General features: G+C 43.8%; 2 protein-coding genes across 2 annotated transcripts; one reads left to right on the top strand and one right to left on the bottom strand.

Annotated features, from left to right (window-relative positions):
• Positions 1-116,175: 116,175 nt before the first annotated feature.
• On the bottom strand, positions 116,176-918,322 carry MED13L (mediator complex subunit 13L). The gene is made up of 31 exons (XM_033955209.1): positions 917,695-918,322; positions 851,298-851,535; positions 494,055-494,139; positions 452,819-452,902; positions 286,962-287,107; positions 277,777-277,971; positions 275,555-275,746; positions 225,998-226,160; positions 219,327-219,422; positions 218,124-218,855; positions 215,936-216,164; positions 208,785-208,890; positions 207,442-207,566; positions 205,326-205,425; positions 203,828-204,048; positions 200,786-200,991; positions 189,427-190,373; positions 186,677-186,856; positions 185,093-185,316; positions 169,979-170,171; positions 167,929-168,367; positions 154,807-155,026; positions 153,813-154,001; positions 151,588-151,811; positions 150,348-150,490; positions 149,179-149,337; positions 147,416-147,592; positions 137,352-137,506; positions 129,631-129,792; positions 128,895-129,007; positions 116,176-120,788 (listed from the first exon to the last, which is right to left on the bottom strand). The coding sequence occupies exons 1-31, from the start codon at positions 917,764-917,766 to the stop codon at positions 120,656-120,658; spliced, it is 6,648 nt and encodes a 2,215-aa protein (XP_033811100.1). The 5' UTR covers positions 917,767-918,322; the 3' UTR covers positions 116,176-120,655.
• On the top strand, positions 729,324-730,751 carry LOC117365171 (actin, alpha cardiac muscle 1). Its single transcript, XM_033955210.1, has one exon. The coding sequence runs from the start codon at positions 729,417-729,419 to the stop codon at positions 730,548-730,550; it is 1,134 nt and encodes a 377-aa protein (XP_033811101.1). The 5' UTR covers positions 729,324-729,416; the 3' UTR covers positions 730,551-730,751.
• Positions 918,323-1,153,433: the final 235,111 nt, after the last annotated feature.

The raw sequence follows: 1,153,433 nt of genomic DNA on the forward strand, positions 1-1,153,433 counted from the left end.
TCTCACAATGACACTTTTGCACTTCCTGCGAAAACGAAAACTCTGTGGAGATGGTGATGTTCAAGATGTGGGCTTTATTTAAAAATATACAAATTCATAATCCACATAAAATATATCTAGGACCCAAACCATTGGGGAATATGGACCCAACACGGTCCGTGTTTCAACAATATTGTCTTCCTCAGGGGTCCCTAAAAGGTATCCTCATCCGCGCAGAGTTTCCAGTTTTTAATGCTGCAGGAGTGTAGTGACTGTTCTAAATGAAAGAGTTCATGCAACACAAGTAGGTATAGTATTTTGTATTAAAGTTTTTGGGTTGTGGAACAAATCGGAATTCGCTTTGATATACGAGTACTTTGGATTACAAGCCTTCTTCCGGAACGAATTATGCTCGCAAACCAAGGTTTTAGTGAATATATTTCTTTCTTTCTTCACTCAGGCCCAGTTGTCCCTTCCTATTCCCTCCCTCTCTCCTTCCTATGTTCCTCCTTTCTATGTCCTCCCTCACTGCCTATCAGCCTTTGACCCACCTCCTTCCTCCCTCCCCCGAAGCTGCGGCGAAGCCTGCCTGCCCCCCAAGCTGACCCGCTGCTGATTCCTCTTGCCACCTTCCACACACCCACTCCAGTAATTACCTCCCGCTGCTGCCTCAACTCCAGGAAGGACAAGGCACATGCAGTTTGCCTGCCGCCGACCAATAAGCCTTCTCCCTGAACTCAATTCTGACGTCAGAGAGAAGGTCTGGACCAGCCAAGCAACTGTGATTCAGGTTATTCTTCCCAACGTGCATCACTTTGCATTTGTCCACAGTAAATTTCATCTGCCATTTGGACGCCCAGTCTTCCAATTTCCAAAGGTCCGCCTGCAATTTTTCACATTCCGCCTACGTTTCAACAACTTTGAACCGTTTATTATTTATTTATTTAGAATTTTATCCCGTCCTCCCAGTAGCTCAGAACGGTTTACAAGTAAACATTCACAATGTTTAGTGTTATCTGCAAATTGAATCACCTCACTCGTCATTCCAATTTATAATAAGTTAAATAGCACCTCAGATATCATCACAACTGCTATTTTTTCACTTTGTAGTTCCCAGAGATGTCCTCTGTGTCCCATAAGAATATAAGAGCATAGAATAGCCTTACTGGGTCAGACCAATGTTCCATCAAGCCCAGTAGCCCCTTCTCATGGTGACCAATCCAGGTCCCTAGTACCTGGCCAAAACCCAAAGAGTAGCAACATTCCAGCATCTCAAAGAATAGCAAGATTCCGGAACCCCAATGAGAGCAACATTCCATGCTACCGATCCAGGGCAAGCAGTGGCTTCCCCCATGTCTTAAAAACAGACTATGGACTTTTCCTCCAGGAACTTGTCCAAACCTTTCTTATAACCAGCTACGCTATCTGCTCTTACCACAAACTCTGGCAACGCGTTCCAGAGTTTAACTATTCGCTGAGTGAAAAAATATTTCCTCCTATTGGTTTTAAAAGTAATTCCCTGCAACTTCTTTTTTTTATAATTCTTTATTCATTTTGAAACTTAAAATAATGCATACATGAATACATTACACAATATTTTAAAAAGTAGCACTTACAACTTTCAATAAAATATATAAATAACATTTTCACCCCCTCCTATTTCCATATAATCAAGAAAACAATCCCAATATAATATCTCCCTCCCTCCCCCCTCCCTGAATGTGTAAGTTCTAATCAGGAGTAAAGGGAAACATCATTCAAGTAGTATCAATAAAGTTAGTCAATGGACCCCATACCCGTTTATTACCTCCTTGCATAAATATCATTTTTTCGTATCTATAAACTAAACATAATGAGTGCCACCAAAAAGTAAAATTCAGACGAATAAAATTTTTCCAATTTTTTGTGACCATTTGGATGGCTACCCCAGTCATAATACCCAACAGTCTGTTTTTATGTTTATCTTTTGGTGGCTTAAGGGATAATAATGCCCCACAGATTACCATTTCATAAGATAATGGAATCACAGTCTCTAAAAATCAAGTTAATATGTCTCCAAATAGATTTTCAGAAGGTAAGTATTAACGGACAATAGAATAGTGGGTGATCCAGTGTCCCTATGTCCAGAGGACAGTGCCAACATCTATTGGATTTTGAACTATCTAATTTCTGTAAACGAACAGGGGTCCAAAAGCTTCTATGTAAGAAGAAAAACCAAGTTTGTCTCATTGATGCTGACACTGTACATCTCATCCTCCAAGACCAAATTAATGGCCATTGAGTAGCAGAAATCTGTTGCTTAATCTCAATGCTCCAAATATCCCGAAGGCTCATTTTTGGTTTCTTATTTATATAACCAGATATTAATTTATACCACTGGGCAGCCTGATGCCCTAGGAAATCTGTCTGGAAGCATAGGACTGGCAAGCTATACTGATTTTTTTAGATTTCGCCAATCAGGAAACCCCCTTCTGAATGGTTTGCTTCAACTGCAACCATTTATAAACCTGAGACTTTGCTATGCCAAATGATTGTTGCAGTCGTGAAAAATCAAGCATTTTCCCATCTGATAAAACATCATCTAGTGAACGTATTCCTGCCTAAATGCTTCCAGAAGATCTTAGACTTGCCAATTTGAATCTTGGAGTTTAGCCATAAGTATTGACATATAGGCTTCTCTACTGGAACATCTGTTAAGTTGTTAATAAATTTCAAAGTTTTCCAGGTGTCAAATAAAATACTATTATCCTTAACATATCTGGGTAACTTGACACAATCGCATTGGAGATAGGAGTTGTCATTCTAAGTAAAGCCAATCAGGGAGATGTTCCATGAGCTCAGGGAGAATCCAATACATACCCTGACGCAGTATATAGGCCTGATGGTGCCTATAAAAATTGGGAAAATTTACCCCACCCGCCGCAATCGGTTTTTGTAAAGATACTAAAACAATTCGAGCAGTTTTACCCAGCCAAATAAATTTGGTAAGAATACTATTTTATTTCTTATATAAGGACCCCTGAAAATAAATTGGCAGCATAACCATTTGGTAGCAAACTACAGGTAAAATCATCATCTTAACTGTTTGGACTCTCCCCCACCAAGATAGATGTAGGGGGTTCCATTGTTCACACATTTCTGAGACCTTTAGCAATAAAGATTTTCTCATTTACTTTCATCGTGTCTTCCAATGTTTTTTGAATCCAAATACCTAAATATTTTATATCCTCTTCTTTCCAAAGAAAAGGAAAGTGTCAAATAATCCTTTTGGACAATGTGCATTTAGCGGAAGAACCTCCAATTTACTCCAATTTATTTTATATCTAAAAAATTTCCCAAATCTGTCAATCAAATGTGGCATGTTAGTTTCCAGATTCCTCAAATGAAGCAAAATATCATCTGCATAAGTAGAGACCTTATATTCCCGACTTGCATAAGGAATACCCTGAATCTCCTTTGCCTTTTGAATAGCCAATAGCAAGGGTTCCAAAACAATATCAAAAAGCAAAGGGGATAATGGACACCCTTGTCTAACTCCCCTCTCTAGACGGAAACGTTCTGAAAAAGTATTATTGACATATAATCTGGCAGAAGGGGAACTATACAAGGTTTGAATCATTTGTATAAATCCAGAACCAATACCAAACCAATCCATTGCTTGATACATAAAGGTCTATTCTACAGGATCAAAGGCCTTCTCTGCATCCAAGGACACAGAGAAGGCCTGATTTTCCATGGCTTTTGTTAAATTTAACATATGAAAAGTCAATCTAGTGTTGTTTGAAGAATGTCTTTGAGCAACAAAGCCCGTTTGATGCATACAGATAATATAAAGGAGAGTTTTCCATCTACATTAATCAAAGAAATAGGCCTGTAATTTGAAACCAACATGGGATCTTTATTTGGCTTAGGCAAAACAATAGTTAAAGATTCTGCCATAGTACCTGAAATGCAACCTTTAGTTAATTGTGATTGAAATAAATTTAAAAGATGAGGTAATAATATAATTTGGAATGATTTATAAAATTCCACCATGAATTCATCACCACGTGGAGCGGATCCAACTCTAAGGGACTTCAACGCTGCCTGAAGTTCTTTAAGTGATATAGGCGCCTCAAGAGTTCCTTTTATATGCTCGGGAGTTTTGGGCCCCTTGATTAACTTTAAAAACTCTAAACCCTACTGAATCGTGAAAGTCTGAAACCCACTTCCTGGAGAGATTCAAACTAGAGAATGACACGGTGACAAAATTCATCACCGTTCCCGTCCCCGCGGATACCCGCGGGAAATAAACCCATGTCATTTTCTAGTATCTATTTCATCCTCTGTCCTTCTACACCAGCATTCTTCAAAGCAAAGCTTGCGGGTCAGTGGTTGTGCCCAATTATACTCTGATTCTTTCCTGTTTCCTTAAAGAATGACATGAAGATGTTTTCCCGCGGGGACGGGAACGGTGATGAATTTTGTCACCATGTCATTCTCTAATTCAAACCACTGACCAGTATGTCTTGTATCGCAAACATTTAAAAACACAACTCTATCAATAGTTTAGACTGAACCTTGATGCTGCACTATACGATGTAGATCCCAGTCTAAGATCAAATCTATGTAAGAATTGACTAAGTATTTGTAATAGAAACTAAACCTACCTGTAACCCTACCTTGTATGTATATTTACTGTAGTGACATGTTATCTGTAACCTTACATTGTATGTAAAGTTTTTGTAATGGCAAAGCCAACCGTAACCGTCCTCAAATTCCGTTGCACGAGGATTTGGTAGGCTATAAGACTACATAATAATAATTAATCACCTTTTCATGAAGGTTTACAATACATTGAATAGTAAACCGTAAGTATTTAATCTTTAACTGTCCTTCTTAGATCCTCACAACAAAACCATCTTGTCATTCCATCTTTTCGTGATATTTTCTTAGATACTACACATAGCTCTATTTTTTCAGCACATGGTCCTGAACTCTGGAATATGCTCTCGCCTCATCTCAGGCTCCAGACATGTTTGGGGAAAAATTAAAGTTGGACTCAAAACATTGCTTATCCATAACTCCCCCCTTTCCCTCTCTCAGCCGTGACTGCGGTCGAATGAGTCGCCTGAATACAGAATCCATCATTTTGGTTCTCGCCACCCCCACTATCCTTTCAAATTTTGTAGTTCTACCCTTTTCCTTCACTGTCTTTGTCTATATCATGTGCACATTACCCCCTTGAATAACTAGTCTGTAAGCCATCTCGACATTTTAACGATGAGTGGTGATATGAATTTTTTGGTGTTTTTTCTTATGTGTGATTCTGACATTGTATATCTTTGAATGTTTTGTTTTTTTGGTACCAGAGACTTTTTGACTGTGAATGAACTCTTTTTTATTGTTGAAGTGTTTCTGCTGTTACATGTGCTGCTAATATTGGTGCTATTTCTTCTTTTTCCTTTTCAGTGGTGTTGTGGATTTGAATTTTTCATTGTTTCAGTGATTCCTTTTCTTTTTCATTTTGGAGTCACTTATTAGGCCTTATCAGTTTTTCTTAGTATGATATTATACGATATTGTATGAATTGTTAGTAAGTATTTGCACTCGCACTTTCACATTCAGATCTGTTTTATATAGTCTTTGGCTATCAGTATTATTTATGAACTACTAGTGAGCTAATGCACTTTGTATTTAACCTTCCAGCTTTATATTGAATTTGCTCTTTTTCAGAATTGCACTTTAGAATTAGTTATTTTTATTGTTATTTATTCATCGTGCACTTTGTATATTTTGTATTGTATTGTATGGTATTGTGTTATTTATTAGGTAGTTTTTTAGGGAGTGTATGTATTATTGTGCCTTTTTCATCCTTTTCCCTTGGTGTACAAGTCTGAATTTTTTCATTGGGAGTGTATTTTTATTCACCGGCTTATTAATTGTTCTATGGACTATATGATGTATGAGGCAATTCTCATCTAGACCTGTGTCTGGTGCTGGTCACCTTTGAGATTTTGCCTGAGCCAGAGGTTCTCGTTGATTTATTAAAGGCTCATACTGATGTCCATTACTTCAAAGCCCCTTTTTTTTGTCCCATTGATTTATTTTTTCTCTGACTTCTCATCCAAGGGACTAGGTGTTTTAGCCAATTCCCCAGGGGTGTTATTTTTTGGGATATTAAGTCCCAGAATAAACTTGGAAACTTAGGTAGATTTGGGGAGACTGAAAGCAAAAGGGGGAAATTTATGCCCACAGGAAATGGGACTCAAAATTCTAGTCCAATTAAGGCCCTTGTTTACAAAGCCAATTACCATGGTGGCCTGCAGTAATTGCGCCGAAGCCCATTGGGAATTAATGAGCTTTGCTGCCGTTGCCAAATTCCATTGAGAATGGTACAAGACTAAAAGTTTGCCTAAGGCACCCAGTGTTTATGGACCAGTCTTGGGTTCAGTACTGGCGTTTCAGTGGGAGATTGTATTCTTCTAAAAGCACACAGGAAAAAGGGGGTGGGGGGGGGTTAAAAAAGTGATATTTCAGTTTAACCTCACAGCTTCTGTAACATTTACATGATTGGGAGGAAGACATCAATATGAGTCCACAAGGAAATATGGTTGGAAAAGGCAGCTATATAGATTCATAGAGGGGAAGAATGTTAATAGACACCAGGGTGTTTGGGGAAGATCAAACAGTTATCGGCTGTAATAATGTTTTGTGGTGACTCATATTTATGATTATGATTATTGAGAGCTTCTATACCGCTACCAATGACTGGGGAGTCAATTCAGAGTGGTCTAAATGAGCCTCCGCAAAGGCACTACAATACATGAGCTTCTGTAAAGGTGTTACAATACATGGCTCCATACTGAAATACCCAGAGCTCTATGATAGTGTTAGAGTTATTAATACTGGCATGGTTATACCAATAATTCATCATCCTACTTATATGCACATGTTTATACCAAATCAGTTGTCCTATGTATGTGTAGGTTTACTATTGCCGCTAAATACTCTATACACATTTACATACCTCTTAAGGAGGTTGGCCATTTCAACTAACTATAATCTATTTCCATGCATCCCTGAAAGCTCTAGTTCCCTCTCTCTGTCCGCTTCATCATTTCAGTTGAAATAGTTTGAGAAAAGGATAGTCTTTATCCCTTTCTTGAATTTTCCGGAGTTCTTAGTTTCACAAACATTGTGGGAAGCCATGTTGCCTTGACTGATAATTCAAGCTCTTATAATAAGGATTCTCATGGAAGTAGACCTTTTCAGTTCACCTCCCTGCCAGGGATCTTGCTTGTTCCATCCAGCAAGTTTTGAGCAACGTGTGGTTTGAATTTTATGGCAAACTTAAACCCCTAAGGAGAGATAAAAGTTCTTTATACCAGTTATAGGAAGGACCTTATATCGATTTCCATCGCTACAGAAGGAAAATCTATGGCTGAGAGTGACAACATGAAATGTAAGCAAGGTGACCTGTTCATTGGGAATGGCTAGTTCAATCCAGACGGATGTCAGTGAGGGACATTGGGGCACACTGGAGCATGATATGCTCTGACAGATTTCAGGCCCCTTTATTGCAGGCTGACCTCATTTTTTTGGAATGCTCATAACTGAGTTCTTCGCAACCCTGGACTCCTCCATCACGCTCTGCTCAGGTTTTACGGCTTTCCTTCTACCCCCTGCTTTATATTAGAGTGTGTTTTTCAGGGACAAACAATAAAAGAGAGGGATTTATAGCCGACCAAGCTAAGCTCTGTGTCTGCTCACCCACCTCCTTTTTCTCCTTGCCAAGATAAGTCTGGGAAATCCAGGAGCCAAAATCCCGACAGCTGTAGCCACAGCCTTCTGGAAAAAAGGGGAGGGGGAGACGGTTGAAGACCAGCTGGTGATTTGTGTGTTCCACTTTGCCTCTGTAGGAGAAGAAACCCAAATCATCACAGTGGTGGACTACACACTAGCTTCAATTCACAGAAGTGGTGGGGCAGTGGCTGACGCCGGGTGGACTTCTACGGCCGTGTGCGGCAATATGGATCAGTAGCAAGAAAGCACATTTTTACCACATTTTATACATTAAACAAGATTGGCGACAGCGGAGAGCCCTGTGGCACCCCATAGCTGGATTTCCAAGTGGAGGAAGTCTCACCCTCCAAATATATCTCATAAGATCGCAATGAGAGGAATTTACTAAACCAATTCAGTACAACTTGGTTTAAACCAACATCTGATAACATACGAATCAGGATGTCGTGATGAACGACATCAAACGCAGCTGACAGATCAAACTGCAATAATACCGCACATTTATTTTGTATCTGTAAATTTTGAATCTTTGAGATTAACGATAATAGGAGAGTCTCCGTTTGGTCTAAACCCATGTTGAAATGGTAACAAAACAGAAAATGTCTCCTATCCCCCCAGACGATGGCAGAGTTATTCTACATCAAGATTCACAAGATCCACCTTGAATTCTCAACCATGTCGCCTTCCCCACCACCCTTGCCACTCTGCCAGCCTCCCTTCAACAACCCCTACCAGCTTTTCCTCCTTTTTCTGAAGTCACAGAAGAGGGAATTTCTCACCTTCTCTTCTCCACCTGTTCCTCTGATCTGATTCCTACCTGCCTACTCGGAGCCATCGCTCCCACTGTCATCCCTCCCATCTGTCACATCCTCAACCTTTTACTCTCCAACGAAAGTTCCTGATGTCTTCAAGCATGTTGTAATTACATCTTGTGTGTCTAAGTGCTTTGAAAATATGCCCCATAGTAACATAGTAGATGACGGCCGATAAAAGACCTGTGTGGTCCATCCCGCCTGCCCAAAAGTCACATTAATTTTTGAGGCTATCGAGTAATTATTCGTTTTACTTGCTAAGTTCCATTATAAGACGTTTATCCCCTCTCCCCTGCGATAGGCAAGACCTGGACTCCGACTATGTCTACCACCATTTTGTAAGGAAAGTAAGTAAAAGTAAGAGGAAAAGAAGGCCACTTTGGTTCTCAGAAGTCGTAGCTAAGAAGGTAAGGAATAAGAGGTTAGCTTTCATAAACAACAAAAGATCACAGAAAGAGGAAGACAGGCAAAAATATCTGGAAAAGTTACGAAAGCCTGGTTGAGTAGCCAGGAAAGCAAAGATGCAAATGGAAGAAAAAAATAGATGAAACAGTAAAACGAGGCGACAAGACATTTTTTTTTTTTTTTTTTTACCTATGCAGACGATATTTTCATTTTTAAGTTGATCCTGATCTTATCAACCTGGTCCCTAGTACAGACTGCTATATTTCTAAACTTCCACTGTGGGCTTTGTCTATTCAAATGAAAATGAATGCTGCCAAAACCAAATTGCTTTGGATTGGGCCAAAATTAGAAAACCTCCCTTTCTCTGTTACATTAAAAACAGGTATCGTATTACATATAGATTTTTCATCTAGAGTCCTGGGTGTCGTCTTGGACTCATCACTTACATTTCATGAACAGATAAATTCCTTGACAAGAAAGTGTTTTTTTAGTCTGTACATGTTGAGGAAGGTCAGATCACTATTCCATCAAGAGCATTTCTCAGTACTGGTACAATCCACTGGGCTTTCTCAGCTAGATTATTGTAATTCAGTTTAGCTGGGCATTAAACAGAGCAGTCTAAAACGACTTCAGTTAATACAGAATACTGCAGCTAAGCTCATTTGTTGATAAAGCTTCACTGGCTCCCAGTTCGCTTTAGGATCCAGTTTAAATGCGCATGCATAATCTTCAAGCTTCTCTATGGAATATTTGATCCTTATGTTGGAATACCCTTAGACGTTGCCATTTGAGAAACACACAAAGATATAAGTTAGCCTTCCCTTCCTTTAAAAGAATTAAATCTGCTGGGAAGCTCAGTCGATCTTTTATGTTCAACTTTGTAGAGATCTGGAATGAACTTCCCGACTCCATTAGGCTTTTAGGCCAGCTGCAATTATTTCGTAAATTCCTGAAAACTTTGTTGTTCTCGCAATTTTTAAATGGTTTAATTCAGGGGTAGGGAACTCCGGTCCTTGAGAGCCATATTCCAGTCGGGTTTTCAGGATTTCCCCAATGAATGTGCATGAGATCTATTCAATGCATATTCATTGGGGAAATCCTGTAAAACCCGACTGGAATATGGCTCTCGAGGACCGGAGTTCCCTACCCCTGGTTTAACTACAGCCTCAACGAAATGATAATATTATAGTTATTTTTCTTATGCTTTTCTTATGTACTTTAGTTTTTAATTAGTTCTTCCTTCTCTTATGTATTCTAGTCTTAATTATATGTGAACCGAGTTGAGCTCCACTGGGAGATGACCTGGTGTATAAACCAAAAATTACATTACATTACATTAGAGCTTTGAATGTGGCAAAAAGATGGCAAGGGTTGGCACTTAAGAGAGTTAGCTAAATTCAAGGGATGGGAATATACCCATTAAAGAAATCAAACACTCCTAATGTAAATTAAATCTGTGAAGTCGACAATATTGAGGATGAAATGACCAGAAAGGAGGTTAGAAAAGAAAAAATAAATTTTAAAAAATCTTAAGAACATAAGAATTGCCGCTGCTGGGTCAGACCAGTGGTCCATCGTGCCCAGCAATCTGCTCACGTGGCAGCCCCCAGGTCAAAGACCAGTGCTCTAAATGAGTCTAGCCTTACCTGCGTACGTCCTTGTTCAGCAGGAACTTGTCTAACTTTGCCTTGAATCCCTGGAGGGTGTTTTCCCCTATAACAGCCTCCGGAAGAGCGTTCCAGATTTCTACCACTCTCTGGGTGAAGAAGAACTTCCTTATGTTTGTACGGAATCTATCCACTCTCGTTCTCTGAACAACCTCTGTTTATCTACTAAGTCTATTCCCTTCATTATCTTGAATGTTTCGATCATGTCCCCTCTCAGTCTCATTTTTTCAAGGGAGAAGAGGCCTAGTTTCTCTAACCTCTCGCAGTACGGCAACTTCTCCAGCCCCTTAACCATCTTAGTCGCTCTTCTCTGGACCCTTTCGAGTAGTACCGTGTCCATCTTCAGGTGATAGCGTACCATGGCCCGGTACTGCGGCATGATAACCTTCTCCGACCTGTTCGTGATCCCCTTCTTTATCATTACTAGAATTCTGTTCACCCTTTTCACTGCCGCCGCACATTGTGCGGACGGCTTCATCGACTTGTCTATCAGAACTCCCAATTCTCTTTCCTGGGAGGTCTCTCCAAGTACCACCCCGCCTCTTCACTCGTATGTTGCAAAGACAGCTATAATTTGTTTAACCAAAATTTCTTAGCAGCCAAAAAGGTAACCAAATGTGCTGAGTCTGAAAAAGGGTATTTAGTTGACCGATAATGAATTATGCATTTGCATGGATATTTAAGGGAAAGGGAATCTCCCAAATTTGAAACAATGTCCTAGATCTTAATCTGATCTAGTTAGATAGGATCTAATTCTTTGTCAAACCGTTGAGCATCCTGTCATCATGGAAGAAGCTCAAGGTGAATAATTGAATCCTAGTGATATATCCAGAAAAAAGATCACAAAACCTGTCCCTCTTTTTCATCCAAGACCTTGCAATAGTTTATTGAACAATTAAGTCATTAATATTTCTATACCATCTGCCCAATATCCAACACTACTTAACCAGTCAGGAATGGCTCCTGGACAGTTTCAATAATGGTTAGCCAGCTAACCATCATAAGAAAAGCTTTACTGGGTCAGACCAATGGTCCATCAAGTCCAGTAGCCCGTTCTCACGGTGGCCAATCCAGGTCCCTAGTATCTGGCCAAAACCCAAGGAATAGCAACATTCCATGCTACCGATCCAGGACAAGAAGTGGCTTCCCCCATGTCTTTCTCAATAACAGACTATGGACTTTGCCTCCAGGGACTTGTCCAAACCTTTCTTAAAACCAGCTACTCTATCCACTCTTACCACATTCTCTGTGCAACAAATTTTAACTTTTTTTCTGGAGCAAGAAGAAAATGAGGTTTGGTTTATAGAATTTGACCTCCTGGGTATGAAAATAGCCTCAGTTTTCTCCTATCACCTATAGCTTTTTTGCGAAATTGTAAACTTTGCTTCCCTCCATATTATCTTTATTCCTATTGTATTTATTCTTTTTAATTTTCTGTAAACTGTGCCAAGCTCTGTCTTTATAGAGAAGATGCGGTATATAAGCCTGAGGTTTAGTTTTTGAGTAAATCGCAAATATTTATAGCATGAGAAGTCATAATTTAACACATGGCACTGATTTAAGAGTTCCTATAAATATTATTTTCTAGAATCGCTTTGCTGTTGAAGTGCATTTATAAACGAGATTAGGAGCATCTCTAATTAATGTCCAACAATCGTCAGCCAGCGTTGATGAATTCCATGTGCCCCAATATCGTTTCTCCGTCGTAGCAATGTCTTGGTGAAATCTTTCCCCATGCTCATCACTAACACTACCAACATTATCGGGGGAAAAAATCTACTTTGAGGCAAACTGTTCTAATATTTCAGAGATTGTTATAACATTTACTCCAAGCATTAGAAAATATAGCGAAAATGATAATTTTTGCTTTATAATGCTCTTTTGCCAAAAATCAGAGGGTTATACCGAAGAATTAAGGTCAGTTTTGAATTCAGCGACCCCAAATCACTATAGAGCACCCACTACAATTCGTGCCCCAAAACATCTGGAGATAGCCAGCTGTCTTTGCTGAATATTCGCAGTTAACAACTAAAACTTAGCTAGCTATATCGTGCGATAACCGCCAATATTGCCGGTTAAGTTATAGCTGCTAAAAAAACCCTGCATATTCAAATACCAGTCACCGGAAATGACCCAGCATTGAATATCTGGGCTCAGCGCCGACTGTGACATTTAGCCGGCCTGCCTCCAGTGGTCTGAATATCAGCCCCTGTGAGTTTTTGCAAAACCACGCTGCTGCACATCCTGAGAAGGTCGTATGTCTTCAAAGCTCTGTAATTGGACCAGCACAGATCTCACCGTTTCGTTAGAAAGGGCAGACTCAATATTGGTTGATAGGGGCTAGGCAAGGATGGGTCTAACGATGCCCAAGATAAACACTTTCTCTTTCTAATTCGCATGGCACTGTGCCCTGCAATACAGAGAGCTGTTCTATCTAGTGGAGCTCAATTATGTCAGCTTGGACAGCCTTAATCCAGCTGTTGGGGCATGGGTCCAGTGAGGGAGTAATTATTCCAAATACGCTTGTCCCTACCTATGGGATGAAACTCTTCCCACTGGGCGCATTGTAGGCACAAACACCCTTGTGTTCTTACACAGCTTACTCTCAAAAGTGTTAGTTCTGTGGGCAGAGCTCAGACGGAGCTGGTACCTAGTCAGTGTGCCAACTAGTTAAGAAACTGGATAAAAGGAAGATGAGCAAAAAGGCTGCCCTAACTTTATCAGCTAAGCTAATTGTGCTTTGGTCTGAATATTGGCCAACGAACACTTGCCTACTTTCCAGATAGTCACGGTTGGTTCCTGGACTTGGCCCGGCATTGAATATCCAGGCTCACCTACTTGTGGAAGACACTGATTGCCACAGGCTGAGTATTGCACCCTAAAAGGTTAAGAACATAAGAACTGATGCTGCTGGGTCAGACCAGAGGGCCATCGTGCACAGCAGTCCGCTCCCGCGGAGGCCCCTAGGTCAAGGACCTGAGTCCTAACTGAGTCTAGCCTTACCTGTGTACGTTCTAGTCTAACAGAAACTGGTCTAACTTTGTCTTGAATCCCTGGAGGGTGTATTCCCCTATGACAGCCTCTGGAAGAGCGTTCTAGTTTTCTACCACTCTCTGGGTGAAGAAGAACTTCCTTACGTTTGTACGGAATCTATCCCCTTTTAACTCGTTCTCTCCACCTTGGAGAGGGTGAACAACCTGTCTTTATCTACTAAGTCTATTCCCTTCATTATCTTGAACGTTTCAATCATGTCCTCTCTCAGTCTCCTCTTTTCAAGGGAGAAGAGGAGAGTTAAATTTTTTTTTTTTTTGTGGGGGGGAATGGGGACACAATCAAACAGAACAGTGTTATTTGTCGGTGTATAACCATATACTACGAAGGCACACATTGTACCAGAGAAAATACATTTTGAAAAAATGTATGAGCTGGGAACATGAGTCTACTCTAAACATCTCTCCTTATAGCCTTTAAATATAGATCACGTCTTCATTCTCATGGAGGCTTATAAGTGCTACTGCTGTGTTAGACTTTGTTGACAGTGTTGGGTTGCTTTGACCTCCCTTGATCACGTCATTCAATCATGACCAATTTTGGCTCATTATTTATGTCTAAAATTCATTTTCGGTGTATAAGAGGTTATTAGATTGAGTGAGCAGCTGGGATCAGGGACTACGAGCAGACTGAAGACAGTTCTTCCAGGATCTAAATGAGTTTCAAAAGTAAGAGCACACGAACAGCAGCTTTTTTTGTGTGTGTAAGTTCATGAATGAATCCATGCTGGGTCTCCAACCTTCAGCTAACGCTGGTCTTAGACCCCGTCTCTCTCCAGTTATCCTGCTGGTTGTGTCCACATGGAAGTCATTATGGCAGCATTTTATCAGCCAGGGAGCATGAGATTATCCAGAGCAATGATGTTCAATTTACAGCACTCAGCAAGAACGAATGAAAGAATGAGAAAAAAAGGGAAAGGTTGTGAAAGCAGAGCTGGGTAGGCAAAAGCCAGTCATCAAAGATGAATTCAGACAGCAGAAGGAAGAAATGACCGATTGAAAGTCGGATTGCTGCAGATGGGTTCCCTTCGTTAGCTCCTGTTTCGTCTTTTAGTTAACGCAAAGCCTGGACAAATTTGACATGAGTGATGATGCAGGCAAAGGAATCAATGAAAAACTCTAAGACATTAAACATTTGTATAAAAATTTGCTGTACAGCTCAGTTTATGGATCTTTTCAACACTAATTCATGAGCAAAAGATGTTTGCAATATACTGTAGGTCTATATAGCCTTCAATCTTAGTAAAAAAAATAAATAAATTGTGACCACAGCACTACAGGGGTAGAGATTCAGGGGGATTTAACCGGAAAACTCTGCTCCCTCCAAGCTGAGCCTGAGTCCTCCACCTGCCAATGGGGATGCTGTTTCCCTGTCACATTTTCAACAATGAGGGGCACGCAAGCGCTACAGGAGCTCCAGGGAAGATGCCTGTCCCTAGTCATTGGAAGCACCATATTGAAGCACCGCCCCCTACTGGCAACAGTGGAGTTGGAGGACTATCACTCAGCTTAGTGGGAAGAGCACAAGATGGTGCTCCTGAATATCAGCTGGTTGGTGCCAAGATGGTCCAGGGGCAGACTAGTACTAAGTGGGGCAGCAGAAACTTCCCGTTCACTTACCCATTAAGTGCCCAGATCAATACAAGTCAGCCAAAAGGCTGTCCTAACTTTATCCAGGTCATTTTCAGAGCAGTCCAAATATTGGCTGGCACCCAGATATTCAGTGCTCCATGGTGAGACCTCACCTTGAGTAGAGTGTGCAGTTCTGGTCATTACATCCCAAAAAAGGATATAATGGAACTGGAAATGGTATAGACCAGTGGTTTCAAACTCATGGCCCGGGGACCACATGCAGCCCACCAGGTACTATTGTGAGGCCCTCGGTATGTTACCATTGTTCTGGAATGTTGACCGCCTCACTGTTGTAACCTCACGCAATCTTTATGTATGTTGCACTGCTTTCATCTATGTATAGCTGAAATTATCAGAAGCAATTAAGGAAAGATTTATAAACTACTATAACGATTTTTACCTCATGCAAAGTTGTCATTTCTTTAATAAGACATTAACTATTTTTTCTGCAGGCCTCCAAGTACCTACAAATCCAAAATGTGGCCCTGCAAAGGGTTTGAGTTTGAGACCGCTGGTATAGACGGAACATAGTAAATGACAGCAGATAAAGACCTGAATGGTCCATCCACGCATTACAAATCCATGATTATGCTCAGTTGTCTTTGTTCATTGATATTTCTGGGTTATAGTAGAAGGTTCCAACTATTGGAGTTGCCATCAAAGCCCGTCCCTGTTTCTAGATCATTTATAAATACATTGAACAGCAGCGGTCCGAGTACCGACCCCTGTGGAACACCACTCGTGACCCTCCTCCAGTCCGAGTAGTGGCCCTTCACTCCTACCCTTTGCTTTCTACCCGCCAACCAATTTTTGATCCATCTGTGTATGTCTCCTTCCACCCCATGGTTCTTCAGTTTCCGTAGTAGGTGTTCATGGGGTACCTTGTCAAAAGCTTTTTGGAAATCTAAGTATAAGATGTCTATGGGGTCCCCTTTGTCCGTCCGTTTGTTAATTCCTTCGAAGAAGTGCAATAAGTTCATTAGGCACGATCTTCCCTTGCAGAAGCCATGTTGGCTTGTTTTCACAAGTTTATTCCTTTCTAGATGCTCATCGATGCTATCTTTTATCAGCGCTTCCGCCATTTTCCCCGGAACCGAAGTCAAACTTATCAGTCTGTAGTTCCCCGGGTCACCTCTCGATCCTTTTTTAAAGATGGGCGTAACATTAGCTATCTTCCAATCCTCCAAGATCACGCCTGTTTTCAGGGATAGATTACAAATCTGCTGTAGTAGTTCCGCTATTTCCTCCTTTAGTTCTTTCAATACCCTAGGGTGGATTCCATCCGGGCCCGGAGATTTGTCAGTTTTTAATCTAGCTATCTGCTTGTGTACGTCTTCAAGGCTAACCTCCATGGATGTTAATTTTTCTGCTTGATCTTCTGTGAAGATTTTTTCAGGTTCCGGCACGTCGGATGTGTCCTCTTTTGTAAATACTGACGAGAAGAACATGTTTAGTCTATCTGCCACTTCTTTTTCCTCCTTCACCACTCCTTTCCTATCTCTGTTATCCAGCGGTCCCACCTCCTCCCTTGCCGGCTGCTTCCCTTTAATATATCTGAAGAACAGTTTGAAATTACGTGCTTCCTTGGCTAACCTCTCTTCATATCCTCTTTTTGCTCTTCTAACCACGAGGTGACATTCCTTTTGATGCTTTCTGTGCTCTTTCCAGTTCTCCTCAGTTTTGTCCTTTTTCCATTTCCGGAATGAATTCTTCTTATCTCCTATCGCTTTCATTACTTCTTTAGTTATCCATGCCGGGTCTTTTGTTCGGCTCTTTTTGCATTCTTTTCTAAATCTGGGGATATACAGATTTTGCGCCTCGCTCACCGTGTCCTTGAATAAAGACCAGGCTTGCTCACAGTACACCTGTTGGGAGGGGGGGGGGGGTTCTGTACTGGTATCTGTTGACGCCCAGAAGTTGTGATTTCTAATACCACCCCGGGACTATTGCAGTGCATTGTATTGTTGATGGCTGTCATTGCTGTACGCCTTAGATTGTTTTATGTTCGCTGTTTTCTGTATTGGCTGCTTTACTAATAAAAATTACCCCCCCCCCCAAAAAAAAAAAAAGATACCTAGTCATAAATTCATTGCTTTGATTTACCTGCATAAAAATGAGATCTGATTGCTACACTGCTGTGTACGCAAAAGAATGCATGCTGGGAAAAGTGGGTGAAATTAGCTTGGGGGAGGGAAGTTACACATGGAATGGGGGGGGGGGGGGAGTTTCCATTCCATCACCGACTACTTTGTGCCCATATGGTGGCTGGCACTGTGATTTTAAAAAGTTTGCAGCTCTGAAGGGTACCTCATCGCTGCCCATGCCATCAGTGCCACACTTTGTCATATTTTCCAGAGCTTTGCTTATTCCGTCTCGTTCTCATGCTCTTTCCACAATTCCTTTGGCTCTCTATTTGCCCTAAAACTTGGGAGGTAAAAGAAAACACATTTTCTTCAAGGCATCGAGCTTTCCTTAGGAGTAAGAGAACAGGTTAGGCAGTTCTACCTTTTCGTGTTTTCAAGTAGAAAAGCACATCTGGAAAACACACAGCTGCTATTTTTTCGGATTAGGCTTCCACCTGTTCATTGTTAGTTCAAGGTGACTTACATTTAGATAGAGCAGGTATTTCCCCTGTCCCCGGTAGGACTAAATTTATTTAACTACATTAATGCAATTTAACGAGTGTTAACAGAAGCTCCTGTTGATTAAAACCTAGCATTACTTTGCATTCAATGCAAATTTACATGTTAATGCAGGTTTGTAGATTTAAGCCGAAGTTTAGAGCGAAGCTAATAGTGAAGTGATTTGGTTCACGGTCTGAAGGGCCATCAGCAGGATTTGAATCATTCCGAGGATGCTAATGCTCCCCCCCCTCCACCCCGTTTCCGATGAATGATCCAAATCCCAAATGCCCTACAACATTTCCCCCACCTGCCGTGTTAGATTTCACTTTTGAACCGTTCACCTTTGCTCAATAGGTTCACAGTACAGAAGAAGTCAGCTTTAGTTCCCTCTCCTGTTCTTTTTAAAGCAGCTTTCTTAAAAGAACACTGAATCTTCTGTTCGATGCAACCCATCAATTCAGTACTGATGCTAAAGGTGATCATTCATGTATGAAAGAATTCCTTCCTGTCCTGTGGTAGATTGAGAAGTGGACATCATGGCATCTCCAGACAGAATTTTTTTTAGGAGGGGAAGGAAAGCAGAACTGAGGCAAGCTAGGTATTGAAAGGGTTAAGCCAAAGCGATATTTCCACATAGCATGCCCTCCCACCCCCACCTTTAAATTAACTATATAAAAGTTCCAAAGCCCGTCTATGTAACAAACCATCCAGTAAAACCACCATGAAAATTATTGATTAAACTAATTCCTCAGTCCCGTACCACATGCTCTGTATCGAGAGAGAAAAGTAGAACTAGGACGTTTCCCATTACGGCTCACCATTCAAAAAAGAAATATGCACAAATTCAACATCACGGCCAAATACTTTGCAAAGTGACAAAAATAATAAAAAAATCCCAGATGCTCCAAATAATAAATCTACCAAACCAGCACCAGTTGCCAGGACAAAGATGCAAATATAATTACATTTCCTGGAATCCCAAAACAGCTTGGAAAAGAGACGGCTGAGGGGAGATATGATTGAAATCTACAAAATCCTGAGTGGAGTAGAACGGGTACAAGTGGATCGATTTCTCACTCTGTCAAAAATTACAAAGACTAGGGGACACTCGATGAAGTTACAGGGAAATACTTTTAAAACCAATAGGAGGCATTTTTTTTTTTCACTCAGAGAATAGTTAAGCTCTGGAACACATTGCCAGAGGTTGTGGTAAGAGTGGATAGCGTAGCTGGTTTTAAGAAAGGTTTGGACAAATTCCTGGAGGAAAAGTCCATAGTCTGTTATTGAGAAAGACATGGGGGAAGTCACTGCTTGCCCTGGATTGGTAGCATGGAATATTGCTACTCCTTGGGTTTTTGGCCAGGTACTAGTGACCTGGATTGGCCACCCTGAGAATGGGCTACTGGGCTTGATGGATCATTAGTATGACCCAGTAAAGATATTCTTATGTTCTCGTGGGGAAAGAAAATTAACCAGACAGCTAAACAATTACCTTACCTAGTACTGAATGACTATAAATGCAGAGCACAAATTTAACCTCGCCTAATAATAAATACTAAAGAAGAGCCCCTGCATGAGAAGGAATGCCCCCCCCCAAAAAAAAAAAAAAAAGACTCTACGCTACTACAGCCATGAGAAACAAAAATGCATTTTTCTCCTACTCTGAGCAAAATACAAAGATATAAGAAATGCATATGAGCAAGCAAATCACTAACAGATGAAAATAAACTCTTCCATTCTTCACCCTTTTTGTAAGGACATTTTCAAGTTTCTAATAATCTTTACATGACCCATCCACAGCATCCACTATTTCCTCCACTCCCTAAGAGATCTCATGTGTCTGTCCCACGCTTTCTTGAATTCTTTGTCTCCACCACCTCTACCGGGAGAATATCCCACACATATTTGTCCTGGTGCCTCTTTTCAGCTTTTTTCTTGTTGGCCTTTTCTTAAATTCTTTTCAATCTAGGCACCCAGTTATAATATTAGCCCACTTCCTCCCTTAAACTCTGGGTAATTTCATACGATAACAAGCTTTGAAAATTAGCCTTAAAGTGTGACTTTCAAAATAATGTAGGTACCTGTGAAGTCCAGAGGTGCTTCTAGCCGTGGACTTTGCACGTTCTGAAAGTGAATGTGTGCCTGGCCTTGTCCCTTTGACAACTGCCAAGACTTCTGAACGGTTGCTTAGAAAAGTAGGATAAATTGTGTCGCAAGGAATGAGATCACATTTTCTTACATTGCCTGTGATGCACATTTTGACATCTGATTCAAGTCCAGTGTGGCCCCCACCAGTTCCAGAGAGCCCAAAGTAATTTGGAATGCTTTTGCTAACACAGAGTTGCCATTTTTGACATGAGTTATGTAGCTGCATTGCAGCTTTTAAATCAGAAAAAAAAGCCAGCAAACAAACAGGGTATAATGGCTGGATAGGAGTAGCATACGAGTTAGTGCCGTGGCCTGGGGAACTGGGTTCAATAGCCACTGCAGCTCCTGGTGACTCTGGGCAAGTCACTTAACCCAAGATGACAGAAGACAACAGAGGGGTTGACATACACAAAGGAGGAGGAAGCTTGTTTGACGAAAAGCCACTGCTGCCTATTATTATAGTAAATGACGGCAGATAAGACCTGACTGGTCCATCCAGCCTGCCCATTAGTTATACCCATTAAAAATACACGATTAAATTAACATGTCTCTTCTTTGATATTTCTTGGCCATAGACTAAAGTCCACCTGGTATTGTCCTAGGTTCCAATTGCTGAAGTTCTCATCTAATCAAGCTTTTGTGACATCACTGATGAGGTTGGCTCTTAGGCATTGGTGGAATGAGGAATTATGACATCACAATCTCAGCTCTGGAATGTTGCTACTCTTTGGGTTTCTGCCAGGTAACATACAGGAGATAAAGACCTGAACGGTTCATCCAGTCTGCCCATGTTATACTCATTTAAAAAATACATGATTAGATTAACTTGTCTCTTCTAGGCCGTAGACTATAAAGCATGGTATTGTCCAATCCTGGGCATTCACAATGCATATGAAACTAAACGAGTCCAAAACAAAACTCCTTTGGCTCGGCCAAAAATTAGACCATCTACCTTCCTCCATCCTATTGTCCACCGGCCCCCCATTACAGCTCAAGTTCTCAAGCAAAGTTCTGGGTGTCACCTTAGACTCTTCTCTATCCTTCAACGAACATCTCCAATCCCTGGTGAAGAAATGCTTCTTCAGCCTTCACATGCTAAGGAAAGTCAGACCCTATTTTCACCAAAAACACTTTGCAGTCCTAGTACAATCCATCATCCTCTCCAGATTGGATTATTGCAATTCTATCTACCTCAGCCTAACCAAGAAAAGCCTCCACAGACTTCAGCGGATTCAGAACGCCGCAGCTAAGCTTGTTTTCGCGAAAAGCAAATTTGATCACGTCTCACCACTCCTGTCTAAGCTCCATTGGCTCCCAGTAATCCCCAGGATCCACTTCAAATGTGCGTGTCTGGCCTACAAGATCCTACATGGCATCCTTCCTGCCGTTATCCCTCTATCCTGGAACTCCCCAACCCCTACTTCCTCCAGATCCTCCCAAATTTTTAAACTATCCTTCCCTTCCATAAAAGGTATTTCCCATGTAGGCAAACTTGGGTCATCCCTCCCCTTTAGAATCACTGAGATCTGGAATAACCTCACCTCCCCTCTCCGAACCTCAAGCTCCCTCCAACTCTTCCGCAAACACCTAAAAACCTGGCTATTCTCAAAACTTCCCCCCTCTTAGGCCTCTCACCTTCCCCCTTTACACATAACTCTTTAATCTCTCCACTGTAGTTCCTCTCTCATCTTTCTTCCTGTAAACCGTGCCGAGCTCTGCATTCGTGGAGATGGTGCGGTATATAAACCCAAGGTTTAGTTTAGTTTAGTCCTAGGTTCCAAATGCTACAGTTGCCGTACAAGCTCACTCCAGCCTATCCAACCAACATAATAATAAAAATCTTTTTGGATATCATAAATATAAAAAAAATTATTAAAAATCTGCTGGATCGGTGAAGATTTGGGAGTTACATTGCTGAGATCACGAGAGAAATATAAGTTTAATTTTAAGTAGAGTATTTGGCCTGAGAGTATGCAATTTACCATGGCATTAAAAAGTGCATACGGATGTTTTCTGCATCATGAGAAAGATGTTTCCCTTCCTGTTAGTATTTCCTGGTTCATGCACTGACAGGAAGGTAGACATTTATATTAAAAAAATACAGGCCTGCTCGATTCACCATCCCCATCTCTATCCATTACTCCTACTTTGCAAAATCTCCCTAGTGACCCATTGGGCCCCGGACCCTCCTTTCCCCCAACACACCCAATCCCATCCCCAATGCTCCCGATCCCTCCTAGACTCTCTCTATCTGCTCCCCCACCCACCCTCAGCAACATGGGATCAGGAGGTCAAACTCACCGCTAGAAGCTCTCTGATCAAGGGCCTCCCTGGCCCCAGGCACCCTGAGTCAGTGTAGCTTTAGCCCAGACACCCCTAATCAGGGTGCTCTTCAACCATATAGTTCCCCCACACATATAGCCATCCACCCACTACCTCTAAGTTGGGAGACAGGGGTGAACCCCACTCACTCCTGCCTCTGGTGCCATTATCCTTGGATACTCTGTAGGCCAGTCCTTGCCATGCTTTCCCATTTTCTACAACTTCTTTCAATTGTTTGATGTTAATTCCCATCTCATTCTTGATGGTATCCAGCCAACGGGCCTTTGGTCTTCCCTGCTTCCTTTTACCACTGACCATTCCGAGAAGCACCTCCTTTTCTAGTGAATTCGCCTTCATCACATGTCCAAAATAGTTCAGTTTCTGCCTGGTAATCTTGCCTTCCAGGGACAACTATAGGTTTATACGATCAAGAGCGCCTTTGTTGGTGTTCCTAGCTGCCCATGGGATTCGTAGAAGTCTTCTCCTGCACCACAGCTCGAAGGCGTTGATTTTTCTTCTATCTGCTTTCATGAGTGTCCACATCTCACAGCCATTTATGTATTTAAAAAATGTATAACCTGCATATCCAACAATTCTATGCGGCTCACATCAGAACATATATAATGAAATTATAACAAGAACATACACATACCATTAACAAAATAAAACAATAAAAATAACTCAATAAATCTTGTCTCTGATTAAAACACTAAAATCATTAAAGCAAATACCAGCAAAAATGCAGCTTACTATATTGCACTGAAACCCCTAAAAATCAGCTCTTCTACAGATACTGGCATCAAAAAAGTGTGTGTAAACAGTACAGTTTTTAACCCCTTCCTAAACTGTAACACATATGTCACGATTGGGAGCATATGTGATCAGTGTTTGTTTGATGGTAACTGAATCATCCTTGCACTTCCACACATAACCACATCCCAGATGTTAGATTACACTTTATCAGACGTTTAAACCCCCCCCCCCCCCCATGCTAAAGCACACACAGATAATCCTCATATTTCTGAATTATGTTTTATTGAGTAAATATAACATAAGTACTCATAGTAGAAGAATTTCTCAGATGACAGATGAATAGATCCCCTCTGGGATGGCTTCCTTGTTCTATTATGATGCAGAGGTAGTGAGGTTTGGAGAGCGGGGGAGAGAGGCAGAGGCAGATAATGAAAAATCCAGGTGCCAGAGAGGATAGCAGGATAATTTTTGCGTGGGGTCAGATGGTTAAGGGTGAAAACGATGGTCCTCTAATCAGGGTGGTCTGAGCAGCCGTGTGGCCATAGACCATGCAGCCGGACCATGTGGCCAGGAGTGTCCTTTAACAGAGCTCCAGCATGACTGCAAAGGAAGTAGAGGAAACCCACCCAGGTAAGGGGAGGGGTGCAACAGAGAGACTGATGCATCTTGATGACCTATCAGGCAAAGGTAAAGAAATGGCCAGGATGCACAGCAAAGGAACAAAAGATCCACGTTTAGTTGAGAGAGAAAAAAGACCAATCAAAATGGAGTTTATACAGGCTGGGGTAGCTATAACATCTCTCAGACTACATTGCCCATAATGCTTATCTGCATGGCTGCACACCCCAGTGCTAATTGATGCTTGATCTCTGCTGTACTGTAGATCCGCCACTATGATCACTGAGGAACCCAGTATATTCCTATATTCTCAGTCCTATTTAAAATGTAGCCTCTTAGAAGCTAATGTTATAACAGGGGTTCTGGTTTAGGAGGGTAAGTGGACTCCTACTTAGGTCTTATTTTATCAACACAAGTAGAAGTCCATTTGTCTTGAGAAGTACTAGTGTAAGTGGCAGAAATTGTGGCTACTCTGAAGCAGGTGTATTTTATAAGCTACACCCATCCTCGCAAATTCTGTCTTTGCTCTGCCCAACTCCTCAAGCCTCCCTGCAAATGAGGTGCCCATATTGTATTAGTTAGCATTCCATTAGGGGCATTTCATAGTACCTTCCTCAGTGCCCTTGTGGAACCATTAGCAGGCACCAGCAGCCAAGAAAATGCTCAGGATCAGGATGAACTCCTGTGCCCATCCTGTCCTTGACATTCCTATTCTTCCTTCCCCTTGACCTTCCGAATGGAGCTCTACTCTCCTTTGAAGGATGTACTGCCAAATTGTTACCAAATCATGCTAGGCTGCCCATGTACATCTGGATCAGACCATCTGGATTCTTCGCCAACAGCAGACCCCCCCATGGCAAGGTTACAACTGTCTACAACCTTTTCACCTTTCTCTCAATGATCTTTATTGGGAGCCTGTCTTACACCATCAAAGGCAGTCAGCCCATGATTTTCTCCTAGATCAGCTCTATAAAATTCATAATTGCCTATTAACCCTCTGCCTGCACAAGAAAACCGTCTTCCTGTTTCTCCTGACAATAAGATTATGTGACAACTCAATTCCATCTATAGCTTATAAACTTAAAACAGAAACACGTCACCCTTCTCCCCCCTTAGGGCCAGTGCTAGACATGATGGGGCCCAGGACAGATGCTAGGTGGCCAAAGGAAAGATGCATCTTGATGACCTATCAGGCAAAGGTAAAGAAATGGCCAGGACACACAGCAAAGGAACCAAAGATTAGTTGAGAGGCTGTCTCTTTCAATTTCAGGTAGGTTTAGGATCCCGAGTGATATGGGGGCCCAGGGCAATTGCCCTGTTTGCCCACCTCCAGCGCCAGCCTTGCTCCCCCTACCCCTAAGCAATCTGTAGAGCAGGGATCTCCAAACATTTCACCACGAAGTTCACATTGGGTACTTCAGCACTTTTCAGAGGGCCGTAGTTTAAAAAAAAAAAAAAAGATTAATAACTGTAGATACCGTGTTTCCCCAAAAATAAGACAGTGTCATATTAATTTTGGGTCCAGAAAACACATTAGGGCTTATTTTCGGTGGTGTCTTCTCTCCCTTCCTCTCCACCCCAATTCGTTCTCTTTCCTTTCTTCTCCCTCCCCCCCCCCCCTCATGTGCAGCATCATTCCTCCCCTCTCACCATCCCCTTGTGCAGAAGAATCCCACTGACCCTCCCCACTGTGAGTCTGACATACCTCCACTCTGAGGCCTCCATAAACAGCAGCAACGGCAGCTGTTTTTGGAGGACTCAGAGCAGAGGTATGTCAGGTCTCACCGGGGTGGGGATTGCTGAATTGATAAGTCCGATTTTTTCAGTAAATCAGGCAGCACTGGTGTCAGGGATGGAGTCAGGGAGTGTCGGGGACATTCGGGGGGAAAGGCTTTGGGGGTTGATCTTAACTAGGGTTTATTTTTGGGGAAGGGCTTATATTAGGAGCATCTTTAAAAAATCATGCTAGGGCTTATTTTTGGGGAAACAGGGTATATGAGTTTTATTGAAAGCAGAAAATTTTACAGAGTATGTGAGATTAAATTATCGTATATTAATGAAGACAAATTCTACCCTCAAATTCTCATATTTTCATCACAAATTGTAATAAAAACATTAATGTGGGATCTCCACGAAGGAAGTTAGGGGGTGGGTCATTAGTGTGGGCAGACTAGATGGGCCGTGGCCCTTTTCTGCCGTCAGTTTCTATGTTTCTAATGTGAATGATGGAACTGTTTTTGTGGTTTTTAAATTTGATTAAACTGAGGTTGAAAATTTGAAACACTAAATACAAGTAGCGACTTCAAATATGAATAAGTGAATATACACCTTTAAATATAATTTTATGTAATTACAAATTGAGTTTTGCACTGCATCACTGCAAGTATTCTTATGAACAATTAACCGTAACAACTAATAACGAACTTCCAGATTCAATTTAAAGATTTCATCACAGCATCTGAGTTACCTACAATGCCATGAATTGACACAGTTGATTGAGGCCAAACAAGTACGAAGAAATACCGCAAAGTATACAATTACGATTCAGTATTAAATAAAGTTGTGAATAATATTAACACAATATGGAATATCAATATATTTTGAACACAATTTTAATTAATGCATTTGAAATCTATCAACACCCCACGTTTTGTTTTTTGCAGATTCTCATTGGAAAATTAGTCTAATTGGCGCATTTCCGTTCAGTTCTTTTGCGGGCCAGATAAAATCATATTGCGGGCCAGATGAGGCCCATGGACTGTACTTTGGAGACCCCTGAGCCAGGTCTGAGGCCTTTGAGAGAGAAGAATCGGACCCGCCCATAGGAGGGGCCCTAGGTGCCTGGGCCAATCAGGCCTTAGCTCCTCTGGGATGGGCCAGAAAAGGGCAGGCCTATCTCATTTCGACAGAGGCGGGCCAGCCGGATGGTTGAAAGACTTGGCTGGCCAACTTTCAAGGTTAGTGGGGGGAGAGGTCCAGGGAGGGGGGGTGTTGGGGGGCAGGTCCGGGTCCGGGTTCCACAATCTTCATAGGGGTTGCCCGGCAGGAGGGATTGGGCACCCTCCTGCTGGCAGTCTTCGGGGAAGGGTGAAGAGGGTTCCGGGGGTGTTCTGGGAAGGAGGGATTGGGCATCCCTCTTGCCACGTTCATTCGGGGGGAGGGGACTGGCAGCTGCAGCCATGGCCACTATACTTATAGCGGCAGGGAGATCTCTTGACGTGAAAAGCTTAGTGGCTGCGTCTACAGTAACCCGATTCTCTAACTGGCATTTGTGACATGGACGGTTACAGAATCGGGTTTATTTTAGGTGGCCTTAGGCCCGATTGTTTATAAGTTGCCCGCCAGCTTCTGAGTTTGGGAATCCTATACAGAATTGTGGCCGAAGCGTCCAGTTGGCAGCAATGAAAACTGAAAGACAACAGTGGATGCAATAAAACGGGAAACAAAACCAAAGAGAACATTTCTCAAACTATGGCAAATCTTATAAATGTGCAGGGAGACAAAATAATTCTAAAAACTTCATAATGACCCTATCTTAAAAGTCATAATTGGAAAATAAGTTAAAAAAAATAAAGAAGAAAATGCGTGACCTTAGAAGCAAACCCCTTAAAGTACCATCAAGGCTTAGGGTTCCCCTATGGCTCCAGAAAAAGGAGGGCGGATTGTGACATCCAGGTTTTACTTCTACTAAAAGCACTGGAAATGAAAACCGGATGTCTCAATTCACCCTCCTGTTTCTGGAGCCATAGGGGAACCCTATAAAGCAGGGGTGTCCAATGTCGGTCCTCGAGGGCCGCAATCCAGTCGGGTTTTCAGGATTTCCCCAATGAATATGCATGAGATCTATTAGCATACAATGAAAGCAGTGCATGCAAATAGACCTCATGTATATTCATTGGGGAAATCCTGAAAATCCGACTGGACTGCGGCCCTCGAGGACCGACATTGGACACCCCTGCTCTAAAGGCTTTCAGTGTGCCTTAGAATAACACAGTATCCCAAATGAACACACTGAATCTATCTGCAAAAGCCTTTCCAGCTTGTCTGGCGTTCTCCGGAAAATGGTTCTTTTCACTATCACTGGATGACATTCCTCACGTATGTACGTAAACTGTTTATCCTACTGATGCCAGAGAACAAGTGTTTTAAATAAGTAGTTTTGCTTTACTGACAATCACCAATTAGGAGAAGATTCAGAGGGTGATGGTTTAAAGCTAATGACTTCAGGGTTGCCAGACGAAGAAGAAGAAACTGAGGCTGCATTTGGAAATGTATATAATGCATGTGCATGTGGTGTTTGACTATACGTTCACTTGCTACAGGCCCTGAAACTTAGACCAGTTCCTCATATCTAGTCTAACAAAGCATTGGAGCCAGCTCCGTGGGTGCTTGAACTCCCCCAATATTTAACAAATACCTTGACTGTGTCCAAGGAGAGGTAATTTCCATTGGCTTGAGTTTACCACCCATCTATTTATCTCACTTGACTTTGCGCTACCCATCTTGTCCCCGTCTACATACGAGAGGGTCCTGAAAAGTTTCCAGCCCAACCAACTTCCTAAATTCTAAACATTATTTTGTCACTGGAACTGAAAAGAGTGTTATTTTATTTTGCAAAGTGCCAATTTGCAGAATTGTAATGCTATGTTTTGACATTGTTCCAGATCATTGACTGAACCACGTCAACAAAAGGTTTGGAATTTTCAAGTGTGGAACTTCAAATCGTCATGAAGTTTCTATTCCTGCAGAAAAAAACTCCAAAGGAAATCCATGAATGTATGATAAATGCCCATCATGTTCCACAGTGAAGAAGTGATGTGCAAACTTTCAACATGGAGATTTTGAGACTGAAGATGCAGCAAGGTCTGGAATGCCTCAAACAGTGGCCACTCCTAGAGCCGTTGACCATGTCAATGACCTGATCTTCACAGATCGGCAAACAATTATCCAGGGACTGGGTCAGATCAGTTGTCCATCATGCCCAGCAATCTGCTCACGCGGCGGCCCTTTGGTCAAAGACCAGCGCCCTAACTGAGACTAGCCCTACCTGCGTACGTTCCAGTTCAGCAGGAACTTGTCTAACTTTGTCTTAAATCCCTGAAGGGTGTTTTCCCCTATGACAGCCTCCGGAAGAGCGTTCCAGTTTTCCACCACTCTCTGGGTGAAGAAGAACTTCCGTACATTTGTATGGAATCTATCCCCTTTTAACTTTAGAGAGTGCCCTCTCGTCTCCCTACCTTAGAGAGAGTGAACAACCTGTCCTTATCTACTGAGTCTATCCCCTTCAGTACCTTGAATGTTTCGATCATGTCCCCTCTCAATCTCCTCTGTTCGAGGAAGAAGATGCCCAGTTTCTCTAATCTTTCGCTGTACGGCAGCTCCTCCAACCCCTTAACCATCTTAGTTGCTCTTCTCTGGACCCTTTCGAGTAGTACCATATCCTTCTTCATGTACACAGACCAGTGTTGGACGCAGTACTCCAGGTGAGGGCACACCATGGCCCGTTACAGCGGCATGATAACCTTCTCCGATCTGTTCGTGATCCCCTTCTTTATCATTCCTAGCATTCTGTTCGCCCTTTTTGCTGATGCCGCACATTGCGTGGAAGACTTCATCGACTTGTCGATCAGAACTCCCAAGTCCCTTTCCTGGGAGGTCTCTCCAAGTACCGCCCCGGACATCCTGTATTCGTGCATGAGATTTTTGTTACCTACTTGCATCACTTTACACTTATCCACGTTGAACCTCATCTGCCATAGCGTTGCCCATTCCTCGAGCCTGATTATGTCACATTGCAGATCTTCGCAATCCCCCTGCATCTTCACTACTCTGAATAACTTTGTATCGTCCGCAAATTTAATCACCTCACTCGTCGTACCTATGTCCAGATCATTTATAAAGATGTTGAAGAGCACGGGTCTCGTTAGGTATCTATCTACGACAAAATGTTAAAGAAAAGCCTCCACATAGAGTTGAGTTTTTAACATTTTTTTAAACTTTAACCGGTCCAAACAGGTCCTCAGGATGCCAGGAAGGAGATTGCATAATTTTATTCCTGCCACGGACATCATTGCCGTTCTAGATTTAACATACTGAACAGTATTCTCCTTCATAGAGGTCAATCTCATCGTACCATCAGAGCTCAGATTCCTCCTCCCTCAAGGTTTGAAAATTCAATGGAACAGATCCATACAGACTCTGCTGTACCACTGCGGCTGTTTTAACACCGGGGTAATATGCTCACTGCGTGGGCTACCTAAGATCAACCTGGCAGCAGAGTTCATCAGTTGCTGTAACGCTTTCATTTGCAGGTTTCAAGATTGCAGATTTGCAGATTCATTTGCAGTTTTCAGGTATTCCACATTGATTGTATTTTTGTTTATATTGGGTCATTTTATTATTGTTAACAAGTTTTTCAAGTTTTATATACCGCTTATCCAGATTATCTAAGTGGTTTTACAATCAGGTACTCAAGCATTTTCCCTCTCTGTCCCGGTGGGCTCACAATCTATCTAATGTACCTGAGGCTATGGAGGATTAAGTGACTTGCCCAGGGTCACAAGGAGCAGTGCGGGGTTTGAACCCACAACCCCTGGGTGCTGAGGCTGTAGCTCCAACCACCGCACCACACACTCCTCCAAAATTATAAGTTGTAACAAAATTGTACGTTTTTTCTTGACTGCACTTGTTGTGCACCCCCGTTGGGTGAATCTCTTCAAAAAGGCACTTAATACATTCCAATAAACAAATCAATGTACTAACCCATTCACAAAGACACTGTCCACAGTACCGTGATGCCTCCCGATGACCTGTCATTGATTTCTGGTGCCCAGTTTGTGTGCTGAAGTCTCCCACCAAGTGGTGACCCTGCTAAAAATCCTGAGATAGTCTGAATTATGACGATTGATTGGCTGATTCTTAATCTGTGCAAGGCACGGTAATTCCAATGGCTAGAGATGAGCTCCCGGCACTAAGAGCACACAGTGATATTGTTCATTTGCCTTTCTGTCCTATTCACTAGTGCAAACTGGGCAAAGTTTCCTTTGATCTGAACTTGCTTACCTGGGGCTAGTCCGAGCCAATAAAATTCATTTCACTTCTAAGTGATCGAGATCAGGTTACGACAATCTCAGTCCATTAACTCAACGTATGACTTCACTTCTTTCCATCCTTCATTGCTTCTGTCTCATCAGCTTGACCTAGACGTGACTGGAACCCTCAGCGTTAGAAGAAAAGTACAAGCCCCACGCCACATGCCTCCCGCCATGTCCACTCAATGACACCATCAAGGCAGGATGCTTGGCACCAAGATTTTATAGATATGTTACATAATTCTTCATTGATGTATTTATACTGTTCTCCCATGGGAACTCAGAATGGTTTACATGAATTTATTCAGGTCCTCAAAGCATTTTTCACTGTCTGTCCCAGTGAACTCACAATCTATCTAATGTACCTGGGGCACTGGGGGGGATTAAGTGACTTTCCCAGGGTCATAAGGAGCAGCGTGAGTTTAAACCACAACCTCAGAGGGCCGAGGTTGTAACTTTAACCACTGCACCACACTCTCCCCTCATCATGGCCTCACCCTCACTCTCTGACCCCAATCTCTGCCCTGAAGTAAGGTTTGCCTTCGGAATTCACCTGCCTTCCGAAGCCTGTACAGTATCACATCTGACTGCTTTTATGTCAGTGATAAACAACCAGCTTTGTCGGAACAACAAAACGTGTCACATGCTGAGGGGTGAAAGAGACGCTTTGAGGGAGGTAAGAGCAGTGAAAGATTCATGGAGCAGAGGAGAAGCAGTCACACTCAGTCCACGACCCTACCTGTAGACAACTTTGGCCACATGGGAACATGCACCAGTTTTTGGGATGGTCACAGCCCCAGGTCACTAGGTCTATACTGATTCAATCGGGTCTTTTAAAGGGTTGTCATGTCATAAGGCATTCTAAAATTGCTGGTGTTGATTCAGGGTCTTCAGAGTTTCTGAAGCCAAAGTTAGGCCTATCCCATTATATCAAATTCTGATATCATTGTTAATCTTTGTTAGAGATGTTAAAATAATACATTATAAAGTGTAATGGATCAAAAGTCTTATTTGAGAAACACACAAAGATATAAGTTAGCCTTCCCTTCCTTTAAAAGAATTAAATCTGCTGGGAAGCTCAGTCGATCTTTTATGTTCAACTTTGTAGAGATCTGGAATGAACTTCCCGACTCCATTAGGCTTTTAGGCCAGCTGCAATTATTTCGTAAATTCCTGAAAACTTTGTTGTTCTCGCAATTTTTAAATGGTTTAATTCAGGGGTAGGGAACTCCGGTCCTCGAGAGCCATATTCCAGTCGGGTTTTCAGGATTTCCCCAATGAATGTGCATGAGATCTATTTAATGCATATTCATTGGAGAAATCCTGTAAAACCCGACTGGAATATGGCTCTCGAGGACCGGAGTTCCCTACCCCTGGTTTAACTACAGCCTCAACAAAATGATAATATTATAGTTATTTTTCTTATGCTTTTCTTATGTACTTTAGTTTTTAATTAGTTCTTCCTTCACCTATGTTTTCTGCTATGTATTCTAGTCTTAATTATATATGAACCGAGTTGAGCTCCACTGGGAGATGACCCGGTCTATAAACCAAAGATTAGATTAGATTATTCTGCCTGACCCAAGACCATCTGGAAACCCTGCTTAGAAACTTTCCTCTTACTAGAGAATATAGAGCACACAGGCCAACAAAGCTTTGGGGGAAAAAAACCCCTGAAAAATAAAATACACAGGAGCAGCTTTTCATTACTAACATACATTTTGATAAGGGCTCTTTAACCCAGCAACCAGGTAAGGTTACATCTGGGTTCACATTATAAATTTTCTAATGCCTGAGATAATATGTGCGCATTTTATGGGTAAGTCAACAGCACCCTCTAGTGACCAGAAAAGATAATCACCTTTTCCCTTTTTTTTTTAAGTTCAATCAGTTTTATTAGCATTTTGTCATATAAATACAAACATAGACCTCATATTCAAAATAGTATTGAAAATCCCCCCTCTTCCCACATTATAAGAAAGTCTGTGGCTGGAACCTTGTGCTTTTTTAATATTCCAGCTTTGTCCAAATGATGGAAGGGCTTACCGCTGACCCCTCACTCTTACTACTGGCCAAGATACCAGTGTCTCAGAATTCCAGACCCTTCCATGTGAGCAGCTTGAAATTAGGAGGATGTTTGAGATAACTGTTACTCTGTTATTAGGGCAATAACTGCTCGTTATAAATGGCAAATTGGATGTTTTCTGTCTAAATTCTGCAAGCAAGGGGTTAGAACAGAGATACATGTGAAAAACATGAGTGACCGGGACATAAGAACGGAAGCTGTCAAAGCGCTTCAGACCAAAAGTTCATCAAGTCCAGATCCTGTTTTTGAACAGTAGCCAATCCAGATCACTAGTACCTGGCAGAATCCCAAAAGGTAGATGGGTTCCATGCTATGTATCCCCGGAATAAGCAATGGCTTTTCCCAAATCCTCCTTAATAATGGTTTATGGACTTTTCCTCCATGAACTTGACCAAACCTTTTTTTTTTAAACCAGTCAGGGCCGGTGGAATAGAGGTAGCCATGTAAACATTCAGGAGAGCACCAACATGGGAGGTGTGCCACGCTTACCTGGCTTATTGCAGTGCCAGGCTTGTTTTCCAGTGCTGCATGTACCACCCCTCCCAACCAGAAGTTATCAGGGGGTAGGACTCAGCAGTGCTTTAGTGTGGGCATATGGAGGTTGGCCTTGGTCAGTGGACCTGCAAGAAGGGGGGCAATGGTGACAGTGGCAGCAATGGCAGAGGGCTTGGGAACGAGAGGGTGCTGCCTCAGGGCTGAAGGGGAACACTGGCAACCTTGGCTCCCCATCCCTGAATCCAGCTTCACTAAGATCTGAATCAGTTCTGTTTACCTTTGGTAGGAAGCGATTGGCCTGGACTGGAGCTCTTTGAAGATCTGACATTGCAACCACTGACTGATTCTGGTAGTGTCCAGTACCAACCAAAGTGAGCATCTGTGGCTGCTGGATCTTCTAGAATTGAGCATGTTAATGTAATGTGGGATAGCATTCTGACAGCTTTAACAGGAACGCCATCCCCAAAGCACTTGTACCACCTCCATTCCAGATGCATACTAGAGGGTTCATAATCAAAACTGAAATACATCTAAAAAGTTGTTTCAATTATTGGCACTTGGACGATCTAAAAGACAGGTTGTCCAAGTGCCAATAATTGAGACAACTTTTTAGACGTATCCAGGAACATTTTAGGCCTCTGAATGCTGCTGTGCACCCAGAGCTAAAAGGGGCATATTTGGAGGAGTGGTAGAGTGGGATATGGGTAGGATATGGGCTGACCTAAACTTAGTCATCCTGCAGGGATAATCAAATATTTGACGAGACTGCCAAGATGAAACTTATACCTTGTTAGACAATGTAAAGACAGGTATAAGTGCCCAAAAGATATCCAAAGTCACCAGATAACCACTGCAGAAACAAAGTAAAGACACCCCCTCCCCCCACCACCACCATGTTCACTGACCCCCGTTGCACCCCCACAAAGCTCAGAATAGAAATGTAGATACCTGCCTCTGGAACATCAGCACCTGGCATAGGAAAGCTTTAGTAACTGACCCACCATTCACTGTGTTCCATCATGACAAGGTGGTTCTTCGTACTCATCCTAAATTCCTACTCTGTATTGAAAATGCAGATTCCCCACCTGAAATCTGAGGTATTGACGGGAGGCCGGATGAATGGGAATATGAGTGTAGGCCTCCTTGAGATCCAGAGAGCATAACCAGTCATTCTGCTCAAGAAGGGGATAAAGAGATGCCAGGGACAACATTCAAAACTTTTCTTTGATTAAAAATTTGTTGAAAGCCCTGAGATCCAGAATGGGCCGCAGATCGCCTTTCTTCTTCGGAACAAGGAAGTAACGGGAGTAAAACCCCCTGTTCTGCTGTTTCAAGGGAACTGGTTCGATGGCAAGGAGACGAAGCAGAGCTTAAGCTTCCTGAAGAAGGGCGGTCTGGGATGGATTGGAAGGATACTGTCTTGGAGGAAGCTCTGGTGGAACCTGAGTGAAATGAAGAGAGTATCCTTCCCTGATGATGGTAAGCACCCAGAAGTCGGATGTAATTATTGTCCATCGGTTGTAAAAATGATGGAGACGACCTCCTATAAGGGGTAAAGGAGACAGAGACAGAACGGTGGAGGTTATGCTCTGTTGTAAACAGTCAAAAAGGCTGAGAAGCCTTAGGTGCAGCAGAAGGTTGGGGTTTCTGTTGCTTCTGAGGTTGCTGTTTTTTTCAGAGGAGAGCGAGTATAAAAAGCCAGCTTTGGAGCAAAACACCTTTGATAGATAAGAGCAGGGCATGCAGGCTTGGCAGGAGCTGGCTTTGGTTTAGGTCTGACTATAGAAGTAAATGATTTTTCATGGTCATATAATTTCATGGTGGCTGCCTCGATGGATTCATCAAAGAGGTTGTTGCCCTTACAAGGAATGTTAGCTAAGTGGTCTTGAAGGTTAGAGTCCATGTCAATGGTATGAAGCCAGGCAAGACGACGCATAGCTACAGAGCAAACAGCCACTCGGACAGACAACTCAAAGGCATCATAAGATGATTGGAGGAGATGCAGACGTAATTGAGAGAAAGAAGCAATGACTTCCTGAAACTCAAAATGCATTTGGTTATCCAAATAAGCCAAAAACTTTGGTAGAAGAGAAAGAAGAAATTCAAAGTAAGTGATGAAATAAAAATTATAATTGAGGACTTTAGAGGACATCATAGCATTCTGGTAGATGCGACGTCCAAATTTGTCCATAGTTTTCCCCTCCCTTCCAGGAGGAATTGTGGCATAGACCTTGGAAGGATGTTTCAAGGAGGATTCAACAAACAGGGATTGAAGAGATAACTGTGAGTTGTCAAACCCTTTGTGATGCACAATTTTATACCTAGAGTCCAATTTTCCTGGAACAGCTGGTATTGAAAAAGGTGTTTCCATGCATCGACCAAAAGTCTGATTCAAAAGCTTATGAAATGTAAGCTTAAGAGACTCTGCCGGAGGTTGAGGAAGATGCATGACTTCTAGATACTCCTTAGAATACTTGGAGCCAGTATCCAATTGAATATCCAAGTCTACAGCCATCTGTCGCAGGAAAGACGAGAAAGATAGCTGATATGCCAATGCTGTGCCTCGAGAAGGACTCGAAGATGTCGAGGCAGCCTTTGTCGAAGAAGAAGCTTCGGCATGGAAAAAGGCATCAAAGGAATCTGGTGACTTGGATGAGGCAATCGAGATTGGAACATCCTCGAGGTCCGGCATCAGAGACCTCGAACGAGGAGTCGGTGGTCTGGTCAAGGTTGGAGTAGATCGAGGCTTCGAGGAAGATGGTCTGTCATGAGAAGAAGAACGATGCCTGGAAGGATGCCTCAATGAAGGCCTCGCATATCGGTGAGAACTGTGTCTGGAACCAGATCTCGAGGATCGAGGAGATTTCACCTCGGAGACGTAGGCAGCCAATGCCAATGTATGAATAGGACTAGAGGCTGTAGATCGAAGCTCCAGAGGCTTGGTGGAGGAACCTCGATGCATTCTCAAAGACTCTGCTCCTTGTTTAGAGTGTGAGGATTCTCTTCGAGGCACTCACAAAGAATCTGCTCCTTGATTTTCATGCTTGGATGGCAGACCAGACACTCACAGAGACTCTGCTCCCTGCAAAGAATGTGTAAGTTCAGACTGGGGCAAAGGAAGCGGCTCAACCTCGCAGGAGTCTGCTCAATGCCCAGGCTGGATAAGAGGAAGCAGTTTAGGTCCCATGTTATTAAGGAACTGAATAAACTGCTTCTCTAACATGGTCTGGAAAGAAGCCGGCAAGGATGGATCCGCGTCTGAAACCGGACCACCTGCTTTGGCTGGAGGTTCCTTCAAGGTAGTGTGAGTGTGTTTCGACTTAGGAGTCTTGGACACTTTAATCATCACTGGCGGAACCGACTGCTGAGCTATCTGACCTGAAGAAACAGGGGAAGATACAGCAGATGACGTTGAAGCAAGAGCCTCTGCAAACGACGAAGGTCTGATGAGGCTCGAGGTGGAAGCAGTAGGCACAGAAGGAGCTTCAATGGAAGTCGAGGCCGAAGACGCCTTCGAAGTCGAGGGATCAGTAGGAGACTCCATCTCAAAAAGCTTGTCCACCAGAATGCAACGACGCTTGAAAGCACGAGGCTGAAGTGTTTGGCAAGGCATGCACGATCTAGGATGATGTTTCGGCCCAAGGCACTTGAGGCAGAGTCCGTGAGGGTCCGTAAGAGAGATCATAGAAACATAGAAACATAGAAAGATGACGGCAGATAAGGGCCATAGCCCATCAAGTCTGCCCACACCATTTACCCACCCTCTTAAGTCTACTGACCCCTAAAGTACAATAATTGTACTGTCATTCTACTGACCCGCCAATTCAAGTCCTAGTGACCCTATCCCTTGGCATGACCTCGTAGGGATCCCACATAGGTATCCCATTTGTTCTTGAAGTCTGGGATGCTGCGTGCCTCGACCACCTGTACTGGAAGCTTGTTCCAATGCTCAATCACTCTCTCCGTGAAGAAGTACTTCCTGGCGTCTCCACGAAACTTCCCTCCCTTGAGTTTGAGCGCGCGCTGACATTTGCTAGACCTCTTAAAGCCTGTAGCAGGCCGGGACATAGATGGAAAAATAGCCACCGCAAAGTCGAAGCCTTCGGGCTGCGGCCGAGTGGCCTGTCCCAGAAAACGAACGGAAGAAGAAAAATTATTATTATTTTTTTTTTTAACTAAAATAAAAGAAATAAAATAAAACAGCGATTCGTGAAGAAAAAAACACAAACCGCAGTTGAGAGAAGGCACAAAGTGAACGAAGTTAAACGCAGAGAGTCATAGACGGACTTCTCGGCTCCGTGGAAAACTGAGAACTGAGAAGATGCGCCCTGTGCTAGGCGGGAATGCACTCGCGCATGCGCGGTGCGGGCGACTCGAAACTTCGAGTTTCTTCAAGCAAGTGTGCTTGCGAGGCGTCTGCATCCGGGCTCCACCGATGATGTCACCCATATGTGAGAATACCTGCCTGCTTGTCCTGGGATAATGGATATTTTGCCCCTGCCATCTATGGGTGAACTAGCACTCTACATCCAAATCAGACTTAGACATTTCTTTTGGATTATGTCCCTTGGAAGAGGTACAAAACCCAAGAAATCCTCAAGCTGTCACAGACATACAAACACTGGAAAAGTGGGGAGCTGTACAGTGCAAGAATTTCCTCAGCCCTGAGTAAAGAAAGGGGCATGCATTCCTGGGAAAGCTCTATCGTCGGCTCACTGCTAGCGTTCAAACCCTTGCACGACATGGCACCGACTACATGACAACCAAGCTTTCTCCGTATATGCCAAACAGGTCTCTCCGCTCCCAGGATGAAATATGCCTCAAAACGCTCCCTGGTGGTACCCTTCAACTGCAAACCGCCAAATGACGTTCCTACTCCCACTTCATACCGAGCCACTAGAATCAACTGCCCCCACAGATCAGATCCCATGAAGGACTCCTCAACTTTAGGAAAGCAATAAAAACCTACCTCTTCACCTAACCCCCCATCCCACGACCGATAGATTACAAAGAAATGTATATTGGTACTAAATCCTCGGTATGTGTTGCATTAGGATAAAAACTTGTATTGAAAAAAACTTGCACTGTAACTATAACAAATCTAACCTGTAAACTGTATATTACATTACATTAGTGATTTCTATTCCGCCATTACTTTGCGGTTCAAGGTGGATTACATAAGAGTTGTCAAGAGGTTACAAGATAATTAGGTGGATTACATAAGAATTGTTGAGAACTTAAGGTGATACATGTTGGGTAATTAGAAACATTTTTGATTTGATAGGGGTAGAAAGTGTGGTAGGTGGAGTTTGGGAAGGAACTGGTCATTTTAAATAGGTTTTATGTATTTTTTGAAGAGTAGGGTTTTAGTTTCTTTTTTTAAGGTTTTGTAGTCTGTGATCGAAGACAGTAGATTGGTGATTTGTCTGTCTAGTTTTGCTGCTTTGGTAGCCATTAGGTTATCATATAGTTTTCTTCGTTTGATGTTTTTGGTTGGTGGGTGTGTGAATAGTGAGTGGGTTCTCCTGTGTCTGGTTGAGGTGGATTGAGTTAGTCGGTTGTTCCAGTAGGATGGGCTTTCTCCATTAATCGCTTTGAATAGTAGGTAGTAGAATTTGAAGTGTACTCTTGCTTGAATTGGGAGCCAGTGTGAGTCGTGGTATGCTTCTGTGATGTGGTCATATTTTTTCAATGAATAGATGAGTCTTAGGGCTGTATTTTGTATTGTTTGTAGTTGCTTTATCATGGTCGCTGGGCAGGGGAGGTATAGTATGTTGCAGTAGTCTATTAGTCCAAGGATAAGAGATTGTACCAAAAGTTGGAATTGTTTCCCGTCGAAGAATTTTCGGATTTGTCTTAGGTTTCTCATAGTCCCAAATGATGCTTTTATTACTTTGTTGATTTGTGGTTGCATGGTACAACCTTTGTCAATCAGTACTCCAAGAAGTTTTAGTGTGGGTTGAATGGGGTATGAGATCGAGCTTATTACTAGGTTTGTTAAGGTTGGAGTTTTGCTGTTTTCTAGGAGGATGAAGTCTGTTTTGTCAGAGTTAAGTTTTAGTTTGTGTTCTGTCATCCATGTTGCTACTGTTTCGAGAGTTCTGTGTATTATGCCTGTCATGGTGGGCTCTGGATGGTCGAAGGGGAGGAGAATGGTGATGTCATCTGCATAGCTGAATGATGTTATGCCATGTTCGTCTAGGCATTTGCTGAGGGAGGCTATGTATAGGTTGAATACTGTGGGAGATAGAGGTGATCCCTGGGGAACTCCGCAGGGGTTGGACCATGGTTTTGATTTTTCTTTATTTGTTTTAACTCTGTAGGTTCTGGATTGTAGGAAGCCTTTAAACCATGAGAGTACCTTGCCTGAGATTCCTATGGAGTCTAGTGTTTGTAGGAGGATGTCATGGTCTACCAGGTCGAAGGCTGCAGAGGTCTAGTTGTATGAGGAAGATTTTCTAGCCTGTACAGAGATGTTGTCTAGCTGTGTCCATTAGTGTTCCTAGTAGGGTCTCAGTGCTATAGTTGGTTCTGAAGCCAGACTGTGGGGCATGGAGTAAGTTGTGGTTTTCTAGGTATGAGGTTAAGGTTTTAGCTACGAGGCCTTCCATCAGCTTGACGTACAGTGGGATTGAGGCTATGGGTCTGTAATTGGATGGTTGGTCTGTTGTTCCTTTGGGGGCTTTTAGTATTGGAGTTATGATGATTTCGCTGAGGTCTTGTGGGAAATGTCCATCTGTGTGTAAGGATTGGTATTAGATCTCTATCACAAAACAATTAAAGAAGAAGCTTAACTTAGCATAAATAGTTTCATTATCACTACATTTATCCAGAATTAATCCACTCTCTAGTCCCAATAATAAAACTTCATTTCTGAGAGCTACCCACAGCTCTCTAGAAAACCTGGAACCTGTTGGCAGCCCAATATTCTAGTTGTTCAAATGCGTTTCATATGTTCTTGATTTGAATTGTACTCCTTGAATCCACATCAAGTAGAAAATATATTAAAGCAATGCTGAAATTTAGCTTTCAAATGTGTCGTCCAAACTGTACCAGCCAGCCCAACACAGAGCACTGCGCATCGCACATTGGCGTCGTCAGGAGCTGAAGCCGCATCAGGTTTTCAAATCCAAAATACCTAGTATCCTTTCATTTTGTGATGGAGCTGCTTATGCAGGGGCTCAAAAATCCTTTGCACCCGCTCGAAAGGATCAACCAATGTCCCCAGTATGATTTGAGTTAGGATACAAACTTGTACTGCAACTATGGCAAATTGTAGCCTGTTTAACCTGTAACCAACCCCTTCTGAGGTCTTTGGGGGAGAATGGGATAGAAAACGAATTATATACATAAATAAAGCAGGCTTTCTGTGCTTGTTTTGTACTTCAAAATGAAAAACAAAAATTCAACAAAATGTACATCCTGGTTTGTTTTTAGCACTCGTCATCAACATCATTTTGTTATTCTGGTTCAGGCTATAATTTTAGCACATTAAGGTAAGCTAACTCTCTCTACATAGGGTTGAGTAAATATAATCTGAAGAGACTACAGCAGGGGTGCCCACACTTTTTTGACTCGCGAGCTACTTTTAAAATGACCAAGTCAAAATGATCTACCAACAATAAAATAAAAAACAAAAACAACGCACACTGTACGCATAGAATTGTTAATTATCATTCCTATTCCAGGGTTTTTTCAAAGAGGTCAAAGCAGATGACTCTATGCACTGTCACCTCAGTAACAATCATACAAAAATAGACAAATATCCACCCCCCTCCCTTTTTACTAAACCACAATAGCAGCGCTGCTCTCGACGCTCATAGACCCCCTGCGCTAAAAACCACTATTGCGGTTTGGTAAAAGGGGACCATATTGTAAAATATAGACAGCAGATATAAATTCAGACACATTTTGATCACTAAATTTAAAATAAAATAATTTTTCCTACCTTGTCTGGTGATTTCATGAGTCTCTTGTTGCACTTTCTTCTTCTGACTGTGCATCCAATCTTTCTTCCCTTCTATCAGCCTGTATGCTTTCTCTCCTCCACACCTCATTCCCTCCCCCAACTTTTTCTTCCTCTCTCCCTGACCTTTCTTTCTTTCTCTCTTCATGCCCCCTTTCTTTTTTTCTGTTTCTCTTCTTTCCTTCTGTCTCCTTGCCTGCCCCCTTTCTTTCTTTCTCCCTGCCCTTCCCCAAGCCACTGCCACTGCTATCGGGGAACAGGACCCAAACCGCCACCAATGGATAACAGGCCCCAAAGTCAACGCCGCCTCATGCTCTCCCCTGCTTCGGGCCGACCAGCATGCCTCTCCCCGACGTCAATTCGGCCCGAACTTCCTCTCCGACGGCAGAATTGACGTTGGGGAGAGGAAGACTGATCGGCCTGATAGATCGCCAAAGCAAAGTGAGTCCTGGGTGATCGACTCACTTTGCCTTGGTGAGCTACCCATCGATCGCGATTGACCTATTGGGCACCGCTGGGCTACAGTTTATTCAGAATACGGCTGCCAAGATTTTCAGAAAAAAATAAATATGATCATGTGACCTCATTGGCTTCCGAAATATTGGAGAGTTCCATTTAAGGGCTCCTTTTACAAAGGTGCGTTAGGGCCTTAACATGCAGAATAGCATGCGCTAAAATGCCGCATATGCTAGCCGCTACCGCCTCCTCTTGAGCAGGCGGTAGTTTTTCAGGTAGCGCTATAGCACGTGCTAATCTGGAGCGTGCACTAAAAACGCTAGCGCCCCTTTGTAAAAGAAGCCCTAAGTGTGCCAGTGTTGTCCGTTACTTATTTTTTCTTGTAATTCTTATTGCCTCCAGTCTACTAGGAATATACATAAATTCAAATTAATATTACCTTCTGTAAGAGGGATTAAAACTTTCTCATTCTCTGACATTCACTATGGTAAAACTTTGGAATGATCTTCCTTCAATTATCAGAACTTCTCGTTCTTTGACATATTTTAGAAAAACTCTGAAAACGTATTTATTTCAGAAATTTTTAACTGATAGTTGAAGGGAAACACTTTTAAAGTATTTTTTTGTGAAAGACGGAATGTGAATTTACTCTCTTTTTAATTTTATTACTGTTCCGTTAATGAATTTTATCTTAAGTTTTGTTAACCGGTTCGTGTCCCTTATGGGAATGATCCGGTATATAGATTAGATTATTTGCTCATGGCGCATGCTAAAACCTACAGCAAAATGAAATTGCCATGAAAAATAATGGGGTCCATTGACAAAGCCATGTTAGGCTTTTTTTAATCACTGGCCGAAGCAGTATTAGCTCCTAAGCTCATAGAGCGTTGGAGCTAATACTGGCTGGCGATAGAAAAAAGCTTAACGTGGCTTTTCAAACAGAAAAAAAAGAACAAAAAACCTCAGGGCACAGACCCATGAAAGGAGGGGAATCATGGAGTGGGAGGGATGCTGGTGATATTCTTCCATGTTCCTTAGCTGGAGGCTGTCACCCATTCAGTCTTATCTGAGAGGAAGATCTCGCCATGAGTCATAATTTACTATCAGACTTTAGTGCTGTTCCCTGTCACAGACGGTGCTTAAAAAGGTTTGTTCTGCACCTAATAGCAGTCTTTTGTATTTCAAATATTTGTTCTACGAGCCCTGCACTCACCGCCTTCACCTGACAGCAAAACTGCACCTCAGGGTGAAATGTTCTCATGCTTTACAGCAGCTATTTCTGCAAAAAGTGAGATGCCATCAGAATAACTTTTTCCAGTAAATCTGTCATCGTTATATTTCTCATCTTTATTCTGATGTCAAACTATTTTTAGAAAGGTCAGTCCCCTAATCTTATTACAGGACTTGTACTCCCAGGGTTCTTTGAGATGGATAGCTTGGTCTGAGGTGCACACACACACACTTCATTCTCATCTAATCCTGGTTTTACCTCATGCCTTGCAAAGGTTCTTATCTCTGGCATCCTCACTGATTTCCAAAAGAAAAGCAAGAGGAAATGTGCAAAACCAGGCCTGGGTAAACCTGTCTTGAAAATCTGGAGCTAGTAGGCCACCCTAAAATGTATGACTTTCTCTGCTGCAAAGGTGGAAAATTCCATTCAGTACTGGGAAGTAGTTGGTTTATAGGACCAAATGAAACAAGAAGAAAAAATATAATAAATTTGAAGCACTTTCAGGGGAGAGGCAGAATGGAAATGCTGAGGGCTGCGAGCTGCAGGGAGATCAGAGAGATGGCAGACAGTCTGCAGCAGGAAGCTGGGGGGGGGGGGGAGCAGCACATATTAGCAGTTCTATCATTATTAGCCAGAGGACCCTTACTGTGAGCTAGAGGAGAGCAGAGAGTTTAAGGCAGTATAAGTTATTGGTGAAGAAATGGTTTGTAGCTGCTGGGTGAGGGCTTCTATGTCAGCTCTGGAGTTCATGTGTATGTATGTGGAAGGAGTGCATATTTTTGAAATAATATTTTCTATAAATGTTGAATTTCATGAGAAATTTTCACAATTGCAACATAAATTTAGATGGTTGCAACTGAAGCATGCCATTCAGGCGGGGTTCCCTGATTGGAAAAACCTTAATAATCATTATAGTATGGAGTTTCTGTGTTTTCAGATAGACTTCTTGGGTCACCAGGCCGCCCAGTGGTACAAATTGTTATGTGGATTTAATAAAAAGAAATTAAAAACTGGTTTAAAAGATATTTGGAGCATTGAGATTAAGCATGAAATTACTGCATCTCAAAGGCCACGAATTTGGTCTTGAAGGATGAAATGTACGTTGTCAGCATCTATGAGACAAACTTGGTTTTTTCTGTTGCATAGAGCGTTGTGGACCCCTGTTAGGTTACAAAAATTAGATAGTTCTTTGTCTAATAGATGTTGGCATTGTCATCTAGAAGTAGGAACTTTAGATCATTTGTTCTTTCATTGCCCATGTATTATGAATTTTTGGAAATCAATTTGGGACCAAATTAATAATTTATTAGATAACCCAGTGGCATTATCCTATGATACTGTGATATTTGGTATGGAAATGAGAGCAAAAAGTCAGATTTCTGTGAATAACAATAAATTACTACTTATAATGACTGGTGTTGCCATTCAGAAAATTACATATAATTGGAAGGATTGGAGGAGATTAAATTACAACTTCTGGTGGAATTCTTTATGCCATATCTATAAAATGGAAAGGTTTATTGCATTACAACGGGGATATTTCAAGAAGTTTCAGGATGTGTGGAAACCATTGACAAAGTATTGTAAAGATTAATTTGAATTTGTTTCCCTTATATTTATCAACTTAAGGTATAGGGAGGGAGGGAAGTTTATTATTATATGTTTTATATGATAATGGAATATATGGGAGGGAGGGATGTGAAAGGGGAAGGGATAAGAATTTATGAAATATATCAATGATTGTTTGTAAGTGATGCATTTATTGTTAATATGAATGAATATATTTAACACTTAATGTATTTTTGAAAATGAATAAAGAATTAATAAAATAAACAAAAAAAAGAGAAATGCTGCAAATTAAAACTGCTTATGGGCTGTTGAGCTGAGGTGTGTAATAAGAAATCTATGAAGGAGATTTCTAAATTAAGTTTGGAGTTATATTTCAAAGGAAAATTGATAACTTTTTTTTTAAATTCTTTATTCATTTTTACAACTTACAAGTGTAAACAGAAATAACATTTAAACTTACAATTTACATTTAAACTTCAGAATTTAAACTGGATTTTTGTGACTCCTGTTGTTAAAAGAAGAATTAAGTACTGGGGAAATAGAGAACGGCACTGGGATGAAGCAGGAAACTACAGGCCGGTGAGCCTCACTTCAGTTGTTGGAAAAATAATGGAAGTGTTGCTGAAAGAAAGGATAGTGTATTTCCTTGAATCTAATGGGTTACAGGATCCGAGGCAACATGGCTTTACAAAAGGTAAATCGTGCCAAACGAACCTGATTGAATTTTTTGATTGGGTAACCAGAGAGCTGGATCGAGGACATATGCTAGATGTAATTTACTTGGATTTCAGCAAAGCCTTTGATACAGTTCCTCATAGGAGGCTGTTGAACAAACTTGAAGGGCTGAAGTTAGGACCCAAAGTGGTGAACTGGGTCAGAAACTGGCTGTCGGACAGACGCCAGAGGGTGGTGGTTAATGGAAGTCGCTCGAAGGAAGGAAAGGTGACTAGTGGAGTCCCTCAGGGTTCGGTGCTGGGGCCAATCCTGTTCAATATGTATGTAAGTGACATTGCTGAAGGGTTAGAAGGAAAAGTGTGCCTTTTTGCAGATGATACCAAGATTTGTAACAGAGTAGACACCGAGGAGGGAGTGGAAAACATGAAAAGGATCTGCAAAAGTTAGAGGAATGGTCTAATATCTGGCAATTACAATTCAATGCAAAGAAATGCAGAGTAATCTGATGTCAGAGAAGGGGCAGGACCGTGGCAGAGAGAAGATGCTCCGAACCCATTCAGCAGCTTGCAAAGATCGCTAGCGCCAGCGATCTTATTGCAGGCTGCTGAAGTTAAGAAGATTGATTCGGGAGGCCAGTGGGGAAGAAGCGAGGAGGTGTAGTCCTTTGGGGGGGGGGGTGCTGCCTGCTGGGGGGGTGCGGCCTTCCAGGGGAGGGAGGGTACATGCCTTCAGAGGAGATAGGCAGGCAGGCCTTCGGGGGGGGGGATGCAGGCCTTCAAAGGGGGGGACAGGCAGGCAGGCCTTCGGGGGGCTGCAGGCCTTCAAGGAGGGGGACAGACATGCAAGCCTTCGGTGGGGATGCAGACCTTCAAAGGGGGAGACAGGCCTTCGGGGGGATGCAGCTCTTCAAAGGGGGGGACAGGCCTTCAGGGGGAGACAGGCAGGCCTTCAGGGGGGATGCAGGCCTTCAAAGGGGGGACAGGCAGATAGGCAGGTCTTCGGAGGGATGTAGACCTTCGAGGGGGGAACAGACCAGGGGAGGGGGGCCCTGATGTAGAAGTACACGGGAGGAGGGAGGGAGGAAAGGGGGTTCAAAGAGACGTGCATATGCCGGACTTTGGGGGGAAGAAATAATGGGTCTGAAAATAGAGGAGAGGAAGAGAGATGATGGACAATGGGAATTAGGGAGGGAAGGAACAGAAAGGGAGAGAAGTTGGACACAAGGGATGGTGGGGGGGATAGAGATACTGGATAGGAGGGTAGTTGGGAAACGAAAGGGAGAGATGGTGAACCCTGGGGTGGTGGGGAAGGAGAGAGAGATGCTGGATGAAAGGATAGTTAAGAAAAGATGGATCTGTGGATGGAGACGAAAAAAAAGAAAGATGCCAGACCTCCAGGGGAGGGAAGGGAAACTGAAGGGGAGCACAGAGATGGCAGATGGAACAGAGAAAGAAGAAAGAAGGAGACCGTGGCAAGCAAGTTATCAGAAGACAACCAAAGCCTGGGACCAAGATTTGAATGACCAGACAACAAAAGGTAAAAAACTAATTATATTTTTCCTTTTGTGATTACAATATGTCAGATTTGAAACGTGTATCCTGCCAGAGCTGGTGTTAGACCGCAAATGTGAGCTAGGATTTAAGAGAGAGAGGAAAAGTCTTTTTTGTTTGTTTATTTTGTTTACATCACAGCGCCAGTGTGGTTAGGAGAAGGCAAAGGAGGTGAAGAGGCTATAAAAGGGGTGAAAAGGCTATAAAATAAACCCACCAGGATGTTTGAAAAAAACACCCAATTGGGCAGGAAAATCGAATCGAATCGAAATTTTTTTTCCTGAATCGGGCAGCACTAGTGTCTAAGTCCCTCCTCAAGGGCCGCAATCCAGTCGGATTTTCAGAATTTCCCCAATGAATATGCATGAGATCTATTTGTATGCTAATAGATCTCATGCAAATTAATTGTGGAAATCCTGAAAACCCGACTGGATTGCGGCCCTCAAGGAGGGACTTTGATACCCCTGCCCTACAGGAAAGGAGGGACAAGGGAGATATAATTCAGACGTTCAAGTACTTAGAACATAAGAACTTCCATCTCCGGATCAGACCTTCGGTCCATCAAGTCCGGCGATCCGCACATGCAGAGGCCCAGCCAGGTGTACACCTGGTGTAATTTTAGTCACCCATATCCCTCTATGCCTCAAGAGAAAGAAAAATGGTAAAACCAGAGGACATAATTTGAGGTTGAGGGGTGGGAGACAAGAGAAATGTAAGGAAATTCTTCTTTACGGAGAGGGTGGTAGATGCCTGGAATGCGCTCCCAAGAGAGGTGGTGGAGAGGATAACGGTGACAGAGTTCAAAAAAGCATGGGATGAGCACAGAGGATCTAGAATCAGAAAATAATAGTATATATTGAAGAACTAAGGCGAGTACTGGGCAGACTTGCACGGTCTGTGTCTGTATATGGTCGTTTGGGGGAGGATGGGCTGGGGAGGGCTTCGATGGCTGGGAGGTATAGATGGACTAGAGTGAGCTTTGATGGAGACTTCAGTAGTTGTAACCTAAGAACAGTAGCGGGCAGAGCTTTAGATTCTTGCCCAGAAATAGCTAAGGAGAAGAAGGAAAAAAAACTCAACAACAAAATTTTAGATTGAATCAGGTTGGGCAGACTAGATGGATCATTCGGGTCTTTATCTGCCGTCATCTACTATGTTACTATGTCCCCACTGGAACTCATTTATAGAGAGTTTTAATCCCTTCACTGTGTAAGACCCCTGATTCAACTCAGATTGTCTAATATTATTGGTGTTTAAGGCAAATGTTTTGTATTTAATCTGAAGACTGAAGGTCTAAAACTTTAAGAGTAGTTTGCTGTTTCCAGTTATTATTCCTGTTATACTGGCAGGCTGTGTGGGACTGTGAGATAATTACTGAGGAGCTTCATTATTTCTGAATCAAAGATACTTGGATATTCAGATAAAGCTGAGGTGGCTCAGATATTGTGTGAATGTGTGTATTGAAACTCTATGAGCTGATTTCATATTAGAAGCATATTTTTTTTGGGGGGGGAGGTTCTAGGAGGGGTCAGCTTAGGGATAAAAGAATTATCTGTTATTTTGCACATGTAGTTAGCTTAAGAAGACACTGATTTTAGCCTGCATTCATTCAGGGAGGTTAGGAGTTTGCTTCCTTTCATTTGTATACAGATAGGATAGTAGCAAATATCTACATCTTCAGAGGAACAGCTGGTTCCAGACAGATGGCAGAACAACAACTCAGTGGTACCCAGTGCAAGTTTTGTTTTGTTTTTTAATACATTGGTTTGTGTGTGCACACAGATATACATTTTATGAATTTTATTAAACTTTGGGATAGAGAAACACTCTCTGGTTTTAAAAGAGTCACCTAATCAAATACTTACCTGTGGTTCTGGATATCCTGGAACAAAGTTGGTATGTAAGTTGAAAGACATGACATTAATATTATCACTAACTATAATGTGGTTATCAAGGTATTCATTTATATTTCATTTATATTTCAATTTCATTTACCTTGTTTATACAACTTCTGATAACAACAATTGTTGGACATACTTATTTAGTCTTCTCTCACCCTCAATTGTTATTGTTTTTTTAGTTGCAACAAATAAATGCAAATATTTAAATGTTTAACCTCTATGTTGATGTAAATTGAAGGGGAAAGCTATTGAAACATCTGACCATGATTATAACATCTCATATATTTAATTGTAATAAATTGTAATGTAATTGCATCACATCATCAACGGGGGGAAAGGGGGGGAGGGGTTATACTGCATATTGTATAAGGCTCTTAAATTGGGAGGCAGCTATTAGAAAGACAGATGCTTCCTGCTTCTTGGGCATTTGAATATAGGGGCTCTTTTTATAGTCATTTTCCTACATATGCACAGGGCTGGTTTAACCGTTTGACCAGGTGAGGATCTGGCCCAGGATGCCAAAATACCCTTCCTCTGATCTTACCTGGTCTACAGGACAAACCTTTTCTTCCCCTCCCCGAGTCCAGTTTCTCCCTCTCTCTCTCCCCTCTACTGTTGTGGTCCTATAAAGTTGACGTCGGTCATCAGCAGCAGCAACAGGCCAATCTGCCTTCAGCCAGCCCCTGGGACCTCCTTCTGCTGCTTCCCATCTGATGCAATTTCCTGTCGGATGGGATGCAGCAGAGGGAACATCCAGCAGCTGGCCAGAGATAGATTGTCACATGGAGCTGCTGTCACCAGCGGTGACCAATGTAAACTTTACAGGGCCATGGTAGAGAAAGCGAGATGAGGGAGTAGTGTCAGTCCCATGGGGACGGGCATAGGCAGTAGAACGCTTTTCTGTTTGGGTAGGAGTGGGGGCAAAAGTTCCACCCCAGACCCTGCCCCCATAACGATAGTACTAATTGTAATGCCATTTCTTCCATTCATTTTTCATATACACACAATATAATCTTATTAACAGCACATAATGGTAAGCACATAATTAAACTACACAAAGCACACTTTATGCAGAAAAAATTTTAACCAACTATCATTTATATTCTGCTTTTTTCAGAGAGGTCAAGGCAGATGCAATATCACCTCAGTAACTGCTTCAATGCCAAAAAAGTAATACAAAACCCTGCAAAGAGCATAAGAATAGCAATACTGGGTCAGACCATCTAGCACAGTGGTCTCAAACACGCGGCCCACGGGCCGCATGTGGCTCTCCAGATTTTATTTGCGGCCCGCAGTCTGGACTGGATCATTATCTTCCTTTTGGAGCAGCAGCGTGTCTGGCCGGCTCATCCCGTTCAAAGCCGCGGGTTGGCGGCTCCTTGCGCTATCCATGGAAGAGCCGGCCAGATACACTGCTGCTCCAGTGGCGCACCAAGGGGGGGGGGCGGTCCACTGTTCTCCCTAGAGTGCGGCTCGTCTAGAGCAGTGGTGCCCAACCTGCTTCCCTTCCCTTCTCAGGCCGGCACCGTGTTATTTGATCTCCCTGCTTCTCTTCGGGGCCGACCAACTCTCGCCGCCCGACGTCAATTCTGACGTCGAGAGGATGTTCTGGCTAGCCAATCGTCCTTTCCGACGTTAGAATTGCATCGGGCGGCGAGAGTTGGTTGGCCCCGTGGAGAAGAGAAAGAGGGAGATCTCGGCCTGTTCCCGATGGCGGCAGTGGCATCAGCCTATTCCCCGGAGGCGGTGGCGTGGGGGAGGGCAGGAAGGAAGGAAGAAAGAAAGAAAGAAGGGGGGGACAGGGAGCCAGAAACAAAGCAAAAAATGGGACACGGAATCAAAGAAAGACAGACATAGAGAAAGAAAGAAAAAGTTGGGGGAGGGAATGAGGTCTGGAGGAGAGGAAGCATACAGGAGGCTGAAAGAAGAGAAGAAATATTGGATGCATAGTCAGAGACTGATGAAATTACCAAACAAAGGAAGGAAAAATATTTTATTTTCAATTTAGTGATTGAAATGTGCCAGTTTTGAGAAAGAAAAGATATTAAACTTTAAATGTGAGGGCTGCAGAAAAAATAGAGCACTTGGAGGGCTGCAGAAAAAATAGTTAATGTCTTATTAAAGAAATGACAATTTTGCATGAGGTAAAACTCTTTATAGTTTAGTAGTCTTTAAGCCCATTACATTAATGGGTGCTAGAATAGATGTGTCTGTATGTATGTCTGTGTTTCTTTATCTCTCTCTCCTTGGCCGCTGTCTGTATCCTTATGTCTCCCCCCCCCCCCTGAGCATAGCTGTCTGCCCCCAGGACACACCTCCCCCCAAAGCAGCCCCCTTTCCCTCTCTCTAACTGTCTCTCCATGGCCCTCTTCTGTCTTCCCCCCCCCCGAGCAAAGCTGTCTGTCCCCGGCACACCTCTCCCTATCTCTCCATGTCCCCTTCTGTCTCCCCCAGCACACCCCTCCCCCCCAAAGCAGCCCCCTTTCCCTCTCCCTGTCTCTCCATGGCCCCTTCTGTCTTCCCCCAGAGCAAAGCTGTCTGTCCCCAGCACACCTCCTCCCCAAAGTAGCCCCCTTTCCCTCTCCCTATCTCTCCATGGCCCCTTCTGTCTCCTCCCAGAGCAAAGCTGGCCCCAGCACACCTGCCCCCAAAGCAGCCCCCTTTCCCTCTCCCTCTCCATGGCCCCTTCTGTCTTCCCCAGCACACCCCTCCCCCCAAAGCAGCCCCCTTTCCCTTTCCCTCTCCCCCTGGCTCCCGGTATTGATCCCCTTCTTACCCTCCCCTCCATCTCGGCGTCTTCTGGCCTGCTCCTCTTCAAAGCAGCCTGCGATCTTGGTGGCCGGCTTTAGCGAACCTAGCAGGCCGCTCTCCAACTCGGTAGCATGTATCCTCTGACGCGATCCCGTGCGTCAGAGGGAGCATGCTATTGAGGTTGGAGAGCGGCCTGCGAGGTTCTTTAAAGCTGGCCATGATCGCAGGCTGCTCTGAAGAGGAGGATTAGCGGCGGCGGCGAGTGAGGTGACACGGCGAGGACGTGGGCAGGCAGCGAGTGAGAGGCAGCGGCGAGTGAGGGCAGGCGGTGACGCGCCGAGGACATGGAGAAAGCGCCTTCAGCTCCCGCATGCGCCGTGAGGTTAGAATGCTGCCACAGAAGCACACCTCACGGCGCCACACCTCACAAATTTTCGAGAGCGCATGCGCGCTCTAGCGTTTTATTATTATTGATATATCTTTCCTTTTAACTGTTAAAGGAAAGTTTTATAAACTATAAAGAGTTTAACCTCATGCAAAATTGTCATTTCTTTAATAAGACATTAACTATTTTTTCTGCGGCCCTCCAAGTACCTACAAATCCAAAATGTGGCCCCGCAAAGGGTTTGAGTTTGAGACCACTGATCTAGCAGTATCCATTTTAATAAACGCCACCTTGAACTGCAAGGTATAGGCGGAATAGAAGTCACTAATGTAATGTAATTTAACTCTCAACACAAATCACTGCAAAAATATTTCACTAATATTTAAGCTGGGGCTGTTTCGAGTCCAAAAAAGCTTAAGGAGAGCCGACAAATATCTTCCTATTTGGGACCACGACACCAACCAAAGTTTCTGGACTTCCATCCCCATCAGAACACCTAGCCTCAGTCACACATGCAAAAAACAGAAAAAAAATCCTTTTCAAATACAAACCCCCAAACTGAAAGTAGACCCAGGAGAGAGAAGTGTGGGAGCCTGCTTCGCCCTCTCCTGACCAGCGGGGGACCCGACATCTAAACTCGGAAGCGCCAACGGCGCGCGGCCATAGACCCAGGAGAGAGAAGCGTGGGAGCCCTGCTCCACCCTCTCCCTGACCAGCAGGGAACCTGACATCTAAACTCGGAAGTGCCAACGGCGTGCAGCCATAGACCCAGGAGAGAGAAGTGTGGGAGCCCTGCTCCGCCCTCTCCTGACCAGCGGGGGACCCAACATCTAAACTCGGAAGTGCCAACGGCGCATGGCCATAGACCCAGGAGAGAGAAGCGTGAGAGCCCTGCTCCGCCCTCTCCCTGACCAGCGGGAGACCCGACATCTAAACTCGGAAGCGCCAATGGTGTGCGGCCATAGACCCAGGAGAGAGAAGTGTGGGAGCCCTTCTCCGCCCTCTCCCTGACCAGCGGGGGATGCGACATCTAAACTCGGAAGCATCAACGGTGCGCGGCCGTTCAGCGCGCCGACAAAGGCGTGTGCGCCTTAGTGTGTGCCTTCGCGAAGTGACTGCAGGGAAGCCTCCAGGGAAACCAACCAACCTCCCACAACCTGAAATAAGAACTTGGGGTGACACTCTGTATCAGTGAGGTGAGTGTGCAAGCCACATCTCCCGAGCCTGAGACATCTCTTAAGAACCTGCCCAAACGACTCACAACCGTTCGGGGCATAGGCCAAGGTCACTACCAAAAGACAGAAAACGCTGACCAAGAAAACAAATCACAGCTCCAGCATCCATCATTCAGACACACACAGATCCCTCAAGAGAGCATAGATACAGCCACAGCACTAACAAAGAATAGAAGCAAGATACACAAAATCCGTATAAAACTCCAGTGCTACATTACCACAGCTCCAGTAAAGCAAGGACCAGAGATAAAGAATCTCCCCTCACTCAAACGCCTCTTACTCAAACATAATGGCAACCCGTACATCTAAACTCATACTCATCCTCCTATTGCTCTTCCTATTCATATCCAACTGGAAAACAGCAGGATTCCACATATCCCCAATCCCAATTTTGACAGCAACCTACAGACAAGTCCAACCATCTTGAAAACTCCTCAACCCCAGAACTCTGATTTCCTTCCCATTAGCCAACCACGAAAACATCACCACCATCTGGGGAAAAATACATCCGCCAAAATCCAAGACAACAACTCAAAAACATCTGACAACACCACGAAACCTCCTCTATCCAAATTGTATCACCAATCCTCACACAAAACACACCTCGATAGCCTGTGCGTACATGAACATAAGATCAATCAGCCCAAAGGCAGAACTAATCAAGGATTGGCTGATTAAAGAACAACTAGGCTGCCTCTTCTTAGCCAAAAGCTGGCTAACATCCGACTCAGACCCAAGCATAACCGAATTCTGCCCCAAAGGATACAAACTAGAGTTAGTCTGTCGAGAAAACAAACCAGGGGGAGGATTAGCTATTCTAGTAAAAACAACCTCAATCTAAAAGTCCTTGACAAACACTCAACCCCCCATTTAGACCTTCTAGTCTGCCAAATATCCGACGACACACTCAAAGGCACCTTGACATGCCTTCTCTGCTACATCACTCCAGGAAAATGGACCGCCTCAAAACATGAACTCGAAGATTTCATCATCCAGAACTCTCTAAACTCTACACATAATCTGCTCCTTGGAGACATAAATCTTCACTTAGAAGACCACACCTCCAAGAAAGTAGAAGGCTTACTTTCATATCTCGATGCCCTTTCCTACCAGATTCTTAACCTCAACCCACACACGAAAAAGGCCATCAACTTGATATTGCTGCAAACACGTCCCTAAACTCTCACACACCAGATATCCACATCTCCAATGGAACCTGGCATCCCTCCCTTTGGTCAGACCATTACATATATACCTTCACCATCTACTGGGCTTACAACAACAACAAACTCGAACCCCACAAAAAGTCCTTCAAGACTCACCAGAAAATCGAACCCACCACATTCTGGGACAAAGTAGACCCCGCACTCAATTCCATCGACCCTAAAGAATTCGTAAACCACTGGCAAACTCTAAGCGAAACAACCTTAAATAATAATAATAATAATAATTTAATAATAATTTATTTCTTATATACCGCTATACCGTGAAGTTCGAAGCGGTTTACAATAAAGATACATTTGACAGTACATGGGATAGAAATGATTTACAATAAAGATATGTTTAGTCAGTACATGGGATGCAAGTGGGTTACAATACAAGTGGTTTACTATCAAGGTGCATTTTGTCAGTGTAAGAGATACAGGTGGGTTACCATAAAGATACATTTAGTCAGTACATGGGTTACAATAAAGATACGTTTTGTCAGTACATGGGGTGCAGGTGGGTTACAATAAAGATACATTATGTCAGTACATAAGATTCAAGGTGGAAAGTATAATTAGTTTTGGGCCTTGGAATTAGGGGGCGAGGTGGAATGGTCATGGCGAGGAAGAATTGGGTATGGGAATTTAGAATTTGTTAAACAGTCGAGTTTTCAGGGATTTTCTAAAGTTTGCGTATTGTAACCAGACAGACTTCGTGCCTGCCCTGGTTCCAGATAGGGTGCCTATTAAGACTCCCGGTAAAACCCGGAAAGGAGTGTCTAAAGGTTGTCCTAGGAAGAATCTGGCTGATCCTCAGCCTGACCACCAGAGGGAGTTGGAATCTCCTGAAAGTTTCCTAGACCAGCAATATTCAGGTCACCAAAGGAGGAGCTCTAGAGCTGCCTTGAGGACTGCTGAATCAGCCAGGTTAGGGCGTAGCCCAATCAGTATAAAACCAGCAGCTGTGTACAAGCAAGGAAGCAGGTTAGGGAGAAGGTTGGGACCTTTCCTCCCTGAGAGTCTCCTTGGGCCAGGCAAGAGCGAACCAGTTACACCCATGGAGGTGCAAGAGGCTGGAGATATCCTGGAAGAATCTGTAGCTGAGCTGGAACTTCCAATGGAGACTAACAACCTGCCAGAAGAAATGAGCTTGGCTGAGGAAGCCATGGAAGTTGGTTTGTCCACCAGCTGTACCTGCTAACCATTGAAGAAACAGTGAGTGCATTTTTGTTCAGCTTTCTTTGTTTGAGAGACTGTTTGAATGAAGCTGAACCTGGGAGGACTTTCTTTTTTACTGTTTTGCATTTTTGGTTGAAGCTGATAGTGCCTGAACTGAGGGAGAGGTTTGCTATAATCTGGGAGGGAAATTTGAAGCTATTATATGCTGAAAAATAAAGCAAACCTGAGGCACTCTCCTTTTCCTGGCAGTGCAATGCTTGGCTGCCAGAGGCTTCCTTTTGGAGCACTAACAATAGAACATAAGAACATAAGAAATGCCTCTACTGGGTCAGACCTGAGGTCCATCGTGCCCAGCAGTCCGCTCACGCGGTGGCCCAACAGGTATAGGACCTGTGCAGTAATCCTCTATCTATACCCCTCTATTCCCTTTTCCAGGAGAAAGTTGTCCAATTCCCTCTTGAACCCCAGTACCGTACTCTGCCCTATCACGCCCTCTGGAAGCGCATTCCAGGTGTCCACCACACGCTGGGTAAAGAAGAACTTCCTAGCATTCAATCTGAATCTGCCTTTTGCCCTATTGAGTTTTTGTGTTTGAATTTATGTTTCGTCTGTTTATTTTTCTGCTGTTTTGAATTTGAACTGAAGACATTCTACTTACCTGTTGTTGGTAGGACTTCTAATAATCCTGACTTTATTAACTTAAAGAAAATAAATCCTGAGTTTTGATTTACTTATTTTTTTCTGAGCAAATTGTGGTTTATTTTGTTGTTTTACTCTTGGTGTCAGTCCATGCCTACAGGGTGACTCCAGTCCGGGTCACACGCAGGTGTTCTCGTTTGTGTAGCCACTGTGTGGCGCTGTGGAGTCTTGCTCAGACCACAGGCCCGGTTACACATATTTGGTATCAGGAGTGGGATATTGCACCTCCTGCAGGCGACACCAAGGTACTGCAATTTTGAAAAAAAAAAAAAATAGTTTTCTTTTGGTGCCATTTTGAACCTGTGCTGGAAAGGCATATTTGACTATCCTTTATTTTTGTAATTGGACTATTGAACTATTTACCAATTGTTTGTTGGAGTACTTTATCTGAAGAAGAAACAAGTTCCTGTTACCTACTCGGAGGAGGAGTTTCTCACCGGAAGGCGGAAGCCGGAATAAAGATTGCAGCATATCCTGTGGAGGAGTGCAGCGAGGAGCTCAGTTGGAGTTCGGAGGTGGAAAGAACCGGACCAGAGTTCCAGAACCGAGTTCCAGGATTTTCAGAGGGGCAAGCCGTGCGGAGAACGACTGGAGGCCAAGGAGGCCTAAACACCAAAGGCGCAGACTCACCAGTGCTATCGGTAAGAGTACCTAGACTGGGGGGTCTGGTAAAGGGGAGGAACAAAACTTTCCAAGCGGCCACACTTGGGTTCTCTTCTCTTGTTGTTTGTTTTAGGTGATCGGGATGGAGCAGGCCCAGATCCTAGCCACACTTGCCGGCGAGCGGCAGCGCCAGTGTGATGATTTGAAATCCATCCTGAAGTCAAGCGAGGAACGCTGGCAGGCGAATCAGGAAGCAATGATGCGGCAACATGGGGAACTGATTTCCACAATGCAGGACCAGGCCAAAGCATTTTCACAAATTCTTCAAAAGACTGCTACACATCCTGCAGGACAGACATTACCAGCTGTATCTGTTCCAGCGCCGGTAGGACCTAATCTTTTATCGCATTTAAACTTATGCAAGATAGCACCTGGGGATGCACCGGACGATTTTCTTAATTCTTTTGAAAGAATTGCTGTGGCTGCTGGATGGCCTCCAGAGCAATGGGTGTACCGGTTGTTGCCCTGCCTGGCCGGGGAGACTCTAGCGGCATTCCAGACCCTAGGGCCCGAGCTTGCCAATAGCTACCCTGTAGTAAAAGCCCATATATTGGATTTCTTAGGTTTCACCACAGAACACTACAGACAAAAGTTCAGGGCAACCACAATGCTTCATACAGAACGGCCTAAAGCTTTGCTTCAGCGTGTCACCAAACTGGCTGAAAAATGGCTGCAGCCAGTTCTGAATGATGCCAGGGCTTTATTCACTGAAATAGTGAGGGAACAACTATTAGAAGCTGTCCCAAAGAACATCAGGTCCTGGATTAAGAGACAGAACTGCAAGACTTTAGGACAAGTTCTGGAAGTGGCTGAAGCATTTATAGATGCCCAAGAACCTTCAGGAGAGAATACGAGTCCCTTAGCTGACCACACACCTAGATCGAACCCACGGGAGTTAGGCAAAGGTTGGGGTAAGAAGCCGCAGGTTAAGGATCCCTGTGGTCCAAGTCCTAAACCTAACACTCAGGGTGGGGACAGAAGGTGTTACAGGTGTGGAAAGCAGGGACACACACAACAGTTTTGTAGGGTCTCTTACCCCGAAGTTAAAACCAGGGTTCCAAATAAGCAGGCCCAAGTTTACAAGGAGAAAGAACCAACGGCCCATCAGAGCATGTTAGGTTCAAAGGCTCCAGGAAACGGGGGTGAGGTTAAATACCTCGTCAATGTATCAGTAGGGGGCCAGGTGGTGAAGGCGTTGGTGGATACAGGGGCAGATCAGTCCATGATGGCTGTTCCATTCTGGAAAAGGATCTTCCCTGGGGAAAAAGAGTCATTTGGGGCCGGCAAAGTGGTGATCAAATGTATCCACGGAGACAGTGCTCACTATACTCTTAGGCCAACTACTCTCCTGCATAAGGACCGTGTATACAAGGTTCCGATGGCCTTGATTCCCGGGGTCCCCTATGAAATAGTGTTGGGTCAGGATTGGGCCGGGTTAGAGGACTGTCTGCAAACTAAGCAGGGGTTGGTTAACACCCGTTCTCAAGGAAGGCCTAGCCTGGAGCCTGAGACCCCGTTGGGAAAAGTTTTTCCCTTTAAAAAAGGAGTGATTAGACCGGCGGCGCAGACACAGGCTAGGGCCTCCAGAGCACAAAAAAGAAGACAGCAACAGCAGAGGGCACAGAATCTTAGACAAACTGAGCGAAGGAAAGAATTTCCCAGTCTTCCTCAGGAAATTAGCAATACCTTCCCCACGTTTGCCCAAGAACAGAAGGCTGATCCTTCATTGAGGGAACTGTGGCTTCAGGCTACAGGACCCCAATCTGCTGGATCAGGCTTGAGAGTTATACGTGGCCTCCTGTATAAAGAAAGAGCTGGCACTTCAGACCAGGACGGAGGAGGGGAACAGTTAGTGGTTCCCAAGGGATTTAGGAAGGCCATCTTACAAACTGCCCATGACTCACCCCTCGCAGGACATAAAGGGATTCAGGCCACGCAGGTACAGGTACAGCGAAGGTTCTACTGGCCTGGGTGGAGGCAAGAAATTGAGGATTTTTGTAAATCCTGTCCCACCTGCCAAAGGCTGGCTTTGAGCAAACCCGCACGGGCGCCTCTTGTCCCTATACCTGTGGTGGAAGAACCTCTCTCGCGGTTAGCCATGGACATTGTAGGACCATTGGAAAAGACCCCTAGGGGGTACCAATTCATTTTTGTGGTGATGGATGTGGCCACCAGATTTCCTTGGGCTTTTCCTTTGCGGAAGACCACCTCGGGGGTATTAATGAAGGAACTTATGGGGTTATTCTCTACTATAGGTTTTCCGAGGGAAGTCCTTTCGGATCGGGGAAGCAATTTCTTGTCCAGGGAGATGGAGGAATTCTGGAAAGGACTCGGGGTGAGGCATATCCGAACCTCTGCCTATCACCCTCAGGCCAATGGCTTAGTCGAGAGGTTTAATCAATCTCTAAAGCATATGTTAAAGAAGGGATTAGAAGACAATTTGAGAGATTGGGACCTGTTCATTCCCTTTGTGTTATTTGCTGCTAGGGAGAAAGTACAGGACTCTCTGGGGGTTAGTCCCTTTGAATTATTATATGGGCGATCTCCCAGGGGCCTTCTAGATGTGATTAAGGAGGGTTGGGACCCCCCCGAAGAGACAGGAACAAATATTATTTCTTACCTGTCTCAGTTAAAGAAAAGGCTGGCGCAAGTGTCCAAATTGGGACGGGAAAACCTCGAGTGGGCTCAGAAGAAGCAAAAAGTCTATTATGACCGGGGAGCTAAAGAACGCCAATTCGCGGTAGGGGACAGGGTATTAATATTGGTGCCCTCAGACCCTCATAAATTTCTAGCCCATTGGAAAGGTCCCGCCACGATCATGGGGAAAGCAGGTCCAGTGAGTTATAGAGTTAAGGAGGAGCAGGGCCGGGTACAAACGTATCACGTCAACCTTCTAAAGGCCTGGAAGGATAGGGAAGCCTTAGCTCTTATAGCTCAGCGCTGCCAAGAGGACGATCTAGGACCCCAGATAGCGGACTTGGCGCAGACTGAAAAGGTGAATGTAGGGAAAGAGTTGTCTGAATCACAGTCTCGTCAAGTACAGACACTCGTTGGCCAATTCTCTGATGTATTTTCATCGGTCCCGGGACGTACTAAGGGGGTTACACATGACATCATTACCAGTCCTGGTAAAATAGTCCGAGTGAGGCCTTATCGCCTCTCGGAGGAGAAGAAGAAGTTGGTCTGCGAACTAGTCCAAGAAATGCTCTCCCTAGGGGTTATTGAGCCTTCACAAAGCCCCTGGTGCAGCCCCATAGTGATCGTTCCAAAGGCAGATGGATCTCCTAGGTTTTGCATCGACTTTAGACAGGTCAACGAGGTGTCACAATTCGATGCTTTTCCCATGCCAAGAGTAGACGAATTACTTGATAAATTAGGTCAGGCACAGTATCTTTCTACTATCGACCTGACTAAAGGGTATTGGCAGATTCCGTTGACCCATAGTGCTAAACCCAAAACTGCCTTTAGCACCCCGTATGGGTTATACCAATTCACCCGCATGCCGTTCGGACTGCATGGTGCAGCTGCGACTTGTCAGCGGGCAGTAAATGAAGTCTTAAGGGGTCACCATGCTTACGCTGAGGCTTACCTGGATGATGTGGTAATATACTCATCTTCGTGGCAATCTCATGTAGAGCATGTTGGAGCAGTGTTGGAAGCTTTAAGGAAGGCAGGCTTCACTGTTAACCCGAAAAAGTGTTTTCTGGGCCAGCGAGAGGTCAGGTACTTGGGATACACAGTGGGCCGCGGACAGGTAAAACCTTTGATAGATAAGGTAAAGTGTATCCAGGAGTATCCTCGTCCTGGCACAAAAAAACAATTGCGAGGGTTTTTAGGCCTATTAGGGTATTATAGGAGATTTATACCTAGCTTTGCCACTAGGGCCACCCCTCTTACCAATATGTTAAGAAAAGACGTTCCGGATGCGTTGCACTGGGAGGAGGAAGGGGTGAAAGCATTTATGGATTTGAGGGATAGTCTGTGTAAACAGCCGGTGTTGGCAGCTATTGATTTCAGCAAGCCCCTTGTCCTTCAGACAGACGCATCTGGATGTGGATTGGGAGCGGTACTCAGCCAGGAGAGTCAGGGCATAGAGCACCCTGTCCTATATCTGAGCCGTAAGTTACATCCCAACGAGAGAAATTATGCAGTGGTAGAACTAGAGTGCTTAGCTGCAAAGTGGGCCATGCAGACACTTGAACACTATCTAGGAGAAAAGCACTTTACGTTAGTAACTGACCATGCAGCTCTTAAATGGTTAGGTACCATGCGGAACAACAACGCTCGCCTTACTCGCTGGTACTTAACCTTACAAACTTTCAGATTCTCTGTGGTTCATCGCCCAGGGAGTCTGAATACTAATGTTGATGCTCTGTCACGCATCCCTGAAAATTCGAGTAGACCCCATGCTTATAGGGATAAGCATCATTTAAGGGAGGGGGTATGTAACCAGACAGACTTCGTGCCTGCCCTGGTTCCAGATAGGGTGCCTATTAAGACTCCCGGTAAAACCCGGAAAGGAGTGTCTAAAGGTTGTCCTAGGAAGAATCTGGCTGATCCTCAGCCTGACCACCAGAGGGAGTTGGAATCTCCTGAAAGTTTCCTAGACCAGCAATATTCAGGTCACCAAAGGAGGAGCTCTAGAGCTGCCTTGAGGACTGCTGAATCAGCCAGGTTAGGGCGTAGCCCAATCAGTATAAAACCAGCAGCTGTGTACAAGCAAGGAAGCAGGTTAGGGAGAAGGTTGGGACCTTTCCTCCCTGAGAGTCTCCTTGGGCCAGGCAAGAGCGAACCAGTTACACCCATGGAGGTGCAAGAGGCTGGAGATATCCTGGAAGAATCTGTAGCTGAGCTGGAACTTCCAATGGAGACTAACAACCTGCCAGAAGAAATGAGCTTGGCTGAGGAAGCCATGGAAGTTGGTTTGTCCACCAGCTGTACCTGCTAACCATTGAAGAAACAGTGAGTGCATTTTTGTTCAGCTTTCTTTGTTTGAGAGACTGTTTGAATGAAGCTGAACCTGGGAGGACTTTCTTTTTTACTGTTTTGCATTTTTGGTTGAAGCTGATAGTGCCTGAACTGAGGGAGAGGTTTGCTATAATCTGGGAGGGAAATTTGAAGCTATTATATGCTGAAAAATAAAGCAAACCTGAGGCACTCTCCTTTTCCTGGCAGTGCAATGCTTGGCTGCCAGAGGCTTCCTTTTGGAGCACTAACAATAGGGTACCCAGTGCCTTTTGCCCTATTGAGTTTTTGTGTTTGAATTTATGTTTCGTCTGTTTATTTTTCTGCTGTTTTGAATTTGAACTGAAGACATTCTACTTACCTGTTGTTGGTAGGACTTCTAATAATCCTGACTTTATTAACTTAAAGAAAATAAATCCTGAGTTTTGATTTACTTATTTTTTTCTGAGCAAATTGTGGTTTATTTTGTTGTTTTACTCTTGGTGTCAGTCCATGCCTACAGGGTGACTCCAGTCCGGGTCACACGCAGGTGTTCTCGTTTGTGTAGCCACTGTGTGGCGCTGTGGAGTCTTGCTCAGACCACAGGCCCGGTTACAGTATGTAGTGGCCTCAAGTATGGGCTTTCCAAGCCATGTGTTCAGTCTAGCTGCCTGGAATGATAACATTCTATCTAGAAACTTTTTGTATTGGTAAGATTTCAAGGAGGGGTAATTAAATAGGTTTGTTCTGCGAGTGCTCTAAATGAGCTAGCTCCAGCAAAATCAAAACACAGAATCTGAAGACCTTCTGACAAATGGTTCGACTCTGAACTTCTCCAACTAAAAAGGCACTGTAGACAACTCGAAAGAGTCTGGAAAAAACAGAACCAGGAACAAACCAAAATAGCATGGAGAAACCTAATCAAACAATATAAGATCAAACTCAAGGAAAAACGAAAAGCCTACTACTCCAAACTAATTGGCACTAACACCCCAGACACTAAAACACTCTTCAATCTAGTAAGAAACCTCACAGATACCACACCATTTCTAGCCACTCAAGGAAACCACCCACCAACAGCCTCCCAACTAGCAGACCACTTCAAATACAAAATCAGCACAATCAGAACCACTTTTAATAACTCACAATCCAACCTCGATGAGATACTAACAAACCCCACAATGGAAGAAGCCATAACAGCTGACAGAACCTGGACCAACTTCCCAACAGTACAATGGACTGACCTGGACCGACTCTACAAAAAATACAGCCAAGCCTCATGCGATTTGAATAACTGCCCATCATATCTACTAACGAATGCTACCCCTAAATTCAATGCCAGCCTCATGCAATGGATACAAATCACACTCAGAGAAGGCCAGTTCCCACTAGAACTAGGCGAGATCATAATCACCCTCTATTGAAAGATCTTAAAGGCCCAATAGACACTCCCTCCAACTACAGACCCATTGCCTCAATTTCATTATACGTTAAACTAATAGAAGATCTTGTTGCGCAATATCTCACAAATTACCTGGAAACCCTAAACTTACTCCATCCCTCACAATCAGGATTCAGAACAAACCATAGCACAGAGACATAACTAGCAACACTACTGGACACAGCCTGACAATACCTCAGTAAAGGAAGTAGGATACTAATTATCCAACTAGATCTTTCAGCTGCATTCGACCTAATAGATCACACCATACTACTTCAGATAATAGACGCCATAGGGATCTCAGGTGGGGTATACAACTGGTTCCAAGGATTCCTTAAAACAAGAACATATAGAGTAAAGTCAAACGATCTCAAATCAGCCCCATGGTGTAACCCCTGTGGAGTTCCACAAGGGTCACCACTATCGCCCATCCTCTTCAATCTCTTCATATCCTCCCTTGGTACCACTCTAGATACCCTAAATGTAATATCATTCAGTTACGCAGACGACATAACCATACTTCTCCCCTTCGATACCCAAGACCCCACCTCAACAGGACAACTGGAAACAACTCTGAAAGCAGTGGAAAAATGGATGACAAACCACAAATGGAAGCTAAACTCAGATAAAACAAAATTCTTACTCCTTGAAAAGGACAAAAACCCTTCCATAACAGAATTAGAAATAAATGTAACCAAATACCCAATACAGACATCTCTTAAAATCCTTGGAGTATTGATAAATAGATGCTGCATAGTGCAGACTCAAATCAACAAAACTATCCAAAAAGCATTCTTCACCATGCGTAACCTATGAAAAATAAGAAAATTCTTCAACAAAGAACAATACAGGATCATAGTCCAATCCCTTGTACTAGGACTATTATTATTATTATTATTATTATGTTCTTATATCCCGCCATACCCAAAGAGTTCTAGGCGGTTTACATCCATTACATTAGGATCCGGTCTGAACCCGGATTTACAAAAATTTTGTCGGAATTGCAGGTAGCGTGGAAGGAAGCAAAGTAGTTTTAGCACAGGTTTATCATAGTTGGGTTAGAAGATAAAATGGAGGGTGTGGGAAACCAGAGGAGGGGGGGGGAGAGGGAGGTGGGGGTATTACTGCAATATCCTCTACCTACCATGTCCAACAAACTTAATTAAACAACTACAGTCCGTTCAGAACACAGCTCTCAGTCTAATCTATTCACTCAGAAAATTTGACCACAACACCAATGCCTACCTAGACTCACACTGGCTACCTATACGAGCCAGAATCCAATTCAAATTATATTGACTACTATACAAAGTAATAAACGGAACTGCACCCACTTACCTAAACAATCGCCTAAATCAAAACCTTTCACCCAGAATTAGGAGAACCTAGACCTCATTCTCCTACCCACCACTCAAAGGTACTCAACGCAAAAAACTGTACGATAGCCTCCTAGCGACGAAAGCAGCGAAACTTGACCCCTCCGTATCCAACTTATTGACCACAACAACAGACTTTAAAGCATTCCGAAAAGAAATAAAAACACTACTATTCAAAAAACATATTCAGTTAACCTAACCTCCCCCTCCTCCTATACCCTCTGCAAATTTCTACCCACCCATCTGGTAACTTCCTCTCTAGATCACTAAATACAACTTGAAACCCATCCCGCTGGTAACTTCTTCTCTATGTCACAAAATATAACCAGAAACCTCACTATGTAACTTGAAACCAACTATCTTCCAATGTAATGTAACCTCCTAGAAATGTCCAGCTATCTTCCAATGTAATGTAATAAGTAACTTCCTGGAAATGTCCAGTTATCTTCCAATGTAATTCGCTTAGAACCGTAAGGTACAGGCGGAATAGAAGTCACTAATGTAATGTAATGTAAAGTACCATTGTACACAAACAAAACCCTAATATGCCAGACTCTGCACACAGTACACCACAAGAGAAATAAAAAGAAATGCATTTCTTCCTGAACAGTCCAAAATATAAAAAAAAACAAAATTGACATAAGTCAATCACTAAATTGAAAATAAAAACATGTTTTCTACCTTTGTTATCTGGCCATTTTTTTCTGTTCATCTTGTTCCCTATGTTCTCTTAATTCTGTTTCCACGGCCTCCTTGTCCATTTCTGTTTCTTTCCTCTCCTTCTTCACCTTTTGCATTACATCCATCCTTGGCACTGATTTTCTTATTCAGTTTTCTTCCATTTTTCTGCCCCCATCTCAAATCTATCTTTCCATCTTTTCTCCTCCATCCATGTGCACCATCTCTTCCCTCTTCTTCCACTTCCCTCCATCCATGTGCACCATCTCTTCCCTCTTCTTCCACTTCCCTCCATCCATGTGCGCCATCTCTTTCCTCTTTTTCCACTTCCCTCCATCCATGTGCGCCATCTCTTCCCTCTTCTTCCACTTCACTCCATCCATGTGCACCATCTCTTTCCTCTCTTCCACTTCACTCTATCCATGTGCACCATCTCTTTCCTCTCTTCCACTTCACTCCATCCATGTGCACTATTTCTTCCCTCTTCTTCCACTTCACTCCATCCATGTGCACCATCTCTTCCCTCTTCTTCCACTTCACTCCATCCATGTGCACCATCTCTTCCCTCTTCTTCCACTTCACTCCATCTATGTGCACCATCTCTTTCCTCTCTTCCACTTCACTCTATCCATGTGCACCATCTCTTCCCTCTTCTTCAGTGGTGTACCTAGCATATGTGACACCCGGGGCCCATCATTTTTGACACCCCCCCCCCATCTATATGAAAAATATGATTTTTAGTAACAATCCACATATCGCACAACAAGAGTGTACCTAGGAAAAGACAGCAAATAAACACTGCAGTGAGCACTAGGACATCAACACATACATTGTAAAAGTAAACAAGCCAGATCCCGCAGTCAATGCCAACTGAAAACTATGTCCTTTTCATACACACAGAACAGAGATACACCCTCGCCCAATATGGAGTAATCACAAACTAAAAATAGAAATATGTCGACATAAGTTAAACTGATCCGCCAAGAAACCAGACTCTGCATACAATGCAATACCACAACACCACAAAAACAGTGACACATGTCCCCTAATACTGTGCAAAATATAAAGACAGTAGATGTAAATTTGAAAAAACTGATACATAACAATCACCACTTTACAAATTAAACAAATAAAAATAAAACAAATGAGAACCCAAGGAGATCGTAGATGGAGATCAGGATGATAAGCTGGTCCAACTAGAGGTAAACCAAGAGGATGTCCTCAGGCAGATAGATAGGCCAAAGAGCGACAAATCGCCAGGTCCGGACGGCATTCACCCAAGGGTACTCAAGGAACTAAGGAACGAAATAGCAGAGCCACTTCAACAAATATGCAACCTATCCTTAAAAACTGGACAGATCCCGAGGACAGGAAAATAGCAAATGTCACGCCCATCTTCAAGAAGGGTTCAAGGGGTGACCCAGGAAACTACAGGCCGGTGAGTTTGACCTCGGTCCCGGGAAAGATGATGGAAGCACTGATCAAGGACAGCATCTGTGAACACATCGAAAACAATGGACAGCTAAAGTCGAGTCAGCATGGCTTCTGCAAGGGTAGGTCATGCCTCACAAACTTATTGTACTTCTTTGAGGGGGTAAACAGCCAGGTGGATAAAGGGGAATCCATAGACATCATTTACCTTGACTTCCAAAAACCCTTCAACAAGGTACCACACGAACGACTGCTAAAGAAGCTATGGAACCACGGGGTGCAAGGGGAGGTCCACCGATGGATCAAAAACTGGCTGGCAGACAGGAAACAGAGGGTTGGAGTAAAGGGCCATTACTCGGACTGGCAATGGGTCACGAGCGGCGTTCCGCAGGGGTTGGTGCTGGGACCGCTCCTGTTCAATATATTTATTAAAAAACAGCAAGGGAATATATTTATCCAAGGTGATGCTTATAAATCACTGTTGTACTAATCACCTTTGTTTTACTTCAAGCACTAATTTCAACACAAGACTGATGTGGTTAAGTGAACACTCAGACCCACAGCTGAGGTCCGGTGAAACAAGTTCACGGGGCAGCTGTTAAGGAGACCATCATAGTTGTTCACAGTCTCCTCCACCAAACAAAGACTAAATAACAGAAAATAAAACTTAAATAAAAATAAAATCATAAATTTCACAACAACTTAACTTTGAATGGTGTAGATGGTACACATAACTGCTCCGGGCTCCTCCGTTTATTCACAATACCGACCCCCCACCCGCTGGCTTCTTCAGGAGGGGTACTACAATTACAAGATAACTCAAATCAACACTGCACCACACAGCTTGCTAACTAATAAACACTACATTTGAAATACTCAATGTACACACTCTCTCTACAACTTACCGGCACAAACACTCCATTCTGCTCACACACGCACTACTGACAAGAAGAACTTCCCAGCAGGCCACGCTTTAAATACACTCCCCTTTTACTACCTACTACATCATCACTTCTGACATCATGATTGATTATAATTGAAACCATTCAATATCATTGTTTAATCCTGTGGGGGCCAAGGTATGCCATTGGAATATAAACTTCTGCTCCAAAATAAAGAAGATGTTGAGTGATATTTCCAGATTCTTTATAAGCACACATAAGAACAGTATATTGTAATTCCTCAATAGAGTGTTGTTGCTCAATCCAATGGCTCACCAGGGGGGCAGTTACACGTTTGCATCTTATATTGCTCAAGTGTTCGGCAATGCGGATTTTAATAGCACGCCAGGTATGTCCTATGTAATACAGCCTACAAGGGCAAATAATGCAATATATTACTGCAGATGACAAACAATTAGTGCCTGTTCTTAAATAAAATTTCTTACCCCCTGTTTGAGGAATTACCACTTGGTCAGTGTTGAGGACATGAGAGCAATACACACACTGATGACAACGTACGTGAGGACCCTCTCTGTTCTGTTGGACAGGGTCACGATGTTTCAAAATCTGACCTAAATTCCGGCCCCTAGTATGGGCAAATAAAGGGCTGTCGTTCAAGCTCTCATGTACCTGCAGCACTGGCCAGTGTTTCAAAATGATTTTTCTAATTTGTTGACTTCGATTGGAATAAGGCAATACACATACCACGGCTCCACTATTCTCCCTTTGTTGGAGATGAAATTTATTAACAATCTGGAGGCAGGAACAAAATGTGAGGTCATTAAATTTGCGGATGACACCAAACTATACAGCAGGGTCAAAACCATGGAAGACTACGAAGATCTCCAAAGGGACCTAACGACACTGGAAGAGTGGGCCAAAAATTGGCAAATGAGCTTCAACATAGGGAAATGCAAGGTCATGCATGTAGGGAAAAAGAACCCGATGTTCACTTACAAAATGGGGGGATCACTGCTAGGGGTAAGTAACCTTGAAAGAGACCTGGGAGTGATGGTAGACACAACATTGAAGGCGTCGGCACAGTGCGCCACAGCCTCAAGAAAAGCAAACAAAATGTTGGGTATCATTAAGAAGGGTATCACGACCAGGACGAAGGAAATCATCCTGCCACTGTATCGTGCAATGGTGCGCACACATCTGGAGTACTGTGTCCAGTACTGGTCGCCGTACCTCAAAAAGGACATGGCAGTACTTGAGGGAGTCCAGAGAAGAGCAAATAAACTGATAAAGGGTATGGAAAACCTCTCATATACTGACAGACTGAAAAAGCTGGGGCTGTTCTCCCTGGAAAAGCGGAGACTTAGAGGAGACATGATAGAAACCTTCAAGATCCTGAAGGGCATAGAAAAGGTAGACAGGGACAGATTTTTCAGATTATGGGGAACCACAAGTACATGGGGGCACTCGGAGAAATTAAAAGGGGACAGGTTTAGAACAAACGCTAGGAAGTTCTTTTTCACCCAGAGGGTGGTGGATACATGGAACGCGCTTCCGGAGGCTGTGATAGGCAGGAGCACGTTACAGGGCTTCAAAGAAGGTTTGGATAGGTTCCTAGAGGACAAAGGGATTGAGGGGTACAGATAGAAGTAGAGGTAAGTTATAGGGATAGGAGTAGAGGTAGGTTATAGAAATAGTCAGGGACCACTGCCCAGGCAATAGGCCTGATGGGCCGCTGTGGGAGCGGACCGCTGGGCGAGATGGACCTCTGGTCTGCCTCAGCGGAGGCAACTTCTTATGTTCTTATGAGAAATAAGAAAATACCATTTTATTGGGCTAATCCATTTTTCAATTAGCTTTCAGAGGCCAAATCTTTCTTCAGAACAGTACAGTATACTGCTGTTATGGTATTCTGTCCAAAAAATTTAGTCCAAAAAATTGCCTTATTTCCATTTCCTATTATAAACTTTTATCAATACAGTTACAATACTACTTGATTCTAAGTAAAGCAACAAAAAAATCTTTCTACCTTTTGTCGTTTCTTCATTAATCATCTTCTCTTTGCTCTCTTCTTTCTATACAGCGTTTGTCCTCTCTCCCTTCCATGCAACATTTGCCCTTTCTTTGCCCCTTCCACCCAGCTTCTGCTGTCTCTCTCTACCCCTTCCAGTGGCGTACCAAGGGGGGGGGTGGTCCACCCCGGGTGCAGCCTTAGGGGGGTTGCACAGCCGGACAGGTCTGGAAAATTCCTGGGCTGCGACGGCACTGAGCGGCGTCGGTGCCCCCCCCTCCGCGACGGCACTCAGCGGTATCGGTGCCCCTCCTGCCCCACGACAGCACTCAAGGTTGGCCTCCTTCTCCCAGCATCAGCAGAACTTCAGATCGGCAAAGGTGCTCAGTCAAAAGCTTCCCCCGACTGAACTGCCTGGGCAGAAACAGGAAGCTGAGACAGGGGAAGGGGCAGATGATGGAAGTGAAGAGAAGAGGGCAGATGATGGAAGTGGGGGGAAAAGAGAGAGAAGGGCATATGATGGAAGTGGAGAAAAGGGGGAGAGAGAAGAGGGCAGATGATGGAAGTGGGGAGAAGGGGCAGATGATGGAAGAGGGCAGATGATGGAAGTGGAGAGAAGGGGGAGAGAGAAGAGGGCAGATGATGGAAGGAGGGGATAAATAAAAAGAGGGCACATGATGGGGGAAAAGGATTGAGTTAGGGAAATACTGGAGGGGGTGAGGGAAAGAGGTGGCGAGCTGTAGGTAGACAGTAAAAAAAAGGAAATTGATGAGAGGGTAGTAAGAACGTAATCTAGATGGATGCAGAAAATAAATTGAAAAGGAAAATGAGGAAAGAAAGGGATTGCAGAAGATAGGTGTGGGAGAGGGAAGGAGAGGAGAGAGATGCCAGACCAATGGGGGTGAAAGGAGAGATGGAAGGGGAAGGTATACAGTTTATGAAAGGGGTATAGGAGAGAAGATGCCATATAGGGGCAGAGAGATGGCAGACAGTAGATGGAAGGAAGAGAGTAACAAGAAGATGAGGAAAGCAGAAACCAGAGAAGACAAAGGTAGAACAAAAATTTTCTATTTATTTATTGCTTTAGGAGACATGAATAGAACTACAACGACAGCACTCAACTTCAAAAAAGGGAACTATGATGCCATGAGGAAAATGGTGGGAAAGAAACTCAACAACACCGCAAGGAAGATGGAGTCTGTAGAAAAAGCCTGGACCCTACTTAAGGACACGGTGCACGAAGCACAGACCCTGTGCGTCCCCAAGTTCAGGAAAGAGTGCAAGAAGAATAGAACTAAAAACCCAGTGTGGATAACAAATGCAGTGAAAAAGGCGATAAATGACAAGAAGGCATCTTTCAAAAAATGGAAAAAGGATCAATCAGAGGACAACCAAAAGGAACATAAAAAACACCAAAAGGAGTGTCACCGAGTGGTTAGGAAAGCAAAAAGAGAATATGAAGAGAGACTGGCGGGGGAAGCAACAAACTTCAAATCATTCTTCAGGTACGTCAAGGGGAAGCAACCGGCAAGGGAGGAAGTGGGACCCTTGGATGATGGAGACAGAAAGGAAGTGGTAAAAGAGGAAAAGGAGATAGCTGACAGGTTAAACAAGTTCTTCACGTCAGTCTTCACGAGAGAGGACACAACCAACATTCCGGAACCTGAGGAGATTGTAAAAGGAGATCAGGATGAAAATCTGGTCCAACTAGAGGTGAGCAAAGTGGATGTCCTTAGACAGATAGACAGGCTAAAGAGCGACAAATCGCCAGGTCCAGATGACATTCACCCAAGGGTACTCAAGGAACTAAGGAACGAAATAGCTGAGCCACTTCGACAAATATGCAATCTATCCTTAAAAAACTGGAGAGATTCCGGAAGACTGGAAAATAGCAAATGTCACACCCATCTTCAAGAAAGGCTCAAGGGGAGACCCAGGAAACTACAGGCCGGTGAGCTTGACCTCGGTCCCGGGAAAGATGATGGAAGCGCTGATTAAAGACTGCATCTGGGAACACATCGAAAACACTGGGCAGCTAAAGCCGAGCCAGCATGGCTTCTGCAAGGGCAGGTCATGCCTCACTAACTTATTATACTTCTTTGAGGGGGTAAGCAGCCAGGTAGATAAAAGGGAATCTATAGACATCATTTACCTTGACTTCCAAAAAGCCTTCGACAAGGTACCACATGAAAGACTGCTAAGGAAACTATGGAACCACGTGGTGCAAGGGGAGGTCCACCGATGGATCAAAAACTGGCTGGCGGACAGGAAACAGAGGGTTGGAATAAAAGGCCATTACTCACACTAGCAATGGGTCACGAACGGAGTTCCGCAGGGGTCAGTGCTGGGACCGCTCCTGTTCAATATATTTATCAACGACCTGGAGGCAGGAACAAAATGTGAGGTTATTAAATTTGCGGATGACACTAAACTATACAGCAGGGTCAAAACCATGGAGGACTGCGAAAACCTCCAAAAAGATCTGACAATGCTGGAAGAGTGGGCCAAAAAGTGGCAAATGAGCTTCAACATAGGAAAATGCAAGGTCATGCATGTAGGGAAAAAGAACCCGATGTTCACTTACAAAATGGGGGGATCACCGCTAGGGGTGAGTAACCTTGAAAGAGACCTGGGAGTGATGGTAGACACATCATTGAAGGCGTCAGCGCAGTGCGCCACAGCCTCAAGGAAGGCGAACAGAATGTTGGACGTCATTAAGAAGGGTATCACGACCAGGACGAAGGAAGTAATCCTGCCACTGTATCGTGCAATGGTGCGCCCGCACCTGGAGTACTGTGTCCAGTACTGGTCGCCGTACCTCAAGAAGGACATGGCGGTTCTTGAGAGAGTCCAGAGAAGAGCAACTAAGCTAATAAAGGGTATGGAAGACCTCTCATATACTGACAGACTGAAGAAGTTGGGGCTTTTCTCCCTGGAAAAGCGGAGACTTAGAGGAGACATGATAGAAACCTTCAAGATCATGAAGGGCATAGAAAGAGTGGACAGGGACAGATTTTTCAAATTACGGGGAACCACAAGCACAAGGGGGCACTCAGAGAAATTGAAAGGGGAAAGGTTTAGAACAAACGCCATGAAGTTCTTTTTCACTCAGAGGGTGGTGGATACATGAAACGTGCTACCGGAGGATGTGATAAGCAGCAGCACACTACAGGGCTTCAAAGAGGGTCTGGACAGGTACCTGGAGGACAAAGGGATTGAGGGGTACAGATAGGAGTAGAGGTAGTTAATAGGGATAAAATTAGAGGATTAGAGGCAGTTACAAAATTAGTCATGGACACTGTTCAGGCAATTAGGCCTGATGGGCCGCCGCGGGAGCGGACCGCTGGGCAGGATGGACCTCTGGTCTGACTCAGCGGAGGCAACTTCTAATGTTCTTATGTTTTTATGTGTCACTGTTTCTGTGGTGTTGCATTGTATGCAGAGTCCAGCTTCTTGCTGGTTCAATTTAACCTTTGTCTATGTATTTCTATTTTATCCCCCCTTTTACAAAACTGTGGAGTGTTTTTTAGCGCCAGCCGTGGTGGTAGCAGCTCTGATGCTCAGAATTCTATGAGCGTCAGGGCTGTTACCACTGTGGCTAAAATCCACACTACAGTTTTGTAAAAGGGGGAGGATTTAGTTTGTGATGACATATTCCATACTAGGCGAAGGTGTTTTCTGTGTTCTATGTGTTCGAAAGACATGGTTTTCTGTTAGGATTGACGGTGTAGGATTAATCTGTACTAGTCTGGCTTGTTTAGTTTTACAATGGATGTATTGATGTTGTACTGCTCACTGCATAGGTACTCATGTGTGACGTGTGGCTTGTTACTAAAAATCATGTTTTTTGTACAGATGGGAGGGGTGCCAAAATATGATGGGCCCCGGGTGTCACATATGCTAGGTACATGTGCTTTGAGCTAATGGTTTGAAAAACTTTATGTGAAGCACAGTTCTTGCTCATGTGTTTTAGTGCTCATTTTTGAACGAATGAAGGTTTTGCCTGTGAGGTTACCGCTCAACCACCTATTATATCCACCTTTGTAGTGGTGGGAGGGCCCGTTCTGAGGCTTTTTCCTTCCTTTTGAGCGAACACTGAGCTTTACTGGTTCTTCACTATTTCTGCACAACTGCAATATCATCTTACCACAACAGTCTCCAATTGAAAGTGTACATTTTACATATGCTAGGTACGCCACTGACCCCTTCCATATACTGCCCACACTCTCTCTGCCCCTTCCATCTACTGTCCACCCTCTATCTCTTCCATATGGCATCTTCCCTTTTCTATGTCCCTTCAATAAACTGTATATCCTGTGTCCCTTTTCTCCTTTGCACATGATTCATTTCAGCTTCACCCCCCTCTACATTTTTCTGTCTCTACCCCCTCCCCTATGCTTTGGCATCTCTCTCTTTCTCTTCTCCTTTCCTTCCTTCCTTCCCACTCCACACCATGGTCTGGTATCTCTATCTCCTTCCCTTCCCTGCCCCCATGCCATGGCATCTCTTCCTCCCCCTCCATGGTCTGGTATCTCCTTTCCTTTTTTCCTTTCTCTCCCTTCCATGGACTTGGCATCTCTGGTTCCTCTCCCTTTTCTTCCTTCTCCCTCCTTCTCTCTCTCTCCCTAATTGGGTGCTGCAGCAGCAGCATTTCTCTCCCCCCTCTTCCCTGTGCAGCAGCATTTCTCCCCCCTTGCCTGTGCAGCATTTCTCCCCCCCTTACCTGTGCAGCATTTCTACCCCCCCTTGCCTGTGCAGAAGCAGCATGTCTCCCCCCTGCCTGTGCAACATTTCTACACACACACCCTTTCCTGTTCAGCAGCAACATTTCTATGCCTCCCCCCCCCCCACACACACACACTTCCCTGAGCAGCAACAACAGTTCTTTTCCCTACCCAGCATTTCTGGCCAGTTCCCCTGCTCAAAGTCAGGCATCTACACCTCACGCGATCCACGGCGGAAGCCTTCTCTCTGACGTTGTGACGTCAGAGAGAACGCTTCCAACACAGCCACAGATCGCGCGAGGAGCCAATGCCCGCGGCTTTGAGCAGGGGAGCCGGCTAGAAGCTGAACAATGCCGGAGTAACCACCCGCGGACACCCCTGTTTACTGCTGCTGCTGCTGGTTAAGGAAAGCAGCAGTGGCAGAATAGGGAGGGTGGCCGGCTATGCATCCCCTTGGGGCATGCACCCGGGGCAGACCGCCCCCCCCTTGGTACTCCACTGCTCTTCTTCCACTTCACTCCATCCATGTGCACCATCTCTTCCCTCTTCTTCCACTTCACTCCATCCATGTGTACCATCTCTTCCCTTTGCTCTCCATCTATGTGTACCATCTCTTTCCTCTCTTCCCCACACCTCCATCCATGTGCACCATCTCTTCCCCACCCCTAAATCCATGTGCACCATCTCTTTTTTCTCCTTCCCCCTCCACCCATGTGCACCATCCTTTCCCTCCCCTAAATCCATGTGCACCATCTCTTTTTCCCCCTTCCCCTCCATCCATATGCACCATCCTTTCCCTCTCTTCTCTTTGCCATCCCTCCATCCATGTGTACCATCTCCTCCCCTCCATCTATGTGCACCACCTTTTCTCTTTCCCACCACTACATCCATGTGCACCATCTCTTCCCTCTATACATGTGCACCATGTCTTTCTTCCTCTTCCACATCCCTCTATCCATATGCACAATCTCCTTTCCCTCCCCTCTTGCCTTTCCTTCCCCCATTACCCCTCCCATTCAGCACCTCTCTCTTCTTCCTCCCTCCCCACCCTCTCCAATTCCACTAAATGACCTCCCTATCCTTTTCCAAAGCCCCCCTTATCTCAAAAAGTATAAGGCAAGAATATTATTTAAGCTTGGCTGTATCTGTTATAAGACATTGTAGGGTCTTGTACCTATCTATCTCGATCACTTTAAATTTGCCGACAGAAACCTCCTCTCTCATCATTTAAGATTATTTGCATTTCCTACTGATAAAGGCTGTATGAATAAATACTTTTTCCATAGAATTTTATCTTATCAGGTGGGATAAGAGTTTTTGCAATTTGTTAACAAACTCTAGTTCTTACCAAGCTTTTAGAAAATTGTTAAAGACTTGACACATTTTTTAATGAAATTATAATTCACTGTGAATGTAGTCTTTTATTCTTTTGTTAATTGCATTGAACTGAGAGGTAATTGCGGTGTATAAGTGTATGTTATGTTACAAAGAGGTCACTGGAATGGCAGCGATTGTCTAGCACTGCCCGCAGCCTCCTGTGCACAATTCCTTTGCCAGAATCTGCCCAACCAGAAACAGGAAGTTGCTTCACAAGGGGGGGTCCACTGCAGTCATATGTGGCAATCTTATTTAGGATGGTCTGGAGAGGGTTTTCACAGCAACTCCAGTAGTTGAAGGGTATGGAAGATGCTAAAGGTAATGAAAGACCAGGATTAAGTAAGTTTTATATGGCATTAATTGTTGGTTTAATCATGAATTGATAATGAATGAGGCTGTTGGACAGACTGGATGGACCGTTCAGGTCTTTGTCTGCCATCATCTACTATGTCACTATGGGACTCATTATTGAAAAAGAAAAATGCCCAAAAAGTGGCATAAGGGGCAGATGGATGTTTTCTCACCAAACCCTTCCAAATCGCTATTTTTGAAAATCCATTTTCTAGACGAATTTCTACGGTCGTTGTCTGAAGTGTGTCTAAATCATAAGGGAGCGTATCAGAGGCATGGTTTGGGTAGGACTAGGCGCACTTATGGTTTGGATATTTATCTGCAATAACTGAATATTTTAGAAAACATCCAGGGCACAATTTGAATGTTTGGGGCTAGACCTGTTATAACAACAGTGCCAAAAAGGTGCCCAAACCGAGCAATTGACCACACTCCCCCAGTACATACCTGCCTGTATGATAGCTTACGATGTTATGACCAGTCCTGGTAAAGTAGCAAGCGGGCTCCTAGAGTAGCCTAGTGGGTGGTGTCGTGAACCTGAGAGATGGGACTCAGGCCCATATTCCACTCTATTACACTTATGGTGAATTCCCACTGGACCTCATATAGGTGACACCTGCAGGCATAACAGCTTTGGTGTGGTGTACAGTTGGGTCCAGTGGGTTTTGGAGGACTCACCATACAACATATAGGGCATGGGCGGATCTAGGATACGATCAAACTTGACTGAGTTCTAATTGCGCTCAAGACCTCAAACACCCAAGACACTACTTGGGACATTTTTCATGCTTTAAGTGCTCTTCATTATAAGAATTTTCCCCCACAATTAAGCATACATAAAAATATTTAGTTTGTTAACTAAAAATCTTGCACAAGACTGATGATGAACACTTCACCCCAGTAAGGACACAAAAAATATCCCAAGTAGTGTCATGGGTATATGAGGTCTTGAGCACAATTAGAACTCAGTCAAGTTGTGAATTAATCAATTGGCTGGATCTAGGGTAGGTGACACCAGGGGCTGATCATTGTTTAACACCCCCCCCTCATACAAAAAATAATTTTTGTAATTTCATTTATTTTTATATCCTGTCCTCCCCAGAGAACTCAGAACAAGTTACAGTTTAACATTCACAGTGTTACAATATAACATTACATAGGGTTACAACCTCTCCAAACCCATACCCATGCTATGGTGTAAACAAAATAAACAAAAAAGACTCTTCCTCTCTCTGTTAGGTCCTAGTTCATGCTCACTGTCTAACATCAGCTTTGGGAGGATACACATTTCAAATCTGACATATTGTAATCACAAAATAGAAAATAAAATTGTTTTTACTACCTTTTGTTGTCTGGTGATTTTATTATTCAAATCGTGTTGATCCCAAGCTCTGGTTTCTGTTTATCATCTGTTAACTCGCTCAGCAGGGTCTCCTGCCCATTTGATGTTTTCTTCTTTCTCTACCATCACCACCCATCTTCCATCTCTGCACCTGCCCTTCCACTGTCATATCCAATATTTCTGTTTCTTTCCCACTGTCTACTATCTCCCTCTCTCCCTTCCTTGTGCCCTAGGTCAAACCACTCTATTCCCCTCCATGCAGCATCTCTCCCTTCCTCCCCTCCATTATCAAGTGCAACATTTCTTTCTCTTACCCCCATGCATCATCTCTCCCTGCCCTCCATCCTATGTCCAACATTTCTCCTTCTCCATGCATGCCCCCCACCCCTCCACCATATGGAGGATTTCTCCCTCTCACCCTTTTCTACCTCTTTGTTGCATCTCCTATCCTTTTCTCCAACCCATGTCCAACAATTCTTCCTCTCTCTTTTCTCTCCCATATGCAGCAGCTTTCTATCCCTCCCTCCTATCTCCCTGTGCAGCACCTCCGGACCTACCACCCCCTGCCCATCCCACCATGAGATTTTTTTGCAGCCTGCTCCACCAGGGCTTCTCTCTGCTGTGTCATCAATGACATCATCAGTGATGCAGCAAAGGCAAGGTACCAGCAGGCTGTAAGAAGCCTGTTCATAGTGTTCTCTCATTGTCGGCTGCCTTAACTCACTGCTCTGCCGGTGGCTGGCCTTCCGCGAAGGCAGGACCCTGCAGAAAGGAAGGCCCGATGACAGCAGAATAGTGAAGTTCCCGGACCATGACACCGACCCAGGAGCACCCCCTCCCCCCCTTGGTATGCCATTGATATATGGGTCATGGTGAGATTTGTACCTGATATATTTTATGTGAAGTTCATTGTTGTCCTCTCTAAGGTGCCCCACTGCTCTGATGAGATGTTTGTGGCCAGTCTACTAAAAATGCTGGTCCCTCCATCCCAATAGCTGGTTTTGTTTGTTTTTCTTTTGGACGTGTTTTTTTTTTTTTTTTAAATTAATGGTTTAAATAGATGCACTGAGGACAAGCACATCTGAGAAATGGCCATTTTGGAAACAAATAGGAGACATTTTCCTGTTTCGAAGATGGTCACGTTCACTACTAGGTTTTGTGAGTGTACCGCAAAAAGTGGACATCATATCGAAAATGCTCCTCTGTACAGGTATCGGTTTTTTAAATAATGATTCATGAGTTCTATTCCAGAGAGAGAAAACTTGCAACATCTTCTACTCAAGGTCAGAGAATGAGGGTGAAAGAGGGTAGGTAATAATATTCATTATATACCATTTGTTCATTTCTTGTGGCTAAAAAGAAAAAGAAATGAAGACAGAGCACATTTATGTTGAGAATAACAGATCCGTAGCTCTTATACTGTGAATGAAAAAAAATGAATCGGGCAAAAGAGCCCCAAATGAGGGCAGTGGAGCAGAGCTGGCTTCTTAGAATCTCCTGTACATGGTAGTCAACAGCTGAGCAACATTTTGAAAAGCTCTTGTGGCAAATGAGATGAGATTAGAAGAATTCATTTCTCATCAGGGCCCAGGAATAAATGAAGCGAGTGCCTGCGGTGCACCTGAGGCCACAGGAACTGCATGAGTCATGTTTCTTTTGCTGCCAATGTCTGTGATCAGAAACTGTAAAGGGCTAATTTACTCCCATTCTCTGTTGATGGTAACAAGGTTGAGTGGGGTCAGGGTGGAAAGCAGGAAGCAAGGAGGTGGGGGCTGCTGCAATTGTGCCATGGGATGCCAAGGGTGGCCCAAACCAAAGAGCTGAGACTTTCCAGGCTGTGGGGTTATATATACCACTTATATCCTAAGTGGTTTTACATTCAGGTACTTTATCATGTTTCCCTATCTGTCCCAGTGGGCTCAAACTCTATCTAGTGTACTTGGGGCAATGAGGGGATTTGAACCCACAACCTCAGGGTGCACTGCACTATTCTTGAAATCAAAGTGTAGTAAAAGTGAGTGTATGTTTTGAAAAAGGACATCGGACATCAATACCTGATAAGGATACTGACCCGGGATATTGTAAGGGAGGACTTGGGACTGAGTGTGTATGTTTTGAAAAAGGACCTAAGGACGCATTGCAGGGACCGAGGGCACAAATGGAACTCGTAAGAGGCACCAACATGGAACAACAGGAGCCAGAGGAGCAAGGACCTTGTGAAATAGAGACCAGAACTGAGAGAAAATTACAAGAACAAGTGGTGCAAGGGAAACAGGCTGAGGACGTCACAGACACACAGCAGCAGGAGGAGGATGAAACTCGGGGGCTGGCAAACCATGAGGAGGACTGCAGGAGTACCAAAACACGAGGAGAACAAAAAGAGAGGGCAAAAAACTGGGTCTTAAACTGCCTGTACACAAATGCTAGGAGCCTGAGGGCCAAAATGGGAGAACTAGAAATCACTGCTAGCAAAAAGGACCTAGACATAATTGGAGTCACAGAAACATGGTGGACTGAGGAAAATCAATGGGATGTGGCCATACCAGGGTACAAACTATACAGGAGAGACAGGGCACATAAAAAGGGTGGAGGAATAGCGCTGTACGTAAAAGACTCCATACCCTCAACCAGGATGGAAACAACAGTTCAGGCGGATGGCTTGGAATCACTATGGGTTAAGCTACAGGTAGGAACTGGGGCAGACATTAAAATGGGTCTGTACTACCGCCCACCAGGACAACCTGAAGAAATCGACCAGGACCTGGAGGCAGAACTGAGGCAGGTATGCAGAAGCGGAAAGGTGATGGTGATGGGGGACTTCAACTATCCAGGGATAGACTGGAGTATTGGGCACTCAAACTGCGCAAGGGAGACCAAATTCCTAGAGGTCATGAGGGACTGCTTCATGGAGCAACTGGTCAAGGAACCAACACGGGGTGACGCCACTCTTGACCTAATCTTCAACGGACTAGAGGGGCCAGCAAAGGAGGTGACAGTATTAGCCCCGCTAGGTAACAGTGATCACAACACGATCCAGTGCAGGCTAGAAATTGGATCATCAAAGGGGAAAAGAACCACAACGACAGCACTCAACTTCAAAAAAGGAAATTATGATGCCATGAGGGAAATGGTGGGAAAAAAACTCAAAGGTAACATAGGGAAGATGGATTCCGTAGAAAAAGCCTGGACCTTACTCAAGGGAACTGTGCACGAAGCGCAAAACCTGTGCATCCCCAAGTTCAGGAAAGGGTGCAAAAAAAACAGAACAAAAAACCCAGTGTGGATAACAAATGCAGTGAAGAAGGCGATAAGCGACAAGAAAGCATCGTTCAGAAAATGGAAAAAAGACAAAACAGAGGAGAACCAAAAAGTGCACAAAGAACACCAGAAAGAGTGTCACCGAGCGGTTAGAAAAGCAAAAAGAGAATATGAAGAGAGACTGGCAGAGGAAGCAACAAACTTCAAGTCGTTCTTCAGATACGTCAAGGGGAAGCAACCGGCAAGAGAAGAAGTGGGACCATTGGATGATGGAGACAGGAAGGGAGTGGTAAAGGAAGAGAAAGAAATAGCTGACAGGTTAAATGAGTTCTTCACGTCAGTTTTCACGAGGGAAGATATAACCAACATCCCAGAACCTGAAGAGAGCGGAAAAGGAGACCAAGATGTAAAACTGGTCAATTTAGAGGTAAGCCAAGAAGATGTACTCAAGCAGATAGACAGACTAAAGAGCGACAAATCTCCAGGTCCGGACGGCATTCACCCAAGGGTACTCAAGGAACTAAAAAACGAAATAGCGGAGCCACTTCGACAAATATACAGCCTATCCTTAAAAACCGGAGAGATCCCGAAGGACTGGAAAATAGCAAATGTCACGCCCATCTTCAAGAAGGGCTCAAGGGGAGACCCAGGAAACTACAGGCCAGTGAGCCTGACCTCAGTCCCAGGAAAGATGATGGAGGCACTGATTAAGGACATCATCTGTGAACACATCGAAAAAAATGAGCAGCTAAAACCGAGTCAGCATGGCTTCTGCAAGGGTAGGTCATGCCTCACAAACTTATTGCACTTCTTCGAGGGGGTAAACAGCCAGGTGGATAAAGGGGAATCTATAGATATCATTTACCTTGACTTCCAAAAAGCCTTCGACAAGGTACCACACGAAAGGCTGCTTAAGAAGATATGGAACCACGGGGTACAAGGGGTGATCCACCGATGGATCAAAAACTGGCTGGCGAACAGGGAACAGAGGGTTGGCGTAAAGGGCCATTACTCAGACTGGAAAGGGGTCACGAGCGGAGTTCCGCAGGGGTCGGTGCTGGGACCGCTCCTGTTCAATATCTACATAAACGACCTAGAGGCGGGAACCAAGTGTGAGGTTATTAAATTTGCAGATGACACCAAACTATACAGCAGGGCTCAAACCAGGGGAGACTGCGAAAATCTCCAAAAGGATCTAACGCAGCTGGAAAAGTGGGCCGAAAAATGGCAAATGAGCTTCAACATAGGGAAATGCAAGGTCATGCACGTGGGGAAAAAGAACCCGATGTTCACATACAGAATGGGGGGAACACCGCTAGGGGTCAGTAACCTGGAGAGAGACCTGGGAGTGATGGTAGACGCAACACTGAAGGCATCGGCGCAGTGCGCTACAGCCTCAAAGAAAGCTAACAGAATGTTGGGTATCATTAAGAAGGGTATTACGACCAGGACGAAGGAAGTCATCATGCCGCTGTATCGTGCAATGGTGCGGCCGCATCTGGAGTACTGTGTCCAGTACTGGTCGCCGTACCTCAAGAAGGACATGGCAGTACTTGAGGGAGTACAGAGAAGAGCAACTAAACTGATAAAGGGAATGGAAAATCTCCCATATACCGACAGGTTGAAGCAGTTGGGACTTTTCTCACTGGAAAAGCGGAGACTTAGAGGAGACATGATAGAAACCTTCAAGATCCTGAAGGGCATAGAGAAAGTAGACAGGGATAGATTTTTCAAATTAAGGACCACCACAAGTACAAGGGGGCACTCGGAGAAATTGAAAGGGGACAGGTTTAGAACAAACGCTAGGAAGTTCTTTTTCACTCAGAGGGTGGTGGATACATGGAACGTGCTTCCAGAGGCTGTTGTAAACAAGAAAACATTAAATGGTTTCAAAGAAAGTTTGGATAGATTCCTAGAAGAAAAAGGGATTGAAGGGTATAGATAGATATAGACCACTACTCAGGCGATGGGCCTGATGGGCCGCCGCGGGAGCGGACCGCTGGGCAGGATGGACCTATGGTCTGCCTCAGCGGAGGCAACTTCTTATGTTCTTATGTTCTTAAGTATAGGACAATCACTGATGAGATTGGCTCTTATTAGTGGAAGGAGGCATTATGACATCACAATCTCAGCTCTGGAATGTTGCTACTCTTTGGGTTTCTGCCAGGTAACATACAGGAGATAAAGACCTGAACAGTCCATCCATTCTGCCCATTAGTTATATCCATTAAAAATACATGATTAAATTAACTTGTCTCTTCCGTGATATTTCTGGGTCATGGACTGTAAAGTCCACCTGGTCTTATACTAGGTTGGCTGATTTTTTGGCCGACTCTGGAACAGCGATTGATGCACCAACAAACCTCCATGCAAATGATTTTCATGGAGGTTCATGGTAATCCCAGGCCAATCAGTCGCTGTGAGAGAGACTGACACATGTGCAGAGCTGGTTAGGGGAATCCCTAACAGCTGAAGCAGGGGAAGCTCCTCAACGTGGAGCTTTTTTCTTTTAATGGCACAGATGTTGTGCATGTATTACACATGCACATCTGCCCCATTAAAAAAATGCTATGTCCCCCCCCTCCCCACACACACTGATGACGGTCCTCCCCAAAGAACCCACCCCCCCGAATCAGAACAAGGAGACCCCCCCATAGCAATGAAAATTGGCAGGAGGAATGTCTACCCACAGCAGCAAAAATAGCAGGGCAGCTGCCCTATCCCTCCTGCCAATGGAGACCCTCTTGCGCTAGGTGCCCCCCCTCCCACAAATCGTCCCCTACCCTCCCCCCTTCCCCCCCCAAAAAATGCAGGAGGGATGCCCTCTCCCCTCCTGCCACTGAATGCTCCCCCTGAAACTCCCCCACCCCCCATATCTTTGTGAGAAGTTGAGAGCAGGAGGGATGCACGGTCCCTACTGCTCCAAGGCCCGCCAGTCCAAAATGGCAAGCTTTTACCAATCAGTAAGATCTTTGAAACCAGCAGAGGTAGTGTTACTGAAAGTACCTTACATTTAAGTCAGTACAACTGGAAGAATACTCAGGTCCTAAAGTATGGAATATGTTACCTTTATCAATGAGGATGGAGCTGGATGTTAAAACCTTGAAAAAGAATTTGAAAACTCTGCCATTCCTTAAGGCCTAGTCATAGAAACATAGAAATAGACGGCAGATAAGGGCCACGGCCCAACTAGTCTGCCCACCCCAATGACCCTCCCCTACCTTTCTCTGTGAATAGATCCCACGTGTCTATCCCATTTGGCCTTAAAATCAGGCACGCTGCTGGCCTCAATAACCTGAAGTGGAAGACTATTCCAGCGATCAACCACCCTTTCAGTGAAAAAGAATTTCCTGGTGTCCTCGTGCAGTTTCCCGCCCCTGATTTTCCACGGATGCCCCCTTGTTGCCGTGGGACCCTTGAAAAAGAAGATATCTTCTTCAACCTCGATGCTGCCCGTGTCTCGATCATGTCACCCCTCTCTCTGCGTTCCTCGAGTGAATACAGCTGCAACTTATCCAGCTGTTCCTCGTACGGGAGATCCTTGAGTCCCGAGACCATCCGGGTGGCCATTCTCTGGATCGACTCCAGTCTCAGCACATCCTTACAGTAATGCGGCCTCCAGAATTGCACACAGTATTCCAGGTGGGGCCTCACCATGGATCTATACAATGGCATAATGACTTCAGGCTTACGGCTGACGAAACTCCTGCGTATGCAACCTATGATTTGCCTTGCCTTGGATGAAGCTTGCTCCACTTGATTGGCAGTCTTCATGTTCTCATTGACAATCACCCCTAAGTCTTGTTCTGCTTCAGTTCTTGTTACCATCTCATTAAGGGTGTAAGTCTTGCATGGATTTTGGCTGCCCAGGTGCATGACTTTGCATTTTTTGGCATTGAAGCTGAGTTGCCAGGACCTAGACCAGCGCTCCAGTAGGAGTAGGTCGTGCATCATGTTGTCGGACATTGAATTTATGTCTGTTGTGCTTTTACCCACTATATTGCTTAGTTTGGCATCATCAGCGAATAATGTTATTTTACCTTGCAGCCCTTCTGCCAAGTCTCTTATAAAGATGTTGAATAGGATCGGGCCCAGGACCGAGCCCTGCGGCACTCCACTGATTACCTCTGTCATTTCGGAGGGGGTGCCGTTCACCACTACCCTCTGAAGACTACCTCCAAGCCAGTTCCCAACCCATTTCGTCAATGTGTCGCCCAATCCTATAGAACTCATCTTGCTCAGCAACCTGCGGTGTGGTACGCTATCGAATGCTTTACTGAAGTCCAGGTATACGATGTCCAGGGACTCCCCAACATCCAGCTTCCTCGTCACCCAGTCAAAGAAGCTGACCAGATTGGATTGGCAGGATCTCTCCTTAGTAAATCCATGTTGACGGGAATCCCGTAGATTCTCCTCGTTCAGGATCGTATCCAATTGGCATTTGATTAGAGTTTCCATTAGTTTGCACACAATTGATGTGAGACTCACCGGTCTGTAGTTTGCTGTCTCCATCCTGGAGCCTTTCTTGTGGAGTGGAATGACGTTAGCCGTCTTCCAGTCCAACGGGGCGTTACCCGTACTAAGGGAGAGATTGAAGAGCGCGGATAGCGGTTCCGCCAAGACATCACACAACTCCCTGAGCACTCTGGGGTGTAGGTTGTCAAGCCCCATTGCCTTGTTAACCTTAAGCTTTGACATCTCGCAGTAGACACTGCTGGGTGTAAACTCGAAATTACTAAACGGGTCATCTGCGTCAACCCTTGTCTGTAGCTGAGGGCCGAGTCCTGACGCCTCGCGGGTGAAGACTGAGCAGAAGTATTCATTTAACAGTTGGGCTTTTTCCGTGTCCACTTCTAAATAATCTCCATCTGGTTTCCTAAGACATACTATCCCGCCTGGGTTCTTATTTCTGTCACTGATATACCTGAAGAAGGATTTATCTCCTTTCTGGATATTCTTCGCTAGAGACTCCTCCATGCGGAATTTGGCCTCCCTAACTGCTGTTTTGACGGCTTTTGACTTGGCCAGATAGACTTCCCTAGAGTCAAGTTTCAAGTTTTATTTAAATTTGATGAGTTGCTTATTACATATTAAGCGAGAAACAGTAAAGTGTAAAATAGATCTAGAGTTCATTGTACAGCATTAAAAGGGGTTAAAAACAGACCTGTTTCCCTGATTGTTTGTAAGAGATAAGAACATAAGAACATAAGAAGTTGCCTCCGCTGAAGCAGACCAGAGGTCCATCTCGCCCAGCGGTTCGCTCCTGCGGCGGCCCATCCTGCCCATTTCCTGAGCAGTGGTCCCTGACTATCCCTATGACCTACCTCTACTCCTATCTGTACCCCTCAATTCCTTTATCCTCTAGGAACCTATCCAAACCTTCTTTGAAGCCTTGTAACGTGCTCCGGCCTATCACAGCCTCCAGAAGCGCATTCCATGTATCCACCACCCTCTGGGTGAAAAAAAACTTCCTGGCGTTTGTTCTAAACCTGTCCCCTTTTAATTTCTCTGAGTGCCCCCTTGTACTTGTGGTTCCCCATAATCTGAAAAATCTGTCCCTGTCTACCTTTTCTATACCCTTCAGGATCTTGAAGGTTTCTATCATGTCTCCTCTAAGTCTCCGCTTTTCCAGGGAGAACAGCCCCAGCTTTTTCAGTCTGTCAGTATATGAGAGGTTTTCCATACCCTTTATCAGTTTAGTTGCTCTTCTCTGGACTCCCTCAAGTACTGCCATGTTGAGGTATGGCGACCAGTACTGGACACTGTATTCCAGATGCGGGCACACCATTGCACAATACAGTGGCAGGATGACTTCCTTCGTCCTGGTCATGATACCCTTCTTAATGATACCCAACATTTTGTTTGCTTTTCTTAAGGCTGTGGCGCACTGTGCCGACGCCTTCAAAGTTGTGTCTACCATCACTCCCATGTCTCTTTCAAGGTTACTTACCCCTAGCAGTGATCCCCCCCCATTTTGTAGCTGAACATCGGGTTCTTTTTCCCTACATGCAGCATTTCCCTACGTTAAAGATCATTTACCACTCTTTGGCCCATTCTTCTAGTGTCGTTAGGTCCCTTTGCAGATCTTCGCAGTCTTCTGTGGTTTCAACCCTGCTGTAGAGTTTGGTGTCATCCGCAAATTTAATAACCTCACATTTTGTTCTCGCCTCCAGGTCATTAATAAATATATTGAACAGGAGCGGTCCCAGCACCGACCCCTGCGGAACTATGCTCGTGACCCATTGCCAGTCTGAGTAATGGCCCTTTACTCCAACCCTCTGTTTCCTGCCTGCCAGCCAGTTCTTGATCCATCGGTGGACCTCCCCTTGCACCCCGTGTTTCCACAGCTTTTTAAGCAGTCGCTCATGCGGTACCTTGTCGAAGGCTTTTTGGAAGTCAAGGTAAATGATGTCAATGGATTCCCCTTTATCCACCTGGCTGTTTACCCCCTCTAAGAAGTACAATAAGTTTGTGAGGCATGACCTACCCTTGCAGAAGCCGTGCTGACTCGACTTTACCTGTCCATTGTTTTCTATGTGTTCACAGATGCTGTCCTTAATCAGTGCTTCCATCAACTTTCCCGGGACCGAGGTCAAGCTCACCGGCCTGTAGTTTCCCGGGTCACCCCTTGAACCCTTCTTGAAGATGGGTGTGACATTTGCTATTTTCCAGTCCTCCGGGATCTCTCCAGTTTTTAAGGATAGGTTACATATTTGACGAAGTGGCTCTGCTTTTTTCTTCTCGATGAGGTCCGAAATCTCCGCAGAGAACCACTGTGGCTTATTGTTCCTTCGCCGTTTACTTACTGATTTAACATAGCGGTTTGTTGCTTCTTGTATGGTAGCTTTCAAAGTCGACCACATTTCTTCCACGTTATCGGTTTCTGCTTGGCTTTGTAGCGCCTGGTGAATGAAGTCTCCCATTTCTTTGAAGTTTGTGTCCTTGAATTTGAGGACCTTGGTCAGTGTGGTAGATTTAATGAAACCTTTCCTGAGATTGAACCATACCATGTTGTGGTCACTGGAGGCCAATGTGTCGCCCACTGAGACCTCAGTGACACTTTCTCCATTGGTAAGTATCAGGTCCAGTATTGCCTGATCCCTTGTTGGTTCCAACACCAGTTGCCCGAGTCTTGCTCCCTTCATAGAGTTTAATAGCCTCCTGTATGACTAGGAAGCTCTGATCCTGGGGAGTTTTAGTTTGTATTTGTAATGCTTTTAATTATGTACATAATCTCTGTAAACTGCTGTGAATTTTAGAGCAGTGGTATATAGTGTTTAGAGCTATAGCCTCTGCACCCTGAGGTTGTGGGTTCAAATCCTTGGACAGTTCACTTAATCCTCCATTGGCTCAGGTACATTAGACAGACTGTGAATCCCCCAGGACAGACATGGAAAAATGCTCTAGTGCAGAGAGAGGGGAGACATGATTGAGACGTTCAAATATGTCACAGCCCGTATCGAGGTGGAAGAAGATCTCTTTTTTCTTAAAGGACCCATGGCAACAAGAGGGCATCCGTTGAAAATCAGGGGTGGGAAATTTTATGGCGACACCAGAAAATATTTCTTCACCGAAAGGGTGGTTGACCGCTGGAATAATCTTCCGCAACAGGTAATTGAGGCCAGCAGCGTGCCAGATTTTAAGAAAAGATGGGATTGGCATGTGGGATCTTTTCATGGAGGTAGTTAGGGGGTGGGTCATTAGTGGGAAGACTAGATGGGCCGTGGTCCTTTTCTGCCGTCATTTTCTATGTTTCTATATAAAAACAGCTAACAATTTATGAGACTATGGATGTAGGTCCTCTGGTACATTTTCTGAATGTGTGGACAGGACTTCCTGAAGCTGTTTGATCGGGTCATTATTACCTTATGAGAATCTAAATATACAAATGTGTGTGAGAGAGAGATGATATGACCAACTGGTTCATATGCTTGAAAGTTATAAATAATGAAGATAAATTTTAACTCAGTACTTATCAGATTACATATCAGAGACATGAAGGCTGATCTCTCCGCCTCACCCACCAATCATTGCAGTGTTCGATGTAAATTCACTCCAGGTTGCGTGCTTGTTAAGTTTCAAGTTTAATAAAGATTTGATTAATCGCTTAATCAGAATTCTAAGCGATGTACATATCACTAAAAATTACAAAATTTAGGGAACCATACAGCAAATGAGAAAAACTAAAGACTAACATGACAAACCCATTCAACACAAGGGAAAGTAGGGAAGGAAATACAAATTATTTGATAGTGAGTAAGACGTTCAAGGGAAAAACGAAAGGAAAAATCATTGAGAAATCAATACACTTCAATGAAGCTATGCAGTAAAGTTAAAAGTTAAAATCTGGCTTACTAATTATCAAATGCATCCTTAAAAAGAAAGCTTTTTAATTTGCTCTTAAATTTATCCAAGTTGTGTTCTTCTCTTAAATAAATAGGGAGTGAGTTCCATGTTTGAGGGGCCGTGATAGAAAAAATAAATTGCCGTCTTGTATTAATAATTGTCAGCAAATGTTGTTCATTCGATCTCAATGTTCTATTTGAAGGGTATGGAATCAATAGTTTAAAAATAAAGGCAGGCGTTTTATAAAGTAAAGATTTGAATGTAAGCAAACTTAATTTATATGTTATCCGGTGAGCTACCGGAAGCCAATGGGCTTTCCTAAGGAGATGTGTCACGTGATCAAACTTCCTGGCTTTGGAAATAAGTTTAATAGAAGCATTTTGAATAATCTGTAAACGTTTAATTTCATTTTGAGCTATTCCCTTAAATAGGGCATTGCAGTAATCAATTTTAGAAATCACTAAAGAATGAATTAAAATGTTAAGTGATTTTGAACAGAGAAATTGAGAAACTCAACGAATTTGACGAAGTCTGAAAAAGGTTGATTTAACAATGCTACTGATGTGGTCATGATAGGTTAATTTATAATCAAAAGTAACACCTAGAATCTTGATGCTACTTATTGACTGTAAGGTGGTACCCATAATAGAAATGGGAAAATTAAGTTTGAGGCTATTTTCCAAGGAAACAGCATCACCTTTGATTTGTTAACATTAAGCACTAATCTATTAGTGTCCAACCACTGGTTTATTTGTTCAAGTTTCTTATTAATTGCACTAAAACTTTTTTGATAGAAGCTTTAGCATAGCTGTAATAGCTGTAATAGCTAGCAACAGAATAATTAACAAGTGAATTTACAACCTGGAGTGAATTTACATTGAACACTGCAATGATTGGTGTGTGAGGCGGAGAGATCAGCCTTCATGTCTCTGAGCAGAGTTCTATTGGATATGTAATCTGATAAGTATTGAGTTAAAATTTATCTTCATTATTTTTTATGGAGTGATTTTCTTCAATAGCTACAGTTAATTCTTTAGTCACTCAACAACACAATAGTTGAGTTAATTACCCCTTCAGTGATTTTTGAAAGTTATAAATAGCTTACAAGACATACGTAATTGTTTTCTGAAGGCATGAAAGTTCCAGAAAAAGGTGTTATGGCATGAAAGGATGAAGATTTAGATGTGTTATGAGAAGTAGTCTTCTAGGGAAGACCAGAAGCTTAAAAGTTGTAATAGAATTGAAGAAACCACTGGTTGCAGGGATACAAAGGTAGAGCCGGAGATTGGGTGATTGAAACATAGAAACATGATAGCAGATAAAGACCAAATGGCCCATCCAGTCTGCCCATCTGCAGTAACCATTATCTCTTTCACTCTCTGAGAGATTCCACATGCCTATTCCAGGCCCTTTTCAATTCAGACAAAGTCTCTGTCTCCACCAACTCTACCGGGAGACTGTTCCATGCATCTACCACCCTTTCTATAAAAAAGTATTTCCTTAGATTACTTCTGAGCCTATCACCTCTTAACTTCATCCTATGCCCTCATTCCAGAGCTTCCTTTCAAATGAAAGAGACTCGACTCATATACATTTACACCACGTAGGTATTTAAAAGTCTCTATCATATCTCCCCTCTCCCACCTTTCCTCCAAAGTATACAGATTGCGATCTTTAAGTCTGTCCCCATACGCCTTATCATGAAAACCACACACCATTTTAGTAGCCTTCCTCTGGACCGACTCCTTCCTTTTTATATCTTTTTGAAGGTGTGGCCTCCAGATTGTACACAATATTCTAAATGAGGTCTCTCCAAAGTCTTATATAGAGGCATCAATACCTCCTTTTTCCTACTGGCCATACCTCTCCCTATGCACCCTAACATCCTTCTACCTTTCGCCATTACCTTTCCAACTTGTTTGGTCACTTAAGATCATCACATACAATCACACCCAATTCCTGCTCTTCCTTCATGCATATAAGTTCTTCATCCCCTAAACTGTACCGTTCCCTCTGGTTTTTGCATTTCTTAGCATTAAATTTTAGCTGCAAAATTTCAGACCTTCAAGCTTTGCCAAGTCTTTCTTCATGTTATTCACACCATCCGGCGTGTCTACTCTATTGCAGATTTTGGTATCATGTGCAAAGAGGCAAATCTTACCTGACAACAATATCATTTATAAAAATGTTTAAAAAAACAGGCCCAAGAACTGAACCTTGAGGCAGAGCAATCTCCATTGACCACTACCCTCTGTTGCCTTCCACTCAATTGGTTCCTGGCCCAGCCCGTCACTTTAGGACCCATCCCAAGGGCACTCAGTTTATTTATTAGATATCTGTTTGGAACCCTGTCAAAGGCTTTGCTAAAATCTAAATACACCACACCTACCGCACATCCTCTATCCAATTCTCTGGTCACCCAGTCAAAGAAATTGATCAGATTGTCTGACAAGACCTACCTCTAGTGAATCCATGTTGCCTCCGGTCCTGTAAACTACAGGATTCCAGAAACTTTACCATTCTCTGTTTTAAAAGCGTTTCCATTAATTTGCTTACCACAAAAGTCAGACTTACTGGCCTGTAATTCCCTACTTCTTCCTTACTTCCACTTTTGTGGAGAGGGACCACATCTGCCCTTCTCCAGTCTAGAGACTCATTGAAAAGGTCAGTCAGAGCTACCAGAATTTCCCTAAGTTCCTTCAGCACCCTCGGATGTACACCATCCGGACCCATTGCTTTGTCTACCTGATGGTAATGGAGCAATAGACACTTTCTTTTATGAACCTTTAATATGTGTATTTAAAAAACTATGATGTTTTAAAAGATTCATAAAAGAGGTAACAAATGCAGAATGCAACTTTACCCTGGAGTCAGGCAGCTAGGAACGGGACTCGTTCCTTTCCATACAGTGAAGCCTGATTGCTTTAATCGATGCCCCCTGCCCCCGGCATCTGCTCCCCCTCAGCAGGTGTGCCCTTCACCCACCTCTGGAGAGAGATTTACTGTAATTAATCTGCCTGGGCTGCAGTGTTTGATCCAAAGCACTTTTGTTGGAATACATAGTGAAAGCTTTGTTGTATGTCTTTTTTTTTTATTATTATTTTTATCCTATGCCTCTCAGCTTTGCATTTATGGAGCTGTACAAAGAATCATGTGGATTACTGGGGTACTAGCTCATTGGATACATTCTGTGCTTTCGTGGAGAGCTCCTGGACTAATGATCCCATAATCCCCCAGAAGCCGATAGCATCTCTTGTGGATTGTGTCCAGGTGCTGTGTATGGAGAGCAGCAGCAGGTAAACAGAGATGGCAAGAGATTCTCGTCTGGGTGCCGTGGAGTGGAAGGTGGAATGAAAGGGAGAAGTCAGCAGCAGACCTAACGTTGCTGGCACAAGCAAAGAAAAGGTTCCTTTCATTCCTGGATTTCCAGGGCAAGAATTTGCCAGTTTCTATTCTGCTTCTGCCTATTTTGATAGAGTGGAATATGGTGCCCTATTTTTATTTTTGCTGTTTGCGTGGCCCCTTTTTAAATGGTTTGCCTATCCCAAAAGCTATATGTACGGTAGAATTGATCACATGAGGATTGTGGCTATCATTTTAGAAAGGTGGGTGTGTACATCAGACTGATATTTCCCCTCCCCTGGGAAAACAAGTGTAGGTGACCTGCTGTATATGCAGATTAAGGTACTATTAACAATTAAGGGAAGGATCAATTTGACAAACCTACATGCAGAAAAATACAACTACTACTATTTATCACTTCTATAGCACTGAAAGGCGTATGCAGCACTGTACATTTTGACATTTAATAGATGGCCCCTGCTCAGAAGAAACAGACATGACATATAGGGTTAAGAATACAGAACCCAAGGTGAGAGGCATTAGGAGTTGAAAGTAGACTCGAAGAGGTGAGCTTTTAACTTGAACACTACCAGAGATGGAGCCCACAGTAGGGATTTGGGCAGTTTGTTCCAGACATACGGCGCAGTATGAGGGAAGGAAAGTACTAAGTCTTTTTCCATTATATGGAAGGTAGTTGTACCACGAGACAACCACTAGGGGTCATGAGTGCCATTTTTTTCCCCAAGTTGAATGGGGCAAGCGTGGAGGGGATTGCTACCAATTCTTACCCTTAGACTATCAAAGTCCCTTCCAGTCCAGCCCAAGGGTTGAGTAGAGGGTAAGGATTAGGACTGCAAGGAGGAGCTTTGCATGGCGGTGGTGTTGGGTCTCTGTTCTCTTTTTTTTTTCCTCCTCATTCTGCCAATAACACACAAAATTAACCCATAGGATTGTCCCCAGGAAAATTACCACAGATATTACCCCAGGAAATATTGTAATACAGGATTCAAAATATTTTTAAAGTTCTCAAAATTATTTTGAACTTACCCAACATCAATGTCATCAACATAAGGGTTGCATCTCTGCATCCTTTCTTGAATTCAGAGAAGCTTTACACCATCATGTCAACATAATAATCCACCTTCCTGGCTGCTGTAGGTGACAATTGGCATATGGAGAAAATTATCTAGTTAATTTTGTCTGTATAACTAACAGAATATTCAGTTGCTGATACTTAGATGTGGAAATGCCAGCAAAACCTTGTGCATTCTTGCATATCCATATATTGTATATAGTTTACAAAAAGCTTCTTGTTCACTAGAGCCCTTTGTAAAATACTGCAGGATGACACCAAACTTTTCCTGACCTGAACATCTGAATTCTGATGTCAACATTCTGTGTAAAATATGGCTTTAAATCAGATATATTCATAGAACCATATAAACTTATCCAGATAACTTCAGATCAGCTATTTGTGCAGCCTGACTTACCTGGCTGAGTTTAGCTGAACACCACCAAATATTACTGCTGCTTGACCAGATTAAAACCACACACACAGAATGCATGAAGCATCAGCTCTAGATAACTGGATATATATTGCATAGCCAGCAACATTAGAACATAAGAAGTTGCCTCCGCTGATGCAGACCAGAGGTCCATCTCGCCCAGCAGTCCGCTCCTGCGGCGACCCATCAGGCCCATTGCCTGAGCAGTGGTCCCTGACTATCCCTATGACCTACCTCAACTCCTATCTGTACCCCTCAATTCCTTTATCCTCTAGGAACCTATCCAAACCTTCTTTGAAGCCCTGTAACATGCTCCGGCCTATCACAGCCTCCGGAAGCGCGCTCCATGTATCCACCACCCTCTGGGTGAAAAAGAACTTCCTGGCGTTTGTTCTAAACCTGTCCCCTTTTAATTTCTCCGAGTGCCCCCTTGTACTTGTGGTTCCCCATAATCTGAAAATTCTGTCCCTGTCTACCTTTTCTATGCCCTTCAGGATCTTGAAGGTTTCTATCATGTCTCCTCTAAATCTCCGCATTTCCAGGGAGAACAGCCCCAGCTTTTTCAGTCTGTCAGTATATGAGAGGTTTTCCATACCCTTTATCAGTTTAGTTGCTCTTCTCTGGACTCCCTCAAGTACCGCCAGGTCCTTCTTGAGGTACGGCGACCAGTACTGGACACAGTATTCCAGATGCGGGCGCACCATTGCACGATACAGTGGCAGGATGACTTCCTTCGTCCTGGTCGTGATACCCTTCTTAATGATACCCAATATTATGTTTGCTTTTCTTGAGGCTGTGGCGCACTGTGCTGACGCCTTCAAAGTTGTGTCTATCATCACTCCCTTACTGGATAAGACCAATGGTCCATCTAGCCCAGTTTCTTATTTCCAACAGTGGCCAAGTACTGGGTAGAATATACACAAAGGAAGATTGTTGGCGATAGAATGATAAAATCAACTTTACTGATTATACGTGATCAATCTAATAAGAAGGGTCACTATCCATGTGAAAAGGTATGAATTTTGTAATCAAACATTGGGTTTCTGCCAGATACTTGTGACCTCAATTGGCCACTGTGGAAACAGGACATTGAGCTAGACAGACCATTGATCTGACCCGGTATGGCTAGTCTTATGTTATTACGTGTGAATGAAAACCAGCATACTAGTGATCGAAGATAGCTTAGTGTAGTGTATTGATTTATATTTCATCTATATCTAGGTGGATCACATTTGATCATTTAAACTTAAGGAATTGACCACATGTAAATTGGGATTTCTAGTTTATTGATGTCTGCGTCCTCTTTTATACTGTATGTTGAGAAGACGAATAAAGCTTTAAAATCAAGGTCTGGAATCATCCATTTTAAGAACATAAGAATTGCCGCTGCTGGGTCAGACCAGTGGTCCATCCTGCCCAGCAGATCACTCACGTGGCAGCCCCTAGGTCAAGACCAGTGCTCCAAATGGGTCCAGTCTCACCAGTTTAGCATGAACTTGTCCAACTTTGTCTTGAAACCCTGGAGGGTATTTTCCCCTATAACAGACTCCAGAAGAGCGTTCCAGTTTTCCACCACTCTCTGGGTGAAGAAGAATTTCCTTACGTTTGTACGGAATCTATCCCCTTTCAACTTTAGAGAGTGTCCTCTCGTTCTCCCTACCTTGGAGAGGGTGAACAACCTGTCTTTCTCTACTAAGTCTATTCCCTTAAGTATTTTGAATGTTTCGATCATGTCCCCTCTTGGTCTCCTCTTTTCAAGGGAGGTGAGGCCCAGCTTCTCCAATCTCTCACTGTACGTCAACTCCTCCATCCCCTTAACCATTTTAGTCGCTCTTTTCTGGACCCTTTTGAGTAGTACCGTGTCCTTCTTCATGTACGGTGACTAGTGCTGGACGCAGTACTCCAGGTGAGTGTGCACCATGGCCCGGTACAGCGGCATGATAACCTTCTCTGATCTGTTTGTGATCCCATTCTTAATCATTCCTAACATTCTGTTCACCCTTTTTGCCGCCGCAGCACATTGTGCAGATGGCTTCATGAACTTGATGATCAGAACTCCCAAGTCCCTTTCCTGGGAGGTCTCTCCAAGTACCGTCCCGGACATCCTGTATTCGTGCACGAGATTTTTGTTCCCAACATGCATAACTTTGCACTTATCCACGTTGAACCTCATTTGCCATGTCGATGCCCATTTCTGAAGCTTGATTATATCACGTTGCAGATTTTCACAATCCCCCTGTGTCTTCACTACTCTTGAATAACTTCATATCGTCCGCAAATTTAATCACCTCACTCGTCGTACCAATGTCCAGATCGTTTATAAAAATGTTGAAGAGCATGGTTCCAAGCACCGAGCCCTGCAGCACCCCGCTGGTGACGCTCTTCCAGTCTGAGAATTGTCCATTTACCCCCACTCTGTTTCCTATGCTACATCTGAATACTAGTTTTTTAAAACTCTGCATGAATTTGAAGGTTTGTGATGGTGTATAATTGAACAAGTGCCAGTATGTTCATGAGGAGGGAATTGAAACATAGAAACATGATGGCAGATAAAGGCCAAATGGCCCATCCGCAGTAACCATTATCTCTTTCTCTCTCCGAGAGATCCCACGTGCCTATCCCAGGCCCTTTTTAATTCAGACACAGTTAATTAAACCTGAGAGAGTAATGTTGGATTTCTACTTAAGGCACTCTTGGCTCCATGAGGGATCTGAATGGGAGTCATTGATTCAACAAATGAATAAAAACATCGGATTGGTTTAATGCATCTGATTGTCTGTTGGATATTGAAGAAACAGTTTAGGAAATCTAGAGTCATCAGTCAGTTCAGGAAGGGATCACAGACCAATGAAAATACATCTCTGAGACAGAAGTGATTTTAAAATGTTAGGCTGTGTCAGACATCTTGCAGACAACTAAGTGTTGAAGAAACATTTATGATGAGAATTTAATGTCTGAATGTGGGATAAGGTATAACAAATTAAAGTTTATGATGGTGATTGAACTGAGAATTTGGTTGCATGTTTTAGAGACGAGCCTTTAAAAATAGTTACTTTTATTTAAATGGGACAGAAATAAAGTCTGCGCGAGGCAAACATATGCTTTTGGTCCCACGCATGTTAGTAGGAGATTATTATGGCCTGTTAGTTTTAGGCCATCAGTAGAGGAAAGAGGACACAGACAGACACTGATAAATTAGAAATCTTTCCAGAAATAAAAACCCACCTTGTACTACTGAATAGGCTTTATCTTCTTAAGTCACCTCCTGTGTGACACAAGCTACCAGGTACATTAGATAGACTGAGCCCACCGGCACAAACAGAGAAAATGCTTGAATATTTTTATTTTATTTCTTCCATTTGTGCGTGGCACATACCTATACAAGCTCTTGGCAACATTACAGAGGAAGGGGTTAGAAGAGGGTAGGGAGGACAATGGAGGGCAGGAAGATACAGGAGAAGAGGATACAAGTGATTAGGTGGTAAATAGATGAGTTTTCAGTTTCTTCCGAAATTTGGTGTGGTTAGGTTCCGTCCTGGTCATTTCAGTAAGGGCATTCCAAATTTTTACACCTAGAAAGGTGAGCATGAGTGGAAAACACGTTTGTATTGCAGATTTTTTTGTGGAAGGGGGATTTAGAAGTATTCTGTTGAGGGTTCTGCGGGAAGTAGACCATGCCTTGGAGAAGAGCTGGATGAGAGGAGCCGCGAAGTTTCTGTAAAGTATACGGTGAATGATGCATGAAGTTTTGAAGGTTAATATGAATACCTGATTGTAGACTGCTTAGATTACCTACTAGGCAGTATATAAATACCTAATAATTTGTCATGTTATATAACACAGACGACAGTGATTGTCATACATTTTGAAAGGTGTACTATTTCTTTAGAAGTGCAGACTTCAGTTGTCCTTTTGTTATAATCCATCTATTTCTTCTGAGTTGATGCATGATTATGTTTTTGTTTATTACAAATGTGCCTCCATCTTGACCCATGGCGATTTGGTGGCTTATAAGCTTTGAAAATACATTTTTCTCAGTGTTGGTTTCAGAAGAGACTCATCATGGTCTGTGGACTCTCCTCTTCCACTCCAAAGCAGCAATAAGAGAAACAAGAAAGGTACCGAAAAGAGGAAATCCATCTCGCAAGCTGGCCTCCCCCTCACTGAGGGGCTTTTCTCCAGTGAAGCTGCAAGTCAGTAGCCCCTAGCCTCACTTCATAAGAGGCCAGTCACCATGGAACAGATGGAATGGTGTTCAGTAGATGGCCACATGGGCTTAGGTTCTCTATACGACACTGGAGGAGGTGGAGGGTCCAGGACGTGATCTCCCGACAGTGGCAGCATGGATTTTTAGAAGGCCCATCAGCGCCAATTAGAGAGAGGAAGAGATAATGGTTGCTGCGGATGGGGAGACTGGATGGGCCATTTGGCCTTTATGTAATGTCGCTGTCTGTATACAGTCTCTTCCCTTGTAAAACCGCTTAGAACTGTTTATGGTATGCGGTATATAAAAATAAAGTTATTATTATTATCTGCCATCATGTTTCTATCTGGCTAAATCCCTAAGGCCAGCTCTGCCACTGTTATTTAGTGGCACTAACCAGTCCCAACTTTATCTGGCATTTATCCATACCCAGGTATTATGAACTGGAATCTGGGTAATGTCTAGCACTGAAATATGTGGATATAAAAAGTTCTCCTGACTCAAAAGTCTCCTCAGTTTTAAGAAGTTGGATAGTACCAATTTGGGAAATGCGCACCTCTTCGGTTTTTGTATTTTGAAATGTTTCACCGTTTCTCTTTTCCTAGTATGGTATGGTTTATAATCTGGTTTCTTGATGTTTCTATTTCAGCTTTTCTCCTATTATTTTTCTTTGCAACCCAAAAAAGTCAAGAATGTCCATCTGTTTCCTCAAAATTGAATGGGATGGGCTGAACTCACCATGAGGAAAAATTGGTAAAAAGACACACATTCAAAAATAGGCAGAGGCATTAAAAGGGTTCCAGAGAAATTAGTACCCCAGAAAATGGCCCAATGCATTCCTATAGGAGGAGGAGTTCTAGCTTCTGTAGCATTGAAACATTAACTGAAAGGGATAAAACTTGGCCTATGGGGGAAAAAACCCAGCAAAAGGACACACTGAGTGTGAAAATAGGCCAAATTGGACTGTAGAATTCCAGAGAAAACCAAAAAAGCTCTGTGGAGTGACGATGTTCCAAAATGGACTTTATTTGAAATGTCAAAGTTCCAAAGATACACTGAAATCATCCGCATAAAATAAATTCATCCACATAAAAGCCTTAAAGGACCTAGTCCGCTAGGGATACAGTACTCATCATGGTCCGCGTTTCGACAAAAAGTCTTCTTCAGGGGTCCCTGGGGGTCCTATAAAGGTGAAGACTTTTTGTCGAAACATGGACCGTGTTGGTCCTGTATCCCTAGCGGACTAGGTCCTTTAAGGCTTTTATGTGGATAACCTATTTTTATGTGGATTAATTTATTTTATGTGGATGATTTCAGTGTACCTTTGGAACTTTGACACTTTCAAATAAAGTCCATTTTGGAACATCGTCACTCCACAGAGCTTTTTTGATTTTCTTTGGATTTTCTTCTCTGTGGATATTTCGGGGTCAATTCCTTTTGTTTTTTGCCTGCGGAGTTCGAGAGAAATAAGCCCCCTCCAAAAAATAAACCAGCCCAATGCATTTCTATGGGAAAAGGAATTGCAGGTCCTACAGCATCGAAAGATAGACACTTCCAGATCCCTCAAACTATTCCCACTCCCCCAAATCCCCCCCTTCCTCACAACCGATTAGCCCAATTTGCCCCACAGCCCTAAAACTATCTACCTGCAACTGCTCTACTATTTAGCATATGCCCTCACACCCAAATACCCCCCCCCCCATAACTGCCACACCACCTCACAAACTCTTAGCTCCTAAAGCTGATCAGATTACTTGGTTAGCTGCTCAGTGTTCTTCAATCGAACTACCATCTGGTTTTTGTGACCTTCTGGTTTACTATGATCACAAGCAGATCCAATTTCTGTGGTCTCCATGAAATTTATATGCCCATATAGCTCCTAGATCTGTTCTGCTGATGGCCAGACCTTGAGGATCACAGTCTGATGTCCCTGTGCACAGTGGGTGAAGGCCTGAAGTGAATTGATTTGCCCAAACCCAACCAAATCTGAGCCATGAAAAATTCCTTCCTATGCCCTCAGGACTAGAGAACTTAAGAGAACTAAAACCAAACTGAACTTGGTTTTTCATTAAAGTAATTGCTAAACTATTACTGAGGAAAAAATAAAAAGGCCAGCCTTTCATTCTGAAACACCTTCCTCCTAACACTTTAACGCATCATTAATCTACTGTGATTATTAACAGCTTTGGCACACACACTCCCCTTCTGCTCCCTGACTATCCCCAGGCACTAAGCAAGATGACCTAGTGCCCGAACCAATGGTGAGGCTTTGTAGTTCACCTTTGATTAGGGAGGTGGGCAAGAGAGAGCAAGCATCAACATAAAGCAATGTCTTTCACTTTTTAGGAAAGGGTTGAGAAGGGGCAGCACCACCAAAATTCTGAAAGCGGGTTTTATAATTTGCTTATACCTGGACATGTCTTCTACAAACGGACATTGAGTCCTTCTTCAGTCTTCATTGTGTACTGGTTTCTTAACAGATGTTTTGGGGGCAACATAAGAATATAAACAATGCCTCCGCTGGGTCAGACCTGAGGTCCATCGTGCCCAGCAGTCCGCGCATGCGGTGGCCCAACAGGTCCTGGACCTGTGCAGTAATCCTCTATCTATACCCCTCTATTCCCTTTTCCAGCAGGAAGTTGTCCAATCCTTTCTTAAACCCCATTACCGTGCTCTGCCCTATTACGTCCTCTGGAAGCACATTCCAGGTGTCCACCACACGTTGGGTAAAGAAGAACTTCCTGGCATTTGTTTTGAATCTGTCCCCTTTCAACTTTTCTGAATGCCCTCTTGTTCTTTTATTCTTTGAAAGTTTGAAGAATCGGTCCTTCTCTACTCTCTCTATGCCCTTCATGATCTTGTAAGTTTCTATCATATCCCCTCTAAGTCTCCTCTTCTCCAGGGAAAAAAGACCCAGATTCTCCAATCTCTCAGCGTATGAAAGGTTTTCCATCCCTTTTATCAGACGCGTCGCTCTCCTCTGAACCATTTTGAGTAACGCCATATCCTTCTAAAGGTACGGTGACCAATATTGGACGCAGTACTCCAGATGCGGACGCACCAATGCACGATACAACGGCAGGATAACTTCTTTCGTTCTGGTTGTAATACCCTTCTTGATTATGCCTAGCATTCTATTTGCCTTCTTAGCAGCCGCTGCGCACTGTGCCATCGGCTTCATTGTCATGTCCACCATTACCCCCAAGTACCTTTCTGGGTACTCTCATTCAATAACATCCCTCCCATCGTATAGTTGTATCTCGGGTTTCTGCTTCCCACATGTAATACTGTACATTTTTCAACGTTGAACTTCATCTGCCATCTCGTCACCCATTCCCCTAGTTTGTTCAAGTCCCTCTGCAATTCTTCGAAGTCCTCCTTAGTCCGAGCTCCACTAAATAGTTTGGTGTCGTCCGTGAATTTTATTATCTCACACTTGGTCCCTGTTTCTAGATCATTTATGAATATATTAAATAGCAGCGGCCCGAGCACCGAGCCCTGCGGAACACCACTCGTGACCGTCCTCCAGTCCGAGTAGTGGCCCTTCACCCCTACCCTCTATTTCCTACCCGCCAACCAGTTTCTGATCCATCTATATACGTCTCCGTCCACTCCATGGTTCTTCAGTTTCCGGAGTAGATGTTCATGAGGCACCTTGTCAAAGGCTTTTGGAAATCCTGGTATATGATGTCTATGGGGTCTCCTCTGTCCATCCGTTTGTTAATTCCTTCAAAAAAGTGCAATAAGTTAGTTAGGCACGATCTCCCCTTGCAGAAACCATGTTGGCTGGTTATCAGAAGTTCGTTTCTTTCAAAATGTTCATTGATGCTTTCTTTTATCAGTGCTTCCGCCATTTTCCACGGAACTGAGGTCAGACTCACTGGTCTGTAGTTTCCCGGATCACATCTTGATCCCTTTTTAAAAATGGGCGTAAAAATGGCTATCTTCCAATCCTCCGGGATCACGCCTGTTTTCAGGGATAGGTGCAAATTTGCCGCAGTAGCTCTGCTATCTCCTCCTTTAATTCTTTCAGAACCCTTGGATGGATTCCATCCGGACCCGGGGATTTGTCAGTTTTTAGTTTTTCTATCTGCCTGCGCACATCTTCAAGGCTCACTTCCATGGATGTTAATTTTTCTGCTTGATCACCATTGAAGAATTTCTCAGGTTCCGGTATGCTGGTTGTGTCTTCGTTTGTAAATACAGACGAAAAGAACATGTTTAGTCTTTCCGCAACTTCTTTCTCCTCCTTCACCACTCCCTTCCTTTCTCCATCGTCCAGCGGCCCTACCTCCTCCCGAGCCGGCTGCTTCCCTTTAACATATCTAAAGAATGGTTTGAAATTTTGAGCTTCCCTGGCTAGTCTCTCTTCATACTCTCTTTTGGCTTTTCGAACCACAAGGTGACATTCTTTTTGATACTTCCTTTGCTCATTCCAGTTCCCCTCAGTTTTGTCCTTTTTCCATTTTCTGAATGAATTTTTCTTATTGCCTATCGCTTTCTTCACTATTTTAGTTATCCATGCCGGGTCTTTTGTTCGACTCTTTTTGCACCCCTTTCTGAATCTGGGGATATACAGATTTTGCGCCTCGCTCACCGTGTCCTTGAAAAAAGACCAGGCATGTTCTACCATTTGCCAATTTTTGGAAGTTTTCCTAAGTTTCTTCCTTACCATATCCCTCATTGCTTCGTAGTTTCCTTTCCTGAAGTTAAAAGTTGTCGCTATGGTTCTCTTCCCTTTCGGTATTCCTACCTCAACCTTGAACTTGATCATGTTATGATTGCTGTTTCCCAACGGTCCCACTACTTCTACTTCATTTGCAGGTCCCTCTAACCCATTTAGGATTAGATCTAGAGTGGCATTTCCTCTCGTCGGTTCCCTAACAAGCTGCTCCAAGAAGCAATCTTGTATAGCCTCCAGGAATTCTGTCTCCCTACTCCATTTTGATCTTCCAAGACTCCAGTCTATCCCGGGGTAATTGAAGTCTCCCATAATAACCATGTTACCTCTTTTGCATTCTCGCTTCATCTCGGCTTCCATTTCTTCATCGATATCTCCGGTTTGCCCGGGTAGCCGATAGTATAGGCCCATCTTTATTTCAGGCCCTTGCCTTCCCGATATTTTAATCCATAGTGATTCCAGCCTATTTGTCGTCTCTGCTGTGTCCATTCTTGTTGATTGTATGCTTTCTTTTATGTATAGGGCTATTCCACCTCCTTTTTGCCCTGACCTATCCTGACGATAGAGCTTGTACCCCGGCAGCGCTGTATCCCATTTGCTTTCCTCATTCCACCATGTTTCAGAGATTCCAATGATGTCAATGTCCTCTGCATTGGCCATGGCTTCTAATTCCCCCATTTTATTTCTTAGGCTTCTTGCATTAGTATATATGCAATTTAGATCCTGGTATTTTGTTTTCATTTCCTTTCCCTGTGCTGCGGTCTTTAGTGTCTTCTCCTTTACTACAATCTTTCTAACCTCTTCTTCTGGGCTAGTTGACTCCTGTTTCCCCTCAGTATCTTCATGGGATACTTTCTTCCGAATTGTCGACGCTTGGTCGACTGTCGGCTTTCCCCTTCCTCTCAGTTTAAAGCCTGTTCTAGTCCTCTCTTGACGTTATTTGCTAGAAGTCTAGTTCCCGCCGCGCTCAGGTGTAGTCCATCTCTCCTGTAGAGCTTGCTCTTGCCCCAGAACGCTCTCCAGTTCCTCACGAAGTGGAATCCTTTTTCCTCACACCATTTCCTCATCCACGCATTTATTGATTGTAGTTCCTCTTGCCTTTTCACATCTGCCCTCGGTACCGGTAGGATCTCTGAGAACACTATCTTCTGGGTCCTCATCTTCAGCTTTCTTCCCAGAATCTTGAATTGTTCTATCAGTGTGCTTCTTCTGTAGTCTCTCCTGCTGACATCATTTGTCCCGATGTGGATCATTACTATGGTCTCTTCCGTCTCTGCTCCTTCCAGGATCCTTCCAATGTTGTCCACGATGTCCTTTGTTCTCGCTCCCGGGAGGCAGGTCACCAGTCGATCCTCTCAACCCCTGCTATGTGGCTGTCTACATGCCTCAGGATCGAGTCTCCCACTAGGATCGCTGACTTTACCTTCTTCAAATTTCGTTTCGGTCTCAAGTCAATGTCCTCGGTGTTCCTCGCTCTTTCTTCTTCTGGGTATCGACAAGCCAATTTCTCCCTCTCGTGTGGTATTCCTCTGTGGGTGGCTTCTTTCAGGTCAACTGCTTGTTGTTCTCCCTTCCATGTTGGTGTTGGTGTAACTTCATCTTCCATCTGGAGTTCAGTCTCTTCCACCCTCTTCCTGTATGCTTCAATGAATTTCTCGAGTTCCCTGACTTCCTCCTCGATGTGTCTCTCACTCATGATGTCCTCAGCTGTCCTGATTGGGTCCTCTGTGGTGTAAAGTCCTTCTAGTTCCTGTATCTTGTCTAGTCGCTTGACTTCCTTTTTCAAGCTTTTCAGCTCCTGACACCGACCGCATACATATGACTGTCTCCCCGAGGGGAGGTAGTCATACATATGACAGTCTGTGCAGAACACCGGAAAGCTCTTCTGGTTTCCCTCTGCTTCCATTGTCGTTCCTACTTTAAGATAACAGTTAAGGTTACACGTTCCTTCAGTGCCTGCTTTCTTCTGCGCCTGCTGCTTATCTTGCTACCTTCTTCCGGTGTGTGCTGCCTATGCTCTACCTTACCTTACTTTTGCTAGTGTTTGTCCCTTCTGCGCCTGCGTCTTACCTTGCTTCCTTCTTCTTGTGTGTGCCTTCGCTCTACCTTACCTTACTGTTGCTGTGTGTTTTCGTTCTTTCTGTGCCTGCTTCTTTCTTTCCTTCCATGCTCCTGTGCTTCCGCTTCCTTACCTTTCAGTCCTTCCCTGGTGCTCCTGTGTGCAGTGACTTGGCCCTTCTTGAGGCCCTTCGCAAAGGCGCTCTCGCTAAGGCGAGCGCCTTTGCCGTGCACCTTCGCTGCACACCGAACGGCTGTGCACTGTTGGCTCCTCCCCCTTTTAAGGGGGAGTTCGGCTCAGACCGAGTGTGTCAAAAATCCTTCCATAAATTTAGGGTGGAATGAGAGAACAACTAGCTATGATTTTACATCAAGAAATAATACAATTAAAAATTTATATGTAAACCATTTTAAACAGGGTAGCACAGTGATTAGAGAGTCAGAGTAAGCCATAGACCCAAAAAGGTAAAAACTGCAAGAAAGTAGATTTGAAACTTTCATTGAATCAGACCCTACATAGACCTGGTTTCAGCACTTTTGCCTGTGCCAGCAGTCTGTATTATACAGAAACAGAAATATCAAACTTAAACACACATAAATAAGAATAGGCATAAATGCATGAAGCTTGTAAAAAGCTTCCACACTGGGAACCAAAAGAGCAACAAACATGATGGGTGCCAGTGTGTACAAACAATACATTACAAAAATTCAACTAAGAAATAAACACAGTTCTTCATTGAACATGTAGTTAAACTCTGGTCTGGAATTCATTGCTAGACAATATGTTGAAAGCAGTTAACTTAGCAGGGTTTAAAAAAAAAATTTGAATAGTTTCCTAAAAGAAAAGCCTATAAGCCTTTATTAAGATGGACTAGAGGAAATCTACTGTTTATTCCTAGAATAAGCAGTATACAGTCTGTTTTACTTTTTGGGGATCTTGCCAGGTACTTGGGATCTGGGGTGGTCACTGTTAGAAACACAATACTTGGCTTCAATACTTCAGCCAGTCCCAGTACATCAAATCTTATGTTCTTATGTGAGCCAAGTATAGGACAATTGAGCCATTGTGACATCACTGATGAGGTGACTCTTAGGCAATGGTGGAATGAGGCATTATGACATCACAATCTCAGCTCTGAATGTTGCTACTCTTTGGGTTTCTGCCAGGTACTTGGGACCTGGGTTGGCCACGGTTGGAAACAGGATACTGGGCTTGATGGACCTTCAGTCTGTCCCAGTATGGCAACTCTTAAGTACCAGAGCTTGATAACTCCCCCCATTTTATGAGTCAAGGTTAAAAGGATAATTCATCTCAGGTTATTGTCAGAGATGTGCAGGTTAGGAAGGATTTGCTCCCCTGGACCTATGTTGGCCCACTTGTCAACAAAATTTGGTGAAATGCCACTGCGAGATAGTAGAGGATGAATAGCACCACCCTACCTCAATAATATTGATAAGTTATACCAGTACAAATTTTTTGCTACATCTTTTAATAAATAGAAGTTAAATAAAAGGAAGAATTTATTTGTTTATCTGGATTTATTTACCACCTTTTTGAAGGAATTCACTTAAGGCAGTATACATTCTGAAAAAGACAAGCATTGGCAATAGACTACAGTACAATGTCAACACAATACGTAACAAAACATTTTAATAGACAGCAAAGATGGAACATTTAGATAGATAAAATGGAGTAACAGAAGTTAGAAAATGAGGGGACTCATTTGGTGAAAGTGGCGCACTCTTAGCTCTAGGAAGTTTATCTGTTGAAATTCCTGAGTAGACAATACGAGAACTGACAATTAAGTTCATGAACTTGCCATCATGCGCTTACAATGGCAGCAGTGTACAAACAGCCCGGTACAGTTTCATAATCTTGGTATATCAATGGCTCACAGCTGTGTTCATGTCGACGTGTGGCGGTCTTGCTGATTGGTGTTCATTACTGTTGTTGCATGTTTTTGTTTGCCATCGTGAAAATGTTGGAGCTTGAATTAGAGCAATGAACATTAAATTTTTTGTTAAACTTGCAAGAGTGGAAGTGAAATCAGGGACACGTTAGTCCAAGTTTATGGGGATAATGCCATGAAGAAAACAGCAGGGTACAAATGGATTAATTGGGAGAGAAAGTGTCACTGATGAAGAGAGGCCTGGGCAGTCAGTAACGAGCAGAACTGAATTCATTGAATTCTGTGTCAAAATCGTCAGCTGACTGTGGGAAGCATAGCAGACCAAATAAACACCAATAAACAGGAAAATCTTTGCATGCAAAATCAGTCCCTCATGGCTCTTGCATCACAATGCACCAGCTCACACAGCACTGTCTGTGAGGGAGTTTTTAGGGTGTTCCAATAAATGTATTGGACCACCTTCCCTACTCACCTGATCTGGCCCCCAATGACTTTTTTCTTTACCCAAAAATAAATATTGAAAGGAAGACATTTTGATGAGATTCAGGGCATCAAGGATAATACAACGACAGCTCAAAAATTGCTTTGAAAGATGGACTAAGCGCTGGAGTCGGTGCATAGTTTCCCAAGTGGAGTACTTCGAAGGTGACCGTAGTGATATTCAGCAATGAGGTACGTAGCACTTTTTCTAGGATGAGTTCATGAATTGTCAGATCTCATATATGCTGGAAGTGGAACCCATCGAGATGAGCTCCATCTAACACTAGAGTTGCTTGAATTTGAGAAATTTAGAAATAATTCCTTTCACCAGACTGGAATGGTTTGTCCACCAGGATAAGTCCCATTGAGGACTAGTGAGAATTATAACATCTTGGAACTTTGCTGTAGACTGAATGCACTGGATGGATAAAGTTTATTGAGCTTGTCTCAAACAGAGGTATGCCACTGGAATGTACGCAGGTGAGACTGGACTCATTTAGAGCACTGGTTTTTGACCTGGAGGCCACCGCATGAGCGGACTGTTGGACATGATGAAACATAGAAACATAGAAATAGACAGCAGATAAGGGCTACGGCCCATCCAGTCTGCCCACCCCAATAATCCTCCCCTACCTTTCTCTGTGAATCGATCCCACGTGTCAATCCCATTTGGCCTTAAAATCAGGCACGCTGCTGGCCTCAATGACCTGAAGTGGAAGACTATTCCAGCGATCAACCACCCTTTCAGTGAAAAAGAATTTCCTGGTGTCCCCGTGCAGTTTCCCGCCCCTGATTTTCCACGGATGCCCCCTTGTTGCCGCAGGACCCTTGAAAAAGAAGATATCTTCCTCCACCTCGATGCGGCCCGTGAGATACTTGAATGTCTCGATCATATCTCCCCTCTCTGCGTTCCTCGAGTGAGTAGAGCTGTAACTTCCCTAACCGCTCCTCGTATGGGAGATCCTTGAGTTCCGAGAACATCAGGGTGGCCATTCTCTGGACTGATTCCAGTCTCAGCACATCCTTACGGTAATGCGGCCTCCAGAATTGCACACAGTACTCCAGGTGTAGTCTCACCATGGATCTATACAGTGGCATAATGACTTCAGGTTTACGGCTGACGAAACTCCTGCGCATGCAACCTATGATTTGCCTTGCTTTGGATGAAGCTTGCTCCGCTTGATTTGCAGTCTTCATGTCTTCACTGACAATCACCTCTAAGTCTCTTTCTGCTTCAGTTCTTGTCAGGATCTCACCATTTAGGGTGTAAGTCTTGCATGGATTTTGGCTTCCCAGGTGCATGACTTTGCATTTTTTGGCATTGAAACTGAGTTGCCAGGACCTAGACCAGCGCTCCAGAAGAAGTAGGTCATGCATCATGTCGTCTGACATTGAATTTTTGTCTGTTGTGCTTTTGCTCACTACATTGCTTAGTTTGGCATCATCGGCAAATATTATTTTACCTCGGAGCCCTTCTGCCAAGTCTCTTATATAAATGTTGAACAGGATCGGGCCCAGGACGGAGCCCTGTGGCACTCCACTTATCACCTCCGACATTTCGGAGGGGGTGCCGTTCATCACTACCCTCTGAAGCCTACCTCCAAGCCAGTTCACAATCCATTTGGTCAATGTGTCGCCCAATCCTAAAGAACTCATCTTGCTCAGCAACCTGCGGTATGGTACGCTATCAAATGCTTTGCTGAAGTCCAGGTAAACGATGTCCAGGGACTCCCCAACATCCAGCTTCCTTGTCACCCAGTCAAAGAAGCTGATCAGGTTGGATTGGCAGGATCTCCCCTTAGTAAATCCATGTTGGCGGGGATCCTGCAGATTCTCCTCGTTCATGATCCTATCCAATTGGCGTTTGATTAGAGTTTCCATTAGTTTGCTCACTATTGATGTGAGACTCACTGGTCTGTAGTTTCCCATCTCCATCCTGGAGCCTTTCTTGTGGAGTGGAATGACATTAGCCATCTTCCAGTCCATCGGGACGTTACCTGTACTAAGGGAGAGATTGAAGAGCGCGGATAGCGGTTCCGCCAAGACATCACACAACTCCCTGAGCACCCTGGGGTGGTTTGTCGGGCCCCATTGCCTTGTTAACCTTGATTTTTGACAGCTCGCAGTAGACGCTGCTGGGTGTAAACTTGAATTTACTAAACGGGTCAACTGATTCAACCCTTGTCTGTAGCTGAGGGCCGATTCCCGGCGCCTCGCGGGTAAAGACTGAGCAGAAGTATTCATTTAACAGTTGGGCTTTTTCCGAGTCCGTCTCTACATAGTCTCCATCTGGTTTTCTGAGACGTACTATCCCGCCCGAGTTCTTATTTCTGTCACTGATATACCTGAAGAAAGATTTATCTCCTTTCTGGATGTTCTTCGCTAGAGACTCCTCCATGCGGAATTTGGCCTCCCTAACTGCTGCTTTGATGGCTTTTGACTTGGCCAGATATTCTACTCTAGAGTCCTGTTTCCATGATTGTTTGTAAGAGATGAATGCTTTTTTCTTCTTTTTGATGAGGTCTGAGATCTCCGTAGAGAACCACTGAGGCTTGTTGTTCCTACTCCGTTTACTTCCTGTATGGTGGCTTTCAAAGTTGACCATATTTCTTCCACGCTGTCAGTTTCTGCTTGGCTTTGTAGCACCTGGTGAATGAAGTCTCCCATGTCTTGGAAGTTTGTGTCCTTGAATTTGAGGACCTTGGTCAGCGTGGTAAATTTCGTGAAACCTTTCCTGAGATTGAACCATATCATATTGTGGTCACTGGAGGCCAATGTGTCACCCATCGAGACCTCTGTGACACTTTCTCCATTGGTAAGTATCAGGTCCAGTTTTGCCTGATCCCTTGTTGGTTTCAATACCAGTTGCCTGAGTCTTGCTCCATTCAAGGAGTTTAATAGCTTCCTGCTGCTGGAAGCAGAGGAAAGTGTGACCCAATCCACATCAGGCATGTTGATGTCACCTACCAATACTGTGTCCCCCCGCAAGGTGATATTCTCTATATCTCCGATTAATTCCATATCTAGGTCTGACCCAGCAGTGGCAATTCTTATGTTCTTACTGGAAGAATGCTATATGGCTCAGCATCTTCAATAACTGACCAATTGATACTTGCTGACTTTCCTGAATTTCCTCCACAACAAAAATTAACCCCCCTTTTACAAAAGCGTAACGTGGTTTTTACTGCCGGCTGTGGCAGTAACAGCTCCGATGCTCATAGAATTCCTGAGCGTCAGAGCTGTTACCACCGCGGCCAGTGCTACAAACTGTGCTATGCTTTTGTAAAAAGTTAGAAATCCTTTGCCATGGAACAAAGTAGTTGCTTAAGTTATATTTAGCAGGTGAATGGTTTATGACCACTTTTTTTGTCTTTACTTTACTTCCATCTCCAACATTAATTTTCCACTAAATATCCAAAAAATGTAGGATCTTCATATTATATCTTTTGAAAATTTTTAAAAACTCATTATTTTAATTGATTTATTGTAAATTTGCTGGTTAAAAAATGTTTTTTTCACTTTATGGAAACTTCGTATCATTAAACACTATTTTGACTTTAGACTATTGCAATTTTGACTTTAGACTATTGCAATTATATAATATTGCAATATTATATAATTGGGATCTGTTAAGAAAACCATCAAACGACTGAGAATCATTCAGAACACTGCAGTCCATCTCATCTACAGTCTCAAGAATCGGATCATGAAAGCCCATATTACAAAAAACTACACTAGCTGCTCATGGAAGGGTTATTTTAAAGTTTGCTTGCCTTTGCTTCAAACCCAATTTACCTGTCTTATCATTTCGACTTTCCAGGTACAACTTGTACACGTAGCGCTTACTTACATAGTAACATAGTAGATTTCGGCAGATAAAGACCCGAATGGTCCATCCAGTCTGCCCAACCTGATTCAATTTAAATTTTTTTTTTTTAATTTTTTCTTCTTAGCTATTTCTGGGCAAGAATCCAAAGCTTTACCCGGTACTGTGCTTGGGTTCCAACTGCCAAAATCTCTGTTAAGACTTACTCCAGCCCATCTACACCCTCCCAGCCATTGAAGCCCTCCCATGCCCATCCTCCACCAAACGGCCATACACAGACACAGACCGTGCAAGTCTGCCCAGTAACTGACCTAGTTCAATATTTAATATTATTTTCTGATTCTAAATCTTCTGTGTTCATCCCACGCTTCTTTGAACTCAGTCACAGTTTTACTCTCCACCACCTCTCTCGGGAGCGCATTCCAGGCATCCACTACCCTCTCCGTAAAGTAGAATTTCCTAACATTGCCCCTGAATCTACCACCCCTCAACCTCAAATTATGTCCTCTGGTTTTACCATTTTCCTTTCTCTGGAAAATATTTTGTTCTACGTTAATACCCTTCAAGTATTTGAACGTCTGAATCATATCTCCCCTGTCTCTCCTTTCCTCTAGGGTATACATATTCAGGGCTTCCAGTCTCTCCTCATACGTCTTCTGGCGCAAGCCTCCTATCATTTTCGTCGCCCTCCTCTGGACCGCCTCAAGTCTTCTTACGTCTTTCGCCAGATATGGTCTCCAAAACTGAACACAATACTCCAAGTGGAGCCTCACCAATGACCTGTACAGGGGCATCAACACCTTCTTCCTTCTACTGACTACGCCTCTCTTTGTACAGCACAGCATCCTTCTGGCAGCAGCCACTGCCTTGTCACACAGTTTCGCCTTTAGATCTTTGGACACTATAACCCCAAGGTCCCTCTCCCCATCCGTGCATATCAGCTTCTCTCCTCCCAGCATATACGGTTCCTTCCTATTATTAATCCCCAAATGCATTACTCTGCATTTCTTTGCATTGAATTTTAGTTGCCAGGCATTAGACCATTCCTCTAACTTTTGCAGACCCTTTTTCATATTTTCCACTCCCTCTTCGGTGTCTACTCTGTTACAAATCTTGGTATCATCTGCAAAAAGGCACACTTTTCCTTCTAACCCTTCAGCAATGTCACTCACAAACATATTGAACAGGATTGGCCCCAGCATCGCTTTCCCATCCTTGAAGGGCTGTATCTACCAGAGATTCCTCGATAGAACATTATCGTTCCAAGCAGGCAAATGGAATAAATGTTTAACCAACTTTATCTCAAACCCTCTTACTAAACTTTTAGGAAGTCAATCAAAATTTATCTGACAAATTTCTCTGACTCCATTTCTGCCATGATGTACTTCTAAAACACTTCCAGGAAAAATTTGATTAATCTTACCATGTTAATGTAATTTTGAAAGTTTTTTGTAATATCGCTGTCTGTATACAGTCTCTCTATCTATAAACCCCTCTGAACTGTTTGTGGTATTGCAGTATATATAATAAAATTATTATTATTATTAAATATTATTTGTCTATATATGTTTTTTTAAAACATTATCTGCCTAGAATCTGACTGGAGATCGGAGCGAGCTAAAAACGTTATATAGAATAGAATATAATCAATGAAGCTTTATCACAGATTTAGTTAGATAGGGTTGTCTTTTTTTCCTCCGTTGATAAGGTGAACCAAAAAAGTTATAACTCTACATAGAAAGGAAAAAAAAATCCGTACAATCAGTTGTTGCATCAAACATTGGGGCTTGTTACTGAGCTTTGTTAGGTGCTCGTATGCGCCTAATGCGACTTAAAATGGCAGACTGAGCACTACAAACAGAATGCTAGGAATGATTAAGGGCTCCTTTTACAAAGCCGCGCTAAACCGCCGGCCGCGCTAGCTGCTACCGCCTCCTCTTAAGCAGGCAGTAGTTTTTCGGCCAGTGCAGGGGTTAGCGCGTGATGAAAAGTCCCGCGCGTCAAACCCGCTAGTGCGGCTTTGTAAAAGGAGCCCTAAGAAGGGGATCACAAACAGATCTGAGAAGGTTATCATGCCGTTGTACCGGGCCATGGTATGCCCCCATCTGGAAAACTGCGTCCAACACTGGTCACCATACATGAAAAAAAGACATAGTACTACTCAAAAGGGTCCAGAGAAGAGCAACAAAAATGGTTAAGGGACTGGAAGAGTTGCCGTACAATGAGAGGCTACAGAAACTGGGCCTCTTCTCCCCTGAAAAGAGGAGACAGAGGGGACATGATCGAAACATTTAAGATATTGAAGGGAATTGACTTAGTAGAGAAAGAGAGATTGTTCACCCTCTCCAAGGTGAAGAGAACGAGAGGGCACTCTCTGAAGTTGAAAGGGGACAGATTCCATACAAACGTAAGGAAGTTCTTCTTCACCCAGAGAGTGGTACAAATCTGGAACGCTCTTCCGGAGGTTGTTATAAGGGAAAACACCCTCCAGAGATTCAAGACAAAGTTGGATAAGTCCCTACTGGAACAGAACATACGCAGGTAAGGCTAGTCTCAAATAGGCCGCTGAGTGAGCGGACTGCTGGGTACGATGGACCACTGGTCTGACCAAGCAGCGGCAAATCTTATGATCTCATGTTCTTACATTTTTTGTTCAATGTTAAGAAGCCAATTTTATATCTTTAGGGTTCTTAGCATTTAGCTCACCTTAATCAAAGGAACCCTTAGAGCAAAGGAAAAGCATGGGAGTCCTTAGGCAAGGAGTTAACAGAATCACAGCTACTGCTGGCTCAGTAACATAAGCCAGGGTTTTCAAGGCCTACATTTCCAGTGCCTAATTTGGGGGGAGGGGGGAGGAATTGCACCTAGTGGCAACTATTGACATCTAAGGTTATCTCCGCTCCTAAACATGTCTACTTTTACCTTAGGTGCAATTCTGGCGCCTACATTTTTAAAATGTTTTTAATTGGTTTAAATAGTGCATTCAATTACAGTGCCAATTAAAGCCAATTAAGTTAGGTGCTGGTAGGCGCAATCGAGGCAACTACCGGTACTTAACTTCGCATGCACTGCTTTTCATGAGGCAGCTTCTCATTTATGAAATTCATTACCAGGGGAGGTCAAGAATAAGTCCAATTATTTAACTTTTCAGAAATATTTTGCCTTCTTGCGTGCAGAAATACTGGAAGGGGAAGGGAACAGAGGGTTGTGAGAATAATTAGGGTGGTTGAAAGAACTGTAGAATTCTTGTAATTTTAAATTCTTTTGTGGAGCTGATTCTATAAATAGACATCCTACCACTATCTGGCAGCCAATCGGAATGTAGGTTTAAAAAAAAAAAAGCTACCCAAGGCAGGCTGCCTACACTGAAGGCATTTGTCACGGGTCTAGGGAAACGCGTAGGGACACCTAAGCTCGCTCAAGGCTGGGCTTGCCTGGAAATGGCCTTGGGCAAATTTAACCATTCGTACGTGTCTCCTTAGAGCCCCAACAGACACCTAAACAGTAGACGCAGCCCAGCTCAGCTCATTGCAGCATGGGAATCCCCGATCAGCTGAGTTGGCTGTAGCAGGGGCATCCCAGTACCCACTTCCTGCTACCGGCCCACGATCCCCCGACACCCTCCTGAAGTAGCCCAACAGGAGGGATGCCCACTCCCTTCTGCTGACACCTCCCAAACCTCAACACACACACCTGACATCTCGAAGCCCACCCTGACATACCCCACACCTTTTTTGAAGAAAGGCTGGCCAGAGGGATGCTTAATTCCTGCCTCTTCAAAATGGAGGTCCTTCCACTTTGCCTCCTTTCTGGTGCATCCTGAGATGAAATGGGCTTGGACTAAGACTCTGATTGGTTGAAGTTTGGAGGGTGTCAGGAGAGTTTACGGTTTAGGGGCTATCAGTAGGAGGAAGTGGGCATCCCTCCTGCTGGGCTATTTTGGAGGAAGTGTCAGGGGTTCAGGGGGGTGCTAGGCTACTTCGGGGGGGGGGGGGGGGTCAGGGTATCATGGACTGGCAGCAGGAGGGAGTGGGCATCCTTCCTGCTGATGGAGCTTCATGGGGGTTCTCGGGTTGGTAGCAGGAGGGAATAGGCATCCCACCTGCCGATTTCAGGGGTGGGTGCTGGGGATCCCTGCCGCAGCCGGCTCAGCTGATCGGGGATTCCCGTGTTGCAATGAGCTGAGCTGGCTGCGTTATGAAATGTAGCCAGCATTTTGCTGGCCTACATTTCAGGTGTCTGTTGGGGCTCTAAGGAGACACGTACGAATGGTTAAATTTGCCCAAGGCCATTTCCAGGCAAGCCCAGCCTTGAGCGGCAGGGGTATTTCTCCATCAACTGAGCTGGCAGAACTCCCCAAAGCCGTTGCTTCAGGGAGGCCTGCCTGCTTAGCTTATCAGAGATTCCATTGCTATGATCAGATGATAGCAAGAGATTCGTCAATCAGGCAGGCACAATTCTGTAACTGGCACCGGCAACATGGATGCCGGTTAGAGAATCGGGGGTGATGGCATCTGTTTTTTAAGACAGACGCGATTCTGTATAGGACACCGGTGTACGACTCTCAGCCGCTTCTTACGCGGCTACTCAGACTGGCGTTCTAAGAACATAAGAATAGCCTTACTGGGACACACCAAAGGTCCAACAAGCCCAGTAGCTTATTCTCACGGTGGCCAATCCAGGTCCCTAGTACCTGGCCAAGGAGTGGCAACATTGCATGCTACCAATCCAGGGCAAGCTGTGGCTTGCCCCATATCTTTCTTAATAACAAACTATGGACTTTTCCTCCAGGAACTTGTCCAAACCTTTCTTAAAGCCAGCTACACTAATCGCTCTTACCACAACCTCTGACAACGCGTTCCAGAGCTTAACTATTCTTTGAGTGAAAAAAGATTTCCTCCTATTGGTTTTAAAAGTATTTCCCTGTAACTTCATGCTTGATGCTACTGGTAGGAAGTGGTATATTAATTTAATACATGAAATGAAATAATTTACCCTTTTTAAAACTAAACAGGGAACAAGTTTTCCGCAAGAAAGAATGAATATGTTACACCAAGTCTTCAGTTTCAATAATTCAATAATTTATTTAGCTAAAAAAGTGTGTAAAAGTATATAGCTCTCATTCACACAGTATTTGTGAATGACATTTAAAATGGACACCATTTATTTTAATGAGTCTCTTTCTTCCTTATCATCAAAGTCTCTTTTAGTGTAATGTACCACTGATACAGAATTAAAATGTAAATTTTGTTTTCTTTCCCAATTCTCTGCAATTATTGATAGTATACATATATATGTGTGTGTATATATATATATTTATTTATGTGCATGTCTACATAAATATGTAGACATGTAATATATATATACATACACACACACACACGTAGAGAAACAACTCAAGAAGAAAATGCTTGGGAGGAAAAAGAAACAGGAGAAAAATCGGGACTTATTCCAAAATGTACAACTTTTACTTTTTTTTATCAATTTTTTTTAAAAAAGGTTCTGAAATATACATAAAAGCATGCTGGGGTGTCCCAAACCCCACCCACCCCATCCTCTGTTTCCTCTCCTCCAAACAGAAATACATTTGTTTTCCAATGATTTCAAAAATTAGACATTAAAAAAAAGATAAATGAAAAGTCAACTCTGTAACAAATCCAGGATTAGTAGGTTTCAGGTTTGTTTCTTAAAAAAAAAATATCACAAGTAAAATGCATATTTTAAAGGGAAATATTAAATTTTTATCACACGAGTAGATAAGATAGCATATTTTTGTTTCTGTTAAATCTATTCATTTCTTTTTTTATTTTTGTTTTTGCTCCAAAAAGCTATAAATATGTCACCAGATATTTATTTTTTAAATAAAAAAAAGTTAAATTAAAAAGAGTCCCATTTTTCTGTCACCTTTCAAATAAAGACTAGCCCCTTTTGAATAGAAATGCCCCCTCCCCACCGAAAACCAAGCAAAAAATGAAAACCTCAAAACGTGTTGATGATGTTTGGGGCATCAAAACCCCCAGAGTGGTAAAAGATTACAAATAGTTTATTTTACAATTTTTTTTTCACCATTATGTTAAATTTTTATACAAGTTTTACACTCTTAATTTTTTTTATTCTCTTCAAAAGGCCGTGAGAGTTCTTTTTCTGATTAAGAAAAAATAGTAATGCAATCATCTTTTTTAAAGTCCACTTTACACTGTACATATTACAAACAAAAGCTTTTCATATAATCTGATTTATACTGTACCTATACATTGCAAACAGTTCACCAACACAGGTGGATTGTAAAATGCAACATTTACAAAGCTGTCTTCCAACTCCTGCCACTGAATTCATTATTTTTAGCACACATTTTTTTCCTTTTATTCTATAATTTTTCTAAAACTTTGGGATTTGATCAAAAATACTTTCATTTCATATGTAGGCCATGCCAGAAATTCATTTTCTTTTTTTCTTGCTTGAAAGAGTTGTAAGTTGAGAGCAACTTTCTCCTCTTGACCACTTTGCTGCTCAGCACCATGAACAGTTCAAAATGTAGGGCTACGATTTCACAGGTTAACACTTCATCAACTGCGTTTGGCTTTGTGAATTTGAGAACTGCGTTTGGGGGTATGTTTGGAAAGGACAGATGTAGCAGGCATGCAACTGTGTTGAGTGTAGCTGTGTGATACCTCGTCTTTGAAACCATCGTCGTCTGAATTGTACATTGCCTTTAGGTGCCGGACTGAAAATGTGGCAAAGTCTCTATTTGTCCATGTTAAGAAACAGAATGCTAACCCCCATGGGGACAGTAAGCGTTTCAGTATGTCATTTTCTTTGCTTTCATTTATGGGATGGATTTGATAGCTTTGTAGACGATCTTGCCACTGCCCCAGCACCTGTTATCTAACAGCGCTCACTTCTTGAAATTATTCTTCTAACTAATTCAGACCAGAAATGGTGTGCTGAAAAATTGCCCCAATCTCCCATCTGCTGGTTACAAAAGTTTACAAAACATGGGGACTGCAGGGGCCCAGGGCAAAAACTACTGAGGGAGATCCCAAAACGTTTCCTTCAGCTGGAGGCAAGTAGCCACATAAACGGAGTTTGAAAGTTACTACTCTTAAGAAATAATGCCCTGGCTTTGGACTGTCTCGGGAGTTTAGAAAGGCAGAGAGAGACCATCGTCTTCACTCTTTTAGGATATGCATGCACAAAGCACCCACAATGTCACATTAACAGGTCATTTCTATTCAGTAAAAGGAACTTTAGACTATGCTCCTGCTTCCCATCACTAAATGTCAATCAGTCAAAAGCCTAAATAATGCTCACTGCCAGTATTTCTGTGTTGATGAGCTTTTTAAACTGTGCTGTGGTGCAAAGACATGATTACTGTGACACCTCAGGCCTTCTCATCCTGTACAGCATGTTCTTATATTAGCCTACACGAGCGTATTCTTTGCAGATCACTAGGCCCAGTTAGAAATATGCATTCCTTTTATTCCAGTAGTGGGGTGATACAATCAGAAGCCACCGTCACCAAATTAATGTGAGCAGATCCTGGCCCTGATACAGAAAAGGTTTCCTTGCAAGTAAGACTGGTTTGAACTAGTCTTACTTGCAAGGAAACTCTCCTGCTAATGACCCTCCTAGCAGCCACCGAGAATCCAATGCTAATGCATTACAAGGACCTCATTAGTATTCTAATGAGCCCTCCTTGTGATGCACAACCTTATTTTTCTGTCAGAACATGAGTGAAAAAAATAAGGCAACAGCAGACCCTGCAGTTAAAGGCAGGCCCCGATGCCCCATGAAAAAAATACCCCCAAACAAAAAAGAAGTCTGCTGGGACCTCCCTCCTGCTCAAAATTTGCATGCTATTATGTTCCTCATCACCAGTAAACAAACAAACAAAAATTGCTCCCACCATGCTCCTTTTTTAATGTGCATCCTGCTCCCTGTATATTGCATTGCTTTTACCATGGAAATGTGACATTTGTAGGTGCTTTGCAGCCCTTCCTATTCCCCAGGTTGAAGTGATACCCTCTGCAGATCCTGTTATCCTGGAGAGGAGAGAAATACTGCTGAACAAAGCTTAGAATAAACCACAGGGTCACCACTGCTTGTCTGCAAATGCATATAATATATGGATTTCATATACATACAATGGGACTAACTTCCGAAGGTTTCTTTCCCATTCGGTGTCTAAGTTATATCAATCTGCTTCATCTCCTAGTCACAATCGAAACAGAAACATTTCTATTTCTCTGTAAAGAAACAGTGTGTGGAAGGGTGAATTTAACGAGAAAACGAAACCGATAATTTGGTTTTGGGTTTTTTTCGGATTCCTTTGTCAGTAGTAGCTAAAGGTGAGTTACTCTCGGGTAGAGTAGGCATTTTTCGGGCCCTGGAGGGCTTACAGTCTAAGTTTGTATCTGAGGTGATGGAGGGTTAAGTGACTTGAACAACTACGGGGGGATCTAAAGCAGGCTTCCCTGGTTCTAACAGAGGCTAATCCTTCACTCCAGCCTAAAGATTTGCCATTGCAAAGGATGCTTTGAGTTTTGTAGGAGTGTTAGTGCAAAAGCACATGTTATGCTTTTGTACACTACATATTCTGACCAAATAGCAAGGTAAAAGTGTGTGTGTGTGGGGGGGGGGGGTGCTGGGGGGTCTCAGAACTTTTTAGTAGGACTAGTTGAGGCCTGCCTCTAGCTGTCTGCTACTTTCAAACATAAGATACCCAATGTTTTCTAGCATGAGGCTGACTAGAAAACATACTGTGGCCTCTTGTTAATCTATTTCCCTCAGAACTTTGTTCTGTATGATAGTGTTGAACTTGTCAGTGTTTTCACAAGGCTAGGCTAGATGTCAAGGTTTTGCATCTACTGTAAATCCACTCAATTCCCTTAACGTACAGAGAGACATCCAAGCACACTTGACTTAGTTTGCTGTGTTGCGATTTCTCAGCTTCTTCCAAAGCTGTCTATTATCATCTAACCCTAATGTGGAGGGCAGCTGGGTTTTCACAGACCAAAGTGTAGTTTTAAATGAAAAAATAAATAATATTCCCTCCCACTCAATAAAAATCAGATCAACTTAAAAGTCTGGAGATTTAGCATGAGCAAGGTAATGATTTCTCTTTCCATTCAAGTCTCTCTTGCTGTTTCTGATCAGATAAGTGCATGCCCCATTCCTCAGCTGACTTTTCTTACTCACGGGGACTGAAGGGCTGCTTTGAAACCTATAACTGCTAGGTTCCACATATGACCTGGACATTTGCTTTCTCTGATGTATTGGCCTCTTTCACCCTCATTCATGCTTTTATTCCAGAAGGAAAAGCATTACTGGGCTAGAAAGCCAACAGTAGTCTGCAAGGTCGCTCATTGCTTCTGTGTGTTCTCAGCATCTGTAGCAGAAGACAGACATTGTGGCAAAAAATCCTTCAAGTGTCTTTAAGAGAGATGCGATACCACTGAAAAACTCTGGGTTACTTCGTGGTCTCAAAGCAAGTGCAATTGCCACCTTCCTCAGACGAAGACGTTTCTCCAACTGAGGCATTACAAAATGTTCATGATTGCGTTGTACATCTGGCTGAGCACCATGAAGTGGATGGGGAGGCAGGAATTGCGATCTTGGGTGGCAGGGTTACAAGTAAGCCAGGATAGGGCGTTGTACTGCTCCAAGACAAACCTGAGGAAGAAAGTAAAGAAGTCTCGTTAGTGCAGTCCGATTATGAGGAATTGGGTTTTTTAGTCTCCAGCTGAAACCGTTTAAATATACCAAAATTAAAGTGGGAGGGGTCCCTCTTTTTTATTAGACGTATCTAAAGATCGAGCATACTCTGAAGTTCTGTTTCCTTAACTTTGGGCTGATATTACTATGTAACATGATTTTTGTTCCTGGGCAGTAAGTATAATTTCCTAATTGCTCAAGCCTAAAAAGTATAGAAAATGTCTGTTATTTCCATAAAACTTTGCTTTTGTGACAAGGATAGGCAAATTTTGCAATTTAGCTATTTAAAACGTGAATTTCCATCTTTTCATTCTTCTAAAGTCATAAAAAGCAACATAAGAATACTGTGCTCACTCTCTCTTGTCACTATTAGATGTCTTTACGCTAACGCCACCAGAAAACACTACCCGATTTTCTCATCGCCAACTTTTATTATGTATATAAACTTGTAACATGTTTTGGGCTCTTCTGGGAAGACGGGCTACAAAAATCGACTAAATCAATAATTATGAATCACAATTAACATGCATTTGTATTGAAGTTATACAAAGATGATCACAGAAGATTTAGAAGGGAGTAGTTTTTCCAAAATTTGTGATTACATTGTAAGTTACTCTCACAAATCAGCCCCTAGAGGTAGTCTCCCATCATGCTCTTATTGTACTGTGATTGGTAGTGGAATTCGAAGTCTAGTACATCCTGGTGGAAGCACTCACCTTGCTCCTCTGACTATGCTCCCATGTCCTTCTTGAACGTCTTAAGATGAGCATCAAGGACATGGACAAAGCGATGGGACCAGACGGGATCCATCCCAGGATACTAAGGGAGCTCAGAGAGATTCTGGCGAGTCCTATTAAAGACTTGTTCAACAAATCTCTGGAGACGGGAGTGATTCCCGGGGATTGGAGGAGAGCAGATGTGGTCCCTATTCATAAAAGTGGTCACAGGGATGAAGCAGGAAACTACAGGCCGGTGAGCCTCACTTCAGTTGTTGGAAAAATAATGGAAGTGTTGCTGAAAGAAAGGATAGTGTACTTCCTTGAATCTAATGGGTTACAGGATTCGAGGCAACATGGCTTTACAAAAGGTAAATCGTGCCAAACGAACCTGATTGAATTTTTTGATTGGGTGACCAGAGAGCTGGATCGAGGACATATGCTAGATGTAATTTACTTGGATTTCAGCAAAGCCTTTGATACAGATCCTCATAGGAGGCTGTTGAACAAACTTGAAGGGCTGAAGTTAGGACCCAAAGTGGTGAACTGGGTCAGAAACTAGCTGTCGGACAGACGCCAGAGGGTGGTAGTTAATGGAAGTTGCTCGGAGGAAGGAAAAGTGAGTAGTGAAGTCCCTCAGGGTTCGGTGCTGGGGCCAATCCTGTTCAATATGTTTGTGAGTGACATTGCTGAAGGGTTAGAAGGAAAAGTGTACCTTTTTGCAGATGATACCAAGATTTGTAACAGAGTAGACACCGAAGAGGGAGTGGAAAATATGAAAAAGGATCTGCAAAAGTTAGAGGAATGGTCTAATGCCTGGCAACTAAAATTCAATGCAAAGAAATGCAGAGTAATGCATTTGGGGATTAATAATAGGAAGGAACCGTATATGTTGGGAGGAGAGAAGCTGATATGCACGTACGGGGAGAGGGACCTTGGGGTGATAGTGTCCGAAGATCTAAAGGCAAAAAAACAGTGTAACAAAGCAGTGGCTGCTGCCAGAAGGATGCTGAGCTGTATAAAGAGAGGCATAGTCAGTAGAAGGAAGAAGGTGCTGATGCCCCTATAAAGGGTCATTGGTAAGGCCCCACTTGGAGTATTGTGTTCAGTTTTGGAGACTGTATCTGGCGAAGGACGCAAGAAGACTTGAGGCGGTCCAGAGGAGGGCGACGAAAATGATAGGAGGCTTGCGCCAGAAGACGTATGAGGAGAGACTGGAAGCCCTGAATATGTATACCCTAGAGGAAAGGAGAGACAGGGGAGATATGATTCAGACGTTCAAATACTTAAAGGGTATTAACGTAGAACAAAATCTTTTCCAGAGAAAGGAAAATGGTAAAACCAGAGGACATAATTTGAGGTTGAGGGGTGGTAGATTCAGGGGCAATGTTAGGAAATTCTACTTTACGGAGAGGGTAGTGGATGCCTGGAATGCGCTCCTGAGAGAGGTGGTGGAGAGTAAAACTGTGACTGAGTTCAAAGAAGCGTGGGATGAACACAAAGGATTTAGAATCAGAAAATAGTATTAAATATTGAACTAAGGCCAGTACTGGGCAGACTTGCATGGTCTGTGTCTATATATGGCTGTTTGGTAGAGGATGGGCTGGGGAGGGCTTCAATGGCTGGGAGGGTGTAGATGGGCTGGAGTAAGTCTTAACAGAGATTTTGGCAGTTGGAACCCAAGCACAGTACCGGGTAAAACTTTGGATTCTTGCCCAGAAATAGCTAAGAAGAAAAAATTTAAAAATTTAAATTGAATCAGGTTGGGCAGACTGGATGGACCATTCGGGTCTTTATCTGCCGTCATCTACTATGTTACTATGTGACACATCCTTTAGCCCATTTTACTGTAATTCTTCCCCAGATTCTCAACCAACTCCACGTAGTTTTCAATCTTGTGAATGCTCATCAAGCCCTGAACCAGTGCGATAAAGCTGTTCCAAGCTGCTTTCTCCTTCCTAGATAGCTTCTTGGGAAATTTATCTGTGGTCCAGCAAACACACCAGCTTTGACTTTGCCTCAGACAGATTAGGGAAGATGTCTTGAAGGTACTTGAAGGATGCTGACTCCTTATCTAGAGCTCTGACAATTTTTTTTATTTGGCCCAATTTGATGTGCAGTGGTGACATCGACACCTTATTGTTTATTTAGATTTATATCCCATCCTTCCAGAAGAACTCAGAACAGGTTACAGTTTATATTCACAGTATTACAATATAGGGTTAACATACAGTGTGTTGCAATATATCTTCATACAGGATTACTTACTAATGCTGGTGAAGGGTTGAGGAAGGTTTTTATAGCTTTTCGAAAGTTAAGAAGTCCTTTAAGGGTAGGCTGTTCCAGAGGTTTGATAAGAAATGGGAATAGGATTGTTTCCAGGCTGTCTGGAGTGGGAGGGAGTGTCCTGATTGTGTATGTAGGCCTGTTTCATTTTGGGAGCATAGAGAGGAAGTTTGTCTGAGAAGAATTTGGGTGTCATGTTGTAGAGGGTTTATATGCCAACACTAGGCCTTTGAAAATGCAGCGTTTAGTTATGGGCAGCCAGTGGGATAATATCAGTGCTGGAGAGACTGGGTTTGTAGGTTTTTTAATAATAATAATAATAACTTTATTTTTTCTATACCACCATAATCTTGCGACTTCTAGGTGGTTTACAGTGAAGAGAGCTGTACAATCAGCTAATTACAGGGTAAGAATAGGTAGGATGTCACTGAGTAGTCAGTGATTACAAGGTACAAATAGGTTACAGTATAATCTTAACATGTTACATCGAAAGGGCTGGATGGTTAGCGAATTACAGAATACAAATGGTGAGGAAGACACTGAACAGTCGAATGAAGAGCAGAATACCATTAGTGAAGAAGCGTAATATCAGCATGAAGAGAAAAGCTTTAAAAAAAAAAAAGAGGGGGGGGGGGCGTTGTCTGGCTAGGAAATAAATCTATTGAATAGAGCGGTCTTGATTTCTTTCTGAAAGGCGCCAAAGGTCTGCCTGGCTTTGTCAGTGAAATTGCCTAGCCAGGTTTGCTGTCTGCCAGCTTGAAACTTAAAAGTTCTATCCAGAAAGATTCTGTATTTGCAACCTATGATCTTCGGGTAGGCAAAGAGGTTGCGAGTTATTTGGTGTTTTTTGCTTTAAGACCATTGAATAAAGCATTTCAATAATCCTGGTGTGTAAGGACAAAGACATAGAGTAGTTGAGTGAAGTCTTGTTCTGTGAAGTAGTTTCTTATCTTTCGGAGCTGGCAGAGGTAGTAGAAGGATGAACAGACTACTTGTGAGATGGGCTTGGAGAGTGATAGGTTTGAGTCGAAGGTAATTCTTAGGCTCTGCACATCATCTTTTGCCATCAAGGCAGTTGATTTCCAGGTTAAGGAAGGGCAGGTGTAGAAGCATTTTTCTTTCCTAATCTATAGTAGTTGAAGTTTGTTCAGGGTCATCCAATGTTTAATTTTGGATAGGCAGTTTTGTGGTCTGGGTGTCACGATTTACTCCTAGTGGTAGGTATAGTTGAATATCGTCAGCAAAGGAGTGGATTTTGATTTGGTACTTTAGGGCTATATCAAGTTCTGGTTTGATGTAGAGATTAAAAAGAGGAGGGAATAAAAGGGCCTCCTGTGATACTCCATATTTGATTTGTTTCGGTTTGGATAGATTAGTACTAGTGTTTGGATGCTACGGATACTTCTGGAAAAGTTCGAGGTTGGTTTCAGGGCTTTTTGATAAAAGATCGTATCAAGGTTTCAGCAATTGTCAATATTCCAATTCTTGGAGCAACCCTTTATTCTGATAACATCACGATACTGATACCAGTCATCTCTTGTACTACGGAAATAAAAAAAATCAGATCACCTTTATCCTAAATCGGATTGAACAATGGACTATTGAATTTAAGTTGAAATTAAATACTGAAAAAAACTAGATTTTTTCTTGCTGGTCCTAATGATAAAATCTTGAATAAAACTCTTTATGTAAGAGGACAAGAATATCCAATAATGTCATCTTTTAAAATTCTGGGAATTACACTAGATCGTCATTTAACTCTGGTGGAACATACTGATATGCTTGTTAAGAAATGTTTTTTTGCATTATGGAAATAGCGTACCATTAAAAAAATATTTTGACCCTATTTCTTTCAGAATATTAGTTCAGGCATTGAGCTTGTCTATTCTCGATTACTGCAATATAATCTATTTGGGATCCTATAAAACAATCCTGGGAAGATTAAAGCTAATTCAAAATGCAGCTGTCCGTTTAATCTTCAGTCACTTCTCTCTAAAACACTAACTATTCTCTGTACTCTTTTTAAATCTCTAATCTTATTAAGCTATATGGTGCCTGTTTACATATTGCGGCTCCATATACACTGTAAAGAGATTATTGGTCTAATACTAACATACACTTCATTATATATGTTTATGTATATATATATATATATTAATTCTTTGTTTTTCATTTTTTCATTTGTATGGACCTTCGGATATCAACTGGACCATCAATAATGCCCAGCAATCTCTTGTCTTCATCAGTCCACTTTATTGTTTATTTACTCAAAACTCTAAAATTCATTTAATTTCATAACTCCATAACTATTTCTTCATTGTATTTCATTTTAGTTTATTTCATTTCCTTACTTAATGTCTTTTTCTTCTAATTTAATCTTATTAATTAGTTACTTAGTTTCGAGGTTAGCTCTCAAACGTTCATCAATGCCACCTCTCCCGACATGCATGTTTCAAACAATATTTCTCTTCAGAACATGTCAGCCCTTATTACCATCAACTGCACTGGTTGCCAATAGAAGCTAGAATACTTTTCAAATTTGCTGAAGGAGAAGAGGATTGAAGGGTACAGATAGAGGGTAACTATACAGGATAGTAAATGAATAGGGAATAAACGATTTAGGTGAAGGATCACTTGCAGGTCATGGACCTGGGGGACCGCCGCGGGAGCCCCTGGTCTGACCCGGCAGAGGCAATGCTTATGTTCTTATGTTTGCAATGGTTATAGATTGCTAACTGGATTATCTCCATCTTACCTTTTTTCACATTTTGAATTATATAGTCCGATTAAGTCTAGTGGGCGCTCTGGTTTATTTACTTTTCCTAATCCCAAAAACTGTCGTTATAAAAAAGTTTTTTGATAGAACCTTGGCCTGTCAAGCAGGGAAAGTTCAAGTCTGGTTAGATGATATGATTCGACAGACTGCACTTATTGCACTTTCAGGAAATTAGTTAAGACTTATTTGTTTAAAATTTTTTTTACCTGATTGATGATTAAATTACAGTATTCATACTATAGTTTTATAAAACGGTATATTGTACTGTGCTTCTTATGTGTTCTGTTTCACCACTGAATTGTTCAGTCCTCTTACTTTGTGAACTGCCTAGAACTCTTTGGGATCTTTGGCTCAGAAAGGATTGTAACCAGTGTAGTGCTGTATCACGGATATCGATTTCAGCGAGGTGGGCAATGATAGAGTGATCATAGTAACATAGTAGATGACGGCAGATAAAGACCCAAATGGTCCATCCAGTCTGCCCAACCTGATTCAATTAAAATTTTTTTTTTTTTTTTCTTCTTAGCTATTTCTGGGCGAGAATCCAAAGCTTTACCCAGTACTGTGCTTGGGTTCCAACTGCCGAAATCTCTGTTAAGACTTATTCCAGCCCATCTACACCCTCCCAGCCATTGAAGCCCTCCCCTGCCCATCCTCCACCAAACGGCCATACACAGACACAGACCGTACAAGTCTGCCCAGTAACTGGCCTAGTTCAATCTTTAATATTATTTTCTGATTCTAAATCTTCTGTGTTCATCCCACGCTTCTTTGAACTCAGTCACAGTTTTACTCAATGGCATCAAAAGCTGCACTCAGGTCAAGCAGGATGAAATTTCCCTTATCCAGCAGTCATCTGTGATGTCAAGTAAGACAGTTTCAGGATTGTGATATTTTCTGAAGCCTGATTGGAATGTGGAAAGGGCCTCCCATTTGTCGATGAATGTTTGTAGCTGGGCTAGTGTTAACTTTTCCAGTATCTTAGATATGTAGGACAGATTGGAGACAGCCTGAAGTTGGTTGAGGGATTTTTTTTTAAGATTGGCCATATGATTGCCGATTTTCAACTTTCAGGCATTTGTCCTATTTACAGTGAGGTGTTCATGAGTGGAAGGATAGAGTTTTATAAAGGAGTCTTTGACTGACATTAGGAGATGCGATAGGTAGGGGTCCAAGATGGAGTTTGAGGGCTGGATTTGTCTGCAATTCTGCTAAGTTCTTTGTGGGAGATGGTATCGAAGATGGTTGGAATTTCTGTTATTGCTGGTGGGGAGGAGGTCGATATAAGGTTGAGGAGTGTGTTGGATGGAGGAGTTGAGGTTGGAGCGTGATTTATCGCTAGCCATGATTCTGTAAATGGCAGCTAGCGGTTGATTGAGAACCACGTCGACCGGTGCCTACAAGATAAGTGACGGTAGGTGCCGTTTACAGAATCAGGCCCAAAATGCTCAGAAAAAACAAACTAAGAGGCAAACCATTTCACCCCCACCTAAGCAAACTACATCTATGTAGCAAGGTTGAGTGGCCTACAAAGTCAAAAGCAGAAGAAACAGAGAAACAGCAACCCTTATCTAGAGGAAGTAAAAATTCATCTTGGTCAGTATGAAAAACATTCATCTGCCCCAAATCTTCCAAAAAGCAAGACAACTGAAAACTGACAACACGCTCAACAGGTTGAGATTTGCAACTGGACAAAAGCCAACACAGAGGTATCGAGGTCAGGTATCTGCAACAGTTGATTGATTGGGAAAAGACGGCAGAACCTCCTCTAAAGCTTCAACAAGCAGATGTGAGTTCAATAAGCAAAATGCAGGGTTATTTACAAAAAAGAAGGAAGTTAGGATCAAAATTAAAAGAGCAAGGATTCGATGAATGGCAGTTGTTATTACTTCTAAATCTTTCTAAACTGGAGAAATTTAAGGATGACCCAGTGAATCAGTTTGGATCTGAGCACGTATGGTCAGGCTTGCCAGTCTCCAAAGACAACCCGATTTGGTTAATGATTTCTGTTCTGGCTACAACAGGAATGGTCTAGATTTCAATACTAGCTTGATGTCAGAAGGATCATTTTAGACAATGAAAAATCTTTCTTTCAACACCTTACCAGGCAATCTTAATGCAGCAGTCAGCTTGCAGTACCCTTAGCAAACTGCATTAAACTGGGCAAATCAGAATCTGTTCTTAAACATTGAAAAAGAAAATCCCCACTCAGTTACGAGGTATAGCTGCTTTGGAAAGCCAAACAAAGGTTAGAGCAAGACCTGTAGCATCACGCTAAATGGTTACCTTAAAACATCTGACGTGGTTTTTGAGTCGAGAGGGTGTGGAACCCGTTGGGAGTTCCTGACAGAGAGAAACTCATCAGTCTGCGCTACTGAAATATGGTGATGTAGTGAAGCCTGAGGAAAGAGGAAACGTATCACTATATCAGACCAAAGAAATCCAGTCCAAAGAAAACACTTGTATTCCCTTTCATTCTTCGACCTATTGCAATAAAACAGACTTATACAAGAGCAGGAGTTGTAGCCAAGGGCGGGCCTGGTGGACTGTCAACCCAACCCAGTCAGGAGGTGGTGTCAACATCCATGCTACCTACTGCTCGTCCTTATTAAATCTCAAGCCCCACCCAACAAAACCCAGTCCTTGCTATGCTACTTTTTAGAAATATGCTATTACCATTTTAAGGCCCAAAGCTCCTTCTTGTACCTTTGAGAACCAGCCCATAATGGACTACAAGGGCCACAGGCCTTCATGCATCATTATCCAGGGTATTCCATTATTTATAATCCATCATGGCAGCACAAACCATAGTTCTCTTTAGAACCCAGAGACACCTAAACTGGACTCTGAAAGTTTACTACATCTGGGCCCCTAAATTTAAGTTCAACATTTCAATGAACCTCCTAAATTTAGAAGCCTAAAATGTGGGTGAAAAAATGGGCCCCTTTAATGTGAGGATAAAACTTAAGAGCTTCTCTCTTCATCTTTCCAGTAGCCACAGCACACAAAATCATTGATGTACCTTCAGGAAAAGAGGACACTGGTTTTGTGCCTGTGGACAAGACGACCAAAACCACTGTGGAAGATTCTCAGCTTTAGCAGTGGAAACATAGTAGCCAAGAGCAAGAGGCTGCTGCTTCAGTTCCTCAGGAGCTTCTCGGGAGAGCAGGCGTTCCCCCTGGCTCTGAAAGAAAAGAAAAACACAGAAATCAATAGGGATTTGTACAAGATCTCTGATTCCATACTAGAGAGTAATAACTGGGCCAGGGCATTTTACTATGTGCGAAGCTGACTTCTCCTATGTCAACTTCTTAAAGATGCCACTTTTTTAGGCACACATGCAAGAACAAGTGGGGAAAGCAAGCAGAGCAGGACTCGTGGAATTCTTTCAAATCTTTCTGCATGCAGGTGGCTGTGGCTGTATATGTATGGGGGAGGGGGAGGGAGTGGGTTGATGGGTGGCATAGGAGCTAACTTTTCAAAATGACTGGGGGTGCTCGACTCACCACAAATTACCAAGTCTATATAAAGGAAATTAAAACATGGTGGGTAGTGAAGACAACTGGCCAGGCTGTCCTTAATTGAAAAGCCCAGCAGGTGGTGCCACAGAGGGAGGACTTCTGGGTAAAAGAAATGCTAGGGGTAACACCTTCCACATTGATTCTTACTGTAGCTCTTTCAATTGATAAAGTATGGTTATTGAGGCTTTTCTTTAAAAATAAACAAAAAGATGTTCCCTGATTGCTCAAGAGAGACGCAAAAACGTCACCGAGAATTTCTTCTTCTGAAACCAGGGGTCATTTCATTGGGGGCTACATTCTATTTAAGGAATCCTTGTAAGTGTATTGGTTGCCATCAACCCCAACAATTAACTGCTTTTTTGGCCTTGTCTCGACTGGATGGGGAATAAGTGCTCCGTAGGCTAACATGTTACTCTTACCTCAGTTCTATAGTCTATAACATATCTTAAATGTGTAGATTTATATTTTCTTTTGTCTCGCTTATTTGAAGTCTTGGATCTTAATATAGAGGACTTGAGCTGAGCTAGTCAAAAATTTATATTCATTTTGTTTTCAGGGCAATTAAAGTGTAATATGTTTTATACTTTAACAAATGCAATATCTTGACTAACCAGCTTTTCTGTACAAGTGTATACTTGGTATTTAATTTAAAATTAATCAATAAATAACAATTATTTAAGTATTTATATAGCACTTATTGCCTAAGCGGTTTACAATCAGGTACTCAAGCATTTTCCCGCTCTGTCCTGGTGAGCTCACAATCTATCTAACATTTACCATCAACAACACACTTCTGCTATGCCATCCAGTCCACCCTGATTCAGCTATATGACCCATGTTCCCCCCTCCCAGCTAGGCCTCAATAGTCCCTCTTCCCTACCAAATCTCTTAGCCCAGTGTTTCCCAACTTCTTCAAGTCAAGTACCCCTTAAGTCTAACAAATATCAACCGCCCAAGCTCCACCTCAAGGGGGCAGAGAAGGGAGGAGAATCGTAGGGTTGGGAGGGAGATTTAAAGGGTTAAGGCCTTGACAATGGTGTGTGTTGAGAACCTCTGTCTTAGACCATCTCTACTTCTTCCTCGGTCTTCTTCCTCCTCTCATCATCTTATTCTGTTTTCCCTCACTTCAATGCAGTTTGACTTTTGTTTTGGGATAGGATGCTTAATATCAAACCTCCCCTGTGCCTATTCCAGTCCCTGATTCTATACTTCTCTGCGCTTTACTTTCTCATGACTTGACCTGCCTTAACCCCTACTAATTTCTTTCTCCATTGGGTTCCCTCTCCCTCTACCTTGGTCAGTGCCTCTCCCCTGCAGACTAGGAGCATCCATCCCTCATACATCCTAAGCAAGGATCATATTCCTACTCCCCCTTCCCAGAGCCCCTGACACCATTCATATCTAGAACTCAGACTGAAATACAATCCAGAAAGGCCCTACAACTGCACGAAGCTCAGCAATCAAGTTGCTCCACAGACCTTAGGGCCGGCCACATTTGCTTGTGGTACTTCCTGTTCTCAAACTGAAAATCCCAAAGATCACATGCATCAGTGAACTTAAAAGGTGTGCATTTACATCAACCCACTGGTGTGCTTGCTCAGTGGGGAGTTGTTAGCACTGACTCTCTAATGCCTTCTGTAAAAATGTGTGTTTTGTCGCTGTCTATCCCTGCCCCATTCCTGCAAGCTCTGCCTTAACCGCATAAGCCTCAAACACTTATGATTAATTTAGAGTGTTGGAGGTTTGTTCAGATGAGGACAGAGCTTCCAGATATGATGCCAGGACAGGATGGGAAAAAATTTGTCCTTGTGCCATTCTCTAATTGGTAGTAACAACTTTGGCACAATACCCCCTCCAACATGTACCTTTCAAATTTTTACGCTTAGTATTATTAGGTCCTTCTCCTTTTTCTCTTCCTTCCCCCTTCCCTCCCCTCTATGCCCAAGATACCCTTTTCCCACTGCAAGCCACCTTGAGCCTGTTTAGGTTTGCGTGATGCACAATATTAGATTAGTGGCGACTCCAGCCCAACATCCTTCTTACTCTCTCCTTTTACCAAATACCCCTTTCTTTCTCCTCCATTCTCTGACTGCCCCCCCTTCTCTTCCTGGCCTACATTATGTGGCACATCACTATAGCAGGACTCCCTCACTCATGATACCCTGTACAGCCACAAAGGTTGCAGACCTCAAAAGCTAGCCTGTAGCAGAGCTGTGCCGACAAGTCAGAATGGAAAGCCAGGGCTTAGGAGCTGAGCCAAGAGGAAAACCAAACCGAGAACCTCTTGCCCCCTTCCAAATTTACCCATCTCTGCTGTAACCAGCTGCTGCCATGCTGTTCTTTTGGAACTATAATAAGCCCACTTAGTCTCACACCTCTGTCTCCCATAAGATGTAGTATTTTATTTTTGTGAAAAAAAGGAGATGGTGTTACTCTCTATTCCTGTTCAATCTGAAGCTCAATCATAGGTCTCTGTATTTCAGAGCTGTTAAAAAGAAACAATTTTAAAGATATTTTTCAGACTATGGCATCAAATACTAGCATAGTCCCTTCCTCCTTCCCTGTAAAATAACAAATTAATTCTGGTGACTACAGGGCTGGAGGAGAAGGGCAAAATATAGCTATTGCCTACCCCTGATCCAGCCCAGCTGACACAGAAATCTTCACTACAAGCATCAACAAATTTTCAACCCTTGGATTTCTCTCTGTCCTCAAGTTCTTTTCCTCCATGTCTCATCTCACTTGTCCTTCCACTTCATGTCTGTTCTCTCCAACATGACCCATCCCCTTCTCGCCGGCTGATTCTTTCCCCAGTTCTAGTCTATTTGTATACTTTATATTCTGCCCTGTACAGTCCTCTAAAAGTGGACACATCCGGGTTTTCTGGATGTCTGGTAACCCTAGGTCAAATTGTCATGCCAATAACAGTGCCCGGCTCTTTTTCTGTTCTTTTGTACTTACGGGGTTCGGCTCATCTTGTTGCCTAAATCTTGCATTTGGTTTTTTCGCATTTCTGCTGTTGAGTTTGTATTCTGCCTGGTTGTGACCTTTTTCACTTTCAATAAAAATATATTAAAAAAAAAAAAAAAGATCTGACTGTCAGTTCTTTTGTGAATGTCAGTCTGCTGCACTTGCCTTCCTCATTGGCAGCTGCTAGGCTACAGCAATTCCCTCCTCCCTGTATTCCATTGGACAGGTTGCAGGGGAGGCAGGTGCAGTAGCTAAGACACAGAAGCACTTCCTTCCTGTGTTTTGCTGTCGCTCTGCAGCATGGAGTTTGCTTCCTCCCATCTGCAGACTTACCCACAGCGCTGGGGCCTATGCTGGGCGCTTGTCTAGATGCTTTTGTGTGTTTGTAATCAGGAGAGAAGAATTTCTTTATCAGTGAAGCCTGTGGTTTTAACTTTATACACCACCACTATGTTTTGTTTTTGGACCCCCCATCTTGGTTTTCACTTCCAAATGGGGGGGGGGGAGGTGCCCATAAACTGTACTTTATCTAAAAGAGGTACTTTTAGAGCCACAGAAGGAAAGTTTTGACGTTAATGCCCTACTCTTGCTGTTGATGCTAGTGCAATTGCTGACAAATTGTTGTACCAAGAGAATAAATGAGCAGTAAATAACATATAACAGACCAGCATTTAGTAGCTGAAAGGAAGGGAAGGGTCTCGGGCTTCCAACAGAGGTCATAAGGGCAAAAGAAATGGAGATAGGGGATGAATGCAGAGAGACCTTCACATCTGGAAACCACACAGTCTCTTTTGTATTGGGATATGTAGGGGAAGAGTAGAATGACCCACATCTGATACTCTGTGATCTTCTTGGTTTCTACATCATATCACTACAGTTATTAATTACTGGTAGCCTTTCTATAGCTATTTATAGTGAAACAAAATGCCACTTTATGAATATTTTACATGTGTATTGCAAAGAATAAGGTTTAGAATCCTAGAAATTAAAATGGTTGAAGAGTAAATTTGGTTTTAAAATTAACTTATTCAAGTTCAAAAAGGGTCAGATTCTTTACATAAAATCAGTGTTGAACAATGACTCAAATGGTTTTCCAGAATCCTGCCAAATGATAGCTATGGCAAGCTTCTATAGGTCAGACTTCAACAGTATGTGCCTGAAAATTTAAAGAGAGATAAAGATCATTGGAGTGGAAGACATCCTAAACTTGAATTTAGTGAGTAAAATATTGTTAGCTAACACCACTGTTGAATTGTTGGCTTAATCACAAATTGCTATTGAATGTGACTGCCATCATCTACTATGTTTCTGAGAAAATTGTGCCATCCTAACCCTTAAATATGGTAGTTTTATTCATCTCTTCCGAGTTCTTCATTTTTTCCTGACATGGCGATCTAGAAATGTTTAAAACTTGCTCTTCTCCACTTCCCCAGAACGAGCTAGAAATTGTACCTACGCTACACTCCTTGCAATGCAGAAAAAACGTTCTGTTTTAATTCTTTCTACGCTAGTCTGATCATGAAAGAGAGCAGCCCTCGAGCATCTCTCCCATCTCCTTCTCAAGAAACCATAATTGGATATCAAAGAATGTTTAATGGCCCATAGAGAGAGATTTCTGGCGAGACTCACCTGGTTATTTCAAATCCCCCTTCCTCACAGCCAAAAAAGAACTAAGAGCGCAGCTAGCTAGGCGTAACAATCAATTACATTCTTACATGAAAAGTGATTTGACCTTCAATGACCTGGGACGTAATGATCACACGCTACTGCTTTTTTAACCACAAAAATTACACCTCAATTATCAGGACCTACGTTACTGATTAATCGGAATTACTTAGACACGTTTGTCCCAGAAAAGGAGCAAGGGCAGGCCTTCAAGCTCATTGGTCTGCTCTAGATGTTTTCAAGCAAGTCTTTACTGTTTATATTCTTCAGGAAATCACTAATGGAAAAGCAATAAGAGCAATGGACACCTTCTAGTGAAGAATGTAAAGAAAATAAAACTCATTCCAAGTCCTCTGGAGGGAAGACTGCTGATCTAAGTTAAGTGCTCCCGAGTGACACACTCACATATTCAGTGGGGTGGCTTGCGATTTCAGGGGCGGTTTGACTCCTGTGCTGCCGGGACGCCTCTTCTCACCCCCCGACCAGCAAACGCAGCAGCCATGGGGCATTTGCTAGGCCGGCCCACTTCGATAATGTGAGGTGGGCCGGCTTAGCAAAAGCCCCGAGGCTGCAGGGGCTAGCGGATAGACTTCCAAGAGAGTTTCCTTATATTTTCACATAAATCCTCCAAAGATAAGCCAATGTAGATATGCAAAAAAAAATCATTGGTCAAAGAATATTCTTGCTTCAGGTCTAGAAATGGTTTAATTTTATCCTCATCAGTTACTACATGATACAAATATTGAATGTCCTGTTGTTTCCATCTTTAAAGTTAGCTGAATCCATGCCAGGGAGAAAACTACCGTGTTTCCCCCCAAATAAGCCCTAGTCCCGGGATTCACTGGCAACTCTTCAACCCGTCCCCCCCCCACCTTGTAGCCGAACCTCTGCTGACCTTCCATTCTTCCCTTCCCGCCAACCATGAGTGAGCCTTACCTTCATCCATCAGCGTCGGGCCGGCAGCACTTTGAAACAGGCTGCTTCGGCCTTATCCATCAGGGATTTCACTCTGCCGCGTTACTGATGATGCCAGCAGAGACTTATATAGGGGCATCAATACCTCCTTTTTCCTACTGGCCATACCTCTCCCTAGGCATCCTTCTAGCTTTCGCCGTCATCTTTTCCACCCCTTTGGCCACCTTAGGATCATCACAAACTATCACACCCAAGTCCTGCTCCTCTTTCATGCGCAAAAGTTCTTTACCCTCTAAACCAGTGCATTGCAAACTGTGTGCCTCCTGAGATTTCAGGTGTGTCATGGCACACTGGGGAGGAGGAGAGGCGCTGGCTGACTGCCTATAGGACATGCCTCTCACGGCAAGAGGTACATTCTGTAGGCGATCAGCGGGCACCAGTGCCTCTCCTCTCCGGCCCTCTTCCCTGCTGGCACCCCCCCACTGGCATCTCAGGGGCCGTCTGCGTGGACATCAATGTGATGATATCATCCATACACTTCCAGATGCCTTGAGCCGTGACACTACATTTAGTAGTAAAATTATTTTCTGATCAAGCACAATCAAATTCATGGGAAAAACTTCAATTTGCAGTTTTTCCAACTTTAGGTATTTCTGGCCATTCCTAAAAGTTCATATGATGACTATATGTCTCTCTTCACTGGGAACCAAAGCTACACCTGTCTACCCTTGGCAATTACATTAACGGCCTAGCTCATAGTGCTATTTTGGGCCATATGCTTTGGCACTGTCCCAAGATTCTGAGCTTTGAACAGAACCATTGAAGTCTGTGTCTTGGTTTTGGACTGGTACAATCTTTTAGATCCCCAAATCTTGTTTGGGGTATATACAATAGTCTCTCCAGTGCCCCTTGGTTTGAAACATTTCTACAAAATAACAATATTATTTGCTCTTTTGACTCTCTGGACATTCAAATGAAAATGGAAAGAATTTTGGTCAGGACTTACAATCTTCTAAAAAATCCGTAGTCATTTTGAAATTTTTTAAGTGTTTAGTACAAAGTTGTCTGTCTGCTATTAACCATGATTGGGGGGCAGAATTGGGGGATTTATCTATTTGATAAAGTGATTCATGATTTGTTGGACTTCAATATTTTGCACTGCACAGGAACTGTTAATGCAGTGCTTTGAATAAAGCAAGATTTGAACATAAAGAGACATGTCCATTTCAAAATTTCTTTTGCTTGATGTATGGTCTTGCATAGAATTTTGCAACTTATTGTTCTAAGCATGTTACCCGAACTGAGAGAAGATAGCAAACTGTGCAGGGATTACTACAGTGAATTGGACTACATTGTGTAATTTACTTTTGATTTTTGGCACCTATATGCACTGTGAGAAGCCCTTAGGTGTTTTCGTGATCTTAAGCCTCATTGGGAGGTTATAAAGAAGAGATCCGCATCAGAGAGGTTCATTTCTTTGCAAGGTTACAGAAAACTGAGGGCTTCCACTCACTTTACACACATTTTTAATTCATTTTTAGAATCATCACAGCAATTATTACAATTATATTGCAAGGGATTATATTTTACTCTCTCTCTCTCTCTGTCAAGAGAGAGTCTGTTACCCAGATGTATGGCCTCAAAGCAATGCCAACTCTTAATTGCTTCTTACCCTGCTATGCTGGAAGTGGGATCCCACCCCAATGCCAGATGGAGAACCCGGAGAAGGAACAGGAGACGAATTTGGAGAGGAATGAAGATTCCCAGTGATTAAAATTCCTATGTCGTTATCCATGTCATCCGGAAAAGGAAGGTCAAACATATCATCTAAAAAGAAGAGTGAAAACGTGTGTCAAAACCATCCAATTATTGTCCATAAAATATTTTATGACAACTCCCCAACAAGAAAGATCAGCAAATACTGTACAATCTGCAATGTCACAATTCATTGCTCATAAGTGCCCTAAGCCACCTGCATCATCACTGGTTTGTAAAAAAAAAGGAGTCAGTTCCACCTTTGTTGCTCTTTGGAGAGAATGAAACATTAGATGAATCCCCTGAAGTAGCCAATAGGAGCAAAACAGAAGGACTTTTCTGTCGGGATAAGAAGTCAGATATGAGAAGAAGAAGAGAGGTTTTTCCATTCATGTACCCTCAGATGAGTAACTTCTTTTACATCTGATATGACTGTTTTGGATTCCACGTTTGTTGAAACCGCTTGAAATCTTTGAAGCTGAGTTGTTGCCCTCGCTAAGATTTTAGATAGTTTGGGATTTCTTTCACCTTTTTGACACATTTTATGTTAAAAGAATAAAAGATAAAAAATTATAAATTCAGTTGCATATGAATGAAAGTTAAGCACATATATTTGTACGGAGTTTTTTTTACAAGCCAGTGATGATGCAGGTGGCTTTGTGTAGTCCCGGCCACTTGCAATTGAGGTTTGTTTTTCTCCATTTTCTGTATCTTTCATTTTATACACAATTTGTGTCATGTTAGCAGTTCTATTTATGTGGTATGAATGAAACCCTCCTACTAAATATTATTTACAATACGTCCTTAGTTATTATTTTCTGTTATATACGATTGTATCCCTTGATACATTTAGTTGTACTACAATTCATTGCTCAACAGAAGCCATTCAAATCAGAATCTGCACCCTTCTGACTCTAGCTGGGGGACTCCATCATGAAACTGTTGAGCCAGTGGGAGACTTTTTCCTACTTTAGTTTGCTCACTCATATCCTGCCATATCTCTAACATTGTTTTAAAATCTTATTTTGAGGATTAAAATAATAAAACTAGACAACTCAATACACACAGGGGGATCAGTATAGCAATTATTTGCATGCTGTATATTAAAATGAATGATAAGGAGGAGGATTTTAAAAGGCCCACAACCTGAGAAATTCATTGTCAGGTCCAAGGTATGTCAAGAGGATTTAATGCCAAGACCGAACAGGAAGCAGCAGCTTTGTACTTATGTCTAAAGAGGGGAAAGTACCAGCACACATCTGCGCATGAACTGGGATATTAGCCAGATAAAACTTGTATGTGCAAGAAAGTTTGTCAGGCTATTTCCAAACTGGCACTTTCATTCTCTTTAGACTTGTGCAGAGTGACGCCACTCTCACCACAGGACTTTGTACATATGCAGCATTTGCATCCCTTTGAAATACTGTTCTCGTTAATAGTACCATAGAAGCTGCACGCATATGTCTTTGGGCATCAGCCCCATGGTGAGATAATCAGCTGGTGGAACACAGGTAGTGCATCTTGTCATTCTGCTTCCCCAAACCTTTCAGCCACCTTCTGGGATTAACTGGAAAATAGGCCTTCTCTTTACCAATGACATCATTTGTCTGGGATTTTGCCCTCCAAGTATTTTAAAGGTGGATGATAGAGTTGCACAGATTGAAACCATGGAAATTAGGCAATTATTGCAAATGAGGATGAATCTAACCCAAGAGTTCATCCCAAATCAGTAGTTAATGTTGGATGATGTCTTTATTCATGGCTGTCCAGCCTAAGAACACACATACAGACTTGAGAAAAGCTATAAATCCACCTCTAAAATCCTTTGCATTCTTTTGCTGAAGGAGAAGCAGTGATTAACCTAATGGGTCAGCTCTCTGTTAAATCTTATTTCCTCTTCCTGCATTTTTGTTTAAAATACTGTGTTTTAGGTGGTATAGAGCCTATATTTCTGGTGCCTGTGGCTCAGGGTGACTAAAGTAGGGAATATCCTGTTATAAATCCTGTGTTTTAGGGTAGCACTGATAGAACCTGCATTTTTGTTTAAAATACTGTGTTTTAGGTGGTATAGAGCCTATATTTCTGGTGCCTGTGGCTCAGGGTGACTAAAGTAGGGAATATCCTGTTATAAATCCTGTGTTTTAGGGTAGCACTGATAGAACCTGCATTTTTGTTTAAAATACTGTGTTTTAGGTGGTATAGAGCCTATATTTCTGGTGCCTGTGGCTCAGGGTGACTAAAGTAGGGAATATCCTGTTATAAATCCTGTGTTTTAGGGTAGCACTGATAGAACCTGCATTTTTGTTTAAAATACTGTGTTTTAGGTGGTATAGAGCCTATATTTCTGGTGCCTGTGGCTCAGGGTGACTAAAGTAGGGAAAATCTGTTATAAATCCTGTGTTTTAGGGTAGCACTGATAGAACCTGCATTTTTGTTTAAAATACTGTGTTTTAGGTGGTATAGAGCCTATATTTCTGGTCACTTCACAACCAATCAAGTCACTTCACAACCAATCAAGATGACCTTTATTCTATGCAATCACTGTGGTGCTTTAATTCCAAGACATACTATTTGGAGGCTTAAGGCTTGCCCCATCTGTCTTCAACTTGCCAGTATTAAGGAGGAGCTCTGCAAACTTAAACAGGAATTGAATACAATTAAAGCAGCTTCCATCACTCCACAAAATCATACCAACTTACCACCTCTACCTCAAAGAATAAAACAGCCCAGGAATAAATGGGTCACAGTAGGCTCAGGAAGACTGCGACATGTAACACAGAAACATCCACCTTCACTAATATTACCTCTACAGAATTCCTTCGCTCCACTAGTGCACTGCGATACTCAGGAAAACAGAAGGGAGGTGGGACTGGAACCAATGAAGGAAACTCAAGAGAACAAGAGCACCCTAAGTACAAATAAAAAAGCCAAAAACAGAAAACTATTACTGTTGGGGGATTCCATCATCAGAGGCATTAACCTTGGAACACAGGGCGAGGAGACCAAAATAGTGAAATGTCTTCCAGGATCCTCAGCTACCAGGAGTTCCAGGCAAATACTGACTATAATTAAGGAAGAAACTAAGGATTTTAACACTGATGTTGTTATCCATCTGGGAACAAATGACCTGGCCAACAACTCCACACTTGCAGCACAGAAAGCTTTTCGGGAGCTTGGTGAGGGCGTGAAACCTTTTGTAAAGACTTTAGCTTTTTCTGAAATACTGCCTGCATATGGAAAAGGAGAGCAAAGAGTGAAAAACACAGAGGACTTTAATAGATGGCTCAGAGCCTGGTGTCATCAAGAAGGCTTCAGGTACATAGGAGGATGGGGAAATACATGGAAGGACAAGAAGCTATATTGCACTGATGGGCTACATATTACTACAGCAGGAAAAAGAAACCTTGCAGAGAAATTTAGACAATATTTTTCTAGGCATTTAAACTAGAAGGTGGGGGTGGTGTATGTACGAAGGACAATTATAGAGACCACCCCCGGCAAAAGAAAAGATGTGATAGTAGTAAAGGCTGCAACATAAGCAATATCAGCAACTCATTTCTTAGTATTGCAACGGAAAGTGAAACGACACAAAAATCCATACGAAAAAGGAGATTATCGCTGAAAAATAGCTGGAAAGCGATGACCACAAATGCTCGCAGTCTAAGCAACAAAGTTCATGATCTGCAAGCCCTGATATTAGAGGCAGATCTAGATATTGTTGCTATCACAGAGACATGGTTCAGTGAATCACATGGATGGGATGCAAACATACCGGGATATAATCTTTTTAGGAAGGACAGAGATGGTCATAAAGGTGGAGGAGTAGCTCTCTATGTAAAGATCAATATCCAAGCGACTGAAATGCAAGGGACCTGGGGAGAGGAAGAAGCGATATGGATTGCTCTGAAAAGAGAAGATGGAACTTCTATCTACGTGGGTGTAGACTACAGACCTCCGACTCAATCGCAGCAAATTGATAAGGATCTGATTGTGGATATCCAAAAGTTTGGAAGGAAAGAGGAGGTTCTGCTGTTGGGAGATTTCAACCTGCCGGATGCGGACTGGAATGTTCCGTCTGCGGAATCGGAAAGAAGTAGGGAGATTGTGGATGCCTTTCAAGAGGCTCTGCTCAGACAAATGGTGACGGAACCCACAAGGGAAAAAGCGATATTGGATCTGGTCCTCACAAATGGAGAGAGTATCTCTAATGTTCGAGTGGGTGCTCACCTGGGTAGTAGCGATCATCAAACGGTTTGGTTTGATATAACGGCTAAAGTGGAGAGCGGCCGCACGATACTTAAAGTCCTAGATTTCAAATTTACGGACTTTAATGCAATGGGAAAGTACCTGAAGAAAGAGCTGTTAGGATGGGAGGACATAAGAGAAGTGGAAAGACAGTGGTCTAAGCTGAAAGGAGCGATAAAAATGGCTACGGACCTTTATGTGAAGAAAATCAATAAAAACAAGAGAAAAAGGAAGCCGATATGGTTCTCCAACCTAGTGGCTGAGAAAATAAAGGCGAAAGAGTTGGCGTTCATGAAATATAAAAAAACCCAAGAAGAGGAGAGCAGAAAGGACTACAGGGTGAAACTGAAAGAAGCCAAGAGAGAGATACGTTTGGCGAAGGCACAGGCTGAAGAACAAATGGCTAAAAATGTAAAAATGGGAGATAAAAATTTTTTCAGATATATTAGTGAAAGGAGGAAGATAAAAAATGGAATTGCTAGGCTAAAAGATGCTGGGAACAAATATGTGGAGAGTGATGAGGAGAAAGCAAATGTGCTAAACAAATACTTCTGTTCTGTGTTCACAGAAGAAAATCCTGGAGAAGGACCGAGATTGTCTGGCAAAGTTACACGAGAAAATGGAGTAGATTCTGCGCCGTTCACGGAGGAGGGTGTTTATGAGCAACTTGAAAAACTGAAGGTGGACAAAGCGATGGGACCAGACGGGATCCATCCCAGGATACTAAGGGAGCTCAGAGAGGTCCTAGCGAGTCCTATTAAAGACTTGTTCAACAAATCTCTGGAGACGGGAGTGATTCCTGGGGATTGGAGGAGAGCGGATGTGGTCCCTATTCATAAAAGTGATCACAGGGATGAAGCAGGAACTACAGGCCGGTGAGCCTCACTTCAGTTGTTGGAAAAATAATGGAAGTGTTGCTGAAAGAAAGGATAGTGTACTTCCTTGAATCTAATGGGTTACAGGATCCGAGGCAACATGGCTTTACAAAAGGTAAATCGTGCCAAACGAACCTGATTGAATTTTTTGATTGGGTGACCAGAGAGCTGGATCGAGGACATATGCTAGATGTAATTTACTTGGATTTCAGCAAAGCCTTTGATACAGTTCCTCATAGGAGGCTGTTGAACAAACTTGAAGGGCTGAAGTTAGGACCCAAAGTGGTGAACTGGGTCAGAAACTGGCTGTCGGACAGACGCCAGAGGATTGTGGTTAATGGAAGTCGCTCGAAGGAAGGAAAGGTGACTAGTGGAGTCCCTCAGGGTTCGGTGCTGGGGCCAATCCTGTTCAATATGTATGTAAGTGACATTGCTGAAGGGTTAGAAGGAAAAGTGTGCCTTTTTGCAGATGATACCAAGATTTGTAACAGAGTAGACACCGAAGAGGGAGTGGAAAATATGAAAAAGGATCTGCAAAAGTTAGAGGAATGGTCTAATGCCTGGCAACTAAAATTCAATGCAAAGAAATGCAGAGTAATGCATTTGGGGATTAATAATAGGAAGGAACCGTATATGCTGGGAGGAGAGAAGCTGATATGCACGTACGGGGAGAGGGACCTTGGGGTGATAGTGTCCGAAGATCTAAAGGCGAAAAAACAGTGTGACAAGGCAGTGGCTGCTGCCAGAAGGATGCCAGGCTGTATAAAGAGAGGCGTAGTCAGTAGAAGGAAGAAGGTGTTGATGCCCCTGTATAGGTCATTGGTGAGGCCCCACTTGGAGTATTGTGTTCAGTTTTGGAGACCGTATCTGGCGAAAGACGTAAGAAGACTTGAAGCGGTCCAGAGGAGGGCGACGAAAATGATAGGAGGCTTGCGCCAGAAGACGTATGAGGAGAGACTGGAAACTCTGAATATGTATACCCTAGAGGAAAGGAGAGACAGGGGAGATATGATTCAGACGTTCAAATACTTAAAGGGTATTAACGTAGAACAAAATCTTTTCCAGAGAAAGGAAAATGGTAAAACCAGAGGACATAATTTGAGGTTGAGGGGTGGTAGATTCAGGGGCAATGTTAGGAAATTCTACTTTACGGAGAGGGTGGTGGATGCCTGGAATGCGCTCCCGAGAGAGGTGGTGGAGAGTAAAACTGTGACTGAGTTCAAAGAAGCGTGGGATGAACACAGAAGATTTAGAATCAAAAAATAATATTAAAGATTGAACTAGGCCAGTTACTGGGCAGACTTGCATGGTCTGTGTCTGTGTATGGCCGTTTGGTGGAGGATGGGCAGGGGAGGGCTTCAATGGCTGGGAGGGTGTAGATGGGCTGGAGTAAGTCTTAACAGAGATTTCGGCAGTTGGAACCCAAGCATAGTACCGGGTAAAGTTTTGGATTCTCGCCCAGAAATAGCTAAGAAGAAAAAAAAAAAATTTAAATTGAATCAGGTTGGGCAGACTGGATGGACCATTCGGGTCTTTATCTGCCGTCATCTACTATGTTACTAATTCTGAGGAGAAGCCTCCTACATGTTAACAGCAACAGACTGCGAACCAAGGAAGCAAGGTTTTAAATCCCACTCACACCCCTCGTAATGTTGGGCAAGTCATTTAACTTTCTACTGGCTTATCTAGAAACTTAGGCTGCAAAACCCTTAGGGACAGGGAAATACCTGAATGTAACGTGCCTTGAGCTACAACTGGGAAAAAAAGGCTAAATCCATATCCCCTACCATCTCTAATCTCCCCTTCATTTAAAAATACAATTTTATGCTTGGCTAGGCCTCTGAAGGAACAAACGAGGAGGTGGGTTAATTATTAAACATGTAATGAGGTTAGGAAAATTTAATTTAACACCATTTGAGTAAAGGGCTGGTGTGTGGGCATGATTCTAATTACATGAGAAATACTAAGAGCTGGGTTAATTAATGCTAGTTATGGATTCGTACTTTCTTCATAATAAAAGGGGCAGGGGACAGATAGTGTAACTACAGAAGCATTCCAAACCCACTGTGATTGCAGCACCACATCCGAGAATAAATGGCGTAGAGCAACCAACTCAGAGTTCAAATCCCACCGCAACTCTCCATCGACTCAGGGATAAACTTAGGTTGTGACCTCTTTGGGGACAGGGAAATCCCTAGTGTACCTGAATATCATTTTCTAATCATCAAAAGAACTTGATGTCAAAATAAATTCTAAAAGTCAGCACATTTTCACCAACTCTGACTCCAACAACCCAAATATTATTTATAACTCTGACTCCACAGCCCTGCTTCCTTCTGAATTTTAATTAGCTATAGTCATCACAACTTTGCTAAAGAGGTAAAAACTCATAGTAACACTTTTTTTCATGTACATTAGAAGCAGAACACCTGTGCAAGCAGAAGCAGGGAATGTGTGGAACCGTTGGATGATCAAGGAGCAAAAGGGGCACTCAGGAAGGATAAGGCCATAGCGAAGAGACTAAATGAATTTTTTGCTTTGGTCTTTACGCAAGACGATGTAAGAGATCTGCCGGAACTGAAAATGCTTTTCAAGGGTGATGATGCAGAGGAACTGAAAGAAATCTTGGGATGGATTGGATGGCTACATGTATTGGTCAATGTCATGGTCTCATGTAGGAAGATATATTTTGGCTCTCTTCCAGCCCTTCTGGAAGTTGGGTGGGGGAGAGAGAGGGTATAGACACTGATGGAAATGATTTGGGGCAGGGAGAGAGAGAGGGCAGATTTTGTATAAAAGGAGAGAGACAGAAGACTGGATGGGAGAGAGAGTAGACAGGAGGAGGAAGATGGAAGAGGGGGCAGACTATATGGAAGAGGGAGATACTGGTGAAAGAGGGAAATACAGTGTGGAGACGCTGGGTGGAAAGGGGGAGAGAGGAGGCAGATGCTGGATGGAAGAGGGGAGAGAAATGAATACCTATTTAGAGGGAGAGACAGGAAGGAGGGGTATGATGGAAGGGGAAAGAAAGGGCAGATATAGGGGGAAACACTGTAGAGAAGGGGGAGAGAAAGAGGGCAGAATTAGTGAAAGACTGGGAATAAGAAGAAATAAAATAGGAGAACCAGGGAGAGGGAAAGATGGAAAGCTGCCAGTAGACCGTAAAAAAAAAAGAGGGAACTTGAAGTCTAGAAAGTAAGAACGAGTTAAATCTGAACATAGAGGTAGAAAAATAAACTGAAGAAAGCCGAAAGGAAAAGGAGGAAAGAAGAATCCTGGAAAGAGACTTAAGACAGAGGAAAGCAGAAACCAGCGAAGTAAACGGCCAGAAAACAAAGGTAGAAAAATAATTTTATTTTTCATTCAGGATAAAGTTGTATGATACCCATGTTTAAAAAGGTTAATAAATATAAATAAAAAATAGAATTAAGATGATGTCTTTTCATTGGACTAATTTTAATACATTTTTGACCAACTGTCAGAGACCAAAACTTCTTTCTCAAGTCAGGACAGCCTTTACTGTCTGACGTGTTGGCCTCTGAGAGCTAAAATATTTTAAGCTTATTTTCATTTTTTAAATTTGTATTTGTAATTCTTGATAAGTTTTTTTTTAATTTAATAAATCTTTATTCGTTTTCAAAAATTACAACAAGTGTACAATAATCCATCCGAAATATATTAATTAATCACTTGACAATCTTATTTGTAATCTTCCAATACATAAATATAAAAGAATCCCATCCCTCCCTCCCATATACTAATATAATATGGGGGTGGGAGAATTCTTGATAAGTAATGTACAGTGCGTACAATACAGATAATTTTTGCTCACATAAACTCAGTCCTTTGCTCACAAAAAAAAGCTATGTCATACGAGTAGAAAGCAAATTGAATTGTATTGAATCGAAAAATCAAATTGAACGGAACAGCAATACTGGAAAGTCTCATGAAAAGAAAATTTCTCCTTATTATGCTGTGATCTCCTGAGGAAATTCTCTAAAAGCGGGATTATTTTACTCTGAATTATGGCCTGAGAGTGTCATTGGGTAAAGTGAGGGATTTAATGCGTTTGATTATTTTTTGATCATAGACTAAATATGGACATGTTTATTCTGTTAGTGTAGATTTGACTAGATCCCAATATTACTTGATCTAAGGAGAGCACTGTGACCAGCCCGCTAAACTGGAGGCAATTCCAAAGCAGTTGAGTCCTTCCTTCACCACAAACATTTCTTCTTTCTTATTGTCTTGAAGCCTGATTATTTAAATCCAAGCACATGCACATGCATATCCCTCTTGATGTTAATTGCCATGGCTGCTCTGAAGAACTGTCAAAAGGTATCAGAGCAGAGTGGAGACGCAGCCTAAAAGTCAGTGCGGTGGGCTCATTGTCATTGCCACTCTTAGTCACTTAACCCTCCACTGGCCCAGGTACAGAACTTAGATTGGGCCCACTAGGCACAGAAAAAAAGTACCTGCATACAGTATATGTAAACCCACAGAAAGCTGGTCTAGCAAAGCCATACCCTACCTCCTTTTGTAAGCTTTTAAGTTTAGCATATGTCACACTCCCCTCCTCCCTGCACCAAGCATGCTTTGCAAAAATAAGCCTAGAATACAGAAGTGTGTGCTGTAACTACTACCAGTCATCCAGGTATTTCCTATGTGTATTCCTCAAGGTAGGAAAATTGGCCCAGGCACAGAAGAGGGGGGGGGGGACTTGACCGTGGGGATCAGCAAGCTTGGTCAATGTTAGTCAAGATTCCTGAAACACTCTGTCTGGTTCTTTCCTAGAATACATTACATTACAAGAACTAACTAATTCGTTCATCAAAAATCAAGTTGAGTAGAATTTGCTCACCATTATTGGGGCTGAAACCATCTTCATTGGGATAATTGGATGGTGCCACCTGGATTGTTGCGGAGGTGGGAAACACTAGGATGTGTGTGCAGGAAGCATCCTGGGGCGTGTTCAGCTGAGACGTCTGCAGGTTCAAAACAGTACTGCGCCCAAAGACAGAGCCCATGGTAACCGCATCTGCCAGAACAGAGATGAGAAAAACATCAACCCTAAGTGGCTGTGTAGCATCAGCAACCTTTTAAACCACAACAGTGATTAGGACCAAATTAATCGGTTCAAGATCTTTATGGGAAATAAATCTTCTGCTGTCTCTTCTATGTTTTGATGTAGAGTGCTATAGAAATGAAGCTTGCTGAGGTAAAAGCCCAATATGCACTCACAAACCACAACAAACACCTCTATTTCTCTGGGGCAAATAGTGGCAATTAACGCAGCTGCCTTAACACATATTAACTGATTAGCACATGACCGTTAATTGAGAAAATCAACTATTTGGGGGCTGCGGTAGAAATGGCTTTTGCATGCAGGAAATACCACTTTTGACCCCAGCTACACATGATGCCGGCAGATCCCTTGGCAAAACCTTTTCGAAACTATTACTGGATTTTGACACATCCAGACCTGGATTCTCAATTCTGATTGCAAAATTCTATCTACAATGGGGCTGTAATTGCTTTTCTTTTTCTTATTTAGGTTTCAGTAACCTACCTTTTTGTTTTCATTTCTCTTTTCTAAGAAGTCTGCCTATAATAGCTTATTTTTTCTTATATAGTTTTGCCATTACTTTAACCATCTTACTTTTTAATTTTGATTTTATAGTCAATATTTTTCTCACATTAACTTACATATAGTGATCATTTATTCTCCATTTTACATCTATATTTGAATTCATATATCTTTTTTCCAACCTACTGGCCTAGTAGTTAGAGCAGCTGCCTGAGCACCCTGAGGTTGTAGGTTCAATCCCAGCACCACTCCTTGTCACCTTGGGCAAGTCACCCAACCCTTCATTAGCCCAGGAACCATAGTTAGAATGTGAGCCCACCGGGACACAAACCATTCAATGTAAACTGCTTAGGATCCCCCTTGGGATATATAAGCACTTTCAAAAAGATATAAACAGGATGGAGTTGGTCCAGAGGAAGGCAACTAAAATATTTTATAGTCTACATCATAAGGCGTACAGGGGAAACAGGCATATACTATGGAGGAAAGATGGCAGAGAGATGTTTAAATACCTGTATGGCATAAATATGCAGGCGAGTCTCTTTCATTTGCAAGGAAACTCCAGAATGAGAGGGTATAGGACAAAGTTGATAGGTGACAGGCTCAAAAGTAATCTAAGGAATAAGGGTGGCAGATGCATGGATGGTAGAGACAAGGACTGTGTCTGAATTCAAGAAAGCGTGGAACAGGCACGCAGGATCTCTTAGGGAGAAGAGGAGATAATGGATGTTGCAAATGGGTAGACTGGATGGCCATTTGTCTATATATATTTTTAAATTATTTATAGAAATATGACAGCAGATAATTGTGATGTTTTTAGATAAAACTATATTGTATTTATTTTGATATGTGCTAAGGCTTTGCAGTGATCTCATCTCTTCCTGTTGCCAAGGAAAAGGGCCACTAAAGAATCTATAAATGCACACCCTACAGAGCCAGGCCCATACCTCAGGAGAAATGATGAAAGAAGATGGCCCAAGTGGCAGAGATCATGGGAGGAAAGGAAGAGGCAGGAGGGGAAGACCCCAGGTACATACCCGGCATGACAACAAACGAGCCCTGAGGTTCCATGGCGACCAGACAAGCACTGAGGACAGACGGCGAGTCAGCAGAGGAAATCCCACACATGCGGCATGCCTCTTTCAGCTGCTTGCTAATGGTTTGAAGAGAACATTCTCCAAGAAGGATACTCCAGTCTGAAAGAGGTGAATACATTATTTTTTTTTTTTTATAATTCTTTATTCATTTTAAAACTGACAAACAAGTGATAAACATTATAACAATACAATACAAATAAGATATACAACACTTGATATTCTTATACATATAATCCCTTAATGTCAAAATTATAACCCCTCCCACCCACCCACCAGTCTTTTAAAGAATATAACCTTAGAGACATTTGGAGTATTGAGATAAAGCAGCAAATTTCTGCATCTCAATGGCCATGAATTTGGTCTTGGAGAATGAAATGTACAAAGTCTGCATCTATGAGACAAACTTGGTTCTTTTTGTTGCATAGAGCTTTTTGGACCCCTGTTCGTTTACAAAACTTAGATTGCTCTAAGTCTAATAGATGCTGGCATTGTAATTTGGAAGTAGGGACATTTGATCATTTACTTTTTTTACTGTCCCTGTATTAAAATATTTTGGAATTCAATTTGGACGCAGGTCAACCGCTTACTTGTTGCTTTGTCTTATGATACTATTCTGTTCGGTATGGCTATGAGGAAAAAATCTCAAATTTCATCCTACAGTAATAAGCTTCTATTGTTAATGACGGCAATTGTGGCAATTCAGCAAATTACTAGTAATTGGAAAAATTATACCAATCTTAATTATTCATTTTGGTGGAATTCACTTTGTCATATTTTTAAAATGGAAAGAGCAATTGCTATACAGAAAGGTAACTATAATAACTTCATAAAGATCTGGGGGCCATTAGAAAATTATTGTAATGAATGAACACTGTTTTTCTATTTAGTTGGGGGGAGGGGGGAAAATTGGATGCTTAAGATTTTAAAATAATGATTTGATTTGGGTTTATTATGGTTATATTCTTTGACGTGAATACAGAAAGGAAGCATCTTCACATACCATTAAGCAGGTAGGTCATGACAACTAAGAAGCAGCATGCTCTTTCCTGGTCATTCCTATACTGTCCTCATCATGGCCATCTCTCTCATGCTGTTAGCTTGCTTCTCACCTTTTAGCTCTCCATGGCCCACTCGTCCAAGACGCCCAATTACTAATCTCCAGGGCAGTGATGTCATCTGCACAATTCCTATGCACCAGTCCCACAGCTTCTGCAAGCCAATCTTCCTTGCTGATACTTTGCTCCTTCGGGACCTACATAAAGCGGAAAAATGGTAAGTCAAATCATAGAGAAAGATTCAATGTCAGCAAAATGGAGAATATCTGGGCCTCATTTCCTGAGAAAATGTAGATATTAATCTGGAAAAGAACTCCCATCTTGGGGGAGAGTGTGGCACAGTGGTTAAAGCTACAGCCTCAGCACCCTGACATTGTGGGTGCTCCTTGTGATCCTGGGCAAGTCCCATTGCCCCAGGTCTATGTGAGCCTACCAGGACAGACAGGGAAAAATTCATGTAAACTGTTCTGAGCTCCCCTGGGAGAAATAAATACATAAAGAATAAAATATGCAAAGTGGAGATCAGGGTTGTTCTCGAGGGCCGCAATCCAGTCGGGTTTTCAGGATTTCCCAAATGAATTTGCATGCACCGATTCCACTGTATGCAAATAAATCTCATGCATATTCAAATTTGGAAATCGTGAAAACCAACCTGGCGAGGGCCGAGGTTGGACGCCCCTGGTATAGATTCATTTTTGTCAAAGGACAAATCTCAAACCACAAGATCATCCTGAGATGTACCCAGAAGAGCGTCGGGCCAGCAGCCCTCACAGGTTGCTTCGCAGCCTTCTCGCTGGGGCCTTCTGTGAGTGCTGCTGGCCCGATGCTCCTCTGCCGGAAAGGTAGTTATGGTTGCGGTCGACGGAGATCGGTTGGGAGGGAAGGATGGAGGATCAGCGGGGGTTCGGCGATTCAGCTGCACGATGGGGGCAGCGGTGGTTGCTCAAGGGTTCTGCTGCATGAGGGATGGGAGGGAGGGAAGGATGGAAGCTGGGCAAAGGGTTCCGCTGCACGGGGGGATAGGAGGGATAGAAAAATGCTGCAGAGGGAAGGCACAAGGGGATGGGTGAGAGGGGAGGAAAAATGTTGCACATGTGGGGGAAAGGAAAGAAGAAGAATTGGGGTGAAGGAGAGGAAGGAGGAGATGATCATGTACATGAAATAATAAGCCCTACCTGAAAATAAGACCTAGTGCCTTTTTTTGAATATAAGACACTGTCTTATTTTCGGGGAAACACGGTATTACAAATATGATGCACTAATCTCCTAAGGATTTGAACGTTGTAGTTTCTACCTGTTAGGCAGGTCTATGTTCACAATGCAGGTTTCCAGCAGCTCTCCGTGGAGGTCTGTGCAGGAGGCCAGGAGCCAGCGCTGGTCATGAGATAAACAATACCCCACAAAGAGGACATTATACTTCTGACTGGCCTCTCCAAATGTCTCCCCCAGCTCTGTCTGCTTGTCTTTGATCGGTGCCAGTATGAATGGAGGGCTGTAGAGCTGGATTGGACATGGTCTCTGCAAGCAAAAAGCATCAGAATCGGCATCAATTCGGAGAACATGATATGTTAGCATTTACTCTCAAACTGCTTCCAGCAGTGGCATAGCTAGGGAGGTTGGCAGCCGGCATTGCCGCCCTGTGCTCCCCCCGGCCTGCTCCCTTCTGCCATCATTTCCTGGTCCTGCAACCAAGGCTGGCATGAGCAGCAGGTGGAAGAAGGGGAAAGAAGGAGAGACGCCGGCACATTTATTTCCATTATTTCTGAACTACATTCTTATTCTGAGACACCCAATAACATCACAAATTAGAAAATATTTATGCAAAAGAAAGCCTTCAATTTCAGTATTCTTGTTCCAATCGTAATTCCTCACCTCTCTCTAAATGAGGGAGTCTGGACAAGCTGATGCTGACTCAATCTTAAATTTCACTTAGGTTTATACCACCCAATTTTTCTCCAGATAACTGTGCAAACATTCCATTTTAAGTAGAAGGGATTTTTGCTACTCTTCTTATATGCAAGTCCCGTAACAAATGTATAGTTGGTACCCACCTGGGAGCAACATGAATCATCTTTGCTACAACATTTTGGATCACCTGCAATCTATGGGTGTGTCTTTGAGGCAGCCCCCCTCCCTCCATCATACGCCACTGTTCTAAAAGATTTTGAGGGCAATTTGATAAGAGATCGCCGAGCATGAAGTTGCCTTTTTCCAACCTAGTTCTCTCTCTCTATAATATACTGGTCTAAACCACAGATTGCCTATTTGGGAGCAAGTGAAAATATGAAATGCATGAAAACTGCATTACAGCATACCTTTGCCCACACGCAGGTCGACCCTGCTTGGTAATGTCAGTAACCCCTGGGATAATTTTAGAAAGGCACTCTTATCATGGAAAACAGTAAGAGAAAACATTTATAAAACCACCCCGTTCAGAAGTTATTTTACAAAGTCATTTTCATGTGTCCATGGCTTCTAAAATACCAGCTGGAATAAAAGTACTTGGCATAACATAATAGCATGTTCTATGCAACTAGGAGTTTGCAAGTACACATGTACATAATAATAATAATAATAATTTATTTCTTATATACCGCTATACCGTGAAGTTCGAAGCGGTTTACAATAAAGATATGTTTAGTCAGTACATGGGATGCAAGTGGTTTACATTAAAGATTCATAAAGATGATAAAATATGCTAAAGCTAATTAGCATAGTAGATGATGGCAGATAAAGACCTGCATGGTCCATCCAGTCTGCCCAACCAGACCAATTCCTAGCATAATGCCATATAGCACACCATGTCCTTACCATTTTCAGATGTAAATGTCTGCACTGGCAAGGTAGGCTAGTGTTTTCTTTTTAAAATGGAGCCTCAGTGGCTACCCTCTTTATGTCCAAGCAAGCGCACAAGCTCCTGACTAATCTAAACCTGTAAACACAGACTGAGAAACAGGGTCATTTAAGTCTCAATTCTTCATCATGGCAGACAGTTTGTTCATTACCTGTCAAATCTCAGGCATTTCAATTCCTTGGGTCCCTCCCAAAAGCATCTCTGTTTTCTCTATATTCAGGCCTGATACATTTTGGGGGGGATCCAATGAAGATCACCTCCTTTGAAGACCCCTCTAAAGGAATAATTCATTCTACATATGTCCTCTTAATTCTCAAACTCATAGAAAGGCACAAAGAGGACCCTTACAGTACTCTGAGTCCTGCATTCTGCAATACAAATCTGAAAGCAACGCGATTTCCTGTATTTGCAACAGGTTGCTATGTCAAGCACTGTATGGATTTCCCTATCCCCACACCTTTTTTTCCTGGGATTCCAGGTTTCTCAGACACCAGTAAGACAGTGAAACCTCTTATACATATCCTTCCATCTTCACTCGAGTTTAACACATTAAATCTGTCACTAAGATGGGGTGATATTTTAGTAGACACCTCCCTTCTCTCTCCCCCTGTTCATTCTGAGAGACTGTAGACTGGGCCAAGAGGTTCTTCCAAACCAGCACTAACCTCTGGGCTTTTCAGCGTGACTTCAATGCTGGCAGCAGGTCCAAAGCCAGTGAGAGACTTAATGTGGATCTGGGTGGGCAGGGGCCGCCTAGACTGGCAGTATACCGAGAATGCCAAGGACTTCAGGTGCTGGATGTAGAAGACCTGCTCATCCTTCATGGTCTGCAGCATATACTGGCAAGGCACGATCTGTAAGAGAAGATTTCAACAGAGATATGAAATGAGAGAGGGCTTTCAACATGCCGACACATCTTCTAAAGGAAAGAAAGTACATCTGTACTTGCTGAACATCACCATTCAATACCATCTTGTCAGAGAAGGACTCCGTAGCCTATCTGGTGCGGGAACTATTCAACAACATTTATCTGGGTAAACTGATATGAGCCCTAATCTACTGCACCTTTGTGGAGGGTCTTTCGTAATGTGTGTTGCACCCATTACAAAAAGGGCAAAATGCAGCAGTCTGCTTGGTCTGAGATGGGGGAACCACAATTGTTGAACCTATAGATTCAACAATTCTATCATTTCAATAGTGCTAGTAAGAGATAGGACAGCCTAGACTGCATCTGATAGGTTAGGCTCTTCTATGCTTACTCTTCTTAGTTCCTAAGGAATGATTGTAACATAACATCGTGCTTCGAAACCGTGTAACCATAAGTTCAATGCAGTATTTTGAGAAGAGATAAGTTTTCAACATTTAGCTAAAAATGCCAACCTCTACTCTGTGCCAGTTTCATCTATCTCTGGTAAGTGCATGCCACAGGGAAGGAGGACGCGAAAGGGTGTTGTATTTGTTATGGCACATCACAGAAAAGCAGGAACCATCCCTACGTTCGACTGCTAGACAGAAGCTAGGATAAAGTATTTAGGATCTGAACTACATCACTTATTATTTCTACTGGATTGGCATTCACAGTATTGAAAATTCTAGGAAGTAGAAGAAATTAAGGAATGAGAGGAGAAAGCAAGACGGAAGAGGACTATTAAGGCCTACCTGCAGAACGAAGCAATTCCTCATGTGCTCAGGTAAATTCTCCAGCATATCTGTGTAGCATCGCATCAAGCTCAATAGCCAGAAGTTGGCCGAAGGCGAGTCCTCCTCTGCAGTATAAGTGAACGGATCCACCACATAGATCACAACAGCTGGAGGGTAGGCATTGCTGTCTGCAGACTCGGGCTCTGTAGGGGTCCCAATTTTTTCTCTCTCTGTTGCACTAAAAGTATGAATGATTGTTATTAGCAGCAGAAACAATAGCAAAATCAAATATATTTGTGAAAGGGTGAACAATTTCACCTCGTCACATATTTGAAACAAACATTTGCTGGTTTAACTTTATTAATAAGCTTGTTTACAACACTGGAAGATTCATGAGAGAATGGGGGGGGGGGGAGGAAAAAGGAGAAAAGCAGGGATCTGTGAAGTCCTAGAGAAGGAATCGCATTTGCATCTGTAATTATTTTGGCCTTGCACAAAGAACCTCACTAGATGGTAGCTCCAAATTCAGCTGAAAGTCATGCCTCTAACCCACTGACCATCTTCATGGCTCTTCTCTAAAATCTCTCTGGCTGTTGTATTGCTTTATTTAATGTGGGATTAGGTCAATACAAAATAAGCAGCGTAGTGAGTTTCTAGGTTTTATTTTTAAAACATTTCTGGGGAATTTTCGGTGCTTTATTTTCAAAGTTGACCAGGAAGCATTCACAGCCCCTGGCAGGGGATGGTTTTCACTAGCATCATTTGCTTTCTTTGGGGGGAGAATCAGATCAGTGGTAAGGGGTTAAGATGAACTCCCCCCTTCCCGACAAACTCTCACATACACACTAGCACTCTCTCAACTCCACATCTCCTTCCTAGTCTTACCACAACCTTCTTACCTGCATGAAAGTGAGACAATAAAACATTTTCTTCCGGTTTCTCTTGTATTTGTTTATTTTCATGTATGGCCTTTATCTGCCATCATGTTTCTTATTCACTCAGTTTTCATTTTTCTACATTTCTCCCCTCTGATCTCCATTTCCTTCTTTCATCATAGATTCTCTACCTTGTCATCATCTTCTTTTTCTGCTTCTGATCCAGGGCAAGCAGTGGCTTTCTCCTTGTCTGTCGCAATAGCAGACCGTGGACTTTTCCTTCAGGAATTTGTCCAAACCTTTAAAACCAGCTACGTTAACTGTTCATACTTCATCCTCTCCTCGGAGAGAAAGAATATGTCCTCCTTATTTCCCTGTAACTTCATCGAGTGTCCCCTACTCTTCAAAATCATATTTCCCATCAGCTGTCTCTTTTCCAAGCTGAAGAGCCCTAACCTCTTTCCTCTTTCCTTTTGCTGGCTCTTTGAACCTTTTTTGAGATAAGGTGACCAGAACTGAATGCAGTACTCAAGGTGAGGTCGCACTATGGAGTGATCCTTAGTCTTGTTACCATCTCTTTTTAAAAATAATTCCTAGCATCTTGTTTGTTTTTTTGGCTGTCTTTGCACATTGGACAGAAGGTTTCAGCGTATTGTCTACAATGACCCCCAAGGTGAACCCTAGTATCTGGTAACTATGATTTGGATGATTCTTCTCAATGTGCATCGCTTTGCATTTATCTGCATTCAATTTCATCTGCCATTTGGATGCCAGTCTTTCAATTTCCTAAGGTCTTCCTGCAATTTTTCACAGTCTGCATGTGTTTTAACAACTTTGAACAGTTTAATGTCATCTGCAAATTTAATCACCTCACTTGTCACCCCAATTTCCAGATCATTTATAAATAAGTTAAACAGCACCAGTCCCAGTTCTCCATTGAGAAAAATGACCATTTAACTCTACCCCCTGTTTTCTGTCCGATAACCAGTTCCTAATCCACAACTGAACTTTGCCACCTATCCTATGACTCTTTTTTTTAAATTCTTTATTCATTTTCACTTCAATTAACAAGTATACAATATGATATCTTATACTATACAAAATCACTTGTACATTCTTAACCATAAATCTTAAATACTTTAAATTACCCCCCAGCCCTCCCTATATCAATAAAATTCATTCATATATGTATTATATCCCTTCTTATTATAAAATTTCAAGTATTTAAAGGTGTCTAATCATTTGAATATTCAATCAATGGCCCCCATATCTTTCTAAACCTATCATAATTCCCATTCTGTAAAGCAAGAACTCTTTCCATCTTATACATATAACGTACTGAACTCCACCAAAAGGTATAATTGAATCTTGTAAAGTCTTTCCAATTCCTAGTGATGTGTTGAATGGCAACTCCTGTCAATATTAATAGTAATTTATTGTTAGACATTGAAATTTGACTTTTAAATCTCATTGAAGTACCAAATAAAATATCCTATGACTCGTTAATTTACTCAGAAGCCTCTCGTGAGGAACTTTGTCAAAAGCTTTCTGAAAATCTAGCCTTTATCCACATGTTTATTCACACCTTCAAAGAAGTCAAGCAAATTGGTGAGGCAAGATCTCCCATGCTGACTCTTTCTCATTAAATCATGTTTGTCTACGTGTTCCACAATTTTATTTTTTATAATTGCTTCTACCAACATCTATCTACTGGTACATCATCTAAAGTTTCCCTGCCGGATATTAAATCATCATGGCTCGCAGTAGTAAAAGATGCCCTAATGATTTTGATTTTATTATCAAAGAACTTTGCAAGTTCATCTGCAGATGGTCCACTTTTTTTTTTTTTTAATTCTTTATTCATTTTTATATCTTACAAGTGTTTCAATAAATGACAATTGAAATTGAATACATCACTTGAATCTCTGTTCCTATTTAATATTAAATCTCGAAACTGGCATTCTGGAAACAAATTTGCTGTTCTGTTACAATTCGACCTCTCTGCTGCTTTTGATGTCGTCCACCACGACATACTACTTTATCAACTTTCCGAGATAGGAATTGATTCCACCGTTCTTAATTGGTTTTCAAACTTCCTTCGCTCTCGCTCCTACACTGTCAACTCTAATGGCACCATTTCCACTCCTTGGTCTCCTTCTTGCGGTGTCCCTCAGGGATCACCCCTTTCCCCTATCCTTTTTAATATCTATATGTCCTCATTGAAGCTCTTCCAGCTTTCCCCCCTTGAAACAATCTACACATACGCTGACGATATCCTTGTCCTTCTTGAAACAGACCAGAACCTCACCAACCTCCACGATAACATAACATCCTGCATAATGAGACTCCACTCCTGGTCCCTCTCGGTACAGATGAAACTAAATGAATCAAAAACAAAATTACTCTGGCTCGGCCCAAAGTTAGAACACCTGCCCACCCTCTTCGCACTGCCCTCAGGCACTGCCTTACACCTTGAGTTCTCAAGCAAGGTCCTTGGCATTATTATCGATTCCTCTCTCTCTCTCAACAACCACCTCAACTCCTTGACAAAATCATGCTTTTTCAGCCTCCACATGCTAAGGAAAGCAAGACCCTTCTTCCGCCAAAAACATTTCGCTGTCCTTGTCCAATCCATCATCCTCTCCAAACTTGACTATTGTAATGCCATTTACCTATGCTTAACAAAAAAAAGCCTCCAAAGACTCCAGCTTATTCAGAACACGGCAGCCAAGCTGATTTTTGTAAAACGCAAATCTGACCACGTCTCCCCACTCCTGGCCAATCTTCATTGGCTCCCAGTGATTTCCAGAGTCCAATTCAAATGCTCTTGCCTGGCTTTTAAGATTATTCACGGCATCCTTCTTTCCCTAATCCCACTTTCCTTCAACTCCTCGTGCCCTGACTCCACCAGGACCGCCCATAAATTAAAACTATCCTTCCCCTCCCTACATGGTATTCTCCACGAAGGTAAACTGGGAAAATCACTTCTTTTCAAAATCACAGGTCTCTGGAATGACCTTACTATCCCGCTGCGGAACCTGAGCTCCCTCTATTTATTCCGCAAGCAACTAAAAACCTGGCTCTTCTCTAACATGTAATTTCTTTTCCCTTACTTTTCCACTCGATTTATAAACTTATGTAAACCTTTTCCTACCCTTTCTCATTTTTAAGTTCTTGTAAACCGTGCCGAGCTCTACTTCCGTGGAGATGAAGCGGTATATAAACTTAAGGTTTAGTTTAGTTAGTAAATCATAAAATTTACCCCCTCCCCTCCCTACCATAACCTATGCAATCACATTTATCCTATACAATTTTCTTTTTTTTAATTGATCTAGTAAAATTCTAAAATCCCTCCCTCCCCCACAATTTACATTGTACTTATAATGGAAAAATGGTATCTATTCATTACAATAATTTGTCAATGGCCCCCAAATCTCTTTAAATTTTTTATAATTCCCTTTTTGTATGGCTATTATTCTTTCCATTTTATAAATGTGCAGATGGTCCACTAATCTTGAGAATGGACTTAGTTGTGCTAGTAAGGGCCTTCCAAAGTTTAAATAAAACCTTGCTCTGATCATTGGAACTATTTATTTTATTTCCATAATATGTTTTCCGAGCTCTGTTTAGTTCCTGATTATATACTCTGTGATTTTTCTTCTCCAAATTAATTTATCAGCCTCTACCTTACTTTTTTCCCCATTTACATTCTGGTCTTCTACAATCTCGTTTAAGGTCACGGTGGAAATGTGGAATACCAGGCAGCTTTACGGGTGTAGGAAACTGTCTTAGAGGTTAAAGGTGCCATGAAGTCTATATTCAGCATCCAAGCTATACAATTTTTTAATTACTATTTTCCCATCCTTTCCCATAGAAAGGAAGGCAGTAGAAGTAGAGGATGTGAATTGAGGTTGCATGGCAGCTGACTCAGAAAAAATGTCAGGAAGTACTTTTTCACGGAGAGGGTGATAGATACATGGAATTCCCTCCGGCAGGAATTGGTGGAGATGATAACAGCAATGGCATTTAAAAATGTGTGGGACATACACAAAGGAATCCTGTACGGAAGGAATGGAGCCAAACAAGCTAAGCCAAGTCTGTGCCCTGGCTGAACAGATTTTGATGGGCTGCAGTGGAGCTTTGATGCCAACTTCAGTAGCTGGAGAACAAGGCTAGTGCCGGGCAGACTTTTAAGGCACAAACAAATCCAAATCAAGTCTGCATATCTAGTATCACAGCATACCTTATACAGTAGACTCTCAGTTAACCAGTAAACATGGGGATTGATAGATGCCGGATAAATGTAGTTTCTGGTTGCTTGAGAATAGGCCTAATACTATACCCCATACTATGCTACACCATAAACTGTTCCAGACAAACTACTGGACATGTGGTAGGCAAAGCGTGGGCATGCCAAGTTTACACTTAAATTTCCATCCAAAATTGATTTTATTTTCTGGTTGCTTGAGAGTTCCGGTTAACAGAGAGTCTCCTGTACTATGAGTAGACTGGATGGACTGTACAGGTGTTTATCTGCCGTCATCTTAAGTTGGATTCAAAATAGTGCAAATCTATCTAAATTTACAGGGAACATGTTATCAGAGCAAAAGCATCCCTTAGACCCCTAGAGAGAGGTCAGAGCAATGGGACAACACCACTTAAGCATTTTAAGGTACAAGGGGCGTACTGCAGATCTCTCCTTCACACAGACAAGGGGGGGAGTGGCTGCGGCAGACAAAGAATTTAATGTTTAGTCTTGCATTATTATTGTCTGCTCAAAGGTTTTAGTTTCAGAGAAGCCAGTGACAGTTATCCTGAATAAATGTCACCTAGGGATTTGTGCTGCCGGAGACATTTTTATTACTTCTTCAAGTGAAAAACAGCGACAAGGCACTAAACAGGTAGGATTAATAGAAAAGGAAACAGCATTTAGAGTAAAGCTGCATGTAATTTGTGTCTCTGACTGCTAAATTGCCCACAAATCTGTGCTGATGATCCCAGATGGGGGTGTGGGGAGCAACGAAGCGCCTCCGGGCTCACCTAAGGCTCTCTCTAGTCTGCTTAGAGAAGAGTTCCAACTAGCATTAGTAACTGAAATTATAGCTGGGCTGGAGTTAGCTAAGTAAATGACAGGGAAGAGTCTGAACTCTAATGCCAACACACATATCTAAATAAAGAGGGCAAAATGTACTATTTAAAAGTATGAGGTCCGATTCTTACAGAATTCCTAAGAGAGGAGGGAAAACAAGGTGGGGTGAGGAGGAAGGGAGAGTGTAAGGCTGAACATGTGTCTACAATTCCTAATACTTGAATCCATCCAGTTACAGAGAGATACTTTTAAAACCAATAGGAGGAAATATTTTTCACTCAGAGAATAGTAAAGCTATGGAACACATTGCCAGAGGATGTGGTAAGAGCGGATAACGTAGCTGCTTTTAAACAGGTTTGGACAAGTTCCTGGAGGAAAAGTCCTTAGTCTGCTATTAAGAAAGAAATGGAGGAAGAAACTGCATGCCCTGGATCGGTAGCATGGAACGTTCTATTTGGGTCATGGCCAGGTACTTGTGATCTGTATTGGCCACCATGAAGATGGGATACTGGACCCAAGCCCAGTAGCCCATTCTCAAGGTGGCCAATGCAGGTCACTAGTATCTGGCCAAAACCCAAGGAGTAGCAATATTCCATGCTACCGATCCAGGGCTAGGAGTGGCTTCCCTCATGTCTTTCTCAATAACAGACTATGGACTTTTCCTCCAGGAACTTGTCCAAACCTTCCTTAAAACCAGCTACGCTATTCGCTCTTACCACATCCCCTGGCAACGCGTGCCAGAGTATTTCCCTGTAATTTCGAGTGTCCCCTATTCTTTGTAATTTTTGATGGAGTGAAAAATCGATCCACTTGTATTCGTTAAACTCTGGAATTCATTGCCAGAAAATGTGGTGAAATCAGTTAGCTTAGCAGGGTTTAAAAAGGGTTTGGATAATTTCCTAAGAGAGAGGTCCATAGGCCATAATTGAGATGACTTGGGGAAATCCACTGCTTAGTCCTAGAATAAGCACCATAAAATTGGTTTTACTACTTGGGATTTAGCTAGGCACTTGGGACCTGGGTTGGCCACTGTTGAAACAGGATACTGGGTTTGATGGACCAGTATGGCAATTCCTATGCTCTTATGCTAAGTCAACTGCTGCATGTGTTCACAAAGGTTAGAAAGAGTTGTTCAGACAATTCTGAAATCAAAGATCAATAAGCCAAACCCCCTGTTTGAAGCAGTTCAGGGGAGAAATGTTTCCTCATGTTCAGAAGAGGAGGAAATGCTCATGGAAATAGGATGGACTGGAGCCCAGAGACAGCGAGTGAGACTGAAGAAAGCAGGTGTGAATGAAATCTTGTGTGGAAGTTTATGCAAGCTTAGTAAATGCCTGAAGGTGATCTATAAACTTATAGGAAAGTACTAGGCTTTGATGTCAGACACCGTAAAGTCAAGATCCCTTTAGTGCTGGGGAAGCCCGTTGAAAAGGGGATGGGCTAAGATTAGTTATCATGCAGAGGGAAAGGAACCTTTATGGCAGATTCAGAGCCCTGACAGTCTAAATCACCTGGAAGAAGGAACCGGGGAAGGATACAGACCATCCATATCAAAAGGGAGGTTAAGGTTCCTCATTCCCCTGCCCAGTGTTAAAGATCAGGGAGTCAGGTGGTAAAACTTCCTGAAAGGCCTTAAATTGAAGCACAGCTGTGATTCAAGCCAAAGAAAAGAAAGGAGCCAGAGCAGGATGGTGTCCAGGGGGGAGCCAAGACAAAGTGGCAACTGGACTTTGGGGAATGTAAAAGCTTGTTTGGGAAAAGTTTTGTTTTGGGTTTTGCTTTCAACTTGGAAGAAAAGTTGGTTTAAAATGAACTGTGGATTTGGTACTGAGTAACGCCAAATCAGGGTTGTTTCTTTTCCTTTTTCCTCTGATGCCAGTATTGTGGGTTGCCTCAAGGAGCGCTTGGTCAGCTGGGTCACTGGTGCGCTAGGCAGACCCCCAGCCCTCTCACATACACTGTATATGTACATTTTCTAATACGATACCTTTAGTATGAAACTAACAAACATTTTAGTGCCTAATGGTGGATATTCATGGTTAACAGGTATATTGCACAACAAAATCACTGTAGTAAAGTGTGTTTATTCAATGTCAAACCAGCTACGTTTAGGCCACAAAGATAGACGGCGTGTCGCCGGTTAGTACTGCCATGGCCAAAGTCAGGCACTGGATTAAATGCCAGTGGCAGGCAGTCCAAATATCGGGCCTCATCCTCAGGGCAAAACCCAGAACTCAAAAAAGCATGTGCATGTCGCTGCTATGATTATGATTTCTGCGGAAGTGATGAGGATTTGTTCTACTGCTTACAAGTTTGTAACGTGTGTTTGTTCAAGCCCTTTCTGATCTTAGCAATTGCAGCAGCTCCTGACTCTTTCCCCTCATCCAATCTTCTTTATAGGTAGTCGGAGCTTTGAACGCAAATGCAACCTGGAATTTACTTCTCTGGTCACTCTGCACCCCCTGATGGCCAAATTAAGCAATAGCAAGCATCACAGGCAGAGCTCAGTAGGATTGCAGGTGCAGGGAGTCAAGTTTTGGCTTCGACTGTGCCAAATATCTGCTTAGAACTATTTTAATTTGTCTAAAACGTTACAAGACCAGAACATGTTCCAGTTGTTAAAATGTATTCCAATAATCGCCAATTAAAATCTACTCAGATTTTAAAAAGTTAAAACAGTTTTTCAGGAGAAGATCTTGGACATTGGGATTTATGATGTGGACTTGGTACTGCAGAAAGAATTTAGACATCAAGAAACACAAGTTTTAGAACATGGTAACAGAAACCAGCAGGGCCGGTCTACAAACCCCTCGACCGAGAGATCTCCTCTGCTCGTCCCAAGCTTTCTTCAATTCTGATACTGTAAAGAAATATTTTCTTCAACTACTCCTGAGTCTGCCCTCTCTCACCTTTCTGCTGCATTTATACACTGGAGGGTTTAATGCCTCTGTCATTCTTTATTTACTGACTTTTTAAATGTCACTTCTCCTGCCTTCTCTCTAGTACAACTCCACATACGAGCTCTTGAAATGCTGAGAGGAACAATTAACTTTGCCAGCAAGAGAACAAGGAATAGGAATGGACCAGGACAAGAAAGTTTACTGCTCTAACATGCTGTCAGTACACCTTGAATATCTCAGTAACAGTGTCATGTAATTGAGAAGAAGCCAAAAAGCCTCAATTCTAGAACTTATCAGCGTTCTTTGCCTCCAGTATATGGTTGCAAGCTGCTCCGATTCAGCAGAATTCTCGCATATAGAAACATGACGGCAGATAAAGGCCAAATGGCCCATCCAGTCTGCCCATCTGCAGTAACCATTATCTCTTCCTCTCTCCGAGAGATCCCGCGTGCCTATCTCAGGCCCTCTTGAATTCAGACACAGTTTCTGTTTCCACCACCTCTTCCGGGAAACTGTTCCATGCATCTACCACCTTTTCCGTAAAAAAGTATTTCCTTAGATTACTCCTGAGCCTATCACCTCTTAACTTCATCCTATGCCCTCTCATTGCAGAGTTTCCTTTCAAATTGAAGAGACTTGACTCATGCGCATTTACATTATGTAGGTATTTAAACATCTCTATCATATCTCCCCTCTCCCACCTTTCCTCCAAAGTATACAGATTGAGATCTTCAAGTCTGTTCCCTTACGCCTTATGATGAAGGCCACATACCATTTTAGTAGCCTTCCTCTGGACCGACTCCATCTTTTTTATATCTTTTTGAAGGTGCGGCATCCAAAATTGTTCTAAATGAGGTCTCACCAGAGTCTTACACAGGAGCATCAATACCTCCTTTTTCCTTCTGGCCACACCTCTCCCTATGCAACCTAGCATCCTTCTAGCTTTCACCGTCACCTTTTCAACCTGTTTGGCCACCTTAAGATCATCACATACAATCACACCCCAGTCCCGCTGTTCCGTCGTGCACATAAGCTCTTCATTCCTTAATCTGTACCATTTCCTCGGGTTTTTGCAGCCCAAATGCATGACCTTGCATTTCTTAGCATTCAATTTTAACTGCCAAATTTCAGACCATTCTTCAAGCTTCGCCAGGTCTTTCTTCATGTTATTCACACCATCCGGGGTGTCTACTCTATTGCCGATTTTGGTATCATCCACAAAGAGGCAAATCTTACCCGACAACCCTTCAGCAATATCATTTATAAAAATGTTAAAAAGAACAGAACCTTGAGGCACACAACTGGTAACATCCCTTTCCTCAGAGCGATTTCCATTGACCACTGCCCTCTGTCATCTTCCACTCAACCAGTTCCTGACCCAGCCCAAGGGCTTTGCTAAAATCTAAATACATCACATCTAGCGCTCTCCCTCTATCCAATTCTCTGGTCACCCAGTCAAAGAAATTGGATTCCAGAAACTGCACTATTCTTTATTTTAAAAGCATTTCTATGGATTTACTTACTTCAGAAGACAGGCTTACTGACCTACAGTTCCCTACATATACTTTTGTGGAGAGGGACTACATCCGCACTTCTCCAATCCTCCGGTACCACTCCTGACTCTAGAAAAGCCGTTGAAAATATCAGCCAGCGAAACTGCAAGACCTTCCCTCAGTTCTCTTGGATGTCCACCATCCGGCCCCATCGTTTTATGCACTCCTTCAGTTTCACAAACTCCCTACAAACACAATCCTCTGAAAACAGATGCTTTTGTTTTCTGCGGTCAGCAATTCAGCAATGAGCTTCTACATATTCCTCTCCTTCACCAGAATGCCACTTTGCACTTCCTGCTATCACTAATATATCTAAAAAAAAAAATGTCTTGTTCTCCCCGTTTTTCCATGTTTGCTTATTAATGGCCAAGCCAGGGCAAAATCCCAGAAAGAAGCAAGAGTCCACGCTCCCAATAATGGCTTATGGACTTTACCTGCAGAAATGTGTCCTTTTATAAAGCCAGCTATGCTAACATTCTCCAGAGCTTAATTGTGTGTTGAGTGGAAAAGTACTTCCTCCTATCTTCTGTAATGTATATTGTGCATATGTATTGGCTGATCTACACCATATGTTTTGTTTTGATAAAACTTAATAGAACATTTTTGAACTGTAAAAGTATTATTATATAACTTCTTTGTGCTTTTTAAAGAGAGTAAACAATCATTTCGCATTTACCCATTCTGCTCCCCCCCCCCCCCGCCTTCTGTTTTCCCAGCTGAAGAGCCCTAATCTCTTAAGCCTTTCCTTGTACGAGAAGAGTTTCTTCCCCTAAATCATTTTGGTCGTCCTTATCTGCACCTTTTCTAATTCCATCTTATTTGAGATGTGTTGACCAAAATTGCACAGAATACTCAAGGTTGCACCATGGAGTGATGCAGAGATATTATGGTATTTTTTTTTCTCTTTTTTTCCTAATAATTGTTTTGTTTTGGCCTCCGCCACACACAAATTTCAACACATGGTCCGTAACACCACTTGGACCTTTTTCTGGGTTAATGACTACTAACAATTTTGAATAGTTTTGTGTTGACATGCTAAAGAGCACCGATCCCAGGACAGATTCCTGTGGCCATTTAACCTTACCTCGTCACCTATTGGAACAAGAATCTCTGTATAGGTTAGTTAAGATAAAGACATTGGACATATGGCAAAATGTATCTTATCCTGTAACCCGCTGGGGAAAACGTTTCCTATCTCTTAACCAGTTCCTAATCCAATGCCGCTTTGTAGCGATCGCAGGTTTCTCCTTCTCTAAACACACGACATCATCCACACGCAGAGTAACCTGGTGAGGTCAGATGTCCCTTAGCTGAATCCATGCCATATTCCCCTTTTCTTTTTTTTTGCTAAATGTAACGATGTATTCCCCTTCCCTCTTCCTATTGGCTTCATGTTGGTTATATACTGTCTGTGAACCCCCTTTAATTTTTTACAAAAAAAGGCTTTATTTTTAGATATGTTTAATTGATGGTATATCAAGAAACTAATACACTTGAAATTAACTTTGTTCTTTATAAGAGTTTCTACCATGAACGTTTACCCAAAACATACCCAGCCTGTATATACTCAAATATAAACTGAGGTAACCTTTTCCCCCTCCCCCCCCCAAAAAAAGGGGAAAAAGGTCGACTCAAATATAAACCAAACTCCTGTCAGTCTGACAAGGTTACTGTGGAAGTGAGTAATCTAGTGGTTAGGGCTGCTGTCTCAGCACGCTGAGGTTCTGAGTTTAATCCCTTTGTGACTCTGGCCAAGTCACTTAATCTCTACCACAGTTAAGAGTACCCGCTTTAGGTGAATCTCTTCATGAAAAGCAACCGTTGTGGGAATTCATGTCATCCATTTTGAGTAGTGAGACTGCGCGGGGCAAGAGCATAGGAGCCCTGGCTCACTACTGGACCAATAAGAGAAACTATATACTCATATATGCACTGTCTTATTCAATGCTCATGCATTATAGGGATTTTCAGACGTCCACCTCAGTATTATAACTTGTGGTGGTAGAGATCCTCATTACTCCCAACCTGGCGTTTTCTCTTTTTAACTTTTTTTTTCAACCTGTACTTAACTTAAGAAATATATAAATATTTCATAATATTTTCCAGCAACATTAGTTAATATGGAGCAGAACTTAGCTTACAATTTGTAGTTCTGATCCCCTTATCCACTACTGGACCGGCAGGGCTTAAGGTAGGTCTGAGAGGAGAAAGACTTGAATATAAACCAAGACCCCCCATGTTTGAGCCATATATTTTACCCCAAAATCTAGGTTTATATTCGAGAATATATGGTACTTGACTATAAAGTCATCTGAATATAAACTGAGATAACATTGTTCCCCTAAAGAGAGGAGAGGGGAACACCAGGACAGGACGCCTTGGGGAAGGGAGGAAACAGCAGGAATGCCACAGGGACAGAAATAAAGTACTTGTCATCGGGTACGAACTTGAATGTAAACCAAGATCCTCATTTTTGTGGCCCAAAATTCTCAGTTTATATTTGAGTATATATGGTAAGCGCATGTCGATGGATGCATGTCTATAAAACCATGCAATTTTTAAAAAGGCCTTTTCTGCATGTAAAACAGCTCTCAAAAGTGTTGTAGGTATGTGCAGCAACTTTCCCAGCACAATGCAATTAAAGCACCTACAACAAATTTGTGAGTCCATATTAATGAAATAATACTATAACTTCCTTATGCTTCTCACACTCAGTAACTTACCCTTCTTGTCCTTCTTGTTGCTGTTGTGATATATTCTGTCCAACCTCAGCATCTGCTCCTGAGGCTGGGGTGCTCCCTTGCAGTCTATCCCCTGAGTTGCCAGATGTGACAGAGTTCTGACCTGGACCCATGCTCCCACTGAACCCTGTGGTTGAGCTGTTGCACATCTGGTTCAGGATGGGTGTGGAGGATGAAGATGATGGTGGTACGGAGGTTCCAGAGCTGTTGCTGGTTGCAAGGTTGGTACTTCCACTGTTGGGTGTGGAATTAAAGGCATTGCTGTTTGGTGGTGCCCCAGGACCCAGAAGGCATCCTGAACTGGAAGGTATGAGACCACTGCTTCCCACTAAGGTCTGTCCCTGGCTTGGTGGTGCTGGAGTCTGGTATTTTGGTGGAACCAATAAGCTGTTGTCAAGTTGCAGAGTGGCCAAGTAAGGTGCTGTATATGAAAACAAATGATAGCACATGAGATGTTTCATTTACAAAAATGTTCATAGGCCTCCAGAAGCAAATATGTAATAATTTCAATTCTGAGGCATCCTTGGGAAGCTTTTTTGTGCCACAGATGTTGAATCAGTGAAGATAAAAAGGCCTCTTTATTGAGGAAATGACATACAAAGTTTGACTATGCCCCTGATAAACTCCATAGGATTTGGAAAACCAAATGAAAATTGTAAAATGCAGTGCTGGAGTTCCTGAATAACCATGAAGCACATGGACACATCTGTGCTCAGTTTAGAGCTTTACATTGTACAAAATTGTTTGTATTCAATTGCTTCAGACCCATTGGGGGGGAAAAAAAAGTGCCCAAAAATTGGGAGATCTGGTGAACACTGATGGAATAAGAAGTGCCACAGTATATAACCTGACTTTACAGTGGCAGCATGCGGTCTTTGAAAATGATTGGAAAAAGAGCTGCTGTGATGGATGATGTACAGAAGAACGCCAATTATCCGGACTAACCTCAGCAGAGAGCAATCCAGACAATCAAAAATCCGGATAATCGGACATTAAATAACTGTTTAAAAAATATCATCACCCCCTCCCCGAACAGACACCACACCAATCCCCTCCCAGACCCAGTGGAAATATTCCAGGCCTACCTTATTTCCCTGGTGGTCTAGCGACTTGGGAATCGCTCCTGCCCCGGCACACCGCTAGACCACCAGGGAAACAAGGTTGGCCTGGGGTCCTTCCTCTGGGTCCAGGAGGGGGATTGATGGTGTCTGTTCTAGGAAGGAGGGGGAACGCTCTCTTCTCGTAGGGGGCGTGCTGACAGTGGGGGAAGGTCTCCCAGTTTGGCTGGGCTGATGGCAGAGGCGGCAGAAACAGAGAAGAAACACTAGTGGGAGGGAGGGCAATAGGAATGGTACTTTGGGGGAACTCAAAAATAAACTGAGACCCCCAAAGCAATTTGTATAATTGGACATCCGGATAATCAGTGTTCGGATAATCGGCATTCTACTGTACTTTAGAAAAAGCAGTCAATAACATTTTTTCAAGGTTGTAATCTTCATTTTTAGCCTGACATCTCCCTTATGACCCAAAAGACCAGGAGTTGATTTCTATACTTGAGACCTAGATAAACCTATTTCTTTATGAAGCTTCTAATTGAGTATTATGGAAGGATTATATTTTTTCTAACCTATCACATCTAAAAACACCGGTTCAGAGTCAAGAACCACTGGCTGCCAATCATAATAATATATCAGTAACGTCTCAACCCTCTAATAAATCTGCTCTCCTTTCATAATTTTTGACTGGTTAGAGCTATTTATTTGGATTATTTTTCCATTCTTGGTAATATAAATATGGTTGACTATTTTATTTTTTTGACTCAATTATGTTGCATTACTTGTTTGACTTGCTAAAATATAACCCAAAGAAACTGGAAAAGAAAAGGGGCAACTCTCTCCTCCCTCAGATTGGCAGCTTCTGAGATCTTAAAAGCATGTCTTTAAAAGCATTTACAAATGAAATTTGTACTTTTCCACAAGCAACCCTTTCCTGAAATATCACATAACTGTATTCTCTGCAATAATCTACATACCTAGGTGATGGCGGCAAACTTGAGCATAGAGCTTTAGTCGGGAATGATTGTCGGTGTCCTCATTATTCCACGGCTGGTTAAACCACTCATTCACTGGTTCCTCACTCAGTTTCTGTGCAATGGTCTTGCCAATGCGCATGATTCCATCCCGAAGCACTTTGCAGATGGGCTTGTGCTGGCCAAGCCTGCACATCTGGCACGAGAATGATGAACAGTCAGTTACAACAGATACACTGCACATAGTCAGAGAAGCATGCATTATCAACCAGACTCCCCTTCCCTAACCATAAAGACACTGAAAAAAGGAACAGGTAGGAAGGGATGAATATGTGTGCATGAGGTGGGGATTGTGAGGGGTAGTAGAAATAATGGCAGTCTATGGTACCACATTCCCTTCCCTTGCATGTTCACTGACTTATAGTCAAACTATAAAGGGCAATATTGCACCAACTGCACCTCCCTCCCAGTTCCCCCTACTTGACCCTGCAACATTCTACCATACATACCGGATGGGATGCATTACCATATACAAAGTATTAACGTATTGAGAGACTGGGCATTATTCTAGCAAATAGCATCAGATGTCAACCGAGAACAAAGATGAGCAAAGTCTGATAAATTGAACCTTGTTAGATGCAGCATAATACATCTTAGGAAAGTGCCACCCAATACAAATTATTCTCTCTGTTTTCACACCACAGGTGAGCCCATTTCACTCTGCTGAGGCTGCTTTTACATATGCCCTATATGGAGGTTTTCAAAATCAAACAACATACATGACCATAAAATTCAGAATGGAGATGAATTTACCAGTAATACTGGCTTAGCCCTTTCACAGCAATTTCCATCAAGAGGGTAATTTTTAGCAACATTTGCCAAGGAGTAAAAAGAGATTAGGTTCTTACCTTACTAATAGCTTTTCTAGTAGATAGGTGTGTCATTCTGAACAATAGGGTATTCTCCCCATGCACGCAAGACATGCAGAAGGAATCCTCTCTAGATTTTCAACTCCTCCTCTTTCTATCGAGGGCTCTGCTGTCCCCTTGAGTTTGTACCAAAGCAGACGATAGCCTTATATAGGGACAGATAAAAAGGAAGGGTATGGCGAGACTCCCTAATATTCCATGCTATTCTGCTCTGAAAGTATAACAAACATTTTAAACATTGCAATGTAACAATCCAAACTTTGAACTAACCATACCAACTAGAAACATTTGTGGAATTCAAACATTCCCCAATGTGCTATAGCAATATATTATTCTTCATAACCTTGTAGGCTGACTAACATCAAAATCTCAGCTATGACTTGTCTGATTGAGACAGTAGGCAGGCGGAGAAATAACTGACAGGCGGGTCTCCAGAATGACACACCTATCTATTAGAAAAGATATTAGCAAGGTAAGAGCGTAATCTCTTTTTCTAGTGCAATAGGCGTGCTATTCTGGACCGAAGGGATGTACAAATCAGTCCTTAACACAGTATCCTCCCATGCTGCCACATTCATTCTATAGAACTTGGAAAAATTGCCCAAGCTTCTGTCCACAAAGAAACCACACTTCTTGTTGAATGCCCTTCCAAGGAGACTAGCGATTGCTTGCCATAGGAAATATATGATGATAAGATGGCCATGCGAATCCATCTTGAAATGGTAGCCATGGAAGCCAGTCTACCACGTCTAGCCTGACTGGTGAGCACAAACAGATGGTCAGACAGTCAGAACTCTTTAGTAATCTCTAGATACCGTAAGAGGACTCTCCTCATACTCAGCTTTCTCAGAGTCTGATCCTGTTCCTTTGATCCTGTGGTCTGGAACGCTGGTAATCTTACTTCCTAACCTACATGAAATGCCGAAATGACCTTTAGCAAAAAGGACAGAACCATGTGTAGGGAAACTCCCACCTTCGTGATCTTGAGGAATGGCTACCTGCATGACAGCGCCTGCAGCTCCAAGACTCTTCTCGCTGACATAATGGTCACAAGGAAAATGGTCTTGACAGTGAGGTCCATCATGGATGCCTCTTAAATAGGCTCGCACGAAGCCTGACTGAGGTCGTGCAGAAACACGTTTAGGTTGCACAATGGAAATGGTGAGCCTTAGAGTCCCTTTTAGGATGAAAAACCAGGGGAGCTTTGCGTTCTCTGGCTCTGAAACAAGAGAGGCCTGCCACTTGGACCCGGACCTGCTTGGAGGAAAGCCAGCATTACCAAGATGGAGCACTAAACAGGTCCACCTGTTCTGTTGTGCACCAGTGCTGAAAGTCTCCCATGCCTTTGCGCAAATGGAGACCATTGTAGGCTTCTTGGCTCTGAGGAGAGTAGTAATGATTACCTCTGAGTATCCTTCGCGCTTTAATACAGTGTTCTCAAGAACTATGCTGTAAGGCCAAAGCAATCCGGATCATCTATGACCACTGGTCCCTAAGAAATAAGATCAGGCTGAACCTGCAGTCTCTCTGAAGACGTACTAGATCCACATACCACAGACTGCACGGCCAATCTGGACCCACAAAGACCACTCTGCCTGGGTGGTTTGCTATTCTGTGGAGTATTTGTCCTAACATGGGCCATAGATCTAATTTATTGAAAATTTTTCTATTACCTTCATTATTGTTTTATATTATTTTCTTTTAAATGTTTATTAACCGGCTCGAGTCCTTGCTGGAATGATCTGGTATATAAAATGGAAATTAGATTAGATTAGAGGAAACACATACAAGAGCTTGTTCTTTGGCCAAGGCTTGACTAGGATGTTGGGCAGCCCCAGCGAAGAACGATGGATTGGAATGCTGCTGCAGACATCATCCATTCTTCTGGGTCTAAGGTGTACTTGATGAGGTAATCAGCCTGGACATTGCCCATTCCTGCTACATGTACAGTGAAAATCACTTGTATGTGTATCTCTGCCCAAAGGAACAATAAGTGGGCCTCCAAATTCAGCTGTACACTCTATATGCCCCATTGGTGACTGACACCGTAACATTGTCCGAGAAGACTCAGACGGCCTGTACTTCTCCAGCTTCCGAAATGCCATCCAAATGGCCCAAAGCTCCAGTCTGTTGATGGAGTACTTCCTCTGGGAGGCCAACCACTTCCCCTGGACTGGGTGACCTCCTCAGCCGAACAGGCTGGCATTCATTGTGAAAATTACCCACAAAGCTATTATGAGGGGCATATCCTGTAATAATAACTGTGGATGAAGCTCACACTGTTGTGGGAATCCAGAGTCCAAGGGAGTGTCATTTGGAGGGAGTTCAATTGTGAGGACCACCGAGACAGCAGTGAGCTCTGGAGAGGATGCATGTGAGCCTTCACCCAAGGAACCACATCTATAATTATGGTTGCCTTGGAGTCTAGCACTTGGAGGTAGTGCCATGCCATGATGGCTTTGGCCATCATATCCGAAATCTGAGTGTAAAACTTCTGTCTGCGTGCCTCTGGAAGATAGACATTGAGTTTGATTTAACTAAAAGCAAAAAAAACCAAAAACCCCTAAACAAAACAGAAAACAGGATTTTTGAGGTGGGGGACCCTATAGAAGTGGCGAAAACCTTTAAAAACAGGATTTTCAGACTCCTTCTCCAATTTGTCCATAGGCTGTTATAGCCTTACTCACTGTGCAATGTACTTTGAGGGTGCTGCAGCCTGCCTCACCCTAAGCCAGTGGTCTCAAACACACGGCCCGGGGGCCACATGCGGTCTGTCAGGTACTATTTTGAGGCCCTCGGTATGTTTATCATAATCACAAAAGTAAAATAAAACAATTTCTTGATCATATGTCTCTTTAGTTATAAATTACAATATTATTATTAAGATTTAGCCAAAAGGAAAGATTTATAAACTAAGAACATAAGCAGTGCCTCCGCCGGATCAGACCACGGGTCCATCCTGCCCAGTAGTCCGCTCCCGCGGCGGCCCAACAGGTCACGACCTGTCTGAATCACCAGAAGGGGCCCCTTGCCACCTTGGTTTCTCATTTGAAGTCCTATTATCCCATCGAAGTCCTAACCCCCCGGTCTTGCACATGCACGACCTGGTTGGCTTTCTATACTTATTACCTGGTTAGCCTTCTATACTTGTATTACATCCCAGCACCTCTCTCAGTAACTAGAAAGAGTTTTACCTCATGCAAAATTGTCATTTCTTTAATAAGACATTAACTATTTTTTCTGAGGCCCTCCAAGTACCTACAAATCCAAAATGTGGCCCTGCACTGGGTTTGAGTTGGAGGCCACTGCCCTAAGCAGTAGCTGGATCTGGGAGAAGAATCCCTGCCTCAATGAGCCAGTCCTCAAATACTGAGATGTTAGGGCTGCCAGTTAGACTGAGGTTGGAGTGATCCTCAACCCCTCTGAAACTGCGCACTCGAAGGGGGGGAGGTGAAATTGCAGCCAGCACCCTGAAGAGCCCTGCTGAGCTAGATGCCTAAAAAGCGTGCACTCAAGCCCCTGTGATTCAGTAGGCAAACTAAGCTAAGCTAATAGGGATATGGACTCAGCTGCACAAAAATTTCCACAGGCTGGTCAAACAAATCCCCAAGGGATTAACCTGCTGGCTGCAGACCCAAGTCTGCTTCTTCTCCACATAGGCAGAGTTTTCCCCTGCACTGGGGAGCTCTAGTGCATGGATAGCCATAAAAGATGCAAAAAAATACCGCAGATCAGAAAGACACTTTCCGGCTTGGGTACAGAAGGAAAAACTGAAGGGGGCAGCAGAGCCCTCGGTAGTGGATTCCTTCTGTATGGCTCATGAGCATGGGGAGAATATCCTACTGTCCAGAATGACACACCTATTCCACTAGAAGAAGCAGTATGTCATAAACCTGCACACATGGCATGTATATGCAGTTATATGTTTATTTAAAATCTTTTTGACAAAACCTATTTTTCCGACAGGCTGGAAAAACTGGATGCTTGCAGGACTAAGTGTAGAACCCTCAATGGAGACTATGTTGAGAAATATATGGCAAGGTTTCAGAACGCATTAATATGAAGAAAAAAGAGTGGGGCGCACTTCCTGCAAGAAGAAGCCAGAAGGGAGGCAAAGAACAAACAGGAAAGGGGATTGTGTAAGAGTTGGCCAGAGAATGAGTGCTAGAAAACTGAGCTAGTACAAGATTACTTCAGCTAGTTGGAGAGAGTTTGCATGGCTAGCAGAACACCTTTTGGGTTGGAGAGGCCAAAAAAACTACTGTTATTATTACAGCACTGTACACTAAACAATCTACTCGACAGAGCTAGTCAAGACAGACAAACAGAATAAATGTGGTGGGAATGATTAAAAGAAACCTGGGTACTAAAACACCATCTCTATCCCCATGCCAAAGCTCTCTAGTTGCCGATACTGTATTGGGGAAAACATGGCTAGATCCGAGGCACAGTCCATTCTGCCACCTTTCTGCTGTTTGGCAGCAGAACTTTACTAGAGCTAGTTTTTTCCAAATAAATAATGCTGACCCCTGGCACTAGAACATAATTACTGTACAAAATTGCTACTATTATGAGGTTCAAAACTGTAATAATAATAATAATAACTTTATTCTTGTATACCGCATTACCATGGAAGTTCTATGCGGTTTATAGATGAAGAGACTGTACATTTACAGCGAAGTTACATTTTGGCGATGTTACATTTACGGTGAAGTTATTTTACAGCTAGGTTACATTTGCAGAGAAGTTACATTTGCTGTAAGTTACATAGAGCGGTGTTACATACAGCAGAGTTACCTATGGCGTAGATACATACTGCGGAGTTCGATAAGGCAGAGCAGAGGCATTTACATTAAATTACATTAGGGATTTCTATTCCGCCATTACCTTGCGGTTCAAGGCGGCTTACAAAAGATTTATAAACAGGGTTACAATGGGAGAACAATAGATTTGCTAGAGTGGTAGAGAGTAGATCTATTGACATTTCTTTGGTAGTTAAGAACAGGGAGGCTTAACAGAAGATTTATAAACTACAATTGCCTTGCTATGATAGTAAATGGTAGATCCTTTGTCTATTTTAGTGTTGTTGAGAGTACGTGAGGTTAGGACTGTTTTAGGAATTTCTTGAAAAGTATAGTTTTTAGTTCTTTTCTGAATGTCTTGTAGTCTGGGGTGGACATCAGAAGGTTGGAGATCTGGTTGTCCAGTCTTGCTGCTTGAGTGGCTAGGAGACCGCTGTGTAGTTTTGATCGTTTTACTTCTTTGATTGGGGGGGGGGGGGGAATGAATGGGGAGTGTGTTTTTCTGTGTCTGGTTGTGGATACTGGGATGAGGCGGTTGTTCAGGTAGGACGGGCTGTCTCCGTTAAGAGTTTTAAATAACATGCAGTAGAATTTGAATTGTATTCTTTCTTGGATTGGTAGCCAATGTGAGTTGATGTAGGCTTCAGTGATATGGTCATGTTTTCTCAATGAGTAGATGAGTCTTAAAGCTGTATTTTGGATTGTTTGTAGTTGTTTGGTCATAAAGGTTGGGCATGGGAGGTAGAGGATGTTGCAATAGTCCAGTAGTCCTAGGATTAGGGATTGTACTATAAGCTGGAATTGTGTTCTTTCAAAGAATTTCCGAATTTGTCTGAGATTTCTCATGATAGCGAAGGATTTCTGTATTGAAACATAGAAACATAGAAATAGACGGCAGATAAGGGCCCACGGCCCATCTAGTCTGCCCACCTTAATGTCCCTCCCCTACCTTTGCCCTGTGAATAGATCCCATGTGCCGATTCCATTTGGCCTTAAAATCAGGCACGCTGCTGGCCTCAATCACCTGTAGTGGAAGACTATTCCAGCGATCAACCACTCTTTCAGTGAAAAAGAATTTCCTGGTGTCACCTCGTAGTTTCCCGCCCCTGATTTTCAACGGATGTCCTCTTGTTGTCGTGGGACCCTTGAAAAAGAAGATATCTTCCTCCGCCTCGATGCGGCCCGTAAGATACTTGAACGTCTCGATCATGTCCCCCCTCTCTCTGCGCTCCTCGAGCGAGTATAGCTGTAATTTGTCAAGCCGTTTTTCGTATGGTAGATCCTTGAGTCCCGAGACCATCCGGGTGGCCATTCTTTGCACCGACTCCAGTCTCAGCACATCCTTGCGATAATGCGGCCTCCAGAATTGCACACAGTATTCCAGGTGGGGCCTCACTATGGATCTATACAATGGCATAATGACTTCCGCCTTACGACTGACGAAACCCCTTCGTATGCAGCCCATGATTTGTCTTGCCTTGGACGAAGCCTGCTCCACTTGATTGGCAGACTTCATGTCCTCACTGACGATTACCCCCAATTTGTTTATTTGCAGTTGCATGGTACAGCATCTATCTATAGTTATTCCTAGTAGTTTTATGGTAGTTTGGATGGGGTAGTTGATTGAATTGAGTTCTAGGTTGGCTATGGTTTGGATTTTGTCATTTTCGAAGAGAATGAATTTGGTTTTGTCTGGGTTGAGTTTAAGTTTGTGATCTTTCATCCAGGTCGTAATGGAGTCTAGTGTTCGTTGTAGTGTTTTAGTCATGGAGGACGTTGATTGATCATAGGGTAAGAGAATGATAATGTCATCCGCGTAACTGTAGGTGGTTATGCCTAGATTGTCTAGATGTGTTCCGAGAGAGGCAGTGTATAGGTTGAAGAGGGTAGGGGATAGTGGGGAGTAACGAAGACAGGGTAATTAGTTGGATAGAGTGATCCATTTTTGTAAGGTAAAGTCAGAAGAAAATAGCTCCAATTTATAGAATGAATTTTGTATAATAGAAATCATTAAAGCACAAAGACCACGTCATTCTTATGGGGATGGGGTAAATGCGCTAACATTTATTTGCATATACATGGGCAGGGTGCACATACTTATGCCAGCTCTATGGTTGACAGAAATACTGATGCCTATGTGCATATGGACAGTATATCTACAATCGTATTCTATGAAAGAAAGTAGGCTCCTCCTTTTCTTTTTTTTTCTTTTTTTAATATCTTTATTCCTTTTTACATTATACAAACAAGTGTACAATAAATCAAGTCATACTATACATTCTTCACTTGAAACTTTATAATCATCTTATACCATAAATTACCTCCCCTCCCTCCCTTTCCAAATATTTTTGTAACTACTCATCCTAATGTCATAAAACCCACCCATCCACCCTCCCATCCTATACATACTAAATGGGGATAAATTCATTTATTTATTATAGTAATCAATTAATGGTCCCCACACATCTTTAAATTTCTTATAATATCCTCTCTTAATCGCCAATGTTTTTTCCATTTCATACACATGACACACCGAACTCCACCAGAAACAGTAATTCAACCCCCTGTAGTCTTTCCAATTGTATGTTATTTGTTGGATGGCAACTCCTGTTAAAATCATTAACAGCTTATTATTATTCGAGGAGATTTGACTTTTGGCCCTCATAGACATCCCAAACAAAACTGTGTCATATGATAGGGCCACATGATTCTCTAACATACAATTTATTTGTCCCCAGATCAATTTCCAAAAATTATTAATAAGAGGACAATAAAATAATAAATGATCTAGGGTTCCAGCCTCAAGATGACAATGCCAACATCTATTAGACTTAGAGCAATCCAATTTTTGTAAACGAACAGGGGTCCAGAGTGCTCTATGCAACAGGAAAAACCATGTTTGCCTCATAGACGCAGACAATGTACATCTTATCCTCCAAGACCAAATACGTGGCCATTGAGATGCATTAATTTTATGCTTAATCTCAATGCTCCAAATATCTCTAAGTACAGTCCTTGGTTTTTTATTTAAATAGCCAGATAATGTTTTATACCACTGCGCGGCCTGGTGACCCAGAAAATCCGTCTGGAAGCATAAGAATTCTAGAGTAAAATGATTATTTAAAGACTTCCATTCAGGGAACCCTGCCTGAATGGCCTGCTTCAATTGCAACCATTTATAACTTTGTTTTTTATCAAGAACAAAATTTATGTTGCAATTGTGAAAACTCCAGCAGCTTACCATCATTAATAACATCATTTAAAGTACGTATTCCTGCCTCAATCCAATCCTTCCAGACAATCATAAAACCGCCTATTCGTATCTTGGAGTTCATGTTTTGACAAGTAGATTTTTGAATAGTAATAGGAGTTAAATTGTTAACATATTTTAATGTTGTTCATGTGTCCATTAATATCCTATTGGTTTTCCTTATTCTAGGCATTTTAATGCTAAGCAGATGACGAAGCCTGATAGGAGACATGAGTTGCCACTCCAACCATAACCAATCTGGAAGCTTCTCCATGAGTTCTGGGAGGACCCAATACATACCTTGGCGCAAGATATAGGATTGATGAAACCTATAAAAATTTGGAAAATTTACCCCTCCCTCCTCAATTGGTTTTTGTAAAGTCACTAGAGCAATTCTTACAGCTTTACCCAGCCAAATAAATTTACTAAGAATATTGTTTAATTTTTTATAAAAAGACCCCTGGAAAAAAACTGGTATCATTCCCATTTGATAGCAAACCACAGGCAATATCATCATTTTGACAGTTTGAACTCTTCCCCACCAAGATAATTGTAAAGGATTCCATTGCTCACATAACTCTGTTACTTTTTGCAATAAGCTTTTTTCATTCATTATAATTGTCTCATCAAGTGTGTTTTTTATCCATATACCTAAGTATTTTATTCCTTCTTCTTTCCATATAAAAGGGAATGAATCAAATAATCCTTTTGTGCAATGCACATTTACATTACATTACATTAGTGATTTCTATTCCGCCATTACCTTGCGGTTCAAGGCGGATTACATTCCAACTAAAAAACAGGAATTACATACAAATTAAAAGGAATAGAATAAGCGATGACATAGAATTTTTTTAGGTAATAAACATTGGATAAAGAGTTACCAAAGGGAAGTGGAGGTCTTTAGGAGGTAAGAATATGGTGAAATTATGGGTTTTAGATAGCATTTGATAGGTAAATGTGTTGTTAAGAGTAAGAGGTTTTAAGAGTGGGTGTGGTTAGGACTGTTTCAGGGCTTTCTTGAAGAGTATAGTTTTTATTTGTTTTCTGAAAATCTTGTAGTCTGGGGTGGTTAACAGTAGGTTGGAGATTTGGTTATCCATTCTTGCAGCTTGAGTGGCTAGGAGGCCGTCGTATTGTTTTGACCGTTTTACTTCCTTGATCGGGGGAGGTGTGAAAGGGGAGTGCGTTTTTCTATATCTGGTTGAGGTTGCTTGGATGAGGCGATTGTTTAGGTAGGCTGGGCTGTATCCATTTAGGGTTTTGAATATCATGCAGTAGAATTTAAATAATATTCTTTCTTGGATTGGTAGAACTTCTGATTTAGTCCAATTTATTTTATATCCTGAAAACTTTCCAAATTTTTCTATCAAATCCAATAAATTTGGAATGGTTGTTTTAGGATTCCTCAAATGAAGTAATATATCATCCGCATATGCAGAAACTTTATATTCTTTATCCTTATGCGGTATACCCTGTATCTCCTCTTCCTGTTGAATAGCTAGTAATAAGGGTTCAAGCACTATATCAAAAAGTAAAGGAGACAGAGGACATCCCTGTCTAACTCCCCTTTGCAATTTAAAACAATCAGAAAAATTATTATTGATATATAATCTAGCAACAGGAGAGCTATACAGTGTTTTAATCATTTGTATAAATCCCGAACCAATACCAAACCATTCCATGGCCTGATACATAAATGTCCATTCCATCCGATCAAAAGCTTTCTCTGCATCTAGAGACACAGAAAAAGCAGGATCTCCAATTTCTTTTGTTAAATATAACATTTGCAATGCCAATCTGGTATTATTAGAAGAGTGTCTCTGAGCAACAAACCCTGTTTGATGCATACCAATTATGTGAGGAAGAGCTTTTGCCAAACGTATAGCCAAAAGTTTGGCTAATAATTTACCATCCACATTTATCAAAGAAATAGGCCTGTAATTTGAAACCAGCATGGGATCTTTATTTGGCTTCGGCAAAACAATAGTTAATGATTCTGCCATAGTGCCTGTTATACAACCTTTCTTTAGTTGATTCTGATATAAATTTAATAAATGGGGTAAAAGAGTATTTTGAAATGCTTTATAAAACTCTACCGTAAAACCATCACCACCTGGAGCGGTCCCCACTCTAAGAGACTTCAATGCTGTTTGTAATTCTTGTAAAGATATTGGATTTTCCAAACTTCTTTTTATATGATCAGGAATCTTCGGACCTTCAATATTATTTAAAAACTCTACACCATCTTTTTCTTTACTTAAATAAGACTCAGAAGAATACAGGTTTTTATAATAATTTAAAAATTGTTTTAAAATAGGACCAATCTGAGAATGAATATCACCTTTTTCATCTTTTATTGCATTCATTTTCATCTTTCTTTTTTCACTTTAAGATAATTAGCCAATAATCTTCCCGCCTTATTTGAACTACCATAATACAAAGCTTGCTGACATAGAATATTTTTTTTAGCCAATTTAGAAGAAATCTCATTGTATTTATATTTTGCTTTTAATAAAGCTTGTAACGTAGAATTCTCCCACTTATTAATCAATTTCGATTCTAAGTCTTTTATTTCTTGTTCCACTTCAATAAATTGCTTATTTAGTTGTTTTTTAGAATAGGCTGAAAATGATATAATTTGCCCTCTCATCGTTGCCTTAAAAGCATCCCATATTATTTCTAAAGACACTTCCTCTGTAATATTATTTTGAAAATATTCATCAATTTTTGATTGAAATTCTTCACAAAATTTTGGATATGCAAGCAATGCATTATTAAATCTCCAGACAGGCCTAACATTATCTGGATCATTAAAATTTAAAGAAATCCACACTCCACCATGATCTGATAAAATTATTGGTTCTATAGAGGCTTGAGTAACATCTTGTATTAGCCCATCAGAAACAAAAATATAATCCATTCTGGAAAAAGATTTATGAACATGTGAATAAAATGAAAAATCTCGATCATTAAAATGAAGAATTCTCCAAATATCCTTTAAATTACAAGAATTTATAAAAATTTTCCAACCCTAAAGATTTTAAAATTTTACTAGGTTTTTTATCCAATAAAGGGTCCATAACAGCATTAAAATCTCCTGCCACTATGCAGCCAGTGGTAAAATTATTGGTTGTAGAGTTTTAAAATATTCAATTTGATTCAAATTAGGGACATACACATTAAATAACGCCACGGTATTATTGCCCATACTCATGTTCACATGTACACACCTTCCTAATTTATCTGCAGCCACCATACTAATCCTGTTGAACATTTTTTATTTATTAAAATAGCTACCCCAGCTTTTTTCCCTACCGCCGGTGCAAAAAAACAATCCTTCACCCAATTACCAATTAATTTTTTTGATTCATCTCCATTAAGGTGAGTCTCTTGTATGAAATAGACATCCGCATTCAGTTTTTTTAAATATAGCAATGTTTTTTTTCTTTTTATCGGATGGTTGAGACCATTAATATTTAGTGAAAAAATCTTTAGTCATTATGTCAAATCAAACCAATAAACCAAAATATTCCCAACATCAATATTATATCCTCTTTTCCCCTTTTTAAAATTATTATTAGACCCCATCCCCTCCCCTGTACCCCTCCCCATACCCTTAATCCCCACCCCCTCCCTTCCCTCCCTTAAATTACATGCCAGCTCTGAAACGCACACCTTGACTAGGCAATAGATAAACTCCCCACAAGCTATATTTATAATTTCTAATCCATTAGCCAGATCATTATAATATTAAATGAAAATCACTTTATCAAACAAGACTTCTTTATCAAGGATTACCTCCTCTTTTTTTTTTTTTTTTCCTTTCTCTCATAAACCATCTTTTCCCTACTCACTCATTACAAATAAGATATCTTTGTAATAAATAAATAATCAAATAAACTTTTAAAATTACAATCATCCAAACCATATCCACCTTTTAGAGCAGATTACACCCCATACCCTCAAGTCAATTAACACCTTTAAATATTATTTAATATATATTAGAAATCATCCTTCCTAACTTTTTCTTTTCAAAAAGTAAAGTCAGACCAACTTTTAGCAAAACCTACAGTATTATAACCACTGTTACATTAACAGATTTGCAAATGCAAAACCTTAGTCCATACATAATATCAAACTTCCTCTTCTTGAAATGAGGTGCTGTATGCCACATAAAGTCACATTCCAAATCTCCTCTTGCTTGCAGATCCATACCAACTAGTGTCCTCTCCCTTTCTGCTTATACATTCTCATTCACATCCTTTGGTCCATATAAAATCTCCTCTTCAAACTATTTTTCATAAAGATTTGCAGTGGCCACGATTTCAGACTTATGGTGTCAATCAAAAATCCTTCACCTCATACATATATAATCCCTGTTTCTTTATTATTGACCACCACAATATCTGTCATTTTTATTTTAATGCCAGGCCAACTATATATCAAAACCATCTTTAATAAATCCTCTGCTGCATTAATGGATTTTCCATTACAATGTCATTATTCCATATATCACAGCAGACTTCCCTTTTTTTTTTTTCAATTAAAAATCATAAGGCATACAAAGTCACATTCCAACACACATCTTGCTTGCAGATCCATTCTAATTAATGTCCTCTTGCTTGTAGAATATACTTTCTCATTCTCAGTATCATATATAACTTATCTCCTTCAAACTGTTTTCCACAATCCTCCAACATTTCCTCAGTCTGTCTTTCCAATCAGCAAGTCAATTCCGTCCATCTATTCAACCACTGTCCTTTAAAAAGTCTGTAATATTGCATCTCATAGACTCTTACAGGCTACTTTCCATTTGCCTCCTGACAAGATGGAATGTGGAATGTTTTTGAATCCAACTGCAGTCCTTCCTTCAGAATCCCATTAACTTTTCTAAACATATGAATTTCTCAAACAAAAATAAACATTACAACCAAGAAAGTAAATACTTTCATCCAGATCTTCTCTTAAGTAGCCATTGGTGATTCACACTGCTCCAGAAACTCCTTAAGTTTTGCTGCAGATTCAAAATTCAAAGTTTTATTCTTATAAGTGACCCGCATAATTGCCGGGTATATGAGACCATATCTAGCTCCCAGACTTCTCAGCTGTGGTCTCAGGTCCAATAACTGCTTCCTCTTTTGTGCCGTTGCTCTAGCAAAGTCAGGAACGATGTAAATCTTAAGAGTCCTGACATTTAAAATTTTTATTATCTTTGGCCAATTTAATTATTTCAGCTACCTGCTGATATCTCAGTAGCTTAAAAATCAGTGGACGTGGTCCTTTCTGGCTGCTTGTCAATCTCGTTGGGACCCTGTGCGCGCGTTCGATTTCCAACGGAAATTTATTTTTTATCGGGAGCACCTTTGGCAAAAAATTGAGCAAAAATCCAATCGGATCTGACTGTTCAATTCCTTCCGGGACCCCAAGCACCCTTAAATTGCTCCTTCATTCCCTATTAGATAAATCTTCCAGCTCCCTTTTCAGCGCTTCAATTTCTTTACTGTGTTCCTTATGCTGTACACTTTCCTCCTCACACTTTTCCACTCTTTTCTCTATTTGGTCCACTTTCAATTCCATCACTTGCAGTTTATTTGACAAACACACCATCTCTTCCTTTACTTCTTTTATACTTTTAGCACATTCTAAAACTATTTCTTTAACCGCCTGGATTTCCTTCATTATGTCTTTATTTTCTACATCCTCCGGCGGCAACGGAACTGACAGCGGGGAAGCCGTATCAAGTTTTGACCGCTTCACACTTCCTGAGCTGCTTCCCGCTGTCAAATTTTTATTTTGCTTACCCGAAGCCATAATCAATCTCCAATTCACTTTTCAGAGCGAAATTTGAAATTTTTCCTGACTATATTATCTGTCAGTTAGCTTGCCTTCACAGAGCTACTCCATTACCCAGCCATCTTCGTCCGCTCCAAAGCCACGCCCCCTCCTTTTCTTTATAGACTATGAGCCAATGAGGCACTCTCCAGAGGTGTGAGCCTCTTGGCCTTTCACCTTCTACCTGCTGGGTACCCAACATAAGAAAATAAGACAAAGTCAATCATTTCCTGGCAGACCTTAGTGTGATTTTACGAGCAGAATTAATCAAAAACTGACACGGACCGATTTGACCACTCACCTCATACACAGCACTCAAATCCCTGAAGAAAGTTTTTGCTCCATCAAGCAAGGCCTCGTTTTCTGGACATACCACAATGTAAGCAACATCACGGTGGCCCCCGTAGGGATCTAGCAGCAGCCGCTCCCAGAATGGTAAGGAGAATGGCGAGATAGTCAAGAAATCCTTGTCATAGCCCACAAGCAGAGTGGGAATAGGGAGGGGTTCAGGAGATTCTTCAGAGCCTGGATGAGTAAAAAGACAAGCAAAAGGTAAAGGCAGTTTCTTCATTTTCATGAATGCATTTATTTAGATTTAGTTCACAATTTTTCAAAGGTAGGTCAGAGTCAGTTAAATGCCCCCAGATAGCACAGACTCTTAGGTCTGCAACACAAGATAATGGAAGGTGATGATCACTTAACCAAGACCAAACAAGTACACTTCTCCCTCGGTATTCACGGGGGATAGGGGCAGAGCTGGACCGCGAATTGAGCAAAAACGCGAATATCTTCTCGTCCGGCTCTGACCCACCCCCGTCTCCCTCCCAGCATCCTGGCCTTACCTGGTGGTCTAGCAGGCTTTCGGGGCAGGAGCGATCTTCCTACGCTCCTGCCCCGTGCAGATCGCCAACAGTAAATGACTGCCTTGAGTTCCCGTAGTCTCTCGAAACTATGACGGGAGCTCACGGCAGCTATTTCCTATTGGCGATCTACATGGGGCAGCAGTGTTGGAAGATCTGTCCTGCCCCGAAAGCTTGCTAGACCACCAGGTAAGGCCAGGATGCCGGGGGGGGGAGAGGGAAGGCTGGAGACAGGATGGAATGTGCTAAACTATGGGGAGGGGGGGTTGTTCCCCCTCCCCCCCAAATCACAAATATGTGAAATTGTGAGTGTTGAAACCGCAAATGGGGAGGGGGAAGTGTATTAGTGGCTTCCCTTGTTCTTAGCCTGATGCTCTAACATTACTCCCCCAATCCCATAAAACATGCATGACGGCAAGAAGCCTACTAGCCAAAAGCAATCTCAGCAAAGCCATAATGAGAAATCTAAGAGACAGACAGGCATTTATGCTGCCCAGTACTCCATTCAGGAAGAGTCAGCCATATAAGCAGTGCATCACCGCTAACTGGGGGTGTTGAGGCTGATACTGGATTCTAGGGATTATGCCTGGGTCAGAACACTCTTGATGGCAACAGCTATCTCGCTCACTTTACTCCTTTGCCATTCATCCTGCCAGAAGCATACAATGGTGTCTTAGGCACAGTCTGGTTCTATGCCATGTCTACTACGTTTAGCCAAGCTTCCTGGGTTCAAGCATAGACTCTAAGCTCTTAAGGACAGCCTGATCAGGTGAAGCAGATGTCTCTTTTACAGCACTATGATTGAAGAATGAGCATAAATCAAAAGAAGGTAGACGATCGAATTGCCCTATTCTTTCTAGCCAGTTGAGATTCTTCCACTTGTAAATAATAGTAGTTTACAGAACAAACAAATATTTTAATTCAGATGTTAGATCCATAATGAACCTAAACCTAATTTTACTCTGAAAATGAACAAAAACAAGAAAGAGGAACACTGGTTAATGCCGATAGATTGAAGAACATACCATAGGATCCTCGTCCTGCCATTTTGTGGAACTGCTGCCAGGTGAGAGGTCCCTGGACATGTTGAATATTCTCCCAGGTCCTGCCTGTCCGTTTTTTCTGGATAGCATCCTGCAGAAAGGGCTGCAAGGATAGTAACATGCGCACTACGTCCTGAGATGACAACATGCTGATATCCAGCACTGAAGAGAGACCAAGAAAGGAAAACGTGTTCAGAGAACAGCGTGCATGAAAAATGTATCCCTAGAATAGCTCAGCAATCAAACTCCTGGACTGTGCAAGGCATTCAGCGCATGTTACATAAATACAGGGAGCGGGGTTATTTACTTCTGACCACAATGAAAGCCATCAACATCACTCAATGCTGCAGATCAGATCAGCTGCATACATCAATCACCACTTCATATAACCATTGAAAACAAACATTTTAATATTTAAAGAAAGAACACCTTTGATTAGACTGTTTTTTTAAATTAAAATATGTTTATGCTGCTTGCTTTTGAAATCTGGACGGAAAGAAGTCAATTCTTTCTAGTTTGGGATACTTGCATCTGTCCCAGTGGTACCATGAGCTTTATATTTCTTTTAGATGGGACCCTTTTTCTAAATTAGATTAGGTGCTCACCCCCCCCCCAACGCAGCAAAAGTGGCCTAACATATGTTCTGCATTAATTTTGCCATGTGTGCATGCTAACTGCATATTACTATTGATTATTTCTATAGCGCTGAAAAGTGTATGCAATAGACAGTCCCTGCTCAGAAGAGCTTACAATCTAATTTAGACAGGACATTTCAGGGTTGGGGACAGCAGTTTGTTCTTTTTTGGAGTGGAGAGTGGTTAACAAACTGATCATGTGAGAGCCCTTACCGCCTACGTGCTATCATGGTCATTTTTAAAAATAGCACCACAAAATCAATATACTATTCTAGTATCTTTTTTAATATTGAAATGTTAGAATGGTATTTTGATTTTGTGGCACTGTCATTCAGTGGATAATGAAAGTGGTTTTAGTAGGTCTAAGTAGTTTAATCAACTGTTTGTGAATTGAATATAGTTTGCTGTGTGCTAAAAGAACCGTATAAGTTTGGAATTCCAAGACGTAGAAACTTCCATTTTGCAATTGTGAGCTTTATCTATACGATACTTATAGCGATCATTCAGGGTTTATTTGATACTGAAGAAGGTGCCAAACCAAAACATGGCTATGTAAGGTCATTTTTAAAAGTTCATTCATTTTGAATTGGCTATTTTAGAAAATTATCATGAAATATATGTTCCAGTTTTTCATTTCTTTCCGTAATAAACCACCTCCCACTCTTTTGTGGGCTGATCTTAGTTTATCCAAAAGCCCTTCTGTAATATTGCTTAGGAAAATGGACCAAAGACACTGGTAACAAACACCCTTTTCCTTACACTATTTTTCTGGACTTCTTTTCCCTCTTATTTCCTTAATTGCTTTGCACCCCTTTTCCTCCTCCCTATTTCTCTCTTGCTATGCAAGGTATCTTGTTCTTCTTATCCACCTTTCTTTTTTGCTTTCTTTTCTCCTGCTCTTTCCTTCCGCCCTTCTTTCTCTTGCTCCTCTTGGCCCCAGCCTTTCTCCATTTCATGAGTCTCAGGAGACTAGAGAAGTGGAAATATGGTAGCCAGAAATGTGATTTGCATAGCCACATTTCTCATGGAACACATATGAGAGCCACGACAATAAAAGGCCCTGGGAAGTTCTCTTGTTGCAATCCTGCTGAGATGCATTACTGTGCCTCTGATGGAAGGAAGCATAAGTACCTTAGCCTACTGTTCGAAGGCAAGTTTGCTGCTTCTACTAAACCAGCAATCTCTATTTGGCAATAGCCTGATCCTGAAAATTTCAGTCATTCTTGATGTTTCCAGAATGTAAAGATTATTCATGACAGAGTTATACATACAGTGGTACCTCGGTTTACGAGTGCACCGGTTTGCGAGTGTTTTGCAAGACGAGCAAAACATTTGCAAAATCGGTGCCTCGGAAACCGAGCATGGCTCGATTTACGAGCACCCCCCGCAATCCGGCATCCCCCCCTGCGATCCGGTACCCCCCCTGCCTCGAACCGGCACCCCCCCCCCCGCCACGATCCGACCCACCCGCCACGATTGGGCACCCCCCCCCGCCACGATCCGACCCCCCCGACACGATTGGGCACCCCCCCACCACGATCCGATCCCCCCCGACACAATTGGGCACCCCCTGCCGCTTCTTACCCTCATCTGGGCACTCTTGAAAATCGGCTTCCTCCTCTGCTGGGCCTTGAACATCTGAGCATGCTCAAGGCCTGCGAGTTCACGTTCTGATTGTGGCGGGGGGGGGGTGCCTATGGGGAAACTCGCTTTGATAAACGAGCATTTTGGATTATGAGCATGCTCCTGGAACGGATTATGCTCGTAATCCAAGGTACTACTGTACTTAAACTGTGTCATAAGCTATGATGTGCAAGTGAAACTTCAAACATGCTGCATGACACCATATCAGCAAGTTGTCATGTAGGATTACAACCCATAAATGTTCGTATGATTGTGCATTCAAGCCCTCATTCAGTATCAGAAGCAACTCCAGCACTTGTTCCGTTTGCCTATTAACATGCAAGAAGCAACCTAATACAGTACTTTAAAATCATTTTGGAACACCAAATTTCTTGAACCTGAAATATGTATCTTATTATAATCAAATTTACGCAGAGATTTCAGAGCAAAAACAAGAGAGATTGGGATTCCTACCATTAGTGTGAGGCCAAAGGTGGACAGTTGCACTTCTTACAAGAGCTTCATCTACTTTGCCTCCTGTGGGATTATCCACATAATGCCGGCCCTGTTCCAGGGCATTAAAACACTCAATCCAGGAGTCGCTGCTCTCTGCCTGCACCTTGTCATAACTCCAGCTGACAGAGGGAAAAGTGTCTCTGTTGCCCGAGGAGATATAATCCAAGCAGCTCAGTGAGGTGAAGGGTTGGGCACACTGGTTCTGGATCAAAAGTAAGAGATTGGTGGCTGGTTCTTGGTCTCTTTTGGCACCTTCCCCAACCTGAGGAAGTAATGAGGTCTGGCACATCATTAGTCGCCTCTCAGCTGCCTGGCCAATGTCAGATGTCTTTCCAAAAATATCCAGTTCATCCTCGATGAAGAGGCCAGAATTGTAGCCCAGCTTGCGGTTCACGATGGCACTAAACCCACAGGTGCAGCGGTACTGGTCTTCATTAGAAGAGTCGGGGATATATAGCCCTACATCTGCCCCTTTAATGTTCATGTTACAGGCACAGATACAGCAGCTGTCAAAGTTGCGATCTTTAAAGATGTTGAGCACAGAATCAGAAAGGATCAAAGTGACGTAAAGACTGTGAGCTTCAGGGATTGACTGGATGGTGGCTGGCTCCACAGAATTCAGTGGTCGAGTGGTGGAAGGCGTAGAAGCTGGTGAGCACAGATCTGTGCTATCATATTTGACAGATCCTTGACCACTAGCTGTGCCCCCACCCCTGGGAGTCCTTGGTGTCCTGGGAGTGCGGGGAGTAGGGACAGAAAAACGAGGGGTTGCTGGAGATGGCAAGACTCCAGCCCCACTATTGCTGGCTGGGGCAGTGCTGTTTGTCGCCACTGGTGTGTTCATCTGGGGAGTGTTCATCTGAATATAATCTTGATCGGTTAGGCTGCCAACACTGGGTACATTACTGCAAAAAAAACCAACATAAAATATAAATAAGAACATTTAAAGTAGGTGGTACTATGTACAGCACTGTGTATACCTTTCAGTGCTATAGAAATAATAAATAGCAGTAACAGTAATACTTTATGCAATAATGATTATTTATTTATTTTTGAGTAGACCATTACAGTGATCAAATCAGTTCTCTAAGCCCATACTATAAAAGTTTTTGCCCACAGTCAAATTACCTTTTTATGATTCCTTACACATGTCTGCTCTGGGTTTTACTGCAGGGCCAAATCTTTACTCCTAGAATGGCTGGGAATGCCTTTGGGGGAAGAGAGTCCCAGTCCTTACGCAACAGTGACACCTAGTGGCTGACATGAGGGCTCCTGACTGCAGAATTCTGATGGAATGATAAACACTGACCATACAATGACTGGCCTAAATGAATTGGAAGAGAATGGAAGATAAGGGAGACATCTCTGGGTAGCAGTGAATGAAGGCTGTTGTTCCTGGATCTCCCAACTACCAGGCTGCAGTGCTAGACTTTAGAATGGGTCACTGATCAACTACCGAGACTTTAGATTTTGCCTTTGCCTGCTGTTTCTCGCAATGTGGACAAAGTGATGCACATTGGGAAGGATAACAGTTACCGGATGCTAGGGTTCACCTTGGGGGATTAGCACCCAAGAAAAGGATCTGGGTATCATCGTAGACAATACGATGAAACCTTCTGCCCAATGTGCAGCGGCAGCTAAAAAAGCAAACAGGATGCTGGGCATTATTTTAAAAAAGGGATGGTCAACAAGACTAAGAATGTCATAATGCTCCTGTGTTGTTGCTCCATGGTGTGACCTCATTTGGAGTATTGCGTTCAATTATGGTCTCCTTATCTCAAGAAAGATATAGTGGCACTAGAAAAGGTTCAAAGAATAGCGATCAAGATGATAAAGGCGATGGAACTCCTTGCGTATGAGGAAAGACTAAAATGGTTAGGGCTCTTCAGCTTGGAAAAGAGACAGCTGAGGGGAGATAGGATTGAAGTCTACAAAATCCTGAGTGGAGTGGAACGGGTACAAGTGGATCAATTTTTCACTCCATCAAAAATGAGAAAGATTAGGGGACAAAATGACAAAGACTAGGGGACACTTGATGAAGTTACAGGGAAATACTTTTAAAACCAATAGGAGGAGATTTGTTTTCACTCAGAGAATAGTTAAGCTCTGGAATGTGGAAAAAATCTAAATCTCCCTCTGATAGACAGACCTGGAGGGACAGTATTAAGCTTTACAATTCAACTCTAAAAAAAGCCAGGAAGAACTTCTTCGGAGACAAGATCTCTAAATCCAACAACCAGATCAGCGCACTGTTTAACATCTGGCGCTCCCTAACTACAAAAAAAGACCCACCCTTGCTCCCACCGTCCATATCAGCTGATGCCCTTGCAATCTTCTTTAATGAAAAGGTTACCACCCTAAGACGCTCCTTCCCACCCACAGTCTCCTACAACTCCCTGGTCTCTACTGACCCCAACTCTACCTTACCTGTCTCCACCCCCATTCCAGCCGACAGATCCTGGACCGTCTTCGAACTCGTTTCCGAATTGCAAGTCTCCAAACTTTGAGCAAACAAACCAAAACTGCAGACTTGTACACGGTGCAGGCAAATTTTATTTTGACAAATAAATCTTAACTAAAAACCTTTTACCAGACGGGGGACCCACACTCCCTTGGATTTCTAAGCCCAAATTACTACCTTTCATAATAATTACTTTAAAATGCAATAAAGAGATGAGTTATTACCTAAAGATAAAACACTTAAGGTTTTTTTATGTGGAATTCCTCCACTCCCTACCTCAAGCTCCCCCTCCTTCACTCTGATCCCTTCTTCATGTTGAGTACTCCCGCTCAACCTCTTACTCTCCCTCTCCCACCCCCCGGCTTCCTCCTCACCTAAATATTTTGCTCCACTTCTTTTTGTCTCCCTCTCTAACTCCTCCTCTTCTCCACCAGACCTACCTCCCAACCTGCTCTCTTGTCTGCTTCCACAGGTTTGACCTTCCTTTCTCCATAGCAAGACCCTTAAGTCTTTCTCTATCCCTCCCTTCCAGCTAGACCACCTATTCTCCCTCCTTCCCTCCCCACTGCTGACTCTCAGCTCATTCTCCTCACCTCTACTTTGTTTTCTAGTTCTTTCTCAGAACCCCAGTTTGCTTTCAAGCACTCTCTTTCCTCATGCTCTACCACCACAAATGCTTCTTAGCTTGCATAGGCAATTTTGCAGTCTCTACTATGTCAGGGCACATGAGCCAATGCTCTTCCTGCTATTGTGCCCTCCTAGCTTGTTGATACCTATTTCCAGACAATGCAGCCACATGTTATGATCTATGCCTCTAGGTCTCTGAGCCAAATCCTAAACTGGAGAGAAATCTTGTGCAAATTCTGCATTGTGTAGAACTACTCTCCAAAGTACAAGTCCCAGAATTCAGTGTGTAAAATCTAAAGCTGCCCCTTCTGACTTGCCCTTGTATAGTTTACCCCGGTGTGAGGATCATCCTCTTTTGTCACGAGTCTCTATTCTATTCACTCTCAATAAATACAAAACTATGCTGCATATTTCCACAAGAGCTGATTTTTTCTATAGAAAAGCAGATGATATGAAATGACATAACAAAGGGTGAGATAGAAATCCTGATTAGCAATCATAGCTGCAGTGGTAATAAGCGAGCAGTGATGATCCTTAGCTCTAATTGGATTACATTGATGAATCAAAGGTTCTTTCTTCTGTGAATACCTGGGAATTAATAAAGATCACAAACTCCAAACTGCTGCCGCAGTCCTTACAGCAGATGTGCTAGGAATGGGCTGTTATCTCTTGTTGCTCCTGCTCATCTTTTTTTTTTTTTTTTAATAAATTTAAATGGATTTATATTCAGAATACAAATTCAAGAAAATGACAAGAAAAATACAACGTAAGAGAGAGAGACAGAAAAAAAAACAAAACAAGCCAGTACTCTATAGTAACTAGTCCACATCATGGAGAGAAAATTCCACCCCACAGTATGGGAGATATCAAGCAACATCAACTATTTTTCAGAAAGAAAGTTCTTTAACTGAATAGGATCCAGGAAAACACATATTCCATTAGTCCTTTACGCTATTCCAGATCAGTGGGACAATTAAGTTCATTGACCAGCAGGTAGAGATAGACACAACAGCTGAATGATATAGGACGTATCCTATCCACATAGCTCTTCAGTATTATTGTAGACAAGCAGAGTGAAACCACTCTATATTCTGTCTCTTTTCTTCATATTTCCTTTTTTTTTATGTCGTCTTATTTTTGGTCATGAGATCCTGATGAGAAAGCAGACAGGTCTAAAAGTCCATAGTGCCAGCCAACCCCCACCCCAGGCAAAGGAGAAACAAACTGCAACTCCTGCCTGCAGGAACCAGAATAGGAAGGGACTCTGGAATAACGTGAAGGTTAAATGAAAAGAAAATTATTAGGTAAGACTTAATTTCTCCTTCCATAGGGTCCTTCCCATTATTCCAGACCAGTGGGATGTTCAAAAGCAGAACACATCAAGGGAGGAAACCTGGAGCTGTTGCCTGCAAAACTGACACCCGCAAACCTAGCGTCCGAGCGTGCTGCCACATCCACATGGTAAGGCTTGACAAAGGATTAGAGTGCTGACCAAGTGGTCAACCTGCAGATCTCCGCCGGCAACAACAGAGCTGTGTCTCAACCTTGACCAATCAAAGGGCAGGCTGTAAGACAAAAGGGGAAGGGATCCTCCATCAATTCCAACCCTTGGCAGAGCAACCCCTTGTCTGGAGGGAGGGGAAGAGGTTGACCAACCAGCAACTGGACCAGGTCCGCGTACCATGGCCTTCAAGGCCAATCCAGAGCCACTATGATGACCCAACTAGGATGAAAAACCACCCTTCTTTGCACATGGCCCACCACTGGCCACAGTGGGAACACATACAAAAGGGAGTTGGTTGGCTGAAACACAGCATCTATGCCCTGACTGCCCAGCTCCTTCTGGTGTCTGAAGGAGGAGGCCACTTTGGCACTGCTCAGGGTAGCTATCAGATCAAGATTTGGAGAACCCCAGCGCTGAATTTTCATCTGGAAAGCATCCTCCAACTGCTCCTATTCCCCATCATCCAGGGAGTTTTGACTGAGAAAGTCTGCCTGCACATTCAAAGAACCTGCAATGTGGGTCGCTGACAAGCAGGACAGATGCCTCTATGCCCAAACCATAAGGAGAGTTGCCTTGTCCGCCAGATGCTAGCTGTCACTCTGACCGGAGACTGCTCCAGAAATAGAACAAACTCCTGAAGGGCCATGGAACTGTTCTGAGTTACAAGGACAGGCTGCCTCTGACAGGTACAATACACCCTGGACAAGATGAGAAAGATAGTGAGCCCCTCAGCCAGACAGACTGGCATCTATCATTACTTCCTCCCATTGCTGCACTGGAAAGGGAACACCCTTCAACAGGTTGTATTCGGACAACCACCAACGCAAGCTCTTCTTGGCGATGGCAGACCAAGGAAGGTGAATGCCATAGTTGTGGGATACCAGGGACCACCTACTGAGAAGAGACCACTGTAGTGGACGCATGTGAACCCACACCCACGAACAGACTCCATTGCTGCTGACATTGAGCCCAACATTTGGACATAATCCCATGAATGGGGATGAGCCACCACAAAGGCCAGAGCATGCACAATCTTCCTGTCTTGCAGTTCTCTGAGGGCTATAGCACCTTAAAAACATAAGAATTACAGCTGCTGGGTCAGACCAGTGGTCCATCGTGCCCAGCAGTCCGCTCATGCGGCAGCCCCCAGGTCAAAGACCAGTGCTCTAAAATGAGTCCAGCCTCACCTGTGTACATCCCAGTTTATTAGGAACTTGTCCAGCTTAGTCTTGAAACCCTGGAGGGTGTTTTCTCCTACAACAGACTCCGGAAGAGCGTTCCAGTTTTCCACCACTCTCTGGGTGAAGAAGAACTTCCTTATGTTTATACGGAATCTATCTCCTTTCAACATCAGAAGAGTAGTTTTCTTTGTCACAGAAGACAGCAGAGAGTCAACCTTCAGCATTTGGAATTTTTCCTTTTCTTCCAGCAGCAGGGGGTACAGCCAAGCCATAATGGATGCTGCAGATAGGCAGGCTGGATGGGCCATTTGGTCTTTATCTGCCATCATGTTTCTATATTTCTATTGTGGGATCTCTTAGGGAGAGAAGGAGATAGTGGATGCTGTGGATGGGATGGGCTATTTGGCCTTTATCTGCTATCATGTTTCTATGTTTCATATCCAGATTCTGCCACTCTGCGGAAATCAGGTCTTTAATGTCTGAACAGGAGGGATCTTCAATAGAGAGCACTGCCAATGCCTCTATAATGAGAGAACTCAGTTCCTCCTTACAAAACAGTGTCATGATCTTAGGGTCATCACCCTCCTCAGTAGGGAGCTCCCCATTTACAGAGGACTCCTGAATAAAGGCTTCCTCAGAAAAAAATGGAGGTTGCATTTGAGAGGGGGGGGGGTAAAGGGGTTTATTTCCCCTGTGCCATCATCTGGGACAGACAAACGGGAGCCCTTGGGGAGTTGAGAAAATGACTGGACAACTGGAGAAGCCACTGAAGACCCAGGAGCCCCTGCCTGGGCCTGCTTCAGGAGAAAAGCCTGGTGTAAAACCAGGACAAATTCAGGAGGAAGCATCAATGCCTAGAGCTGCCTAGAGAGTTAGGTCTAGGTCAGGGATGGATATTAGGTTGTAGTGTGACCAGAATTCTACTGGGTTTAGTTGACCTCTTGCCCATATCGTTTTCTCTTTGTGGATGGTTTGTGGTTGCCTTTTGATTTGTTTTTTGAGCCAATGTAATTTAAAATTGCATCGAAGGTGATCTGACCAGGGGGTGATGATCCAGGTTTCATCTTTAAGACTTATGCTTTGGGGATAGTAGGGGTATTGGAAAGGAATGTGATCAAGTCTAAGTGGTGTCCTTTAGTGTGGGTTTTAGTCGGAGGTGGTTTGGAAAAACCTAGGGATGTGAGGAAGGAAAGAAGATCTGCAACGTTGGAATTCTCTTCCTGCTCGAGGTGCAGATTGACATCGCCGGCGAGAAGATTGTGGGCACCAGCTACAGAGTTTGTGAGGAGGAATTCATAGAGATCTTCTTTTGCTAGGTTCCATTTGTTAGGGGGTATGTAGAATACTGTAACGATCAGATTATCTTTACAGTCTGCTTTGGATATTTTGCAGGTGAGGATTTCCAGGTCATTAGTCAGTTTAGAGTCGAGAGTTTGGAACTGGAAGTGGTCTCAGAGGATTATAGCTAAACCACCTCCTCTCCTAGAGTTTCTTGATAGAGGAATGATTTTGTAGTTTATAGGAAGCAGGTCTCCAATGATGGTGTCCTGATTGGAAATTAGCCATGTTTCAGTTAAGAGTAGGATGTCTAGGTGGGTTTCTTCTAGCAAGTCTTTGATCAATTGGGCTTTGTTCCTAATGAGCGAATGTTCAGATAGGCACCAGAGATAGTGTGATGTTCCAAGGGAGTAATGGACTCTGTACATGGTAGGTTTTTTAGGAGTCATTTTCTTTTGTGCGTTGGTCTAGAGAAGTGTCGGGTAGTATTAACCACAGAGATTGGGAAGGGACCTGATTCCATGTAGTCATGTGGTTTTTCAGGTCTAGTGATTCTGTTCCAAGTGAAGTAGGTAGGGATGGGTTCGAAAGCTAAGGCTCTAGTGATCCAGTTTCTCCCGATTCTCCCTCACTCTCCAAACTGGGAACTCTCACTGGTACTAAAGAGTAAAAAGCCATCGGGCTGACTCAGCACAATCATACACGACCCAGAGAAGAGCCAGGAACCCGCAGCCTGACTCCTACCTCTGCCTGCATGGTTCCTTGGCTGTATCCTTCCTTTTTTAAAAATAAATTTAAAGGGCGAGAAGAAAACCAACAGCCAAAGAAAGCCTCTGTTTCTCCTTGCTGATCTTAAAGGGCCAAATTAATCAAATTCCATTTTTTTAAGTTATGGAAAGGCTGCAAAGTCCTGCATTCATCCAGAGGGAAAGAGTAGGTGGGAGGGGGGCATGGAGACAGAGCCTGGCGCCACCAAGCATGCACTCCAAAAGGCCAATACCCGGAGAGTTCAACTGGGAGCCAGTTGATCAACTGGACCAGGAGCAGCCTATCAGAACCCAGAGCTGATCGTTATGACCATTTACCTGCTTGGGTAGGATACATCCTATATCATGCAGCTCTTCTTGTGTGTTCTATCTCCACCTGCTCATCGAAGGACATAGCTATCCCACTGGTCTGGGATAGTGGGGAGGATGCTATAGAACAGTTAGACTAGACACTTACAAGAAAAAGGTAAATGAGGCACCCAGAGCTAAAATTCGAGGTCTCAGCTCTAATGCCTTCTGGTGCAAACGAGTTGCCTCCGTCAGATTTATGAGACTGTTCATTTTCTGGCCACAAAAAAGAAAGATCTCTTACAAAAAATAAAAATCAGCTACACAGGGGTATTTAAGAAAATTTCAAGATGTTTGGGAGCCTTTAATTATTGTAATGAGTAAATACAGTTTTTCCCTTAAATAATACATGTCCAAGATTGGGGTGGGGGGAGGGGTAGATTATGGTTTTTATATAATTGTAAGGAATGTTAGAAAATAATTTTTTATATGTTCTATGTGTTTTGAATTTGTTATGGAAGGAAAGGGAGGGAGGAGATAAGTTTTAAAATGGATTATTGCAGAATATTAAGGGCCTGATTCTCCAAAGTGTGTCCCGATTTTAGGCAGCTGTAGGCATCCTACAGCTGTCTAATCAGCCAATCGGAATGCACGTTTTTTAAAAAAAATGCTCCCCAGGCAGGCCTGAAGGCGCCTCCGGGAGCCTAGGGAGACCCGCAAGACGCCTAAGCCCCGCCCTACGCGTCTCCCTAGTAGAGGAAGAAACGCTTAAAATGTAGGCCAGCAAAATGCTGGTCTACATTGTAAGTAGACGCTATAAGTATAGACGCTATAAGTATAGCGGGCCGCGGCCTGTCCGATCGCTGGCAGGAGGGTGCCCAAACCCTCCTGCCAGAAGATGCCCCCCCCGACAATATCGATCGCTGGCAGGAGGGTGCCCAATCACTCCTGCCCGAAAACGCACCCTCCCCCCCAACAATATCGATCGCTGGCAGGAGGGTGCCCCATCCCTCCTGCCCGAAGACACACCCTCCCCCCCCCCCCCCGGCGCTAACAACCTCCAAACCTCCACCTCACCAAACTAACCTTTTCTTAAGGACAGACGGTTCTTGCCCGTCCAGCTGGCAGGCCTGCCTCGTCGAAATGAGGCGGGCGCGCCCCTTCCCATCCCGCCGAAGCCTAAGGCCTGATTGGTCCAGGCTCTAGAAGCCTGGACCAATCAGGCCTTAGGCATAGCGGGTCCGCCCATCCCCACTAAGTCTAAGGTCTGATTGGCCAATCAGGCCTTAGATTAAGAGCTGGAATATCATCTAAAAAAATTTGACAACTCCAACCTACCCCCCAGAGGAAGGTGATGAAAATGGTAACCAAAAGAAGTATGAGTCCGGCACTGACCTGATGAGAGCCAGTCAACATGACTTTAGGAAAGGGAAATCATGTTTGACAAATTTACTTCAATTTTTTGAGACCGTGAACAAACAAATTGATAGTGGAGAACCGGTGGACATAATATACTTGGACTTCCAGAAAGCGTTCGACAAGGTTCCACATGAAAGACTTCTTAGGAAACTACAAAGCCATGCAATAGAGGGAGATATACCAAGATGGATAGGCAAATGGCTGGAGAACAGAAAGCAGAGTGGGCATAAATAGGAAGTTCTCAGACTGGGAGAAAGTAACTAGCGGTGTACCCCAGGGCTTGGTACTTGGGCCCATCTTATTTAATATTTTCATCAATGACCTAGAAGGAACATCCAGTGAGATCATCAAGTTTGCAGATGACAGAAAGCTATGCCGGGAAATCAGATCGCAGAAGGATAGCGAGGAACTCCAGAGTGACTTGTGTCAGATAGAGAAATGGGCAGAGAAATGGCAGATGAAGTTTATGTGGAAAAGTGCAAAGTAATGCATTTGGGCAGAAAGAACAAGGAACACGAGTATAGAATGTCAGGAGCAACTCTGGGTAAGAGCGAACAAAAGAAAAGGACCTGGGTGTACTGATAGATAGGACCCTGAAACCGTCGGCACAATGCGCGGCAGCGGCAAAGAAAGCAAATAGAATGTTAGGTATGATAAATAAAGGAATCACGAGTAGATCGGAGAAAGTTATAATGCCGCTTTATAGGACAATGGTCAGACCACACTTGGAATACTGTGTCCAACATTGGTCTCCCAACCTAAAGAAGGATATGAAAATGCTGGAGAGGGTGCAGAGACGAGCAGCGAAGCTAATAAAAGGTATTGAGAACTTAGAATACGAGGAACGACTTTAGAGACTGGGATTGTTCTCCCTTGAGAAAAGGAGACTGCGAGGGGATATGATCGAGACTTTCAAAATACTGAAAGGAATCAACAAAATAGAGCAGGAAAAAAAATTATTTATAATGTCCAATGTGACACGGACAAGAGGACATGGACTGAAGCTAAGAGGGATCAAGTCCGCGGATCGCTGGACCGAAGGTCTGATCCGGAGATGACAGTTCTTATGTTCTTATGAGAAGAGACTGAAAGACCTAAATATGTATACTCTGGAAGAGAGGAGGGACACGGGAGATATGATAGACATTTAAATACTTGAAAGGTATTAATATAGAACTAAATCTTTTCCAGAGAAGAGAAAATGATAAAACTAGAGGGTATAATTTGAAACCTCAAATTATGCCCTCTAGTTTTACCATTTTCTCTTCTCTGGGTGGAAGACAGGAGCAGTGTTAGGAAATTCTTTTTTACGGAGAGGGTGGTAGATGTCTGGAATGCCCTCCCGAGGAAAGTGGTGGAGAGGAAAACGGTGCTGGAATTCAAAAAAGCGTGGGATAAACAGAGGATCTAGAAGTGTGTCTTCAGGGCAGTGCTCTCAGGTAAGACAACTTCTCCCAATCTCATGCTCCTCTACCCTGTCCTCTAGCAGTACCTCAGAGGGTGCAACCAGTTCAACGGGTCAAAGGCCTAATTACCCAATATTCCCTTGATGTAACAATTTTCAGTCCCTTGTGTAACTAAAGTACTGATGCAACCTCGGATGATTCTGTCCCCCCACTTTGGCTACGAAATGCCTATACTATACCCTTACAAAAAGCAGGAAAGAGAGCCAGAGCTAAATCTGAGATCACTGGCCTGCTTCTTCCTAAAAGCATCACCATTGGTTGGTTGCTTATTTACATATGGCATTTATTTTAGCATAGCTTTTCGTCAGTGCAATTCCTAGACTTACATATAACCATCTCGGATGAAGGGGGGAGCAGGTGGCATGGAGAGTTGCTCTATCTTTGGAGGAACAGCCCATGAAGGCCTGTAGATGCAGGTCTCCGGTATCTTCACAGGCAGCATACACTGGCTTGGAAGCATCTTCAATGGAGCAAACATAGAGCAACCCACAACTGGCTGCAGCATAGATACTCTGTGCACGTATGAAAAGTCCTGTGAAGCCAAAAAAGAGCTCATCAAATAAAAATGTTCTTATGGCATGCAATGCACAAAGCTTCCACTAGACTCCATATCATGCAATTCCCAAGTAGAACTGTTCAATACTTAAGCAAACTACACGAGTACAGCAGTTGCTTCTCTGTTAATGGGGGATCTCTGAACACAGAAGTTAACCAGTCACCCAGGAAGGTCACGACTTCAATCTGTGCCAAATGGACATTACGAGACTTTGGGCTCTTGACTTCAAAAGACGGAAAAGAAGGTTTAAGGGACTGGTGAACTCCTACCTTTAGAGATCACCACTACAGATAAGCAACATAGCTTTCTCAGAAGAAACCAATTCAGATTCAAAAAACAAGTTGGGAAGGACAGCAAACGGATTCTCCAGAATTCTTTCTATAACTCAATGCATGGCATGTTGTGCCCAATGCTGGAACCATGGGAGTTGAAGTGTATTGCCCGGACAGCTTGCCATTATTTCCATAAAGATCTCTTCTTTGCCAGCCCATATGGGTACATTCATTCTACAATTCTCACCAGGCACTGTATGGGAGCATCTAGTCAATGATTAGCTGAATTCCCTGCCACCTAGATCAATTATGTGGACATGCTTTTCTAATCATGACCATCATCTGCCATACCAAGTCCATTGCAACACCATTATGCAGCAGGTCTTGGACTAACAGACAGACAAATGGAGGAGGCTAGGTCATAAGGCATTTGGGATTTTTTCTGTTTGAAAAAGAATGCTTATAAAGAAAAAACCAACACAAGACTGCCAATGTCTGGCAAAAAGATGTTTTTGTTGGGAAGAAACTGGTATAATAGAAAGAATTATAAAAGAAATCAATGTCCAGAGGCACAATAAGTCTTCAAAACGAGACAGAAATTCCCCAAATTGTACAGGCAGAAAGAAAATGTAAGAAATATTGGGCTAGTCAACATTTCAGAGAATTGAGCCTCAAAACAATATACCTGAATGCATATATCTCTCTACTGGTTTTCTCTGGGAAAAAGTGTTCAACTGTTACAATGTCTCCTACCATGTTTCCCCGAAAATAAGACAGTGTCTTATATTAATATTGGGCCCAAAAAACGCACTAGGTCTTATTTTTTCATGTACAATGATCATCTTTCCCTTCCTCTCCTTCACCCCAATTCTTCCTCTTTCCTTTCTCTCCCCCACATTTGCAGCATCTTTCCTCTCCTCTCAACCATCCTCTTGTGCCTTCCCTCTGCAGCATCTTTCCATCTCTCCCTCCCATCCCTCATGCAGAACCCTTGCCCAGCTTCTATCCCTCCCTTCCGTGTAGCTGCAGCAGAATCCTTAAGCAGCATCCCCCCCTGCCGTGCAGCTGAACCTCCGCTGACTCTCCTATCTTTCCATCTCTTCCTCCCGTCTGAACCCTGCCGACTCTCCAACCGCGAGACCTACTACCTCCCTCCACAGAGCAGTGTCGGCAGCACTCTAAACAGGCTGCTTTGCGGCCTTCTCCCGCCAGGGCATTCCCTCTGCTGCATCACTGATGATGTCATTAGCAACACGGCACATGGAAGGCCCCAATGGGAAAAGGCCGCGAAGCAGCTTGTTTAGAGTGCTGCCGACATTGCTCTGTGGAGGGAGGTAGTTGGTCTTGCAGCCGGAGAGTCGGCAGGGTTCGGACGGGAGGGAGAGATGGAAAGATAGGAGAGTCAGCAGGGGTTCGGCTGCATGGCAGGGAGGGGGCGGGGGAAGCACTGCTGCTGGCGAATCCAAGGACTAGGGTTTATTTTTGGGGTAGGTCTTATTTTCAGGGAAACATGGTACTACTGCCTCTAACTTAGCACTCTGATATATAGCAACACAGGTGGACAAAGACAGGAAAAACAACTAACAAAGCTGAAGAAGGATGGCACCAATGAACACCTGCCAAAATACCTCCCCCTCCCAGCTCCAAGATCTCACATACGAGCGCACAAATCTATGCACTTATCCATACACATTCTGATACTCACCCCCCATACCCTATATAGAAGCACATAACCTACAGACTCCTACACTTTCCCCCTATACACACATTTCCACATGCACCCCAAGTCCCATCATTATACTTCCACAGAAACCCACAATTCACATTCTTTCTCAAGGGACCCTCGGCCACAAGAGGGCACCCGCTCAAACTCAGGGGCGAAAAATTTCATGGCGACACCAGAAAGTATTTCTTCACAGAGAGAGTGGTTGATCATTGGAACAAGCTTCCAGTGCAGGTGATCGAGGCAGACAGCGTGCCAGACTTCAAGAATAAATGGGATACCCATGTGGGATCCCTACGAGGGTCAAGATAAGGAAATTGGGTCATTAGGGCATAGACAGGGGGTGGGTAAGCAGAGTGGGCAGACTTGATGGGCTGGAGCCCTTTTCTGCCCTCATCTTCTATGTTCTATACCCCCACAGTCAGACGTAAATATCTATTCCTCCATGCACATATATAAATTTCCACAGTCACAGTTCCTCATGAGAGATTCCTTGGGATTGACGCCACTGGCTTTAAGGTTTGCAGTAATATAAAGCTGCTATCCCCACACCTTTGGGGTTTAAATTTAGGACAGCCTTTCTGCATGCACCTGAATAGCACTTACTGTCCATACAGTTAGGTGGAATATCAATGCTCAGTCCAGAACCTACCCAGATCATGCCAGGGCAGTCTGTAAGAATTTTCAGAAACACTGCTGCAAATTCACAGATAGGACACTTAACCTAAACAGCTGCTATCACTATGCAAACAAATGCTTTTCAATACAGGGTCAAATGTTAACTATTCTCCTTTTGTGCCATGGTGATCTTTCTTACTTTGATCTCCTCTGGTTTGGGACTGCACAATCCTTCTTCCACCTCCATTTTAAACTCCATAATTTGAGTGCTGGCCACAGTGATCATGGGACTCTCCATCATACCAAGAGTGGTCACTGTCTCGGAACCGATTCCATCCTTGTAACTCATCACAGGGGAGAAGGCTGGGTGCTGCTCCAAAGACGGAGGTGTGGGAAACATTCTTTGCAGGTCTGCCACAGCTGCAGATATCAGGAGGGAACAAGAAAACTCTTAGGGCCAAATTCTATAAATGGCATCCCGATTTTAATGGTGGTAGGCGTCCTACAGCTAATTGGGATGCACTGTAGGCGTCTGTCACGGATGAGGGAGACACGTAGTGACGCTTAAGCTCGCCAAAGGCTGGGCATGGCTTCGCCCGGAAGTGCCCTTGGGTAAGCTTAAGCGGCCCTGGGCGTCTCCCTAGGGCAGCGACAGGTGCCTGAAATGTAGACCAACAAAAGCTTTTCTACATTTCAAATAGATGCGGCCACTATGCTGGTTGCGGCAAAAAAATCTCACTGCCGCGATCAGCTGAGTGGCCGCAGCAGGGAACTCTCACCCCCCCCCCCCCCGAAGTCAGCCAGCAGAAGGGATGCCCATTCCCTCCCACTGCCATCCCCAAACCACCACTGTCTGTGGCAGGAGGGATGTCTAACCCCTGACACTATCCAAACCCCGACACTGTCCATTCCCTCCTGCTGCTAACTCTGGCAATCCCCTGACACTCCCGACACCCCCCCATCCAATTAGGAGAGAGAGACCCACTCCCTCCTGCCGCCAGCTCCATCAATCCCCTGAACCCCAGACACTCCCAGCACCCACCCAACATTCTCCATTTCCCAATAAACCCCCGACACTCACCCGACATTCCCCAACACTCACCCGACATTCTCTGGCATTTCCCAACACCCACTCGACACACTCCAACACCTCCCCGACACTCACCCAACAATTCCCAACACTCCCTTACACCCCAACATCCCCCCCTAGCATCCCCTTCCTTACACCCAAATATCCCCAAGGACAGCAACCGACCCCCCCTATGATGGCTGGCAAGAGAGGTGCCCCTCCTGCTGGCAGGCCTGCCTCTTCCAAAATTTTGGGCCTTCCCCTTCCTGGTGAATTCTGGGATGCACTGGGGAGAGGTCTAAGGCTCTGATTGGCCCAGGATCCTAAGACCCCTCCCATAGGTCAACCTAAGGCCCACCTGGGCCAACTGGAGTCATAAGTCTCCTTCTGGGAGTGGCCTAAGACTCCGATTGGTCAGATACCAAAGGCCATAGGTTTTATCACCTTTATTTACTGTATTCCACCCTCCAGAGAAGCCGAGCATGCAAGATCCCTTTTTTTAGTTTTCATATGGTGGCTCTACCCCCCCCCCCCCAACACCCACTATAGTATGAAACAGTACAAAGAGGTGGGGCAAAATAATGTTAGATTTTTATTCTGGAAAGACATGATAATCCCCATTACTTACTTGGAGGATAAGGTACAGCTGTCCTTCCATCTTTACTCAGAGAGCGGTCCTCAGTTCCCAGTGCAGGTACCTTTGAGGATCGTACTGCTGGCGACCCAGCCTAGTAAGACAGACGCACATTGTTATAAAATGCCTCTCAATAATCCAATCGGTCAACATGAGCAGCAGGGAACTCACCCCCTCCCCCCTTCAATTGATGCCTCACTAACACTACTGAGCTGCTATACTGACCCAGTTAACATGAGAAAATACAGCATGTCAGATATAGCTGGCTAGATAACTGCCTGTCTCCACAAGAACTTCTAGTCAATTCTGTACTTGCAGCCTGCCAGCCACATCCAACTACTTAATTCTTATATGCTCTTTCTTTTTTTGTATATTTATATTCATTTTTTTATGCAATATTTAATATTGGTAGCACAAGGCAAGTTATATTCCTTTACAAATAAATCAGGATGTTATAGAAGTTTCCCTGTAGCCACATTTAGAAATTAATCATTTATAATCAAAAGATTAGTATCATTTGTATTCTTAAGGATTTTGAAGGGGGAAGGGAGAGACAAAACCTCTGCCTCCTTGACCCTTTCTCCAAAAAGCAAGCTCAGCATTACCTCCTGGGGGAGAAAAGAGAGGATTCAAGTTGACTGCTGATAGGATAGGGAAGAGGGATAAATTCTGTTCTTAGTTCGACTTCAATTTTATTGGCATGCCACCTATAAATTAGGTTATCTAAGCATTTTACCAAATCATGAAATAATGAGGGACAGAACCAAGTCAAAGCAATATCTAGGTCATATGGAAATTCACATAATATCCAGGACATACAGAGCAGACTTGATAACATAAGGAACGAATGAGAGGAAAGGATAATTTTATATATGGAAAATAAAAATAGAGGCAGCTATGTCCAGATTGCAACTTAGGCTCAGAAAGAGTTGGAAAAGGCCAAAGAAAAACTTGGATTTGTCAAGGGATGGTTCTGATCTAATGTATGTGAAACGTCTATTTCAAAGAGTTGGTGCAGAGACACTACAACCAGAATGCAAGTGATATCCCTTAGAGAAGGGTGGATGCTTTGTTCAGAAAAAGAAAGGGTTCATATAGAATATGGATGCTGGGCAGTGGATTGGTAAGAGGAGGAAAGGCGTACAAAATGGTATGAGGGGGAGGAAGGTCTAATGCTGGGGAGCCTTAGAACTCTGTAACCATTTGGAGGTGCCCTGAACCCAGGCAGAGTTGATCCAGGACTACTGGGGAGCTCTAAAGCACCCAAAGCTTAAAAGAAACTGATTAATACCCCAAAATAATAAATATTAAGCAGAGCAGATGAAAAAGACACCTCCTCACTTGTAGAAGAAAAAGAGGAGAGAGGGCAATGACTAGTGATGTAGGGATGTGGAATTGGTGTTTGAAAAAACACTGATTGCGGTGGCTCAATATCAGGCTGAATATTTTTATGGAAGAAGGGGATGGGGAGGGACAGAAGCAGGGGGGGGGCAGTGAGCGGAATGTGCTGTATTGTTCACTGAAGATCTCCCTCATTAATTATATTCTACTGAGGCTAATGGCCCTACACATTAAAAAAAAAGGTTATTTGATGAACTTAACCAGTGCACAATTGTGTTTTTCATCCTCCTTATGTTTTAAGTTACCGAGCAGAATAAAGACTGCCTGTTATTCAGCCACGGTGGTCAGCACTGGATTTAACTCTAGCCACTGCAATATTCCGGTATAGCAGTAAGGTTTTGGTTTTTTCTGCTGTCCTATCTTTATTGGGTACGTAGACTGAATATTGCCACTAAACTGATAACCTGGGGCTCTACCCAGACTCTGCCCTACACCACCTCTGCACTATTTCTATAGTGTCGGTGTGGTCGGTAATGATATTCATTTATCTGGGTATAGCACCACTGGTAGCAGGCCTAGCTGTCAGTGTACCGTTTGACCAATTTGTACAAGATACATATGGCTTTACAACTTTTCTGTGTAAAATTAAGTTATGAACGAGTCTTGAAAATGATCAAGACAGTATTAATGACAGCTTTACTTTCTTACTCTATGAAGGTATATGACAAAGGAGAGAGCAGGCTGTGAAAGGATACCACTCTGAACTCACCCCCAGCTCATCATCATCAGAATTATCAAAGATGTTGTCCAAGTCATGCAATGATGGGGCTAAGTCTTTCACCTGCGTGAGGCTGCCTGTGCCAGCTCGTCCCGCAGTGTTGTCCTGCCGTGCATCTACGAGAAACATTTCAAGCAGAAAGAAATGAGGTGGCTGCAAATCACTACAAATGCCTAGATTCAAGAATGGACTCAGGTACTGCACTCAAACAGGCTTATTACTCGGTCATTAAAGTCTGACTTCTGAGGTTTTATTTAAATAAAAAAATCTAAACCCTTTTTGATAATTCTGAACTTTTTTTAAAGCAATTAATTTTACTTTGGCCTGCTTGATCGCAACTGCCCCATTTGATAATACAAACAGGCACTTTATCATTCATACCGAAACATTCTTATCACCAGCAGAGACAGAGGAATCATTTCATCTTTGAAGGCTAATTCCTTACTCCTGCTATAAAGTAATTAGTACTGCCATGTAGACCTGCTGGGTGACATCTTCAGTGTCTATGTATCAGAGGCGTTTGAGGCTTTAAAACCAGAAAGTCGAATCGGACCTGTCTCAACTGCTACTCTTTAAATCCTACTATGTTTTGTCAAGCAGAGAAGTAAAATTGTAATTTTGTGCTTTGCAGCTTGTGGCATTTTTTCTTGAAAGTACTTTGTTCATTCTAACCAAGATTGGCAGTAACAAAGTGAATATCACCCACTAACTTTTTTGTGTTATTTCTTATTTATTAGGTTGAAGACTCAGCTCTTTGTAACTGCATTCATGTGAGTGATATAGTGGGGATATCGAAAAGCATTTTGCATCTGCAGAGACAGCTTTCTGTATTTTGTATTTTAATGCTTCGCTTGTAGTATGTATTATGTATATTATTCTAGAAACTGCCTAGGTTTTAGGCAGTGTATAAATTTTAAAGGTAAATACATAAATTGTGTTATAAACTTATTATAATGTCCTAGCCTTAATGGGATTCCCCAATATTGTTTTGATGACAAGTGTCATAGACCAATTCCCTGAGTTAACTTAAAGTGCGTGTTCCAAATTAATCTAACACCCATCCCGATGGCGTACATGTAAAATCCAAATGTCACCACTGCCCCTGCAAAGAAAATATGCAGCTTTGCAGCACCTTTTCAAAAATTAGCAATAAACATGAGGCAAAACAAATTCTTTCCTCCTCTTGGAGCCCATACATGACATGTTGCCATATCGAGATTTCTAGCAAACCTCTCTAAAATCTGTTCTCTGCAGGGATTTGAGGCAGCTGAATCCACACAGCATACAGAAACTGGCTGGAAGTGCTCAGCTCACACAGGCCATAGGCTACTTACCTGCTTTAGCAGTAGGGCTGAAGATAGACATGGCATCCTTGCCATCAGGCACTGATGGCACATGCGTCGTTGGAGAGATTTCCTTGGCACCATATCCATCCTCCAACTGCAAGAATTCAACAAAGCACATCAGCATAATACAAACGTCACCTGCTGAAACAAGAATCCTCTACATCAGTGGTTCCCAACCCTGTCCTGGACGACCAACCATCCAGTCAGGTTTTCAGGATAGCCCTAATGAATATGCATGGAGCATAGGCAAATCTCTCATACATATTCATTAGGGCTATCCCCAAAATATGACTGACTGGTGGTCCTCCAGGACAGGTTTGGGAACCACTGCTCTAGATTATGGTTTACTAAATGGTATGACGGAGTGTAGGTATCACGAGCAGTGCTCTCCCTAGGCGTTTTAGGTGAGCGCCTGGCTGTCAACATTTTAAAAAACCCTACTAATACTAATACTAACAGGAGTCGCCATGCAACAAATTACTCAAAATTGGAAAGATTACACCAAATTAAATTATACGTTCTGGTGGAATTCTGTTTGTCATATTTATAAAATGGAAAAAATAATAGCGTTACAACAGGGAAATCATCTTAAATTTAACAAAATTTGGCAACCATTGACAAAATATTCTAATGATTAGTTCTTAGCACAATGATAAATAATTATATATGAATGGGGTGGGATTTGACTAATTAATGGAAATATACTATATAAAAAGGGGATGGGAATTATATTTTATATGCTAATGTATAATCTTTATCATATTATATTTTAAATACGATGTATTATTAATGATAATATTTTAAATATGTAAAAAAACTTTATTGTATATTATATTACTCAAATATTGTAAGAATGGAAAACTTATAAATAAAAATTTAAAAAAAAAAAAAAAAAAAAACCCTAGAGCATGAGTTCAATTCGCTACAGGCTAAGGTGGGAGATAGGACAGTGAGTAGAAGGAAGGGAGGGAGGGAAGCAAGCTTACGCGTGTGGTGACTTGTGCCTAAGGAGGGAGGTGGAGGAGGCGGGGTGGGCTGGTAGGACAGTTGGTTTTCGGTTTGCCTCTGGACAGACGGGGGGGTTGGCGTCTGCTCTTAGTTTTCCTGACTTGGGGAGTTAGTGGCAAACCCTCAATTTTGCAAGTGTTTACAAATGAAATAGTTATAGCCATAGGAGACGAGAGAGAGATGGAAATGAAATGATTAGATCCTCAGTCAGCATCGGTTCTTTCTCATATTTCCATTTAGTTTGCCTCCCTCCTTTTTAATTAATTGCAGTACTCGGACCCTGTTAGATTTACAACTTCCACTTCCTCACTGTTGTGTACAGTATTAAAAAATTTCAAGCAGCTGAGTCGCACCTGCAGAAAATGGAAAATTTTGTGAGCTGAAACCACATCAGTCCCTTCTCAAAACCTCCAGTACAATAAAACTCATGCGGCTGGTATCCCTTTTATAGTAGTTTTTCATGGGGGGGAGGGGGGAGCCCTACCTTGAGTTTGCTTGACTCAGCGTCTTAGCCAGAACATTGTGACTGTTTTCGTGACCTTGAAGAAATTTCAGTCTGGCACAGCACCAGGACAACTGCTATGTTGGTCCAAGAACTTAAAAAGGGTCTTTTAGCTTATCACATCTATGGATCCTTTGTTCTCTTAGGGTTTTTTTTTGTCAAATGCAACATAACTTGCTGTAATGAAGCAGTATTAGTTTATTGTAGCTAGAGAACAGATTGATTTTCTGTGTGGGAAACATCCGATTTGCTTGCTTATGATAAGAAGAATATCTGCAGTAGGATGGAGATTTCGAGTCTTTTGATCACTTTGCCCTTCTCTAGTCTGCAGTTCTGGTGGTTTGCTCTGTTCTTTTGCAGAGATTTATTTATGAAGAGCTTCACCCAAGGCGGTGTACAGCAAGTACAATTCAACATGAAACTTACAATTTTAGTAACAGAGACTTATATTTAAACCCAAAATCAGCGAATTAATAATAATAGGACTACCATGAACCAGTTTAAAAATATACTTAGCAGCACTGAAATCCAAATAGTGGAGATTTTGATGCATATAAGAATAGCCTTACTGGGTCAGACCAAAGCTCAATCAAGCCCAGTAGCCCATTCTCACAGTAGCCAATCCAGGTTACTTGTACCTGGCCAAAACCCAAATAGTAGCAACATTCCATGCTATCGATCCAGGGCAAGCAGAGGCTCCACCCATGTCTTTCTCAATAACAGACTATGGACTTTTCCTCCAAGAATTTGTCCAAACCTCTTTTAAAATCAGCTATGCCAGGGGTGCCCAAAAGGTCGATCATGATCAACCAGTAGATCGCAAAGGCAATACGAGTCGATTGCAGAGCCCATCCCGGGCTCAGTGATAGACTCACGTTGCCTTTGCATTCTACCTGCTTCCCGATGCCATAAAGAGGACGCAGAAGTGCCGGGCCAACCAGCCTTCCTCACCCAACATCAATCGCTGCCTGGCTGGCCTGGAACTTCCTTTCTGACATTAGAATTGACATTGGGTGAGGAAGGCTGGTTGGCCCGGCGCTTCTGCGTCCTATTTACAGCGTCAGGAAGTAGGGAGACCTCAGAACCTGGCGGTGGCCTGTTCCCCAATTGCGGCGGCGGTCTGTTACCTGATTGCGGCGGCGGTGGCTTGGGGGAGGGCAGGGAGGGAGAAAAAAAGGAGGCAGGGAGACAGAAACAAAAGGGGGGACAGAAAGAAAGGAAGGGGCATGGAGAGAGAAAGACAGACAGAAAGAAAAAAAGGGGGATCAGGGAGACAGAAAGAAAGATGGACAGAAAGAAAGAAGGGGGCAGGGAGAAAGAAAGAAAGGGGAGAAGAGCAGGGAGAGAGGAAGAAAAAGTTGGCGGAGGGAATGAGATCTGGAAGCATACAGCAGGCTGAAAGAAGAGAAGAAATATTGGATGCACAGTCAGAAGAAGAAAGTGCAACCAGAGACTCATGAAATCACCAGACATCAAAGGTAGGAAAAATGATTTTATATTCAATTTAGTGATCAAAATGTATCTGTTTTGAGAATTTATATCTGCTCTCTATGTTTTGCACTATGGCCCCCTTTTACTAAACCGCAAAAGCGGTTTTTAGCACAAGGAGCCTATGAGCGTCGAGAGCAGGGCAGGGCATTCAGCTCCCTGCGCTATCGTGGTTTAGTAAAAAGGGAGTGGGTATATTTGTCTATTTTTGTATGGTTGTTACTGAGGTGACATTGCACAAAGTCATCTGCCTTGACCTCTTTGAAAACCCCTGGAATATAAATGATAATTTACATTTTCTCTGTGTATAGTGTGCTTTGTGGTTTGTTTTTTTTAATTTTACTGTTGATCATTTTGATTTGGTCATTTTAAAAGTAGCTCGCAAGCCCAAAAAGGGTGGGCACCCCTTAGCTACGCTATCCGCTGCAGTGTTCTCCCTAGTGCGTTTTATCCGGGCAGAGCGCAACTTATTTAGCAAATAAAATATTTTAATTACATTGCTAATTATTACCTGTATCTTTACCTAAACTGTTTTGCCCTAGCTCTCACTATGATCTTTATCGGCTACTTTTTTATTTTTCTATAGTGCAATCACATGTCTCCTTCAAGGCTCAGTAACACCTCCATAAATTATGTGGAAGAGGTCTGGAAGTGGAGATCACATCTATTTCCTATAGTTAGTGAGAACTCAGGAAGGAACCTAGTGATCAAAATATTGTTAGAGGTGTTGTAGAGCAGTTTCTTGTATGACTGGATGAGCTATATTTATCTTTTTTTTTTTAAATTGTTTAAATTCATGCAGAAATAAATGTCTAGATTGAACCTAATGACTTCATTAATGCATTTCCCTTTTTTAAACCCTCTATAATTATTTTGTGGACCGGCAGTTGAAGAACACTGGGCTAAGTCGTGGGCCAGACCCCGCCCCCATAATAGTACTAATTCATTTTTCATGTATATTCACACACAATATAATTGTATTAACAACACATAATGGTTAACCACAAAATTAAGCTACACAAAGCACACTGTATGCTTCTCAATATTCATTCCTACCAGAACACAGATAACCCCATGCAAATACAGGACCAAAAATTAAAAGTACTAATATTTACAAACAAACCCTAAGGTCTAAGACTCTGCATGCAGTAAAACGCCCACTCTCCACCACCAGAACCACCCTGGTGAAAAAAAGACATTTTATATTTTAAATGCTTGAGTACCTGAATATAAACCACTTAGACAATAAGTGGTATATAAATACTTAAAATGCTTAATGTGTGAGTAGCATGTCCTGATCACAAAATTAGCATGGGATGCCTGATTGCACTTCACGCTATGGCATTTTTGGCTGTGGTATGCATGCGTTGGTGCTTACCCCAGCTTAGTAAAAGGACCTCTATATATTTGTTCTTATGTTTGTGTTTCATGAAGTTGTGCGCTGAAATCATGGTTTATCAGCTTAACTTCCTTCCTGCGTGTTTGTGTGTTGAAATCTTTCTCAGTGTGTTGTAAGCCTCATTCTGGTGCTCCAATAGCCTTTCAAACCTCACTCTGGCACTCAGTCTTTTTTCAGTGCGTTCCAAGCCTCAGTCTGAAGTTGCTCAAAATGGCTTTTCAAATTCCCAAAAGGGCGTTTTAAAAAGTTTAATGATGTTTGAGAGCCATTAACAAAATGTTGTATGGATTGATTATAACTAATTATTTATTTTTCCCCTTTTGTTTATTAAAGTACAGGGTGGGGGGGGGGAGCGGGGGTTTATTTCAATGATATCTTGAGCTAAAGTGTTATTGATATTTATAAAGGAGGGAGGGAATTTGTCATGAATTAGTCTTTGCTGGATTAGTAAGTGATATTAAAGTATACATGATTGTATTTTGCTGCACTTGTTGAAAGCTTAAAAATGAATAAAGAATTTATAAAAAAAAGAGAGATAAACAAATCTCAAAGCATATCACCACTGAATGACAGCTGACACATTATCATTCAACTGTATTAATATACCTCAAGAATTCATAAAAATTAACCTGGGAATATTACAGAACATTTCAAACTTGCTAAAGATCGCCCAAGGAACATTCCTAACCATGAAACACCACCTTCTCTGGTGTAATCTCCACACAAGACCAGGTCTACTTCAAGAGGCAGGTGAAAGAAAACACCAGCTAGCCAGTCAGTGACACACAAGGACAAATAGCAGCTGTAGCAGGACTTGCTTATCCACTCCTACCTGGCTGAGATGCACCTTCCCCGACTCCACTTGCAATTTTTCCTTAAATTAGGCACCATTTTCTGTCTAATTCCTGTCATTCTGGTTATCTGCCAATATGTTCCACCTCCGCTTATACGCTGCGCTGGCTGTTAATATATCCTAATAGATATCATGTAATATAGCATACTATACCACAATCCCACAAATTCTATAAATGGTACTTTGCGTTGCATGGGCAAATTGGGTGCATGCCTAATTTGTGTACGCAACTCAGATCCTACTTTTCTCTCTCTTGGAAACCTTCTCTGATCTAACGTTGTAACCCTTCTTCCATAACTCTTTTTGTAATCCGCTTTGAACCGAAAGGTAATGGCGGAATAGAAATCTGTAATGTAATGTAATTTTCAAATCTAGGCTAAAAGCCCACTTTTTTGAGGCTGCTTTTAAACCCTGACTCCCAATCGCTTATAACCTCACATCTGTTTTCATCAGTCGCTCTCTGTGAAACTCCCTAACCCCCTACCTGTCCTGTTTGCCTGTTTTAATTTGACTGTCAGCTCTACTGAGCAGGGACTGTCTTTTGAATGTTTTAATGTACAGTGCATCCAAAAAACAGCATATAATATTCTTTGAAGCTTATCTTATATGTAAATTTGTTTAAAGTCTTCAGATCTTGCCAACCACCAGTCAATTTATTCTCAGGTTTAGGCTTAATTTTTTATTGACGTATGTCTTATCATCAGACTTGAATTATAATTTTAAAGTGCTCTGTGCAAGTCATGTGCATAATTCATGTGTGAAAATCACTCCCTCAATTTAGACTAAAGAGATTTTGTCGGGATGCAATGGAGCAAAACAAAAGGGGGGACTTGTTCTTGAGAAAGCCTTCAGGCAAAACATGTTGAACTGATTGGTCCTACCCGATGTTTAAAGACTTAGCAGAAAAAACTACGACTGAAGCTAAGTAAAAAATAAAAAAAATAATAAGTTTTTTTAATTGAGGGAGTGATTTTCACACATGAATTATGCACATGAATTGCACAGAGCACTTAAAAATTATAATTCAAGTCTGATGACGAGACATACGCCAATAAAAAAATAAGCCTAAACCTGAGAATAAATTGGCTGGTGGTTGGCAAGATCTGAATTCAAAGAATATTATATGCTGTTTTTTGGATTTTCAGAATTAGTGACAGCGTTTACATTTTATTTATTCATTTATTTCTATACTACTTATATCCTAAGTGGTTTACATTCAGGTACTTTATCCTATGTCCCTATTTGGGCTCAAACTCTATCAAGTGTACCTGGGGATTAAGTGACTTGCCCAGGGTCACAAGGAGCAGTGAACGACTATAATGCTATAGAAATGATAAGTAGTAGTGGTGATAATTGGTTTCTTAATAAGCAATTAGCATTAATTGGTTTTAATTTTAAATTATGCGTATTAATTTAGGAACGGAATCCATGTCTAAAATTTCTGTGTGGTAGCAAAAAGGGGAGGGGAGGCACAGAAATGGGAGGGTCATGGGCAGATCGGGCATTCCTCATACTTGCACGTGCAATTATACAGTATAATGAAAGGCATTTGGTTTTGCATTACGTCGTGCCCAAAGTTAGGCATGGCTCCCAGGCGTAAGTGCCATTTTATTCTAACTTTAGGCACCGTTTATAGAATAGTGCTTGTGTATGTGTGTGTGGTGGGGGGGGGGGTGGAGTGCGCAGATTTTTTAAGGTGCAATATTTGCACATTTTTTTTTACTACTGTAATTGTCGATTCACTGTTGCCTATGTCTGCCTTATTTTTGCTGTACAATGACTTGAGTGAACTTCTTCAAAAAGCCAGTAAATAAATCTTAATAAAATAAAATACAAATCAATCAATCAAACCCAGTGGCACTGTGGGGATATCACCCAAGGGCACTTACCTTTATCTTTTTCAGCAGATCTCTTTCAGCTCCAAGTTTACATTTCTTGCTGCCCGTGAAGCTGTACTTTATGTCCCCATCTTCGAAGGTGTATGGATCACTGGCATCACCCAAACCCTCCCCAGGCTGCTGCAGCACAGGTAAGGAATCAGAGAAGTTTAGGGACTCCAACTGGGCCTGTCGCTTCTCTTCCAGTATCTTAAACCTTTTATTAGGTTGTGCTAAAAGTCTGAAAAATACAAAAAGGAAGCAGATCAATTCACAAACGCTCCAAGAACTAATGTTTCTTCACACGCTCAGGACCAGCCTTACCAATCAAACTGTCCTAATTAACTTATGCAAATGATGCTCACAAAGAATCTCTTTGAACAAAGGGCTAGATTCACTAAGCAAACCAATTGTGTACCGATCGGTTTGTGACCCCTTAGCGAGCAGATTTCCCTCCGGCCCGATTCACAAACCTCTCCTGCAATCCGCTTCAAATCCATGCATGCAAATGAGGGGAAACGCATGGCAAAGTAGGCAGGGACGAGATTCACCAAACTAATTTGGCACACCGATTGGGTTGGCCGATCAAGAAATTTTCCCATCCTACGGTATGATGATCCATACAGTTGATAACTGATAAATCAAGTATGGAAAAAGAACAAATCTAATCAGCTGCAACAACTCTGTAGAATTTTGGAAGTGGTCATTGGGGCGTTTACTGCTTGTTATACAAAATACATAACCATATGGCCAACATTTCTGAAAATGCCAAGTACTGTATCTCATGCCTTTCTTCTAGTAATTAGTAGGACTGGTACATGAATATATGGCATTGGGCTGCCCATCCGCAATAACCATTATCTCTTTCTCTCTCTAAGAGATCCCACGTGCCTAGCCCAGGACCTCTTGAATTCAGACACAGTCTCTGTCTCCATCACCTCTTCCGGGAGACTGTTCCATGCATCTACCACCCTTTCTGTAAAAAAGTATTTCCTCAGATTCCTCCGGAGCCTATCACCTCTCATTGCAGAGCTTCCTTTCAAATTAAAGAGACTCGACTCATGCGTATTTACCTCACATAGGTATTTAAACATCTCTATCATATCTCCCCTCTACCTGCCTTTCTTCTAAAGTCTACAGATTGAGATCTTTAAGTCTGTCCCAATACACCTCAAGATGAAGACCACGCAACATTTTAGTAGCCTTCCTCTGGACCAACTCCATTCTTTTTACATCTTTCTGAAATACTATACTACATTCATCATGCCAGCTAGTGTGTGTGTGTTCCTTCTTCCCATCCCTAAAGAGTGCATCTTCTATGTACTGTATATACTCTCATAAAAGTCACACCTGAACTTTGATCAATAACTGTTGCCCCTATCATGTGACTCACATAAAGATGACATTGCCTGCATCTGTCCTTCTTCTCCCTATCTCCATCAGGGTCCAGCATCTTATCTCTCAGGCAGTCCCACAGACCTGTGGTAGCAGCCACTAGAAGATTCTCTTCCCTTCCTTTCCCATGTGGTCATTTGCCTCTTCCCAAGACTTTCAAAGTTTTTTCTACCATCAGTGTGGGCTTTTTCTGTACAGGCCCATGCTGTGGGATCCCATCCTATGTCCAAAAGGAAATGCATCATTGCAACCCCATTTCCTGTCAGGCAAAGGGCAAGATGCAGATACATCTGAGTTCAGACCTTTGTACGTTGGGAAAGGCAATGAAGACAAATGGAAGGAAGGGAAAATAATCTGCTGGTGACCACAGGAGAACCCAGGAGATAAGATGTTGGATCCTGAGGGGGTTAGAGTGAAAAGCAAAGGGACACCCTCTCCCCCAACTTTTGAACATTAAAAAGGTCACAAATTTTGCTATGAGGGAGTATATATGGTAAATTCAACAAAGTATTAATTCATTTCTCATTTTAATAATCAAAATACGGCAAATGTAATTCTGTTTCCTCATGAATGTATAGGAGACAGATCAGAGCTCTAATAATAATAATAATTTTATTTTCTTGTATACTGCCCCACCAGCAATTCTAGGCGGTTCACAACAGAAGAACTGAAACATTTCAGTTAAAAAAATACAATTTCAAAAAACCCATAATATAATCACAAATATATAGATTCTACGTTTGTAGAGTCTGCATATGAAGTGTCACTTCTGCTCAACATAGCCAACTTACTAAGCAACTATTACCTTTTCAGTGCAGTACTCTCAGATGCAAGTTCCAACTTGGTGTCATACCAGTCACTTTGGATCTCTGGCAGTCTAAGCTCTAGGTCCTCAATTGTTAGAAGATTGTAGCTTTGCCACTTGTCTGGTGACTCGTGGCTCTGTGGCAAGATCCCAGAATACAAGGCTGTCTCACTGACTTCTGACAGCAGGGGAAGCCGCTGACTCACAAGAAGAGTCCTGTCATCAAGATTTGGCAATGGCTGTAGCTCCAGTCCATTAGCAAAGAGTGCTGGGTTCACAGGCATGGATGCTGGGTCTATGCTTTCTGTTTCCTGCCCTCTGGGTTGTGGACTGAGTGTAGGAGGGAGAGGGGAAATTGGGGAGTGAGGAGAATCCATAGGATTCAGATTCAGTGGCTTGCTCTGGCTTGTACATGTTATGGACAGCTGTTTGCCATACTTTCTGCTACTCGGTACTTCCAAAGATGAGTCCATCCCCACCAATCCCAACTTCTGCCCTGATAAGTCTTGCTCTAAGCACAGTTCTTCACTAACAGAAGGCCTATGGTGAAAAGGTGTCATTGGCCTCTTCTGAAGCTTTTCCCCTTTTTCCTGTCGTTCGGTGGTTTTGTGCTTTGAAGGAGCAGGAGGTGGTAGGGAGGAAGAAGATGACGAACCCACATTGAAGCCAGGCTGCGAGATAGATGGTGGCCGATTGGCACCAACAGCACAGCGTGGTTTGGAAAGCTTGTGTCTGAAACAAATAGAAAAAAATTAGTCACCAAATGGATTCTATAGCAAAGATGTTGCATCCTGCACAAAGCGCGTTCCAGGATTTTTAGCCCCTGCATAGACTTTAACGGGCATGCTGGTACACTAAGCACCCAACAAAGCAGTAGATTTCTGCTACAATGTCAGATAAAAGAAACAGGGCCCCATGTGGTAACCCTTCAAAGCTGATAAAGCATTAAATTGGGCTTCAAAGGGAGTAGCCTAATGGTTAGAGCAGCAGGCTGAAACACATCGAAGCCAGGGTTCAAATTGTACCATAGACCTTGGGTAAATCATTTAACCCTCCACTGCTTCCAGCACAAACTTAGATTGCAAACCCTATGGGAACAAGGAAAACATCTGCTGTACCTGGATATAAGTCTCTTTGGGCTACATCTAAAATCCCTTCCTTTCTACTTGAAAAGGCATCTGCCAAACGCTTTTATGTGCCTACCTGGAACAGGAACAGCTGACTCTTTGGATAGGATTCACAAAATCCCAAGATACAGTGCTAATTGGGCTTTCCTCTTCAAGACTTGGCGTATTCATCCTTCAGAAATGAAAGAAGAAGAAAATAAAACAGGACACGTAGTAATGGCGATTGCGCTACTAAACTTGCACTTCATTAAAATGAAATGAGAAGCAGAATCAGCTGTCTTCGACATCCATGAAAATGTCCTTAACACATGAACCACATGAACACCCCAAGAGAAAACAGCTCCATCACATTCTCTCTCAATGGGAGGTGAACTTGGTTTTCTGAGGCACAATCTTGAGCTACCAATGCAGTAGTTCATACATGAGAATTATATACCTGCTTGTGGTACAGCTGATACCATCTATTTTTGAGATTCCTTCAGCTGGCAGGGGTTAAGGATCCTTGCCAGCTGAGGTATTATTGCCTCTTTTTTGACTACACTACTGGTGGAAATACTCTATAATTTGATTATAGCTTCTTGTTATACTGCTTTTCTGCAAAAAGAAAAACTTAAATGTCTTTCAAACTTCAAAAAAGCCATAGGGGTAACCTGCATTGAATGATAATGACAACCCTAAAGAAAATAGAAAAGGAGATTAACTTGAACAGTTACAAACCAGGGTGGATAAAAATCAGTGATTTAAAACCAAATTGGATTTTTTTTTTTTTTTAATTTAAACTGGATTTTTAAAAAATAAAATGCTTTTTTGATGAAAAATCTATCTATTTAAGATACATTATAGTCCAAAAGTTATTCATCATGAAATAAGGATTGGTTTTTAATTATTTAGCATGAGGTTGTATATTCATGCAATGTTTACATTTTTTGGTAAATGAATTCCATTAATCCATTTATCATGTCAGGGGCAATTTTTCTATCTAGAAGATATTATCACAGAAGCTTGATTTTGCATTTCTCAAAACTGTGAATTTATATCTGCAAAGATAACATGCTTCTTCTTCACAGCAAAAACATTTTAAAATATATAGAGTTGAGAAAAAGTCCTTGGTCCCATTGTTCCTTTGCAAATCGATGTACAAAGAAGTTTATATACCTGCACAAGGAGCTAAGTGTAAGGAGGGAAGGCAAGCAAATATTCCTTTTTTTGTACAGTACTGAATGTCAGTGAATACAAGCAGAAAACCATGATTTAAATCAAATCTACCCTGTTACACTTCTAGTCAACTTTTTGAACCCAAATAGGCCGATATCTTATCATAGCATCTCTATCTTGGTTGCACAAATTGATTCCTATTTGGACCTTTCATGAGAAGTAACAGTAAATGTTTACAACACTAGCCATTGACACACATATACCTATGTACTAGCACAGGGGTGCCCAACACGTCAATTGCGATCGACCAGTAGCTCAGGAAGGCAAAGCGAGTCGATCGCGGAGCCCATCCCGGGCTCCGTGATAGACTCGTGTTGCCATCCTTATCTACCGGGCCGATCAGCCTTCCTCTCCAGTGTTCTCTCTAGGGCCTTTTAGATGGGCGGTTCGCCCAACTGTCATCTGCTGCTGCCACCGCTGCTGAACATTAAAAAAAACAAAAAAAAAACCGGCTTGGAGATTTCAGCCCGTAGCAAACTTATGCTCCGTGGCTCTAACGTGTGCGTGCCGGCTTCCCTTCTCTTCCCTCCAAAACCGGAAGTAATGTCCGGGGGGGGGGGAGGGGGCAGAAGGGAAGCCGGCACGCACATGTTGAGAGCCCTGAAGCAAGCGTTCGCTATGGGCTAAGGTGGGAGCCAGGTTAGTGAAGCATTTGCTCTTCTTGCTGCTGGGTCCTGCCTACTTTCTGTTTCCGCGAAGGCAGGACCCGGCAGCATTTCCCCCAATAGGTCGATCGCGATCTTGGGCCAATCAGCCTTCCTCTCCCCGACGGCAGAATTGACGTCGGGGAGAGGAATGCTGGTCGGCCGAAGCAGGGAGAGCTTGGGGCGGCGTCGGCTTTCGGGCCTGTTATTGGTGGCGGTTTGGGTCCTGGTTCCCGATGGCAGTGGCTTGGGGAAGGGCAGGGAGAAAGAAAGAAAAAGGGCAGGCAGGGAGACAGAAGGAAAGAAGAGAAACAGAAAAAAAGAAAGGGAGGCAGAGAGAAAGGAAGGAAAAGTTGGGGGAGGGAACGAGGTCTGGAGGAGAGGAAGCATACAGGCTAAAAGAAGGGAAGAAAGATTGGATGCACAGTCAGAAGAAGAAAGTGCAACCAGAGACTCATGAAATCACCAGACAAGGTAGGAAAAATGATTTTATTTTAAATTTAGTGATCAAAATGTGTCTGAATTTATATCTGCTGTCTATATTTTACACTAAGGTCCCCTTTTACTAAACCGCAATAGAGTTTTTTAGCGCAGGGAGCCTATGAGCGTTGAGAGCAGCGCTGGGCATTCAGTGCAGCTCCCTGCGCTCTAAAAACTGCTATCGTGGTTTAGTAAAAAGGGAGGGAGGTATATTTGTCTATTTTTGTATGGTTGTTACTGAGGTGATAGTGCCTAGAGTCATCTGCTTTGACCTCTTTGAAAAACCCTGGAATAGGAATGATAATTAACATTTTCTCTGCGTACAGTGTGCGTTGTGTTTTTTTTTAAATTTTATTGTTGGTAGATCATTTTGACTTGGTCATTTTAAAAGTAGCTCGCAAGCCCAAAAAGTGTGGGCACCCCTGTAGTAGCAGAATACTCAAGTGCTATTCTGCAAATATCCACGTAAGTAACCTAGGGGGGGGGGGGGTGGAGGGCATACCGAAGTGAAAAAGACTAGATATGGCATCTCAATGTTAGATGTGCTAATACCCAGTTACACTAGCAGGCAGCATCGGAATGCCTAACAATTCTTTATTCCTCCAATTTGGACAAATCCTCTCTTAACCTAACCATGTCTCCCCCACCAGTACAGTAGTGCAGGAAAAAAAACTAAGCTTGGTTATTTCTTTAGTCTTGTGCTTCTTTCTCCTGTACTAGATTATGTTTTAAGATTGACAATTTTAGTCCCAATCAGTTTGTTTATATTCATCAAAAAGGATGCAGGTTCTTGCTTTCTGATCTGAGTCATTTGGGCCCTTTTACCAAAGCGTAGCTAGCGTTCATGGTAAATGCTGCACATCTTATTTTATATCTATGGACTACTAAGTTTTTGTCTACTTTTGCCTGTCATTAGGGCAAAATATTTTCATTTTCTTTCAATACTAACAAATATTAAGTAGGAAATAATATGTTACAATATAAACAGATAAGGAAGCCTTTCACTTGTCTTCTATGAACATTGTTTTTAACAAAATACACTTTTAGTCCTTTACTATTCATATATATTATTGTCAAGCCCTTCTCCAAACTCCTAAGTTCATATGCACATCATGTTTCTCTTTTCTTGGATTTATCAGGAGTTTGTTATAATTATTACCCAGAGAACTCAGAGAAGATGGGTTCTTTAGATAAAGATGATAAAGAATTCCTATGAAATCTGAGAACGTGGACGCATTATAAAATAGAACTGTGAAGCTCCCTGTTCATTTTCTTTTCTTTCCCCTGGATATATTTATGGATATTGACATAAATATTAAGCAATGTACAATAAAAAAACTAAATTCATAGTGATCATAAGGAAAATGGATCCCTATGATTACAAAGTACAAATATACAATGCAAAAAATAAAACACCTAGCAGAACTTATTCTCATTCCTTACACTTCCACACATCCCCTCTGCTCTTCTCAAAATAACCTTTTCTGCCATCTCTCACACTCTTTCCTAAATCCACCTTTAGCTATCTTGGTCCAGAGCTCTACAACTCCCTTCTACCTCATCTCTTACTAAACTCATCTCTTCAGGGAGACCTTCAATTCCCCTATTCATTAGTCCTCTTCTCTTATTCTTCACCTCCCTCATTCTTTATAAGAACATGCCTTATTGGGTCAGACCAATAAATCTGGCCCAGTATCCCATCTTCACGGAGGCCAATCCAAGTCACAAGAACCTGGCAAAAACCTCAGATAGTAGCAGCATTCAATGCTACTGTCCCATGAAATTCATACATCCAACGGAACATGGTCCAGATCCATCTGGTCAGACCACTACACTTACACCTTCAACATCAACTGGACCAAAAACAAAAAACAAAAAAACCATAACAAAACTCAATAAAGTAACATACACCTCACACAAACACATCGAACCCTCCAAATTCTGGACTAAAATAGATGAAACAATTCAAGAAATCAACCACGAGGACTTCATCTCACAATGGGAAAGATTATGCATCAACACCCTTGATGAACTAGCCCCATTGCAAACCAAAACCAGAACCAGAAGAAGATCAGATCACTGGTTCAACTCTGAACTGCTACAACTCAAAAGACAATGTAGACGAATCGAACTCGGATCATACAAAATCCACCTGGAAAAAAAATCAACAAACAATACAAATCACAATTAAAGGACAAGAGAAAAGCACACTACACAATCTAATAGGTACTGAAACCCAAGACACCAAAAAACTATTCCAAATTCTAAAAAACCTGACACCAAACCTTACCTGACTATTAACAATACCACTCCCCCCTCAGCCACTCTATTAGCAGAACACTTCCAAAATAAAATTAAAAATGCAAGAACTACCCTCAATGACAACCCTACCCCTCTTATTGAACTCTCAATTCCCCCCATAGATAGAGATTCAACCGTAGCAGACAGAATATGGTCTCAATTCCCCAACATTCAATGGCCCAAATTCAACAAATACTACAAAAAATACAGCCATGCATCCTGTGACCTCAACAACTGTCCACCATATCTCCTAAAAACATCCAGCACAAAATTCTGTGCTTCTCTTCTAAAATGGATACAAATCACACTCATAAGCGCCCACTACCCAACTAACCTCAGCGAAATCATCATCACCCCGATCCTCAAAGACCCTAAAGGACCAATAGACCAAACATCCAACTACAGACCCATTGCCTCTATTCCACTCTTTGTCAAAATAATAGAAGGACTAGTTGCCAAATTCCTCACCAATTACCTAGAAAACCAAAACATACTCCATCCCACACAATCCGGCTTCAGAACCAACTTTAGCACAGAAACACTACTAGGATCTCTCTTAGACACAGCCAGACAACATCTTAGCACAGGAAAAAAATGATGCTCATACAACTAGACCTGACCGCTGCATTCGACCTGTTGGACCATAGCATCTTACTACAAATCCTAGATACAATAGATATCACAGATAAAGTATACTCGTGGTTTGAAGGATTCCTAACATCAAGAACCTATAGAGTTAAATCAGACAAAGAAAAATCTGAACCTTGGTCAAACCCCTGCGGAGTTCCCCAAGGATCCCCTCTATCTCCTACACTCTTCAACCTCTATACAGCCTCCCTCAGCTCCCACCTGGACAAACAAGGCATAATCTCATACAGCTATGCAGATGACATCACCATTCTCGTACCCTTCGATCAACCAAAACCCTCCATGACACACACAATACACCAAACACTAAAATCAGTAGTGATCTGGATGAAAGATCACAAGCTGAAATTGAACCCAGACAAAACTAAATTCATCCTCCTCGAAAACAACAAAATACTAACTATAACCAACATTGAAATCAATGCAATCAACTACTCCATACAACCCACTCTAAAATTACTAGGAATAACAATCGACAGATGCTGCACCATGCAACCGCAAATCAATAAAACAATACAAAAATCATTCTCAATCATGAGAAACTTAAGACAAGTGCGGAAATTCTTCGAAAAATCACAATTCCAGCTTATAGTACAGTCCCTAATACTAAGCCTACTAGACTACTGTAATATCCTCTACCTCCCCTGCCCTGCAACAATAACAAAGCAACTACAAACAATCCAAAACACAGCACTAAGACTCATCTACTCATTGAAGAAACATGACCACATTACAGAAGTATATCTCAAATTGGACTGGCTTCCAATCCCAGCAAGAATACAATTCAAATTCTACTGTCTACTATTTAAGATTTCATACGGAGATAGTCTAAGCTACCTGAACAACTGCCTCATCCACAACACTTCAACCAGACATAGGAAAACTCACACCCCATTCTCATACCCCCTAATTAAGGAGATCAAACGGAAAAAAACTATATGATATTCTACTAGCCACTCAAGCAGCCCAACTAGACAACCAAATCGCCAATCTACTGACGGCATCCCTCGACTACAAGACTTTTAGAAAAGAAATAAAGACCATACTCTTCAAGAAAGCCCTGAAAAAAGAAATAACACCGCAAGTTTCAAACACCACCTCTCACTAAAGCCAACTACCCCAAACAAATAACCATACTCATTTCTTACTCTCTTTTAAAATGTCCAAAATTATTTTCTTTTTTTCTTTTTTTAAGTTCTTGTTGTAATACTTCCTTGATAATTCTTTTGTAAACCGCCTTGAACTGCAAGGTAATGGCGGAATAGAAATCCCTAATGTAATGTCTGTCTCAACAGCAGATTATGGACTTTTCCTCCCCTGCCTGCTACATGTCTCTCTCGTTTTAAAATGTTTTCTGTATGTCAATCTTGTTTAACTTTTAATTTTTATTGTAAACCATTTAGATGCCACGTAATAAGTACAAATAAATGAACCACTGCCATCTGTGGGAATCCCTTACTTGGACTGGGTTCTGTTGAGGATGCATTCTTTCCAAACTCCATGAACCATACGATTGTGGAGCTTTTGGGAGTTCTTCTCCGATCTCTTTGGACTGTGCATGGTGACCATCCCTTCCTGAACAGTTAAATGGTTCATAACTATTGGAGTACTTCCACTGTCAACTGCAATAAAAAATTAGCACTGGATTAGATGATATTAATGTGACACTTTTTAACATCCATTTCTTTATAGTGAATCTGAAATACACAGCTTATATTTTGTATTAGAAGAGTCCTTAAACCATCTTGTGTACTCTTTGGCTATCCAAATTTTATATCAATGGTGATAAGATTGGATGTACCAGTTTGTAGTTAAGGAAAAATTATGTTCTTACCTGTTAATTTTCTTTCCCTTAGACGCAGCAGATGAATCCAGAGACCAATGGGATAGCTCACATCTACCAGCAGGCGGAGATAGAGAAACTGATTAACAGGTGGTCCTATTGGCTGGCACTCCTCCTGTTTATCTAGTATAGCTCCTTGCCCAAGCATCCGTAACCATCAATAGGCATAGCATGTAAAAAACTTCTTTCCCATAACAAATCTCAAAATGCAATAATACAGAAAACAACCTGCCATAATAACAAACTGCGAAAGTTGCAAAAGAAAAAACCGAGAGACAATATCCAGAAAGGGTGGGGCTCTGGATTCATCTGCTGCGTCTAAGGGAAAGAAAATTAACAGATAAGAACATAATTTTTCCTTCCCTAGCAACAGCAGCAGATGAATCCAGAGACCAATGGGATGTAGCAAAGCAATCCTCAATCTGGGTGGGAAGCAAACGCCGCCTCCGCAACAACCGAAGCACAAAATGCCCCTACCGCATGCGCCCCGACATCCAAGCAGAAATGCGGAGAGAAAGCACTCTCGGAAGACCAATTAGCCGCGAGACAAATCTCCTCCAAGGAAAAAAACCTCTGGGCCGAGTCCAAGAAGTAGCCATCGCTCCGGGGGAATGGTCATGAAGTTCTTTCGCCACCCGCTTCCCTGCCAGCAAGCAAGCATAAAGAATGTCCTCCTGGACCCATTGAGCGATGGAGGCTTCGGACGCCGCCATACGTTTGAGGCGTCCCTTGAAGAATACAAAAAGGAGATATAAACAACTAAAAGTCGTTAGAAACCGAGCTCGCGGAGAACGCTACATACGTATCAAAAAATGCAGTGAATAAAAGCACTGCTCCCAATTTCTCCTCCCAGGAAGAAGGAAGGAAAAGCGAGCATGACATAAAAGAAAGGATGACACCCCCCTAGAAAGAAATAGTGGTACCATCCGAACTGATATCCCATATTTCGGAAATCAGAAATAGGAATCCCCGTTGCACAAGGCCTGCAACATAGAAAACTGCAGAGCTGAAGCCATGGCCACAAGAAACCCCATGTTCAACGGCACAGCCCTTTAGAGTCCCAAAAGACAAGGATGAAATGAAGCCTTCAGTAAACTTAGAAGTACGTGAAGATTGTACTCCAAACTGGGCTTTCTAAGAGGCGCATGAATATACCGCACTCTGTTTAGGAACTGAACTACATGAAGCTGAGAAGTAAGCGAAGAGCAATATACCTAGCCCTTGTAACAAGCCAAGAATGGCACCAGAAGCTGAAGGGAATTGAACGCTAAGCCCTCAGCAATACACTTGTGCCAAAAAGGAACTCTGGAGTGGTTCAAACGTTAAGAAGCACCCAAGAAAGGAAAAACCTTCAAAAGGAAGCAGAAGCCACAGGAGAAGACGTCCGTAGCACCTGGATAAGAGAAGAAACAACCTGCTTCGCATAACCCTTACACGTCAGCCAAGATTTTTCAAAAAACTAGGTCGTAATACTAAAGTAGTACAAATATCCATGTTGATCGGACCCTAGGCGAGCAAAGCCGGAGATACCCGGAAAATTCTTAGTCCGGCTGTCGAAAGACTCATCAAATCCGCATAGTAAGGATGGCGCCGCCAATTCAGAGATTCTACAAATACTGTGCCCAGAAAGCAAGCTCGAGATGGCAAATTCAAGCCATCATCAGCCAGCGGAAAACACTGAAAAAGAGAAGGCAGAAGCGAGAAAGAAGCCATGCAGCTACCCCCTATAACTCCCACTCCCTGGGCCCGCCGAAGAAGCTAGGAAACTTAGAATTGAGAGACGAGACCATGAGGTCTAGGTCAAGGAGATCTCACGTTCATAAAAGGAGCTAGAACGCCTGAGCCACAAATCTCAATATCCAGAATGCAGAAGATTACACTATTACTAACATGCACACTTTCCAGAGCGTACACAGCGCTGTACACTGTAACATACAAGAAATGGGCCATGCTCAGATTCCGCCGAGAGAGTCTATCCAAACTCTTATCCTGATCCATAAAAGGATCTGCCAACAGAAGACGAAGATGAGAGTCCACCCATTGAAGCAGACCAACTTCACCTGCCAACTGAGTACAACACCTACTGCCCAAGCTGTAGAGAAATACCCCCATCCTAATACTGACCAAAAGGACCCTCAGCGGCAATCCGGAAGAATGATTTGAAGCTCCAGAAAGGTAGCCTGACCCTGCTCAAGAGTAGAAGAATGAACAAGTACTGAGTCGCCTCTGAAGACCAGAATCCTGGAGCTGAGGATGGAAGCCACCGAGCCCCCCAACCCGACAGCCCGGGATGGTCGGTGGTCATGAGCTAGTCCAGCAAAGACCGAGGCATGCCTTGAAAAGAGAAATCGCACTGAGCCACCAAATCATACAGAGTGATGCAGGAGGAGCATACCAAATAATTGGAGCCCTGAGATACCGGGAACCACCAGAACAAAAGCGACTGCTGTAGCGTAAGAAGGGGAAAGCAAGCCAAAGTTTCCAGTGGAGTCAGCAATATGGATCCCAGAAACTGTACAGAATCCCATACTCTTGGTCATGGTAAGCGAAGAAGAATACCAATCTGAGACCGAGACCCCACGCCCCCGTCTCCGGAAAGAAACACATGTCTCTCCTATATGAATAAAAACATTACCTCATTATACCTATAAATAGTACAGGAGAAAAGAGCGCTGTGCAAATTCGAAGATGCACATGTAAAGAACTGAGGAAAAGATACCACCCTTTTCGTGTCAGTCAAATGGCCCAACTGGAAGTCATCCGAATCAAGCAGGCAGTCAAGAAGAAATTAGATGAATTGCCTGGTAGCGCCAAAACGGTACCACCGCCCACATCACCTAAAACGTTCGTGAAGCCTTGGGTAGACGAAATGGCATGTGCCAAAACCGAAAGCGCTGCTCCAAGAGAGGCAAGCAAACCAAGTGCCGATTCGGAGTCCATAGAGAAAATGTAAATATACTCCCAGGTTGTCTGCAGAAATGTGTAACCCCGAGAAACTAATTCAGCAGAATGGGATCCAGCCTTCCCAATGCCCCCGTCTCGGGCACCATGCAGTAAGTGGAACAACGTCCCTTAGTTCCCGAAGAACTACAAGAACTGTCCTGAGGACCAGTAACACTGAAAAGGGAAACACAAAACATGGAGACTCCAAGAACGAACTGGAAAACCTGAGGAGAATGCAAAGATGCAAGCATCCTGAAAAATCTTCACAGCCCTCTGACCTGACATTATAGTGTCTTCTCCCTCATGAGAAAGCCTGAAGAGTCATTGGAAGAAGTCAAGATCCCCTCAGAATGAAGTGCAGAAGGTCAGGGAATGGCAGAATGAGACTGTAGGATCTGCAAGAAGATTCTCCTAGGAAAAATCAAGGTTCACAATGTAAAGAGGAATATACTGGAACCATGAAAACAGTACTAACCCCATGCAACATGAGCGAAATACGTATGTCCTTTAAAGTGAATACGTACTAGACTCAATCAAGATGCTGCATCTACCGTCCCGTGGAAAACAACAGCATCCTTACAGGTATCAGACAAAGCTCACATCGTTAATGAGAGCTTCAGGGATGAGGCTAACAGCCACATAGTGCGTGATCTTCCGCGGGTTTGATAGAATAGGTAACTGGCTCCTGGTTAAAAGGAGCTGTACAGCCCTTTCTGTCTGGTCGGGGGGCCCGTCTAGCATGTGCCATGAGAAAATGGTGACAGGAGAAACCAGTGTGATAAGCATGGAAATCTGAAGTCCAGGCCCCCTCAGAAATAGAGAAAGAGAGCCCTGGCCGCAGGAATATGCGCAGTGTCATTATGCCCATAGAGACAGCCCAAACTTGGAAACTGCTTGTACTACCTTTAGGCATAAATATCCTGTGCCACTACTAGACACATGCAGCTCAGCACAGAGGTCCAAATAAGGACAGTTACCAATAGACAAAGGCTCAATCTGCAGGGACCCCAAGAGAGACAATGAGATACCTGTGTGAAATACAGGGCACTATCTTACTGCTGATCTCACTGTGCCGTGAGTTGCTGTATGTCGCCCCAGTCTGGAGACAAACCGAGACTGGGTGACCTAGCACAGGTCAGAGTCTCTCTGGTAAACCCCTTGAGTGCTAACCCCAGAGTCCGATTAAACAAGCAGCTTCCTTCAAGGGAGTACCGCAGGAACACAGACATAGACATATAAAGCTGCCCAAGCTTGTCCCAAAGCTGGTGAAACACATACAACTTGTCTGAACCGGAAAGAAGAGAAGCCCCGGCATACCCTGACCAAAGTCAGCTGGAAACAAACTACCGGAACGCTACAGCTCTCCCGCCATCGCCGGAGACCCATGCGCACGCCTGATTCTCGCTGCATCAACGCTCCTAGAAACATGGTCGGATTTGAGCCCCGCAAAATTTACCCTGCCGCGGCTTGCATAGAAAGAAAATCAGACTCGGGGAATAACCAGAACGGCCCACAGCGCCGGAAAAATTGGAGCACATAGAGGTAAGTAAGGAGGATGTCCTCAAACAGATAGACAGGTTAAAATGCGGTAAATCACCGGGCCCGGACGGGATCCACCCAAGGGTTCTGAAGGAACTAAGACAAGAAATAGCGGGCACAATCCAGCATGTTTGCAACCTATCCTTGAAAACTGGTGAGGTACCAGAGGACTGGAAATTGGCGAATGTCACACCTATCTTCAAGAAGGGATCAAGGGGTGACCCCGGGAACTACAGGCCGGTGAGCCTGACTTCAATTATAGGGAAGATGGTGGAAGCTATGATCAAGGACGGCATTTGCGAGCACATCGAGAGGAATGGCCTACTGAGAACAAGCCAGCACGGATTCTGTAAGGGAAGGTCGTGCCTAACGAACCTTCTGTATTTCTTTGAGGGAATAAGCAGTCGGGTGGACAATGGGGAACCCATAGTCATCATTTACCTCGATTTTCAAAAGGCTTTCGACAAGGTGCCACATGAAAGGCTGCTTAGGAAGCTGTGGAACCACAGGGTGGGAGGGGATGTGCACAGATGGATCAAGCACTGGTTGTCGGGTAGACTGCAGAGGGTCGGAGTGAACGGCCAATATTCTGACTGGCGGGGAGTCACAAGCGGTGTGCCACAGGGATCGGTGCTGGAGCCGTTACTCTTCAACATATTTATCAATGACCTGGAAAAGGAGGCAAAGTGCGAGGTTATAAAATTTGCAGACGATACCAAACTGTGCGGCAGAGTTAGGTCCAGGGAGGAGTGTGAGGACCTGCAAAGGGACCTACACAAGCTGGAAGACTGGGCAAACAAATGGCAAATGCGCTTTAACGTGGAAAAATGCAAGGTCATGCATATAGGGAAAAAGAACCCGTTGTTCAACTACAAATTGGGGGGGGCATTGTTGGGAGACAGCAGATTTGAGAGAGACTTGGGTGTGCTGGTGGATGCATCACTGAAGCCATCTGCACAGTGCGCAGCAGCCTCGAAAAAAGCCAACAGGATGCTGGGCATCATAAAGAGGGGCATAACAACCCGGACGCGGGAAGTCATCATGCCATTGTATTGAGCGATGGTGCGTCCACATCTGGAATACTGCGTTAAGTATTGGTCGCCGCACCTCAAGAAGGACATGGCGGTACTTGAGAGAGTCCAAAGGAGAGCAACGAAGCTGGTAAAAGGGCTGGAACACTGCCCATATGCCGAGAGGTTGGATAGGCTGGGGTTCTTCTCTCTGGAAAAAAGGAGGCTCAGGGGAGATATGATAGAGACCTTCAAGATCATGAGGGGCATAGAGAGGGTGGATAGGGACAGATTCTTCAGACTGAAGGGGACAACAAGTACGAGGGGGCATTCGGAGAAACTGAAGGGAGATAGGTTCAAAACAAATGCAAGGAAGTTTTTTTTCACCCAAAGGGTCGTGGACACTTGGAATGCGCTACCGGAGGAAGTGATCAGGCAGAGTACGGTACAGGGATTCAAACAGGGATTGGACGGATTCCTGAGGGATAAAGGGATCGTGGGATACTGAGGGAGGAGCTGGGATGTAACACAAGTATAGAAAGCTAACCAGGTAATAAGTATAGAAACCCAACAGGTCGTGCATGTGCAAGACTGGAGGGTTAGGACTTCGATGGGAAGATAGGACTTCAATGAGAAACCAAGGTGGCAAGGGAGCCCCTTCTGGTGATTCAGACAGGTCGTGACCTGTTTGGGCCACCGCGGGAGCGGACTGCCGGGCAGGATGGACCTATGGTCTGACCCGGCGGAGGCACTGCTTATGTTCTTATGTTCTTATTAAAGAAATGACAATTTTGCATGAGGTAAAACTCTTTATGGTTTATAATTCTTTTCTTTTGGCTAAGTCTTAATAATAATATTGTCATTTATAGCTAAAGAGACATATGATCAAGAAACTGTTTAATTTACTTTTGTGATTATCATAAACATACCGAGGGCCTCAAACTAGTGCCTGGCGGGCCGCATGTGGCCCCCGGGCTGCAAGTTTGAGACCACTGATGTAAACCCTTTGTGGATTGGTTTAAGTTATTTGGATGCTTATTAAACTACAAACTGGTATATCCGATTTGCTCTTCCACAACTGTTTTGTTGTTTTGCTGCTTCATTTCCTTTGTGGAACCTTTTGGTGCTATTTGGATTCTGTTGTTTTGATTGCTTTTGGCTAACAGACTCCATGACAGCACTCATTTGCACTCTGTACATGGATATTAATAAACAACTAAAAAATTGTAATTAGTACAGCAATATAGTACTTGGAAATGAAATAAATATGCAGGTAAAAGTATATGGGGAACAGCTGGAATTCTTCAAAATGCAGAGTGGTTTGTTCAAATAACTCGGGATGTTAATTTGGATGAGAATAAATGGAAGAATAAAGAGGAGTGTCAATCTTTCAGAAGTAGCCACATGCTTGCTAAAATAAACGGTGTAAGTAAGAGAGAACGGAAAGTTCGTAATCCCCATTTGTCTACTGGTGCCTTTTAAGAGTCAAAGTGAGGGCTGATTCAGGGAGCTAGCACAGACAGAAGCGCTCAGTCAGGATGATGTCTACGTTCAACTTTCTGGGTGCCCAAAGCAGAAAAGGGTTTTGCGTAGAATAAAAAACCTTGTGTTAAAGACACCAACGCACAGCATATTCTACCCTGAAACTTTAAAAATATCTTAACCAAAGATTTCCCTAAGCAAATTTTTTTTGTGTATAGAATCGTGACTGAGACGAGCTACGAATCACAACTGATCACTAATATGATTTATATAAGAGAAGGTATCAGTAAATAATGCTGCTTTCCCAGATCTGAGCCGTTAATCGGCTTCACTGTCACTGAAAATTCATATCATGTCGCTCTTCCGTTACAAGAGCCCAATTGCATGAATTTTTGATACGAACGTTAGATGCAATAAATCCCTGAAGAAGAATCCAAAACAGGGACCTCATTGGATGCATCAGCAATTTCACAGAAAATCAACTTACCTCCTCTTATATAAATCATATTAGTGATCAATTGTGATTCATAGCTCCTCTCAGTCACAATTCTATACACAAAAGAAATTTGCTTGGGGAGTTGTTTTGGTTGCAGTATTTGAAGAGTTTCTTCTTCTCTATTTCCAGATATTGTTTGGATTATTTGAAGGATACTTTAAGGCAGCCACAATACAGGAAGCTGAACACTATGGCCCTGATTCTACAAAATGCGTCCCGATTTTAGGCAGCTGTAGGTGTCCTACAGCTGTCTAATCAGCCAATCGGGATGCACGTTTTAAAAAAAATGCTCCCCAGGCAGGCCGCCTATATTGAAGGCGCCTCCGGGAGCCTAGGGAGGCCTGCAAGACGCCTAAGCTCGTCTAAGGGCTTTAGGCGGGCCTTAGGCAAACCTAGGCGGCCCTACGCGTCATCCTAGTAGAGGAAGAGACGCTTACAATGTAGGCCAACAAAATGCTGGTCTACATTGTAAGTAGACGCGGTCGCTATACTTATTGTGGCAAGGGATCTCTCTGCCACTATAAGTATAGCGGGCCGCGGCCGCCTGTCCAATTGCTGGCAGGAGGGTGCCCAAACCCTCCTGCCAGAAGATGCCTCCCACACACTCTAGGCGCCTGGGCCAATCAGGCCTTAGACTTAGTGGGGATGGGCGGACCCGCTATGCCTAAGGCCTGATTGGTCCAGGCTTCTAGAGCCTGGGCCAATCAGGCCTTAGGCTTCGGAAGGATGGGCCGGGAAGGGGCGGGCCCGCCTCATTTCAACGAGACGGGCCTGCCGGCTGGACGTGCAAGTCCCGTCTGGCCAACAAGGAAAGGTTAGTTTGGTGGGGAGGAGGTTTGAGGGCTGTTAGCGCGGGAGTGGGGGGGATGGGGAGGGGGTGCGTCTTCCGGCAGGAGGGATTGGGCACCCTCCTGCCAGCGATCGGTAGTGTTGGGGGGGAGGGGGGCGGTCGGCAGTGTCGGGGGGGGGGGCATCTTCTGGCAGGAGGGTTTGGGCACCCTCCTGCCAGCAATTGGACAGGCGGCCGCGGCCCGCTATACTTATAGCGGCAGAGAGATCCCTTGCTGCGATAAGTGTAGTGGGCCGTGTCTAATCTAACCCGATTCTCTAACCAGCGTCTGTACCATGGACGCCGGTTACAGAATCGGGGTTTAGTGTAGGCCCGATTCTGAATAGGACACCTCTCCCGGGCGTCCTATACAGAATCAGGGCCTATGTGTGAGGTGGCATAGAAGGGTTGGCTTGTTTTCTGAAGGAAAAGGCTAACAACCTCCTGGGCCCCTCTTGGAGTCCCTGATTTACCACTCCAAAAAGGTCCTTGATGTCCTCATCTCATAGAGATGTCCTCTCATTTCCAACCCCCCCCCCAATACTACCCAAAAATTTCAAGTGGTTTCGTGGACTCCCCAACCCCAAAAATAAATTGTTAGTACTCTCCAGACTACCAAATAGGGATGCACTGTGTGGGATTAGGCCCCACAAGTTTGCAAGCCATTGATAAAGAGGCAGGAGTGGGCATGGTTCCTGTCTCTCTTTAAAGGGGAGGGGGCCTTGGGGGTCGTCTAGACTACTAGGCATATTTTTGGAGTGTCAGCGGGTATTGGGGAATGAGGGTCCCAGTGACTATACAGTACTACCAGAGAGCTTTTAGGTAGTGCTAGAGGGGATGGGGGATCAGGGCTTTTTTTTTCTTTTACAGAGAAGAAAGGATGGAGGCAACCCCTCAGACAACAGCTTTATTAAAAAATGTCTTCCTTCCTGTCAAGTTTATCAGCTGGTTATTGTTCATGCACTAACAGGAAGGGAGACAATTTTGCACTATTCTGCAGCAAAAGCCGCATACTATTGTTGTTTATCTGACAATGTGTACTTTTTAAAGCAGTGGTTATTTGCATACCAGGAGCAAAAATTGTGTGTGTGTGTTTGTGTTAGAATCTGTGCACTATGATGTCTGCAAACAGCTTTAATGCAAGTTTTCTGCATCGGCCCCTTGAAACTGAAATTACGGGAGCAAATATTATGATTAGCTCATTGAGCATTAGAAGGCTATCATATTCAGCAGAAAGGAAACATCCTCCAGTATCTTAAGAATAATTCTCACCTGGTACTCTTATCTGTCTCGATTTGAACATGAAAAGCTGACGTTCCAGGACTGATTTTATAAAAATGTATTAAACAATCTTATAACTTATTCCATTGGGTCCTTTTCAAAGCACTCCCCTCCCTACGTATACTGAACACTTTTCCCAATGCCGTTTCCACTTCTGGAAACAGTCCTTAAATGCATCTTCAGGAATCTCCAAAAGTTGCTGCATCAAATCTTGCTTTATGTTTTCAATGGTGTCAAATTGCTTTCTTTTCAGCATGGATTTAAGTTTAAGAAAAAGTCAGCAGGGGCCAAGTCAGAAGAGTAAGGTGGCTGGGGAAGAACTATCATAGTATTTTTTGCACAAAATTCATGAATTTTGATGGCAGTGTGAGCGGGCGCATTGTTGTAATGCAGGAACGACTGCTTCCCCCAAAGTTTGGGCCGCTTCCTCCCGATTCTCACATGGAAGCGTTTCAACACTTTCAGATAGTAATTTTGGTTGACAGTTTGTCCTTGTGGCAGAAATTCATAGTGAACAATGCCGCAACTCTTATCACTACTTTGATATTCGACTGAATTTGTCAAGTTTTCAGTCTTGGTGAAGTTTTGGTTCTCCATTGAGACGATTGAGCTTTGGTTTCTACGTCATAACCATAGACCCACATCTCAACATCTCATCACCAGTTATCACTTTATCAAGAAATGTTTTGTCTTCATTTAACTGTTCAAGGAAGATTCTGACAGATCATGATGTGGTTGTTGTTCTTGTCGTCAGTCATCAACTGTGGAACATTAACTTTGCAGCAATACGAGACATCCACAACTTCTCTTATAATGTTGTGGCATGAACCAATGGAGATGTTGCATTCCTCTGCCAATTCTCTAACTGTTAATCATCGAATAGAACACACAAGAACCCTCACTTGATCAACATGATCATCATCAGTTGACACTGATGGTCTTCCAGTTTGCGAATCGTCTTCCACTGATTCACGACCACTCTTGAAGCATAAATACCAAAACACCTTCCATGACTCATGACATGTTCCCCATAAGCCATTTTCAACATTTCATAAGTTTCTGTAGGGTCTTACCCAATTTAAAACAGAACTTCATGCTGTAGCACTGCTCATTGAGGTCGCACATGAAGAAAAATAGCTGATCACGAAAACACACTTTTACAAAAACTGCTGTAGCTTGGAAACAAAAACAGATATCAACAAATGGAAAAGAAGAAGGTTGTTCGTGAGGTTTCAAGCTACTCAATGCTACCTGGCGCTTCTCAAAACAAATTGCTGTTGGCGTGCAATTCAAACTGTCCAGGAACTTTGTGAATAGACCTCATATATGGCCCCCAATGATGAACATTACACTGTTACAATTTGAAGAGACTATCAAAGATAATGAGAGAGAATTAGAAATCTACCTGAATTCTTAGTAAGGCAGATCCAACTCATTAAAGCTCAAAATCAAAGGATTCCTAGCAGATTAACTTTATTTAATTAAAAGATTTCTTACCTGCTTACACTTAAGCGGCATACAAAGTGCAATCATGATATTAAGACATACTGTACATACAACAACATACAAGAGTGTAAGTCTCCATAAAAATTGTCTTCATGCACTGTAATACCTCCACATACAATAATGTTAACGTCTCCATAAAGTATTAATATTCATTCATTTAAACACCTCTACAAATAAATTAGTTTTCAATACTTTCTTGAACTTTTGTAAATCCGATAGTGCTTCCAATAGTTCTGCCAATTTGTTCTATAATGACACCCCTGCAATTGAGATTGCAGATACCCTTGTGTTTTCATAGTATACTCATGAAAACGCTTTTAGTGACAATTGTATTGCCCCTTCCGATCTTAGAGATCTAGAAGGCAGAGTGTCATTACTTGTGTTAGATACCAGGGAACGTTATATGTCAGTCACTTACAGGGAATCAATTCAGAAGAAGAGAGAAAAAACTGGGAGGATAATCCAAAGGTATTATGGACAAGGAGATAGAATTGGCAATTTTGTGGCCAAAGCTGCTAGGAAAAAAGTATTGAGCATTTTCAAATAAAAGGTCTGAAACAAGGAAGGCAAATATCTTAATGAACTGACAAATGGAAAACCTATGACGTTCCAATTTTCAGAAATCTATAACCTTAACAGTGATAGAAATAGAAAAATGAAGGCAGATAAAGGCCATCTTGCGTATCCACTCTGCCCATTCAGTCCATTTTCTACACCCTTAGAGATCCTATATACTTGGCCCAAGTTTTCTTGAATTCAGATCCAGTCTTCATCTCCACCACTTCCATAGGAGAGCTATTCCACAAATTCATCTCCCTTTCCATGAAGAATTATTTCCTCATCTTATTTTTGAGTCTATCACCTTCATTCTATGCCCCTCATTCCAGCTTCCTTTCAACTGAAAAAGATGGGGGGGGGGGGGGTTATATTCAAGTGCCCTGCCTTGCACCCAGCCCTCCTTTCCTCCCTACTTCCAACACCACCCCCAATGCCCACTACAGGCCTGCCTGAAGCCCTGATTGTCCAGTGGTGAGCAGGGAAAGATGTGATCCTTCCCACATCCTGTCCCAGCTGACTTTAAACTATCTTGCCTCCCTGACCCCTGCAGACCGATGGTCTAGCCCAGGGGTAGGCAATTTTGGTCCTTGAGAGCCACAGGCAGGACAGGTTTTCAGGATATCCACAATAAATATGCATGAGATAGATTTGCATCTCAAAGAGGCAGTGCATGAGAATCCATCTCATACATATTCATTGTGGATATCTGGAAAACCTGACCTGCCTGTGGCTCTCGAGGACCGAAATTGCCTACCCCTAGTCTAGCCTATGTCATTGGATCACCTCTAGAACCTTCCAGTCTTCCAGTACTATGCTGGATTTTAAAAATAAATTACTAATTACTAACAACAGCTTTGCAAGTTAATTTCTTCCAAGTATACATATTGAGATCTTTAAGTCTGTCCTCATATGCTTAATAATAAAGACCACTGACCATTTTAGTTGCTGCCCTCTAGACCAATTTCACCCTCTTTATATTTTTTAGAAGGTGCAGTCTCCATAATTGTACACAATGCTCTGAATGTGGCTTCACCAAAAACTTATACGGAGGCATTATCACCTCCTTTTCCCTAATGGTCATCCTCCTAGATTTTGTTGTTGCCTTTTCTACCTGTTTGGCTACCTATAAGTCAGTGATCTCAAAGTTCCTCCTTGAGGGCCACAATCCAGTTGGGTTTTCAGGATTTCCCCAATGAATATGCATTGAAAGCAGTGCATGCACATAGATCTCGTGCATATTCATTGGGGAAATCCTGAAAACCCGACTGGATTAGCGCCCCCAAGGAGGGACTTTGAGACCCCTGCTATAGGTCATCATTTACAATTACACATAAGTCCTGTTCTTCTTTTATGGACAAAGCACTTCACCATTCCCTCAGTTTTTTTTGCAACTCAAATGCATGACCCTTAGCTTCCAAATTCTGGAATATTCTTCAAGCCTTGCTAAGTCCCTCCTCATGTTATTCACACCATCAGATTTTGGTATCACCTTACCAGACGCCCTTCGGCAATATCGCTTATAAAAATGTTAGAAATGCTCAGAAAGGCAAAGCAAAAAAGAACTGAGAACTGCAGTGAAGATATGAAGCAAAGAGCCAAAACCAAACTGCAGAAAAATGTACAAGGTGCAGGAATTTATTCAATAAAAGTCATTAAAACATATATAACATACATAAACCAAATGTATCCAAAAACTGGTCCTTGTTCTTGTGTGTACTGGACCCGACACGTGTTTTGAAAAACACTTCTTTTCCTCAGGGGTTCCAGAGTACGTAGAGTTTCATAAAACCAAATTGGATGAAAATAAACCAAATCTCAAATGGAACAATCGTGAAAAATTCCTTTCTAAGAAACACTGAGTGCTGGAAGACTCAGCCCAAAAACTGAACCTTGTTGCACACCACTGACAACATCCGGTTTCCTCAGAATGTGCTCCATTCAACCAGTTCTGAACCCAGTTAGTCACTTTAGGGCCCATACCAAGGGCACTCAGTTTATTTTTAAGTCATCTATGTGGAACCATGTCAAAGGCATTGTTAAAATCTAAGTATATCGTACTCAGCTTGATCCAACTCTCTTATCACCCAGTGAAAGAAATTAATCAGGTTTGTCTGAAGACACAGTGAATCTTCTCACATTTCAGAGGTTTGCAGCTTCCTTTTTTAATGCTGGAGATGCAGAAAGCTATTGGCAGTCTGCCCTTTGGAAAGAGTTCATGCCCAGATGGATATCATCTGGACTTTTAATTTATTTATGTATTGGGATTTATTAATCGTCTTTATGAAGAGATTTACCCAAGGCAGTGAGAAGAGATTTTTATGAGACATGTATGACTGAATCTGTTTCATTATTTCAGGAAGTCTTATTTGCTACTACAATCCTTATTCACATAAGATGACATCTTACAGTGGCAGTTGGAGAATCCGACCTACTTTATAAAGATCAGTCAGGGTTGATCATGGGACAAATTCTCAGTCAATACCGTCTGTGTACTTTCCAAAATCCGACCTGTAGCCTAGCGTTAATGCTTTTATTGGATACTAGTGTTTAAGCCCGTTAGATTAACGGGTGCTAGATGACCGCCTCTCCTGCTTTTGAACCTGGGCAGAGGCAGAGCCGGGGCGGGAGGGAGTGACGGTGGGAGAGCAATTTCAAAGCCTCGGAAGCGGCGGCTCCTTGACCAATCCGTGCTTACAACGTCCCCACACTCGCGGTCTGGCTGGCTCCCCCACCAAAGCCCTTCGCAGTGGCAGCTCCTCCCGCATCCGTCCCCGCATCCCAAGCCTCTCCGAAGGCCGGCTCCCATGAAAATGGTACCCTTCTGTCCAAAGCCGCGGCGGCAGCCTCCCTCAAAACACATTTCAAATCTGACATATTGTAATCACAAAACAGAAAATAAAATTATTTTTCTTACCTTTTGTTGTCTGGTCATTATTCATACCATGTAGGGGTCCCAGGCTATGGTTGGCTTTTGATAACTCGCTTGCCAGGGCCCCTTCTTTCTTCTTCCCTCCCTCCATCCCTGCAGCTGAAGACAGGCACCTCCCTCCAGTGGTCTGAGACAGGAGGGAGCAGTTAGGAGAGGGTCTGAGGGCAAAGAGGGGCTCAACAGCGCCCAACCACCTTTCCTTCCCTCCCTCCATCAGGTGCAGTGAATCCACCAATGTTAAAAGGAGCCGCGTTGAAATCAGAGGCCTGCCACTGCCGTAGCACGTTCCCCTCTGCCTTGGTCCCGCCCCTTCTCTGACATATGGGACCGCGGCAGAGGGAACGTGTTACGGTGGCGGCAGGGCTCCAATTTCAAAGCAGCTCCTTTTAACATAGGCGGAGCTGAACTGTACCTGATGAAGGAAGGGAAGGAACGGTGGGGCAAATTTCGGCAACGGCAGGAATTGTTTGGCGGGCCAAGCACCGGTTTCTTTAGGCAGCCCCGGTTGTTTACTTGGATTCAATGTGAGCCGGGTGAGGAAGGCTGCCGCAGCCTCGCCGCTAGGTAGGGGGACAACAATGGCACTTATGCTCAAGCCCCCGCCGCAGCTCCTCTCTCGATCCTGGTGCGGTTCGAGAGAGGAGTCGTGGCGGCGGCTTCAGCATAAGCACGATTGTTGTCCCCCTACCTAGCGGCGAGGCTGCGGCGGCCTTCCTCACCCAGCTCTCACGGCTGGCGTCCGGCGAACCCTAATGCTGACATTGAATCCAAGTAAAAAACCGGGGCTGCCTAAAGAAACATGGTAATCATATTCTGTTCTGAAAGCCCCCGCCGCAGCTCGTAGGCGGTTGAGGGGGGAAGGTTGTGGTCGGAGTTGCTAGGCTGCAGCGGATGTGTGAGTTGCGAGTGCGGGGCCTGTAGCGGTGCGAGGTGGAGAGCAGGCTGTGGTGACGTAGTAGGCGTGCATGCGCACTCGTGTTTCCGCGACGGGATCAGGGAACACGATTTTTTTAGTGCGCATGCGCGTCCTACCATTTTATTATATTAGATGAACAAGGCATTTCATAGACTACAATGATCTTTTATTCCGCACTGCTAGAAAAATGTGCATTCCCTAGTGGGAATATAAAATGATTACTCTGAACCTGGCTTTTTACATTCTCAGTGGTATAAGGCGGGGGGGGGGGGGCCCTCTTTTCCCTCTGCTAACTGACAATGCTACAGAACTAGTGGTACAGGTTTGACTTACAGTCTGAATGAAGATCAAGGGGATCAGGGTTGATGGGTGCTTCTATTAAAATAATAACTTTTGGAAGATTCTATTTTTTTTTTAAATACAGTTATCAGTCTATCCTTTCCTTTCCTTTGATGCTGATGCTTGCTGTATTAGATAATGGCATAATATCTGGCTATCAAGTAATTTTTCTGGGCAATTCACTTGACCCTTCATTGTTCCAGGTACAAAAAATGTGTTAGATTGTGAGCGCAATAGGAATAGAGAAAGTAGATGCATAAAATGTGTGCAACGCTACATTATGTCTGGAAGAGCCATAGAAATGATCAGCAGTACATTAAATTACATTGAATATTTATATATTGCATATACCCTGACATAGTTTTTTTAGGATTTACAAAGAAGTGGAGTCTTAAATTCTACAGTCCAATCAGTTAGATTTCAACACAGATTTAGAAAAAAGATACGCTTTCAAAGCCTTCCTATAGATCTAAAAGATGTAATAGGACTCTGTAAATCTTTCCAAATATTTGCTGCTTGATAAGTAAGAGTTGAAGTGAAAATCCAATATATTTCTTCCCTCTTAAATTCAGGAACTAAAAAGGGAATTTACTCTGAAACAAAATGAACCAGAGCTTCTCCAGGAAGAATTTTAAATAGAAAACAATAAAACTTAGCAGATCCTAGACTTGATTGGCAGCCAATAAAGCCTAAATAGATGAGGAGAAATTCTAATTTCTTTAAAGAAAAAACTAAGGTTCCCTTTTATCAAGCTGCGTTAGGGTTTTTATCGCCAGCCGCTGCAGTAAAACTCTCTCAACTCTCCAACGCTCATAGGAATTCGATTGGCAATAAAAAAAAAACCCTAATGAAGCTCGATAAAAGGGGGCCTAAATAAATTGCCATATTATATAATGTTAACAATTTACGTAACATAGACTTAAACCTATAAGAGATAAAAATAGTGCTGAGTTGAAAATAGTAGTCAGGAAAACTTTCTTTTTTCTCCCCCTATTTTTACTATTTTTTGTCTGATAACCAAGGCCTCGAGTGAAAATCTGTAGCAAACTCCCCCTACTGTGCTCTTTTTTAAACCTATGCAGCACCAACCCACGACAGTGTCTGTATAACTCATAGGCAGGCTTTTGATGATCTTTAATAACAGTTTATGTCAGACTGGCATAGTGAAAGAGGTCATTTCCAAAAACCAATCCAATCTACAATTTGCGAGTCGCTCTATGCCTAAGCAGGTTCAATTTGAGAGAAGGAGAGGAAGAGGGGAGGGAGAGGAAGAAGAAGAAGAAGGAGGAGGAGAGGGGGGAGAATAGTCTTCTGAAAGGAGGATTCACCCCGAGTTATACCAAGTTACTGATTGCCAATACAGTATATTGCTTCGAAGAGAAGATTTTTCCAGAATTTGAGAAAGCAGGGTGATAAGCGTGCTGAACAGGGCAGTGTTTCACAAACTGTGTGCCTCCTGAGATTTCACTGGGGAGGAGCAGAGGTGCCAGCGCCTCTCCTTCTCTCTGGCCCTCTTTCCTGCTGGCACCCCCCACTGGCGTCTGAAGGGCCTTCGTGCATGCGCGTGACATCATCACAGTGACGTCCGGGTGCCTTAAGCTGTGGCCTCTACCTTTAGTGTGCCACAGCTCAAGAAAGTTTGTGGGACACTGCTTTAGGGGATGGGAGGATAAGAAGGAGTTGGATAAAGAATTGGTGAAAAGGTTCATGAGAGGTGCCGCAGAGCTTGCATACAAGATGTGGTACATTATGCAGGATATTTTGAATTTAATGCGTGCAGTGATTGGCAGCCAGTGGAGTTTGTTGAAGTAGGGCGAGATGCAGTTATATTTTTTCAGTTTGGAGATTAGTCGCATAGCTGTGTTTTGAATCAATTGAAGTTTACAGATGAGGGCGGTGTTTATACCTGCATACAGTGAATTACAATAGTCCAGGGTACACAGAACTAACATCTGTGTCAGTAACGCAAAGTGATGGCTGTGGAAGAAGGGTCTGATCAGTCGGAGTGGTCTCATGCTGTAGAAAGCTTTTCTTAATATGCTGGAGATCAGGGGTTCATAGGAGAGAGTTGAATCCAGTATGATCCCGAGCATCTTGGCGGTTTTGTTGATTTCTAGTTTGGTCCCTGAGGGCAGGGTGACTGTTTGTGCTTTTGTTTTAGTTGTGTTCAATTTGAGCTTTTTTAGTGTGGTCCATCTTTGTTTCTTTTCTATGTTGTTGTCAATTCTCTGAGGGATGACTTTGGAGCTGTGTTCTATTGGGATGAGGAGTATATCATCAGCGTATGATGATGGGCTTTCTTTGTTGTTGAAGGTAATGATGCCTAGGGAACTCATGAATAGGTTGTATAGGAAAGGGGGGATCCTTGGGAGACACCCCAAGGATCCATAATATGAGATTCCAAAGATTATCATAGAAACATGATTGATTGATTGGGACTTGTATACCGCCTTTTTGTAGTTTTATACAATTACACACAAAGCGGTTTACATACAGGTACTTCAAGCATTTTCACTATCTGTTCCAGTGGCCTCAAAATCTGTCTCATGTACTTGGGACACTGAAGGATTAAGTGACTTGCCCAGGGTCACATGGAGCAGCACAGGGTTTGAACCCTCAACCTCATGGTGTTGAGGCTGTAGCGGCTACAGCTCTTCAGCTTGGAGAAGAGATGGCTCAGGGGTGATATAAGAACATAAGAAGTTGCCCCCACTGAGTCAGACCACAGGTCCATCTTGCTCAGCGGTCCGCTCCCGCGGCGGCCCATCAGGCCTAGTGCCTGAACAGTGGTCCCTGATTAATTTTGTAACTTACCTCTAATCCCATCCCTATAATCTACCTTTACTCTTATCTGTACCCCTCAATCTCTTTGTCTTCCAAGTACCTATCCAAAGCTTCTTTGAACCCCTGTAGCGTGCTCCTGTTTATCACATCCTCTGGTAGCGCATTCCATGTATCCACCACCCTCTGTGTGAAAAAGAACTTCCTGGCGTTTGTTCTAAACCTCTCCCCTTTCAATTTCTCTGAGTGCCCCCTTGTACTTATTGATCCCCTTAATTTGAAAAATCTGTCCCTGTCTATTTTTTCTATGCCCTTCATGATCTTGAAGGTTTCTATCATGTCTCCTCTAAGTCTCCGCTTTTCCAGGGAGAAAAGCCCTAGCTTTTTCAGTCTGTCAGTATATGAGAGGTCCTCCATACCCTTTATTAGCTTAGTTGCTCTTCTCTGGACCTTCTCAAGTATCTCCATGTCCTTCTTGAGGTACGGCGACCAGAACTGAACACAGTACTCCAGGTGCGGGCGCACCATAGCACGATACAGTGGCAGGATGACTTCCTTTGTCCTGGTCGTGATACCCTTCTTAATAGAAACATAGAAACATAGAAATTGACGGCAGAAAAGGGCTATAGCCCATCGAGTCTGCCCATACCAATGACCCACTCCCTGATTCTTACTCTCCTAGAGATCCCACATGAATATCCCATTTTCTCTTGAAATCTAACACGCTGCTGGCCTCAATCACCCTCTGAGGCAGCTCGTTCCAATGATCTACCACCCTTTCAGTGAAGAAGTACTTCCTCGCATCACCCTGAAATTTCCCTCCCCTGATTTTCAGCGAGTGTCCTCTGGTTACTGAGGGCCCTGTAAGACTGAAGATATCATCTTTCACCTCTATACGCCCAGTAATATACTTAAAGGTCTCAATCATGTCCCCTCTCTCTCTTCGCTCCTCAAGTGAGTACATCCGCAGTTTTTTTAACCTTTCTTCATACGTGAGTTCCCTGAGCCCCAAAACCATCCCAACATTCTGTTTGCTTTCCTTGAGGCCGTGGCACACTGCGCCGATTCCTTCAATGTTGTGTCTACCATCACTCCCAGGTCTCTTTCAAGGTCGTTCACCCCTAGCGCTGATCCCCCCATTTTGTAAGTGAACATCGGGGTTTTTTTTCCCTATATGCATGACCTTGCATTTCCCTATGTTGAAACTCATTTGCCACTTTTTGGCCCATTTTTCCAGTGTTGTCAGATCTTTTTGGAGATCTTCGCAGTCCTCCATGTTATTGACCTTGCGATATAGTTTGGTGTCATCCGCAAATTTAATAACCTCACATTTTGTTCCTGCTTCCAGGTCGTTAATGAATATATTGAATAGGAGCGGTGAATCACTTGTTTACTCTTTCCAAAAATACTATAACTAGGGGGCTGGCAATGAAGCTACTAAGTAGCAGACTTAAAATACACTGGAGAAAATATTTTTCATTCAATGTGGAATTTGTTGCCAGAGAATTTGGTGAAGGCAGTTAGCTTAGCGGGGTTTTAAAAAGGTTTGGCTAACTTCTTTAAAACAAAAGTTCATTAGCCATCATTGAGATGGACTTGGGAAAATCCACTGCTTATTCCTGGGATAAGCAGCACAAAATCTGTTTTACTACTTGGGTTCTTTCCATGTACTGGTTAAAGAGATTATGTACTTACCCTGGCTCTTTTCCAGAAGATAGATGAGACTTTCTAGACAGATGGGTTGTGTCCCCATGGCCGCGCACCCATCCAGTCTGCTCATCCACAGCATCCACTATCTCCTCCTCTCCCTAAGAAATATCGCATACCTGTCCCATGCTTTCTTGAATTCAGACACTGTCTTTATCTCCACTACCTCTACTGAGAGACTATTCTATGCATCTATTACCCTTACTGTAAATAGTATTTCCTTAGATTACTCCTGAATCAATTTATCCCCTCTTAACTTCATCCTATGCTCTCTCATTCTGGAGCTTCCTTTCAAATGAAAGAGATTTACCTCATGTACATTTATGCCACATAGGTATTTAAATATCTCTATCATATCTCCCCTCTCTCGCCTTTCCTCCAAAGTATACATATTGAGATCTTTAAGTCTGTCCCCATTCACCTTATGACGAAGACCACACACCATTTTTGTAGCCTTTCTCTGGACCGACTCCATCCTTTTTATATCTTTTTGAAGATGCAGCCTCCAGAATTGTACATTACATTCTACATGAGGTCTCACCAGAATCTTATACAGGGGCATCAATACCTCCTTTTTCCTACTGGCCATACCTCTCCCTATGCACCTTAGAAACCTTCTAGCTTTCACTGTCGCCTTTTCAACCTGTTTGGCTACCTTTAGATCATCAATTACTATCACACCCAAGTCCCGCTCCTCTTTAATGCACAAAAGTTTTTTTACCCCTAAACTGTACAGTTCCTTTGGGTTTTTGTAGCCCAAATGCATGACCTTGTATTTCTTTTTTTTTTTTTTTTAGTTCAATTTATTTATTGGATAATGAAGAAAAGGAAAAAATATACATCATGTAACAAAAAACAGAGTACAGAAATTGGCAGAGAACATCATAATAGTACGGGGTATATAACTTCTGAGAGTACTTGTACAAAAAATATGATAATCTCATAATTAAAGAGATTGTAAGTATTCGTCAATGGGAGTCCAAATATCACTTAGTGAAAATAACAGATTACCGTATTTTCTCGCATATAACGCGTGCGTTATACGTGGTTTTTACGTACCGCGCATACCCTTGCACGCTATACGCATGAGCGCGTTGTACAAAATTTTTTTTACATAGTTCCCCCCCCGACGTCCGATTCACCCCCCCCCCCCCGCAGGACCGCTCGCACCCCCATCCCGAAGGACCACTCGCACGCACCCGCACCCGCACCCCCACCTCGAAGGACCGCTTGCACGCACTCCCACCCGCACCCCCACCCTGAAGGACCGCTCGCACCCCCACAGCCTCCCGACCCCCCCCCATCATGTAGAAGCTCCTACCGGTGTCCTGCTGCTTCCTCTTGGCGGTCCCGACACCCGACACGATCGGGGCAAGAGGGAGCTCAAGCCCTCTTGCCCCAGCCAACCGCGGCACCCCCGACACGATCGGGGCAAGAGGGAGCTCAAGCCCTCTTGCCCCAGCTAACCGCAGCACCCCCGACACGATCGGGGCAAGAGGGAGCTCAAGCCCTCTTGCCCCCCCCCGACTCCCCGACACGATCGGGGCAAAAGGGAGCCCAAGCCCTCTTGCCCCGCCGACTCCCCAACTCCCCGACAATATCGGGCCAGGAGGGAGCCCAAGTCCTCCTGGCCCTGGCCCTGGCCACCCCCCCCCGATAGTTGTTTGTGCCAGGAGGGAGCCCAAACCCTCCTGGCCACGGCGACCCCCTACCCCCACCCCGCACTACATTACGGGCAGGAGGGATCCCAGGCCCTCCTGCCCTCGACGCAAACCCCCCTCCCCCCAACGACCGCCCCCCTCCCCAAGAACCTCCGACCGCCCCCCCAGCTGACCCACGACCCCCCTGGCTGACCCCCGCTACACCCCCACCCCCCTTCCCCGTACCTTTGTGTAGTTGGCCGGACAGACGGGAGCCAAACCCGCCTGTCCGGCAGGCAGCCAACGACGGAATGAGGCCGGATTGGCCCATCCGTCCCAAAGCTCCGCCTACTGGTGGGGCCTAAGGCGCCTGGGCCAATCAGAATAGGCCCGGGAGCCTTAGGTCCCACCTGGGGGCGGGGCCTGAGGCACATGGCCCCAACCCGACCAGGTGCCCAAGGCCCCGCCCCCAGGAGGGACCTAAGGCTCCCGGGCCTATTCTGATTGGTGGGAGTGCGTGCGAGCGGTCCTTCGGGGTGTTGGTGCGAGCGGTCCTGCGGGGGGGGGGGGGGGGTTTGATTCGGATGTTCGTATTTTTTATATAGGCATATAGAGTTCCACCAAAAAGTGAAATTCAACAGAGAATTGGATTTCCAATTTTGCAAAATATGCTGTATACCCACAGATATCAATATATCAATCAATTTTGGATCACAGGTACAGGTCTTAAAGCAAGGATGGAGAGATCTCATAATAATGATGTCAAAGGATAAGTCAGCAGTACAATTGGTTACAGATCTAATTAAGGACCAAATTTGCGTCCAAAAAGATAAAATCTTAGGACAGTTATACAGCATATGAGCCAGGGTACCTGGACTTTGTTGACAATGCCAACAGAGATCATCATTTTTTAAATGTGCTAGTTTCATTCTATGTGGTGTCCATACCACTCTTCTCATAAGGAAATACAGGGATTGTGTCATGTTTGCTGAGAGAAGAGGTCTATTTACTTTTGTCCAAAATCTAATCCATTCTCTGTCCGAGAGTTGTACATTAAGATCTTGTGACCATTTACGCTGAATGTCTATATTAGATGAGGGTTGTCCCCCTTGTAGTATTTTGTAGAAGTATGATATTGCTTTTCCTTGTGTCTCAAGTAGTGAACTCCATTTATTAATAAATGAATTAGCTGAGTAGTGTATGGAAGAGAGTGTGGAGGTTAGCAACATCCATTGAGCTTGTTTGTCAGAAAGGGATGGGTAAGATGCAATAAGATCTGCAAAAGAATACAAAGTGTTATTGTGATAGAGCTGTTGGACCTGCCATATACCCAATTTACTCCAGGATGTCCAATTAAAAACCCTTTTATTGTGTTTAATAACTGGGTTATTCCAGAGGGCCATATCCCTCTGAGCAAAAATCAAGTGAGCAGCTTTATGGTCTAGCGTACGGAGTGCGTTGATTGTGGCTGGGAACAGAGAGGAGGATTTTAGTCTGGAGGGAATAGACATAGTAGGAACGATATTAATGGGTACTGGGTTGCATATTGAAATTTCAAGCTCCAGCCAGGTGGGTAGGATGGAAGCAGGTTGGGAGCGAGTATATATGATCCATTGTGATCCGTATTTAGCAAGTGATGCAATTTGATAATTACGAAAATCAGGAATATTTACTCCTCCATACATCCTGGGTGCCTTTAGTAAATTTAAAGCTATCCTAGGTTTTTTGTTGCCCCATATGAATTCCGAAATTCATTTATCCAGCCATTTATAGAGAGATGGTTTACTTACATAGGGAAGCATAGTTAAGATGTAGGTAATCTGTGGTGCTAAAGTCATCTTGAGGGAGGATACGCATCTCCACCAGGAAAAATAAAGAGGTTTCCATTTAGAAGTGAATGTTATAACAAGATCTTTTAATTTGGTAACATTAGTGTTCATTATAATGTCACGATCTTTGTGTATATGGATATATATATTTGATTGGAGAGGAGGACCATGCAAATGGAAATGAAGATAATTCCATTTGAGATATCTGATCATTGAGAGGCAATATAACAGATTTTTCCCAGTTAACTCTGTACCCAGAGTATGTGGAGTAAGTATCTGTAAGTTGTATAAAGGAGGGGAGGGAAGTCGAGGGATTCCTAACAAAGAGCATAATATCGTCAGCGTATGCTGCAACTTTAAGTTCTCTTGTAGCTAAGGGGATTCCCTGCATTGAAGAAGTTTCCTTTATTGCTAAGAGGAGCGGTTCCAGGGATATATTGAAAAGGAGCGGGGAGAGAGGGCAACCCTGTCTAGTGCCGCTTCCTAGAGTAATTGGTGAGGAAAGAGATCCGTTAATGAGAATCTTGGAGAGTGGTTTCCAGTAAAGGGCCCGAATCCATGAGATAAAAGACTCCCCCAAATTAAACCATCTCAGAACCTGCAACAAGAACCTCCATTCCACCCGATCAAAGGCTTTTTCCTCATCAATAGCGAGTCCTATTGCAGGCTCCGAGATGGTCTTGGCGTAGTCATTAACAGTATGAAAAATGCGTAGGTTGTCTCCAATATATCTGTGTTTAATAAATCCCACTTGTTCGGGGGAAATTATATAGTCTATAACGTTATTTAACCTGGTGGATAGAATTTTCGTTAGTATTTTATAGTCGGAGTTAAGCAATGATATAGGTCTATAGTTTTTGGGTTGCGTGCTATCTCTGCCTGGTTTAGCAAAGATTACAATATGGGCTTCCGAAAAATTTCTTTGAAGATCAGGATGAGTTTGAATAAAATTAAAATAGGTGAGTAAATAAGGAGAGAGAGTTAAGGAAAATATCTTATAGAATTCATTAGTTATGCCATCTGGGCCTGGGGATTTATTAGAGGCAAGTGTTTTGATAATAGTTTGGATTTCTGTACTTGTCAGAGGTTCGTTTAAGATAGTTTTGAGATTGGAGGATAGTTCCGGATGGCTGATGGAGTCAAGATACTTTGAAAGGTCATCAGTTGTAAAGGAAGTTTCAGATTGAAACAACTTAAGATAGAAATTTTCAAATTCAGTTTCTATAGTTCGTTTATCTGTAGTTAGGGTGCCATTTGGGGTCATGACAGAGGTAATATGAGATCGTTTTTTGTTTTTCCCTTTGAGGTATTGAGCCAAAGATCGTCCCATTTTGTTGCCTCCTATATAATGTCCAGATTTCAGAAGGAAAATATCGTGATTAGCTAGTTTGGACGCAGAAGAGTTATATTCATATTTAAGTTTTATAAGTTGTGAGCGTATGATAGAATTGGATAAGTCAGAGGAATATTGTGATTCCAGTAATTTGATGTCAGCTTCTAATGTAGTGAGATGTTGATTCATTTGTTTTTTCTTTCAAGCCATTAAACTAATAATTTGCCTTCTCAATGTAGCTTTATAGGCTTCCCATAACATAGTCGGGGAAATATCTGGTGAGGAATTATGTAGGAAAAAATCTTCGGTGAAAGTGTGAAGTTTGCGAATCACATCCGCATCGGCTAAGATGGCGTTGTTCAATCTCCAGCTGGGTGAGGATCTGCTGGGACCTTTTAGAGTGATAGAAATAGATACTGGTGCATAGTCCGATATGAGAATGGGGTGTATAGTAGCCTGTGTTATATCTGAAACTAAGGAAGAGAGTAAGAAATAGTCCAGTCTAGAGTAGGAATTATGAGGAGCTGAGAAATGTGTGTAGTCTCTTTGTGTGGGATTTAAGAGTCTCCAGGGGTCTATTAAGGTATAGTTAAGAATGAGAGAGTTAATTTCTACTTGAGTTTTGGATTTGGTAGGTCTGCATGTGGAGGTTCTATCTAAAATAGTCAAGCGGTTGGTTGTGATCACCTCCAATAATGAGTGGATATTGTGAGAAAGGGAGAAGAATCGATTGTAGAGAGCGGTAAAAATCAGGGGAGTCAGACACCAGGGCGTAAACATTCAGCTATGTGAAACGAGAGTCATAAAGTGAGACATGTAGTAAACACCATCTCCCTTCCAGATCTGTAGTTTGAGAATGTATAACTAGAGGTAAAGAGGATCTAATATAAATGGAGACTCCATTTTTTTTTCTGTGCAGGAGAGAAAATAGGAGCATTATATCCCTGCAGGGTGGTTTTTAGATTATCAGCATGGGAAAGATGGGTTTCTTGAATGAAGATAATATCAGGATTCAATGATCTTATATAATTCAACACTTTTTTCCGCTTAATACAATGGTTAAGTCCATTGACATTAAAAGTTAGTATATGCAAATTAGTCATAAGAGAGAAACATTACCTTTGTTATGATGATCTTGGAAAAAAGATCGTGTATGTATATTAGCAAACATTAACTTGGATAGTTTCAAGGAGAAAAAAACCAATTCTGAACCTGTAGATAACAACAAAATGTCATACCAAGAAAAGGCAAACAGTGCCAGAGGAATGACAAGTTAAAGAAGAAAGAAAAGAACGGGTGGGCTTGAAACCTCATGAGCAGCCAGCAGCAGAACAACTGCCTCTCCCCCACAGTGCATGTGTGAAAAAAAAAAGCTATCATTAGCACACTAGGACTGTGAAATAACAATACATCTGAATTTTAGAACATATTATGAAATAATAAGGAAACATAACAGGATCAGTGCATCTTAATAGATTCAATATATAACTGAAGATCAGCTGGATCCATGTTCGTTACAGTTTTGTTGTTGTGAGTTACAAGCATTTTCGCCGGGTAGAGCAAGCCAAAGCGGGCTCCGATGTCCTTTAGATCTTGTCGCAATTGCAGAAATAGCTTCCTCTTGGCCACAGTGGTTTTTGCCAGATCTGGAACGAAAAGAATTTTCTTGCTCAGGTGTAGAATCTGTTTCTTTTCTTTAGCTGAAGTCAGGATCTTCAAGGCATGTTGGTAGCGCAGCTGCTTGGCTACAATAGGCCGAGACGCCTTCTGATTCGGAGTAGGCCTGGATGGAACCCTGTGTGCGCGCTCCTAGCAGAGATGGAATTAAGGTTTGTAGAAAAGTGATGGTGTCCGATCCTTCGGACGACTCGGGGATTCCCAAAATGCGTACGTTGCATCGGCGGCTTCTATTCGCCAGATCTTCCAGGTCCGAGTGCAATGCGGTGATGACTTTACTGTGCTGCGGTATGAGGGAAACATTCGCCTCGTGTTGTTGTTTGAAATCTTCCAGAGCATCGATTCTATGGCGCGCATCAGTAAACTGTGCATTCAAAGCCTCTATTTCTGTTTTAATAAGCTGAGATTCTTCCACTTGTTTGGACATGAGATTTTTTAATGCCCGCATCTCAGTTAGGATAAGTTCAAGTTGTGATTCCACTGAATTTGGCGGCAGCTTTACGGGTGAGGCAACCTCGTGCTTAGGCCTCTTACCACTAGTAGGTCCCATGCCGGATTGCTCCGTCTTAGTTGTTTTATTTGAAGACATGGCATACAGCTATAGTTATAGAGTATGCTCGGGATAGGTGCTATAGCGTTTCAGCTCACAAAATGCGCTAGATATTTCTTAATTGATCGCACCGTAGTGAGGAGAGCTCAGTCGGCACGTCCAGCAGCCATGATCGTCAGGCCACGCCCCCGACCTTGTATTTCTTAGTATCAAATCTTAGCTGCCAAATTTCAGACCATTATTCAAGCTTTGCTAGGTCCTTCCTTATGCTATTCACATCATCATGGGTGTCTACTCTATTACAGCTTTTGGTAACATCTGCAAAGAGGCAAATCTTACCCGACAGTCCTTCAGCAATATCAGAACCTTTTATAGAAAACAAAGTAGTCTGAATTGAAGTTCTCAGTGGGTCAATTAGTAAGAATTTCATTTTTTTTCTTTATATAATTTCAATCAATTGAAAACTCAACATCCATTTCTCTATGATACAACAGCATCTTCTAAATAAGTTACTATAGGTATCAAAACTGTTATATCATCCGTATAAATAAATATTTGGTAGTTAGCTTTGGATACAGAATTATATTAAATAAAATCGGTGACAGTGGGAAGCCTGGAGGCACCCAAGTTAATTTCCAACTTTCTGAAATAGAAGATTACATTTTAACCTTATAAATTCTAGCCAGAAAACTCCTAAACCAAGCCGTTACCTCTCATAAAATTCCTAGATGATCCAATAATTCAGGGGTGTCCAATGTCGGTCCTCGAGGGCCGCAATCCAGTCGGGTTTTCAGGATTTCCCCAATGAATATGCATGAGATCTATTTGCATGCACTGCTTTCATTGTATGCTAATAGATCTCATACATATTCATTGGGGAAATCCTGAAAACCCGACTGGATTGCGGCCCTCGAGGACCGACATTGGACACCCCTGCAATAATTGCATTAAAATATTATAGTCGACCAAATCAAATGCATTGGAGAGGTCAAACTGCAAGATCAGCATTCTTTTTCCCTTAGACTCTGTAAATTTAATTCTATCCAACATTTTCCCAAGTACTTTCTCAGTACTACTACGAAGTAAATGAAATCCAGATGGAGAGGAATGTAGAATATCAAACTTATTTAAAAATAATGTATGCTTTTTGGCTACCAATCCTCCATAATAGTCACCAAAAATGGAAAGGATACCATTGGTCTATAATTAGAAGGCTGGATCCTTTAAAAAGTGGAGTTAAATCAATCCCGTTCAATAATCTAGGGAAGTTTCTTGATTGCAGCACTTCATCTATTCAATTAAAAATTAGAAATGTAAATTCTAACGGTGCTTTTTTCTTTAGATATGATGGAAACTGTACTCAAATATGAAAAAACAGGACCGACAAGCATATTTCTTCACGGTTTTTTCATATTTGAATAGAGTATTCCAGCAATATTGAAAGTGTTACTGGGGGATGGAGTTTTTTTTCTGCCAATGATTGTAAAGCACTGGGGTCCTACCGGTGCGTAAGTTGAGTTAGGTGCGATTCTACAAACAGCTTACTTAGAGATGAGGGTTTTTTCTCCATATTATCCCTTAGGTGTATATTTCATGTGTTATTGAGCTCTGGCAACTTCCAGAGTGTATGTCTGATATTATCAAGAGTTAATTTTATTCCTCTGGATTGTAACATGTCATAGATAGGCAGACTGGATACAGTGGATGGTCTTTAATGGTTCCCACCTTTTGTTTCTATTGCCACGAAATGAGCACCATATAATATTATGGCAATAAGGGTACACTGGCAGCAGTAGTGGTTAGATACAGCCTTGGCATCCTGAGGTTGTGGGTTCAAATCTTGCACTGCTCCTTGTGACCCTGGGCAAGTCACTCAATCCTCAATTGCCCCAGGTACGTTAGAAAGATTGTAAGCCCACCAGGACAGACAGGGGAAAATGCTTAAGTCCCAGATTAGATAACTTTGATAGGAGGTGCATAAATACCTTTAAAAAAAAAAAAACCCAAAACATGCCCCCGCATGCTGGATTCTGGTCCATATAACATACTGCAGTCACTTAGCAAGCCAGTGAACATCGCCTGTGCTGTATTCTCAGCCTCAGTCCCTCCACACAACAGAGCATATCACTGGCCCACGTGGTAGCTCTCTGACTGCACACTGTTTCAGAGGCTGAACTGAGGTTTACTCAGGGGGAATATGGGCAATAGATGGTTGAAAGGAAAAGACGAAGCCAGAGAGCATCAGAAGGAAAAAGTCACGTCGGGTGAGGCACTGGCTCAGGAAGCCAAAGCCTTCTTTACTGATTTGTGCTTCACATCAATGAGAGCAAGGTTTGCTCTTGCCACTGGCATCACCCACTCCTTGTGGCAATGCTGACTCATGCAGGGAAGAGCACAGTGGTGAGAGCAAAACAACATACCCTCAATGCTGTTTAAAGGGCTGGTGCTTTTATTTATCTATGTATTTATTTCAAAATCAATATCAAAGCGGTATACAAAATCTGTTTTAAATCAGTGGTTCCCAACCCTGTCCTGGAGGACCACCAGCCAGTCAGGTTTTCAGGATAGCCCTAATGAATATGCATGGAGCAGATTTGCATGCCTGTTACCTCCATTATATGCAAATCTCTCTCATGCATATTCATTAGGGTTATCCCACAAACCCGACTGGCTGGGGGTCCTCCAGGACAAAAGTTGGAACCATTGTTTTAAATGACTGAAATATACAAAACATTATCTGTACAAATAAACAAGGACTAGATAGAAAAGGAAGGGAATGCATTACAGAAGTTATTGACAGACTGCATGAGGACCAGGGTGAAGATTGGGCTTGCAGAGAGAGAGGGGACTGGATGATGGATGCTCGGGACTGGCTAAGAGAGAGTTGGGGAATGAGTTTGGGGCAAGTGCATGATGGGTTCAAGGAGAGAGTAAGTTTGAGAAAATTAGACTTCATTTTCTAGTAGTTAAGGGGATAGAAATTGAATCAATGGTTGGGGATATCTGATAGCAGAGAGACATAACTTTTGCAGAGAGAGTGAAGAAATTTAGTTTGGAATGCAGCCTGTTCCAGCTCCCTAGTGAAAGTGAAGGGAGGGATTTATATTGTTGTTTATATTTAAAATTATTGTAGTTTTTACATTTTATGAGTTGTTTCATATTGTTTACAATATTGGGTCCACTGTGACATATTCTCCCAGATGCACGCACAGATTTGGGTGAACCTGAAGAGGTGCTGAGTGAGGATCTGCTAAGGCAGGGGTCAGGAACCTAGGGCTCACGAACCAGATGTGGCTCTTTTGATGGCTGCATCTGGTTCGCTGCCAACGTGACACTCTGACTTCCGGGGGCGGAGCCAAGGAGAGCGGCCGCACACACTACGAGCTCCTCTGCTGTAGCGGAGAAAAATCTTCTCCAAGACGTGCACTGCAGCAGAGAACACCCGAGCAGACCTACCCAGACCATCGGGGACATTCTGCTGGTCACCTGGAAGCGGGAGCCGCCGACACAGAGCCAGATTGGATCTGAGCCAGGACAGGGACAGCGGCAGCGGCGGCCATCTTCCGACGCTCTGCACAGTGTGGCACCTCCCCCAGCTGCAGATTCTAACCTGGACCGCAGCAAGCTATACCAGTGAAGGGGACAAGTTGTGAGTGTGCCTACTTCATTTGTTATTGCTCCAGAACTCCCCCTAATCTCCCCAGTGTCCCTCTGTGATTATATCAAGATCCTTGGTTGGGGCTTGTTGATGCACGCTGGGAAAGAAGAACACGTCTTCTTTCCGCCGAGCGCAGGCCACACCCTCCTCTGCATCGCATCCGGCATCCTTGGGACCCACCCTACCTTGCCCTGCAAAATCTGCGGCCGAACGGGCCTGAAGCTGCATCGTCCTTCACAGGCAGCCCCAAATCGAGGCCCCGGCTTCCCATCCCACCAGCTACACCTACCCGCAATTGGCTACCCTGCCTTCATTACCTCTGCCCTGCCCCACAGACCACTAGCTGGAGTGGTATCCTCCTCACCTCAGTCAGCTAGCTAATTGCAGAAACTCTTTTATTGAAGAAGATGGCGAAAAGAAAAAAAGATGAGGAGTATCGTACTTTTCATCAGCAATGGACAGAGGAGAGAGCAGGTTCTGCAGTGTGTCTAATATGCAATGATAAAATTGCATCGATGAAACGGTCATATATAAAGTGGCACTTCGACACACGCCATAGTACATTTGCATCAAAATATCCTGCGGGGGACAGCAGGAAGAAAGCATATCAAGAGCTACTGTGCAGAGTGCAAGCTAGTCAGCAGCAACTCCGTGTTTGGACCCAACAAGGTGACTAGCTTTAGCAATTGTGAGAAACAGAAAGCCATTCACAGATGGGGAGTATGCCAAAACATTCATGCTTGATGTTGCCAATGAACTTTTTGACGACTTTTCAGATAATGACAAGATAATCAAACAAATAAAAGACATGCCTCTGTCGGCAAGAACTGTTCACGATCGTAAGAACATAAGAAGTTGCCTCCACTGGGTCAGACCAGAGGTCCATCACGCCCAGTGGTCCGCTCCCGCGGTGGCCCATCAGGTCCATGACCTGTGAAGTGGTTCCTGACTATTTCTATAACCTACCTCTGCTTCTATCTGTACCCCTCAATCCCTTTATCCTTTAGGAACCTATCTAAACCTTCCTTGAACCCCTGTACTGTGCTCTGGCCTATCACTACCTCTGGAAACGCGTTCCATGTGTCCACCACCCTCTGGATAAAAAAGAACTTCCTAGCATTTATTCTAAACCTGTCCCCTTTCAATTTCACCGAGTGACCCCTAGTGCTAGTGGTTCCCCACAGTTTGAAGAATCTGTCCTTATCTACTTTTTCTATGCCCTTCAGGATTTTGAAGGTTTCTATCATGTCTCCTCCAAGTCTCCTCTTCTCCAGGGAGAACAGCCCCAGCATTTTCAATCTGTCAGCGTATGAGAAATTTTCCATACCTCTTAGCAGTTTAGTCGCTCTTCTCTGGACCCCCTCGAGTACTGCCATGTCCTTCTTGAGGTACGGCGAACAGTACTGGACACAGTACTCCAGGTGCGGGCGCACCTTTGCACGATACAGTGGCATGATGACTTCCTTTGTCCTGGTTGTGATACCCTTTTTAATGATGCCCAACATTCTGTTTGATTTCTTTGAGGCTGTAGCACACTGTGCTGATGGTTTCAATGTTGTGTCTACCATCACCCCTAGGTCTCTTTCAAGGTTGCTGTCTCTTTTACAAGTAACCCCACAACCATTCACACATCATGATGGCAAATCAAATTGAGGCAACACAAGTGAAGGACATAAATGCAGCTCCATTCTTTTCTCTCGCTTTGGATGAGTCAACAGACGTAAGCCATTTATCCCAGTTCAGCGTGATTGCAAGGTATGCTGTTGGTGACACACTACGTGAGGAAAGTCTTGCTGTTTTGCCTATGAAAGGGACAAGAGGGGAGGATTTATTCAAGTCTTTCACTGAACTTGCTAAAGAACAAAATCTACCGATGGATAAACTTATTTCGGTGTGTATTGATGGTGCTCCGTGCATGGTGGGGGAAAAACAGAGGATTCGTAACGCTTCTTCGTGAACATGAAAAGAGACCCGTCCTAAGTTTTCACTGCATCCTACATCGGGAGGCGCTTTGTGCTCAGATGTGTGGCGAGCAGCTTGGTGAGGTGATGTCGCTGGTCAATCAGGTGGTCAACTTTATTGTTGCCTGAGCTTTAAATAATCGCCAATTTAAAACACTGCTGGATTAAGTTGGGAATAATTATCCTGGTCTGCTTCTGCACAGCAATGTGCGTTGGTTGTCAAGAGGGAAGGTGCTCAGCTGTTTCGCGGTTTGTCTGAGCGAAATCCAGACTTTTCTTGAAATGAAAAACGTCGAGCATCCTGAGTTAGCTAACACTGAGTGGCTCTTAAAGTTCTACTATCTCGTGGACATGACTGAACATCTGAACCAACTCAATGTGAACATGCAAGGCATTGGAAATACAGTCTTATCCCTTCAACAAGCAGTGTTTGCATTTGAAAACAAGCTAGAACTCTTCATCGCCGACATTGAAACAGGTCGTTTACTACACATTGAAAAACTCAGGGAGTTTAAAAATGCATGCACAGCAAGTGACCCTGCTCAACATCTTGATCTTCAGCAGCTAGCGGGCTTCACATCTAATCTCCTGCAGTCATTCAAAGCTCGCTTTGGAGAATTTTGTGAGCGCGCTCATCATTTTAAGTTCATCACCCATCCACACGAGTGTGCAGTGGATAGTGCCAACCTGAGTTACATCCCCGGTGTCTCCATCAAGAGATTTTGAGCTCCAAGCTGCTGACCTGAAGGCCTCAGACATGTGGGTGAATAAGTTCAAGTCATTGAATGAAGATTTGGAAAGACTTGCACGACAGCAAGCAAAGTTGGCAAGCAAACACAAGTGGGGAGAAATGAAAAAAACTTCAACCCGCAGACCAGCTGATTGTCAAAACTTGGAACGCGTTTCCCGTCACATACCACACACTGCAGCATGAGTATTGCTGTACTGACAATGTTTGGCTCTACATATGCATGTGAGCAGTCTTTCTCACATCTAAAGAACATTAAGACCAACCTCCGATCACGTTTAATGGATGGAAGTCTCAACGCCTGCATGAAACTTAAACTCACCACATATCAACCAGACTACAAAGCCATCAGCAAAACCATGCAGCACCAGAAGTCGTATTAATGGTAAGAACTACTTTATTCATCATTGGTTAGCAACAGCATAACAACGTTATTAAAAATAATTCAGAGACTTATTGTACTTTAAAAGTGTTGGTTTTACATAAAATGCACACATTTGCTTGTATTTAGTTTTAAACATATTGTATGGCTCTCACGGAATTACATTTTAAAATATGTTGTGTTTATGGCTCTCTCAGCCAAAAGCCCCTGGTATAGGAGGTAATATCCTATAATAGATTAAGAACTGGTTAAAAGATAGAAAACAGAGAGTAGGGTTAAATGTTCAATATTCTCAATGGAGAAGTGTAATAATGGGGTTAGCCAGGTATCTGTGCTGTGACCGCTGTCTTTTAACATAATCTAATATAATAAAACGCTAGGCCGCGCATGCTGAGGTTGGTCAGCTGTCTAGGCCTACCCCGAGATAGAGACCTCACACTCTATATACTGGTATCAATCAATAAGTATATTTATTAACAAATCAGTAACAGCTTACAAGAATAAATCATTCAGCATATAGAATAACAGAATGTGACCTTCAGGCCTGAGGATCCTTTGATGTCTGTTCTGCTTACTTCCTCTTAAAGGCCTATTTTTATACATTTCTTGGTGGCCAGAACCACGTTGGTCTAAATCACATGATAAATCTTTATTGGTTATTTCTTACATGACATTACATCTGTTAATTCATTAATTGGTTCATAATATCTGTGTCATACCATATGCATGTCCTGTTTACCAGAAAATCTATCTTTTCCCGCATATGCCCCTTTAATCTACCACATCAGCAACTTCAAGCCATCGTCCAGTAAAAGCCTGCCCATCACAGGATATTCTTGCCTGCGTCGGACTTCAAGTCTGCTTGACTTGAAGCATTTATTTCTCGATAACAATGTTCTCAGCTTTTTTGAAGTTCACAAATGTAACTATTGAAGACTGTTTGGTGAGGGGGGGGGGAGGAAGGAAGGGAGGCCTACTGCTGAACAGGGGGAACAGGAAAATGTGCTGATGGACAGGGGGGGAGGTAAAACAAAGGGAGAAGGGCTGCTGCTGGATAAGGGGAGCAGTGAAGGGGTGGTGGTGGACACAGGGGAGATAAAAGGAAGGGAGAACGGACAGGGGGAGCATGCAAGGGGTGGTGGTGGACAGCCAAAAGAAAGACAAAAAGAAAGAAATACAGAAAGTGGCTAAGGAGACAGAGAGAGAAATAAATAAAGACAGACATACATATATATTCTAGCACCCGTTATTGTAACTGCCTATTCAGTGAGGGTCTGGGCAGGGAGAGCGACAGAAAGAAAAAAAGATAGAAAGAAAGAAATAAAGCGAGTGGGAGAAAGAAAGATAGAAGGAGAGAGACAGAAAGAAAAAAGATAAACGGGGCAGGGAGAGAGACAGAAAGAAAGGAAGAAAGAGACAGGGGGGCAGGAGAAAGACAGACAGACATCTATTCTAGCACCCGTTAATGTAACAATAATCTAGAGTTGGATATAACTAGTGAAATAATTAAATTTGCTGTAAAATTGCAAGAGGATTGTAAAAAATTGAAAGAGAACCTTCAAAACTGGGAGGCTGGTCATCAAAACAGCAGATGATGTTTAATGTGAGAAAGTGCAAAGTGATGCAGGTGGGAAAGAGGAACCCAAACTATAGCTACTCAATACAGGGTTCCATGTTAGGAATCGCCACCCAGGAAAAGTGGTGGCTAAGAAAGCAAAGATAATGTTAGCAAAGGAATGGAAAACAAAGATGAAAATGTTATAATGCCCTTCTATCGCTCTATGGTACAGCCACACCTCAAATACTGTGTGCAGTTCTGGTCGCCATATCTCAAAAAATTAGAAAAGGTACAGAGAAGGGTGACAAAAATGATAAAAGAGATGGATCGACTTCCCTATGAGGGATGGCTAAAGCGGCTAGGGCTCTTCAGCTTGAAGAAGAAACAGCTCAGGAGTGATATGATAGAAGTCTATAAAATAATAACTGGATGTGAATCGCTTGTTTACTCTTTCCAAAAATACTAAGTCTAGGGGGAATGCAATGAAGCTACTAAGTAGTAGATTTAAAACAACCTGGAGAAAACATTTCTTTACACAATGTGGTAAAAGCAGTTAGCTTAGCATGGTTTAAAAAGGCTTGGATAGTTTCCTAAATGAGACGTCCATAGACCATTATTGAGATGGAATTGGGGAAATCTACTGTTTATTCCTAGGATAAACAGAATCAAATATGTTTTACTCCTTGGGATCTTGCTAGATACTTGTGACCTAGGTTGACCACTGCTGGAAACAGGATACTGGGCTGATGGGCCTGTGAGGCAGCTTAAGTAACAATCATGTTTATAACAGGAGGAAGGAAAAGGATAACTAAATTCTAAGGTACAGTAGGAAGGGACGAGGAGTAAAGGGGGATACTGACAAACTTCTGTCCTCGGTCAAGCCTACTACATGCTCCTCAGACCTTATTCCCACCATCTCCCATATCCTCAACCTATCCATTTACATTGCAACGGTCCTTGATGTCTTTAAACATGTGGTGGTTAAGTTGCTTCTCAAAATACCCTCCCTGGATCCCACCTGCCAGTCCAACTATCGCCCTGTTTCCCTTCCTATCCAAGCTACCAGAGCTCCGTCGCTGCCTTGACTTCCTTTTATCTCAACAGCCTTTTGTTCCTCTACAGTCAGGCTTTCGTCCCCTACATTCCAAAGAGACTGCCCTCATGAAAGTCTGCAGTGACCTGTTCCTGGCCAGTTCTAAAGGCCTTTACTCGATTCTCATCATTCTTGACCTGTCTTCTGCCTTTGATACTGTTAATAACTGCTTACACTTTGATACGCTGTCTTCGCTTGGATTCCGTGAATCTGTCCTTTCCTGGTTTGCCTCCTACCTCTCCCATTGCACCTTTAGTGTATGTGTTGGTGGATCGTCCTCTGCTGCTATCCCGCTAGTGGTTGGCTTATCCCAGGGCTCTGTCTTAGAACCTCTTCTTTTCTCTCTCAACACCTCTTCCCTCGGTGCCTTGATCCCCTCCCGTGGCTTCCAGTATCACCTATACACTGCTGACTCTCAAATCTACCTCTCTATACTCGAAATTTCACTCAAAGTCAAAGAAAAAGTCTCAGCCTGTTTGGATGACATTGTTGCCTTTTGAGTACGGACTGTCTCCGTCATGACTCTGTACAGTGCCGAGTACATCCGGTAGCATTATAGAAATAATTAGTAGTAGTAAATTGCTTTAAAGGAGTAACTAGAGCAGGGATGGGAAATGAGGGCCGCAATCTAGTTTTTTAGGTTTTTAGGGTTTCCCTAATGAATATGCATGAGATCCATTTGCATAAATGGAGGCAGTGCATGCAAATAGATCTCATGCATATTCATTGGGGAAATCCTGAAAACTTGACTGGATTGCAGCCCTCGTTGCTCACCCTTAAATTAGAGGCACAAACTCAATCATAACTTAACTTTCTGAGAAGAAATCTGGAGGGGGAGAGTTTCACACTGCAGAAGCAATAATGCAGAATGTGATTGAATATGTAGATGAGTATGGATAATGAAAAACTGTTGAAATGAGTGAAGGACACAGATAGAATCTATTCCAGAAGGTAGGAAGACTGGTATGGAAAATCTGATAGATAAGATTTTAAACATTGCATAGTAAGAGATAGGAAGCCAGTGTTCATTTATGAGAAGTGGTGATACATTACTACCATATTTCCCATTTCCCTATAAGTCCTGCTGCAAATTCTGTTCTTCAACCACCGGTCCATGGACCAGTGCTGGTCCACAGAAATTTCCTGCCGGTCCACAGGGCCAGCACGTGCATCAGGCCCAAAACAGTGTTTTCAACCGCCGGTCCACGGTGTGATCGATGCGGCGTTTTCTTCGAGCCAGCTCCCTCTTCCTAACTGATTCAGTGCACAAAGCCACGGGCAGTGGCTCCTACGGGCATCCTGCGCCTGAACTGGAAGCCTTCTCTCTGATGTTGCAAGATGAGGCACGGGACGTGCAAGGTGCAATTAGTACTATTATGGGGGCGGGGTCTGGGGTGGAGATTGGGTAGAGATGGGCAGGGTCTGGCCCACGACTTATCCCAGTGTTCTTCAACCACCGGTCCACAGACCGATGCCGGTCCATAGAATAATTCTTTTATTTCTGCCGATCCATAGGTGTAAAAAGGTTGAAAAACATTGGACTAGATCACTAGATTCCCCCATTTATAGATTTTCATGATATCTGCAGTAACATAACATAAAAGTTTATCTATATACTACAAAACCTTGCAGTTTGATGTGGTTAACAATAAAAAGGAACTGTACAAACACAGTGATATACAAAATTAAACCATCAAAAATGTTTTAAACAAACATCTTAAGCAATTTCCTAAAATCTTGATAAGAAATAGATTCTAGGCCAGAGTTGTCTATCCCGTAACACCCATCAGATATAATCTTTGAACATTTCTCCCAAACAAAAGAAAAATGAATTGTTTTCTCTTCAGGAAATGCAACTAGAATGAAACCTACATTAATGTGGCGAGTGGAACAGCAGAGGGCGCTCTCTGCTCATTTAGCAGAATGGTGACGTAAGACTGTGTACTTAGGCTGGGAAAACACTGCAGACTTAGAAGCTGTAACAAGGTCATCATTTCTGTATATCGAACTACTCATCCTCCTCCATCTCTGCCGCTATTCAGAGGAGCCAGAGGACTAAAATACTTAAAGATACATCACTTTCAAAGCTTAGCTGGGTTGTTCTGCTGTTTTTCAAACAACATAAGAACAGCTGAGGGAGATCAGATCAAGGTCCATCAAGTGCTGTCTCTCTAACAGTGGCCAGTTTGGGTCACATTACCCAGGTTTCAGCTCATTTTAACATAGTAGATGACGGCAGATAAAGACCTGAATGGTCCATCCAGTCTGCCCAACCTGATTCAATTTAAATTTTTTCTTCTTAGCTATTTCTGGGCAAGAATCCAAATGGACCTCCTGATTCTACCAGGCTAATTTGTAATTGACTTTTCATCCAGAAACTTGTCCAAACCTCTTTAAAATACCAGTTTGTTAGTTGCCTTGACTATATGCTCCTGAAAGACAGCTCCACAGCTTAATTATGTCCTGTGTGAAAATATACTTTCCATGATTTATTTTTAGTCTGCTGGTCATTAGTTTCATGGAATGTGCTCTTGTTTTTATGTTGTTTGAAAGGTTAAATACCGTTCCTTATTTAACCATCCCATCTCACTCATGATTTTATAAACTTCCATTATACATTCGCTTAATAACGGGTTTATCTTCTTTATTGTTTCTGTTGTCCTTCTCTGAACCTTTTCTAATCCTTTTATATTCTTTATAAGATAAGATGCAGTGATCAAAACTGCACACAGTTCTCCAGGAACCAAGACAGGTATCTGATGATATTTTCAGGTCTGTTCTCCATTCTTTTTGTATAATCTAACATTTTGTAACATAGTAACATAGTAGATGACGGCAGATAAAGACCCGAATGATCCATCCAGTCTGCCCAACCTGATTCAATTTAAATTTTTTTGTTTTTTTTTCTTCTTAGCTATTTCTGGGCGAGAATCCAAAGCTTTACCCGGTACTGTGCTTGGGTTCCAACTGCCGAAATCTCTGTTAAGACTTACTCCAGCCCATCTACACCCTCCCCTGCCCATCCTCCTCCAAACGGCCATACACAGACCATACAAGTCTGCCCAGTAACTGGCCTAGTTCAATCTTTAATATTATTTTCTGATTCTAAATCTTCTGTGTTCATCCCACGCTTCTTTGAACTCAGTCACAGTTTTACTCTCCACCACCTCTCTCGGGAGCACATTCCAGGCATCCACCACCCTCTCCGTAAAGTAGAATTTCCTAACATTGCCCCTGAATCTACCACCCCTCAACCTCAAATTATGTCCTCTGGTTTTACCATTTTCCTTTCTCTGGGAAAAGATTTTGTTCTACGTTAATTAATACCCTTTAAGTATTTGAACGTCTGAATCATATCTCCCCTGTCTCTCCTTTCCTCTAGGGTATACATATTCAGGGCTTCCAGTCTCTCCTCATACGTCTTCTGGCGCAAGCCTCCTATCATTTTCGTCGCCCTCCTCTGGACCGCCTCAAGTCTTCTTACGTCTTTCGCCAGATATGGTCTCCAAAACTGAACACAATACTCCAAGTGGGGCCTCACCAATGACCTGTACAGGGGCATCAACACCTTCTTCCTTCTACTGACTACGCCTCTCTTTATACAGCCCAGAATCCTTCTGGCAGCAGCCACTGCCTTGTCACACTGTTTTTTCGCCTTTAGATCTTCGGACACTATCACCCCAAAGTCCCTCTCCCTGTCCGTGCATATCAGCTTCTCTCCTCCCAGCATATACGGTTCCTTCCTATTATTAATCCCCAAATGCATTACTCTGCATTGAATTTTAGTTGCCAGGCATTAGACCATTCCTCTAACTTTTGCAGATCCTTTTTCATATTTTCCACTCCCTCTTCGGTGTCTACTCTGTTACAAATCTTGGTATCATCTGCAAAAAGGCACACTTTTCCTTCTAACCCTTCAGCAATGTCACTTACATACATATTGAACAGGATTGGCCCCAGCACCGAACCCTGAGAGACTCCACTAGTCACCTTTCCTTCCTTCGAGCGACTTCCATTAACCACAACCCTCTGGCGTCTGTCCGACAGTCAGTTTCTGACCCAGTTCACCACTTTGGGTCCTAACTTCAGCCCTTCAAGTTTGTTCAACAGCCTCCTATGAGGAACTGTATCAAAGGCTTTGCTGAAATCCAAGTAAATTACATCTAGCATATGTCCTCGATCCAGCTCTCTGGTCACCCAATCAAAAAATTCAATCAGGTTCATTTGGCACGATTTACCTTTTGTAAAGCCATGTTGCCTCGGATCCTGTAACCCATTAGATTCAATTAAATACACTATCCTTTCTTTCAGCAACACTTCCATTATTTTTCCAACAATTGAAGTGAGGCTCACCGGCCTGTAGTTTCCTGCTTCATCCCTGTGACCACTTTTATGAATAGGGACCACATCCGCTCTCCTCCAATCCCCAGGAATCACTCCCGTCTCCAGAGATTTGTTGAACAAGTCTTTAATAGGACTCGCCAGAACCTCTCTGAGCTCCCTTAGTATCCTGGGATGGATCCCGTCTGGTCCCATCGCTTTGTCCACCTTCAGTTTTTCAAGTTGCTCATAAACACCCTCCTCCGTGAACGGCGCAGAATCTACTCCATTTTCTCGTGTAACTTTGCCAGACAATCTCGGTCCTTCTCCAGGATTTTCTTCTGTGAACACAGAACAGAAGTATTTGTTTAGCACATTTGCTTTCTCCTCATCACTCTCCACATATTTGTTCCCAGCATCTTTTAGCCTAGCAATTCCATTTTTTATCTTCCTCCTTTCACTAATATATCTGAAAAAATTTTTATCTCCCTTTTTTACATTTTTAGCCATTTGTTCTTCCGAATGTGCCTTCGCCAAACGTATCTCTCTCTTGGCTTCTTTCAGTTTCACCCTGTAGTCCTTTCTGCTCTCCTCTTCTTGGGTTTTTTTATATTTCATGAACGCCAACTCTTTCGCCTTTATTTTCTCAGCCACTAGGTTGGAGAACCATATCGGCTTCCTTTTTCTCTTGTTTTTATTGATTTTCTTCACATAAAGGTCCGTAGCCATTTTTATCGCTCCTTTCAGCTTAGACCACTGTCTTTCCACTTCTCTTATGTCCTCCCATCCTAACAGCTCTTTCTTCAGGTACTTTCCCATTGCATTAAAGTCCGTACGTTTGAAATCTAGGACTTTAAGTATCGTGCGGCCGCTCTCCACTTTAGCCGTTATATCAAACCAAACCGTTTGATGATCGCTACTACCCAGGTGAGCACCCACTCGAACATTAGAGATACTCTCTCCATTTGTGAGGACCAGATCCAATATTGCTTTTTCCCTTGTGGGTTCCGTCACCATTTGTCTGAGCAGAGCCTCTTGAAAGGCATCCACAATCTCCCTACTTCTTTCCGATTCCGCAGACGGAACATTCCAGTCCGCATCCGGCAGGTTGAAATCTCCCAACAGCAGAACTACCTCTTTCCTTCCAAACTTTTGGATATCCACAATCAGATCCTTATCAATTTGCTGCGATTGAGTCGGAGGTCTGTAGACTACACCCACGTAGATAGAAGTTCCATCTTCTCTTTTCAGAGCAATCCATATCGCTTCTTCCTCTCCCCAGGTCCCTAGCATTTCGGTCGCTTGGATATTGATCTTTACATATTGATCTTTGGTGGCTCTTTTGACAGCCGTGGCACCTCCAATTTCAGTGTAATGTCCACAATGTCAGGTACCCTGCATTATGTTAGTTAGAATTATTTTCCCTATGTGTTATCATCCTGCATTTGAGGCTCAACAAATACTGTAGGTCAAGTGGTTCTTAAACCTGTCCTAGAGGACCCTCAGCCAGTCGAGTTTTCAAGATATCCCTAATGAATATGCATGAGGCAGATTTGCATGCCTGTCACTTCTATTATATGCAAATCTGCCTGGTGTATTTTCATTAGGGATATCTTGAAAACCCGACTGGTTGGGAGTCCCCCAGGACAGGTTTAAGAACCACTGCGTAGGTGATACTTTTTTATTGGACTAGTTCAGGGTTTCTTTGACAAGCCTTTACAAGTTATCCTCTCTTCATCATGTTAATTAAGAATCAGTTATACTAGGTTTAAACGCTGCAAACTCATCTAGGTCTTACGCTGTTTGAATTTCGGTGAGACATTATAGCATTAACATAACACTTTATTTTTATTCCACAAAACTTCCAGTTCTAAGCGGATAACAAAATTAAAGCAAAGACAATGAACTCTTGTAAACACAACCGTTGAGTGAGGGAAATGTAAAAAAGACCAAATTATACTGTGGTGGTACGGAAGTAGAAAACATAAAATGATCCATTAGATAATTTGGTAACAAACCATTCAACATTTTGTAACAAAAACGACCACGTTTCCATTGGGATTCAGTGTATTATTTATTTAAAAAATGTATATACTGCCTAGGATCTAAGCAGTTTCCAATAACAAACATTCATAAAATAAAATACCACCACCTAGACATGATCTAACTGTTCTACCTATAAGCATTCAGGATATAATGTTTGAATATCTAATACAGCATCAAATTTTACCTGTCACATATTACATATAGGCATCTACAAACAGCTGTGTTTTCAATAGTTTCTTGAACGTGGCACAGCATTAAATGTTCAATTCTGCCCAGATTAAAAATTGGGTGAACAGCTGGGTTCTAAATCAAATGGAGCCTTCTAAAATGCTTCTTACAACCTGCAAGATAGGCTATATTACAATAGTCAAGTGCAAATAGTACAAAGGACTGCACCAAACATTGAAAAACTGATCTTTCAAAACAAGTTCCATAGAGCATAAAAACATTTACAAACCAAGTTTTCACTTGATTTTGCATTGTTAGATTTCGATCTAAAAATACCTCCAAAAGTTTTAACACAGGTTCTACAGATTATACCATACCATTCAAATGAAGGAAATCTTGGGTAAGTTTAGATGGAACTGGAAAGAAAACTAAAACTTAGTTTTATAAACCGGGTCATCAGGCAATTTGTAAATCGACTCAGTTAACATAAAGAAAAGGAAATATACAAAAGAACTAGACGAGAAAAGAACTAAAGCAGGAGAGGTAGAAGTAGTTAATTTCCAAAGTGCTTGGCGAACAGAATTGTCCTCAAAGCCTTCCTGAATGACAGGAATGACAGGAAAAAAAAGTCAGCACCCAAGATTTGTCCAATTATCGCCCCATAGCACACATACCATTCATGGGTAAACTTATAGAAAAAATAGTCTTCCAGCAACTTTCTGATTTTGTCGAGAAAACCAACGTACTTCATCCCAATCAAACCGGCTTCCGTCATTGCCATTCTACGGAACTTTCTCTGCTAGGACTTACCACTAAAATATTATACCATCTCGACAACTATCAATCTGTACTGCTTATTTCTTTAGACTTTTCTTCCGCATTCAATACTATTGATCACAGCCTACTTCTAACTCGACTCCAGGAAATTGGTATATCAGACCAGGTCATGGACTGGTTTATATCTTACTTTACAGATAGATCCTCTAAAGTTATTTTCAATGGCAACTCATCTGAATCTTTTTCCTCCAAATATGGTATACCGCAGGGTTCTATACTATCGCCACTGCTTTTTAATATTTTCCTATCACCTCTCTTGACAGTTTCTCAATCTATAGGTTTCTCCACATTCGCTTACGCGGACGATATTCAACTGCTTCACCTCATCGATCTCAATAATAAGGAAGAAGTGGTCTCCATTAATCATAAATTAGAAAAAATCAAATCTTGGTTAGATTCAAATAAACTGTCTCTCAATATCAACAAATCTAAACTCATGACCATTCTGTTTAAAGAAGGAATATCACTTCAAGCCCCTCTGACAATCGAATCATTACCTATCAAAACTGTTCCTACCTTAAAACTATTGGGAGTTACTTTTGACAATAAATTCTCTTATCATTTTCACATTAGTACAGTCGTTCAGAAATGTTTCTACTGACTAAGAATGATACGTTCCCTTGCTAAGCTACTCGAACCAGCTTCACTAAACACTTTAATTCACTCTTTGGTAATTTCATGCATAGACTATTGCAACGCTCTGTATAAGGGTATTACAAAAAAGGAGATTAGACGACTACAGATCGTGCAGAACACTGCCATTAAGATTATTAGTGGGGAAAAAAAATACGATCATGTTTCCCCCCTTTTGATTAACGCTCACTGGTTACCAGTCGAGCACAGAATTAGCTATAAAATTCTACTTTTAACATTCATAACTAAACTGAATAATCAACCAGATTTCATTAACAGACTTCTAATTCCATATAGCACATCAAAATCTCTTCGCTCAACTTCCCAGAATCTTTTAGTTATACCTTTTTTAAAATCAATTAATACAATGCGTTCTAACAACTTTGCTGTTACTGCCCCTACTCTATGGAACTCGTTACCTCTCCATTTGCGTTACGAATCCGATCTAAAACAATTTAAAGCAAAATTAAAAACATTTCTATTCCAAGATGCTTTTGGACAACAATTGTCCTTTTAAGGTCAGAATTTAAAAATTAATATGTAAACTATTGTTATTTTTTACCCAACCTATCGTGTTATCCTTTTTTTGTTTCACCTTTCCTATAACAACTGTAGTTCTTCCCTACTATCCCATTGTGAGTAGTCGGTATGTCTAATAAAATCGTTTGTTACGATTGGATGCTAGTTAGTATCCCTTGTTCTTATACGTTTTTAAGCAATTTTATAATTTGTTTTTATGTAATTTTATATTGTTAACCGCTTAGAAACCTTTATAAGCGATCAAAAAAATATTTTAATAAACTTGAACTCAAAAGACTACCCAATATTCGATTGTCAATATCACTGAAGCAATCTGGTTGATATTATTTGCTGGTACGAAATCTAATGACAAGACAGCTGTGATGTCATCTACATAACTGTATAATTGCAGACAATTTTGTTCCCAAGGAGGATACATAAATATTAAAGAGCAATAGGGAGAGCGGTGAACCCTGAGATATTCTTGGAGTAATCTCTGCAATGTAAGAAAGGACCTAGAATACAAAAAATCTTGAAACCATTGCTAGACTTGCCCAGAGATTCCTACAGAATCAAGACAACCAAGCAATATATTATGATCTATGAGGTCGAATGCGCTACTAAGATCAAATTGTAAAAGCACTGAAGAGACCACGTAAGTGATGAAAGAGATTTGCCTGCAGTGGAGACAGTATATACAAATCAATCTCATACATATTTATTGTGGATATCCTGAAAACCTGACTGGCAAAAGGGTAATTTACCTCCAGACCTAACTTGGGAAATATAACATATATCTTATGTCAACCGTCTCTTTTCTAAGCTGAAGAGTCCATCCCCTTTACCATTTTGGTCACTTTTCTTTGAACCTTTTCTAATTTCACAATATCTTTTTTGAGATATGGCAACCAGAACTGTGCACAATACTCAAGGTGAGGACACATAATGAAGTGATACAGAGGCATAAAATATTCTCAGTCTTATTTGCCATCTCTTTCCTAATAATTCCTAGCATCCTGTTTGCTATTTTTTGCCACAGAAGATTTTAGTGTAGTGTCTACAATGATACCCAGATCTTTTTCTTGGGTGCTGACTCCTAAGGTGGACTCTAGCATAAGATAACTATGATTTAGATTATTCTTTCTCAAATCTGGATGACATCACCAATGGAACATTCAGAAGATTCTGGAAGCTTTTGGCAGGTCTGATTGCGCATGTCTTCCCACCTACCCAATAAAAAAGTATAAAAGAGACTAAACTCTGAGGACGTTCTTAGAGATCAGACTCCATAGGTGACTCTTGAGGTTAATTCCCTCTCACTTCACCCAAGGTGGAGCTTTTTTGGTTCTTCAGACAACCAAGAACAGGGTTTTGCTTTGTTAGGATTTTTCTGCTCTTTCTTTTTTCTTCCAGGTGTAAGTACTTCTGCAACCACAGTTTGGCTGGGAAACATCGTGTCACCAAACCTGTTGCTCAGGTTACAGCTTCTGTCTCTGTGCAGACAGAAAATGTTACCCAGGCAGAGGGAGTGGCTCCATCTGCAAACTGTCTTCAGCTTGAATCCCTCATGAAGGAAGTAAAGGAACTGAGAAAGGAGGTGGCAAGACTGAGAAGCATCCATGAGAATGAGAGGTACATTGATGAAATGATTCAAGAAGCATCAAAGATTTACAGCAGTGGAGAAGAAGAGGTTGTGCTGAGGTACGATAGTTGGACTCAGATTACGGAACCCTGTAAGACTGATATTGTGATTTCACCTGCCCTTGAACAGAAGAACTGGTAAGATGCCCTGGAAGTGGAGGAGATGAGAGCATCCCAGGGAGATGAAGGACCAAAGCTTGAAATCTCCAAAATTGCTGTTTCCATGATCACTAGGAGGCCTAAAGTAGTGGTAGTTGGTGAGTCCCTTCTGAGGGGTACAGAAGCATCCATCTGCAGGCTAGACATGATATCCCAGGAGGTATGCTGTCTGCCTGGTGCCAAAATCCAAGATATTATGGAAATCCAATAGATGTTACAGAAAGATTGCAAAGACTCATCAAGCCTGATGACTATTATCTGATGCTACTCATCCATGTTGGCACTAATGATACTGCCAGGTATCCTGCAAACATATCAAAAGAGATTTTGTGGCTCTGAGAGAGAAGATGAAGCAGTCAGGTGCGCAGGTGGAATTCTTGTCCATCCTCCCTGTCGAGGGTTAAGGGCCAGGTTAGAGAAGCACACATCCCGGAGATGAATGTGTGGCTACATGGATGATGTCGTTTGAGTGTGTTTTGGCTTCCTGGACTATGGGATGATTTTCCAAGGGCTGCTGAGCAGCGATGGTTTTCTTTTAACATTTTATAAACGATATTGCTAAAGGGCTGTTGGGTAAGATTTGCCTCTTTGCGGATGATATCAAAATTTGCAATAGAGTAGATACCCAGGATGGTGTGAATAACATGAAGAAACACCTGATGAAGCTTGAAGAATGGTCTGAAATTTGGCAGCTAAAATTTAATATTAAGAAACTCATTTGGGCTGCAAAAACCTGAGGGCACAATACAGTTTAGAGCAGTGATTCTCAACCCTGTCCTAGGGACCCCCCAGCCAGTCGGGTTTTCAAGATATCCGTAATGAATATGCATGAGAGCTATTTGCATATAATGGAAATGACAGGTGAATGACTGGGTTAGAAACTAGTGGAGTGGGAAGTGACAAAGTATAGTAGCAAAGGGAGTTCACTCTGAGGAAGAATACTTAATAATTATTATACCTCATGAAAATATCAAAATCCATGGACTCCTCTTTTTTATTCTAGCAACTCAATTATCTGTAGAGCTTTTAGAAGATGATCTCGTAAAAGATTTATCTAGGTTCCTGAGATATTAACTAGAAGAATTTGTTGAATATTGGTCTACTACTATTAATTATTTCTATAGCGCCACCAGACACACGCAGCGCTGTACTCCAAATATCTTGTGGTTAACTAGGTGACTATTTTACATAAAGTATTTTGGGATTCTGTCCTTGAGTTTTAGGGGAACTCTACAGTTTTTTCCTGGTTGTTTTGCCTTTTAGCTTAATTTTGAACCATTATCTACTGGAGGCACAATTCTCTGAGCTTTCCTTCATAAATACCTAGCATCTGGCCTCTTTCCTTCTCCCAAGAATATTCAATGCTTTGATAATAATTCTTGTCTCTTTTCCTCTGGACTCCACCTTGGATGTAGTCTAAATCTCACCACCAGATATTTGTTCTTCAGCAATGGCAGAGATTCTTCTCTTTACTTCTGAGCACTGCAACAGGGCAAAGAGTAGAACCACGCTTGGGAAATGAAACCAGATCTCCGACATGGCCATGCATTGTGCTATAACTGACTGACTAATATTGTTCACAATGTTTCATCATTCACCCATATTACAGTCGCTGACATACATTCCGGAACAATCAGACCAAAAAGTGTACATTCCTGATACTGCTCAGTGTAGAAGCACCATTTCGGCTCCATCACTGTAAAATATTTGTAATGGGTGGTTTTGTACCTTGGGAATGAAGTATTACATGATTTGCCAGGAGTCCCAAGGAGCTGCAGTAGGAGCGGTGAAACTTTTTGGTCACCTATTAGAACTAGGTGTCATGATAAATAAACATATTCAAACGCCACACAATGTTGATCCAGTGAACGTGGTGAGAAGATATTAAAGCAGGTAAAATGTGCTTAATTGGAAGCATCTTTGAATTAACCCAGCTGGTAGGGCAGATGTATTCTCTTGAGTTGCTGCATTTTAGACTTCAGTTAGCCCCGTTTTTTCAGTATAAAAACTCGAGAATTCTACTAGCAAGATTTACATAGTGCCATCATTATATGCAGTACTGGGCTCTTTTCAAGTAAGGGGTCAGTAGAAATAGCAACACTTACCTATCATAGTCTGCTCTGGAGATGTGGGTGGTGTGAGCAGCATCCCACAGCTGCTGGGATCCTTCAGACTGCCAAGCCCTTGCTGTCCTGAGCCAGCGTTAGTTCCCCCAGCATTGGTAGCACTTGGAGATACAGGTATATCACTTTGAGTGATAAGAACAAAGGCTGAAGGATAGACCATCCGAACGCCACCTACAAGGAAGGAGTCAGGAGACCTAATTAAGGTTTGGTCATTTCTAAGCCCTACTTACTTTCACATTATCATTTAGTCACTGGGACATAAACAAATGAGAATTTGAAACAGTTCAGAATTATTCTCTCAAGTATAATGTATGTGTTAGAGAGTTGCGCGGGGACAGAAATCACACCCATCCCCGCCAGGATCCTCTCCGTCCCCACCCGTCCCCGCCAGGATCCTCTCCGTCCTCACCCATCCCCACAAGGAATTACCTCCATCCCCGCCCGTCCCCATAAAAAGCAGCAATTACTTCTGATAGGATCATCAATTCCCGTGCAGACCTCTAGTATGTGTCCCAATTTCCTCCTGATTTTTGGACAACTGCGGTTACGAAGCCATGGAACTTTCATCTGCAAACAGGGATTCCCCCACCACTTTTCATACCTTGGATTCCAGTTCAGTTTTTTCTGTAACACAACTGTTAGTGGACGCCTTTTTCTAACTCTGTGGTTATTGTTGGTTTTAGATTTGAATAATTCTGTATTAAGGAAATTTTGTGGGGGAGACTGATTTATTTGTGTATTGTATTTTACAATGTTTGTTTGTGTTTGAAATTATGGATGTCAATGTTTTTGTACATCACTTAGGTTTAAGCGATTCATAATTTTTAAAAAATAAACAATCAAGGATAAGAGGCTGTAGCCCAAAAGATTTCACTGTGGGATGATGGCAATTACCAAGGGCGATGATTTTATGAAATCAATGCAAATTGCCTCCCTAGTCCTAGTACAATTCAGCTCAAATCAGGCACAGTAGATGTTTTCCTCTAAGGCAATAAAGGGTTAAATGACTAGCCAAAGGTCACTAGGAGCAGCAATGGATTTGAACCCTGGTATCCCTAGTTCATAACCCACTATTCTAATCCAATTTTACAGCACTATAAAGTAAACCAAGACCTAGGACCAAAGAATACATAAAAAAGAAATCTCTAGCTGGGTGTAAGGCAGACAAGTTCCAACAGGCCCAGTTATGGAAATATGCACTACTTTTTACTGCTCCAGTGGCCACGAGCGAGTGTCCAGCACAAGCAGCCTCTGCAAAAGCATGGGCTATATCATTAAAATCAAACAATCCACTTACCCCTAGTTTAAACCCTCCTGCTACTTCAATCCCTTTTTTCATCACTTCAAGCCTCCTCTTTTGCTCATGGCCTATTCCCTCCTCTTCCAGTCTTCACAGGCTGTATTCTCTTTGCCTTTTCCCACAGCCCCACTATCAGTCTTTCCTTCCATCCTTACCAGTTGCTTCCTCTTCTCTCCTCCCAGCAGGATTGCTTCTTTCAGTTCCTCTCCATAACCTATTTCGCAGCCTCCCTTTTCTCTCAGCTTCTCTGCTGCTAAGATCAAGATAGTACTAGAACTGGAATGTGTGACAACTACGAATTCAGAAACTCTGACAGAGCACCAAGGACTTCACTCCCTAGGCCTGACCATTCTCAATGATCAGAGTAGTGCTCTATCAGACCAGGAACACATTTAGGGCCTGATTCTGGAAGGCATCCTGCGTCCCGATTGGTCTTTTAGATGGCAGTAGGACACCTACAATTGGGATGCCATTTTTAGAATCAGGCCTCTAGAGACAAAGATAGGAAGTTTCTTTTCTCTCTGACCTCAAAGCGGATTTCATCATTTAAAAAAAAAAAAAAAAGACAGGGATTTTTGGCTCTTTTCTTTCTGATGAAATACCATTTTCCTTTAACTTGGCTCTTTTTCTACAGGAGCTGGTCTGGTACATAGCAAATTAATTCTTGTAACAAGTTACCCTATAGTTTTGCTGTACCAGCTTGCTCCCCATAATGACTTCATATTCTGCTAATAGCATGTGGGATTCTGAGACTACAAATGCTTCAGGGTAGAAAACCATTTACCCTCAAAATGCAGCACAAAACAAAATGAAAGACTGTTTAGCATGAAATATAATTAGTATTTACATTTTAAACCAGGTCAGAGAAATGCTCCAAAAGAAAAAAAAAGAGAACTCTCACCAACAATGACTTCAACAGCCACAGGAAAATCATCATCATATCCCAGATCCTCTTCCTCCTTCAGCCCCTCTTTCTTCTTCAGTACCATGGGATAAAAGTACTGCCATTCTTCGATCAATTTTCGAGTGGCTGGGTCAGACAGTTTGTAGGCCTGTCCTGTCAGTGTGCCGCTCAAGCCATAAGGACTCACCAGAACTGCAGAAAGCAACATAGGTTACATTTGGGAAACAAAAGGATGGGCCCATTATACAAAGAACATACTGAAGTTGTCCAGTGATATTGTACCTCAAGAACTGGGTATATATTTGCCTGCATATACAAGAGCACCCACACTGAAAAAAAATGACCACCACAAACCTGGCAGTTTCCACAAGTGGTTACCCCACTTCACAAACCTATACATGCAAGTGTCGCCAATTTAGTAATGAAGCTGTAATTTTAATTTGGTTCCATTTTGGATATCACAATAACTAGATGTTTTTTTAAAACTTACGCATTCCTTTCAGCTAGCGTAAAACCCGATGAGGAAAATTTTACCCATATATGTGTAATCCATTTGTAAAATTGGATATAAAGGTGAGAGGGGCCTTAGGCACCTGGACCAATCAGAGCCTTAGGCCCCTCCCAGTGCATCCCAGGATGCACCAGGAAGGGGAAGGTCTGCCATTTTTAAGAGGAGGGCCTGCCGATGGGAGGGAATGGGCATCGCTCCTGCTGGATTGTTATTGAAGGTGGGGGGGTGTTATTGAAGGGGGGGTGTTGGGGTGGGGCACCAGGGGATTGGGGGATGCCACAGTAGGGTGCCATGGGTTCAGGGGGTGCTGGGGTGCCACGGTTTGGGGTGAGGTGTTGGGTTCGATGAGGCCTGGCAGCAGGAGGGAGTGGGCATCCCTCCTGCCGATTTTGGTACTAAATATACAGGGTGCTGAGGGGGTGTGTCGATGATGTTGGAGGAAAGGGGCTTTCTGTGAAAGGGGCTAGATAGGTGCCTATGAGGGAGGGAGAAATCTCCCTGCCAGTTCAGCTGATCCTGGCAGAGGGAATCTCTATCAGCTGATAGCAAGCCTACTGGTTTGTTTGTTTTCACTCCATGGGTGGTGGGAGGGGGGAGAAAGGGGGATCATACCTTAAACCCTCCAGTGGTCATCTTGTCAGTTTGGTCACCTTTGGAACACTTAGAAGCATGTAAAACAGGTCTAAGTAACTTCTGACTTTGGTGTGCTGGGAAAGCTTTCATTATTGCTGCAGGATGTCCAGGTTTAAGCCCACCCATAACACACCTCCCACCATGCCCCTTTAGGATCTAAATGTTCAGCGACTTGGAAGTCATGCTGGACGCCATCCAATTGGGATTCCAAACATTTCAAAAATTGTGTTGTGTCCAAAAGAAAAGAAGGAATTATGGACATATTTGCACACTTTTTCCAAAAGAGAACCCCAAGCTGACACAATAGGACATCCAGGGGGATTATTCATGTCCTTATGAACTTTTGGAAGAAAATATATAACTGGAAATTTAAACTGTTGAAAAGTAAGAAACTTATATTCAGCATTAGTCACATATCCAATTGATTTTCCATGGTTCAAGATGCAAAGTAATTCAGCAAAAATGTCATCAGACGGATCTCCGTCTAGCTTAAAATATACCGTTGCATCATTTAACTGAAGATAAGCCTCCTGTTAATACTAGATTTTGTCCCAAATCACTATGTCCCCTCCCTTAATTGTCTTCCGTATCACTATGGAAGAATCTTCCTGTAAGCTCTGCAATGTTCTCTTTTCAGAGGGAGTTAAATTATTTTGCATAGGATAATGGGAAGATTCCAACAATGTTAATTCTTTCTATACCAGGGCTTTAAACCCAGCTAACAGAGTCCATATTTCCCGGAAGAACCCATGTACTTTTGTCTTTAATCCTTGAACGATCAAATTTTGTCTCAACTTCCGAAAAGAAGAATTTCAACTTCAAGTTCTGAAAAAAATTCTCCAAATCAGCCTTTATTTAATATTGATAGCTCTTTATCAGATAGTTGCCTTGATGAGAGGTTAATCACTCCATTCTTATACTCTGATTTAACCGAGTGGTCGAACCCCCTTGGTAGGTTTGCTTCCAGTTGCCTATCCATGCTTGACCTCTTCTCCCTAAAAAAGGCTTAGAGCTAATTTTATTGCTAGTCTCATCGCTGCTCCCAGAGGACTCTGTGGTGGTCATACCTTTATTTGGTCTAGTCCCTGTATCATTTGGGCGCATCCATTTATACACAAATCCTTCCGTGTAATCCTTCTCGTCTCTCTGATATTTTTTATATTTCTTAAGATTCAACTACTTTTCCAAATTTGTCCTCAAAATGCTCTCTTTTCACCCTTCCAACTTTGCATGAAATACAAAGATGTCTCAACTCACTTAATATAAAAGGGACTAGCACAAGTTAGTTCTCCTTTTCTCTTAAAACGATTCTAGTCTATCATCGGGTTTCTTACCCAAAATCTGGAAACAATCAATTATTTATCCAATCATTAAGGACCAAAAAACTAGTACTCAAGACATGTCTAATTATCGACCTAGAGCTAACATACCATTTATGGCTAAACTTACTGAAAAAATTGTCTTCCATAAAATTTCTGATTTTATTGAGAAAACAAATGTTCTGTATCCCAACCAAACAGGTTTTCGTCATCACCATTCTACCGAACTCTCTTTGTTAGGACTAACCACACAAATACTTTACCATCATCAGTCAGTACTGCTCTTCTCCTTAGATCTTTCCTCTGCTTTTGACACCATTGATCATAATTTGTTATTAACACGTCTTCACGAAATTGGCATAACAGGTCAAGTCATGGACTGGTTTACCTCTTATTTCTCAGATAGATCATCTAAGGTCATTTTCAACGGTACATCATCTGAGCCTTCTTCTACTAAGAATGGAATTCCGCAAGGCTCCATTCTATCGCCGTTACTTTTTAACATCTTTATGTCCCCCCCTTCTGACTGTGGGCCAATCTATTGGCTTTACCACATTTCTGTATGCTGACGATGTGCAGTTAATCCATCCCATTGATCTTAATAATATAGAAGATGTTGCATCCATCAACCACAAACTAGAAAAAATTAAATTGTGGTTAGATTCAAATAGGTTGTCCCTTAACATCGATAAATCAAAACTAATGATCTTTCCCTTTAAAGATGTAATAACTCTTCAGGCCCCTGTCGATCTAACCCATTATTTTAAATTTTAAACGATATGTTTAAATACATGCTTTTTTAAAAAAATCTTATTAATGTTGTATCTCGCTTAGTAAAATTAAATAAGCGATTCATCAAACTAAAATAAAACTTGAATCTCTCCCAATCAAAGTTGTACCCACTTTAAAGCTGTTAGGAGTCACTTTTGACAGTAAATTTTCCTATCAATCATATTGTACAGTTGTCCAGAAATGCTTTCATCGTCTTAGAATGATACATTCCCTCTCTAAACTACTAGACACAGCTTCCTTGAATGCACTGATCCATTCTCTGGTAATTTCTTGTATAGATTATTGTAACGCCCTTTACAGGGTCATTACAAAAAAGGAAATAGGACGCCTTCAGATAGTGCAGAATATAACTATCAAGATGATTTATGGCGCTAAGAAATATGATCATGTTTCACTTCTCCTGTTTAATGCACACTGGCTACCCGTTGAACATCGAATTAGTTATAAAATCTTATTTTTAACTTTTACAACACATTCAAACAATCAACCAGAGTTCATTGATAGACTCTTAATTCCTTACAGTCCTTCTAAATCGCTTCGTTCAATGTCACAGAATCTCCTTGTCATACCATCACTAAAATCGATCAACATGCTGAGATCCAACAATTTTGCTGTCACTGCACCTTCTCTTTGGAATTCGCTGCCTAATCATTTACGCATCGAATCAGTATTAAATCTATTTAAAGCAAAATTAAAAACGTTCCAAGATGCTTTTGGACAATAACTGTCCTTTTAAGGACTAAAACAAGCTTTATAGCTTTTTACCCTTACCTATTGTTTTTTCCCCTTTAACTGTGCTCTTTTCCTCAAATTTGAACTTCTTGCCCTTCTTTCCTAACTGTGTGAAGTTAGTACATATGTTTTAGTACGTGTTTATTAACCTATCCTGGTTTTGTTTAGTACTTTTAACTTTAATTTGTTTTTATGAAACTTTTTTTATTCTGTACACTGCCTAGAAATTTTATTAAGTGGTATAAAAATTTTTTTTAATATTCTTGAAACTTGAAGATGTAATTCCTCTTTAAACTTATCTACCGTATTTTTTGTTCCATAAGACGCACCCTAGATCTAGAGCAGGAAAGCAAGAAAAAAACCATTTTGAACCAAACTGTGTAGTATATACCAGACTCTGCACCCAGCCCCCCTCACTCCCTGAAGGCTCTGCACCCTGCAATTATTTGCAATTCAGTTTACAATATAAAAAACATAAATTTAAAAAAGTTTTTATAGATATATTTTTTTAAGTCATATTTTTTCACCATTCTTTACAACTACATCCTATAAATCTTCTAAGAGTTGTAATTCAATATGATATGTTGTACTTAAAGTGTTCATGAAGGTAAATCAATTTTTCTGATACACTTGTAATATGAAAAAATGAATAAAGAAATTATATATAAAAAAATCTTCTAAGAGTTCAAATTCACAGAGAACATTATCCTCATGTGTTTAACAGCACAACAGGAATAATATTCTTCATACTGACGTTATCCTCACCACAACCTCACAGAACTTTCTTCTAAGGAATCTTCTTGAGGTCTCATCCGATTAAACATGTAATAGTACATAGCCACACTGAAATCTTGGTGAGCTTAACTGTGTTGGATGAACTGACTTACTGGATCTTAAAACAGACAGTGGCAACCATAATGCCCTACTTGATGACATACCATGACTGCTCTCCTCTATGTCTGCAGCTTTGTCATAATTTAGTACATCCCAATGCAGCAAAGCTTGCAGGTCCATGACCCTCTTTCACTGATCCACTTTAAAAGACATACCGGTAGTTGATGTGTGTAGTGTACTGATTCCATCACACCGGCAAGGATTGAGTAATTCACCCTGCTCGGCTCCCTGGCAACAGATCTTGCAGATGGGGGTCGGGCTGTTGTTGTCGCTGCAGTAGACCGAGCCAGAGTCGGTTTGGGGGCTCTGGTGTTGGTGTGCTGCTTTGGCTGGGGGACGCTGCTGCCCCCTTCTCTGGCTCCATAGGCTGCAGGTGCCGGCGGCCCTTTATCCTCAGGTTCTGCGTCTTGGGTCCCAGTCCGCTAACCCAGAAGTTTTTGGTAGAGGCCTGCGGTTGCGGCGGTGCCCACATTTTTCTCCAAGCTCATCACAGATGGAGGGTGAGGTCAGCAGTGAAGGCTCAGCGACACCATCCCATCCACCATCCGGGCCTCCTCACTCATTCTCATACAGAGCTGCGGTGCATGGGGGCAGGGACCAGGGAGGGTATAATTCTCTCTAGGGCTGGGTATATTCGCTCCATAAGACACCCTTATTTCCATTAACTTATGGAGCGAAAAATACAGAACTTTTACCTGCAACTCTTTAAATTGCTGTAGAAAATCCGATTCTTTTATTTGACTTTCAATCTGCTGAGCTTCCAATGTGATCTTTTCCTGAGATGTTTGAATTATTAACAACATTAAATCTAAAGAGAACTGATTTAATATGCTGTTCCAACGTTCATATGTAAGCCTCTTGGAATAATTTCTTTCTTGCAATAGTCTGCCATGGCAGCACTATGCACTTTTCTGAGATACATTTTTCACTCTATCCAAAAGTTCAGACCTTTTAGGATTGTGACTCACATTGCTCAAGGCTCATGCTAAAGATGGAGCTTGCAAAATCTCCAGAGAATATGAAGCCACTATTCCACACCTGTGCCATTTTGGTTATAGAGTATTATCGCACATGTACTTAAAATTAATAACACTATTCAATTCAAATTAGTAAATGCGCATGAGTCGAGTCTCTTTCATTTGAAAGGAAACTCTGCAATGAGGGATGAAGATAAGAGGTGATAGGCTCAGGAAATGCTTTTTTATAGAAGATGTGTGGAACAGTCTTCTGGAAGAGGTGGCGGAGACAGAGACTGTGTCTGAATTCAAAAGGGCCTTGGCTAGCACGTGGGATCTCTCAGAGAGAGGAAGAGATAATGGTTACTGCCGATGGGCAGACTGGATGGGCCATTTGGCCTTTATCTGCCATCATGTTTCTATGTTTTTATAAAAGAGGCTAAAAATAGGCACATGTGTTATAAAATTCTGCTCCATATGGAGAAGGCAGCAAGAAGACATGTCCTCTGAAATTTGATTAGCAGGATTTGGCATTATGAACACAGACTGCAGGAGAGGTTTCCTAGACAAAACTGCATTGCCCTTAACTTTCATTCCCTTGAGCTGAAGGGAAGTAAAGAAATGATGCCTTTTTCCAGTTCATTCTAACCATTCTGAATTCCCTGAGGTTACTGGTATTTGATGGGCTTCGATACGTTTGCTTTTGCCAGAACCAGAAAAAGTTCTTGAAGGCTTTGAAGAATACTGTTCCTCTTAAACAGGGGTTTTCCCCTCACTAAGATTGCAGTTATATACCTGGGCAGCAAGGGGCAATAGGCAAATTGGGGAAAACTTCATACCCCAGAATGCCCTGAGCTTTGCAGCTCAGTGCTGAGATCCATTAGGGAAGGAATCCAGCCCTACTGGGTCAGTGGGGTGGAACTCAGGCAGGGAGGAATCCTTCTGCTCCAGACTGGAATCATTCAGGGGTCCCAGAGAGAGGGGGGGTTGTCCTGACCTCTCTTTGCATTTGAAAATTGTGCTCATGGAGTTATGTTGCCAGTAAAACCTAAGTAATGCTGCTGAACATCACCAGGCAATGTTTTCAATGCATCATAGCCAAAAACAATACCTGCTTGGCATCATTCCTGGGTTCCCTTGAGAAAACACCACTCAGTCCAAAATATCATCGAGGTGCGCTTGGGTTACTCCCTTTCTAACTGCCTGGTCATGTGTTTCGCATCACTGGATTTGAAGAAGGAGCATTAATTCAGACAGCTCCCTGCCCTGAACAGGTACATGGTTTGCTTGTGTGGGTGTGAACATTTTGAGGGCTGCTTTTGCTTTGCCCTTGCAAGTCCCAGTGCAGAATCTGAACTCAACACAAACCCTTCTTTCCTTAAAAATCAAATGTTTCCTGAACGTGTTTACTTTGTTCACACACCTATTAGCTTGACATTTGACTTTGGCCCTGGGGGTGAAGAACCTATTCGCCATCAGTGGGCCAGGGCAGGGCTTCACACTTCTGATCAAGTGTGGAGGGATTTCTGCATGCTCTCTTTTGATATTCTACAGGAAGAATATGGCCTTTTAAATCAAGACGCTTTTGCATATACACAACTGCATACCGTTTTACATAGCAGAGCATTCTGGGATCTTTGCATAAGGGGGGGGGAGAGACACTCTTGGAAAAAGCACTAGGCAAGGGAGAGTGTCTCTTCTGTACTTAACTTTGCTGCAGAGGGAGGCCCCATATGATTATTACCAAGCTTACTGGACAGAGAATTGGGCTGGTGGGGTCGAGATCAAATGTGGAGGTGGGTATAAAGAAGCCTTTTTATGCAGCCCATCTTTTGTAATTTGATTGACAATGGTTATAAACTATATTATCGCTGATATCTGACTCCACCCCCACCCCTTTCAACAGTTTTGGCTGTTTGGCATCCATGAAGATCTGTAATGGCGGCTCTGTGGCCAGCAGGGTGATTTCTGCCATATTTGGTGGGATTGTCCGTTGGTGCAGATGGTGGGACAGCTGTTAATTAACATTACACAAAAGCATTGTCTACTTAAAGCTGCATTTCCTGGTTATATTGTACCTGGCAGTATTTTTGTTTACAGTTGCTCTCCAAAAATCCCTGTGTGTTAAAGTTTGTTAAATATGTTGGACCAAGTACAGCTGATGTGTAAATTAACTGCACTTCGACGTCAGTCTTTGCCTTCCTATCTCGGAGTGTGGAACAGTTATAACCCTTGGAAAACTGGTAAATGATGCCACACCTGTGGTTCTTGGTATCCCAGCAGTTGGGATGATAATGTTGTGTTGTTCTTTTGGCTTGGTTTTGTTTTAAAAGTCACTCCAATTGAGGTCATTGCTATATAGATGAATGGTTTATACAGAATGTGTGTAGATGGCTGGGTCACACAAATTTCAAAGGGAAGTGGTTTGGGCATGGTTTGAACAGGCTTAACCCCCCCCCCCAAAAAAAAAAAAAAAAATCCACACATATAGTTTCCATTTCATAGCGTTTTAAACATGTCCCCGCTTACACTAGCTTTGAGGCAAACAGGAGTTCAATTTTAACTTCTTACTTGATGCCAGCCCTACTTGTGTATTTCCAAAATGGGGTCCTTTTTGTGTACTTGCTGGCACTTATATGTGAAGGTATGAATATTCACATATAATCTCTGTGGAAGATGCTGATTGATGCTGCTTATTTGGGCATATGTAAATTTGTGAAATGGGTGCTTCTACTGGGTGTCAGGTCAAAAGCGCGCCGCGACAAAGGCGTGCCCAGACAATTGAGCGCAGCGCGGAGGCGCGCGCTGCTCTAAATTACTGGTTTTAGGGCTCCGACGGGGGGGCGTGGAGGGGGAACCCCCCATTTTACTTAATAGACATTGCGCCGCGTTGTGGGGGTGTTGTGGGGGGTGTGGGGGGTTGTAACCCCCCACATTTTACTGAAAACTGAACTTTTTCCCTGTTTTTAGGGAAAAAGTTCAGTTTACAGTAAAATGTGGAGGGTTATAACCCCCCATAACGCCGGCATGATGTCCATTAAGTAAACTGGGGGGGTTCCCCAACAAAACCCCCCATCGGAGCCCCTAAAAACTGTAATTTGTGTGGCACGCACCTCCACGCTGTGTTCAATTGTCGGCGCGCACTTTTGTCTTTCGCGCCGTTGTCTATGAACCCTTCTACTGCACGTGTCAGTAAATGTGCATAGCCTCTCGTACGTACGCATTTTATATAAGGCTTTGCGTTCAACAGAGAATTCTGTACTGTGGACACTGCAATTCCTAACTTTGGCACGCTGTGCAAAATGTGGTTTTCGCATTTCCTGGTTACTGGCATCACTTGCTTACCTTGGAATGGTGTGGGTGAGGACTGGGCCATGTGGAGATGCTCTTCATTGATGAGATAAATTGGTTGGTGCTGGGCAATCTCCACACTTGTACAAACATTACTTTCACCATGAAGGAAGAACGTAAAGGAACAAGACAGGTGCTCACTGCAAAAGAACAAAATCTTCCGTTACTCTGATGACATTGAACTGTGAAAGTTCTCCATGAGGGACACATCCCTGACCACAAACTCTCAACACCCAGGAGAACTACAATGAATGGCTATACTGCAGATTTACATTGGCTGCCAATAGAAGCTAGAATTCCCTAAGATTTGGGTAACAATAGTTAACATACTATATAGAAAAGGACCACACTAGCTGTGTGATTTCTTCCAATTACGCTCTAATGAATATCAATTTAAAGAGACAATGTTATTATGTTTTCCAAGCCCACAAAGACTGAGATATAAATCTAATTTTGCTTCATGTTTTTTATATATCAAGTGCCTCTGATCTGGAATTCTCTTCCTCTTAATAATAAAAGATCAATACAAAGTTTCTCCTTATTCAGACAGTCTTGTTCTCTGGAATTTAGAATAAGCTTTCACTCTTGCTGTAACTACACAGTAACTGCCAAGGTACTTGCAAAATAAAAGCCTAATGTCCCAAGTTGAGAATCCCTGCTCTAAAAACAATTAGAAAGCTTTCTGGTTACTATTGTACTTATATTTTTAAAAAGTTGACCACTTTTTTCTCTCTCACAAGTACTTATTCTCATGACTGTTCTAGTCATCAGATCCATTGTAAACAGTTACATAAAGAACAGGCGACCCATGCTACAAAATCATTAAACAGCTTTGAAAATGTCAGCTCTTGCAAGTCTGGTTTTAAGGCAAATTCTCCATGAAACAAGCATGAGATATCTGCATGCATTTTGTGTACAAGGTGAATTTGTAGATTTTGTCTATCTTAAAAACTAGACCTGTGATGAGAGGGACTATAGAGAGTAATTCTGAGGGCGACAGGGGTGAATGACAGGAATTTTTCTTTGGATGTTTATTTTGTTTATTGTTATATGTCATGTTGTTTTTAAGTTTTTTATTCATTTTTCATATAACAACAAGTGTATCACTTAAATTTATACAATTTCATTACGTACACACTTGATATTCCTTCATACATTACTATATATATAACGTATCATTATATAATCTTTTACTATAATCTTGAAACAGTATATAATATTTAATAAGTATACCAACTATTTCTCAATTATAAACTCATCCCCTCCCCTTCCTTTGGCAACTGCATATAATACAAGAAGATATATTGATAAATTATTTATATTATAAGATGAATAAAATAAACCCTCCCCCTCCCGCCTCTTATCAATATCTTATTATGGGAAAATTGTATCATTCATTGCAAAAATCTATTAATGGTCCCCAAATCTTCTTAAACTTATCTATATAACCTTTTTGTGTTGCAAATGTACGTTCCATTTTACACATATGGCATACTGAATTCCACCAAAAGTTATAATTTAACCTGTCATAACTTTTCCAATTGTATGTTATTTGTTGAACTGCTATTCTGGTTAATATAAATAAAAGTTTGTTGTTATTTGAAGAAATTTGACTATGTGCTTTCATTGCTGTGCCAAATACAATCGTATCCTATGTCAAGGCTACCGGATTCTCCAACATTCTATTTATCTGAGGCCAAATTTATTTCCAAAATAATAATATGAATGGACAATAGAATAAAAGATGACAATGCCAGCATTTATTAGACTTAGGGCTATCAAGTTTTTGTAAACAAACAGGGGTCCAAAAAGCTCTATGCAGAAGAAAAAACCATGTTTGTCTCATAGATGCTGACACTGTACATCTTAACCTCCAAGACCAAAGTCGTGGCCATTGAGATGTAGTAATCTGATGCTTTATCTCAATGCTCCAAATGTCTCTAAGACAGGGGTGTCAAAGTCCCTCCTCGAGGGCCGGAATCCAGTCGGGTTTTCTGGATTTCCCCAATGAATATGCATTGAAAGCAGTGCATGCAAATAGATCTCATGCAGATTCATTGGGGAAATCCTGAAAACCCGACTGGATTCTGGCCCTCGAGGACCGACTTTGACACCTGTGCTCTAAGACTATGTTTTTGTTTTTTATTTACAAATCCAGATATTCATTTATACAACACTGCAGCCTGGTGACCCATAGAATCCATCTGAAAACATAAGAATTCCAGGCTATGATAATTATTAAGATTTTTCCATTCAGGGAACCCCGCCTGAATAGCCTGCTTCAATTGCAACCACCTAAAATATTGCGATTTATTTAAACCAAATTTATGTTGCAATTGTGAAAACTCAAGCAGTGTACCTTTGTTTATCACATCCTCTAAAGTACGAATTCCAGCCATCATCCAATGTTTCCAGATGATTTTAAAACCGCCAACCTTGATCTTGGGGTTTAGCCAAATTGTTTGAGTTGTTGATTTATTTATTGGAATAGGAGTTAGACTACTTATATACCTTAAAGTTTTCCAGGTATCAACAAATATTTTATGTTCTTTATATAACCTTGGCATTTGAATACTAATAACATGACTAAGACGTAAAGGAAACATGAGCCTCCATTCTAACCAGAACCAATCTGGAATATTGTCAATGGGCTCTGGGACGATCCAATACATACCTTGACGCAGAATATAGGCCTGATGGTACTTATAAAAATTTGGAAAATTTACCCCACCCTCCGTAATTGGTCTTTGCAAAGACATTAAAGCAATTCTAGGAATTTTACCTAGCCAAATAAATTTTGTTAGAACCCTATTCAATAAGTATTTTAAACCATCTTCCTTCCAAATAAAAGAAAATGGATCAAATAATCCTTTCGTATAATGTATATTTAGTGGAAGAACTTCAGATTTATTCCAATTTATTTTATAACCTGAAAATTTTCCAAATTTCTCAATCAATTCAAGCAAGCATGGAATGGTTGTTTCCGGATTTCTCAAATAAAGCAATATATCATCCGCATATGCCGATACTTTATATTCTCTATCTGACCGCGGAACACCCTGTATCTCCTTCACCTGTTGTATAGCTAACAATAAGGGTTCCAAAACAATATCAAAAAGCAAAGGAGACAAGGGACAACCTTGTCTAACCCCCCTCTGCAAAATAAACCGTTCTGAAAAAGTATTATTAATATACAATCTAGCAGCAGGGGAGCTATACAACGCTTTTATTATTTGTATAAATCCTGAACCTATACCAAACCAATCCATCACCTGATACATGAAGGTCCATTCCACTCGATCAAAGGCCTTCTCTGCATCCAATGAAACAGAAAAGGCCGGATCATTTATGGCATTTGTCAAATACAACATATGAAATGCCAATCTAGTATTATGAGATGAGTGTCTTTGAGCAACGAATCCCGTTTGATGCATACCTATAATGAAAAGGAGAGCTTTAGCCAATCTTAGAGCTAATGTCTTAGCTAAAATTTTCCCATCTACATTTATTAAAGAAATAGGCCTATAATTTGAAACCAAAGTGGGATCTTTATTTGGCTTAGGCAAAACTATAGTTAATGATTCTGCCATAGTGCCTGTAATACAATCCTTATTTAGTTGAAACTGATATAAATTTAATAAATAGGGCATTATGATGTTTTGAAATGATTTATAAAACTCTACTGTGTAACCATCTCCACCTGGAGTGGACCCAACTCTAAGGGGCTTCAAAGCTGTTCCTAATTCTTTTAAGAATATTGGCTCTTCCAAACTTCGTTTTATATGTTCAGGAACCTTTGGTCCCTCTAATAACTTCAAAAATTCTAAACCATCCTTTTCCTTATCTAAATAATTCTCAGAAGAATACAAAGCTTTATAAAATTTTTAAAAATTGTTTCATAATAGGTTCAATTTGAGTCAGAGTTTCACCATTCTCATTTTTAATGGCAACTATTTTTGTTTTCCTTTTTTTCGCTTTAAGATAATTTGCCAGCATTCTTCCCGCCTTATTTGAGCTTCCATAATACAAAGCTTGCTGTGAAAACAAATCTTTCCTTATCAATTTAGAAGAAATTTCATTATATTTACCTTTAACTTTTAAAAGTTCCTGTTGTGTCGAATACTCCCATTTTTCTATTAATTTTGATTCCAAAGTTTTAATTAACTTTTCTAAATCAGAAAATTGTTTTTGAACCTGTTTTCTAAGAGAAGCTGAATAGGAAATAATTTGTCCTCTCATGTAAGCTTTAAAAGCATCCCACAAAACTTCTATTGAGACTTCTTCTGTATCATTAATTTGAAAGTAATCATTCATTTTTAGTAGAAGAGTTTCACAAAACCTCAGATCAACAAGCAATGAATTATCAAATCTCAATATAGGTCTGTTCATATTTTGATCTATTATTTTAATTTCAATCCACACCCCACCATGATCAGATAAAATAATTGGATCAATGACAGCCTGTGTGACTTGATGTACTAATTGATTTGAAACAAAAATGTAATCTATTCTAGAAAAAGAATTATGAACATGGGAACAAAACGAAAATTTCCGACCATCAAAATGAAGTGTACGCCAAATATCTTTTAAGTCACAAGATTGTACAAAATTATCCAACCCTAATGATTTTATAAATCTCCTTGGATTCTTATCTATCAATGGATCCATAACAGCATTGAAGTCCCCAGCTACCACTAAATTAGAAGCAGCCAGTGGAAGAATCAGTTGTTGCAGAGTCCTAAAAAATTCATTTTGGTTCGAATTAGGGGCATATACATTAAAAAGCATCATGGTAGTACTTCCCATGCTCATTTCCACATGTACCCACCTTCCAAGAGGGTCCGCTGCCTTAAATCTAAATGAAGCAGAACATTTTTTGTTCACTAATATAGCAACACCTGCTTTTTTCCCTACTACTGAAGAGAAAAAGCAATGTTTGACCCAATCACCTTTCAGTTTTTTAGACTCATTAGTCGACAGATGAGTCTCTTGTATATAGCAAATATCCGCATTCTGTCTTTTCAAGAATAACAATGCTTTTTTCCTTTTTATCGGATAATTAAGACCATTAACATTCAGAGACAATATCTTAAGATCCATTAGACATTATCATAGCATGTAATCACAAAAATCAAACCCTGAATGCATTGTAAGATATCAATTTCCCCATAAATAAGATATACCAAAAAGTTCCATCCCCTACCCAAACCCTCAAAACCTAATTCCCTCCCAATCCCTCCCTCCCCACCCCATACATATACGAACACTTGGAAACGCAGAATAAGATCAGGTGTAAATCAACTCCTCACAAGCTAAAAATTCATTTATATCACAGTTACTCCACAATTTTAAAATTATAAATGAATTCAGTATAAGCCAAATTATCCACATACCCCTCCCTTCCAATTAATAGTGAATAAAATACCATTATATGCAATAACAGAAAAGAAGAAGAAAAAAAAAAGGACCCATATCAATTAGAAACCAAATTGATTATATATATCCGCATACTTGAACATATAATAATAGTAGAACCAATTTTTATAATCGGTATAAATTATAACAACCTATTATCCAGAATTTGATATAGCCAAACAAATCAAATTGATATTAAATAGCTTGAGCTATAATATAGAAAGTATATTTCAAGGTAATATTTCGTAGATCATATAAGCAAACATATCACTTTCAATAAATCAAATCTTTCAATAACTAGATATATAACTAGGTTCAATTAAATGACATTTTAACTTAAATATCTATATACTGCATCGGGAGCCAGCCCAGATAGAGGCACGCGTGCACCGCGCCGCCCCTCCCCCGAACCTGCGGGGTAACTTGTTAAGATCGCCGCCAGGGCCCAGCCTCTACATCGGGAGCCAGCCCAGAGAGAGGCACGCGTGCACCGCGCCGCCCCTCCCCCGAACCTGCGGGGTAGCTTGTTGGGATCGCCGCCAGGGCCCAGCCACTGCATCGGGAGCCAGCCCAGAGAGCGGCACGCGTGCACCGCGCCGCCCCTCCCCCGAACCTGCGGGGTAACTTGTTAAGATCGCCGCCAGGGCCCAGCCTCTACATCGGGAGCCAGCCCAGAGAGAGGCACGCGTGCACCGCGCCGCCCCTCCCCCGAACCTGCGGGGTAGCTTGTTGGGATCGCCGCCAGGGCCCAGCCACTGCATCGGGAGCCAGCCCAGAGAGAGGCACGCGTGCACCGCGCCGCCCCTCCCCCGAACCTGCGGGGTAACTTGTTAAGATCGCCGCCAGGGCCCAGCCTCTACATCGGGAGCCAGCCCAGAGAGAGGCACGCGTGCACCGCGCCGCCCCTCCCCCGAACCTGCGGGGTAGCTTGTTGGGATCGCCGCCAGAGCCCAGCCACTTCGTCGGGAGCCATCTGTTACTACACGACCTGGCACTAGCTGCACAACCAGCCCAACTATCTTATTCCATATACTCAACTTGTTAGCACTAGGCTACCGTACGACTATCCTTCTTCCCCAGAGATAAGCTTCCTCCACTTTATACCGTAAGTTCTCCCCTTACTTAAACCTCTCTCTCAATTCAACTCAGTTCCTTACTGCCAACTCTCTCTGTCTCCTCAACCAATTTCTCTACCTCTACCCATTTCCATTGCTCGCTGACTGCCACACCCAGTCAGGCAACAGTCCCTACTTCTCCCAATCCAAACCGCACACCTTTTCACACAACATGGCAATCTGCAATAAACAGCAACTACTCTTAGGGATACTATACCTATTATGCTCTACATGCTGGGGCAATGAAGACAACCCCCCCCAACCCATGCACACCTACCCCATCTCCTGGTGCAGACCAGTCGAGCTAACTAAGCCTTCCAACCCTCTCCAACCCCTACAAAACCAGCCACAACAAGACCTCCATCAAATCAAAGTACTAAACACCACCCGCAAACACCGTAAACCTCACAGAAACAAGACCTGTAACAGAAACTTAAGAAAGATAACATACTCTGAAATCCCCACAGCTAACAGTTACGAAAACATTAAGGGATACTACCTAAATACCCGTTCAGTGAGAAACAAAGCACAAATAATAAATGATTGGATACTACAAACAAAACCTGATCTCCTATTTTTGACAGAAACATGGATGATCTCTGACAATGACACTATCATGAAAGAAATCCTTCCCCAGGGATACAAAATCATCCCACTATCAAGAAACTGGAAAAAAGGAGGAGGACTAGCGATCATCCTAAAAGACCACTTCAACTACATCAAGACAGACTCCAAATCATCTGAAAACCTTGAAATACTAACCTGCAAAATTACCAACGCACAGTTAGAAGAATCTCTAATTACAACTTTATTCTATATCCCACCCAAAAAATGGGCAAACGCTAAAGAGGAATTCGCCGAATTCCTTACCTTATCCACCCTAAAAGGATCATACAACCTGCTTCTGGGAGACATAAACACACATCTAGAACAACAGACAAAACCGGAAATATCCGAAATCGCCAACTTCCTAACATCACTAGACTTTCCAAACCCTGACACAGAAATAACCCACGAAAAAGGACACAAACTAGACTTAATCACCTTCTCCCACAAAGAAACAAAAGATCCCAAAATACAATACTACCCGGGACCCTGGGAAAAATGCGTCTGGTCAGACCACTTCATTGACAAGTTCAATCTACACTGGCTAAAACAGAACACACAACAAAAACGCAAAAACGTCAATACGAACACAATAACCAGCCGGGGCATTATTAACCCAACAGAATTCTGGACCCACTATGAATTACATCCCATAACTAATGATAATCAGGATTTCCCTACAAGATGGGAAACTTACAGCAAAGAACTCCTAGACCAAATAGCACCATATAAAACATACAAAAAGAAAAATAGACCACCAAACGAATGGTTTGACTGTGAACTATTAACCACCAAACAGGAACTAAGAAAATTGGAGAGAATCTGGCAAAAAACAAACAATGAGTTAGACAAGACAAACTGGAAACAAAAAATGAAAACATACAAAAATCTGATCAAAGAAAAACACACTAAGCATTATGCAAAAAAAATTGGTACTTCAAAAATAAACAGCAAGGAATTGTTCAAACTAGTAAAAACAATAACCGATACAACACAAATACTGAAAAAGGACAATGAACCCACTCCATCGGCACAAACCCTAGCCAACTTCTTTCAAAATAAAACCGCTAACTTAAGAGCAACTCTACCCACTACCATAACAAATGCTCTTCAATACCTCGAACCTCACGACCAAGACACCAGAGTAGACATGATATGGGACCACCTCGAATATCCAAATTGGCATCAATTCCTAAATCTCTTCAACAAATACACCAAATCTAACTGTCTACTTGATGCATGTCCCCCTAAAATCATGACAGTTGCCCCTCTAGAATTTAAAAAGGAACTATTTGAATGGCTAACATCCGCCTTCACAAGCGGAACACTAAACAAAAAATTGGGACACATACTAATCACTCCAATCCCCAAAGATCAGAAAACCTCTTCTGCTCTGACATCCAATTTCAGACCCATAGCAAACATTCCCCTTTTCACAAAGTTACAAGAAGGATTGGTCAACCTTCAACTAGTAAACTACCTGGACAAATTTAACATCCTTAGTGAACACCAATCAGGATTCAGGAAAGGATACAACACAGAAACTGTCTTAGCCTCCCTACTAAACCACCTTTATGATCTCTTTAGCAAAGGCAAAAGCGCACTAATTCTACAATTAGACCTCAGCAGCGCGTTCGACCTGGTAGACCATGAAATCATGCTACTGTGCCTTGAAATAATGGGAATTTCTGGAAAGGCAAAGAAATGGTTCCAAGAATTTCTATCAAACAGATCCTACCGAGTAATCAGCAATGGAAATTATTCCAAACCATGGAAAAACCCATCAGGCGTGCCTCAAGGTTCCCCCCTATCGCCCACACTTTTCAACATCTATATCGCCTCCTTAGGCCACCTCCTACAAAAACTAAACTTAATACACTACATTTACGCAGACGACATATCCATCCTAATCCCCTTAAATGACATCACAAAAGAAATTGTAGACAATCTCTCAAATGTAATGACCGAAATCGATAAATGGACCACCAATTTCAAACTAAAATTAAACGCAGAAAAAACAAAAGTGTTTCTGGCTAGTCCTAATGACAAAATTACGAGAACATCGATAAAAATAAACAATCACGAATACCCAATTTCTAATAACATAAAAATACTTGGTATCACCCTAGACACACACCTAACTATGACTGACCACACAAACTCACTAGTGAAAAAATGTTTTTACACGCTATGGAAACTAAGGACCATAAAAAAATACTTTGACCCAACATCATTCAGGTTACTGGTACAGGCACTGATCTTATCCATTCTTGACTACTGCAACATCATCTACCTGGGCATCCCACAAAAAACAATAAAAAAACTGAGATTAATACAAAACACCGCCGTTCGACTAATCTTCGGACTAAGAAAAAACGACCACATCAGCCCCTACTATAAAAAGCTGCACTGGCTTCCAATTGAAGCGCGAATACTATTCAAATTTGCTTGCACCTGTTTCAAGCAAGTCTGGGGACTAGCACCTTCATACCTACAAACTCACTTCATCCTACACAACCCCACACGAGCGACCAGAAACAAAAACATATTTGCATACCCAAAGATTACGGGCTGCAGATACAAATCATTCCTGGATAGAACCTTTAAGTTCCAAGCGAACAGACAGCAAGTTTGGCTGAAAAACTACATAAACGAACCCAACCTGTCTTACAGTGCATTCCGCAAATCGATCAAAACCGCCCTATTCGAAAAATTCACGGACTAAAATCGTCCCCTCCCGCACTAGGACTCCCCTCCCTTTAAACGCCTTTCTTTCTTTCTCAAGATGCCCCTCATGTACTCAGATATTCGCTATCCATAGTACTCCAATTCAAATGGAAGTTCTAAAGAAATACTCAGTTACTCATTACCCATTGAACCCCAATCTGTAACTTTCCCCTCTTCACTATTGTATTATATTTAGACTCATTGTACGATACTGTATTAGACTTATGTATGGTGTTGTCTTTAGACTTATTGTATTGTATTATATTTAGACTCGTTGTATTATATTGTACTGTGTTGTATACACTCATTGTATTGTATTGTATTGTTTTGTCTTGTATTGTATGTTGACTTATTGTATTGTATTGTGACCTTGTTATTCGCTGAATGTCCAGCCTTCTTACAGTGTGAACCGCCTAGAAGTCACCTGACTATGGCGGTATAGAAAAATAAAGTTATTATTATTATTATTATTATTCCCATTAATTACAAGTAATTCACATATTTCTGAAAATATATTGATTCATAACGATATTCAAAAATAATTATTCAATCAGTTTTAAGGATCCAACAAATTGATAACTCCACCTAGTTTACTTAATAAATCATTATTTTCCCTCCATCTTTATAGTCCTTCCCCTTATTTTAGAATATTATTCCTGATCAGGTTTTGCCTATGATGCATAAATTATCGATCTTCCTATTTATTAAATCAAATACCTTCTATATATTTGCTATTATACTTAAAATCAGAAAAATTATCACATTGGATCACTATCTAATATTTTAACCAACTATGACAATTTCTAATTCAGCATGCACAGCTCAAACAGTACCTCACTCAAACCATTCTCCCAGAAAGCGTTCGACAAAGTACCTCATGCGAGACTTCTCAAAAAACTACAAAGTCATGGAATAGAAGGGGATATACTAAGATGGATAGGAAAATGGCTGGAAAACAGAAGACAGAGAGTGGGCATAAATGGGAAGTACTCAGACTTGAAGAAAGTAACTAGCGGTGTGCCTCAGGGCTCGGTTCTTGGGCCTATCTTATTCAATAACTTCATAAATGACCTGGAAGAAGAAACGACCAGTGTTATTGTCAAGTTTGCAGATGACACAAAGCTATGCCGGACAATCAGGTCACAAAAAGACAGCGAGGAACTCCAGAGAGATTTGAAGCAACTTGAGAGATGGGCAGAAAATTGGCAGATGAGTTTTAATGTGGAAAAATGCAAAGTGATGCACCTGGGCAGAAAAAACAAGGAGCATGAGTATAAACTGTTAGGTATAACATTGGGGAAGAGCGAACAAGAAAAAGACCTAGGGGTACTGATAGACAGGACCCTGAAGCCGTCGGCAGCGGCGGCAAAGAAAGCTAACAGGATGTTAGGCATGATAAAGAAGGGAATCACGAGTAGATCAAGGGAGGTCATAATGCCGCTTTATAGAGCAATGGTCAGACCACACTTGGAATACAACACCTGAAGAAGGATATAACACTGCTGGAGAGGGTGCAGAGGCGAGCGACGAAGCTAGTAAAAGGTATGGAGAACTTGAGTTACAAAGATCGCCTCAGAAAACTGGGATTATTCACCCTTGAGAAGAGAAGACTGAGAGGGGATCTGATAGAGACTTTTAAATTGCTAAAAGGAATCAACAAAATGGAGCAAGCTCACTCACCAGCAGGGGGAAAGGATGGAGAGCAAGAAACAGCTTTATTCACATTGGCGAATGTGACCCAGACTCGGACCAGAGGTCATGGCCTGAAGCTGAGAGGGGATACGGCCAGGACAAATGTCAGAAAGTTCTGCTTCACACAGCGAGTGGTGAACGCCTGGAACTCTCTCCCGAAAGAGATGGTGGAGGAAACTACCATTCTAGGATTTAAGGGAAAATTGGACGCACATCTTCTTGCAGGACACATTGAGGGATACGAGTGACTAATGTATGCACCAGGGTACGCCTGGCTGAGCCTCCGCATGTGCGGATCACCAGACTGGATGGACCCCAGGTCTGATCCGGTGCAGGCATTTCTTTTGTTCTTATGTCATTCTCTAGGTGCCACTTTCACTAAAATAGATATCATAAAATATATTACATTTTGTAATCAACGAACTTGATATCCAAATATATTCTAAAATTAAAATTTATCCTGAAACAAATGTGCTTATCAAATTATTTATTTATTTATTTATTTAATTCGATTTCTATCCTGTCCGCAGAACGTGTTACAAGCAAACATTCACAGTGGAATACATTTGGACACTACAAAGACTATACAGCAACGTATGTACAGGTTAAGAATGGAGAAGAGAGTGCAGAAAGGAAGGGGGGATTTAAGGGGTTGATTAAAATAAGAAATTTAAGCATTATAATATTTACATGACATACAATTTAATTCTATTAAGAGTTGGAGTTGGAATTGGCACATTATCACCGACTCCACAGCCCTGCCTGGATAGGCGTTTCAAGCCTCTAGCTCCGCTGTGCTGCCACCTTTTGTGCTACATGAGATTTTATCAAAATTAAAGTTTGTGGGGTTTATTTACATTTTTAGTAACAAAAAAAATGGCAAGGGCATATTATTTTCCAACTGTTAGTTCTGGAACCAGACTAGACATTTTTTCCTTCGCATATTATGAACATTACCTAACAATATGGGAAAATAGTCATTTTATTCCAAGCAAGACAGTAAGTGTGCGCTGTGAGTAATTGAAGTGGTTTACAGGAAGAAAAGGAAGGCTAATCGCAGCTGATCACTCTGCCCGAACTGACCCAACAGACAAGGTCATCATGGCCTTAATCGAAAGGTTAGCGTTTCATTCCCTTACACAATCTCACCGTTGCATATGTATTGCGCTTCGTTTGTTTTCTGAAAGGACACATTCCTTTGGCCACTGTGCTTGGCCATAAATGCCAATTCCTGTGCCAGATTTTGTGTACCACAAAATACAATGCCAGCTCATCAACTCTAGCCAAGTTTTCGTAAAACCGCCTCAAGAAATTAATAGAATTTAAAGTGACTTTGATCTAAACAAGATCATAACAGAATAAAGTATTTATTTAATTCCCACAGGTTAAACATACATCATTTCAGTGCAAGATTTTACAATGTAAGTTTTCCTTATGTGACACATACTGGTTCTGGTACCAATATACATTTCTTTGTAGTTCAGGGTCAAGGGCAGAGGGTTGCTTTTCTAAAGTTGAGGAGTCCTTCAAGAGATTTGGTATGAAGTGGGAGTCGTAAATGACGGCAGACAAAGGTCCATCCACTAAACCCTTTCTCTCTCTCTACTCTATACATGCAACCACTTTTATGCTGAAATGACCTGAATCCTAGATTATATGAAATATTTGTTAGGATTCGGCCACATGTGAATATTCTGTGAATTAATCTCTCTAGTCTTGGGATGAAAGCAAGAATTACAAATAAGAGTCTTCCCCTCCAGCACAGCACACAGTATAGCTTTCATGACCCAAACTACTGCAGATCAAGGCTGAGAGAGTCTAACCACCCTATGGCTCCCACCAGCTTTTAGCAGACTGCCTATAAAATATTTATGTCAGTAACGAGCAACATTAGTGCTATTTTAAGGGCTGTGATCATTCTGTGTCTCAGACACATAAGCAAAGCCTGACACATACTAGAATTCCTGCCTTTAAAATGTCTGTAAAATAAGCGATACAAGCACATTATACTTACATTTGCAAAGTGCAGATCATACAAAGAAAGGGACACAGGACCCACCCACTTCATTTCTCCCACTGTAGTTTTCCTTGTAAGCTTATCTATTGGATGAAACCCTGGGCATGCTCCAACGTCCAGCCCCTCCTGGATGCCAATAATCAGTGGTTTGGCCACAGAGGCACAATTGTGAAGGGAAATGATCCTCTCTGATTTTCAACAGGCCAGTCTAGAGGACTTAGGGCAGGATGCACAAAGCTCTGACAACCCGGAGGAAAACACCAGGTTAGGAGCAATGTTATTTTGCCAGGCTATGCTCAGCAAAAACAGCATGCAAATTCTATGCACGCTATTTGTGCTGAGTACCGCGGTAAAAAGGGGAGGAACGGTGCCTGGCACCTACGCACAAGGGATAAGCAGTAGCCACAGCTCCTGTGCGCAGGCCCACTGCAGTTCCTGTGATTGCTGGGGCTCTTGAGCAAGTTTATTTTGGGGCTTTCTTTTAAGTTTCATATGTGATTTGGACACAGCCGTGGTGCTTGTTTTTATGTGCGTGTGTGTCCCATGCCTTTGGCCAGAATGCAGCTGTTAGGTTTGGGACACACATACACATAAAACAAGCAGAAACAGTTACCAGCAGTTCCAGACCTAAAGGAAAATTTTGCAAGGTAAGAGGTAGGCAATCCCTGCTGTGCAAGGACTTCAGGGACCAGACGGACCCCATCTGACAAGTAGAGGTAAGAACGTCTTCGGACACCGCTTAGCCCCCTGCTTCGTAGGGCTTTAAACTAGGTAAGTTGGGGGAGGGTACCCATTCACATACCAGTGCAGTAAGTAACTATCCAGATGAGGTGAGACGAAACTCCACTCCTGAGTCTGAGGTAAGTACCCACATTACAAACAACTTTCTAGGGGGCACACTAACTCAGGTGGGAAACTCCCCACAGGGACTTATCAAACACAAGGTATGGAGGGCTATGTATGTTAATGCACACAGTTTAGGCAATACAATTCTGGAATTGGAGACCGAGATAATGAATGCCGACCTAGACGTAGTGGCGATATCCGAAACTTGGTTCACGGACTCTCATGGGTGGGATATGGCTATACCGGTTTACAACTTACTTCGTCAAGACAGAGAGGGCAAGTTAGGAGGAGGGGTAGCACTATACATTAAAGAAGACATCAAAACCACCAGAATCACAGATGTCAAGTACACCGGGGAATCCCTCTGGGTAAACCTGGCCAGAGGCAGAGGAAAATGCCTGTATCTTGGTGTAGTATACAGACCTCCAAGACAACTGGAAGACAAGGACACAGAATTAATTGAAGACATAGAGAATATCACCCTACGGGGCGATGCTGTACTGCTAGGTGACTTCAATATGCCTGATGTAGACTGGAACACATTTTCAGCAACGACCAGCGGCAGCAGGAGGCTATTAACCTCCATAAAGGGAGCACGACTCAAACAAATGGTATTGGAGCCCACTAGGGCCCAGGCGACCCTGGACCTGGTACTCACCAACGGGGAAAGTGTCTCAGAGGTCTCGGTAGGAGATAAGCTAGCCTCCAGCGACCACAACATGGTATGGTTCAACCTCAGGAAAGGTTTCCCTAGATCGAGGGTCGGCAACCCGCGGCTCCAGAGCCGCATGCGGCTCTTTTCCACCTTTGCTGCGGCTCCGGTAGTGTGTCACGCAGGCATGCAGCTTACAAGTCCGGCGTCGCGGCGGGAAATAGCCATGCTGAGCAGTGAGCTCAGCACATACACAGATGAAAGCCTTGCTTGCTGATTGGTCCGGCGGCCCCGCCCCGCCGTGCCGCCGGACCAATCAGCAAGCAAGGCTTTCATCTGTGTAGTGCTGAGCTCACTGCTCAGCATGGCTATTTCCCGCCGCGACGCTGGACTTGTAAGGTGCACGCCTGAAAAAGAAATCATCCTGGCCGGGGTCGGTGTCATGCTCCGGAGATCTACAGCCTTCCTATCTCCCTCTTCCTTCTACCTGCTTCCGGCCACATCCCCTGCTCCGCGGCTCTCTTCGGCAACTCAGCAGCAGCGATCGACACAAGCTTCTGACGTCGGGGCCTACCCTCTGCGAGTCCCGCTTGTTTCAACTTCCTTTTTCCACAAAGGCAGGACTCGTAGAGGGAAGGCCTCGATGTCGGCAGCTTGTCTTGATCACTGCTGCTGACGAGTTGCTGAAGAGAGCCGCAGAGCAGGGGGGTGTTGCCAGGTGCAGGTAGAAGGGAGAGGGCCAGATGCAGGACTCGTGGGTGAGGGAGGAGAAGAGAGAGAGAAAGAGAGAGGGGAGGGAAACAAAAGGAAATATTTCATACTGGGCTGGGCCGGAGTGGAGGGAGGGTGGAAAGATTCTAGCTACAGGGTGCAGTAACAAAGGAAAAGGGGGGAAAGCTGAAAATGGAGATAGTGACACAAAGAAGAGAAAGGGTAAGCAGGACCTACTGAATAAGGATAGAGATACAGAGGGGACATGAAGAGGAGGTGAAATAGAGACATAGAAGTAATGCTGAAAAAGTGGGGGGGGGGGGAGATAAAGACATTGAAAGGGCAAATGGTGAACATGGGGTAAAGACAAGGACAGAGACAAATGAAGATTCTGAAAAAGTGGTGAGATAGGGATATAGGTGAGATGGACACAAAGAAGGGTGATGCTGGAAAATAGGTGGAATGGTAATTCTGACAGACACAGAAGGGAAATGCTGGATCAAGGAGAGATGGGGCTCAGGCTGGATGGAATGAGGAGAAATGCCTTGTTGGCCCGGAACTTCCTCTCCTACGTCAGAATTGACGTCAGGGAGTGGAATGCTGGTCAGCTCTGTATTTTTCTTCTTTCCAGTAAATAAAATAAAAAAAAACAAGTTCTGAGCCTGCCTATGCTGTGCTGTACCTTTTGGTCAGCTTTCAGTACAATTACCAGCCATAACCTTACTTGCTTGCTGTGGTGTGATTAGGAAGTTTGTTTGGGTGAGTAAGAACTTTGGTTTTCTGGGGTTTTAGTGCGTGTTTGTTGGAGGGCTGCGTCGGCGATTTTGGCGGGCTTTCTCCGTTTAAAAAAAAAAAATGGCGGCAGAGGCTGTTAAACGGTGTTCGCGCTGTGGGAAACGCAGGACACCGTCGGGACTGTGCTCTGCCGGGTGCGCAGATACACCGGCAGAGGATTCATTCCTGCCGCCGTGCGACTTAGCAATTTCCCGCGCTGGGGAGGCACGATCGAGCTCCTCTTCCCTCGCGGTCGAGTCTGCCTTGATTGAGGGTGCGCCGGCGTCTGAGGGGATTTCGGCGGCTGTAGCTGCGTCGGGAGCGCTGGGGGAAGCCGCGGTTCCGCTAAACTACTGCACAGGACAAACAGGGGCGGCGGGATTCGGGCTAGGCTCGTTTTCCCCAGAGTTTGTAATGTTAATGCACCGTGCCTTTGTTTTACAGAGCTCTCAGCCTGTTCAACCGGTGCCTTTGAATTTTCCTGTGCTGCCTGTTCCCTCTACTTCCACTACTACTACTACTAATAGTTTTACTGGTACTGCTGCTGTTAATGCTGTTTCCCCTCCGGTGAAGTCTCAGGTAGCGAAGAGGCGCAGGCTTACGGCGGTGGACGAAGGGGACCCTGACCCTGTCTCCCCTTTATCTCTTATTTTCCTGAGTCGCTGGAGGAAGGTGAGGTGCTGGACTTGGAAGCGGAGGAACCCCCGGGTAGGGACGTGGATGATCCTTCCGCTTTCCGACTTTTTCACAGGGAAGAACTTTCTTCTTTAATTTCTAAGGTGTTGCAGGGATTAAACATCTCGCAGGAGGATACTCAAGTTTCTGGGTCCGCAAACCCCCTTATGGCGGGGACGCGTAAGCCGACTAGGTCCTTTCCAGTGCATGAAGCCATGCAAGAGCTTATTGCGACGCAATGGGAAACTCCGGAAGCTAGTCTACGGGTGTCGAAAGCCATGCGGCTCTTGTATCCTGTTGCACCGCAAGAACTCGAGAGATTTAAGTTACCCAGGGTCGACGCGCTGGTGGCCGCAGTTACCAAAAAGACTACCTTGCCGGTTGAAGGAGGTGTTGCGCTGAAGGATGTCCAGGATAGAAAGATTGAATCTTCACTGAAAATGTCCTTTGAAGTGGCTGGAGTCACCTTACAAGCTGCGATTTGCAGTTCGTATGCGGCGCGGGCTTGTCTGCAATGGTCTCAGCTGATGGCGGATAATTTGATGGAGTCCGGGGGCTCTGTTCCCTCGGAACTGGCTGATTTGGAGTCTGGTCTAGCGTATTTGGCGGACGCCTTATATGATATTATTCGCGCTTCTGCAAAGCAGATGTCTCTTTCGGTGGTTTCTCGCAGATCTTTATGGCTCCATAATTGGGCGGCGGATGCGGCCTCCAAACTTCGGCTAGTGAAACTCCCTTTTTAAGGGCGTTTGTTGTTTGGGGAAGATTTGGATAAATTGGTGAAGGATTTTGGTGATACCAAAACACAGCGCTTACCGGAAGACAGGCCTAGGCCCCCTTTAAAATCCTTGGCGGCCAGACCACGTTTCCGGGATGTTAAGAGATATAGACCTGGAAAGCCCTCCTTTCAGCCCGCTTATGGTTCCTTCACTTCCTCGAGTCCTAGGTTTCCGCAAAAGAGTTACTTTCGTACGGCAAAACCCCCATCAGCTCAGCCAGCCCGTGCTCCAGCAAGTCGCACCCCACAATGACGGGGTCTCGGCTCCCTCCGCCATTCCCTTGGGGGGGGCGGCTGTCTGCCTTTCTGGCGGAGTGGGCCAAGATCACGTCGGATCAGTGGGTTTTGGATATTATTCAAGAAGGTTACAAGTTAGAATTCGCCTCTCCCGTCGCCGATTCTTTCTTGGTGTCCCCGTGCAATGGGGCGGCCAAGGGAGACTCGGTCCGCCTGACTCTTCAAGTGCTTCTGGATCTGGGGGCGGTGGTGCCGGTGCCTCCGGAGGAGGTGGGTCTCGGCAGATATTCCATTTACTTCATTGTGCCCAAAAAAGGGGGGTCATTCAGACCTGTGCTGGATCTCAAAAGGGTCAACAAATTTCTCAGGGTTCGCCATTTCCGTATGGAGACAGTGCGCTCAGTGATTGCAGTGGTGAAACCTGGGGAGTTCCTCACGTCCCTCGATCTCAAGGAGGCGTACCTCCACATTCCGATCTGGCCTCCGCATCAACGATTTCTTCTGTTTGCAATCCTAGGCCAGCATTATCAATTTCGGGCGATGCCCTTTGGTCTTGCAACGGCTCCCCACACCTTTTCAAAGGTGATGGTGGTGGTGGCAGCATTTCTGCGCAAAGAAGGAATTCGTGTGCACCCTTACTTGGACGACTGGTTAATCTGTGCCTCTTCCAGGCGGGAGAGTTTGTCGGTGACTCAGAGAGTGATCTCTCTCCTTCAGTCTTTGGGGTGGATCATCAACTTTCCCAAGAGCTCTCTGTCCCCGTCCCAGTCGTTGGAGCATCTGGGAGTGAGGTTCGACACTTGTCTGGGGAAGGTGTTTCTACCCCGGGACCGGGGAGAGAAGTTACAGTCTCAGGTTCGTCTGCTTCTCTGTTCGCCCAGGCCTCGGGTTTGGGATTATGTACAGGTTCTGGGCTCGATGGTGGCGGCTCTGGAGGTGGTCCCCTGGGCCCGGTTCCACATGAGGCCGTTGCAGAAGTCTCTACTTTCCCGGTGGTCCCCGGTGTCGCAGGACTACGATCAGCGTCTACAGTGGAGTCCTCAGGCAGCCCACAGCATGCGGTGGTGGCTCAGCGAATTCAATCTATTCCGGGGCATGCCGCTGGCGACTCCGGATTGGGTCTTGATTACGACAGATGCCAGTCTTCTGGGCTGGGGAGCACAGTGCCTGCAGGCGTCGGCGCAGGGTGTTTGGTCCTCGGAGGAGGCCCAGTGGTCGATCAATATGCTGGAGTTGAGGGCAATCAGGCTTGCGCTTCTGGCGTTTCAGTCCATGATTCAGGACCGTCCGACCAGGGTTTTTTCGGACAGCGTCACAGCGATGGCGTATATCAATCGCCAGGGGGGTACCCGGAGTCCTCAGTTGGCCGAAGAGGCAATGGTTCTGTTTCGATGGGTGGAGGTGCATGTTCCTCTTCTCTCAGCGGCACACATTGCGGGTCACGAAAACGTTCAGGCGGATTTTCTCAGCAGAAATCTTCTCGATCCAGGCGAATGGGAGCTGTCCGCTCGGGCGTTCGATCTGCTGGTCCTACGGTGGGGTCTTCCGGAGATGGATCTCATGGCCTCGTCCCGCAATGCGAAGCTTCCTCGGTACTTCAGCAGACGCAAGGAACAGGAGTCGGAGGGGGTGGATGCGTTAGCCCTCCCATGGCCTCCGGGTTGCCTTCTGTATGTATTTCCTCCTTGGCCGATGATAGGTCGGGTGTTGCACCGCATCTCTCGCTTTCAGGGCAGGGTGATCCTGGTGGCTCCGGATTGGCCGCGTCGGCCGTGGTACGCAGATCTGATACAGCTGTCGGCGAGCGATCGTCTGACGTTCCCAGTGACTCCGGACTTACTAATTCAGGGTCCAATATCCATGGAAAATCCGTCCCACTTTGGTCTTACGGCCTGGCTCTTGAACGGTCACAGCTGAGACGTAGGGGCTATTCGGAACAGATTATTTCAACTCTTCTTCAAGCTAAAAAGATTTCTACCTCTGCCTCCTATGCTAGAGTCTGGAGAGTTTTTGAGTCCTGGTGTAAGGGGCAGGGTATTTCGCCCTTCCAGGCGTCTCTGTCGGCTTTTCTTTCCTTTCTACAGGAGGGCGTTGCTAAAGGGTTGGCCTATAATTCTCTGAAGGTTCAGGTGGCAGCCATTGCTTGTTACAGGGGTCGGGTCTCTGGTTCTGCGCTCGCGTCGCAGCCCGACGTGGTTCGATTCCTCAAGGGAGTTTCACCATATCCGGCCTCCTGTGAAACGTACCTGTCCCGCGTGGAGTCTTAAACTTGTCCTTGGGGGATTGCGGGTGGCACCTTTTGAGCCTTTATCTACTGCTACTCTGAAAGATGTCACGTTGAAGACGGTGTTTTTGGTGGCTATGGCTTCAGCTCGACGGGTGTCGGAGTTGCAGGCGCTATCTTGCAGAGATCCCTTTTTGCGCATTTCGGATGCTGGGGTGTCTGTTCGGACGGTGCCGTCCTTTCTGCCTAAGGTGGTTTCTTCCTTTCATGTGAACCAGTGTTTGTTCCTCCCGGCTTTTCGGCGGGAGGATTGGGGGGAGCGCTTCTCGTCTTTGCGTTTCCTAGATGTCCGCCGGATTGTTCTGCATTATTTGGGGGTGACTAACGACTTTCGTCAGTCGGATCACCTGTTCGTGTTGTTCGCGGGCAAGAACAAGGGTATGGCTGCATCTAAGGCTTCCATTGCTCGTTGGGTCAAAGAAACGATTGCTTCGACTTATTTGATAGCGGGGAAACGGTTGCCGTAGAAGCTGTGTGCTCATTCGACTCGAGCGTTGGCCACGTCTTGGGCGGAGTCCGGGGGCCTTTCCTTGGAGGAGATTTGCCGCGCGGCTACTTGGTCTTCTGGGAATACCTTTTCGAAGCATTACCGATTGGATGTGGCGGCCCGTGAGGAGGCTAGTTTTGGCGCTTCAGTTATTGCGGAGGCGGCATTGGCTTCCCACCCGGTTTGAGTTTTGCTTTGCTACATCCCACTTGTCTCTGGATTCATCTGCTGCTATGCTAAGAAAGGTAAAATTATGTACTTACCTGTTAATTTTCTTTCCTTTAGAAGCAGATGAATCTAGAGCCCCACCCTTTTTGTGTACGATATGCCTGTGGTTTGTGTGCCAGTTTCAGTTGGGTTATTGTTGGTAGTTGTGTTCTTTAGTTTGATGTTTGAATTTCGCTACTGGAAAGAAGTTTTTTGGATGCTCATTCTCCTATATCTGGATGCTTAGGCAAGGAGCATAACTGAATGGACAGGAGGAATACCAGTATATAAGACCACCTGTTAATCAGTTTCTCTATCTCCACCTGCTGGTCGATGTGAGCTATCCCACTTGTCTCTGGATTCATCTGCTGCTTCTAAAGGAAAGAAAATTAACAGGTAAGTACATAATTTTTCCATATTAGTTGTGTTGATAAAAATTTATAAACAAAGCCCTGCCAGCTGAACATCTCTTTCTCTAGTTCAGCAGCCAGAACTTTGATTTATAAGAAAGGAATAAGCTAAATATTGCAGTACTGAGGCTTGTATGGATGTTGTGGGGACGGTGACGGGGCAGTGAATGGGATGGCAGTGGCGGTGACGGGGCGGTGAAAGGGATGGCGGTGACGGTGACGGGGCGGTGAAGGGAATGGTGGTGACAGGGCGGTGCAGAGGATGGTGGGCCGGGGACGGTGCGGTGACGGGGACAGATTTTTTCCCCGTGTCATTCTCTAGTAAGCACTTTAGCCTTTCTGTTGACAAGTAGGATATAATCATGCATAAAGCTGGGTGATTCCCAAGCTTAGAACAAGTCCACTCTGTAGAAAATCTTTCTATTGTGGGCAGAAGCCAAATAAGATGATGGAGAGTTGCACAATTCAACTCAAAAGACCAGAGTGCGTTGTCTAAAATGCCATGAAGTGTCCGATACACTGAAGAGCTTTCAAAATGCTAATGAAACAGGCATGCCCCTTTTGCAATCTGGCTTCCTCTGCCGTTGGTATCTCTGTTGCACTGACCCCCTCTTGGCCCAATATATCTTCATTATAAAATCTAGCAAAAGAAACCCCCCAAGTCTAGATTAAGGCCCCTCTGCGCTTCCCCTCAAATTGACTTTTCGTTTAATATCAAGAGTCCTTTCTTTGGGACTGTGCTGGACAGATATTACTAGTCCCTAGGGGTTACAGAGTTTTGCTTCCCCTCTCCATAGCTCTGGTATCTACTGTCCCTTTTTAACTCCTTAGCCATCCCTGCCCTAGGGAATCAAATTATCTTTGACAGAGCAAGCTCTCCATCTATTCCTGGGCTGCAAAATGGAGAGAAACAAGGAAAGGTGATGTACTGTCATGCTGCAGAGGAAGTGGCCTATCTGAAATGTATGACTGCCTAGTCCCCTCCCCTCCTTCTTTGCAGTTTCCTCGAAACAAACATTCCAGTAACATCCCCTGGTGCAACGAGAGCAGGTAACTGCTGTGTGGTCACCATGATGTCACTCTAACTAAAGCTGAGCAGAGATGCTGCACCAACCCAACTGCAACTGGCAATGTGAAAGCAGAAGGGTTTGGGTTTTGTTTTTCTTAAATCCTATCACTGTCCCTATGACCCAGTGCTCCAGAGGCACTCCAGGCCCCCAGGAGGGAGAATCCTGCTTTAAAGTTCCCATGGGGTCTACAACAGCACTAAAAATGCTTGCTCATTTCTCCAAATATGGCTTATCGTTGCAAGAATTGTTATGCTATCATTTATCCAGATTTGTCTCCGAGTTTAACAGTGAAAATACTGAGATAGAGTATCGATAAGTACTTCTTAAGCAGCTATAGGAGGAGAGTACGGTGTAGTGGTTACACCCTGAGATTGTGGGTTCAAACCCCGAGCTGCTCCTTGTGACACTTAATCCTCCACTACCCCAGGTACATTAGATAGATTGTGAGCTCGTCAAGACAGATAGGAAAAATGCTTGAGACCCTGATTTGTAACCCATTCTGAGTTCCTTTGGGAGGGTGGGCCCTTAGGGCTCATACCCAAAGCAATGGCTCAGCACATCTTTCAGGTTCAAAGAATCATAGTCTTTTCCACCCAATGAATACAAGGCAGATGATTCTCCTACACTATACCATCGTGCTTTGCATCTGCAAATTTACACTTACAAACCACTGCAATGTGGTTCTGTCATATATTCACTAAATAGAATATTTGTCCCCTTCACTACTATTTAGTTAAAAAAAGCTTTATCCACTGCACATAATAAGCAATAGTAGTACATAAAACCTTAATGAGCTATAACGGAAGACAAGGATTAAAATTCTGAAAATGTATTAATGTATTCAAAGGCATGCATTTGTGATTCTTCCACTTTCAGTAAAACATCACATGCACTTTAACAACCTGGTTCAGAGACCAATTAATTCTTTTTATATTCAAATCAATCACCGAATAATTTACCTTCTACACACTAATTTCCATTTGATACCCCATCATTAAACCATGTGGCATATTATTCATGCTTTCTGAACCAAATAAAACCTAAATATCTTAGATATCAAACATTTTTAATATTATCTTTTTAAGTTAATGTGATCCTTAGAAACAGACCACTAGATAAAAAAAAAAGCTTGGAAGGAAAACCATAGCCAAAGCCATAGGGGGCATTTGAAAGGACATCTGAGTTTGGATGCTTTGGGAAAATTGTCCAGAAATCCAGCAAATAAAATGTCCATTTTCAAAACAGCAATACATCTTTTTTTTTAAATGACCTATCTAGACATTTTTGGTCCTTAGTATGTCTCTTTTTTGGCCATTTTCAAATACAAAAAAGTCTAAATGAAAAATGCACAAAAAAAAAAAAAATAATCAAATCACTAGGCTGACACCAATCAAAAATCTCCAGTCTTGCTTAACTGAAATAAAGACTTGGATGACCGGGAACAAGTTACAGTTAAATGAGTCCAAGACAGAACTTCTCTGGATCCACAAAGATCTTTGCGTATACCCCTGTCCGTTCTATTCCTGGGGCACAAACACCCTTACACCCAAGGATAACGTCCGCAGCCTAGGAGTAACTCTTGACTCAAACTTATCAATGACCGATCACATATCCAAACTAGCATCTTCCTCCGCCAGCTAAAATCCATACGTGCATACTTCTCAGAATCTGAATTCGCCCAACTACTGTACGCTTTTGTACTATCTCACTTAGACTACTGCAACACACTACTAGTGGGCCTGCCTACCAAAACTCTCTCCCGCCTCCAAAGGGTGCAAGCCTAGGCATCCTCGACCACGTTACCCTCGCATTAGCTTCCATGCACTGGCTGCCCATTCAAAAGCGCTGCGCCTTCAAGGCCCTGGTCCTCGCTTTCAAAACCTTCCATGAAATGATTCCGCACTACATGAAAACTAAACTACAAATCTACTTCCCAAAATACCCACTGACGTCCCAAGAAGAAAAATGACTGACCATACCTCCTGGCCGCTCTCTCAAAACTGAAACAGCCCGCAAACGCTCCTACTCACATTTCATACCCAGGCTATGGCTCACCATCCCCCCATCTGTCAGATCACTAGATGGACTCTGGAACTTCAGGAAGACTGTGAAAACCTTCCTCTTTACAAACCCAATGCCTTAAAGTCATTCACCCAGAAATGCCACTCAGTCAACGCACCTACACCACCTAATCTCACCAGATGCTACTTAATGCATGTGTTTTATTGTCATGTCTATATTGTAAATTATTTAATCTTTGTCATGTCTCAATTATATTGTAGATGTACTTTGCAACCCGTTCTGGGCTCCTTTGGGCAGACGGGTTAAATAATTGAGCAAATAAATTTTAAAAAGCGCTACTGGGACGTCCAAGCAGCTCACAGACATCTGAGCAGAGCAGAGGGGCACTCTAGGGGGTTATTGCTATGAGTGTCACATTTAAAAGACCCAAGAACATGTCACTATAACCTGCTTATATTGTATAAAGAGCCCTGCGAAACTTATTGTACCCACCTGATCCTTATGACTTCAGGTTATTATCTTTATGTAGGTACAGTAGGTTTTGGAGGGCTCATCAAACAATATAAGCAGGTTATAGTATCATGTGTACTTGGGACTTTTAAATGTGACATTCACTGTAGTAACCCCTCAAGTGCCTCTCTGCTCAGCTGTCTGTGTGACCATCTGAGGACGTAAAACAGGCTGGAATGTACTGGGGGGTGGGGTTCACATCTTTGGGTGGTAGGAGGGGGGTCAGTTTGGGCACCTTTGTTTTTAAAACAGGTCTAGCTCCAAATGTGTAAATGACACCCTGGATGTTTTGTTAAAAGTTTTATTATCCCTGCAGAACACCCAAGTCCTAAGCCCGCCCAAAACACACCTCTAACATGTCCCCTTAAGATTTAGATGCACTGGAGACAAAAGAACCAGAAAGATGCCTGGAAAATCAGTTGTGAAAATGCCCACTTGGACGTTTTGACTAGTAAGACGTCCAAGTGCCAGTTCATGCTGTCTTTTGGATGTCTATCTTTTTTGAAAATGAGCCCCATAGTCACTTTGCTTTGCTGCGATAAAAAATACTCATCTTTTTTACCACTGTCCTTGTTCCTCATCTTATACAGTATTGGCTAGGTGCTTCTTTTATGCCTATCAAATGCTGTTAGTTTTGAAGATTTTGGTCCAATTCTATTTTTATCTCCCAATAAGCTGAGCTCCTGAATTTACAAACCTATTGTAAGTTGGATGCTTAAATATGGTTCCTAAAAGTTAATGCTCTTTCATTTTGGTCTGTCATTCATTTGCCTACATTTGGGAGCCTAATGCTGAGAACCAACTTGTAGGTTGATGATCAGAACTCCTTGGGAATTGCATAGGAGCAGCTCAGAATAGCTCCCAATGCTCAACACGCTAAGGGGGCTCTCGGGACATGCAGCAGGCAAACCCGGAAGTGAGGCATACTTTGGCACCATTCCTTTCAACATAATCCTTTCAAGTTTTTTTCACCCAAGGCTTATAGTTTAATGCAGAAAGCAGGCGCCAACATGTGCTTTCATTTTTGGCTTTGCTTGGACTCACAAAGGTGTGTTTCTCACTTTCAGTGCTTAGAGGCCTTCCAAGATCTTCCAAATTCAATTAAACTTAATGATTAGTGCAGCAGACTGAGATCCTGGGGACCCAACTGCAGCTCCTTATGATCTGGGCAAGTCACTTAACCTTCTACTGCTCCAGGATCAGAGAAAGTACTGCATGCACATTGTGGGTACAGTGATGCATGTGTCTAGTAGTAGTAATGTTGTTCTGTTTTCAAACCTAGACTTATCCCTCCTCAAAAACAATTAAAAAAACCCCCCAAACAAGCTCTCTGTCTCCCTTTCTAGCTAACTCTGATAATAGAGGGGATAGACTTTTCAAACCGACTCTTGTGCTTTATGCTGCTAATTTTTCTGTTGGCTTTTGCACGCACCTGGCCACTCCTTAAAGGAAGCTTTGCTCCCACCCCTGGCACATGATCCTCAGACTTACACAGCAACAGCAATACTCGCTCAGTCACCCCCATCCCCACACGTTCCAGACACAGAGTACAGCAGCTGTGAGTGAGAGACAAGAATCAGGTAGGAGGAGTGGAAGAAGGGGGTGCTGGGGTCTGGTAGGTATGGGCTGTTTGGTGGGGAACTTGGCTGACTCATTATAACTTATTCCTCTCACTCTACACACATCCCACCCACTCAGGGTTTCCTACACATATATAGACAACCCAATAATCAAGAATACTCCTCAGTCAATATTCATTCCAACCAATCAAGATGACTTTTATTCAGTGTAATCACAGTGGTGCTTTAGTTCCAAGGCTTGCCCCACCTGTCTTCAGCATGCTAGTATTAAACAGGAGCTCAAGAAACTTAAGCAGGAATTGGATGTAATTAAAGCAGCTTCCATCACTCCACAGAATTATACCAATTTACCAACATTGCCTCAAAGATTTTTTAAAAACCAAGGAATAGATAGGACGCAGTTGGCTCAGGTAGACTAAGATGTGAGACACAAAAACACCCACCCTCACAATTGCTGTCCCTACAGAATTCCTTTGCTCCATTAATGCATTATGATGTTCCAGAAGGTTCAAGTTTATCTAGTCTTGATATACCGCTTTAAATGAACCGAGGTGGAAAAAAGAATTGAGTTGAAACTAGAACCAGTGAAGATAGCTGAAGAAGTAAAGCATCCCTACAGCACAAATAAAAAAGCTCAAGCTTAATCAGGAAAATTATTGCTGCTAGGGAATTCCATCATCAGGAGGATTGACCTTGAAATGCAATTCAAGGAGACCAAGATAGTGAAATGGCTTCCAGGAACTTCAGCTACTAAGAGTACCCAGCATAATACTGACGATAATTAAAGAAGAAACTAAGGATTCTAACACTGATATTGTTATCCACCTGGGAACAAATGACCTAGCCAACAATACCCTGCTTGCAGCATAGAAAGCTTTTCAGGAGCTAAGGGAGGGGTTAAAACCTTTTATAATGACTGCCTATTTATGGAAAGAGACAAGAAAGATTATAAAATACTGAGAACTTCAATAGGTGGCTCAGAGCCTGATGTCATCAAGAAAGGCTTTAAGTATATAGGAGGATAGTACAAACACATGCAAAAATGAAAGCCTATATTGTAATGATGAGCTGCATCTTACTATGGTAGGAAAAAATCATTTTTGCTAAGGAAATTCAGGTAATATGTTTCTAGGCATATGGGGGTGGCATATGGATGCAGGTCACTGTAGTAAAGATGTCTGTCCTGTTTCTCTGTTTAGATTGTAAGCTCTTTCGAGCAGGGACTGTCTTCTTTACAACTCTGTATAGTGCTACGTACCTCTATTAGAGCTATAGAAATAATTAATAGTGGTAGTAGTAGTAAAGATGTCACAGTAGTAAAGGTAGCAATGTAAACAACAATCTTAGCAATTCACTTCTCAGCAATTGAGTAGAAGTGAGACTGAAAGCAATGACCACAAATGCTCACACTCTAAGCAACAATGTTCATGATCTGACTTAGATCTTGTTGCTATCACAGAGACATGGTTCAGTGATTCCATACCTGGCTATAATCTTTTTAAGAAGGACAGAGATGGCCGGAAAGAAGGAGGAGTAGCTCTCTATGTGAAGAAGAATTTCCAAATGACTGAAATGCAAGGATAGCGTTGAAAAGAGAAGATAGAACTTATATCTATGAGAGGGAGTTATCCACAGACCTCTGACATAATTGGAGCAACTTGATAAAGATCTGGTTGCAGATATCCAGAAGTTGGGAAAAAAGGGAAGGTGCTACAAACTGCTATGTGGAGAATAATGAAGAAAAAGCTAATTTGCTAAACAAATACTTCTGCTCTGTGTTCAAAGAAGAAAATCTTGGACTAGGACCGCAATTGGCTGTCAAAGTTATACATGAGAATGGAGTGGCTACTGCACATTTATGCAAGAAAGTGTTTATGAACCACTTGAAAAATTGAAGGTGGACAAAGCCATTGGACTGGATGGCATCTATCCCATTTGTTAAATAACTCCTTGGAGAAAGGAGAGATAACATGGGATTGGAGAAGAGTGAATGTGGTTCCTCGTCACAAAAGTGGTTGCAGAGATGAAGTGGGAAACTACAGGTCGATAAGCCTCACTTTGCTGGTTGAAAAAATAATGAAAGTGTTGCTGAAGGAAAGGATAGTGAATTTTCTAGAATCAAATGGGACACAAGATCCAGGGTAACATGGCTTTACTAAAGGCAAATCGTGGCAAATAAATCTGACTGAATTCTTTGACTGGGCAACAAGAAAATTGGATCGAGAATCCAATAAAAGCTCATTAAAAACTTACACATTTCTACCTAGAACTTAACCCAAATCAAAACAATCAAGAACAAAAACACCTCACAGCTCGCAAAGGTGCACGCTATGGCGTGCCGTCCAATGCAATGCAATGGAATAGTGCTAGATATGGGGGAATAATATAGAAGGGAGATGATGAACTTGGGATGCATAGGGGCACACGGGAGGGGTTAGGGGCATAGAATAGTGATGATAAACATAGACAGATGGACACAGGGGTGATGCTGGACAGGGAAGTATAAGGGTCACAGAGAAGAGAAAGATAGGTTCACAGAAGTGAAAAATGAATGGTGAGCATGGAGAAAGAAGAAATGTCAAATGAGCAGGAGACCCTGGTGAGTGAATTAAGAGAAGACAAGAGGGAAACAGAAACCAGAGCGTGGAACCAACATGACTTCAAAAATAAAATGACCAGACAACAAAAGGTAGAAAAAAAAATTTATTTTCTATTTTATGATTAAAATATATCAGAATTGAAATGTTTATTCTGCCGGGACTAATGTTAGTCATGGACAGAAATTTGATAGGGGACCCCAAAGCCCACTATCAGGTCGTGCAACCTTCAGCTTCAAACAGACTTAGGTCTTTCTTTGGCCAGGGGCAGTTGCCCTAGTTGCACTCCCCTAATACCATCCCTGGCCTGTGTGATATTTATATTTTAGAAAGAAATTATTTTATTTTAAAAATTTATATACGTTTAAACCTAAACAGTTTACATATCATTACATATATAATTCAGTAAGACAAATAAAATCAAACATTAACATGCAATCATTGGGAAATCATGTAAAGTGCCCATCAAAAGATCAATCGTAACAAATAACCCTTGTCCTAACATTTTCATAATTGACCGACAAGTAAGTTCCACACAGCAAAGACCAATTTACTGGTCTCGGCATATTTTGGTCTAGCATTTGTTTTTAATAATGCTGAATTCTCAGAACGCAGAGACCTAGATGGTAAATAGTTTGACATCTTACTTTTAAACAATTTAGGTATGGTTCTGATGGCAAATCATTATTGCTTTATATCGAGATCTAAAAATAACAGGCAGCCAGTGCAATTGTTGGAGATAGGGCGAGATGTGATCATATTTAGATATGCCTGTTATTAATCTTGCTGCTGCGTTCTGCACAACTTGCAATGCCCTGCATCTCGTCTTAGTTATTTCAAGATACAGGACATTGCAATAGTCAAGTCTAGATAATACCATTGCCTGAACTACTGTGCGGAGATCGTAAGAAGACAACATTGGCTTTACACGATGCAATAAGTGTATTTGTGCAAAACATGCTTGCACAGTTTTTGCAACTTGTAAATTCACTGAGAGGCCACAATCCAACTTTACACCTAGAACTGTCATTGACTCAATCACTGGAAGAACATCATCAATAACTTTTAATTCCTTGGGCCATTTAGGATCAGGTTCCCCCACAAACATAATCTCAGTCTTTTCCACATTCAGTTTCAGACCCTGTTCTTCCATTCACTCATAGAATTACTCAGTAACCTTTCTAGATCCTTTCCCCACCCACACAGCGAAAAGAAGAAAATAATATCATCTGCATAAATTCGATATTCAATTCCCAAGAAACTCCAGTCTTTACTAAATTATCTTTCTTTGATGTTGTACTACATGGAAGGTGTGACTTCTTAGGATATTGGTTTAATTTATGTTTATCATTTTTGAACAGCTATTATGTATTTGGCATTTGTGTGACTGAGATATTCTGTTAGAATGAGTTTTCCATGTAGCATTCTGAAGTAAATTGGCTTGTTCAGTTTTCCCGATAGTGGAGGGGATATTTATGAGGGGAGACGGGTTTTTTTGATCCTTGTTCTGTATTTTTGTGATTTATCTAATCTAATCTGAGATTTATGAGTCGCACTTTGCCTAAAGAGGTTCAAGGTGACTTACATACAACTTAAAGAGATACAATTTAGTACAAGGATGCTACAGGAGATACATTACAAAACAGTTTGAGAGGTGGTACAATACAAAAAGTGCAGGCCGGCGGGACGGCCTGCACCTGAGCACAGCGGGAACTAGACTACTGGCAGCCAATGTGAGGAAGGAGATCGAGAGGGCTTTAAACTGAGGAGAGGGGGAAAGCCGACAGCTGATCTGATGTTGACGCTTCGGACAACAGTATCCAGAACAGATGCTGAACGGGCTGACTGCAGGGAGGAAGCAGAGGGACCGGAGGATCTTATGATCAGACAGCGAGGGAAACATCAGGTAAAGGGAGCTTGCTGGGAGAAGACTAACGGGCATGGAGACACAGGGGGCTGGGTGGCACGAGGGCGAAAGCTGAGGACAATATAGAGGTACCACAAGGCGAGGGGGATCAAACAGAGGCTCAAGGGATGATAGCCCAGGAGGGGGCCGGTAGGGCTAGAAAACCCAGAGGAAAAGCGGGGAAGTGGGGTGGTGGGAATGTGGGGAAGCTGAAAGCTAAGAGGGTAAAGGCTGAGGGCAAAGCAGAAGCACAGGGAACGGGAGAACTGCCCGAAATCCAAGGGCAGGCGGCCCAGGTAAATGCAGAGGTGGAGGAAAAACGACGGGACCTACGGGACCTGCGGTGCTTATACGCAAATGCAAGAAGCCTCATGGCCAAGATGGGTGAACTAGAAGTCGTGGCCAAGGGGGAGGACCTAGATATAATTGGAATTGCAGAAACCTGGTGGACAGAGGAAAATCAATGGGATGTGGCGCTGCCGGTGTACAAGCTCTACAGGAGGGACAGGACCCACAAGAAGGGGGGAGGCATAGCACTATATATAAAGGACTCTATCCACTCGGTCGGGATGGATATGGCAACGAAGGCAGAGGGGCTGGAATCGCTATGGGTCAAATTGCCGGGAAACAAGGGTGCAGGCATAAAACTGGGGCTGTACTATCGCCCACCTGGTACGCCAGAAGGAGTCGGACACGACTTGGAAGCGGAATTGAGACAGGAATGCAGGACTGGAAGTGTAACAGTGATGGGGGACTTCAACTACCCGGGAATAGACTGGAGTACAGGTCACTCCAACTGCACTAGGGAAACAGGATTTGTAGAAGCTGTGAGGGACTACTTCATGGAGCAACTAGTCAAAGAACCGACGCGAGGGGGTGCTACTCTTGACCTCATCCTAAACGGATTAGGGGGGCCTGCAAGAGGGGTAGAAGTGGGAGGACCACTAGGCAACAGTGATCACAACGCGATCAGATTCACATTAGAAAGGGGGACACCCAAAGTAAGGAGGACCGCAACAACTGCGCTCAACTTCAAGAAAGGGAACTATGTTGCTATGAGGGAAATGTTGGGGAGGAAGCTCAGAAACATCTTTAGGATGGAGACTGTGGGAAGCGCCTGGACCCTATTCAGGGACACCCTGCAGGAAGCACAAAGAATGTACGTCCCCAGTTTCAGGAAAGGCTGCAAGAACAAGCGATCAAAGGACCCAGTTTGGATGTCAACTGAAGTAAAGAGGGCAATAAATGACAAAAAAGTATCCTTCTGGAGATGGAAAAAGGACCCAACGGAGGAAAATCACCAGGCGCACAGGAAATGCCAAAAGGAATGCCACCAAGAGGTTAGAAAAGCGAAAGGGGAATACGAAGAGGGGCTGGCCAGGGAGGCTAAAAACTTCAAGGCATTCTTCAGTTACGTAAAGAGGAAGCGACCAGCGAGAGAGGAGGTGGGGCCGTTGGACGATGGGGATAGGAAGGGATGATTAAGGAGGATAAAGAGGTAGCTGAGAGGTTGAACACGCTCTTCTCGTCGGTTTTCACGAGCAAAGACACATCTAATATACCGGACTCAGAGGAGCTCATGAGTGGGGAACAGGCCGAAAAATTGGAGCACATGGAGGTAAGTAAGGAGGATGTCCTCAAACAGATAGACAGGTTAAAATGCGGTAAATCACCGGGCCCGGACGGGATCCAACCAAGGGTTCTGAAGGAACTAGGACAAGAAATAGCGGGCACAATCCAGCATGTTTGCAACCTATCCTTGAAAACTGGTGAGGTACCAGAGGACTGGAAATTGGCGAATGTCACACCTATCTTCAAGAAGGGATCAAGGGGTGACCCCGGGAACTACAGGCCGGTGAGCCTGACTTCAATTATAGGGAAGATGGTGGAAGCTATGATCAAGGACGGCATTTGCGAGCACATCGAGAGGAATGGTCTACTGAGAACAAGCCAGCACGGATTCTGTAAGGGAAGGTCGTGCCTAACGAACCTTCTGTACTTCTTTGAGGGAATAAGCAGTCGGGTGGACAATGGGGAACCCATAGACATCATTTACCTCGATTTTCAAAAGGCTTTCGACAAGGTGCCACATGAAAGGCTGCTTAGGAAGCTGTGGAACCACAGGGTTGGAGGGGATGTGCACAGATGGATCAAGCACTGGTTGTCGGGTAGACTGCAGAGGGTCGGAGTGAAGGGCCAATATTCTGACTGGCGGGGAGTCACGAGCGGTGTGCCACAGGGATCGGTGCTGGGGCCGTTACTCTTCAACATATTTATCAATGACCTGGAAAAGGAGGCAAAGTGCGAGGTTATAAAATTTGCAGACGATACCAAACTGTGCGGTAGAGTTAGGTCCAGGGAGGAGTGTGAGGACCTGCAAAGGGACCTGGACAAGCTGGAAGACTGGGCAAACAAATGGCAAATGCGCTTTAACGTGGAAAAATGCAAGGTCATGCATATAGGGAAAAAGAACCCGTTGTTCAACTACAAATTGGGGGGGGGGGCATTGTTGGGAGACAGCAGACTTGAGAGAGACTTGGGTGTGCTGGTGGATGCATCACTGAAGCCATCTGCACAGTGCGCAGCAGCCTCGAAAAAAGCCAACAGGATGCTGGGCATCATAAAGAGGGGCATAACAACCAGGACGCGGGAAGTCATCATGCCATTGTATCGAGCGATGGTGCATCCACATCTGGAATACTGCGTTCAGTATTGGTCGCCACACCTCAAGAAGGACATGGCGGGTACTTGAGAGAGTCCAAAGGAGAGCAACGAAACTGGTAAAAGGGCTGGAACACTGCCCATACGCCGAGAGGTTGGATAGGCTGGGGCTCTTCTCTCTGGAAAAAAGGAGGCTCAGGGGAGATATGATAGAGACCTTCAAGATCATGAGGGGCATAGAGAGGGTGGATAGGGACAGATTCTTCAGACTGAAGGGGACAACAAGTACGAGGGGGCATTCGGAGAAACTGAAGGGAGATAGGTTCAAAACAAATGCAAGGAAGTTTTTTTTCACCCAAAGGGTCGTGGACACTTGGAATGCGCTACCGGAGGAAGTGATCAGGCAGAGTACGGTACAGGGATTCAAACAGGGATTGGACGGATTCCTGAGGGATAAAGGGATCGTTGGATACTGAGAGAGGTGCTGGGATGTAACACAAGTATAGAAAGCTAACCAGGTAATAAGTATAGAAACCCAACAGGTCGTGCATGTGCAAGACCGGAGGGTTAGGACTACGATGGGAAGATAGGACTTCAATGAGAAACCAAGGTGGCAAGGGAGCCCCTTCTGGTGATTCAGACAGGTCGTGACCTGTATGGGCTGCCGCAGGAGTGGACTGCCGGGCAGGATGGACCTATGGTCTGACCCGGCGGAGGCACTGCTTATGTTCTTATGTTATGTTCTTATTCCTCCTGAAATTCCAAGTGTGTCACGGCACACTGAGAAGGGAGAGAGGCGCCTGCCAGCTGAATTCCCTATGCGCTGCATGTTTCACCCTTCTCTCTAGCATCCTCCCCTGGCCTCCCGGTCTCACCTTTAAAGCTAATTACAGCAGCCTGTAAAGGATTGCCGGTAGGTAAAATGATTTTATTTTCAATATAGTGATTGAAATGTGTCAGTTTTGAGAATTAATATGTGCTGTGTATATTGTGTGTACAGTGAAACCTTGGTTTACAAGCATAATTCATTCCAGAAGCATGCTCGTAAACCAAATTACTCGTATATCAAAGCGAGTTTCCTCATAGGAAGTAAGGAAAACTCGCTTGAGTTCTGAGAACTCGCTTCAGCAGTTCGATTGATTTTTGGGCTAAAGAAATGGGAACACATTAGTCCCTATTATCAAAAACTTCATTGGCTGCCCCTGGAAGCAAGAGTTCTGTTTAAATTTTTCTGCCTTTGTTACAAATCAATATTTGGTCTGGCCCCCACGTATCTGGTTTCCCAATTTAATCTGGATAGTTCTATTAGGCTCACACGTAGAATTCATCTGTTCACCTCTCCGACAATTAAGGCCTGCCACTACAAAAGATTCCTAGACAGAACGCTCGCTTTCCAGGCAGGCAAATGGAACGATTGGCTGGGTAAAATTATCACGCATTCCTCATCCTACCTCAATTTTAGAAAATCTGTAAAAATGAATCTGTTTAATCGAATTGCAACCTAAGAATGTTCATAAACTTTCCTTTTCTTCCTTTCTGTAAACTTGTATGCAATGTCTTTGTATTGTGACCATTTCGCTGTTTGTTCAGTTCCTTTCATTGTAAACTGCCTCGAATCTTCATGGCTTATACTTGATAACAATGTAGTGAAAACACTTCGCTGATTGTCCAGCACTTCTTGTTGTAAACCGCCTCGAACTTTCATGGCTTTGGCGGTATATAAGAATAAAATTATTATTACTGATTGGTTCCCCCCCCCCCCCGAGGCCACCGGCACTGCTCCACCTTCCCCTACCACATCCCAAAAAGACCCCACCCCCACTGTCATACTTCCACCTCCCCCCTGAGAACCAGCATCGCTCCCCCGCCCACAAACACCCCACCAGAACCTGCATTCGCAGGCGGGCAGAGGGCGATGCCGGTTCTTGGGGTGGGGGACGCTCACAAATTGAGTCAACACTCGATTTGCGAGGCACAATTGTTCGAATGTTTTGCTCGTCTTGCAAAATACTTACAAACCATGTTACTCGCAAACCGAGGTTGGGCTGTATATGAAAAATGAATAGAAAATATTGCATTACAATTAGTAAAGGGGATGGGATCTGGGGCAGAGCTTGGGTGGGCCTAGGGAGGTCTGTGATTGGGGTAGGATATAGGGGGGTACTTAGCTTAAAGTAGTTGAGAAACACTGCTGTAGGCAATCAGCTGGCGCTAGTGCCTTTCCTTTTCTCCGGCCCTCTTCCCTGCTGGCATCCCCTACTGGTGTCTCAGTTCCCACTGGCTTAAAGAGTGGTACTACGAGGTAGAAGATAGAGGTAACTTATAGTCCAATGTCATGCGATTGTGTACATAATGTCATAGTGTAAGGCAGGGGTGCCCAACACGTCAATTGCGATCGACAGGTCGCTCGCTCAGGCGACCCTAGTCGATCGCAGAGCAGGTTCTCTTCTTCCCTTCTCTTTTTTCCCCTCCTGACTGGCCTGCTCCTGAATTCTGCTGCTGCCTCCGCTGCTCAACATTAAAAAAAAAAAAAAAAAAAAACAACAAAAAACGGCTTGGAGAATTTATGCTCCGGGGGCTAACGTGTGCTTGTACCGGCTTCCCTTCTCTTCCCTCTGAAACCGGAAGTTATGTCCGGGGTGGAGGGAGAGAAGGGAAGCCAGCACGCACATGTTAGAGCCCCATTCGCGGGCTAAAGCGGGAGACAGGTCAGTGAAGCTTGCAATTTGCTCTTCTTGCTGCCAGGTCCTGCCTACTTTCTGTTTCCTCAAAGGCAGGACCCGGCAGCATTTCTCCCAATAGATCGATCTTGGGCCGATCAGCCTTCCTCTCCCCGACATCAATTCTGCCGTCAGAGAGGAAGTTCTGGCCAGCGGAACTTCCTCTCCGACGGCAAAATTGACGTCGGGGAGAGGAATGCTGGTGGGCCCGAAGCAAGGAGAGCTTGGCCGGCGGCGGGCGGCTTTGGGGGCTTGTTATCCGATGGCAGCGGCAGTGGCAATGGCTTGGGGGAGGGCAGGGAGGGAGAAAGAGGGCAGGCAGGGAGACAGAAGGAAAGAAGAGAAACAGAAAAAAAGAAAGGGGGCATGAAGAGAGAAAGAAAGAAAGGGCAGGGAGAGAAGAAGAAAACGTTGGGGGGGGGGGGGAGAATGAGGTCAGGAGGAGAGGAAGCATACAGGCTAAAAGAAGGGAAGAAAGATTGGATGCACAGTCAGAAGAAGAAAATGCAACCAGAGACTCATGAAATCACCAGACAAGGTAGGAAAAATGATTTTATTTTAAATTTAGTGATCAAAATGTGTCTGAATTTATATCTGCTCTCTATATTTTACAATATGGTCTCCTTTTACTAAACCGCAATAGAGGTTTTTAGCGCAGGAAGCCTATGAGCGTCGCTGGGCATTCAGCGCAGCTCCCTGCACTAAAAACTGCTATCGTGGTTTAGTAAAAAGGGAAAAAGGGAGGGGGTGGGTATTTGTCTATTTTTGTATGGTTTACTGAGGTGACAGTGCATAGAGTCATCTGCTTTGACCTCTTTGAAAAAACCCCGGAATAGGAATGATAATTAACAATTCTATGAGTACAGTATGCGTTGTGTTTTTTAAAAATTTTATTGTTGGTAGATCATTTTGACTTGGTCATTTTAAAAGTAGCTCGCAGCCCAAAAAGTGTGGGCACCCCTGGTGTGAGGTGTTTTGTAGGCTCAAGGGTCAGTTTTCTGTGGTGGATATGGTGCTGAAGAGATAAGTCTTTAGTTTCTTTCAGAATGTGAGGTAGTTTGGTTCAGATCTGATGGTTGTTGGGAGGATGTTCCATGTCTTTGTGCCGATATACATAAACATAGTGTTGAAGTACGTTTGTATCTGAGGCCTTTTGTTAAGGGATAGCTCAACAGAAGCTTACTGAGATTTCTGGTTGAGGTGGACCATGAGGAAGTGAATAAGTTTATGACTGGCATGGCGGAATTTCCATGTAGGATGTGGAAGATTATACAGGAGATCTTGAAGTTTATTTGAGTAGTGCAACTGTTTAGAGATAGGTAGAGACTGGGTCATACATTTTCAGTTTGAAGATAAGCCTAGTTGCTGTGTTTTGGATTAGTTGTAGTTTGCGGGTTAGTGCTGTGTTGATACCTGCATAGATGGAGCTGCTACTGCAAGCTGCAACAAAATTAGCATTTGTACAAGTATGGCAAAGTGCCATTCATGGAAGTAGGATCTTATGAGTCAGCTGTCTCAAGGAAAAAAAGGTTTTCTTCCAGAGATTTGTGGCTTAAAGGATAGTGTGGAGTCCAGTATAACACCAAGTACTTTGGAGGATTCTTCTATGCCTATTTTGGCTCCACATGGCAGGACAATGCTCTTGGGAGCTGTTTGTTGGGGGGGGGGGGGATGGAATCAGAGGATTTTGGTGTTTGTTGATTTTGGCCCACAATTGTATCTTCTCAATGTTAACAGCGATTTTTGGGGAGGTTACATCTAGTCAGTTGTCTGTAATTGGAATGAGGAGGTGAATGTTTTCCACGTATGATAGGCATTCATTGCTGACAAATGTGATGCTACTGAGAGAGCTCATGAATAGGCTGAACAGTATTGGGGAGAGGGGAGAACCTTGGGGTACTCCACAGAAGGATTTACAGCTGTTAGAAAAGACTTCATTTTTCTGGACTAGGTATTCTATCTTTTTGAAGAAGTCATTAAACCAATTAAGTGTGGTCCCTGTGATTCCAATTTCATAAGTTTTGTTAGAAGAAGGTGGTGGTTTACATTATGTATGTGGGGTCCCATCCCCACCCAAACAAAAAAGTGTTCTGCTGTCTATGCTGATTACTATCAGAAACACTGAAGCTGCTGGCCAAACAAAGCCCAGTATCCCTTCTTCCTTGCTTGGTTCACATGCTTGAAGACTAGCAGAAGGACTCAAAAAGGGCAACAAGTGCAATATCCTGCTTGCTTACTCCTTGTTAGAAAATCACAAGTGACCTGAAATTAAAAATGGAAGTTGGCTTGGTATCCTATTTCTTCTTTATCAATGTTCTGATAAATGTGTTGTCTAAGATCCACTTGGTGGCATTCATACCTCTTCAAATTTTAGAACATAAGAATTGCCATCTCCGGATCAAACCCTGGGTCCATCAAGTCCGGTGATCCACACACGCGGAGGCCCCACCAGGTGTACCCTGGCCTAGTTTTAGTCCCCATATCACCGTATGCTTCTCAAGGGAGATGTGCATCTAATTTACCCTTACCTGTATCATTCTATGCCACTCTTAAGGAGATGTGCATCTAGTTTACCCTTAAATCCTAGAACGGTGGATTCTGCAATTACTTCCTCTGGGAGAGCATTCCAGGTGTCCACCACTTGCTGCGTGAAATAGAATTTCCTGATATTCGTCCTGGACCTGTCCCCCCTCAGCTTCAGTTTATGTCCTCTTGTCTGTGTTACATCGGACATTGTAAATAACTGCTTCCCCTGCTCTATTTTGTCGAATCCTTTCAGTTTTTTGAAAGTCTCTATCAGGTCTCCTCTTCTCAAGGGAGAACAAACCCAGTCTCCTAAGTCGTTCCTCGTAGTCCAGGTTCTCCATACTTTTCACTAGCTTCGTTGCTCGTCTCTGCACCCTCTCTAGCAGTTTTATATCCTTCTTTAGGTATGGAGACCAATGCTGGACGCAGTATTCCAGGTGCGGTCTGATCATGGCTTTGTAGAGTGGTATTATAACTTTCTCTGATCTACTCGTAATTCCCTTCTTTATTATGCCTAGCATTCTATTTGCTTTCTTCGCCGCCGCTGCACATTACGCCGACGGCTTCAGGGTCCTATCTATCAGTACACCCAGGTCCTTTTCCTGTTCAGTCTTTCCCAGAGTTACAACTGACATGCTATACTTGTGTTCTTTATTTTTCCTGCCTAAATTGAAATCCCCCAAGCTTATGACATTATCTGTTTTACATTCTTGTTTAATTTCCTCTATCATTTCCAAGTCTGTCTCCTCCCTCTGTCCTGGCGGTTAGTAGTAAAGGCCAATCTTTATGTCAGCATCATTGTGTCTGGGAATCCTGATCCAGAGGGATTTCAGCTTCTCTTTCTCTTCCGCCATAGTCTATCTCACGGATTCTATTCCTTCCCAAACATATAGGGCAATACCTCTACCTTTCTGCCCCACTCTATCTCTTCTGTACAGTTTGTATCCCTGTAGTACTGTGTCCCATTTGTTTTCGTCATTCCACCATGTTTCTGTTATACCAATGATTTCCAGTTCGTCGTTTTTTGCTATTGTTTCTAACTCCCATTTTGTTTCCCAAACTTCTAGCATTCATATATATACCTTTGAGTTCCCTATGCGTTACCTTCTTGGACTTTCTAAGCTTAGCAGTATCTACCGTTTCTTCCATGGAACCCTTTTTTGCTGCTGTGTTGTCTCCCTCCACGGTACCCTTTTCTGCTGCTTTGTTGTTTCCCTCATTTGCTTTGTGGTCGACCCCTCCTGTGTCTGAGTAGTTGTCCATAGTTCCTTCTTTGGGACATCCCGAGTTCCTTCTTCGGGACATCCTGTCGCCCGGGCCATCGACTGACTGATGGTCGCTTGTCGGCTTTCCCCTGTCCTTTAGTTTAAAGCCTTCTCGATGGCCCTCTTCATGTTGCCTGCCAGTACTCTTGCTCCTTCCTTGTTGAGGTGCAGTCCGTCCTTTCTGTAGTACTTGCTTTTCCCCTAGAATGCCGTCCAGTTGCGCACAAAGTCAAAGCCTTCCTCTTCGCACCATTGTCTCATCCAGGCGTTGATTGCTTGCAGTTCCCCTTATCTCTTTGCATCCGCTCTTGGTACCGGGAGGATCTCGGAGACCACCTTCACCTCCCTGATCTTCAATTTTCTTCCAAATGAGCGGAGCTGTCCTTTCATCTCTTCCTTGTCATACTTCCGTCCGCTCACATCGTTGGTTCCCACGAGGATAAGCACAGCAGTGTCCTCTCCCCCAGCGCTGTCTATGATCCTGGAGATCCTGTTGGCCACATCCTTCACTCTTGCTCCAGGCAGGCAGGTGACGATTCTATCCTCTCCCCCTCCTGCAGTGTAGCTGTCTCCCACGATGATCCCCATCTTCTTTATTTGGGGGTTCCTTGGGGGTCGCAGGTCGACATCCATGGTAAAGGACCAATCTTCTCCCTCCTGTGGTACTCCTGAGGTTGATTTCTGCTCTTCAGGTGGGGGGACGTCCCCATTCAGTCTCCCTCTTACTCCTGGTGTGCGATCACCCCTTATCTCTGCTTCCGTCTCTCCAGAATTTGCAGGGGTGTCTTCTCTTCTCTCGTCCAGGCCTTCTTCCTGGGTTGTTCGGGTACAGTCCTCCACATGCTGTTGGTGAGCTTCCTCGATGTATCTCTCTAGCTCTTTAACGTCATCGTTTGGACTATACTCCACTAGAAGCTTCTCCTGTTCGCGGACTTCTTCTTCAAAGGTGAGGAGTTCTTTTAGTCCCAGCACTGTCTCCTCTAGCAGCTGGACCTTCCTTTTCAAGCTATCCAGCTCCATGCAACGACTGCAAATGTATGCCTGAATCCCCGAAGGGAGGTAGTCATACATGTTGCAGCCGGTGCAGAAGACTGGGAAGCTCATCTTCTGGCTTCCTTGAGCGTCCATCTCTTGCTCCCCTCCTGAGTTGTCTGAGCGAATCAGTTGTGAACCTTCTGTCACTGTCAGCTGGACGTTTTCTGGCTTCCTGTTGTGAGTCTGCTAGTGTTACTGTGTTAGTGCTAGTGAGTGCTAGTGTTACTGTTAGTAACACTAGTGAGTGTTCGTTTCCCCTCTGAGTGTGTGGTATGTGAGGGAGTGTGCTCTGTTGCGTAGCTAGCTAAAGACTAGGGCTTGTAGCTGCCTTCCTGCTTGGTGTGGGTTTGCTGGTGTTACTGGTTATTCCGAGTCCGTTGGTGTTACTTGTGTTACTGTGTCTGCTGGTGCTACTGTTTGTTCTGAAGTCTGCTTGTGTTACTGTGTTAGTGCTAGTTTCTCCTCTAGGTGTTGCTGCTTGTGTTACTGTGTTAGTGCTAGTTTCCCCTCTAGGTGTGTGATATGTGATGGAGTATGCCCTGTTGGCTAGCTAGCTAAAGACTAGGGCTTGTAGCTGCCTTCCTGCTTGGCGTGAGTTTGCTGGTGTTGCTCTTTACTGGTAGCAAGCAGGATCCCACCCATTACTTGCGCCGGCCTCATCTCTTCCTCAGATATCACTTTCTGTTCATGGGACAAGAAGTGATATCAGAGGAAAGGCTCAGCTGGCAGGAGACCCTGCTTGTTGTCTGTGATATTTGAAGAGGTACAGGAGCGCATGGTGCAGCAATGCCAGGTGCCTCCACCATGGGTGCAAACTTCCCTCACTGTACTACTCTATCCCCTCAGTGGTTTTCAAACCAGTCCTCAGGGACCATCTAGCCCAGGGGTCTCAAAGTCCCTCCTTGAGGGCCGCAATCCAGTCGGGTTTTCAGGATTTCCCCAATGAATATGCATGAGATCTATGTGCATGCACTGCTTTCAATGCATATTCACTGGGGAAATCCTGAAAACCCGACTGGATTGCAGCCCTCAAGGAGGGACTTTGAGATCCCTGATCTAGCCAATCGGATTTTCAGGATATTCACAACAAATATGCCTGAAAGAGATTTACATACCGATAAAGCAGTGCATGCAAATCTCTGGTCTAGGTCAGGGCTTCTCAATTCCAGCCCTAAGGGCTGCTGGCAGGTCTTGTTTTCAGGCTAACCAAATCATACAGATTAGCCTTATTCCTAAACCATTTGTAAGCAAATATGTCCAATAAATATTCATTGTAGATAGTCTGAAAAATATTTGTGGATTTCTGGTGTGCAACTTCCATATTTTTCTTTCTTGCTGCCAATTCACAGAAATAGAGATCTTCTGAGGCCAAGAGGTTTAGGGTACTTCCAAAACAGCCCTGTGGCCCACCACCTTGCTGCTAAGAGTTGTGCATGTCCCCGCTTGCCCTAGAGGCAATTTAAGTGATTGTTTGGCTGGATTCCTAACAAAAAGTCTAAGAGGCAGGTTTAAATATCAAACCTAAATCTCACGTGGCAAATGTGGAGAGCTAACCATTGCACCATTAATGTCATCAGCAGAAAAATACAAATTCTAGCCCAGTGAAAGTATTTTTATGGTGCAATAACAGAGCATGAAAAAATTATTTTTAACTAATAAATTAAACATATGTAATCTGGCTTCCTTTCTGCAAAATGAAATATCAGGGGAAGGAAATTCTAAGAATATGTGATGGTGTGAGGCATGAACATAAACCGTGGAAACGAAGAAACACTGAATTCTGTAGCAAGGAAATACCAGAAATTTCTATTAACATAATCCTTATAAACAAAAAATTCTTTTTTGTTGAGCACACTGTGTATCAGGCAAGGTGCCATCAAGAAGAAAATTTTCTTCCAGGAAGTATGAAATGTGATAATACTGGTTTATAAAAGCACCAAGGAGATTTTGCTCAGCAGAAAAACATTTAGGTCTGAGAGATAATTCCCAGAGCCTTGAACAGTTAGGGAAAGAGTGTTACTATATGCAGACCCCAAAAATAAATCATAGAGTTAAAAAAGGATTATGTTTAATGCTTTTGCACCCTTTAGTTATCCAACTAGTATAACAATGAATTCCAATACAGAGAGGGTAACTTTCTGAAACTTTTTTAACATGCCCCCCCAAAATGTTTTGCATACAGAAAATGGCTCCTATGAAATTACACATAGGTGTACATAGGTACAATGCAAGACTGCATGGACATTTATGCAATTCTCATGGATATGGTTTGGATGATGTTGAGATTTTGTGAACATGCATAACGTGTATATACACAAAGGTGGGTTTTGGATCTTGCCTCCCACCCACCTGGACCTTGGGGTGAGTTGGATACCACTGTCTAGGCCCCTATGCTACTAGTGGGGGAAGATCTAACTGCAGCCTGGATCTTGAGGGCCCCATAAAAGGGCCAGACAAGTCAGAGGACAAGGCTCTCTTACAAGATTGAAGGCAACTGCAATCTTTTAGACTTCCCTTGTTCCCCTCCCAGTAAAGCACGCCCAGTCCTCACGAAGTCTCTAAGGTCTGTCTCATCCAAATCTTCAACAAACTTTTCAGGTCCTCACCAGAAAGTAGTTTACCCCAAAAGGAAAACTTATTAAGTCATGCTTTGGAAGCCAAATCAGCTGACCAAGAGCAAAGCCGCAGCTATTTCTGCATCAGCACTACACAAAAACCACCAATCTGGTGCTGATCCACACCATGTCATAGAAGGGGTCACCCAACAAGCTATCACTGACTCAAAGTAGGCTGTCTCTGAGCTCTGAGAGCTACTGTGTCCAGAACAGTGCACAAGCATTGTAGTTCCTGCATATTACTTCTTCCACCCCTAACTTGCAAGAATGCAAAAGCCTGTTTTAGCAGGACCTTAGCCTTCTTTCCACCAGGATGGAGGTCTTAGTTCCTGCTGTTATCAGGGAATCTACTCTGGGAAGACTGAATGCCTGTTCCAGATCCTCCAACAGCCATAGACAGCTCCTTTCTATGATCCAGCACTCTTTGGCACTGCTTCCAGTCTCTCGCTCTGCCTTGTGGAGAGAAAAGAACTTAGGAAGCTTATGAAAGCTGTCCAGGACAGAGTCCCTGCCTGACATCTCTTCGGCTGCAGAAGAGAAAACCTGAAAATAAGAGCTGATATTTCTCCCCAGCAAAAAAGATAGATAATAGAGGATTTATCACCTTCTGAGCCCACTATGAACAGAAAAAGTACCTGTATATAATATATAAACAGCTTAGATTGTACAACAGAAAGATGGGAAAAAGGCTCTCAAGGGAAGAAATGCCACATGGTGCTCAGCCAGGCCTTGGTCTTCTTCCAAGGGTAAAGCTGGAACAAGACTCTTGTCTGCCTGGGATGCTTAGGACTTCTGAATTCCAAGCAGGAGGGCTTCCACTCACGCCTACCCTAGTCCTCTGACCTGCAAACATGAGAAAAAGCCACCTGCCCATCCATCTGAAAGGAAGCTAAAACCTGCAAAATATTTTTGAAACAAAATGGTAACAAGCTAAATGTATGAATTTCTCAGTCAAATCCTTGGTGGACAAGTGTGTGCTACATGAACCCTGGCCTGGCTACATTAAAGTACAGGCTAATGTTATTTTCCTAATGCTACTGTGTAATAATTTGGCTCTGAAATTTGGGCAGTCTCTTTTTTTCTTGTTTTGTCACAGCTACAGATTAATCACAGGTAGTGAAGCTGACAGATGGTGTCTTAGAAGTGAGTGGAATGCATGAGAAGTGATCTATATAAATTAGAATTAAGCTTTGATATGCATTTAGGGTGCAGAAATCCAAAGGACCTGCGTGCTAGAGGAGTTAAGAAGCTGATAAGCATGGACTATGAAAGAGCACTTTGGGTGGCAAAATAATGTGATGGCTGCACCGAGAGAGGCATAATCAGAAGAGAAGAGGAACTTCTCTAAGTTGCTCTCTCTGCTCAAATCACATATAAACTATTAACCTTAGTTTTCCTGCCACGTCTTCCTTCCGCTCCTTCATAATTTAGCAGGCAAAATGGAAGGATTGATACATACCCAATTGATGGAATACCTTGATCAGTTTTCTCTCTTACATGAAACTCAATCTGGTTTTAGATCTTTGTTCAATACTGAGACAGTAATTGCAGCTATCTTAGATAATCTGCGTCTCTTGTTCAGTAAGGGCCTTAATGCCCTGATCATGCAATTTGATATGAGCTCTGCCTTTGACTTAGTGGACCATGGGCAACTGCTACAATGCTTAGATGTAATTGGCATCAGGGAAGAGGTGTTAAGACTGGTTTCCAGGCTTCCTTATGTCCCGTACCTATCAAGTACGTCTCAATTACGATCTCTCCGATACCGGAGCAATTCATCTGGCGTACCGCAGGGGTCATCACTATCCCCATTGCTTTTCAAAGTCTACATGGCTTCACTAGGTGCGTAATTGACCCAGCTAGGGATAAAATTATTTAGTTACGCAGATGACTTTACGATCATCATACCATTTGCTAACTCTCTCTCAGAAGTTATTCCCAAGGCAACAGAAGTACTAAATTTGATGGAGCAATGGATGACTGAATTCAGACAAACTTAATTCAGAAAAAACAAAGTTTTTCATAGCTTCGCCACACCCACTTGACACCAAAACACCACTATGTATCAACAAGCTTAGTTATCCTATTCAGACTACTATGAAGGTATTGGGTGTAACACTAGACCAGAGCCTAACCATGAAAGACCAGGCAGACTCCTTAACCAGAAAGGGTTTTTTCACTCTCTCTTAGAGCATATTTTGATATGTCAGCATTTAGAATTCTGGTACAATCCCTCGTACTGAGTTAACTTGATTCCTGTAATATCGCCTATTTGGCAATTTCACAAAAGAATATGCAGCGGTCAAACTGATTTTCGGGCTGAAGAAGTTTGATCATGTGACACCTTACTACCGACAGCTGCATTGGCTGCCGATGGAGGCACGTGTGAAGTTTAAGTTTGGTTGTTTTTGCTTTAAGGTACTATTCGGTCTAGCCCCTAAATATATAACTGACCGTTTCTCTTTCTCAGCCAACAGACATAAGAGAAGCTCACATTTGAACTTTGTTTCCCCTCCAGTTAAAGGATGTAAACTCAAAAGACATCATCAACACCTTTTCTTACATCAGGCAAGACTATGGGGTAAAGATCTAGAACAATTGCTTACGCCTATTACTTATGGGGAATTTAGGAAACGCCTAAAAACATATCTGTTCCTGAAGTAACTAGGCAGCTGACCCGTACAACTCTTTCTCCACAATAACTGATCCCGAGAGCTGTTAATCACTAGCTTTTAACTCTGTTAAAGTTCACTCATTCTGTACCATCTTTTAATCATTGTAAACCGCCTAGAACTTCTCGGTCCTGCAGTATATAAACTGTTATTATTATTATTATCAGACTGAAACGCCTATTCTTTGAGAGGGCGTTGGAAGTTTACTATCTTAAACCAGCGCTGATAAATGGTTCAGATCATTTTGCCGTTGCTGGGTCAGACCAGTGGTCCTTCGTGCCCCGAGATTAGCCTTACCTGTGTATGTTCTGGTTCAGCAGGAACTTGTCTAACTTTGTCTTGATTCCCTGGAAGGTGTTTTCCCCTATGACAGACTCCAGAAGAGCATTCCAGTTTTCTACCACTCTCTGGGTGAAGAAGAACTTCCTTAAGTTTGTACAGAATCTATCCCTTTTAACTTTATAACGTTGTTACTTCAATTGTCAAATTGCTCATTGGACTAGGTACACACTTTTGCAATTTATAACATAGAAATATGACGGCAGATAAAGGCCGAATTGCCCATCTAGTTTGCCCATCCACAGTAACCATTATCTCTTTCTCTGAGAGATCCCACGTGCCTATCCCAGGCCCTCTTAAAGAAGTAATAATATAAGGAAGAGGAAGGAGGGATAGGCGTATATGATTAAAACAAGGTTACAGGATGTGGACCTGTAATAATATATAAATCATAAGAGATCATATGATATGACCCACTGTAATTATGCCTGCCCTCTAGTTTGGAGAAAATATATTGGATATATATTAAGGTAAAAAGATCTTGAATAAAAGTGTTATCACTTGAAGGTACTGGAAAAGTTTTTTTGATCATCTTTGAGTTTCAAGTTTCAAGTTTTATTAGGATTTTATATACTGCCTATCAAGGTTATCTAAGCGGTTTTACAATCAGGCACTCAAGCATTTTCCCTGTCTGTCCCGGTGGGCTCACAATCTATCTAACGTACCTGGGGCTATGGAGGATTAAGTGACTTGCCCAGGGTCACAAGGAGCAGCGCGGGGTTTGAACCCACAACCCCAGGGTGCTGAGGCTGTAGCTTCAACCACTGCGCCACACACTATGGTTCTAGGAAACCCTCCAAATAGTAGCAGCATTCCAAACTACCATCCCATGTTTGTCTCAACAGCAGACTATGGACTTTTCCTCCAAGAATTTGTCCAAATCTTTTTTAAAACCAGCTAGATTAACCACTCTCACCACATCCTCTGGCAAAACATTCCAGAGCTTAATTATTCTCCGAGTGAAAAAATATTTCCTCATTAGTTTTAAAAGTATTACTCTGTAACTATGTATTTGTACTGATCTACCTGTACTAGCAATCCTCCCAAAGTAATCCAATCTTGAACTGAATAGGTAAAGGTGGAATAGAAAACCTGATTAACATAGCATAACACCACTTCAGCACATGACACTAGCTGCTGGAGAAAGAGGACACTGCAAGTTCCAGGACTGCACCACTTCTTATTAGCAATCCCTCTCTCTGTCGATTTCTAAGAAAAATGTAAAAAGGCTGCAGATTATTCAAACTACTGCAGTACGACTGATTTTTGGATTGAAAAGATCAGATCACGTGTCACACTATTATTATAGACTGCATTGGCTGACAATAGAAGCTAGAATAGTTTTCAAATTTGCTTGGACTTTTAGATTGCTTCAATTTTGCTACTAGAAAACACTTGCGTGTGATATGACCTTTTGATTTTCCATCTGTAAAGAGATGTACAAACGAATTCTTCATAAAAAACTTTGGCATAATTGGCAGCTATTCAGGACAAACAAGTAAGTACCAGTGTTCTCTCCAGGGCATTACAGCCGGGCGCGGCTGATTTAGATGACCGCCCAGCTAATCCTGCTGCTGCCGCCGATGCTCCTTCCCGGGCTGACTCGCCGCCAAAAATTTTGTTTGACACCTGCCTATTTTTTTTTTTTTGCTAGCATGCTTTTACTTGCTTCGGGCCTTCCTCGTTGCCGGATCCTGCCTACTTTCTGTTTCCGCGAAGGCAGGACCCAGCAGCGAGGAAGGCCCAAAGCAAATAAAAGCAGCAAGTTGTAAGCTTCCCTCCGGGGCTCTATCGTGTGCGTGCTGGCTTCCCTCCTCTTCCCTCCGAAACCGGAAGTAGCGTCCCGGGGGGGGGGGGGGAAGAGAAGGGAAGCCAGCACGCACACGATAGAGACCCGGAGGGAAGCTTACAACTTGCTGCTTTTACTTGCTTCGGGCCTTCCTCGCTGCCGGGTCCTGCCTTCGCGGAAACAGAAAGTAGGCAGGATCCGGCAACTAAGCAAGATGGAATCGATGGGGTTAGGAGAGACACTAACTGCATGGGTCAATGATTGGCTGAGTGGCAGACTTCAGAGGGTGGTGGTTAATGGTACCCTCTCTAAAACATCGGAGGTGACCAGTGGAGTGCCGCAGGGCTCGGTCCTGGGTCCACTCCTTTTCAACATATTCATAGGGGATCTGACTCAAGGGCTTCAAGGTAAAATAACACTATTCGCCGATGACGCCAAACTATGCAATATAGTAAGTGAATGCAGTTTACAGAATTATATGGCGCAGGACCTGCTTACATTGGAAAGTTGGTCCTCAACCTGGCAGCTAGGCTTCAATGCTAAGAAATGTAAGGTCATGCACCTCGGAAGCGGAAATCCATGCAGGATGTACTTCTTGAACGGAGAAACTTTAACTAGGACTTCAGCAGAACGAGATTTAGGAGTAATCATCAGTGCAGACATGAAAACTGCCAATCAAGTGGAGAAGGCTTCATCTAAGGCAAGGCAGATATTGGGCTGTATCAATAGAAGTTTTGTCAGCCGAAAGCCTGAAGTCATAATGCCGTTGTACAGGGCCATGGTGAGACCTCATCTGGAGTAATGTGTGCAATTCTGGAGGCCACATTACAGTAAAGATGTGCGCAGAATTGAATCGGTTCAACAGACGGCCACCAGGATGATCTCAGGGCTCAAGGGTCTCTCGTACGAAGAGAGACTGAACAAATTGCAGCTCTACACTCTTGAGGAACGTAGGGAGAGGGGAGACATGATCGAAACATTTAAGTACCTCACGGGACGTGTCGAAGTGGAAGATGATATTTTCTTTCTCAAGGGACCCTCGGCCACAAGAGGGCACCCACTCAAACTCAGGGGCGGAAAATTTCATGGCGACACCAGAAAGTATTTCTTCACAGAGAGAGTGGTTGATCATTGGAACAAGCTTCCAGTGCAGGTGATCGAGGCAGACAGTGTGCCAGACTTTAAGAATAAATGAGATACTCATGTGGGATCCCTACAAGGGTCAATATAAGGAAATTGGGTCATTAGGGCATAGACAGGGGGTGGGTAAGCAGAGTGGGCAGACTTGATGGGCTGTAGCCCTTTTCTGCCGTCATCTTCTATGTTTCTATATGTTTCTATGTAAGGCCCGAAGCAAGTAAAAGCAGCAAATGTAGTGGTATATCATTTGAGAAAAACAAATGCACGGACATCGGACCCGATTCTGCTTGCTCTTTTAAAGCTCCGATCCAAACAACCTTGGTGTCCATTGTGGAAGATAAAGTGGTCAGCCAGGAAGAATGAAATCAAAAAAGTTTAAGTTTGGTCAAGCTGTGATTTGAACTTTATAGGCATTTTTTTTTCCTTTAACTGGCAAGCAGAAGGATGCTCCATTTATTAATCTTGCAAAGTCTGAAACAGGAAAAGCTAGAAGTGCATCAGGATTTAAGGAGCTTGGGGTGTGCAAATCCACTTAATGCAGAAATTACAGTAAAACGAAATCACTTTTCTACTTCACTGCAGCTCTATGAGGTTCTTTTGCACTTAGCTATAGTCAAATGATGGATAGGAATATGTTTATTTAATTTAAGTTAAGGGAAAACAATATTTTTTCTGAGTATCCTTTAAATCAGTGATTCCCAACCCTGTTCTGGAGGAACACCAGGCCAATCGGGTTTTCAGGCTAGCCCTAATGAATATGCATGAGAGAGATTTGCATATGATGGAAGTGCATGCAAATTTGCTTCATGCATATTCATTAGGGCTAGCCTGAAAACCCAATTGGCCTGGTGTTCCTCCAGGACAGGGTTGGGAACCACTGCTTTAAATAATGGTTCACAAATTAATTCAGCCTGTTTTAAGGCTGAGTTTTGTTTTTCACCTTATTGCTTCTGTTTTTATAATCCTTAAAAAAAATAAGGGGCAATTCTCCAAGTGGGTTCTTCCTCGTAGGCACCCTGAGACTGTACAGGGAACGCCTATTCTATAGCGGTGAATGGGCTCCCAGAGGTTCCTTTACAGAATGGTAGCATATAGCCTTAGATTCAGGCGCCTTACAGTTAAAGCAGCCATAGAGCTGACGTAACTAAGCATGTCCACTTGTGGGAGAAATGATTTTATTTTCAGTTTAGTGATCAAAATGTATCTGTTTTGAGAATTTATATCTGCTGTCTATATTTTGCACTATGGCCCCCTTTTACTAAATCGCAATAGCGGTTTTTAGCACAGGGAGCCTATGAGCTTCGAGAGCAGTGCAGGGCATTCAGCGCATCTCCCTGCGCTAAAAACTGCTATTGCGATTTAGTAAAAAGGGAGGGGGTATATTTGTCTATTTTTGTATAATTGTTCCTGAGGTGACATTGCATAAAATCATCTGCCTTGACCTCTTTGAAAACCTGCGGAATATATATGATAATTAACATTTTCTCTGCGTACAGTGTACTTTGTGGGTTTTTTTTAAATTTTATTGTTGGTAGATCATTTTGACTTGGTCATTTTAAAAGTAGCTCGCAAGCCCAAAAAGTGTGGGCACCCTTGCTGTAGAGCCATTTCTTGTATGACTGGATCAGCTATATTTATCTTTTTTTTTTTAGTTGTTTAAATTCATGCAGAAATAAATGGCTAGATTGAACCTAATGACTTCATTAACGCCTTTCCCTTTTTTTTACCTCTATACCATTTGAAAGAGGGCAAAAACTTCTTAAATTTAGTAAAAATATTCTGGCACAAGTGTCAAACCTTAAAAAAGGAAGTCATATTGAGCATTGGAAAATAATAATAATAATTAACTAATAAAAATAGTACATATTTAGGGCTCCTTTTACTAAGTTACAATAGTGGTTTTAGCGTGCGCTTAGTGCGCGGAGAATTGCCACATGCGCTAGATGCTAACGCCAGCATTGAGCTGGCGTTAGTTTTCCCACATAGCACAGGGGTTTGCGCGCGCTAAAAATGCTAGCGCACCTTAGTAAAAGAGGGGGTTAATTTTCCCCACCACCAAATTTCCCCATCCCACCCCACCTGGCTACTTTTTCATGCCACCCGGCTGGAAAAAATTTCTGGGGAGAACACTGTAGTACATATATATCAATTGCAACCTCTTACCTAGTCTTTAGAAAATCATTGAAAACACACTTGTTTGGTAAATATTTTGATTAATTTATTGACTTAGTAGACCATGGAAAACTGTTACAATGCCTAGACGCAATCGGAATCAGAGAAGTACTGAACTGGTTTTGAGGTTTCCTTATATCACGCACATACCAAGTCCGTTTTAATCACGATCTCTCAGATACACTGAGCAATTCATCTGGTGTGCCACAAGGATCACCGCTATCTCCTTTGCTCTTCAATGTTTACATGTCCTCGCTGGGTGCACAACTATCCCAGCTGGGGATAAAACTATTTAGCTACGCTGACGACTTCATGATAATCATCCCATTCACCAACTCTGTCTCGGAAGTCACCCCAAAAGCAACAGAAGTATTAAATCGGATGGAGCAATGGATGACCGAATTCAGACTAAAACTAAATTCAGAGAAAACTAAATTTTTCATAGCAGCGCCATACCCACTCGACACTAAAGCACCAATGTGCATCAACAACCTCAGCTATCCAATTCAACCCACTATGAAGATATTGGGTGTAACATTGGACCAAAACCTGACCATGAAAGACCAGGTGGACTCCTTGATCAGAAAAATCTTTTATACCCTCTGGAAACTTCGGTCCATCATAGCTTACTTCGATGCCTCATCATTTTGAATTCTAGTACAATCCCTTATTCTGAGTCAACTCGATTATTGTAACTTCGCCTACTTGGCACTCCCCCAGAAATACATGCGGCGATTGCAACTGGTTCAAAATACAGCAGTTAGACTACTTTGTGGATTGAAGAAGTTTGATCATTTGACACCTTCCTATCGACTTTTACACTGGCTACCAATGGAGGCGCGTGTGAAATTCAAGTTTGGTTGTTTTTGCTTCAAGGTACTTTATGGCTTAGCCCCTAAATACATAACAGACCTTTTCTCTTTCTCAACCAACAGACACAAGCGAGGCTCACACCTGAACTTCATTTCTCCACCGGTTAGAGGTTGTAAAGTTAAAAGTCATCATCAACATCTTCTCGCACATCAAGCAGCATTATGGGGTAAAGACCTTGAACAATTGCTTGTGCCTACTACCTATGGAGAATTCAGGAAATGTCTGAAAACAATCTGTAACATTTCTAAGCATTGTAAACCGCATAGAACTTCACGGTTCTGTGGTATATAAACTGTTATTATTATTATAGTTAGCATCTCTTAACCGCAAGGTAGCTGCGGTATATAAGAATTTATGTAATATCACTGGGAGTGATTGTCTTCACCAATTTGCTGGTATAGGTGATCAGAAAACCTCAGGAGACTCCATACATGTAGTCTCTGGGTAAAACGTGAAGAAATGTAAAAACACCAATTCCAAACTACAGTATTGTTACTTAAAACTAAATAGCTGATTTAATTGTATACATAGGTAAATGGTAGCAATCTGCAATTGCACTAAATTTGTCAGGGATTCCACTTCAATCCTCAGCCATAGAATCTGAAGAAAAAAAAAAAAACAAGCCCATACCTTGGCAGCATCCCCAGCTCATTGCTGACATAGGACCTGGGCCAGTTTAAACAATTTCATAGAAAGTAATGAGATGCGGATGTTAGCTTGTGCTGACTTCTCACTCACACACAAAGAAACCTCTGCCCAAGACCTGACAATGTGGATGTGATATAATCCAAGTCAGCATATACTTGAGGAAGAGGTCTTGTGTTCACATGCACCTTGACAGGCTGGAAATTTCAACCATTTCAGAGGACAGCAATGAAAATACAGAGGAAGGTTAGAATAGCTGTGTGAATGGGTTCAACACTGCTGCAACAAACATAAAAATAGAAGAATTGCCAGACTGGGACAGACTGAAGGTCCATCAAGCCCAGTCTCCTGTTTCCAACAGTGGTCCACCCAGGTCACAGGTACCTGGCTAGATCCCAAGTAGTAAAACATATTTTGTGCTGCTTATCCTAGGAATAAACAATGGATTTCCCCAAGCCATCTCAATAATGGCCTATGGACTTCTCTTTTAGGAAATTAAGCAAACCTTTTTTAAACCCTGCTAACTGATTTCACCACATTCTCCAGCAATGAATTCCAGAATTTAATTACACATAGTGTGAAGAAATATTTTCTCCAGTTTGTTTAAAATCTACTACTTAGTAGCTTCATTGCATGCCCCCTAGTCCTAGTATTTTTGGAAACAGTAAACAAGTGATTCACATCTACACTTTACACTCCCCCCAAAGAGCAAATTGGATTCTTCCAGGAGATCCTCTGAGTGCTGGGACTCAGTCTGGCTCTGAGTGGTCACTGTGACTGGGAGCTTACTTGTTCTTCAGTGGAGAGGTCTCGAAGTGGAGACGTTCCCTGGACTAATGGTGGTGCGCTTTCCAGCTCCGCTACATGTCCCGGACCCGTTAAAAAAGCTCGCCACCTGATTTAGGAAAAGTCTCCTACAGGCAAAATAAAGGAGCTCTACAGGACCTCACACTGGGCTTTTGTGAGTTCCATGGACCCTACACATCTGTGCATCATGCCTTTACTGAATTCAGGCTCTGGATGGGATTTACTTCCCATCTCCCGCACCCACAGTGGTTCCCCAGTCCTGGAGAACACAGATGGGGCTAAGCTTGAGGCTCCCACCCCTCTTTTGCATATGCTGAAGCATGCAGTACATGGAGGCTTCTCTGACGGCCATCCGGTACAAAATTGACATGAAATGGTATCAAAACACATTGAGTAGTCTATTCCAGTTGATTTTTAGTAAAAATCGAGCCATTCTGAGGCAGATAGAGGCTTCAGGAAAAAAAAAATAGTTTAAAATCCAAGATGGCTGAGGCCAGGAAAATTGCACCAAAAATAGCCCATGGGGACTTTTTTGAAGAATAAACACTGAAATAGGAGTTTTGGAGACCCTCAAAAATGAAGGTTTTTTTTACACCCCTCCCCGATTTTCCCCATAGGAAATAATGAGGTTGTAGCAGTATAGAAGCTTTCAATAAACAATACATTTACAGATTTGTCAGCTTTCTTGCAGCTGAAGAGAATGGAAAGGACTTTCTGCCTCTGAGGGGTGAAGAACCTTTGTGTACAAACGAGAAGCGTGACTTGTATGTGATGATCTTAAGGTGGTCATACGAAAGCTACAAGAATGCTTGGGTGCATAGGGAGAGGAATGGCCAGTAGGAAAAAGAACATAAGAATTGCCACTGCTGAGTCAGACCAGTGGTCCATCATGCCCAGCAGTCCGCTCATGCGGTCTAAGATCAGCACCCTAACTGAGACTAGCCCTACCAGCACACGTTCTTGTTCAGCAGAAACTTGTCTAACTTTGTCTTGAATCCTTGGAGGGTGTTTTCCCCTATAACAGCCTCTGGAAGAGCGTTCCAACTTTCTACCACTCTCTGGGTGAAGAAGAACTTCCTTACGTTTGTACAGAATCTATCCCCTTTCAACTTTAGAGAGTGCCCTCTTGTTCTCCCTACCTTGGAGAGGGTGAACAACCTGTACTTATCTATTAAGTCTATCCCCTTCAGTACCTTGAATGTTTCGATCATATCCCCTCTCAATCTCCTCTGTTCGAGGGAGAAGAGGCCCAGTTTCTCTAATCTTTCGCTGTACGGTAGCTCCTCCAGCCCCTTAACCATCTTAGTCGCTCTTCTCTAGACCCTTTCGAGTAGTACCATGTCCTTATTCATGTAAGGCGACCAGTGCTGGACGCAGTACTCCAGGTGAGGGAAGTACCATGGCCCGGTACAGCGGCATGAAAACCTTCTCTGATCTGTTCGTGATCCTCTTCTTTATCATTCCTAGCATTCTGTTTGCCCTTTTTGCTGCCGCCGCACATTATGTGGACGGCTTCATCGACTTGTCGATCAGAATTCCCAAGTCCCTTTCCTGGGAGGTCTCTCCAAGTACCACTCCGAACATCCTGTATTCGTGCATGAGATTTTTGTTACCGACATGCATCACTTTACACTTATCCATGTTGAACCTCATCTGCCATGTCGATGTCCATTCCTCGAGCTTGATTATGTCACGTTGCAGATCTTCGCAATCCCCCTGCGTCTTTACTACTCTGAATAACTTCGTATCATCTGCAAATTTAATCACCTCGCTCGTCGTACCTATGTCCAGATCATTTATAAAGATGTTAAAGAGCATGGGGCCAAGCACCGAGCCCTGCGGCACTCCACTGGTGATGCTCTTCCAGTCCGAGTATTGTCCATTTACCCCCACTCTCTGTTTCCTATGCTCCAGCCAGTTTTTAATCCACATGAGTTATTTCACCCTCAATTCCATGGCTTGCAATTTTCCGAAGTAGTCGTTCATGCGGAACCTTGTCGAACGCCTTCTGAAAATCCAGATATACAATGTCGACCGGATCGCCCTTGTCTATCTGTCTGTTTACTCCCTCAAAGAAGTGCGGCAAGTTCGTCAAACACGATCTGCTTTTGCTAAAACCGTGCTGACTGGTCCTCATCAGCCCGTGTCCGTCAAGGTGATCAATGATGCTGTCATGTGATCAGTAACTCTACCATCTTTCCCAGTACCGAGGTCAGACTTACTGGTCTGTAGTTCCCCAGATCTCCCCTCGAACCTTTCTTGAAGATCGGTGTAACATTCGCCACCTTCCAGTCTTCCAGAATCTTTCCCGATTAGATCGACAGATTGGCTATTAGTTGAAGCAGTTCAGCTATGATCCCTTTCAGTTCCTTGATGACCCTCAGATGGATGCCATCCGGTCCCGGGAATTTATCGCTCTTAAGCCTAACAATCTGCCTACATACCTCCTCTAGACTGACCGTCAATCCTGTCAGCTTTCCGTCTTCATTTCCAGCATATAGCCTGATGGGTTCCAGTATGCTATGTACATCTTCTTCAGTAAATACAGATGCAAAAAATGTGTTCAATTTGTCAGCAATTGCTTTGTCCTCTTTCAGTGCTCCCTTTATTCCATGGTCATCCAACGGTCCAATCACTTCCTTTGCGGGTTGTTTCCCCTTAGTATATCGAAAGAACGGCTTGAAGTTCTTCGCCTCCTTGGCTATTTTTTCCTCGTAGTCTCTTTTGGCCCCTTTTATTGCCTTATGGCACCTGCGTTGATGTTGTTTGTGCTTGTTCCAGTTTTCATCCGTTTTTGCCTTTTCCATTCCTTAAATGAAGTTTTCTTGTCTCTGATCGCTTCCTTCACCTTTACAGTGAGCCACACCTGTTCTTTGTTCTTTTTCCTCTTGGATCCCTTGTTGATACGCGGTATATATAGATTTTGCGCCTCGGTGACCATGTCCTTAAAAAGGGACCAAGCTTGCTCTAGCATTTTTTACAGTGCTTATCCTCTTCTTAATCTTCTTCCCTACCATGAGTCTCATCCCTTCGTAATTCCCTTTTCGGAAGTTCAGTGCCGTGGCTGTTGTTTTGGACCGATGTTTCTCCCCTGCATCCAGAACAAAGCGGATCATATTGTGATCGCTGCTTCCCAGCATCCCTTCTACTTCTGCATCTTGTGCTGGTCCTTGCAGGTATTGATGCCCCTATATAAGACTCTGTTGAGACCTCATTTAGAATATTCTAAACAATTCTGGAGACTGCAACTTCAAAAAGATACCAACAAGATGGAGTTGGTCTACAGGAAGACTACAAAAATGGTCAGTGGTCTATATCATAAGGCGACAGACTCAAAGATCTCAATATGTATGAGAAGAGACGTTTAAGTACCTAGGTGATATAAATACACACAAAGCTAGTCTCTTTCAATTGAAAGGAAACTCCAGAGTGAATGAAGATAAACTAAACTACACCTTAAGTTTATATACTGCATCATCTCCACGGAAGTAGAGCTTGGCACGGTTTACAAGAACTTAAAATGAAAAAGGAAGGGAAAAGGTTTACATAAGTTTATAAATAGAGTGGAAAGTAAGGGAAAAGAAATTACATTTTAGAGAAGAGCCAGGTTTTTAGTTGTTTGCGGAATAAATGGAGGGCGCTCAGGTTCCGCAGAAGGGTAGTAAGGTCGTTCCAGAGACCTGTGATTTTGAATAGAAGTGATTTTCCCAGTTTACCTGCGTGAAGAATACCATGCAGGGAGGGGAAGGATAGTTTTAATCTTTGGGTGGTCCTGGCGGAGTCAGGGCGCGAGGAGTTAAAGGAAAGTGGGATTAGGGAAGGAAGGATGCCATGAATAATCTTAAAAGCCAGGCAAGAGCATTTGAATTGGATTCTGGAAATCACTGGGAGCCAGTGAAGCTTGGCCAGGAGTGGGGAGACGTGGTCAGATTTACGTTTTGCAAAGATCAGCTTGGCTGCAGTATTCTGAATAAGCTGTACTCTTTGGAGGCTTTTTTTTTGTTAAGCAAAGATAAATGGCATTGCAGTAGTCAAGTTTGGAGAGGTTGATGGATTGGACGAGGACAGCGAAATGTTTTTGGCGGAAGCAGGATCTTGCTTTCCTTAGCATGTGGAGGTTGAAAAAGCATGATTTTGTCAAGGAGTTGAGGTGGTCGTTGAGGGAGAGAGAGGAGTCAATAATGATGCCAAGGACCTTGCTTGAGAACTCAAGGTGTAAAGCAGCGCCTGAGGGAAGTGCGAAGAGGGTAGGCAGGTGTTCTAACTTTGGGCCAAGTCAGAGTAATTTTGTTTTTGATTCGTTTAGTTTCATCTGTACCGAGAGGGACCAGGAGTGGAGTCTCATTATGCAGGATGTTATGTTATCGTGAAGGTTGGTGAGGTTCTGGTCTGTTTCAAGAAGGACAAGGATATCATCGGCGTATGTGTAGATTGTTTCAAGGGGGGAAAGCTGGAGGAGCTTCAGTGAAGACATATAGATATTAAAAAAGATAAGGGATAGGGGTGATCCCTGAGGGACACCACAGGAAGGAGACCAAGGAGCAGACATGGTGCCATTAGAGTTGACAATGTAGGAGCGAGAGCGAAGGAAGTTTGAGAACCAGTTAACAACGGTGGACTCAATTCCTATCTCGGAAAGTTGATAACATAAGAACATAAGCAGTGCCTCTGCTGGGTCAGACCAGAGGTCCATCGTGCCCAGCAGTCCGCTCTCGCGGCGGCCCAACAGGTCCAGTACCTGTGCAGTAATCCTCTATCTATACCCCTCTATCCCCTTTTCCAGTAGGTAATTGTCTAATCCTTTCTTAAACCCCATTACTGTACTCTGCCCTATCACGTCCTCTGGAAGCGCATTCCAGGTGTCCACCACACGTTGGGTAAAGAAGAACTTCCTAGCATTCGTTTTGAATCTGTCCCCTTCTATCTTTTCCGAGTGCCCTCTTGTTCTTTTATTTTTTGAAAGTTTGAAGAATCTTTCTCTCTCTACTTTCTCTATGCCCTTTATGATCTTGTAAGTTTCTATCAAATCCCCTCTAAGTCTCCTCTTCTCCAGAGAAAAGAGACCCAATTTCTCCAATCTCTCAGCGTATGAAAGGTTTTCCATACCTTTTATCAGACGTGTCGCTCTCCTCTGGACCCTCTCGAGTAACGCCATATCCTTCTTAAGGTATGGTGACCAAAATTGGACGCAGTACTCCAGATGCGGGCGCACCATCGCCCGATACAACGGCAGAATAACTTCTTTCGTTCTGGTCGCAATACCCTTCTTGATTATACCAAGCATTCTATTCGCTTTCTTGGCGGCCGCTGCACACTGTGCCATCGGCTTCATTGTTGTGTCCACCATTACCCCCAAGTCCCTTTCCTGTATACTCTCCTTCAATAATATCCCTCCCATCGTATAGTTGTACCTCAAGTTTCTGCTTCCCATATGTAATACTTTACATTTCTCAACGTTGAACTTCATCTGCCACCTCGTCGCCCATTCCCCTAGCTTGTTCAAGTCCCTTTGCAATTCTTCGCAGTCTTCTATAGTCCGAGCACCACTAAAAAGTTTGGTGTCGTCTGCAAATTTTATTATCTCACACTTTGTCCCTGTTTCTAGATCATTTATGAATATATTAAATAGCAGTGGCCCGAGCACCGAGCCCTGCGGTACACCACTCGTGACCCTCCTCCAGTCAGAGTAGTGGCCTTTCACTCCTACCCTTTGCTTTCTACCTTCCAACCAGTTTCTGATCCATCTATGTACATCTCCTTCCACCCCATGGTTCTTCAGCTTCTGGAGTAGACGTTCATGGGGCACCTTGTCAAAGGCTTTTTGGAAATCTAGATATATGATGTCTATGGGGTCTCCTCTGTCCATTTGTTTGTTAACTCCCTCGAAGAAGTGCAATAAGTTCGTTAGGCACGATCTACCCTTGCAGAAACCATGTTGACTGGTTATCAGTAGTTCGTTCCTTTCGAAATGTTCATCGATGTTTTCTTTTATCAGAGCTTCTGCCATTTTTCCCGGAACCGAGGTCAGACTCACTGGTCTGTAATTTCCAGGGTCTCCTCTTGATCCCTTTTTAAAGATGGGCGTAACGTTGGCTATCTTCCAATCCTCCGGGATCACGCCTGTTTTTAGGGACAGGTTGCAAATTTGCTGTAGTAGTTCCGCTATCTCCTCCTTTAATTGTTTCAGAACCCTTGGATGTATTCCGTCCGGACCCGGGGATTTGTCAGGTTTTAGTTTTCCTATCTGCCTGCGTACGTCTTCAAGGCTCACTTCTATGGATGTTAATTTTTCTGTTTGACTTCCATGAAAGAATTGCTCAGGTTCCGGTATGTTTGAAGTGTCCTCATTTGTAAATACAGACGAAAAAAACATGTTTAGCCTTTCTGCCACTTCTTTCTCCTCTTTCACAACTCCCTTCCTGTCTTCGTCATCCAGCGGTCCTACCTCCTCCCTAGCCGGCTCCTTCCCTTTAACATATTTAAAGAATGGTTTGAAGTTTCGTGCTTCCTTAGCTAGCCTCTCTTCGTACTCTCTTTTGGCTTTTCGAACCACACGGTGACATTCTTTTTGATTTTTCCTGTGCTCTTTCCAATTCTCCTCAGTTTTGTCCTTTTTCCACTTCCTGAATGAATTTTTCTTATTGCCTATTGCTTCCTTCACTATTTTGGTTATCCATGCCGGGTCTTTTGTTCGACTCTTTGTGCACCCCTTTCTGAACCTGGGGATATATGTATTTTGCGCCTCGCTCACCATGCCCTTGAAAAAAGACCAGGCTTGTTGTACCGTTTGCCATTTTTTGGAAGTGTTCCTAAGTTTCTTTCTTACCATTTCCCTCATTGCCTCGTAGTTTCCTTTCCTGAAGTTTAAAGTTGTCGCTATGGTTCTCTTCCCTTTCGGTATTCCTACTTCAACCTTGAACTTGATCATATTATGATCACTGCTTCCCAACGGTCCCACTATTTCTACTTCCTTTGCAGGTCCCCTTAACCCATTTAGGATTAGATCCAGAGTGGCATTTCCTCTCGTTGGTTCTCTAACAAGCTGCTCCATGAAGCAATCCTGTGTAGCTTCCAGGAATTCTGTCTCTCTAGCGCATTTTGAGCTTCCAAGACTCCAGTCTATCCCAGGGTAGTTGAAGTCTCCCATAATAACTGTGTTCCCGCTTTTGCTTTCTCGCTTCATCTCGGCTTCCATTTCTTCATCGATATCTCCGGTTTGTCCAGGTGGACGATAGTACAGGCCTATCTTTATTTCAGGCCCTTTCTTTCCTGGTATTTTAACCCATAGCGATTCTAGCTTGTTGGCCGTCTCTGCTGTGTCCATTTTTGTCGATCGTATGCTTTCTTTTATGTATAGGGCTACTCCACCTCCTTTCTGTCCTGATCTGTCCTGGCGATAGAGTTTGTACCCCGACAGTGCTGTATCCCATTTGTTTTCCTCATTCCACCATGTTTCAGAAATTCCAATGATGTCTATGTCTTCTGCATTGGCCATGGCTTCTAGTTCCCCCATTTTGTTTCTCAGGCTCCTTGATAAAGTAGTATGTCGTGGTGGACGACATTGAAAGCAGCAGAGAGGTCGAATTGAGGTGAAAGGCTCAGGAGTAATCTAAGTGTAGCCCTGGGTAAATATTATGCACTAGAGCAGTGCCGCGAGATGCCAGGGAGAAGGAGAGGCGCGAGCGCTAGCTATCTGCCTACGGTATGTGCCTCCTGGTGAGAGTCATATCCTGTAGGCATTCAGCTGCTGTCAGCGTCTCTCCTCCTCTCCGCACCTCTCCTTTTTCAGCACCTCCCATTGGCAGCTCAGGGCCCCATCTGGAGGGCCTCCACGCATGCATGCGACATCATTGAGGCAACATCTGTGTACTTCTGGGTGCTGCGGCTTGTAAAGTTTGCGAGATACTGCACTAGAAGGTAAGGAGTAGTGCATATATTCCCCCATGACAAGTAGATGGTGTAAAGGGTGCTATTTAAAAATTATCAGTGTTATATTCAGAGCAAAGAATTCAAGTGTGAATGTAGAAAGTGCTTCTTCAGTGACATGTTGCACTTCATGGTTTGGTGTTTTCTAAGAAGTTTGTCAACCAGTTGAATATAGTTTGGTGCTCTGTAACTTCCAAGAAAATTCTGAACGACATCCTTGAATGCTTTCCAGGTGATTTTCTGTGGCCCGACTAACAGATCTTCAAATCTCTCATCATTGATGACTTGTCCGATCTGTAGACCAAGATAAATGCCTTCCTTAATTATTAATTGCATTAGCCTGAAAGTGTAATAAGAAATTGTAAAAATGTACTTTTTGTTAAAATGGTACGTGATTTTAAATATGATTTTCATGATCAGCAGCCAAAAATCCGTTGAGATACACCCAAAAATGTTGAAGAAGCAAAAACTTTGTAGTCCAGTGTATTCAGCTTGGGTGTCTGTGCATTTTTCATTTTAAGTGCTGGCTGCCATACCCATAGTAGCTGGTGCAAAATATCTGGATTCAGCAATGCCTGGCACCAATATCTGAATAGTGTCAGTCTATTGTTTATATACAGTAACTAACCAGATAAATTGATGATTGCCCTTTATCTGGATAATTATCTGATTAGTGGACTCAATATTGCCACTAACTCTGCCAGGGCAATCTACAATAGTACTATCTGGATAATGGCACTGAACATTAGCAGATAACAGAGAACACAGGGGTTTTGTTAAAACATTCGATATAGCCCAAAGAGGAGGAGCTGTACTGTAAGTTCTCAAGCCCAGCTCAAATTAACCACTCGATCACTACAATGTTTAGTCTGAGTACGACCTGTCTGTAAACCAGAGCAATTCATGAACCAGCCAAAACTTTAATGCAGCTGCTTGGCTTTTTTCCAGCAGGTCACCTTTGGATTTACTTATTAGCTCAATATAAAATACTGTTCTTCATTTATGGAACTCCTTGCAAAACAGGAGAGACTTTCTGTACAAGATAAGACTCACGTTTAATACGCAAACACTTTCCCAATTAGGGTTGGCGGTAAACAAAAGAACATGAAAGATGTGGGATACACAACCCGGCTCTTTCTGTTAGAGAATAATTCATGCAGTGAAATCTTAACTGGGGAAAAGACAACACATTTTCCATTCCCCATCTGTGGTATTTGCTTATTAGGTAATGAAACAAAACAAACTGACATTAGTTAGCATCCAAACTAGCCACGTTCCCAACTCAGGCAAGGATCAGCAGCTCTGGTGTGTACTGTACATGATCATATCCATGGATTTTGTGTTTTTTTAAATAATTGTTATCTGCCTAATATCTAGGCAACTTATAATAAAACATCCACAGTCACCAACAGACATTTACAAAATTAAAAAATCATCATCATTTACATCAATAAATTTAGCAGAAAATCTTTATGATTGATCTAGTACTACACATCTTCCTAAATTCAAAAAGTCTTCGTTTAAATTAAATACCTGGACAAAAAGATATGTCTTTAGTAACTTCTTAAAACCAAACACATTCTCACAGAAGCACAAATTTTCTGGAATACCATTCCATAATACCAAGCCAGCTACTGAAAATGAAGATTTTGCTCCCATTTCCAACAGCATGCGTTTCTCAAATCTCAATGTATGCAGTGGCTTATAAGGCTGGACACCAGAAGAACTAACAAATCGATTCTGGAAGAGATCAAACCGGCTATGGCACTAGATGAAGATACGACTATCTTATTTTGGTCACACTGTCAGAAAAGAAAGATCATTAGAGAAGACCGAAGAAACCAGGCGAAGAAGACAACCTGCAATCACATGGCTGGACAGGCTGAAAATAACCATGGAGATCAGTGGTGTAGCGAGGGTAAGTGGCGCCCCTCTCCCGCTCTCTTCTCCGCCCCCCACCTCCACATCAAGTTTCAAGTTTATTTAAAAATTTTATAAACCACCCAATCGGCCTTCTAGGCGGTGAACAATATGTTAAAAACATATATGGGATAATTATGCATCCTTTAAAACGATAGTCATTATTAAAAACATTTCAAAAAAAGGGAAGAAGGGTAGAATTACAATTTATTAAGTAAAAAGAGAGAACATATAGGGAAAAAACAAAAGGGAGGGTATCTAAAAAGTAGAATAAAATTATGTAGCCCTAAAAAGGGTCTCGAAAGCATCAAGAAAAAGAAATGTTTTTAAATTCATCTTAAAACGATGAAGAGTTGATTCTTCCCGTAAGTGAACTGGAATATTATTCCAGAGATGGAGCGCATGCTCCTTCCCTGCCCCCTCCTGCTGCACGCACGCCGCTTCCCTTCCCCCGTATCTCTGTAACGTTCCTGGCATGAGCAGCAACCCCCAAGCTGCTGTTTCGCCAGCGTCGGCTCTTCCTCTGATGTCACTTCCTAAGTGCGGGTCCAGGAAGTGACATCAGAGGAAAAGCCAATGCTGGCACAAGAGCAGCTTGGGGGTTGCTGTTGGTGCAAGAGGTACGGGGGAAGCAGTGCGCACATGCGGAAGTGGGAGGCGAAGAGAAGGATGGACGCCAGCGCCCGGGCCGCCACCTTACTGCATCACTGATGGGGATGACACAAAACCAATCTCTTTTTAGATCTGTAATTCATCAGGTCCCAGGACTCGAGCATGACTTGATGGCACCTAAGAAAATGTTTGAAGTCATTCTATATACACAGTGGATCCTCTGCATTTAGCTTCTCATTTTCAGGATCACTACTATGAATTTGCATATAATGGATCTCTGATATATTATGCATCTCATGCAGTAATCCTGGCTGGCATGATGAATCTCCAGGAAAGAGTTGAGAAGAACCGTTCTGCAGTAGCCAGGGGGAGGGGGGGGGGGTCCTTTGACCAAACTGCGGTAAAATCTGGCATGGGATTTTCCTAGGTGCTAAGGCTATTTTTACCACAGCCAGAAAATGGCCAATTTTCTTTTTTTTCTCTCTCTCAATTAATAGTCATTCACTAATATTGCCATTAAAAAAATACTGCAGGAACATTTACTGACCCCTATTTTGTAGACGATAAGGGCTCTCGTGTAATTTAGAGCTAATCAGTTATCTTGTGGCAATGTGGATGCACTATTATCAAGTAGACAGTGCAGGTAAATACTCTCCCCTATGGATTCCTGTGGAATCCCGCAAGGCTCTCCACTATCACCAACGCTGGTCAATATATATTTAGTCCCTTTGGTGATATTCAACATCATTCTCAACAGAACTAAGTATCATAATCTCAAATATTCTGGGAAAAATAGAACAATGGATGTTGTAGTCAAAATTGAAACTCAACCCTGAGAAAACTAGTATCTTTCTTGCTATCCCCAACGACAAACTCAGGGAAACCTCCTTTCCACTCAATGGTCAAAATTTCGAGATAGAAAGTCACATCAAAATCTTGGGAGTTACTCTAGAGCAGTGGTCTCAAATTAGCGGCACGGGGGCCACATGCGGCCCACCAGGTCCTATTTTGAGGCCCTCGGTATGTTTATCATAATCACAAAAGTAAAATAAAACAGTTTCTTGATCACATGTCTCTTTAGCTATAAATGACAATATTATTAAGACTTAGCCAAAAGGAAAGATTTATAAACTATAAAGAGTTTTACCTCATGCAAAATTGTCATTTCTTTCATAAGACATTAACTACTTTTTCTGAGGCCCTCCAAGTACCTACAAATCCCAAATGTGGCCCTGCAAAGGGTTTCAGTTTGAGACCACTGCTCTAGAGTGACAACTAATGTTCGAGAAACACACTGACCAACTGACTAAAAAATGCTTCGCTATTTTATGGAAACTAAGAACCATAAAAAAAATATTTTGACATGGAGTCCTTTTGGATACTAGTTCAATCCACCATCCTATCTACCTTAGACTATTGTAATATCACATACCTAGGTCAACCAAGAAAATATTGCTAAGACTTCGCCTGGTTCGAAATGCGGCTGTTTGTCTGATTTTTGGATTAAAAAAGTTTGACCATAAGAACATAAGAACATAAGCAGTGCCTCCGCTGGGTCAGACCACAGGTCCATCTTGCCCAGCAGTCCGCTCCCGCGGCGGCCCGAACAGGTCACGGCCTGTCTGAGACACCAGAAGGGGCCCCCTTGCCACCTTGGTTTCCCATTGAGTTTTATCTTCCCATCGAAGTCCTAACCCTCCGGTCTTGCACATGCACTACCTGGTTGGGTTTCTATACTTATTACCTGGTTAGCTTTCTATACCTGTGTTACATCCCAGCACCTCTCTCAGTATCCCACGATCCCTTTATCCCTCAGGAATCCGTCCAATCCCTGTTTGAATCCCTGTACCGTACTCTGCCTGATCACTTCCTCCGGTAGCGCATTCCAAGTGTCCACGACCCTTTGGGTGAAAAAAAACTTCCTTGCATTTGTTTTGAACCTATCTCCCTTCAGTTTCTCCGAATGCCCCCTCGTACTTGTTGTCCCCTTCAGTCTGAAGAATCTGTCCCTATCCACCCTCTCTATGCCCCTCATGATCTTGAAGGTCTCTATCATATCTCCCCTGAGCCTCCTTTTTTCCAGAGAGAAGAGCCCCAGCCTATCCAACCTCTCGGCGTATGGGCAGTGTTCCAGCCCTCTTACCAGTTTCGTTGCTCTCCTTTGGACTCTCTCAAGCACTGCCATGTCCTTCTTGAGGTACGGCGACCAATATTGAACGCAGTATTCCAGATGTGGACGCACCATAGCTCTATACAATGGCATGATGACTTCCCGCGTCCTGGTTGTTATGCCCCTCTTTATGATGCCCAGCATCCTGTTGGCTTTTTTCGAGGCTGCTGCGCACTGAGCAGATGGCTTCAGTGATGCATCTACCAGCACACCCAAGTCTCTCTCAAGACTGCTGTCTCCCAATAATGCCCCCCCCAATGTAAACCCTTTTTATGTGCAACTTCGTTGGCTCCCTTTCAAAACTAGAGTTATTTTTAAATTCTACTGCATTTGTTATAAAGCACTCTTCGGACTACTACCATTATACTTATCCACCCAACTAAAATTATTATCATCAAATAAGAACACAAGAAACTGTCGTTTTAAAAGTTTCTTAGACAAAACTCTGGCTTTTCAAGCGGGGACAATGAACTGTTGGCTGTGTCCTCTAATTGCCCAATCCCAATCTTACCTTGAGTTCAGAAAATCGATAAAAACCTATTTGTTTGGTAAATTTATGCGATGATTTTACATTATATTACATTGTACTGCATCATATTGTATTTCACTGTATTGTATTCCACTGAATTCTACTGTATTTTGTGTCTTCGTTGATATGTCTCAGTTCTCTTGCTGTGAACCACCCAGAACTTCCGGTTGGGCGGTATATAAGAAAATAAATTATTATTATTATTATTAGTGCTAGTGCTAGAAACACCCACTCTCCAGCCCCAGATATGCCCCCTCTGCGTAAAAATGTAAAATGGTTTTCTTTAACTTTAAGAATTATAATCAATTAAATGTTTTTACCCTAACCTACTGTACTTTCCTTTCACGTAGCACTTTCTTTTTAATGATTGTAGTTCCTCCCCACTTACCTATCGTCGTAGTCTGTCCAATATAGTATTAACATGTTCCATGGATTTTATCCAATTTTCCCCCTGTTTTTATGTTTTAAATACATCTTCATGTATTTTTACACTGTACACCGCTTAGAAATTAGAGTAAGCGGCTTAAAAAGCTTTTTAATAAACTTGAAACTTTTTAGCTTTAGCACAGAGATAATATGTTCCAATTGGGAACTTCTCACAGGACACCTATTTTAAGCTGTTAAAAACATGCACCAGCACTTACTGGAGCTTAATAAAGGGATTCCTTGGACTGGACATGATTCCAGTTATTCTGATTTCTTCTTAGAGTTTTGGCTGGACTGGCCCTAACGCAGAGTGAATTAGCTAGAGCAGGGGTGCCCACACTTTTTTGACTCGCGAGCTACTTTTAAAATGACCAAGTCAAAATGATCTACCAACAATAAAATTTTAAAAAAACACAACGCACACTGTACGCATAGAATTGTTAATTATCATTCCTATTCCGGGGTTTTTTCAAAGAGGTCAAAGCAGATGACTCTATGCACTGTCACCTCAGTAACAACCATACAAAAATAGACAAATACCCACCCCCCTCCCTTTTTACTAAACCACAATAGCAGTTTTTAGCGCAGGGAGCTCTAGACGCTCATAGGCTCCCTGCGCTAAAAACCACTATTGCGGTTTAGTAAAAGGGGACCATATTGTAAAATACAGACAGCAGATATAAATTCAGACACATTTTGATCACTAAATTTAAAATAAAATCATTTTTCCTACCTTGTCTGGTGATTTCATGAGTCTCTGGTTGCACTTTCTTCTTCTGACTGTGCATCCAATCTTTCTTTCAGCCTGTATGCTTCCTCTCCTCCACACCTCATTCCCTCCCCCAACTTTTTCTTCCTCTCTCCCTGACCTTTCTTTCTTTCTCTCTTCATGCCCCCTTTCTTTTTTTCTGTTTCTCTTCTTTCCTTCTGTCTCCCGGCCTGCCCCCTTTCTTTCTTTCTCCCTGCCCTTCCCCTGCCGCTGCCATCGGGGAACAGGACCCAAACCGCCACCAATGGATAACAGGCCCCAAAGCCGATGCCGCCCCATGCTCTCCCTGCTTCGGGCCGACCAGCATTCCTCTCCCCGACGTCAATTCTGCCGTCGGAGAGGAAGTTCCACCCAGCCGGGCAGCGATTGGCTGGCCCTCTCCGACAGCAGAATTGACGTTGGGGAGAGGAAGACTGATCGGCCCGATAGATCGCCAAGACAAAGTGAGTCCTGGGTGATCGATTCACTTTGCCTTGACGAGCTACCCGTCGATCGTGATCGACCTATTGGGCACCCCTGAGCTAGAGAATGACACGGGGACAAATTTGTCCCTGTCCCCATAGGAACTCAATTTTCCCATCCCATTCCTGTAAGTTCTGCCTTAACCGCACAAGCCTCAAACACTTATGATTTTAAAGTGTTTGAGGGTTGTGCAGATGAAGACAGAGCTTATAGGAATGGGGCAGGGACAGGAAAAGAACTCGCAGGGACGGATGAGAAAACGGGTTCCCACGAGGCTGGGGAAAATTTGTCCCTGTGCCATTCTCTAGAATTAGCATCCACCTATGGAGGGTTTAGCAGTAGAGTTAAACAGATCCCCAGGCCTGGGGGTGCATAGAGTTAGCAAAGCGTTTTGGCACATATACCACATCCTGCCTATTATGAAACAGGAAGCTTACATCAGAGGGGGTGGGACACACAGGTCAAGTGCATGTGGCTCAAGGCCCCATGCTGTATTTTACAGCTGCAGGGACGAGAAGATGTAGTCTAGCAGTGACAGTAAAATGCAGGAGCAGCAGGCTGAGAACCAGGGGAGCCAGCACCTTGTGATCTCAGACAAGGCACTTAACCCTTCATTACCTTGGGTACAAACTTAGATTGTGAGCCCCCAGGGAACAAAAAATACCTTGTGTACCTGAATGTACACTGCTCTGAAAGCTTTGGGGCTTGCAGGTGATATAAGAAACAAGAAAATTTAACAAATAAAAAATAATTAGCATGACCTATTTTAATCAGCCATAGTCAAAGGCCTTGACTTTGGCTGTGGCTCACTGGTTGAGCTGCTGCATCTGCACCCAGAGTCTGTGAGATGAAATTCCGGTGCCACTCCTTGTGGCCTTGGGCAAGTCACTTAATCCTCTAGTGCTCACCGCTTTGAAATGCCAAAGCCACAAAAAGGCGGTATACAAGTCTCCACTCCTTTCCCCTGTCATCAAGCCCAGTTTCCTGTTTCCAACAGTGGTCAACCCAGGTCACAAGTACCTGTTAGAAACCAAAGAATAGCAACATTCCAGAGCAGAGATTGTGATGTCATAATGCCTCAATCCACCAATGCCTAAAAGCCACCTCATCAGTGATGTCACAATGGCTTCATTGTTCTATACTTGGCTCACATAAGAACATAAGATTTGCCATACTAGGGCAGACTGAAGGTGTGGCTCACTGCTAGAGCTGCTGCCTCTGCACCCAGAGGTTGTGAGATCAAATCCTGGTGCTGCTCCTTGGGCAAGTCACTTAATCCCCCAGTGCCCACTGCTTTGAATAAGTGGTATAAGTCCCCTTTCTCTTTCTAGCTATTTAAAAAAGTAAGAAATTTTTAAAAAGTCATGTGTGCACATACACAAACGTGTGTGTTTAAATGTAAGTTTAAGAGGAAGAGCTCAGCCTCCTACACAGCTTTTAATTACGTGTATAGTTTAATGTTAAAGAGCACCACTATGCAATCAAAGCCCAATCATTTTTCATCTTCAGAATGTTGTAATAGTCTGTGTAATGCTAGTCTTTTGGTTAAACAGTGATCTCATCAATGACACTTAGCATCCCACTTCAGTATCAGCCAATGGAGCTGTTTTAGATTCATTCCGCACTCTCTCTCATATGGCTTTCTTTGAACTTCAAATATATAGAAGTACAACTTAGAGAATATAAAGCAGTGCAGCGAATAAAATGCATGATTTTAAAGGGCTTGAACTATAGTGAGCTGTTAACACCACTTTGGCCCATGTGTTGGATTAAACGGTATAATCAAGAAACAAACATTGGTAAGCAATGAAACGTACTAAAATCAAGGACGTTGGAAAGGATTTGAATCATGTAGCTATTACTTTCCATTATTTCTCTGATCTTTCTTTCCTATCTTTGATTACTTTTCTTTTCTATTTCTTATTTAGCCTGTAAACTGTTTTGTTATGTCCTCAGGAAAAGCATAGAAAGCTTAATAAACCATAAGCCTTAACCCAGCAAAAGTGTAAAAAGCTTAAGTAGAAACTGTAATTAAGACTATTATTTCATGCCAAATTTTGTCAGAAGTCAAGGCAGACTGATCAAAACATCATGGCCCTCGTTTTGGTTTAATGTAAGCATAAACTGGCTCTTCAATGTTTATACTGCATAAACATCTACATCCCCATTTTACAAAGCCTGAGATATGTATATATTTGACCTGTATATGTGCAAATGGCAAGGGGATGTGACAAGTTCATAGATATTTTAGTAGCCATTTCAGAAGGGAACTAATTAAGTTACTCCCAAGTACATTTAGGATTTGGTAAACAGCTACTACTAAGCAGCATTCCACTTGAACAGATTAGTTAATTCCTAACTGGTTTTTGCCCCCCCCCAATTCCAAACCAGAAAAGTTATGAGGTGACAGCACTAGGAACATAAAAAGAGATTAGGTTCTTACATTGATAATATCTTTTCCAGCAGATAGGGATGGTATGCTGAACTATAGGGTTATCTATCTGTGCTCACAAGCATACTGTAGATGATGTCAATCACAGCTTTTCAACTGCTCCTCCTTCTTCATGGTCTCAGCTGCCCCCTTCAGTTCGTACCAAAGCTGGCAACAGCCCTACAGAAAAAGGCAGAAGAAGGAGGAGTACAGGGATTTCCATGAAACCAGGTGTCTGCTCTGCTCAGATCACTACCCACTTTACAACCACTAATTCTTATTATGTTCTTCCCTCATTTATTAAAGTACCTGTAAACCATGCCGAGTTCTATCTTTATGGAAAGTATGCAGTATATAAACTTAAGGTTTAGTTTAGTTTAGAATTTAAAACAATCATGAAGAAACACTAATGTAGTTAAAACATTAACTAGCCTCTAAATGGAACAATTAATCTAAGAAAATACAAATTAAATAAAAAACAGTCTAAACATTTCTGAAGCTCTCTTCCTAATCCAATAGTCTGACTGACAGTAAAATCTTAGCTACAGTATGGAACTGACCATTAAGCTTAAGTCAGAAAGCTGGTGCATCAGATAAATTGCTGGGCGGGGGTTTCAGCATACCATCCCTATTTACTGGAAAAATATTATCAAGGTAAGAACCTAATCTCTATTTCCAGTGCAATAGGGATGGTATGCTGAACCACAGGAACATACCTAAGCAGTCCCTATATTCTAGGGTGAGATAGATGAGCCTGCTTGTAATACTGAGGACCCAAAAGTGGCATTCTCCTGTGCCGCTATGTCCAACCTATAGAATTTGGTGAAGCTATGAAGGGAGGATCAGGTTGCTGATCTACAGATCTCCTCAGGAGGAACTGCCCGTGCTTCCAATCAAGAGAAGGCCACTTCTCTTGTCGAATGTGCCTTGAACAAGATAGGTGTTTATCTGCCGCAACCGATATATGCATAAGATATAGCTCTACAAAATTCATCTAGAGATGGTGGCATTGGAAGTGAGTCTGCCTCATCCTGTCTGATTGGTTAACATGAAAAGATGGTCTGAGACACAAAACTCATTACTCACCTCCAAGTAACGCAATAGGACGCTCCTGACATCCAAAACCTTTAAGGCCTTGTCACTCTTCTTGAACCCTGTGGGGTGAAATGCTGGCATCCTAACTTCTTGGCTGACATGAAATACCTCTGTGATCCTAAGGAACAGCTGTCTGCATAACAGTGCTTGCAATTCTGAGACTCTCTTGGCAGATGTAATTGCCACCAAGAAGACTGCTTTGACTGATAGATTCATGATGGAAGCTTTCTGTAAGAGCTCATATGGAGCTCTGCTAAGACCTTCTAAGACTACTTTAAGATTCCATGATGGAAACGGGTCTCGAATCGGCAGCCTTAGTCTCAGGGCACCCTTCAAGAACCTGACTATGTTTGGATAGGTTGCTAGCAAAGCTCTCTTCTCTTAGCCCTGGAAGCATGAGAGCCCTGCTACCTGAACTTTAAGAGACGCCACTGCCAATCCCTTGTCAAGATTCTCTTGGAGGAACGCCAAGAGATGGGGCATTGCCCGGCTTTAACTTTTCTCTGCTGCACCAACACTAAAATGCCTCCAATGCCTTAGCATATGCTGAAACTGTCATTGACTTTTTGGCTCTACGGAGAGTAGTGGTCACTACTACTGAGTATCCTTCTTGGACTAGTACTACTTGCTCAAGAGCCATGCTGTAAGACCAAAGAATCCTGGATCTTCTAGAGCAATCAGCCCCAGCGAGATCAAGTCTGGATGCACCTGGGAGAGTTTCTGCACAAAGTGGCTGATGTTAGACAACGAGTATTTGGAAGCACCTCATCAGAGCAGTGACATGCTGTTTGAAAATCCCTCCGATGTGAACCAGTTTGAGCGTTTTCTTGGGGAAGTGGTGAGCTGAGAGCAAGCTCTGAGGTTTGGAAGAATACGACGAGACATGTTAAGTACTGAATCATGTTTTGTTTTTTCAGCGAGTACATGAATAATGGTGGGGTTCTTCCTGCTTCCATATGCCGTAAAAGCCAGGTGCGTGCAGCCACTGCACAAGCCTCCCCCCCCCCCCCATCAATTCTGATGTCAGAGAGGGGAGAGAAGGCTTGTGGGCCCGGCGCTTGCACGGGCCTGGCTTTTGCAGCGTTGGGGAAGCAGGCTTAAATCAGCGGCGATGGCTTGGGGGCAGGGAGAGAAAGAAAGACAGAAAGAAAGGGGGGCAGGGAGAGAGAAAGAAAGAAGGGGCAGAGAGAGAGAGAGAGAGAAATAAATAAAGGGGAGGGGCAGGGAGAGAGGAAGAAAAAGTTGGGGGAGGGAATGGAGTGTGTTGGGTGGCAGGGAAAGAGGACAGAGGGACAGAGAGATGTTGGTTGGGGAATGGAATGAAGTCTGGAGGAGAGGAAGCATGCAAGAGGAAGAAAGAAGGGAAGAAATATTGGATGCACAGTCAGAAGGAAGTGCAACCAGAGACTCATGAAATCACCAGACAACAAAGGTAGGAAAAATGATTTTATTTTCAATTTAGTGATCAAAATGTGTCCGTTTTGAGAATTGATATCTGCTGTCTATATTTTGCACTATGGCCCCCTTTTACTAAATCGCAATAGTGGTTTTTAGTGCAGGGAGCCTATGAGAGTCAGGCGCTATTGCAGTTTAGTAAAAGGGGGCCATAATTGTTACTGAGGTGACATTGCATATTTTAAAGTCATCTGCCTTGACCTCTTTGATAAACCCCCCCCCCCCGAATATAAATGATAATTAACATTTTCTCTGAGTACAGTGGGCTTTGTGTTTTTAAATTTTTATTGTTGGTAGATCATTTTGACTTGGTCATTTTAAAAGTAGCTCACAAGCCAAAAAAGTGTGGGCACCCCTGCTCTAGATTAAATATATTCACATTTGTTCATAATGGCAGCTATGTGGTTTTCTGACTCTTAAAATATGAATTTAGTCCAATAAAAAGGTATGAGATAGTATTGTTTTATTTGTATTTACTTTATTTATTGCTCATTGACATTTATGCCCATTCAAGGTCATCCTAAATGCCTAGAGTGGAAAAAATAAACAAGATCTCTGTATGTCACGTAATACCTAGACAGCTCACAGGAAACTATACTGTATTGCCTCCATCAACTATTACTACCCCAAGAATCAGGATGCCATCGCTTTCTTGGAAACTGAGAGGCAACGAGATCTTACAGTTTAACCAGAGCATTCCTGTGCACCACAGTCCTGCTAATAAACATCTTCACAATCCCTACTGGAAGGACAAAGGCTCTGAGACCGTAGAGAGAGACAAGAAAGGGAAAATCAGGCTCTTCCTGGGAAAAAAAATAATACGGTAATCTATAAAGTCAGTCTGCGACTCAAGGAAAGGAGGCAACAATGTCCTATAGACATGATGCCTGAATCTTCTCTACTTCAACCCTGTTACCATGACAACAGTTAATGTCTCAATGTCATCACATGCATAATTATGACCTGAAAATGAACCATACTGCAAAATGAAGAGAGAGATTACACCAAAGGAAAAAGACAAGATAAAACCCCTGTATTACTGAATCTCTTGGGCACAAATTACGGGTTTCTTTCGTTTATTAGTGAAATGCAGGCAATGAGATGTATTATATTCATACCTTCTCTGGAAAGTAGTCCAAGGTGTAGGAGAATCAGTGTTCTCATGAGGACCTTTTGGATGGTCAATGGTCATATGCCACCCGCCACCTGACTAATTTTATTGGCCACATGGTTAATTCAACAGAAAATGTTATAAACTAAGTTTTATGTTGAATTATACCTGCTGTACATCACCTTTGGTGAATCTCTTCATAAAGGCAATTAATAAATACTATTAAATAATACTGAGCCTTGACTCTCCACACCTCACCTGGCTACTTCTTTATGCCACTCTCCTTATCCTGAGGGCTTAGAATCCAACATTCGAGCAATTGTTTGCTCTAAGAAAATTTACCACACCCTAAATTCCTCACAAAGGAAAACAAGATGGTGCTAAACCATCGTTATATGCAAGGATTTTACCGCCCAATTATTAAAAAAACCTCACTGTGGTTTTTTCCGTGCTTTCTAGCAGCCTCTGATTGTACTATGCTAATCTAGCACAATGAGCTCATTAATATTAAACTGTAATCTAACGAGGCTGATTGGCTCAGGCACTTACAGGAAAACAAAGCAGCTCTCAGACCTGCTTCCAGCCCCAATTCCTTAAAAATGTAGCGCAAAAAAGCCTGGTAGTCTAGTGCCCGACCCCCCCCCACACACACACACAATTACTGCTCATCACCCATGACCCCCCACCCCAAGCGAAAGATCGGCAGGAGGGATGCCCACTCCCTTCTGCCGCTGGATTTTTTAAAATAATGAGCATAGCTGTTGAATGTGCACAGTACATACACAAGAGCTGAGCCTACAAACCCCCCCTACACACACCCACACGCCTGGTAGTCTAGTGGGCCACCACCCTCTGATCCACCCCACCCCACCGGCAGCAATGGGTCCCACTAGGGATTCCAGCACAAAAGCAGAGCATCCTGCAGCAGATGCAGATGGGCTCTGGCCCAAGGGATCACATCAATCATTACCACAATGGTTGACAGAACCTGGAGGTAGTGCCATGCTGTTGGGACCAGAGTGGCCAGAAGATCCCTGAAAACCTGTTGAAGCTTCTCCTTCTCTTTGTTCTGTCCTGTGTGAAACCAAACTCAAGGTGACTCCTCCTGAAGTTGATAACCCAGTCCAGGTGCTTCAGGAACTGCACCATCTGTTGAACTGCCTAATGCCCCTTGGACAGCGAGGGAGCTCTGATCAACCAGTCCAAATACAGGTAAATCAGGACACCCAGGGTGAAGGTTCTGGGCACCATCACCAATCCACAGGCATCACTGCAAACTGGAAGTGTTGCCCCAAGACGTGGTACCACAGATACTTCTGGTGTTCCGGGAAAATGGCTAGAAACACTCCTGCTGCCACTGATGCTATCAGTGAGTGTACCATCTCCATGTGGAAGCAGAGCACTTTCAGCACCGCACTGACCAGCTTGAGGTCCAGAATCGGTCTCCAATCACTGGATCCTTTCTTTGGAATCATTAAGTATATCGAGTATCTCTCAGAGCTCTGGAACAGGTTCTATGGCCGCAATATCCAGAAGCCTGCGGAATGTAGCCTGCATCCAAAGCATCTGTTCAGGGTGGCCCACAGGAGAATCCAGAAAATACTTGGTCAGGGGGCAGGTAATTGCCTGCCATTCTGCCAGAAAGGCCAACAACCGTCCCCCTTTCTGCGAGGGAGGAGACACTGGCTTGGCGTCGGAACTGTTTCTTTGTTCAAGCCGCCAGCCAACTTCCTTTGGACTGCTGGTGTCAGGACCCACCGAAGTATGGTTTGGCAGATGAAGAGAACCGCTGTCTCATGGACGGGCCCGAGTACAGATGAGAGCGCCTGAAGAAATGAAAATTAGAATCCCCGAACTCCTAGAAGAGCGAGATCTATTCAAAAGGCAGCGACTTGGGTCTGCAATCCTACACACTGGCCATAAAGTCATCGAGACCCTGGCTGAACAGCAGCTGACCCTTAAAGGGCAACCAGCTCAAGGTCACTTTAGAAGAATCGCCAGACCTCTGCCAAATCCATAGCATCCTGTGAGCTGAAACAGAATAGGCGGAAAGCTTAGCAAAGACTTTCAAAATGTCATACAAGACATCAGCCATATAATCCACTCCAGAGATTACAAAATCCAAGTCACGAAGCACCACAGTGTCAGGATCATGGCGCAGCTTGAAATGACATGCCTGAGCCATGAAGAAGAGGCCAATGCTGCCTGAACACCAGCGGCTGCCAAATCAAACAGTCATTTAAGGACTTGCACCACCAAGGAATTCCCCTTCAGTGAAGCCGTGACATGGCGCAAGCACAGTGCAAGGTACCCTAAAGAGTCTCTTCGATGGCTGTAAGTATCCAAACAAGGTCAGGATGATCAGGAAAAGAGGCGGATTGTGGCCTCCAGTCACTCATGAGGGAACTTTCTGCAGTGACAGGCATCTCAGACTGCAGCTTTAATGCCTATAGAGATTCAGAATGCGCACAGTGGGATCCTCCTCCAAATCAGGGGCTCCGCAGTGATCCTGGAGAATCGCCAGATCTGCCACAGCTGTGATCGCTACGACATCTTCCTGCGAAAGCAGAGGTATAGAAAGCAAATCTGGTGCAACCGTGGGCACTACCTGCATACCTGCCAGCACCCCCTGGGGGAGGCAAGAGAAAAGACCCCCTGCAGGGGTACCTGTGCTCAGCACAGGGGTGGCAGAGACAGTTAAATACTGTTTTATAAAAATTTTTCCAATTATGCTTGATAAAGCATATCAACAAAATCCGGGGAAAGCCCAACCTCTGCGGCGGGAGCCTCCCCCTGCACTCCAGTTGGGGTAGTTTGTTGGATTTACCAGGTTTATCCCCTGGGGCATGCTTGCATTTTGCCGTAATGTTGCCGGCGCACTCCCCAGGGTCCCGCAATGCCATGTTCACATGAGTTGGGTCAGAAGGTGCTAGAAGGAGGTTGAAGGCACCGAATCTGGGCAAGTCTTTCACTCTTCATAGGCTGCATCACACATGGAATATTGCTGCATATCCAACAGCCATCCACCGCAAATGAGTTCATCAATGTGGTTTTCTTTCAAAATCGAAGCTGGCAAGGTTAAAATATTACTTTAAAATCTAATCTGGGAAAATCCAAGATGGCCACTGAGGGCCTGTTTTGGCTAAAAATAGCTCAGGAAAACCACAGATAACACTCAAAATCAGAGATTTTAGGGGGGGGGGGTTGGGGGAGGCATAGGGCATGCAGAGAAACCACTTAGAAACCCCTTTTGAAAGAGCACCCCAAATCTCTGATTTAAGCTGTTAGCTGGTACTCACAGAAACACTGCAGCCTGTACTCATTGTGACATATGCTGAATGAGACAAACTGCAGACAGAGCTGCAAACAGTTCACAGGGAGATCCTTTGCCTCAGTGAACTAGAAATCTGGATTTCAAATCTTCTGACTGCCCCACCAGCCTGACCACCATGGATGGAAACCTCCACCACCCTCAGACACGCCGCGCAAATGCCTGGCAGAGGAACGCAGTCTGGTTCAGATCCCAATCGTGCCTCCATGGAACTGCTCAGCCTACACTCTACCCACTAGCGGATGAACCTGGGGTAAACAAATTCCCAAGGGAATGGTCCCTGAACCCCAGTCTGATGTGCAGGCTGTCTAGGAAGCTTACTGAGAAGCAGGGAACCTCCTAGAAGCAGACTTTTTCCAAAGGTTTGCAATGAATGTCCCCGCAGGGAACCTCCACAGCACTAGGGTGAAAACTGCGAACGCAAAACACAAACTATAAAATAAAACACGAGCAGAAACAATAAGACTTTTACAGCCTGGCTTATAAGAAGAAAGACTGAGGAGCTGGATATTGGCACAGTGATGAGGTATGAAGGGGAGGGTTTTAAATCTCTGAAATTCTGAGGCTTCCTACAAAGTCCTGGCGGATAGAGAGAAATAACCCACTGGTCCTGGAATAAAGTGGGATTATACAAGAACAGTCTTTAATTTCCTGAACCTCCCCTAGAACCCTTTTTAAAAAGTGGTGTAACATTGACCATCTTCCAATCTGCAGCTCATAGAGAAAACACCAGCACCTCTAAAGAGAAGGGTGAAGGAAGACCCCCTTGAAGCAGGCAAAGCTGCAACAGGAGGAACCAGGACAATGAAGCCGTCGGCACAGTGTGCAGCGGCCTCTAAGAAGGCGAACAGGATGCTAGGTATTATCAAGAAAGGTATTACAACCAGAACAAAAGAAGTTATCCTGCCGTTGTATCGGGCGATGGTGCACCCGCATCTGGAGTACTGCGTCCAATATTGGTCGCCGTACCTTAAGACTGGTAAAAGGTATGGAAAACCTTTCATACGCTGAAAGATTAGAGAAACTGGGGCTCTTTTCCCTGGAAAAGCGGAGACTTAGAGGGAACATGATAGAGACTTACAAGATCATGAAGGGCATAGAGAAAGTGGAGAGGGACAGATTCTTCAAACTTTCAAAAACTACAAGAACGAGAGGGCATTCGGAAAAGTTAAGAGGGGACAGATTCAGAACCAATGCTAGGAAGTTCTTCTTTACCCCAGATGGTGGTGGACACCTGGAATGCGCTTCCAGAGGGTGTGATAGGACAGAAAACAGTATTGGGGTTCAAGAAGGGATTAGATAATTTCCTGAAGGAAAATGGGATAGAAGGATATAGATAGAGGATTACAATACAGGTCCTGGACCTGATGGGCCGCCGCATGAGCGGACTGCTGGGCATGATGGACCTCTGGTCTGACCCAGCAGAGGCACTGCTTATGGTCTTACTTCTCCTGAACAAGAAGAGTGCAGCAGGGGGAAGAAGCTGGAGCAGCAATTTAGAGAAACAGAGGAACTCTAGGGGCTGGGAGAAAAACAGGAAGCAGGAACAGCCTCCATGTCCAGCTATCACAAGAAGTGACAGAAGACATAAGACCCTTCACCTCTCCTCAAAAGAAGCACAGCCCAGAGAAACACAAGCAGGGAAATGAGAATGAGGTTGATTCAGAAAGCCATACAGTAAAGCTCTGTGATCAATGAGAAAATATTCCAAAGCAATGAAGTAAACTAATGAGACACAAATTCAAAGCACATAGAAGTTGCATGCCTGCCAGACACAAGTGTATGAAGGTTCTGTAGTACAGTGCAACTCCAAAACCCACCCCAAAGCACCAGCACACATCTGTGCATGAACCAGAATGTTGTTCTGTGCATAAAATATTAGTCTCACAAAAGTTTCTTGCAAGTCCAGTATTTATGCATAGAACATTATTCCAGTTCATACATGTACTCAGAGCTGTTCCCTCTTAATCCATCTTTTTAAAATTGCAGGTATTTGCCTGTTATTCTGTGATCGTACCAGTAAATCCCAATGTCTAGCATTAAATCCTTTTGACTAACCCTTCTATGCTGCCTTGGACCTGTACTTGCACTAAAATCTACTTCTATGAACTGTAGCGGAATATCCGACGGCTTTGCTACCATCCCTTTTCATATACTGTATGGCCATGTGTACCAAAGCAAGTTAACTATCACACTGATCCTTTGTATTGTCTACCTAATAATGTGCATGTACACCTCACAGTTAACTGCGCACCTCTGATCCTGGTGGTTTTCTCCAAGAGCCTCAAAGAGAGTCATAGAAGCCAGTTCAAGGAGTGCTCATGATTGTGAGCAGATAGCCTGTGTAAGAGAAGCTGTGTGAAAGCACTGCTAGATAAGCAACCTGTCAGTAAGAAGTGAAGTGGCAGAAAGTACTTCTGATTTCCGAGAGAAAAACATCAGCTCTAAAGGAACTGTGATGCCAGTGTAGATCCCTGAAGACAAACAGCCAGCTAGGAAAGTAAGAATTCTAGGGAGTGGCTAGACAGACAATGTGTTTTATTTTTATTTCCAGCCAGCCAGTTCCAGTGCCGAGGTTTAATTTAACTTGGTAGACAGATAGGTGTAACAGAGGGCCAGAAGGCTTGGTAACAAACTATGGGAGCCCCTCATCAGAAGACTTTACAAGATCCAGTGGAGCTGAGCTGCCTCAAGCTGCAGACCCTAAGATACCCTGTACTGAGACTGCCGAATGCACCCACACTGTTATTGGGCAGGCAAGCAGGAGACAGGAAATGAGAAAGAGAGAAAAGCAGAGGGGAAGACGGAGCAAGAGAAGGCAGTTGAGAGCAAGGTGCATCGGCGAGAGGTAGCTCCACCCACTCCTGATGTCATCCACCGGAGCTCCTCCTTAAAAGGAGAGGGGCCAACAGAGCTCAACCGTTCACCTTAATGAGAGCGCCTTTGCGAAGGGCCTTAAGAAGGGACGAGCAAAAAAGAAACACTAAGGAAGGACACCTACACAGGCAAGTACCACAAGGGCAAAAGGACAGACAAGCAGTAGATAAACAAACACAATAGTAGCAGAGGGCAATCACAGCAGACACAGAGGACACACACACGCAACAGGCGTAGCAATAGGTTTAAAATCAAGAAAAGGACTTCACAGTAACATCGAGGATGCTACACAGATTCCAACACAAGGAAAAGCCACTTCAGACGACAGACCAGCAAGTGGACAGTAATGGATGCAGCAGACAGAAGCAGGATGGTGAGCTACCCAGTTTTCTGCACCGTTTGCCACATGTAATACTACCTCCCCTCTGGGAGACGATCTTATGCATGCACTTGATGCGAGGAACTGGAGGGTCTGAAGAAGCAAGTCAGACTTCTGGAGGGCAGAATACTGGAACTAGAAGCATTTCGAGCAGTGGAAGAGGAGGACAGAGGCAGAAACCTTCATGACAGAGGAAATCATTGAGGAAGAAGTCAGGGAATTAGAGAAGTTCATCAAACAGGCATACAGGGAGGCCATTCAAAATCACCAACAGTGGAGCTGCCAAGATACACCTACAGTGAATGAGGACCACTTGGAGGACAGCCACAAAGAAGACGAGTCCGTTGCAAGCCAACGTCAGGAAGAGGGAAGATGGAAGTGCATATGGCTGGAGAGATGGCCATACACCAGAGACATGGACCTGCGGCTAGAGAGGTAAGAGAAGATAGAGAGGACAGCAATTGTCGTGGGGGACTCTATCATCAGACAAGTTGACAGACACATAGCGGGAGGAAAACAGGATCGGCTGGTGACCTGCCTACCGGGAGCCAAGGTAGAAGATCTAGTGAGCCGCATCGACAGGATCATCAACAGCATGGAAGAGGAAACTACGGTGGTGGTGATCCACAAGGGGACAAACTACGTGAAAAACAGGAACTACAACAGGGAAGGACTGAAGGACCAATTCTGGATGCTAGGAGGGAAGCTGAAGATCAGAACGCCGAGGGTAGCATTCTCAGAGATCCTGGCGGGGCCCAGGGCCGATGATAAGAGGCAGATGGAGCTGCAAACAGTCAACTCATGGATGAGGCGCTGGTGTGAGGAAGAAAGATTCTACTTTGTGCGCAACTGGACGATGTTCTATGGGAAGAGCATGCTATTCAGGAAGGATGGACTCCACCTCTGCGGAGATGGAATGAGGCTACTTGCAAGCAACATCAAGAGAGAAATTGAGAACTTTTTAAACTAGGAAGAAGGGGAAAGCCAACAGTTGACCAAGAGTCAATGGTTCGGGAACCATATACCCAGAGGATATCGTGCAGGAAGATAGCGGGGAAGACTCACCGGATCATATGCAAGACAGAAATCCTGACGGATCGAAAGGGACACAAGAGGGAAGGAAATGCAAGAAAATAACAGGCCACAAATTCAACGAACGCAAATTCAACGAACGCAAGGAGCCTAAGGAATAAGATGGGGGAATTGGAAGCTATGGCACAAAAAGATAACCTCGGCATCACGGAAACATGGTGGAAAAAGGAAAACGTCTGGGACACTGTGCTACCAGGATACAAGCCATACCGCAGAGACAGAGTGGGTAAAAAATGGTGGGGGTACTGCCTTATACAATATGTCAAAGAGGGAATTGAGTCTACCGGAGAGAACACACTGGAAACGAAAACTAAGGTAGAGTCTCAAAATTCCAGAAACAAATGGAACGGAAACGAAGATCGGCATCTACTACCGACCCCCAGGGCAGTCCGAAGAAATTGATGGAGAAATGACGGACAAGATTAAACACAACTGCAAGGGAGGCAACGCAGTTATCATGGGTGACTTCAATTATCCGGGGATAGTCTGGAACCTAGGCACCTCCAGCGCAGTAGGGAGACCAAGTTCCTGGATGTTGTAGGCGATTGCTTCCTGGAACAACTTGTCAAGGAAAATACGAGAGGAAATGCAATTCTGGACTTAATTCTAAATGGACTACGAGGGCCAGTGAAAGGTGTAGAAGTAGAAGGGACACTGGGAAGCAGTGACCACAATATGATCCGCTTCAACCTGGACACAGGGGCAAAACATCGATCCAGAACGACGGCCACAGCACTGAACTTCCGTAAAGGGAATTACGAAGGGATGAGACTCATGGTGAGGAAGACCATTAAAAAGAGGATAAGCACTGTATAAACGCTGGAGCAAGCATGGTCCCTTTTTAAGCACACAGTCACTGAGGCACAAAATCTATATATATACCACATATCAACAAGGGATTCAAGAGGAAAAAGAACAAAGAACCGGCGTGCCTCACTATAGCAGTGAAGGAAACGATCAGAGACAAGAAGACTTCATTTAAGGAATGGAAAAGGTCAAATACGGATGAAAACTGGAAAAAGGGCAAATATCAAAGCAGGTGCCATAAGGCAGTAAGAAGGGCCCAAAAGAGACTATGAGGAAAAAATAGCCAAGGAGGCAAAAAACTTCAAGCCTTTCTTTCGATATATTAAGGGGAAACGACCCAAAAGGAAGCGGTGGGGCCGTTGGATGACCATGGAATAAAGGGAGTGCTAAAGGAGGACAAAGCCATTGCTGACAAACTGAACACATTTTTTGCGTCTGTATTTACCAAAGAGGATATATACAACATACCGGAAGATGACAGGCTATATGCAGGAAACGAAGACGGGAAACTGACAGGGTTGACGGTCAGTCTAGAAGAGGTATGAAGGCAGATTGATAAGCTTAAAAATGATAAATCCCCAGGACCGGATAGCATCCATCCAAGGGTAATCAAGGAACTGAAAGGGGCTATAGCTGAACTGCTTCAACTAATAGCCCAACTAATGATCAAATCAGGAAGGATTCCGGAAGACTGGAAAGTGGCGAATGTTATGCCGATCTTCAAGAAATGTTTGAGGGGAGATCTGTGAAACTACAGACCAGTGAGTCTGACCACAGTACCGGGAAAGATGGTAGAGGCACTGATAAAGGACCGTATCATTGATCACCTTGACAGACACAATCTGATGAGGACCAGAAAGCATGGCTTCAGCAAAGGAAGATCTTGCTTGACGAACTCGCTGCACTTCTTCGAGGAAGTAAACAGGCAGATAGACAAGGGTGACCCGATCGACACTGTATATTGTCACCAGCAGGGTCAGGGCAATGGGTCCCGAGCCGCTGGGACAAGGTAATTGGCTCTTGCGTGCTGCCACGAGCGTCATAAGGAATGATAAGGCAGGTTCCAGCAAAAGAAAGCACACTTGAGTCAGGAAAGTGAAAATCCAAAACCTGGACTGGATTCACTTTGTAGCATAAAACAAAACAGTTGCTTCAAACTTCAGCTTTAAATCAGTCCACAAAAACCAAGAAATCAAAAGATACACTTTATTAGGTGATGACCGCCAATAGGAAAGTCTCTGAACATTCAGTTTAGGTAAACTTAATAGTCCTATTGCTGTATAATATTTCTCAAAAAGAAAGGGGTTTCAAAACTCAAAACCAGAAACCTTAAACCTCAACAAAAAGGGATTCTTTTCTATAAACAAGAGTTCCAAACAATAAGGTTTCTCTGCACATCAAAAATATAGTCCCAGCATAAGTCCTTATTCTTTACCAAAAAGACTTGTGCCTGAACCAGTGCCTCAGCACTGATTCCTCCAGCCGCAGTAGTGCTGGACAAGGTGGTGTGCTCCACGTGATGGAATTTTGCCAAGATATGGCCCTCTATCCCTCCACTTTTAACGTGGGGCAAACCCCCACACACCTTGAATACAAAACAGTCTGTACTGCCAAAAATAGTCCCTCCAGGAAAACCTGGATATTTGTAATCCAGCATGAGAGTTTTATGGCCACATGCACTTGCCTTGGATTAACAGACTTCCATGGGCTGCTCACTAGAGGGTATACCTGTAAGTGGCTCCGGCTCCAACTCCAGTTCCAAGGCCTGGAACTCCTCCAAAGGGACTGTAGGCGTCTCTACTCCTGCCTCTACCAATTCCATACATTCAGGTACCGAACAGCTTGGCAGAGCTCCCAGCCCTGAGCTTTGCGACTGTCTTGGTTGACTCCAGCTTTCCTTCTCCCTTTCCAGCAGGGCAGACCTGAGGTTTAGGAGCTGGCAACCATGCCCCAAACGCTCAGGTATACCGGATATCCTGTTTCTCTTTCCCTGATTACGAGGGGGAAGGGAAACCTGCAGTCTGGCACTAGGGCTCCCTTTGCTGGATACAGGAGGAACGGCAGGCAAAAGGCTACACTGTGGTTTAAACTGAGCAGTAGGGGAACTATCTGCTCTGGACATGGGCTTTATACTAGGGACAGTCCTAGCAGGCACACCTTGCATATCACAATATCTGGATTTTCAGAAGGTGTTAAACAAGGTTCCGCATGAACGACTACTTCGTAAAAACTGCGAGCCATGGAATTGAGGGTGATTTAATACTCACGTGGATTAAAAACTGGCTGGCGGATAGGAAGCAGAGAGTGGGGTTAAATAGACAATGCTTGGACTGGAAAAGAGTGGAGTGCTAAAGGGTTCGGTGCTTGGACCCGTGCTCTTCAACATATTTATAAACGACCTGGAAATTGGTTCGAGTGAGGTGATTAAATTTGCACACGATACGAAGTTATTCAGAGTAGTGAAGATGCAGGAAGATTGCGAAGACCTGCACAGTACTACTCAAAAGGGTCCAGAGAAAAGCGAGTAAAATGGTTAAGGGGCTGGAGGAGTTGCCATACAGTGAGAGAATAGAGAAACTGGGCCTCTTCTCCCTTGAAAAGAGGAGACTGAGAGGGGACATGATCGAAACATTCAAGATAATTAAGGGAATAGACTTAGTAGATAAAGACAGGTTGTTCACCCTCTCCAAGGTAGGGAGAACGAGAGGACACCCTCTAAAGTTGAAAGGGGATAGATTCCGTACAAACGTAAGGAAGTTCTTCTTCACCCAGAGAGTGGTAGAAATCTGGAATGCTCTTCCGGAGCCTGTTATCGGGGAAAACACCCTCCAGGGATTCAAGAGAAAGTTAGACAAGTTCCTGCTGAACCAGAACATACACAGGTAAGGCTAGACTCAGTTAGGGCACTAGTCTTTGACCTATGGGCCGCCTCATGAGCAGACTGCTGTGCACGATGGACCACTGGTCTGACCCAGCAGCGGCAATTCTTCTGTTCTTATTAAACAAACATGGTTTCTATGGAAGGGTAGGAAGAAGTAAAACCCTGCTAAACAAAAAGCCAAATGATGCGCCATATGACTAATGGAGGTTCATTTTCAAAGCACCACAGTAACCTATGATACTTGGTGTGTCTAAGTGCTTTGAAAATACCCCAGTATTAAAATCCAAAAGCAATGTCTGTAATGCCCTCCTTTTTGAAAATCACTGCACTTGGACATAAAGGCTGGATACTTCCCTCTGCCAGGTTCACAACAACTTTAAAGTCCTTCTGTTTAGATGTTCAGTGAACTGGTATACTGTGGACCAAAGAAACTGAGAAAGCAATCACCTTACTAACTTTCATGTGTTCTGTATTCTATAATTTCTTTTATTTTAGCATTGAAAACTAGAGAATGACACAGGGACAAATTATTCCCCTTCCCCATGGGAACTCATTTTCCTGTCCCTGCCCCATTCCTGCAAGCTCCATCCTCATTTGATAAGCCTCAAACACTTTAAAATCATAAGTGTTTGAGGCTTAATATGCAGTTAAAGCAGAGCTTACAGGAAAGGGGCAGGGACAGGGACAAAACTCATGAGGATGGGGAAATGAGTTGCTGTGGGGCGGGGAAAAATTTATCCCTGAGTCATTCTCTATTGAAAACTACTGTAAACTGCATACTGCAAACATATCACACCATTACTGTAAAACATAGTGGTGGAAATATTATATTATGGGGATGCTTTACAGCAGCAGGGGCAGGGAAGCTTGTGAAAATTGAGAGAAAGCTGGATGGTGTAAACCACAAGCAGACCCCAAAGGAAAAGTACTTTTTCATAGAGATGGTGGTAGATGCCTGGAATGGGACTTGATATTCTGTATCTGGAGCAATGGAGGGCTTGCCCAGAGTCACAAGGAGCTGCGGTAGGAATCAACCCAAGTTCCTCCACTTAAGAAATGGTAATAGAATGAAAAAATGTGTGGGATAAACACAAAGGAATCCAGTATAGAAGGCATGGAGCGAAACTTGTTTAGTGATGAGACAGCAAAGCCAGTGTTGGGCAGACTTCTATGGTCTGTATGCTATCATAAATGGATATACAGTCTGCCCGGCACTGGCCGTCTATGGTCTATGCCCTGATCATAGCATGAGAGATTTGGAAGTCTGTCTGGCAGCTTCAGTAGTTGGAGAGCAAGGTTAAAGACAGATAGACTTCTACAATCTGTGCCCTGAAAACGGCAAGGACAAATCAAGATCAAGGGCTAGATTCACTAAGCAAACTGATTGGTTTGTGACCCGATTCCGATCCATGCATGCAAATGAGGGGAAACAGCATGTAGAGTAGACAGTGACGCGATTCACTAAACAAATCTGGGACACCGACTGGGTTGGCCGATTAGCAGAAGACGCGACTGCTGGGGACCAGTCACCCAGTCCCTGCCGACTCTCCTGCTCCATTGCTGCCCTGCTCTCTGCCCCGACTCTCCTGCTCCAATCTTCCAGTCCTGCCCCAATCTCTGCTCCGAATCTCCTGCTCCGACTCTCCTGCCCCAATATTCCAGTCCTGCCCCATCTCTGCTCCGAATCGCCTGCCCCAATCTTCCAGCCCTGCTGTCTGCCCCAACTCTCCTGCCCCGATTTCTGCTCTGATTTTCCTGCCCTGACTTGAGCCCATGGTTTTAACCCGCAGGTTAAAACCAAGGGCTCACAAGTAAAAAGTAAATTTTAAAAACACATACATCAAACGCATGCGCAGATCATCTACAGGCAAAGTAGATGGTCTGTGCATGTGTCTGGATCGCTGGAGAGCAATCCATGAGGTCGGTGGAGGGCGTACCTCCGATCGCCCCCATTTGAATGCAGGTCCGTTGTGAATCGGTCAACCTGCGCCAGATCTGACTCAGCGAGTTTAGCTAATCTAGGCCCAAGTCTGGATCTGTAGTATCACTTCACCTTATGCCATGAGTTTATCTTGTTGAGCAGACTAGATGGACTGTACAGGTCTTTGTCTGCCATCATCTACTATGTTCCAATTTGCTACAGACCTCAAACTGGAAAAGCATATTTGTTTATTTGAGGTTTATTACCTGCCTTTATTAGGAAGAGATTCATCAAGGTAATATGTACACAGGTATAGCTTGACACAATTACAATATAATAATAGCAAAACAAAAAGTAAAATAACTGAAGGTCAGTGTAATACACAAACAGAAAGTGAGAAAAACTTGGAAATAAGCAAATTATAGTAATATCAACAATACAGTATAGTGCCATCATTATCTTTATTGAACCAACATACAATAGCAGCAGAACACAAATGAATCAGCAGCATAGTAGAACATTCATGTATCAGAAACATGATACTCGCAAAGTCCGCACATCTACAGAGGCAACCTAGGGAAGCTCTGTAACTAGGCCCAGGAATTGTTGCATAAATGACCATTCAGCAGTAGAATAGTCTGCAAGTACAAAGCAGACAGAAAATGAAATGTCCTTGAGTGAAGCAGTCAAAGCCAAAAGAAAATCTGTGGCGACTACAGAAATGATTCCCAACCAAGTGCTGAAGCAAGACTTTTTCGATGGTTTATTACTTTTTAGAATTTCTATAATCGTTCTCTCAAACTGAAACTGTACAGTATGCACTTCTGCTTTAATGTATTTTGAACTGTAATTTTTAGACAGAAGTTTCAAGTTTATTTAAAATATTTGATTTGATCGCAAAATCCAAATCCAATGCGATTTACACTTAGTTATAAAATTGGGTTAAAAAAAACAAAAAGTCATAATAATTACTAAACAGTTAGTACTATTTTACCAAACAATACATGTGAAAAAGGGAGGGGAAAAATTAAAGGATTAAAAATAATTCATAAACAAATAAAAAGGGTTAGGTAATGAAACAAGAGGTTTGAGGAGGTTACCCACCTAATTTTTGCTTACCAACACTACTAGTCCGCTGTAAAATACCCTTTGAAATGATTCAGTTAAAAGCGTCCTTAAAAAGCCAGCTTTTTAGAAGACTTTTAAACTTACTAAGTAAATTTTCTTCTCTTATATTCCAAATTTGAGAGGCTGCAACAGAAAAAATTGTGTCCCTCCTTGAATAAACAAATTTTAGTGAAGGGACTAATAGTAAAGATTTTTCTTCGGATCTTAAAGATTTTGTGGGAGTATAAGGGATTAGAAATCCTTCTAAGAATGCAGGAGCTTTGTTTATTAGTCAAATACTTTGCTGAGCCAGCAGGTGGTGCTTCACCCTACACGAGAGAATGGAACCACTGCGCACTTGAAAACAAAGCGAGAAATCATTTTCTCTCTCCAGCCAGAACAATTTCCCGATTCACTCATGAGACCAATGTCTAGTGGAATTTCATGGTAGTATTTTTAACTTAGTCTAGTCAGCCAGTGAATTTGGAGGTGCTAAGTGTTTAATGGGCATTTTAAAGCATTCAAACAGAATCATAGAAACAGAAATATGAAAGCAGAGAAAGATCACAGAGCTTATCTAGTCTGCCTACCCTAATCTATCCCCTCCTCTCCCTTCCAGATCCATCATACTTGTCCCAAGCTTTCTTGAATTCAGAAACACTTGTTGTCTCCACTGAGGGGGGGGGGGGGGGGGGGGGAACGTTCTGTGCATGAAAATTTATTTTCTGAGGTTACTTCTAAATCTCTCCCCTTTCACCTTCATCTTATGCCCCCTCATTCTAAGAGTTCCTTTCAATTGCGTCATGTGCATTTAAGCCACGTAGCTATTTCAATTGTCTCTATCGTATTTCTCTCCTGCCTTTCCTCCAAAGTATACAGATTGTCTCCACAGTAGGGTAGCAAGGGTGAGAATGCCCCACCCCCCACCCTATCAGCTCCTTCCCTGCCCCTCCTGCTGCATGCATGCACCCCAAACCTGCTGTTCGTACTAGTGTTGGCTCTTCGTCTGACATCACTTACTAGGCGCGGGTCCACGAAGTGACGTTGGAGGAAGAGCCGAAGCAAGCAGCAGGTTGGGGTTGCTGCTTGCCCCCAAACATTAAAGAGGTACGAGGGAAGGAAAGGGAAGGGGGGGTGCATGTGCGGTAGTGGGAGGACAGGTGCCGATGCCCCCAAGATGGCACCCAGGGCAGACACCCTTTTACTACACCACTGTGTCCCCACCCTCTAGGCCAGGGGTAGGCAATTCCGGTCCTCGAGAGCCAGAGCCAGATCAGGTTTTCAGGATATCCACCATAAATATGCATGAGATAGATTTGCATCTCAAGGAGGCAGTGCATGCAAATCCATCTCATACATATTCATGGTGGAGATCCTGAGAACCTGACCTGGTTCCGGCTCTCGAGGTCCGGAATTGCCTACCCCTGCTCTAGGCCAGGGGTCTCAAAGTCCCTCCTTGAGGGCCGCAATCCAGTTGGGTTTTCAGGATTTCCCCAATGAATATGCATGAGATCTATGTGCATGCACTGCTTTCAATGCATATTCATTGGGGAAATCCTGAAAATGCGACTGGATTGCGGCCCTCAAGGAGGGACTTTGAGATCCCTGATCTAGGCTGACTCCATCCTTTTTATATCTTTTTGAAGTTGCGGCCTCCAGAATTCTACACAATATTCTAAATGAGGTCTCACCAGTCTTATCTTGGGATATCGATACCTCCTTTTCCCTACTGGACATTCCTCTCCCTATTCACCCAAGCATCCTTCTAACTTTCACCGTCACCTTTTCAACCTGTTTAGCCACCTTAAGATCATCACATACTATCACACCCAAGTCCTGTCCTGCTTCTTTTTTGTGCACAAAAGTTCTTCACCCCCTAAACTGAAGCCCAAATGCATGACCTTACATTTCTTAGCATTAAATCTTAGCTGCCAAATTTCAGACCATTTTTCAAGCTTCGCTAGGTCCTTCCTCATGTTATTTATGCCATCAGGGGTGTCTACTCCATTGCAGATTTTGATATCATTCACAAAGAGGTAAATCTTACCTGACAGCCTTTCTGCAATATAATTTACAAAAAATGTTAAAAAGAACAGGCCTAAGAACAGAACATTAGAGGCATACCACTACAGCATCCATCTCCTCAGAATGATCTCCATTCACCACTACCCTCTGTTGCCTTCCACTCAACCAGTTCATAACCTAGTCTGTCACTTTGGGGCCCATCTTGAGGGAACTAAGAGCCTGATTCTATATAGGGGCAGACGCCTAACCTCTTATAACCACCCCGTTTCTCAAACTGGTGTCCATGTCACAGGCAGCTATTAGAGAATCGTGTTGCCACTGAGCTAATCACAGCAAGGAAATTGCCCTGCTGCGATCAGTTTAGTGAACTTAGATGGGATCCCACCCCCACCCTGCAAAGTTGGGCATCAGGAGGAATGCCTACTCCCTCCTGCCAGAACCCCCGAAGCCCCCGCCTCCGAATGTCCACAGCAGGAGAAGTGCCCAATTCCACCTGCTGCACTGGCAAACCCTCCCGACACAGTCCAAGGCAGGAGGGATGCCCATTCCCTTTTGCCGGAACCCCAAAGCCCCCCCCCCCCAACTGACTGCGGCAGGAGTGCCCAATTCCTACAGCCATAATGGTGAACCCTCCCGATACAGTCCAAGGCAGGATGGATGCCCACTCCCTCCTGCCGCTGGCCCCCTCATCCCGAACCCCACCAAACACTGACTCCATCCTGACACTCCCCAATTCTACCCCGACACGCCAAAGATCCTCCTGACACTCCCTGACTCCACCCCAACAACTCTCCAACACCCTCAAAATCCACCTGCCACCCCCAAGTCCCCCCCTTTATCTGATAGCCTGCAAGAGGGGATGCCCACCACTCCCTCCTGCCCACAAGTCCGCCACTGCAAAATGGCTGGCCTTCCCCTTCCCAGTGCATTCTGGGATGCACCAGGGAGGAGCTTCAGGTCCTGAGTAATTCAGATGCCTAAGAACCCTCCTGCTGGCTGACTTCGCAGAGGGGATGGATTCCCTGCTACAGCCGCTAAAGTGATTGTGGCAGGAAGATTCCCTTGCCACGATTGGTTCAGCAGCTGCCTCTATTTGAAATGGGAGAGAGATGAGGAGAGGAAGAATTAGTGGATATGGGATGGAGGAGAGGAAGGGAGAGATGCAACAGAGGTAGAAAGGGGTGAGAAGGAGATATCCTGCATATGGTGGAGGGCTGCAAATAATGGAGGGAAGGGAGACATGCATGGAGAAAAGAGAGGGAGAAATGTTGTACACAGGGTAGAGGGCAAGGAGAGATGGTGCATGGAGAAAAATAAATGGTGGACATGATAATGAAGGGGAGGAAGAGAAAGAGATGCTGCATGGAGGGGAATAGAGAGGTTTGAACCAGGGCACAAGGCAGGAAGAGAGACAATGACAAAACAACTACAAACAATCCAAAATACAGCACTGAGACTTATCTATTCATTGAGGAAACACGACCACATCACAGAGGCATACCTCAACTCACACTGGCTTCCAATTCCGGCAAGAATACTGTTCAAATTCTACTGTGTACTATTTAAAACTATAAACAGCGATAGCCCAACCTACCTGAACAACCGCCTTATCCAAACTGCCTCAACTAGACATATGAAAACTCACACTCCATTCACGCACCCTCCAACCAAAGAAGTTAAATGGAAAAAACTGTATGATGGCCTCCTAGCCACACAAGCAGCAAAACTAGACAACCAAATCTCCAATCTACTGAATAACAACCCCAGACTACAAAACGTTCAGAAAAGAAATAAAGACTCTACTTTTGAAGAAATTCCTGAAAATGAACTAATACCACAAGAACCTTCCCAATTCCCCAAAGCAACTGCTCTACTCTTTATCTCCCCTGGAAATTGCCAGATATCTTCTTTTGTAATCTTCTTTGAACCGCAAGGTAATGGCGGAATAGAAATAACTAATGTAATGTAATGGTAGACAGTGGGAAAGAAATGTTGGATATGGCAAGAAATGTTGGATATGGCAGTGGAAGTGAAGGTACAGAGATGGAAGATGGATTGTGAGCACGAAGAAAGAAGAAAATTTCAAATGGGCAGGAGACCCAGGTGAGCGAGTTAACAGAAAACAAACAAAAACCAGAGCCTGGGACCAACATGATTTGAATAATAAAATAGCCAGACAACAAATGGTAGAAAAATAATTTTATTTTCTATTTGATGATTACAATATGTCAGATTTGGAATGTGTATCCTGCCAGAGCTGGTGTTAGACAGCAAGTGTGAGCTAGGACCTAACAGAGAGAGAGAGGAAAAGTCTTTTTTTATTTTGTTTATACTACTTCACTGAGTGAAGAGGCTACAAAATAAACCAAAGCCAGGACATTTAGGAAAATAAAAAGGCCCTATTGGGCAGGAAAAGTGAATCGAATCAAATAAAAAAAAATAAATAAATAAATTCAATATGTCAAATCTAATTGAAAAAAATTAGCAGCACTACTGTGCACTATACCATGTTCACCGACCAGAAAATCAACCAAAATAATTGAAATGAATATCTTAACAGTATCTGGCAGAAGGCTAAACATGCCTTAGAGTAGACAAAAGTAAAGAAATGGCTGCAGGTTGACAGAAACTCTTTTCTTTCAATTAGGCCGGACAGAACCTAAGAGTAAACAAGGTTAGGTCTCCAATATCTGTGCAGAGGTTGCACTGCAAGCACTTCATGTTATCACAGATCAGAAGTCATTGCCATTATTTATACATACAAAAAGCCTTACTGGAATTCAAGACTTTTCCACAGATTAGATGCTTACTTGCATAAAAAAGCTGGTCTTGGATTTTTAAAATTATTACTCACCTGTTCCAAATCCGAGCTCAAGGTGAGTTGCGTATTCAGGTATATGTATTATTTCCCTGCCCAGAGGAGCTCACAATCTAGTTTTACCTGAGGTAATAGAGGGAGAAATGACTTCCCCAAGGTCACGAGTGTCATGAGATTTGAAACTTGGCTCCCCTGCTTCACAACCTCCTTCTCTAATCAAAAATGTTACCCTCTCCACTCCCTTTTCAGAATTTATCATATATCAAAAATGATGCCCTACAGTGACTAGACAGGAAGGATTGCGTACAAAAGTAAAGATAGCTGCAAAGTATCTAGTTTAGCCAAACATATGAAGCTTCAACTCCTTTAGGAAAAACAAATTTTAAAAAATATAACTGAATGTACAGTAATACGAGAGGGTGCTCAGTCCAACCAAGAAGGGAATGATGTGGAGCCGTGAAACTCACATATGCCCCCTAAGTTCAACACACTTGGCACATTGTGTCTGACAGTTTTGAAACCCTTGCAGTCTTGTCTCTGAAATACTGCTCCACTGTTGCAGTCACCTTCAAATCACTTGAAAATTGTCAGCCTTTCAAACTCTCTGAAAATAGGCAGATGGAGCAAAAGCTGGTGAGTAGGGTGGATGGTCTATGCACTGAAACCCCACCTGGTTTTGCCAGTCTTGCAAAAAGAGAACTCCTTTCTGCAGCTTCCCTCTCCCTTTTTCTTTCTATGTCTCCTTTAATTGGCACAAGTTACAGTAGTATTCTGCATTAACTGTACGGCACCGCGGTAGATAGTAATTACAAAACCTTCCTGATCCCAAAACACTGTGGCCATGACCTTTCCTGCACTTTGCAAAATAAAACAACACTCTTCAGCTAGTGGCAAAATATTTAAGAAGTTGGTTGGGCTAAGTTTTCAGCAACTCCTCTTATATACCTCAACAGAGAATACAGGAATCAACTGTAATCACAAACAGGTACAGAATGTGATCCCCAAAATGGAACACATGGCTTCTGAGGAGAGACCCAGGATGGCAGCAGACATCTTCAAAGCACCAAAACTGGGAGAAAAGATATGCTGAATTGATCAACAGTGTTATCGCCGCTGCCTGGTTAATTGAGAATTTTCATGGGAAAGTTTAGGACTGTGAGATAATTTGGTAAAAGTGCTTATTTTGTGAACAATAGTGCCAAATCCAGAAATTTGGTGTTTGTGCATGTTCCCATACTTTTTGTGCTATTTTTCTTAGAAAGACTAAAGTCACATTGTGCAATCTTTAACTGCATCTGGATGTAGAAATCCTATATCCTACACTGATGATCTCCTTTCATTATCAAGCTACATTATACAGTCATATACTTTGCTCTAGTTGATAGGATGTGACCTGAAAACCCTCCTCTAAAGCTAACTAATCACCAGTCAACAATAAACATACAAATGCTCTTCAAAATACTTTAATTTCTGCATGATTATAAACATTTAAGATTCTGAAAGCCACATCGCTGCCATAATCATTTAAGAACATAAGAATAGCCTTACTGGGTCAAATCAATGGTCCATCAAGCCCAGTAGCCTATTCTTACGGTGGCCAATCCAGATCACTAATACCTGGCCAAAACCCAAATAATAGCAACATTCCATGCTATATATTGATCCAGGGCAAGCAGTGGCTTCCCCCATGTCTTTCTCAATAACAGACTATGGACTGTTTCTCTAGGAAATTGTCCAAACCCTTCTTAAAACCAGCTAAACTATCCCCTCTTAGCACAACCTCTAGCAATGCGTTCCAGAGTAGAGAATGACACGGTGACAAAATTCATCACCGTTCCCGTCCCCACGGATAACCGTGAGAAATAAACCCATGTCATTTTCTAGTGTCTATTTCATCCTCTGTCCTTCTACACCAGCATTATTCAAAGCAAAGCTTGTGGGTCAGTGGTTGTGGCCATTCATACTCTGATTCTTCCCTCTTTCCTTAAAGAATAACATGAAGATGGTTTCCCGCAGTTATCCGCGGGGACGGGAACGGTGATGAATTTTGTCACCGTGTCATTCTCTATTCCAGAGCTTAACTATTCTCTGAATGGAAAAAAAACTTTCCTCCTATTGGTTTTAAAAGTACTTCCCTGTAACGTCATCGAGTGCCCCCTGGTTTTTTATAATTTTTTATGGAGTGAAAAATCAATCCACTTGTACCCGTTCTACTCTACTCAGGATTTTGTAGACTTCAATCAGACTTCCCTACATCCATCTCTTTTCCAAGCTGAAGAGCCCTCCTAACCTTTTTAGACGTTCCTCATACGAGAAGAGTTCCATGCCCTTTACTATCTTGGTCGCTCTTCTTTGAACCTTTTCTAGCACCGCTATATTTTTCTTGAGATAAGGAGACCAGAATTGAACGAAATACTCCAGATGGGGTCACAGCAATGGAGTGATACATAGGCATTATAACATTCTTGGTCTTGTTACCATCCCTTTTTTAAATAATTCCTAGCATCTTATTAGCTTTTTTGTCCACTGCCGCACATTGGGCGAAAGGTTTCATTGTATTGTCTACGATGACACCCAGATCTTTTTCTTGGGTGCTAACCTCCAAGGTGTACTTGATAACTGTGATTTGAGTTATTCTTCCCAATGTGCATCACTTTGCATTTGTCCACATTAAATATCATCTGCCACTTGGATGCCCACTCTTCCAATTTCCTAAGGTCTGCCTGCAATTTATCACAATCCGCATGCGTTTTAACAACTTTGAACAGTTTAGTATCATCTGTAAATTTAATCACCTCATTCATCGTTCCAATTTCCAGATCATTTATAAATAAGTTAAATAGCATCAGTCCTAGTACAGATCCCTTGGTACTCCACTGTTTACTCTTCTCCATTGAGAAAAATGACCATTTAACCCTACCCTCTGTTTTCTATCCGATAACCAATTCCTAATCCACAACTGAACTTTGCCATCTAACTCATAACACTTTAATTTTCTCAGGAGCCTCTCATGAGGAACTTTGTCAAATGCCTTCTGAAAATCTACTGGCTCACCTTTATCCACATGTTTATTTACTCCTTCAAAGAAGTCAAGCAAATTAGTGAGGCAAGATCTCCCTCGGCTGAATCCATGCTGACTCTGTCTCATTAAATCATGTTCCACAATTTTATTTTTTATAATTGTTTCTACCATTTTGCCCGGCACTTAAGTCAGGCTTACCAGTCTGTAATTTCCTGGCTCCCCCCTGGAACCCTTTTTAAAAATCAGCATAACATTGGCTATCCTCCAATCTTCAGGTACTACAGACAATTTTAGTGGCAGGTTATAGATCACTAACAGCAATTTAATGTTTGAGTTCTTTTAGTACTCTTGGATGTATACCATTCCAGTCAAAGTGATTTGTCACTTTTTAACTGGCTTAGTACATCTTCCAGATTCACCGAGATTTCTTTCAGTTCCTCCACATCATCTCCCTTGAAAACCATTTCCGGTTCAGGTAGATCTCTTACATCTTCTTCCATAAAGATCAAAGCAAAAAATTCATTCAGTCTCTCCACTATAGCCTTATCCTCCGAGTGCCCCTTTTGCTCCTTGATCATCCAATGATCTCACAGATTCCCTCACAGGTTTTCTGCTTCTGATGTACTCTGCAGGCAAATATTTCAAAAAGCTTTAAGAAGTATTTGCCTGCAGAATGCTGTGCCTAACCTTGTTGGATTGAAGATTTTTGAAATAACAATTCTATATGCACAAGTGTGTATGATTTGAACCAGTGGGGGTTTGGGAGTTTTTTTGTGGCCTATGAAGCTTAACTGAGGCCTTTTTTCTCCCTCCCAGTGGTCTGTCAGTTACTTTTTTCTGACTTACCAGTACACAATGCTAGGCAATAAACTTCTGATTTTTTGGTTTTCAGTAAGATTTGTGTAAGGTTATTGTGATTGAAAACTTCCTCATTCTCCTAAGTATTTGGGGGCAACTGAAATCACTCACAATACTGAAACATGAAATAGAGTGGGGACCCCAACACCACACTGCTTCACACCTCTATCTTAGGGAAGAAAACACACGAAAATGAGGAAAAATCTCAGTTCAGCTTCATGGGTAAAAAAACTCCATTTCTCCTGTTAAAGAAAGCTTCATTGCAATCAACTATTCAAAATATGTACTGGATCTTGATGAAACACAAGTGAAGCACAGCTTTCCTAATCTCTGAAAACATTCCTTCATCTGTCTGCTCATTTTGCCCCCGGTTTTTATTCGAGTCAACCTTTTTTCCTTCTTTTTGTGTGTGTATGGGGGGGGGGTCACCTCGGTTTATATTCAGATCAGTTTATATCCAAGTATATACGGTAACTCTGGGATTTGCAGAATTTTGCCAGGGAAGGAAAAAAATACCTATTACTTAGTGATAGAAAAGCTTGATCTTTTAAATTCAACAAAACCTAGTCATGCATCTCTGTTAAAAGAATGCTCTTAATAAAATAAAGTCTGCAAGCTCTGCAAGAAAGATAGCCATGGAGAAAATGAAGGGAGTTCTCTCTAGGCTGCCTCTCTTAGGAAAGACTATTAAGCAGCGTGCAGCTCAGATATATAATCTAATACATGGGTGATCCCCAAAGTAATAAAAACAGAGTCTTCATGCTACAGTCAGTTTTACAAGGAAAAAGAAAGGCTGCAAAGAATGACAACTGCTTCAGTGCAAGAATTGCCAAGCCAAGCACCGTGTCAATGATGACATTACTGTCTGCAATCAGCAGCCGCCCCGGTTTTCTTGGAAGCAATGTGCATACAAGTACATGTGTGAGAGAGATGATGTGGTGGGGAAGAGAAGGAATAGAAAATCTAGATCCCACGGGATTCTTCCTACCTCATTACAAAGCAAATGGAACCAATCTGAAGCTCTGAAATTAGTATCTTGCTGTAAATGAGAATTATTCAAGACACTGAAGGAGCAAAAATGGCTGCAGCGAACAAAGAAAGCAAATGATATATGTAAGAGTGAAAGCCTGGCAGAACAGTTTTCTACTTCAATTACCGTATTTTCACGCAAATAACACGCACCCGTATAAAACGCGCACACGTGTATAGCGCGCAGAAATCACGATGATAAGCACAAAAACTTTGGTATAACGCGCTCACGATTATACCGCGCATGCTGCCCGACTCTCCGTTCACCCCCCTGACTTCCGTGCACTGCCCCGCCTCTCCGTGCGCTGTCCCGACTCTCCGTTCACCCCCCTGACTTCCGTGCACTGCCCCGCCTCTCCGTGCGCTGTCCCGACTCTCCGTTCACCCCCCCCCTGACTTCCATGCACTGCCCTGACTTTCCGTGCGCTGTCCCGACTCTCCGTTCACCCCCCCTGACTTCCGTGCACTGCCCTGACTTTCCGTGCGCTGTCCCGACTCTCCGTTCACCCCCCTGACTTCCGTGCACTGCCCCGCCTCTCCGTGCGCTGTCCCGACTCTCCGTTCACCCCCCCCCCGACGTCCGATTCATCCCCCCCCCCGGCAGGACCATTCGCACCCCCACCCCGAAGGACCGCCGACTCCCCGACAATATCGGGCCAGGAGGGAGCCCAAACCCTCCTGGCCACGGCGACCCCCTACCCCCACCCCGCACTACATTACGGGCAGGAGGGATCCCAGGCCCTCCTGCCCTCGACGCAAACCCCCCTCCCCCCCAACGACCGCCCCCCCCAAGAACCTCCGACCGCTCCCCCAGCCGACCCGCGACCCCCCTGGCGACCCCCACGACCCCCCCACCCCCCTTCCCCGTACCTTTGGAAGTTGGCCGGACAGACGGGAGCCAAACCCGCCTGTCCGGCAGGCAGCCAACGAAGGAATGAGGCCGGATTGGCCCATCCGTCCTAAAGCTCCGCCTACTGGTGGGGCCTAAGGCGCGTGGGCCAATCAGAATAGGCCCTGGAGCCTTAGGTCCCACCTGGGGGCGCGGCCTGAGGCACATGGGCCGACCATGTGCCTCAGGCCGCGCCCCCAGGTGGGACCTAAGGCTCCAGGGCCTATTCTGATTGGCCCACGCGCCTTAGGCCCCACCAGTAGGCGGAGCTTTAGGACGGATGGGCCAATCCGGCCTCATTCCTTCGTTGGCTGCCTGCCGGACAGGCGGGTTTGGCTCCCGTCTGTCCGGCCAACTTCCAAAGGTACGGGGAAGGGGGGTGGGGGGGTCGTGGGGGTCGGCCAGGGGGGTCGCGGGTCGGCTGGGGGGGCGGTCGGAGGTTCTTGGGGGGGGACGGTCGTTGGGGGGGAGGGGGGTTTGCGTCGAGGGCAGGAGGGCCTGGGATCCCTCCTGCCCGTAATGTAGTGCGGGGTGGGGTTAGGGGGTCGCCGTGGCCAGGAGGGTTTGGGCTCCCTTCTGGCCCGATATTGTCGGGAAGTCGGCGGTCCTTCGGGGTGGGGGTGCGAGTGGTCCTGCCGGGGGGGGGGGGGATGTATCGGACGTCGGGGAGTCGGCCGGGCAAGAGGGCTTGGGCTCCCTCTTGCTCCGATCGTGGATGCGGGTGCGGGTGGGAGCGCGTGCGAGTGGTCGTTCGGGGTGGGGGTGCGAGTGGTCCTGCTGGGGGGGTGAATCGGGCGTCGGGCGGGGTGGGAACTATGTTTGAAAACTTTCGTATACCGCGCTCACGCATATAACGCGCGAGGGGTATGCGCGGTAGGTAAAAACGCGTATAACGCGCGCGTTATATGCGTGAAAATACGGTATACATGGATTATGTGGTCGAGGTGGACAAATTCTTAGACAACAAGTTCATAAGAAATAGCCAAGACGACCTAGACAACCCATTATTTAGTCACAAAACACAACCCCGCTGAACATAGGCGGTAGAACGCTTTTTTGTTTGGGTAGGAGAGGGGGGTAAAAGCTCCGCCCCAGACCCCGCCCCCATAACGATAGTACTAATTATAATGCCAATCTTAATCTTATTAACAGTACATAATGGTAAGCACATAATTAAACTACACAAAGCACACTGTAAGCAGAGAAAATTTTAACTAATTATCATTTATATTCTGCTTTTTTTTCAGAGAGGTCAAGGTAGATGCAATATCACCTCAGTAACTGCTACAGAAAACTCTCCTTCAGTGCCAAAGAAGTAATACAAAACCCTGCAAAGAGAATAAGAATAGCAATACTGGGTCAGACCATCTAGCAGTATCTATTTTAATAAATGCCGCCTTGAACTGCAAGGTATAGGCGGAATAGAAGTCACTAATGTAATGTAATGTAACTCTCCACACAAATCACTGCAAAAATACTTCACTAATATTTAAGCTGGGGCTGTTTCGAGTCCAAAAAAGCTGAAGGAGAGCCGACAAATATCTTCCTATTTGAGACCACAACACCAACCAAAGTTTCTGGACTTCCATCCCCATCAGAAAACCTGGCCTCAGTCACACATGCAAAAAACAGAAAAAAAACCCTTTTCAAATACAAAGCCCCAAACTGAAAGTACACAAACAAAACCCTAATATGCCAGACTCTGCACACAGTACACCACAAAAGAAATAGAAAGAAATGCATTTCTTCCTGAACAGTCCAAAATATAAAAACAACAAAATTGACATATGTCAATCACTAAATTGAAAATAAAAACATGTTTCCTACCTTTGTTATCTGGCCATTTTTTTCTGCTCATCTTGTTCCCTATGTTCTCTTAATTTTATCCATTTCTGTTTCTTTCTTCTCCTTCTTCACCTTTTGCATTACATCCATCTTTAGCACTGATTTTCATATTCAGTTTTCTTCCATTTTTCTGCCCCAATCTCAAATCTACCTTTCCATCTTGTCCCCTCTCCTCCATCCATGTGCACCATCTCTTTCTTCTCTTCCACTTCCCTCTATCCATGTGCACCAACTCTTTCCTCTCTTCCACTTCCCTCCATCCATATGTACCATCTCTTCCCTTCACTTCACTCAATCCATGTCCACCATCTCCTTTCTTTCCCCTCCATCCATGTGCCATCATTTCTTCCCCTCTTCTCCATCCATGTGTTCTGCATTCCTCTCCTTTCTGCCCCTCCAAATTTAGCATCTCTCCCGTCTTCCTTCCTCCCTCTTCCCCCACCAGTTCCACCAAATAATCTTCCCATCTAGTTCCTAAGCCCCCCTCACCTCAAAAACTACAATGAGATTGCAGACACGGGAGCGATTCTCTTGCGTCATCTACAGCCTCCTCTGCACAGTTCCTTTGCTGTGGCCTGCCCAGCCGGAAACAGGAAGCTGCTTCACCATTAGAGTGGACCGTGGCAGAAGAACAATGCAGAGAAGGACTCCAGCAGTGCTGGAGAATTAGTGCCGCACCAGTGCCCTCCTTCCAGTTTTTGAGGTGAGCAGGGCCTTGGAACAGTGGGAAACTATGAGCCACAGAAGAGGTCCTACTGCCAATTTTTTGGGGGGAAGCTGCTTCAAGGATTAAGGACCATGTGCTTTAAATGCAAGGCACCCATCTTCACCAGCTCAACTTTAGCCTGTTTATTCACATCTTCAAACAAATGAAGCAAATTGGTGAGGCAAGGATTTCCTTGGCTGAGTCCATCAGACCATGTAGTGTTATTATTTATAACTGTTTCTATCATGTTTCCTAGCACCAGCATTAGGCTTACTGGTCTGTAATTTCCTGGATCACCCCTTGAATCCTTTAAAAAAACTGACATTACTGTATATTAGAACAAACAGCACAAAGGGCCTCCAGCTGATGGTGATCAACGTATATTTTATTGAGAAAGACCCAACACAGGCCGTGAGTCAGCATATCTGCCTACGTCAGGGGTCTGTTTAAAAATATATTTAAAAACAAAATAGAAATGAATTATTACAGAAATCATAAATTTAAAACATGCAAAAAATATATATGATAAAATTAAAATATTATAAACCATGAATAAAAAACAATGGAAACATATCAGGAAAAAAGATACTATAAAAGTAAATATAGCAAAAAGTCCCATGGGAGATGGGTGTGATTGCCATGTGAAGTGATGAATAGTTGTAAATAACCGATTGTGATAAGGTGAAGATCCTCTCCTAGGCCAGCAGAGGGATCCAGAGCAGTAGAGCTCTGAGCCTGAGCCTGAGAGAAGAGCTAATCTGCATAGAGCTGTAAGGGCTGCTGGGAGCTATTCACTCACTCTGAGTGGATTGTGGTGCTGAAAAGAACAGCTTCCAGCACACAGAGCTCAGAATGTAAGAAGCTCCTTTAAGAACTGGCTAACCCTTGGAAGGAGTAATGCTGGCCTCTCTCCCAGTAAGCCCTGAAGGCCACTACTGACCAGAACTGACAGGGGGCCCAGTGCAATGGTGTAGGGTAGCTAGGCTGACCAGTCCTGACAGGGCGAGGGACTGATGCAACAGTAGAAAACCTATCCAAGGGGACCTATACACCAGCAGGAAAGAGCTAAAAGTAGCCAGAGAGCCCAGTAAAGGCTGGAGTCTAGGAAAGTACTCAGTCGATGACCGGCAGAGGGACCGGTGAAGAAAAATCCAGGTGGTAGGGAACCAAGAGGCCAGGGAGTGAGGAACTGGCGGTGGCCCCACGGACAGCAGGAAGAGCTGGCAAGTCAAAGGCTAAGGGAGTCATGCGGCTGATTGGCGGGGGGACTGGCGGAAAGACCAGTGATAGCACCAAAAGCCCCCAGGTGAAGCAGCCTGAGAGAGCCTGGGAACATTAGCCAAGATCTAAGGAGCATCTGGCTGTGATGGTGGCAACTAGTGATGTCACTGGAAGCTGCCAAAGATCTGGAGGGCCAATACTGTATCGGAGGAAGGACTCAGGAGAGACCTGGGAGGATGCGGGAAGAACAAGGAATCCAGGGAGGACCTCGGGGGAATGACCAGGAGGGTTGGGAAGGCCCCTGCTCATAGATTTTAAGGGAATGAATGAATGTTGTGTATTTAATTCTGTTGTGTGTTGTTTTAACAGAGAAGGTGCCTGGGGGTGTGGATATGGGATGGTTATACTGCTCGGCCAGGTCCCATCTTGACACTGGAACTATAAAAACAAGTCTAATCTGTATGTATAGAATAATTCCTGATCTATCAAAAATAGAAAAACACTTAAAACATTGAAAATGATAAAAGAAATAAAAAAAAGATGGTAGTGCCCTAGGCAGCCAACATTGATAACAAAAAAAGACAGTGTGGGGATATTTTAACATACTACTCATATAACTATTTTGAAAAAGATCATAGTGCATTACTGTATATTAGGTACCACAGATAATTTTAATAAGAGGTTACAGATTACCATCAGTAGATCAACAATTTCACATTTGAGTTCTATCAGAACCTACGATGAATACTAAGCAGTCTAGGGGATTTATCTTGTTGATTTGGCTTAGGACATCTTCCAGGTTCATTGAGATTTGTTTCAGTTCCTCCATATTAACACCATTGAAAACCATTTCTGGTTCAGGTAGATCTCTTCGATCTTCGTCAGTAAACACCAAAGTAGTCTCTCTACAATTTAATATTAAGTATTTTTTTTATATACTGTTTACAACCTTGTCCGCATTATGGGAAAATAAAAAACCCTGCCAACATTTAGCATAGTTTTTAAAATCAGGAGCACTTCAAGTCTGAATGTGATTTCTCTGCACTAAAATCCTTAATATATTGGGATTAAAGTTAGTATGGAAAAATCAGAGGTAAACTAGCTTATTATGTAGCCCCCATTATATTTTATATTGATTTAAATGTTGTGATTTTATACAATAATTTAACTGTGGATAATCCAATTATAAGCAATTTAAATCTAATGACTGTTTTTGTTTCTTAAGGGAATACTTTCAGTATTCAAACTGAACCCTAATAAACCTTAATGAAAATAAAATACAAAAAACTATTTTCTCACAGAAAGCAAAGCCTTCAATTTTTTGTGTGCATCATGCAGGTAAAAATGTGTAGAAAAAAGCACTCATCATTATCCAGCCACTAGAGTGATAATTTTATTAAACACCTCAGCATGTAGAACTGTGGTTTACATATACAACTGGGAACTTGTAAAATCTAGGGGGAACTGATATTAGGAGGTCAAGAATGCAGGCAAATGCTAACATTCCAGCCCTGTGGCCCAACGGTGGTAGAAGCAACCTTCTTCACAAAAAAATACATGGAATAGCCTCCTACAAACAGGTAGACAATTCAAGGTAGCCTGGAATAAGCCCAGAAGATTCCTAATTATTACTACTAATCATATCTATAGCGCTACTAGACATACAAATGGGGAAAAATTCTGTCACTCTCTCCGCCCCCGCAAACCATCTGATCCCATCCGCACAAGCCTCAAATAGTTATGATTTTATACTGAACTTATTTTATTAAAGTATTAAAAGAAACAATACTCTGCACAATTGTCATTTTATAAATACAAATAATACAGAGCAAGGATCAACAAAACCCCTGTCTCCCCTCCCCTTCACATATATCCCCTCCACTATCAAGAAAACTGAACAAGCCAAATTATTACAGAATGCTACACAGAAATATCATGCTAACAGAATACTGCAGTCACACATGACAGGAATAGTGTTAGGGGAGTGCAACTAGGGCAACTGCCCCCTGGTCAAAGAGAGCCCTAAGCCAGCTGAAAGCTAAAGAAGCACTGCCTAGGCTTTGCACTCCCCAGTTTGCGAACACCAGCTCTAGCAGGATAGATATTTCAAATCTGATGTATTCTAATCGCAAAATAGAAAATAAAATTATTTTTTCTACCTTTTGTTGTCTCAGTTTGTCTCTTTTCTTTTGCCTTCTCTTAACTTACTTGCCAAGGTCTCCTGACCATTTGACATTTCTTTTTTCTCCATGCTTACCATCCATCTTCTGTCTTTAAGTATGTATTGTTTCCCATGTTCCACATCTCCTTTCTCTATGTCTCCTATACGTTCCTTTCTAGTATTTCCCCTGTTCCCATCTCCCTGCCTCCTCATCTCATCATTTTATGATCCCCTCCCCCTGTGTACAGGGAGTGGGGAAAGAGAGAGAGAGATCCATGGTGGATCTCTCCCACTCCCTCTATTGCCATATCCAACATTTTTCCCTTTCTCATCCCCTGAATCATGTGCAGCATTTTTCACTATTGCCCACCATTTTTCTTTCTATCACCCCTTTCCAGCACCAAGCCACACCTCTCCCTCCATCACTATATCCAATATTCCTCCCCCTTGCATCCCCTTCAATCTGTCCCTCTGTTCCCTTTCCACCACCATATCCAACATTTCTCCCTCTCATCCTTGTCTTCCCCAAGTACCTCTCTCTATGCCCAACAAATTTCCTTTCTTCCTTTCCCCATGTTCACCGTCTTTCCCTCTCACTTAACACACTTATCCCCAATAATTCTCCCTTTCTATTCTCTCCCTTGTGTCCTAAGTTCATGCCTCCTCCCTTCCTTCTGTGTCCCAAGTTTGTGTTCCCCCCCTCCCTGCCTTTCAACCTTTGTCCCACCATTCATGCCCCTCCCATGTCCCAACGTGCTCCTCCCCCCCCCTCCCTTCTCTCCCTTACTTGTTCAGGGCCATCCAGCTGGGCATGCCCCCCTCCGCCGAAGCCGGGTCAGCTTTGGCTGTTCCCCTTGCACTTGCAGCTGCCCACGAGTCCCCCAGGCACCCTTCCTTTCCAATTGCCCTCAAGTCCGGTTCAAGGTCAGCCACGTGCAGCATGCAAGAGCCACTGTGCACTGTCCTGGCAAACAAGTGCGGCTAGTGCTGAAGATAAGGAGCAGCTAAGTTGGAAGGAAGATGGTGTCTTACAGTCAAGGTAACTGCCTGGGATCCCCGGCTGACCAGAAAGGCTTCCCTCTGACATCGGAGGAAAGCCCTCCAGTCGGCTTTGGCGGAGGGGGGCCTGGTGCAAAGGTGGGGGACTGCTGGAATCATGAGCGATAGGGAGGGTGTCGGACGGGCAGGCAGCTGCAAGCACGAGGAGAGCTGCCAGTGCTGATCTGAAGGGGAAGGAAAGAAGGCAACTTGGCAGATCCTTTTCTGTGGGGACAAGGCCATTCACTCCTTGTCCCCATAACTTTGGCAACCAGTTAATTATTTCCCTTGGCTAACCGGGTAACAGTCACCGTGTCATTCTCTAATACGAAGCACTGTATATCAAAACACAGAACATAAGAATTGCCGCTGCTGGGTCAGACCAGTGGTCCATCGTGCCCAGCAATCCGCTCACGCGGCAGCCCTCTGGTCAAAGACCAGCGCTCTAACTGAGACTAGCCCTACCTGCGTACATTCCAGAAGAGACAGTCCCTGCTCAAAAGAGCTTACAATCTAGTCAAGGCAGACAAACTGAACAAGAAGGTGCATCAATATACTGTACTCAGGTAGGGGAATTACAGGGGAATGATAAGACTGATATTGGTACTTAGAAGGTGGGCTGGAGTTTGGAATTGAAGCAGCTTCAAAGAAATGAGCTTTGAGTCTGGATCTGAATACTGCCAGAGATGGAGCTTGACGTACCGAGTCAGGTAGTTTGTTCTGGACATACGGTGCAACAAAATAGAAGGAACGGATTCTGGAACTGGCCGTAGAGGAGAAGGGTACAGATAAGAGTGACTTATCCAATGAGTGGCTTGCCCCAGGTTGGGAGGAGGAGGGGGGCAATGTAGAGAGAGATGAGAGATACTGAGGAACCAAAGAGCGAATACACTATATTACTGCACATGAAAGCTAGCCAGAGATCAACTGTAGTGCATGGTATTGAACATTGAAATTAGGCAGATGGTCCTTATCTGCTATCGTACCCTGGCAGAGGTGCTGCAACACAATTTTGGATAATATTTAACCTTACTGACCAATTTCAAAACACCTCTCTCCTAAAGCATCCTGCGATTACTGATATCACTCAGCTGAAAATATAAAGGTGGACATAAAAAAATTTCCAGGGAAGAAATGTATCTATATTTTTAAACCAAATACATTTTCTAGCTACTGCTGTGCAATCACTACTAGCATGATTACACTTCCATTTGTGTATATTCAACCGATAGCAGCAAGAAAATCAGCTCTGTTGTTTCAAGAGATGAGTTTGCATTCACTATGTAACAGTGTCAACTTTTGCTTCTTTAGCCATAGGGACCTAAAACTGTCAACTATCATTCTCTGAAGGTGAAAGAGAAAAACATATTCTACCTTTGATCAATGATTGTATGTTTCTTTTCAAGCATCAGTGAAGAACCTGCTAGTTGAAAATCAATATGAGCCTGCATGGACATCTGATTTTAAACCCCAATGCACCAAAGAGAACAAGAGGCTGAAAAGATTCATTACAGCTTTCAAAAGCAACTTAACATAAACAAATGTCTGCAAGCTCACACTTCCCTGTACTTAAATTCAGTCAGGAGGAAAACATGTTGACTGTTTCCTAAAATGGGGGAGTATTTTCAACTAATTTTAGCACATTAATAATTATAAAAGTAAATAATTTTGACAGATTAGATTCTTACATCGATAATCTAGGTTCTGTTAAGATACACAGGAGTCCATATTTTAGCTGTTGATTCTCATTTCCCACAAAACTACAGACGGGTATCACTTTTAAGATCTTGAACTCCTCCCCTTCTGCAATGGAGAACAGCTTCCTCTTCATTTGGTACCAAAGCAATCGAACTTCACTGAAACATAAGAAAAAAGGAGAGGTATGTGGAACTAACCCGAACCTAATCTGTCATTCCCGGACCTAATCTATCTTTAATGTACTACCTCCTCCTAGCTCCCCTTTCCTTTCTCCTCTCTCCTCCTGTTCCCTGCTCCCCTTCCTCTGATGCCTTGCTCCCCTACCGCTCCCCCTCTTTTGCCTTCCCTTCCCTCCTCCCTTCCCTTGTTCCCCTTGCTCCCCCTCCCCTTCTTTATGTCCCCTCACCTGCCTCTTCTGCAAATGCCTATAATTTTTTTGTCCTGTAAGATTACTGTGAATGTCAATTGTAACCCGTTCTGAGCTCCCAAGAGAACGGGATAGAAATCTAAATAAATAAGAACATAAGAATAGCCTTACTTAGACCAATGGTCCATCAAGCCCAGTAGTCTGTTCTGGCCAATCCAGGTTACTAATACCTGACCAAAACCCAAGGTGTAGCAATATTCCATGCTACCGATACAGGGTAAGCAGTGGCTTCCCCCGTGTCTTTCTCAATAACAGACTATGGACTTTTCCTCCAGGAACTTGTCCAAACCTTTCTAAAAACCAGCTACACTATCCGCTCTTACCACATCCTCTGGCAACACATTCCAGAGCTTAACTATTCTCTGAGTGGAAAAAAATTTCCTCCAATTGGTTTTAAAAGTATTTCCCTGTAACTTCATCGAGTGTCCCCTAGTCTTTGTAATTTTGACGGAATGAAAAATTGATCCACTTGTACCCGTTCTACTCCGCTCAGGATTTTGTAGACTTCAATCATATCTCCCCCTCAGCCCTCTCTTTTCCAAGCTGAAGAGCCCTAACCATTTTAATCTTTTCTCATACGAGAGGAGTTCCATCCCCTTTACCATCTTGGCCGCTATATCTTTCTTGAGATAAGGAGACCAGAATTGAACACAATACTCTAGATGAGGTTGCATCATGGAGCGATACAGGAGCATTATAATATTCTTAGTCTTGTTAACCATCCCTTTTTCAATAATTCCTAGCATCCTATTTGCTTTTTTGGCTGCCGCTACACATTGGGCGGAAGATTTCATCGTATTTTCTATGATGACACCCAGATCCTTTTCTTGGGCGCTAATCCCCATGGTGGACCCTTGCATCCGGTAACTGTGATTCAGGTTATTCTTCCCAATGTGCATCACTTTACATTTGTCCACATTAAATTTCATCTGCTATTTGGATGCCCAGTCTTCCAATTTCCTAAGGTCTGCCTGCAATTTTTCATAATTCGCATGCATTTTAACAACTTTGAACAGTTTAGTGTCATCTGCAAATTTAATCACCTCACTCGTCGTTCCAATTTCCAGGGCATTTATAAATAAGTTAAATAGCACCAGTCCCGGTACAGACCCCTGCGGCACTCCACTGTTTACTCTCCTACATTGAGAAAAATGACCATTTAACTCTACCCTCTGTTTTCTATCCAATAACCAACTCCTAATCCACAACTGAACTTTGCCACCATGACACTTTAATTTTCTTAGGAGCCTGTCATGAGGAATTTTATTAAAAGCTCTCTGAAAATCTAGATACACTATATCAACCAGCTCACCTTTATCTACATGTTTATTCACACCTTCAAAGAAGTCAAGCAAATTTGTGAGACAAGATCCTTCTCGGCTGAATCCATGCTGATTCCGTCTCATTAAATCATGTTTGTCTACATGTTCTACAATTTTATTTTTTATAATCGTTTCTACCATTTTGCCCGGCACCAAAGTGAGGCTTGCCGGTCTGTAATTTTCCATATCTCCCCTGGAACCATTTTTCAAAATCGGGGTTAACATAAATTCTGTTACATATACACAGCAGTCCGTACTTTAGCTGATGTACCAAAGCAGTGGCAGACATCTAGGGAGGGACAGATAAGCCTGCCCGCAGAACTGAGGAGCCAAAAAGCGGCATCCTCTCGAGCTGCCACATCCACTCTGTAGAACTTTGCAATGGTATGACGAGTAGCCGAAGTAGTTGCTTTACAGATTTCATCAGATGAGACAGCCTGGGACGCCACCCACTTCTTGTTGAATGTGCTGCAAAAGAGATAGGAGGTAATTTCCCACAGGCAATGTAGGAAGAAGAAATTGCCAAGCGGATTCATCAGGCAATAGAAGCCTTGGAAGATAGTTTGCCCTGTCTTGAGTGACTGGTCAGTACAAAAAGATGACCAGAAAGCCTGGAGTCATTAGTCCTCTCCAGGTAGATAAGCAGGGCTCTGCACACATCCAGCTTGCGCAAAAGTTTGTCCTGTTTGGTGGTCACTGGATTTGAGTGCCCCTGCAGATCAGATCCCTTGGATTCCTCAGCTTTAGAAAAGTAATAAAAACATACCTCTTCACCTAAACCCCTACTCTTGACCGATAAGACTACAAAGAGATGTATAGTATATTGGTAGCAGAACCAGTATGTCACATAAGGATAACTTGTATCATACACTGTAATTTTCTGTGTGACAAATTAGGTATAACTTATAGTGGAAACCTTGCATCGTAAAGACAACCATAGCAAATTGTAACCAATAAATTGTATATCATCATTAGCCCTAAGTTAGGATAAAAACTTGTATCATAAACTTGTACAGAAATTATGTATGTTAAACCTGTAACCCGTTCTGAACTCTTTGGGGACAACGGGCTAAAAAACAAAATAAATAAATAAAAATCTTTTAAAATCAGCCTAATGCAGATTTTAAAATGATGGCAGATAAAAGACCAGTGTGGACCCTTCCCCCCCTCCTCCCCCCTAGCGAGGTTGTCTTCCACGATGTGACCACCGACGCTCGAGGACCAACGTTTAAAGCTAATCACGGCAGCCTGCAGAGTGAACCACAGCACATTCCCTCTGCCGTGGTCCTGCCCCACCTCTGACATCAAGGGCGGGACCGCAGCAGAGGAACGTGCTTTGGAGGCTGATGGCAGCCTATGTTTGCTCTGCAGGCTGCCATAATTAACTTTAAAGGTGAAACTGGTGGGGGGGGGGGGGGAGCAGGAGTGCAGAGTGAGAGCCATATTGAGTGCAGGCAGTAAGAGCCATTTTCAGCTGCAAGCAGCCCACTACCCATATGTTGTGCAGGGCTGATCTACAGGATAAGGAAGAGGCACTGTGGGTCAATCTAGAAAGAGGGAATGGAAAATATTTATTTTGGTATGATATTGGCCCTTCCAGTCTGCCCAATAAAGAGGTCAGGGTTGTAAGACACACTGTGCATGTAACCTCCCACCCAGGCCATGTTTGATGTGCAAAAGTCATTTAAACTTTTGCTTTGAGCAGAAGCGCTCTAGATTTGAATTGAATCCTCTTGCTATTTAGCAGATAGAAAACAAAATGTCACATTATTTGCCAGTTGCTTATATAAATTCCCATATGCAATCAGATAGCAACTCCCCTTTCTTCCTGACCTCTCAGCCTTCCCACTACTCTCTCTCATATCTGTTTCAAGCATGTCCACATCTGCCACAATGAAGACATCCATCACCTCCACTATTAAGCCAATTCAGGCCTTAACATTTTCAAATTTACAGCTTACAGATACTAGCCAGTAACTGGTCCCTCCTCTCGCTCCTTTTCAAATTTTCACTTTAGTTGTTAAGAATTATAAGGAGGCATAATTAACACAAACTGAATGAGGAAAGAGGCAGAGAATAAAATGGCCGTCAGAACCCCCCCCCCCCACACACACACACACATGTCAATGACCCCCATTATCCAGTTCACCTTGAATACTGTAAAGAATGTCATCGAGAGGAATTATGCCTTTTTGCAGCACAGTATGAACTGTCACTTGGTCTTTTAATTTGCATACACTACCCTTATGAGTGTTACATGAGCTACAACCTGCTAAGCAGATGGGCTAAGAAACTTTAGTCAATGACAGCACTTCAGATTGAAGCTGCTTGGAGCATTTGTCAACAGATGCTATTTGTTTGTTAGGATGGCTCCAAGACATTAGAGTGTCCTTAAGTTGATGACAGAAGGCTTTCTGTTTATTATACATAACACATACAAGAGCACCAGATTAAAATATACAATGTAAAGTCTGTAAGAACAATGATTTAGGACTTATATAGTGTTCAAAGTTGTCTAAAATGTGCATTGTACTTGCATACCCCCTCTTTAACGAACGCATAGCGTGGGATTTAGCGCCAGCAGAGGCCGTAACTGCTCCGATATTCACAGAGTTCCTATGAGCACTGGAGCAGTTACTGCTGCAAGCGCTAAAACCTGTGCTATGAGTTCGTAAAAGAGGGGGTTAATTAGTAAATTGGCACAGTTGAAAGGAAAAATTATGTCTTACCTGTTAATTTTATTTCCCTTAGTCACAACAGACAAATCCAGATGCATGGGTTAAGTCCCTCCACCAGCAGGTGGAGATAGAGAACACCAGAGCTGTGATCCATTACCTCAGATGGGAGGAAGAATGCTGGCCTAGAGCCTAACTCTCAGTAAGCCTGGTTTTAAGAGAGAAGTTGTAAAGGCTCAGCATTAAAGACAGCAACCTGTAGACTACGGTTTGCTTCTACCCGCCCGCCCACCCCACAGCCCACTAACCACTAGGCTCAAATAACTCTTATACTACTCTTTACTAAATTAACTACACTTCTCCCTCCTTTTATAACTCTGTTGTAATCCGCCTTGAACTGCAAGGTAATGGCAGAATAGAAATCTCTAATGTAATGTAATGTAATATTCGCGAGGGTTAGGGGCAGAGCCGGCCCACAAATATTAAAAACCATGAATAATATTTGGGCCAGTTCTGACCCAACCCCCACCTTCCCCCAGAATCCCGGACCTTACCTTAAGCCCTAAGAGACTCCCCAGAACCTTACCTGGTGGTCTAGTGAGCTTTCGAGGCAGGAGCGATCTTCCTATGCTCCTGCCCCGTGCAGATCATTCATATGAAATGGCTGCCGTGAGCTCCTGTTGTAGTCTCACCTGAAGTACTGTGTCCAGTTCTGGAGACCACATTATCAAAAGGATGTGAAGAGAATGGAGTTGATCCAGAGAATGGCCACTAAGATGGTCACATGACTTAAAGATCTCCCTTATGAGGAACGTCTGACCAGACTGCGCTTATATTCTCTCGAAGAGCGCAGAGAAAGGGGGGACATGATAGAAACATTCAAATACATCACAGGCTGCACTGAAGTGGAGGAAGAAATATTTTTTCTAAAGGGTCCTACGGCAACAAGAGGGCATCCGCTAAAACTTAAAGGGGGAAGATTTCATGGTGACACCAGGAAATACTTCTTCACCGAAAGGGTGATTGATCGATGGAATGGTCTTCCACACCAAGTGGTCGAGGCCAGCAACGTGCTCGACTTCAAGAGACGATGGGACAAACATATGGGGCTGCTACAGAGTTATGCTTAAAAGATGGATTCTCGTGGGAGTGGGGATTCTAGAGTGGGCAGATTTGTTGAGGGAGGGTTCTTGAGTGGGCAGACCTGTTGGGCCGCCGGCCCTTATCTGCCGTCATACTCTATGTTTCAGATAAAGTCCAAATGACCCATCCACAGTAACCATTATCTCTTTCTCGCTCTGAGAGACCCCATGTGCCTATCCCAGGCCCTCTTGAATTCAGACACAGTCTCTGTCTCCACCACCTCTTCCGGGAGACTGTTCCACGTATCTACTACCCTTTCTGTAAAAAAAAAGTATTTCTTCAAATTACCCCGGAGCCTATCACCTCTTATCTTCATCTCATGCCCTCTCATTCCAGAGCTTCCTTTCAAATGAAAGAGAATTGACTCGTGCACATTTACATTATGTAGGTATTTAAACGTCTCTATCATATCTCCCCTCTCCGGCCTTTCCTCCAAATTATACAGATTCAGATCTTTAAGTCTGTCCTCATATATCTCATGATGAAGACACCACCCTTTCAGAAAAGAAGTATTTCTTTAGGTTCCTCCTGAGTCTATCCCCTTTCATCTTCATCCCATTTCCCCTTGTTCCAGACCTTCTTTTTAACTGAAAGAGACTCGCCTCCTGTGCATTTATGCCACTGAGGTATTTAACTGTCTCTATCATATCTCCCTTCTCTTGCCTTTCCTCCAAAGTATAATGCCGGTACTACTTCTACCATTTATCATTTCTATAGCGCTAAAAGGCATATGCACACAGTAAATTATTATGCTTTGGGAGACAGATTACACAAGATATCGAGCTAAAATAAACTGCAACCCTTCAAAGGTTCTTTGCATACCAGAGAGGAGCAAACTGGTAAATGGTGTGATCTATTCTTACTTAAAATCATTGTAGAACCATTTTGAAGCAATCTACTTGTGTTTGTTAGTGTGTCTTATTTTCTATCGCCTTCACTTTAATCATCAGCTGTTCAGGCTCTTTCTTCAAAGGCTGTCTGGGATTGAGAGAGCTCTTAAACTGGCACATCCTAAAGAGGTTGTAAAGGAAGTTATAGGATTAACTAAGAGAAATTTCAAAGGGGCAATATTTAAAGCTTGACCCAACGATGCTCCTTGTGACCCTGGACAAGTCACTTAACCCTCCATTGCCCCAGGAACCATCGTTAGATGGGAGGAAAATGCTTAAAATACCTGATTAGGTTGTGAACCCACCCTTGTGGACTGCTCTCAACAGTCCTTTTTCTGCCCTGAGCTTTCTTCCAGAGTCCTCTCTGCCTTGAGTTTGCTCCCAAGGGCTATTGATTTTCCACCTTCAGAAGGAGTTTCTAGTGGTCTTTTCCCTACTTGGCTCAGAGCTCCCAGGAACCGCAGTGCCAGGGTTTCCCCAACAAAGGGCAGCTTCCCATCTTAGTAAAAAGGCCAAGCACAATCTCCCTATCACAAAACAGCTCCAGATCCAAGCTCTGTCAAGGGGCCATAGTTAGGCCACCTCTCTAGTCTATTGGTGAAGAGATTCTCTGATTACTTAACCTGCTTCAATGATTCTTCCCCAGTGTGTCTATCTCCTTTCTATCATATCCCTTTACTACATTTAATGGCTAATATCCCCCTAAACGTGTAATCTGTGCTATTTTCAGTCTGCCTGTCTTTTCCTCATTGAATAATTACTGAATATAAACCGAGGTAACCCGTTTTCCCCTAGAAAAGGAAGAAAAAAGGTTTACTCGAATATAAACTGAGATTAGAAATTTGGGTATGTGAGTGTCATAAATAAGGCCATAAGTAATCACTAATTTTTCAGTAGGGGCTGTTTCGAGTCCAAAAAAGCTGAAGGGGAGCTGACAAATATCTTCCAACTTGGAGCCACAATACCAACCAAAGTTTCTAAACTTCCATACCTATCAGAATACCTGGCCTCAGTCACACACGCAGAAAAACCCTTTTCAAATACAAACCCTAAAGTTAAAAGTACTATTGTACACAAATGAAACCCTAATATGCCAGACTCTGTACAGAGTACACCACAAAATAAATAAATGTATTTCTTCCTGAACAGCTCAAATTATAAAAACAGATGTAAATTTTCAAAATTGACTATTTCAATCACTAAATTGAAAATTACAACATTTTTCCTACCTTTGTTATCTGGTGATTTTATTTTTCTGATCACCTTGCTCCCTCTTTGTTCTTAACTGTTTCTAAGGCCTCTTTATGCATTTGCTGCTTCTTTCCTCTCCTTCACCTCTTGCACTATTATCCATCTTTGCCACTGATTTTCATATTCAGTTTTCTTCCATTTATCTGCCTCCATCTCAAATCTATCTTTCCAACTCCTGCCCTCTCCTCTATCCATGTGCACCATCTCTTCCCCTTCCCTTCATCCATGTGCCACCATCTCTTTCCTCCTCTTCCATTTCCCTCCACCCTTGTGCTACCATCTCCTTCCTCTCCTACCATTCAGCATATCTCCCTTCTTTCTCTCTCCTTCCCCACCCTCCCAGTTCCACCAAATGTTCCCAGTTCCAAAGCACCCTTCACTACAAAAACTAGGAGGTCACCGGTGCGGGATAAATTCTCTTGTGCTGCTTGTGGCCTTCTCTGTACTGTTCCATTGCTGCAGTCCACCCAAGCGGAAACAGGAAGTTGCTTTAAAGGTGGGGTGGACTGCAGCAAAAAGACAGTACAGAGGCGGTCACGTTAGTGCTGGAGAATCAAACAGTGGCTTAGGCACTTTTGTCCTTCACTACCCGTTCCCCCCTGCCCCAGACCGACATCACACTTACAGTTCCGGGAGTCATGAAGCAAACACCGACACTCTATGCTGGTGAAGGGCCTTGAGCATCAGTGCGTGCTCAAGGCTTGCTGGACTCCCTTCGAGAATCCTGGAGAGGGTGTGAACCAGCAGGCCTTGAGCAAGCACAGATGCTCAAGGCTCTTCATCAGCACAGAGCGTCGGCTTCCTGAGTCCTGGAACTGTAAGTGCAACGTCGATCTGACTCATGCTAGATATGGGGGAAAACTAAAGAGGGGGCGTTGCAGAAAATGTAAGGCAAGAGGAAATTGAGATGTTAAGGAGGAGAATAGGGTTATGAAGTGAAACGGGAGGACTGGTTTGCTCAGAGAGTAAAGAAATGTAAGGCCGAGGAAGGAACAGAGCTTAGATTCAAGCTTAAAGGCAGAGATGAAATGTGAAGAACTTTCTGGGACCAACAGGTGTGCAAAAGAGATAAATGTGTGTCAGGTTAGCTAGAACTCAAGAGAGGGAAAGAAGGCATGGTTAGAAATTGGGAGTATGGGATAGGAGGAAGTGAAGTACAGTAAAACCATGGATTGCAAGTAACTTGGTTTGCAAGTGTTTTGCAAGATAAGCAAAACATTTCATTAAATTTTAACTTGATATACAAGCAATGTCTTGCAATACAAGTACCTAGAGTATACACACATCACAACTGAGCCGATGGTTCTTCTCTCTCTGACGCTGCGAGTGAAGTGACTGTTCTAAACGAGCAAAGTCTTGCAATATGAGTATATTCAGTATACTGTACTCGTGTCACATCATCACAACTGAGCCGATGGTTCTTCTCTCTTTGACGCTGCGGGAGTGTGGTGACTCTTCTTTTTATTTTTTTGTAAATCTTTATTGACATTTCAAACTTTTATAAAGTATACAATTGAAGAATCAGAAAAACTGTATGAAAATACATTGCTATCATTACAATTATTACATTAAACAATTAAAGAGGTCTTGCAATACAAGTACATAAAGTATTTTGTATTAAAGTTTTGGGGTTATGGAACGAATCGTCTGAGTTTCCATTATTTCTTATGGGGAAATTTGCTTTGTTATATGAATACTTTGGATTACAAGCATGCCTCTGGAACAAATTATGCTCGCAAACCAAGGTTTGACTGTAGTGCTAGAGGGCAGAAAGAGAGCTGGAAAAGATCAATGTGAGAAGCGAGATCAATTTTGGCAAGAGATATGGAAGGGGAGGGGGCAATGAAGAAAAAAGACAACTCATAAAGAAAGGTAAAACATGTAAAAAAATAAGGATTTAAAAATCCAATAAGAAAAAAGACTGCAAATTATATAAAGTGAAAAATACCTCCATAAAATAAAACCTTCTTTTGGGATATGTGCTGGAATATCTAACATTGTTTAAAATGTGGCAAGCTCCCTGCTCTACAGCTTAAATGAGGTCATTTTATAGCTACCAACTAGAACAAGCCCACTCAAACGAAACCATTAGACGCCATCTCTAGCTAAGGGCTTCCTTAACAAATAAAATCAAGCATATATTTCTTTTAATAATGTCACACTCAAGGACTGTATTTACCTTGGTACTTAACACTAATTTATGAGGCAGCCCACCCATTCTGTTTAATACCAAGGACAAGCCTGCAAATCAAATCAGCCAAAGCACTGCAATCTTGCTTCCAATCCGGTGTTCATATCACCTGTATAAATCACTCCTTACATCTGGCAATTAACATTATCACAAATAAATAGAAGAGTATGGCTTATTTTTATTTCATGCTTTCATGGCTCCTTAAAAAAGTAAACCTGATGACATACAGCGGTTTATTAAGTGGAACAAAAATATTAGGGGGGAGAAGGATGGGAAGAGAGAAAGGTCCGGCTTATTACTGGATAACCAACAAAATGCTCCCAGATGCCCCCCCCCACCTCCCCCCTATTGCACATTAGTGTTCAATCAATTAAGTGAAAAGGAAGGGTGAGGAAGCACTTGTATGTGAGCAACAAAAAAACATTTTACTCTCCTTAAGAACATAAGAATTGCCGCTGCTGGGTCCGCTCACGCGGCAGCCCAATGGTCAAAGACCAGCGCCCTAACTGACCTCTTTATTTTGGTGTAAAAGTAATAAAAATAATCCCCTAGTGGCTGTTTTTTGAAATTGTAATTGACAAAATCAAGTACTGTATTATACATTATAGGAAAAGTCCAGAATGAGCGGGCATAGGATGAAATTAAGAGGTGATAGGCTCACAAGAGCGTGGTAGATGCGTGGAATAGTCTCCCGGTAGAGGTGGTAGAGACAAAGACTCGGAATTCAAGAAAGAGTGGGACTGGCACATGGGATCTCTTAGGGAGAGAATGGGCAGACTTCATCTGCCATCATGTTTTTAGGTTTCTAATGGGCACAATTTGAAGTTTAGCATGCAGCCAGAGGACTCTCATTCCCTTCTCAAACACATTCTAAGCCCCTGTGCAGTTCTGTGATCCCTCAGCAGCAATAGGAAGGCTCTACAAAGAGTATCTAGGCAAGCTATGGCCTAGAGATCAAAACCGACCCACTAATTTTTCTAGCTCATTTGGCATTAGGATATTGCTCTCGTTTTGGCCCATCAATATTAATTCTATAGTTACTCATTCAAGACTCTTATGGCAGATTAGACACTTTACCAGGATTCCATACAGGTTACCCAAAACTGATCCTATAATATTGTGCCTAATTTCTGGGAGCGCCCCTGACCCACCCATGTATCGCAAAAAAAGGGGCAGCACGCCCACAGGAGGGGAATTCCCAGAAATTTAATTCAATGGGATATCCAGAAAACCCCAACTGGCTGGGTATGCCCCGAGGAATGTGTTGAAAACCTCTGCAGTGGTGAATGTATTTGCATGAGAATAACCCCAACTCATTGGCATTGGTGTTTGGAGGCATGAAAATGAACAAATTAGTAATAGGATGAGGAGGGGGTTAGATCAACTTGTTGCTGAGGCAGAAGCTCTGTGCAGCACCAGCTAATCTTTTCACACTCCTCGGGGTACTAACTGCAGTTCAAACTGTTTGTTCAGCAGTGCTCTATTTGCACAAGCTGCCCTTGAAACAGAGAAAAGTTTAAGATCTTTACATTCCGCCTAGATAAAACAAAGATATTACCCCCCAAGGTCTTATAAAAGCACAGCAAAGCCTTGAGATGTTCAAGTTACATTCTCAGCTGATACAAAAGAGTGTAGAATATGCAGGGGCTTCATTACACTTCTCCCTCCAAATTCACAGGTTAAGAACTCACGACTTCAGTTATTTGCGAGTTTCTAAACCCTGACCCATCCCCACCGCCCAGACCTCTCCACACCTTACCTGGTGACATAGCAGTGAAGTGGGGCACTGCCCCGTGCAAAGCCGTCAACAAAAATGGCTGCTGCGAGTTCCCGCTGTAGTCTGTAGTCATACGGAAAAAGAAAAAACTTCCTACATATGATCCCCCCCCATCATAAAAGGCCACCACCTAGACCTAGTCGCCATCTTAACCAAGATCTAATGCTCCCCTCAATATCCACCACAGAAGGCAAATGGCAACAATCTCCCTGGTCAGACCATCACATATACAAATTCAAGCGAAACTGGCAACTAACAAGAAACCTGAAAGGAAACCGCTTAGGCTACAAGTGGTACATAAATACTTAAATAAATAAAAACTAAAACTTCATCCCCAAACTACAATCCTAACCAGAGGCCCAATAGATGAGGCAATCTTCTGGGCCAGTTATGAAACTGGGACACCTTCAGTGGTAACACCCTAAATCGCATTGCACCAAAAAAACGGAAAGTTAAACGAGACAAATGGTTTGATAAAGAATTGCAACAAGTAAGATGCCTGGAGCCAGGGACAATTTTGGGTTCCTGGAGTCGGAGTCATGGGTACCAGAAACTGAGGAGTCAAAGTCGAAGGATTTATCTACTGACTCCACAGTCCTGCCTGGAACAAGACAAAGAGAAGACATAAAACTGAAATGGTGGGAGAAATCAATTCTAACTGAAAGAGAAACGAAAAATCTACTGTTCCACCCTACTAAACCAGACAAGTTACTAACCTGACAGATACCATCCCACAACTCTGCCCCTACTGCGAACGCCATCACACTATTTTCCCTCAAAAATACAAGTCACAAAAGACTCTCTCAAAGCAAAAAAAATCAGCAGGGCACATATATACCCCCAACCTAAGGGGACATGCACTGGAGCTCAACCCCCTCCTGCCGGACCCCCCCCTCGGGCTTACCTCCAAGTTGGCCAGACGGGTCTTCGCACCGTCCAGCCAGCAGGCCAAATGAGGCGGGCCTGCCCCTCCCCTGCTCAACCCACAGGATCCTAGGGCCTGATTGGCCCAGGTGCCTAAGGCTCCTCCATCTATAGGAGACTGAGCATCATCCAAAAACACCGCAGTTAGGCTAATCTTTAACCTTAGAAAATTCGACCACCTAACCTCATTCTACCAAACATTACACTAGTTGACGATAAAGGGACAAGTACTCTTTAAAAAATCTGGCTGCCTACTGCCCAACTACCATACAAATCAATTCATATTTGCTGGCCCTGACTAATCCACATGTCATCAATCATTCTTTATCTTCCCTTCAATCAAAGGCTGCACTCAAAAAGATAAATCATTACATTACAAAGCTTGTTTTATTCCGCCAAAGCCCTTATGAGTTCCAGGTAGGTTACAACAAAGCAGATGACCGGAAATAAACCCGGTTAAATGGGCAATATTGAAAAAAATCATAAAAACAATCAAGTTCAAAAATCTCTTGAATAAAACTGTTTTTAAAAGCTTTCTAAATCTAACAGTGACGGTATAACTTAATTGATTTAGGGCGGCGATGGAAATTGTAAACAGAATTGATTTCATTGTACCAATCATTAAGGAAACTAAATCCAGAAAATAAGGAAGAGCTTGGCGTGTAAAATATTAAAAACCAATACAAAGAACTTATAAATTATCCTAGCAGAAATTGGTAACAAATGTAATTGAACAAAGTAAGGTGTAATCCTTTCATATTTGGGAAATGGAGAATATAACTCTAATTGCAGTATTTTGAACAGTTTGTAATTTCTTAAGGAATCTTGTAGTACATCCATGACTGGACCACTAGTGAAAATGCTGAAATATCAAAACATTTTCTGTCTCATCCTAATTTCCTTAAAAGCCCAAACACTAAATTAACCTGATATTCCATAGTTAACATATTATATAGTTGAACTCCCAATACTCTAGTTGCATTCGGACAGAAAGAGGACAAAAGATCTCTCCATGTCAATTCTATTCAATTTGTAACATTTTTTATAATCATTGTAAACCGCATAGAACTTCACGATTCTGCGGTATATAAACCGTTATTATTATTATCCCCCATCTCTCTTGCAGTCCACAGCTAGGCCTTCCTCCCACTGCCTCTGACTGGCTGTCTGTAGCCCCTCCCAAGCAAGCACTCAGGGTGGTCTGCAATCAGATTCATCTCATCATTCCCCATCTCTCTTGCAGTCCCTCCCCCCGCTGCCTCTGACTGGCTATCTGCAAGACTCATCTTCTACCAACCTCGCTACGCTCATGTCACCCATCTCCTTAAGTCACTTCACTGGCTCCCTATCTGGCATCGCCTACAGTTCAAGATCTTATTGCTGACCTTCTACTGCCCCTCAATATCTCTCCTTGCTTCTCTCTCCTTAAACACCTCCCAGAGAACTCCGATCCTCAAATAAGTCACTCTTAACATTACCCTTCTCCTCCACTGCCAATTCCAGACTTCGCTCCTTTCATCTAGCTGCCCCCTATGCCTGGAATAAATTACCCAAGTTTGTCCATCAAGCCCCTCCCCTTCCCTTGTTTAAAAGCAGACTGAAAACCCACCTTTTTGATATAGCTTTCAATCCTTAGCCCTACTCCTCTGCCCTCCAACCCAGCCAGCTGATTAACCATTCCCTTTAACTATATCCATGACATTCTGTTTAGATTGTAAGCTCTTTCGAGCAGGGACTGTTTTCTTTTTTTTTTTTTTCTTTTTTTTAGTTCAATAATTTTTATTGAGTATTTTGAAAAATACAGGGAGCATTTCAAATACATAAAAACAAAATAAAGCTTTGTGTATAAAGAATCTGCAAATATATATTTAACTGTAGAGGACCATAGCAGTAAGAAAAGCTCCAAGTATTGGAACTGCTTGTGAAGACTATATGAGAAAAAGATGAGGGAGAACAGAAATAGAAATTAAAAGAGAAAGGAAAGAAAGAAGAAAAGAGAAGAAAAGGAAGGGAAGACAGGAGTGTCTACGAAGCAGAGCGTACATAGGAATCCAGGAATGACCAGGGTGATTTTTTGCTCTTCAAATTCATGGAGGTTCGGAGTGTAATTTTATTCTCATATGCATAGGATTCAAATCTATGATACGTACACAGAGAGTTCGACCAAAAAGTATAGTCTAGTAGCGAAGATGATTTCCAATTTTTCAGAATGTGCAAACATGGTATTGATGAGCTTAGGAGGACAGTTTGATTGTGCGAAACAGGGATGTTGAGAGCGAAGGATTATAATGTCCATAGAGATCTCTTCCGAGCAGTTAGTGATAGATTGTATGGTGTTCCAAATTTGAGTCCAAAAGGAGCGGACCAAAGTACAATGAAAAAACATATGATCAAGAGTTCCCTCCTCTTTCAAACAGTTCCAGCAAACAGAGTCTTGCTTTAAGTTGGCTTTCCACATGCGAAATGGGATCCATACTGCATTCCACATAATAAAGAACATTGATTGTGAAACTCTAGAAGATAAAAGCGGGCGGTTTGTTGAAGACCAAAAGAGTTCCCAATCAATGTCAGAAAGCGGAGTGGTGAGTATAATATCCCAGTGTTTCATAGATTGAGGTGAAAATGTGAAGGAATGATCTCTCAAAATATTATAGAAAAAAGATATATAGCCTTGCCTTTTAATAGAGTCAATAAAGACCAATGGCGGATAGTATTTTTGGAAGTCATGAAGACAAAACGTATATGCACAGAAGACAGCACTCCAATGAGTGAGAGCCACTGTGAATAAACAGAAGAAGGCAGCAGGTATGTGGAGCAAAAGGGACTGTTTTCTTACTCTTTGTGACTCTGTACAGTGCTGCGTACATCTGGTAATGCTATAGAAATAATTAATAGTAATAGTAGAAGATCTGATCTAGCCAAACCTGTTTTTTTCTGTATTTATCTTCAATTTATGAGCAATAATCCATTGTTCAACTGTAGTGAGCCCTTACTATTGAAAGGTAAAAGAATGCTGATATCATCAGCATAAACATAACTGGAAACATTATATCTTTCAACCTAACGAGTGCATCATAATATTAGACAATATTGGGGATAGGGGAGAGCCCTGATAAACAACCATTCATCAACAGACTATTATCCAAAAAGCTGCCTCCAGAGACCCAGAACTGAACCAAATTGTAAAAATAGCAACCTTCCACATGCATTTCAGAAAGCTCTTCAAAACACACCAATTCCCTAAATTTGGCAGCTCATTTTAAGATAATCTCATCACAAACCTTTAAATCTTATCAGCCACTAGGCAAAATTATGTGGCAGTTCCATGAAATTGGTCAGCTCTACCTCCTTTGTAGATCCTCTGCTATCCTCCTGTTATAGCTCACTGACTTTGGTCTGTTTTTACCTCTTTTGTAAAACTGAAAGACTTATACGATATCTAAATAAAAAGTTATGTTATATTATGTAAAGAGGACTGGCTTATTTCCAGGGGAAAGGATGTAAACCACTCAGAATTTTTCAGTATAGCCCTCATGAATATGTATGTGATAGATTTCCGAAGGTTCTGCCATGTTAGCACTCTGTATGATGACCTGTTTCTACCCTTGCAGTTCCCAACATGGCAGAGTTCTCCTGGCCAGCAAAATCTCTGGAGAGCTTTCTTGGGCTGTTATGAAACTCCAGCTCCTAAGGTAATCTGGATCTTTGGCTAACTAAGCCATCGTGCCAGAAGGAGCAGCAAGTTGCCACTCAAGCATCTGCACTTCCCTGAATGTCTGCTCTGTGTAATTTCACCAGGACACCCCTACTCTTAAAGAGAAGCCTTGGAATACCCAGAAGAAGAAAGAAGCCCTGATCCTGGAGAGAAGAGAAGAGAAGGAAACAGCAGAGCTCCCTGGGATTTGAGACAGAGACCAGGTTCTACAAGAGTATCTCATGCCTCAGTTCAACATCCTACTCCAGAAGGTATCCATGGGGAAAAGAAGATTCCCCTGACTCAGGCAAGTTCCAGAAGAGGGAAATTATTATTTCATTCAATATTCTTGTACTATATCAGCTATTTTTAATCTAGGAATCTGACTCAAAGACTTTAGCAAATTTCTTAGCTCCACACAAAATTCTTGGCCTGGACTGAGTTACTGGACGTGAATGGATTCTGTTGCCAAGAGCCAACCAATTTTACTATTCCTGACCTGGAACCCTAAACTGCCAGACAGTTAAACCCGAAAATCAAGTGTTAAAAGTCTCTCTGAAGCTGTGCAAGAGGATAGCCAAAGAGACTAGCAGGGATTGCACATACATATGAAGAATATCATGAAAACCTGCATAAAGAGTCATTTCTAGGGCTTGATCTTGGGCCAAAAAGGAAGTAAAACTGTGGAGCAGGAGGAGAGGGTGATGAAGGAAGAGCTAGGGGACAAGCAACAGGAAAAGATTAGGGAGCAGGATGACTGTTCTCTGCCCTGCTCCAGGCTTATCCCCTCCCCTACTCTTCCTGCAGCACAATATACCTGGTACTGTGGTTCTGGCATCTGAAACCTGTTCCATGCTGTTTCCTTAGACATTAAACCCTTGTGGTTTCTCACAAACAAGCAGGCACTTTAAACTGAAAAAGATTCATGAGCTCTGAATAGCTCCCTGCTTATTTAAAAAAATTACAGAGATATATATCCCACTGAATGTTTCAGCACCACAGGAACAACAGAATATTTCCTAAAGCTCTGCCATATTTCAGCCTTCTCAATTTAACTATGTTTACTCTTACTAATACCTTGCTTGAAAGCTCTTATTCATTTAAAACACAGCTAAATTTTAAGCCCAATAGAACAGGAAAGCTCTCTTAAGAGTACCTGCACAATGCTGGGTATGCCTAGTAAACTTATAGAAATGGTCATACAGCAGTCCCCTTAAATCAATTTGTTACAGATATTTGGCAGGCAATGAGACTGGAAGTCCTGACAAATCTAATTAACACCACAACAGGGGCACTTAGATTATCCTTTAAATAAGTGTGCCAATAACAAGTATACAAGCAGAAAAAGAGCTTAAACATAATGGGACTTCACTAATCACTGCCAAGCCCCAAATAAACTGACCTTTAGGCACAATTTGTGAGCTACACATCCAATATGGGAAAGTAGAAGAAGAAACCTGACTTTTTCCTTATTCTGGTTTTAGATGTGTCATTTGTTTTACACAAGGCAGACTAGGAAGTCACCTGGGACAGCAACAGCTTCAGGAAGGGGTGCCAAAGGACAGCTGACAGTAGTGCTGCCCGATTCGAATCGGTTCACCGATTCACTTTGAGTAAATCGATTCGAATCGATTCAAAAAAAAAAATCGGCTTCCCGGTTCAGCTGATCCTCCCCCCTCGCCCCCTAAAGCAGGAGCGGCAGCGCTGCTCTTGCTGGCAGGCCACTGCCGCACCTGCTTTAGAAGGCGAGGGGGGAGCCTCAGCCAGTTAGTGCTGCTGTCCAGTTCCCCCCCCCCATGGCGTCCGGTTCCCCCCCTGGCATCTCACTTCTTTCCCCCCCCCACCGGCATCTCGCTTCCCCCTCTGGCCTTCCTGGCATCTCGCTTCCCCCTCCCCCCCGGCCTCCCCGCACCGGCGTTTATCTTAACGAAGCAGTCTGCAGCAAAAATGCGATGCCAGCGATCTTTGCACTGCTTCGGAGCTGTTTCCTCCGCCGCGGTCCCACCCCTCCTCTGACGTCAAAGGGACTTTGGGGGGGGGGGCAGAAATAATGGGTCTGAAAATAGAGGAGAGGGAGAGAGATGATGGACCATGGGATTTAGGGATGAAAGTTACAGAAAGGGAGAGATGATGGACCCTGGGGTGGTACGGAAGGTGGGATAGATGCTGGATGAAAGGGTAGTTAAGAAAAGGTGGATCTGTGGAGGGAGATGAAAAAAAGGAAAGATGCCAGACCTCCTGGGGAGGGAAGGGAAACGGTAGGCGAGGACAGAGATGGCTGATGGATGGTTAGCACGGAGAAAGAAGGAGACGCTGGCAAGCAAGTTATCAGAAGACAACCAGAGCCTGGGACCAACAAGATTTGAATAATGACAAGACAACAAAAGGTAGAAAAACTAATTTTATTTTCTGTTTTGTGATTACAATATGTCAGATTTGAAATGTGTATCCTGCCAGAGCTGGTGTTAGACTGCAAACATGAGCTAGGATTTAACAGAGAGAGGAAAAGTCTTTTTTGTTTATACCACAGCGCCAGTGTGGTAAGGAGAAGGCAAAGGGGGTGAAGAGGCTATATAATAAATCCACCAGGATGTTTGAAAAACAAAAAAAAAAACAACCCAATTAGGCAGGAAAATCGAATTGAATATCCAATTCAATAGGCTGAATCGAAATCAAAATTTTTTTTCCAGAATCGGGCAGCACTAGCTGACAGGCACGCTAATGCTACAGAAGTCCCTGGGTTAAGAATGAGTTATGTTTTTAAAGCAGTTCTGAAGTCAGATACGTACAGTATGCAACTCAGAACATGTGAGAATCTGTGTGTATTTTCAGGTACTATAGGGATTTGTCAAAACCCAAGGAGTAGCACTATTCCATTCTACCGATCCAGGGCAAGCAGTGGCTTCTTAACAACAGACTATGGACTTTTCCTCCAGGAACTTGCCCAAACCTTTCTTTAAATTAGCTACACTATCTGCTGTTTATATCTGAGGTAATGGATGGTTAAGAGACTTGAACCATTTTACTTCATCATGGCATTTCCAACCCAGGGAGTAAGAGTGTAGCTAGATACCCAATTTTAGGCTGGCCTGGGCCCAAAGTATATACAGCTTTACAATATCCCCATACTGGCACAAACATAGCATGAAACACAGATTGCAAGCTATTCAGGAAATTAAACCCAGGGAGTAAGAGTGTAGCTAGATACCCAATTTTAGGCTGGCCTGGGCCCAAAGTATATACAGCTTTACAATATCCCCATACTGGCACAAACATAGCATGAAACACAGATTGCAAGCTATTCAGGAAATTATGCAGAAAAAGAAATGACTTTCATCTTTGCAGTAGATGGAGAAGGGCAAGATGGAGGCCCACAGATGAGCCATGTATTTAATAGAATGGTTTTGTCCCTTGGCTTTTCCTTTGGATGTATCTCACAAACGGGAGTAGAGCAGAAAGCTCAAGCAGTCTCTTCTCTGAATTTGAGACAGCCAAAGATCATGGACTTTCTTCAGCCTCCAACTTCTCTAGATATGGATCTTAGTTTTAGGTATCCTGAAGGAGACTCATGGAACAAGAATATAGTTAGGCACCCAATTTTAGGCTGGCCTGGGCCCAAACCCCATTCTTACCCCCTGAATAATTTCCTCCCCTCTCCCCCAGACGATCAGGTATATCTCTGAGATTGGGTGCATTGATCTTCCCAGCCTAGGTAAAGAACATTAGCATTCTCTATTTTAGGGCTGTCTATGCGTTAAAGGTGGTTAGAACAATATGAACTGGAAAACAGCAGCTCTGGATTGAAGATGCTGCCTGTTAGTACAGATTCATGAAACCTGATATGCACTGTTACTGAACAGTAAAAATCTTGCAAAAAGGAAGTTAGAAACCCAGCTTTGGGTTTCCAGCAACAGCATTGAGCAGCACATGAGACCCCAGGCAGGACTTGGATCTCCCTAAATGGTGAGTTCACATTAATATACGAGTGAATGACATCATCAGAGGTTTCTTAAGCTCCTGCCTTGGGCTATCTCCACCAATAGATCAGATTCCTATCAGCACAGGGAATCTCACATTATTAAAACATACCACCTTTAATATACTGGACTATGTAAACAGTTTGTTGTTTTTGTCTGCAACCTGCTGTTTAAGAAGAGCCTCTCTCTGGTTCTAGAGAGATGGAATAAAGTTGAAGTTTTGTTTACTACAACCATCTGTATGGTCTGGCATTTTTGAGAAGAATATTTGCTCCGGCCAGTCAGCTAATGTTTGGTCCCAGTTCATGGCCCACAAATATAAGTAACTTGTGAGTATCCCTGCCTTACAGCTTGGAAGACTGCAGGGACCATACTTGCATACAAAAATTACCGTATTTTTCGCTCCATAAGACGCACCTGACCATAAGACGCACCCTAAATTTAGAGGAGGAAAATAAGAAAAAAAAACCCCATTCTGAACCAAATTCTCCCTGCCAGGCTCTTCACCCAACCCTACACTCCTTGCCAGGCTCTGCACCCTGTACCCGTTCCCTGCCAGGCTCTGTACCCTGTCCCCCCTCTGGTGGTCTAGTGGTGGGCAGGGACAGGGACAGGGCACAGATATCAAGGCAGATGACTTTTTAAAATATGCAATGACACCTCAGTAACAACTATAAAAAATAGACAAATATAGTGCAAAATATAGACAGCAGATATAAATTCTCAAAACTGACACATTTTAATCACTAAATTGAAAACAACACCATTTTTCCTACCTTTGTTTGGTGATTTCTTTCTTTCCTTCCTTCCTCAGGCCCAACAATTGTCCCTTCCTCCCTATGTCCCCCCTCAATACCTTCCAGCCTTTGTCCTCTTCCTCCCCCCGTTGTCTGGTGATTTTTCTTTCTTTCCTTCCTCAGGCCCAACAATTGTCCCTTCCTCCCTCCCTCCTTCCTATGTTCCCCTCACTGCCTTCGAGCCTTGTCCTCTTCCCCCTCCCCCCAACTCAGGCCCAACAATTGTCCCTTCCTCCCTCCTATGTTCCCCTCACTGCCTTTCAGTCTCTGTTCTCTTCCGCCACCCCCCCCCCCAAGCCTGCCTGCCTGCCTGCCCGGGACTCCTAGCTCAGCAACGCAGTAGCTGCCATGTTTCCAGTACTAATGGTAAGCATGATGTCAGGGAGGAGACATGCATGGAGGAGGGTAGCGGTGGGTGGGTTTTCTGCATGGAGGATAGCAGTGCCGATGTTCATCACGGGGAGGGAGGCAGGCCTGTATGGAGGATAGCCATGCTGGTATTCAGCGGGGAGAGCAGAAGGGGGCACCATCCTATGGAAAATTACAGCCCTGGTGGTCATCGGAGTTGAAGGCAGGACAGTCGTGCCATTAGTCGAATATAAACCGAGAACCTAATTTTTGGGCCTTTTTGTGGCCCAAAAAACTCAGTTTATATTCTAATATAAACAGGAATTGTTTTAATTGGCTTTGATCAATGCAGTAATTGACCATGTCATTTAAAACCAATTAAAAACTATTACAAGGTGCCGGGCAGCATCTACAGGGGGTATGCAAAGAAGCTACTAAGTAGTCGATTTAAAACAGACTGGAGAAAATCTCTCTTCACACAAAGTATAATTAAGCTCTGTAATTCGTTGCCAGAGAAAATGGTGAAATCAGTTTGCTTCGTAGGATTTAAAAAAGGTAGTGTGATGAACTTCCATAAATGTTTGGAATTTAGCACAGTGTGGGCAAAACTCAGGACGGTGTTGAGGACCACGGCACTGAACACACCAGTTGTGTGGATGAGTGACCGAAATAATCTGGTTACACTGAGTGCACCACTTAAAGCTGCTAGAAGGTTTTGACATCGAGGGGGAACAGCAACGATGTGAGGTCAAAGGACTCAATGGTCCAGGGAGGTCGAGTAGTTGTTAAGTCGAAAAAAGCTCAATGCTCCCAACCTGAAATCAAAGGCCCAAAAATGAAAATTGGTCGAAAATAAGAAAAATTTCAACCAAAGGAAAAGTCAAATTAATTAATTAATTATGAAGGAAAAAAAAAAAAGAGGACACAGGAAGACAAAAAAAAGTTTGACGTTTGTAGAGAAACTAAGAAATACAGCTTCTCAGCTCCATGGAAAACTGAGAACTGATGGTACAATGCACGATATGGGCAGAACTTGAGACTTTAAATTGACAGTCGATAAGATGATGTTGCACGCATGCATGCAATGTCATCATGTCGACATCTGCGCATGCTCGGAGGCCTTGCAGACACGGTGCCAAGCCCAGGGAAAACAAGACGAGGTTTGTGTAGGGCAGGGCACAGAAAGACATTTGCTCCATTAGTGTGCTTGAGCAAAAAAACATTTGTGGGACACTGCCCTAGAGGAAAGAAGGGAGGGGAGATATGATACAGATGTTTAAATACCTAAAAGAGATCTTTTCTAGAGAAAGGAAAATGGTAAAAACCAGAGGACATGAATAGAGGTTGGGGAGTGGTAGACTTAGGAATAAGACCAGAGAGGGTGGCTGATGCCTGGAATGCCTTGCTGAGGGAGATGGTGGAGCATGGGATGAACACAGAAAATTGGAAAAAAAAAAAAATATGGTTGTATGTGTGTTTGATGTGTCGAGTACTGCATAGATGGAGACTCCGGCAGTGAAGAACTAAGGCCAGTGTGGGGAAGTTTTCTATGGTATGTGTCCCATATATGGCAATCCAGTTTAGGATGGGGTGGAGAGAGCTTCGATAGATACTCCAGTAACTGAAATGTAAGGACAATGCCGGGCAGACTTTTATGGTTCGTGTCCTGCAGGTGACAAGACAGATTTGGATAGGCTGGAAATGGGGATGGCAAATCCAGGTGTTGGAACATAAGGACAGTGCTGGGTGGACCTCTATGGTCTATGCCCCAGAAATGTTAAAGACAGAAAATGATCAATTATTTTATATAACTGTAATTTAAAAAAAAACTAAATATATTATCATATATAACACTGTAATATGAACTTACACAAGTCAGTATTTCTCTGTGTGGAACAATACAAAATAAGACACTCTTAAATTATATTATTTCTGAGAGAATTCAGTAATTGCCTTCCAATGTGCAATTTCCTGCTAATGATTTTTTATTTATATATATATATATATATATATAGACACTCACTAACACACACTAGGGCTGCACATTGCTTAAAAATTGTAATCGCATGATTAATTGCTTAAAGTGTCCCCTTGTATTTCCTTCTAGACAATTCAAAATATAGACAGGTGTAAATCCTCAAAACTGACATATTTCAGCTGCTAAATTGAAAATGAAATCATTTTTCTTACTTTTGTTCTCTGGTGATTTTATTCTTCCTGGGTCTCCCAGCCAGCTTGCTAAAGTGTCTTTGAACTTATAAAACATGGCTATTTGGATCCTGTCTCGTGGGACTCTTTATACACCCCCAATGGCTTCAACCCAAAATTCTTATGCTTGCACACAAGGTTCGTTATCTCAGAAATTTCCTTCCTATCTCCTTCTCTGCTTACTCCTTCTGTCCCTTCTCGTGCCCTTTGTTCCTCCACAGCACACCGCTTAGCTCTTCCCTCAGTTTGATCTTCGATCAGAACTGTCTGATTACACCAAGTTTTGTTCTGCACTAAAATCTCAATCTTTCTCTCTACACACTTATGTTATTTAATTGGGATTTAGCTCATATTTTCATTGGTAGCTCAAGCCAACTATATTCATGTACAGTACTGCTTACTATTTTTCTGTCCACAAAAGGTTTATAATCTACAGATTTGATAAACAATCAAGGCAAATGCATAGTTAGTAAATAGTTCCCAGCTCGCACTATTTAACGTAAATTAATGTGTACGAACTAGTTAACCAATGTTAGTAAATTGGCCCTAAGTTTAGACCCAAGGCAATTAAGGGTTGAGAGAAATTCTATAACAGGGTATCTAGGAGAAGAAGATAAACAGGTACTTAGTTTAAGCCTATTCTGTGACAAAACGTAGCTGATGAAAACGGCTGATGTTGGCACATATTTGTGCAAATTACAGAATACATGTAACCTACCCACTGATAAAGTACATATCATCAAAGCACAGTGCGTGCTTTTCCGCTTTACATGTAAATGACTAAAATACCACCATTTACACACAAGACAACTCTACCCAGAAATTACTCCCTTATTGACTTGCCTAGTTTATACCCAGGGTCAACAGAGGGTTAAGTGACTTGCTCACTAATTAACATGAATACAGACCAAATTAATATAACCAACCATAGTCAAAACAAAACAAGTACTGACAAAAGACCAACTCCACCTTCTCGCAGTTACCAAAAGCAAAATCCTGTACTAGACTGCTTATATAGCATGTTAATAGTTGGCATGTATTAAAAAAAACACTCAACTTCTAACTGTCCCAAAATAATAGGAAATAAATGAAAGCAGGAGGCTTCCTACCAACATACAATGTGAAGCACGTTTGCCTGAAAACAATATTAACATGAGAGGTTTCATTATTTAGCACAATAACTCTCAAGATCTATCAAGTATCTCTTCCATTGCAATGTTTTAAATCTAAGTGCTTGCAGCATATGTTCCATTTAAGATAAGCAGCAGGAAGAACTGGTCTCTGGCTGGATCTGTCCCAAGGGCAATCTTTTCTACACCAAATTTTTGTTGTCAATGCAAGCCAGCTCGATCCCAGTCTTTTCCTGCTGAGTTAATCACAATGGTTTTCCCTAAAGAAAAGTCAAGTGAATAAAGAATACAGAGGGAAAGAAGCCCTGCCAGGAAGAAAATAAGCCCGCACAAGGGCTTTGACAACTGAGTGTTTTGGAAGAGGAGGGCTAAAATGAGGCACAGAAACAGAACTAAAGAGTAACGTGTCATGGATATGTGGCTACAACCAAAGCAATGTATGCATATTGTATGCACCAAAACTGCAGACAAGCGTACAATGATGCGGTTAAAAACATCGCCTAAAGGCAAACGAACCAATGGACCCAACACGGTCCGGGTTTCGGAAAATACACCTTCGTCAGGGGTTCCAAATGGAGAAAAACTCCGGGAAGGGGTCTGCTGAAAAGCCTGCGTCATTGTTCGCTCGTCTGCAGTTTTTCTGGTTATATGCAGGCACTACTGAATCAACTCAAAGCATCCCTGAGGGAAACTTATAGTTCTCACAACAAAACACTGAAATATTGGACGTTGCATGGGTCAAGTGAACATCTACAAATGTTTTCTTAAGGGGAATTTCTCTTGAACGGCTCCCACACTTGTTCTGAACTCTCACAGCCAGCCACATTTTCAGGATTTGCAAATGAAGGCAACACATGTAAATCTCTGATGAATATTCATTGCAGACATCCTGAAAGTTTCACTGGCTGGGGGTTCTCCAGGAGAAGGCTTTGGATTCACCGCACTAAACCCATTCCAACAACAAGCCAATAAAAACTTGTCCATGCCTTCTGCTTCACAAGTTATGCACAACATTACTACAATCAGATTCTATCTTCGGCAGAGCCTGTTAGAACAGAACTAGAGCTGACAAACACTCTTCATCACACCTCCAAACCCCTTGTATACACATAGGTTCACCAACACTGAGACCTAGATTCTCAAAAAACCAGTGCATCCGGGAAGGGTCTTGAGGCTCTGATTGGCAGTGGAGGCAAAACAGGGATGACCCTGTAGGATCGCTGTAACTGGAGGAAAGCGGAGCAGATGAAAGAAGACGCCGTGTTTGAAAACCGCCCTGGTGAACTGTTGCAGTGAGCATGGAGAACGGCTTTATTCACAATATCAGCTAAGTGTCTTTGGCATGTTACTAGTTTGCCATTTTTGACCGAAGGTTGTCGTTTCATGTGATTGTTTTTCAAATGCCACACAGAAGTTTGTAATAGCTGTGTGTTCCAAGCTCTTGCATGATAAAATAACTTGGGAGTTTTTTGGTCATATGAAGTTGAACTGAGGCCTTTTTTCTCCCATATTGGATTGCCAGTGCTTGATTGTGAGCTGTTTGTTTTTCTGTGTGTGTCAGAGAAGTTCAATATTTATTGGGACTGATTTCCTTTCAGTCGTGCTGCTTATGAAGTAAGGTTCTTCGAACAGTGTGATTTTAATTACCCCAACACTGACTGGTTAAATGTTACATCAGGAGTGCTAGGGAGGTAAAATTCCTAGATGTCATAAATGACTGCTTCTTGGAACAACTGGTCCTGGAACCGACAAGAGGGGGTGCTATTTTAGATTTGGTCCTTAGAGAAATGCAAGACATAGTACAGGAGTTAACTGTGTTGGGGCCGCTGGGAAACAGTAATCATAACATGATCCAATCTGAGCTGAAATCGGAAGTAACGTCCCAAAAGAAATCTACTGTAGGGGCATTTAATTTTCGAAAGGGCAACTATGATAAAATGAGGAAAATGGTTAAAAAGAAGCTAAAAGGATCAGTTGCAAAGGTTAGGACTGTAACCCAGGCGTGGATGTTATTTAAAAATACCATTGTGGAAGCCCAGACTAGATGTATTCCACATATCAGCAAAGAACATAAGAATTGCCGCTGTTGGGTCAGACCAGTGGTCTTTCGTGCCCAGCAGTGCGCTCACACAGCGACCCTTGGTCAAAGACCAGTGCCCTAACTGAGACTAGCGTATGTTCTGGTTCAGCAGGAACTTGTCTAACTTTGGCTTGAATCCCTGGAAGGTGGAAAGAAGAGGAAACGGGAGCTGGCGTGGTTAAAAGGTGAAGTGAAGGAAAAATTATGTTCTTACCTGTTAATTTTCTTTCCTTTAGACGCAGCAGATGAATCCAGAGACCAATGGGATAGCCCACATCTACCAGCAGGCGGAGATAGAGAAACTGATTAACAGGTGGTCCTATTGACTGGTACTCCTCCTGTATCTCCAGTATCGCTCCTTGCCCAAGCATCTGAAACTAGCAATAGGCATAGCATATAAAAAACTTCTTTCCCAGATCAAACTCAAAAGGCAATAATACCGAATACAACCATCAACAATAACAAACTTCGAAAGTTGCAAAAGAAAAAACCGACAGACAAAATCCAGAAAGGGTGGGGCTCTGGATTCATCTGCTGCGTCTAAAGGAAAGAAAATTAACAAGTAAGAACATAATTTTTCCTTCCTTAGCAACAGCAGCAGATGAATCCAGAAACCAATGGGATGTAGCAAAGCAATCCTCAATCTGGGTGGGAAGAAAACGCCGCCTCCGTTAACAACCGCAACACGAGCGCAGCCACTGCGTGCTCCCCCAACCAGCAATGACGAGAGAAAGCATTCTCGGAAGATCAAGTAGTCGCGAGAGAAAATTCCACCAAGGAAAAAACCACAGTACCGAGTCCAAGAAGTAACCATCGCTCGGGTGGCATGGACATGAAGTTTGAATGCCAACTGCAGTAGCCAACAGCTCCCCTGCCACCAAGCAAGCGGAAATAATGTCCTCCCGGACCCATCGAGCGATGGAGGCTTTGGACGCCGCCAGACGTGCGAGGCGTCCCACGAAGAATACAAAAAGGAGATCCAAACAAAGACGTAACAAACCTAGCTCGCAGAGAATGCTATGCACCTTCAAAAAATGCATTGAATAAACGCACGCCTCCCTAGTGCACCTTCCAGGAAGAAGGAAGGCAAAGTGAGAGTGTCACAAAAGAAAGGATGACATCGTAGAAAGACATCGAGGCACCTTCCGAACTTCCCCAGATTTTGTAAATCAGAAATAGGAAACCCCGCCGTACAAGGCCTGCAACACCGAAAACCGTTGAGCCGAAGCCATGGTCCCAAGAAACACCGAGCTCAAAGTCACCACCTGCAAGAGGCCCAAAAAGGAAGCCGTAAACAGAATCTCCATCAAACGGCGAAGAGGTACTGGAAGACTGTACTCCGGATAGGGTTCGAAGAAGTGCTCGAATAAACAGGACTCCATCCAGGAACTTTACTACATGAAGCTGAGAAGGAAGAGAAGAGCAACACACCAAGCTATGGAATCAAGCCAAGATTGCCACATGAAGCGGAAGGGAATTGAACACAAAGCCCGTGGCAGAACGCAAACGCAAAAAAGGAAAGAACAGAAATATAGAAGCCAGGCAGAGGGCCATGACACCCATGACCTCTCAAAAGGTAGGTCAGAACACCAAAGGAGGATGAACAACTATGGTGGACGGACCCTAGGAGACCAAATTTGGACGTACCAGGAATCCCAACAGAGAGGCCGTTGAAAGACACATCAGATCCGCATAGCAAGAAGTAACCTGAAAGCGAGCTTGAGATCCAATCCACTGCCAGGTGAAACACCCAAAAGAGAGACACCAGAGAAGATGAAGAAACAATGCTGCTACCCCCTCTGACTACTACTCTCTGCGTCCGCCAAAGGAACTAGAAAACTAGGAATTTCGAGATAAAGCCAAGATGGCTAGGTCAAGGAGAGCTCACCCTCATACAAAGAGCTGGGATGGTTGAGAGAAGACATCCCAATCACCAGGGTGAAGAAGACGGTCTTGCAAAGCGCGGAAAGGTGAACCCAGCGCTGGACAATGTAACATACCAAAGACGGTCTCCGCTCAGAGTAGGAGGTGAGAAAGGCTAATCAAACACTGCTCCCGTCTCATAAAAGGACACTTAGCCAGAAGAGAAAGAGAAGATTCCACCCATGGAAGGAGACCAGAACCATACTCGCCCAACCGAGCACATCACGTACTGTCCTGTCCGTAAAGAAAAAGCACCACAAGAACATGTGCCAAAAGGGCATGGACCGCCATGCTGGAAGAATCCTCTGAAACCCCTGAAACTCAGGAAACGGCAGCCAGATCATGAGGCAGTCCAGAAGAAGGAACGAGTACAGAGTCTCCTGGCAATCCCAGACACCAAGCACTGGGGAATGAAGGCTCTGAGCCCCCCAACCCGAAAGACAGGGGACCGACGAAGCGCCAGTCCAGCAAGGACCAAGGCATGCCAGTGAAAAAGGAAAGCTCACCAAGCTACCCAAACACACCGAGCGAGGTTGGAGGAGCCTAGTAGATAGTACCGTTAAACCTTTGAGAGATCATGAACCCAAAGTGACCGCTGCAGTGTGTGTACAGGAAAGCGAGCTGAAGTGTCCAGGGGAGTCATCACCCTATATCCTAAAAACCGTACAGAATCCCACACACAGGCACTGGGTGACTGAACAATAAGAAGAAGAAGGAGGGGAACCTGAGAGTGAAATCTGTCTCCCCAGTCTCAGGGAAGAAACACACTCCTCTCATACGTGACTAACAACATCCCCAGATACCAATATGGGGCCGAGAACAAGGAGAACCCCTCGAAAATGTGAATATCCACAGCCAAAGAAGAAAGAAGGCACCCAAGTGCACCAGGTAAAGTGACCTAGAGGGAAGTTGTCCGAATCAACCAGTAGACCAATGAGGAAAACACCCCTACGCGACAAAACGCTAGCACTACTACCAACAGCCACGAAAATGTTCGGAACCGGGGTTAGGCCCACAGATGATTGCTTAAACAGAAAACAGCGCGAGAACAACCAAGCGAAGAAACTGCTGCCGTGGTGGCCACATAAGAATACTTACAGATAATCTCACGGTTTCCCATATGAAATGGCAAACTCGGATAAACCAAAGTGACCCAAAGGAAACCAACACCAGTCAGACCAAGTCCCCCTTTTTTTTTTTTTTTTGTTGCGGGTACTACGAAGAAAATGGAATAACAACCCCTAGTTCCGGAAGAGCAGAAACCACTGTCCGAAGTTCCAGCAACCCGGGAAGGGGATCCCGCACCAGCGTCATCTTTGGACACACAATACCATAGCGACACCAAGCAAGAAGCTGAAATGGGAGAAAATAATGCAAACAAGTAGAAAGAAAAATCCAAAGACCCGCAAACTGATATTCCATATCTCCCTTTCCGTGAGAAGTCGAAAGAGCAGTCAGGGGAAGCAAGGACCCCATCCAAGTGAAGTAGAGGACAGGAAACGAGCTGGAGGGGAATCGCAAGTCCTGAATAGAAGAAAGGAACACCTCCTGAGAACCTACTAGGCAACATAAGAACGAGTAGGACTAATCCGCGGCAGCCCGTTCAATCGGAACACCACTTGCCAGCTACTCCAAAATACGACTGCCCTCAAAGGAAAAATTCTTGTAAGTCAATTTCATTTTACATTTCAAGGTTCATGTGCACTTGTAGAATAGGTCAAAGCGGCCCAGGGAAAGCAAAAGAGCGGACAACCCAGCAGTAGACCCTGGTATGCTAGAAATAGACAAAGACCGTCGTGCTCGCAGGAAACTGAGAAGAGCCCAATGCCCCCAGAACTGCTCCAAATGTGCAGTAAGCAGGTCTAAAGCGCAACAGACATATTCAGAGCAGGGAACATCCCAATCTACACAGGCTCACCCTTAGGAGACACCTAGCTAGATTAGGAGAGACCCGAATGAAGCACCGGGAACTCTCCTGCGAGCTACCTAAATTGTACCATGAATCGCCTGCCGCCAACCCAGTACGGAGGCAAGCCGAAACAGGGTGGTTAAGTACAGAGCAGATTTCCCTTCTAAGTGCCTGCAGAGACTCCCCCCCCGGAGAGAACGCTATCACGGCAGGTCAAACAACCCGGGAGACCTCCAAACATAGCTCTAATATCCCAGTATGGCCAAAAACTGTGAGCACTGCCAACGCATCTCCCTCCAAAGGCACAGAAAGCTGCAGCAGATGCCAATAACAGCTAGCGAAAAAGCAAGGCACCGAACGCTGGGACGCCCCCACCAGCGCAGGAGCGTGATCCTCTCGCTCGCCGTAAGACAGCGACTCCCAGCCCACGGTAAAACAACTAACCAGCCGTATAAGCAAACCCAGCTGCGGCCACCCGAACTCATGGCCCCTCCGTGGGTAACACCATCCATGCTGCGGCGATCTCGGCAGTGCCAGAGAACAAGCATGTGCCTGTTGCACCGGCCCCCTTCATCCATGCGGAAGACGCAGAGAAAATAAGTTGCCGAAACAGACTCCAAGAAATCCGTGGCGTGCCCCTCAGCGTCGGAGTACAAGCGCGAGCTGCCTGCTCGCAGAAAGGCACTGGTTTCACAAACAGCGACCAACTTGGCGACGCGAACACAGCCGCGACACCCGCCGTGCAAAGGGCAGCCCCAGGAACAGGCCGTAAGCGTTAGTACTCTCCCGCCCACACACCAGAACAAGCTTGCGCTCCCGCGCATGGGAAGGCTCCGATTCAAACAACCGTGCCCAAAACACCAATCTGGAGCCCTGTACAGAAACATCCACATATTCCAAATTTAATTTTCCAAATACTGCAAATTGCCCAACAAAGTTAAGCAGTTGAGAAAGAAATTATCAATGTAGGGAACCACGCGACCGCACGTTCCCCAGAACAAAACCTAAAACCTACAACAAAAACCCTTAGGTCTAAGACAACCGCAAAACAAATCACACAGCTCCCACACCACTAGAAAATACATAGCCCGCAGATGCAATGTGAAAAAGGAATACTCACAACCAAGCTGACAGGGCTGGCAGACGCCGGTAGACATTGGTCGAGCACCCCTGAAAAGGCACAATCATAAATATCAAGTGGGCTCTCTCTCTTTTTTTTTTTAATATAAGGGAAATAAGAAAAAATAGAGACCCAGGTAGCCCTCTATCACTGGAGGGAGGGTGAGGCAGGGACCTGGGGGGGCCCAGGTGTAACCCCTAAAGCCGGCACCGTTCAGCCGGACACCCCTGTCTCACTGAAGAGAAAATCTCAACAGGAGAAATAGCATTGCCAGCTCACTGAAGAGAAACCTCAACAGGAGAAAACAACAAACCAGGCACAGCCAGAATCCAGGAGCTAGTTGAATAGCGACCACACCTGCTGGGAGATAGAGCATACTGGAGATACAGGAGGAGTACCAGTCAATAGGACCACCTGTTAATCAGTTTCTCTATCTCCGCCTGCTGGTAGATGTGGGCTATCCCATTGGTCTCTGGATTCATATGCTGCTGTTGCTAAGGAAAGAGGCTATTAGAGCCAAAAAAACATCCTTAAAGAATGGAAAAAGGATCTGAATGAAGAAAATAAGAAGAAACACAAGCACTGGCAAGTTAAATGCAAAGCATTGATAAAGACAGCGAAGAAAGAATATGAAGTGAAACTTGCAAGAGAGGCAAAAACTCATAGCAATTTTTCTACATACATCAGAAGCAGAAAACCTGTGAGGGAATCCGTGGGACTGTTGGATGATCAAGGAGTAAAAGGGGCACTCAGGGAGGATAAGGCCATAATGGAAAGACTGAATGAATTCTTTGCTTCGGTCTTTACAGAAGAAAATGTAAGAGGGCAGGATTAACTAATAGGCCAAGTAGGTACATGCCTAGGGCCCAAAATGGTCAGGGGGGTCTGATGAAGGAGGGCATCAACATTGTTTTTTTCCAATTGGCGATGGGACCCTCCAGTATCAATTGGCAACGCGGGCCCCCCTGATCGGCTATGCGGGCCCCACCCCGAGCGGCAACGCGGCTCCCCCCCATCGACAGAAAGTAAGACAAGCAAGCAACGTAGGTAAGAAAGACAACGGGAATTTTAATTGTGCAAGCGGTGCTGCTTGCCCAAAGCTTCCCTCTGACGCAGCTTCCTGTTTCCGCCAGGGCGTATGGTGGGGCGGGGGCGGGGCAGGGGGCCCAGTGTACTTGTGTGCCTAGGGGCCCTCGATTAATTAGTCCTGCCCTGGATCTACCTGAACCAGAAATGGTTTTCAAGGGTGATGATGCGGAGGAACTGAAAGAAATCTCTGTGAATCTGGAAGATGTACTCAGCCAAATTAACAAGTTAAAAAGTGATAAATTGCCAGGACCGGATCTGTAACCTGTCGCTAAAATCGTCTGTAGTACTTGAAGATTGGAGGGTGGCCAATGTTATGCTGATTTTTAAAAAGGGCTCCAGGGGAGATCTGGGAAATTACAGACCGGTAAGCCTCACTTCAGTGCCGGGCAAAATGGTAGAAACAATCATAAAAAATAAAATTGTGGAACACGTAGACATACATGACTTAATGAGACGGAGTCAGCATGGGTTCAGCTGAGGGAGATCTTGCCTCACCAATTTGCTTGACATCTTTGAAGGTATGAGTAAACATGTGGATAAAGGTGAGCCAGTTGATATAGTGTATCTAGATTTTCAGAAAGCTTTTGACAAAGTTGCTGATGAGAGGCTCCTGAGAAAATTAAAGAGCCATAGGTTAGATGGCAAAGTTCAGTTGTGGATTAGGAATTGGTTATCAGATAGAAAACAGAGGGTAGGGTTAAATGGTCATTTTATGGATTAGGAAAAAAAGTATCAAATACACACGCCCAACACTATCATAGGACTCCACTTCACTAACAGCAACAAATCAGGTACGCAGCCTAGGAATAACATTAGACGGCCACCTGTCCCTGTCCACCCACATATCTCAAATACTCTCCACCTCCTTCTACTACCTGCACCAACTGAGAAGTATTAAACCTTACATCTCCAAACCTGACCTAGCCCAACTCCTCTACACCTGTGTTCTCTCCAGGATGGATTACTGCAACTCCCTATTTATTGGAGTAGCCAAAAACGCCTCCAGCGTGTACAAAACACAGCAATCTGCCCTCTACACAACCTCAACTACCATGACCCCATCTCCCCAGCCCTCCCGATCAACCAAAGCTGTGCATTCAAAGCCCTGGTAATAGCATTTTATGCCACCACACCAGCCTACATAGGATCCAAGCTAATCCTGTACACCCCCCACCCGCCACCTCCGCTCTGAAATGGAGAAACGCCTATGCACCCCTCCCAGGATGGTCCCTCCTGTCAGAAACCACCCGCAAGTTCTCCTACAGCCACTTCATCCCCCATCTCTGGGATCAACTCCCCCTGCAAATCAGACTACAGAACTCCTTGATGACCTTCCGGAAAGCGGTAAAGATCCTCCTCTTCAACTGAAATTCCAACTGCAATCATCCCTTGACCCCCTTATATTGCCCCCTCCTTTCTGCACCCTCCTTACCATTCCTGACCTGTATTTAAGTTGCTGTATAGTCTTTGTACTGTCCAAATGTATTCCACTATGAATGTTTGCTTGTAACCTGTTCTGAACTACTGGGAGGATGGGATAGAAATCGAATTAAATAAATAAATAAAATAAATTTGCTGATGATGCTAAACTGTTCAAAGTTGTTAAAACGCATGCAGATTGTGAAAAACTGCAGACAGACCTTAGGAAATTGGAAGACTGGGTGTCCAAATGGTAGATTAAATTTAATGTGGACAAATACAAAGTGATGCACATTGGGAAGAATAACCTGAATCACAGTTACTGGATGCTAGGGTCCACCTTAGGGATTAGCGCCCAAGAAAAGGATCTGGGTGTCATCGTAGACAAAACGATGAAACCTTCTGCCCAATGTGCGGCGGCAGCCAAAAAAGCAAACAGAATGCTAGGAATTATTAAGAAATGGATGGTTAACATGACTAAGAATGTTATAATGCCCCTGTATTGCTCCATGGTGCAACCTCATCTGGAGTATTGCATTCAATTCTGGTCTCCTTATCTCAAGAAAGATATAGTAGAGCTAGAAAAGGTTCAAAGAAAAGTGACCAAGATGGTAAAGGGGATGCAACTCCTCTCGTATGAGTAAAGCCTAGAACGGTTAGGGCTCTTCAGCTTGGAAAAGAGAGGGCTGAGGGGAGATATGATTGAAGTCTACAAAATCCTGAGTGGAGTAGAACGGGTACAAGTGGATTGATTTTTTACTCTGTCAAAAATTACAAAGACTAGGGAACGCTCGATGAAGTTACAGGGAAATACTTTTAAAACCAATAGGAGGAAATTTTTTTCACTCAGAGAATAATTAAGCTCTGGAAGACATTGCCAGAGGATGTGGTAAGAGTGGATAGAGTAGCTGGTAAGAAAAGTCTAAACAAGTTCCTGGAGGAAAGTCCACAGTCTGTTATTGAGAAAGACATGGGGGAAGCCACTGCTTGCTCTGGATCAGTAGAATGGAATATTGCTACTGCTTGGGTTTTGGCCAGGTACTAGTGACCTGGATTGGCCACCATGAGAACAGGCTACTGGGCTTGATGGACCATTGGTATGACCCAGTAAGGTTATTCTTATGTTCCACTATGTACCGTATTTTCACGCAAATAACACGCACCCGTATAAAACGCGCACACGTGTATAGCGCGCAGAAATCACGATGATAAGCACAAAAACTTTGGTATAACGCGCTCACGATTATACCGCGCATGCTGCCCGACTCTCCGTTCACCCCCCCCTGACTTCCATGCACTGCCCCGACTTTCCGTGCGCTGTCCCGACTCTCCGTTCACCCCCCCCCTGACTTCCATGCACTGCCCCGACTTTCCGTGCGCTGTCCCGACTCTCCGTTCACCCCCCCTGACTTCCATGCACTGCCCCGACTTTCCGTGCGCTGTCCCGACTCTCCGTTCACCCCCCTGACTTCCGTGCACTGCCCCGCCTCTCCGTGCGCTGTCCCGACTCTCCGTTCCCCCCCCCTGACTTCCGTGCACTGCCCCGCCTCTCCGTGCGCTGTCCCGACTCTCCGTTCACCCCCCCCTGACTTCCGTGCACTGCCCCGCCTCTCCGTGCGCTGTCCCGACTCTCCGTTCACCCCCCCCTGACTTCCGTGCACTGTCCCCCCTTGAAGGTCTGTCCCCATCCTGAAAGCCTGATGCCCCCCCCCCGACGTCCGATACATCCCTCCCCCCGAAGGACCGCCGACTCCCCAACAATATCGGGCCAGGAGGGAGCCCAAATCCTCCTGGCCACGGCGACCCCCTAACCCCACCCCGCACTACATTACGGGCAGGAGGGATCCCAGGCCCTCCTGCCCTCGACGCAAACCCCCCTCCCCCCAACGACCGCCCCCCCCCCAAGAACCTCCGACCGCCCCCCCAGCCGACCCGCGACCCCCCCTGGCGACCCCCACGACCCCCCCACCCCCCTTCCCCGTACCTTTGGTAGTTGGGCCAGAAGGGAGCCCAAACCCTCCTGGCCACGGCGACCCCCTAACCCCACCCCGCACTACATTACGGGCAGGAGGGATCCCAGGCCCTCCTGCCCTCGACGCAAACCCCCCTCCCCCCCAACGACCGCCCCCCCCAAGAACCTCCGACCGCTCCCCCAGCCGACCCGCGACCCCCCTGGCGACCCCCACGACCCCCCCACCCCCCTTCCCCGTACCTTTGGAAGTTGGCCGGACAGACGGGAGCCAAACCCGCCTGTCCGGCAGGCAGCCAACGAAGGAATGAGGCCGGATTGGCCCATCCGTCCTAAAGCTCCGCCTACTGGTGGGGCCTAAGGCGCGTGGGCCAATCAGAATAGGCCCTGGAGCCTTAGGTCCCACCTGGGGGCGCGGCCTGAGGCACATGGTCGGGTTGGGCCCATGTGCCTCAGGCCGCGCCCCCAGGTGGGACCTAAGGCTCCAGGGCCTATTCTGATTGGCCCACGCGCCTTAGGCCCCACCAGTAGGCGGAGCTTTAGGACGGATGGGCCAATCCGGCCTCATTCCTTCGTTGGCTGCCTGCCGGACAGGCGGGTTTGGCTCCCGTCTGTCCGGCCAACTTCCAAAGGTACGGGGAAGGGGGGTGGGGGGGTCGTGGGGGTCGCCAGGGGGGTCGCGGGTCGGCTGGGGGAGCGGTCGGAGGTTCTTGGGGGGGGCGGTCGTTGGGGGGGAGGGGGGTTTGCGTCGAGGGCAGGAGGGCCTGGGATCCCTCCTGCCCGTAATGTAGTGCGGGGTGGGGTTAGGGGGTCGCCGTGGCCAGGAGGGTTTGGGCTCCCTTCTGGCCCGATATTGTCGGGAAGTCGGCGGTCCTTCGGGGTGGGGGTGCGAGTGGTCCTGCCGGGGGGGGGGATGTATCGGACGTCGGGGAGTCGGCCGGGCAAGAGGGCTTGGGCTCCCTCTTGCTCCGATCGTGGATGCGGGTGCGGGTGGGAGCGCGTGCGAGTGGTCGTTCGGGGTGGGGGTGCGAGTGGTCCTGCTGGGGGGGTGAATCGGGCGTCGGGCGGGGTGGGAACTATGTTTGAAAACTTTCGTATACCGCGCTCACGCATATAACGCGCGAGGGGTATGCGCGGTAGGTAAAAACGCGTATAACGCGCGCGTTATATGCGTGAAAATACGGTATTTACTGAATGTATCTGCCCAATGCAACAAATGTATTGTATATCTAGCTGCTATACTCATATTGCCTTATCATTCATTGCCTTATTGTTATTGCCTATTGGTTGTTCTGTATATTTGCTGTGTATAAATTTGTAACTTTGTTGCTATCCTTTCACTATGTATGTAAAATTGTAACCTATTCTAGGCTCTTCTGGGAGGAAAAAAATAGACTAAATAAATACAAAAAGCACAGAGTGAGCTGTAGTTGCTGGTCTGGGAGGGAGGCTGGGGAAAGAAGATGAGGAATGTGGGAGAAACGCAATGGCAAAAGGAAGTTGAGAGACAAACATTGCCGGCGCCACATACTCCCTGGGTGTTGACAACTTCTGGCCTACAGCAAGGAGTGAGGAAAGCAGAAGAAAATTATCTCAGAAAGAGTAATATTTGGGCTTCAATCTATATTTAAACCCCAATGAATCAACTTTAACTACCAAGAAAAGTACAGAATAGCTAACAGGTGACATGCCTACTTAATTTCTCTAGTAAAAAAAAGGCCCCAATTGTATAGTTATTCCCCTGATAGAGTAACACAAGGAACCCTAAGAAAAAAATGTTGCATTTAGCTGTAACATTTTAGGCATCTGAGTCAAAAACTGTCTCCTAGGCTCCGTACTGTCATGGACACATTGAGGAAAATGTTCAATTTATGATGACAAAAAATTGCATCCTTATATTGAAAAAAAAGTTTTAATATAGCTATTTTACCTTCCTCCTCAACAAAAGAAATACTATCATGAGGCATCTCTAAAAAAAGTTGTTAAATCAACTGATGCTCCATCCATCAGCTCCCCTCCTTCCTCATTATCTGTGAAAACAATTCTAACCAAAGAAATATAACATACATTACAGATCAGAATAGACTCAGACTTAGGCAACTCCAAGTCGTCCAGTGGATAATTTATAAAATACGTACATGCTTATGGAAAAATTATGTTCTTACCTGTTAATTTTCTTTCCTTTAGAAGCAGCAGATGAATCCAGAGACTAGGGGGATAGCACACATCTACCAGCAGGTGGAGATAGAGAAACTGATTAACAGATGGTCTTATTGGCTGGCATGCCTCCTGCATCTTCAGTATTGCTCCTTGCCCAAGCATCTGGAACCAGTAATAAAAAACTTCTTTTCCATAACAGCTACCAACTATAACAAAACTTCTGAAACTTGTAAAAGATAAACCGACAGTCAATATCCAGAAAGGGTTGGGCTCTGGATTCATCTGCTGCATCTAAAGGAAAGAAAATTAACAGGTAAGAACATAATTTTTCCTTCTTTAGCAACAGAAGCAGATGAATCCAGAGACTAGTGGGATGTAGCAAAGCAATCCTCAATCTGGGTGGGAAGTGAACGCCACCTCCGTAATGACCGAAGCACCAAAAATAGACTCAGCATGCACTGCCACCTCCAACCGGTAAAGCTTGGAAAAGGTATTCCTAGAAGAGCAAGTATCCATATGACAAATTTCCTCTAAGGAAGTAGCCATTGCTCTGGTTGAATGGTCATAAAGCTCTGCCGGAAACCATTTCCCTGTCATCAGGTAAGCGGAACTCATGGTCTTCTTGACCCATCGAGCGATGGAGGCTTTGGACGCTGCCATACCTTTGTTGCTTCCCATGAATAAAACAAAGAGGTGATCTGAACGTCAAAAGTCGTTAGTAATCTGTAGAAAATGTAGAAAATGTAGAAAATGTAGAAAATGTGCATCCTATGCACATCAAGGAAATGAAGTAAAGAGAAGCATGCTCTCCCCCAGTCTTCTTCCCGAAACGCAGGAAGGTAGAGACTGGTTGATATGAAAAATTGATACCACCTTAGGAAGAAATGATGGTACTGCCCAAACTAACACCCCAGAATCTGGAAATCGCAAAAAAGGATCCCTGCAGGACAATGCTTACAACTCAGAATCCCACCGGGCTGAAGCCATTGCCACCCGAAACACCATATTCAATGTCACATCTTTTAGAGTCACTTTAGACAAAGGCTCAAAAGGGGCCTTCTGTAACCCCCCAAGGACTACCTTAAGACTCCACCCTGGACAGGGCTTCTTAACAGGTGGACAAATATGTTGTACATCCTTCACGACTTGAACTACATCAGGCTGAGAAGCAATAGAATAGCGAAACACGCGGCCCCTGTAACAAGCAATGGCTGTCACTTGAACTTTAAGGGACTTATACACCAACCCCTTGGCAACGCCATTTTGTAGAAAAGAAAGAATGTTAGACAGAGAAGCCTGGAAGGGTGAAATACCCTGAGTACTAAACCAAGAAACGAAAACCATCCAGACTTTAGCATATGATGCAGAAATAGATCTTTTTTTTCCGCCTGGAGAAGAGTCGAAATAACCTGCTCCAAATATCCCTTATACCTCGGCCGCAACCTTTCAAAAGGTACGCCGTAATACCCAAGTGGTACGAATTTCCATGTTGATCGACACCTGGGTGAGCAAATCTGGAGGTACCAGGAGCCACAACGGCTCACTCATCAACAAGCCCCCTCAGATCCACCATGGATGGTGCAGCAAATCCGAAGCCACCAGGATTACCGTGCCGTGAAAGCGAGCCCTGAGATGGAACACACATCCAATCCTTGGCCAAGGGGAAACATTTAAAGAAAACGACCTATAGGCCATGAAAGAGCCAATGCATCTACCCCCTCTGACTCTCGCTCCCTGCGTCAGCTGAAGAACCAAGGAAGCTTGCATTTTGAGACGAGGCCATGAGGTATAGTTCTAGAAGTTCTCACCTCTACACAATGAGCTGGAACGCCTAAGCACAGTTCTCAATTTCTGGGATGTAGAAGATTTTTGCTGAGGAAATCCATCTAAACATTTTTCCTATCCCGAAATGTGAGCCACCAATAGAAGATGAGCTCTCGTCCACCGACGCAGGACCATTGCCTCACTCGGCAACCAAGGACTTCGCAAACCTTCCTGGCTGTTGAGAAATGCCACCGCCATGATACTGTCCTAAAAGACCCTCATCAGCAAGACCTGAAGCATGACCTGAAGCACTAGCCAATCGCCCAGAACGTCAGAAGATTGAACGATCACTAAGCCTCCTCCTGAGACCAGACTCCTTGCACTGAGGAATGCAGGAACTGAGCCCCCTAACCCAACAGACTGGCATCCTTGGTGACTATGAACCAGTCCAGTGATGACCGTGGCATGCCTTTGAAGAAATTGATCTCACTGAGCCACCAAATTATGCTGAACAATGTTTGAGGAGTCCACTGGAGTCTATGATTGCAGCCTTGCGATACCTGGAACTACCGCAACAGAAGCGACTGCTGCAGCATTCTCACATCAAAACGAGCTGAAGGCCCCACTTTCAGAGTCGCCACCAAGTATCCTAGAACCTAGAGCTGCTTAGATCCAATTGGATAATCAGAGCACTTGAGCCTTCAAAAAATAAATAATGGAGATAGTTTATCAAGGAAGCTAATACCGTCTCCGTACTATACCCTGAACGGAACCCTGATTGGCAGTCATGAAGAATATCATGTTTTTCTAAATATTTCACCAAAGCAGAGTTAACCATTCCTTCCATAACTTTTGTGAATAACGGAATACTGGCTACAGACCGGTAGCTAGAATTTAATGCAATAGATTCTTTGTTGTTTTTCAATATAGGCGTAATTAAAATATGACCTAAATCTTTTGGGAATTGGCCTTTATTTAATAAACTTATCCAATTAAAAAGGTAAGCTTTGAAAGAAAGGATGTACCTAAATACGCTCTTTGCGATGAAACGCCGCCACTACTACAATCACCTTCTAAAATGTTCCATTCATGTTGGAAGATAAAAAATGGAATTGCTAGGCTAAAAGATGCTGGGAACAAATATGTGGAGAGTGATGAGGAGAAAGCAAACGTGCTAAACAAATACTTCTGTTCTGTGTTCACAGAAGAAAATCCTGGAGAAGGACCGAGATTGTCTGGCAAAGTTACACGAGAAAATGGAGTAGATTCTGCACCGTTCACGGAGGAGGGTGTTTATGAGCAACTTGAAAAACTGAAGGTGGACAAAGCGATGGGACCAGACGGGATCCATCCCAGGATACTAAGGGAGTTCAGAGAGGTTCTGAATAGTCCTATTAAAGACTTGTTCAACAAATCTCTGGAGACGGGAGTGATTCCTGGGGATTGGAGGAGAGCGGATGTGGTCCCTATTCATAAAAGTGGTCACAGGGATGAAGCAGGAAACTACAGGCCGGTGAGCCTCACTTCAGTTGTTGGAAAAATAATGGAAGTGTTGCTGAAAGAAAGGATAGTGTATTTCCTTGAATCTAATGGGTTACAGGATCCGAGGCAACATGGCTTTACAAAAGATAAATCGTGCCAAACGAACCTGATTGAATTTTTTGATTGGGTGACCAGAGAGCTGGATCGAGGACATATGCTAGATGTAATTTACTTGGATTTCAGCAAAGCCTTTGATACAGTTCCTCATAGGAGGCTGTTGAACAAACTTGAAGGGCTGAAGTTAGGACCCAAAGTGGTGAACTGGGTCAGAAACTGGCTGTCGGACAGATGCCAGAGGGTGGTGGTTAATGGAAGTCGCTCGAAGGAAGGAAAGGTGACTAGTGGAGTCCCTCAGGGTTCGGTGCTGGGGCCAATCCTGTTCAATATGTATGTAAGTGACATTGCTGAAGGGTTAGAAGGAAAAGTGTGCCTTTTTGCAGATGATACCAAGATTTGTAACAGAGTAGACACCGAAGAGGGAGTGGAAAATATGAAAAAGGATCTGCAAAAGTTAGAGGAATGGTCTAATGCCTGGCAACTAAAATTCAATGCAAAGAAATGCAGAGTAATGCATTTGGGGATTAATAATAGGAAGGAACCGTATATGCTGGGAGGAGAGAAGCTGATATGCACGGACGGGGAGAGGGACCTTGGGGTGATAGTGTCCGAAGATCTAAAGGCGAAAAAACAGTGTGACAAGGCAGTGGCTGCTGCCAGAAGGATTCTGGGCTGTATAAAGAGAGGCGTAGTCAGTAGAAGGAAGAAGGTGTTGATGCCCCTGTACAGGTCATTGGTAAGACCCCACTTGGAGTATTGTGTTCAGTTTTGGAGACCGTATCTGGCGAAAGACGTAAGAAGACTTGAGGCGGTCCAGAGGAGGGCGACGAAAATGATAGGAGGCTTGCGCCAGAAGACGTATGAGGGGAGACTGGAAGCCCTGAATATGTATACCCTAGAGCGGGGGTCGGCAACCTGCGGCTCCAGAGCCGCATGCGGCTCTTTTCCACCTTTGCTGCGGCTCCGGTAGTGTGTCACGCAGGCATGCACCTTACAAGTCCAGCGTCGCGGCGGGAAATAGCCATGCTGAGCAGTGAGCTCAGCACATACACAGATGAAAGCCTTGCTTGCTGATTGGTCCGGCGGCCCCGCCCCGCCGTGCCGCCGGACCAATCAGCAAGCAAGGCTTTCATCTGTGTAGTGCTGAGCTCACTGCTCAGCATGGCTATTTCCTGCCGCGACACTGGACTTGTAAGGTGCCTGAAAAAGAAATCATCCTGGCCGGGGTCGGTGTCATGCTCCGGAGATCTACAGCCTTCCTATCTCCCTCTCCCTTCTACCTGCTTCCGGCCACATCCCCTGCTCCGCGGCTCTCTTCGGCAACTCAGCAGCAGCGATCGACACAAGCTTCTGACGTCGGGGCCTACCCTCTGCGAGTCCCGCTTGTTTCAACTTCCTTTTTCCACAAAGGCGGGACTCGTAGAGGGAAGGCCTCGATGTCGGCAGCTTGTCTTGATCACTGCTGCTGACGAGTTGCTGAAGAGAGCCGCGGAGCAGGGGGGTGTTGCCAGGTGCAGGTAGAAGGGAGAGGGCCAGATGCAGGACTCGTGGGTGAGGGAGGAGAAGAGAGAGAGAAAGAGAGAGGGGAGGGAAACAAAAGGAAATCTTTCATACTGGGCTGGGCCGGAGTGGAGGGAGGGTGGAAAGATTCTAGCTACAGGGTGCAGTAACAAAAGAAAAGGGGGGGAAAGCTGAAAATGGAGATAGTGACACAAAGAAGAGAAAGGGTAAGCAGGACCTACTGAATAAGGATAGAGATACAGAGGGGACATGAAGAGGAGGTGAAATAGAGACATAGAAGTAATGGTGAAAAAGTGGGGGGGGGGGGGGGAGATAAAGACATTGAAAGGGCAAATGGTGAACATGGCGTAAAGATAAGGACAGAGACAAATGAAGATTCTGAAAAAGTGGTGAGATAGGGATATAGGTGAGATGGACACAAAGAAGGGTGATGCTGGAAAATAGGTGGAATGGTAATTCTGACAGACACAGAAGGGAAATGCTGGATCAAGGAGAGATGGGGCTCAGGCTGGATGGAATGAGGAGAAATGCCTTGTTGGCCCGGAACTTCCTCTCCTACGTCAGAATTGACGTCAGGGAGCGGAATGCTGGTCAGCGCAACACTTCTGCAGGGAAAGCTTGGGACGGCGGTGGCTTGGGGGCTGTTCCCCGATTGCGGTGGCAGCAAACCGAGTGGCTTGGGGGAGGGCATGGAGACAGAAAGAAGGGGGAACAGGGAGACAGAAAGAAAAAGTTGGGGGAGAGAATGAGGTCTGGAGGAGAGGAAACATACAGGAGGCTGAAAGAAAGGAAGAAAGATTGGATGCACAGTCAGAAGAAGAAAGTGCAACCAGAGACTCATGAAATCACCAAACAGCAAAGGTAGGAAAAATGATTTTATTTTCAATTTAGTGATCCTGTATATAGCATTAAGATAAGAAACAATATATGCAGTGTTAGATTTGTTTTATAATGGGTTTGCGGCTCCAAGTTTTTTTTTCTTTTCGAAAACGGGTCCAAGTGGCTCTTTATGTCTTAAAGGTTGCAGACCCCTGCCCTAGAGGAAAGGAGAGACAGGGAAGATATGATTCAGACGTTCAAATACTTGAAGGGTATTAACGTAGAACAAAATCTTTTCCAGAGAAAGGAAAATGGTAAAAAACCAGAGGACATAATTTGAGGTTGAGGGGTGGTAGATTCAGGGGCAATGTTAGGAAATTCTACTTTACGGAGAGGATGGTGGATGCCTGGAATGCGCTCCCGCGAGAGGTGGTGGAGAGTAAAACTGTGACTGAGTTCAAAGAAGCGTGGGATGAACACAGAAGATTTAGAATCAGAAAAAATATTAAATATTGAACTAGGCCAGTTACTGGGCAGACTTGCACGGTCTGTGTCTGTGTATGGCCGTTTGGTGGAGGATGGGCAGGGGAGGGCTTCAATGGCTGGGAGGGTGCAGATGGGCTGGAGTAAGTCTTAACAGAGATTTCGGCAGTTGGAACCCAAGCACAGTACCGGGTAAAGCTTTGGATTCTTGCCCAGAAATAGCTAAGAAGAAAAAAAAAAAAATTTAAATTGAATCAGGTTGGGCAGACTGGATGGACCATTCGGGTCTTTATCTGCCGTCATCTACTATGTTACTATGTTCATGGAGCTATAGCTAGGCAAAATGGCATCTGCCAAAACTGATAGCACTGCTCAAGGACAGCCAAGCGAAGATACCGCTGATGAGTGGCCATATGGGAATATGTAAATAATCTTCTTTGAGATCAAGCGCTGTAAGGAACTCCCCCGGTTGTACCGCTGTAATGACCAATCTCGCAGTTTCCCTTCATTAATGTCTAACTCTGAGAAACTAATTGACCCGTATGAGATCCAGCCCCAGTCTGACCAATTCCCCCTTCTTGGGCACTATGAAGTAAATGGAATAACTTCCCTTAGTTCAAGAAGAACTGAAACTACTGCCTCGAGTTCCAGTAACACTTGAAGGAGGTCTCGCACCAGCGTCACCTTTGGATGCTCAATATATAGTGACCCTAAGAAAGAAACTGAAATGGGAGAAGAGGATTCAAAGTTGTAATCATCCTAAATAATGTCCAAAGCCCCCTGACCTGACATCATTGTGTGTCCCCTCTGCAGGAAAGCCAAGCAGGCCAAATGAACAACTGGCTGAGCAACTTAATAACGCACTCTTCATCCTATCTAAGTTTTAGAAAACTAGTAAAAAACAAACTTGTTCAACCGATTTGTAAACCTAAATGCTCCTATTGCCCTATCTCTTTACTCCATCTGATTTTTACCACGATCTCTCATTCCCGCTTTGTTCTCTGCCTACATGTATTGATGACTGTCCAGTGCGCCTATTCTCGCTGATTGTTTGCAGCCTGTTCCAGCCCTCTTATCCCTGTATCCGCTTCATGTACTTTAAAACCTTACTTTGTACCTATCTTCGCTGATTGTCCAGCTCCTCTTATTGTAAACTGCCTCGAACCTACTATGGCTTTGGCGATACACAAGAATAAAATTATTATTATTATTATTATTATTAAAGAGCTGTCAGAGGGAGTCAAGATCCCTTCAGAGTGAAGTGCAGAAGGTCAGGGAACGGGCTGGATGAGAGTTTTAAGTTCTGGATAGAAGAAAGGAACTCTCCTGCAAAAAAATCCAGTCTTGCAATGTAGAAGGAACATGTTGGAATTCTGAAAACAGGACCGCGACACAGAGGACTTAAAAGAACTCCTAGGATTACCGTATTTTCACGCAAATAACGCGCACCCGTATAAAACGCGCACACGGGTATAGCGCGCAGAAATCACGATGATATGTACAAAAACTTTGGTATACCGCGCTCACGGGTATACCGCGCATGCTGCCCGACGCTCCTTTCGCCCGCCCTGACTTTCCGTGCGCTGTCCCGACTCTCCGTTCCCCCCCCCTGACTTCCGTGCACTGTCCCCCCTTGAAGGTCTGTCCCCATCCTGAAAGCCTGATGCCCCCCCCGACGTCCGATACATCCCTCCCCCCCGAAGGACCGCCGACTCCCCAACAATATCGGGCCAGGAGGGAGCCCAAATCCTCCTGGCCACGGCGACCCCCTAACCCCACCCCGCACTACATTACGGGCAGGAGGGATCCCAGGCCCTCCTGCCCTCGACGCAAACCCCCCTCCCCCCAACGACCGCCCCCCCCAAGAACCTCCGACCGCCCCCCAGCCGACCCGCGACCCCCACGACCCCCCCACCCCCCTTCCCCGTACCTTTGGTAGTTGGGCCAGAAGGGAGCCCAAACCCTCCTGGCCACGGCGATCCCCTAACCCCACCCCGCACTACATTACGGGCAGGAGGGATCCCAGGCCCTCCTGCCCTCGACGCAAACCCCCCTCCCCCCCAACGACCGCCCCCCCCAAGAACCTCCGACCGCCCCCCCAGCCGACCCGCGACCCCCCTGGCGACCCCCACGACCCCCCCACCCCCCTTCCCCGTACCTTTGGTAGTTGGCCGGACAGACGGGAGCCAAACCCGCCTGTCCGGCAGGCAGCCAACGAAGGAATGAGACCGGATTGGCCCATCCATCCTAAAGCTCCGCCTACTGGTGGGGCCTAAGGCGCGTGGGCCAATCAGAATAGGCCCTGGAGCCTTAGGTCCCACCTGGGGGCGCGGCCTGAGGCACATGGTCGGATTGGGCCCATGTGCCTCAGGCCGCGCCCCCAGGTGGGACCTAAGGCTCCATGGCCTATTCTGATTGGCCCACGCGCCTTAGGCCCCACCAGTAGGCGGAGCTTTAGGATGGATGGGCCAATCCGGCCTCATTCCTTCGTTGGCTGCCTGCCGGACAGGCGGGTTTGGCTCCCGTCTGTCCGGCCAACTACCAAAGGTACGGGGAAGGGGGGTGGGGGGGTCGTGGGGGTCGCCAGGGGGATCGCGGGTCGGCTGGGGGGCGGTCGGAGGTTCTTGGGGGGGGGCGGTCGTTGGGGGGGAGGGGGGTTTGCGTCGAGGGCAGGAGGGCCTGGGATCCCTCCTGCCCGTAATGTAGTGCGGGGTGGGGTTAGGGGGTCGCCGTGGCCAGGAGGGTTTGGGCTCCCTTCTGGCCCAACTACCAAAGGTACGGGGAAGGGGGGTGGGGGGGTCGTGGGGGTCGCCAGGGGGGTCGCGGGTCGGCTGGGGGGGGCGGTCGGAGGTTCTTGGGGGGGGGGGCGGTCGTTCGAGGGGGGGGGGTTTGCGTCGAGGGCAGGAGGGCCTGGGATCCCTCCTGCCCGTAATGTAGTGCGGGGTGGGGTTAGGGGGTCGCCGTGGCCAGGAGGGTTTGGGCTCCCTTTTGGCCCGATATTGTCGGGAAGTCGGCGGTCCTTCGGGGTGGGGGTGCGAGTGGTCCTGCCGGGGGGGGGGGGGATGTATCGGACGTCGGGGAGTCGGCCGGGCAAGAGGGCTTGGGCTCCCTCTTGCTCCGATCGTGGGTGCGGGTGGGAGCGCGTGCGAGCGGTCGTTCGGGGTGGGGGTGCGAGCGGTCTGGCCAGGAGGGTTTGGGCTCCCTTCTGGCCCGATATTGTCGGGAAGTCGGCGGTCCTTCGGGGTGGGGGTGCGAGTGGTCCTGCCGGGGGGGGGGGATGTATCGGACGTCGGGGAGTCGGCCGGGCAAGAGGGCTTGGGCTCCCTCTTGCTCCGATCGTGGATGCGGGTGCGGGTGGGAGCGCGTGCGAGCGGTCGTTCGGGGTGGGGGTGCGAGCGGTCCTGCTGGGGGGGTGAATCGGGCGTCGGGCGGGGTGGGAACTATGTTTTAAAACTTTTGTATACCGCGCTCACGCATATAACACGCGAGGGGTATGCGCGGTAGGTAAAAACGCGTATAACGCGCGCGTTATATGCGTGAAAATACGGTAACTTGAGGCAACCTCTGTTATCCGGACAACCTAAAATCCACAACTAACTCCATGTAAGATTCTCCAAAAATCTACTGCCCTTAAAGGGAAGATGCACTAGGCGTAATCTAGAAGCTGCATTCACCGCCCCATGGGAGACGATCTGCACCTTTATGGCTATAAGACAAGAACATAAGATTTGCCGCTGCTGGGTCAGCAGCGGCCCTTAGGTCAAAGACCAATGCCCTACTAGAGTCTAATCTTACTTGCATATGTTCTGGTCCAACAGGACCTTATCTAACCTTTTCCTGAATCCCTGTAAGGTGTTTTCCCCTATAACAGCCTCTGGAAGAGCGTTCCAGATTTCTACCAATCTTTGGGTGAAGAAGAACTTCCTTACGTTTGTACGGAGTCTATCCCCTTTTAACTTTAGAAAGTGCCCTCTCATTCTCTCCACTTTGTAGAGCATGAACAATCTCTCTTTCTCTGCTACCGTATTTTTCGCTCCATAAGACAAACTTTTTTCACCCAAAAGTGGGTGGAAATCTCGGTGCGTCTTATGAAGCGAAAGTACAAATTTTGTTAACCCGCCACACCACCTTTTTAAACCCACCCGCACGCTGAAACCGCACCACCTTATTTTTAAAAGCACCCCCCTGCCCATCCATCATCGTTGCCTCCCCCTTTTTAACCTGGTCGTCCAGCGTGTATCCTTTGTCTTATTTCCCAGCCTGCAGCGCAGAGATCAGCAGCACAGATGTCAGGAGCAAGCTTTATGCTCTCCTGCTCGGCCCCGCGCTGCTTTCCGAATGGCTACCGTAGATGTGCCCTGTACCCTGTCCTGGCCTACCACCAAAGGGGGGACAGGGTACAGGGCACACTATTTGGTTCAAAATTTTTTTTTCTTGGTTTTTCCTCCTCTAGAGGTGGGTGCGTCTTATGGAGAAAAAATATGGTAAGTCAATTCCCTTCAATATCTTGAATGTCTCGATCATGTCCCATCTCAGTCTCCTCTTCTCAAGGGAGAAGAGGCCCAATTTCTCTAGCCTCTCATTGTACGGCAACTCCCCCAGTCCCTTAACCATTTTTTGTCGCTCTTCTCTGGACCCTTTCGAGTAGTACTATGTCCTTTTTCATGTACGATGACCAGTGTTGGATGCAGTACTCCAGGTGGGGGCAAACCATGGCCCGGTACAGCGGCATGATAATCTTCTCCCATCCCAAAAGAGAACTTCAGGGATGATTCCAACAGCCACATAACGTTTGCCACCCTGTGAGTTTGGAGGAATAGGAAACTTACCCCTGGTTAGAAGTAGCTGCACAGCCCTTCTTGCCAGTTTAGGGGGTGCCTAGCACATGCCATGAGAAGATGGCGACTTGAGAATCCTGCGTGATAAGCTCTGAAATCTGTAAGCCCTGCCACCCTAGAAATAGAGAAAGAAATTCCTGCCCACAGAAAGATGTGAAGAGCCATTATGCCCCTAGAGACTCCCCCAACTCAGAATCCATTCATTCAGGAATTATTTCTATAGCACTACCAGACACACTGTAGTGCTGCAGAGAGGCACAAAGAAGAAGGAAACATCCAAACATACATAGCCTCATCGTTCAGGGACCCTGAGAGAGATGAGGAGATACCTGTATGAAGCACAGGGTACTCTCCTGCCGCTGACATCACTGTGCGGCGATTTGCCTTCTTAAAAAAAAAAAAAAAAAAATTATTTATTTATGCATTTTAAACTTTTGACAGTAACATGTGCTGAGAGTAGAGTCGGTTCAACAGATGGCCACCAGGACGGTCTCGGAGCTCAAGGATCTCTTGTACGAAGAGAGGCTGAAGAATTTGCGGCTTTACTCTCTCGAAGAACGTAGGGAGAGAGGAGACATGATCGAGACCGTTTAAACATATCACCGGCCGTATCAAGATAGAAGAGGAGATTCTCTTTCTCAAGGGACCCTCGGCCACAAGAGGGCATCTGTTCAAACTCAGAGGCGGGAAATTTCATGGCGACACCAGGAAGTATTTCTTCACTGAGAGAGTGGTTGATCCTTGGAATGAGCTCCCGGTGCAGGTAATCGAGGCCAACAGCGTGCCAGATTTTAAGAGCAAATGGGATGCCCATGTGGGATCCCTTAGAGGGTTAAGTTAAGGAGATCGGTCATTAGGAGTGGGATCTCTAGGAAAGTAGACTTGAGTGGGCAGACCTGATGGGCTATGGCCCTTATCTGCCGTCATTTTTCTATGTTTCTAACATCCGTCAAAGATAAGAAAAATGCAATGAACTGAAAATAATCCAAACAATTAACTAAATAATTCAAAGTATAATTACTCCATAATATTGGAGACGGGGCTTAAAACTGACCTGAATAATATCATTCGAAACAATTTTTAAGGAAAATTAAATATGAGGCTTGAATACCCCCAAACCATTTGTCATTGAGCAGTTCTACATAGATACCCTTATCAAGAAGTGGAGGTGACTTGCCCTTTAACAGAAATAAATTTAGATAGCTGCTGCAGTTCATTAAAAACATATCTATTTTCTTTGTACACCATTACACATTTACAGGAAAAGCACAATGTGAAGGTTGCTCCCAACTGCAGGGCCTGTGGTCTCATAATTAGAAATTGTTTCAGGTCATACAGGGAACATCTTTATATCTGAAAAACAATTTCATCAACCATTCCCTGTTAGAGGTCTGCACGGGAACGGGGATCGCGGGGATCCCGCGGGTCCCGCGGGGATCCCGCGGGTTCCCCCCCTGGCCCACGGGACTCCCACGGGGACGCCCCCTGGCCCACGGGACTCCCACGGGGATGCCCCCCTGACCCACGGGACTCCCACGGGGACGCCCCCTTGCCCACGGGACTCCCACGGGGATGAAAACAACCTACCTAAATTCTGGCGATGCAAGCATGCAGCTTACAAGTCTGGCGTCGCGTCGGGAAATAGCCATGTTGAGCAGTGAGCTCAGCACGTACACAGATGAAAGCCTTGCTTGCTGATTGGTCCGGCGGCCCCGCCCCACCGTGCCGCCGGACCAATCAGCAAGCAAGGCTTTCATCTGTGTACGTGCTGAGCTCACTGCTCAGCATGGCTATTTCCCGACGCGGGCATTAGGCTGTTTTTTGTCATTTCGGGTGGGGGATGGCAGCGGCAGCAGCAGCCTGAAAAAGAAATCATCCTGGCCGGGTTCGGTGTCATGCTCCGGAGCTTCTACAGCCTTCCTATCTCCCTCTCCCTTCTACCTGCGGCTCTCTTCGGCAACTTAGCAGCAACGATCGACACAAGCTTCTGGCGTCGGGGCCTACCCTCTGCGAGTCCCGCTTGTTTCAACTTCCTTTTTCCACAAAGGTGGGACTCGTAGAGGGAAGGCCTCGATGTCGGCAGCTTGTCTTGATCACCGCTGCTGACGAGTTGCTTAAGAGAGCCGCGGAGCAGGGGGGTGTTGCCAGGTGCAGGTAGAAGGGAGAGGGCCAGATGCAGGACTCGTGGGTGAGGGAGGAGAAGAGAGAGGGGAGAGAAACAAAAGGAAATATTTCATACTGGGCTGGGCCGGAGTGGAGAGAGGGTGGAAAGATTCTGGCTACAGGGTGCAGTAACAAAGGAAAAGGGGGGAAAGCTGAAAATAGAGATAGTGACACAAAGAAGAGAAAGGGTAAGCAGGACCTTCTGAATAAGGATAGAGATACAGAGGGGACATGAAGAGGAGGTGAAATAGAGACATAGAAGTAATGCTGAAAAAGTGTGTGTGTGTGGGGGGGGGAGATAAAGACATTGAAAGGGCAAATGGTGAATATGGGGTAAAGACAAGGACAGAGACAAATGAAGATTCTGAAAAAGTGGTGAGATAGGGATATAGGTGAGATGGACACAAAGAAGGGTGATGCTGGAAAATAGGTGGAATGGTAATTCTGACAGACACAGAAGGGAAATGCTGGATCAAGGAGAGATGGGGCTCAGGCTGGATGGAATGAGGAGAAATGCCTTGTTGGCCCGGAACTTCCTCTCCTACGTCAGAATTGACGTCAGGGAGCGGAATGCTGGTCAGCGCGACGCTTCTGCAGGGAAAGCTTGGGACAGCGGTGGCTTGGGGACTATTCCCCGATGGCGGTGGCAGCAAACCGAGTGGCTTGGGGGAGGGCACGGAGAAAGAAAGAAAGGGGGCAGACAGAGAGACAGAAAGAAGGGGGAACAGGGAGACAGAAAGAAAAAGTTGGGGGAGAGAATGAGGTCTGGAGGAGAGGAAACATACAGGAGGCTGAAAGAAAGGAAGAAAGATTGGATGCACAGTCAGAAGAAGAAAGTGCAACCAGAGACTCATGAAATCACCAAACAGCAAAGGTAGGAAAAATGATTTTATTTTCAATTTAGTGATCAAAATGTGTCTGTTTTGAGAATTTATATCTGCTGTCTATATTTTGCACTATGGCTCCCTTTTACTAAACCGCAATATTGTTTTTTAGCGCAGGGAGCCTATGAGCATTGAGAGCAGCGCGAGGCATTCAGCGTAACTCCCTGTGCTAAAACCTACTATTGTGGTTTAGTAAAAAGGGAGGGGGTGTATTTGTCTATTTTTGTATTTTGTTACCGAGGTGACATTGCATAGAGTCATCTGCCTTGGGAAATGTATATGGCAGATATCTTTGTTTTGTGTTCAAAAGAAAAGGAAATGCATTTCTGGTTTTATTTCTACAGTGTTGAAGTACTTGTTGGCCCTTGCTGTGACTGGTGGGGATCCCCAAGCACCGCCAGCAGAGGACCTCCTCTAGAGATGGTCAGAACTCCCCTCCACCAAGCGCAGCAGTCGCTGGCAGCATCCATGAGCCACTGAGGTGCCAGCATCTGTGACTCAGGGACGCTACTGCTGCCTGCCAAGCTTGGCAAAAGGGACCCCAGGCCAACTGCAAAGGAAGTCCTCAGCTGACAGTTTGTGGGTTCTCATCAGCTGAGTATTTATATTTTATATTTACATTAGAGGTTCTGGTAGAAACCCATTTACAAAGTATGTATTCTTCCCAATTAATATTTCCAAATTAATAGTCTCTTTGCTTATTTGTAAATGGGTCTCTACCAGAGCCTTTAATTCAGTAGCATAATTAAATAAAATAACTATTTCTGAAGTTTATAGGGAAGGATGGTGACGGAGGGGATTCCTCGCGGGGACGGGTGGGGACGGAGGGGATTCCTCGCGGGGACGGGTGGGGACGGAGGGGATTCCTCGCGGGGACGGGTGGGGACGGAGGGATTCCTCACGGGGACGGGTGGGGACGGAGGGATTCCTCACGGGGACGGGTGGGGATGGGTGGGATTTTGGCGGGGACGGGTGGGGACGGGTGGGATTTCTGTCCCCGCGCAACTCTCTATTCCCTGTCTGAGCCAATAGCAAAGGAAACTATCAATGTTGCGGTACTCTGAGATTCCATTTCCGACTTTCGAGGAAACTAGTCAAGTCTAAACCATCAGCAGAAAGATTCTGCTGGTTAGGCAAGTAATACATTTTTGAGATAGGTGGATAGGCTTACTCAGGTACCTTCAAAATCTCATTCATGTACCCTAGTAGCATTTTCTAACATTTCACATTCAAAATGCAAATTCCCACTATCTCTAAACCAGACAGAGGCTTGTGATTCCAAAGTTTTTAGTCTGGTTCAGAGACTTATCTTCCAGACTTGATATTCTATTCTTTATTGTCACTTGTTCCAAAAGTACAGCTGTACACCAGTTGGAAAGTTGCTGCATTTGACTACCCAGGGAAGACTGTAGATTAGATATCGCCTCCCAAATCATCTCCATATTAAAGACCTTAGGTCTCTGCAGGGGAGTTCGTTCCTGGGTTCCCTTGTAAATCCAGTACCTTTAGCTGCTGCCGCAAGGGAAATCTGAATGGAGTCCTCCTCTTCCTCTTGATTTGCATCCAGCTCCTCCACTGGCAATGCTGGCATATCCTCCTGGCGCCGCTCAGACTCAAATCCGTGAGTCTGGTAGTGCTGCAGGGAAGCGTCTCAGGCCAGCCCAGTCTCCAATGCTGGTTCCGTGGCCACAGGACGCTGCGGTGGTCTCCGCTCCTCCAGAGACAAGATGGCACCCTCAATGAAGTGTTTGCACGCCTTAGTCTGCGTGCCTCTTCCTGTCGAAGATTCATCCAGGTTCTGTGTTCGAGAAGGAGTGCTGCATTAAAGTGTCCATTGGCCCGATAAGCAATGTTCCTCCGGGAAAACCTGGACTTTAGATTTACGTTTCACCATTAATATGGCACACAAGAAGTAATTTCCCGCCAATGGCATCTCCATGCCTGCTTCAAGCCACCATCTTAGTTTGGCTCCTGCGATTTGCCTTCTGCCGACCCAGTACTGAGATAAGCCGAGACTGGGCAGCCAAGCACAGAGCAGAGTTTCTCTCCTAAGCGCCTTGAGACCTAACAGTATAGTCCCCATACTGAAAAAAGATGTAGCGCGGCAAAAGAACCAACTCGGGAGACACACACCGAGCTCAACCGTCGCATCATTGTCTAAAGCTGCTGTAACACTTCAGACACATCTGACCCTGAAAACATAGAAGCCGCGGCACACACTGACAAAGGTCAGCTGCAGAAAGAAACCCCCTGAATGCTGTGGCGCTCCCGCCACCGCAGAAGACCCAAGTGTGCGCCTGTTTCACGCTGTAATGTACTGGCTCCTTCAACAGTGTTGTAAGAACATACCCGGAGCCATCTGATCCAGTATTTCCACACGGCCACAGCATACAATGACTAAACACAGCCTTGGAGAGAAACTTCATGAACTCTGCAGGCACTTCTGTCAGCTTAGGAGAACAAGCATACGCCTCCTTCGCATGGGAAGGCACCGGATCCTTCAACGGTATTTCAATGACATACCCAGAGCCCTTCACTGAAGTATTGCTCACACATTCCAAAAATCTGTTAAACCATTGCTACTGCCCTACAAAGTTTAGCATTTGATAAATAAAATATCCTTTTTTTTTTTGACGTACGTGATACTGAACCCGCAGTTCCAACACAAACATATACTCATCACCTCATTGTTAATGCCGGTTGATCAGCACTGATAGAGCAGAACTATAGTCATTTTGGTCTCACTTCTTCTTTTTTTACAATTATGGGAAATAAAACAAAAATAGAGACCAAAGTCAGGCCCTCAATCACTGGAGGGAGGGTAGGGCAGGGACCTGGAGGGGCCCAGGTGTAACTCCTAAAGCCGGCACCGTTCAGCCAGACACCCCTGTCTCACTGAAGAGAAACCTCAACAGGAGAAATATAATTGCCCAGTCACAGCCAGAATTCAGGAGCTAGTTGAATAGCAACCGTTCACCTGCTGGAGATAGAACATACTGAAGATACTGAAGATGCAGGAGGTGTGCCAGCCAATAAGACCACCTGTTAATCAGTTTCTCTATCTCCACCTGCTGGTAGAAATGTGCTATCCGACTAGTCTCTGAATTTATTTACTGCTGTTGCTAAGGAAGTACTTAATATCAGCTGTGAAATTTGTTCTATAGAAACAGCAGCTGCCAATGTATGCAAATTCACAATACAAGCATTTGATGATGCCCTGTCATCAAATTACCCTTTAACTTATTTCTGTAATAATTTTAATAGAGTGATGCAAAATGTCACTGCCTTTAATCCCTAACTCCTAGTCACCTGTTCAGTAATCCCTTATTTGTCTGTCTTGAATAGACTGGAAGCTCTGTGGAGCAGGGACTCTCTTATGTGTTTGTGTACACTGCTGTGTACGTCTAAAAGTGTTATAGAAATGATAAGGAGCAGTAAAACACTGAAGCAGTCTCGCAAAATTGCTTTACCCACTCCATAGAGGGCTGCAATGGCTAAGCATTTAACCTGGTTCCTATATAGCGCGAATGATGATTCTGATTAAGGCAGAATCCTCTCTATTAGCATACATTCAAAAAAGGTCTGGAAATTTGTGTGCTTAATTAAGATACTGGAGTCCATATCCATAGCAACCGCTCAGCTTAAGAACAAAGAACCCATACAAACTCCCACTTGGAGAGCAGAATTGGGAAGTGCCGGAGGGTGACAGCTGATGCTATACAGAGCCAGGTGTGGCAGCAACACCTAACCCCAACAAATCACTGCCAACTTTATAAAAGAGGTTAAGATTCCAAATAATAGGAATGAGAAAGAGAGATTTTCATGACTAAATAGAGGCCTGTTGAACATATCCTAGATGATGCTCTTGTCACCCACATCTGCAGAAGAGCATCCTCACGCCTTCATCTACCTGACGAAAAACCATTGTTTACTACTAAATGATTTCTATTTACCCAGATGCCCACAGAGTTTCTAGCCAGCTTCTGCACAATATGTTCTAATGGTAATAGACAATGCTGCCTTTTAGCAAGTGGCAATCCGCTCCAAATGGCCCTCCAGCATCTGAATGTAGTACATTTGAAAAAAATCAGCCCTGAAAATGAAATCTGCAATAGCTTTTCAAATTCTCAAACCACCACATTTGACAGAATTAGATTCAATTTCCTTACCTTTTGTTGACAGCCTTTTCATCTTTTTCATATGGCTTAACAAACCATTTTCCTATCCTTACAAATCTTTTATCCATCAGACACCTAGAAAGCAATTAAGCAAGAAACATTTAGTGCACCTTCCAAAATTAGCAAGACTATCCATTCAATACAGAACTTTAGAATCAAGCTACTACTGGGAAGTTCTTCCCTAATGCAGCTCTGCTTACTGTCTCAGTTGCACACCACTAGAATATCAACTCCAAGATGTGCCTATTCTGAATAGTGTATACTCCAAGCAGATCTTGTGTTAAACAGGAAGTGAGGGGGAAACTGAAGCAGTGTTTCTTCTAAGGCCTCAAAATACAGGAGCTACACCAACCCATGAGGGGATGCTGATGCTGCCACTCAACCCCATTCCCTGCCTGTACTGTGAGCATGCTCAAGTTCCCGATGCTAATCTCATTCACTTGAGATCAGGCTCAAGGATGTGACCACCAGGAAATGCTCCCTGTGCTGGCAGCGAATAGGGTTGAATAGCAACAGTACGACTGCAGCAGTGGACCTTAGGCAAGAGAGAGGGTAAGAGAAGGAGAGAAAGTTAACACAGAGAGAGGGATCAGATATGTGTTGAAAGGAACAAAAGTATGTGTGCAACTGTGGGATTACTATAGCTGCTAAGTCAAAAAAACAGAGGACACCTGACCCCACCCCTGCTCTGCCCCCTTCACCCACCCTCGCCCCTAAACTGCCCAACATACCTCTCTTTCTCCAACAATGCTTGTGTCCCTCCCCATCCCCAGTCACTGCTGCAATTTAAAAACTTCAAGCAGTTGGCAGTGTCCGCCTGCTCCAGAAGACTTCACTCTACAGCACTTCCGGTTCGTGCTGCAGAGTGATTTCAATTACCCCAACAATGACTAGAGAAATATTACATTAGGGCGTTCCAGGGAGGTAAAATTCTTAAACATCATAAATGATTGGTTCTTGGAGCAACTGGTCCAGGAACCGACAAGAGGGGGAGCTATTTTAAATTTGGTTCTTAGTTGAATGCAGGGCGTAGTACAGCAGTAAAACTGTTTTGGGTCCACTGGGAAACAGTGATCATAACATGATCAAATCTGAGATATCTGGAGTGACATCACTAAAGAAATCTACCGTAGCAGCATTTAATTTTTGAAAGGGCAACTATGATAAAGTAAGGAAAATGGTTAAAAAGAAGCTAAAAGGATCAGTGGCCAAGGAAATAGGTTCAGGTAGAAGTCTCAATACAACATCTTCTTGCACCAAGAAGCAGGTAAGACCTCTGAATTGGCTCAGTCACGGTGTCCTTTTCACTCGGGGTGAAAAGACCCAAGTGACCTGCTGTCAAGTCTGCACATGGGCTACCCCGCACACTGAAAAGTTCACTCCACTGAGCCCCAGAAGCAGGAAAAAATCCTTTCATTTACACCAAGAAACAGGATCTTAGCAAAGCCAGAGAGCACAACAGATTTAAGTACCCTGGACTGCTGGGTACTGGTGCAGCCGAGAAAGTTCAGTGGTGGGAGGCTCCGTGGGGACCTATACACTGGTGATGAGAGAGCTGAAGAAGTAGCCGGGGACCCAGTAGAGCCTGAAGTTGAGGGGGCTTAGGCTTCATGACCAGAGGTGGGATCAGTGAAGAAGGATCCAAGCGAGTCCTCAGTGCGAGCTTCGGCAAGACAACTGAGGGGGTGGGAGAGCCCTCAGTGCATGGGTGGCAGATAAGATGACTGGGTGACGGAGCAGCTAGGAGGTCTCAGTGCATGACTGCTGTTCTTTTGTCTCATTAAACTGAGTAAGCAGGTCCTCGTCCTGCTTCTACAAGCCATCATTCAATAATGACGGCTGAGTGCTCTTGTCAACCTTTCTAACCTAAACAGGAGTGCCGTCAAGGACTCTGAAGCTAGGAACACAGAGTTGACCAAAGCTGTTAAGGAACCTCACAAAAATAAATAATGCAGTATTTCAGCAACTGCTGGAGGCACAGTGACAGCTCAAAACTCTGAACCAACATTTTAATCAAATGAAAGAGCAACTACACTAGGAGTTGATACTAGTTAAAAGTGACTGCCAGATGCTTCAGTCTAAAAGTGACATGACCGCAGCATCAAAAGTCACGTTGGAAATGGAAGTTGATAGACTAAACCAGAGGCTTTGGAGAATAGAGCAGGATTTGCAGGCAATCCAATCCAGGGAAAATGATTTGAAGAAAACCACTGAAGAATTAAAAGAGGAAAGAGATGCCCTCAGCTACCAATCTGACCAAAAGTTGAAAGAAATGAGTTGAAACTTTTTTTTTTTAATGCCATGCTAGTCCTGCATACAAATTTAGAAGAAAATCTGAGACATAATGGTGGGGAGCTTTTTCTTTTTATTATTTTGGACCACTTGGTATGGAATGACCCATTAGGGAAGTAGGGACTGGGGGATTATCAATACAGGCTCCCATCAAACTCAAATCTCTACCAATTAAAATTGCAACCACTTTAAAGTTACCTTGGACAGTAAGGGCTCCTTTTAGAAGGCGTGCTAATCATTTTAACACATGCATGTTAGTCTATGGACGCATTAGCATGCACTAAAACGGTTAACGCACCTTTGTAAAACAGGGTCTAAGTTTACCTATCATGCCCATATCAGTACAGTTGTTCAGAAATTCTTTTACCGTCTAAGAGTGATTCGCTCTCTCTCGAAATTACTTGAACCCACCTCTCTGAATACTCTGATTCACTCACTCGTGATCTCCTACAAAGATTATTGTAATGCCCTTTACAAAGGCATAAAAAAAAAGAAAAAAAAGAAATAAGGAGTCTTCATATAGTACAGAACACGGCAATTAAAATCATTTTTAATGTAAAAATATGATCATGTTTCCCCCCTTCTATTTAAAGCACATTTGCTACCAGTAGAACATAGAATCAGCTATAAAATTATATTATTAACTTTTAAAACTCGCCTAAATAAGCAGCCCAAATTTATCGACAGACTCCTTATCCCTTCTAGCCCTTCGCTCCATGACTCAAAATCTCCTTACCATTCCATCCTTAAAACAAATTTACACCATTAGATCTAATATTTTCACTGTTACAGCTCCCTCCCTCTGGAATTACTTATGTGAAGAGCCATCCTTAAACATTTCTGTTCTGTGACACTTTTGAATCTTAACTGTCCTTTTAAGGACTAAAAAATTATTTTCCATTTTGGCTCTTCCCTTTTTGTTTTCTTTTCTCTAAATATTGTACTTCTTACCCTTTTCCCTTATGTTTACGTTCGTCCGTGGATTAAGTTATTTGTTGTATTAAGAATCCCTAGTGATGTCTCTCGTTGCTAATTTTTAACCTTGTTTTATTATATCTGTACTTTGTATAATCTTTTATCGTTGTACACCGCCTAGAAGTTCGATTAGGTGGTATAAGAAATTTTAAATAAACTTGAACTTGATTAGGTGGAAGGGAAACATCAATAAGAGGAAAGATAAGAATGGAACCTATCTGAATGGAGAAATAAATGTTTTACTTTAATGACTGGAATAAGATAACTTTGGAAATGTTATATATGCTTTGGAAATCTCATATATGCTTTGTATTTTGTTTATGGTTTATTTATAATCCACTTTTTACAAGGCAAAATACAACAACACACACATAATAGTACTTCACAAACATTTCAAACATCTTACAGAAAAAATAAAAATATACAAAAAATTCAACATAAAATCAAAATAAAATACCAGCCTCAAGCAACCTAATACAATTCAGGTTTTCAACGGCCAACATCTCATACTGTGTAGGTCATACAACAAAACAGATGTCTTTTTAACAATTTCTTAAAGGCATCAACATTTTGCACTGTACAAGAGAAAGTTACTCCAAGGAAAAAAGTTTTTACAAAAAAACCCCAACAGTTTGTAAACTTTTGAGGTCTAAAGTCAGATAAGCAGAAAACGCACATAAGAGGAGTGGCTTAGTGGTTAGAGCTACACCCTCAGCACCCATGCTACTCCTTCTGACCCTTGACAAATCATTTAATCCCCCACTGTCCCAGATAAATTAGGTAGATTGTGAACCCGCTGAGACAGATAGGAAAAATGCTTCAGCACATGAATGTAAAAACCATTTAGAGCAGTGTTCTTCAAGCTTTTTACACCTATGGACCAGCAAAAATAAAAGAATTAGTTCATGGACCGGCAAACTACTCAGACTGAAATTAAAAAAAACATTTTCGCCCCGTCCCCGCGAGCTCGGTCCTGCAAACCATCTGATCCCATCTGCACAAGCCTCAAATAGTTATGATTTTATATTGAATGTATTTTATTAAAGTATAATATTTTATTAAAGTATAAAAAGAAACAATATTCTGTACAATTGTCATTTTATAAATACAAATAATACAGGGCAAGGATCAACAAAACCCCTGTCTCCCCTCCTCTTCACATATATCCCCTCCACTATCAAGAAAACTGAATAAGCCAAATTATTACAGAATGCTACGCAGAAATATCATGCTAACAGAATACCACAGTCACACATGACAGGAATAGTGTTAGGGGAGTGCAACTAGGGCAACTGCCCCCTGGTCAAAGAGAGCCCTAAGCCAGCTGAAAGCTAAAGAAGCACTGCCTAGGCTTTGCACTCCCCAGTTATGTCAAACACCAGCTCTAGCAGGATACATATTTCAAATCTAATATATTCTAATCACAAGATAGAAATAAAATTATTTTTTTCTACCTTTTGTCATCTTTGGTTTCTGCTTTCATCTTTTCACTCTCTTCCATCCAGCGTCTGCCTTCTGTGTCTTCAATCCAGCATCTACCCCTTTCATCCACTGTGTGCCCTCTCCCCCTTCCATATGGTATCTGCCTTCATCCTACACCCCTTTACCCTTTCCATCCAGCCTGTGCTCCTTCTCTCCTTTTTACATGATTCATTCTACTCTCTTCATTTTTATCTCTCCTATACCAGATCTAGCATCTTTGTTCCACTCTCCTTATTTCTCATCTGACCCCCTTCCCAGTATCAATCTCTCTCTACTTTCTCATTCCTCTGTCTCTCCCCTTTCCCTCATCTGATCTCTCCATTCCATCCTTACTCCCTCCCCTCCTCTAATCTCCCTCCCAGCTGTTTCCTTCCTATTTTCCTTCCTCCCCTGTCCAGCAGTACCCCTTCTCCCTTTCCTCCTCCCCTTATCCAACAGTAACTCTCTTCCCTTCCCTTTCTCCTGTCCAGCAGTACGCCTTCCCCTTCCTCCTCCCCTGTCTAGGAGTACCCCTTCTCCTTTCCCTCTCCAGCAAATGTTTCCTCTCTTTAGCCTAGCGGCAGCTCTGTGTGCTTTTAACTTTGGCACACAGCTGCCCCTAAGCAGTAGTTTAGCTGTGGTTTTATGAGGCAGCCTCGGGGCCTTTGGTAGGCCGGTCCACATCGCATCATCGAAGCAGGCCAGCCTAGCAAAGGCCCCGAGGCTGCCTCATGAAACCGCAGCTAAACTACTGCTTAGAAGCAGCTATGTGCTGAAGTTAAAAGCACACAGAGCTGCCGCTGCTGGTCTGGGGGTGCAGAGACAAAATAAAGGCAGAAGGCATACGCGGTAGGAGGCAGGAGTCCCGGCATATACGATGGCAACAGAAAGTTGCAAGTAAGCTGACGCCAGCACCGGAGCCTCTCTTCCTGCCTAGTGTGCAGTTTGTGGAGGGTTCATGGACCAGCAAGAAATTTTTGCGGGACCAGTGGTTGAAGAACACTGGTTTAGAGAACTAATAAACTTGGATTTTGAAACATCTAGCTTAGGCAACTTCAAACTGTGTAGGAAAAGTTCTCTCTTTCAATAGATCAGCTTTGTGATTTTTACTAAACAACGATCCTGACAGATTTCTGAATTGGCGTCAAGAATTTTTCATCATCTTGTACATTGGATGCAGAGGATACGTACTACAAGGGGGAATCGGGTGACTCTTTCTATTATCTTATATTACCCCAAAGAGTTCAAAGTAGATCACAAAGAGAAACTAAGATCAAATCTAGTTAAACAATCATAATCCCCTCTCCCCCCCCCCTTTTACAAAGCTGCGCAGCAATATCATGAAGCCTTTTAAATCCCTATAGGCTTCAGGCTAGTTACTGCAGCAGCCTGAGCTAAACAGCTTTATAAAAGAGGTCCAATAGGAATAATCTGTCTACAGCAAATCACCTCAAAAGTTCTTAAATAAATGTGTTTTTAATAATCTCCTAAATGTCATGTAATTCCAGTAAATATAAAGGAGAAACATGTTTGCTGCAGGTTTCTGGGTCTCGCTGCATCTTGACAGATAGAAACCAACATTTCAGACATCATGCTGTGGGCTTTCTTAAGGGTATGCTGAGTGGTCTGCAGTTTGACTTTGTAAATAATGAGAGAATACAAAGGAGACAATCCATATAGAATTTTAAAAACCACTGTACAGGTTTTAAAGTGAATTCAGGCAGTAATAGGAAGCCAGTGCAATAATTTAATATAAGGGGTAATCCTGTCAAATTTAGAAAACAAAAATATCAACATTTTGAATGGTCTAAAGCAGGGGTGTCAAAGTCCCTCCTCGAGGGCTGCAATCCAGTTGGGTTTTCAGGATTTCCCCCAATGAATATGCATGAGATCTATTAGCATACCATGAACACAGTTCATGCAAATAGATCTCATCCATATTCATGGGGAAATCCTGAAAACCCGACTGGATTGCAGCCCTCGAGGAGGGACTTTGACACCCCTTGTCTAAAGTCTTTTAAAGAGATATTTAAAATAGCATAAGTACACTATATTACAGTAATCGATCTGGGACAATATAACTTATCCCAAATCCCATTCACTGGAATTGCGTTGTCCATTAAATTAGTAAGAGAAGCAGCATTATTCTTCCATCATAGGTTCCAGTCATATTTAACCATCTTATTAAGGTTGATGATTATGAAGGTGAGGAGTTTGTAGGATCAAATCACAGGACTGCTGCTTGTGATCCCAGGCAAATCACTTAATCCTCCATTGCACCAAGTACAAAATAAGTACCTGTATATATGTAAACCGCTTGTGTAACTAAGTTTTATTTTAAGTTTCTAAAATTTGATATGCTTGCCTATTCCTAGGTTTCTAGGCAAGTTACAAAAAATAAGTTAAACAATGTTTAAAATACAAACACTTCGTTTGGGGATTTATTTGACATACTAGACACACTGGGAAAGGCAAAGAGGACTACATATGATTATGTTTAAATTATTTTTATTATTCCAGCAGTAAGAAGCAAATACAAACAGTAGTACCATTCAGGAAATAACATTTTCAATAATATAATCAGTTCCCCTCCCATCCCCCCCTCCCCTCCCCAAGAATCTATGGCCAGTCCAACAGCTGAGAGTGGGAATAAAATTTTAAAGATTCAAAAGTCCACTGCGAGCACACGGTGTGAGGTCCTGCCAGAAGTGCTCCCACACCTGACAAAATTTGCGACCCGGGCCAAGAGTCTCTCCAGTGTTGCGTGTACTATCATTAGGGATCTCCATTGTGCATATGACGGGGGATCATGAGAGAGCCAGTTGGTGAGGATGGCTTTTTTTCCCATCAAAAGGGCTCTGGAGATAAATGCTGACATTCCCCTGGGTTTGGGCGAGACTATATTATAAAATCCAAATAACGCCCTCGGTTGCGGAAGCCATCGCCGTCCCCAAAGCGATGTGGTATATAGGCCCAGATGTCTCCAAAACTGTTGGATTGCGGGGCAGGCCCAAAACATGTGACTCAAAGATGCGTGAGCCTGATTGCATTTCGGGCAAGAATGCGACGCAGTAATCCCCATCCGGGCTGCACGTTCCGGTGGAATGTAAAGTCTAAGAACAATTTTCAATTGCATTTCCCAGTGAGTAATATTGGGTGACCCCTTCTGAATTTTCTTCAGGACCCGTTGTAACTGTTGAGCAGTCAACTGGCAATGCAAGTCCTCAGCCCACGCTGTCGCTAATATATCCAGATTCGTACTTGGTTGGCAATCCCGGATCCCCACAATATGAAATCGTAGAGGAATCCTCTGTTGTGCTGAAAGGCTGAAGAGTTCCGAAAGCGCCTCCCTGCAGACTTCAGTAAGGGCAGCCACTGGGAGGGACTGAACATAGTGACGGATCTGGTAATAGGCAAAGAGATCATTAGCCTTTAGGTCAAAAGTCCGTTGCAGCTCGGCAAATGTGACCAGGCTCCCCTCCTCCGAAAACAGATGAAAAAGATATTGTAGACCTTGTGCTTGCCACCTAAGAAAGGTGGCATTTTGCATGCCCGGCTGGAAAGCTCCATTGCCCTGTATAGGCAAATATAAAGACACCCTAGAAGACAATTTGGCTGTTTTATAGACCCATCTCCATGTCCTTCTGGCCGGCGTAAAAATGGGGTAGTGAGACACCAAAGGACGCATTCTCGGATCCGCCACATGTAGAAAATAGCTCACATGGAACGGAGCCAGCAAAGTTAACTCCAGTGGTGTAGCAGAAAAATCAGATGTTCCTCTAAACCAATCATTAATATGTCTCATCTGACAAGCCATAGCTACCAACGTACATTTAATAAACCATAGCCCCCCCTATCCCTGGGCAGACACATCCGTAGCAAGGGCATACGTGGTCGCTTACACCCCATAGAAAACGCTGTAGCTCTTTTGTTAAACGAATGTTATGGGCATGGGACAGCAGCAGAGGTAAAACCTGAAAGCGATATAACCATTTGGGAAAGAGCACCATATTTAAAAGGGCTACCCGGCCCGCCACCGATAAGGGAAAAGTGGACCAATTCTGTAGATGTTGTGAGGTGTCTTGAAGCAATGGGGTGATATTGTTGGTGTACAGGGTCGTAAGGTCTCGGGGGATCTGTACCCCAAATAGCGAATTGAAGTCTGAGCCCACGTAAATGAGAAGTGACCGCTCCATGTCTGTTGTAGTGTCATGGGGCTAGCTAGGGCCATAGATTTCTGGTAGTTCAACGTAAATTCCGAATAAAATTTGAATTCGTCAAGCGCTTGCAATAAATATCGAACAGAGTGAGAGGGGTCAGTTAGCAAAAATAACAGGCCAACACTTTGAGTGAATGAATCCCGAAGTCCACACCCACTATGTCGGGGTCCTGAGACACTGTACGAAGAAAGGGTTCGAGATACAATAGAAATAAGAGGGGTGACAGGGGACAGCCCTGTCGAGTTCCCCTCTCAATAGGTATTGGGTCAGTAATAATGTCATTGACAAGTAGTCTTGCTGTTGGAGTGGAATATAAAGTGCGTAATGCCGAGGTGAACCAGCCAGATATCCCCATACAATTTAACATGTCAAAGAGGTACATCCAATCGACCTGGTCGAACACCTGTGCCGCATCCAAGCTGAGTAGAAGCATAGGAGTGTGATGGAGTTGCATGTGCGCTAAGGCTATCAATGCTTTACGTACGTTATGTACTGCTTGTCTACCCTGTACAAAGCCGACTTGTGTGGATGCAATCACATCGGGGAGAAGGGTCGCTAATCTATCAGCTAAGATTTTGGACAGAATTTTGATGTCTACATTCAGCAAAGAAATTGAGCGATAGGACCCGGGAGCAGAACTATCTTTGCCAGGCTTCAATATCAACGTGATTAAAGCCTCATTCGCTTCTCCAGGGAAATGTTCATCCTGGATTACCTGGGAGTAATAGTCCCTCAAAAAAGGACTAAGCTGCCCTGAGAGCATTTTATAAAATTCTGCTGTAAAGCCATCCGGCCCTGGAGCCGAAAAATTCAGTTGATTGTGGATAGCTTTATGTAGTTCTTTAGGGGTGAAGGGTGCATTAAGAAACCTAACATCCGAGTCAGAGAGCGGCTGTAAACCGGAATCCATGAAATAGTCCTTAATAAGGGGTTCAGCTCCTGAGTCCCGGCGCCCATATATCTTCCCGAAGTGGGACTGAAAAAGTTGTGCAATGTGTTCAGTAGTGTGGTGAAATTGGCCCGTACTATCCTTCAATCCCAGAACATAATGGTGACCCCGCACCTGGGAAGTCAAGCGGGCTAATAACTTCCCTGCCCGATTTCCATAGCGATGGTAGCAAAATTTTTGATACAAGAGCATTTTCACCGTGCGCTCATGTATATAGGAGCTGAGGGTCGTTTCCACGGAAGCTAAGTGTTCCCTAGCGTGGCGGGTCGGGAACAGGGTATACTGACGCTTAGCGCTTGCTAGTTCTTTTTCCAACCGCAGTATTCCCCGGGAGAAACAGCGATTACGCGCTATTACATAAGCTATACAATCTCCTCTGAGCACCACCTTAGCCGTGCTCCAAAACAGTGTCGGATCATTGCTATGCTGACCATTAAAGTCTAGGAATTCATCCCATTTAGTCGTTAGGTATGTTTTGAAATGGTCATCAGAAAATAGATAACTAGGGAAGCGCCAACGTCCAGGTCCGCGTAAATCGAAGCCCACATTCACATCTAACCAGATCATCGCATGATCTGAAATCACCGCCGGGCCTATTACCGCTGCATGTACATTTAAAAATGCTCTCGCATGGTAAGAATGTAATCTATCCTATATTGTGTGTTATGTGCTCTGGAACGGTGTGTGCAATCCCGTTCAGTGGTATGGAGAATTCTCCATGGGTCCACCAAATCTAAAGTGGCGCAAAGATAGGGCAGGCCTCCGGTATGAGATATACTCGCACCAGGTCCCGGCTGAGAATGATCACAAGTCTGGTCAAACACCTGATTGAAATCCCCTGCAATGTATACCGGATCAGTAACCCACCTAAGAAGCATGGCAGTGAGACCCTCAAAGAAGGAATGGTCATAGGTATTAGGTGCATATACATTCATCAAGTAAAAGGAATATGTGCCTACTGACAACTGCAGCAAGAGGTAGCGGCCCTGTGGGTCCGAGGCTACTACTTTCGCAGTGTAAGGCAATCAGTATCGCCACCCCTGCCCGCTTATGAGTTGAAGATGCTGCATGCACTGCGGCTACCCAGGACCTCCTCAATTTCTGATGTTACAAGTCTGTAAGTCGGGTTTCTTGCAGACAGGCTATGTCGACCTTATATCGTTTGAGCTGTGTTAAAATTTTTGTTCGTTTTATGGGAGAGGTAATGCCCGAAACATTCCAGGATACTATTATCAAAGTGTTAGCCAGCAGGTACAAAAGGGGCTAGTACAAACATATAAAATGCTAAGTGCAGAAAAAAATCCACCCCGGGTTCCCAGCCATACCCAGGGCAGCCACATGACGCTCAGGACCTGCCCGAGCAGCACCAGTACCATGGTAAATGTCAGGTGCAGGAGTCTCGCAGCAGGGTCTGATCCCACCCTTCCCAATAATCGAAAGAATATCAGCAGCAACCACGTAGGCCAAGGACTCCCCCCCCTAGAACCCCGAACCCCAACCCCCCCCTCCCTTACCAACCTTCTCCCCAATTGCATGGTTGTGATCACAGCCTCAGGTTCGCCCTAGGCGGTCCCAAACGTGTGAAAGATCACAAAACAATGCCACTCCGGGCCCCAAGTTCCCATACAGTAAAAACAATAGTCATAAGAGCAGTCTGCAGAGCAAATGAACGTTAGGATGAGCTCAAATATACAGTATATCAATTTCTGAACTAGAACAGGAAAAAACACAAAATTGTAAACAAACTTAAACCAGAATAGCAAGTAACAGCCATATTATCTGAGATCCAGGCTTTCCCCAAACCAGGAAATCCCAGTGCATCCACAATGCCACAGGCACATAGGAGCATGTGACAAACAAGGAAGCACACCATGTGCTCTCTCATGTAAGGTCCGACTGGGGCAACACCTGAGTGTTCACATAAAGGGCTGCCTCAGCCGCGGCCTCAAATACCTGCCAGCGTCCCTGATGGTAAATTTTTAAAGTGGCTGGATACAAAAAGAGAAAGCGTATTTTTTTTTCAGCCAAAGAGGAGCAAAGTGGGTAGAATTGCTTCCTGCGCTCCGTTAGGGCCACAGAGTAGTCCTGGAAAATGCGCACCTCAGACTCCTCAAATGCTAAAGTCTCCCGAAGTTGTTTATATTTGCGCAAGATTTCCACTTTATGGTTATAGTTTAAAAGTTTGGCTATTACCATGCGAGGCCTCGCCTCTCTTGCTTGTTCTCGGCCTAGCCGGTGTGCTCTCTCCAGTCGAATAGGCCCCAGGCCCTCCTTCAAGGGAAAGGAACTGGTCAGCCAGGCCTCCAGCACCTGCAGGAGCTTAGGACCAAAAACATAAGTTAGATCTTCTGGATCTATTTTCAAGATCATCCAGTCTTTCTGCTTGTTTTTGAGACAGAGCCTGCAGTTCCTGTAACGTGGTGTCATGTGCCTGCTGTGTATCCTCGACGCTGGAAACCCGAGTCTCCAGCGCTGTGGTGCAGCTAGTAGTCTCCATAAGTAGATTTTCAAGCTTTTGGAGCTGTTCAGAAAGTTTTTCTATGCTGGGCTGCATTGCCACTGTTACTGCTTGAGTGAGGGCCATCAGCGCCTCCGGCGCTATTTGCTGAATTGCGGCTGTGGAGGTGACCGGCGCCATTTTGTCAGCGCCATGCTGCGGGCGGTCCCGATCCTTTTTTTGAGTGCGGGTGGACATTGGCGACGCAGGAGAGGACAGAAATCTGTCCATATATTGTGCACAGCAAGCGCTGCAAAGCGCTGTCTCCCGGCTCACCTCCAAAGGCTAGTAACAGGGCGCTTCAGGACTCGGGGCCCGGGAGCTCAGGCAGCCTGCTTCTGCCTTGGCTCAGTGCATCACGTGATCCTCCCTACATATGATTAAAGAAGAGAGAACAATCAAGGTAAGAACGAAAGGGAGGGTAAGATTAAGAAGAACTAGGAACGACTATGGGCCAGATTCACTAAGCAAACCGATCGTGTAACGATTGGTTTGTGACCACTTAACTATCAAATTTCCATTCTGCATGATTCACTCGTCTCCCCTGCGATCTGCTTCAAATCCATGCATGCAAATAGGACAGCGACCCAATTCACTACCCAAAATTTTGGATCCGACTGGGCTGCCGCACAACCCAAGAAGCGACTGCTAGAGACCAGTCAAAAACGTCTTTTCGACTCTCCAACTCCACAGAAGCCCTGCTCTGCCCCATGTCTCCTGCCTGCTCACCCCAATCTTCCAGCCCTGCTTTCTGCCCTGAGCTCCTACTCTCTGCCGCCTTTCCTGCAGTGTGAGCCCATGGGTTTAAAGCGGTGCTGCACGTCGCAGTGCAGCCCCGCGGGCTCGTACTGCACGGAAGGAGGCAGAGAGTAGGAGAGTCTGGGCAGCAAGATTGCCTGGAAGGGGGGAGCAGGAGAGCCACTGAACCTGACCGGTCCACCCATGGTCGGGTCGGGCCAGCCAGACCCACCCCCTCCCTCCCCCCCATAACTTTAAAAACATTGGGAGCATGAGGGGTGCCCGGTCCCTCCTGCTCCATAGGCTGACTAACCCCGCCCCTGACCAGCACGCCCCCTCCCCGACCCCAAAGTTGGGAGCAGGAGGGGTGCCCGGTCCTTCCTGCTCCTTGAGGCAGGCTCCCATCTTCAGGAACAGGAGGGGTGCCCAGAGATGGGGTGAGGGGCAGTTGGGAAGAGAAAGGAGAGAAGTTGGATCTGGGGATGGAAGGGAGGTAGGGAGAAATGTTAGGCCTATGGATGGAAGGCAGAGAGATACAGCATCTCTCTTTTTTTCCCTCCATTTCATTGTTCAGCATCAAAGGGGGAGGGAAGAAGAAAAACAGAAAAGAGAGGGAGCAAAATGTTGGACCATGGGAATAGAGGAGGAGAGATGGACCCATTGGAGGCAGGAGGGATGAGATCTGGGATAAGAAAGGGGGTGGAAAGAAAGGGACAGGGAGTTATAACCTGACCAGTGGAGAGAGGGATGGGATTCTGAAAGTGGTAAGCCATGTGGATGAGGTCAAAATGGAGATGACAAGATGAGAGAGAGCAGTGAGTGGTAGAAATGTGGTAATGGGGAGTAAATAGAAGGGAATAGGAGGCTGGGAAAGGAGTGAGATGGAAATGGGAGAGCTAGGGACTGAGAGAAGATGGAGAATTGAGAGGTAGCTGAACATTTAAAAAGAAGAAGGGTGAGAAAGAAGGCAAGATTTGAGTAGATAGAGGCAGAAAAGAAAAAGTTAAAGAAAGCTGAAAGGGAAAAATCAATACGTTGGAGATAGGCATAAGAAGGAAATGGAATGACAGAAGGGGAGAAAAAAAATGGACAGCAGACACATGGGATCGGCACATGGGATCTATTCACAGGGCAAAGGTAGGGGAGGGACATTAAGTGGGCAGACTAGATGGGCCGTGGGCCCTTATCTGCCGTCTATTTCTATGTTTCTATGACACTGGAAAGAGAATTAGTTGAAGATAGAGAAAAAGCAGAAAGAGAAACTGGGACCAAGATGATGGAAAAACAAAACATCCAGACAACAAGGTAGAAAAAGTTGTTTTATTTTGAATTTATTAACTGGAATATGTTAGCTTTGGGATATGTGCATCACAATTATTTTTGTATTCAGTGGTGTAGTCATATACAGCTGATTTGGGGGAGGGACTGGAGCCCAAATTAGTGGATGGGCACCAAAGTTTCTCCCCGCCTGAGTGCAATTTACAAATACTAGAGCTATTGGGGATCCCCAAGCCCTGCCACCTGAAGACATCTTCCTCAAGTCTGACAATCCAAAATCTCCAAGCTTTGCAGCCAATGACAATATCCTTAAGCTGTCACTGCTTTCAAGCATGCATGAAAGCCAAGGTGGGGGGGGGGGGGGGGGCAGGGAAGAAGGAAGGCAGCAGCTCTGTAATATTGCTGCCAGCTGCAGAACTTGGGAAGTTGGAGGGGGGAGGAAGTGGCCATCAGTTGGTGAGGCTTGAGGATCCCTACTAGCTACAGCAGGGGAGATGTTCATTTTGAGGGAGCCTAAGCTCAAAGTGGGAGGCCCAAAAAAGCAGTAATATTTACCCTGACTGAACGATCCTCCATGTGCGTCAATGACAGCTGATGCAGCATCCTCGCTCTGATGAGGCTCACCTCTCAAGAGGCTCACCGTAGCTGTAATAGAAGTGAATGGGAAAACCAGGAGTGCGCATCCCTGCTCATCAGAGTGGGGATGCGGAAGCCTGTGGCTGCTCCCACTGTCAGTGGTGTACATGGAGGGATCACTCAGTCAGGATAAGTATTACTGCTTTTTTTGGGTTCCTCTCCACAGTGTCCCTTTAAATGAAGGTTTATTATTAGATACTTACATCCTCTATATTAGTGATTACAAATTTGGGACCTGCTTGGCCTTTTTTTTTTGCTCATCATCCAGTGTGCGGCCCCAGAAATTTTTTTTTTCGTCCAATGTGACCCAGGGAAGCCAAAAGGTTGGACACCCCTGCCCTACTCCTTCACCGTGAGCAGGGAGAGGTAATTTGTATAACACCACATTTGCACCACCAAATTTCCCCATCCTGCCCCACCTGGCTACTTTTTCGTGCCACCCGGCTGGAAAAATTTCTGGGGAGAACACTGATATCAGTTCATGTAAGATGAGGAATTCACGCAAATATAGTATTTTACCGCATACCTGCAGGGTGTGGAATTTTATCTGATCTGTGACACTTCTGAATGCTGGTAATCTGTTCTTCTTTTTATATGCTGCTTCTTATTTCATAATAAATCTATAGTTTTATGCAACAGCATTCCTGGTGTGGCCTGAGTCAGTTTTTATGGAAAGGGTGTAGCGGCTTCCCTTTTCCAACACCTAGTTAATTTCTGTAATAAACCCTTAGTCTTTCCCATTTATAATAAACTTCAATAAATAATGGTCGGACCATAATACTCTCGGCCAGCTCTCAGATGACAAAAAGATATTACCCACCTTATGGTTCTTATAGGAAATCAAGTCTAACTGGTGACCTCTACAATATGTTATGGCACTACTAGCAGAAATCCTAGATTTTGAATTAGTGTGATCGTCTAAATGTACAATCAAGTCACCTAACAATAAAACATGGTTAGACCTAAGGGAATTATAAGCAATAAAATTGAATACAGTGGTCTTAATGTCATTCCACTTTCCTAGAAGACAATATATTAAAATACATAATAAAGTATCCAAGTGAGAATCATTATGGATTTCAGTATTAGAAATAGTTTTAATATCATAGAAACATAGAAACATAGAAACATAGAAATAGACGGCAGATAAGGGCCAAGGCCCATCAAGTCTGCCCACCCCAGTGATCCTCACTATCTATCTTTGCGGATAGATCCCACATGTCTATCCCATCTGGCCTTAAAATCCGCCACACTGGTGGCCTCAATAACCCGAAGTGGAAGACTATTCCAGCGATCAACCACCCTTTCAGTGAAGAAGAACTTCCTAGTGTCACTGTGCAGTTTCCCGCCCCTGATTTTCCACGAATGCCCCCTTGTTGCCGCGGGACCCTTGAAGAAGAAGATGTCTTCTTCCACCTTGATGCGGCCCGTGAGATATTTGAATGTCTCGATCATGTCTCCCCTCTCTCGACGCTCCTCGAGTGAGTAGAGCTGCAAATTCCCCAACCGCTCCTCGTACGGGAGCTCCCTGAGTCCCGAGACCATCCTGGTGGCCATTCTCTGGACCGACTCCAGTCTCAGCACATCCTTGCGGTAATGCGGCCTCCAGAATTGCACACAGTACTCCAGGTGCGGTCTCACCATGGATCTATATAGTGGCATAATGACTTCAGGTTTACGGCTGATGAAACTCCTGCGTATGCAACCTATGATTTGCCTTGCTTTGGATGAAGCTTGCTCCACTTGGTTTGCCGACTTCATGTCTTCCCTGACAATCACTCCCAAGTCTCTTTCTGCTACAGTTCTTGTCAGGATCTCGCCATTTAGGGTGTAGATCTTGCATGGATTCTGGCTTCCCAGGTGCATGACTTTGCATTTTTTGGCATTGAAACTGAGTTGCCAGGACCTAGACCAGTGCTCCAGCAGAAGTAAGTCATGCACCATATCGTCTGTCATTGCTTTTTTGTCTGTTGTGCTTTTGCTCACTACATTGCACAGTTTGGCATCATCGGCAAACAATGTTATTTTACCTCGAAGCCCTTCTGTTAGGTCTCTTATATAGATGTTGAACAAGATCGGGCCTAGGACGGAGCCCTGTGGCACTCCACTTATCACCTCCGACATCTCGGAGGGAGTGCCATTCACCATCACCCTCTGAAGCCTACCTCCAAGCCAGTTCCCAACCCATTTTGTTAAAGTGTCGCCCAAACCTAAAGAACTCATCTTATTCAGCAACCTGCGGTGTGGCACGCTATCAAATGCTTTGCTGAAATCCAGATAGACGATGTCCAGGGACTCACCAACATCCAGCTTCCTCGTCACCCAGTCAAAGAAGCCGATCAGGTTGGATTGGCACGATCTCCCTTTAGTAAATCCATGTTGGCGGGGATCCCGCAGATTCTCCTCGTCCATGATCCTATCCATTTGGTGTTTGATTAGGGTTTCCATTAGTTTGCTCACTATTGAAGTGAGACTCACTGGTCTGTAGTTTGCCATATCCACCCTGGAGCCTTTCTTGTGTAGTGGAATGACGTTAGCCGTCTTCCAGTCCATCGGGACGTTACCTGTACTAAGGGAGAGATTGAAGAGCGCGGATAGTGGTTCCGCCAAGACATCTCCCAACTCCCTGAGTACCCTAGGGTGTAGGTTGTCAGGCCCCATTGCCTTGTAGACCTTGATTTTTGACAGCTCGCAGTAGACGCTGCTGGGTGTAAATTTGAAATTACTAAACGGGTCTACTGATTTAATCCTTGTATGTGGTTGAGGGCCGATTCCCGGCACCTCGCGGGTGAAGACTGAACAGAAGTATTCATTTAACAGTTGGGCCTTTTCCGAGTCCGTCTCCACATGGTCTCCGTCTGGTTTTCTGAGTCGTACTATCCCGCCTGAGTTCTTTTTCCTGTCACTAATATACCTGAAGAAGGATTTATCTCCCTTCTGGATATTCTTTGCTAGAGACTCCTCCATGCGGAATTTGGCCTCTCTAACTGCCGCTTTGACGGCTCTTGATTTGGTCAGATAATCTACTCTGGAGTCCTGTGTCCCTGATTGTTTGTAAGAGATGAATGCTTTTTTCTTCTCTTTGATGAGGTCTGAGATCTCCATAGAGAACCACTGTGGCTTGTTGTTCCTACTTCGTTTGCTTACTGATTTAACATAGCGGTTTGTTGCTTCCTGTATGGTGGTTTTCAAAGTTGACCACATTTCTTCCACGCTGTCGGTATCTGCTTGGGTTTGTAGCGCCTGGTGAACGAAGTCTCCCATGTCCTGGAAATTTGTGTCCTTGAACTTGAGAACCTTGGTCAATGTGGTAGATTTCGTGAAACCTTTCCTGAGATTGAACCAAATCATATTGTGGTCACTGGAGGCCAAAGTTTCACCCACCGAGACCTCTGTGATACTTTCTCCGTTGGTAAGTACCAGGTCCAAAATTGCCTGATCCCTTGTTGGCTCAATTACCAGTTGCCTGAGTCCTGCTCCATTCAAAGAGTTTAATAGCTTCCTGCTGCTGCCGGAAGCAGAGGAAAGCGTGACCCAATCCACATCGGGCATGTTGAAGTCACCTACCAATACTGTGTCCCCCCGCAAGGTGATATTCTCTATATCTCCGATTAATTCCAAATCTAGGTCTTCTTGATGTTTTGGGGGTCTGTATACCACGCCAAGATATAGGCATTTGTCCTTCCCTCTGGCCAAATTTACCCAAAGGGATTCCCCAGTGTACTGTACATCTGTGATTCTGGTGACCTTAATGTCATCTTTAGTATATAATGCTACCCCACCTCCCATTTTGCCCTCCCTGTCCCGACGAAGCAAGTTGTAACCTGGTATGACCATGTCCCACGCGTGGGAGTCTGTGAGCCAGGTCTCAGATATCGCCACCACATCCAGGTCGGCATTCCTCATTTCTGTCTCCAAATCTAGGATCTTGTTTCCCAGACTGTGGGCGTTGACGAGATCCTAGTTAAAAAAGGACTTCTATAACATACTGCTGCACCTCTTTCCTAGGTGTATCCATACATTTAAAATCAGGGTCAGAAGGGGAGCCAAACCAGCTCTCTTGTTAAAAAAAAAAAAAAAAAGAAGCCTGGCTGTTGTCCTCCAGAAACTCTCTAACGATGTCTGTCTTATTATTAAGGGATCTGCAATCTACTATAATAAAATGCTAAGCGCGCATGCGCACTCCTACCTGCGTGTTCCGTGATCCGTATGTCCGTGGCAGGCAGGAGAGTGCATGCGCGCTTACAACGGGCCCACAGTCGCAGAACCCAAGCTAATGTTGAGCGCTGTGGCCGACTCACTCACTCTTCATGCCCGAACTAACGAGCCGTACCTGTGACTTCCTTGAATTGGTTAAGAGCGGCGGCAGCTCCTCCCAAGAGCTGCACCAGACGGGGATCGTGAGAGGAGCCTCCACAGCAAGTGCTGCACAAGGGATATGGAGGGGGAGGGAAATACCACTGCTGATGCACATACCCGGGCCCGACCTCGGTAATCGAGATAACCTGCTGTCGCTGACGCCTACACCACTGTCCGCGGCGGTTGCGTTCTGCGTGTGGCGTTTTACAAATCTGAACAAAATAGCCTGTGCCAAGCCCTGCCAAAGCTGCTTCCAATTACAAGCTAAACTTCTCAAATAAGGCATTTTGGAGAAGGGAAATGTTTTGCTTTAATTTGACTGAAGTGTGTGTGCCGGGGAATCAGTGAATGATCTTACATTATTTTAGGTAAAGGGGGGGTGTTGGGAAGGGAACATCTTGTTTCCATTTGGGGAGAGGGGTGTGATTTGTTGGGGACAGGAAACGATCTTGGTTTGATGTGGGGGAGGGTTTTAATTGGTTGAGAACAATAAACTATCTTGGTTTTCTTTGGGGGAGGGGTATGATTGTTTGGGATCAGGGTGCAATCTTGCTTTGCTTTGGGGAGAGGGGTGTGAATATTTTGCTTAAATTTGGGAGAAGTGTGTGTGCTGAGGAACAGTACTCCTGAAGGAACTGACAAGGGGGACGTAAAAGGAAGGGAGAAGGGCTACTGCTGGACAGGGGACATGGAAGGTAAAAGGAAGGGATAAATCGTATATTTAAGAAAGAAAGACTGACAGCCAGCCAGGGAGAGAGACAGTAAGGGGGGGGGGGAGCAGGGAAGAGACAGACAGAGATACACAGGAGGACAAAGACAGAAAGAAAGAAAGGAGGGCAGGGAGAGAGAAAAAAAAAACAAAGAAAGAAAGAAACGCCTCAGTGACCCATTGTGCTAAAAGTCTACACATCTATCCTAGCGCCTGTTAATGTAAAGGGCTTAAACACTAGTTAATATATAAACATGGTAGATTAATTAGCTTACATTCATGAAAAAAAAATTCTTACTGGTATCCTTTCTTCAAGAATGAAGATATCTCGCATTGACTTGAATAGTTTCTATTTTATGAGACAGAGCAATCCAACAAATAGCAATAACTAGGCTTAGATCTTATAAATGGGGCCACAGAACATCGTTGCACCTGTGGTAAGCGTCTGCTCTAGTGCCATACCCCTGGTGTTTCCTGCACAGGCATTGCAAAAACTTGACAATTTGAATTTAACACCACTGAGCTAGCAAGAGACAACTGAAACCCTCTCACCTCATCATCTTCCTCCTCTTAGCTCTTGTCACCATGCATGAATGAAGTCAGGAGACTATGGGGTGAACAGGTGGAGCCCCTCCACCAAGAGCCATTGCAACCACAGCAACCATTTAACCATGGGTTTAGGATTCTTCCTTTTAGCTGCCATATTCCTTTTTCATCATATCACTTCTTACACTTCCCTAGCTTTACATCTTTCAGTTTTCACCTAGCTTGCTCCTGCAGTCTATTTTCCTCTCTCATGCTAGTCCATTTCTTTGTTTCCTAACACTTCCAAAGAGGAACGTAGAGAGGATTGTCTCAGATGATCTAAGGCAGTGAAAGAAGCTGATGGCCAAGCAAAAGGGGCAGATAATGTGTTAGTGAGCTGACACCTCACTTAGAATATTATGTCCAATTATGTAGACTGTGTAAATGGAGAGAGAAAGAAAGCTCTAAAGGGGGAAATTCTATAACCAGCACCTAAATTTAGGTGTCGGTAGGCACCCTGCCAATGGGATTAAGGGCCAGATTCACCAACCTGCCCGATCGAATTCAGCAAAGTAAAATATGCAGATGGGGGCGATTGGAGGAAGGCCCCCATCTGCTGGCACGGATCGCTTTTCTGCGATCCCCATGCATGCGCAGACTATCTGTAGATGGTTGGTGCATGCCCAGAGCCGCAATCTTTTTTTTAACTTTTACTGGACCTCTGGGCCGGCATTCATTTATTTATTTATTTATTTTAACTGGAGCACGTGGTTTTAACCCGCTTAAGTCCGCGTGTTAAAACCATGGGCTTGCACTGCGTGGAAGGGTGGGAGAGTCGGGGCAGGCATGCGATCAGGGCAGTTCGGGGCAGGCAGGCGATCAGCGCAGCAGGAGAGTCAGGGCTGCAGGAGGCGTTCGGGGTAGCAGGAGATTGGGGCTGACAGGGCAGAAGCAGGATGGCAGAAGGCAGGGCAACCGGAAAGGGCTTGTGTGATTGGTCCTCGGTGTTGCAGGGTTTTGGTTTGTGAATCAGGTCCCTGCCTACTTTGCATGCCGTTGCCCTCATTTGCAAGCGCAGATCAGAGGATGGTCGGCAGAGAGGTAAGTGAATCGGGCCGGAGGGAAATTTGATCGATAAGGGGCCACAAACCGATCGGTTTGCTTTGTGAATCTAGTCCTAAGTTCAAATTTGGTTGTTTCTGTTTCAAGGTATTGGTAGTCTTAATTCCAAAGTATCACTTAGAATCATTACATTCAATAACTCCAAACATTCCAGGAAATCACATACACTATCTTCTTTTTCCATCTGCCAAGGGCTGTAAATTTTAAAGATTTCAACATCTGCTATCCTTTCAAGTGGCATTATGGGATAAGGATTTGACTTTCTTAATTATGTCGACTGATTCGTTTCTACAATTTTGACATTTCCTAAAAATGTATCTTTTCATTAAATACCTTGAAAATTAGGCATACCTTGCCTTTCTTCTCATCTTTTGTACACCACATAGAACTTAGCGGTATTTGCGGAGTAGAAGTAAGTTTTATGCTATGTTATGTAAGAAAAGGCAGGGTTGAAGCACCTACCGAAACCTAAATAAAAGGCGGCTGAAATGGCCGCTGGAATCACGGCTAGGAAGCTGCTTTAGGCCGTGGATCGCCAAAGCAAGCCTGGCCAACCCCTGAAGTGGCATTTGGCAATCTAAAGCGGCTACCCAGCCGCGAATCATGTCAAGATAGGCAGCTGAAAAGTAGGTGTGGGAAACCCTGGCCTACATTTCAGCCGCCTATCTTTGCCTAGATTGAAGTAGCCGATCATGCCAGGGAAATTCCCCCCTCCCCATCAGCTGAGCGTCAGGGACTCTCCAAAGCTGCGATTCTGTAACTGGCACCCAAGTTCTGGGTGGAGCCTTAGGGATCTGGCCAAACGGAGTCTTATGTCACTCCCAGTGAATCCCAGAATGAAATGGGAAGGAGGCCTAAGACTCCAATTGGCCCAGGCGCCTAAAGCCCCTGCTATGAGAGGGGCCTTAGGTGCCTGGGCCAATCCAAGCATCCCAGCATGTACTGGGAAAGGGAAGGCCCGCAATTCCAAAGAGGCAAGCCTCCTGGCCAGAGGAAATGTTCCAGGTGGGTTTCGGGGGGTGGGGGTTGCCAGCAGGAGGAACTGGGCATCCCTCCTGCCGGGGATGTTGGAGGAGATGCCGGCAGGAAGGATTGGGCATCCTTACTGCTGGGGATGTTGATGGGGGAGGGAGTGCCGGAGGAGGGAGTGGGCATCTCTCCTGCTGGCTAACTTGCAGTGGGATTCAGGGGTTCCCTGCTGCGGCCGTTCTCATCTGATCATGGCATGGGGATTCCCCCTCTCCCATCAGCTGAGCAGCAGGGACATCCCAGAGCTGCGATTCTGAAACCAGCGCCATACAGAATCACGGCTTTGGGGCATCCCTGCCACTCAGCTGATATGAGGGGGGGGGAATCCCCCTGTCACTCTCGGCTGCTGCGGTCTAGCAGCCAAGATAAGCAGCTGTAATGTAGGCCTGGGTTTTCCAGGCCTACATTTCAGCCACTATCTTGGCACGATTCTGTACCTGGTGCCCTGGAATGATTGATAGGTGATCGGCGGCCGCTTTTAAGGCAGCCACCGACATGGGTTACAGTAACAGAATCTGACCCTAAATGTATATCTGCTCGACCCTTAGTAAAAAAAATCAATAATATGCATTACATTTTATGGCCAGGTCTCAAAACACATTCCATAAAAGGTTTTAACAGACAACACTGTAGTTAACCTCTAGAAGAGTACCGTATTTTCTCGCATATAACGCGCGCATTATACACGATTTTACAAACCGTGCATAACCATGCGCTTTATACGCGTGAGCGCGTTGTACAAATTTTTTTTTACATAGTTCCCCCCCCCCGACGTCCGATTCATCACCCCGAAGGACCGCTCGCACCCCCACCCCGAAGGACCGCTCGCACCCCCACAGCCTCCCCCCCTCCCCCTCCCGCATGGAGAAGCTGCCTATCGTTGTTTTCGGATGCCAGTGAGCCCAGCTGCTTCCTCTACCAGCGGTCCTGCCCCTTCTCTGAGCCCTGCGCTGCGCTGCTTCCTCTTCCGGCGGTCTCGCCCTTTTTCTGACGTCAGAGAAAGGGCGGGACCACCGGAAGAGGAAGCAGCATAGCGCAGGGCTCAGAGAAGGGGCAGGACCACCAGCAGAGGAAGCAGCTGGGCTCACTGGCATCTGGAAACAACGGTAGGCAGCTTCTCCATGTGGGAGGGGGAGGGGGGAGGCTGTGGGGGTGCGAACGGTCCTTCGGAAAGGAGAGTCGGGGCGGCATTCACGGTATACGCGTTATAGTAAAATTTTTTAACAGAAATTTCTGTTCCCCGCACGCTATACCCGTGTGCGCGGTATATGGGTGAAAATACAATATTTCCCAATTTTAATTTTTAAAAACTCATATGACCTCAGATAAAGATGAAGGCAAAATAGCAGATCTCCATTTCCCTCTAACAACAACAACAGCACTGAACACAGGTCCCAGTCTAGTGGGAAGAGAGGGCAAGGCTTATGACGTTTCAATAATACTCAAAAGGAGGTTTGGGCAGCACTAGCAATATGTAAACAAAAAAGACAGTTCTCCACTCTTTTGGTTCCAGAAGTCTATGTACGATAGTTTTTACAACAAATCTAAATATTCTCTCTGAAAGAAAAAAAGTCAGAAAGCTCCATTCAAAACAAGCATATTGGAACATAAAAGTCCAAAAACGCCTTTGGTAAGATGGAAGAGGCCTGACACCTTTAGAGGTAACAGGCTTAGGACAAATGATGGAAGCAAATGATTTCTCATGTTCAGCCACTCATTTAGTAGCTGCCTCGATGGAGTCATCAAACAATTCATTGCCCTGGCAAGGGATGTTGGCCAGACGATCTTGAAGATTGGGGTGCATGTCTACAGTGCGGAACCAGGCAAGCCGGCGCATTGCCACTGAAAAGGCAGTGACCCTTGAGGAAAGCACAAATGCATCATAGGAAGATTGCAAGAGATGCATGTGGAGTTGAGTCAGAGTGGTAATCGCATGCTGAAACCCTGGAAGACAGTGTTGAGGATAAATGGATTGCAGCACAAGAGAAGAAAATAAAGTTCGAAGCACAGGGAAAGGAAATGAAGACAAAAAAAATACCAGGACCTAAATTGCATATATACTAATGCAAGGAGCCTAAGGAACAAAATGGGAGAATTAGAAGTCATGGCCAAAACATAGACATCATTGGGATCTCCGAAACATGGTGGAATGAAGAAAACAAATGGGATACAGCACTGCCGGGGTACAAACTCTATTGCCAGGACAGGTCAGGTCAGAAAGGAGGAGGAATAGCCCTATATATAAAGGAAAGCATACACTCGACAAGAGTGGACACAGCAGCGACGACCAACAATTTGGAATCGTTATGGGTTAAAATACCAGGCAGGAAAGGGCCCGAGATAAAGATGGGCTTGTACTATCGTCCACCTGGGCAAACCGAAGCTATCGATGAAGAAATGGAAGCTGAGATGAAGCGAGAATGCAAAAGCGGTAACACGATTATTATGGGAGACTTCAACTTTCCCAGGATAGACTAGAGTCTTGGAAGCTCAAAATGCGCTAGAGAGACCGGATTCCTGGAGGCTATACAGGATTGCTTCATGGATCAACTTGTCAGAGAACCGACGAGAGGGAATGTCACTCTGGATTTAATCCTAAGTGGGCTAAGAGGACCTGTGAAGGAAGTGGAAGTAGTGGGACTATTGGGAAACAGTGATCACAATATGATCAAGTTCAAAGTTGAAGTAGGAATACCGAAGGGAAAGAGGACCATAGCGACAACTTTTAACTTCAAGAAAGGAAACTATGAAGTGATGAGAGTAATGGTAAGGAAGAAACTTAGGAACACCTCAAAGAAATGGCAGACTGTAGAGCAAGCCTGGTCTTTATTCAAGGACACGGTGATCGAGGCACAAAATCTGCATATCCCAAGATTCAAAAAAGGGTGCAAAAAGAATCAAACAAAAGACCCGGCGTGGATAACCAAAGAAGTGAAGAAAGCAATAGGTGACAAGAAGAATTCATTCAGGAAATGGAAAAAGGGCAAAACTGAGGAGAATTGGAACGAGCACAGGGAAGTATTCATAAGAATGTCAACGTGTGATTAGAAAAGCCAAAAGAGAATATGAAGAAAGGCTAGCCAAGGAAGCACAAAATTTCAAACCATTCTTCAGATATTAAAGGGAAGCAGCCGGCTAGGGACGAGGTGGGACCGCAGGATGACGGAGAAAGGAAGGGAGTGGTGAAGGAGGAGAAAGAAGTGGCGGAAAGACTAAACATGTTCTTTCGTCTGTATTTACAAAAGAGGACACATCCAACATACCGGAACCTGTACAAATCTTCAAAGGAGACCAAACAGACAAATTAACATCCATGGAAGTAAGCCTTGAAGACGTACACAGGCATTTAGAAAAATTAAAAACCGACAAATCGCCGGGCCGGATGAAATCCACCCAAGGGTTCTGAAAAAACTAAAGGATGAAATAGCGGAACTACTACAGCAAGTTTGCAATCTATCCCTGAAAACAGGAGTGATCCCGGAGGATTGGAAGATAGCCAATGTTACGCCCATCTTTAAAAAGGGATCAAGGGGTGACTCGAGGAACTACAGACTGGTGAGTCTGACCTCGGTTCCGGGGAAAATGGTGGAAGTGCTGATATAAGACAGCATCGATGAGCATTTTGAAAGAAATAAACTTCTAAAAACAAGCCAACATGGCTTCCGCAAGGGGAGATCGTGCCTAACGAACTTACTGCACTTCTTCGAAAGAATTAACAAACGGATGGACAAATGGGACCCCATAGACATTGTATATTTAATTTCCAAAAAGCCTTTGACAAGGTACCCCATGAACGCCTACTTCGGAAGCTGAAGAACCATGGGGTGGAAGGAGACATACATAGATGGATCAGGAATTGGTTGGCGGGTAGGAAGCAGAGGGTAGGAGTAAAGGGCCACTACTCGGACAGGAGGAGAGTCATGAGTGGTGTTCCGCAGGGGTCGGTGCTCGGACCGCTGCTATTCAATATATTTATAAATGATATAGAAACAGGGATGAAGTGCAAAATAATAAAATTTGCAGAAGACACCAAACTATTTAGTGGTGCTCGGACTAAAGAGGGCTGCGAAGAATTACAAAGGGACTTAAACAAACTAAGGGAGTGGGCGACGAAATGGCAGATGAAGTTCATTGTAGAGAAATGTAAAGTATTGCATGTAGGAAGCAGAAACCCGAGATACAGATATACAATGGGAGGGATGTTATTGAGGGCGAGTACCCAAGAAAGGGACTTGGGGGTAATTGTGGACAAAACAATGAAGCCGATGGCACAGTGCGCAGCAGCCGCTAAGAGAGCGAATAGAATGCTAGGTATAATCAAGAAGGGTATTACAACCAGAACGAAAGAAGTTATCCTGTCGTTGTATCGGGCAAAGGTGCGTCCACATCTAGAGTACTTGCATTGATAGGTATGACCACCTCAATTCAATATTATTTAGATCACCACCAAACGACTTTGTTAATTTCACTTGATCTCTCTGCGGCTTTTGACACGATTGACCATCAGCTTCTTCTTAACAGACTTCACTCTATCGGTGTCAAGGACCAAGTTCTTTCTTGGTTCATATCCTATTTAACAAACCGCATTTCTACTGTTCTCTTTAATGACTCAACATCTAAATCTTCATCAACTACTTATGGGATTCCTCAAGGATCTATTCTCTCTCCGTTATTATTTAATATTTTTCTAGCTCCTTTAATTACCCTATGTCAGTCCGTGGGTTTTCAGTTGTTTGCATATGCAGACGATATTCAGCTCCTGCATCCAATAAATACTAACAAAACATCTGACATCCAAGAGATCAGTGAGAAACTCGATCAAATTCATCAATGGTTAATCAGAAATAAACTTGCTCTTAATATTAAAAAAACCAACGTGATGCTCTTCCCATGGAAAGACAATTCTACTCTTATTGCTCCCATTACAATAAAAAACATACCTTTACAAATAGTTAATAATATAAAAATCTTAGGGGTGACTTTTGATACAAAATTTAACTTTCATGATCATATTAGTATTATAGTTAAATCTACATTCTACAGATTACGTAGGATACGATCTATTGCAAAATTTCTATGCCCTAAATCAATAAACATTCTCATTCACTCTTTAGTGATTTCTAAATTGGACTACTGTAATGCTCTTTTTAAGGGGATACCACTAAACAAAATTAAACGTCTTCAAATTATCCAGAATGTATCCATTAAACTCATCACTAAGTCTAGAAAATATGACCATGTTACGCCCCTGCACACTGCACACTGGCTACCAGTTATCCATCGGATAACATATAAACTCTGTTTGCTTGTTTTTAAGTCTCTTCTCTACAAGACTCCTGCATTCATATTTAAACAATTAATACCATATCATCCAAACAGAACCTTGAGATCTAATGAGCAAAATTTGTTGACCATTCCATCCAGAGGATAGCCTTCTCAGAGATCCTGCCAGTACCGAGGGCAGAAACGAAGAGGCAGACGGAGCTACAATCAATTAATGCATGGATGAGAAGATGGTGTGAGGAAGAGGGTTTTCTCTTCATGAGGAACTGGACAACGTTCTGGGGAAAGAACAAGCTCTTCAAGAAGGATGGTCTACACCTGAGCAAGGCGGGAACTAGACAACTAGCAAATAACGTCAGAAGAGCGATAGAGCAAGCTTTAAACTAAGTAGAAGGGGAAAGCCGACAGTCGACCTGGTATCGACGGTTCGGGAAACAGTATCCAGCGAGGGTACTGGGGGAGAAGATTGCGGGGAAGACACAAGTGGCAAGCAACAGACTGTGAACAAACAAGGGAGCCAGATGAAGCGAGAGGGGGACAGGATGAACATACTACAAGGGGAAGTCAAAATGGGACTGGATGATGCGAAGGAACAAGAGGAGGACAATAGGAACACGCCACAAGGGGAAGGCAATAGGAATCTACCACAAAGAGAAGACAAAAGAGACAATACTCAGGAGTTGGCAGGTCAAGAAGGGGACAGAATGAAGAATGAAATGCAAGGGAAAATAGCGAGGAAGGGAAAATGCCAGGACTTGAACGGCATGTATATTAATTCAAGGAGCCTAAAGAACAAAATGGGGGAACTAGAAGTCATGGCCAATAATGAGAGAATAGACATCATAGGGATCACGGAAACATGGTGGAACGAGGAAAACAAATGGGACATAGTACTGCCAGGATACAAACTCTACCGAAAAGACAGGACTTACCAGAAAGGAGGAGGAATAGCACTATACATAAGGGACACCATTCACTCAACCACTGTGGATACAGCAGCGACAAATGCCCAACTAGAGTCATTGTGGGTCAAAGTACCAGGAAGCAACGGATCCGAGATAAAGATAGGACTGTTCTACCATCCACCTGGGCAAACTGAAGCTGAGGATACAGAAATGGTAGCAGAGCTGAGAAGGGAATGCAAGAACCCAAACACCATAGTTATGGGAGATTTCAACTATCCTGGGATAGACTGGTGTCTTGGAAATTCAAAATGTGCAAGGGAAACGGAGTTCCTGGAAGCTGTTCAGGACTGCTTCATGGAGCAACTTGTCGAGGCACCAACGAGAGGATCAGCGATTCTGGATCTGATCCTCAATGGGCTGAAAGGACCCGCAAAGGGTGTGGAGGTCGTGGGACCACTAGGAACCAGTGACCACAGCATGATTCAGTTCAAAGTGCAAGTAGGATTACCTAAGGGAAAGAGAACCAAGGCAACAACGTTTAACTTCAAGAAAAGGAACTATGACGCCATGAGACGAATGGTGAGAAAGAAGCTCAGAAACAGCTCCAAGGTAACTCGGACTGTGGAGCAAGCTTGGTCCCTATTCAAGGACACAGTAAACAAGGCGCAAAACCTATATATACCAAGATTTAGGAAAGGATCCAAAAAGAATCAGACTAAGGACCCTGCATGGATAACAAGTGAAGTAAAGAAAGTGATAGGAGACAAGAAAAAAATCATTTTGGATGTGGAAAAAAGACAAAACCGAAGGAAACTGGAGAGAGCACAGGAAGCATCAAAAAGAATGTCACCGAGTAGTCAGGAAAGCCAAGAAAAAGTATGAGGAGAGACTGGCCAAGGAAGCAAGAAATTTCAAACCATTTTTCCGGTATGTGAAAGGGAAACAGCCAGCGAGGGAGGAGATGGGACCCCTGGATGAGGGTGACCGGAAGGGAGTGGTGAAAGAGGAAAAAGAGATGGCTGGTAGGCTAAACAAGTTCTTCTCGTCGGTCTTTACAATAGAAGACACATCCAGTGTGCCAGAACCGGAAGAAATCTTCAGGGGAGATCAAGAGGGGAAATTATCATGCATGGAGGTAACCCTCGAAGACGTTCTCAGGCAGATAGATAGATTAAAAACTGACAAAGCCCCGGGCCCAGACGGGATCCACCCGAGAATACTGAAAGAGCTCAGAGATGAAACAGCAGAATTACTGCGGCATATTTGCAACCTGTCCTTGAGAACAGGGGTAATCCCGGAGGACTGGAAGATAGTGAATGTTACACCGATCTTCAAAAAAGGATCGAGAGGCGACCCGGGAAACTACAGACCGGTGAGCTTAACCTCTGTTCCGGGAAAGATGGCCGAATCACTGATCAGGGAAGATATCAATGAGCATATAGGAAAACATAATCTGATGAGATCAAGCCAGCATGGTTTCTGTAAAGGCCGATCATGCCAGACGAATCTGCTGCATTTCTTTGAGGGGATAAGTAAACAATTGGACCAAGGTGACCCCGTAGACATCATATATCTAGATTTCCTAAAAGCCTTCGACAAGGTGCCCCATGAACGCTTACTGAAGAAACTGTGGAGTCACGGGGTGGAAGGGGACGTGCACAGATGGATAAAAAATTGGCTGGCGGGCAGGAAGCAGAGGGTAGGAGTAAAGGGGCACTACTCTGACTGGATAGGGGTCACAAGTGGTGTTCCGCAAGGGTCAGTGCTGGGACCACTGCTGTTCAATATATTTATTAATGATCTAGAAACGGGGACGAAGTGCGAAGTTATCAAATTCGCGGATGACACAAAACTCTCCAGCAGGGTCAGAACTGTTGAGGAATGCATAGAACTGCAGAGCGACCTGAACAAACTGAGTGAGTGGACAAAAAAATGGCAGATGAGCTTCAATGTGGAGAAAAGCAATGTTACTTACTGTAACAGTTGTTATCCAGGGACAGCAGGCAGCTGTTCTCACTAGTGGGTGATGTCATCCGACAGAGCCCCGATGCGGACATCTTGCAAGCATGTCTTGCTTGAAGAAACTCAGAAGTTTCGAGATGCCCGCACCGCGCATGCGCCAGTGCCTTCCCGCCTGATGCTCCGGGCGTGTCTCCTCAGTTCAGGTAGCTAGCAGAGAAGCCAACCCAGGGGAGGTGGGTGGGACGTGAGAATAGCTGCCTGGTGTCCCTGGATAACAACTGTTACGGTAAGTAACATTGATTTATCCCAGGACAAGCAGGCAGGTATTCTCACTAGTGGGTGACCTCCAAGCTAACCTCAATGGGATGGAGGGAGAGTTGGCAACTTAGGAGAACAAATTTTATAACACAGTTTGGCCAAACTGCCCATCCCGTCTGGAGAAAGTATCCAGACAATAATGAGAGGTGAACGTATGAACCGAGGACCAAGTGGCAGCCCTACAAATCTCCTCAATCGGTGTCAATCTGAGGAAGGCTACAGAGGCTGCCATTGCTCTGACCTTATGGGCTGTGACCTTACAGGGAAGGGGTAATCCAGCCTGGGCATAGCAGAAAGAGATACAAGCCGCCATCCAGTTGGAGATGGTGCGCTTCGATACAGGTCGTCCCAACTTGTTAGGAACAAAGGAGACGAAAAGTTGAGGAGCAGTTCTGTGTGGTTTGGTGTGATCCAAGTAGAAAGCCAAATCACGTTTACAGTCCAGAGTGTGAAGAGCTGATTCTCCAGGATGAGAATGAGGCTTTGGAAAGAACACTGGAAGCACAATGGATTGGTTAAGGTGAAATTCAGAGACCACTTTAGGCAGGAATTTTGGGTGAGTGCGGAGGACCACCTTGTCATGATGGAATACTGTGAAAGGTGGGTCCGCCACCAAGGCCTGAAGCTCAGTGACCCTGCGAGCAGATGAGAGGGCCACCAGAAAAACCACTTTCCAAGTGAGAAACTTTAGTGGAGCCTTGCTCAGAGGCTCAAAAGGAGGTTTCATAAGCTGAGAAAGGACAACATTTAGATCCCAAACCACTGGAGGCGATTTGAGAGGAGGATTGACATGAAAAAGTCCTTTCATAAATCTGGAAACCACAGGATGAGAAGAGAGAGGTTTCCCTTGTAGAGGCTGATGGAAAGCCGCAATAGCACTCAGGTGGACTCGTATAGATGTCGACTTGAGACCAGACTGAGACAGATGTAAAAGATAGTCCAAAACAGAGGATAGGGAGGCTCGCTGAGGCTCCTTAGAATTGGAAATACACCATGAAGAAAAACTAGTCCATTTTTGGGAGTAGCATTGACGAGTAGCAGGCTTCCTGGAAGCCTCCAAGACATCCCTCACCGCCTGGGAAAACTGGTGCGGAGTTACGTTGAGAGGAACCAAGCTGTCAGGTGGAGAGACTGCAGGTTGGGATGAAGCAGAGACCCCTGATGCTGAGTAAGCAGTGAAGGAAACACTGGAAGTAGGTACGGTTTCCTGCTGCTGATTTGAAGTAGAAGGGAGAACCAAGGTTGCCTGGGCCACCGAGGAGCTATCAGAATCATGGTGGCATGGTCGGACTTCAGCTTGACCAGAGTCTTTTGAATGAGAGGGAATGGCGGAAACGCATACAGAAAGCGATTCCCCCAATCCAGTAGAAAAGCATCTGCCTCAAGGCAATGAGGAGCGTAGATCCTGGAGCAAAACTGAGGCAGCTTGAAATTGTGGGGAGCCACAAAGAGGTCTATCTGAGGCGTTCCCCACTGAGCAAAGATCTGATGAAGGGGCTTGGAGTGGAGTGTCCATTCGTGAGGCTGGAGAAGACGACTCAGTTTGTCCGCCAAGACATTGTCCTTCTCCTGAATGTAGACAGCTTTGAGGAAGGTGTTGTGGCGAACCGCCCAATCCCAGACTCTGAGAGCTTCCTGGCAGAGGGAGGCCGAGCCCGTGCCCCCTTGCTTGTTGACATAATACATGGCGACCTGATTGTTGGTGCGAATGTTGAAAAGCTTGAAGAGCATTGAAGATGGCTCTGAGCTCCAGAAGATTGATTTGATGGAGTCGGTCCGCACAGGTCCAGAATCCCTGAGTGCGAAGCCCATCCAGATGAGCCCCCCAGGCATAGGTCGAGGAATCGGTAGTGAGAACCTTCTGATGAGGAGGAGTGTGAAACAGCAAACCTCTGGATAGATTCGAAGAGGTCATCCACCAAAGTAGAGACTGCTGAAGAGCAGGAGTGACTATGATGTGTCGAGTCAACGGGTCTGACACTTGAGTCCATTGAGAAGCTAGGGTCCACTGAGGAATTCTGAGATGGAGCCTGGCAAAGGGCGTCACATGAACTGTAGAGGCCATGTGGCCCAGGAGGACCATCATGTGTCTCGCTGAGATGGACTGGCGAGAAGATACAGACTGGCAGAGACGAAGAAGAACATCCATGCGCTGAGGAGGAAGGAATGCTCGAAGCTGGATGGTGTCCAGTACCGCCCCGATGAAGGGAAGGGACTGGGTAGGCTGCAGATGAGATTTGGGAAAATTGATCTCGAAGCCTAGGCTCTGCAGGAAGCAGATCGTGGTCAAGGTCGCCGAAATGACCTTTGGAGCTGACGGGGCCTTGATGAGCCAGTCGTCGAGGTATGGAAATACCTGAAGACCCCTGTTCCGGAGTGCAGCGGCCACCACCACTAGACACTTCGTGAAGACTTTGGGAGACGAGGACAGGCCGAATGGAAGCACTCAATACTGCAGATGTAGATGTCCCACCCAAAATCTGAGGAACTTGCGGGAGGCCGAATGAATGGGAATGTGAGTGTAGGCCTCCTTGAGATCCAGAGAGCATAACCAGTCGTTCTGCTCGATGAGAGGGTAGAGAGAAGCAAGTGTCAGCATGCGAAACCTCTCCTTGACTAGGAATTTGTTGAGGGCCCTGAGGTCCAAAATGGGTCGCAGGTCGCCCGTCTTCTTCGGAACAAGAAAGTACTGGGAGTAAAACCCATGGTTCAGTTGGTCCGTCGGGACCGGCTCCACGGCACGAAGCCGGAGCAAAGCCTGAGCTTCCTGGAGAAGAAGGGCGGTCTGAGTCAAATTGGAAGGATACTCTCTTGGAGGGTGGTCCGGAGGGACCCGATGGAAATGAAGAGAGTATCCTTCCTTGATGATAGTAAGGACCCAGAGGTCGGTTGTTATGGCCTCCCAGCGATGATAAAAATGATGGAGGCGCCCTCCGATGGGAAAAACAGGAGGAGGCAGAACGAGGTTGGTTATGCCCTCGACGAGACAGTCAAAAAGGCTGAGTGGTCTTAGGGACAGCAGGCGATTGAGACTTAGGCTGACCCTTTTGGGGAGGCTGACGCTTCGCCGGTTGCCTCGCAGGAGGAGTTTGCCTCGGCTGATAACGCCTCTGATAAATCAATGGCGGACGAGAAAGTCGAGACTGCTGAGGCTTAGGCTTCGGCCGAAGGATAGATTGGAAGGACTTTTCGTGGTCAGACAACTTCTTCGTGACAGTCTCGATGGATTTGTCAAAAAGATCCGCCCCAGCACACGGGACGTTTGCCAGGCGGTCCTGAAGATTCGGGTCCATATCAATGGTCCGCAACCAGGCCAACTGGCGCATCGCCACCGAGCAGGCCACCGCTCGGGCGGAGAGCTCGAACGCATCATAGGCAGATTGCATTAACTGAAGCCGAAGTTGGGACAGCGAAGCACCCACTTCCTCAAACTCAAACCTAGCCTGGGATTCGATGTATGGTGTGAACTTCCGAAGCACAGGTAGAAAAAATTCCAAGTAGGCTGCAAAGTGGAAATTGTAATTCAGGACTCGAGATGCCATCATTGAATTCTGATAGATGCGTCGACCAAACTTATCCATGGTTCTGCCCTCGCGGCCCGGAGGCACTGAAGCATAGACCTGGCCAGGATGAGACCGCTTGAGCGAGGATTCGACCAGGAGGGACTGGTGAGAAAGCTGAGGACCCTCGAAGCCTTTATGATGCACCGTGCGGTACCGCGCATCCAATTTGCCAGGGACCGCAGGAATAGAGTAAGGAGACTCGAAGCATCGCATGAAGGTCTGGTCAAGGAGCTTGTGCAGGGGAAACCGCAAGGACTCTGCCGGAGGACGAGGCAAGTGCATGGTATCGAGGTACTCCTTGGAATATCGAGACCCAGCATCGAGAGTAATGTCCATGTCATCCGCCATCTGCCTGAGGAACGATGAAAAGGACAGTTGGTCTGCCGTCGCTGGTCTGCGAGACGGACTAGAAGAAGAAGAGGCTTCAGGCTCCAGAGAGGCCTGCGAGCAACAGGACGAGTAGAAAATCTCGGGGTCCTCGAACTCCAGGCCCGGAGGAGGAGACCCAGTCGAAGCAGCATACCCCAACCGAGGCAATTTCTTCTGAGGCGAGACGGTCGAGTGTCGAGAGGAATGCTTCGAAGAATGTCTGGATCGATGCCCCTCCCGATGCCTGGAAGGGGATCGAGCCCGTCTGTGAGAAACTGGCTCAGACGCCTCCAAGGAGCAGATTGGACTGGAGGCCGTCGATCGCAGAGGTGGCAGAGTCGGAGGCTCCCCCGACGACGCCCTGGTTTGATAGGGGGTTTGGAAGAACTCGTCCTGCTTCCTGCTATGCCCAGGACTGGGTGGCCCCGAAGGTGGACGCCACACTGAGTCATGGGGCGGAGTAATCGGTTCCAAGGGAGGCAGGTCACTAAACGAGGCTTTCCTCAAGGGGATGGGCTCCAAGGGAGGCATATCACTAAGGGAGGCCCTCCTCGAGGAAATCGGATCCAAAGGAGGTACAGCGCTAACGGAGGACTTCCTCGAGGACCCGGACACCGCTCGCCGCTCCTCCTCGCCGAGTAACGAGGTAGTGCGGCGAGGAGGAGGAGGGGGCGGTCCGCCCCTCGAAGTCGAAGCTGGAAGGTCACCCTGGATGGTGGCAATCAGCCGAGGCCCCATGGTCTGCATGAGCTCCACGAACTGAGCCTCCAGGATGGACCGCAACGAAGCCGATATGGAGGGATCCGCACCAAAAGGGGGCCCTTCCGCACGGTCTCCGCGCTCCTTGGGTGCTACGTGCTTCTGCTTGCCAGTCTTCGGCACCTTGAGCACCACCGGAGGAACTGTCGGGGTCGATACCTGCTCCGAGGAGACGGATGAAGGCTCCGGCGCCGAAGCCGGGGCCGAAACCGGTGTGAACGACGCTGGTTTCAGGAGGCCCGAAGCAGCCGGGGAGGCAGAGGGCTTCGCAGAAGGAGTCGAAGCACCTGTCGATGTCGATGTCGAAGCTGCAGGATCCGATGAAGCTTCCATCTTGAACATGGACTCCCACAGCAGACAGCGACGCTTAAACGCTCTCGCCGTCAGAGTGGAGCAAGGCCGGCACGATTTCGGGAAGTGATCCGGTCCCAGACACTGTAAGCAGCGTCGATGAGGGTCCATGAGCGAAATCGCGCGCTGGCACTTGCTACACTTTTTAAAACCGGTGATCGGCCGGGACATAGGCCGGAAAAGCTCCGCCGCAAGGTCGAAGGCGCGGGGCCCCAGCCACGCGGCCGACCCGGTATCGGAAGGAAAAATTTATTTTTTTTTTTTTTTTTTTTTGAAAAAGAAATCAAAGAAAGAAATAAATGCACAGGAGAGCCAAAAGAACTCAACCCGCGGCAAAAAAGAAGGCAAAAAAAGAGATTCAATGGGCGCAAATTGAAGATAGACTTCTCAGCTCCGCGGAAGAAAAAGAACTGAGGAGACACGCCCGGAGCATCGGGCGGGAAGGCACTGGCGCATGCGCGGTGCGGGCATCTCGAAACTTCTGAGTTTCTTCAAGCAAGACATGCTTGCAAGATGTCCGTATCGGGGCTCTGTCGGATGACATCACCCACTAGTGAGAATACCTGCCTGCTTGTCCTGGGATAATGTAAGGTCTTGCACAAAGGGAAGGGGTACTCCATGTACAGGTATACGATGGGAGGGAGCGTACTCGGGGAAGGCAGCCAAGAAAAAGATCTGGGGGTATTGGTGGATAACACAATGAAGCCGGCGGCGCAATGTGCAGCAGCATCAAAAAAAGCGAGCAGAATGTTGGGCATTATCAAAAAGGTATCGCTACCAGAACGAAGGAAGTTATCCTGCCACTGTATCGAGCAATGGTGCGCCCACATCTGGAATACTGCGTCCAATACTGGTCGCCATACCTCAAGAAGGACATGGCAATACTCGAGAGGGTCCAGAGGAGAGCAACGAGGATGATAAAGGGTATGGAGAACCTTTCATATGCCGAACGGTTAGACAGACTGGGGCTCTTTACCCTGGAAAAGCGGAGACTGAGAGGGGACATGATAGACACTTATAAAATCATGAAAGGCATAGAGAAGGTGGAGAGGGACAGATTCTTTAGACTAGCAGGGACAACTAAAACAAGAGGTCATTCAGAAAAACTGAGAGGAGACAGATTCATAACGAATGCAAGGAAGTTCTTCTTCACTCAACGGGTGGTGGACACCTGGAACGCGCTTCCGGGAGAGGTGATAAGACAGAGTACAATTCTGGGGTTCAAAAAGGGACTGGATGACTTCCTGGAAGCGAAGGGGATAACAGGGTACAGATAGAGGTTTACCTTACAGGACATTGAGCGAATAGGGTATGGACATTTTAGGTTAAGTAGGGAAAACTTCCAGGTCATGGACCTGGAGGGCCGCCACGGGAGCGGACTGCCGGGCACGATGGACCCCTGGTCTAACCCGTCAGAGGCAATGCTTATGCTTAAGGTTATTAATACTAGACGTCAGTTTATTTTTTCGGTAACTGCTCCTCAAACTTGGAACGCTCTCCCAATCTATTTACGGAATGAGCAGGACCTGGGAAAATTTAAAAGTAATCTAAAAACATTTCTTTTTAAAAATGCTTTTAATATTTAATTAAACAGTTCTTAAACCAGTGATTTTATTTTATTGTATTATGCTCTGTGGTTATTTATTTCCCTACTAGTCTTATAGCCCGTTAAAATAACGGGTGCTAGAATATATGTGTGTGTGTCTGTCTTTATTTCTTTTTCTCTCTCCTTAGCCGCTTTCTGTATTTCTATCTTTTTTTCTTTCTTTTTTTTCCTTGGCTGTCCACCACCACCCCTTGTCTGCTCCCCCTGTTCATTCTCCCTTCCTTTTACCTCCCCTGTGTCCTCCCCCACCCAATCACTGCTCACCTTATCCAACAGCAGCCCTTTTCCCTTTATTTTACCTCCTCTTCCTGCTCCCTCGTCCATCAGCACCTCTTCCTGCTCCCCCTGTCCAGCAATATACAGTTCAACAGCAGAGAAAGAGAAAAAACACTATACACTTTGGAATATAAAAAGAAAGCAGTCTACTTTTATTGTCTGGCCATTTTATTCATGTTTATCCCAGTTTCTGCTCTCTTCTCTCAATTTTCTTACCAGGGTTTGCAGTCTATCTGGTTCTTCTCTCATTCCTGTCTTCACTTCCTCTCCTGCATCCATCTCTGACTTTAACCTTATCTTTCAGTTTTCCTCCATTTATTTTTCTGCATCTCTATCTGCTTCTATTTCTCCAGTTGTTTGTTTTTTGGGGAGTTTTTTGGGTTGGTTTTTTTTGTTGTTTTTTTTGCTAACTCCTCCCTTCCAGCATCTTCTCTTTCTCTTTCTTCCCCCTTTATTTTCAGTCTTCTAACCAGTATCTGTCTTGCTCCCTCCATCCAGCATATCTTCTCCCCTCTTTCCTCCAACACCTCAACTCTCTCTCTGCCCATCACCTTTTACTCCGTGCTTCTTCCAATGGAGTCGCGAGTCAGGCCTGACATATAAAGCTGGAAGCCGATTCCTCCCGGAAGCAGTCCTCCAAGTAACTTCAGAGATGGACAGGATCGAGACCGGCAGAGCCTTTAGCAATTTGGCAAAAGGGAAGAACCCATGGCATCTGGCTTTGTTATTGGCAGCCGGTTTAACAGGGACAGGAACAAAGGCAGGACTGGTGAGGAGCAGAGGCTGGAGTCGGGCAAAGGAGGAGATTTACGTTTGAGGGATGGCAGGACTCCGCGTTCACTCCCTCTGTGACGGTTCGTCTTCTGACGGTGACATAGTAAGCGCGCATGCGCACTCGTGCGGCCACATCCCAACAGAAAAGGGATCAGGGAACACGCTTGTCGCGAGTGCGCATGCGCGGGCTAGCATTTTATTATATAGATTGTATTTTTCCTTTGTTTTGATTTTCTTTATTAATTGTAATTCAAACCCCTATCTTACCTTATTGTAATGAGTATAATGTATTAGTTATCTACCCAATGTTATTATTTAAAGTTTGTAATGTTTTGTCTCTATTTGACTATATTTTAATATGTTCATCGCTTAGAATTTGATTAAGCGATCAATCAAGAAAAATATTAAACTTGAAACTTGTCCAATACTGGTCGCCATACCTTAAGAAGGATATGGCGATACTCGAGAGGGTTCAGAGGAGAGCGACATGTTTGATAAAAGGTATGGAAAACCTTTCATACACTGAGAGACTGGAGAAACTGGGGCTCTTTTCCCTGGAGAAGAGGAGAATTAGAGGGGATATGATAGAGACTTACAAGATCATGAAGGGCATAGAGGAAGTAGAGAGGGACAGATTCTTCAAACTTTCGAAAACTACAAGAATGAGAGGGCATTCGGAAAAGTTGAAAGGGGACAGATTCAAAAACAATGCTAGGAAGTTTTTCTTCACCCAACGGGTGGTGGACACCTGGAATGTGCTTCCAGAGGGCGTGATAGGACAAAGTACGGTATTAGGGTTTAAGAAGAGATTGGACAATTTTCTGAAGGATGACGGCACCCATATGTTGAGAATAGGCTGCCTGCTTGTCCTGGGATAAAATCGTATTTTGATTTCATCTCTTTCAGATTCTTGGTGCAGTCTTTGGTCTTGGGCCTACTCGACTACTGTAATATTATCTATCTAGGCTTCTATAAGAAAACTATTAGGAAGATACGGCGGTTCGTCTAATCTATAATCTGAAAAAAATCTTAGGAAATTACATTGGCTTCCAGTTGAAGCAAGAATACTTTTCAAATTTGTTTGTATTAGCTATAAGACACTGTTTGGTACTGACACTTTGGCTGTTCTTTATTCTCTTTTCCACCCTCTTTTCCATTACAAAGAAGGTACATATTAAAGATTTATTGAAAGACTTCTTTCTTTCTAAGCTGGTAAATGGAGTAAAACTTTAAGTGGTCTAATTGCAGTTTCTTATTCCTACCAAGACTTTAGGGAAAATGTTAAAACTTATCTTTTTGATAAATTTGTCTGACATTAATTATATGAATTTTAATGCTACTGATGTATTATCACTATGTTGTCCAGCTTCTCTTTATTATAAACCGCATAGAACTGAGAGGTACTGCGGTATAAAAATAACATTTATTATTATTAATTGCTGAGTCAATCAAAGGATAGATTATAATCTAAATTAGCTCTTTTGTCATAACTCCAGCAGTGTAGTGTTGCTCCTTGTCTATAGCTCATATATTGTAGCTCATGTACTGTCCATCAAAGCTGCTCATGTAAACCGCTCTGAACTGACTTCATAGTCATTAGTGGTATAAAAGCCTTACATAAACAACAAAATACAGATTACCCTTCCCTAGACCTACTCCTCTTGCCCTTTCAGAAAATGCAGAAGCCCCTTCCCCTTCCAGACCCAGACTCCTGCTTTCATCTATTCTGGTATCCCTAGGTCTTTCTGTCATGGTGGTTGCTTTTTCTAAAACAGTGCAAGAAGACCCCCCAGTAGTTGCACTAGGATACTTTCTGGGGGTAGAGGAGAAAAGGAATCAGGGATCATAAAGGAGTAAGAGGAGGCCTGTAGTGATCAGGAGATAGAACTACTGCCTCTTTACAGCAGAGTGGACCCACAATTGTTGTGTTACCACAATTGTCAATGCACAATATTCCCCGATATTGTACCACAAATAAAACTTTACTGCATAATTATCCTGCAATGAATTTTCCTGTGATAAAAGAATGCACAAGCATGCTAAACAGGATCTAACTTTCTACCTGCACTAATAGAGGGTGAAGTGCCTCACCCAAGGTCATAAAGTGCTTCCCTAGTTTTCAGCCTGCTGCCTGAACCATAGGATTTGCTCTTGCAGAATATTAAGGCATACAAATTCAGATTTGAAAAAACAGACTACGAAGTATTAGAAGGTGAGATTCAGGTGACTGCAGTAATGCCACATTTATATTTTAGAATGAGCTTAGCTTACCTTTCCAGTAAATTATGGATTGCCTTGAAGAGCAAAGTTCTACACTCATAAGAAAGGCCATTCTCCCAAAGTCCTTCTTCTACCACTGGAAAAAATACAAGAAGAAAAAGGACGTCAGTGAAAGTATTCCAAAGCAGCATTATAGGTAACACACAAGATGCAAGCTGTACATTTCTGGACTGGGATAGATTTAGGCAAAATCTGATAACTGAAGTCGAAATTGAGCATTCTGTTGAGTGCACACACATATTATTTTACTTGCTAACTCTATGGCTGCTGTAAGAAGACACCTCAAAGTCTAGCTAAAACTGGCTTGCTGAATGCTCTGGGCTGCTCCAATGGTTATAGAGTTCCTATGAGTGGAGGGGCAACGCAGAGAATTCTGTGGGCCTGAATTGGAGCCATTTTAACAGAATAGAAATTGAAGGCATTTTCCTGAAGTTAATACTTTGTTATATTGTCTTACAGATGATAAATCAGGCCTTTGAAGAGAGAGCGTGTGCATGTATGTTTTCTTTTAGGACTAAAGTCAAGAAAAAATGTCTTAAGATCTGAATGTTTTTTAAACTTTATTTTTCACATTTTTATATGCAAACACAAGAGGCGCCCTACATTATAACTCAAACAAGAAAAGCCAATGCAAGGAACACCCAAATAATCATAGCAAAAGGCCTCCCCCCAACCCCACCCTTCCCATTTCACCCCCTAACCCTATTACCTCCCACCCTCATCCCTTTTCCCAACCCAGGACATATTCAGACCTCAAAACTCACTGAGTTTCACACACACTCCCTCAGGGGAGAAAGAAGGCAGGACATGGGATAGAGAATCGAGGGAGAGGATCAACTTTACACCCACTTGCTCCTTCTTCCCTTCTGCCACACTTTCTAAAAGCATGCACCTGAGAAAGACAGAAAGCATACATTCACTGTGTCCTCCTTGCTGGTTTACTATTATTCTGTCCTAGTACTGCACCAGAAAGAAGTGAAAGGGAAGAATAAGAACCTGAGAATAAATACAAATAAATCTGGCAAGACAAAAAGGAGAGAGACAGAGTAATCTGGGTGTGAGGAAGGGTGTAGAGAGCAGCAGGAGAGAACAGAGGCTGAAGAATTTCAGAGGTAAAATGAAAATGAATTTAAAAGGAAAGAAATTGAAGCTGTAGATGCAGAGACTTGAGGGAGGAAGGAGCTGAAGGGAGAAATAAAGAGCAGAATGGAAGATGATCCAAGGATGAGGAGTAGGAGAAGGTTTGGCCCATTATCTGCAACCCCCTTTTTTAGAATCCAAGAGCTGCTTTCATATCATATGAGAAATTCAGCTGAGTTTTTTCACATGTACGGATAACTAGAATCTAAAAATTAGGAAAGATCTGTGCAAACAAAGCAGCTGGTCCTCAGTCCTTTTCTCTCTACCCAATTTTTAGAAGAGGTTCCAGCCCTGTCATCTCTGAAGGTAAAGGAAGAAGTTGATATTCTAGCTGCTGCCTCTGAACCTAGAGGATGTGGGTTCAAATCCCAGGCTGCTCCTTGCGACCCTGGGCAAGTCACTTAATTCTCCATTGCCCCAGGTACAAAATAATTACCTGAATATACAGTACAGTAAGTAAAGCACTTTGAGTGTGGTTGTGCAGTTACAAAAAGGTGGTCTACAAGTCCCAATCCCTTTCTCAGGATGGTTTCCGAAAGACTGGTGTTCAGATCACATTTCCAAACTCAGCAGCTATCAGGAGATAATTCTGTCATATGAAATTACAGACTAGGGGAAACTCAATGAACTCACAAGGAAATACTTTTAAACCAATAGGAGGAAATATTTTTTTCACTCAGAGAATAGTTAAGCTCTGGAACTCATTGCCAGAGGTTGTGGTAAGAGCGGATAGTGTAGCTGGTTTTAAGAAAGGTTTGGACAAGTTCTTGGAGGAAAAGTCCATAGTCTGTTATTGAGAAAGACATGGGGGAAGCCACTTCTTGCCCTGGATTGGTAGCAAGGAATGTTGCTACTCTTTGGGATTTTGCCAGGTACTAGTGACCTGGATTGGCCACTGTGAGGACAGGCTACTGGGCTAGATGATTTTAAGGTGAGAATACTAAAAGGAAATTTTAAAACAAATCAAGACTAAAAAGACCTTTGAAATCAAAATGATTAAAAAAAAAAAAAAATGTTTACACCCACCAGACAGTTCTATCGTATTACAAACCATAAAATGATATTGCTTTGTCACTTTATCACCCATTCATGTCTCTGTCTCTCACCCACCCACCCCTTCCTTCTTTCTGTGAGGCTGCCATTGGAATTGTTTTATGTTTCATTTATATATACTGATATTTCAAAAGTTAATAAAATGATTACATTAGTACAATAAAAAAGGTATTATCTTATTTCCTTTATGCTTTATCTAAGATAATAATACCCTTAGCGCACATGCGCACTTCAATTTTTGTGGCTCCGTGCGTCTGCGGCAGAGAAATGTTGCAGAGTGCAGCGTGTGCGCGGCGCGTGCGCACATTGGAGCCGACATCGGGGAGAGAAAGAGGTGGCGGCGGCGACCGAGCTACGGAGCTAGGGGAGGGAAGGCCACAACTACTGCCGCTCCGTGTTCGCACAGCCTTCTCTGCCTCCACTCTCCCCTCTGGGTGAATTTCCGGGTCGAGGATGAGGATTTGTTGGAGGCTGGTGGCGCTGCCGTAGAGGGGGTGGGATGGGCTGGGGGGGGCGGTCAAAGGAAGGTGAGTGGAGCGCAGGCAGGGAATGGGAGAGAGGGAAGGAAAGAGACAGACAAGACAGCAGCCAAGGAGAGAGAGAGAGAAAGAGATAGAAAGACAGACAGCAAACAAAGAGAAAAAGAGAGACAGAAAGACACACAGGCAGCGGCCAAGGAAAGAGAGAGAGAAAAAGACAGAAGCATACACAGACAGCAGCCAAGGAGAGAAAGAGATAGAAAGACAGACAGACACACAGACAGCGGCCAAGGAGATAGAGAGACAGACAGTGGCCAACAAGAAAGAGACAGACAAGACACATAGTGGCCAATGAGAGAGAGAGAGAAAGAGACAGAAAGACAGACAGACACACAGCTGCCAACGAGAAAGAGAGAAAGACAGACAGACACACAAACAGTGGCCAAGGAGATAGAGAGACAGATAGAGAGAGAGAAAGAGACAGAAAGACAGACACACAGCTGCCAACGAGAAAGAGACAGACAGACACACAGTGGCCAATGAGAGAGAGAGAGAGAAAGAGACAGAAAGACAGACAGACACACAGAAAGACACACAGAAAGACAGACAGCGGCCAAGGAGAGAGGGAGAGACAGAAAGACAGGCAGACAGCGGCCAAGGAGAGAGAGAGAGAGACAGAAAGACACACAGACAGTGGTCAAGGAGAGACACAGAAAGAAAGACAGACAGCAATCAAAGAGAGAGAGAGAGAGAGACAGAAAGAAAGACAGCAGCCAATGAGAGAGAGAGACAAAGAAAAACAGACAGACATCTATTCTAGCACCCGTTAATGTAACGGGCTTAAAGACTAGTTTCTATATATTACTGTTAAAAGTGGACTAACACGGCTACTGCACCATTTTACCTTCAACATGAAACTGTTCAACTAAATAAAGCTGTGCAGTTCATGCTCATTAGCCATCGTGTAAAAGTGAGCTTACAGCTAGATCTGTCTACTAAGGCCAAGGATTTCCTCAGGAATGTTCACTGGGACTCCAACACAGGTAAACTGATTCTGACCATTATTTTCATAACCCTTCAGTAATCAACAACAACAGTTTATTAATTCTATACATGCAAGAGACAGTCCCTGCTCAGAAGAGCTTACAATCAAATTATGACATACACAGAGAGGGTTAAAAGGTGGTAGGGGACTATTAAGGGAATGACAGACAGATATGTTGATTGAGTCAGTACTTAAACGCAGCTTCAAAAAAATGGTTCCTTTATTTTCCTGGCTTCAAAATCAAATCCCTTATTATCATACATCATAGAAATAAACACCTTTATATTTTGATTTCACACATTTTTGGCCAGCTTTAATGAGCTTTATTACCTCCAATTTCAAATGTGATATACCGCCCATAGAGACACGTCTGAGCAGTTTACAATTTTAAGTAAAGTTGGAGCACAGAAATGCATTATTAAGTTAGCTGAAGAAAAATATATCCCTTACAATTTGTTTTACTCCTTGGGAATCTAGCTAGGTACTTGGGACCTGGGTTATCCCCTATTAGAAACAGGATACTGAGATTGATGGACCTTTGGTCTGTCCCAGTATGGCAATTCTTATGTTCTTATGCTTGTTAGACTTTATCTTTTGAACCAACATGGAAGCTATGCTACTTGTATCCTGGTCCCAGTGAGTACTTTTTGATCAAATGTAAGCTTGTACTTTCCAGTCCTGTATCCATTATTCAAAGTTGTTATATTCTGAAATAAATTTCTGAAAACTTTTCTTACACTATCATGCCTTACTATTACACCACTCATATTTTTCTAAACACAATTTCATAATTACAGCTCTCCTTGACCTCAGGCACTGTTATAGCTGTAATCTTTTCATATTCCTGGGTTGCCAATGCCAGAATCTCCATTCATCTTCATTTCTTATGCACGAAAACCAAGCATGAACAGAGTGCTAGAGTTGATGGTTTAGGAATGATGCTGCTGACTGCAAAGAGAAGTTCTGGCAGCCTTTGGATACATGAAAAAGGACATAGTACTACTCAAAAGGGTCCAGAGAAGAGCAACAAAAATGGTTAAGGGACTGGAAGAGTTGCCGTACAATGAGAGGCTACAGAAACTGGGCCTCTTCTCCCCTGAAAAGAGGAGACAGAGGGGACATGATCGAAACATTTAAGATATTGAAGGGAATTGACTTAGTAGAGAAAGAGAGATTGTTCACCCTCTCCAAGGTGAAGAGAACGAGAGGGCACTCGCTAAAGTTAAAAGGGGATAGATTCCGTACAAACGTAAGAAAGTTCTTTTTCACCCAGAGAGTGGTAGAAATCTGGAACGCTCTTCCGGAGGTTGTTATAGGGGAAAACACCCTTTAGGGATTTAAGAAAAGGTTGGATAAGTTCCTGCTGGAACAGAACATATGCAGGTAAGGCTAGACTCAAATAGGGCACTGGTCTTTGACCTAAGAGCCACTGTGTGAGCGGACTGCTGGGCACGATGGACCACTGGTCTGACCGAGCAGCAGCAAATCTTATGTTCTTATGGTCTGCCTAGGCTCTCCCATGGCTATACCCCATTTTCCCAACCCTTGCCCTCACACACTTATACCAACATTTCTACAATTATACACATGATAACTCAATACCACTTTTCTCAGAGCAGTCCTGCAAAAACGCTCAACTAGGCATCATATTCTCTCCCTGCAAAATTAAGCCTTCAGTGCCTCAGGTACAAGCTCTGATTGTAAGCCCTTTGGGGACAGAGAAATACCTCCTGTACCTGAATGTAAATCACCCTGAGCTCTTGCAAAAGGTGTGAGCTAAAACCAAAACCAATAAAAGTATGTACTCCAAGCATATTCCTTGGGCATTCCTTCTTCCAATCTCCACATTTCCTTCTGGGTCTAATCTTTGAAGTTCCATTTTTGGACCCTGGACTCCCAGGCTATGTCCTAATTAACCTAAGGAGGACCTTGAATCCCTTTCACAGAGAGATAGAAAGGTTAAATTAAAAACTGTTTGTATGCATTATAAACAAAATCACTTATAGCATTCTTGCTCCTTTATTCCAGGATTTCTGCCTTGTCATTTTTCCCCTTCCCAACCATATTACCACTTCAGCCTCATTTCTGATGTCTGCATATAATATCAAACAACCACAAATTATATATTAGGCATTCTGCACTACTAAAAAACCTAAATTTAACTGCAAATGAGTTACTTGGTTTTACTGTTAAAAGTAAACATGCTTGAAATGACTGACTGAAGCCTTAAAGGGAATAAATGTCTTGGTAAAATGGCATTCTGAGCCTGTGATTTCCTCGTCAGTGGTGATGTAACTCTTCTCTGCTTTCTGAGCCTATCAGAGAATCTAGTGCAGTTTCAGAAGCTGTGCTATACAGTAAATAAGTGTTTCTCAACCCGAGCCGCTTGTAGGGGGTACGTAGCACTGGCGCTGTATGTCTCCTAATTTCCTTCTTCCATCGTGTCTATGCAGCACTGGCTCTGTATTGTGTCCCTTCCTCCTGCCATCGTGTATACGCAGTGCTGGTTCTGTATTGTCTCCCTTCCTCCTGTTATCGCGTATCTCCCACCTTCTTTGTCTTCTCTCCCCAGCCTCTCACCCCCCCCACCCCCGAACAGCAGCAGCTGCTCACTGTGTGACCTTTGCTAGGCCAGCCCACCTCCGACAAAAGAGGAAGTTGTATCAGCCGGCCTAGCAAAGGCTCCGAGGCTGCCTGATGGAACCGCGGTTAAACTAACACTAGTGGCAGCTGCATAGAGAAGTTAAAAGCATGCAGTGAGCTACCGCTAGGGAGGGGAGAGGTACTGCTGGATATGGGGAAGGGAGAAGAGGTACTGCTAGACATGGGGAGAAGGAGAGGAGCTGCTGGACAAGGGGGAGGGAAAGGAAAGGGAGAAGATGTGCTGCTGGACCTGGCAGAAGGGGAGGGAAAGGAAAGGTGCTGCATGCTGCAGGGGAGAGCGAGATGGTGCATGGGGAGAGAGCATATTAGTTGAGTGGGAATGGGGGATGGAAGGAAGAAAAACTGTTGCAGGATGAGTGAGAAGATGAGAGAGGGAGAAATGGATATGGTGTGGAGGACAGGGAGAAATGGGGCATGGGGAGAGAACATGTTGTGAGTGGGAAGGAGGGATGTCACACTTGAGGGAAGGGGCAAAGAGAAAGAAAGCGTGCAGGAGGCAGAAAGTGTTGGACTCATGGAGAAAGGGAGAGATGGGCGGGGAAAGCAGAAAGAAGGAAAGAAGAAATGTCACACTGAGGGGAAGAGGGCAGAGAGTAAAAAGTTGGACTTATGGATGGGGAGCGTGCAGGAGACAGAGAAAAAGAAATGTTGGATGCACAGTCAGAAGGAAGTGCAACCAAAGACTCATGAATTCACCAAACAAAGAGAGAAAATGTTTATTTTCAATTTAGTGATCAAAATGTGACAGTTTTGAGAATTTATATCTGTTGTCTATATTTTGCAATATATTAGTCTATTTTTCTATAGTCTTCTGTAGTTGTTACTGAGGTGACAGTGCATATTTTAAAGTCATCTGCCTTGACCTTCTTGAAAAAGAAAACACGAATATAAATGATAATTAAGATTTTCTGTGCACAGTGTGTTTTGTGTTTTTTTAAATTTTGTGGTTACCATTATGTATTAATAAGATTATATTATGTGTATATGAAAAAATGGATAGAAGAAATTGCATTATAATTAATACTATTATTATGGGGTGGAGTCAGGGGCGGAGCTTTGGTGAGGATACTCTGTTGATATTTGTTAGACTTAGGGGGTACACTTGGCTTGAAGAAGTTGAGAAACACTGCAGTAGATCAGTGTAGTAGTAAGAAAACAGCTGGAAGCAGGCAGAACACATGCAGAGAAAGTAACTTAATTTCCATTTAATTTCTCAGTGAGAATGCATGCATCACCTTATACAGTGGAACCTTGGTTTACGAGCATAATTCGTTCCAGAAGCATGCTTGTAAACCAAAATACTCATATATCAAAGCGAGTTTCCCCCATAGGAAATAATGGAAACTCGCTTTGATACGTTCCCCCCCCCCCCTGAGGCTAGCGGCACTGCTCCCCCCCTCCTGCGAACCGGCACCCCCCCTCCTCCGTCTGGCACCGGCACGCAGCCCACAGGATGTGTCGGTGCCGCTTGAAGATCTTCCTGCCTCTGCCGGGCCTTGAGCATGCATCTGCGCATGCTCAAGGCCTTCTAATTCTCCCTCTCGCCGGTGCCAGACTGGGGGGGGGGGGTAAGTTCAAGTTGTTCGGGCGGGGGTGCCGGTTCAAGCAGGGGGGGGGCTTTGCGAGCGGGGGGGAGCGATTCCGGTTCTCGGGGTGGGTGCTCGCTAATCGAGTCAACACTCGGTCTGCGAGACAACTTTTGCGAGAATGTTTTGCTCGTCTTGCAAAACACTCGCAAACCGGGTTACTCACAAACCGACATTTGACTGTATTCTGCTATAAACCTTTATAGAAATGGCTCATATCATATTGCAGCTATAGACCATTGAAAACAAACAAGAATTCGGTGATGGCAAGGCTCAGTCTACCCATTCAATCCACTACTGCAAAAGTGCAGACTAGTGCTGCCCGATTCACTTCAGTGAATCAATTCAAATCGATTCGTTTTCTCCTAAAATTAGACACATCAATTCAGTGTAAAGAATGACATGGGGACAAATTTTTCACGTCCTCATGGGAACTCATTTTCCAATCTCATCGAATTATTTTCCTGTCCCTGCCCCATTTCTGAAAGCTCTGTCATCATCTGCACAAACCTCAAACACTTTAAATCATAAGTGTTTAAGGCTTGAGCGGTTTAGGCAGAGCTTACAGGAATGGGACAGGGACGATCGAGTTCCTGCGGGGATGGGGACAAATTTGTCCCCATGTCATTCTCTAACTCAGTGAACAAGTCTCCCCGCCCCCTCCCTCCCTCTGGTGAGGCCTGAAATACCTCCAGGGGCTCCTAAAGCAGCAGCAGAAGTGGACGGCCAGCAGTGGCAGGCTCTGGACAAGCTGCTCTTGGCCTGCCCCACCGGGGTCTTCCTTCTGCTGCGTCACTGATAACACAGCAGAGGAAAGCCCTGGCAGGCCGGCTGGCCGTGAACAACTTGTTATAATAGCTGATTTGGATAGTTTTGGGGTTTCTTTTTTCTTTGTTGGAGTAAAGGGTTTTTCACATATTTTTTGAGAGCACTTGGATATCATCCGGCAGCAGTGACTTGGACATAGGATCCTCTATGACTCATTTGCCTGAAGAATACATCGGCCATTTCAATAAGTGAAGACTGATTGGATAAGATCTTTGAGTTGACATCTAATATATATATTATGAATAAGGCAGGCAGGTGGGTGTTATGATGTTTATAATTACACCTGAATAAGACACTGCTGCTGTGTCAGTTTGGTGTTTTGAACTGAGCACTTAATAATATTATTATTAATTAATTCACTTCCATTGTGGGGTGAACAATTTAGGTGTTAATTTACATTTACATTTTTATCATTGACATTTTTTATTTAGTAGGGAATCCAATATTTGTTTTGTTGTCTCCTAAGAAGTTTTTCATTTGATCTCCTATCAGTACACATATTCCTACCTTGTCTCATTTTTATTTCAGTTCTGCTAACGTTCTGCCTCTCCACCAACTCAAGAAAGAGAATGCTACATTTATTCACTATTTTTTCCTGGAAATAATTTTTCTTTGAATTGTTCCTGAGTCGACTTTCTACCTGTGTCATGCTTAGTATACAGAAAGAAAAGAGGAACTGTTAAAATCACAAAACCGGCAACTTGCAATTGATTTTAAATAATCAGAAACTACTCTGGTAATTATGCAAAGTGGAAAAGATCTTAATCTGGTCTTCCTTTCCTGCTTTTTAACTTATATTTCTCAGCAAATTTCTATCATATACTGCAATTACCAACGTGCACATTTTTATTAAAATCCAACAGGTCATCTCCACTACATGGTGGGCATGCAAAGTCACATTTTTGGATGGTGCTAAAAAGGTAAGAAGAGCTGCATTCCGGGAACAAATTCATTGTCTTTAGGCTCATAAAATAAAACTGGCATTTCAAACCAACCCTTCATTTCCTGCCTTAACCTAAATGAAATTTACCCCATCTCTTTCTTTCTTCAAAAAAGTATCCACTATAGAAGTGACTGAACAAATATTTTTAAGCTGATCTAGCTGCAAAGAAATTCTTGGATAAAAGGAGCTCTATAAATCACCATTATTGCTACCATGTGTTGTGTAACTTACCAAGGGGCTTGCTCAGTGTACAATGAATTTCACAGGGGTTTCATCATATTTTGCTTGTTAGAGTGTCTGAATTGCACTCATCTGTTAGAAGCGTCTCTCCTATTTGGAAGTGCAGCCTGAGGCAGCTAAGTGGACAATAAGCTTATTCACTGCCCAATATGCCTCCTGCACCCTGGAAAAATGGGAACAGTTTGATGTGGTTTTTTTAATAAATCCAAGTGTGTATAAAGCTAATAGAACCGAGGTGATTTTTGGTCATTGTTACTGGCCTTTTCAGGAGAACTCTTCTGCATTAGAATATAACCCAATCTCGTTATCTTCAAGGCAACCACAAAATCACTAAAGCTACAGCTTCTGTGTTGAACCAAACCTTTTGCAACCAACAAGTATAAAATACTAGACAGCCCATAGGTACTGCAGTGGGGATTGGGCATCTCTAATATTAAAGTGCACTTGTCCTAGAGCCACTGATAGTGTTATCTGTGGTGATTTTAACACCAACTATCATTTTGGAAAGTTGTCTCCTATGATGCACACTACCCCTTATAAATTACATAGCCCAGGTGTTTTCAGCTTCAATTCTACATATCTGCAACTTTTAAGATAGTGCTATATATAAGGCTTAAAAAAAAAAAAATATATATATATATATATATATATATATATATATATATATATATATACACACACACACACACATATATAGTCTCACTTCTTACTCATGGACTTTTCAAGTACTGTCCAGGTGCCCAGGCATTATTTCAAAGATTGGAGAATCTATCCGGGTTTAGCCTGCTCTCCCAACTCCCCCACCTACCTCCTCCACTGTGATTGAATCTTCATGCAGTTGGCAGCAGAGAGGTTGAGCTTGCTATCGCCAGCCTGCCCCAGAAGCCATCTCTCTGCAGTGACTTCCTGTTACGCGTAGGCAAGACTTGCAGAGAGGTGGCTTCAGGGCAGGACAGCAGAAGCAGGTTCACCTCTTTGTTGCTGCAGGCTAACAAAAGATTCAATCACAACGGCTGGGAGGAGGTAGATGGAGGAATCAGGAGCTAGAGAGTTCATGAGGGGAAGCAGCATCAAAGGAAGGAGGGGAGGGGGCTAGAGAAACAGCATGGGGGGAAGGAGGGCTGGAGAAACTTTATGGAAAGGAGAGAGTGCAGTAGAAAGGAGCATGGAGGGGCTGGAGCAACAGAATGGATGCAGAGAGGGAGGGCTGGAGAAAGGAGGGAGGGAGAGGGGCTAACCGAAGATTCAATCACAACAGCTGGGAGGAGGTAGATGGAGGAGTCAGGAGCTAGAGAAGTCATGAGGGGAAGCAATGTCAAAGGAAGGAGGGGAGGGGGCTGAAGAAACAGCATGGAGGGAGGGCTGGAGAAGCATTATGGAAAGGAGAGAATGCTGGAGAAAAGAGCATGGAGGGGACTGGAGAAACAGCATGAATGTAAAGAGGGAGGAAGGGTGGACAAACAGCTTGGATGAAGAGTGGGAGGTCTGGGGAAAGCATGGAGGGAGGGAAGAGGGCTGGAGAAACAGCATGGAGTAAGGGAGGGCTTGAAAAGCATTATGGAAAGGAGAGAGTGCTAGAGAAAAGAGCATGAACAGGGTAGTGCTGGATGGGAGGGGAGAAACAGAAACAGCAGGAAAGGAGGTTTAAAGAGATAGAAGCACCCATGGGGAGGAGGGTGGGGGGAGATAGAGAGGGAGAGAGAAGCACTAAAAGGAAATGGATGGAATGTGGGAGGGGCTATGGTTAGGACTGTGGGTGGATTGTGAGTGGGATCATGTGTCCTGTTTTTTATCTTCACAAATATGGAAACCCTAGGCTGTGCACACCAACTTCCAGGATTCTTGAGCAGGTTGCTCTTTCTTAGGTTCAAGCTATCTGTTTCCTGAGCTTGCACTGCCCCTGCCCCACCCCAAGGATCACAGAAATTCCTCTCTCTGTCTATCTACATTGCTGTTTTATCTGGTAAGAGGGTTTATTTTCCCTTTCTAATATCTGGCCCTGTGTCCCAACATAAGATAATGTTCTCCCTGCTCACTATGTGTCATCTAAACCAATTTCTCAAGTCGATCCTGGAGTACCCCCTTGCCAGTTAGGTTTTCAATGAATAGGCATGACATTGGTTTGCATACATTGCCTGTGTTGTATGCAAATCCTTTCCACGCATAATCATTTACGTCAAGGAATTGTTGTCTGGATGGGAGCCTCTTGAAGGAGTGGAAACGCGGTGGGCAAAATTGAAAGGATTGTAAGGGCGACAAACCTTTTTGTGAGGCAAGTAAGTAAAAGTAAGAGGGAAGGTCGCTTTGGTTCTCAAAAGTAGTAGCTGAGAAGTAAGGAATAAGAGGTTAGCTTTCATAAACTACAAAAGATAGCAGAAAGAGGAAGACAGGCAAAAATATCTGGAAAAGGTAAGAGAGGCTGGTCGTGTGGTCAGGAAAGCAAAGATGCAAATGGACGAAAAAATAGCTGACACGGTAAAACGGGGAGACAAGGCTTTTTTAGATATATTAGTGATAGGAAGAAGTGCAAAAGTGGCATTGTGAGACTCAAAGATGAAGAAGGGGAGGAATATGCAGAAGCTGATAGAGAAAAGGCCGAATTGCTTAACAAATATTTCTGTTCTGTGTTCATGGCTGAAGAGCCAGGAGCGGGACTACATGAGACAAACATGAATAGGAATGGAGGAGTAATAGACTCTGATCGATTTTCAGAGGGTTGTGTTCATGAGGAGCTAGCTAAAATAAAGGTAGACAAAGCGATGGGGCCAGATGGTGTACATCCGAGGGTGCTGAAGGAACTTAGGGAAGTTCTGGTAACTCCGCTGACTGACCTTTTCAACGAGTCTTTATATAGTCGGAAGTGGTACCGGAGGACTGGAGAAGGGCAGATGTAGTCCCTCTCCACAAAAGTGGAAATAAGGAAGAAGTAGGGAATTACAGGCCGGTAAGTCTGACTTCTGTGGTAAGCAAATTAATGGAAACGCTTTTAACACAGAGAATGGTCAAGTTTCTGAAATCCTGTGGATTGCAGAACTGGAGGCAACATGGATTCACTAGAGGTAGGTCTTGTCACACAAATCTGATCAATTTCTTTGACTGGATGACCAGAGAATTGGATAGAGGATGTGCGCATTTAGATTTTAGCAAAGCCTTTGACAGTGTTCCGCACAGATGTCTAATAAATAAGCTGAGTGTCCTTCGGATGGGTCCCAAAGTGACAGGCTGGGCCAGGAACCAATTGAGTGGAAAGCGACAGAGGATAGTGGTCAATGGAGATCGCTCTGAGGAAAGGGATGTTACCAGTGGTGTGCCTCAAGGTTCAGTTCTTGGGCCTGTTCTTTTTAACTTTTTATACATGATATTGTTAAAGGGTTGTCGGGTAAGATTTGCCTCTTTGCACATGATACCAAAATCTGAAATAGAGTAGACATGCCGGATGGTGTGAATAACATGAAGAAAGACCTGGCGAAGCTTGAAGAATGGTCTGAAATTTGGCAGCTAAAATTTAATGCTATGAAATGCAAGGTCATGCATTTGGGCTGCAAAAAACAGAGGGAACGGTACAATTTAAGGGGTGAAGAACTTATATGCAGGACGGAAGAGCAGGACTTGGGTGTGATTGTATGTGATGATCTTAAGGTGGCGGCGAAAGCTAGAAAGATGCTAGGTTGCATAGGGAGAGGTATGGCCAGTAGGAAAAAGAAGGTATTGATGCCCCTGTATAAGGCTTTGGAGAGACCTCATTTAGAATATTGCGTACAATTCTGGAGTCCACATCTTCAAAAAGATATAAAAAGGATGGAGTCAGTCCAGAGGAAGGCTACTAAAAGTGTGTGTGGTCTTTGTGATAAGGCGTATAGGGACAGACTTAAAAGATCTCAATCTGTATACTTTGGAGGGGAGACATGATAGATTTGTTTAAATACCTACATAATATAAATGTGCATGAGTCAAGTCTCTTTCATTTGAAAGGAAACTCTGCAATGAGAGGGCATAGGATGAAGTTAAGAGGTGATAGGCTTCGGAGGAATCTGAGGAAATATTTTTTTACGGAAAGGGTGGTGGATGCATGGAACAGTCTCCTGGAGGTGGTGGTGGTGGAAATGGAGAATGTGTCTGAATTCAAGAGGGCCTGGGATAGGTACGTGGGATCTCTGAGAGAGAGCAAGAGATAATGGTTACTGTGGATGGGCAGAATAGATGGGCCATTTGGCCTTATCTGCCGTCATGTTTCTATATCCTGAAAACCTGACTGGCAAGGGGGTACTCCAAGACTGAGTTGAAAAACTGATTTAAATCCATCAAGCATTACAATTTCCCTTCTCTTTTGAAGTCGGTCCAGATTTCTCCTCTGACCCTGGCATTCCAAACATGTCTTATGGCTCCCTTGGGGACAATCCTGTAGTGAGAAGGTGACAGGGACTTGAGGACATGTTCTTATCTGTCACATGGGGACAGAAATTTCATCCATCCCTGCCTATCCCCATTAGAATCTAGCTCATACCCACTAAGATTTATTCCAGCCGCATAATTAATCTCCTCCATCCCCACCTGTACCCAAAGGAGTCTATTAAATAAATGAATGGTATTATCACAGCCCTTATTTCTCCCAACCCCAACAGTCTCTTTTGGTGTTTTGGATGGTATTCACTGTATTCAATCAGTGAGTGTTCCAAATCTCAGTGTGATTTTTCCTCTCTGGATATGCCAAACCTCATTCTGATGCTCCCATTGCCTCTCTTGGTGCATTCCAAACTTCATAATGGAGTCACCAGATATTTTGAGTACACTCCCATTGAAATCCCATGGTAACTTCTTCCATACCCACAGGTTCCACAGGATTCTTGCCATCCTGATTCCTATAGAGCTCTCTATTGAGAGGAAACTCTGGAACGAGAAGCCATAGGATGAAGGTGAAAGGGAATAGACTCAGATGTAACATCAGGAAGTACTTCACGAAAAGGGTGGTGAATTCATGGAATAGCCTTCCAGATGATGTGGTGGAGACAAAAGCAGTATCTGTGTTCAAGAAAATGTGGGACAAGTGCATAAGCTCTCTAAGGGAAAGGAAGGGATAGTAGATGGCATGGATGGGCAGACTGGATAGGCCATATAGTCATTATCTGCTTTCATAATTCTCCATTTCTATGTAACAAAGCATGCATTTCAAGATCCAGCTTGATGCAAACTAAACACACAATACAGAAGCAACAGTTTCCATGGCACTGAGGTCAAATGTACTCAAGCCGATGTGCAGTTGGGAGTACAATGTGAAAACTACATTAGGTAGCAACAAGAAGCAATTTATTGAATTAATATACCAAATGAAAGCTCAAAGGATATGTTCAGATGAGAACAGTTGTCAGAGGATCTGATACTTACTTCAGAAGGTTGATAACCCCCTTCACTGTGACATGAACCTATACTATACCATTGCTGCTGAAAAGTTTGATTCGACTGAAAAACTACAATAAGACTAAGGACTTCCACTATGACAGCTCTGCATTATTTGCTAATGTTGTAAACTGCCATCCACCCCTTGCAGTTAACACCAGTGCTATCAGACTCCTTTTCTACAGCCTTGTACTAACACACACAAAATAATAGAAAGCCTTTAATGTCCTATGTCGGGGTCATAGCTATAGATATTTTGGCAAAGTCTTTGGTGTCAGCTTGGATTCTAATGATCATTGCAGCCTTCACACAGCCTTAAGCTGGAGCCTGTGTTCTGGCTGACCATGTGGGCTATGTCATAATGCATTAGTTTCATACCATACTCAACTAGCAGCATTTTGTCTTCTTGTGCTTGTTTTGGGCCAGAGCCTTCCTTTACTTGCAGGAAAGCCAACTTCCCTAAGATCTATTCTACGTGATTATTCACTATACAAAAACACAGCCTAATTCACCTTTTTGTTGGCATTCAGAGGATATGTGGATCATGCCAAGTTTTCCGACTACAACTGTTCCCTCAATGGAAAAAATAAAGGCAGTCAGAAAATCAAGATGGCAGATAAAAGCCAAACAGCCCATTCAGTCTGCCCATCCACAGTATCTACCATCTCCTCCTCTCCCTATTGGCTAAGGCTCTTTGCACCTGCATTGTGAGGTCATAGAGCTCTATGTCTATAGACTTAGGCTTTTAATACTTGCATTGTGATGTCATAGAAACATGATGGCAGATAAAGGCCAAATGGCCCATCTAGTCTGCCCATCCACAGTAACCATTAAATCTTCTTCTTTCTAATAGATCCCACGTGACTATCCCAGGCTTTCTTGAAATCAGACACAGTCTCTGTCTCTATCACTTCTTCTGGGAGACTGTTTCAAGCATCTCCCACCCTTCCTGTAAAAAAGTATTTCCTTAGATTACTCCTTAACTTTATCCTTTGCCTGCAAGTTTTGACTAGCTTCCTTTCAAATGAAAGAGACTCGACTCATGCACATATAATAATAATAATTTTATTTTTATATACCACCAAAGCCATGAAAAGTTTGAGGCGGTTTACAACAAGAAGCGCTGGACAATCAGCGAAGAGGTCAACAATTCAAAGACATCTATACAATCTTATATACTGGAAGAAGTAGAAAGCTATATAGTTCTTAAGGTTAATGGTTGAATTTGCAGTGCTATAAAATTCTTAGTTTACAAATCGATTGAACAAACTCGTTTTTATCAATTTTCTAAAATTGAGGTAGGTTGAGGAGTGCGTGATAACATTACTCAGCCAATCGTTCCATTTGCCTGCCTGGAAGGCGAGGGTTCTGGCCAGGAATCTTTTGTAGTGGCAGGCCTTTACTTTTGGGTAGGTGAACAGATGTATTCTTCGTGTGGGCCTAATAGAACTTGCCAGATGTAGGTATTTAAAACTTGCCAGATGTAGGTATTTAAAGGTCTCTCACAAGAAAAAGAGTCAATAGTAACGAAATCAATCAACAATTAAAAACAAAAATGTTACTAGCCAGTAGTGAGATTGCCACAGAGACACATTAGTAATCAATTGTGGAGAAAAAGCCTTAAATTTTCATATTTCAGCAGCATTCCATATAGATTTCAAACTGCCCAATTACTTGTCATTGGTATAAAAAAACTCCACATGCCTGAATGTAAATCTCACACAGGGCCTAAGCCCACCACTGTGCACAGGTTAATAGAATAAAGAGAAAGCTTTCAATTAGCTCCAGAGCATGGAGTCCGTCTTCCAGTGTTGATGTACACCTCAGGCGGAAGCCACAAAACTCATGCTGCCGTACTCCACTCACAATCCATGCTCAGTTGACCTCTAAGAGCCTTGTTTCACTGTTGACCAGCTGCCTCAGGGATTTATACAATTGAAGCCCTCAGTCTATAATCGTGCACTAAAGGCACAATAGGCACTGCTTGAACAAAAAGGGGAACTTTCCACTAATTTCCGGTGCGACTTCCAGTTGATGACATCATTAAACAACTGATGGAATGCAAATAACCAATGAAATGTGACAAGCAGCTGATAGAATTAAAAAAAAAAAAAAAAGCACACCACTCTGATTCAAGCCATGGGGCCACTGAGTATTCAAAAAATAGATCTATCTTTGTGAGTGCTGGTGCAAAGTTCATTTAATATTCTACTATTTATTATTTCTATAGCGCTGAAAGGCGTACGCAGTGCTGTACATTCTAACACACAATATATAGTCCCTGCTCAGAAGAGCTTACAATCTAATTTAGACAGGATATTTCAGGGTTGGGGGAGATTATAGTGTGTATAGGTATCTGACAGCAGTGAGCGGGAGCTAAGAATTGAAAGCAGCAATATCAACTTAAGAACATAAGCAGTGCCTCCGCTGGGTCAGACCAGAGGTCCATCATGCCCAGCAGTCTGCTCACGCGGCGCCCATCAGGTCCAGGACCTGTATAGTAATCCTCTATCTATACCCTTCTATCCCCTTTTCCTTCAGGAAATTATCTAATCCCTTCTTGAAGCCCAATACCGCATTCCAGGCGTCTACCACCATTTGGGTAAAGAAGAACTTCCTAGCATTGGTTCTGAATCTGTCCCCTCTTAATTTTTACGAATGCCCTCTCGTTCTTGTAGTTTTCGAAAGTTTGAAGAATCTGTCCCTCTCCACTTTCTCCATGTCCTTCATGATCTTGTAAGTTTCTATCATGTCCCCTCTAAGTCTCCACTCTTCTATCTGTGGCTGGTATATGTTCTAAGACTTAAACATCTGCTCCTCTCTTCATAGGCACAGAGTCATGGAATCTGTAATGTGTGGAAAAATTTCTGCAAAAACCGCAAAATAATAAAGATTTAACCGAGCAGATCAGAAACACCTCTGCACTCTAAGCTTGCAGAAGAAAATATTAAAGAGGGCAGGAGAAGTGGTGAAAAGCTGTATACACATCTTCTGCATACCTCTGGCGAGTGGAAGTAGACTACCCACACATTCAGCATGCCATCCCTATTGCACTGGAAAAAAATATTTCAATGCAAACTGTTATTTAACATTGGCTTTCTGCCCACTTTAAGCCATGAGAAAAAAGAGAGACAGAGATACTAAAGTCAAACAGTGCCAGTATAGTAATATTTGATTTGACTTAAATTCAGGCCAACATCTGTAAACCATGTTGTGCATCTGCTTAAAATCCTGAAGATGTCTTCTTTTTTTTTGTTTTAAACTTCCATTCATTATGTATATGCAGAATGTGCAATCATAGCTGTTGCAGAGATCAGTACACTGTCATATTCTGAATCTGATTTAGCTAAATCACACACCTATAGATTGGCTAGAGTGAGCTTTGACGGAGACTTCAGTAGTTGGAACCTAAGCACAGTACTGGGCAGAGCTTTGGATTCTAAGAAGAAAAAAAAATTAAATTGAATCAGGTTGGGCAGACTGGATGGACCATTTGGGTCTTTATCTGCCGTCATCTACTATGTTACTAAGTTTTCTGACAGACTGTCCAGAACACATTTTTAGTCTCTTACTATCATTTCATTTTGTTTCAATATGTTTATTTTTTCTTTCATCATTAAAATATCAAATAAGATATTAAGGTGATTATTTCAAAAGCATTTTCACAACTCCATAGTGGCATTCATATGTATAGATCACATATGTGTAACAGTGATTTCAGAAAGCTGCTACTTAAATGTGGATATCCAGAGCATGTGGATTTCAAGGGGGTGTGGTAGGGCATGGTTTAAGCAAATTAATCCACACATATATTTCCCTAAGTTATAATGGGAATACACAAATATGAGAAAAAAAATGTCCTCACAAACACAGTAATTATTAAAAAGTGCATGTTTTGGCCAGGGTTTTATAGGGACTAATTCTCCTTAATCTCCCATTATTTGTTTCACCCTCATTACCTAATTGGCAGCACTGACATATTTAGGTTTGTAAAATGAGTTGATTACACGTAGAAATGGTGCCTCTTACACAGGGAAGTTTTTTTAATTTTTTTTTTTTTAAAGTTTAAGTTTTATTAGGATTTTATATACTGCCTATCAAGGTTATCTAAGCGGTTTTACAATCAGGTACTCAAGCATTTTCCCTATCTGTCCCGGTGGGCTCACAATCTATCTAACGTACCTGGGGTTATGAAGGATTAAGTGACTTGCCCAAGGTCAGAAGGAGCAGCACGGGGTTTGAACCCACAACCCCAGGGTGCTGAGGCTGTAGCTTCAACCACTGCGCCACACATGAAGGATGTATATTTGTAAAGCAGTCGCTCTTGCTGTGTGTGTCTGGAAGGGAACACATTCTGACCTGGATGTCTTAAATCCAATCTCAACCTTCTGCGTAAAACTACCCTTCACATAGAGCTATTTAGAACAGCCCTTGCTCTTTGTATGTTGCTAAGGGATCTCAAAAAGAGAGCCAGAGCTGAAATTACCTTCCTCGACAATTTAGTTTTGTGTCCATTACTGTAAAAGTGCCCATTAATTTTTGTGGAAGAAATTAGACATTATTACTACTACTATGTATCATTTCTATAGTGCTGAAAGGCATACACAGTGCTGTACACTTATCCTTCAATAGACGGTCCCTGCTCAGAAGAGCTTACAATCTAATTTGGACAGACAGACAGGACATCTCAGGGTTTGGGAGATTCTGGTAGAAGGAATGATACAATGGGTAAAGATATGACAGTGGGAGTTGAAAGCAGCTTCAAAAAAAGTGGGCTTTTCGCTTGGATTTGAACATTGCTAGAGACAGAACACAACATATTGATTCAGGCAGCCTGTTCCAGGCATACGGTGTGGCAAGAAAGAAGAGACTGACTGGAGTTGGCAATAGAGGAGAAGGGTACACATATGAGGGACTGAGTTCATGAGAGGGAGCATAGAGGGAGGTAAGTGAGGAGAGATATTAAGGGGATACAGAGTGAATGCCCTTTAAATCAGTAAGAGGAGTTTGAACTGTATTTGGAAACGGATGGGAAGCCAATGAAGTGACTTGAGGAGAGGGGTACTGTGAGTATAGCAGCTCTCATGGAATATGAATCGTGTAGCAGCATTTTGAACAGATTAAATGAGTGAGAGATAGATGCACGGAAGACCTGAAAGAAGTATATTGCAGTAATATAACATAACTTTATTTTTCTATACCGCCTCAATCAAAAGAATTCTAGAGGGTTTACACAAGAGAGAAAAACTGGACAATCAGCGAAATACAAAATGGTAATAGTAAGAATACAGCATATTAACGAAAAGGACAGTAAAAAATTTAAGTTAATATAGTAAAATTATTATATTGAGAATGAAATCGTGAATTAAGAGATAAATTTGTCTTGATTTCTTTTTGAAAGGCGCCATAGGACAGCATGGCTCCGCCAATAAAGTTACCCAACCAGGATTGTTTACTTGCTTGAAATGCAACCTCCTGTCTAAAAAAAAACCCTAAAATTTACAGCTCAAAATCTTCGTGTATGCAAATAAGTTACAATTCCTGGTTACCCTCAAGGGGTTATATAGCACGAAATGAGATAAGATAGGTAGGGGCCAATCCCCAAACCAACTTAAAACAGAGACATGCGAATTTGAACATTACTCGTGCTTCCACTGGCAACCAGTGTAATAATCGATAATAGGGGCTGATATGATCGCTTTTCTTCAGTTCAAATATCAGGTGAACAGCCGTATTCTGCACTATTCTCAATTTTCTCACAACTTTCTTTGGCCCAAATAAACAATATTACAGTAGTCCAATATAGATAAAACCAATGCCTGCACCAACAATCTAAAAGATAAAGGGTCAAAATATTTTTTGATGGTCTTTAATTTCCATAGTGCAAAAAAGCACTTTTTCACCACCAAATTCGTATGTTCTACCAAAGTTAGATGGGAGTCCAAAGTGACAATAGTCTAAGCAGGTTCATAGACAAAACCACCGAAGACAAAGGAGCGCAAGATGGAAGCGCGCGCCAAAGAAAAAGAGTGTTTTTAGGGGCTCTGACGGGGGGTTTGTTGGGGAACCCTCCTACTTTATTTAATACAGATCGCGGCGGCGTTGGGGGGGGTTTAGGGGGTTGTAACCGCCCTCATTATACTGGAAACTTAACTGTTTCCCTGTTTTTTAGGGAAAAAGTGAAGTTTTCAGTAAAATGTGGGGGGTTACAACCCCCAAACCCCCCATAACACGGCGCGATCTGTATAAAGTAAAATGGGGGGGGGGTTCCCCCCACACCCTCCATCGGAGCCCTTTAAAACAGTCATTTTCTTCGGTGCGCGCCTCCACGTTGCGCTCAGTTGTCTGCGCGCGCCTTTGTCTCGACGCGCTTTTGACTTGACACCGTCTAAGCATGAGGTGATGAGAGCTTGGATAAGGGCTTTGATAGTGTGTTTGGAGAAGAAAGGTTGGATTTTGGTAATATTAAAGAGGAAGAAGTGACAGGTTTTAGTGGTTTGTTGGATCTGAGCGGAGGAGGAGAGAGTGGAGCCAAAGATCTCAAGGAGCAGAATATTTTTAAAAATCCCATATTTTGTCCTTTATTTCGGATCAGCAGTGTGAAATAATAGAACAGTTGTTTTATATTTCATTATGCTTCCAGCTGCCTAATCTGCTCTTCTCCAAGCCAGATGGAGTCACTTAAGTGGGGACCACCACAAAATCTTCTCAGTGAATGCAGTTATGCTGCTTCCACAATTCAGGGTCAGAAGGAGGACACGAGAGCATTCTGTCAGATTTTGTAAAAATCAGTCTTAAAAGACAGATTTCTGTGATTATTACAACAGAATGCAGCATGTCTGGAAATGCTTACAGGACTGGTATTTGTGTGCCAGAAAGACTGGTACGGTAAACAGAGAAGCTGTTACCATGGAAATCTTCTTTTCAGGCACCATAAATTTATTTCTAGGGATGTTAAATACTTTGAATATTTTGTCATAGTAACAATGGCAGGGTCATGTAGTTTCTATCTACTGATGACTGCACGAGCTCATCATTCGAGGTAACAAATTCCTTTTCCTGATTTAAATGACAAAAATGCACTTCCATATTGTTTAATTCTAGCCTAAAGTCATAAAAATCAGAACCTTGGGATTGAAATTCTACGTTGAGACACAAGCTTGTGACTGTGAGGAAATGCCTAGTTTGACAGGTATTATTGCTAAAATAAATAACAGTTCCTAATGTCTTATTTTCCAAGCAGATTAAATATTCTGCTTTCATGGCAACTAACTCAGTTCTATACTGTTCTGTGTTCACCTCCCAATTCCACAGAGCACTCAGGGACATCATTATACTTTCAAATAAGAAAGTTCTGCAGGACAAGGTGACTGATATCTTTTCTTGAAAGAAAGATTACCTACAGTGGCAATACCATCGAGAGGCAGCACAGTTCTGCCCTGGCTTTTCTGACAGACTTGGATTAAATTAAGGGCTCATATCATGAGATGAGTGTCTGCCTCCCAAGCCAGCTATTTCTTCTACTACAGATGAGGGGATCAGGATACACTTGACTGCTCAAGCACTGGGGAAGTTACCACAAACAGATACATCCACAGCAGCACGCACTTGTTAGCAATTTGAATGACTGCTGCTTCCACCAAAATATTAGGACTGAGGGTCCTGGGTGGTTGGGAGAGACAGATGAAGCTCTCCCCAACCCTCCCAAAAGGCCATTTCCAAAATTGGACATGGCCCCATTGCAGGAAAGGAATATAGAGCTGCTCGAGCTATAGGAGGGGGCCTTAGGCGCTTGGAGATCCTGTGGGTTGGGCAGGGGAGGGGTGGGGCGGGCCTGCCTCATTTGCTGGCCGGACATGCGAGGAGCCGTCTGGTTCAACTTGCAGGTAAGCCCAAGGGGGTTTCCGGGGGGGGGGGAGTTTGTGGGGGGGGTCCGGCACGAGGGGTTGGGCACCCTCCTGCCAGCGATCTTAGGGGGGGCATTAGGGGGCCGGCAGGAGGGGTTGAGTACCCTCCTGCCACGACCTTCGGGAGGGCCACTGGGGGGGTCAGCAGGAGGGGTTGGGTACCCTCCTGTCATGATCTTTGGGAGGGCCGTTGGGGGGGGGGGGGGGTCGGCAGGAGGGGTTGGGTACCTTCCTGCCACGATCTTCGGGAGGATCATTGGGGGGTTCGGCAGGAGGGGTTGGGTACCTTCCTGCCATGATCGTCGAGGGGGCGGGTTCTATCAGCAGGAAGGGTGGAGCACCTTCCTGCCGGCGATCTTGGGGGGGGGGAGCATTGGGGGGTCCAGCAGGAGGAGTTGGGCACCGTCCTGCCGGTGATCTTCGGGGGGCCGTTGGGGGGGGTCCGGGGAGGGGGGGTTGGGCATGTTAAACCCGATTCTGTAACCGGCGTCTGCAACGTAGACTTTGGTTACAGAATCGGGTTAACTTTGGGTGGGTGTAGGCCCGATTCTGTATAGGACACCCGGGACCAGCGTCCTATACAGAATCCGGGCCTAAATATTTAAAATCTTGAGAACTTCAGGGAAGCCCAAGGGGGATTAAACCCAAACAGGGTGACTGAGCACAGAAAGTGGGGGAATGGGGATCTGCACCCCTAAGGCAGGGTTCCGCAGGACCAAACCATAAACCTCTCCCAGTGGATGCTAAAAAGCATGCCTCTGTGCTGAGCCAGGTCCAATCCAGAGACTGAATAACCTGAGAGTGGCCCTTAGGTTCGACTGCGCTGTGCGGCCAGCAGAGCGGGGAGCTAGGCCAGGGACCAAGAGTACCACACAGCATGATTTACCATCTGCTGGGGTAGAGAAAATACTGGATCTTTCCAGGGAGTACCACCAGCTAAGTCCAGTGAGGTCAGTGGTAAAATTCATATTTTTATATATCTCCATCTTCTGGTGGGAGATGATAACATTCACTTGTGCAGAACAGAGCAGCTAAGACTAAGGAAAGATACTCTTTTTCCCCACCAGCCCAAAAAAATTGTAATGTCTGGAGTTCTTAAGTCAATGAACTTGGAAAGAGCATCTGTAACTGAAAATATGCTGCACTTCCAAACTCATTAACTAAAACAGACATCATGATCCATGTTAATTATTGATTTCTATATTGATTTGTTCTATCAAAGACAATCAGATATCACTAGGGGTTTGGTTTATTGAAGTCCTACTGGTGCTCTTTATTTGCTTTGATTTGTTCTATTTATAGCAGAAAGAGAAACAAGGGATGGAATGTAAAAATGTAAATACATCTGGAAGAGTGCTGGCATGGCTGGAAATACGATACTTGTACGTTGATTGTGGGTGACCTCGATAACTCCAAAACTACCAGTGTGAATCATAATGGAGCTATTGCCTGCTTCAGATCTCTTATTTTCTTAGCTTAATCTACTTATTATTTTAACTTTACTCTTCAGACACTTTTCTTTTATTTCAGCTGCTGATTTTAAATATCTAATTCCCAGGACCCTACTATTCTCTTCCCCTCCCTCCCATTCTGTGTACAGCATTTTGTCCCTCCACTGTCCCACTTCTCACTCAACACGGATTGAAGTTTTAATCAACTCAGCACCAGCGAGGAGCCATGCCTGCACTCAAGTGCTCTCTTATTTCACCCCCCCCCCCCCCCGGAACTCCTGTTACACAGGGAAGACAGGCATGGCAGCATTTGAGTGTGGGCCTCTATTTAAATTAACTACACCAGCATTGAGTTTGGCTGCAAATTTTTGCCCAGGTCTGGTAAAAAGTAGGACAGAAGCAGCAGGGGAAGGTGATGGGCTTCAGACGGGGCAGGGAAGGGGAGAGGTGTATTCCTTCTGTACCAATATGTCATTTACGTCTTCCCCTTTGCTTTTAATAGTTATGATCCTGTACACCACTTAGACAATTTTTTAAGCGGTATATCAAATTTTAAATAAAACTTGAAACTTCAAAACTGTAGAGTGTGGAGGATCCAAAGTGTCCTGCGAGCAGAAACTGCATAAGCCGAGACCTTGCTGAGAACTTTAGTGAGATCATACAAGCCATCTGCTGCAAAGTCCATGCCCTCCAGCACCAGCTAGAGGCAGGCACCCTCCTCCACCGAGAGATCAAGGTCCATCCATCTCATGTGAGAGATGCATGCTGCAAACGAGGCAACTGCTGCAGCTTTAATGCCTGAACAAGCCACTTCAAAGAGCTTCTTTAAGACCATGTCCACCCTGCGATCCTGGGCATCTTTAAGCATCACTCCTCCTTCAATTCGGAGTACTGTGCGCTTGGTAACCTGAGCCACTGTTGAACCCGCCAGCACAATAGGATAAAACTTAGAAATAGTTTGGTCACTAGAAAGAACTTTCTGACGTCTTCCACTGTTCTGTGACCAGAACAGTGAGGGCTGGATGCGCAGGAAAAAAGGACATCAGAACATTAGAATGCCTCATGACAGTGCACTGAGACGTGGAGGGCTGACCTTTCAACTTCAGCTCTTTCATGGTGTCTGTACATAGTGTGGGCATCACCTAGATCAGGGCTCCCTGAAGAATCTTGCTGAACCGTTCCACAAAGGGAATCTACCGGTATGTCACTCAGGGTAGAAACAGTGTCCAAGGTATCAGCATGCCCACCAAGGTTTTCAGGATCCACAGGGACCTGGGTAGTGACCTCAGCCATAAGAGGCACTGGCCTGAAAGCTAGCAGGCCTGCTGCGCTGCGTGAGCTAGGTCCATGAGATATGCTCTCCATATGAGCTGGATGAATTCCAGGGAGAAGCCACACCTATGGGCTGAAACTTGCTCCCGATGACCGGAGTCAGCACACTTGCCTTTTTCACTATCGCTTAAAACTGGCACTGGGTGAGATTTTTTTACCCAATTCAAATACCCACATTCGCCACACTCCCCAGCCCTCAAGGATCTGGAGTAGTCGAAACCCAAAGCTTCTGTCCCCTCCCCTCCTCACATGCCATGGCATGTGGTAAATGGACACTAGAGAATGACATGGGGACAAATTTTTCCCTGTCCCCACAGGAACTCAATTTCCCTGTCCTGTCCCTGCAAGTTTTGTCACTATCCCTGTTCTTGCCCCATTCCTGTAAGCTCAGCCTTAACCGCACAAACCTCATACACTTATGATTTTAAAAGTGTTTGAGATTTGTGCAGATGAGGACAGAGCTTGCAGGAATGGGGCAGGGGCAGGGACAGGAAAAGAACTCACCACAACGGGAAAATTAGTTCCTGCGAGGGACAGGGAAAAATTTGTTCCTGTGTCATTCTCTGATGGACACTCCTCCGTAGGAAGACCGTCACAATCTACATATGAAATCATCATATTAGAGGCTGAGGAATCCATCCCTAAATATTTTAAACAAAATCAAGGAGTTATGAGGCATAAATAATACTGATAAAATCCAAGATAACTAAAATAGTGAAGGAAGCGATAGGCAATAAGAAAAACTCATTAAGAAAAACTCATTCAGAAAATGGAAGAAGGACAAATCTGAGGGAAACTGGAAAAATCATAGAAAGTATCAAAAAGAATGTCACCGTGTGGTTCGAAAAGCCAAAAAAGAGTATGAAGAGAGGCTAGCCAGGGAAGCACGAAATTTCAAGCCATTCTTTAGATATATTAAAGGGAAACAGCCAGCTAGGGAGGAGGTGGGACCACTGGACGAGGGAGACCGGAAGGGAGCGGTGAAGGAAGAGAAAGAGGTCGCAGAAAGACTTAACATGTTCTTTTCGTCGGTATTTACAAGCGAAGACACAACCAACATACCAGAACCTGAACAAATCTTCAAGGGAAATCAAGCACAAAAGTTAACATCCATGGAAGTGAGCCTTGATGATGTGCGCAGGCAGATAGAAAAACTAAAAACTGACAAATCGCCAGGTCCGGATGGAATCCATCCAAGGGTTCTGAAGGAACTAAAGGAGGAAATAGCGGAACTACTGCAGCAAATTTGCAACCTATCTCTGAAAACAGGTGTGATTCCGGAGGATTGGAAGATAGCCAACGTTACGCCCATCTTTAAAAAGGGATCAAGAGGGGACCCGGGAAACTACAGACCGGTGAGTCTGACCTCGGTTCCGGGGAAAATGGCGGAAGCACTGATAAAAGAAAACATCGATGAACATTTTGAGAGAAACGAACTTCTGAAAACCAGCCAACATGGTTTCTGCAGGGGAAGATCGTGCCTGACTAACTTACTGCACTTCTTCGAAGGAATTAACAAACAGATGGACAGAGGAGACCCCATAGACATCGTATACCTAGATTTCCAGAAAGCTTTTGACAAGGTGCCTCATGAACGTCTACTCCGGAAACTGAAGAACCATGGGCTGGACGGAGACGTGCATATGGATCAGAAACTGGTTAGAAGGTAGGAAACAGAGGGTAGGGGTGAAGGGACACTACTCAGACTGGAGAAAGGTCACGAGTGGTGTTCCGCAGGGCTCGGTGCTCGGGCCGCTGCTTTTTAACATATTCATAAATGATCTAGAAACAGGGACGAAGTGTGAGATAATAAAATTTGCAGACGACACCAAACTATTTAGTGGAGCTCGGACAAAGGAGGACTGCGAAGAATTGCAAAGGGACTTGGACAAACTAGGGGAATGGGCAGAGAGATGGCAGATGAAATTCAATGTTGAGAAGTGTAAAGTATTGCATGTGGGAAGCAAAAACCCGAGGTATAATTATGCGATGTGAGGGATGTTTTTGAATGAGAGTACCCAAGAAAGGGACTTGGGGGTGATGGTGGACATGACAATGAAGCCGACAGCACAGTGCGCAGCTGCCGCTAAGAGAGCGAATAGAATGCTAGGTATAATCAAGAAAGGTATTACAACCAGAACGAAAGAAGTTATCCTGCCGCTGTATCGGGCAATGGTGCGTCCTCATCTTGAGTACTGCGTCCAGTATTGGTCACCGTACCTTAAGAAGGATATGACATTACTCGAGAGAGTTCAGAGGAGAGCGACACGACTGATTAAGGGGATGGAAAGCCTTTCATACGCTGAGAGATTGGGAAAACAGGGACTCTTTTCCCTGGAAAAGAGAAGATTAAGAGGGGATATGATAGAGACTTACAAGATCATGAAGGGCATAGAGAGAGTAGAGAGGGACAGATTCTTCAAACTTTCAGAAAATAAAAAAACAAGAGGGCATTCGGAAAAGTTGAAAGGGGGCAAATTCAAAACAAATGCTAGGAAGTTCTTCTTTACACAACGTGTGGTGGACACCTGGAATACAATTCCAGAGGACGTTATAGGGCAGAGTACGGTACTGGGGTTCAAGAAAGGATTAGACAAATTCCTGCTGGAAAAGGGGATAGAGGGGTATAGATAGAAATTTACTGCACAGGTCCTGGACCTGTTGGGACGCCGCGTGAGCGGACTGCTGGGCGCGATGGACCTCAGGTCTGACCCAGCAGAGGCATTTCTTATGTTCTTATGTTCTTATAAGATGGCCACTGCCAGTAAATTCACACCAAAAAAAGTCCATGGAGACAAGTTATAAAGATAAAAAAAATTGCCAAAATAGGGGTTCTGGAAGTGGGAGACCCGAACCCTACCCCTAAAAAGTGCTTAAAAAAAACCAACCATGTTTTTAGACCCTCCCCCCTCCTGCAAGTTCTCCAAAGTGCCTGACTTTTAGCTCTATTTTGAAGCTGCAATGAAGGGAGAAGAATTTCTGCCTCTAGTTTTCTCCAGACACAAAGCTTCTGGATCTTCAGGCTGCCAGTCGGATGGACCCCCAACTGAAACCTCCACCCTCATGATCAGGGGCGGGATAAAGCAGCCTGGGCCCTGATATCCCGAGAGCTCTTACTCATAGCATATTCAGCCTGTGCTTAAGCCTCTGACAAGGCCAGGAGGCAACTTGCTCCCAGGGACACCAAGCTAAGAGGTGGCACATAGCAGGCTGGCTCCACAGGTCCACCCAAAGCTTGCCCTGTTTATTGTTTATTCAGAGCTTCGATACCACTACTAATAACTGGGGAGTCAATTCAGAGTGGTTTATATGAACTTTTGTAAAGGTGTTACAATACAGAGTTTTTAATACCGGTATATTTATGCCATAATCAATTGTCCTACTTGTATGCACACATTTATATAATAATCAATATCAGCACATTGATCATCCTACTTATTTTCAAGTATTATTGCTCACAGCCGATTCATATAAACATTTCAGAACACAGCTGAAGACCTATCTTTTCTCCAAGTATTTGTTTAACGAACTTATTCTTTTGTATTACGTTTACTGTTAATAGTCATAAGAACATAAGAACTGCCATCTCCGGATCAGACCTTCGGTCCATTAAGTCCAGCGATCCGCACACGCAGAGGCCCAGCCACGTGTACACCTGGCATAATTTTAGTCACCCATATCCCTCTCTGCCTCTCATAAGGAGATGTGCATCTAGTTTGCTTTTAAATCCTAGAACGGTGGATTCTGCAATAACCTCCTCTGGGAGAGCATTCCAGGTGTCAATCACTCATTGCGTGAAGCAGAACTTCCTGATATTTGTCATGGACTTGTCCCCCCTTAGCTTCAGTCCATGTCCTCTTGTCCGTGTCACATTGGACATTGTAAATAATTTTTTATCCTGCTCTATTTTGTCGATTCCGTTCAGTATTTTGAAAGTCTCGATCATATCCCCTCGCAGTCTCCTTTTCTCAAGGGAGAACAATCCCAGTCTCTTAAGTCGTTCCTCATATTCCAAGTTCTCCATACCTTTTATTAGCTTCATTGCTCGTCTCTGCACCCTCTCCAGCAGGGTGCAGGGATGAGCACCCCCCTCCTTTTGTAAACTGCGTTGAACTTGTGGTTATGCGGTTAACAAGCACAATGTAATGTAATGTAAAGCTTCATTTTAAATTGGTCTTTGTGAGAGAACTATCAACATCTCCTTACTTATAGAAGGCTTTTACAAATAGGTGAGTTTTCAAAAAAATTTTTAAATGGTCCAAAATCAGAACATAATCTTAATGATCCAGTCATTGCGTTCCATAATCTTGGGCCGCCTACCAACATTGCTGACATCCAGGTCTTTTTATAATGCACATCTTGAACACATTCAAGGGATAGCCTCATTGCCATTTGTGAATGCAATTTGCGATTTGGCACATATTTTTTCAAGGTCTGAATTAAATTCAGTGGTGCCTCCCCATTGAGCACATTGTTACCATTTCAACTAAGTACACTAATAAGTCTAATGCAGGGATGTCCAATACGTTGATCCCGATCGACTGGTAGATCGAAAAGGCAAAGTGAGTCGATCGCAGAGCCCATCCCGGGCTCCGTAATAGACTCGCGCTGCTTTCGCAATCTACCAGGCTGATCAGCTTTCCTCTCCCCGACATCAATTCTGTTGTCAGAGAGAAAGTTCCGGGCCAGCCAACTGCTGCCTGGCTGGCCCGGAACGTCCTCTCCAACGGCAGAATTGACATTGGGGAGAGGAAGGCTGGTCGGCCCGACGCTTCTGCAAGGAGAGCTTGGGGTGGCGGTGGCTTGGGGACCTGTTCCCCGATGGCGGCGGCTGTGGCTTGGGGGAGGGCAGGGAGAAAGAAAGAAAGGGGGCAGGCAGGGAGACAGAAGGAAAGAAGGGAAACAGAAAGAAAGAAAGGAGGCATGAAGAGAGAAAAAAGAAAGGGAGGCAGGGAGAAAGAAAGGGCAGGGGGAGAGAATGAGGTCTGGAGGAGAGGAAGCATATAGGAGGCTGAAAGAAGGGAAGAAATATTGGATGCATAGTCAGAAGAAGAAAGTGCAACCAGAGACTCATGAAATCACCAGACAACAAAGGTAGGAAAAATGATTTTATTTTCAATTTAGTGATCAAAATGTGTCCATTTTGAGAATTTATATCTGCTGTCTATATTTTGCACTATGGCTCTCTTTTACTAAACCGCAATAGCGGTTTTTAGCGCAAGGAGCCTATGAGCATTGAGAGCAGCGTGGGGCATTCAGCGCAGCTCCCTGCGCTAAAGACTGCTATCACGGTTTAGTAAAAAGGGAGGGGGTATATTTGTCTATTTTTGTATGGTTGTTACTGAGGTGACATTGCATAGAGTCATCTGCCTTGACCTCTTTGAAAAAATATGAATGATAATTAACATTTTCTCTGCCTTTCAGTGTGCTTTGTGGGTTTAAAAAAAAATTTTATTGTTGGTAGATCATTTTGACTTGGTCATTTTAAAATTAGCTCGCAAGCCCAAAAGTGTGGACACCCCTGGTCTAATGCATGTTGGAGCTGCAAAAATGAAGCACAGCTCACTCCACCCAATCCTCAACTCCCAACTCCACAAAAATGAAGACAATAAAACCAAACAAATAGTCATCGTCCTACTACTCTTGATCCTAACATTCCGGAAAGCAAAAGGAAACTATAACTTACCAATTCCAGTTATAGTAACAAGCAATAGAAACCACCACCCAGCAGGGAGAAACAACATAAACGTGGTTGACTGCTCTACCTGCATGCACCATAGCATCCCCCAGACCTGGGGAAGAAGACCCACAAGCGCCTCCTGAAACCATCCCAGGATCAAACCCACCCCCCCAAACAAACACCCTCATCTACCCAAAAATATCACACAATATTAAAACAGAATTTACATCAATAAAATGTGCATACATAACATCAGATCCCTAGGCCCAAAAACTGAGATCATAAAGAACTGGATAGAAACAGAAAAACTAGGATGCCTCTTCCTCACAGAAACATGGCTAACCTCAGACACCGACCCAAGAATAATGGAAGTTTGCCCACAAGGCTACAAAATACAAGTAGTTTGCAGAGACAAAAAACGAGGAGGAGGACTAGCCATCCTGGCCAAAAATACTCTAAATATAGCGCTACAGGACAAAACATCCACCCCACACATGAATCTACTCGCCTGCCAATTATCGGGCCCCACAACCCCAACACAACGAACAAACTACATATTGCACTAGAAACAGTGTCAAAATGGCTGAGAGACCACAAATTAAAACTGAACCAAGACAAAACCAAATTCTTACTTCTAGAAAGAAACAAAACCCCAACCATAACAAACCTAGAAATAAACTCCATCACATATCCCCTACAATTCAACCTAAAACTGCTGGGAATAATGATAGACAAAGGCTAACCCATGCAACTTCAAATCAGCAAAACGGTCTGCTGACCACAACGCCCAACTACAAAACATTCAGGAAAGAACTGAAAACCATACTATTCAAGAAATTTTGTCAAATGATCTAACCAAACCACATCGACCCTTCCCTGATCCTGATGTACACTATAGCTATCAATCTTGTAATCTCCCTGGGAATGCCCAGGCTAATTTCTTGTTGTAAACTGCCTAGAACTGAAAGGTATTGATGGGATAGAAAACACCAATGTAATGTAATGACCATCTTTTGTTCTACTGCCCATTGGTTCAATCATTCTGGCATGATGTCTGGAATAAAATACAAAGCATATTGGAAGTTCATGTGCCTTTATCATATGGTATGGTGATAAGCGGAGTACGTGCTACTTCAGCAACCTTGCTGACAGTAAATAAAAACAAATTGTTCTTGATTCTGTCTGCAGTGGCAATACAGTCAATTGTTAAGAACTGGAAGGATTTCACACTGCCTCTTCTATAGGTATGAAGCTAATTTGGCTGAAAGTTTGGGGAATATGTACTCATTTAAGGATGTGTAGAGCCCCTTAGAGGGTTTTGTTAAGCAGTATGAATGATGGAACGATTGGCCTGCTAGACCAGTGTTTTTCAACCGCTGTTCCGCGGCACACTAGTGTGCCGCGAGATGTTGCCTAGTGTGCCGTACGGTGCAGACACTGATTAGGCCTCAGGCCGGGTCCCGCATGCGCTCCCATGAGACTCCCCCGGTCCCCTCTGCGACACCTTCCACTTCCACATCCTACAGGACAGCGGCAGGCCGCTATGTAGTGCGGGCGGGAGTCCCGGCGGACGGCTCAATGGAGTGCTGCACTGAGACACAGGCTTGAGACACAGGCGAGTTATGTTCGTAGGTGTACAGCGCTGCCACATCGCCATCTAGTGGTGAGATTGAAAAAGCCTATATTTTTTACAATAAAATTTACACATGGTTGTTAGTATGACTGTGGTAGGTAGGATATCATCTTCCGACTTCCTTCCAGGCCTAGCACAGTGTGGAGACAGAGCTGTCATCTGGAGCTGTCATCCGCCGGCTCATCGGGGATCGATCAGAAGAGTGCTGAGTGTGACGGACAGCGGCTATATGGAGGAGACAAGCGCAGTAAGTCCTGAGTGACAGTGAGATACTGCAGTGATGGACAAGTTTTTGAAAAGGAAAGAACTAGACTCTGAACAAAATTTGGAGCCAGATGAGAGCCCAAGTATGAGTGGGGGTCAAAAGAAAGCAAAGATGGTTAGCGCAAGCAAATTCTCTGGCGCAAGGCAATATAGCGAAAGCTATATTTCAGTTGGATTTACTTTCACTGGAGATGCAAACAAACCAACTCCACTGTGCGTGGTGTGTGGTGAAAAGCTAGCTAACAGTGCTATGGTCCCAAGCAAACTTAAACGCCATCTCCAAACGAAACACCCTTCGCTTCAAAACAAGAATGCGGACTATTTTGTTCGCCTGCGTGACAACACGGAGAAACAGGCAACTTTCATGAGAAAAACCACAAAGGTAAATGAAAGAGTTCTTAAAGCTAGCTATCAAGTTGCTGAACTTATAGCCAAGTCAAAAAAGTCGCACACTGTGGCAGAGACATTAATACTTCCTGCCTGCAAAGCTATTGTAGAGGAGATGCTCGGACCTGAAGCAGCTAAGGAAATAGCCAAAGTCCCTCTCTCAGACAACACAATTTCCAGACGTATTAATGACATGTCTGCAGACATCGAAAGTGTGGTTTTGGAAAAGATCCGTATCAGTGAGAAATTTGCATTGCAACTTGACGAGTCTACTGATATCAGTGGACATGCTCAACTCTTGGCCAATGTGCGTTTTGTTGATGGTGATGCAATTAGAGAAAACTTCTTTTTTTGCAAGGCATTGCCAGAAAAAACAACAGGAGAAGAAATTTTTCGGGTCACATCAGAATACCTTGAACAAGGAGGACTTAAGTGGGAAAACTGCACAAGTGTCTGCACCGATGGAGCTGCAGCCATGGTCGGGCGCACCAAAGGCTTTGTAAGCAGAGTGAAGGAAAGAAATCCAGATGTGATTGTTACGCATTGTTTTTTACACCGCGAGGCCCTCGTAGCCAAGACTTTACCAGCAGTCCTAGTTCATGTGTTGGATGATGTTGTGTGCATGGTAAACTTTGTAAAGTCACGACCCATGAAAAGTCGCATATTTGCAGCTTTGTGTGAGGAGATGGGAGCGAAGCATAAAACCTTGCTGTTTCATACGGAGGTCCGGTGGTTGTCGCGTGGCAAGGTCTTGGTTCGTGTGTATGAGCTGCGGGAGGAACTTAAAGTGTTTCTGACAAATGAGAGGTCAGATTACGCAAAGCAGCTTGCAAGTGATGAGTGGTGTGCAAGGCTGGCATACCTGGCAGATATATTTTATTATCTGAATGAACTGAACACACGAATGCAAGGCCGAAGTGAAAACCTGCTTACAAGTACAGATAAAATAAATGGATTCCGTTCAAAGGTGCAACTCTGGCATCAACACGTGGAAAGTGGCAATCTTGAAATGTTCACACTCACCAAGCAATGGCAAGGTGTTCACACTGCTGCACTGTGTGAGATAATAGTTAAACATTTAAAAACTCTTGAGGAGAAGTTGTCATTTTATTTCTCTTCAGTCTCCACTGAATGCCTTGACTGGGTTAGAGACCCTTATAGCTCAGCATCAGTTGGTGGAAAGGACATGACTTTACAGGAGCAGGAGGAACTAACTGAACTGAGACAAAATCGTGGTTTCAAGCTAAGATTTGCTGATCTACCTTTGGACAGTTTTTGGTTGGATACCGCCAAGGAGTTCCCCCTTCTGGTAAACAAAGCTATTTTGACATTGCTCCCATTTTCCACTACATATCTGGGCGAGATTAGCTTTTCAAGCATGATTGCTATAAAAACCAAATACAGAGAGAGACTGAGAGCTGTTGACGAAGAGCTACGTGTGTGTCTTTCTTCGATTCCAGCCAGAATATCAGCTTTGTGTTCAGCCAAACAGGCCCAGGTTTCGCACTGAATAAAGTATTTTATAATTTTTCACTATTCTGTTTACTTAATATTTCATAATAAAGTAATTATAAAATACTTTCTTTGTGTTTATTTGATTCCTATTCAAGAGAATTACTTTATATATAGTCAATATAGGCACAGAGTTAAATTTTTTAACATTTTCTAATGGTGGTGTGCCTCGTGATTTTTTTCATGAAACAAGTGTGCCTTTGCCCAAAAAAGGTTGAAAAACACTGTGCTAGACAAATAGGAGGGAGGGTGGGGGGTTGGGTTAGGGAGGGTGGGATGGGTAGATAATGGTATGTTTCTGTTAAGAATTTTCTTCTGTATGTTTACATATGTTTATAATATATTTGTGCATTGCATTTCTATGTAGAATGTAAAAATTTAATAAAGATTGAACTAAAAAACAAACAACTAATTACACTATTTACACACATCTTATGAAGGTTGTCCATTTCAACTAAATATAATCTATTTACACACATCCCAGAAAGTTCTAGCTTCCTCTCTCTTTGAAGCTGTAGTCCAACTCTGTGGAAGCTGCTTCCTTTCCCAGGCAGAGAACCCCTCCAAGAGGGGTCTCAAGGCACCAAAGCCACCGGAAAAAAGGCAAACTTAAGTGAAAAAAATAAAAAAAGAAGCAGAGCAGATCAGAAGCACTTCTGTACAGTCTGCATGCAGAAATAAAAACTATAGGGGGGGGGGACGCTATGCTCCTCAGCTAAGTGAGTGGAACAGAAAGAAAAATGTGTGGTTTTCTGCAAGACCTGGTTTCTATCGTACTGACTCCAGAGTGGATGTATGTAACAATATGCATGAGAGTGTGGAAAGAAGCATGCTAGGGGGAGAGAATAGGGAGGGGAAGGAAGCATGCTTGATGCCTTGGAAAGGGAGAAGGGAGGTGAAAGAGGATGCTGACTGTGAATTAAATGGGAGGGTAGGGTTGAGGAAGGGAAGATGCTAGACTATGGGTGGTATTAAGGAATAGAAGGGGAGATGCTGGATAAGGAGGGCTAGGGAAGGTAGGAAAGGGGAAATGCTGAACTAGGGCCTTGAGCCATCCTGGGGTGGGGGGGGGGAGCAAGGCTGAAGGACATTAGATAGATATCCTTGAGCCAGCCCTGCTAATTCGAGTACTTAAATAGATAGATATCTTGCACTGTATAGAGATAATGATCAAAAATATACAAATACAGAAAAGCACAAATGATTAGTCACAAGCATATTCTTTGTGTACTTGCTTTCACAGTACAGTAACTCCAAGTATGACAGATAAACACTGGCAGAGTGACCTGTTTCTCTTTTTAAATGTAATGATCCCCTTAATGCTCTATAGAATTGTAATACTTACCACAGAGGCACATCGAGGTTCCGATCCTGCTGCGCACATCATAAATTCACCAAGGAAAAATTAGCTTTCAAGATGAAAAACCACATGCTGAGGCCTCTCAGAAACCACTCTCATGCCAACCATTAAAGAAGACACTAATGCACACTGACAACTCCCTTCCACCAGGCACGTTTGCATTTTCCTTTACAAAGAAAATGAAAGCAGGGCTAAGAAAATACCATAATACTCACAACAGAACAATTTGAAATCATCCTGAAACTAATTTCATCCTGCTACATGTCTCCCCTGTAAGCTAAGATACATTCCATGAGACATAGGATAATGTACCTCAGAACAACTCTCTCATAGGGTATACTAATGTTATACTTGAAAACACATATTAAAATTGTTTGAGTGAAACTAATATTAACTATCATACTGGTATATATTTGATTCCCTCTATATACCTTGAATGTTTCCCGTTTTTACCTTCTCCCTTTACAGGGGGAAGAGTGTGGCGAAGTAGTTAGAGCCTCAGCACTCTGAGGTTGTGGGTTCAAACCCATGCTGCTCCTTGTGATCCTGGGCAAGTCACTTAATTCCCCCTCCCCATTGCCCCAGGTACATTGGATAGATTGTGAGCATGCCAGGACAGATAGGGGAAAATGCTGAATGAATTCATATGAGCTCCCTACACAGGAGATGGAGGGGGAAAAGGAGGGAGATGTTGGATCCACGAGCAGAATAGAGTGCTTGGAGAGATTCCTGGCAACTGGAATAGGGGAAGAGAGTGGGAGAAACGTTGGATCATGAGGAACAGTGCAGGAGAAAACAGAGAGGGAGATGTCAGGCTATGAGGGTGGGAGGAGGGAAGGAAAAAGGAGCAGATGCTGGACTATAAGGATAAAGGAAGAAGCTGAGAGTGCTAGGACCCTAAGGGGGAGGAGGGGTGGAGGGAGGAGAGGGTGGCAAGGAATGAGATGGGGAATGGAAAAGAAGTTGGAAATTTAATAGCTAGATGGAAAGTGAAAAGAATAAAAGGGTAAGAGGCAGAAAAGAGCTAAAAAGGAATGATCAATATGTCAGATGCAGATGTAGCGAGGGAATAGACAGGAGAGAAGAGAAAAGACAAATGGATAGCAGCCACTTAAAGGAGAATTAGCAGGTGACAAGAAAAGAGAAACTGGAACCAACATGATGGAAAAATAAACATTCAAACAACAAAGGTAGAAGAAAAACATTTTATTGTAAATGTTTTAACTGGAATATGGATAATTAGCAAAAAATATTGTTTAAATTTTGGTAAATTAATTTGCTAATTTTGTGCACAGAAATTTGAATTTATTTCCACATAATTCTGCCAGGAGTACTCTTTATATCTACTAGCATACCAGATATCCACTACTGCAAAAAAAATAAAATAAATAATAATAAATAAATAAATAATAATTCTGATGTTATTATGTAGAATCGGATCCCGATAAAGCTGAACTACTAAATGAATACTTCTGCTCAGTCTTTACCTGCGAGGCGCCGGGGTCCGGTCCACAGTTGCAGTCAAGGGAAAGCTCGGAAGACCCGTTTTGAAATTTCAAGTTTACGCCCAGCAGCGTCTACTGTGAACTATCTAGACTCAAAGTGAACAAAGCCATGGGACCAGACAATCTACACCCCAGGGTGCTTAGGGAGTTGAGTGATGACCTGGCGGAACCGTTATCCATGCTCTTCAATCTTTCCCTAAGTACAGGAAGAGTTCCGTTGGACTGGAAAACAGCCAACGTCATTCCACTCCACAAAAAGGGATGCAGGACGGAGGCTGCGAATTTGTCTCACCTCGATAGTGAGTAAACTTATGGATACACTAATCAAACAAGTTAGATACGATCCTGAATGAAGAGAATCTGCGAGATCCCCATCAACATGGATTTACAAAGGGAAGGTCCTGCCAATCTAATCTAATCAGCTTCTTTGACTGGGTAACAAGAAAGCTGGATATGGGGGAGTCCCTGGACGTCGTGTACTTGGATTTCAGTAAAGCTTTTGATAGTGTCCCACACCGCAGATTATTGAGCAAGATGAGTTCGATGGGATTAGGTGAAACATTAACTCCATGGGTTAAAGACTAGCTTAGAGGTAGACTTCAGAGGGTGGTGGTGAATGGTACCCTCTCCGAAACGTCGGAGGTGATCAATGGAGTGCCGCAGGGCTCGGACTTGGGCCCGATCCTATTTAACATCTTCGTAAGCGACCTGGCTCAGGAGCTTCGAGGTAAAATTACATTTTTCGCCGATGACGCCAAACTATGCAACATAGTGGGCAATTGCACAGTGCCAGACAGTATGACACAAGACCTACTCTTATTGGAACATTGGTCCACGACTTGGCAACTAAGTTTCAATGCCAAAAAGTGTAAGGTCATGCACCTTGGCAGCAGAAATCCATGCAGATCTTACACCCTAAATGGTGAGACCTTAGCAAGGACTACAGCAGAATTAGACTGGGGGTAATCATTAATGAAGACATGAATACAGCCAATCAAGTGGAGAAAGCTTCATCCAAGGCTAGACAAATGATGGGTTGTATCCGTAGAAGTTTTGTCAGCCGAAAGCCGGAAGTCATAATGCAATTGAACAGATCCATGGTGAGACCTCATATGGAATATTGTGTACAATTCTGGAGGCCACATTACCAAAAAGATGTGCTGAGAGTTGAGTCGGTTTCAGCGAATGGCCACCAGGATGGTCTCAGGACTCAAGGATTTCCCGTATGAGGAACGGCTGGGTAAGTTGCAGCTATACTTACTCGAGGAGCGCAGAGAGAGGGGAGACATGATTGGGACGTTCAAATATGTCACGGGCCGTATCGAGATGGGGGAAGATATCTTTTTTCTTAAAGGACCCACGGCAACAAGAGGGAATCCATTGAAAATCAGGGGTGGGAAACTTCTTGGTGACACCAGGAAGTATTTCTTCACCGAAAGGGTGGTTGATCATTGGAATGATCTTCCACTGCAGGTAATCGAGGCCAGCAGTATGCTAGATTTTAAGAAAAAATGGGATAAGCATATGGGATCTCTTCATGGAAGAAATTAGGGGGGTGGGTCATTAAGAGTGGGCAGACTTGGTGGGCCGTGGCCCTTTTCTGCCGTCATTTTCTATGTTTCTACATAATAACATAGTAAATACGGTAATAGCATTCTGATATTCCTACATAATAACATATGAGGCTGATAAAGATCCAACTGTCTATTTTAATTTCTTTGATATTTCTGCATTAGAAGTCTGCCTGGCACTGGCATTAGATTCCAACTACTGGAGTTATGTCCAAGCTCACTCCAGTCTTTCAAAACCATCCCAAACTATTGTAGTTCCTGTCAAAGCCCTCCCTAGCCCATCCCAACTGTATAGCCATATATGGTACACTGATCGTGCAAGTCTGGTCAGTTCTGACCCATGTTATTCAATTTATCTCTTTCACTTTCTGATTAAATAATAATAATAACAACTTTATTCTTCTATACCACCACAATCTTGCGACTTCTAGGCGGTTTACAATCAAGAGTGCTGGACATTCAGCGAAATACAATAAGTAGATATTCAGAGGAAATACAGAGATCAGAGACCTCAGGAGGCAATAGTATAGAAATACAATTTGCTGAGCGAAGATGTAATATGTACATTTTAGTAGGTAATGTCCGACAGGACCTGTTGGGGATAAATAGCAATGTAAAGTTATGATAAGATGAAGATAACAGATTATATTTATAACAGTGCTGTAAGTTCAGGTGGAATAGGGAGGGGAGAGGGAGAGCGGGTCAATTGTTTAGGTATTTCAGGAACAGGTATGTTTTTAGGTGTTTCCTGAATTCCCCATATGTAGTGGGCGAAAGCAGTTGGTCTAGGTCTTTGCCCCATAGGACTGCTTGGTGAGAGAGAAGGTGTTTGTGGTGTTTTTTCATTTTGCAGCCTCTAAGTGGAGGGGAAATGAGTTTTGGGTGTGTGTTTCTCTTGAGTTTGTTATTAGAAAATGCGAAAAGGTCCGTTGTGTACTTGGGGGTCAGGCCATATAGTACTTTGAAGCAGAGGCAGGCAAATTTAAACCTTACTCGGGCTTCCGTTGGTAGCCAGTGCAGCTGCCGATAGTAGGGTGTCACGTGGTCAAATTTCTTCAGCCCGAAGATAAGTCTGACCGCAGCATTTTGCATTATTTGGAGACATCTCATATTCTTTTGTGAGATTGCTAGATAGGCGATGTTGCAGTAGTCAAGCTGACTCAGTATGAGGGATTGCACTAGGATTCTGAATGTTGACGTATCGAAGTATGATTTAATGGTTCTGAGTTTCCAGAGAGTAAGGAAACCTTTTCTGAATAGGGAATCCACTTGTTCCTTCATTGTTAGGCATTGGTCTAGAATAACACCTAGTATTTTCATGATGGGCTGAATAGGGTAGTTGAGTTTATTGATGCATAGTGGGGTTTTATTGTCAAGCGGGTGAGGGGAGGCAACGAAGAATTTTGTTTTTTCTGGGTTGAGCTTGAGCTTGAAATCTGTCATCCATTGTTCCATCTTATTTATGGCATCGGATGCCTTGGGAATGGTTTCCGAGATGGAGTTGGTGAATGGGATGATGATCGTAAAGTCATCTGCGTAGCTGAATAGTTTTATTCCTAGTTGGATTAGTTTCACACCTAATGAGGACATGTAGGACATGTAGATATTGAAAAGCAGTGGGGAAAGCGGTAACCCTTGTGGCACTCCGGATGAGTTGCTCCAGGTGTCTGAGTGTTCGTTGTTAAAGCGTACCTGGTAAGAATGGGATGTGAGGAAGCCACAAAACCAGTTTAGTACCTCAGCTCTGATGTCAATGGCGTCTAAGCATTGCATCATTTTCTCATGGTCTACCAAGTCGAATGCAGAGCTCATGTCGAATTGCATGATCAGGGCGTTGAGGCCCTTACTAAATAATAGGCGCAGATAGTCTAGGATGGCAGCAATTACTGTCTCCGTACTGAATAGGGTTCTAAAGCCGAATTGAGTTTCATGCAGGAGAGAGAACTGATTAAGGTAGTCCATTAGTTGGGTGTGTACTAGTCCTTCCATGATTTTTACAATGAATGGGATAGATGCTATTGGTCTGTAGTTTGTTATTAGCGCTGAGGATTCTTTTCTATTTTTTGGGATGGGGGTTATTATTATGTGGCAGTTGTTAGTGAGGAAAGTCCCATTTTTTAGGTTGTGGGTTAGGTAGTGTAATAGTGATATTTTGAATTCTGGTGGTGCCGCTTTCATAATCTCCGGAGGGCACGTATCTAGGATGCAGTGAGATTTAGAGTATTTGTTGTAGAGTTTGGTGTAGGTATTCCATTCTAGATCTAGAAAGAAACTCCAGATCATGTCTGTAGGTATTTCATTGTCATGTGAGTTAGCTATTTGGTAATTGCTGGGGATGATTGTTACATCGTTATTGCTTATACAGTTATTTTTTTAGGTTTTTAATTTTGGAATCAAAATATAGAGCTAGGTCCCTCGCGGTGGGTAACTTCGTGTTGTGCTCAGGTGTGGTGTAGCGGGTGGTGTCAAATAGGTTTGTGACTATGTTGAATAACTCTTTTGTATTGATTCCTTGTGAACCTTTGCATGATAAGTTAATTTTGGTGGAGTAGAACGCTTTGCGTTTGTCTTTTATCAGTTGTTTGTAGGTTTTTATGTAGGCTCTCCATTTGTTGCGGTCTGTCAGTTCTCCTGTTTTATTCCAAATCCTTTCTAGTCGCCTAGCTGTTTGTTTCATTTTTAATAATTCGGTGTCGAACCATTTGTTGTATTTGTTTGCGTTGCTTTTGCTTTTATGTATGGGGGCGATTTTATCTAGGATGGAAGTACTGGTTGTATTCCAATGGTCCCAGAAGTCTATTCCTTCCTCTGTTACTGTCTGCGGTTCGTATTCTGACCAGTATTCTTCTGGATTAATATAACCTCTTGTTTGATGTTCTTTTTTTATCATCAGACGTGTTTTAGATTTTCGGTGTTACCAAATCAGCTTAAAATAATAGGTGAAGTGGTCGGACCAGATGTCGTGATGCCAGGTGCCTTCAGTCAGAGAGATGATTGGGTCAAAGTTTTCCTTTGTGGACATGGCAACTAGGTCTAAATGATGGCCTTTTTCGTGAGTTTGTGTGGGTACGGGGATGTTGTAGTTGAGTAGAGTTAGGAAGTTTTTAACCTCTATTGCGTCTGTGTTGTTCTCTTCGTCTAGGTGTAAATTTATGTCCCCTGTGATGATGTTGTAGTTGGGGCTGATAGAATTGTGCAGGACGAATTCGCAAAAGTCTTCTTTTGGCTTTGGGCCAGCTTTTAGGCGGAATGTAGAGTAGTATGCTGGATAAGGATTCTTCTAGCTGGGTATTATTGATTTTACAGGCTAGGATTTCTAGGTTGTCGGTCATTTTAGAATCTAGAAGTTCGAACTCGAATCCTTCTTTAAGGATTATGGCTAATCCTCCTCCTTTTTTTCCTATGCGGTTTAACGTAAGGATTTTGAAATTGTTTGGTAGAAGATCAGATATAATAGGATCATCTTCAGATAGTAACCAAATTTCAGTTAGAAAGAGGCAGGCTATTTGTTTGCTGGTGATCCAGTCATTTATGAGGAATGAGGAATACAGATCTGGTATTAAGATATGCACATGGGATGGAGTTGGTTGCAGCATTTACTGTTGAGTTAGTGGTTTTGATGGTTTTTATTTCCCTTGTTCTTTTTTAAGGGTATGGTGGTGTCTTTTTTTATATGAGATTACATTAATATGATTTGTAGTGTCTTCTTGCAGGTTGGTGATGTAGGGGAAGGATAGAACAGGGTGGTGGATGGATTGTAATTGAGGGTAGAGAGAGTGAACGTCTTTGATGTTACCGCTTATTAGGTAGATCAGTAGGATTAGTAGGAGATTCATGATTGGGAGGTAGATTGAGTATTCCTGAAGTCCTGAGGCAGGGGAAGGTTTTGTTTCCCTATAATTTTTTTATTTTTATTGTGACCCGGGAGAGGAAGGTGCTCAAGGAGACCTGGCTGGCTAATCCAGGTGGGATTAGTTCTTAGGAGGTCCAGGTAGTAGCGACTAATAATTGGGCATATTTCTAATAGATATTCCTGCGACTGATTAATGTGTCACTTGCAGTTGACTCTTGTGGTTGATCAGATGCTACTAATACATTCGACTAACATATGCAACTAACTTGTTCTACATGCATCTAACAATTATATATGCGCTTAACAGTTACTTTGTGCCTAATAGTTATACATGCGACTAATAGTTGTTTATGCAGTTAACAGTTGTAAATGTGATTAACAGTTGTACATGCAATTAACAGTCTCTGACAGTTATTCATGTGGTTAACAGATGGAGGGTATGTGTATCTAACAATTATACTTGGTTGCTAGGCGGATCTTTAGGAGGGCCTATAGGGAGTCCTAGTTCAAGCGATTAATAATTGCGCGTGTATATAGTAACTATTCATGCAGCTTAACAGTTAGGCTTGCCTCTGACCGTTAATTATGTCTCTAATGGTTGTTTATGCTACTAGCGTTTAATTAGGCACCTAACAGTTATAAATGTATGGAAGAACTGGCAATTATAATTTGGCCTTAAAGAGGGAAACTTAGCTGACAGTCTGTAGTAGATGAGGACGCTTCTCCAGGGCGCTTCACCAGGGCGCTTCACAAAGGCGCACGTGCACCTTAGCCGCGCGCCGCAAGCCTCCCTGCCTGCTCCTGGGTCCAGCGATGTGGCCAAAGTGAGATTCAAACGAAAAACAAGAAATAAACAGAAACTAACAGAAAAACGGGTGCTGAGAGACTTCCTGAGCCTTCCAACTGGCTCAGTGTAGTCTCGTCGGGTGGGGGGAGGGGCGGAGTGCGCTCCCACGCCGGCAAGCCTCCCTGCCTGCTCTTGGGTCCAGCGATGTGGCCAAAGTGAGATTCAAACAAAAAACAAGAAATAAACAGAAACTAACATGTTTGTTCCATTCTTTTTTTTAACTCCATCACCGTTTTGCTCTCCACTAACTCCCTCGGGAAGACATTCCAGGCATCCACCACCCTCTCCATAAAAACAAATTTCCTAAAATTACTCTTCAGTCTACTGCCCTGTAACCTCTTATTTTACAATATACCCTTCTCTGGAAAAGATTTGATTTTGTATTAATGCCTTTTAAAGTATTTAAATGTCTGTATCATACCTTCCCTGTCCCTCTCCTCTAGCCGTATTCTTCAACTGCTAGTCCGCGGACCGGTGTCGGTACGCAAAACTTTTCTGCCAGTCCATGAAGGATCAGTGTCCCCTGCAAGCGCTGAGGAAAAAGGTGGCTTACCATAAACGCTTCACAGACTACTTAGGCAAAAACATAAGTGCAGTTGTTTACAAACATTTCCAGGCAGCACCGGGGCTGCTAACAGGGAATTCGCTTGAACTTGGTGTGGTGGCTGATGGGTAATTTTGGGTCAAAGTAGGATACTGGAGAGCCAGAGGTGCACACCTTGAAAGGGAGGCGCGCAAAGTGGGCACCACATGGTAAGTCTGCCAACTGCGCTGTTCAAATGCAGCTGTTGCGTGTGCACAGAAAATTACCGCTGCTCTGGCTTGCGCTCTTTTCCCAGTCTTCCTTGGGCTGTCTGTGGAAAGAACGTAAGGAGCGGAAGATCTCCTTGCTCTTAGACCTGGCTAAAAGGAATGAAGGTCCTGCTGCTGAAACACGTGGTATGAACTGGAGCAGTAAGATAGAGAACGTGAGATATGACTTCCCAAGCTTTCGGGTAGGGTGAAGAGGAGAAGCGGGTCTTTGTTACTCAATTGTACTTCTCCGGAAGGCAGGGTCTCGCTTGTGTGGGCTGGAGACTAGAGACTAGAGACTCCTTGGACCGGTGAACAGACCAGTCTGGCAACAGCACGGGACTATACTCTCCTGAAATTATATATTGTATTTAGTACTTGGGGTGGGAAGGATAGGGGTTTTTTCTCTCTGTTCTTTTATTTCTTAAAAAAACATCCTTGACGAGTCTTAGGACTACTATTTTAGTAATGAAAGACTAATGCAGAAAGCTCCAATAAAAGTGGAAAACTTGTCCTTTTTTCTAATCCCTAAACGATCGACATCTGATCAAAAGAACTTTTAATTTTCTTGTGACCAATCAGTACTTAGATTTTACTCAAAATCTGTTGAATTTTACACCATTTGTGGCGTGTTTGGAAAATTGCCTTTAAAAAAAAAAAAATTATTTGTAGCCTCCTAATAGGAAAAGTTATACATTCTCGTTTCCTATGATAGCTTAGTAGTGGTATTTGAGTCTATACCAGTGTTCTTCAAACGCCGGTCCGCAAAATAATTATTTTATTTCCACTGGTCCATAGGTATAAAAAGGTTGAAGAACCCTGCTCTAGAGTATACATATTCAACTCTTCTAGTCTCTCCTTGTATGTCTTGTGGCTTACACTCCTTACCATTTTTGTCACCTTTCTCTAGACCAGTGTTTTTCAACCTTTTTTGGGCAAAGGCACACTTGTTTCATGAAAAAAATCACGAGGCACACCACCATTAGAAAATGTTAAAAAATTTAACTCTGTGCCTATATTGACTATATATAAAGTAATTCTCTTGAATAGGAATCAAATAAACACAAAGAAAGTATTTTATAATTACTTTATTATGAAATATTAAGTAAACAGAATAGTGAAAAATTATAAAATACTTTATTCAGTGCGAAACCTGGGCCTGTTTGGCTGAACACAAAGCTGATATTCTGGCTGGAATCAAAGAAAGACACACACGTAGCTCTTCGTCAACAGCCGTTCCCTTCACCGCCCCGTCACCGTCACCGCCATCCCTTTCACCGCCCCGTCACCGCCACTGCCATCCCATTCACCGCCCCGTCACCGTCCCCGCTGCATCCATATAAGCCTTAGTACTGTAATATTTAGCTTATTCCTTTCTTATAAATCAAAGTTCCTGCTGCTGAACTAGAGAAAGAGATGTTCAGCTGGCAGGGCTTTGTTTATAAATTTTTATCAACACAACTAATATACTATTTTATCCTAAAGCAAAAAATAAATAAATAAATATAATTTTTTTTTCTACCTTTGTTGTCTGGTTTCTGCTTTCCATAGCACCCATCTTCTTCCCTCCGCTCCCCCATAGTCTGGCATCTGTCTTCTTCCCACTCTGTCTTCCACATTTTCCTTCGGGGTCTGTTCCTCTCCACCCTCCTTCAATGTCTGTCCTATTCCTTTCCACCACCACCCTTCCCTCCCTCCTTTACCATCTGTTCCTTTCTACTACCCTTCAGCTCCTCTCACGTGGCTTATCTATCTACCTTCCTCCCTCTTATTTTCATGGCACGTTACAATGTAATTTGTGCAAGCCACTGGAGCCTGCGAGCTCGGTCCCTGTCCCATCCCCACAAACCATCTCGCTTCTGTGCTCCTATTTTCTCCATTTCTAATATCTCCCCTATGTATCTGTCATTGCCCCCCCCCCCCCGTGTCCATATACCATCCCCATGGCATGTCCCCTTTATGTCTCTATCCCTATGCCCCATGCACATGATTTCCCCTCTTTCTGTTACCTTCCTGTGTCCAGATTTCCCCTATCTTCCTCTTCCATACCAGTGTGTCTCTTCTTTTCAACCCCATCTAGCTTTTTTCCCTCTTTCTTCCCCCCCCCCCCTGCTTCTAGCATCTGGCTCACCTGCCTGTCCTTCCCTTTCTTTCCTGCTGTGGGTTTTTCTTTCCGTCTTCATCCCCTTGGCCCAGAATCCTTTTCCCTTTCACTCCCTCCTTCCAATTTGAGCCGGGAACACGAGCGATCGCACGGTCGACGCAGCCACCACTCGCCTGCCCAATCGATCCTACTGTTTAGCCAGCTCTCTCCCTTCACCTCACCTTAGTTTGTAGGTTTTGTTTTTCGGCGACATGCATGCTTTCCCAAAGAGCCGCGCACGCGCGGCTGCTCAGTGTTCAATCTTCTGCTCTGCTGCAACTTCCTGTTTCCGGTTGCGTCAGAGCAGAAGATCGAAACTGAACAGCAGCGGGGACCGGGGGAGTCTCATGGGAGCGCGTGCGGGACCCGGCCTGAGGCCTAATCAGTGTCTGCACCGTACGGCACACCAGGCAACATCTCACGGCACACTAGTGTGCTGCGGAACAGCGGTTGAAAAACACTGCTCTAGACTGCTTCAAGTCTTCTTCTATCTTTCGCCATACGTACATGGTCTCCATAATTGGCCCCACCAATTACTTGCACAGGGGCATCAACATCCTTTTTCTTCTGTTGGTTATGCCTCTCTCTATACAGCCTAGCATCCTTATGGCTACAACCACCGCCTTGTCACACTGTTTCTTCAATTTCAGATCCTCAGATACTATCATCCCTAGGTCCCTCTCTCCATGCGTGCATATCAGCTTCTCACCTCCCAGTACATATGACGCCCTCAGATTTCTCCTTCCCAAATAGTGTGTGGCGCAGTGGTTAAAGCTACAGCCTCAGCACCCTGAGGTTGTGGATTCAAAACTATGCTGCTCCTTGTGACCCTGGGCAAGTCACTTAATCTAATCTAATCTAATCCTTAGGTTTGTATACTGCATCATCTCCACGTTCGTAGAGCTCGGTGCGGTTTACAGTAGGAGAAATAGGAAGGAACTACAACAGAGGGTTAGAGGTAGAAGTGTGAAGAAAATTTAGAGGACTTGGGATGCCAAGATATAAGAGTTTCCTTGATTCCTAAATTGGAGGGAGACTTACATTTTTTGAGAAAAGCCAGGTTTTCAGATGTTTGCGGAAAACTTGGAGAGAGCTCAAGTTCCGAAGAGGGGAGGTAAGGTTGTTCCAGAGCTCAGTGATTTTGAAGTGGAGGGAGGTCCCTAGCTTTCCTGTGTGGGAAATGCCTTTTAGCGAGGGGAAGGATAGTTTTAATTTGTGGGAGGATCTGGTGGTATTAGGATTTGAGGATTTCCAAGAAAGAGGGATAAAGGGAGGGAGGATACCATATAGGATTTTGAAAGTTAAACAGGCGCATTTATAGTGGACCCTGGGGATTATCGAAAGCCAGTGGAGCTTGGCCAGGAGCGGGGAGACATGGTCAAATTTACTTTTAGCGAAGATGAGCTTGGCTGCGGCATTCTGAATCCGTTGGAGTCTGTGGAGGTTTTTCTTAGTTAGGCTTAAGTAGATAGAGTTGCAATAGTCCAATCTGGAGAGGATGATGGATTGGACAAGGAGGGTAAAATGTTTTTGATGGAAGCAGGATCTAACTTTCCTCAGCATGTGAAGGCTGAAAAAGCATTTTTTTACCAAGGATTGGAGGTGGTCATTGAAGGACAATGTGGAATCAATGATGATGCCCAAGACCTTGCTCGAGAACTCAAGCTGCAGAGAGGAGCCAGAGGGTAGTGGGATGGAGGTGGATCTAGTTTTGGACCGAGCCAAAGAAGTCTTGCTTTGGACTCATTCAATTTCATTTGCACAGTGAGGGCCCAGGATTGTAGGTTCATTATATAAGAGGATATGTTCTTAAACAGGTTGGTGAGGTTCGAATCGGTCTCGAGGAGGACGAGGATGTCGTCTGCATAAGTGTAAATCCCCCCATTGCCCCAGGTACATTAGATAGATTGTGAGCCCGCCGGGACAGACAGGGAAAAATGCTTTGAGTACCTGAATAAATTCATGTAAACCATTCTGAGCTTCCCTGGGAGAATGGTATAGAAAATTGAATAAAAAAATAAAATACATCACTCTGCATTTCTTTGCATTGAATTTTGTATTAAACCATTCTTCTAACTTTTGCAGATTCTCCGGAGTGTCCACTCTGTTACAAATCTTGGTATCATCCGCAAAGAGGCAAACCTTACCTTCTAAACCTTCAGCAATGTTGCTCACAAACATATTGAACAGAATCAGACCTAGCACCAATCCTTGAGGCACTCCACTACTCACCTTTCCTTCCTCCAAGCAAATTCCATTAACCACCACCCTCTGGCATCTGTCCAGCAACCAATTTCTAACCCAGTTCACCACTTGGGCCCCAACTTCATCCTGTCAAGTTTATTCAACTGTATCAAAGGCTTTGCTGAAATCTAAGTAAATTCCATCTCACGCACTACCTTGATCCAATTTTCTGCTTAACCAAAGAATTACATCACATTTGTTTGATACAATTTACTTTTAGTAAAACCATGCTGCCTTGGATCTTGTAATCAATTTGATTCTAGGAAATTCACTATCTTTTCCTTCAGCAACGCTTCCATTATTTTTCCAATAACCGAAGTGAGGCTTACCGGCCTGTAGTTTCCCACCTCATCTCTGTGACCACATTTTTGAATAAAGACCATATCCACTCTTTCCCAATCCCATGGAATCTCTCCCATCGCTAAGGATTTATTGAACAAATCTTTAAGAGAACACCCCCCCTCCCCCCCCGAACCTCTCTCAGCTCCTTCAATATCCTAGGATGGATCCCGTCCAGTCCCATGGCTTTGTCCAACTTCAATTTTTAAAATTTCCCATAGACACTTTCTTCCAAGTTTATCCAAGTTTTATTAGTGCTTGATAAATCGCTTATTAAATATCTAAGTGATGTACAATTCAAGTAAAATAGAAATACAAATACACTAACCTTTAAATAAAAAAACAAACAGGGTTTACACACATGAAACAAGAGGGTAGAGGGGGAAAGTTACAATATATTTGTAGAGGAAAATATACATTTAAGGGAAAAATAACTCGGGGATGGGAAAAGAGCAAAATTACTGGATATTAAATCTATTGTTAATGAATGACGTGCTATCCACTCCATTCTCATATGTAACTTGTCAGTCAATCATGGAGCTTCTCCAGGATTTTCTTCCGTGAACTCAATGGCATTTGTTTAGCACATTTGCTTTTACCTCATCACTCTCTACATAGCAGTTCATAGCTACTTTCAATCTTGCAAATCCATTTCTTGTCTTCCTCCTTTCTCGGATATACCTGAAAAAATGTCTCCCTTTTTAACTTTCCTAGCCATTTGCTCTTCTGCTTTTGCCAAATGTTATCTCTCTCTCTCTTAGCATCTTTTACTTACCTGCCTACCCGTCCCCCTCCTCCTCTCCTTTTAAAAGTGAAAAAGAAATACAGAATAAGCAAGTTACATAGTTTATAGTTTATTATTTGTAGGCCACCCTCATCCAGAGCGGAGATCAATCACAAATGCATAATAAAAGATATGCCACACTAAAAACATTTCTAATGTACAATTAAACAAATGCGCCAATGTGCTTTCCATAAACCAAGCATCAGTCAAATTTGAGCAAAAGCCTCTGCAGCAAATATTGCCAGAGTTGTTTCTTAAACATGGTTAAGCTTGTCTGCTTTTTTAAACTAGCTGGTAGTTTGTTCCACTCATAAGAGCCAGCTACTGAAAAAGTGCCAGTTTGTGTCTCATGCGATGATTAAATACCCAGCAGCTCCTGAACTTAATGCATGCCCTGGAAGATAACGCATGAGATTACATCTTAAATAATTTGCAGTGTCCTGGTAAAGACCATGTGTACCAACATCAACAATAGGCAGCCATTTCAATTGTGTATAATATGGTGTCACATGCTCTGTTTTCTTCAAATCATACAACCAAAGCGGAAATGGCCACACCCAGGTAAGCAATGTTACAATAATCAAGGAATCTAAAATCATGGCCTGCAATACCTGTTGAAAATCCGTCTTTGAGACACAAGAAAATATTTCCACCTAGAGGCTTTGATGATAAGTGTAAAGAAGAACTTAAATTAAAAATTGTAAGATTAAACTGGAATACTTTACATATCAGCACCGCTCGGAGCTGAAAATATTGCCTCGTAATCCTGCAGTGTATTCTAGTACTAATTACCTCCAAAGTATACACTTGAAACTGTCCTTCAACATAATTCTTTTCATTACATAGCTATAGTTGAGACAATTAATGACAAATGATTTTTGTTTTGCCAATTTATGTTTTGTTGTATTTTGCACAGTATATACATCTCTTTCAGTAAAACAACAAAATGATGGACAATGAAGAAATAAAGGAAAACTGAATGCATCAACTGCTCATTTGTATCCATGAAAGCGCAACAAAGCAAAATAGAATAGCTAATGTATGGGTCAGCTATAGGCTATTACATCCTGTCCATGTATATATATATATATCACAACTGAACAAAAAAAAAATCCTTCCAGACACAATCCAGTCATACTCCAATTCGCCCCCAATTGCACACATCCAAATCACACATACTCCCGCAATCACACTGCATCCACTGACTGACCTTTTCAATACTTCTCTAGAGTGGTCCAGGAGGACTGGAGAAGATCAAATATGGTCCCTGTCCACAAAAGCAATTGAGGGGCATAGGATAAAGGTGAAAAGGGACAGACTCAGAAGTAACCTGAAGAAATACTTCTTCATGGAGATGATAGTGAATTCATAGAATGGCCTCCCAGTGGAGGTGGTAGAGACAAAACCTTTATTTGAATTCAAGAAAGCTTGGGACAAGCACACATCTCTAAGGGATCTCTAAGGGAGAGGAAGCAGTGGTTGAAGCTACAGCCTCAGCACCCTGGGGTTGTGGGTTCAAACCCCACGCTGCTCCTTGTGATCCTGGGCAAGTCACTTAATCCTCCATAGCCCCAGGTACATTAGATAGATTGTGAGCCTGCCGGGACAGATAGGGAAAATGCTTGAGTACCTGATTGTAAAACCGCTTAGATAACCTTGATAGGCGGTATATAAAATCCTAATAAAACTTGAAACTTGAAAACTTAAAGGGATAGCAGATGGTGTGGATGAGCAAACCGGATAAGCTGTATTATCTGTATCTGCCTTCATTTTACTACAGTTCGATAACCGTGTAAGGAGCCAAAGTGAGATTCCCCTGCCTCTGACCAATAACCCTGAACATACACTTCCTGGAATATCCCATCTCAAGGACAAGAGCCTTGCGTTTCCAAAGAAACACTTTTTTTGCAATTTACTGTGTTCACAGCAGAAACATCTGAAGACATTTGAATGCAGTGACTATGTAATAAAGATGTCCTATTCTACAAAAATAACTAAGTATCATTGTTTATTGTTACTTCTAACAGATCAGAGTGGTTTACAATAAAACAAACTGGAAAATTTACATAAAGAAAATAAGAAGTTCACAGTTATTAAAACATGAAGAAAGAACACAACAGAGCGGATCTTCTGGATTGCATTCTAGGTCCCACATTTATTCTCACACCTCATACCAAAAAAAGAATTAAAAATCATTAGGTGGCCAAGAAAAATTATAGCTTTTTAATCCCTTCCTAAATGTCCCGTAATTCAGTTCTAATCTCAAGTAATGTGATAATGAATTCCACATCTCAGGCCCTTTCTGAGGTCTGTAGGAAGGTGGCCACCAATATAGCCTTATTGATGGCTTCTTTAGTTGACATTTCCAGAAAGGAAGTTAAATTGCTTAACTCCAATTAATCAAACCCTCCCACCTCTTCCATACAGAGAGCCACGATTTAGGAATATAATAAATTCTGGAAAGAACTGGCAGGAAAGCTAAATCTATATGTAAAATATCAATAAAAGTCTCTTCAACATTCCTTCAGTAGAAATCAATGTGCAAACTGGAAATTTAAGAAAACAAATTATTCTATCTAAATACATTTTCCATCCTCTCTAATTTATGTTCCATTATAAATTACCTTTGATCAATACTTTGCAACACACATTCAATTCTTTCGTCTCAACCTAACATTTGTGCATTTTTTTCCCCACACGTCACCCACCACCTTCCCCTCCAAAACAGAAATTTTGACAGATATATTTTCAGTAAAATGTCAAAATTGAGATAAATAGCTGAATTTGGTGTCGTTCATTCTAGTTACCACCTTCTATATTTCCACGCTGATAAACAGAAAAAGCATTCAATTTGAATTTTTCTGGTTAAAATGACTGTTTGGTCTTAGGGGATTCCAAGGTCTTTAAAAATACACACCCGTGCAGTTTTGAGCAGTTCTTTGAGCATACTGGATGCATTTCTACACTAGATGTAGAGCCTAGGGGGGGGGGGGTTCTGACGTATTTATACTACTAATGAAGAAGTCAACAAAACATGATGATATGGGGGGGGGGTTCTTTGTAATAAAAAACGCAGCAAAATCAATAGCCATATTTTAATAAATCTGCTTTTATTAGAATTTATTTATAAAGATTTTGGTTTTTCTGCTTGGTTGTTCCTTTGCAGGAAAGTACATATGATAGTTTCTCTCTCTTTTTGCTTGACAGATAAGCTGTTTAAGGACCAAAGCATTCTGATGTCATGAGAACTAAAGATGCCAGTTTTGAATATTAGTTCAAACAACAAAAAAACCAGTGGTAACAGATATTCATTATCATGTCTAATCTCTAGTTGTCATTACGGCATTAAAAAGTTCTATAACGATAATAATTGAAAATTACTAGAACAAAATAACCTTGCATACACGTAAGAAAGCTGATGTTTTTATTGCTTATTACAGAATATTCTATGTTACTACATTCTCAGAAATGACACAAAGCTGGTCTTGTTTTTAGATTTGTTTTGGGGTTGTTTTTTTATTTCACTATCAGGTATACTTTTATAAACATACCTAATGTTAAAAAAGTAATATCTTTGCACCTCCTTGCTAATCAATTACTTAGATAACTTACATAAGTTCTCCCTAGCATCTTTTAGCCAGGCACTCCGCCCAGCTAATTTAGGTAAGCGCCCAGCTGTCATCTCACATGACATTGCAAGATGACAGCTGCAGATTAGAGAATGACACAGTAACCCACCAAAACGGGGACAAAAAAACCAAACTGGTAGCTGCCATGGAGCGGTGAATGCCCTTCTCCCCGCAGTAAAGTATCTGCTGAATTGCTTCCCATCCCTCCTGGCAATCGCGACACTTGCTCCCTCGCGCTTGCGGCAAAAAAAAACAAAAACATCTGGGAATCTCTTCCCTTCGCCTAGCCATCTCCCTCCCTTCCCCTCACCTTCATGGGCGCTCTTCATAATTTTCTCTTTCTGAGGTGTCTGGACACGGCAATGTTCTCAACAAGTCCCGTGCGACTGCCCCAAAGCTTCTCCTCTGACGCAAGCCGCCCAGACTAGTGCTGCCCAATTCACGATTCGAATCGATTCACCAATTCAAATCAGGTGAATCGATTCAAATCAATTTAATAAAAAAAAAAAAAAATCGGCCTCCTAATTCAATGGCCAACCCTTCCCCATGCCTTCCTAAAGCAGAAGCTGCAGCGCTGCCTCTTGCTGGCCATCCGCTGCTGCTCCTGCTTGAGGGGGGAGGATCGGTCAGAAAGGCCTACCCCAGCTTGCCTGCTCTTGCCTTCCCGCTCTTACCTTCCCCAGCTTCAGCGCTCTTACCTTATTTATACTAATAGGGCAGCTTGCAGGCTCACTGGTGTTATAGCGATCCCTGCAGCTGCCCGTGGTCCTCAGCGGCACGTTCTCTCTGCCGCGATCCTGCCCCTGACGTCAGAGCAGGGGCAGGACGTAGCAGGAAGAACGTACCGCTGAGGACCACGGGCAGCTGCAGGGATCGCTATAAAACCAGCAAGCCTGCAAGCTGCCCTATTAGCGATAAGGAGGTGGGGAAGGTGCAGGCTTGCAGGAGGAGCGTTCGTTCCCGGTGGGGGAGGAGAAAATGTGCCTTCGGGGTGGGGGGGGAGCAGCGTTCGTTCCCAGCCGGGGGGGGGGGGAGAAGCAGGCCTTCTCAGCGGGGAGGAGGAGAGAAAGTGCCTTCCTGGGGGGATCAGGCCTTCATGGAGGGGGGGGAACATGTCTTCGTGGCGGGGAGCAGGCCTTCAAGGCATGGAAGCAGGCCTGTGCAGAGGGAGGAGGAGGAGGAAGAGTTCCTTTGGCGGTTCATAGTCTTAAGCGTGTGAGACAGTGCAAGTCTTCAGCGCGCCGCAGAAAAACCTTCTTTTAAAGGGCTCCGATGGGGGGGGTGTTGGTGGGGAAACCCCCCCACACACACACACACTCACACACACACTTTACTTAATAGTGATCGCGCTGGCGTTCGGGGGGTTGCAACCCCACATTATACTGGAAACTTAACTTTTTCTCTATTTTTTAGGGAAAAAGTTAAGTTTTCAGTATAATGTGGGGGGGTTACACCCCCCACACCCCCAACACAGTAGCACGATCCCTATTAAGTAGAGTGGGGGGGTTCCCCACCTGCACCCCCCATTGGAGCCCTTTAAAAGAAGGTTTTTCTGCGGCGCGCTGAAGTCTTGCACTGAATTGTCGGCGCTCGTTCGTCGGCACGCATCTATCTCGTGTGCTTAAGACCCATCACCCCTTTGGCAGTGGGGAGGCAAGCCTATGCAGAGGGATGAAGAGGAAGGAGTAAGAGAGGGGAGGGGATATGCCAGACCTGGGGTGAAGTGAGGGAAGAGAGAGAACAAAAAGAGGGTGAGGAAAGCAGAGGAGAGGTGCTGGACTACTGGAGAGAGAAATACAAGACCACAAGGGGAAGGGTACAAGAGGGACAGATACTGCTCCAAAGTAGGTGGGCAAGGTGCAGGATGGCAGGAGCGATAGCAGGAGAAAGCCTGTACCTGGGGAAGGGGATACAGGAGGTAAGGAAGAGAGAAAGAAGAAGCTGAATATGGGGGGAGATAAGATGCTGGGCATAGAGGGAGCATAGGAACAGGGACACAGAAGAGAGATGAGATGGTGAATCTGTGGATGGTGGGGTCTATCGCTGCAGCTGCGGGGCGATGGAAATGAAAAAAAGGAAAGATGCCAGACCTCCGGGAGAGGAAAGGGAAACAGAAGGGGAGGACAGAGATGGAAGATGGATGGTTAGCACGGAGAAAGAAGGAGAGCATGATCAGAAGACAACCAGACCAACAAGATTTGAAAAATGATCAGACAACAAAAGGTAGGAAAAATAATTTTATTTTCTGTTTTGTGATTACAATATGTCAGATTTGATATGTGTATCCTTCCAGAGTTGGTGTTGGACCGCAAACGTGAGCTAGAATTTAATAGAGAGAGGAAAAGTCTTTTTTATTTGTTTATTTTGTTTACACCACAGGACCAGTGTGTGTAGGAGAGGGCAAAGAGGGTGAAGAGGCTATAAAATAAACCCACCAGGATGTTTGGAAAAACACCACCCAATTGGGCAGGAAAATTGAATTGAATCGAAAAATCAATTCAATAGGCTGAATCGAATTGAAATTTTTTTTCCTGAATCAGGTAGCACTAGTCCAGACAGAAACAGGAAGTGCGTCAGAGGAGAAGCTTTATGGCAGTTGCGCAGGACTTGGTGAGAACGTTGCCGTGTCCAGGCACCTCAGAAAGAGAAAACTATGAAGAGTGCCCACGAAGGAGAGGGGGAGGAAGGTGGCCCGATGGGGGGGAAGAGGTTGAGTGGCACTGAAGGGAAGTGGAGAGAGAGGGGGGAAGGGTAACAGATGCTGAAGGGAAGTGGAAAGAGAGGAAGGAGCAGACGCTGGTTGGAAGTGGGGAGGGGAGAGAGAGGGGAGCAGATGTTGGTTGAAAGGGGAGAGTGAGAGGGGAAATAGACATTGGATGGGAGAGGATAGAGAGGAGAACAGACTCTGGAAGAAAGTAGAGAGGAGAGAGCGAGCACATACTGGATGGAAGGAGGGGCTAAAGAAAAAGAGCACATGCTGAGTTGGAGTAAGAAAATAGATTTAGTGAGATACTGGAAGGGATGAGGGAAAGAGGTGGCAAGCTGTAGGCAGACACAATGAAAAGGAACTTGAGGACTGGAAAGTAAGTAGACAAGAGGTAGAAAACAAATTGAGAAGGAAGAGCAGAAAAGCACAGTTACTTACCGTAACAGGTGTTATCCAGGGACAGCAGGCATATATTCTCACATGTGGGTGACGTCATCTACGGAGCCCCGGCGCGGACAGCTTTTCAAGCAAACTTGATAGAAGTTTCAAGTTTGCACACTGCACCACGCATGTGCGTGCCTTCTCGCCCACTAGAGGGCGCATCCCACCTCGTGGTCCTCAGTTCCATAACTAGCAAGGAAGCCATCCCCGGGGAGGCGGGCGGGTTGTGAGAATATATGCCTGCTGTCCCTGGATAACACCTGTTACGGTAAGTAACTGTGCTTTATCCCAGGACAAGCAGGCATGATATTCTCACATGTGGGTGACCTCCAAGCCAACCAAAAAAGGGTAGGTGGGAGGATGGCAATTTATGAAAACAGGTTACGTAACACCGACTGGCCAAACCGGCCATCGTTTCTGGACAAGGTGTCCAGACAGTAATGGGAGGTGAATGTATGAACCGAAGACCAAGTGGCAGCCTTACATATTTCCTCCATTGGAGTGGATCGGAGAAAGGCTATCGAAGCTGCCATCGCTCGGACCTTGTGCCCCGTGACTCGACCCGGGGGAGGAAGGCCAGCCTGAGCGTAGCAAAAGGAAATGCAAGCGGCCAACCAGTTAGACAGAGTGCGCTTGGAAACTGGATGCCCTAATCGATTGGGATCGAAGGACAAAAACAATTGAGGAACCTTCCGATGAGGCCTGGTGCGTTGAAGATAGAATGCCAACGCCCTCTTACAGTCAAGCGTGTGAAGCGCCGTGTCGCCAGGATGGGAGTGGGGCTTCGGGAAGAACACAGGAAGGACAATGGACTGATTGAGGTGGAAGTCAGAAACAACTTTAGGTAAAAACTTAGGATGGGTGCGGAGAACCACCTTGTCGTGATGAAAGACAGTGAAAGGGGGGTCCGCAACCAAGGCTTGCAACTCCCCGATCCGCCTGGCGGAGGTGAGGGCAATTAGAAACACCGCCTTCCAAGTCAGAAATTTCAAGAGGGACTTGTTGAGTGGCTCAAACGGGGGTTTCATCAGTTGAGCCAGAACTACATTCAAGTTCCACACGACAGGCGGGGGCTTAAGAGGGGGGCAAACCCTGATTAACCCCTTCATGAAGCGTGTCACCAAGGGGTGGAGTGACAGAGGGCGTCCCTCCAGAGGTTGGTGGAAGGCAGAAATCGCACTGAGATGAACCCGCACCGAAGTGGTTTTCAAGCCGGAGCGCGACAAATGAAATAAATATTCTAAGACCGAGGATACCGGAACTGATACCGGATCCAGGTGAAAAGACGAACACCAGGTGGAAAACCTGGTCCATTTCTGCGCATAGCAAAGCCTCGTCGAGATCTTGCGGGAGGCTTCCAACACCTCCTTCACCGATTGAGACAGGTCCGGAGGAGTCAGGGAACAAGAAACCAAGCTGTCAGGTGCAATGACTGCAGGTTGGGATGTAACATGGATCCTTGACTCTGAGATAGCAGAGAAGGAGAGACAGGCAGGGGAAGAGGCTCCCTGGCGCTGAGCTGGAGCAGCAGGGAGAACCAGTGCTGGCGCGGCCACCGAGGTGCTATGAGAATCATCGTGGCCGTGGACGATTTTAGGTGTACCAACGTTCGCATGATCAGAGGGAACGGAGGGAATGCATACAGGAACCTCCCTTCCCAGTCGAGTAGGAAGGCATCCGCTTCCAGACGGTCCTGCGAGTACATCCGAGAACAATATAGTGGTAGTTTGTGTGTCTCCGGAGAGGCAAACAGATCCACCTGTGGCGTTCCCCAGCGAGCGAAGACCTCGCGTAGAACTGCTGAGTGTAGAGTCCACTCGTGCGGTTGCAGAAGTCGACTCAGTTTGTCCGCCAGGCAATTCCGTTCTCCTTGGATGTAGACCGCCCGGAGGAAGATGTTCCGGGAGGCCGCCCACTCCCAGAGGCGAAGAGCCTCGGAGCAGAGGGGCCATGACCCCGTTCCTCCCTGCTTGTTCACATAATACATTGCCACCTGATTGTCCGTGCGGACGAGGACCACCTGGTCCTGCAATATGTGAACGAAGGCTCGAAGTGCTAGGAAGATGGCCCGCAGCTCTAGCACGTTGATATGACACCGACGGTCTTCTGCCGACCACAGGCCCTGCGTGCGAAGACCGTCGAGATGGGCTCCCCACGCGTACTCCGAGGAGTCCGTGGTCAGGACCTTGTGAAAAGGCGGAGTGCGGAATAATAGCCCCCTGGACAGATTTGAAGAGTCTGTCCACCAACGTAGCGATTTCCGCAAAAGCGGAGTCACCGAAATGAGGCGAGACACCGGGTCGCACTCCTGACGCCACTGGGAAGCGAGGGTCCACTGAGGGATCCTCAGGTGTAGCCTCGCAAACGGCGTGACATGTACCGTCGAGGCCATATGGCCCAGCAGCATCATCATGTGCTTGGCCGACACCTTCGACAGTTGGGAGACCTGGCGACTCATTCGTACCAAGGCTTCCAACCGCTGGGTCGGCAGGTAGGAGCGTAGGCGCACCGTGTCCAGCACCGCCCCTATGAATTGAAGAGACTGCGACGGCCTCAACTGAGACTTTGGAAAGTTTATCTCGAACCCGAGAGTTTGGAGGAAGGTAATAGACTGTCGGGTCGCTGAGATAACCCCCTCCCTGGTCGGGGCTTTGATGAGCCAATCGTCCAGGTAAGGGAACACGTGGAGTCCCCGTGACCTGAGGGCTGCCGCAACCACCACCATGCACTTCGTGAATACTCGTGGGGACGCGGCCAGGCCGAAGGGCAGTACCCTGTACTGGAGGTGGAGGTCCCCCACCTGGAATCGTAAGAATCTTCGACAGGCGGGGTGCACCGGAACATGGGTGTATGCTTCCTTCAGGTCGAGGGAGCACATCCAGTCCCCTTCCTCCAAGAGGGGATACAGAACCGGGAGAGATAGCATTCGAAACTTCTCCCGGGCCAGGAATTTGTTGAGCTTCCTGAGGTCCAGAATGGGGCGCAGGTCCCCGGTCTTTTTTGGGACCAAAAAGTAGCGGGAGTAAAACCCCGTACCCCACTGGTCCTTGGGGACCGGCTCGACCGCCCGAAGCTTCAAGAGGGCTTTGGCTTCGGTTATGAGGGTCGGTAGCTGCGAACGGTTGCAGGGGACTAAACTCGGGGGACTGTCCGGCGGCGAGGACACAAAGTTGAGCGAGTAGCCCTCGGAGACGATCCGGAGCACCCAAGCGTCTGAGGTAATCCCGGTCCATGCCTCCCGGAAGGACCGGAGACGGCCCCCGATAGGAAGGGGTTCCTGTGAAAGTGCGGAGGGGAACCTGCCCCGTCCGCTCAGCCCGTCAAAAGGAAGGCGCTGGCTTAGAAGGGCCCTGCGCCGGGGCTTGGGTTTGTCCCCCTCTGCCTCGCTGAGACGGACGTCTCGGAGGCGGTCTCGAGAAAGCCGGGGTCGACTTCTGAGGGTATCGGCGCGGCGGAGGCCGAAAGGGTTTCTGAGGCGGGGGCCTAGGTTTGGGGCGGACCAGGGATGCTAGAGAGCGCTCCTGTTCCGACAAGCGTTTGGTCGCCGCATCCAATGACTCGTCGAATAACTCGGACCCCACACAAGGCAAGTCTGCCAGGCGTTCCTGCAGGTTTGGGTCCATGTCGAGGGTGCGAAGCCAGGCCAAGCGGCGCATGGCCACCGCGAGGGCCGACACCCTCGAAACCAGCTCAAAGGCGTCGTACACTGCATGGAATAGGTACAACCGCAATTGAGACAGGTTGGACATAAACTTGTCGAATCCTGCTCTTTGGGAGTCCGGTAACGAGTTTCGATATTGAGGAAGATCCTTCACCATACCCCGCAAATAGGAGGAAAAGGTGAAGGCGTAATTTAGAACCCTGGTGGCCATCAGGGAATTTGAATAGAGGCGACGGCCAAACTTGTCCAGGGTCCGCCCTTCCCTGCCTGGTGGAACCGTCGCAGAAACCCGTGAGGGCTGTGATTTTTTAAGAGCAGACTCCACCAGAAGGGACTGGTGTGAGAGCTGCGCCTTATCGAACCCTTTAGGAGGAATCGTTCTATACTTCGATTCCATTTTTGAAGGTACAGACGTGACTGTAAGAGGGTTTGACAAGTTCTTCAGCCATGTCTGCAGAAGGACGCTGTTGAGAGGGAGTCTAGGCACCTCTCTAGGAGGAGTGGGGAGGTCCTGTTCTTCCAAAAATTCTTTGGAATACCGAGAACATACCATCTGGTCAATCCCCAGGGCTTGGGCCATGTCCTGAACGAAGGATGAAAATGAGGACGGCCTAGCCTGGGGAGACGGGGTTCTCGACCGCCCCACCGAGGAGAGGGGGGAGGCCTCATGGGAATAATGAGGATCCCTAACCGATCCCGAATCCCAGGATCCCCTCTCGAGGGCCCTCGAGGGGGAAGGGGAAGTTGTCCTCCTCGCAGAAACCTTGGGTGAGGACCCCGGGGTTCGTGGAACACTTTCCCGTTTTCTCGGCGAGGCGGCCCGGGAAGACTTCCCACGAGGTGAGCGGAGGAGCCTCGGATTGTCGAGGCGCAACTCCGACACCTGCAGCGCCTCGCCCCCGAACGACGAGGAACGGTCGCGCCGAGGCGAGCCTCGAGGTCGCTTAGACTTCCTCGATCGACGCCCCGTCCGAGGTCGCGTCGAGGGCGAGGCGTGTCTGGAAGACCCGGAGGAAGAGGAGGAAAGACGGCGCACTCTGCGCAACTTTTCTTTGGGCCTTACACTCCGCTCAGGGGGTTCCCCCGAGGTCGAGGTCCGGGGCGGGGCCGAGACCGAGGTGAACGGGGTCACTGTACCCGAGACCGAGGTCGCCGAGGCCTGGGCTCCCGCGGTCGAGGGGGCCGAGGCCGGGGCCTCCGAGACCGAAGGCGCTCCGGCCGAGGTCGAGGCCGCCGGGACCGCAGCACGCTGCAACACTTCCAGGGCTCCCGATAGCTCCGATGAGATCAGAGCTCGGAGGAGATCCTGGAAGGCTGGAATCCCCACGAAGGTGGGGAGTTCCGAGTCCGGGGCACACTCCCTGGAGGGCGACCTCGGTCTCGAGTATTCCCTCGGGGTGTGCGGAGTCGAGGTCCGATGCGGGGCCGGGGTCGACCCACCCGCTTTGGCCTGACTCGAGGATGGCTTCTTTGCTGAAGGGGATGGAACAGAGGACTTACCCGAGGCTTGCTTCACTGACGACGCCTTCGAGGATGAGGGTCGGGGCGAGGCCGAGGCCCCTGAGGACGCCGAGGCCGAGGTCAAGGCCGGGGCCGAAGCCGGGGCCGACGTCGAGGCCTTAGGCGGCGCGTCGACGGCGAACAAATCCGCCATTCTGGCCTTGCGGCGACGTAGGGCCCTGTTTTGGAAGGTAGAGCAGCGATCACACGACTCTGTCGGATGTTCGGGCCCCAGACAGACAATGCACCACCGGTGAGGGTCAGTGATGGAAAGCAACCTCTCGCACCGGCTGCACTTTTTGAATCCCGTAACAGGACGGGACATCCACGAAGAAAAAGAAGAAGGCCGGGAACGTTACCGACGTCCCCGGCCACGGCTTCCGGGAGCCCCCGGAGCCAGACGAAAACGAAATACTTTTTTTTTTTTTTTTTTGAAAAGAACCGAAAAGAAAAAAAGCATTACCGCGAACTAATTCGATGGAAAAACAAACTAACGCGGCAGCTAGAAGGCAAAAACACTGGAGCTCAGATCCACAGGGCTTTCTTGCTCCGCGGAAAAATTTGAACTGAGGACCACGAGGTGGGATGCGCCCTCTAGTGGGCGAGAAGGCACGCACATGCGTGGTGCAGTGTGCAAACTTGAAACTTCTATCAAGTTTGCTTGAAAAGCTGTCCGCGCCGGGGCTCCGTAGATGACGTCACCCACATGTGAGAATATCATGCCTGCTTGTCCTGGGATAAAGAAAATGATGGGAAAGGGAGAGGAGAGAGAGATAATAGAGCATTGGGGGAGGGGGAGGAGACAGATACCAGATATGAAGGGAGGAAAGGAGGAGAGAGATTCTAAAAACCACCTGGGGGAGGGAGTGAAGAGATGGAAGGGAAAAAGACAGAGATGCCAGACCATGCAGAGGGAAGAAGATGGGTGCAAAACCAATGGCGGGGGGAGGGAGAGGTGGAAGGGAGAGACAGACAGTTCCTGGTAGAGGCACAGAAAAGAGCAGATGCCATAAGGAAGAGGCAGAGAAAATGCAGACAGTGGATGGAAGGAAGAAAATGACAATAAGATGAGAAAAGCAGAAACTAGACAACAAAGGTAGAAAAAATTTTCTATTTCTATTTCTTTTTTTTGCTTTAGGATAAAGTAGTATTGTAGCTGTGTTCAGTATAACACTATTTGAGGCTTGTGTGGATGGGATCAGATGGTTTTCAGGGAACTGGATGGGGACCGAGCTCACGAGGATGGGGTGCAGATTAGAGAGTTGCGCGGGGACAGAAATCCCACCCGTCCCCACCCGTCCCCGCCAAAGTCCCACCCGTCCCCGTGAGGAATCCCTCCGTCCCCACCCGTCCCCGTGAGGAATCCCTCCATCCCCACCCGTCCCCGCGAGGAATCCCCTCCGTCCCCGCCCGTCCATATAAACTTCAGAAATAGTTATTTCATTTAATTATGCTACTGAATTAAAGGCTCTGGTAGAAACCCATTTACAAATAAGCAAAAAGACTTTATTAATTTGAAAATATTAATTGGGAAGAATACATACTTTGCAAATGGGTTTCTACCAGAGCCTCTAATGTTTATAAATTTTTATCAACACAACTAATATACTACTTTATCCTGAAGCAAAATAAAAAAAAAGAAATATAATTCTTGCCTGGTTTCTGCTTTCCTCATGTTCTCATTCAATTCCTTCCATCCACTGTCTCTCTTCCTTCTGCATCTTCCATTTGCTCTGTTACTGTGCCTCTCCCTTTCTTCCCCCTTCCAAATTGGTCTGGCACCCATCTTCTTCTCTCCGCTCCCCCATAGTCTGGCATCTGTCTTCTTCCCTGCCAGTGTCTTCTCCCTACTCTCTCTTCCCCATTTCCTTTCAGCGTCCTTCTCCCCCCCATCTTCCCCATGTCCTGTCAGCGTCCTTCTCCCCCCTGTCTTCCACATGTGCTTTCAGTGTCCTTCTCCCCCCTCTGCTTCCCCATGTCCTTTCAGCGTCCTTCTCCCTCTCTGTCTTCCCCATGGCCTTTCAGCGTCCTTCTCCACCCACCCCCCCCGTCTTCCCCATGTCCTTTCAGCGTCCTTCTCCACCCCTTTGTCTTCCCCATGTGCTTTCAGCATCCTTCTCCCCCCTCTGTCTTCCACAAGTGCTTTCAGAGTCCTTCCCCCCCCCCGCCCTTCCCATGGCCTTTCAGCGTCCTTCTCCACCCCTTTGTCTTCCCCATGTCCTTTCAGCGTCCTTCTCCACCCCTTTGTCTTCCCCATGTGCTTTCAGCATCCTTCTCCCCCCTCTGTCTTCCACAAGTGCTTTCAGATTCCTTCACCCCCCCCGCCCTTCCCATGGCCTTTCAGCGTCCTTCTCCACCCCTTTGTATTCCCCATGTGCTTTCAGCGTCCTTCTCCCTCCTCTGTCTTCAAGTGCTTTCAGAGTCCTTCCCCCCCTCCTCCCGTCTTCCCCATGGCCTTTCAGCGTCCTTCTCCCCACTCCTCCTCTACCGCCCCGGGTGCAGTACAGCCGGCCAGGTCCCCTTACTTTTGTGGCACTTCCCCGACCGACTGACAACAGCCCCGGTCTGACAAACCTCCCTGCCCTTAACTGCGAATCTAAATTACCTTATTACAGCTGCTGTAAGAAGATAATTTAGATTCGCGGCTACAGGGCAGGGAGGATTGTCGGACCGGGGCTGTTGTCGGTCGGTCGGTCGGGGAAGTGCCACAAAAGTAAGGGGACCTGGCCGGCTGTGCTGCAACCGGGGCGGGGTGTGGCGGGGCGGACCGCCCCCTCCCTTGGTAGCCACTCGAACCGCGAGGCTACTCTCCTCCTTACCTGCACTGCCTGCAGCACAGAGCCAAACGGAAGTCTTCCCGACGTCAGCGCTGACGTCGGAGGGAGGGAGGGCTTTGTTTAAGCCCTCCCTCCCCTCCGACGTCAGCGCTGACGTCGGGAAGACTTCCGTTCGGCTCTGTGCTGCAAGCAGATAAGGTAGGGAGAAGAGCCGCGCGACTGAGTACATCCAGCCCCGCAGGAACCCCGCGACCCTAGGGGGCGTCCCCACGGGATCCCCGCGACCCTAGGGGGCGTCCCCACGGGATCCCCGCGACCCTAGGGGCGTCCCCACGGGATCCCCGTGACCCAAAGGGGGAACCCGCGGGATGCCCGCGGGTCCCGCGGGATTCCCGTCGTCCCCGTTCCCGTGCAGCTCTCTAGTGCAGATGGGGACACATTTTTCCCCTTATCATTCTCTACTGCATCTACAGGTACAGGCAGATCTAATGATCTGCAGAGATGGCAAGGGACGAGCGGGCAGGTGGGCAAATATTTTAGAAGCAGGATCGCAAGTGGTGAGGGGAGAGGCAGGGCAGGATGTTGCACAAGGAAATCATGTTGAGAATTGGAAAATAATAATAATTAACTAATAAAAATAGTGCACTTTTAATTTTCCCCACCACCAAATTTCCCTCTCCCACCCCACCCAGCTACTTTTTCATGCCACCTGACTGGAAAACACTTCTGGGGAGAACACTGCTAATGTTCCACTACCAGGGATTTTTTTTGTACATAATGTTGCTGTTACAAAAAAAAAAAAATAATAATAATAATAATAAATTGTGCTCTGTAATAACACTGATCCACTTATATTTGTACATCACTTAGGAGTTTTTACTCCTCATGAAGCAGCACTAGTTGAACATCTAGTAAAGTCCTGAAACACAAACTGGCCTATGCATCCAGCTTTCTGGCACCTGAAAAAAACATACATTTGGTCATTCAAGAAAAAAAAAAAAAATGTTTACACAAGCTGTTGGAGATTACTTGTGCTACTAGACGGTGTACTTTTTACACTGGGATGATTTTTGGTTTTTTGTTCAGTAAAGTGTACACATTCATACATGCTAACATGACTTTATGAATGATTCCCCCCCCCCCCCTTCAGATTCTATATATGGTGCCCTAAATTAGATGCTGCTATTTGCGCACCAATCCAATTAATGCCAATGACTGGGTGCTAACTGGCACTCCCAAATTGCATAGCATGCAACCCAAAAGGGAGTGTGACCATGGAAGGTGCATCCAAATTGGGAGCCGAAAATGACACCTGTCCTATAAAGAGTGCTCAGCTTTTCATGACCATTAGAGAACAGCACTGATGTTTAAGCACCATTTACTGCCTAGCTACAAAGTGGTGCTGAATAGACATATATAAGACACTGAATAAGATCTTAACTTAGAGGGACTTGTTTTTTAGTTGTCGTTTATGGGCCCAGTCAGATTGTGTATGCACTCTCGATTCAATCTAATAATGCATTTGATAGAATGCAGCAATAATGTTCCAAACTTGTTGTGTCTATGTCATTGAAATTAACTTCTTTAAAAGAAAGTAATTAAAACCTTTTGCTCCAGGCATATTTGCCAACTTATTTCTTTATAGTATATCTTTTTATGCCTTAAACTTATGCTGATTGAAAGCAACTGCAAGTCTGTGTGTGCTTCTCACATTATATATCTATGTACCTATCTATCTATAAATAAATATCCAAGCAATATGACTGCTCCAGTGTACAGTATTTGAAAAAAGAAAATTTTGCATTTATACATGCAACTGGCAAACGCAATCGATGCTATCTCATTAATGTACCTCAACTCTACTTAGCTGCTAAGGATACAATGCTAATTAGCTCTCTCTACTCTTTGAATCATTATGCTGCTAATTACTATGGATTTGTGAATGATGAGATCACTTATTTAGTCTACTGGGAAGCCAACACAACTTACCAGAACTTATCAGGTCATCCCATAAAGTGATTTTGGTCACTGTTTTCCTAGACTAGAGTCAATGTTTTAAAAATTAAACATTTTTCATATTCCCCCAATTTCTAATTTCTTATCTTCTTCAGGTCCATCTGTAGTAAACGAAAGATTATGGGGAATCAGATGGTCTCTGGCTAGTTCATGATAAACAGTTCTCTACTCTACAAAAACTTTGATATAATTGTGATCCTGGGTAGAGGTGATACCTAGAGAATGACACGGTGGCGGTTTACCCGCGGCCACCGCATTTTAGCCGCGGGTCACCCGCCGAAAACGGGGAAGAAAACTAGCAGTCGCTGCGGCGACAGGGACAAGGCCATTCACCGCCCGCGGGGCGGTGAATGGTCTTGTCCCCGCAGTGAGGCATGAAGGATCGCGCGGTCCCCGCAGCTCACACCCGCCTGCCCAATCGATTCTAGTGTTTAGCCAGCTCTCTCCCTTCTCCTCACCTTAGTTTATAGATTTTCTTTTTCGGCGACCCACACGCGCGACTGCTCAGTGTTCAATCTTCTGCTCTGACGCAACCGGAAACAGGAAGTTGCAGCAGAGCAGAAGATTGAACACTGAGCAGCCGCACGTGCGCGGCTCTCTGATAGCGTGCGGGTCGCCGAAAAAGAAAATCTACAAACTAAGGTGAGGAGAAGGGAGAGAGCTGGCTAAACACTAGAATCAATTGGGCAGGCGGGTGTGAGCTGCGGGGACCGTGCGATCGCTAGTGTTCCCGGCTCAAATTGGAAAGAGGGAGTGAAAGGGAAAAGGATTCTGGGCCAAGGGGATGAAGTCGGAAAGAAAAACCCACAGCAGGAAAGAAAGGGAAGGACTGGCAGGTGAGCCAGATGCTAGAAGCAGGGGGGGGGGGAAGAAAGAGGGAAAAAAGCTAGATGGGGTTGAAAAGAAGAGACACACTGGTATGGAAGAGGAAGATAGGGGAAATCTGGACACAGGAAGGTAACAGAAAGAGGGGAAATTATGTGCATGGGGCATAGGGACAGAGACATAAAGGGGACATGCCATGGGGATGGTATATGGACACAGGGGGGGCAATGACAGATACATAGGGGAGATATTAGAAATGGAGAAAATAGGAGCACAGAAGCGACATGGTTTGTGGGGATGGGGCAGGGACCGAGCTCGCAGGCTCCAGTGGCTTGCACAAATTACATTGTAACGTGCCATGAAAATAAGAGGGAGGAAGGTAGATAGATAAGCCACGTGAAAGGAGCTGAAGGGTAGTAGAAAGGAACAGATGGTAAAGGAGGGAGGGAAGGGTGGTGGTGGAAAGGAATAGGACAGACATTGAAGGAGGGTGGAGAGGAACAGACCCCGAAGGGAAATGTGGAAGACAGAGTGGGAAGAAGACAGATGCCAGACTATGGGGGAGCGGAGGGAAGAAGATGGGTGCTAGACCAATTGGGGGGGGGGGGGTTAAGGGAGAGGCACAGTAACAGCAAATGGAAGACGCAGAGAGAAGACACACAGTGGATGGAAGGAATTCAATGAGAAGATGTGGAAAGCAGAAACCAGACAACAAAGGTAGAAAAAAAAATTATATTTATTTATTTATTTTTTGCTTTAGGATAAAATAGTATATTAGTTGTGTTGATAAAAATTTATAAACAAAGCCCTGCCAGCTGAACATCTCTTTCTCTAGTTCAGCAGCAGGAACTTTGATTTATAAGAAAGGAATAAGCTAAATATTACAGTACTAAGGCTTATATGGATGCAGCGGGGACGGTGACGGGGCGGTGAATGGGATGGCGGTGACGGGGCGGTGAAAGGGATGGCGGTGACGGTGACGGGGCGGTGAAGGGAACGGCGGTGACGGGGCGGTGCAAAGGATGGTGGGCCGGTGACGGGGACAGATTTTTTCCCCGTGTCATTCTCTAGTGATACCCTTGCCAATAAGTAGTGGTGCCTGGACTTACTCCCTGTGCAGAAGCAGAAGCACAGTGCCAGGATGTCTTCTCTTGAGCCACTCAACATTGCAAAAGACCTTTTCATCCTATAACACTGCTTAATCTTCTGTGCAATGGTCTACTTTCAATACACATATGGTGGCGAATGAGTCTTCTTCCCCCACCCCTTCCCTTTCTGGCTTTATTTTTTATTACGTTGGAAGATGCACAAACCAAGAGGGGCATCTTCCAACAGAGTGCAGTTAACTACAGATTTTGCTACCGGAGGCTGGGGAGCTCACCTTAAATGATCAACATGTTCAGGAATGTAGTACGAGACAACTTTTCACATTAATCTAAAACTCAATGCAATCTTCTATGCAAGAGGATAGGCGAGTAATCAAATCTTAAATAAACTATTAACTATGAAGCAATTCCTTTGCCTTAATTCTTGTGAACAAACAAGGGAACCCAAGCTCTCTTTATTTCTGCCAAAAACTAACAATGATCTGGGACTTTGTATTAATCAACTGAACCCAGATCCTGGCCATTTATATACCCAAGCCACAAAATCAGTTAACCAACAAGCTCAGATGAGTGTTTTGTCCTCAGGATTGTCCTTCCATGAGTCTGTTTTAAATTCAGTCTTTCAAGATTGGAGAAGAGCTCAAATCAACCTCTTTGCCAGTGAAGAGAACACAACTTCCTCTCTTCTGTTCAATTCTTCCTTCCCCCACTCTACATCTTACAGATGAACTGGCATTCGGTCATTTCTTTATGCCTATTCTCCAATTTTATTCATATTGAGTGCACTATACAAGTTCCAGCAAACTCACCACATAATAATAAAACACTTTTTTGAACTTACCTCTACTCTGGAACTTCACATTTCTCCTTGTAAATTGTTCCAGTTCCTAGCGCTGATTACTAAACAGAAAGACTGACTTCTTTATCTATCTCTCAAGCCTCTAGCCAACATAACCTGGAAATTAAAGTCTTTTTACTTCTACTCTAGGTTTCCCACTGCCCACTGTTCACAAGCTGTTTACTAGAGGAAAGTGCACTTTCAAATGGAAGAAATTTTCTCTATGGTACTCTGCTAATAGCCATGTCCCTATTACCTCTCTACATCATCTTGATCTTCAAACCTTTTCTACCCAAGTACATCTCAGTGCACCTTTGGCTTCCAGCTTCATAATTGCAGCTAGTTGCTTGCTTCATAAAAGGCCAACTTTATGTAAAGCATCCATTAATTAATTTTGTATATATCACTTGAAAGCCTGAATGCTATTAAAGCAATGTAAAATCTGGTACAGAAGGTGTTTTTTCTGTTCCTGGAGGACTTTCAAATCTAAGTTTGCACCTTACGCAATGGAGGATTAGGTGCCATAGTAGAATTTGAACTTGGTTCCCCTGGTTTGCAGCCTGCTGCTCTAACCATTAGGCCAGTGGCGTACCTAGCATATCTAACACCCGGGGCCCATCATTTTTTGACAACCCCCCCCCCCCCCCATCTGTACGAAAAACATGATTTTTAGTAACAAGCCACATGTCACACATGAGTACCTAGGAAAAGGCAGCATCTTACATACTGCAGTGAGCAGTACAACATCAATACACCCATTGTAAAACTAAACAAGCCAGACTAGTACAGATCAATCCTAACAAAAAAACATGTCTTTCGAACACACAGAACACAGAAAACACCTTCGTCTAGTATGGAATATGTAATCACAAACTAACTCCTCCCTCTTTTACAAAACTGTAGTGTGGATTTTAGCCACGGTGGTAACAGCTTCGAAGCTCATAGAATTCTGAGCATCAGAGCTGCTACCACCATGGCTGGTGCTAAAAAACGCTCCATAGTTTTGTAAAAGTGGGGGATAAAATAGAAAATCATAGACAAAGGTTAAATTGAACCATCACAGAAGCAGTGACACATGTCTCCTAAAGCAATAAATAAATAGAAAATTTTTTCTATCTTTGTCTTCTGTGGTTTCTGCTTTCCTCATTTTCTTGTAACTCTCTTCCTTCCATCCACTCTCTGCCGTCTCTCTTCCCCTATATGGCATCTTCTCTCCTTCTATGCCCCTTCTAGAAACTGTATGCCTCCCCCTTCCATCTCTCCTTTCACCCCCATTGGTCTGGCATCTCTCTCCTCTCCTTCCCTCTCCCATACCTCTCCTCTGCAATCCCTTTCCCTTTTTTTCCATTTTCCTTTTCAATTTATTTTCTGCATCTGTCTAGATTACGTTCTTACTACCCTCTCATCAATGTCCTTTTTTAATGTCTACCTAAAGCTTGCCACCTCTTTCCCTCACCCCTCCAGTGTTTCCCTAACTTAATCCTTTACTCCCCATCATGTGCCCTCCTTTTATTTATCCCCTCCTTCCATCATGTACCCTCTTTCTCCAACTCTTCCATCTAGTACCTTCTCCTCTCTCTGTCCACTTCCATCCAGCGTCTGCTCCCCTCTTTCTCTCCTCCCATTTCCTTCCTGCATCTGCTCCCTTATCTCTCCCATCTGCACTTCCATCCAGCATAGGCTCCCCACTACCATCCAATGTCTGCCCTTTCTCTCGCCATCCATCCCTCTTCAATCAGCATCTGCCCCCTTTTATTTCCCTCCAATATCCTTCCCCCTTATGTCTCTCCCCTTTCTCTGTACATCAATTCCATCAGCACCACCCTTCCATACCACCCTGCCCCCTTTCTTTCCCTCCACCACTTTTCCATTCCTGTGTCCATGGTGCCCCCAGTGCCCCCTTCCCGTGTCCATGGTGCCCACAGTGCCTCCTTCCCGTGTCCTTAGTGCCCCCTTCCCGTGTCCTTAGTGCCCCCTTCCCGTGTCCTTAGTACCCCCAGTGCCTCCTTCTTATGTCCCCTCACTGCCTTCCAGATTTGTCCACCCCCAAAGCCAGCCTGCCTGCCTGCCTACCTATCTCCCTCCCTGCCACGCTAAAACCAGCCAGCTTGCCTGCCTACATCCTTCCCTCCCTGCTGCGGGGAAAAAAAAGCACCTCTCTCCTTCCTTTCCCCCGGTCCGCGCCGCTGCAATCTTACCTCCCCGCTGCTGCTGCTAATCGCTGACAAGAAATCCTCTTTGCGATGTCAATTCTGACATCGGAGAGGACGTTCCGGGCCAGCCAATCACTGCCTGGCTGGCCCGGAACGTCCTCTATGACATCGGAAAGAAGACTTCTTGTTGGCGATTAGCAGCAGCAGCGGGGAGGTAAGATTGCAGTGGTGCAGACCGGGGAAAAGGAAGGGCAGGAGGACCCGGACCTGGCAGGAAGGGCAGGAGGACCCGGACCTGGCAGGAGGACCCGGACCTGGCAGGAGGGCAGGAGGACCTGGGTAGTAGGGCAGTAGGGCAGGAGGACCCGGACTTGGCCAGCTGTGCATCCCCCAAGCTGTGCACCCGGGGTGGACCTCCCACCCCCCCCACCTTTGGTACGCAACTGCATTAAGCTACTCCTCAACTCAACTGCAAGTCCTCTGTGATATTGGACCTGAATCTAAACCTTGCTTCACTTACGTAGCCTCCTTCCAAAGCTCGTAAAAAGACCCTGCCTACTTCACCTGCTACCAAATAGGCCTGGCATGCCAGTTGCAAAAAGCTCAGTTACTTACCATAACAGGTTTTACCCAGAGACATCAGCCAGATATTCTCACAGATGGGTGGAGCCCGGTATGGACAGTATGAAAAATGAACTGTCACTTTAAAACTTTTAAAGTGCTTGTGACTATCCACATGCACAACTGGCCTTCCTCAGTTCCATAAGTAAGCTAAGAAGACAACTAGGGGAGGTGGGAGGGATGTGAGAATATCTGCCTGTTGTCTCCGGATAACACCTGTTATGGTAAGTAACTGTGCTTTATCCTAGGACAAGCAGGCAGCGTATTCTCACAGATGGGACTTCCTAGCTTACTGCAAAGGGAATGAGGGGGAGTTGGTCAATTAAGAGAATACATTTTGTAACACTGCTTGGCCGAAGCTAACATCTCGTCTGTAGTGAGATGTGAATGTATGAACTAAGTACCAAGTGACTTTGCAGCCCAGCCTGAGCATAGCAAACGGAAATACAGGCCACAAGCTAAGTGGAAATAGTTGTCTTGGTTACAGGGATCAAAGGAGAAGAACAGCTGAGGAGATATTATGTGTGGCTTAGTCCGTAATAAGCCAAGTCTTAGGTAGTCTCATTTGCAGTCTAAGGTATGAAAGACCCTTTCTCTGGGTGAGAATGAGGCTTTGGAAAGAATACTGAAAGCACAATTGTTTTAGATGACATTCTTTGACAACTTTAGGCAAGATTTAGGATGGGTGCAGAGAACCACCTTATTATGATGGAAAACTGCAAAAGGCGGGTCTGACACCAAGGCTTGAAGCTCACTCAATGTGCAGAAGTGATAGAGATCAAAAATACCACTTTCCAAGTGAGATACTTAAAATGAGCAGAGGACATTGGTTCAAATGGAGGCTTCATCAACCTAGTGAGAACAACATTAAGATCCCAAACCACAGGCGGCAGCTTGAGAGGTGGTTTGATATTGAAAAAGTCCTTTCATAAACCTAGAGACAAGAGGGTGTTCAGCCAGAAATTTATTGTCGACTGGTATATGGAAAGCACTGAGAGCACTCAGATTTTTAGTCAATCTTTGATTTTTTTTCTCAACTTTGGAATGATCTTCCGTTTTTTTTAAGGAATTCTGGTTCACTTCAATTTTTTCGTAAATCTTTAAAAACCACTTTATTTGCTAAACATTTGAAAATTAATTTTTTTGAAATTTTGTCATTATCCCTTATGGTTTTTTTCTGTTAACTATTGTAAACTAAGTTGAGTTTTCTTAGAATGATGACTCGGTATATAAAGCCAAGCCTTAGATTAGATGGACTCTGACTGAAGTGGTTTTAAAACCCAAGTTGGATAAGTGAAGTAAATAGTCCAAAACAGAGGATATGGGAGAGGATGCCACATCACGATGATGCGGATCACACCATGTGGAAAATTGTGTCCACTTCTGCTGTGTAGAAGGTTTTCTGGACACATTTAAATGATGCTGACAAGATCCAAAAGGTGAGCGACTGTTGAGATCACGCCAAGAGGTACCAAGCTGTCAGGTGTAATAACTGAATGTTGGGATGTAAAAGAGACCCTTGACTCTGCATGAGAAGAGATGGAAAAATTTGCAGAGGTATTGAATCCTTCACTGTGAGTTGAAGTAGAAGGGAGAACCATGGTTGCCTTGGCCATCGAGGGGCTATGAGGATCATGGTGGCTGACTGCTGCTTGAATTCGACCAGTGTCTTGAGAATGAGAGGAATTGGTGGAAACGCATAGAGGAACTTGTCCAACCAATCCAGGAGAAAAGCATCTGCTTCCAGATAAGGAGAGTATTGCCTGGAACAGAATTGAGGCAGCTTGTGATTGTTGGTGGATGCAAATAGATCTGTCTGAGGAGTCCCCCACTGTGAAAAAATCTGATGTACAACTCTGGAGTGAAATGTCCACTCGTGTGGCTGAAGAAGTCTGCTTAGTTTGCTGGCAAGAGTGTTTTGTGCTCCTTGAACATAGACAGAGCTTTTAAGAATGTTTTGATCGACTGCCCAGTTCCAAATCATCTTGGCCTCCTGACAGAGAGGCAAAGAGCCCGTCCCTCCTTGCTTGTTGATGTAGTACATCACAACTTGACTGTCGGTGCAAAGAAGGACAACATGATTGGATGTACTGTGTTGAAAAGCCTTCAGAGCATTCCATATCACTCTGAGCTCCAAGAGGTTTATGTGAAGCTTTTGCTCCTGAGCAGACCAGTGACCATGTGTTTTGAGACAGTTCAGATGGGCTTCCCAAGCATACATGGACGAGTCTGTGGTCAAAACTTTCTGATGAGGAGGCGTTTGAAACAGCAACCCTTTGGAAAGATTTGAGAAATTCATCCACCACTGCAAAGATTGGCAAAGCGATGACATGACTATAATCTGCTGAGAGAAGGGGTCAAGGGCTTAAGACCATTGGGACACTGAGCTGTTCCGAGACAAAGTCTTGCGAATAGGGTAACATGGACTGTGGATGCCATGTGACCTAAAAGTCTCATCATTTGTCTGGTTGAGATGGACATATCTAATGGTACAACTGACCTGAATTGATTACAAAACCTGTGGAGAGTGATCAAACTTAAGTTTATAAAAATACTCAGAGATATGAAACTCTATAAGGAAGGCTAAAAAACCTCCCTTGGGTGAAGAGTTCACCTTCCAGTCATTGTTATTTTATAAAAACTTTGATTACTGACTCCAAAGGTAGTATGTTTGCACAGCTTTAAATCAATTTGTACTTAATTGTTCACTTAGAAGTCACTGTATGGTATGTATAATGCAATTTGCATTTAGCTTCAGCAAGGTTCAGGGGTCTCAACACTGTACCGGCCATGTGTACTTACATGTGCATGGCTTAATCTTTGAGACAAGCATATGCTACTGGCAGGATCAACCTGGTACCTGGTACTACTTACTTTGAAACTCCCTGGATCTTTTGAATTGAGGATAGTTATGTTAGGAAGAGGAATCAGTATAATGTATGGTGGTGTATACTATCTAGCCAGAAAATAACTTTGACTTTGAACCAAACTTGTATTCAAGAGGCCAGAGTTCTTTTTATCTTACGACAAAAAGGCAGCATATTCTCACAGATGGGTGACGTCAAAATTGTATTCAAGAGGCCAGAGTTCTTTTTATCTTACGACAAAAAGGCAGCATATTCTCACAGATGGGTGACGTCATTCACGGAACCTGGTACGGACAGTATGAAAAATGAACTGTCACTTTAAAACTTTTAAAGTGCTTGCAACTATCCGCACAATGCATACGCGACTGCCTTTCCGCCTGAAGAGGCTTGTGGTACTTCAGAAAGATTTTCCTTTACCAAATACATTAGACAGCTAGGCAAAGCCTTGCCTATTAAATTAGAAGCTGACACTACTTACAGTGTGGAGTACTTAGAGGCTTTGGATTATGATGAACCTCCTAAAGAGCTCCTAGAATTACCATTGCATGGCATCCTTAAAGAGGTGCTTTTCAAGAATGGGGAAACACCTTTAACCATTACTGTTGTTCCAAGAAAGCTTGATTCCCTATACAGAATCATTTCTTGCCCAGGGTTTGATAAGTCACAACTTCAACATAAGTCTTTAGTAGTGGAATCAACCCTTAAAAAATCTTCTAAATCCTAAGTTTATGCATCAGCACTTCTGGGACGTGAGGGCCTGTACCAGAATTCCATGTTGGCGAGCAGAAGGAAAAGTGTGCCTTTTTGCAGATGATACCAAGATTTGTAACAGAGTAGACACCGAAGAGGGAGTGGAAAATATGAAAAAGGATCTGCAAAACTTAGAGGATTGGTCTAATGCCTGGCAACTAAAATTCAATGCAGAGTAATGCATTTGGGGATTAATAATAGGAAGGAACCGTATATGCTGGGAGGAGAGAAGCTGATATGCACGGACGGGGAGAGGGACCTTGGGGTTATACTGTCCGAAGATCTAAAGGCGAAAAAACAGTGTGACAAGGCAGTGGCTGCTGCCAGAAGGATGCTGGGCTGTATAAAGAGAGGCGTAGTCAGTAGAAAGAAGAAGGTGTTGATGCCCCTGTACAGGTCATTGGTAAGGCCCCACTTGGAGTATTGTGTTCAGTTTTGGAGACCGTATCTGCCAAAAGACGTAAGAAGACTTGAGCGGTCCAGAGGAGGGCGACAAAAATGATAGGAGGCTTGCGCCAGAAGACGTATGAGGAGAGACTGGAAGCCCTGAATATGTATACCCTAGAGGAAAGGAGAGACAGGGGAGATATGATTCAGACATTCAAATACTTTAAGGGTATTAACGGAGAACAAAATCTTTTCCAGAGAAAGGAAAATGGTAAAACCAGAGGACATAATTTGAGATTGAGGGGTGGTAGATTCAGGGGCAATGTTAGGAAATTCTACTTTACGGAGAGGGTGGTGGATGCCTGGAATGCGCTCCCGAGAGAGGTGGTGGAGAGTAAAACTGTGACTGAGTTCAAAGAAGCGTGGGATGAACACAAAGGGTCTAGAATCAGAAAATAAGATTAAATATTGAACTAAGGCCAGTACTGGGCAGACTTGCACGGTTTGTGTCTGTATCTGGCCGTTTGGTGGAGGATGGGCTGGGGAGGGCTTCAATGGCTGGGAGGGTGTAGATGGGCTGAAGTAAGTCTTAACAGAGATTTCGGCAGTTGGAACCCAAGCACAGTACAGGGTAAAGCCTTGGATTCTTGCCCAGAAATAGCTAAGAAGAAAAAAATTAAAAAATTTAAATTGAATCAGATTGGGCAGACTGGATGGACCATTCGGGTCTTTATCTGCCGTCATCTACTATGTTACTAAGTAGTCCGCAATGTCCAGACATAAAAAGAAGTACAGTGGAACCTTGATTTACGAGCCTAATTCATTCCAGAAGCATGCTCGTAACCCAAATTGCTTGTATATCAAAGTGAGTTTCCCCATAGGAAGTAAGGGAAACTCGCTTGATTCATTCCCACCCAGCCCCTGAGGCCACCGGTGCTGTTCCCCCCACCCCACCCCCTGAGAACTGGCATCACTCCCCTCCCCACTTGTGAACGCCTCCCCCACACGAACCGGCATCCCCCGCCAGCCCAAACAGAAGCCTTACCCCATCTGGCACCGGCACGCAGCCCCAGGACGTGAATCTCGGAAAGCGCGAGAGCCAGAAGGCCTTGAGCATGCGCAGATGTTCAAGGCCCAGGCAACAGGAACGATCTTCGTGCACCGGCACATCCTGTGGGCTGCATGCTGGTGCCTGATGGGGTAAGGCTTTTGTTGGGCGGGCAGACGATGTCAATTCGGGGGAGGGGCGCTCACGAGTGGGGGAAGCAATGCCGGTTCTCGGGGGAGAGGTGGGCAGCTCGGTTTGCAAGTCAATTTGCGAGAATGTTTTGCTTGTGTTGCAAAAAACACTTGCAAACTGCGTTATTCCCAAACCGAGGTTTGACTGTATATCCTTTGGCATTTTCAACTGCTCATGGAGATTCTTGTATGACAGTGAACCAACTTGAGTACACAGAAAAAGATTCTGCTACATTGGTTAAGATATCTGAGAATATCATATTACAGCATGCCACATGACTAGTAGTTCCAGCAAAGAGCCTCCCCACCCTGGCAGGATGTTTTCTCTTCTACTTTCCAACACACACAAGCAAACTAGGTGGAGACTGGATTCCTTTGTAGATAGGCCAAGACAAATCAGATGCTGGCAGACTGACAAGGCAACACACACAAACAGCGGTCCAGTAACAGCCACAAATTGAGTTTCAAAACAATGTCATGTTTCCAAAGTAAATGAATGCACAACTTCCAGTTTAAAAAGGGGAATGCTTATGAAGCTGCAGCTGGACCACCTTACCAAAGAGTAGCACAAATGTTCTCTTAGAACAAATTGGGAAACACTTGGGTTTTGGCAAACAGCATCCTCATACACATGGCAGTGTTTTTAGCTACACAACAGCAATTTTTCCCTTGAAAAACAAGCTAAGTCAGAGATGACAGCTTTTTTTTTTTTCTCCCTATCCCTTTCAGCTCTTTATTTGAGCGATTTAGAACAACATGACAAACAACTATCATCAGGAGATTTAAAGAAATGGTATTATAGGCACTGTGTTCATGGTATCTAAAACACACACAGCTAGGCAGTGAAACCCACTCTGGGATTTCAAGCTGCACTTAGGGTACTGTCTCTAAGGGCAAGATTCACTAAGCCCACCAATCAAGTTTCGACCACTTAGCAACCCCTTTGCGACCCGATTTCCCTCCGACCCAATTCACTAACCTCTGTCCTGATCATCCTCCAATCTACACATGCAAATGAGGGGAGAACGGCATTCAAATGTAGGCAGGCAGCAATTCACCAAAAAAAAAAAAATAACAATAATAATAATTTAAAAAAAAAAACTGCAACACCGACTGGGCTGGCCGATCAACTAACAAGCGACTGCTGGGTATCAGTCATTCAGTGGTTTCTGACTACAACTACAGCTCTCTTGCTGCCCTGCTCTCTTCTGCGATCCTGCTGCCCTGCTCTGCCCCGAATCTCCTGCGCTCTCTGCCCCATGCACTGCCCTGCTTCTGCCCAGGCCTGCCCCCGCCGTGCAAGCCCGTGGGTTTAAAGCGGGTTAAAACCACGGGCATGCTGGGCTAAAGTTAAAAGTTTTTTTTTTTTTTTTTTTAAAAGGTTGCTGCTCTTTTAGCATGTGTAGACCATCTACTGATGGTCTGCGCATGCATCGGGATCACTACAGAGCAATCCAGGGGGTCGGTTGGGGTGTGATTCCGATCACCCTCATTTGCATGAGGGCAATTCGTGAATCAGCCCTCCAGACACGGATCAGATCGGATTCCTCACCGATCGGATCCTATCCGTGTCCTTAGTGAATTTGGGCCTAATGGATCCGTGAGGGATCCAATCCGATCCGTGTCTGGGGGGGCTGATTCACGAATCACACCCCCAACCGACCGCCCGGATTGCTCTGTAGCGATCCCAACGCATGAGCAGACCATCTGTAGATGATCTGCGCATGCTTAAAGAGCAATGAATTTTTTTTTTTTTCACTTTTAGCTTTAGCCCAGCAAGCCGGTAAAAAAGCAGGGCAGCACTTAGGGCAGAGAGAGCAGGGGAGTCAGTGCAGAGCAAGGCGGCAGGAGAATCACGGCAGAGAGAAGGAGATTCGAGGCAGGGCGGCAGGAGAATCACAGCAGAGAGCAGGAGATGCAGTTGGAAACCACTGAACGACTGGTCCTCAGCAGTCGCTTGTTTGTTGATCGGCCCGCCCAGTCAGTGTTGCAGGGGTTTTTTTTTTTAAGTGAATCGCTGCCTGCCTACATTTGCATGCCGTTCCCCCTCATTTGCATGCGCAGATCGGAGGATGATCAGGATAGAGGTTAGTGAATTGGGTCGCTAAATGGTCGGAACTTGATTGGTGGGCTTAGTGAATCTAGCCCTATGACAGTTTGAAGAATGCGATTAGTTCATGCAGGTGAGAAGCTATTTTTGACATTATAATTAGTTCAATCCTGTGAAGTACTTTGTGATTTTCATGACAATGGGGATGCACCAAAAGATTAAGGGGGGCTGCTTTAAAAATGACAAAATATTGGTTTAGTCATAGATTATATATAATTAAATCTATTTATATATCTGATGTACACCACTTTGGCTGAATCTCTTTATAAAAGCAGTTGATAAATCCCAATTACACACATACACACAACCTTGAGTTTTTAAAGACAAAATAAAAGCACACACATCAGTGAGATTTTCTTCAGCTTCCAACTTAACTTCTATTGTGGTGTTTCAAACTACAGCTAATTCTTGCTTTGAGATAGCCTCCTTGAGGTATGTAATATTTCCTGTCTTACTATGCTCCAAGCCCTCTCTCTCATATACTGTATAATAGACAGCTGCACAGGTACGGAGACGATGCAAATCCTGCAGGGGACCCCGCGGAGATGGAGGCCCCTTGAGGGGCTCAAATGTTACCTCAGTAGTGCACCTCCTTTTCTTGCCCTCCAGTCAAACACTACCCCTCCACAAAGCAGCGTGCAAAGCTCTCAGCTCACCGCCCACAGCCGACCTAGAAGCCTTCCCTCCGGCGTCATAGGGAAGGCTCCCGGGTCAGCCACATGCAGGAACCGCAGTCCTGCCAAGAAGTAAGTGCAGTTGGAAGGCAGGATGGAGGCAGCTGACCTGGACAGCTCCGGTACAGTCTTGCGGGAAGAGGGCATGAAGTAGTTGGGCCACATAAACAAGGGAGAGAGCAAGCAAGTGAGCACACACAGGTTAGGCCAAGGAAAGGAGAGAGGGCATGAAATTGGGATAAAGGAGGGAGCACGTTGGAACATAGGAGGGGCACAATCTTGGGACAAAATCTGGAAGAGGGGGCACAAACGGAACATAAAAGGGAGGGAGGGACTGTGTTTGGACACAGAAGGAATGGAGGGGGCATGAACATGGGACAGAGAAGAGAGAGAGAAAGGGGGCACAAACTTGGGAAACAGAATGGAGGGAGGGAGTGAAAGAGATGCTGAGGTGGATGAGGGAATAAAAGAGGGAGAATTGTTGGGCATAGGTGTGTGAGTGAGAGAGAAAGAGATGGGGAGAACTATTGGGCATACGGAGGGAGAGGATTGAGATACAGATGCAGGGGAAGAAAAAGATGAGAGGGAGAAATGTTGGATATGGTGGTGGAGAGGGAACAGTAGGAGAGATTGAAAGGGATGTAAGAGGGAGGAATGTTGGACGCAGTGGTGGAGGGAAGAGATGTGGCATGGTACTGGAGAGGGATGAGAGAAGAAGAAATGTTGGGCATGGGGCTGGTGGGGAGGGACAAAAGATGCTGCATGTGGTCCAGGGGATGAGAGAGAAAGAAATGTTGGATGTGGTAATAGATGGGGTGGGAGAGATGCACTCTGGATCTCTCTCTCTCTCTCCCCACTCCCTTTGCAGTAAGGGAGGGAATGAGAGAAAGCAAGATGGTAGAATGTGGGAAAGAGAGGAAGACATATTGCACATGGGGGTGGAGGAGAGAGGAAGAAATGATGTGCAGGAGAGGGAAGGCAAAAAAGAGGGAGAATGCTCTAGGATAGAAGGAAGTAAGGATGCTGCACAATGGGAAGGAGGAAAGAAAGAAATGCTAGACCACAGTAGGAGGAAACAATGGACAGCAACCACTTGAAGAAATATTTACAGAAGATGGGAAAGCAGAATCAACTTGATGGAAAAATAAATCTCCAGGCAACAAGGGTAAAAAAATGAATTTATTGACTGAAATATGTTAGCTTTGGGAAATGTATATAGCAGATGTCTTTGTATTGTGTTCAAAAGTAAAGAAAATGCATTTCTGGTTTTATTTCTCCAGTGCTGAACTACTTGCTGACCTTTGCTGTGGCTGGTGGGGATCCCGAAGCACCACCAGCTGTGGACCTCCTCCAAAGGTGAGCAGAACTTCCCTTCACCAAGCATAGCAGTCGCTGATATCATCCCTGAGCTACTGAGGTGCCGCATCTGTGACTCAAGGACTGTGCTGCTGCCTGCCAAGCTTGGCAAAAGAGACCCCTGGCTACCTTCAGAGGAAGTCCTCAACTGACATAGCTTGAGGGTCCTCATCAGCTGGAGTATTTATATTTACATTACAGGCTCTGGCAGAGACTGATTTACAAAGTATGTATTCTTCCCTAATAATATTTTCAAATTAATAAAGTGTCTTTTCTTATTTGTAAATGGGTCTTTACCAGAGCCTTTAATTCAGTAGCATAATTAAATAATTACTTCTGAAGTTTATGGGGATGGGTAGGGATAGAAGATATTACTTGCAGTGATGGGCGGGGATGGGTTTGATTTCTGTTCCTGCGAAACTCTTGTAGTGTAATGACCATTAGGAGGTGCTACTTTTTCACCGACCTGCTTCTTCGACTGAATGGCATTTTATCTTAATTACACAGAGATAGATGAGGAGCCTCCATTACCAGCTGCTACTGGGGTACGTATTGTTTCTGACACAAGAACATCACTATTAGTATTCATGTAGTGTTTGATTGGTCATATCCTGATTATGACTAATAGTTAAACTAGAAATATATTTTGACATGTATCAAGTGTTTCATGATAAATACAGTATCAGAAAACTTCCAAGGTAGTCAGATATAGAATCTAAAGTACTATAGTCATGTGTGAATAAGATATGAACAAAAATTGTAGGTCACTTAGACATAGGAATCCACTTAAAGAAGGATCTATGGGGAATGCAGATTGCATTTAAAGACACATCTTTTAATGCACTTTCATGCTTTCAGTATTCACTTGTGCTGACTGCAAGGTAAAATAATAATAGCAGTAGCACATTATCTATGCATGAGTGTTGGCTGAAGAATGCAGACACAAAAATTGATTTCATATAGTCATCAATTCTATGTATCTGTTATTTCAGTTTAATGACATATTTCTTTGTAGATCCCTTACTCTATAAAGATGGGTGTTTTCCAGAGCTACAAAATCAGGAACAGCTTTTTATCAGCTGAAGGAGTACGATCAGATGATGTGCAAGAATAGACTGCTCTAAAACATACTTTTATTCTTTTCCTTAGGTAAACTTTTGGGATACAAGATATTCATCCATAAGACTATAAACATTGCACTTGTTAAATGGTCTTAAACAGAATAAAGTTTTCTAAGATTCAAAGCATCTCCTGGGGCTTTATCTGAAAGCGCACTACAAGCCCTATGAAATGGTGTGGTGGCCACCTTGCTGTCTCCTGCCCCTCCCTCTTCCTATCCCCATAATACTTTCATGTTTTCCTTATATATACTGATATTTGTCAACATTTTGTTTCTTTCTGATCTAAAGAAGAGTTACCTTCAAAAGCTCATCATGAAATGCACTGAGTTAGTCCAATAAAAAAAAGTATCACCTTTTTTGTTTGTTACCAAGGAATCAGATAAAAGAAACTATGGGGCATAAACATGCATGTTTCATTCGCTACATCATATTTTTACTCATACTCCAAAGTTGTTTCCTATATTTAAATGAATTTAAAAGTGAAAATGAAATTATCCAATTGGTCAATCCAACTGATAACATTCAAGGTTAAACATGAAAGTGATGTGTTAAGTCAGAAATCATGATTATTAACCTGGATTTCAACAAACACTCAGGATGCTTGCTTTGAGAAAGAGAAAGCATATTCCAAGAGTTAAATTCCCGTATTTTTCGCTCTATAAGACACACCTGACCATAAGAAGCACCCTAAATTTAGAGGAGGAAAACAAGAAAAAAACATTCTGAACCAAATTCTCCCTGCCAAGCTCTGCACCCAACCCCACACTCCTTGACACGCTCTGCAACCTGTTCCTCCTCTGGTGGTCTAGTGGTAGGCAGGGACAGGGCACAGATGTTAAGGCAGATGGCTATAGAAAAATAGACAAATATAGTGCAAAATATAGATAACAGATATAAATTCTCAAAACTGACATTTTGATCACTAAATTGAAAATAAAATCATTTTTCCTACCTTTAGTTGTCCGGTGATTTCTTTCTTTCTTTCCTCAGGCCCAACAATTGTCACTTCTCCCTCCCTCCTTCCTATGATCCCCCTCCCCCATGCCTTCCAGCCTTTGACCTCTTCCTCCTCCCCCCACCCCCTGTTGTCTGGTAATTTCTCTCTTTCTTTCTTTCCTCAAGCCCAATTGTCCCTTCCTCCCTCCTATGTTCCCCTCACTGCCTTCCAGCCTTTGTCCTCTTCTGCCATCCTCCATGAACATAACTACCTACCACTGCTGGCACTGTGAGGATACATCAACGAAGCAGCAACGGTGGGGGGGTTGGACTCCTGGCTCAGCAGCAAGTCAAGGGACAAGCGGGGAGCCGGCATGAAATGAATTGCTGGGAAGGGCCAGGCAGATGCAGCGATTGCACGCCGCCGGCCCAGAAGCCTTACCCCCGTCAGGAGTAAGGCTTCTGGGTCGGTGGCGTGCAATCGCTGCATCCGCCTGGCCTTTCCCTTCCTCTACTTATGGCGGCATTGAGAGACCAGAAGCAGCGTCAGCGGACGGCTGTCAAAATAAGGTAACCGGGATATAAACGGGAAGATAGCCGCAGCTAAGTTGAAACCCGCCAGCTGAGGCCGCGAGGCAAGCCTCGCCGTGACTGAAAGAAAAAAGTAAAAATAAGGGGTTTGGGGTTTTTTTTTTAAATGAAACATGCAAGAAATACACAGTGACCCTGAAAAAAAATAAAACACAAGCCACAGTGAGATAAGGCACAAAGTAGAACTGAGAATAGCACAGAGCGTCGAAATAGGACTTCTCCGCTCCGTGGAAAACTGAGGAGAGACGCACCCTACACTGGGCGGGAAGGCACTTGCGCATGCGCGGTGTGGCAGTCGCAAACTTTCTGAAGTTCTACAAGCAAATCTGCTTGCGAAGCTGTCCGCATCCAGGTTCCGTGAATGACATCACCCACATGTGAGAATATGCTGCCTGCTTGTCCTGGGATAATAGCCTTACTGGGTCAGGAACTAAGGACTCAGAACCTGAGGTGTTCATCCACCTGCTGAAGATAGAAAATACTGAGGAACTGAGCTGGCTAATTGAGGATATATGGCACAGCTTGGTTCTGTGTTTTCTCTACCTGCTAGGTGATGGACATAACTATTTCCACAAGCCCTGGAATAGTGAGAAGATTTGTAATGGAGTACTCTTTTCTGCTGGTATTTCTTCTCTTCCTGAGAAATTATGCCCCTAGTGCTCACCTGAACCTTACTAGGATGTACCTGACAAACAGATCTGTATGATGAGAGCAATCATTAAGGCACAAATGGCTACATAAATATATCTAAGGTCAAATCAATCAAATTAATTTAGATTTGAGCTTTATGAAGTCTTGTATATTTGATTCTAGATATATACAAGGGAACCTGTCACCAGGAGTGAGATCCCTAGGATAGTAGACTTGGGGGTGGGTCAGTAGAGTGGGCAGACCTGATGGGCTATGGCCCTTATCTGCCGTCATCTTCTATGTTTCTATGTAATCAAAAATTAAAGGCAATTGTTAAATTACACGATAACTGGAACAGAGCTAGCGAAATCCAACATATGTACTCATACATCGCCTGTTGGATAATTCATCCACAAACAGTACAACACTCGGCCTTTAGTCATGTGGCAGCCACAAAGCCACTACATTGCAAGATTGCACCATCGAAGAACAATGTGCAATAGTGTGCTTTCTTTGAATAGAGGGAGTGAAACCTGTGGAAATTTACTATCTGATATTGACTCAGTATAAATATAGCACCATGAATCAATGAAAGATTTATGAGTGGATAAAACAGATTAAAGTGGGAAGAGCAGGCGTAATCGATGAAGGTCGTTCTGGTTGCCCATCAACATTGCGCACACAAGAGCACATTGACAGGGTGGATGCCTTGATTAGAGAACACTAATGGATAACAGTGTCTCAAATGACTGCAAATCTGGATATCAGCTATGGATCTGCATTTGCCATAATGCATGATGACTTGGGATTCAAGAAAGTCTGCGCACAATGGGTTCCCAAACAATTTATTGAACTGCACAATTAACAGCGTGTGGAGGTTGCGACCCAGTTCCTGAGACAGTATGAAGAAGATCAGAGTATTCTGGAGAGAACTGTCATCGGCGACATGACACGGGTCCATCACTGCAACCCAGAGAGCAAAACACAAAGCATGATTAAGTAAAGGAAGCGATCACCTGGCTTCGATAGCAGCTGAAAAACATCTTATCTGCAGGAATCCAGAAGCTAGTTGAATGATACAACAAATGTGTCATCTTGCATGGGGACTATGTAGAAAAGTGATATGTTCAATTGCTCACAGTTACTTCTATTAAAGCCGTTAAATGTGTGTTGCCTTTACTTTTTGATTTACCCTCATATTTAGTTCAGATGTTCATCTGTAGCCTAGCTAGAATGTTAAAGCAGATGATCAGCACGTATACATGCCCTCTCCCCTAGAAGTGGTGGATTTCCCTTCTTTTCATTTTGTATTACGTGATACTACTGAACAAGAGAACAGTCTACGGAACAAGAAAAACTAGATAACAAAAAGAAGAGCAAACAGCAAAAGCTAGAAGAACAGGAGAAAATGAGGAAGCAGGTTGCGGATGGAAAAGATGCGCCAAAGAAAGAGGAAAAAAGGAACAGAAATCAGGGGCTAGCAGCTCATGAGAGGGACGGCAAAAGGTGCAAATCATAAGGAAAAAGAAAAAACCAGGACTTAAATTGCTTGTACGCAAATGCGAGAAGCCTAAAGACCAAAATGGATGAACTAGAAGTCACGACCAAAAAAGAGGACCTAGACGTCATTGGAATCACGGAAACATGGTGGAATGAGGAAAACAAATGGGACAGAGTACTGCCAGGATAAACTCTATAGAAGAAGGGTGGAGGAATAGCACTATATATAAAGGACACCATTCACTCGACCAGAGTGGATACGGCAACGAAGGCGGAAGGACTGGAATCATTATGGGTTAAATTACCAGGAAGAAATGGTTTTGACATAAAATTGGGACTGTACTATCGTCCACCTGGACAAACAGAAGCAAACGACAAAGAGCTGGAAGCAGAATTGAGGCGAGAATGCAAGAACGGAAACATGATGGTAATGGGGGACTTTAACTTCCCTGGGATAGACTGGAGTATTGGAAACTCAAACTGCGCGAGGGAAACAGAATTCCTAGAGGCTGAGGGACTGCTTCATGGAACAGCTCGTTAAGGAACCAACAAGACGGAATGCCACTCTCGACCTAATCCTCAGCGGGCTAGGGGGACCTGTAAAGGAAGTGGAGGTAGTAGGACCACTAGGAAACAGTGACCACAACATGATCCAGTACAAATTAGAAGTAGGAACATCAAAAGGGAAGAGAACCACAGTGGCAACGCTTAACTTCAAGAAAGGGAACTATGATGCTATGAGAGAATGGTGAGAAAGAAACTCAGAAACAGCTCGAGGAAAACAGAGACCATGGAGAAAGCCTGGTCCCTATTCAAGGACACGGTGTAAGAAGCATCCCCAGTTTTAGAAAAGGGTACCAAAAAAAAAAATAAAAAAAAAATCGAACAAAAGACCCGGTATGGATAATCAATTAAGTGAAGAAGGCGAAAGGAGACAAGAAAAATCATTCTGAAAATGGAAAAAGAACCAAACCGGGGAAAACTGGAAGGAACACAGGAAACACCAAAAAGAAAGTCACCAAGTGGTCAGGAGAGCGAAAAGAGAATAAGAAGAGACTGGCCGGTGAAGCAAGAAATTTCAAATCGTTCTTCAGATACGTTAAAGGGAAGCAGCCGGCGAGGGAGGAAGTAGGACCATTGGATGATGGAGACCAGAAAGGGAGTAGTAAAAGAGGTAGCTGATAAGTTAAACAAGTTCTTCTCGTCAGTCTTCACAAACGAGGACACATCCAATGTACCAGAACCCGAAGAGTTCTTCGATGGAGACCAAGAAGAAAAATTGTCGACAATAGAAGTAATCCCAATATAAACAACTGGGTATGTTTCTAAACAAATGTTCCTGAAGGGATATAGCTATTGACACATAAAGGAACAAAAACCACTTCAAACGTCTTTTAACTTTCAATGGTGCTCAGATTCCAAGATGGAGGTTTAAAGTACTCAAAAGGGGCATACAGCCCGTGAGAAACTTTATATGGTATCAATCATTGCACCTAGTTATAAAAGATGTTTCAAAGTCCTTAATCAGTAGTAATTTGTAATATTTGAAAGTCCAAAAAGGTGAAAGCACTGATAATCCAAATTTTAAACTGTGTATATAGAGAGCTTTCAAAGTAAATCACTTAGCTGAAGCATAAAGAATGCGGTGAAATAGCTGGGTCCTGACGCGTTTCGCCACACAGGCTTCCTCAGAGAACCCGCTTGCAATTCCTTACATTCAGACTGTAAGTGTTCAAATTTTCAATTCTGCTGTTGCTTCTGTACGTCATAGGACATTAAAAGAGTACAGAAGCAACAGCAGAATTGAAAATTTGAACACTTACAGTCTGAATGTAAGGAATTGCAAGCGGGTTCTCTGAGGAAGCCTGTGTGGCGAAACGCGTCAGGACCCAGCTATTTCACCGCATTCTTTATGCTTCAGCTAAGTGATTTACTTTGAAAGCTCTCTATATACACAGTTTAAAATTTGGATTATCAGTGCTTTCACCTTTTTGGACTTTCAAATATTACAAATTACTACTGATTAAGGACTTTGAAACATCTTTTATAACTAGGTGCAATGATTGATACCATATAAAGTTTCTCACGGGCTGTATGCCCCTTTTGAGTACTTTAAACCTCCATCTTGGAATCTGAGCACCATTGAAAGTTAAAAGACGTTTGAAGTGGTTTTTGTTCCTTTATGTGTCAATAGATAATGACAATAGAAGTAAGCCATGAGGATGTCCTCCAACAAATAGATAGACTGAAAAGCGACAAATCACCGGGCCCGGACGGAATCCACCCAAGTGTATTAAAAGAACTAAGAACGAAATAGCGGAAATACTCCAATGAGTTTGCAAGGTTATCCTTGAAAACTGGGGAGATCCTGGAGGACTGGAAAATAGCAAATGTTACACCTATCTTTAAAAAGGGATCGAGAAGTGACCTGGGAAACTACAGGCCGGTAAGCTTGACTTCAGTTCCGGGCAAGATGGCAGAAGCACTGATAAAAGACAGCATCTGTGAGCACATAGAAAAAAATGGACTAATGAATGCGAGCCAACATGGCTTCTGCAAAGGAAGATCGTGCCAAACGAACTTACTGCACTTCTTTGAAGGGATAAACAGCCAGATGGACAAAGGGGAACCCATAGACATCATTTATCTCGACTTCCAAAAAGCCTTTGACAAGGTACCCCATGAGCGGCTACTTAGGAAGCTGTGGAACCACGGGGTGGAAGGGGACATTTACAGATGGGTTAAACACTGGTTGGCAGGCAGAAAGCAAAGGGTTAGAGTGAAGGGCCACTACTCGGACTGGAGGAGGGTCACGAGCAATGTTCCACAGGGGTCGGTGCTCGGACCGCTGCTGTTCAATGTATCTATAAATGACCTAGAAACAGGGACGAAGTGTGAAATTATAAAATTTGCGGATGACACTAAACTCTGTAGCAGGGTTAAAACCATGGAGGAATGTGAAGACCTACAAAGGGACCTGAACAAACTGGAGGAGTGGGCGAACGAATGGCAGATGACCTTCAATGTAGAGAAATGCAAGGTCATGCATATAGGGGGAAAAACCCGATGTTCAGCTACAAAATGGGGGTATTAGTACTAGGGGAAAGTAACCTTGAAAAAACGTGGGTGTGCTGGTGGATACAACAATAAAGTTAACGGCACAGTGCGCAGCAGCCTCAAAGAAAGCAAACAGAATGTTGGGTATTATTAAGAAGGGTATCACAACCAGAATGAAGGAACTCATCATGCCACTGTATCGTGCGATGATGCGCCCACACCTGGAGTACTGTGTCCAATATTGGTCACCGTACCTAAAGAAGGACATGGCGATACTTGAAAGGGTTCAGAGAAGGGCGACAAAATAATAAAAGGTATGGAAAACCTTTCATACGCAGACAGGTTAGAAAGGCTGGGACTCTTCTCCCTGGAGAAGCGGAGACTCAGAGGAGACATGATAGAGACATACAAGATCATGAAAAGCATTGAGAAGGTGGAGAGGGACAGATTCTTCAGCTTATTGGGAACCACAAGAACAAGGGGGCACTCGGAGAAATTGAAAGGGGACAGGTTCAGAACCAATGCTAGGAAATTCTTTTTCATTCAGAGGGTGGTGGACACCTGGAATGCGCTTCCGGAGGATGCGATAGGACAGAGTACATTACGGGGTTTCAAAGAGGGATTGGATAAATTCCTGAAGGACTTGAGGATTGAGAGATACAGATAGGACTATGAAGGTTGATAGATAGAAGGGAAAAGGGGAATGAAGGGTTTCAGATAAAGAATCACTTTACAGGTCATGGACCTGATGGGCCGCCATGGGAGTGGGCTGCTGGGCGCGATGGACCTCTGGTCTAACCCAGCAGAGGCAACTTCTTATGTTCTTATGTACTGATTGTTCTACTACAGCAGCAATTTACATGATCTTGTGCCCATGTGTAAACCACTATGCTGTTATTGCGAAGGGCAGTGTATAAATACTAACAAACACAAACATTTGTATAGGATGTGCCACAAGGGCAGTTTGTCAACGCATCCAAGAACACCTCAGTAGAATGTGTAGGTTTTGGAGACTCCCCTGGCTCTACATTGGAAGAAGTGTTCTCATGCTCTTATAGATCTCAAATTATTGATGCTTGAAACTGTTTCTCTCCCCGGGGGGGGGGGGGGGAGGGGGGAGATTTGGCAAGAGCCCTTTGGAGGCAGGAACAGCGTTGGATTTTCTGACTTAATACAGTCCATTCCCAGGGGAATGAAATAGGAAGTGCAGTGGTGTGCTTTCCTGCAAATCTTTTGCCCTTAGGAAAATGCCATCAGGTTTGGGTTTTTTTGGTTGGGATTGGATTTTGGGTGGGGGGGGGGGTTGTTTTTCTATTCAGTTAGGTGTTTTCCTTATATGCAGCATGGTTTTTTTTTGTTTTGTTTTTGTACTATAAAAATTAGCAAGCTTTTCAACAGTAACAGGGTTTTGCGGATGGGATGGGCCCCTTTAAATCTCTGCCAGTGAGTATGTCTGTAAGCTCTTCTTGACATCACCGACTCCTGCGTTTTAAGCTTCGGTTTCAAACACCAGTTCCCAGGGCATCTTTGCAGATTCTTTGTCAGTGTTTGAAGTGTGTTAAGTTTAAGAGATTCAAGGTACATCCGGATCGTCATGTTTTTAAATCTTTTCATAACTGGAGATTAGGTTGTTTTGTGGTATGTGGGTATGAATATTCTGAATTTGTTTTCACTGGGTGACTTTTGTTCACAGGTTCCCATGAAATTAAGCTGTCTCTCAGCTTTCTGAGCTAGCATCAGCGAAACACAGCTCACATCAAAGCCGGGGTTCATTCCTGTTGTTCCTTCACCAAGCTAAGTGTCTTTGTAATTGGTTATTTGTCAAAGTATATATTTATGAAGACCATTTAAATTTTTTTTTTTTTTTTTTATTACACTTATGTGCTATGATTAGATCACTATTTACACCACTGATAGGAGATAATCTTATTACCACATGGCGACTTGTGAACTGGAATTCTATGAGCACATGAAGTAATTATTACCCGATATAAGGTTTATGCAATAAAGTACATGTGACCCAGTGTTTATGCGGGGTTGCTATTGAAGTGAAGTTGTTTCCACCTAGAATGTTAGGCAGAGCACAGGAAAAGGTAGGGAAGAGGCCCAGGGACTGAGTGAATGATCAAGGTGGTTAGGGGATAGAAGAGGGAAAAGAATCTCTCTCATTAATTATCTTGGATGTTTCTGTACCAATCATTATACATATTTCACTGGTTCTGTGCTTCATAAATAATGTTAATAGTTTTGTTTCTTCTTCTAAACCCCCTCATTCTATCCTACCACCCACACACACATTTAAAAAAATGTAATTATTCAGCAAGGTAATTCAAAAGTGTACATCTGCCAAGTGAAATCTAAAATATGCTACCGATTTAACACTTCCAGTCAACTATTAACAGACTCTTCTCAAGCTCTAATAGGCAATTACCCAATGAAGGAGCAACTGGCCTCTAGAAGAGATGAATAATCCATAGTTTCTGGAGAGCTCTACTTAGGAAAATAAAGAAAGCCATTCCTTTGGCAGAACTCCAATGAATGGCCTCTTGAGCACAGCAAGCAGAAGCAGTTGCCTGCCTCCTATGTATATTCCTGAAGAGTAGCCAAGCTTAAACAATTCAGACCCTGGGTTCATTAGAGCGAGGGTTCATGCTTACACTTATCTGTGTGACATGACTTCTTCTCCCCTCATCCCACTCTCCAAACTCCTCACATATATCCTATCCTATGTTTATATCAAGAGCAGTGTCACACAAACGATTCTTGCACCTTTTAAAGAAAAAACTCAAATCTTATGGCCTTTAGGAAGATGTAAACTTCTTTGTTTTCAATGGTATGAATGAGTTATTAACTGCATGAACCTGGATCTCCGATACATCTGCTTTTAAGTGCAAGACTGTTGTCTGTAAATTTGCCTTGGCTGGATATTTTGTGCAGTATAAAATTACCCTCATTGACTTTAGCTTGAAACCTTACTGGGTAATATTAATCCACAGCCGTCAATATGTTAAAAATGCTGCCTGCCATGTTTTTTATTGCCTCTATATGGGTATGGCCCGGTGCTGGATATCCAAGTATTCAGTAGCCACCAGACATTATTTAGGTACCATAGACATACCCTACCAACATCCAGATAGCCTTATATTAGAATAATCTAACTTGCCCAGATAAGATATTAATCAACCCATTAGATTTTCTTCTTAGTGCTCTTGTTAGCTTGTAAAACACTTTGAATGTCTGCTATAGTGAAATTTATTTGTACCTTTTAATTTCCTTTCCTTGAATCCTGCTAGACTAGTCCAGACCAGTGTGCTCATACTACTGCTGCCCAGACTCACTGATTCTGCAAATCCTGACACCTCTGGGTCTCCCTAAAGCATCAGCAGTGTCGGTGGCCAGCGGGAAGAGGCAGTGCTTGGAACAGGCTGCTCCAGGCCTGCCCCACCGGAACCTTTCCTCTGCCATGTCATTGATGATGTCACTGATGATGCAGAAGAGGGAAGCCCTGGCAGGGCAGGTTAGAAGCAGCCTGGTTAAGAGCGCTGCCTCTTCCCCCAGCCACCACCACTGCTGCTTTAGAAGGCCAGCATGTCAGACCTCACAGTGGAGGGGGTTGGTCGGAAGGTGTTGAACAGGGGGATGGGAGGGAGGGATGGAAAGTTGCTATGCAGTGGAATAAGAGGGATAGAAAGCTGATGCACATGTGGAGAGAGAGAAAGAATTGTTGGACATGGGGTGGAGGAGATGAAGGAATAGATGCAACAAAGAGGTAGAAAGGGGCGAGAGGGAGAAATTCTGCATATGGTGGAGGGGAGGGAAACAAGCATGGAGAAGAGAGAGGGAGAAATATTGGACATAGGGTGGAGGGCAGGGAGAGATGGTGCATGGGGAGAGAAAAATGTGTTGGACATGATAATGGTGGGAAGAAAGAGAAAGATGCTGCATGGAGGGGACTAAAGAGGTTTGACCCAGGGCACAAGGCAGGGAGGGAGAGAGAGAGAGATGGTAGACAGTGGGAAAGAAACAGAAATATTGGATATGGCAGTGGAAGGGAAGGTACAGAGATGGAAGATGGATGGTGAGCATGGAGAATAAAAAACATCAAATGGGCAGGAGACCCTGACGAGTGAGTTAACAGAAGACAAACAGAAAACAGAGCCTGGGACCAACCTAATTTGAATAATATAATGACCATACAACAAAAGGTTTTCTATTTTGTGTTACAATATGTCAGATTTGAAATGTGTATCCTGCCAGACCTGATGTTAGACAGAGAGAATGAGCTAGGACCTAACAGAGAAAGGAAAAGTCTTTTTTGTTTATTTTGTTTACACCACATTGCAGGCGTGGGGTTGGAGAAGGCAAAGGGGGATGGGGTAGGTGAAGAGGCTACAAAATAAACCCAGCAGGATGCTTGGAAAAAAAAAAAAAAAAAACCCACCCGATTGGGCAGGAAAAGTGAATCGAATCGAAAAATTAATTCAATGGGCCAAATCAAATTGAATTGAAAATTTTTTCCCTGAAACTGGCAGCACTAGTTCAGACCTGAAACTAAAGATGGAGGGAGAGAAACTTAAGTATCTTTCAATGACATCACCAGTATGAGGGATGTGTTTTCTGAAACCCTCCAGTATCTCTCTACCTTCAGCAGATGGTATATATTGGACCAGTGCAAATTTGCTTTCCTAGGCTTAACTTTACAGGGCGCCTTCCTCAAAGTATGGGTCCCTTGTGGTAGAGTCCTTTTGGGATCCTAACACTACCCCATTGGGAACAGAACCCCTAGACTGCTTCTCAGTTCTACTGTTGCCAGCCCTTTGCACAAGACCACCTGAAAGCTCAATTAATCTTTTTCTATGTTGCTCTGCAGAGGCACACCAGGAAGAGAGGGGAAAAAACCTCCCTACACCACTCCCACTTGCAGGGGTCTCGCAAGGACTATGGCACTACACTTCATCGGGCAGAGGCCTGTGGGCTAATGCTCAGTAACTCTGGGCTCAACCATGGCCCAAATCACAGAAGCAATGCAAACCAAAGGACTGAATCACAGTGGTGGTCACAGACCATGGGGAGTCAAGCCAAGCAAAAGTGAACCTGTTGTAGTATCCATACTACATCGTTTGCTGGAAATAGACAAATATTAGATACATTCAGGCTACACCAGCCCTTAAGACTGGTGATGTCATAGGAAGACTTCAGTAGCTCTACGTCCATCTACTGGTACAGGTTCACAACCCATTGGTCTAGACTGGACTAATACGATGAAAAGGAAATAAAATTGTATAAATAATAAAAAGATGCCATGGTTCCAACATAGCGATATGAACTGTTAAGAAAAATAGCAAAACCATCTGAAATGTGAAACCTACAAGCAGTTAGTACAAAGCAATTCCACAGCTTGAAATATTCACACCGAACATATAAACAAATACGTAAACTGTTCATGCATAATACATAAATTTAAAAAAAAAAAAAAACCAACACGCAACACTGAAATCCTACTTATTTCTGCAATAAGCTCCACTGAGATTAATTGTTGTAACAGGTAACATTTTGCATTGATCTAAGAAGGAACAAGAATTTCTATCTGCTAGCCTAGAGAGGATGTATATAGAAAACACAGAAGTCATATTATATTGTAAGGAATATACACAGGGAATATAAGTAAAAGGAAATATTTATATCCCAAAACAAATCTTAGTATTTAGTTGAAGCTTTAAAATATATTTATGGTATAATTGCTTATAAAAAATAATCAGATTCATTGCAAAAATGTGTTTGCTCACATTAAACCACTACAATTCAGTTTAATTACAGTACAGTTAGGATTAGACAAGATGGTGCCTGTTAATGTAAGAGGAGAATTCATGGTGGAGTGCTCATTTCTATAAATGTATTCAACACAAAGGGGTTTTGTTTTTAACTGTAAGGTTTACTGTATTTAGAGTTTTTAATTATGATTTTCAACTCACTTGGAGTACTCTCTTGTGAGATTAGGAAAGCAGACTTGAAATTTAATAAATAAATTACAGTGCAGCTGTTTGTTGCAGAATAATAGATCATAAAATCACTTTTAAATTGATTTCCTTTTAAAGACTGTTGAGTAACAGGGCTTTATTGACCATCAATCTTAGTCGTGTTTGGTCTCGGTTTGAAGTATTTTGAGTTTTTCTTTCTATTTTCTTCTGGAAAATGACAGAGAATTGGACCTAAGGGCCAGCAAAAGTGATGAATGATAACTGGCAGAGTTCTACCCAATATTTACCCAGCAATTGACAAATAATCAATTTAGAAATTATTTTGTAAGTTATTACTGTGTAGCACATTTCTACCCAAGACATTTCATGCTGATGATTTCCTCCATACTGGCAGAGATGCCATCAATGGTCTGCACAACGAATTTCACAGTTGCCCACCAAGAAGCACTAAAAGCCAACTCCTGGGTTTCATCAGAGATTGTCTTTGGATTGCAAAACCTTGAAGCATTAAACACAACCAGTAAAGAATAACGTACATATTAATTCTCAGCAATGTGTCTGTGCTATTATTAGGCAACGATTAACAAATCAAATTACGGACAATAAAACCTCAACATACACATACAGAATTGCCACAATATAATTTAGATAAAATATAGATAGATTATAGATATAATACTGACAAAAAAAAAAATCTAATATAATAAAAACATAAGAACAGCCTTACTGGGTCAAACCAATGGTCCATCAAGCCCAGTAGCCTGTTCTCAAGGTAGCCAATCCAGGTCACTAGTACCTGGCCAAAACTCAAAGAGTAGCAATATTCCATGCTACCGATCCAGGGCAAGCAGTGGCTTCCCCATGTCTTTCTCAATAACAAGACTATGGACTTTTCCTCCAGGAACTTGTCCAAACCTTTCTTAAAACTAGCTACGCTATCCATCCGCTCTTACCACATAAGAACATAAGAAGTGCCGCTGCTGGGTCAGACCAGTGGTCCATCATGCCCAGCAGTCCGTTCACGCAGCGGCCCCCAGGTCAAAGACCAGCGCCCTAACTGAGACTAGCCCTACCTGCGTACGTCCTTCTTCAGTAGGAACTTGTCTAACTTTGTCTTGAATCCCTGGATGGTGTTTTCCCCTATGACAGCCTCCGGGAGAGCGTTCCAGTTTTCCACCTCTCTATGGGTGAAGAAGAACTTCCTTATGTTTGTACGGAATCTATCCCCTTTCAACTTTAAAGAGTGCTCTCTCGTTCTCCCTACCTTGGAAAGGGTGAACAACCTGTCTTTATCTACTAAGTTTATCCCCTTCAGTACCTTGAATGTCTCAATCATGTCTCCTCTCAGTCTCCTCTGTTCGAGGGAGAAGAAGTCCAGTTTCAGAGCTTAACTATTGCCTGAGTGAAAAAAAAAATCTTTATTGGTTTTAAGAGTATTTCCCTCTAACTTCATCAAGTGTCCCCTATTCTTTGTAATTGTTGACGGAGTGAAAAATCGATCCCCTTGTATCCGTTCTACTCCACTCAGGATTTTGTAGACTTCAATCATATCTCCCCTCAGCCATCTCTTTTCCAAGCGAAAGAGCCCTAACCATTTTAGTCTTTCCTCATAGGAGAGGAATTCCATCCCCTTTACCATCTTGGTCGCTCTTCTTTGAACCTTTTCTAGCGCCACTATATCTTTCTTGAGATAAGGAAACCAGAATTAAATGCAATACGTCAAATGAGGTCGCACCATGGAGCGATACAGGGGCATTATAACATTTTTAGTTTTGTTAACCATCCCTTTATTAATAATTCCCAGCATCCTGTTTGCTTTTTTGGCTGCTGCCGCACATTGGGCGGAAGGTTTCATCGCATTGTCTACAACAGGGCTGCCGCCCAAGTCCAGTCCTCGCGATCTACTGGCAGGCCAGATTTTCAGGATATCCACAATGAACATGTATGAGAGAGATTTGCATACCAAGAAGGCAGTGCAGGCAGATCTCTCTCATGCATATTCTAAACTAAACTAAACCTTATGTTTGTATACCGCATCATCTCCATAAAGATAGAGCTCGGCACAGTTTTCAGGTAAATTCAATAAATGAGGGAAGGACATAATAAGAAATTAAAGGTTATGAAGAGGATAGCTAGCTTTACATTTTAAATAGATAGCTTTACATTTTGGAGAAAAGCCAGGTTTTCAGATGCTTTTGAAATAATTGGAATGAGCCTAGGTTCAGCAGCAGGGCAGGGAGGTTATTCCAAATTTCAGTGAATTTGAAGAAAAGGGATTTCCCTAATTTACCTGCATACATGACATCTTTTAATGAGGGGGAAGATAGTTTGAGTTTGTGGGCGGATCTGGTAGTGTCAGGTCTTGAAGAATTCTAGGATAGTGGAATTAGGGGAGGAAGAATGCTATGTAGGATCTTGAATATTAGGCAGATACATTTAAAGTGAATCCTAGAAATCACCGGAAGCCAATGAAGTTTTGACAGAAGTGTGGAAACATGGTCAAATTTGCTTTTTGTGAAGATCAACCTAGCAGCAGTGTTCTGGATCCGCTGAAGTCTTTGAAGATTTTTATTGGTTAGACTTACATAGATGGAATTACAATAGTCCAGTCTGGAAAGAATGATTGATTGTACAAGGACAGCAAAATGTTGTTGGCAGAAGCAGGATCTCACTTTCCTCAATATGTGAAGACTAAAAAAAAACTTTTTTACCACAGAGTTGAGATGATCATTAAAGGAAAGTGTAGAGTCAATAATGATGCCCAAAACTTTGCTTGAGAATTCGATCTGCAGTGTGGGACCAGAAAGTAGTGGAATGAGTGTAGGTAACTGATCTAATTTTGGGCCAAGCCAGAGTACTTTTGTTTTGGACTCATTCATTGTGGATAGCCTGTAAACCTGGCCTGCCAGTGGATCTCGAAGACCGAACTTGAGCAGCCCTGGTCTACAATGATACCCAGATCCTCGTCTTGTGCGCTAACTCCCAAGGTGGACCCTAGTATCTGGTAACTGTGATTTGGGTTATTCTTCCCAATGTGCATCACTTTGCATTTGTCCACATTAAATTTCATCTGCCATTTGGACGCCCAGTCTTCCAATTTCCTAAGGTCCACCTGCAATTTTTCACAATCTGCATGCATTTTAACAATTTTGAACAGTTAATTGCCATCTGCAAATTTAATCACCTCACTCGTCGTTCCAATTTACAGATCATTTATAAATAAGTTAAATAGCACCGGTCCAAGTTCAGACCACTGCAGCACCCCACTGTTTACTCTCCTCCATTGAGAAAAATGACCATTTAACCCTACCCTCTGCTTTCTATCCGATAACCAATTCCTAATCCACAACTGAACTTCGCCACCTATCCCATGACTCTTTAATTTTCTCAGGAGCCTCTCATGAGGAACTTTATCAAAAGCTTTCTGAAAATCTAGATACTGTATCAACCGGTTCACCTTTATCCACATGTTTATTCATTACATTAGTGATTTTTATTCCGCCATTACCTTGCGGTTCAAGGCGGATTACATAAGAGATTATCTGGACATTTCCAGAAGAGTTACAGAGTTGAATGGGTTATTTCGGGGGACTGAAGTGCTTCCTGCGATGTTAGTTTGTTTTGATTAATTTCTTGAATAGCAGGGTTTTTATTTCTTTTCTGAAAGTTTTGTAGTCTGGTGTCGTGGTCAGTAGATTGGCTAGTTGGCGGTATAGTCTCGCTGCCTGCATGGCCAGTAGGCCATCGTACATTTTTTTGCGTTTGACGACTCTGATTGGGGGGTGCATGAATGGTGTCTGGGTTTTCCCTTGCCTGGTTGTGGTAGTTCGGATAAGGTGGTTGTTCATATAAGCTGGGCTGTCTCCACTCATGGCTTTAAATAGTAGACAATAAAATTTGAATAGTATTCTTGCTTGTATTGGGAGCCAGTGTGAGTCGAGGTATGCGGCGGTGATATGGTCATATTTCTTCAGTGAATAGGTCAGTCTCAGGGCTGTGTTCTGTACTGTTTGTAGTTTTTTTCTCATGTCTATGGGGCAGGGGAGATAGAGGGTGTTGCAGTAGTCTAGAAGTCTTAGGATTAGGGATTGGACCATGAGCTGGAATTGTTTTCTGTCGAAGAATTTTCAGATTTGCCTTAAGTTTCGCATGACCGCAATGATTTCTGTATTGTTTTGTTGATTTATGGTTGCATGGTACAGCCTCTGTTTATCATCACTCCCAGAAGTCTTAGGGTGGGTTGAATGGGGTATGTGATTGAGTTTATTACTAAGTTTGTTATGGCTGGAGTTTTGCTTTTTCGAGAAGTATAAATTTTGTTTTGTCAGGGTTCGAATGGCAAGATCTCCCTTGGCTTTCTGTTTGTACCATTTTTTCTCTCTGTTGTACCATTTTTTTTTTCTCTCTGTTGTACCATTTTTTTTTTCTCTATCACCTAATTTTATCTGATTGTAACATTGTACCATTTTCGCTGATTGTCCAGCCCTTCTTTGTTGTAAACCGCCTAGAACTACTATGGTTTTGGCGGTATATAAGAAATAAAATTATTATTATTATTCAGTTCCTCCGCATCATCACCCTTGAAAACCATTTCCACTTTAGGTAGATCTCTTACATCTTCTTCTGTAAAGACCGAAGCAAAGAATTCATTTAGTCTTTCCACGTTTAGTCATTTAGTCTTATCCTTCCTGAGCATCCCTTTCGCTCCTTGGTCATCCAACGGTCCTACAGATTCCCTCACAGGTTTTGCTTCTGATGTACCTAAAAAATTGCCCTGAGTTTTTGCCTCTTTTGCAAGTTTCTCTTCATATTCTTTCTTAGCTGTCTTTATCAATGCTTTGCATCTAACTTGTTTCTTCTTATTTGCTTCATTCGGATCCTTTTTCCATTCTTTAAAGGATTATTTTTTGTTCCAATATCCTGATGTTTGCTTATCCCCTTCAACTCCTCCTCCACTGCATGCGGAACATGTACAGGACAACGAGGATGACAAGAAAACCCAAATAAGTGATCGGTACACGTTACAGTATTATGTTCAAATTGAGAGCTGCTCTCTTATTCTTCGGGCCCGAAGAATAAGAAAGCAGGTCTCAATTTGTACACATAGAACTTTTGACCCCTCTCATTTGGAGCAAGGCTTGTTTTCATATAGTATTCAACGCAAAGAAGTGTAAGGTGATGCATCTCTGCAGCAGAAATCCATGCAGAACATACACCTTGAATGGAGAAACACTAGCTATGACCTCAGAAGAACGGGACTTGGGAGTAATCATCAGTGCAGACATGAAGGCTGCCAAACAAGTAGAGAAGGCCTCATCCAAGGCAAGGCGAATGATGGGATGTATCAATAGAAGCTTCGTCAGCCGTAAACCTGAAGTCATAATGCCACTGTACAGAGCCATGGTGAGACCTCATCTGGAGTACTGTGTGCAATTCTGGAGGCCACATTACCGTAAAGATGTACTTCGAGCTGAGTCAGTCCAGCGAATGGCCACTAGGATGGTCTCCAGACTAAAGGGTCTCTCATACGAGGAAAGACTGGGCAAATTGCAGCTCTACTCTCTAGAGGAGCGCAGGGAGAGGGGTGACATGATTGAGACATTTAAGTACGTCACAGGTCGTGTCGAGGTGGAAAACAACATATTCTTTCCTAAGGGACCTTCAGTCACAAGGGGGCACCCGCTCAAATTCAGAGGAGGGAGATTTGGTGGTGACACCAGGAAGTATTTTTTTACAGAAAGGGTGGTGGATCACTGGAACAAACTACCGGTGCAGGTGATCAAGGCCACTAGCGTGCTCGACTTTAAGAATAAATGGGACATCCACGTGGGATCTCTACGTGGGTCGAGCAGCACTCTGACTTAATGGGGTGGGACAGTGGAGTGGGCAGACTTGATGGGCTATAGCCCTTTTCTGCCGTCATCTTTCTATGTTTCTATGTATTATGTTCAACATTAAGAATTACAGTATTGCATACTGTATGACTACTGTATATGAAACTGTTTAACAAAAGCAAAGAAGTGGGTTTTAGTTCTTTCTGTGCCCTAATATTTTCTGTACTGGTAGATTTATTATGGTATACAAAGTCTTACAATTAAGTTCACAAATTCATCCTAATAAAAGAACTACATACCTCATTGCTGAATATCACTACAGTCACCTTCGAAGTATTCCCCTTGGGAAGCTATGCGCCAGCGCCTAGTCCACCCTTCAAAGCAACTCTTTTTCTGGAATGCCCATCAGAGCTATCGTAGTATTACCCTTGATGTTCTGAATGTCATCAAAATATCTTCATTTCAATATTTCCTTTATCTTTGGGAAAAGAAAAAAGTCATTGGGGCCAGATACGGTGAGTTGGGAGGCTGTTCCAATACAGTTATTTGTTTTCTAGCTAAAAACTGTCTCACAGACAGTGCCATGAGGGCTGGTGCATTGTTGTGATGTAAGAGCCATGAGTTGTTGGTGAAAAGTTCAGGTCATTTTCATCTAATTTTTTCACACAGCCTTTTCAGCACTTCCAAATAGTAAACTTGGTTAACTGTTTGTCCTGTTGGTACAGGTTCATAAAGAACAATCCCTCTGATATATATAAAAAAAAAAAAGGTTAGCAACATCATTTAGACCAGGGGTGCCCAATACGTCAATCGCGATCGACAGGTCGCTCGCTCAGGTGACCCTAGTCGATCGCAGAGTGGGTTCCCTTCTTCCCTTCTCTTTTTTCCCCTCCTGACTGGCCCGCCTCTTGAAGTATGCCAGCCAATCAAAGTGCTGGCAGGGCGGGGTGAAGGTCGGTGGCGTACCAGTGTCCTCCCTAGGGCCTTTTAGCTGGGCGGTCCGCCCAGCTATCATCCGCTCCTGAATTCTGCTGCTGCCACCGCTGCTCAACATTTTAAAAAAAACAGCTTGGAGAACTTATGCTCCGGGGGCTAACGCGTGCTTGTACCGGCTTCCCTTCTCTTCCCTCTGAAACCGAAAGTTATGTCGGGGAGGGGGGGGGGAAGAAGGGAAGCCGGCACGCACATGTTAGAGCCCCGTTCGCGGGCTAAAGCGGGAAACAGGTCAGTGAAGCTCGCGATTTGCTCTTCTTGCTGCCAGGTCCTGCCTACTTTCTGTTTCCTCAAAGGCAGGACCCAGAATCATTTCTCCCAATAGATCGATCTTGGGCCGATCAGCCTTCCTCTCCCCGACATCAATTCTGCCGTCGGAGAGGAAGCTCTGGCCAGCGGAACTTCCTCTCCGACGGCAGAATTGGCGTTGGGGAGAGGAATGTTGGTCGGCCCGAAGCAGGGAAAGCTTGGCCGGCGGCCGGCGGCTTTGGGGGCCTGTTATCCGATGGCAGCGGCAGTGGCAGTGGCAGTGGCTTGGGGGAGGGCAGGGAGGGAGAAAGAGGGCAGGCAGGGAGACAGAAGGAAAGAAGAGAAACAGAAAAAAAAGGGGGCATGAAGAGAGAAAGAAAGAGAGGGCAGGGAGAGAGGAAGAAAACGTTGGGGGGGGGGGGAATGAGGTCAGGAGGAGAGGAAGCATACAGGCTAAAAGAAGGGAAGAAAGATTGGATGCACAGTCAGAAGAAGAAAGTGCAACCAGAGACTCATGAAATCGCCATACAAGGTAGGAAAAATGATTTTATTTTAAATTTAGTGATCTAAATGTATCTGAATTTATATCTGCTGTCTATATTTTACACTATGGTCCCATTTTACTAAACCGCAATAGAGGTTTTTAGCACAGGGAGCCTATGAGCGTCGAGAGCAGCGCTGGGCATTCAGTGCAGCTCCCTGCACTAAAAACTGCTACCGTGGTTTAGTAAAAAGGGAGGGGGGTATTTGTCTGTTTTTGTATGGTTGTTAGTGAGGTTACAGTGCATAGAGTCATCTGCTTTGACCTCTTTGAAAAACCCTGGAACATGAATGATGATTCACATTTTCTATGCGTACAGTGTGCTTTTTTAAAATTTTATTGTTGGTAGATCATTTTGACTTGGTCATTTTAAAAGTAGCTCGCAAGCCCAAAAAGTGTGGGCACCCCTAATTTAGACTCTTGATTTGGACTGGCAGAACTTTTTTGGTCATGGAGAATTGGCTGACTTCCATTGTGCACTTTGACGCTTTGTTTCAGGATCGTTTCAGGATTATTACAGGATCATATTATTTCAGGATCATATCACCAGTGATAACATGGCCCAAAACATCATCTTGCCTCTCCAAAAGTTCTTGGCAAACTTCAACTCTCCTTTGCTTTTGTTCATCGGAGAGCTCCTTTGGGACCATTTTTTATTTATTTTATTTATTCAATTTTCTATACCGTTCTCCCAAGAGAGCTCAGAACGGTTTACATTAATTTATTCAGGTACTCAAGCATTTTTCTCTATCTGTCCCGGCAGGCTCACAATCTATCTAATGTACCTGGGGCAATGGTGGGATTAAGTGACTTGCCCAGGGTCACAAGGAGCAGCGTGGGTTTGAACCCCCAACCTCAGGGTGCTGAGGCTGTAGCTTTAACCACTGCGCCACACACTCCCCCACACACCTTTCTCATGCCAAAATTTTCCTGTTTCTCTATCAATGTTTACTTGGTCTGCTATGCTTCTCACAGTCAGCTGATGATTTTGACACACAATTTGATTAATTTTTGCAATGTTTTCATCCGTTCTGCTCATTACTGGCTGCCCTGACCTTCCTTCATCCTTTTCTCCCTTCAGAAAAATGTTTAATCCATTTGTATACTGCCGTTTTCTTCATGGCATTATCCCCATAAACTTGGACTAACATGTCCATGATTTCATTTCCACTTTTGCCAAGTTTAACAAGAAATTTAATGTTTGTTCATTACTCTAATTCAAGCTCTGACATTCTCACAACAGCACACAAAAACAAGCAAAAACAATAATGACCGCTACTCAAAAAGACATCACCACACATCGACACAAACACAGCTGTGAGACACTGATATATCAAGATTATGAAACCTTACTAACTTGTTTGTACAATGCTACCAACATAAGCAAACGGAGAAAAGTTTGCAAACTTGTTAGAGCTCGTATGCTTGTACATGGTTAGTTCTATAATACAGTACTTGAATTGTACTGCTAAAGTGTACAGTGCAATGCAAGAACTTGTTTATTCTAAATCAATGTATGCTTGTGAATATGGAAGGAATGTTTATTATTCATGAATTTATGGTATTCGCGAGGGGGCTATACCCCTAACCCCCGCAAATATGCTACATAAGCTTTCATGGTTGATGTCTCTAGAACTCTTATGTTTATAATACCTTCCTCATACATTCCTCTGTCTTCAATGGGAAAAATGCAAACATTTGGTAATGCATCAAAATAGCAGTGCTTATCAGACGATTCTTCCTCTGAACTGAATAAATAATAAAAGAATAAATCTGTTACTGATTAAATATTTCACTGCCCTCAAGCTGTTGATTTAACAGTAACCAAATCAAACAACTGAGATATGCAGAAGCACAAAATCTGCCATCAGAACTTCCTCCTCCTCTTCTCTTTTGCTCAGAAATATTTTCTCACTTCTCTTGGTGGTTCACCTTTACTTACTGTCTGAGTCTATAACAGCTCAAGGGTTTTCTGACAGTGTGTGGTTTTGAAGTAGTTTTCAACCTAGATTCTCACCATGCTGAAAGATAAGGTCGTGCATTTGTCTGAAATGACATGGGAAATGGTTTAAATTATAGGAAACTTTTTTCCATTTCAGCAGCAATGTAGGAAAGAGTGAGCACTCCATGTGAAACACACACACTTGAAAAATAGTGTGCACTCTTTCTGAGAATTCATGCAATTTAAGAAATTATGCTCAAAACAATTTATGAAAATGAAAAACTAAAACTAAAAATTGGGGGGCTTGCAGACCCTTGGTGAAGAATCCTTTCCTAACAAACAGGAAGCAAAAGGGGGGCAGAGTTTGGAATGCAGACTGCCCCAAAAATCAGGCCTCTGAGCTTTATTGATAAGCAAACAAGAAAAGGAACCAGCTGGGAGAAGACACAAGTCTTTAAAATATCAATATCGACTGCTTTTGGACTCAGCTGCCTCAAGTTTCCTTTCATTTTTATTCTAATTCTTTATCCTTTTACATTTCTTAAAATGAAGAAATGTACTATGATTCTATTCAGGGTGTCAGTGAAAGAGCAGCCATGTAGTCAGGAGAGGCAGTGGATGAAAAACTACTCCAGATTAACTTTGGTCTTTTCCTGCCAGAAGCCCCGACATTTCTAGAAAGATATTTAATACCTTACTTCCCATTTAAATCGTTAAGATCAGAGGAGAAAGCCCTATTAATAGTTCCCTCTTTAAAAGTGATCTATCCCAGGAGAGACATGATTTTTTCTGTTTCAGCCCCCCAAATCTGGAACTTACTTCCAATTAACCTAAGAGAGGGAAAATTACTGAATAAGTTTAAAAGCCTTTTAAAGAAGCTTTTCAATAAACCGGCTTTATTATACTCGAGGGCAGGATGTGGAGGTTCACTGAAATAGGTGGAATCTGTTCTTTGAAATATGTGGGTACTTGTTTCCCATCCTGTGTATATTAAACCTATACCCGATTTTATTTACTGTTTTATTTTTTTAATATTGTATTTTATACTGCCCTTTTCCCTAATGTATTAATGTCTAGTAGTATTTTATGTGATGTATGTGGATTTTATTAATTTTATTCATTTTGTTATTTGTTGTAAATCGCATCGAAATGTGATTTTGCGATCAAATCAAAGAATTTATTAAACTTGAAACTTGACATATAAACCCTAGTCCTGCTAAATCATATAGTCTTCACTGGCAGGGGCTGAGATCCATGCTAGCAGTCTTGCTGACCTTTGAGGCCTCTCCCCAGAGTACCGTATTTTCGCGGATATAACGCGCACCCGTGTAAAACGCGCACACGGGTATAGCGCGCAGAAATCACGATGATATGTACAAAAACTTTTGTATACCGCGCTCACGGGTATACCGCGCATGATGCCCACGCTCCTTTCGCCCGCCCTGACTTTCCGTGCGCTGTCCCGACTCTCCGTTCACCCCCCCTGACTTCCGTGCACTGCCCTGACTTTCTGTGCGCTGTCCCGACTCTCCGTTCACCCCCCCTGACTTCCGTGCACTGCCCTGATTTTCCGTGCGCTGTCCCGACTCTCCGTTCACCCCCCCTGACTTTCCGTGCACTGTCCCCCCTTGAAGTCCTGTCCCCCCTTGAAGGTCTGTCCCCATCCTGAAAGCCTGATGCCCCCCCCCCCGACGTCCGATACATCCCCCCCCCCCGGCAGGACCACTCGCACCCCCACCCCGAAGGACCGCCGACTCCCCAACAATATCGGGCCAGGAGGGAGCCCAAACCCTCCTGGCCACGGCGACCCCCTAACCCCAACCCGCACTACATTACGGGCAGGAGGGATCCCAGGCCCTCCTGCCCTCGACGCAAACCCCCCCCCCCCAACGACCGCCCCCCCCAAGAACCTCCGCCCGTCCCCCAGCCGACCCGCGACCCCCCTGGCCGACCCCCACGACACCCCCACGCGCCTTCCCCGTACCTTTGTGTAGTTGGGCCAGAAGGGAGCCCAAACCCTCCTGGCCACGGCGACCCCCTAACCCCACCCCGCACTACATTACGGGCAGGAGGGATCCCAGGCCCTCTTGCCCTCGACGCAAACCCCCCTCCCCCCCCAACGACCGCCCCCCCCAAGAACCTCCGACCGCCCCCCCAGCCGACCCACGACCCCCCCACCCACCTTCCCCGTACCTTTGGTAGTTGGCCGGACAGACGGGAGCCAAACCCGCCTGTCCGGCAGGCAGCCAACGAAGGAATGAGGCCGTATTGGCCCATCCGTCCTAAAGCTCCGCCTACTGGTGGGGCCTAAGGCGCGTGGGCCAATCAGAATAGGCCCTGGAGCCTTAGGTCCCACCTGGGGGCGCGGCCTGAGGCACATGGTCGGGTTGGGCCCATGTGCCTCAGGCCGCGCCCCCAGGTGGGACCTAAGGCTCCAGGGCCTATTCTGATTGGCCCACGCGCCTTAGGCCCCACCAGTAGGCGGAGCTTTAGGACGGATGGGCCAATACGGCCTCATTCCTTCGTTGGCTGCCTGCCGGACAGGCGGGTTTGGCTCCCGTCTGTCCGGCCCACTACCAAAGGTACGGGGAAGGGGGGTGGGGGGGTCGTGGGGGTCGGCCAGGGGGGTCGCGGGTCGGCTGGGGGGGCGGTCGGAGGTTCTTGGGGGGGCGGTCGCTGGGGGGGAGGGGGGTTTGCGTCGAGGGCAGGAGGGCCTGGGATCCCTCCTGCCCGTAATGTAGTGCGGGGTGGGGTTAGGGGGTCGCCGTGGCCAGGAGGGTTTGGGCTCCCTTCTGGCCCGATATTGTCGGGAAGTCGGCGGTCCTTCGGGGTGGGGGTGCGAGTGGTCCTGCCGGGGGGGGGATGTATCGGACGTCGGGGAGTCGGCCGGGCAAGAGGGCTTGGGCTCCCTCTTGCTCCGATCGTGGATGCGGGTGCGGGTGGGAGCGCGTGCGAGCGGTCGTTCGGGGTGGGGGTGCGAGCGGTCCTGCTGGGGGGGTGAATAGGGCGTCGGGCGGGGTGGGAACTATGTTTAAAAACTTTTGTATACCGCGCTCAGGCATATAACGCGCGAGGGGTATGCGCGGTAGGTAAAAACGCGTATAACGTGCGCGTTATATCCGCGAAAATACGGTAATGGTATTATGTGATATGCCATTTCTGAAGGAAGCTTTGCAGATCTTCTCATGACCTATTGAAACCCTGATACACTGTGGACTCTGTCCAGTGTCAACACAATTTTAAATAATACAAAGGAAATCAACATCATTTTCATTGACACCAAATTAACATCCACAAAAGTGTGTGTGTCTTTGTTCTACTTAATGTCTTAAATATATATATATATATATATATATATATATATAACTGATTCTGCTGCTTTACTAGAATCACAAACACATTTGTAATATGAACCCTTGAGAAAAGACATTTTGATGCAAGTCTGTCAGGGGGCAGAGGCTAGACGCAAGGAAGAAAACTAATACAGGATACCTAAGTTAAGAAATTTTGTGATAATGCAATGAAAAGCTACATAAACAGAAGATTAATCTGGACTCCCACACAAGTGACCCAGGTTCAGAGAGCAGGAAGAGAGTCACAGAGAAAGGCAGAATACATGTCTAATATATGACTGAATAGTGTAGATAACTTGAATCAGCCACCTCTTTTTTTAAGAGGTTAAGACCTCGGACCATCTGTTGTCAGTAAATCTCAACTTGCAAATCACATGAAACTTTCACATTAAGAAAACTTAAAATGAGATGCAAGATGACCAGGCAAAGCCTGAGGATTTTTATGTTTTTATTTCAATATTTTAAAGGAGTGCAAAGAGGCTCATTTATTACAAAGCAAATATTTAACTGCTTCCATTAAAACATGCCATTTAGTTTTATGATTTGTAACAAAGCTTGTTGGAGTAGCAGATGAAATTGCATATACAAGGAACACTAGTTTAATTGTGGACATTTGTTAGACAAACATTGAAAGCCCAATTCACAAGAACAGCCAACCCAGGTCAAAAACCCTGGCAAAAACCCAAATAGTAGCAACATTCCAGACCTGCCAATCCCAGGGCAAGCAATGGTTTTCCCAGGTCTGTCTCGATAGAAGACTGTGGACTTTTCCTCCAGGAACTTGTCTAAACCTTTCTTGAATCACAGCTATGCTAAACACTGTGTGTCTGTTTTTATTACTTCTGCTTGCTTTGCTTTTATGCACGCTTATGTTTTATGCAGGCTATAAATTTTTTTAAAATAAAGTTTCAAAGTTTAACTATTCTTTGAGTAAAAAATTTTCCTCCTATTTGTTTTAAAAGTATTCCCATTTAATTTCATAGTGTCCCCTAGTTTTTTGATTCACTCTTACCCGTTCCACACCACTCAGGATTTAGACCTCAATCATACTGCACCCCACTACCCCAAACCATGTCTTTTCCAAGCCCCAACTTCATTTCAAATCTTTCTGCCTAATGGTGGAAAAAGATTCCATTTGAGGTAATGTTTCTATTACAGAGATAATATTGCCATTCCTTAAGGAGGCCACTGCGTTCCCTCAATTAATTTTAAGGGTTTTAGGCATTACCCTTAGATGCTGATAAATTCAACTATCATGATCTCCTCATTGCCACCCTTCCCAGAACCATCTTGCAAACAGGCATAATACAGGCTAGTAGTTCTTTGAATGCGTGTTGATTCAGGATGATTGCTTTGTTCTGTCTGTAGCTGCTTTAGAAGCACCTCAAAACTGCTGCCTTAGGCATCTAAATGATTTTTGCCTAATAGCTGGGCTGGCCCTGTCCTCAAGACCTGATATCCCCGTTGTCCAAATTTACTTACACCTATATTTAGCATTATCAGGTTTACCACATCTGCCTGTAATCCATGTCAAATGTTATTATCTTCAAGTCTTCTTGTCATCACGACCCTAGATTACTGTAACGCTCTCTACCAAGGCATAACCCAAAAGGAAATTTGTCGCGACCAATACAAAACATTGCGGTTAAGCTAATCTACCATGCAAAAAAATATGATCATGTCACTCCTCTCCTCCGCAAAGCACACTGGCTGCCCATCAAACAACACCTCACCTATAAAATAATACTTATTGCCGTCAAAACAAAAAATTCTCACAACCAGCTTCCATTGACAAACTTCTAATTCCATATGCATCTTGTAGGACTCTTCGATCTAGTAACTAAAATCTGTTCACCATCCTTTCAATACAAGAACTCTTCTATGACACTACCCGCAAATCCATCTTCTCTGTTACAGCTCCCACCCTGTGGAATACCCTTCCTGCTGACCTTCCATTAGAAAACTCCTTAGATAAATTTAAAATCAAACTTAAAACCTTTCTTTTTAAAGATGCCTACACCCTGTAAACCCCGACTTCTTCAACAATTGATCCTCTTATGCAGAACTTCTCTGACAATCAAAACGTTTCTTTTGAAGTGACCCCTACCCAAATGCACTTCACTTTTCCACTTTCCTCCTTTTATTTTTATTTTCCATCTCGATGTATCTAATAATTTCCCTCTCTACATTTTTTCCCTTTCGTATCGTGTACGTCAATACGTAAGGGCTTCCCTCCTTTTAGCTTAGATATGATTTTACTTTTAATTTTTATATTCTATTTTATTATTAACCATTTAGATACCTCTATGATAAACGGTATATCAAAAATAAAGAAACTTGAATTTGAAACATGAACTTCTTCTTACAATAGGGACAAACAAAACGAACTGCAGATGTGTACAAGATGCAGGTGAAATTTATTGTGACAAATATGAATATATATATAAAAACCTTTTTACCAAACAAGGGACCCAACACGGTCCGTGTTTTGGACAAACTTTCGTCAGGGGTCCTAATGAGTACAAATACAATACAAAAATTGTTAAAATTATAAAAATTAAAAATAATACAAAAATAATATAAAATATTGTGGATAAAATAATATTATCGTGTCATGCTCTCAAAGATTTGTGATAATGTGAAGGAAAGACAAGTGTATAGAAACACATGCAATATAGAGAACTGTAAACATAAAAGTGAATGAATGGCCATGATATGAAAAACAAACGTAGATGTCATAATGGGGAAATGCTTTTTTAGCCTTCGTATGCTGAGGAAAGTAAGATCCTGCTTTCATCAAAATCACTTTGCCGTCCTTGTACCATCATCCTCTCCAGATTGGATTATTGCAACTCCATCTACTTAAGCCTAACTAAGAAAAACCTCCATAGACTTCAGCAGATTCAGAATGCCGCGGCTAAGCTTATTTTCGCAAAAAGCAAATTTGACCATGTCTCACCACTCCTGTCCAAGCTTCACTGGCTTCCTGTACCCTCCAGGATCCTCTTTAAATGTGCCTGCTTAGCCTTCAAGATCCTACACGGCATCCTTCCTCCCGTTATCCCACTCTTTTGGAATTCCTCAAACCCTAATTCCACCAGATCCTCACAAAAATTAAAACTATCATTTCCTTCTACAAAAGGTATATCCCGTGCAGGAAAACTAGGAACATCCCTCCCCTTTAGAACCACAGAACTTTGGAACAACCTTACATCCCCGCTTAGAAATTCAAGCTCCCTCCAACTTTTCCGCAAACACCTGAAAACTTGGCTCTTTTCTAAAATGTAACACCTCCCCCCTCTCTGGTACCCTGGCCCCTCCATACCCTCTTAGTTCCTATCCTATAACCCTTCATTGGAGTTCCTTTCCATCCTAACTCTGTAAACCGTGCCGAGCTCTACGCTTGCGGAGATGGCACGGTATACAAACCTAAGGTTTAGTTTAGTTTAGTTTATCTAACCTTTCATGGAATCCCTGGAGGGTGCTTTCCCCTATAACCTGGTTCAGCAGGAACTTACCCACCATTTTCTGAACCTGATTTTTCTTAGTTAATGCTGAATCAAGCACAATTCCTAAAGATTGTATCATTTTGGATAATTCTACTGTACCTCCACCAAAAGAAAATGAAGTTGGAACATTGCCAGGAAAATGTGCAGGAAGAAATATAACCTGTGGTTGGTTTGGGTTTTTTTTACATTAAATTGCAGAAGTTTTGCTCACATCCAACAAATAATTGTTCTAAGATATAAGTGCAACAAATCAAAACTCTTACTGACTCGGGTGACAATAACCGCTTAAGCTGACTCTTTTAGATGCTGTGCTAAAGAAGGCAAAGCTTAACTTCTGCATAAAGACTGAATTCTTAGAAAGCAAATAACCACTTAGGTGAAGGTCTTCCTTTTCCCAAATAGCCAATGGGCTAATTATGACTGCTTTTGTGCCAAGTGGCTCATGATCCCTTTAAAATGTATTAAATCATGTTTTTGGATTTGTATTGTTTTGTTTGTTGATTATTGAATTCATTTATTTATTGCACTTGATTACTTGCTTCCTAAAAAGTTCAAAGCAAGGTACAAATACTAGAAGTGACTTAACATTATCTGCCCTAACCCTAAATCTCATTTCAGACCACCAATATCTTATTAGGCCTTAATCGCTGGGTTTTACTAAACAGCACTAGAGAACTTTAGCGCGGGCCAGTGAGGTAAATGCTCTGATACTCATAAGAAGTACCTCGCCAGCCCATGCTATAAACCTCTAGCACTGTTTAATAAAAAGAGCTCCATGTTTATTTGATTTTATTTGTTATTATTGTACATCATTTCAAATGACCTTTGAATTAGGGAAGCTGTTTAAAAGATTTTGTAATAAATAAAATAAACCCGCACTGGAGGATGTTAAGATGGCAGATATTGTAGTTATATGTGTGTCACAATTTATCTGCAAGTTTTTTAAAATATATATTTTGCAACAGAATATATTACTGACAGACTAAATAAAGGGTTTTTATTTTAGAATGAAATCTAAATGTAGCTTACTAAAATGCCTATTAGCCTCCTAGATAAATGGATAAAATAAATGAGGGCTCACTGATATCAGGACAGACGTAACAGACCCCTGGAAGAAACCTGTAATCCGTACCAATCCACTAACTTAAATGGAAGAAAACTGGTAAGAAGCAGAAATAAAACAAAGAAAAAAATCATCTGAACAATTTATACAATTGCAACAGGAGGGATTTGCCACCTAAAGAGCCCTCCATTTGAACTCTAGTGACAGACTATTCAAGCTGTCAAAGAACAGCAGAATTACTGACAGCAATTAGCAGATCTGAACACTTTAGAGCCTCCAATTTTGAGATGCAGCATTCCATTAACTGATGCTTGGAATAAACTACGATTCACTCACTTTTTATTGCTATTAACCCACAGGGTACCTAACACTGAATAAGAACATAAGAAATGCCATAGTGGATCACACTGAAAGATCCCTTAAACCCAGCACTCTGTAACAGTAGATAATCCAGGTCACAAGCATTTGGCAGTATCCCAAAGAATCAATCTCGTCCTTCTTGAATGTTCGTAATAAGAGATAAACAGTTTCTTTCCCAAGCCTACAGGACTATATCATGGTATCTAGATCTTTCCTCCAAAGACTTGTGCAAATCTTTTCAAATCTAGCTGTATTTATTGCTTTCATTACATTTTCCAGCAATAAATTCTATAATTGTGTACTCAGTAAACAATTTGTTTGAAATGTGTTACCATTACCTTCATAAAATGCCCCCTAGTCCTTTTTATCTATTCCACAAGTGATTTTATTGACATCTAAACATCTCTGTTCAACCAACTCATCTTCAGGTTCAAGCCCCAACTTGTTTCGTTTCTCTTCAACAAGGGGGGGGGGCGGCAATTCCAACCCTTTCACCATTTTGCTTCCACTTTTCTTGCTTTCCCTTTTTGAGGTCTGCTATATTGTCCCACCAGACCTGCAAATACAATCCACAGCTCCATGGATCGCTACAGAGGCACTATTTTATTTGTTTTGTTTGATATTCTGCCTTTCAACAAATGACATCAAAGTTGTACACAAAACAATTTTAATATGGCATATATCAAATAAATAGGAAAATACAAACAAGAGGGTGAAGTAGCATAACAATAATCATCCAAGTTCACCTTTAAGTAAACCAACACACAGAAGGTTTAAGAAGCAATTCCTGAGTTGTACCTACCACTAAAAAAGGAGAGAAAAAAAGCTTTTTTAAATCCCAGAAATGAAAGCAGTTCAATGGGTTCCACAAGCCATGGTTGCTTATAAGGAAAGGCCTGTTGGGGCTTGCCGCGAGCAGCCTGTTTACAGCGCTGCCTCTGCTGCTTCGGGTTGAGGAAGGAAGGAGGGCTGGCAGGTCGGGACTGCTTTGGGTAAGTGAGGGAGGTCTAGGAGACCAGACCCGCATGGAAGGAGGGGGGTGCACCAGAACATAAGAATTGCCGCTGTTGGGTCAGACCAGTGGTCCATCGTGCCCAGCAGTCCACTCACGCAGCGGCCCCCAGGTCAAAGACCAGTGCTCCAAATGAATCCAGCCTCACCTGCGTACGTTCCAGTTTAGCAGGAACTTGTCCAAATGTATGTAAGGGGAGAGAGCCAGCAGGGTGAAGGATAGGGGAGATAGTTGAATGCTGAACCCATAAGTTTGGGGGGGGGAAAGAAAGTGGCCCAGACCAGAAAGGAGAGTGAGAAGGGAGGAACAGATGCTGGAACTACAAGTGGGGATATGATAGAGAGGAAGAGAGTGAGATGGGAAGGGAGACAAAACTACTTTTAGAGTAACTCTCAGGCAACCAGAAACTAGAGTTATCCAGCATCTGTCAATACCCATGGGCACTGGCTAATTGAGAGTTTAATATATTTAAATTCTTATTAAGGTAATGATTATTTTTTTTCCTTTCAATAAAGCACAGCAAAAAAGTTGTCCAAATATGATTAATCTATTAAACTGGATATAAATTCACCTCATAATAATTTCATAATTATTTATGTATTTCTAATAGTATAACCAAATAGATAATTTTTTGATATACACATCTCTCTCTGTATTTGCGAAGGATACATTCCAACTATAGCCACGAATATGGAAAAATTGCGAATATAAATTGTATTTTTTAATCGTGTTTTTTTGTAAAAGATAGCGGTTTTGTTACTAAAATCGCGATTAACAAATACAATTCATATTCGCGGTTTATGGAAAGGACTACAACTAAATACTATACAGTAAATATTCACAATGTTGGTGGAATAACGATACAGTACTGTATATATTAACTGTATTTATTGAATACTGTAACAATATTTATTGAACAATACAAGTACTGTAATAATCTCAGGGAAAAAAAAAAGTTCAATACAGTACTGCTTTCCCAACAAAGAAAAAAAGAAATGTTCAATACTGTGCTTAAAGTGTAATACAGGAATACCTGTACAGTACTGTACAGTAATTAGGCAGTGTCTTCATCCTCATTGTTCTGTACAACTACCGCAGGAGAAGGAGACGAAGCAGATAATTGTGCAACAGGGGCAGTGTCTTCATCCTCATCGTCCAGTACAAGCACTGCAGGAGGAGGAGACGAAGAGGACAAGCGAGCACTAGGGGCCTCCTCAGGCAGTGGAAGTGGGTCTTCAGTACGAGGAAGACAAAGAGACAAAGGTGATGCCTCCTCATGGTTGGAAGAGGTGGATTGTGATGCAGTGGATGGAGAGGCACTGACTCTAGGTATCCTTGAGAAATACATTGTGATTTCTGTCTGGGTCTTCTGCTTCATCATCTCTTTGTATATATTTTTGTATGTAGAAATCGCTGCTTCTGCTAACCCCCTCACCTTTAACGCACGTACCATGGATGAGTAGATGTCATAGAAAAAGTCAATCACACCATTAAACCTGCGTATGCCCTCTGCAATATTATCCAGTGTAAACTTGTCTTCAGGCACCTCTTCTTCTACTCCTCCTTCCTCCTCTTCATCTGGTATTGCCTCTCCTTCAGGAGCGGTCAGGTCAATGAGATCATCTTCCGTTAATTCATTTGATCTGGTGTCTATTAAGTCTTGAATATCCTCCATATGCATATCTTCAAAGCCTTCCCCACCCACCTGCTTTGCCAAGCCAATGATGCCTTCCATAATTTCTTCGCCTGGCTCTGTGATATTTACATTGATATTCCTTTTTACACATTCAGGCCAAAGATTTTTCCAGCACAAGTTCACTGTCTCTGGCTTGACAGCTTTCACCGTTCTTTCAATAATTTTGATTGCATCCGCAATCGTAAATTCCTTCCAATTTTTCATGATGTTTTCAACGTTGTGGCCTTCATCCATAGTGTGGACAATCCTCTCTAATGAATACCATGTGTAGTGTGCTTTGAATGTCCTTATTACCCTCCTGGTCAAGAGGCTGGATGATAGATGTTGTGTTGGGGGGCAAGTAGACGATCTCAACACCCTCTATGTGGAACTCATGTGAGTCTGGGTGTCCAGGGGCATTGTCCAATGCCAATAGAACCTTGAATTCCATTCCTTTATTGGCCAGGTATTTTCTTACTTCTGGCACAAAACACTTATGAAACCACTCTAGGAACAGAGCTCTTGTTGTCCAAGCCTTCTTGTTGCTCATCCAGTAAACAGGCAGCTGGAACTTATCTTTTCCCTTCAAGGCTCGGGGGTTTGCGGCTTTATAAATCAGGGTTGGCTTTATCATATGGCCTACTGCATTTGCGCAAAGAAGCATGGTCGATCTATCCCTTGCAGCCTTGAAACCTGGTGCTTGCTTATCCTCTTTGCTAATGAAAGTCCTCTGTGGAATTTTCTTCCAAAAGAGAGCAGTTTCATCTGCATTGAATGTCTGCTCAGGTTCATATCCCTTATCTTCAATAATTTGCTTAAAGGTAGCAGGGAACTCTCTAGCTGCCTCTTGGTTGGCAGATGCTGCTTCTCCTGTCACTCTAACATTACGCAGGCAATACCTGTGACGGAATTTATCAAACCACCCTTTACTGGCCAGAAAGTCGGTGGATTGTGACATTCCACCTTCCCTGCTCTTCAAGTTTTCATACAAAGACTTTGCCTTTCCTCTTATCATCACAGAGTCTATAGGTATTCTCTTTTTGTAGCAATCCTGCACCCACAGAAATGTTCCAGCTTCCGTGCGAGAGAGATTGGCATCTCGCACAACATGTAATCTCTTCGCACCTGCTGGTGCAGCTGCCGCAACAGCGTCATGGATTTGTTTTTCACTCTTTTTTATGTACCTAACGGTTTGACTCATTAATGCCACAGTGTCGAGCAACAGCGGAGGAGGACTATACTCTCTGAAGCATATCCAATAATTCTACCTTTTCTGGTTTTCACCTTCTTCTCCCTTTTGGGAGCACTTTCAGTAGCACTTGAACTTTTGCACTTTGTAGCCATGGTGGGAGACCTGACCTGTTCCTGAAGGGGAGGCAATATCCCAGATATATTTTTGGCAGGCAAGCAGCGATTCACAATGCTTTTGGGCAGGCAAGCAGCGATTCACAATGCTTTTGGCAGCTTTTAGAGTTTTGGGCAGGCAAGCAACGATTCACAATGCTTTTGGCAGCTTTTAGAGTTTTAAGCATGCAAGCAGCGATTCAGAAAGAATTAAGCAGGCAAGCGATTTTCTCTATGCATGCTGGGAAGCAGCATTTCACTCTATGCATGCTGGGAAGCAGCATTTTTCCCTGTGCACGATGTGAATCAGCGATTTTCAGGGTGAAAGTTTTGAAACTTCTATTTTGTAGGAGAAATCATGGAAGCAGAGTGATTATTGACAAAAGTTTAAACTTTTTTTTATATTACAGCAAAAGGAAAGGAACTTTAATCATGATGTAATTTTGGGGGGGCGGAGTCACCCAACAAAAAATCGCGATTATGTGAAACTGTGAGTGCAGAAACCGCGAATACAGAGGGAGAAGTGTAACTGTCAAACTAATCTGAAAAGCTATTTTTCATAAAATGAAACCTTCATGGGGTTGTAAATATTGAGTTTTTCTATAGAAAATCATGATTCAAATCAAGTCTTTCTGAATAGTGATTTAAATAAAATCCACCCTGATTTAAGCAGAGGAAACTTTTTTTTACATGGGATCTGTTGGATTATGTCACTCATCTAGTTATCCTGCTTGTCCTTAAAGAGCTTGTTATGCAAGCCAAATCAATTTTCTCTTCATCAGTCTTATTTCAAATATATACATACATACATACATACATGAAACACCCATAAACAGTGGGAAAAAAGAGATCCTTACTGAGATAACAAATGCCATATTTTTTGCTCCATAAGACGCACTTATATTTTATTTTATATATTTTTTATTATGTCAGTGCATCTTATGCAGCAAAGATACAAATTTTTAACATGCACACGCATACCATTGGTCCTTTTTTAAAACAACCCCCCTCCCTCGTCCCTTACCCCAAGTTTCAAGTTTCAAGTTTATTAATTGGCTTGTTGAATCGCTTAATCAAATTTCTAAGCGATGTACAGCAATATACATTCTTAAGGAAACAAAAACAAAACATACACTTAATTCATTATAATATAAACAGAAGGTATGAGGGGGTGAAATACATTTTTTATAGTAAAGAGAGGACATATAAGGAAAATACAAAAGGAAGTTGGTAGACAAGTAAAAGCAAAAAAAAAAAAAAAAGAATGAAAATTCACTAAAATAACTCAATAAAATAAAATTTATAGTTACTTTGCAAATGCATCTTTAAACAAGAAGGTTTTTAACTCGCTTTTAAATTTGCCAAACACCTTCTCTTCCCGTAAAAACATGGGAAGTGCATTCCAAGTCTGAGGTGCTGTACATGAGAAGATAAATTGTCTTCTTGTACTAATAATTTTAAGCGAAGGAATTGACAAAAGATTCCGTTCACTCGATCGTAAAATTCTTTGAAGTGAATAGGGGATGAGTAATCTAAATAAAAATGCTGGAGTCTTATTTTCTAATGTTTTAAAGATAATTGTACATAGTTTATGAGTTATTCTATGAATGACTGGTAGCCAATGAGCCTTTTTAAGGAGTGGTGTCACATGATCGAATTTTTTAGATTTTGTTATTAATTTAATTGAAGCATTTTGAATTATTTGTAATCGTTTAATTTCTTGAAAAGCAATTCCTGTAAAAAGTGAATTGCAATAATCGATTTTAGACATCACCAGAGAGTGAATAAGAATATTAAGTGCTTTGGGACAGAGGAATTTGGAAATAGATCGAATTTTACGCAACCTATAGAAGGTAGTTTTAACAATACTACTAATGTGATCATGATAATTAAGTTTATTATCAAAAATTACTCCTAGGATTTTAGTATTTTTGACTAATTGAAGAGGAACATTTTGAATCAGAATAGGAGCAACTAGAGAAAAACTTTCCTTCCAAGGGAAAAGCATAATATTTGTTTTTTTAATATTGAGGGCCAATCTGTTTTTGTCTAGCCAATGATGAATTTGATCAAGTTTTCCATTAATTGTCAAGATTTCATTTAAATTGTTATTGTTTAAGGGGTACAATAACTGTATATCATCAGCATAGGCAAAAACATGAAATCCTATAGATTGACATAAAGTCAATAGTGGTGCCAAAAATATATTAAAAAGTAAAGGGGAAAGTATAGATCCTTGTGGAACCCCATGCGCTATTTGTGAAGGTAAAGATGATGTATCATTAAAAATTACTGTAGATGTGCGATTACTGAAATAAGATGTAAACCATGCTAGAACATCATCTGTAACCCCAATAGATTGAAGTCTAGCAAGGAGTAATTGGTGATCAATCGTATCAAACGCTGCTGAAAGATCCAGTGATGTTAAAAGCACCGATTGATGATGGTCCAAGAAATATTGAATTGAAGTTGTCATACCAATTAGTGAATGTTCTGTACTATGGTGTTGTCTAAAACCAGTTTGATTGGAATGTAACACATTTGTTTGCTCAACAAACTCTGAAATCTGGTGGAAGACAATTTTTTCAGTTAACTTTGCTAAAAATGGAATGTTGGATATTGGTCTATAGTTGGATAAATCAGAATGATTAGCATTTTTATCTTTCATAATGGGTCGAATAAATGATTGTTTCCAATCTAGTGGAACAGTTTGTTGTTTTAAACTTTCTGTGATTAATACCTGAATCCAAGGTCCAAAGATGTCAAAGTATTTTTTGAGAAGAAACGGTGGTATTTGGTCTGCTTTTGAACTTCTGATATCACTGCACAACAATTTTTTGGTTAAGTCTTGATTCCTGAAAAGTTTTTGGTGATTATGACAGGTACCAACTTGGTATGCTCAAATATGGTTTTGGTTTTACTGCATCACGTAAGAACTATGAGAAATAGACATTTTTATGTTTACTGACAATAAAATATATAGTCAAGTTTACGTTTCGCACAAGCGACTAAATGAAACAGAATTAAAAGTGTTTTGCTCCCGAGTTTCTTTTATATTCAGTGTCTGGTGCATCACGTTGTAGCATCCAACAATAGTCGGCAAGCATTGACGGATTCCAATTGCCCTGGTATCGTTTCTCCATCGTAGCTATGTCTTGATGAAACCTTTCACCGTGCTCGTCACTCACAGCACCGAGATTTGCGGGGAAGAAGTCCAAGTGTGAATGGAGGAAATGAATCTTGAGTGACATATTGCACTTCATTCTCTTGTATGCTTTGAGAAGTTTGTCTACCAGCTGAATGTAGTTTGGGGCTCTGTAATTGCCCAGAAAATTGTCAACAACGTCTTTCAAGGCTTTCCAGCCAATTTTTTCCGGCCCAACTAACAGATCTTCAAATCGCTTGTCACTCATAACATGTCTGATCTGGGGGCCAACAAAAATACCCTCTTTGATCTTGGCATCAGTTATTCTTGGGAACATCTGTCTTAAATAACGAAAACCTTCCCCTTCCTTGTTCATTGCTTTCACAAAATTCTTCATGAGTCCCAGTTTAATGTGAAGAGGAGGCAAAAATATCTTTGTCGGGTCAACAAGCGATTCATGTGCTACATTTTTCTGTCCTGGAACTAACTTTTTACGGAGTGGCCAGTTCTTTCTAGAATAGTGCGACTCTCTGTCTCGGCTGTCCCATTCGCAGATGAAACAGCAGTACTTTGTATAGCCAAGCTGCAGTCCTAGTAACAGAGCAACGACTTTGAGGTCTCCACAGATATTCCAGTTATACCTGGTATACTGGACATACTTTAGTAACATTTCCATATTCTCATATGTTTCTTTCATATGTGCTGCATAGCCAACAGGTACTGAAGGATAAACGTTGCCATTGTGCAACAGAACAGCTTTCAGGCTTAACATTGACGAATCAATGAAAAGACGCCACTCTTCCGGGTTGTGATCACAACCAAAGACTGAGAACAATCCTTCAATGTCACAACAGAAACAGAGACTGTCGACTTGTGCAAAAAATTTGGTTATATCATGATGCCGGTCTCGAAACACAGAAATTTTCGTACCTGGTGATAGCAAACACCATTCCTGCAGTCTCGAACCTAGCAGCTCAGCTTTTGCTTTTGACAGACCCAAATCTCTGACCAAATCGTTCAATTCGGACTGTGTTATCAGATGTGGATCGCCTGATGAGGATGGTTCAAAATCCGGGTCAATGTCACTGTTAGAACCCTGCACTGCAGTTTCTTCATCTGGTTCGTCTAAGGTCCAATCCTCTGGTGGTTTCGGAACTGGAAGACTGTCATCATGTGGCATGGGTCTCATTGCTGAAGGCAGATTAGGATATTCAATTGACTTCTTGTTTTTGGCAGAGAAACCAGACACATTAGTCAAACAGAAATAACAGTCCGTCACATGGTCTTTCTGTTCTCGCCATATCATCGGAACAGCAAATGGCATCGTCTTTCGAGTACCTCTGAGCCAGGCTCTCAGACTAACAGCACATGTCGCACAGCAAATGTGAGGCGCCCATTGCTTGTCTTGATCACCTATTTTGCAGCCAAAATACAGATGATAGGCTTTCTTTACAAGGGCAGTCATCGAACGTCTCTGAGGCGTAAGTGTATATTCCCCACAGATATAGCAGAATGTGTCGCGGCTGTTACGACACCGACGAGACATATTGCCCGACACCAAAACGTCTATAGCATCAAGCTTACTTACTGTTATATTGCTACAGCTACTATACTACTATACTTTACTATACTGATACTATATACACACACGGACTATCTATATTAACCAAATGAGCAGGATCGGTGTATGGAAGCCACCATTATAGCATGGTGAGACAGCGCAAGCTCGTTCAGACCTGCCCAGACATGCCCAGGATGTCATCTTCCATAAAACAGCTTCCAACCTGGCTAGATTTTATGCATGGACATACCCAGGCGGCACAAACCGTTGTTGATAAGACACTTATGGGAGAAAAAATTGTTTGCATCCAAATATAAGAAAAAATCACGACAAAATTGAAGATTTCTCTGAAATGGTACGTGATGGGTAATTTTTGATGTAATATTCATGATCAGCACCCAAAATTCTATAAGAAACACCCAGCAGTGTTCAGGAAGCAAAAACTTTGTTGTGCAGTGTATTCAGAGTTTGAAGAGTAATTTCAATCTCCTTAAGGCTAGGTATTTTAAATTTTGAACATTTTGAAAATAATATATCTTGATTATTTTGATCTAATTCAGTTTGGATGTTAGAGTTTTTAAAAGATTTTCTTATAGTAGCAATTTTTTCGTTAAAATAGTCGGAGAGTTCCTGAGCAGTAGGAATTTTGCTGTTTAAATCAAGTGGTTTTTTTTTGTTAGGTATAATATTATTGAGGATGGAATATAAGATAGAGGGGTTTTTGGCTTTGACTATTTTTTCAGAGTAATATTTCATTTTAGTTTGATTTATTTTTGATTTATAGAGTTCTGAGTGTTCTTTGTAAGATGTAAGATTAGTTTGTGTTTTATTATTCCTCCATCTTCGTTCAAGGGCTCTTAATTGTCTTTTAAGAAGTAAAAGTTCTGCAGAGAACCATGGATTACAAAATTTTCGATCCGAAATGATTTTAGTTTGAGTTGGAATCAAATTATCTAAGGTGGCTTGAATAGCCATATTCCACATATTGGTTAGATCATCTATTGAACCCCTTCAAATGTCCTCCATTGCCTGGTGGTCCAGTGGTGCATCGGCCAGCAGGTGTGAGCCCTCCACCCGCCTGCCTGGACCTGCACCACCTCATCCCGTCCTGCACCCCCTTAAATGTATCCCATTACCTGGTGGTCCAGTGGTGTGTCGGCTGGCAGGTGTGAGCTTTCCACCCGCCCGGGCCAGCGCCATCCTATGAATGGTGCCTTCAGTGCTCGCGAGAACTGAAGGCACCATTCGGAGGGCAGTGCTGGCCCAGGTGGGCGGAAAGCTCACGCTGCCAGCCGACACACCGCTGAACCACCAGGCAATGGGAGACATTTGAAGAGGGACAGGACGGGGATGTTTTAAAAAGGGACAGGGGTTAAAAAAGGTTGATTTTTATTTTTGTTTCATTGTTCTGCACACTGGAGGTTGTTCCCTGCTCTAGGAGGGGGTGGGGGTTCATGCTGTGGTATTCTTGATTATTGTTCCAGTTTTGAATGGGACTTGTTTCTGTTTTGGGCTATACCCTGTTTGTTATTTATTTTGGAAACCAATAAAAATTGTTGTACCATAAAAAAAGGAGGGAATGGGACAGGGGGATTATAAAAGGTATGGTGGGCAGGTTACAGGGCAGGGCAGTGGGACAGGGTACAGAGCCTGGCAATGAGTGTGGGGTTGGGTGCAGAGCCTGGCAGGGAGAATTTGGTGCAGAATGTTTTTTTTCTTGTTTTCCTCCTCTAAATCTAGGGTGCATCTTATGGTCAGCTGCGTCTTATGGAGTGGAAAATACGGTACTTTTGGATGAATATTTTCAAGAGAATCCATAAAGAGGTGCCTATCTGTCAAGCTGGAAAGGTGCTAAGTACCTCTATTAGCATATAATTTCAGAACTATGATTAGAGTGAAAGATGATGTAAATTATTGCACAAAATTAAGATTATGCTATCCATCATGCATACATTGAAAGCTGAAAAAATTTTGTGATAGATATAGAGAGATAATGTACTTACATTGGTAAGCTCTTTTCCAGTAGATAGGTGAGATATTCTAGACCAGTGGTTCCCAACCCCGTCCTGGATGACCACCAGCCAATCAGGTTTTTAGGACAGCCCTAATGAATATGCATGGAGCAGATTTGCATGCCCGTCTCCTCCATTATATGTAAACCTATCTCATGCATATTCATTAGGGCTATCCCAAAAACCCAACTGCCTGGTAGTCCTCCATGATAGGGTTGGGAACCACTGTTCTAGACAAGTAAGGCAAGTGGGTAGTGTCCACATGGCCGCGTGCCATCTGTTCAGATTTTTCTCTGTGCCACTTTTGTACTTCACTGACCTCCTTAGCTCCACCTACAGTTAGTACCCAAGCATCCAAGGGCCACTAAACCAACGTGAAGTAGACACCCATAACAATCAAGGTCATAAATAACTGTTCTGCTCAAAGGATTAACATGAGAATATCAGCTGCAAACAACTGGTAAAAATCTCAAGGGAGCTCAGAAACTATTCCCGCTCAACATATATACAGCATACTCCCCAGCCCCCAAGAGCTGACTGGCATCAAAGTTATAACTTGGAGATGCATGAAACAAACTGAGAAAGTGTCAGGTGCAGAAAGGACAGGGCAGGAGTCTAAAATGTCTCACCTTATCTACTGGAAAAGAGCTTACCAAGGTAAGTACATAATCTCTTTTTCCAGTGCAATAATTAAGACATTCTAGACAAGTGGGACGTACAAAAGCAGTCCTCAAAAAGCTAGAGTGGATTTACTGTGCCGACCCTCAAGACTGAGGACCCAAAGGTAGAGTTCTGTCTCACCACCACATCTACTCTATAAAACTGGGCAAATGTGGATAGAGAGGACCCTGTTGCTGTCATGCAAATCTCCTCATGGGAAACAGATCTAGCTTTGGTTCACAAAGATGCCACATATCTAAAAGAATGCACCTTGAAGGTAACAGGAGACTGTTTCCCAAAACAAATGTAGGCTGACAAAAGGGGCTCACAGAACCATCTGGAAATCGGAAGCACCATCTGGAAGCAGGAGCACCCCACTTGATAGAATGAATCAGCATAAACAAATGGTCAGAAAGACAAAACTCATTTGTGACCTCCAGACAGCGAAGAAGCGCTCCATGCATATCCATTCAGCAAATCCGTGCATTCCAGCTTGTGACTTTGTCTACCTTGGCCTTTGGGACTGTTGCAAGGGTTGTTCCAGTTTGTTACCAGCTAATTTGGACTTTATCTTACCTGCTCCTGTTCCCGGGGTGTCAGAGTTTGCTCTGCCCCTTTGGATGATGTCAGACGCCACCACAATTTAGGCGGGCAGCATTTGCAACCTGACTTCATTCCAGCTTGTGACTTTGTCTGCCTTGGCCTTTGGCACTGTTGGGAATTCTGCCTTGGATGTTACTAAACAGGAAAATTTTTATCCAATCTCAAATTTGAGATTTATGTCTTAGAAAGAATTGTTTTACAGCAGTTGGAGAATTATGTGGTAGGACAAGAGTGCCTAGATGAATTTCAATTTGGCTTTCGAAAGAATCATAGCACTGAGCTGCTTTTGTTGACCCTCTGTGATGAAATTTGCAAGGGATTCAATAAGGGTAAACACTACCTGTTGGTCTTCCTTGATGTAGCATCTGCCTTTGATACTGTGGATCACCAGGTTCTTTTAGAGAGATTATGTGGATTTGGGATTGCAGGAATTGTATTAAAAAGGTTCCATTCTTTTTTGAGCAATAGGTCATTTTATGTGACTAATGGAGACGATCATTCTGAATTTTTTTCTTTGCACCACGGGGTGCCACAGGGCTCTTCTTTGTCTGCAATGCTATTCAATTTATTCTTGGCACCAATTGGGAGATCGCTCTCAGACATTGGGTTATATTATCAAATTTATGCAGATGATCTGCAATTTTTCTTTGAGATTCCGGCAGATAGCATTCGAAAACCCTGCAACCTATCTATCACACTATATGGATGAAATCAAATTGTGGATTACAGCAAATTGCCTAAACCTAAATTTTGCAAAGACAAAAATTCTATAGCTTTCAGCTGCTGATGCTGAAGGAGCCCCACAGAACTTTGGGTACACAGGGGTTACCATTCAGCTTCAGCAAGAGTTTAAAATCTAGGAGTAACTTTGGATACTTTGCTGAATTTTCGTAGTCATATTTCTTCAGTAGTTAAAACCATATTTTATAAGATCAGGTTGATTCTGAAACTACGTGATTTGCAGTCATCTGCGAATTTCAGATTGATTATGCAAAGAAATGTTTTGCCGAACTTAGACTACTTCTTCACACAGAGAGTGGTGGAGAGCTGGAAAGCTCTTCCGGAGTCTGTGGTAGGGCAAAACACCCTCCAGGGTTTCAAGACTAAGCTGGACGAGTTCCTGCTAAACTGGGACGTACACAGGTGAGGCTAGACTGATTTTAGAGCACTGGTCTTTGCCGGACTGCTGAGCTCGATGGACCACTGGTCTGACCCAGCAGCGGCAATTCTTATGTTCTTAACTCTCTTTTTTGTGGTTTGCTGAAAAACTCATTAAGAGCTCTACAAGTGGCACAGAATACTGTGGCTAGGATAATAGCCTCACTATTCACATGTCACACCAGTGCTTGCGGAACTCCATTGGTTGCCAGTTATATGGCAATATTGACTTTGGCTTTCATATCTATTCATGATTGGTTGCCAAGGGTAATTTCCTCCTTGCTGCAGGCTTATGTACCACATCGGCCTTTAAAATCATAATTTAGGGACCTATTGGTTGTCCTTCAGCTACGCTTGGTTTCTAAAATTGTTAATCGATCTAGAATGTTCCAAGTGGCCAGACAGATGTTATTGAATTCAATCCCAGATTCCATTCGTCTAATTTCTGACTTAGGTATTTCAGTAAAGCCTGAAGGCATATTTTTTCTGACTAGCTTTTTCAAATGTAAGCAATGTATAAAGTGGTAGCTATTTGGTACTAATTGCTTTCGGCATAGGTTTTGGGTTATAGGCTGTTTGTTGTTTTTTATTGTGTATCATTATGTTTTGTTTTAATTGTGTATGTGCTACTGTTACCCGCTTAGATATTTGATATGCAGACTATAAGTGTTTTAAATAAATAAATAAATCTAGGTTCCTCAAAACACAATCCTGTATCTTTGAATCAGTAGGCTGAAACAGGCAAACAGACTCCCTGATTAACATGGAAAGCCAAAACCATCTTCAGCAGAAGGAAGGAACTGTGTGCAAGAAAATCCCCATCTCCGAGATCTGGAGAACAGTTCACTACAAGAAAGAGCCTGGAGTCCTGAGACACGCCTCACTGACAGAATAGCGACCAGAAAGACCATCTTGAGCGTCAAGACCAAGAGGGAAGCATCCCAAAGGGGCTCAAAGGGAGTCTTGGATAGACTAGACACCAGGTTGAGGTCCCATAAAGGGAACAGCCAAGAGCCCCTTTCAGAAATCATGCCACGTCAGGGTGAGACACCAAAGATGAAGGACGACCCCAGGCTTGAAAACAAGAAAGCCCAGCCACTTAGACTAGCTAGGAGAAAGGCCAGTACCACTGAAAAGGGAGCGGAATACAGCTCCACTTAGACTAGAGCACACCAAGCTGGAAAGTCTTCACGCAGTAGCGTTAAGCAGATATAGAAGTCAACTGCTTAGAAAAGAGAAAAGTGCCAAGGACTACATCAGAAGAGCCTTTCTGGCCTAAAATCTGAAAGTTCAAGAGCCATGCCATAAGATCAAAGCAACCCAGGTCCTCAACACAGACTGCAAACTGTGAAGTAGGTCAGGATGGACGATCAACTTAAGGCCTCAAATCTGGCAAAGACGCAACATAACTGTGTATCACGGCCATCAAAGCCAGACTGGAGCCACCAGAATGATACAGCCCGGATGTTCCACAATCTGCCAGAAAACTTGGCCTATCATAGGTCAGAAAAGAAAGACATACAGGAGGATACCCTGAGGCCACAGTTGCACCAGTGTCAAAACCTTCAATTCCGAGCTCGATCTTTGACTGAAAAATTGACCTGTCTTCATGTTCTTTGCTGTAGTCATGAGATTGAAGTGGGGATGACCCTAGCACCACACAATGGCTCAGAACGCCATTCAGAATAGAGCCCAGTTGCCCTTATCCAAGAGCTGTCTGCTGAGGAAGTTGGCCCAAACAACGTTCGACTCCAGCCATGTACACCGCTGAGAGCACCTGGAGATGGTGTTCCACCCACAGAGAGAGAAGGCGGGCCTACTGAGCCAGAGAGATGTTCCCAGAACTTCCCTAGCAATTGACATAGGCTACTGCCGATGAGTTGAAGAGACTGCCAGCTTGGCTCTCCAGAGTCTTCTACAAGCACACCAGAGCTCCAACCGGATCATTTCCACTGAAATAGTGCCCAATAACCCTAAATGGGATGCTGAGTGATGTGGGCTCCCCAGCCCCAAAGGCTGGCATTTGTCAGCACCACGATCTAGGAGGCAATCCGCAGTGGTATGCTCTTGCATAGCAATTGCTAACGAAGCCACCAATCATGCTGGCCCCAGCCTCCAGAGATCAGGGAAGACAGGTCTGTAATGCCTCCCTGTGCGTAGCCCAGCAAGAGAGTAAGACATACTGGGTCTGACATGTGGAGGTAACATAAGAACATAAGAATTGCCGCTGCTGGGTCAGACCAGTGGGCCATTGTGCCCAGCAGTCCGCTCACGCGGCAGTCCCTAGAGCTCTAAATGAGTCCAGCCTCACCTGCGTACATTCCAGTTTAGCAGGAACTTGTCCAAGTTTCTCTTGAATCCGTGGAGGGTGTTTCTCCTATAACAGACTCTGGAAGAGCATTCCAGTTTTCCACCACTCTCTGGGTGAAGAAGAACTTCCTTATGTTTGTAAGGAATCTATCCCCTTTCAACTTTAAAGAGTGCCCTCTCATTCTCCCTACCTTGGAGATGGTGAACAATCTGTCTTGAAACTTGAAACTAAGTCTATTCCCTTCAGTATTTTGAATGTTTCGATCATGTGTCCTCTCAGTCTCCTCTTTTCAAGGGAGAAGATACCAAAATGCTCCAATCTCTCACTGTACAGCAACTCTTCCAGCCCCTTAACCATTTTAGTCACTCTTTTCTGGACCCTTTCGAGTAGTACTGTGTCCTTCTTCTTGTATGGCAACCAGTACTGTACTCCAGGTGAGGGTGCACCATGGCCTGGTACAGCGGCATGATAACCTTCTCCGATCTGTTCGTGATCCCCTTCTTAATCATTCCTAGCATTCTGTTAGCCCTTTTCGCCGCCACCGCACATTACACGGACGGCTTCATCAACTTGCGAATCAGAACTCCCAAGTCTCTTTCCTGGGAGGTCTCTCCAAGTACCGCCCTGGATATCCTGTAATGCCTGGAGCCACAAAAATCAGAGAGACCAGAACCCCTAAAGGATCTGGGACCGCTATCAGGTATCAGAATCCATCACGTCGACCAGGCTCTTGCCAAACAACAACTGCCCTGAAAGAGAAGTTTTGCCGAAGCAGCCATAGAAGGGGAATCACCAGTCAATTGTCTGATCAAGAGCATACTGCGGGCAGAAATGAAGAATGCCAAATCCCATATAAGGCCTACAAAGCGTCAGTCACATAAATTGACCCAGCCAAAAGGTGAGGAGGAAAATGAACTCCAGGGTACATAGGTGAGATAGACAGTTGCAAATGACAAGATGTTGCCAAAGCAGCTGCATCAAAAAACCTCCAGATGACTGTGTCCCCATGGCGGTCCTGCATATCTTGAAGCACCACATTATTTTCCCTGGTAGAAATGCATTATAGGCTGATTCAGAGCCTGCGGGCACTCCAGTGCCAGAGGATACAAATGAGACATGGCCCTCGCTAATATAAGAGCACAGTCCGGATAGTCACATTGTGCTGATATGAGCATTTTCCTATCAGGGTGAGGTGGAAGACTACAAGTGCACCCGTAAAGCCAGGAGGAAGAAAAGGATGAAGCTGGCTAAGTAACCAAATGCAATTCCTGCAGGACTCGGAAATAAGAACCAGCAAAGCTGTAGACTAAAAGAAGTGCAGATCTGGGGGGATCATCCCCAGGTCTTAGAATCCCTGAAGGATTAGAAGATACAGCATGCAGTCCCTGGCCCTCTGTACTTGTAAGAGCTGCACCTTGAAACAAGAGATCAGCAGTATAAGGATCAGAAACAGTGGCTGACTGAGACAAGGACATGCCCATTGAAGCAACACCGCTGAGAGATACAGCGGATACGGAGCAGCACTGCGAAGGGGAAGAAGGAAAAATTATGTTCTTACCTGTTAATTTTCTTTCCCTTAGACGCAGCAGATGAATCCAGAGACCAATGGGATAGCCCACATCTACCAGCAGGCGGAGATAGAGAAACTGATTAACAGGTGGTCCTATTGGCTGGCACTCCTCCTGTTTATCCAGTTTAGCTCCTTGCCCAAGCATCCGTAACCATCAATAGGCATAGCATGTAAAAAACTTCTTTCCCATAACAAATCTCAAAATGCAATAATACAGAAAACAACCTGCTATAACAACAAACTGCGAAAGTTGCAAAAGAAAAACCCAGGAGACAATATCCAGAAAGGGTGGGGCTCTGGATTCATCTGCTGTGTCTAAGGGAAAGAAAATTAACAGGTAAGAACATAATATTTCCTTCCCTAGCAACAGCAGCAGATGAATCCAGAGACCAATGGGATGTAGCAAAGCAATCCTCAATCTGGGTGGGAAGCAAACGCCGCCTCCGCAACAACCGAAGCACAAAACGCCCCTACCACATGCGCCCCCACATCCAAGCAGAAATGCGGAGAGAAAGCACTCTCGGAAGACCAATTAGCCACGAGACAAATCTCCTCCAAGGAAAAAACCTCTGGGCCGAGCTCAAGAAGTAGCCATCGCTCAAGCGGAATGGTCATAAGTTCTTTCGCCAACCGCTTCCCTGCCAGCAAACAAGCATAAAGAATGTCCTCCTGGACCCATCGAGCGATGGAGGCTTCGGACGCCGCCTTACGTTTGAGGCGGCCCTTGAAGAATACAAAAAGGAGATATAAACAACTAAAGTCGTTAGAAACCGAGCTCACGGAGAACGCTACGTACGTATCAAAAAATGCAGTGAATAAAAGCACTGCTCCCAATTTCTCCTCCCAGGAAGAAGGAAGGAAAAGCGAGCATGACATAAAAGAAAGGATGACACCCCCCTAGAAAGAAATAGTGGTACCATCCGAACTGATACTCCATATTTTAGAAATCAGAAATAGGAATCCCCGTTGAACAAGGCCTGCAACATAGAAAACTGCAGAGCTGAAGCCATGGCCACAAGAAACCCCATGTTCAATGGCACAGCCCTTTAGAGTGTCAAAAGACAAGGATGAAATGAAGCCTTCGGTAAACTGAGAAGTACGTGAAGATTGTACTCCAAACCGGGCTTTCTAAGAGGCGCATGAATATACCGCACTCTGTTTAGGAACTGAACTACATGAAGCTGAGAAGTAAGCGAAGAGCAATATACCTAACTCTTGTAACAAGCCAAGAATGGCACTAGAAGCTGAAGGGAATTGAACGCTAAGCCCTCGGCAATACACCTGTGCCAAAAAGGAACTCTGGAGTGGTTCAAACGTTAAGAAGCACCCAAGAAAGGAAAAACCTCCAAAAGGAAGCAGAAGCCACAGGAGAAGACGTCCATAGCACTAGATAAGAGAAGAAACAACCTGCTTCGCATAACCCTTACACGTCAGCCAAGATTTTTCAAAAAACTAGGTCGTAATACTAAAGTAGTACAAATATCCATGTTGATCGGACCCTAGGCGAGCAAAGCCGGAGATACCAGGAAACTTCTTAGTCCGGCTGCTGAAAGATTCATCAAATCCGCAAAGTAAGGATGGCGCCGCCAATCCAGAGATTCTACAAATACTGTGCCCGGAAAGCGAGCTCGAGATGGCAAATCCAAGCCATCATCAGCCAGCGGAAAACACTGAAAAAGAGAAGGCAGAAGCGAGAAAGGAGCCATGCAGCTACCCCCTCTAACTCCCACTCCCTGGGCCCGCCGAAAAAGCTAGGAAGCTTAGAATTGAGAGACGAGGACATGAGGTCTAGGTCAAGGAGATCTCACGTCCATAAAAAGAGCTAGAACGCCTGAGCCACAAATCTCAATATCCAGAATGCAGAAGATTACACTATTACTAACATGCACACTTTCCAGAGCGTACACAGCGCTGTACACTGTAACATACAAGAAATGGGCCATGCTCAGATTCCGCGGAGAGAAAGTCTATCCAAACTCTTATCCTGATCCATAAAAGGATCTGCCAACAGAAGACGAAGATGAGAGTCCACCCATTGAAGCAGAACAACATCACCTGCCAATGAGTACAACACCTACTGCCCAAGCTGTAGAGAAATACCCCCATCCTAATACTGACCAAAAGGACCCTCAGCGGCAATCCGGAAGAATGATCTGAAGCTCCAGAAAGGTAGCCTGACCCTGCTCAAGAGTAGAAGAATGAACAAGTACTGAGTCGCCTCTGAAGACCAGACACCTGGAGCTGAGGATGGAAGCCACTGAGCCCCCCCAACCCGACAGCCCGGGATGGTCGGTGGTCATGAGATAGTCCAGCAAAGACCGAGGCATGCCTTGAAAAGAGAAATCGCGATGAGCCACCAAATCATACAGAGCGATGCAGGAGGAGCATACTAAATAATTGGAGCCCTGAGATACCGGGACCCACCGGAACAAAAGTGACTGCTGTAGCATAAGAAGGGGAAAGCAAGCCGAAGACACCAGTGGAGTCAGCAATATGGATCCCAGAAACTGTACAGAATCCCATACTCTTGGTCATGGTAAGCGAAGAAGAATACCAATCTGAGACCGAGACCCCCACGCCCAAGACTCCGGAATGAAACACATGTCTCTCCTATATGAATAAAAACATCACCCCGATATACCTATAAATAGTAGAGGAGAAAAGAGCGCTGTGCAAATTCGAAGATGCACGTGTAAAGAACTGAGGAAAAGATATCACCCTTTTCGTGTCAGTCATATGGCCCGACTGGAAGTCATCCGAATCAAGCAGGCAGTCAAGAAGAAATTAGATGAATCGCCTGGTAGCGCCAAAATGGTATCACCGCCCACATCACCTAAAACGTTCGTGAAGCCTTGGGTAGGCGAATTGGCATGTGCCAAAACTGAAAGCGCCGCTCCAAGAGAGGCAGGCAAACCAAGTGCCGATTCGGAGTCCATAGAGAAAATGTAAATATACTCCCAGGTTGTCTGCAGAAATGTGTAATTCAGCAGAATGGGTTCCAGCCTGCCCAATGCCCCCGTCTCGGGCACCATGCAGTAAGTGGAACAACGTCCCTTAGTTCCTGAAGAACTACAAGAACTGTCCTGAGGACCAATAACACTGAAAAGGGAAACACAAAACATAGAGACTCCAAGAACGAACTGGAAACCTGAGGAGGATGCAAAGATGCAAGTATCCTGAAAAATCTTCACAGCCCCCTGACCTGACATTATAGCGTCTTCTCCCTCATGAGAAAGCCTGAAGAGTCATTGGAAGAAGTCAAGATCCCCTCAGAATAAAGTGTAGAAGGTCAGGGAATGGCAGGATGAGACTGTAGGATCTGCAAGAAGATTCTCCTAGGAAAAATCAAGTTTCACAATGTAAAGAGGAATATACTGGAACCATGAAAACAGTACTAACCCCATGCAACATGAGTGAAATACGTATGTCCTTTAAAGTGAATACGTACTAGACTCAATCAAGATGTTGCATCTACCGTCCTGTGGAAAACAACAGCATCCTTACAGGTATCAGACAAAGCTCACATGGCTAATGAGAGCTTCAGGGATGAGGCTAACAGTCACATAGCGCGTGATCCTCCACGGGTTTGATAGAATAGGTAACTGGCTCCTGGTCTAGCATGTGCCATGAGAAAATGGTGACAGGAGAAACCAGCGTGATAAGCATGGATATCTGAAGTCCAGGCCCCCTCAGAAATAGAGAAAGAGAGTCCTGGCCGCAGGAAGATGCACAGTGTCATTATGCCCATAGAGACAGCCCGAACTTGGAAACTGTTTGTACTACCTTTAGGCATATATATCCTGTGCCACTACTAGACACATGCAGCTCAGCACAGAGGCCCAAATAAGGACAGTTACCAACAGACAAAGGCTCAATCTGCAGGGACCACAAGAGAGACAATGAGATACCTGTGTGAAATACAGGGCACTATCTTACTGCTGATCTCACTGTGCCGTGAGTTGCCAATTGTCGACCCAGTACGGAGACAAACCGAGACTGGGTGATCTAGCACAGGTCAGAGTCTCTCTGGTAATCCCCTTGAGTGCTAACCCCAGAGGCCGATTAAACTAGCAGCTTCCTTCAAGTGAATACAGCAGGAACACAGACAGACCTATAAATCTGCCCATGCTTGTCCCAAAGCTGGTGAAACACGAACAACTTGTCTGAACTGGAAAGGAGAGAAGCCGCAGCATACCCTGACCAAAGTCAGCTGGAAATAAACGACAGGAACGCTGTAGCTCTCCTGCCATCGCCGGAGACCCAAGTGTGCACTTGATTCTCGCCGACACGTGACTACTGCATCAATGCTCCTAGAAACATAGTCGGATTCAAGCCCTGCAAAATTTACCCTGCCGCGGCCTGCATAGAAAGAAAAATCAGACTCGAGGAATAACTAGAACAGTGCGGTGCTTCCCACAGCGCCAGAAAAAATATGTCCCATCTCATGCGCGCTGCTATAAACCGTCACCTACACAATCTGCTGCACATGGCTGCGACAAACACCGACGAAAGAGAGCCTCCGAATAAACAGGACTACTACTGCTGTACTGAAACCCAATGAGAAGAACAAGTGCGAGCATGATATCGCACCGCTACTGCCGCGCTGTAACAAGATCCATAGTGAGACCTCATCTGGAATACTGTGTACAATACTGGAGGCCGCATTATCAAAAAGATGTGCGGAGAGTTGAGCAGGTTCAGCGAATGGCCACCAGGATGGTCTCAGGACTCAAGGATCTCCTGTATGAGGAACGATTGGGTAAGTTGCAGCTGTACTCACTCGAGGAACGCAGAGAGAGGGAGACATGATCGAGACGTTCAAATATGTCACGGGCCGTATCGAGGTGGAAGAGGATCTCTTTTTCCTTAAAGGACCCACGGCAACAAGAGGGCATCCGTTGAAAATCAGGGGTGGGAAATTTCATGGCGACACCAGAAAATATTTCTTCACCGAAAGGGTGGTTGACCGCTGGAATAATCTTCCACAGCAGGTAATTGAGGCCAGCAGCGTGCCAGATTTTAAGAAAAGATGGGATTGGCATGTGGGATCTCTTCATGGAGGTAGTTAGGGGGTGGGCCATTAGTGTGGGCAGACTAGATGGGCTGTGGTCCTTTTCTTCTGTCATTTTCTATGTTTCTATGTTTTAAGGCAAGCGCGTGCCTGCAAAGGGCAGGAAAGTCTCGGCTCCCTCAATGGATTTCTAGTCATAAAACTTAGCTTCAATAAAATATTACATTACATTACATTAGTGATTTCTATTCCGCTTGTACCTTGCGGTTCAAAGCAGATTACATAAGAAGAAGCTGGACATTTCCAGGAGGGTACGTGACATTTAGGGTAAGACATAGTTACAGAATGAGTATAGACTTGGTAACATTGGATGAAAGCAGTTATATTACATTACATATCAAATCTTTTTCCAGGCGTTGGTAGGTAATATGAATCGGTAGGATGTGTTAGGTGTTTTTTTTTTGTTTTTGTTTTTTTTGGTCGGTTGAGGATATGTTGTCAGGGAGTGGGTAACCTGGTCGGTGTATGTGGAAGAGGAGATTAGGTGTTTTGAATATGCTTTTTGAAAAGTAGCGTTTTGAGTTCTTTGCGGAATGCTTTGAAGAACTCAAAACGCTACTTTTCAAAAAGCATATTCAAAACACCTAATCTCCTCTTCCACATACACCGACCAGGTTACCCACTCCCTGACAACATATCCTCAACCGACCCAAAAAAAAAAAAAAAAAAAAAAACACCTAACACTTCCTACCGATTCATATTACCTACCAACGCCTGGAAAAAGATTTGATATGTAATGTAATATAACTGCTTTCATCCAATGTTACCAAGTCTATACTCATTCTGTAACTATGTCTTACCCTAAATGTCACGTACCCTCCTGGAAATGTCCAGCTTCTTCTTATGTAATCCGCTTTGAACCGCAAGGTACAAGCGGAATAGAAATCACTAATGTAATGTAATGTAATGCAATGTAATATTTTATTGAAGCTAAGTTTTATGACTAGAAATCCATTGAGGGAGCCGAGACTTTCCTGCCATTCCTTAAACGTTAGTTGACCGAACCCACAGTACTAAGACTCCCAAACAGAACCTGAAGTTCAAACAGTAAAAAACACATACATACTCACAAGCTTGTTAGGGCCGGTTGAAGCCAGTAAGAGCTGGTTGTACAGCACTAACAGGGCAGAATGTAGCAACTGTGGTCTCCCCTTTTTTTTTTTTTTTTTTTTTTAAAACAGAGAAAGGAGAGAAGAAAAAAAAAATCGAGACCCAGTCAGACCCTCTAGCAATGGAGGGAGGGTGAAGCAGGGACCGGGGGGGGGGGGGGCCCAGGTGTAACCCCTAAAGCAGGCACCATTCAGCCGGACTCCCCTGTCTCACTGAAGAGAAACCTCAACAGGAGAATAAAATTGCCATCTCACTGAATAGAAACCTCAACAGGAGAAAATAATTTTCCAGTCACAGCCAGAAATCAGGTGCTAGTTGAATAGCGACCATCACCTGCTGGGAGATAGAGCATACTGAAGATACAGGAAGAGTGCCAGCCAATAGGACCACCTGTTAATCAATTTCTCTATCTCCGCCTGCTGGTAGATGTGTGCTATCCCATTGGTCTCTGGATTCATCTGCTGCTGTTGCTAAGGAATATTATTTATTAACTTGATATCTCGCTTAAGGATGTAAACAGCGCACAAATAGAAGTAAATCAAGGTAAGAAAGGGAAAAGAACGGCATTGTATAAAAGGAATGAGATAACTTTCAGACCACAATTATTAGCCAGACACCTGTCTTCCTAAGCATCTAACTGCCAAAACCATTACCCGGCACTCTGAAGGGTGAAGAAATGTGTCTTAAATCATGCAAACAATTGTTCCAATCTAATATTATTAGTAATAAAATTCCACATGGAAGGGGCTAGATAATAGAAAGCAATATTAGGGGTTGATTCAAGATGTGCCTGTCACAGATAGGTGTAACCATTCCATTGGAATAAGTAGATTGTAAAGCTTGTGAACACATATAAGAAATAGTGGAAGATAGATAGATAAGCAGGAGTACCTGAATAGAAAGCTTTGAATGTAAGAATAAGAATTTTGAACAATACAATACAATCTTTATTTGTATACCGCCAATACCTCATAGTAGTTCACAGCAGTTTACAGACATTAAAATAAAAATAGGTACTATTAAACTTCCCTCACTGTCCTAAAAACGGGCTCACACTAACTATAGTACCCTGAAAAAAACATCCAATGTCAAAGATAAAATGGGAAAGAAGAACAGAAGGATATAGTAATTAACTAAGAGTCAATCCCAGTCTTTCCCAATCTCCAGATAAGGCAAGACAACCAAAACCAACTACAGACGCTTCTTCAAATCTTTCCAACCTGCTCCAAAACCAAGCAATATCACTTCAGAATACTTCCACACCAAGAAGACAGATGAACCAGAACAACGACTCCAGATCACAGCCTGCATCAATAAGATATAAACTAAAACTAAAAACCATATCCGAGAAGAAAATCGTGCATTAAATTATACAGTAAAAATAAAGTAACAGGTAGAAAATTAAGACAGAGAAAAGAAAAATATAAAATTCAACACAATTTAACAAAATAAAGCGAAACTCAGACAAAATCAAAAATAAAGCGAAACTCAGACAAAATCAAAAATAAAGTAAAATAACATTCCAGTCAGTAAAGAAAAAAGTTCTAACTGAAAGAGAATGCTGTTGGCCTCCCGCTTTAAAATCTGATCACATGGGAGGTAGTTCATACGTGATGAACATGACGACGTATGAACAACCTCCCACGTGATCAGATTTTAAAGCAGGAGGCCGACAGCGTTCTCTATCAGTTAGAATCAGAGAATGTTACTGAGAATGCCATATTATTCCAAAGTGTGGTTGTATGACAGGAACTCATCCTATACGCTTAAATATAATAAAAGTATTGTTTACAAATATCTTTAATGGAGTATACATAGAATCAAAGTTTCATTATGCATGAGACTAAACAGAGACAGCCAAGTAGAAGATGTACTAGGAGCCTTACATGACATCTTTATAAGCTTGTTGTCATTCCCAAACATCTCAACATACAATTTAATTTTGACAGCATTCCAGCAGCAACCCCCTTTTTAGGGTTCCCTGAGGAACGAAATGGGCCATGTCAGGACCCCTTGAACTGCCTTTTGAGATAAGTGGCTAACTCTTATTTCTCTTGGTTACTGAGTACAGTCGATTTAAAGTGAAAGTTTATTATAATCAAGGAAGAAATCTAACATAGTCATATGCAATAATTAGAGGGTAAGCTCCGCGATGGGATTACTCCTCACAGAGCTTCATGTCACTGAGCGTATGTGAAGTATAACAGTTTGAATTAAGTACTTTTTGAAATGGTTTGATATTACAAGAGTGAAAATATTTTGGGGATATTCATTATCTTTTCTCTCTCATTTTTTGAGTAAATTATATACCCTGCTTCTTGATTAAGTTGAAAGGGAAAATGATGATGGCAATAGAAGGGGGGGTTTGGGGACCACAATGGAAATGAATTTGGTCAGCTGAAGTAGTTCAGCACAGATGGCTGCTCAAGACTCCATTGTTATCTTGGCAATATATTTAATACACTGGATTCAAAAGTTGGACATTTATGTGGCTATTTATTAGACTATTATATAAAGACATTTATGTATGAGGTAGCACTAATCATACATTTTTTGAGAGATTTCAGAGACTAAAATTGGGTATAGCATATTCATCAGCAATTTTAAATGGCTGTATTGATGGCGGGTACCAAAATTTGATGAGAAACCTATTATTAATATGTGTCTCTGGCAAAGAAATGTAGCAGAGGGTATCAAATAACCAGAAAAGCATCCTTCATAAATTATCATGAAGAAAAAGTGAGATATCAACGCTGGTTTATGAAACTGCCAAAGAAAAAAAATTAGGTAGACTAGGCGGGTCAAGTTTCAAGTTTTCAAGTTTTATTAGGATTTTATATACCGCCTATCAAGGTTATCTAAGCGTTTTTTTACAATCAGGTACTCAAGCATTTTCCCTTACAGTTCTTATCTGAATCTGGATTTGCAGTACAGATTTATTATAGACTTACCTTTTCCAACATTTAGGTACATGATCTGTTTCTCTGCTGAAACCAATCCAAAAAGAATGTTAGTGGGAGAAGCACAATTTAAACCATGGCTTCCCTAGTTTGCAATCCGCTTGACTAGGCATTCCCTATTCTAGGCTCATATTCGGTGGATCTAGGAACTCCACTCTCTCCTCAAAGCCAGGGTGGATGGCTCAGCTTGTGCTATAATCAGGTCAAGCAGATCAAACTGGTCCTACATTTCTATTCGATAAACCCCAAACAGTGAGTAGCAAAGCACACTGTGAAATAAAGTACCATTAGCAATATAAAGACTAGCAGGACAGCAATCCGCTGATATTTTATTTTAACAAAGCAAAACTGTAGAATCCTATAAAAATCTATCAGAGCTACAGCTTTACAACATTTAATTTTAAGCCATGAGAAAAGAAGAAAAAAAAACCTAATAAAGATATTAAGCTAGAAGTGGTTTTTATTTTATAGTGTGCCTTTTGATTTTTCTAATAATTGTGAAATTCTGCTTGTTTCCTAAGCCTAAAAAAAATGATGGCATCTACAAAAATGAAAAATAAAAACAAGGTAATATAAAAGAAAATAGATTAGAGAAAATGTGCAGTACAAAACGAGAAATGCTGCCAACTTTAAAAGACAAAGACACTATCATTTTGCATTTCTCTTTATCTCTGATGGTTGTAATACCTATAATCTTTGGGTGCTTTGATAAAGCCTTAAGAAAAATCCACCACAGGAACTCTTCTGCCTGTAGAAGGTAAAATCATGAATAAAATGGAATTATGTGCATATTTTTACCCATAAGAGTGCTATAACAATTCAACAAACCATCTTCATGCATTGACCACAGTCTTATCTGTGGAAATGGACTAAAAATTATTTTTTAATAACAAATTAAATTATAGATTTCACACAGTGATTCTCATGACAGCTGTCTAGACTGAAGCTGCATTGTCAACATTTTAAGTGCTAATATACCATATATACTCAAATATAAGTCTATCCGAATATAAATCGAGACCCTCTTTTTCCCCCAAAAAAGGAGGAAAAATGGTTGACTCAAATGTAAGTCAGGTGGCTTAATATTCAAGTGCCCTGCTCTGTCAGGCTCTGCACCCAGCCCCCTTCCCTCCCTCCCCTGTCAGGTACTGCACCCAGCACTCTTCCTTCCCTCCCTCCCCTGTCAGGCACTGCACCCAGTACCCTTTTTCTTGCTTCGCTCCCCTGTCAGACTCTGCACCCAGCACCCTTCCTCCTTTGTCAGGTACTGCACCCAGTACCCTTCTCCTTCCTTCGCTCCCCTGTCAGGCTCTGCACCCAGCACCCTTCTTTCCCTCTCTCCCCTGTCAGGCTCTGCATCCAGCACACTTCCTTCCTTCCTTCCCTCCCTCCCTCCCATCAGGCTCTGTACCCAGAGCCTTCCTTCCCTCCCTCCCATCAGGCTCTGCTCCTAGCACCCTTCCTTCCTTCCCCTGTCAGAATATGTACCCTCCTCCCAGGCTCTGCCCTCTATCCCCCCTCCCTGCCCTATCCTCATACCTCTACCAATCCCTGGTGGAGGTGCAGCAGACAGGAGCAAGCTTTCCGAACTCCTGACCAACTGCTACGCAGATCCAGTTTCTTCGGCTGAGTGGCACGAGCAGGAGCGCAATTTGGTGCTGCTGCTGCTTGGCACTGAGTAGCTTCCTTTCTGGCTCCCGTGAATTCTCATGAGAATTCACAGGAGCCAGTAAGGAAGCCACTCAGCGCCAAGCAGCATCGCCAAATCATGCTTCTGCTCGTGCCGCTCAGTGGCCGAAGAAACTCGGGCAGCCGGTTAGCAGCACCTCCACCAGGGATCGGCAGAGGTATGACAATAGGGCAGGGAGGAGGGGGGGGCAGAGCCTTACGGTGGCAGCCAGAAAAATTTTAGGAGGGGGCACTGGCTCGAATATAAACCAGGCCCCCATTTTTGGGCCAATTTTTTGGCCCAAAAATCCCAGTTTATATTTGAGTATACACGGTACATAATAAAATTAGGTAAGTGTTTTTATTCTTGTCTTTACATGTATGGTGCTTTCTGGAAAGCAAATAATGGTTTTTGTTGATATATATCTGATAAATTGTAATGAGAAATAAGAAACTTGTCTAATATCTGCTGCAAAAGGTAGTTGATCAGAGGTGCTAAGGACATTTAAGTGGCAAAGTGAGGGAGTGTTCAGGAGCACTGCAGGGAATGGGAGTTTGTAAAAAGAGCATCCACTGATCCAATGTTAAGTTTCTGTGCATTAAAATTAGAATTACTAAGCACAAGAACCCAGTACACTGAGCAATATGTGCGGGAAAACAACAAAGATGAAGCAATTTATTCAATTTCATAGGGTATTAGAAAAGAACAAATGTCACTGTCAGGTTCAGTCCTTGCTGAGCCGTGATGCATGAAAGAAATGATGGCCCATACATCACATAAGCACTAAACAAATCAAATGAAAATAAGAGTCTGGCTATTGTAGTTGGACAAAGCAATAGACAAAGCAGAAAGTTAGTATTGGGATGAAATTGTAAGGAAAATAGATACAGAACCTTGCAGGAAATTGCTAACATAGATTAGAGGAACAATATCCAAAAATTTGAACTGACAGACAGAAACCAAGAGAAAATAGAAAAATTGATCCTGGTAATGTTAAACATGACGTTTTTCCACACATCAATTTTAGCATGTGCTAAACGCTACTGCGTCCATTAAAGTCTATGGACATGTTAGCATTTAGCACGCCTTAGTAAAAGGACCCCTAAGTAACCTCTCAACCAATATGAAACTCCAGTTTTCTCTTTTTAAAATTTATTTATTTATATACATTTTCAAATAAATTCTCAAGCATCCACTTGTTAAGAGAAATACAGAGTTAAAGAAATAACAAATCAAATAATCCATCTTAACAACATATTAGTACTCTTCCTTAGACCATACACTATACTATGGAGAGTCAAGAAAGGAAAGGAAAAGATAAGGAGATCTCAATACAAATGTTTAACATAAAGGAAAAACTTAGCGTGAATCAATCATAACCATCCTATAAATTATAAATTGCCCTATACATTAAGGAATACAGTCTTAGTATCCAAAAAGCTACAAAGTTGTTCAGGAGCAAAAAAGACATTTTTTTTATCCCTATATATCAAGCATTTGAAGGGGTAACTTAACAAAAAGCTAGCTCCCAACTTTTTTACTTCTAAGAAAAAATTTTCTTCGTTCTTGAGTTATTTTGGCAACTTCGGGAAATATCCATACTTTTTCACAGTAGAATAAAGATTGCGAAAAGTGGAAAAACATTCTCATAACAGCATTTAAATCTTGTTCAAAACCGAAGGATATTAATATCGTGCGTCCAGAGTCAATTTGAACTTCAGAGTTTTCAAGAATTGCTGATTTATTATTTAAATCCATCATTTGAGGGTTCTCACCTTGATTTATTTCAGATGGTATTTCTGGGTTTTTGGGGGGGTAAATAGAAGACTCAGTTTAAAGGAGGCATTGTTTCAGTTTTCTAAGACCCAGAGGCACAAAATCTCATGATACTGTATTGCCAAGCATTGGAGGCCACTACTGATGAAATTGCAAACATTGAAAATTCTTACAACTACCAAAACCAAGACCCTACTGACATCTGAGGATGCAAAGTCCCTCCTCGAGGACTGCAATCCAGTTGGGTTTTCAGGATTTCCCCAATGAATATGCATGAGATCTATTAGCATACAATGAAAGCAGTGCATGCAAATAGATCTCATGCATATTCATTGGGGAAATCCAGAAAACCCGACTGGATTTCAGTCCTCGAGGAGGGACTTTGACACCCCTGACTTAGACCAAAACCAAAAGCTAACTATACCCTGCTGTACCTTGTGAGAATGCAGCTCTCCAACAACCAAGCTCATACCTACAATGAACTCAAAGAACTGATTGCATTCATTGAATCAAAACTGTAAATTGCCAAATGTCTTTAGAGGCTTATTCAAATTATATTGTATGAATCACTCATTCCACTCTTCATTTGTTCATTTTTTTCCCCCAGACTTTCTTATAGGCATCACTATGCTTATAAACATCCAATTTTATATAATTTTTTATATTCCTCCACTTATCTTAGTCTTAGAGCTGTTCTTCAGTTAACCAGCTAATTCACTTATATTCATAAAAGCAGTACAATCTTCTTGCAGATACCCCACAAAAATTTCTTAATATATTTTGTAAGCTTTACAGATTTTGATTAGTCCATAATAAATTGTTTGGTAACTAGTGGATTGTGAATTGTCATGGCATAAGTTTATAAATGCAATTTCATATAACTATTGAAGAATTTGTACAGTCTTTCTAAAGTCCATTTCCACATCACTTAAAGTAAACAATAACTACTTGATCAAATTAAATTTTAAATTATCAGAAGCAAATTTTTTTTTTTAAAAACCCTCAAGTCATGATGCTACAGATCATATTTTGTTTCAACAATCATTGAAGTTAAATTGAGGTTGGGCTTAAGTCTTTTCAGCTGCTAATAAAAAGAAATATGGACTATTTTGATCAGGAAGTTCTCAGAGATACAAATTCTGGCAACATATTCCGACTTGGATGGTACATGGATCAAAGTATCGGCCATAGTTGGAAATAAGACAATAATTTTCCCTAGTATTTACACACTGAAATTTTCCTCCCTTAAATTTTCCCAGGAGCTACTTGAAGATTTAACAGACCAAAGGGGCACCCAGCCATCCTTGGCAGGGATTTAAATGTTTTTGATATATTTAGAAGAGTAGCAAGTGATGAGCATTCCACAATTTTATTTTCACTGAACACTGTGATTGCATCGGTGGGACTACGGATATAATGGTTAACAACTCCACCATCATATGATTGTTAACCATTATATCCATAGTCCCACCGATGCAAACAAAGAGAAACCACTATAAAGAAATATCTTAACACTGTTCACCAAATATCAGAAGCCCTTGAGAATGCTAACAGAGAAATTTAATATTTTTAAACTGCCCATATGTCCCTACAATATCAGGAGTAGATGTATATAAAAACTTTGTGATGACTGTGCTTAAAAGTTCCTACTAAATCAGTTGTTTCTTCTTATAGGTTTTAAAAGTATTACTCTGTAACTTCGAGTGTACCTAGTCTTTGTAAATCTTGATACAGTTAAAAAAAAAAAAAAAGATCCACTTGTACCTGTTTCATATCACTCAGAATTTTGTAGACTTCAATCATATCTCCCCTCAGCTGTCTCTTTTTCCAAGCTGAAGAGCCCTAACCTCTTTAGTCTTTCTTCATACAAGAGGAGTTCCATCCTCTTTATCATCCTGATCGCTCTTCTTTGAACCTTTTCTAGTGCCGTTATATCTTTTTTGAGATGAGACCTGAACTGAATGCAATACTCAAGGTGAGGTCACACCATTGAGTGATACAGAGGCATTATAACATTCTTAGCCTTGTTTATCATCTTTGTTCTAATAATTACTAGCATCTTGTTTGCTTTCTTGACCGTCACCCCACATTTCAGCATATTGTCTACGATGACATCAACATCATTTTCTTGAGTGCTGAGCCCCAAGGTGGACCCTATCATCCAGTAGCTATGATTTGGATTATTCTTCCCAATGTGCATCACTTTGCATTTGTCCACATTAAATTTCATCTGCCATTTGGATGCCCAGTCTTCTAATTTTCTAAGATCTTCCGGTAGTTTTTCACAATCCGCATGTGTTTTAACAACTTTGAACAGTTTAGTGTCATTTGCAAATTTATTCACCTCACTCTTAGTTCCAATTTCCAGATAATTTATAAATAAGATAAATAGCGCCAGTCCCAGTACAGATCCCTGGAGCACTTCATTGTTTACTCTCCTCCATTGAGAAAAAGGGCCATTTAACCCTACCCTTTGTTTCCTGTTCGATAATCAATTTTTAATCCACAATTGAACATTGCCTCCTATCCCATGACTCTTTAAATTTCTCAGGAGCCTCTCATGAAGAACTTTGTCAAAAGCTTTCTGGAAATCTAGATATATTACATCAACTGGCTTGCCTTTATCCACATGTTTATTCACACATTCAAAGATGTCAAGCAAATTGGCGAGGCAAGACTTCCCTCGGCTAAACCCATGCAGACTCTGTCTCATTAAATCATGTTTGTCTTCATGTTCCACAATATTATTTTTTGCAGTTGTTTCTACTATTTTGCCCAGCACCGAGGTAAAGCTTACCGGCCTGTAATTCCCTGGATCGCCCCTGGGATGCTTTTTAAAAACTGGCATAACATTGGCCACTCTCCAACCTTCAGGTACTACAGACGATTTTAACGACAGGTTACAGATCACTAACAGCAGATCAGCAATTTCACATTTGAGTCCTTTCAGTACCCTGGCATGTATACCATCTAGTCCAGGTGATTTATTACTCTTTAACTTGTCAATATAGCTTAGTACGTCTTCCAGATTCATTGAGATATCTTTTGCTTCCTCCGCCTCATCATCCTTGAAAACCATTTCCAGTTCAGGTAGATTTCTTACATCTTCTCGGGTAAGAATTCATTCTCGGGTAAGAATTCATTCAGTCTCTCCGCTTTGGCTTTATCCTCCCTGAATGCACTTTTTACTCCTTAATCATCCAAAGGTCCCATGGATTCCCTCACATGTTTTCTGCTTTTGATGTACCTAAAAAAATTGTTACAATGAGTTTTTGTCTCTCTGGCATGTTATTCTTCATATTCTTGTTTTGCTTTCTTTATCAGTGCTTTGCACCTAACTTGGGTCCTGTATCCCTAGCGGACTAGGTCCTTTAAGGCTCTTATGTGGATGATTTACTTTTATGTGGATGGAATTATTTTATGTGGATGATTTTAGTGTACCTTTGGAACTTTGATACTTTCAAATAAAGTCTATTTGGGAACATCGTCACTCCACAGAGTTTTTTTGTTTTCTCTGGATTTTCTATTTTGGGGTCAATTCCTTTTGTTTTTTGCACCTAACTTGCCAGTACTTATGTCTCTTCTTATTTTCTTCATTGGGATCCTTTTTCTATTTCTTAAAGGATGCTTTCTTGGCTGTAATAGCCTCTTTTACTTTGCCTTTAAGGCATGATGGCTCTCGTTTCCTCTTCTTTCCACCTTTGTTAATACATGAAATACATCTGGTCTGCCCTTCCACACCTGGTATACACTTCTGACCATTGCCACAGACCTTTTTAGCTTCTTTTTAACCATTTTCCACATTTTATTGTAGTCGCCCTTGCGAAAATTAAATGACACTTCAGTAAATTTCTTGAGTGACATCACTCCAGTTTTCAGCTCGACCAAGATGGTAAAGGGGATGTAACTCCTCTCGTATGAGAAAAGTCTAAAACAGTTAGGGCTCTTCAGCTTGGAAAAGAGATGGCTGAGGGGAGATACGATTGAAGTCTACAAAATCCTGAGTGGAGTAGAACGGGTACAAATGGATTGATTTTTCACTCTGTCAAAAATTACAAAGACTAGGGGGACATAAGAACATAAGAAGTGCCGCTGCTGGGTCAGACCAGTGGTCCATCATGCCCAGCAGTCCGCTCACGCGGCAGCCCTTTTGGTCAAAGACTAGCGCCCTAACTAAGACTATCCCTACCAGCATACGTCTTTGTTCAGTAGGAACTTGTCTAACTTTGTCTTGAATCCCTGGAGGGGACACTTGATGAAGTTACAGGGAAATACTTTTAAAACCAATAGGAGGAAATTTTTTTTCACTCAGAAAATAGTTAAGCGTTGCCAGAGGATGTGATAAGACCGGATAGCGTAGCTGGTTTTAAGAAAGATTTGGAAAAGATCCTGGAGGAAAAGTCCATAGTCTGGATACAAGGTTTCTTAACAAAGAGATCTTACCGTGTGGTTAGTGATGGGACATACTCAAACTTCTGGAGAAACCCCTCGGGAGTACCACAGGGATCACCACTATCACCAACACTATTCAACATTTACACCTCATCACTAGGACACTTACTACAAAAGCTAAACTTAAACTACTACATATATGCAGATGACATTTCCATTTTAATCCCACTGAACAGCATAACAAACGAGACCTCAGAATACATTTCTCATATTATGACCGAAATAGAACACTGGACAATTAATTTCAAGCTGAAACTAAACACAGAAAAAACTAAAGTCTTCCTTGCAAGCCCAACAGACAAAATCACCAAAACAACGTTGCATATAAAAGATCATGACTACCCGATTATCAAAACAATAAAAATACTGGGAGTCACATTAGACACATTTGACAATGATTGAACACACAAACTCAGTGGTAAAAAAGTGTTTCCTAATATTATGGAAACTAAAGACCATCAAAAAATACTTCGACCCATTATCATTTAGACTACTAGTGCAATCACTAGTACTCTCTACACTGGATTACTGCAACATCATTTATATGGGCATTCCCCAAAAAACAGAATAGTTCAGAACACAGCAGTCCGCTTGATATTTGGATTAAAAAAGAGTGACCATATCAGCCCCTACTGCATTGGCTGCCATTCGAAGCATGAACAATATTCAAGTTCACTTGCATATGTTTCAAGCTAGTATGGGGGACTAGCCCCCACATACCTATTATCACACTTCATACTATACAGTCCCACGAGACAAACCAGAAATTGCAATCTATTTGCATATCCAAGCATTACCGGCTGTATATACAAAACTTTACTGGACAGAACTTTTAAGTACCAAGCAAACAAACAACAACACTGGCTGGACAGCTACATAAATGGAGCTGAACCGACCTATGTCGCCTTTAGAAAAACCATAAAAACTGCCTTATTTGACAAATATGTCAACTAAACTTCAACTACACCTCTCTCTTTTTCCTTTACCTAATATGTCCCCCCTGAAAAAATTCTAAACAATCAGTATTATGTAATTCACCACTTTATCAAAAAGGACCTCTCTGAATTTCTAAACTAACTGTATATTATAATTGTTGCATTTCTAAGATTCTGTATACTGTCATTTCTCTATCTGCATACTGTAAATCGCTAATTGTCCAGCTCTCTTCAGTTGTAAACCGCATAGAAGTCACAAGATTATGGCGGTATAGAAGAATAAAGTTATTATTATTATTATTGAAAAAGACATGGGGGAAGCCACTGCTTGCCCTTTATTGGTAGCATGGAATATTGCTACACCTTGGGTTTTGGCCAGGTACTTGTGACCTGGATTGGCCACCATGACAATGGATTACTGGGCTTGATGGACCATTGGTATGACCCAGTAAGGCTATTCTTAAGTTCTTAACAGATATTTTCCATAAACAGGAGGATATTTTCCATAAACAGGAGGATATTCTCCATAAACAGGAGGATAAAGAAGACACTGAAATGGGTGACATTATCAAACTCAAGAGCTCAAAAATTGCTCTGAATCCATCCAGCGCATCATGTCCATGTGAAGGTACATCAGATAGTTCATAGCTTATGTAAAGAAAAGGGAAAATCCTGATAAATCAAGGAAGCAATAAGTTGTAGCCTACAGAGCAAAAAACCAAAAACATAAGAGCTAGGACAAATCGTAGTTCCATCAAGTCTGGTATCCTGTTTCCAACAGAGGCCAATGCAAGTCATAAATACTTGGCAAGATCCCAAAGAGTAAAACATACTTTGTGCTGCTTTTCCTAGGTATCACAAAAACAAAAACTGCATCCCCTACATTGCTAGGGGCAAGGAGAGTTTCCACAGGGAAGTACCCTGTAGAAGAAAGTCCTGAGAAGGGAGGCTGAGGCTTCAACTCAACAACCCAAAAAAGCTACACAGATGTTGCTACAAGAGCCATTACAGAGGGAGGTAAACATGGACATGCAGTAGTGGGTGTCTATCTATAGAAGTGGAGACATCTCAGGCAGAAGTTCCTATACAGTCATAGTACAGAAAGAACAGAAAGGGGGTGGTCACGTGATGGCAGCGCTCTGACCAGACGTCTCCTGCTCAAGCTCGGCTCTTATCCTTTGCATAACCCCCTAAAATCGTGCTTGTCAGCAACCATCACTCTTTTTGGCAGTACTATCCTCACCCAGAGTGATTCCCTACTCAATTGTGGGGTCTCTTGCTGCTTCCATCGGCGCCTCGCAACAGTTATGCCGATCAAGTCTTTGAGCCCTGCAAAAGACAAGTCTGTAAAGCCTACCAGCATGGCAACTTTGAGCCCAGCGCCACACCTTCGCATGAGGAAAACATACAGGTCTCCATCCACCATCTCTCCCAGCTCCTGGATGAGACGCTATCAAAACTCCACACCGTTTTAGAGGAGGTGAAGGATAGCATTGCTGGACATGCAGCGTGACTCCTACTTGCGGAAGAAAGAATCTCCGCACACGAAGACAGGGCAGAGATGGCGGACCAGCGCATAGGCACGCTAGAGAACCAGGTCAAAGAGCTGGTGGATAGGGTGGAAAACTGCGGCCTCCGGAATAATCTAAGGCTCATAGGCTTGCCAGAATCGGTCCGGGACACGGAGCTGGGAGACTTGATGGCAACCTGGCTACCACAGACTTTGGGATTGATGCCGTCCCTGGGCTCTGTACACGTGGCACAGGCCCACCGGATCAGGGCACCAAGGGAGGAAGGAGCTCGGCCATGGCCTGTGATAGCTCGCTTCCTAAATTATGCGGCTAAAGCTAAGATTTTGGAGGCTTACTGGCAAACAAGGACATTGGATTATCGAGGCACCAAAATTCTACTTTTTCTGGATTTTTCAGTCAAGCTGTCCAAGCGCCGGAGGGCTTTGGCCCCCTATTATACCCATCTGCACTCTCGTAGGATCAAGTTCGCCATGCAATATACGGCCAAGATCTGAATACATCATAATAACGAAACCGTCATGCTGGATACTCCTGCAGACCTCCTTGATGGGGGCCATCACCACGGGGCTATGGATTTCTGAGACTGGTTGACATCACGTTCTCGGGAGCACCGGGAACCTCGCATCTGGGGCACAGATGAAGAGAGCCTTGGTAACAAGGGTTCATTGTGTCTGGTTTTCCTGGACTCTGCAGTACGGCATGCACGCGTCGCAAAGATACATATTTTAAAGATACCTATTTTAAAGAAAGCAAAGATCCCTGAGGCAGGTAAGAGCCAAAACACTGATAATGTCCAGTGTTGGGTCCTTCGATTTTGATACAATAAAGTGAATCTTTATCCAGTTTTGAAGGCATTTTTTCAACTTTTGGTGTTATTATTTGTGACCTATCTTTTTGGGGTGATGGAGCATTATAGCCTTGAGGGCGCTTCCCTGGAGTAGGTACGCAGTCTCTACTTTCTCCCTCAGGCACGGCTTCTTGTCAGTGGTCATCTTACTACATCATTTCCTTTGAAGCGGGGCACGCGTCAAGGCTGTCCATTGTCCCTGCTTCTTTTTCTTCTTGCTATCGAACCATTGGCTGTTAAGATATAATTGGATCCTAGTATTATGGGTATCAAAATAGGAACCCAGGAAACTCACATTAATTTATTCACCGATGACATCCTACTGTATTTAGAACAGGCTCACTTACATCTACCAATGGCTCTCACTATTGTGCAGGACTTTGGGAACATCTCAGGTCTCCGAGTTAACTGTGCCAAATCTGAATTGTTACCCCTGGCTTCCAAGCGGCATGAGCGCTGGCATGACAATCTACCTATACCCCCAGTCAGGAAGTCAATGCATTATCTTGGGGTCTACTTGAATGTCATTTCCAAAACTATGTATCAATACAATGTTCTTCATCATATTGAGGCTATCCGTACTCTTTGTGTAAAATGGAAGGATCTGCTGCTTTCCCTATGGGGTCAGGAAGTTTTGTTTAAGTTAGTCTTATTGCCCAAACTCCTATACCCACTGTAGGTGGGTATAGGAGTTTGGGCAATAAGACTAACTTAAACAAAACTTCCTGACCCCATAGGGAAAGCAGCAGATCCTTCCATTTTACACAAAGAGTACGGATAGCCTCAATATGATGAAGAACATTGTATTGATACATAGTTTTGGAAATGACATTCAAGTAGACCCCAAGATAATGCATTGACTTCCTGACTGGGGGTATAGGTAGATTGTCATGCCAGCGCTCATGCCGCTTGGAAGCCAGGGGTAACAATTCAGATTTGGCACAGTTATAATTTGGATCCAATTATATACAGTGATACCCACTGTAGGTGGGTATAGGAGTTTGGGCAATAAGACTAACTTAAACAAAACTTCCTGACCCCATAGGGAAAGCAGCAGATCCTTCCATTTTACACAAAGAGTACGGATAGCCTCAATATGATGAAGAACATTGTATTGATACATAGTTTTGGAAATGACATTCAAGTAGACCCCAAGATAATGCATTGACTTCCTGACTGGGGGTATAGGTAGATTGTCATGCCAGCGCTCATGCCGCTTGGAAGCCAGGGGTAACAATTCAGATTTGGCACAGTTAACTCGGAGACCTGAGATGTTCCCAAAGTCCTGCACAATAGTGAGAGCCATTGGTAGATGTAAGTGAGCCTGTTCTAAATACAGTAGGATGTCATCGGTGAATAAATTAATGTGAGTTTCCTGGGTTCCTATTTTGATACCCATAATACTAGGATCCAATTATATCTTAACAGCCAATGGTTCGATAGCAAGAAGAAAAAGAAGCAGGGACAATGGTCATAGGTAGATTGTCATGCCAGCGCTCATGCCGCTTGGAAGCCAGGGGTAGATGTCATAGGTAGGTGTCATAGGTAGGTGTCATAGGTAGGTCATAGGTAGGTGTCATAGGTAGGTGTCATAGGTAGGTGTCATAGGTAGATGTCATAGGTAGATGACATAGGTAGATGTCATAGGTAGATTGTCATGCCAGCGCTCATGCCGCTTGGAAGCCAGGGGTAACAATTCAGATTTGGCACAGTTAACTCGGAGACCTGAGATGTTCCCAAAGTCCTGCACAATAGTGAGAGCCATTGGTAGATGTAAGTGAGCCTGTTCTAAATACAGTAGGATGTCATCGGTGAATAAATTAATGTGAGTTTCCTGGGTTCCTATTTTGATACCCATAATACTAGGATCCAATTATATCTTAACAGCCAATGGTTCGATTACCACTAAAGATGAGCAGGCTTTTATTGCAGCCCTGGTTAGTTCTCCAGGAGAGTGTATCTTTGTATTCCAGTTTTGGCTCATATTGTAGGAGAACAAAAGAACATAAGCAGTGCCTCCGCCGGGTCAGACCATAGGTCCATCCTGCCCAGCAGTCCGCTCTCGCGGCGGCCCAAACAGGTCACGACCTGTCTGACTCACCAGAAGGGGCCCCCTTGCCACCTTGGTTTCCCATTGAAGTCCTATCTTCCCATCGAAGTCCTAACCCTCCGGTCTTGCACATTCACGACCTGGTTGGGTTTCTATACTTATTACCTGGTTTGCTTTCTATACTTGTATTACATCCCAGCACCTCTCTCAGTATCCCACGATCCCTTTATCCCTCAGGAATCCATCCAATCCCTGTTTGAATCCCTGTACTGTACTCTGCCTGATCACTTCCTCCGGTAGCGCATTCCAAGTGTCCACGACCCTTTGGGCGAAAAAAAACTTCCTTGCATTTGTTTTGAACCTATTCAGTTTCTTCGAATGCCCCCTCGTACCTGTTGTCCCCTTCAGTCTGAAGAATCTGTCCCTATCCACCCTCTCTATGCCCCTCATGATCTTGAAGGTCTCTATCATATCTCCCCTGAGCCTCCTTTTTTCTAGAGAGAAGAGCCCCAGCCTATTTCTAGTTTGCTGAAAGCTTTCTGCTATATTCCTTACTCCTGTGGGCCTTGCATTTGTTTATTTTGTCGCTGATCCTTTATTGTTGTACTTGCAGTATTCCTTGCCCCCCTTCCTGGATTGTTTGCACTGTTGTTGGATATTCTTTTTTTTTTTTATTTTATTTATTTATAATTTTCAAATTAACAAATCAAGATACATCTTGTACAGAAAGTGATTACAACAAAAGAACAAATAAAAACATAATGAATTATATAGAAATCAAATATTTGTATAATCTCTCAAGTCCACCATTTGATCCATGATGTGAATTAAACGGAGTTTTAACAAAGAATCATATTATAAAAGATAAGTGGTACGTGGTTAACTGAAATTCCAGGCGCCTTATATCTCAAGCCCTCATTCTTTCCCCTTTTCCAGGGGAGACATGGAGAGAAGGGCTGTTAACTGATTTGGTTCAAAGAAAACATATTTTTGAGAGTTATATTGAACTATACACTTGCAAGGATGTCGAAGATAGAAAGTTCCCCCAAGAGCCAAAACACCAGGTTTTAATAATAAAAACTCTTTTCTACGTCTTTGTGTATCTCTTGCCAAATCTGGGAACATCTGAATCTTTAAATCAAGAAACTTTTTCTCTTTATTTTTAAAGAATAATCTCAAAAGCCAATTCTTATCTAGCGTAATAGCCAGGGTAACAATCAATGTAGCAGGTATTGCTATTTCTTTATCAGATAGTTCAAGTAAAGCAGATACATCAATTGGTCCCTGCGTTTTTTCTTGAAGATCCTTATTTTTATTAGGCAAATAATAGACCTGGGTGAAAGGAGGCAATGAATCTTCCGATACTTCCAATATCTCCAGCAAATACCTTTTTAACATTTCTCTTGGAGTCACTGTTGAAATTCGTGGAAAATTAATCAATCTTAAGTTATTATTCCTGGAGAAATTTTCAAATGTCTCAATCTTCCTTCTTAAATTTATATTATCCTTAATTAAGGTGTCCTGAAGAATCTTGGAAGATTTAAGTTGATCTTTAATGCACTGGATATCTAATTTTGATTCTCCCAAGTCTTGTTTTATCTGAAGAACTTCTTTCTCTTGAGTTTTTATTTTCCCCTCTATTTGAAGATGGTTACTATTTACTGTTCTAGTCAGATTGGCAATCAAATCCCACAAAGCTCCCATTGTGACTTCTTGGGGCTTTACAAGGTCAATGGTTTGCAAGTTTAATAGTTGTATATTAGGCTCACCAGCTACAGGAACCTCTCCTCTCCGTCCCTCCTGTATTGGAGTTAATCCCAGCGTTGTTGTATCCTCAAATACACTCAGGCTCTGCTGCAATCCTTGTGAGCCTGAGTCGATGTTCATCTCACCGTTCCCTGCAGCCTCTGGGGGAGAGCTCACGCCGACTTCCGGCTGGCTCCCCACTCCCGGGGAACTGGTGGCTCGAGGATTGGGAGGAGGGATTCTCGTGTCGGGGCTCAAAGAGATCTCATGAGCCCGAAGGGACGCCTCGAGTCCGTTACCAAGGAGCGTCCCAGCCGGGTGCACCACCGACGTTCCCATGACGCCCTGCATCCGTCTCAGCAGATCTTCAATATTGCCTGAGGAGGCTGAACCGGGACGCCGCGGGGCCGAAGAGGCTCCCTTTCCCCTCCTTTTCGGCATGATAAATATTCTGCGATATTAACCGCCAAAGAAAAGTTTCCTTTAATGAAGATTTGCGGGCGGTTGCTCAGCGCTCCACAACCGCGGCCATGTTGTTGGATATTCTTGTATGATGGTTTCTTGTTATGATACTGGCTGCTTTATCAATAAAAATTATTAAAAAAAAAAAAAAAAAAACAACAGAAGAGGATCTCATGGAAATTTGTATAGTTCTCTAAATAAGAAACTCGAGCAGGTAGAAAATAGCATTACTGTGCTGAAGAGCTGACTATTTCAGTTCCAAGACTGGTTACTTGCTGAGTGGATAGAAACATAGAATCATGAAAACAGTGAATGTTGGAGGCTGAAGTAAAGCTGTAACAAACAACACATTTGAGTATTCAGCATTTTGAAGAAATTAATTGAAGAAGCAGAAGATCTAAAGCAGTGTTGTTCAACATCAGTCCTCAAGGGCCACAATCCAGTCGGGGTTTCAGAATTTCCCCAATTAATTTGCATGAGATCTATTTGCACACACTGCTTCCATTATATGTAAATAGATCTCACACATATTCATTTGGGAAAACCTGACATGGTGAGAGCCAAGGTTGGATGTCCCTGATCTAAAGCTTCTAGAATAAAAAGAGTACACCCAGTCTACTTTAATGTTAAAGAAGATAGTAGAATATATAACTAGTAATAACAGCAGATAAAGACCTGAACAATTACCTCTTTTAATATGAAGAATAATGATATGCCAATGACTCTCTATTATAAGGATTTATTGGAGTGGAGGAGTGGCCTAGTGGTTACGGCTGCAGCCTCAGCACCCTGAAGTTTCAGGTTCAAGCCCAGCACTGCTCCTTGTGACTCTGGATTTAAATGTTAAAAAGAACAGGGCCAAGAATCGAACCTTTACGCACATCACTGATAAAATTTCTTTCCTCAGAGCAATTTTCATTGACCGCTACCCTCTGTTACCTTCTACCATTTAGATTTCAGCAAAGATTCTAATGCTTTCGCATACAGGAGGTTCATAAATAACCTACGCATTCTAGGAGTCAGACTTAAGATGGTGGACTGAATTACAAATTGGTTAAGTAAGAAAAAAACAAGAATAATAGTTAATGAAATTTACTAGGAGGAAGACAGCATGATAAATGGAGTGCCTCAGGGTACAGTCTTCCAGCTGATGAGAACAAAATGTTTCCCTCTTTGTAGATGACACAAAAACCTGGACACACCTGAGATGGCAGACAAAAGGAGAAATGATGTAAGAAAACTAGATGCATGGTCAAGTGCTTGTCATTTGAGATTTAATTCAAGAAAATGCAAGATTGTGCATTTTGGGTGCATAGCCCTACAGAAGTTTTAAGATATACCAATCTGAATCAGCAAGAACATGACTTTGGGACAATAGAGTCTGATTATCTAAAGATGTAATAAGGAAGTGACTAGTGTCCAAGGGAAGCTAGGTGTCTTAGAGCAGTGTTTCTCAACACATGGTACGCGTGGAGGTACGTGGGCTGCTTGCTAGGGGTACGTAGTCTGGCCGCCAATTCCTGCCCGTCCGTAGAGGTGGCCACATCAGGGATCCCGCGTTCCTGCCCTCCCCGTCCTCCCCCCTACTGAGGCCGCTTTCTGGCAATCTCTGCCTGCCTCCAAAGCTGACACAGGTACCACCTTCTTTGAGCCACACTCGCGCCTTTGGTCTTCAACAGCACTACCTGCATAGATGGCACATGCAGCAATTCACACGCCGCATGTAAGTAGCTGACCCAGAAACCTTCTCTCCGACATCAGAGTTGACGTCGTAGGGTAGGCTTGTGGGGCAGCCACGTGCAGTGTGAATCACTGCTTGTGCCGTCCCCGCTGCAGACAGAAAGAGCAAGTGAAGCTCGAACAAAAACTGGGTCGGCCTCGGGGGGAAACGGGCAGGGAGGAAGGGATCACCGGCAGCGGCGGGCTGGAATGCGGGATCCCCATAGGTATTAGCAGCATTTACAAACGGACAGCTACTTACGTGCAGGGAGTTGACACAAACTCGAAACAGATGGAAGGAGGGGGCATGAACATGGGACACAGAAGAGAGGGAGGATGAGGGCACTAACTTGGGAGAGAGGGAATAGAAAGGAAGAATTGTTGGGTATGAGTGTTTGAGTGAGAGGGAAAGATGGCACATGGGGAAAGGAAGAAAGTAAAATTGGTCAGAGAGAGAAGAGGGAGATGCATGAAGGAGAGAAGGATGAGAGGGAGAAGGAAAAATTGTGTTTTTACCTGTTAATTTTCTTTCCCTTAGACGCAGCAGATGAATCCAGAGACCAATGGGATAGCCCACATCTACCAGCAGGCGGAGATAGAGAAACTGATTAACAGGTGGTCCTATTGGCTGGCACTCCTCCTGTCTCATTAGTATAGCTCCTTGCCCAAGCACACCTAACCATCAATAGGCATAGCATGTAAAAAACTTCTTTCCCAGAACAAATCGCAAAAGGCAACGATACAGAATACAACCATCAACAACCACAAACCGTGAAAGTTGCACACAAAAAAACCGACAGCCAAATACCAGAAAGGGTGGGGCTCTGGATTTATCTGCTGCGTCTAAGGGAAAGAAAATTAACAGGTAAGAACATCATTTTTCCTTCCCTAGCAACAGCAGCAGATGAATCCAGAGACCAATGGGATGTAGCAAAGCAATCCTCAATCTGGGTGGGAAGCAAACGCCGCCTCCGCAACAACCGATGCACTAAACGCATCTACCGCATGCGCCCCCACATCCAACCAGTAATGCCGAGAGAAACCACTCTCGGAAGACCAAGTAGCTGCGAGACAAAACTCCTCCAAGGAAAAAAACCTCTGGACCGAGTCCAAGAAGTAGCCACCGCTCTGGCGGAATGGTCATGAAGTTCTTTCGCCAATCGCTTTTCCTGCCATCAAGCAAGCATAAAGGTAATCTAAACAACTAAAAGTCATGAGAAACCTTGCTTGCTGAGAATGCTACACACTTTCAAAAAATGCAGTGAATAAAAGCACGGCTCCCTATTTCTCCTCCCCGGAAGAAGGAAGGAAAAGTGAGCGTATCATAAAAGAAAGGATGACACCTTCTTAGAAAGAATTGCGGTACCATCTGAACTGATACCCCAGAATGTGGAAATCAGAAATAGGAATCCCCGCAGAACAAGGCCAGCAACTCGGAAACTGCAGAGCCGAAACCATGGCCACAAGACACCCCGTGTTCCACGGCACAAGGAGGAAATGAAGTCCTTGATAAACAGCAAAGAAGAACCTGAAGATTGTACTCCGGACAGGGCTTTCTAAGAGGTGTACAAATATACCGTACTCCATTTAGGAACTGAACTACATGAAGCTGAGAAGTAATCGAAGAGCAATACACCTAGCCCTCGTAACAAGATAAGAATAGCACTTGAAGCTGAAGGGAATTGAAAGCTAAGCCCTTGGCAATACACCTGTGCCAAAAAGAAACCATGGAAGGGAGCAAAGTTGAGAAGTATCCAAGAAAGGAAAATCCTCCAAAAGGAAGCAGAAGCCACAGGCAAAACGTCTGTAGCGCCTGGATAAGAGAAGAAACAACCTGCTCCGCATAACTCTTACATGTCAGCCATGACCTCACAAAAGCTAGGTCGTAATACCAAAGAAGTACGAATATCCATGTTCATCGGACCCCAGGCAAGCAAATCCGGAGATACCAGGGAACTTCTAAGTCCGGCCGTCAAAAGACTCATCAAATCCGCACAGCAAAGATGGCGCAGCCAAGCCAGAGATTCTACAAATACTGTGCCCGGAAAGCGAGCTTGAGATGGCAAATCCAAGCCAACATCAGCCAGGGGTAAACACTGAAAAAGAGAAACCAGAGGTGAGAAAGAAGCCACGCTGTTCCCCCTCTAACTCCCACTCCCTGTGTCCGCTGAAGAATCTAGGAAGCATAGAATCGTGAGACGAGGCCATGAGGTCTAGTTCCAGGAAATCTCACGTCCATAAAAAGAGCTGGAACGCCTGAGCCAAAATTCCCAATATCCAGGATGTAGAAAAATACACTACTACCAACGTTTACACTTCCTAGAGCGTACACAGTGCTGTACACTGCAACATACAATAAACGGGCTATGCTCAGATTACACGGAGAGAAAGACTATCCAAACTCTTTTCCTGACCCTTAAAATTAGCCGCCAACAGAAGAGGAAGATGAGGGTCCACCTATTGAAGCAGAACAACAACTGTACCTGGCAACCGAGTACATCACCTACTGCCCAAGCTGTAGAGAAATACCCCCATCATAATACTGACTGAAAGGACCCTCAGCGGCATTCCGGAAGAATGGTCTGAAGCTCCAGAAAGATAGCCTGACCATGTTCAAGAGTAGAAGAATGAACAAGTACTGAGGCGCCTCATAAGACCAGACTCCTGGAGCTGAGGATGGAAAGCACCGAGACCCCCAACCCGACAGCCCGGGATGTATGGAGGCCCTGAGCCAGTCCAGTAAAGATCGAGGTATGCCTTTTAAAAGAGAACTCTTGCTGAGCCACCAAATCATACAGAGAGATGCATGAGGAGCCAACCAAATAATTGGAGCCCTGAAATCCGGGAACCACCGGAACAAAAGTGACTGCTGTAGCGCGACAATGGGAAAGCAAGCCGAAGTTCCCAGTGGAGTCAGCAACATAGATCCTATAACCTGCACAGAATCCCATACGCTGGGTCATGGGGACCAAAGAAGAATGCAAATGTGAGACCGTGACTCATCGCCCTAGTCTCTGTGAAGAACACATACCTCTTCTATAGGAATAAAACATCACCTCGACATACCTACAAATAGTACAGGAGAAAAGAGCGCTGTGCAAATTCGAAAATTCACGTCCAAAGATCTGAGGAAAAGAAACCACCTAGTTCGTGTTAGTCAAATGGCCCGACTGGAAGACGTCCAAATCAAGCAGTCAGTCAAGAAGAAATTAAGTGAATCACCTGGTAGCGCCAAAACAGCACCACCGCCCACATATTCTAAAATGTGCCTGAAGCCTTGGGTAGGTGAAATGGCATGTGCCAAAACCGAAAGCGCTGCTGAAAGAGAGGCAAGCAAACCTAGTGCCGATTCGGAGTCCATAGGGAAAATGTAAATATTCTCCCAGCGTTTCTGCAGAAATGTGTAACCCTGAGAAACTAATTCAGCAGAATGGGATCCAATGCCCATATGTCCTTAAAAGGAAAAGCGCACTATATGAAAGCTAGAAATGCCTTCAACACCCAAAGGCCGAAGAGCTGCCCTTCGCAACCTACCACATCAAGAACCCAAACCCAAAGAAAAATCATAGGGATGGAACTAACTGCCAAATTATTGAGTCCATGATTGCCACCCCTCCAATAATATATCATTAAATTGATGCCGTCTATCCCGCCAATACTTTTCAGTTCTAGGTGGATTACCACAAGAGTTAGCCTCGGCTCTGCCATGGAGAAAACATGGGTAAAAGAAGTATGTGGCGGAATCATGGAGGGTCAATCAGGAATCGTGGGATCATTTAACAAATGTCTGGAAAAGAAACTGGAAAAGCGGCAATCCGGGACACCGCTGCAATGACAGGCTGACCAGAGTGAGGCGCTATCAATCCAATGGAGATATATCGAATACAATATATGCCAGCAATGCCCCTAGACCGTCCCATTTAGAGGCCAGATTTGAAAAGAGAGAGCCTGCATGCAGCTCGGATACAGAAAGAATCGGAGCAGAGTAGCCTTTCCCATGAAATAGGGGAACGCCGGAAAGGCCTGTTCAACAGCGTAGGAACAGGAAAAGCATAGGAAAGGAATAAAGGTATTCCCCCCACCATAAGCGGACAAGTTCCACCAGGGCACCTAGCACAGCCGCCCCAAAACTGTTCCAATCCCAAACTCCAATTAGTGCCACTAATAACCAAGTCTATAGCGCCACCAGACCCATGCAGTGCTATATAAATGCACAAAGAAGCATGAAAATATGCAATGCAGTAAATCCGCGCCATGCATGGACCCCGGGAGAGAGTAAGAGATACCCCTGAATAGAAGACACGCTTACCTCTGATCGCACTCTGCAGCGCTCTGCCTTCCCCTGACACAGGCCAGAATAAGCAGTACTTGGAAGCAGGGAACAGTACTGAATCTTCCTCTAAAACGCCCTCATGCAGATCAGAATGGGCCACAATGAAGAGGAAGTGGCTGCGACTCAAATGCCAACTCATGAGAACCAAAGAACCCACTGAGGCCGCCCGCAGCACGAACAGCAAAGCCTCCCCGATTGAAAACAACAAGAGGGACGCGAGAGATCCCGCGGAACCTCGAACCAAGGCCGCGCCAGAGAAGAAGAGCGCCAATGCAACGGCATTCTGCAGGGAAATAACATTCCGCGCGCTTCCCGCACGTCCTGCGATGCCAGCAAGCAACTCGGGAGAAAAAAACACCCCGAGCTCACGCACAGGGGCCGCGGCAGACGGGAAGCAAAGTCAGCGGCCAATGGAACTCACTGAACGCTGTGGTGGTCCCACCAGCGCAGGAGCACTAGCGCGAGCCCCATGCTCGCAATAAGACACTAGCCCCAGCATGCTGTAAAATTAACTTACCGGCTGAAGCATGTAAACCCAGCCGCAGTACACACTGACGCATGGCAGGTCCGAGGAGAACACCAGCAACACAGTTGAACACGGAGAAATGTGCCTGCTCCATAGAACGGCCGCAAAAACACCCCCGGAGCCAACCGCCAAACAATTCAATACCGCCGGTGCATGCAGTAAACAAAATGGCGCGAAGCCACGACGTGCTCTACAGGGCAGTAAACAAAGGTGTGTTTCCCGCGCGCGGGAAGGAAACAGCTCCTTAAAGTAACCCGAAGTATATACCCGGAGCCCTTCCTTGAATACAATACACACAATCTGTCATAAATGACATGAAAGAAAACATTGCCACCACCGCACCGAATTCAGCGTGGCAACAAGAAACCACAAAGCTGCCATGCCACACCACGAAAGGACAAAATCCGCAATTGCACAGCTCCAACCATCTGAGCAAGCAAATACTTACAACTTTGCTTTCAGTGCAGATAGATGCCGGAAATGCCGGTCTCTCAGCACATGCAGGGCAGAAATGCAATTCAGCCACTGTGGTCTCTCCTTTTTTTTTTTAAGGGAAAGAAGAAATGAGAGACCAAGGCAGGCAGTCTATCATCGGAGGGAGGGTGAGGCAGGGACAAGGGGGGCCCAAGTGTAACCTCCAAAGCCGGCACCGTCCAGCCGGACACCCCTGTCTCACTGAAGAGGGAAACCTCAACAGGAGAAATAGAAATGCTGTCTCACTGAAGAGCAAACCTCAACAGGAAAAAATAGTTATCCAGCCACAGCCAGAATCCAGGAGCTAGTTGAACAGCGACTTTCACCTGCTGGGAGATAGAGCATACTGATGAGACAGGAGGAGTGCCAGCCAATAGGACCACCTGTTAATCAGTTTCTCTATCTCCGCCTGCTGGTAGGTGTGGGCTATCCCATTGGTCTCTGGATTCATCTGCTGCTGCTTCTAGGGAAATGTTGGATATGGTGATGGAGAAGGAACATAGGGACAGATTGAAGGGGATTGTAAGGGGGTGGAATGTTAGACATAGTGATGGAGATAGAGATGTGGCATTGTGCTGGAGAGGGGTGATAGGAGAAATGGGCATGGCACTGGTGGGCAGTGGTGAAAAATGCTGCACATTATCTGGGGGATTGAGAAAGGGAGAAATGTTGGATGCGACAGTAGAAGGGGTGGAAGAGATTCTTGGATCTCTCAAGATGGAAGAACAGAGAGAGATGTTGGTTGAGGAAGGGAATGAGGTCCGGAGGAGAGGAAGCGTGCAGGAGGAAGAAAGTGTTGGACTCAGAGAGAGAGAGATGGATGAGGAGGGAAGGAGAAATGTCACATGCAGGGGAAGAGGGAAAGGGCAGAGAGTAAAAATTTGAACTCATGGAGGGAGAGAGATGTTGGTTGGGGAGGGAATGAGGACTGGAGAAGAAGTGTGCAGGAGGCAGAGAGAGAGAGATGTTGGACTGGTGGAAAGGAGGGAGAAATGTTGGATGTGGCAGTAGAGAGAGTGGGAGAGATGCACCTTGGATCTTTCACTCTTTCCCCAATCCCTTTGCAGCAGGGGGAGAGACAGAGAGGGAGACATGTTACCAATGGGGGCGGGAGAGAGAAGAAAAAAAGTTGGACTCATGGAGATAGAGAAAGATGTTGGTTGGGGAATGGAATGAGGTCTGGAGGAGAGAAAGCATGCAGAAAGAAAGAAATATAGAACGCACATTCAAAAGTAAGTGCATCTAGAGACTCATGAAATCACCAGACAGCAAAGGTAGGAAAAATGATTTTATTTTCAATTTAGTGATCAAATGTATCTGTTTTGAGAATTTATATCTGCTGTCTATATTTTACACTATATTTTATCTATTTTTCTATATTGTTCCTGAGGTGACAGTGCATATTTTAAAGTCATCTACCTTGAACTCTTTGGAAAAAAACCTGAATATAAATGATAATTAACATTTTCTCTGCATACAGTGTGCTATGTGTTTTTTAAATTGTGGTTGCCATATATTGTATGTATATGAAAAATGGATGAAAGAAATTATATTACAATTAGTACTATTATGGGGGTGTGGTCAGGGGCAGAGCCTGGGCAGGTCTGGGGTGGAGCTTGGGCAGGGGTACTTGGTTTATATTTATTAGAATTAGGGGATATTTGGCTTGAAGTTGAGAAACTCTGCCTTAGAGAGATGTAAACCTTGGGAAAATAAAGAGAAAAAATTTCTTTACACGATAGGTTAATGAGATCTAAACTAGTAGACTGCATTCTGTTTTGGAAGCCATACTTGTGAAAAAATGAAGTTGCAAGTAATCAAGAGAATAATAATAATAATAGCTTATATACCACAATACCGTGAAGTTCTATGCGGTTTTCAGAAGATTAAGCAAAGGTAACAAATTGAATTGACTTTAAGAGGGGAGGAAGAAAGAGAATTAATAGGACAGGAAATTCATTGTTGAGGAGAGAGTGATCAAAAGGACAAGTTAATCGCTATAGAGGGGAGAAGAGAGGATCAGTTGTCTAGATGCTTTAGGAACAAGTGTGCTTTTAGACGTTTCCTAAATTCCCCATAAGTAGTGGGCGAAAGCAATTGTCTTTACCCATGATGCTGCTTGGTGTGAGATAAGGTGTTCATGGTGTTTTTTCAGTTTACAACCTCGAACTGGGGGGGAAACGAAATTGGAATGTGAGCTTCTCTTGTGTCTGTTGGCTGAGAAGAAGAAAAGGTCAGTTATGTATTTAGGAGCAAGTCCGTGTAGTGCTTTAAAGCAGAAGCAGGCAAATTTAAACTTTACGCGCACCGCCATTGGCAGCCAATGTAGCTGCCGGTAGTAGGGTGTCATGTGGTCAAACTTCCTCAGCCCAAAGATCAGTCTGACTGCTGAATTTTGTATCAATTGTAAACGTTGCATATTCTTTTGGGAAATTGCTAAATAAGTGATGTTATAATAGTCAAGTAGACTTAGTACGAGGGATTGGACTAGGGTTCTGAATGCTGATGTATCGAAGTAAGCTTTAATGGATCTGAGTTTCCAGAGAGTAAAGAATCCCTTTCTGATTAAGGAGTCTACCTGGTCTTTCATGGTTAGGCATTGATCCAAAGTTTCACCTAGTATCTTAATGGTGGGCATAATATGGTAACTAAGTTTATTGATACATAGTGGTGATTTGGTGTCAAGCGGATGTGGCGAAGCAACGAAGAAAGTTGTTTGAAAGAGACACCAAAATCATGCAGGATCTATAGCAAAAGCCAAATCAAATAAACCTAAAGAACCTAAATATGCATAACTTAGAGAAGAAATGGGGTAATATACTGTAAATAAAACCATTCAAATACCTCAAAGGTATAAATAATACACACACAGCAAACCTTTTTCAGAGAAAGGAATAAAGGTCATGATATGAGACTTCAAGGAGTCACACTCAGGAGCAATATCGGAAAACATTTCCAGGGAGTTAACGGTAATAGAAGTCAATAAAGCACAGAGATGCAAAGAAGAAAAGGGAAAAGTCCAAAAACAACTGGCACCCATGGCTATGCACCCAGAATGGGATGGGACACGCTAGATGATTTTTACAGTCCTTTTCCCATGTCTTTAGACACCTGCCCCATAGCTCCTAACGCAGTCTCCCAAAATCTGCAATTAACAGAAAAAAAACCTACAACATGAATTTTTTTACCTCTTCAAAGCTGAGGGAGAGAAGGAGGCAGGCTTACATAGAGATTTGGGGCCAGAGAGGGAAAAAGGGGTTCCTAAAAGCCTTACAAGGAGGTGCTGAAAAGTTCTCAGCCCAACCAACCAACTTCCTAAATTCTGTAGCTGAAAAGAGTGTTCTCTTTTTTTTTTTTTTATTAGGTGTCAAGCTGTAGAAACAAAATTTTATGTATTTGACATGGTTTCAGATCATTGACTGAACCATATCCAAGTCATTCTCTTCTTGGTTGTGCTGAGAACTTTTCAGCACCCCTTCTTAATGTTGTCCATAAAGTGGCTTCATTCATTCAAATATTAAAATTTTTATATACCTCCTGAAAGCTACTGAAGTGAAAGTACTAGAAGTGAAATCAAACTAAGCACCACATTCTGCTGTGATGTAAGGAAGAACAGCTGAGAATAAATGAATACAGACTGCTGGGGCATTACTGCATTTTCTGCTACAACACATTTAAGGGAGATGCTACATCAGTAGGGAAGAGAAAAGATGCTGCACTGATACTACTACTAACCATATATCTAGTGCTGCACATTACATTAACCATGAAGAGACAATTCCTGCTTGACAAGAGTTTACAATCTGAGAAGGAGAACGAAAGATGCTGTTGTACTATTTAGAGGAAGTAGAGAAGGGGTATAAGGAGGGTTTTTTTTTTTAGAATGTTAGTATTTTCAGATAATTTTTTTTTTTTTTTAAATATGATTAATTAAAACAATTAAAACTTTTAATCAAGGTAAAGCCCTAATATTGGTACTTCCCTAAATGCAATACACAAGTTTTACTGTATTTTACTTCATTATGTAAACTGAATTATGTACAGTAATGATCGGAGAACTGTCAATCTGAAATATGTTTGATAGAATTAAGAGATTGCTTTTGACATTAGGTTATAAATAAAGACCTTGGAAAAGAAATCTTGGTACTTGCTGTATAAGAATATGAAGCATACACCAGATCTATAGCGCGGCTTAAGATTGCACTAAAACACCAGCATTAAGGGCCTATCACTCAGTGTACAGTAACTGGCAAAGATCATTCTGTTTTCTCTGTCAAAAAGGATGCCAATAGGCTCAACCCTGTTTGTGATTATATTCATTGAAAATGTGAAATGGATGTCACTTCCACACCCCTTCCTATAGACTCACACTTGTCAAAAGTTTCTTCAATATTCACCAACCCTCAGAATGTTTTGAGTATCATGGTGGCACTTCTGAGGGTTGGTGAATATTGAAGAAACTTTTGACAAGTGTCAGTGTATAGGAAGGAGTGTGGAAGTGACATCCATTTCACATTTTCAATATACAGAGTTTTGCTTGCACAAGAGCAATTACATAAAGATATAGCTCTAATCTTCAAATTTATTGTGATTATATTAAGTCATTTGTTACCATGTGGATATCAGTTTTGGAATTTATGTGGACATGTTACTTTTTGTTCCCTGTTCTGTCTCATGATGCTATAAATCTTGTACTTTATTTTAACCAAGGATGGGGTTCATTTTGAGATGATAGATTAACTGTTAACATGGAACAGACCAAAGCAATTGTGGTTTACACTAACCTTCATCTTACATTTCCTGCTTTGTTATGAAGTTCATTATTTGGGTGTTACATTAGACTAGTGGTTTTCACTAAGTTGAAGCAGGAGGCCACCCTGGATTCAAATGAGTTGAAGGAGAGCAGCCAAATATCTTCCTCTGTGGAGCTTCAGAACGGTTTACATGAATTTATTCAGGTACTCGAGTATTTTTCCCTGTCTGTCCCAGTGGGCTCAGAATCTATCTAATGTACCTGGGGCAATGTGGGGATTAAGTAATTTGCTCAAGGTCACAAAGAGCAGCATGGGTTTGAACCCACAACCTCAGGATGTCGAGGCTGTAGCTTTAACCACTGCGCCACACATCCAAGCTTGCGACATTCATCTCTACCAGTCCACCTTCAAACTTTTCAATGAGGCTACAATTCTCCCTCTGTATCCACGGGGGTTAAGGGCAGAGCCAGCCCGCAAATATTAAAAAACTGCAAATAATATTCAGGCTGTTTCTGCCCCTAACCCCCACTTCCCTCCAGTTATTTTAAGCCCTGTAAGCCCCCCCCCCCCTAAGCCTTACCTGGTGGTCTAGAGGGTTTTCGGGGCAGGAGCAATCTTCTCACACTTGTCCCGTGCAGATCGCTCATAGGAAATGGCTGCCTTGAGCTCCTGTAGTCTCTCGAGCCATTTCCTGTGAGCGATCTGCATGGGGCAGGAGTGTGGGAAGACCGCTCCTGCCCCGAAAACCCGCTAGACCACAAGGTAAGGGTTAAAGGAAGGGGGGGCTTAAAATAGCCTGAAAAATTAAAATGTTTTTTTTGTTTTAAAATTGCAAATAACCAAATCCGCGGATTCAGAGGGGGAAGTGTATTCTCAAGGAGGTGGGTGTTTTCCAATGCATTCTCTCTCTTTTTTTTTTTTTTTAATCAAAACATACCTTGTCCTTCAAGCATAGAGTTCTTATCCCCTGTCAGAGGCATAAGTAGTAACAGAAAATAGTGGGGAAAAAAACAAAACTAGAATGACAATGGGGCTGCCCCAGATATCTCCAGGGGCTGCCATTGGTTCCCGGGCCTTTCACTGAAGAATACTGCATTAGACTCTACTCTTACTCTACCTCCTCATATGGAAAGAGGAGTTAAAGTTCTGTATTTCAAATTTAATGAGAAAACTTAAATGTTTGCTTAATGCCTCTGACTATGTAATCACATGTTTTACCACATCTTCGCTATCGAGCAGTTCATGGCTAGGCTTGGCAAAAATTAAGTTACAGTCTTTGCAGATGGCACAGAATGCTGATGCTTCTCTGATTGAAGGGGTGTCAGAACTGTTTGATTGGACTTGCACTGGCTGCCAGATTAGGAACAAGTTGAGTTTAAATGCTTATGCCAGATATTTAGGATGTTACATTCTTTTTCACTGTCCAATTTAGCTTTTAGAATTCAGAAGTATGACCCGAGACAATGCTCTTTCAAGCAGGGACTGTCTCTTGCGTGTTTAATGTACAGTGCTGTGTGCCTCTGGCAGCACTATAGAAATAATAAGTAGTAGTAGTATCTACCAGAAGAACGTTTTCTGAAGAGCACAAAACATACATTTATTCAGAACCCAGAAAATCAAAAAGTGATATAGACAGTCTTAACTTTGAAGCTGGTGTTCAGATAATTATTAAGAGTATGATGTTTTGCTCTAGTGATTAAAGTTGTTATAAGACCAAGGGAAAATATATTCTCCTTTCATTCAAAATGGAACAGCAGATAAGGGTCATAGTCATGTTTTTTTATAGGATCGACATTAGCTATTCTGCATCCATAAACCAAAACAACCATCCCACTGGGTTTCTGAATGGTGTGCTAAATTTCAGTGTACAGGGTTTTATCATGTGAGCTTAAAACAAATACACTATTATTCCCAAAGCAGTAAATTAATAGCATACAAATTATCATGGAATAAAAAATGCATGCCGACAGAAAAATCAGCATAGACCACTGAGCTAATTTGCAGCAGTTTGCTGCAGCACAAGTAAATGGCTTCCTTCTTTCTGTGCACTAGCAAGGATTGGCTTGCTCACTGAAAGGGAGACATAAAAAAAAAATAACCAGCTGGATTCCCTATCTTCTACCCCATAAAAATTCCCTTGTGGTGTCACCTCCAAATGCCTACTCTAGCCTCACAAAAATTCCTTCACTCTTGACTGCATTCCAGGACTACTGGCCCAGGCGCCCTTGGCCTAGGACACCTGCACAAGACAGCCCTTGAGCAGAGAGCCTCAGTGCTCCTGAACCAATAATATTTACCTGGTCTGGGATCCCTCTCTTCACAGTGCCATTTTGAAAAATGGAAGCATCTGGCCCCTAGGGGGTCTGCCAAATATGGAATTATGTCTCTTACTGCAAAGCATTCTCTTATTTGGCAGACTGGCCCCTAGTGGTGCCTCTGGACACAGCGCTAATGTTCGGGAGGAAACCTAGAAACATAGAAAAAAAGCGGCAGAAAAGGGCTATAGCCCACCAAGTCTGCCCATTCCAAGTATCCCCCCCCCTGAATTTACTCCCTTAAAGATCCCACGTGAGTATCCCATTTTTTCTTAAAATCCGTCACGCTGCTGGCCGTGGGAGTCTGTTCCAATGATCCACCACTCTTTCGGTGAAGAAGTACTTCCTGGAGTCGCCATGAAACTTCCCTCCCCTGATTTTCTGCAGGTGCCCTCTTGTGGTTGAGGGTCCTATGAGCCAGAAGATATCATCTTCTGACTCAATGCGTCCCGTGATGTACTTATACGTTTCAATCATATCTCCCCGTTCTCTTCTTTCCTCAAGTGAGTACAGCCGCAATTTCTTTAGTCTTTCTTCATACGTGAGATCCTTGAGCCCCATGACCATCCTGGTGGCCGTTCGCTGAACCGACTCGATCCTCAGTACGTCCTTTCGGTAGTGTGGTCTCCAAAACTGAACACAGTACTCCAAGTGGGGCCTCACCATGGCTCTGTACAACGGCATCATAACTTCAGGTCTCCTGCTGACAAAACTTCTGCGGATACACCCCATCATTTGTCTTGCCCTGGAGGAAGCCTTCTCCACTTGATTGGCAACCTTCATGTCCTCGCTAATGATCACCCCTACTGTATGTACTCGTCTCAAGCTTTCTTAAATTTGGGTTGAAGAAGTCCGATCACATAACCCCTTCCTACCAAATCCTGCACTGGTTGCCGATGAAGGCACATGCGAAGTTTAAGGTATTATCCGGTTTAGCCCCTAAATGTATAACTGACCTCTTCTCCTTCTCAACCAATAGACATAAGAGAAGCACACATCTGAAGTTCATCTCCCACCAGTTAGAGGATGTAAATTTAAAAGACACCATCAACATCTTTTCTCTTAACAAGCAGCATTATGGGGCAAAGACCTATGGAGAATTTAGGAAACACCTAAAAACATATCTGTTCTTGAAGTACCTAGGTAACTGATCTGCACAACCTCTCCCACAACTGATCTCATAAACTGTTAGTTGCCAATTTCCAACTATGTAAGTTCTACTCAATTTGTAGCATTTTTTAAAATCATTGTAAACCGCATAGAACTTCACAGTCCTGCTGTATATAAACATTATTAAATTCAAATACGTTTTTCAACTCCAGCACTTCCACCAAGAAGCTGTTTCATAATTTCACCCAGTGGTGTAGCGAGGGTTGAAGGTACCAGGAACCCCCCCCCCCCGCACACACACTCGCACCCTCCCTTCCCCCATCCCTCTTTAAATCTTCGCCAGCATGAGCAGATTCTCCAGCCTGCTGCTCACGCTGACATTGGCTTTCCCTCTGACATAACTTCCTGGCTCCGTGACCAGGATTTCCTAGGGATGACAGGCCAGCGCAAGCAGCAGGCTAGAAAAGCTACTCATACTGGCAGGATAGGGAGTGCACAAAAGTGACATGGGGGCTGGAGAGGTGCCGGCGCCCCCAACAAGAGGGCTACTGGGGCAGTCTGCATACACTGGTGTAATGCTTTTAAATCTGATTTTTTAGCAGTAAAGTATAGTGTGAATGGCTGAATCTGAAATTGCTCCCCAAACTATGCTACTTTTTTACTCATGAATCTTTACTCCAGCTTAAGATTGCAGCAGCCTCAAACATCAGTGCACACCAACTCAGACTGAACTCTGAGGACTTTCTTAAGAGATCAGACTTCACAGATGATCCTTGAGGGGAGGAATGCTGGCCTAGTGCCTAACCCTCAGTAAGTCTGGTTCTAAGAGAGAGCTTGTAGAGGTTGGGAAAGGTAAACTTGGGTTTCAGTAGGTTATATCATTGTAATTCTCTTTTTTAGTTCAGCAAAATCAGTTAGGCAATAGTCCAGGGGTAGGGAACTCCGGTCCTTGAGAGCCGTATTCCAGTTGGGTTTTCAGGATTTCCCCAATGAATATGCATGAGATCTATTTGCATGCACTGCTTTCAATGCATATTCATTGGGGAAATCCTGAAAACCTGACTGGAATACAGCTCTCGAGGACCAGAGTTCCCTACCCCTGGTGTAGCTTATAGAGCAGGGGTGCTCAAAAGGTCGATCGCAAAGGCAACACAAGTCGATCACGAAGCCCATCCTGGGCTCCACGATAGACTCGCATTGCCTTTGCGTTCTCCCTGCTTCCCTGATGCTATAACAGGCCAGCAGCGACTGCAAAAGCGCCAGGCACACCAGCCTCCCCCCCCCCCCCCCCCCAGTCAGAGAGGAAGTTCCGGACCAGCCAATCGCTGCTTAGCTGGCCCAGAACCTCCTTTCCAATGTCAGAATTGAAATCGGGGGGGGGGGGAAGGCTGGTGTGGCCGGCGCTTCTGCAGTTGCGGCACACAATAACAGGGAAAACTCGGCAGCAACGGCAGCTTGGGGGCCTGTTCCCAGACAACGGCCCCAGCAATGGCTTGGGGAGAAAGGACAGACAGGGAGGCAGAACAGGGACACAGAAACAGACAGAAAGAAAGAAAGGGGAGGGGGGAGGGAGAGAGAAAGAAAGAAAGAAAGAAAGGGGATGGGGCAGGGAGAGAGAAAGAAAAAGTTGGACTCATAGAAGGACAGGAAGCATGCAGGAGGCAGAAAGAAGGGAAGAAATATTGGATGCACAGTCAGAAGAAGGAAATGCAACCAGAGACTCATGAAATCACCAGACAGCAAAGGTAGGAAAAATGATTTTATTTTCAATTTAGTGATCAAAATGTGTCTGTTTTGAGAATTTATATCTGCTGTCTATATTTTGCACTATGACCCCCTTTTAGCGCAGGGAGACTATAAGCATCAAGAGCACCGTGGAGCACAGCTCCCTGCGCTAAAAACCACTATCGCGGTTTAGTAAAAAGGGAGAGGGTATATTTGTCTATTTTAGTACAGTTGTTACTGAGGTGACATTGAATATTTTAAAGTCATCTGCCTTGACCTCTTTGGAAAAAAAACCCCCACGTATAAATAAGTAGTAACATTTTCTATGCATACAGTGTGCTTTGTATTTTTTTTAATTTTATTTTATTGTTGGTAGATCATTTTGACTTGGTCATTTTTAAATTAGCTCATAAGCCAAAAAAGTGTGGGCACCCCTGGCTTTAGAGTATCTGTCAGGGTTTAATACAAAACAGCGTTTTAGCCTAGATTAGTGTTTTAGGTTGCATTTCAGGACATAATATCAGATTAGGGCACAAATAGCTGTTGAGGAAAGGCTCTGGTGTTAATTTAATTCCCTCTCACCCACCCCAAGGCAGAGCTTTTTGATTTATAGGCTCTTCAGCCAACCAGGAACAGGGTCATTACTTGGGTAGGATTTTTCTGCCCTTTCTTTATTCTTCCAGGTGTAAGTACTTCTGCACAAAGTAAAGAGTGGAATTGTACTAATAAAGACTGGAGAACACAAAATATAGCGTAAATGTCATTTTATTCATCTAATGAGTCAAATGGCTTTATTCATCCAATGAACTCAATGGACTCGTCCAATTAACTCAATGGCTCGACATGTACATGTTGCTTCAGGAGTCTTGAGGATCTTCTAGACAATGACAACTGATGTTGCGATTAATGTGTAGGTTCACAAATCAATGTTGCGTGTGGAGTTTACTGCAAAAGAACTTGGAGCCAAAAAAGTCCTAAGCTTTCAACTCCAGAACACCTAGGACTTTTTTGGCTCCAAGCTCTTTGTCATTGTCTAGAAAATTCTCAAGACTCCTGAAGCAGGTCTATTTAGGCTGAAACATGTACATGCCGAGTCATTGAATTAATTGGATAAGTCATTGAGTTCATTGGATGAATAAAGCCATTTGAATCATTGGATGAATAAAAGGACATTTACAATATATTTTGTGTTCACCAATCTTTATTAGTACAATTTCACTCTTTACTTTGTGTATTTGAGTTTGTAGATTTGTTTTATTCCGTAAGTACTTCTGCACCACATTATAGCTGGGAAACATCTCTCTCTCTGTGCAGACAGAAAATGTTACCCAGGCAGAGGGAGAGGTTCTATGTGCAAGCTGTCTTCAGCTTGAATCTCATGAAGGAAGTAAAGTAACTGAGAGAGGAGGTGGCAAGACTGAGAAGCATCCGTGAGAATGAGAAATACATCAATAAAATGGTTCATGAGGCGTCAAAGATTTCCAGCAGTGGGGAAGAAGAGGCTGTGCTGAGGGAAGACAGCTGGACACGGATTACGGAACACTGCAAGATTGGTACTGTGACTCCCCATCCCCGCTCCCATTCAACTGAAGAACCAGTATGCTGCCCTGGAAGTGGTTATGCAGATAATATCGCAATAATCATTCCATTGATAGCTTTACAAACGATACTTTATCTTTCATTCATTCGATACTTGAAGCTATGGAAATTTGGATGAATGACTTTAGGCTAAAACTCAATCCTGATAAAAGACGAGATTTCTTGGGGCATCCCCATCTGATGTGATCAAGGAGGACTCTTAACTTGAACAGTAACATTTATTCTATCTCACCAATTATAAAAATTTGGAGAGTCTACCTTGATTGCAAATTATCCTTTGATTTTCATATTACTACTCTTGTTAAAAAATCCTATTTCTTCCCATGGAAATTAAGAACGATAAAGCCATACTTTGATTTGTCTTGTGCAGATTGTTAGTACAGTCTCTTATTTTGAGTTTATTCGATTATTGTAATATTCTTTCTCTCTCGATCGCTAAGCAAAACATAAAAAGGTTGCAGATCTTTCGAAATACTGCAGTAAGGTTAATTTTTGGTTTAAATGACCTGCTCACATCTCGCAGTATTATCATAGATTATATTGATTGACAATGCAGGCTAGAGATTTTCAAATTTGGCTATTTATGTTTTAAAGCTTTGAACGGATTAATACCAGGTTATCTTTTTGTTTGTTTCAAATTTGTAAACAGGAAACATCTATGTATAATACGCCTCTTTGATTTTCCATCAGTAAAGGGTTGTGCCTACAAATGACTCCTTTGTAAAATGTTGGCATATCGGGCGGCTCTATGGGAAAAACAAATTGGTACTTATTTATCATTTCTCACCTCCTATTCAGCTTTCAGAAAAATATTGAAAACATCTCTTTGGTAAATATCATGAGTAATTCACTGTGATCTACTATATTGTTAGTATTTCTTGATTTGTAAACCGCACAGAACCGTGAGGTCATTGCGGTATATAAGAATCTATGTTATGTTATGTTTTGAGAACATCCCAAGGATAGGAAGGACCAAAGCTTGAAATCCCAAATATTACTGGATCAGTGACCACTAGGAGGCGTAAAGTAGTAATAATTGGAGATTCTCTTCTGAGGGGTACAGAAGCGCCCATCTGCAGACCAGATATGATGTCACAAGAGATATACTGTCTGACTGGTGCCAAAATCCAAGATGTTACGGAGAACTTGACGAGACTCATCAAAGCTGATGACTATTATCTGATGCTGCTCATCCACATTGGCGCCAACGATACTTCCAGGTACTTCTGCAAACATATCAAAAGCGTCTTTGTGGCTCTAGGAAATAAGGTGAAGCAGTCAGGTGTGCAGAGGTGGTACTTTCGTCTATCCTCCCTGTCGAGGGTAAAGGTCAGGACAGAGAAGCTCACAACCTGGAGATGAATGCGTGGCTAAGTGGATGGTGTCGTCAAGAGCATTTTGGCTACCTGGACTATGGGATGATTTTTCAAGGGCCGCTGAGCAGGGATGGTGTGTATCTATCAAAGAAGGAAAGAAATGTCTTTGGCAGCAGGCTGGCTAATCTAATGAAGAGGGTTTTAAACTAGAAGTGATTGGGCAGGGTGATCAAAGCCCTCAGGAAAGTAAATCACTGAATACCTATACACAGATGGGAAAAGGGGGAAATGTCTGGAAAGAATAAGAACATAAGATTTGCCGCTGCTGGGTCAGATCAGTGGTCCATCACACCCAGAAGTCCACTCATGCGGCGGCCCTTAGGTCAAAGACCAGTGCCCTATTTGAGTCTAGCCTTACTTGCGAATGTTCTGTTCCAGTGGGAACTTATCCAACCTTGTCTTGAATCCCTGAAGGGTGCTTTCCCCTATAACAGCCTCCGGAAGAGCGTTCCAGACCTCCACCACTCTCTGGGTGAAGAAGAACTTCCTTAAGTTTGCACGGAATCTTTTCCCTTCTAACTTGAGTGCCCTCTCGTTCTCTGACAATCAACTTGTGCAAGATCCCATCCTTTCAAGTATATACTAATGCTCGAAGTATGGGAAACAATATTTCTGGATCTAGAAGCTGTGATGGAAGAAGTTGAGTTGGATATAGTAGCGATCACGGAGCCATGATTCACAGAGATCCGTGACTGGGATATAGTTATACCGGGCTATAATCTGTTCAGGAAAGACAGGGTAGGAAGAAAATGAGGGGGAGTATCGTTATATGTTAAAGATCATATTAAAGTCACACAACTGCAGGATTTCCAGGGCAAGGAAGAAGCACTGTAGATCAATTTGGAAAGAGGGAATGGTGAATATATTTACATTGGTGTGATATACAGGCCCCCTTCACAGATGGAAGAAGTGGACAGAGATTTAATAGTAGACATTCAGAATATATCTAAAAAAGGGACAGTTTTACTAATAGGTGATTTTAGCATGCAGGATGTTGATTAGGGTATCTCTATTGCAGAATCTTCTAGAAGTAGGGAGACCCCGGATTCTCTACAAGGAGAACTGTTCTAGCAGTCTCACGAAAGAGGTGATGGAGGCAGAGACTGTTTGAATTCAAGAAAGCCTGGGATAGGCACTAGGGTCTCTTAGAGAGAGGAAGAGATAATGGTTACTGCAGATGGGCAGACTGGATGGGCCATTTGGCCTTTATCTGCTATCATGTTTCAACGATTCTACCAAAATTTCTAGTGGTTAAGCAGCTCCCAGACACAAACACCCCAAACCTCCTTCTACAAGAAAGAAAAACTCAATTAACCCAGATACTCTTCATTCATCCTCAGAGGAGCTCTTTGGTTGCCTAATGGGCAACAGAGCCCTTCCCTGTCTTCCTAGACCCCCACAACCATCTTCAGTCAGGAAACAGATGTAATGCCTACTCATTCAGCACTGCTATCTTGAAAAATGGTGGCACCCGACCCCTAGTAGTATGTTGGGACATATCACCAGGTCTTAGCCAGCCAATTAAAAGGAAACTGATATGCTACTAGAGGTCAGGCATTGCCAGTTTTCAATGCTAAGAAGTGCAATATCATGCACCTCGGCAACAGAAATCCGTGCAGAACTTACTCCTTGAATGGTGAGACCTTAGCTAGAACTTCAACAGAATGAGACTTGGGAATGATCATCAGCGCAGACATGAAAACTGCTGATCATGTGGAGAAGGCTTCATCTAAGACAAGACAGTTGTTAGGTTGCATCCGCAGGAGTTTCGTCAGCCGGAAGCCTGAAGTCATAATGCCATTATACAGAACCATGGTGAGGCCTCATTTGGAATACTGTGTGCAATTCTGGAGGCTACACTACCGAAAAGATGTGCTGAGAGTAGGGTCGGTACAACGGATGGCCACCAGGATGGTCTCGGGGCTCAAAGACCTATTGTACGAGGAAAGGCTGAAAAATTTGCGGCTGTACTCACTCGAGAAACGTAGGGAGAGAGGAGACATGATCGAGACGTTTAAGTATATTACCGGCCGTATCGAGATGGAAGAAGAGATTCTCTTTCTCAAAGGACCCTCAGCCACAAGAGGGCATCTGCTCAAACTCAGGGGCGGGAAATTTCATGGCGACACCAGGAAATATTTCTTCACCGAGAAAGTGGTTGATCCTTGGAACGAGCTCCCGGTGCAAGTGATCGAGGCAAACAGCGTGCAAGAATTTAAGAACAAATGGGATGCCCATGTGGGATCCCTTAGAGGGTTAAGCCAAGGGAACCTGTCACCAGGAGTGGGATCCCTAGGATAGTAGACTTGGGGGTGGGTCAGTAGAGTGGGCAGACCTGATGGGCTATGGCCCTTATCTGCCGTCATCTTCTATGCTTCTATGTTTATATGAGGAAGAAGACCCCACTGGATGCCTCTTCAGGACTAAAGTATTATTGGTACATAGGTAATGCTACATCATCAGAGACACTCCGATCAAGGGTCTCCTTGACCCCGTAGGCCCTGACCCAGACAGCCTCAAGAAAAAGAAGTAATTGTTTCTCCCATGAATGGGGACTGGCTCATATACTGACTAGAAAAGAGACAGAAAAAACATTTCTGCCTAGTGCAGCAAATGATGGCATGCGACTGTTACAGTGTGTGCTATTTCTATTTTTAGTACATAAACACACTCGAGGAATGGGCCGCGAAATGGCAAATGAGGTTCAACATGGATAAGTGCAAGGTGATGCATGTTGGTAACAAAAATCATATGCACGAATACAGGATGTCTGGTGCTGTACTTGGAGAGAGAGCCCCAGGAAAGAGACTTGGGAGTGCTTGTAGACAAGTCAATGAAGCCGTCCGCGAAATGTGCAGCGGTGGCGAAAAGGGCTAACAGAATGCTAGGAATGATTAAGAAGTGGATCACAAACAGATCTGAAAAGGTTATCATGCCTTTATACCGGGCCATGGTATGCCCCCCACCTGCAATACTGCATCCAACACTGGCCGCCGTACATGAAAAAGGACATAGTACTACTGGAAAGGGTCCAGAGAAGAGCAACAAAAGTGGTTAAGGGACTGGAAGAGTTGCCGTACAATGAGAGGCTACAGAAACTGGGCCTCTTCTCCCTTGAAAAGAGAAGACAGAGGGGACATGATCGAAACATTCCAGATATTGAAGGGAATTGACTTAGTAGAGAAAGAGAGATTGTTCACCCTCTACTAGGTGAACAGAACAAGAGGGCTCTCTCTAAAGTTAAAAGGGGATAGATTCCATACAAACGTAAGGAAGTTCTTCTTCACCCAGAGAGTGGTAGAAATCTGGAACGCTCTTCCAGAGACTGTTATAGGGGAAAGCACCCTCTAGGGATTCAAGAAAGGGTTAAATAAGTTCCTGCTGAACCAGAACGTATGCAGGTAAGGCTATACTCAAATAGGACACTGGTCTCTAACCTAGGGCCGCCATGTGAGCGGACTGCTGGGCACGATGGACCACTGGTCTGACCCAGCAGCGGCTATTCTTGTTTTATGCATAATTTATTTTCCATGTATTCATTAGAACACTATGCAATACAGCTTAGCGCAAACTCCACAGAAACATGTCAGAAAACTGCCATGTCAAACAATAACCTTCCACTGTCTATAACCTCATATCTCTGTCTTCTGCTGCTAAAAGGAGAAATAAAACACCAACAGCAGGAAAACCACAGAAGCCAGACAAGAGTCCTAAATGCATGGTTTTTGCAAACTTTTGCCTTTTGGTATCTTTCACTTTTCTTCTACTGCTGCTAAAGCAGAAATCTGTGAAATCAACATGACAACCACTAATTTGTCTCTTTCAATGGCATAGTTTTACAGTTAACCAGGAAGGTTTAAAACTATAAAACAGATTATACACTGTTTCCTGCATAAATTACACTACGTAATACAAAGTTTGTTCCTGGGCAGTAAGTGTAATTTCCTAATTGCTCACGCCTAAGTATAGAAAATGTCTATTTCCATAAAACTTTGCTTTTGTGACCAGGATAGTCAAATTTTGTAATTTACCTAATTTACCTATTTAAACTATGAAAAAGCTGAATTTTCATCTTTTCATTTTTATAAAGTCATAAAAGGCAACATATGAATCACAATTAACATGTATTTATATTGAAGTTATAAAAAAGGTGACGACAGAACATTTAGAAGCGAGTAGTTTTTTGAGGTTTGCGATTATATTGTAAGTCACTTTCACAAATCAGCCCCCAGATGTAGTCTTCCATCATGTTCTCGTTATATTGTACTTGGAAGCGGCGTTCCGAAGTCCAGTATATCCTGGTGGAAATGCTCACTTTGCTCCTCTGAGTTTGCTCCTATGTTCTCCTCAAATGTCTCAAGATGAGCATCAAGGACATGGACTTTGAAAGACATCCTTCAAACCATTTTACTGTAATTCTTCACCAGATTCTCAACCAATTCCATGTAGTTTTTGTCCTTGTGATTGCTGCCCAGGAAGCCCTGAACTACTGTGAAAAAGCTGTTCCAAGCTGCTTTCTCCTTTCTAGTTAGCTTCTTAGGAAATTCCTTGCACTCCTGGATCTTCTATATCTGTGGTCCAATGAAGACACCAGCATTGACCTTTGCATCAGACAGATTAGGGAAGGTTCTTGAAGGCTGCTGACTCCTTATCTAGACTCTGACAAATTTTTTGATTAGAACCAATTTGATGTGCAGTGATGGCATCAGCATCTTCTGGGAGTCCACCAGTGGTTCCCATTTGACACTGTTTCTCCCCACAGAGAACTCGATCCGCTCGGCCTTTGTGTCCCTGCTGTCCCAAAGGCAGATATAGCAGGGAAACTTGGTAAAACTGCCTTGGAGACCCATTAGAAATGCCACCATTTTGAAATCTCTGATGACCTCCAAGCCACATTCATTATATTTCTAGGCGCCTAGTAAGATCTCGATGCTGTTGGAACCCTCTTTAAGGTACACTGAATGAGCTAGTGGAAGAGACGGGTACTATTCCTGTTATAATAATAATAATAATAATAACAACTTTATTTTTCTATAATAATAACTTTATTTTACTATACCGCCATAATCTTACGACTTCTAGGCGGTTCACAATAAAGAGAGCTGTACAATCAGCGAATTACAATCTTAAAGACCAATGAATTACAATCTTAACAATCAGCGAACTACAATATAGTATTAACATGTTACAGTGAAGGGGCTGGATGTCCAGCGAATTACAGAATACAAATGGAGAGGAAGACACTGAAAAGACAGAGAGCACAGCTTTGATGTTCCTGGATAAGCTGTCAATGAAGAGATGCCACTCTTTAGGGTTAGAGACGATTCCAATTGCCTCAAATAGACTAGTCACATTGTGGTATAAGCAGAGCCCATCTTGATTGGTGAAGAAGGTGGACAAAGCTTGGCGACGCTTTCTCTGATCTGTGGCTTGAACACTTTCATCCAACAAGTTCCACTGCTTGAGCTTAGACGTCAAAAGCTCAGGACTGGACTTGGTGAGACCAATATCTCTGATCCAGTCATTGAGGTCTTTTTGGTTTGGATTCTCTCATCAGCTGCACTACTGATAAATTGGATCTACAACATCTCACTCACTCTCTGACTTGCTGCTCTCTTCTGAAGACAGCTGCTCTCTCTTTCTAGGGAAGTAGGTATAGGGAGCTCAGGGCAATGTGGCACCGAGACAATGGATGAAGGAATGTCTGGATATGTGATTGCAGATGTATGTTTGCTAGTTCGATGTTTGGAAAGATCCACCATGCAGAAGTAGCAGTTGCTTGAGTGGTCAGTGGGTTCCTGTCAAATTCTTGAGATAGTAAACTTCATGGCTCTCTTTTCCCCTCTGTACCATCCTGTAGAAGAACAAAATGAAATTGTGGTAATGAAAACAATAAATATTTTTGTACACGAGATTCTCACAACTTAATTCATATGAAACATTTTCAAGTAACATTGAAAATTTTTAAATTTAAATATTTTTTTAAAATTAAACAATCTAAGAAATTTTATAGCAGAAAATTCTGCCATACTAGTGAGAAACAAAACTGACTTACCTTCCAGTTTATTGGAGTTACTTGCATGTGAAGTGAGGTACCCAAAGTTTGTCTTGATCCCCAACAAACCAGCTGAAATATGTCTTGTAGGCATCACACATATTAGCAGATGCTTCTATAGAGTACTTTTTCCCTTGCCATGAAAAATTGGCTGCATACGCCAGATCAGTGGCATAGCAAGGATAGGAGGCACCCGGGGCAATGGTGCCCTCTCCTGCCCTCTCCTTCAATCCCCACTTCTTCCCTACACCTCCACCATATGCACCTTCCCTTTCTCCGTACCTCTATCTTCGCCAGCTCGAGCAGCATCTCCAACTTGCTGCCTGCACTGGACACAGCTCTCCCTCTGATGTCACTTCCTGGTCCTGAGACGCCAGCAGCAGGCTGGATATGCTGCTTGCGCTAGTGAAGAGTTAGCGGTACAATGGGGAAGGGAAGGAGCAAGGCATGGAAGAAGAGGGGTGGCAAGGAGAAGAGGTGCCATTGCTCCACCAAAGATGGTGCCCAGGGTGGTCCGCACCCCCTCCCCCCCCATACTACGCCACTGTGCCAGATGTTTGCAGCCTCTGGATGCCATCTAAAATAATGAAGATATGTTATCACTTAGGCAGCTGGAACTGAACTGAGCTGGTGGACTTAAGATCTCTATAGTTATACTGTATTACTATTTATATTGATGGAAAGTTCTAGAAAGTTCTTAAAATTACTCTATAGCCTAAAGCCCAAATTACCTACCGGTGAAAACTGTTAAGTTGTCAGGTTCAAGAATAGATAGCTTGCCATTTATGAAGTTTGTTTGTGAAGGAGAAGTATGCTGGCTGTATTTTGATTTGGTGATGTCATCACATTTTTTTTATTTTGTGATGACGCTATGTGAGTTTTGGGTATGCTCAGCAAGAATATTGGAGAGAGGAGAGTTCTGGCACAGCTGGCGCAAAGATTTAAGTTTGCACTGTTTTGAAATCTCTGCATTTTGAAGTTCCAATTGGAGAAGTGATTAAAGTGTGATGATGTCATGATATTGCATTGGGTGCACTGTGTCAGTTGTGGCTGACCTGAAGTTAAACCACAGGATTTAACAAGTTTATTTTTGAAACTTTTTCATGGTAGTCCTATTAAGTTTCAATATGATGATTTTGAGTTTACCTCACTTATTGTATTTGTTTATATTTGGGCTTTTTACTACTGTTATGCTGTTAACAAAATTGTAAGTTTTATGTTGAATTGAATTGTACTTGCAACCAGTCAAAAAAGCAAGGCTCGTAGACATGTCTACCGACAGGCAGGATTACACCCATAAGTGCTACAGCAACAGCACGTCTGAAAAGCCCTTACCGCCTGCCTTTTTGCAGGCTATACAGGCTCCTGCACTAACCCTGCAATAAGAAGCACTGCGTGCCTTTACCACAGCATGCCAGTGCACTGCAGGTACACCCACCCACTGCACACCCCTTCCTCCTCCAATCTCCACCTACAGCTTAGGTAAGCCTTACCGCCTGAATTGCCACATGGTAAATATTTTTTTTTACTGCAGCCACAAGTGTAGCACACCTGAAGTATTGTTTGCCGCTTGGCAAGGCTCTACTGTGCCTTAGTAAAAAGGCCTCTAAGTTTACTCAGCTTGGAATCAATCTGGAATGTTCTGCCAGAAAGGTAAATTTCAAAATATCAATGTTCTGGTCACAAAAACAAAGTTTGAGGGGAAGGATAGCCATTTTCTATACTTTTGTGGCATAGGCAATTAAGAAAGAACATATTACCCAGGAATAAAAATAAAATAAAAATTTTGTTACATGGAGAGGCATTTTCAATAAGATGTCTAACTCTGACTTTGTATGTTTCTTGCAAGAAAGTCGAAGGTGGAGAAACGGCCATTTTTGAAACCAGCAAAACCACTATACATCCCAAATTTTTATTATTATTATTATTTTTTTTTTTAATCACCTACTTAGACATCTTGACTACCAGGACTTCCAACCCTAGGATATGGGAAGGGCCTGCATTGTAATGGACTGGCCATATACACACCGGTGAGTCTGACTTCGGTACCGGGAAAGATGGTAGAGTCACTAATAAAGGACCGCATCATTGATCACCTTGACGGACACAAGCTGATGAGGACCAGTCAGCACGATTTTAGCAAAGGCAAATCTTATTTGACGAACTTGCTGCACTTCTTTGAGGGAGTAAACAGACAGATAGACAAGGGTGACATTGTGTATCTGGATTTTCAGAAGGCATTTGACAAGGTACCTCATGAACAACTACTTTGGAAAATTGCGAGCCATGGAATCGAGGGTGAAATACTCATGTGGATTAAAAACTGGCTGGAGCATAGGAAACAGCGAATGGGGGTAAATGGACAATACTCAGACTGGAAGAGCGTCACCAGTGGGGTGCTGCAGGGTAGAGAATGGCACGGGGAAAAATTCTGTCCCCGTCACCGCCCCGTCCCTGGACCACCATCCTCTGCACCGCCCCGTCCCCGTTGTCCCTTTCACCGCCCCGTCCCCGTCTCTGCCGTCCCCTTCACTGCCCCGTCACCACCCCGCTGCCTCTTTCACCGCCCCGGCCCCATTCCCGTCTTCAGCGTCTTCTCCTCTCCATCCCCCCACCCTTCACACAGTCCAGCAGCTCCTTCCCGCCGGCCATTTCCCTCCTTTTCCCTTACCTTTTCTTCTTAAAATGGCGATTTCTATAAGGCTACGAGCTGTATTACAGCCGGAGCCTTGAAGTCGCATCGGGTTGCCTGCTAGAAGTCTCCTCTGATGCAACAAGAAGTTGCACGAATACAGGATGTCTGGTAATACAGCTCGTAGCCTTATAGAAATCGCCATTTTAAGAAGAAAAGGTAAGGGAAAAGGAGGGAGGGAGATACATGGACGGCCGGCAGGAGAGAGTGGGCTGCCGGTTCAAACGCTCTGTCACCGCGCGTTCAAGATCGTTCACCGCCCCATGCTACCATTCATCGCTCCACGGGGTGGTGAATGGCCTTGTCCCCGAACTTGCGGTGACCATTTTTTTTGGTCACCGTTTTGATAGGTTATCCGCAGCTTAACGCGGCTAGCCGCGGGTAACCACCACCGTGTCATTCTCTACCGCAGGGCTTAGTGCTTGGACCCATGCTCTTCAACATCTTTATAAACGATCTAGACATTGGTATGACGAGCAAGGTTATTAAATTTGCGGATACAAAGTTATTCAGAGTAGTGAAGACACAGGGGGATTGCGATGATCTGCAACATGACATAATCAGACTCGAGGAATGGGCATCAACATGGTAGATGAGGTTCAACGTGAATAAGTGTAAAGTGATGCATGTAGGTAACAAAAATCTCATGCACGAATAAAGCATGTCCGGAGCAGTACTTGGAGAGACCTCCCAGGAAAGAGACTTGGGAGTTCTGATCGACATAATAATACTGTTAGTAATTTCACTGAGTTTTTTATGACCAAGGATGTGTTTCCTATGACAATTTAGTATTTGTCATAGTAATTTCCTGGATTGACCCCCAGGAAACACTGAGGTCTTTTTCTCCTTGTTAGGAACCTGCCTTAGTGAGTCTCTGATAACGCTATTTATATTTGAATATCTTTAGGTGTTTATATATATATTTGATATTCTGCTTGTATTGCATTTTTTTATTCAAACTGGGATCAGGACTATTCTAATAGTTTCTTTAGGATTCACCATTTTCCCCTCATGCAAATGAGGAAGCAGGTTGGTCTACTTTTGTGCTACAATCTTAAACCTCTGCCTGAAAAAAATTTACACTAGCCAAGAATGCCACTAACCCAAAGAACACCCTTAACTATATAAAAAAATTTTTTGGAAAGGTGGAATCCTTTCCGGAGTACACAGAACTTTCAAATGAGTCTTTTCCACCTTGCAAACTGTAATAATGCCAGTTGTGCTTCACTGTTTAGGAAAAGGGAAAAGGATTTGGGTTTAGTTCATACCTTTCTCAGACGATCAGTGAGTTACATTCAGGTACAGTAGATATTTCTCTGTCCGTGGAGAACTTATAATTTAAGTTTCTAGCTGATCATCAAAGGGTTAAGTAACTTTCCCCCAAGATTAGGATTTATGGGTTGTTGGTTTTCATATACTGCCTTTCAATGGATAATGGGTTTATAATACTCGAAGAAAGAAATTGAAAGAAACTACAAATTCTGACAGGAAAGCTGAGCACAGAAAAGAATGGGATATAAGAGAGGTGAGTAAAAGGAAGAGACAACAAGGGTAAACTAACTAGCAGTTGCTACTGGTCAACCTAAATCTGCATATATTTAGGAATTAGAGTCCAAATAGGTCTGAGTATGGTCAAGTATTGAAGGCTTTAGGAAAAGAAGGGTTTTGAGTTCCACTTTGAACTGTTGGAAAGAGCTCCAAACACATAAGAACATAATAAGCCAAACTAACTAAACTAAACCTTAGGTTTGTATACCGCATCTTCTCCACGGTTGTAAAGCTCGGCACGGTTTACAGGACTAAGATAAAATGGAATTCCAAAGGATGGTTATGGGTTGAGAGTAACGGAGAAAAATGGGGGTTTTGGGTAACAGAGAGAGGGGAGGTGTTACATTTTTGAGAAAAGCCAAGTTTTCAGAAAAGTTGTAAAGAGCTCGAATTTCGGAGAGGGAATGTAAGGTTGTTTCAGAGCTCGATGATTCTAAAGGGGAGGGATGTCCCTAGTTTTCCTGCATGGGATATACCTTATTGGGTCAGACCAATGGTCCATGAAGCCCACTAGTCCATTCTTACAGTGGCCAATCCAGGTCCCTTGTACCAATAGGAGGAAATATTTAACGAATTGCCAGGGGTTTTGGCAAAAGCATAGCTGCTTTTAAGAAAGATTTGGACATTTCCTGGAAAAAAGTTCATAGTCTGTTATTGAGACAGACATGGGGGAAGTCACTGCTTGTCCTGGATCAGTAGCATGCAATGCTGCTATTATTATTTTTGGGCCTGATACTAGTGACCTGGATTGGCCACCGTGAAGATGGGCTACTGGGCTAGATGGACCATGGTCTGATCCAGTAAGGCTATTTTTAAGTCTTATATAGGAAGTGTTTCATAGCTCTCTAGATATTCAGTATAACAAAAAGCCAGTTTGTCTTTGAAAGCAATTAGCAGTGGAGTGTTAATTACGCAGAAACAGTCTTTGATGACTCTGAGTCTCTTTGAAGAATTTAGGAATCAGATTCTATGAGGCCAGACAGGCATCAGCTTGTAAGCTGTTTAGGTCATCTATATTCTCTGCTTTTAAATCTTGAAACAAGGTAAATAGTTTTTAAAATCTGAAATCTAATATCTAATAAGGCACTTCTGTTCCCTAGATAAGACTGCATTGACGAACTGATGAAAACAAGCCAACATGGATTCTGCAAGGGAAGATCATGTCTAACGAACTTATTGCACTTCTTCGAAGGAATAAACAAGCAAATGGATTTCCAAAAAGCCTTCGACAAGGTACCCCATGAACACCTATTAGAAAACTAAAGAACCATGGAGTGGAAGGGGATGAATCAAAAATTGTTTAGCGGGTAGGAAGCAAAGGGTAGGAGTAAAGGGCCACTACTCGGACTGGAGAAGGGTCATGAGTGGTGTTCCGCAGGGGTCAGTACTCAGACCGCTTCTGTTCAATGTATTCATAAATGACCTAGAAACAGGGCTGAAGTGCTCACGACACAAAACTTTTTAGTGGGGTTAGGAATAAAGAGGTCTGTGAAGATTTACAAAGGGACCTGAACAAACTGGGAGAGTGGACAAATAAATGGCAGATGAAGTTTAATGTAGAGAAATGTAAAGTCTTGCATGTAAGAAACAGAAACCCGATGTACAGCTACACGATGGGAGGGCTAGTAATGGGTGAAAGTAGCCTAGAGAAGGACTTAGGGGTACTGGTAGACAAACCAATGAAGCCATCGGCACAGTGCGCAGCGGCCTCTAAGAAGGCGAATAGAATGCTAGGTATTATCAAGAAAAGTATTACAACCAGAACGAAGGACGTTATCCTGCCGTTGTATCAGGCGATGGTGCGCCCGCATCTGGAGTACTGCGTCCAGTATTGGTCGCCGTACCTTAAAAAGGATATGGAGATACTCGAGAGGGTTCAGAGGAGAGCGACGCTACTAATAAAGGGTATGGAAAACCTTTCATATGCGGAAAGATTAGAGAAACTGGGGCTCTTTTCCCTGAAAAAGCGGAGGCTTAGAGGGGATATGATAGAGACTTACAAGATCATGAAGGGCATGGAGAAAGTAGAGAGGGACAGATTTTTCAAACTTTCGAAAACAAGAGCAAGAGGGCATTCAGAAAAATTAAGAGGAGACAGATTCAGAACCAATGCTAGGAAGTTCTTCTTCACCCAAAGGTGGTGGACACCTGGAATGCGCTTCCAGAAAGTATGATACGACAGAGTACGCTACTGGGTTTCAAGAAGGGATTGGATGATTTCCTGAAGGAAAAGGGGATTGAAGGGTACAGATAGAGGATTACTATACAGGTCCTGGACCTGGTGGGCTGCCGCGTGAGCAGACTGCTGGGCACGATGGACCTCTGGTCTGACCCAGCAGAGGCACTGCATATGTTCGTATGTTCTAGAGAGACATAAATCAGATGACTGTATTTTTCTCCTGTGAAATTATCTGGAAGTTTAACTGCATAGAATTTATTAACAACTTACTTATCCCTTATATCCAATCAAGGACCCTACGTTCTACCGCACACAACCTTCTCACTGTTCCCTCATTAAAACATTAGTACAATGAGGAACACGATCTTTTCTGTAAGTGCTCCTCTTCTTTGGAACAGTATCCCTAACTACTTGCGGGATAATACATCATTGACCAAATTTAAGGAAATGCTAAAGACTTTCTTATTCCGCGATGTCTTTGTAACCTAAACTGTCCTTTTAAGGATGACTTAGTTTTTAGAAAAATCCTTTAATATTACTTCCCCAGCCTTATGTTTTTACCTTTAAGTGTTCTCTTTAATAATTGAAATTCCTACCCCTTTTTTCCTCTTGTTCCTGTTCATCTTTGTCCTTGAATTGTTCTTTTCCCTTGGTCTGTTTTAGATTAAATTATACTTTTACTGGTATATTATTATGACATGTTTGTATAATTTTATTCTTATATACCGCCATACCGAAAAAGTTCTAGGCGGTTCACAAGGTGAGCTAATACGTGGGATACAGATAAAATGCAAATTAGAATAATGGACTTAAAAACAGATAAAGACAGAAAGCATTTACAATATAATGCAGAAAAGAAAGCAACAGTTTAAAATTGGGGAAGCATTGTTGACAGTTTAAAAAGAACTGTTAAATGCTAGCCAGACAGGCAATAAATACCGGCATGGCAGGGAAAGAAGTAATCAATGCAAAGAAGTAATACATAGAACAGATAAAATACATCAAGTTGATTATAAGGAACTTGATTGAAAAAATGAAGCAGAATGCATTAAGATACCAGCCTATCAAAGAGTTGAGTCTTTAATAATTTTCTAAAATCAAGATCGGAAGAGACCTCTAACAATTTAGTGGCTTGAAATGAGAGGGTTCTCTCAAGGAACTTCTTATCATGACAGGATTTTATGGAGGGATATGAAAACAAATGCACTCTACAAGTGGTCTTTTTGGCGTGACTCAAAGAAAAATGAGACACAAGATAACCTGGTAACAAACCCGAAACTGATTTATAACAAATACAAGAAAATTTGAACAGAATTCTAGACTCTATCGACAAACAATGGAGTTTCAAATAAAAAGGATCGATATGCTCCCATTTTTTAAAACCAAAAATGAGGCGAATTCTGAATCACTCTCAAATTTTTGAAAATTTTCTTGTAAGCACCTAGGTATATAATGTTACAGTAATCAAGAATACTTAAGATAGAAGACTGTACCAATAAATGAAAGGAAGTTTCGTCGAAATACTTATTAATGGTATGAAGCTTCCAAAGCACAGAGATATATTTCTTAAACAATAAATCCGTACGTTGTTCCAATGTGATATGTTTATCCAGAGTCACACCCAATATTTTTATGGATTGTTTTATATTATAGTCCAACCCATTCACGTGTATTGTTGTTTCTTTAATTTTATCGTTGGGAGTTGTTAAAAAAAAAAGCAGAACGAATTCCAGAGCCTAACTGACCCTAGAACATTGTGGTCAAAGCCCCTCCCCCATGCAAGAACGGCATAAATGGAGCCCAGAGGTGCAAAAGCAGCGCTCAAAAAGGGACCACTAGAACATAAGCCAACCCAGCCCAGAAGCTACCATAGAAAGAGGGGAAAGAAAGAAGGTAAACAGGTACTCACTGTTCATTTTTTTTTTGCTGAAAAAAACATGCAGTACTCACTGTAGGTTTGTCGCCATTTGCCCTTGATATGCTGCCCATGCTACTGATCAAAGGCAAGTAGTGGCTTCCCCCCATGTCTGTCTCAATAACAGACTATGAACTTTTCCCTCCAGGAACTTGTACAAACCTTTTTTTAAACCAGCTATATTAACCACTCTTACCACAACCTCTGGCAAGGCATTCTAGAGCTTAACTATTCTCTGAGTGAAAATAATATTTCCTCCTACTAGTTTTAAAAATTTCTCCCTGTAACTTCATTGAGTGTCCCCTAGTTTTTGTAATTTTTGATGGCTTTAATCAAAGTCAGTTTAGACAATAGTGTAGCCTTTAGAGGCTGTTAGGGTTTCATATAAAAAGCCTTTTAGTCTAGGTTAGCATTTTAGGTTGCAGTTGAGGAAAGTCTCTATTTAACGTTTAATTCCCTCCCATCCCAAGGCTGATCTTTTGATTTATAGGCTCTTCAGCCAATCAGGAAGATGACATTGCTTTGGTAAAGTGGGAAAAGTGCATCTTATGGAGCGAAAAATACCGTATGTGGCATAAATACACATTTATATGAATAACTTTTAGATTCTTCACAATTGTTTCACCTTTATGCTCTCCAATTCCTTTGCTATGACAACATAATAAAATCCCCTTTCCCCCTTTTCTGTGAAAATAAGAGTTTTCATCCTTTTTCCCCCTTGTTTTTTCCTTTGTTAATTTTTGTTTTTCTGAGGTACCTTGAGCCTCTTTGGATTGGAAGGCTGTTGCGCCTGCACAGTGCAAGTAGTCACTAAGCTCTTAAAATTTAAAGTTCACTTTTCAGACTGTCTATACCGGGCTCCATGGATGACGTCACCCATATGTGAGAATATGTTGCCTACTTGTCCTAGGATAATGCTATCTACGCCCTCCAAGAAGGTTAAGCTGGAACATATCTAGACAGTTCTTTGATATTTAGATCTCACAGTTCAGAACTCAGGCAAGGAGGTAGCTACTTTATTGGCAAAAATGGAAGAATTTACAAAAACAGTTGGAGCTCAAAAAGACTGTTGAAATCAAAATTTGCAGTTACAAGAAGATGCAAAAAAAAAAAAAAAAATTACAAGATGTTAATGACTCAGTCATCAAAGATAAACTCTTACTTCACAGAAAAATAGAACAAATTGAGAACTATAATAAGAGGGCTGAATTTACATCAACTGAATTTTCCGAAACCTGCTGGAACTATTTTCCAAAACCTGGGGAACTATTTAAGAAATATTTGATTGAGGTTTTAAAGTTTGACCCTGAGGTGATTCTACCTTTAAATAGAATTTACTTCATACCAAGGTCTTCAAAAAATTCCCCAGGAGAAGTGCCAGGAAGACAGATAGAAATGGTTGGATTGGACTTAAATAATTTATCAACTGCACTAAAATAATCTATTTCTGATGTGACTGAGAAGGCTTCTTTAATGGTTACAATTGTTTTTGAACAGGATTTAAACAATGTAAAGTTACTTTTGCAATGCTCAGGCCCTATTTCATGAGCATAGGATATGAATATATATCCTTATGTGACTAAGGTCACTCAAGATAGGAGACTATTTTTAGCCACGAGGCAAGAAACAAAAGATTTATAAACCTCTTTCCTTTTATCTTATCCTTGCAAATGCATTGTTACATTTGCTGAAGTTAAATATGATTTTTTTTTTATACCTGAACAACTGAGAACCCCTTTGAATATAAAGACAGCAGCTAGGGATATTAGATCAAAGAATTTGGGGGTATAAAGTAGATGGGGTGTGGCTCACATAAAATCCTTGCTTAATAGTTATTTTTCCTAATTTGTCTCCTATTTGATTAGTTCCACTCCTCCTTTTATTCTTGTTTCTTCTTTTTGAGGCCTAATGAAGATATTTAATTATTGCTGTTGTTTTGTTGTCCTCTGGTCTGACTTAATGTTCTTTCTGTGTTACTCTAAAACAGCCTTATAAATAATTTTAAAAAAACCAAATAGCTGTCTAAATGAAAGATGATGATGTTTCTAAACTCCTCTGTAAAACACATTAAAATGATCTTCTGGTCTTCTTTCTCAAGGTGAAGTAAAGGTCTCTCTGGTTGTGTTAACTATGCCTTGGTAGATTTTCTTATAAGGTCATGAATAGAATAAACAAAGATGGAAAGAGGTCACGTGACGCTATGAACCACTGAGGACGTGATCCACATCGGCTCCGGGCCCTAATCCTCTACATTGAGCTCCAACGCGCAAAATTTTCATCCTGGCCGGGTCTCCTGGAGGCGCCCAGCATCGGGCATCTATGGACAAATATTTGACCCGATCGCAGGAGACGGCGCGATCTAAAGCCGAACGAACAGGCAAGCCAAAATCGAAATCGGGCGAGGCCAAAATGGCGGCCACATTGGGCACGGCTGTGTCCGAGTTTACAGACACAGCGTTGAATGATATAAAAACAGTGGTGGCTCAGGTGTTGGGGCCGCAAATGGATGTTTTGACTACCAAAATGACCCGCCTGGAACAACTGCTTACTGACACGGCGGCCCGCACGATGGACTTGATCAGCGGGTCTCTACAGCAGAGGATAGCATAAATTCCCATGAGATGGATATAGCTGCTTTGCAAGAAACGGTACATCGGCAAGCTGAAAAGCTTGATGACCTGGAAAATAGGTCGCGCCGCAGTAACTTACGTTTTCTGGGTGTCCCTGAACTGATTCCTGATGCGCGCTTGCTTGGCCAATCAGACCTTAGACTTAGTGGGGATGGGTGGACCCGCTATGCCTAAGGCCTGATTGGTCCAGGCTTCTAGATCCTGGGTCAATCGGGCCTTAGACTTCGGCGGGATGGGCTGGGAAGGGGCGGGCCCGCCTCATTTCAACCAGGCGTGCCTGCCGGCTGGACGGGCAAAACCCATCTGGCCGTAAGAACAGGTTAGTTTGGTGGGGTGGAAGTTTGGAGGCTGTTAGCGCCGGGGGGGGAGGGTGCGTCTTCGGGCAGGAGGGATTGTGCACCCTCCTGCCAGCGATCAATATTGTCGGGGGGGGGAGGGTGCGTCTTCGGGCAGGAGGGATTGGGCACCCTTCCTGCCAGCGATCGGACAGGCCGCAGCCCGCTATACTTATAGCGGCAGAGAGATCCCTTGCCGCGATAAGTGTAGCGGGCCGTGTCTAATCTAACCCGATTCTCTGACCAGCGTCTGTAACATGGACGCCGGTTACAGAATCGGGGTTTAGTGTAGGCCGATTCCGAATAGGACGCCTCTCCCGGGCGTCCTATACAGAATCAGGGCCTAGGTGTCTTGCGGGCCTCGCCTTCAATATAGGCGACCTGCCTGGGGAGCATTTTTTTTAAAAAAACGTGCATCCCGATTGGCTGATTAGACAGCTGTAGGACGCCTACAGCTCCCTAAAATCGGGACGCACTTTGGAGAATCAGGCCCTTGATGTTCCTGTTAATTGGGGGATTGGGGTTCCGTTTGGTGTCTCCACGGACCTCTCGCATATTCCAGAGGGGATATGTTACTTGGGATTGTTGGGGGCTGGTTTGGGGATTGGGGGCTGGGATGGGAACAGCCTTTGGGGATACTTTTTGCTATGGTTATGTTTTCTTTTTGGGTTTGTTTGCATACTTCTCTCCTGCATTTGTATCTGTTTCTTCTAAGATATGACTGGCATTATGTGGCACGCGCTTGGGTGAGGCTGGGCACCTGGGCATGGTTTCTGGACTTACTTGTATGCATGATTGACTTATTGGGTAAAAGAAAACCTTACATACACTGACAGACTGAAGAAGCTGGGGCTGTTCTCCCTGGAAAAGCAGAGACTCAGAGGAGATATGATAGAGACCTTCAAGATCCTGAGGGGCATCGAAAAGGTTGACAAAGACAGATTTTTCAATTTGAAAGAAACCACAAGAACAAGGGGTCACTCGATGAAATTGAAGGGGGACAGGTTTAAAACAAACGCAAGGAAGTACTTTTTCACACAGAGGGTGGTGGACACATGGAACACCCTTCCGGAGGCTGTGATAAGAAATAGCACAGTACAGGGTTTCAAGGATGACCTGGATAGGTTCCTGGAAGACAAAGGGATTGAGGGGTACAGATAAGAGCAGTGGAAGGTTTAGAGATAACTGTAGAGGTAGGCAATAAAATTAGTCAGGGACCGCTGACCAGGCAATATGCCTGATGGGCCGCCGCGTGAGCGGACCGCTGGGCTGGATGGACCTCTGGTCTGCCCCGGCGGAGGCGACTACTTATGTACTTATGTTAGAATACTCTACAATCTCTTTTTAAAAAGCTGAGAGCCTGTTTCTAATTCTTTATGGCACTTCATAGAATTTATGACTCCATATTGCCCTCTTTTTCAAGGGAGTCTAAGGATTCTTGAGAATTTTATTACTTTGATCTTTTCTTTTGTCCTTTGTTTTCCTAACCTACTCTTTCCCTGGAATAATATAGGTCCACCATGTTTATCTTATGTTTCTTCTATTCTGATGATTTTTGCATTAACACATTTTAAAAATATATTGTATATGAACAAAAATTGTTTCCCAATAAACATACAGTTCATGCTTTTGAAGGGCCTTCTGAAAATACTCTATAGCCCCAGGTACGTTAAGATAGATTGTGAGCCCATCTGGGACTTATAGGGAAAATGCTTGAGTACCTGATTGTAAAAACCGCTTAGAAAACCTTGATAAGCGGTATATCAAATCCTAATAAACTTGAAACTTGATACTAGAGGATACTTGATACTAGAGGTACGAGAGGTTAAAACTCCAAATTCCTCACTCTGTTTCTCAAGTTGCTTTCATTACAGTTTTTTTGTTAACTCTGTGATACTTAGAGAAAGAAAATCTGTTTGTTGGCATTATTTATTTTACATTCCACATGAACCAAGGAAGATAACAAAGAAGCAGGCTATAACTCAGGACTAGTTATAAATGATAGATTTATGTTCACTCTGCCACAGAACTTTAAAATATGCTTTGTAAAACAACATTTTTAAAAGGGAAAAAGGCAAGTCACTCTCCATTGCCAACTCCCAACTACATGGTTTCCACTTTGCTGTGCTGCATGCCTAGAAGAGATTTCCTTAATTAGTATGTCATGCGCCTCTCTGGTCTGCTCTTTTCCTGCAGATTCTTGATTGGATTGACTAGATATTACTTTGCATGTAAACAGGGCCTTTGTCTTGTCTGTACAAAACTTAAAGGCAAAAGGTTACTTTATACATTTGAATTATGAGAAAACTATAGCTGTGTACTAACAATAATGACACCACAGAACCAGCCAAACAGTTGTGTTAAACGTTTGTATTAAAAAAATAGGTCACTTCCCACTCCAAAATGCTGACAGAAAATAAAACTTCCTGATAGGACACACCAAAGGGTAAACTTTTTCAGAGCAAGTGTGCGACAGATGACTTGAAAAAGTTATCCTGACATTTCTTTCATAATTCAGATTCCCTTTGTTGGTATCAACTTACACTGCATTTCTGAAGTAATGTTGGTCATGCTCCCTACAGGTAAGAAAAAGAAGGATGGGGTTGAGTTGGGAGCCACATGAGAAACAGGGAGAGGTAGATGGGTGATCAGAGGGATGGCAAAGCAGTATAATTTTATGGTTTATAATGTGATAGGAAACCTAGATCTTTGTGAAGTCCTGTCTGGTGGGTACATCCAGTAGAAGAAGAAATGATTATTAGTAGCAGTAGTAGTGGTGGGTGCCAAAAATATTTCATCATTTTAACTTCAAAGGTTTTATGTTCCTGATGGTTCTAAAATTTCCTTTTAGTACTCTCACCCAGAAAGTCATTAATGCAGTGCTCTGATCTGACAAAATGCTGTCTTACAGCGGTGTTATCCTGGGTACTGTTTCAAGTTTTATTTAACTTTGATGAATCGCTTATTTAGTTTTACTAAGCAAGATACAAAAATTGATAAAAATATAAACATATATTTTTACACACAATTTCAAATTTAAAATAATGGAGTAGACAATTGGACATACAGACTAACTAATACAAAAGGTGAGAGGGAACAGAACTACAATTCAGTGTTTTTAAAGTTCAGAGGAGAGACATATATGGGGAAAAAACCAATAAGATGGGGAAAAAGAAAGAAAAGAAAAAGCAAGAGAAAAAAAAAGTTCAATTAGAGAAGGAATTTTACATAAGAACCGAATGTAATTTAATAGAAGCATCTTTAAAAAGAAAGCTTTTTAAATTACATTTAAAACGGGCCAAATCGTTTTCCTCTCTTAAATGTTGTAGCATAACGTTCCAAAGCTGCAGCACCATCACTGAGAAAATATATTGTGTCGTCATGTCCCAATAACTTTCAAAGAGGGGGCTGTTATAAGCTTTTGATTAATAGACCGAAGTGAACATGGAGTACTGTAAGAGACGAGTAATTTATCAATAAATTGTGGTTCATTTGTAGAAAGGGTTTTTGAATGTTAAAAGTAAAATTCTGAAAGAGATTCGATGATTAATTGGAAGTCAATGAGATTTAACCAGAAAGGGTGTTACATGGTCATGTTTTTTACCATTATGGATCAATTTGGCGGCAGTTTTCTGAATTAACTAAAGGTGCTTTTTTTCTTTTTCTGTGATTCCTATAAGTAGGGAATTACAGCAATCGAGTTTTGCAATGATTAATGAGTGAATTAATATATTTCATGATTTTGGCTCCAGAAATTTAGAAATTGAGCGGATCATTCACAGCCTGTAGAAACAGGATTTAACTATACTACTTATGCAATCGTGGTAGGAAAGTTTATCGTCGATGATGACTCCAAGAATTTTTAATGAAGTTACTAGTTCCAGGTGAATGCTATTAAGAATAAAATTATCACTTAAATTTATTCCCTTCCTCCATGGGAGGAGTAGGGCTTTTGTTTTCTGTATTTTTAAGGCTAACATATTGGAATTTAGCCACTGTCTAACACTCTCAAGCTTTTTATTAATCTTGAGTATTTCTTCTTTATTTTCCGGGTTTAAGGGGTGCAAAAGTTGGATATCATCAGCATATGTAAAGGTGATAAAGTCAATGGACTGACATAGGCCTAAAAGGGGTGACCAAAGATATTGAACAGTAATGGAGACAAGATAGATCCTTGAGGAATTCCATAATTAAGAGCATAGGGTTTGGAGATAGTATCATTAAAGATAACCTTAGATGAGCGTAGTGAAGTAGTAACAGATGATCAATGGTGTCAAATGCTGTTGACAGATCTAAAGAAAAGAGAACAGGGAAATGGCTTGAGCAACACTTATTCTATCTTCATAGCCTTGTTGGCTTGTTGAGTATGATTAGATAAATGTAGAAGACTTAGCAGGAGTTGGTTCTGAGTTTCAAAAATGGCAGGCTGATTTGTTTAAATTATTGTATACTCCATACCAAAATAGTGATTTGTAGTTTGAATTCAATAAATTTTAAGGATTTAAATTAATAAAGAGTAGGAATAAATAGTAGGAATAAAATTTATACATATTTAGTTTAAAAAAAGAAACAAAAGAAAAAGGATAATTAATAGGGATTAAATTAATTTATATTGGTAGGGAGGTGGGGTAATAACTGGTGATGTTATAAGGAGATAAGAGAGCAATTCATTTCCCTCTTAAAGCAATCCCATTTTGGGAAATATATGCTCCTAAGTCTGAGGCTTGTCCCCATTAGAATTAAATTAGTTTAAGTTGATTAAAAGATTAATAGTTTTATTAACAATATTTAACAGTCCAATTAATAAACTTAATGAAAAGTTGAGATTTTTATAGGAAATCTAAAATCAGGGCCTATTTATGATCCTTTGCAAATTGTTTTTAATTTTTGTATATTTTGTTAATACAGTACCATTTTAAATTTGTATTGTTTTATAATATAGATTTAGGACAGCATTCACTGTACTAACAGAGCATAACATAATTGTAGTAAAGTTTTAATGTAAGCGAGTACATGATTGATGGTCGTCAGTTTAGAACCCGTGAGTAGCGTTGGTCATTATGGAGGTTGTGAGTAGTGATGGACATTAAGGAGCTGGATTTGTGAAGAGGAAGGTTTTCACGGCCTTCCTGAAGTTCCATAGATTGTCTAGCGATCTAATGGATGTGTGGATGATGTGCCAGAATCTGGGTATAAACTGTGAATAAGAGTGTTTGCGGGCTGTTTCAGTTTTGAGTGAATGATCAGGTGGTAGTATGAGTCGTCTCTCTGTTTGAGATCTCAGTGATCTGTTTGGGACGTAAATTTGAAGTTTTGATGTCATGTAGTTCGGTGTCAGCTTATGGAAGGTCTTGAAGGCTAGGACCAAGGCTTTAAAGGTGCAACGTTTTTGGATATGTAACCAATGCATTGATGTAAGTGCTGGGGTGACATGGTCTCAGAAGCCTAGGTTTTTCAGGAGACGAATGGCTGCATTTTGTACACCTTGGAGGTAGGAGAGGGTTTTTGTGGGTAAGCCCACTAGTAGTGCATTGCAATAGTCTAAGCGGGACAATACTAATGCATGTAGCAGTTGGGCAAAGTCAGTTTCTGAATAATAAGGATGTTTGCATTTCAGTTGACGGAGGTAGTATAAGAATAAAGGCACTACGTTTGATATGTGATTTGAAAGTGATAGCTTTGAGTCCAGAATCACTCCTAGGCTGCGGATGTTATCTTTAGCTGTAAGTGTGTTGTTTCCCCAGGAAAAGGATGGGCGGGGGTATGTGCAGGTGTCTTTGAATATCCAGAGGAGTTCAGTCTTTGAGGCATTAAGTTGTAGTTTATTTGCAGTCATCCAGTTCTTTATTTCAGTTATGGAGTTTTATGATTTGTGCGTCTCGGTGTTGACCTAAGGGAAGGTAGAGCTGTATATCATCTGTGAATGAATGGATTTTGATTTGGTATTTTGCTGAGATTTCAAGTACTGGTCTGACATAGAGGTTGAAGAGGAGTGGGGATAATGCACCTTGGGGCACTCCTTAGCAGAGTGTTTTTGGCTCAGATAGGGAGTGTCCAAATAGTACTCTCTGCGATCTTTCATTAAGGAAGGAGGAGAGCCAAGCTAGTGCGATAGCATTGATTCCAATAAATTGTAATCTGGAAGAAGTGAGTGGTCAATAGTGTCAAAGGCAGCAGCCCTTAGGTCTAATAGTACCAATAATGCGTCTTTCCCTTCATCTAGAATTTTCCAGCAGTTATCTACTATGTCTAATAGTACTGTTTCTGTGCTGTGGCATTTCCTAAATCCTGAATGGAAGATGGGGAGACTGGCATTTGTTTCTATGAAGTCTCTTAGCTGTGTGAGTACTATCTTTTCAAGTATTTTTGAGATAAAAGGAAGGTTTGAGACTGGTCTATAGCTGCTTGGATTTTCTGGGTCAATGGTGGATTTGTTTTAGAACTGGTCTCACTACAGCAGATTTCCAACATTGTGGTATTATGCCTGATTTAGGGACTCATTTAGTAAGGGTAGGATGGAGGACAAGAAGATTTCGTTGGTAGCTAGAAATGTTGTAGATGGGCATGGGTCTAAGATTGAGGTTGTGGGACATAGGGAATCTATTGAATTTTTCAGATCATCTATGGAAACTGGTTTGAAGCTGTTTAGGGTTTCTCTCTTTGTTAGGTTATCCTGTTGTGAAGATGTTGGGCTGTTTGGCAGAACTTTGGCCTCCACATCTAGAGTGTCTTGTATTTTTTGATATCTTGTCATGGAAGAAAGTAGAGAGGGATTCACTGTCTAAGTTTGTTTGTTGGTCCTGAGGTGGTCCTTGGGAGGAGGAGAACAAATTTTTCAACAACGAGAAGATGGCCTTTGATCTACATGGGAACTTAGCTATTAAGTTAGTGAAATGTTCCTTTTTTCTTTCGAGTATCGCTAGTTTGTATTCTTTCAGAAGGCTTTTTCAGGTGGATTTGTCCTCAGTGCTGTGTGTTCTGCAACAAATTCTTTCTGCTTTCCTAACTCCTTTTTAGTCCTCTCAGACTTTCTGTGAACCAGGGTGATGTGAAGGATCTTGCATTTGTTTTGGCATCTTTGGCTTTTGCTAATTTCTCAAAAAGTGATTTTACGCCAAAGTGCCATATCTGTGCCTTTTTGTCTAATGAATTGACTATGGAGCCTGTACTTAGGTCTAGTTTGGAAATGCCAAGGGACAAAGAGTGAAGGTTTACTGACTTAAATGCAAGGTCTTGTATTTGGACTGCAAAATCCCGAAGGAACATTACAGTTTAGGGGGTGAAGAATTTATGTGCATGACAGAAGAGCGGGACTTAGGTGTGATTGTATATGATAATCTTAAAATGGCCAATCTGGTTGAAAAGGTGACGGCAAAAGCTAGAAACATGCTAGGGTGCATAGGGAGAAGTATGGCCAGTGGGAAAAGAAGTATTGATGTCCCCTGGAGACCCCACACTAATTCTCAGCAACAACTCTCCTTACCAACATGTACTCTGTAAACCTAATCATTACAGGGCTAGGGAGAAATGGTGACCTGAATCACTTCCCTGACATCAAATCACAAGAACCCAGAACCTGTTACCTTAAGACCATGTGCACCCCACCCCACCTCACTCCCACACACCCCTCAAAATTGCCCTTGTAAATGCAAGATCTGTAAACAATAAAGATGTCATTCTTAAAGTTCTCCCTAAAAACAATAACTGGGACATCTTCCTAATTACCGAAACCAAGCTCAAAGACAATGACAGAGCCAAGCTAGATATGATCTACCCATCAGGGTACCAAGCTCTAGCCTACTCTCGTGCCAACACTAGAGAAGGCAGTGTAGCTGCTATCATTAAATCCAAACTCAACCCAAGATTAAACACCATCATTCTAAACGCACTAGAATGCATCATCTTTTCAGCGAGTTACAACAAAGATCTCACCATCACCCTTGTATACAGAGACCCCATTCCCCAATGGCCATCTTAGATGACCTATTATCCATCATAGGCAGAGCGAGCATCACCTACAACCAGATCATCATACTAGAAAGACTTTAATTTTACTGACTACCCAAACAGGACAGAATCCCCAGCAGACTATCACGTCACTCTTGGACTTAGCTTTCCACAAATTAGTCCCTGTACCGACCCACTCTGCAGGCCACATCCTAGACCTACAGTAATCTTTATTCAGAAAGATATATCACTCGTCGCAGGCACTCCTAGCAGTTCTATCAAGCCAGTATCCTGGTCCAATCATCACCAGATCACATTCAACCACATCTACTCAGCAAAACAACCATCAACCAGCTGACAAATAATGGTACATGAAGTAAGAGCTCTCCAAGAAGCTTTAGCACCAGTCAAGGAAATCAAATATCTCCGCAAACTCTCCTCTGGCTGGTTTAATGATGGTTTAAGATCCAAGAAAAAGGAACTAGGGAAAACAGAAAGAAAATGGTACAAATCCATATTCAACAATGACAAATCCAACTGGAAAAAAACTACTCAAAGAGTACAAACAAGCTATCCTAGATGCAAAAATAAAAAAAACTACCAACTACTAAAGACTCCCAATAGATCAAAAACATTTTTAAACTAACAAGTTATTCACAGTACTGGGGAGCTGCTAGTTCTGTGTTGGAACGCTGGAGAAGATCTTCATCGCTGCCCCGTGTTGCCCGCAGCGGTGGCTGGCCCCGGAGGTGAAATTCGGGCAGGCACTGTGGAGGACGGACCCTTGACGTCATCGGGTTCGTCTCTCCTTGCTGGTTTTCTTTAAATTGTAGCCTGTTGCCGCGGTGTCTTTGGGAGCTGCTAGTTCTGTGTTGGGACACTGGAGGAGATCTTCATCACTGCTCTGTGTTGCCCGCAGCGGCGGCTGGCCCCGGAGGTGAAATTCAGGCAGGCACTGTGGAGGACGGACCCTTGACGTCATCGGGTCCGTCTCTCCTTGCTGGTTTTCTTTAAATTGTAGCCTGCTGCTGTGGTGCGGCCGCAGGGCGTGGCCGAAGGGGCGTGCACTAAGGGGCAGGCCTCGCCCTTTGGGAGCCCCTTGGAGCAACGTGGAGTCGGGGAGTGGGAGCTCAGGTTGTATAACTTTAATTTGACAATATGGGTAAAAGGAAAATTAAGCCTATAAGCTCAACCCCTGCTGTTTCTGGTCCTATGAACAGACATTTAACATTTCCTGCAGAAAGTCCATCACAACCTTTACTTGATATGAACTCTCCCACATCAGGAGTATCGTTGAGCCCCCTCGAAAGGACACCCCTCCTTCATCCAGTATCTGGAGGTAGCGGGAATATTACCCCCCGCTCTTTCTACTGGATTAGTGGTTTCATCTACTCAGATTAAGTAAACTAGTTTTTACTGAAATACCTAAACCACCTGAATTGTCAGGTGTAGTAGAGGATCAACCACAAACAGTGGAAAAACAAGATATTACCCTTAAAGATTTGTGGTTAGGTATTTCTAGAGTTGAAGGGTTTCTCAGAGAATCAGTGAAACAAACTTCGGACTACTCACATTCCGTGTCTCAAAAGTTCCAGAATGTGGATTCTAACTTAAGTTGCTTGGATAAAAGATTAAGTGTGGTTGAAACTCAAGCTAATACATTGCAAGCTGTCTCAGTATCTGCAGTTAAGGATTCTACAATGTTACATTCTAAAATAGAAATGTTGGAAAATATGCACAGAGCGAGGAACCTCCGCTTGGTTAACTTCCCAGTGACTCATTTGTTATCTTCTGAAATACTGTTAAGAAAATTTTTTAAAGAAATACTGGGATTACCCAATGCGGAGAATTTCCCAATAAATAATTGTTATTATATCCCACAAAAGAAAATACAATCTGACCAGGAGGTGGACCACCTGGTAACAGAAGAAATAAATCTAACAGAGTTTTTGGAGGATACTCAGGATGTGATACAGAGTAGGTCCACCATAGTAATAACATGCATGAGTGAGATAGATAAAATGTTAATAATGAAACTTTACTTTAAAAACAGGTTGACTAAATTTTGTGGAGATTTTGTTAGGATTTTTCCTGATGTCTCAAGGAAAGAATTTTTGAAATTAAGAATAAGAGTCTTAGCACTTGAGGCATCTTTTTAATTAAAATTTCCATGTAAATGTCTTGTTAAAATACAAGACATTGAATATATATTTTGGAATCCCATTCAATTACAACAATTTCTAATAGCTCTAGAACAGAAATGAGTTTTTACTTTTGCCATTAAATGATTCATTACTTAGAAAATGGTAGGATGTCAGAGTCCCAAATAGTTGGGAATGGTCAAGATTCATATGAATCAAGAACAATCTCTTAGTTTTCCTTATTCTGTTAGTTTGCAAAGTAGCATGTCTCCCCATTGTTGTGGACTTGAAAAGGATTTTTTGTGTTGTATATTATTGTTAAATTTGGTGTTAGAAACCTTTTTTTCCTTGGTATCATTTGATATTGTTAACTATTAAATTTATAAATAAATAAAAAGTTATTCACAGTACTGCAAAGAGACAACCTAAGCCTTAACACTGAACTTGACAGTGAAACGCTTTCCTACTTCTTCCCTAACAAAGTAGACAAGATACAAACAACTCGACTATCAAACTATCAACACAAATTCACCACAAAGACAAGATAACTTAAACCTGCAACTGAAAACGTAACTCACTTCGTATCTGTCTCATAACTGGTCATACGATTGACATGATTTTAACTTCTACTTCTTCATTCAACAAATTTCAAATTCAATTCCACTCCTCCCAACCAATACCATTGTCAGATCATTTCTTAATAACAGCAATTTTTGAAGTTACATTGCCTAAACTAAAAGAAATTTCTCAAGTTAGGAAATTTAAAGATTTAAGTAAACTATCATCAGAGTTAATTTTATCAAACTTTAACCTTGACTTTGGAAACCTCGATTCACTTTCGTTAGATGACCTTATATGTAAATGGCACGACACTACCCAGGTCTTAATGGACAAATTAGCTTCAACTCAAACAAAAAATATTTCACCAAGAAAGAAAACCAATCTATGGTTTAACGCTGAGTTAGATTTAATTAAAAAACAACTTCGCTCGTTGGAATGAACTTGGAGGAAGAATAAAAATCAATTCAATTTATCAAAATTTAAAGAACAGGCAACATATTATAAAGAAAAAATAATTCAAGCAAAATCAGCATACTATTCTAGACAAATTATACAGGCTAAAAATACATCCATGCTATATAATATTTTAAAATCCATTAATCATCAATCTAAAAACTTGCCCTATGATCCTAAGCCCCTTCCAACAGATCAAGAATTAGCAGATTGTTTCGTTGATAAAGTTAATAATATCAGGAAAAATTTTATACCAAATCAACAATCCATTTCTACACTGGATCCTGATAAGTCTTCATTATTAACTTCGAAATGTTCCCATTTCAATCTTCCTAGTCTTAACGACTTAGAACTAATCATTAAATCAGTTAACCTTAAAGGATCCTTTACGGAATCCATTCCTCCTATTATCATTAAAAAATATTTTTCTATTTTTGGTCCCCATATACACACTTTAATTAACATTTGTTTACAACAAAGTATTGTGCCTATAGCTTGGAAAAAATCAACCATACGCCCAGTTCTTAAGGATCAAAAAATCGGTTCTGATATAAAATCTAACTACAGGCCAATTGCCAACATCCCATATTTAGCAAAAATAACGGAAAAAATTGTGTATAATCAATTATCAGAATACATAGAAAAAACTAACGTATTACACCCAAATCAAACTGGATTCAGACAAAATCACTCTACAGAGCACTCTTTGATTGGTATGACTACAACGATACTTTACCATTTAGATCATCATTCTTCAGTCGTACTGATTTCTCTTGATTTGTCCTCCGCCTTTGATACTATCGACCATACTCTTTTAATACATAGACTTCAGTCCGTTGGTGTGACGGATCAAGTCTTGTGCTGGTTTAAATCTTACTTTGAAAACCGTTCCTCCAATGTCTTCTTTAATAATACGACTTCAAACAGCTTCTCATTACCTTATGGTATCCCTCAAGGATCAATACTTTCTCCTATTTTATTTAACATCTTTCTCGCTCCACTTTTGATCTTATGTCAATCCATTGGATTTTCGGTATTCGCCTACACCGATGATATACAAATATTACATCCAATTGATCCCAATAATACACAGGAAATAACAGCAATAAATGACAAACTGGATCAAATTCATCATTGGCTGGATGCTAATAAATTATCCTTAAATATTCATAAAACCAACGTGATGCTCTTTCCGTGGAAGGACTGTAGCACACCGCTTATTCCAATTTCCATTAAAGGCACTCCATTGCAGATACACCAAAACATTAAGATCTTAGGAATAATATTTGACAATAAATTATCATACCACAATCCATAAGCAATGTGGTTAAATCTACTTTTTTCAGACTGCGCCAAATTCGTTCCGTCGCCAAGTTCCTATGTGCTAAATCCCTGAATATTCTAATACATTCTCTAGTCATCTCCAAACTTGATTATTGCAATGCCTTATTTAAGGGCTTGACACAAAAAGAAATCAGACGTCTTCAAATTATTCAGAACGCCTCTATTAAAATAATTCACAAAGCAAAAAAATTTGACCACGTCACACCCTTACTTAAGGAGTCACACTGGCTCCCCGTTGCACACCGCATTTTATATAAAATATGTTTGCTTACTTTTAAATAAGAACATAAGAACATAAGCAGTGCCTCCGCCGGGTCAGACCATAGGTCCATCCTGCCCGGCAGTCCGCTCCCGCGGCGGCCCAAACAGGTCACAACCTGTCTGAATCACCAGAAGGGGCTCCCTTGCCACCTTGGTTTCTCATTGAAGTCCTATCTTCCCATCGTAGTCCTAACCCTCTGGTCTTGCACATGCACGACCTGTTGGGTTTCTATACTTATTACCTGGTTAGCTTTCTATACCTGTGTTACATCCCAGCACCTCTCTCAGTATCCCACGATCCCTTTATCCCTCAGGAATCCGTCCAATCCCTGTTTGAATCCCTGTACCTTACTCTGCCTGATCACTTCCTCCGGTAGCACATTCCAAGTGTCCACGACCCTTTGGGTGAAAAAAAAACTTCCTTGCATTTGTTTTGAACCTATCTCCCTTCAGTTTCTCCGAATGCCCCCTCGTACTTGTTGTCCCCTTCAGTCTGAAGAATCTGTCCCTATCCACCCTCTCTATGCCCCTCATGATCTTGAAGGTCTCTATCATATCTCCCCTGAGCCTCCTTTTTTCCAGAGAGAAGAGCCCCAGCCTATCCAACCTCTCGGCGTATGGGCAGTGTTCCAGCCCTTTTACCAGTTTCGTTGCTCTCCTTTGGACTCTCTCAAGTACCGCCATGTCCTTCATTAATATTTCAAACCCCCGCTTTTATTTTTAGAGTTTTAATTCCTTACATTACTTCCAGAACACTGAGATCTCAGGATCAACATTTATTGGCCATTCCCTCCATTGAGAGTCATTAATACGAGACGTCTTACTATTTTTTCAGTGACTGCCCCCCAGTCTTGGAATGATCTCCCACTTTATATAAGAGAAGAAAAGAACTTAGACAAATTCAAGACTAAGCTTAAAAGTTTCCTTTTTAATGTTGCTTTTAGTGAATAAATGATTCTTCAATCCCTCTTTATCTTATATTTCCTTCTTTTTATGTTCGTCTTCCCTCCTAATGTCGTTACCTTTATATATTGAACTTGATTCAGATTGTAACCTCTAAAGAATTTTCCTATTGTTTCTATATTGTTTTTTTTTTTCTTTTTTTTTTGGTTGTTCGTTTTTGAAATATTGTTTGTCTATGTAATTATTTACCTATGTTTTTAAATATTCGTACTATTTTGTATATCGCCTAGAATGTAGATTAGGCGATTAATCAAACTATATAATAAACTTGGAAACTTAAACTTGGAAGACGACCTCATCGAGATACTAGACTCTATTCACCCTTCAGGCTCCAACCTAGACACCTGACCTGTGCAGATGAGGACAGAGATTGCAGGAATGGGGCAGAGACAAGGACAGAGTTCACGGGGATGGGACGGGAATAGAGAGATGCTGTGGGGATGGGGAAAATTTGTTCCCGTGTCATTCTCTAGGTTAAAAGCAATTTCCAAACACAATAGTTACCTATACTTATTACACCCTATGAATGCCAGAAAGAAGCTCTCTTTGGTATAATGCAGTGGTCTCAAACTCAAACCCTTTGCAGGGCCACATTTTGGATTTGTAGGTACTTGGAGGGCCGCCGAAAAAATAGTTAATGTCTTATTAAAGAAATGACAATTTTGCATGAGGTTAAACTCTTTATAGTTTATAAAACTTTCCTTTAACAGTTAAAAGGAAAGATATATAAACTATAAAGAGTTTTACCTCATACAAAATTGTCATTTCTTTAATAAGACATTAACTATTTTTTCAGCGGCCCTCCAAGTACTCTATTTTTTCTGCAGCCCTCACATTTAAAGTTTAATATCTTTTCTTTCTCAAAACTGGCACATTTCAATCACTATATTGAAATTAAAATCATTTTCCCTATCTTTGTTGTCTGGTGACTTTATTTTTCTGTGCTTCCTACTATGTTTCCAGGGCCTTCTTGTCCTTTGACTGTTTTTCTCTCCGTCTTCACTTTCTGCCTTGCATCCATCTTTGGCATTAACTTAATATTCAATTTTTCTGCTTTCTTTTCAAAATCTATGTTTCCATGTCTTACCTTCCCTTCCTATCTCTCTCTTCTTCTGTCCTATTTCCATGGTCTGGCATCTCTTTCCTTCCTTTCTCTCCATTCCTCCTTCCTTCCTTTCCCCTGGTCTGGCATCTGTCTCCTTCACTCCACCAACTTTTTATTTCTTTCACCCTGCCCCCTTCTTTCTTTCCCTCTCTATCCATGCCCCCATTCTTTCTATATGTCTGTCTTTCTCTCTCTTTCTCCGTGCCCTCTTTCTTTCTTTTTTTTCTTTCTCCATGCCCGCCCTTCCTCTCTCCATGCCCCTTTCTGTCTGTGTCCCATTTCCCTTCTTTGTTTCTGTCTCTCTGTCCCCCCTTTCTTTCTTTACTTCTCCCTGCCCTCCCCCAAGCCACCACCATTGGGGAACAGGCCGCCGCCGCCACAATCAGGTAACAGGCCAGTGCCGAGGTCTTAACTCTCCCTGCTTATCTTCCCCAGCACGGGGCCAACCAATTCACGCCACCCGATGTCAATTCTAACGTCGGGGAGGAACTTCCGGGCCAGCCAGACAGCGATTGGCCAGCCCGGAACTTCCTCCCCGACATTAGAATTGACGTCGGGTGGTGAGAATTGGTCGGCTCCGAGCTGGGGAAGATATGCAGGGAGAGCTAAGACCTCGGGCGCTGGCCTGATCCCCGATTGGGGAGGGCAGTGGGAAGGGAAGCAGATTGGGGATCCCTGCTTTAGGCAAGGACAGATCGCGGGCCGCAAAATAGTCCCTAGGGGGCCGCGTGTTTGAGACCACTGGTATAGTGCAAGTATTAAGGTGAGGATTAACAGTAAATATGAGAGACTGAGCACATAATTTGCACATACAGATGGATAGATAAACAGATCCTTTACAATAGGTACCATCACTAGAGCAAAACATGCCTAAAAATGGGCCAGGTTTTACCAAGTTTTCATCACATAGTACTATGACATCAGTCTATATTCAATGTATATTCCACTTACAAAAAAAAAACAAAAACAAAAACCCCTAAACAACTCTTTGTATACTTCGGAAAATAAACATAGCTAAAAAAAAATGTTAATGACAAGCTAAAATGTGTTACTTAAGCTTGCTTTTCAGCTCTTAAAATGTCCCTCTTTCCAACATGTGTCACAAGCTATTGTATTTGAACATTATAAATTAAAATCACACAAAATGTTTAAGAAGCACAATTTCTCACAAACATTTTAAAAAAAAAAAAAAAGAAGAAGAAGAAGTCAGTTCAAGGTGGTATCAATGAGCAGAAATGTCTTTAGAACGGCTTTTTCAACTGCTTGTTCCCATCACCTTTGTTATTCCAGCACTGGCACAAAAGCAGCTTAATAAAATTTAATCCAATCCTAGGAGACAACTAGCTGACTATAATTTAAAGTGGATGGATTGGTTTGCTCCACTTTGACTCTATGCAAATTCAGATGTCAGGAAGGATCAAGCTGTGTCATGTTGCCAAAGGCAACACATACGAAATGCAGCTAACTCATGGAAAATGTTAATTCAAACCACTGAAACAACAGTCATGCGTTTCCTAAATCATTCTGTGTTGAACTGCAGTGTTTCAGATCTTTTCACACCTGTATAAGGTACTTTAATAGAACTGAATGCATAAAGCACATTATAACGATAGATACTTCTGGAGGTTTTCAATTTGGCTAATGTAAAGTAGTGTTGGAAAAGGTGATTTGTCAAATTCCCATTTTTACGGCTTCAGTGTTACAGCTGTATTTTGGAACTGCACAGCAGTACTTTTCTTCTGTTTCCCACAGAGCTCATAAAACCTGATGCTCTCTTGAACACCCAACTAATCCTTCAAAAGAGGCAGATTTAATTATATGCACACACCTTTGTTGTACACCATCCTACCAAGTCACAATGTTTAGTGTACATCTAAAATGGATTTTTGGCAAACAGCAGGACTTTTTCCTTTCAGAGAAACTTCACTAGACAAGGCAAATGCTAAGAGGGATTTACCTCGAGTCTTTTTTCAGAAAGTATTCAAGACCAGTCACATATAGGTACACTAGGTATTAAATTTCCCTGTTCTTGGAGGTCTTACAATCTATGGCTGTATTCAAGGCAATGATGGGTAAAATAACTTGTCCAGGATCACAAGAAGTGTCACTGGTAATTATCATATATATATGCAAATATAAACCGATCTGAATATAAACCAAGGTAACCTTATTTCTTTTGGGAGAAAAATTTTGACGACTATAAACCAAGGGTTTATATTCAAGTATAGGTATTCGTGGTCCAATGATGATCAGGGACAGGAACAATCTCTCCTTGTCCTGTCCCAGCCAGCTCTGATGTCCCCACCCTCACTCTACCCGTTGCAGACCTCCCCAGGCCCTGGTGGTCCAGCAGTGAGCCAGGAATGGAGCAATCCCTCCTATTTCCTATCCCGGCTGGCTCTGCACCCCACATCACAGGCCTGCCTTGAGCCCTGGTGGTCCAACGGTGAGCTGGTACAGGAGAGACCCCTCCCATGTCCTGTCCCTGCCATCTCCGCACCACCTCACCTCCCTCCCGTACCTGAAAAGGCCTACCTTACACACCTTAGTGGTCCAGCAGTGAACTGGACCAGGAGCAATCCTCCTACGCTCCTGCCCCATGCACAGTCACAAAAGGAAATGTCTGCCACAAGCTCCCATTGCAAATCTTGTGAGACCGCGTGGCAGCCATTTCCTTTAGTAGCGCTGCATGGGCAGAAGAATAGGAAGATCACTCCTGTCCAGGTTTACCGCTAAATCACCAGAGCGCACAAAGTAGACATTTTCAGATGCAGGAGGGAAGATGGTGCAGAGCTGGCTGGGAGAGGACACAGGAGGGGTCCCACTTGTCTTGGTTCACTGCTGGACCACCAGAGCTAAAGGCAGGCCTGGAGGAGGCTTGCAACAGGTCCAGGAGGGGGCGAGGGATGCACATCTGGATGTGTCAAATATAAACCGAGACCCCCATTTTTTGGGGCCATATTTTTAGCCTCAAAATCTCAGTTTATATTTGATTATATATTCATTTTATTTTCTATACCGTTCTCCCAAGGGAGCTCAGAACTCAGTGGTTTATATGTGGTGAGCAGGGACAAGAAAATAATAGTTACTTAACGTAACAGATGTTATCCAGGGGCAACAGGCAGATATTCTCATATATGGGTGACATCATCCACGGAGCCCTGATACGGAAGGTTCCAAGTGCATCGCCACTGTAAGAACTTTAGAAAGTTCACGACTAACTGCACCGCGCATGTGAGAGTGCCTTCCTGCCCGACATAGGTACATGGCTCCTCAGTTCAGTAAGCCAGGTAAGAAGCCAACCAGGAGAGGTGGGTGGGTTGTGAGAATATCTGCCTGTTGTCCCTGGATAAACACATGTTACGGTAAGTAACTGTGCTTTATCCCAGGACAAGCAGGCAACATATTCTCACATGTGGGTGATCTCCAAGCTACCCAGAATGGGATGGTGGGAGTTTTGTCCTTTTAGGAAAATAAATTTTGTAATACTGTTTGGCCGAAGCGCCCATCCCGTCTGGAAAGAGATTCCAGACAGTAACGTGAGGTGAAGGTATGAACAGACGACAAGGTAGCAACTTTGCTGATTTCATTAAGAGGAATAGAGTGAAGAAAAGCTACAGAAGCTGCCATAGCTCAAACTTTACAGGCTGCGATATGAATCTGCAGTTGCAGCCCAGCCTGAGTATAACAGAACGATATGCAGGAAGCCAACCAGTTGGAAATCGTTCTCTTCGAAACAGGATGCCCCAACTTGTTAGGATCAAAAGAGACGAAAAGTTGTGGAGATGATCTGTGTGATTTAGTCCTTTACAAATAGTAAGCTAATGCTCGTTTGCAGTCCAGAATATGAAGAGCCGTTTCTCCAGGATGAGAATGAGGCTTTGGAAAAATACTGGAAAAACAATCGATTGACTGAGATGAATTTAAGTGATGACCTTTGGTAAGAACTTTGGATGAATGCGAAGAACCACCTTGTCATGGTGGAACACTGTAAATGGTGGATTGGCAACCAATGCTTGAAGTTCGCTCACTCTTCTGGCAGAAATGAGAGAGATGAGAAAAACAACTTTCCAAGTAAGTTATTTGAGTTGAGCTGTAGATATTGGTTCAAATGGAGGCTTCATCAACTTAGCAAGAGCCATATTAAGATCCCATACTACTGGAGGTGGCTTGAGAGGTGGTTTGATATTGAAAAGTTCTTTCATAAATCTGGAAATGAGGATGAGCAGTAAGAGGTTTACCACCCACTGGCTGATGAAAGGCAGCGATAGCACTCAGATGGACTAATAGATGTCAGATAAATGGAGGAGATAATCCAAAATCAGGGAGAGAGAGATGGATTTAGGGTCCTCATGATGAAGATGACACCAAGAAGAAAAATGTGTCCACTTTTGCTGATAACACTGCTGAGTGGCTGGTTTTCTGGAAGCTTCCAATATTAATCTGATCTACTGAGAGAGATGAAGATCAGCTAAACTCAGCCCGAGAGGTACCAAGCTGTCAGGTGTAAAGACTGAAGGTTGGGATAAAGAAAAGAATCTCGACTCTGCGTGAGAAGAGATCCAAAAATTTGCAGAGGTACTAGCTCCTTGATACTGAGTTGAAGTAGAAGGGAGAACCATGGTTGTCTGGGCCACCAAGGAGCTATCAGAATCATGGTGGCAGACTCCTGCTTGAGCTTGACAAGTGTTTTGAGAACAGGTGGAAATGCATAAAGGAACTTGTTTGTCCAATCCAGTAGAAAAGCGTCCGCTTCTAGGCGATGAGGTGAGAACAGCCTGGATCAAAAGCGGGGTAGTTTGTGATTGTGGGGGAGACACAAACAGATTTACCTGAGGAGTCTCCCATTGTGAGAAAATGGAATGGAATGGAAAGCTCCTGAGTTCAGAGTCCATTCAAGTGGTTGAAGAATTTGGCTGAGCTTGTCCGCCAGAGAATTCTTTTCCCTCTGAATGTAAACAGCTTTGAGAATGATGTTGCGAGGAATTGCCTAGTTCCAAATCTTCTGAGCCTCTTGACAGAGAAGGAGAGACCCTGTGCCTTCCTGCTTGTTCACATAGTACATTGCTACTTGATTGTCTGTCCAGACAAGAGAACTTTGAACTTGTATAAGATGCTGAAAAGCTTTGAAAGCGTTGAAAATCACTCTGAGTTCCTAAAGATTTATATGATGGCTCCGATCCCTGATGATCGAAAGACCTTGAATATGTAGGCCATCCAGATGAGCCCCTCAAGTATAGGTTGAGGAATCCATAGTCAGGGTTTTCTGATGAGGAGGCGTTTGGTAGAGCAACCCTCTGGAAACATTGTCAAAGAAACGAGGTCACTACAATATGCTGCAAGAGTGGGTCGAGAGCCTGTGACCACTGTGAGGCTAGGGTCCACTGAGGAATCCGTAGATGCAGTCTAGCAAAGGGAGTTACGTGGATTGTTGATGCCATGTGTCCTAGAAGAACTATCATGTGGCTTGCCGAAAGAGATTGAATCTGGGCAACCTGATGACAGAGTTGAACAAGTGCATCTTTACGCTGTTGAGGAAAAAATGCTCTGAGTTGTCATATCTAGAAGGGCCACGATGAACTGGAACTTCCGAGATGGTTGAAGTTGAGATTTTGGGAAGTTGATTTTGAATCCCAAATTCTGAAGAAATAACACAGTTTGCTATGTCGCTGAGAGCACACTGTGATATTAAAGATCTTTGATGAGCCAGTCATCCAGATAGGGAAAAACCTCAAGGCCCTGAGACCTCAAGGCCGCTGATAACTACTACCAAGCATTTTATAAAGATTCAGAGAGAATGCTAGGCCGAAATGTAGAACTTTGTATTGTAGTGGTGTTGCGCCACTCGAAACCTGAGGTACTTCCTGGAAGCCGGATGAATTGGGATACGAGTGTAGGCCTCCTTGAGCTCCAGAGAGCATAGCCAATCATTGTGATTCAATAGGGCAGGGGTGCCCACACTTTTTGGGCTTGCGAGCTACTTTTAAAATGACCAAGTCAAAATGATCTACCAACAATAAAATTTTTTAAAAAACACAAAGCACACTGTACGCATAGAAAATGTTAATCATCATTCCTATTCCAGAGTTTTTCAAAGAGGTCAAAGCAGATGACTCTATGCACTGTCACCTCACTAACAACCATACAAACCCAGCCAAATACCCTCCTCTCTTTTTACTAAACCACGATAGCAGTTTTTAGCGCATGGAGCTGCGCTGAATGCCCAGCGCTGCTCTCGACGCTCATAGGCTCCCTGCGCTAAAAACCTCTATTGCGGTTTAGTAAAAGGGGACCACAGTGTAAACCATAGACAGCAGATATAAATTCAGATACATTTTGATCACTAAATTTAAAATAAAATCATTTTTCCTACCTTGTCTGGTGATTTCATGAGTCTCTGGTTGCACTTTCTTCTTCTGACTGTGGATCCAATCTTTCTTCCCTTCTTTTAGCCTGTATGCTTCCTCTCCTCATTCCCCCCCCCCCAACGTTTTCTTCCTCTATCCCTGCCCTCTCTTTCTTTCTCTCTTCATGCCCCCTTTCTTTTTTTCTGTTTCTCTTCTTTCCTTCTGTCTCCCTGCCTGCCCTCTTTCTCCCTCCCTGCCCTTCCCCAAGCCACTTCCACTGCCATCGGATAACAGGACGCTGGCCAAGCTCTCCCTGCTTCGGGCTCACCAGCATTCCTCTCCCCGTCAATTCTGCCGTTGGAGAGGAAGTTCAGCTGGCCAGAACTTCCTCTCCGACGGCAGAATTGACGTCAGGGAGAGGAAGGCTGATCGGCCCAAGATCGACCTATTGGGAGAAATGCTGCCGGGTCCTGCCTTTGAGGAAACAGAAAGTAGGCAGGACCTGGCAGCAAGAAGAGCAAATCACAAGCTTCAATGACCTATCTCCCGCTTTAGCCCACGAACTGGGCTCTAACATGTGCGTGCCGGCTTCCCTTCTCCCCCCCCCCCCCCCCGACATAACTTCCAGTTTCAGAGGGAAGAGAAGGGAAGCCGGTACAAGCACACGTTAGCCCCCGGAGCATAAGTTCTTCAACCCATTTTTTTTTTTTTTTTTTTAATGTTGAGCAGCGGCGGCAGCAGCAGAATTCAGGAGCGGGCTAGTCAGGAGGGGAAAAAAAGAGAAGGGAACCCGCTCTGCGATCGACTGGGGTCGCCTGAGCGAGCAACCTGTCGATCGTGATCGACGTATTGGGCACCCCTGCAATAGGGGATATAAAGTTGCTAGAGATAACATTCTGAATTTCTCCTTGACAAGAAATTTGTTAAGAGCGCTGAGAAATTTGTTGAGAGCTCCGAGATCAATATTGTCGAAGAACTCCCGTCTTCTTCGGTACAAGGAAATAATGGGAGTAAAACTCTGTATTCTTTTGTCCTGGAACCTTCTTGATGGCATTGAGAAGAAGTAGATTCTTGGCCTCCTGAAGAAGGGAGGGCTGAAGGAGATTGAAACCAGATTCTCTTGGAGGATGGTCTGGACGTATGTTGGGAAAATGAAGAGACTAACCCTCTCGTATGATGTTGAGAACCCAGAGATCAGATGTAATCAACTCCCAACGATGAACATAAAGTTGAAAATGTCCTCCAATTGGTTGGGGGACAGGCAAAGGTAATTTAATGGAAACTATGCTCTTGAGTAACTGGTCAAAAAAAACTGAGTCAACTTAACAGGAGCAGACTGAGAAGGTTTCTGGGAACACTGTTGCTTTTGCTTCTTCTGCTGAAGACGTGAAGCAGTAGATGGTTTAGCTGAATAACGTCTCTGATAGAATGTAGAAGATTTAAATAGAAACATAGAACATGACGGCAGAAAAGGGCCAGCAGCCCAACAAGTCTGCCCACTCTGACCCTCCCCCCTAAGCACTTCCTCGAAGTGAACCAACATGCTTATCCCATTTTTTCTTAAAATCGAGCACATTGCTTGCCTCAATTACCTAAATGGTCGTGAAGTGGATGGCTTGGGTTTAGGTTTTACTAAGGAGTCCCAAGACTTTTCATGAGCACAAAGCTTCTGAGTGGCATTCTCAATGGAATCCTTGAAAAGTTCATCTCCCAAACAGGGAATATTAGCCAACCGATCTTGAAGATGACATCCATGTCAGCAATCTTGAGCCATGCCAATTTTCACATGGCTACCGACATAGAAGAAGCTCTTGAAGATAATTCAAAAGAATCATAAGCAGATTGGACTAAATGCTGACGTTAAAGAAAAAAAAGGGTCTTTTTTTTTTTTTAACAAGAAAAAAGAAAGACGGGATGAAAAAGAGAAAAAAAAATATGCGCGAGCGAGAAGGCAAATCAGAAAAAAAGAATAAATGTTCAATGATGCGACTTCTCAACTCCGCGAAAAATATTGAACTGAGGAGCTGCGCATCTACGTCGGGCAGGAAGGCACTCGACCATCCGTGGTCGGTCACAAACTTTCTAAAGTTCTTAAAGTGACGATGCACTTAGGACCTTCCGTACTGGGGCTCCGATGATGTCACCCATATATGAAAATATGCTGCCTACTTGTCCTGGGATAACACTAGTTCCGGTGCTCCAACCATTAGCCTTTACTCCACTGTATTCTAACAGAAGACTAAACAAACAAGACTAAATATATAAACAGAAAAGGCAACAATAATACATAGTAAATTTTTTAGGTACATCAGGAAACAGAAAACCTGTGAGAGAATCCGTGGAACAGCTGGATGATCAAGGAGCAAAAGGGGTACTCAGGGAGAATAAAGCCATAGCGGAGAGACTGAATGAATTCTTTGCTTTGCTCTTTACGGAAGAAGATGTAAGAGATCTAACTGAACCAGAAATGGTTTTCAGAGATGATTATGCAGAGGATCTGAAAGAAATCTTAATGAACTTGAAGACATATTAAGCCAAATTGACAAGTTAAAGAGTGGAGGAGGAGTGTGTGGCGCAGTGGTTGGAGCTACAGCCTCAGCACCCTGGGGTTGTGGGTTCAAACCCTGCACTGCTCCTTGTGACCCTGGGCAAGTCACTCAGTCCTCCATAGCCCCAGGTACGTTAGATAGATTGTGAGCCCACTGGGACAGAGAGGGAAAATGCTTGAGTACCTGATTGTAAAACCGCTTAGATAACCTTGATAGGCGGTATATAAAAACCTAATAAACTTGAAACTTGATAAATCACCTGGACCGGAAACTGAAAGAACTCAAACATAAAATTGCTGATCTGCTGTTAGTGACCCGTAACATGTCGCTAAAATCGTCTGTAGTACCTGAAGATTGGAGGGTGGCCAATGATATGTTGATTTTTTAAAAGGGTTCCAGAGGAGATCTGGGAAATTACAGACTGGTAAGTCTGAATTCCGTGGCAGGCAAAACAGTGGAAACAATAATAAAAAATAAAATTGTGGAACACATAGACAATGAGTCCTCCCATCCCAACACCCCCTCCCCCAGGTCTAGATAGGCCCTAGTGGTCAGTGGAGGGTCACTGGGACAGGTGTGAACCCTGCTCACTCCTATCCCTAGCAGTTGGCCTTTGCAAATGAGTGCAGTGATCTCTCAGGGTAGCTTGTGGTACTTTATAAGTAGTATCATGAACTGCTTCAAGAGGTCATGGCAGCCATTTTCCAATGCCCTGGAGGGGCTTATCTAGAGGCTTGGAGGTTGGAAGAGGGCTTGTTCAGGGAAAAGGAGAGGGACCTTGATTCCTGCAGGTTGGAGGAGGCGGAACTAGTTTAGAAGGCAGGTAGGGGATTGGGGAGGGACTTAAAGGTAAAATATATTTATGTGGGTCCTGGCCAAAATTCAGAAAGGCCACTTTACTTTTTTATGCGAGTCCCAATTGAATATCGGGCAAGACTTGCACGGGCTCCAACAGCCATCTTCGCCAAATATGGTCCCTAATATTCAGGCCAGTGTCTGAGCATGGCTAACCACTGAACACTGAGGGCTAGAATAGGCAGCAACAGTAAGTGTTTAAAAAAACGCTGACCACAGCTGGCTGAATATCAGGGGGTTAGTTTTCTGAGAATAAATAAATAAATAAATAAATTTATATATATCTACTTCCTTTTCTTTATTCTCATTCTTTTCTTCTCTCTACTTTTCCAGCTAGCTACACGCCGGGCACACCCCAGCGCACCAAGAAACTTAGGCACGAAGAAAGAGAAATGGAGGCAGCAGAATCCCAGCGAAGCTTTCCAGTATACTGCATCGAGTGTCACATGTATGACTACCTCTCCTCCGGGAGGCAGGCTTACATATGCGGTCGATGTCAGGAACTGGATAGCCTAAAGAAGGAGGTCGGGAGACTGCAGATCAAAGTCCAGGAGCTGGAGGGACTCTGTGCCGCAGGGGAACCATGGGAAATCAAGGCAACTAACGATACCACCAGAGAGAGCCACATCAATGAGCAGGTCAGAGAGCTCGAGAGATTCATCGAGGAGGCCTGCAAGATGGTAGAGACACGGGATCACCAGCAGTTCGAGAGGGAACCATCAGATGGAGGACAGGACCCACCACCAGAAGCAGGAGAAGGACCTTGCGGAGGAACCAATCAGGAAGAGGAAGGACTGGAGGGTCAAATCACCGATACAGACCTGAGACCCAAGAGGAAGCGGAGAAAAGGGAAATCTGCAATCGTGGTGGGAGACTCAATCCTGAGAGAGGTGGACAGTCACAAACCCTGTTTCCCCGATGATAAGGCAGGGCCATCAAATAAGACAGCCCCCCCTTTTTAGAAAAAAATGTAAAATAAGGCACCCCCCCTCCCCCCGCAAATAAGCCACCCACCGATACCTGCGCTTACCCGAATCGGGTGGTACGGTGGGTGACTCCGTGTGGTCCCTCCGTCTACCGTATTTGCCTCCATGGCTGCGTGCCGCGCCTCGTCATGAAGTGAAGAGGAGGAAGTGACAGGACTGCAGCGCGCACACGTGACTCCGCGCAAGGAAACACAGGCAGCTTCCCTCATCCCTCCTTAACGGAGACTGCAGGAGTTTGTTCACGGCCAGAACATCCAAAAGTGAGACACGCAGACAGGTTTCTTTTGCTGTGAGCAATACCACTTACTGTATATAAAGCCTGTTTAAAATGCATACGGTATATAAACAATGGTTTCACATTGTCAAGTCCCCTCTGATGCTGCACTACAGAATAATCTCTTTACTGTGTTTCCCTGATGGAGAACATTGGGGACATTAAATGGTACAATATATGGTATGATGGATAAAGCTGGCCATACACGGTACGATTTTTCGGCCGACCGATTCTTCAGCCGTCAAATAAGACAGCCCCCCCTTTTTAGAAAAAAATGTAAATAAGGCATCCCCCCGAAAATAAGCCCTAGAGCATATTTTGGCCTTCCAAAAAAAATAAGACAGTGTCTTACCATCGGGGAAACAGGGTAGCAGGAGGCAGACCAGACCGCCTAGTAACATGTCTCCCAGGGGCGAGGACAAAGGACATATCTGACAGAATCGAGAGGATCCTGGAAGGAGCTGAGACGGAGGAGACAGCAGTGATAATCCACGTCGGAATGTAAAATTATGTTTTTACCTGTTAATTTTCTTTCCTTTATAAGCAGCAGATGAATCCAGAGACTAGTGGGTATAGCTCACATCGACCAGCAGGTGGAGATAGAGAAGAACATAAGAACATAAGAACATAAGCGTTGCCTCTGCCGGGTCAGACCAGGGGTCCATCGTGCCCGGCAGTCCGCTCCCGCGGCGGCCCCCCAGGTCCATGACCTGAAAGTGTTCCCTACCTAACTTAAAATACCCATACCCTGTTCACTCAATGTCCTGTAAGGTAAATCTCTATTTGTACCCTGTTATCCCTTTCGCTTCCAGGAAGTCATCCAGTCCCTTTTTGAACCCCAGAATTGTACTCTGTCCTATCACCTCTCCGGGAAGCGCGTTCCAGGTGTCCACCACCCTCTGAGTGAAGAAGAACTTCCTTGCATTCGTTATGAATCTGTCTCCTCTCAGTTTTTCTGAATGACCTCTTGTTTTAGTTGTCCCTGCTAGTCTAAAGAATCTGTCCCTCTCCACCTTCTCTATGCCTTTCATGATTTTATAAGTTTCTATCATGTCCCCTCTCAGTCTCCGCTTCTCCAGGGTAAAGAGCCCCAGCCTGTCTAACCGTTCGGCATATGAAAGGTTCTCCATACCCTTTATCATCCTCGTTGCCCTCCTCTGAACCCTCTCGAGTATTGCCATGTCCTTCTTGAGGTATGGTGACCAGTATTGGACGCAGTATTCCAGATGTGGGCGCACCATTGCTCGATACAGTGGCAGGATAACTTCTTTTGTTCTGGTAGTGATACCTTTTTTGATAATGCCCAGCATTCTGTTCGCTTTTTTTGAGGCCGCTGCACATTGTGCCGCCTGCTTCATTGTGTTATCCACCAATACCCCCAGATCTTTTTCTTGACTTCCTTCCCCGAGTACCCTCCCTCCCATCGTATAGCTGTACATGTAGTTCCCCTTCCCTATGTGCAAGACCTTACATTTCTCCACATTGAAGCTCATCTGCCATTTTTTTGCCCACTCACTCATTTTGTTCAGGTCGCTCTGCAGTTCTTTGCATTCTTCAACAGTTCCGGCCCTGCTGGAGAGTTTTGTGTCATCCGCGAATTTGATAACTTCGCACTTTGTCCCCGTTTCTAGATCATTAATAAATATATTGAACAGCAACGGTCCCAGCACTGACCCCTGTGGAACACCACTTGTGACCCCTATCCAGTCAGAGTAGTGCCCCTTTACTCCTACCCTCTGTTTCCTGTCCGCCAGCCAATTTTTGATCCATCTGTACACGTTTCCTTCCACCCCGTGACTCCACAGCTTCTTCAGTAAGCGTTCATGGGGCACCTTGTCAAAGGCTTTTTGGAAATCCAGATATATAATGTCTACTGGGTCACCTTGGTCCAATTGCTTACTTATCCCCTCAAAGAAATGCAGTAGATTTGTCTGGCATGATCGGCCTTTACAGAAACCATGCTGACTCGATCTCATCAGATTATTTTTTTCTATATGCTCGTTGATACCTTCCCTGATCATTGATTCGACCATCTTCCCCGGAACAGAGGTTAAACTCACCGGTCTGTAGTTTCCCGGGTCGCCTCTCGATCCTTTTTTGAAGATCGGTGTAACATTCGCTATCCTCCAGTCCTCCGGGATTACCCCTGTTCTCAAGGACAGGTTGCAAATATGCTGCAGTAATTCTGCTGTTTCGTCTCTAAGCTCTTTTAGTATTCTCGGGTGGATCCCGATTAACAGTTGGCCTTATAGCCTGGTGTTCCTCCTGTTGATTCAGTTATGCATCTTGCCCAAGCATCCCGAGAAAGGAGAATGAGCATCCACAAAACTTCATTCCAGTAGTAAATATGTAACTCAGAAATGTAATAAGACAGTTACCAACCGTTCCCCAACTGAAAATACCAACTAACCCTCAGACCAACTGTCCACTGGGGAGGGGCTCTGGATTCATCTGCTGCTTATAAAGGAAAGAAAATTAACAGGTAAAAACATAATTTTACATTCCTTAGCAAAGCAGCAGATGAATCCAGAGACTAGTGGGATGTAGCAAAGCAAACTCAAACTGGGTGGGAAGACAATGCCGCCTCTGCCAGCACTGAAGCGCCAAAAGATGCTTCCGCACGGGCCGCTACATCTAAACGGTAATGCTTCGAAAAGGTATTCCCAGACGACCAAGTGGCTGCCCGGCAAATTTCCTCCAGAGACAAACCACCGGACTCCGCCCAAGACGTAGCTAATGCTCGAGTCGAATGAGCACGAAGGTGCTCCGGGACTTGCTTCCCCGCCAACAAATAAGCTGAAGCAATAGTCTCTTTGACCCAACGAGCAATGGACGCTTTAGACGCAGCCATACCCTTGCTTTTGCCGGCGAATAACACGAAGAGATGATCTGACCGACGAAAATCGTTAGTCACTTCCAAATAATGTAGCACCATCCGTCGTACATCTAGCAGCCGCAAGGACGAAAACCGTGTTCCCCAATCCTCCTTCCGAAAAGATGGGAGGAATAAACTCTGGTTCACATGGAATGAAGAAATCACCTTTGGAAGGAAGGACGGCACAGTCCGTACCGACACTCCAGCCTCCGAAAAACGTAAAAAGGGTTCTCTGCAAGAAAGCGCTTGTAGCTCCGACACTCGTCTTGCAGAAGCCATAGCCACCAAAAACACTGTTTTCAACGTGACATCCTTCAAAGTTGCTGCCGACAGAGGCTCAAAAGGCGCCGCCTGCAACCTTCTAAGGACAAATTTAAGATTCCATGCTGGACAAATTCGCTTTACCGGAGGGCGGAAATGGCGAACCCCTTTGAGGAAACGGACCACGTCCGGATGAGAAGCGAGCTTCGAGCGAGACACCCGGCCCCTGTAACAGGCAATGGCCGCCACCTAAACCTTTAGCGAGTTATAGGCTAACCCTTTAGATACGCCTTCCTGCAGAAATTCAAGAACAGCCGACAGAGATGCCCGGAAGGGCGCAATCCCCTGCCGCCCGCACCATGATTCAAAAATCCTCCAGACTCTCGCATAGGAGGCAGAAGTCGAAATTTTCTTAGCTTGAAGTAGAGTGGCAATCACCTGTTCCGAATAGCCCCTCTTCCGTAGCCTTGACCGTTCAATAGCCAGGCCGTAAGACCAAATTGGGCCGGATTTTCTATCGAGATTGGACCCTGAGTCAGTAAGTCCGGAGTCACCTGGAAAGTTACACGATCGCCTGCTGATAGCTGAATCAGATCCGCGTACCATGGCCGACGCGGCCAATCCGGAGCCACCAGGATCACTCTGCCCTGAAAGCGGGAGATGCGTTGTAAAACTCGACCTATCATGGGCCAAGGTTGAAATACATACAGAAGGGAATTTGGAGGCCACGGGAGAGCTAATGCGTCTACCCCCTCCGAGCCCCTCTCCTTGCGTCTGCTAAAGAATCGAGGCAGCTTTGTATTGAAGGATGTGGCCATGAGATCCATCTCTGGCAGCCCCCAACGACGGACTAGCAGATTGAAAGCTCGAGCAGACAACTCCCATTCGCCTGGATCTAGAAGATGTCTGCTGAGGAAGTCCGCTTGCACGTTTTCGTGACCCGCGATGTGCGCTGCTGAAAGAAGCGGAACATGTATCTCCGCCCACCGAAACAGCCTCATTGTCTCTTCTGCCAACTGAGGACTCCGGGTACCCCCCTGACGATTGATATACGCCACTGCCGTGACACTGTCCGAAAAGATCCTGGTCGGACGGTCCTGAATCAGGGGCTGAAAAGCTCGCAGCGCAAGTCTGATCGCTCTCAACTCTAGCAAATTGATTGACCACTGGGCCTCCTCCGAGGACCACACCCCCTGCACTGAAGCTTGCAGGCACTGGGCCCCCCAGCCCAGAAGACTGGCATCCGTTGTAATCACCACCCATTCTGGCGTAGCTAACGGCATGCCCCGCCAAAGATGCAACTCGTGAAGCCACCACAGCATGCTGCGAGCCGCTCGAGGACTCCATGGGAGACGCAAATTGTAGTCCAGAGATGCCGGGGACCAACGAGAAAGGAGAGACTGTTGTAACGGTCTCATGTGGAACCGAGCCCAGGGAACCACCTCCAGAGTCGCCACCATCGAGCCTAGAACCTGTACATAATCCCAAACCCGAGGTCTGGGCGACCCGAGCAGTATTCGAATTTGAGACTGCAATTTCTCCCCCCGATCTCGGGGTAGAAATACTTTCCCCAGACAAGTGTCGAACCTCACCCCCAGATGCACCAAAGACTGGGACGGGGACAGAGAACTTTTGGGAAAGTTGACGATCCACCCCAATGACTGCAGGAGAGAGATTACTCTCTGAGTTACCGACAAACTCTCCTGTCTGGAAGAGGCGCGGATCAACCAGTCGTCTAAGTAAGGGTGAACCCGAATTCCTTCCTTGCGTAGAAAAGCTGCCACAACCACCATCACTTTGGAGAAGGTGCGGGGAGCCGTTGCCAGGCCAAAGGGCATTGATAATGCTGGCCGAGAATCGCAAACCGCAGATACCTCTGATGCGGAGGCCAGATTGGAATATGGAGGTACGCTTCCTTGAGATCGAGGGACGTGAGGAACTCTCCCAGTCTTACTGCCACAATAACAGAGCGAACCGTCTCCATACGGAAATGGCGAACACTGAGAAATCTGTTGACCCTTTTGAGGTCCAGCACAGGCCTGAACGACCCCCCCCCTCTTTGGAACAATGAAGTAAAGGGAATATATGCCGTGCCCCACCTCTTCCGGAGGCACCGGCACCACCGCTCCCAGATCCAGAAGCACCTGAAGAGTAATGCGGACCGAGTCTACCTTGGCCGCCCCATTGCACGGGGACACCAAGAAAGAATCGCCGACGGGCGAGGCGAACTCTAACTTGTACCCTTCTTGAATAATGTCCAACACCCACTGATCTGACGTGATTTTGGCCCACTCCGCTAAGAACGCCGACAGCCGTCCCCCTAAGGGAAAGGCGGAGGGAGCCAAGACCCCGTCATTGTGGAATGCGATTTGCCTGGGCACGTGCTGGCTGACCTGAAGAGGGTTTCGTCGTACGAAAGGAACTTTTCTGCTGAAACCTAGTTCTCGAAGAAGAGAAAGAACCAGATGCGGATCTGAAGACAGGTTTACCGGACCTGTACCTCCTCACCTCCCTGAAACGTGTTCTAGACGACAAGGACTTTAAAGGAGGCCTAGGCCTATCTTCTGGTAATCGCTGTGTTTTGGTATCCCCAAAATCTTTCACCAATTTATCTAGATCTTCTCCGAACAATAAACTCCCTTTAAAAGGGAGTTTCACAAGCCGAAGCTTGGATGCCGCATCCGCCGCCCAATGACGGAGCCACAAAGATCTGCGAGAAACAACCGAAAGGGCCATCTGCTTCGCAGAAGCCCGAATCATATCATATAAGTTGTCTGCCAAATAAGCCAAACCCGACTCCAAATCAGCCAGTTCCGAAGGGACAGAACCCCCGGACTCCATCAAATTATCCGCCATCCCTTGAGACCACTGCAGACATGCTCACGCCGCATAAGAGCTGCAAATCGCGGCCTGTAAGGTAACTGCAGCAACCTCAAAGGACATTTTCAGGGAAGATTCAATCTTCCTATCCTGTACATCTTTCAGAGTAACTCCCCCTTCCACCAGCAAGGTAGTCTTTTTAGTCACCGCTGCTACCAGAGCGTCCACCCTGGGCAACCTAAACTTCTCGAGTTCGGTCTGGTCAACCGGATACAAGAGCCGCATGGCCTTTGCCACTCGTAGACTGGCCTCCGGCGTATCCCATTGTGCCGAGATCAGCTCCTACATGGCTTCATGCACCGGAAAGGACTTAGACGGCCTACGTGTTCCTGCCATAAGGGGGTTACTAGACACCTTAGTGTCTTCCTGAGAGATGTTTAAACCTTGCAATGCCTTTGAAATTAAGGAAGAAAGCTCTTCTCTATGAAAGAGACGGAGAGCGGAAGGGTCATCCACTTCCCGACCCGGGGGATCCTCTGCTTCCCAATCCAAGACTTCACCTTCCTCTAACGATTCGGGGAGAGAAAAAGGGGATACTGGAAACGTATCATCTGCGTCTGCGGTCGCGAGTCTGCGTTTCTTCACAACTTGCGCCTGCCCTGGAGACCCCACAGCACCCGCAGTTGGTCTTGCACTATTATAATTCACAAAAGAAGTAGAAGGCACAGGAAGAGACGGACAGGTCACAGGCACCGGCTGAGCAGGCTGAGAGCTCTGCAACATGAAAGCCTGGTGCAACAGCATAATAAATTCTGGAGAGAACGAGCCCGCCCTAAGCGATGCTGAACCGACCTGATCCGCGCCTGGGAGCGGAGCCGCGACTCCTTTTAACGCTCCTGGCTCCCCGACCGCCGCTGAAGTCCCCTCAGTCGTGGACGAGCCCTGTAGCAAACCCGAGTCGACCTCGAGAGCCGGGGACTTTGAACGAGCTTCCCTGACACGGGAAATGGCGACATCACACGCCTGTAAAAACGCATCTTCTGCCGGTGAGTCAGAACAACCGGCAGAGCAGAAGCCCGACAGTGTTCTGCGCTTCCCACAGCGCGAACACCGCTGACTAGCCTCTGCCGCCATCCTTCGTTCTGGCAAATAAAGTTTTTTTTTTTGTTTGGTTTTTTTTTTTTTGTACACGCGAAGAAAGCCGCCGCGCTAACGCCTCCCCCCAACCCGAACCGGCAATCGGAAACGACACTCAGAACAACGCCGACAAAGAGCAAGAAAAAATCACTCACCACCTGATTTTCCGACCGCCCCACCGGACGCCAGGCAACAGTTGGTAATTAGACTGAAAGCCGATTCAAAATCGACACGGCTCAGCACAGGCAGGAAGAATGTTTTTTTTTTGTTGTTGTTTTTTTTAACTGGAATGAAGAAAAATCCTGCAGCGTCCAAGGAAAACCCCTCTATCCACCGGAGGGGAGGGTGGGGAAGGGACCTGGGAGGGCCCAGGTGTAGCCCCCAAAGCCGGCACCGCTCAGCCAGGCACCCCTGTCCTGCTGAAGAGAGCTAGTCCCAACAGAGGCATACAACGGAACACCAATTCACCCGGAACCAGCCAAGATCCAGGAGCTAGAGAGCTAGCTCCACCCCTGCTGGGAGATAGAGCAAAACTGAATCAACAGGAGGAACACCAGGCTATAAGGCCAACTGTTAATCAGTTTCTCTATCTCCACCTGCTGGTCGATGTGAGCTATACCCAGTCTATATACTAGTCTCTGGATTCATCTGCTGTTTTGCTAAGGAACAAATGATGTCAGCAGACGGAACTTCAACAGAACTACACTGACCGAGCAGTTTAAGATCCTGGGGAGGAAACTGAAGCTGAGGACAAGGAAGATAGCCTTTTCAGAGATCCTGCCAGTACCGAGGGCAGATGCAAGGAGACAGATCGAGCTGCAAGCAATAAACGGATGGCTGAGGAGATGGTGCGATGAGAAGGGTTTCCACTTTGTACGGAACTGGACAACCTTCCTGGGGAAAAACAAGCTCTACAGGAGAGACGGACTGCACCTGAGCGCGGCTGGGACGAGGATGCTGGCACGCAACATCCAGACCAGCATAAACATGGCTTTAAACTGATAACAAGGGGAAAGCCGATAGTCGATCTGACCTCGACACATCGGACCACAGTATCAAGCAAGGATACTGAATCAGGAAATGGCAATAGAGGGCTCGAGACTGTGTTGACATTTTCTGGACTAAAACCCAAAGACGCCTTGCAGGGATCCAAGGAACTTATGGAACTAAAGAGCGACAAAATGAGGAAACAGCCGGAAACAGAGGGCTATCCAAAATCGAAGAAGCGGACGGAGAACGGGATAGACACACCACAGGAGGAAGGTGAACAGAACGAGGCTCGGGGACTGGCAGACCGTGAGGGGATCAACAGGAGCACCAAACCATGAGGAGAACCAAATGAGAAGGTAACCAACCGGGACTTACTTTGCCTATATACAAATGCCAGGAGCCTAAGGACAAAAATGGGAGAGCTAGAAGTTATAGCCAGTAAAGAGGACTTGGACATAATAGGAGTCACAGAGACATGGTGGTCCAAGGACAACAAATGGGATGTGGCCCTGCCAGGGTACAAACTCTATAGGAGGGACAGGACACACAAGAAGGGTGGAGGAGTAGCACTGTATATAAAGGACTCCATTCCTTCAACCAGGATGGAAACGACAGTAAGGGCGGACAGCTTGGAATCAATATGGGTTAAACTGACAGGAGGAAATGGAGCAGACATCAAATTGGGACTGTACTATCGCCCACCAGGACAGCCAGAAACAAACAACCAGGACCTGGAGGACGAATTGAGGCAGGTATGCAAAATTGGAAGTGTGGTGGTTATGGGGGATTTCAACTACCCTGGAATAGACTGGAACACTGGACACTCAAATTGCACGAAAGAAACTAAATTCCTAGAGGCAACGAGGGACTGTTACATGGAACAGCTGGTCACGGAACCAACGCGAGGGGATGCCACTCTGGACCTAATCCTCAATGGGCTAGGGGGACCCACAAAGGAGGTGGTAGTACTAGCACCATTAGGAAACAGCGATCACAACATGATACAGTACAAACTAAACATAGGAACACAAAAAGTGAAAAGAACCACAACGACAGCACTCAACTACAGAAAAGGAAATTACGAGGCCATGAGGAAAATGGTGAGAAAAAAGCTCAGCAACAGCTCAATGAAGATGGAGACCATAGAGGAAGCCTGGGCCCTACTCAAGGGCACGGTGCACGAGGCACAAGACCTGTACATCCCAAGGTTTAGGAAAGGGTGCAAAAAGAATCGAGCTCGAAACCCGGCATGGATAAACAATGCAGTAAAAAAGGCGATAAGTGACAAGAAATCATCTTTCAGAAAATGGAAAAAGGACCCAACAAGGGACAACCAGAAGGAGCACAAAAGGCACCAGAAAGAATGCCACCGAGAGGTTAGGAAAGCAAAAAGAGAGTATGAGGAAAGACTGGCGGGGGAAGCAAGAAACTTCAAACCATTCTTCAGGTATGTGAAGGGGAAGCAACCAGCCAGGGAGGAAGTGGGACCATTGGACGACGGAGACAGGAAAGGAGTGGTAACAGAGGAAAAAGAGATAGCTGACAGATTAAACAAGTTCTTCTCGTCAGTCTTCACGAGAGAGGACATATCCAATATCCCAGAACCTGAGGAGATCATAAATGGAGACCACGATGAAAAGCTGGTCCAATTAGAGGCGAGCCGAGAGGATGTCCTCCGACAGATAGACAGACTGAAGAGCGACAAATCACCGGGACCGGACGGCATCCACCCAAGGGTAATAAAGGAGCTGAGAAACGAAATAGCGGAAACACTTTGCCAAATATGTAATCTATCCTTGAAAACTGGGGAGATCCCAGAAGACTGGAAAATAGCAAATGTCACGCCCATCTTTAAGAAGGGATCAAGAGGAGATCCGGGAAACTACAGGCCGGTGAGCTTGACCTCGGTCCCGGGAAAGATGATGGAAGCACTGGTCAAGGACACAATCTGCGAGCACATAGAAAAAAATGGACAACTGAAGGCGAGCCAGCACGGCTTCTGCAAGGGTAGGTCGTGCCTCACGAACTTACTGTACTTCTTTGAGGGAATAAACAGCCAGATGGACAAGGGGGAAGCCATAGACATCATCTACCTCGACTTCCAAAAAGCCTTCGACAAGGTACCTCACGAAAGGCTGCTTAAGAAGCTGTGGAATCACGGGGTGCAAGGGGATGTACACCGATGGATCAGACACTGGCTGGCGGGCAGAAAACAGAGGGTTGGAGTAAAAGGGCATTACTCAGACTGGCAACGGGTCACGAGCGAGTCCCTCAGGGATCGGTGTTGGGACCACTCCTGTTCAATATATTTATCAACGACCTGGAGATGGGGACGAAATGTGAGGTCATTAAATTTGCTGATGACACCAAACTCTGTAGCAGGGTCAAAACCAAGGAGGATTGTGAAGACCTGCAGAGGGACCTGACGAGACTAGAGGAGTGGGCAAAAAAAATGGCAAATGAGTTTCAATGTGGATAAATGCAAGGTCATGCATGTAGGGAAAAAGAACCTGATGTTCAGCTATAAAATGGGGGGAATATTGCTAGGGGTGAGCGACCTTGAAAAAGACCTAGGGGTGATGGTGGACACAACATTGAAACCATCGGCGCAGTGTGCGACAGCCTCAAAGAAAGCAAACAGAATGCTGGGCATCATCAAAAAGGGTATCACAACCAGGACGAAAGAAGTCATCAAGCCACTGTATCGTGCAATGGTGCGCCCGCACCTGGAATACTGTGTTCAGTACTGGTCGCCGTACCTCAAGAAAGACATGGCAGTACTCGAGGGAGTCCAGAGAAGAGCGACAAAACTGATAAGAGGTATGGAAAATTTTTCATACGCTGACAGGTTAAAAATGCTGGGGCTGTTCTCCCTGGAGAAGAGGAGACTTAGAGGGGACATGGTAGAAACCTTCAAAATCCTGAAGGGCATAGAGAAAGTGGACAAGGACAGATTCTTCAAACTGTGGGGAACCACAAGCACTAGGGGTCACTTGGAGAAATTGAAAGGGGACAGGTTCAGAACAAATGCTAGGAAGTTCTTTTTTACCCAGAGGGTAGTAGACGCATGGAACGCTCTTCCAGAGGTTGTGATAGGCCAGACCACAGTACAGGGGTTCAAGGAAGGTTTGGATAGGTTCCTAAAGGATAAAGGGATTGAGGGGTACAGATAGAAGCAGAGGTAGGATATAAAAATGGTCAAATCACTTCACAGGTCAAAGGACCTGGTGGACCACTGGGCGGGATGGACCTCTGGTCTGACCCAGTGGAGGCAACTTCTTATGTTCTTAATACTGAAAATCAAAGCAGAATAACTTTTTCAATTTAAAGTAAAATCTATTGAGTAGAAACTATCATCCAATAGACAAAGAATGGTTCTTTTGCTATTTACAGCCATAGCAAAAGAAATGTGAATTGTTTATATCATATAAACGTACTCTGCCTTCCCTCCTCCCACACTTAAAATGTTATTACAACATGCTGCATTATTGAGTTTCTGCAGTATTTAAGTTGAAGTCTCCCTGGGGAACAAGCCCATGCAACTATCACAGGAATACTAAATCCAACTGCTTCCTTGGCTTTTACAGCTTTAATCAGAGTTCTACCAGTCACTGTACAGGCCTCTGAATTTCAAACTGCCAGACTGTGAAGACACAAATTGCACAGTTCTGAAAGTCAGATACACCAAATATCAAGTCATTTGGCAATGATCAGAAGCATCAATGATAAAAATACAAAACTATGACTTTTAATGTAAGTATTTGTTCCACATTCCAAAAAGAAGTTTGGATAGCACTAAGGGTGTATTGCACTAAATGATTAGAAAAACCTTCATTGAATTTACCTTCCAATCCTTATTCTAACGGACCTCTAATTGATGTTCTTTAACAAGCTGAATCACAGTCAGTCTAAGCTTGACCTTGTGGATCTATATCCTATTTAATAAAACCCTAAGCGCGCATGCGCACTTAGGGTTTCGTGATCCCTGCAGCCGTGTTTTCTGATCCGTGGCCAGATTCTATTTTAGAACGCGGCGGCAGGGATCACTTTGGCCACTTCTCTCCTCCCGCCCTTACTCGCCAATCACTGGAGGAAGCGCAGGCAAGCTCTCTCCCTGCCCGCGTCCTCGGCAGGGAACACACTGGAGCTTCCCCCCTCCCGCCCTCACTCACCAACCGCCGCCACCGCTGATCCTCCTCTTCAAAGCAGCCTGCGATCATGGCCGGCTTTAGCGAACCGCAAAGGCCGCTCTCCAACCTCAGTAGCACATTCCTTCTGAAGCACGGGATCGCGTCAGAGGGAACGTGCTACCGAGTTGGAGAGCGAACTGCGAGGTTCACTAAAGCCAGCCACGATTGCAGGCTGCTTTGAAGAGGAGCAGGCCAGAAGACGCCGGGATGGAGGGAGGGTAAGAACGGGAATACAGGGGGAGAGGAAAAGGGGCTGCTTTGGGGGGAGGTGTGTGCTAGGGGGCAGACAGCTTTGCTCTGGGGGGAATACAGAAGGGGGGCCATGGAGAGACAATCAGGGAGAAGGAAAGGGGACTGCTTAGGGGGGAGGGGTGTGCTGGGGACAGACAGCTTTGCTCTGGGGGAAGACAGAAGGGGCCATGGAGAGACAGGGAGAGGGAAATGGGGCTGCTTTGGGGGGAGAGGTGTGCTAGGACAGACAGCTTTGCTCGGGGGGGAAGACAGAAGGGGCCATGGAGAGACAGTTAGGGAGAGGGAAAGGGGGCTGCTTTGGGGGGGAGGGGTGTTCTAGGGGAAGACAGCTTTGCTCGGGGAGGGGGAGCAGGGAAGACAGAAGGACACAGCCAGCAACCAAGGAGAGAGAGAGAGAGAGAGAAAGAAAGAAACAGACAGACGCATCTATTCTAGCACCCGTTAATGTAACGGGCTTAAAGACTAGTCATAGAATAAACACAATCTCCAACATTAACAGACACAAATTTGTTAAAAAAAAAAAGAAGTGCATTTTTGCAGTACACAGAATAAAAGAGGAGCTAAGATCCAAGTGCAACGACTGAGCCAGCACATCCTTTCTGACAGTTCGCCGATCTTTCTGCAGCCATGACCCCCAATTCACACAGCCACAGAAAGCGATCTCTGGGCCCCAAAGGACAATTGCATCCTATGCAACACCTCACAGTCTGGGGAGCTCTGCTGCTCTAGGCCTTTTGCAATATTTATTTATTTATTTGATTAGTTGTATATCCCGTCCTCTGCAACGAGCTCAGAACGGGTAACAAGGTAATATGAAGAGTTAATAACTTGCCACCCTATAACCAGTGTCCAAAACCGCCAGATTAAAAGAAAATGTATCCAGGAAAAATGCTATTGTCTTAGTTTACATTCAGCCTCCAGGGTGAATGATCTAACAGCAGGAATACTACAATGTTTTTTCATTCAGTTGGATATAGTTTAACTTTAGGCCAATCCTAATTGATAAGGAAAAGGTAAAAAGGCCAAAAGGGCCTAAAATTACACTTTTGCTTTCTGCATGTGCGCAGAAAGCAAAAGTGCTTTCTGCATGTGTGCATATTGAACTGCTTTAATTTCTATGCTCTGTTACCGTGGTCACACTCTCCTCCTGCCCACCTACTCACCATTCTGATTTTCCCTTTTCCTCTCTCCACATACACAAATCTGTCTCACCTGCTTCTGGCACACACCAAGCTTATGTGTCTGTGTCTGTGTCTCTTCCTCATCACCACATAGAGGGTATCCCTCCCATTATGCCCTCCATGGCATACTAACATTTCCTATACCCGACAGGTCTAAGCGGTTTACACTCTAAAAACGGTTTCAAATAAGTAGGAGAATGCCAATATGTAGATAGGAAAGGAGAGCATCTAAAGGAGTGAAAGACTAATTTTGGAGGACATTCTAATAAGGGAATCAACATGTAAGAAAAAGAATGATATTGGGAAAGGCAAGTATAATAATAATAATAATAACAGCTTATATATCGCAATACCGTGAAGTTCTATGCGATTTACAAAGATTAAGCAAAGGTACAAATCGATTGACTTTAAGAGGGGAAGAAGAAAGAGGGTTAATAAGACAGGAAATCCATTTTTGAGGAGAGAGTGATCAATAGAACAAGTTAATCGCTATAGAGGGGAGAGAGAAGAGAGGATTAGTTGTCTAGATACTTTAGGAACAGGTGTGTTTTCAGACGTTTCCTAAATTCCTCATAAGTAGTGGGCGAAAGCAATTGTTCTAGGTCTTTACCCCATGATGCTGCTTGGAGCGAGAGAAGATGTTCATGGTGGTTTTTCAGTTTACAACCTCTCACTGGGGGGAAACGAAGTTGGAACGTGAGCTTCTCTTGTGTCTGTTGGCTGAGAAGACAAAAAGGTCAGTTATATATTTAGGGGCAAGTCCGTGTAGTGCTTTGAAGCAGAAGCAGGCAAATTTAAATTTTACGCGCGCCTCCATTGGCAGCCAATGCAGCTGCCGGTAGTAGGATGTCACGTGGTCAAACTTCCTCAGCCCAAAGATCAGTTTGATCGCTGCATTTTGCATCAATTGTAAACGCTGCATGTTCTTTTGGGAAATTGCTAAATAGGCGATGTTACAGTAGTCAAGTAGACTCAGTAAGAGGGATTGGACTAGGGTTCTGAATGCCGCTGTATCGAAATAAGCTTTAATGTATCAACTTGTTCAACATGTAACATGGTGTAGGAGGACAATCTGGAGGGCAATAACTGCATGGGTGGCCTGGCAGAACTGGTAATCTGTATTTGTATGTTAGGTTGGTCAGGGAGTCCACATATCTATGTTACCTGGGTGAGAAGGCTTGAGTGAATAGCCATGTCTTGGGGCACCTTTAAATTCCTTGAGAGAGGGAATGTTGTAGACAGTGAGGGGTAGAGTATCCCAAGCAGATGTCCAGTAAAGTAAAAAGCTTGATGGCGTGTGCACTTCAGTTGTGCTCATCATGGGCCAGGTAGCATTAGGCCTCATCAAATATTTTGCTACTGTTTACACAGTTTACAGAAGTAGCTCTGTAGTTAAGAGCGCTAGTCTGGAACCAGGAGTCTTGCTTTTCCCATTGATGCTCCTTGGGCAAGTTATTTCACCCTGTACTGGCATCCAAGGCAGGGAACTAACGTGTACAAACCTGACAGTAACTTGTTCTGAGCTCAGATTTAGGAAAGCAAGTAATTATGGCCAAACTCGAATCCAAAATGGTTTGTTCCAGCTCCTAGAAAGATAAGGTACATGTACTTGAAGGGGATGTCAGAATGAGAGGTACTTGGGACCTGGGTTAGCCACTTTTGGACAAGGGATACTGGGCTTGATGGATGGATGTCTGTCCCAGTATGGTAATTTTTATGTTCTTATGCTTGCTCAACAAATGACAAATCTTGCTACAAAATAGAAATCAGACAATCCTAAGCAATAATGGTTACACCATACGCAGTATAGTAGTTTTCTCTCTTATAGGATAAAAAGCCAACATAGCTCATTTGAAGACTAAAAGGCTCCAATGAGCAAGATATATTAAAGAGTCATGACACGTTACCAAAATACTAGCACAGAAAAATTATTTAAATATGATGGCAGGAAAAATTTTCCAATATGCAGTATCTTGTTTACTTTTTTATTTAACTGTTGTAATGTACAGCAAACATTTTATGTAATTTTTGAAGAACTTTTGTGGTTTTAAAAAACAATTTGCAAATATTCATGATTGTGTACTTTTACAAAAGGGGAAGGTAGGAAGAGAAAGAATAAAGAAGGATATCTTCATGTAAGCCTGCAATGTTAGAACAGTTGTGTGTGCCTTCAATATCTTATCACTCCTAAAAAATAGTTTTCCTTGGATGGACATTAGAAGATGAATGCAGGCATTTGAACAAGCCTGACTATTTGTTTTCTTCACATATGGTAAAGTGTGAGTTTCTTTCCTCTCAGCTGTCTTAGAGAAATCTGTCTGTCACTTGTTCCATATTCAGAGCTGACCATAGTCCCAGCGACTCAAGCTGACATTGCCTTTTATGGCTTCACAAGTTAACAGAGGGCCCCACTGATCAGTCCCCAAGAGAACCAAATAGGGAAAAAGATGTGGGGAATTCCAGCTGAAATGCAAGGCTTTCCTAAACTTGGGAAAAGGAAGAGAGGGGAAGAAGTATAAAAGAGACAGCTTAAGAGAGAAGCAAACAGCAGTATCCAGCACTGGTAAGAACAACTGCCTAGGAACACAGAGCCCTGCTAAAAGTGAAAAGGTTGACAGAACAATCATGTGTGATGATGAAGAAACTACTGCTCTGGTCTGTGACAACGGCTCCGGTCTGGTGAAAGCAGGGTTTGCTGGTGATGATGCTCCCAGGGCAGTTTTTCCATCTATTGTGGGTCGGCCACGACACCAGGGCGTCATGGTTGGTATGGGACAAAAGGATTCTTATGTAGGTGATGAAGCCCAAAGCAAGAGGGGTATTCTCACTCTAAAATACCCTATTGAGCATGGCATCATCACCAACTGGGATGACATGGAGAAGATCTGGCACCACACTTTCTATAATGAACTGCGTGTTGCTCCAGAAGAGCACCCAACATTGCTGACTGAAGCACCTCTCAACCCAAAGGCCAACCGTGAGAAGATGACTCAAATTATGTTTGAAACCTTTAATGTGCCAGCTATGTATGTTGCAATACAAGCAGTGCTTTCTCTCTATGCCTCTGGTCGAACCACTGGTATTGTGCTGGACTCTGGTGATGGTGTGACCCACAATGTACCCATCTATGAAGGCTACGCACTGCCTCATGCTATTATGCGCTTGGACCTAGCAGGCCGTGACCTCACTGACTACCTCATGAAAATCCTTACCGAGCGTGGCTACTCCTTTGTCACCACTGCAGAGAGGGAGATTGTCCGTGACATCAAAGAGAAATTATGCTACGTAGCTTTGGACTTTGAAAATGAAATGGCCACAGCAGCCTCTTCATCCTCTCTGGAGAAAAGCTATGAGTTACCCGATGGTCAGGTAATAACAATTGGCAATGAGCGTTTCCGCTGTCCTGAAACCCTTTTCCAGCCATCTTTCATTGGCATGGAATCTGCTGGCATCCATGAGACAACTTACAACAGTATAATGAAGTGTGACATTGACATTAGAAAGGACCTTTATGCTAACAATGTTCTGTCTGGTGGAACCACTATGTACCCTGGCATTGCTGATCGTATGCAGAAAGAAATCACTGCTTTAGCTCCCAGCACCATGAAAATAAAAATTATTGCTCCTCCTGAACGTAAATACTCTGTATGGATTGGCGGTTCTATCCTAGCTTCCTTATCCACCTTCCAGCAAATGTGGATCAGTAAACAAGAGTACGATGAAGCAGGACCATCCATTGTCCACAGAAAATGCTTTTAAAAGTGTGTTTATACAGTACAGTATGCGTGTGTGTAAGTTAGATGTTATATGTAAATTACTGGTATATTATGAGTTTACTCTATCTTAGAAAAAGGGCATTTTTGTATCTTAAAGAAGAAATCAAATTGGAAAAAAAAATGATTTTATCTTTGCAACAATTTCCTAGATGATGAGAGGAAAATAAATATTTTACACCATTAATTTTGTGCAGTCTTTCTAAAACTGTTGGCATGTCTTGTTAATCATGTTTTCATCCTAAACTGGATGAAATACTGGCTTAGTTGGAAGTGGGGTACAGGAATATAACATTGGGGAATGGTGAATGGAGAGGAAAAGATTCACCAGCTGAAGTTACTGAGCTTCTAGCAAAGAGGTTCTGTAGAAAAATGCAGCTGTGACGGCCAGTTTGGAATGAGTCGACACTCCTTTCTGAACATGCCTCTGCCTGCATGCTCTCACTATGAAAACCTGGTTAAAATGTGCACTAAGTTAACTACTGGCCTGGGCTTTGTGGGATAAAAAAAAGGCAACACATAAAAGCTAACTAAAACAGCTTATAGATCACCTAAACAATTTAGAGGTTCTTCACTAAAGAAATGCAATCACATTGGACTTGAGCACGTTAAAAAAAAAAAAAAAGAGTAGCCCTAAAATGTTCTTCAGAAATATATTATAAAAAGACTTCTCCGATACCATATACATTATTTTTATAAACTGTATATAACAAAAATGAACTATTCATGTCTAACTATAATGTCTTCAAAATAAAAAGTGTTTCAGCGATTACAAATAAAGGCAAGTAAGCTTCTAATGCCACATCTAATACCTTAGGAAATCAAGCCCCAAAGATGTGCTTGCTTTTGAGGGAGAGCAAATCTTGGCCAAGCTTTATTTGAAAATGGAATGGCAGGTATTTAATTTGCATTTCAGATGTCATTTTAGCAGGTAATTAGTGATATTCAAAAAAATAATGTTCTTGTTAAGCCCTTCAAGGTTTATGTTAGCATATTAAGCAGCTATTATTATTCCAGTGGCTAGAGTCAAACAAACTAGTGACAAATAAAATGTGTACCACCCAATAGTTAATCTCAGCTCCATCATGAGCCCTTTAATTTCCCTATAGGAGACTAGCAAACTAAGGCATGCTCCATTTCTCTTCTTCTCCCTCAAATCAGAGCACTTCTGCTTAGTGGCTCACTGGTAGAGCTGCTGGGTTATAAGATCAAATCCCAGTGCTGCTCCTTGTGATCCTGCGCAAGTCACTCAATCCTCCAGTGCCCACCGCTTTGAAATGCCAAAGCCACATAAAGGTGGTATACAAGTCTCCATTCTCTCCACACACCCCTTCCCATACTGAATGCTCTGATAAAGCCTCCAAAAAGTTATGGCTTAATGGTTGAGTAATCAGATGAGCGCTGGAAAACCATAGCTCAAATCCTGCTTCTCGTAGTGACCAGGTTCTACTGCCTCAAAGACCCATTTAGGGGCTAATGTAATAAGCTATATTTTAAAAACAGTGCACTAAGTTTCAACACACACCATTTTAACACTTGCACTACAAACATTTTTTGCACTTAATGCAGTAAGCTAACAGAATGCAACTTGGTGTGTCATTAAAATATGACAAGAAAAGGAAAAAAAAGCAGACTGTGATAATTTTTAGTGGTTTGTCACAGTGACCATTAATATATCAATGTCTCCCTTCCTGTAAATGCATGAGCAAGGACTGGTTCAGAAGGAAATGGGGGAGAAAAAAGTAAAGAGCACAACTGCCACAGCCCTGACCCCTATCCTAGAAAAATTCCCTGGTGGCCTAGTGAGCCCTGGATCGCTCTACTCTCTGCACCTTTTTTCCCCTCCAACCAGGGCTATCTGGTGCAAGGCATTTCAGCCCAGCTACCTGGCAGCGGGAAGCCCTTTCTCTTCCAGAGAGTCTCCATGCAGCAGCACCTCCACCCACATCCACTACTACTATTATTTATCACTTATATAGCACTGAAAGGCCTATGCAGCACTGTACATTTTGACATAAAAACGGTCCCTGCTCAGAAGAGCTTATGATCTAATTTAGACAGACAGACATGACATATAGGATGAGATGAGAGGAGTTAGGAGTCAAAAGTACTCTCAAAGAGGTGGGCTCTTAATTGGGCTTTGAACACTGCCTGAGCAATAAAGCCTGCCATAGGAATTTGGGCAGCTTGTTCCAAGTATATGGTGCAGCAAGGCAGAAGGGATGGAGTCTGGAGTTAGCAGTTGAAGAGAAGGGCACAGATAGGAGGGACTTAACAGCTGAGCGTAGCTCTCGGAAGGGGATCATAGCGGGAGATAAGTGAAGAACCCTCCGATTGATGCCCTAACATCGTTAAACAGTAGATCTCGAAGTCAAAAGTAAGACATTGATAGACCATTCACAGTAATGTATATAATTCAATGTCATTTATCTTCTTTGATTTCCTTACTACATTCTATCATTACATTACATTACATTAGTGACTTCTATTCCGCCTGTACCTTGCAGTTCTAAGTGGATTACAGTATAAGGTAGCTGGACATTTCCAGGAAGATACAATTTACAGTATAAGATTGCTGGACATTTCCAGGAAGTTGTCATTTAGGGGACGCTTATACAGTGGATGCAGGGGAATTACAGATTAGGGGAGTTGAATAGTAAGGCAAAGGGGAGAGTTAGGATCACTAGAAGGGAAGAAGAAGTTTAGGGTTGGTTTCTTGATAGGGTCATAGGGCTGATAATAGTAGAAGGGAGGAGGTTAGCTGGTAGTTTGCGTGGAGGGGGGAGGAAGCGAGGGGGATAAGAAGGTTGTATAGTTTTTTTGAAAAGCAGAGTTTTGATTTCTTCTCGGAATGATTTAAAGTCACTTGTAGTTGTCAGCAGGTTGAGGATGGAGGGGTTCAGCTTTGCTGCCTGCGTCGCTAGGAGGCCGTCGTACATTTTTTTGCGCTGAGTTCCCTTGAGTGGTGGGTAGGAGAATAGGGTCTGGGTTCTTCTTGGTCTGGATATGCTGTTATGATTTAGACGGTTGTTGAGATAGGTGGGTGCAGTTCAGTTTGTTGCTTTGAATAAGAGACAATAGAATTTGAATTGGATTCGAGCTCGTATCGGTAGCCAGTGTGAGTCTAGGTAGGCATTGGTGATATGGTCAAATTTTCTGCGTGAATAGATCAGCCTCGGAACGGGCTCCTGAAAGAGCTGGTGCAGCCTGATGAACTTTTTTTTAAAAAAGAATCTTTACCCCGCTGGCTCGGTGCATCCCGATGAACTGTTTTTAAATCTTTTCCCCACTGACTGGTTCGGCGCGGCCCGATGGACTCTTTTTAAATCTTTACTCCGCTGGCTCGGGGGAAGGGCGGAGCGAAGCTCACACGCCTCAGAATGGGCTCCTGAAAGAGCTGGTACGGCCCGATGAACTTTTTTTAAAAAAAGAATCTTTACCCTGCCATTTGGTCCGCACACATTCTTCTTGGCTGCCAAATATTTCTTTATGGCTATGGCTTCTGCACTAGCCCATATTATATTCTTATTTTCTTCATGTTTCTGAATTTTATATTTTTTTATCAAACTCTTAAAGTGCTATATGCAAACGTCAATAACTTAATATTTATAATAAAATATTATCTTAATTGTTAACTTTGCTTTTTCTCTTTTATCGCATCGGGAAGGGACCTGTCACATCCGACATGTTTCGCCGTTAGGCTGCTTCAAGAAAAGTCCCCCCTTTTCAAACTTATCTGCACCATCCCGATCCACATCATTAAGGCATCTAGTAATGGCTGCTATGGACCCAAAATTACCGACAGGTCTACCCTATTCTTTCTTTTTTAAAATTTTTTTTATGGGTACAGATGTGTTACACACACACACACACACACACAATATTTGTCCCCCATAAAAAAGAAAAAAAAAGTTGTGCCGAAGTTGTGCAATGCCAACCCCACCCTCACCCCAACAATGCCCTGAACAAAAAAGAGGCAGGAGGGATGCCCACTCCCTCCTGCCACCAGGTAGCCCTCCATAGAATTGACCCCCCCTCCCTCCCTGTCCCACCTCCAACCCCCTTACTAAAAAATAAAAAAATAAAAAAAAAATTGGCAGGAGGGATGCCAACTCCTTCCTGCTCTGGCAAGACCACCCCCCCCCCTCATCCCCACATTCTCCCCCCCCCCCCCAACACGAAGACTCCTTCTTCCGACGCCCCACCACCACCCCACCAAAGTTCCCAAAAAAAGGCCCTGGTGGCCTGAGGGGAGTCAGGTCAGACCCCCCCAGTTCATGGATACTCTCAACTCCCCTCCCCCAATACCTTGTCATTTGTAGAAATCCAGAAAGAGGGATGTGCCCTCTGCAAAATGACGGGCCTTCTCCTTCCCAGTGCATCCTGGAATGCAGAGGGAGGAGGACCTAAGACAGATTGGCCCGGATACCTATGGCCCCTCCCATAAGAGGAAAGTTTATTATCCCAGATTAATTCATCAAAAATTATTTGGCGCAAAGATATTTTGTGTTAACACATGAATCCAAATATGACCAAAGTTCAATATATGATATAGAAGATGCTTCCCTAATAGAAATCTAAAGAGCACGTGAGTGTATATAGCATAGTAACATAGTAACTGATGGCAGATAAAGACCTGAACGGTTCATCCAGTCTGTCCAACCATACATGCCCCATAAATTAATTATTTAGTTTAAATGGCCCTTTTTCTTAGATATTTCTGGGCCAGAAACCCAGAGCCCTGCCCGGTAGTGTGCTTAGCTTCTATCTACTAGAGTCCCCATCAAAGCTCACTCCAGCCCATCTTAACCATCCCAGCCATCAAAGCCCTCCCCAGCCCGTCCTCAACTGAATGTCCATAAACGGGACACAGGCCATGCAAGTCTGTCCAATACTGACCTTAGTTCTGTCAATGAAAACCCATTATTTTCTGATTAGAGATCCTCTGTGTTCATCCCATGCTTGTTTGAACTCTGTCACCATTTTCTTCTCCACCACCTCCCTCGGGAGCACATTCCACACATCAACCACCCTCTCCGTAAAGAAGAATTTCCTTACATTAACCTTGAGATCCAGCTAACAGAGCCAGTCTTTGTGGATTAGAAGGGGAATAACAGTGTCCAGAGAAATCCTCTTGAACTTTTCTTTTAGTAGAAACTTGGTCAAGGGTCTTAAAATCTAGGATGGCATTTCTTAATAATTGGTAGTGTTTTAATTAACTTTTTCCTCAAGGAATTTGACCACACCTCTTTTGAGCTCCACTATGTGTTAGTGATCTTGACTACATTTTCCAGCAACAAATTATACAGTTTAATTGATTAAAAGGTTTTAGTATTGTCTGGGTATAAAACAGAAGAACTTAATTGCTGTTAGAAATTTGTTAGTGTATTTCATTATAATGAAAAATAAGCAATAACAACATATTTCAGCTTTAGGAATCTTGCTTTGAGTATGTCGCATAAGACCACACTTTTGCATATGAATCCCACAAGAACTGTGAAATTTGCCTAATGGCTGATAATACAACTTAATGTCTCAGTGTGCGCTTCTCATTGACCCAGACCTCCCTCCCTTACAGTCTTCTACAACAGGACAGAAACTTGTTAACATTCATCCCAAGGCTGTTTTATACCTACCACAGTGTTATATTTTTGTGTAAAACAATATATTGTCTATTCTGCATCAGTGGGAACATTTGTATAAATGAGCTTTTAAAATACAAAAAACAATGCTCTCAAAGGATCTGTAAGTGAACAATAAATGAAATATAAAAGCAGTACCTTCAGGCAAGTTTAAAATGATGGTAGACATATGTGTTTAAAAACATCAACTTATTTCTGTTCAAGTTTAGCTAGTATTCTACTATCTTTCAGCTGCAACCTTTTTATTGTTTACCATTCTTTACTATAGTTAATGCAAAGTCACAAATGAAGAGTTTGCTAAGAGGCACTGTTTTGTCAGAAGTTCTGCAGCTGAAGATTCTGGATGTAGGGAGACATTTCTCAGTCCCTCCATTATCCAAGTACAGTACACTATGGCAACAGCATATAAGCCCTAGACAACTACATTTTGTTCTAGTACTTTCCCCACTGAGAAACCCAAATACAATATAGTAATAGTAGCTCACACCACTGAACTACTTTTACTATCATTAACAACTTACTACTGTGGCGGTTTGTGATGCATGCAGCGGTTTCCTCCAGCTGAAGAAGGAGCCTGCGGCGGTTTGCGTGCGGCAGTTCCCCTATCGCTACAAGGAGCTTGCAGCAGGCCCTGCCAGAGCTGCTTCATAAAACAGCAGATAAGCAAAACCTGTGTGCTTGGAGCAGGGAGCGATTTTGCTTTAGTTTGGGTGAAGGGGGTGTGCTGGGGAGGGGGCAGTGAGCTATTTTGCTTTGCTTTGGGGGGGAAGGGTGTGCTGGGGAGGGGGCAGGGAGCAATCTTGCTTTGCTTTGGAGAGAGGGGTGTGCTAGGGAGGGGGCAGGGAGTAATCTTGCTTTGATTTGGGGGGAGGGGTGTGCTTGGTTGGAGTGCCAGCACTCAGTGTGCCTAAATAGCCTCTACAGTGTCAATACTCACTGTTCTACACCACACAGTGCCAACAGTCAGCTACTCCAACCATAAGATTAAACAAACACACTTAAAGAACATTAACAAAAATTATAACACCATGCCTACCAAAAGACATCTACAGGAAGAACAGTCACCTCACCAGGTAGAGTTGAAGAGGAGAAAGGCCGAAAGAGAAAAACAAAGACGAGCAAATAAATCTGTTGAAGAACAGGAAAATCAACATCAAAAAAATGCAGAACTAAAAAGAACTAAAATAGCAACAGCAATCACTGCGTCAGAAATATGCCAAAAGAGAAAACCAAAGACGAGCAAATATATCTATTGAAAAAAATGAAAATCAACGTCAAAAAATACAAAACAACTCTGACTCCAGAAGAACAACAATCACAAAGTCAGCAACATGCCAACCTATACAGACCCATTATAACATCTGTCACAGAGGAAAAAAAGCCATATCCAACAGTCAAGGACCGGAATACAACCAATGACAGTTCTGAATAACATTCTGAATATTAATGAGGTCAACATTAAAACACACACATGTGGATATTTAGATCACATCTGCAACTTTTGTAATGCTAAACATTTTGAAGCAGAAACACCTTCAGATTGTAAATTTTCAAATGTTGCTCAAAAGGAAAAGTACATCTAACCCCAATTACTTCAAATCCTTTCATCCAGCAACTCATGACGGGTCAGTAGTGCTGCCCGATTCAGGGGAAAAAGATTTGATTCGATTCAGCCTAATGAATTGGTTTTTTGATTCGATTTTCTCAATTGGGTGGTTTTTTTCCAAACATCCTGGTGGGTTTATTTTATAGCCTCTTCACCCCCTTTGCCTTCTCCTAACCATACTGGCGCTGTGGTGTAAACAAAATAAACAAAGAAAAAAGACTTTTCCTCTCTCTGTTAAATCCTAGCTCATGCTTGCAGTCTATCATCAGCTCTGGCAGGATACACGTTTCAAATCTGACATTGTAATCACAAAACAGAAAATAAAATTAGTTTTTCTACCTTTCGTTGTCTGGTCATTATTCAAATCTTGTTGGTCCCAGGCTTTGGTTGTCTTCTGATAACTTGCTTGCCAGGGTCTCCTCCTTTCTTCTTTCTCCGTGCTAACCATCCATCTGCCATCTCTGTCCTCCCCTTCCATTTCCCTTCCTTACCCCGGAGGTCTGGCATCTTCCTTTATTTTTCGTCTCCATCCACAGATCCACCTTTTCTTAACTACCCTTTCATCCAGCATCTCTCCCTCCTTCCCCACCACCCCAGATCTACCATCTCTCCCTTTCTTTTCCCAATTACCCTCCTATCCTGTATCTCTATCCACCCCTCCACACCATCCCTTGTGTCCAACTTCTCTCCCTTTCTGTTCCTTCCCTCCCTAAATCCCATTGTCCATCATCTCTCTCTCTTCTCTATTTTTAGATCCATTATTTCTCCCCCCCCCCAAATTCCGGCATTTGCACATCACATATGAACCCTTTCTCTCCCTCCCTCCATGTACTTCTACACCAGGGCCGCCCCTCCCCTGAAGGCCTGCCCCCCCCCTTAAAGGCCTATGCCACCATCCCTGGCCTGCCCCCCCCTTAAAGGCTTGTCCCCCCCCCTTTAAAAACCTGTCCCCCCTTTAATTCCAGCTCTTCAATTTCTGCTTTCTCAGTCTTTCTATGACCTCCTTAGTATTACAACCAGCACCTACACCTTTCCATTGGACACTATTTTTTGACTTTTTTTCCAATTAATTCAATTCCTTCCAAAACATTGGTGATTTCATAAATCCTCCTTTTTTGTCTCACTGCAAGAGTATCAGCAGCCACCTTCAGGTCCAGCACGCCGTTCTTGGCCTCCTGCAGCAGAGACACAAACTTAGTGGTGAGCAGCCCCAAGCTTTTTTCGTGGCGGCTGGAGCTCACCGCTTCTGCCAAAGCTTCCGCCAACAGCCCCTCCTGTACCGCTCGCGGGTCTGTAGCAAGCGGGCTCCCAGTGGCGCATGAGAAGCCACGGAAAAGCCGCCAATAAGCAGATCGCGTTATAGCATCTTTGCAAACTGCTTTTAGTTGTTTCTTCTGCTGCGGTCCCGCCCCTCCTCTGATGTCAGAGGCAGGATCGGGGTGAAGGAAACAGCTAAAAGCAGTTTGCAAAGACGCTATAACCGCGATCTTCTGTGCAGGCTGCAACTAGAAGTTAAACGGTGCAGGGAGGCCAGGGGGGAAGCCGGGCGCCGGGGGGAGGGGGGGGAGAGGGACCGGACAGCAGCACAGCAGCACTTCCTGACTGACCCTCCTTTCTCGCCCTCTAAAGCAGGTGCGGCAGCAGCCGGCCTGCAAGAGCAGTGCTGCTGCTCCTGCTTTAGGGGGCAAGAAGGAGGGTCCGAATCGGGAAGCCAATTTTTTTGTTATTTTAAATCGATTCTGTAAATTCTTCTGTTGCTGTCCATTGGTTCCTCCTACCATGGTCCAGCATTTATCCCTTTCTCATCTTTCGTGCCTGCCCACCAGCCCCATGCCCAACATTTCTCCTTCTATCATCGCTCTCCAGCACCATGCCACATCTCTCCCCCCATTCCCTTCACCACTTTGTCCAACATTCCTCCCTCTTGCATCCATTTCAATTTGTCCCACTGTCCCCTTTCCACCACAATATTTCTCCCTCTCATCTGTACCTCACTCCCTCCCTATGAACAAACATTCTCCTTTCTTCCATTCCCGTGTATACAACCATTTATTTCCCTCCCTTCCTCTCTCCCAAGTTCATGCCTTCTGTGTCCAAAAACGCATTCCCTTCCCCACCTCAGCATCTCTTTCCCTCCCTTTCTCCATTCTCTTTCCCAAGTTCATGCCTTGTGTCCAAAATGCACTCCCTCCCCACCTCAGCATCTTTCCCTCCCTTCTTCCATCCTCTTTCCCAAGTTAATGCCTTGTGTCCAAAATACACTCCCTCCCCACCTCAGCATCTTTCCCTCCCTTCTTCCATCCTCTTTCCCAAGTTAATGCCTTGTGTCCAAAACGCACTCCCTCCCCCACCTCAGCATCTCTTTCCCAAGTTCATGCCTTGTGTCCAAAAACACACTCCCTCCCCCCTTTTGTGTTCCGCGTTTGCCTCCCAGCCCTCAACTGCAAGCAAATTACCAGCAACTTTCTCAGCCAAATGGAGCTCGAGCCGCGAGGCTCGTCTTCTATTTCCTGCCTGCACTGCCCCAGTACACATAGCCGACCGGAAGTCTTCCCCGATGTCAGCGCTGACGTCGGAGGGAGGAAGGGCTTTGCTTAATGCTGGGTCTACTAGACCAGTGGTTTTCAACCTTTTTACACCCGTGGACCGGCAGAAATAAAAGAATTATTTTGTGGACCGGCAAACTACTAGGACTAAAATTTTAAAACCACGTTTACGCCAAATCTCCGCGAGCTCGGTCCCTGCAAACCATCTGATCCCATCTGCACAAGCCACAGTTATGATTTTATATTGAACATAATTTATTAAAGTATAAAAAGAAACAATATTCTAAACAATTGTGATTTTATAAATACAAATATACAGAGCACGGACCAACAAAACCCCTGTCTCCCCTTCCCTTCACATATATCCCCTCTACTATCAAGAAAACTGAACAAGCCAAGTTATTATAGAATGCTACATAGAAATATCATGCTAACAGAATACTGCAGTCCCCAGTTATGTCTCTAGCAGGATAAAATAGACAAAATAGAAATAAAATTATTTTTTTCTACCTGTTGTCTCTGGTTTCTGCTTTCATCTTCTTTTCACTCTTTTCCTTCCAACATCTGCCCTGTCTCTTCAATCCAGCATCTGCGCGTTCCATCCAATGTCTGCCCTCTCCCCCTTCCATATGTATCTGACTTCTTTCTATGCCCCTCTCCCCTGTCCATCCAGCCTGTGCCTTCTCTCTCCTTTTTACATCATTCATTCCAGCTTCACTGCCTTCTTCATTTTTATCTCTCCTACACCAGATCTAGCATCTTTATCCCTCTCTCATTTCTATGCTGACCCCTTCCCAGCATCAATGTCTCTCTACTTTCTCATTCCTCTCTCTCCCCTTTCCCTCATCTGATCTCTCCATTCCACCCTGACCCCCTTCTCCTCCTGTAATCTCCCTGCCAGCTGTTTCCTTCCTTTTTTCCTTCTCCCTTCCCTCCTTCCTTTTTTCCTTCTCCCTTCCCTCCTCCCTCTATCCAACATTAACTCTCTTCCCATCCCTTTCCCTCCTCCCCTTCCAGCAGCATCTCTCCTTTTTCTCCCTTCCCTCCTCCCTCTATCCAACATTAACTCTCTTCCCATCCCTTTCCCTCCTCCCCTCCCAGCAGCATCTCTCCTTTTAACTCCCTCCAAGTCCAGTAACAGTTCTCCCTTTATCCCAGCCTCCCCTTCCAGCAGCTCTCAGTACTTGCCTGCAGGAAGTTGCCGGTAAATCACTGCCCTGGCAAGTAGGAGAGCTGGTGGGAGGGGAGACAGCCACTCTGAAGTCTCCCCAGGATCTTGCTCGCACACGCTGACCATCTCCCTCCAACTGCACCTGTACCTGCAGCTCTCTCCGTTCTACTTGCAACTTCCCCGCGGCCCTCTTCAGCAACTCGGCATGGGCGGCGATCAAGACAGGCTGCCGACGTCGGGACCTTCACTCTCTGAGTCCCGCCTATTTTGTTTCAACTTCCTGTTTCCTAACAGGCGAGACTCACAGAGGGAAGGCCCCGACGTCAGCAGCCTGTCTTGATCGCCTGAGGCTGGGAGGAACAGCAGTCGGCAGGAACTGCAGTCGGCAGGAAATTTAACTGCCGACTTGATCTCGCCGGCCCTGCACAGACCGGCAGAAATTTTCTGCGGACCGGCAGTTGAAGAACAGTGTACTAGACTATTGTAACATTCTCTATCTACCCTGCCCCGCAACCATGATTAAACAACTGCAAACAATCCAGAACACAGCCCTGAGGCTCATCTACTCTCTGAGAAAACATGACCACATCACCGAGGCATATCTCCACTCACACTGGCTACCAATTCAAGCAAGAATACAATTCAAGTTCTACTGTCTTCTATTTAAAATCATGAACGGAAACAGCCCAATATATCTAAACAACCGTCTAATCCGAACCACCTCAACCAGACAAAGGAGAACCCATGCTCCATTCACATACCCCCCAATCAGTGAAGTCCAATGGAAAAAACTGTATAATGGCCTCCTGGCCACACAAGCAGCGAGATTAGACCACCAACTCTCTACTTTGCTGATAACGACCCCTGACTACAGAACATTTAGAAAAGAAATAAAAACCATACTATTTAAAAAATCCCTGATACCCAACAATCGAAACCAACCTAATGCCTCCCCATTCTCTAAAACAACCTAACGCCACAAGAACTACTTCATCCCTATGAACCAAGTTGACTATTCCCTAACTATTCTACAATTCCTCTGGAAATGGCCAGATAGATCCTTTTTGTAATCCGCCTTGACCCGCAAGGTAACGACAGAATAGAAATCACTAATGTAATATGTGTACGAAAGTCATGATTGTGCAAATGTTATAATTGAAGAACATGGTAGTTTAAATCATGATGAAATTAAAACCTTTATGAATTCAAGGTATGTGAGCGCTCCAGAAGCAGCATGGCATTTGAATGGATTTGAAATGCATTATCAATCACATACCATACACAGGTTAGAGATGCATCTGCCTGACAAACAAACTGTATTTTTCAACCCAAATAACATTTCCACAGCAGCAAAGATAGCTTCATAACGAAATACTCATTTGACAGCTTGGTTCAAACTAAATCAAGACCAAGAAGAAGCAAGGAGTATATTTTACCCAGACATTCCTTTACACTATGTGTTTAACTTTGAACATTGTACTTGGAAATTACGTCAACGGGGTGCTGAAAAAGTTATTGGACACATGTATTCTGTCAACTTACTATCTGATCCAGAACGCTACTCTCTGCGCCTCCTATTGCTCAATGTTTCTGGTGCACAATCCTTTGAAGATCTAAGAACTGTAAATGGAAATATCTACCCCACTTTCCAAGAGGCCGCCAAACAAAGAGGCCTTATTAACGATACAGCATGCCTAAACAACTAAGAGAGTTATATGCATATATAGCAATGTTACTTACCGTAACAGTTGTTATCCAGGGACAGCAGGCAGCTATTCTCACTAGTGGGTGATGTCATCCGACAGAGCCCCGATACGGATATCTTGCAAGCATGTCTTGCTTGAAGAAACTCAGAAGTTTCGAGATGCCCGCACCGCGCATGCGCCAGTGCCTTCCCGCCCGATGGTCCGGGCGCATCTCCTCAGTTCAGGTAGCTAGCAGAGAAGGCAACCCAGGGGAGGTGGGTGGGACGTGAGAATAGCTGCCTGCTGTCCCTGGATAACAACTGTTACGGTAAGTAACATTGCTTTATCCCAGGACAAGCAGGCAGGTATTCTCCAAGCTAACCTCAATGGGATGGAGGGAGACTTGGCAACTTAGGAGAACAAATTTTGTAACACAGTTTGGCCAAACTGCCAATCCCGTCTGGAGAAAGTATCCAGACAATAATGAGAGGTGAACGTATGAACGGAGGACCAAGTGGCAGCCCTACAAATCTCCTCAATCGGTGTCGATCTGAGGAAGGCTACAGAGGCTGCCATTGCTCTGACCCTATGTGCTGTGACCTTACAGGGAAGGGGTAATCCAGCCTGGGCATAGCAGAAAGAGATACAAGCCGCCATCCAGTTGGAGATGGTGTGCTTCGATACAGGTCGTCCCAACTTGTTTGGATCAAAGGAGACGAAAAGTTGAGGAGCAGTTCTGTGTGGTTTGGTGCGATCCAAGTAGAAAGCCAAAGCACGTTTACAGTCTAGAGTGTGAAGAGCTGATTCTCCAGGATGAGAATGAGGCTTTGGAAAGAACACTGGAAGCACAATGGATTGGTTGAGGTGAAATTCAGAGACCACTTTAGGCAGGAATTTCGGGTGAGTGTGGAGGACCACCTTGTCATGATGGAATACTGTGAAAGGTGGGTCCGCCACCAAGGCCTGAAGCTCACTGACCCTGCGAGCAGATGTGAGGGCCACCAGAAAAACCACTTTCCAAGTGAGAAACTTTAGTGGAGCCTTGCTCAGAGGCTCAAAAGGAGGTTTCATAAGCTGAGAAAGGACAACATTTAGATCCCAAACCACTGGAGGCGGTTTGAGAGGAGGATTAACATGAAAAAGTCCTTTCATAAATCTGGAAACCACAGGATGAGAAGAGAGAGGTTTCCCTTGTAGAGGCTGATGGAAAGCCGCAATAGCACTCAGGTGGACCCGTATAGATGTCGACTTGAGACCAGACTGAGACAGATGTAAAAGATAGTCCAAAACAGAGGATAGGGAGGCTCGCTGAGGCTCCTTAGAATTGGAAATACACCATGAAGAAAATCTAGTCCATTTTTAGGAGTAGCATTGACGAGTAGCAGGCTTCCTGGAAGCCTCCAAGACATCCCTCACCGCCTGGGAAAACTGGTGCGGAGTTACTTTGAGAGGAACCAAGCTGTCAGGTGGAGAGACTGCAGGTTGGGATGAAGCAGAGACCCCTGATGCTGAGTAAGCAGTGAAGGAAACACTGGAAGTAGGTACGGTTCCCTGCTGCTGAGTTGAAGTAGAAGGGAGAACCAAGGTTGCCTGGGCCACCGAGGAGCTATCAGAATCATGGTGGCATGTTCGGACTTCAGTTTGACTAGAGTCTTTTGAATGAGAGGGAATGGCGGAAACGCATACAGAAAGCGATTCCCCCAATCCAGCAGAAAAGCATCTGCCTCGAGGCGATGAGGAGCGTAGATCCTGGAGCAAAACTGAGGCAGCTTGAAATTGTGGGGAGCCGCAAAGAGGTCTATCTGAGGCGTTCCCCACTGAGCAAAGATCTGATGAAGGGGCTTGGAGTGGAGTGTCCATTCGTGAGACTGGAGAAGACGACTCAGTTTGTCCGCCAAGACATTGTCCCTCCCCTGAATGTAGACAGCTTTGAGGAAGGTGTTGTGGCGAACCGCCCAATCCCAGACTCTGAGAGCTTCCTGGCAGAGGGAGGCCGAGCCTGTGCCCCCTTGCTTGTTGATATAATACATGGCGACCTGATTGTCAGTGTGAATGAGGACCACCATGTCGTGCAGCAGATGTTGAAAAGCTTGAAGAGCATTGAAGATGGCTCTGAGCTCCAGAAGATTGATTTGATGGAGTCGGTCCGCACAGGTCCAGAATCCCCGAGTGCGAAGCCCATCCAGATGCGCTCCCCAGGCATATGTCGAGGAATCGGTTGTGAGAACTTTCTGGTGGGGAGGAGAATGAAACAGCAAACCTCTGGATAGATTCGAAGAGGTCATCCACCAGAGCAGAGACTGCCGAAGAGCAGGAGTGACTGTGATGTGTCGAGTCAACGGATCCGACACCTGAGTCCACTGAGATGCCAGGGTCCACTGAGGAATTCTGAGGTGGAGTCTGGCAAACGGCGTCACATGAACTGTAGAGGCCATGTGGCCCAGGAGGACCATCATGTGTCTCGCTGAGATGGTCTGGCGAGAAGACACAGACTGGCAGAGATGAAGAAGAGCATCCATGCGCTGAGAAGGAAGGAATGCTCTGAGACGTACGGTATCCAGGACAGCCCCGATGAAGGGAAGAAACTGGGTCGGCTGTAGATGAGACTTGGGAAAGTTGATCTCGAATCCCAAACTCTTCATGAACAGAATCGTTGACAGGGTCGCTGAGAGGACCCCCGAGGCCGAGGGAGCCTTGATCAGCCAGTCGTCGAGGTAGGGGAATACCTGAAGACCTTGGTTCCGGAGGGCCGCGGCCACCACCACCAGACATTTGGTGAAGACTCTGGGGGACGAAGACAGGCCAAACGGAAGCACTCGATACTGCAGATGGAGATGTCCCACCCGAAATCTGAGGAACTTGCAAGAGGCCGGATGAATGGGAATATGAGTGTAGGCCTCCTTGAGATCCAGAGAGCATAACCAGTTGTTCTGCTCGAGGAGGGGGTAGAGAGAAGCAAGTGTCAGCATGCGAAACCTCTCTTTGACTAGGAATTTGTTGAGGACCCTGAGGTCCAAAATGGGTCGCAGGTCGCCCGTCTTCTTCAGAACAAGGAAGTACCGGGAGTAAAACCCCTGGTTCAGTTGGTCCGTCGGAACCGGCTCCAAGGCACGAAGCCGGAGCAAAGCCTGAGCTTCCTGAAGAAGAAGGGCAGTCTGAGTCAAGTTGGAAGGATACTCTCTTGGAGGGTGGTCCGGAGGGACCCGATGGAAATGAAGAGAGTATCCTTCCTTGATGATAGTAAGGACCCAGAGGTCGGTTGTTATGGCCTCCCAGCGATGATAAAAATGATGGAGGCGCCCTCCGATGGGAAAAACAGGGGGAGGCAGAACGAGGTTGGTTATGCCCTCGACGAGACAGTCAAAAAGGCTGAGTGGTCTTAGGGACAGCAGGCGACTGAGACTTAGGCTGACCCTTCTGGGGAGGCTGACGCTTCGTCGGTTGCCTCGCAGGTGGAGTTTGCCTCGGCTGATAACGCCTCTGATAAATCAACGGCGGACGAGAAGGTCGAGACTGCTGAGGCTTAGGCTTCGGCCAAAGGATAGATTGGAAGGACTTTTCGTGGTCAGACAACTTCTTCGTGACAGTCTCGATGGATTCGTCAAAAATATCCGCCCCAGCACACGGGACATTCGCCAGGCGGTCCTGAAGATTCGGGTCCATATCAATGGTCCGCAACCAGGCCAACCGGCGCATCGCCACCGAGCAGGCCGCCGTTGGTGCTGAGAGCTCGAACGCATCATAGGCAGATTGCATCAACTGAAGCCGAAGTTGGGACAGCGAAGCAACCACTTCCTCAAACTCAAACCTAGCCTGGGACTCGATGTATGGTGTGAACTTCCGAAGCACAGGCAGAAAAAATTCCAAGTAGGCTGCAAAGTGGAAATTGTAATTCAGGACTCGAGACGCCATCATCGAATTCTGATAGATGCGTTGACCAAACTTATCCATGGTTCTGCCCTCGCGGCCCGGAGGCACTGAAGCATAGACCTGGCCAGGATGAGACCGCTTGAGCGAGGATTCGACCAGGAGGGACTGGTGAGAAAGCTGAGGACCCTCGAAGCCTTTATGATGCACCGTGCGGTACCGCGCATCCAATTTGCCAGGGACCGCAGGGATAGAGTAAGGAGACTCAAAACATCGCATGAAGGTCTGGTCGAGGAACTTGTACAGGGGAAGCCGCAAGGACTCTGCCGGAGGACGAGGCAAGTGCATGGTATTGAGGTACTCCTTGGAATATCGAGACCAATGTCCAAGTCATCTGCCATCTGCCTGAGGAACGATGAAAAGGACAGTTGGTCTGCCGTCACCGGTCTTCGAGACAGACTAGAAGAAGAAGAGGCTTCAGGCTCCAGAGAGGCCTGCGAGCAACAGGACGAGTAGAAAACCTCGGGGTCCTCGAACTCCGGGCCCGGAGGAGGAGACCCAGTCGAAGCAGCATACCCCAACCAAGGCACTTTCTTCTGAGGCGAGACGGTCGAGTGCCGAGAGGAATGCTTCGAAGAATGTCTGGATCGATGCCCCTCCCGATGCCTGGAAGGGGATCGAGCCCGTCTGTGAGAAACTGGGTCAGACGCCTCCAAGGAGCAGATTGGACTCGATGCCGTCGATCGCAGAGGCGGAAGAGTCGGCACCTCCCCCGACACCGCCCAGGTTTGATAGGGGGTTCGGAAGAACTCGTCCTGCTTCCTGCCATGCCCAGGACTGGGTGGCCCCGCAGGTGGACGCCACACTGAGTCATGGGGCGGAGTAATCGGTTCCAAGGGAGGCAGGTCACTAAACGAGGCTTTCCTCGAGGGGATGGGCTCCAAGGGAGGCATATCACTAAGGGAGGCCCTCCTCGAGGGAATCGGTTCCAAAGGAGGCACAGCACTAACGGAGGACCTCCTCGAGGACCCGGACACCGCTCGCCGCTCCTCCTCGCCAAGCAATGAGGTCGTGCGGCGAGGAGGAGGAGGGGGCGGTCCGCCCCTCGAAGCCGAAGCTGGGAGGTCACCCTGGATGGTGGCAATCAGCCGAGGCCCCATGGTCTGCATGAGCTCCACGAACTGAGCCTCCAGAAGGGACCGCAACGAAGCCGATATGGAGGGATCCGCACCAAAAGGGGGCCCTTCCGCACGGTCTCCGCACTCCTTCGGTGCTGCGTGCTTCTGCTTGCCAGTCTTCGGCACCTTGAGCACCACCGGTGGAACTGTCGGGGTCGATACCTGCTCCGAGGAGACGGAGGAAGGCAACGGCGCCGAAGCCGGGGCCGAAACCGGTGTGAACGATGCCGGTTTCAGGAGGCCCGAAGCAGCCGGGGAGGCAGAGGGCTTCGCGGAAGGAGTCGAAGCACCCGTCGATGTCGATGTCGAAGCTGCAGGATCCGATGAAGCTTCCATCTTGAACATGGACTCCCACAGTAGACAGCGGCGCTTAAACGCTCTCGCCGTCAGAGTGGAGCACGGCCGGCACAATTTCGGGAAGTGATCCGGTCCCAGACACTGTAAGCAGCGTCGATGAGGGTCCATGACCGAAATCGCGCGCTGGCACTTGCTACACTTTTTAAAACCGGTAATCGGCCGGGACATAGGCCGGAAAAGCTCCGCCGCAAGGTCGAAGGCGCGTGGCCCCAGCCACGCGGCCCGACCCGGTATCGGAAGGAAAAATTTTTTATTTTTTTTTTTTGAAAAAAGAAATCAAAGAAATAAATGCACAGGAGAGCCAAAAGAACTCAACCCGCGGCAAAATAGAAGGCAAAAAGATTAAATGGGCGCAAATTGAAGATAGACTTCTCAGTAGAGAATGACACGGTGAAAAAATTGGTCCCCGTCACCGCCCCGTCCCCGTCTCACCATCCTCTGCACCGCCCCGTCACCGCCATTCCCTTCACCGCCCCGTCACCGCCACTGCCACCCCATTCACCGCCCCGTCACCGCCACTGCAACCCCATTCACCGCCCCGTCACCGTCACCGCTGCATACATAAAAGCCTCAAACGGGTACGATTTTATATACTTTTCTTTATTTACGTATAAAGGAAACATTCTTTAAAACTTTAAAACTTAGTTAAATATTAGTTAATAAATATACACAAACAAACACGACATGTACTTTTAATGCTTACAATGTTAGCCTACATGGTAAGTAGACACGGCCGCTGTACCTAATCGCGGCAAAGATCTCCCTGCCATGATTAGCATAGTGACCGCGGCTACGGCTGCAAGTCTCCCCTCCCCCCAGCGATCACGGCAGGAGGGCACCCAACCCCTCCTGTAGACCCCCCCCAACGGCCCTCCCGACAATCGCAGCAGAAGGGTACCCAACCCCTCCTGCCGGTCCTCCCAATGGCCTCCCCTAAGATCGCCGGCAGGAGGGTACCCAACCCCTCCTGCTGGACCCCCCCCCCCCCCAACGAACCCTCCCACCCCGGAACCCCCTTAGTCTTACTTTCCAAGTAGGACCGGACGGCTCCTCACACGTATGGCCAGCAGGCTTGCCTCCGTCCAAATGAGGCGGGCCCGCCCCTACCCTGCCCAACCCACAGGATCCTAGGGCCTGATTGGTCTAGGCACCTAAAGCCACTCCCGCTATAGGAGGGGCCTTAGGTGCTTGGGCCAATCAGGCCCTAGGATCCTGTGGGTTAGGCAGGGGAGGGGAGGGGCGGGCCCGCCTCATTTGGACGGAGGCAGGCCTGCTGGCCAGACGAGCGAGGAGCTGTCCGATCCAACTTGGAAAGTAAGACTAAGGGTGGTGTTTCGGGATGGCGGGGTTTGTTGGGGGAGGGTCCGGCAGGAGGGGTTGGGCACCCTCCTATTGGCGATATAGGGGGCCGTTGGGGGGGGCCGGCAGGAGGGGTTGGGCACCCTCCTACCAGTGATCATAGGGGGGCTGTTGGGGAGCTGGCAGGAGGGGTTGGATATCCTCCTGCTGCGATCGTCGGGGAGGCTGTTGGGGTAGGCAGGAGGGGATGGGTACCCTCCTGCCGCGATCGTTGGGGAGGGCTGGTTCTGTCGGCATGAAGGGCTGAGCACCTTCCTGCTGGCGATCGTCGGGGGGGGGGCAGGTTCTATTGGCAGGAAGGGTTGATCTGACAAATGAGGAGCCAGTATATTGGGGGGCGGAGTCAAACACCCGGTCACGAACACGGTGAAACACAGGTAAATAGCGGTTCCTAGAAGGGGGTACATTGGCCTGCGGGGACAAATCTTATCACCGTTTTTGTGGGCGGTGAAAACTTTTGTCCCCGTGTCTGCGGCGATTTGGCTTTGGAGTCTCCATAACCCGCAGCCAAACCGCAGCCACGCCGCAGCTCCCTGCGGGGATCGCTCCCCGTGTCATTCTCTACTTCTCAGCTCCGCGGAAGAAAAAGAACTGAGAAGACGCGCCCGGACCATCGGGCGGGAAGGCACTGGCGCATGCGCGGTGCGGGCATCTTGAAACTTCTGAGTTTCTTCAAGCAAGACATGCTTGCAAGATGTCCGTATCGGGGCTCTGTCGGATGACATCACCCACTAGTGAGAATACCTGCCTGCTTGTCCTGGGATAACTGCATATTTGCCTCCCTACAAAATATGAATGACCTTTTCCTAAACTATGAACAATATCTCATTGAATATTTAGTTCACACACATATCACTCACAATAATGAATGCACTGTATGCCATAACATAGCACTCAAAGAAATATCCAACGTTTTACTACTTCCTAGAAAAAAGTGTGAAGATTTTGGATTACCATCCACCCTACCAAATATTGACCTAGTAACAAATACCTACTACCAAACCTTTCAAAAACAAACAGCTGAACAAATGTTGACAACCTTAAACATAAATAAAAACACAGCAACCCAAAATGACAACCTCTCCCACTGTTGTTTCTTCTTGGAAGGCCCAGGAGGTAGTGGTAAAACCTAGCTTTACAAAACACTTCTCAGCACATTTCGTGCACAAGATAACATTGCACTCCCTGTAGCCTCCACAGGTATAGCAGCAAATCTTCTTAAGGGTGGGAGAACATACCACTCCCAATTCAAATTACCTGTGCCTATATTTGAGAACTCAATATCAAATATGTGTCTCAATTCTACTGATGCTGAAAATTTAAGATCCACTAAATTAATAATTTGGGACGAATGTACTATGCCCCCTCTATAGCTCTTACAGTGGTTGACAACTACTGCAAGAAATAATGGATAACAACAAACCCTTTGAGGAAAAGTTTTCTTACTTGGTAGAGATTTCCATCAAACACTTCCCATGGTGCTTCATGGTGACCGGATAAAAATTGAAGAGGCATGTATAAAGAATAACAACCTGTGGCCTAAATTCAAAGTCCTCAACCTTAAAAACAATATTCGCTCAGTCGACACTGATTTCAGCATTTGGCTCATCAAAATTGGTAATGGTGATATATGCCACATATTGATGGCTTGCCTGATGACATCATTGAAATCCCTTTCAAAATTTTAACCACGGACAATATCATCAGACTTTTTTGCAGAAAAAATTACTATTGCCGATATTAAAACATTAACAAAAAAAAAATCTATACTTTGCCCAAAAAACTCTGATGTTAACACCATAAATGAAGAGGTACTCAACATTTTGGAAGCATAAACTAACATATCTCAGCTCAACCTCAATTGATGACTCAACTTGGGAAGACACACAAAACTATCCAATAGAGTTCCTCAATGAGCTAACTCCAACAGGTATGCTGAAACATAAACTCAACCTTAAAAAGGGAGCAATAATTATGCTGCTTAGAAATCCAATCACTAAAAGAGGATTGTGCAATGGTACCCACCTCATCATTAATGACTTAAAGAACAACCTCATCATTGCTCAAGTAATAACAGGTTCAGCAAGAGAATTAGTTTTTATTCCACATATTGATTTGGCTCCAACCTCCACTGATTTTGCCCTTTAGATTACGAAGGTGACAATTTCCAGTCACATTAGCCTTCGCCATGACAATTAATAAAGCTCAGGGGCAAACCTTAGAAAAAGTTGGCGTTTACTTGCTAGAAACAGTAATCAGCCATGGCCATTTATATGTAGCTTTTTCAAGAGTTAGGAGTTTTTCTGACATCTTGATGACAGTTGTAGACAGCCCTAACCAAGGAAAACTATTACCAAACTCAAACAGAATCTTTACAAGGAATATTGTCTATAAGGAAATTTTATAGTTATGACATTACTTAAAACAAAAAAACAAGATTTCTTAAACTAATCTTCATATCAATACTAATAAAACCCTTAGCTGCGCATGCACACTTTGAAACTCCGTGCTTCCACATGCACAGTATAATATAACCACCAAGCAGGGAAGCATCTGAGCACCAGGCATTCCTTTAGACCCTTGGGATAGTCAGGGTTTCTTGGGTTGTCTCAAAAGTGTGTGTGTTATGTTCAGGTGAGGGGGGGTTGGAATAACCGAGGCTTCGGTCTACATGTTTGCATGTTTGTATGGATAGTTAGTTGGGGAGGGGGGGCAGTTTGGAAGAAGATAGTGCCATTGAGATTGGTGCGGGAAAGAAGGATCACACGAGATGAGGAGATTTGTGAGGCATTTTGGGATTTTTAATTGCAGCTATATGCCCCTCCGGCAGAGGCAACTTGGTTGGGGTGTGTGAGTGGTACAGTGGTCTGCTGGAAAAATAGGAAAGCAAACAATTTTTGAGGCCTGCAGCATCCAACAAAAAAATAAGAAAAAAAAATACTTAAAAAATTCAGAAAACTGTTTAAAGCCTGGAAATCAACAGTACTAAGGATATTAAAGCTCACATGGTGAGTTTTCAGTAGATTTTGTGGGCTGTTAAGTCTACCCATCTATTCTAGCACCCGTTAATGTAATGGGCTTAAACACTAGTAGTTGAATATAATACATTAATTTCTTAAAATCTTGTAAACAAATACGTTTTCAATTGTCTCCTAAAATGCTGACATGAGCATGAGGTAGCTATTAGAGAATTCAAATCTTTATCCCATATTGCAGCTTGAAGTGCAATGCCGTTTAGCAAGGACTGCTGCAGTAACTGCCCCAAAGCCCATAGGGATTTAAAGGGCTTTGGGACTGTTGCCACACAACTGTTTATATAAAAAAAAAAGGGGGGGGGGGTAAATGAACTAGGTCTAAATGGTTCAGTTCTCAAATGGTTCAAAAACTTTATAGTAAACAGATAATACTGTGTCTGGAAGGATGGCACATCTCACAAACTTGGAAAGCTTTCTGTGATGCCCCACAGGGGTCCCCCACTATTGTCCATATTATTCAACCTTTTCATGAGCTCCCTGGGTAATACTTCCATTACTCAAGAAGAAAGCATATTAACCTACACAGACAGCATCTTTCTACTCATCCCATTAGGAACAAACATGAGCAAAACTTCTACCAAAGTAACTGAAGCCATCAAAAAAATTCATTCCTGGGCATTACATAATAAACTCAAATTAAGCACAACCAAAACCAAATTATTATAAGAACATAAGAATTGCCACTGCTGAGTCATACCGGTGGTCCATCATGCCCAGCAGTCCGCTCACACAGCGGCCCTCTGGTCTAAGATCAGCATCCTAACTAAGACTAGCCCCACCAGCGCACGTTCTTGTTCAGCAGAAACTTGTCTAACTTTGTCTTGAATCCTTGGAGGGTGTTTTCCCCCTAAAACAGCCTCTGGTTCCACAACTCCTTTCTGTCAGCACCTACCTCCCTGTAATGAACATCTGGATCTACCATAATCACTGATAAAACTGCCAAAGTTCTTGGATTTATTCTCAACTCCATTCTTTCATATGAATCCCAATTCATAGAAAAAAATCTTTTACAAAATGAAACTACTGTATATCTGATTAGATAAAACTTCCATACTCACCATTTTGCTATTCTTATTCAAATGCTGGTACTATCTCAACTCAACTACTGCAATGCACTCTACACTGGTCTGTGCTCCAACCAAATATACAAAACTACAAATGATACAAAACACAGCAATCAGACTGATCTTCAGACTAAGAAAATACAATTCCATATCATAATACTATCATAAATTCCACTGGCTACCAATAATCACACAAATTACATTCAATTTATCTTACATTATGTTCCACACCCTACATGCTAACAATGTGGAACAAATAATTCTACTCTTCACTAAATCATACTTCATTCCATTCTACGAACTGAATGGAACTACCTCAAATTTAGAAAAAAAAAATGAAGACTTACCTCTACGATAGATCGCTACAACCAACATAATCTCCCTATGTTCTCCCACAATACCATCCTACCACCTAAGAACTTATTATCAAATACTAATACTGTACTGTATACTGTCTCAACTTTTGTATATACGAGGGCTGTTCAAAAAGTATCAGACCTTTATTCATATAAAACACTCGTATTCAGATACAACATTCTTATACTAATCTCCTTCAAAGTAGTCCCCTTGGGCTGCCACACACTTCTTCCAATGGTTCTGCCACTGTTGGAAGCAGCACTGGAACGCCTCTTAAGATTGCTCGCAACTGGTCCGCATTCTGCATTATGTCTTCTCTTGACTGAAATCTGGTCCCTTTCAGGAGTATTTTCAGCTTGGGAAAAAGCCAGAAGTCACACAGAGTCATGTCGGGAGAGTAGCGAGCCTGAGGAATCACAGGTGTGTTGTTTGGCCAAGAAACTCTGTATTAAATGTGAAGAATTTGTAGGTGCGTTATCGTGATGGAGCTGCCAATTTCCCGCTGTCCACAGGTCCAGCCGTTTGCATCTCGCAGCATTACGAAGGTGACACAGAACCTCTTGGTAGTACCCCTTGGTGATGGTTATGCCATGTGGTGCATACTCATGATGAACCACGCCACTGGAGTCAAAGAAGATGGTCAGCATGACTGACATTGCTGCAGACCTGCCTTGCTTTTTTTTGCCTAGGGGATGTTGAATGCTTCCATTGTAATGACAACTTAGTTTCCGGGTCATCCCAGGAGTCCTGGGTAAACCCAGGACTCATCACCTGTGATCACTGTGCTGAGGAAGTTGGGATCACTGTTCACAGTCTCCAGCATATCCTGTGCGATCTCCAAACGGAGTTGCTTCTGCTCAATTGTTAGCAGCTTTGGTACAAACTTCACTGAAATTCTCCTGAAGCCCCAATCCTCAGTCAAAATGGAATGAGCGTATCCAACACTGATGCTCGCCTCGTCTGCAAGTTCTCCGTTCGTGATTCGACAATCCTGTATCACCAGGGTCCTCACTTGGTCAATGACGATTTCATTTCTGGATGTTGAGGGCCTACCAGAACGTGCTTCACTCTCCACTGATGTGCAGCCATCTCTGAAGCGGTTGTACCACTCCTTTATCTGTGTAGCGCCCATTGCTTTGTCCCCAAAGGCCTGTTGAATCTTGTGGATAATTTCCACTTGGGAATCACTAAGCTTTACACAAAATTTAATGCAGTCGCGTTGTTCAACTTTTTCTGTTATTTTGTTAAAAATGAAAATCCGACAGCGCTCACTTACACTTCCTCACTTATTGGCGGTCTGCCGGCAACTGACAGCTTTTGTAGGTGGAAAAAATTTCAAACATGCGCCTTAGGGTCGCAACATACGCGCACCATACCACACCTCCCTAGCTTTATTTGTTTATGCAAGAAAAATTAAGGTCTGATACTTTTTGAATGGCCCTCGTACACTGTAATTCAAAATAGTAATTGTATGATATATCAATGCAATTCCCCATAACATGCATGTGTTTCTTCTTTTGTAAATCATCTTGAACCTCTACGGGGAAAATGAAATTCAGATTAGATTACATTATGCTCCAAAATGTACATGTATTTTCAAAATTCATGCCCTTTTTCTGAATTTAAAAGGATCAGAAAAAAATTAAGACATTGCCAGGGTGAGATCTGAGACATGCCTTTGGCAAAAGAACTGGTACTACAACTGGCATACAACACAGTACTGCCTGTGCAACCAAGCCTTTTCCAAAACAACAGAAGTAGCACAGATTTATTTTGCAAAAACAAGCAGATTATATCAAATGTATCATTTAGCTTTGTGGGATTTGTTTATACATTAACAAAATTTACAACAGATCTAAACGAGTACCCTATTCATTGTAGACATATTACTTTTATAAAATTAAGTAGAATGGCTGGCACATTAGTCCACTTAGATAAGTAGGAATAAAGGTCAACAAACAAGTTGGAGATAACTTTTATTGGTCTTATATTTCTGACTTTCCAAAGCAATGCTTCCTTCACTGAACTCTCTTAACAAAAAGGAGCATAGATCTTGTAAACTAATTAAAAAAAAAAACAACACATATTAACCACATTCAGTAAGAATGGTATCATCTATTACTTGTTTAACCTTTACCTTCTTTGTTTCATAAGATCAACCAGTGGGAAAAGCATGCAAAGCACAGTTCATGATTCTTTTTTATAGTTTTATTATACCTAAGTAAATATAAGCACTTATTAGAAAAACAGTATAGACGGACACAGCAAGACAACACCTCAGCACAGGAAAAAAAAAAATGATGCCCATACAACTGGACCTGACCGCAGCATTCGACCTGGTGGACCATACTATCCTACTTCAAATTTTGGACACAATAGGTTTCACAGATAAAGTGTACTCATGGTTTGAAGGATTCCTGAAATCCAGAACCTACAGAGTAAAATTGGATAAAGAAAAACCAGATCCTTGGACCAACCCCTGCAGCGTACCCCAAAGATCCCCACTATCCCCTACTCTCTTCAACCTCTACACTGCCTCCCTAGGTACCCACCTGGACAAACAAGGCATCATGTCCTATAGCTATGCAGATGACATTACAATTCTCATACCTTTCGATCAACCACAGCCCTCCATGACAGCAACACTACATCGAACACTTGAAACAGTGGCGACTTGGATGAAAGACCACAAACTGAAATTGAACCCAGACAAATCAAAATTCATCCTCCTCGAAAACAACAAAATCCCAACTATAACCAACATAGAAATCAACGCAATTAACTACCCCATACAACCCACCCTAAAACTACTATAGACAGATGCTGCACCATGCAACCTCAAATCAATAAAACTATACAGAAATCTTTCGCAGTCATGAGAAACCTAAGACATGTTCGGAAATTCTTTGAGATTACACAATTCCAGCTCATAGTACAATCCCTAATACTAGGTCTACTAGACTATTGCAACATCCTCTATCTCCCCTGCCCTGCAACAATAACAAAACAATTACAAAGAATTCAAAACACAGCACTGAGACTCATCTACTCATTGAGGAAACATGACCACATTACAGAAGCTTACCTCAGTTCTCACTGGCTTCCAATTCCAGCAAGAATACTATTCAAATTCTATTGTCTAATATTTAAAACTATAAACGGAGACAGCCCAACCTACCTGAACAACCGCCTCATCCAAACCACCTCAACCAGGCACAGGAAAACTCACACCCCATTCACACACCCTCTACTCAAGCAGCAAAACTTGACAAACAAATCTCCAATCTACTGATAGCGACTCCAGACTACAAAACATTCAGAAAAAAAATAAAGACTATACTGTTTAAGAAATTCATGAAAAAGACCTAACACCACATATATACTGCTCAAGAAATCCCTGGAAAAAGACCTAACACCACAAGTCCTCTTCCTTCCCTCCACTAACTCCCCAACCCCCAGAAACAATCTACTCTTTATTCTCCCTGAAAATGACCAGACATCTTCTGTAATCCACCTTCTAGAACTCTTTTGTAATCCGCCTTGAACCGCGAGATAATGGCAGAATAGAAATCCCTAATGTAATGTAATCTAAAGGAGAAAAAGAGGATAAAGGTAACACATTTTAAGTCATACTTTCAAGCAAATATAGAAATCTAGTCACCTATATAATGATTATATTATATTATCTAATATAATAAAACGCTAGCCACGCATGCGCACTCCATCTGCGTGTTCTGTTTCCCATGCGCTGTAGGGCACCGCAGGTAGGAGTGCGCATGCGCGCGAAGCTCTCTCTCCCCCTCCTCCCCCCCCGAGGCAGATGTCGGCCGCTCCTCAGCTCCTCCAGGCAGTGGCAGACCAAACAGGACCCGATCGCGGAACCCAAGGTAATGTTCTGACCGAAGTTAGTTTTAAGTTCTAAGCCACGGCGGCAGCTCCTCTCACAAGCCGCACCTGCGTCGGAGAAGGCTTCCGACGCAGGCAGGGATCGTGAGAAATGCTGCTGCCGCGGCTTAGAACTTAAAACTAACTTCGGTCAGAACTAAGGGAGTCAAGGCCCCAATTGTAAAGGTCGTCGTCGTCTTTGCCCCTCTCCCCGGCACACCCGAACCCCCGTTCAGCCTCCCATCCGACCCTCCTTTCGGCTCCATTAGTCCCTTGCCGCCGCTCCTCTTCTCTTTCCGCGGTCCCAACAAACGTCCTGACTCCAGCAGCGGCCGCAGCACTCTAAACACGCTGCTTCGCGGCCTGCTACTGCCCTGATTTGCTCTGCCCAACACGGCAGAGCAAATCAGGCCAACTGGTAGAAGGCCACGAAGCAGCATGTTTAGAGTGCTGCGGCCGCTGCTGGAGTCAGGACGTTTGTCGGGACCACGGGAAGGAGGCGGCAAGGGACTAAGGGAGCTGGCCACACCACGGGAAGGGAGGGTTGGATGGGAGGGAAAGGGGGCTACTTTGGGGGAGGGGTGTGCTGGGAGGCAGACAGCTTTGTTTGGGGGGGCGGGAAGACAGAAGGGGGGCCACGGAGAGAGAGTCAGGGAGGAACTGGAAGGGGAGAGGGAAAGGGGGCTGCTTTGGGGGAGGGGTGTGCTGGGAGGCAGACAGCTTTGCTTGGGGGGGGAAGACAGAAGGGGGGCCACGGAGACACAGTCAGGGAGGAACTGGAGGGGAGAGGGAAAGGGGGCTGCTTTGGGGGAGGGGTGTGCTGGGAGGCAGACAGACTTGCTTGGGGGGGCGGGAAGACAGAAGGGGAGCCACGGAGAGACAGTCAGAGAGGAACTGGAGGGGGAAGGGGGCTGCTTTGGGGGAGGGGTGTGCTGGGAAGCAGACAGCTTTGCTTGGGGGGGAAGATAGAAGGGGAACCAAGGAGAGACAGTCAGGGAGGAACTGGAGGGGGAGAGGGATAGGGGGCTGCTTTCTAGCACCCGTTAATATAACAGGCTTTAACACTAGTATATATATATATTATAATGATAAATTAAACAACAAATGTCTAAGATGAAATAATCATAGCTTCAGAAGAGCGATAGAGCAAGCTTTAAACTAAGTAGAAGGGGAAAGCCGACAGTCGACCTGGTATCGATGGTTCGGGAAACAGTACCCAGTGAGGGTACTGAGGGGAAAGATTTTGGGGAAGACACAAGTGGCAAGCAACAGACTATGAGCAAACAAGGGAGTCAGATGAAGCGAGAGGGGGAAAGCATGAACATACTGGAAGGGGAAGTCAAAACGGGATTGGATGATGAGAAAGAACAAGAGGAGGACAATAGGAACACGCCACAAGGGGAAGGCAATAGGAATCTACCACAAAGAGAGGACAAAAGAGACAATACTCAGGAGTTGACAGGCCAGGAAGGGGACAGAATGAAGCATGAAATGCAAGGTAAAATAGAAAGGAAGGGAAAATGCCAAGACTTGAACTGCATGTATACAAATGCAAGGAGCCTAAAGAACAAAATGGGGGAACTAGAAGTCATGGCCAATAAGGAGAAACTAGACATCATAGGGATCACGGAAACATGGTGGAACGAGGAAAACAAATGGGACATAGTACTGCCAGGATACAAACTCTACCGAAAAGACAGGACGTACCAGAAGGGGGGAGGAATAGCACCATACATAAGGGATACCATCCACTCAACCACTGTGGACACAGCAGAGACAAATGCCCAACTGGAGTCATTGTGGATCAAAGTACCAGGAAGCAACGGATCCGAGATAAAGATGGGACTGTTCTACCGTCCACCTGGGCAAACTGAAGCTGAAGATACAGAAATGGTAGCCGAGCTGAGAAGGGAATGCAAGAACCCAAACACCATAGTTATGGGAGATTTCAACTATCCTGGGATAGACTGGTGTCTTGGAAATTCAAAATGTGCAAGGGAAACGGAGTTCCTGGAAGCAGTCCAGGACTGCTTCATGGAACAACTAGTCGAGGCACCAACGAGAGGATCAGCGACTCTGGATCTGATCCTCAATGGGCTGAAAGGCCTCGCGAAGGATGTGGAGATCATAGGACCACTAGGAACCAGTGACCACAACATGATTCAGTTCAAAGTGCAAGTAGGACTACCTATGGGAAAGAGAACCAAGGCAACATCATTTAACTTCAAGAAAGGGAACTATGATGCCATGAGACAAATGGTGAGAAAGAAGCTCAAAAACAGCTCCAAGGAAACTCGGACTGTGGAGCAAGCCTGGTCCCTATTCAAGGACACAGTAAACAAGGCACAAAACCTATATATACCAAGATTTAGGAAAGGTTCCAAGAAGAATCAGACAAAGGACCCTGCATGGATAACCAGTGAAGTAAAGAAAGTGATAGGAGACAAAAAAAAATCATTTCGGAAGTGGAAAAAGGACAAAACTGAAGGAAACTGGAGAGAGCACAGGAAGCAACAAAAAGAATGTCACCGAGTAGTCAGGAAAGCCAAGAAAGAGTATGAGGAGAGACTAGCAAAGGAAGCAAGAAATTTCAAACCATTTTTTCGATATGTGAAAGGGAAACAGCCAGCGAGGGAGGAGGTGGGGCCCCTGGATGAGGGTGACCGGAAGGGAGTGGTGAAAGAGGAAAAAGAGGTGGCTGGTAGGCTAAACAAGTTCTTCTCGTCGGTCTTTACAATAGAGGACACATCCAGTGTGCCAGAACCGGAAAAAATCTTCAGAGGAGACCAAGAGGGGAAATTATCATGCATGGAGGTAAGCCTCGAAGACGTTCTCAGGCAGATAGATAGATTAAGAACGGACAAAGCTCCGGGCCCAGACGGGATCCACCCGAGAATACTGAAAGAGCTCAGAGATGAAACAGCAGAGTTACTGTGGCATATTTGCAACCTGTCCTTGAGAACAGGGGTAATCCCGGAGGACTGGAAGATAGCGAATGTTACACCGATCTTCAAAAAAGGATCGAGAGGCGACCCGGGAAACTACAGACCGGTGAGCTTAACCTCTGTTCCGGGGAAGATGGTCGAATCAATGATCAGGGAAGGTATCAATGAGCATATAGAAAAAAATAATCTGATGAGATCAAGCCAGCATGGTTTCTGTAAAGGCCGATCATGCCAGACAAATCTACTGCATTTCTTTGAGGGGATAAGTAAGCAATTGGTCCAAGGTGACCCAGTAGACATTATATATCTAGATTTCCAAAAAGCCTTCGACAAGGTGCCCCATGAACGCTTACTGAAGAAACTGTGGAGTCACGGGGTGGAAGGGAACGTGTACAGATGGATCAAAAATTGGCTGGCGGACAGGAAACAGAGGGTAGGAGTAAAGGGGCACTACTCTGACTGGATAGGGGTCACAAGTGGTGTTCCGCAAGGGTCAGTGCTGGGACCATTGCTGTTCAATATATTTATTAATGATCTAGAAACAGGGACAAAGTGCGAAGTTATCAAGTTCGCGGATGACACAAAACTCTCCAGCAGGGCCAGAACTGTTGAGGAATGCAAAGAACTGCAGAGCGACCTGAACAAACTGAGTGAGTGGGCAAAAAAATGGCAGATGAGCTTCAATGTGGAGAAATGTAAGGTCTTGCACATAGGGAAGGGGAACTCCATGTACAGCTATACGATGGGAGGGAGGGTACTCGGGGAAAGCAGCCAAGAAAAAGATCTGGGGGTATTGGTGGATAACACAATGAAGCAGGCGGCACAATGTGCAGTGGCCTCAAAAAAAGCGAACAGAATGTTGGGCATTATCAAAAAAGGTATCACTACCAGAACAAAAGAAGTTATCCTGCCACTGTATCGAGCAATGGTGCGCCCACATCTGGAATACTGCGTCCAATACTGGTTGCCATACCTCAAGAAGGACATGGCAATACTCGAGAGGGTCCAGAGGAGGGCAACGAGGATGATAAAGGGTATGGAGAACCTTTCATATGCCGAACGGTTGGACAGGCTGGGGCTCTTTACCCTGGAGAAGCGGAGACTGAGAGGGGACATGATAGAAACTTATAAAATCATGAAAGGCGTAGAGAAGGTGGAGAGGGACAGATTCTTTAGACTAGCAGGGACAACTAAAACAAGAGGTCATTCAGAAAAACTGAGAGGAGACAGATTCATAACGAATGCAAGGAGGTTCTTCTTCACTCAGAGGGTGGTGGACACCTGGAACGCGCTTCCCGGAGAGGTGATAGGACAGAGTACAATTCTGGGGTTCAAAAAGGGACTGGATGGTTTCCTGGAAGCAAAGGGGATAACAGGGTACAGATAGAGGTTTACCTTACAGGACATTGAGCGAATAGGGTATGGATATTTTAGGTTAGGTAGGGAACACTTTCAGGTCATGGACCTGGGGGGCCGCCGCGGGAGCGGACTGCCGGGCACGATGGACCCCTGGTCTGACCCGGCAGAGGCAACGCTTATGTTCTTATGTTCTTCCCTTTCTATTAACAGCCTTTCCAACTGATCTGGTTCAAAGAAAATATACTTAACATCAATCAATGTAATTAAACATTCAGAGGGGAATTTTAGAAAAAAAATGTAAAAACCTAAAGCCAAAGCTTTGGATTTTAATTGAACAAATTGCTTATGTATTGAGTTACCCAAGAAACATCAGGGACTATCTGCAACTTCCCCTAAAAAAATAGGAAATCTTATTTTTTTTGCAAAAGTAATTTCTTAGCATAATAGATTTATCCAGTTGTGAGCAAAAGGAGATCAGCAACGTGGCATATGATGCAATATCATTCTTAGAAGATTGTTAAAAGACAGTCAAATTCTCAATCTCATCCATCACCACCCCCTCTGGTCCTCAACTCAAAACTTCTTGAAACAAATACCATTTATTAATAACAGCAGCATTGAATTTGGTAATATTAAAATTTTCTTGAAATATTTCCTCAATAGTATCTCAGCTGGGAAATTCAAGAATCTTAGATTGGTCATTCCAGACTAATTTTCCAGCTTTTCAGTCTGTCTATGCATAAACAGACTGTCCTTAACCCCTGAAACTCATACTTCTTGTAATGTTCCCTTCTTAGTCCATATTTTCTTAGCAACATTATCTAAAGAATGTTGAACCTTAGTGTCCAACTCATCCAACTATCCAATTCTCTGGTCACCCAGTCAAAGAAATTCATCAGATTTGTCTAACAAGACCTACCTATAGTGAATCCATGTTGCCGTCGATCCTGTAATCCACTGGATTCCAGAAACTTCACCATTCTCTGTTTTAAAAGCATTTCCATTAATTTGCTTACCACAGAAGTCAAGACTTAATAATAACTTTATTCTTATATACTGTCAGACCATGACAGTTCATGGCGGTTTACAACAAGAAAAACTGAACAGTCAGCGAATTGTACAAATCATAAAGTACATAATGAACAAATGAACTAAAACAGTAAAAACTTAGGTTACAAATCTATCAAATAACTTTGTCTACTAATTTTCTGAAGGAGCAGCAAGATGAAACACATGGAATAATTTTATTGAGCCAGTCGTTCATTTTGGCTGCCTGAAAAGCAAGAGTTCTATCAAGAAATCTTTTTACTGTTGCTCAGATTGCCTTCTCTGGCTTCTATGCTGGAGAATCTAGAAAGAGGTCTGGAAGGGACAAAAAACTTGAGCTTGTACCGCTCTTGAATAATTTCCAATACCCAGCAGTCTGATGTGACCTTTACCATAAGAACATAAGAAGTTGCCTCCGCTGAGGCAGACCATAGGTCCATCCTGCTCAGCGGTCCGCTCCCGCGGCGGCCCATCAGGCCCATTGCCTGAGCAATGGTCTATACCTATCTGTACCCCCCAATCCCTTTTTCTTCTAGGAATCTATCCATGCCTCACAGAAAGCCGACAACCTCCCTTCAATCCTTGGAGGTATAGCTCCTGATCTAAACTAAACTTTAAGTTTATATACCACATCCTCTCCATGAATATAGAGCTCGGCACGGTTTACAAGAGCTTAATAAAGGAAGGTATAACACATTGGGTTTGGTGGTTGAGTATAGGAGGGAGGAGAGTATTACATTTTTGTGAAAAGACTAGTTTTCAGGTGCTTACAGAATAGTTGGAAAGAGACCTGATTCTGTAGTGGGGTAGTAAGGTTATTCCAAAGCCCTGTGATTCTGAAGAAGAGAGATATTCTCAATTTTCCCGCATAGAGGATACCTTTTAGTGAGGGGAAGGATAAGTTTAAGTTTTTGGGTAGGCCTGGTGTTATCAGGACTCGAGGAGTTCCAAGATAGTGGGATTAGGGGAGGGAGGATGCCATGTAGGATTTTAAAAGCTAGGCAGGAGCATTTAAAATGAACCCTGGAAATTATTGGGAGCCAGTGGAGTTTGGACAAAAGTGAGAAAACATAGTCAAATTTGCGTTTGGCGAAGATCGACTTGACCGCAGTGTTCTGAATTAGTTGAAGTCTTTGAAGGTTGAAAAAGCATGATTTTACCAGGGAGTTGAGGTGATCATTGAAGGAAAGAGAAGAGTTGATGATGATAACTAGAACTTTGCTTGAGAACTCAAGCTGCAGTGTGGCGCCAGAGGGCAGTGTGAAGAGGGTGGGCAGCTGTTCTAATTTTGGACCAAGCCAGAGAAGTTTCGTTTTGGACTCGTTCAGTTTAATTTGAACTGAGAGGGACCAGGATTGGAGTTTCGTTATGCAGGCTGTTATGTTCTCAGAGAGGTTGGTAAGGTTCGAATCTGTCTCGAGAAAGACAAGGATGTCGTCGGCATAAGTATAGATTGTTTCAAGGGAAGATAGATGGAAGAGTTTCAGGGAAGACATGTAGATGTTGAAGAGAATAGGGGATAGGGGTGATCCCTGTGAGACTCCGCAAGTCGGTTTCCAAGGAGCAGATGTGGTGCCATTTGTGTTAACAGTGTAGGAGCAGGAATGTAAGAAGTTCGCGAACCACTCTAAGACTGTGGAGTCGATGCCTATCTCTGAAAGTTGAAAAATAGAATATCGTGGTGGACGACATCAAAAGCTGCAGAGCAATTGAATTGTAATAGGACAGCAAACTTATTACGAGAGTGTAATTGTTGCACCTTTGAAATGAATGAGACTGGGAGAAAACCCTGAATCTGAGGTGCATTTGAGGGACCTGTTTGCTGTGCCTGGATAGCAGTGCTCAACAACACCAGAGCAGGAGACTTCGGGTGTTGAATCACGGCGGGCACCCGCGGAGACAGACGCCCTGTCATAACTCGGGTCCTGCACCCGCGAGTGAAAAAGATGCTGCAACTGCAGCGTGTGGCTGTAGGGCGTGGCCAAAGGGGTGTGTCCTAAGGGGCAGGGCAGGCTCCTTGGGAGCCCCTTGGAAACACTTTACTTGTGATATGTATGTATGAAATTTCTTGATATATTATGGGGAAAAGAAAAGGGAAGGCAAAAGTTTCCACACCTATTATGGATGGCCCCTTAGATAGACACCTTGTGTCCACCAGTGCCTTAGGCCACAGTCGTGGTACTGATTCACTATCAGGGGCCTCGCTCAGTCCCCCAGAAAGCACTCCCCCTCCTCCACCTAATACTACTGTTGATCTGGAACCCAAGAATGGTTCCAGTTCTCAACTTGTGGAAGTATCAGACCAACAAGAATCTACCTCATTAGTTTATGGGGAGATGCCCAAAGCCTTATCCTTTCAGGAGGAGGCTTTAGTTGTAAGAGAAACACAGGATGAGCCACAAGAAGTTTCCCTTAAAGATTTATGGCATATTAACACAAGAGTGAAGGGGTTATTAACATCAGTGGTGACCCAAAACATAAGAATTTCAAAAGAAGTAGTTAATAAGTTGCAAAATGTTGATTCAAACCTGAAGATTATGGAAAAACGTATTATAACAACTGAGTCTCGTGTTGTTACATTGCAAGCGGTATCTTCATCAGCTGTTAAAGATTTTCATATTACCCACACGAAATTTGAGAAAATGGAAAACATCTTAAGGGTAAAAAAACCTACGATTGGTCAAATTTTCCCAAAACTCACTTATCTCCAGAAATTTTAATTCACAAATATTTCAAAGAAGTATTGGGTTTGGCCGACGTAGAGAAATTGCCCATAACAAACTTATACTATATCCCACAGAAAAAGAAAACTCCTGCAGATTTGGGTGTAGACCAGTTGGAACAGTTAGAGTTTGATTTAACTGGTTTCCTGGAAGACTCACAGGATATAATTCAAACTAGATCTACCCTATTGATAACTTGTGCAAGAGAGAGATAAATCATTAATTATGAAAGCTTATTTTCAGAATAAGCTTCTTAAATTTTGTGGAGATAATGTAATGATTTTTCCAGATGTGGCCCAAGCCACACAGTTGAGAAGAAAAGCTTTTTTAGCTTTGAAATCAAGGGTGTTGGTTTTGGGAGCCACATTTTATTTAAAGTTTCCATGCAAATGCTTAGTGAAATATAAAGAAAATGAATATGTATACTGGGACTCTATTCAATTGGAACAATTTTTGAAACTTCATGAAACTTGTAAGGCTACCATCTGAATTAATATTAGTTTGGAGTTTAGATTTATGATGCACCATAATGATTGATTTGTTTTATCATGATTATGTTTGAATATATTGATTAATTAATATCAGGATGTATTCTCCCATTATGTGGACTAGAGGAGATAATGAATAATATTTGAAATATTTTATTTTCCATATTTTCTGTAACTTTTCCTTTCTTTATTATCTGTAAAAATGATAATGATGAAAATTTGATAAATTAAAAAAAAAAAAGAAGAAATTAATGAGACCAGTAGGGATTCGGTGCTGAAGTTGGGTCTGAAGCCGTATTGGTAAGGAAAGAGAATGGAGAATCTCTCTAAGTGTCAGAACAGTTTCTTGGGGGGACGCTGAGGGGCGAGATCCAGAAGATTGGGGACGCTTAGCCAGTGTCTCCCCCCCCCCCCCACATATATATATCTATATATCTATATCTATATATACACACACACACATGCTGCGTGGCATGTGGAACACAGATGATCCTCGGCTGGCCAGCCATTGCAAATCTGGCATGAATCCTTAGTATCTTGACCTGAGGAGTCCATCTAGATCATTGGTCTCAAACTCGCGGCCCGGGGACCACAGGCCGCCAGATACTATTTTGAGGCCCTCAGTATGTTTATCATAATCACAAAAGTAAAATAAAACAGCTTCTTGATCATGTGTCTCTTTAGCTATAAATTACAATATTATTATTAAGACTTAGCCAAAAGAAAAGATTTATAAACTATAAAGAGTTTTACCTCATGCAAAATTGTAATTTCTTTAATAAGACATAACTATTTTTTCTGAGGCCCTCCAATTATCTACAAATCCAAAATGTGGCCCTGCAAAGGGTTTGAGTTTGAAACCACTGGTCTAGACCAATTTTGGTCCAAATTTGAGGTGTTTTGAGGCAGATAGAAGCTTTTATTTTAAAATTAGGAAATTCAAGATGGCGGTCATGGCAGCAATTTTCACACTAAAAAGAGTCCATGGGAGCTAAATAAGGGGTCAAATAAATTCAGGGAACAGGATTTTTAGAGGTAGAGGACCCTAGCCCATGCCCCAGAAACCTTTATAAAGGAGAAATTAGGCTCTTACCTGCTAATTTTCTTTCTTTTAGACTCTCCAGACCGTACAGTTCACTAATGGGTAATAGTTCACCACTACTGGCCTGTAATTCTCTACTTCTTACTTACTTACACTTTTGTGGAGAGGGACCACATCCCCCCCCCTTCTCTAGTCCTCCGGTACTACTCCTGACTCTAGAGAAGTACTGTGTTGGGTTTTGGATTGATTGTTTTTGGACGACAATAAACTGTTATATGACTTTCCATTGGTATTTGTGACTTGGATTGGCCTTCGCGAAGACAGGCTAGAAGGACCATTGGTCTGACCCAGTAAGGCTGTTCTTATGTTCTTAACACAGAACAAGGAAAAATTATGTTCTTACCTGTTAATTTTCTTTCCTTTAGACGCAGCAGATGAATCCAGAGACCAATGGGATAGCCCACATCTACCAGCAGGCAGAGATAGAGAAACTGATTGACAGATGGTCTTATTGGCTGGCACGCCACCTGCATCTCCAGTATTGCTCCTTGCCCAAGCATCACGAACCATCCATATGTTCAGCAATTAAAAAACTTCTCTCCCATAACAAATTTCAAAAGGCAACAATCTAGAATACAACTATCAAGAACAGACTGTGAAAGTTGAAAAAGAAAAAAACCGACAGTCAATATCCAGAAAGGGTGGGGCTCTGGATTCATCTGCTGAATCTAAAGGAAAGAAAATTAACAGGTAAGAACATAATTTTTCCTTCCTTAGCAACAGCAGCAGATGAATCCAGAGACCAATGTGATGTAGCAAAGCAATCCTCAAATTGGGTGGGAAGAAAACGCCACCTCCACAACAACCAAAGCACCAAACGCAGCCCCACATGCGCCCCCACATCCAACCGGTAAGGCTGAGATTAAGTATTCTTTGACTATGGACGCTGCCATACGTGTGTCGCTTCCCTCGAAGAATACAAAGAGGTGAAGAAAAGCTTGCTTCCCCAGTCCACCTCCCAGGAAGAAGGAAGGAGAAGCGAGAGCGGCAAAAAAGAAAGGATAACACCACCGAGACAGAAATAGAGGCACAGTCCGAACTGACACCTCAGAATTTGTAAGGGAGAAAGAAGAATCCCCACCTAACCCGGCCTTCAATGCAGAAAACCGCCGAAGGCAGGGCCACAAGAAACACCGTGTTCAAGGTCACCGCCGTTTAGAGTCTCAAAGGACAAGGTCGGAACAAAGCCTTCAGTAAACTGCCAAGAAGTACCTAAAGACTGTACTCTGGACAGGGCTTCAAAAGAGTTGAATGAAAAGACTGTATATTTCTGAAGGAACTGAACCACAGGAAGCTGAAAAATAAGCAAAGAGCGAGATACCATCCCCTGTAACAATCCAAGAGTGCCACATGAAGCTGAAGGGAAGAAAACGCCAAGCCCTCGGCAATACGCTTGAGCCCAAAAAAGAAAGAATAGAAAACCTAGAACTCCGGAAGGGTGCCAATGCTGATAAGCACCCAAGAAAGGAAAAGCCACAGGGAAAGACATCAGCATTGCTCGGAGAAGAGAAGAAATAACCTGAGTCGCATAACACATACACGTCAGCCATGACAGCTCAAAAGCTAGGTCATAATATCAAAGGAGGACAAAAATCCATGAGAATCGGACCCTAGGTGAGTAAATCCGAAGATACCAGGAACCTAACAGGTCGGCCGTCGACAGACTCATCAGATCCGCATAGCAAGGAAGGCACAGCCAATCTGGAGAATCACTAATTACCACGCCCGGAAAGCGAGCGAGCTCGAGAGGGCAAATCCCTCCAATCACCATCCAGGAGAAAACCCTAAAAAGAGAAACCAGAGGTGAGAAAGAAGCAACGCTACTACCTCTCAGACTTTCATCACCTGCGTCTGCCGAAGAAGCTAGGAAGCTCGGAATTTCGAGACAAAGCCATGAGGTCGAGTTCCAGATCTCACCTTAATACAAAGAACTGGAACGCCTGAGCAAAGAGGACCCATTTCCAGGATGTAGAAGAATTAATTACAACTACCACTTATGAGGTCCAAAGCGGAAAGGCATAAACAGCGCAGCACATTGCAACATATAATAGACAGACCATGGCCAGATGGTGAGGTGAGCAAGGCTATCAAAACCCATTTCTAGTCCTGTAAAATGATGCTCTGACAGAAGAGGAAGACCAGATGCCACCCATGGAAGTAGAACCAGTACATTACTCGCTAAATGAGTACATCACATACTTTCTGGGCTATAGGGGAATACCACCGTCAGAACACTGCCCCAAAAGACCAACAGCAGCATTCCGGAAGAATGTTTGCAAACCCCTGAAACGGTAGGCTGACCGTCCAGCAGTCCAGAAGAAGGAACAAGTACTGACTCCTGGCCCGAGGAACTGAAGGCACTGAGCCCCCCCAACCAGGCTGCCGGGGATGTATGTCGACTTGGAACCAGTCCAGCAAAGACCGAGTCATGCCGTTGAAAAGAGTAATCCCGCTGAGCCACCAAATAATATTGAGCGATGCTTGAGGAGCCTACTAGAAACTACAATTTGAGCCCTGAGATACAGGGAACCACCGGAACAAAAGCGACCGCTGCAGCACTCTCATGCAAAAGCGAGCCGAAGTTCCCATGGAATCATCCCCACAGGTCTTAGAACCTGTACAGAATCCCATACTCATGTTCCTGGGGACATAAGACGGTAAACCTGAGATCGGAATCCGTCGCCCCAGACTCTGGGAAGAAACACATGCCTCCCCTACGTGAACAATATCCCCTGATATTCCAATAATTAGTACAGGAGAAAAGAGCTCCTTGGAAATTTGAAGAGTCGCCTCCAAAGAACTGAAGGAAAGTTTAAAGATCAGAAATCACCCATTTGTGTCTGACAAATTGACCTGGCTGGAAGACATCCGAATCAAGCAGTCGTTTAAGAAGAATTACCTGGATCACCCGGTTGCGTCAAAACACCACTACTGCCCACATTGTCTAAAATATGCAGGGAGCCGGGGCTCATTCACAACAGCCGAATTGAGAGAGCTGCCAAGGATGTCACCGCGAATACTCCGGTGATGTGACGGTCATATGGGGATATGCAGGAAGACCCCTGTGAGACCGAGCAATGTAAAGAACTCTCATTGTAGCCCCGCTCAAATAAGCTATCTCACAAGTTACATTCAGAAACGTCTACCCTTGAGAAACTAATCGACCCCTAAGAGAGTCAGTCCGACTGACATATCCCCCCCTATATGGACACCACGAATAAAACTGAGTAACTTCCCTTGTCCCTTGTTCAGGAAGAACAGGAACCACTGTCTCGTGTTCCAGTAAGCCTTGAAGGGGACCTTGCACCCATATCACTCCAGGCCACTCAACATACAGCGAGCCCAATACACAGCGAATCTTAGAAAGAATCAGGAAAGGAAGAAGAGGATTCAAAGTTGACTAGACATTCTCACTTCCCCCCCCCCCTTCCGCAAGAAAACTTAATGTGTGGACAGACCCCACGCGAAGGACACACGGGAGGTCGGGGAACAGGCAGGACGAGAGGTGCAAGTACTGTATGAAAGGAACCGACCTGAAGAAACTCCAGATTTGCGGTGCAAGAAAGAGAAGACGAAGAAAACAGCCAACCAGGACCCTACAGACTGGACGTCTGAAAACAGGGTCTGACAGCGAGGAGTAAAAACAACTCCACAAAAGCTGCTCCCCAATACTCATGGCTCTCAAAGTAAAGACCCCCTAAGGTAAAAGTAGAAACAGAATACAGTGCCCCTAGGCAAAATAAATGTACCCGGATGTCCGAAAGAGAAGACACTCAATCTAAAAGAGAAACTCCAGAGAGGATTCAAACTGACATATAGCCATGGCACCCCCCCACTGAGAGCCGCCCGGTTCCTGGCTGCAAGGTGAAATGAACCCCCTAATAACTACGTGAACAGGGAAAAAATAGGGGGGCAGTATATCATGCGTCAGGAGAAGACGTTAGCCTCATAAGGCTGTATAGTATCCTGTAAAACACAGGACCGTGCATCACTCCTGAAACAAATAAAACCTAGGCCTGCCTGTTGGAAAAGGCAATGCGCCACTCGGCCACCCTACTCCCGCTGTAGAATGCAGCCCAACAGGAAATCTAGCACTCTAGGACAATAAATTAATTCTATAGCGCCAGCAGACACCAGCAGCGCGGCCCCAAGACGCAAAGAAGAAGAAAACATACTGTATAAACCTCACCATACAGGACCATACAGGGACCCCGGGAGAGAGGAGGGTAGATCCGAACCAAGACCCGGTTATCCCCCTGCCACTGACCTCCCTCAGCGGCAATATGACTTCTGTTGCCCCAGTGCAGAAACAAGCCGCAACCTAGGAGCCAAGCATACAATGATTCTCCCTCTCCTTTTTTATTTTTTTTTTTGCCTGCAGGCAATTCAGGACGACACCCATGCTACAAAAGTAGATAGGCCAAACAACAGCCTCGGGAGAGGGTTCAACTGTCACATTAATGGCAACTGCAACAGGCAGACACGGCTATGTTCAGAAACAGGAAGACCGCGGTATGCGCAGCGCAAAGTGAGAAGCCAAAACAAAGTTCAAGAACGCTGCGGCGCTCCCGCCAGCGTCGGAATACAAGCGCGAGCCACTGGCCCGCCGACAGGCACTGGTTCCACAAATAGCAACCATCTGTTCAACCGAAACACAGCCGCGGTACACGCTTTGTAAATAGCAGCCTCAGTGCACAGACTGCAACTGCAAGGACTCTCCCGCCCACGCATGAGAACAAGCTCACGCCTCCCGCGCGCGGGAAGGCACCGGCACGTTCAACTGTGTCCAAAATACATGTCCAGAGCCCTCCATCAAAACATTTCCACACATTCCAAAAGTTGGAGAAATAAATCATTTATTTGTTGCACCACACGACTGCACAGCTGCAGTTTCCAAAGAAATATCAAACCAACAACAAAACCCGCAGTTCCAATACAACTACAAACTAAACACACAGCTCTAACACCAACAGAAAATATAACCTGCAGTCGCAATTTAAAAAGAAATATTCACAACCCGGAGGACAGGGCTGGCAGACGTCGGTAGACACCGATTGAGCACCACTGACAGGCACAATCACATATAGCAAAAGTGGTCTCTGCTTTTTTTTTTTTTTGTAAGGGAAAGAAGAAAAATAGAGACCCAGTTAGACCCTCTATCACTGGAGTGAGGGTGAGGCACGGACCTGGGGGGGCCCAGGTGTGACCCCTAAAGCCGGCACGTTTCAGCCAGACACCACTGTCTCACTGAAGAGAACAAACTCAACAGGAGAAATAGAATGGCCGTCTCACTGAAGAGAAAATCCCAACAGGAGAAAAGCATAGTACAACCCCAGCTAGAAGAATCCAGGAGCTAGTTGAAGAGCGACCACACCTGCTGGGAGATAGAGCATACTGGAGATGCAGGTGGCGTGCCAGCCAATAAGACCACCTGTCAATCAGTTTCTCTATCTCCGCCTACTGGTAGATGTGGGCTATCCCATTGGTCTCTGGATTCATCTGCTGCTGTTGCTAAGGAAAAATATTTGTTAATAAATTCAGCCTTTTCTTTATCAGCTTCTACATATTTCTCCCCTTCACTTTTGAGTCACACAATGCCACTTTTGCACTTCTTCCTAACACGGATATATCTAAAAAATGTTGTCTCTCCATTTTACCGTATCAGCTCTTTTTTCTTCCATTTGTATCTTTGCTTTCCTGACTACTCGACCAGCCTCTCTTAACTTTCCAGATATTTTTGCCTGTCCTCCTCTTTCTGCAGCCTTTTGTAGTTTATGAAAGCTAACCTCTTATGCCTTGCCTTCTCAGCTACTATTTGAGAACCAAAGCGGCCTTCTTTTCCTCTTACTTTTACTTACTTGCCTCACAAAAAGGTCTGTCGCCCTTACAATAACTCCTTTCAGTTTTGCCCACTGCATTACTACTCCTTCCAGATGTTCCCATCCAGACAATTCCTTGCCACACATAAGACCTCTCACCAACTGGGAGATAAACATGTGGCACATTTTATATTGGCGATTTCTTTCTTAAGTTGCTACAGGAGTTGGAATATGTACTCCAAGTTCCCTAAGATTGACAGCTACATGTTAGGTTATGGTAATGTTTAATTTTTATTATTATTTTGCAATGTTGTAATTGATAGATTACCCTCCAATAATTTCTCAGACTATTTCTTAAGAACTAATTATCAGCTAATTATGTTTGGAGCCTTCTAATTGGTTTGAGGAACTATATATCAGATATCAGGCCAGGGTGGGTGGGAGCTAAGGAGGGCAAGCGGGAGTTAACACTAAACAAGACTTTACTCAACTCGTCAAATGAATGTAGCAATGACCACATCACTGTTCTGCAGATATCTTCTGATAAAACTGGCATTAGCCCTTTCACTTAGGCACCCTATGAAAATTTTACCCTTTAAGTCTCTGAATATTTGATAATAAAAGAAAGGCACAGCATGAGAACCTGATATAAATATCTGGTTCAATGAAAACAAACATCTGCCAGTTCCTGAAACAATGTATCAGAGATCATTCTGAAGATGTTATCCAAAGAATGTCATCTCATCATTTACTCTTTAAGCACATTACTGAAAAGAGGCAGTAACTCATTCAAGATGTCAGGGAGAGGGGAAATGGAGGATCCGTGGCTCAGAGAACTCAGTCAGCCTAACAAAGCCATTGGACTTCACACTGAAGGGCAACCTGGTTCAGACAAATCTTTGCTGCACTGCTATACAACTCAGAGCACCGGAATAGCAGTTTGTAGCATACACATAACAATTAAGGTCATTCATCTTACTGCATATTTATAATATCCCATAAGGGTCATTTGCCTCATGGACACGGCATGCCAGATCACTTTGGAAAAAGCACATGATAATGACTCATGATTGGACCAGACACCTGATATTCTGAGAACACATGAAACATGGCTATCTATGTACGATACAGTGATTTGGCTCTCTGCATTTGTATGTGCTGTTTTATCTACCCTAGGCACTTGGGTGGGGGAGAATAATTATGATTATTTCAAGGCTGACATTAGATTTTAGCTCAACTCGTATTCAAGACCCTCCTCGTGTTCAGATGTTCATTCTAAAATCAAAATCTAAATGCTATTGAGTGTCATATTACCTCCAGGGGTGCACTGAGAGTATTTTGCTAGACTAAAAACATAAGAATAGCCTTACTGGGTCAGATCAATTGTCCATCAAACCCAGTAGCCCGTTCTCACGGTGGCCAATCCAGGTCACTAGTACCTGGCCAAAACCCTATATATACTCAAATGTAAGTTGATCCGAATATAAGTCGAGACCTCCCCCTTTCCCCCCCAAAAAGGAGGAAAAATGGTTGAATCGAATATAAATCGGGCAACTTAATATTCAAGTGCCTGTCAGGCTCTGCACCCAGCTCCCTTTCTGCCAGGCACAGCACCCAGCACCCTTCCCTCCCTCCCGTCAGGCATTGCACCCAGCCCCCTTCCTTCCTTCCCTCCCCTGTCAGGCATTTCACCCAGCCCCCTTCCTTCCTTCCCTCCCCTGTCAGGCATTACACCCAGCCCCCTTTCTTCCTTCCCTCCCCTGTCAGACTCTGCACCCTCCCTTCCTTCCAGGCTCTGCAGCCTGCCACCTTCCCTGTCCTAGCCTCAGGCTCATACCTCTATGGGTGATCGTCGGTGGAAGTACAGCGGGCAGGAACGAACTTTCCAAGTTCCTGCCCCCGCAGTTAACTGGCTGCCTGTGAGCGTCTTCAGCCGCTGAGAAGAAGCACGAGCAGGCGTGTGATTTTGTGCTGCTGCTCAGTGCTGAGCAGCTTCAGTAATGGCTCTTGCAAATTCATGTGAGAATTCGCAGGAACCATTAAGGAAGCCACTGAGCAGCACCATGGAGTGATACAGGGGCATTATAACATTCTTAGTCTTGTTAATCATCCCTTTTTAAATTCTTCCTATCATCCTGTTTGCTTTTTTTGGCTGCCCCCACACATTGGGCAGAAGGTTTCATCATATTATCTACAATGATACCCAGATCCTTTTCTTGGGCGCCAATCCCCAAGGTGGACCCTAGCATCCAGTAACTGTGATTCAGATTATTCTTCCCAATGTGCATCAATTTGCATTTGTCCACATTAAATTTCATCTGCCATTTGGATGCCCAGTCTTCCAATTTCCTAAGGTCCGCCTGCAATTTTTCACAATCCGCATGCTTTAACAACTTTGAACAGTTTTAGTGTCATCTGCAAATTTAATCACCTCGCTCGTCATTCCAATTTCCAGATCATTTTTAAACAAGTTAAATAGCACCAGTCCCAGTACAGACCCCTGCGGCACTCCACTATTTACTCTCCTCCATTGAGAACAATGACCATTTAACCCTACCCTCCATTTTCTATCCAATAACCAATTCCTAATCCACAACTGAACTTTGCCACCTATCCCATGACACTTTAATTTTCTCAGGAGCCACTCGTGAGGAACTTTATCAAAAGCATTCCAAAAATCTAGATGTACTATATTAACCGGCTCCTTTATCCACATGTTTATTCAAACCTTCAAAGAAGTCAAGCAAATTTCTGAGGCAAGATCTCCCTTGGCTGAACCCATGCTGACTCCATCTCACTAAATCACATTTCTCTACGTATTCCACGATTTTATTTTTTATAATTGTTTCTACCATTTTACCTGGCACTGAAGTGAGGCTTATCGGTCTGTAATTTCCCAGATCTCCCCTGGAGCCCTTTTTAAAAATCAGTGTAACATTGGCCACCCTCCAATCTTCAGGTTCTACAGATGATTTTAGTGACAGGTTACAGATCACTAACAGCAGGTCAGCAATTTCACGTTTGAGTTCTTTTAGTACCTTGGGATATATACCATCCGGTCCTGGAAATTTATCACTTTTTTAACTCTGATGCCTTGGTTAATTCTGATCTGAACCTTTAAATTTTACTGTGATGGGCAATTTCAATACTTCTGTCTCAGAAGACCTTGAGCATGCGCAGATGCTCAAGGCCCAACAGCAGCCCAGCAGAAAACCGGCAGCAGGCACTTTCTAACACCGGCGGGTAAGAACAGGGCCGGTCAGTAGGGGGGAGGAGGCGATCGCGAAGGGAGGGAGCAGTGCCAGTGGCCTCACGGGGAGCAATACTGCCGGTTCCCGGGGTCGGTTCGGGTGTCAGCTCGGGGGTTGGCTGGAACGAATTATCCGATTTGCCATTATGGCCTATGTGGAAAGTTACTTTGCTGTACGAGTACTTTGGATTGTGAGCATGCTTCTGGAACGAATTATGCTCGCAAACCAAGGTAACACTATATTTGTCTATTTTTCTATAGTTGTTATTGAGGTGACTTTGCATATTTTAAAAGTCATCTGCCTAAATGATCATTAACATTTTCTCTGCAAACAGTGTGCTTTTTTTATTTTGTGGTTACCAGTATGAATTAATAAGATTATATTGTGTGTACATGAAAAATGAATGGAAGAAGTTGCATTACAAATAGTATTACTGTGATATAATGGGGGTGAGGTCAGGGGCGGAGCTTGGGCTGGGGTACTCTGTTGGTATTTGTTAGACTTAGGGGATACTTGACTTGAAGAAGTTGAGAAACACTGGTCTAGGTGACTATGGAGTTCACTCAGTAAGGTCCCCTTTTACAAAGCCACAGTAGTTATTTTCCCATGGCAAATGCACCAAAGTTAATTCAATTCCTATGGGCTTCAGTGCATTTGCCGTGGTAGAATTGCTATCGCAGTTTTGCATAAGGTGCCCTACGGTAGGAACTACTGTCTCTGTGCTATGTCAAACAAAAACCAGATTGCCAGGGATGCAAAGCATTAACTGATTCAACATTGAAGTTGGTTGAATACCACTCTCTCAAGTACGGTAGTTTTGAAAGACATGGAAGGATTGATACTGGCCAGTAGTTATTCAGAATAAGAGGATCGGCATTAGTTTTTTTCAAGGGTGGCTTAAATACTACTAGAACACTGCCTAAGTGTCAAACCTTAAAAAAGGAAGTCATATTGAGCATTGGAAAATAACTAATAATAAACAACTAATAAAAATAGTGCACATTTAATTTTCCCTACCACCAAATTTCCCCGTCCCGCCCGGCTACTTTTTCATGCCACCCAGCTGGAAAAAATTTCTGGGGAGAACACTGGCCTTCCATCTCAATGTGGTTTTGGTGCAACCTTCCTAAAGATTCAGTTGCCTATGTTTTTACATCATCTGGAAAGGTAATTGCATTTTCTTTTAGTCATAGATATAGAATAAAACCTAAATTGTGTAATGGATGGACAGGAAAATAAGTATCTATTAAATGTTAGAAACATTCCTTGACGCCAGCAACGATGGATGACATAATCTGTTGCAGTAACAGTAAATTCATGAGCAGCTGGGCCCAAGAAGGCAGGATGCTGCAGATGTCAGACAAGACACAAATGATGTCATTTAACAGTAGTTCACTGAAATCCAAAAGCAGCTTCTGCAGGTTGGTTTTTGGGGGGGGTTTTAATCATTGAATTCAGTTGCCAATTGTTTAAGATGTGTTAAGTTTTTACATAGATAATAGCCTCTTTAGAGAATGACATGGGGACAAAGTTTTTCTCTGTCCCCATGAGCTCTGTCCCTGCAGACTCTGTCCTTATTTGCACAAGCCTCAAAAACTTAGGATTTTATATTTAAATCTTTTTATTAAAGTATAAAAGGTTCATGCACAGCTCCCGGCCCGGACGGGTTTTCGACCGAATTTTTTAAGATGTTGTCGCCCCAGCTATGTGACTCGTTGATGAGCTACTATGAGGAAGCCATGGAAACCGGGTCTTCCCAGATTTTGCGAATACTGCCACCATCACATTGCTTCCCAAACCAAATAAACCTAAAGATGAGGTTGACTCATACAGACCAATTTCTTTACTTAATGTAGATGTAAAAATTCTGTCCCGCTTGCTGGCCAATCGTTTAACACCCTTATTACCACATATTATTTCTCCAGCGCAGGTTGGATTTGTTCAGGGTCGTCACTCTGTTCTTAATGTCCGTCGGGCACTGCTGGCAATGGCTAGGGCGCAAGCCTCAGACACCCTTGGCGTCTTGGTTAGTCTCGACGCAGCCAAAGCCTTTGACCAGGTTCTTTGGCCTTATCTTTTTGTGGTCCTGGAATACGTGGGCATTGGAGGATGGTTCTTATCTGCATTGCGAGCCTTGTATTCTTCCCCTACGGCGTCTATATTAGTTAATGGGATCCTTACAAAGCCCTTTACGGTTGGTAGGGGAACTCGTCAGGGTTGCCCGTTATCTCCCTTACTATTTTTGTTATATTTGGAACCCCTCATACGGATGCTTCAAAGGGATGATATTTTGGTCGGACTACAGGAGGGCTCTTCTCAGCTCAGGATCTTGGCCTTCGCTGACGATCTCCTGTTGACATTGGCCCACCCTCAAATATCTTTGACTCGGGCACTTGAGATACTAGACGAGTTTCATCTATTCTCTGGTCTTACTTTGAACAGGCAAAAATCTTTAGTTCTTCCTTTGCAGGAGGAGGTTTGGACCTCTTGGATTGGGCCCTTTCCCTTAGAATGGGCTTCTACACCTCTACGTTACCTAGGGGTGTTGATCCCGCGAGATTTAACTCAGTTATATGTGCTTAATGTTTCGCCACTACTTACGCGCACGGGACAGAGGCTCAGGGCTTGGCGCTCCTATCCCTTAACTCTCTTAGGCAGAATAGCCTTATATAATATGATGATTATTCCCCAGTGGTTGTATTCTCCTGCAGACTTTGCCTTTGCTCCTACAACGCCGTCACCTCCGGGTGCTACATAAAACTCTATCAGGGTACTTATGGGGCGGTAAACGTCCTTGGATTCCTCTTAGTACCCTCTCTCTACCCACTGCTCAGGGGGGCCTGGGGCTGTTACATTTGGGATGAATGAATGTTGCTTGTCAACTCCGTCATCTGAACGTTTGGTTTTGTGGGACTTCTCACTTTTCAGCAGCCGGGGTGGAATGCCTTGCATATGCTCCATTTCACTTTAGTTACCTACTACATGTCCAGCATTTACCTTTGCGTACTAACCGCTATGGGGATTTATTTTTATTCCCGGTGCGTAAAATCTGGAAACAAATATGCACACAATTGCACATTCGGTTTGATGTGACACCGTATTTACCTATCCTTGGTAATGGGGATTTCTCACCAGGTTTCGGTTTGGGCTCCTCATCCTTGTGGAGTCGGAATGGTGTGTTTTATCTGTCTCAAGTATTGCAACCTGAGGGTACATTACAATCATTCCAGAGGCTGATAGACTCTCATCTATTGTCCACTAATGATTGGCTGGGCTATGGTCAACTCTTGCACTATGTGCAGTCTCTTCCTCAACAGGCCTTAACGGAGGAAGTACAGGAAAAATTGACTGAATCCTTTGGTTTAACGGCGCAAGTTCCCGTCTCGCTCCGCTTTCATCATCGTTTTCTTCAAGAACTGGCTGGGGAATTGGATTATGGTGCTTTGGCACGTTCCTGGACTTTGGATTTACAAGTAACAGTGTCCGCAACTATGTTAAAACAGAGCTTTAAATTGGGCTCCACTGTCCTGGTTGCAGCAGTGGAGAGGGAACGCTACTACAAGTTCCTGGTGCGAGCATATTTTGCCCCTGTGCGCGCCTATAGAGCACGTCTTAGTTCTTCTACGTGCTGTCCTAAATGTAATGCTCCTAGGGCAACCCTCGGACACATGTTTTGGTCATGCCCTGGTATTCGGGCCTATTGGTGGGCATAGGTCTTTTGATTCAGTTCCTTTGGAATTGCTCCTGGACGCCCACAGTCACTTTTCTTTTCACTTTAAAGTTTTCTTTGGTCCCGGTCAAACTGGGAGGTATAAAAACTATATTACAATGTTGGTTATCTCCACAAACACCTACTGTCCCTCACTGGCGGATTCATATGATCCATTTGGTGGGTTATGAACGCCAGGCCATTCCTGATTTACATTCTAAGCAGGGTACTTTGTTCCTTCATTGTTGGAGGCCTTTCTGTTCTACTATGTCACCTACTGTGCAAGCACGTTTGCTTGAGTGATTACTTACTTGTGTGTTTACTGCAGTGACTGTTCCCTCTTGGGGGGGGTGGGGGAGGTTTGTTGGTAGGGTCTTTTATATATTTTATATATACACCTAATCTCCTCTTCCACATACACCGACCAGGTTACCCACTCCCTGACACCAAATCCTCAACCGACCAAAAACCGGAAAAAGATTTGATATGTAATGTAATATAACTGCTCTCATCCAATGTTACCAAGTCTATACTCATTCTGTAACTATGTCTTACCCTAAATGTCATGTACCCTCCTGGAAATGTCCAGCTTCTTCTTATGTAATCCGCTTTGAACCGCAAGGTACAAGCGGAATAGAAATCACTAATGTAATGTAATGTAATGTATATTGTTTGGTTTATATTTTGTATACTAGTGTATCTTGAAAACTCTAATAAAACAGATTTAAACATAAAGTATAAAAGGAAAAATTATGTTCTTACCTGTTAATTTTCTTTCCTCTAGACACAGCAGATGAATCCAGAGACTAGTGGGATAGCAGCCATCTACCAGCAGGCGGAGATAGAGAACTGATTAACAGGTGGACCTATTGGCTGGTACTCTCCGTGTATCTCCAGTATTGCTCCTTGCTCAAGCAGTCGGAACCAGAAATATGGCAACAGGTAAAAAACTCCTTCCCCAGAAGAACTTGCAACAATAGAACAAACAACCACCAACCATAACAAAACCATAGAACACAGAAAACCGAAACCGAGATCCAATAGCCAGAAAGGGTGGGGCTCTGGATTCAACTGCTACGTCTAGAGGAAAGAAAATTAACAGGTAAGAACATAAATTTTTCCTTCCTCAGCAACAGCAGTAGATGAATCCAGAGACTAGTGGGATGCAGCAAAGCAATCCTCAATCAGGGTGGGAAGCGAACGCCGCCTCTTCAATAACTGATGCACCAAAGGCAGCCTCCGGCCACACCGCCACATCCAACCGGTAATGCCTAGAAAAAGTATTCTTAGAAGACCAAGTAGCCGCCTGACAAATCTCCTCCAAAGAAAAACCTCGGGACTCAGCCCAAGAAGTAGCCATTGCCCTAATGGAATGAGCATGCAGCTTGTCAGGCAACCACCTACCTGAAGTCAAGTAAGCAGAAGCAATGGTTTCCTTGACCCAGCGAGCAATGGAAGCTTTAGACGCAGCCATACCCTTGTTGCAGCCCACGAACAACACAAAGAGGTGATCCAAACGGCGAAAGTCGTTAGTAAGTCCAAGATAATGGAGAAGTATCCTACATACATCCAGTAACCGCAATGAAGAGAACTTTTCCCCCCAGTCCTCCTTCCGGAAGGCTGGAAGGAAGAGAGACTGGTTAACATGAAAGGCTGAGACCACTTTAGGAAGAAACGAGAGGAAAGTCCGCACTGAAACCCCCGAATCCGAAATACGCAAAAAGGGATCTCTACAAGACAACGCCTGTAACTTAGACACCCGCCTGGCCGAAGCCATTGAGACAAGAAACACCGCTTTCAATGTCACATCCTTCATAGTCGTTGTAGATAAAGGCTCAAAGGGAGGCTTTTGCAACCCCCCAAGGACTGCTACTTTAAGACTCCACTCCGGACATATCTCTTAATAGGAGAGCGAATATGTTGCACCCCTTTTAGAAATCGAACCACATCAAGTTGGGACGCAAGGGAAGAACGAGCCACGCGGCCTCTGTAACAAGCTAGAGTGGCCACTTGAACCTTAAGAGAATTATATGCCAACCCCATCTTGAAGAAAGGAAAGGATGAAAGAGAGAGAAGCCTTGAAGGGCGATAGACCCTAAGCTGAACACCAGGAATCAAAAACCCTCCAGACTCTAGCATACGAGGCAGAAGTGGACCTCTTCTTGGCCTGAAGAAGAGTAGAAATAACCGGCTCCGAATATCCCTTACGCCTCAGCCGTGACCTTTCAAGAGCCAGGCCCGTAAGACCAATGTGGGACGGATTTTCCAAGCATATTGGTCCTTGAGTGAGCAAGTCCAGAGTCACAGGGAATGCCAACCAATCGCCTGTCGACAGACACATCAGGTCCGAAAACCAAGGTCGCCGTGGCCAATCCGGAGCTACCAGAATCACCGAGCCCGGAAAGCGAGCTATGCGATGTAACACCCGACCTATCATCGGCCAAGGAGGGAACACATAAAGACAACCCAGAAGCCACGGTAGAGTCAACACATCCACCCCCTCGGATGCCAACTCCCTGTGTCTGCTGAAGAACCGAGGCAGCTTGGCATTTTGAGATGAGGCCATGAGATCTATCACCGGAAGACCCCCACCTCTGAACAAGCAGGTCGAATGCCTGAGCGGAGAGTTCCCATTCCCCGGGATCTAGAAGATTTCAGCTGAGAAAGTCCGCCTGAACATTTGCCTGCCCCGCATTGTGCGCCGCCAAGAGAAGAGGAAGATGAATCTCTGCCCACTGAAGCAGCACCATAGCCTCGCCGGCTAACTGAGGACTCCGTGTACCTCCCTGCCGGTTGACATAAGCTACCGTCGTTACATTGTCTGAAAAGACCCTTGTCGGACGGTCCCGAATCATGGACTGAAACGCAAGAAGCGCTAGCATGATCGCTCTCAACTCCAGCATATTGATCGACCACTGAGTCTCCTTCTGAGACCATACCCCCTGCGCCGACGATTGAAGGCACTGAGCTCCCCATCCCATCAGACTGGCGTCTGTTGTAACTATGATCCAGTCCGGTGTCGCAAGTTGCATTCCTTTGAACAGATTGATCTCGCTGAGCCACCAACACATGCTGAGTTCTGCAGGAGACGTCAACTGAAGACGATGATTGTAGTCCTGAGACACCGGGGACTACCAGGAGAGAAGGTACTTCTGCAACGGTCTCATGTGGAAGCAAGCCCCAGGGAACCATCTCCAGAGTCGCCACCATCGACCCCAGGACCTGCACATAATCCCAAACCCTCGGTCTGGGCGACTGGAGAAGCAGGCGAATCTGAGACTACAACTTCACTCCCCAGTCTTTGGGTAGAAACACCTTCCCCAGACGTGTGTCGAAATGCACCCCCGATGCTCCAACAATTGAGACGGGGTAAGAGAGCTCTTTGGAAAATTTATCACCCACCCCAAAGATTGGAGAAGAGAGATCACTCTCTGGGTCACCGCCAAACTCTCCTGCCTGGAAGACGCTCGAATCAACCATTCGTCCAAGTAAGGATGTACATGAACCCCTTCCTTGCGAAGAAAAGCCACCACTACCACCATGACTTTCGAGAATGTACGAGGAGCCATGGCCAGTCCAAACGGCTAGTTCTGGCCAAGGATCGCGAAGCGCGGATACTTCTGATGCGGGGGCCAAATAGGAATGTGCAGATAAGCTTCCTTGAGGTTGAGCGCCGTAAGGAATTCCCCCGGCTGGACAGCCGCAATGACCGACCGTACTGTCTCCATCCGGAAATGCCTGACCCTGAGGAAGCGATTGACCTTCTTGAGATCCAAGACAGGTCTGATCGAGCCCCCCTTTTTGGGCACCACGAAATAAATGGAATATCTTTTCTTCCCCCTTTCCTCCGAAGGAACGGGAATTACCGCCCCAATTTCCAAAAGAACCTGAAGGGTGACTTGCACCGATTCCTTTTTCGTCACCCCTGAACATGGGGAGACCAAGAAAGAATCTGCGACGGGAGAGGAAAATTCTAATTTCTCGAATAATGTCCAACACCCACAGATCGAATGTTATCTTGGCCCACTCCGTCAGATAGGAAGACAATCGACCCCCTATGGTCATGACAGAGGGAGCCAACATCCAGTCATTGGGAATTGCGGTTGAGCAGGTTGGGATTTTGCAGGATGAAAGGAATTCTTTGGGGAAAACCTAGGCCTAGAATTATAGGAAGAACTGTACGAAGGCGGAAAGAACAGCTTACCAGGCCGATACCTCTTGACATCCCAGAAACGATTCCTGGCAGACAATGCCTTCAATGGGGCTTTAGGTTTATCTACCGCTGCGTTTTGGTATCCCCAAAATCCTTCACCAATTTATCTAGATCATCCCCGAACAACAAGCGACCCTTAAAAGGAAGCCGCATGAGCCTAAGCTTGGAGGCCACATCCGCTGCCCAATGACGAAGCCACAAGGAACGATGAGAAACAACAGAGCCATTTGTTTCGCCGAAACCCTAATAATATCATAGAGGGCGTCCGCCATATAAGCTAGACCCGTTTCCACATCCGGAAAATCGGACGATACAGGCACCCCGGTCTCCATCATCTTATCTGCCATACTTTGAGCCCAATGTAGGCAAGCCCGTGCCACATAGGAACTGCACACCGCCGCTACATCAAAGGACAGCTTGAGAGAAGATTCAATTTTTCTATCCTGAATGTCTTTGAGGGCTATACCTCCCTCAACTGGCAAAGTAGTCTTCTTAGTAACCGCAGCCATCAAAGCGTCCACCCTGGGGTTCTTAAATCTGTCAAGCTCGTCCTGAGAGATGGGATACAACAGGTGCATAGCTTTCGCCACCTGCAGACTAGCCTCCGGCGTGTCCCACTGTGCCAAAATAAGCTCCAACATCGCTTCGTGCACTGGAAACGCTTTTGCAGGTTTTCTAGTGCCCGCCATAAGAGGATTAGCTGAGCCCGACGCGGGAGCCTCCTGTTGAGAAATATTAAGGCCCTGCAGTGCCTTGGTAATAAAGGAGGGCAATTCCTCTCTATGAAAGAGACGGAGCGCGGTAGGATCATCCACTTCCCTAGCCAGCGCATCCTCAAGCTCCAAATCCACCACCTCCCCGTCCTCCAGAGAATCTGGAAGAGACAAAGAAAAGGCGAAGTCTGAAGCAGGGTCACCTCCGTCCACAGGTGCCACCCTGCGTCTCTTAGCGGTCTGAGACTCCAGATGAGAACCACCGGCCTGAAGGACCGATCCCTGGTCCAAAGAACAGTCCAGACACTGAGCAGGCTGAGAGCTTTGCATTACAAAAGCCTTGTGCATTAACAGTGTTCTCCCTAGGGCCTTTTAGCTGGGCAGTTCACCCAGCTAATTTAGACAAGCACCCGGCTATCATCTGCTGCCGCCGCCGCCGCTGCTGAACATTAAAAAAAAAAAAAAAAAAACCCGGCTTGGAGATTTCAGCCCGTAGCGAGCTTATGCTCCGGGGCTCTATTGGGGGAAATGCTGCCCGGTCCTGCCTTCGCGGAAACAGAAAGTAGGCAGGACCCGGCAGCAAAAGCAAATGCTTCACTAACCTGTCTCCTGCCTTAGCCCGTAGCGAACGCTTGCTTCAGGGCTCTCAACATGTGCATGCCGGCTTCCCTTTTCTTCCCTCCGAAACCAGAAGTTATGTCCGAGGAGGGGGGAAGAGAAGGGAAACTGGCACACACACGGCAATACCCTGGAGCATGAGTTTGCTATGGGCTAAGGCGGGAAACTTACAATTTGCTGCTCTTGCTGCCGGGTCCTGCCTACTTTCTGTTTCCGCGAAGGCAGGACCCGGCAGCACTTCTCTACATCACTCCTTAGTTTTTATGAAGTGGTGCAGTGAGGGACCATCGGCTGTGGCTACCACAGCCAGCACTTTACTGGCGCAGGCAGTAGCAGCAGGAGGATGATGGTGGCCTTATGTAATCATTGAGGCGAGCCCAGCGGTGGCGCTGCAGTGCCTGCAGGAGGCGTGCGAGAGTGTGACAGCCGCCCTGGAGCCGCTGCACTTCAACAAACTGGACTTTGGTGGACCGGCATGCTCAATCACTTCTACAACGCAGGTGCACGGGAAGCGCGAGAGTGGGGGCAGAAAGTGGCCAGAGTGAGAAGGTATCAGGCCCCGTGGGGTTGTTGGGGGTGTGTATGGGGTTTTTATTACTTATAACCAGCTGAATTTCAAAATAAAAGTGTGAGCAGAGTGGCTGTACTGCTATAAATAATTTGTTTAAAAAGTGCACTAACGAATTGCCATCTTAATGGAAATTCTTGCAAGCCCCCTTGTTAATACTGCTGTTTTCTTGGTAGTTATTTCAGCTGGGTTTTTTTTTTGGCAGCTCAGAAGAGCCAAACTGAGCAGTCTTTTACCTCTCCTTTACTGTCACTACAGAATTTGCTTTTTCTTCATTGTCATTTTCAGAGCCCCCCACTCCCTTTTTCATGCTCCTCCTTTTCACAGCTGGGCCTTCCTCCCACAAAAGGACAAACGGTGAGTGAGAAGTGTCACCATCACATTGTCCTGTCCAGAAGGCTGAGCCAATCTTCCATGTCTGCTTTCAAAGGCTGTTCAGAAAAATCTAAAGTTGGAAAAACTGAACTGAAGTTTTCCCCATGAATTTGATTGTATTTGATCAGAAAATAATTTTTTTTTAAATTTGAAAGCCCTTCCTGGGGTCCCTCAAAGTCACTGATTACAAAACTCCATTTTTCTTAAAATTTGCTATTATTTTTTATTAATGAAGCAATTTTCTTGGTATTATAGCTATAACTGTTTAGATTACTGCAGCTGCCAATGCTCCTGGAGGGAGGTTTGTCGGTCATCTCACGGTGGGGTTCGCATGGAAGGGAGAGATAGGAGGGTCAGCGGGGTGGGGGGGGAGAAGTGGGCTGCTCTGGTGCTCCAAGGCCTAGCGTCATTAACTTCTTTGGGCAGTGTTTACAATTTGCTGCTGTTGCCAGCTTCAGGCCTTCCTCTCTGAAGAGTCCTGCCTAATTCCTGTTTCCATGAAGGTAGAATCCAACAGAGAAGGCCCGAAGCCGGCAACAGCAGCAAATTGTGAATGCTGCTGCTGCTGCCCAAAGAAGTTCATGACCTGGGATGGGGTGACAGAAGGAGGAAAGTGAGCAGAGGGTGGAGAGAATTGCTGCACGCAACTGGAGGGAGAAAGAAAGGGAGAAGGAAGATGGGGGAGGGTGGGAAAGGAAGGAATGAAAGGAGATGCCAGAGCATGGAGGGGGAGGGATAGATGGGAAAAAAAGGAGAGAGATGCCAGGGAATCAGGGAAGGGAAGGAGACAGAGATGCCAGCCCGTGGGGTGGGAAGGAAAGAAAGGAGAAGAGAGAGATGCCAGAGGTGGTGACAGAGAGAGAAAAATGGAGAGCTGGCAGAGCTGAAATCAATCATGTACAAAGGAGAGACGGGGCACAGGATAGACAGTTTATGGAAGGAGCATAGAAAGAGGGAAGATACCATATAGAACAAGGAGAGGGCAGATAGTGAATGGAGAGGGCTGATGCTGCATGGAAGACAGAGAGAGGACAGATGCTGGCTAGAAAGAAGAGAGTGAAGGCAAGATGATTAAAGCAGAAACGACAAAAGATAGAAAAAAGATTTTTTGTTGCTTTAGAATAAAATAATATTGTAGTTGTATTGATAAAATTTTTAGAAACAGAAAATAAGGTAATCTTTTTACTGGACTTATTTTAATACATTTTTTACTAACTTTTAGAGACCAAAACCCCCTTTCTCAGGTCAGGACAGTATAATGTAACAGCAGTATACTATATTGACCTGAAGAAGGAAGCTGTGGCCTCTGAAAGTTAATTGAAAAATTGATTAGCCCAATAAAATGGTATATTCTTATCTTCAATTTATGTTTTATTTTTATTTCTTAATTTGTAAAGTGGTGATTGTTATGTATCAGTTTTTTCAAATTTACATTTACTGTCTTTATATTTTGCACAGTATTAGGGGACAAGTGTCACTGTTTCTGTGGTGGCAGATTCTGGTTTCTTGGTGGTTCAGTTTAATTTTTGTCTACATATTTTTATTTTTAGTTTGTGATTATTCCATATTGGGCAAGGGTGTATCTGTGTTCAGTGTGTATGAAAAGGACATGGTTTTCTGTTAGCATCGACTGTACAGGATCAATTGATTGTGCAGGATCTGGTTTGTTTACTTTTACAGTGTGTGTGTTGGTGTTCTAGTGCTCACTGCAGTGTTTAAGATGCTGCCTTGTCCTAGGTGTACCCTTGTTGTGTGACTCATTGATTATTACTAAAAAGTAACTTTTTTATATAGAAAAGAGGGTTGTTAAAAATGATTAGCACTGGCTGTCATATATACTAGGTACGCCACTGGATTTAATGACCCTATTCTAACCACCAAATTTCCCCATCCCGCCCCACCCGGTGACTTTTTCATGCCACCCGGCTGAAAAAAAATTTCTGGGGAGAACACTGATTAACATTACAAACTCCAGGGAAAACGCCACCGGATTCAATGGAGCCTGCAGAGCAAAAGTTTTCTCCTGCCCCGAAATCTGCCCCGTAAAGGAAGCAACGCCGCCGACCGCCAGTGCAGCCGCCGACGTGCACTGAAACGGAACGGCAGCAGCCGCGAGCACGGGAGAAGCAGGCCCGACTCCCCCAGCGCGGGAAGCTACTGGCGCATCAGGCGCGATCTGCATTTTTTCCACTACAATGTCCGTGCAACCCGCCAAACAGAGGCCCAACAGTGTTCGCCGCTTCCCACAGCGGGAACACCTCTTAACCACCTCTACAGCCATTACAACTGCCAAGCAACTACCCCAAAAGCAGCCCCACGGCACAACCCCCGCGACCAACGGCAGACCCAAGAAAACCAGCACATGCAACAGAAAGAAATCACTCTCACCCGAGTCCACCTTTTGCTAAGACTGGTAGTTGCAGTCTAGGACTGATAGCAAAGCACCATCCAGCCGCAGCACACTGGTCTTTTTTTTTGTTGTTTTGTTTGGAAGCCTAGTTGCAGGGAAAGGAGAAAACACAGAAGACCAGCAAGAAACTTCAATCTACCGGAGAGGAGGGTGGAGCAGGGACCTGGGGGGGCCCAGGTGTGACTCCCAAAGTTGGCACTGGACAGCCAAACACCCCAATCTAACTGAAGAGAAAAATTCTCAACAGTAGAATAAACCTCAAACGAGCCAGAATCCAGGAGTTCGTGGAATAGCGACCATCACCTGCTAGGAGATAGAGAATACTGGAGATACAGGGAGTATACCAGCCAATAGGTCCACCTGTTAATCAGTTCTCTATCTCCGCCTGCTGGTAGATGGGTGCTATCCCACTAGTCTCTGGATTCATCTGCTGCTGTTGCTGAGGAAAGGGGCAATATTCTGTACAACCTTCCCAAAGATTCAGTTGCCTATGTTGCCTGGTAATTAGATTGTCTTTCAGACATGGGTGTAGAAGAGAACCTAAACTGTATAGTGGATGAACAGGAAAATAAGTATGGGATAGGCGTGGAATAGGCATGCGGGATCTCTTACAGAGGAAAACATAATGGTTACTGTGGTGGGCAGAATGGATGGGCCATTTGGCCTTTATCTGTCATCATGTTTCTATATTCCTTGATGCCAGCAATGATGAATGAATCTGTTGCAGTAACAGTAAGATGCTTTAGCAGCTGGGCATATGATGGAAGGACATTGCAGATGGCTGACGAAACAAATGATGTCAATGAAATGATGTTCAATGAAATTCAAAAGCAGCTTTTGCAGTTTTTTTTAAACATTGAATTCAATTGCCAATTGTCTAAGATGTGTTAAGTGTTTACATACCGATACTAGTCTCAAATTTTCAGAAAATGACATGGGGACAAAGTTTGTCCCTGACCCCATGGGCTCTATCCTTGTCCCCTGGTCCTGTCCCTGCAGGCTCTGTCCCTGTCCTTTCCCTGCGGGCTCTGTTATGGTCCCCATCCAATCTCTGTAGACTCTATCTCCTTCCTGCGGGTACCCATCCCCATGTCACTCTCTGTTGGGGAGGGCTTTGATGAGAACTTCAGTAATTTGGAACACAAGGACAGGTTGGGCAGACTTTTATTATTATTATTAGGATTTTATAAACCGCCTATCAAGGTTATCTAAGCGGTTTTTTTTTATGGTCTGTTTCCCACAAATGATGAGATGGTTTGGACAGGCTGGAGTGAGCTTTGACGGCAACTCCAGTAGTTAGAACCTAAGGACAGTACCAGGTGGACTTTACGATCTTTGGCCCAGAAATATCACAGAAAAAAGACAATTTAACTTAATCATGAATTTATAAAGCGTACGACTATTGGGCAGGCTGAATGAAACATTCTGGTTTTTATCTGTTGTCATATACTATGTTACTATAAGGCAACCTTACTCATCAGCCTTTCCACAATGATGCTTCCAAAATGTTTTTTAAAAAACCCTTACCATAAACCGATTCATATAGAACACCAATGGTATCGACCTTTTTTCCTGAGTGAACTCCATTTACCAATTCTTTTTGTTGCCTTCCACTCACTAGTGTGTAACCTAGACAATCACTAAATTCCAGTTTATTTATAAGTCAAACAATCTTTTCCTTAAATCATTGTAACAGACCAACTTCTTCCACTTTCTATAAACAGCCCAAACAATATGCTACAATATCCTACATCTCACAGCTGTGACCTCCTCTTTCTGCTTCCACCTCGTTTGTTTTATTATTTAAAATGGTAGTGGTTTGGGAACTTACCACTTGCAAACAGTTACCCCCTCTTTTACAAAGGTGCACTAAGCTTTTTAGCACACGCTAAACACTAACGCGTGCAAGTTATCCTATGGACGCATTAGCGCACGCATTAATTTAGAGTGCGCTAAATCCACGTTAAAACACTTAGGGCTCCTTTTATCAAGATGCGCTAGTGGAGTTAATGTGCGCAACTTTTCATCACACGCTAACCCCCATGCTAGCCAAAAACTACCGCCTGCTCAAGAGGAGGCGGTAGCAGCTAATGCAGCTGGCGATTTAACGCACGCTTTTACGCATGTTAAACCGCTAGCGCGGCTTGATAAAAGGAGCCCTTAGCGTGCCTTTGTAAAAGAGGGCCTAAATGTGCTATCTGGAAATGCCATTAGTCACTCCCCAAAAAAAAAATTCTTGAAAATTACAGGAAAAGTTTGCTTAACACTCAAACCAGCTGTAGGATTTCCACAAGAAAAAAATTATATGGGCACCTGAAGGCTAAACTGTTCCTGCTAAAGCTGCAACTAAAACTCCTTCTAATATTATACCCATGCAACTTCCTCAGTACATATGACAGTTTTAATATGTATAAACTTATCTACTCCAGGATTTGAAAGTCACATTTGTCTCAGTACTTTTGTTAAAAAAAATGAATTTTATTTACATATAATTACTTAGTATACTTAGTAAATGTCACTGAAAACTGAACTCTCCATGTGGTCTCATGAACTGAAGGTGTATACATAAAAGTGAATGTGTGTGAGTGAGTGAGTGTATAGATATATTTTTTTCTACTGATGGATAGATATACCGTGTTTCCCCGAAAATAAGACTTACCCCGAAAATAAGCCCTAGCATGATTTTTGGGGTAGGTCTTAATATAAGCCCTACTTCCAAAATAAGCCCTAGTCACCAGCAGCAGCGCTTCCTGCCGTGCCCCCCCTCCGAACAGCCAAACCCCGCTGACGCTTCCATCTCTTTCTCCCATTAGAATGCTGCCGACCGTGAGATCGATATACCTTGCAAACGGCAGCATCAGCAAAAATCTAATCAGGCTGCTTCGCGGTCTTCTCTTCTCCCTCCCAGGCATTCCTCCGCTGCATCACTGATGATGTCATCAGCAATGTGGCACACAGAACGCCCGGGAGGGAGAAGAGAAGGCCATGAAGCAGCCCGATTAGATTTTTGCTGACGCTGCTGTTTGCAAGGTATACTGATCTCGCGGTTGCCAGCGTTCTAATGGGAGGGAGAGATGGAAGTGTCAGAAGGGGTTCAGCTGCGCAAGGGGGGGATAGAAAGATGCTGCACGGGGGGATGGGTAGAATTGAAGCCAAACTTGTGTTCTATTATGATGGAAAGTTACAAGCTATGGAAAGAAAGAATGGACAGTAACTGCAATCAGCAATTTGGCTATTTACATACAATAAATACAATTTGGCGATTTACATACAATAAATCAGAGAAGGTTATCATGCCGCTTTACCGGGCCATGGTACACCCCCACCTGGAATACTGCATCCAACACTGGTCGCCGTACATGAAGAAGGACACAGCACTACTCGAAAGGATCCAGAGAAGAGTGACTAAAATGGTTAAGGGACTGGAGGAGCTGCCGTACAGTGAGAGGCTAGAGAAACTGAGCCTATTCTCCCTTGAAAAGAGGAGACATGGTTGAAACATTCAAGATAATGAAGGGAATAGACTTAGTAGCACTAAGTGGCACTATAAACCCAACCGAATTCTGGGCTCACTATGAGCTATGTCCCACAACCAAAGAAATTCAGGACTTCCCAACAAGATGGGAAAATTTCAGCAAAGGTCTTTTAGACCAAATAGCCCCATACCAAACATACAAAAAAAAAAGATAGATCACCAAATGAATGGTTTGACTCAGAACTGCTAACCACCAAACAGGAACTAAGAAAATTGGAGAGAATCTGGCAAAAAACAAAGAAACAGACAAGACAAACTGGAAACAAAAAATGAAAATATACAAAAAACTGATCAAAGAAAAACGCACAAAGCACTATGCACAAAAAATAGGTACTACAAAAATAAACAGTAAAGAATTGTTCAAACTAGTAAAAACGTTAACAGATACAACACGAATCCTGAAAAAAGACAATAAGTGCACCCCATCTGCCCAAATCCTAGCCAACTTTTTTCAAAATAAAATCTTAGATCTAAGAGCTACTCTACCCACACCCACAACAAATACACTTCAGTACCTCGAACCCCACGACCAAGACTCCAGAACAGACATGATCTGGGACCACTTCGAGTTCCCAAACTGGCATCAGTTCTTAAATTTATTCAACAAATACACCAAATCAAACTGTCTACTTGACGCATGTCCCCCCAAAATCATGACAGTTGCCCCACCAGACTTCAAAAAGGAACTATTTACATGGCTAACAACTGCTCTCACAAACGGAACATTAAACAAAGATCAGAAAACCTCTACAGCGCTGACATCCAATTACAGACCCATAGCAAGTATTCCCCTTTTCACAAAGATATAGGAAGGATTGGTCAATCTACAACTAGTAAACTACCTAGACAAATTTAACATCCTTAGTGAACAAGGAAAGGATACAACACAGAAACGGTCATAGCCTCCATACTAAACCACCTTTATAATCTTTTCAGCAAAGGTAAAAGCACACTGATCCTACAACTAGACCTCAGCAGTGCGTTCGACCTGGTAGACCATGAGATCATGCTACTGTGCCTTGATGCAATGGGAATTTCATGAAAGGTAAAGAAATGGTTCCAAGAATTCCTAACAAACAGATCCTACCGAGTAACCAGCAATGGACATTACTCCAACCCATGGTAAAGCCCGTCGGGCGTGCCCCAAGGCTCCCCCTTATTGCCCACACTGTTCAACATCTACATTGCATCCTTAGGTCACCTTCTACAAAAACTAAATTTAAAGCACTACATATACGCAGATGACATATCCATTTTAATCCCTTTAACTGACATAACAAATGAAATTATAGACAACCTCTCAAACACAATGACACGGACTCCCCCTTAAAAGGGGGTGTGCCAACGGCGAGAGCGCCTTCGCGAAGGGCCTTGAGAAGGGCCTAATCTAAACTCTTCATTCCACTCAATCAATCACACTCTACCTCTTCCTTCTTCTCACACCCATACACTTTCTTACACTTTCTTCTCACACCCATACACTTTCTTGCACTCTTAGCTTGATAGATAGTCCTCCCTTGAACCTCTCAGACCCTATATATATTTTATTTTTTTTTTTTTTTTTTAAAAAAACCCTCTCTCTCTCTCTCTATCTTCATCCTTCTCCTCACATACTCTGACATCTCAACCTTTCTCTTTACAGAAATAAATCTTGGAAATGGCAGGAAGGACACGGAGTACCAAAGCTACAATCAAGATCGACACACCAGCATCCGGAGAGACCCTGGGGATGGTCGAGGTCTGTACACAGAAGGCAGAGAGCGACTTGGATCAGAGGGCAGAGGTCTCAGTGCAGACCGAGACCTTCCCCCCCCCCCCTCTCAAAGTGCACTACAGTCTCAACACAGACAGAGGAGCTGGGAAGCTTAGGCGAGGATATCTTACAGGAACTACTGAGCCTCAGGGAGGAGGTAAAGCGCCTGAGGAGCATAAAGGATGACGAGGCCTTCATCGACGACGCCATCCTGGAACTGTCGCACCTCACAGAGAGAGCCCACAACAGGTCCATCCTCGACACGCCCAAACCTACAGAGCTAAACACAACGATTGGAATACAGGAGATGATTGGAGAAGCAGGCCCCTGGCAGCTAGTAACCTCCTCTACAGGCAAGCGAAATAAATCCACCTCATTCTCACTCTCTTCTTCTTTTTCTCTTCAACAGGATAGCAGTTCATCATTACCACAGCTAACTCTGAGAAATAGATTTCAGATCCTACAGGAAGGAGCCACCGAGGAAATATCAGAAGAGGCTCAAGAGGATGCCCAGCTCACAACATCATTTCCAGAGCACGCGGACCAGCCCCGTCGGAAGGAACGAAGAGTGGTAGTCATTGGTGACTCCATGCTAAGGGGCACTGAGGGACCAATATGCAGGCCTAATTTGCAGTCAAGAGAGGTCTGCTGTCTCCCTGGAGCCAAGATCCAGGATATTACCACTAACCTAGACAAAATTCTAAAACCTAATGATCATTTTCCCATGTTTCTCATCCATGTAGGCACAAACGACACTGCGAGAAATACCACAGAGAACATACCCAGAGATTTTGGAGCGCTGGGAAAGAAGTTGAAGCAGATAGGAGCACAGGTGGTCTTTTCATCAATTCTTCCAGTAAGAAACAAAGGCAGAGCTAGAGAAGAGCGTATTCAACGAACTAACGAATGGCTCCGAGAATGGTGCAGAGAAATGAACTTTGGATTTCTAAACCACGGCGAGACGCTCCAGGGACTACAAGGACCAGATGGACTCCACCTAACCAGAAGAGGTAGAAACGTATTTGGACATCGATTGGCCCGCCTACTCCATAGGGCTTTAAACTAGGTAAGTTGGGGGAGGGTACATACGTATATCCCAGAGCAGTAAGAAACCACCCTGAGGAGGCAAGTCGCACTCACACTACCAAGTCTAAGGTAAGTACCAATGACATCCACATTAATTCAGGGAGCAATATCACTGATAATTTAGGAGCCACACTAACTCATAAAGTAAACTCTTCACAGAAATGGAGGGCCATGTATGTTAATGCGCACAGCTTGGGCAATAAGATTCTAGAATTAGAGACTGAAATAACAAATGCCGATCTTGACGTGATAGCGATATCTGAAACCTGGTTCACGGAATCGCATGGGTGGGATATGGTTATACCAGGGTACAACCTACTTCGCTGCGACCGAGTGGGTAAATTGGGAGGAGGAGTAGCGCTATACACTAAGGAAAGCATCAAAACCATCAGAATCACAGATGTTAGATACACTGGGGAATCCCTCTGGGTGAACCTGGCCAGAGGAAATGAAAGATGCCTATACCTTGGTGTGATATATAGACCTCCCAGGCAACAAGAGGACAAAGACATGGAATTAATCGAGGACATAGAGAATATCACACTGCGCGGGGACTCTGTAATGCTAGGAGACTTCAACATGCCAGATGCAGATTGGGACACACTCTCCGCGACTACGGGTAGCACCAGAAGAATATTAAACTCCATAAAGGGCGCACGTCTCAAGCAATTGGTATTGGAACCCACCAGGGACAAGGCGTTACTAGACCTGGTTCTCACCAACGGAGATAGCGTCACGGAAGTCTCAGTAGGAGAAACACTGGCCTCCAGTGACCATAATATGGTTTGGCTCAACCTCAAGAAAGGATTCCCGAAAACAAACACAGCAACAAGGGTTCTCAACTTTAGAGGCACAGACTTCAACCGCATGGGAGAGTTCGTCCATGAGGAGCTACATAAACAAGCAAAAACTGATAATGTGGAGGATATGTGGTTGACTCTGAAGTCCATACTACACGAAGCAACAGACCAATACATAAAGACTGTAAGTAAACGCAGGAGAAACAAAAGACCCCAATGGTTCAGTAAAGAAATTTCAGACCTAGTTAAACAGAAAAGAGACGCTTTTATCGACTACAAACATTTAGGCAGAGAGGGGGCAAAAGAGGACTATCTAGACAGATCTAAAGCTGTCAAAACAGCAGTCAGAGAGGCCAAACTCCGAATGGAGGAAGAGCTAGCACGGAAAATTAAGAAAGGGGATAAATCTTTCTTCAGCTATATTAGCGACAGAAAAAGAAACAAAGATGGGATAGTTCGCCTGAAGCAATCGGACGGTAACTTTGCAGAATCAGACTCTGTGAAGGCAGAATTACTAAACCAATACTTCTGTTCAGTGTTCACCCGCGAAGAGCCGGGAGCTGGTCCACAGCTGCAGACGGGAGATAACCGGAAAGACCCGTTTCAGGATTTCGAATTTACGCCCAGTAGTGTCTACGGCGAACTTTCAAGACTCAAAGTAAACAAAGCCATGGGACCGGATAACCTACACCCCAGAATGCTCAGGGAGTTAAGGGAAGTCCTGGCAGAACCATTATCTGTTCTTTTCAATCTTTCTCTAAGCACAGGAAGGGTCCCATTAGACTGGAAAACAGCCAACGTAATCCCACTCCACAAAAAGGGCTGCAGGACAGAGACAGCAAACTACAGACCAGTGAGTCTCACGTCTATAGTGTGTAAACTCATGGAAACACTGATCAAACAGAATCTTGACACAATCCTAGATGAAGAAAAACTGCGTGATCCACACCAACACGGGTTCACCCGGGGTAGATCCTGCCAATCTAATCTGATTAGCTTTTTTGACTGGGTTACCAGACAACTGGACGCCGGAGAGTCACTGGACGTGGTATACTTGGACTTCAGTAAAGCATTTGATAGCGTCCCTCATCGAAGATTACTGAACAAGCTGAAATCGATGGGATTAGGAGACATTCTAACTACATGGGTTGGGGATTGGCTGAGCGGTAGACTTCAGAGGGTGGTGGTAAACGGTACCCCATCCAAAGCATCGGACGTGATCAGTGGAGTGCCGCAGGGATCGGTCCTGGGTCCGATCCTATTCAATTTATTCATAAGAGATATGACGAAAGGACTTAGAGGAAGGGTATCACTGTTCGCAGACGATGCCAAACTTTGTAACATAGTAGGCAGATGCTTATTACCTGATAATATGACACACGACCTACTACTGCTGGAAAAATGGTCAAAAACTTGGCAGCTAGGCTTCAATGCTAAAAAATGCAAGATAATGCACTTGGGCAGGAGAAACCCCCGTAGAACTTATGTACTAAATGGTGAGACCTTGGTTAGAACTACGGCGGAACGCGATCTAGGAGTGATCATTAGCGAGGATATGAAGGTTGCCAATCAAGTGGAGAAGGCTTCCTCCAGGGCAAGACAAATGATGGGGTGTATCCGTAGAGGTTTCGTCAGCAGGAGACCTGAGGTTATGATGCCGTTGTACAGAGCCATGGTGAGGCCTCATTTAGAGTACTGTGTGCAGTTTTGGAGCCCACACTACCGAAAGGACGTGCTGAGGATCGAGTCGGTTCAGCGAACGGCCACCAGGATGGTCATGGGGCTCAAGGATCTCACGTAAGAAGAAAGACTAAAGAAGTTGCGGCTGTACTCACTTGAGGAAAGAAGAGAACGGGGAGATATGATTGAAACGTATAAGTACATCACGGGACGCATCGAGTCAGAAGATGATATCTTCTGGCTCATGGGACCCTCAACCACCAGAGGGCATCCGCTGAAAATCAGGGGAGGGAAGTTTCATGGCGATCCCAGGAAGTACTTCTTCACCGAGAGAGTGGTGGACCATTGGAACAGACTCCCACCCCAGGTGATAAAGGCCAGTAGCGTAACAGATTTTAAGAAAAAATGGGATCCTCACGTGGGATCTTTAAGGGAGTAAACTCAGGGGGGGGATACTTGGAATGGGCAGACTTGGTGGGCAATAGCCCTTTTCTGCCGCTTTTTCTATGTTTCTATGTTTCTATGAAATCAAAAAATGGACCACCACCTTCAAACTTAAACTAAACAAAGAGAAAACAAAAGTCTTTCTGGCAAGCCCCAATGACGAAATAAACAACCACGAATATCCAATATCCACTACCATAAAAATACTGGGTATCACTCTAGATACAGACCTAACCATGGCTGACCACACAAACTTACTGGTGAAAAAATGTTTTTACACGTTATGGAAGTTAAGGACTATTAAAAAATACTTCGACCCAACATCCTACAGGTTGCTGGTGTAATCACTGATCCTATCCATCCTTGATTACTGCAATATCATCTACCTGGGTATCCCACAAAAAACAGTAAAAAAATTGAGATTAGTACAAAACACCGCTGTTCGCTTAATCTTTGGTCTGAGAAAAAAAGACCACATTAGCCCCTACTACAAAAAATTGCACTGGCTACCAATAGAAGCGCGAATACTATTCAAATTTGAATGTATCTGTTTCAAACAAGTCTGGGGACTAGCACCTTCCTACCTGCAAACTCACTTCATTCTGCACAACCCCACATGAACGACCAGAAACAAAAATATCTTTGCATACCCAAAAATCACAGGCTGCAGATACAAATCCTTCCTGGATAGAACATTCATGTTCCAAGCGAATAGACAGCAAGTCTGGCTAAGAAACTGTATAAATGAACCCAAACTGACCTACAACGCATTCCGAAAATCAATTAAAACTGCCCTATTCGACAAATTCATTGACTAAACAGACGACCCTCTCTCACTATGATATTCCCCGTTGTACACGTATTTCAATCTCTCAGGAAGCTCCAATTTTCATGTATTCTTTACCCATGGAACCCCAATTAATATGTATCTTTTCTATTCTAGACTTCTTATTTCGCTGACTGTCCAGCCTTCTTTCAATGTGAACCGCCTAGAAGTCGCTTGACTATGGCAGTATAGAAAAATAAAGTTTTATTATTATTATTATAAAGGCAGGTTATTCACCGTCTCCAAGGTAGAGAGAACGAGAGGGCACTCTCTAAAGTTAAAAGGGGATAGATTCCGTACAAGCATAAGGAAGTTCTTCACCCAGAGAGTGGTAGAAATCTGGAACGCTCTTCCAGAGGTTGTTATAGGGGAAAACACCCTTCTTGGATTCAAGACAAAGTTAGACAAGTTCCTGCTGAACCAGAATGTACGCAGATAAGGCTAGATTCACTTAGGGCACTGGTCTTTGACCTAAGGGCTGCCGCGGGAGCAGACTGCTGGGCATGATGGACCACTGGTCTGACCCAGCAGTGACAATTCTTATGTTCTTGTGATTTACATTTCTGCATTATAGAACTATAAGGGTTCTGCTGCACAAGGAATGGGATGGGAGGGAGGGAAGGCACAAGGGGATAAGTGAGAGGGGAAGAAAGATGCTGCACATAGAGGGAGGGGAGAAAGGAAAGAGGAAGAATTGGGGTGGAGGAGAGGAAGGGAGAGATAATAATTGTACATATAAAAAAAGAAGACCTACCCCGAAAATAAGACCAAGTACGTTTTTTGGGCCCAAAATTACTATAAGACAGTGTCTTATTTTCAGGGAAACACCAGGGTTCTCCCTAGAGCCTTTTAGCCGGGCGGTCCGCCCGGGTAATTTAGATGACCGCCCAGCTAAATTCTGCTGCTGCCACTGCTGCTCAACATTAAAAAAAAAAAAATAAAAAACGGCTTGGAGATTTCAGCCTTAGCCCGTAGCGAACTTATGCTCCAGGGCTCTAAAGTGTGTGTGCCGGCTTCCCTTCTCTTCCCTCCTGACATGGATAACCTGGACATATAGATGATTCAACTGGACATACTGGCCTCACTTGTGTATGCTGGACACTACAGACCTATATTTTCACTTGTGTATGCTGGACACTACAGACCTATATTTTCCCATAGCCAGGCCCAGCCTGTACCTTGCTGTCTGTAAACACCTGCAGCCTTTGCAATGCTAACGTTTTTGTCTCCATTCCCTGCTGGGAGGATATTTCTCCAAGGTTCTGCTGAATTGTTATCAGTGCTGTATGACTTCATATGCCAGGCACCCTGGAAAACCATAAAACTTTTATAATGAGCAAGGATCCCTGCAGGACGATGTGGGTGTAGCGAGATGAGAAAACTTGGTACCAAAACATTTGCTCCCTGTCTCTGAACCAAGTTATGAGAACCAAGCAGCTGGATTGTCGAAAGGTCACCTTTGCCAACTTTCAGCATACAAGGACACCATCCCGAAGATGCACAGAATTGTAAAACCACTAATTAGCATCTACAGAAAGTTCACCAAGAGTTCTCTGTTTCTGCAAGGCCCCCCCCCCTACTGGGGAGGGGGGGTGGAGGTGAGAGAGGCGTGGACTGAGAGGAGGAGTTAGCTATACATTATTTTATGTACCAATAGGAAATTACATAACCAGAATTCGGGGATGGACTTTTTTGGAACAAAGGAAGAATAGAAACATAGAAACATAGAAAAAGCGGCAGAAAAGGGCTATTGCCCACCAAGTCTGCCCATTCCAAGTATCCCCCCCTGAGTTTACTCCCTTAAAGATCCCACGTGAGTATCCCATTTTTTCTTAAAATCTGTTACGCTACTGGCCTTTATCACCTGGGGTGGGAGTCTGTTCCAATGGTCCACCACTCTCTCGGTGAAGAAGTACTTCCTGGGATCGCCATGAAACTTCCCTCCCCTGATTTTCAGCGGATGCCCTCTGGTGGTTGAGGGTCCCATGAGCCAGAAGATATCATCTTCTGACTCGATGCGTCCCGTGATGTACTTATACGTTTCAATCATATCTCCCCGTTCTCTTCTTTCCTCAAGTGAGTACAGCCGCAACTTCTTTAGTCTTTCTTCATACGTGAGATCCTTGAGCCCCATGACCATCCTGGTGGCCGTTCGCTGAACCGACTCGATCCTCAGCACGTCCTTTCGGTAGTGTGGGCTCCAAAACTGCACACAGTACTCTAAATGAGGCCTCACCATGGCTCTGTACAACGGCATCATAACCTCAGGTCTCCTGCTGACGAAACCTCTACGGATACACCCCATCATTTGTCTTGCCCTGGAGGAAGCCTTCTCCACTTGATTGGCAACCTTCATATCCTCGCTAATGATCACTCCTAGATCGCGTTCCGACGTAGTTCTAACCAAGGTCTCACCATTTAGTACATAAGTTCTACGGGGGTTTCTCCTGCCCAAGTGCATTATCTTGCATTTTTTAGCATTGAAGCCTAGCTGCCAAGTTTTTGACCATTTTTCCAGCAGTAGTAGGTCGTGTGTCATATTATCAGGTAATAAGCATCTGCCTACTATGTTACAAAGTTTGGCATCGTCGGCGAACAGTGATACCCTTCCTCTAAGTCCTTTCGTCATATCTCTTATGAATAAATTGAATAGGATCGGACCCAGGACCGATCCCTGCGGCACTCCACTGATCACGTCCGATGCTTTGGATGGGGTACCGTTTACCACCACCCTCTGAAATCTACCGCTCAGCCAATCCCCAACCCATGTAGTTAGAATTGCTCTGTATAAAAAAACACGTGTATTTTAGGTAGAGCCAGAGAGATTCACTTACTTATGCTACGGGGAACTGCTAGCCCCCTGCTAAGCATATGGGTGCAAATTCTTCTCTCCATTGCATATTCTGAACTGACAATACATTTTTCTGATATGCCTTTGCTGCTGTAATACTGTAAGTTTTTATACTAACAATAAACGAATATTGTCTGTTTTGGAAGATACAATGCCGTCTTGTAGTTGTTCCAATGAGGTAAACAAAGCAGCCTTTACTTCACTCCGAAACTGGAAGTTATGTCTTGGGGGGGAGGGGGGAAGGGAAGAGAAGGGAAGCTGGCACGCACATGTTAGAGCCCCAAAGCATGCATTCGCTAGGGGCTAAGGCGAGAGACAGGTCAGTGAAGCTTACAATTTACTCTTCTTGCTGCTGGGCAGCATTTTTACCAATAGGTCATCACGATCTTTGGCCGATCAGCCTTCCTCTCCCCGACGGCAGAATTGACGTCGGGGAGAGGAATGCTGGTCAGCCCAAAGCAGGGAAAGCTCGGGGTGGTGGCGGCTTTGGGGCCTGTTATCCAATGGCCGCGGCAGTGGCTTGGGGGAGGGCAGGAGACTTCTGACCCGATTTTTTTTTTTTTCCCCTTACTCGTTCAGGATACTGTGTGACCTGTAACAAAAGCATACACTTCTGATATACTTGTACTGTTCTGAGCCCTATTTTCTTTAGATGCACTTAAAAATGGGGAATTTGGAAACTTGCTTGAAAGTGACTCAGTTCTAGTGCAGGAGACTGAAAGCAGATTTCTCAAAGTGCTCTGCCATAGTTTGTTTGTTTGTTTGTTTTTTTTAGCACTCAGAAACCTCAGGTAATTTTCCTTTCTGTCAGTGGTTAATACAAAGTACCGTATTTTCGCGGATATAACGCGCGCGTTATACGCGATTTTACCTACCGCGCATACCCCTCGCGCGTTATATGCCTGAGCGCGGTATAGAAAAGTTTTTAAACATAGTTCCCACCCCGCCCGATGCCCGATTCACCCCCCCCAGCAGGACCGCTCGCACCCCCACCCCGAACGATCGCTCGCACGCGCTCCCACCCGCACCCGCATCCACGATCGGAGCAAGAGGGAGCCCAAGCCCTCTTGCCCGGCCGACTCCCCGACGTCCGATACATCCCCCCCCCGAAGGACCGCCGACTTCCCGACAATATCGGGCCAGGAGGGAGCCCAAACCCTCCTGGCCACGGCGACCCCCTAACCCCACCCCGCACTACATTACGGGCAGGAGGGATCCCAGGCCCTCCTGCCCTCGACGCAAACCCCCTCCCCCAACGACCGCCCCCCCCCAAGAACCTCCGCCCGTCCCCCAGCCGACCCGCGACCCCCCTGGCCGACCCCCACGACACCCCCACCCGCCTTCCCCGTACCTTTGTGTAGTTGGGCCAGAAGGGAGCCCAAACCCTCCTGGCCACGGCGACCCCCTAACCCCACCCCGCACTACATTACGGGCAGGAGGGATCCCAGGCCCTCCTGCCCTCGACGCAAACCCCCCTCCCTCCAACGACCGCCCCCCCCCAAGAACCTCCGACCGCCCCCCCAGCCGACCCGCGACCCCCCTGGCCGACCCCCACACCCCCCTTCCCCGTACCTTTGGAAGTTGGCCGGACAGACGGGAGCCAAACCCGCCTGTCCGGCAGGCAGCCAACGAAGGAATGAGGCCGGATTGGCCCATCCGTCCTAAAGCTCCGCCTACTGGTGGGGCCTAAGGCGCGTGGGCCAATCAGAATAGGCCCTGGAGCCTTAGGTCCCACCTGGGGGCGCGGCCTGAGACACATGGTCGGGTTTGGCCCATGTGCCTCAGGCCGCGCCCCCAGGTGGGACCTAAGGCTCCAGGGCCTATTCTGATTGGCCCACGCGCCTTAGGCCCCACCAGTAGGCGGAGCTTTAGGACGGATGGGCCAATCCGGCCTCATTCCTTCGTTGGCTGCCTGCCGGACAGGCGGGTTTGGCTTCTGTCTGTCCGGCCAACTTCCAAAGGTACGGGGAAGGGGGGTGGGGGGGTCGTGGGGGTCGTGGGGGTCGGCCAGGGGGGGCGCGGGGCGGCTGGGGGACGGGCGGAGGTTCTTGGGGGGGGGCGGTCGTTGGGGGGAGGGGGTTTGCGTCGAGGGCAGGAGGGCCTGGGATCCCTCCTGCCCGTAATGTAGTGCGGGGTGGGGTTAGGGGGTCGCCGTGGCCAGGAGGGTTTGGGCTCCCTTCTGGCCCAACTACACAAAGGTACGGGGAAGGCGGGTGGGGGTGTCGTGGGAGTCGGCCAGGGGGGTCGCGGGTCGGCTGGGGGACGGGCGGAGGTTCTTGGGGGGGGGCGGTCGTTGGGGGGAGGGGGTTTGCGTCGAGGGCAGGAGGGCCTGGGATCCCTCCTGCCCGTAATGTAGTGCGGGGTGGGGTTAGGGGGTCGCCGTGGCCAGGAGGGTTTGGGCTCCCTCCTGGCCCGATATTGTTGGGGAGTCGGCGGTCCTTCGGGGTGAGGGTGCGAGTGGTCCTGCCGGGGGGGGATGTATCGGACGTCGGGGGGGGGGGGGCATCAGGCTTTCAGGATGGGGACAGACCTTCAAGGGGGGACAGGACTTCAAGGGGGGACAGTGCACGGAAAGTCAGGGGGGGTGAACGGAGAGTCAGGACAGCGCACGGAAAGTCAGGGCAGTGCACGGAAGTCAGGGGGGGTGAACGGAGAGTCGGGACAGCGCACGGAAAGTCAGGGCGGGCGAAAGGAGCGTCGGGCATCATGCGCGTTATATGCCTGAGCGCGGTATAGAAAAGTTTTGGTACATATCATCGTGATTTCTGCGCGCTATACCCCTGTGCGCGTTTTACACAGGTGCGCGTTATATCCGCGAAAATACGGTAGTCATTAAAACTGGAATACTGTACTAAATGCTAAGAAGGTCTTTGGTATAAAAATGGGCTTAACGTTTTAGTAAAAGAGCCCCAAAATAATTCATTTTTATTTTTTTAATTACCAGTATTTATTCATTTTTGAAATCCAATACATAGTGCAACAGAGAGAGAGAGGCATAAGGGGGAAGGATACTGGATGGAATTGGGTTGGAGGGAAAGAAAGGGGACAGATGCTGATGGAAGTGGGGGGAAGGGAGAGGAGAGAGTGAAATGCCAGATCATGGGGGTGTGGGAGAGGGAAGGGAAGAAGAGCAGAGAGATGCCAGACCATTGTAGGAGGGAAGGGAAGAAGATGGATGCCAGAATAATAGGGGTGAAGGGAGAGATGGAAGGGGAATACAAGGAGAGAATATGCCATATAGAAGGGGCAGAGAGAGGGTAGACAGTGGATGAAAGGAAGAGAGTGACAAGACTATGAGAAAAGCAGAAACCAAAGAAGACAATGTAGAAACAAATTATATATATATTTATTTATTATTATTTTTTTATTTTATTTTTTTTGCTTTAGGGGAGCTGCATCGCTGTTTCTGTGGTGTTGCATTGTATGCAGAGTCCAGCTTCTTGGTGGTTCAATTTAACCTTTGTCTACGTTTTTCTATTTTATCTACCCTTTTACAAAACTGTAGAGCGTTTTTTTAGCACCGGCCATGGTAGTAATTGCTCAGAATTCTGAGAGTCTAAGCTTTTACCACCATGGCTAAAAATCACATTACAGTTTTGTAAAAGGGAGAGGGGTTAGTTTGTGATTACATATTCTATACTAGGCGAAGGTGTTTTCTGTATTCTGTGTGTTCGAAAGACATGGCTTTCAGTTAGGATTGACTGTGTAGGATTGATCTGTACTAGTCTGGCTTGTTTTGTTTTACAATGGGTGTATTGATGTACTGCTCACTGCAGTATGTAAGATGCTGCCTTTTCCTAGGTACACTTGTGTGATGTGTGGATTGTTACTAAAAATCATGTTTTTCATACAGATGGGGGGATGTCAAAAAATGATGGGCCTCGGGTGTCACATATGCTAGGTACACCACTGCCTTCATAGTTTATATCTAATCCACAAGCCTGCTTTTAAGACCTACAGGGTATGTATCCCTCTGATTCATGACAATTTCACTTCTCATGTTATCTTCTCCATTCTTTTTATTATACAACTGCCCAGATCATTCTTTGACATGATTGGACCTTGAAAACTAACAGCAACAGTGTTCTCCCCAGAAATTTTTTTCCAGGCATGAAAAACATTTGCTGCATTTAGTGTGCCACAAAAAACATTTGCTCCGTTTAGTGTGCCGGAGTTTAAAAAGTTTGAGACGCGCTGCTCTATGCCATTTGAAAGAGGGCAAATATCTAATTATTCACTTCTAGAATTGGATACTTCTTAAATTTAATAAAAAATTATGGAACAAGTGTCAAACCTTAAGAAAGGCAGTCATATAGATGAAGTTGAAACTTCTTCCTAGTGCCTTTCATAAAGAGCATCTGACTGACTGCCAGTTCTCATGTGCAAGAAATAAGTTGTTTTTAATGTTTTAAAATCTTTATGCAAAATACTCAAGGTGGAACCAGAAATAACAGTAATAATGAGAAATACAGGCAGGATGAGTTTCTCTGTATATGGTGCCTGCTCTCTGACTTCAATTCATATTGGATTCACTCTGTGTTCAGTTATGGATGGGTGAAAATGCTTTGTGAAGCTTGGGGATGCCTTGCTTCATGCACCTAATAAAAGCCATGCTGAGGCAGACCAAGGTCCATCAAACCCAGGACCCTATCTCAGCCACAGGCCAGTCAGGGTTACAAATATCCAGTCTGAGTAACGGCCCTCCCAAGTACTCCTGGCCCATAATATTTTATGCTCTCTTCCTCCAGGAACTTGTACAATCCTCTTCTGAATCTTGCTTTGTTACAGAACATATCGCAGAGCTTAAATATTCCTTGTGTGAAAAATAAAGAAATACATTCTACAGTTTGGTATCAGTTGCTACTTATTAGTTTCAAGGAGTGTCCTTTGTGTTATTTGACTGGTTAACAATCATTCCCTATTTAAATGTTCTGCCCTACTCATAGTTTTATAAACATCTATCCTATACTCAGCCGGACACCCTTGTCTCACTGAAGAGAAACCTCAATAGGAGAAAATAATTTTCCAGACACAGCCAGAATTCAGAAGCTAGTTGAACAGCGACCATAACCTGCTGGGAGATAGAGCATATTGAAGATACAGGAGGTGTGCCAGCCAATAAGACCACATGTTAATCAGTTTCTCTATCGCCACCTGCTGGTAGATGTGTGCTATCCCACTAGTCTCTGGATTAATCTGCTGCTGTTGCTAAGGAAACAATGTTATCAGTAAATTAGGAAAGAAAGAAACATTATAGCAACACAATAACAGTATGATGCTCCAAGATCAGAAACCTCATTATAGGGATGTCTTGGGGTAGGAGATAGGCCTCTGGATTGTGCTCACCAACAGTCTATTAAATGCAAACTTCCTTAAACAAGTCATAATAATCTTTACAGAGCTGAATGAAGTTTTATGTAGATCTTAATCTAGCATCAATCTTTTGAACAATCTTAGGAAGCTGATTTTCACACCTTTAAGACTGTTCTCTGAACATGTCCATCATATAATTACTCAGTCTGAATCTTAATGACTTTCACAGTTGCGGTAGGATGCCTGTACACATCCCTAATATGCCTTTTTTTTTTTAGACTTAGTTTATTTATTGAAAATTTTTCAAACAGAGAAAAGCAGAAATATCAAAAACAAAATAGTTCCAAGGATATACAAGTATCATCAACACAAATAAACTGCAAGCTACGTGTTGGAAGAAGATGGAGTAGTACAAGAATCAGGATTTTAAGCTGTGTTAGGCTTGTGTACAAGGGAAAAGGGCAGACAAAACTGAGAAAATTAAAGATACGTTTATCAAAGACCAACTTTTGATACCGACACTCAGGAAGTGGTATGGGCTTAAAGTGATGTCCAGAGACTTGGGGTGAATCCAGAGCTGCTTGTTAACAAATGTTTAATAAAAATGACTGAACAAAATAACAGGGGAAAATATCTAGGCATTTCTGAATAAAGAATAGCAGCACCAGTTTCCAGCCCTCAATCAGCTAAAAATTCAAAGGCACAAGTGGAAAGTGCTGAGTGCTGGGTGAAAATAATAATAGTTTTTTTTAAAAAACACTTGCATCCTTGATAGTCTCTCTCAGTAAAGAGCGTCAAACTATTACGTACTGAATCTTCTTGTTATGTCTTGTCCTCCCACTGTAATTACCATTCTCTTGAAGCCAGACAAATGGCACAAACTTGAGTGCATTACAAAATTCATTTTTAAAAGTGACTCATTTTGAAACACTGGTAAACCAGTCCCACAATATTACAACTGCACTTTTATTGCCACCTTAAATGAAGTCTGGGGCAATAGCAAACAGAGGGATATAACTTGTGCTTTAATCTATCATAAGAGAAGACGCTAAGAATAACCATACAACAACAATCATCATGCAGATATTTGCAACAAATTTCTATTAATGCGCATTTTCCTTGCAGCAGGTCTGAATTTACTTTACACAGCTAAGTGACTTCTTTCACTGCCACAAAAAGGGGATTCCTGGAGGGAAACTATCAAATACAGTAGATGATATTGCTTAAATATATCCAAAACATTAAAAAAATGAAAATTCTACTGATTAGATTTCTTCATTTTCCCCTCCAGATGCAGTTAAAATGTTATCATTTAATGATTTTGTTTAATTTTCATACAACTAGAGTATAAATCTGTTGCATACTGCTGTGATGTGGCCTCAATCTAAAGCCTCATTTGTCATGGAAAAAAACTAATTACATGGCTCAGCAAGTAGCCTGTGGTAACACATTGATTTTATTTACATATAAAAGTTTTAGCATGGTCTCAACACTTAAGTTAAATTCTGAGCACATTTTGTTGTAATAGTCTCTTCTAATTTATTAGTGCTCTAACATTTGGCCTCTCGTATGAAATTCTCAAGTTGTTAAGATCCCCTTCACATTCTTACAACAATTCATGTTTATTGCTTACCAAACTCCTAATATAGTACAAACTCACTTTTGCTTCTCTACATATAATTTACCTATTAAAAATCCCATCTTATTTATGTAACTATGCAGGGTCATTTAAAACCACTACGTACAACAGATATTATTACTGTTAATTTCTTTCTTTTTTTTTTTTTTTTTTTTTTAGTTAACTACCATTCAAACAACAGAAATAAAAACAGTCAAATTAATGAACGACATCTCTGAAACCCCCCCCCCAATCTGAGACTTACACACATATATATATATATATATATACAGTCAAATCTCGGTTTGTGAGTAATGCAGTTTGTGAGTGTTTTGCAAAACGAGCAAAATAGTCTCGTAATTTTTAACTCACAAAACGAGCGGTCTCAATACATGAGCGCATACACACGCACGTTGATGAGCGTAATCCTGCCAAGATTTCCCACCTCAACCCACCAAAGTCGAGAGAGTAGTGGTGCTCACATGCCTATTGAACTACACTGGGGCTTTTTTGTTTTCTTTTATTATTTGGATCTTCCACCGCCGGGAAAGTGGAGGAGGCAAGAGGATATTCGCGTGAAAGGCAGCGATGGAACATGCCTCGGCACCTCTGACTCGTGCTCCGGTGGCCAGAAGAGCTGGGCGAGCAGACACTGCAGTTTCCTCTTCTTCCCAAGACCCCTGAAATTCCACCAAGACGAGTGAAAAATGCGGCGGCAAAACTGGCCAAGCCGTCGGCCTCTTCATGGAGCAGTCCCAGAGCCAGATCAGCCTCTCTGCGTCCTTTGAGGCTCTCACCATCCACTTCCCCTACATGAACTCTTTCAACGAGGATGAGTGACAGGATTGGGCACGGTACTTGGGCCTTGAATCCCTCCTTTCTCAGACACACAGACTAGTGCACAGCCTATGTGCACAACTTCTCCCATCAGCCAGTTTTGGGGATGTGGAACAAATCGTCCGAGTTTCCATTACTTCCTATGGGGTAATTTGCTTTGATATACGAGCATGCTTCTGGAACAAATTATGCTCACAAACCAAGGTACCACTGTGTGTGTATAGACAGACCGCTTTGACACTTCTTTCTGTTACCAGAGTATCATGGCAACACCCCTCCAGCTACTGTGATACCCTTGAAAAGGGCTGGCTGGATGTTATTCCTGTTGAGTGACAACTGAAACTTTTTCCATTCTGATTTATAAGCTCAGAACGCTGCTAACAGTTACGTAGTTCACTTAAATCACACCTATAACTCCTGCTGCTGGCTCTCCCTTTACATGTTTGTTTTATTTTACATTATAGGATTTATTTACCAACTTTTAGAAGATATGCACCCAAGGCAATATACAGCAAGAATAAGTTGAACATAAGCAGTACACAATTATAGTAGAATGAAAATATTTAATTTTCTGTTTTGCCTCATTATGGTTTCCCTAACACCTTTATTTAAATGTTACAATTGTTAAAAACCTCACCCTCTGCCAGTTGCAGCTAATGGAGACCTCTCTGATACATTTATTTTAAAACAAGGGCCACGCCAAGTCTGTCCAATTTTGCTATTACTATTTAATCTTGCCCTTGAGCTTACCATAATTTCATTTAAATGGAATTCAGTTAGGAAATTGTAAATTTAAACTTTCAGCCTATGTCGATGACTTATTGGTATATTGAATCTAAGACAGTTAATCCCACGCTTAGTCCTGCGACAGTTAATCACAGACACTTAAACCCACGTCACTTAATCCCATGTCTGTTTAATTTATTTTCTGCACATATATTCTGTGATTTATTTTTTAAGTTTTCATATGTTTTTTGAAGTCGGTTCTCAAACATAATATATATGCAACATATATGTAAATCAGTATATAATATCAGAAATGCAGTATATGCCATATAAAAGACGCAGGTAACCTAAACACACTGTACTCTGAACACAAAAATTTATTGATAAGTGTTATATCAACTATCAACACATTCTATATAATGTCTGACATTATGAATGTGACAAATGTGCCACACAAGAATCTCCACTCTCCCAAAGTTTCCAACCACCTTAGCAACATGATCTTTCAGCATCTGGTATTTCTTTGTCGATGGATGCATTTCTCCACTTGCTCCTTGAAGCAGAAGTGCCTTCTGACAGCTCATATCTTGCTTGATTCCTTGCAGAAAAGTCCAGATGGTAGGGTGATGACAGTGAAAGAGAGACTGCAATCCGTGATGCCAACCTTCCACTGCATTAGTTGTTTATGCAACTCCATCTGCAGCTGCGTCGTTCTGATTCCAAAGTTCTGGTGTGAACATTGCAGGCGCGTATGCTGCAGAACAGCCACACAAATCGGCACTCTCTGATATACATGTGCTCAAACAAACTTACAAGTTCATCCATATGGTCGTGCTGCGGCATGCTGTCCGTGACAGGAACACAAGCTAAGGCAGACAAGCAATGGACACTTTCATGAATGTTGTCGTTATTTTGATACTCCGCTTTCATGCAAATTTGTTCACTTTCCTCAGAATGTTCTGTGTTAAGTGAAAATAACATTCAGTCAATGCTGCTCCAAGATAAGCTTCCTGAAACACCACCATAGCTGCCTTTTCAAAATCTTCTTCAAGAAAGCACCCAGGATCAAACCTCTAATCGCCTCCAGCATCTTGCAATATGACTTGGTGCTTCTGTTCATTATGAGAATATATAAAGCAGCCAGATTAAGTCCTTCAACATAATGAAAATGTATCGAATACAGCTGAAAGAATATTGTAGGTACTACTGAAAAACTGCCGACTGCCAGCCACATATCAGCACGAGCCAAAGCCGTCTAACATCACATTGTAACCAAAAATGATGATTCAATTATCACCATACCCCGAGTCGAATAATAGTATGTCAGCAAACATCACTGACATATCGAAATTGTGGTCTTTAGAAATTTCTGGCAAATCAATTCCACCGTGTGCGACAACCACCAACTTCTTCACTGTCTAAGAAGACTTCTATTAATGGTTGATCGTTTTGGAAGTGCCATTAAAACTGTATCACTGAGTGTTGGTACAGAACTTGGTGTTGCACCAATTTTCGCCATCTTATCTTTCATTTCTGCCACAGCAGTCTTTGCTTGAGAGGTCGCTATGTTTCCTTCATGTGTGTGTTGTGAATTCAACATGTTTAAAATTCAGTCTTCCGTCATAGTCACATAAGAACATAAGAAATGCCTCTGCTGGGTCAGACCCAAGGTCCATCGTGCCCAGCAGTCCGCTCACGCAGTGGCCCAACAGGTCCAGGACCTGTGCAGTAATCTTCTATCTATACCCCTCTATCCCCTTTTCCAGTAGGAATTTGTCCAATCCTTTCTTGAACCCCAGTACCGTACTCTGCCCTATTACGTCCTCTGGAAGCGCATTCCAGGTGTCCATTGGGTAAAAAAAGAACTTCCTAGTATTCGTTTTGAATCTGTCTCCTATCAACTTTTCCGAGTGCCCTCTTGTTCTTTTACTATTCGAAAGTTTGAAGAATCTGTCCCTCTCTATTTTCTCTATGCCCTTCATGATCTTGTAAGTCTCTATCATATCCCCTCTAAGTCTCCTCTTCTCCAGGGAAAAGAGACCCAGCTTCCCCAATCTCTCAGCATATGACAGGTTTTCCATACCTTTTATCAGACGTGTCGCTCTCCTCTGAACCCTCTCGACTAACGCCATATCCTTCTTAAGGTACGGCGACCAATATTGGACACAGTACTCCAAATGCGGGCGCACCATTGCCCGATACAACGGGAGGATAACTTCTTTCGTTCTGGCTGTAATACCCTTTTTGATTATACCAAGCATTCTATTCGCTCTCTTAGTGCCATCGGCTTCATTGTCATGTCCACCATTACCCCCAAGTCCCTTTCCTGGGTACTCTTATTCAATAATATCCCTCCCATTGTATAGTTGTACCTCGAGTTTCTGCTCCCCACATGCAATACCTTACATTTCTCAACGTTGAACTTCATCTGCCATCTCATCGCCCATTCTTCTAGTTTGTTCAAGTCCCTTTGCAATTCTTCACAGTCCTCTGTAGTCCGAGCTCCATTAAATAGTTTGGTGTCGTCCGCAAATTTTATTATCTCGCACTTTGTCCCTGTTTCTAGATCATTTATGAAGATATTAAATAGCAGCGGCCCTGCAGGACACCACTCGTGACCCTCCTCCAGTCGGAGTAGTGGCCCTTCACTCCTACCCTTTTGTTTCCTATCCTCCAACCAGTTTCTGATCCATCTATGTACGTCTCCTTCCACCACATGGTTCTTCAGTATCCGGAGTAGACATTCATGGGGCACCTTGTCAAAGGCTTTTTGGAAATCTAGATATATGATGTCTATGGGGTCTCCTTTGTCCATCCGTTTGTTAATCCCTTCGAAGAAGTGCAATAAGTTCGTTAGGCACGATCTTCCCTTGCAGAAACCATGCTGGCTGGTTATCAGAAGTTTGTGTTTTTCAAAATGTTGATCGATGTTTTCTTTTATCAGTGCTTCTGCCATTTTCCCTGGAACGAAGTCAGGCTCACCGGCCTGTAGTTTCCCGGGTCACCTCTTGATCCCTTTTTAAAGATGGGCGTAACGTAGGCTATCTTCCAATCCTCCGGGATCTCACCTGTTTTCAGGGATAAGTTGCAAATTTGCTGCAGTAATTCCACTATCTCCTCCTTTAATTCCTTCAGAACCCTTGGATGTATGCCATCCGGACCCGGGGATTTGTCAGTTTTTAGTTTTTCTATCTGCCTGCGAACGTCTTCAAGGCTCACTTCTATGGATGTTAATTTTTCTGCTTGACTTCCGTTGAAGAATTGCTCAGGTTCCGGTATGTTGGACGTGTTTTCGTTAGTAAATACAGACGAGAAGAACATGTTAAGCCTTTCTGCCACTACCTTCTCCTCCTTCACCACTCCCTTCCTGTTTCTGTCGTCCAGCGGTCCCACTTCCTCTCTAGCTGGCTGCTTCCCTTTTAACATATCTGAAGAATGGTTTGAAATTTCTTGCTTCCCTGGCTAGCCTCTCCTCATACTCTCTTTTGGCTTTCCGAACCTCACGGTGACATTCTTTTTGATACTTCTTATGCTCTTTCCAGTTCCCCTCAATTTTGTCCTTTTTCCATTTCTTGAATGAATTTTTCTTATTGCCTATCGCTTCCTTCACTATTTTGGTTATCCACGCCGGGTCTTTTGTTCGATTCTTTTTGCACCCCTTCCTGAATCTGGGGATATACAGATTTTGCAACTCGCTCACCAAGTCCCTGAAGAAGGCCCAGGCATGATTTACCTTTAGCCATGTTTTGGAAGTGTTCCTAAGTTTCTTCCTTACCAATTCCCCCATTGCTTCGTAGTTTCCTTTCCTGAAGTTAAAGGTTGTCGCTATGGATCTCTTGCCTTTTGATACTCATAAGAACATAAGCAGTGCCTCCGCCGGGTCAGACCATAGGTCCATCCTGCCCAGCAGTCCGCTCCCGCGGCGGCCCAAACAGGTCACGACCTGTCTGAATCACCAGAAGGGGCCCCTTGCCACCTTGGTTTCTCATTAAAGTCCTATCTTCCCATCAAAGTCCTAACCCTCCGGTCTTGCACATGCACGACCTGGTTGGCTTTCTATACTTATTACCTGGTTAGCTTTCTATACTTGTGTTATATCCCAGCACCTCTCTCAGTATCCCACGATCCCTTTATCCCTCAGGAATCCGTCCAATCCCCGTTTGAATCCCTGTACCATACTCTGCCTGATCACTTCCTCCGGTAGTGCATTCCAAGTGTCCACGACCCTTTGGGTGAAGAAAAACTTCCTTGCATTTGTTTTGAACCTATCTCCCTACCTCAACCTTGAACTTGATCATATTATGTTCGCTGTTTCCCAACGGTCCCACTACTTCTACGTCCTTTGCAGGTCCCCTTAACCCATTTAGGATTAGATCCAAAGTGGCATTTCCTCTTGTCGGATCTCTAACAAGCTGCTCCATGAAACAATCTTGTGTAGCTTCCAGGAATTTTGTCTCCCTAGCGCATTTTGAGCTTCCAAGACTCCAGTCTATCCCGGGGTAGTTGAAGTCTCCCATAATAACCGTGTTGCCGCTTTTGCATTCTCGCTTCATCTCGGCTTCCATTTCCTCGATATCTCCGGTTTGCCCGGGTGGGCGATAATATAGGCCCATCTTTATTTCAGGCCCTTTCCTTCCCGGTATTTTAACCCATAGAGATTCCAGCTTGTTGGTCGTCTCTGCTGTGTCCATTCTTGTGGATTGTATGCTTTCTTTTATATATAGGGCTATTCCACCTCCTTTTTGGCCTGACCTGTCCTGGCGATAGAGCTTGTATCCCGGCAGTGCTGTATCCCATTTGCTTTCCTCATTCCACCATGTTTCAGAGATTCCAATGATGTCGATGTCTTCTGCATCAGCCACGGCTTCTAGTTCCCCCATTTTGTTTCTTAGGCTCCTTGCATTAGCATATATACACTTTAGATCCTGGTATTTTGTTGTCCTCCTTTCCTTTCCCTGTGCTTCGGTCTTTATTTTCTTTTCTTTTGCTGCAAACATTGTAACCTCTTCTTCTGGGTTAGTTGACTCCTGCAATTTGTCCCTTGTTTCTTCCCAGCCATTTTTCCCCTCAGTATCTTCACAGGATACCGTCTTCTGAATCGTCGACCCTTGGTCAACTGTCGGCTTTCCCCTTCCTCTTAGTTTAAAGCCTGTTCTATTCCTCTCTTGATGTTGTTTGCTAGGAGTCTAGTTCCCGCCGCGCTCAAGTGCAGTCCATCTTTCCTGTAGAGCTTGCTCTTGCCCCAAAATGCCGACCAGTTCCTCACGAAGTGGAATCCTTCTTCCTCACACCATCTCCTCATCCACGCATTTATTAATTGTAGTTCATCCTGCTTTTTTACATCTGCCCTCGGTACTGGTAGGATTTCTGAGAACACTATCTTCTGGGCCCTCATCCTCAGCTTCCTTCCCAGAATCTTGAACTGTTCACCCATGCTTTGCAATGATATTTTACCCATTTAGTGCAGCACCAAGATACAGTACCATTAACATTTTCTCGGTGCTGCCAATACTTGTGAAAATTGAGCAGTAACATTCTATGACCTTTCGTACTTTTTCCAAACACCGCAGACATTGTAACGCAACTGTTATTTGTAACAAAAGCAATAAATGAATGTTCTATATAAAACGCAACATCCAACACAAGTACTGAGGTGGACAACAGACTAAACTAATCCTACTAGCGTCCCTTTTTATACCTGTTCCCTGCCAACATCAGGGCCATGTTGACTAACTGGCACCGACGGCCTAGTCCTAGACACTTCTGACACACCATCATATGACGTTCTAACACTCTCCTTAAATTAACGAATATTTTCCTGATTAAGTGACGAGGGTTGAAGAGTCTAATTAACACACAGGATTAACTGTCTGAATACCGAAATTAACTGTCTTAATGATGCGAGATGAACTGTCAAAGGACTGACTATGGGATTAACTGTCTGAAGATTGAAGTGTCTGTGATTAACTGTCGCAGGACTAAGTGTCACGGATTATCTGTCTTAATGATACGGAATATATTGTCACAGGACTAAGGGCTCCTTTTATCAAGCCGCACTAGCGGTTTAACGCGCGTAATAACGTGCGCTAAACTGCCGGCCGTGCTAGCCGCTACTGCCTCCTCTTGAGCAGGCGGCAGTTCTTGTCCAGCACCGGAGTTAGCGCGTGATAAAAAAGTCACACGCGTTAAACCCTGCTAGCACGGCTTAGTAAAAGGAGCCCTAAGGGCCTGATTCTCTAAAAGTGCGTCCCGATTTTAGGCAGCTGTAGGCATCCTACAGCTGTCTAATCAGCCAATCGGGATGCACATTTAAAAAAAAAAAAAATGCTCCCCAGGCAGGCCGCCTATATTGAAGGCGAGGCCCGCAAGACACCTAGGCCCTGATTCTGAATAGGACGCCCGGGAGAGGCATCCTATTCAGAATTGGCCTAAACTAAACCCCGATTCTGTAACCGGCGTCCATGTTACAGACGCGGGTTAGAGAAACGGGTTAGATTAGACACGGCCCGCTACACTTATCGCGGCAAGGGATCTCTCTGCCGCTATAAGTATAGCGGGCCATGGCCCCCTGACCAGGAGGGTGCCCAAACCCTCTGCCCGAAGACGCACCCCCCTCCCCCGGCGCTAACAACCCCCAAACCTCCACTCCACCAAACCTGTTCTTAGATGGGTCTTGCACATCTTGAGCCGGCAGGCACGCCTCGTCAAAATGAAGCGGGCCCGCCCCTTCCCGGCCCATCCCGCCGAAGCCTAAGGCCTGATTGGCCCAGGCACTAGAAGCCTGGACCAATCAGGCCTTAGGCATAGCGGGTCCGCCCATCCCCACTTAATCTAAGGCCTGATTGGCCAAACAGACCTTAGACTTAATCTAAGAACAGGTTTGGTGGAGTGGAGGTTTAGGGGTTGTTAGCGCCGGGGGGGGGGGGGGGTGCGTCTTCAGGCAGGAGGGATTGGACACCCTCCTGCCAGCGAAAGATATTGTCGGGGGGGGGGGGAGATCGGTAATGTCGGGGGGGGGCGGTCGGTAGTGTCGGGGGGGCGGTCGGTAGTGTGGGGGGGGGTGCGTCTTCGGGCAGAGGGTTTGTCCTAGTCGAAATGAAGCGGGCCCGCCCCTTCCCAGCCCATCCCGCCGAAGCCTAATGCCTGATTGGCCCAGGCTCTAGAAGCCTGGACCAATCAGGACTTAGGCATAGCGGGTCCGCCCATCCCCACTTAATCTAAGGCCTGATTGGCCAAACAGACCTTAGACTTAATCTAAGGCCTGATTGGCCAATCAGACCTTAGACTTAGTGGGGATGGGCGGATCCGCTATGCCTAAGGCCTGATTGGTCCAGGCTTCTAGAGCCTGGGCCAATCAGGCCTTAGGCTTCGGCGGGATGGGCCGGGAAGGAGCGGACCCGCTTCATTTCGACAAGGCGTGCCTGCCGGCTCAAGACGTGCAAGACCCATCTAAGAACAGGTTTGGTGGAGTGGAGGTTTGGGGGTTGTTAGCGCCGGGGGGGTGCGTCTTCTGGCAGGAGGGATTGGACACCCTCCTGCCAGCGAAAGATATTGACGGGGGGGGGGGAGATCGGTAATGTCGGGGGGGGCAGTCGGTAGTGTCAGGGGGGCAGTCGGTAGTGTCGGGGGGTGCATCTTCGGGCAGAGGGTTTGGGCACCCTCCTGGACAGGGGGCCGCGGCCCGCTGTAATTATAGCGGCAGAGAGATCCCTTGCCGCGATAAGTATAGCGGCCGCGTCTACTTACAATGTAGGCCAGCATTTTGCTGGCCTACATTTTAAGCTTCTCCTCTACTAGGGAGACGCGTAGGGCCGCCTAGGTTCAGCCTAAGGCCCTTAAACGAGCTTAGGCATCTTGCGGGTCTCCCTAGGCTCCCGGAGGCGCCTTCAGGCTTGCCTGGGGAGCATTTTTTTTTTTTTTTTAAATACGTGCATCCCGATTGGCTGATTAGACAGCTGTAGGACGCCTACAGCTGCCTAAAATTGGGGTGCACTTTGGAGAATCAGGGCCTAAGTGTCTATGGGATTAACTGCCTGATGGTTGAAGTGTCTGTGATTAACTGTTGCAGGACTAAGTGTCACGGGATTAACTGTCTGAATACCGGGCATGGTATATTTATCCAATCCTCAATCATTACTGTCAGATCTCATTACACTGATTTCCCATTTTTCTACTCTGATTGGTTACAAAGGTAATTGGGACAAGACAGAATAAATGCCATTAAATTATCATTATATTCCATTTTCTATTACCAATTTTCCTTTAAAATAGGGATCCCCTGCCATCAAATAGTTGGGAATTCAAATTGATAATGATTTACAGGATGTACCGTCTTCCTCAAAAATTAGCATGAAAAGATCACAACTATATCTGGTCACCACTACATCTGTCATAGTGGGGTAGGTTGGATTCCTTGAAACGATGATTATTCCAAAAAGTACTATGTTCTAAGTATGTTTTCCATTTTGTTTCTACTTTAGAAGCACAGCTACACAAAGTTAACAAGAACTCTGTTGCTCCTAGTGCTAGGGGAAGAAAAACTTTAATGGAGTATTTTATCTGCTGGCATTCAAACTTGGGAAAAGGTAAACGTGAGATTCAGTAGGTTGTATCTTTGTCTTTTTCTTTTACTATATTTATTTATTTAAAAAAAATTGTAAGTGTATTTCCCACCTAAAACCTAGGTGGGTTACATAATTTACATACATCAAATCACTATCATGAATCACATTCAAAAACCACTACATCTGAAATCACACTGCTGGTTCACATAATTAACAGAAAAATGCATGTACAAATAAATGTGTTTTAAGTAATTTTCAGATATTGCTCAAAACTCCTACATAAACAAAGGATGGCAGCTTATTCCATAATCTTGCCACCACCAAAAATGCAAACTGTTGTGTACTCTCATCACGCACAGTGTCAACTACTAACTACATCAACATCTCAGATCATAAAGTTCTATTCTGCAAGTACACAGATAACATCTCTTAGAAATACCATGGTACTTGTCCATACAAAATATGTGTCATAACCAACACTTTGTACTTTATCGTCCAACCAACTGGCAACCAATACTAACTATTTTAATGCTGGAGACATTAAAGTATATTAATTCACTCTAGTCAATACTCACCACTGCATTTTGAATTATTTGAAGTGCATGTAATTTACATTTTGCAATTCCTAAATACAACACATTAGAATAGTCAATTGCTCTGGATTCATTGGGGGGGGGGTTGTTTTTTTTAGTAAAGTCAGCCTTTAAAGTTTCTGTTTAGTGTTTAATTTCCTTCTAGCCACAAGGATCTGTTTAAAGTTATACCTTAAACTGCTTTGAAACCTCAGTGTTAAGTGATATATCAAGTGAATAAACCAAATAAAATCAAGATTGATCTTTTGAATTATAGACTCTTCAGTCAATTAGGAAGAGGACATTGCTTCAGAAGGAGTCTTCTCTATTTTCATCAGACCACTCATGCCCCATCAGCTGCCAATGCCTAACCAAGGGGGGCCGTATCCCGTTCTGTACGGACCTGGGATTTATGCTCATTTAAGCGAGTCTTGATAGAGCGCATCGTGCGCCCAATATAGATTTTATTACATGGACACAGGATCAAATACACCTCACAAGTAGAATCACAATTCATGGAAGCATAGTAGTAGTATTTGATGCCAGTATCAGGGTGCACCCAACACGGCCCTGTCATGGTCAAGCTACACTATTGACATCTTCCACAACCAAACTATAGAAAATTTAAAAAAAATAATAGATGAAACCAATAGAAAAAAAATATAAAATTAGTTTCTTACATAATTAATTAATAAAGGTTGGACCGACGAAGAGTATTCAGCAACCGGAAGTGTTTGGCCCGGGGGCGGTCTGAAGGTCCATACAAGCAAGAACAATATCTATGGGTAATCCTTGATGAGAGATTTATACGACAAAGAAGTATAAGATCTGTAAAATGTTAAACATTGAATATTTAGGATCCGGGCAAAACCCTATAAGGTTGGAGGGAAAGTTGGCACTTAGAAAGTAAAAAGATTCTGCAGAACTACTTGTTCAAACTAAATGTGTCTTCTTCAGCTTTGCTCCAAACAGTAGTAAGAAGTAAAGGTATGGATGGAGGAAGTTTCAAGTTTATTAACCTTTTAATATACCGACCATCACCAAGTATCTGGCCGGTTCACAATACAATTCAGGAATCAAGTAGCCGCTTTGTAATGAGCTCTCAAGACAACCATTGTCCAGACATTTGGGTCTCTTAAATGGCCCTGCAATATCACCCCAGCCTGTGTATATGCAAAGGAGATAAAGACTGCCAGCCAAGTGGAGATGGTTCTCTTGTCAATAGAACTCCAAGCCTATTAGGGTCAAAACCACAAAGAGCCGAGGCGATCTTTTATACAGTTTAGCCCCATTCAGGTAGTATGCTAGAAGGTATGAAAAGGATCTTAGTGACGTAGGAGGTGTGTAGAGAAAGGTCCTGTTCTTTAAATACTCTGGTCCATTTCATTCAAGGGTTTTAAAGATCAAACTGTTTTAAATTTAGCCCTGTATTGTACTAGTAGCCAGTGAAGTTTTTGCAAAAATGGTGTGATGTGATCACATTGATTACAACCTTTTATCAGTCTTGCTGCAGCCCTCTGAATAGATTACAGCTGGTGCACACCCTTTGCTGTCAACCGGTGTAGAGTACATTACAGTAATTCAGTCTTGATATTATCATGGCGTTAACCACTAACAAGATTTGTCTTCTCAATGTATGCAGTTGGTAGCGCAGTTGTCAAAAATTAATAGATTAATAGAAGAAGCTCTTCAAGGCTGCTTGAATTTGGGATACCACATATATTATACATGTAAATAGAAGGCCAGCAGCAGGATGCTTCTAGCTTTGACTTAACTGAACTACTTAAATGTTAGCAGCAATCCAAGCTTACAAATCAGAATGGGGAAAGTTCTAGGCATCGCTCAAGAAGAATAACTTCTAGCCATCAGAAAGGGTGCCACAATCCATATGTCTCAACAAGAGGGGTGCTGCTATGACACACTGGCACCTAAAAAGTGGTATAGCTGAAACAGAGAAATATATCAAATGAAGTCTCAAAAATCATTTTTAATCTTTTACCACATTACATATCATACCAGTTTAGCCCAGAGAATTTAGAAGTGCTGCAGTAGCAAATGTGTTTTAAGGGTACAGTGTACTAGAAAACCAGAGGTTCCAAAAGACTTATGAAGTCACAATCTTATGAGCTGTAAGTTCAGAGAGAAAGAAAGGATTGTTTATCAAGATCACAAACAAATGTTTTGACAAAGATTATTTGTACAATCAAAAATGAATGCAATTTTTGATGATCTTCAACAAGATTTATTTCAAACAAAAATAAGACTTGGCCTCTCTCCTTCCTCAACTGATTCCCTAATTTTTGAAGTTTATGTAAATTAGTGATTTCCAGAAACATTCTCCATAAGAAAACACACACACGTTCTATACCAAAATCCAGAAAAATCAGCTTCAATTTAAAAATCAGACGAATACATTTAAAACCGATCAAATGCTTGCCTTCCATAGATAAATACCAGTTAGAAGAGTTTCACTTCATATAAAGGGAAACAAATCAAAAATGAAGACATCTTGCCCAGACATAATAAAGCTCTTGTCAATTTCATGTGTGTAAAGGATTTGGCACTTTCCCATGAAGCACTTTCTTAATCCAAATGCAGGATACAATAGCTTCATTTAAAATGCCTTTAGAAAGAAGTTTCCTTTTGCTAGGTTACAGCCTAACTAGCAATCATTAGACACCAATTAACAGACTGCGGAATCCAAAGGGTCACAAAGAATAAATTCTGCAACAAGTTTCAAGTTTTTATTAAAATTTGATATAATCACTTATCTTTTTTTTACTAAGCGAAATACTAAATTTAAAAAAGAAATAAAGAAATAAAACGTACTATAACAATAAATAAGAAATGGGCTCTAAAAAAACAACCTTATATTTAACAGAATTATGTTTTTCAGTTTATTTTCATTGGGGGGAAACAGTCTCCTTATGTATGTAAGTTGCTAGGATAAGGACACAATTTTAACATCCCATTATCATGTTGTGAAGATCTAAAATTCAGGCTCTAAATTGCTAATGTACTGGTGTCCTAAATGATACAAGTTTTAACAACTCTGAAAACACTTACTACCTATATCTCAGAGGGAGAAACACACAAAACATAGTATCTGTAAAATAATTTTTAAAGAGAATTTTAGCTTAAAAAAGAAAAAAAGAAAATTAAAATGTCTGTAAATACTTCAGATGCAATGTCTCAATCTACAGAGATTTAAGAGGAACTTTAATGCCCCACTTATGCTGATTAGTATTACTCCATAAACTGCAAAATAAATATTAATAATCTAAGGATCTAGCATGTTTCCCAGTGCCAAGTGAAACTCTTAAAAACAAATCCAGAAAAGATGGCAGTACTAGAGGGGAAAAGGGGGATGTGCAAATCATAAGCCATACGTTAGCCCTTTAATTGACAGAATTCAGATTTCAAGAGATTAAGAGCATTGAAGTCATTTTAGATTTGAGACTCATAATGGAGTAACATATACTCAGCCATTGTTAGGAAGACTTTTATTCTTAACCAACCCAACCAAATGTGGGAAGGAAACTATACACTAGGTGACAAAAAAGTGTCTGTCCATCTATGACTGCAGACAAAATTACTCTGAAAACTTCATGGACCAGGGGACACTAGAAAGCACAATGGCAGCAGCTAGTTCTTTCTGAAGCTCAGTATTAACTAGGCCTACAATTAATACATTATTAAGGTGAAATTATACGTTGCCTGATCATTTTCTTTTCTTTAGTCTGTTCAGTTTCTTTAATCAGTCTGCATAAATGGGTTTTTCCTTCCTCCCAGCAGGTGGAGTTAGAGAAATGACTGAATTCTACCAGTGATATCAATGGATAAGCTGTGATCACTCTGTAAGATTCCAGTATGCATTAGAGAATGACACAGTGGCTGTTACCTTCGGCTAGTCGTGGGTAACCCACCGAAATGGTGGGAGAAAAAAGTGGTCACTGCAAGTACGGGGACAAGGCCATTCACCATCCCATGGAGCGGTGAATGGCCATATCTCTGTAGTTAAAGGAAGAAACACACGTGATCACTGATCACACGGTCCAGCTGTCCCCTCCATCCTTCCTAACGATCGCCGCAGTCCAGGCATCTCCCTCCCTTCCCCTTACCTTCACTGGCGATTTTTAATTTTCTCTGAACAAGCAGCCTTGAAGTCACAACCAGACACAAGAAGTTGCATCAGAGGGGGCAGCCACACACGACTTCAAGGCTCCGGCTGCTAGCGAAGGTAAGGGGAAAGGAGGGAGATGCTCAGACCGTGGCGAGCAGGAGGGAGAGGGCTCCTGGACCGCGTAAAAAAAAAAAAAGGCACAGGCTGGATTGGGGAGACAGATACCAGATCTGAGAGGAGGAAAGGAGAAGAGAGATGTTAAAAACCACCTGGGAAAGGGAAGAAGACAGAGATGTCAGACTATGGGGGGAGCGGAGGGAAGAGACTGAAGGTAGAGGCACAGTAACAGAACATATGGAAGAGGCAGAAAGAAGGCAGACAGTGGGTGGAAGGAATTGTATGAGGAGAATATGAGGAAAGGAGAAACCAGACAACAAAGGTAGAAAAAAAAAAAATTTCTATTTGTTTTCTTTTTTATGCTTTAGGATAAAGTAGTATATTAGTTGTGCTGATAAACATTAAAAGCCCTGCCAGCTGAATCTCTCTTTCTCTAGTTTGGCAGCCAGAACTTTGATTTATAAAATGATAATTGTACAGAATATTGTTTCTTTTTGGTCTTTAGGGATGGGTGTGATCAGGATGTGGTATGTCCCACTGATGAGAGTGGTAGTTATCCAGTTAAATAAGTCTTTTTTGAACTCAGGTACTGCAACTTTCATGATCTTGGATGAGCATTCGTCTAGCAAGCAGTTTGATTTGGAGTATTTGTTAAATAAAGCGAGGAATTGATGCCAATTAGGGAGCTCAAAATGATCCCAGAGCATGTCCACTCTAGGTAACCTTTCCTGTGGCCTGAATTGGAATTCAAATTTAGGTGTGGTATAGGTATTGTTGCTCTTAAGTCTAAAATTTTTTGTTGAAGTAGCTGGCAAGGGTGTGCTTTCGTTATTCTTTTTCAGAATCTGTGTTGTGTCTGTTAGCCTGTTTACCAGTTTGAACAGTTCTCTGCTATTTATTTTAGAAGTTCCTATTTTTTGTGCGTAGTGTTTAGAACGTCTCTCTTTTATCCGGGTTTTGTATTTCTTCATTTTTTGTTTCCATTTATTTTTATCTTCCTCTTTGTCTGTTTTGAGCCATGTTCCTTCTAGTTTTCTGAGTTCCTGTTTAAGATGAGTTACTGCTCATCGAGCAAGACCATTGCCTCGCTCAATAACCGAGGACTTCAAGTACTGCCCTGACCATTGAAAAATGCCACGCTGTCAGTAAAGAACCTCATCGGCCATTAAAGTCTTACACGTAGGAAACAGAAACCCGAGGTACAACTACACGATGGGAGGGCTGTTATTGAGTGAGAGTACTCAAGAAAGGGACTTGGTGGTAATAGTGGACATGACAATGAAGCCTTCGGCACAATGCGCAGCGGCCGCTAAGAAAGCGAATAGAATGCTGGGAATAATCAAGAAGGGTATTACAAGCAGGACAAAAGAAGTTATCCTGCCATTGTATCAGGCAATGGTGCGCCCCCCATCTGGAGTACTGCATTCAATATTGGTCACCGTACCTAAAGAAGGATATGGCGATACTCGAGAGGGTTCAGAAGAGAGCGACACATTTGATAAAGGATATGGAAAACCTTTCATACACTGAAAGATTAGAGAGACTGGGGCTATTTTCGCTGGAGAAGGGGAGACTTAGAGGGGATATGATAGAGACTTACAAGATCACGAAGGGCATAGAGAAAGTGGAGAGGGACAGATTCTTCAAACTTTCGACAACTACAAGAACGAGAAGGCATTCGGAAAAATTAAAAGGGGATAGATTTAGAACCAATGCTAGGAAGTTCTTCTTCACCCAATGGGTGGTGGACACCTGGAATGCACTTCCAGAGGGTGTGATAGGACAGAGTACGGTATTGGAGTTCAAGAAGAAATTTTCTGAAGGAAAAGGGGATATAAATGTATAGATAGATGGTTACTATACAGGTCCTGGACCTGATGGGCCACCACGTGAGCGGACTGCTGGGCATGATGGACCTCTGGTCTGACCCAGCAGAGGCACGGTTTATGTTTTTATGTTCTTATGACTAAAGCACTAGTGTTATTGTCCACAACTGCAGAAGATTAAACGAACACCGAGTGTCCTCCAGAGACCAGACTCCTTGCGATGCTGAAGGGAAATGGGGAAGAGAGAGTGGGGAGAAGACGCTGATGGGAAATGGGGAAGAGAGAGAGGGGACTAGGGAGAAGACAATGCTGAAGGGAAATGGGGACTAGAGGGAGGGGAGAAACGCTGCTGAAGGAACTGGCAGAGAGAAGACAGACAATGGATGGAGGGAATTCAATGAGGAGAAGATGAGGAAAGCAGAAACCAGACAAGAAAGGTAGAAAAAAATGTTTTATTTTTTTTGGCTTTAGGATAAAGTAGTATATTAATTGTGTTGATAAACATTTATAAACAAAGCCCTGCCGGCTGAATATCTCTTTCTCTAGTTCAGCAGCTAGAACTTTGATTTATAAAATGACAATTGTACAGAATATTGTTTCTTTTTATAATTTAATGAAATAAGTTCAGTATAAAACTATTCAAGCCTTGTGTGGTTTGCAGGGACGGGAGGGGGACTGAGCTCCTGGGGACAGGACGGGTCAGGCCCCTCTGTCAAATTTAAGAACCCATTGTGGCCCACAAGTCAAAAAGTTTGCCCACCCCTGCTGTAGACTGTCAAGAGAAGCACAGTCCAGCTACAGCAATTTGTTCTCTCTCTTTTTTTTCTTTTTTAAATGGGAAAGAAGAAAAAAAATGATCAATACCCCTCAATCCACTGGAGAGGAGGGAGGAGTAGGGACCTTGGGGGTCCAGGTGTAACTCCTAAAGCCGGCACCGTTCAGCCAGACACCCCTGTCTCACTGAAGAGAAACCTCAACAGGAGAAATAGAATGGCAATCTCACTGAAGAGAAACCTCAACAGGAGAAACTAATTTTCCAGTCACAGCCAGAATCCAGGAGCTAGTTGAATAGCGACCATCACCTGCTGGGAGATAGAGCATACTGAAGATATAGGAGGCATGCCAGCCAATAAGACCACATGTTAATCAGTTTCTCTATCTCCATCTGCTTGTAGATGTGTGCTATCCCACTAGTCTCTAGATTCATCTGCTGCTGTTGCTAAGGAAACTGTCTTACCATGAACACATCAGCAGTGTAGTAAAATCAACATTCTTCAGATTACAGCAAATTTGTTTGATTTCTAAATGGGCAGAACCAAAATCACTTAATATACTGATCCATTCATTGGTTATATCCAAAACCGATTATTGTAATGCTTTATTTCAGGGTATTGCTCAAAAGGAAATTAGACACCTTCAACTAATACAGAACACCGCTATAAAAAATTATTATGAAAGCAAAGAAATTTAATCACATCTCACTTCTTCTTAAAGAATCTCACAGGCTTCCGGTGTCATACCGAATAAATTATAAAATATGTTTGATAACTCTTAAAGCGCTGGTGTATAAAACCCCAGCCTTTATCGATAGGGTGTTGATCCCATATTTTCCAACCAGAACACTTTGATCCAGTGATCAACACCTATTGACTGTTACTTTACTAAAATCTATTCATACTCGCAGACAGTACATTTTCTCAGTTACGGCTCCCCAATTGTGAAATTCATTACCTTTTTGTATAAGGGAAGAGAGACATAGATAAATTCAAGGGCAAGTGAAAATGCTTTCTTTTTAAAGATGCTTTTGACTTTCAGTTCCCTTAGTCAAGATCGCAAACCTTTAGTCAAGAACACTAACCGTTTTTAGCCATTTTAAATTTTGGATTTTTCCAAACACCCACCTTGTGTTGCTTCCCTTTATTGTCTTATTTACTATCAATTAATGTATTTCTATCCCTGCCTCCCTAGTGGTTCAGTCAGTCCTATAAATCATGTCTATAACATTGATAGTCCCCCTTTACATGTTGTAATACATTTTAATATTGTCATCGCCTTGAATATACGATTAATCAAATTTTAAAATAAACTTGAAACTTGAAGTGACACACAGTGGCTACATTCTGGTGCTAAGAATATAGGATTCCTGCAGCAGCACTGAAACACAGCCTTCGCCCAAGGACTACCATTACAATGACCAGATCAGGCATGCCAGCGTTTGATGAAAATAGAGGATCTCAAGTTAGAAAACAAAGGATGTAAATTAAAGAACTAAGGCCAGTATTGCACAGATCTGCATGGCTTGTGTCCCATATATGGTGATTCGGTGTAGGATGGGCTGGGGTGGGCATCGATGGAAACTCGACTAATTTGGAACATAAGGATGTTACTGGTCAGATTTTACAGTAGATATGTAAACAACAGGATGGTTGGATAGGCTGGAGTGAGCTTGAACGGCAACTTCAGCATTTAGAACCTAGGACAATACCAGACTAAGTCTAGGGCCAAAAATATCAAAGAAGAGACAAGTTAATGTAATCATGTATTTTTTAATGGGCAGACTGGATGGACCGTTCAGGTCTTTATCTGACGTCATTTACTATGTTACTATGATATGGTGGATATGATATTTTGTTGCGGACTTTGAAGGAAATGGGTATCGGGGGAAGAGTACTTCAGTGGTCTGTATCATATTTTCAAGATTGTTCTATAAAGATACAAAGTAAAGGCCAGTTGTCTGATACTAAGAGGTCCTTTTACTAAGGCACGCTAGCCGTTTTGCTAAACACTAACGCATCCATTATGTTCTATGGACGCGTTACCGCATGCTAATGTTTAGCACGCACTAAAATGGCAAGCTTGCCTTAGTAAAAGGATCCCTAAGTTTATGAAAAAAGGTGTGCCACAAGGATCGGCACTATTGGCTCTTTTTCCCAATGAAAGACTGGAGAAGTAAGTTGCAAGAGAGGCCAATTTGTAGACCAGATTTGCAGTCAAGGGAGGTCTGCTGTCTCCCCGGAGCCAGGATCCAGGATGTCACCACCTGTCTAGATAATCTTCTAAAGCCCAAGGATCATTTCCCTATGCTTCTCATCCATGTAGGTATGAACGACACTGCCAGGAGCACCGCGGAGAACATACCCAAAGACTTCGGAGCACTGGGTAAGAAGCTGAAGCAGATAGGAGCACAGGTGGTCTTCTCATCGATCCTCCCAGTAAGAGACAAAGGCAGAGCCAGGGAAGAGCGCATCCAAAGGACTAACGAGTGGCTTCGTGAATGGTGCACAGAGATGAACTTTGGATTCCTAGACCATAGCGAGACGTTCCAGGGACTACAGGGACCAGACGGACTCCACCTGACAAGGAGAGGTAAGAACGTATTCGGACATCGACTAGCCCGCCTACTTTGTAGGGCTTTAAACTAGGTAAGTTGGGGGAGGGCACATACTCACATTCCAGAGCAATAAGAAACTACCCTGATGAGGTGAGTCACAACCACACTTCTGAGTACAAGGTATGTACCCATACTATACACAAAAATTTAGTAGCCACACCAGCTCGGAAGGTACTCTCTTCACAGGTTTGGAGGGCTATGTATATTAATGCACACAGCTTGGGCAATAAAATTCTAGAACTGGAGCCTGAAATAATGAACGCCGACCTGGACGTGGTGGCAATATCCGAGACCTGGTTCACGGACTCGCACGGGTGGGATATGGTTATACCAGGCTACAACCTAATTCGGCGTGACAAGAGAGGGCAAGTTAGGAGGAGGGGTAGCACTATACACTAAGGAAAACATCAAAACTACCAGAATCACGGATGTTAGATACACCGGGGAATCCTTCTGGGTAAACCTGGCCAGAGGAAACGATAAATGCCTGTACCTTGGTGTGGTATATAGACCTCCAAGACAACAGGAAGACAAAGATATGGAATTAATCTATGACAGAGAACATCACTTTGCGTGGGGACACAGTACTGTTAGGGGACTTCAACATGCCCGATGCAGATTGGAACACACTCTCTGCGACTACATGTGGCAGCAGAAGAATATTAACCTCCATAAAGGGTGCACAACTCAAACAACTGGTATTGGAGCCCACTAGCGACCAGGCATTACTGGACCTAGTACTCACCAACGGAGACAGCGTCTCGGAGGTTTCGGTGGGCGATACGCTGGCCTCCAGCGACCATAACATGGTATGGCTTAACCTCAAGAAAGGTTTCTCTAGATCAAACACAGCGACGAGGGTCCTCAACTTTAGAGGCACAGACTTCGACAGCATGGGAGCTTTTGTCCATCGGGAGCTGCACAACCAAGCAAAAACAGACAATGTGGAGGCTATGTGGTCAACTCTGAAATCCACCCTGCACGAAGCAACAAATCGCTATATAAAAACAGTAAGCAAAAGTCGGAGAAGCAAAAGACCCCAGTAGTTCAGTACTGAAATTTCAGATCTCGTCAAAGAGAAGAAAAAAGCATTTATTGCCTACAAACATTTAGGAAAGCGGGAGGCGAAAGAAGACTATCTGGTCTAAAGCTGTCAAAAAATCAGTCAGAGAGGCCAAGCTCCGAGTAGAAGAGAATCTAGCACGGAACATTAAGAAAGGGGATAAATCCTTCTTTAGGTATATTAGTGACAGGAAAAGAAACAAAGATGGGATAGAACGCCTTAGACAATCGGACGGGAAATATGCAGAATCAGATTCCACTAAGGCAGAACTACTTAATGAATACTTCAGCTCAGTCTTCACCTGTGAAGCGCCGGGAGCCGGTCCTCAGCTACGGACAAGGGAAAGCCAGAAAGACCCATTTCAAGATTTTGAGTTTATGTCCAGCAGTGTCTATTGCAAACTTTCAAGACTCAAAGTGAACAAAGCCTTGGGACCAGACAACCTACACCTCAGGGTGCTCAGAGAGTTGAGTGAAGTCCTGGCGAAACCATTATCCGAGCTCTTCAATCTTTCCCTACGCACAGGAAGAGTCCCCTTGGACTGGAAAGCAGCTAACATTATTCCACTCCACAAAAAGGGTTGCAGGACAGAGACGGCAAATTACAGACCAGTGAGTCTCACATCCATAGTGAGCAAACTCATAGAAACACTGATCAAATAGAAACTTGACACAATCCTGGACGAGGAAAATCTACGTGATCTCCACCAACACGAATTTACCAAGGGAAGGTCCTGCCAATCAAATCTGATTGGCTTCTTTGACCGGGTAACAAGTTAACTGGATGCCGGGGAGTCCCTGGACATAGTGTATTTGGACTTCAGCAAGGCTTTTGATAGCGTCCCACACCGCAGGTTACTGAACAAGTTGAAATCCCTGGGATTAGGGGAAACACTAACTGCATGGGTTAAGGATTGGCTAAGCGGTAGACTTCATAGGGTGGTGATAAACGGTACCTCATCCAAAACATCGGAAGTGATCAGTGGAGTGCCACAAGGCTCGGTCTTGGGTCCGATTCTATTCAACTTATTCATAGGAGATATGACCCAAGGGCTTAGAGGAAAAATATCATTGTTTGCCGACGACGCAAAACTGTGTAACATAGTAGGTAAAAGCACTTTGCCTGACAGTATGAAGCAGGACCTACTACTATTGGAACAATGGTCATTGACTTGGCAGCTAAGCTTCAATGCTAAAAAATGTAAAGTAATGCACCTGGGTAAAAGAAATCCGTGCAGATCTTACTCACTAAATGGTGAGATCTTAGCTAGAACCACAGCGAAACGCGATTTAGGAGTAATCATTAGTGATGACATGAAAACTGTCAATCAAGTGGAAAAGGCTGCCTCCAAGGCAAGGCAAATGATGGGTTGTATCCGTAGAGGTTTTGTCAGCAGGAGGCAAGAAGTCATAATGCCGTTGTACAGATCCATGGTGAGACCTCATTTGGAGTATTGTGTTCAATTCTGGAGACCACATTACCGGAAAGATGTGCTGAGAATTGGTTCAGAGAATGGCAACCAGGATGGTTTCAGGTCTCAAGGATCTCCCGTATGAAGAAAGACTAAATAAATTGCAGCTGTACTCACTTGAGGAATGAAGAGAGAAAGGAGACATGATTGAGACGTTTAAATATATCACAGGTCGTATCGAGGTCAAAGATAATGTATTCCATCTTATAAGCCCTTCGTCTACTAGAGGGCATCCACTGAAAATCAGGGGAGGTAAATTTCATGGTGATTCCAGAAAGTATTTCTTCACCGATAGAGTGGTCGATCACTGGAACGAACTCCCTCTGCAGGTGATCAAGGCCAACAGCGTGTCAGATTTTAAGAGAAAATGGGATATTCACGTGGGATCTCTTAAGGGTGTAAAGCCAGGGGGGGGGTCATTAGAGTGGGCAGACTTGATGGGCTATGGCCATTTTCTGCCGTCATTTTCTATGTTTCTATGTTTCTACACTTCTCCCACCGTATTCGCGGGGGTTAGGTGCACAGCCGGCCCGTGAATAGGGATCATAAGAACATAATACTTGCCGTTGCTGGGTCAGACCAGTGGTCCACCATGCCCAGCAGTCTGCTCATGCAGCGGCCCTCTGGTCAAAGACCAGCGCCCTAATTGAGACTAGCCCAGCAGTCCGCTCATGCAGCGGCCCTCTGGTCAAAGACCAGCGCCCTAATTGAGACTAGCCCTATCAGTGTACGTCCTTATTCAGCAGGAACTTGTCTAACTTTGTCTTGAATCCCACCCCGCATCCCTCCTGCGTCCCCGACCTTACCTGGTGCTCTAGCGGTGACACGGGGCAGGAGCGATCTTCCTATGCTCCTGCCACATGCAAAACCGTCATCAAAATGGCTGCCGTGAGTTCCTGTTGTAGTCTCGAGACTTTTTTTTTATAAATAAATAAAAATATAGAAAACAGTGGAAAAATAGTTGGATAGCTACACATGACGATTTAAGCTATTAGAGCAGGGGTCAAAAAAGATAACGCAACCATATGCAGCTCTTCTGCCATGCAGTTGCAGCTCTCCTGCCATGAAGCTACAGCTCTCCAGGTCCCAACCCATTAATCTTCCTCCCAATCCCACGATTCACCCCCACCCCCAGGCCTACTGAGGTACCAAGTGGTCCAGTGGGGTTTTCATGACAAAGCCCTCCCTCTCTCCGATGTCAGCGCTGACATCGGAAAGACTTCCGGTCAGCTATGTGTTACGGCAGGGCAGGTAGGGAAAAGAAGACGAGCCTCGCGGCTCGAGCTCCATTTGGCTTGCAGATGAGGGCTGGCAGGCAGAACACAAAAGGGGGGGAGGGAGTGCGTTTTTGGCACAAGGCATGAACTTGGGAGAGAGGATCGAGGAAGGAAGGGAAAGAGGTGGGGGAGGGAGTGTGTTTTGGACACAAGGCATGAACTTGGGAAAGAGGATGGAGGAAGGGAAGGAAAGAGATGCTGGGGTGGGGGAGGGAGTGCGTTTTTGGAAACAAGGCATGAACTTGGGAAAGAGATGTTGAGGTGGGGGAGGGAATGCATTTTTGGACACAGAAGGCATGGACTTGGGAAAGAGGAAGGGAGGGAAAGAGATGCTGAGGTGGGGGAGGGAATGTGTTTTTGGACACAGAAGGCATGAACTCCAGGTGATAAAGGCCAGCAGCGTGACGGATTTTAAGAGAAAATGGGATACTCACGTGGGATCTTTAAGGGAGTAAATTCAAGGGAGGGGATACTTGGAATGGGCAGACTTGGTGGGCTATAGCCCTTTTCTGCTGCTTTTTTCTATGTTTCTATGTTTCTATGAACTTGGGAGAGAGGAAGGGAGGGAAAGAGATGGTTATGTATACGGGAATGGAAGAAAGGAGAATTTTTGTTCATAGGGAGGGAGGTACAGATGAGAGGGAGAAATATTGTGGTAGAAAGGGAACAGTGGAACAGATTGAAATGGATGCAAGAGGGAGGAATGTTGGACATAGTGGTAAAGGGAATGGAGGGAGAGATGTGGCATGGTGCTGGAGAGGGGTGATAGAAGGAGAAATGTTGGGCATGGGGCTGGTGGGCAGGCACGGAAGATGAAAAAGGGATAAATGCTGGACCATGGTAGGAGGAACCAATGGACAACAACAGAAGAATTTACAGAAGATGGAAAAGCGGAAAAAAGAAACTGGGACCAACGTTATGGAAAAATAAGTCTCCAGATAACAAAGGTAAAAAACAGAATTTATTGACTAAAATATGTTAGCTTTGGGAAATGTATATAGCAGATGTCTTTGTATTGTGTTCAAAAGAAAAGGAAATGCATTTCTGGCTTTATTTCTACAGTGTTGAAGTACTTGCTGACCCTTGCTGTGACTGGTGGGGATCCCCAAGCACCGCCAGCAGAGGATCTCCTCTAGAGATGGCCAGAACTCCCCTCCACCAAGCACAGCAGTCGCTGGCTACATCCATGAGCCACTGAGGTGCCAGCATCTGTGACTCAGGGACGCTACTGCTGCCTGCCAAGCTTGGCAAAAGGGACCCCCGACCAACTGCAAAGGAAGTCCTCAGCTGACAGCTTGGGGGTTCTCATCAGCTGAGCATTTATATTTTATATTTACATTAGAGGCTCTGGTAGAAACCCATTTACAAAGTATGTATTCTTCCCAATTAATATTTCCAAATTAATAAAGTCTCTTTGCTTATTTGTAAATGGGTTTCTACCAGAGCCTTTAATTCAGTAGCATAATTAAATGAAATAACTATTTCTGAAGTTTATAGGGACGGGCGAGGACGGAGGGGATTCCTCACGGGGATGGGTGGGATTTCTGTCCCCGCGCAACTCTCTAATCTCATTCCTTCCTCAGCCTTCCATCTTTAACATACACTCCATTACCATATTTCTACCCTTTCTAATAACTATCCTCTCATCTGTTTCCTTGCCACCTTCTCCTCCCCTTCAGGGTTCTACCATTCTCAGCATTTTCCTTCCTCCACCCTTTATAGACCAGCATCGTCTCCCTCTTACTTCCCTCCCTGCTCTCGTAGCCTGACATCTCCCTTTCTCTTCTGTCTTCTCTCCTGCAATGCACTCCCATGTTTCAACATTTCTCTCACTCTAGTCTGTAGTACCTAAAGTCTGGAGGGTGGCCAATGTTACATTGATTTTTAGGGGAGATCTGGGCAATTACAGACCAGTAAGCCTGACTTCAGTGCCGGGCAAAATGATGGAATCAATTATAAAAAACAAAATTGAAGAAAATGTAGACAAACATAATTTAATGAGGGTGCAGAGACGAGCAACAAAGCTAGTGAAAGGTATGGAGAACCTGGACTACGAGGAACGATTTAGGAGACTGGAGTTGTTCTCCCTTGAGAAGAGGAGACTGCGAGGGGATCTGATCGAGACTTTCAAAATACTGAAAGGATTCGACAAAATGGAGCAGGGAAAGCAGTTATTTACAATTTCCAATGTGACACGGACAAGAGGATATAGACTGAAGCTGAGGGGGGACAGGTCCAGGACGAATATCAGGAAGTTCTGTTTCACGCAGCGAGTGTTGGACACCTGGAATGCTCTCCCAGAGGAAGTAATTGCAGAATCCACTGTTCTAGGATTTAAGGATAAACTAGATGCACATCTCCTTAAGAGTGGCATAGAGTGATATGGGTAAGGGTAAATTAGATGCACATCTCCCTTGAGTAGCATACAGTGATATGGGGACTAAAACTATGTCAGGGTACACCTGGTGGGGCCTCCGCATGTGCGGATCACCGGACTTGATGGACCCAGGGTCTGATCTGGAGATGGCAATTCTTATATTCTTATGTAAAAGAGATCTTGCCTCACCAATTTGCTTAACTTCTTTGAAGATATAACTCTTGTGTTTAAGACTTTTTATCCCTACTTATCCAAATGTCCTCAGACTTGAGAACACTTAGCTTTTATTTGTTTTCAACAGTGATGGTATCCAAGCAAATTTTCAAGTTATTAGGTTGGTGGTAGAGAGATTGAATTGTGTCAGTAAAGGCCACAAGTTGGATATCATTCAAATAACAAGGCCTACTAATGTTAAAGCTCTGAATAAGTGTAATGAGGGCTGATGAAGCTGAAAAGAATAGCAGCAGAAGCAGAAGCAGAAACAGAACCATGAGGAACCCTGCATGGCATTGGGCTCTTCAGATAGGAATGCCACCTTATCTGGTTTACAAAGTAACATAGTAGTGTGGTCCATCTAGTCTGCCCATCAGTCACATTTATTTTTGAGGAAATGTTAAACCAACAATCCAGTAATTATTCATTTTACTTGCTAAGTTCCACTATTAGATGTTTTTCCCCTCTCCCCTGAGATGGGTAAGACCTGTACTCAGACTATATGAATGTGGTAAAAATGTGCATTCTTGCTGCACATGGGACACAGGTTGTAGAAGTCTGCCCAGCTTCTCTTACTATTCTTTACACACCAACTCAAATTCTTCACTCTTTAAATGATCACTGATTATTTCTCCCTAGACCAGTGATTGCTCAGACAGAATCCACTAGACACTGTGCACTCTCTTACGTGGCACTGGTCATAACTGGCTTATGGAATTTCAAATGTTTGATATGGCCTTGTGCACATTTCCTGGGCATACCAGAATATTGTTTTATTATTATTTTTGTACGGCTCTCCTGTTTGAGATTGCAGGGGTTTTTTTCTTTCTTTGACTAGTCTATACACTGCCTTGATCTGGTGATATAGAAAATCTATATAAACTATGACAATTTGGATCTTCATGGTGCATTGAAAGTGCACTGAAGGAGGACCAAGTTACACCAGATCAGTGCATTGTTCGCAACAGAAGGGAATTTTGGATTGAGCTCACACTATTTTCAGTATTAGCTCAAGTGAGTTATGTTCAGGTACCAGGGGAAGCGGCGAGAGTTCGCTCCGCTCACCCCCACCGCGTCAGAGGCTGCGCCAGACTCCCCCTTGAAAGGGGAGGAGCCAACAGCGCCCAGCCATTTGGCGCGCGGCGAAGGTTAGCGGCAAAGGCACTCGCCTTAGCGAGAGAGCCTTTGCGAAGGGCCTCAAGAAGGGCCAAGTTACTACACCAAGAACATCAAGAAAGGACTGAAAGGTAAGGAAGAAGCGGGCGCAGAAGGAACAAACAAACACAAGCAACAGTAAGAAAATCTAGAGCAAAGGCAGCACACACAAGACAAAGGTAGCACACACAAGAAGGTAGAACACAGGCAGCACACACAAGAAGAAGGTAGAGTAAAGGCAGAACACACAGGAAGAAGGAAGCACACACAAGAAGAAGGTATTACAAAGGCAGCACACATAGGAAGAATAGGCAGCACACACAAGAAGAAGGCAGGAAACAGGTGCTGAGGGAAGCAGGCACAGGAGGAACAAACACATAAGCATAAGTAAGGTAAGAAGGTATCAGAAGAAGGTATCACGTGATGATACTAAGGGAATGCAAGGCTCGGAAGAAACAACGGACAAATTACAGGAGTCGACTAACCCAGAAGAGGTTAGAAGGAGTGTACCAAAAGAGAAGACATTAAAGACCAAGACACAGGGAAAGGAAATGAAGACACTTAAATGCCAGGATCTAAACTGCATATATACTAATGCAAGGAGCCTAGGAAACAAAATGGGGGAATTGGAAGCCGTGGCCAATGCAGAAGACTTAGACATCATTGGAATCTCTGAAACATGGTGGAATGAGGAAAGCAAATGGGATACAACACTGCCGGGATTTAAGCTCTATCGCCAGGACAGGTCAGGACAGAAAGGAGGTGGAATAGCCCTATACATAAAAGAAACCATACAATCGACAAGAATAGACACAGCGGAGACGACCAACAAGCTGGAATCGCTATGGATTAAAATACCAGGTAGAAAGGGACATGAAATAAAAATGGGCCTATACTATCGTCCACCCGGGCAAACCGGAGATATCGATAAAGAAATGGAAGCCGAGATGAAACAAGAATGCAAAAACGGTTGCACAGTTATTATGGGAGACTTCAACTACCCCGAGATAGACTGGAGTCTTGGAAACTCAAAATGCGCTAGGGAAACAGAATTCCTGGAGGCTACACAAGATTGCTTCATGGAGCAGCTTGTTAGAGAACCGACGAGAGGAAATGCCACTTTGGATCTAATCCTAAATGGGTTAATGGGACCTGCAAAGGAAGTAGAAGTAGTGGGACCGTTGGGAAACAGTGACCATAACATGATCAAGTTCAAGGTTGAAGCAGGAATACCAAAAGGAAAGAGAACCATGGCAACAACTTTCAACTTCAGAAAAGAAAACTATGAAGCAATGAGGAAAATGGTAAGGAAGAAACTTAGGAACACTTCCAAGAAATGGAGGATGGTAGAACATGCCTGGTCTTTTTTCAAGGACACGGTGAGCGAGGCGCAAATTCTGTACATCCCCAGATTCAGAAAGGGGAGCAAAAAGAGTCGAATAAAGGACCCGATATGGATGACTAAAATAGTGAAGGAAGCGATAAGTAATAAGAAAAATTCATTCAGGAGATGGAAAAAGGACAAAACTGAAGGGAACTGGATAGAGCACAGGAAGTATCAAAAACAATGTCACCGTGTGGTTCGAAAAGCCAAAAGAGAGTATGAAGAGAGGTTAGCCAGGGAGGCTCGAAATTTCAAACCGTTCTTCAGATATGTTAAAGGGAAACAGCCAGCTAGGGAGGAGGTGGGACCGCTGAATGATGGAGTCAGGAAGGGAGTAGTGAAGGAGGAGAAAGAAGTCGCGGAAAGACTGAACATGTTCTTTTCGTCTGTATTTACGAACGAAGACACAATCAACATACCGGAACCTGAGCAATTCTTCATTGGAAATCAAGCAGAAAAATTAACATTCATGGAAGTGAGCCTTGAAGATGTGCGCAGGCAGATAGATAAACTAAAAATTGACAAATCTCCAGGTCCGGACGGAATCCATCCAAGGGTTCTGAAGGAACTAAAGGAGGAGATAGCAGAACTACTGCAGCAAATATGCAACCTATCCCTGGAAACAGGCTTGATCCCGGAGGATTGGAAGATGGCCAACATCATGCCCATCTTTAAAAAGGGATCAAGAGGTGACCCGGGAAACTACATAGAAACATAGAAATAAACGGCAGATAAGGGCCCACGGCCCATCTAGTCTGCCCACCTTAATGTCCCTCCCCTACCTTTGCCCTGTGAAGAGATCCCATGTGCCGATCCCATTTGGCCTTAAAATCAGGCACGCTGCTGGCCTCAATCACCTGTAGTGGAAGACTATTCCAGCGATCAACCACTCTTTCAGTGAAAAAGAATTTCCTGGTGTCACCTCGTAGTTTCCCGCCCCTGATTTTCAATGGATGCCCTCTTGTTGTCGTGGGACCCTTGAAAAAGAAGATATCTTCCTCCGCCTCGATGCGGCCCGTAAGATACTTGAATGTCTCGATCATGTCCCCCCTCTCTCTGCGCTCCTCGAGCGAGTATAGCTGTAATTTGTCAAGCCGTTTTTTGTATGGTAGATCCTTGAGTCCCGAGACCATCCGGGTGGCCATTCTTTGCACTGACTCCAGTCTCAGCACATCTTTGCGATAATGCGGCCTCCAGAATTGCACACAGTATTCCAGGTGGGGCCTCACCATGGATCTATACAATGGCATAATGACTTCCGCCTTACGACTGACGAAACCTCTTCGTATGCAGCCCATGATTTGTCTTGCCTTGGACGAAGCCTGCTCCACTTGATTGGCAGACTTCATGTCCTCACTGACGATTACCCCCAAGTCTAGTTCTGCTACCGTTTTTGCTAGGATCTCGCCATTAAGGGTATAAGACTTGCATGGATTCTGGCTGCCCAGGTGCATAACTTTGCATTTTTTGGCATTGAAGTTGAGTTGCCATGTCCTAGACCATCGCTCTAGTAGGAGTAGGTCGTGCATCATGTTGTCGGGCACTGAATCTTCGTCTGTTGTGCATTTGCCCACTACATTACTCAGTTTGGCGTCATCGGCGAATAATGTTATTTTACCTCGAAGCCCTTCTGCCAAGTCTCTTATAAAGATGTTGAATAGGATTGGGCCCAAGACTGAGCCCTGTGGTACTCCACTAATCACCTCCGTCATTTCGGAGGGGGTGCCGTTCACCACCACCCTTTGAAGCCTACCTCCAAGCCAGCTCCCAACCCATTTCGTCAATGTGTTACCTAATCCTATAGAATTCATCTTGCTCAGTAACCTGCGGTGTGGTACGCTATCGAATGCTTTGCTAAAGTCCAGGTACACGATGTCCAGGGACTCCCCAATATCCAGCTTCCCTGTTACCCAGTCAAAGAAGCTGATCAGGTTGGATTGGCAGGATCTCCCCTTAGTAAATCCATGTTGTCGGGGATCCCGTAGATTCTCTTCATCCAGGATCTTATCTAATTGGTGTTTGATTAGAGTTTCCATTAGTTTGCTCACTATCGATGTTAGACTCACTGGTCTGTAGTTTGCTGTCTCCATCTTTGAGCCTTTCTTGTGGAGTGGAATGACGTTAGCCGTCCTCCAGTCCAACGGGACGCTGCCTGTACTAAGGGAGAGGTTGAAGAGCGCGGACAGTGGCTCCGCCAAGACATCACTCAGCTCCCTAAGCACCCTGGGGTGCAGGTTGTCCGGCCCCATTGCTTTGTTAACCTTGAGCTTTGACAGCTCACCGTAGACACTGCAGGGCGTTAACTCAAAGTTACTAAACGGGTCAACTGAGCCAACCCTTGTCTGTAGCTGAGGGCCGAGCCCTGGCGCTTCTCGGGTGAAGACTGAGCAGAAGTATTCATTTAATAGTTGGGCTTTTTCCGAATCCTTTTCCACATAGTCTCCGTCTGGTTTCCTAAGACGTACAATCCCGCCTGAGTTTTTTCTTCTATCACTGATATACCTGAAGAAGTATTTATCTCCCTTCTGGATGTTCTTTGCTAGAGACTCCTCCATGAGGAATTTAGCCTCCCTGACTGCTGTTTTGACGGCTTTTGACCGGTGAGTCTGACCTCGGTTCCGGGAAAAATGGCGGAAGCACTGATAAAAGAAAACATCGATGATCACTTGGAAAGAAACAAACTTTTGATAACCAGCCAACATGGTTTCTGCAGGGGGAGTTCGTGCCTAACCAACTTACTACACTTCTTCGAAGGAATTAACAAACAGATGGACAGAGGTGACCCCATAGACATCATATACCTTGATTTCCAAAAAGCCTTTGACAAGGTGCCTCATGAACGATTACTCCGGAAACTGAAGAACCATGGGGTGGACGGAGACGTACATAGATGGATCAGAAACTGGTTGGCAGGTAGGAAGCAAAGGGTAGGGTTGAAGGGCCACTACTCTGACTGGAGGAGGGTCACGAGTGGTGTTCCGTAGGGTTCGGTGCTCGGGCCGCTGTTATTTAATATATTCATAAATGATCTAGAAACAGGGACGAAGTGTGAGATAATAAAATTTGCAGATGACACCAAACTATTTAGGGGAGCTCGGACTAAAGAGGACTGTGAGGAATTGCAAAGAGACTTGAACAAACTAGGGGAATGGGCAACAAAATGGCAAATGAAGTTCAACGTTGAGAAATGTAAAGTATTGCATGTGGGAAGCAGAAACCCGAGGTACAACTATACGATGGGAAGGATGTTATTGAATGAGAGTACCCAAGAGAGGGACTTGGGGATAATGGTGGACAGGTCAATGAAGCCAACGGCACAGTGCGCAGCAGCTGCTAAGAGAGCGAATAGAATGCTAGGTATAATCAAGAAGGGTATTACAACCAGGACAAAAGAAGTTATCCTGCCGCTGTATCGGGCGATGGTGCGCCCACACCTGGAATACTGTGTCCAGTTTTGGTCGCCATACCTTAAGAAGGATATGGCGTTACTCGAGAGAGTTCAGAGAAGAGCGACACGTCTGATAAAAGGGATGGAAAACCTTTCATACGCTGAGAGATTGGAGAAACTGGGTCTCTTTTCCCTCGAGAAGAGGAGACTTAGAGGGGATATGATAGAGACTTATAAGATCATGAGGGGCATAGAGAGAGTAGAGAGGGACAGATTCTTCAAACTTTCAAAAAATAAAAGAACAAGAGGGCATTCGGAAAAGTTGAAAGGGGACAGATTCAATACGAATGCCAGGAAGTTCTTCTTTACCCAACGTGTGGTGGACACTTGGAATGCGCTTCCAGAGGGCGTTATAGGGCAGAATACAGTACTGGGATTTAAGAGAGGATTGGACATTTTCCTGCTGGAAAAGGGAATAGAAGGGTATAAATAGAGGATTACTACTCAGGTCCTGGACCTGTTGGGCCGCCGCGTGAGCGGACTGCTGGGCAAGATGGACCTCAGGTCTGACCCAGCAGAGGCATTGCTTATGTTCTTATGTTCCTAGGATTTCCCTGTCCCTGAAAGGCTTACAATCTAACTTTGTACCTGTAGCAATTAAAGGTTACCATATTTTTCGCTCCATAAGACTTACTTTTTCCCCAAAAAAAGTGGGTGGAAATAAGGGTGCGTCTTATGAAGCAAATATACATCCCCCCTCCCCCGGCAGTATCTTTAAATTGGACAGCTACCTGCTGAGTATGTCGGGGCCTGTAGCACTGCCTTAGTTGGACGGCTGCCTGCTGACTGCCAGTGTGTTGGGGCCGGCGGCGCACTGGCGCACTGCTGCATGGGCGCACACCATTTAAGAACATAAGAACATAAGTAGTTGCCCCCGCTGAGTCAGACCAGAGGTCCATCTTGCTCAGCGGTCCGCTCCCGCAGCGGCCCATCAGGCCTAGTGCCTGAACAGTGGTCCCTGATTTCCTGAATGGCTGTTCTCAATCCCGTGAGAACTGGCGGCAGCTGTTCAGGGGGTGGCGCACGCACACACAACGGCACGCTTGTGCACTACTGGCCCTGACATGCTGGTGGTCAGAGAGTTTGGAAGGTGACACAGGCCAGCTGGCCCTGATGTGCCGGTGGTCGGTGAGTTCGGGAGGTGTCACGAGCCAGCTGGTCCTGATGTGCCGGTGGTCGGTGAGTTCAGGAGGTGCTGCAGGCCAGGGCATTAACGCGCTTGTGCGCTGCTGGCCTCCTTTCCATGTTGGCATGTAAAGACAACAGAAAGTGAGGAGAGTGTCACCCACACTTCCTTTCTTATTTTGAAAAATACAGACAGTGAACTCTTTAAACCAGAGTGGGGGTTTATGTCTCTGTGATCTTCCTTCTTTTGATGCAGAGAAACTTAAAGACTAATCTGCAAAACAGTTGAGTGATTTGTTGACCTTTATTCCTGGTTTCTGCAAACTGAGATGAGTAGCAAAGGGGACTGAAGAACTGAACTTCACAGGCCAAAACAGGGGCCTTTCTCCTTCGTCACTAGCACATTTTGGAATAGCCACCAGCTGTTTGATGGTACTGTGGCAAATGTGGACTCAGGAGGAGTTATGGCTGTGAACCTGAAACACTACATTCTGGAGGAATTGGTGGCTGGATGGCTGTCAAATAAGTTTTTTTTTTTGAAGTGCTTTGAAGTTTTTAACTTTTAAATTAAAGGGTAATGTTGATGCTTTTACTGGCTCCAGAGGTTACTGCTGCTGGCTGCAGCCTCTGGAAATTGTATACCTTATCTGGCCTGACTTCCCTTCTGCTAATAGGGCTGGCGCACAGTGGAAGTGTTTGGCTGCAGAGCCCTGTGCAAGATGCTGGAAGATGTGTATTTTAAATAGATTTCAGTTAGCAAAATGATGAAGAGGGGAGGGAGGACAGGGTACAGAGCCTGGCAGGCAGTGAGAGGGGTTAGGTACAGAGCCTGATATATATTAGTATACGATTTGGTTCAGAATTTTTTTTTCCTTGTTTCTCTACTCTAAATCTAGGGTGCGTCTTATGGTCAGGTGCATCTTATGGCGCGAAAAATATGGTAAGTGATTTGTCCAAGATCCCAAGGAACCACAGTGTAATCTAAACCAGGTTTTTCTGGTTCTCAGCCTACTAATTTAATCACTCTAGGCTACTCCTAACTGAAAGATAAACCAGATCAAAAGCTGTAGACATGTGTAGGAAGATTAGGAGATAATTCCCTACTGCCATCTACTACCATGTGGATCTCAATACTGCATCAGCTCTGACTCTGCTGCTTAATATACTTAATATTCTATTATGCTTGTACTAGTTTTAAGCCATTACATTAACGGGTGCTAGAATAAATGTGTATTTCTTTGTTTCTTTCTGTCCTTTTCTTTTTATCCAAGTTTATCCAAGTTTATTATACAATTTGAGTAATCACCTAATCTATATTCTAGGCGATATACAAAATAGTACAAATATATAAAAACATAGGTAAATTATTACATAGACAAAAAAATATTTCAATGTTACAAAAACAAACAATTTAGAAACAATAGGAAAGTTCTTTAAAGGTTACAATCTGTAACCTCTCTTTTTGTCTTTCTGTCTCTTTATTTCTGTGTCTCTCCCTGCTCCTGCCTTTCTTTCTGTCTCTCTCCCTTCCCTGTTTGTCTTTATTTGTCTTTTTTCCTTTGTCTCTCTCCCTGCCCCCTGTCTTTCTTTCTTTGTATCTCTCCCCCGACACAGCTCTCTCCCTGCAGCAAGGTTAACTCAAGCGCACCCCTCCCCCAAACCAAAATCGCTCCCTGCTCCCCCAGCACACATTTGTGGCTGCAGTGGTCTTCTTGTGGAAGGTCTCGGCTTATCTGAGTGAAGCATTTCAATGTTTTGGCGGGTTCTGAAAGCTGTACAGCGTGAGAGCAGCACACTGAGAAGTCTCCCATTTTTTGTGTTTTCTGAAGCAGATCTGTGGCAGGGCCCACTGTGAGATTGGGGCGCTAGCAAACGTAGAGAGGGGGGGAAGTTGCCGCTGTGGTGGTCTACACTGGCTCTAGGCTCACAGCGTCGCGGAGGGAGGGTGATGTGGAAATCAGCGCAAGCTCCTTTTTGCCATGGGGAGACCACCGCAGGCTCCTTCTACTGCGCATGCGGAGGCATGGAGTTTCAAGTGTGCATGCATGCTAAGGGTTTTATTATAGTCGATAGATATATAGATATATAAACTGCAGACATATTAGGGTTCCTTTTACAAAGCCATACTAGTGATTCCCTTGCAGCAAATGTGACGAAGTCCAAAGAAACTGAATGGGCTTCATCACATTTGCCATGTGTGAATCGCTTGTAAAAGGAGCCCTCAATACACAATTGTTTAGATGAATCGGCTTATGCCATTCTTTCTTATGCCTTTGTGGCCTCCCGACTAGAATACTGCAACGCTATTTACACAGAAATTCTTTTCCCTTAAAAAAAACACTTCAATCCATCCAAAATACATCCATCAGACTTTTGGAGCATGCCAACAGTTTCAACTGCATTATTTCTCAGTATTTTCCAAAATCAAACACAAAATATTGATATTAATACACAAGGCCCTCCCAGAAACCTCCGCTCTATGGCCAAACACTGCCTTTCCATCCCCTCAGTTTCACTTCCCATCTTCCATGAGGCACAAAGCTTTTCCTACCTTCTCTAAGGAATGCTCTTACTAAAGATTTAAATCCACCCTTAAAACCCATCTTTTCTCCTTAGCCTTTCCAGAGGCCACAGGAGTAGTGGAGCAGTACTTTTCAGCGATGGTAGAACAGGCCCTTAGGCCTCTCAGCTCTGACTTCTCCTTTCCTCTTTATCGATAGTTCTTTTCTATTCTATTCATATTAGTCTGTAAACCACTCCGATTGTAATGAGAATTTATATATAAATACAATTACTATGTGTTGCAGTATCTGACATTTTAGTGTCTATGAAGTGGGACATGCCTGATGGAATGTTAACCTACTGCAGCTTCCTCTACTACCACTATTACTTATCATTTATATAGCGCTGAAAGGCGTATGCAGCACTGTAAGATTATGTCTGCTGCCTACATCTGGCTAAGGGCCTGCTTGACACACAGCCTGCTTGCTTTAGTGCTGGCTTGACCCCAGTGCATACTGGGCCCAACGCTTATCTTACCAAGTGCATCTGCAAGAATGGAGTAAGGTCAAACAAAAGTCAAAGCATCATCACTTGACATATGAACTGCATGTGTGCAATTCTGGCAAACCACATGTATACTTCAATTCCTTTTATCAGATACACTGCATTTCGCATAATATTAAGCACTTTACAAATCGTTTAGAAAAGTAATAAAAACCATCCTATTCAAGACATCCTTGAAGACAAATTAACACCGCAAGACTCATCCCAATTCTCTGAAGCAACTCGCTCTACTCTTCAATTCCTCTGGAAATGGCCAGATAACTTCTTTTGTAATCTGCCTTGAACCGCAAGGTATTGGCAGAATAGAAATCACTAATGTAATGTAATATAATAAAACCAGAAATCAAACAGGAATAAAATTATACACAACAACAAAAAATTCTCTCAGAAGCTAGAGAGGTTTTTGTTTTTTTAACTAATGTGACTTGGCTCCCTGCATATCATTTATCACAATGGTTCTCAACCAAGTCCTTAGCCACTCATATTTTTCAGGATATCCACATGAATATGCATGAGATATATTAGTATACACGGCTTCTCTTGTGTTGTGTATATCCTGAAAACCTGACTGGCCAGGCAGTCCCCAAGGAATGGTTTGAGAGCAATTTATAAAAATGCAGCTGTGCTTTTAAGCAGCCCATATCCTGGCACATATTTGCACTTCCACAGCCTATAAAAATATCCTCAAATGTAGCAATTGTCATTAGCAGGACTGTATTTGATGAATGTAAAATTAAAATTCCTCCACTGTATTGAGGTTTTGGATTTAAAGAACTTTGTCCTTGGTGGCATGAGAGCATAAGAAAGTGAAGGTGAAACAAACAAAAAACCCAAACAAACACTAGAAATGTATGCTTAAAATCTCATCAGTGAGCATTAAGAGCTAGCAGGGTCCGGATAGACAACATTTGAAGCAAAAGATTGTTCTTACTACACTTCTCCCTCCGTATTCGCGGTTTCAGCATTCACGGTTTCAATTATTCATGGTATTTAGCTTGCTGGCTCCTCCCACCAAATAACATCAGCTTGCATAGAGAAATTGCTGATTCCAAGCATTTACAGAGAAAAATCGCTGATTCCCAGCACTTTCTTCACCGTGTTTTGCCTCTCCTTCAGGAACAGGCCAGGTCTTCCACCATGTTATTCGCGATTTCACCATATTCACAATGGTTTTTAATAGAAAACAGCGAACAACATATGAAAAAGTTATTCACGGTTTTTCTGTATTTGCAGTTTTGTTAATCTCCTATCACAGCGAATACTGAGGGAGAAGTGTAGTACTGTTTGGTGGACAGGGAATGATTTGCATACATCACCAATGTTATATCAAATTCAAAGGTGAAATCCCAGGGCTATAAAAACAGCTATTAAAACGATATTTTTTAAAAATCCAAACAATCAAAGACTGTGGAAGATAATATCTTTGAAACATGCCAGAATAAAAGCAGCAAGTACCACAGTATTTAACGGGGGCAGTGACATATACCACCAGACAAGTAGAATACTGAGATCCGATTATGCTCATTTGTTAAACGTCTTTTCAGTGGCAGGGCCTTCAGAATGGAGTCATCTTCCTGGTTACATGTGCTTAATAGATAATACATCTGTTTTCCAATAAACAGTTAATAGCACGTGTTTTATAAAGTAAATGGTTGAGCATAAGTATAGGGGGCTCTTATTAGCAATAATAGCAGGGAAATTATAACACTGTGGTAATGATACATTATGCTTTTGTTTTGTTATGATGTTCCATATGTTTAAATTTATGCATATTTTTTGGTACCTAACTTTGGTATAAATGGATTATAAATAGGATAAAACAATCTCTTTTACATGCCTGTAACCATCTTTCACCACACCCTTCCATTAGCATCATTCTCTTAAGATATATCTACTATTCACAGGGATCAATCACATATCATCTATCATATGTCTAGCATTGACTGTTTTATCTTATACTTGTGTAATTACAGATGCAAATTGCACTCTTTCTAGCTAATGCAGATTAAGGGCACAGCTGGATAATATTTATATTAAATTTTTAATTCTAAGGGGAAAACAAATATCCAGTCAATTGCAAAACCCACTGTGATAAATATTAAAGCTGGACTAGCTCACTTAAATTTAATAAGGCTTGTCACATCAAATTACACAAACTGCAAACAAAAATGTAAATTTGTACTAAATTTTGCTAAGAGATGCAAAGTTGCAGTTGAATTGAAAGTAGCAACAGGGTAAGCCACAAATCTGTCAGTTTCCTTTCATTTCTAGTCTGCAATTCAGTTTCATACCATTATAATATCTACAATGTCCATCCAGGTGCATGCTGTACCATCTGGGAGCCTTCCCATACCCACACACACCACTGTGCCCATTCTAATTGGAAATTGGTGTCTCCTCATATGTGCTTAAAGCACCTAAGTCAAACATCTAACGTCTTAAACTCTCCAGTAAAACACTAGACCACACACACACAAAAAAAATCCTGGTTGTCCTCAATATCTCATTCTAAACATTGCGTTTTATATTACTATCAAATATATGAGCATTGTTATAACCCTTCTATATAGCTATCACAGTATCTGCAGACCGCATGAGAAAATACATTAAGGATATTATAGACACAAGCCCTGCATTCAAAGACATGAAGGAATTATCTACCTAGATAGGGGTACCCACACTTTTTTGGCTTGCGAGCTACTTTTAAAATGACCAAGTCAAAGTGATCTACCAACAATAAAAATACTAAATGTATACCCCATCTTTTACTACGGTGCGCTTAGCCGATTAGCTAAGTGCTAATGCGCCCATTATATTCTATGGATGCGTTAGTATTTAGCACGCGCTAAATAGGCTAGCGCACTTTAGTAAAAGACCCTCCCTATTTATTTATATATATACTGAGTGCACCTCTTCTGTCCTCCAGACCTCGTTCCATTCCCCAACCAACATCTTCCTCCAGGAGTCCAGCTTTTCTTCCTCTCTCCTCCACCCCTATTGGCAACATGTCTCCCTCCTCTGTTATGATCTTGCATCTCTCTGTTCTTCCTCAGGGTCTCTCCCCCCCTCTGTCTCTTCTCTCTGCATCTTCCATAGTCCAACATCTGCCCCCCTCTCTTCCGATTCCCCTTTGTTTCAGGTTTCTCCCTCTCTCTATCTTCCTTCTGCTAACATTTTGAGTCCTCCCACTTTTGGTCCAGGTCTTTGTTTCTCTCACTCTCTTTGTCTTCCCCACTCACCAGGGTCTGGCATCTCTCTCTTCTCGGTTCAGGGTGTTTCCCCTCTCTAACCCCTCTAGTAATCCAGGATGTCTTCCCCCTCCCTTTTGGTTCAAGGCTGCTTTCCTGCCCCTCCTAAAGGTCCTTTTGTCTCTTCCCCCCCTCCCCAAAACAGCATCTCTGAGGCAAACCCCATCCCGCTGGGGCCCTTGTGACAGGCACAGTCTTACCCCAATGTGCAGGGCTGCTTCACGCACAAAGTGACTGTCAGGTTAGTTCTCACCTCCGTTCTTCCCTCTGGGCCTAACTACCACAGTTTAAAGTTAATTGCAGCAGCCTTCAGAGAAAACATAGCAGGCTGCCGTCAGCTTCTGTAGCACATTCCCTCTGCTGCGATCCTGCACCTCCTCTGACATCAGGGGTGGATCATGGCAGAGGGAACGTGCTACAGAAGCTGATGGTAGCCTGCTACGTTCGTTCTGTAGGCTGCCGTAATTACAGTACTTTAAAGGTGAGACAGTGACTGGGGGAATACTGGGAGAACACTGGCTCTGCGATCTAACGGCTTTGTCTTTGCGATCGACCAGTACATCGCGATCGATATTTTGGGCACCCCTGACCTAGATGGACAACACTAAGGGGGAAATTTTGTAAATAGCATCTAAAAAGATAGGTGCCTATAATCACACTTAGGTGCTTGTTACAGAATTGCGCCTAACTTAAAATGTAGGCGTCTGTAAAGTAGGTCAGCGTTTTAAAGGCCTATATTATAGGCGCCTAAGTCCTTTAAGGAATTGCACTTAGTGGCACCTAAGTCCTTCTCCGCCTCTAAACACAACTACTTTGGAATTAAGTGCCGCTAGGCCCCATGCTAAAGAAGTCTATCTTTTGTAGCATTGTGCCTAAGAAGCTAGGCGCCTATCACCCAACTGATCTTTACTTTTTTCAATTATGAACTTGTTAAAGCTCATAACTGAAGCCGAATTACTAATTAAGCTAGGCGCCTAACTTTAAGCAGCTATTTATTAGGCGTCTATCTTTAGACGCCTCGAAGAATTTATTTTTAAAATAGACAGTTTCCATAAAAACATACATAAATCCTCAATAACACCTTTAGTATTATTTAGCTAGACAAAATCAGCAAAGCATCTGAAACAAAATGGGTCTCCCTTCCTCTCTTCACTTTTCTCCACCTTCTTCCATCTCACCACTCCCCCCTGCTCTCTTGCCTTTCCTCCATCTTTCTCATTCCTTGCTCTTTTCACCTTGACACTAAACTGTTAACCCCCTCCTTCTACCATCTCACTTCTCAAATTATCTCCAACACCCTGGCTTCCTCCATCTTTTAGTATTTGTGAGCTGATGTTTCTGCCTCTTTCAAACCATGCAGCTCAAAGCTCTTCCTCAGTCCAGCTGCACAGGCCATAGAGCTTGGGCTCTTCCATTCAGAACATGTGCACTAAAACATGCATGCTAAAAACCTTGTCCCAGGAGACCACCATGCAAAAATGCTATAAACTTATATTTAAAATAAATTAAACTGAGACTGAATAGATTCTATAGATCACGGCTCAGATGCATTTAGTCACATAGTACTAAACATTTCACAGATTTTTGCTTTTAATTAACAGCAATGTTGAGTCCTTAATTAGACCATTCTATTCCTCCTAACCAACCCAGTGTACAGATTTTTCTTAAACTTGATACATAGGCATACAACACAAAAATATAAATTATGTTTCAAGAAAAGATTGACAGAAAAAAAAGAAAAACTAAACTTACTATGTAGCTCGTGATGTATCACATCTATTAGATTTGGTTCTTCTCCCCACCAAAATATCCATAGCTCCTTACAATCTGGTTTGACATCACGCCGCCATACACACAAAAGATTGGCCTGTAGGCAACGGATGAAGCTCAGCAGGATCGGGTCATCCTGGGCCGGGGCTGAGATGATGGGGCCATAGTCCCCATGACCTTGAAAATTGTACCTACGCCATTTGATGCCTGTGAGTTCAGCCTGAAAAACAGAAAAATACAGTGCAATTAAATACAATACCATTACTCTTCCTCCCTACCAAATGATTAATCTTTCACTGAAAACCAGGTACTAGGTTCTCAGAATTCCACAAATCATTATTTATGGATTACTTTCTCTAAAATTTCAGCATTTTTACTCTGCTCTCAATCATCTAGGTGTATTACAGAGCCTAATAAAAATGTAAAGCACTATATCTGCATATTCAATACAATAATCAAATCATAAACAGCATTCACAATAATCAAAAAACCATGCCAATACATAAGATTGCAGTCAATCAGATTATTTATTTATTCAATTTTCTATACCGCTCTCCAAAGGGAGCTCAGAACGGTTTACATTAATTTATTCAGGTACTCAAAGTTACTGGCAGATTAGGAGGATCATAATATACTTAAACTTATTTTTAAAAATTCTGAAACAAATTCATCTTTATTAACTTTCTAAATTTAAATATATAACCCATTCAGTAAAAAAAAAAAAAAAAAAAAAATCCCAAAAAACCCTGCATTCTAGGCAAGAACAGTGAAAAGTCATACGCAGCCATCTAGTATCAAGGTTAACTTAGTTTAACAGACTTGATAAAACTGCTTTTACTGTAGAACCATACAACAAAGTATATGGAAAAATTATGTTCTTACCTGTTAATTTTCTTTCCCTTAGACGCAGCAGATGAATCCAGAGACCAATGGGATAGCTCACATCTACCAGCAGGCGGAGATAGAGAACCTGATTAATAGGTGGTCCTATTGGCTGGCACTCCTCCTGTATCATCAGTATAGCTCCTTGCCCAAGCACACGTAACCAGCAATAGGCATAGCATGTAAAAAACTTCTTTCCCATAACAAATCTCAAAATGCAATAATACAGAAAACAACCTGCCATAATAACAAACTGCAAAAGTTGCAAAAGAAAAAACCGAGAGACAATATCCAGAAAGGGTGGGGCTCTGGATTCATCTGCTGCGTCTAAGAGAAATAAAATTAACAGGTAAGAACATAATTTTTCCTTCCCTAGCAACGGCAGCAGATGAATCCAGAGACCAATGGGATGTAGCAAAGCAATCCTCAATCTGGGTGGGAAGCAAACGCCGCCTCCGCAACAACCGAAGCACAAAACGCCCCTACCGCATGCGCCCCCACATCCAAGCAGAAATGGGGAGAGAAAGCACGCTCGGAAGACCAATTAGCCGCGAGACAAATCTCCTCCAAGGAAAAAACCTCTGGGCCAAGCCCAAGAAGTAGCCATCGCTCCAGCGGAATGGTCATGAAGTTCTTTTGCCAACCGCTTCCCTGCCAGCAAGCAAGCATAAAGAATGTCCTCCTGGACCCATTGAGCGATGGAGGCTTCGGACGCCACCAAACGTTTGAGGCGTCCCTTGAAGAATGCAAGAAGGAGATATAAACAACTAAAAGTCGTTAGAAACCGAGCTCACAGAGAACGCTACGTACATATCAAAAAATGCAGTGAATAAAAGCACTGCTCCCAATTTCTCCTCCCAGGAAGAAGGAAGGAAAAGCGAGTATGACATAAAAGAAAGGATGACACCCCCCTAGAAAAAAATAATGGTACCATCAGAACTGATACCCCATATTTCGGAAATCAGAAATAGGAATCCCCGTTGAACAAGGCCTGCAACATAGAAAACTGCAGAGCTGAAGCCATGGCCACAAGAAATCCCATGTTCAACGGCACAGCCCTTTAGAGTCCCAAAAGACAAGGATGAAATGAAGCCTTCGGTATACTGAGAAGAAGTACGTGAAGATTGTACTCCAAACCGGGCTTTCTAAGAGGCGCATGAATATACCGCACTCTGTTTAGGACCTGAACTACATGAAGCTGAGAAATAAGCGAAGAGCAATATACCTAGCCCTTGTAACAAGCTAAGAATGGCACTAGAAGCTGAAGGGAATTGAATGCTAAGCCCTCGGCAATACACCTGTGCCAAAAAGGAACTCTGGAGTGGTTCAAACGTTAAGAAGCACCCAAGAAAGGAAAAACCTCCAAAAGGAAGCAGAAGCCACAGGAGAAGACGTCCGGAGCACCTGGATAAGAGAAGCAACAACCTGCTTCGCATAATCCTAAACACGTCAGCCAAGATTTTTCAAAAAACTAGGTCGTAAAACTAAAGTAGTACAAATATCCATGTTGAACGGACCCTAGGCGAGCAAAGCCGGACATACCAAGAAACTTCTTAGTCCGGCTGTCGAAAGACTCATCAAATCCGCAAAGTAAGGATGGCGCCGCCAATCCAGAGATTCTACAAATACTGTGCGCGGAAAGCGAGCTCGAGGTGGCAAATCCAAGCCATCATCAGCCAGCGGAAAACACTGAAAAAGAGAAGGCAGAAGCGAGAAAGGAGCCATGCAGCTACCCCCTCTAACTCCCACTCCCTGGGCCCGCCGAATAAGCTAGGAATCTTAGAATTGAGAGACGAGGCCATGAGGTCTAGGTCAAGCAGATCTCACTTCCATAAAAAGAGCTAGAACGCTTGAGCCACAAATCTCAATATCCAGGATGCAGAAGATTACACTATTACTAACATGCACACTTTCCAAAGTGTACACAGCGCTGTACACTGTAACATACAAGAAATGGGCCATGCTCAGATTCCGCGGAGAGAAAGTCTATCCAAACTCTTATCCTGATCCATAAAAGGATCTGCCAACAGAAGACGAAGATGAGAGTCCACCCATTGAAGCAAAACAACTTCACCTGCCAATGAGTACAACACTTACTGCCCAAGCAGTAGAGAAATACCCCCATCCTAATACTGACCAAAAGGACCCTCAGCGGCAATCCGGAAGAATGATCTGAAGCTCCAGAAAGGTAGCCTGACCCTGCTCAAGAGCAGTAGAATGAACAAGTACTGAGTCGCCTCTGAAGACTAGACTCCAGGAGCTGAGGATGGAAGCCACGGAGCCCCCCAACCCGACAGCCCGGGATGGTCGGTGGTCATGAGATAGTCCAGCAAAGACCGAGGCATGCCTTGAAAAGAGAAATCGCACTGAGCCACCAAATCATACAGAGTGATGCAGGAGGAGCATACCAAATAATTGGTGCCCTGAGATACCGGGAACCACCGGAACAAAAGCGACTGCTGTAGCGTAAAAAGGGGAAAGCAAGCCGAAGTCCCCAATGGAGTCAGCAATATGGATCCCAGAAACTGTACAGAACCCATACTCTTGGTCATGGTAAGCGAAGAAGAATACCAATCTGAGACCGAGACCCCACGCCCAAGTCTCCGGAAAGAAACACATGTCTCTCCTATATGAATAAAAACATCACCCCGATATACCTATAAATAGTACAGGAAAAAAGAGTGCTGTGCAAATTCAAAGATGCACGTGTAAAGAACTGAGGAAAAGATATCACCCTTTTCGTGTCAGTCAAATGGCCCGCTGGAAGTCGTCCGAATCAAGTAGGCCGTCAAGAAGAAATTAGATGAATCGCCTGGTAGCGCCAAAACGGTACCACCGCCCACATCACCTAAAACGTTCGTGAAGCCTTGGGTAGGCGAAATGGCATGTGCCAAAACCGAAAGCGCCGCTTCAAGAGAGGCAGGCAAACCACGTGCCGATTCGGAGTCCATAGAGAAAGTGTAAATATACTCCCAGGTTGTCTGCAGAAATGTGTAACCCCGAGAAACTAATTCAGCAGAATGGGATCCAGCCTGCCCAATGCCCCCGTCTCAGACACCATGCAGTAAGTGGAACAACATCCCTTAGTTCCCGAAGACCTACAAGAACCGTCCTGAGGACCAGTAACACTGAAAAAGGAAACACAAAACATAGAGATTCCAAGAACGAACTGGAAAACCTGAGGAGAATGCAAAGATGCAAGCATCCTGAAAAATCTTCACAGCCCTCTGACCTGCAAATGTTGAGAAGTATCCAAGAAAGGAAAAACCTCCAAAAGGAAGCAGAAGCCACAGGTAAAGATGTCTATAGCGCCTGGATAAGAGAAGAAACAACCTGCTTCGCATAACCCTTAAACGTCAGTCATGACTTCTCAAAACCTAGGTCGTAATACCAAAGTAGTACGAATATCCATGTTGATCGGACACTAGGTGAGCAAATCCGGAGATACCAGGAAACTTCTTAGTCCGGCTGTCGAAAAGCTTATCAGATCCGCATAGCAAGGATGGCGCAGCCAAGCCAAAGATTCTACAAATACTGTGCCCGGAAAGCGAGCATGAGATGGCAAATCCAAGCTATCATCAGCCAGGGGAAAACACTGAAAAAGAGAAACCAGAGGTGAGAAAGAAGCCACGCTGTTACCCCCTCTAACTCCCACTCACTGTGCCCGCCGAAGAAGCTAGGAAGCATTGAATTGTGAGATGAGGCCATGAGGTCTAGTTCCAGGAGATCTCACATCCATAAAAAGAGCTGGAACACCTGAGCCAAAATTCCCAATATCCAGGATGTAGAAGATTTCACTATTACTAACGTTTACACTTTCTAGAGCGTACACAGTGCTGTACACTGTAACATCCAATAAATGGGCCATGCTCAGATTTTGCGGAGAGAAAGACTATCCAAACTCTTTTCCTGACCCTTAAAATGATCTGCCAACAGAAGAGAAAGATGAGGGTCCACCCATTGAAAAGGGAAACACAAAACAGAGAGACTCCAAGAACGAACTGGAAACCTGAGGAGGATGCAAAGTTGCAAGCATCCTGAAAAATTTTCACAGCCCCCTGACCTGACATTATAGCGTCTTCTCCCTCATGAGAAAGCCTGAAGAGTCATTGGAAGAATTCAAGATCCCCTCAGAATGAAGTGCAGAAGGTCAGGGAATGGCAGGATGAGAACTGTAGGATCTGCAAGAAGATTCTCCTAGGAAAAATCAAGTTTCACAATGAAAATAGGAATATACAGGAACCATGAAAACAGTACTAACGCCATGCAACATGAGCAAAATACGTATGTCCTTAAAAGTGAATACGTACTAGACTCAATCAAGATGCTGCATCTACCGCCCCGTGGAAAACAACAGCATCCTTACAGGTATCAGACAAAGCTCACATCGCTAATGAGAGCTGCAGGGATGAGGCAAACAGCCACATAGTGCGTGATCCTCCATGGGTTTGATAGAATAGGTAACTGGCTCCTGGTTAAAAGGAGCTGTACAGACATTCCTGTCTGGTCGGGGGGCCCATCTAGCATGTGCAATGAGAAAATGGCGACAGGAGAAACCAGTGTGATAAGCATGGAAATCTGAAGTCCAGGCCCCCTCAGAAATAGAGAAAGAGAGTCCTGGCCGCAGGAAGATGCACAGTGTCATTATGCCCATAGAGATAGCCCGAACTTGTAAACTGTTTGTACTACCTTTAGGCATATATATCCTGTGCCACTACTAGACACATGCAGCTCAGCACAGAGGCCCAAATAAGGACAGTTACCAACAGACAAAGGCTCAATCTGCAGGGACCCCAAGAGAGACAATGAGATACCTGTGTGAAGTACAGGGCACTATCTTACTGCTGATCTCACCGTGCTGTCAGTTGCCGTATGTCGCCCCAGTCCAGAGACAAACCGAGACCTAGCACAGGTCAGAGTCTTTCTGGTAAACCCCTTGAGTGCTAACCCCAGAGTCCGATTAAACAAGCAGCTTCCCTCAAGGGAGTACAGCAGGAACACAGACATAGACATAAATCTGCCCAAGCTTGTCCCAAAGCTGGTGAAACACATACAACTTGTCTGAACCGGAAAGGAGAGAAGCCCCGGCATAACCTGACTAAAGTCAGCTGGAAACAAACTACCGGAACGCTGCAGCTCTCCTGCCATCGCCAGAGACCCAAGCACACGCCTGATTCTCGCTGACACGTGGTCGCTGCATCAACGCTCCTAGAAACATAGTCGGATTCAAGCCCCGCAAAATTTACCCTGCCGCAGCTTGCATAGAAAGAAAATCAGACTCGGAGAATAACCAGAAGAACGGCCCACAGCTCCGGAAAAAACATGTCCCATCTCATGCGCGCTGCTATAAACCGGCACTTGCACAATCAGCTGCACATGGCCGTGACAAACACCGATGAAAGAGAGCCTCAGAATAAACAGGACTACTGCTGCACTGAAACCCACAATGAGAACAAGTGCGAGTATGAAATCGCACCGCTACTGCCGTGCTGTAACCAACAAGGAAACCAAGCGCGTGCATGCAAAGGGTGGGAAGTCCCGACTCCCTCCACGGATTTCTAGTCATAAAACTTAGCCTCAATAAAATATCCATACTTTAAATGTACGATGACCGAACCCACAGTACTAAGACTCCCAAACAGAACCTGAAGTTCAAACGACAATAAAAACCAGACATACTCACAAGCTTGTTGTTAGGGCCGGTTGAAGCCAGTTAGAGCTAGTAGTGCAGCAAAAGCATGGCAGATTGTAGAAACTGTGGTCTTTTTTTTTTTTTTACAGAGAATGGAAAGAAGAAAAAAATTGAGACCCAGTCAGACCCTCTAGCAATGGAGGGAGGGTGAGGCAGGGACCTGGGGGGCCCAGGTGTAACCCCTAAAGCCGGCACTGTTCAGCTGGACACCCCTGTCTCACTGAAGAGAAAACCTCAACAGGAGAAATAGCATTGCCAGCTCATTGAAGAGAAACCTCAACAGGAGAAACAGATTGGCAGTCTCACTGAAGAGAAACCTCAACAGGAGAAAATAAAGTTCCAGTCACAGCCAGAATTCAGGAGCTAGTTGAATAGCGACCATTTCCTGCTGGGAGATAGAGAATACTGGAGATACAGGAGGAGTGCCAGCCAATGGGACCACCTGTTAAATCAGTTTCTCTATCTCCGCCTGCTGGTAGATGTGTGCTATCCCATTGGTCTCTGGATTCATTTGCTGCTGTTGCTAGGGAATAAGTTTTGATCAACACTGTCTGCCATACCATGTACTGTATTGTATCAAAGTACTTCCATGCTCTGTTATGTACTGCCTTACCATGCGTCATACTGTCAGGCCCTATAATGTACTGCCAAGCTCTATTAGTTACCATAATGTCATCGTCACCCCATGCTGTATGAGTTCATAGAAAGATGACGGCAGAAAAGGGCTATAGCCCATCAAGTCTGCCCACTACTGACCCACCCCCAATAAGTCTAAATGCTAATGACCCAATTCCTTAACTCGACCTTCGTAGGGATCCCACGTAGATGTCCCATTTATTCTTGAAGTCGAGCACGCTGGTGGCCCCGACCACCTACACCGGAAGCTTGTTCCAGTGATCTACCACTCTTTCCGTGAAGAAATACTTCCTGGTGTCACTACTAAATTTTCCCCCTCGGTCAGAGAATACCGTGAGTGATTTCCTTCACTCGCCAGCACTCCGGCTGCTCTCTTCTGCTGCTTCAACTGCCCTCTCCTGTCTCCCCCGCTGAAAGCCGTATTCGCGGTTTTTCAAGATTCGCGGGGGTTCCTTGAACAGAACCCCCCTGAATATCGGGGGGAGTACTGTAAATCTAAATAAATAAATAAATTTTGCAAAACCTGCAACAATTTCAATAACCACAGTGGCAAACCCATATAGTAAATATTACTATAATCAAATAATGGCAATATCATGGGCCAAATCACTTGTATACCCTTTGGTTTGCCCACTTTAATATAGTAAATGACTTGTGCGGGGATACAGTCTGGGGTCTTTGGCATAAGTAAGGTATAAAGTGAACAATAATTGTATGTTTGTAGGTAAATTTGATCTTGAAAATGGCCCAAAGGATTTTCATGAAATAGGATGAATCTATGGTTTTCAGGTGTTAAAAAAGCGATTTAGCTAGGTCTGCAATTCAGCAAAATTCATTTGAGGGATTTTTTCTGATGTTTCTGCTTCCCCCTGCAGCCCATTGGTCAGACATTTCTAACAAAGAGTTGCTAAGGCACTGTTTCTGTAGCTACTGTTCCCGCCTCCCCCTGCAGCCCATTTGTCAGACATTCCTAAGGAACTCCCCCCCATGGTCAGACATTCCTAAGGAATCTTAGCCAGTCAATAGGCTGCAGGGAAAAGCAGGACTGAAGGTTGATGTCTTATAAGCTATTGGTCCTGTCTCTTCTGCAGCTTACTGGCTGGCTAAGGAATGTCTGAGAAAATAACTAACAGCAGAGAACACAAAATAGTTGCAGTGCAGATAAGAGAGGCTTCATGCCTTTTGTCTACCTTAGAGAGGGAGACAACTACTGAAGGAGGCTCTGGGAAAGGAATGAGGAAGGATAGACACAGACAATGAAAGCTGGAACACATGAATTGTGAAGGGAAGAGAGGCTGAAGAAACACATGGACTATGAAAAGGAGAACAGAGTTGAAGAAGCAAATGAAAGCTGGGGGGTGCATTGAGATGAACTGAAGAAAGAAACAGCTGAGGACAGGGAGAGGAACTGCGTGAGAATCAAACAGCAGAGGGCTGATAGGGTGAGGAAAAAGGATTAAAGTGGCAGAAGGGGTGGGGCATGGTTCAAAAACAAACCATTGCCAGTTACCCCAACAACATCAAAGACTTCAACACCGCAGTCGAATAGCTACACAAGAGAACCCAAACACCCACCCCATCATAATCACTCAGTCCATTTTCACGAGCAAAGGTTGGTCTTCCAGGTACTATAAATAAAATTCTATATACCTTGAAAATGGCAGCAATATTTGTTTTTAAAGATATCATGCAATTTTGAGTCATACGTATTAAAAGTTTAATTTCCAATCTCTTCCGACTAGAAAATACCTGGTAGTGCATCAGATTTAAAACAGAAAGGTGGGTTGAGATCCAAGATGGCCGCGAGTGGCTGAATCTCGGAAGCGCTCTTCAGACGCTCGGGAAGATTGAATTTACCTTGGTAGTTTCTTCAGTTTGACTGAAAGATTGTTCTTCATGCCGAAAAGGAGGGGGAGAAGTGCTGCAGGAGCCTCGCGGCGCCCTGAAAATCCCCCAATGATTACAATCGAGCAAATGTTGAACCGGCTTCAGAGGGAGTCATCGGCATCAGGGAATCGCCCGTTGGAATCGGCGACGCAGAGTGACATCGCTAGAGGGATCCCAGGGCTGGAGGTCACGCTCAGCCCTGATGCAAGAGACACTCCTCCTCAGCCACAGTGCACCAGCTCACCACGGGAACCAGGCCTGTCCGAAGAGATAGGGTCTGCTATCCGGGAGGCTCTTTCATCGGTGAGCCTGGAGATAGATATCCCCCAAGACTTTTTGAGTCCTGGAAGAGATACAGAAGCACTGGGAACATCGGAGAAGAGAGAGGAAAAACTAGATGAACAAACTTCACTTTTGGAAGGTGAGAATGGGTCCTTTGTGGTTGAAAAACCCACTGAAATTACTATGGAGTCTCTTTGGGATTTAGTAATAAAATTGGGAAACACTTTGACTCAACAAATTAGAGAAATGGAAAAGAAGATACACAAACAAGAACAAAAATTAAATGAAACACAAGTGGATATGACCTCAATTAAAACAAAGTTGGGAAAAAATGAACTTGAAATAACTGAGGTTAAACAGGTACAAGAAATAGTGGTTAAAGATTGTGTGAATATAAGGCGGAAGCTAGAAATGATTGAAAATGGCCAGCGAGCCAATAATTTAAGATTTCTAAATTTTCCCAGGGTTTTATCTATTACACCCAGGGAAATGTTAAAGAAATACTTTTTGGAAGTCTTCTCAGTCTCTGAGGAACTTATTCCGCCTTTCTCCCAAGTATATTATCTGCTTATTAGAAAAACAGAACAGCAATTGGGTAATCAAAAACAGCAGGAACCACAATTGGATATTTTCATTTTATTGGAATCTTCTACAAAGGATTTGGTCACACCAGCAACATTGATAGCTACTGTTGCTCTAGCACCAGATAAGAATTGGATTATAAAGATGTTCTTTAAAAATAGAACTAAAGAGTTCCTGGGACAAAAAATACAGATCTTTCCAGACGTCACCAAAGAGACTCAAAAACGGAGAAAGCAGTTCTTGTTATTAAAACCAGGAGTAATTTCAGTGGGGGGAAGTTCTTTCTTAGATTTCCCTGTAAATGTATTGTTCTTCATGGTTTAGATAAGTATGTTTTCTTTGAACCAATGCACCTAACACATTTTGTGCCTTTGAAACGTCTTGAGAAAGAAGGAACAACTGGAATAGTAACTGTCTCATGATTAGAATACTCCCTCCGATTTCAGCCACTTTGCCTTGTTTATTAATGGTTATTTTTTGTTCTTTCCTTTTAATTGGTAATGTCACTCTTTGAAAGTCTTGGATCAAATAATTGGGGACTATAGATTGCTTAAGTGTAAGAGAATATGTTATTATGTTTTCTTATTATTATTTATGTTATGGTATCACAATATTACTGTACAAGATATAATGCTTGATATTTTTTTTTTTTTGTAAAATGATAAATAAAATAAAACAAAAAACAGAAAGGTGAACACAATAAGCATATCAACTTTATCAAGAAATGGACACTACCAAATGGTTTGGTTGTTAACAAAATATGAGGTTTTCACTGGACACTGCAAACATTTAGAAAATTTTGCAACCATAAAATTAAAATAAGTACAAAAAGCCAATATTTTTTTCACCTTTCAGTTCTGAAGCATCTGATAAAGCACAGGAACAGGATAGCAATTTGCTCTCTTTGAAATGATTGTGGGCTCCATCGCTCTCTCTGAGAAAATTTCAAGGGGTATGTTTGCTCTGTGGTATATAATTTGTCAAGTTATTTTCTAACAACTATTTTATATCTCTTCTCTTTGCTATTAGATATCAAACTCTTAGCTATTCCTGCCACTAGCATCTTTCGGAACCTAGTCAAACCACTAGGATTCTTCAATCAGTAAACAGCAAAAGTCCTTATTTTACTTTTATGCTATGACATCCCACAAGTCTCACCTTACCACTTACACAAAAAGACACTAGCACCTAGGGAGCACTTCACAGAAGCACTTCAGTTCAAGAGGCAGCAGAAGCTGGAGAAGATCAGAAAGATGTGAATATCCACTACAGAACAATCAAACATTGCACAAATCAAGATGTTTTCACCATAAGCTAAAGCTTTACAATGCATATATTAAAGCATGCTTCTATAGTCCAAGTGAATCTTGTGTACAGTTCATTAATATTTATAAGACTATGGGAAAAGTAAATTAATTTTAAAAATTAGAGAACATGAGATGATTCCATAAAACACAAAAGTTGGATAAAAGCTTTAGCAATTACAAACAAAAGATGTTGGCAGAAAAGGAGCATTTACTACATCCACTGAAGGCCATTTTCAAAAAGGGCGTCTAAGTCCAATTTGGATGTTCCCCATAAGACATACAAAGTTGGAGGCTCAGAAACGGCCATTTCCAAAAGGTGAACCACTAGACATCCAAAAATATATATTTTTTTGAAAATCACCTACTTGAACATCTTGGCTGATAGAATGTCCAAACCTTAGGACACCTAACTTTACACCCCATTCTTGACCACAGAAACGTTCAAGTAGTAAGCATCCAAATCCAGACCATTTGGATGTGGAAGGGGCCAGCATGGTGTTGGACTGGCCACACAGACATGCCAATGTAGCAGTGGGACACCTTAGAGAGCAGTGCTGTCAACTTCACATAAAGGATGTCAGGTGCACATCTCACCATAACCCCCTTATAAAAATTTTGGTGAGCCCTCCAAAACTCCCATAAAACTTACAAGACCCACCTGTCTACCACTCCAATAGCCCTTAAGGCTACAGGTGGCAAATATATGGCAGTAGAGTAGGGTTTTGGTGGGTTTACACTTTACACCATAAATATAGTAGTTAGAGTGGTTATAGGCCTTGGTCCTCTCTATAGTTCACTAGCCCACCCACCCACCCACCAGGTTACTTAAGACACCCGAGTGCTGCTCTACTAGGCTTTTCCATTCCAAGTGCTGCTGTTCTAGAGTTATGTACTCTTTCATTCAGATTTTTGGGAGGTGGAAGAGGGTCGAAGATGCTTCTAAAACAGGTCTAGCCCAAAACATTTAAGTTCCTGGGAAAAGTTTGATTATCGCCACTAGCATGCCCATAACACTCCTCTCAACATGCCCCCTAGACCTCTGGAAGCACAACGAGCAAACACTTCACTAAATGTCCAGAAAGTCTGCTTCAAAAATCAGCACTTGGACATTCCAGTGATTAGGACTTCCAAGTACCAACCTATGACAGATTTTTGTTGTCTTCATTTTTTTTATTTATTATGAGCCCCTCTTTCTCAAGACCTGTGTTTCAGATAAGGAAAAATTATGTTCTTACCTGTTAATTTTCTTTCCCTTAGACGCAGCAGATGAATCCAGAGACCAATGGGATAGCTCACATCTACCAGCAGGCGGAGATAGAGAACCTGATTAACAGGTGGTCCTATTGGCTGGCACTCCTCCTGTATCATCAGTATAGCTCCTTGCCCAAGCACACGTAACCAGCAATAGGCATAGCATGTAAAAAACTTCTTTCCCATAACAAATCTCAAAATGCAATAATACAGAAAACAACCTGCCATAATAACAAACTGCGAAAGTTGCAAAAGAAAAAACCGACAGACAATATCCAGAAAGGGTGGGGCTCTGGATTCATCTGTTGCGTCTAAGGGAAAGAAAATTAACAGGTAAGAACATAATTTTTCCTTCCCTAGCAACAGCAGCAGATGAATCCAGAGACCAATGGGATGTAGCAAAGCAATCCTCAATCTGGGTGGGAAGCACAAAACGCCCCTACCGCATGTGCTCCCACATCCAAGCAGAAATGCGGAGAGAAAGCACTCTCGGAAGACCAATTAGCCGCGAGACAAATCTCCTCCAAGGAAAAAACCTCTGGGCCGAGCCCAAGAAGTAGCCATCGCTCCAGCGGAATGGTCATGAAGTTCTTTCGCCAACCGCTTCCCTGCCAACAAGCAAGCATAAAGAATGTCCTCCTGGACCCATTGAGCGATGGAGGCTTCGGACGCCACCAAAACGTTTGAGGCGTCCCTTGAAGAATACAAAAAGGAGATATAAACAACTAAAAGTCGTTAGAAACCGAGCTCACAGAGAACGCTACGTACATATCAAAAAATGCAGTGAATAAAAGCACTGCTCCCCATTTCTCCTCCCAGGAAGAAGGAAGGAAAAGCGAGCATGACATAAAAGAAAGGATGACACCCCCCTAGAAAGAAATAATGGTACCATCCGAACTGATACCCCATATTTCGGAAATCAGAAATAGGAATCCCCGTTGAACAAGGCCTGCAACATAGAAAACTGCAGAGCTGAAGCCATGGCCACAAGAAACCCCATGTTCAACGGCACAGCCCTTTAGAGTCCCAAAAGACAAGGATGAAATGAAGCCTTCGGTATACTGAGAAGAAGTACGTGAAGATTGTACTCCAAACCGGGCTTTCTAAGAGGCGCATGAATATACCGCACTCTGTTTAGGACCTGAACTACATGAAGCTGAGAAATAAGCGAAGAGCAATATACCTAGCCCTTGTAACAAGCTAAGAATGACACTAGAAGCTGAAGGGAATTGAACGCTAAGCCCTCGGCAATACACCCGTGCCAAAAAAAAAACTCTGGAGTGGTTCAAATGTTAAGAAGCACCCAAAAAAGGAAAAACCTCCAAAAGGAAGCAGAAGCCACAGGAGAAGACGTCCGTAGCACCTGGATAAGAGAAGAAACAACCTGCTTCGCATAACCTTTACAGGTCAGCCAAGATTTTTCAAAAATCTAGGTCGTAATACTAAAGTAGTACAAATATCCATGTTGATCGGACCCTAGGCGAGCAAAGCCGGAGATACCAGGAAACTTCTTAGTCCGGCTGTCAAATGACTCATCAAATCCGCAAAGTAAAGATGGCGCCGCCAATCCAGAGATTCTACAAATACTGTGCCCGGAAAGCAAGCTCGAGATGGCAAATCCAAGCCATCATCAGCCAGCGGAAAAACACTGAAAAAGAGAAGGCAGAAGCGAGAAAGGAGCCATGCAGCTACCCCCTCTAACTCCCACTCCCTGGGCTCGCCGAAGAAGCTAGGAAGCTTAGAATTGAGAGACGAGGCCACGAGGTCTAGGTCAAGCAGATATCACGTCCATAAAAAGAGCTAGAACGCTTGAGCCACAAATCTCAATATCCAGGATGCAGAAGATTACACTATTACTAACATGCACACTTTCCAGAGCGTACACAGCGCTGTACACTGTAACATACAAGAAATGGGCCATGCTCAGATTCCGTGGAGAGAAAGTCTATCCAAACTCTTATCCTGATCCATAAAAGGATCTGCCAACAGAAGACGAAGATGAGAGTCCACCCATTGAAGCAGAACAACTTCACCTGCCAATGAGTACAACAACTACTGCCCAAACAGCAGAGAAATACCCCCATCCTAATACTGACCAAAAGGACCCTCAGCGGCAATCTGGAAGAATGATCTAAAGCTCCAGAATGGTAGCATGACCCTGCTCAAGAGCAAAAGAATGAACAAGTACTGAGTCGCCTCTGAAGACCAGACTCCAGGAGCTGAGGATGGAAGCCACGGAGCCCCCCAACCCGACAGCCCGGGATGGTCGGTGGTCATGAGATAGTCCAGCAAAGACCGAGTCATGCCTTGAAAAGAGAAATCGCGCTGAGCCACCAAATCATACAGAGTGATGCAGGAGGAGCATACCAAATAATTGGTGCCCTGAGATACCGGGAACCACCGAAACAAAAGCGACTGCTGTAACGTAAGAAGGGGAAAGCAAGCCGAAGTCCCCAGTGGAGTCAGCAATATGGATCCCAGAAACTGTACAGAATCCCATACTCTTGGTCATGGTAAGCGAAGAATAATACCAATCTGAGACCGAGACCCCACGCCCAAGTCTCCGGAAAGAAACACATGTCTCTCCCATATGAATAAAAACATCACCCCGATATACCTATAAATAGTATAGGAGAAAAGAGCGCTGTGCAAATTCAAAGATGCACGTGTAAAGAACTGAGGAAAAGATATCACCCTTTTCGTGTCAGTCAAATGGCCCGCCTGGAAGTCGTTCGAATCAAGCAGGCAGTCAAGAAGAAATTAGATGAATTGCCTGGTAGCGCCAAAACGGTACCACCGCCCACATCACCTAAAACGTTCGTGAAGCCTTGGGTAGGCGAAATGGCATGTGCCAAAACCGAAAGCGCCGCTCCAAGAGAGGCAGGCAAACCAAGTGCCGATTCGGAGTCCATAGAGAAAATGTAAATATACACCCAGGTTGTCTGCAGAAATGTGTAACCCCGAGAAACTAATTCAGCAGAATGGAATCCAGCCTGCCCAATGGCCCCATCTCGGGCACCTTGCAGTAAGTGGAACAACGTCCCTTAGTTCCTGAAGAACTACAAGAACTGTCCTGAGGACCAGTAACACTGAATAGGGAAGCACAAAACATAGAGACTCAAAGAACGAACTGGAAACCTGAGGAGGATGCAAAGATGCAAGCATCCTGAAAAATCTTCACAGCCCCCTGACCTGACATTATAGTGTCTTCTCCCTCATGAGAAAGCCTGAAGAGTCATTGGAAGAAGTCAAGATAACCTCAGAATGAAATACAGATGGTCAGGGAATGGCAGGATGAGACTGTAGGATCTGCAAGAAGAGTCTCCTAGGAAATATCAAGTTTCACAATGTAAAGTGGAATATACTGGAACCATGAAAACAGTACTAACCCCATGCAACATGAGCGAAATACGTATGTCCTTTAAAGTGAATACGTACTAGACTCAATCAAGGTGTTGCATCTACCGCTATGTGGAAAACAACAGCATCCTTACAGGTAGCCGACAAAGCTCACATCGCTAATGAGAGCTTCAGGGATGAGGCTAACAGCCACATAGCGCGTGATCCTCTGCGTGTTTGATAGAATAGGTAACTGGCTCCTGGTTAAAAGGAGCTGTACAGCCCTTCCTGTCTGTTCGGGGGGGGGGGCCCGTCTAGCATGTGCGATGAGAAAATGGTGACAGGAGAAACCAGCGTGATAAGCATGGAAATCTGAAGTCCAGGCCCCCTCAGAAATAGAGAAAGAGAGTCCTGGCCGCAGGAAGATGCGCAGTGTCATTATGCCCATAAAGACAGCCCGAACTTGGAAACTGTTTGTACTACCTTTAGGCATTTATATCCTGTGCCACTACTAGACACATGCAGCTCAGCACAGAGGCCCAAATAAGGACGGTTACCAACAGACAAAGGCTCAATCTGCAGGGACCCCAAGAGAGACAATGAGATACCTGTGTGAAATACAGGGCACTATCTTACTGCTGATCTCACTGTGCCGTGAGTTGCCGTATGTCGCCCCAGTCCGGAGACAAACCGAGACTGGGTGACCTAGCACAGGTCAAAGTCTCTCTGGTAAACCCCTTGAGTGCTAACCCCAGAGTCCGATTAAACAAGCAGCTTCCTTCAAGGGAGTACAGCAGGAACACAGACATAGACATATAAAGCTGCCCAAGCTTGTCCCAAAGCTGGTGAAACACATACAACTTGTCTGAACCGGAAAGGAGAGAAGCCTCGGCATACCCTGACCAAAGTCAGCTGGAAATAAACTACTGGAACGCTGCAGCTCTCCCACCATCGCCAGAGACACAAGCGCACGCCTGATTCTGACACATGGCCGCTGCATCAACGCTCCTAGAAACATAGTCGGATTCAAGCACCGCAAAATTTACCCTGCCGCGGCTTGCATAGAAATAACATCAGACTCAGGGAATAAACAGAAGAACGGCCCACAGCGCCGGAAAAAACATGTCCCATCTCATGCTGCTATAAACTGGCACCTGCACAATCAGCTGCACATGGTCGTGACAAACACCAATGAAAGAGAGCCTCAGAATAAAGAGGACTACTATTGCTTCACTGAAACTCAACAATGAGAACAAGTGTGAGCATGAAATTGCACCGCTACTGCCGCGCTGTAACCAACAAGGAAACCAAGCGCGTGCATGCAAAGGGTGGGAAGTCCTGGCTCCCTCCACGGATTTCTAGTCATAAAACTTAGCCTCAATAAAATATCCATGCCTTAAACGTACGTTGACTGAACCCACATTACTAAGACTCCCAAACAGAACCTGAAGTTCAAACAACTGTAAAAGCCAGACATACTCACAGGCTTGTTGTTAGGGCCGGTTGAAGCCAGCCAAATCTGGTTGATCAGCAGTAACCAGGCAGAATGGAGGAACTGTGGTCTCTCTTTTTTTTTTTTTTTTTAACAGAGAAGGGAAAGAAGAAAAATATTGAGACCCAGTTAGACCCTCTATCACTGGAGGGAGGGTGAGGCAGGGACAAGGGGGGGCCCAAGTGTAACCTCTAAAGCCGGCACCGTTTAGCCGGACACCCCTGTCTCACTGAAGATAAAATCTCAACAGGAGAAATAGCATTGCCAGCTCACTGAAGAGAAACCTCAACAGGAGAAACAGAATGGCAATCTCACTGAAGAGAAACCTCAACAGGAGAAACAGAATGGCAGTCTCGCTGAAGAGAAACCTCAACAGGAGAAAATAAAGTTCCAGCCACAGCCAGAATTCAGGAGCTAGTTGAATAGCGACCTTTTCCTGCTGGGAGATAGAGATTACTGAATAAACAGGAGGAGTGCCAGCCAATAGGACCACCTGTTATTCAGTTTCTCTATCTCCGCCTGCTGGTAGATGTGAGCTATCCCATTGGTCTATGGATTCATCTGCTGCTGTTGCTAGGGAAATTACAGATCTGAAGCACTAAGATAAAGAGACATTTGTACAAACCTATGAAAATATTTGTGGGTTAGTACTTGTTTCTTCACAGTTTAGTAGAGATCCTCAACTAAATTTCATGAGAATTTATTGTACATTCCCAGCTATTGCAACCCCAAATAATTTTTTTTTGCAGGCTCCATCATACAGCAGTGCAATAAATTAAAGGACCAGTTACCCAAATTGAAAGCACCCCCAAACCTTCTCCATTGGAGAGACCTCTACTCCCTAGTGTCCCAGTAGGCCTGAAGCCCCCTTTCCCAGCCATAACATAGAGCTAAAATGTTTTTAAACCCCCTTCCCCTAAAGCACTACTCATTAGCAAAGTTACACTGAGGACTGACGTAGGTCAGCTCACCACTCCAAGGTTTCAGAATTCAAGTTCGGCATACCCTGTCTCAGTGGTTTATAATAACAAATATCTTAACAGCCCCAAGTGATTTGAAAATATTTTTCCTCCTCCTGATTTCTCCTACTATTAAATATGTGTCATATCAAATGGTTTCTGATCTTTAAACAAAATGTAATACTGTATTGGATAAAGGGAATCTGAGTAAATATCGTATATACTCGAATATAAACTGAGATTTGGGGAGCAAAAAAAATGGCCCAAAAACAGAGGGTCTCTGTTTATATTCGGGTCAGCACTGACCTGTCCCCCCTGCCCCCCTCCCACACACACACTCACAAATCTGTTGCCTCTACCAGGCCTTCTGTGAGACCTGGTGGTCCGGTGGTGGCCCAGACAGGAATAATCCCTCTCGCCTCCAGTCCCAGACAATTCTAAGAATTTTTAACCTCCCGCTTACCTCCCCCGCGTACCTTTAGTATCCCTGGTGGTCTAGTGGTTTATTGCAGCAGGAATGACTTTCCTTCATTCCTTCCAGTACAGAGCCACTAGCCGATTGGCTTTGAGAAGGGAGTTTAGTGTGGTTTCCAAGTTTATTCTATATTTGATATACCGACCATCAGCAAGTATCTGGTCGGTTTACAGAGTTAAAATTACAATGTTAATTAAAATATAGTTCTAAAAAGAAAAAAAGTCATTAACTAAATATTACATAATTAACGGACGGCGAGGATTGAAGCTAAGAGGGTAAGTGGGTATAGTATTCTTGTTTGGTCAGCAAAAGGGAGGTTTCAAGCTGCAGTATGCTTCCTACAAGAGTTGCATCTTCCCAGAGCCCATGAACAGTATATATGAGATTTTAGATTTCCCTCAATGTACTGGGCCTCTACGGGTACCTCCAAAAAGAGAGGGGCAGGCATTTTATTGGCCAAGACTCTGCCGTTGGAGGTTACGAAAGTGATACAAGATCCTCAGGACGCTATATTTTTCTACTGGAGGTTCTCCAGGGTCCCACCTATACCTTTGTTAATCTTTATGCACCTATTGAAGGACAGGGTGATTTTTTCCAAGAGATGACTTCTAAGATTATTTATTAATTTACCTTCTCCCCCCCCTTCCCCCCCCCCGGTTAATAATCAATCATTAATTTTACTTCAATCTTATCTTTTAATTTTGCACTTCATTCCTCAATCCTATTATTTTAGGAGATTTTAATATTCATTTTGATGATCTTAATAATACTTTTACCTTAGATATTTTTACCCTCTTAAAGGATTTAAACCTCAGTCCATTGGTAACCTCTCCCACTCATATAGCAAGAGCAGGGCACACCTTAGACATGGTTCTTGTTCCATCACCACTCAAAGATCATTTTCAAGTTATGGCTTGCACACAACTTCCTTAGACTGATCACTTTCTCATTAGTATCTCTCAATCTACTAGGTCCAATGCCTTAATTCTTCGTCCTAAAACAATAAGTTCTCGTGACTTTTCAAAACTGGATGATGCTTCCATTTCTGCTAACTTCGATTCCAATCTAGCAGAATTATCAGAATCATCTATTGAGGAGAAAGTTGCCTCATGGAAGGCTTCCATTACAAGTTTCCAAGTTTTATTGTTTTTAAATATACCGACCATCAACGTGTATCTGGCCGGTTTACAATGCTAAAAAAATAAAATAAAAGTTAAAATAGTAATTGTATATATATAGGGGAGGAGTGAACATTAAAAAGATGATAACATGAATTTGAGGGTAATAAGGGAAAGGAAGGGTCAATAAGTACATTATTAAAACAAAATTTAAAAGAAAAGGGAGGAGGGGGGAGGATATGACATCAGGGATGGGGTCGCTTTGTAAAAGCTGTTGAGATAATTTTACTGGCTTTGGGGAAGGAGGTACTTAGAGGTTATGATATGCATGTTGAAATAGGAAAGATTTTAGTTTGGTCTTGAATTTGGCGAGAAGATTTTTATGACGTAGTTGAGGTGGCATGGCATTCCATAAGGTTGGAGCAACTACATAGAAGTTAGTTTTCCTAGTGTAGTAGAATTCTTTGATGGAAGGAATAGCCAGTAAGTTTTGATCTGCTGATCTTAGTGTCCGAGAAGAGCAGAAAGGAATAAGTTTGTCGAGAAAAGATGGATGACGTGAGAGTTTAATTTTGAAAACCAGCATTAAGGTTTTATAAGTGATACGGTGCGTGATGAGTAACCAATGGGCTTCTTTCAGGAGAGGAGTAACATGATCATATTTCCCTACTTTATGTATAAGTTTGATTGCTGTATTTTGTATGAGCTGCAAACGACGTAGTTCTTTTTGTGGGAGTCCATTATATAGGGAATTACAGTAGTCTAGATGGGAGATAACCAGTGAGTGAACAAGGGTTATGATTGCATTAGTTTCAAGGATTGAAGTTAAAGAACGGATGAGCCTGAGTTTGTAAAAACAAGTTTTTACTATGGAGCTTATCTGGTCGTGGAAGGTTAAATCTTTGTCTATAGTTATTCCGAGAAGTTTTATTTTTGGTTCAATTTTTACTGAGCAGGATTTAATGAAGATTTTTCCGGTTATTGTTTCGTTGTTCCTGATCGGGAAGAGTATGCCACAGGATTTATTGATGTTAAACAAAAGTTTATTTATTTGGAGCCAATTGCTGATTTTGTCAAGTTTATTATTAATTTCTTGTATTTCAGTTATTTTTGTGGAATCAACAGAGTGGAGTAGTTGAATGTCGTCTGCATATGCAAAAATTGTAAAGCCAATGGATTGAGCAAGGGTGAGAAGAGGAGAAATAAAGATATTAAATAGTAGTGGAGAGAAAATAGAACCTTGGGGGATGCCGTAAGTTTGAAAAATAGGGGGTGAGGTTTTCTCTCTTGAGTGAACTTTAAAGTTTCGATCATTAAAATAAGAGATAAACCATGAGAGAGCTGAACCAGTGATACCGCAGTTCCTAAGACGATCAATTAGAAGATAGTGATCAATAGTGTCAAAGGCAGCAGACAAGTCAAGAGAAACAAGAACAGATTTTCAGTGATCAAGGAAGTAGTGTATAGTAGTGATAAGACCAAGTAAGGATAATTCAGTGGAATAATTGGAACGGAAACCTGTTTGATGGGGGTGAAGCACATTGGATTTATCAATAAATTCTATGAGCTGATTATGTATTATTTTTTGCGTAAGTTTGGAAAGGTTGGCAATGGGACGGAAGTTAGCCGGTGATGTATTATCTAGATTTTGGTTTTTCAGTTTTGGGAATACTAGAGCAGATTTCCAGGCTTTTGGGACGAGGTTGGAGGTTAAGCTTTTAGTTACCATTTCCAGTATAAATGGGCCAAAAATAGAAAAGTATTTTTTGAGGATTATGGGAGGAATACTTTCTGTTGGGTTATTAGGAGCATTTATAGATTGGAAAACTTTGAGAAGGTCAGGTAAAGATGGAAGTTAGAAGTTAGAGAATGAGATGAAGGATAAAAGATTAGTCTGGTCAGAAGATTCTGGAAATTGTATAGGTGTGGATTGTCCTAGGTTTGATCTGATATCTTTGATTTTCTTGTCACAGTAGTTTGCAAGTTCTGATGCTGGTGGTTGTTTAAGTAGAGGAGGGGGTTTCTTATTTGAATAAAGGGATAGTGATTGAACTATACTGAAAAGTGCTGAGGAGTTGTGGGCTGTAGTTATGTATTTTGAATATAGCAGTTGTTGTATAGTGGTTTTGTATTGAGTAGCCATATTTTTGTATTGAAGGAGGGAGTTGTTAGACCGTGTTTGTCACCATTTATGCTCAGTGGAGCGGAGTTGTCGGCGGAGGAGGATGAGATTTTCATTTTACCATGGTTTCTTTTTGGGTTGTGATTTGGGTGTTTTTTCCTGAGGGGGAGCTAGAAGGTCCATAAGAGATTGTGTTGTAGTTTTCCAGAGAGAAGATTGTTCTTCTATGGTAAGATTAGTGAAATCTTGTAGGTATAAGTTAAAATAAATTGTGGATGGCGGAGGCTGTAATCTTGTTGATATCTCTGGAAATATAAGTGCTCTGCGAAGTGGTGGATGGTTGAGTGATAGAATTTAGGTGAATGTGATCTGACCAAGGAAGGGAGCAAGTTTCATATCGATGGTATGTCCGAAAGAATGAGTAGGAGATGCGAGCAATAGAGTCAGGAGCTCTGATGTGTTGGGGTGATTAGGCAGGTTGAAATGTATATTAAAGTCTCCAAGAATTATAGGATTAGGGTGGGCTATTCTGAAATCCATAATTGCAGACATGAGGGCAGTTAAAGAAGGTTTTGTGACTGGAGAAGGGAGATAGATAAGGAGGAAGTTAAGAGGTTGAGGATTTTTAATAGAAAATTCGAGAGTTTCAACTGGATAATTGTTATTTGGAGAGGATAGATCAGATTGTAGAGGAATGGAAGAATGATAAATCATGGCTAAGCCTCCTCCTTTTGTTTGGCCGACATTGGATTTTTACTTTATAATTGTTTGGACAGGCTTGGTTTATATAAGCCTCTTCACCTTGAGTTAGCCAGATTTTGGTTAGGCAGAGAATATGTAAATTATTTTGAAGAATTAGAACGTGTATTAGAGCTAAATTTGGTTTGAAGTATTGTTGTGGTGATAAGATGTGAGCTGTTGGAGCTGGAGTTAAGGAAATGGTGGTAAGACACCTAGGCCGATTTCCTAAAGATCTTCGGGAGGAAGGTCGGTGGCACCAGATGACTGGAATAGAGACCATTGGATTGAGGGCGTCGTTAGGATAGGGGGCGGGTATGAGAGGGGAATGGTAAATGAAGAAAAACCGGTTGACGGAGAGATAGAGAAAAAGAATATTTAGAAAGAAAAATATAGTTTTACCAATGCTAAGAGTGGTATAAGAGGAACTTGGGAAAAAATGTGCAAGAAGTAGCAGCATGAAGGAGCGCATAAAGGAGCAGGACCTGCTCCTTGGGTGCGCGCCGCAAAGTAGGTGGTTTTAAAAGAGGAGGCTACCGGTAGGAATTTGTGGGTGGAGTTGTCGGCGGCGCCACTTTGCGGCGGCAGTCTTCTTTGAGAGCAAGAGACTCTTAAAACCAAAATGACAAGACATTAAGGTAAAAGAAATATACAATTATAAAAGAAATAAACATAAATTTACATTAAGAATAAATTACATTAAAGGAAGAGTGCGGCAGAGTTAGGTCCAGGGAGGAGTGTGAGGACCTGCAAAGGGACCTGGACAAGCTGGAAGACTGGGCAAACAAATGGCAAATGCGCTTTAACGTGGAAAAATGCAAGATCATGCATATAGGGAAAAAGAACCCGTTGTTCAACTACAAATTGGGGGGGGGCATTGTTGGGAGACAGCAGATTTGAGAGAGACTTGGGTGTGCTGGTGGATGCATCACTGAAGCCATCTGCACAGTGCGCAGCAGCCTCGAAAAAAGCCAACAGGATGCTGGGCATCATAAAGAGGGGCATAACAACCAGGACACGGGAAGTCATCATGCCATTGTATCGAGCGATGGTGCGTCCACATCTGGAATACTGCGTTAAGTATTGGTCGCCGCACCTCAAGAAGGACATGGCGGTACTTGAGAGAGTCCAAAGGAGAACAACGAAACTGGTAAAAGGGCTGGAACACTGCCCATATGCCGAGAGGTTGGATAGGCTGGGGCTCTTCTCTCTGGAAAAAAGGAGGCTCAGGGGAGATATGATAGAGACCTTCAAGATCATGAGGGGCATAGAGAGGGTGGATAGGGACAGATTCTTCAGACTGAAGGGGACAACAAGTATGAGGGGGCATTCGGAGAAACTGAAGGGAGATAGGTTCAAAACAAATGCAAGGAAGTTTTTTTTCACCCAAAGGGTCGTGGACACTTGGAATGCGCTACCGGAGGAAGTGATCAGGCAGAGTAGGGTACAGGGATTCAAACAGGGATTGGACGGATTCCTGAGGGATAAAGGGATCGTGGGATACTGAGGGAGGAGCTGGGATGTAACACAAGTATAGAAAGCTAACCAGGTAATAAGTATAGAAACCCAACAGGTCGTGCATGTGCAAGACCGGAGGGTTAGGACTTCGATGGGAAGATAGGACTTCAATGAGAAACCAAGGTGGCAAGGGAGCCCCTTCTGGTGATTCAGACAGGTCGTGACCTGTTTGGGCCGCCGCGGGAGCGGACTGCCAGGCAGGATGGACCTATGGTCTGACCCGGCGGAGGCACTGCTTATGTTCTTATGAAGGAAATTAACTTAAAAAAAAAGCACAATAGTAAGATTGGTGTTAAATAGATACAACGTACTGAGTGAGTTAGAGTGGATAGGCAGAGCAGGAAAAAAAACACACAAACTTAAACAAAGAGGACATCGATTAGATACAAAATATATTTCCAAGCTGTAGTGTACGTAAAGTTCCTGTTAAGGTGAGAGCAGCTTAACAGGGTGCAACATAGGTAGACGTATTAGCGCCCACCGTTACCTATACCATCTCTCCACGTAAACAAAAGAACCCCTGGTATAGTTCTAATCTTATCCTTATTAAAAAAAAAAAAAACAACCAAGATCCCTTGAGAGAAAATGGCGTAGAAACAAGACTCTATACAATCTAAATAAATTCAAGGAACAAGCTAACTTTTATAAATCTGAGATTAACAGATCAAAAAAGAATACTATTCCAAACAAATTAAAAAAGCTAAACACACGCATGCATTATTTTCTATTACAAAATCATTAATTTCACAGGGGACAGCGTCCAAATTGATAGCCCCACCTCCCTCAGCTCAAGCAATTGCCTCTTATCTTATTGAGAAAATCCCAAAAATTAGAGACTCCATCTCCCAGTCAAGTATTGCCAGCATAAACCCTACTTCTCCCTATACAGTGGACATCGTTAAAAAATCTGAGACTGTACATCTCCCCCTCTCTAAATATTCAAAATTTACCCTACTCACTCTCCAAGAACTACAGAGAACTTTAAATACATTAAACATAAAAGGTTCCAACTCAGAGACCATTCCACCAATTTTTCTAAAATGCTTTTTTTTTTCATTTTTTTGACCCGATATTTTAAATCTGATCTGCACTAGTTCAAGTACAGGAATTCTTCCAAAAGTATGGAAGGAAGCAATTATTCATCCCATAATCAAAGACTACACAATTTGTTCACAAGAGGTGTCAAACTATCGACCTATTTCAAACAAAAGTGCTCCATCCAAACCAAACTGGATTCCATCAACATCATTCCACAGAACCTTCACTTATTGGGTTGACTACAAAAATTCTTTTATCACCTTGACCATCACCAGTTTGTCTTGCTTATCTCTCTAATCTATCATCAGCATTTGATACGATAGATCATAAGCTTCTTCTGTTCCGTCTGCGTGAAATCGGAATCAAAGACCAGGTCTTGGACTGGTTTTCGTCTTTTTTTTTTTACAGATCGTTCTACCAAGGTAGTATTTCATTCTACATCGTCTGACTCATTTACAACTGATTATGGGATCCCCCAGGGTTCTATCTTATCTCCCTTACTTTTCAATATTTTTCTGGCCCACTTTTAACACTAGGGCAATCTATTGGATTTACAATGTTTGCTTATGCAGATGATGTCCAACTAATTCACCCAATAGATCTAAATAATCAATCAGAAATAAAGTTCATAAACCAAAAATTGGAAAAGATTAACTCCTGGTTGGACTTACATATGCTCTTCAGTGTTCTCCCCAGCGCCTTTCAGCCGGGCGCCCCGCCCGGCTAGATTAGGTGAGCGCCCGGCTGTCATCTTGGCTGCAAATTTGCCTCCGCCTGACCTTTTTTTTTTTTTTTAAGCGCCAAAAAAGGGTTTTCAGCTTTACTTTTTTAAACAATTTTCCTACTGCTGGTCGATTTTTACAGTCGCAGTTGGAGGCAGGGGCTGCAGGCTCATTATGACCCAGTGCACAAACAGGAAGAACCCCGACGTCGTGTTTACTTTTGTTCTGCAGCTTATCACACAAGACGCTCCTGCACAAAGCGAAACCAATCGGAAAGAGGAGAGGCGGAAGCTTGCAGCTGCGTGCTTCAGTAACAGCTGCTGGCTAACGGAGGGAGAAGGTACCGAAGAGAAATGAAGCAGGTCCGAGAAATAGATTCGCTACAGGCTAAGGCGGGAGATAAGGCAGGGAGGAAAGCTTACAACTTGGTGTTCTTGCTTGCTTTGGGTCTTCCTCGCTGCCGGGTCCTGCCTACTTTCTGTTTCCATGAAGGCAGGACCCAGCAGCAAGGAAGGCCCGAAGCAAGGAAAAGCTCCAAGTTGTAAGCTTAGCTCCATCGCTGACCTATCTCCTGCCTTAGCCTGTAGCGAATCTGCCAACCGAGGCGGAGGGAGGGAGAAGAGATGGGGGAGATAAATGCTGTTACTGCTGCACCCAATTAGGGGGGAGAGAAATGCTGCTGCTGCACCCAATGGGGGGGGGGGGAGGAAGACCAGGGAAAGGAGAGGAGAGGAAAGAGATGCCAAGTCCATAGGAGGGAGGGAAAAGAAAGGAGATACCAGACTAGGGGGGGGGGAGAAGGAGACAGATGCCAGACCAGGGGAAAGGAAGGAAGGAGGGAGAGAAAGGAAGGAGTGGAGATTACAAGATAATGGAGGGGGTAGGGGAGAGGAGTGAAATGTCAGGGCATGGGGGAGGGGAGGGAAGGGAAACTAAGGAGACAAATGCCAGACCAGAGGGAAAGGAAAGAAAGGTGCCAGAGCAAGGAAGCAGAGGGAGACATAGGAGAGGAGAGAGATTCCAGGGCATGAGGGGAGGGATAGGAAGAGAAATGCTGCTGCAACATCCAATTAGGGAGGGGGGAGAGGAAGAGAAGTGCTGCTCCTGCACACAATTGGGGAGAAGGAAGACCAGGGAAGGGAGAGGAAAGGAAAGAGATGCCAAGACCATAAGAGGGAGGGAAAGGAGCTACCAGACCATGGAGGGGGGAGAGATGTCAGGGCATATGGGGGGAGGGGGAGGAGACAGATGCCAGACCAGGTGAAAGGAAGGAAGGAAAGGAAGGAGAAGAGATGCCAGATAATGGAGTGGAAGGGGTAGATGGAAGGAGAGGAGAGAGATGCCAGGGCATGGGGGGAGAGAAGGGGATAGAGGTGCCAGAGCATAGGGGAAGTGGTGGAGACAAAAAAAATGGAGAGGGGGTGAAGCTGAAATGGAGAGAAAGGGCACAGGAGTACAAAGGCACAAAGTACAAAGGTCACAGAGTACAAAGGAGAGAAAGGGCAAAGGATATACAGTTTATTGGGACATAGAAAGAGGGAAGATGCCATATGGAACAGAGAGAGGGCGGACACTGGATGGAAAGGGCAGAGAGGGTGGACAGTGGATGCAAGGGGGAGAGAGAGAGAGGGCAGAGGCTGGGTGGAAGGGGCAAAGCGAGAGGACAGATGTTGCATGGAAGGGAGCGAGGACAACCGCTGAATAGAAAGAAGAGAGTGAAGAGAAGATGATTAAAGCAGAAACGACAAAAGGTGGAAAAAAAATTTGTTGTAGAATCAAGTAGTATTGTAACTGTATTGATTAAAGTTTATCAATAGAAAATGGGAATAAGGCAGTTTTTTGGGGACTAAACCCCTTTCCTCAGGTCAGGACAGGATACCATAACAGCAGTATACTGTACTGTCTTAAAGAAAGAATTGGCCTCTGAAAGTTAATTCTACTAGTTGAAAAATAGGTTAGTCCAATAAAATGGTATTTTCTTATTTCTCTCTTCCCTGTTTTATTTATATTTGTTAATTTGTAAAGTGGTGATTGTTATGTAGCAGTTTTTTCAAATTTACATCTACTGTCTTTATATTTTGCACAGTATTAGGGTACGTGTCACTGTTTCTGTGGTGTTGCATTGTATGCAGAGTCTGGTTTATTGGCGTTTCAGTTTAACTTTTGTCTACATATTTCTATTTTTAGTTTGTGATTATTCCATATTAGGCGAGGGTGTATCTCTGTTCTGTGTGTATGAAAAGGACATGGCTTTCTGTTAGCAATGACTGTACAGGATCAATTGACTGTGCATGATCTGGCTTGTTTAGTTTTACAATGCATGTGTTGGTGTTCCAGTGCTCACTGCAGTATTTAAAATGCTGCCTTTTTCTAGGTGCACCCTTGTTGTGTAACTCATGGATTATTACTAAAAATAACTTTTTTTATATAGAGGAGGGGGTTATTAAAAAATGATCAGCACTGGTTGTCATATATACTAGGTACGTCACTGGATTTAATGATCCTATGCTAACTTTACTGTTGATGTAGGTGTTGTCCCCCCCACACACACTATAATGAATTAAATTAAAGCTGTATTAACATCAAACAGCTTTCAAATGACATTATAAGCAAATAAAAATAAAATATTTTTAATACATTGCTAATTATTACCTGCATTTTTACCTAAACTGTTTTGCCTAGCTCTCACTTTGATTTTTATCTGCTACTTTTTTATTTTGCTGTAGTGCGATCACACAGGTCTCCTTCAAATTATGTGGAAGAGATTTGGAAGTGGGGATCGCATCTATTTCATATCCTCAGTGAGACCTCAAGAAGGAATATAGTGATCAAAATATTATTAGAGGTGCTGTAGAGATGTTTCTTGTATGACTGGATGAGCTATATTTATCTTTTTTTTAGTTGTTTAAATTCATGCAGAAATAAATGGCTAGATTGAACCTAATGATTTCATTAACGCATTTCCCTTTTTAAAATCTGTATACCAGCGGTCTCAAACACGCGGCCGAGGGCCACATGCGGCCCCCCAGGGACTATTTTGCGGCCCGCAATCTGTCCTTGCCTAAAGCAGGGGTCCCCAATCTGCTTCCCTTCCCCACTGCCCTCCCCCAAGCCACTGCAATCGGGGAACAGGTCAGCGTCCGAGGTCTTAACTCTCCCTACATATTTTCCCCAGCTCAGAGCAGACCAATTCTCGCCACCCAACGTTCAATTCTAATGTTGGGGAAGAAGTTCTGGGCCAGCTAATTGCTGCCTGGCTGGCCTGGAAGTTCCTCCCCGACGTTAGAATTGACGTCGGGTGGCGTGAATTGGTTGGCTCGCGCTGGGGAAGATATGCAGGGAGAGTTAAGACCTCGGCACTGGCCTGTTCCCCGATTGTGGCGGCGGCGGCCTGTTCCCCGATTGTGGTGGCGGCGGCCTGTTCCCCAATTGCGGTGGTGGCGGCCTGTTCCCCGATTGTGGCAGTGGCAGCTTGTTCCCCGATTGCAGCGGTGGCGGCCTGTTACCTGATTGCGGCGGTGGCGGCCTGTTCTCCAATGGTGGTGGCTTGGGGGGGACAGAGAGACAGAAAGAAAGAAGGGAAACGGGACACAGATAGAAAGGGGCATGGAGAGAGAAAGGGCGGGCATGGAGAAAGAAAAAAAGAAAGAAAGGGGTCACGGAGAGAGAGAAAGACAGACATATAGAAAGAATGGGGGCATGGATAGAGAGAGAAAGAAAGAAGGGGGCAGGGTGAAAGAAATAAAAAGTTGGGGGAGGGAAGGAAACAGATGCCAGACCAGGGGAAAGGAAGGAAGGAGGGATGGAGAGAAAGGAAAGAAAGAGATGCAGACTATGGAAATAGGGACAGAAGAAGAGAGAGATAGAAGGGAAGGGAAGACATGGAAACATAGATTTTGAAAAGAAAGCAGAAAAATTGAATATTAAGTTAATGCCAAAGATGGATGCAAAGCAGAAAGTGAAGACGGAGAGAAAAACAGTCAAAGGACAAGAAGACCCTGGAAACATAGTTAAATGGACAGAAAAATAAAGTCGATGCACAAAAGGGAGAAACAAAGTCCAACGTAGTCTGTAGTAAACAACAGCAACCAGAAAACAACGACCAGACTGCAGATAATGTACAAGATGCAGGCGTTGTTTATTAGTAAATGCAGTAACATATACAACCTTATAGCCAACCAAGGGATCCGACACGGTCCATGTTTCGGATAATACGCCTTCCTCAGGGGTCCATGGTGGTTAAGGTATAAAGCAAACTGCATAAAAGATAACAAACACACGCCAATCACAATCAAATGGCATTGTGTAAGACTTGCTTGACCCCATTTGATCGTGATTGGCGTGTGTTTGTTATCTTTTATGCAGTTTGCTTTATACCTTAACCATCATGGACCCGTGAGGAAGGCGTGTTATCCGAAACACCTTTCACCCAACATAAGGGAAATAGATGATGCAGGGCCCTCTCATGGTCTGGGAAGAGAGTAACATTTAATAATTGTTTGATCATGTTCATCCGAAATCTTGATAGTCTGCCGTAATGCAACAATTCTCCTCAACCGCCTCCAGAGATCTTTCAGGTTCTATCAAAGTAAACAAAATATCATTTGAGGAAAGACTAAAATGGTTAGGGCTCTTCAACTTGGAAAAGAGACAGCTGAGGGGGAGATATGATTTAAGTCTACAAAATCCTGTTTTTTCACTCAGAGAATAGTTAAGCTCTGGAACGCGTTGCCAGAGGATGTGGTAAGAGTGGATAGTGTAGCTGTTTTTAAGAAAGGGTTGGACAAGTTTCTGGGGGAAAAGTCCATAGTCTGTTGTTATTGAGAGAGACATGGGGGAAGCCACTGCTTACCCTGGATCGGTAGCATGGAATATTGCTACTCCTTGGGTTTTGGCCAGTACTAGTAACCTGGATTGGCCAATGTGAGAACGGCCTACTGGGCTTGATGGACCATTGGTCAGACCCAGTAAGGCTATTATGTTCTTATGATCTTGTAATCCCCCCCAAGGAGTCCAGACACCTACCATATTGGGTTTCTCCCGCACCCATTGGGCAAGGGGCTCCACAACCAAGGCTAAAAGAATTGGGGAATGGAACAACCAAAGCGCCGTGGGATCATTCGGCTCTCCCACCAGAACCTCCCCCAAATCCAAATTCTGCAAATTCACATTGTCCAAGAACCCAGAATAGGAAGGGAAAGAGAGATCTGTGCCTGCTAGGGAGCCTTCCTGAGCTGTGGATACCATCCTGCATCGCTTAGCCCCCTGTTGACTCTCTGCCCAGAGCCAAGAGCAGGCATGTCAGTGGTGGTCCGAGTAGAGTCACCCACTAAACTGCAGACAGGTTGAGCAGGCTTAGAACTCTGGAGTACAAATGCTTTGTGCAAAAAAAGCAAAAATTCTGGGAAAAAGACAGTCAAAAGCTCAGACTGTGATACAGTCGTGCCCGACGCTCCCTGATCCTCTGCCGACCTAAACATGTCAAAAATCTAGCCGCAGTGACAGCGATCTCCTCAACAAGAGATGAGGCCTGCAAAATTAATTGAGCCGCCGAGAGATAAGGAGAACACGAATGCATTTCATCTGCGCAGAAAATGACACCATGATGGAATCTTCAACGGACCTGTCAGAACAGCCAGCCGAACAAATCCCCAATGGAGTTTGCCGCTTCCCACAGCGCAAACATTGTTTGGTCACTTCAGCTGCCATTAAAAACACTGCAAAGAACGAAAGCGTGGTAAAAAATAACCCCCCAACGGTAATAAAACTTTTAAAGGAACACAAACACACTTACGCAATCCCAACTGCCAGCCAATGAATGTAGCACCTGTTAACGCTGGTAGTTGCAGTCGGTGAGGGAATGACAGTTCAGCACTACCTAGTCTTTTATTTTTTTATCAGGGAAAGAAGAAAATCATGTAGAGACCCGAAAAAACCCTTAATTGTTGGGGGTGGGGAAAGGACTTGGGGGCCCAGGAGTAGCCCCTAAAGCCAGCACCGCTCAGTCAGACACCCCAAAACTCAACTGAAATTTAAAAAACAGGAGTTAAGAACTATTTCAGCCAAAGAAGCCAGGAGCTAGAGAAATGGCATCCATCCGCCTGCTGGAGCATACTAATTGGCCAAAAGGAGTTTCATTCAAGAGGTGCACCTACAAATCAGTTTTCTACCTCCACCTATTGGAAGATGTGTGCTATCACACTAATCTCTGGATTCATCTGCTGCTGTTGCTAAGGAAACAAGATTTTATCCTAACTTGACACATTCTAGGGGTCTAATACTAATATACATAACATACAGTTTACAGTTACAATTTGCCATAATTATCCTTCCAGTGTAAGTTTTCCAATAGAAGTTTTATCCTAACTTGACACACAGATAGTTTACAGGTTAAATGTGTCATAGTTATAGTGCAAGAATTTTCAATACAAGATTTTCCCAATGTGACACATACGAGGATTTGGTACCAATACACATTTCTTTGTAATCCATTGATCAAGGGCAGGGTAGTTAGATGAACAGGTATGTTTTTATTGCTTTCCTAAAGTTGAAGAGTCTTTCAAGTGATCTGATCTTACGGAGCCAGTCAATTCCAATGAAGTGGGAATGGGAACATCATTTGGCAGTTTACAGATGAAGGACACAACCAGGGGGCGTTTTGAGGCCTATTTCATCCTGTGAGCAGAGAGGCCTGTTTAGAACGTATGGAGGAAGCTTAGCCATCAAGTAGCCTAGCGCTATGTTGTGCAAAGATTTGAACGCTAGCATCAAGCCCTTAATGATATGTTTGGCTACTTAGTCCAATAAAAAGATTACCTTATTTCCATTTTCTATTTATAAATTGTATCTATACAGCTACAATACTACTTTATTCTATAGCAACACAAAAATTTTTTTTCTACCTTTCTGCTTTCATCTGCTCTAATAAAAAAAACTGAGGGCCCCCAGAATAGGTCCCAAAGTGACGAACTAGGTCAGGAACTGGTTGAGTGGAAGGCGAGAGTGTAGTGATCAATGGAGATTGCTTTGAGGAAAGGGATGTTACCAGTGATGTGCCTCAAGGTTCTGTTTTTGGACCTGTTCTTTTTAATATTTTTGTGAACAATATTGCTGAAGGGCTATCGTGTAAGATTTGCCTCTTTGCACATGATACCAAAATCTGCAATAGAGTGGACACCCCAGATGGTGTGAATAACATGAACAAAGACCTAGCGAGACTTGAAGAATGGCCTGAAATTTGGTTAAGGATTTAATGCTAAGAAATTTAAGGTCATGCATATGGACTGCAAAAAACGGAGGGAATGGTATCATTTAGGGGGTGAAGAACTTTCGTGCACGAAAGAGGAGCAGGACTTGGATGTGATAATATGTGATGTTCTTAAGATGGCCAAACAGGTTGAAAAAGCTATGGTGAAAGCTAGAAAAATGCTAGGGTGCATAAGGAGAGGTATGGCCAGTAGGAAAAAAGAGGTATTGATGCTGTTATATAAGACTCTGATAAGATCTCATTTAGAATATTGTGTACAATTCTGGAAACCACACTCAAAAAGATGTAAACAGGATGGAGTCGGTCCACAGGAAGGCTACTAAACTGGTCGGTCGTCTTCGTCATATGGGGACTGACTTAAAGATCTCAATATGTATATTTTAAAGGAAAGGTAAGGAGAGGGGAGATATAATAGAGCAGGGGTGCCCAATAGGTCGATCGCGATCGACGGGTAGCTCACCAAGGCAAAGTGAGTCGATAACCCAGGACTCACTTTGCCTTGGCGATCTATCGGGCCGATCAGTCTTCCTCTCCCCGACGTCAATTCTGCCGTCGGAGAGAAGTTTGGGCCAGCCAATCGCTGCCTGGCTGGGCGGAACTTCCTCGCCGAAGGCAGAATTGACGTCGGGGAGAGGAATGCTGGTCGGCCCAAAGCAGGGAGAGCATGGGTCGGCGGCGGCTTTGGGGCCTGTTATCCATTGGTGGCGGTTTGGGTCTTGTTCCCCGATGGCAGTGGCAGTGGCTTGGGGAAAGGCAGGGAGAAAGAAAGGGGGCAGGCAGGGAGACAGAAGGAAAGAAGAGAAACAGAAAAAAAAGAAAGGGGGCATGAAGAGAGAAAGAAAGAAAGGTCAGGGAGAGAGGAAGAAAAAGTTGGGGGAGGGAATGAGGTGTGGAGGAGAGGAAGCATACAGGCTGAAAGAAAGATTGGATGCACAGTCAGAAGAAGAAAGTGCAACCAGAGACTCATGAAATCACCAGACAAGGTAGGAAAAATGATTTTATTTTAAATTTAGTGATCAAAATGTGTCTGAATTTATATCTGCTGTCTGTATTTTACAATATGGTCCCCTTTTACTAAACCGCAATAGTGGTTTTTAGCGCAGGGAGCCTATGAGCGTTGAGAGCAGCGCTGGGCATTCAGCGCAGCTCCCTGCGCTAAAAACTGCTATTGTGGTTTAGTAAAAAGGGAGGGGGTGGGTATTTGTCTATTTTTGTATGGTTGTTACTGAGGTGACAGTGCATAGAGTCATTTGCTTTGACCTCTTTGAAAAAAAACCCGGAATAGGAATGATAATTAACAATTCTATGTGTACAGTGTGTGTTGTGTTTTTTTAAAATTTTATTATTGGTAGATCATTTTGACTTGGTCATTTTAAAAGTAGCTCGCGAGTCAAAAAAGTGTGGGCACCCCTGTAATAGAGGAATTTAAATATCTATGTGGCATAAATGTGCATGAGGCAAGTCACTTTCATTTGAAACGAAGTTCCAGAGTGAGAGGGCATGGGATGAAGTTAAGAGATGATAGGCTCAGGAGTAATCTAAGAAAATACTTTTTTTTACAGAAAGGGTAGCAGATATGTGGAGATATGTGGAACAGTCTCCCGGTAGAGGTGGTGGAGACAAAGACTGTCTGAATTCAAGAAAGAATGGGACAGACACGTGGGATCTCTTAGGGAGAGAAGATAGTGGATGCTGCGGATGGGCCATTTGGCCTTTATCTGCCATCGTATTTCTATACAGAAGCAATCATTCCATAAATAAAGCATGAGTCTACTCACTGCTGCTACTTCAGCAGAGATATTCAATACTGCAGAGGAGCACTTGTACCATTTCAGATGATGGAGGTGAAGTTGCTTAGGTAGATTTTCCAGGCAGGGTTTTAAATAGTTGCATTTTTCAAATTTTGATTCCTTCTCAGAAACAGACAAAAATTATTTGACTATATACACTAAAAAACATAAATTATTCATATTGAAAGGAACATACAGCTAATACACATTAATACAGTTTTTGAAAGCGTGTACATATCAGAAAGACCAGTAAAGAAACAAACGGTAGTACTTTAAATACCTTTTAAACTTGAGCGCCACTCAAGTTTAAAAGGTATTTAAAATACTACCGTTTGTTCCTTTACTGGTCTTTTTGCAGATTACGGATTTTTAGGAACAATCCCTTATTTGACTATTACCCAGTTGTTTGTATTGGGCATATCAGAATTGAGACATCCAGGTCAGGGCATGTCGAATTTCTGTTAGTATTTAAAAAAAAAAAATTAGACAGGTCTACAGTACCAAAAGGGAACTTTTTCTAAAATACATGCAGGCAAGGATGTGCAAGTGCTGGCACTTACATGTGTTGGTCTATCATTTTTAAAAAACATTTCTACGATAAGGTACAGAGAAGAACAACCAAAATGATTTAAGGGAATGGAAAGATTCATAAAAGAGAAAGCTATAGAGGTTAGGGCTCTTCAGCCTGGAGAAGAGACAGTTGAAGATAAATATGATAGAGACCTACAAAATCCTGAATGGAATGTAGTGGAATGGGTAAACACGAATCAATTGTTTATCAAAAGGTACAAAGTCTAGGAGACATTCCATGTAGTTACTAGTGCTGCCCGATTCAGGGAGAAAAAGTTTTGATTCAGCTTATTGAATCGATTCAATTCTCCCGCCTATCTCCCTATGCAGCACCAGCTTTCCATCCCTTCCAACCCCCCCCCCCCCACCCCCGGTGAGGCCTGACATACCTCCAGGGCCTCCTAAAGCAGCAGCGACAGCGGTGGATGGCTAGCAGACATAGGCTTTGAACAAGCTTGTGCACAGCAGAGGGAAGCCGTGGTGGGGCAGACCGCGCACAAGCCTGTTCAGAGCCTACATCTGCTTGCCATTCACTGCCACTGCTGCTGCTTTAGGAGGCCCTGGAGGTATATCAGGCCTCCCGGGGTGGAGGAAGGAGGGGAAGAGCTGTTAATGGGCGAATCCAATTCGGGAGGGGGGGGGAATGAATTAATGCACTGAAGTGAATTGGTAAATCGATTCAAATCAGCAAATCGGGCAGCACTGGTAGTTATTTATTTTATTTATTCAATTTTCTATACAGTTCTTCCAAGGGAGTACAGAATGGTTTACATGAATTTTTTCCCTGTTTATCCTAGTGGGCTCACAATCTATCTAATGTACCTAGGGCAATAGGGGGGATTAAGTGACTTGCCCAGGGTCACAAGGAGCAGCATGGGTTTGAACCCACAACCTCAGGGTGCTGAGGCTGTAGCTTTAACCACTGTTACCACTCTCTCCCCCTACATGGTTTTACTTTTAAAACAAATAGAAAACATTCCTTCACTCAATGTATAGTTAAGCTTCTAAAACTCATTGCCAGAGCAAGTGGTGAGAGCAGCTAATGTAACTGGGTTTCTAAAAGGTTTGGAGGAAAAGTGAAATAGGTAAACATGAATTGTTAGTTTACTCTTTCCAAACATACTAGGACTAAGGGGCATGCAATGAAACTACTGACACGAAGGATGACATTAAAAAAAAAGTCACAAACATGCCCTGATAACATCTTCCCAATCTGAAACCTCTTCCTGACCCTCCTTACCCCACTCCTCAAAGCATATCCCTCCCTTATATGGCAGCTTGACCCCACCCAGTGAATTCCAGGACAGCATAGAGCAGTGGTCTCAAACTCAAACCCCTTTCAGGGCCACATTTTGGATTTGTAGGTCCTTGGAGGGCCTCAGAAAAAAATAGTTAATGTCTTATTAAAGAAATGACAATTTTGCATGAGATAAAACTCTTTATAATTTATAAATCTTTCTTTTTGGCTGTCTTAATAATAATATTGTTATTTATAGCTAAAGAGACATATGATCAAGAAACTTTTATTTTACTTTTGTGACTATGATAAACATTACTGAGGGCCTCAAAATAGTACCCCGGGCCGCGAGTTTGAGACCACTGGCATAGAGCAAGCGACAGCAAACTCTGAGTTATCCAGCACCAACGGGGATTGGTGTATGTCATATAAAGCACAGTTACTTACCGTAACAGGTGATATCCAGGGACAGCAGGCAGATATTTTCTACATGTGGGTGACATCATCCACGGAGCCCCGTCACAGACAGCTTTTCAAGCAAACTTGATTGAAGATCTCAAAGTTTGCTAGTGCCACCCACGCATGCGTGTGCCTTCCCGCTCCACTAGAAGGCGCATCCCCTCCTCGTGGTCTTCAGTTCAGATAGCTAGCAAAGAAGCCAACCTCGGGGAGGTGGGAGGGTTGCGAGAATATCTGCCTGCTGTCCCTGGATAACATCTGTTATGGTAAGTAACTGTGCTTTATCCCAGGACAAGCAGGCAGCATATTCTCTACATGTGGGTGACTTCCAAGCTAACCAAAAAAGGGATGGAGGAAAGTTGGCAATTTATGAAAACTGATTACGCAAACCGACTGGCCAAATTGGCCGTCACACCTGGAAAAGGCATCCAGACAGTAGTGAGAGGTGAAGGTATGAACCGAAGACCAAGTGGCAGCCTTGCAGATCTCCTCAATAGGTGTGGATCTGAGGAAAGCGACTGACGCCGCCATCGCTTGGACTCTATGCTCCGTGACTCAACCTTGCAGCGAGAGACCAGCCTGAGCGTAGCAAAAAGAAATACAAGCAGCTAACCAGTTGGATAAGGTGCACTTGGAAACAGGACGGCCCAACTGATTAGGATCAAAAGAGATGAAAAGTTGAGGAGCCGTCCGATGAGTCGCAGGTAAAAGGCCAATGCCCTTTTATAATCAAGAGTGTGAAGCGCCACCTCCCCAGGAAGGGAATGGGGCTTCGGAAAAAACACCGGAAGAACAATGGACTGGTTGAGGTGAAAATCTGAAACCTCCTTGGGCAAGAACTTAGGATGAGTATGAAGGACCACCTTGTCATGATGAAAAACAGTAAAAGGCGGGTCTGCAACCAGAGCTTGCAGCTCACTGACTCTGCGGGCAGACGTGAGAGCAACCAGGAACCTTCCAAGTGAGATACTTCAGATGAGCCTTATCAATGGGTTCAAATAGAGGTTTCATCAATTGAGCCAGAACCACATTAAGATCCCAAACCACCGGGGGTGGGGGGGCTTGAGAGGAAGATGAACATTGAAGAGACCCTTCATAAAGCGGGAAACCACCAGATGGACAGAGAGCGGTTTCCCCTCGAGCGGTTGATGAAAGGCAACAATCGCACTGAGGTGGACTTGAATAAATGTCGATTTGAGGCCAGACCGAGACAAGTGGAACAGATAATCCAGCACGGAAGACAAGGAGGCAGAGAGCGGCTCCATACAGCGTGCAGCACACCACGCAGCAAATCTGGTCCATTTCTGGGAATAGCATTGCCGAGTGGAACTCTTCCGAGTGGCCTCGAGAACATCCCTCACCGACTGAGAGAAATCTAAGGAGGGAGGCATGTGGAGAGGAACCAAGCTGTGAAATGCAGAGACTGCAGATTGGGATGCAACAGCGAACCCCGACTCTGAGACAGCAGAGAAGGAAACACAGGTAGAAGCAGAGGCTCCCTGCCGCTGAGCTGGAGGAGCAGGGAGAAACACGGCTGCCGGGGCCACCGAGGCACTATCAAGATCATGGTGGCATGAACTGACTGGAGGTGCACCAGCGTCCGGAGAATCAGAGGAAAGGGAGGAACGCATAGAGGAACCTGCCTGTCCAATCGAGAAGAAACACATCCGCCTCGAGACGATCTGGGGAATACATCCTGGAGCAGAATCGAGGCAATTTGTGATTGAGGGGCGAAGCGAACAGATCTATCTGTGGAGTTCCCCACCGAACAAATACCTGCCGCAGAGCGCGAGAATGGAGCGACCATTCGTGCGGCTGAAGGTGACTCAACTTGTCCGCCAGACAATTCTGTTTGCCGTGGATATACACCGCCCAAAGGAAAATGTTGTGGCGCAGCACCCACTGCCAAAGATGAAGGGCTTCTCTGTAAAGAGAGAGGGAACTCGTACCCCCTTGCTTGTTCACATAATACATCGCCACCTGGCTGTCCGTACGCACCAGGACCATGCGATCCTGCAGCAAATGACGCAAAGCCACCACGGCATTGTAAATGGCCCGAAGCTCCAAAGATTGATGTGGCAGCTACGGTCTGCACTCGACCAAAGACCTCAATTCCAAAGGCCGTCCAGGTGCGCTCCCCAGGCATACGCCAAGGAGTCCGTCGTCAGAACCTTCTGATGTGGGGGCACGAGAAAGAGCAAACCTCTGGACAGATTAGGAGAGCTGGCCCACCAACGGAGCGAGTGTTTCAAGGAGGGAGTCACCGCAATGTGCTGAGATGCAGGATCCCGATCCTGCCGCCACTGAGACGCCAGAGTCCACTGGGGGACACGAAGATGTAACCTGGCGAACGGCGTGACATGAACGGTGGAGGCCATGTGGCCCAAGAGGATCATCATCTGCTTGGCCGAGACCGAAGACCTCTGAGACACCAGCTGACTCAGGCGCAGGAGGGTGGCCTGCCAAGGCAGAGGTAGAAACGACCAGAGGCGGACCATGTCCAGCACAGCCCCAATAAACTGCAGGGACTGGGAGGGGCACAGCTGAGACTTCGGGAAGTTTATCTCGAACCCCAGACACTGAAGGAAGATAATAGTCTGACGGGTCGCTAAAATAACAGAGGTACGGGAAATTCTGAAGGTCCTGCAACCGCAAGGCCGCCGCAACCTCCATGAGGCATTTCATGAAGACCCGGGGTGACGACGCGAGCCCGAACAGAAGGACCCGATATTGTAAATGAAGGTCCTCCACCTGAAAGCGAAGAATCCGTCGAGAAGCCGGATGGATCGGAATGCGAGTGTAGGCTTCATTCAGGTCCAGGGAACACAACCAGTCCCCCTCGGCCATGAAAGGATACAAAATGGGAAGCGAAAGCATGCGGAACTTTTCCCGAACTAGGAACTTGTTCAGCTTCTGTAGATCCAGGATAGGGCAAAGGTCCCCGGTCTTTTTGGGAACCAGGAAGTACCGGGAATAAACCCCTGAGTCCCGTTGACAAGGGAGAACCTCTTCCACAGCCCACAGGTGAAGGAGGGCCTGCGCTTCCAGAACCAGAAGGGGAAGCTGTGCCCTGTCGGAAAGAGACTCTCCTGGAGGACTGTCCAGCGGCAAAGCCCTGAAGTTGAGGGAGTACCCTTCCCGAATGATGGAGAGGACCCAAGAGTCCGCAGTAATCTCCGCCCAACACTGATAAAAGGCGCGGAGACGACCCCCGATAGGCAGAGGGGGAACACCCGGGGCGGAGGAGGCCAGCCCCTCCCGCCGGGCCAGTCAAAAAGACGGCGGCTGCTTAGGCGCAGCAGGGGGCTAGGGCTTAGGTGGAGCCTTCTGCTGCTGTGGATGCCGAGGAAGAGGGCAAGAAAACGCCGGCGTAGACTTCTGCGGATACCGCCGGGGAGGCAGTCGGTAGGACTTCGGCGGAGCGGGCTTTGCCTTAGCCCAGACCAAAGAAGCAAAGGAGCGTTCGTGTTCGGAGAGGCGTTTTGTGGCAGCCTCGATGGAATCATCGAACAGCTCATTCCCCAAGCACGACAGATTGGCCAACCAGTCCTGCAAGTTGGGGTCCATGTCGACAATGCGGAGCAACGCCAGGCAACGCATGGCCACTGCGAAGGCCGAGACCCTGGATGACAATTCAAATGCATCATAGGAGGCCTGAAACGTGTACAGCCGAAGCTGCAATAGCGTATCCACCAGCTTGCGGAACTCCGCACAGCGTTTGGTAGGCAAATCATCCTCGAAAGATGGAAGGGACTTGATACTGTTATGGAAAGTAACAGATAGGACGTAAAGATAAAGTTGTAATTCAGAACTCCGTTTGCCATCATGGAGTTCTGATACAGGCGCCTCCCAAACTTATCCATAGTCCTGCCTTCCCGGCCCGGCGGGACAGCGGCATACACCTTGGACAGGTGAGACTTTTTAAGGGTGGACTCCACCACCAAGGACTGATAAGAAAGCTGCACCTTTTCAAACCCTTTACAGGGCACCGTCCAGTACCGAGACTCCATTTTGGATGGAATGGCCGGGATAGTGTAGGGAGTCTCCAGATTGCAAAAGAAAGTCTGCTGCAACACCGAATTCAGGGGTAGCCGCAAAGACTCTAGGAGGGTTGGGAAGCTCCATCTCCTCCAAAAACTCCTTAATATACTTGGAATTCGACTGGAGGTCCAAGTTTAAAGACTTACCCATATCCTGAACAAACCTAGTAAAGGAAGAGGGTCTGCTCTCAAAATGTCCCTCGAGGGGAGTGGTGGAACGAGACCGCAAGGCAGCAGAAAAGGAGGGGGAAGCCTCCCTTGAATACTGCGCCGGCACATCCGTATCCACGAGCAGGGACGCCAAGGACGCCCGCTAAAAGAACAGGGGGGAGGGGGTCGACGAGAGCCTGTGCTTAGAAGTCCCCGGAGGGGAGGATCCCGGGGTCTGGGCAGTGCAGCCCCGACGATGCCCCGGAGAACCCCGGCCCGAGGACAACCCTCGAGAAAAAGAGGCCGGACCCCCCGAGGCCGGCTCCTCACGAAGCGGGGTACCCAGCCGGACCGATGACCGCAGCAGACTCGGATTAGACAAAGTAAGGTCCGAGGTTTTGATGGAACCTGTAGTGCGAGGACCCAGGGACCTACCCCGCCTCGGGGGAGAGTCCCGGGGCCGCTTCGCCAGACGCCTCGACCGATGCTTCAATTGAGGTCGGCCCGAGGGCGAGGCATGCCTCGATGGAAGAGGCAAGGAGTCTGAGGACGACAGACGCCGAGACCGACGCACTTTGCCCCTGGAAGCCTCGACGCGATGCTCAGGCTGGTCCACAACACGCGAGGCCGAGGTCAGAGCAAGCTGCGCCAAAGCAGAGGAGAGCTCCGAGGAGATAATTGCCTTCAGCACCTCCTCGAACATCGGCACCGTGACCATGGGAGGCCGGGCAGGTGCAGTAGTGGGTTCCACCGAGGGCGACCTCAAGGAAGAGAATTCCCTTATGGTGGAAGCACGCTTGGAGGCTTTGGAGGGTGGTCTCGTCGAGACCGGCGGGACTACACTCACCACCTGGATAGACAGAGACTCCGAGGAAGGCTTCTTCAGCAGCTGAACTGAACCTGAAGGAGAAAGAGGGGACTTAGCCGGAGCCGAGGTCTTCGAGGTCGAGGCTGCCAAGGCCTTCGAGGTCGAGGGAGACTTGCCCAGGGATGAGGTCTTCGAGGCCGACGTCAAGACCAAAGCCGAGGTCGAGACCGGGGTTGAAGCAGGAGCAACCTCCATGGCGAAGAGCTCCGCAATCCTGAAGAGCCCGAAGCTGAAGGGTGGCACAACGAGGACAGGAGTCCGTTAAAATACACCAGCGGTGCGGGTCTATGATGTTTCAAATGGCCGCAGCCACGGCGAACCGAGAGCCCCCGGTTGTCGAGTACAAAAGAAAAAACAAGAAAAATAATACCCGATCAATTAGGAAACGAAGTAACAAAACCGCACAGCGACTCCCGAATAAAATAAAGAAGCCACGGTGCTAGAAAGGCACTTAGAAGAACACAGAGAAGGGAGACAGGGCTTTCTGGCTCCGCAGAAAACTAAGAACTGAAGACCTCGATGAGGGGATGCGCCCTCTAGTGGAGCAGGAAGATACACGCATGCATGGGCGGCACTAGCAAACTTTGAGATCTTCAATCAAGTTTGCTTGAAAAGCCGTCCGTGACAGAGTTCCATGGATGACGTCACCCACATGTAGAGAATATGCTGCCTGCTTGTCCTGGGATAACTGTAGTTTCTGGTTGCTAGAGAGTTACTGCACAAATAGTTTTTTCTCCCTTCCCATCTCACTCTATCATCCCCCCACCACAACTTGTAGGTCCAGCATCTGTTCTTCCCTTCTTTCTGGGTCACTTTCTCTCCCCCATTCTTCCCCCCGTTATGGGTCCAGCATACATCTCCCCTCTCTCCCTGAACCCTGCTGGACCCTCCCCACACACACACACTTCTGGTCCACCTCCTCCCCCCCCACCCACCCCTGGTTCATAGACAACGGCGCGAAAGACAAAAGCGCGCGCCGACAATTGAGCGTAGCGCGGAGGCGCACGCCGCACAAAATTAGTTTTTAGGGGCTCCGACGGGGGGTTTTGTTGGGGGAACCCCTCCAGTTTACTTAATAGACATCGCGCCGGCATTATGGGGGGTTTGGGGGGTTGTAACCCTCCACATTTTACTGTAAACTGAACTTTTTCCCTAAAAACAGGGAAAAAGTTAATTTTTCAGTAAAATGTGGGGGGTTACAACCCCCCACACCGCGGCGCGATGTCTATTAAATAAAGTGGGGGGGTTCCCCCCCATGCCCCCCCGGAGCCCTAAAAACAGTAATTTAGAGCGGCGAACGCCTCCGCGCTGCGCTCAATTGTCTGGGCGCGCCTTTGTCCCGACGCGCTTTTGACCTGACCACCCCCCCCCCCACTAGCCTCCCCCTGCATGGTTCTGGTCCCTGAACCCTCCTCATTTACCAAAGCAGCAAAGGCTGCACTGAAAATAAGCTGCTCACAACCAGCCCCAGCAGGGCCTTTCCTCTGCTGCATTTTAAGTTATATGTCAGAGGAAAGGCCCTGCAGGAACTGGCCGTGAACAGCCTATTTTCAGCGCTGCCTCTGCTGACCGGCTACCGCTGCTATTTCAGAAAATGAGGGGGCTTCACGGCTCAGGACCACTGCTTCGGGACTAGAAGGAAGAGGGTTCGTGGCTCAGGCTGATTGAAGGCTGGAGGGAAGGAAGGGGAGTTGTGGCTCAGGACTGTGCTGCTGATTCAAGGCTGGGAAGGAGGGAGGGGGAGTTGACAGCTCAAGACTGCTGCTGCTTTGGGGATGATTGCCGGTTGGGTGAGTGCCAGTTGCTTGAATACCAGCCGTTTACTGTACCATTGCTTGAATACCAGCTGTTTACTGTACCACTGCTTTGAAGCAGTGGACTTCACTCCGGCCTCACTTAAGATACGGGGTGGGGGAGGGGCCTATAGGTGTCCCAGTAGACTACCTTGGAATTTTTGGGAAGTAGGAAAGAGTTAGAAGGTTGCCACTAGACTATCAAGTCAAAGCTTTTTTGGGGGAAGGGGTTGGAAATATCTGAAAAAGGGGGGTGGGGTCACAGACTTTTGCAAGAAAGCAACCTGAGATAAGATAGTCAGGTTGGAAGGTGCTACTAAATACCTGTTCCTCTCAGCCAATGCTCCTTCTCTGTCTTGAATTTGACGCCATGTCCCACATGCAATGTGTATCAGAAAGTGTGTGTGTGTGTTAGTAATTTCCATGTGAGTTAACACCCGCACAGAAACCACTTCTGCACTGCTCAGCCAGTCAAACCTGCAGCAAAAAACAGGTTACACCTGTGGTAATGTTTTCTACATAAGTCCCTCAGTACGGCAGCTCTTATGTTCTCCCAAGCTGTCACAGAAAATGATATCATTTACTAATATCGCTGAAGGGCCACAAAAATCTTCAGGGAATTAAGGGAACAACCTCCTCTAATCCCTCCAGTGCAACACTGCACAAAGCAAGCATCTTTATATAAAACTTAGATGTCCACAGGAGCAGGCATAAATACTAATGTTGATCACACACATCTAAAAGCCAGTTTATGCACATCCAATTCACAAAACGGCTTCTAAAATAACCACCATTATTAGAAACTAGATACCACTATGATAAGCTGCTAACATATGCTGACAGCACTAGTGTGCCCTAATATCACAGCACGTCAGTAAATTGAGCTGATACTGTCATGCGAGATCAAATGCATAGCTATAGATCTTTAGCTTAAAGCGTTGACAGTGGATGCTGGAGATTAGAAGAGAATGCATGTTTCAAGCCTCTATCCCCAGAATTCAAAGCTTTGTATTCTTAAGCAAGCTATAATGCCAGTCAACTAGAGAGAAGCCCAACAGATCAAGCCACTAGATTCATTTTATATTTCATTAGAATCATGAGCCAGTGATTAATAACAATGGCTATGCAAAGGCACAGAGAAGGAAGGTGCTACCAAACTGCTCCACAGTTTTCACAGCACCTCACTATCCACCTGCATATCACTACAGACGTGTATCTCCCAAGCTGAGATACTGCCAATGCTAACAAACTGTGATACAGCTTTTAATATGGACAAAAGGGTCACACAACATAAGAAAAAACTAAAAACAAATTAACCAGGTTGCAAAAACATTTTTAACACCGTCGCTTAACCCTCCACTGCTCCAGGTATAAACAGGCTTTGAACCTTCCAGGGACATAAAATACCAATAGTACCTGAATATACACTGCTTTGATATATTCTGCCTGTAAGCTCAAAAACTGAATTTTTTTCCATGTTTTTAACAATCTCAGTATGAGAAATGGTGAATTAGATTAAAAAAAAAAATTAGTATTCTCAAGCCTCACTTGAAAGAAATTATTTTTAACAGATACCACAATTCTACAACAATAATTAGCATTTTAAGTATATAGCAGTGGTCCCCAAACCTGATCCTGGAAGAATCCCACCCAGTCAGGTTTTCAGGATATCCACAATGAATACTCACAAGAGGGATTTCCATGCACTCTCTAAATGGCATACAAATCTCTCATGAATAGTCACTGTGGATATCCTGAAAACCTGACTGGCTGGGATGCCTCCAGGACCAGGTTTGATACTGCTACATAAGCACTGATTAATCTTAAAAGTTTTACAAAATACAATTCTCATTTATCATGTGTCTACATAGAGCAAAAACCTTCAGAAGTTCACCATAGGTCTACTGCTACGTAATATTAAGGTTCAATGAACTCTGTTATGTAACTCTATGCACGTCCTCGATTCTTTTTCACCTGATATTCTCAGGATTTCAACATGCAATGATGCCAAACCAGGCCTTAAAAGAGCAGCTCTAAGTCCATCTGCTAATTCAGTTTATTTTTAATCAAGTAGATCATATTTATTTATATATATATATTTCTATACCACACAATGCAAAGTTCTTGATTGTTCACAAAAGAGCATACATAATAAATCAAACGGACAAAGCATAAACATAGTATCCATGCCCTCATTATTCTATCCTGTTATGGATACAAATGTAAAGAAGATCAATACTAAAACAATACCATATACAGACTATGTGCCCGTATATATTGACACAGAGGTTGATCTACTAACCCACAGGATTTCCTATGGGTTAGCAGCCTTTCTTGTATGACAGTGTGTCCCTTGCAAATAAAACTGGCAGAAAGTTTTTGTGAATAAATCTGTTCCTAAGATAAATGAAAGAAGACAACTACACCTCTAGAGAAGTAGTTATCTTTTTTTGCAAAACTCAATACAGGTACTAGATCCTTTATCCGAAATCCTTGGCACCAGACCATATTCTGGTTTTTTTTTTAGTTTTGGAATGATAATACTAAGTGTGCCCACCAAACTTTTTTGCTTTTGCTTCTCATTGCCACCCTGAGTGGAATGGACAGTTCTTTGCCACTTTCCAGCCCTCCAACCTTTCTACTTCTCACTGCCACCGCACAGCTCTTTGCCACTTTTCAGCCCTCTGACCTGCATTGCACAGAGGTCAGGAGAAAAGCATGCACCTGCATTGGTTTCAACGTGTCATGCTGGGGAAATTGACTACTTCCATTTTGTGTCAAATTTTGGTTTTAGGAAGTTTCAATTTTTGGAATTTCGGATAAAGAATCTTGTATTTGTAGTTGAAAATATATTTACATGCCAGTATAAAAATAATTCATAATTAAAGAGCACTTTCCCCAAATCTCATTCAATCCTTTTTGTCAGTTTTGGACTTGTGCAATTAATTTTGTTCAAGGCACGATTCAATTACTGAAGCTTATTCCTTTGTCAAAACTTAGTAAGTCTATAATATTTTAATGACTTTGTTTTGAATACTGTATACAAAATTCACTCAGTCCAAAAGCATCTACCTATTTTTCTCAAAACTGTTGCTGAGTGACCGATTGACTTTTGGAAAATTATTAGTGAGCTCCTATATATGCTTTTGCATTGCAGCAAAACATTACTAATTTGTATAAACTTTTGTATATAATGGAGAACACACAAACATTTACTAAGTAGATGGGCCAAAAACTGGAACTTTGTTTACAAAAGGCCGTATTCTCATGCACCAAAAGGCTTTTTATACAAGAGCCCAGCCACAAGCTCACATAAAACATACAGGTATTGAATGGGTATAATAGACTACTGAACAATCATGTAAACACAAAATTATGTAACTGATACAAAATCTTCACACAAATGTTATTTAGCAACACCTGCAAAATAGTAAGAAATAATTAATACTGTATGTCTATTTTTGGCCCACCCTGTAGTTTAGCTTAGTTGTGTGGAAAGCATTACCACATGTGTAGTTTAGGTAGAGTTGTGAATCAGGTGCATCTATATAATAAAATGCTAGCCCGCGCATGTGCACTCGCGACAAGCGTGTTCCCTGATCCCTTTTCTGTCGGGATGTGGCTTCACGAGTGCGCATGCGCGCGTATTACCTCACAAAGGCGGCGAGCTCTGACACCAACGGCACTGCGATCAGGAAAGCACAGCACAGCCAGCGACTCCCCCCTCCCGCCCTCACTCACTGCCAAAGGGGAGGGGAGGTAAAAGGAAGGGAGAATGGACAGGGCGAGCAGGCAAGGGGTGGTGATGGACAGCCAAGGAAAAAGAAAGACAGAAAGAAAGAAAGCGGCTAAGGAGAGAGAGAGAAAGAAATAAAGAGAGACACACACTCATATATTCTAGAACCCGTTAATGTAACGGGCTATAAGACTAGTATCTTAAGAAATGTGCAGATACATGCACACATTTACACCTTTCAAGAGCAAGTGCACATTTATGCACTGACATTTATCTGCTGTTCTGGCTCATTCTGGGAAAGCACAGTTACTTACCGTTAACAGGTGTTATCCAGGGACAGCATGCAGATATTCTCACACATGGGTGACGTCACCGACAGAACCGCAGTACGGACACTTGAAAAAGTGAATTGCAACTTTAAGTTTTAGAAAGTTTGAGATCAGCCCACACCGCGCATGCACAAATGCCTTCCCGCCCAACGTAGGCGCACGGTCCCTCAGTTAAGATAAGCCAGTTAAGATGCCAACCAGGGGAGGTGGGAGGGTTGTGAGAATATCTTCCTGCTCTTCATGGATAACACCTGTTATGGTAAGTAACTGTGCTTTATCCCAGGACAAGCAGGCAGCATATTCTCACAAATGGGTGACCTCCAAGCTAACCAGAAAGGGATGGTGGGAGTGTGGGTCTTCCAAGAAAATAAATTTTGTAATACTTACTGGCTGAAGTGCCCATCCCATCTGGAGAAAGATTCCAGACAATAACGCGAGGTGAATATGTGAACCAAGGACGAGGTGGCAGCTTTACAGATTTCCTCAATTAGAGTAGATCTAAGGAAAGCTACACAAGTTGCCATAGCTCAGACTTTGTGAGTTACGACACGACTCTCCAGGTGCAGTCCAGTCTGAGCATAGAGGAACGATATACAGGCAGCTATCCAGTTGGAAATCATTCTCTTGGAAACAGGTTGCCCCAATCTATTAGAACATCTCCCCAAATTTTTGTCTCATTTGATCCTATGTGGCTTTGCCCTGTTGATGTAATAGGCCAAAGCACGCTTACATTCCAGAGTGTGCAGCGTTGTTTCTCTAGTATGAGAATGAGGCTTAGGGGAAAAAACTAGGAATAACAATCGCCTGATTGAGATGAAATTCCGTGACAACTTTCGGTAGAAACTTGGATATGTGCGGAGAACCACTTTATCGTGGTGAAAAACTGTGAAGGGTGGATCTGTCACCAACAGTTGTAACTCATTGACCCTCTTGACAGAAGTGAGCGAGATAAGAAAAACAACTTTCCAGGTAAGAAACTTGAGATGAGCTGAGGCCATTGGTTCAAATGGTGGCTTCATTAACCTGGAAAGAACTACATTACAGTCCCAAACTACAAGAGTAGGTTTGAGAGGAGGTTTCACACTGAAAAGTCCTTTCATGAATCTGGAGATTAAAGGATGAGCAGTAAGAGATTATCCCTTGACTGGCAAGCGAAAATCTGTAATATCACTGAGATGGACTCTGATAGATGTAGATTTGAGTCCAGAGTCAGACAGATGGAGAAGTAATCCAACATCAATTCCACTGACAAGGAAGTTATATCGTGATAATGAAGAAGATACCAGAAGAAAACCGAGCCCACTTTTGTTGATAACAGTGTTGAGTGGCTGGTTTCCTGGAAGCGTCAATAATATTGCGTACAAGCTGAGAGAGATGTAATTGAGACGGATTCAGGTGTAATGAGTGCAGGTTGAGGATGTAGAAGAGAACCCTGATGCAGAGTAAGCAGAGCAGGAAAAATCTGCAGAGGTATTGGCTCCCAGGAACTGAGTTGAAGTAGAAGGGAGAACCAATGCTGCCTGAGCCACCGAGGAGCAATGAAAATCATTGTGGCCGACTCTCATTTGAGTTTGAACAGAGTTTTGAGTATGAAAGGAGTGGGCGGAAATGCGTAGACAAACATGTTCGTTCAGTCAAGAAGAAAGGCATCTGCTTCCAGCTAGTAAGGAGAGTATAGTCTGGAGCAGAACTGGGGCAGCTTGCGATTGTGGATAGTCCACTTGGAGCGTCCCAGTGAGCAAAAACTGCATGAAGAGCTGCAGAGTTCAGAGTCCATTCGTGAGGTTGAAGAATTCTGCTGAGGTTGTCTGCAAGGGAATTCTTCGCCCCTTGAATGTAGACAGCCTTTAAGAAAAGATTGCGAGCCGTCACCCAAAGCCAGATTTTCTGTGCTTCCTGGCATCGGAGGAGAGAGCCCGTACCCCCTTGCTTGTTTATGTAGTACATTGCTATTTTGTTGTCTGTGCGAATGAGGAGGACTTGAGGTCACAGAAAGCGTTGAAAAGCCTTGAGGGCATAATACATCGCTCTGAGTTCTAGGAAATTGATGTGAAATTTCCATTCCCTGGTGGACCAATGATGCTGGGTTTGAAAGCCATCCTTATGTGCTCCCCAAGCATAAGGAGATGCGTCCGTCGTGATCACCTTGAGATGAGGAGGCAAATGGAAAAGGATACCCCTGGATAGATTGGAGGAGATCATCCACCATTGAAGCGACTGCAGAAGAGATGATGTGACAGAGATATGCTGTAAAAAACAAACTGTCGCTTGAGACCATTGGGAAGCAAGAATCCACTGTGGAGTGCGAAGATGTAGCTTTGCTAGTGGTGTTCTAGCACTTTAAGAGCACTTCAGAACATTACATAAAAAATTCCTTGCACAGTTTGTACTTTTGCACAATCCATTGACGCTGCTATTGACTTTTATTCTTGTTCCACCATGGGTACGATAAAAAATGGTTGGATCTTTTAGACATTGCGATATACTATCTAATCATATAATTAGTTGCAGCGTTATTGGAAACTGAATCATCATTTTGTTGGGAATGATAGATGTTTGATTTTAATATATTGGCTTGATAGCTAAAAACATAATAAAGAGCTGTGATTTAATAAAGAACACTATTATTTTCATCACAGAATCTTAGTGATTTTCTCCCTACTAGTAAATTTATAATAGGCCATAAGGGAGTAATGGCAACTTTCGGGTGGTCATCGAAGTCCGGCCTGACTGAAGATCGCATTTCTTCTTTATTGTCAAGTACTCGTTTATTTGAGTCTGGCGAACCGGATATGAGTAACACATGGGAAGAAACTAAGCTTTTACACAAGGCACTTATTAGAAATCAGCTCCACTCAGCGACGCTGGTTGAATATTGCCACACTATGAGAGTTCCCCGTGGTTTAAGACTATATAAAGAGCCGAGGTTCTAAGAAAATGCGGAGCACATTAAAAACTGGAATGAGACGTTAACTAGATGTTCTGTGGATCTTATGCTCCTTACAATTGATGCTCTGGCCCCCATTATAGAAATACAACAAACAGAGTTAAACAATAAGTTGGATCAGATGAAACAACAGGAATCTGATGAGGATTTTAAAAAATCATATGAAGAACACATTTCTACAATGGACAAATATAAAAAGGAACAGAGGCAATTTAAAATTAAGAAGTTCCGCCGAGACGAAATGGACTTTACTAAGGGGTACGTGTACCCATGGATGAATCGAAACATCAAGACCAAACGACAACGTAAAAACATCAACACTAAAAAAGTTGGTTTTTCTTTATCCACGAGTGATTCATCATCAGATAATGAGAATAAGATCCCCAATTTATCTAAATCACCATCTTTACAAGGATTTAATGAATTATCTGAATCTTTTTTACGTATACCACGTGGAACCTTCGAAGAAAGAATTATCCAGAATAGAGACCAGAAGTACCAACAAGCACAAGAAATAGTACCTACCACCAAGAAAGGAATATTTAATTTATCATCTAGGAACCTCAATAAACAGGAAGAAGAATTGTTATCTAGGGGGTTATCCTTTGTACCTAGCATTAAATATGATAGTTTTGATATGCATACATGTTTAAGTAGATTCTTTAGAACATTGAAGCTTAAGGCATTTTTTCAAAATAGACCTGTAGTTGTGAATGATGACACTCTACCTGCGGGCCTATCTTGTAAATCTTCATGGCTCCCCCCTGGTCCCCCTGATCCTGTAGTTACTACCTTTGAAAGATTAGTATTAAGAGATGTTAAAAACTTAGAAACACAGAACATCAAATGTAACTCTAATATTTCTTCAGATCAGATTAAGATCATTCAGGATTTACAAAATGATCAAACTATAATTATACATAGGGCCGACAAAGGGGGTGGGATTGTCATTCAGGACTATATGGATTATCAAAGAGAAGCCCTTAGCCAATTACATGATACTACTTATTACACTGTATTATCGGAAGACCCCACTAATGCTATTAAACAAAAAGTAGACCAGTTAGTTCAATCAGCCAAGAGTGAAGAATTGATTTCATTTAAGGAATTGCGTTTTTTGACCAACAATTATCCGAGGACACCACACATATACTTTATCCCCAAAATACATAAATCTAGCACTCATCCCCCCGGTCGCCCGATTGTAGTATTGATTCAGTACTGGAACCATTATCCAGGTACCTTGACGGGTATTTGAAGAAATTTGTTCCATATGCTGAATCATATATTAGGGATTCGTCCCATTTTCTACAAATAATTGACCGATTGTGTCAACAACCGCTACCTGATAACAGCATCTTGGTGACAGCTGATGTTATGGCACTGTACACAAACGTCCCCCAGCAGGCAGCTGACTGTTGTAGAATCTGCATCTTCTAAATTGGATATAACAGAGTCTAAAAAACATTTTCTTCTACAATTGGCAGAAGTGGTTGTTTTTAATAACTACTTCAAGTTTGAAAAAGCACAGTTACTTACCGTAACAGGTGTTATCCAGGGACAGCAGGCAGATATTCTCACATGTGGGTGACGTCATCCACGGAGCCCCAGCGCGGACAGCTTTTCAAGCAAACTTGATTGAAGTTTCAAGTTTGCACACTGCACCACGCATGTGTGTGCCTTCCTGATCCACTAGAGGGCGCATACCCTCCTCATGGTCCTCAGTTCAGATAGCTAGCAAAGAAGCCAACCTCGGGGAGGCGGGCGGGTTGTGAGAATATCTGCCTGCTGTCCCTGGATAACACCTGTTACGGTAAGTAACTGTGCTTTATCCCAGGACAAGCAGGCAGCATATTCTCATATGTGGGTGACCTCCAAGCTAACCAAAAAGGGACGGAGGGAAGTTGGCAATACAAGAAAACAGATTACGCAAAACCGACTGGCCAATCCGGCCGTCGCTCCTGGACAGAGTATCCAGGCAGTAGTGGGAGGTGAAAGTATGAACCGAAGACCAAGTGGCAGCCTTGCAAATCTCCTCGATAGGCGTCGACCTGAGGAAAGCTACAGAAGCCGCCATCGCTCGGACTTTATGTCCCATGACTCGACATTGCAGCGCGAGACCAGCCTGAGCGTAGCAAAAGGAAAAACAAGCAGCCAACCAGTTGGACAAGGTGCGCTTGGAAACTGGGCGTCCCAACCAATTAGGGTCGAAGGACAAAAAGAATTGAGGAACCGTCCAAGGAGACTGAGTGCGTTGAAGACAAAAAGCCAACGCCCTCTGACAGTCAATTGTGTGAAGCGCCACCTCGCTAGGAGGCGAGTGGGGCTTCGGAAAAAAAGACCGGAAGAACAATGGAAAGATCGAAAGGAAAGTCCGAAACCACCCTGGACTGGGGTTGAGTACGCAGGACCACCGTGTCATGATGAAATACAGGAAAAGACGGGTCCGCAACCAGAGCTTGCAGCTCACTGACTCTGCGAGCAGACGTGAGAGCAACCAGGAAACCCACCTGCCAGGTGAAGTAATTCAAAAGAGCTTCATCAATGGAATCAAATGGAGGTATCACCAATTGAGCCAGGAACACACAAAGATCCCAAACCACCGGAGGGGCTTTGAGCGGAGGATGTACAATGAAGAGATCCCTCATAAAACGGGAAACCATCTGGTGGACGGAGAGCAGCGTCCCATTTAGCGGCCGAAGAAAGGCAGCAAAAGCACAGAGGTGGACTCGAATAGATGTAGATTTGAGACCAGACCGAGACAAGTGCAACAGAAAATCCAGCACTGAAGGCAAGGAGGCAGAGAGCGAATCCATGCGGTGCTCAGCACACCACTCAGCAAATCAGGACCATATCTGGGAAAAGCATTGCCGAGTGGAGATCTTTCGAGAGGCCTCGAGAACACCCCCACCGACTGAGAGAAACAGAAGGAGGGAGGCACGTTGCGAGGAACCAAGCTGATAAGTGTAGAGACTGCAGATTGGAATGCAACAGAAACCGCAACACTGAGACAGCGGAGACGGGAACATAGGTAGAAGCTGAGTCTCCCTGACACGCTGGAGGAGCAGGGAGAACCATGGCCGCCAGGGCCACAGAGGAGCCATCAAGATCCTGGTGGCGCAGACCGACAGGAGGTGTATCAAAGACCCGAGAATCAGAGTAAAGGGAGGGAACGCATAGAGGAACCTGCCCATTCCATCGAGAAGGAAAGCATCCTCCTCGATGCGAACCCAGGAGAACATCCTCGAGCAATATCGAGGCAACCAGTGAGTGAGGGGCGAAGCGAACAGAACTACCTGTTGGGTTCCCCACCGAACAACCACATGCCGCAGAGTCCGAGAATGGAGCAACCATTCATGCGGTCGAAAAGGGCGACTCAACGTGTCCAACAGACAATGCTGCACGCCCTGGAAAAACACCGCCCGAAGAAAGAAGCAGTGGTGTAACGTCCCCTGCCAATGACGAAGGGCTTCCCTGCAAAGTAACGGGGAACCTGTACACCCTGGCTTGGTCACAGAAACATCGCCACCGAGATGTCGGGACGCACCAGGACCCCGCAATCTTGCAACCCATAACGAAAATCCACCACGGCATTGTAAATAGCCCGGAGCTCCATCAGATTGATGCGGCTGCGACAGCCTGCACCCGACCAAGGACCCTGAGTCCGAAGGCCGTCGAGGTGCACCCCTAAGCCCATGCCGAGGAGTCCATCGGCAGAACCTTCTGATGCGGGGATACGAAGTGGTGGCCCACCAACGAAACGAGCGTGTCCAGGAGGGAGGCACCACAATGTGCTGGGAAGCGGGATCCCGATCCTGCCATCACTGAGATGCTCGGGTCCAGCGGGGAACACGAAGATGAAACCAGGCGAACAGCGGGACATCACCGTGGAGACCCCTGATCCAAAAAGGATCAGCAACAGCTCAGCCGAGGCCGAAGACCGCTGAGACACCAGCTGACTCAAGCGCCGACAGGCAGCCTGCCGAGGCAGAGGCAGAAAAGACCGGAGGCGGACCGAGGACAGAGGGGCCACCTTCCGGCATAAACAAACAAGGGCCTCCCCCTGAGGCCGAGACAAGAAGGAGCGCAGACAAACTGGATCCAGGTCCGCCCCGACGGACTCCCGAGACCGGGGTGGCAGAGTCTGACCCACTCCCGTACTAGAAACTAGTGCAGGTCACGAAGGGCCAGGACCAGACGCAGAAGGGAGGATGGGAATGCCCAACCGACAGAAGAGAGGCAATACTCCCGGTGCGTAGACACAGAGACACCCCTCCCGAAGGGAGGGGAGGAATCCCCAGAAGGGGAGCAGCCCAGAGGCTATGCGAGAATAGTCAAAAGGATGGCCAGGAGTCGCCGAAGCCGGCGGCTGAACCCTAACCCGGCGCTGCTGCAGCTATTGCGGCTGCTGCGAAGGAGGCCGAGATAACACAAGAAAGGTATCCAGAGGGCCCCTCCGGAGAAGGAGACCAACCCACCAAGGCAGACGGGATTTAGCTGAAGGCGTCCCGAGGGGCGAAGGACCGGTCGCGGTCTGAGAGGCGGTTAGTGGCCACCGCAAGAGAGGCCTGAAGAAGCGCAGAACTCACGCAAGTAAAAGCGGCGAGACGACCCTGGAGGTTCGGATCCTCAGCCACACTCTGCGCCAAGCGAGATGACGCATGGCGGGAGCAATAGAGCCGGAGCAGGGAGAGAGTCTCCTCCAGGAAACCAAACTCCGCACTACAAGATTCCGTCACGGCTGCCCGGAATGAACCGAAGAGAAAGCGGGGAAGCCTCTCGAACCGGAGCTGGAGACGCCGAGGCGCAAACCCGCAGTCGACGCCGAGGCCCAATACCTCAGCCGCTGCTGAGGTAAAACGGCCCAAGTGACGTCAAGGCACAAAGCTTCTGTCGACGGCACGAAGCCTCGGCAACGACGAGGCACCGAGCTCCAGCCGACGATGAGGCCCCCAGCCTCAGTCGACGTCGAGGCACAAGCCTCAGGCGACGTCAAAGCACCAGCGTCAAATGACGCGGAGCACACGGCCGCAGCCGACGTTGAAGGTACAAAGACACACAGCCTCAGTCGACATCGAGACCCCAAGCCCCAGTCGACATTGAGTCAGAAAATCAAAGCACAAAGCCTTAGACGACGTCGAGGCACCCAGCCGCATACTACGTCGAGGCACAAGGCCTCAGGCGGTGGTGAAGCACCAAGCCGCAGTCGACGTCGAGGCACAAAGCCTCAGTCGAGGCACCAAGCCCCAGTCGACGTCGAGGCACCAAGCCCCCAGTCGACGTCGAGGCACGAAACCTTCGTCGACGTCGAGGTACGAAGCCTCCGTTGAGGCACGAAGCCTCCGTCGACGTCGAGGCACGAAGCCTCCGTCGACGTCGAGGCACGAAACCTCCGTCGACGTCGAGGCACGAAACCTCCGTCGACGTCGAGGCACGAAACCTCCGTCGACGTCGAGGCACGACGCCTCCGTCGACGTCGAGGCACGACGCCTCCGTCGACGTCGAGGCACGACGCCTCCGTCGACGTCGAGGCACGACGCCTCCGTCGACGTCGAGGCACGACGCCTCCGTCGACGTCGAGGCACGACGCCTCCGTCGACGTCGAGGCACGACGCCTCCGTCGACGTCGAGGCACGACGCCTCCGTCGACGTCGAGGCACGACGCCTCCGTCGACGTCGAGGCACGACGCCTCCGTCGACGTCGAGGCACGACGCCTCAGTCGACGTCGAGGCACGACGCCTCCGTCGACGTCGAGGCACGACGCCTCAGTCGACGTCGAGGCACGACGCCTCAGTCGACGTCGAGGCACGACGCCTCAGTCGACGTCGAGGCACGACGCCTCAGTCGACGTCGAGGCACGACGCCTCAGTCGACGTCGAGGCACGACGCCTCAGTCGACGTCGAGGCACGACGCCTCAGTCGACGTCGAGGCACGACGCCTCAGTCGACGTCGAGGCACGACGCCTCAGTCGACGTCGAGGCACGACGCCTCAGTCGACGTCGAGGCACGACGCCTCAGTCGAGGTACGAAGCCTCCGTCGAGGCACGAAGCCTCCGTCGAGGCACGAAACCTTCGTCGACGTCGAGGTACGAAACCTCCGTCGACGTACGAAGCCTCCGTCGGGGCACGAAGCCTCCGTCGGGGCACGAAGCCTCCGTCGACGTCGAGGTACGAAGCCTCCGTCGACGTACGAAGCCTCCGTCGAGGTCGAGGCACGAAGCCTCCGTCGACGTCGAGGTACGAAGCCTCCGTTGAGGCACGAAACCTCCGTCGACGTCGAGGCACGAAGCCTCCGTCGACGTACGAAGCCTCCGTCGGGGCACCAAGCCTCCGTCGGGGCACCAAGCCTCCGTCGGGGCACCAAGCCTCCGTCGGGGCACCAAGCCTCCGTCGGGGCACCAAGCCTCCGTCGGGGCACCAAGCCTCCGTCGAGGCCCCAAGCCTCCGTCGGGGCACCAAGCCTCCGTCGAGGCCCCAAGCCTCCGTCGAGGCCCCAAGCCTCCGTCGAGGCACGCAGCCTCCGTCGAGGCACGCAGCCTCAGTCGACGTCGAGGCACACAGCCTCCGTCGAGGCACACAGCCTCCGTCGAGGCACGAAGCCTCCGTCGAGGCACCAAACCTCCGTCGAGGCACCAAGCCTCCGTCGAGGCACCAAGCCTCCGTCGAGGCACCAAGCCTCAGTCGACGGCGAGGCACGAAGCCTCCGTCGAGGCACGAAGCCTCCGTCGAGGCACGAAACCCCCGTCGAGGCACGAAACCCCCGTCGAGGCACGAAACCCCCGTCGACGTCGAGGCACACAGCCTCCGTCGAGGCACGAAGCCTCCGTCGAGGCACCAAGCCTCAGTCGACGGCGAGGCACGAAGCCTCCGTCGAGGCACGAAGCCTCCGTCGAGGCACGAAGCCTCCGTCGAGGCACGAAGCCTCCGTCGAGGCACGAAGCCTCCGTCGAGGCACGAAGCCTCAGTCGACGTCGAGGGACGAAGCTCCAGTCGACGTCGAGGCACGAAGCTCCAGTCGACGTCAAGGCACATCGAGTTTCAGAAGTCGGCACCGTACCAATGAAACTGGTAATAAAGGTGCAGCAGTGCACTCCATAAGGGCAACCTCGATATGAGTATTCCCATGAAAGGAGGCACGCTTTGAAGGGCTCGTAGAGGCGGGCACGATCGCACTCGATGCCTGGAATGCCTGAGACTCAGCCGGTGGCATTACCGAGGTAACGCACCTAGAAGAAAGAAAGAAAGAAAAACTTACCGGGGATCGAAGCTGCACAGTCCGATTCCAACGAAGGGAAGAGGGTCCCGGCCATTCTGCTCACACGAGGTGAGCCCAGAGAGAGGCCAGGGAAGAAGAAAATACAGCTGCAGGCAAATGAGGCCTAGCCGCATGGCTGAGGCCCAAGAAGGGCCTGCCGGAGGAAAAACACAATAAAAAGTCCTCTTTTTTTTTTTTTTTTTTTTTTTTTTGAAACAAAGAAATACACGATCAATTAACAAACGCACAGCGACTCCCTAACAAAATAAAGAAGCCGCGGTGCCAGAAAGGCACTTAGAAGAACGCAGAGAAGAGAGACAAGGTCTTTCTGGCTCAGCGGAAAACTAAGAACTGAGGACCATGAGGAGGGTATGCGCCCTCTAGTGGATCAGGAAGGCACACACATGCGTGGTGCAGTGTGCAAACTTGAAACTTCAATCAAGTTTGCTTGAAAAGCTGTCCGCGCTGGGGCTCCGTGGATGACGTCACCCACATGTGAGAATATGCTGCCTGCTTGTCCTGGGATAATACTCTTTATTTACAAACTAAGTGGGTAGCAATGGGGGCAGCAGTTGCCCCCACTATAGCCTGCCTCTACATGTCCAACTTTGAGGAGACGTTTGTGTACAGTTCCAACCATTTCTGTCACGTAAAATGCTGGAGACGTTTTATTGATGATGTGTTTTTTGTGTGGACTGGTGGAGAGGAGGAGCTTGATGAATTTCTTATGGAAATTAATCAGAGGGACCCTAACATCAGATTTACGTATAAGAAGGATAGGGCCCGTATATCATTTTTGGACATCAGTCTTTATATTCATGATCGGGCTATCTCCACCAGTCTACACAGAAAACCATCTGACCGCAATGCTCTCCTCCAGTATAAAAGCTTTCACCCTCGTTCACTTAAGAATAGCATTCCAGTGGGCCAATTCTCCGCATACGCCGAATCTGTTCAGATGAAACTGAATTTAATAATCAAGCTAAGGATTTGTATTACAAATTTGTTGAACGTGGTTATCCTAAAAAAATTATCAAAAGAGCATGAAAGCGAGCCAAGAATTGTCACCACTCTTGGCTTATGCGTCCAACAGAGAAGGACAGTGATTCTCATACGGTGTGTGTTTTACCATTTACCAGTAAGAGTAATGCTATCAAGAAAATAATCTTAAAATATTGGCCCATTGTCCAATACCATTCTCTATTTAGGGATACTCCTAAATTTGCCTTTACCAGGGCCAGTAACTTGGGTGAAAAGCTTAGACGCAGGAGGCGACCTTATTGCAGACAAAGATTGTCAGCTCACAAACCTTGTGGTCATTGTAGCACCTGTAACTTTATATGGGGTCAACCCTTTATATTTATTCCAAATTCACGGGGTAAGAAGTTTGATCTCACTACGGGCACCAACTGTGATTCCCAGGGAGTTGTGTACTGCGTGATCTGCCCCTGCGGTTTATTGTATATTGGTCAAACCAGCAGAAAAATTAAAACTCGTATTGTTGAACATCTTAGCAACATCCGCAGGGGCAGAGAGTCCGCCCCCCTGGTGGATCACTGGTTGAGGGAGGATCATTCGTTACAAGATCTTAAATATACAGTGCTTATCCACATTGATCAATATGAAGGAGATATATGTAAACTTTTATTGCAGAAAGAACAGCGTTTCATTTATAATTGGAATACCTTATCTCCTGATGGTTTAAATTCAGAAATCGAGTGGTTAAACATGTAGGCGTATGTGTGGTGCCCTCGGATATTACGCCATTTCCGCTGCTTAAATTGCAGCATTCCAATCTACCGGGTGTATTAGTGTGTGTATGTATTTAAACCCGGAAGTTAGAGCGACTTTAGCCAGTTCCTCTTCCGGTGTCGTTCCCCGATGTAGTTTGCCTGAGAAGGTATGTTTAACAACCATTACATTGATTATAGAGAAGTCTTGATATTTGGTAGATGATTGGTGAGATTCAGTTATAATATTGAATGTGTATTTGATTGATTGCTGTAATGTTTTTAATGTTAGTCTGTTTTTACCTAGACCCCTCCTGACGAAGAAAACGAAACCTGGGTCGGGGGGCCAGGCATTGAAGTAAAAAGCACTTGGCACTTTATCTAGCACTTTAAGAGCACTTCAGCACATTACATAAAAAATTCCTTGCACAGTTTGTACTTTTGCACAATCCATTGACGCTGCTATTGACTTTTATTCTTGTTCCACCATGGGTACGATAAAAAATGGTCGGATCTTTTAGACATTGCGATATACTATCTAATCATATAATTAGTTGCAGCGTTATTGGAAACTGAATCATCATTTTGTTGGGAATGATAGATGTTTGATTTTAATATATTGGCTTGATAGCTAAAAACATAATAAAGAGCTGTGATTTAATAAAGATCACTATTATTTTCATCACAGAATCTTAGTGATTTTCTCCCTACTAGTAAATTTAAGCTTTGCTAGTGGTGTCATATGCACTGTGGATGCCATATGGCCGAGAAGAACCATCATGCGTCTTGAAGAAATGGTCGGAACAGTGAATCTGCTGACAGAGGCTGAAGAGAGCCGATAGCCAATCTGGAGGGAGAAATGCTCTCTTGAGAACAGTATCCAGAATAGCCCCAATGAATTGAATGCACTGACATTTATCTACTGTTGTGGCTCATTCTGGGAAACTATATAAGCATTTAGTTTGAAACTTGTATAGTAACAACGAACAAGACTTCAATTAGTTTAAACCTTGAAAACAAACTTCTGAGCTATTCCATCAAATCTGTGCTAATTTAACCCCTTTTTGTGTTGAGTAAATATATGAATTCAAACAGCTGGTAACAGTAAAATCAGGTTTTGAAAATCTCTTTATTTTACAGTCTGTTGCATATATCTAGTTACACCATAGACTTAAGCATAAGTTTTGACTAGGAAACCCTGATTTAAAAAAAGAAAAAAAAAGCCACTTAAAAAACAGCATTCAAGTGGATCTCACATGACTATTACCAATTGTTTTAACAGAGACTAAGGGGCCAACATTCAAAACTAAAGCTAACATTAAAAATATAGTTAGTTCCAGATTTGACTGCAGGTAATGCATGAAGGGCCAGATTCTATAAATGGGGCCTAATTCAATAAATAAATCAACTTGGGCACCAGTATATTAAGCCAGGGTTTTCTTGGCCTAAAATACCGGTACTTAACTGAGTCCATGCCCAAACTCTAACCCAAACCAAGCCTACTTACCAGTGGACGCCTCAGCTTAGATGCCTACATCAAAGTGGTAGGTGCCTATCAGCCAATTAATATTTTTAAACATTTTTTTAATTGGGTTTTAATTGCACTTTTAATTATCAGCGCCATTTAAGCTAATTTAAGTTAGGTGCTTAAATCAGTAGGTGCCTTTTATAGAATCAGGGCCCAAATGCTGTAGCATGGGTATTAACGTATACACTAAAGATGTTCGCAAATTGTATTTAAATGGCTGTAAATGAGGTCAGTAAGCATTCTTTCAGAATGCTCAGACAGAAAGCACTATATACATCTCCCTCGTTATTCGCGGGGGATAGGGGCAGAGTCGGACCGCGAATAGGGAAATACCACGAATATCCGCCTCCCTCCCGCCTTCCCCTGGCCTTACCTGGTGGTCTAGCGGGCTTTCGGGGCAGGAGCGATCTTCCTACGCTCCTTCCCCGTGCAGATCGCCAATAGGAAATGACTGCCGTGAGTTCCCGTAGTCTCTCGAGACTACAGCGGGCGCTCACGGCAGCCATTTCCTATTGGCGATCTACACAGAGCAGGAACGTAGGAAGATTGCTCCTGCTCCGAAAGCCCGCTAGACCACCAGGTAAGGCCGGGATGCTGGGGGGAAGACAAAAATATGGGGGGGGTTTCCCCCTTCCCCCCCAAAAATCACAATTATGTGAAATCGCAAGTGTGGAAACCGCGAATGGGGAGGGGGAAGTGTAATGCACAGAAGGAAACGATGGCCTAAACCACAAAATGATTTTGACCAGGTAAGGGCAGCATTGAAGGTTTTCAGATTTCTTGTCAATTGTTCACAATGAACTGAAGGTTTTGTCTTCTTTTCCAAGAAAAAGGAAAGCTCTTCAAGTTAAAGCATTGATAGTGATAAACAATCATTTGCGTGAGTCCGACCAAAACCAAAAGTGAAAGCACACATCAGCATGTTTTTCTATTCTTAAATATAAGTCTTAAAAATTTAAGTGAAAATAATTTTTTTTTAAAGGCTCATATTTAAAAGCTCAGAACAGAATGCATACAAGACCTGTGCTCACCATAAAACCTTTGTGTGCATGTGCCAGGCACAGTCCTCCCCTTAGCATAAATTAACAGTGCATATCATTTGCATATTATTTCTTTTGTGCATCGCTTTGCAATGCTTTGTGCTGTTGATGTTGCATTATGGGCTTTTTGCACAGTTTTGAGCATCAGCCTATAAGTTGCACCAAACAGTGCAAAATATATTAACAGGGCTCTTCAGCTTGAAAAAGAGACAGCTGGGGGGGGGGAAGAAATATGATTGAAGTCTACAAAATCCTGAGTGGTGTAGAACGGGTACAAGTGGATTGATTTTTTACTGCATCAAGATTTACAGAGTAATACTTTTAAAACCAATAGGAGGAATATTTTTTCACTCAGAAAAAAATTAAACTCTGGAACACATTGCCAGAACATGTGGCGAGAGCGGTTAATGTAGCTGGTTTTAAGAAAGGTTTGGACAACTTCCTGGAGGAAAAAGGTCCATAGTCCGCTGTTGAGACAGACATAGGAGAAGCCACTGCTTGCCTTGGATCGGTGGCATGGATTTTTGCCAGGTACTTGTGTCTTGGATTGGCCTCCGTGAAGACGGGATACTGGGCTAGAAGGATCATTGGTCTGAATCAGTAAGGCTGTTCTTATGTTCTTACATTAAGCCCCTCCCCCCTTTTATGAAGCTGCATTAAGAGTTTTTTATTGCCGGCCATGGCATTAAAAGCTCCGACGCTCATAGAATTCCTCACCAGCATCAGTAAGTAATCCTATATGAAGATATTTTGCAACACACTGTATGTAAACCCTATATTGTAACACTGTTAATGTAAACTGTAACCTGTTCTGAGCTCTTTGGGGAGAACAGGATATAAATAATAATAATAATAGCTTTATTTATCCCGTCATACCTTTTCAGTTCAAGATGGTGTACAAGAGGTGCTGTAAGGACAGCAAGGAGCATCAATCAGATTTGGGGGGGATGTAGAAAGACCGTTATGTGATGAGGTGGCATAGGGAAGGAGGAAGGGTTGAGTAAGATGAGATAGGTGTAGCGCAAAATTGAAGGATCAGGTAAATTTGTCGCAATAGGTGGGTTTTTAGTGATTTTCTGAAAGAGTGGTATGTTAGAATTCAGGATTAGGTCACTTAAGTTGTTGTTCCAGATCCCCGCTTAAAAGGAAAGTGTTCTGTTGAGGAATCTTTTGAATTTGCATCCTTTAGGAGAAGGGAATGAGAACAGTAGTGTTCTGCATGAGAAGCGGAGTTTGTCCTGCAGGGCGAGGTGTTTCAGGAGGTAGGTGGGTGCGGTGCCGAAAAGAGTCTTGAAGCAGAGGCAGACGATTTTGAAAATTATTTTTGCTTCTATAGGTAGCCAGTGGAGTTTCTTGTAGTATGGGGTGATGTGGTCAGATTTTTACAAGCCATAGATTAGTTAGACGGCTGTGTTCTGGATAAGTCTCAATTTCTTGATGGTTTTTTGGTGAGATCCTAGGTAGATTATGTTGCAATAGTCCAGTGAGCTTAGGACCAGAGAGTCGACCAACAGTTTGAATGAGGTGAAATCAAAGAATGGTTTTAGTGGGCGAAGTTTCCACAGTAAGTGGAAGCATTTTTTGATTAGGATGTTGGTATGGGATTCGAGTGTCAGTTGCTGGTCTAAGGTTACTCCTAGGATTTTGATGATTGGGTTGATTGGGAAGTTTCTTCCATTTAGGTTGATAGTAGCTACAGTTGGCTTCTTTGTTGGGGGAGGCCATAAATATTTTGGTCTTTCCTGGGTTTAATTTAGTTTGGAGTTTGTTGATCATTGTTCTACTTGGTTGATGATAGGTGCGACAAAGTGACTGGTTTCAGAGTGAAGTAATTGGTTGACAGTGCAGAGATGGGGATGATTGTGATGTCATCCGCGTGGATGCGAGATTGGAGGTTTAGTTTGAATAAATGTGAAAGTGCATGTTTTTTCTTCCACATTTTCTACTTGATCTATGCTCCTCTTCTAGCCACTATATTATACTTCTACTGTTCATAAGTACAAATATAGGTCCAAAGAGGTACCCCAATTGATACTGAGACTGTGCCTTTGGTAGTCAGTATAATGTTTTTAGGGGGTTTTTATGCACCAATGTCAAACCAAGAACGGTGCTTAATACTCAGAGCTGTAAAAAAAATAAAAAAATACTAGTTTTAAATAATATTTAACAAGTTTTTCTTGATTTTCGTTTTCTCACAATTTATAGCTATCCACCCCTTTTATCAAGCTAAATGCTAAGCCGCCCACAGAACTAGAATGGGCAGCACGGCTTGATAAAAAAGGGGGGTATAATAGGGTTTAATGAAACCAAGATTTTATTTATTTATTTATGACATTTGTTTTACTGCATATTCGCCTTTGACATAGGCAACACAGCGGTATCTATTCCAAATTGTCTCTCAAGTGTTTACGTTCAAGTTTTTGTAAAAATTGCTAATGTTCACTTGTACATCTTTCTACCATCATAAAAGGGACAATTTTAAAGCTCAAAATAAAAGAAATAACAGAGATATCATCTTATCATAAACACCCAGCATGTTGCATTTCATAGCAAGGCTACTTCTGGCCATGAAGAGGAAATTTTATAACTATGTACACTATGGACTCCTTTTACTAAGGTGCGCTAGTGGTTTTAGGGCGCGCGCTAAATGCCTACATAGAGCTTGCGTTAGTATTTTTTGTTTAGCACGTGGTTTGTGTGCGCTAAAAACACTAGCGCACCTTAGTAAAAGGAGCCCTATATCAAAGGTCATTACTGTGCCTAGTGTAGACAGCTGCCAATGTTTACAGTCATAAATGGTGGAACAGTAGCTATGCAAGAAAGCATCTAGCATGAATGATTTTTCAACTGCATGCACGAAAGCAACAACAACAACAACAAAAAAATCCAAAATGCATAATCACCTGTTTGAGATGGAAATTGAGACATGAAGCATCAAGTACAACAAGATAACTAAATATTTCTTTTTTTCTTTACAAAGAGATAATGACGGTATTACTAGGAAGTAAAGTGCGACACCCCTTTCATGCACAGATCAATGCTCCACAAAAAAAAAAAAAAAATGCTGCAATGATTTAAAGAGCCAAGATAAATGGACACTGTCTTTGTGGTAGAGATGTTAAGATCAGCCCAAGAGACATAAATGGAGGGGGAGATGTAAAGGTTCGTCAGTATTTGCCTTCTGATGTTCTAATTTGTGAAGAGCATCTAGTGCTGTGCGTTACAAAAGCGACAGTTGCCATCGCATTTCACCTACATGTCAAACGCCTGCCCGTGTCCTGGTGCATATCACAGGTTGCTCGTGCAAGGCACTACCCAGAATAGTTCTGCTGACCGCTCACATTCATTCAGGGAGAGAGACAACTAGTGAACAATAAAAATGTACATTATCCTCCCTTTCCCAAACTTCCACTCCTGCTATTTTAGGCACTTGCCCAATTCAGCTTTGCTACGGGCCACCCACCTTCCTAAACTTAGCAAGGTAGGTCGCATCATCTGCACGAACTTGGTGCCAGCGGAAGATGGGACGCTCGTAGCAGCCCAGGAGGTGCCATGCCCTCAACTTGGCTCCCTCCCCCGCCCCCAGCCCCCCATTTACCAGCGAGAAGAGGTTGGAGTGGCAATCCTCCAGGCTGGCCCCGTTCGCCACCCAGTTGGCCGCCGCAGTCATGATCCTCGGCGAGCCTGGCCGCCAGGGCCGGGCATGTCTGAGCGAGGGGGGCCGGCAGCGAACGCCGAGAGGACGAGCATCCAAGAAACGCGTTTAGCCGCCTCCACCGCCGAGCCGCCCCCCCCGGCTCCCCCCAGCACAATAGCGCGCGCTGCCTGTTCCCGGAGCAATCGATGAGGCGAGCTCGGCGAGGGAAGGGAAGGGGGGGGAGCGCAGCGCCTCCGCCTCTTCCTCCCTTCGCTCTTTCCCGACTCCGGGCCTCGCCTCGCCTCCTTCTCGTGCTTTCTTTTCAGTCTCGGGGGGGGGGGGGCGCGGGGGAGGGAACGGACGTGGGCGCCGCCGTCGACGTCTTTTTCCACCCGTTCTCTCCGCTTCCTGCCTCCGGCGCTCGGCTTGAGCGCGCGCGCCTACATCCAAACAAGACAGCGCGCGCCCGCGCGCACGGCAGGAACTAACTAAATAAATAAATAAATGACTAGCTTGGGAAACGTTTCGCCTCTCTTTGACAGCAATGGCGTCAGGCTTTCTGCTGCCGCCGCAACTCGCCACCGGATTGGGCGACGCCCCGTCACGTGCTCGGCCTCGGGCTTTTCGACGGCAGCTGCGCGAGCTGAGGCGGTTAGTGCGTTCGCTCGCGCGCGCGCGCGCTCCTACGTCTCGTTTCTAGGAAGGACCACGGGCTGCTGCTGCTGCTGCGCTGGCCGCTGGAGGCGCTGCCGGGCTGAAATTAAATACAGTAACGAGTTTCAAAGTTCGTGTTTCTTTTATTACTGTTAGTTTTCTTTTAGCTCAGGCTTTTTGTACTTGTGACAGCTGCACTAAATATGTTGCCGTCCCTGGAGGGCTTAAGTGAGTTGCTGAGGGATTCGAACCCCCTTTCTCTTGGTCCCATGGCGGGCTGTAACCACTAGATTCCTCCACTCCGGCAGCTCAGTCCTTTTCAGATTGCTCTGAAGACACTGTCAGCTATCCAAAGTTTCTGAAAGGTAATAAATAGAAATTAATTTTAAAAACATATCTTCTTTTTCTTAGCTTTGCTTTACATAAGACTAGCCTTCCTGGGTCAGACCAATGGTCCATCAAGTCCAGTAGCCCGTTCTCACGGTGGTCAATCCAGGTCCCTAGTACCTGGCCAAAACCCAAGGAGTAACAACATTCCATGCTACCAAACCAGAGCAAGCAGTGGCTTCCTCAATAACAGATTATGTACTTTTCCTCCAGGAACTTGTCCAAACCTTTCTTAAAACTAGCTGCGCTTTCCATTCTTACCACAACCTCTGGCAATTACATTGGACATGTATTCAGGAGCTTGACCGTGTATAATGCGAGAAACCATTGAATATATTTTAAAAAGTGGGATTCAGCAGGCAGCCAAGGAGTGGAGGAGTGACCTAGTGCTTCGGGCTGCAGCCTCGGCATCCTGAGGTTTTAGGTTCAAGCTCAGTCCTGTTTCTTGTGATCCATTGCCCCAGGTACGTTAGTCAGATTATGAGCCTACTGGGACAGATAAGGAGAAACACTTGAGTATGAACATAAGAAGAGCCTTACTGGGTCAGACTAATGGTCCATCAAGTCCATTAGCTCGTCCTCACGGTGGCCAATCCAGGTCACTAGTACCTGACCCAAACCCAGCTTTCAAAGGCAATACCCACTTATCCCCCTCCTCCTCTAAATCTACAACGTATTATACGCTAGTGTAAATAAGGGAATACAGGAGCTGCAGGGGAGGGCTGAGTGCTGGACCAATCAGGAGCCCAGCAAAAGAAAAAGACACTGCTAAAGGAGGAGCTGGCCAATCAGGGGACAAGGCTGGCCTGCCAGAAGAGGGAGCCAATGGGAGAGAAGACAGCAGACAGCCAACCACTCAGACCGGCGCAAAATTTGAGCAAATTGAAGAAAGAAGAAGGAGAGTCACTGCCCTGGTAGTCTCCCCGAGGGAGACTACCAGGTGATCCAGCGTTCCTGAGCTGATGAGCTGACTCCAGGACTGGTGACGACGTGGACTCCGAGGATCATGGTACCCAACGCAAGACAGCTGCAACATTTCCAGAGACTTCCTTAGACAGGTAATATTGTGTGCACACCAATTTACTACATTAGGCCCCATTTACACAAATGACATTCCTCAGACTTGAGTATTCAGAGAAATGGTAAGTGTGTCAAACTGATTGCAGATTATAGAAGTTAATCAGGCCATTGAACTGTTGCCAATCCGGAGGGGTAACTTGTAACATCCTTTTCTGCCTCTGTAATTTAGTATTAACATATTGCATTAGCTAATAATACCAATTGGTACCTATTTGAAGAGTTTCCCACTCTTCTCCTATTGCTATCTAATAAAGCTTACAATTCCTTTTCTTGTCAAATCCCTTGGTTGTGTGGAGTTATTTGGAAACCCTGCTAGGTACCGTGACACTTGCATCAACTTAAATCTAGAGATAGTTATGCCACTCCACCAACAAGGGGTCCACAACAGGTTTGAATGACTGCTGTAAACTTCCCTATGCGCTTCATGGTTTTTCTTGCATTGCAAATTGCCTTGAACCTAATAATGCGATCCACAAATCAAATGTGATGTGACCCCCCCCTGAAAAAATACCTCTAACATAGAGACAGGAGGTCACTAAGCGGTGAACTAGGCTAGCAAGTCTAGTGGGAGGTATAGGAGGTCCCTTATTCCCTGAGGGGAGGGGGAGAATATAACAGGGAAGTTCAGCAAACTTTCAGCCTTTTGGTTAATCCTATTTCTCCTGCCAGAACCCAGTGTACTGAGGGAGAGGACAGAGGAAAATCAGAATGAAAACCCAGATTAAGTAGATTGAAGAAACACCGGATAAAAATAAAGGGCTTGGGTATCCTAGTTTCCTCCTAAGGTCCTATAACTTGAGGGAAATCTCCTTGTCCCTGAAGGGGGAGGACAGAGAAGAAATAGTTACTCATGCCAGAGTACAAGAAAAGAATAAAAATTGTTAAAGAGAGTCTTTTGAACCTGCTGATTGCCAGTACATCTGAAGAAATGTAAATAGTTTGCTGTTATACTGACATTAAGTTGAATAAAGAGTCTGAGTTCTTTTCCACTTGTACCTTGGATTGAGCTATCTTCATTTTGGGAAGAGTGAAAGTTCGAGTGGGGCGAGTGAAGCCTGAGATCACATCTCCTCTGGTCTTCTGGAGTTATCCAGCCCAAGCTCAGTAAGAACTGTGAGACTGTGAGTGTCTGCAAGTAAAGGAAAAGAAGAAAAATCTCTCTCTTTTTCTGAGCCCTGGCTGCTGGTGTTCCTGACCCCGAGGAGCTGACTGGGTCCCGCGTAGTGAGCACGAGGCGGGAAGCCGAGGCTGCATAAAGATTAGATTTTTCAGTTTTGTTTCTATTTATTACCTTTAAAAGTGGATTAACAGCCACCACACAATTTTACCCAAAGTTAGTAGGGAACTGCTCTTTATTTATTTGGCTTTAAACGACATTAGAACTATCACCTTTTCTATTTATTGGAATTTATTAACTGCCTTTACGAAGAGATTCACCCGAGGCAGTGTACAGCTGATATAATTCAACATAAAACTTACAGTAGTAAAAAGACCAAATATAAATACAATGAATGAGGTAAAGTCAAAATCAGTAAATTGAAACTTAGGGCTCCTTTTATCAAGCCGCGCGTGACTTTTCATCACGCGTTAATCCCCGCGCTGGCCATAAACTACCACCTGCTCAAGAGGAGGCGGTAGCAGCTAGCGCGTCCAGCGTGCACTATTATGCGCATTAAACCACTAGCGCGGCTTAATAAAGGAGCCCTTAATAATAGGACTACCTTGAAACAGTTTCAAAAATATACTTGTTAACAGCACTGAAATTCATATAAGAGAGATATAATACATATTAGAAGGAGCTAGTAGGAGTGAGCAGGCAGAAGGGGGAGAAGGAAGGAAGACAGCAAAGAGCCAGAGATGAGCCGAGAGAGGAGGCTAAGAAGAGCAGGAAGCTAGGGGGCAACGGCGAGAGTAAGTTCTGCCCATCCCCACCGTGTCGGCAGAGTCATCGCCCGAACTCCCCCCTTAAAAGGGGTGTAGCCAATGGCACGCAGCCGTTCGGCGCACGACGAAGGCGAGCCTCAAGAAGGGCTGAGTCAATACACCTAAGGACACCAGAGAAGGACAGCAAGGTAAGGACGACAACAAATAACAGCTAAATAAGTTTCAAGTTTCAAGTTTATTCATTATTTGATTAATCGCCTATCACTGATTACTAAGCGATGTACATAAAATATTAATAATGGGTAAACAAGAACAAAAATGAATAAAAAAATAACCAAACAAGTATATAAAAACAAGAACACAGTACACGCAGAGGGAACATACATACATACAAAACAACAGCAGGAATAGAGAAGTAGCAAGCAGCAGGCACAGAAGAGAACACACACACACAAGCAAAAAGGTACCAGCGCAATAATAAAGAGTACTCCATAAAGGCGGACAGCAATGGAAGCAGAGGGAATCCAGAAGATGAGCTTTCCAGTGTACTGCACGGACTGCCATATGTACAATTACCTCCCCTCGGGGAGGCAGTCATATGTATGCGGTCGGTGTCAGGAACTGAAAAGCTTGAAGAAGGAAGTTAGTCGACTAAAGTACAGGATTCAGGAACTGGAGGGACTTTACATCACAGAAGACTCAATCAGGACAGCTGAAGACTCTATGAGAGAGAGGCACATCGAGGAACAAGTCAGGGAGCTTGAGAAGTTCATTGAGGAGGCCTACAGGAGGATGGAAGAACACGAACAGCATAGGGAAGATGAAGATACACCCACATGGAATGGAGAACAAGAGCAATCTGACTCCAAAGAAGAAGAAGCCCATAGAGGTATCCCGCAGAAAGGGGAGGCAATGTCCTGCTGATGCCTAGAAGAGGAAGCTGCGAAGCACACTGAAGACACAGACCTGCGACCGGAGCGAAAACTGAAAAAAGGAAAGTCTGCGATCCTAGTGGGAGACTCAATCCTAAGGCAAGAAGATAGCCACATAGCAGGAGGGAGAGAGGATCGACTAGTGACCTGCCTCCCGAGAGCAAGAGCAAAAGACATCGTCGTCAAAATTGAAAGGATCCTAGAAGAGGCAGAGATGGAGGAGACTACAGTGATGATCCACATCGGGACAAATGATGTCAGCAGGAGAGACTACAGTAGGAATGCACTGATAGAACAGTTCAAGATTCTGGGAAGGAAGTTGAAGATGAGGATTCAGAAGATAGCGTTTTCAGAGATCCTACCAGTACCGAGGGCAGATTTGAAGAGGCAGACGGAACTACAATCAATAAATGCATGGATGAGGAGATGGTGTGAGGAAGAGGAGTTCCACTTCATGAGGCAAGAACAAGCTCTTCAGGAGAGATGGACTAAACCTGAGTGCGGCGGGAAATAGACTTCTAGCAAACAGGCATTAAACTAAGAAGAAGGGGAACTAGACTTCTAGCAAACTTCATGAGGAACTGGGCAACGTTTGGGGCAAGAACAAGCACTTCAGGAGAGATGGACTAAACCTGAGTGCGATGGGAACTAGACTTCTAGCAAACAGGCATTAAACTAAGAAGAAGGGGAACTAGACTTCTAGCAATCCAGGTCACTAGTACCTGACCCAAACCCAGCTTTCAAAGGCAATACCCACTTATCCCCCTCCTTCTCTAAATCTACAATGTATTATACGCTAGGGTAAATAAGGGAATACAGGAGCTGCATGGGAGGGCTGAGTGCTGGCGTTAAACTAAGAAGAAGGGGAAAGCCAACAGTTGACCAAGTGTCGATGATTCGGAAAAAGGTATCCCGAGAAGATACTGAGAGGGAAAAATGCTGGGAAGACACAACGGGCAAAAAGCAAGAGTTGACAAATCAAGAGGATGATAAGAAGAACATAGCAAAGGGGGAAGACACAATGGTCAAAAAACAAGAGTTGACAGTTCAAGATGAGGATGATAAGAAGAACATAACACAGGAAATGAAAATGAAGACAAAAAACACCAGGACTTAAATTGCATGTATACTAATGCAAGGAGTCTAAGGAACAAAATGGGAGAATTAGAAGTCATGGCCAAAAAGGAGAACCTAGACATCATTGGGGTCTCTGAAACATGGTGGAATGAAGAAAACAAATGGGACATAGTACTGCCGGGGTACAAACTCTTGCGAAGACAGGTCAGAAAAGAGGAGGGATAGCCTTATACATAAAGGATAACATATACTCAACCAGAGTGGATACATCAGCGATGACTGACAAATTGGAATCACTATGGGTTAAAATACCAGGAAGGAATGGGCCCGAGATAAAGATGGGCCTGTACTATTGTCCACCTGGGCAAACCGAAGCAAACAATGAAGAAATGAAAGCCAAGATGAGGCAAGAATGCAAAAGCGGTAACACAATTGTCATGGGAGACTTCAACTATCCCGGAATAGACTGGAGTCTTGGAAACTCAAAATGTGCTAGGGAGACCGGATTCCTGGAGGCTATACAGGACTGCTTCATGGAGCAGCTTGTCAGAGAACCGATGAGAGGGAATGCCACTCTGGACCTAATCCTCAATGGGCTTAGAGGACCTGCAAAGAAAGTGGAAGTAGTGGGACTGTTGGGAAACAGCGATCACAATATGATCAAGTTCAAAGTTGAAGTAGGAATATCGAAAGGGAAGAGAACTTTTAACTTCAAGAAAGGAAACTACAAAGTGATGAGAGTAATGGTAAGAAAGAAACTTAGGAACAGCTCAAAGAAATCACAGACTATAGGGCAAGCCTGGTCATTATTCAAGGACACGGTGAGCGTCTGTAAATCCCCAGATTTAGAAAAGGATGCAAAAAGAACCAAACTAAAGACCCGGCGTGGATAACTAAAGAAGTGAAGAAAACGATAGGAGACAAGAAACATTCATTCTGGAAATGGAAAAAGGACAAAACCATGGAGAACTGGAAAGAGCACAGGAAGCATCAAAAAGAATGTCACCGCGTGGTTAGAAGAGCAAAAAGAGAATATGAAGAGAGAGGCTAGCCAGTGAAGCATGAAATTTCAAACCATTTTTCAGATATGTTAAAGGGAAGCAGCCGGCAAGGAAGGAGGTGGGACCGCTGGATGAAGGATATAGGAAAGGAGTGGTGAAGGAGGAAAAAGAAGTGACGGATAGACTAAACATTCTTTTTGTCAGTATTTACAAAAGAGGACACATCCAACGTGCCGGAACCTGAAAAAATCTTCACAGGAGATCAAGCAGAAACATTAACATCGATAGAGGTAAGCTTCGAAGACATACATAAGCAGATAGATAGATTAAAAAGTGACAAATCTCTGGGCCCGGACGGAATCCACCCTAGAGTTTTGAAGGAACTAAAGGAGGAAATAGTGGAACTACTACAGCAGGTTTATAACCTATCCCTGAAAACAGGCGTGATCCCGGAGGATTGGAAGATAGCTAATGTTACGCCCATCTTTAAAAAAGGATCGAGAGGTGACCCGGGGAACTACAGACCGATAAGTCTGACTGGTTCCAGGGAAGATGGCGGAAGCGCTGATAAATAATAATAATAATAATAATAACTTTATTCTTCTATACCGCCACAATCTTGTGACTTCTAGGCGGTTTACAATCAAGAGAACTGAACATTCAGCGAAACACAATATGCAGATATACATATGAACTACAGATAGCATAGACTTTAAGAAATCAAGAGTATAGAAATACAATTTGCTTAGCAAGAGTATAAGATGTACATTTTGGTAGGTAGTGTCCGAGCGGACCTGCTTGGAATAAGCCGCATGTTTTAGAAAATAACGATATTATAAAGATAATAGATTATGTGTATCACAGTTTCGTGAGATTCAGGTGGATTGAGGAGGGGGGGATAAAGGTAGTGGGTGGAGGGAAGAGGTAAGGGGGGGTAAAAGGTAGGGGTAGGGGTAGAAGGGACTGTTTTTGGGGAGAGAGAGAGGAAAGCGGGTCAGTTGTTTAGGTATTTCAGGAACAGGTATGATTAAAGGCTTCTGCAAGGGAAGATCGTGCCTAACAAACTTATTGCACTTCTTCGAAGGAATTAATAAACAAATGGACAAAGGGGACCCCATAGATGTATATTTAGATTTCCAAAAAGCCTTTGACAAGGTACCCCATGAACGCTTAGTATGGAAACTGAAGAACCATGGGGTGGAAGGAGACGTACATAGATGGATCAAAATTGGTTGGCGGGTAGGAGTGAAGGGCCACTACTCTGACTGGAGGAGGGTCACGAGTGGTGTTCCACAGGGGTTGGTACTCGGGCCACTGCTGTTCAATGTATTTATAAATGATTTAAAAACAGGGATGAAGTGCGAAGTAATAAAATTTGTGGACGACACCAAACTATTTAGTGGAGTTGGGACTAAAGAGGACTGTGAGGATTTACAAAGGGACCTGAACAAGCTAGAAGAATGGGCGATGAGATGGCAGATGAAGTTTAATATAGAGAAATGTAAAGTCTTGCATGTAGGGAACAGAAACCCGAAGTACAGCTATACGATGGGAGGACTGGTAATGGGTGAAAGTAGCCTAGAAAAGGACTTGGGGGTAATAGTGGACAAGACAACGAAGCCATCGACACAGTGCGCGGTGGCCTTTAAGAAGGCGAATAGAATGCTAGGTATTATCAAGAAAGGTATTACAACCAGAACGAAAGAAGTCATCCTGCCATTGTTTCGGACGATGTGCGCCCGCATCTGGAGTACTGTGTCCAATTTTGGTCGCCCTACCTTAAGAAGGATATGGCGATACTCGAGAGGGTTCAGAAAAGAGCGACACGTTTGATAAAAGGTATGGAAAACCTTTCATATGGGACTCTTTTCCCTGGAAAAGCAGAGGCTTAGAGGGGACATGATAGAGACTTACAAGATCATGAAGGGCATAGAGAAAGTGGAGAGGGACAGGTTCTTCAAACGTTTGAAAACTACAAGAACGAGAGGGATTTCGTAAAAATTAAGAGGAGACAGATTCAGAACCAATGCTAGGAAGTTCTTCTTCACCCAAAGAGTAGTGGACACCTGGAATTCACTTCCAGAGGGTGTAATAGGACAGTGTACGGTATTGGGGTTCAAGAAGGGATTAGATAACTTCCTGAAGGAAAAAGGGATAGGGTATAGATAGAGGATTACTATACAGGTCCTAGACCTGATGAGCTGCCGCGTGAGCGGACTGCTGGGCATGATGGTCCTCTGGTCTGACCCAGCAGAGGCACTGCTTATGTTCTTATGTTAACCTTTCATTTTTAACATTGTAAACAGGCCAGGTGCCTGTTTACAATGTTATTAAAATTAATAAACTGTTATTAAATTAAATTAATTTAATAAAATTTAATAAATTAAATTAGTAAAATGTTATTAAAATTAATAAACTGTTATTAAATTAAATTAATTTAATAAAATTTAATAAATTAAATTAGTAAAATGTTATTAAAATTAATAAACTTGAAACTTAAAAGGGAGACATAATACTTATGAAGTGTCTAATAAGCACAAATCAGAACATGCGCACTGGCCTTAACATTTTTGCCAAGTAGTGTCATACTATGCTTGCCATACCATGTTTTGTCATATTATGTTTTGCCATTTGTCAGACAGTGTTTGCCATGCAATCTTCTACCATACTTTGTCTAAGAGAGTGGCCCAGGTTAGAGTTAAAGCCTTGACACCCTGAGGTTGGGGCAACTCACTTGTGAGCCCGCTAGGACAGATGGAAAAATGCTTGAATACCTGAACAAATCCATGTAAACTGTTCTGAGCACTTCTGGAAGAACGGTATAGAAAACTGAATCTAATATAATAAAACCCTAAGCCGCGCATGCGCACTCCCACCTGCGTGCTCCCGTTTTCTGTGAGCTTAGGGCACCGAATGTAGGAGTGTGCATGCGAGTGAATCAGCCGCGGTGGCTCTTTCTCTCTTCCCCAGAGGCAGATGTCGGCCGCCGCAGCTGTCGGTGGATGCAGGCCGCCGTGGCTGTCGGCGGATGCAGGCCGCGGCCGGCGAGCACGGAGCCGGACCGAAGTTTCTGCTTTAGCTTAAAAGACGCTGCAACGGCTCCTCTCACGAGCCGCTCCTGCGTCGGAGAAGGCAGCGATCGTGAGAGGAGCTGCCAGAAAGTTACACTGGTGGGGGCTTGGGCTGTTCGGTCCGTGCAGGCTCCTCTGGCATCCCCTCTCTCCCTTGCCTGATAGCCTCACCTGCCCTGCCTTCCTCTTCCTGCCAGTCTCAGCCGGGCTCACTCCTACCCTCTTCCCTCCCCCCTGGCAGCCCTGAACCTGCTCTCCCTTCCCCGCCATTCTCCTCCTCCAGCGGCTAATCCTCCGTCGCCTCCGTCACCGCTCGGCAAGATGGCGGGATCGCTGGTGGAGAGCGACGGGCCGGCGAGTGGTGCGGCATTGTGCCCTCGGCAGAGGACCCGATGGGTTCGTGGCTGCAGCGAGGGTTGCCCGGGTCCCTCTGAGCCACATTTTTAAAGTCTTCCCTGGGCATATGCCCCAGCTGCGATCAGCCTCCCAGTGCAGAGCCGATCCGGAGCCTGGCCACGTTGCCTGCTCCTTCTCCTGAGCGGCGAAATCATGTAACAGGTTCAAATGAATTAACATCTTTTTTTTTTTCTTCTTCTTCTTCTCTTTCTATAGAAAATAGATGGAGATCTTTTGAACAATTCTTTAGGATCTCTGGTCCAAGCAGAAGTTTTTTCCCCACGCCTGGTAAATACTTGCCATTTTCTGGCCTACAGCAATGAAGTTGTGATTTTTTTTTTGGTTCCTGGAATGTCAGATTCCATCTAATGACAAATACTTCCTGTTCTTTTTTTTTCTTTGCACTGAGTCAAATGTTTGGAAAACTGGCCCAAACCATTTAAAAACCACATCTTGGGATCTGGAGGAGAAATTAGTGCTTTATATTTAAATGTCTTAAAAAACAAACAAAAAAACAACCCAACACAGGCAATGCTCTGACCAGGGAGAGATAGACTTCAGGGAGTGTGGAGAGGGCAGGAGAGAGAGATGGTCTTGGGGAAGGACAGAGGAGGACAGGAAAGGGAAAGATGGCAAAAGCGGTAGGACCACTGCTTCTCTGGGGCACTGAGGGAGGAAAGGTTAGTACGTCAGGACTGCTGCTGCCTCCTCAGGTAAGTAAAGACCCTGTCGGGTGATAAATGCAAGGGTACAAAGGAAATTGTGAAAGGTGAGGTGGTGGGACTGGGATCAGTGGGAGGCAGGGTCCGGGCATGATAGAGGCAGGGCATGGGTGGGGCTATTCTAGCACCCGTTACTGTAACGAATGTAACGGGCTAAAACACTAGTACATAAATAAACAGATCAAATGGCATTAGCAAAAAGAAAATACATGTGGGAAATGCACATTAAGTAAAAAAAAGTGTAAATTTAGTGAAAGGTTTGTACGATATGTATGAACTACAGTCAGGAACTCATAAAAATAAATGACATGATAAAAACATCTTCAACATAATAGACTCATTTCATTTACATTGTGGGTGTTAAGTTCTATCAGGAATGTATTTGTTTAGTTACACTGAGTTGTACTAAACCACAGGAGAACTTCTTACCATGGGCTGGCAAGGTAAATGCTCCAATCCTCATAGGAATTGAACGAGCCCATGGTAAGACGCTCTTCTACGGTTTAGTAAAAGGAGCCCTTAGATTTTTTTTCTTTTGTTTTTTGCCAATCACATCCAATGTCAAAAAACTAACATGTCTCAAGATTGATCTATCATATCCTATATCACTAATAATAAAACCCTAAGTGCGCATGTGCACTCCTACCTCCGTGATCCGTAGCTCCAAGGCCAGAAGAGAAATGTTAAAGCGTGTGGCGCATATGTGTTCAGTGCATGCGCGTTCAGCGTGTGCGCACGTTCGGAGCGTGCGGGCATGATGGTTTACTGTATCCAGCAGCGGTTACTATGTGCCGGTTGCCCCCCCCCAAAAAAAAGTAGGTGGGAGAAGGGGCACAATAAGCAGACAGGCAGTGGGCAGGGACATTGACAGACAGAAATAGAGGAGGGCTTTGAAGAGGAGGAAAGATGCGAATGAAGAGCAGCAGCGGCAGCAGTTCGTGCCGGTGGGCCAGAAGAGACCAGCATGAAGGGAGGGTAGGAACGGTGGTTTGGGAGCAGGGAAGAGGTGCTGCTGGACAGGGGGAAGATAAAACGAAGGGAGAAGGGCTGCTGCTGGACAGGGGGAGCCTTGAAGGGGTGCTGATGGACAGGTATTGATGGACAGGGGAGCAGGGAAGAGGTGCTGCTGGACAGGGGGAGGTAAAACGAAGGGAGAAGGGCTGCTGCTAGACAGGGGGAACAGTGAAGGGATGCTGCTGGACAGGGGGGAGGTAAAAGGAAGGCTGAAGGGCTATTGCTGGACAGGGGGAGCAGGGAAGGGGTGCTGCTAGACACAGGGGAGGTTAAAGGAAGGGAGAAGGGCTACTGCTGGACAGGGGGAGCAGGCAAGGGGTGGTGGTGGACATAGAGGAAAGAGAGAGACAAAAAGAAAGACAGACAGAAAGCGGCCAGGGAGAGAGCAAGAAAGACAGACAAACACATCTATTGTAGCACCCGTTAATGTAACAGGCTTAAAGACTAGTTTTATAAATAACATGAAAACAACAAAAATGGAAGACCCAAAATTCCACAGTAAGAAACAATCCAAAGGATAAAAAGAAAACTGTGGAAAATGATGTTCTGAAAGATGATTTATTAGTCACTTCTTCTAAAAAATAAACACAAATATGTGAGTCCACATATGTAATCCTACCAGACCCTACATGGTCCGTGTTTCGGTGAACGTTTTTTGGTGCCATTTTGTTTCAAATCACGCTTTATTGGACTGTCATTCAAAGACAATCATTCTGGTTTTAGTCTACATTTGTTTTCTGAAATCTGTGTACCCAACTTGACCCCTGAGGAACGCATGTTCGTCGAAACACAGACTATGTTAGGACTACGTATGTGGACTCATATATTTACATTACATTACATTAGTGATTTCTATTCCGCTTGTGCCTTGCGGTTCTAAGCGGATTACATTAGAAGATGGCTGGTCATTTCCAGGCGATGACAATACAATTCTTTACATTACTTTACAAACTTTGCATAGCTAACTTTACATAACTTTTCGTACATAACTTTACAAAACTTTACGTGGAATTATTTTGCATTACTTTACATTATCTTTACGGTACTTGCATAACTTGCATTAACTTTACATAACTTATCATACATAACTTTACAAAACTTTACGTGGAGTTACTTTGCATTACTTTACATTATCTTTCCAGTACTTGCATAACTTACATTACATTATTTTACATAGCATAACTTTATATTACAGAAAAGCACGAATCTGTTTTTAAGTTGTTATGTCTGACGTTTTGAGATATTTGGAGGAAACAGTGTTTCCAGATAAGATTTGACTTATCGTCCATTGTGACTAGATTAGATGTTGCCTGTGGCGAGGAATTGCAGGAGGTTGCGAAGGGTGAGAGGATGATGGTAGATTATATTGTTGGGATGTGTTTTTTGAATAGAATGGTTTTGATATCTTTTCGAAACGCTTTATAGTCAGTGGTTTTGATCAGCAACTTGGATATGTAGGGGTCAATTTTCGCGGCCTGTGTAGCAAGTAGATTGTCATATAGTTTTTTGCGTCTTGTGCCTTTGAGTGGGGGGTAGGTGAATGGGATCTGGGTTCTCCTTACTCTGGATGAGAGGTTTCGGTTTAGGTGGCTGTTTAGGTAGAGAGGTGCTGTTCCGTTTAGTGCTTTGAATAATAGACAGTATAGTTTGAATTGGATTCTTGCTCGTATCGGTAGCCAGTGCGAGTCGAGATAGGCATTAGTGATATGATCATATTTTCCTAGCGAATAGATGAGTCTGAGAGCTGTGTTCTGTACTGTCTGTAATTGTTTGATCATGTAAGTGGGGCATGGAAGATAAAGGCTATTGCAGTAGTCTACCAGACCTAGCACAAGTGATTGGACTATGATCCTGTAATGTACTTTGTCAAAGAATTTTCTTATTTTCCGCAGGTTGCGCATGGTGTAGAAAGCTTTTTGGATAGTTTTGTTGGTATGAATCTGCATTGTGCAGCTCCTGTCTATCGTTACTCCCAGAATTTTGAGCGCGGGCTGTATTGGGTATTTGATTGCATTTGCCACCAATTCAGTTAAGGTTGGTTCTTTGTCTTTTTCTAGCACAAGGAATTTGGTTTTATCCGTGTTCAATTTCAGTTTGTGGTTCGTCATCCATGTTTCTACCGTTTCCAATGTTGTTTTCAATCGTCCTGATGAATTGGGGTCTTGAATGTTGAAGGGGAGAAGGATTGTTATGTCGTCTGCATAGCTGAATGATACTATATTTAGGGTGTCTAGGGTGGTGCCCAGTGAGGATACGAAGAGGTTGAAAAGTATGGGTGATAATGGAGATCCTTGCGGTACTCCGCAGGGGTTTGACCAAGGGTCCGATATGAGATCTTTTGTTTTTACTTTATATGTTCTAGTTTTAAGGAAGCCTTGAAACCAGTTGAGTACCATACCTGAGATCCCTATGGCGTCTAGTATCTGGAGTAGTATGGAGTAATCAACTAGGTCGAATGCTGCTGAGAGATCTAGTTGGATGATTAGTATCCTGTTTCCTTTACTGAGGTGTTGTCGGGCTATATCCATTAGAGATACAAGCAGTGTCTCTGTGCTGTGTTTTTTTCTGAATCCTGATTGTGATGTATGTAGTATGTTGTGGTCTTCTAGGTAGTTGGAGAGGTATTGTGCTACGAGACCTTCTAGTAGTTTGACATATAATGGGATTGAAGCTATGGGTCTGTAGTTGGCTGGGTTATTGTTTGGGGCTTTGAGGTCTTTCGGTATGGGGGTGATAATAATCTCGCCTAGTTCTGGTGGGAACTGACCATCTGTGAGTGTGGATTGTAACCAGATCATGAGGTTTGCTTTGAACTTGATGGATGCGGTTGTTAGCAGGTACGATGGGCAGTTGTTCAGGTCACATGATGTTTTACTGTATTTGTTGTAGAGTCGTTTACTCTTTTTTATTTTTTAGAAGTGACTAATAAATCATCTTTTAGAACATCATTTTCCACAGTTTTGTTTTTATCATTTACATCTCAAAGAAAACCAAGGAGCCATACTCTGCCCAGAACTTATTTCACAGAACCTTTTTTCAATTTCTAGGAAATTGGGCCCTCCTAACATCATGGGAATAATCTGCAGTTTAGTAAAACAGCCCCTAAATGATTTACTCAGGTTGACAAGGAGCTGCAGGATAATTGAACCCGGTTCCTCCAGTTCTCAAACCACTGCATTAATTGGTAGACTATTTCTTGACATTGAGTATAGGAGGAGTCCTATTTATAGAATTATGTTTTTTTTATGGTCTAATCTAGTTGCATGGCTTCTGAGGTTGAACTTTAGGTATCCGGCCTACATCCATCCTTTGTGATTTAGGATGCTTTTTTTCTCTCTGTTGGTTTTATTGTTAGATCTATCTTGCTCTTCATTGTAAAGCTTATTTTATTTATTTATTTTTATTAAGGATGTGTATATTTATTGTGAAAAGGTTTAATAGCGTGGAGAGCCATAATCAAAAAATATGTCTGTCCAATTTGTACGTAGAGTGCTAGTCGCCGAAAGTCTGCAGCGGGAAAATGTCCATTCTCAAAAAGTACATCTAAAATATGGGGTTTTTTTCCCCAAAAATCATCTATCTGTACATCCAGGTGTTTGATCGTCTATCTTTATACCACATTCTCTCTCTCTTTTTTTTTTTTTTTTTTTAAATTATTTATTTATATTCTTTTTACAAGAATACATCACCTGAAAAGAAATATAATGATCTAATAAAGAATATTCAACATAGTATAACACAAAATAGCAATGAATAAAGTCCACATTAAAGAAGAGAGATCAATCACATCCAAGGGAAGTTGGGTTCAAGAACTTTTAAATTAAATCAAATTATAGAGCACAGTTGAAATCAATCATATGGCCTGGTTAGCAATTTCAACAGAAGTCTCTGGAGCTCTCATAGTTGCTTTATCTTCAAGAAAAAAATTGTAACTGATCGGGTTCATAAAAAATATATCTATCAGCCTGATATGTAAGGCAACATTTACAGGGGAAATGTAACTGAAAGGTAGCTCCTAAATTTAGAACAGACTGACGATAAGCCAGGAATTTCTTACGCCTGGCTTGTGTCCATTTCGATACATCAGGAAAAATTAAAATTTTGAATCCATGAAATTCAACATTATCAGTCCTATAGAATAGGCAAAGAATTGCTTCTTTATCTTGAAGAAAAATGAAAGTTACTAGTAAAGTGGCTCTAGTCATACTTTCTACCTGAGATGACACCTACATTCCAGAAAGATCAACTTCTTCTGGATGTTCATCCACTTTCTCTTTATCCTCTTTAGGCACGTTTAGGTGATATAACTTTTGTAGTGGTGGCATATTATTTTCTGGATATTTCAAAACAGCAGTTAGAAATGAATGAAATAAATCCCTAGAAGACTGAACTCTAGAGATAGGAAAATGTAAAGTCTTAAATTTAAATTTCTATTTGCATTCTCCAGGTTCCCAATTTTTCTAGTAAGTAAATTTTTGTCTTTCAGTTGCACATTAGTAGAAGTGTTCAATTCTGCCACTGATTTCTCAACTTTGTCCATTCTAATGGATTGTTGTTGAAGTTTGTCTTCAAAATTCTTACATTGAATATTAGTATTTTGCAATAAACTGAGCGCATACCTTGTGTAAGTTTTCCATAGCACTCCAGATAGCTTCCATGTCTATTACTGCTGGTCTAATCAGAAAGCAAGGAGAGAAATCATGGGGGACTCAACCACCGAAGTCGCTTCCACCGGTTGTAAAGTGGAGTTCACAATCTCTGCCAAACTCTGTGTTACAGGTCCTCTAGCCGATGGAGCCGACTTCAAGGAAGTCAGCATGTTGTAATTCCCATCCAGGGTCGGGGTGAAACCTGCAGCATCGATGTAGATAGCAACTCCGGCGCTTCCTGAGGCTGTAGGCATCCCCGACATCATCCCGGCACGCGGGGGAACTCCAGGCTCCAATGGGCTCAGCGAGACATCGCCTCCCAAGACCGAGGTCTGCCCATTTCGGTCAGCAGAAACTCCCACACCAACTGGGACAGCAAAGGCTGTTATCGCTGTCTGCCGCATTAATGAAGTTGAAGAGGAGGCAGGAAGATCACTCCTCTGTTTACCCCTGCACTTTGGCATTGTAGGAAATAACAGGTAGCTTCTTAAGGAAAGTGTTATTAATTATTGCCGGTGTCATGCAGGAGCCACTAAAAACATGACTCACTCCGTCATCACCATCTTGATCTCTCCTTTACACCACATTCTCATCAAAAATTTCATCCAAGTTCCAAATGCCCAGAACAAGACGTGGGAGGGACCAGCATTGTGATGGACTAGCCACCCAGACATGGCAACAGAGCAGTGGGGCACCTTACAGGGCACTGCTGTGAACATCACAAAAAGGGTGCTAGACAAACATCTCACCAGAACGCCCTTATAGGTTAAGGTGAGCCCCCAAAGCACCCCCAAAACCTACTATACCTACCTATTTACAACCCCAATAGCCCTTATGGCTGTAGGTGCCACCTATATGGCAGTACAGTGGGGTTTTAGGGGAGCTCACATTTTCCACCATGAATGTAGTGATTAGAGTGGCTTATGGGCCTGGGTCCTCCTGTCTATGATTCACTAGCCCGCCCCCCCCCCAAACTACTTAAGCCACCTCCGTGCAGCTCTACTGGGCTTTCTTATTCCAGGTGCTGATGTTCTGGAGGCAGGTATGTATGTTTTTATTATGAACTTTGTGGGGGTGTGGTGGGGTCAGTGAACACAGTGGTTTACTTTGCAGTGGTTATCTGGTCACTTTGGTACCTTGTGGGACTTATACCTGTCTTTACTTCATCTAACTCACAACATATAAGTTTCGTCTAGGCAGTCTCGTCAAACATTCGATTATCCCTGTAGGACGACTAAGTCTAGGTTGGCCCACATCCCACCCTAACCACTCCTCCCAAAACACCCCTTTCAGCACTGGGTGTACAGCGGGATTCAGAGGCCTAAAATCTCCCTGGATACATGCAAACATAGTAACATAGTAAATGACGGCAGATAAAGACCCGAATGTTCCATCCAGTCTGCCCAACCTGATTCAATTTAAATTTTTTTTTTCTTAGCTATTTCTGTGTAAGAATCTAAAGCTGTACCTGGTACTGTGCTTAGGTTCCAACTGTCAAAATCTCCATCAAAACCTACTCCAGCCTATCTACACCTTCCCAGCCATTGAAGCCCTCCCCAGCCCATCCTGCCCCAAACAGCCATATACAGACACAAACTGTGCAAGTCTGCCCAGTACTGGCCTTAGTTCAATATTTAATATTATTTTCTGATTCTAGATCCTCTGTGTTCTTCCCACGCTTCTTTGAACTCAGTCACCGTTTTCTTCTCCACCACCTCTTGGGAGCGCATTCCAGGCATCTCCGTAAAGAAGAATTTCCTTACATTGCTCTTGAATCTACCACCCCTCAACCTCAAATTGTGTCCTATGGTTTTACCATTTTCCTTTCTCTGGAAAAGATTTTGTTCTATGTTAATACCCTTCAAGTATTTGAACGTCTGAATCATATCTCCCCTGTCCCTCCTTTCCTCTAGGGTATACATATTCAGTGCTTCCAGTCTCTCCTCATACGTCTTCTGGCAAAAAGCCCTTTTGATTATCTGCATTTGGACAACCTGTCTTTTAGATCATCCAAGTGCTGACTTGGGTGGAATTTTAGATGTGTTTAAGTTTCGATTATGAGCCCCATAGTTATTATAGTAAACCAAGAAAGAGACCTGTTCTCCTTTCCATTGTGCACAGTTTTACCTTTAGCTAGTTCTTGTGCGCGCATAAAAATTGCACTGTCAAAGCAATACATACCATGACAGCTACACTACCAATGATTTCTTTGAAACCCCTTGGAGGCAGTTTCTTCAAATGGGTTAGTTTTGTCCATATTAATGTATTTTCTGCTCCATTAGACACACCTGACCATAAGATGCACCCTAAATTTAGAGGAGGAAAGCAAGGAAAAAACCATTCTGAACCAAATTCTCCCTGCCAGGCTCTGTATCCTGTTCCCCCTCTGGTGGTCTAGTGGTAGTTCGGGACAGGGCAGGCGGGTAGGGACAGGTGACAGGGCAGGTAGGTAGGTAGGCAGGCATGCCTCTCCCCCCCCCCAAGCAGGCAGCAGGAAAGCCCCGGCCTCTCCCTCCTCCCTCTCTATTTTTAATTTGGCAGGACGGGCAGTCAGGCCCCAGCCTCTCCCTCCCAAGCAGGCAGCAAGCAGGCCCCGGCCTTTCCCTTCTCACTCCCCAGGCAGGCGGCAGGCAGGCCTTGGCCCTCTTCCTCATCCCCCCCGCGCACCTTTTTTTTCTTAAACTTCTGGTGCCTCACTCACTGAGAGTGGCGCACAAGGGTTTCTGGCTGTCTTGTTCCCGCTGCTTCCGCTGAGAGCTGAGTTCTCACGTGAAGTGGCGCGAAACCAAGCAGGCAGCCTGGTGCGCCACTATGCCATGAGAGGACAGAAGAGGAGGCAGCTGCATCTGTCAGACAGCCATCAAAAAAGGTACGCGCGGGGTGGTGGAAGAGTGCCGGAAAGAAAGGGAGGGTGGCAGCATTAAAATAAGTTAACGGGAGGGGGTGGGACTTTGGGTATTCGCTCCATTAGACGTACCCTTATTTCCCCACTTTTGGGGGGAAAAAGTGTGTCTAATGGAGCGAAAAATACGGTATAATTGTTTTGAGCCATACTTCCAAGACAAAGTATGTTGGATATGATCTCCATTTCTCAAGTTGCTAGTGCTAGTGCTCCCTTTAATACTGGAGTGGGCTAAAGAGGGTGTCTTTCTGATGTGGTTTTTTTTAAATTGTAATTGATCTTAATGCCAATAGCAAAGGTATTCACAACAAATAGCACAAATGCAGTTTCATTTCCATAACTGTAATTGTGTTAGTGACTAAGCAGCAGAAGCTTAAAATAACTCCAAATGATAATTTTTTTTTTATTAGGCAAGAAACAAAAACTATCAGAAAAAAAGCAGAATCATCACATTTGGCTTTTTTAAACTAGCAAGTTTTAGTGGTTTCTGCTGTCTTCATAATGCAGTACAAGATTCAAAGGGATGGGATGGCAGAGGAAAGCTAAGTCTTGCTATTTCAGACCACAGCGGTAAGCAGAAATCCTGTAATTCAATTGTAAAGGATCTTGGGAAGCATATTTTCAAGCTCTCTGAGGTATATCTTTGTAGTTTAATTGAAAAATAAAAATAGTCTCCTTGCTAGATGTTCAGCAGTGAACCCTTGTCCTGAGGAACAATAGTATTCCCAAATCCCATACCCTGTTGCTGAAGGTGAAATTAACTAAAATATAAGTGAAAACAGAAATTTACACATTTTGCTTGGTGTCCCATCCTTGGCTTCCTCTTCTAAATTTTGTGTTATGTTAATTTCCTTCTTTTACTAAAATGTGCATTTTAATATGGACCTTTCCCATTCATTGAAGGCAGTTATTTGTCAGGTCATGCACTAATGTTCGCATTCGTATGTGTTGTGTTACCTGAAAAAAGTTCATACTGGAGCACTTACCACCTCCTCTTTTGGAGGTACCAGGTGCTCCTGCTTTAACTCTGTATTATCTCGTTAGCATGTGCTATTAAATGCACTAGCTGGATAATGCTTCTGTGTCCATGATATGTCCCTTCTGGAAAAAGGTTTTACTGGCACACGATTAGCATATACTAACAGGCAATTGCTGTAAAATGTTTTAACAAGTTGTGTGATAAGCCCTTTTTTCACAATAAGTATGTATTAGCATTTAACACGTTTTAGTAAAAGAGCCCCTAAAGTCAGAACAAAACTAGTAAGTAATAATGTTGCCTCTTAATTCAGGTGGCAACCACAAATTATACTTTCTGCATCTGCTGAAATGGATCAGCACATCTTTACCTTATTTCTTTTGTTTGTAGCTTGTACCTGTCTCTTTTCTTCCTTGTCAGCCATCATATTTCTGGGTCAATGTTCGTGCCACAGTGCCAGCCTATGAGACCTACAGATGCTGCACAGCAATGAAAATCTGGGAACCATATGCTAGTCTACACTTGAAGCTACAACAAAATGTTATTGTTTGCTTTTACCATATTGGTAAAAGCCTTTATAGGACCAACACAGGTGCTTTATTCTGTGTACTTAATTTAATATGCAGGTAATAATAATAACTTTATTCTTCTATACCGCCATAATCGTGTGACTTCTAGGCAGTTCACATTGAAGAGATCTGGACAATCAGCGAGTTACAATATGCAGATAGTCAGTAAATTACAGTATGCAGAATCTTAAAGTGCAGCAAATTACAATATACAGTTTATTAAGAATTTCAGACTTATACGCAGGAGTGGACATATTAGAAATAAGAACATAATAAGTTGCCCCCGCTGAGTCAGACCAGAGGTCCATCCTGCTCAGCGGTCCGCTCCCACGGCGGCCCATCAGGCCTAGTGCCTGAACAGTGGTCCCTGATTAATTTTGTAACTTACCTCTAATCCCATCCTTATAATCTACCTTAACTCTTATCTGTACCCCTCAATCCCTTTGTCCTCCAAGTACCTATCCAAAGCTTCTTTGAAGCCCTGCAGCATGCTCCTGTTTATCACATCCTCCGGCAGCGCGTTCCATGTATCCACCATCCTCTGTGTGAAAAAGAACTTCCTAGCGTTTGTTCTAAACCTCTCCCCTTTCAATTTCTCTGAGTGCCCCCTTGTACTTGTGGTTCCCCTTAATTTGAAAAATCTGTCCCTGTCTAATAATAGAAAAATCTGTCCCTGGCCAAATAATAGAATTGGATTTAGTGTTTGGTATAGTTACTGTTTAGGTGATAAATCTGTCAAATAAGGCAGTTTTTATGACTTTTCTAAAAGCGTCATAGGTCAGTCTAGCTCCATTAATGTAGTTATCTAGCCAGTGTTGTTGTTTGTTTGCTGGCCACTAGAGGCATAAAGGGCCACCAATGGCATCTCTGCGAAAATAAAGGTTTTCTTAAGTAAAAAGTTGCAGAAATGGAAAATAGATGTAGCTTTATTGTAGTTGCTTTCCAAAAACTATGCGATTATAGCCTCAGTGAACAGCATGTAGAATAAGGCCATTTTAGAAACATATCCATATATAAATAGCACAAGTGTCAAATTATGCATGGAGATTCACATAGGCCCAGATTCTGTATAGGACATGCGGTCTCACAAGCTGCCTAAGCGGCTTTTGAGACTCCCACATGGGCATCCTATACAGAATCGTGCCTAAGCCTGCCTAAAAGAACTCGATTCTCTAACCGCTGGTTAGAGAATCAGGTTGCCGCTGAGCTTATCGCAGCAAGGGATCTCCCTGCAGCAATAAGTTTAGCAGCAACCCGTTCCCAGCCCCTACGAAGTCTACCAGCAGGAGGGATGCACAATCTCCCCACCCCTCCTGAACATCGCACAGAAGGATGGATGCCCAGACACTCCTGTCGACACTCCCCAAAAGTTCACCCATGGGAGAGGCCTAGGGGATCTGGCCAATCAGAATCTTAGGCCACTCCCAGTGCATCCCTTGATGCATTGGGAAAGGGCAAGCCCGCCATTGCAGCGGAGGCAGGCCTGCCGGCCAGACGCAGGCTATCGATTCCAGGTTGGGAGTGTCCGGGGGGGTCCTGATGGGGGGGGGGGGGTCCAGGTGAAGTTAGAGGGGGAGTGGTGGGAGGGGAGTGGTGGTGAACTTTCAGGGGGTGGAGGATGTCAACAGGAGGGATTGGGCATCCCTTCTGCCGGCGATGTATGGGGGGGTCAATCCAGGTCACTAGCACCTGGCAAAAACCCAAAGAGTAGCAACATTCCATGCTACTGATCCTGATTGAGTGTTACACTAAAACAAAAATATATGCATCATCCTTCTCCAGAATCTGACATCTCTCCCTTCTTTGAGTCATCTGTCATCCCTCCCAGTGTAATATTTATCTTTATTTCCTCTCCACCACTATCATGTCCAACAATTCTCCCTCTTTCTTCCTTTCCCCATGTATATCATTTCTCTTTCCCTCCTACTCCATTCACCTATGTACAACAATTTCATTTTTCTCTTCCCTCCCCTACTGGCAGCATCTCTCTTTCTCTCCTTTCTCAGCACACCATCCATGTAGCATCTGTCCTTTCCAATCCCCCAGCCCGTGCATCTGTAATTCCCAACCCCCTCCCAGTCTGTGCAGCATCTGTCCTTCCCTGCCTCTCCCAGTCCAGTCCAGCCTGTGCAGCATCTGTCCTCCCCATCTTCCCAACCCCCAGCCCATGGCATGCATGCCATGCAGCATATGTTCTTCTTTCCTTCCTGCCCCCCAGTGGGACCCTGCAGCACAATCTCTTCAACTCTGGACTCCCTCACACCTGCTCCCCCGGGTCATTATTATTTTAAATGTTCCGGCAGCCACGGCCAGTGGCCAGGAAATGAGCCTTCTGCCATCAGCTTGTCCAGGAAGTCTTAATTCAGCAGCTACTTCCTGTTCCCGCCTAGGCGGGCAGTTGCTGAATTAAGACTTCTGGGTTAAGCTGATGGCAGAAGGCTCATCTCTAGGACACTGCACCATGGCTTAACCAGGGCCTTAACTTGCGGAATAGTGTGTGCTAACTTGCCGCACACCCTAGCCGCTACCACCTCCTTTTGAGCAGGCGGTAGATTTCCGGCTAGCATGCGCTAATCCGGTTCGTGCGATAAAACCGCTAGTGCGGCTTTGTAAAAGGAGCCTAAATAAAAATCACAAAATTAAAACAAAAATTAGGAGTAAAGAAAATACATTAATTAAATGTCAAAAAAGTGGAAACATTATTTCCCCCCCCCCCATTTTACATAAGTGTAGCTTGGTTTTTGGCGCCGGACGCAACAGTAACAGGACAGAGTACACTACGGGGTTTTAAAGAAGGATTGGATGAATTCTTGATGGATAAGGGAATTGAGGGATACAGATAAGGATAGAGATAGGATATAGAAAGGGTATGGAAAGAAGATCAAGGCGAATTTTAAGGGATTATATACAGTCATGGACCGCCGCGGGTATGGACTGCTGGGCGCGATGGACCACTGGTCTGACCCAGCAGAGGCGACTTCTTATGTTCTTATGGCTGCCGGAACATTTATGTATGTTCAAATATATTTTATTGAGCTCAACAAGAGAAGAAAGGAAATACACAAGATGAAGCACAAACAAGCTCAAATTTCGTTATACAAAACCCCACACAACTCCCCCCCCCCCCCCCATCGCGTGACCACCCCTCTTCCCCAACAAATTCCCCCATACCTCCCCCCAGGTCCTCCTTCCAAATACGACATCAACATAGGCTAAAATAGAATGCAAAATGATACAGGAGTCATGGTAGTCCAAAAAGGTTCCCAGGTGCGTTGAAAAATGCGCCCCGGGAGAGAAGTTAAGTCCTGCACATCTCGGCATTCCCACATCAGGACGGTAATCATCCGGTGCCTCACCCTCAAGCCATTTCAACAAGATACATTTCAAGGCAGCGAGGACAGTCCACTTAAGAAAAGCAGCAGCCCCCCCTTGTACGAGGGTAATTATGGGGACCAGCTTCAAATAAGAACAAAGGTGATCGTTGAATTGTAATGTTCCAAATGCGCTCCACAAAATGAAAGATGACATTCCAAAAATCCTATATAATAAAACCCTAAGCACGCATGCGCACTTAGGGTTTCGTGTTCCCTGCCGCTGTGGTGTGTGATCCATGGCTGTGTTCCATTTTAGAACCCGGTGGCAGGGAACATTCTGGCCACTCCCCTCCTTCCGCCCTCACTCACCATTTGGAAGCGCAGGCAAGCTTTCTCCCTGCCCGCGTCCTCGGCAGGGAACACACCTCTCGCCCTCACTTGCTGCTGATCCTCCTCTTCAGAGCAGCCTGTCCTGCCCTCACTCGCCGCCGCTGCTGCTGCCACCATTGATCCTCCTCTTCAGAGCAGCCTGCGATGGTGGCCGGCTTTAAAGAACCTCGCAGGCCGCTCTCCAACCTCAGTAGCACGTTCCCTCTGACGCATGGGATCGCGTCAGAGAGAACGTGCTACCAAGTTGGAGAGCAGCCTGCGAGGTTCGCTAAAGCCAGCCACCACGATCGCAGGCTGCTTTGAAGAGGAGCAGGCCAGAAGACGCTGGGATGGAGGGAGGGTAAGAAGCGGATCAATACCAGAGGCCAGGGGGAGAGGGAAAAGGAAAGGGGGCTGCTTTGGGGGGAAGGGTGTGCTGGGGGAGACAGAAGGGGCCATGGAGAGATAGGGAGAGGAATAGGGGGCTGCTTTGGGGGGGAGGTGTGCTGGGGACAGACAGTTTTGCTCTGGGGGAAAACAGAAGAGGGCCATGGAGAGACAGTTAGGGAGAGGGAAAAGGGGCTGCTTTGGGGGGGAGGTGTTTACTGGGGGCAGACAGCTTTGCTTGGGGGGGGAGACAGAAGGACACAGACAGCGGCCAAGGAGAAAGAGATAAAGAAACACAGACAAACAGACACATCTATTCTAGCACCCGTTAATGTAACGGGCTTAAAGACTAGTATTGAATGTTAGGACAAGTCCAGAACATATGTCCCAAGCTCGCTTCAGGGACCTGGCATCTAAGACAGGCCGCTGTCTCACGAAAGACAGAGAGATAAGCCCTCCTAGGAGAAATGTACAAACGAAAGACCAACTTACTGCCAGAACATTTAAAATAACAGTGACCCAGGGTGGGGGGCAGGTGTGGGGAAGTCCAGAGCTGAAGAGATCGTGCTGCAGGGTCCCGCTGGGGGAAGAGAGGGTGGGAGATTTAAAGAAAAATTTAAAATTACAGCTGGATCGCCAATTTTGGGGGATGCCACGGCCCCTGTATCCCCTCCTCCCTGGTTCCGGAACCTATGTATGCATGCATTTGAGCGAAAGTGCTTGTTTTGACGAGGGCTTTTACGTGAGGGATTAAGGAAATCATTAACATCTGGAACTGGAAGGTCCCATTCGCCCGTCCCCCACCCCCACCCTTCTCTTGAACCCCCCCAAAACCGTTTAATAACTAACAGACACTGATTTGATGAAAAAAATTAGGCCGCAGTCCTGTTTATTGAAATAAACAAGAAATAACAAACCACAATTGTTATTGACATCCGAGCTACCATATAACAATTCTACCTAAATCCCCAATTCCCCGCCATCCTCAGCTAGGGCTTGGGGGTGGCATGACCTTGATGCCCCAATAGCATGCCATTATCTGACGCTCACTCCCCCCGAGCTCGCGTCCTCTTACGGCTCATCGCCTGATGAGCCCACCCCCCAAAACTTTTGGTAGCTCAGGACACTGCCGCTGCGACATCCCTGAACTCCAATACAAACCGAACCACCCATGGAAGAGAGGGAGGGAGGGAGGGAAAAGCCGCCCGCCAAAGCCAAGAACCCCTTGACCCCGGAAGGTCCCAGCTTTTTATACCCCCTCTCTCGAACCTTCCATGCCCCTAGCCAATCGGAAGCTCCGACCGGCAAGGGGTGGGAAAACTCTTTACTATTTGCTCCCTGCCTGCCTATGCTAATCTCGATGGGCGAACTCTGGGCCCTCCAGCCCAGTATTAAATTTTGCCCTTCGAGACCAGGTCTCGGGCTTACACTTTCCTTGATCTTGCATTATTTGTTTTTTATTTCAAAATGAAACCAAGTTAAGAACGTTTTTCTGAGAGGGTTGTGGTTGCCTGAAATATGCTTCTTCAGGAGGTGGAGGGTATAAAAATGACATTTCAAACAGTCTTTAGATAAACACAGAAGATTCCTAAATGGCAAGAGGATGGAATAAAAGCATAGTATATTTCCACTTGGTACAAAACATAAATGAGTCACAAATGTTTTTTTAAAAAGGGCATAGAGGGGATAACTCACACCTTTCTAGGCAGGCTGAAAAGAACCATGCAGGTCTTTATGTGCTATCATTTACTATGCTACTGTGTAATTCGTAGCACTTAAATTTGTGATATGAGGCAGCTGCACATGGAAGTTGCAGAATTGGTTACACCTCCATCTGGAAGCTGCTGGATTTTCAGCTTCTCTTTCTTCACATGCCAGCAAACACATATGCATTCCTCCATGAGAAGCTTCCCTAATATCTACTGACATGATATCATTTGTCTGTTTACCTTAGCCAGGTGGATGGTGGTATCCCCTCTATCGTTATTCTTTTCTCCTTTACACATGGAATTTCTATAAGGATCCTGAGCTATTACTGGTAGTTTTGTTTCTGATTTTGACTTTGATACTTACCAGTTTTTGCCACACAAAGTTAAAGGTTTAACTCAGATGAGGATTTCTATATTGGCTTACTGGTGATGTCAAAGATGGGCTGGGCATAAAAGCAATGTCAGACGTGCTGTAGCCATCTTTGTGTGGGTACTTGTGAGCGCTGCGTGTGCTGATTGAAAAGTAAGAAGAAATTAGTAATTTACATTTGACAACTGCCGGCAGTAAGCAACGGTATGATTTCATATTATATTTCTTCGCAGGCTCTACTTCTCCCTTCCCTGAAGCAGCCATGAGGCAAAACGCTTGACCATCGTTGGTAGGGAGGGACGGGAGCCTGTGCCAGATCACACTAAAGATATGTTTTCAAGCTTATATTACTAATGGTCTATCATTGCTACTAATTTGTAGGACTGACGGAATTGCTACTAACCTGTAGAATTCCTAGAACTGTTTGTCTTTAACACTAGGTACAAGGAGGTTATTGACCCGCTCTAGGTAGAGAAGGCTTCCTTCCCTAACAGGGCTCTGAGGCTTTCCTCCTAAAAGCAGACTTGGACTGCATTTAACTGCTATACTTCTTTGATAAGGTTCACAACTTTTTGATGTTTATATTTTGAAATTCTAGCTATGAGGGTGTTTTGATATAGTAAATAGTGGGGTTCCCCAGGGGCCTGTGCTTTGTAATATACAGTACTCCCCCGAAGTTCGCAGGGGTTGTGTTCCAGGAGCACCCATGAACTTCTAAAAACCGCGAATATTAGATGCAGTTTAGGAGTGGGGATCGGAAGTGAGAGAGAGCTGCAGGGATGGCAGCGGGTACTGCTAGTGCCGATGCGGGTGGTGGTGCGTGTGAATTGGGGGGTGGGAGGACGAGCACGGCAGGGTCCCGGGTCCCGGTAGAGGCGGTCAGAAACCCCCCCCCCCGCGAATGACTGAGTACGCAAACCATGAATTTGCAGAGCTATTCTATATTTGGGAATAACTAGTGAGAGAATGAAATTTGCTGATGACACAAAGTTGTTAAATCACAAGAGGATTGTGAAAAGTTGCAAGAGGACCTTGTGAGACTGGAAACTGGGCATCAAAATGGCAGATGACATTTAATGTGAGCAAGAGCAAACTGATGCATGTGGGAAAGAGGAACTCAAACTATGGCTGTGTGATGCTGGGTTCTGTGTTGGGAATCACTGCACAGGAAAAGGTTCTAGGTATCATAAGAACATAAGAAATGCCGCTGCTGGGTCAGACCAGTGGTCCATCGTGCCCAGCAGTCTGCTCCCGCAGCGGCCCCTAGGTCAAAGACCAGTGCCCTAACTGAGACCAGCCCTATCTGCGTACGTTCTGGTTCAGCAAGAACTTGTCTAACTTTGTCTTGAATCCCTAGAGGGTGTTTTCCCCTATAACAGCCTCCGGAAGAGCATTCCAGTTTTCCACCACTCTCTGGGTGAAGAATTTCCATACATTTGTACGGAATCTATCACCTTTTAACTTTAGAGAGTTCCCTCTCTTTCTCCCTACCTTGGAGAGGGTGAACAACCTGTCCTTATCTACTAAGTCTATTACCTTCAGTACCTTGAATGTTTCGATCATGTCCCCTCTCAGTCTCCTCTTTTCAAGGGAGAAGAGGCCCAGTTTCTCCAATCTCATGCTGTATGGCAACTGCTCCAGCCCCTTAACCATTTTAGTTGCTCTACTCTGGACCCTTTTTATGTAGTACCATGTCCTTCTTCATGTACGGCGACCAGTGCTGGACACAGTATTCCAGATGAGGGCATACCATGGCCTGGTATAGCTGCATGATAACCTTCTCTGATCTGTTCGTGATCCCTTTCTTAATCATTCCTAGTATTCTGTTCACCCTTTTTGCTGCCACCGCGCTTTGCGCAGACAGCTTCATCGACTTGTCAACCAGTACTCTCAAGTCTCTTTCCTGGGGGATCTCTCCAAATACCGCCCCGGACATCCTGTATTCATGTATAAGATTTTTGTTACCGACATGCATCACCTTACACTTATCCATATAAATGCAAGGAAGTTTTTCTTCACCCAAAGGGTCGTGGACACTTGGAATGCGCTACCGGAGGAAGTGATCAGGCAGAGTACGGTACAGGGATTCAAACAGGGATTGGACGGATTCCTGAGGGATAGGGGGATCGTGGGATACTGAGAGAGGTGCTGGGATGTAACACAGGTATAGAAAGCAAACCAAGTAATAAGTATAGAAATCCAACCAGTCGTGCATGTGCAAGACCGGAGGGTTAGGACTTCGATGGGAAGATAAGACTCAATGGGAAACCAAGGTGGCAAGGGGGCCCCTTCTGGTGACTCAGACAGGCCGTGACCTGTTCGGGCCGCCGCGGGAGCGGACTGCTGGGCAGGATGGACTTGTGGTCTGACCCAGCGGAGGTACTGCTTATGTTCTTATGTTCTTATGTTCTTAAACCTCATTTGCCATGTTGCGGCCCATTATTGAGGATATGTTGAAACCCTCAACTCAATGTGCGGTGGCTGCTAAGAAAGCAAATAGAATGTTAGGAATTATAGGAAAGGAATGGAAAACAAAGATGAAAATGTTATAATGCCCTTATATCGCTCTATGGATGGCTGCACCACAAATACTATGTGCAGTTCTGATTGATGTATCTCAAAAAAGATTACATTATACAGTATTAGTGTCTTCTGTTCCACCAATACCTTTTGGTTCTAGGCGGATTACAAAAGAATTGGTCTGGGAATACCCAGTGAGATTAAAAGATATTTCTTTTTATTATTGTTGTACACCACCTAGAAATTTGAATAAGCGGTATAAAATTTTTTTTTAATAAACTTGAAACTTGAAGAAGTATTAGGATCCAAGGATATATTGAGAAGGTTAGTTTGACTTGCCAAATTTCCTAAATAACTTGGTTTTAAATTCTCTCCTGAAGGTTAAGTAGTTGGATGTTGTGATCAGTGGGTTGGAGATGTGGTGGTCTAGTTTTGCGGCTTGGGTGGCTAGTAGGCTGTCATACATTTTCTCATGTTGTATGCCTTTGATTGGTGGGTGAGTGAAGGGGGCCTGTGTTCTCCTTGGTCTGAAAGTGTTCTTCCTGGTTAGGTGATTGTTTAGATATAGCGAAATTCGAAAAGATAAAGAGCAGGGTGACAAAAATGATAAAAGAGATGGGATGACTTCCCTATGAGGAGAGGCTAAAGAAGCTAGGGCTCTTCAGCTTGGAGAAGAGACAGCTCAGGGGAGATATGATAGAGGTGGAGTAGAAAGGGTAGATGTGAATTGCTTGTTCACTCTTTCCAAAAACACTAGGACTAGAGGACATGTGATGAAGCTGCTAAGTAGTAGATTTAAAACAAACCAGAGAAAATATTTACATTACATTACATTACATTAGTGATTTTTATTCCGCTTGTACCTTGCGGTTCAAAGCGGATTACATAAGAAGAGAACTGGACATTTCCAGGATGGTACATGACAATAGAGAATACAGTTTGAGGATAGAGACTTAATAACGGAATGATAGTAAAGACTTAATAACATCGGAAGATGTTTTGGACGGCAGTGTTTTGGTTTCTTGGGGGATGGGGTGAGGGAGGTTAGGTAGATTGTATATGCTTTTTGAACAGTTGTGTTTTGATTTCTTTACGGAATGTCTTGAGGTCTGATGATGTGGTTAACAATCTGGTGATGGAAGGTTCGAGTTTTGCAGCATGTGTTGCCAGGAGGCTATCATAGAGCTTTTTGCGGTGAGTACCCTTGAGTGGTGGGTATGTGAATGATGTCTGTGTTCTTCTTGTTCTGGTTGGAAGGTTACGGTTTAGGCGGTCATTTAGGTAGGTGGGTGCAGTACCGTTAATTACTTTGAAGAGTAGACAGTATAGTTTGAATTGAATTCTGGCTCTAATCGGTAACCAGTGTGAGTCTAGGTAGGCATTGGTGATGTGGTCAAATTTTCCGAGTGAGTAAATTAGTCTAAGGGCTGTGTTCTGAACAGTTTGAAGTTTTTTGATCATGTTTGTGGGGCATGGTAGATAAAGGATATTGCAGTAGTCCACGAGACCTAGTACCAGGGATTGTACAATTATCCTGTAGTGTTCTTTGTCAAAGAATTTCCTTATTTTTCTTAAGTTGCGCATTGTGAAGAATGCTTTTTGGGTAGTTTTGTTGATTTGGGTCTGCATAGTGCAGCATCTGTCTATCAGCACTCCCAAGATTCTGAGTGAGGTCTGGATTGGGTATTTGGTTGCTTTAATTTCTAGGTCTGTTATGGATGGGTTTTTGTCCGTTTCTAGCATTAGGAATTTGGTTTTGTCCGAGTTTAGTTTCAGTTTGTGGTTTGTCATCCATTTTTCTACTTCATCCAGAATTATTTCCAGGTGTCCTGTTGAGGTGTGGTCTTGGATTTCGAAGGGGAGGAGAATTGTTATGTCATCTGCGTAGCTGAATGATGTTACATTTAGGTTGTCTAAAGTGGTGCCGAGGGAGGAGATGAAGAGATTGAATAGAATGGGCGATAGTGGTGACCCCTGCGGGACTCCGCATGGATTTGACCATGGGTTAGATTTCGTGTTGTTTGTCTTAACTCTGTACGTTCTTGTTTTAAGGAATCCTTGGAACCAATTGTAAACCACCCCTGAGATCCCGATTGCATCAAGTATCTGGAGTAATATGGTGTGATCGACTAGATCGAAGGCGGCGGAAAGATCTAGTTGGATAATTAGGATCCTGTGTCCTTTACTGAGGTGTTGACGGGCTATGTCTAGTAGTGTTGCTAGTAGTGTTTCCGTGCTGTGGTGAGATCTAAATCCTGATTGAGAGGAGTGAAGTATATTATGGTCAAATAGGTAGTTGGTGAGGTATTGAGCCACAAGTCCTTCAATCAGTTTGACATATAATGGGATCGAAGCGATAGGTCTGTAGTTGGTAGGAGCGTCTATAGGGCCTTTTTGATCTTTCAGTAGGGGTGTGATTATGATCTCTCCAAGATCTTGTGGGAATTGACCTTCTATGAGAGTGCTTTGAATCCATTGCATGAGGTTGGTTTTGAATTTAAGGGAGGCATTTGTAAGCAGATACGATGGGCAGTAGTTCAAGTCACATGAGGTGTGGCTGTATTTTTTGTATAGTCGGTTCAAATCAGACCATTGTAGGGTTGGGAATGTGGTCCATGTTCTGTCTGCAGATATGGCTTCTTCCGTTGTGGGGGTTATTATCTCGTAGAGTTTGGTGGTTGAGTTGTTGAAGGTATTTCTGATTGTAGTGATCTTGTGTTTGAAGTGGTCTGCTAGTTGAGAAGCTGTTGGTGGTTTATTGCCTTTAGTGGCAAGGAATGGTTTTGTGTCCGTAAGTTTTTTTACTAAGTTGAAGAGTGTTTTTGTGTCAGAGGTGTTTGTGCCAATTAGTTTAGAGTAGTATGTTTTGCGCTTTTCTTTAAGTTTGATGTTGTATAGTTTGATTTGGGTTCTCCAAGCGGATTTGGTTTGATCATTTTTCTTTTTTCTCCAAGATCTTTCTAGTTGTCTGCAATGCCTTTTTTGTAGGAGGAGTTCGGAGTCGAACCACTTGTCTGAGGATCTGCAGGTTCTATGTTTGGTTTTTAAGCATATTTCTTCACACAACGTATAATTCTGGAATTCGTTGCCAGAGAATATGGTGAAATCAGTTAGCTTAGCGGGGTTTAAAAAAGGTTTGGCTAATTTCCTAAAAGAAAAGGCCATAAGCCATTCTTGAGATGGCTTGGGGAAATCCAGTGCTTATTCCTAGGATAAGCTGCTTGGGATCTGGGTTGGCTACTGTTGGAAACAGGATACTGGGCCTGATGGATCTTGGCCAATTGTTATGTTCCTATTTGTCTATAGGGCATCTGGTGGCTGTCATGTTCTGTTGATTATGTGTTCACGTTTTTTGATTCAAAGTCCTGAAAGCTTTCAGGACATTTTTATGCTTTCTATTAATAACAGTGGGGTCCTTTTACTAAGGCGCACTAGCCATTTTAGCGTGCGCTAAATGCTAACACGTCCATAGACTTTAATGGCTAGCGCGCCTTAGCAAAAGGACCCCAGTGTCAAGTCTTTTTTGCTTAAATTTCTCACACTTCTTTCTAATGCTGGTCCTTATAATTTTCTTCTTCATGTGTAGTGTATCAGTAGATTTTGTTTCTGCATTGGCAGAATTGAATACAGTTGCTAGAATATTTTTGAATGTAAGTTCTTTAGGGACAATAATGATATTATTGAGTGTGTAAGAAAGTTCAGTTTTGTTTACTTTTCAGTGGATTTGCTCAGGATTTCCATAATAAATCCCAATAAATAACCAACCCTCCCCCCCCTTTACAAAACCACAATAGCATTTCCTAGTGCAGGCCGGCCCGCTGAATGCTCTGTGCGCTCCCGACACTCAAAGCATTCCTATGAGCATTGGAAGCAGTACAGAGCATTCAGCATGCCAGTCTGTGCTAAAAAACGCTATCGCGGTTTTGTAAAAGGGAGGGGGGGGGGGTTAAAAGAAAAGCATTATCTTCCATTTTGGCTAGTGCATTGTGATAGCAATGTTCATTTAAAAATAAAGAATAAAAACCAAAAATATAAAAATATAAAGATGATATCTTGTTTTTGATCAACAATGCATTGCTTATCTAGGTTTTTGAAGCTAATGGCCATTATTTTAGAAGCATAGTTTTATATAAATATTTGTATTTAAATATGTATTTTATATACATGTATAAATATTACCTACTATTTATACATGGAGATCTACAGTAAGCAGAGATTTTAAGGGGCATGATTCAGGTGTGTTTTTGGTGGAAGAGGGGAGATATGATAGAGACATTCAAATACCTACGTAATATAAATGTGCATGAGTCAAGTCTCTTTCATTTGAAAGGAAACTCTGCAATGAGAGGGCATAGGATGAAGTTAAGAGGTAATCTGATGAAATACTTTTTTACGGAAAGGGTGGTAGATGCGTGGAACAGTCTCCCGGAAGAGGTGGTGGAGACAGAGGCTGTGTCTGAATTCAAAAGGGCCTGGGATAGGCATGTGGGATCTCTCGGAGAGAGAAAGAGATAATAGTTACTACGGATGGGCTATTTGGCTTTTATCTGCCATCATGCTTCTATAACCATAAAGTTCTATGACCTCACAATGCAGTTGTAAAGAGCCTTAGCCTATAGGAAGAGGAGATGCAAATGTTAAGAGGCTTAGCCAATAGGGAGAGGAGGAGACAGTGGATGTTGCGGATGGGCCATTTGGCCTTTATCTACCATCATGTTTCTATAACCATAAAGATCTATGACATCACAATGCAGGTGTAAAGAGCCTTAGCCTATAGGAAGAGGAGATGCAAATGTTAAGAGCCTTAGCCAATAGGGAGAGGAGGAGCTAGTGGATGCCCATTTGCCCTCTTCTGCCTTCATGTTTCTATGTATTCCTCTAGTCCCCATTTTATATAGAAAATATATATGTAAGGGGAAAAATGTCTACATTGGGTTTTACACCAGCTGTTTTAATTTTGTTTTTTAATGTATGTTAACTGATATTGTGTATGTTTTATTGTGAGATGCTTAGGATTGAAGCGGATTATAAATATTATAAATAAATAAATAAAATACAGGTTTTTAAAAAGTGAGTGTTTTTCTTAAGTCCTCATGTAAAGCCCTGACTGTTATTATTTTTATCCCATGTAATTTATTTATTTCCACATCCAGAATGAAACCTAGTTAACACTGTGGCCTCACTACTTACTTACGCCCCCTTCTATCAAGCCGAGTTAGGGTTTTTTATCACTGGCCACTGCGGTAAAAGCTCCAGTGCTCATACGGAATTCTGTGAGCATTGGAGCTTTTATTGCACTGGCTTGCAATAAAAAACCCTAACACAGCCTTTGTATAACGTGACCATTTATTTTTTCATCAAAACGGGACATCTATTAATTGTCAATCCCTCCCCAAACCCGCCCTAGCCCCGCCCCAATCTCACCACCAATTTCTTCCATTCATTTTTCATGTACACATAGGGCTCCTTTTATCAAGGTGCGCTACAGGGGTTAGCACATCGGACATTTCATCATGCGCTAACCCCTGCGGCAAGCCAAAATACTAATGCCTCGTCAATGGAGGCATTAGCGACTAGCGCAGCAGGCAGTTTAATGCGCGGTATTCCGCACGTTAAACCCCTACCGTACCTTGATAAAAGGACCCCATAGTATCTTATTAATTCATAATGGTAACCATAAAATTAAAAAAACTCACAAAGCACACTATATGCAGAGAAAATGTTAATTATCATTTATATTTAGGGGGTTTTCAAAGATGTCAAGGCAGATGACTTTAAAATATGCAGTGTCACCTCAGTAACTATAGAAAAATAGACAAATATAGTGCAAAATATACACAGCAGATATAAATTCCCAAAACTGACACATTGTGATCACTAAATTGAAAATAAAATCATTTTTTCTACTTTTGCTGACTAATGATTTCATGAGTCTCTGGTTGCATTTCCTTCTGACTGTGCATCCTTTCTTTCATTTCTTTCTTTCTTTCTGCACTCAGGCCCAAAAATAGTCCCTTTCTATTCCCTCCCTCCCTCCTTCCTTCCTATGTCCTTAGTGCCCCCAGTGCCTCCTTCCTATGACCTTAGTGCTCTCAGTGCCTCCTTCTTATGTCCTTAGTGCCCCCAGTGCCTCCTTCCTATGACCTTAGTGCTCTCAGTGCCTCCTTCTTATGTCCTTAGTGCCCCTTCCCATATCCTTAGTGCCCCCAGTGCCTCCTTCCTATGACTTTAGTGCTCTCAGTGCCTCATTCTTATGTCCTTAGTGCCCCTTCTCATATCCTTAGTGCCCCTTGTGCCTCCTTCCTATGTCCTTAGTGCCCCTTCCCATGTCCTTAGTGCCCCTAGTGCCTCCTTCCCATGTCCTAAGTGCCCTCAGTGCCTCCTTCCTATGTTCCCCTCACTGCCTTCCAGCCTTTGTCCCACCCCCTTCCCCTAAGCCTACCTGCCTGCCATGCCAAAGCCTGCCTACCTACCTCCCTCCCTCCCTGCCACACTAAAACCTGCCTCCCTCCCTGCCGCGCCAATTCAACCCCAACCCCTCCCGGGTCCGTCGCAGCTGCTGCTTCTTAATCTTGTGATATGTTTATTGAAAATGAATAAATAAATAAATAAAAAAGCTACAAACTCAGCACCCTGGGTTTGTGGGTTCAAACAATCACAGTGAACAACTGCTACAGAACAGTAAAGATGGTTTCTGGGATCAACTGGAAACAATCCACACCTCTACAAAAAGATCCCACATCTGGGTATTTAAAGTGAGAAAAGAGGATTGAATGTCTCAGAAATCTGCTTGGATTTACAGTAGGTATAACTAACTTCAGCACAGAGACACTACTAGGCTCCCTTATCGACACAGCAAGACAACATCTCAGCATTGGAAAAAAAATGCTGCTCATACAGTTGGACCTGACGGCGGCATTTGACCTGGTAGACCATAACATCCTACTGCAAATCTTGGACTCAATAGGCATCTCAGATAAAGTATATTCATGGTTTGAAGATTTCTTAAAATCCAGAACATACAAAGTAAAATCAGACAAAGAAAAATCCAAACCTTGGTCCAACCCCTGCGGCGTTCCACAAGGGTCCCCACTGCCCCCTACTCTCTTCAACCTATATACGGCCTCTCTTGGCGTTTACCTGAACAAACAAGGCCTATCCTCTTATAGCTATGCTGATGACATCACCATCCTCATTCCTTTCGACCAACCAATGCTCTTAATGTCAGACACACTACACAGAACTCTAGCTACAGTTACGACTTGGATGGAAGACCACAAACTGAAACTCAACCCAGACAAAACTAAATTCATCCTCCTAAAAAATAACAAAATCCCAACCATAACCAACTTAGAAATCAACTCTATCAACTACCCTTTGCAAACCACCCTAAAACTTCTAGGTATGACTATTGACAGAGGCTGCACCATGCATCCACAAATTAACAAAACAATACAGAAATCTTTCGCAGTTATGAGAAATCTTAGACAAGTCCGAAAATTCTTCGAAAAAACACAATTTCAGCTCCTAGTACAATCTCTAATCCTAAGTATCCTAGACTATTGCAACATCCTCTACCTCCCCTGCCCTGCAATAATGATTAAACAACTACAGACAATTCAGAATCCAGCTCTGAGACTCATCTATTCATTGAAAAAACATGATCACATTACTGAGGCATTCATCAATTCTCATTGGCTTCCAATCCAGGAAAGAATACAATTTAAATTCTACTGTATACTATTTAAAACTATAAATGGAGACAGCCCAACCTACCTAAACGACTGCCTCATCCAAACAACCTCTACCAGGCATAGAAAAACACACACCCCATTCACTTACCCCCCAATCAAAGAAGTAAAACGGAAAAAACTATACAACGGACTACTGGCCACTCAGGCAGCGAAGATAGACAACCAAGTCTCCAACCTATTGACAACAACCCCAGACTACAAGATGTTCAGAAAGGAAATAAAAACTATACTCTTCAAGAAATCCCTTAATAAAGCTTAATACCATGATAAAGCTTAACCCCCCTCTTACCATCCCCTCCCTAACCCCAGATCCTACTTTTCCCTCTCTTGGAAACCTCTGATCTAACGTTGTAACCCTTCTTCCATAACTCTTTTGGTAATCCGCTTTGAACCGAAAGGTAATGGCGGAATAGAAATCTGTAATGTAATGTATATTTACCACATACCAAGACTGACTGGTTCAAGATTTCAATCCTCCTCCTATACTCAAAACTTTCTCTGTTTCTTATATTATTTTACAGACCTTCAATTCTCAGTAGTAGAAAAAGCCACCCAGCCTAAACATGCAAAACCCCCAATGAGCCCGACGGGACCCGCCCCACCACAAGGCAGCCCCCGCAAGGGCCAAAAGGACAATCCGCATTCCTCTGAAACACAAACAACGGAGTTGAAATCCACTCCAAACACCCAAAACTGTGCTCCAGTTCCCGAAGCCAAACACCATTAAACTCTTAGTAACTAACCTTTTCATTTTCATTTATACTTTCCATCCCCCTCCCACTCAATTTGTCTGTTCACCATCTCCAAAACACGTTTGGGACATGTCACACGGTGCACAGCTGAACAAAGAACGCCGTAAGCACCCCCCCAACACAACCCAAAGCTTCCCCACCAAATCCACTACACACATAAAAAATACACCCCTAAACAACATAGCAGCTCACTTCCTAAATCAAAACCAAAACTGAAGACCAGGGCCAGAACCCCCAAATACGCTCCACACATCAACCCAACAAACCAGCCAATTGCCCGGAACTTCCTTTCCGACGTCAGAATTGACCTCAGGAAGAAGGCTTCTGGACATCAAGAAGCAGCGGCGGATGGGGGGAGGGTTGAATTGGCACTGGAGGGAGGGAGGTAGGCTTTAGCGCAGCAGGGAGGGAAAGCGATCGCCAGTCCGTTGTCCCCGAAATCAGGATATTTCGGCGTCCCAAAGCAGTGGGTCGGGACAACGGGATGGTTAGTCCAATAATGGGACATATGGTCACCTTACCTTTGTATCATTTACACATGTAGGTTTGTATGTAGCGCTATTTATACATGGAAGCTGGAAAATTGTGACTTCTGTGTATAGATGTTAGATTTTTAAAAATGTTTACTGTGTATTTGTAAAACAGCTGCTCCTGTGTGTACATGCCAAATGTACACACACTCCTGCATATATCTTAGAAAAGGCTCTGCATTGGCAGATGTATGGGGGAGGGGGGTTTACATACCATCAGAACTGAGCAAGTCCCAACCTGAATGTCTGAATTCCAGTCTCTGTATTTTATATGGCTCAATACGCCCTTGGGTCAAAACATAATGAACAAAAGATATGTATTACCATAATGAGCAAAAGATTAGTACATGTATTACCAAAAACTATAACTGCATTATAATCATCATTTGATCATTATGTTCAGACCCGATGAAGAGAGTGTGTTATTTTTCAAAACCTAGTCAAGAAAAGGTATCTATCTATCTATCTACTCTCTCCTTTTACCAAACAACCCCTTCTTTCTCCTCCATTCTCTGACCAGCACCATTATGCCCCCACTCCCCTCTTTTCCTGGCCCACATTAAAAACTATGATAAATAAATGTTGTTATTTAGTTGGTTTTATCCCATCCTCTCAAGAGAGCTCAGGGACCCAGAACATGGAATGTTCTTCCCCTTCCCCTTCGACAACAATGCCAGTACAAAACCTTCAGAAAGAATCTTAAGACCCATCTTTTCTCCTTGGGCCTATGGCAAAATCCCAGGAGCCTACCCCATGCTCTTTCCTCATGTCCAGTCTATAAATCTTGTTGTAACCCTTTGATTCCCCCAATTCTACATCTAATGCACATGTCCTGATCTTAAATCTGTTGTAAACCACAGTGAATCCTAGTGGAAAATTGCATGTTTTAAAAAAGAAAAAAAAAGACCAAATGGCAGCTGGTGTGGTTAACGAATGAAGTGATGGAAGCTATTAGAGTTAAAAGAGAAGCCTTCAGAAAGTGGAAGAAGGATCCAACTGAAAATAATTGCAACGAGCACAAGGAATGTCAAGACAAATGCAAGGTGCTAATAAGGAAGGCGAAGAGAGACCTTGAAAAGAAGATTGTGCTGGAAGCAAAAACACACAGTAAAAACTTTTATAGGTATATTAAAAGCAAGAAGCCAGGAAAAGAATTGGTTGGACCGCTAGATGACCAAGAGATAAAAGGGGCTCTTAGGGAAGAAAAGGCCATAGTGGAGAGATTACATGAATTCTTTGCCTGGTCTTCACTGAGGAAAATGTGGGGGAGTTACCAGAACCAGAAATGATATTCAATTTGGATGAATCAGAGAAACTCAAACAAATCTCTGTAACACTTGATGATGTAATGGGTCAATTTGACAAATCACCTGGACCAGACAGTATACATCCCAGAGTGCTGATAGAATTGAAAAATGAACTTGCAGAGATATTGTTAATACACTTCTCCCTCTAAATCCGTGGTTTCAGTATCAGCCGATTCGGTTATTCACGATTTTTTTTTTTGGGGGGGGGGGGGAAGAAAAGAAAAGAAACGCTGCATCCCGGACCTCCCTGGACCTTACCTGGTGGTCTAGTGGGCTTTTGGGGCAGGAGCGATCTTCCTATGCTCCATGCAGATCACTCATACAAAATGGCTGCGGGGAGTTCCCATCGTAGTCTCAACGTGGCTAGAACTAACGCCAGCTCAATGCTAGCGTCTTAGCATGCGCTAAAACCGCTATCGCAGCTTAGTAAAAGGAGCCCAAAGTTGTTAAATCGGAAGAGGATTGTGAAAAATTGCAAGAGGATCTTGGGAGACTGGGCATCAAAATGGCAGATGACATTTAATGTGAGCAAGTGCAAAGTGAAGCATGTGGGAAAGAGAAACCTGAGCTATAGCTATGTGATGCTGGGTTCTAAGTTAGGAGTCACTGCCCAGGAAAAGGATCTAGGTGTCATTGTTGAGGATACGTTGAAACCCTCAGCTCAATGTGCAGCGGCTGCTAAGAAAGCAAATGGAATGTTAGGAATTATCGGGAAGGGAATGGAAAACAAAGAGGAAAATGTCATCATGCCCGTGAATCGCTCTATGGTACGGCCGCACCTCGAATACTGTGTGCAATTCTGGTCATCATATCTCAAAAAAGATATAGCAGAATTAGAAAAGGTACAGAGAAAGGCACACGCACAATTACTGGAAGCCCGGTGGTATCGGAAGTTTAAATAAATGATAAATATGACAAATAAAATGAATCCTTTTTTTAATCCTCTGTGAGATAAAATATTAAGCAGTATTATTCCTTGATGCAGATGTTAAGTGCCTTAATACCTCTTAACTAGTTCAGACATTTCTCTGCCTTAGCTGCATGTCTGGACAGCTTCCTTCCAAAAGCTTGTCTCCTTAGGCTTTGACAAGTTCACTCAGTCTTCAGCTGGTTTTATACTGCCCTAACAATTAGCCCCACCTGCATTTAGGTGGTGTGACATCCTGGGGTCATACCTCACCTGCTGTCTGACTGTACCTGCTTGAACCTTGTTCAGAGGCAGTGATTATGAGCATCCACTCAGTTGAACCAGGCTCTTCCTTTCAGGGTTGCAGTGCAGTCCCCTGATTTGTGTGTGTTTTCTCCACCTTTCTCTGCTACTGGAAATAAAGCCTTCTTCAATCTTTGGCTGATATACCTCAACCAATGAGAATGGGGGAAATAAGACAGGAGAAAGGGCTGAAACAAATGGTCCCTTTACCTATTCTTTTTTGGAAAGCTAGATCCTGTCAATCCGAATGTTCTGCACGAAGATGAGAAGACATCTCGGGCTCTGGCTGACATCCAGCTCTTTACAGCAGCATCATTGTGTCAGTCACTGGATTCACATCTGCATTTCAATTCCTTACTTTCCAGGCTTCCACACAGTGCAGAAATTAGGTCCTTGACATTCAGGGCTGACAAGAAAGCAATCACTTTGAAAAGATGCAAAGTAGGGAATGATAATAAGTGCTGTGACTCAGATAGAAGGACATATGCAAAAAAAGATCTTGGACTGGAATAATGGGGGAGCAATACTTCTGACCCCTAAACTAATGGCAAAGACTATGAAAAGCTAACCACACGCCCATGATATGTTCTGGCTCTAGATATTCACTGAAGATAGGGAAAGAAAATGCTTATTAAGAATTTAATTCTAATGTAAAGCCTGAGTCTCTGCACTCTTCCCTTACCTCTTGAGCTGTTTGGGACGTGCAGGAGGGAGATTATGTTCAGAGCCCAATCTCTGTGAGTGCTCTCTTCTCATAGATTCTCATGTCATTCACTCCATGAAGTCTAATGCCAGGCAGAACTATACTATACTATACAGGTCTTATATCCTGCAATTTTTCAACAATGATTCAATGCAACTAACAAAAAACTTTGTACATTGCTTAATTAATTAATTTATTTATATCCCGCCCTTACTGTTTAACAGTAGGAATTGTAAAAGAAGCAAGAGAGATTAGTAGAGACATTTAACGTGACCATTTATTTTTTCCATCAAAAGAGGACATCTATTAATTGTAAGTCCTGTCCCCAATCCCGCCCTAGCCCCACCCCTGCCCTAGTCCTGCCCCCAATTTCTTCCATTCATTTTTCATGTACACATATCTTATTAATTCATAATGGTAACCATAAAATTTTTAAAAACTACAAAGCACACTATACGCAGAGAAAATGCTAATTATCATTTATATTTGAGGGGTTTTCAAAGATGTCAAGGCAAATGACTTTAAAATATGCAATGTCACCTAAGTAACTATAGAAAAATAGACAAATATAGTGCAAAATATACACAGCAGATATAAATTCCCAAAACTGACACATTTTGATCACTAAATTGAAAATAAAATCATTTTTCCTACCTTTGCTGACTGATGATTTCATGAGTCTCTGGTTGCATTTCCTTCTGACTGTGCATCCTTTCTTTCATTTCTTTCTTTCTGCACTCAGGCCTAATTGTCCCTTTCTATTCCCTCCCTCCCTCCTTCCTTCCTATGTCCTTAGTTCCCCCAGTGTCTCCTTCCCATTAGAGAATGACACGGTGGCGGTTTACCCGCGGCCACCGCATTTTAGCCGCGGGTCACCCGCCGAAAACGGGGAAGAAAACTAGCAGTCGCTGCGGCGACGGGGACAAGGCCATTCACCGCCCGCGGGGCGGTGAATGGTCTTGTCCCCGCAGTGAGGCATGAAGGATCGCACGGTCCCCGCAGCTCACACCCGCCTGCCCAATCGATTCTAGTGTTTAGCCAGCTCTCTCCCTTCTCCTCACCTTAGTTTGTAGATTTTCTTTTTCGGCGACCCGCAAGCTATCAGAGAGCCGCGCACGCGCTGCTGCTCAGTTTCGATCTTCTGCTCTGACGCAACCGGAAACAGGAAGTTGCAGCAGAGCAGAAGATTGAACACTGAGCAGCCGCGCGTGTGCGGCTCTTTGGGAAAGCGTGCAGGTCGCCGAAAAAGAAAACCTATAAACTAAGGTGAGGAGAAGGGAGAGAGCTGGCTAAACACTAGGATCGATTGGGCAGGCAGGTAGTGGCTGCGGGGACCGTGCGATCGCTAGTGTTCCCGGCTCAAATTGGAAGGAGGGAGTGAAAGGGAAAAGGATTATGGGCCAAGGGGATGAAGTCGGAAAGAAAAACCCACAGCAGGAAAGAAAGGGAAGGACTGGCAGGTGAGCCAGATGCTAGAAGCAGGGGGGGGGGGGAAGAAAGAGGGAAAAAAGCTAGATGGGGTTGAAAAGAAGAGACACACTGGTATGGAAGAGGAAGATAGGGGAAATCTGGACACAGGAAGGTAACAGAAAGAGGGGAAATTATGTGCATGGGGCATAGGGACAGAGACATAAAGGGGACATGCCATGGGGATGGTATATGGACAAAGGGGGGGGCAATGACAGATACATAGGGGAGATATTAGAAATGGAGAAAATAGGAGCACAGAAGCGAGATGGTTTGTGGGGATGGGACAGGGACCGAGCTTGCAGGCTCCAGTGGCTTGCACAAATTACATTGTAACGTGCCATGAAAATAAGAGGAAGGAAGGTAGATAGGCCACGCGAGAGGAGCTGAAGGGTAGTAGAAAGGAACAGATGGTAAAGGAGGGAGGGAAGGGTGGTGGTGGAAAGGAATAGAACAGACATTGAAGGAGGGTGGAGAGGAACAGACCCCGAAGGGAAATGTGGAAGACAGAGTGGGAAGAAGACAGATGCCAGACTATGCGGGAGCGGAGGGAAGAAGATGGGTGCTAGACCAATTGGGGGGGGTGAAGGGAGAGGCACAGTAACAGCAAATGGAAGACGCAGAGAGAAGACACACAGTGGATGGAAGGAATTCAATGAGAAGATGTGGAAAGCAGAAACCAGACAACAAAGGTAGAAAAAAAATTATATTTATTTATTTATTTTTTGCTTTAGGATAAAATAGTATATTAGTTGTGTTGATAAAAATTTATAAACAAAGCCCTGCCAGCTGAACATCTCTTTCTCTAGTTCAGCAGCAGGAACTTTGATTTATAAGAAAGGAATAAGCTAAATATTACAGTACTAAGGCTTATATGGATGCAGCGGGGACGGTGACGGGGCGGTGAATGGGATGGCAGTGGCGGTGACGGGGCGGTGAAAGGGATGGCGGTGATGGTGACGGGGCGGTGAAGGGAACGGCGGTGACGGGGCGGTGCAGAGGATGGTGGGCCGGTGACGGGGCGGTGACGGGGACAGATTTTTTCCCCGTGTCATTCTCTACTTCCCATGTCCTTAGTGCCCCTAGTGCCTTCTTCCCATGTCCTTAGTGCCCCTGCCCTGTGCCTCTGTCCTGTGTCCTTAGTGCTCCCAGTGCATCCTTCCTATGTCCATAGTGCTCCCCAGTGCCTTCGTCCTGTGTCCTTGGTGCCCCAGTGCCCCCTTCCTATGTCCATAGTGCCCCCCAATGCCTTTGTCCTGTGTCCTTAGTGCCCCCAGTGCCTCCTTCCTATGTCCTTAGTGCCCCCAGTGCCTCCTTCCCATGTCCTTAGTGCCTCCAGTGCCTCCTTCCCATGTCTTTAGTGCCCCCAGTACCTCCTTCCTATATCTTTAGTGCCTCCAGTGCCTCTTTCCTATGTCTTTAGTGCCCCAGTGCCTCCTTCCTATGTCTCTCTTACTGCCTTCCACACTTTGTCCCACCTCCCAGCCCTAAAACCAGCCTGCCTGCCTGTCTACCTCTCTCACTCCCTCCCTGGCCAAGGCCAGCCTGCTTGCCTGCCTACCTTCTTCCCTCCCTGCCTTGCAAAAAAATTAAAAAAGCCGGTCTGCTGCTATCTTATCGCCCTGCTGCTGCTACTGCTAAAGCTGACACAAAGTCTTCTTTCCGACATCAATTCTGACATCGGAAAGGATGTTCTGGGCCAGCCAGGCAGCGATTGGTGGGCCCAGAACGTCCTCTCCGACGTCAGAATTGACATCGGAAGGAAGACTTCCTGTCGGCTTTAGCAGCAGCAGCAGGACGGTAAGATAGCAGCGAACTGGGGGAAAGGAAGGAGGGAGGCTTTTTTTTTTTGCGCGTGCGCGGCAGGTAGGGACAGGAAGTGATCGCCTGTCCCGTTGTCCCTGAGCACAGCTTCGGGACGCTGTCCCTGAAAATGGGACATTTCGGCATCCCAAAGCTGTGTGTGGGGAAAACGGGACGGTCCCTTTCAAAACGGGATGTATGTTCACCTTAGGTATACTGGCTAGAGTCATCAGTTCTTATGTGGAGAAGAGCTATCTTGTCACCAACCAGCCCTGAAAGCAAGAGTCCAGGTGCTGACCGATGACAAGATTCAAAGTCTGTTAAAAGCTCTTCTTTACTGAAGAGCTGCTGGTGGTCCAAAAAAGTAGAAAAGTTAATTTTAATCAAAACTAAACACTGATACCCTCACACCCTCAGAGTTTTTAAAGAGGACAAGTCTTGTTAGCCAGCCATGTCAAACCTTAACAAAAAAAATGGTCAGAATGCCATTTATTCCTGGCTTGGCAGTCCTTTCCTCACTTAAAGCAACAATGAGGAAGCTGCGCACGCCCCTGGTATAACACTGTCCTTGAGCTTGAGGCTCTCACCACTATGATTAGTTAATCAGTTCTTTAGCAGTCCTTCTCTTTTTCTCAAGCAGCAATAGGAAGGCTGCACACACCACCTTTATGGCACTGTCCTTGTGCCCAAGGTTCTTCAAAAGAAACAATTGCATAAAAAGAACCACAAATGGGATGTCCAAAGACTCAGTCCAAAAGAATCCTACTATCCTTCTAAGTGCAGTAATTTCCCTAATATCAGGTTGCAAAGTAGGCTGGTTTGAAAGAGCTGGGCTTTTTACAGCCTCCTCTTGAGCTGTTTCAGCTTCAGGGTTTGGGTGAGCAGGAATGCCTGGTATAGTCAGTGAGGGACAATCTTAAGTGTCTTCTGGAAGCAGAAGTAAGAAGAGATCTGTTGTAGAGATGCTGGGAGCTTATTCTAAATGTATGAAGCTTGAAATTTGAAGGTGGACTCAAACATCTTTTTCCAGTGAGGAGACAGGAAGGAGATCTTGAATTGTTGTGCTGCTCATGAGTTGAGGAAGGAGGGTGTAACCTTGATGTTTGTGGTGAGCCCATAGGAGTTTTCTCCATATATAAACTAAACTAAACCTTAGGTTTGTATACCGCGCCATCTCCGCAAGCGCAGAGCTCGGTACGGTTTACAGAGTTAAGAGGAAAGGAACTACAATGAAAGGATATAGGAGAGGGACTAAGAGGATAGAGAGGGACAGGATACTAGATAATGGGAGGTGATTAGATTTTTTAAAAGAGCCAAGTTTTCAAGTGTTTGCGAAAGGATTGGAAGGAGCTTGAATTTCTGAGCGGGGATGAGAGGATGTTCCAGAGTTCTGTGGTTCTAAAGGGGAGGGATGTTCCAAGTTTTCCTGCGCGGGATATACCTTTTATAGAGGGGAATGATAGTTTCAGTTTTTGGGAGGATCTGGTGGAGTGTGGGTTTGAGGAATTCCAAAAGAGTGGGATAACGGAAGGAAGGACGCCATGTAGGATCTTGAAGGCTAAGCAGGCACATTTAAAGAGGACTCTGGAGTATACTGGGAGCCAGTGAAGCTTGGAGAGGAGTGGGGAGACGTGATTGAACTTGCCTTTTGCGAAAATAAGCTTAGCCGCGGCGTTCTGAATTAACTGAAGCCTATGGAGGTTTTTCTTAGTTAGGCTAATATAGATGGAGTTGCAGTAGTTCAGTCTAGAGAGTATATAGCTTTGTAGATCATTACATTACATTACATTACATTAGGGATTTCTATTCCGCCATTACCTTGCGGTTCAAGGCGGATTACAAAAGGTTAATTTAAAAAACAGAGTTACAATGATTAGCTAGAGAGGTAAGTAGTAGATCTTAAGAGCATTTAGAGGTCGTGTTGTTATTGCTGCTTCAGGAATTTCTTGAAAAGTGTGGTTTTTATTTCTTTTCTGAACGTCCTATAGTCTGGGGTGGTCATCAGAAGGTTGGAGATCTGGTTGTCCAGCCTTGCGGCTTGAGTGGCTAGGAGGCCGTCGTGTAGTTTTGTTCTTTTTACTTCCTTGATTGGGGGGGGTATGAATGGGGAGTGCGTTTTTCTGTGTCTGGTACTGGGTGCTTGGATGAGGCGATTGTTCAGGTATGATGGGCTGTCTCCGTGTAGGGTTTTAAATAATATGCAGTAGAATTTGAATTGGATTCTTTCTTGGATTGGGAGCCAGTGTGAGTTGATGAAGGCTTCAGTGATGTGGTCATGTTTTTTCAATGAGTAGATGAGTCTCAAAGCTGTATTTTGGATTGTTTGGAGTTGTCTTATCGTAGTTGCAGTACATGGAAGGAAGAGTATGTTACAGTAGTCCAATATACCTAGTATTAGGGATTGTACTATAAGTTGGAATTGTGTTCTTTCAAAGTATTTTCGGACTTGTCTCAGATTTCTCATGATTGCGAATGATTTTTGAATTGTTTTATTTATTTGCGGTTGCATAGTGCAGCATCTGTCTATGGTCATGCCTAGTAGTTTTATGGTGGTTTGGATGGGATATTTGATTGCGTTTATGTCTAGGTTGGTTGTGGTTTGGATCTTGTCATTTTCTAGGAGGATGAATTTGGTTTTGTCTTGGTTGAGTTTAAGTTTGTGATTTTTCATCCAGGTTGTGACTGTTTCAAGTGTTTGGTGAAGTTTGTCTGTCATGGTAGGTTTAGAATGATCGTATGGGACGAGGATGGTGATGTCATCCGCATAACTGTAGGAGGTTATGCCTAGATTATCCATGCGACCAATTCCTCAATGGTATATTACACTAAGGGAATTGGGTAGTCATTGGATATACATAGTAACATACATAGTAGATGATGGCAGATAAAGACCTGAATGGTCCATCCAGTCTGCCCACCTGATTCAATTTAAATTTTTTAATTTTTTCTTCTTAGCTATTTCTGGGCAAGAATCCAAAGCTTTTCCCGGTACTGTGCTTGGGTTCCAACTGCCGAAATCTCTGTTAAGACTTACTCCAGCCCATCTATACCCTCCCAGCCATTGAAGCCCTCCCCAGCCCATCCTCCAACAAACGGCCATATACAGACACAAACCATTCAAGTCTGCCCAGTACTAGCCTTAGTTCAATATTTAATCTTATTTTTTGATTCTAGACTCTTTGTGTTCATCCCACGCTTCTTTGAACTCAGTCACAGTTTTACTCTCCACCACCTCTCTCGGGAGCGCATTCCAGGCATCCACCACCCTCTCCGTAAAGTAGAATTTCCTAACATTGTTCTTGAATCTACCACCCCTCAACCTCAAATTATGTCCTCTGGTTTTACCATTTTCCTTTCTCTGAAAAAGATTTTGCTCTACGTTAATACCCTTCAAGTATTTGAACGTCTGAATCATATCTCCCCTGTCTCTCCTTTCCTCTAGGGTATACATATTCAGGGCTTCCAGTCTCTCCTCATACGTCTTCTGGCGCAAGCCTCCTATCATTTTCATCGCCCTCCTCTGGACCGCTTCAAGTCTTCTTACGTCCTTCGCCAGATACGGTCTCCAAAATTGAACACAATATTCCAAGTGGGGCCTTACCAATGACCTGTACAGGGGCATCAACACCTTATGTATGTTATTGTGTCTAGGCTGTTTCCATTTGTGTGGGTGGGAACATATAGTAAGGAATTGAGGCCTAATTGAAGAAACGGTTAATTGAAGGATTGTGTTCTAGGATCCTCTCGCATTTCTAAGTGCTGATTCATGTCTCCTAGTATGATTAGGTTAAGGTAGGTTGAGGTATAGAGGGTGATCAAGTTGATTAGCATGTCTTCTACTGCTGTCCAGGTTCCAGGCAGTTGGTATATGAGGAGGTTTCCTACATCTGTTTTCCCCTCATGGTTTTTCAGTATGCAGGTCATATATTCTAGTCCCTGCTCATTGTTGCTGTCCTAGAGTTTTAGAGTTAGGAATGATCTGTATGCTAAAGGAGTCCTCCACCTCTTTTATATCTTGATTGGTGACTGTTCATCTTTGAGCCATATTTCGGTTAAACATATTGGGGCAAATTCTATAAACGGCATCCTACTGCTGTCTAACCAGCCAATTGGGATGCACATTTTCTAAAAAAAACAAAACAAAAAACCCAAAGGCAGGCCGTCTACACTGTAGGCGTTTCTTGAGGTTGAAGGAGACGCATTGGGACACTTAAGCTCGCCCAAGGTTGGGTGTGGGCGTGGTTTCATCCGGAAGTGGCATTGGATGGGTGAGCTTGAGCAGCTCTAGGAATCTTCCTAGGACTGTGATAGATGCCTGAAATGTAGGCCAGCAAAATGCTGGCCTACATTTCAAATAGATGCAGCCGCTAAGCTGATCGATGAAAGGGAATTCCCCTGCCACAATCAACTGAGCGGCTGTGGCAGGGAACTCCCTGTGAAGTCCCCTAACAGAAGGAATGCCTACTTCCTCCCTCTGGAACTCCCACCCCCTCCCCATACCCGCAAAGTTCCTCATCAGGAGGAATGCCCACTCCCTCCCGCCAGAACCCCCTGGAACTTACGAAGACCCCAACCAGTGACATCCCCCTCCAGTCCCCCCCAACCAGCAACACCCTCCTCCATATTCCCCACACTCACCCCAAACTTCTAGGCCCCACCCTCACTCTGCATCCCCCCACCCCTCGTACCTCTTTGTAGAAAGTTTGGCCAGAGGGATCCTATCCTACTGCTACTCCCAAAATGGTGCTGCTCTAGGCAACTGCCTAGTTCTTCCACTGGCCCTTCATTGAACCAGGCATAGCAGGGAATAGATGACACCTGTCCAGCTTCCTAGTTAAGCAACTCAATGTTCTAGGAAGGTTCATGCAGAATTCATGCTTGAAATTTCTCTCCAAGAGGATTTCTCCTGGAACAACTCCCAGATGTCTGACTAATTGACTCTTTTACCATTTACAATAGAGAAGGAGATGCAGCAGTTTAACCCTAAGCAGACAACTGGGAGGAAGACTGTTCTTTTTTGTCACTACAAAGGGAAGGTACTAGTTCATGTAGACAGGGACTCAGTTTCATGCTGGGATTTCTCAGATATTTCTGTGGAGGTCCAAGACTGGCACAGGCCATGTTAAAAAATAGTCTGTTGACGTTTGGGAATTTTCGTTTCATCACTCTGAATAGATGCCAAGAACTATATACACTGACTGTTTCCTTTGGAGTGTAGCTTATACATAAATCAGCTCACTTGGCAACCTTACCAGAAACATGCAGATATTTTACATTCTTACAAAGGAGTTTATAAGTTTCCAGAAAGAACTGCTTATCCTTTTTCAATTAATAGTATTCAACCCACAATCCACTAAACCATCTGATTGACCACTGGTTATGAGAACCTTAAAACTGATCAAAACAATCTCTCTGATACCAAAGTTAGATATTAGTAAAGCCCCCTAGCCTCCCTTGAATACAGGGCCACAAAAGGAGCTGGAAAATCCAGTCATTTCCATGGAATTCCCCAATCCCTGTCAAACTGCTGCAGAAGACAGAAGGCCAAAATGTAGCAGGAGCATTAGATCATGAGTCACCGTCATTCTGTTTCTATAGGGATACCATACGAGAGTAAGTCAAAAAGTAAAGACAAAATACATTTCATGGCTTTAATAGAAGTAACTGAGAGCAATTGAACATAACATTTTTCCACATAAACCCCATGCAAGATGACACATTTGCTGTATCATTCATCTATTTTCTTCATTCTTGAAAAAAAATAAAACCCCAACCATAACAAACCTAGTACTAAACTCAATCACATACCCCATTCAACCCACTCTAAAACTTCTGGGAATGACGATAGACAGATGCTGCACCATGTAACCACAAATCAACAAAACAATACAGAAATCATTTGTGGTCATGAGAAACCTAAGGCAAGTTCAAAAATTCTTCGACAGAAAACAATTCCAGCTTATGGTCCAGTCCCTAGTCCTAGGTCTCCTTGACTACTGCAACATCCTCTATATTCCCTGCCCCGCAACAATGATAAAACAACTGCAAACAGACCAAAACACAGCCCTGAGACTAATCTATTCACTAAGAAAACACGACCACATCACCGAGGCATACCTCGACTCACACTGGCTCCCAATTCAAGCAAGAATACTATTTAAATTTTACTGTCTACTATTTAAATCCATAAATGGTGACAGCCCAGCCTGGTTGAACAACTGCCTAATCAGACTACCACAACCAGACACAGGAGAACCCATACACCATTCACATACCCTCCAATCAGAGACATCAAACGGAAAAAACTGTACGATGGCCTTCTAGCCACACAGGCAGCAAAACTAGACCACCAACTCTCTAATCTACTAATCGCGACCCCAGACTACAAAACTTTCAGAAAAGAAATAAAAACCTGCTATTCAAGAAATCCATGAAGACTAACTAACACCATATGAAACATTTCAATCCTCTGAAGCAACCCGCTCTACTCTGTAACACCTCTGGACATGTCCAGAAATCCTCTTCTGTAATCCACCTTGAACCGCAAGGTAATGGCGGAATATAAATCACTAATGTAATGTAATATAATTCCAGCAAAGAAGTTTTTTGGCTGCTTCCGAAGCCAGGTAAGCACCGCTTCCTTTACTTCCTCAGGCATTGTCTTTTGCTCTCTGGGTCACAGTGATGCACCCATGTCTCTTTACTAGTGACAATTCTCTCCAGAATACTCTGATCTTATTCATACCGTCTCAAGAACTGGGTTGCAACCTCCATATGCTGTTGCTTGTGCAGATCAGTTAGCTGTTTGGGAACCCATCAAGTACAGACTTTCCTGTAGCTCAAGTCATCATGCATAATGGCAAATGCATATCCATAGCTAATATTCAAATTTGCAGCCAATTGAGACACTGTTATCCATCAGTCTTCTCTAATCAAGGCATAGAAACCTGATAACAGATAAAGGCCAAATGGCCCATCTAGTCTGCCCATCCACAGTAACCATTATCTCTTTCTCACTTTGAGAGATCCCACGTGCCTATCCCAGGCCCTTTTGAATTCAGACACAGTCTCTGTCTCCACCACCTCTTCTGGGAGACTGTTCCACGCATCTACCACCCTTTCTGTAAAAAAGTGCTCTATTTCCTTAGATTACTCCGGAGCCTATCACTTCTTAACTTCATCCTAAGCCCTCTCATTGCAGAGTTTCCTTTCAAATGAAAGAGACTCGACTCATGTGCATTACATTATGTAGGTATTTAAACATCTCTATCATATCTCCCCTCTCCCGCCTTTCATCCAAAGTCTACAGATTGAGATCTTTAAGTCTGTCCCCATACACCTTATGATGAAGACCACATACCATTTTAGTAGCCTTTCTCTAGACTGACTCCATCCTTTTTATATCTTTTAGAAGGTGTAGCCTCCAGAATTGTACACAGTATTCTAAATCAGGTCTCACCAAAGTCTTATACAGGGGCATCAATACCTCCTTTTTCCTACTGGCCATACCTCTCTCTATGTAACCTAGCATCCTTCTAGCTTTCAACATCACCTTTTCAACCCTTTTCAACATACAATCACACCCAAGTCCCACTTTTCTATCAATGTGCTCTTGTGTGCATGATGTGATGGGTGTCCAGAACGACTTTTGTCGGTTACACCTGCTCTTCCCACTTTAAATCTTTTTACCCACTCAAAAACCTTTTGTTGATTTATGGTGCTATGTCCATACTGAGACAATATCCAAAGGTGAATTTCCACAGGTTTCACTCCCTCTGCCCAAAGAAAACACAATATTGCATGTTGTTTTTCAATGGTACAATCTTGCAGTAGAGCATCCATGTTTTTGACCTCGTGGCTACCACATGACTAAAAGCCAAGTGCTGAACAGTGCATGGACAAACTATCCAACATGAAGAAGGACAAGGTACTACTCGAAAGGGTCCAGAGAAGAGCAACTAAAATGGTTAAGGGGCTGGAGGAGTTGCCGTAGAGTGAGAAATTGGAGAAACTGGGCCTCTTCTCCCTTGAAAAGAGGAGACTGAGAGGGGACTTGATTGAAATGTTAAAAATACTGAAGGGAATAGACTTAGTAGAGAAAGACAGACTGTTCACCCTCTCCAAAGTAGGGAGAACGAGAGGACACTCTCTAAAGTTGAAAGGGGATAGATTCCGTACAAACGTAAGGAAGTTCTTCTTCAACCAGAGAGTGGTGGAGAGCTGGAACGCTCTTCTGGAGTCTGTTATAGGGGAAAACACCCTCCAGGGTTTCAAGACAAAGTTGGACAAGTTCCTGCTAAACTGGAACGTACGTAGGTGAGGCTTGGCTCATTTAGAGCACTGGTCTTTGACCATGTGAGTGGACTGCTGGGCAGGATGGACCACTGGCCTGACCCAGCAGCGACATTTCTTATGTTCTTATGTTCTAACAGATAATGTACGAGTACATAAGTTGCATTTTGCTAGCTCTCTTCCGGTTATCGCATAATTTAACAATTGCCTTTAATTTTTGATTTGCTCTCTTATTTATGAATACAATAAAGAGGACACATGATCTAACCCACACTCTGTGCACAGCCCAACCCATACTTCACCCATTTCCTTGGTTCCCCTTCCCATCCACTGCACTCTTTTAGTGTTTCTCTCTCTCTCTCTCTCTCCCTTCCTCCAACCCTCCTCCACAGCATCCACTATCGCCTTCTCTCCATAAGAGACCCCATGTAGCTGTCCCACGCTTTCTTGAATTCAAAGTCTATGTCTCCACCACTTCTAGCAGGAGACTACTCCACATATCTATCACCCCTTAACTTCATCCTATGCCCTCTCTTTCCAGAGCTTCCTTTCAAATGAAAGAGACTCACCTCATGCACATTTATGTCACATTGCAAGAAAAGGAGACTGACTTCAATAGAAAAACTGTCTACAGTGGGTGATCGGTTCGTATGTGATACACTTAGAGACATGAAACTCTAAAGGGAAGGTTGAAAACTGCCCTAACGAAAAGAGTTCACCTTCCAATCATTGCAACTTCATATATTCCTGATCACTCTCTGAGACTTGGTAGAAATGTTATATATATCTTGTACTTCTTCAATCATTCAAAAATGCCAAGAGTCATATCGTCTCTTCATGTTTTAAAAGCATGAAGTGCAGAAATCACTTGGTTGATTAAGTATAAGAAACAGTTCACTTAACTTTTAACTGTAATTTGAGGGGTCCCAACGTGGCCCCGTTTCGAGATCTGCTTCAGGAGACCCGATGTAAACTTTCGAAGTTACTTGATGCAGAAAGATGTAACAAATTGGTTAAACTTCATGATATGCAGTCACGTCTATAAATAGAGAATTTTCAGCATATTAAGTGTGGGTCAAACTTCATACTCACACTCTTAATGCAATGTTTACAATTTTCATTCAGCACTCCATGTGAGAAATGCACATAAAAAAATACATAGAAATACATACCACTGCTAAGTGCTGATGCTTGGTCTGAAGATTTCAACTGACACAAGGATGCTGTCTTTTGCTACGTTTTTCAAAAGACTTGGGAGGTGTCTCCCTGTGCGCATTATTGCGTAATGACGTCGCATGTAAGATGTAAGAGCCTATTGTTTCTGGGATAGGATCATTATTGGAACCATTATCTGCTATAATGGACACATAACTTAAAAACAGAATCCCTTTGGCTCCTTCATATGTGTTGGATTCAGCCAGTATGATTAACTTTTTGTCCGAATTTCAGAATGTACCATCTCACGCCACACTCATCACCTTAGATATCACAGCATTATACACCAATGTACCTCAAACAGCTGCTATTGACATTATTGCAGAAGAATTGCGAGCTTTAAGAACATAAGAAGTTGCCTCTGCTGAGTCAGACCAGAGGTCCATCCTGCCCAGCGGTCCGCTCCCGCGGCGGCCCATCAAGTCTAATTACCTGAACAGTGTCCCTGACTAATTTTGTAACTGCCTCTAATCCTCTAATCCTATCCATATTACCTACCTCTACTTCCTATCTGTACCCCTCAATCCCTGTGTCCTCCAGGTACCTGTCCAGACCCTCTTTGAAGCCCTGTAGCGTGCTTCTGCTTATCACATCCTCCGGTAGCGCATTCCATGTATCCACCACCCTCTGAGTGAAAAAGAACTTCCTGGCGTTTGTTCTAAACCTTTCCCCTTTCAATTTCTCTGAGTGCCCCCTTGTACTTGTGGTTCCCCGTAATTTGAAAAATCTGTCCCTGTCTACTTTGGAACTATCTAATAGTAGAATTCACTTTCTGATACAGCTGATCCACATAGCTTTGAGTACGAATTACTTTCAATTTGGCACAGTATTTTATAAACAAATCAAGGTCACTGCAATGGGAGCTAAGATGTCGCCCTCCATTGCATGCCTATACATATATAAATTTGAGCTGACCTTTTTGTATTCTTCTGAATATTAGAAAAAATTTTTGATTTGGAAATGCTATATAGATGATATTCTGGTGGTATGGATCAGGACCACAGCCAATCTCAATCTATTTATAGAATGGTTGAACTCTTGTGATAACAACGTATAGTTTACCATGTATTCAGATACGAGTCAGGTACCTTTTTTGGATATCAATATTGTACTAGATCATGGACAGTTTCAGACCAGTATCTATCGGAAACCTACCGATAGGAACAATCTTCAGCAATACAGTAGCTTCCATCCAAAACACCTGAGGAATAATATCCTGGTAGGTCAGTTTTTACACCTCCAAAGACTGTGCACAAAAGTTAATGAATATATCAATAAAGCCAGTGATATGAAACTTAGATTTCAGGAAAGGGGATATCCCCCCTCAGTTATTCATAAAGCATATAAAAGAGCTTAATATGCCAATCGATCATTATTACTGAAGTCGTCTCCTAGACAAGATGAGCAGGCTTTAGTCTGTGTTCTTCCATATTCCAATCTAGCGTTTCAAATCAAGCGCATTATCAAGCATCATTGGGACACTATGAAATATCATCAGGAATTCCAAGATTTACCTAGATTTGCATTTTCTAAAACTCAAAATTTAAAACAGCAGCTGGTGCACTCACAGTTTCTTATAGGTGATTCACGAACTAAGACACCAGGGGAACACAGTCCTTGTGGACATTGTAAAATGTGCGTACCCAGTGTTAGTCTGAGACAGATGCACCTTACTGCAACAAATATACATAAATCTAATCATTTAGCAATGGACTGCAATTCGCAACAAGTTGTTTACATAATTCAATGCCCATGCGATCTTCAATATTTAGGCTGTACCCCCCCGCAGTATTAAAATTAGAATAGGGGAACACATAAGCAGAATCCGATCTGGTATAAAGGAAGCCCCTTTGGTTTCCCACTGGCTAGAACAATGTCATGATTTAACAGACTTGAAATATTCAGTTTTGGACACAGTCATTACCACCAGAGGAGGCAATGTAGCACACATCTTATAGGAAAAAGAGCAAAAATGGATTTACACTTTGAATACGTTACACCCACACGGACTCAATAATGAAATAGAGTGGCTGGCATTTCTTTAAACTATTTTGCAACATTTTGGAAAGGTGCTATTGGAAGTATTCCAGTATGTATGGTGTTATACTGTTCTCTATCTACTACTGCTAAGTTTTTGACAGCTATAATTGTTTGATACGTTTTTTTAGCTCTTACATCTTACATTACACAATAATACGCACAGGGAGACTCCTCCCAAGTCTTTTGAAAAACGTAGCAAAAGGCAGCATCCTTGTGTCAGTTGAAATCTTCAGACCAAGCATCAGCACTTAGCAGTGGTATGTATTTCTATGTATTTTTTTATGTGCATTTCTCACATGGAGTGCTGAATGAAAATTGTAAACATTGCATTAAGAGTGTGAGTATGAAGTTTGACCCACACTTAATATGCTGAAAATTCTCTATTTATAGACGTGACTGCATATCATGAAGTTTAACCAATTTGTTACATCTTTCTGCATCAAGTAACTTCGAAAGTTTACATCGGGTCTCCTGAAGCAGATCTCGAAACGGGGCCACGTTGGGACCCCTCAAATTACAGTTAAAAGTTAAGTGAACTGTTTCTTATACTTAATCAACCAAGTGATTTCTGCACTTCATGCTTTTAAAACATGAAGAGACGATATGACTCTTGGCATTTTTGAATGATTGAAGAAGTACAAGATATATATATAACATTTCTACCAAGTCTCAGAGAGTGATCAGGAATATATGAGGTTGCAATGACTAGAAGGGCAGTTTTCAACCTTCCCTTTAGAGTTTCATGTCTCTGAGTGTATCACTTACGAACCGATCACCCTCTGTAGAGTTTTTCTATTGAAGTCAGTCTCCTTTTTTTGCAATTTAACTCTTTTTCTGACTTCCATCTTGATATTTACAATCCCTGGTTTTTCTAAAGAAATGCTTTTATGTCACATAGCTACTTCAACGTCTCTTATCATATCTTCCCTCTCCTGCTTTTCCTCCAAAGTATACATATTGAGAACTTTAAGTCTGTCCCCATATGCTTATGATGAAGACCACTGACCATTTTATTAGCCTTCCTCTGAACTGACTCCATCCTGTTTATATCTTTTTAAAGTGCGATCTTCAGAATTGCACACAATATTCTAAATGAGGTCTCACCAGAGTCTTATACAGGGGCACCAATATCTCATTTTCCTACTCATCAAATCTCTCCCTGTGCAACCTTACATCCTTCCAGCTTTCACTATCTTCTTTTCAACCTGTTTGGCCACCTGAAGATAATCACATACTATCATGCCCGAGTCCCGCTCCTCTTTCGTTCTTCACCCCCTAAACTGTGTTTTGTAGTATTTGGAGTCTCTTGCATTCTGTTTCTGTAATGCCATATAGTGAGTTGCAGTAGTCCAGGTGGAGTATTAGGTCAGATTGTGCTACTGTCCTGTTTGGATTGGTCTAATTGCCCTCAGTTGTCTCATCTTAAAGAAGATTTTTTTTTCACTAGAGAGGTGATATGAATGTTGTAGGTTAAATCTGAGTCAAGTGTAACTCCCATCACTTTGGAGGAATTTGTAAGTATTTTCTATCTTTAGCCTTTCATCTGTAGATAGTTCTAGTGAATTATAATCTCCGAATCATAATATTTTTGTTTTAGATTTGTTTATCTTGAGAAAGTTATTCATCATCCATGAACTTAGGTCATCAATAGTGGTTTTCAGGTAGTTTAGGGTGCTAGCGAAGGACTCTTTGGCTATACAGAGAATGAAGATATCATCTGCTGTGACAAACCTAGTACCAGTACTAGTTTTGCCCCTAATAGGATCCGGTGCAGAAGAGCTGACCAGATTGATTCTGGGGACCAACTTGGGGCTGACCTCCCTTGCCCCTATGATCAGAGCAATAGTGATCCGGAGCAGAGGCAGACAGACTGGCAACAGCAGCCTCCAGTCTATAAGGTAGCTAGAAAAGCCACAGAGAAACTAGCTGCACCCAGTAATCCCAGGCAGAGAAAGGCTGCTTTGGAACCAAAGCCCATCCCCCTCTACAGGCTGAAGGGGATTGGCTCTGAGCTGCTTAAGAGCAGACTGATGCAAGCAGGAGAGGGAGGAGCAAGTGACCAAGGTGAGTCACTCCCACAGCCCAAGGCAGGGCAGGAGCCGTGGAGCCAGGCAGCAGAACCAGAAATATCAGATTGGCCTATGCAGGAGGTGGAAGAGTACCTCCCCACCTCAGGCTTCCAGTTTCCTAATGGTGTGGAAAGCATGGAGGTACAAACCGCTGGTCCTGTGATAGAAAGCCAGGCAGAATCCATGGACATTGAATGAGAAAGAGAGAGAGTGAGTAACTGTGAAACAGTTGGTGTTTTTTTTTCTCTCATGCTTTCTTTCTGTGTGAGAAAAAGCCTGAATAATTTCTATGTGTTTTAGGCTATATTATTTTTGGTTTAAGTACAATATTTACCTGAATGCTGCCACTGGATTTACTTAAAGTAAAGTTTGGGCTAGAGAGCCTGAGAGTGGAATGAATGAGTTTATTTTTGAATTGTGGAAATCCTGCTGTGGCTACCATTCCTTGGAAGCTAATTAGCTAATCTCTCACAGCTGTTTTTGACTACCATGAGATAGCTGAAGAAACGCTGAGGTTTTTGCAAAGCTGGGCTGTGCAAGGCTGTGCTGAGGCTTACTGCCTGATAACATATATGATATTGCCTGTAGCAAGGTTTTGTTCTGAACTTTGCCTGACTGCTGAAAGTATCTGTTTCATGCCTCTGACAAATATTGCTGAGAAGAAATGTAAAGCATGTTTGGGATATCTTTGAAAATACAGGATTGAAACAAAGTACAAGATCCTTGACAAAACAAACCCATATAGGGATTTTTGACTTTTGTATTTTCTTATTTTCCTTTTTGCAAGTGACTTTATTTTGGATGAAATACTACAGTGTCTGTGCTTTGTGTTACACTGTTTGGACCGCTGAGGTCAGAATAAACACCTTATTTTTTGCCTTGGAGCATTTTGTCTGAGTGGTGGTGTTTTAGGAGGTCATACTTACTTTTCTCTCCCCAGCCTAGGCAGTCGCCTAATGCCAACCAAAAAGTCCTGAAGATACCCCTGGTTAAAGGGGACACGCCAGAATCCCAGTGTTTGTCACACGATAGCTCTGCACTGAGGAGTGTTTGTGACACTGCGTAGGAGAAGATATGAGCCTGGGTTAAGAGTAGGTTATTTCTCAGTGGTCTTAGATAGGTGATATTGGTGAGCAGGGCAGGATTAACTCATCGAGGGCCCCTAGGCACCCAAGTACACTGGGACCCCTGCCCCACCCCACCCCACCATGCGCCCAGGCGGAAACAGGAAGCTGCGTCAGAGGGAAGCTTTGGGCAAGCAGCACCGCTTGCACAATTACAGTTCCCATTGCCTTTCTTACCCGCATTGCTTGCTTGTCTTACTTTCCGTCGATGGAGGGGCCTTGTTGCCGATCGGGGTGGGGCCTGCATTGCCGATCGGGGGGGGGGGGTGTCCAAGTTGTCAATCGATGCTGGAGGGGCCCATCACCATTTGGAAAAAACAATGTTGATGCCCTCCTTCATCGGGCCCCCCTGACCATTTCGGGCCCTAGGCCCGTGCCTACTTGGCCTATTGGTTAATCCTGCCCTATTGGTGAGCCTTGAGGGACACTGCAATTGGCCTTCCGTGATTGGGATCTCTAGTCTTCCTTCTAGACTTCATATGTTCTATTTCTTAAGAACTGTGAAAACCATTGTAACACCACACCTTGGTAATCTTAGTTCATTTGTAGATCCTCGGATACATAGATAGATACAGATACAGATATATATATATGTTTATACCTCAGTTGTGGAACTCGCTGCCTTCTTTTTTTAGAGGGGAATTTGCTCTCGATAGATTCAAGAGTTCTTTAAAGTCCTTTAATTATAGCGATGCTTTTGAAGATTAAATCACTATCCCAGTTCTTCAACTCTTCAATTGTTTTTTTCTTCAATATATAAGATGCATCATTTATATATCTTACCTTCCTAATTGTATTTCCCTTATATGTGGCTTTTTCCGCATTTATTGTAATTCTACCCTTATTCCTTATGTGGCAAGTTAGTCCGTAGTTGTTTTTGTCTAGGTTACATGTATTTTACTATACCCCTGATTTTATTATGTATACCGCTTAGAAACTATTATAAGAGATAGCATCAAATTTTAAATATACCTGATATGTATATATATTAAGAGAGAAAACTAAATGGATCTACCAGTGTTTTGAAAAGGAGAGTAGTCAGACACACAAAAAAAAAAAAAAATAGGGTAGAGGCTTGAACAATCTGTTATTGGCATATGCATCTACAAAAGACACGTTAAACGGATAGAAACATATCAAAACCAACTTCCATTTAACTGATCTTCTACTCCATCCCAACCCATCTACAATCCAACCATGAATCTCATACTAATATTACTACTCTACATGCTAAGTGGTAGCATCAAAGAGATTCACACTCTTTACCCTCAATTACAATCAACCCATTTCCCTGCTTTATCAACCACGCACATCACTATCCCACAAGAAGACAAAATAAATAACATTAGCGTTATCTCAAACAAAAGAACACATCAACGAACCCTCAACAAAAGATCAAGGGTAGTAAAACCCATCAGAACCACTACCTATACCAATCCTATCACATCCGCAACTATCCCCTGTGCTTATCTTAACACTAGATCAGTCAGGAACAAGGCCTTCCTAATCAAAGATTGGATCATCAGCAAGCAAATAGCCTCCCTCTTTCTAACCGAAACTTGGCTATTGTCTGAAGATGATCCAATAATTTCTGATCTCCTTCCTGACAATTTCAAAATCCTTACACTAAACCGCGAGGGAAAAAAAGGAGGAGGATTAGCAATTGTTCTCAAAGAAGTTTCGAGTTCGAACTATTGGACTCCAAAACATCCAACCAACTAGAAATCTTAGCCTGTAAAATCAGTAACATCCACTTAGAAGATTCCCTTTCTTGCATACTATTCTAAGTCCCACCAAAAAGAGGACTTCTGTGAATTTGTCCTACATAACTCTATTAGTCCCTCCTACAATATTATCGCAGGTGACATAAACATACACCTAGATGAAGAGGACAATACAGACACGAAAGAGTTCAAAAACTTCCTATCCATACTTAACTACAACCTCCCTGCCCCCGCACAAACTCACGAAAAAGGCCATCATCTAGATGTAGTAGCCATGTCCACAAAGGAAATCTCAGACCCCGTCATCTCCTTACCCGAAGGTACCTGGTGCCATGACATCTGGTCGGATCACTTCACTTTTTACTTTAAGTTAATCTGGTCCCAACGAAAACAAAAAACACATCCGATAATAAAAAAAGAACATCTCACGAGAGGCCACATCAACCCAGAAAACTACTGGGCACAATATAAACTTCAAGCAGAGATAAAGGAAAAAGTTGATTTCTGGGATCACTGGACCACTACCAGCACCTGCATTTTAGACAAAATTGCACCTAAACATAACAGCAAAAGTAGTGCAAATAAATATAACAAATGGTTCGACATCGAACTCCTAAAAATGAAACAGTTAGCCAGACGTCTAGAAAGAAAATGGAAAAAAACAGGAGAATTATCAGACCGTAACAATTGGAGAGCCAATATAAAAACTTACAAACAACTGATAAAGATAAACGCAAAGCATTCTACTCAAACAAAATCAATTCATCCTGCAACAGCTCACAAGGAGTCAATACAAAAGAGCTGTTCAATCTAATCACGAACTTATTTGACACCATCCGCTACACTCTACCTATACACAACAATAAATTACCCTCTGCAAACAACTTAGCCCAACACTTTGACTCAAAAATTAAAAACCTAAGAAACTGCTCAACAAAAGAACCTAGTGATCACCAAATAGCTAACACACAAAGATATGAAACACCCGCAGACATGATCTGGAATTCCTTTCAAGACATAGATTGGAATAACTATACCAAATTATATAACAAATACTCCAAATCATATTGCATCCTGGACTCATGTCCTCCGGAAATCATGAAAGCGGCACCACTTGAATTTAAACTATCACTACTGCACTACTTAGCCCATAACCTGAAAAATGGGAAATTCCTCACCAAGAACGGCACATAATAATAACCCCTATCCTAAAAAATAGCAAAAAATCCTCAGCCCTAGTAACCAACTATAGACCAATTGCTTCCATTCCACTCATCGTAAAGACCATGGAGGGATTGGTACACTCCCAATTGATGGAATATCTTGACCAGTTCTCTCTCCTGCACGAGACTCAATCCGGCTTTAGACCTCTTTACAGCACGGAAACTGTAATTGCGGCTATCTTAGATTACTTGCATCTATTGTTAAGCAAAGGCCTCAATGCCCTGATCATGCAATTCGACATGAGCTCCGCCTTTGATCTAGTAGACCATGTGAAAATGCTACAATGCTTAGATGCTATTGGCATAGGGGGGTGAAGTGCTAAACTGGTTTCATGGCTTCCTTTTATCCCGCACCTATCAGGTTCGTTTCAATAATGATCTTTCCAACACCTGGAGCAACCCATTCAGTGTACCGCAAGGGTCCCCACTATCTACACTGCTTTTCAATATCTACATGACCTCACTGAGCGTTCAATTAACCCAGCTGGGGATAAAATTATTCAGTTACGCTGATGACTTTACGATCATCATCCCATTTGCCAACTCCATCTCGGAAACCATTCCCAAAGCATCAGAAGCCATAAACTTGATAGAACACTGGATGTCAGACTTCAAGCTCAAGCTCAATACAGAGAAGACAAAATTCTTCGTCACTTCACCACACCCGCTTGACATCAAAACACCACTAGGCATCAACAAACGTAACTACCCCATACAACCCACCATTAAAATACTGGGTGTAACACTGGACCAATGCCTAACCATGAAAGACCAGGTGGACTCCCTAATCAAAAAGGGTTTTTTCACCCTCTGGAAGCTTAAATCCATTAAAGCATACTTTGATAACTGCATTCAGAATCCTGGTACAATCCCTCGTACTGAGTCAACTTGACTACTGTAACATCGCCTATTTAGCAATCCCCCAAAAGAATATGCAACGCTTACAATTAATGCAAAACACTGCGGTCAGACTTATCTTCGGTCTAAAAAAATTTGATCACGTGACGCCATACTACAAACAGCTATACTGGCTACCGTTGGAAGCTCGCGTAAAGTTTAAGTTTGCCTGCCTCTGCTTTAAAGTTCTTTACGGTCTAGCCCCTAAATACATAACCGACCTCTTCTTCTTCTCAGCCAACAGACACAAGAGAAGCTCCCACTTGTACTTCATTTCCCCCCTGGTTAGAGGTTGCAAACTAAAAAAAACACTATGGACACCTTCTCGCACATCAAGCAGCTTTATGGGGTAAAGACCTAGAACAACTCCTCTCGCCCACCACTTACGAGGTGTTCAGGAAACGTCTCAAAACTCACCTGTTCCTGAAGTACCTAGACAGATGACCCTTTCCTCTCTTTCCCCTCTATAACGGTTCTCTTGCCCTTTCCCCCTCTTGTTCTCCCTTCCCTTAAGTTCTCTCAACTTGTACTTCACTAAGCTTTTGTAAACCGCATAGAACTTAACGGTACTGCAGTATATAAACTGTTATTATTATTAAACTGTTATTATTACTCAAGGAGATCAGCCCATCAGCCAGATTAACATATTACATTTAAGAACCAATAGATTGAATAGGAGACAAGATAGCCTCTAGTTTAAGTACTGAATCCTTACTAAGAAAAGCTACCAACTAAGAGGGTTCATAGAATTTATATTTTACAAATAAATATTTAATCACACATTTTTGGGAAAATCAAACCAAAATAAATTTCCAATCTGGAAAACTTGAGGTCTTAACAAAAGAAATTGCTTATGCTATTTTGGAGTACTGTAGTGTTAGCCACATCTGGAAACACTCTTACATTACAATTTAAGAACTGGGCCTTATGAAGCTTAAAGACTCCACCCTTCCCAGATCAAAGATAAAATTCACAATCAAAGTAGCTAGTGAAAGCTTCTCATACTCTGTTCCTTTGAGGGCCTCCATTTAATTGAAAGAATGAAAACAAAGTGGCTCATTTTGCAATGACTGTAACCAAGGGGAGAAGATAGTGAGTTCTAAAGACAGAAGGAAAGCATTGTTCAAGTATTCAAGAACATAGAAAAATATCTTCAGAGCATTGCAAAAGATTAAACTAAAGAGAGAGTTTAAGAACATTTATAAAACCCAGTGTGCATCTAATTACATTCTTTAAACCTCTCAGTTTTTTTATGGATAAATGCCTTACTCCGACTTCCAGTGATCATAGAATTCTGTCAAACCCAACAACTCTTTTCATGGTAAAAGAAAGAAACAAAAGGCCATAACCCTTGATTAGGGCCTAAACCCACCTTCTTCAGCAACTCTGTGTTTGCTGCTGGAACATATTCCTCTGTGACTCCAGTTATTTCAAATTGAATCACCCCTCCGTAGATCCAACCACTTAGTGACCAGATCCTCAGAGGCACCACCTGAGGCTCAAAACTTGCACTGCCCCTGGCTTTTCGTGCTGCCTCGTCACTGGATCTGGTCACTAAGTGGTTTGATCTACGGAGGGGTGATTCAGTTTGAAATAACTGGAGTCACGGAGGAATAGGACATTGTTGGACCGTAGAGTTATAAATTAGAGGCTGTGTTGAGCTGCTGCTGGAACATAGCATAAAAATGTATTTGTATACTGTAAAACCTCGCAGTTCTATGTGGTTAACAAAAAGAAAAGAAAACTGGACAAACTCAGTGAAATACAAATATCAAACTTCCAAAAATATTTTGAATAAATAAGTTTTCAACAATTTCCTAAAATGTTGGTAAGAAGCTAAGCTAGCTACTATCAAGAGGCAAAAATCCATAGCCTGAAATGATGATAATCTTTGAATTTATCTTTTATATAAACAACCTTTTACAGATGGAAAAGCAAATAAAGCAAAAGTACAAGGAAAAATGCAAGGTCATGCATATAGGGAAAAAGAACCCGTTGTTCAACTACAAATTGGGGGGGGGGCATTGTTGGGAGACAGCAGACTTGAGAGAGACTTGGGTGTGCTGGTGGATGCATCACTGAAGCCATCTGCACAGTGCGCAGCAGCCTCGAAAAAAGCCAACAAGATGCTGGGCATCATAAAGAGGGGCATAACAACCAGGACGCAGGAAGTCATCATGCCATTGTATCGAGCGATGGTGCGTCCACATCTGGAATACTGCGTTCAGTATTGGTCGCCACACCTCAAGAAGGACATGGCGGTACTTGAGAGAGTCCAAAGGAGAGCAACGAAACTGGTAAAAGGGCTGGAACACTGCCCATACGCCGAGAGGTTGGATAGGCTGGGGCTCTTCTCTCTGGAAAAAAGGAGGCTCAGGGGAGATATGATAGAGACCTTCAAGATCATGAGGGGCATAGAGAGGGTGGATAGGGACAGATTCTTCAGACTGAAGGGGACAACAAGTACAAGGGGGCGTTCGGAGAAACTGAAGGGAGATAGGTTCAAAACAAATGCAAGGAAGTTTTTTTTCACCCTAAGGGTCGTGGACACTTGGAATGCGCTACCGGAGGAAGTGATCAGGCAGAGTACGGTACAGGGATTCAAACAGGGATTGGACGGATTCCTGAGGGATAAAGGGATCGTGGGATACTGAGGGAGGAGCTGGGATGCAACACAAGTATAGAAAGCTAACCAGGTAATAAGTATAGAAACCCAACAGGTTGTGCATGGGCAAGACCGGAGGGTTAGGACTACGATGGGAAGATAGGACTTCAATGAGAAACCAAGGTGGCAAGGGAGCCCCTTCTGGTGATTCAGACAGGTCGTAACCTGTTTGGGCCGCCGCGGGAGCGGACTGCCGGGCAGGATGGACCTATGGTCTGACCCGGCGGAGGCACTGCTTATGTTCTTATGTTCTTACACAATAAACGTCTTAAATTTGCAAATGTGAAATCATCCACAAGATAACTAGGTACACGACTATGCGACACCTTATAGCATATACATCCAAATTTTAATGTCACTCTTGTCTCAACTGGTAATCAATGTAATCTTCGATAATAAGGTGTCATATGATCTGTCTTCTTCAAATTAAAAATTAAACGAACAGTCGTGTTTTGAATGATGCATAATCTACTAAGATTTTTTCGGTAACCTACAGTAATTCAAAATGCTCAGAACCAGAGATTGCACCAATAATCTAAAAGAAATGGTGTCCGTCGAAGGAAAATGAAGGTAAAGGCAGCAGTAAACGGCAATCCGGAGAAGGCAGTGAAACAGTGAATGAATGAGTTAGTGAGATCGCATCACACGGCATCAATAGGAGTCGGAGATTTCTCTTCTATAAAGGACGCTAGTTGCTCCGGGTCGGTGAAGTCGCGTGTTTGGTTTAGATACGTGACTCTCATTCTGGTGGGGTTTCATTGTGGATGCTATTGTTATTCTGTGTTCTTTTGAACACCCATATTGTTGGCTTTATATTTCTTCTCATATATAAAATCAATAAAACTTTTTGAACAAGAAGAGAAATGGTGTCAAAATAAGATCTAATTGTTCGCAATTTCCACAACATAAAGAAGACTTTTATGAAACAAGGTATTAGTCCGAGCATTCATTGACAATTTCCCTTCTAAAATATCACTTCTTCCTTCCTTGGCACAAAACTAATGAGAAAAGCCTGCAAAAATCACTCCCTTGCTATCTTTTCACACATTTGCTAGTGCAGGGCTGGGCAATCGCAGTCCCCGAGGGCCACAATCCAGTTAAATTTCCAAGATTTCCACAATAAATATGCATGAGATTTGCTACATGCAAATCAAAGAGTGACAAGGATCCCACAAGCCCTATAGTGGACAGGGGAGAAGAGCCAGAGTGCTCTAGCAGGAACCCTGATGTTAGAACTGAGAAATATGCCCAAGCTAGGAAAATTCCTATAAGCAGTCCTGGCTGGGTTTCTAGATGCGCTTGCTCTCCGCACAAGGGGGGTGAAGGGCTTTAATGGAACAGAACATGCTGCAAGGGGGGGCTTGTACAACCTCGGGTAATTGAACACGCTGCAGCCAGGATCAGAACACACTTTTAACCCATGGGTTAAAACCACGGGCTCGCACAGCAGAGAAGGGCGGCAGAGAGCAGGAGAGTCAGCAGAGCTTGCCTTCTACTGGGATTTCAGGGCTGAGATTTCAGGGCGGAAGAGAGCAGGATAGTCGGCAAGGATGTGAGCGACTGGTCCTCAGCAGTCGCTTCTTTTTGGATCGGCCAGCCCAGTTGGTGTTCCTTCTTCTGTTTAGTGAATCGCTGCCTTCCTACTTTGCATGCCATTTTCCCTCATTTGCATGCGCAGATCGGGTGGGAGGTTAGTGAATCGGATCGGAGAAGGCTCGCAAAGCTTAATGAATCTAGGCCTATTTTTGCTACTGAATTAAAGTACCGCTTGTGCTTATATGAACATTCTGATAATGTGAATCTGTGTTCACCAATAAAACCTAATATTTTCTTTGGGGAGGCACTGAGGGCTGTGCCGACTGTGTACCACACTCTCAACTAGACAGGTAGTCCCTAGGGTCAGGTAGCGTGAGTGGGATCCTGTCCCAAAATAGTCATTGCAAAATCTTGATTTTTCAACTGGATTGTGACCCTCAAAGGATGTGGTTGCCCACCCCTGTGTTAGGGGGAGTGGTAACCCTGCATCACAACAGTATGTGGTGGCGATATCTGAGACCTGGCTCACAGACTCCCATGGGTGGGACATGGTCATACCGGGTTACAACTTGCTTCGCCGGGACAGAGAAGGCAGATTGGGAGGAGGTGTAGCATTATATACTAAAGATGACATTAAGGTCACAAGAATCTCAGATGTCCAATACACTGGAGAATCCCTTTGGATTAATTTGGCCAGAGGGAAGGACAAATGCTTGTATCTTGGCGTAATTTACAGACCCCCAAGACAACAGGTTGACCTGGATATGGAAATAATCGGGGATATAGAAAATATCACCTTGCGTGGGGACACAGTATTGTTAGGTGACTTCAACATGCCTGATGTGGATTGGGATACACTAACCTCCGATTCTGGCAGCAACAGGAGGCTATTAAACTCTATGAAGGGAGCTGGTCTGAAGCAACTGGTATTGGACCCAACAAGGGATCAGGCAATACTGGACCTATTACTTACCAACGGAGAAAGTGTCACAGAGGTCTCGGTGGGCGACACATTGGCCTCCAGTGACCACAACATGGTATGGTTCAATCTTAGGAAAGGTTTCACTAAATCTAGCACGCTGACCAAGGTCCTCAAATTCAAGGACACAAACTTCCAAGACATGGGTTCCTTTGTTCACCAGGCGCTACAAAGCCAAGCAAAAACCGATAGCGTGGAAGAAATGTGGTCGACTTTGAAAGCCACCATACAAGAAGCGACAAACCGCTATGTGAAATTAGTAAGTAAGCGGCGAAGAAACAACAAGCCGCAATGGTTCACTGCGGAGATCTCGGACCTCATCAAGGAAAAGAAAAAAGCATTCATCTCTTACAAACAATCGGGGAAACAAGACTCTAGGGCAGACTACCTGACCAAGTCAAAAGCAATCAAAACAGCAGTCAGGGAGGCTAAATTTCACATGGAGGAGTCTCTGGCAAAGAACATCCAGAAGAGAGATAAATCCTTCTTCAGGTATATCAGTGATAGAAGTAAAAACTCTGGCGGGATTGTACGTCTTAGGAAACCAAACGGAGACTATGTGGAAAAGGATTCCGAAAAAGCCCAGCTATTAAATGAATACTTCAGCTCAGTCTTCACCCGTGAAGCGCCGGGGCTTGGCCCTCAACTACAGACAAGGGCAGACTCAGTTGACCCATTTAGTAACTTCGAATTCACTCCCAGCAGTGTCTACGATGAGCTGTCAAAACTCAAGGTTAACAAGGCAATGGGGCCTGACAACCTACACCCCAGGGTGCTTAGGGAGTTGAGTGATGTCTTGGCAGAGCCATTGTCGGCACTCTTCAACCTCTCCCTTAGTACAGGAAGCGTCCCGTTGGACTGGAGGACGGCTAACGTCATTCCACTCCACAAGAAAGGCTCAAAGATGGAGACAGCAAACTACAGACCAGTGAGTCTAACATCTATAGTGAGCAAACTTATGGAAACTCTGATCAAACGACAATTGGATAAGATCCTGGATGAGGAAAATCTACGGGACCCCCGTCAACATGGATTTACTAAGGGGAGATCATGTCAATCCAACCTGATCAGCTTCTTTGACTGGGTGACGGGGAAGCTGGATGTTGGGGAGTCCCTGGACATCGTGTAACTGGACTTTAGCAAAGCATTCGATAGCGTACCACACCGCAGGTTGCTGAACAAGATGAGTTCTATAGGATTAGGTGACACATTAACGAAATGGGTTGGGAACTGGCTTGGTGGTAGGCTTCAAAGGGTAGTGGTGAACGGCACCCCCTCAGAAATGACGTAGGTGATCAGTGGAGTGCCACAGGGTTCGGTCTTAGGACCGACCCTATTCAACATCTTTATAAGAGACTTGGCAGAAGGGCTTCGAGGTAAAATAGCCTTATTCGCCGATGACGCCAAACTAAGTAATGTAGTGGGAAAATGCACAACGGACGAAGATTCAATGCCCGACAACATGATGCACGACCTACTCCTACTGGAGCGCTGGTCTAGGACCTGGCAACTCAGCTTCAATGCCAAAAAATGCAAAGTAATGCACCTAGGCAACCATAATCCATACAAGACTTATACTCTTAATGGTGAGATCCTAACAAGAACGGTAGCAGAACGGGACCTGGGAGTGATCGTCAGTGAGGACATGAAGGCTGCCAGTCAGGTAGAGCAGGCCTCATCCAAGGCAAGACAGATCCTAGGTTGCATACGCAGGGGTTTCGTCAGCCGTAAGCCGTAAGCCGGAAGTCATTATGCCATTGTATAGATCCATGGTGAGGCCCCACCTGGAATACTGTGTGCAATTCTGGAGACCACATTATCACAAAGATGTGCTGAGATTGGAGTCGGTACAGAGAATGGCCACCCGGATGGACTTGGGACTCAAAGATCTCCCGTACGAAGAAAGGTTAGACAAACTGCAGCTATACTCGCTTGAGGAGCGCAGAGAGAGGGGGGACATGATTGAGACGTTCAAGAATCTCACGGGCCGCATCGTAGCGGAAGAAGATATCTTCTTTTTCAAGGGACCCACGGCAACAAGAGGGCATCCGTGGAAAATCAGAGGCGGGAAGCTACGAGGTGACACCAGGAAAATTCTTCTCTTGGAAGTCAAAAGCGGATCAGAGGGCTTTCCCAGATTATATGCCACAGGCTGAATGATAATATAATAGGTGAGAGACTGACTATAATGATACTATATACCAGTGGGGAGAGAGCAAATGACTCCTAAAAACGCTCAGAGAAGTGAAACTCTGAAGGGGAGGTGGATACCTTCCCTTGGGACAAGAGTTTGCCGTCCAGTCATTGCATTAAAAAAACCTTTAAAAAAGCTTGCACAGATAAGTGTATAGTTTCCAACGAGCAAGAGTCTTTTTGTATAACAATTTTTGAACAAAGTTTTTGTCGATTTAATAAATTATTCAAACAGTTCACAATTTTACCAGTGGCCAGAAAGTGAAGTTCTATAAAGTAAAATGCAATGACTGGACGGCAAACTCTTGTCCCAAGGGAAGGTATCCACCTCCCCTTCAGAGTTTCACTTCTCTGAGCGTTTTTAGGAGTCATTTGCTCTCTCCCCACTCGTATATAGTATCATTATAGTCAGTCTCTCACCTATTATTCTATCCAATTTACTGACTAGTATTTACATATGAGTCCCTGTATGTTTTTCTAACGACAGGCTGAATGATGGCTGAAGAGTATTTTTTATCTGGTGGCATAATTAATTCTATCAGCAGTTAAAACTGTGCTTTCTATAGTTAATGCCACATCTGGCTCAGGGCAGCCTCAAACTGCAATAAAACTGCATTTATCCCAGGATAAGCAGGCAGCATATTCTCTACATGTGGGTGACATCATCTACGGAGCCCCCTAGCGGACGTTCTCGCAAGCAGACTTGCTTGAAGATCTTCAAGCTTGTGAGTGTACCGTGCATGCGCGAGTGCCCCTCCCACCCCGACTCAGGGCATGGGTCTCCTCAGCGTGTCTTCAATTCTAAGTTTTCCGCGGAGCCAGAAGCCCTGCTCTCTTGCTCTGCACGAATTCGTAGTGCCTCTTATCATCGTGGCTTGCTTTTTTTGTTTTTGGGTGAGTCGCTGTGCTACGCATCTTTGTTTTGTTCAGTTCCTATTTTTCACCTTTCATGCCGACTTCTCCGAAGCTTCGGCTGGTGGTGCCTCAAATTCCGGGGTCCTCCCCAATCGTCTGCGGCAGGGCCGTTCTTCTACGCCCCCGTGGGAGCTTAGCAGAGCCTCCTCGGTGTCCCGGGCTCGGGACTCAGAGGCCCCCATTTATTATTCGAGGGAAGTCTCCCCCTCTTTCTTGGCTGCTCCGAGATCACGGTCTACTTCGCCTCCAGAGGATGAGTCGTCTCGTCGAACCTCCTCCTTTACCCGGTTTGTTTCAGACATGGGCCAAGCTCTTAAGCTTGATCTCCAGTCCGAGTCCCGATATACTCAGGAGTATTTGGCGGTGATGGGGCTCCCTCATCCGCCCCGTGAGGCTTTGCAGTTGCCTTTACATCAGGTGCTCCGGCAAACTTTCCTCCCAAATCTGGAGACTCCTTATGCCGTCACTGCTATTCCCTCCAAGATGGAGTCCCATTACCGGACGATCCCAGTCAAGAGTTTCAAGAATGCACAGCTTTTCCATCAGCACTGGTGGTCAAGTCTTCCTTGAAGAAATCTAATCCTTCCAAGGTTTACGCTGCTGTCCCTCCGGGCAGGGAAGGGCGTACGAAGGACAAGTTCGGATGCCGCCTCTATCAGAACTCGATGATGGCGAACCGAGTTCTGGAACCCAAGCACAGTACCGGGTAAAGCTTTGGATTCTTGCCCAGAAATAGCTAAGAAGAAAAAAAAAAAAAAAAAAAAAAAAAAAATTAAATTGAAACAGGTTGGGCAGACTGGATGGACCATTCGGGTCTTTATCTGCCGTCATCTACTATGTTACTATGTTACTATGTTATGAACTATAACTTTACCTTTACGTCCTATCTCAGGTACTGTGTGGATGCTCTCCTCTCGTTCCAGTCTGATGTGTCTGCTCCTCGGAGGCAGGAGTTCCGTCTTCTCCAGGAGACCCTTTCTCAGCTCCGTCTCTATATGTTTCAGGTGACTTACGACGCCTTTGAGTTGTCCTCGAGGGTCACGGCCTTTGCGGTCACGATGCCTCGCTTGGCCTGGCTCCGGATTGTGGACATGGATCCCAACCTCCAGGATCGTCTGGCTAACCTTCCTTGTGTGGGGAACGAGCTGTTTGATGACTCCATCGAGAGCATTTAGTGACGTAGTAAAAGGGAGGGTATAAGGATTATTCTCTTTGTGTTGCTCTAACAAGTTGAAAAAACTTGTGATTGTATATTTTAAAATTAAAAAAATTAAAAAAAGAAATGTTTTGGGCCCTTTTGGAGGAGACTTTAATTCTATGGTACTTCTAGCTCAATCTGACACCAATTTTCTACCCATTTCAAATCTATACTCATTCTGTTAAATTTATTAATTATTTTGCAGCTAGACAGACAAACTAATGGACAGACATTCTCGACACATTATATACAATTTCTTTCCAACACTCCGTGATGTTGGAGGAAAAAAAGCATAAAAGGGGAGTATTTGAATGATGATTTTGAAATATGTGTGAGTCACTATGCACTCAGTGACAATGGGATTGATGGAGCTAGCATGTGGGCCCTACTATAGGGGCCCTGTGAATGGCACACATTGACAGTGAATGAAATAATTACAGTCTACTCCACCCTTGCCTCCAGGAAAATCTTCCCAGAGAAAGTCATTTCATGGAGAGAAAGCTGTTAGTAATAAGCAGAGTTAAGGTTTAATGGGAATCTGTACAGACAGAAGAGAAATCAAATCAGAGCTTAATTGGCTTGCAGCAGACAGCAAGGGAAGTAGGAGCCCTGAGCTGGGAGCTTGTGCTAAATTTCAGGCAGTGGTTCTCAGGCAGCCGGATTCCATTAAGCCTTTATCAATAATAAATAGGACTCAGAAACCAAGTGATTTTTTTTCCTTGGGGAGGAGGACATCCAAGGAAGTGAGGACAAGCTAAGTCCTGGAGATTCCAGCACATGAGCCTTTATCTAATATAATAAAACCCTAGCCGCACATGCATACTTTTACCAGCGTGTTACCTGATCTGTAGTTCCATGGTTGGCAGAGTGCGCATGCGCGCTTACCACGCATCTCTCTCTCTCTCTCTCTCTCTCTCGCAGTGGGCTTGCCAGCTCCGACCAGACTGACAAAGTTTATTTTCGAACCTCACCAGCATCAGAGAAGACTTCCGACTCCAAATCAGCTGACTCCAGCAGCGTTCGCAGCACTCTACACATGCTGCTTCGGGGCCTTCTACTGCCCTGATTTGCTCTGCTGCGTCTCTAATGATGTCATCAGGGACGTGCCAGAGTAAATCAGGGCAGTAGAAGGCCCAGAAGCAGCATGTGTAGGGTACTGCGAACGCTGCTGGAATCGGCAGGTTTGTCAGGGACCGTGGGAAGGGAAGGAGGATGGGGCGGTAAGGGACTAAGGTAGCCGGCCAGACCTCGGGAAGGGAAAGGGGGGTTAGGGGAAACGCTACTGCACAGGGAAGTGGTATGGGGGGAGGGAAATGGAGGGGGAGACAATGCTGCTGCTGTGGCTGCTGCACAGAGAAGTAGGAGGGGGGATCGAAATGCTGCTGCTGCACAGGGAAGTAGGGTGGGAGAAATGCTGCTGCACAGGGAAATGGAGGGGGAGGGAATGCTGCTGTGGCTGCTGCACAGGGAAGTGGGGAGAGAGAAATGCTGCTGCATAGGAGGCAGGGAGAGAGATAGATAGAAAGAAAGAAAGACAATGGGAGAAGGGAGACAGAAAGAAAAGAAGAAAAACAGAGGGGCAGGGAGAGACACAGAAAAACATACAGACAAAGGGGGCCAGGGAGAGAGACAGAAAGAAAGAAAGACAGCAGGAGGGAGAGAGAGGCAGAAATAAAGACAGACAGACATATATTCTAGCACCCGTTAATGTAACGGGCTAAAATACTAGTAAAGTTATAAAGGCTTTTCTGTGATGATTTTCATAAAATGGGAAGCAGTATCTCAGGAGTTATATAAGGAAACAGGATGTCACAAAGATGGTGGCAGCTACGAGGGTTACCAGATGTCCAGACTTACCCAGACATGTCCTCTTTTTAGAAGACTGTCTGGGTGTCCAGATGGATTTTGCAAACCTGGCACTTTGTCCAGGTTTTGCATGGTCCCAGCTTTGCCTGAGCTTGGGGCCGTGTCTGGGGGGGCCCCCAAGCATACGTGGATGACATCATCATATCACATCTGCATATGCTTGGAGGCCTTCCAGACGCAGAAGATGAGGTGTGTGTGTGGAGGCAGAATGGGGTGAGGGGGGGCATAAGTCCTCTTTTTTTCAAATAAGAAATAAGGTAACTCTAGTAATATCTTACTGGTTCTCTTTTTTACTGTTTTTCTTTTCGAAAAGAAAGATTAGCTTATATACTTGCCGCATGATTGTGATCCCCTGAATTATTAAATTTACAGCAACCAAATTTGCAGGATAGGTAAACCTATAATAATAATAATAATAACTTTATTTTTGTATACCGCCATACCCAAGGAGTTCTAGGCGGTTTACATTAGATTAACAAAAAATTACAAGTGGTTTAAAAACAATTGAACACTATTAGAAGCAAGCAATAAATAACAAGTGGTTCGAAAACAATTGAACAATATTAGGAGCAAGGAGGTAGAATGAAGTTAGGAGAGAGAGGGGGGGTAGGTTAGGGGGGAGGGGGTGGGTAGGTTGGGAAAAGAGAGGTGGAAGGGGGCAGGAGGAGATTGTTGTTCATTGGAGAAGGGTGTTAGGTGTCTTGTCCATGGAATAGGTGAGTTTTGAGAGATTTTCTAAACCCGAGGTAGGTGGGGGCCTCAAGGACAATTTGGGCTAGCCATGGGTTCAGTTTGGTGGAAGGCAAAAGTTTTATCAAGGAATCTTTTGTAGTGACATAGTTTTAGGGAGGGGAAGGCGAAGAGCTGAATTCTGCGGGAGTGCTTGTTTATGTGATTCAGATAGAAGTGAGGGTTTAAGTAGCTTGGGGATAGGCCAAATACTGTTTTATAGCAGAAGCAGGCAAATTTGAATAGGACTCTGGATTCAAAGGGTAGCCAGTGATACGCGAAGGCAGGAGTCCCAGCATACGATGTGGCTGCAGGAAATTGCTAGTCAGCTGACTCCGATGCCGGAGCTTCTCTTCCTGCCCAGTGTGCACCAGGTACTGCTGGACAAGGGGAGGAGGGGAAGAAGGAAGGGAGAAAGAGTACTGCTGGACAAGGGGAGGAGGGAAAGAAGGAAGGAAGAAGGGGTACTGCTGGACGAGGGGAGGAGGGGAAGAAGGAAGGGAGAAGGGGTACTGCTGGACAAGGAGAGCAGGGAAGGGAGAAGGGGTACTGCTGGACAAGGGGAGGAGGGGAAGAAGGAAGGGAGAAGGGGTACTGCTGGACAAGGGGAGGAGGAGAAGAAGGAAGGGAGAAGGGGTACTGCTGGACAAGGGGGAGGTGAAAGGAAGGGAGAACAGGTACTGCTGAGTCTGGCAGAAAGGGAGGGAAAGGAAAGGTGCTACACACTGGAGGGGAGGGTGAGATGGTACATGAGGAGAGAGCATGTTGGGTTGGGGGGTGCGAAGGAGGGATGCCACTGTGGGAAGAGGCAAGGACAGAGAGAGAAAGCGTGCAGGAGGCAGAAAGTGTTGGACTCATGGAGAGGGCAAGATGGATGGGGAGGACAGAAAGGAGGGAAGGAGAAATGTTTCACTGGGGAAGGGGGAGAGGGCAGAGAGTGAAAAGTTGGACTCATGGAGGGAGAGAGAGAGATGTTTGGTTCAGGGAAGGAGGATCAGAGGAGAAGTATGCAGGAGGAAGAGAGAAAAAAATGTTAGACTGATGGAAAGGAGGGAGAAATGTTGGACTGGGAGGGGGGCCAGAAAGGAGAAAGGGAAGGAAGATGGACTGCAGGGGGCAGAAAGAAGGAAGGAAAAGAAAAATGTTACACTGGAGGGGAAGGAGGGAAGGAGAGAAATGTCAGACCATGGAAATAGGGAGGGAAGGAGAGAGAGATAGGAAGGGAAGGGAAGACATAGAAATGTAGATTTTGAGAAGAAAGCAGAAAAAAGGGAAAAATTGAATGTTAAGTTAATGCCAAAGATGGATGGATACAAGGCAGAACGTGAAGATGGAGAGAAAAACAGTCAAAGGACAAGAAGGCCCTGGAAACATAGTTAAAAGCACAGAAAAATGAAGTCAGCAGACAACAAAGGTAGGGAAAATATTTTATTTTCCATATAGTGATTAAAATGTGTCAGTTCTGAGAAAGAAAAGATGTTAAACTTTAACTGTGAGGGCCGCAGAAAAAATAGTTAATGTCTTATTAAAGAAATGACAATTTTGCATGAGGTAAGATTTTTTTTTTTTCATATAATGTTTCTTTATTGAGCAAGTCGATGACATGCAAGGCAATACAAAATAATATACACAACCACAGGTCTAATACAGTCGCTCCCATCATAGTGGCGAGAAATAATAGTCATAAAGCCAAGCATAAGAAGTGGCCAAGAAAAGAGACATTCTCAATACTAAATTTTTCGTGTTTAGCAAATAAGAACACCCAGGACCCAAACCCCTCCCCCAAGAGAACAAAGAGACCCAAACCAGAACAGCAGGGAAAAAAGCCATGAACCCACCCCAACCCCCCCAACCCATGCGATGTAGTGTATCTCAGATCTCAGGGTAATAAACAAAGAGACCAAAAAAGGAAGCAATAGAGGTAATGCAATAAGAAAAGGAAAGAAAGAAAGAAAAAGAGAGAAAGGAGCCTACTAACAATTGAGCAACAAACTACGTTCCCGATGGGGAAGAGAAAGCCAGAACCCCTCCCAGACATCCTGAAACTGGGTCCAAAGGCGCTCATCATGCGCCCCCGCCGCCCTCCGCTCTAGTAGAGCCAGGCCATAAAGAGACATATGCCACAAAGAGAAGGAGGGAGCACGCGACAAACGCCAAAAGACCAAAATGGCCTTTGCCAAGAGAAGAGCCTTAAAGACAAACTCAAGGATGCAGGAGAAGGCATCCCCTCCGTAAAAAAGAGCTAAAGAGGGAATACATAGAGGCAACGAAGGGACCAAGGATAGCAGAAAAGTCCATACCCGCTGCCAAAAAGTCTGAGTCACAGGGCAAGCCCAAAATATATGCCCCAAGGTGGCAGGTGCTAGGGATCATTTGGGGCAACCAGCATCCTCTGCAAAGCCCGCTCTATAAGCTCGCTGTGGGGGAAATAAACGCTCTGTGCAAAAACTTATACTCCTGCTCCCTATGGAGCATATTAACAGAGAGAGAACGCAACAGAACAAAGCAGTGAGAAATCAAAGGAGAGGAGATAGGGGAACCCAAGTCAGCACTCAATGCCCCCGCCAACCAATCGGCCCTCCCAAACGTCGGGGAAATAGACAGCTCACAAACATAGTAGCGAAGACGCGGAGCCGGATCCTCCCACAAAGCCAAACTCTGACCAAGAGCCTTTGCCACCGAGACGTGCAGATGATGGCGAAGTTGTAAATAGCCAAAAGCATCTATCCGATCCAATCCATACAAAGACGCCAAAGCAGCTGGTGGTAAGAGAGTCCCCCCTTCAGTGAGAACGTCCCCCACTCTACCAATCCCACGGGCGTGCCATAGATGGAACACCCGATTGTCAGTGCCCGGACTAAATTGTAAATTCCCCACAAGGGGCAACATGGGAGAGATATTATAATTAATACCCAAATGGCGGCACAGCTGTTTCCACAGGAGTCTCATATAAGACCATACTACATGCTCCCGCGTGCCAGAGTCCAGCTGCGCAGAGGAAGCATGCAACAGAAATAGACCAGACAGGGGGTATAGGAAGTCTCGGTCCACCGGAAACATCAAGAAAGAGGAACTCTCCAGGCACCAGTCACGAATCAGCTGCAGACCACACGCTAGATTGTACGCTCGGAGATCCAATAATCCAAAGCCCCCCTGCTCCACCGGTAACATCAATGTACTAAGGGACAACCGCGGTCTCCTTCCTTTCCACAAGAAGTTCCGCAAAGCAGCATACAGTGCCTCCAGGTCCCTACGTCGGAGCCAAATTGGTAAGGTCTGAAGCATATAAAGCCATCGGGGCACAATCATCATGTTATACAAAAAGATGCAGGCCGCAAGAGAAACCGGCAAAGCACCCCAGAGGCGTAGGCTCTCAACAGAGGTCCGAAGCAAGGGTCGTACATTGAGCTCATAGAGGCGGTCCAGGGAGGACGGAATCCAAACACCCAAATATTTCACCTGTTGGGAGGCCTCCTTCAGTGGAAAATCAGACCACAAATGAGAGACACTCAGGTGAAGCGGCAACGCCTCCGACTTGGATACATTAAGTTTGAGACCCGAAAGCTCCCCAAACTGCCGAAACAGGTCCAATAAGATCGGGAGGCCGGAAACTGGATCAGTTAAAAGGACCATGATGTCATCTGCGAAGGCCATACAGCGCAGGGACGAAGTGCCTACCTCCACTCCAACAAGCGCAGGATGGGTACGAATACAGAGTAATAAAGGTTCCAAGAATAGGATATAAAGCAGGGGAGACAAAGGGCATCCCTGTCGCGTACCCCGTCGTAAAGAAAAAACCTGCGATGCAACCTCGTTAACCAGTACCGCAGCCTCGGGGCGGGAATATAGGGCACGGAGGGCCCCCATAAAAAACCCAGCCATCCCATACCGATGCAAAAGTAGAAAGAGAAAAGCCCATTCCACCCTGTCAAAGGCCTTTTCTGAGTCAAAACTAATAGCCAATGCGGACTGGCACCGAGAGGCGCAATGAGCCAGAGCAAGCAGAAGCTTCAGAACATTGTGTCCCGCCTGGCGACCCTTCACAAAGCCCACCTGATCCTTCCCCACCAAAAAAGGAACGAGCGGGGCCAGTCTGTTAGCAAGAACCCGGGCTAGAATCTTGAGATCACCGTTAATAAGCGAAATAGGCCTGTACGATTCCACCAACAGGGGGTCCTTGCCCGGTTTAGGTAACACCGTAATCATCGCTTGATTAGAACCAGAAGGAAAATGACCCATAGCCACAGCCGTCTCAAAATACCGACTTAGCGGGTCCGCCACAAATCCCTGAAGAAGGCGATAAAACTCCCCACTAAACCCATCCGGCCCCGGAGATTTACAAAGAGGTAAGTGTTTTATAACCCCAACACCTCTTCCCTAGTAATAGGGGAGGCTAATAGCTCGCCGTCCGCTTCCGAGAGCTGAGGCAAGGGCAACTGGTCTATATATGCTTGGATCCGCGAGTCTCGATCCACCACCTCCGCCGAATAAAGCGAGCTATAAAAAGCTACAAAAAGTTGTTCCATCCGAGACTGATCTGTTACCAACTGCCCACCGCCATCCCGTAATGAAGTAATCACAGCGGAACCCCGCCTGGATTTAGTCAGCTGTGCCAACATTCTACCCGGCCGGTTACCAAAACGATGCAATCGGAATTTATAATAAAAAAGAGACTTGCGGGCCCTCTCATGGAGCAGGGCATGGAGTGCCGACTGCGCCACCTGGAAGTCATGCTTGTGGATCAGAGTGGGGGAACTGATGGCCAAACGTCTACTGTCCCTCACCCGACGCTCAAGGACTAAAATTTTTTCCGCCAATAGTTTCTTACGATGGGCACTATAGGCTATCACAGCCCCACGAAGTACCACCTTAGCGGCCTCCCAAAATAGACTGCCCTCGCCCTCATGCCCCCCATTGAACTCAACATAGTCTCTCCACTGATGTTCCAAATACAGCTTGAAATCCGGATCCGAGTATAGGGCCACCGGGAAACGCCAACGCCCACCGTCTCCCGGAGATCCAGTCGCCAAACCGATATCCATCCAAACTAAGGTATGATCGGAAATGATCAAAGCACCAATCTCAGCCCCATGCACCGCAGAAAAGGAGGAGCGGGATAGAAAAATAAAATCAATTCTAGAGGAAGAATTATGTACCTTGGAAGTATGGGTAAAATCTCTCTCCCCAGGGTGAAGCGTTCTCCAAACATCAACTACCTCTAGGGCATCCAGCCAAGCCTGAAGCCCATTATCCGACCTCCCCGAAGAGGGAGAGGACCCTCTAGAGGAATCCAGAACAGGATCCAATATAGAGTTAAAATCCCCTAAAAAGATTTTCTGAGCATCATGTATCTGGGGCAGGGACATTAAAACCCCCAGGAGTTTCTTATAAAATGACCTCTGGGCAGTATTAGGGGCATACACGGAAGTCATAATAACCGGGCGCTGACACAAGGTACCTTGAACAATAACATAGTGACCCTCCGGATCGGACAAGACTCCGGATTCCGTAAACGGAACTGCTTTATGTAATAACAACGCCACCCCAGCCTTAGCCTTAAGAGAGGAAGCAGAATAACAACGCCCCACCCAAGATTGTCTCAATTTACCATGTTCTTTTTCATTCAGCTTAGTCTCCTGCAGCCCCACTATGTCAGCCTGATGGCGAGCTAGGCATTGCAAGATCTTTGTACGCTTTATAGGGGAGTTAATGCCCGAAACATTCCACGTTACACACCGGAAACCCCTTTTAACAGGCATACAGAAAAGAAGAACCATACATACCAAGAGAAAAAGAAACCAAAAATCCACTTCCGAGGGTCCCAGCCCTCCCCCCAGCAGTCCAGCATCCACAGCACACCCCTACAGCTCATACCCACATCCGCACAGGTCAGGAACCACCCCCTACCCCCCTGCATCCCCCCATCCCACTCACTCCCCCCAATCCCCCCCCCCACCCATCCCCATCCCACCAGAAACCACCACACCAACAGAGGGACAGCAGAATCCGATGATTCTGGAATAGTAGATCCTTCCGTTGCCGAAAGTTCTTCAAAAGCAAGTCCTTGATGGCGAAATTCAGAACCCGTATGATCACTATTCTGGGTTTAGGCATCCCCTCCTGTTTTCTGCCCAATCTGTGCGCCCTCTCAATCCTGAGCGGGCCAATAACAGAGGACGCCAGCAACTCCTCTGCCAGCCATTTTTCCAGAACAGAGAGTAAGTCCTCATCAGGCACAGACTCCGGAATGCCCACCAGACGCAAGTTATTACGTCTGGAGTGATTCTCCAAATCCTCCAGCTTTTCCGATGTGCTCTGAACAGTACTCTTGAGCTGGCGGAGCTCCTCCTGCACCAGAGTGAAAGAATCCTCTGCAGTGCTCACTCTCTGCTCCACCTCTGTCACCCGGCTATTGAAAGTAGACACCGTAGCTGATAAAGTCACCAGCGACTCGGTGACTTGATCCAGTCGGGTATCCAAGGCCAAAACCACCGCCTCTGTGAGCCGTGCGACCATGTCATCGCACATGGTATCCACGGCTTCTGCTGTGCCCGCCATCTTGCCGTCGGCCACAGGCCCCAACTTCAGCCGCTCACGCTCCTTCTTGCCGCTTTTAGACGCCATCTCCGTGCCTCCTTTCTGAAGAAATCTGTCCATACAACTGCGGTCTCACTGATGCATACGCTGGGGTAGATTAGATCGAGGAAGATCGTTTAAAAGGGCCAGTGCAGAGGGAGAACTTCGGAGCTCAGGAAAAACACGTCTTCCCTGCGCTCTGCATGGCCACGCCCCCCTAGGTAAGATTTATAAATATAAAGAGTTTTACCTCACGCAAAATTGTCATTTCTTTAATAAGACATTAACTATTTTTTCTGTGGCCCTCCAAGTACCTACAAATCCAAAATGAGGCCCTGCAAATGGTTTGAGTTTGAGACCACTGCTCTAAACCTAATAGATCTAGCCCAGTGGTCTCAAACTCACAGCCCACAAACCGCATGCAGCCTGCCAAGTACTATTTTCAGGCCCTTGGTATGTTACCATTGTTCTGGAATGTTGCCTGCCTCACTGCTGTAACCTCACGCAAGCGTTTTCCTGCGTCCGTATGTGATTGTGAGGTGGAGTGGAGAGAACAATCATAGACACAGGAAAGTGCTTGCGTGAGGTTACAGCAGGGAGGCAGGCAATGTTCCAGAACGTAAGATAACCATTGGAGGCAGTGCAGCTTGTGCATGTGTATGTCGTCTAGTGAGCTCTTGCAAAATTCAGCACCTCTCCTGGCAGTGACTGCTTGATGTAAGATGGCGGTTGTGTCCGGTGCTGGAGGAGGTGAGAGCTGAAGGCGGTTGTGGACGCGACCACCGGACACTTAAGGCACGTCAGATATTGATTCTCCTCCCTACAAAAAAGCCTAGAGAACTATGCCAAAATCTTGTCTCTTGTAGTTGATACTTTAGAATCTTAATCACAATTTTGCATGAGGTAAAAACTCATTAAAGTTTATAAAGCTTTTCTAAATTGCTTCTGATAATTTCAGCTATACACAGCTGAAAGTGAAAAACTATCTAAACTTCACTTTCTGCATGTTGCACTGTTCATGTTCCAAGTTACTGGAGTTCCCCTTCATGCCCTCCCCAGACCATCCTACACTGAATCACCATAGATGGGGCACAGACCGTGCAAGTCTGCTCAGTACCGGCCTGGTTAGTTCTTTAATTTATAGTATTCATTTTCTAATTAGAGATCCTCTGTGTGTATCTCACGCCTTTTGAATTCCATAACCATTTTCTTCTCCACCACTTCCCTCAGGAGGGCAGAAGTATTCCTCTCTGGCCAAGTCCCACCCCTCTGACTCAGCACTGCTGCAAATTCCAGGCATTCTGGGATATGTAGTTTTCTTGTAACTGTCTAATGCTCTCTGCAGCTCAGTAGCCTAACTGCAATTTTAGAGAGGGAAACCCCCGAATTTGTTACATACCCTTCTCCTCAGCTCAACCCTATTAGGGAGAGTGCCTGCTTCTACCAGGGGCCTCCCAAGGGCTGAGGGTTACTCTATAGGCATCCTGATACCCCAAAGACCTCCCCAGGGCAGCTAGTAAATCACTACTCTGTACACAACCTCTCTCAGACTGAAAGTGAACAGGGCAAAGTAAGCACATCAACCATTGGGCCCCATTACACCAATGGCCTTGCCAGTTTTGGGAACTGCCATCTTCAACACTTGGCACTCCAGAATTCTCCAGAGTCTTTGTTGCAGATCACCTGGCTGCTCCAGGGTTGCTCTGGCCTGTGACACTGCTGCTCCTTCTGGGTCCATTACTCTCTCGTCAGGCGACCCTTGGCAATTTTTGTTCCTTTTGAACTTGGGTGGTCTAGCCCAGTGGTTCCCAACCCAGTCCTGGAGGACCACCAGGCCAGTCGGGTTTTTGGGATAGCCCTAATGAATATGCAGGAGAGATGTTTGCATATAATTGAGGTGACAGGCACACAAATCTGCCCCATACATATTCATTAGGGCTATCCCAAAAACACGACTGGCCTGGTGGTCCTCCAGGACAGGGATGGGAATCACTGGTCTAGCTTACAGCTGGTCTTGTCCGCAATGCAGTTTACAGTCAAGGTGCACTCCCCCTGACTTGAGGTTTTCAGGCCCAGCCTCCTCTGTTCTTGGGTTTCCTTCTCACAGGGCTCTTGAAATGATTCTGGGTGAAACTCAAATCCAAGACTCATGGGTTTTCCACTTTCCAAATACTTTACTGTGATGTCTGTCTTCCAGTGGTGCTGTCTCAGGGTATCGGTCTTCTCAGTGACAGTTCTCCAGAACACTGGGACCCAGGGCTGGTAATTTTACCCCATAATGATCAGGTCACCCTTTACTGGTTGTGATCCTTTGGGTTCCTTATTCCTTTGATGCACACCTGGTTTGTCACTGAGCCACGTCAATAATGGCTCTCACAAACACTCTTTGGCTGTCATTTCTGGCCCGTATCTTTGACTGAATTCTCTCCAGTTCTCTATTGGCCAGGAGCAAGGCCTCCCTCATGGCCCCCTTTTCTTACAGCTTTCTTTTATAAAGCTATCTTCCTGGTTTCAAGTCAGGGCATGAGCTCTTTGCATTTGCCACTTCTGGGTTACTCTCCTTTTCAGATCCAGAAGCTGGCTCTCCAGCCAACCTTTTTTCTGTACTCTTCAGTTCTTTCAGAGCTTCTCCCTTAGAGACTCTCTCTCTCCTGTGTTAGCTGACTTTGGAGTGTACGTACCATAGTCTCCAGTACTGTCAGTTTTTCTTGGTGCTCCCGCATCCTGGTACAATCTGTTTTTGTCTTCTGCAGATCTGCCAGTTGCTGGGTCATCAACTTATTCTTTTCAACCAGCTGGGCTAATTTTCTTTTCCACAAGTCCCCTCCTTCTGGAGGCACAACTCCGGTATACTGTTATGTAGCTTGACATTCAGCTCTTCATATCCCTTTACCTTGGTTTTCATTGCCCCACAGTTCTGCACTGCCTCATTTAACTGCTCCTGCCGCCTGGAGGAGTTGCCATACAGTGAAAGATTAGAGAAACTCGGCCTCTTCTCTCTCGAACAGAGGAGATTGAGAGGGGATATGATTGAAACATTCAAGGTATTGAAGAGGATAGACTCAGTAGATAAGGACAGGTTGTTCACCCTCTCCAAGGTAGGGAGAATGAGAGGCCACTCTCTAAAATTGAAAGGGGATAGATTCCGTATGAACGTAAGGAAGTTCTTCACCCAGAGAGTGGTGGAAAACTAGAACGCTCTTCCGGAGTCTGTAATAGGGGAAAACACCCTCCAGGGATTCAAGACAAAGTTAGACAAGTTCCTGCTGAATCAGAACATACACAGGTAGGGCTAGTCTCAGTTAGGGTGCTAGTCTTTGACCAGAGGGCTGCCGCATGAGCAGACTGCAGGTCACGATGGACCACTGGTCTGACCCAGCAGCGGCAATTCTTATGTTCTTTATTTATTTGATTTTTTAGCCCGTCCTCCCAAAGGAGCCCAGAATGGGTTACAAAGTACAGCTTGGCACTGTTGATGCCAACTCCTGCTGCAACTGCTCCACTTTGGCATTTCCAGCCTCTGCTCTGGCCTGATAAGGGAGTGTTGTCATAGTTGTGGATGGGAAACAGTTATTATGAAGATAAAACATGAGAAGCTCACGGCTCAGTGCTGAAGGTTATTGCAGAGCAAATCTCAAGTTTTTGTGCTTTAATATAATGTAACTCATCTTTAAGCCCGTTACATTAACGGATGCTAAAATAGATGTCTGTCTGTCTTTCTTTCTTTCTCCTTGGCCGCTTTCTGTCTGTCTTTCTTTCTGTCTCTCTCTTTCCTCGGCTGTCCACCACCACCCCTTCCCTGCTCCCCCTGTCCAGCAGCAGCTTTTCTCCCTTCCTTTTACCTCCCCCCTGTCCAGCAGCACCTCTTACCTGCTCCCCCTGACCAGCAGCAGCCCTTCTCCCTTCGTCTTCAGTGCACAGATAAGGGAGTGTTGTCATAGTTGTGGATGGGAAACAGTTATTATGAAGATAAAACATGAGAAGCTCACGGCTCAGTGCTGAAGGTTATTGCAGAACAAATCTCAAGTTTTTGTGCTTTAATATAATGTAACTCATCTTTAAGCCCGTTACATTAACGGATGCTAAAATAGATGTCTGTCTGTCTTTCTTTCTTTCTCCTTGGCCGCTTTCTGTCTGTCTTTCTTTCTGTCTCTCTCTTTCCTCGGCTGTCCACCACCACCCCTTCCCTGCTCCCCCTGTCCAGCAGTAGCTTTTCTCCCTTCCTTTTACCTCCCCCCTGTCCAGCAGCAGCCCTTCTCCCTTCGTCAGCACTGAAGTCCAGCTGACTTGTTCCTTTAACTCCTGGGACAATACCTCATTCCTTATTCTGAGGTTGCCAATTTCCTCATTCAGTCCCTTCATTATTTTATTCTTAGATACTTTCATCTCTGTGAGCTGAGTCTGAACGGCTTTATTGACTTCTTCAGCCTCTTCCATACTTTCCTGTTGCCTAAGCAACTGGTCCTGGACTTCCATCAGTTATCTCTGAAGGTTTTTCTTTTCCTCCCTTAATTTGGCTACATATACAGTAGCAAATAGCTGGTCTTCTAACAGGTCTTTAATTTGGTGCTTAGCCTGTTTTAGCTCAGTAGCTAGATCTAGATATGGACTTAGGATAATCCTCTGGGTGCTCAGTCTCTTCTTTTGGCAGAGATACTATGGTGTATACCGCCATCCCTTACTTCAGTGGGCTACAAATTGCAGGGTTTGACTGGACTCCCTCTCTTGGGCTGTACTTGAGTCAGGGTTTGGAACGCCACTTCACTGGTTTCCTTTCCCTTCTTGGAGCATTTGAGCTTCCATTTCACCACTCTCCTGGGGTTAAAACCTGCTTCTCTTTGCTGGCTAGCCCTTTGGCTGCCTCCTGGTTGTCTACTGTCTCCAGTGCACTTAATCTCTTGTGCTCCTCTGGCCTTGTCAGGATACTGTTGCAAGACCAGCCAGGTTTCTTGCCACTCTAGCTCCCAAATTCCCATCTTGGATTCTCAGATTCTGGTCTCTCACCAATATAACCTGGAGTACACTTCTACCTCCATATTCGGGGGTTCAGCATTTGTGACTTTGATTATTCACGGTTTTCTATCTTGCTGGCTCCACACCCCCCCCCCTCCCAAATGACATCATCCTGGAATACTGAAAAAAAGTTTGGCACTTTTTTCCAGCACTTGCTTCAGTGTGGTTGAGCAAACTAAAGAGGTGCCTAATTAATCCTGCTGTTGTTGCTGGGGAGTGCAGAGAGAAAAGTTCAGCAAACTACAGATACTGTACACATAAGTTTTTTTTCAAAACAATTGCAAATATGAACAATAAGTTTTATTTGTGATTTCATGGTATTCATGAGGGATTTAACCAAAATACCGTGAAAATTGTAGCTAAAAGGTTACGGCTTTGCTCCTAATCCCCGTGAATATGGAGGGAGACTTCACTTTAGGAATTCCACTGCTTCTATCCAATCTTTCTCTCCATATATATTTTTCCTTGTTTATACAGCTTGGGCTCTGGCAGACACAATTCACACACTGTGCCTCTTGGTCAGGTGCTGCAGCACTTAATTAGCCCACTGATTGTGGGGAAGAGTGTGGCGCAGTGGTTAAAGCTACAGCCTCAGCACCCTGAGGTTGTGGGTTCAAACCCAAGCTGCTCCTTGTGACCCTGGGCAAGTCACTTAACCCCCCCCCCCCTCCATTGCCCCAGGTACATTAGATAGATTGGGAGCCCACCAGGACAGACAGGGAAAAATGCTTGAATACCTGAATAAATACATTGCTGCTTGTGACCTTGGGCAAGTCACTTAATCCTCCAGCTACATTAGATAGATTGTAAGCCCTCCGGAACAGACAGGGAAAAATGCTTGAGTACCTGAATAAATTCATGTAAACCGTTCTGAGCTCCCCTGGGAGAATGGTATAGAACACTGAATGAATAAATAGTGTGAAAAGTTTCAGCCTCTGGTAACCAGAGCTGGTATTGTGACGTCATAATGCCTCATTCCACCAATAAGAGCCAACCTCATCAGTGATGTCACAATGGCTTCATTGTCCTAGACTTGGCTCACTTTTACCACATTTTGATTTCTAGAGTGGCGCAGTGGTTAAAGCTGCAGCCTCAGCACCCTTGTGGGTTCAAACCCAAGCTGCTCCTTGTGACCCTGGGCAAGTCACTTAACCCCCCCCCCCCCCCATTGTCCCAGGTACATTAGATAGATTGTGAGCCCACCAGGACAGACAGGGAAAAATGCATGAGTACCTGAATAAATCCATGTAAACCGTTCTGAATGAATGAATAAATAAGGCAGTTTTAGGTTCTGCCTTCGCGTATCCGGTTCTGTACTCACACCCAGATGTTTGCACTGGCTTAATTAATCCTGTCAGCACTCTGTGGCTGTATACACATGAGCACTTTCCCTTTCTTTTTTTTTTCCTATGACTCGAAACAAAAACAACTCCTGCCGGTTTGGCTCTTGCTACACTGTTTGCAAGTGTGCAGGTTGTTCTGGCTTGGCAGGAGAGTTTAGCACATATACCAAGACTCAATTGCACATAAAGAGAATTTTTATTGCTTATCGCTTGCCTCACACTTTAATTAAAACAGAAGTTTGACTTACCTCAGCCAAACTAAATGCACTGTCACGGGCAAGGCATGTAGTGGGGAGCACGGCTTCTGTACTGTTACAGTTACTTTATTTCATATACTGCAATTATTAACACAAAAAGTTAAACCAAAGTGGTTTACAATAATAAAAGCAAGGGTGGCGTTTCTAAAATCAGTAAAGACAAACAAGGTAAATCATCCAAAGCACAAAATCCTCCACAAGTTGGCAAAAGGGGGAAAGGAAGATTTACAATATGTTATAGGGAAGAATAGAGAGGGAAAGGGAAAAAGAAAACCATATTAACCAAAGTAAAAAGGGCTATAAAAGAGTTGTATCAAATGCCATTTTAAAATAATATGGGGCTCATAATCAAAATTTAAATACTGTACATCTAAAAACCTACCCAAGTCGGCACTTGGACGAACTAAAAGACAGGTCGTCCACATGCTGATAATCAAAACGGCTCCAAGGAAGTGCACAGCCGTCCGGGTCTGGAACCTCTTGTGCTGCTCTAAACGACACCTCAGCGTGGCTGCCTTACTTATTCCAGAGCAGAGTCGGCAGCCACGCTGAGGTGCAGGAAGGTCCCGCAATGACTGCGTCTACTGCCTCTGCTCTGGAAGAGGTAAGTGACATCGGAGAGGGGTGTACCAGCAGCCGCAGTCATCGCGGGACCTTGCCGCAACTCTCTGCGTCTGCTGGACCACCCCCCGTCTGACGTCACTTACCTCTTCCGGAGCAGAGGCATCAAAAGTAGTCATTGCGGGACCTTGCTGATTTGGATGGAGAGAGAAAGGAGCATAGCAGGGTGGTGGAAGGAGAAAAAGGGGGTCAGGGTGGTATGGAAGGGTGGTGAAGGGAGAGAAAGGGGGTCAGGGTGGTATGGAAGGGTGGTGAAGGGAGAGAAAGGGGGTCAGGGTGGTATGGAAGCGTGGTGAAGGGTGAGAAAGGAGCAGATGCTGATGGAATTGGTGTGCAGGGAAAGGGGAAAGAGACATAAGGGGGAAGGATACTGCATGGAATTGGGTTGGAGGGAAAGAAAGGGGGCAGATGCTGATGGAAGTGGGGGAAGGGAGAGGACAGAGTGCCAAACCATGGGGGTTTGGGAGAGGGAAGGAGAGGAGAGAGATGCCAGACCATTGGAGGAGGGAAGGGAAGAAGATGGATGCAAGACCAATGGGGGTGAAGGGAGAGATAGAAGGGGGGAGGCATAATGTTTCTGGAAGGGGAATAGAAGGAGAGAAGATACCATATAGAAGGGGCAGAGAGAGGGTAGACAGTGGATGAAAGGAAGAGAGTGACAATAAGATGAGGAAAGCAGAAACCAGAGAAGACAAGGTAGAAAAAATTCTATTTCTTTCTTTCTTTCTTTATTATTATTATTATTTTTTGCTTTAGGGGAGATGCATTGCTGTTACTGTGGTGGTGTATTGTATGCAGAGTCCAGCTTTTGGTGCTTCAATTTAACCTTTGTCTACGTATTTTTATTCTATCTCCCCATTTACAAAACTGTAGAGTTTTTTAGCGTTGGCATCTGAGCTGTTATCACATGGCTAAAAACCACACTACAGTTTTGTAAAATGGGGAGGGGTTAGTTTGTGATTACATATTCCTTACTAGGTGAAGGTGTTTTCTGTGTTCTGTGTATTCAAAAAGAAATGGTTATCTGTTAGGATTGACTGTGTAGGATTGATCTGTACTAGTCTGGCTTGTTTAGTTTTACAATGGGTGTATTGATGCTGCCTTTTCCTAGGTACACTTTTGTGTGACATGTGGTTTGTTACTAAAAATCATGTTTTTCATACAGTTAGGGGGGGTGTCAAAAAATGATGGGCCCTGGGTGTCACATATGCTAGGTACGCCACTGCTATGAACCATAGAGAGGAGGACCATAAGCCACTCTAACCACTACATTTATGGTGGAACATGTGCACCTACCTAAAACCTTAATGTACTGCCATATAGGTGCCACCTGCGGCCATAAGGGCTTTTGGGGTTGTAGACAGATGGATATAGTGGATTTTGGGGAGCTCACCATGACCTATAAGGGAGATGTTTTATGTGGCACCCTTTTTGTGACGTTCACAGCAATGCCCTGTAAGGTGCCCCTCTGCTCTGTTGCCATGTCTGGATGGCCAGTTCATCACAATGCTGGCCCCTCCCATGTCCTAAAGCTCTTGTTCTGGGCATTTGATACTTGGACAAATTTTTGTTTGAGAATGTGGTATAAAGATAGACGTAGTGGCAGTCTGGACGATCAAATGCCTGGACGTACAGAGAGACGATTTTCAAAATATATATGTGGTAATCATAGAGAAATAAGATTTTATGTATGTGCTATGGAAACCGCATAGTTATATGTGGTATATAAATTTTTAAATAAATATATATATATATTGGACATACTTTTTGAGAATGGACATTTTGCTGCTGCTGACTTTGAGTGACATGTTTTGATTAGGCCTCGCCACACCTTCAAATTTTAGAGTGATTTTTCTGCCCTTAAATATAGAGGGAGAGAGTTCCACAAAGTAGGGGCCATTACCATACAGCTGGAACCCCTATTAACATCGCAAAACATCTGCCTGAAAGATGGCCTAGTCAACAAATTTAGTGACTGAATTCTACTGCTTAGAATGGGGTGGACTCCTTGTGCTCTGCCACAGAAAATGTCATTAACCAGAGTTTTGGTGATGTAAATACTGTATTTTGGAAATATTTTCAGAATAGCTACTCAAACATTTTGTTTCCATTGTTTTTAATTAGATTTTTACTTATATATTTATCACAGGAGGTCTGTAATGTTATGACTTTTAAGAGGCCCTCTGTTTATAAAAGTTGCCCTCCCCTGACTAAGGAGTACAATATATACAATGCCCCATACCCATCTCTTATTTGAACAGATAGCTTTGGCCGTCTAATAAGTTCAAAGATATAATTCATCAGTTCAAGTGGCTATTAAAGGGTGCAATATTGAGACTGCAGAAGGCAGCCCGCCTAAGTCCCGTGGTCAGCAGGGCAATGTCACGCTGGTTCCAGTAATCAGCATTTGAATATCTGGGTGTTTTTTTATCAGCTGTAATTTAAATAATTACGTCAATATTCAGCATTGACCAGTTCATTTATAATGGGCAAAGATAGAACTGCTATTTAGGTGATCCGATTTGTCCATTAAACTTAGCCAGACAGTGCTGAATATTGCCAGTTATCTTGTGGTTTAGCCTGTTAACTTTTAGCCGTTAATTGCAAATATTCAGAGAAGATAAAGCAAAGATACTTACCTTTAGCAGGTGTTTTCCGAGAACAGCAGGCATATATTCTCACATGTGGTTGATGTCAGCCACTACCAAAGGCACTGTCACTTTAAATTTTTTAGGCTGTTCCATATGTACATACTGGTGCTATCCCACCCGACTTCAGCTTGCGGGACCATCAGTATGGAGCTGAGAAGCTATGTCTTCAGTGGTCTCTTCAGTGTATCGAACTTTTCAACTTATATGTGCCTTCCCATCTTTACGTTGTTGTCATATTTTTGTTTTTACCTTGTTCAAGTATTTATCCTGACTTTTGTTTAATTTTGTCAAACTTTTCCAATTCTGGCTTTCCGGTTTTCTCACAATGAATATTTTGTAGTTAGTTAGTTAGTTAAACACTAGCTAACCAGTCAGCGACCATTTAAATAGCTATGAATATCAGGGGGATGTGTTTTTGAATATCAACTTCCATATTGGTCATGCAATCTCCTTTGTGTTTTACCCTAGGAAAAAGCATGATACCAAATGCACACAAATAAAATACAGAAATTCATCAAAAATGCCATGTAATCGTTGTCACCTTAGTTATAGACTAGGACCATACTGCAAAGATAGGTGAGATCGAATCCTGGGATGATTCAAACTCAGCAGGCCACCCCTTGGCATATTGAAGAGCAGGGGATAGGGGATAAAGGAGTCAAAATAGGGCTGGATTACGTCCAACTGAGCACAGCGCAACAATGATGCTTCTTGGCCCTTCAAAGAAACATAGAAACATGACAGCAGATAAAGGCCAAATGGCCCATCTAGTCTGCCCATCCACAGTAATCATTATCTCTTTCTCTCTCTGAGAGATCCCACATGCCTATCCCAGGCCCTCTTGAATTCAGACACAGTCTCTGTATCCACCACCTCTTCCAGGAGACTGTTCCACGCATCTACCACCCTTTCTGTAAAAAAGTATTTCCTCAAATTACTCCGGAGCCTATCACCTCTTATCTTCATCTTATGCCCTCTCATTGCAGAGTTTCCTTTCAAATGAAAGAGACTCGACTCGTACACATTTATATTACGTAGGTATTTAAACATCTCTATCATATCTCCCCTCTCCCACCTTTCTTCCAAAGTATACAGATTGAGAACTTCAAGTCTGTTCCCTTACGCCTTATACTGAAGACCACATACCATTTTAGTAGCCTTCCTCTGGACCGACTCCATCCTTTTTATATCTTTTTGAAGGTGCGGCCTCCAGAATTATATATAATATTCTAAATGAGGTCTCACCAGAGTCATCAATACCTCCTTTTTCCTACTGGTCATATCTCTCCCTAAGCAACCTAGCATCCTTCTAGCTTTTGCTGTCACCTTTTCAACCTGTTTGGCCATCTTAAGATCATCACATACAATCACACCCAAGTCCCGCTCTTCCGTCATGCACATAAGTTCTTCACCCACTAAACTGTACTGTTCCCTCTGGTTTTTGCAGTCCAAATGCATGACCTTGCATTTCTTAGCATTAAATTTTAGCTGCCAAATTTCAGACCATTCTTCAAGCTTCGCTAGGTTTTTCTTCATGTTATTCACACCATTCAGCGTATCTACTCTATTGCAGATTTTAGTATCATCCGCAAAGAGGTAAATCTTACCCAACAACCCTTCAGCAATATCATTTATAAAAATGTTAAAAAGAACAGGCCCAAGAACAGAACCTTGGGGCACATAACTAGTAACATCCCTTTCCTCAGAGTGATCTCCATTGATCACTACCCTCTGTCACCATCCACTCAACCAATTCCTGACCCAGCTCGTCACTTTGGGACATCCCAAGAGCACTCAGTTTATTTATGAGACGTCTGTGTGGAACACTGTCAAAGGCTTTCCTAAAATCTAAATAAACCACATCTAGCGCACATCCTCTATCCCATTCTCTGGTCACCCAGTCAAAGAAATTGATCAGATTTTTCTGACAAGATCTACCTCTAGTGAATCCATATTGCCTCTAGTCCTGTAATTCACAGGATTCCAGAAACTTGACCATTCTCTGTTTTAAAAGTGTTTCCATTAATTTGCTTACCACAGAAGTCAGACTTACCAGCCTGTAATTCCCTACTTCTTCCTTATTTCCACTTTTGTGGAGAGGGACCACATCCGCCCTTCTCTAGTCCTCTGCTACCACTCCCGACTCTAGAGACGCATTGAAAAGGTCAGTCAGCGGAGCCACTAGAACTTCCCTAAGTTCCTTCAGCACCCTCGGATGTATACCATCCTGCCTCATCGTTTTATCTACCTTTATTTTAGCTAGCTCTTCACGAACACAACCCTCTGAAAATCGATCACGGTCTATTACTCCTCCATCCTTATTCACATTTGTCTTCTGCAGTCCCGCTCCTGGCACTTCAGCCGTGAACACAGAACAGAAATATTTGTTAAGCAATTTGGCCTTTTCTTTATCAGCTTCTACATATTCCTCCCCTTCACCTTTTGAGTTTCACAATGCTACTTTTGCACTTCTTCCTATCAATAATATATCAAAAAATGTTATGTCTCCCCGTTTTACCATGTCAGCTATTTTTTCTTCCATTTGCATCTTTGCTTTCCTGACTACACAACCAGCCTCTCTTAACTTTTCCAGATATTTTTGCTTGTCTTCCTCTTTCTGCGATCTTTTGTAGTTTATGAAAGCTAACCTCTTATTCCTTACCTTCTCAACTACTACTTTTGAGAACCAAAGTGGCCTTCTAATGGGTTACAGGATCCGAGGCAACATGGCTTTACAAAAGGTAAATCGTGCCAAACGAACCTGATTGAATTTTTTGATTGGGTGACCAGAGAGCTGGATCGAGGACATATGCTAGATGTAATTTACTTGGATTTCAGCAAAGCCTTTGATACAGTTCCTCATAGAAGGCTGTTGAACAAACTTGAAGGGCTGAAGTTAGGACCCAAAGTGGTGAGCTGGGTCAGAAACTGGCTGTCGGACAGACGCCAGAGGGTGGTGGTTAATGGAAGTCGCTCGAAGGAAGGAAAGGTGACTAGTGGAGTCCCTCAGGGTTCGGTGCTGGGGCCAATCCTGTTCAATATGTATGTAAGTGACATTGCTGAAGGGTTAGAAGGAAAAGTGTGCCTTTTTGCAGATGATACCAAGATTTGTAACAGAGTAGACACCGAAGAGGGAGTGGAAAATATGAAAAAGGATCTGCAAAAGTTAGAGGAATGGTCTAATGCCTGGCAACTAAAATTCAATGCAAAGAAATGCAGAGTAATGCACTTGGGGATTAATAATAGGAAGGAACCGTATATGCTGGGAGGAGAGAAGCTGATATGCACGGACGGGGAGAGGGACCTTGGGGTGATAGTGTCCGAAGATCTAAAGGCGAAAAAAACAGTGTGACAAGGCAGTGGCTGCTGCCAGAAGGATTCTGGGCTGTATAAAGAGAGGCGTAGTCAGTAGAAGGAAGAAGGTGTTGATGCCCCTGTACAGGTCATTGGTGAGGCCCCACTTGGAGTATTGTGTTCAGTTTTGGAGACCGTATCTGGCGAAAGATGTAAGAAGACTTGTGGCGGTCCAGAGGAGGGCGACGAAAATGATAGGAGGCTTGCGCCAGAAGATGTATGAGGAGAGACTGGAAGCCCTGAATATGTACACCCTAGAGGAAAGGAGAGACGGGGAGATATGATTCAGACGTTCAAATACTTAAAGGGTATTAACGTAGAACAAAATCTTTTCCAGAGAAAGGAAAATGGTAAAACCAGAGGACATAATTTGAGGTTGAGGGGTGGTAGATTCAGGGGCAATGTTAGGAAATTCTACTTTACGGAGAGGGTGGTGGATGCCTGGAATGCGCTCCCGAGAGAGGTGGTGGAGAGTAAAACTGTGACTGAGTTCAAGGAAGCGTGGGATGAACACAGAAGATTTAGAATCAGAAAATAATATTAAATATTGAACTAGGCCAGTTACTTGGCAGACTTGTACGGTCTGTGTCTGTGTATGGCCGTTTGGTGGAGGATGGACAGGGGAGGGCTTCAATGGCTGGGAGGGTGTAGATAGGCTGGAGTAAGTCTTAACAGAGATTTCGGCAGTTGGAACCCAAGCATAGTACCGGGTAAAGCTTTGGATTCTCGCCCAGAAATAGCTAAGTAGAAAAAAATTTAAAAAAAAAATTTAAATTGAATCAGGTTGGGCAGACTGGATGGACCATTCGGGTCTTTATCTGTCATCATTTACTATGTTACTATGTTTTTCTTTTCCTCTTACTTCTACTTATTTGCCTCAGAAAAAGGTTTGTCGCCCTTACATTTGCTCCTTTCAGTTTTGCCCACCGCATTTACACTCCTTCCAGACATTCCCACCCACACAATTCCTTGACGTAAACCCCCCTCAGAACAAAGTTAGTTTTTTTTTAAAGCCTAGAACCTTTACTTTAGAATGAGCCCTCTCTATACCCATCCTAATATTAAACCGTACTATGCAGTGATCACTGGATGCCAGATGATCACCCACTGTAGCATCAGAAACACTTTCCCTGTTTGTAAGCACTAAGTCCAGTATGATTCCATCCCTCCTGGATTCCATTACCAACTGCTGGGACAGTTCTCCTTGTAGAGAATCCAGAATCTCCCTACTTCTAGAAGACCCTGCAATAGGGATACCCCAATCAACATCTGGCATGTTAAAATCACCTATTAGCTAATTTGCTAAATTGAAAAGAAATTAAGACTCAATAAGTGATGAGAAATATTGTTGTACAAAACAAAACATAAGAACATAAGAAGTTGCCTCCACTGGGTCAGACCAGAGGTCCATCTCGCCCAGTGGTCTGCTCCCGCGGCGGCCCATCAGGTCCGCGACCTGTGAAGTGGTTACTGACCACTTCTATAACCTACCTCAAGTTCTATCTGTACCCCTCTATCCCCTTATCCTCCAGGAACCTATCCAAACCTTTCTTGAACCCCTGTACAGAGTTCTGGCTTATCACCTCCTCCGGAAGCTTGTTCCATGTGTCCACCACCCTCTGGGTAAAAAAGAACTTCCTAGCATTTGTTCTAAACCTGTCCCCTTTCAATTTCTCTGAGTGACCCCTAGTGCTTGTGGCTCCCCATATATATTTATGATTAGAAAAACACTGAAATTCATGTTGGATTATGGGTGTGGCAGACAGCAGTGAAAGAGCTAAAGGCATGATAGTTAGGGGGAAAATCCTGTGGTGCCCCCTTCCCTTGGTGCACTAAGAATGTGATTAGTTAGTTTGTTAGTTAATTTTCTAGACTGTCCTCCCAAGAGAACTCATAACAGGTTACTAGTCAACATGAAGCTTGATATTCAAATAAGGGATAGTGGAACATGTTTGGTTACAGACAGATTCAAACAGATAGGGAGTGGTATAGATCACGTCAACCTGGGGGTAGACAATCTTTATTGGTATAAATCATTTCACAATAATAATACACATAAATTCACATTAAAAAGTCAAAATAAAGGAAAGTCCTGGTTTGGAATGATGTTAACAATGACCCATTTGGTGGGTCTATTCCACTCCCCACTTGTTCTTCTTTTGTTTGACTTTACATGGGGTTTCTGATCCCTATTTTTTGCTCTGTACATACAGATACTTTTTTGTTGTTGTTTTTTGCTTAATGGTTAATGTTGGGGTTTTTTTTTTTTTGCTTAATGGTAATCCAGGGCTGGACATAAGTATGAATTTGGCCTTTTTGTAGTCGTAGTGGTAGTAGGGGGCAATGTACCTTCTGAGCTAGCATTTTTTTGCTACTTCAGTTTGTCTGCGGTATTCTTTGCTCACAGGTTTAAAGACAATAGACTGTTTTCAGTCCAATTCTTTATATGTGAGTTTGCAAACCATTGGACCCCTGAGGAAGGCTTGTTCACCGAAACACGGACCGTGTAGGGTCCGGTTGGATTTTTATCACTGTATTTTTTATCATTGTACTTTTTTAATTGAATTTTCATGGTTTTATATGTCAGTGTTTAATAAATTATCTCCAGAACATCTGTATCCACAGTTTTTGTTTTTGTTTTCATTGGTGGATTGTTTTCACTGTGGATCATTGAGTCTCCCCATTTTTCTTTGTTGTTCTAGCACAGATATCTCCACGTATGATATGGGTAGGGGTATGTGAAGCTATAGAGGTTGTAAAAATAGAGAGCTGCATAGGAATGGAGATTGAAGGATTCCCATGGGATGGAAGATGTTCCTATAGGAGTGTAGTCAAAATATATGGTGACTCCAGAATGAGGCTAGGAATGCACTGAGAGAGGCAATTGGAGATTTTTCTTATTTATTCATTTTTTTTTTGGGGGGGGGTGCCCATCCTCCCAAAAAAGCCCAGAACGAGTTACAAATCAGACATACATAATATAATTAGGCAACTGATGCTCTATAATCAACATACATAATGTACTATTGGCAGCCAGGTAGTGCACATTGATATTTTTTTTATTGAATGGCAAATCAACTTTTGTGGTTACAGAGTTACATTATAGAGTTCATATATGCAGTCAAGTTCATGTAAAGAAGTAGTTTTTTACTGCTTTCTGTCCCTGTGCAACTCTCTAATTCTGTTTGGGATATACTGGCTTGTAGGTAAGGGATGTAATTTTTAGGGTTGAAGTGTGTAATGGTTCCAGGGGAGATCTTGTGAAGCTATGATGCAATTTCATTAAGAGTGGTGTGTGGAAAGGGATAGCATCTAAATTCACCTTATTCAGCCTCCTGGATGACTTTCCCTGTGATAGCATCTACCAAAGGAGGCTATGTTTCTTACTTCCCTAGCTCTCTGTTCTCACGTATGCTGATGACATTCAGCTACTGGTAGCTGTTGACTCATATTCATCAGAATTTCTTGCCTCACTTGTCCTTGTGGCTAATTGAATTGCCAACAATGACATGAAGCAAGTAGGTATTCTCTTCTCCTGGCACATATTCCAGCAAGGTGTGTTTACACTCACTATTCAAGGGAGACCTAGTCTCCTTAAGGACTCTATTAAAGTACTGGGTGTTACCTTGGATAATCTCCAGTCTTGTGCAAAAATCCTTTCGTATATTTAAACACAGGTATGCTGCTCTCCCTCTCCTAAGCCAGCGTGCTCTTTGCCTACTGCTCCATTCCCTGGTTTTACCTGTAGCTTCCTTTATCAAGGCTTATCCCATACCCAAATCAGAGCTTCTCTAGGAGGCCAAAATATTTGAGTCATGCCACTCCTTACAGCGGAACACTTTAAGATTCTCTCTTTGTCCCACCACCAATTCTTCTATTCTGGCTGTCCATTGTTTCATTTCAGTCTGTCAATCTTTTGGTTAATCCATCCCATTTCCAGGTTCATTCCAATAAGGCATGAAAAAGCTGCTTTAGTGTAGTGGCTCCAACCCTATGGAATGGACTTCCACTATATATCTACTACATCTACCTACAGTGTTATCATTTCTATAGTGCTATCATTTCTATAGTGACTCCATCCCTGTAGCGCTGTACACAAACACAGCCCCTACTCAATCTGTGCTGAAAACTCATTTAGCAACTTTAAGAAGTCAGGTGGAGAAATGTCCATTTCCAAAACTGCTACATTCCTACTTAGAGATGCCGTGGCTATCAGGATGTCCAACCTTAGGACGTGTAACTTTTTTAGGCATTTTCGACCACAAAAAGTCCAAGTTCAAAATGTCCAAACTCAAGCCATTTAGATGTAGAAGGGGCCACCATTTATACTACACTGGCAACACAGATATGCTAGCAGAGCAGACGGGGTACTGAAGATGATGATCTGGACACTTATCCTCTTTCCCAGAGTGAAGCCTTGGTCAGAGACGATGCGATACTGGACAGAGTGGATCAGGGCCTAAGTGCTGCTGGGGATCAGGGTGAGGACCCCTCTGTTCAAGTCTGCTGCACTGATGGATCTTCTCATTGAGTCTCTTAAAGAGCTCAAAATTGATCCTCCTTAGCCTACTTTCAATTATCCCCTGTTGAGCAAGGTCTGCTCTCAACCTACTGCCTTTCCGTGGCATCCAGATATGAAATTCCTAATTTCTGAGCTCCCTCAAAGTGGCAAAAGCAATGTCCAAGCTATATCCTATGGACTAAGAGTTCCAGCAGATGTTTGCCATGCCCTAAAGTGGATTCTTTGGTGGCTCAGGTGACCAAGCGCACATCCCTTCCCAGTGACGGGAGCGTGGTGCTTAAGGATCAACAGGATCGCAGACTGGGCACGTTGCTCAAAAGGCAGTTTGAGTCCTTATCTCTGGCAGTGCGGGCTGCTGTGACAGCCTCCTTTGTGGCTCAAGCATGCCATTATAAATTGCATAACCCAAGCGGTATGCATTTGGATCCCCCTTCCCAGCTGTTGCTGGTGAGAATGGACTATGTGGCTGATGCTTGGTATAATCTGCTACAGGTAGTAGGCAAAGTCTCAGCTTATTCTGTGTCTGGTCGCAGAATTCTGTGGATCAGATATTGGTCTGGGGATTCCACCTTCCAAAGCTACGCTCAGCAGGCTTCCTTTCAAGGGCAATATGCTGTTGGGCCAGGGGTTGGATGCCAGGACCACCACCCAAAGTTGATCTAAAGGACAAGTCCGTGGGTCCTTTCACAGCTCCCATCGTTTGCACCTATTTTTCCTCTGTGTCCTCATCCCAGAGATCCTTTCAGAGTCCATGGCAGAGATTCTCCAGGAATAGAAATTCCCAGGGCTCCACCTCCTGCCCAGGTGGTCATCTCAAGAAGTCACAATGCTGCCAGGCCTCCAGCCTCTCTGTGCAAGATTATAGGCAGGCTGCAGGACTTCCTAGGACTATCCCAACCAACCAATGGGTTCTGTAAGTCATCAGGGATGGCTACGATGGAGTTCACCCATCCCATCTGCCTGGTTTGTAGACTTGCCTGCAGGTAGACCAGAAAAAGCAGCCCAGGTCCAGGCAGGCAGTCTATTCCAGGCATATGGTGCAGCAAGATAGAAGGAACAGAGTCTGGAGTTGGCAATAGAGGAGAAGGGTACAGATAAGAGACACTTACCTGATGAATGGAGTTTCTGGGGAGGAATATAGGGAGAGATGAGAGGAGAGATACTGAAGATCTGCAGAGTGAATGCATTTGTAAAATTCAGTGTTCCCTCTAAGCTGAGCAGGTGTCCTCCAGCTGCATTGCTACCACTAGGGGGTGGAATATTTTCAGTCGCTAAGGACAGGTATGTTCCCTGGAGTCCTGCAGAACTTGCCTGTCCCTCACAATTGAAAAATGTGACAGTAAAACAGCACCCTCTATTGGTGAGACTGTGGGTGGAGGACTCCTGCTCAGCTTAGAGCTCAGAAGAGTTTGAACTCTATTGAGGAGCCCCCTGTTTGGGCCTTCAGTAACTGAGTTCACGACACTCAATATGCTGGTATAAGTAATGTTGTACCTTCACCATTTGCTTTTTGTAATTTGCTGATTGTCCAGCCCTCTTCGATGTGAACCGCCTAGAAGTCATCTGACTATGGTGGTATAGAAGAATAAAGTTATTATTATTATTAATATATATATATTTTATTAATAAACAATAACAGGTTACAAGAACAAGTCTTTCAGCATATGGAGCTGACAGATAATATACATCAAGCGCTTGAGTGTACCTAGGTGTCTGTCCTGAAACAGGCCTCAAGAGACTGTCCTTTTATATATTTTTGACAGTCTGAGACCATGTTGGTATATATTACATTTTTAGTTTCTATTGGTTACTACAATCGTCATTTCACTTATCAGTTTCTTAATTGGTTAGTAATTTTACTTTTCTTGAGTCATACTGTGTGTAACGCCCATTTACTAAAAATGCTACCTATTTCCCGACAGATGCCATTTTAACATCAAGGTCATCAATTTCTGGGCAAGGGTCCACCCATTCCAGGACTTTTCTTGTATAACAGTTATTTTTATATTCTTGGTCAATAGTATGTGCTAGTCTTATGTTCACTTCCTTATTTTTTATGATACAACAACAGATGTTCATGTCAGTCGCTATGTGAAAGAATAAGTTCCACTTGACTTACTTTTTCAGCATTTCGCTTGTCTTGCTTATCTCAGCAAGAATAGATTGTGTAAAAGCTGACAGTTTTATTCAGGGTGTCTTTTAGGCCTACTTTCAGGCCTATAAAATATATTGTCATATTTCTATTATTCTGGGGATTTCAGGGGATCTGTCTTCACCTCCAGTATCAAGGAGGGCTTACCTATCTTCACCTGTACTTACATGCACAGGTCTTCTTCCTCTCCTTCCTCAGTATGTGGAAATGTATAGGGACCTAATGAAGTGACTTGAGGAGAGGGGTAATATGATCATAGCGCTGCTGGCGGCATATAAGTCATGCAGCAGAATTTTGAACAGATTGAAGGAGAGAGAGATGATTTGCAACCAAAAAGGGAATGATGTAGAATCATTAAACCTACAAGTTATTCCTTATATTCACCCCTAAGTTCAACACACTTGGCACATCGTGTCTGAAGTTTCTGTAACCCCTCCAAAAATACTCTGGTGTCTGGTCACTGAAATAGTGTTCCGCTGTTGCAATCACCTCCAAATCACTTGAAAATTGTCACCCTTTCAAACTCTTTTTAAGGTTTGGAAACAGAAAATAGTCAGATGGAGCAAGATGTGGTAAGTAGGGTGGATGGTCTTTGCACTGAAATCCCACCTGCATCAAAACAACCATCGTTTTGCCAGCCATGTGAGCAGGTGCATTGTTTTCCAAAAAGAGAACTCCTTTCCACAGCTTCCCTCTCCTTTTTTCTTTCAATGCCTCCTTTAATTAGCACAGAAAGTTATAGCAGTATTCTGAATAAACTGTTTGGCTCCTTAGAAGATAGTCACTATAACACATTCCTGATCCCAAAACACTGTGGTTATGACCTTTCCTGCTGACTTGTGGGTTTTGAATTTTCATGGCCTTGGAGAACCTGAGTGCCACAATTGCATGGACTTCTGTTTGTCTCAGGATCATAGTGGTGTAACCATTTTTCATCAACAGTAACTAATTATTCCAAAAGGTTGGCACTAGCTCACTGAAATTACTGCAAAATTAACTTGGATGTTCAAACATTTGGGCACCCATTTGACTGACAGCTTCTGCATACCCAGCTGCTCATGGATTATACATGTTTTAGCTGATATTCACTGATCTGCCAAAATCAGGTCATGGACATAGTCAAAAATTTCAGGAGTAAACACCCTTTGAGGTCTCCCAGACCTTGCTGCATCTTTGGTCTCAAAATTTCCACATAGAAAGTTTGCACACCACTTCTTCACTGTGGAGTAAGATGGGCATTTGTCACTCAATGTTTGCATCATACATTCATGGATTTCCTTTGGAGTTTTCTTCTGCAGGAATAGGAAGTTCATGACAACTCAGAGTTCCACACTTGAAAATTCTACACTTTTCATTGACATGGTTCAATCAATGATCTGAAACAATGTCAAAACATAGCACTTGTATGATTCTGCAAATTGGCACTTTGCAAAATAAAATAACACTGTTTTCAGCTACAATGGCAAAATAGCATTCAGAATTTAGGAAGTTGGTTGGGCTGAGATCCTTTAAGCACCCCCTCATAGTGGAAGACCTGAGAGAAGCAAGTTGCAGTAATCTAGGCAAGAGGTAATAAGAGGGTGGATAAGGGTTTTGGTAGTGTGCTCAGAAAGGAAAAGGCTGGACTTTGGTGATATTTTAGAGGATGAAACGACAGGCTTTATCGGATTATTGAATTTGTGCAGAGAATGAGAGAGGAATCAAAGATGACCCAGAGGTTGTGAGTTGACAAGACAGGGAGGATGAGCGTTTTATCCACAGAAATGGGAGCAGAGGAGAGGTGGGTTTAAGATAAGAAGCTGAGTCTTAGCCATGTTCAGTTTTAAATGGCGGTAAGACATTCAGGCAGCAGATACCCTGCAAACGTGACTGGCTGAGGTTCTCCCAGGACAGGTTTGGGAACCACTGATGATGATGTGTTAATGATCAGTAGGTGGGAGTCATTTCTGCTGTTGACTATTGTAGTGGTTTCCAAACCTGTTCTTTGGGATTCCCAGCCAGTCAAATTTTCTGGATATCTATCATGAATATTCATGCTTCTGTTGCACACAGATTTCTCTTATGCATATTCAGTGTGGCTATCCAGAAAATCTGACTAGCTGGTTTCCCCAGGACATATTGGGGAATATTGAACTATTGTTGTAACAAATATGACTGGGTGGGTAAGTGTGTTAGTGGCTCATATAATGAAAGCTCAGATTATGACGTTAAAAGTTTGGGAGTGTTAGTGTGTAGACTGAATTACAAAGGGGTATGAGTTTGGAGGGTTAATGGCCCATTCGGATTGGGTGAGGGACAGTAGCAGGTTGGCAATCTGTTAGGTGCTATATTGATGAATATCGTGGCTATTCCTACTGTTTTTATATTGTGATCCACTTTGAACTTATTGTAGCTACATGCAGAATACTAAATTATACAATACAGTGAGAATGGTTTGGTTTATTGTCCAAACATTCCATGTATAATGAATTTTATTGTAATGAAAATAGTTGTAGAATTAATTCAAATCTTATTTTCTAATGTATTTTCATTGACTCTTTGTGGAGTGTGTTTAACAGGCTTCCTCTGGTGCTGTGTGAAAAATTAGCCTCCCTGAAGCAGCCCTCTAAGGTGAAACACAGACTCCATCAAAGATAAACTGATAAATCTTTGACTTTTTATAGTGATAGTATTATGGATATAATATTGATTCATGCCAGAGTTATGTATGACTTACAGCTTGAGAATGTGGCAAGCGGTTGAATAAGATTAGGAAGTGTTAAGTTTTTGAAGTATAATTTATGGGTTTAAATTGAGATACTATTTACAGAGCACTCTTTTTGAACCTTTCTATGAAGGTTTATTGATGTGTAATGATGGGACAAAAGTATCTGAAGTGGCCTGAAATTTCTTCCTAGAGCCATTCACATCCAAATTATGAGCACTCTCTACTCCTTTTTATTTTAAAAAAAGGGGGGGGGGGATTCAATACATATTTTCTATAAATCAAGAAAAACATTGCAATGTAGTAATCTATATTAGTGATTCTGGCTTTGGGGTTTGATTTGTACACAGAGGAACTGTCACCTACTTTTTCCTACTAGTAATACTTCTGTTGGCTTGAAGAGAACCACATTATGACATTGCAACTGGCCAGCATGGGACCTTTAGCATCTACACATGCTCAAAGCCTGCCAGCTTCTGCCCCCTTTAAAAGAGGAAGATGATGGGAGCCAGCAGGCCTTGAGCCTGCATAGATGGTCAAGGCTCCACATCAGCTGTCCTCAGCACTCATCAGCTGTCACAATTACTGTTCTATTATACAAGTTGTAGCATTACCACCCTGGGGGAGGGTGATAAGAAAAGAAACACCACACAAAGGAAGGAAAGAGAGTTGTTGAAGAGACAGGGGAAGGGAAGGAGAGATGTACAGGATACCAAGGAGGAAGGTTGAGAGGGAGGGAGGGAAGGAAAGAAATGCTGAATATCTAAGGGGGGAGGGGTATGAGAGATAGGGAAGGAGACAGATGCTGGATGCCATTGGGGGGGGGGGGATATGGGATGGTAGTAAGAGAAGAGAGAGCTGAGGGTGGGGTTAGGGCACTTGGATTTTCCCACAAACAGAAAGGCATTCCACTACCTCTGGTTAATGCACCCAGGCAATCATATGGTTTTTGTTGCCAACTTATCTATCAGTATGACCACTTTAAGATCATCAAAAACAACAGCTTTATGTCTCATTCATTTGTGTACTCAGCCCTACCCCTATTTTACTGCTCCTTAGGGTCTTTTTTAATTTAATTTCACATTATTCAGAAGTGAGAAGAACTGAACAAAAAGCATCTAGGAAATAAACATATTTGAAAATAGAAATATAAAGATCATCTACCAAAAATAGTGGGTGGGCTGTTACAAAAAAAAAAAAAAAAAAGGGATGAATAGGAAATCATATTTCAACTGCCCCCCCTCCCCCCGGAGATCAATTCCAAGGATAACCTGCAGCCGAGTACCAGCAATTAATACTCATACTTTATGTTAATCAAGTTTTCTATTCCAGCTTTACTTATTCAGTTCGAGGTCGAATTACATTACAAGAGGTTGGGTCAATTATCCAGGAAATTACAATGGACAGTTTGACATAGACTGGGCATCAAAATGGCAGATGACGTATAATGTGAGCAAATGTAAAGTGATGCATGTGGGAAAACGGAACTCAAACTATAGTTATGTGATGCAGAGCTCCAAGTTAGGAGAGTCTGCCCAGGTGTCATCATTGAGGATACGTTGAAATGCTCAGCTCAGTGTTATCAGGAAAGGAATGGAAAACAAAGATGAAATTTATATAATGCTCTATGGTACAGCCACACCTCAAACACTATATAATTCTGGTTGCCGTATCTCAAAAAAGGTATAGCAGAATTAGAAAAGGTATAGAGAAGGGTGATGAAAATGATAGAAAGGATGGGACGATTGGTTGCTGGAGCAACCAATCGGAGGCAGGGGTGGGGAAATTTAGTAACATTTTTCCAGCTTCGTGCCTGGTTTACCGTTCTAGTGTTCACCTAGTTTTTGGTTTACTTTCAGAGCTCTAGCTCCTGCTCCTGTTTGCCAGCTTGAGTTTTAGAAAGGCTTAGCACCTCCAAGCCTCTTATATCAGGTGCCTATAACAATGGAACATAGAAACATAGAAAAATAGAAATAGACGGCAGATAAGGGCCCACGGCCCATCTAGTCTGCCCACCTTAATGTCCCTCCCCTACCTTTGCCCTGTGAATAGATCCCATGTGCCGATCCCATTTGGCCTTAAAATCAGGCACGCTGCTGGCCTCAATCACCTGTAGTGGAAGACTATTCCAGCGATCAACCACTCTTTCAGTGAAAAAGAATTTCCTGGTGTCACCTCGTAGTTTCCCGCCCCTGATTTTCAACGGATGCCCTCTTGTTGTCGTGGGACCCTTGAAAAAGAAGATATCTTCCTCCGCCTTGATGCGGCCCGTAAGATACTTGAACGTCTCGATCATGTCCCCCCTCTCTCTGCGCTCCTCGAGCGAGTATAGCTGTAATTTGTCAAGCCGTTTTTCGTATGGTAGATCCTTGAGTCCCGAGACCATCCGGGTGGCCATTCTTTGCACCGACTCCAGTCTCAGCACATCCTTGCGATAATGCGGCCTCCAGAATTGCACACAGTATTCCAGGTGGGGCCTCACCATGGATCTATACAATGGCATAATGACTTCCGCCTTACGACTGACGAAACCCCTTCGTATGCAGCCCATGATTTGTCTTGCCTTGGAACCATCAGAACTTTTCTTAGTTGCCTTGATACCCTTGGTTATATTCCAACCAGTCCCATTGTTTTGTCTATTTTTAGTTTGGCTAACTCCTCACAAACATAGTCTTCTGAAATTTGTATATAGACTTACATAGATTTATAACTCATTTCACCTATGTGGATGACATAATGATCATGCTACCTGTAATGGCTGCATTAGTCAATCCCCTTGCCAATGCCATAAAATGTGTCCACATCATGGAAAACTAGACTTCAACCCACCGCCTCAAAGTAAAGAACAAAACCAAATTCATGTGGCTGGGACCCTCAACTGACCCAGACTACACTCCAAGGATCACAGACTTTCCATTAGAACTACAGTCCCGAATCTTAGGAGCAGAAATTGATAACCACCTATCAATGAAAAGCCACGTACAATCAATAATAAAACATTATTTCCTTGTGATGAGAAAGCTAAGATACATCAGAAAATTATTCAAAATAGAGGCTTTCTGAATTTTAGTGCAATCTCTAATCCTATCTCGACTAGACTACTGTAATATAACACATGTTCTTAGCTCTAAAACATTGCTATCGCGTTTACAACTAGCTCAAAATGCAGAAGTAAGACTCATATACGGACTAAGGAAATTGGAACACCAACAGCCCTACTATATGGAACTAGATTGGTTGCTGATAACTGCAAGGATCAAGTTTAAATTTGGCATCACTGCTTTTAAGAACCTGAGTTGAATGCCCCTGACTACCTAACAGAGTTGACCATTCTACTCCAGGATGCCTCCAACAGATATTCCACCAGAAATCTTTTCCACTTAAAAATTCCCAGCATGCAACAAGATAAGATCTACCAATATCAATTAGAAAATGCTGGAACCAACTTACACTACAATCTTATGACCACTATCTCAGATTCAGAAAACTTTTAAAAGCATTTCTCTACCAAGACAGGGAGCCAACCCTGAAGTAACTGTCTAATACAACTCCTGGAATAAAACAAAAGAGCCACCAATAACATACTTATACTTGTAACTATGTATTTGGAACTATGGCCTAACTGTATTAATATTTGTACTGATCTACCTGTACTAGCAACCCTATGGAATATACATGTTGATCTGTCCATTGTAACTTCTGGGACAGGGTAAGTGGCCCAACCTCTTGTAATGAAATCCGACCTTGAGCTGAATAGGTAAAGGCGGAATAGAAAACCTGCTTAACATAAAGCACTCTTTATTTTACTTGCATTATCATAGCTGTTCCAAGATACTGTAGTAAATTATATTGTCTTTAAATGCAAGGGATCACTGAAAAGTTCTCAGCCCAACCAAGAAGGGAATGACACGGAACCATGAAACTTACACGTTATTCCATGCTTTTCTTGACACACTTCATTTCAACGATATGAAATGAAACAAAAAGTGTGGAATAACAAGTAAATTTTATGGCTCTATATCATTCTTTTCTTGGTTGGGCTGAGAACGTTTCAGCGGCCCCTTGTATATGGTATATAGGAAATTTTAAATCTAGATTTTCAACTGCATTTGCAGTTAAGTCCCAATGTAAAATGATGTTCCTTTTGTTTTGAAAGTAGTGGTTTTGGATTTGGATTTGGTTTCTTAGTGGCTGTTTAAAACACCACACCAGCCTCAGTGCCACTTGCTGACCCTTCAAATAGTTCAACCCTTTTATTTATTTTTTTTTACAGATTGAAACAAAGCACTGGAGTGCTACTGAATTGGGTTCACACTGAGCCTGTCCTGTCAGTGATGGATTAGATCGCTCCATAGAGACAGAGATACAATTGCCCATTTCCTGCAGTAATTTGAAGCAAGATGATATAAGGTGAGTTTGCTGAGGTCAGAAAGAGAGTTCATAGTGAAGTAAGATGGGAACTTAGGTGTCTACACTTTTAGCAGATTCTGGAGTCAGAAATTTTAGGACCCTGTTTTAACCCTTTTATGCCCATAATATTTCTGTGCTCATAAATGGTAAACATTTCAGTTATCAACTGACAAAAAGGCACATGAAAGGGTTAAATCTTTTTTTGCCTAGTGTCGCTGATATTGGCTCCCGCCTTTTTTTTCTAGCTTGGACCCATTTCCTGGGAAAAGGAAGATTCCCAATTTTCTTGAGGCTGAGCAAACTCCTTCCTTGTGTTCAGGGAGGGGTAATCTGTATTGTGTTTGGCACCCCCAATCATTTTGCGGTGTTGGCATTTATGGTGGAGTTCACAAGAGGTTTGGACAAGCTCTTGGAGGAAAGGTTCATAAAAATTATGAGATACTGTGGAAAAACCATTGTTTATCCACACAAATGAACTATAAGAATTAGATCTGCATTTGAGGACATGACTGGTACTTGTTGCTCATACTGGCCACTGTCGGGATGTTGGGCTCAGTGAATCTTGGTTTGGCCCAGTATGGTGTATTTTATGTCTCTATGTACTTTAGTCTTTCCAAAAACCAAATTGATTTGGATGGAAAATCCTTGCTTTTTCTGTAAAATCTAATAACTAATTATACACAACTTTTTCAATGACTTTTCTTAAAAATTGTAATTAGATATTGGAGCTACAATAATTCTGTATATTAACAAGGATCAACTTAATTCCTTCCAAAACTGGTCTCAGAATGGCACTGTTTTGAGACTGCTGGAACTATACCAGTATCTAAAGAGTTAAGAAATCAGTGTGTAGTTCAGCTCTTTCAGTCCCTGGGTTAGGGTCCCCTCTCAGAGGATGGAATATCTAGGGGTCGTATTCAACATGGATAAGGAGAGGATATTTCTGTCTGTCCACAGGCAGGAAAAGTTGCTATTGCAGTATTATGTCCAGCTACTGGTTTCAATGATGGCTGCAATGTGGGCGAGAGCCCCCCATGCGCCCCTGCAGAAGTCTCTCCTCAGCCTTTGGTCTCTGGTTTCTCAGGAGTACAGTGCCTACCTTCAGTGGGTCGAGCAGGCCAAGAGGAGCATGGGTGGTGGCTTTCCTCTGCAAATCTGTCCAAAGGTGTTCCTTTTCCCATGCAACACTAGGAAGTAGTGACAATGGAAGCCAGCCTCTCCAATTGGGGAATTCACTCTCCAATTGGGAGATTCATTATCTGTCTCACCTGGCCCAGGGCGTCTGGTCTCTGGTAGAGGCAAGGTGGCCCATCAGCCTCTTAGAACTCAGGGTGATTCGTTTAGTCCTGAAGGAGTTTTCCCTCTTTCTGGAGGAGTCCCTGGTTAGATTGTTGGACAGTGCCACAGCAGTAGCTTATGTCAACAAATAAGAGGGGATGTGCAACCAATGTCTGGTGAGACTGGAGGCTTTTCTTATTAGCTGTGCAAAGAAACACCTGCTGTGCCTGTCGGCAGCTCACATTGCAGGAACTTTGTTGTTGGTTTTTTTCAGTTAAATTTTATTGAAAAGTAATGCAATTAAAAACATCTGAACTTGTACAGTTGTATACAAAACAATTCATTAATTTGTTATATATCTTATTTCATAGTAAATACTAAAGTTTTTAAATTATCTATAATGTCTAATATTTCTCAACCCTCCCGTCCCACCCTCCAACCCCTCCACAACCCCTGTGGAAAGATGTGTGCAGGAGATTCATAAAATGTGGCACAGATTTATATATCAGAGATCAGTTGGGACTATCATTTTGGGAATTAATACAGATTTCATATGCACGCCAAATGGTATTATAATTCTGTAACTGATTTTGCTGAAGAGCTGTTAATTTAGATATCTGCTGTATATTTTGAACTTTAGCCAGTAATAGTCGCAGCCCTGGTAGATCTGGTTGTTTCCAGGCAGATGCCAGGACAAGTCTCCCTGCTGTCATTATCAAATGTATCCATTTCTGATGTTTCAAAGGCAAGGCATCCGGTCCTTTGTTCAACAAACAGCACTCCATGGTCTTAGAGATCGAAATGTCTAGTACTTCCTCAATAAAGGAAATTACTTTATCCCAATAAATCTGTGCTTTAGTACAATACCACCAAATATGTTCAAAAGTGCCTACTTCTACACATCCTCTCCAACATTTATCCGATCCATTCCCATACATAGCTCGCAATCAAGTTGGTAGATAATACCAACAAAAGAACATCTTATATCCATTCTCTATCATATTGTTGGCTATAGTGCCATATAAGAGAGAATGCAATATTTTAAACCATTCCTTATCAGAGTAAATTTTGCCAGTAATCTTTTCCCAGCGACGTCTATATTTCAAGGTGGATGAAGATGCTCCAATTGTGCATTATATAATCTAGTAATACAGTGGAACCTTGGTTTACGAGCATAATTCGTTCCAGAAGCATGCTCGTAAACCAAAATACTCGTATATCAAAGCGAGTTTCCCCATAGGAAATAATGGAAACTCGCTTGATATGTTCCCACCCCCTTCCCCCGAGGCCTGCTGCGCTGCTCCCCCCTCTTGCAAAGCCCCCCCCCTCCCGCCCGAACAACTTGAAACTTACCCCCCGTCTGGCACCGGCACGCAGCCCACAGGATGTGCCAGTGCCTCTTGAAGAACTTCCTGCCTCTGCTCACTCGGTTTGTGAGAGAAGTTTTGCGAGAATGTTTTGCTTGTCTTGCAAAACACTCGCAAACCGGGTTACTCGCAAACTGAGGTTTGACTGTACTTCCTTTCCCACTCTCTCTTATCATTGCCTTCTCCAAATCTGAATGTTGGGCAGCAACTACCGGTAATTCTTTTAAACTAAACTAAACCTTAAGTTTATATACCGCAACCTCTCCATAATTATAGAGCTCAGCATGGTTTACAAGAGCTTAATAAAGGAAGAAATAATACATTGGGTTTGGAGGATGAGTATAGGGGGGAGGAGGGCATTATATTTTTGTGAAAAGCCTAGTTTCAGGTGCTTACGGAATAGTTGGAAGGAGCCCTGATTCCATAGTGGGGCAATAAGATTGTTCCAAAGCCCTGTAATTTTGAAGAAGAGAGATTTACCCAATTTTCCCGCATAGAGGATACCTTTTAGCGAGGGGAAGGATAGTTTGAGTTTTTGGGTGAGCCTGGTGGTGTCAGGACTTGAGGAGTCCCAAGATAGTAGGATTAGGGGAGGGAGGATGCTGTGTAGGATTTTAAAAGCTAGGCAGGTGCATTTAAAATGAACCCTGGAAATTATTGGGAGCCAGTGGAGTTTAGACAGAAGTGTGGAAGCATGATCAAATTTGCGTTTTGCGAAGATCAACTTGGCCGCAGTGTTCTGAATTAGTTGAATTCTTTGAAGACTTTTTTTTTTGTTAGACTTAGATGGAATTATAATAGTCTAGTCTGGAGAGGATGATGGATTGAACAAAGACGGCAAAATGTTGGAGGAAGCAGGATCTCACTTTCCTCAGCATGTGGAGGCAAAAAAAGCATGATTTTTCCAAGGAGTTGTCTGTAGTAAAATAAATCATTTGGTGCGAGGCCATATTCTTCTCTCAGTAATTCAAAGGGGATAATTTTCCCATCTTCTAACAATTGGCCTAATATTTTAAGACCTTTCTTTCCCCTGAGATGAAAGGCCACATCAACTTCTCCTGGAGTAAACTTAGGCATATATATAATAGCTGCCCCATAAAATAATTTTTATCTCCGTAGCATCGCCTACGTACCTGAATCCACAGGTCAAGAGTATGTCACATTACAGGGTTAGAGTTCTTAGCTATTATAGAGAGTTGTGAGAATTGAAGCCAAGGTATCGTCAACAATGGAAACCCTCCCAATAATTCCTGTTCCATACATACCCAAGATTTTCCACTATCTCATTTCCAGTTAACTAAATATCATAATTGGGCAGCTTGATGATAATAATATTGAAATTGTGGTACTGCCATGCCTTCCAATTTTCTAGGTTGATACATCATTGCTTGTGAAACTCTTGGAGTTTTATGGTGCCAGATAAAAGCGAATATCTTCTGCTTTAACTCTATGAAGAATTTTGTAGATAAAGGGATCGGTAAGGCTGAGAAGAGATATAACAAACTTCGAAGTACCGCCATCTTTATTGTTTGTACTCTACCCAGCCAGGAGATATTTAGATGTTTCCATCTTTCAATGTCCTACCAAATCACTTTCAAAACAGGGAGATAGTTGGCAGCATATAGCAATTCTAAATTTTTTGTTAAATTAATCCCCAAATATCGTAATGATTGTTGTGCCCATTTAAAAGAGTAGTTACTAGAGATCCATCCTCTATCTAAGGTAAGATCCAAAATTTCTGACTTTTGAAAATATTTATCCAAAATCCTGACATCTGTCCAAAAGCTGTAAGAACTTCTACAACAGCTTTCAGCGAGGTGGAAGAGTCTCATATTGTGAAAAGAATGTCATCTGCAAATAGTAATATTTTTGTTTCTAACCCACCTTAGCTTATACCTGAGATAATTGAAGTTTGTTGCACCAATTGTGCAAGAGGCTCCATTACTGATGCGAAGAGAACGAGTGATAAAGTGCAACCTTGGCAAGTCCCTCTCCCCAAAATAAAGCATTCAGTATATCCACCATTGATATTAATTGAAGCCAAAGGGGCCTTATATAACAATCGAAGCCAGTGTAGGAAAGTTCCGGATATCCTCAACTTTTCTAGCACTTGAAACAGATAAGGCCAATAAACCCTATCAAATGCCTTCTCGGCATCGATACCCAAAATAAGAGTTGAATCATTTTCACCACCACTTGACACAATATATGACAGACTCGGTGAATATTATCGAAGGTCTGGCGACCTCGTACAAATCACGATTGATCATCAACCACTAGTTGCGGCATATATATTTGTAAGCGTTTAGCTAAAATCTTAGTAAATAATTTATAGTTCACATCTAGTAGCGAAATGGGTCTATAAGAGGAAGAACTTAATCCTGGGGCAGAAACAACGATGGAGCAGCCAGATGAACAAGGCAGAAGAGAGAGAAGCCCTCTGACTGGGGAAGCTCAATCAATACAACCAGGTACATTTGCTTCTTTAAAACCTACTAATGTTACCCTGGATTCTATTTGGGACCTAGTTGCAAGCCTGGGACAGACTCTATCCCCACAAATACTAGAATTGGAAAAAAAAGTTTTGGAACAAAAGGAGGAATTTAAAGTTGTTAAAGAAGATACCTCTTTATTGAAAACTAAAGTGGACACTATTGAAAAGGAATTATTAGAAGTAAAACAGGTGCAGTGTACTTTAATTAGAGATAACACTAATTTAAGAAGGAAAGTTGAAAGTTTAGAAAATATCTCTCGTTCAAACAATCTTAGAATTCTGAACTTTCCTAAACGATATCCAACGATATCCGCAAAAGAGATGTTGAAAAAATATCTAATTGAAATATTAAATATTCCTGAAGATATGCTTCCTCCTTTCCTACAAGTATTCTATCTTCCGACTAAAACAAAAGAAGAATCTTCTCCGTTGGTACAAAACCAGAATTCTCAAATGGATGTGACATCAATCTTGGAAACATCTCTCAAGGAATTAGTAAAACCCGCTACTCTTTTACTCACGGTGGTATTAACACCTGATAAAAATTGGTTACTGAAATTGTTTTTCAAAAATAGAGATAAAGACTTTATTGGACAGTGACGAAGGAAACGTCGACATCAGTTCCTGCTCCTTAAACCAGGGGTAGCAGCGATACCCATGTAAATATATTGTAAAATATAGATCAAATATATATATATATTTTTTGAACCATCTAAGCTGACAGGATTTCTCTCTATGAAATGCCTTGAAGGGGATCCAATAACATCAAGTTAATATTTAAAAACATCAAGTTAATATTTAAAGATATTCCTGTAACCACAGTCAGGAAATTGCGATTTTGTTGTTTAATTAGATGTGATTCCATTTTCCTTATTTCACTCACTAAGATTCTTGGATCTACATATAATGGACTAAATACTGATTAAGAAAACTATTTCCTTTTATTTTATATACGTTTATTATATATTGTAATGTATTTCTCAATATTCTGAACAAGAAGTTATTTCTTGATTTGTTTTGGTGTTAAATACAAATAAAGAATTACAAAAAAAAAAAAGAAAAAAGAAAGAATATCATGTTTGTAATTTTATCGTTGGGACTTGCAAGGAAAACTCTAGTTTTATCTGTGTTAGTTTCAACTTACAATCTATAGTCCATTGCTCAATCTGTTTCAAAATAAATGATTATTTGGTTTTTAATTTCCATAGAAAAAGAATAATAGGTATCAAAGTAATGATGTCATCTGCATAGATATGGAATTTTATATTTAAACTCTGCAGCAGGTTCCTTAGTGTAGCAATATAGATATTAAACAATGTAGGGGACAAAGGTGACCCTTGGGGTACGTACCATCGCTGATCACTTGGTAAGGTCTTTTTTGCATATCTTCCATCCAACTGGCAGATGAAAATTGAATGTAGACAAATCCAAAGTGATGCATATCGGGAAGAATAACCCAAATCACAGTTACCGAAATTGAATACTTAAGGACTTTTGATGCTGGTGACATAATATCTACGCATGTCCTAGCTGATAGGCTGGAAGGGCATTTAAACAGTTCTTTGAAATGCTGCCACCATCTTTATCAGATAATGTGGTCGAGAAAGATGTTAAGTTCTTTATTTTGTTAGGTTTGGTTACCTAATAACACTGATTGTGGTAGCTTTGAGCCATTTTATATAAGGGGAAAAAATGAATATATTTTTATTACCTAGGGATTCAAGCCTTGAAAAAACACAGGGTGAAACATGTTGAAGAAAAGTCCCTAGCCTAATGACCACAAAGCTAAGTACTATTAATAGCACATTGTGAAGAACATACATTTGATAAGTAGTAGATTCAGTGACGATTTGACACGTGAATCTCTGGGCAAATGAAAGTTTTTTGAGCCTAGTGTGGTGTCGCTGAGGATCTGAATTTGAAAAGCCTATGAAGAGGTCTTTAATGTTTGTACTTAAACTAGTACTCTCAAAACAGAGATATTGAAATTTGACCTCAAGTTAATGATTTGAGTGCATTTTCTAATTTTACCCTTAGGTAAATAATACAGGTGATAAAACATCAGTTAGTATGTCCTGGGTACTGAATATATAGAATATATGATACAGAGAACAAGAACAGGGCTGCCCAAGTCCTGTCCTCGAGATCTACAGAAAGGCCAGGTTTCCAGGATATCCACAATGAACATGCATGAGAGAGATTTGCATTCCAAGAAGGCAGTGCAGGCAAATCTCTCTCATACATATTCATTGTGGATATCCTGAAAACCTGGCCTGTCAGTAGATCTTGAGGACCAGACTTGGGCAGCCCTGACCTAGAACATCGTAATAGGCCAGAAAAATTGCTGGCGTGGCAGCTCCTTAAGAAACAAACTGTACAGAGTGATGGGAGAAAACAAACTTGCTCATGAGGAGATTTCTAATTAGTTTAAATCTTTCTATGAGAAATTTAATAGTTCTGAACTAGTGTGCGCTCAGTGGATTATTCGTATTACTGAGTTAGGACTTCCTGTAGTCAGCACAGAAGATAGTTAAATTGAATTTCCCATTTACATCACAAGAAGTTTCTCAAATAATTACCAAGCTTCCCCCTAGTAAATCTCTGGGAAAAGATGGTTCTCTCTTTGAGTATTACAAATTTCTGAAAGAAGAAGTGTCTGAAGTAATTTCCAGGCTCTTTGAGATCCGAGGGAGAGTCCCTGTCCCACTGTTGATGTATAAAGTGCATGTTGTAGTACTCCCCAAGTCTGGAAAAGATCCTATGCTTTGTACAAGCTATAAACCTATTGCACTCTTGAATAATGATATGAAGAATTTTACTAAAAAATTGACAAACTGGTTGGAGACTATTCTCCCCAGACATATTCACTATGATCTGTGGAGGCTCTTGGGGAATAATGTCCATAGGGCCATTGACCTAGTTGACCTAATTAACAGGAGGAAGGAAAAAGCTTTGTGTATTGCTATGCAGAAAAGGCATTCAGTTGGTTGGAGTGGCCCTATCTATTTGCAGCAATGGAGACAGTGGTTTTGGGGGTACTTATGAGGAGTGGGTGAAATCACTGCATATGAAACCAAAGAGTGCAATTTTGGTTCACAGGGATGCCCTATGTCCCCTCTTCTATTTGCCATAGCTATAGAGCCTTTGGCAGCTAAGATATGGACCTCACCACATATAAGAGGGGAAGAGCATAAGATATGTTGTTCATGTCTGACCTGGTAAGATCCATGCCAACTATGTTACAAGAATTGGCAGACATCGGCGCATTTCTAGTTTTAAGGTCAACTTTGACAAGACCGTAGCATTAATGTGTGGTGCATCAAAGTTTGAATAAACTTGGAAATTTGAATTATTATTTAATATTGCTCAAACTGAATTTTCCAATTTCCCTATAGTAGTGTAGAAAATAGTTTTAGATATTTGGAGAGTTTCTATGTTGAGAATGATGGTTCTTCCTAAATTTTTATTTCTTTTTCTCAACTTCCAATTTAAACTGGGATAAGAAGTTGCAATCCTTGTGTGGCATATGAGGTTTTCTAGGGAGAAGTGGGGTAATTTGCAGCATGATAAGGATGAAGGCAGGGTGGGTATTCCCAACCTAAGAAGGTACCATCAGGTGACAGTGTTTAAAGCTCTTCAAGACCATCGTAATGAACACCCCTCTGTACATTGGATCTATTTAGAGAAACATTTCCTCTATCTGAAATCAATTTTTGAATTACATAGGGAAGGTTTTGGTACTAGGGACCAGAAATTACCCATACATTCAGATCATATATTTATTACTTTCTTGATCAAAATGTGGGAGACGGTAAAACAAGCCTCTAGTGTGGGAGGTGTCACTCATCCATTTAGTCAACTAAAGGATCACCATCTGTGGCCCACAGAGTATTTTGCTTTACTTAGACATAAACTGATTAATATAGGATTCAAGACATGTAGAGGGGTATGATTTAAAAAAAAAAAGTCTAAGTCCATTTTGGGCTTAGAACGTTAGTTGCCCAAAGTCAGCAGTGTCCAAACTCCATTCTCAAAAAATACATCCCCCCAATTTTTTTTTTTCGAGAATCATCTGCTTATATGTCTAGCCGTTTGATCGTCCAGACTGCCAAGTCATCTATCTTTATACCGCATTCTCATCCAAAAATTCATCCAAGTCCCAAATGCCTAGAAAAAGACCTTTTGGATGTGGGAGGGGTCAGCAAAGTAATGGACTGGCCACCCAGACATGGCAACAGAGTAGTGGGGCACCTTACAGGGCACTGCTGTGAATTTCACAAAAAGGGTGCCACATAAACATCTTACCACAACTCCTTTACAGGTTTTGGGGGCTACACATGTTCCTACCATAAATGCAGTGGTTAGAGTGTCTTATGGGCCTGGGTCCTCCTCTCTATGGTTCATTAGCCCACCACCAGACTACTTAAGCCACCTCTGTGCAGCTGTTCTAGACTTTCCTATGCTAGGTGCTGATGTTCTGGAGGCAGGTATGTACATTTTTATTCTGATTATTATGGCTGTGGGGGGGGAGGTCAGTGAAATTGAATGAATCAAAAACAAAATTACTCTGGCTCGGCCCAAAATTAGAACACCTGACCACCATCTTTGCACTACCCTCAGGCGCTGCACTGCAGCTTGAGTTCTCAAGCAAGGTCCTTGGCATCATTATCGATTCTTCTCTCTCCCTCAATGACCACCTCAACTCCTTGGCTAAATCATGCTTTTTCAGCCTCCACATGCTGAGGAAAGTAAGATCCTATTTTCGCCAACAACATTTTGCCGTCCTTGTCCAATCCATCATCCTCTCCAAATTAGACTACTGCAATGCCATCTACTTAAGCCTATCAAAAAAAAGTCTTCAAAGACTCCAGCTAATCCAGAATACTGCAGCCAAGTTGATCTTTGCAAAACACAAGTCTGACCATGTCTCCCCACTCCTAGCCAAACTTCGCTGGCTCCCAGTGTTTTCCAGAATCCATTTCAAATGCTCCTGCCTGGCTTTTAAGATCATTCACGGCATCCTTCCTCCCTTAATCCCATTATCTTATAACTCCTCGAGACCTGAATCTACCAGACCCACCCAAAGGTATAAATTATCCTTCCCCTCTCTACACGGTATTCGCTATGCAGGCAAACTGGGAAAATCCCTTCTCTTCAGAATCACAGGTCTTTGGAACGACCTTACTACCCCGCTGCGGAACTTGGGCTCCCTCCAATTATTCTGCAAGCAACTAAAAACCTGGCTTTTCACTAAAATGTAATTCTATCCCCCCTTACTCTTCTCTTCTATATATAAGTTCATGTAAACCTTATTTTTTTTCCTTCTCTTCCTATATTTTAAGTTCTTGTAAACCGTGCCGAGCTCCACAACATCCATGGAGATGATGCGGTATATAAACTTAAGGTTTAGTTTAGTTTAGTGATCACTGGGGGAGTGTGTGGGGGTCTGTACTTTGTCCCTGCAGTGGTTATCTGGTCACTTTGGATACCTTCTGGGCACTTAGACCTGTTTTTAGATTGACTTAAGTCTCAACGTATAAGCTCCGTCTAGACAGTCTCGTCAAACTTTCGATTATTGTTGCAGGATGATTAAGTTTGGTCGGCCCTCATCCTGCCCACCTCCCGCCCTAACCACTCCTTGAAAAACGCCCCTTTTCGCTCTGGATGCACAGCGGCAGTGAAAAGGTCTGAAACCCATTTTGATTAATCAGACTTGGATGACCTGTCTTTTTGATTATCCAAGTGCGGATTTAGGTGTGTTTTTAGACGTATCAATTATGTACCTCATAGGGACTTGTTTATACAGGAGACTTTTGTTACACAGGCCCATCTCCAGGAATTACTACAATATAAAATGCCCTTTTTTAAGTACTGCCAGAGAATGGATTTTCTATTAGGGTCTGATACAAAAGAAAACCTACATAGAATTCCTAAAAAAGTAGAGAGGATACTTTTTAAGTCTCTATCCCAAAAGCAATTGTTCAGACTCTATGGGGTATTACACCCCTAAGGGGGTGCCTGAGGAAATTTTTGAGGAATGAACAATGGACTTGTATTTATATGTATGCCCAGAAAAATACAACCATTACAAATTATAATCAATTTCAGATGATCCATATAACCTATTGGACTCCCCTTTGTAGAGAGAAAATGGGTGATGGTAATAAGGCCCATAGGGGTCCTTTGAACACTGATTATTCAAAGATGCTGGAAGATGGTCCAAGCTACAGTGTAGCAATAGACTGGTGATAATTGGGCTCATAACAAGAAGACCTGTTTACTTGGGCTCATTGCTAACTGGTCTCCATATGATGGTTCACTGAAGGGTATGACTCATCTCCTGTATCTTGTTGCTAAATTAGACATTGCTAGAAGATGGAATGATGTAAAGGGGCCTTCTTTCACATGCTATTTATAGAGAACACTGTATGTATGATAAAATCACACAATGTCTCCATGGAAAAGGGGTTGTACACTCCCATCTGTGGAGAAATATTTGAAACTTGATCTATCTATCGATCTACCCAGATAACTCAGTGTGTACTATTTCCCGGGGGAGGAAGGGGTATGTTTGACAAGCTACTTGGACTAAGTGTTATTACAAAGTTTCTTTGTTAATTGCTGTTCTATCTCCCTTGTGCAGTGTAATCCATTATTGCAGGGGTGCCCAATATGTTGATCGCGAAGGCAACACGAGTCAATCCCAGATTCCATCCCGGGCTCCGTGATAGACTCGCGTTGCCATCGTGATCTACCGAGTCGATCAGCCTTCCTCTCCCCAACATCAATTCTGCAGTCAGAGAGGAAGTTCTGGGCCAGCCAATCGCTGCCTGGCTGGCCTGGAACTTCTTGTCCGACTGCAGAATTGACATCGGGGAGAGGAATGCTGGTTGGCCTGACACTTCTACAGGGAGAGCATGGGGCGGCGGTGGCTAGGGGGCCTGTTCCCTGATGGCGGCAGCAGTGGCTTGGGGGAGGGCAGGGAGAGAGATAGAAAGAAGGGAAACAGAAAGGAAGAAAGGGGAGATGGGGAGACAGAAAGAAAGGGGGCATGGAGAGAGAAAGAATGAAAGGCAGGCAGGGAGATAGAAAGAAAGAAGGGAGCAGGGAGAGAGGAAGAAAAATTTGGGGGAGGGAATGAGGTCTGGAGGAGAGGAAGCATACAGGAGGCTGAAAGAAGGGAAGAAATATTGGATGTACAGTCAGAAGAAGAAAGTACAACCAGAGACTCATGAAATCACCAGACAACAAAGGTAGGAAAAATGATTTTATATTCAATTTAGTGATCAAAATGTGTCCGTTTTGAGAATTTATATCTGCTGTCTATATTTTGCACTATGGCCCCTTTTACTAAACTGCAATAGCGGTTTTTAGCGCAGGGAGCCTATGAGCGTCGAGAGCAGCGCGGGGCATTCAGCGCAGTTCTCTGTGCTAAAAACTGCTATCAAGGTTTAGTAAAAAGGTTTTGTCTATTTTTGTATGGTTGATACTGAGATTTCATTGCACAGAGTCATCTGCCTTGATCTCTGAAAAAACCCGGAATATAAATGATAATTAACATTTTCTCTGCGTACAGTACTTTGTGTTTTAAAAGTTTTATTGTTGGTAGATCATTTTGACTTGGTCATTTTAAAAGTAGCTTGCAAGCCCAAAAAGTGTGGGCACCCCTGCTTTATAGCGTTGGGCGTGAAGAGGGGAGGGTAGATGGTTCTTTTCTTTTTTCTTTGTCTTTCTTTTTTAATATATTGTATATTAGTTGAAGGGTTGTTATTGTTGCTGTACACATACTGCTGAATTATTTCCAATAAAAATCATTTGAACAAAAAACCCAAAACATTGCCATACTGGGATAGAATGAAGGGTTTTCCCTTGTTAGCCTTTCTGTTGAGATTGAGAATATCTGTTTTATGGATTCTTTATGCTTTGTAGGCCACCCTCATTGGGGACACAATTTCTGCACAACCATTGCCAATGTTAAGAACATAAGAAGTTGCCACCACTGGGTCAGACCAGAGGTCCATCATGCCCAGCGGTCTGCTCCCGCGGCGGCTCATCAGTCTATGACCTGTGAAGTGATTCCTGACCATTTCTGTAACCTACCTCTACATCTATCTGTAACCTTCAATCCCCTCATCCTTTAGGAACCTATCTAAACCTTCCTTGAAACCCTGTAGTGTGCTCTGGCCTATCACAACCTCCGGAAGCGCGTTCCATGTGTCCACCACCCTCTGGATAAAAAAGAACTTCCTCGCATTTGTTCTAAACCTGTCCCCTCTCAATTTCTCCAAGTGCCCCCTTGTACTTGTGGTTCCCCACAGTCTGAAGAATCTGTCCCTGTCCACCTTCTCTATGCCCCTCAGGATTTTGAAGATTTCTATCATGTCTCCTCTAAGTCTCCGCTTTTCCAGGGAGAACAGCCCCAGCATTTTCAACCTGTCAGCGTATGAAAAGTTTTCCATACCATTTACCAGTTTAGTTGCTCTCCTCTGGACCCTCTCAAGTACTGCCATGTCCTTCTTGAGGTACGGCGACCAGTACTGTTGGATGATTGAACCTCACATTATAAATGAGGGGTTCTCAACCCAATCCTTGGGACAGGCGGACACAGACACCTATTTCTCTAGGTGTGTCCTGAGGATTGGGTTGAGAACCCCTCCCATAAATAAAGGTTTATCTTGAACGGCAACTTCAGCATTTGGAACCCAGGACAATACCAGGTGGACTTTACAATGTATGACCCAGAAGTATCAAAGAAGAGACAAGTTAATTTAATCATGTATAACTAATGGGCAGACTGGATGGACCGTTTAGGTCTTTACCTAACGTCATTTACTATATTTGTGTGCTCTCTCTGTATCCTGATTTCTTCATTCCTTCTTTTTTCCATATCTCTTTATCTCCTTTCCTTTCCCCGTTTGTTCTCCCTTCTTCTATCCTTATATTTTTTTCCCTTCTTCATTTTCTGTGCTTTCCTCTTATCTTTTTGTTCCCTTCCTCATTCCTTCTTTCTTATTCCTTCTGTCTCTTTTCTTCAGTGTCTCTGTCCGCCATGCCTCCCGCATCTTCGTATCTCTTGCTGTTGTGCTGGAATGCACTGTGGGAATATGATGGATGATCACCTGTCACAGCTTGTTTATTGTAATTCAGACAATCAATTACACATCTCTAATGTCGGCTGTCCCATAGGAAATTTACATGCTCTGCACAAACCAATGTGAAAATGAAATCTCATTTAGCAAATGTCTCTTCTCAAAGGCTTATTACACTCCTATGCTTGTTCCTTTTCTCGTACCTGTGACAATGTCATCTGTTATTGCCAGGCCTGGGTCACTTTGCTCTGATGCATTATTTATCGTGTTCTATTGAGGCCCAGGCTTGAAAAGGACAAGGAGCACACAATATTACTGATCTTATTGTGTGAAAAGGGCAGCTGAAACAGCAGTTCTTCCAATCTTGTCCATGATATTCCTTGCTTAATCGTGGTATAAGGTACTGTCCAAGGAACTGTGGTGGTCCTCCTCCAACTTCAGCTCACTTCCTGGTTGGATCAGTAAAATTTCTTTCTCAATACTGTGCAGCTAGCCCTGTATAAAGAGATGTACCATGGATAGAGAGTCTCTTTTATGTTTTAAGCAGGAGGTCTCAGACTCTAGCTAAGCATTTGATATATAAAATCCAGACAAAGGATGATGCCACAGAGTAAAGGTATTTTCTTTTCTACAATACTCACTATCAATAAGCTTCACTAAAGGGTCTTATGTATCTAGGCATGTCTGTTTGGCTGCTGTTCACGTACTGCACATGGTTCTCTGGACCTGAGACCTTGCTCTTATCTTTCAAAAATAGCTACTGGAACCCAGGAAAGAGGGAATAAGACTAGACCCAGTATTTACAAATGTCTAGGGAGATGGTCATTGATCATCTGAACTCCAACGGTTACTATATAGTCCACATTTACAAAAGTAACAGTGCAGAGAAGCTCATTCTAATGGTGTTGCTAGAAAAAGATACTGTGGTCTAGTGTACGGATATTGTACAATATGTTATAAGAACATAAGAATAGTCATTCTGGGTCAAACCAATGGTCCCTCTAGCCCAGTATCCTTTTTCCATCAGTGGCCAATCCAGGTCCCAAATAACTGTCAGAATCCCAAATAGTAGCAACATTCCATGCATGCTACCAATCTCAGTGCAAGCACTTTTCATCCAGGAACTTGTGCAAACCTTTTTTCAAAACCAACAATGTTAACCAGTGTTACCACATTCTCTGGCTCCCTTTTACAGAAAGGGTGGTAGATGCATGGAACAGTCTCCCAGAAGAGGTAGTAGAGACAGAGACTGGGATAGGCAGGTGGGATCTCTCGGAGAGAGAAAGAGATAATGGTTACTGTGGATGGGCCATTTGGCCTTTATCTGCCACCATGTTTCTATGTTCCAGAGCTTAACTATTCTCTGAGTGAAAAAATATTTCCTCCTATTGGTTTTAAAAGTATCTACCTATAAATTTGAGTGTCGCCCAATCTTTGTAATTTTTGATATAGTAGACTTCCATCCTATCTCTTATCCAAGCTGAAGAGCCTTAACCTCTTTAGTCTTTCCTCATACGAGAGGAGTTCCAGCCCCTTTACCATCTTGGTCGCTCTTCTTTTGAACCTTTTCTAATTCCGTTATATCTTTTTTGAGATATGGCAATCAGAATTGAATGCCATACCATGGAGCAATAGAGAGGTATTATAATATTCTCAGTCTTGCTTATCATCCTTTTTCTAATAATTCCTAGCATCGGGTGGAAAGTTTCAGCATATTGTCCATGACAACATCTAGATCTTTTTCTTAGGTTTTGAACCCTAAGGTGGACCCAAGCATCGCTAACTATGATTTGGATTATTCTTCCCAATGTGCATCACTTTTACATTTGTCCACATTAAATTTAATCTGCCATTTGGATGACCTTTCTTCCAATTTCCTATGGTCTATCTGCAATTTTTCACAGTCCGTACATGTTTTAACAACTTTGAACAGTTTAGTGTCATCTGCAAATTTAACCACTTCACTCGTTTTTCCAATTTCCAGATCATTTATAAATATGTTAAATAGCATTGGTTCCAGTACAGATCCCTGTACTATTGAGAAAAATGTTCATTTAACCCTACCCTCTGTTTTCTGTCCAATTCTGTCTAATTCCTAATCCACAAGAAAATATTACCTCTTTAATTTTCTCAGCAGCATCTCATGAGGAACTTTGTCAAAAACTTTCTGAAAATCTAGATACATTATGCCAATCAGCTCTCCTTTATCCATATGTTTATTCACACCTTCTAAGAAATGCAGCAAATTGGAGAGGCAAGACCTCCATTGGGTGAACCCATGATATGTCCCTTCCCTGAAGATCTTATAATCTACATTTCTGATTCTCAACACATTCTCCTTCTCTTATCCACTCAGGTACAATACAGTAGTAGTTTTATATACTGTCAGTACAAGGAGCTCATGAACAATGTACAGTAATCAAAAAGTATATACAATAGCAAAAATAAATGACACGATAAAACAATAAAAATCATCTGGATAAATTGACAATTCAAGAATTCAATTTTTAGGACTTTAAATATTTTAGGACTCCAGCGCTGGACTATTCAAATCGCTTGATGTGTGCCATTCAACTCTTGTTGCTAATGATTGCTGGACGGGCGTTTTAGTAACTCAAATCTGCTTCATGGGATTCATGTCACCAAAAATAATTCAACAATGGTGCTGGTGGCACATACACATAAAAACAGCATTGGGAGATTTGATTAGTCCGGTGCTAGAGTCCTAATGGACAGGATAAGTAGTCATCCACTTATCTATTAAATATTGAAATGCCTTTGGATAAGTGAACTTTGGATAAACTAGAAAAAGGAAGCATTTGGCTAGGGTTCAATCGATGTTTTTGCTACATTAATTAAGGACATTTGAGGATTGAGAGTCACATTATTGAAGGCTAGAACTTATTGATCAGGACCTGAAATAACAGTGTGTTATAGGAGGCCCTGTAATCTGTTAGTTTGTACAAGTTCTGATGCCTCTCTCCCTCTGGTTCTGTGATTAACCCATTGATTTGTTATGGGCGTTTTGTCCAAATAGATGTTCAAGAACTTGTAGACATTAAGATAGAGGATAATAAGAGTTTTGAATATGTTGTCTCAGAAGAGTTTAGGGTTTTCATCATTTACTATGTTACCATTGTTCTTCCCCCTTGGCTACCCCAAATCAGTAATGGGCAGGCAAGTGAGGCCAAGCAGCCTTTGACCTAGCAAGCATTCACAGAAAGCTTAAGAGAAAGTCCCTCATGAGAAAATTAAAAAGCCATAGGATAGGAGGCAATGTTCTGTTGTGGATTAGGAACTGGTTAATGGAGAGATAAGATAAATAAGACCAAGGTACTTGGGACATGGGTTGAGGATACTGGACGTGCTGGACCTTCAGTCTGTCCCAGTATGGCAGTCCTTATGTTCTAATATTATAATGCTTCTGAATCAGTCCATGGAGCGACTTCACCTTGAATACTGCAGAATTAAAAATGGTTAAAGAAGGGTGACCAAAATGATAAAGGGGATAGACCTCCTCTCGTATTAGGAAAGGCTAAAAAGAAAAGGCTGAGGGGGATATGATAAAAGTCTATAAAATCCTGAGTAATGTAGAATAGGTAAAAGTGAATTGATTTTTTATTCTTTCAAAAAGTACAAAGACTGGGGGACACCCATTGATGTTATGGTTTAGAGAGTGATGCAGGAGCAAAAATTCATCCCCATTCCCTCCCCACAACAAAAGATTTTTTTCCCATTCCCACAGTGACGTGCACTTTGTAACCCCTTCCCCTCACCATTGCCACAGTCTTAATTTTCTTCCCCACATCTCAAAGAAGAAAGGAAGATTTTTATATTACTCTAGTCTAGCCTAATACACTACCAAATCCCCTCTGTAATTAGAATGCATCTGTTAAATGACTAAGAAAAATAAAGTCAATGCCCAGTCAATACTAGCAAAAAAGTTAAATTGAACTATCAAGAAGCCAGACTCTGCATATACTGCAACATCACAGAAACAGTGACGCATGTCCCCCAATACTGTGCAAAATATACATACAAAGACAGATATATATTTGAAAAAAATGACGAATAACAATCACCACTTTACAAATTAACAAATAGAAGTAAAACAAATATGGAAAATAAAATACATTTTATTGAACTACTGTAATACATTTTTCAGTTAGCTTTCAGAGGCCAAAACCTCCTTCCTCAGGTCAGTACAGTATTCTTCTGTTACAGTATCCTGTCCTGACCTGAGGAAGGGGGTTTTGGTCTCCAAATGTTAGTCAAAAATGTATTAAAATTAGTCCAATAAAATTATCAACTTATTTCCATTTTCTGTTTATAATCAGATATCAACACAGCTACAATACTACTTTATCCTAAAGCAAAAAAAAATAATATTAATTTTTTTCTACCTTTTGTCATCTCTTGTTTCTGCTTTCCTCATGTACTCTTCACTCTCTTCCTTCCATCCACTGTCCACCCTCTTTTTCTGCCCCTTATCATCTACTGTCTGCTACTTCCATATAGCACCTGCCCTCTCTCCTTTTTACATGATTCATTCCAGCTTCATCCCTCTCTTCATTGTAATCTCTCCTCTCAGAAAGTGATGGGCCCACCTGTACTCTGACCACCTTTTATGTCCTTACAGTGTCAGGAACTTATTCTGTCATTCCCCAGCACTTTGCCTTTCTTCAGAAGCCTGCTGCTGCCAGCTAAGATAAAGGTTAAGGTTAAAATGTATTTCTGGGGGTAGAGTCAAGATGGCGGGAGGTCTAGTGTTTGCTCTCTGACTGCTTTCCTTACTTGCCACGATGGCAAAACGAAAGGGGAAACCCCGTGTCTTTCCCTCTAAGACCATGAATACTCCTGTGATGGGTCCAATAGACCTTGTTGTTCAGCGAGCAACAGATCCTTCAATGGTGCTGGAAGCCTGCCTGTGAGATACCAGGAAGCAGGAGCCTGACACCTCATGAAGCCCGGATCTCAGAAAACTCTCCTATGCAGTCTTTGACAACCAGCAGTGTTTCTGCCCCATCCAGCATTTCTTCTCCCAAAGAGGTGTCGAATTTGCCGGAGGGAGGTGATACCAGCAGAGCAGCAATAGCTGAGAGCTCCCTGCAAGGGTCAGGAACCAAAGCTGTGCTGCAAAGTCAGATATCTTTGACCCCCATAGACTGTGTGTGTGTGTGGGGGGGGGGGGGGTATTGGGATCAGAGATACTGGTGGAAATTCCTCTTCAATGGTAACTGTTTCAATTCCTCCTTCTTTGGTCAATCACCCCTCTATAATAACTTTAGATGTAATTTGGGAAGCTCTATCAGAGATGACAAAGATATTAATTCCACAAACTAATGCTCTTAGGGGTCCTTTTACTAAGACGCACTAATCAATTTAGCGCCTTAGCATTTAGCACACGTTAAATCAGTTAAGTGCGCCTTAGTAAAAGGACCCCTTAATTTGACCCCTTAATTTGAGACTTCAAGTCTAGGAAGAAAAAGTTGAAAGTCTGTGACAGACATTTTATTGTCTCCTAAAGTGAAGGATCTGAATAACAAAGTTACCACTAATCAATCTGTGAATGAAACTTTAATTAAAAATCACTTGAACCTTAGAGCTAATGTGGAAAATTTGGAGAATATTTCCAGAGCTACAAATTGAAGGTTTTTGAATTTTCCTAAAAAAGTGATGGTTTCTCCACAACGACATGTTCAGAATGGAAATATTAGCAGTTGCTCCTGAACTTGTTCCACCCACTGTAAAAGCTTATTACGGGATCTCCCAGCTTTTGAAAAACCAGAAGAACAGCCACGAGTGGATTCTCTGGATGTTTCTAATATATTGGAGCGTTCAGATCAAGGAAATGTAACTTTTTGCTTTAATCTCTGATAGTGGTTGCTGAGAATGGTCTTTTGTCATTGTGATAAGTAGTTTTGGATTTAAAAATAAATGTTAAAAGAGAAAACAATTTCTTCTGTTAAAACCTGGAGTATTGCAGTTAGGAACATTCTGGGTTTTTTAAATGTATTGTGAAGTACAAATTACGTTATGGGACTCGTAATCAAAAGAGAAAAACATCCAAAAACCGGCCTAAGTCGGCACTTGGACAAACATTGTCCAACTACGTCCAAGTGCCGATAATAAAAACAGGTTTTGAACATATTTCTAAACGACCTAGGCCTTCTTAGTGCCGCTGAACGACCAAAGCTAAACGGGGCGTTTCAGGAGGAGTGTCGAGGGCGGGAGTTGGGCAGGATGTGGGCCGGCTTAGACTTAGTCGTACAGCATGTATAACTGAAAGTGATAAAGCCCAGGATCGACGGAACTTGGACGTTGTGACTTAGACCATTTAAAACATGGTCTAAGTCACAAAAACCCACCTAAAGTTACCAGATAAGCACTGCAAACACATAAAACAGACCCCCACACACTACCCCAGCGATCACAGAACCCCCCACCCCATAAAAATCATAATCACACCTTTAAAATTCAGCCTCCAGACCATCATCACCTGACAGTCTGGCATAGGAAAGCCTAGTCGTCCAGCTCACAGGTGGCTTAAGCTGTCTTGAGGGTGGGTTAGGGACCCATGGAGAGCAGGACCCATGCCCATAAGCCCCTGTAATCACTGCATTGATAATGAAATATGTGTACACCCCTATATACCCCCAAAACCCTTTTTACTGGCATATAAGTGACTCCTGCAGCCATAAGGGCTATTGGGGTGGTAGATAAGTGGATTTAGGGGATTCTGGAGGTGGTTTGGGAGGCTTACCATGACCTATAAGAGAGCTGTAGTAAGGAGAAGACAGGGCACCCTTTTTGTAAAGTTCACAGCAGTGTCCTGTAAGGTACCCCGCTATTTAGGTGCCGTGTCTGGGTGTTCAGTCCATCACTTTGCAGACCCCTCCCACGTCCAACAGGGCTTGTTCTAGGCATTTTTGACTTGGACAAAAAGTTGGATGAAAATGTGGTATAAAGATGGACGATTTAGCGACTTGGACGATCAGATCGGCAGGACGAAAGAAAAAAAATTTGGATGTATTTTTCAAAAATGTATCCTAGGCTGTTTTTTTACTTTGGACGACTTACGACTTAGATGAAAATTTAGACGTTCCTTTCGATTATGCCCCTCCACATATTTTTTGATCCTTTACATCTAACCAATTTTTTGGTGGCAAAGAAGTCTTTGATTCCTGCTCCTCCTTTGTCTCCTGTTGTTGAAGGTACTCTATGAGATTTAATTAGAAGGAGTTCTATTGGTTCTTATGTAATTTTCTGATCCACCCTCTTCTACATAGTGGACTTTAGCTTAAAGAAAACTCATAATGTTTCATTTTCCTTTGACTTGATTAATTGTATTGTAATATATTATGTAAGGATTGAGCTTTTCTGTACATGAATTTTCTTGTTTCCTTAATTATTTATTCTTCTAAAAAATGTATTTCTATTCCACCTTTAAAAGGAGGAATATAATAAAGTATTCACAATAAATATTCATTAAATTTGCGGATGATACAAAGTTATTCAGAGTAGTGAAGACACAGGGGGCTTGTGAAGATCTGCAACATGACATAATCAAGCTTGAGAAATGGGCATTGACATGGCAAATGAGGTTCAACGTGGATAAGTGTAAAGTGATGCATGTCGGGAACAAAAACCTCATGCACAAATACAGCATGTCCGGGGCGGTACTTGGAGAGACCTCTCAGGAAAGGGACTTGGGAGTTCTGATCGACAAGTCAATGAAGTCGTCTGCACAATGCGCGGCAGCGGCAAAAAGGGTGAACAGAATGCTAGGAATGATTAAGAAGGGTATCACAAACAGATCGGAGAGGGTCATCATGCTGCTGTACTAGGCCATGGTACGCCCTCACCTGGAATACTGTGTCCAGCACTGGTCGCCGTACATGAAGAAAGACATGATACTACTCGAAAGGGTCCAGAGAAGAGCGACTAAAATTGTTAAGGGGCTGGAGGAGTTGCCGTACAGTGAGAGATTGGAGAAACTAGGCCTCTTCTCCCTTGAAAAGAGGATAATGAGAGGGGACTTGATCGAAACGTTCAAAATACTGAAGGGGATAGACTTAGTAGAGAAAGACAGACTGTTCACCCTCTTCAAAGTAGGGAGAACGAGAGGGCACTCTCTAAAGTTGAAAGGGGATAGATTCCGTACAAACGTAAGGAAATTCTTCTTCACCCAGAGAGTGGTAGAAACCTGGAACGCTCTTCCGGAGTCTGTTAAGAACATAAGAAGTTGCCTCTGCCGGGTCAGACCTGGGGTCCATCACGCCTAGTAGTCCGCTCCCGCGGAGGCCCATCAGGTCCATGACTTGTAAGTGATCCTTTAATCCCCATTTTTCTTCTATATCTCTATCTCTATCCCCATATCCTCCAGGGTTTCAAGACAAAGTTGGACAAGTTCCTGCTAAACTGGGACGCACGTAGGTGAGGCTGGACTCATTTAGAGCACTGGTCTTTGACCTGAGGGCCGCCACGTGAGCGGACTGCTGGGCAGGATGGACTGACCCAGCAGTGGCAATTCTTATGTTCTTATGTTCATAATAACTATATAAAAATATAATCAAACACACAGTAGAACAGTAGCGCCCCCCCCCCACCTAAAAAAACAACTACCATCCACCCAAACAATCATATTTCAATTTGAAAACTGCCTGGAACTAGCCATGTTTCAAACCCGCTCAGAATGGAGGAAGCAGCAGGCAGCTGAAGAATGGCAGTGTCAGGAAGTGAGGAGTGCAGAAGAAAGTTCTGCTGGGAACATATTCAAGAAAGCACCTGATGGGACTGGAATAAGGAGGATGATTCTGGCAGGTGTAGGGGATGGAGAGGAGGAAGGAAGCTGATGCTGGCAGTGAGAAGGGAGAAAATTCAGACCTGATGGAGTTGGTGGGGGGGGGAAGGAGCAAGAATATATGCAGGGTAATTGGAGATTGATGGATCATGGGAGAAGAAGGAAAAGCATGTTAGCTTAATATTGGAGAAGGATGTAGATGGGTAGATTCTGGGGAAGGGAGAGAATGAGGCAGGAGGGCAGATACTGGGGGCAAAGCCTTAGGCTTAGGCTGAGACTCAGACTAGGTTATCTGGGTCTTGGGAGTGTAAGTGAGGACTTAGGGCTTGGATGTGAGTGGAAAGTTCTGGTGCTTCTGTGCATGGGCCTAAATATATCCCTTCCCTTTAGCCTCTTAATAAGGCACAAGAAACATCTGTCTTCCTATGCCCTGCTGCTGCTGCTGCTGCTACTACTACTATTAATCATTTCTATAGTGCTGCTAGACTTATTCAGTGCTGTACACTAAGCATATAAGAGACAGTTCCTGCTTGACAGAGCTTACAATCTAATTAAGATGGACAAACAGGACAAATAAGGGATTAGGGAATTACTTAATGTGGGAATGATTAAAAAGGCATGGGTACTGAACATGTGAACAGAAGTTTAAAAAAGCACAAAAAACCCAGCCTCACAAAGGTGGGCTTTTAGAATAGATTTGAATCTGACCAGAGACGAGACTTGATATAGTGACTCAGGAAATCTCTTCTAGGCATACAGTGCAGCAAGTTTGGAGTTGGTAGTGAAGGAGAAGGGTACAGATAAGAGAGATTTACCCAATAAGCAGAGTTTGAACAGTATGGAAGCCAATGAAGTGACTTGAGGAGAGGGCTTATATGAGCATAGTGACTCCCCACCTTCTTTGACATAGTAGTTATGACAAATGAGCCAAATGAGAAATAGAGAAAATGATGACAGAACCCCCCCCCCCCCCCCAAACAGCTTATCCTGTCTCTCCAACCATACTTAGACCAGGCTCTGTCACCCCTTATTCTCCCTTGAAGATCCTCGGTGTTTGTTGAATTCATTCTTGAATTCTGATCCTGTCTTTGCCTTCATCACATCCACTGGGAGGCCATTCCATGCATCTACTATCCTTTCTGTAAAGAAATATTTCCTTAGATTTTGCTCACCTATCCTCTTTATCTTCATCTTATGCCTTCTCATGCAAAAGCCTTCTTTCCATTGAGAAAGGCCTGACCCCTATGTATTTATACCTTGAAGGTATTTAAATGTCTGTAGCACGTCTCCTTTTTCCTATCTCTCTTCCAGAATGTATATATTGAGATCTATAAATATGCCATCATGTGTTTTATGATGAAGACCACTAACCATTGTAGTAGCTGCTCTCTGGACTGACTTCATCCTGTTTATATCTTTTTGAAGGTGAGGTTTCCAGGTTTGTACACAATATTCTAAATGGGATCTCACCATAGGCATCATTGCCTCCTTTTTCCTACTGATTATTCCTCTCCCTATGCACCCAAACATCCTTCTAGCTTTTGCCATCACCTTATCCATTTGGCCTAGTGCTGCCCGATTCAGGAAAAAAAATTTGATTTGATTCGATTCAGCCTATTGAATTGAGTTTTCGATTCGATTCTATTCAATTCTATTCAATTTTACTGCTCAATTGGGTGGTTTTTTCCAAACATCCTGGTGGGTTTATTTTATAGCCTCTTCACCCTCTTTGCCCTCTCCTACCCACACTGGTCCTGTGGTATAAACAAACAAAAAAGACTTTTCCTCTCTCTATTAAATCCTAGCTCATGTTTGCGGTCCAACACCAGCTCTGGAAGGATACACATTTCAAATCTGACATATTGTAATCACAAAACAGAAAATAAAATTATTTTTCCTACCTTTTGTTGTCTGGTCATTTTTCAAATCTTATTGGTCCCATGTTGGTCTGGTTGCCTTCTGATCAGGCTCTCCTTCTTTCTTCTTTCTCCGTGCTAACCATCCATCTTCCATCTCTGTCCTCCCCTTCTGTTTCCCTTTCCTCTCCCGGAGGTCTGGCATCTTTCCTTTTTTTCATTTCCATCGCCCCGCAGCTGCAGCGATGGACCCCACCATCCACAAATCTACCATCTCTCCTTTTCTCATCTACCCTTTCATCTAGCATCTCTCTTCTGTGTCCCTGTCACTATGCTCCCTCCATGCCCAGCATCTTATCCCTCCCCATATCCAGCTTCTTCTTTCTCTCTTCCTTACCTCCTGTATCCCCTTCCTCAGGTACAGACTTTCTCCTATTATCGCTTCTGCCATCCTGCACATTGCCCACCTACTTTGGAGCAGTATCTGTCCCTCTTGTACCCTTCCCCTGTGGACTTGTTGGGCCGTGGCCCTTTTCTGCCATCATCTTCTATGTTTCTATAAATTAGGGGGTGGGTCATTAGAGTGGGCAGACTTGTTGGGCCGTGGTCCTTTTCTGCCGTCATCTTCTATGTTTCTATGTTCTCTCTCCCTCTCCCTCTCTCCATTAGTCCATCACCTCTCCTCTGCTTTCCTCCCCCTCTTTTTGGTCTCTCTGTCCCCTTCACTTCACCCCAGGTCTGGCATGTCCCCTCCCCTCTTTTGCTCCTTCCTCCTCCTCCTCCCTCTGCACAGGCCTGCCTCCCCACCGCCAAAGGAGTGACGGATCTTAAGCGCGTGAGACAGACGCGCGCCGACAAACGAACGCCGACAATTCAGCACAAGACTTCAGCACACCGCAAAAAAACCTTCTTTTAAAGGGCTCCGACGGGGAGCTTGGAGGGGAATCCCCCCACTCTACTTAATAGGGATTGTGAAACATATAGAAACATAGAAAGTTGACGGCAGATAAGGGCTACAGCCCATCAAGTCTGCCCACACTATTTACCCACCCTCTTAAGTCTACTGACCCCCTAAGTATATTTGTAATTATACTGTCACTCTACTGACCCGCTTATTCAAGTCCATACCCTAGTGATCCTATCCCTTGGCATGACCCTCGTAGGGATCCCACATAGGTATCCCATTTGTTCTTGAAGTCTGGGATGCTGTGTGCCTCAACCACCTGCACTGGAAGCTTGTTCCAATGCTCAATCACTCTCTCCGTGAAGAAGTACTTCCTGGCGTCTCCACGAAACTTCCCTCCCCTGAGTTTAAGCAGATGTCCTCTTGTGGTCGAGGGTCCCTTGAGAAGAAAGATATCATCTTCTACCTCGACCCGTCCTGTGATGTACTTAAATGTCTCAATCATGTCTCCCCTCTCCCTACGCTCTTCGAGAGTGTAGAGCTGCAATTTGCTCAGTCTTTCTTCGTACGGGAGACCCTTTAGCCCCGAGACCATCCTGGTGGCCATCCGCTGAACCGATTCCATTCTGAGCACATCCTTGCGGTAATGTGGCCTCCAGAATTGCACACAGTATTCCAGATGAGGTCTCACCATGGCTCTGTACAATGGCATCATGACTTCAGGCTTCCTGTTGACGAAGTTTCTCTTGATACAACCTATCATCTGCCGTGCTTTAGATGAAGCCTTCTTCACTTGAGTGGCTGCTTTCATGTCAGCACTGATGATTACTCCTAAGTCTCGTTCTGCCGTAGTCCTGGTTAAAGTTTCTCCATTCAGGGTGTAAGTTCTGCAAGGATTTCCGTTACCGAGATGCATGACCTTACATTTCTTTGCGTTGAAGCCCAGCTGCCAGATCGAGGACCAACTTTCTAAAGTATGCAGGTCTTGCTCCATAGCATCCTGTAGATTATAGCCGTTTACTATATTGCATAGTTTGGCGTCATCAGCGAATAAGGTTACCTTGCCTTGAAGCCCTTGAGTCAGATCCCCAATGAATATGTTGAAGAGTAGTGGGCCCAGGACTGAACCCTGTGGCACTCCGCTAGTCACCTCCGACATTTTAGAGAGGGTACCGTTAACCACCACCCCTGAAGTCTGCCACTAAGCCAATCTTTAACCCATGCAGTTAGAGTCTCTCCTAATCCCATTTCATCTTGTTCAGCAGCCTGCGGTGTGGGACGCTGTCAAACGCTTTGCTGAAGTCCAGGTACACGACGTCCAAGGACTCTCCTGAGTCCAGTCTTCTTGTTACCCAGTCAAAGAAGCTGATAAGATTGGACTGGCATGACCTACCCTTGGTGAATCCATGTTGACTGGGATCCCGGAGATTTCCCTCGTTCAGGATCGTATCTAATTTATACTTAATTAGTGTTTCCATGAGTTTACACACTTTTGAGGTGAGGCTTACCAGTCTGTAGTTCGCAGCCTCAGCCTTACAACCCTTTTTATGTAGAGGAACGACGTTGGCTGTTTTCCAGTCCAACGGAACTTTCCCCGTACTTAGTGAGAGATTGAAGAGCACTGCCAACGGTTCCGCCTGAACATCTCTCAATTCTCTGAGCACTCTTGGGTGTAAATTGTCCGGTCCCATGGCCTTGTTTACCTTTAGCCTTGCCAGTTCGTTGTAGATGTCCCCAGGTGTGAACTCAAAATTCTGAAACGGGTCATCCACGTCTTGTTTTACCTTCAACTGTGGTCCATCTCCCGGTGCTTCGCAGGTGAAGACTGAGCAGAAATATTAATTTAGTAGTTCTGCTTTTTCTGAATCTACCACCCCGTAGTTTCCGTCCGGTTGTCTAAGGCGTACTATACCGTCTGTGTTCCTTTTCCTATCACTGATATACCTAAAGAAGGATTTGTCCCCTTTTTTAATGTTTTTTGCCAGAGTTTCTTCCACTCGAAGTTTGGCCTCCCTAATTGCTGTTTTGACCGCTGCAGATCTGGTCTTATATTCTACTTTAGTTTCTCTTCTCTGCGTACATTTGTAGGAAAGAAATGCTTTTTTCTTCTCCTTAATGAGGTACGAGATCTCTTCAGTAAACCATTGGGGTTTGTTGTTTCTTTGCCGTTTATCTACTGATTTTATGTAGCGATTAGTTGCTTCGTGTATGGATGATTTCAGGTACAACCACATAGTTTCCACATTGCCGGTCTCTGCTTGGTCCTGCAGCGTCTGATGAACAAAATCTCCCATGCGTTCGAAGTCGGTGCCCCGGAATTTGAGCACCTTTGTTTTTGTAATTGATTTAGGGGATCCTTTCCCAAGGTTGAACCATACCATGTTATGGTCGCTGGAGGCTAGCGTATCTCCTACCGAGACCTCTGAGATGCTTTCCCCGTTGGTGAGTACCAGGTCTAGGATCGCCTGGGCCCTAGTGGGCTCCGTTACCATCTGTCTGAGATGTACTCCTTTTATGGAGGTCAAAAGCCTCCTGCTGCTGCTGGTTGTTGCTGAATATGTGTTCCAGTCTGCATCAGGCATGTTGAAATCCCCTAGCAGTACAGTGTCGCCCCGTAGAGTTATATTCTCTATGTCTTCAATTAATTCTGCGTCCATGTCTTCCGGTTGTCTTGGAGGTCTGTATACCACACCAAGATACAGGCATTTTTTGCCACCTCTTGCCAGGTTTACCTAGAGGGACTCCCCGGTATACTTGACATCAGTGATCCTGGTGGTTTTGATGTCCTCTTTAATGTATAGTGCTACCCCTCCACCTAACCTGCCCTCTCTGTCCTGACAAAGTAGATTGTACCCCGGTATAGCCATATCCCACCCATGTGCGTCCGTGAACCAAGTCTCGGATATTGCCACCACGTCCAGGTTGGCATCTCTTATTTCAGTTTCCAGTTCTAGAATTTTATTGCCTAAACTGTGTGCATTAACATACATGGCCCTCCACACTTTGTGTTTGCTGAGTCCCTGTAAGGCTATTCCTGATTGAGTCTGTGTGGCTCCTAGAGAACTGTTTGCAAATTGGGTCCTTACCTCGGAAACAGAGTGTCGACTCGTCCCATCAGGATAGTTCCTTTCCATACCAGTATATGAGTAGGTCCCCTCCCCCAACTTACCTAGTTTAAAGCCCTGCGAAGCAGGCGGGCTAGTCAGTGTCCGAAGATGTTCTTACCTCTGCTGGTCAAATGGAGTCCGTCTGGTCCCTGTAGTCCCTGCAGCGCCTCTCTATGATCCAGGAATCCGAAGTTCATATCTCGACACCATCCTTGTAGCCATTCGTTCGTTCTCAGGATGCATTCGTCTCTGGCTCTTCCCTTGCCTCTAACTGGGAGGATTGATGAGAAGACTACCTGCGCACTCGTCTGCTTCAGCCTCTCACCCAAGGCTCTGAAGTCTCTGGTGATGGTCTCCGGGGTGTTTATGGCAGTGTCATTCGTACCTATATGGATAAGAAGCATAGGAAAATGGTCATGAGGTGTAAGTAGTTTACCCAGGCTGGTGGTGACGTCCCGTATTTTGGCTCCAGGCAGACAGCAAACCTCCCTTGAGTGTGCATCCGGTCTGCAGATTGGTCCCTCGGTGCCCCTCAGCATGGAGTCCCCAATGACTATAACTCTGCGCTTCTTCCGTTGTGGGGGGTGAAGTCGGTCAGCAGATGGGGTTGCATGTTGGGCCTGCTTCTGTTCGAGCTCTTCGTGCTGGGCCTGCTCCTGTACTTTGTCGGCAGCTTCTTCCTGAAGAATCTGGAATCTATTCTTCAGGACGAGTTGAGGGATTGATGTAGGGTTGGCCTGTTGGGAAGAAAAGGAAGAGGATGAAGAGATTGAAAAAGGGGTGGGGGGGAATCTTCTATGTTTACCTGAGGAAGAGGTCACCAACTGCCAGGTGTCATTGCCGCCAGCCATTTCCTGTGTCCCAAATGTTGGTTTCAAAGCTGATGATTTGGGCGTCTCGAGAATGGACTTGTCGCGGGTCTGCTCATAAACGACTCCGTCGATGTAGGTTTCATCCTCTCTGATGCTTCTCAGGCGAACCACCTCCTCCCTGAGGCTCCACAGTTCCTGCATGAGGGCTCCATCCAGCTAAGCGGCCTCCTCTGTCTGCGTGGAGACTGTAGTGTAGTGCCGTGGGATGGATTCGGTCTGCACGGAAACCTCTGTCCACCGTCCTGAGTCCTCCTCCCTCCGTACGCCGTCCGTGATCTCCTCCTGGGTCCCCATGGTGGCTGGAATGCTGGATTTGATTGTAGCCTTGGCGCTTCTAGTCCTCCCTGCCATTTCCAAGTTGTGGATTAGGTCCGCCTGTCAGTAAATTAGAAAAAGAAAAGAAAAGAGAGTTAGAAAAAAATCCTACAGAGAGTTAGTGCGAGATTATGAAAGATTTGGGTGTCTGAGAGAATAAGAAGTTAAGAGCTGAGGGTATCTGAAAGGGTGGCTGAGTGTGAGTTAGCTCGGCGTGCAGCTAGCTGAAGGAACAGAGAGAGAGAAGAGAAGAATGAGAACAGAAGAAAAAGTACTTTTTTTTTTTAGTTAGAAGTTTAGGATTTGCTGCTGGGCTGCCTGGGATCCTTCCAAGGCTCCTTCGCCTTCGCCACGCGCCGAACGGCCGTGCGCCGTTGGCTCCCTTCCTTTTAAGGGGGAGCCCGGGCGCTGGGACGACCTCTGACGCGCTGGGGTGGGCGGAGCTTCCTCTCGCTGCTACCCCTCTGCCTCTGCCTCTGCTTGCCGGAATTACTTCCTCCCCTCTGCCTCCCGGACCGCTGCCATGTTAGGGGGTGTGGGGGGTGTAACCCCCCACATTATACTGAAAACTTAACTTTTTCCCTAAAAAATAGAGAAAAAGTTGTTTCCAGTATAATGTGGGGTTACAACCCCCAAACCCCCCCAACACCAGCCCGGTCACTATTAAGTAAAGTGGGGAGGGAGTTTCCCCACCAACACCCCCCGTCCGAGCCCTTTAAAAGAAGGTTTTTCTACGGCGCGCTAAAGTCTTACGCTGAATTGTTGGCCCGCATCTGTCTCACGCGCTTAAGACTATGAACCCGCCAAATGAACTCTTCCACCTTCTCCCTCTGCACAGGCCTGCTTCCCTGCCTTGAAGGCCTGCTCCCCGCCACGAAGACCTGTTTCCCCCCACGAAGGCCTGCTCCTCCCAGGAAGGCACTTTCCTCCTCCCTGCTGAGAAGGCCTGCTTCTCCCCCCCCCCACCCCCCGCAAACAAATGCCTGCTTCCCCTCCCCGCCGCAAAGGCACATTTTCTCCTCCCCTCCCCCCGCCAGAAACGAACGCTGCTCCTCCTGCAAGCCTGCACCTTCCCCACCTCCTTACCGCTAATAGGGTAGCTTGCAGGCTCGCTGGTGTTATAGCGATCCCTGCAGCTGCTCATGGTCCTCAGCAGTACATTCTTCCTGCTACGTCCTGCCCCTGCTCTGATGTCAGGGGCAGGATCGTGGCAGAGAGAACATGCCACTGAGGACCACGGGCAGTTGCAGGGATTGCTATAATACCAGCGAGCCTGCAAGCTGCCCTATTAGTATAAAGGAGGTAAGAGCGGGGAAGCTGGGAGAGGTAAGAGCGAGGAGGCAAGAGCGGGCAAGCTGGGGGAGGCCTTTCTGACCGACCCTCCGACCCTCAAGCAGGAGCAGCAGCGGATGGCCAGCAAGAGGCAGCGCTGCAGCTCCTTGCTTTAGGAAGGCACAGGGGAAGGGTCGGCCATTGAATCGGGAGGCCGATTTTTTTTTTTTTTTTTTTAATTGAATCGATTCGAATCGTGAATCGGGCACCACTAGTTTGGCCACCATAAGATCATCGAGTATGATCACACCTAGTTCCCCTTCACTTTCCCCAATACAGTAGCTCTAAAACTGGGAGGAGACAGGACACAATTTGGGGAGTTCTTTTACTAAGCTGTGGTAAGAAATGGCCTTAGTGCATCTTTCCTACAGGCTCAGGCCATTTTTACTGAAGAAGCAAAAAAGGCTATTTTCTATTTTTTCTATATACGAGTGCTAATGTTAACATTAATGCTTAGCCATTTAAATAAATTCTTGCAAGACCACTTACCACCTCTTATTTAGGAAGTGCTAACCACTTAGCACACAGTAAGGTAGATGCTCCCACACCCCTCCAAAAATAATGAGCAAATTCATAGTGTGCACATCTGCCAAACCTCACACAGAATACTTTAGCGCATCCTCATGAGGCTAGGTTTGCTGCGTTATGCGTGCATTAGCACTTAATTCAGCTTAGTAAAAGGTCCCATTTGTGTCTAGAAATGAAGCTCATTCCCTGCTAAAGAAATAGCCACACCTAGATCCCTCTTCAAAACAAAACAACAGCAGAAGGATTACAAGGCCTGGGGAATCCAAGAGAGACAGGTTTGAGCTAAGGAGAACGACGGTATTTTAGCATTTAATTCTCCTACTACTTATTATTACTATAGTGCTACTAGACATAGGCAGCTCTGGACTTCAAAGCACAGAAAAGACAGTTCCCAAATATTCCACTTAGTGGAGGTATGTAGGCCCCACCCTCATTCCTTTAATAGCACAGTTAGATTTAATGAAGGGTTTGTCTGTGGAGAGATTGCTTAACACATCTGGCCACAAAGTGTTGGCCCTGCCTTTCCCTGAGCTCTCCAGAGCAGAGACACATCATATTCTCTGCAGCTCTGCTGAGTGAAGAGGCTTCATGGTTTCGAGCAGTTATGCAGAAACCAAACAAAATAACCACAGAACTGATGCTCAGTGAAAAGAGGAAATATTTTCCAAATGAAGAGCAACAAGCCAGACTTCAGCTACAATGGTAGAGTTTCTGTTTGGGAACCTCACGGAATGTGCCAAAACCTTGGCAGCCAAATGCCTCTCCAGTCTTCCTGTCCAGACCATCCACTGTCACCTTCACTCCCTAAGACATCCCATCTTAGAGAATAATCTCAGTTGGGATGGCCGCGAGCAAGAAGTTGGTTGGGGGGGGGGGGGTGAGGGGCTTCCTGAGAAAGCTGACAGGCAAAATATGTTGGAGATACATGTCCCTACCTGATGCTGTTTGAAACAATAAATAAAAGATAAGTCACTACAAAATACTTCTGAAATATTCTAAGATTAAGCATTCAATATAGCTTTCATCAGAATTTATAAGTTCTAAATATCGCTCGATCAAATGAAGATTTGAACTAAACTAAACCTTAACTTTATCTACCGCATCCTCTCCACAAGAACTTAAAATATAAGAAGAGAAAGGAAAAGGTTTACATGAGCTTATATAATCACAGCTCATGAGAGGCACATCTGAGGAGATAGCTTTAAAGTGTATGAAGGATAGACAAATGCTGATTTCTCTGAGGACAAGTAATCCATTGAACCTAGAATTAGTGCTATCACTTTAAATCTTTAGGCAGTGCCATACCTCACATGTGCCGATGCCCTTCCACCTAACGTTGGCTAATGGGATCATCAGTTCTTCATTTTCCATGATGTCTTCAGTTTTCTCTTCAGTATGTCAAACTTTTCAAATTTTCTATGCCTCTTTTTTCTTACTTTTTATCATGTTCCAATATTTTTCACAATTGTCAGCTCTTCAGTTTTAGTCCTTTGGGCTATCTCAAGCCTCTTTTTTTTACTGGAGATCATCAATCATGTTCAGGAAACTTGTGCTCGAGCTCTCCAGGCCATTGAGCCCCATGATTTCAAATGTGGACCATCTCAGGCTCTGACTCACAACATTCATGAGTCCTAAACATCGGGACATTAACTGTGTCTTCTGGCTCTGTATGCAAAAGAGCTCACTCAAAGCCTGGAAACTTCAGTTCGAAAAACGTTTCGATTCCGCTTCAGCATTGACATCCAGCATGCCAGGGGTCTTGGAACTCAACACTCAACACTATAACCCCAGCATCGACATCTGCACCGAGCGCATCAACACCATAGCCAGAGTATCAGGTGTCAGGTTCCTTGCAGAGGCAGGACTCTACATCTTCATCGATACCTCCAGTATCGAAAGATGTAGCATGTAAGAAAGTTAAGAAGCACAAATACAATTGCTTCCTCGATGCACAGGATGTAATGATCGTTCTTCCTTCCACATGATCTCTTCTTATAGGTGTGCCTTGACATTGAGGTCTTCCATGCCACACCATGCTGATGTCTCTTCCGGTTCTGGCACCATCTATCCAGGAGGAGATCAGGGCTATTGTCAGAGAAGAGCTTTCAGAGCTACTGCAATGTCTTCACAGGCATTAAGTGCTTCAGTTTGAGTGAATTGGGTATTTGAGGGACTTACTAAATTGGTTTACTTGTTTTCTTTGTCAAAGAAATGATTGTGTTCAAAAACATGATCCTTTTTCTGGCATTCCCATCTGTGGTGGCCACTTTTCTCATTGCTGTTTAATGGAACAGTTTTTGCTTCTGTAGAATATATTTTTCAGATGAAACCTGTACTACTTATCACTTATATAGTGCCGAAAGGTATATGTTGACATTTATAGACAGTCCCAGTAGTTTTGTCAAGTCAGAAACTGCATTGATTTAATGGAGCATTGGACTCGGGAACATATTTTGAAACTTAGGGGCCCTTTTACTAAGCCATGGTAAGCAAAAAAAGTACTTACTACAGGACTCGCTCATGGTAATTTTTCCATGCGTGTGCTAAAAAATAGACTTTACTTTTTAGCACTAGGAGTGCAACTACATTGCCATGTGCTAACCAAATAGCACATGGTTAGTGCATGAGCCCTTTCTGCCTACAAAATGGAAAAATCTGCATGTGACCATTAGTGGGAGATTCTGATTGTTGTAATGGCCTAAGACTGCAATATAAGGTGGTTTTGATAAGCGTTTTCTTATTGTGAATGTTATCTTCTAATCTGCAGAGGTATATGCTGAATAAAAGTTTTAAAATAAATAAATAGAAAAATTGGCCTTAGAGTGCGGTAATGACGTGTAAATGTGCTAAGGCCATTTTTTTTTTTTACCACAGCTTAGTAAAAGGGCCCCTTAGCAAATTAAAAGCTAAAGTTTTGTGGTTCAGCAGCTCCCAAACCACTAAATCTCACCTTAAACTTAAGTACATTCCTCCCAAATGAGAGCTCGAGAGTATTGGGTATAATACGAGTACTAGAGTCAAGTTTATAATTTGAGCCTCAGGAAAACAATATTGTTAGAAGAGATTTGTTTATAAACTTAGATAGCTGAATCCTATTAGGCCTTTTAATCATACAAACTATTTTAGGTTTTTAGATCAAGATTATTTATTTTAAAAATGTATAAACCATACTATCTTATAATTTTAGGTAGTGAACAATATCAACAGTCATAAAATAAAATATACATTAAATCATAACACTACTTCTAATACATAGAAACATGAAGGCAGATAAAGACCAAGTGGCCCATCCAGTCTGCCCTTCTCCACCATCCACTATCTCCTCCTCTCCCTAAGAGATCCACATGCCTATCCCATGCTATCTTGAATCCAGATATAGTCTTCAATTCCACCACCTCCTCTGGGAGACTGTTCCACGCATCTAACACCCTTTCTGTAAAAAAGTATTTCCTTAGATTATTCCTGAGCCTATTGCCTTTTAACTTCATCCTATGCCCCCTCATTCTGGAGCTTCCTTTCAATTGAAAGAGACTCGACTCATGCGCATTTACATTACATAGGTATTTGAATGTCTATCATATCTTATGTTATATTAATCAGGTTTTCTATTCCGCCTTAACCTATTCAGTTCAAGGTTGGATTACATTACAAGAGGTTGGGTCAGTTACCCAGGACGTTTCAATGGACAGATTGACGTGGACATTCAATAGGGATGCTAGTATAGGTAGATCAGTACAATGATTAATACAGTTAGGTCATACTTACAAATACATAATTAAAGCTCATCATTATGTCCCAGGAGTGGCATTAGACAGTTTAGAAATGGGCTTTTACAATTAACCATTTCAGTTACTTCAGGGTTGGCTCCCTGTCTTGGTACAGAAAATCTTTTAAAAGCTTTCTGAATCTGAGATAGTGGTCACAGGATCATACTATAAGTGGTAGTTGGTTCCAGCATTTTGCTAATTAATATTGGATAGATAAAATGATTTGCCTGGTAGACTTTATATTGTTGCTTGCTGGGAATTCTAAGTGGAATAGATTTCTGGTGGAATATCTGTTGGAGGCACCCTGGAGTAGGATGGCCAACTCTGTTATGTAGTTGGGGGCATTCCCTCTTAAGATCTTAAAGGCAGTGATGCCTAATTTAAACTTGAATCCTTGTAGTTATGGGCATCCAATGTAGTTTCATAGAGTAGGGCTGTAGGCGTTCCGATTTCCATAGTCCATATATGAGTCTTATTGATGCATTTTGAAGTAGTCGTAGATGCAATAGCAACATTTTAGAGTAAAGAACTAGTGTTACATTACATATCTCCCGTCTTTCCTCCAAAGTATACAAATTGGCCTGTAATATCTCTTTCAGAAATCCATGCTTGTAACACCTAAATACCATCAGCTTCAGCAAAATGGTGTGGTTTCAACAGTTGTCTAAACTATAATATAGATCTCATATTCCTCAAGTCAAATGGAAGAACATTCCATAAACGGGCTCCCTCAGCCTGAACAGTTGTCGACTGATAAGTTTCAAGTTGAATCTGTCTGAAAGTTGGAATATCTATCATAATAAAACCCTTAGCCCACATGGGCACTTCAGACTCTGTGATCCTTGCATCCATGATCCGTAGCTCCGTGGCCTCACATGCGCAGTAGAAGGAGCCTGTGGCGTTTTGTGTGCTGCGGTTTTCTGGCTCCTTCTACTGCGCATGCAGAGGCACGGAGTTTGAAGTGGCAAACACCATGGCGGCGACTCCCCCCTCCCACCCTCACTCTGTCTAACACTAAAGGTATCCACCGATGAGGAGGACTATGCACTGAACCAAGAAGCCACGGGAAAAGAAGCCACAGGGAAGGAGGATGGCCAACCAGCCCGTGATCCTCAACGTGTATGAAATGGTGAGGAAAGCCGCTAAAACTTTAGGGGCCCCGCAGGCAACAGTGCTGCTTACTGGCATCAGGGCACTCGGATAGCACCAGAGTGACCGAGTGGCATAATAAAGTGTTTTTGTAATTTGAGATGGGGGAGAAAGAGGGCAATATGATAGGTTATTAAGGGGAAAGAGACAGAAATAAAGAAATGCACACACAGACAGACACACAGACAGACAGTGGCCAGGAAGAGAGACAGAAAGAAAGACACATAGACAGCGGCCAAGGAGAGGGAGAGAGAGAGAGAGAAAGAAAGACAGACAGACAGCGGCCAGGGAGAGAGACAGAAAGAAAGACAGACAGCGGCCAAGGAGAGAGAAAGAAAGAAAGACAGACAGACAGACAGCGGCCAGGGAGAGAGACAGAAAGAAAGACAGACAGACAGTGGCCAGGGAGAGAGACGGAAAGAAAGGGGGCAGGGAGAGAGAAAGAAAGAAAGAAATGCCTAAGTCTACACATCTATTCTAGCACCCGTTAATGTAACGGGCTTAAACACTAGTCCAATAATAAATTGTTAGAAGACCTCGATGCACGAGTAGGTCAATGTATTATAAGAGTGGGTTGCAAGAGCCAAAGGTGCTTCATCATTCAATGCCTTAAAATTGAATGAAAGAACCTTAAATTGATCCTGATTAAAAAAAAGAACAAAAACTGGGAGCTGATGTAACTCCTTTAATTCAGAAGTAATGTGACAAGAACACAGAAGACCAGTAAGCACCCTTGCCGCTTGATTATTGTAATTTTCTATAGTTAGAAGTTACAGCTAAATGATATTATAAGCTTCAATTGCTGCAAAACACTACAGCAAAATTAATTTTTGGTTCCCATAAATTTGATAGCATTGTGCCATTAATTCAGTTGCACTGGCTACCTATCCAAACAGCTTGCTTAATTTACAGAACTTTGAATGGTAAAGATTTGGAATATCTTTCTCATTTTGGCCCCCTTTTACAAAGCCAAGTGCCACGTGGCAAATGCTCCGACGCTCATTCACTTCCTGTGGGCATCGGAGCATTTACTGTGCTGGCCTGCACTGCCAGCTTTTATTACCCTACAACTACATGATCATCCTGTTTTCCTTTCTCCCTTACGTTGTGTTTTCCCTCAATTTAACCTAAGAATTGCCAGACTGGGACAGAGCGAAGGTCCATCAAGTCCAGTCTCCTGTTTCCAACAGTGGCCAACCCAGGTCCCAAGTACGAGACAGAAGCCCAGAGGAGCAACATTCCAGAGCTGAGATGGTGATGTCATAATGCCTCATTCCACCAATGCCTATGAGCCAACCTCGTCAGTGATGTCACAATGGCTTGACTGGCTCACATAAGAACAGCCATACTGGGACAGACCAATGGTCCATCAAGTCCAGTGTCTCAATAGTGGCCAACCCAGGTCCCAAGTTCCAGACAGAAACCCACACAGTAGCAACATTCCAGAGCTAAGACTGTGATATCATAATGCCTCATTCCACCAGTGCCTAAGAGCTCACCTCAGCGATGATGTCACAATGCCTTGATTGTCATATACTTGGCTCACATAAGAACATAAGAGCTGCCATAGTGGAACAAATCGAAGGTCCATCAAGCCCAGTATCCTGGTTCCAACAGTGGCCAACCCAGGTCCCAAGTACCTACCTAGATCCCAAGTAGCAAAATAGATATTATGCTGCTTATCCTAGCAATAAGTGATGGATTTCACCAAGCCATCTCAATAATGGCCCAAGGACTTCTCTTTTAGGAAATTACCCAAACCTGTTTTAAACCCTGCTAAGCTAACTGATTTCACCACATTCTCCAGCAATGAATTCCAGAGTTTAATTGCACATTGTGTGAAGAAATATTTTCTTTGGTTTATTTTAAATCTAGTATTTTGTAGCTTCATCGCATGTCTCCTAGTCCTAGTATTTTTGGAAAGAGTGAACAAGCAATTCATTACTACCCTTTCCACTCCATTCATTATTTTATAGACTTTTAAAACTAATTTTGGACAGTTCATTTTTGGAATTGACATCCATTTCCGATCAGAGCTCAACATTCTTATTTGTTTCTTTGTAAATATTTGAAAATGTTTCTGTTTTGTATATTTTGCACGATATAGATTGTTATTGTGCCTTTGTGTTGGTTATTTGTAATTCTCAACTTTGTATGTTAAGGTGTCTTGAATCCATTAGGATTAAGCAAGTTATAAATAAATGGAACAGAGAAGGTACTTCGGCACTCTGTAATGTTGTGGTATTGTGGGAGGGATGGGCCCAAAGTGGATCTGAGTAAGCCTGAAGCCCTCATCCTAAAATCCTGGCATGAAATTATTTGAACAGTAATTAGACAGAAAAACTCGTACAACCGGTTTATCAAGGCCACTAGAGAAATGCAGGTGTAACAGAGTCTTTGAAACACACTTGGTCCTGCCGCTTTACCTAACAAGTATAATGATTTAATGAAGTGTTTAAGTCACTAAGCTTTTCTCCGTAGACAGAAAATAAGAGCAAATCCCTAATAAATCAGGCCCTAAGAGGGTTATAGCATATCACAACATGAATATAGAGAGTCAATAATGATTAGCACAAGGCATTAGTATAACAGAGAAGAAAGATTCTTTCTCCAAAAGGCTTCAGTTTAGCACTGATTCAGATTATCTGCAGGGATGTGCAATTTTCTATCACTTCTTTTGTTTTATAAGACACTCACTGTCATTAGCTCATACATTACATGACATCAGAGAATTCCACAAACAAATCAAATGGAAAAAATGTTCTAAGTGATTTGTGAGGTCCTGCAATTGTTAAATCTCATACAAGATGAAATAAACCCTATCGGGTACTGTGGTACCAGTTTCAACTTTTTCATAAATCCTTGCAAAGTGATACACAAAGATCTGCTCCTGATTTTATCCAGGACACACTGACACAAGGCCAGGCAAGTCTCAAAGAGCTTCAGGAGATGGATCCAGTTATTTAGCAAATGCTGGAACATTTCTGTCCAAATCCAGAAAGCAGCTGAAGTTAGAGGGAGCTGATATATTAAAATGGTAAATGTAGTGGTCTATACCAAAAACACCTCAAAAACTAGCCACTGATATCATGAAAGTAACAAGCCTCAGAGACCTAGAATTCAAACAGAATCAGGTCAGAATCTCAATCATTGGCTTGTGGCACATAAATAATATTTTGAATAATTTTAGTATTTTAAATATTTTTAAATATATTTTTCAAATATGGAGTTCTAAAATAGTCAGAATCTCAAACATTCAGCATAAACTGAAAAACAGCACTTATCTTAATGAAATTCGGCAGTGCACGAAAGACCCAACGGGGCCACCGTTTCACCTATACCAGCTTCATCAGGGGAAACTAAAAAGTTGAAAACAAGGATAGATTAACTAAAGAATGTTTGAAATAATAACATAATCTTAATGCAGTGCTTAAGACAGCAGACTTATGGAACAGGACTTGTCTTCAATTCTAATGTTCTATTCTCAAAATGGCGCCGGCTGGTGTAAACGCCGAGCCATTTAAAGCCCAATTGCGGTGAACTAGGTAATGATGTCAAAAACATTAAGAACGTGACATCTGCAGTATAGTTGTATAGCATCTACACAGTGATTGTTGAGACGATTGTTATATATCCTGATAGGACTGTAATGAATGAAACGTAAAACATGCTTTTAGTAATAAACAGACCAGTCAATCTTATCGTTGAACCCAATGGGGGACAAGGAATTTAAGGTAAAATCCAGTACGTTTCCCTTCGTTTGAGAGCTAAAGTCCTGTCACCTCCCCTGTCGTTCTTCCTCACTGTATCAATGATAAATCCCTTCAAGTTATTAAAAGTATGGGAGGCATCAATACAATGTTGTACAAGCGGTTCTTTAATGCTTGCTCTTTTGATGTTAGATTTGTGTTTTAAAGGGTCTTGTTGTCATACCCACATAAATGTTAGGACATGGGCATGTAATGATATACACTAGATGATCGGTTTGACAGGTACTGAAGTTCTTAAGTTTATATACTTTTTGATCAGTATGATTAGTGAATTCTTAAGCTGTAAAGAGAATTCACAGAAGGAACAGTGACCACATTTTGAGAATAGAACATTAGAATTGAAGACAAGTCCTGTTCCATAAGTTTGCTGTCTTAAGCACTGCATTAAGATTATGTTATTATTTCAAACATTCTTTAGTTAATCAATTCTTGTTTTCAACTTTTTAGTTTCCCCTGATGAAGCCGGTATAGGTGAAACGGTGGCCCCGTTGGGTCTTTCGTGCAGTGCCGAATTTCATTAAGATAAGTGCTGTTTTTCAGTTTATGCACTATCGCTGAATGTTTGAGATTCTGACTATTTTAGAACTCCATAATTTAAAGTGTAGGGTCATGAAATGGTTAACTATTGTTTAAAATATTGCTCTGGTCTACATAGCTGAAGAAAGTTTACAATCTATTGACTTCATCTGCCTAAAATGTATGTCCCTACCTTACCACATTGTAAGCTGAATAGATAAGAGTTTGAGCCATGATGTACCCTGCCCTTCTGTACATGTAGCATTTAGACCTGTAAAATTTAGATAAGCAGAGAAATGAGCTAGTTTCCTATAGGACTATAAGTTGTACCCCTGAACCTATCATAAGTGCTGGCTTAGGACCAATAATAATTGTAGAAAGTTATAGAAGTAACAAATGAAAATTGTAGTTTTTGCATATATTAGTTTGCAAAAAGGGCATAAAAGTCCGTGTATTTCCTGTTTCTGACACTCTAGTAGGCAGGCTATTAACTGCACTAGAGTCCCGGCATGCTGTGAATAAAATTTCTTGTACTTTCTTCACGCCTCTGACTTTGTGTGTCCAAGTGACCTTTCATTTGGCTTCCGAACAGGGGCTTGAAGGTCTCTTGACCACTGGTTACTCGATTGGTCACTTGTTTCTGGTCCTACGGCTGATGTGTCTGCTTAGCCATCTGCCTTCCTTTTGGGGGATTGGCAGACCTCAGGACGTTGGACCACTTCAACTGACTTATCTAGTCTCAGTTTAAAGTAGAAGAATCTGTATCAGTTTAATTCTGTCCTGGAGTGGCCACCATCTGGTAAGTGGGGATTGATCATCCCTATCCTGTCTCTCGTCTCCTGCCTAGTAAGCCACGTGATCTGTCGCTGAAAAGTTGTAGGGAAGGATTCTAGGAACTGTTATTTTCTGGTTGAGTAACTGAACTGAAATCTGTTGTGTTTTGTGTGTTTGAGAGTGTCTGAGACGTCCTTGAGGACGAAGCGAGTGTGGACCTGTTAGTACTGCATTTCCCTAGTCCGGAGACGGGTGGGGTCAGGAATTCAGGGAAGTGTTTTTGTCCTCCATTGCACAATGGGGGGATGTCTGTCTACCTGTGGGGATCCCTTGATATGTTAGCTAATTTTAATAAGGGATTTGTCTCTGATTACACTTAACAAATCAACCCTTATTTGTCTGTGCCAGTTAGAATGGCCGATATTTGGTGTGGGCTGGCCCCCTCTGGCTCCTTGGAAGAGGATATAACCCGTCAAGTTTTTATGCATTCGTTTGCTGTCGGTTCCTCTTCCAGTCAGCCTATTTTGCATTCCAATGGGAAAACCCTTCACCGTCCTTGCTTCAGACCTTGCCAATTTCTTCCCTTCATCTGATTCCCAAGTCCTGCAGTATCCCGGGTTTTTTATGAGTTCTGTCTGTCCAAATGTATTAGTGAAGTTTAAACTGTCAGTTGTTTAAAGTAGGAGAGGGGAATACCCCTCCTCCTCCTTTTGTGATAAGGGCCATGAAGTGTTTAGCACTTCAAATGCGGTTTCTCCTGAAACAGATAAGTGGTTTTGCATTTGAAGTTTTTGGCTATGTTATAAAATTTTATGTATATTCAGAAATGTATGTAAATGAAAAATATGATTTCTGGAACTTATATTCCATGCTAAAAAGAAGTTCTTTGTCCAAATTTAGAAGTTAAATTTAAAAATTCTGAAAAGGACTACATCTGTAATTTGATCTCTTTGATCTTTAAGCAACTCTCTCTCCTTTGTGAAATTCTGTAGGAAGGGGGAGTAAGTCTCTACTGAGACCCATGTTGATTGTAAAAAGAAAAAAAATGAACAATGTTTAAACTTGTGAGTACAGTAAAACCTTGGTTTGGGAGCATAATTTGTTCCAGAAGCATGCTTGTAGTCCAGGGCACTCGTGTACAAAATATACATACTTGTATTGCAAGCCCTTGCTCGTTTGGAACAGTCACTGCATTCCTGCAGCGTCATATAGAGAGGAACCATTGGCTCAGTTGTGAAAATGTGATGCTTCTATACTGTATGTATGTGTATTGCAAGACGTTGCTGGTATAGCAAGTTAAAATTTAATCATTGCTTGTCTTATAGAACACTTGCAAACCAAGTTATTTGCAATCCAAAGTTTTACTGTATATTCCAATCTTTGTTTTGTATTTCTTTTTATAAATCATGTAAGCTTAGTATAAAAATGTAACTTTTAGGAATAAGAAAGTAATTTTTAGGAATGCTTTTATATGGAAGTAAATATTTTTGCCAGTCAGCTGATAGTGAAGGGACTGCTGCTTTAGAGAGCGCTTGTGTCAGACTACCCTGCTTAGTGGGTGGATCCAGAACTGCATTTAGCTTAATTTTATAAGTCAGCTCTTTGGGGTAGGAACCTGATATAGAATAGGGATTGAGAACAATTCTTATGTGTTAGTAGACATCTTAAGTTCAATTATTTTGTACCTTCTCTAATCTTTTGTAAACCACATAGCACTTCACGGTATTGCGGTATATAAACTGTTATTATTATTATTTATCTGAGTCTTTCAGATAGTGGGTCTGCCTTTTCAATTTTCCTGTGGCCATATTTCCACTGATTCCAAGTATGCCTTCCTCGTGTCACCTACCTTGTCTTTCAAATCTCCCAAGGTACCAAGTCCCTTCCTACACCCGTGTCCAGGCTGTCTGTAGTCTCCCTGTCCCTGATAACTGCAAGGCTCTGAGCACCTTTCTCAGTATTGCAGGATACTGTCCCATCTGGATTCCTGATTTCTCTACTATTGCTCGTCCTCTGTATGATTCCACCAAAGGCGCTGACTCAGCCCCTTTTGTCTGGACCCAACTTCAGGAGCGGTCTTTTCGCTGCCTCCAAAAACTTCTGACTCAGGCCCCTGCCCTCTGGCACTTCTGCCCAAGAAGCTGAGCTGTATGCCCTCACTTCTGCCCTACGCCACTCTCCCTCTCAGTCTTGCAATATATATACCGACTCCAAATATGCTTTCTTTACCTTGCATTCCCTTAGGGCCATCTGGAAATATCGAGGTTTCATTACAGCCTCCGGCCGCCTGATCCATCATGCTCCCCTCATTCTTGACCTTCTTGAGGTCGTACAACTACCCTCACGTGTTTCTGTTATGCACTGCCGTGCTTACAGACGCGTGACGGACCTTGTCTCTCGTGGCAATGCCCTTGCCGACCGCACAGCCCAAGCTGCCAGTTTCTGCCCCCTCCTTCGGCTCCTCTGTATACCATCATTCCTTTCCTGGATTCCCTTACACCCCAGCACACTTCTCAGGAACAGACTTGGGCATGCACTATTTTGGGCCAGTCTGTCCTGAAAGGGGGGTGGATACAAAATGCGCCAATTCAAGTGCCAATCCAAGTGCCAATCCAGACCCACACACTGATACTTCAAACGCAAGCACAGCACCCTCATAGTTATTACTCAACACCTGGCCCTCACGATTGTCACAAGATGCTATGATCTGGCACTCTGGAGAACCAGCTATGAAAATGACTCTCAAGAGACATTTCTTTATCAATCACCTTGATCAGCTAGTCCGGAATATGGTCCAACAGTGTGTTGTCGGTTCTAGAATAAACTTCCCAATCAGATGACTGCCACCTCTTGGATACCAACCTATTGGAACATAACCGATGCAGGTTCTGTCTGTAGATTTTACCCACATGCCCATTTCCCATTCCCTCAGTTACTTCCTAGTCTTCACAGACACCCTGACTAGATGGGTCAAAGCCTTCCTTACTTGCACTGAACGCGCCAGAGACGTAACCAAACACCTCCTGAATAATTCCGTGCTTTGGTCTCCCTGTTTCTATAAGCAGTGACAATGGCCCTGCTTTCATTGCCGATGTTGTCCAACAAATTGCTCAGGCCCTCCAAATTGAATAGAAATTATATGCTGCTTACTATCCTGAGAGCTCTGGTCAGGTCGAAAGAATGAACAGAACTCTTAAGACCCTTCTCACGAAATGAATTGAAGAAAATAATCTGTCCTGGCCTGTCCTGCTGCCTTCTGTTCTTTTTCAGATTAGATGCATCCCATCTAAACCCACTAAATTGTCCCCATTTGAGCTCATATTTGGCCGCCCACCGCCCATTATGAATCCAGATCCTGGTTCCTTTGCTACTCTGGGATCAGATATCCTCCAGAGTCAGGTCCAATCTTTAGCTAAAGCCCTTCAAGAGCTCCATAAATGGGTCCTGGAAAGGGCCCCATTACCGATAGCTACACAAGTCCATGGGTATGTCCCTGGAAATACAGTATGGCTAAAACTTGGAAGTCAGACTCCCTGAAACCTAGGTGGATAGGTCCTTTTACTGTCCTAATTTCTTCTCTTACAGTTGTCAAGGTGTCCGGACATGAAACTTGGTTCCACTACAAAACGGATCTTCAGCTGAAGCTTTCTAAGACCTCAAAAGTTCTGAATATTTACCACTGTACTTAGCAGGTGTTCTGAATATAATTCTTTATAAGTGTTTGAGTTTAATTGACTGCCTGTGGTTCACCACTGCCTTTAGCAAGTGTCTTAAGTATAACTGTTTGAAGTTTTCTAAGTTGTGCCTGAAAAAAAAATGAGCTTCCTATATTAGTATATATATATATATCTATTTGTGTTGCCCTCACTTATGTTTCTTTCTTCTGTATTTTGTACTTAACAAGTGCCCCTAGCCCTTTGCCTGATGTTTGTTTGCATGAAGGAGTTAAGTACAGAAAGTGTCAAACATCAGAGAGTATTTTCTGTTTCCAACCTACTGGTGATGAAGTTTAAAAGTGGACAGAAATCTGCATTTATAATGTTGAGGGTCCACTTATCAATTAGACTCTTATTGTAGACCCCACTTGCCTGGTGTCTTTGTATTGTGATACAGGTGTGTTATTTGATGTTTCTCAAGGTCATGGTACTACCCCTAATACAGTTTTGTGTGGCTCCCTAGATTGACAGCGTTATTATACCAAATATGCTAAGTATATAGGTCTGTATAACCTGATGCCTTTAAGAAATGCCCCTATGAGGAAACCTTCACTAATGGTGGAGCCTGTCCTTTATGAGAAAGTGTCTTGTGGGCCACCTACAATAACCCACACAAATATCCCCCTAATACCCCCTCTGCCTCCCTTACTATAGGTCCTAGCTCCGGCCCCTTGTGTACTACAGGCTACTGTAATCCCATGGTTTTCACTCTCACTGACCCATATAACTGGAATGCCAATGTCCAAGTCCAGAAGGCCAGAGACCGCATGGCATTGTATATTGATGGTAAAAGGTGAAACCCAGGTACTGTTGTATATGTCCGAATTGTATCCCGCTCATGTGCTCCTGTCCATCACTCTGTGATGTTTCCCCAGTTTTATGAAAGTAGATACTGATATCCTGTAATCACTAGAAATCTGTTTATACAGTTTGCTGAAACTCTAGGTCAGACTCTTAATGTTAGCAATTGTTTTGTATGAGGAGGGACTGGTATGGGAGAACAGTGGCTATGGGAGGCAAAGCAGCTGGACATGTTAAACCTGACTTCACAGACCCTCACTTTTACGTCAGGTCCACGACCTTCACGATGGGCCTTGCGAACCTCCATTGTTGCTTCCCACTGTCTTCAGCGCCCTTCAGACACTGCTTAATGGAACTTCCTATGAATGATGGTCAGCTCCTGATAGTTGATACTGGCTCTGTGATCTGTTTGCCTACTCTTGATTGCCTGCTAACTAGACTGGTACATGTGTACTTTGCATGATCCGTCCCAGCTTCTTCCTGTTACCGCTAGCCGATGGTGAACACCTGGGAGCCCCTGTATTCAACACCAGGGGTCGCCAAAAGCGGTCTACTTCCGCCAATTCCCTTACAATAGGTGAATGGGGTAATGACTGTCCTGCAGAATAGATCATTGCTGCTTATGGACCTGCCACATGGACTGAAGATGACCCCTGGGGCTATCGGACCCCAATCTATATGCTGAACTGCATTATTTGTCTACAAGCTATATTCGAACTGATAACTAATGAGACCACCTGAGCTTTGAGTACCAATGTCAGAGCGAATGCTAAAATGCACTGCTATATATCAGAACTGCCTAGCTCTAGACAGAAGGTGGTGTCTGTGGTAAATTCAACCTCTTCAAACTGCTGCCTTGAACTTGAGTAAAATGATTGAGGACGATGTGGATCGTATCACCAAACTGGCTCATGTTCCTGACCAGACCTGGTGTGACCTTACTGCAGACTGGATCTCTGGTACCTTCAGCTTCTGGTTGCCCTCTGGTTCAGCACTGAAGATCATCTTGCCCTGTCTTCTCTGCTCCTTTGCTGCCTGCCCTGTGTGGTCCCCATAGCCATAAAGCTGCTCCACTGAACTATGGACTCTGTTGTCAACTGTTCCACTGCTGCATTGGCCCTTGCCCTCTCCCAGTATCATCTCTTACCCACTGGGAACCCCGACTTTCCTGACCCCTAACTTTATTTTGTCAGGCTTGGCTCCTTAGGTACGCCAGCCTGAAAGGGGGAAATGTAGGGTCATGAAATGGTTAACTGTTGTTTAAAATATTGCTCTGGCCTACATAGCTAAAAACAGTGTATAATCTATTGACTGCATCTGCCTGAAATGTATGTCCTTGCCCTACCACATTGTAAGCTGAATAGATAAGAGTTTGAGCCATGATGTGCCCTGCCCTTCTGTACATGTAGCATTTAGACCTGTAAGATTTAGATAAGCAGAGAAATGAGCTAGTTTCCTATAGGACTATAAGTTGTACCCCTGAACCTATCATAAGTGCTGGCTTAGGACCAATAATAATTGTAGAAAGTTATAGAAGTAACAAATGAAAATTGTAGTTTTTGCATATATTAGTTTGCAAAAAGGGCATAAAAGTCCGTGTATTTCCTGTTTCTGACACTCTAGTAGGCAGGCTATTAACTGCACTAGAGTCCCGGCATGCTGTGAATAAAATTTCTTGTACTTTCTTCACGCCTCTGACTTTGTGTGTCCAAGTGACCTTTCAAAAGTACTATTTGAAAAATATATTTAAAAATATTTAAAATACTAAAATTATTCAAAATATTATTTATGTGCCACAAGCCAATGATTGAGATTCTGACCTGATTCTGTTTCTAGCAGCACACTGTTTGAATTCTAGGTCTCTGAGGCTTGTTACTTTCATTATATCAGTGGCTAGTTTTTAAGGTGTTTTTGGTATAGACCACTACATTTACCATTTTAATATATCAGCTCTCTCTAACTCCAGCTGCTTTCTCTAGTTGTGGGTTCAAACCCCACTGCTCCTTGTGACCTTGGGTAAGTCACTTAGGACTTGATGCACTAAAGTCAGCGATCATCGCTAAACCTGTTTTCACAGATTTAGCGACGATCACTTGTACTGTCCCGATGCACAAAATGGTGTGTTTTTTCTCTCAATCACCCATTTTCCGATCCAGCCTTGCAAATTACCTAAAACCCCATGCAAAGTAGCCAAGCGATTGATGCACTAACATTGCTTGACTATGCAAAAAAAAAAAAAAAAACCAACCAACAACCCCCACAGAGGTTTTAGCTATCAGAAAAACCCGACAGGTCTGCCTGTGGGTCCCCCCCAGCACAGATATTTTATGTGTGTTACACACGCAAAATATTTTTCCCCCCATGATGCATGGGGAGGAGCCTAAGGCCCTGATTGGCTCAGACACCCAAGGCCCCTCCCACAGGGAGGGCCTCAAGTCCTGATTTGCATCACTTGGGATACAGAGGGAGGAACCTAAAGCCCTGATTGGCTCAGATGCATAAGGACCCTCCCAAGGGGTTGGGCCTTGGGTATCTGAGCCAATCAGGACTTTAGGCTCCTCCACGTGCATCACATGGTGCACCAGGGAGGGAAAGGCCCATAATTTTCCATGTGCAGGCCTCAGAGCTGGAGGGACCGTGCTTTCTGCTAGCTCCCAACGTCTACCAAAGATACAGGGGGTTCAGGAAGTGCGGGTAGGGTTCGGGAGAGCATCCGGTGGCAGGAGAGAGTGGGCATCTCTCCTGATTTTTATTTTCTTTGGGATGGTTGGTGGTGTGGTGAGGTCCAGGACTGGATGGAGGCATGGCACGGGGGTATTTGGCCAAGCAGGAGAGAGTAGGCATCCCTCCTGCCATTTTTGCTGTCGTGAGGTGGAGGTGGGGATCACGGTGCAGGTTCATGGGGGGGGTCATTGGGGAGTGCCATCGTGGGGGGCTTTTATCTTTTTTTAAATGGGGCAGATTGTGCGTGTGTAACACAGCACATCTGTGCCATTGTGAAAAAAAAAAAAAAAAAGAAGCCCTAACAGCAGTGTCACTGCTGTTAGGGCTCTGCGCACTGAGCAATTGATCTGTCGGGTTTGCAGGCAAATGATTTGCACCATTTGCATGCAAATTTGGTAGTGCATCAATGGCTCGGTAGGAATCGGTCAACAGCAATCCAGTTGGTGTTATTGGCTTTAGTGCATCTAGCCCTTAATCAGAGTGTGAGCCCAGCAGAATCAAGAGGGGAAAATGCTGGAGTACCTAAATTTAAACCACTTAGGTTATAAATGGTATATAAATACTTAAATAAATACCTATCTGGAATTTAATGTATGCAAAAATATACAAATTACTGAAATATGTTTTCATCTGATAATAGTTTATATGTCTTTGCATTGCAGGAAAAAATCTGTAAAACTAGTTCTATTACCAGCCCCAACTGGAAATGTTGCTGGCCTCTGGCCCATCCGCCATGACCCTTCCACCTCGCCCCCTAATTCCAAGGCCCGAAACTAATTATACTTTCCACCTTGAATCTCATGTACTGACAAAACATATCTTTATTGTAACCCATGTACTGACTAAATGTATCTTTATGGTAACCCACCTGTATCTCTTACACTGACAAAATGCACCTTGATAGTAAACCACTTGTATTGTAACCCACTTACATCCCATGTACTGACAAAATGAATCTTTAATGTAACTTGTATCCCATGTACTGTCAAATGTATCTTTATTGTAAACCGCTTCGAACTTCACGGTATAGCGGTATATAAGAAATAAATTATTATTATTATCCCTCTTCTCTACCTTGCCATCATACAGACCCTGCTATCTATTTATCTCTTGCATCAGTGTTAACAACAACAAAATTATATATAGTGCTTTGCTCCTATGCCCCCCTATCCTATTCTCCCCCGTGTCTAAACATCTTCTCTCTGTGTCCATAAACCCTCCCATGTCTGGCATTACCCCACTGACCATGTCCATATACCATCCCCATGCAGCGTTCCCCTTAGTGTTCCTGTCCCTATGCTCCCATCCATCCCCATTATCTCCACTCTATCATATATTTTCCCATGTCCAGCTTCTCCCCTCTTGTACTCCCTTACACCAATGAGTCTTTTGCCCTCTCTTTCCTTCCTTCCTCCCTCCCTTCCTTCCAGCACCTCCCTCTGCTGTGTTAAATATTTTACTCCCTTCATCCCCTTGGGTTCAGCATCCCTCTTTCCCTTCCCTTCTCTCTCTCCTTCTCCCTGCAGATTCAGCATATCTCTCCCTTCCCTCAGCATTCCTCCCATGGATTGAACACTTCTCTCCCTTTCCCTCCAGGCCCCCTGTACAGTAGCAAGGATCAAGCACCTCTCTCCTTTTCCCTCCAACAAGCCCCCTCAAAAGAATCCCACACCTCTCTACCTTCCTTCTAGCCCCCTCCCATAGGTCCAACATCTTTCTCCCTTCCCTCTGGCTCCAGCTCCAAGCCAGGGATCCAGTACCTCTCCCTTCCTGCCAACTCCCAGGTGTGGGTATGGCATCTCTCCCCTGACCCCTACCACATGGGTCCAGAACCTCTCTCCCTTCCCTTCAGCACCAGCCCCCCCACATGGATCCAGCACCCCTCTCTTTCCCTCACAGCCCCCAGACCAGATCCAGCACCACCCTTCTCTTCAACTCCAGTTCTGGAGCCAGACAGCACCTCTTGTGGGTTCCTTCTGCTCTGGAACCAAGCAACCAGCCAACACCATCCCCATGGGTCATAGCAGCAGAATCCCCCCTGATTCCAGCAGTCCCCTCCTGCAAGTGCAATGCCAAATCCCCTCCCCCACAGTTCAGCATCTTTATTCCTTCCTCCCTAGCTCCCCTCTCACTTGGTGCCTATTTTACATTTTGGAGCCAGCCCCGCCAGAATGAAGAATCCTCACAAAATTGGAAGTTACATCAGGGAGGGACTCGACAGAAGGAAGGCCTCATCGTGGTATAGCTGACTCCTGAAGGTAAAATAGGTGCGAGGGAAGTTGGAGAAGAGATGCGAAGTCTGCCCGGGTGTAAGACTTTTTACTGCTCCCATGAGGCGGTAAAAGGCCTTGCTCCCATTCCCATGGTATACTGGCTGCAATTTTTCCCATTCCTGCGGATTTACATTGCTTTACTGTGAGAACCTGTCCCCGTGTCATTTTCTACTGTGCACCCTGACTCAGCCAGTATTAAATTTCTCTAGCAGACAGCAGCAACTTGTGCACCTTTGTCACAGTTTCTCTGGTGGTCTCTTTTGCTTTGGAGAGTTCAGTTGAGCCGAAGGGATGAGAAACTGAAAAAACTTTGTAGGGTGTAAACGTAATGGTGCCAGGACCCTCCCTTTTTCTCCTGCCACCACAGCGGTTGCTTTATCTAATTTCTCCTTAAAATATGAAAAACGAAACAAGGTGCAGAGTAGCTCTGCTCTCTAATTGGGGAAGTTTTTGTTACATTGCTCAAGTGCCTCTGAGCTAAACAGACCAGAAGTGTTTAGCATACTTGGTGAGTGGCTTTGTGTCTTAATTTATGATTGCTATTAGCATGGAAGTTGGAGAACAATGCATGACAGTGTTTGGATCCCTAAATGCAACCTAGTATGCAGCAGGATGAGGAGAATAATGCTGTAGTTTTGGTGGGCTCCGCTGCAGAACGTGACTCTGTAGTGGCCATCTTAAACTCCTTTCTCATGAGTGCTTTTGTTTCTATTAGAGAATGACATGGGGACAAATTTTCCCCATCCCTGTGGAAACTCATTTTCACGTCCTGTACTCACAAATTCTTTTTCTGTTCCTGCCCCTGCCCCATTCCTGCAAGCCCTAAAATTATAAGTGTTCAAGGCTTGTGCAGTTAGGACAGAGCTTACAGGAATGGGCCAGGCAGTGGCGTACCAAGGGGGGGGCGGGAGGGGCGGTCCGCCCCGGGTGCCAGCCCTGAGGGGGTGCTCCCAGCCTTGCCGTTCAGTCCCCCCCCCACCCCCGAAGGACCGCTCGCCCCACTGACCTTCCTGCACCACCTGTGAAGCAGCCCGCAGCGTCAGCGATCCCTGAACTGCTTGGGCGCTGCTTCCTGCGCCGCGGTCCCGCCCCTCCTCTGACGTCAGAGGAGGGGCGGGACCGCGGCGCAGGAAGCAGCGCAGGGATCGCATTGCGATCCTGCTGCGGCTGCTTTATAGGTGGTGCAGGAAGGTCAGTGGGGCGAATGGTCCTTCGGGGATGGTGGGAGGGACTGAATGGCAAGGCCGGGAGCATAGGTAGTGCTGCTTCATAGGTGGTGCGGGGAGGCCAGGGGGGCGAGCGGTCCTTCGAGGTGGGACGGGCGGGCAGGCAGGCAGGCTTTCAAGGGGGAGGGGGGTGACAGGCAGGCAGGCCTTCAAGGGGCGACAGGCCTTCAAGGGGGGGGGGACAGGCAGACCTTCAAGGGGGGAGGCAGGCCTTCAAGGGGGGGACAGGCCTTCGGGGGGGTGTGCAGACCTTCAAGGGGGAGGGACAGGCCTTCAAGGGGGGGGCAGGCAGGCCTTCAAGGGGGGCAGGCAGCTTTCAAGGGGGGGACAGGTCTACAAGGGGGTGGGACAGGCCTACAAGGGGGTGGGACAGGCCTTCAAGGGGCGGACAGGCCTTCGGGGGGGTGCAGGCCTTCGGGGGGGTGCAGGACTTCGGGGGGTGCAGACCTTCAAGGGGGTGCAGGCCTTCAAGGGGGGACAGGCCTTCAAGGGGGGTGCAGGCCTACAAGGGGGTGGAACAGGCCTTCAGGGGGGGTGCAGGCCTTTGGGGGGGTGCAGACCTTCAAGGGGGTGCAGGCCTTCAAGGGGGGGGGACAGGCCTTCAAGGGGGGGGACAGGCAGGCAGGCCTACAAGGAGGGACAGGCCTATAAGGGGGAGACAGGCAGTCAAGGGGGGTGCAGGCCTTTAAGGGGGGACAGGCCTTTGGGGGGGACCCTGGTTTAGAAGTACACGGAGGGAAGGGGATGTTCAAAGAGACGTGCATATGCCAAACTTTGGGGGGGGGGAGGAAGAAATAATGGGTCTGAAAATAGAGGAGAGTGAGAGAGATGATGTACCATGGGATTTAGGGAGAGAAGGAACAGAAAGGGAGGGAAATTGGACACAAGGGATGGTGTGGAGGAGTGATAGAGATACTGGATAGGAGGGTAATTGGGAAAAGAAAGGGAGAGATGGTGGTCTCTGGGGTGGTGGGGAAGGAAGGAGAGATGCCGGATGAAAGGGTAGTTAAGAAAAGGTGGATCTGTGGAGGGAGATGAAAAAAAGGAAAGATACCAGACTTCCTGGGGAGGGAAGGGAAATGGAAAGGAAGGACAGAGTTGGCAGATGGATGGTTAACATGCAGAAAGAAGGAGACCCTGGCAAGCAAGTTATCAGAAGAAAACCAGAGCCTTGGACCAACAAGATTTGAAATATAACCAGACAACAAAAGGTAGAAAAATTAATTTTATTTTCTGTTTTGTGATTATAATATGTCAGATTTGAAATGTGTATCCTGCCAGAGCTGGTGTTGGACTGCAAACATGAGCTAGGATTTAACAGAGAGAGGAAAAGTCCTTTTTGTTTCTTTATTTTATTTATACCATAGCGCCAGTGTGGTTAGGAGAAGCCAAAGGGCGTGAAAAAGCTATAAAACCCACCAGGAGTTTTGAAAAAAATCACCCAACTGGGCAGGAAAATCGAATTGAAAAACCAATTCAATAGGCTGAATCGAATCAAAATTTTTTTTCCTGAATCTGGCAGCATTAATTTGCGCTACTGTCTTAGACTTTAGGACCTGGGATTGGGTAGAGATTGCATCCTCAGTACTTTATAATGCAAGTGAAACGAGGATTTGGTCAGACTTTTGAAGGGTCTGCAGAAAAAAAATATTGTATAGGCCGGGGACATGAGACAGCAGGAAATGGGAACTTTTCGTCCTTCTATTTTTGTGAATGGAAAGGCTGAGGATGTCAGAGAGTTCAGTTAAAATATGTGCTTTATAAGAAAATATAATAACGTGTTTTATAAAGTTTATAGCATAGCTGGCCTACCCAGTGAGGTGTTCCTAGTGGTGGTGGTGGCAGCGTGTCAATGTGTTGAGAGGAAGAGGTGGTCTGGGAAATTCTGCTGAGCACACTCCGGGCCCATTTCCACCCCCCAATTAGTCCACTCCACTCAACTGGTTCACACACTGAGTGGGTCTTTGGGTGTTGTTTTGGGATCTCTTCCAGTGGTTTATCAGTATCTTCTTCTGGTCCAAGGAAGGAAACTTTGTTATCCTTAGCATTGACCTACAGAATATGTTTGTAACAGCGCTGCTTGTGTGTCATAAGGCTATGTAGTGATCGAAAGAAAAAAACAGACCTTTGCACATTTTTGCACTATATGGTGGGTGTATGAGGAGATTCACATTTCCTGCACAGCTAAGTCCATGTGAAGTTACCTTGTGCTGTATTTGACATCTAGCAAGGTCTCTGTTTGAAAGGAAAGATCTCAACTTAAAAATGAAGTGGCCAGAAGTTATGGTAAAAGCAGATAGTGTAGCTGGTTTTAAGAAAGATTTGGACAAATTCCTGGAGGAAAAGTCCATAATCTGTTATTAAGACATGGGGGAAGTGTCTGCTTGCCCTGTTGCTACTCTTTGGGTTTTGACCAGGTATTAGTGTCCTGGATTGGCTACCATGAGAATGGGCTACTGGGCATGATGGACCATTGGTCTGACCCAGTTAGGCTATTCTTATGTTATGTTCTCATCTGTAGGGGCCTTTGTTTTCACTTCTTATTTTAATGTATTTTTTTTCTGGGAACTTATCAGTGTTTTTTATAATGGGAACAAAAATGGAAGAGAATTAATGTGTGTGGGATGAGGGGGTAACTAATTTCTTCAGCTAAATAATTCAATCCACTTCAAACAGACATAGGAGAACTCACGCACCATTCACACACCCTCCAACCAAAAACGTCAAAAGAAAAAAACTGTTCGACAACCTCCTAGCCATTCGAGCTGCAACACTCGACCCCCAACTCTACAACCAATTGACATCGACCACAGACTGCAAAACCTTCAAAAAGAAATAAAAACCCTTCTATTCAAAAAACACATAAAACCGAACTAACACAATCAGAACTGTCCCAAGCATCACCTGCAACTACTCCATATGTACTTCTGATGTCATGACAATTCAGACATAATTTATGTTATGTTATGTTTGGAATATAAGAAAATTTTCACTGCCTGTTTCTATTCTGACCATTTATTCCGTTTCATGGTCATTACAAAAAATATTTTTTTACATGGGGGGGTGTCAAAAAATGATGGGCCCCGGGTGCCACATACCCTAGGTACGCCACTGGGGCCAGGGACAGCGACAAAACTTGTGGGGACGGGATGGAGAAATTGAGTTCCTGTGGGGATGGGGATGGGGCCAAATTTCTCCCTGTTTCATTCTCTAGTTTCTATCTCCACATTTGTCTGGACTGATCCTTTGTGACTAAAGGAAACAAAATTATCAGGTAAGAACTAATTTTTCCGTTTTGTCCTCTAATGGGGGGGGGGGGGGTAATTTTTCCTTGGCTTAAGGGATAGATTCCGTACAAACATAAGGAAGTTCTTCTTCACCCAGAGATTGGTAGAAAACTGGAACGCTCTTCTGGAGTCTGTTATAGAGGGAAACACCCTCCGGGGATTCAAGACAAAGTTAGACAAGTTCCTGCTGAACAAGGACATACGCTGATAGGGCTGGTCTCAGTCAGGGCACTGGTCTTTGACCAGAGGGCCACTGCGTGAGTGGACTACTGGGCACGATGGACCACTGGTCTGACCCAGAAGCAGCAATTCTTATGAGGAATGGTGAAAGCAGGGGGTCAGTCAGTGACCAGATTCTCTGATTTTGGGCAGCAAGAGTGGGAGAGGACAGACTCCCTTGATTCTGCACCCTTTCAACAAGCAAGAGGAACCCACAGGGGGAGGGGCACAAAAATATTGGCTATAAGGCTATTCCAAGAGAATATGTCACCACAAAATGATCCAAATGGGTTCTGAAATCCCCATTTTTGTGTATGCTGCAATTGGAATGAGAACAACCAACCAAAGACAAGAATGAAGAGGAGGAGTAATATTTACACATTCATTTTTTGCACCTGGTTACAATGCCCTAACTGTGCTACTTGCTTCTTGCTAACTGGTTGCTGCACTGTTCAAAAAAAGTTTAGTGAGATCTCTGCTATCTAAGAAGGACAAGTTTAGTTTATTATGATTAATGAATCACTAATCTAGATAAAAATCAAAGAAGTTTACAGTAAGCAACTGATGTAAATTATACAAGCATGAGCTTTTTAGACAGAGGCAGGAATTTAGATAAAACCTGCTGCCTTTATTGTGCTACACTCCCATCTAAGTATGTACAGGGAAGGACTTCTGGTTTTCACAGAGCCTATAATGTAGGAGAGAAGGTTACAGAAAAGAATCAGATTTCCCTGCTTTGTAGGCCCTATCTAGGACCAGCAGCCAACAGGGTCCCAGTGATTGAGACATTCCTTTCAATAGAAGTAAAACCCGCATGACTCAATCCTTCCTTCTTTTTCTGGAGCCATATGGGTCAGCCTATGTCCACACTGCTCATCACCCTCCGAGTCCATTTTGGAGCTCTGTGCTTGCTTGTACTTGTAGTTTTTGGTGAGTCACAAATTTTTGACATCATCTCTGTTCACATAGCAACTGCTTGTGAGGTGAGCATATTTAAGGATTATAAAAGTGAACTAGATCCATGAAATTCCTCTGGAAAGCCCCATGCTAATAGGCTGCAGGGAGTTTTCCTTCTTCTTCTTTTTTTTTTTATTTCAGTGAGCAGATTATGTGCTGCACCCTGAAAGAAAACAGGAAATCCCTGGAAACATGCTTCTGAGCAAATAGTTTTTCTTGGAATGTCATGTTTTCCTTTCTAGTATTGCCTGCTCAACTTTCAGTATTTCCATCCTCTTAGCAGGGCCCACAGTGCCACCTGCTGGGCATTATAGCCAGTGTAACATCTGGTGCTTAGAGCAGATCCAGTTGACACTGCTTCCAATCATCTCCTTTTAACCTCTGTGTTTTCCTTGACTGGTGCTTTCTAGAGGGCAGATGGAAAAACCAAAAAGGGAATAGATATTATTTAGATCTGGTGCTTCAATGTGATGCTATAACCAGTCCTGGTTTTTCGAATGAACACTCTAGTAGCAATCAGACATGCAGAACTACAACTCCCAGAGTGCCCTGAGGTAAGAGTTACCAGCAACAGGTCTTGCCATAAATTGGGCATAAAAAAAACCAAAACAGGCAGCAAACATGCTTTACAAGAGGGGTTCTGAACCCTGTCCTCAGGGCACACTCATCCAGTCAGATTTTCAGGATATCTATAGCGAATATGTATGAGACAGAGTAGTGCATGCAAATTTATCTAATGCATAGCTACTGTGGGTATCCTGCAATATTGACTGCTTGGGCTGAGAATCCTTGCTGTACACTTGATTTCAGTTCACCTTTCACTGTACTCTACTACTACTGAAGTTGATTGTCATTATTTGGGTCAGACCAATTGTCCATCTAGCTCAGTATCCCGTCTTCATGGTGACCATTCCAGGTCACAAGTACTTGTCAAAAACCCAATTAGTAGCCACCTTCCAAGCTACTGATACTGGGCAAGCAGTGGCTTCCCCCATCTTCATCTCAGTTCAGTACATTCCATATAATAAATAGTATCAGATGTAATAGTCCTGATATTTCTTTTGATAAAGTTGGTCATCCTGTGAGGTTTCAATCAGATCATCTCTGCCATTCGAGGCAGACAGTTATGATGCCCCATTATTAAAAGAGAAAAGTCAAATAACAGTTAACATATTTATTATCAAGTCTGTTAGTTTTTTATCGTGTCATTTTGTCTTTCTGTCTCTATTACTGTCCATATGGCTGTGCCCATGAGACTCCATAGAAACATAGAAACATAGAAGATGAGGGCAGAAAAGGGCTCCAGCCCATCAAGTCTGCCCACTCTGCTTACCCACCCCCTGTCTATGCCCTAATGACCCAATTTCCTTATCTTGACCCTCGTAGGGATCCCACATGGGCATCCCATTTCTTCTTAAAGTCTGGCACGCTGTCTGCCTCGATCACCTGCACTGGAAGCTTGTTCCAATGATCAACCACTCTCTCTGTGAAGAAATACTTTCTGGTGTCTGCAGCAGCCACTCTCTCCTCCTCTCCCTATTGGCTAAGGCTCTTAACATTTGCATCTCCTCTTCCTATAGGCTAAGGCTCTTTACACCTGCATTGTGATGTCATAGAACTTTCTGATTATAGAAACATAGAAACATGATGGCAGATAAAGGCCAAATGACCCATCATAGAAACATAGAAACATAGAAGATGACGGCAGAAAAGGGCTACAGCCCATCAAGTCTGCCCACTCTGCTTACCCACCCCCTGTCTATGCCTTATCTTGTCCATATAAGTAAGGTAAACCTTTAAGTGTGTCATCAAATCAGAATGTGTGTGTACATCTTAGTTTTTTCTCTTGAGGGCATTTTCTCCAAATGGGTTAATTTTGTGCAAACTGTGACAGAAATGAACCTCACTCCTAGCTCAGGATATGTGAAATATGATCTGTCTTTCAGATGTACTGCTATCACTCGCTGTAGAATTTGCATTGTGCTAAAGAGAACTTCTTTCTGGAATTCATAAGAGGTAATGCATATACCGTAGTTAACCAGATGTGCTTGAAAATTCTTTGAAGCCTGGACTGCATTTCTTGGTACTTTGTCATCTTTTTCTCCACCCAGTTCACGGAGTAATCACTCGGTACTGACATCTCTATGATTAATGCTGTTCTGGCGGTTTTCTCTTTTACCACTATCTCAAGTTTTCTTGTATCCATGTGTGTTAGTGTAGAACAATGTGTGTTTCACTGTCTTTAGAGATGTACAGTTCAGTGGCATAGCTAGGCAGCCAGTTTTGGGCAGGCCTGAGCCCAAAGTGGGCATCTTTCTCCCTCCCTTCCCACTTCCCCCCTCCCCAGTCTCTCTCTTTCCCTCTGTTCCCACCAACCGCAGTCTGTTCAGCATCTCTTTCCCTCCCTTCCCACCCCCGCAGCTCATGCAGTCTCTCCGTTTTCTCCCCTTCCAAACCCCCCAGCCTCTCTCTTACTTCCAGCCCATGCAGCATCTTCAAGACATTGGCGCTGACCCAGAAGCTTTTCTTATGATGAGAAAACTCCAGGTCAACCACTGGCAGTGTATAGGAACCGCTGCTGGTGGCCACTAGGTGGGTGGGCCAAGCCCATCCTGTGGCTACACCCCTGGTATAGTTGTCACATAGATATTGTATTTATTTATTTAAGTCTTTATATGCTGAATATAGTCAGATACTCAAGAATTTCTCCCTTTTTGTCCTGGTGGGCTCACAGTCTGATGAATGTACCTGGGTCATTGGAGTGTTAAGTGACTTGCCGGGGTCCCAAGGAGCAACGCTGGGCTTGAACCTGCAACCTGAGGGTGCTGAGGCTGCAGCCCTAACCACTAGGCCACTCCTCTTTTCTATCTGACAGTCGCTAAGGAACATTACGAATTGCATCTCACCACTCTTTCCTATCCATAATGCCTCTTTCTCATTTGACTCTTCTTACAGCATCACATTCCTTCTTTAAGGGGTCCTTTTACAAAGCAAGGCTATAATGTGCTCTTACACTTGTCTCTCCTATGTACTAAGGCCATTTCTAATGCTGGAATGTGTGCTAATGCGTTAGCCCTTACTGCCTTCAAAATGGCTGACATTAAAGGATTGTGCACTAATGGCATCATTGTAGCGCACAATCCCTTAATGTCATCTATTTTGCAGGCAGTAAGGGCTAACACATTACCAACACATTAACTGATTAGCATAGTTGCACCCAATTTTCACCCCTCAGTAAAAAAATTAGTTCATGTGTAGTACATGCACATTAATTGTAGGACAGCTCGGTGCACCATGTGGTAAGCCATAAGAACATAAGAATAGCCTTACTGGGTCAGATCAATGGTCCATCAAGCCCAGTAGTCCGTTCTCACGGTGGTCAATCCCGGTCATTGGTACCTGGCCAAAACCCAAAGAGTCGCAACATTCCATGCTACCAATCCAGGATAGGCAGAGGCTTCCCCCATGTCTTAATAACAGGCTATGGACTTTTCCTCTAGGAACACATTGCCAGAGGTTGTGGTAAGAGAGGATAGTGTAGCTGGTTTTAAGAAAGGTTTGGACAATTTCCTGGAGGAAAAGTCCATAGTCTGTTATTAAGACATGGGGGAAGCCTCTGCCTATCCTGGATTGGTAGCATGAAATGTTGCTACTCTTTGGGATTCTAGAATTTTGTTACTCTCTGGGATTCCGGAATCTTGCTATTCTTTGAGATTCTATATGGAATGTTGCTACTCTTTGAGATTCTAGAATCTTGTTACTTTCTAGGATTCCGGAATCTTGCTATTCTTTGAAATTCTATATGGAATGTTGCTACTCCTTGGGTTTTGGCAGGTACTAGGGACCTGGATTGGCCACCATGGGAACGGGCTACTGAGCTTGATGGACCATTGGTCTAACCCACTAAGGCTATTCTTATGTTCTTATGAATTTGTTTCAAATCTTTCTTAAAACCAGGTATGCTATCTACTTTTACCACAACCTCTGACAACACGTTCCAGAACTTAACTATTTTAAGCTGCAGTAAGCATACATTAGTGTTTGTTGCAGCTTAGTAAAAGGACACCTAAATGTTTATATAGGCCCTCTTTTACTAACCATAGTAGAGGTTTCTACCCTGGCCCAGAGTGCGAAATGTTACAACGCTCATAAGAATTCTTTGAGCGTAGGAGCATGTAACATAGAAACATAGAAAATGTTGGCAGAAAAGGGCCACGGCCCATCTAGTCTGCCCACACTAATGGCCCACCCCCTAACTTTCTCCATGAAGAGATCCCACATGCCAATCCCATCTTTTCTTAAAATCTGGCATGCTGCTGGCCTCAATTACCTGTAGTGGAAGATTATTCCAGCGATCAACCACCCTTTCAGTGAAGAAATATTTTCTGGTGTCGCCATGAAATTTCCCTCCCCTGATTTTCGACAGATGCCCTCTTGTTGCCGAGGGTCCTTTAAGAAAAAAGAGATCTTCTTCTCCCTCGATATGGCCCATGACATATTTGAACATCTCGATCATGTCTCCCCTCTCTCTGCGTTCCTCGAGTGAGTATAGCTGCAACTTACCCAGCCGTTCCTCATACGGGAGATCCTTGAGTCCTGAGACCATCCTGGTGGCCATTCGCTGAACCGACTCAACTCTCAGCACGTCTTTTTGATAATGTGGCCTCCAGAATTGTACACAATATTCCAGATGGGGTCTCACCATGGATCTGTACAACGGCATTATGACCTCGGGCTTACGGCTGACGAAACATCTACGGATACAACCTATGATTTGTCTAGCTTTGGATGAAGCTTTCTCCACTTGATTGGCAGTCTTCATGTCTTCACTAATGATCACCCCCCAAGTCTCGTTCTGCTACAGTCCTTGCTAGGATCTCACCATTTAGGGTGTAAGTCCTGCATGGATTTTTGCCGCCAAGGTGCATGACCTTGCATTTTTTGGCATTGAAACTTAGTTGCCAAGTCTTTGACCAATGCTCCAGCAGGAGTAGGTCCTGCGTCATTCTGTCGGGCATTGAGCTTTTGACGGGCGCTGTGCTTTTGTCTATTGTGCTTTTGCCTACTATGTTGCATAGTTTGGCGTCATCGGCGAATAATGTAATTTTACCTTGAAGCCCTTTAGCCAAGTCTCTTACGAAGATGTTAAATAAAATCGGGCCCAAGACCGAACCCTGCGGTACTCCGCTGATCACCTCCGTCGTATCAGAGAGGGTACTATTTACCACTACCCTCTGAAGTCTACCTCTAAGCCAGTCCTTAACCCATGCAGTCAGTGTTTCACCTAATCCCATCGAACTCATCTTGCTCAATAACCTGCGGTGTGGGACGCTATCAAACGTTTTCCTGAAGTCCAAGTACACGACGTCCAGGGACTCCCCTATATCCAGCTTTCTTGTTACCCAGTCGAAGAAACTGATCAGATTTGATTAGCAGGACCTTCCCTTCATAAAACCATGTTGATGGGGATCTCGTAGATTCTCCTCGCTCAGGATTGCATCTAATTGGCGTTTGATTAGTGTTTCCATAAGTTTACTTACTATCGATGTAAGACTCACCAGTCTGTAATTCGCAGCCTCTGTCTTGCATCCCTTTTTGTGGAGTGGAATGATAGCCATTTTCCAATCCAACGGGACTCTTCCTGTACTTAGGGAAAGATTGAAGAGCGCGGATAACAGTTCCGCCAGGACGTCACTCAACTCCCTGAGCACCCTTGGGTGTAGTTTTTCTGGTCCCATAGCTTTGTTCATCTTGAGTCTTGATAGCTCATAGTAGACACTGCTGGGCGTAAACTCGAAATTTCAAAATGGGTCTTCCGAACTTTCCCTTGTCTGCAGCTGAGGGCTGGATTCCGGCGCCTCGCAAGTGAAGACTGAGCAGAAGTATTCATTTAAAAGTTCAGCTTTTTCGGAGTCCGATTCTACATAGTTCCCGATGGGTTTCCTAAGGCGTACTATCCCGTCTGTGTTTCTTTTTCTGTCACTGATATACCTGAAGAAGGATTTATCGCCCTTCTTGATGTTCTTCGCTAGATTCTCCTCCATTCAGAGTTTGGCCTCTCTGACTGCTGTTTTGACTGCTTTAGACTTGGCCAGATAGTCGTCCTTAGATTGTTGCTTCCCTGATTGTTTGTAGAAGATAAACGCTCTTTTCTTCTTTTTTATGAGGTCTGAGATCTCCGCAGAGAACCACTGTGGTCTATTGTTTCTTCGCCATTTACTTACTGATTTTATGTAGTGGTTGGTTGCTTCGTGTATGGTTGATTTCAGAGTTGACCACATTACCTCTACATTATCTGTTTCGGCTTGGTTTTGCAGTGCCCGATGGATGAAATCTCCCATGCTTTCGAAGTTTGTGCCTTAAAGTTGAGGACCTTGGTTGATGTGTTTGACTTAGTGAACCCTTTCCTGAGGTTGAACCATATCATGTTGTGGTCACTGGAGGCCAATGTATCGCCTACCGAGACCTCTGTGACAGTTTCCCCATTGGTGAGTTTCAGGTCCAGTATCGCCCGGTCCCTAGTGGGCTCTAATACCATTTGTATGAGTCTCGCTCCCTTTATAGAGGTTAATAGCTTCCTGCTGCTGCTGGTCGTAGCGGAAAGTTTGTTCCAATCCACATCAGGCATATTGAAGTCTCCAAGCAATACTGTGTCTCCACGCAAAGTGATATTCTCTATGTCTTCGACTAATTCTATATCCATGTCCTCCTGTTGTCTTGGAGGTCTGTATACTACACCAAGATACAGGCATTTGTCCTTTCCCCTAGCCAAATTCACCCAGAGGGATTCCCCGGTGTACTTGACATCTGCGATTTTGGTAACTCTGATGTCCTCTTTAGTGTATAGTGCTACCCCTCCTCCCATTTTGCCCTCTCTGTCTCGACGAAGTAAGTTGTATCCTGATATAACCATATCCCACCCATCATGTAGCACTCTAGGCCGTGGTAGAAAACTCTTCTGTGGCTTAGTTGTAAAAAAAAAAAAGAGGGGAGGGGGTTAATGAGTTAGAAAATGGATTTTCTACCTCACATAATGGACCAGAGAAATGTCTGAGTGGCAGTGCTGTAAGCTGCCCTGTGGGAGAGCTGGGTCTAATCCTCAGATTCAGTTTCTTCTGTTGGGGCAGCCAAGGCCTAAAGGTGCTACAAAAGTGGCACTCACAGTCTTGTAGAGAGAGGAGGGATATCTCAGCCATTACTCAATGATGACACCTAGAGGCTGGGCACAGGATACATCATAAGAGCTGGAGAGTAAGGCTTGTGAGCGCTAGTGATTCAGGCAGGAAAAGATGTCTCTCATCCCTAAGATCAAATCTGGCTGTCAGTTCCTCCCCCTAGTTGAGGGGAAATGTGTTTGTTTGGGGAAGCTGGACTGTGCTTGGCCACTTGTGTCTGTAATAGAGAAACTGTCTTGCTGGCAGCTTCTGTCTGGGAAAGTACAATACTGCCAGGGAGTGATTTATCATCATGACACCATCACAGCAGGGAAAGCTCAGCCTGATTCACTGATGGCAGAAAGACACACACAAGGAAGGAGGGTGAGAAAAGGAGAAAAGAGTTGGAGGTAAACAGGTTCGAATAAGGGAAAAAGAAGGATAGCAAGAATTTGAGCAGGCAGATCTTGTCAGACAAATCAGATCAAATTCTTTGACTGGATGACGAGAGCGCTAGATGTGGTGTATTTAGATTTTAGCAAAGCCTTTGGCAGGGTCCCACACAGGCGTCTAATAAATGTGTGCCCTCAGTAAGGGTAGTGATCAATGGAGATCGTGCTGAGGAAAAAGGGATGTTATGAGTGGAGTGCCTCAGAATTTGCTTCTTTTTAACATTTTTGTAAGTCATATTGCTGAAGGGCTGACTGGCAAGATTTGCCTCTTCACTTTATTGCAGATTTTGGTATCATCTACAGAGTATGGTGCAGTGATTGAAAAACAGCCTCAGCACCCTGAGGTTGTGGGTTCAAACCCTGTGCTGATCCTTGTGACCCTGGGCAAGTCACTTAACCCCCCCCATTGCCCATCAGGATAGACAGGGAAGAATGCTTGAGTACCTGAATAAATTCATCTAAACTGTTCTCAGCTCCCCTGGGAGGACAATATAGAAAAGTGACATTTCCGCTTCCAGAGACGTTCATGTCAGAGGGAAACCCAATAGTAAATCCTGAGAATGATCAGACAGGACATCCTGAAAGCAGAATTGCCTATCCTGAGCCATCTGAGCTACAATCCAGATTAGCTCCACGTTCTAGTAAAAAACTCAGCCCCCTTAAGAGATTTAATCAGGATCCCAGTTGCATTCTGCCCACCTGGAGGGAGGAACATAGACACTCTTAAGCAGCTCTCCAAGTCAGTAAGGGAGGCTGTGCATGAGGACCTGGCAGAGAAGGTTCTCCGGGCCAGGCAAAGGCCAGACCTCGCACAGGAGCCTATGGAATGGGAGGATTCCATTGGCCAAGAGTCAGCAGAGCAGTTGGGTGTTTCAGAGAGCATGGACACGACTGAATGGAAAGTGCCTGAAGCTGAAGACATGGATGTGAGCTTGGCAGTCTCTCACTAAGGAATGGAGGTACTGGTTTCCATAAGGAGAAAGTTGTTGGGACTGTTTGCTGGAAAACTATTACTCTTTTTGTTTTTGTGTAAAAGTTTTAGTTCTACTGAAAAACCAAGCTGAGAGCAGTGCTGCAGCAGCAGCAGCATTCAGCATGAATTACGTTGCTGCACTCCAGCTGTGCAAAAGCCAGGAGAAACTGAAGGAAGTTTTCTTTTGGGCTTGTGGAGCAGTTTCCCTGTTTCCTGTTATACTCCAAGGGACTTACAGAATTGGGGTAGGATCCCTGAACAGCTAAGAGCTTATTAAAGCCATTTACAAAGGGCAACCGGCAATTCTGTTACCCAACAGTGAGAAGGACTGGAGAGTAGCCATTGCTGGGAATAACAAGAGCCTGCAGTAATGCATTGCCTTTCTTTTCATTTTTGAAGTTTATTTAGAAATACAGTATATGAAAGCCTGGTGAAGAAACAGGAAGGTAGGATTGAAAGTCCAGGTCTCAAGAATATTTCTGAGGACTTTTCCTTTTTGGGACTAGTATTTTTTTTCTTATTGAATTGAGGGTTCAGTGCTGGATGAAGCTAATAGAACCTTACTTTGGACTTATATGAACTTACCTGTTACAAAAACTTCTCTACATCCGTTGAACTGTTTTTGTTTAATAGAAACCTTTTTTTTTTTTTTTTTTTAAGAAAAGGAAGATAGTGCTAGTACTTCCTTATATTATTTTGGTTTTCTATTTTTGTCTTTTTGGTAACAAATTAAACCTTGGACATTTTGATTTGACTTGGCTCTCGCTGGTGTTTATTGTAGCGAAGCCCAAAGTATTGGGACATCCTCATTGGGAGCCACGCCAGGGTCATGCTGCCGCCTGTCGGTGGTCCTCCACAAGCTTTCTGGGACCCCGGCAGGTGACAATAGACACTCCTGATGGTGTGAATAACATGAGGGAGGACCTATCAAAGTTTGAAGAGTGGTCTGAAATTTGGCAGCTAAGATTTAATACTAAGAGATGCAAGGTTATGCATTTGAGCTGCAAAAACCTGAAGAAATGGTACAGTTTAGTAGGTGAAGAACTTTTGTGCATGAAAGAGGAGTGGGACTTGGGTGTGTTAGTATGTGATGATCTTAAGGTGTTGAAACAGGTTGAAAAGGTGATGGCGAAAGCTAGAAGGATGCTCAGGTGCATAGGAAGAGGGTATGGCCTGTAGGAAAAAGGAGGTATTGATGCTCCTATATAAGACTCTGGTGAGACCTTATTTAGAATATTGTGTACAATTCTGGAGGCCACATCCATAAAAAGGTCCAGAGGAAGGCTACTAAAATGGTTGATGGTCCATGTCACAAGGTATACGGAAACAGGCTTGGAGCTCAATCTGTATACTTTGGAGAAAGGCAGGAGAGGGGTGATATGACAGAAATGTTTAAATACCTACATGGCATAAATGCACATGAAGTGAATCTAATTTGAAAGGAAGCTCTGGAATGAGAGGGATTAGGATGAGCTTAAGAGGTGATAGGCTCAGGAGTAATCTAAAGAAAGGGTTGTACATGCATGGAATAGTGGTGGAGACAAAGACTGTGTCGGAACTCAAGAAAGCATGGGGCAAGCACATGGGATCTCATAGGGAGAGGAGAAGATAGTGGATGCTGCGGATGGGCAGACTGGATGGACCATTTTGCCTTTATCTGCCATATTAACCACTATCTTTCACCTCTTTTAAGTTCAATCAATTTGTATCCTTCTTTGAATCTTTTGTAAACCGCATAGATCTTCACGGTACTGCGGTATATAAACTGTTGTTATTATTATTATTATTATTATTTCTCTGTTTCTATAATCATAAAGCCAAAGCAAAGGGGAATAATGGCAGCAATGACAGAGATAGGTGGGACTCAAAGAGAAACATGAGAATATAAGAACCTAAGAATAGCCTTACTGAGTCTAACCAAAGGTCCATCATGTCCAGTAGCCCGTTCTCACAGTGGCCAATCCAGGTCACTAGTACCTGGCCAAAACCCAAAGAGTAGATGGATGAATGGAAGAGAGAGAATGCTTGAGCTTGAGTGTAGTGAGTAAGGTAGGTGACAAGATGGAAAAGGAGAAGGATAGTGAGGCCTTGTGGTGTGGAGAGGAGAGGGAAAGGGAGTAAGATTGGGGAGAGTATGAGAAGTAGAAAGTGAATTGGAGCTATAAGGAGAGGAACAAAGAAAGGAAATAGAAATATACAAGAAGTAAGGCAAAGAGAATAGGGAGGTGCCCTCAGGAGGTGCACAAAGGAGCACACTTCATCACGTGCAGCTCATGCCTCCCCAAGAGGGTTCACATTATATGGATAGCAAGGCTAGTAAGGTCACCTGAGTGCTTGCTTGGGAACTGCTACAGTCAGCCAGTCAGAATCAACAGGGGAGGGCCTAGAGGTAAACTGCAAAAGAGATGGAGGATGGAGAGATGAATCTGCTGTACTTCATATCTTGGACTGCAAGCGTGCTCTGACATACTACCTGGACTGGACTAAACCACGTAGAAAGTCCTCTTAGCTCTATGTTACCTTTGATACTAATAGGCTAGGAATTGTTGCCATCTCCATGTGGCTGTAAGATTCAGGGATAATAATTACAGACCTGAGGTCAGAAATAGGCTATGATATCAAATCATTCAACTGACCCACATTGGTAACAAAATTCATGGAGAGTCTCGGTGTGGTTATTAGAGATTTGTTTCACCCACATCTGACTCTTGTTTTTACTGTTTGTTTCTTTACTAGAATCATTTTTGATAGTCAGGAGAGCAATTTTTCAACAGCATCTCATCAGGAACCTGTCTGAATTATACTACTCGGGTCCCCTGACGCAGGGAACGAAACGGGGTCATGTTGGGACCCCCAAGTCCTGCTTAAGCTAAGTGTTATTTCAGCACATAGTACAACACACAGTGACTCTCAAATACGTTAAAAATCTTTATTATGAAAGTTTTTTGAGACTGAATCAAGCAATATTTTATAAAACAACAATGACTGGAAGGTGAACTCTTCACCCAAGGGAGGTATTCAAGCCTTCCTTACAGAGTTCCACATCTCTGAGTATTTTTATAAACTTTATTTTGATCACTCTCCATGAATTTTGTTACCAATGCGGGTCAGTTGAATGATTTGATATCTCCATGAGGCTAGCAGACCGTATTTCCAGCTCACACAATGTACAGGCTACGGCTGCCTCATTAGCTCATTTTCACTCTGCATCAATTGAGGAAATCTGCAAAGTTGCTACTTAGGGCTAAATTCACTAAACTTACCCATCCTGTCCCGATGAGCGCAAAACCAGTTTTACTTGTTTTGTGATCGTTCCCCGACCCGATTCACTAAACAGCTTCCCAATCAATTTCCGATCCACCCATGCAAATGAGGGGAAATGGCATGAAAAAGTAGGAAGCCATCGATTCACTAAGCAGAAGAAGAAACACCAATTGGGTTTGCTGATCCAAAAAGAAGCGACTGCTGAGGACCAGTCACTTACTATCCTTGCTGACTCTCCTGCCCTCATCTGCCTTGAATTATCAGTATCGAGGTTACACCCCATATAAAACACCCATCAAAATTAAAAATTCCTTTTTTATATATTCTGTAAAAAGGGCATTGCGAGCCCATGGTTTTAACCTGTGGTTTTAAAGCATGTTCTGTTCGATAATCTGGCTACACAAAATAATTCACTGCGTTGGTCACAAATCATTCCTTTTTAAAAATGTCCAACTCGTAGGGCCAGCAAAAGTAAACTGCAGCCACCCTTCCCCCCTTTCTTTTAAGCTCGCTTGTACTTTGCCGCCAATGACGTGCGTGAATAAACCCCGCCCACTAACTATGTAGTAAGGGCAAAGAGCTAGCACATGCATATATTGCATCAGTAAACAAAAAGGATACTCTGCGCATGTGTTTCAATTGCTCTTACAGTAATCAGTGGGATCGCTATAGGGCGTGCGTCCGATCAGATCATTTGCTTGTAGAATCTGTAGTGAATCGGTCGTTCAGCCAAGAATCGTTCAACAATGATCCAGATCGGTAAGTTTAGTGAATCTAGGCTGTAGTTCTTGTAATGCCAAGTTCGTTAGGTAGTCTGCACTTCACGGCATGCAAAGAGACACACACACACAAGATAAGGCTAATTATGCTACTTTATTGGTTACATAAATTGCAAAGCAGTAATATACTAAGCACAGCTGATATAGACACAAATTGCAGAGCAGTGATACACAGAAATTCAGAACAACCTCACCATGATTGTGACGATACCATCCCTCGCAACTGACTGGGTATCCCCTTTTCAGGCAGCTGATGGACTGTGTACCAATCGTGGGACTATCCCTTCACAACACGCTGATGGATTCTAAAAAAAAAAAAAAAAAAAAACCCTCGATTGCCCTCTATATAATGTTTTCACACTACCTCTTACGTGACTAAGTATCATGTCTCACACTCTGTGTTTCTGCAAACAACAGATGCTTCATTTCACTTCAGGCTAGAATGTTGACTGCTGTTTGACCTCCACTCCTTGTCACAGTACCATGAGATTCACTGTTCTCACACACACCAAATTCCACAAGCCAGCTTCTGGGAAATGGCTGCACAGTCCTGAATCCATATGTTCACCTCTCACTACTGTTTAGACTATAACTCCAGGAGAGACAGTCAGTGTGGCCAACCAATTCTGCAGAATGCCTTCTCTACTTAAAGCCAACTTTCCCTCCAACTCTGTTAGATTTTGCCAGGCTCCTGTATATTTAATATTCAAGCTGAACTGCCTCCTTTTTCTTGTACACTGCCTAGAAACTGCAATTTAGAAATATTTTAATTAAATAAATAAATGCATTCAGGTGCAGGTTTTCTGCTTTGCTGGCCCCAGATGGTGGCATTCGAGCCCTGGGACTTCTGCCTGCTGTACCATTATTTATCATTCTGTAGGGTCATTAAGACCTTGCTCTTTTGCTATGCTTATGCTTCTGGTCTGAATTAAAAAGCTGCTGTGCTGAATATCTGTTGTATTATTTTGCCATGATTATGACTTGACTTGCATTGTAAATTTTGGGATTAATTTGTGTTGCATTGTGATTTGTCTGGTCTACCCTGTTTGGAATCAGCAAGCTATGAATGCTTGTAGGCTTAAAAAACAACAACCCATTGCTTCTCACATGAGGCAAATTGTGGAATCTCCTCCCTCTGAGGTACCAAAATTAGAGTCATTTGGACTGAAGAATGTGCTGGTTTCATGAGGGCCCAGACAGTTATTGCAGCCCTGAGTGCCACTGAGAAAGATTTGATGGTGCAAGATTCAATTAATGGGTCCGCATGGCTCAGGCTGCCTCTGTGTAGCTGCATGCTCATGCTTTTTTTATCCTTGGCCTCCATGTCTATGTGTGCTTCTGTTTTCAGTGTATGAGCATTGAACTGTGTGAGTGTAACAGAAGTCCTCCATGCATCAGACTCATTAGAGAGGAGTGTATTGAATATACTTGAATATAAACTTAGATTTTTGGGCCAAAAGATGGTCCAAAAATGAGGGTCTCGATTTATATGAGTCCTGCCCCTCTCAGATCTATCGCAGGCCTCTCCCTGGGCCTATCTTAAACCCTGCTGGTCCAGTGGTGAGCCAGGGCAAGAGCGATCCTCCTATGCTCCTGCCCTCTGCAGTCTGTACTCAAAATGGCTAATGCAAGCTTATTTATTTCAATTTATTAATGTAATGTAATGTAATTTATTTCTTATATACCGCTACATCCGTTAGGTTCTAAGCGGTTTGAAGAAAATATACATTAAGATTATAAATGAGAAGTAAGAAGGTACTTAAAAAATTCCCTTACTGTCCCGAAGGCTCACAATCTAACTAAAGTACCTGGAAATTAATAAAGAAGAGAAAATAAAGATGGTTGAAAAAAGAAAAATTCTATGTGAAGTTATAGGATGGAAATTAAACTGACCGTGAAGAACTGTATGAAAAATACATATGGAATGCAGTTAGAGAGGGTAGGTTACAATCTATTTATGGTATTTGTTTAATTGGAAGGTGTTAAGGTGGGTAATTTGGGGGAAGGTTATCTGAAGGTAGGTGAATCTTCTGGAGGTAAAAGAGGAGGGGTTAAGATATTTGTTAAGATATTAAGTGCCTTTTCATGAAGAGATTCACCTAAAGTGGTTTATACTACACTGACTAGTAATCAGGTATTCGTAAGTATTCTCCCCATCTGTCCTGGCAAACTCACAATCGTATTTTGGTGCCTGGGGCCATGGAATTTCACAGGGAGCATGCTGGGATTGAACTCACAACCTCAGGGTTTTGAGGCAGCAGCTCTAAGTACTAGGCCGCTCCACTCGTCCAATCCACAGTAACCTCATGAGACTTCCAGGAGTTTGGTTTATATTTATGTCAACTCCCCCCCTTTTTTTTTTTTTGGGGGGGGAAGGTTTAATTGGTTTATATTCGAATGGGTTTATACTTGAGTATATATGGTATATGTAACCAGGGTCATCCTCAGCCATTCTGTTTACTAAAATAAAGGACTGTCTTGAGTATTTTGCTCTGCCACAGTGCCATCTTTTGGGCTAGGTGGGAAATAGAAAAGGCTCAGAGTCCCACTGAGAAACTGCTCTGGGAGGTTACTATGGGACATAGTATAGCCAGTCACGGATCTTAATGAACTGCATATCACAGTCCTGAAACCTTATTAGTAATTTAATCAGAATAATAAACTGACACAGTTTCTGGAAGAAAATCTACTTCTGTTTTACACCCATCCTGATGAGGATGGGATTGGGGGGTTGAAAGAGAGACTGCTTGGGAAAGGGGTGTGGGAGGGCTGGAAAGACAGGAAGCTCTCTCTGGCAAAATATAAATACTGTACTAAAGTAAGAATTAGTGGTACCTTTCAGAGATGAAAGCAATAACCTAATGATTAGAGCAGCAAATCCTGTTTATATTATGCCACTGTCACTCCTTGGGAAGTCACTTAACCTTCCAAAGCCTCAGATAAAAACTTAGGTTGTGAGTCCTCCGTAGACTTTACCTGAATGTAACTCACCTTCAGCTACTATTGCCAAAGGGCTGAACTAAATACAACAGAAATACAACTAAGCCAGTATATGTTTGTTATTATGGTATGTGCAAAATGAAATAAAAGCTAAGATATAATAAAAGGGTCCTGGTCAACAAAGAGAGACCACAACGCTCTGTGCTCTATAAATGGACTTCTGTCACCGAGTTTACCGTATATACTTGAATATAAGTCCATCTGAATATAAGTCGAGACCCCCATTTCCCCCCCCCCAAAAGGAGGATAAATGGTTGACTTGAATACAAGTTGGGCAGCTTAGTATTCAAGTGCCTTGCCCTGCTAGGATCTGCACCCTGTCCCCCCTCCCTGCCCTGCCTATCGTACTTCCTCTGCCGCTGGAATCCCTGGTGGTCCAGTGGTGTAGCTTTCTGCGCTCCTGCCCCGCTGCTACCCTAGTCAGTCGCTGGCACGCATTCTGGCTTCAGTCACTGAGCGGTACTGAGTAGGAGCATGGTTTGGCGCTGAGCGACTTCCTGAATGGCTTCTGTGAATTCTCACGAGAATTCACAGGAGCCATTCAGGAAGCTGCTCAGCGCCAAGCAGCCGCACCAAAGTGCGCTCCTGCTCGGTACTACTCAGTGGCTGAAGCCGGAACTCGCAGCTGCTATACCTCTGGACCACCAGGGATTCCAGCGGCAAAGGAGATATGATGGGCAGGGAGGGGGGACAGGGTGCAGAGCCTGGTGACCTGGCGGAGGCCTGCAATAAGTTTTGTGGGCCGGTGGGCGCTGGCCCAAATATAAACCGGGCCCTAAATCCCGGTTTATATTTTAGTATAGAAACATAGACATAGAAGATGACGGCAGAAAAGGGCTACAGCCCATCAAGTCTGCCCACTCTGCTTACCCACCCCCTGTCTATGCCCTAATGACCCAATTTCCTTATCTTGACCCTCGTAGGGATCCCACATGGGCATCCCATTTATTCTTAAAGTCTGGCACGCTGTCTGCCTCGATCACCTGCACTGGAAGCTTGTTCCAATGATCAACCATTCTCTCTGTGAAGAAATACTTTCTGGTGTCGCCATGAAATTTTCCGCCCCTGAGTGTGAGCGGGTGCCCTCTTGTGGCCGTGGGTCCCTTGAGAAAGAAAATATCATCTTCCACTTCGACACGTCCCGTGAGGTACTTAAATGTTTCGATCATGTCTCCCTCTCCCTACGTTCCTCGAGAGTGTAGATCTGCAATTTGTTCAGTCTCTCTTCGTACGAGAGACCCTTGAGCCCCGAGATCATCCTGGTGGCCGTCCGCTGAACTGATTCAATTCTGCGCACATCTTTACTGTAATGTGGCCTCCAGAATTGCACACAGTACTCCAGATGAGGTCTCACCATGGCCCTGTACAACGGCATTATGACTTCAGGCTTTCGGTAATTACACACCTTAACAAAACAATGGGATTGATATTCAGCATGCCATAGTGAGCATTTTCTTCTTTCTTTCTTTTTTTTAGGTTCCATTGACGTTATTACTGGATATTCAATGCCAGACCATGTCCAGGCATCCGTATTGAATATATGGGTTTATGTGCCCAGTTATTTCTTATGCAGGTAAGTGCACCACCTCAGTAACAGCACATAAAGTTAGGCCTGTTTTATGTAGTCCGATGTAATCTAAACTAAACTAAACCTTAAGTTTATATACCGCATCATCTCCACGGAAGTAGAGCTCGGCATGGTTTACAAGAACTTAAAAATGAGAAAGGGTAGGAAAAGGTTTACATAAGTTTATAAATCGAGTGGAAAAGAAATGACATGTTAGAGAAGAGCCAGGTTTTTAGTTGCTTGCGGAATAAATGGAGGGAGCTCAGGTTCACTAAACTAAGGTGGTGAAGTGCTGAATATTGTCAATTAACTGCCCCCTACTACTGCGGCCGCTATCCCAGTCTCTGCTCCTAGCCAACTTTCACTTTAGAAGTCTGTGGTCATTCAGTGACCACAGGGAGTGTGTGGCACAGTGGTCAGAGCTACAGCCTCAGCCCCCTGAGATTGTGAGTTCAAGCCCTGGCCAAGTCACTTAATCTCCTATTGCCCCCAGGTACATTAGAGAGAGTGGGAGCCCAATACTTGAGTATCTAAATGTAAACCACTTAGGCTTTAGGTAGTATATAAATAGTGAAATAGCCCTGCACAGGTGATTTAAGTGGCCAGGAGCCATTTCTAACATTAATCATAATGCAAAGAAAAAGTCGTTTCAGCCAGACGTTTCGGAATTTTAAATTCACACCCAGCGAGGTTTACTTTGAGCTAACAAAACTCAAGGTGGACAAAGCCATGGGACCGGACAATCTGCACCCCAGAGTGCTTAGGGAGTTAGGTGATGTCCTGGCAGAACCGTTAGCCGTACTATTCAATCTCTCACTGAGTACAGGGACAGTCCCCTTGGACTGGAAAACAGCTAACGTCGTTCCTCTACACAAAAAGGGTTGCAAGACAGAGGCTGCAAATTACAGACCGGTGAGTCTGACATCAATAGTATGCAAAATCATGGAAACACTGATCAAACGCCAGTTGGACACGGTCTTGAACGAAGGGAATCTACGGGACCCCAATCAACATGGATTCACCAAGGGTAGGTCCTGCCAATCAAACCTCATCAGCTTCTTTGACTGGGTAACAAAAAGACTGGATGAAGGAGATTCACTGGACATAGTGTACCTGGACTTCAGTAAAGCTTTTGACAGCGTCCCACACCGCAGACTGTTAAACAAGATGAAATCAATGGGGTTGGGAGAGACTCTGACGGCATGGGTCAGAGATTGGCTGAGTGGCAGACGTCAGAGGGTGATGGTTAACGGTACTTTCTCTGGGACATCGGAGGTGACCAGCGGGGTGCCTCAGGGCTCGGTCTTGGGTCCGCTCCTCTTCAACATATTCATAGGAGATCTGACTCAAGGGCTTCAAGGTAAAGTAACATTATTCGCCGACGACGCCAAACTATGTAATATGGTAAGCGAGGACAATTTACAAGATAGTATGGCGCAGGACCTGCGCACATTGGAATGCTGGTCCTCAACCTGGCAGCTGGGCTTCAATGCTGGAAAATGTAAGGTCATGCACCTAGGTAACAGAAACCCGTGCAGAACTTATACCTTGAACGGGGAGACCTTGACCAGGACTTCAGCGGAACGAGATTTGGGAGTAATCATTAGTGCAGACATGAAATCTGCCAATCAGGTGGAGAAGGCTTCCTCAAAGGCAAGGCAGATGCTGGGTTGCATCCGTAGAAGTTTTGTCAGCAGAAAGCCTGCTGTCATTATGCCATTGTACAGGGCCATGGTGAGACCTCATCTGGAATACTGCGTGCAATTCTGGAAGCCACACTACCGCAAAGACGTGCAGAGGGTCGAGTCGGTCCAAAGAATGGCCACCAGAATGGTCTCAGGGCTTAAAGGTCTCCCGTACGAAGCAAGACTAGACAATTTGCAGCTCTACACTCTAGAGGAGCGCAGGGAGAGGGGAGAAATGATTGAGACGTTTAAATACGTCACCGGACGTATAGAAGTGGAAGATGACATCTTCCTTCTTAGAGGCCCCTCAACCACAAGAGGGCACCCGCTCAAACTCAGGGGCGGAAAATTTCACGGCGACACCAGGAAGTATTTCTTCACGGAGCGAGTGATTGATCGGTGGAACGGGCTTCCAGTGCAGGTGATCGAGGCAAGCAGCGTGCCAGATTTTAAGAATAAATGGGACGCCCATGTGGGATCCCTAAGAGGGTCAGGGCAAAACACTAGCTAATCTTAAGGGGAGGGTCTATAGTGGGCAGACTTGATGGGCCTTGGCCCTTTTCTGCCGTCATCTTTCTATGTTTCTATTGGTTTGCTTCCAGAGTTATGTTTTCCTATCTTAAATATTGGTAGCAAGGTAAGCTTTTTCAATTGTTTCTTCCTGGCTGATGTCCCATTTACTTTTTTCCAGACGATTGCCATAATTAAAGAGGCCTGCAGACCATCATAACTTTTCAGTTTCCCATCTATCTTGCCAGTGCTTCGGCTCTTTCCTGTTTCCTTCATGTGCATCCTTTTTCCATTTTTGAAAGATGTTCTATTGGCTGTGGTAGCTTCTTTCACCTCGTCACTATAGGTGGGGTAGGGAAGCTTATGAATAATAAAGGATTAGGAGGTCAAATTGACTTATTATGACTCCTAAAGATAATATTTCTAATAGATTATATCATGAAACTGTTCAAAATATAATTTTATCTAAGTCACATACACTCAGAATTGTGTAATTCGGCCAAGAGCCTGAGCTCCTATAGTTGAACCCACCACCCAATCGCTGTGTATGGAATCGTTTTTGTGAATACAAGTGCTATTCAAAAGTTAAAATCAATATATTCGATGGCAAAGGAGGGGTGTTCTCACTTACCTTTTAAGGTTTTCAACAGATCCCACATGGACCATGTTTTGAGGTTTTTTTTCAAGGAACCCAAAGTAAGACTTGAACAGCTCAAATGCCAAACTGGTTAAGGTGCAATTGGGTCAAATAATAATCTTCTATTCTGTCATCTGTGCGTAGTTGAACTTCTCTGCTTCATCAAATATATTGATTTTAACTTTTGAATAGCAAAGAAATTCCCTCCTCCTGCTGCTGCTGTAGTAACCTGGAAGTGGGCAGGGTGCCTCCAACCACCAACTCCAGGATGCCAAGAGCATGCTCAGGTCTTGCACAAACTGAACATGTATGATGAGTCCCAGCGTTAGTGGCTGGAGGCATCCACTGGCTTCCAGGTTATTGCAGCAGCACCAGGAAGAGGGGAGCAGCTTGGCAGTGAATTTCTTGAACTGGTGGGCTTTGGTATCCCTACTAGCTATTTAACAGGTACAGTACAGGTTTGGAGGGGACCTGATCCCAAAGGAGGAGCAGGCCATCCCTCCCCCCATGGCTACACCACTGTTCTTCACTATCTCATAGAAATATCTAATCTAATCTACTTGTGTGTCGCACATACCTATTCAGGCTCTAGGCGACATTCAGAGAGGGGTTGAAAGGGGATCAGGAGGAGGGACTAAAAGGGGCCTTGAAAGGGGGGGGGGCAAGAAATCATAGTTGTCTAGGAGTTCATCTAGCGAAAGAGGTGGAAAGATTCATTTCTGAGAAGTCAAGTAGGTTCAGCTGTTAAAGAGGAAGGTTTTCAGTTTTTTTTCCGGAATGTTGTATGTTTAGTTTCTTTTCTGATCATTTTTGGAAGGTTATTCCATGTTTTTACTCCTATGAATGTAAGCATGGAGTGGAATAAACGCCTGTAATGGATATTTTTTGTGGAAGGTAGATTCAACTATATTCTATATATGAGTCTCCTGGAGGTAGACCAGGCCGTTGAGAATAGTTGGATGAGAGGAGTGGCTGAGTTTCCATGGATTATGTGGTGTAGGATGCATGATGTTTTAAAGAATATTTGCGATGAAATTGGTAGCCAGTGTAATTGTTTGAGGTAGGCTGAGATCGAATCATATTTCTTTAGGTTGAAGATAAGTCTGACAGCTGAACTAGAGAGGAGTTGATCCCCAAGTACGCTGAGTTGCAGTAGTCCGGCTGGGGTAGTACCATCAGCTGGACAATCAGAGCAAAATGATGTTGGTGGAAATATGGCTTAATAAGTCTTAGTTGGCGCATAGTGAAGATGGTCTTTTTCCGGAGGCTGGAGATTTGAGGATCCATTGTGAGTGTGTCATCCAGGATGATACCAAGTACTTCTGAGGATTTCTTTACTGCGAGAGTGGTACCGGATTGAAGATTAATGCTTGTCGGGGCATTCTGCTGAGTGGTGTGGAAACAGATGACTTTGGTTTTGGGGGCATTTAGTTTAAGTTTGTTTGTAGTTGCCCAGGTGTGGATTTTTTCAATGTTGTTTGAAATTTTCTCGTCTATGTTTGGCTGGTTGTTTGTAATAGGGATGAGGAGAAGAATGTAGTCTGCGTATGATAGTAATAATAATAATTTTATTTTTATATACCGCCAAAACCATAGTAGCTCAAGAGCTGGACAATCAGCGAAAATAATTACAATGAGTCGTCGAATACATGAAGAGAGGGAGAATATTTGTAGGAAGGGAAAAAGACAGAGTAATAGTCACAATGAAGGGACATCGAGTACATGTAAGTAGAATATAGGGATAAGGCTTTAAGAGTTCTTGGTTACAAATCGGGTAAACAGGTTTGTTTTAACTAGTTTTCTAAAGCTAAGATAGGATGAGGAGTGCTTAATGATGTTACCCAGCCAACCGTCTTCTAATTTAATGTTTCCAAGTGAGCTCATGAAAAGGTTGAAAAGGATGGGGGGATAAGGGGGAGCCTTGCGGAACTCCACAAAATGCTTTCCAGGGGTTGGAAAATACTCCTTTCTTTTTAACCGTGTACTCTCTATTTTGTAGAAAGTCTGTGAAACAGTCTAACACAGCTCCTGTAATTCCGATTTCAGATAGTTTGGTTATGAGCAAATGATGGTCTACCGAGTCAAAGGCAGCGGAAATATCAAACTGGAGTAGTATTGCTTGATGGCCGATGCTTAATAGTTGTTTTACTTTGGTGATTAGGGTGATAATAAGGAGTTCTGTGCTGTGTTGCTTTCTGAATCCATATTGGGATGGGTGAAGGCATGAATGTGGCTCAATATGAGAGGCTAGTTGTTTGCTTACGTGGGTTTCAAGGATTTTTGTTAGAATAGGGATGCCAGCAATGGGCCGGTAGTTTGAAGTTTTGGAAAGGTCTGCTGTTGAAGTTTTCGGTATGGGTGTGAAAGCAATTTTGCCCATTTCCTTGGGTAATTTGCCTTGGCCAAATGGCCCATCCAGGAGATTACAGACCAGTAAACCTGACATCAGGTTTAATGAGACAGAGTCAGCACAGAAACAAAGAAACATGATGGCAGATAAAGGCCGAATGCTGCATCCAATCTGCCCATCCACAACATCTGCTATCTCCTCCTCTCCTTAAGAGATCCTATATACCTGTCCCATGCTATTTTAAAGTCAAATACAGTGTTCATCTCCACCACCTCCACCGGGAGACTATTCCATGCATCCACCACCCCTTCTGTAAAGACGTATGTCCTTATGTTACTCCTGAGCCTATCATCTCTTAACTTCATCCTATGTCCTCTCCTTCTGGAGTTTTCCTTCATTTGAAAAAGACTCGCCTCCTGTACGTTAATGCCATGGAGATATTTAAATGTCGCTATCATATCCCTTCTCTCCCATCTTTCCTCCAGAGTATACATATTAAGGTGTTTTAAGTCTTTCTTCATATGATTTATGACAAAGACTGCTAACCAATTTTGTAGCAGCCCTTTGGACCAACTCCATTCTTTTTATATCTTTTTGAAGGTGGCATCTCCAAAATTACACACAGTATTCCAAATGGGGCCTCACCAGAGACTTATACAATGGCATTATTACCTCCCTTTTCCTACTGGCCATTACTCTCCTTATGCACCCAAGCATCCTACTGGCTTTGACTGTCACCTTTTCTTCCTGTTTTGCCACCCTGAGATAATCAGACACAATTACCCCCAAGTCCTGCTCTTCTTCCACAAAGTACTTCACCTCCTATACTATACCGTTCCTGGCTTTTTGCAGCCTAAGTGCATGACCCTGCATTTTTTAGCATTAAATCTTAGTTGCTAATTACCAGACCATTCTTCAAGCTTCACCAGGTGAGCTGGTTGATATAGTGTATCTAGATTTTCAGAATGCTTTTGATAAAGTTCCTCACGAGTGGCTCCTGAGAAAATTAAAGTGTCATGGGATAGGTGGCAAAGTTCAGTTGTGGATTAGGAATTGGTTATTGGATAGAAAACAGAGGGTAGGGTTAAATGGTCATTTTTCTCAATGGAGGAGAGTAAACAGTGGAGTGCCACAGGGGTCTGTACTGGAACCGGTGCTATTTAACTTATGTATAAATGATCTGGAAATTGGAACGATGAGTAAACTGTTCAAAGTTGTTAAAATGCATGCGGATTGTGAAAAATTGCAGGCAGATCTTAGGAAATTGGAAGACTGGGCATCCAAATGGCAGATGAAATTTAATGTGGACAAATGCAAAGTGATGCACATTGTTTGTTTGTTACCCAGGGCGAGTTACAAGATTACATACAAAATTATACCATTACATCAAACATTACATACACCATCAACAATACATACTCCCATAATACAAAAAGTACAAACTCTAAAATCCACAGGCTACCAGCACCTTATTTTCTTCTTCTCCTTTTCATTAATCACACAAACCTTATCTCTCATCTGGCAAAAAAGGTGCCGCTTCAACAGTCTTTAAAAGTTCTGTACATTCTGCTGCCATTGAATATCCCTCGGTCAAAATGACAAAGACTAGGAGACACTCGATGAAGTTACAGGGAAATACTTTTAAAACCAACAGAAGGAAATATTTTTTCACTGAGAGAATAGTTAAGCTCTGGAATGCTTTGCCAGAAGTTGTGGTAAGAGTGGATAGCGTCGCTGGTTTTAAGAAAGGTTTGGACAAGTTCTTGGAGGAAAAGTCCATAGTCTGTTATTAAGAAATGGGGGAAGCCTCTGCTTGCCCTGGATTGGTAGCATAGAATGTTGTCACTTGTTAGGGATTCCAAATGGAATGTTGCTACTCTTTGGGTTTTGGCCAGGTACTAGTGACCTGGATTGGCCACCGTAAGAACGGGCTACTGGGCTTGATGGACCATTGGTCTGATCTTATGTTCTTATGTAAGGACATATATCAAATTCATGGCCCTTTACCCATTAAGACTGATCCCTAGCAAAGCTTACGTAGCAGGACTTAAGGCCACAGAAGGAGCCACAGTACGTTCCTCTTGTCCTCTGACTTTCACTTGGCAGTCAAACTGGGAATGAAGCAAAGATGCACAAAGATGCTGAGCCAAGAATCGCAAATAACAAAAAAGGAAGAAAGAAATGTGTTAGATGAAGGATTTCTTTCCCAGGAGGAAGATTTCAGCATTAATGACACTGAAGTGCAGAAAGCTGAGACATATGAGTTTACTTGCCCAGGGCAAAGGAATAAATTATAAATGGAAGGTCAGAGAATGAATCAAATGAAATGAACGCATGAGGGCACATGGGCCAGCTCTATGGGAGCTTAAGAAACCTCAGTATCTGATCTAATTCCTACTACTTTAGTCTCTTGGACCTGGGGTCAACGGAGGGGAGAAACTGAACAGGTGACCCAGGAGGTGGCTCACATAGCACTGACTACTACTATGAATTATTTCTATAGCGCTACCAGACGTATGCAGAGCTTTACAGAGTCACAAAGAAGACAGTCCCTGCTCCAAAGAGCTTACAATTAGAGAATGACACGGGGACAAATTTCCCTGTCCTGTCCCTGCCCCTTTCCTGTAAGCTCTGCCTTAACCGCACAAGCCTTAAACACTTATGATTTTAAAGTGTTTGAGGCTTGTGCAGATGAGGATGGAACTTGCAGGGACAGGAAAATGAGTTCCTGTGGGGACGGGGAAAAATTTTTCTCTGTGTCATTCTCTACTTACAATCCAAACAGGATGTCATGGATACAGTTAAGGGAAACAGTTAATCTGCTGGCTGGATTGGTGGGCAGTGGGGAGTAGGGTTATCAATTAAAGGCTATATCAAGGGAAGGGAAGGGGCTTGGCGGACAAACTTGGATAATTTATTCCAGGCATAGGGGACAGCTGGATGAAAGGAATGAAGCCTGGAATTGGCAGTGAAGGAGAAGGGTAACGTTAAGAGGAGTTCTCTGGGAGGTGTATACATTACATTAGGGATTTCTATTCCACCATTATCTTGCAGTTCAAGGCGGATTACAAAAGAATTATCAAGGAAGTATTACAACAAGAACTTACCAAAAAAAAAAAAAAAATTTGGTCATTTTCAAAGAGAGTAAGAAATGAGTATGGTTATTTCTTTGGGGTAGTTGGCTTTAGTGAGAGGTGGTGATTGAAACTTGCGGTGTTATTTCTTTTTTCAGGGATTTCTTGAAGAGTATGGTCTTTATTTCTTTTCTAAAAGTTTTGTAGTCTAGGGATGCTGTCAGTAGATTGGCGATTTGGTTGTTTAGTTTGGCTGCTTGAGTGGCTAGGAGGCCATCATATAGTTTTTTTCCGTCTGACCTCCTTAACTGGGGGGTATGAGAATGGGGTACGAGTTTTCCTATGTCTGGTTGAGGTGTTGTGGATGAGGCGGTTGTTCAGGTAGTTTGGACTGTCTCTGTATAAAGTCTTAAATAGTAGACAGTAGAATTTAAATTGTATTTTTGCTGGGATTGGAAGCCAGTCCAATTTGAGATATGCTTCTGTAATGTGGTCATGTTTCTTCAATGAGTAGATGAGTCTTAGTGCTGTGTTTTGGATAGATTGTAGTTGTTTTGTTATGGTTGTAGGGCAAGGGGGATAGAGGATGTTACAGTAGTCAAGTAGGCCTAGTATTAGGGACTGAACTATGAGCTGGAATTGTGTTTTCTCAAAGAATTTCTGAACTTGTCTTAAGTTTCTGATGACTGAGAATGATTTTTGTATTGTTTAATTGATTTGCGGTTGCACGGTGCAGCATCTGTCGATTGTTATTCCTAGTAGTTTTAGGGTGGCTTGTATGGGGTAGTTGATTGTGTTGATTTCAATGTTGGTTATAATAACTTAGAGTATATAAGTCATATGAATAGTCACAGTACAGTAAGTAAATAATCCAATCTGCATATGTTATGGTACTCAGGAGTGTCTGCATATGTTAGGTTAATCAGGTTTTCTATTCCACCTTTAAGTAAGTAAGTAAACACAGTAAAACCTTGGATTGCAAGTAAGACAAGCAAAACATTTGATTAAATTTTAACTTGATAAACAAGCAATGTCTTGCAATACAAGTACATCCAGTATACATGTGTCATATCAACACAACTGAGCCGATGGTTCTTCTTGCATGCGAACATCAATCAACTGATATACATGGAAATGAAATACCAGCGGACATGATTTGAAGTTCCTTCCACAATTTCAAATGGAATAACTATATCAAGTTATATAACAAATACTCTAAATCATACTGTGTCCTGGACTCATGTCCCTCAGAAATTATGAAAACAGCTCCATTAGACTTTAAACTATCACTGTTGAATTATTTAACCAATAACCTAACCAATGGAAAATTCCTCACTAATAATGGTCATATCATAATAACCCCAATTCCAAAAAATCGTAAAGAATCATCATCAGTAACCAACTATAGACCAGTAGCATCCATTCCATTCATTGTGAAAATCATGGAAGGATTGGTACATACCCAACTGATGGAATATCTCGACCAGTTCTCTCTTTTTCAAGAAACTCAATCTGGTTTTAGGCCTCTGTTTAGCACTGAGACAGTAATTGCGGCTATCCTGGATAATTTGCACTACTTGTTTAGTAAGGGCCTCAACACCCAGATCATGCAATTTGATATGAGCTCTGCCTTTGACTTGGTGGACCATGGGAAACTGTTACAATGCCTAGATCAGTGGTCTCAAATTCGTGGCCCGGGGGCCACATGCGGCCCGCCAGGTACTATTTTGAGGCCCTCAGTATGTTTATCATAATCACAAAAGTAAACTAAAACAGTTTCTTGATCAAATGTCTCTTTAGCTATAAATGACAATATTATATAACATAAGAACATAACATAAGAAATGCCTTCACCGGATCAGACCGTGGTCCATCTTGTCCGGCAATCCGTACACGCGATGGCCCATTTAGGTACTCCTTTTAGACCCGGATTTCCCATATCCCTCAATGTGATTTGCAAGAAGGTGTGCATCCAACTTGCGCTTGAAACTCGGAACAGTAGTCTCCGCCACAACCTCCTCCGGGAGAGCATTCCAAGCGCCAACCACTCGCTGTATGAAACAGAACTTCCTAACATTTAGAAACATAGAAACATAGAAAAAGACAGCAGAAAAGGGCTATAGCCCACCAAGTCTGCCCATTCCAAATACCCGCCCTCTGGTTTCACTCCCCTAGGGATCCCCTGTGAATATCCCATCTTCTCTTAAAGTCCGACACGCTGTTGGCCTCAATCACCTGCAGTGGGAGTTTGTTCCAATGATCCACCACTCTTTCAGTGAAGAAGTATTTTCTGGAGTCGCTATGGAACTTCCCTCCCCTGATTTTCAGCAGATGCCCCCTGGTGGTCGAGGGTCCCATGAGGTAGAAGATATCCTCTTCCGACTCGATACGGCCCGTGATGTACTTAAATGTTTCAATCATATCACCCCTCTCTCTTCGTTCCTCAAGTGAGTACAGCCTCAGTTTATTCAGTCTTTCTTCATACGTGAGATCCTTGAGCCCCCAGACCATCTTTGTGGCCATTCGCTGAACCGACTCGATTCTCTGCACATCCTTCCGGTAGTGTGGTCTCCAGAATTGAACGCAATACTCCAAGTGAGGCCTCACCATGGACCTGTACAGCGGCATCATAACTTCAGGTCTCCTGCTGACAAAACCTCTACGGATACAACCCATCATTTGCCTTGCCTTGGAGGTAGCTTTCTCCACTTGATTTGCAACCTTCATGTCATCACTAATGATCACCCCTAGATCACGTTCCGTCGTGGTCCTGGCCAAGGTCTCACCATTTAGTATGTAAGTTCTGTGCGGGTTTTTCTTACCCAGGTGCCTTACCTTACACTTTTTAGCATTGAAGCCTAGTTGTCATGTTGCCGACCACCGTTCAAGCAATAGTAGATCCTGCGTCATATTATCAGGCAAAATGCTTTTACCTACTATGTTGCAAAGTTTGGCGTCGTCGTCGAACATTGATACCTTTCCTCTAAGTCCTTGGGTCATATCTCTTATGAATAAGTTGAATAGAATCAGGCCCAAGACCGAGCCTTGCAGTACTCCACTGATCACGCCTGACGTTTTGGAAGGGGTACCGTTTACCACCACCCTCTGAAGTCTACCACTCAGCCAATCCTCAACCCATGTAGTTAGAGTGTTCCCTAACCCTATTAATTTCAGTTTGTTCAATAACCTTCGGTGTGGGACGCTATCAAAAGCTTTACTGAAGTCCAAATACACCACATCCATTGATTCTCCGGCATCTAGCTGCCTAGTAACCCAGTCAAAAAAACCAATCAGGTTAGATTGGCAAGATCTGCCCTGGGTGAATCCGTGCTGGTGTGGATCACGTAGGTTTTCCTCGTCTAGGATTATGTCAAGATGTCGTTTGATCAGTGTTTCCATGAGCTTGCACACTATAGACGTGAGACTCACTGGTCTGTAGTTTGCCGTCTCTGTCCTGCATCCCTTTTTGTGGAGTGGGATAACGTTGGCGGTTTTCCAGTCCAAGGGGACCTTCAAAATCCTAAAGGGCATAGAGAAAGTGAATAGGGACAGATTCTTCAAACTGAGGGGAGCCACAAACACTAGGGGTCACTCGGAGAAATTGAAGGGGGATAGGTTTAGAACAAATGCTAGGAAGTTCTTTTTTACCCAGAGGGTGGTGGACACATGGAATGCGCTTCCGGAGGATGTGATAGGCCAGAAATCTGTACAGAGGTTCAAGGAGGGTTTGGATAGGTTCCTGAAGGAAAAGGGGATAGAGGGGTACAGATAGAACTTGAGGTAGGTTATAGAAATGGTCAGAAACCACTTCACAGGTCGCGGACCTGATGGGCCGCCGCGGGAGCGGACCGCTGGGCGAGATGGACCTCTGGTCTGACCCAGTGGAGGCAACTTCTTATGTTCTTATGTTCTTATGACTCTTCCTGTGCTTAGGGAGAGATTGAAAAGAACAGATAATGGTTCTGCCAGGACTTCACTCAATTCTCTTAGTACTCTGGGATGTAGGTTGTCTGGTCCCATAGCTTTATCTACTTTGAGTCTTGATAGTTCGTAGTAGACGCAACTGGGTATAAACTCGAAATCTTGAAACGGGTCCTTCTGGTTGTCTCCCGTTTGAAGCAGTGGACCAGCTCCCGGTGCTTCACAGGTGAAGACTGAGCAGAAGTATTCGTTTAGTAATTCTGCCTTGGCAGAATCTGATTCTACAAGGCTACCGTCCGATTTCTTCAGGCATTCTATCCCGTTTTTATTTCTTTTCCTGTGACTAATATAGCTGAAGAAGGATTTATCCCCTTTTTTAATGTTCCGTGCTAGATCTTCTTCCATTTGGAGTTTGGCCTCTCTGACTGCTATTTTGACAGCTTTAGATCTGTCTAGATAGTCTTCTTTCGCCTCTCGTTTACCTTTATGCTTGTAGGTGATAAATGCTTCTTTTTTCTTTTTAACGAGGTCCAAAATTTTTGCACTAAAACCATTGGGGTCTTTTGTTCCTCCTGTGTTTACTCATTGTTCTTGTGTAGCGGTTTGTTGCTTCATGTAGGGTGGACTTCAGAGTCGACCACATATCCTCCACATTGTTAGGTAGTGCTTGTTTATGTAACTCCTGACGGACAAAATCTCCCATACGGTCAAAGTCTGTGCCTCTAAAGTTGAGAACCCTAGTTGCCGTGTTTGACCTTGAGAAACCTTTCTTAAGGTTAAGCCATACCATATTATGGTCGCTGGAGGCCAGTGTGTCTCCAACTGAGACATCCGAGACGCTATCTCCGTTGGTGAGTACCAGGTCCAGTATCGTTTGGTCCCTGGTGGGCTCCAACACCATTTGCTTGAGTCGTGCACCCTTTATGGAGTTCAAAATTCTTTTACTGCCACACGTAGTCACGGAGAGTGTGTTCCAATCTGCATCGGGCATGTTGAAGTCCCCTAACAGCACTGTGTCTCCCCGTAGAGTGATGTTCTCTATGTCCTCTATCAGTTCTAAGTCTTTGTCTTCCTGTTGTTTCGGAGGTCTGTAAATCACACCAAGGTATAGGCATTTTTCATTTCCTCTGGCCAGATTCACCCAGAGGGATTCCCCAGAGTATCTAACATCTGTAATCCTGGTAGTTTTGATGTTATCCTTAGTGTATAGTGCTACCCCTCCACCTAACTTGCCCTCTCTGTCGCGACGTAGTAGATTGTAGCCTGGTATAGCCATATCCCACTCATGCAAGTCTGTGAACCAGGTTTCTGATATTGCTACCACGTCTAGGTCAGCGTTTATTATCTCAGTCTCTAATTCTAGAATTTTATTGCCCAAGCTGTGTGCATTAACATACATAGCCTTCCATACCTGTGAAGAGATCCCCTTTTGGGTTAGAGTGACTCCTAAATTATCATTGATATTTCCCTTTAGATTATCATGGATAACATGCGTACTTACCTTAGACCCAGAAGTGTGGGTGTGACTCGCCTCCTCAGGGTGGTTTCTTACTGCTCTGGGATATAAATAAGTGCCCTCCCCCAACTTACCTAGTTTAAAGCCCTGCGGAGTAGGCGGGCCAGGCGATGTCCGAATACGTTCTTACCTCTCCTGGTTAGGTGTAGTCCATCGGGTCCCTGTAGTCCCTGGAGTGTCTCACCGTGGTCTAGGAATCCAAAGTTCATTTCTGTGCACCACATGCGGAGCCATTCGTTAGTCCGTTGGATACGCTCTTCTCTAGCTCTGCCTTTGTTTCTTACTGGGAGGATCGATGAGAAAACCACCTGTGCTCCTATCTGCTTCAGCTTCTTTCCCAGGGCTCCAAAGTCGTCGGGAATGTTCTCTGTGGTACTTCTGGCAGTGTCGTTTGTACCTACATGGATGAGAAACATGGGAAAATGATCATTGGGCTTTATAAGTTTGTCTAGGCTGGTGGTGACATCCCGGATCCTGGCTCCGGGAAGACAGCAGACCTCTCTTGACTGCAAGTTGGGCCTGCAAATTGGTCCCTCGGTGCCCCTTAGCATGGAGTCCCCAATGACCACCACTCTTCGTTCCTTCCGGGGGGGCTGATCCGTGAGTCCTGGATTTGAGGTTAGGTGCTGAGTATTCTCCTGAGCCCCTTCCGTTATTTCCGTTGTTTCCTCGGTGTTCCCTTCTTGTAGGATTTGAAATCTGTTTCTGAGGGTGAGTTGTGGGGTAGTTGTAGAGTTATCCTGTTGGAGAGAAAAAGAAGAAGAAGAGAGTGAGAATGAGAATGAGGTGGATTTTCTTTGCTTGCCCGTAGAGGAGGTTACCAGTTGCCAGGGGCCGGCATCTCTAATCATCTCCTGTACTCCAATCATTGATTTTAGGGCTGTAGGTTTGGGGGAGTCAAGGATGGACCTGTCGTGGGTTCGCTCTGTGATGTGAGACAGTTCCAGGATAGCCTCGTCGATGAAGGCCTCGTTTTGTCCTAAACCTGCTGCCACTCAGTTTCAGGCTATGACCCCTTGTCTGTGTCACCTCCGAAAATGTTAGTAATGCTGTTTCCTGGTCTATTTTATCAAATCCCTTTAATATTTTAAAAGTCTCTATCAGATCCCCTCGCAATCTTCTCTTCTCGAGGGTGAATAGACCCAGTTTTCTGAGGCGTTCTTCGTAGCTCAAATTTTCCATACCTTTGACTAGTTTCGTGGCTCGCCTCTGCACCCTCTCCAGCAGAGTTATATCCTTCTTAAGGTATGGAGACCAGTGCTGGACACAGTATTCCAAGTGAGGTCTGACCATCGCTCTGTAAAGTGGCATTATGACCTCATCCGATCTGCTCGTGATCCCCTTCTTAATCATGCCCAACATCCTGCTTGCTTTCTTCGCCGCCGCCACACATTGAGCCGAAGGCTTTAGGGTTCTGTCTATCAGTACCCCCAAATCCCTTTCTTGTTCGCATTTGGCTAATGTCACCCCCAACATCTTATACTCATGTTTTTTGTTTTTCTATTATTATTAAGACTTAGCCAAAAGGAAAGATTTATAAACTATAAAGACTTTTACCTCGTGCAAAATTGTCATTTCTTTAATAAGACTTTAACTAATTTTTCTGAGGCCTTCCAAGTACCTACAAATCCAAAATGTGGCCCTGGAAAGGGATTGAGTTTGAGACCACTGGCCTAGATGCAATTGGAATCAGAGGAGAGAGAAGCGAGAAGATATTGAGGGGCAGCAGAATGAACACACTTGTAGGTCAGCAATAGGAGCTTGAATTGTATGTGAGCCAGTGAAGTGATTTAAAGAGTGTAGTGAGGTTGGTAGAAGATGAGTTGTGCAGCAGAGTTTTGCATAGATTGCAGGGGGGCGAGGCGGCACTGCGGGAGACCAGTTAGAAGTAGATTTTCGGTAATCTAAGCATGAGGTTATGAGAGTGTGGACAAGGGTCCGTGTTGTGTGCTCAGAGAGGAATGGGCAAATTTTGGTGATGTACTGTAGAGATAGAAGCGACAGGCCTTAGCAGTTTGTTGGATGTGTGTAGAAAATGACAGATTGAAATGAAAGACGACTCCAAGAGGAGGCTGGAATGACAGTATTATTTACAGAGATAGAGAACAGAAGGAAAGAAACAGAGGGTTTAGGAGGAAAGAGGAGTAGCTCAGTTTTGGACATGTTTAGTTTCAGATGATGGCAGGCCAAATATACAATACAGTAAAACCTTGGATTGCGAATAACTTGGTGTGCGAGTGTTTTGCAAGACGAGCAAAATGTTTATTAAATTTTAACTTGATAACCAAGCGAGGTCTTGCAATATGAGTAACGTATACACGCGTCACATCATCACAACTGAGCCGATGGTGCTTTTATATTAACGTTTTGGGGTTGTGGAACTAATCGTCTGAGTTTCCATTATTTCTTTTGGGGAAATTCACTTTGATATACGAGTGTTTTGTATTACAAGCATTTTTCTGGAACAAATTTTGCTCACAAATCAAGGTTTTACTATATACACAACACAAAAATGGCACCTGAGATTAAAAAGCAGGAAGGATGAAATCGTTCAATCAAGCACAGATTTAAGTATGTTTAGCCTCTATTTACTGCCCCTGTAAATTAAGTGAGCAATGCTGCAGACAAGTATCAGAACTTTCTATATACTTGCTGAATACTGTCACTCCCTTGCTAGGTTTTTAAAAGAACATGCACAGAGCCAGTACTGCATATGGGGTTTCATTTTCAAAGCCTCACATGTACTTCCTGGGCTAGTGCAAGGGTATTGGGTGGCCTATGGAAGCCTCTCAGATGAATTTCTTCATAAGGACAGTTAATACAGCCCAATAAATAAATAAACTTTCAGGTGCTTAGGCCCCCTCTCAGATTTTGGTGATTAAATTCAAAAATTATGATCACCTTTCCCCCTTAATCCTCTAAAAATGCATATTTGGATATTACTCTATTATATAATAAACTGTCATATCTAGTTATATATCCTCAGTTTCTAGAATGAAGGATGTTCTCTTTCCTATATGTAACGCCACCTTTAGGGCAGCTCCGGGTCCGGGGCCTGTCTGGAGGTCCCTGAAGGCAGTCTCTTGTCGGTCCCTCACTCGGTTAGCGCTCGGTGCCTCCACCTGGAGAAAAGAAGTATTGGCAGGTTCAACCTCTTCTCCCCCTGGAAAAAAATCCCAAAAAACTTCTGTGAACAATGTTGGCTAATTAACTGAACTGATTTATTTATACTTTGTACATAGGCCTAATCAAACGAATTGTCAGGAATAGCTTTCAACAATTTCAATACTTCCACACTTAAACTAGTACTTATGCAGTTAATTTAACAGAGTTTAAATACTATTCCAGCCCTTTGCTTATATTGCCTGGGGTAATGTCTAATCCCCTGAGTACAGCATTTCTCAGCAAATGGACAAGAAAGTTTGGGATGCGCACGCAATATGAGGATCAAATGAGTTAAAGAGACAACTTAATCTTCCTCCCCCTTCCCGCTCCTCCCCCGCTCCTCCCCTTCCCCCGTACCTTCTTTTAACTTTGGCACGAGCAGCCATCAACTTACTGCTTGTGTCGGCTTTGGCTCTCTCTCTGATGTCACATCCGGGACCCGCGGCTAGGAAGTGATGTCAGAGAGAGCACAAAAGCTGACACGGAAGTTAAAAAGTTATGGAGAAAGGGCGCACACACTTGACGGGGGGCGGGGAGGGGCACCCCTCACCCTCGAATACTCCCTTACAGTGCCAGAAGAACCTTAACATATGTGACTCTTCCCTAGCAGGAAGCGAGAGGGGAGGGGAGAAATCCAGGAAGCAGCTGCCAGGGATACGGTTACCATATTTGTGAAGACAAGAGAGAGAACACATAACCCACTCTCCCAGGTGGCCATCGGCTGCATGCAGTCAGGTAATTTCACCCTGTGTGACGTGCCCTCCGTGATGCCTAGGGTTGCCAGATTTTCCCTTTAAAAACTGAGGACACCTGGCCCAGCCCGGTTTTCTTCCCTGAGCTCAGGGCCGCATCTGGATGGCCTCTGGTGTCGATGCGATGATATCACACACATGTGCATGTATAGGATGTCATTGCATTGATGTCCACACATGTGCAGAGGGCGTTCAGACGCTGCCCCAATCTCAGGGACTTCCAAAACCCAGACAAACTGCCAGGTTATGGAAATCCCTCCGGGCACCCAGACTGTCCTCTAAAAAGAGGACATGTTCTGGTTTTTCCTGGACGTCTGGTAACCCCCATCCTTTCTTGCACTGCCCCCACGCTCCCCAATGATATATCAGACTTTTTTCAACCTTTGTTGTCTAGCTGGCTAATTTTTCTAATCATGTTGGTCCCAATCTCTGCTTTCTGCTTTTCTCTGTCCTCTTAACTCTCATGCCAGGCTTTTCTGTTCATTTGTCATTTTTCTCACGCCTCCTGTCTTCTTCATTGCCTCCACTACTACATACATCTATAGCAGGGATGCCCAATACGTCAATCGCGATTGACCGGTAGATCGGGAAGGCAACGTGAGTCGATCGCGGAGCCCATCCCGGGCTCCGTGATAGACGTGTTGCTGTCCATATCTACCGGACTGATCATCCTTCTTCTCCCTGACGGCCCCCACCGCTGCGCCAAGCTCTCCCTGCAGAAGCATTGGACCGACCAGCATTCCGCTCCCCGTCAATTCTGATGTCGGAGAGGAAGTTCTGGGCCAGCCAATTGCTGCCTGGCTAGCCTGGAACTTTCTCTCTGACGTCAGAATTGACAGGGAGTGGAATGCTGGTTAGCACAACGCTTTTGCAGGGAGAGCTTGGGGCGGCGGTGGCTTGGGGGCTTGTTCCCGATGGCAGTGGTGGCAAACCTAGTGGCTTGGGGGCCTGTTCCCCAATGGCGGTGGCGGCGGCAGCAAACCTAGTGGTTTGGGGGAGGGCAGGGAGAAAGAAAGGGGGCAGGGAGACAAAGAAAGAAGGGAAACAGAAAGAAAGGGGGAACAGGGAGACAGAAAGAAAGAAGGGGCAGGGAGAAAGAAAGAAAAAGTTAGGAGAGAGAATGAGATCTGGAGGAGAGGAAGCATACAGGAGGCTGAAAGAAGGGAAAAAATATTGGATGCACAGTCAGAAGAAGAAAGTGCAACCAGTGACTCATGAAATCACCAGACAACAAAGGTAGGAAAAATTATTTTATTTTCAATTTAGTGATCAAAATGTGTCCGTTTTGAGAATTTATATCTGCTGTCTATATTTTGCACTATGGCCCCTTTTACTAAACCGCAATAGTGATTTTTAGCACAGGGAGCCTATAAGCGTCGAGAGCAGCACGGGGCATTCAGCACAGCTCCCCGCGCTAAAAACTGCTATTGTGGTTTAGTATAAAGGGAGGGGGTATATTTGTCTATTTTTGTATGGTTGTTACTGAGGTGACAGTGCATAGAGTCATTTGCCTTGACCTCTGAAAAAACCCCAGAATAGGAATGATAATTAACATTTTCTATGCGTACAGTGTGCTTTGTGGTTTTTTTTTATTTTATTGTTGGTAGATCATTTTGACTTGGTCATTTTAAAAGTAGCTCGCAAGCCCAAAAAATGTGGGCACCCCAGCTTCTATATCGGTGCAGACTGAATGCTTGATCCAAGGTGAGGAACTAGTTTCATGTACAAGTTGCATACATATTGAATCCCTCGTGAGAGAAGTACAAGAACTATGAGAAGAGGTGGCAAGACTGAGAAATATCTATGAAATTCAGAAATCTATCCCAGATCTGCATTTTGATGATGGAGACATTGGGCTGAAGAGGACGGTTGGACACAGATCACCAGACCCTGCAAAGTGAACCTCACTACTCCTTTTGCTGTTGAACTGAAGAACTGATTTGCAACCCTAAAAGTAGAAGATATATATCTCAAGAACAGGAAATAACAGCTCAAAAATCTCAAAACTGCTGGAGCAGTAGCCATTAAGTAGCAAAAAGTAGTGGTGGCTTGCGATTCCCTTCTGAAAGATACAGAGGCGCCAATCTGCCATCTGGACATTATGTCAAGAGAGGTGCGCTGTCTGCCTGGTGCAAAAATTTGAGATGCAATGAAATGTTTGCCGAGACTCATCAAGCCTAAGGACTGTTGTCCTATGTTACTCATCCATGTTGGCACAAATGATACTGCTAGGCATTCCATTGAATGCATCAAAAGCATCTTCATGGCCCTAGGACAGAGGGTGAAGCAATTAGGTGCACAGGCAGTGTTCTCATCAATCCTTCCTGTCTTAAGTAAAGGACAAATGAGAGAAACTTGCATCCTGGAGCTAAATGTGTGGATGGTATTAATGGGAGCACTTTGGTTTCTTAGACCATGGAATGATTTTCCAAGACCTGCTCAGCAGAGATGGTGTCCATCTATCAAAGAAGGGATGAAGTGTCTTTAGTAACCTATTGGCTAATGTACTGAAGAGGGCTTTAAACTCAATTTACTAGCGATGGGTGTAAAATACCCCAAGGTAATTAATAACTCTCAGGAATATAAGACATGAAATACCATTATTGAAATGAGACAAATCGGATTCACTACAGGAAGAATTGTTCCGGCAATTGGTAACAGAACCCATGTGGAATAGAACTATTTTGGACTTGGTGCTTACAAATGGGGGAAGTGTTTCTGTAGTTACGGTGGACCATGATAAACTATTGGAATGTCTGGATACTATAGGCATACATAGCCAAGTTTTGAAATGGTTCTTAAATTTAGAACTGATCAAGTAAAGCTCAACAATGAGCTTTCAAACAGTTGGAGTAACCCCTGTGGAGTACCCCAAGGATCGCCACTGTCTCCATTGCTTTTTAATATTTATTTAGCCTCTTTAAGCAATAGATTATCCCAGTTCAAAATTAAATTATTTAGTTATGCTGATGACATCACTATTTTAATTCCTGTACATACTTCCCTTTCTCAAATAAATCAAACTGGTTGAGATTCTACAGATAATTGAATTTTGGATGTTAGAATTTAAATTGAAAATTAATACAGAAAAAACCAAATTTTTCTTTGCATCACCAAATTTAAATGAAGATGTTACATCTATTGTTTTAAATGATAAAATCTATAGTATCCAGTCAACCATAAACATACTTGGTGTAATTTTAGATCGTACCCTTACTATGAAAAATCAGGTTGACTCGTTGGTTCGAAAGGGTTTCTATACTTTGTGGAAACTAAGAACTATTGGAGCATACTTTGATATTAACTCCTTTCGATTGTTGGTTCAATCACTTGTCCTTAGTCAGTTGGACTATTGTAACATTGTTCATCTTGCTGGGACTCAGAAAAATCTTCATAGGCAGCAGTCAGATTGGTTTTCAACTTAAAGAAGTATAATCATGTTTGCCCTGGGATTGGTAGCATGGACTATTGTAACTTTGGGTTACTGCCAGGTACTTGTGACCTGGATTGGCAAGTGTAGAAACAGAATACTGGGCTAGATTGACCATTGGTCAGATCCGGTAAGGCTATTCTTAAGTTCTTATAAAGTTAGTGAAAGACTGGAATAAGAGGAAGGGGAATAGGACGGTTGGGTAAAGGAAAGAGATGGAAAGCTGTAAGTCAGCACAGTAAAACGAGGTTAATTGAAGGCTGGATAGGAAGAAGGAATGGAATCTTGACAGAGGCAGAAAAATAAATGGAAAACAAAATCAAGGCTGGAGATAAATTTAGAAGGGAAAAATGACAAATGTAAAGGAAACTCTGGCAAGAGAGTTCTAAAAGCAGAAAATCAGAGACTGGGACCAACAAGATTTTGAAAGATGAAATAGCCAGACAAAGGTCAAGAAAATAATTTTCCTCCTGATATTCAGCAGGCAGCGGACTGTTAGCGTTCAACCCAGATATTCAGTGCAAACAACAAATTCTTACCTGCTTGTTCAGAATTCTTTATTTGTACTTGTAACACAAACATAATGAATTCCACCAAAAAGTGAAATTTAATCTATCAAAATTCTTCCAATTTTGAGTGACCATTTGCATGGCTACCCCAGTCATTATACCCAGTAATCTGCTCTTATGTCTATCTACTAGAGGTATAGGAGATAACAATGTTCTACAGATTACCACTTCATATGACAGCGGAACCACAGTCTCCAGAATCAAATTAATATGTCCCCATATAGATTTCCAAAAGGACAATAGAACAACAAATGATCCTTTGTCCCTGCATCAAGATGACAGTACCAGCATCTATTAGATTTTGAACTATCTAGCTTTTGTAATCTAACAGGGGTCCAAAAACTTCTATGCAACAAAAAAAAACCATGTTTGTCTCACAGATGCTGACGCTGTACATCTCATCCTTCAAGTCCAAATTCGTGGAGATGCAGAAATCTGCTGCTTTATCTCAATGCTCCAAATGTCTGTAAGACCAGTTTTTGGTTTCGTATTCAAAAATTCAGATATTAATTTATACCACTAGGCTGCCTGATGCCCTAGCAAATCTGTCTGGAAGCACAGGCCGGGCAAGCTATACTGTTCTTTAAATTTTGCCAATCAGGGAACCCTTTCTGAATGGCCTGCTTCAACTGCAACCACTTATATACTTGAGACTGTAATGCCAAATGATTCTTGCAGTCATGAAAAATCAAGCATTTTCCCATTTGATAACACATCATCTAATGTGCGTATACCTTCCTGCAACCAATGCTTCCAGAGGATCTTAGACTCGCCAATTTGAATCTTGGAGTTCAACCATAAGGAGACAAGATAGAGGAAAGCAGAAACCAGAGAAGTAAATGGCCAGAAAACAAAGATAGAAAAATAATTGTATTTTTAATTCAGAATAAAGTCATATTTTACCCATACTGTATTTATAAAGGTTAATAAATAGAATTAGAAAATAGAATTAGGATGCTACCTTTTTATTGGACTAATTTTAATACATTTTTGACTAACTCTCAGACCAAAACCTTCTTTCTCAGGTCAGAACATCTCACTGTCTTTAGCTGGGGAAGGAGCTAACTGAAAAATAGTTTACATTCTTTCAATAAATTCTTGAGATGTGTTGGGGAAATCCACTGCTTATTCCTAGAATAAGCAGCATAAACCATGTTTTATTCCTTGGGATCATGCCAGGTAATTGGGACCTGGGTTGGCCACTGTTAGAAACGGGATAATGGGCTTGATGGACCTTTGGTCTGTCCCAGTATAGTAGCTCTTATGTACCACAGAAAACAGAGTGACCAAAACAGTATGAGCAGATTCAAAATAAGAAGAGAGCCCAGTAGTCTAATAGAGTTAGTCGATCGTCTGTGATTCAGAAGCCAAAGATGGGGGTAAGTACCGTAGTGACTACAAGTGGCCTGGAATCATGTTTGCTTGACTATGGATAGTTTCCCTTTGAAAATCCTGTGGACCATTGTATTTTTTTGTAGATGCAAAATATGTGGGTTAAATCCATGAAATGCAGCACTGGGATTTCAAAATGAACCCCCCCCCCCCCCCCCCACACACACACACACACTTTCTGTAGTCTCTTAGGGCATGGAGCACTTTTGAAAGGATTATTTTTCCCAAAGGTAAATAATATCTGTTTACCTGTGGAAAGCCCTTACAAATTAGTCCATAGAATCTAAGATATTTCTACATGGTGGTACCAGAATGTATCTAAGGTCACTTTAGGCATTTCTCCAGTTTCACATGTAAATATACCACATGACCTCACTCATCTTTATTCTGAAAACACTTAGTTTTAATCATTTTTTCCCCTTTTGAATACAAAATGAAGCACTGTGTAAGCTTTCATAAATCAGTGGCTGCCGGCCTCTGGAGTGGATTTGGAATCATTCCCATGACATGCAATGCTGTTTCCAGACCAGCACCCAGTAGACAGACAGGTGTCCACATCACCAGAATGACTCTCACAGCTGGTATTGGCAAAAGCGGGTGTGCCACACTGCCAGTTAGTGGAGAAAACACAGCAACCATAGTATCCACTCACTCTTGGAGATGGTCCCTGAGCTCCAGAGCAGGACAGAGGGGATGGGGTGAGGGGTGAAGCAGCTGGTCTGAGCTCTCACCGTTTGACCAAATTTTTTTCCCTGGCTTCAGTTGACTCGCTTTCTACTCTTCAGTTATAGGTTGACTGAGTGGTTTCGTTTTCATGTGCCATTGCCAGTTAGCGTGTCTTCTTCACTTATCCTTGTTCTAGTGCAGTAAAAGTTGACTAAAATGTATTTTTTTTTTTTTAAAAGAAGAAAAAAAATCCAAGAACATCCTTCCCCAGAGCATGTTTGTTTATCCCCTTTTCAATATAAAAAAGGGCCCTAGTGTCTGGCTGAATCTGCAGTGCTATAAATCAAAGTGTCACTACTTAGCTGTTGGAGTGATTTAATTAATCTGTTGTTCTGTCCCCAGAGACTTGCTCCACCTGACTACAAATCAGCTTTCATCATGGAGAGAGAGAGAAAAAACAACAAGAAAACAAAGTCCATTGAGAGTGGAAAGAAATGAAGAAAAAAAAAAAGGAAGAAGAAAAAGTTAATTGTCTAAGTTGAGAGCAGGCGGCTTCAGAAATAAAATCCTCACACATTAATCAGGAGCCCATCCCTTCAAGTGCTGTCAACCCCTTCGCTGATGGATTGCTTGGAGTTTCAAGTGACAGAAGGGTTGCTGTGGAGATTTAGCTGTCTTTGCTCATTTTCAAAAAATCTCCCACCTCCCCCAGTCTCGAAGGTGACCCTCTCTTTCCCCGTCCCCACCCAAAATTATAAAGCTTTTCATTCTCTTCTATGCACCATGTATGCCACAATAATACCGGAACCAGTCCATGATAAATTTCACCTGTCCACCAATATCTGTCTCAGGAATGTATAGTCATGTTCATATTGACCATTAATTGCATGATCTGATCTAACCTTGTTATCCATAGTTCTCCATGCCTACATCATTGAGCTCCATCATTATTCACACTGTGCTCAGGCTCAATCATGTCTTCTCTGGTATTATTTCTATATGGACCCCATCGTCCCTCTAAAGTGGGCAGGAGTCTTCTGGCTGCATTCCTATTAAGAATGGTGTAAAGGTGTTGGGGTTTGAATGGCATGTTGCAACATGGATAGTGAGTGCCCGTGCAGCTTAGACAGACCATTGGTGGATACCTAGAATCTCTCTGAGATCTGGCTATCAAGCAAATATTGGCACAAATTGCATTACTTTGTAGAATCTGCTTTGAAAGTTGTGCATGGAAGTTCTAATTCGCGCCAATAATGGCTTATTATTTGGCAAATATCTAAGTTCATTGGTTTGTTAACTAATTAAATTGTGTGCACAAATTGGGAATATGCACAGACAGGCACACACAACTTTAATCATGGTATACAGAATCTGGGGGATGGTGCCAATGTCTGGATGGACCCTAGGGACTTTGTTAGATCTTGTCTCCACAAGGCTTATTTTTGACCACTCAGTATGTCTTACTCGTGTCAAATTTCAGCTTGATTAGACAATATTTAGAGGTCTCCCCAGCATGCACTGTTTGCTTGTGTGTTGTGTATGTAGGTGATTATGCATAATTAGTTTGTATGGCAATCTGCACCCAAAAACTGGCTTCTTGGAAAATCAGGCTGTCAGCTGTCAACTGCTAGACTGGCACATGGACTGGATGTCCTTTGGTCAATTTTCATCACTATAAGAACATAAGAATTGCCATACTGGGACAGACTGAAGGTCCATCAAGTCCAGTATCCTGTTTCTGACAGTGGCCAACCCAGGTCCCAAGTACCTGGCAGAAACCCAAAGAGTAGCAACATTCCAGAGCTGAGATTGTGATGTCATAATGCCTCATTCCACCAATGCCTAAGAGCCAACCTCATCAGTGATGTCACAATGGCTTGACTGTCCTATAATTGGCTCCCCTGAGAGCTGCCATATTGGGACAGACCGAAGGTTCATCAAGCCCAATATCCTGTTTCCAACAGTGGCCAACCCAGGTCCCAAATACCTAGCTAGATCCCAAGTAGTAAAACAGATCTTATGTTGCTTATCCTAAGAATAAGCAGTGTATTTACCCAAGCCATCTCAAGAATGGCTTATGAAATTTTGTTTTAGGAAATTATCCAAACCTTATTTTAAACCCTGCTAATCTATCTGATTTCACCACAATTTCTGGTAACAAATTCCAGAGTATAAATACATCTTGTGTGAAGGAATATTTTCTTCAGTATGCTTTAAATTTAGTATTTTGTATTTTCATCACATGCTCCCTAGTCCTAGTATTTTTGGAAAGAGTAAACAAGCCATTCACATCTACTTTTTCCACTCCACTCCACTCAGTATTTTATAGATCTCTAGCATATCCCCCCTGAGCTGTCTTTTCTCCAAGCTGAAGAGCCCTGGCCGCTTTAGCCTTTCCTCATAGGGAAGTCATCCAATCCCTTTTATCATTTTCATCGCCCTTCTCTGTACCTTTTCTAATTCTGCTATATCTTTTTTGAGATACGGTGACAGAATTGATGAAGGAAAATGTTTACCAGAAAGCTATAAGTTGGCATGTGAGTCAGCAATGGTGGTATGGGATCAAGCCAGGATACGGACACAATGCATAGACTCTTGCATTAGGAAGTTGAAGAAACAACACAGAGTATTTGTCCCTAAAGGAACACTGAACTTATCAATGTGGAGGAGATAGACAGAATGAAGAAATCTTTAAAAGTGAACTTAGTTATTTGATTTTTTTTTTTTTTTAATGTTATGACTGAACTTAAAAATGAAGAAAATTGAGAATTCCTACAGAGGCAAAGGCAGAACGTGTCTTCTTGCTGTATGAGTGGAGTTGACCTTCAAACAAGTGTAAAAGGATGCAGAAAGAAGCAATGCAAGGAAAAGAAAATCAAGGTATGAGGAAAGGCAGACCAAATCAGTTGTCCATATAGCATCTGAATTTTCTTCAACATCATCTGGCGAGTTTGAAAGCCTAGGAAATCGTTTACTGTTGAGTTTGCCAGTACAATATCATTGACAAAAACACCTACGAATATCTCGACATCTCCTGTGGTTGTTGGTGCCTTAGATTATGTCAAGGTTTTTGACCAGAGTGCTGTGTTTGTTGCTGGAGCCGTTGCTCAGGCTCTTGGTTATGACATTACTGATATAACGCTCTCCAGAAGTTCAATCAGATGATCTCGAATGCAAGTTAGGAGAGAAGTTGCCATCAGCAGAAGAAAACAAAATTTCCTTTGAAGGTCCTTTTCTTTTGTACTGGGATGGGAAAATGTTACTTGACATTGAAGGATCCAAGACAAGTGTTAGACTTGACTTGCTATTACTGTCACTGGAAATGGCCAGGAAACATTACTAAGCATTCCAAAGACAGAGAAAGGAACAGAAGAGTCACAAGCAAAGGCTTGGGTTGATGCTATCCAGAAATGGAACCTTAGATCCAAAATTAAAGGACATGTCTTTGATATGACAGCAAGCAATATCGGACTTCACAAAGGAGCTTGCTTCTGAATTGAAAAAGCTTATATCACAGACCATTGATTATCTGTCGAGCTCACAAGAATTATAATATACTTTTAAGCTTAGTGGTAGTTTAAAAAAACAGCGAGGTAGGGCAACCCCTAAACTTTGTTTGTTTTAATTAAAATTTTGTGTGTGTTTAATTTTTATGTAAAAGAATAAAATTAGCCTTGTGGACATTTTTTTGGACTACCCGACTGGACACCTACCATATGTTGTTGTTTGATATAAAAGCTAATAGGGAGAGTTTAAATACATCAAATTCAGTTCCAGATTTCAAACACACTGACTTCGGTCAAATAGGGAAGCACATGGATTTGCTGGTAGGATGGGAGGAAATAAAAGAAGTAGAAATCCAGCAGGCTAAATTAAAAAGGGCTATTGATCCAGGGCCCTTTGTAGACCACTTCGGTGAGACCCTCTGCCCCTCCCCCTCTAACTCTGCTCCTGCAGACCAGATTTTTAAATTTTTTTTTTAAAGTATGTATGAAATTTCAGTTAAAGACTAATTAAGCAAAATTGTACAGAAATGCTGGTTCAAATAAAAATGCTATCATAGGAAATCTACTGTAGTAGTAAGCAATTAAAATAACCAGAAATTATTCAGTTCAAGTCCACTACAATTAGGAATTCCAATTCTCATAACATAAAGGAGAATACAGGAAAAATTACTGTTACCCGCCAATCTAGAGAGACAACACTGCAGATCCCCTAGTAGCCAAAAAAAGATGTCAAGTGCATAAAAGTTCCCAAAAGCAATCAGGTGTGAGGTGGGGAAGTTGCAGCAGGGAGGGTGGAATGTGACCAAAGGAAGGCCATGGAGCTGCCCCTTGTGAATCACTGCCAGCTGCAGCTAGAAAGAGGTGCCAAACCCACGGGGAGGAGATCCATTTCCTTGAATTTACAGTGGTTTACTGCAGTAAATCCATGCAATGGTAGCCATGTCATTCTCTACATGCTGGGTCTGCACTGCAGGGCCCTGGGATTTTGAGGCCCTGTGTAATTGCTCTTCTTGCCTTTGCCTAAGAAAGGCCCTGTGCTGATCTTTATATAATAAAAGGAAATAAAAGCAGGAGGGAAAGGAAATTGTTATGGTTCACCAATGAAGTGGCTGCAAAAATTACTAAAGGCATGGAATAAACCTAGACACACACACAGAGCAAGTTAAACTCTGACCACCTTATGTTGGTCTTTCACTGCTAATGCTATCCTTTACTATTGCAAAGAAAACAGGTCATAAACATTTGGTAAATGGCAGCTGTGAAACCTGAAATATATTGACAATCATGTGCTATAAAATCAAGCAGAGAGCTCAGTGTCCTAAGTAAGTGGCTGAGTGAGGCTAGGGACTTTTCTTAGCAGCGGGGAAACAGGAGTGCAGTAGTACAGATGCTGTAAGGCAACACCAAGACTGACCCGATCAGTTCCCTGTTGACATGAAGCCATCTGGTCACATTAATGGAGTGTTGCTTTCCAAAACATTTGCCCAATAAGCAGGGAATGGGATGCACAGTTATAATGATAAATACAGTGGTACTAATAACCACCAGGGGGCTCCATAGCCAAGGCTATCAAAAGAGAAATCAAGTCAAAACTGATACTGAAGCAGTGCCACATTGTGAAGCATATCCATCTTTTCCCCAGGTTATTTGGGCTATTCTGCCTTAGAGCAAAAAGATTGTGGTATTGATGCTCACAACATCATGACAAATACCCAGGGGGTTCTCCCATTTGAACTCTTTTCCATACTCAAGCACAGGCTACAGCTCATCTTTCTCTCAATGCCACCTGAATCTGTCCACTAGGTGTTGCTGTTTCGCTTTGACTGGGACTTGGAGCCTTCTCTAAGCCTTTCTCTGGTCAACCTACCTGGCAGATGAGACATTGGGCTGTACAAAAGGGGGAGGAGAAGGAAATTGTTATGATAAGCCAGGCTAATGCTCTGATTTGAGTACATTTCTGGAGGAGACATTTGTAAGTTTTGAAAGCTTTATCTACTCAAGCACACTGGGCTTCATGGGTCTAAATAGAACCAGGGGTGCAGAACCTTCAAACCTGATTATGTAAAACAAGAACATAAGAGAAGAGCTGTGAACTCATAGAAACATAGAAACATAGAAATAGACGGCAGATAAGGGCCACAGCCCATCTAGTCTGCCCACCCTAATGACCCTCCCCTACCTTTCTCTGTGAATAGATCCCACGTGTCTATCCCATTTGGCCTTAAAATCAGGCACGCTGCTGGCCTCAATCACCTGTAGTGGAAGACTGTTCCAGCGATCAACCACTCTTTCAGTGAAAAAGAATTTCCTGGTGTCACCTCGTAGTTTCCCGCCCCTGATTTTCAACGGATGCCCTCTTGTTGTCGTGGGACCCTTGAAAAAGAAGATATCTTCCTCCGCCTCGATGCGGCCCGTAAGATACTTGAACGTCTCGATCATGTCTCCCCTCTCTCTGCGCTCCTCGAGCGAGTATAGCTGTAATTTGTCAAGCCGTTCTTCATATGGAAGATCCTTGAGTCCCGAGACCATCCGGGTGGCCATTCTCTGCACCGACTCCAGTCTCAGCACATCCTTGCGATAATGTGGCCTCCAAAATTGCACACAGTATTCCAGGTGGGGCCTCACCATGGATCTATACAATGGCATAATGACTTCCCTCTTACGGCTGACGAAACCCCTTCGTATGCAACCCATTATTTGTCTTGCCTTGGATGAAGCCTGCTCCACTTGATTGGCAGACTTCAAGTCCTCACTGACGATCACCCCCAAGTCTCGTTCTGCTACCGTTTTTGCTAGGATCTCGCCATTAAGGGTATAAGACTTGCATGGATTTTGGCTGCCCAGGTGCATAATTTTGCATTTTTTGGCATTGAAGTTGAGTTGCCATGTCCTAGACCAGCGCTCCAGCAGGAGTAGGTCGTGCATCATGTTGTCGGGCACTGAATCTCAGGGCACAGGAGAGAGACAGGTAAATATAAGAAATGTAAAACAGAATATACAGGAAGGAGACCCAAGAATAAGCTCATAGAGGAGGTATCTGAGCCATTGACATGAGAAATTGACATGTTGTAGCACTGCACATCCAAGGATTATCTTTGACCATGATAATAATAAATCAGAAAAAGACCTGAATGGTCCAGCAATTACACTCATTACTCATGATTTCATTGTCTTTCTTTGGCATTTCTGGGATATAGTAGACCATAGAAATCCACCTGGCACTGCCCTTAGGTTTCAACTACTAGTTGCTGTCAAAGCCCGCTCTAACCTTTCCAAACCGTCTTTGTCATTTGCCGAACACAGACTGTAGAAGTTTGCTTGGTATTGCCCTCATATTCCAAATTACTGGAAGTTTCCATTGAAGCACTCTCCAGACCATCCTAAACTGAATTGCCATAAACAGGACACAGATGGGGAAATTCTGTATAGGACGTCGGTCTCAGCCACCATCTAAGAAGCGGCTGAGAATCGCATCTGCCCTAATGGACAGACGCCTAACCCCGCCTAACCATCCCGATTCTCTAACCAGCGCCCATGTCACAGGTGTCGTTTAGAGAATTGCACCTGATTCCTTGCCATCAGCTGATCACGGCATGGAAATCTCCCTGCCATGATCAGCTGAGTGAACTCCCAAATTCCCCACGAAGTTGTACCGGCAGGAGGGATTCCCACTCCCTCTTGCCACCACCCCCGAACCCCCAAAAAATCCCCCAGCAGGAGGGATGCCCACTCCCTCCTGCCACCCCTCCCGTAACTTCCCTCCTTCAGAGCCCCCACCACCTGTAGATCCCCTGGCACCCCCCCTAACCAGTAGACCTCCATGCCACCAACCGTACCTTTAAGATGAAAGTCCATCTGGAGGGATGCATACACCCTCCAGCCAGTAGGCCTGCCACTCCAAAATGGGATTCTAGGATGCACTAGGGAGGGGCCTAAAGCTCTGATTGACCCAGATGCCTAAAGCCCCTCCTATGGGAGGAGTCTTAGGCATCTGGGCCAATCAGATGTACTGGGAAGGGGAAGGCCTGCCATTTTGGAGTGCATCCCTCCAGCCGGACTTTCATCTTAAAAGGTATGGGAGGGTGTGGGGCTGGAGAGTGCTGAGGGGGTCCAATTGTTAGGGAGGGTACCAGGGTGGTCTACCAGTGGGGAGGGTCCTCTGGAGGGGAGGTGTCGCCAGTTGGAGGGGAGTTCTGGGTGGGTGGCAGCAGGAGGGAGTTGGCATCCTTCCTGCCACAGACATTCACGGGAGTTTGTGGGTGGCTGCGGGAGTAGGCATATCTGCCAGCTGACTTCATGGGGGGTTCGAGGGTTCCCTGTCACAGCCGCTCAGCTGATCACAGCAGGGAAATTTCTTTGCCATGATCAGCTGATGGCAAGGGATTAGGAGTGATTCTGTAACCTGTGCCTGTGACATGTGCACCGGTTAGAGAATTGGGTGGTTAGGTGGGGTTAGGCAACTTTTCATTAGGACAGACGTGATTCTGTATAGGATGCCAGTCTGCGATTCTCAGCTGCTTCCTAAGCAGCTGCTGAGATTGGCTCCTATACAGAATTAACCCCCTTAATGTGTGGAAGGGCTACTGTGGACCATTTGAGGCTGGAAGGCTCAGTCAGTCCTTGAGGGTTGCAACCTAGTCAGATTTCAGGATTTCCCCAATGAATATGGATGAGATCTATTTGCATACAATGGAGGCAGTCCACGCAAATAGATCTCATTATAGCCCTAGAGGACTGACACTGAGCACCCCTGGTTTAAGGATTCTCCAATAGTTTGCATATTATTGAATTTTCCAGAATTCTTGTTAAGGGGCATGACAGGCAGTGAATACACAGCTAACACTTTGCACTTAGCAAGACCACTTACCGCTGCCTAAATAGGACAAACTGCATGCTTCCACATTAACGGGGAGCCTGTACCACAGGTTAATATGAATATTAACGAACAAGCTGCAATAAAAAATAGTGGGAGTGCCCATTTTGATATAGTGTTGGTTTGGGGCCCAAAAGAGCCCCTTAATTTCAAGTCTTTGTTTTGCTTCTTTTAGAAGAAGGGATGCTGCGGTTGCAGTTCTGGATATATCCTTCATTGTTTGAAGTAAATATGTGCAAAGTCACAGAAAGCAGAGTAACACAGAAACATGATGGTAAAGACCCATCCACAGCATCCACTTTCTCCTCCTCTCCCTAAGAGATCCCACTTGCCTGTCCCATGCTTTCTTGAACTCAGACAGTCTGTCTCCACCACCTCTTCCAGGAGACTGTTCCACGCATCTACCACCCTTTCCGTAAAAAAGTATTTCCTCAGATTACCTCTTAACTTCATCCTATGCCCTCTCATTGCAGAGTTTCCTTTCAAATGAAAGAGACTCGACTCATGCGTATTTACACCACATAGGTATTTAAACATTTGTATCATATCTCCCCTTTCCCACATTTCCTGCAAAGTATATTTAAATCTGTCCCCATATGCCTTATGATGAAGACCATCGGCCATTTTAGCAGGCTTTCTCTACACCAACTCCATCTTTTTCAAGGTGGGGCCTCCAAAATTGTACACAATTTTCCTACTGGTTATTCCTCTCCCTTAGTACCCTAGCATCCTTCTAGCTTTCACCATCACCTTTTCAACCTGTTTGGCCACCTTAGGATGATCACAGGTATAAAGTCACTAATATCTGATCACAAATCACTTTGATTTTCTTTTTATTTACATTTAAAGTAACTTCAAGATGTCTTTGAAAAATGAGATGTAATTCCACCAGCTTTAGAAAGTATGCAATGTGATATAAAACAAAGTGAAATATTTTGTTGAGAAATTAATTGCATAGCAGCCTGTTTTGCTATTCGAATAGTTTTTCCTCGTTGGAATTTAAATACAGGACACCCAAAGCATGCTTTTTATAGCAGAGCAGTAAAGAATGCTCGCTGGTCCTCCTTCCTGCTGTCACCGTAATGAATTACTTCAGTGCTTTCTAGGTTTGCTGTTCAGGGTCAAACAAGTGTAAGTTAGTCTGTCTGATAAAAAGTATCTTGACAAGCTGTCAAGAATTATCCTAAGGTTCCACTGGCTGTAAATAGTACAGACTCTTCTAGGGCTTTGGCTGCCTGAGTATGTCACTACTGCTTATGAACAGGGAGTGAAGACAGACAGAAGTGATGAGACAGTAACGCTTTACAGCTAAAAGGCCTTGGATTCCCAACTAAGGACCTTGGGATGAGTTTTCCTGGCCCTCCATGCTTCTCCTTCCATAGTCAGACTTGGCTTCCAGAGCAAATTTATTTGCAGATCTCCTGCCTCTTTCTCCTCCTGCAGATCAGAGAATTCAGCCAGTAGACTGAGCCAGTGATATAGCTGATGGAGCTGGAACCCGGGCGTAGCATCTCCCTCTTCTAACTGGAGCATCCCCCTCCTGGCAGTGGGAAGGTGTATTGATTGCGGGGTGCAGTCTGCCTGTGCCTGGCCATCGGCTCTGCTGATCCCCACCTAGAACAGGAAGTTGACATCAGAGGGGGCTGGGCCGGCAGACCAAAGACCCATGACTGCTCCAGCATCTCCAAGCTCCCTGTACCCAGGGTGGACCACCCCTCCCCCCACTGGCTTGCCCATGGTACGCCCTTGGACTGGACTAAGCTCTGAGCCTTGGTCTCCGGGGTCATCCTCTCGTTATCCCTCTCTTCTGAGCTTCCCTATTGCTCAGATCAGTGGTAATCACTCCCAGTCAGAGGGCTGCAAGCAGGATCTCTCTAATGAATAAGAATGAGATAGATTTGCATACAATGGAGGTAGTATGCATGCAGATATTTGAGTATCTGATGTATATTCACTAGAGATATCCTGAATATCTAACTCAGGTGGCCAAGCTGTGTCCTCAAGAGCCACAGCCCAGTAAATGGAGATCTCATGCATATTCATTGTGGAAATCCTGAAACAGAGTATGTGTGGTTAATTATTCAGTGATTTATCATACTCTCACCTATACATTTTGGAAATCCTGAAACCCCAACTAAGTTGAGGCCTTTGAAGGCCAAAGTTGCTCACCCATGATCTAACCCCTTAAGGAGTGAGAAGGATAAATAAGAACATAAGAATTGCCGCTGCTGACTCAGCAGTCCACTCCCACGGCAGCCCTTAGGTCAAAGACTAGTGCCCTAATTGAGTCTAGCCTTACCTGCGTACATTCTGGTTCAGCAGGAACTTGTCTAACTTTGTCTTGAATCTCTGGAGGGTGTTTTCCCCTATAACAGCCTCCGGAAGAGCGTTCCAGATTTCTACCACTCTCTGGGTGAAGAAGAACTTCCTTACGTTTGTACGGAATCTATCCCCTGTAACTTTAGAGAGTGCCCTTGTTATTTCTACCCGGAAAGTGGTAACAGCCTCAGAGAATAAGATGATAGAGCAACAGGACTGGAGATCAGGACTTCACCCATGCATCCTCTCCATCCATCTTGGATAACAATACAATCTGCTGCCTGATATAAGGGATGAGAAGGCACCCAAAAGGAGGGCTCTGATTAGGAAACAGGGAGCGGAAAGGAACCCTCACTCTGAACACTAGCCGGGCAATTGTTCCAGGAACATTACGTTAGTTATATGTTGGGTTTTTTGTACAATGTTTAAAATCTAAATGTTGATTCACAGGGCAGTGTGCAACGAAGCACCATTTTATTTGACAGTTTTTAAATGTACAGGATCTGACAGTAAGCACCACCTCTCCATCCCATCCAGTCCCAAAACACACTTTGCTGAGATAACAGCATCTGCCTTTTTGATTGGGAGCCAGAAAAGTGGAAGAGGTTTTCTCTTTTCATTTGGAAAGGCACACTGAATCCCATATTCAGCTCAAGTGTTATACCAGTACGGTTATGGGAACTCAGTCCTACCTTCCCCTTACTCCGTTCATAACATAGTCCTCCTGAAACTGCTATAATATAATGTACATAGTAACATACATAGTAGATGACAGCAGATAAAGACCCGAATGGTCCATCCAGTCTGCCCAACCTGATTCAATTTAAATTTTTTTTTCTTAGCTATTTCTGGGCAAGAATCCAAAGCTCTACCCAGTACTGTGCTTGGGTTCCAACTGCTGAAATCTCCGTTAAAACTTACTCCAGCCCATCTAAACCCTCCCAGCCATTGAAGCCCTCTCCAGCCCATCCTCCCCCAAACGGCTATATATAGACACAGACCATGCAAGTCTGCCCAGTACTGGCCTTAGTTCAATATTTAATATTATTTTCTGATTCTAGATCCTCTGTGTTCATCCCACATTTCTTTGAACTCTGTCACCGTTTTCATCTCCACCATCTCTCTAGGGAGCACATTCCAAGCATCCACCACCCTCTCCATAAAGTAGAATTTCCTAACATTGCTCTTGAATCTACCACCCCTCAACCTCAAATTATGTCCTTTGGTTTTACCATTTTCCTTTCTCTGGAAAAGATTTTGTTCTACGTTAATACCCTTCAAGTATTTGAACGTCTGAATCATATCTCCCCTGTCCCTCCTTTCCTCTAGGGTATATATATTCAGGGCTTCCAGTCTCTCCTCAAATGTCTTCTGGCACAAGCTTCCTATCATTTTCGTTGCCCTCTTCTGGACTGCTTCAAGTCTTCTTACGTCCTTTGCCTGATACGGTCTCCAAAACTGAACACAATACTCCAAGTGGGGCCTTACCAATGACCTGTACAGGGGCATCAACACCTTCTTCCTTCTACTGGCTACGCCTCTCTTTATACAGCCCAGCATCCTTCTGGCAGCAGCCACCGCCTTGTCACACTGTGTTTTTGCCTTTAGATCTTCGGACACTATCACCTCAAGGTCCCTCTCCTCGTCCGTGCATATCAGCTTCTCACCTCCCAGCATATATGGTTCCTTCCGATTATTAATCCCAAAATGCATTACTCTGCATTTCTTTGCATTGAATTTTAGTTGCCAGGCATTAGACCATTCCTCTAACTTTTGCAGATCCTTTTTCATATTTCCCACTCCTTCTTCGGTATCTACTCTGTTACAAATCTTGGTATCATCTGCAAAAGGCACACTTTTCCTTCTAACCCTTCAGCAATGTCACTCACAAACATATTGAACAGGATCAGCCCCCAGCACTGAACCCTGAGGGACTCCACTACTCACATTTCCTTCCTCCGAACGACTTCCATTAACCACCACCCTCTGGCGTCTGTCCGACAACCAGTTTCTAACCCAGTTCACCACTTTGGGTCCTAACTTCAGCCCTTCAAGTTTGTTCAACAGCCTCCTATGAGGAACCATATCAAAGGATTTGCTGAAATCTAAGTAAATTACATCTAGCATATGGCCTCGATCCAGCTCTCTGGTCACCCAATCAAAAAATTCAATCAGGTTTGTTTGGCATGATTTACCTTTTGTAAAGCCATGTTGCCTCGGATCCTGTAACCCATTAGATTCAAGGAAATACACTATCCTTTCTTTCAGCAACACTTCCATTATTTTTCCAACAACTGAAGTGAGGCTCACCGGCCTGTAGTTTCCTGCTTCATCCTTGTGACCACTTTTGTGAATAGAGACCACATCCGCTCTCCTCCAATCCCCAGGAACCACTCCTGTCTCCAGAGATTTGTTGAACAAGTCTTTAATAGGACTCGCCAGAACCTCTCTGAGCTCCCTTAGTATCCTGGGATGGATCCCGTCTGGTCCCATCGCTTTGTCCACCTTCAGTTTTTCAAGTTGCTCATAAACACTCTCCTCTGTTAACGGCGCAGAATCTACTCCATTTTCTCGTATAACTTTGCCAGACAATCTCGGTCCTTCTCCAGGATTTTCTTCTGTGAACACAGAACAGAAGTATTTGTTTAGCACATTTGCTTTTTCCTCTTCACTCTCCACATATCGGTTCCCAGCATCTTTTAGTTTAGCAATTCCATTTTTCTTTTTCCTCCTTTCACTAATATATCAGAAAAAAATTTTTGTCTCCCTTTTTTACATTTTAGCCATTTGTTCTTCCGCCTGTGCTTTCGCCAGACGTATCTCTCTCTTGGCTTCTTTCAGTTTCACCCTGTAGTCCTTTCTGCTCTCCTCTTCTTGGGTTTTTTTATATTTCATGAACGCCAACTCTTTCGCCTTTATTTTGTCAGCCACTAGGTTGGAGAACCATATCGGCTTCCTTTTTCTCTTGTTTTTATTGATTTTCTTCACATAAAGGTCCGTAGCCATTTTTATCGCTCCTTTCAGCTTAGACCACTGTCTTTCCACTTCTCTTATGTCCTCCCATCCTAACAGCTCTTTCTTCAGGTACTTTCCCATTGCATTAAAGTCCGTACGTTTGAAATCTAGGACTTTAAGTATCGTACGGCCGCTCTCCACTTTAGCCGTTATATCAAACCAAACCGTTTGATGATCGCTACTACCCAGGTGAGCACCCACTCGAACATTAGAGATACTCTCTCCATTTGTGAGGACCAGATCCAATATCGCTTTTTCCCTTGTGGGTTCCATCACCATTTGTCTGAGCAGAGCCTCTTGAAAGGCATCCACAATCTCCCTACTTCTTTCCGATTCCGCAGACGGAACATTCCAGTCCGCATCCGGCAGGTTGAAATCTCCCAACAGCAGAACCTCCTCTTTCCTTCCAAACTTTTGGATATCCACAATCAGATCCTTATCAATTTGCTGCGATTGAGTCGGAGGTCTGTAGACTACACCCATGTAGATAGAAGTTCCATCTTCTCTTTTCAGAGTGATCCATATCGCTTCTTCCTCTCCCCAGGTCCTTTGCATTTCGGTCGCTTGGATATTGATCTTTACATGTAGCAAATACATCTGTAATTTCTTGGAAGGCTGTGGCTCACTGGTGGAGCTGCAGCTTCTGTACCCAGAGGTTGTGAGTAAGAACATAAGAAATGCCCTCAGACCGAGGTCCATCTAGTCCTCCTTTTTGGAGACCCGACTTTACCGTATCCCTCAAGGTGTTCATCCAACTTGCGCTTGAATCCCAGTATCGTAGTCTCTGCCACAACATCAGAGAATGACATGGGGACAAATTTGACCCATCCCCGCAAGAACTCCATTTCTCCGTCCCATCCCTGTCGCTGTCCCTGTCCCATTCCTGTAGGCTCTACCTTAAGTGCACAAGCCTCGAACACTTAGGATTTTAAAGAGTTTGAGGCTTGTGCAGATGAGGACAGAACTTGCAGGATCAGGAAAAGAACTTTCCGGGATGGGACGGGAAAAAGAGTTCTGCGGGAACGGGGAAAAATTTATCCTTGTGTCATTCTATAGTAGTGAGATCAAATCCCAATGCTGCTCTTTCTGACCCTGGGCAAGTCACTTAATCCTCCAGTGCCCACTGCTTTGAAATGCCAAAGCAAACAAAAGTCCCCGTTCCCCTTCCCTTGTATCATAAGTCACCTTGAACCTATTTAGGCATCGTGCCGACTCAGAAATACTGGATTAGATTAGATTTGTTTGGGTACGTATATATGACGAGCCACCTTCTTTGATTGTGTACCTTATAGTAGCATATCATCTGTTTTCATTCGTATGCTTTATGTTTCTAGATCAGTGCTTTTCAACCCAGTCCTCAGGCTTTCAGGATATCCAGTATTAATATGCATGAGATAAATCTGCATGTACTGTCTCCATGGAATGCAAATGCATTGCAGATCTCCTGAAAACCTGACTAGCCAAGGACAGCTTTGAGAAGTGCTAGAAACATAGAAACATGATGGTAGATAAAGGCCAAATGGCCCATCCAGTCTGCCCATCTGCAGTAACCATTATTTCTTCCTCTCTCTAAGAGATCCCATGTGCGTATCCCAGGCTTTCTTGAATTCAGACACAGTCTCTGTCTCTGTCTCCACCACCTCCTCCGGGAGACTGTTCCACGCATCTACCACTCTTTCCATAAAAAAGTAATTCATCAGATTACTCCACAGCCTATCACCTCTTAATTCCATCCTATGCCCTCTCATTGCAGGGTTTCCTTTCAAATGAAAGAGACTCGACTCATGCGCATTTACATTACGTAGGTATTTAAACATCTCTATCATATCTCCCCTCTCCCATCTTTCCTCCAAAGTCTACAGATTGAGATCTTTAAGTCTGTCCCCATAATCCTCATGACGAAGACCACATACCATTTTAGTAGCCTTCCTCTGGACTGACTCCATCCTGCTCTAGAGTTACTGTCTCATCACCTCTTTCTGCCCCCCACCCATTTTTATTGAAACTCTAATAAGTCTGTACTATTTAAACTCCCTGTAACCATATTGTTTCTTCACTGACTTGATGACAAGAGGAAAGCATTTTGGAGCTTGTCAAAACATAGATATCACCTATCACATATCCAAGTAGACTAACCCAGCAACCATAATTCTTTACTGTATAAGAGTTGAAAGAAACCCGTTTGTTATGAGAATGTGTGTTTTTTACCCCTCCATCATGTAGGATCAGTCTATCATCACAACAGTTGGGTCCCTGCCAGCTCCCAAACATTTCCAGGCTGAACTGGCATCGGGGGTGATTTTTTGGCAGCAGGGTCCCTGTCACAGTGATGGATGTCCTGGCTGGAAATTGCTGATGCGGAATCTCCACTAGGTTGCCTTCCATATCATCAAACCTAGATTATTTTTGTAGCTCCATATTATTAATCAGCTCATCTGGAGGATATTAATTTCTAAAGAAAACCAACTGATTTTGCTATCGGAAGAAAGCAGTACGCAGGGGATAAGAGGTGGCAACTTTTCACCGGTGCTAATGGGGCACTAAGACTCTGAATCAGCTTGACAGAATTAATCCACTAATTAAGAGGCGCAGCCTAACGGTTAGTTGAGCAGCTTAAAACCAGGTTCAATTCTCACTGCAGCTCCTTGTAACTCTGGGCAAGTCACTTAAGCTGAACACCTAAAGTTAGGTGTGGTTTATTGAATAGCGCTAACCTGGGACTAAACTGACATGTGTTCATTTACACCGACTAAAACGTAGTGTTAATTCTTGTGCCGAAATTAGCCACACCTGTAAATTTAAGGAACACTCTTGATCCGCCCATGAGCTGCAGGTAAAATCTAGGTGCGGATCCCTTGCCTAAATTTATGTGGTGTAAATTTCAATCCTATTCAATTAGCTCTACTAATTGCTTGTTAAGATGCCAATTATCCGCACTCTATAAAGGCCATGTGTAAAACCGTGGGGAGTACTCGTCCTGCGGATCCGCCACTGAGTGACCATAAATCGAGACAAATTGGTCAGCTCTGTTGGAGCTCATCAGTGAACTGACTGACTTTCACTGGGGAGTACTTAAAAAAAATATACGCTTTTATTGACGTTTCAAAGCTGAAAGGTAAATCCATTACGAGCCCTACATTTAACCATTTACACAAACAACATAACTTTGTCTCCTAAACTGTACTAGGGACTTCATCCATCCCATTTTTCCCATAGTTTGTGTGAAAACGAATGCTTTATGCATCAGTCACAAGATTTCTTTTTTTGTTTTTTTTTAATCTTTATTCATTTTCAAACTTACAATAAGTTACAACATTTTAACATTAAATATATCACTTAATATTCAGCAATAATACAAATCATATAACCTTAACTCCCTCCCTTCCCACCTTTCATAACAAATATTTTTATATGATATACTAAAAATTATCCCTCCCCCACCCTGAATATTGAACTTATAAATTTAAGGGAAAAAATGGCATCTATTCATTACAATATTTTGTTAACGGCTCCCACACATCTTGAAATTTCCTTAAATACCCCTGCGGTGTAGCTATTGCTCTTTCCATTTTATATATATATGGCACAAAATTTCTAAGCAAACATAAGAACATAAAAATTGCCGCTGCTGGGTCAGACCAGCGGTCCATCATGCCCAGCAGTCCGCTCAAGCGGCGGCCCTTAGGTCAAAGACCAGTACCCTAACTGAGTCTAGCCTTACCTGCGTACGTTCTGGTTAAGCAGAAACTTGTCTAACTTTGTCTTGAATCCCTGGAGAGTGTTTTCCCCTATAACAGCCTCCGGAAGAGCGTTCCAGATTTCTACCACTCTCTGGGTGAAGAAGAACCTCCTTACGTTTGTACGGAATCTATCCCCTTTTAACTTTAGAGAGTGCCCTCTTGTTCTCTCTACCTTGGAAAGGGTGAACAACCTGTCTTTATCTACTAAATCTATTCCCTTCAGTATCTTGAATGTTTTGATCATGTCCCCTCTCAGTCTCCTCTTTTCAAGGGAGAAGAGGCCCAGTTTCTCTAATCTTTCACTGTACAACTCCTCCAGTCCCTTAACCATTTTAGTTGCACTTCTCTGGACCTTTCAAGTAGTACTGTGTCCTTTTTCATGTACGGCGACCAGTGCGTACCATGGCCCAGTACAGCGGCATGATAACCTTCTCTGATCTGTTTGTGATCCCCTTCTTAAGCATTCTGTTCACCATTTTCGCCACCGTGCATTGCGCGGATAGCTTCATTGACTTGTCGACCAGTACTCCCAAGTCTCTTTCCTGAGGGGTCTCTCCGAGTACTGCACCAGACATCCTATATTCATGTGTAAGTTTTTTGTTACCGACATGCATCACCTTACACTTATCCATGTTAAACCTCATTTGCCATGTCGAGGCCCATTTCTCGAGCATGTTTATGTCACATTGCAGGTCTTTGTAATCCTTCTGTGTCTTCACTACTCTGAATAACTTCGTATCGTCTGCAAATTTAATCATCTCACTTGTCATACCATTTTCCAGGTCGTTTATAAATATGTTGAAGAGCACGGGTCCAAGCACCGAACCCTACAGCACTCCACTCATGACACTTTTCCAGTCTGAGTATTGTCCATTTACCTCCACTCTCTGTTTCCTATCCGCCAACAAGTTTTTAATCCACGTGAGTATTTCACCCTCTATTTCATGGCTCGCAATTTTTCAAAATAGTCGTTCATGTGGGACCTTGTCAAACGCCTTCTGAAAATCCAGATATATAATGTCGACCTGGTCACCCTTGTCTATCTGCCTGTTTACTCCCTTGAAGAAGTGCAGCAAGTTCGTTAAGCAAGATCTTCCTTTGCTGAAGCCATGCTGGCTGGTCCTCATCAGATTATGTCCATCAAGGTGATCAATGATGCGGTCTTTTATCAGCGCCTCTACCATCTTTCCCAGTACCAAGGTCAGACTCACTGGTCTGTAGTTTTCCAGATCTCCCCTCGAACCTTTCTTTAAGATTGGCTAACATTCGCCACTTTCCAGTCTTCTGATTTGATCGACAGATTGGCTATTAGTTGGAGCAGTTCAGCTATAACCTCTTTCAGTTCCTTGATTACCCTCGGATGGATGCCATCTGGTTCCGGGGATTTATCATTTTTAAGCCTATCAATCTGCTTGCATACCTCTTCTAGACTAACCGTCAACCCTGTCAGTTTCCCATCTTCGTTTCCCGTCTTCGTTTCCTGTCGGCTTGCAGTATGTTGTGTATTTCCTCTTTGGTAAATACAGATGCAAAATATGTGTTTATTTTGTCGGCGATGGCTTTGTCCTCCTTTAGCATTCTCTTTATTCCATGGTCATCCAACAGCCCCACCATTTCCTTCATGGGCCGTTTCCTCTTAATATATGGAAAGAACGGCTTGAAGTTTTTTGCCTCCTTGGCTAATTTTTCCTTGTAGTCTCTTTTGGACCCTCTTACCGCCTTATGGCACCTGCTTTGATGTTGTTTGTGCTTTTTCAAGTTTTTGTCCATTTTTGACCTTTTCCATTCCTTAAATTAAGTCTTCTTGTCACTGATCACTTCCTTCACTGCTACAGTGAGCCACGCCAGTTCTTTGCTCTTTTTCCTCTTGGATCCCTTATTGATATGTGGTATATATAGATTTTGCACCTCAGTGACTGTGTCCTTAAAAAGGGACCATGCTTGCTCCAGCATTTTTACAGTGCTTATCATCTTCTTAATCTTCTTCCCCAAGAGTCTCATCCCTTCGTAATTCCCTTTTTGGAAGTTCAGTGCCATAACCGTTGTTCCAACAGAAACAACAACAAAAAACCTTCAGTTTTCTTTTCTCTTCCGTCTTACCCTCTTTCCAATTTACCCTTTTCTCTACCGCCCTATTCCCTTTAATTTGACCGATACCTAGTCTTCCCCCATACTAACAACCTCTAGTTGTTCTATCCAGAGTCAGATGACAACCTATCCTGGAAGCAACCTACACTTCACCTTTTACTCCTCCCAAAATTATCCTCAAAAATTATACTCTCCCCACTGCCACTCTCCAAGCTTATTATGTCCCCCAAAATTGCCTGAGTGGAGTGAAAAGGACAGATGTGAATCGCTTGTTCACTCTTTCCAAAAATACTAGGACTAGGGGACATGCGATGAAGCTGCTAAGTAGTAGATTTTAAACAAACCAGAGAAAAAATTTCTTCACACATGTAATTAAACTCTGGAATTCATTGCCAGAGAATGTGGTGAAATCAGTTAGCTTAGCGGGGTTTAAAAAAAGGTTTGGATACATTCCTAAAAGGGAAGTCCATAGGCCATTATTGAGATGGCTTGGGGAAATCCATTGCTTATTCCTAGGATAAGCAACATAAAATCTGTTTTACTACTTGGGATCTAGCTAGGTACTTGGGACCTGGGTTGGCCATTGTTGGAAACAGGATATTTGGCTTGATGGACCTTCAGTCTGTCCCAGTTTGGCAATTCTTATGATCTTATTGTGTACATAAAATAACATAATATTGTATTTCTATACCACAGAACCATAAGTTCAATGCAGTTTACAAAAATGACATAATCTACAAAAAAGGGCCATAGATAACTACTCAGACAAGTACTTAGGGAAAAGATAAGGCTTCAATTGTTTCCTAAAGTGTTCATAAGAGTGAGAAGTAAGTAACAGTGAATGAAAAGCTGTTTGAAATGAAAGCAGATGATCAGCCATAAACAGAGGGAAATACAAACTGAGCATGTGATTTTCTAATATTCTTATGGGATGCAATCGAAAATCTGTCAGCTAAATAAAGTGGTGCCTCTATGCTGCAATCTCCTCTCATTTTTGAACCAATGCGGTTCTTCCCATAAGTGTGTCTGTTGCTCCTACTCTATATTCTTTGTCAATCTCCTTATCAAACATTGGATGAGATTCATTACCTGGGCAGAACTAACCAATAGGCCCAGTAGGCATGTGCCTAGGGCTGGAAATGGTCAGGGGGGCCCAATGAAGGAGGGCATCAACATTGTTTTTTCCAAATGGCGATGGGCCCCTCCAGCATCAATCAGCAACGCGCCCCCCCCCCCCCCCCGATTGGCAACATGGGCACTCCCACCATCAACGGAAAGTAAGACAAGCAAGCAACGCGGGTAAGAAAGGCAACGGGAACTGTAATTTTGCAAGCGGTGCTGCTTGCCCTAAGCTTCCCTCTGACACAGCTTCCTGTTTCCGCCTGGGCACATGGTGGGGTGGAGTGGGGCAAGAAGCCCAGTATACTTGTGTGCCTAGGGGCCCTCGATGAATTAATCCTGCCCTGTTCATTACTACATATGGATCCCCCTGTTTTGTGGACAATTGCACTACTTCTTGCATCTTAGAACACTCCCACATCCATGCCAGCAGAATTCCCTCCTTACCCAAACCACTTTTCTTTCTGCACAGGATTTTCTATTTCATCTCTGGCAACGTCACCTCTTTCAGCCTTTTCTAGATTGCTTTCCATCCTTTCATAGATGCAACATTATCCTCACTGGGTGTAGTTAAGCAGGTATAGATATTAAATAAGGCTCCCCCTCTGACTTCCTGTGAATTGGCCCATGAATTTCTCAAAAGCACTAAGTTCTCGCATTGGGGTGTACTTGACTATGTCCTAGGGGAAGAGAAGCAGGTAGAGAAATTGATTTCTGTTTGTTGGAACTTGGAACAAGATGGATTTTTGAGTTACAAACTTTAAGCCTGCAGAGTCATAATGAAGAAATCAAATGGTTCAGCATTTTATGATCTTAACAAAAAAATATATATGAGTTGGATATGTGGATTGCAGGCAAGATCACTATGTTTCCATTTCTGTTTCTAGCAGAGTCTTCATTATTTAAGAAGCCTGCAAAGATTGAGTTGAACTAGTAGCCCCTGAAGAAGTTTAATTGGAAAAATCACTGGGCATGGTGTTTTGGCTTCAGCACTTCAAGAAAAGTCAGATTCTCAGCACTGCTTCAGCAAAGTGATGACATTTTAAAGCTAAGTGATGGGAGTAATTTTGTTAATGACATTACGAGTGAATGTTTGAACTTTTGGGAGGAGTGTCTGTTTTGGAAAAACTAAGAATGTGGAATAGTGCCGTTTCATTGACGGAGAGTGTGAAGCTCCACATTTTTTGAGAGCCCAGTAGCCATGTTTGAAGCAGTTCACAGAGTTGGCTCGCAGCAAAACGAGGAGAAAGTGCAGGGGAGCTAGGCTAAAGTCTCTATTCCTATAAAGTGGTGAAAAATCTTCTATATCAATTAACATAAAAGACCAGAACTTCAAGGTATGTTGCGTGCTGAAACTGCTGGAGGGGAGACATTTTCTTTAGGTTGAAATATCTTTATTATTTAATCACAAACAACTATATGGAAAAGTGATGAAAGTACAAATAATAGATATATCAAAAACCAGCAAGACATAATGTATTTATAACAGCTTCCCCCGCCCTTATCCCCCCTATCAATCTATAAAATAAATGGTAGTTTCTTATCCAGATCTAGAACTTAATTGGAAGTTTCAGTATGAGTGCAAAATCCAACGGTGAGCAGTTCCCAAATCCTTTGAAAGATTTTCTATTGTGCCTAATGGCGTTCCATGACCATAGAGGCATACACCAGATTTTACCATTCCAAGTTTCAAGTTTAAGTTTCAAGTTTATTTGCAGCTTGATATAGCGACCATCACATAAAGAAAATGATAAATTGAAATAAATAAGAGAGAAAAAAATGGGGGGGAATTAAGGACAAGACAAGGACATAATTGAGACAGGTGGGTGATGAGAGGAAGGAGGGGGAGAGGGAGGTTTTTAATTACATTATGTAAATTTAAAAAAAAAAAAGGAAGGAAAAGGGGGAGGGATAAAACAGGAGGTGAAGGGTAATGTCACTTCTTGAAAGCATTTCTCTATTAGTTTTTGTTTTCCCTCTTTTTTGGGGTTCTCAATTGGAGTTTAGATAGTCGTCTTTGAATGGAAATGTTTTAAGGTGTGTTTTAAACTTGTTTAGAGAATTTTCAGAGCGGAGGTGAGATGGCATTATATTCCAGAGCGAAGGCGCAACAGCGGAAAATATAGTGTTTCTAATATAGTATAAGTCCTTGTCAGTAAGTTCTGATTAGTGGATCTAAGGGCCATAGCAGGGGTATGTAGGTAGGCAGGCAAGCAGGTGGGAGATCCTCATTTTGAAGACTAGAAGGAGAATCTTATCAGTTGTTCTGTGAGAGACTGGTAGCCAGTGTGACTCTCGGAGTAGCGGGGTAACGTGGTCATATTTTTTGGCTCTATAGATGAGTTTGATCACAGTATTTTGAATTAATTGTAGTCGATGGGTTTCCTTTTGAGTTATTCCATGAGTTATACCACTGTCCTAGGAGCAAGGAAAGGGGCTGAAATTTTCCATAATGAAACAGGTGCTGCTTATACTGACCTGTAGAGATCTCACCAGACACAAAATCTAGTATCTCTGTATTAGAGAGTGACACAGTAACTATTACTACTGTAACAGTATGGGAACCAGGCAGAAGCCTGGGAATACCATGGTAGCAGAGACCTGTTCTTCGGGAGTACCACAGGAACGTGGACCAATAACTCAGTATCCCTGTGGTGATGGAGAAATTGTGCCGGCCACCCTTGAGCCTCTGTTGGCCCTCCAGAGACCTATCTTATGGTCTTGGTGATCAAGATCCCCACTCTTTCCTGTCCCTTGCTGCTGCTGTAGCCGCCACCGCTAATGTTTTATTCAAAATGGCTGCCAAAATTTCATGCAGCAACCTTGAAACACTTCTCAGCAGCCATTTTGAAAAAAATATTAGTTGCAGCTATAGCACAGCAAGAGACAGGAAAGAGTGGGGTTCTTTCCTGTCCTCAAAGAGGACAATAGATCACAATGCACCATAAGGTAGGTCTCTGGAGGGCTATGTTGAACTGTTCTCTCTAAGGTGAGTACATACCAAGGGATGGGGGCAGAGGAGCTGTCCGCCCCGGGGACAGACCACAGAGGGGTGCTTCCAGGGCTGGCGTCATGATCCAGGAAGGAACCTCTAACCCAGTGGTTCCCAAACCTGTTCTGGGGGACCCCCATCCAGTCAAGATATCCCTAATGAATATGCATGAGAGAGATTTGCATACCTGTCACTTCCATTATATGCAAGTCTCTCTCATGCATATTCATTAGGGATATCTTGACTGGATGGGGGTCCCCCAGAACAGGTTTGGGAACCACTGCTCTAACCCCTTGCAGCAGCGGCAGCATTTTCTACTCACTGCTCCTGCTGGTGTCAGGCCTTCTCTTCTATTGGGTCCTACCTTTGCAGAAACAGGAAATAAGCAGGACCAGTAGAGAGGAAGGCCCGATACTGGCAGGAGCAGTGAGTTCCGAAGGTTGTCGCTGCTGATGTAGAGAGAAAAAGGTTGGAGGGGGTGGGGGGTTAGAGAAATGCTGCACCCGATTAGTAGGGAGGGGTAAGGAAGAAAGCCATCCAATTGGATGGATATGGGAGAAAAAGGAAGACTAGGGAAGGAAGGAAGAGATGCCAGACCATGGAGAAAGGAGGGAGGGAAATGAAAGAGAAGAGATGTCAGAGCATGTTGAAGGGAGAGATGGAAGGGTAGGAGATGAGAGAAGAGAGATGCCAGGGCATGGGGAGAAGGAAGGGAAAGACACAGAGATGCTAGATAATGGGTGGGGTGGGAAGGAAGAAAAGGAGAAGAGAGAGATGTCAGAGCATGGGGGAAGAGTGTGGAGACAGAAAAAAATAGAGAGGGGGGTGTAGCTGAAATGAATTATGTACTGTATAAAGGAGAGAAGGGGCACAGGATAGACAGTTTATAGAAACAAAGAAACATGAGGGCAGATAAAGGCCAAAAGGCCTATCCAATCTGCCCATCCGCAGTAACCATTATCTCTTTGTCTAAGAGATCCCATATGCCAAGCCAATGCTTTCTTTAATTCAGACACAGTCTCTGTCTCCACCATCTCTTCCGGGAGACTGTTCCACGCACCTACCACCCTTTCTGTAAAAAAAGTATTTCCTTAGATTACTCCGGAGCCTATCACCTCTTAACTTCATCCTATGTCCTCTTATTTCAGATCTTCCTTTCAAATGAAAGAGACTTGACTCATGCATTTACGCCACATAGGTATTTAAACATGCTCTTTTGGCTGGATGTAAAGCCATGATTTACAAAGAGTTATATGAGTAGGAATCTTCCTATCGATATTCTAAAAGGAATTTATCCCCCCTGCCTAATGTTGAATAATTTGGAAAAGAACATAAGAATTGCCATACTGGGACAGACTGAAGGTCCATCAAGCCCACTATCCTGTTTCCAACATGATATCTATTTGCATACACTGCTTTCATTGTATACTAATAGATCTCATGCATATTCATTGGGGAAATCCTGAAAACCCGACTGGATTGCAGCCCTCGAGGAGGGACTTTGACATCCCTGGTGTAGAGGTATTTATTTACTTACCTGAGGGCTTACACTCACCCGGAGGCTTTGGGACATAGAAAGTAGGAAGATGCCATATGGAAGGGGGGAGAGGCAGACACTGGATGGAAGGGGCAGAGAGGGCGGATAATGGATGGAAGGGGCAGAGAGGGCAGATGCTGCATGGAAAGAAATGAAGATGAGGAAAGCAGAAACAACAGATGACAAAAGGTAGAAAAAGATTTTTATTGTTGTTGCTTTAGAATAAAGTAGTATTGTAACTGTATTGATAAATGTTTAGAAATAAAAAATGGCAATAAGGTCATCTTTTTATTGGACTAATTTCAATACATTTTTTACTAACTTTCAGATACTAAAACCCCTTCCTCAGGTCAGGCCAGGATTCCTTACGAAGGAGGTTTTGGCCTCTAAAAGCTCATTGAAAAATGGTCTGGCTTCACAATTCACACTGAGAAAAGCATTAAGCCATGTGCTGTTGCTTTGCTTTTACAATGGGGAAAAAAGCAGTAAGTTTCAAGTTTATTATAAATTTGCTTGAAAATTCTAAGCGATGAACATCTCAGTAAAATTGCAAAATGAAGAGGGCAACAAAACCAACAGAGAACTAAACCTTACGAAACATATTGAAAACTAACTTATAAACATAATAAAATACGAGGAAAGGATGGGAAAAGAAATACAACTTAATTGATAAAAGAGAAGACAATTATGGTAAAAAAAAAACAATAGGAAGGGAAAGAACAATATTCTGAGGGCTGTTCGTGGTAGGTTTTGTGCATTAGGACTAATTAGAACTCAGCATGTTGTACTTTTATTGATGTTCTTTCAATCAAAATAATAAATAGAGCCCCCCCCCCCCAACAATAAGCTTAAAATGTTTATTTACAATGCCTTAGACCCCAAAAATTGGATAAAATCATGATTCTGCTTTGAGCAGGGAGATGCGAGGAAGAAAATTTAGACTGCGGGGATGAGGATGAATCTTTGTCTCCATGTCACTCTCTCCCCACTTCTGTGCACTCCTCTCGTCGGATAAGCTTTTCTTTTTTCTTTTTTTCAAATAAAAGCTTTTATTGAGATATACACCAAGTACAAGATGTACATGTAAGATGCAGCAACAATAACACAAAAAGCAATACACTGCCATCAAAAAAACAGCAGACGTGCTGCTCTTCCTATTTTCTTACGAGAGGAAAAAAGAACTTGGAAAATTTAAAACTGAACTTAAAACCTTCCTTTTTAAAGATGCTTTTATATCATAATTTTAGTTTTAGTATTATGTTTTTCTATATGAAACCTGTGTTAATTATTTCCTTTTGTGTTTCCCCTCAATGTTTCTTCTTTACTTTATGAATTGTAGTTCATCCCTTCTTTCCCATGTTTATCAATGTTAATAATCATGAGTTCTCACCCATTATTTAATAATTGTATGTACTGTATTGTTTGTTTTTGTTTTTTATATTTAATTGTTAAATGTAAAGTGTACATCGCTTAGAATATTTGATTAAGCGATTTATCAAGTCATCTAATAAACTTGAAACTTGAAACTTGAACATGAGCAATCCCAATATACTAACAATAGCAAACTACAATTCCCACCAGAACACATCCCAAACCCCCCCCTCCCTCCCCCCAGGGACGAAACACAATACCTACAACACCTAATATGGTCTAAAACCATTCAACCCCATACAAAGAAAAGAATGGAAGGGGAATAAGGTTATAGGGTCCCCCCAATCCAAGCTCCCCCAGTCCAGCCCCAACCTCAACTCAAAGCCCCATTCCCCCCCTACCACAAATCCCCACAGAAGCCCGAAACCGACGCCAAATACGAGCATAGCCATGTTGTTTGCCATGCCGTAAGGCCGTTAAGTGGTAAAGAAGTTGCCAGGTGAGCAAGCGCTGCTCCACCATTGCCCACGTGGGAGGGAGCACTTGGTTCCATAAGGAGGCTAAAGCCAACCTGGCTGCAGTGAAAGCCAACTTACAAAACAAAGAATCTCCCCAGGCTAGGTCTAATTGGTGCCAAAATAATAGGGCATGTCGCCAATCAACCGGAATCTGGAAATCAAGGATCTGGGACACCCGAGAGAAACCCCAGTCCAGAACCCACGCACCCGCCCACACTGCCACCACATATGAAGAGAGGTATCCGCCTCCCCACAGCCCCTCCAGCAAAGAACACTCGCACCCCCCTGCCAACGAGCCACAGCCTGAGGAGTATAGTACCAACGAAAAAGGACCTTATACCCATTCTCAATCAACAAAGCAGCAATACCCGCCGAGGAAACCTCTTTCCAGATGTCCCTCCAGGTATCCCAGGAAATAGCAGAACCCCAATCACCCTCCCAAGTCACCATATAGGGATGTGGGGCCCCCCGACAATTAAGGCACCTATATATAGCAGACAGAGCTCCCTTCCGAAGTACCGGACCCAACAACAGCTCAAAGGGAGTCTTACCACCCCCAAGTCCCCCAGAAGGCCCGAGGTCCGGATATAATGAACAACTTGTAGGTAAGGAAACAGATCCCGGACCCCAAAGCCAAACTTGCCCCTGAGCTCTGCAAAGGGTCGAATACGGCCCAAAACCGGATCTCACAATTGACCCACACAAACCAAGCCACGAGACTCCCAAGTAGCAAAAACTCCCTCCCCTCTTCCCGGTAGAAAAGCCGGATTATGTCTCAACGGGGTATACCAAGAATGGCGTCTGCCCAACAATAGACCACCTCGGGTCTGATTCCAAACCCTTAAAGAAGTGCCAACTGAAGACA

Source organism: Geotrypetes seraphini, chromosome 8, assembly GCF_902459505.1.
Source record: "Geotrypetes seraphini chromosome 8, aGeoSer1.1, whole genome shotgun sequence".
Lineage (NCBI taxonomy): Eukaryota > Metazoa > Chordata > Amphibia > Gymnophiona > Dermophiidae > Geotrypetes > Geotrypetes seraphini.

Bases quoted from the DNA above. Each gene is read 5' to 3' on its own strand.
- LOC117365171 (XM_033955210.1), top strand. From the start codon at position 729,417: ATGTGTGATGATGAAGAAACTACTGCTCTGGTCTGTGACAACGGCTCC.
- MED13L (XM_033955209.1), bottom strand. From the start codon at position 917,766: ATGACTGCGGCGGCCAACTGGGTGGCGAACGGGGCCAGCCTGGAGGAT. The intron at 452,903-494,054 runs GTAAGCTAAGCT...ATTGCTTTCTAG, and splicing joins ATCCATAATTTACTGGAAAG to GTGTCTGATGGATAAAAGAT. The intron at 208,891-215,935 runs GTAAGTGCCCTT...GAATTCTTGCAG, and splicing joins ATCTGCTGAAAAAGATAAAG to TTGGAGGATGGATATGGTGC.